The sequence below is a fragment of the Parasteatoda tepidariorum genome, chromosome 6, assembly GCF_982258835.1.
Source record: "Parasteatoda tepidariorum strain Cologne lab strain chromosome 6, Ptep-v5.0, whole genome shotgun sequence".
Taxonomy (NCBI): Eukaryota; Metazoa; Arthropoda; class Arachnida; order Araneae; family Theridiidae; genus Parasteatoda; species Parasteatoda tepidariorum.
Genome location: NC_141760.1, coordinates 11,088,307 through 12,241,739, shown reverse-complemented (window position 1 = coordinate 12,241,739; position 1,153,433 = coordinate 11,088,307). Strand labels below are relative to the sequence as shown.

Genomic DNA, 1,153,433 nt, shown 5'->3' with positions numbered 1-1,153,433 from the left:
GATAGTAGCAGTTGCTGTGGAGATTTCGTACCTGAAATAGAAGAAAAAAATTCGCCAGGCAGGCGAAGATTACAGCCGTATACCAGTTCTGCTGTCGAGGTGTTAAGATCTTCCTTTAAGGCAGTTCGTATTCCCAGGAGGACGATCGGCAATTTTTCCATCCATCTTTCAGTGCCGGCGAGACTACACCTGAGGGCTCCCTTTAACTGCCGGTGAAAGCGTTCTATCAAGCCATTTGCAGAAGGGTGATAAGCTGTGGTTCTATTACGTTTGGTACCCAGAGACTTCGAAAGAGCTAAAAATAAATTACTTTCAAAGTTACGACCCTGGTCAGTCGTAATAATCTCTGGCACACCGAACCGAGCAACCCATCCTGAAAAGAAAGCGTTAGCAACACTTTCAGCAGACTGATCTTTCAAGGGAATAGCTTCAGGCCATCGAGTGAAGCGATCGATACACGTGAGGATGTAAGTGTATCCTTGCGATGGAGGAAGTGGTCCCACTATGTCCAAGTGGACGCGTCGAAATCTGTCGACCGCAGTTGGAAATTGCCCAAGAGGAGTTTTGGTGTGTCGTGAAATTTTTGATCGCTGACACTCCAAACATTTCTTGCACCATTCCGCACAGTCTTTCTTCAGAGATCGCCAAATGTATCGCTGTTTAACAGCGTGAGTAGTCGGTCTGGGGCCTGAATGAGACAAGCTGTGTATTGACTGGAACACAAGGTGTCTGAAGCTCTCTGGAACATACGGGCGTATGTTACCCGTAGAGGTATCGCAAAATAGTGGTAGATCACTTGAGCTAAAAACGATCGGCTTGATCGTCAAGGAAGGGTTAGATTGTAATTCCTTCAGCTCAGCGTCTTTTGATTGCTCCTCCGCCATTGCTGCGTAATCTATCGTACTAGGTAAATCTATCACCTCTATACGAGAGAATGCATCTGCGACAACGTTATTGCTGCCTGAAATAAATCTAATGTCAGTAGTATATTGACTAATAAAATCTAAGTGTCTGAGTTGACGAGGAGAGATTTTTTCGTGTTTCTGGCTAAAAGCAAAAATTAACGGCTTATGGTCTGTAAAAACTGTGAAGGATCTACCTTCCAGTGTATAATGGAAATTTTTAATAGCACTATAAATCGCAAGCAATTCTCGGTCGTAAGTACTGTATTTACTTTCAGCAGGTGTTAAACGACGAGAAAAAAACGCAAGTGGTTCGGTCCCATCAGCTATGTGCTGTTGTAATACAGCTCCTATGCTAAGGTCTGAAGCATCAACTGAAAGAGAGATTTTAGCATTAGGGTATGGATGTGCTAAAAGTGCAGCGTTTGCGATTGATTCCTTGGAAATATTGAAAGCCTTATTAGACTCATCAGTCCATTGTAAAGGGGTGGAGTCATTCTTCTTTCTTCCCTTAGTTAGATCGTAAAGTGCCATTTGTTGAATTGCAGCTTTGGGAATAAATCTGCGATAGAAATTGACCATTGCTAGAAACCGTCGTAAGGCACGAACTTTGTTTGGCTTTGGATAGTTGCTAAGTACCGCAACTTTGTCGGGATCTGGTTTGATTCCCTCTTTCGAAACTAGACATCCCAAAAAAGTAAGTTCTTTTACACCAAATATACATTTATCCAAATTTAAAACCAGTCCTTTAGCATTTAAGCGCGTGAAAATAGCCTCCAAGTCCGATAAATGTGTTTCAAAATCCGTTGACGCGATAAGTAAGTCGTCAAGGTATGCGAAACATTTTAAACCTCTTAATGTTTCGTCAATAAACCGTTGAAAGGTTTGGGCTGCATTCCTTAATCCGAAAGTCATGTACTTAAATTCAAACAATCCTACTGGGGTGATTAAAGCAGTTTTTGGAATGTCACTAGGTTCAACAGGTATCTGGTGATACGAGCGTTTTCGATCCAGTTTTGTAAAAATTGTTTTTCCATGTAATTCAGAGGCAAAATCCTGAATGTGTGGTATTGGATATCTGTCCGGCTCCGTGGCGCTGTTGAGCCGGCGGTAATCCCCACAAATACGCCAATTATTCTTCCCCTTTGGCACGAGATGTATGGGGCTGCTCCAAGGACTGCTGGAAGTACGGCAAATTCCCTGGTCGACCATCTCCTGAAATTGCTCTTTAACGGCAGCCAATTTATGAGGCGGCAACCTACGAGCTCGGGAGCAGAGAGGAGGACCTCTCGTTATAATACAGTGCGTAGTTCCGTGATCCTTGACTACGACATTAACTGAAGGATTTGTCAAATTCGGAAATTTAAATAAAAGTTCATGATATACCGAATTTTTACCTATTGCGGTAATGCTATTACTCGGCTGAGAGGTGTAAAAACCACGAATGTACTTTGCAGATGTGTTATCGATTAGTTGACGATTTTTAATATCCAGAATGAGTTCGAATCGTTCAAGGAAATCTGCACCTAAAATCGGCCTTGACACATCAGCCAGAATGAAGGTCCACCGAAAAGTTCGCGGAAATCCTAAATCTAATATAAGCACCTTTTTCCCATAAGTGGAAATTTTCGAGCCGTTAGCAGCAAGTAATTGGATATTTTTATCAAGATGTTTTGCTGGACTCTGAACGGGATAAACCGAAACTGTTGATCCGCTATCTACCAGAAATTTCGTACCGGAATTTTGGTCTTTAATAAATAAGCGACTATGATCATAACTCGCAGAAGCCGTCGCCGAAACTTGCGAGCAAGCTAGTTTTCCTGAAAACTGCATGGTTGCTTGCATTTCAACGCTTTATTTCCGAATTTAAAATGGTACCAGCACGTAGAATACTGTTTTCTTGCTGGAGACTTGCTTCGCAATCTATTTCTGGGAGATTTTGACCTAAATGATGAAAGTCTCTTTATGGTTTTATTCAGTTCGGCAACAGTTGCTTCTAGTCTACTAATTCTATCAGAGTCATCTTGTATTGCAGAAACGTTAGGGGTTATATTAGTAATTTCAGAGATTTTGTCGGCTATTGTAGCCAAACTTTCTAACTTATCCGAACTGACTGATAAAATTTGTTGAATGTTTAATGGTAAACGTTGAAGCCAGAGCATTTTAAGTACCTCATCTGAAACTTTAGTAGCGGACAATTGAGTCATTTTGTGTAAAAGTTGGGACGGTCTCAGATCACCCAACGACATATCAGATAATAAAGTCCTAATACGAGCACTTTCAGAATCGGAAAACTGATCGATTAGACGTTTTTTGAGCGCTACGTAGGAATCTTCTGCCGGAGGATTTTTTATTATGTCAGAAACAAAAGACGAAAGTTCACTGTCCAATGCAGAAACAACGTAGTGAAATTTGGTACCGTCCGCAGTAATGTTCGCAATTTCGAATTGGGACTCAATGTTACTAAACCACAACTCTATATTATCCCTCCAAACGGGAGGTGTTTTAACAGCCACACGCATGACTTCACTATCTGTAGGCATTGTAGAAAATAATGCAAAAAAGGCACAGAATATTCCTTGTACGGCAGAGGGCAATCAAAAAGATCTTTTATGAGCAAAAATAAGGAACTTACGTGCGGAAATTTCTTGAATCTTGCAAGACTCCATTCAAATGAGTTCTAGTCCTGGGGTCACCATCTTTAGTGTTTGGAAGGATGTGGAAGATACCAGACATTTTATAACTATAACTTAGTTTATTTCCTTCATAAACAACTAAAATACTAAAAAGAGTTGGACAAAATAAAGTCTATCATCAGAGTAAGTAGGAAGACATCAGTAATTCGGGACAAGGTGGCTTAGGTACTGCACACATCTCCGGGGGAGAGCTGAAGTCGAAAGTGGCATCCTGATCGTCGGTGAGCTGGTTTTTATCCTTCTTGAGTGCAGGCGCGCGCAGTCCGGGAAAAGCTGATTTGCATCTTGAGAGATCGGTTTCTTCCAACAGCGTTGCATTTTAATGAAGATGACGTTCTGTGTGACGTTCGATGTGATGAGTCTTTGATGACGCCACACATGTATGAATATATGTGAAATGTAAATACGCCCAATGTACGTACAATAATTCACAAATGTATTATGCATATTTGGATACTTACATTGAGCATGAACATATTATGTACATGTACATAAATACACTGGACATGCATATCATGTACATGTATACATACATATATTGTACATCCTGCAGATATACCTATATTGTACATGCATACATATATTGTACTGTTCATAAATAAATTGCACATACATGCATGGGACATACATTGTACAGACAATGTATGTATGTTCGTACAAACACAAGTACTTGTATATACATGCGTACATGAACATAGATATACATTTTACATACACAAATATTTGCATAAAATGCATATATTCATTGTGTATAAATGTACATGCCTACATTGTTTGCACATACATACGTAATTATTATCTATATACATACGTACATATATTTTATACCTACAATATAAGTGTATGTACATGTGTGTGATACTAAAATGTCTGAACATATGCACTAGATAAAATCATATGTACATACATTTCAGTTACATTCATTTGTACGTATACAAATACGTACAAAATGCAGTACATGTTAATACGTGCAAAATGTATCATTATAAAATACATTCTACTATCTACTGTGAAATATAATCATTTATAGGAATACAATAGTCTTGTTATCGTGTAATTAGATTACATGTAATCATGATTACATGTAATCAAATTACATGTAATCATATATTTTGATTACTTGTAATCATAATTACTTGTAATCGTTTTTGTTGTGATTACTTGTAATCGCAATTACTTGGAATCATGATTACAAGTAATTGATTACTGTAATCAAAATTGTAATCATGATTACAGCTGTAATCAAAATTTTTTGAAAATTGTAATCATGATTACAAGTAATTGATTACTGTAATCGACTATGTAATCATGATTACAGCTGTAATCAAACTTTGTAATCACGATTACAAGTAATTAATTACTGTAATCAATATTGTAATCATGATTACAGCTGTAATCAAAATTTTTGAAAATTGTAATCATGATTACAAGTAATTGATTACTGTAATCAAAAAATGTAATCGATTACATTTTTGGCCAACTCTGCTTGATTCATTGTTGAACGCAAATAATTTTTTATCAATTTTAATCTGGAGAAAGATCTTTCTCCTTCTGCATTTGATCCAAGAATCGACAAATATATTTTTAATGCAATGTGAACGTTAGGAAAAGAATTCACAAGTTTATCTTTAATTTGAGCCATCAACATTTCTTGTGCAGATTTATGTTCATACAAATTTGAAAATAGTAAAAATTCATCTACAAAGTTTTCCTCTAAATCGGATGAGTAAATTTTCACCAAATTTTGCGCTTTTAGTTTAATCTCAGATTCTGACAAATTATTGTGAACAAGAAAACCGAAATTATCGTACAAATCACTGTAAGCTTTACGCCTTTTAGTCATTGTAAATTATTGTATTTAGTCATTGTAAATTACGCCTTTTAGTCATTGTAAATTAAAATCCATATTAATAAAAATGTAAAAAAAATATGCAAGAAAATTTTAGCATATATTTTGAAAAGAGGGGGAGAGTGGGGGAGGGAGGGGAGGGCCCAAAAACGGCTATGCCTAGGGCCTACGAAAGGTATAATCCAGCTCTGATTACACAACAAATTACGAAAAAGAGTTGCGACTTCAGTAGTTACACTACTTGTAGTGCTCTACTTTCCTACTACTTTCATCAATAATAGTCTAAAAATTTGGTTTTATGTTAGGCAGTTGAATTCGCAAGTCTGCAGCGACTTTTAGTCTAGTAATTTTTTTGGCTCATGCATTAAGCAAATTGAATTAAATAAAGTATGAATTATGGTTTTGAAAAAGAACTGTCATAAACTGCGAGAATGGTTATCTGAGAAAAATAAAACTTCATTGAATTTGGTTATTTTATTATGGTTTTGGTTATTGAGATAAAAAGTTTGGTGAGAAATACTAATATAAATATTGGCAAAAGCATACCCTTTTGGTAATTTATTCAATATGATGAATTGGAAAAAAAAATTATTTTCTATTAATTAAAATTTTTTATTTTTGAATTGGCATTTTACTTGAATAATTTCAAAAAATAGCCTAAATATTAAATTGTTGGTTGGATAGAAACCTATAACAAGTTTAAAAAATCACTACAATTCTTAACGCATGGAACTTTAAGGAACGGAATATCTTTTGGAAATCGTTGAGTTAGACGATGTACAAGATATCGATTCATTTCAAAAATTACAAACTGGAAAGTTTGAAACAACATGTTTAGCAGTTCAAGGCTAACAATGGGCTATATCATCATAAAGATGAAAGGGACAAGGGATACTTTAAAAAATAAAAAATTTATTTTTAGAATATAAATACTTTCTACGAGATTATGATACTCAATAGATTCTAACAATACTTTTTCTAGACTGACAAATCTTACCTCTAAAATTACTCTAGGACAGTGACTGACATTTTGAGGTCCATTACAGAAATAATTTGTACCATAAAATCTATATTTTTAGTATATTTCCCACTAGAGTCATTCATTAAAATGACTTATACACTTAAGAATCGATTTGAAACTTTCTCTAATATCTTGTCTTATAAATTGTAACGTGGCTAAATTTTTAATCCTACAAAGGGCACCCGAGAAACTAATTTACATATTTTGCACAGCGAAACATAAAGTTTTATGTAAAATAGAGCATTTCAGCCACAGGGCGTAGTGGGCCACAAAAGGGTCATTCATGTTCATGGTTATTCCTTGATAGGGGCAATGTTGTCAGCATTGTGCACTAATCGCCTTTACTTACTAAACAAACCCATCTCTCTGAAGCTAGGTTGTCTTCGAGCAGCCGCCAGTGATCGCTGCCCAGTTTTTCACTATAACCTTAACCATCGCAACTTCCTGTGGTTTAATGACATAAATATTTTTTATGCGAATCTTTTTTTTTTTTTTAATGACTATACTTTTTGGATTCGAGTTCGAGCAGCAACTTTCTTAGATGAAAAATCTCAATATTTTTTTGACAGGAAAATAATTAATATTTTGACATTTATAGTACATTATTTCATTGCACAATGAACTATTGTTTCGAAAATTACTTATAAATATACTCAAGTAAAGATTTTAAAAACGAAAAAGAAACTTTCTCTCTAAAAACTGTCATCGAATGAAAGAAATTCATATTTCAAGTAATTGTTTTAAGTCATCAAAACACGTTAAAAAAAACAAAAAAAAAAAAAAACATAGAAGCATCCAAATATTCAAATGCCTTACCACCAGTTTTTTTCACATAAGTTCCGGCATTATATTGAAGTATTAAACAAAACCCAAACATCTCAGCTATAACTGTTAAAAACTATGTTTTAAACAGTTATTGCTGAGTTGTTGATTTCAGAACAGAATGTGTCTTCTGGATCACATGTTTTTTTCACTATAGGATTTTTTATAACTGTTAATATCAAAACATACTCCCGCAACACCAGTAGTTGGCAATATGGAGGTCAAGGCTTCAAAAATTCAAGACCAACGGCATGATGGCGGCAATTGGATCTACATCGCTCACCATCCGTCCTTATTTTTCAGACAAGCTGGCATCCATCGATCTGAGGTTATATAGGCATCAAGTCATCACCCGGAATCGAACTCCGGTCGTGTACAATGACGTCTGAGTACCTTAACCACTATATTCTTACGGTTAATAAATATTCATTAATATTTTCTTTCTTTGTTGATTTAAATAATTTTATGAAATTGTAAATAACGGAGAGGAACCGTACGTGTCTACTCCTGCGGCTCTTGCTTTACTAACTTTCATTAATTATTGATACACAAACACTACTAATCCCTTACAGCTAAGCTTGAACCGGAAGCTAATTTACAATCCATCGGCTTTTAACTACTAGTTCTTTTTTCTTGTGATTCTAGTTGGTCTAGTTTTTTCTTGGTTCTAGTTGGTCGTGATTATAATGCAAGCTTTTTTTTCGTTTAAAATTTACCTGAGCTGAACAAAAAGTTAAGAATCAAGATTTCTTTCTGTTATTATTATTTAGGAAAGTGCCAAATAGGAGAGCTGGTCGATGAATACCCCTGGATTGGAGAATCGCGAACCGGAAAATCCTGACAGAGAACACTACCAGTGGCGTACGCAAGGGAGGGGTTTAGGGGTTTGAACACCCCCCTTAAGCTCAGACAAAATGGCAAAAATAAACATTTTAGTAGAAATTATGCGGGTATTATTTTTTAAGACTATATATTTTTATTTGCCTTATGCCTACCTTTTTATCTCGCGGTATTTCTCAGAATACTGAAAAAAACATTTACTATAATAGGGTTGTACTTTTGAAACCAAATTCATGTGATACTGTTATGGACTAGCTCCTTTCTGTTCTGCCAGTCGCGATAGTTTTCGAGACTGGCTGTTACGAGGGTTGCTATTTATATTTCTGGCCTAATAATGAAAAAACAAATATGTAGGATCGAAATTGGTTTTATTTTTTTTCAAAATATTCTCCATGATGATCAATACACTTTTGCATGCGTTTGAACCAATTTTCAAAGCACTTTTTCCAGTCCGATTGAAGTAACTCCAAAACATGCGTTTTGAATGCATCAACCGCTTCTTCGGGGGTCGAAAATCGTTGTCCACGTAATTTACTTTTGATGTGAGGGAATAAGACCCATCAGTTCGATCTTTCGCTCCGTCAGAAATGCCTTTGTTTGATTTGATGTGTGAGAGCTCGCATTGTCATGATGAAGAATGATTCGCCTGTTCTTCTGCTTTTTTCGAATTTCTCCGATGATTTCTGGCAAACAAATGGTCGTATACCATTCAGAATTGACCGTCCTGCTTTGCTCTAACGCCACTGTTGCCACATGACCGTTAATGCCGAAGAAACAGGCAATCATTTGTTTCGATGTGTTTCTTCCTCGAACAACTTTTGTTGGTTTTGCCTCGTCTTGGAAGACCCATACAGTTGATTGCTGTTTTGTTTTCGGCTCATATGCATAGATCCATGATTCGTTACTTGTGTAGATGTTATACACAGCCTTTGATGTACCTTGAACGTATTTTTCCAACATTTCCTTGAACCAATCGACACGAGCCTTTTTTTGAGCGTTTATCAGATTATGCGGGATCCAAGGCGAACAAATTTTTTTTACGCTCAAATGTTCATGCAATATTTTATTGATGCTAGTCATACTAATGTTCAAAGACGCCTCTATCTCACGGTATATCACATGACGATCTGGCTTTATCAGTTCACGCACAGCATCGATCGTTTTTGGCACAACAACGGATTTTGGACGACCTGCACGGGATTCGTCCTGGATCGAACATCGACCACGTTTAAATTCTTTATTCCAATTTTTTACAGTGCTGTAGGATGGCGCTTTATCGCTGAATAAAGAATTAAGTTCATCGAAGCACTCTTGTCTTGACAATCCACGTCGAAAGTTATGAAAAATAATGGCACGAAAATGTTCACGATTCAATTCCATTTTTTGAAAGAGAAGAACTTTTCAATTTACTGTCAACAACACAAATGAAGCCATAATGGTAAATCGTCTGCTAAATTTATGTTTAAAAATATCAAACTTTCGATTAAAATCGTCTGCGGTCGCCTAGCAACACTTACTGTTGCCAATGCCAGAAATATAAATAGCAACCCTCGTATTCGCGAGGTCTTCACGCGATGATTCTGGAATCTTAGACGTTCTGTCGTCTTTGAGACAATTCGAGAATTTTGGAGATGCGGTGAAAAATTTTATAAAAGGGGTAACGGAGTACAATATAAGTTTTTCTGTTGTACAGAAATGTGATACTTCCGTTGAAGAAAACGTTTCTAGCATAACAAAATCTGATGAATGTGAAAGTGGCCCTCAAAGTGTTACTTCCCACCCATATGACATTGGACTTTTTTCAGAAGACAATACATGCGAGAAGATATTACATTATGTTCTTAAACTTAAAAAATCAAATTAAAATTTAACTAAACAATGTTGTCTAAATAAAGAGTCAAAACTGTCTAGCTGTCTAAATTAGGGAAATAATAGTGCTTTATTACATACTCGAATTTCTTTTTGTAGCTTCAGAAAACTATGAACACCCCCCTTGAAAAAATTCTGCGTACGCCACTGAACACTACAATAGGTATCGGGACAATAAGTGTATAAAAACTGCAATAGAGAGAACACTACAATAAGTGGTCTCCGAAGTAATGAAACATTTTGAGAAAAATTACAATACACAGGGCCTACGCTAAGGATTTCAAATTTTTAGCTTGTAAATTACAGTAGTTTGTTTCAGGCTAATATTATTTGGACCCAACTCTAATTAGTTTTGAGGCACATCTATCGAAATTACTGTAATCGAATGAAAAATACAGATTTTTTTAGAAAAATTCATTTTAGCGTAATTTTAAGGATCAAGTTATATAATTATATATATTTAAATATAATTAAATAACAATATTTATATATATATATTTAATAATTTATAAATATTTAATAATTTATATATATTTAATAATTTATATATATTTAATAATTTATATATATTTAAGTATAATTAAATAAAATTATATATTTATTTTTCTTTTCAGTGGAAAAAATCATTCGCCAATACTTTTGCCAAAATACAATTTTATTCGCCAAATTTTTTTATCGCATTTGGCGAAGGGGAGAATGTATAAAATATAACATCGCGACAAGAAGCTTTGTTAGATGTGCTAAACTTAAAAATGAAACGGAATAAATTCGACAATTCATAAACAAATTTTTAGGAGGTAAAAATCAAATTAACTATTGTAATTTTTAACTGCCTTTATTCAGGTTTTAATAAGTGTTGAAACATAAAAAAAGGGAAATACCATTGTGAATCTGTTGTCACACAAGCAAAAGGAAATACTATTGTGTCATAAGATGTCCTCAAACAATGAAGCATCGTTTTGTTGACTCGTTGAAACGAAATAATTTTCTAAATTTCAAAGAAACAAAAAAAAGAGCATTTCCTATCTATGTTCGTAAACTTTTTACAGCAACAAGCAAAACATTCAACTGAACTGCTTTGTTGAGATCGTGAGTTTATTGCAGGCTGAAATGAAATAGAAACTGGGCTCACGACAACTGACCAAGTAGGAATGACCTATTCAATGAAAATAACGAAATTCATTAACAAGAAGCAATATTAGAAATAATAAAACGATGTCCTCGCGTTTTTTGGCGTTTTCGTACCAACTCAAGGTCTGTTTGGCAACCGCTCATCTTTTCAGCTGTCGTCCGTTTAAGCGGGTGGGCTACTACTCATTTCCGCGTAATTTCCCCGTAAACAAATTTTGAAAGTAATCTGCGGAAGTGAGAAATTACCTTGTGCGAAGATACAATGGAAGAACAAAAAATTTACCTTTCGAACATTTTTGACATAATGAAGGATTTTTCTTATCTGGTTTAATAATAAGAACGTCTTTGTGGTTTATACAATGAGGTCAGGTTTATACAAACCAGTGCACCACGATCTTTGGTCAAAAATTAAATTTTCAACTAAAATATGTGTAGGCAGTTTTAATATAGCCCAAATTAAGTATTCATAATCATTCCGAACATTAAAATTTACTTTTTGGACCGACGAGAGTACAATGTAATGAAAAATATGTTTTAAAAAAAATTTTTTTTATTGTAACTTTTAAATTTTTATTTCAGAAGTATATAAAGGAATTTCACCTCACTGTTTAATTTTTATCAGAGTAATTAGTCTGAAATTATAGTACAATTTTTCAATGTGTTGGATTAGTTAATACTCTTGACAAAACTTATAGTTTATATCTTATCATTCGACATTTTACAATGTTTGAAAGACTTTCGAAAATAAGTTCCAGAAAGTTCCACGAGGTAATTAGCTAAAAAAAATTTTGTTGTCTTCTTTGATGTGTCTTCTTTCGAAAAAACCTGTTGCATTTTGCTCGTGTAGCAAAGGTGGACTAAATATACCGAAAAACAAAAATTATGTTTTTTTCTCATGTTTTCGCTTTATTTTGTAATTAATTCGCGTTATTTTGTAATATTACTTCTGAAATATAATTTGCTTTTCATTTTTAATATAAAATTACTAAAATTATTATATTTTCATTGCTATATTTAATTCTTTAAACGTACTATAATATTTACTTTATTTTTGTTCGCCATATTTCACCCGCCATTTTGTTTTTTGGGAAATTTTTATAATGCTTCAAAATTTCAACTATGAATTCAATTTACCTGCACATAAAAACCCCTAAATTTTGAAACAAATTTTATCGAAATACTAATTTTGGCCACGAAACCTTGGATGCTGGCCAACTGTGCAGTGAGAAGGGGCCGACATGAGTGATCGCTCACAGCCGAAAAAACTTAATTTATGAGCTGTTTCAAACGGATGAAGTTCTAATTCGGTTGCAGTTTTGATATTTTATTATAAGAAATTAAGATATTTGTTTGATACCAAATCCGCACGAGTTGCAAAATTGATATTCCTTTTCAAATCTGTGAAAGTGGTTGTTGAAAAACTGGGAAGTTAGAAAGTTGATGGCTGTGTCACCTCATTGGGAGGCGCCTTATCACCTGAGCCACCACAACTCCATTATTCCCTTTATAAGAAATATCCATTTCTGTTAATAACAAAAGATTGAGCCACGGTGGCTCAGGGGATAGAGCGTTCTTCTCCCAATGAGGTGAACTGGGTTTGAATTAAAGCGATTGCTGGTCGATACAAATTCTGCACCTGTCTCGCACCAACTACAGTGCTAACGTAAAATATCCTCAGTGGTAGACGTATCATGGGTAAGAATCCAGTTACCATCGGACTAGCTGTGGGAGGTTTTCGTGGTTTCCCTCTCCGTGGAACGCTAATGCGGACTAGTTTCACCTAAAAGTCCTCCACAAAGGCAAAATTTCTCCCAATACTTGATCCTGGAGTTCCCATATGTTCTGGAATAAGTTCAAAATTACAAGGCTACCGCATTGAACATTGGTAGTCGTAAACTCAAAATTGCATCGGCTGTTCGGTTATAAAACAAAATAGCATGAGACTGAAGTTGGTCGAAATGCGACTTCTTACATGAGTAACCTCCATCAATAAAGATTAAAACCTTTTTTTTAAAAAAAATCTGGAAGAAAATTGTAAATTAATTTTTTTAATGTTATTTCAAAAGGAAAAAAAATCTCTTTTTTACAAATAAAAGGAATTTTTAAATAACTTTTATTTCTAAAACTAATCTAATCATAATTTTATATGTACGTAACAATGGAATTAGAACTCACCAGTCAGTAGCACGTAAAATTTAAATATATAGCTATACATTTGATGTAAATTGAAAAGGTTACTGAACGTTAAAGTCAAAAACCTTTTTACTACTTTCTGAAAATTTATGTTCTTAATGCAGTTTATGGATGCTTTCACGTCATTTTTCGCTGTTGGAATAACACTTCCAGAAAACTGAATATTTTCAAATTTTTGTTTGTTTTATTTTATTTAAACTTACTTCAGTTTGAAAAGTAAAAACTTTGTTTAACTCTGTACAGTGTGCAAAATAAAGCAGTGATCAATTACTTGTAATTTTACAGTAATCAATTACTTGTAATCATGCTTACAATTTTCAAAAAATTTTGATTACAGCTGTAATCATGATTACAATTTTGATTACAGTAATCAATTACTTGTAATCATGATTCCAAGTAATTGCGATTACAAGTAATCACAACAAAAACGATTACAAGTAATTATGATTACAAGTAATCAAAATATATGATTACATGTAATTTGATTACATGTAATTTGATTACATGTAATTATGATTACATGTAATCCAATTACACGATTACAAGACTATTGTATTCTTATAAATGATTATATTTTACAGTAGATAGTAGAATGTATTTTATAATGATACATTTTGCACGTATTAACATGTACTGCATTTTGTACGTATTTGTATACGTACAAATGAATGTAACTAATGTATGTACATATGATTTTATCTAGTGCATATGTTCAGACATTTTAGTTTCACACACATGTACATACACTTATATTGTAGGTATAAAATATATGTTCGTATGTATATAAATAATAATTACGTATGTATGTGCAAACAATGTAGACATGTACATTTATACACAATGAATATATGCAGCATTTTATGCAAATATTTGTGTACGTAAAATGTATATCTATGATCATGTACGCATGTATATACAAGTACTTGTGTTTGTAAGAACATACATACATTGTCTGTACAATGTATGTCCCATGCATGCATGTGCAATTTATTTATGAACAGTACAATATATGTAGGCATATACAATATAGGTATATCTGTAGGACGTACAATATATGTATGTATACATGTACATCATATGCATGTCCAGTGTATTTATGTACATCTACATAATATGTCCATGCTCAATGTAAGTATCCAAATATGCATAATACATTTGTGTACGATTGTACGTACATTGGGCGTATTTATATTTCACATATATTCATACATGCATTCGACATGCATAACGTACGTACATACACACATTTGAGATGCACATATTGTACAGATGTATATACGTATAGCGTACAGATGTATATACATATAGCGTACAAATGTATATTCATATAATGTACATATGATGAAATGAACATATAATGTACATATGTGAGTACATATACAGTACATATGTGCATAAATATATTGGGCATAATTCTTTCGTACAAATTTTACATGTGTACATGCATGCTATCCCTATCTATGCATATGGTGCAATGTATATATGTCCAATGAATGTATCCACACATGTACAATACACGTATGTTCCATGTATGCATATCCATATGTACTATATATACACGTACAATACATGAATGTATGTACATACATTGTACATGCGTACATACATTACACGTATACATATGTACATTACATTTATGTCTAAATATGTGTACAATGCAATAAATAAAATGCATGTAAGTTAACTTTTAATGACTCAAGCAAGTTAAATGACAAAATCAAACGACATTTAAATTTAGTTTTCAGCTTTAATTGTTCTATATCATTTTGAAATTCTCTGAATAAAAAATTATTTTCAGGTATTTTCATGAAATGTTTGACAATACAGATTTATTTTTTTAATAACATAATGCATGATTCATAGAAATTTTTTAAATGGTAAGAAAAACGGTAAATTTTATGTGTGGAATTAATATTTAGAAATTCCAAATAAAATTATCGTTTGCTTTCTAAAAAATATGAGGTCGAGTTTCATATGTCTTAGAATAAATTTTAAATCAAATTTTAATAACTTTACTCATATAAATTTTTTTAATGTATGCACAATGTATGTGTATATTGTAATTACATATATTTAAACATACGCATGTATTTGTACATTACTTGTAATTATGTACATGTATACGTTGTATGCACATGCATACATTGTGCATATAACTATTTTTTTGTACATCCATGCATTACATGCGCATAAGTATTAACAAAGTATGTAGTTATACAAGTACATACGTAAGTTGTACATAAGTACATACTTTGCGTGCACATATATCTATGTACATATAAATATGCATGTATACATGTACGCATTTTATTTAAGCAACTATGTGCATATATTGTACCTTTAAATAACGTTCTTACATATTGTACTCAAATACGTACAATTTTATATACAAACGTACATTGTATATACGTGCTATTATCGTAAATTTATACAATATATGCACTTAAGTACATAAAAGCATGCAAACGCATAAACATTATTTTCATATACGTTCATACATACATTGTCTATGTATACAAAGATACAAAACTTTGCCTTTTTGTACAAACTAACATACATGCGTCAATGTATCATAAATGCATAATTATATGTACTAAGCATATGCGCATTGCATTAAGTATATTACAATATAAGTATGAATATTGTACGTACAAACAACGTTTGTGCATACATTGTATGCATAGGAATCGCAAATTGTACGTTCATGTGTGCGTACATTCTATGTACATATATGAGTAAAGTTATTAAAATTTGATTTAAAATTTATTCTAAGACATATGAAACTCGACCTCATATTTTTTAGAAAGCAAACGATAATTTTATTTGGAATTTCTAAATATTAATTCCACACATAAAATTTACCGTTTTTCTTACCATTTAAAAAATTTCTATGAATCATGCATTATGTTATTAAAAAAATAAATCTGTATTGTCAAACATTTCATGAAAATACCTGAAAATAATTTTTCATTCAGAGAATTTCAAAATGATATAGAACAATTAAAGCTGAAAACTAAATTTAAATGTCGTTTGATTTTGTCATTTAACTTGCTTGAGTCATTAAAAGTTAACTTACATGCATTTTATTTATTGCATTGTACACATATTTAGACATAAATGTAATGTACATATGTATACGTGTAATGTATGTACGCATGTACAATGTATGTACATACATTCATGTATTGTACGTGCATATATAGTACATATGGATATGCATACATGGAACATACGTGTATTGTACATGTGTGGATACGTTCATTGGACATATATACATTGCACCATATGCATAGATAGGGATAGCATGCATGTGCACATGTAAAATTTGTACGAAAGAATTATGCCCAATATATTTATGCACATATGTACTGTATATGTACTCACATATGTACATTATATGAATATACATCTGTACGCTATATGTATATACATCTGTACGCTATACGTATATACATCTGTACAATATGTGCATCTCAAATGTGTGTATGTACGTACGTTATGCATGTCGAATGCATGTATGAATATGTGAAATATAAATACGCCCAATGTACGTACAATCGTACACAAATGTATTATGCATATTTGGATACTTACATTGAGCATGGACATATTATGTACATGTACATAAATACACTGGACATGCATATGATGTACATGTATACATACATATATTGTACATCCTACAGATATACCTATATTGTACATGCATACATATATTGTACTGTTCATAAATAAATTGCACATACATGCATGGGACATACATTGTACAGACAATGTATGTATGTTCGTACAAACACAAGTACTTGTATATACATGCGTACATGAACATAGATATACATTTTACATACACAAATATTTGCATAAAATGCATATATTCATTGTGTATAAATGTACATGGTTACATTGTTTGCACATACATACATAATTATTATCTATATACATACGTACATATATTTTATACCTACAATATAAGTGTATGTACATGTGTGTGAAACTAAAATGTCTGAACATATGCACTAGATAAAATCATATGTACATACATTTTGGTTACATTCATTTGTGCGTATACAAATACGTACAAAATGCAGTACAATGTTAATACGTGCAAAATGTATCATTATGAAATAAATTGTACTATCTACTGTAAAATATAATCATTTATAAGAATACAATAGTCTTGTAATCGTGTAATTAGATTACATGTAATCATAATTACATGTAATCAAATTACATGTAATCATATATTTTGATTACTTGTAATCATAATTACTCGTAATCAATTTTGTTGTGATTACTTGTAATCGCAATTACTTGAAATCATGATTACAAGTAATTGATTACTGTAATCAAAATTGTAATCATGATTACAACTGTAATCAAAATGTTTTGAAAATTGTAATCATGATTACAAGTAATTGATTACTGTAATCGACTATGTAATCATGATTACAGCTGTAATCAAACTTTGTAATCACGATTACAAGTAATTGATTACTGTAATTGATTACTGTAATCAATATTGCAATCATGATTACAGCTGTAATCAAAATTTTTGAAAATTGTAATCATGATTACAAGTAATTGATTACTGTAATCAAAAAATGTAATCGATTACATTTTTGGCCAACTCTGGTAGGTAGTACTTTTATTTACGTCGTTCTAAAACTGTTGGATGAGCTATTGGCGACGGTCTGGGAAACATCCCTGAGGCTGATCCGAAGGCATGCCGTCACAATTTCATCAATAAGCTTTGAATATACAGGGTGTTTATAAAGTCCCGGACCCATTTTGATGTTTAATAACTCATAAAATAATAAAGATAGATTAAAATTAATTAAGGCTACACAGTACCCTAAAATTCGCAAAAATATGCAAAAAAATATTTTTGCATATTTGGGTGGCTAATGTGGTTGGGAAGCAAGTTGAAAAATTTTGCATCTGAGATCTAATTAGTTTTAGAGATATTAGGATTTTTCCGAGTTGTGTCAGACTCACAATTTGACAAGCGAGGGGGCGTGGTTAGTTTCGTTTTCTTTTAAATCTAATTTTAAAACTTTTTTTTTCAAAAAAAGACTTACTTTATTTCGATGATTATTAATTTTCACTTTCTCCAAAAGTTATCAAATTTCACTTTCACTTCTAGAAGCATTGTTGTTTATTTATGTTCGGTGTTTGATGGATGCGTTCTAAAGTTGTGTTTTTACTAAATTTTTATTTATAAAAAGTCTTTTTTAAGACTAATATTTTTTAATTTATAAATACATTCGTAACAGAATATTTGTTATACTTGATTGACTGAATATTTATATAATTATGAATATTTATATAATTATGAATATTTATATAATTATGAATATTTATATAATAATAAATATACTATTTCTTTAATCCTATTGCTTTGTTTGTCTAAACCAATGTTACGTGTATTTTAGCCGATACAGGTTACATATAAATTTTAAATGTGAAAAAATATAATACTATTAATATTCAAGTAAATTAGTGTTTTTGGACCAACAATAAGTTTGTTTATAATATATTAAGAAAGTAGGACTGTACAAGCATTTTTAGTTTTGGTTTTATGGTTCTCTTTACTTTAAATGTCATTTTCTCAGACTTTCTTTTTTGTTGATACCACTGTTTTCGATTCCCTAAGGCTTTTTTCCCTTTAAAGATAAAGCCTTGAAATTTTTTGTAGAAACTTTTATGTATATACAGACCAAAAGTTAGTATGGATTTCAGTGTGAGATGTATACATTTTTTTTAATAAAAATTTGAAGTTGGAGTTTTTAGAATTTTCGGGTTTTCCACGTGTTTAGTAACGATAAAAATAATTAGGATTCAACTAAGTATCAGAGCATCAAATCCATACTAACTTTTGTTCCTAATAATCTAAGATATTTATATTATTTAAAATAACTGAAAAATTTTGAAAATTAAAAAAGTTATAAAAATTTAAAAAAATCTTGAATTTTTTAAAAAATTTTAAATTTTTTAAATTGTGGTTTGTCGATTTCCCTTTTCTTTTTGAAAATCAGTTTAATAATATAATACAAATGAAAATCTATTATTACTTTTAATATTACTGGCCTTAAAAATTTTTTTTAAAAAAGGGTACCGTGTAGCCTTAACATAAATGGTTAGATTGACTCAAAAAGTTTCATGACCCTTGTCAATGAACTTCCACGTGTGACCCCTTCGTCACACGGAGAATATCAAGTCGATAATCAATTTCACGCCAGGTAGCGGCAAGCATGTTGGCATCCACAGAGGCTATTGCGGTTGTAATTCTGGCTTTTAGGTCATCATTGTTCGACACGATCCTCCTATTAACATTATCCTTTATAAATCCCCAAAGAAAAAACTCCAGCGGCGTTATATCAGGTGATCTGGGTGGCCACGGAATTGGACCTCCTCGCCCAATCCATCTTCCTGGAAAATGGTCATTGAAAGAACTACGAACGATGATGCAGGGACGTCCAAAACGTATCTTATCTGCGATACTTCCAGTTTCTAGAAAATTCTTTTCCCACCGCAAGATGCTGCTTTTGGATGGAGGATATTTTTGGTAACTTCTTCTGCTATTTCTCACTATCGATTTCGTTTCTAAGAACCACCATAAAATCTGTGCTTTCTCTTGTGGTGTATGCATTCTCCTTAATATCTGCTCGAATAAAACATCACATAGAAAAGTACTACATATAGCAAAAACATCAAAAGTAAACATAACATTGCAATAGTTGTCAAAAACAAAAGGGAGAAAAATGCAATTAATATGCAGACGATATTTAGAAAAGTACAAATATTTAGACTGGAAAATGAAATTATCTGAAATTAACCACACGCGCAGACGACATTTACAAAAGTATAGATATTCAAACCTGAAAAGGAAAATATATGAGTTATTCCATCAATAAATGCCATAAGTTTGTTTATATCTTCATTATTTTATGAGTTATTAAACATCAAAATGGATACAGGAATTTATAAACACCCTGTATATACAGTGAAAGAATTGACATGTTTGAGAAAGATTTTAGAATGTGTCACTTATGAGAATTGATACTTGACGGGCTTGATTTACTAGAAATAGAATGGAAAGAACAGTTGCTAACGTAAGCAAATTCCCCGTTTCAGCAACCAATCAGGATCGAGGTACCCGCACTACGTCACTTGCTGTTGTTCCATTATGGCTCTAATGATTACATGTCATTGTGTGAATGCTAGTTAAATACAGTGCTCATAACTAAAGGGTAAAAAATATAAAAATTAAAAAGAGATAAAAACTGTTTCCGATGCCAACTGTTATGTGAGTATAAGGTTATAGTTTTATATTGTTAACAAGTAAAATTACCTCTCATTTATTATTTTCTTTTTGCGTCGCACAGTTAATTATTTTTCTAATCTATAGTTTTCCTTTTATTTCATTGAGATCAACATAATAATAAAATGTGTCTGCATAAAATTATAATAATTATATATTTTATAAGCAAAAAAATTGTTTTTAATCGACTTTAAAAAAATAAAAAAAACAATGATGAGGGGAAGCAACCAAGGGGGTGGGTGAGTAGAGTGAACAGGGGCGGAGTCTCCTAGCATACTAATACATATAATTCTAGAATACATTCGAAGTCACGAATAATGTTATTCAAGCATGCCTCGTCATTTTTTTATTGAAAAAAGACCTTTTTTTGCTATTTGTGCCAAATTTTAGAGAAATGCCGAAGAGGCAAATAAATTTGAGTTGCATGCACAAAACCTATTGACTTCCAGAATAAAGAGTGAATACACAAAGATGTACTATCTTTACAAACGATAATGGCATCATTAACCCCGATTAATTCCGGGGAAATATTAATTCTTTCCTGCCAGTTATTCATTTGAATAGGATCAAACATGAAAAACCTATTCTACGAAAAGGGAAAATGTAACTAAGTCATCGACGTTAAAAAAATAAACATTCTACATGAAATTTGAAGCCCCTGCAATACACCTAATAGAAAATTAGAAAAATACTTCATTCATTTATTCAGAGGAAAATTTGTTAAAATTAGACATAATTTTTATCTTTTTTACCAATAAAATGTTTTAATTTGTGCTATTTTATGTAAAAAAAAAATTCAAGAATTAAATGTTTGAAAACGATTTTTAAACGACGCCATTTATAGAATCGTTTTCTTAAACAATTTTGTGTTCTTTTTCTAAAATTAAACTTTTATTTATGAATGAAATTAAATATAGGAGATACTTTTCGTGTTAAAACCATTTTACTGAAATTATATTATATGCTGTACTAATTTGAACAGATTGCTTATAAGAATATAAATGCAAAATATTTCTATACGTTAAGATGTTGTAACGGATATATTGGACGAAATAATTCAGACTGGTATAGCAAAGGTGGGCAAAATGTAATTAAATACAAGTTGTAAAATTAATAGAAGTATTATAATTACGTGCAATAACGATTTAGATAATTTATCATAATCCATCCACTACTATTAATATCTATGTAATCGGTAACTTGTAACAATTATAACGGGTAATCATATTTTCTGATAATAATTTTAAATATATTCATTCTTAATTTATTTAAAATTATAACCAGCAATTATGATTACCTCTAGGATTAAAAATGAATTAAAATCACAAGTACAGTTTATTTTGAACTACGATGACTAATAAAAATGATCTACGGTTATAAATTATGATTCATCTAATCTTGATTACAAAAAAGAAATGAAATTACAAATTTCAATGTTAAAATTTGAAATTTTTGAGCATCAAAATCTCTCTTTCTTAAGTATTCCGAAAGAAGAGAATCAAAACGAAACAAAGAAAAAAGGCTTTTGAAAATCGATTCAGTTAATTAACCAAAACAATTTACATACCAAAACTCCTCCAACAGGCTATTTTCATCAAATAGCTTTAAAATCGTTCTTTTTCAACAACAGCAATAAAAAAAAAAAAAAAAAAAAAAAAAAAAAGACGAAATTGAAATCTTTAACACAAAATAGTTTTCTGTAGAATTCCTAATTTATTAAAATTAATTGCAAACACTAGTGGAAAATATCGTCTTCTCGTTCATTCAATGACAACAGAAGTTTCATTAACTTTCCATTTCTGCCAATTTACGTATCAAAGCTGTTTTTTCTTCTTTTTGACCTTGCAATGATCTTTGTTGAATTAAGCAGATCTTTTTCATCTACCACCCACACCAACAACTGATTTCTATCTATACAAAAAAAAAAAAAAAAAAAAAAAAGTTGGGAAAAACCCACTATTTATAATTATATAGACACTTGGATGCAAATTAAAAAGAAAAGTCACCTAAGTCATGGTTAACTGCATTTAGATAATAAAGAAAACAGTTTTCGAAAAAGAACTTTAAAAAGGTCGACTTTAGAGTAGGTTCATGACGATTTCTCATTTAAATGAAGCTAAAATATAAAAAATATCAGTTTGAGATTTTTTAAGCTTTTTATTAAATTGAATTACGTAATTAATAGTTAATAATGAATAATTTTTTCAGGTGACTCTAAAAAATGAGCGATATCGTTTACAACTAGTAACTATATCCGCCTATATCGTAGCCGCTATAATGATAACATTACTATAACGATGTTCCTGTTATCTTTATCAATAGGCACTGGCCACACTGCCGGTGTATATATATATATATATATATATATATATATATATATATATATATATATATATATATATATATATATATATATATATATATATATATATATATCGTCAAGATGATTCAGGGGACATATTGTTTGCCTATAAACTCCCAAGGAAGTGGCCCAGGTTAATTTCATCAAAAAAGTCATCCGCGAAAGCTAGTTTGCCCCAATATTTGATCAAGGCCTTGTCTTCTGGGTTGGGTTCAAAATTATGAAACAGCTGTTCAACATTGATAACTATACACTCAAAAATGGGTTGGCTGTTCAGCACCGGTTATGAAATAAAATAAAACTATATATTTTATCAGTATCAATAAATATCGATTACATGATTATTTTCGACAACGATAACATTTTCCGTTATCGGTAACCATATCGTAAACTATAATATTGCGAATATTATAAACAATCGTGGATATCAATCATACACTATAATATCGTGTCTATACATTACACATAGATAACAAAAATTTAAACCAAAGTACCAACAATGTAAATTAGTTGAATGGAAAAAAATTTCGAGATGTATAATTTATAATCGATATTTTAAATTCGATATTAAACGATTATCGCATTATTATTATCAATATATCACGCTATTAAAGTTGCGATTTTATAAAAAATACAGACCCTGTTCCCACAACATAAATAAGCTGGAAACGTATTTTAGATTCATCAAAAAATTGCTTAGATATTATATTACATTTCAAAATAACTAAAAAGCTGTATGTTAGAAGACCGAAGGCAATATTTATTTATTTATTATTTTATTTATTACTAGCTGAATACCTGTCCTTCGTACGGAGTGAAAAAAAAATCATTTTCTTAAGTGACACATTCTATATTCTTTCACAATGATTCTTCCACAAATATTTTAATTCTTTCACTGTGGATTTTTTACTTAACACAAAAACAGGTACGACGCTATGCGGAACATAAACAAACTAATCATGCATCGAAGTTACCAGGTACACGAAAATAAAAATACATCACGGTTACAATAAAATATATAAACAAATAATCAATTTAAGTTAAGTAAAAGACGTCGTCGAGAAAGAATTATCTTTCATCAAATTCGATGTGCGATACGGTGCTGTATTTAATTAACTTTACGTTAATTGGCATCATTCTAACTTATGCGGAGAAACTTAGCTCAATTTTAACAAGCCATTTTGCTTATCAACGATCAGCTGACGCTGACATCATAGGCCACATTTGTGGGTTAATGTGATCTTCTTCTTGAAGTACAAGTACTCAATTATGATTGGCGTCGCTAATAATATAGATTGCATTTCTTCTCTACGAATTAGTACCATTTCTCCCTTAATTTTGCTTTTTAGTTCAAAACTCTTTTTTTAATTTCGATTGCGATGATATTAAATTATTTAGCTTTATAGTAACAAGTTTTAAAAGCATATCTATAAATCAAATAAGCACGAAGTTTAAAATAACCTCAAGAATAACAGTCTAGTGACGTAGTCCGCTCACGATCATTTAGTTAACCTGGCACAATGAATAAAAAAAAATTTAGTATTATAGAACGCGTATTAAACAGCTTTTTTGATAAGAGCTATAAGCCAGCAAACATCACCGATATTATCTTAAAAATATTTGAAAAAACTGAATCTTCTCTGACTTGTTTTATAACAATGGCTTCCGCTAAACCAATGAGAAAATTCCATTTCATAAATACTCCGAATTGTTGTTGCTATCGTCGGCTATTAAAGTGTGCTTGTTCTTGTTTTTCAGTGGCACCATCCATGGCCGAGAATTCGACTTCTGTCACACCCATACGTCACATCCGTTTATAGGGTGGACCCTTTGATTCATCCACAGATCGTAATTTTGACCTGAACCAGAGAACGATCCATCTCCAATTGAGTACCCTCAGATGTATAATTTGTTATGGGAAGATAGAGGACTTTGAGACCCGACAGATTAAACGTTGATTTATTGCACGGGAAGCGTTTGGCCAGCTTAATTCGAACTTCCGTCCTTACAAACGTAAATCCAGCGCCCTGCCATCTAGGCTATCCCGGCACCAATGCCTCCGAATTTAAAAGTCTAATTGAAAATCGAAAATTGGGCTTCGTTTGTTTGCAATTGTAGTCAATTTAATGTTGAATTTCGTATTCGTAAAGTCTTACAGTTAATCCACCATCCGGTGTGCAGACACACACACAAATTCTTTATTTTTATTATATGCATAGATCTTATGTATTATATATATAGTGGTCTGTAGATCACGAAGCCCTTCTTGAAAAATATTTTATTTTCTGTGGACCCCCACAGAGACATTTTATGGTATCCTTGAGATCTAATGCGTAACTCAATGATCTCATACGTCATAATAAATATAGGTTTAAAAGGAATCAATGGTTGTATGCATTTATTGAAACGAATGTGTAACTCAATAATCTCATACGTCATAATAATCTTAATGAGTAATTCAATGACCTCATACGTCATAATAATCTTAATGCGTAATTCAATGATCTCATACGTCATAATAATCTCAATGCGTAATTCAATGATCTCATATGTCATAATAATCTTAATGTGTAATTCAATGATCTCATACGTCATAATAATCTTAATGTGTAATTCAATGATCTCATACGTCATAATAATCTTAATTTGTAATTCAATGATCTCATACGTCATAATAATCGTTATGTGTAATTCAATGATCTCATACGTCATAATAATCTTAATGTGGATAGTTCAATGATCTCATGCGTCATAATAAATATCGGTTTAAAATGAATCAGTGGTTGTAAGCATTCATTGAAACAGACATTTGTGGAACATACAATGAATAAAAATAATAGTAAAATAAATTTTACGTGTTTTAAAATAGATATTATTTTGTTATCTGTAAATAATTATCATTACAGAAAACATCTGAATTCGCTGCGAAGTGCTGAATTCACTGTAAAATTCTAATGTCTAGGAATGGAACTCGGTAGGAATAAGCTGAATCTGCTTAGAGCGTGGAATTTTTTAATCTGATTTTTTATTAATATATTTTAATACTTGTATGAGATTGTATGATAATTAAATGATGAGTATGAAAAGATATAATAATTGTATATAAATAGAAAGGTGTATTATGAGAAAGAACGATGGCCTTCCAATGAGATAACCCAGGCTCGAATCCCAGTAATGACTGATCCATACGAATTCGGCTTACACCGACCACAGTGGTGACATAAAATATTTTCAATGGACGGTTCGTAGGCTAGAATCCCCTTGCTGTTGTGCTAACCGTGGGAGGTTTTTGAGCTTTTTCTCTCAATGTAAAGCAAATGAGAGTTAGTTCCAACAAAACGTCTTCCATGAAGGCTAGTCTGTTCCAATGCTTGATCCAGGAATTCCGTTGCCTTCTGGGTTGGGTTCAAAACTACAAGGTAACGGAGTTAAACATTGATAGTCGTGAACTCAAAATTGGGTAGACTATTCGACGTCGGTTGTAAAAAAATCAATACATATAACCTAAAATACATGTAAGTAATGTGACAAGCAGGTTTTTTGTAAAAAAAAATGGAAGAAAAAAAGGCAATGAATAATTTGTGAAAATGAGAAAATTAAAAATGAAGAAAATAATTTATTTTGAGAATAGTATCAGGTTATGAGAGAGAAATATGCATACATTTCAAGGCTATGTAAATATAATATCAAAAAACAATGTTGTTTAAATAGTCAACTGACAAAGTTATGAGAAATATTTTAAAAATGGACAAAAGCGAGTTTTATTTTTTATATTGGAGGCATATCAATGCAGTTTTTACTATATATTCTAGATTAATAATACATTTTTAATTGTTCAGAAATATTTATATAAATGACATTTAATTCAGAACAATGCAAAATTTAATGTTTTTGTTTCATTTGAGCAATATAAACTTTTTCGTTTAAAAAGCATTCGAGCAATTCTAGATATGTTCGACTTTTATAATTAGAGGTAGTTATAAAAATTCTGAAAAAGGATTTTAAAAAAATGCTTATACTTTTTCTTCCCTGAGAATTGTTTTAACAGAAATTAATTTTATAGCTTACTTATAAATGTCATATTTTAAAGATATTCAATGTGTGATGCCCCTATGGGCTTATAATGACTTTAAGCTCAAATTTGAATTTGCAGAAGATTTTTGAAATTAAAATAGTTGAACATTTTTAGTCAAAAATAAACTTTCCGAAACACGACTAACATTGCAGAATTTTCAAACAATTAGCTTAACAGCGTTTTCAAACATTATGCTTTCAAACAAAATGATTTAATATTCATTTTATTTTATTCATAAAATATGGCCAACATCGTCTAATTTTTTTTTAATCTTAAAATTAGAATTTAACTACTCATCCTGACACAGCAGATTAGCTATTGAAGAACAATGGTAAATATTTACTTATTGTTTAGAAAGATTTGTTACATTAGGAAAACAGTCTATTGAAATTTCGTTTGTATGTTTTCTTGCTTCACAGTCATTCGTAAATTTCGTGTTACAAGGATTAATTATTTTAGATCTTTAAAAAAGAGGGCTTGTGCTAGAATACATAAAACAAAATACGTACAAACATAGGGAAACGTACAGAAAAAAAAAAAAAAAAAAAAAAAGGAAAACCAGAATAACTTTTGAACTAATGATCCGATTTTTACGAACTTTGTCTCTAACTTAATGGTTCGAAAGGGGGACCTCAAATATGCTAACGAATTATTCTGCAGATGATATTTTAAGTTACGAAATCCGACAAAAAATATCGGGGGTAGCTGCAATCTGGGAAATACCATCCCATTAGTTTGGTCGGGAGAGCGGTCGAAAGTTTGGATCACGCAATTTTATTTTTACTTATTGCATATTTCGCCATATCGCGAGAACTTTTTAAGCGAATATTATATTAAAAGCTTTATACGTGTTGCAGTGAAAGAGCAAAATCATGAGAAAGTCAACTTTCACCGGCGAATGTCAACAATAACATAATAGCTTTGGAGAATGCTCGAAATAATTATTGCGTCCAATTTGATCTTAATTTATTCACAAATATTTAAGCGATATTTTAACATACAGTTAGGATAAACTAGGAAGAACATCAGTGTCGAGAATACCGGAGAAATATATTCCAAGCAAAGATTTTTAATATACATTAGGGTATAGAACACCAGTTATTATACCAGGTATTTCTAACACTGGTGTTTTTCCTTATCTATCCCAATCAGATATTAAAATATCGAATTAATGTTTAAATGTGCATGAATAAATGAACGTCGTCACATCTGATCTATCATTCATTTCGGACATTTACCATAACGACTATGTGATTGTTGACATTCACCGGTAAATGTCGCCAGTCATTATTTTTTCATAGTGACGTACATAATAGTCGGGGAAAAAATTAATCTGATTCTTTAAACTCGCGTTTATTTTCATACTTTGATTTCATACAAAACAATAACGAAAAAAAACTGTTTTCATAAATGTGTTGTATACCTTAAAAATAATGCGAAGTTCCTTATTTTTAGTTAACTTCAAAGTTGCTTCGAGGACTCCTAGCAAATTTTGTACCTAAAAAGCAAAATAAAAAGTTTTATACATTTCTTTTACTTTCGAGTCTTTTAAAAGACGCCGTCCCTTCCCCTCTTTCAAAAAATATCTATTAAATAAAATATTTCCATGCACGTATAGTTTATTTCATCGTAAGTTTTCTTCAATTTACCATTACTTCAAAACTCCATTTTTGCTTGTCCCACACATCGTTAGACACGTTTTCCAGTTGATCAAGCATCACTGACTGCTGTTAGTAGATGACCAATTTGATCAACATGTGAAGGGACCGAGGGTACGTGACATCGGTCCCTTTACAGGCTGATCAAAGTATCTAAGAACCCTCCCCCCCTACAAAGAATCAAAATTATAATGACACGCTTTTACTTCAATCTCAGGGATGTTTCCCCGACCGTCGCCAATAGCCCAGTGGTGACCGCTCCAGTGCGACGTAAATAAAGTACTACTACTACAACCACTTTTGTATTGCTCTGCGAAAACTTTGATATTAATATTAATTATTCAGATGAAACTTCCGGTTTTGTTCACGATTTGAATACAATTACTAGCTCAAAATAGATAAATACCAAAAACAAATTATTTATTGTCGTTTATTTATTTTTTCAAACTAACCGCCACCTCAAAACAAGAATTTAGGATCAATTCTTATTCGTATTTATATTATAAAATTATGTTCTATTCCAAATGAATGTCGCATAACTCATAGATAAACGCAGATAATAATACACCAAAATTGTAGATAAGTAAAGATAATTTTCTCTACCGTATTTGTCACGGAAAGATGAACAGAAAAAGGGGAAATATAATTGTTATCAACAAAAAACATAATTACGCTTGTTTCATCCTCCCGTAAATAATTTTCTCCTTCCGCCAAAGCAAGGATACGCCAAAAGAGCGATAACTGTTTGACCTTGGCATACCTAACAAATAACCCTCGATTAGGGAACAGAATAAAAGGTATATATATACCTGTGGGAAAGACAATATTGACCTCCATCTACAAAAGATACACCTTCTAATTACATTTGTGTCAAGTAGTTCGAACAGGTGAGTGCTTTTAAATTAATTAATATAAATTAATAGTTTATAAAATCAAAATAAATTAAATAAATCGCATTTAATTAAGTGAGATTCAAAGAATTATTCTACATTTATAATGAATTCCTACATTTGTATTTTCTAAAAAAATACTTTGAATAAAAAAAAATTTATTAATTGATACTGAAACAAATGTAATACTTTTTTCTGAGAAATGCGAAAAAAAAAGTATTCTTGTATTCATTAAGTACTTTTGCATGAAAATAAAGTAGTTTGCAAAAAATTAAACTAAGTAGAAAAATCCGTAATGTTTTGAGTTTTGTTGGAAAAAAAGGGGGGTGGAAAATCAAAATCTAAAATTCTGTGACATTTTACGAAAACTTTATTTCTTCAGTTGTATTTATTGTATAAATCAGATTTAAAAAAATTAGATTAAAAAAGCATTTTTAAAATAACACTTTATGCTGTTAATTATAAATAAAGTATTAATATTACTTACATTATAAAATTTAATTATAAATAAAGTATGTTTTATTTTTGAATCGTTCGTAAACGCTTAATTTTACTTATTTACTTAAAACATTCCAATACAAACAGAAACAATGCGGAGAAAATGTTTGTTTATTTTTGGAATAGAAATGTTTTCAGACTGGTCTATGAATAAACCGAAAATAAATACGATTAACTGAATTATGGTTTTTGTTAAAATGAAGAAGAACTGATATAAAAATTGAGAACAGATATCAGAGAAATGTATGTATTTCCTTATTTTTGAATAAAATTTAAAATTCTTAGCCTAAAGAGTAATACATATCTTCGAATAATAAATAAATATGTTAGCAGGTGAATAAATAAAAGGTATATATCTACAATATCGTATATCTACAATTAAGAAATAAAAAATATAATTTTTAAGATTTTTTTTTTAAAAATTGAAGTACGTTTTAGCGTCTTGAATTTCTAAAGTGAGTATGTTAGAGCATTTAGGTTATAAAAAAAAGATTTTACGAAAAAAAAAAACATGTACAGCTCAAAGATTTTAAAAAGAGAAAAAAAAACTTAATATAACTTATAAAATTTCCTTTAACTTATGTAATTTCCTATCTTCGTGAAGGTATTTTTAACTCACGTAAAATTATTTTTAACAACATGTAAAATTTTTAATATCGTTAATAAGTGTTATTAAAATATTAATCTATGAACCATTTCGATGTAGTAAGTTCCGGGCTTTTTATGTCTATATTAAATTTTACAACTGATATTTACTCATTTGGGGGTTTATGGTTATCCATGTTCAACTCCACAGCCTTGTAACTTTGAATCCAATCCATAACACAAGGGAACACCTGAATAACATTTTGATGGTGCTAATCCGCATTTGCGGTACAAGGAGAGGAAAACCACGAAAATTTCCCATTGTTAGCCTGGCGGCAAAGAGATTCTAGTCCCATGATCCATCTGACACTGAGGATAGTTCACGTCAGCATCGTAACCACCAGCCATCACTGGAATTAGAACTTGGATCTCGTCTTTGAGAGGCAAGCGCTCTATTTCCTGAGCCACCGCCGCGGCTCCTTCCAAGTTCTTTAATCGAATTCTCACTTTTTTAGAAAAGGAACTAAAAGTGTTTCCTCTTCTATAGATACTAACACTCTTGAGCATCGGTTATTATTGACAATGAGCGGACATTCTCCGTTCGTTACGGTTTCAGATCTCGCGTAGAGATATCTGCTGTCGCTTTTGCAGTAACCGGACATTTTTCGTTCGTACCTCTGTATCGGTAAAAAGATGGCTCAAAAATAAAGATCACAACAAAATTCCAGCTTTCCAAAGCTGTGGAGTCTATGTTGAAGAAAATTATTCAGGAATCGGAAGAATTTGTTCCATCTCGGTTAATTAATAGTTATGTCCTGCTGGTTAAAAGAAAAGCAAATTTGAAAACTAGTTAGGAAATTATTATGTTACATAAATTATTTAGGCAAATATTTATAATTATGTGAACAAAAATATTTCTCCAAAGAAAATTTTTAATCATTATTTAATTTATCACATTTGAAAGTTTTTAAACTTATGCCTTATGAAATTTAAAAAAAAAAAAAAAAAAAAAAAAAAAAAAAAAAAAAAAAAAAGCAGAAAAATAATTAAATTTTTGAAAATGTTTTATCAATAAAAGAATAATTTATATGTTATTTTTAGATGCATAAACAACAAAACTAAACTTATTTTACTAAGTTAAAAACTTATGAATCATTTGTAATGTTTTCTAATTCATTAATACTCAATAAAATAAAATAAAAATTGTAATGAAATGCTTATATATAAGGGAGTGCGCGTATAAACTATTTATACCTAGTTCTTTCCTTATAATTATTTCACACAATTTCAGTATTCTGCACAAATATAATTTTTTTCTTAAATTTATTTCTTCAAATATTTAGTTTTAATATGAAGTGAAATTTTAATTAAAATACTTTTAAAAAACAGAAGTATGCAATTTGTAATTAACATTTACTTATTGCATTATATTAGTTTCCCAAGATTCGTCGAAAATTTGTATCGAATGTAAGTACGGATTGGGAGTTAAATATTTCAACTAACGTCACCATAACTCTACAATTTTCTACTTACAGTTACACACCAAAGTTTAAAATGTTGATAAGTATTTTAAGAATTAGACTGTTTATCTTCCTCGCTTGAATGAAATCTATCATAATTACGTTTTCTTTTCAACCGAATAGGTTTATAAAATCAGTACTCGAACCTTACATACTCTATTTGTTTTGTTATTTTTGTCCATTTCACCGATTTCGATAATTACTTGAAAGTCTCTACCTTACACTTGAGCTTCGTAATACTTTATGATAAGATTTAGATATAATTGAGAAAAGGAAAATTGTATTGAACTTGACATCATATCTGCCATATATATTTATTTATTCATGATGTAACAGAGAGAGGGACACAGTGGTATAATTTTGAATCTATGAAATGTTTTCTAAAAAACTTTAATACTAAACCTACACAAAAAACTTCCTTTATATACTTTAAACTTCTAAGCTGAGTCGTGATTGTTTTCAAAGCATTAATTTTTATTTTTTCATCAAGGAAATATCTGTTCAAATACCCATTAAAATTATGCATAAAAATTTACTTCTTTTCATAGAATTGTATTATTTTTTTTAATATATTTATTTTTTATTTATTTATTTACTTATAAAGGCTATATCTTTTTTATTTATTTATTTACTTTATTTATTTACTCACGACTGCCTTAAATTGTTAATGAATCTCTGCTAAAAATCTAATGTCATAATTTGTTCCATTTCAGATTGCGTATAACTTCGAAATAATGGCATCACTAACAGCTCTACTCATTTTCAGTACAATCAGTGTTGTATTTGCAAGTAAGTTTAATCTGCATGATTTAGTTTTCATTAAAACGGATAAAATGGTGATACAATCAAAACCATTTTATTTCTTATTCACATTGACTAAAATTGTATGACTTTCATATAGTTTTGGATTACTATTTAGTAAAAAAAATTGAAGACTTCTGCAAACATATTTTTTTAAGTATGGAATTTTAAAGTTTAATTTGTAACATTATTTGCATTTAATTTGTAATACATTTTAATATTTTTTTTGTAGCATAATCAAAATAACACACAACTTCCGGGTTCTGCAAACCTTTAAAATAGTCATATTATTCCATATTTTATTGCATCATACAAATATTTTGTTACGCTATTCCATATTGTGTTTCTTAATTTCTATGACAAACAATCATTAAATTTATCAAACTAAAATCAAGTTTAAAAATATTGTCACTCAAAAAGATTTTCAATTAATAGTTTTTAAAATAGTTGTAACATATACAAATTGCTCTCTTAAATGCATAATATAATTGAAGAACTCGGGATAAGCCTTTTATTTTATAAAATTTTTGAGTAGAGGGTCTTTGATAATTTCGGAGCAAACAATAAGATATACAGCTGTATATGGTACTGAAATCTGTTAGAAACTTCGGAAATTTGTGAAGTTCCTATATGGAAGGAATAAAAAGGAACTGCTTAGCTACAAAAATTACCCTTGGAAAAGGTTTAACTTATTATTATATCGTCCGAAGCTCTCCAAAAATTTTATCAGTCTTCCAAAATGTCTAAACAATTTCGAAACATAAAATATTTTTGTGAAATTAAAAAGAGATCAAAATTTTATTCTAGTCGAAGTAAAATGTAGGTTCATATTAACTTGAACCTTCCATTTGTAACTCATAGCTGTAGTCTTAGAATAAATTCTAAACAAGTTCGAGATTCGAAGCGGAATCTTTTGCTTAATTATGGAAAAGAGTCAGGTTCATCTTTATTATATATTACTATAATAAAGATATAATATATTATATCTTTATTATATATTACTGTGCATAGATTCCATTACTATACCACCAGCATTTACTTCTTAAGAAGATGAAGCTGGTAGTATAGTAAAAGAAAAGTTCTTATTTTCCGTAAATATTAACTGTTGAGTTACTTTCAAAGAATGTCTTCTTTTTCAATAAAGGATTTAATTTAATGTATTGAATTTTAATACAGGTACTAATTTTCCACGAGATTCGCCAAACCAGGATCAAGCACCGCCATGCCTCCAGAAAGTGACACAGGGTCTCTGTTTGGCTTACTTCGAAAGGTTCTTTTACAACGCTACAGCCAAGACTTGCCAAGAGTTTGTGTATGGGGGATGCCAAGGAAATCAAAACAATTTCCCAACCTTCGATGCCTGCATGACAACTTGTAAAGACACTAAAAACGAAGGTAAATAATTGTTTTTTTTTTTTTTTTACTTAAATGACAAAGAAAACAAAAGTTGATTGTTATCTTGGTAAATTATTGAAATAGGTTATAAATTGAAATAGGTTAAATGATTAATTGAATTGATAATTGTAAAACTAAAAATAAAAAAAAAGAGTAAATAAGTGTGTTTTTTTACTTAAATAAAGAGGTAAACGAAAGTAAATAATTGTTAACCCCTTGGGGACGTGTGATTCATAAAAGCATTCGTACAAAATCAGAATCAGGATATAAATAAATAAAAAACGGTTGCTTAAATGTAGGCGTTGCTAATTTAACAGGCTTACTTTGCTTTTACCTTAATTATTGTTAGTTTAATCATATATATAATCAATGTCAGATTAAAGTATAACTAAATAGTTTTATTTTGAGCAAAGTAATGGTGAATTAAATAAATCAAACAATTATAACTCCGCCCACAAATAAACTGCTAAAGAATTACTTTGATTACTAGTTTTATCTTTTTACTCTGATTGATACGGCTTTATGCTGTCACGCATTTGTGACAGTCGGCGCGAAAGGGTTAATAGGATAAATTATTAAAATAGGGTTGCAAATTCATTGAAAGTAACAATTGTAATTCCTCCAATAGTTGTTAATTCTCCCGGAATTTCAGGAAGATCATATTTGTATATTTAGAGAGATAGGGAAATTTATGAATCTTCCTTTTAATTATCAGATTTATAAATTTAATTTAGAATGATTTTGATTGCAAATATATAAAAATAAATTAAAAATGAGCATAAATGCATGATACTTATAGATGGTGTGTTTAAACACTGGCAAAAATTTTAAAATATTTCTGTCTATATTTTTAATTCAATTCTCATGTCATAACATTCATGTCATTTCATTTCATGTCAAAATTCATTCTTGCAAAGAGCGAAAATGAACAGGTCTGCAATTACATCGGAATTAGATAAAGAATATATATATATATATATATATATATATATATATATATATATATATATATATATATATATATATATATATATATATATATATATATATATATATATATATATATATATATATATATATATATATATATATAATATATATATTCGATTTCGGACGAAAAATACAAAAATCTCATAAGCCATGATGTTTTGCACTAAAGTATTTGACCGGGCATACTGTAACTCTGTATCGGTTAATGCTCACTAGACTTCATACAGTTCTAATAGACAATGAGGATATAGAACCTGTATTTAATAAATTACAAACAAATAAAGATTTTAGAACATCGTTGTTTGATCCCCCTTCATCCCAACAATTATAATAAGCAATGAAATAGATAAAAAATTATGAAAAATCATTGAAGTAAATATTGTCTTGTGAAAAACGCAATTGCCTCAAAAAGTTTGCCAATGAGTCTTTCCTAAGAAACTGAAAGTTCCTTTGTATAACAATGCCTCGATTTCTACCAAGTGTTGCCACCGTCTCATCAGTATGTCAATAGGGCAAACGATACGAATGACGCAAAAGACAGAATTGCAATAGAACTCGTTCACCTTCCCGCTTTTTGCCTTTTGACGAGGAAATTCTTTTCTGTCAGAGAGCAGGTCAAGCACCCCTGAGAAGTCAATGGTGAAATAATTGATGGTTTTGCCTGGTTTCATTACAAAAAAAAAAAAAAAAATAAATATATAGAAAACCAAATAAAAGTTCTTTTTTTTCCATAAATTAAATAGTTTTCAGGGACTTATTTTTTTAAAAAATTTTTCTTTAAAATAATGTATCGATTTGTATTTTTTGTGTTACTGTGCAATTTAGTAAATATGCAAAATTTATTAATAAATTGCTGTGATAATGTTTCTAAAAATTTAAATTTTAATTATGATTTTACGTTTTTTAATGTCACAAAAAAGATGTTTTAGTATTTTTAAATTTTGATTTATATTTAACAAAACTAACCATACTTTAATTTTTCTTCATAAATTTTTTGTGTTTAACAATAAAAAAATTACATTTTTTCATTTTATTCGTTTTTTATAAATTTATAATTATAAATCTTCGAAAAAAAATTCTCAAAAGTAAATTAATCTATATAGTAGACCAATTCCAAATTTCATACGATTATGAGTTCCGATTCTTTTTTTTTTTAATTTTTTAACACGGGTATTAATTTATATTTTTAGTGCTGATATAGCATTTAATATGCACGCAAGCGAAGGTCATTTAAAAGTATATGAGAAATTTTTTTAAAAAAATAATACTTAAACATTTTAAAAATATTTGTTTTTTTTTTTATTTTTTTGCTATTACAAAAAAGTATGCCTTACCATTCATACATTTTTTTTTATTTTTGCAAAAAATAACCGTACTTTTGTCTTAAACATTTTTTTTCGTCATAATTTTTTAATTTTAAAACTTTATTTTTTTCTATAAATTTATAATTCAACATCTTTTTTTAAAATAAGCATTCGAATCCTCTGACCTAATGAGACAAACGTATGTTTTTTTACCATTTGAGAGAGAATTTAAAAGTTTTATTCAACTGAGCGACTTTAAAATCGATGACCAGACGTCACCAATTTTAACTCTTTATAAAGCCTTTTTTTTTTCTAGTTTGGTAATAAACTATTTTTAGGATTTTGACTAATTTATAAAAGGCTTGATATTAAATTTATAAAAGATTAATTTACATTAAGCTTCTTTTCGAGAACTTTTTTCTTCTTCTTTTTTTTTGTGGAAAGGTGAGTGGGATTTTCGAAAAGTGTTAAAGTAAAGAATAACTGTAAAGAATTTACCACTATATGATGATCTATGCTTAGATATAAATGAAATTATAAATTCTTCGTTTAAACTCGACGAGAAATGATTGAATAAACCAACACATAACGCACAAGAAAAGATAGGCCCCGGTGTTGGTCTCATGCAAACCTTTACTGTTACCCACATTTATGTAAACAAAGCCGTGTTTATTTATTTTGAATTTATCAGCAGATGACTACACAAATCATAAATGGGAAATAGCTAACCATAAACATTTGAAAATTAATGAAGTTGATGGAAAGTATACTTATCAAAGTCTTAGGGTTAAATTATGGTAAGAGAAAACACCATCCAAGAAAGTGATAAAATTTTATTCGTGAAAATCCAAAAAACTGTTGAATTTTCAGAAGAAAATTTTGAATCGTTCCTATTAATCGATTTTTACTGTTAAGAACAGAGGTGGCAAACGTTTTTGAGAAAGTCAGTGGCATGCAAGGAAGAAACAAACATACAGCCAAAGGTGGCATACTTTCTACCCCTAAAGTATTAATTTATTAGTATTAATTATTTTATTTTATAACTGTCGTTGAACAGCCGACCCAATTTTTTGGATTTAAGACTACTAATGTTCAGTTCTATATCCTTGAAATTTTGAACCCAAATACAGAAGACAAGGGAACTTCTGGATCAAGTATTGTTAGAAATTTGCCTTCGTGGGGAACTTTTTGATGTAACTAACCCGCATTTGAGTTACATGGAGAGAAAAAAAAAAACCAAAAACCTCCCACGGTTAGCCTGACGACATGGGGACTCTAACCCATAATCCGTCTACCACTGACGATAGTTCACGTCAGCACTGTGATGGGTGCGAGCCGGATGCGGAATTCCTATCGACCAGCCCTGCTGGGATTCGAACCCGGTTCACATCTTCGGAAGGCGAACGCGTTCTATCCCCTGAGCCATCACGGCTCAATCTACTGTGATAGAAATGGAAAAAAAATGTATTTAAGGGCAAAATTAATGGAAAAGTGGTGCTAATTCGATTAGAAGAAACGTACAAAATCGTCATACCATTGACGCCAATGATTCTTAATTAATTTAGGTAATACATACATATAGAAATGACCTACGTTCTAAAATGCAAAATTAATGGAGTAAAGGTGTTTTTGCGTTTAGAGGAACCGTAAAAAAATCAGCATACTATAATTGGCGACAATAAGGCTAACGTCGATAAATCGAAACAAAAAAAAAACGTATCTACTGAAAAGCAAAGCTAATGGGACTATTCGTTTTGGGGATATTATTATACGCAATATTATTGATACCAATAGCTTAATTATTATCGGTAACATGTATTAATTGGATAAGCATTAATTGAAATAAAAAAAATAATAAGTGTGTTAAAAAGCAAGGTTTATGGTGAAAAAGTTAATTAGAAATCCGCAAGGGGAATCGTAGAAAATTGCCATACGCAGGTGACGCTTCATAAATTTCGTCACTATGTACTACTGGTATTATGGTAATCAGCGCAGTTTTAATAAGAATTCAACAAAGGGTTTTCAGTAGTTTCAGAATATATTTTTTTCAGTGGTAACAAAGATAGTGTATTAATATTTTAATGAATTAGAATAAAAAAGGAGGGACTTTTTCCACCACTACTCATAAATATTTTAAACCGAGAATGGTTAGGCTCCAAAGTCTTATGAGAATTCTATTTGTTTTTAAAATGTCGGCATCTGTTTGCTGCCATTGATAAATAAATGTATTTAGCTTAAAACTCAAAGAGTTAACAATATGTGCCAAATATACTGATGTATACATAAAGTATTTTATTGATGAAATTGGTAATTATTAAAACTGTACCCATACTAAGCAATTTAAATACCGATACTGTGAAATAAGTATCTTACTCTCCGTTGAAATGAATATGTACCGGAGAAAATGACTTGTTAGTGGTACATTTTGACTATCATGAGTTGGCCGCGAGCAATATCACCACGCCAAGTGATGTTAAATACAGTTAATCACTATTCTGACGAGATGAACTACAAAAAAAAAGTAATTTTCTTAATTGTATAACGTAAATCCACCAGGAAGATAACAAATAAATAAATGAAATTATTTTAGCTTTATTAATTTAAGGGCTTATGGGAAAAACCAGGAAAGTGACAGAGAGATTATAATCGGGGAAAGCAAAAAAGTACGCTCCGAACCTATTCAATTCAACCATCCATTCTGATAAGATGAACTACGAAAAACGTGGTTTGTTTAATATAATCACATAAAGTCACTGGGAAGGGCAACAAATAATAAATAAAAATGACTGAAATTCTACTATTTTTTATTGAAAAGGTTAGTAAATAAACCAAGTACCACATTTTCAGACAGACTATAAACAAGATAAGGAGAGAAAAAAATTGATCGCCAAACTATTTTATTTCAGATTTATTAGAAGGTGGGACTAATAATTATTTACCTTATTTTGTTTACCACTGCCTAATTTGAAAATAAAAATCTTGCAAGCATACTAAAAACTAATGTGGATAAGTTGTGTCAAGATTAAAGTGAAAGCAAAAACAATTCTTTCACATTAAACACACCCAAATTGATGCAACCATTTTGTTACTTTCACTGACTCATAAATACCCCTAAAAATGTCACTTACCTGGTTCTTCCACTTCGCACTTCAATTGTGTTGGTATTCAGTTTTATGCGTGATTTCGTAGTGCTGTTCAGTACTGATTAATTGATTTTTTTTTATTCACGCCATACAAAGGATGGGTATTCAGCTAGTATATAAAATAACAATTTTAATATTTAATAAGATAAGCTTGAAAAACGGAATCGAATGCTATGCCCATTTTCTTAAATACACATTTTGAGCTCTGTCATATTTTGTTAAGCACGCATTTTAAGATGTGTCCCGAATGAAAAGCTCATCAATGACCTAGTTCTTGTAAAATGATCGAGGACAACAATGTATGTGCCTCAAATTAACATTTTAAAAAATACAAACAGCTTTCAGGGTAAATTTCAATTGAAGAAAAATGAATAAGGACGATTTTTTCCCTATATTTTTCAGCAACAAGGGCATTAATTATTTGATCATTCAAATTTTAAAAAACGTGAAAATTCTCATTTATTTATTTTTGTTCTCAGGAGAGGAGGCAGAAGCAGCTGAAAGCGCAGCAGTTGAGAATACATGCAGTCTTCCAAAGCAACCTGGCATCTGCTATGCCCATTTCGAACGTTTTTATTTCAATGGAAAAAAATGCGAATCTTTCATCTATGGAGGGTGCATGGGGAATAAGAACAATTTCGAAACCATAGAAGAGTGTAAGAAGGCTTGCATCAAAGAAAATAACCAAGTTCAGGTGGCGGCATCTTCGGTTCAGAGTAAGTTAAAATGTCAAGAGAGTTTTTTTCATCTCTGCCTGTTTTATTCTAATTAAAGCAGCGATGCCAAAATGGTTAAGCACTGGACTGCTTGATCTATCATTTTAAAGAATCATGGTTTTGTTTTCAGTATCAGCTCGAAGCTCCCTCTGCTTCGGATCGATGGTCACCAGCTTGACTGGAAGGTAACGTAGGATAGTGGGCAATTCTCACCGGTCTCGAAAATTAAACCTAAGTATCCACCACTCTTTTGCCTGATAACTTGCTGTAGGAATATTTCTTTACTTCCTTTTGCCGGATAACTGGCTGTTGAAGAATTTCATCATTTCATTTTGCCGGATAACTGGCTTTTGAAAGATTTCTTTATTTCCCTTTACATGATAATTGGCCTTTGAAAGATTTCCTTTTGCCTGATAATAGGCTGTCGAAAGATTTTTTTTTTCTCTTCCCTTTGCTTGATAACTGGCGGATGAAGCGTATTTTTTACTTCCCTTTGCCTCATAATTGGCTGTTGAAGAATTTCTTTACTTCGAGGTGCACGTGCGATGGCAAAGTGGTTAAGGCAATCGTTGTGAAGAACTAGAATTCCATTAGGTTATAAACTCATGTAACCCTGTTATATTGGTTTTTAACTCTTTTATTTACATGGTGCTAGGGTGTTTTATATAGATCATCTATATTTTTAGAATCTTGTGAAACATAAATGAAATTTCATAAAAAACGCACATATCATAAAAAAATTCAAATTGATATTTAAGTGATGAAAAAAAAAACTGAAACGGTTCAAAAATGATTGAGATCCCTGTAAAAGATGGATTAAAATCAAATTACTTGCCCAGTATTTTATCTAGCATTTTTTGCTAAGGACCACCTTTTCTTATTTAATAATAGTCGAAAAAACTTTCGAATTGTAAGGTATAGGTATACAATTCTTTACTTCATTTTAAAGAATGCAGTTTTACATGGCAAAATACATAATTTGGGCGAAATCCGTCAAATAGTTCCTGAGAAATTAAATTTTAAAAAAGTCGTACTTTTAACCTATCAAATCATTAAGTCCTAGAACGTGAAGATCCGATCATTAAATCAAAAATTATTTAGGGTGGTTCGTTTATTTATTTATTTTTTGCGAGCTGTACTATACTAGAATGCAAAGTTTCTTGACAATGACGTCACGGCTGGCGGAGGAAGAAGGAGAAATAAGTTCAGCCGTAGGGTTGTAAGGAGCAGGATCGAAATGACGTCACACTCTTCTAGCTTCCAATTTGGCGCAATAATCGGATTAAGCATTTTGTTTGGCACTTTGATTGTTAGAAAATCATTGGTCAAATTATCAGAAGCACTTATAATAAATTTAAAGATTCATTTTACGTAATCATAATTAAGTAATCTAGTATAATAAATATATGTAAACTGTATATTCTGAAATTTTATAAATTAAAAAATATAGAAGTTTAATATATTCTATTTATGAGTTTGTTATTTTAATTTTTACATAATTTTATGTATTTAAAAATTTAATTTTTAACAAATTATTTCAAAACAATACTCAAATGTTTGATTAAATAAATCTGATATTGTGTAATTTTTTTTTCAATTGATCAATATTTTTCTCAACCTAAATATCAGGGTGTCAATGATTTAAATAAATTGATTTAAAAAAAAAATTTTGATTTATATCACTTTAAAAAAAATCTCAATTTCAAGTATTTTTTAAATAAAATCACGATTTCAATTATTTATTTTAAAAAAATCATTTTTTTAAATATTTATTTAAACTCCCAACAGTCAATCATTTTCTTCAGCCTTTCAACAGTATTTTTAAACCACAACCTTTCTTTATATTTACATTAGAATATTCTATTCTTATTTGACCATTTCATTTTTGTATACTCAGTCTCTTAAATTTCCCCTTTACATTGTTATTGTTCTATTACACTTTAGAAAAGTATACTTAATTTTTTTAAAGCTAAATAGTACCTATTTTTACTTTTAAATGTGTCCACTTGAAACAAAATATACTTAAAGGAATTATTTTTTTCGATAGTTTTTTTTTACAGATTAATACTATTAAAAACAAGTTATTTACTAGCTCTTTTTATTGTGTTTTTAGTTGTTAAACTTAGTAGTTAGTTGTTTAGCTTAGTAGGTATTAAGAATGACACACTGCAAGATTTATTCCTTAAAAATTAATTCATGTATCATTTATGATGACATACACACAACTTCATCAGTACTGGTGTCTCCTTCGGAAGCAGTCTCAGTTGATTCAGGATCAACATTAATAACCAAACTTTCAACGGTAAAATCACACATTCCGTCAAGTTCCCACATTAGTTCTTCCTCTTTAATAACATGGCTAACACAGTTCTTCCATGTTTCAGTAGAAATGTTTTGAATTGCTTCTTTCGTGATCTGTTTCACTTCATTCTCTTTAAATGTTTTATTTTCGGCTGCAACTTTACCTTTCACAATACTCCAAATATGCTCAATTGGATTAAGTTCACAGTGGTAAGGTGGCAGTCTCAAAACAGTATGCCCTTGAAGCTCGGCTAGTCTATCAACTCGATAGCCCTCATATTTGTTACGGACATTAGACACGAGGAGCAGAAGTTCAGCTTTTAGCATGTCAAAGCTCCAGGAAATGTTTTTCGATGTCAGCCATTGTCGAATGTCATCCTTTTTGGTGGAAGAGTTAGGAATGCTTTCCACAAAAACACTGTGGTATGATGCATTGTCCATCACAATAATGCTATTGGCAGCAAGGTTGGGGAGTAACTTATTTTGAAACCAATTTTCATAGTAATCACCATTCATTTCTTCATGGTAATCACCTTTACCTTTTTTTCCTTTAAAGATATCTTCAGCTTCCTTGACAAAACCATTCTCACCTCCAGCATGGGTAATGATCTACCTGGATCCTTTTCCGGAAGGCGCTTTTAGACATAAGGCCTTGAGAGGCCTGACATAAATGCATCTTTCGGTCTCTTTATAAATGTATCTTGCCAAACTGCTTCTTTTGTGTGACCAAAATTCACCCAGGTTTCATCGGTGTAAATTATGTTCCTTCCTTCATTTCGGTACCGACGAATTTGTCTTAAAAATTGACGTCACCACACTTGTATATCTTCCCTTTCTATCAGCATTGAATTGCGGGATCGCTTCTTATATACAAATCCTAAATCGAGCATTAGCCTCCTGGTTGTGTCAACAGTCAAGTTCGGAAGGTCAGAATCCTCATTGATTACTTTCATAACTTTAGCCACGGTTGGAATTTCATTTCTTTTAAAAAACAAGTGCACCTTCCGACGAATGGCACACAAAGTAAAGTCATCAAACTTTTGTAGTCTAGTTCCTTTGCATTTTCTTGCAGGTCTTTTTTTCCCAGGAGTGGAAAATGAGCCATTAACGCCATATTCTTTTTGCATCCGTGAGATGCTGCTGGTAAATACGCCAGTTAAGTCCGAAGTTTTACACAGCACATCATTCATAGAATCGCTGGGATTCCCTTCTCGCAATTTATGAAATACATTCATAACAATTGTCTTCTCAGAGCTGCCTTTCTTGTGGATTTGAAAGACGTAGTTCAACTTAGGAGTAGATTCCATTATTTTAATAATAACGAAATTAACGAATAGGTAGAATAATAACGATATATTAGCTTTTAAAAAAGCTGGTTTCTCAAACGATAAAAAATAAACTACAGCACAGCAAAAGATTGAAGATAATATGCAATAAAGCGCGCGCGAAATTACACGCCAAAAGCTCTCCCTAAAAGCCCTTTGGCGGGATCTGTTGATCGTGAGCTCTCATTGGCTAACGCCTTCAATTCTAAATAAAGATACCATTCCGCGATACGCCGCTCGTAAATTTGAAAATATATAAAATTTTAAGAAAATTATAGCAAATTAACGCTATATATGTGTGGGTTAAGATAACTTAGCATATTTCTATGGTGAAATGCGTAATTTATCTCGAAATACAGACATCGCGCCGGGAACTATTTTCTTCGTTTGCCCTCAGCATATTTCTCCATTGTCAAGAAACATTGCAGTTTAGTATAGAAACTTCGTGAGCGTATAGTCTTATCTCGAGCCAACTGAAAGCAACGTCACTGAAAGATCATCTCTTGACTGCCAGACAGTATGTATCTTTCCATGTAGAGTATCATCCGTCTTACTATGGAGGGTTGGCCGTGTAAAGCTAAGAGCAGATGGCTATAAGGGTTAAAATTTGTCGTTCGCCTACGCTTGAAAAAAATGCACCATCCAATACTATTATACTTGTAGTGTTTTCAATATAACACATTCTTTCAATATAGCAGACAACGAAATAAACCACAAATGAATTCGGAAGACGACGTGAGCTGGCTATAATGCTACCCAAAAAAATAACAAACATTGCTATTTTACACAAATATAGCCAAATAAGGGATAACACTAAAAACATGGTTACATCTTACAACTTTATTTATGCTGTGATATTAATTTTAAATTTGTTTCACGACTTGTTAAAATTTATAAATTACAGAAAACTCTTATGAATGGTAAAATTACGCGCAAATATCACACAAATAAAACTTCCTAAATATTAAACCTTATCACACATCGCCTCATAAGCATAACATAAGCGGAGGGATACAACGGAAGTTTTCTAATTTTTTCCGATTTTAGGAAGTTTGTTATTGTTTACATTCAGTCAACCATCCATACTTGTAAATAAACACTTATTTGAAACAGAATGAATTATTTAAGAATTACTTATTTTGTCGCAATAGTTATTGAAATGCATGTGTATCATTTTTCACAATATATCATAATTTTATTTTTAAAAGATCTTTTGTCTCCTTTTACAGGTGATGAAAAACAAAATCAAGCATAGTATACCACCTTGCTGCAATTTTACAACATTAAGATCAAGAAATCACTGATTTCAATTTTTAACGAATTATTTATTTCTTCATTTTATCTACTAAGTTATTATGTGTGCTTTTTGTTCATATTCATAATAAAAATTGTTTTTATTTTAAGTTCAATGATTTTTCGCCTCCATATTTTTACAGACATGCAAGACCTTAATGACACCGACTTTGAATTAAACATTTCAGAATTATTTGCCATTTATCGCTTATTTGAGGTTCTAAAATTTTGCAATTCCATTTTTTAGCAATGAGGCAGTTCCAACGATTGTTTCAACTTCTAAAAAGTAAACAATCGTTTGACGATTGACTTTTCGAACGATCTTGTTCATAGATTCACATGACATCATTATTCTTTATTTAATAAAAATTCTTTGATCACTATTTTAAAAAGTTGTATCGAAAAAAACAAACGTCAATTAAAAAAAGTTAAAATCTTAAAGAAAAATAAAATACAATTAAATAATTTTAGAAACTCATGGAACATTTTTACTGGATCACGTTTGATCGTTTTGCTTAAAATGCACATCAATCGAATTCTCCATTTCTAAATTTCATAAAAATTTTTACTTTGGGGAAAAAGTTACAATAAAAAATACAGTCGGTGTACCGTAAGAAAATACTTTGTTTCAGCTGAATACCCATTCTTTGTGCGGAAATTATTCACCATATATCCTTTAAAAAAAACTCTGAGACCCTCTTCTCATAGCATTGACATGACTATATTTTTGTTGTTGATGTTTTGGGTTTATTTGTATATACTCGGAATACTCAGTTGTTCTGAAAAAATTTGTTTTTCATATTTTAAAATATCAGATAAAGATATGGAAAAAAGTGCTTTGGGAAAATATTCTATCATAATTATGTGCAATTACCTAATCGTTGAGGTGCGGATTTACATTCCCCGATTAATTTCTACAAATTCTGCCCCCTAACTGGGGGGGGGGTGAATGAAGCACGGTGAGAATAAGGTGAATAAAAAATAATAAAGAAATCAGTACTGATCAATGCTACGAACTCATGCACAATCCCCACTTTTTTGAACCGTCCAAAGATACCCCCAAAAGTTTTCTAATTTGTTGATTGCAATTCACTTTTCTTTTAATAAAAAAAGAAGATTCGTTGGCCTTTCAGCAGAAGGGTCTCTCAGTGGATCGCGGTGTAGTGATTTTTTTCTTTCTTCGGTTTCTGTCGCGCCTGCAGTATGCTTGATGAAGATGAACATGAAGCTTCGTACATGAAGATCTATATTGCTTGGCACCCATGCTGACAGAGTGGCTTCATGCGACGAGACGATGCATCTGGGTGTCCTCTTCACCCGAGTCACTGTAATTCATTTCACAGCAAACATTTTATTCCACAGCAAAAGTTAACATATGCTGTAATGAGGTGGGAAATCGTAGCTTCCAGCTTTGAGTATAGAATAAACCAGCCCTTCTCTATTGCATTGGCTGAGGGCTTAAATATAATTTCTTACAAAAAATGTATATTTTTTAAACTAGTTTTAAAAAAGAGAAATGATAAAAAAAATTTATGACTACAAAAAAAGTACAATTTTAAATTATAATTCTACAAAATATGAAAATAAGACTTTGTGTGGTGAGGAAAACCACGAAAACCTCCTATGGTTAGCCTGACAGCAAAGGGACTCTAACCCATGATCCATCTACCACAGAGGATATTTTATGTCACCACTGTGATCGCTACAAGCCAGATGCAGAATTCATATCAACTAGCCATACCTGGGATTCAAACACGGTTCAGCTTATTGGAAGGTGAATGCTCTATTCCCTGAGCCACCAGGGCTTGAAGTTTAAAAATCGAACAATATATTCCTTATAAGATTACAAGGATACATTTTTTAAAAAATGTTTCATTTCGTATTGGACAGTTATAGCAGTAATTAGCCCAATAAACAAAAATGCTAAATAACTTGTTTTCTCCTATTGCTACTGATGTAGCATACCTGTCTCTGGCACTTGTGCTATTGAATCGGGAAGAGGAGGAAGACTATGGGAAATAATGAAGCTGTATTTATGTAGGCGGAACGCCCATCCGCCGATTTGTTCCATCGCACTAAAATTCCAATGTCGAGGAATCAAAGCATTAGCACGTTTAATTCATGCAAATGAAGGCCAATGCAGTTTTGTGATTAAATTGAAGCACTAGAGAAAACTTTCAAGCTTTGTAAAAAAAATAATAATAATAATATATAAAATTAGAGCGGAAACGCTAAGGAAATAACTAAGGTAACTCATTTTTTAAAACTTTTTATTTTCGATTAGAAAAGAATATTATTAAAAGTTCAACAAAAACGACAAATTATTTTAAAACTTAGCAACACGCCAACCATGTTCACGAATATGGTCACTTAATTTACTTTTGTAGGAAAAACAAATATTACATTCAAAACAAGAATAAAACTTGTATGCTCAATTAAAAGAGTTTTTTTTTAAACTTGCCTTACATACACTACAAGAATTAGACTTTTCAACAGAATGGACACAATTATGTTTACTCAAATCACTTCTATGGGAAAAACACAAATACAAGAATATTACAGACATACAAGAAACAAGATATTAAAAAGTTAAACAAAAACAACAAATTATTTTAAGACTTTCTAATACGCCAACCATGTTCACGAATATGGTCACTTAATTTACTTTTATGTGAAAAACATATATTACATTCAAAACAAGAATAAAACTTATTATGCTCAATTAAAAGAGTTTTTTTTTTAAAACTCGCTTTACATACACTACAAGAATTAGGCCTTTCAACAGAATGGGCACAAGTATGTTTACTCAAATCACTTCTATGGGAAAAACACATATTGCATTCACTGCAAGAATTAAGCCTTTTATGTTGAAAAAGAAGAATTTTTCTAGAAAAACGTGCTTTACATATATGACAAGAATAGGGCTTTTCCTTTTCAACCATATGAACACGGCTGTGAATTCTTAAACTATACTTTTGATAAAATGATGCATTACATATACTACAAATATAAGGATTTTTATCAACGTGAACACGGCTATGCCTCTCTAAAGCACTTTCCTGAAAAAAAGTCTTTTTACATTTGCCACATGGATAAGGATTTTCAGCAGAATGAACCGGATAGTGTGCATTTAAATGACTTTTTTTAGAAAATTCTTCATTGCATACGCTACAAGAATAAGACTTTTCCCCATTGTGAACACGCTTATGCTTGTAGAACTCATTTTTGTGAGAAAAATGCAAATCACATTCATCGCAAGAATAAGGCTTTTCAACATGATGTATAAAATTGTGTTCATGTAAATGACGTTTGTAAGAAAAACACATATTGCATTCACTACACGAATTAAACTTACTATGTTCAATCAAAAGAGTTTTTTTTTTAAAACTTGCCTGACATATACTACAAGAATAAGGCTTTTCAAGAGAATGGGTACGAACATGAACTTGCAAATCTTTTTTTTTAAAAAAACATTCATTACATATACTACAAGTATAAGGAGTTTTACAGGAACGAGCGAGGATGTGCTTATTTAGAGCACTTTTTCGAGAAAAATTCTGTTTACATAGGGTACATAAATAAGGTTTTTCACCAGAATGAGTCCGAAAGTGAGAATTTAAATTACCTTTTTGAGTAAAAGTCTCATGACATATACTGCAAGAAAAAGGTTTCTCTCCAGTATGAGTACGATAATGTATATTTAAAAAACATTTTTCAGAAAAATGCTTATTACATATATTACAAGAATAAGGTTCTGCACCACTATGTAGCAGATAATGTCTACGTAAAGTACTTTTCAGAGCAAAACACATATTACATATGCTGCAAAAGTGAGGCTTTTTAATCTTCTCAGAATGAATAAGTTTGTGTCTACTAAGAGAACTTTTTTGAGAAAATCGCACATTACATACATTGCAAGGATAAGGCTTTTCGTCACTATGAACATTAACATGTTCGTCTAAATTACCCTTTCTAGCAAAGCATGCATTGCATGTACTACAGATATAAGGCTTTTCACCAGAATGAACAGAATAATGTGCTTTTAAACTACCTCTTCGAGGAAAACGCATGTGACATATATTACAAGAAAAAGGCTTATCGTTGGTATCGACAGAGCTGTTGCTCGCGGGAAGTGTAAGCAGAAAAACTTCACCAGACATGACGAATAAACGTAGATATATTTTAACAACACACAAAATTTAACAAATTGAGTTTAATGAAATTAAAAAATTTTTTTAGAGAGAAAGCAGATAACAAGAATGCGAACTTTTAACTTTACTCCTTTTTTCTATGTTTCATTATTTATTTAAAAACAAATATTAACCATTGAGAACAAAATGTTATAAATATATTTCTAATAAAATAATTAAAAAAAAGTTTTATACAGACTATTCACCTAAGTTTTACAATCAAAATATAAAATGATTAGTTTAGTTAAATTATATTAAACATAAAGGCTTGACACATTAATTGTCAAAACATGTGAAATATACTTTACAAAATATTTAAGATACACATTCTATTCTATACCTTTAACTTGAAATCAAGAAATAAGAAACATAAATGTAAATTTATACAATAAGAAAATTAACAGGAATTTCCCATGCAATATCTATATTAGAATTTTATGTAAACCACAAATTAACCTTGCGATTATCCAACATCATTTTAAAATTTTGTGTAGATCATAAATGATAATTTTTTCTTTGTTATATTAATAAAAAATAATTCAAAATGTACAATTAAATGAATGAAGCTTTAAAAAAAAAATTGTATTTTTTAAGAAAAAATAGCATTAACAAGACTTAGAGACAAGAAAAACAGTTTATCAGTCAGATGCCATCTTCACTATGTTATTTAAAAAACACAGAGAATGAATGAGGTATTATTTGGCACAATAAAACAAAAATATATATTCTTCAGAAAAGTCAAGGGTGAAAAAATTGCACTAACTTTAAAAATGCAGTCTAATTTTGCTTATTTTAATTTTCAAATTGAGACTAAAGTTGATCCTTATCCAATTATTAGTAACATCATTCCTTAATGTTTTCACAGAGTACGAAAAATTTTGATGATGTCCTAAAAAAAAATTTAAAAAAAAAAGGTTATATTTATATATAATTTATATATATTTAGCAAGTTTTTGACACACATCAATTTTTTACAGTTACACCATTGATAAAAACATCAAAAACTTTTACATCTGCTTCCGCTTATGGATATAAACATTATTACTTTAAAAATAGTTATCCCATAATATACCTGGGATAAAAAGTTAACACTTGGTTTTGAGAACGTTAGCAGTCCTTCGTGAACTTCTATTTAATTAACGTTATTTTATAAACTTATAGTTTATTATATGTTATTTTATACAACTAAAAAATTGGTAATTTGTTTTTTATAAACTCTTAATGTCATTTCCTCAGTCTTTTTTTCTTCTTCTTCCATTTCTCGAAGTTTAAATTTGTCAGTTGCGATTGTGAATGACCCAATTGCTCTTGCATGTTTCTTCCCCTTTTAAACTCCAGGGTCTGTCAAGGGTTTTTTGAGAGGTACCAATTAGGCGAAAATTTAGACATATTTTGTGAAAATAAAAAAAATTATAATTAAAAATCAACACACAAATATGGTAAAGTAAGAAAATATTTTCAAAAATTGTTACTACAAATAAAAATCAATCCTCTTCTTCACTGACTGTAATTGCAGTTGCTAATGTGTTTACCTGACTAAAATTTGCAGCAGGTATTTGTTGTTTTACAGCCATTTAACCAGGGTTGGGTTTTTGCCGTCAAAAACTGGTTTTTGACATGACAGTGGTAAAAACCGTATTTTTACCAGTAAAAACCTACTGTTTTCTTTCATTTATGGTATATAGCGGACAATATATTATTTTCAAATTTATTGCCTTTATAAATAAACGTTGTAAATGATTGCTATTGATTTTGCAACTATATACATGTATTCTTATAGAAGGATATACATTCATATAGAAATATTGTAATATACTTATTGAAAATAGTGATACTTATTTTTATCATTATAGCTTGATTTGCAAAGGATTCAAAATTTTGCACTTCTTAATTGTTAGAAATAAACAAACAAACAAACAAAAAAGCTTGAAGCTATTAATAAATTCAAGAACTAAAAAGAAAAATTTAAAATTTGGCATTTCTTAAATATTAGAAATAAGCTAAACAAAACTTTCAAAACTTGTAGCTACTAACAAACTCTAAGTCAGGAATGACTTGACATTCTTCAGTAATGTAATATGCCAAACAAAATGATGCTCGGAAATATTGAAAATTTTGTTTATTATCCTAATATTTTACTTCAAATAGTATGTTGGAAAAATGCAAGAATTTGTTCTTTATCTTTAAACAACTTTTTTTCTAATTTTATTGCCTAAAATGAATTAATCTTAAATTACAAGCAGTTAAACTCAAATAAAAATACAGTTTTACCAAAACTATGGGTTTTTGACATGACGGTAAAAACCATGGTATAAACCGGTAAAAACCGTCATGTGTCAAAAACTTGCCAACCCTGCATTTAACACAATTCGGCTTTTGAAGATCATATGTTTTAACAATGTTCTTTTTTTCTTGGTGGATTATTTAGAACTTTTCTTTTATGAGTTTTGAAAGATCTGTAAGTAATATATAGTTAACAAATTTCAGTTTGAAACCCACAAACAAAAGAAATAACGCTACTTGTGTGGATTACACTTGTTGATGAAATTGAAGCGTTGTAGTTAAAAAAGAATAAAATGAAATAGAGAAGGGTTGCATTTTTGAGCTGTATGTACAGTTTTAAATACATAATGCAAAAGCTTGAAAGTCAAAAAGAGAAATGCAAAATAGATAATAATATAAGGATTTACCTGTAACACAGAAAAAAATATGTGCAAGCACATAAGTTTTGATCTAAAGAATTTTTTTAAATCATCAAACATAATTACTTAAATATTCAGCATTGAGGTGTTTTCCATAATACTAAGTAATTTTATTTTTCAGAATTATTTAATTTATCATACTATCTGGAAAAAAATACTCACCTAATGAATGATTTGAAACATCATTGTCTAACCTCCAGTTGAGTATGTGTGGCACCAAAAATTATGAGAAACAGCCATAGCACCATCTATTGTGGAGTATTAACTAGTTTCTTCATCAGCAGAAATTTTATCACTGAAAAAAGTTTAATAATTACTATATTTTTTTTAAACTTCTTCAAAAATAAGGAGGAATTTTACAATATATGGTTAAGCAGGCATGGTTGTAAAATACGAAAATCTCCATTAAAAAACAGAATGTGAATAAAAATTGCAAAAAAATCCTCTTTTATCATTGATACTTTCTTAAACGTCATCTTTCAAACACGTTATTACATTACATTCATTGGTTCTTATTTTTCAACAAAAGTCCATTCCACCTTAAGTTGGCACTGCAGGGAAGGGTAGGAAATGTAATATTCCTCCTTTGAAAAGTAGTTCCTCGCTATTTTGGAATTAATTGCAGTTTAAATGTGCGTACGAATATAAATAAATGTTGTATAATAAGAAAAGTTTATCTTGAAACATGCATTAGAAGTTTTTTATGTTTAAATGTATTTAACTTATAAACACCTTCATAGTAAAGCGAATGTACAAAGAAGAAGGAGGGGTTTTAGTTTGGCGCTGGATTAGTTTTCAAGGCCAAGAAATTGGCGCATTGGCTATGTTTATACACTGGTCAGCCAGCTCTTTCCATTCTCCTTGCCTTTGCTTAAGAGTCCTATCTCTTGTGCAGTTCTTATTTCGCTTTCTTTTTGTATTTGATTATTTAATTTTCTAAATATTAACCTCATATGTACAATATTTAATTGAAATTTTTTTTCCTTCAGAATGAATGAAAAAAAAAACCCACCCAAATAGACAGGTGAATCTTATTAAACTGATGACAGCTGAGTATATTTGCTGTGTAGCTAATTCAATATGTGATTCTATTATTATTTTTTTACGACAAAAGAAAAAATATTTTCGCTTTATTCAATCTCTGTAAAGATTAAAATTTTGTGTCGTTTGCGCCATGTGTAACTCTAAAGTACAATTCGCTTTTTATAGGAACTTTAAAAATGTGATGGCAGAAATTCAAGATTTTTAGTTCGTTTAATTAAAGGGACTTTTAAATATTATCTGAAATACAAATTCCATAATATAAGTGCGCAAATCCGTTAGTTATAAACTAATAAAATGTATAGGAATTGAAATAATTTAAAAAAAGACACAACATTTGAATCATTAATTTTTTTTAAAACATCGAAATGTTAATTTAAACCAATCAATATTTTAATTATTATTTTTAAAATACGAAGCCAAAAAAAACTGAGAAATTATTTTTCTTACGCAGAAAATGTAAGATACTTCAGTATCTGACAAAAAATTTCGAAACTAACTAATTCTACTGTACTTAAATAACTAATTATACGGATTTTTCTCTTAAGCCTCCTTTTACCCGAAAAGATCCTGAAAAGTAAAGGAAGGTTCTGATATTTTAAAATATGTATTTTCTTTTGAAGAAATGCGTCCAACCACCTAAGTAGAATTTCTTCTGATGAGAAATTGTGGATTGAATTCAATTCAGTGCGACTCCACAAAGAGTTTGCAGAAGGAACTGTCAACTGTTAAAATATTAAATGAATAACATGATAACCACCAGGATAGGTGGTTATCATGTTATTCAAAGAGTTCCTGTTGAGTCTAAGAGGGTGGAATATGGCAGCTGAAAACATGGGGGGGGCGTACAAGTAGTACGCCCTCCATGTGGATAATACTAAAAATCCAAATTTATACCATTTTTGAGAATTTTTTTTTTCGATAAGTTCTTTTGTCTCTTAGAAGCAAATATATATGAAAAAAAATTTTAATTTTTTATTTATAAAAAAAAAGAACAGTAAATACTAAAAAAACTTAGGTATGATATTTTTCATGATCAATGATTTCCTGCCTATGTTGACTTTTTCTTCCCCCACAAAACACCAATGAAGGATAAATTAATGTACAAAAAAAAGCAAATAAAGATAAACATTTAAAACAACGTATTTATGCGCATCTATGCATTTGTTTTTTTACTTAGATTTTCAGCAAAAAAGAATCTTTTTAAATATTTTTTTTTCTTAAATTAGTTTTGTTTACTTAAAAAATCATAATAAGAGAAGAACAGTAAATATTATAAAACACAAGTATGATCTTTTTCATGATCAATAATTTTCTGTCTATGCTGACTTCTCCTTCCCCAACAAAACACCAATGAGGAATAAATTAATGTACATTAATCTACAAAAAATAAGAATATAAAAATAAATGTTTAAGACAAAAATTTATGCGCATCTATGCACTTCTTTTTTTTTACTTAGATTTCAGCGAAAAAGAATCTTTTTGAATATATAATTTTTTTTTCTGCTGTTTAAAATTAGTTTCTTTTAGTCTAAAAATCATATTAAGAAAATCTGCCTTTTAAGTAATAATTAAGAAATCAGCTTACAACTAGTATCTCAAAATTTTAGTACGATTCTTGGTTTAAAAAAAAAATCGGCGTTTTGCTTTCTTAAACGCCAATACTGGCCACTTTCTCTCTCCTTTTTGCAACCTCATCCCCAAACTGACTTAAAGAGTAATCCAATTTCCATGACAATGGCTGTAATCCGGCCTACCTACCTTTCTCTCCAGTGCCAACTTAAGGTGGAATGGACTATAACCTGGATGGACGTAGGGGCCCCCGTCTAATTCATATGGATCCCATATGATTTTGTCAATAGAATTTTTAATTCTTCCATTGACCATGAAAGTTCCTTCTTTTCAGTTATCTATTTTTACATGCCCATCAGGTGTTTATACCAGGTGTTTTAAAGGGTCATTAATTCTTCTATATCTAAGAAGTTGTTAAGTTTTGGGTGTGACTGGACTATAGATGTAAAATACTGGGGGTTTTATAACTTGGGGTAAATATCCAAAATTCATAAATACTTGCGTAGTTATCAATTTTAAGGAAAATTCAAAGGAATTCAATTTAGTTCTTTATACAAAATTATATATATTTTAGACTTAAGTTTCGTTTATATTGTCAATACTTAATTTGTCACTTACTATCAAGAAAAATTCATTCAATTGAAGATATAAATTATTGAAATCATTATTTTTCAATTTCTTTTTTTTTTAGAACAATTATGGTTCAATTCTCTTTAAATTCACATTTCTAATCATAATTCTCAGTTTTTGTGGTTTTAAAAGTAACATCTAAACAAGGACAGTTTTGTTAGAATTATATTTTAGAAATGCAAAAGTTAACTCAAATTTTATGTAATTACTTTAAAAAGTTTGTCATACATAACTTTTCCTGCATCTGAATAGTACATAATTCCTTATTTGATTCATATTTAATTGTGCTGCATTGATATCTTTCTGAATAATAATAATGTCCAATGTGCTAAATTGACTGTAAAGATTTTTGAGTTTTTATTTCATTATTATTAATGAATTAAGAAATATAGCCTAACACTAATTTGGTTTTCAAAGCGGAACATAAAATATATACTAATTTGAATATTTCCATATTTTTGTATGCTAATTTTAAATGAGATCCGGAAGCTTTTTTCCGCATGAGAAAAAACTGCTCTAAGAAAAAAATAGTATATATATATTATTTCCCCATTTAATGCATGCTCATGGAGTACACTCACTCTTTATTTGAATAAAGACACTTTTTAAGTAACTAACATAAATTATTACACATCTACTGTTAAACAGTAACAAAACAGATCAGTATCTGTTGTATACAAGTATTTATACTTTTTTTACCTTCTTGCTATCAAGGCATTGTGCTTAACAAATAGTGCACAGAGCATTTCAATAATTAAAATTGTGGACTCATTTAATAGAAGTTTATAGTTTATTACATTATGCAAATATTTTATTAATAGCTTTTTTGGAGAATGCATCAAAGATAAACATAGTGAAAATTAGCAGTAAATCCTCTCTTTTTAAAAATAAATGTCTTCTTTTTTTCAAAATTAATGCAGGCCAAGAATTTAAACTAGTCGTTTTTTGATTTCACAATAATCAGTCAACTATGACATGAACCTTATGAAAAGGTGAGTTCCCCCAAATATTTTTTTTTTTTTTCAACTACATAGAGCACTGAGTAAGGTAAGTATAATAAATACACTACATTTTTAATTTTGATCGGCATTTCATTATTTGGTGAGAAAATAATTTTTAAAAAGCTTACGTTTTATAATTATAATCATGTTGAGTTAAAATATTACGGTAAAAAGAGTTTTAACTGTAATTCAGGCTTGTTTGTCTAGTAAACACCCACGCGCGCTTTCATGTTTGTACATGAAGTGAGCTTCCTGCCGGCGGGGTTAAGAGTATAGATGTATATTACAGAAAACGTAAACGCTTTCTTTGGAATCGAAGGTGCACAGTACTTAGATGATGCACAGTTATACTAACTCAGCGGTAGTTATAACTATATGTATTTTTCCCACATACTACAACATTATTTTATTCAGCACGGTACTTGTAGCTTCTCAAACAAAAGAGCGGGAGATCCAGCGGCTTTGTTTATTTTTGTTGACTCGTGTCGGCTGCGCAAAATGCGCATGCGCTAGCAACAAAATATTGGCACCACTGTCAAATGTAAATAGCGATAAAAAGCCAAATGATGTCATGTTTATTTTAATAATTATATTTGGTTATGATTGTGGCATTGGGACCTTTTTTAAGAATTAGGTAAAACTTAATAACTGCATTAATTGTACATAAACTTTACATAAATTCATTATGATGAAAAATTTTACTCTTATAAAAAAATAAAACTTCGTTAAGAATGAAAGATAATGTAATCAATATTCACTAAAAATGGAATTTCATTTTGAGAGACAAGCTTTTTATAAAACTTCTTAGGAATCATAATTTTTTAAAAATTAGCTTTTCCCCTTTTTTTTTAAGATAAGAAAAAATTACAAACCTTTGTACAGATTAACTAAGTTATTTTAACCAGATTTTTTTTTTAAAGTTCATAACATAGATAATCACATATCTTTATAATCATGCTCACTCATTATACTTTTCCATTTCAAAGATATATTTTTATAAACATTACTTAATTTTAATCTTAAATCTGATTCGCTGCTTTAAATATTAACTGAATTATGTACCTATTTTTAAATTTATTTTTTATAGAAATTGTGGAGATTTAACTTTAAAGTAAATTAAATTGAATACTGTTAAGAATGTTAACATTAAACAAAGAACGTTCAAATCTCATTTTTGAAAATTTATATTTAGAGAAAAGTTATTATTTCACACACAAATGTAATTCGTAAAAAAAAAAAATGCTTTTCTTCTTTATTTACTTTGTTATTAATTAATTATAACTAATATGTATTTACAGTTAAGTCACCATCAAAACTAATATGTCCTATTTTACTTTGAATGCATATCAGTTATGACTTTATTAATAGCAACAAAAACCAGTTATGGCTGAGTTAATTGTAAATCCCAATTGTTGAATTTAATATGCAATGCCAATTAACTCACTGTCATTACTAATTAAGAATAATATTTGTGAAACTATTATGGTGATGCATTTTATTTAAAAAAAAAGCTTACTTTTTAGTAATTTCATAAAAATATATAATTATTAGAATTAATTATAGAAAAAGGGATGAGCCTCTGAAAGTATACACAAATATATTTATATACCCTTTATCTCAAAGATATTTTTCTGATATAACATTTTTTAAACTTAAATCTCCTTACTTTACTGAGAATGTATTTGTTTCAATTATTATATATTTCCAATACCTGCAATGTAAATTATTGGACAGTTTATATTTCAAGTATTGCTAAAATTATGCTTCATCTAGTGTTATAGATTAAATAATTTTAAATGCATGAAATCTGGTCTAAAATATTAACAGTTACAATTATGTGGATAGTATTATCACAAGCTATCTACAATAAATATTTGCCACATGATGACTAGTTAGAATGGAACGAAGCAGTCTTAACAGTACTCAGGATTAAAAGTTGTGTTCATGTATGCATTATTGAAACTAAAACTCATAATGTAATAAAACTTAAATTAACTTAGTACCTGTAATATATTGAATTGTTACATTAAGAATATAATTTTATAAAAATATTTCTATAAGAATAAATTAATGTTAATAATTAATGATTTAATAAAACTGGATTAATGTTTTATAAGCAGTTGTGCTCGTTTAAAATAAACTCGACACAACCTAATTAAAGAAATACTTCAGTCAATTCAAGTTTTATTTTAAGTGCTTTGAAACTATTTGGTACAGTATTAAATATGATTCTAAAGCTTCGTATTTTAAGTTTTGCATTAAAAATTTCTTTATATTTCAGATAGGGGAAAAATTTCTCAAAAGTTAAATCAATTCCAAAATAAATTAATAAAATACATATTGTAATTTATGATAAAAAGTATTAGGGAGACATGCTAATGTTTCACCAATATCTTTTAATCAAATATTATTGAATCGAATGATAATTAATGCAGAAATCTTAATTCTATATAAAGTAGAAACAATCTTTTGAAACTGAAACTAATAACCAGTCCTTAGCTTTTTTTTCTTCTGATTTTAACTGTTCTTAAACTAAAATTCAATGTTGCTATTGCATCAAATTGCTTTTCTTTCTATACAAATTAGCTCCTGAATATGAACTATTTAGCAATAAAAATATTGACGAGAAACCCTGTTTGGAACGCTGGTAGGGGGAGAATTATTGTCGACATCATGATCAACGTCATCACTAACCCTATCTATTGCATTGAAGTTCAATCCAATAAGCGAATTGCATGCAGTGGAAATAGTCCATTAGTTAAAATTACATTATATCAAGCCTTGGTCTTAAAGCACTCAAAAAAAGTAGCTGTAAACGTCCTAAAAAAATTATCAGTATTTATTTTCAAAAAACTTCAAAATTCTGTCTTGATTTTCTTTACTGTTTTCTTGTTGAAGAAACTGTTAATTCTATGCTTGAAAAAATAAATTAGTTTCGTGTGATAAAAATGCAAGTAAGTTAGGACAGTTATACTTTAGAAAAAGTGGAATTTTTTTAAAAATGTTTAAATTTTGCAAAATACTTAGTATGCTAGTTATGGTTCTTGCGATACAAATTGTATTACATCTACTCATTAAGCTTAAAAATAAAAACCAATTAATTTAAGGGGGAATATGAACTTTTGGAATCATTTTTAAATAAAATTTAAAAGTATTTCTCAACTTTGCCTTTTTCGTATTTTGTTGTTGAAATCATTGAACTTAGCCGAAGCCAATTATTTTTTAAAATACAAATCAATCTTTTTAGTATGACTTCTAATTCCTTATACATTAATCGTTTGGGGATTGTAGTTGACACAACAAATCACAATTTACGGAAATATCCCAGAGTTGTTATTCAATGTTTTTTTATTTTTTTGCTACTCCTTCCTTGGAAAGTGGTTGCACACACGCCTAATCTTGGCTATTATTTTGGAGGAGATACCAGTTATGGAAAGCTTCTTAATCTTACTGCACATTAAATGTAAAACAGTTTAAATTTTCTTTAAATGAAGGAAGTATAATTACACAAAACCCTAAACCAGCTCTCATTTTTATCATTTATGTCACTATTATTAAATTATTTCCCCTTCTTGATATTATAATCTCTCTAAAAGTTCAAATTTTGATTTTTTTTAATCTGAAATTTAAGGCTCACATGTTAGTGTTGTTCACTTATCATATTATAAAGTAAGTGTATGATCTTATCTTAGTAAAATACTTCATGAGAAAGGTATTTAGTTACTGTTTTACAACTATAATATTTATTTAGATACACTTTTAAAATAAAATTTTACAAAAAAGATATCTTTTGTCAATGTATGTAATAAAAGTAATTAATACAAAATTAATTAATGCTTATTATATAAAATTAATTAATGCTGGTAATTAATGCTTAGCTAAAAAAGAATTGGTAAAATTTTTATCGTAATTAAAAATTGAATAAAAATTTTACGGACGAGTTTGGGAGAGAAATTACAATATTATCATAGAAAAGTGTTTGATTAAAATTTTATTATTTTAGAACTGGTAACGAAATCTGAGGAACCGATTGTTAATGCAATAAAAATTTTGAAATTTTTTATTGTATAGTATTGTAAGTCTTTTAAGGCAATGACTTAGGTCTTCTTTCTTTGTTATCCTACTTACATTTGCATTCATTATTTATTTCATCTTACTATTTGTACCTTTTTGCCTTGCCATTGGAAATAAAATTTTAAAAAAAGTATTGTAAGTGAGCAAGAGGTGGAAGTAATAATGTTTATGCACTATATATTAAATTAAAACAATGGTTTATGCCTATATACAAAATTAAAAAAAAAAATTTGACGATTTTATCAATGGTTGAACCCTTGAAAATTTATGTATGACAGAAACTTGCTACTCTTGATTGTGTCTCACTATATGATTAACTTTTTTTTTTCTTTTTTAGGATGTCATCAAAGGTTTTTGTACACTATATAAAGAATAAAAAGGGATATACAAATATTCATTGCATAGGGATCAACTTTAGTCTCAAGGGGAAAAGCGAAATAGATGAATAAACAAAATTCTATTGCTTTTTTAATAGTGTACATTATTTCCCATCTTTGACTTTTATAAAAAATATAATTTTTGTTGATGTCTGCATTTTAAAGTTTCATGTAAGAAAGTTTTGAGCAATTTATTATTTTTTCTTTTTAGGCACTGTTGTTTTAATAATAAGTTGATGATAATAACTAAAACTGTGATTCATCAACTGTATTTTCTATCATAATGTCTTATTATACCTTCTATTTCATGAAAATTAATATTCATTCTCTCAGTTTTTTAATGTAGACAATGATTTGAAAATTATTAAAAGCTATTATTTTTGATAAATTAATATTTAATTTTGACTTCCCATTGAAGAATTCATTGACTACTGTACATTAAAGTGTTTTTTTTAATTGCTGAATCTTTGTTTTTTTCCCATTTTTAAAAGATGTTTTAGATTCTTATTATTTAAATTAAAAACCATTGTGGGTTGAAATTATTTCGCACAAATTCAAGTGTTGATTAGCCAAATAATGCCTCATTCCTCTTTCTTAAAATAACTCACTAAAAATCACGTGTCACTGATCATCCGCATTTCTTCTCACAAAGTTTTGTAAATATTATTTTTTTAGACAATACAAATTCTTTAAAACTCATTCATGTGATTATTCATTTTGATTAATTTTTATTAAAGATATAAAAAAAAGCTAATCATTTGTGGTCTTTGTAAAAATATAAATATTGCATGGAAAATTCCTGCTAATTTTATTACATATTTACAATTATGTTTCTTATATCTCGATTTCAAGTGAAGTTATAATAGACATTCTATCTTAAATACTTTGTATAATGTAATATATTTCACTATTATGACAAGTCCTTATGTTTGATGCCATTTAACTAAATTATTTTATGTATTTATATTGTGAAATCTAAATAAATAGCACATATAAAAACTTCGTTTGATTTTTTTAATAATTTTAATAGAGAATATAATATATAACATTTGGTTCACAATACATAATAGTTGTATTCAAATAACTAAGGAAATTTCAAAAAAGTATTAAAATTTTTCATCCTTATTATCTCCTTTTCAACTAAAAAAAAAAGATTGTAATTTATGTATATATGTATCTCAAGTTAGTTCTATGTTTTGTTAATAAATATATCTTCGTTTGCTCGGCATGGCTAGTGAAATTAGTGTGCATACACTTTCCAAGAGCAAAAGCTCTGTTGATACCAAAGAAAAGCCTTATTCTTGTAGTATATGCAATGCATGTTTTGCTAGAAAAGGCAATTTAAATCAACATAATATTGTTCATAGTGGTGAAAAACCTTTTTCTTGCAGTATATGTAATGTGCGGTATTCTCACCAAAGTTCTTTAATTAGACATAATCTTGTTCATTCTGGTGAAAAACCTTACTCTTGTAGCATATGTAATATGTGTTTTTCCCTAAAAAATACTTTAAAAAGTCATTATCTTGTACATAGTGGAGAAAAACCTTATTCTTGTAATCTATGTAATATGCAATTTTATCAAAAAGGTGATTTAAATAGACATAATCGTGTTCATACCAGAGAAAAGCCTTATTCTTGTAGTATATGTGGTGAGGATTTTTCTCAAAAAGGTCATTTAAGTGCTCACTATCGTGTTCATTCTGGTGAAAAGCCTTATTCATGTAGTATATGTAACAAACATTTTTCTCAAAAAGCTGCTTTATATAAGCACAACTTTGTTCATTCTGATAAAAAGCCTTATAAGTGTAATATATGCAATGAATATTTTGCGCAAAAAAAGAGTTTAATAAATCATAATCGTGTTCATTCTGGTAAAAAGCCTTATTCTTGTAATATATGTAAAATATGTTTTGCTAGAAGAACTCTTTTAATTGAACATAGTAAGTTCTATTCTTGTAGTGAGTGTAATGTGTGTTTTTCCCATAGAAGTAATTTAAGTAAGCATAATCTTGTACATTGTGGTAAATAGCTTTATTCTTGTATTATGTGTAATATGCTTTTTCTCAAAAAAGAGATTTAAATAGACATAATCATGTTTATACTGGAGAAAAGCCTTATTCTTGTAGTATATATATAATAGGGAGTTTTCTCAAAAAGGTCAATTAAAAGCAAACTATTGTATTTATTTTGGTAAAAAGACTTATTCATATAGCATTTGTAACAAGAGTTATTTTCGAAAAGGTGCTTCAATTAATTGAAACCTAGTTCATTGTGGTTAAAAGCTTCTTCAGTGTAGTACATGTAACATTTTTTACTCGAAAAAGTGATTTAAATTGTTATCTCCTTCTTCATTCTAAAAGTATTATTTATAGAGTGCTGTAAAAACTGAAATATGTTTAAGATTATTTGTTAAACTTGTCATGAGAATAAATAAATACTATTTTGTTAAATAAATAATCCCCAGAAACTGAAGCTGTAAGATATTACTTCATTAAAAACTCCATGTGGTTCAAAAAAGAACTAACTAGAAATAACAGTCGACATGTTTCAGACGCTCAAAAATAAACGCCCATTTTCAAGATTTGCCAGGCGAGAATGAAAAGAAACAAAAGTGATGTGAAATAAAAACGTTAAGTTGCCAACGAAAAATGGAAAAAAAGGTGGGAAACAAAACTAGAATAAACCATAATAAGAGAGAGAGAGAGAAAAAAACTAATCGGAACACAGCAGTGGCAGAGAGGGACAAATCAGGGTGAAGTGCATTTCCATGTGCTATGTTAAATATTTTGAGGAACTAATGTCTTTAATAAGGGAATCGGCATTCATATGAATAAAACAAGATTCCAGGGCAATCAGATGAGCTGATGTGACAGGAGTGGAATTCTAGCATTGTCAAATTACAGAATAGGATTTAAATTTTTAGAATTGTTGAATGTCGACAATGCCATAATTATTTCCACAGATTCATTTTTATATTCAAAATAATTGTATCTCTAATTCATGGAAATTGCAATATGATATATTTAGCTTAATTTAAAAAAAAAAAAAAATATTCAAGTATAAATATTTGTTTTTATTTATTTTTAATAGACCAAAATATTGTAATTTTTTTATAAAATGAAATGATTTATTTAGTCAATTAGTCACCAAATCGAATTTGAAACCTATCAACATTATAATTTTATATGATACTATACATACAATAATCATAATTTCTATGGTGTCTCTGAACTAATTTTGGTTCAAATTTTTCAGCTCGCCAAAGTATAAATGATTTTGGTCTGATATTTATAACTACACATTTTTTCTTTGTTATAAATAGTTTCGAATTATTACATATGTAAGTAAATATTATTTGATCTACTTTGTTGCTTTCCAGTTAGAATTTCTTCTCGATGAAATGTGACGTCTCCCCATCTGGAATGATCATTCCAAAGAGCTCATAGTACAAATTATGCTCGCTATTCATGTCAACGTGTTTCTCACACAATCTCCCCCTAAGTGATGCATGTCCTTTTGCTGACCCTTGAGAAAATACTTTGATTCAAATGTCACTCAATTTTATCTTTATTGCTTCAGGGTCTTTTATCCGAATTTCAGATGTAAATTTCTTCCAGTGGAAACTGTCTGGGGGTTCTTTTTCTTAAAAGTTGTTAATGAGAAACCACAAAGAAGTTCAACCTTGGACATCACATAAGCTCACCAGGAGGACGATATTTTTTTCAGTTTGCGAAAACGGAACCATTGATGTTCTGCCCATCTGACCGCCTTGCGTTGAGGGTTAAAACACAAATTTTTTTAAGTAATTGTTATACGAGTCACAAAAAAGTGCAAATGGGTAAAAATTATTTATATTTTATTAATGAAAAAGTGGTTTGCCACCTATTAGAAGGTTTAAAATATTTTAAATAGATAAGTATTTTCCTATTTTAATCAAATTCCACATATTTGAATAAAAATCTTTACAAATTAACAACCTTGTAATTAGACAACACAAGTATACTTGTACTTATTCTAATAGTTGACTTAGTGCTTTTGAGCAATTACCCCCAGTTATTTCGAGCGTGTAGCTTTTAAAAAAAGACGTGATTTATACATTTTTAGTATATTTTATAACTAAAAAATTTTTCATTAAGTGGATTAACAAAGTAATTAAGAAAATTAAATATATATCTATACCCATTAGGAATATATAGCAATAATTTAAATTTTGGAAAATATGCTCGCTTACCCCCGGGACGTCTTACGAGGCTGACTTAAGATTTCTTTGCCATTTGGAACGGATTGCCTATATACATTCGAACCTATTTATCTCGAATCTCACGAAAAAGGCGAAAAATTTGAGATAAAGGCGTTTCGAGTTATACAGGTACTTTAAAAAAATAAATTTTAATTAAGAAATTCTATTAACAGTGCTTAAATTGTTTTCAGTAGAAAAATTTAGGTATTTCTTTAAATTAATTATACCACATACATCTATTTACTTAACATTTAACATACATTTAACACTGAAAATAATTTTTCAAAGATTTTTGACGTATAACCTTATTTGTTTCGATTATTCTTTTAAGGCTAGAAAGAGTGCAAATCCCTCATAGCCAGTAACTCTATGTTTCTCTGATGCCTTATGATTTGCTGTTATTGACTTCTGCTACACCCGTAAAAAAAGAAAAAAAAATTCGCGAAGCCAGTAGGGGGGCAGGAGCACCCCCGTCGGGCATGGCCAGCCCCCCCATCGGGAAAAATTTAAAGTCTCGTCGGGAAAATAGTCTGGTCACATTTTTTTTTTTCTAAAAAATGTCAAAATTTCACTTACAAATGCCTAATAAAAATTTTTGTAGTTGACTTTTTATTTATTTATTTTTAAGAATTAGCAACAAAATTTGGTAAAATATACTGTAAATTTTATGTAATTGTAGTTTCACTGCACTACTCCTAACTTTGCTCATACATTGTTAAACTTGAGTCCGGATGCGATTAGACCTGGTTGAAATTGAAGACTTTTCGAAGACCCATAGAAATCCTTTCCCCTCAAACACATCTTGATTTTCTTGGAAACTTATCTTTCAAACTGCTATTCTTTTTTCTCGAGAACTGAGGAGGGGATAGATAATCACCCCTCTTTACTGGGAGAATAACTGACAAAAGCCTGAGGGACAGAGAGAGAGAGGCGGTTCATTGTAGACCTCGCCTAAACTTCAGCTGTCAAGATAAGGATAATTGCTTTCAGGTGCGTTAAAAAGCCCCCCTAGAACGGACTTGGCTTAATACTCTCTAGGCATGATATAGTTATATTCTTTTGGCGCTTTTCTTATACCAAGGTTACTATTTTTCCTGGTATGAAGAAGGATTTTTCCTCTCCGCAAGAGTGAAATGGAAGTCTTAGTCATGAGAGGGAAAAGTCTTAGCTATCAGAGGGAAAATTTTCTAAGAATGAAAGAAGCGAAAAAGCTGTACCTTGACTTACCGCCATTTCATGAATAGCTTATCTTGTCTAGCGAATTGAAATAGATTTATGTAGTGTTTCTGCAATTTTAAATAAACTATAAAATTAAATAAAATTTCAATTGTCAGAACATTTTTTGCAAAACATTGGAAGTCGTTATTAACAATCGCATTAAAGAAATATTTGAAGTCTTTAAGAATTTTTTTAATTGTAGTTCAAATCTAATTTTTCATTGAGTACAATTATTACGTCAATTAAATTTAATGAAATCGATCACAATGTTATTATTATGATTAATAATTTTAAACCATAAAATTTATCGTCTGTATGAATGAGGTTTGAAAATGCAACACATATAAGAATTTAACATAATATAGTAACTGCACCGAAAAAACATAATTAGAAAAAATAATTATTTTTCTCAAGATTTTATGGGATAATGATTGAAACTATTTCTATGTATTGATATTCAAGCCGTGATACAGACTTGCGAACTAAAGAACTAAATTAAATTCATGTTGAGTACAGAACTGAGAAATCATTCAATAGTCTTTAATGGTATTAACAAAATATTTTCACGGCAATTTTATTTATTATTATTAAGCACAATATTGTTAAATGCGGTTTTATAATTAACTTTCCTTTTTTCCCAAATCCAAAGTTTTTTTCTTACTTTTTCAAAAATCTTGATCCTGAAGCTTTTCTTTTTAAAACTTAGTTGTTCTTTTTCGCAAATAAATTTTTCGATAATTTATTAGCTTTCAGAAAAATTACCTTTTACTAAAATAAATTAAATATAGTTATTTGGTTTTTGTCATACGAAATGAAGGAATGTAAATCAATTCGCTCAATCCAAAAAATTTTTTAAATTTAAATGAAATTATATTTTATACAAAAAGAAAAAAAAAGTATAGAAAACTTTTTTTACACATAGAATATCCCAATAAACAACGTCTATAAACTACATTTTTAAAAGTAAAGTTGAACTTTTAGTTTTTATTAGATATGTCACAAAATAACATTGAATCATGGAAAAATCTAATAAAAACTGGACCAATAATTTATGAGGTAGGAGACATTGAAAAAAATTTGAATAGCAGAATTAAAAGAAAGTAGTTTAAATCCAATTAGAATTATTTCTCAAGAAATACTGTAGTCGTGTTTAGGTCATGAAATTTCTCATACTTAAAAAAAATGTTTCAAAGCTTTCAAAGAACAGCAATGAATTACAAACGAAAACAAGTATTTTTTAACACCCTATGCCAAAAAATAAAGTAATTAATTTGAATGAAAGATTAAAAAATGATTGATGATGAATAGATGAAATAAAAGATTTTAATTTGCATTGATAACTTTGGTTGTTATTTGCAAACTCCTCCATACTTAAAATTTTAATAAAATAGTAATTTTTTTCTTGCAACTTTTTGGGCTATAACTCCGCAGATAATCAACGAAATTTTCGGAACCATTTTCAATCACTATTGAAATTGCTATTTTTAAGTTTATATAAAAAATTGTTAAAAATTTCTGAAGATATGGGGTTTTAAAGTATTTTTTCAGACTATGCATGCGCGGATTCATTTTAGAAATGTTTTCATCCATTTAACATTTTTATATATTTATTATATATTAAACAGGTGATTAAGAATTTAATGCATTCTTTAAAAAGTAATGAAAATCACGTCTCCACTCCAAACTAATCATCATGTAGATTAGGGAAAAGATATACCATATGATTGCTATTTAATCATGGAAGCCAACTCAGAAGACAATGAAACCCTTAATTTCAGAACTAATTTTTTTGTGAAAGGTCTTTAAGAACTGAGTTTGCGTTACTTGAGTGATAATTCTATTGATATTATACTACTAATTCTATTAATATTATTTTGTTAAGTTTTCATGTTTACTATAAAAAAATATACAATTGTAAAGTTAAATTTTTTTTTAATTTGTCTACCATATTAAATTTAATGACAATTAAATGTGGCCCTTGGACGACTAAATTTTTATTGCTAAATTAAACCCTACGAATGACCTAAGTATTTCTAAAGTTATAAAATAATCTTAGTATTTCTTGAGAAATTAATAAAAATGTCAAAATCTGAAAGTGTCTCGCCCATCATTGTAGGGCAGTATTCGTAAAGGTTCGTAAGCATTAAAAATAGTCTTGAATGTATACACAAACTGTAATTTGTTTCAATTTTAGAATTTTTAATTGATTGACTTGTATAATCAATAATCTGAAGAATATGTAAACTACTATTAATTCCATTTCACATAGGATCAATATTTCCCCCCCCCCTTTAAGTTCAGAATATTTGGTAAATTTGACTTGACGACTTTTATTAAACGATTAAAAAAATAATGGCCTATCGGGGAATATTCACGGGCGGGTATTCAGAACATCTGAAAGAACTTTTTAATTTAATGAATCCAAAAAAACTGATATTTATAAGGAAGTAATTACTGCAGACAAAGTTTAACTGCGTGGAACAATCAGAACTATTAAAAGAGGATAAAGTATCTGGACGAGCATTAAAGAAAACAAAATGGCGATACAAAAGAACATTAGCAAAATGTAATAACAAATGAAAAAACAAAGATGTTGACATTGTTTGAAATAGATATATTTTTTTTAATAATTACATGCTATACAATTTTCGATAAACCAGTACAGTTGTAAAGCACAGCATACTCACGCGCCTTGTCAGGCGCATGGGTATGCTGAGCTTTATGACGTATTATATGATCATTTTCTAGAATTAAGGAAGCTTTGCAATCATCTGAAATACACTTATAATAGATTTTCGTTCCGTGTTTCATCCTTATTCGACATAAAAATTCATTAAATAAAACTAATTTACCATCTCGAATTGATTCGACGTACTCAAACTGAGCCATTTTGTTTGCATGTAAATCTTGGTGCCAACCTTAAAAAGTGATAAAGATAGTGGTGTTATCTCTCCCCTCTTTTACAAACAAAACTGGAAATTCAACTCCTTATCAACCCATACCCAATATAACAGGTGCTCATAAAGGAATTTTTTTTGTTTTGTTAATTTTTAATACTTTTGATTCCTGTACTGATTCACTCTTACTCTTATATACTACAATATTTTAAATCGTTAATTTTTTAACTGGAATTTTTATATTTTTATCATTATTTTGGAATAATTGAAGTCAAAATAAGTGAAAATATTATATTTAGCATTTTAATAATTTATGATTACGAAATACAACATGAAACACCGTTGTTTTTCCTGCGTTAAAATTAAAATTTTCTAAACATGACACTTCCAAACAATCTTCAAATGTGCACATATTTAGATTTAAATTGAAAAACAATTATTCATTATTGAAATTACAAAATTAATTATTGATGTACTTTTGAGCATATATGGCAGTACTTTTACTTTCGTTACTTGTACCGCCGGTACAAGTAAAAAGTACGTACTTTTACTTGTACTTCGTTACTTTTTAAATTTCGTACTTTTACTTGTACTTTCGTTACTTTTTTAGGGAGAAAGTACAAGTATTTGTAACGGAAATGTCGAATGAAATCGTTACTTTTTTCTAAAACTCGGTAAGCTTTCTAAAAAAAAAAATGCTTTCAAAATGCAATTATTTTGCAAAAAATGAATAAAAATATTAATTAGCAAGTTATTTTCATTCATTTTCGAGTGTTATGCATTTGTTTAATACATTTTAAATAAAAAATGTTGGATTTTGTTATTACGTTTTTCAATTTTCTTTTTGAACTCACTAATAATACAATTTTTGTCGTAATATATTTTTTACTAAATACATTTTTACCTAGTACATTTTTTACTAAAATTATGTTTATGCCCGACCTTGTCAAACAATACCCAGTCAAATCTCCAAGAGCTTCAGAAGTATTTGTGCTACTGAAAACTATTATAATTACTATTTTAATTCTTGAAAACTCGAAGGTATTAATTTAGCCTCTGATACTAAAATTCGTTTACAAATTTTAATTATTCCGTTAGGCAGAAATGTTCGGAAAATGATTTTCTTGCATAACTTCAGCATTAGCCATTGTTACAAATAAAACTGCAGACTGTTCTGTTTCAACTTATACTACACATTCAATTATTTTTTACTAGCTCAAAGATCACAAAGCTATCTGAAACCCCGTGTTTGCTTTGTTTATGTGTGTGCTTTTAAAACGCGTTTCTATAAAGTAAAACAATTTTAAATCAATGGTAATTTAAATAAATAAAAGTAAACTAAAAATTAAAATCAATAGATAAAATTTCTTTCTCGTGCAAATCCATAAAAAGTTTGATATTAAAATTATATTTGATTTTAAAATTATATTATACGATTATATTATGAAATTATATTATAATATTCTTCCGAATTTAAAAATAAATCCATAACTTTCAAAATTAAAAATAATTAAATAAATAACTACAATTTTGCAAAAACATTAAAGAACATAAGAATATTATTCAATAAAATTTTAGGTTACTTTGAATTTTCGATTTCCTAGAAATGTACTTTCAAATCGTTACTTTTTTTGTTTAGTACCTGTACTTTTACTTGTACTTTTTACTCGTTACTTTTTTTTAAAATACTTGTACTTTTACTCGTTACTTTTTAAAAGTAACGTTGCCATATATGCTTTTGAGTAAGAATTATTGATACAATTTTAGAAAAAATAAAAAAAACTTTCTAATAACGCTTTTAAAAAAAATGTACAAGTTATTTCCTGATAATCTAAACGAATTTTTAGTAACTATTCGAGTGTTTTTTATAATTAAAAAATACCTAAATATATATTTGCTTATAATTAGAGCATCAGAATTTTTTTTTAAGCGGACACCAGTCTCGAATCTACGTCAGAAGATTATTAATATGCTACCTTTGTAATTTTTCGCCTACATTTTACGACGACGACAAATGAATCAACAGCAACGAAAGCATTCTTTAAAAAAAAAAAGAAAGAAAAATTGAAAGCATTGCTTTATAAAACTCAAGTGTCACAAATATCTTTTTTTTTAAATCTTTTTCTTTATTATTTTGTAAAAAAAGCTTTTTAATCGAGTCTTTTAATGTTTTTTGAATATGACATAGTAAGAAAATTTTAATCATAAAGCATCTTTTATGGTAATATCATGTTACTATTCATAAAGCACCTTTTATGAACGGTAGCATCTTCACTTGAATTCCATAAATAACTATCATTGTGGTTAACTGATTTTTTTTTTACTATCATTTTGAGGTTTCGAAAGAAAATAAATAAAAAAGCAAATGCTACAGTTTGATTATTCCCAGCATTTTCAATCGGATAATGCAATGCAGTATGCCCTTTAAATTAAAGTATAAAAAATGTACGAAGACACACGACATGTATAGATAATCTTCAAAAAGTTAGCATCGGAATCCCTCCCCCCCTCGTCATTTGAACGGTACCCATGACAAAAACACTCGGAATTGTCGTGTAATGTTTTAACTCAAATCCCTAAAAATCCCTTGCGCGTCCGAAAAATTCAACAAGTTTCACTCTCCCACTGGAAGAATTAATCAACTATGGCTCTCAAAATCGAGGTAAATCAGTTTTCCATTTGAGACCCTTTATCGTCGTTGGCATCATAAAGATTTGGCGAGTAATGGTCAACGGGAACAGGTGCGGTTTTTCAATAGAACCCCTCCGCCCACTCCATCAATCATTCAGGTAGGGGAGAAACTTTTAGGCGAGACCTATAAGACAGTGAGAGGGTTAGGTCCTCTTTACAAATTCTTTTTTATGTAACATGTTTATTAATGGTTTATGGGATCACATAATTGCTTTGTGAAATTTTCAAGCAAAATGAAAGTAAAAGAATAAAATAAGAAAAATTCAGTTTTAATTTGTTCATTTTTTTAATACTTTTAAATGAGGAAAATCATTTACTTATTCGGATTCAAGGTTCATATTTTAATCAACGCATTAAATAAGCAGTCGGAAAAAAAAGAAAAACAAACAGTAACAAAATATTTGTAATTTATTTTAATTTTTTTGGCAGATTTAATTTATTATTTTTTTTTTATCATTTTCTTAGTAGTAAAAAGATTGTTGATTGATTCAGAGAAACAATTAAACTGTCCGTATTCAATATCTTAAAATATATATTAATCAACATAATAGATTCTCATTGACTTATTTTATGTACAGTGTATGAAATGGAAAAAGGGAACACCTTGATTAGCTTTTGATTTAATCGTATATTCACGTATAAAGAGTCAATACCATATTTTTACGAAAAAGAGCACTAAAGCACATTTTGTTCAGGATAAACATGCAAGTTTGTCAAAAGTTTAGTTTTAGGTTTTTAATTTTCAAAATGCGGAAACAGCCGCAATCTGGAAGATGATAGTGTCCAAAGTTATGGCAAAAAGAGAGATGGAAAGTTTGGGTCCTTTAATTTTAACTTCATACTTCGATTATTGCGCATTATCTCGAGAACTTCTTGAGTGTATTGAAAAATGTATACATTAAATTACAAAAAAAAAAGAAGAAAAAAAAATTATGCACAAATTTTTAAGCAAAAATAATTTTAAATAATTATTTGTTATTTTTTACTAGTTTATTAAATAATAATAAAATATATTGAATTGCATGTTCCACATATTTTTACATCCTTTTAATTTCAAAACACAAACTTTCAGAGCAATCGATCGATTAGTTTCTGAGTTCAAATTTTAAAAACGTCGGTTTGTTTAAATTTCATTTATCTTTAATTATTCAATCAATTTTATTCAAATTTTGTATTTTACAATTTAAAATTACCTTCCGCAAAATGATATAAAAATTTGTATATCTTGCTATTTTATTTTATTCTATCCGTCGTTGAACAGCTGACCTAAATTTCGGGTTTACGACTACTAAAGTTTAACTCCGTAGCCTTGTAATTTTGAACCAGAGCCATTTTTAAGGATGGGCTCATTGGGCCCTGGCCCAGGGCCCCGAGTTCTGATGGGGCCCCCGAAAAGTCTAAAATCTCATTGCATTAATTGTTTATTTATTTATTTATTTATTTTTTTAAATTCTAGCTCATTTATTATTTATAACTCAAGAGGGCCACCAGATCCCACTTTTTCTTCTTTTTTTAAAGTTTTATTCAGAGATTTATTCAGATTATTTTTTCTTTTTTACATAGTTGGATGCTTTTCAAAATCTAATCGAAGTGCTTACAAAAATAAATTAATTGTTATTCTTCACTTTTCTAACCAAAAGAGCAATAAAACGCTTTTTCTACTGATGAAAATATCCCCACTTTCGTAGCTACCACCCACAGAGTTGTTAAATAGCCTCCTCACTTTACACTGTGAGAATATGTTTTTAGCTTCTTGATATTGCCTAGGGACTCTTTTCTCCTAACTTCGGAAATATCAGATATCCACAGAAACACCCTTTTGTTTGATTTCTGGTCATAAATTTCTAAGAAGAAAACATTTCTAGGGCTGTAGATAGGGGGAGGGTCTTGTTAGAATCTGTCTTGAGATTTCCATACTGTCCTTAAATTGGGACTCGTTCAATTCGAATTTTTCTCTCTTACAAAATTTTAAAAGCTTTTCTTTCCTTTAATCATCCTAAATGTTTCAACTAGCATAATTGTTTACTTTATTTAATTATTGTAGTTGATTTAATTCTGTTATTTTTCAAATCAATCGTAAGAGAATGAAATAGGAATTTCTATATCAACTTTTTGTAAGATATTAAGAAGACATAAATCTTTCACATGGAGGTAAGCAAATGTTTCTATTAAATCAATTTTGGTAAATCAATCAAAACGTGAAAGATTTGAGCAGTTTTTTATATATACATTGAGATTTTTTTGTTTTGTTTATTTATTTAAATGGCGGGCCACTATTCAATTCCCTCTTTGACTGGCCTGTTTGCCAAAACTCTTGATTTGGTCTGTTCCGGATAAAATTGATATAACAAATGTAATTTAATTTTAATTTTACTTACTGCTAATAGACAGAAACAACATATGATTTTGTTTAATAGAGCATTGAAATCAAATGATCATCAGCTAAAAAAATGTTACAACATGAGAAAAAAATTGTCTAAAACTCCTGTATGATCAAATTTTCCATGTTTCCCCTAAATATGAAATATGTTTAATTTGTAATATTATAGTTCGTACACGAAATTAATTAATTTAGTTAGTTTACGATTTTATTGTTTATTGATCATTCTATTTTTAACTCCTTTTTGTTGTTGTTATGTGTTTAAAGTTAATAAGGCTTCTCAATTTTTTCATTAATAAGGCTTTTAAATTTCCTAATCAAAGTCGAAGCAATTTCTTAAAGTTATAAATCGAAACTATATATAAAAATTTGACAGCTTTGTTTTTATTTTAACCGTGTGCATTTAATTTAATGAAATAAAAATAAATAAAGAAGTGGAAAAAATGTAAATAAATGACTGAATAAAAAAAAAACTTCGTTGTCATAGCATCTTTTGAATAATTTGAGTATTAATAAGTTATATAAAAATAAGCAAATTTTTAGTTTAAAAGGTAAAAAAGTTTTTTGATTTGTTTAAAAGGTAATTATGCTCCATCATTCGATCATGAGACTATTTAATATCTGTTCCTAAGGATCAGAATTCTTTTTCATTTTACTTTATTGTAAAAATGATATATACTTAATATTTTCATGTGATATGCTGCAGTTTTAAATACCTAAGAGATGATTGAAATTGTCAATTCAAAAATCAATTAATATTTAAACAATTAATACGTAAAAAAATAATTGCCGCAAGCAAATTAATATTAAGTAAGAACGAAACAAAAATGATATCAATATATGCTGAATCACTAGTGAGACAGGTGGGATGAACGACATCGAAACCAATTTGATTGAATAGTAAAACTAGAAGGTGTTTCTAAAATCCGGAAATCAATCAAGCTTCAATTTTTTTTCTTCTTTTTTTTTTTGTCACGAAATTTATCAGGGGTTATTCGTTAGATTTCAATATGTGTTATAAAGCGTTAGTGTGTATATATTAAATGTCTTCCATCGACGGAACCCCGACATTACGATTAAAGTTTATTAAGGTAATTACGAATATTATAACCTAAAAACAGACTATTTTTAAAATATTTAATTCGAGGAATGTAGATTTTTCCTCTTTTTACCATTTTCAATCTTAAATAAGGTTTTATATCCGACAGTTAAGTTTGCAGTCTTTGAGTTATATCTAATCTAGTTTTGAATAATTTTTGGTGTATATACATAAGCTGAAAATGAATAAGATAAGCCGAATTATGGTTTACTTCTAAATGAACTGATCAATTTGGAAAGCATTTTTCAAGAATGTTAAGTATCCAAATGACATAATTTATTGAATTTAAAAAAAAAATTTAAAAAATATCCACAAGGCAGGTTTGTATATTTGGGGCTGATGATTATGAAATCTAACACAAAACTGTGAGATCGGAAGCTCTATTCCAGCTGATGGCAGTTTTTAATTATTATTTCTTAATACTGAAAAATGTTTTTCGTATTTTTTTTAAGTATGCATGTTAATAACTAGTAATTTAACAATTATTTAAAGAACTGGAAGGCTCCGCTACCTGTTCATTTTGCTCACTAACCCTCGTGGTTGCTTCTGCATTCATTGCAGGTTTAGAGGAAAAACGGTTTATTTCCCTTTTTTTCTACAAAAATTACGATTGAATTACCATTTACATTTTGAAAGTGATTAAATTTAAGTAAATCAATAAAATTGGTACCAATCAATAAAATTGGAAAATTGGTACCTGCCGCAGAGTTATTACTCAATAAAGTTGGACTCAAGGGATAGAGCATTCTCCTCCGAATGAGGTGCACCGAGCTCGAATCCCAGTGATGGCTGAGTGATATGAATTCCACACCCGGCTTTTACCGACCACAGTGCTGACGTGAAATATCCTCAGTGGTAAGCGGATCATTTCTTAGAGTTCCCTTGGTATCAGACTAACCGTAGGAGGATTTCGTGGTTTTCCTCTCCATGTAACTCAAATGCGGGCTATCAAAACGTCCTCCACGAATGCAAAAATTTCTTCCACTACTTGACCCTGGAGTTCTCTTGTCTGCTGGATTAGGTTCAAAATTACAAGGCTACTGAATTAAACATTAGTAGTAGTGTGCTCGAATTTTTGGAATTTTTTCTAGTTGTGCATAAATTTTTTATTGTTTGAGTTGCATTGTTTGAGTAGAATATTTAATTGAGAACACTGTAGAATCTTATGATGGATGTGCATATATTGTTTATTTATTCAGATATCACTTTTATATTTTTTCTTTGTTAATATTCTACAAATATGTCTATGTCATATTAATTATTTTTCGTACATTAAAAATTATTGCTTATTTTCAAAATTATCTTAGCCCCCCTGTCGGGGCATTGCTGACCCCCTGTCGGGCTAAGTCTAGCGCCACTCTTGACCAATAAGCATAGTTGGTTCCTTGTTCAAATTATATAGTTTAGTTTAGTTTAAAGTGACCACATTTTCATTGAGACAAAGCGGGACAAATGGGATGAAATGAGAATTACAATTTAGTTATATATATTTTTTTGTATACATTCATATACTTGTACAAAAATGTATTTATTATTAATTATGGGTAACTATAAAAATATTTGTAAAAAATAATAATTTGAACATCATGATTTTTAAACAAATTAAATTTTTTATTTAAAAAAAATTATGATTTTCTTTCACGGTCATATTTTTGATCTGAGTGAATACTTAGCAATAGATTCGGATCATTTATTAAAATGTCGTGAAATATTTCACATGAATTGATCAAATTATATTTTACACTTAAAATAGATTTTTAAAGTTTTAATGTTCAACTGCGTTTTTTCAGTTGTCCATATTTTATTGATACTAGAAAGAACACGTTCTGTTGCTACATTTGTTCCTGGAAGGGAGAGCGCGAATTCTACAATTTTCAAAATATTTTGATAAGGAATATTATTCTGCTTAAAATGAAGGAATACTCGGTCCAATTTTTGTCTGTTTCCACATTTGCAGATAACCAACATTTAATTTTTTCATCTGTAACATTTCATATGTTCAAATTATCCTTTTTTAAAATAGTGCTTATACTGAATCAAAAATTACTTGTGAAGTTTCACTCGGCAATGAAACAAAATCTAACAATAGTGGGAAATAATTTTAAATCTTTGTGGTTGGAAGCATCAGAATTCATGGATATAAATGCGCATTTTTCTAATTCTTTCTGCAATTGTGAAAACGAGTATGGTGAAAAAATATTACAAATAATTGCTTCGGTTTTTGTCCTTGCACATGCATATTTTTTGTCGTATAATGTTTTGATCATTTGCGACGTAGAATTCATTGATCTGAAACTTTGATTTCGAGATCAAGGTTTATGGTGTGGAAAGCAAATAGCCCTTCCGCTAATGCTAGCTGTTTTTCCGTGTTGCCAAAGCTAGCAGTGCGAAAAAACTGTTCCATTTCAGACGAGGAAGCGGCATTATTCAAAAATATTTTGTGCCTCTTTGTCGCTAGATGTTTAGTAATATCATTTTTTCCACCATGTGAGACCAAAAATTCAGCATTGCATTTATCACACCGTACCATATAGTCTATTTTGGTTTTTTTAATAAATTGAAATTCTCTGCTTAGCTCTTCATTAAATTTGCATTCTCTTTTTTTACTCATCTTTTATTCTGTGGGTAAATACTAGTAATGAATAAAAAATTTACTACAAAGGCTAAAAAAGAGTATTAAATTTTGCCTTATTGACCGTTACGTTGTGGCGACTATTGCTCTACCACTATCTTCGTCAATCAAATAATGAGTCAAACCGAACGTCAAATTGAAAACAACAAACTGCACTTATCTGAATTAAGCCGAGACGTAACGACAATGATCGAACACCACCCAGTAAACCTAACTCGGTACATTGCCTAATTTAGTTTACTCTGCATGCATTTTACGTGCTTTTTTTAATGTATTTTTTATTTCTTTATATTCACCACAATACTTAATAAATAATAGGTAATATATTTTCACAGTACATTTAAAATAAGAAATGCAGACATTTTCTAAAAAGCGGGACATTTTAAAAAATCGGCGGGACGCGGGACTGTCACGCCAAAAATCGGGACGTGTGGTCACTTAGTTTAGTTTGAGACGAAGAACGGACATTGCAGATCTAAACTTTTTTTAAGTGTAATGTTACAAAATCTCGTTGTTTTCTATTTGAAGAATGACTTAATCCATTTATCTAAGTTTGACAGGCAATATTTTTTGTCGACCATGTTGGACACGGGAAGTTTTCCTTAATTTATTTGCCGTTACTAAATCAAGGATTTTTGCGCAACATTTAAATTTTTTGGCACATGAGCTTTAAATATAAAAATATGCTATTATATTATTGATATATATCGTATGTATAAAAAAATTCGACTGTTTTATTTAATTATTAATTTTTGCTTGATTTTATTTTGTATAAAATATTTTTTTTCTCGAATCTTACCATCTACATCTTGTTCATCATATCATTAAATTCAACAATAATGAACAACAGCTTTAGAGCTTCTGTGCTCAATTTTCGATTACGAGTGCATTCAGCATGACATATTCATTTCGCAAATTAAGAAATTGTCATTATTTAAAATTCTAAAATAAATTTTTCAACATTTATGAAAACGAAATATAATTTAAAATTTAATGAAATTCGAGGATTTTCTTGTGTATGAATACAAATGTCTATGTATTTACTTATTTCTGTAAACAAAGGTTATAGTGTCTATCGTTGTTCAAAAATTTAATTTATTACTATACTGTTTTGAAAGTATAAACAAAATTTCTAAACATCTGGTAGTTTTAAAATTAACATAATTTAAAACTCCTTTTTATGTGTAAGCGTTGAGTTTTGGTTTGGTAACTGGATATTTTTAACGTTCGCTATTTGAGTGAATTTTGTAACTTTTTCATGCAGTTTAAAATTTTCTACATTTAAATTAAAATGTAATGCATTCTTCATTAAGTATTTCATGATTTTTCTCACATTTATGTAATGTTGAATTTTCGATTTCCTTGAAATCTACTTTAAAATCTTTACTTTTTTTTGTTCTTGTACTTTTTACTCCTTATTTTTCAAAACCAAAACTTTTTACTTTTTAATCGTTACTTTTGCTTAAAATACAATACTTTTACTCATTACTTTTTAAAAGTAACGTTCCCATGTACGTCTACTGGTATAAATATAGACAAAAAAATGAATAAGAAGAAGAAGCTACTAGTATTTAATAAGAGGTTAAATATGCATTGTGCAAACATTTAAATTTTGCCTAAAAGAATTAGCTACGATGAAAAATAATTATTTATTGAGAATGCTTTTAATGGTAAAAAAATAAAATAATTATTTGCATAATTGTTCTAAAAAACCATGTTAAAAAACCTTCAGTTATTCTTTTTTATCATATTAGCATAATTATGAAACATAAGTTTTAATTTTTTAATAGTTTATTGCAAAGAAAAAGATTTTGTAAAATATTTTTTATAGTTTTATTAAGTAATTTCAATTATGATATAAATTATTTTACCGGTTTTTTAAAGGAAGAAGAAACATTTAATCCAAAATAATATTTTTTCTTTTGTTTTCAACCCTGCTTTTTTCAAGAATCATCTGAATGTTATGTCAATTAATTTTTTTAATTAAAATTAAATTTTTAATTAATAATTTAAGATTTTTATTCTATAGTTATGATAATAAACAATTCACATTATTGCAGGGTTAGCAAAAATCATGGTTTTTTTTTAAAAAAAAAACAAGTAATATTTTTTAATTTATTTAAATCAGATTTTTTGATCTTTTCATATTTACTAACCAAAGCATCTGATAAAATGCATTAATAATACTTATTTTTATGCAAAATAATAGCTACTATAATATAAAATAATTTCGATTTCATTCAGGTCAATGGGTTCATAGATCTGGTCTGACTTCGTCAGGCCAGGTAAGGATAAGCAACAGCAATATAAAATAATAGCTAAATTAGTTAATATTTCTGATTAAAACTTTTAAAATTATTTAATCATTACAAATCACTGAATAGTTAAAATCATAGTTATTTTTGCTCAAAATCAACAGCCTTATTAGTCCAGGAAGACAAATTCTCAAAAATATTCAATGGAAAATATATAATTAAGTTAATATCTAAGGAACATTGAGGGAAAGGGTAGAATAAATGTAGGGTAATATAAGTGTTTCCTCATAAGTTATATACACTAACTTTATTATTAAGTTTTAAAATCATTTGTATTAAAATAAAAACTAAATGTGTATAATTGAAATATATTTAGTATAACAATCATTATTGGCAATCGAAATGGGCTGCAGGTAGCGTAGAGCAGAACTCTTTATCTATGGCAACACTTCGCATGCTTTTCCCATTAGCGTGTGAAGAGTCATAGAGGTAGGAAGTACGTTAGTTTCTCTCTTGATTTTTGAAATCTTTTAAGTTGGAAAACTATATGGAACTGAAAAAAGAGGAGAGGGAGGGGGGAAGGGCCAATGGCATGAAATCGGTCTCTCCCCAGATGGCGTATTCGAGCGTTGCGATCACCAATTCATTCATATTTTTCATCGTCTAATGAAAATTAGGAATTAAAAACTTTAAATCACTTTTATACAGTTTCTCTTTCATTATTAATATTTTAAAATAAAATAGTTTACGTGCATTCTCCTTTCATTATTTCTTCGGTTGTTGTTGTTGTTAATTTACGTCGCACTAGAGCTGCACAATGGGCTATTGGCGACGGTCTGGGAAACATCCCGGAGGATGATCCGAAGACATGCCATCACAATTTTGATCCTCTGCGGAGGGGATGGCACCCCCGCTTCGGTAGTCCGACGACCTGCGCGCGAAGTCGAGCACTTTACGGTAGCACAGTTTAACGAGGACCAATACCGCACACCCTCGGTCCCTACGCAGACTGATCCAAGTGGTCACCCACCCGCACACTGACCGTAGCCAGTGATGCTTGACTTCGGTGATCTGCTGGGAACCGTGTCTTAACGATCAGTCCACTGCGGGACTTATTTCTTTGGATAATCTTACATTATCAATAAAATGGGATTTTAAAAGAAATTACGTCCTGCAGTGGACTGATCGTTAAGACACGGTGCCCAGTAGATCACCGACGTCAAGCATCACTGGCTGCGCTAAGTGTGCGGGTGGGTGACCACTTGGATCAATCTGCGTAGGGACCAAGGGTGTGCGGCATTGGTCCTTTTTAAACTGTTCTATTGTAAAGTACTCGACTTCTCGTGCAGATCGTTGGGCTACTGAAGCAGGGGTACCATCCCCTCTGCAGAGAATCATAATTGTGATTGCATGTCTTCGGATCATTCTCAGGGATGCTTCCCAGACCGTCGCCAATAGCCTATTGTGCAGTTCTAGTGCGACGTAAATGAACTACAACTACAACAACTTAAAAGAAATTACAACCTAAAGACTAAATGTATAAGTTTTGTTGTTATTCAGTCGTAAAAACTGGTTAATCGGATTATTGGTTATCGCAACACTCGAATACGCCATCTGGGAGAGACCGGTTTCATGCTTTTAGCCCTTCTGCCTTCCCTCTCCTCCTCTTTTCAGTTGTATAGGAACGTACTACGCTATTTTCCCTTTTCTTAATATTTTTCCTTTTTATTTAATAAAAATATTTTTTAAAATTTCAGTGATACTTTTCTTCAGAACTATGTTTAGAGTAGTTTTCAGTTCCATATAGTTTTCCAACTTGAAAGATTTTAATATGCATGAAAATCAAGAGAGAAACTAACGTACTTCCTTCCTTTATGACTTTCCCCACACTAATGGTGAAAGCATGCAAAGTGTTGCCATAGATAGAGAGTTCTGCTTTACGCCACCTATAGCCCATTTCGATCGCTTTTCAATTTGTCTAGTGAGAATAACCCTTCAACTGAGTTGCAAAAACTGAACAAAGCTATAAGCTGAATGAAAGCAAAACTATATGTTTCAAAAATAACAATAGTTGTATAAGCCAGTAAAAATTTCAAAGGAAAAATGAAAGTTTCTTTTCCTTGTCAGCTTTACCTGTTTGCTCTGTAAATTTGTTCCAAAATCTGTTGTTTTGACTACGTAATCGATAAAAGATTTATATTGGCAAGATAACTCTTTAAAAATGAATTATGTCGAATTTATTATTGCTTATAACTTAGAAAATATTACATTCTTTTTATATGAAGATGAATTCCAATAGTAAAAACTTGTGCAAGCTATTTGAAACAGTTTTTCATAATATTCTGTATATTAATCAAGTTTATGTAAAGAGTTCTTTTGAATGTTTTAATTTGCTTAATACTCCGATATGGGTAAGCTCTATGGTGACAATGACTAAATTATCTTAATTTCTTCACCTGTTGTACAGTAGATTTAGCTATTCCCTCTCCTATTCTTTTAAATAATGAAGTTCAGTTCATACGATAAGTATATGAGCCCTTAAATAAATAGAAATCTTAAAAATTCCGTCTTAATACTTATTAAACAAACACTGACAAAAATACATAAATAAATAACGAAATGAAGAAACATCTCTGATTTAAACTTGGCTAAGTTAAAAATAAGCTAAATTTCTTTTAAATAAGTTAATTATTTTGTAGATATTTAACTTGTAGATTTTTTTTTTTTAAATTTGGAAATTTGAGAACTTATTGAACAGGGTTTGAAAAATTTTCATATGTCTTGCTGGGCATGTTTATTAACAAGGTTGATGTTCCAGCATCTTTTCTGATTGCATATTAATGAAAACTTATGAATTTACCCATTATTGATTTGCCAAATATATGCACATTTAGCAAGGACAACGCTTTTATTTGAGTATAAATCAGTATTAACTGAGAAGTTTTATTGCATTATGTTTTCTCAAAAACATTATAAGTTTTAATAGCAATTATTTTCATATGCACATTGCTTGTAGTAAAATATTTTTTAAAATAAAATTAAGTATAACAAGAAGAAAAAATAATAAACTGTTTAATAAAATCTTATTTATCGAATTAAAAAATATCTGTCTTATCATATGTAATCAATAATCTTTTTTTTTTTTCTCTTTTGGTGCCATTTATTTTGCCTAATCAGGTGATTTTCATCAAAATTTAAGGGGTGCTTGTTTGATTTTATACGATATTTTTTAATGAATATTTACTTGTTTGGTCATGAACACGCCCGGTGGCTGAGTGGTAGCGCTTAGCACTCCCAGGCCACAGGTCCTGGGTTCGATCCTCAGGCCGGACAAGGTTGACTCAGCCTTTCATCCCTTCAGTGGGTCGACAAGAACTAAACGCTGTAAACTAAAACTGTCGGCCAAACACGGAACCCCCGCATTTGGTTTCTTAAAATTGTAGCAATTATACGTCTTTCTGCTTGCGTTTTAAGAAACTGATGAAAGAATAATAAATATAATTTCTTGCAGACTGTTTTCTTCTACAGCGAAATAAAAGTAAAAACTCTTTATTTCGCATTTGATTTGTTAAGAGCATGTCATTTTAAGACACCATTTTAAGTGATGTAATCAAATCAAATGCTCTTGCAATGTCATATAGGTGTTTATTATTCAAGAAATAGTGTTATTTTTTTTTTTATTGAAAGTGTGGCTAAATCTAGCAAAACTACAAAACTATAACCTTTTTTTTAATAATTCTATAATATGTATCATAAAAGATAGCACAAATTAAATTTCTGCTTGATGTATTTTAACTTTTAAAAGCTTTTATATTGTTTTAAAATCATATTTGTATAATTTGATAACAAAATAAAACTGAACTCTATGCAGTCAACAGATGATTATTTAAATCCTATACCCACAGCTCATTCTAGGCAGAAAAAAGGCCAGGGTGCAAAAGTTTAAAAAAGGGGCATTATTATTCTAATAAGGCAATAATTTCTTTCTATGGGCTTTACACATTCTATTAAAAAACATTGTCAATTAATAAAAGAATTTTTTTTTTACTTTACTATAAGTAGCAAAGCAATCATATTAATTTCTAATTTTTATTAATAAATTAACATATATGTGGAGTTAATGAGCTAATTAGCTTAGTAATTTATTTAAAATGCATGCATATATTAATAAAATAATAAATTTATGTTTTTAAGTGTCTGTAGTTATGATTTAATAATTAAAATGATTGATAATAATTATGATTTAATGATAGTGAAAACTTTCTGGAAAAAAACTGCAAACTTTCAAAGACAAGTGCAACAAGGGGGTGTGATGGCTATTTTTCCTTTCCCATATAAATCTATGTATTGACAGCAATGACAAATTAAATAAAGAGAGTTGAAAATAACAAAAGTTTAAGAAATCCATTGTAGAGTTTTGAGGGAAAGTAAAGAAGGGTTGAGGAAAGAAAGGGCAAAAAGGGTATGGAGTCTATATATCAGGGCACTAATTTACTTCAGGGTGGATTCTTTTGACTAAAAGGGCAGCAGGGTGTTGCGCCCTGTTTACCCTGCCTAGAATAAGCCCTGCTATACTGCAATGGTTTTTTTTTTTTTAACTGGCAATGGAGTATAGTAAATTTACTTCACTCTTAAAATTGTGTCAGAAACTGTTAATGTTAAAAAATGTGTATAGTAAGCTGAAAATTTAAAATAAGTAATACATTTATATTTCTGAAAAAAATGCTATTTTGTTCTAGCAATGTATTCATCCTGGTGTTTGTAAATATTTTTACAACTTTCTTTCTACTGCAGAGGAGCATCTTAATAAAGGAACACCTCTAAAAATAGTTTTTGAGCTTAAAAAATGTCCGGACATAATTCTGGATGAATATGTGTTTCATGTTCATCCTAAGCAAATTGAAATGGACAGGTAATATTAATGTTATTCAAAATTGTTGGTTGTCTTAAAGTGTTATTTATGTTATTATTATATTTTTTAACTATTAACCTCAAAGTTGATTCAATTAGGGTCCTAGTTATTATTCTGCATAACAAGTTTTTCTCCATGTTATATAATAGAGGAATAATTCAGCACAATTTTTTTTGCGCAAATTTCTTCAAGTAGTAAACATTTAAAAGATTAAATGACAATTTTTAAAAATTGCGATTTGTAACTGAATTCTCTGATGAAAATTCTAGATATTTTTTTTGTAATCTGAAGATAGAAAAATAAGAAAAATTCTAAAATTAAAAAACATAAAAAAATTATTAATTTAACAAAATTTTTTCAAATCAAACATTTCACATTGTTCTCTCTGCATATGATTCTTTTGCTATTAAACAAAGGTACATAACATTGTTGAATCTGCCACAGATGATTTCAGAATCTTTAAATTTGTAACTGATATGTTTCAAAAGTTTTCATCTATTCTTTTTTTTTTTTTTTTTTTTTTTTTTTTTTTTGTTTTGAGCAGAATTTAGAGTATTGGTTTAAAAAAAATCTTTTATATGTAAAGAAAATATGATAAAAGAAAATACAAACTAACTTCCATCTCACATATTAAGAATAGTTTTTGAAACAGATAAATTACTAGTTAATTATATCTATCTTATTGTTTATAATGCATCAATATTTTGGGGGCTTAGAAAGTCTCTCTCTATATATATACCTGGGATACACAGTATAATATTTTCAAATTACTGAAACACTAAAAATGAATAAATATTTAATTTATAACTATTAATTAAATATTTTAATTTTTACTTTACAGTGTGATTTCTCCTTAGATGATACAAATTAGCATTTTTAGTATAATATGTAAAATAATTATTTTATTTTAATTTAGTTTTGAGCTTGAGAGAAATATTGTGGACATAGTACAATCATTAGAAGCAGTTACTTTGGAAGAAGGAGTACAAACTCTTAAATCAAATGAAGGTGAATATTTATACATTTCATTTTTTTAAAAATCTTTTTTGAATTTGAATGGCTTTAACTTATTTATTTCTTTATACTAACAGATATGACTAGAATTTTCATTTAGATATACTGTTTGTTATTTCAAGTGCAGTTTTAATCAAAAGTTAAAGTTTTTTTTTTTAAAATTTTTTTTCCATTAATAAAGTAGCAGTTAATGACTCAAAAGAATAAATTCTTATATTCCTTAAAAGTGCGGTATCATGCCTGATGTGGGATCATATCTGCTTTCTTTAAAGAAATAGAAGCAGAACATTGTTTATTAATATAAGCATATAATTATTTATTACTAAAAGTAGAAGATTTATAATTCCATAGGGATTTGAGTTTTTTTATTTTTTGCTTCTCACAGTAAATCTTACTACTCAATAAATTAGTCCTTCTCAAAAAAAAAAAAAAAAAATCCAGTATTTCTCATTATATCCTGCTTTGTCTTGGGTTTTAACATTTATGTTATTGCTTTTTTGGTAGTTGTTAAGTGATAGTTTTTCATTTAATTTGTTAAATAAGTTTCCCTATATTTTATTATTTTTTTTTCCTTATAATTATGTTTAAAATATATTACTTTTTTGATCAGTAATTTTTTTTTTATATTAGTTAATTTTATGATTTTAAACTTTAGTTAATTATAATTTAGTTTTATTTAGTTTATTATAATTTTTTCTTAATTTCAATTAAATGAATAACTTTAATTAATTTATATTTGTTAATATTTGTGTGTGTTGTTTTGGTATTTATCATTAAAAATATGTTTTTTATTAATCTCTTAGTTTTATCTTCTTAATTTATATTTTTTCTATTTATTTATTCATCTTATATTCATGATTATTTTTTTAAATAGAAATTCCTAATGCTAGTATACAACATTTTTTTTCTTCTATTCTTAAAACGTTTGGCAATTGATTAAATACGATTTAATTTCTATTAAATGCAGATTATTTGTATAATATTTCATTAATTTAATGTTTGTCATTATTTTTTTAAGATGGCTGAGTTGTTGAAAAGTTGTTCATTTACCCTCTATATTTTTTCTCTTTTTTAGAATTTACATATTCGTTGAAAATTTGTGAAGAAGATTCAAATATTCAATTACCCATTATTGACCCAGTAAGCTTCCTAAAATTATTGTTGTACAATGATCCAGTGTGATAAATCATTTTTTATAATATTATGCTGGGTATATTAGTCTTTCTTGTAAATTATACAAAATCATTTCAAACATAATTTCAAACAGATAGGAAAAATTAGTATAATTTAAGATCTGAAATTGTCTTTGTGTGTTCGGCTGTAGAAGTACATATATATATTCAAGGTTTATTTTATTCTAGCATATATATATATGTATGTATATATTATGGGTTGAGAAAATAACCCTAATGTATAATTGTCCCAAGTTGAACTTAATCCTCTCATGCATAATTTTTCATTTGAGTTATAAAAAATATTTAGATATGATACAACCCATTTAGTATCTCAGGAATGTGGTGTAATAAATTATTTTTCGAAACTTTTGTCCTATATAGTCAAAAATTGGTTTTCACATATGAGGACATTATGTGTATAATTGTGGTATATTTTACTAAAAAAATTTTAATCATGGAAAAACTGAGTACTCAAACTTCATTTAATAGGTATAAGAAGATATTAAATAATATCAACCATGGCTCCCAAAAGCAATGAACACTTCTTTCTGGAATTCTCCATTGATTTCCAAATAGATCATATTCTTTTAACTATCTTGAATGGCCTGCCATTTGATGTGGTTTCCAAGAATTGTTTGGAGTCTTTATACGAGGACTGCATGCAAATTACATCACAAATGCGAATCTATTATGAAGCAAAAATATATGTATGTCCTCATATGAGGCTCATGTGTATTAAAGGGTTAATTGCTTTCCTACATAAAAAAAAGATATTTTTGAGAGAAGAAAACAATGTTTGTTTGAAATTTCCCCCATGCATTGATATTTAAAGTTAGAAAAGGAGTTAAGTCAAGCAAAAAAACTTAAAATAGAACATAATTTTTTAATTATTGCAATTTAATCAGTTATTTAATTCTTCTTTCTTTATTTATTTTTAACTGATTCCCATATTCACAATTTTTATAATTGGTAGCATAAATTTTATTACTGAATTTTCAATTATGTTTTATTCTTATACATAAAATACATTAAAAAATACTGGTATTATTTTGGAATTTAACATGAATATTTTTTTTAATAAATTATAACAAAACCGATTTGTTTGGCAAAAATATTGGACTTAAAGGAACCTCAAGTTCAGATTAATTCATATTTTTGGCTTTTTGGGCATTTTAATTAAATTTCCAGATTGATAAAATTCACCGTCTTTGTCCACCTTGCTTATTAGTTCTAAAAAAAAACTTTAAACTAAGTTTTCTTTTTAATGTAAACTTGTTGTATCTAATTAAAAATTTAACAATTGTATTGAATTAATTTTTCTTTAAAATATATGAGTTAGGAATGTAACTAACAGTGATTTGGCCAAATAGCTGAATATTCTCCAACCAAATAGTAAAACTTTTTGAAAAAAAATTCATCTTAACCACATCAAAATAAAACTTTAATGTTAGAAATAATATTTTCCGGGGAAAAAGTATCCATAAAGCAATGTTAAGACAAATATAGTCTATCAGAAATGAATTTAAAAATGCTGCACTATCATAAAAAGAAAAGATTTTATACTAAGACGAAGCAGAAAAGATAAAAATTTATCATTATTCTCAAAACAAAATTTTAAAGTCAAACATCTGTTTTCCAATTACCATATTTTTTAAGAAAAGCGAAGTAAAAAGAATTAAGTGTAATAGAAACGCTTTTAAAAATTGCTGTGTCATAATGAAAAAAAGTTTTTTTAAAAATAATTAGCGCTGAAAAAAGGAATTTAATTTTTTTACATTGCCAAATGTTTATTAAAAAGTAGACGATTAAAGAATTAAGTTAATTAGAAATGCTCTTCAAAAATATTATGTCATAATAAAAACACCCATAAAAAAAAAATTTATTAAAAAAAATAAAAGCATTAATTTAAAAAATAAAAGAGAAACAGGAAAAATACCCCAATTATTCTTAGTCCTTAAAACAAAACTTTAATTTTAAAAACCACGGTTTGTTATCTATCATCTATATTACCATACAGGAAAAAAGCAACAATAAAAGAATGAAGTCTATCAGAAACACTCGGTTAAAATGCTGCACTATAGTAACAGAGAAACTGAAAAAAACTTTAAAAAAAATTATTTTTCCCCTTCCTATTCTTAAAACAAAAAGTGTCAAAATTCATTTGTCTGAATGTAATTTTTTAAAAAAAAGCAGCAGTATAAAAACTCATAGTTCAGTACGAAATAATTTAGTTTAAATTCTACAATTATTTTTCTGTTGTCTCCCATAATGTATATTTGTAAGCTGTGTACTAGCATATAAATTTTAGAACTTAACAAATGTGTGACACTATTTCTAATTATGTTGAGTTAAAAATATTAAATCTATTCAAATTAAAAAAAAAGTACTTAATCAAAAAATACTTTTCCAAACACCTTTAGCCAACCGAATAGTGGTAGAATATTTGTTTCATCCCCAACATGAATTTAGTTCTTAATTTTTTATCTTAATGCTCTTATGTATTTTAGTAAATTTTTTTAGTGAATTTATTTATTAATTATTATTATTTTTTGCTTTTAGAACTCATCAGTTGTTTTTGTAAACTCACATGAAGAAGAGGGCCCAAGAATATTTGCAATAAAGAGAAACATTAAAGATAAAGAGAATGAAACATGACAGAATTTGTATTCATTTCTGTTGGTATTTAGTAATATTTATACTCATTTGGACACATTATATCATGTCTCAAATCAAGATTTCTATGAGTGGACGAAATTAGATTAATCCGATTTGTAATCTTATTTTTAAATCGCATACACACACTGCATTTTAATGTTTTTGGAATTTTAAAACAAGGTATGTAAAATTGGACAAATATTTTAATAAATAAATCATATTTTAATTGAAAAATAGCTCAAATTTAATCTGTTATTGTTTTAAATTATTATTTTAATAAGTATATATATAAATTAAAAGAACTTCTGTATATATTAATGAATAATATATTTTAAAAGTAGTGTCAAATTAAAGCCAAGTAAATAACTAAAATTAATTTTGAGTAATAATGTCTTCTTGTAATAATCTCATTTTGAAATAGAATTGTGTTGAAAATTCATTTTGTTGCTTTCCTGCTAGTTTACAGCATTTTTAAAATTTAAGTAAATTGTGTTGGGGGGGAGGGCAGATAGCAAGACGCAATATTACAATAGCAAATATTTATAACAGAAATTTGAAAGCAAAGTAGCTTTAAGAAGTTAAAAGCATATTTTTGGTATAATTTGCATTAGTTGGTTTTCATACATAACTATCATTAAAACTTAGATAAAGACTATTGTTTAAATCAGTGGTTACCGACTGGCGGCCCTTGAACTGAAATATATTAGTTCTGATTTTTTTTGCAGACAATTTTCGTAAAAAATCTATATTTCGTAAAAATACTTTTCTTATGTTAAAAAAAACTAATTTCTTGGTTTCTGTGAAATTTAACATACCAACAGTGCAAGAAAATTTATTTCTCAGGTTTTGCACCAAGAAAATATTTATTATTATTTGTAATTCAATAGTTTTGTTTTGAACAACTTGATAAAAATCTTGCAGCAATATCTAATGTTACTTCAAACATAAAAGAGTCCTATATGAAATTTTGACAAAGTTGCAGCCCACCATTTAACTGGTGTTTTTAATTGTGGCCCCCGGCCTCATGTAAGTTGGAAACTCCTGGTTTAAATAAACAACCTAGAGGCATGAATGTAATTTTCTATCCCATGTAATTATGATTAGAGAAAAAAACTGAATTTTAAATAATCTTGTTCTGTGGTTGCAAGATAATTAAATGTGATTTTTTTTTAGTATTTTCACCTTATTCAATCAACATATTAACATCATGTAAATAATAAAAATTAAAAAAAAAAAGACATCCAGTAAGAAATATTATATTGAAAAAAAAAAAACATTTAGTAAAAAACAAACTGAATGTTACAATTTCTCTCATTTTCTTTTTACTTAAAAAGTTCTTTATTCTTTAATGCTCTAAAAATGTTGTCTTTTTACGAACTAATTTTTTGCTATATATCACCTAACACCTATTTTTTTTAAATCTTTTAAAAATTATTTTTAAACAAAAATATGTATAATTAAAAATTTTTTTTAATTCATTAGATTTTAAATTTTTTTTAAAAAAAATAGCAATTTAAACAAATAAAGTAGATACAATCACTTTTTTTTCTCTATAAAATAAAAGAATAGTTTTATTTTAAAACCACCTCAAATCAAAAAGTTTTAAATTACTTTGAAATTAAAAGGCATTGTTCCAATTCTTACTTCTTTCTAACATGACTGCTTTAATCCTAAAACAATCAGATTCTTATTTTTTTTCATCTGAATATTTTAAGAGAGGAATTAATGCCTTAGTTGTTATTAGTAATGTTCTAATAAAATTTTTTTACCTCTTATAAAAAAGTTTAAATAAACAATTAAAATAGACAGCTGCAAAACATTTTGTAATTACCTTTTGCCTGTTGCATTAATCTGTCCCAAAACATTTAATACTTCATTTAATCTTTTTTTGGTTTGTAATTTTTATGAAACTTTTCAAAATTTTAAAAATAATGAAATTTCTTTTAATGGTTACATATTTTCATTTTATATTTATAAAGAAATATTTTGAAGTTCAAATGAAATGAGTTTATTTTCACAAATGTACTATTTCAGTGTAACTGGGTAGATATTTAAATTTTTTTTGATAGTTGTACCAAGAAAGAAACTTATGAATTGAAAATTTAAAACAATCTAAAAAAAAAAACAAAAGAGGAATTTGGGCTTGTTCTTAAATTTTAGAATATTTACTTCATCGTCAACAGTGTAAGATAAACAGTATACAAATCAGAATTCAATTGGAAGCAAGCCCTGTGACATAACAGCTTTCACAACTTTCTTTTCATAAGTTTCTTTGCTATTCACCTCGTATTTTAAATTTGTAAATTTCATACTATTACCAGTTGGATTAATATAGCAGTAATGTGCTATGCCTTTATTTATGAACTATTAGAATAAATCTGTAATTAGGCTACTTATGAAAACCTTATTAATTAAAAAAATGAAAATCTTTATTACATAATTTACAAGTTTCATAGTTATTTACATTGTTAAAACTTTAAGCTAAATCCACCTCCTTGAGCAGATTGATCATCATTAGTTCCAATTGAGTTGTAACGGGCAACAGCTTCAGCCATTGTATTTTTTTCACTCACTTCACTCTGTAATTGATAAAAATAGAATTAAACATTTTGACATTACAATTACTTTACTATCCAAAGATAGTTATCACGTAAAAAATAATTTTTATTGAATATTTTATTTTTATTATTCTTAATTATAATTTAAGCAGTATAAGGTATAAAATTTTTTACATATTTTAAACTGTGTAATTTTAAATATATCTAAATTAATTTTGTCAAATAGTTCTTTAGAAATTTTATTGGATGTGGCCATAGGTCACTTAAAAGAATATAAACATTCGCATACATTTCCAGAAATGACAAAAAAATTTCTGAAAACTGACAATAAAATTACAGAAAACTTTTAAAAACTTCTAACAGATCTAATTTTTAAAACAATTTTTATCAAATTTTTGATTTATTAAATGTATAACAAGTAAGTCGCAATATAAAAAGGAATACCATATAAAAAATATCCAAAATAATATTTTTCTGTCTAATTTACAAAGAACAAAAGGGGCATTTTTAAATAAATACTTGCTTACATTTAACATATTACTTAATTTACTGTTATAGTATAGTATATTTACCTCATGATTTTTTTCAATAAAATCATGCATTATGGCTTTTTCTGCAGTTAATCTCTTATCTGGACTATATGTCAATAATCTGAAAATAAAATAAATAAATAAAGCTACAATCGCAATATCCTTGCACCATAAAATGTTATCATGCATTAATCAATGAAGTAAAATAATTTTTTCCTGTATATTATATACCTTATTCCATAAATGTTTTTTTAAAACTCTTAATAGATATGAATTATTGCAATTACTTTCACACAATTTGTTTTAGGCATGTTTTTATGCAATAACTGTAACAAATAACTATTTTATATTAACCAATATTTTTCTTGTTTAACTTTTTGGTAATAAATAATTATAGTTAAAACAGAATGTTTACTGAAAGTCGGTAACACAATAACTGTAACAAATAACTATCACATAGAAGTCGGTAACACATAGAAAATAATACTTCCTCCTTTTATGTTTTATGAGAATTCTTGCACATTGCAAACATGCAAGCTGATATTTCACTACTATTGTTAAATTTTTGGAATCAGACAACAAAAAAATCACCTCAAAAAGTAGAAAATTATTATGGATAATGATTAAATTTGAGTAATTTTTTTTTAAACACTGAAATTCTCTCTTTAAAAAATCGGAAGATGCAGGAATTGTTGCCCATTTAACCTTACCTGGTAAGCCCTTTGAACCTAAGTTACAGAGATGAGCAATCACATCACAGATACTCTTCCATAGGGTGGGCCACATTCACACAACAGACAGATTAGCAGAATTTGAACATACAACCATTAGTTTCGCAGTCAGGCACATTGACCGCTCGGCCACCTGGCCAGTATATAAAGCCTAGCCGGTCACAAAAAAGAATGCCAGAATATACATACTAGTGACATGCGTAAGTTTTTGTTCTTAAACTGAGAAGTTTATGTGGTGCCTTGATATCACTATCAAGCAGAAGCTTCGAGGGAAAAGAAGCTATTCTCAGTCCTGGATATCATAGTCTTACCAAGTATTCATCCAGTGAGTTTCCTAAAATTATTGTTGTATCATTTTATATTATTTTCCAGTGCTAAAAAAATTTTTTTTCTAGTAATTTGTTGGATATCTTAGCCTTGCTAATTATTGATTCAGTAAGTTTCCTAAAATTATTATTGTATCAATTTATATTACACTCCTCCACAGGGTTTATATGCACTAAATTGCCTAGAAAACTGTGAATTGTTATGTAAAACGAGCTTCAGGAAAAATGTAATTTTACCTTAAAACCCAGAATTGTTGGGTACTTTGACACCCTATCAAATTGCGGGATTCATTCCTCCCGTTTTCAATACCAAAAGTTTTTTTTAAAACCACTTTTATCTCAATTTTACTAATCTTTGATTTATTTTGACAAATGACTTAATAGTTTTGGATAATACATTATTACAAACAAAACGTTTTTTTTTTTTTTATCATCAACTAAAACTGAATGGTCAACTGAAAGTTTGTCGGATGTAGGGTTCCCATGGGTCAGGGAGAACAGGAAAAACCTGGAATTGTCAGGGAATTTTATTTTAACTCCAAAAATCAGGGCATAGTCAGGGGTAGATGCAATTTTTTTGCAAAAACCTGGAAAATAACCAGTCTTAAAATTGTCAGTAACAGTAATCAGTTTGAGATTCAACTTAAATAATTCTAACATTTATTGCAATTATTTATTGTTAAAATGTCACGTTTAAGTCAAACTGAAATGTTTCCATCCTCATTTAATGATATTTGTTTTATACAGAAAATCCAATACTTAGCATTACAAATAAGAGAATCAAAGTTTTGTGATGAAAAATTTCGTGGTATAGATAAGCATGATATGGATTTTCATTGAAATTTACCTGATATACCTAGAAAAGTCAGGGAATTTTTTTTCCTGAAATTGAGAGGGAACCCTGCTAATGTGGTCACATCTGCTTTCTCTGAAAATTATTTGCTTTTATAAAAAAAATGAAAGAAGATAGTTTATTAATAGTATATGCCTACAATTTTTATTACTAAACGCAGATTATTTTATAAAGCAGATTGCAGCTTTCTCTTTTTACATTTCTGATTCCACTACGTTTTGATTTTTTTTCTTGTACACAATAGAGTTCGTCTCATTCATGAACTTTCAGATAATTTTATTTATTTTTTTTTAAAAATTCAGTTGATCTCATTATTGTGACCAAGGTTTTAATATTTATGTTAGCATTTCTTTTAACTATCATTTCCGTAAAGTAGTTTTTAAGTGTTGTTTTATTTTATTTAATTAATAAGTTTTCTTGGTATTTTATTGCTTTTTCTTATAATTATAGCTAATTAATTTTAATAAATATTTAACAGTCTTGTGTCCAACTGAAAGATTTCTGAAATGTAGCCAGCATCACACACTGGCTGCTTTTACTCGCCAAACAAGCAGCTACTTATAAATTTGAAGCTGAGTAGGCTTGTAGAATTAACCCCTATGCATATATTTTAATAAGAAAATATGCTCTAAAACAGTAAGTTTTGTTATCAATAACCATTTTTAACAACTGACATATTTTATGTTATATTTCACATGCAAAAATTTGAACCATAGATTAAAAGTTAATAAAAGTGATTTGTTCTTTGTATAATTCATAATACAAAAGAAATTATATAAAAAAAGAAATGAAAAAAAATATAAAAAAGTATAGTTTCTATGTGAGGAACACCGTGTTAAGTTTTTTCTTTAAAACTTATTACATAATTATAAAAAAATTTAAACCTACTTATTAATAAGATCAAATCCAGCATTGCTCAGAGTGGAGGGAAGACTGTGTTTTAGTCTGTTGTATGGATAGTTAGCAAAAGCCAATTTCTTCACCAAAGGAAGTTCATTAAAACCAGGCCATATTTTTTCACTTGGAGTACCAAGCTCCTATAATGAACAATAGATAAATTAGAGATAATTATACAAATTTTTAACTAGAAAATAAATTAAATTAAAAGTAGGTAGTGATTAACTGTTAACAAACACATGAATTGCAAAATAATATGAATACAATTTTAAATATTCTCATTCTTATTTCTAATCATCGAAAAAACACTTACTTTAAATACTCGTTTGAGTTGGTCCATCTCAGATTCACCGGGAAAAAGTGGTTTCAGTGTAAGTAGTTCTGCAAAAATACATCCAACTGACCACATATCAATAGCTGTTGAATATTTCTATAAGAAAATATATACCATTTTAATGAAATTGAGAAGCGTATCTGTTGCTACAACACAGATATACAGTGGCATGCAAAGGTCTGTGGCCAATATAGCATTTTCTAACTTATGGTTATGAGTGTGAAACAAATACTTTTTATTATATTTATTATTATAACCTAATTCAAAATAATATCACATTCTTACTTATTGATTATAATTTGTAAAAAAGATCTAAAAACACAAAAACTAAAATGAACTATACTTCTGTATTCAAAAGCCACCGGCTAGACTATAATTTTAATTTAATTCAAATTATTTTTAGTAAATATAAGTTGAAATCTTAAAGACATTCGAAACCCTAACACTGCCTTTACCATGCTTGTCATTCAGAATTTAATAATAAATTTTTTCTTCCTAGACTTAGAACATACTTTTTGGTATCCCTCTTAAATGAATTGATTTTGTATTTATCAGAAAAACATACTTTTTTAGTTCTAGTCCATTTCAAGTTGTCTAAGAAGATAAACTGTAACCTACCCACTTTTTTTCTGTACCAATTAATGCCTTTATTAAGGGTATTAGGTATTAAGGGTATTATAACAATACTGTGACTAATATTTACAATTCTTTCTTTGCATAACTCCAGTGCAAAATGAGCTGCAGTTTTCTTAGAGCCTTCCGTTAATCTTTTTATTATACTGCTTTTTTTTTCTTTCCTTTTTGTAGGGTCAACCACTTTTAAACCAGACTCACTTCTATTGTTAAGAACTAGGTCATTTGCAGATATATTTTCCAAATGACAATAAAGACAAAATTCCATTCAGAGAAACAGCCTACTTCCTATAATTTTATTATGTTTTAAGATCTCCTAACATTCGTATCGACCTATAACGAACGTTTTGTTAATGCAATTGAACGTTTATTAATTATTAATTTTTTAAACTATATCTATTAAAAATTATTTTAATCAAAATAAAATCATCTAGCTGGAGAATTTTGAACATGAAAATATTATAGTTTATTTTAGTTTTTATATTTATACATGCAATTCTAACAGAGCTCCCAGAGTTCAGGTAGAACAGAGAAAACCTGGAATTGTCAGGGAATAGTTAGGGAAAGTTTTATAAAAAAACATGGAATATTCCTATATTATACCTCGAAAAAACCCAGTCTCAGAATTGTTAGTTACAGCAATCAGTTATTGAGATTCAGGTTAATTAATTCTGATAAGTATTACAACTATATTATAAAATTCAGCTTTTAGAGAAACTTTTTCATGTTCTCATTCTATTGTATGTTTTTATTCACGAAAATCTAATATCTCACATTCTAATAAAAAGAAAATAAAAGTTTTCTGGTGAAAAATTGCATGGTATAGATAAAATATGGTATGGACTTCCATTGAAATTCACCTGATATACCTGAAAAAGTCCAATTTTTTTCTTCCTGAAATGAATAGCTGTCAACTCTACTGGATTTGCCAGTTTCTTCTAGTCTACTGGTTTAATAGAAATTCTCCTGGATTTAGTACATTTTAGATAATTCCCAAAAATTAAGTAAGTTTCATAAAAAATAATAATCCTGAAATCGAATTTTTTCATAATTTGCTTGTTTGAATATTTAAATAAATATTACTAATACATAGTGAAGCAAGTTCAATAATATTAATCAGTTTAATGCTTTTTTTCTGAAATGTTTAATTTATTTTTGTTTAAAACTCCCTTTTTAAATATCAATAATAGTAGACTATGAAATTATCAATAATAAATTATTTGTTTTACCATTAAAAATTTTTTGTTAATATAATAACTATTTTGAGTAAAAATAAAATTTTGAGTTGACATAATAAAAAACTTATCAAATTTTAGTTCATTTAATGTCAATCATAAATGGAAAATATTACCCATTTATAATTATTAGCGTAATAAAGTTTTTGTATTTTGATGACACTAAAAATCCCCAAATGTAAATTATTTAGTATATTATACAACAGTTATCAAAACTGTTATATTATTTCATAGTCTACTGGATTTTTTCTTTTCCATGTTGAGAGTAATGTGATATTACTTTAATATATTTATGAAATAAAAATGATTCATTTTTCACTCACTTAAACAGTCAAAGGAGGAAAAGAGATAGAAAAAATTTAATGGCCCAAGTCTCTTTGCAGACCATTACATTTATGTTTACAAGAAGACAACTGACTGTTAAAAATAATACACATAATTTTATAATCTTGAGAATGTTAGTAAAAGGCCTTTAATCATTTTTTATTTACAGGATGTTCAAATGCGTACTTTTGAATTTGAAAATTAAAAAAAAAAAGTTAATTTTTGTTTGAAATTTAGAAATAATGAAATCCACCATGTGCAGAAAATATGTAAAGATAAATGCAAAAATTTTTACCGATAAAAGTAGAAAGAGAAAATTACCCTGAGTACAGATAATCAAGATAATTCTAAAAAAGATAAGTACAGTATACTCTCGATATCTCGAAAACTTTGTTATATTAAAAAACTATTTTTCCTCTTGGCATTAAATATCCACATAACGTTAATTTGAATTCCTATGTAGAAGAGTTTCTTCTAAAAACCTTGTTACCTTGAATATTTTACAAAATTGTAAATGAATTAAAAAAAATAAAAAATAAATGTAAGTTTATTGTAAACCAATTATTTTCTATATAATGCGTAATTATTTTTGTCTCACTTTTAAAAATAAAATCATCATTATTGTATTTAGACTTGTAGTCAACTATCGTTACATTTATATTTTTTAGCAGTTATTTTTATGTTTCATAACTCTACTTCTTAGAGTACTATCTTAGAATATATTTTTCTACTTTTTACAGCATACTTCGTTATGAACTTATCTTGAAATTTTTTTAGCATTCCTTCAACTTTGGGATAATTCTGGCACTACAAAGAAAAGTAATTAATAACTATTATGATAATCAATAATTAATACAATGCACAGAAGGCTGAAAATTAATAGCTAAAAGAGCCAATATTTAAGATAATGAACATAAAGGTAACATATAATAACTATGAGAGCTGAAATGTATGGGGGGTTTAATGATCCAAGGTTTAAAAAAAAGCATTCAGCACCAAGCAAAAATTCTAAAAACATTTTTGAATGTTAAAGAACTATATAAAACGTGCGTTCTCAACTACTTTCAATATCATAAGCATAAGATAAATAACTGAGATAAAAAAGATAATAGATATAGTTACCATGTTATTAAATTAGTAAATTAGAACTTACTTTTGCCCCCAGAAGTAACTCAGGTGCCCTGTACCATAGAGTGACAACTACGGGTGTGTATGATTTCAAAGGAGATCCATACTCCCTTGCAAGACCAAAGTCACCAACCTAAATGAGATTAAAGTCTTCTTTAAATTAATGTTTATACAAATGTATTTGTTTTTAAAACATGAATATCAATTGAATGAAATTTTCAACAAAAGAAAAATATAAATAAATAGAAAGAAAAGTAAGAAACTATTGAATAGCAATCAAAGCTAATAAAATCGATGAATTGTCAAAAATGACTGATTCCGGTAAATAAAATTCAATTGTGCTTAAACTTTTTTTTTAATATATACAAGAATACATATTTAGTACTTTCATGACAATGTAGAATTTTCACAAAGAGCAACATTGTAATTGCTAAAACTATTTAACTTCAATCTCAATGGTTGCTAGAAGATCGATCATTTTCTAGATTGTAATTACATTTTTCTAGGATTTTGCTTGCTAAATCCTAGAAAATAAAGATAAAGATTTTTGAAAATGTTAGTTTTTTTAAAATCCAGACCCATATTCATTCATTATGATGAAATACTTTACAAATGTTTTGGGTGAAGTAAAAAAATGATTACTTTATAAATATTTAAATTATACAGGGTTGTCACTCATATCTGGAAAAAAATTTCAATATTATATATATACATATAATACTTAATATATTAAGAGGAAACACAATTACTGTGCCCTTGTGTGAGCTATATTGGGCTAACTATACTAGTTTTAATTGCTGGAAAAAAAAGAACAGCTGAACATACTTAAATAATGCCATAGTAAATTAAATAGTTTATTATAGCTGAAATATCTTTAAACATCCTGCTTTGCGTAATCACCATTTTTTAAAAGATGAAAATATGAAACAAAATTTCCCGGATTTTCCCCGTTATTTTAGGTGATTTTTTAATTCCCTGTATTTTCCAGGTTTTCCCTATGAAGTGGCAACCCTGTTTTATAGCACAACTACAATACATTGGTTACGTAGCACAACTATAGAAGGGGGAAAATTACCTTTAGAGTTCCTTTATGACTCAACAACAAATTAGAAGGTTTCAGATCTCGATGGAGTATCCAGTTGTCATGGAGATGGGCAACTGCTCTCAAAAGCTGAAGTATCAAAGATTTTACTTCGTCTACACATTTTGGTGTAAGGAAATAAGTAGATACATACATTAAAAATAACATAATTGAAAAGAAAAACATTTTTTCAAAATACACATAAAAATATAATTAAAATTTATGGATTTCTTTCAAAATATTAAATCCTCAATGAATGAAATAATTCTGTTTAAATAATTTTAATTTCAGGAAGAATCTTTGAACTCAGTACTGCGTTACCTACACTTAAACAAGATTTCCAGCCATTGCAACAGTCCTGAAATTTTTTTTATGATCTTAACTTCTAAAAAAAAGACAAAATTTGTAGGACCTTTAGCAAGCAGAAGAAGCTTAAATTTCAGTTTATTTCTGATCACAGCAATTTGGAAAATATTTGATTTTCACCTAAACTATGCTTTAAATTTTAAATCACATTTTTATGTGTGTACACAGATTAGTTATATTGTTTAAGTTCTTAGAAAAATATGCTAATTGAGCTATTGGGGTCAAACTTAAAACATTTTACAAATAATTTCTCATCAGAAATATACCAAATTATAAATTTTTCTCAGTTCGCCACAGTTGGGAAAAATTTCATACCAATATAAATAATACCTGATGATTCTACTCACACACTATAGCCTGTCAAATGTGTCAAAAATCATAGGAGGGACACAAAAAAAGTTATGAACCCTCCTGGGGCACATGATTCTTTATTGTGAAAAAAATTACTTTAAAACAAATAAAAAATAAATGTGATACAGGGCGTAGTATAAATGTTGCAAAAAAATTTCTGAGGAGTCGGGGCACATCATCAGGATTAAAATTGCATAGAAACACTCATATATGGAAATGTTGAACACTGAATGGTTATTGCATGCTTTGATTTTAAAATATAGTTATTTTATAGCTGGCTGTCACAGTATCAATAAAAAACAACTAACAATATTTCTAATACCTATACAAGAGCAAATTTATGACCACTTCTTTGAAAACAATGGAAATAACATAAAATTTTTTTTAAAAATTTATTATTCAAAAAATAGTTTTAGATGATAATATATTTTTGCAATCGAAAATATAATTATAAATAATGGCAGAAAAAATGGAATAAAAACAGTGGAAACTTATGCTTCAAAATTTTACATTTTTGGCGAAATAAAACAGTATAGATTTTTATATTGCTTATTACAATAAACATTTTTTTATCACATTGTGTCAATGTAAAAATATAATCACTAAAAAAAAAAATAAGGAAATGAAGGTAGTACTTTTAAAATATTGTAAACTAGAGTCTATGAAAGGTAAAATATCATGAAACAGAATTTTATTTTTACAAAAATATTGTGATAAATTATCATAAGGTCATATGATGGCAAAATATCGCAAGATCATATCATGGCAAAATATCGTGACAATGTTGGTAATTCTAATAAAATTTAAAAATTGTCCTACAAGCAAACAGAAAAAAAATGTTAAAGATTCAAGTATAAACTGTTCAATCTGGAAATCGCAACGTAATTCTTTTAAATTATTTAATGATCAACATTGTTGATAAAATTTTATTAAACAAATTAATTAAATTTAGACGATTAACAAATTTTCCAATCTTCGAAGATTTTCTTGAAAAAATAATGATTTAATCAAGTCAAATTTGCTGCTAAAATTGATTCGAATATATTTCTAGTTGTTTATAACATTCTTAAAGAATTGATAATTAAATATATCAGGAGCTGAGTGAAATGCGATAAATAAATAAATCACATTGATACTTTAATGTATAGATGTTACCGTTAAAGTGTGAAATCCTTTATTTCATAGAAGAACTAGGTATTTCTTGAATTAATTAGACAAGTTAGTTGAAGTATATAAAATTATTGAATTCTACCGATTTAACTAGGTATTCAATAGAATAACGATTACTTGATCGTTTAAGTATGAAATATAGCACTCGATAGTTCTTTGAACCAGTTCAAGCTGCTTTTAGTCAGTTTTGAACTGCTTATAGAAATTGCTTTTCAATGATGTGTGTGTGTGTACACTTCATTCTTAAGCTTTTAGAAGTAGATATTAATATGAGCAATAATAATAAATTATATCATCTGCTTTTCCTTATTATATATCAATTAATCATCCGCAATAGGAGTGAAATGTATTTTTGAGAGATTTTAGCTATTCATGATCAATTGATTTATAAAATAACTTAGACATTGTTTTTTTCATTTTAACAGTCTATCATTAGTTATTTCAATTGCTTTTTTCACTTTAACAGTATCTCATTAGTTATTTCATTGAAAAACTAGGTTAAGTATGACATTTTTCATCTATAATTGTCTTGTCTAATTATTTCATGAAATATCTAAGTTATTCTATGAAATAACTGAACTATACACTTTAACGGTTTTATAGATAAAGAATTAAAATATATTTTAATATAGAATTAATATATTAATTCTTTATAGTTGTATTGACTATATTACGATTTTTTGGCTTAACTAAAAAAATATTTACACATGTTATTGTTTTGACCTTGTCAAGATTTTTTTTAATTCTTTTGCAGTGACATTGTTTTTCAATCCTTTAATTGTAAATCTACTTGAAAAATTTGTATTAATGAAATTTTCTCAAACTGTACTTCTCTATTGAGTAATGTCAGAAACAACCAGTTTGTCTTGCATAAAGCAACCAAGTATTAGAGGGAACTAAGTTAGTAAGTAAAACATATACACAATATATTAAGAAGAAATACATATTCACTGTGCTCTTGTGAGCTATATTAGGATAACAATGCAAGTTTTAACTGCTAGAAAAATTTAGAGAAATAACAGCTTAACATAAAACATATAATACTACAATAAATGAAATAATATAACAGAATTATCATCTTTAAATATCTCATAGATTGCACTTTGAGAAGTCTGCTTTTTTTAAAAGGCAAAAATAGGAAATAAAATTTCCTGTTTTTTCCTATCAAAATTTCATGTTATTTTAGATGATTTTTTAATATTCTTGTATTTTCCAGTTCTCCTTGTGGAATGGCCTGAAAGCTTTACAATAGAAAACATTAAAAAAGCAATTTACCAATTTTGAAAGGTTCCTTCATAGTTCTCATTAAGCTTTTCAGGTCATGTTCAACATAATCCATGACTATGTATATTCTGTCAATGTTGCTACCAACAACTATTTCCTGGAGGGAAAAAAAAACTGAACATCAAATAGTTGTTAAAGTTAAATTAAAAAATATATAAAAAGAGGAAAGTCTATTAAAAATCAATTCAATTCTTTTATTTTGAAAGGAATTTAATTTCCATATATATTTTAAAATGGAGTAAAGCAGTCACACAGCTGCTTGTTGAGAACCAGATAGGTCATGGAGGTTAAGGATCCACAATTTTGTGACCAGCAGTCATGGTGGTGGCAATGTGGTCAGTTTGCACAGTGACCACCTTTATTTTCGAGAACAATTGGCCTGAAGCCTGAATGGGCTTTACACTATCACTGGGGATCAAATTTCTGTCCTGAGAGCAACAGCTCAGTAGCTTTGGGTTAAAAAAGTACAGGTATTTAGATAGAAAATTAGTAAAATATTTTTAAAAAAATTCAAAGACTGAAATTCTGCAACGTGAAAAATAAATAAAATTATATAAAAATTCAATTGAAATCCGGTAAAACTTTTAAAGTTTATTATTAATATCAGAGGCTCATGAAAGAAAATTTAAAATGATAGTAGTAAATATTTTTTATTTAGAAACAGAGAAATAGGTCATGAAATAATAAGAGGTTAAAATGCTTGCGATGGCTGAAATGTAGGTCTCCAACCTTCAATCTGTGAATCACATGGTACTGGGAAACTCAAGGGACATTATTATTTACTGTGTATTTACTTTCTATGGACGAGAGGTTAACTGAGAGACATCACCTAAAGCCACACGAATACTATGCATGTAACTGTATTTTATTTTGAAGGAATGTTTAAATGCAATTATATTAAAAATATTAAATCAAAATAATTTAAAACATTAAAAAGTCAACGTTCCTCTCCCCTCAGAGGGTAAAATTATCAAATGTTGATTGATCTGTAGCAATAAAAAGAGTACTGGTCTAAGTTACAAGTCACGAAGAAAGGAAATATGTATTTAAATTTGCTTCCTCAAAAAACGCCAAGGAAGGGTAACAATATTGAAAAATATTTATGAATTTTGTGTTGTCATAGATTAAGATAAATATATATCTATTATTTTGAGCTAAATGAAAAGTTAAAAAAAAAACAAGGATTAGGAGTTTGTTTTAAAACTTTTCTTATCAATATTTTCATGTCTATACATGATTTAAGACAGACAGAAAGAATTTAGATCTGATTAAATATAAAAACTTACACGGACAGATACAATATTTTGATGCTGTGCTTTTAGCAAGGTGTTTATTTCTCTCAGTGAAGTGATAGGAAATCCTTCTTTTTCCTTTTCCATTTTTAATCGTTTTAAGGCTACAACTTCACCTAAAAAAAGAAAATGTTTAGAAAAAATTAAGCTAAGAAGAGAGCACAAATAATACCACATAAACTGACATTCTTTACTTTTCTAGAACAAGTAATTAAAATGTCATTCAATGATAAAATCTGTGATACAATATGCTTCAAAAAAGTAATACAGCCAAATCTCAATATCATAAACTTTCTTGAAAACACGAAAGAAGAATTCCCAGAGCGTTAGATATGTTGCCAATAGAAGAAAAAAAACCTCTTAGCTAGATACATTTCTTGGTGATCCTCAATTTCACGAAATACTTAAATCACCAATGCTTTTTTCCCCTGAGTTTTTGAAAAATTTACAATGCTTTTTTAAATTTCAATACTTCTAAAAACTTTTCTTGTACAATTTTGAGAAACACTTCTCAAACCCTAATAGACAAAAAAAAAATTTGCTGAAATTATACATTCCTAAAGAAGTAGATATGTAAGATGTGAAAATAGATAAAAATATAAGAAAGAAAATAGGAATTATAAAATAGGTAAAAACTTACTAATCTAATGAATAATAATAAGAAAAAAGAAACTGATATTCATGAGGGAGTAGTTACTGTGGAAAATGTTTCAGTATAAAGTAATTGGACAGAATTAGAAATATTGAAAAAGGTTAAGGCATCTTGAGATTTATCAGAAAAAGGAAGATGATAAACTTATGAAAAAGCAAAGGTATTGACAGTGTTTGAAATCAAATTTTTTTAAAAAATTAAATATGTGTACAATTATTATTTTGAAAAGTTTTGACATTCTCTTAAAATGCCTGATTTTCGGCCTCTCAAAAATTTTACCACCTCCCTCCGAGTTTGTAATGTTGAGGTTCGATTGTATATGTATATTTACTGTTGAGTGACCTGTTGTTAATGAGACTAACCTGTTGCCTTTTCTGTTGCACGATACACAACGCCATATGTTCCTTCTTCAATGCGAGTTAAACTATTAAATTCATCAACACTCCTACAACCTTGAATGGCAGGCAGATAAGTAGAAAATATTTCTTTCATTTTTATGACTGGTTCCACTTTTGCAGGAACATCATTTTTACTTGATTTGTTATCTTCATTTACCTTTGCCTTTTCTTCTGCATCAGAAGACGAAGAATCTAGAAAATAGAAATTTTACTTTTAAATCCCTATTTTTGATGAGTGAAGTTTTTGACATTCCATAATAGTTTTCAGAACACAGTATAGGCTTAAGATAAATTTATTAAAAAATATATTGCATAATTTTTATGAACAAAAGATCGTTTAAAATATTTTTATCAAGGCACAATGTTATTTTAAGCTTAGTAAAACAGTTGTGTTTTTTTTACTAACACGGTAATAGAGCTAGAAGTACTAGAAGTAATAAATACTAGAAGTTAAGAATAGTAGTCACTGGTTATCAGAGCCATAAGAGATGGTATTGTATTTTAGATTATAATAAGCATAGCAATGATTTGATATTTGAGTGTCACAATACTGTAACATTGAAATTTTTAAAAATAAGTAAAAATCCATTAACTGTTGTAAAAGTGATAGAATTCTCACAAATTGAGAATCGAACAGTAATTACTCAAAGGTGTTATTCCATAACTGTAAGTCATGGTATGCAGAAATACGAAGAAATTTTTTTTCCACAAAAATGATTGACTTGGATTTAAGATGGAATTTTATTCTTTTATGTTTGGCTTGTAACAATTTTAGAGACATAGGTTTGAGGTTACGGCATTTATTTTTTATGTAATTATCACACATTCGTAACAGCTAATCAAGAGCTCTATACAGTTAATATAACATAAAAATTCAAGAATTCTTAAATCAATAATAAGATAGATAAAATATAGAATTTGACAGCAAAGAAACCAAAATGGGCAACTAAAGTTAAACAATTTACATGCTTAAGTTATTAAAAGCAAACAGCATGATATATACTAAGTTTAGTGAAGAAAAAAAAAAAAAAAACAGGAAAGATTAGGAGCACCTTTAACGAAAACACCCTAGTTTTGCTGAGGGAGAAAGTAAGAATCGATTTCCATAAGAAACATTAAAAGATATAGTAAAATATTGATTTTTTACAAACAAACACATTTTACATTTAGTAAAAAAAAAAGGGAAGAGCTAATAAAAAAGAAATAAAAGACACATAAAATTATTAATCAGTACTTCCCCATAATCAATATATAAGATTAATGTGTAAAAAAAAATGTTTTAATATTTATTTTGGGGGATGGTAGAATCCATATCTTGTGTTAGCCTGCAGTTAGCAAGGACAAAAGAAAACTGCTTAAATTTAAATCTACAATTTGTAATTAAACGCAAATTTAATAAATAATTGTAGTGAAAAATAATGAAAAAAAAAGAATTTACAAAAGTTCATTATAAATATATATTTGAAATGCTTTTAAAACTAAACTGTAAGCTGACTTAGTAAATCTGAACATACTCACACTAATAATGATGTTAAAATCAAAAAGTAAAGTATATTGTAAAGTATTAGCAGTAAAAGTAAATTATATTGTAAAGTATTAGCAGTAAAAGTAAGGTATATGCAGTAAAAATCTGCTTAGTTTCATATATAGTTCAATTCGTATTTACCAGATGATTCATCAGCTGATCCATCGTCTCCTGATTCTTCATTTTCTTCCTCTGAACTCTGACTAGAAGCTTAAAAATAAAATTAATTATAAGGAATAACACAAACTTTTTATTTTTAGAGTTGAAAATTATTAACCATTTTTACATTTAAACAGTTTTAATGTAAAGACAACTGCAATTCAAATGTGAAAACAAACAAAGTATGAGAGTTTTTTTTAAGAATTAATTGATGGTTATTTTAAAGTTCCCCTATCTTTAGTTAAAATGTTAAATAGAGAATGAGATGATGTTTTAATTGTAAAGACAAATTTAATTGAAATGTTCGAATTATAAAAGAGCAATTTGTAACAACTCTCACAAAAAATTGCATGTTCTTTTCATTAAAATTTTTTTCGGTACTTTTCAGTTCAAATACCCATGAGTGACTGTGACTTTCTCAGCCTTTCATCCCTTCAGTGGGTTGATAAATGAGTACCAAGCATGCTTGGGAACTAAACACTGGGGGTTCCGCGGTCGGCCGACCACCTGACCGGAACTTCTGCTCCTGCACCCTAGAGCCCAAGAAAACTGTGGTGGGCACGGCCCTCTATGGGCTACACGCCACTGAGTTTAGTTTAGTTTTTAGACTGTGACTTTACATTGCATGCATTTATCTATGACAATGCTTTCGTTTATCAGTTTAGTTGTAACTATGCAATTCTAAAATATGCTTCCTTTTAAAATATTAAAAGACGAAGTGATATTCCTTAAATTATTATTTTCAAACAATATAATACATTTCTAAATATTTAAGTGCATTAAGATTAAAAACCTAAGTTTATAAAAATGTAGAAATTACTGTTAATCAGAAAAATAGTATTTGTTTTCAAAATGAAAATAAGAATGTTACTATATATTGCTAAATTAATTAACCCAATATTTTTTAAAATTTTATTTTCAAAGTACTCGTAATCGTATATGTTCAAAACAAAATATTTTCAATATATTATTTTTGTTTCAGAAATATTTATTTATTCGGATTATTATTAATTTTTATTCTATTTGGTTAATCAAGTAAACAAAAGTGGCATTTATTTGTTATTGAAATTAGGAGATTTAAATTTGAAAAAATAAAGGGAAAGTTAAAAGTTGTTCATTTGGACATTATGGATCACTATATAAATTCAAATATCCCACATACAAAAATTAGATAAATACATTAAATTCCAGGGACTTTAGGCAACATAGAAATTAGAAACTGTGGAAAAAATCCATAATGCTCGTGGAGAAAAATATTGAAGTAGGTGAAAACGGGAAGAATTAGTAGATTATTAATTTTGTAGTTGTTGATTATGATATGATTAAAAATAATTCATTGCAAGCAATCACTGAAGAGAATTGTTATTCAATCGCCTCTTCAGACAATAATGAAGACAAAAAATAAATAAAAAAACTATTCTTATGAAGACATAGATTGGATTTAATAATAAAAGAAAATAGTTTATTTTTGCTAATAAAGAGCTGCAATCGTAATGAAATAACGCTTCAGAAAATAAATTTTTTAACAATAAAATAATTAAATTTAGAAAATGGCCCCACAGAAAATCTCCTACCATCATGGAATCAAAAATGCAAGTGACATGTAGACATTAGAATAATTTTCTCTAAGGAAAGGCGAGAAATCCATGTAATGGACAATAAGCATTTTTAAATTATTACCAAGGCTCCTTTTCTTAAATGTGCTTATGGAAAAGAAAGTATAAAAAATAATAACACATTTTAATGAAAAAAAAACATTTAGCAACCATGTTACAGTTTTAGATCTTTATGCTAATGTGTTAGGCAGGCGTAGAAGGAATCTTTTAAAATAGATTTCATCCTTAACTCTAGTCTAGGTTTAAGAATAAAAAGATCAACAATTATAATAATGATTTTTATTTATAGAAAAAAGATTAAATGAAATAATAATTTAGTTTTTAAATGATAAGAAACATGTCATGCATATTTTTGCAATAATTGTATTTATCAATGTAATAATTGTCCTTCTTATCAATACATAATATTATGTAACACAATATAAAAATAATGCCCACTGCTAACAAAACCCCTGCATTACAAAAAAGGCAAATTTTTAAAAACAAATATGAAAAATAAGAATCATCTTTTATAAAACCTCATTTTTAATGCAGTGATAATATAAAAACTAATTATAAGATTAGCTAAGAGGTTGAGAGTTTGATCAATCACCTCATGAATAAAATTATAAAACGTAAAATAAAAATCCTTATATGTACTCGATATCATTATTATTTTTAATTTTCAAAGAGAATATTTTATTATCATGTGAATCACATACCTTCACTTTTACTATCTGTGTTGCTTTCAGATTCGCTATCTGTAGAACTTTCAGACTTACTGTCAGTTTCACTTTCAGTTTTGTCTTTAACATTTCGCTTATCATCAGTATTTTCCTCTTCATAGTCCATTGGTTCTTCATTTATGACTGGTCCTGTTAAACAGACAGGAAAAAAATTAAGGATAAACATTTAACAGTCAGTGAAGAATATAAAGCATTTATTTAAAAAGCATGAAAATATAAAAGAAAAGCAAATCATTAATTTTTTTAATTAGGCACGACTAGATATAAGTTTTGTGGGCCTGGAATGAATTTTATAATGAATCCTTTCCCAAAACACAAAAAATCTTATTCTCATATTTTGCAAGCTTTTCACCTTTAGACTTTGAATATCAAAATACTAGTTTTTACAAATATATCAAACTATTCATTTCTACAAATCACTAACACATTGTTAAAATTGACAAAATTATAAAAAAATATTGATGTATTTTTTTAACACTCTATAAGAAGATTCGTTTTACCATTATGGATCAGAGATAATACTTAAAACTAAATTTTATTATAACAATACCTACAGCAGAATTTCTTCCGAATCTAAAATGCATGCAGATGATTATCATTTCTATAAAAACTATAAGCAGGTTTTATAAGTACACAGTTGCCAGCAAAAAAATAAATTTAAAAAATCTGTAGATTTTATAATACAGCAGATTTTTATAAAAACTGTGTGGAGCTTATATAAGCACACAGTTGCCAGCAGCAAATAAATAAATTAAAAAATCTGTAGATTTTATAACACAACAAGAATTTTAAACAAAAAAAAAACAAAAAAATTTGACATTGACATAATTTTTTTTTTAAAAATTTTAATGATGCACAAGAGATTTTATTTTACCTAGAACTTTTTCGTTCTCTTTTTCTCTATTGTTTACAACAATTGATGAAGGAATGTGCTTTATATTTTTGGATGGACTTTGAAATCTTTCTAGACGTCTTTCTTTTTCTTTTTGTTGTCGTTCTCTGTCTCTCAGTTTATCTCTTAAATCTTTGCCATTAGATACAAATTCTAAATAAAAGACAAAACTTTTGAGCATTATTTAAGAATATTTATCAAAGTAAATAAAAGAAATATATAGAGATTACAGTTGTCATAGTTTGTGCTGAAGATAATATTTATTTATACAGACAAATCTTGATATTACAAACTCAAAGGGAGCACTAAAAATCTGTTTATGAAAAATTCAAAATTTTGAAAATCAAATATTTAAAAAATAGAGTCAAAATAATAATTGCACCAACATTTTAAAAGCTGCATGAGATATATTTCTTTTAAAAAATATATTGTATATGACAGTATCTTTGCTTCATTTTGTTTCAATTTTTTCAAAGCTCTTCTGATTCATCTTTTTTTTTTCTTTCATCAATTTACTTAAATATTAATGAAGACAGTATCTACTTCTTCATAAATATCAGTTTCTTTTGGATTCAGTAGATTAAAAAGTTCTTTGCTATTTTATGAGCAGATACTCTTATTTCTACTTATCTTTTCAAACACGGTTATCTCTTTCTTATTAAGGTTGTAAGGAATGATTAATAAAATTGATCAAAAAGCTTTTCAAAGAAATGAAATTTAAAAATTTTTTATTTTTCAGATATCAGTAAAAAAAATATTTGGTTATCAATAATACTTCGTTTTGTATTACCTTTTGTTGACCTTGAACTATCAGGTTGATTTCTGTTTTGTTCTCGCTTCTTCTCCATGAAATTCAAACGTTTTTCCCTCCATTCCTTTTTTTTAACATCAAAATTATCTCTAAATAAACAGAAAAAACTTTGAATCAGCTCATATGCATGCAAAATAAATAAAGAAATCACAACTCAATACTCGGTTGAAACAGGGAAATTTCCCTTATTAATTTAGGTCGCAGGTTAATATCAGTAAAAAACATTTAAAAAAAATAATGTATAAAAATGATCTAAAAAGAATTTAGAAATTAGTTTCCTTTTCCTTTTTTTAAATTTAAACTGAATTTTGTTCATTATTTAAATTTGAGTGTATCTTTAACATTTGTAATCTTTAACATCAATAATATGTGAATGCAACAATAAATAAATTAAGAACTGATGGAATATATTTTAAGAAACAGCATCAGTGTGTTTAGGAGAGATGTTTTAAAAAATAAATTTTCATATTGGTTTAGTTTTTAACCATTGTCATAAATTAAATCACAGACAATTCCATTTAGGAGTTTATTGCATAATGTTTAAATATTCTTTACAAACTCATAAGATTAATATGGAGAGAGTGGCCACATTACCAAATTTGCATTCCTTAAATTATCTGAAACTACATGTTTATTTTTGTTTATAGTCATAGTTTTCAAGCGTGTTTTTATAAAATGAAACGATTTAAAATCAACAGTAATTGGAAGAGCGAAAACGTTATGTACTAAAAAGCAAAGTTAATGGAGATAAGGTACTGGTTCATTTAGAAGAATTATAAAAAAAAAAACACCACACTATTACTGATGCCAATGATGCTTAATTAATTTTGAAAGTTAGTATTTTTGGTGCCATTGTGGCGCCAGCGTAGTCGCTAACGGAATCAGCTGGATGACGTACACGGGATCAGCAACCTTTTACCTTTCTTCAGTATTTAAGAAGCTTTGAACATTGTTCTGTGCACACTCACACTTAACTTTTACTTTTCTGTTTTTATCTTATTGTTATGTTTCAGTTGGTAACAAATGTTTGTTTGATTTTGTCATAGTTGTCCTCAACTTAATATGAGAGGGTTTCTCCTCCTCACCACATATTAGAATAACTGGCGTTCTTTTAATAACTACCAAATATTCTAATATAAGTACTATTGCAGACACTGTGGAATTTTTAATTGAGAACCAAAAGGGATAAGTGCTTGATTTTAGAAAATTTTAGCTTGAATGAGTTGGCAACAGCATCATGCCAAATAATTCCGATAACACTTAATCTTTATTTTGATGAGCTTCTAAAAAAAATGTTTTTTTAAAGGCAGAAAAGGCAATAAATAAAAATAAAGATAACAATTTTGTCGCCTTGTGTAGAATTTTATATTGTTGATCAGAGCTATAGAGTTGGTAGTTGAAATCTTCAACTCCAACTGATACTGAATTAAAATTTCCACTGAATTCAATGAAAGTATTAATTTCTACAATATCATATTTTATAATTTTTTTTTGTAATGTAGCTTACTTAGTATTATTTTAATTTAATTGGCAATATAATAATAGAAATCTGTATGTTTAGTTATCTGCTCTATCTATTCAACCAATAGTAGACCATATAACTAGATTTATATAAGTTTTTCTGTTTTGTTATTTGCAAACCAAATACATATGACCTTAATATATACAAGACTACAACAAGAATTGAGTTGACACAGTCTCCAGTAGTGTAGTTTCAATGTATGTTTGAGGAAGGAGGGGGGGTTGTGGGTCCTTCTAATATATATCTCAGAAGGAAAAAAAGAGGAAAATGAAAAAAATTAAGAATATTTACTGTGTTAGTTTTATTTACTGAGCATAAGCTGCAAGTATATAGAACTCATAAAATAAGTTAAAAATATAGAGAAAACATGAAAAATTAATTCCACATTTTCTCTCTCTCTATATATATATAGCCCAAATCAGTGGTTACCAACTGGTGGCCTGCGGGTCGTATCTGGATTCCAAAGCCTTTTTTGAGGCCGGCGAACTAAAATATATTAGTTGTGGTTTTTTTTGTGGACAATTTTCGTACAAAATCTATATGGGTTTTAAATAATTTTCTTTCGTTAAAAAAACCCCTAATTTCTTCGTTTCTGTGAAAGTTAACATAACAAGGGTGCAAAAAAATTTATTTCTCAGGTTTGCATCCAAGAAAATATTCAAATACAAAAATTATAGTGCATTTTGCTCTTTTTTATTTTGTGAATAAAATTTAGCACGTGCATATCAGAAATTTCCCCGAAGAAGTTCTCCCTTTTAACTTTTTGAAACCACTCATTTTGGACGAAATTATTTACATTTGTAAATTTTAAAATGCATAAAAGAGGGAATGAATATCATGTTTAATATAAATTCTTTGAATTGAATATCGCATAAACGGAAAAGAAAAATAATTAATTTTAGATGCTCGAAAATTTTCTTCTATGCTATAACTCCTAATAAGTCGGAAAAAAATGTTAATTTATCTCAGAATTAAACTTAAAAGGAAAAAAAAATTTTTTTCACTAAGTTTCTGATTGAGAGAAGATTCAAAATGATACATAACAAGCAATATTTGTAATGCTTGTTATTTTGCTTTTTAATATTAAAATAACAAAAATAATCATGTATGTTGCTCTTTTTAATTTCATTTTTTGTATCTTGTGAATACAATTTAGCATTTAACTTTTTGAAACCACTCATTTTGGGCAAAAATATTTACACATTTGCAAATTTTAAATATCTATTCTCTGTTGGTTGCAGCAGAGAAACCTCAATTTTGTCACTGAACATTTTGAGTGCTACTATGTAAGTTTTAATACAAACCTTTTTAAAGTTTTATATCTTAACAATTAGATATCTGTTGCACATTAATTATCTAATACATGGGTGCACATTAAAGTTATTGTAGCCCAAATTTTTTAATATGCAATTAAATATTTCTAAAAATCTACTTCTTATTTTAATTTGTAATTCAATACTTTTGTTTTGTACAACTTGGTAAAAATCTAAAAGTAATATTTAATGTTTCTTCAAACATAAAAGAGTCCTATATAAAATTTTGATACAGTTGCGGCCCGCCATTTGACTGGTGTTTTTAATTGCAGTCACCGGCTACATGTAAGTAGGAAACCCCTGATCTAAATATTTAAATTTCAAAAAATGAATAATGAAAACTTTTTTTACATTTACATCCTACTTATCATATAATAGTTCATTATTTAAGTTATGTTTAATTTTGGAGGGGGTTTTGACCCCCAAATCCTTCCCTATAAATATGCCATTGATAGTCTCAGTGAATTATCCAGGTATTATGTTTATTTTATATAAAGTTCATCTTAAAATGTGTTGCAAGAATTTCATGTGAAAAATGTAAAGAAAGTAGATAAAAATTCGGAGGCTTTAAAATAACAATAATAATATTAGATAAACCACTAAACTATCGTATATTTCTAATCATCGTGTGCACAAAGGAATTTTTTTTTCCTTAAATTTATGCAAAATCACATGAAGTGTGTATATTTCGATAATATCAATTACAAGTTACATTTTTAGATAAAATTGCATTTCAGGTATGAATTTTTTAAATCAGAAAAAGCATTCCAAATATAACAAAAGTGTTTCTCTTACACAAGTTTTTCATCCTTGACTTTAGTATCACTAAATTCTCCCCTGGATTCTCGAATATCTTTACTCGGCCTCACTTCTCGAATATCTTTACTCAGTCTCACTTCTCGAATATCTTTATTCAGTCTCACTTCTCGTACATCTTTACTTAGTCTCACCTCTCTAACATCTTTTACAACTCGAATATCCTCTTTATGTCTATCTCTTTCTCTGTGGTTATGGCTGTCTATTTCAATTTTTTTCTTTGTACTCGATTCTCTATCCCGTGATGAGCTTTCTGCATGAGAACTTCTTTCTCGTTTGTGATGATGTTTCCGCTTGTGAGCTACAATCAAAAGTAAGATTTTGAGTATCATTCTAAGAATAGATAAGTAATGTTTATTATGACAGATGAGTTTAAACATTAAACAGGTAATTTGGAGCCGCTCTATGCTAAATAATTAAACCAAAATAAATAAAAATTCTGAGTAATTTGTTTACTGAGTTGATGAAAAATTAATGGCTTTAATGCATTTTTTACAAATGTAATTTTTTTACAGGGTTTACATTCTTTCTTCACTAGTTTTGTATCTGCTCATATCTTTTGTACACTTAAAAGTAGCACACAAATGTAATGCAAAAGTAGCACACAAATGTAATGCTTTTGTCTTGATGTTTGACAGCTAGTTATTTTTTTCCTACTCTTAAGTCTGTATATGTATATGCTACTAATTTCCCCCCTATTTTTAAGTCTTAATAACTGAAGTTAAGATACATAGAATTCTACTACAGATTTTTAACTTTTACACAATTAGTAGTAAGTAATTTAAGAGCAATCGAAATATTCGAAACACTTATTTAAATTTAAAGAGTCAAGATTTTTTCTATAAGAAACCTATTTGTTCCAGGAAACGAAAAAGAAAAGAAAATAGGCAACATGGAAGAAACTAAAATTACAAATACAATTGTTTAGATGAGTAATATAGAATAGTTTAAATTTAAACAAATAAAATTCAATGATGAACAAAATAAAAATTCATTATATTAATGAGAAAAAAATACTCTTTTTTTATACAAAATTTTAAAATCATTTAACCAATAACCCCAAGAACAATAAGTAATTTTTATAGGGGATTATGCATTCTTATTTTTTAAATAAAATAAGTACAAGTTAATAATTAAGGAAGAACTTAATTATTGCCTATTTAGATAAATTATGTATACTAATTTTATTCTTAGTTCACTGCATATTAAAAAAAAAACAAAAACAATTTAATGTATGGTAGATAATTGCACACTAGAGAAAACAAGAGAGAATTATTTGTGTTCACAGGTTTAATTTTGATCACTATTGCAAATATTCTATTAAAATATTGCTTTAAATTTTTTTAAGCTGGTTTATTTTTTTTTACAATCTGTTTTGCCTTTTAATATTACTGTATTAAGAAATTTTAGATAGTAATTTTATTTTTATACCATGTATAATGAAATAAACAACACAAAATTCAATGCTTAGCCAAACAATATTAAGTTCCAATTATAAACTGTTAAAAAAAAATGGTTTTAAGATTTAATATTTCGTTTTTTAAAAGCGTACCTTTCATTTTTTCTACTTGGATTTGAAAGATTGGGTGGGGATTAAAGATAATAAAAGAAAAAAAAAAGTATTGCATATTGTTTAATACAATGTATGTTTGATACTTTCAAAAACTTATTTTAACACCAAGTGATAAACATTACTATAATAAAAATACAGAATTAAGGAAACATTGGAAATACAAAATATTTATCTATGCGAGGAAAATAAATATTTTAAAAGAGAATTTTGTTAATTTTAAAAAAAAAATTAAATAAGGATTCTAAGGATTTATCATTGTTAAACATTAGTCTTACAGTCATGTTTCCTGTGTCTACTTTTCTTTTTATCATTTTTTTTAGAAATTTCAGATTTCCGTATAGCTGGAGGAGGTTTTATATCCAGTACTTCATCTTCTTCATCTTCAGAATTTACACTAGAGCTAGTAATGAAAATTATTTAATAAAAACTATGTAATAGAATAGATAAACATGCATTATTAAACATATGAAAAATATTACTAGGAAATATAGATTAATAAACATTTACATAGAGCATAACATTTATTTAATGACTAAAATTAAATATATGAAATTTTATATGCCACTAGTAGATGTTTCAAACCTTATAAGAGCATAGCAAGTGGCGTAGTTTTAATGTATAACAGTGGCATAGTTTTAATGTATGTTTGAGGGAGGTTATTCCCTTTTGATATATATGTTACTGTTAAAGTGTTTAAATCAGTTACTTCACAGAATAACTAGGTATTTCATGAAATAACTATGCAAGTCAGTTAAAGTATGTAACAGATGAAAAATTTCCTATTTTACCCAGTTATTCTATGAAATTACTAGTAACAGAGGATTAAAGTGAAAAATAAACAATTTCAAAGTTATTTTACAAATTAATTGATAAATAATAAGGAAAATCAGATGATATAATTTATTGCTCAGATTAATAACCACATCTAAAAGCAACAGAATGAAGTATAAACACACGTGTCACTGCAAAGCAGCTATAAGCGGTTCAAAACTGACTAAAAGCAGCTAAAACTGGTTAAAAGAACTTTCGAGAGCCGTATTTCATAGGATAATGATCAAGCAATTATTATTCTACAGAATACCTAGTTAAATCGTAGAATTCAATAATTTTATATACTTTTATACATCTCTAGTTATTCTATGAAATAACAGATTTCACACTTAAACGGTAGCACACCCACATACATATGTATTCTAACTGTTTAAATTACAAAAAGTGAATAAAGAAAGCCTTTTTATATCCACATCCTCTTTACTGTACAATACTACTGTACAACACTTCCCAAAACTACGCTACTGAGTGTACATCCATTCCCATGGTGATTAGAGCATCTGGTTATGGAGCTAAAGGTTTTTAGTTCGACCCTCTTCAAGGTCAAACAAACACACAAATATTATACAACAGCATTATACAACTTTGCTCTATCCCAAGCTTTATCTTGATTCGACAACCAAATTGCATGGCCTAACTACATTGGAATGATGAATTTAGTCACTTCTACATGGTCTCTCAATCTCAAGAAACACTTCCTACTAACGAGTCAGACATTCTCATCCCCTTAAGGGAGAGTATGTGGGACTACTATATAAAGCTCCCTAACTCACTCTAGTTAGGGGTGTACATCCTTTTACAGCTTAGTAATCGCATCCCCAAAGGTCGCAATAGGTCCTCAGTTTGACTCCTACTGATGACCAAATATCTCTCACTCACTTCCTCCTTGTTGTTATTAGTACAGAAAATACTAAACTCAATGGCGCAACAGTTCATAGAGGACTAAGGTTTACTGAGCCCATCCCAGTTTTCTTGACCTTGGGCTTTTGGGTGCAGGAGCAGATGTACCAGTTGTGAGGTTAGCCAAAAGTGTAAGCATTAGCGTTTAGTTCCCAAGTCGGTCCTATTCATAAATTCACAAAAGAGAAAAAACAGCTAGGAGCCCTAAATACAGGAAATAAACTTACAATAGTTCTAAAACGAAAAAAAAAAAAAAAACCTTAAAATTTTTTTTTTGTTGATGAAATAAACAAAAATTTTAATATTGGACTGAATATTATACCTATCATCGTCAGTCTGATTAGGCTCATACTTAGGTGAATCATCATCTATTTCTCCTTCTTCAGATTCTGACGTTCTTCCATTCAAAGAAGTTTTTAAATTGTCACGGTGCGCCATCTAAAAAAAATCAATAATTAAAAAATAATGACAAAATATTTGAATTTTGAAAATTATAATTACTCAAAATTTCTCAGTGAAAGGAAACACTATATAATTCACTCAAAATTTTTATTTTATAAAAAGGAAACAAAATTTTTGCAAATAATTTTATTAACCAGAAACTTTGTTTAACTATCATTACAATTCAGCAGTGAGCAATACGCATTTGCTACTTTTTTAGAAATAGTAAAGTTGGAAAAAAATTTGACCAATAACATACAAAATCAAGATTGATTCTAGACAGGACTTGCGTGGCACAATACCCCACCTGCGCTACTGTACACAAAAAACTTAGCCCCACATCCACTTTGAACCAAATTATGTATCACAATACATTAAAAAAAAACTTTATTTGCATTGATTCCAACGTAAATTCATTAGGATTTTAAATTTCGACATTCACATATGGTTTTTGAATCCTAATGGTACAATATTATTCTGACAAACAAATCTTGATTTTTGCTGTCACATGTGGTGGGTCCTCGATTTGCAACACTATTATTGTAATTATTATTTTACAATTTTATTTCAATTTATTGATTTACAATTTTATTTTGCAGGATGTATATCTCCAATCATTCTTTTGGCAATAATTTACTGCTTTACCCACCAATCATAAATGCACTTTTTTTGGTAGATAGCTATCATTTTAAAGAACATTCTGTAGAATTCCAAGCGTAACAGAGGGGAAATCACACAGGTATTTTATCCTAAAAAATGTATTAAATATGTGAACGTATATGTGAATATACGTCCATGTATATGTGAAAACCAAAAACTTAGCAATAATATGCTACTTTAAGGTGCAATGTTTAATCCCACATTTCTGACAGGGGCTGTGATTTCCGCTATATTCTGAGATTTGGAACATCCTAAACATTATTTCTAATTTTTTTTTAATTATCACATTTCAAGGTAAAATAAATGATTATATATAAGACTTTTTAAAATGCTTACACATTTTTATTAACTTCAAAAAATGCAATGTAACAAAGGGGACATTTAACAAATTTGACATATAGTTACAGGGGAAATATCCTGCCATTTAATTAAACATTGCACTAAAAAGTAGCATATTATTGCACATTTTTTTGTTTTCACACATATTTAATAAATTTTTTATGATAAAATACCTGTGTGATTTCCCCTCTGTTAATTCTACTACTGGTTTCAGTTGGCATGGAATTCAACTTCTAACATAGGTTTTCAAATTTCAATATTTTTAATAAGAAGTCATTACTGCATATTTTAGAGTTAATTGTGACACGAAGTGAAAAGCCCAGAAAATTTTATGTGTGAAAAATCAATATCAAGATATCAATTTATATACTATTCATGTTTCATTGTAACATGACTTTTTCAACTAATTACTACTAACTAATTCAACTAATTAAATTTTACAGCTAAATTACCTACTAGTGAAGAATATCACACTTTCAAGAAAAAAAATTACTTCTTACTAGAATCGCTAAAACACAAATCAGGATGCATAGTTTTTAGAATGTGCAAATAAGAATCGCAATGTGTAGATTTCAAATCACGTAAAACTACCAAAATCGATGTTTGATATTATAACCGCGTGAATATAAAAGGCGATGTTGGATTTTAAACTTGTGTGTATAAGAAATCGTCCCCGGGGCAGAATCGCAACGGCACAGCGACATTGTCGCAGAATGTTAGAGATCTTGAAGAAAGATTTTTTGTTTAAAAGGAACTTTTCTTAGTTTTCTCATAAATTTGTCTCAAAGATTCTAGGTAATATTTCAATCATACATTCAGATAATAATTTTTTGACGATCTCAATTTACCCAGATAGTATCGTAAATCGATGTAATGTTTCCATTGAAGTTTCGGCAGTTATTGATATTGATTTTCACGTGGTTTTTAAATATCTCGATATATTTCAAACAATATGAAAAATTCGAATCGTGCATTTGAGCACATACTTTTTAAGGCAGTAATACTATCGAATTTTTAGCAGTTATTGCTGCTGATTTTCTCTGTAGATTTTAAATCCGATATTTTATGAACGATATTCCTTATTATAACCTAATCTCGAAACGAAAAACGGATTTGAGGGGGAAGCATAAACAGGTACCAACACTGAAATATCTCGCACCTATAACAAAACACAATCATCTGATAGAATCATCACGTAATTAATCAATAACTATTGCAAACTGCTTATATTTTCGAGACAATTTTCAAAGCTGTCAAGTTACTATTATGGATACATATGAAGTAAAGGATTTAAAGGTAAATCGACTCAAACATACTTCCTTCATGCTCTTACCATTTTTACATTATTTTTCTTTCAAACACAAAAGCAAAGGAACAAATAAAGAGACTCACCTTTCAATGTAAAAAACAAGTTTTATAACAAAAGATTATAATCATATAAACAGAAAATTCAATTAAAGTTTTTATAACAAGAATATTATCGCTTTTCTTACACGTCAAAAACTTTATAAATTTGTAAACAAAGAAATGGCTGTACGGTAAGTATGAACAATTCCAAAAGCTAAATACTTGATATACACCTGCTTGTAGCTTTCATAGCAGATATTTGATCCACATTGATGATTGATGTATATTGTATCACAAGAGACAAAAACAAACAAAAGTTGAAGCGACAGTCGAAGTTTATGATTAATCAAAACATCAATGACAGCGGTTTGCCATGTAAACAATCCAATTTTAAATTTTTGTTGTCACGTCATATAACATTTTAAGCTTGTAGTGTTTTTGTATGGAAAATTTTGTGGGAGGAATAATTTTTTCATGATGCGTAGTAGATGTTCAATCGGGGAAATATTTTATCTTTATTTATTTTCAATGTATTGCTTGTTCTTGGAACTTCTTGGAAAGTTTTGGTTTAAATCTGGATTGACTGGAAAAGGTAAATATATCTTCAAATTAAACCCTCTCCCCTATTAATAGGATTAACAAATAATGTAATATAGTTAAATTTTATTAGTTTTATATAATTTTACTCTTCCTGATTTTTGTTTGTTTTGACCTTTCATTCATTATACCTCAGTAATTACTTTAAAAATAAGTTTATTAAGGAAGATTTCAGTACCTATGGCCGAAAAATCGCCAAGTCTTGGCAACTTCCTGGCAGCGGCCTGAGAGAAACTAAAAAAACATCACATAAAGGGACAAGCTCGAAAGGTATAACTCGAAGCCCCCCCCCCCCCTGGGCAAACATATTTTTATGAGAAAAATTTTCAATTTATTTGGCACTTAGAAATTTGTGGTTGGAGCGACAGACCAGGATAGGAGAATTTCCCCCGACTTGAGGCCTTGGTGATTGTAGTTGGCATGGCAGATCACGAAATTATGATTAAGGGATCTGTCATGTCAACTATAGTTTCCAAAAGTAGTTTAAACTTGCAACTAACAAAATATGTATGCAAAAAAATAAATAAATACAAGATGAGGTTTATCCCATGTGTGGCTACGAGTTGGCTCTTTCTGTAATTATTTTTCGCGGGACCACTGTCCGGAAGTAGCTGAGACTAGGCGATTATTTTTGCTCGGATCATGATATAGAAATCTTTCTTAATTGAATACAGGAATTTTGTCGTGTCTCAGTATTTTTTTCCACCATAATTACTGTGATAGTGTTGGAAAAAAAATGTCAAAGCACTTTATAATACTTGCTGTGCCGATTCAGTTTTTTAATGAATCATATCCCTTAATTTTAATTTCTTGGACTTGGCTTTCTTGGAAACTTAGAATATTATTTTGTTTTAAATGTTAGAGAAAACTCAAATCTATTTCATGGTGCATAGCATTTTTAAAAAGTGCTTAAAGGTGCTTATTTTTGTTTTTCAAAAGCCCTTAAAGGTACTTTTTTGTATCTGATGTTTTTAAAAAGTGCTTAATTTTTCCTTTTCGAAATCAATATTTTTTCTTTACAATGTCGATTTTCGCCACCTATTATGCAAAAGTGTGGTTTTCACAATTCATTCAAACGCAATGCATTTCCATGTACCGTCAGTCCGTAGCGCATGGAAGCTCCAATCATTTTACATGTTTGACGAAATACTTGCGGGTCCGCATGTGTCTATACTGAGCTAGGTTCGATGAGATTGTTGCACTCTCATGTGCAACTCTGCTGCATTTTGCACGAAATTCGCAATTTCAGGCTTCACTCCCTCCCCTCTAAAATCGAACCGAAAAATCTCTTGATCTTGTTATGGTGGCTAATATAAACAAGAAAAGAGTTCTTTGTCTGAAACTAGTTATTTTATCCTGATCATGTAAATTCTTTGAAAATTATTTTACATTTTGTTATTGTATATAGTGCTTAAAATATTTTTTTTGCTACTGTATTTAATTCTAGGGGCAAACCTAAAAATTTAAATTTGTTGCACTGTTATGAAAAGTTCAAAGAGATTCAATTAAATGGATTAAATTTAAACGTTGGAAAAAAGGTTCCACATTCCAATGGGCGCTTTACAAGCAATTTCTTTATTGCTTTATTAAATGTAGTAAAGCTATTTAATTTTTAAAGATCAGTGTTTTAAATTGCAGGACATAGATAAAGTTCAATTAGGATTTCATGTATTTAGAACTAATTTTTATTAAATGTTGATCTTACTGAAAATGTTTTTGGAATCAATAATCCAATCATTATATTATTGGATTTTTTTCATCCCTAATCATTCATCTCACTTTCCTTTACAAAATTCATTAACACTTAATAAGCTATAAAAGTGAGAGAGATAGAAAGATAAACGTCCAAGTACCTTTGTAGATGATTAGAGGAAATTTATGAATAGTGTATCCTTCATGCATATTTATCAATCTAGGGTTAAATAATTTAAATGAAATAACAACTTTTTTCTAATCAGTTAAGGGAAAAAATACTAAATATTTGATGAAAAATATCCTTTTGTAAACCGAAACTGATTTATATAAAAGGATTAAGGAAAAATCTATTTGGATGATATTGATTATAAAATCATCATTTAACAAATGTTGCAGCAAGAAATATAAGTTTTTCTTTCTTTCCGAGTTACTAAATTTCGTGATCTTAAAAAAAATTAACTTTAGGAAATGTATTTTATTTGTTATAAAAATGTATTTTATTTATTTTAGTGTTTATGAGATGCGAGGGTCGTACTGCTGTTGTAACTGGTGGAACAAATGGAATAGGCTATGAAACTGTTAAAAAATTACTTGGATTTGGCATGAATGTCATTATTGGTCAGTATATTGATTTTTAAAGTTTTTGTATATTTTATATGAATTGTATGTTTCAAACTAATTCAGGATTAATTTCGAACTTATTTAATGATAAGATGTAGATTAATGTTACATAAATGTTAAAGGATCTTGATTTTATGTAAATATTATTTAATAATGTAATAGTACTTCATTACACATTCTTATACTATTTCCTTGATTTTTATTTATTTTAACAATTTAGTCAATATTTCAGTTTTATCATTATTTTTGTCTGTCTATTTTAGCTTCAAATACATCAGCTGCTGACAGTGAATGTTGCTTACAAATATTGAGAAGTCTTTTTCCTAAAAGCAAAGGTAAATCATTTAATAAATATTGTCAAGAAACAGAAGCGGTAAGATATTACCTGATTGAAAATTTCATTCACTTCAAAAATATACAAATATGAAAGAACAGTCAACATGTTTCAAGCACTTCAAAAATGGGTGCCCATTTTCAAGACTTGCCAGGCGTAAATATAAATAAACAAAAAATGATTTATGTTGTCAATCCCAGGAAAGTCTTTTTCTTTTTAATACCGCGAGATGGTGTTCATTTTAATTTTGTATACATTTGTCTGCTTAATGCCGATAAACTTTTTCTTTTTGTCTGAATCTCGATCTCCACAGACCACAGTTGGTTTTGAGAATTACGATGCAGTAAAAGTAAAAAGTTTCACTCAATTTCGCCTTGATTTACATTGTTTAGATTCAAAGATGAATAGGAATCTGTCATGTATTCCACTGTTTAACAGCGAGAACTACATACTTGGGACTCAAAATCTAAATAAGAATAGCTGTTAATTTATTAAATTCATTATATCTATATATATGTATCCTGGCTCTCCTGGTCAATTAGTTCTCAAGTTATAGCTATTTAAAAGTTTTTAAAAAAATTTCAAAACTTTCAAATAAATAGCTAAAAATATCTGGAACTTGGTATTTTCTTATAGTCCAATCAGGTTTAATAAATTGGCCGAAAATAATTGGATTGAGACAGTTTACTTAGTAAGTGAATTTCTTAAGCTTTTTTTTTCTCAGTATTTGTTTATAAAAATACAATATTTTAGAAATTTTTTACATTGTTACATGTAAAAAATACCTCCTGAAAAAATAATGTGAACTTATAGAAATTACATGGGTACCACTTTTCAGTCCTGAGGACTGAAAAGTGGTAAAAAAAAGACTTAAATATATTTTCCAAGACTGAAAAGTCTTGGGAAAAAAATAAGCTAAGAGTAGGCTAAATTTAATCAATTAATATAAAAAATTAATTAATGAAATAGGGGAAAAATTTTTTTTAGAAAAAATAATTAAATCATTGATTTAATATGTGAGTCATTATTTTGCCGAGGTATATTTTGGAGGCCATGAACTATAAATTTGTTATAATTCTGGTAAACAACCCTGGACGTTGTTAATTGGTCAAAAGAATAGTTTTCTCAAAATTGTTTTTAGAGTGGAACCCATGAAATTATAAAGGTTAGTTTTGCATTATAACAAACTTTTTTTTTCCAGTTGAAATTTGGTATGTTGATCTCTCATCAATGAGTTCTGTGAAAGCTTTTGCTGACAAATATTTATTGTCTGGATTGCCTCTCCATATTCTGATTAATAACGGTAATTGTAACCTTCAGGGTTTTGTACCATTTTTTACTTAAGAGAATTTAGAGGGTGCACTTTCAATTTTGTTTAAAATATTATAAAAGGTTTATTTTATATAATTAAATTTCCAAAATTTTCTTAATTTTTTAATAATTACTTAGTTATGTGCTATATTATTTTGTATATTCTTTTTTTTTTAAAAATCAATCATTAAATTTTTATTTTTCTTGGGACTATCCGTGGAATGTCCAAATACTTCTGCAAGAAATTGCTGTTTTTTGTTTAAATTACAAAATGTTGTAAGGTCATCCTGTTTGACTACCTCTTTTAGTGGTTTATGATACATCACAGCTTGTATAATTTTATTTAGTTATTTTTAAGAATTTTTCCTGCCTAAATTTAAAAGTGTCCTATTCTAGAAATTAAAAAAATGTAAGATTTAAATTTATTTTTATTGCTTATATCGTGTAATGTTTTGAGATCATATTGTTTGGCTACCTCTTTTGAGAGCTAGTGGTAATTCACATTTTAGTAATTTTGTTTCAACAAATAATTTTGCTATGAAATATTTTGATTTTCTTCTCACAAAAATGAAACGAAATACGTATCTTGATTAGCTACTTCTTTCATTAGTTTGGGGTAACTAACATTGTAATTTTACTTTTATCACTATCATTTTGTTTACTGTCATAAAAATTTACCTTTTGCAAAAATTATTGATATTAAATGCTTATTTCAGATTATTATTTTTACTGTCTTTATCTCATAATCCTATAAAATTATCTTGTTCGGCTATGTCTTTTGGTGGCTAGTTTTTCATCCCATTTTTTGATTTTAAAGTTTGTTGTCATATAAATTTTCTTGTGGCAAAAATTACTTGTGGGATTACAATTATATAGGATTTTAATTTTTATTGTCTAAATCTCATAATAATATGAGTTATGTTAATTTCTATTTGCTGTATTTTTTTTTCTATAATAAAATATGGTTATCTTCAAAATGATCTTGCTACGAAAATTAAAAATCACAGTCCAAAAATAAAAAGTTTTAATGTTTAATTTTTAAATTTATTTTTTGATTAAAAATTAATATTTAATCAGTTTATATTTTATTATTTTTTGTCATAATATTCATTATTTATTTCATACTCTTTTACCAGAAACTTAATATTGTTTTTAAAATTTTTCTTGCAGCTGGTATTATGTTTGCACCTCGTAAAATTACAGATGAAGGTTTTGAATCTCATTTAGCCATAAACTATTATTCTCATGCTTTGCTTACGAAGCTTCTTCTTCCTCGACTTAAAGAATCTGCCAGCCCAATTTGTAAAACTAGAGTTATTAATGTTTCCTCTTGCCTTCATTACATATCAGAAATTGATTTCTCTGATATAAACAGTATGTAAGTTAAATAAGCATAACATATCATAATTACCATAATATACCTTAGTAAACTTTATTATACATATATAACTTTCAATGCTTTACTTACAAAACTTCCTTTACCTCAGCTTAAAGAATCTGCCAATCCAAATTTTATTAGTTTTTGAATTTAAAACTCCCTTCTTCTAAATTTTTTTGCTTTGGTGATGCTTTACACTTTTGATTAAAAATCTTTCATCATTTTAATATACTTAAGTATAAAAAAGCCAAGTGTTTTATGAATAATAAATTAACTTTCATTTGTGTAAGACTTACACTATACTTTTTGTAAATAGAATAGGTGTCTCAAGGCACTCTCACTACAATTTTACCCTCTCCCTTACCATAGTTTCGGAAAATGTTGCTTTTTCTCCACACCAGGTGATTGCGTTTTAGGTCTAAAAATTCAAAACAGGCATGTGATTTTCCCCCAGAATTACGCGTACCTCATGACCATTGGTTTCGGGAATTTCCCCGAATCAAAATTTCGGTATTTTGAATGTTTGCCACTGTGCCAAAAGCTGCTAATATCTCAATTTGTATTCACGCGTTTTTAAAATCCAGTATTGCGATACGTATTCGCACGAATGTTATATATAAAAAAATCGGTTTTAGTATGTGATTTAAAAACTAAGCATTTCGCTTCATATTCACTCGATTTAAAAATTATGCATTGTGATTCGTATTTAGGCGATTTAAAATTTTACATTGCAATTTGTACTTTCGCGTTTTTAAAATCCAATAATTCACTCAATCTAAAAAATTATGTATTGTGATTCGTATTTTGGCTATTTAAAATTTAACATTGCCATTTACATTTTAGCGTTTCGTTTTTATAATCCAATATCGCGATACATATTCACGTGATTTTAAAATCCTACATTGTTGATCCTGATTTGTATTTGTGCGATTTAAAAATCCAATATAGCGATTCTAGTAAGAAGTAAGTTTTTTCTCAAATAAGTTACTCTAAAGATGTGATATTCTTCATTAGTAGGTAATTTAATTATAAATGTTAGTTCAAAAAAGTGTGTTAAATATGAAACATGTTTGGAGTATAAATTGATATCTCAATTTTTTTTGCGCATTAAGTTTTCAGGGTTTTATGCACTTTGTCACAATTATAATTGCAGTATATTTTACTTAGAAATTGGAGCACACTGGCATGGGGTAAAAGTAAAATGCCTTAACCCACTGGCAGTTTAGCAAATGGGCAAAATTGAGGGAACATTTCTCTCAATACACTGTTACCCTATCTAATTACACAGACAAAACGGGTTTTGCTATGCAAAGAAGATTGCAGGTTAAAATGCGACTTTTTACGTGCAGAACTGTGAGTAGGTTAAAATAGGCTTGTCAGTATTGACAAGTGACGTAAGATGACAAAAATTACATATGCCTATGCATTTTTGCTGCTTAAAGGGATGAAGCTAAATAAAAGGCAAAAATAAGATAATGTACTCAAGTATTTTATTGCAAATTACCTACTTTGGTTAAAAAAGCCCCAGTAAACATACATATATTTTGGCAGCACACCCCCACTTTCCTTATTGGTTTAGTTTCTTTTTTCCTTTCCAAGAAGGTAACAGGCCCATTATTTCATTATTGAAATTTATTGACTTTGTCACCTTTGTCTGTCCATCCAGAATATTGCTCTTTTGTCATATGAAATACATAATATTTCTTGAACAAATTATAAATAAGGAAACCAAATTTATAATATTTTTAAATTCCAACAGTTATTTAAATTTATGCTGTTAAAAAGTTTATAATATTTAAAAAAAAATTTATATAAATATTTAATTTAATGAACTTTATTTTCACTTTAAAATAAAGTTTATTGTTTAAGGTAAGTTACAATTTGAGAATCAAGTAAGTCTTTTTTTTTTTTTTTCCAAATTTATAGATCTTCATATTGCCCCCACCATGCCTACATGCAATCAAAGGTGTGTCTGATGTTGTTTACTTTAGCACTGAATGGTTACCTTAAGAATAGTCGAATTCCAGTGCTGGTTAACTGCATTCACCCTGGGATAGTTTACACCGACTTGTACAAGCATGTTTGGTGGCCTAAATTTGTAGGACCATTTTTATTCCAGGTAATTCTGCTTTAACTTATTTTCATTTTGTTTGTATTTCAAAAATTCTTTTTAAACAAATAAACTTGCACTTCAAATTGTTACTTTAGTATCTGAATATTTCTTCTGTAATTTGTAAAATTTTGACAGCATTTTTGTTCTTTCCTTGGTTAAATATTAGCTTGCGACCCCCAATGTGTATGCATTACTGTTTTTATTTTTAATTAGGACTCTAAAAATATATATTAAGGGAAATCTTTATGGAACACCTTGTATATTAGTAAGCTGGAATCATAGGAAATTATGTGCATAATTTTTTCAATTCAGTTAGTTGCACTCTGCCTAAAAAAATTGGCCACCCCTGGAATGAGTATACTTATATTGCCATGGATGAATTTTTCCTGCTTTTTTAAACTTTAAGAAGAAAAAAAAATCAATGTGATTGAAATTTACATTCGTACGATTTAAAATTAATCATCCAATCTGTAATTCATGCAATTTACAATTTTTACACTTGTGATTCTTATTCACTCTTTAAGATTTGTATTCAAATAATTTAACAGAATCCAGCATCAATATTTTATTATTAAAACATTGAAAATATTCATCTACATTCACTTTTTTCCTTGCTGAAATTTTTAATATTTTTTTCCTTTATTTAAAAATGTTTCTCACTTATAAAATTTAAAGATAAATTTCCAGTTTTTTTTCTCCATTTTTTAACAGACTTATCCCTCATTTCTTGAATCTTCATTTCACTTTTTTCTCGTAGCACTCTGATATTTTTTAAAATTTGCATTACTTTTTGTTCTCAAAAAATTACTATTCTCATTTTGCTGTTCTAATTATAGAAGCCTATCAAAGGTGCTGAAGTGACAGTCTATGCCGCCTTGTCTGCAGCTTTAGAAGCAGAAGGTGGTAAATACATCGAAGATTGCAGAGAAATGAAGCCTAGTCAATATTCTAGAGATCCACTACTGCAAACAAGATTGTGGAATGACACTTGGAAAACACTGCATCCTTGGCTGGATGAGGTCGATGATGTTGATTTGTCCAAAGAATAATAGTGCAATAAATTTTTTTTTTGGGACATTTTCTACTTGCAACATTCCAGCTGAAGTTTGTTATTCTTCAAAACATCGATGAGAAGTCTTAAACTTATGGTCCATTTTATATTTTTAATTTACTCAATTTTGCTTTTATGTTACCTTTTCTATATTTTTATTTTATAATGGCACGTATTTCAGGAAGATTTTGTATTATTTTCTGCCTTTTCTGAAATTAAATGTTATTTATATCAGATTCTTAAAATTTTATCTTATTCAATTGAAAATTAAAATACTTAGTTCATAGCTCCCAACTCTACTGGATTTTGCCAGTTTCTCCTGGACTACTGGTTTAATTTTAATTCTCCTGGTTTTTGTACATTTTAGAAAATTCCCTAAAATGGAGTAAGTTTCCTAAAAAAAAAATCCCTATTGAAATAGAATTTTTGTGCAGATTATTGCTTGCTTGCTAGATTATTTAAATAAGTATTACTGATACATAAAGAATCGAACCTCATTTATAGAAATCAGTTCAAAACTTTTTTGTTCTAAAATGTTCAGTTTATTTTTGTTCGGAACTCCCTTTTTAAATTAATTAAAAAAGTCTTTTTACTATCTTTGATGAATTAAATTCCTATTAGTATTCAAAATTAACTGGAAAATATTACAGTTTCTCTATTTTGATGACTATAAAAATTCCTTCAATTCCCGATGTGTAAAATATTTAGTACATTATGCAACAATTATCACAAAATTTATGTTATTTCGTAAAATCTACTAGATTTTTTCCTAATCCATGTTGGCAGCTATGTTAGTTAAAACGCACAGTCAAATGTGCCAATTGTTTTACTTGTGATGAAATGTGAAGTTATTTTATTTTTAAAAAACATAAACATTTTAAGTATTTTTATTTTTTCAAAAGGAGTTGCCATCTTAGTCCATTTATAAAAATTAATAAGTGTGAGATTGCTAATTATTTTGAAATGATTAATTTAAAGGCAGAGTTAAGTTTACCAAACTATTTTAACTTGTTGAAAATAACTTGAAGTCACTGACAAAGTTTGTTTCTTAATTATTATTACACTCATCATTAACTTGTCTATGGCGAGTCATACTCTTTGCTTGTTAAAATGTTGGTTGCAGTTAATGTGTTAGCAATAAATCAATTTGCAATGTTCCTATTCATTTATATCCTTCAACTTTATTTTAGTGATGGAAAATATGTCCTGTAAGTAATGAGCTGCATATGGCCATGGTTGAGTTTTTTTTTATTTAAAGAATTCCTTGGATAATCTTCTTTGTATAAAGTCTAAATTTAATTCTGCAAATATTATCAAAAACTATGTATGTATTTTTTAAAATTTGTAACAAAGCTGTTAAATGATTAACCTGTTAAAATAGCTTTTTAGTTTAAATCTTAAATGTCAACCCTCTGTTGCTTTAATTTTTATAGTCATAAGACTGTTTTCTTTTTTAAATATATTCTATATCTGTCTGGTGCTATCCATTTATAAACGTCATAGTTTTGGAACTAGATATTTGTCTTGTGTTACCATTTTAAAAATGATGTATAAACTTTGTACCCTTTTTAATGTATGGACTTAATTTTTTAAAAAAGAATAGATTTTTAATTTTTATCATCTTTCTGTTTGTTAATGATTGAGTACAAGAAATTATGTGTCACAACACACAGTCCTTTGTCCATAAGTAAAACTGTTAAGAATCATTACTTAACTCTGTTCATCTCTTCACTATTGAACGAAATAGTAAAGTTGTTTATGAATTTCAACTCTGGAAAAAAATCAAAACGTTTATGAATCGTCAATTATTACAAATGCTGCACTGTTTGAATTTTAAGTTTATAACATTTTCATGAGTCGATTGCAGTGGCTGTGCTATTGACAGGTACTAAATTAGCACATTGCATCTCTGGTACTAGATCATGTTCAGAAAATTTAAAATCACTTAATACTTCTGGTCTTCTTGCTTAAATTAACTTGTTTTAAACAAAAATTACCACTTTGGACTCTTTAAATTTCAATCATGCATTTGTTTCAAAATGGCTGCTTTACATTCAAAGCTATGTATTATAATGGAAAAAAAAATTAAGTAGTTAGAGCTTCTAAAATATTCTTATAATATAGTTATAATATTAATTTAATTTTGATTAAACATTTATAATAAAGTGTTTTTAGTAATAAATCAAAGTTCTTACAGTGTATTTAGATAAATTTTTTTTATTTAAATCAAAAAAATCCCGAACCCTGTTTTTTTTTTTTAATTTTGATGCGACTTTTTACAGACTAAAAACTAATTGCTTATTAGAGTAAGTTTTTATATGCAATATAATGTTTTTTTTTTAAAGTTAGTACTTTTATCAATTATTTTGGTTACCAATTATATGTTTAAATTCCTATTCTGAAATCATTTAAAAATATTCAAATGTGCAGACAATTTAATGGAATTGCATGAAGTGGTTTATTATTGCTTAAAATAACTGAATTAACCTTTTTTTCTTAACTTATGATTAAAAACCAGTATTGAAAATGAAAATTTAATAGTTATTTTATGGAAATACTGTTTTAGATTCTGATGTAGAAAAAAAAAACTGCAGCATTTATATTTACTCGTTTTTTTTAAACCTAGTTGTTAATTAAGCTGTATTAACAATAACAGTGGTCTACTGCATGCTTAAATAAACCAATTCAGTATATTAAAATCTTTTCTTTCTTTTTTTAGATAGAGTTTCTTTCAATAAATTGAAAGTAATGTTATTTGTGATATTTTGAAATCTCTTGGTTGTGAATGATGTTAAAAAAAAGAACTATTTTCATACAATCAATAAATGTTTTATTGAATTTATTATGATTCTTTTCTCTCTATATATGACTATCTTCTAAACTTTGTTTATTTTTTATTATTTATGACCTTATGCTAAGAACCAAGTTTTTTTTCTGGTCCGAAAATTTCGTTTTGAACAATATTTTTATTTAGACTTTCAGTATTATATCTTTAAATTATTTTTTTCTAACTTGCTGATGTATAGGATTCCAAAGTGCCTTTTAAGACATAAACAATTTTTCAGACAATATTTAAGAAGTTTTTTCAAAACTCTTTCGCCAAGGAAAATAAAAAAGCTGGAGTTCAAGTGCCTTACACTTGAAGGAAAGCTATAATTTTAAAATGTATATGCCATCTTGTGGTAAAGAATTATCTGGGCTTTAGAATGGACAAATTACTAAAATATTTTATAAGTTATTAAACTTTTTTTAAAATTCGTCAATTTGGCGACTTTTTTCCCCCTTGAAGAAAATTATCAAAATCAATGCCTTATTTCCCCTTTTTTGTAAATTTTTATAAGCCCAGATAATGCAGTATTAGAGTAAATCTCTGAATGTTAAAAAATTAGACCTCAAACACTTTTCATTTTCTCGAAACTGTGACTTTTCTCCATATTGACGTTTTGCGCCATTTTCAGAATTAACATGGAGAACGCTGGCTAAAGATAGACTAAACTTAACTGAACTGTCTTGAGTAACTGTTGCAAACTCGTATCAGTTATGAAAATAGCGTATTATTCGCCAAAAACAGTCCTAAATATAGACACTACTCTGACAATATTTACTTCTTTTTATTTAATTAAAAATGGTTTGTCGATTTACTAAAACATGAACTTCATGATTACCTATTCACTTTCTATATGGGCTCTACTCTAAAGGTGAGTAGAAAGTTTTTAAATGCGGCCTATTCTGAATTCTATTGCTATTTATGTCATAGGCACTCACTATTCACTACTTATGCACTATACTTTTCTATTTAGATAAAATAAACTCTAGAATAACTTGAATTTTAGAGCACCAGATTATCTTAAACCTTGAAGTAGCAGCTAGTGAAATGGGACTAACCATTAATGCTGACAAAACTAAATATATGGAGATAAACAGATGGCTCACTAAGGCAATGCCCTTGCATGTGAATGATTATGAATTTGAAGCTGTTGATGAATTTAAATATCTTTGGGACTTCTGTAACCTGCAAAAATGACATAAATACTGAAATCGATAGCCGTTTAGCAATGGCAAACAAGTGCTACTTTGGCTTAAAATGCCAACTAAAAAGTAAATTTCTTAAACAAAAGACAAAAATTAATCTATACAAAGCACTCCTACGGCCTGTGATCCTATATGGTTGTGAGTGCTGGACTCTTAATAAAAAAGAGGAGAACAAATTGCTGATTTTTGAGAGGGGGATACTTATAAGTATTTTTGGTGCAGTCTATGAGAATAACAAATGGCGCACCCTTTACAATCATGAGCTATATTAAAAGTATAAACAACCAGACATAGTTCATGTTATTAAGGCCAATCGCATTCGATGACTGGGACACCTTTATAGATCTGAAGGCCAAAACCCCGCGAAAAAAGTAACTTTTTCTAAACCAGAAGGTACAAAAAAAGGGGTCGTCCACCGACTAGTTGGCTGAACGCAGTTGAAAACGATCTAAAGATAATAGGAATAACTAACTGGAAGGCCAAGGCATAGAATAGATCAAGACGGCAGAAACTTATTGGGACGGCCTTGGCCTGCCATAGGCTGTAGTGCCCAAGAAGAAGAAGATTATCTTAAACAATAAACTCGTTGGAATAACTCCTGTCGCTGCCTTTCTTGCATGATTTGGATAATCCTATTTTTCTTGTTTGTTATTTTCGTAACATATTTCGTAAACACATAAGAAAGTGCTTAAATACTTTGAAAGTTATTTTAAAGATGGATAAATTAGTTTAAAGTACTTACTTTTATTTTATTTATTTTTTTTTTAAATCACAGAACTATACTGTTCTGTTTTGAAATTTTATCAAAACACTAAATTGCTTTCTTCTAAAACTTTTTCGTAGAGTAATATAACATATCTATTGTGGCTATTTGTAAATGATATTATCAAGTAACCATCCTGTTTAAACTTTATACTCCTATTTTAATTAGTAAGCATCTTAGATAAAAATGTTGTTGATGTCAATTGGCATAGTTAATATTACGAATGTTACAAATCGGCTTTATTTTGGTTGGAAAAAATAATTTTTTAAGATTGTTACATTCGCAATATTTTTTGTCGATTCCTGTCACTAGATGTATAAATATATATTTACAATTTTATTGTTAAATAATTCTAAACTTGTTATAAGTTATTTTTTTTATCTTTTTGTATTAATTGAAGTAAAGAATTAGAAATTGCTCTAAAATTACTTAAAAAAAATTTTTTTTAGATTAATAAAATATTACAATATTTTAACCACAGTTGAGATAACGCAAACAATGTATTAACGGTGTTCACAAACAATGCATATGCGATTCAAATAGATAATAGACACAAATGACAGAAGTTGTTATCAAGATATGGCAGTAGGTCGGCTCTTATCATTGAAGTTCGAGAATAAGCATTAGAAATGACAAATGTATTTCACCCCAGCGTATCTGGGAAATTAATTTTTTCAATTTTTGCATTAAAAAATCGTAAGGCTTTTTTAGGTGTTTAACGTAATAATTACATTTTGTCTTATTGCACAAAAACTTAGAATCTACGAAGGCGTGTAGCAAAAATGTACTGAGAGTAAGAGGGAATAAAACATATTGATATTCAATCATTTGTTCGCGAATTATTAACTGTTTAACTTTAGATATAAAAAAAAATACCGTTCGGGCCGCTCTGCAGGTCGTAGAAATGCAATTACGGAGTTGACATTTGACGTGCTGCAAGGACCCTGTTTGTTTATGAGCTTGACACAGAGTTTTTTTTTTTTTTTTACAATTTCAATTTAACCGAAAGTTAATGCAAATTTAATTGATTTGTTTCCTTGGCTACTTATCCATTGTTGTATGAAAGAATTTTTTTCCTTTGCAAAATCTTTTTCTTTATCAGTAAAAAAAGTGAGAGAGATTCTTAAAAATTTTTTTGAGATTTTTAAAAATAAAAGAAAAATTTAATAATAAAGTTGAGTAAACCGAAAAATACTTTGGTTTAAACTAAATTAATTAGAAAGTTTTGATCGTCTTATTATGATCACTGGTTATCCATTGATCAAATACTTTTTCTTTCTGGATTGACTCCGTTAAACGTCGCAACATTTCAAATCATGGGTTGCAAAAACTGTCACACTTGATGTTTGTCGTCGGATTGATTCTCATAAATCTGCCTACGTACGTGTTTCAAGACGTCACAAAATACTTTTCTTTCTTCAGAATTCATATTTATATTAAAATAACCGTGAAGCCAATAATTATACGTCAATAATAAAAAGAATATAAAAAATACTTTAAATTATTATTATGTAAATACATTAAAAATGCCTGCTAGTGAAAATATAAAGAAAAACAACAGCGGTCGCCATAGCAACGCAAGCAATGATGACGCATGCGCACTGTTTACCATTACTCTTGAACACAGTTGAAAAGTGTGTGGACGCCATCAAATCCAAAACAAAACCCATTTTGCGAATGGGTAATAAAGAGCGAAAAAAAACCCGTTCTCTAATTGCATTGTCATAAATCTCGTCAACGACTAAAATACTTCTCATATATTTCCTCCAATTTGTATTCCTCAAGTTAATTCTTTTTTTTTTTAATGGATTCTTTTTCAAATCCAGTAATTGCGTTGCAATGAACATAGTAACAAAATATTCTTACATAAAGCTTCAATAATTATAAATATTTAAAGCAAAATGATCAATGTATATAAACAAATGTTATGCTAAATTACCCATATGAAATTATTCACTGTATAATTTTATTGCTTATAATGACAATAATAATAGAGTGCAACCGGGACATCCAAATAAATTAATCAGTCTACGTTATACCAAGTGATAAATTGTCAAGTCCCCTCTTCTTATTAAGGGGAAAAAGTTTCATGATCACGTTGCGTGGGGGTGGGACCGTTAAAAGTGAATATAAGTTCCCTAAAATCAAAAATACTACTTTTCAGTAACTGAAAATCTTGATGATTTCTTAAATATTAGATCAATTAATTCGTTATAGAATTTAGGTCTCATTGTTAGGAAGAAAATAAAATACATTTCAAAAAAATATCTAATTTTCTAAATAGCCGATATACGAAGTCCGATATACGAGGTTGTGCGACTAAGACGAAGATTCACTATTGAATAAAACTTATTCATATATTTTAATTTTGGATATTCGCGTTTTTATATATAACCGGCGTACCAATGTTCAACTCCGTATCCTTGTAGTTTTGAACCCATTCAGAAGACAAGGGAACTCCTGGATCAAGTATTGGAAGAAATTTGCCTTCGTGTAGGACTTTTTTTTTTTTTTTTTTGATGAAACTAACCCGCATTTGCGTTACTTGGAGAGGAAACCACGAAAACTTCCCACGGTTTGCCTGATGACAAGGAGACTCTAACCCAATATCTGTTTACCACACTTAAAATTCATTTTCAGGAAAACGTTGATTTTGATAAAATCTTTTTAGCGAATACATATTTTTTAAAAAAAATTTCATAATAAAACTTTTTGAAACTTTGTTTTTAGATTTTATGTAATGTTAACTTTATTTTTAACTTAAAGCTAGGGACTAAGCGTGAATTTATAATTTTCATCATGCTTTAAGTAAGAATGTGTAGAAAATTTTCTTTTAAAAAAATCAATAGATAAAATGTATTTCTTTGTAAATTTGAAATTTTTTTAAGATTTTAGTTCAAAACACAGATAACCATATTATTGTACTAGAAAAAAAACTATTTCTCTATTTATGTATAACAATTTGTCGAAGAGTTGTTAGCGTTACAGAAAAAACTGTAGTTTTTATGCTCAAATTTGCCCTCATTTTGAAAAAAAAAATTTTTTTTTAAATTTATGACATATGTATTATATATTGAATAATAATTTTAAGACTGGGTTACAAAAAATAAAATTTAAATCTTAATTAAGGATGTTTTTTTTTTTTAATTTTTTTATCGAATCCAGAGAGATATCTTTAATGTACAATATATTTTGTTCTTTTATTTTTAATACAAAGGCAGAAGCTTCAAAATAATTTTTTTTATAAATTATATAAAATTAAGTATTATAGTTTATTATTATTTTTTTTTTAGATATGGAAGATAATGAACTTTGATTAGAGTAAGATAAGCATATTGTCTGATGGAATTCTAGTTCAACCTTTCTCCCTTTGCGTGTATGAAAGTGAAGAACTAATTGTATCGATTAAAAATATTTCTTTTATGCATCTTATCTCTTTCATTATTTAATAGATAAATGAAAACAAAAGGTACAAAGATAATATACGGGGAGTAGGTGTTTGCTTTTTTTGAACTCAGGGGCGTCATCTCATTCCTCTTGTCAACTTTGGGGAAAGGTGGTACCGCTAGGACTAAAAAAAATACAAAAAGTAAGTATAATGTCATTAATTTATAAATTCCTAAAAATTTAATTAAAAGCATCAAATTCTGTAAATTTCTTTTAAGCTTTTTAATTAAAAAAGTTGACAGTTTCTTTACCATATGTATGCCCCAAAAATGGGTTTACTTCATGTATAAGATTATTTGTGAATAACTTTAATTCTAAAAAAATTAAGGATTAATTTTCTAATTAAATATTAAGATATAAAATAAAAATGGTATGTATAGCAAAATATCAATTAAAACTTAGTTAATATAAATTTAAATTTTTTTTGTTTTTAGTTGTTTCTGTGCTGAGGAAAAAAGGAACACATACATGGACAGTCAATGATATGTATAAAAAATAAAATAATTGTAAAGATCTGAAATATCCGAATTTTTGGTATTCCGATATTTGTTCTTCCTTTAAAATTTAAAGACTACTCTCCTAAATAAAATGATATATTAGAGTAATTTGAAAGAATGGAAGGAGGCTCGCTCCGACCACCAACCCCCGAGGTTGCTTCTCATTCATCACTGTCTTTTCCCACCCTAAAAAGTCAATATTTTCAGCAACAACAAAAAAAGATTATTTATAAGTTTTGTTCTTAAAATATATGATTATTTTAATTTTGTGTAAGAACATCTTGTTAGCATACTAATCGCAATGGAATGAACTGTTAATAGTTTAACTGTACATGAAAAAAGCTTAAACTTTAACTTAGGAATACAGAATGTGCAACACAATAAGATGTAATAAATGAAAAGTAATTTCAGTTATTAACAATATGCATCGATATCTTACAACATTCCAAAGCGGTTTTATCTCTTTTCAGTGTTTTATGTTTTTAAACATTTTTATATAAAAGTTAAGATTTAAAATCGAGCACACTCACATATTTTTTTAAAAAATTTTATTGATTCATTCTTTTGTTACTTTTAATACCAAAGCTTACGAAACGAAGAACTCGACTGAAAATAAACAATGACGACGGATAAATATTTACTAATTCAAACAAAAAGTAAGGGAAATTATTTGCAAAAAAGGACTTAAAATTACAATAATTTTCGAATGAATTTCTGAGAAAGCTGAAGTTAAGCTCATAGATAAGAATTGTTCTTTCAGCATGTCTAACTTTAACTTAGTAGTTGCATTTCTGAGGCGTGTAGAGTGGCTCGTATTGTAATTTTTTTTTACTAGAAGTTTAATGGTTAATAGTTCTGCAACTACCTATCGAGCATTAAATTTTTTTATTCCATTGTACTCTTTGTATATTTTTCTACTGACCTTAGTCAGTTCTACCTTGGCTATGTTTCTCTGTGGGCCTTGGCTTTCTGAACAATACATCCATACTTTCATACAAACATACTACATCCATACAATGTTTCATACTTTCCACTTGATTTTTATTATAATTAAATCTATTGTTTCATCTAATCATCTCTTTTTGGGTCTGTACTAAACCCATGTATTAAACCCAAACTCATGTACTAAACCCAGACTCATGTACTAAACCCAGACTCAAAAGGGTTTGGGTTTAGTTCATTGGTTTCCAATTGAAATTTTTTTCTCAGCTCCAAATCTTCTTCCATTCTTTGTAATAATAAAAAAAAAATATAAATAATTTATAAAAATTCTTTTAAAAAATTATTAAAATTATTTTTTACTTGGAATCTCTGGATAAATGAATTTTATAATTGTGTGCAAATATTTTTGATTCTCTTAAAAACTTCAAGAGATATGGTAAAATACACAAAGGAAGGAAATTAACATTATGAGGCCCAAGCTTTTGTTCGATCTTATATCTAAACGATAGGAACCCTATTTTGATGGCTAAACATACAAATATTTCCAGAGAAAGGTATGTTTTATAGAGACGGTACTTTTTTGTGTCTGATTTCGTAACTCAAAATATTGATTAATTAGAATATTTAAAATCATTCTTTTGAGCCTTTAAGATTGACTCTTAGTTCGTGAAAATCCGATCATCAGAATAAAAGTTATTTAGGATCAAATCCGTTTTTTTTTGTCACTTATAAAATATAATAGTAGCTCTTAGAATACTAGATTCAATAGTAGAAAGCATAATCTGCATAATTATTGGGTGAAGAACATAAAAAAAAATTTGCATGTGCAAAATGAAAAAAAATACTTGCATGCGCAAAATGATAAGAATATTTGCATTTAGAAACTAATATAAATAATAATAAAAATAAATAAACTATATAATATTATTTAAAAATAAAAATAATCAAAATAATAACAAAAATAAATGAACTATATAATATTATTAAAAATAAAAATAACATAAATAATAATAAAAATAAATGAACTATATAATATTAATAAAAATAAAAATTATCTAAATAATAATAAAAATAAATAAACTATATAATATTATTAAAAACAAAAATAATATAAATAATAATAAAAATAAATAATATATAATAAAAATAAATAAACAATATAATATTAATAAAAATAATATAAATAGTAATAAAAATAAATAATATATAATAAAAATAAATAAAATAAAAAAAATCAAAATTATATTGTTGTGTTCTATTTTATCAGCTTTTTAGAATAATAAAAATTAATTTGATTTAAACAGAATGATTTAATTTTTTTTGTTGTGAATTAATTTGTTAATTTTCTTTTCAAAGGTTTCTTGAAAGAGAGAAGATCTCTTGAAAGTTTTTAAGGATGAGGTGCCTGGCAATCCTCACTCTGCTATTTAGTGCATACGCTTTAGTGCACAGTGACTGTGATTTATCTGGTGCAAAGAGAGGTAAAGTGTCTCAATTTGAATGCATAGTTTTGAAGTTAGTATAATTTTGTGTCCGATGAACCTGAAATTTAAATCCAAGAAACATGCAGCATTTCCGATATTTTCTTACAACGAAAGACTTCCCAGCTATTATAGAAGAAAGCATCTTCGCCTTTTGCGGCTTTGACAAAGGTTTAATTGCCCGTCCAGAGGCAATTAAATTGATCGTCTTACACTTTCTTTAATCGTGACTTAAATATTCAAGTACTCCATAATTTTAAGTATGAAATGAAATAAAACACACACGCACAATTGGGTGGTTTGCGAGAATGGTGAGAAAACCGGATGAATACTACCAATTGCTGTTTCATTGGTGTAAATCATGGTAGTGCAGTGAATATACAGGCGCTTATAGACCATTGGCCAAACGTCGATGGCTATAGTTTCTAAGGCAGAGATGCCATGATCAGAAATCTCTTTATCCGTTGTGAACGGACCTAGTCCAGTTATAGTAACACCTCCAGGAAGAAAGAAGGAATTCGTATCGACCAGCCATCGCTGCGAATCGAACCCGGTTCAAATCATTGGAAATCGAAAACTCTATCCCCTGAGTCATTCTTGGAGGAATTGGTCATAGCCTGCGCTTAAAAACGTTTGAGTCTTTTTGGGAATGATTTGATTTGTTCATTTACGTCGCACTAGAGCTGCACAAAGGGCTATTGGCGACGATCTGGGAAACATCCCTGAGGATGATCCGAAGACATGCCATCACAATTTTGATCCTCAGCAGAGGGGATGGCACCCCCGCTTCGGTAGCCCGACGACCTGCGCGCGAAGTCGAGCACTTTACGGTAGAACAGTTTAACGAGGACCAATACCGCACACCCTCGTTCCCTACGCAGACTGATCCAAGTGGCCACCCACCCGCACACTGACAGCAGCCAGTGATGCTTGACTTCGGTGATCTGCTGGGAACCGTGTCTTAACGATCAGTCCACTGCAAGACGAGTCTTTTTTGGAAAACGGGAACATTTTCAGTTCCTTTTCTGAAAGAGGGTTCAACGCTGAAAATTTATGAATTTTTTTCTTTCTGAAAAAATCAATTGATATCCTATTTTACTTTTAAATTAATTTAGAAATCGATCTTCTTGACATGAGAGAAAATTGCAGAGAAAAACTTAACATTAAACAATGAATCAGTTACATTAAATTTCTACATTAATATAAATATCGTTTCTTTTTGTTTCGAAATGAGAATGTGGAATCGTATCAGGATATTCAATTTCAGTTAAAGTACGTGTAACTTATATTTTTTTTAATTCGCATATGTTCTTTTTAATTAATTTAGATGTGGACTTTCCTGATATTGAAAAAGACGGCGTAGAATCATTTCAGCTTTCTGTGGAATACACTATTCAAAATTTAGTAAGTACAATATATTAAATTAACCATTTCTTTATTCATTCAACAAAGAAGCATTATTCCTGCTGCGAGTAAACAAACCAACTTTTCTGTGGTTGTTCACGAAAGCTGCAACTTTATATACACATGCAAAAGATGATACTTCAGTTATTTTTAATACGAAATTGTTTCTTAAATTCTAGCAACAAACGAACTACTATACTGAATACTACGATCTTGTTGAGAGACGAGGCAGAATAGATGCCCATCAGGCTGGAAATAGTTCGTCTTACGTGTACAGGACTCAAACCAACGAAGCCTGGGAAATATCAGGTACTACTCCCTTTTTAATTTGTATTTGTTATACTTTTTATTTGCAAAGAAAACCCTTAGGATCTTACAAAAAAACTGATAATTTTTGATTTTGAACCAAAGGAAGAGCAGAACCAATTCTCGTATCTCAAACTGTGAATGTTATATATGCAAGCCACCTGAGGCGACCAGCTGATCAACCTACACGAACTCACGGCTTCGTGCCTCCTTGTTTGCTAGAAATTGTAGACTGTTTATTTATTTATATATATTTTTTTTTGTAAAAGCTGTCAACTATGTTAATTACTTCCCTAATAAACCTAAAAAATTACGAATATCGAAATGAAACTTGCTTAGATTTTTATTTATCTTATAATGAACACATGATTCAAATTTGAGACTTCCCTCTTAGTAAAGAACGTGTTATTTAACATTACTGTTAATCAGGCTAATCACACCTTAATTACCACGATAAATCTGAGTAATTCAGTTATTGAAATGGAACTTGCTTATTTTTTTATTTTATTTAACATGAATATGTCTCAAATATGAAAAAATAGTTCAAATTTGAGACTTCCATCTCGGTTAAATATGTTACTTAACATTACTGCCAATCAGGCTAATTACCCAATAACTACCTCAATAATTATAAAATATCGATATGTAACTATCTCTCGTCTGCCCTGTGTCAAAGCTCCTCCAATAGCAAGATTTTTCGAACCTGTTATAAACCTAACAACGACTCTGTAGTTATTTTTAAAATTTGCATATAAGTTTTGAACTCATTCGTTTTGGAGAATTTTATGTCTTCCTTCATAAAGCTAGATAATTGCAATATGAATTAGTTTATACCTTATACCCTCATTTTGTACCTTAACTTCATACCTTAAATTTAGATCGCGTACCTTCGATTTAGATAATATTGCATTTAACTCTAGATGATCTTGTACCTTTTTGCCTGAGAAACACAACGTGATAACAAATATGATTTAATGTGACTTATTATTACCAGAGAGAACATGCAAGCTTAAGAACGCCACAGATACACCCGATATGGAGAGTCAAGACATGATAGATTGGCGGTACAGTGTTGAAGGTGATGAAGAAAAAAGAACATTCGGACCTTCCGCCATGTTCAAGATTGCAAGAGATGTTTGGAACAGCACATCGAGAAAATCTAAAATGGTAATTTATTTTTACTTCAGTGTATGGATGGGTGGTCTAATGTAAACAATAACAAGCGTCCTTAAACCGGAAGAAATTTAGAAAATTTCCGGTGTATCCCTCCGCTTATGTTATGACTACGAGGCGATGTGTGAACAAGCCTAATATTCTACGCAGTTTTGTTATTGTAATTTGGGTTCAAATCTAAACATAATTGTACCATTCATAAGAGCTTTCAGAAATGTATTGATTCTCAGAGGTCGTAAGGCCAAAAAAAATTTTGGAAAGTTAATATCTCATTGTGAATAATTCTTAAGGTTTGCCATGTTTTGTATTTTATCCCTTATTTGGCTACATTTGAATAAAATGTCGCTAAAAATATCTTTTTAAGATAGCCTAATTAGAAAATATTCTAATGATTATAATATTAATATGATAATGCTGAAGTTTAAAGGCTGAAAGAAAGAACTCGGTACATGTGAAATACTGCAAAAGATATGATGCAATAATATGATGGCGCGTTTTTTCAATCTGCGGCGTAAAAATATATCAGAAGCAGTAACCCGGAAGTCTTGAAAGAGCAATTTTACCACTAGCGCCACCACCATTAGCTTTACACGATCACCCATCCATAACACTGTACCTTACTAAAATTAGCATAGTTAAGATGGCGATCTAGAGTTACACATTTAAATGTTATAATGCAAATATTAAAATACAGTAGTATAATTGTACTAGGTTGACATGATTGATAAGGCACATCTATATCAATGTCAATGTTGCCCAAAGGTTAAACGTAAGCGAATGATAACATTGATTTGCATTGCAGATTGCGCAGGGCCTGACTTAGCCTAATTGGGGCCCGGGGCAAAAACTTCTTCGGGGGCCCCCACTGCATCATTAATAAAGATATTTTATATGGAGGAATTTAAAAGTATTTAATTTTGAGGTAGTTAAAATTTTCACCTCATTGTAGATAACACGAAAATTCACTAGAATCTAAAATAGCTATTAAGTCGCACTTCCTCCAATGGTCAGATGAAATAACGTTCTGTCCATTTTATTGATTTTCTGATAATTCTATGTCCATCATGCTGAATGCAGTTTTCTGATTGTTAACTTTGTCATCTAGCATGGAAAAATTCATATCCTTGCTGACATCAGGGCATATCCTTGCTGACATCCGTCCTGACTAAATTTACGCAATTGTGATGGCTCAATTAAGCCAATCAGAAGCCTGTATGTTTTGTAAACATATTCCATTTTGCAATATGTAAAAACACAGGAATTTGATTGGCCAAATATGTCCATCGTACTTGCAAAAATTTAGCTTAAGTCCGCAATAGAAAGCCATGGATTTACGAAATATAGATTGTGTTCATACGATAGATGAATTTGCATTAATGAAGAAACTAACTTAAAACTGACGGATTTTACACTGTACTGATATTTTGTTTAAAAAAAAGTTCATTAAAGAATGCAACGTAAAATAAACTTTTTATTCGATTTGGGGGCCCCCTCTTATGCGGGGGCCCGGAGGTCAACTGCCTTGTATGCCCCTGCCTTAGTCAGGCTCTGAGATTGCGTATTGGTAATCAACAATTCACATGAGAGTATTTAGAGTGAAGGTAAAGTCTATTAAAATTAATAATTCCAGAACAGAACAATACGTAATTGTGCGATTTTTGGTGGCAGAAAGTTTGCGCCATGCAGACATTTATTCATTTTAGAGAGTAAGTGTTATATCGAACTGGAATGTCGTAGGTGCTGTATAATTTTAGAATAAAAATTACTAAAAATCATAAGTTTAAGAATGATTTTTCCTTAATTCCAGGCATACATGGGTAAAACTGAATTCACTATTAGAGGTCTCAAAGCCCAGTATTGGCGAAGGTGCAGTGGAAGTGACAATTCTTACGTCGATTATTATTTCACGAGTGAGTATTCTATGACAACGATCATTTAGTTTATGGGGGAATATTATTATTATTATAATAATACTATTTTTTAAAAAAACACCATTTTTTGGGCAGACAAATTATGCATTCTAAGTATGAAAAAAAAAACATTTTAAGTGATATTCTCAAATATAGCCTTCTAGAAACTTTCCCAGAAAACACCACTTTTCTGAAACTGTCCTGTTATTCGGAAATCTTATCATATTTTGAAAATTTAACTTCTTTTTAAAATATTGGCGCAACTTCATTCGTTGGTTTCGACAATTGATTGTAACGGGAATACTTTTACCTTTTTGTAAAGTGAATTCTTTGCCAATAAAAGAAATTTTGCTTTGACGACAAATCTGAAGGAGTTAGTCCACTTTTTATACCTTGTAAGAGTCAAGAAAGAAATCAGAGTTTTTGTTAAATGTGGATTACTCGTAGCTGGGTAAGAAAGGAAATGGGGAGGAATATATATCATAGCCGGAAGAATTTTAAGCTGTTATAACTAGTTATGAGGATAACGTCTGAAAAATCGTTTGAACTTATTGAATTCTTATCTATTTGTTTTCATTTAGAAATGATAAAAAGTTCCTGATATTTATATAAATAAATGACATTTTTTATATTATATGATTATATATATACAAAAAAAACATTCTGTTTTTAAGCTGTTGTCATTTCAATGCTTACTGAAAATTTATAATTGATTAACCAATTACTAGTAGAAACCAAATGGACCCTATTTTATTTCACAGTAAAATAGTGTAACTGGTTGCCATTGACAACCATAATACTACACTTGATTGAATGATAAGTGTCAAGTTATATAGTTCAGCCTCTGGCTTGGACATCTCTATTAAACACACGGTGTAGCCTATATTTTGCTGAAAGTTTTTGGAATTCCTTTCGAGAGTTTTCTACAAATTTTGTTAACAAAACAAAATCTGCAGACAATTCCAAATCTGTTGATGATTAAAATGTTTGAAAAGTCAGATTTATTTCAGAACTTTTGTTTAGAAAATTGTTTAATTATTGTTAGTGGGGTTGATTCTTAACATTTGATGAATTTCTTTGCAGCTGACGATGAGCAGGATCCTCTCGGAACCGATTTGAAAAGAATACCCCTTAGGGTGTATTTCGGTGGCAAGAAAGACGGAATGGGAGAAGAAACTTCAATTCAACAATACGAAATCATCACATTGCAACCTTTCATCTCGAGGAACGTCTATCCATTCCAAGTAAGACAATCCCTCCCCCCTTGTAGAAATCAGAACGTTGTTTTTCGACGCTCTGTCGCCAAGGAAAATAAAAAAGCTATAGTTTAAGTGCCTTACACTTGAAGCAATGCGATAATTTTAAACTATATATGTAATCTTTCCATGAAGAATTATCAGGGCTTTAGAACAGAGAACTAACTTAAATATTTTAAAAGATATTAAACTATTTTAAAATCGCCAATTTGGCGACATTTTTTCATCTAGACGAAAATTATCAAAATCACTACCGTATTCTATCGGTTTTTGAAAATTTTTATGAGCACAGGTAATGCAGCATTGGAGTAAGTTTTTAAAAATTATAAAGTTGACCACAAACACTTTTCATTTTCTCAAAATTGTGTCTTTTTCTCGATATGGACGTTTTGCCCCCAAAAATTTCAAAATAAGCGTAGACAGTGCTGGCTTGAGATAGGACAAATTTGTCCCAACAGTCATGAGCAACAGTTGCAAATTCACAGTAGTCATAAAAATCGCGAAAAAGCATCAACACATTATTCGTTGACACATTATTCGCGAAAAAGCATCATTTCATGTGACGACGAAACCTTAGAAAAACAGCCTTAACTATTTTATTGACAAAAGAGAAGAAATGAGTAGAATAGATTTAGCTCAACAGCACAAAATAATTTCATTGAAACCTTACACCTTGATGTAGTGACAGTAATTCAGTTCAAAGGTACAGTTCTTTAAGCAAAGTTCAAAAGCTATGAAAATCTATAATTAATTTGTAACATATTATATTATAACATTATTTTATCCATATATAATTTAATAATCATAAATATATCATCAACTTATGACATAACTTATAGCTTAATAATCTTGAATCAATAATAAACCTATAACATAATTTAAAGCTTAATAATCTTGAATCTATAATTGAGTTATGACATATAAAACATTCTTAAATGTAAAATCTAACATGATTTATAGTTTAATGTAATCTTGAATTTATAATTAAATTGGCTTAATAATCTTAAATCTGAAATTATCTTTTATCAAAACTTATTACCTTTTTTAAAAATCTTGAATCTACAATTACCTCATAACATAATTTATAGCTTAAAAAACTTGAATCTATAGTAAATTATAATTTGTAGCTAAATAATGAGTAGTAATACTTTATATACTTGGCACTAGAGCAGTACAATGTGCTATTGTTGACAGCCTGGGAAACATCAGAGAGTACGATCCGAAGACATACCATCACAATTCTGTTCATCTGCAAAGGGGATGGCTTTGGCAGCAAGACGACCTGCACGTGAATTCGAGCGCTTTACTGTTTAACGAGGATCGTTATAACTCACTTTCGGATCCTTCCCAGTCTGATCAAGGTGGTCAACCACCTGTTCACTGACCAGCAGAAAACCGTGTCTTACAATCATTCCAATCCAAAGTGGGACTGTAATAATCTTGATTTTTCAACATGGCTTTTATTAATCTTGAATCTATAACTGACTCTTAACATAACATATACTTTTTTAATAATCTTGAATATATAATTAACTTAAAGCGTAACCTATTGCTTAGTACTCTAAAAATCTATAATTATTTTATAACTCGAGTCAAATAATTCTCTGTGTCATATACGTTTTGCGTATTATAAATGTACTAGGAGGCTCCGCCCCCTGCTCGCTAACACTCGCCAACCCCCGAGAAATGCTACGCAATCCTATGTGGTTCAGGCCGTGAACCATGGCTCGCTGCGCTCGCTCGCCAATGAACACAATGTTCTAGCACAAAGACATAGTATTTTATCATCAAAGACATGGTATTGTACTTTTGTCGAAGAATTCTATCAATGTTCTTATTGGCTTTTAAAAAAGTATATTAGCTGTTTAGATTGTACATGGTGAAAAAATCAAAACATTAGCTAAATGAGAAATATAATAGCAAAATAAGTTATCAAATATCGCAGTTACTCACCTAAATTCAACTAAATGTGTATAATAAATTAGTTAATGCTAGAAATTCTGAAAGTTTTAGAAAAAAAATTTATTATTTAAAAATATGAACTTTAAACCCTAACTTTTCCTTGCGAGATAATAACCCTCAAAAAGTCTTTCATTTTCAAGATCACAAAAAAATTTTTTATCGCCAAATTAAATATTTTTTGGTGATCAGCATTATTGAAATCAATTTCTATATTAATTAACATTTGTAATAAAGTACATAACATTTTAGAACAAAATAAGGATGTTTTACATACAATAAATTAAAATGCATGGCTGTTAGCATTACCCGAGAAATACCACGTGGAGGTCGCCATGCTGCATTTCTAATCGGGGAGTTTTGATTTTTGCAGTTCCCCTTGCCTACTGCCAATAGAAGTTTCAATTACATTTTTTCCAAAAAACATTTTTTTCTGCAAAGCTCTGAGAAATTAACACTAAGCATTTAGAGTTTCTTTGAAAACACAATTATAGATTTGGCATCTTGGAGCAATTACTGAAAGGCTGTCAAATGACTTAACTCTTGACAGGCCAACATAAAGTTGTCCATGACTAAAAACTTGTTTAGTCAATACTAACCTGATTTTCTCAGAAGTCTGACCTTGTGACTTATTTATAGTCATGGAGAAGGCCAGCCTAATTAATTTCTAATTGAGTTTAAAATAAATATTATCATGTTTTTAGGTCATGAATCTGAATTGAACAACCTGATAATGCTCACTCTGGTTATTGTTTCCGTTTTTAAAAGCGCTATATGTTGAGCCACCTCATGTGACATATGCCATGTGACATTTTTAGCAGCAATCATTGGTCGATTTTCTAACGTTGCCATTCGGGGAGATGTAATGAGGCTTTTTTTTGGTGCCGTGTAAGAGAAATATATATATAGATGACAAATGTAATGACAAATAATGCAAAAAAATCAACAAAAAATTACATCGCAGAATAAATATAATTATTTTTACAAGATTAAGTTTTTCCTAATTGGCGATTTCTTTCTGATTTCTTACAGTTACCGAAAGGCATAGGCTGCAAGAGGGGAAACTTACCAGATCCTCCAACACTGCCAGACTTTGCAGACACTAACCTGCAGTTCGGTGCCGAGGTTATATACAGGAAAATTGACTGGAACAATGAAGATACTGAATACTGGAGCTATTACAGTACTCTTTCAGTAAGAATCTTTTTTTCAATTAGCTCGAATTCTCAAATTATTACACATTGAAACGGTCCGTGAATTGTGATTGTTATTTTACACTAACACACAGCTGTAACGGCCGGGATAGCCTGGTTGGCATGACGCTGGACTTACGTTCGTGATAACAGAAGTTCTAATTCAGCCGGTTGAAGACTCCCCGTGTAGTAAATAGAGACTAGTGCACGCCAAATCTGTCGGGTCCCATGTTCCCATATCCCACAGCAAATTATACCTCCATGTTCCCATATCAAATTAAACCTCTGGGGGTCTGATTTAGAGATTAATTGTTCTCTGGTTCAGGTAAAAACTACGATTTGTGGATGAATGAATGGAACAATAAATGGGTGTGGCAGAAATCGAATTCTTGACCATAGATGGCGCCACTGAAAACAAAAACAATCTTGATAATCCTTGTCTTAATGGCTGACGATAACAACAACACAGCTGAAACTGTCTAAATTGTGTAAAGCTATCAAGCGATCATGAGGAATTTTAAATAATCAGGATTATAAAGCTTATTCAAAATATTCTTCAGTTTTTATTGTTTTCAAAAAAAATTCTTATATGTGTTTTTAGATGGCTTTTGATATTGAATCTCAACACGCAGCATACTATTACTCTCCATGGAACACCACCAAACTTCAGCCCGGCGAAGAACCATCAGTCTTAACTTCGGAATACGTCGTCTATGATATGAAACATAGTAAGTAGCAATATTTCATCTAAATGATACAATGATTTATATCATATTTTCTGTGTGATACTTCTACAATGGACGTTGACGATCTCTTACTTCAACCAATAGTTATGTCACACGATTCATTTCTAAATTTCATCCATATATTTCTTCAAATTCGCATTCAATGTCCATGTTTTAAGTTGGCTTAAACAGAAAACAACATTTAACAGCCATAAACAGCGTGCTTGTAGCTTTGTCTTTGTAGCGTTAATCAGGCCAACATAACGTCAAGATACGTAGCATCTGAAATAAATTCGAGCATGTCCAGAAAATCCATGGATTGCATGTAATGGATAATTTAATCAAAGTTCAATGAATTACTATAGTCAATTTTGGAGTTTAAGGCCTGCATTAAGCCATTAAAAAGCTAGGATTCTTTAAAGCAATAGCTTCGTCGAAATGGGATAAAGTAAAGGTAGAAAACTTGCAGCTCATTGCTAAACATTTCATTAAGCATTTGCGCCTCTGCATCGTGGCAAAAGGCGGTCACTTTGAATAATCATAGTAACTTCATTAATAAAATTCTATTATTATTTGTTATAATTCATTACTTATTTATTTTTAGTAAACTTATATTAAAAACTGTGCGTTGGTTTTTCTTCTGCATCCTGTAATGTTTCTGTGATAATAAACATAGTTTCTATGACTATGACTGACGCTAATGTGTCTGTGATATAAAATAGAGTTCCTGTTATAGAAGGTAATGATTCCGTGACACAAAATAAAGCTTCTTTGCCAGAAGCTAATGTTTTTCTGACAGAAGATATGGTTTCATAGTTTCTGTAAAATGAACTGATGTTTCTGTGATAGAAAATAGAGTTTCTGTCATAGAAGCTTATGATTCCGTGATACAAGATAACTTCTTCTATGTCAGAAACTAATGCTTTTGTGATAGAAATATAGTTTCTGTCACAGAAACTATTGTTTCTATGATGATGGAAAATATAGTTTCTGTCACAGAAACTATTGTTTCTATGATGATGGAAAATATAGTTTCTGTAAAATGAGCTAATGTTTCTGTGATAGAAAATTTAGTTTCTATGACAGAAGCTAATGTGTCTGTGATATAAAATATAGTTTCTGTAATAGAAGATAATGGTTCTGTGACGTATAATAAAGTTTCTTTGCCAGAAGCTAATAATTTTCTGATAGCAGACAAAGTTTCTGTAAAATGAACTAATATTTCTGTGATAGAAAATATAGTTTCTGTCATAGAAACTTATGATTCTGTGATACAAAATATATTTTTGTCAGAGACTAATGTTTGTCTCATAGAAAATATAGTTTCTGTAAAATTAGCTTATGTTTCTGTGATAGAAAATTTAGTTTCTGTTACAGAAGCTAATGTTTCTGTGATAGGTATACATTTTGTAACTGGAAGTAGAGGCTACTGTAATGTAATTAAATGAGATGTTTCTTCAATTGAACGATTAGGTAATGCTACTGGAACGAATAGTAACATTTTTTGATAACTTTTCTATATTTCGTTAAAGACAAAATAAAACTGAAAATTCTTTAGGCCTAATCCATTTCACTTCTTTAATTTTCCACCTCTAGAATATGCCTACAAAACTGATCTGACGACAAGTCAATGTAGCATCGAAAGATCAAGTTCCTTCTATCCTACTTACAAACTCCCGAACAAAGGGGGTGAGTTGATATTGACAGACGGTTCCATTCTCTTTCCCTTGTCAGGAATGTCTTATCTGTCTGAGGTATTTGAAGTTTTATTTTTCATGTAACTGCAACTGTCATGTAACCGTTAAACAAATTATAAAAATAAATTATTCGATGTTCATTTTACAGGGAATTCAGAGAGGCTTAAAAGTTAACGTTTTCGAAGAAATAATTGAAAATTTCGTTATGAACAATGTAACAGAAATCACCGTTCCTAAAGCGATCATCACGCACTCTTATTTAAAAGTAAGTACTAAATATAACACCGAAGTTTATCTACCAGCGTTTTCTTCTTGCTTTTTTAAAATAGAAATATTTTTAAATTTCAGGATGACGAAGTGGAAAGAAATTCTGTGTCCGTTAAAAATGCTTTAGTACAAATTCAAGTAAGACTGCTGGGCCGTCAAGATAAGGTATGTATGCATTTAAAAAATACGTACGTATGTATGTGTAATGTACGTGTACGTGTATATTTTGTAAATATATACACGCTATTGTAGAGTAACTGCCCTGATTTGAATTTTTTAAAGCCTTTTCAAAAATGAAGTAGAAAAAGCAAGTTATTGTTACGTTCTTCCTTAATGGCGGGTTCTTTTAACCCCTTAACGATCGGCTAATTTTCAAGAAAAGGGTCATAAAAGTGCCTATTTTTTATACACGTATTTGATTAGTTTAAAATAAACTAACTATCTACAGTTACCTTAAAAATATCCTGGTACTTGCCATTTGTAAAATGAGAAATAAAATGTTTTCCCGGCAAAAGAAATGAATTAGTTTTATTCTTATTGGCGTGTTACTACTGAACACTTCCAGTCCGGGAATATCACGGGAGCGAGAAATAGAGGGCGAAACCTCACCCCGTCATTTTCACGGGAACAAGAAGTAAGGGGTTAATGAACAAGACTGATAAACAAATATAGGAATAGGAAAGATGATTTGTTTACAGATGATGAAAAAAGAAAACTGTGCTAACATTTACAAGCTATCCTACTAATTTACAATTGAGTACTTGCACTTCAAGAAGAAGACCACGTATACCCACATAAGTGACCTATGGCGTCAGCACCGGCTGATCGTTTATAAACAAAATGGAGTGTTAAAGTCGAGCACAGTTTCTTCACATAAGTTAGAATGTTAATTAACGTGAAGTTAATTATATACAATGCCGTATCACACAGCAAATTTATTGAAATATAATTCTTTTTCTTCTACGTCTTTTGCTTAACTTAGATTTATTGTTTATTTATTTATTTCATTATAACCGTGATATACTTTTGCTTTGTGTACCTGGCCAACTTCGATGCATAATTAGATTGTTTATGTTCTACGTGGATTCATACCGTCTTTGTGTTAAGTTAGAAACATAAAGTGACCGAATTGAAATCTTTGTGAAAGAATATAGTGCGTGTCACCTAAGAGAATTGATACTTGACGGGCTTGCTTTACTAGAAATAGAATGGAAAGAACGGTTGTTAACGGAAACAAATGCCACGTTTCAACAACCAATTAGGATCGAGCAAACCCACACTACTTCATTTGCAGGTATCGCATTCAGCCTGATATGATTTCCGTTAAATATCACGGCTTCTAACAGTTTTCAAAGGATGGAAACATTCTGGTGCATAGTTATCATAACTCTGTTGGGTAGCTTATAACTCACTCGGTATAATTTATTTATTACTTAAAAATATACTCGGAAATTTTTTTAACAATGTAATAGGTCGCAAACAAATAGTTAAATAAAATAAAAAAAGAACATCATCGAAATATTTTAGACTGTTATTTTCCAAGTTTTTTAATTAAGTAATACTTAGTAAGTATATTTCTTTTGACCTTATTTTTAACAAGGATTCAGAAAATATATATTAAGAATGGTTATTATACAGTAATTTTGGAAGCACGTTGAACCATAATATCGTTAACATAGCACTAGATTCTAACATATTATTGTAGAGATCACCCTGTTTTTGAAAGGCCTTATTCAAAAAACCTGTAATTTGCAATTAATATATTTTCCGTTTCTGCAGGTAATAGAGCTGCTGACATTCAACTTTTTCAACTTCGACACGGAGGTCAAAAACAGAAGATTTATTTTCGATATACGACGATGTTTCAAAAACGATGATGATTACGTATGGGTTACGATTGGTTTTAATGCAGGTATAAAATAATGAATTTCTCATTTTAATTAGTGTAATTTTATTTTATAACCGTCGTTGAACAGCCGACCCAATTTTAAGTTTACGACTACCAATGTTCAACTGTGAATCCTTATCATTTTGAACCCGATTCAGAAGACAAGATCCTAGGGACCATTGGGAGAAATTTTCCTTCACGGAGGACTTTTGATGGGATTAACCCGCATTTGCATTACTTGGAGAGGAAAGCCACGAAAACCTCCCACGGTTAGACTAACCGCTCTAATTAATGGACCGTCTACCACTGAGGATATTTTACATCAGCACTGGGGTCGGTGCAAGACGGGTGCGGAATTCGTATCGACCAGTTATCACTGAGATTCGAACCCAGGTTATTGGGAGTCGTCTATCTCCTGAGCCACCATGGCATGGTAACTTTATGAAAACTGATGCGGGATTATCAAAGTAAAGAATATCTTGTTAATAAAGTAAAAAACTTTAACGCTTCTCCAGTATTATGTTATTAGTATTTATCGGTATACTTTCGTCCAGTTCCACGATATTAATTAGCTCACATTAATATGAGAAATATTTAAATTAAGCTCGTTACAAAGTAAACATTTTCTTATTTCTTTTGTATTAATCGGTTTACTTTCTTCATTTTCTGTAGTAATATTTTGTGTTCATATAATAAAATTAAGAATTTGCGTGTGTGCGGGTGTATGTCTGCACATCGGATTAAGAGTGAACCGTAGACACTAAAATATGACATTCAACATGAAGCTAAATTAAAACAATTGCAAACGAAGTCCTATTTTCGATTTTTTAATTCAAAAACAGTTAAAAAAATGGAACTTTCTCATGGGTAAAGTGGAAGCCATTTTTTTAAAATTAAACTATAGAAAATTCAATCTGTCAAATATTTTCAGTTATGTTTGCTAGTTTATAGCTCTAATCAAAATAGTTGCTGCGCATTCTGTAATACTTAAATATTTTTTATTCGTTATTTGAATAATCATTGTGATCGTGGTAGCATATGCGAGCTACGTAATTGAATTAGTATTCCTAAAGTTATCCGAAACCATCTATTATCTTTTATGTTTATATGCTATTTCATTTATAGGTATGCTTTTAAAACATTTTACTTAAAAGCTAAATTATTTAAAATCAACATTAACTGATATAAAAGAAAGTTTTGTTCCATAAAGCAGAATGGAGAATCGATACTAATTCGTTGAGGAGAAACGTAAAAAAACGCAAATTATGCCAATGATAATTAATTTTGGTAATAGTTACTAATTCAAGTAAAAAAATAAGCTCTGTACTGTAAAGGAAAATGAATGGAGAAATGGCACTAAATGATTTAAGCGAGCACAAAAAATCCCCGAACTATCATCGGCTTCAATGATATTTAATTTTGGTTAGTTGGTTATCGTGTTATGGAGATGGAAAAAAAGATCCCTGAGAAGTCCTAACTTTCTGAGGCTCTGGCAACCTCTCTTTATGGATATGGATTAATTTTGGCAATAGATACTAATTGAAAAACAAAATTAAAAGCAAAATTAACGGGGGAAAAGTTTTTAGTTGTTATAGGAAACCGTAAAATGTCACCATACTATTATTGACACCAATGATGCTCAGTTTCGGTAGTAGGCACTACTGGCGGTGCAGTTTTAATAGGTATCAAATGCATATATGGCAACGTTACTTTTAAAAAGTAACGAGTAGAAGTACAAGTATTTTTAAAAAAAGTAACGAGTAAAAAGTAAAAAGTTCTTATTTAAAAAAGTAACGAGTAAAAAATACAAGTAAAAGTACAAGTACTGAACAAAAAAAGTAACGATTTAAAAGTACATTTCTAGGAAATCGAAAATTCAAAGTAACCTAAAATTTTATTGATTAATATTCTTATGTTCTTTAATGTTTTTGCAAAATTGTTGTTATTAATTTAATTATTTTTAATTTTGAAAGTTATGGATATTAATTTATTTTTAAATTCGGAAGAATATTATAATATAATTTTATAATATAATCGTATAATATAATTTTAAAATCAAATATAATTTTAATATCAAACTTTTTATGGATTTGCAAGAGAAAGAAATTTTATCTATTAATTTTAATTTTAAGTTTATTATTTTTATTTATTTAAATTACCATTGATTTAAAATTGCTTTACTCTTTAGAAACGCGTTTTAAAAACACAAACGTAAACAAAGCAAACACGGGGTTTCAGATAGCTTTGTGATCTTTGAGCTAGTAAAAAGTAATTGAATGTGCAGTATAAGTTGAAACAGAAGGTATTTAAACACGAAGTTAGCTGTGAATGCATATATATTGCACATTAATTTTATAAATTAAAAAAAAAAACAATTATTTTTTTAAAATTTAATATTTTTTTTTTTTAAAGTTTACCGAGCTTACCGAGTTTTAGAAAAAAGTAACGATTTCATTCGACATTTCCGTTACAAATACTTGTACTTTTTCCCTAAAAAAGTAACGAAAGTACAAGTAAAAGTACTAAATTTAAAAAGTAACGAAGTACAAGTAAAAGTACGTACTTTTTACTTGTACCGGCGGTACAAGTAACGAAAGTAAAAGTACTGCCATATATGATCAAATGTATTGTTATACCGGTACAAAGTTCTTTTATGAGTAAATTTGGTGCTTGTTATTGCAGCACGAATACTGTGCATTTTTATGATAGATACTGATGAAATAAGTTTTATAAGGCCTCTCGAAGATATAATTACAAGAGAAAGTTGCTTGATTGTGGTAAATTTTAAACATCATGGGCTGCATCGAAAAATATCATTATGCCTGATGATACTGAATGTAGTTAATTTTTATTTTAATGGGATGAAATCTTTATTTTGATGCGTTTTGCTTAATTTAGTAACGTAAAGCCACTAGGAAGAGTAACAAGTAATAATAAATTTTAAAAAAGCGTAAAAATTAGTTTAACTTTATGATTATTACTTTAGCTTTGTGTCGGTATTTGTGTTTCAGCTTTGTGCATGATTTTGTAGTGTTATCCTGTACTGATTTATAGATTGTTTTCTTTTTTCATTTATCTCGTACAAAGAACGGGTATTCAGCTAGCAATAATATAAAAGATTTCAAATTGAACCCGTGAGAAAGTTAACATTTCCTTATTTTATCATTATTATCGACTTATTTTTCTCTATTTTAGAACTTTTGTTAGTTATTTATTATAGCCTTTAAACTCGATTAACTGCATAGAATTAATTTGCTCTAATATTACCTACAACTACGTATGTTATGCTGTAAAGTGTGAAACCTAATTAAAAAGTTAATTCATCGTAATCATTTTCCAATTATAAATGAATTTATTTTTCTTCAGACTCATAACATTATGCATTTGAACATTATGCATAACATTATGCATAACACTCATAACATTATGCAGACTCATAACATTATGCATGTAACATAAAACCATTTTTTCAAATGAAAAGATTGAATTAAAAATTTTTTTTTTTCAATTTCAGATGAAGCAATATTGGCAAAAATCAGAGATAATGTACCCAGTATTCAATCAAATATTTTGAATAGCCTTGACTCGACATCTGAATTGAATCCTGTTAGAGTACCGACCATTCTAGTAAGTGAACTTTCAAATTTACTTTTTGGTAAACATAAATTTTGTTTAATATAGCAATAATTTTTTTCTCAATAGATGTAGAGCAAAAGAGTTGTAAGGGAATTGAATTGTACAAGTATTTTTGAAATCAAACATTTTTCCAGCATTATTGCATCTCTTTTTAAGTTTTGAAAATCATTTTAACTACATTTGCTAAGTGTTTTAAATAGACGAATCCCTATATTTTTTTATAACCGTCGTTGAAACGCTTACCCAATTTAGGGTTCACAATAACTAATGTTCAATGCCGTAGCTTTCCAATTTTGTACCCAATCCAGAAGACGAGGCAACTCCGGGATCAAGTATTGGACGAAATTTCCTTTCGTGGAGGACTATTTGATGGAGCTAACCCGCATGTGCGTTACATGGAGAGGAAAACCATGAATACCTCCCTCGGTTAGCCTGACGGTAAAGAGACTCTAACCCAGGATCCGTCTATCACTGAGGATATTTTACGTCAGCACTGTGATTGGTGCGAGTCGGGTGCAGAATTCGTATCTACCAACCATCATTGGGATTCGAACCTGGTTCACCTCATTGGAAGGAGAATGCTCTATCTCCGGAACCACAAATCACTATATCGAAACATTTGCTCAAAAAGCGTATTACATGAGTTCGAATCAAAAAAAAGGAATGGGTAATTTTTTAAGATAATGCGCCTTGTTTTTCTATTACCCTAATTAAGTTTTCACAGTTTTAACTACACTGTAAGAAAATTTTAGTATATCTTCATTCTAAAAAATGGAGGAAACTACTTTTCCTCAAAGGGGTGTAGGGAAACACTGCACCAAGAACCAAAGATAGCTCCTGTGAAACACCGATAATGTTGTTTTACACTACTTGGCGTAAAGTAGCTTCCACCATTTTAAGCGTTCAGTAACACTCAAATTTATAATTACTATAAGATACACACACGAGTCAAAAAGGTTATTTTTGCAATAGAATATGAACTGTTTAGAATTTATTTGACCATTGATTTAGAGTGCATACATACACTGATTCTCAAAATAAATTTGGCTTAGTAATGAAACATACGCAATGCACAGAGAGAATGAATTGGAACTAGGCTTAACAGAGCAGAAGTGGATAATAACAGAATGAATTTTGAATGAAAGAAATATTTTAGATTAAAATTTTAGAATTTGTCTGCGCGAAGTTTTGACCACGAAAACTTGACCCATTACGTGCTCTTATAAGCATCGACATAGAATGTTTTATTATAGCATTAATTGCATTGCATAGAATTTCAGGAAAATAGTTTTTAAGCCATTAATATTTTCTTTTAGGTGGATATCAAGGAAGGATTATTTGTAACGTTATTGATTCTTGGAAAGCCACCAGTTCTGTGTAAGATTTTTTCTTTCTTTTTTTCTTTTTTTTTTTTTTTTGTTGCTTAATAACGTTATATGTAACAATGTTTTATTCTATTAATTTTAAAAAAGAATAAGAAGTATTAGGTATTATTTGACAACCTGCTTGTGAAATGTACTTTATATTGCCAGTTAGTTCTACTTCCGCCGATTCATGCTTTAAACCGAAGCAAAAAAGGCTTTAAAATATTATTTTAAAATTCAATTCATTAAACTTATCGATTTTCATTATTTTTTTTAACTATTAGGAAGAAGAAAAAAATATTAAAATTTTTTAGCCATTTTGGCATACTGTTAAACATTTTTATAGTGTATGGGGGACCGCGATCGAGGTGATTCGGTTCACCGTGACCGGTTCGGTGTCGACTGGGAGTCACCACTGATGACGAACTCGTCACCGAAGTAAGTGGATCGGTGACGGATTTGGATATTCAGCAAGTTTAAAGCATCTGGCAAGGCACCGGTGCTTTTCCTTTTTCGCCATCACACTTTTAGTAACTGGCAATCAAACTTCTTGCTTACTTCTATAGTTTTATTAAGCTTAATGCTTTTTTTCTAATTTAATTTTGGTTCTTTTCTTCAAATTTTTAAAAGATGACTTTAATGAAAAAAACGTTTTCGACTTTCGAATCAGAAATGATAATTAAATATTACAGAAGTGCTTTATTTTATTATTATTAATTTTAAAAGTTACAACAATATTATGATAAGTTGTAATAACTTCAGTTTTGGAAATTTTTTTCAGTAAAATTCAGTAATTTTTTTTCAGTAACCAGCTGCTGAAACGCAAGCGTTTTCGTTATCCGTTTAAATTTTATGAAAACAACTAAAGACATCTTCAAACTGGCAGTGATGCAGCTACAGATAAAGTATTATTGGACAAGGCGTTTATGATGTCATATCCGACGGTACACCGGAACTTATTTCTTTTTACTAGTGAATCATTCAGTGCGTGGAACCATCGTGATTCCCTGATCTCGATTACGATTTCTTTACATTTTGATCATGAAACAAATACGTGGATGAGGTTTATTTATTGTAATACCCTTCAGAGGTTGCATAATTTTATCAATGTTTTCTTTATTTTCATTCAATATTTCTATAAAAGTCTAGAAATTTTAATACATTGGGTTGGCTGAACAAGATGCCAAATCTTCCTTAAATTGGAATTATTTTTATTAATTTCTTTATTTTTTATTTTTTATTTCTTTATTTTTCTTCTCAAAAATAAAAACATTTTTTTAAAAAATTGTTTTATTGTGTTTTAAGTCATAAAAACATGATTCTAGTAGAATATAGTATAGAAAACATTTTAAACTTTTATGACCTCAACAGGGGATTTCTTGAAACCGGAAAGTGGAAAAACTCTGAAGGGAGCATCTGATATTGATGGAGTTCAAGATAAAGATTCTTGTGCTACAAAGTGTCTGGAAGAGGAAGACAATTGCTGGTAAAATTCATATGCTTTACTATTCTCCTTTCATTTATGTATTCTTTCATTCATTTGTAACTTACCTTTTTATCATTCATACATAACTTTTCTTTCATTCCTTGATGAATTTGCAACTCTCATTTTATTCATTTCATAATTCCTTTATAATTTTCTTACCATTCATTTTATAAGTATTTCATGCAAACAATAGCGTTATTCAAAACATTACATACTTCCTTTTGACTCCTATCTCTCCAATTTCCTTTTATTGGTTCAGTTTAGTTAGTTCGGATATTCTCAACTGGACTTACTATGGACACTTTGTGTTTTCTCTAAAACCAAGGTTGAGTGACAAGAATCAGTTACTCATTGGACTTTGAGAGCTTTATTAAAAACTCAGAGCTGTTATTTTTATTGCATCAAACGCATTCATAGTATGAATGAATTATTATTGCCTCATACTTTAGAAAATAGTCAGATGACAACGATAAAATGTTAATTATGGAGAACGGAAATGTATAAGTAAGTTTCCGTCTTGCATTCCTCAGAAACATAAGTTAACTTTTTCAAAAGGCACGTATGTTTTAGTTGTGTTATAAAAATTATTATTTTCTCAGATTTACACAAATCTGTCAATTACGTTAAATATTCAACAATATTTCATTTATATCAGCTTCTGTTCTATTGATCCTAATTCAAATCGCTTAATCGTTGTCTCTGTGGTGTGCGTAGGGCTGATGAACAATTTAATTTTATTAGAAGAATAGATTAGTTTATGAGTTCTGAATTAAACGTTCTTGCTGTAAACTGTATCGTAAGAAAAACTTTACTGATTTTACCTGAGTTCATTACAGTTCATGGTATTGTAGTTATCCTTAACTAGGCGCTAATTTTTTTGAATCTCCTTAACAAATACCCAACTATAGGCTCGCGTAAAACAAAATTTGAACGGCATTTGGTGCACTTATTTTGTTGCGCAAACTTGAACAGATCGTTTTTAAGTGTGTAATATTGTAGCCAGCTGTCAAAGTTATGTAACTTGAAAACACATATTTTCTTTAACCTCTTCATACTAAGGTAGAAAGGAATATAGCAAATTTTTTTTTACTTTTCTAAATCTCTATTTTACTGCCGTAAATCAAGACAAGATTAACAAAATGTATAATACGCTGGAGACTAATAATTTTAGGTACACATACGTGGACCTCGTGTCTTAAGTAAAAGATTATGAATATTTTTTCCAATGTCCACCTGGATTGACATTCGTCAATTCAGGCGTATTAGGTCAGAATTGTTGACCACTCATTCAGGGGCATCCTATCAAGTGGGCGAACGTTGCTCCCACAGTAGGGACAGATAGTACAGAGGATGAAGGAACATCCATGCCTTGTTCGAAATTCGAAACCAGAACCTTTCTGATGCAAGATCAATTCCCTAACCCCTACACAGTCTGATCGGCCAGAATATAAATATTTCAAATGTTAAATTGCACCTAAGGTAGAAACAAACATGTATATTCTTATATTATGGTCCACTTAAATGCAATGATGAATAGATTTAATAATTCTTCTTAAAAAAGAAATAAATTTTAAAATATACGATTTTTTATTTAAGTACAATGCAATACTGCAACACTTTCCCTGAAATTTTTTTTCGTAAGTTGTAAAACAAACATAAAATGTACTGGGGACATGAAAATGACTGTTTTTGTGAGAATGACCCATATATATATATATATATATATATATATATATATATATATATATATATATATATATATATATATATATATATATATATATATATATATATAAAGTTAAATCGGAGATGCGTTTGAGTTAGTTGTTGTTTTTAGAGTAGAAATTAGAGTGGCAGGCGTCGGAGAGTAGAAAAGCAGTTACTAGACTGTATCTGGCGTTATCTTCTAATAGATCAAGCTTAAAAATGGAGTTAAAATTGCGAAATGATTTGATTTGTCGTCATTAAAAAATTTAATGTTTAGTTTGGCCATGAATTCATTGATATCTTCGATGTTGAGCTCTTTTTTAATGGTCATATTGCTGATGGCATTAGGAAAAACAGGGCATCCATCTGATGATCTTTGCTTCGGTGTTTGAAAGTTTCTTCTGAACCAAGTTAGCATGTCTAATGTAGAAGTGAATTAATGTTTAATAATTGTAGTGGTAGTGACATCAAATTGTAAAAGTTAACGTTAGATATTTGCAGGGCGTTCTCTTATTGCGGTGCAGTATGTTCCTTTGCAACAAACGATGGAGTTAAAGTGGTGAGTCAGAATGGCTGCGATCTTTACAGAAGTAAGTTCTCCTTCGAAATATAGCTACAGTTTAATTTTTGTTCTCTTCTGTAATGAAATTTGTGTTCTCATTTTTCTTCTCTCTGTCTGCAGGATTCGACAACAACACTTTCTTGCAATCCAAAGAACTGATTGTGCAGAATATACGACGGGAAGTAGAAACGAGAGAACTGAAGTTGGTACTGACTGGATTAGGAGATGAATTTGTGAGTAAAAAGGAATTAAGCTCAAGTTTTAGAATAGAATTCTAATAGCTGATTACAGGGCCAGAGTGGCTTTAAAAGACGACATACTGCGGGAAAAACCACTGGTGGCAAATTTCTAAATTTGTAATTAAGTACAGTTGAACCCTCTACTAATGAACTGCGATATACTGAACTCTCTCTTGGAGTGAATTTTTTTTTTTGTAGTCTCCTTTAAACTCTCATTGAACTAACTTTACTTTAAAGGCTGATAGGAGACCGTTGAAAAAGTGGGAGTCCTTTTATAGTGGACTATAGTTATAATTCGTTCAGTTTATGGAGATTATACTTTTATTATGGTTGGCAGTGCTTATAGTTTATAATTCGTTTATAGTTTACTTCTGTGTAGCGTAGGCACGATAGACTCGGACCCTTGCATCCGCTAATTTGGGTAGTGAGACAATCGTGTGGAGGCCCCATGGTGAGCACCTCAATCCTGTCTATTCTGTACAGCAGCACACCGCTTTTACAGCTGATGCGATGGTATGGGTTACCATCGCATACGACGCACGATCACCCCTAATATCGCTATGACATTCCAACTATACCACATCGTTTTGAAAACCCAACGGTACGTTCATGACATCCTCCATCCACATGTGTTGCCATTCGTGACAGGACTTTCAGAAGTCATTTTTCAACAAGCAATGTTCGACCACACATAGTAAGAGAATCACAGGAATTCCTACGCCACATTATGACCCTTCCCTGGCCTAATCTATCTCCAGATCTGTTTCCGAACGAGAATATCTGGGACTACTTGGAATGGCAAGTTACACAGCTTCCAAGTTTAATTTTTAAAATTGAGCCATTTTCATTTAAAATTAAACTACTTCAGGCAGCTCTTCTTTAAAATAAAAGAACGATTTTGTCATATCAGAAACAAGTGTAAAATCCTAAGCTTAAAATCTTCAAAAACTAGTTTATTAGTCCAATGGACCTGGTCTCTTCATTTTCAGATACGCTACTTTTGGATGACCTTAATTCCTCCTCCACTCTAATAGATCTTGATAATGATTCTTAAACGCTTGATACTACTTTCATTTTTCCGCATTTAAGAGTTACTTTCAGTGCCTGAAAGAATTCACAAGAAGTTGACGAGGACTCACAAGGATTATACAAAGATTTTACTTGGTTGCATGAGGGTTAAAAAATGCGGAAATGCGCGAGGGAAATTAAGGACTGACATTTACGAACACCCTGTATATTTATATTATGAAAATACATGAAGACAAGTGATTTTTGGGTTAATTAAATTGCTCCTTACTTGAATGCACTAAAAAAATAATTTTAATATACTGGTTGAGTTAAATTGATGTGAAAAACCGGCAACTAATTGATTATTTTTCAGATTCAACTGGAACCATTTTCAATTGAAGTGACTGAACCGGGTGAAGATGATCGTCTCATAAACCGAATCGGAAGTAAGTTTTTTCTGATCTAGTATACAAAATAGGATGTTCCATAATTATCCACTTGATGTCTAATATTAAAAATATTGAAAAAAAATCAGTAAACACAACAATTTTTGAAACTAGAATAGATATGATATCAAAAATATGTATATGAAATTCAAAATATACATATTTTAGATGTCAGGAAATTATTAAATAATTTTTAAATTTATTGTATTAACAGAAAAATAATTCGAAAACAAAATATAAAATTTTAAAAATTTTTAAAGATAATTTATATGTTAAAAGAAAAAACAATGCTAACGGCAAATTAAATAAATAAAATTTGCATTTATATAAATAAAGCTGAAATTGTTTAAGGTAGCAACCTTAACCATACATGTATGTGTATGTATCTTAAACGAATCCTGACTTTAGAGCCGATCCACACCAAATTTGGTGTATACACACATACGTTCGAAGCCATGGTAAAACTGTTCTTTTTTTTTTTTTTTTTTTTTTTTTTTTTTTTTTTTTTTTTTTAAAAAAAATCCCTTTGTAGCTTGTAGCTCTAATCAATCAACAATTAGCTTTATCGCACGTTTTTATGAATTATTTATCTTTGGTTTCCCATGTTAAGCCGTTACGAGTAAAATAATTAATAATACAAGTAAAATAATTAATAATAATACGTTAATAATTTCGCGACATATGGTGATAGCGCCGCTGAATTCGTATTTTAAAAGGCATATCTTATACTAATACTTTCGCTTTTAATGAGTATTCCTATAAACTTAAATATTGGAAACTCAACAAGAGCTTAAGTTATCGATCAAGCAATGGAAAAATTGTGGTAAATTCTGAGTATCACATTTTAAATTATACTATATTTATGCATAGTTAACCTTTATTTTGGAGAGAGTAGATCTCCAAACTCACATTATTGTAAATCTAATAGTGTGAAGCCGCACCGGGATATTTATTTATTTTACAAATGCCAGTCTATTGGCTATCATGTCATTTGACTGTGGGCTCTCCAATACTTTTTCACAGTACATATCAAGGCCCTCAAAGCAGGGCATTCGTCAGGATGGGCTGAAGTCATGTTTTGTCCAGTATCACATAAATTACACTAAAGTGAGTCAATCATGTTAAAAAATTACACTAAAATGAGTCAATCATGTTAAAAATTGCACTAAAGTAAGTCAATCATGTTGAAAAATTACATTAAAGTGAGTCAATCATGTTAAAAAATTACACTAAAAAGAGTCAATCATGCTAAAAAATTACATTAAAATGAGTTAGTCATGTTAAAGAAATTACACCGAAGTGAGTCAATCATGTTAAAAAAATTACACTGAAGTGAGTCAATCATGTTAAAAAATTACACTAAAGTGAGTCAATCATGTTAAAAAATTACATTAAAATGAGTCAGTGATGTTAAAAATTACATTAAAGTGAGTCAATCATGTTAAAAAAATTACACTGAAGTGAGTCAATCATGTTAAAAAATTACGCTAAAGTGAGTCAATCATGTTAAAAAATTACGCTAAAGTGAGTCAATCATGTTAAAAAATTACATTAAAATGAGTCAGTCATGTTAAAAAATTACATTAAAGTGAGTCAATCATGTTAAAAAAATTACACTGAATGGAGTCAGTCATGTTAAAAAATTACATTAAAGTGAGTCAATCATGTTAAAAAATTACACTGAAGTGAGTCAATCATGTTAAAAAAATTACACTAAAGGAAGTCAATCATGTTAAAAAATTACACTAAAGGGAGTCAATCATGTTAAAAAATTACACTAAAGTGAGTCAATCATGTTAAAAAATTACACTAAAGTGAGTCAATCATGATAAAATGATGCAAATGGGCCCGAAGAGTGTATATGATAAATATCGGAGAAAATTGCTGCTTCCGGTAATCTTTGACAACCACGAGTTAACCCCATGGTATAGCATTATGGCAAGTGATATTGAATAAGATTAAGCTTTATTTAGATGGGATGAACTTCTAAAACTCTGCTTAATTTAATAACATAAATTGACTGGGAAGGGCAATAGTTATGGAAGAAATTAGAATTGTTTTAGCTTAATTAATTGTGTTGGCACATGTTTTTTTAGTTTTGTGTATGAATTCACAGTAATGATTAATACCGATTTATTAGTAATGATTGAATAAATGATTGAATACCGATTTCATTACTGATCCCCCAGTACAGAGAACGGGAAATTCATTTTGTTAAAAAATAAATCAAAATTTGCTTCTGGTAATATGAAGGCTAATAGTTTCAATTAAAAACAGCTTCTTTTTTTAAAAAATTTCATTATCTGTAAAAATCTTTTATATATGCGACACTTTATATATATATTTTTTATTTAATTAACCGCAAAAACATTTTAAAATGTTATAACCCTCACCTAACCTCAAAATTTGTTATGTAATGTGTTTTCTTTTCCAGATAAACCCAATCCCAGAATGCGAGTGGTGAAAGCTGGTGCGAAATTGAAAGCAACTGCTGGAAAATCTGTGAAGAACCTCGGAAATTTGGGTTTTGATGAGTGCCAAAGAGTGTGCCTGGACTTCAAAGATTGTGAGACCGCCTCTTATTGCGTGAATGGTGGAGAGTGCATTGTATCATCCGATTTCGGGGAAGACATCGCCAAAGACAATATGGAAGATAACAATTTATGCATCATTGTGACTCGTGAGTTTTTCATCTCTTTTGGCAACGAGATAATATTTAAATATATTTAAAGTTCATAATACAAATTACTTTCTTCGAGTATAATCGTTTGTTAAAACCGTTAGTGTCTCACGATGAAGTTCTGAAACTTGTTGATGGATTTGATTCTTTTACTAAATTAGTTACTCTATTTGGGTTGGCTTAAATCTATTTGCCTGAAACAATTATTTTACTTTGCCGATTTGAATAAGTTCATTTGTATTGGTTCGAAAAACAACTTGACTCAAATCATCTGATTTAAATGAGATACATTAAATGAAATTCATAAATTAGAATATTTGAATCTGTTGATCGAATGGACAATTTTTTGTTGTTTATTGAATCTTTTGAAAAAAATTGCACTAAACTGAATCGCATGATTGTAATCACTTGGTTGATTTGTTTCGCTCAACTCGAGTTCTGTTATTATTTTAGAATGTGTAATAAAATGAGAACTTTTGTTATTTCTTGCCAGGAGGAATAAAAAGCTTCAAAATTTTAATTTTGAAAGGAGTAACTCAAAATTTCAAGGCTTCAAAAATAATTAATATTTCAACAAATATTTGTAAAATTTGAAATTTTTTAATTCTTTTTTTCGAAAAAAAGACTGAATGGCATAATTTTGATAAAAAGATGTTAAGTGAGCAAGCATTTTTTATATAAAAAAGTTATTTTAGGTTAGAAAATGAAAAGTCTGTTTTTTCAAGAGAACTAACTTTATCTGTTTCTAACTTTTCTATAGGAAAATACGCCGACCTTTTCAACAGAAGCCCCGGCAATATTTTAAGTCTTACAGCTCAAGAAGTATTGAAACTTGACACAGTAGAGAAATGCGCAAGAGCTTGTCATAAATCCACTAGTTATCAATGCCTGTCCTTTGACCACTGTCCTCAATCGAAGGACGCCCCATGCAAGCTGCACACAGTACATTACCCGAATTCTAAGACTAGAGAAAATGTCCAAGTCAGAGACACCAACTGCGGCCACTACTTTAGTGAGTATAAATTTTTCAAGAATTACTTTCAAGTATATAGAAGTTGATTTTAATGCAAAAGTATATATATAAGCAGAAACTAACAGCTGGGAACTCGATTCTGTCGATTGTCGGTTAGACAATCTGATGTACAAAAATATCGAGTGTTTTGTGATTTGGAGGCAAGGAAACATCTCTAACTTTTAAGTTTTTTCTGTTGTGGTAGACCTTATGACTGATGAACAGATTTAACGCTGTTTTTCGATGCTCTGTCGCCAAGGAAAATGAAAAGCCATAGTTTAAGGGCCTTACACTTGGAGTAATGCGATGATTTTAAGCTATATATATAATCTTGCCTTGTACAAATATCTGGGCTTTAGAACAGAAAAATAATTTAAATATTTTAAAAGTTACTTAACTTTTTAGTACATTTATAACTTATTTTATGACACAGTTATAAAATATTAAAGAAATGCTATATTTAACTGTCGTAAGTAATGTTAAGCATAAATATGCGTATTCTTAGTCGTCCAAATTTCAAGGCGTTTAAAATTAATAAACTAATTCTAAAATTATTGCCAAATATTAAAAATAATTATTATGACATTTGTTTTATAAACAAATTTTTAATTCTCAAACTGCACATTAATGTCCTTTAAATATCATAAAACTTATAGAAATATTCCAAAGTTTTAATGGCGAGAGGTTTGGTATCAACAGCCCTAGAAGCATTAAACTTAAAATTATATATTTGTGTACTCATAATTTTAGCCAAAATCTGTTAAGTCTTAAATTCTGGGTCAAATATGAAGCAAAGAAAATTTTTAACAGCAACAAAAATATTTCATCTGGACTTAAAAATTTGAAAAAAAGCTAAGATACCCATTTTGGATTACCGGATTTGGACAATTCGATCGTACTTCGTTTAAAAAAATAAAACTCCAAATAAACCCATCACGGAAGGTAATGGGATTTAACAGTAGAATTCAGTCTATTTGAGAGTATTTTCAAAAGACGCCAAAAAATCTAGATAAAGTCACTTCACCCCGGCTTACGATACTCATGTTGAAATACAGGATTTAGTCTGTTTGCACGTATTTTCAACAAGAAAAAAAAAAGGACCTGAAAATCGAGGCAAATTGAGAAAGAGGCAAACTGGCTTACGATATTGACATTTAACTGTAGGATTTGGACCGTACTTTTCAAAAGGATCTTAAATCGGTATAAAGCAATCGTAGCTTAAAATATGGAAAGTTAATTACAGAATTTTGTCTAGACTGCATAGATTTGACATAGACCACATAGATTTGATCTACCTTTGACTTTCGCAGAGACGAAAAAATCCTCTGAATCATCTCCGTGTTAGTTACAAATATTTAATTGCGAAATTTGGTCTGTTAGATCGTATTAAAAAATAACTTAAAGGCTAAGTCGAAATCCTTCTTGCTTAAGATACCGATATTTAACTGCAGGACTTGAATTATTTGAACCGTACTTTATACCATAGTTTTAAGAAACCGTAGTTTTAAGAACCGTAGTTTTTAAAAAAATAAATTGCGAAACAAAGCCATCACAGTTTAAGGTACTGTGATTTAACTTCAGGATTTAGTCTGTTAGAAAATACTTTCAAAATAAGCACCTGAAAATCGATACAAAGTTATCTATGCTTTTAGAAACAATATTTAATTGCATGTTCAGACCAGAAATATTTTATTTTATTTTATAACCGTTGTTAAACAGCCGACCCGATTTTTGCGTTTATGACTACTAATGTTCAATTCCGTAGCCTTTTCTTTTTGAACCTAATCAAGGAGACAGGGGAACTCCAGGATCATGTATTGTAAAAAATTTTGCCTTCGTGGAGGTCTTTTTGATGGAACTAACCTGCAGTTGCGTTACATGGAGAGGAAAACCATGAAAACCTTCCACGGATAGCTTGATGGCACTGGGACTCTAACCCATGATTCGTCTATCACTGAGGGTATTTTACGTCAGCACTGTGATCTTTGCAATCCGGGTGCGGATTTCGTATCAATCAGTCAGTTCACCTCATTGGGAGACTCTATCTCCTGAGCAACAAACCAGACACATTGACGTTAATATGTGATTGTTATTGATTTTATTTATTACATTTTTTCAGGAAAATTCAGCACTGAATTCAGGAAGTACCCGAACAAGCGCTACTTAGGAAGTACCATCCCACCCATAACCAATGCCACTCTCGAAGAATGTTCGAAAGCATGCATGGAATACAAAAAAGGAACATGTTTTGGATACGATTTCTGCCAAGACGTGTCCATGCTGGCCACCAGCTGCCTCCTTCTGGACAGCGATCCAGCTAAGATGAAGGCCAGTTATTCCGAAGTCTGTACAAATTTCTTGAGAAGTGAGTGAGAGTTTCAATGCATTTACTCGTAAACAATTTCTTAAATTATCGAAGTTATTGGTTTCAAAAATATCATAAAAGTCTTTCTAGAGTGTTAAAGAAACATGTTAGACATTGATAATTTTAAAAAAATATTTTTTTGAAAAAATTTAAGACAATCTAGTTTTCAATCTGTTTTTTTTCGTTTATCTTTAAACCTTTTTTTTTATTAATTGAAATTTTAAATGAAATATTTTAGCTTGAGGGGAATTGGACACCAGAAGGTGGGTTTTCATTAAACTAACAAGAAAAATGAACCTGTATAAAGAATAGCTGGTAGAACAGCCATTTTTCATCTTCCGTTACTCAAGACAGAATATTTTGCAGGGATTTTTAAATTTTCTCTTCCTACCGTGCCCTTACAGGACTCAAAAGTTTCATCGATAATATTTAAATAAATGTTATTTTTTCTCTTTCTAATTGCAGAGCTTAGTGGAAGAACCGTCTAATTATTTAATCTATTCATTCCGAAGATACTCTGTGGAAGAACCGGCTGAGTAACATTATTTGAGTATTCATTGGATGGAAGAACCTGCTAAGTGACTTGGCGACAAATAATAGAAAAGACCTAGAAAATCTCTTGCTTGAATCTAAGGCGAGGGGAGGGGAAAAAAGCAGCTTTTATGCATTAAGACGGAATATATTTACGAATCAATAATTAAAAGAGACAAGAAATCCTTAATCAGCTTCAACATACAATTTTTTTGTTTCAGTTTCGCATTAGTTTGGGTTTCAGACATACTGCCCTAGTAAAAAATTTTATTTTCTTAGCAAAGTCTTCTTTAAAAATGAATATTATTTTGTGCAACTTCTGCAGTTTATTATTATTGTAACTAGCTGAATACTCGTTTTTCTTTTTGAAATAATCAATAAATCGGTAATTATCAACATTGCAAAATCGTGTTCACAATCAAATGGGTTTTGAAGATTTCATTCAAGAGAAATTAGTTAGATTTCCATTTGCTTTCTTTTTTTTTCTCTCTCTCAAGTAATAATTCGTGATTCAGATGTAGATTTTAAAGTAAAGATTTTAAAAAACTACGTTTTTCAAGTTGACTAGAATAAAATCTATTTTTGCCGGATCAGATCTAAAACTAAAAACGTAAAAGAACATCACTTTTCTGCGAAACTTCCATAATTACCGAAAATTATTCCATTTCTTTTTTAATATAAAATGCCTACGTTTTTTGCTTGAAAATATAGACTTATTTTCTCTAAGTTTAATTGAAAAATGAATTTTTTGAAATTTTGTTTCATTATTATTACTCTAGATTATTTCATTAAAAACAAACTATGAGTTATTAGATTTTAAAATAGCTCAAAAATATCACTTTTTGCTCGCTTAAAGCGAAATACTTTGGAAACTTAATGAGGCGGTTCATTTTCGCGTAGAGATTTGTATTTTCAATAGAAAAAAATCAAGAGCAGAAATCGAAAATTACGGGGATGATAAGTGAGTAAGTTTTGCTTCATAAGATCTTCAGAAATGTTCTGGGTTCGAATCCCGAGCAAGGCATGGATGTTTTTTCATTCTCTGTACTATCTGCACTTACTGTGGGAGCAACGTTGGAAGAGTAGCCAACAAATCTGCCCTTCAGATTGCCTGTAGGAAGAAAAGTCATTCCCCAGGTGGGCATAGGAAAAATGTTGTTGTTGCAGTTCATTTACGTCACACTAGAGCTGCTCAATGGACTATTGGCAACAGTCTGGGAAACATCCCTGAGGGTGATCCGAAGACATGCCATCACAATTTTGATCCTCTGCAGAGGGGATGGCACCCCTGCTACGGTAGCCCGATGACTTGCACGCGAAGTCGAGCACTTTACGGTAGAACAGTTTAACGAGGACCAATACCGCACACCCTCGGTCCCTACGCAGACTAATCCAAGTGGTTGCCCACCCGCACACTGACCTCAGCCAGTGATGCTTGACTTCGGTGATCTGCTGGGAGCCGTGTATTAACGATCAGTCCACTGCGGGACGGGGGGAAATGTTTCATAAGATCTTGAGCAAAACTTGAGAACTATAATCTTTGGTTGGAAAAAGTGATTTGACATTTTTTACTTTTTGAATTACAGTGGGAACTTCTTATCTTTATTTTTATCTTGCTTGAATGAAACTAAAAACAATCAAAAATGTTGTTTAATTTGAAAACGTATTATTTTATTTCAGCTGAAGCCCAGTTTGCCCCAAGGCCCTATTCAAATGGTAATTCATTTTTCAATAATAAAAGCAACCTTTGTATTATGTTCACTAATGTGTCATGTTGCAGAACGTGTTGTGTTCAATAATGTATCATGTTCTATAAGATATGTTTAATAATGTGTATGTTCAGTAATGCGTGATGTTCAATAATATATGTTCAACAATGTGTTATGTTTAATAATGTTTTTTTATTAATAGTATATGTTCAATAATGTGCTTCATTCATAATAAATCATTCTCAGTAATGTAATACATATCTTTAATGTTACTGAGCTCATGACATATGTATACCATAAAACATTAGATTAATTAAAATATTTAGCTGGTATATGTACGTACAGTAAGAAAAAAAAATAGACCAACTTGAATAACTTTTGATTTAATGATCGGATCTTCACGTTCCAGGACTCAATCTTAATGACTCTAAAGGGTGACCTCAAATATGCTAATTAATAAGCATTGAGGATATTTTAAGCTACGAAATCAGACACAAAAACGTACTTTCTCTGAATAAATATACCTTATTTTACGGATTTTTGACCCCCAAAATATAGGGGATAGCCGCAATCTGGGAAATAGGGTCCCCATAGTTTGGTCAGGAGAGCTCTCTAAAACTACCCATACACCTAACTCTCTAAAGTTACCCATAAGGTTAATTTTACTTTTTGAGTATTTCGTTATATCTCGAGAGTTTTTAATGTAGTTAAGCATCTGACTTTTTTGAAATTCAATTTCTTAGGAACTATTCACCCAATTTTGCTCAAATTTTGTATTTTGCCATGTAAAATTATATTCCTCAAAAATAATGCAAAAAACATACCTTACAATTAAAATTTTTTTTTCGTCCATTATTACATAAAATAATAAAAAATATTATATATTTAATAAAGGTCATTTTTTGCATGGAATTATCTTAAAGGAATTTTATACATAATTGTGTGCAAAAATTTTTCGATTCACTTAAAACTTTCTCGAGACATAGCGTTAATTTTACTTTTTGAGTACTTCGCTAAGGTGTCCAAACTTTGGAGCCCTCTTCTGACCAAACTATTGGGAACATATTTTCTAGATTGCGGCTATCCCCTATATTTTGGTAGTCAGAAATCTGAAACCGTCGAAAAAAAAAGCATGTTTATTTAGAGAAAGTAAATTTTTGTGTCTGCTCTTGTAACTGAAAATATCGTTTCTCCTTATTAATTAGCATATTTGAAGTCACTCCCTTGAGTCATTAAGATTGAGCCCTGTAACGTGATGGATTGATCATTAGATCAAAAGTTATTCAGGATGGTCCGTTTTTTATTTTGCGCACACTACTTATACTCATATTTCCTAACATTTTTAGGTTATGCTGGCGGGATAGGTTTCCTGTGTTTCGTCGTTGGTCTAGCGATAGGTGCTCTGGTTCTTTTTGGTATAGCCTATATGAGAGTCAATAGGCACTGAACTGTAATGATTTGAAGAAGAACGAGAGCTCGAATAGTTCGATGCCTCGAATATTTCAGTCAAAGACTCTTCAGCTGTACATAAACTGTAAACTAGTAGTTTATTTTTGTTCCATCCTACTTTTGTATTGTCACTTTTGAAAGATTTGTGTAACTTGTAAAAGTTTATAGTTGTGTAACTAATAAAATACGTTGTTTATATTATTCCTACTAACACGTTTACATTTTTATATTAAGATAACTGTCATATTTCTAAAAGGTTTTGTCTCTTTTTTTTAAAAGTAGTATATCAAATTAAAAGCAAACTCCAATTTGACATGTTACTTAAGAAGAATTAAATGATTCAAAATATCAGAAAGGAATGTGACCGAGTCTTTATAGATTTGCAGAAAGGCGCTTTTTGGATACTTAAGTTTGGGAATCGTAGTGTAAAGACTTCGCAATTTTGAGATTCTGCCTTAGCCATCGCTACACGTACACGTTATATTCAGATTTGTTTCAGATAATGCTCCTTTCCTAGTTTATACAATAAAGTTGGCTCAAGACACAGTAAGATATGTGAACTTTTCAATTTTCTGTAACTTCCTTAAATTGACCACTATGTTTTTTTTCTAAGCAAACTATTATTTTCAAACCTTTTGGTTTCTACAAAAGTTGAATCAAATATATAGGGGAGAGTGGGGTCAATTGTAACAGGGTACGATTGTAACAGAGCAAAAATTTCGAGTGTCGGGTTCTAGATTTGGTTCCTAGGTGGTGCACAAGGTGTATTTAACAAAACTACATGTACACCCCTGATGGCAACTATTTTTATGTACTTTTGAAAGAGTTACATCACAAAAGATATTTTCAAGCTACGCAAGTACTTTTTTTTGGTATTAGAATATTTTATTGTAACAAAGTAATTTTGTTTAAACAAATAAAAATTAGTAACTGAATATGTAAGTGGACACCTTAATTAACATTTCAATAAAAAAAAGATTAGTTTTGCTAATTAACTAGCATTGTTTTTAACAAATGAAGCTGAAATGGCGTCTTGGGGACAATTGTAACAATAAGTAAAGGGACGATTGTAACAGCTGAAAATAAATAATCTTATGTTTACAAACCATTACTTAACTCTTTAAGAACCACCAATAGTTTCCTATATCATTTATATTATGTTGCATGTGCATTATTTTATTTGTCACCTTTCACAGCATAAATTAAAATTTTTAACCCCTTAAAGTTAAAAGTTTAACCCTTTAGGTCTCTGCTCATTATTATTTTTACTCCTAAAATATCACTACTATTTTGATCAATAAAAATTATATCACAACTATGATAATATGTATAATTAACTATGTTTTAGTTGAATTTATGAACTGTTACAATTGACCCCACCCCGTAAGTGGGGACAATTGTAACAAGTGCACGACTGTCAAAAATTGTTAACAACTAATATAATAATATTTAAAATCAGGTATTTAATTTTTTTTCTAGTAGAGGATAGTCTACTTTACTCGTCTGTCAATTAATACTAATAATATATTGGATTTTTTGTTAGTTAAAAATAGTTAAGTAAAAAATGTTACAATTGACACCACTCTCCCCTACTGTATAATATCCCCCGAATACTTGTTATTACTTTCTATAAATTACTTCATCACCGGCATTGAATGACCAATCCATATTGTAAATATAAAATAAAGATTGGTTATTAAATGCCGGACCAGGAGCAAGCAGGAGAACTATCTCATTTTCATCTCCAATGCTTGATTTTTGTCCGGCAGTCAGCAGCTGATTCTTTTAGCGGATTTGTAATAAGGACTTACTTATCACTGCCTCAAATAGACCAAGCATTGGAATTATCTCAGTTGCATTTTCCTTTTTATTTATAAATTTGTAAAATTAAAAGTTTTAATATTCTTTTATTATATATGGAAGATAATGAGTTTGATTAGGGTAAGATAAGTTCATTGTCTGATGGAATCCTCAATACAGGTTCAATCTCTCTCCTGTGCATAGAGGAAAACGAATATCTAATTTTATCGATTAAAAATATTTCTTTTATGCATCTTATCTCTTTCATTATTTGATAGATAAACGAAAACAAAAGGTACAAAGTGGAAGATAATACAAGGGAGTAAGTATTGTTTTTTTTTAAAAAACTCGGGAGTGAAATTTCATTCCTCCTGTCAACTTTTGAGAAAGAAAGTACGCTGAGAATATTAAAAAAATACGAAAAGTAAGTATTCTTCTTCGTTCGTTTTTTTTTCTTCTAAGTAACTAAACATTATAAAACTAGTAAAATTTCTATAGCCTTTAGGCGTCAGCTTAGCGTGATATAAAATTTAACTTAGATTAGGGCATCAAATACCAAAAAGTAATTTAAGAAAAGACGATACTGACTTTTTATATTAAAAATAAAATTATTAATTTTATTAATTTGTAACGAAAAAAGAAAGAAATATTTACAGATGCCGGTATCAAGGCAATTTATATTTATTCTGAAATTGTGAGCGTCAGATCAAATTAAACGAGATATATCATAGCAAAAATAGTTTGAGCAACCATTATAGTATAAAAAACAGTTGACTGCTTCTTTTCCAAATGTATGCGTATGAAAATTACTTTAAATCCTTATTAAAGAGATGAAGCTATTTCAATTCTCTATTTTATGCTGTAATAGCAAAAGATTAAAATTGTAATTTAACAATAAATATGAAATAAAAATTGCCTTCGTTGAATGTCCGAAGTAAAAAGTGTTTCATATCAATTTTTGATTTTAGTTATTGATGTAATGTAAAATATTACTCCTGTAATGAAAAGGAAATCCAATTGTACTATAAATAAAATGCATAAAACACATTATGTAGAGAAAAAATTTTTTTACACTATAATATATAGTAAATAGGATGGTATTTTTTCTTACTCAAATATTTTTTCAGTATTACTGTAACATGAAATTATTACTTGAGCCATCAAAATAAGAAAGAAAAATTTCATGTCTGAAGTAATGTGAAATAGAAAGAGTTTTAAACTTTGCTGTATTACAGCGCACAAGAAAAAAACTTTAACTTTTGTAACTTTTCATATAATGATCTGATTTTTACATTTTAGGACTCAATCTTAATGACTCGAGGGGGGACCTCAAATATGCTAATTAATAAGATCAGACGATATTTCAACTTACAAAATCAGACACAAAAGCGTACTTTCTCTGAATAAACATACCTTCTGTTTACGGATTTCTGATTCCAAAAATATATGGGGTAGCAGCAATCTTTGAAATAGGGTCCCAATAGTTTGGTCAGTAGAGCGATCCAAAGTCTGGACCCCTTATAATTATTTTACTTTTTGCGTACTTCGCCATACCTCTAAAATTATTTAAGCGAAATGAAATTTTTTTTACACACAAATGTAAGGTATGTAATTCTAGGCATCATTTAAAAAAATGTAATTTTATGTTTCAAAATATAAAATTCTATGTTACTAAGAATTTTATGTTCCTGAGAAATTTAATTTCAAGTATCTGACTTCTTTTAAATTCAATTTTTCTATAACTATTCGACCTATTTCGCACAAATTTTTCAATTCGCTTAAGAGTTGTGATATAGCGAAATACGTAAAAAGTTAAATTAACATTGAGGGGTCCAAACTTTGAATCGCTCTCCTAACCAAACTTTTGGGAACATCTTATCATATTTTAGGTCACCCCCTCGAGCCATTAAGAGTGAAAATCCAATCATTAGATTAAAAGTTATTCTGGGTGGTCTATTTTTTTTTCTTTAATGGCGCACTGCATGTACATACGCACATGTAAATATTATAGTTCTAATATTTTTATGTCATGATTATTTAGTTATTTGCTAATTTACTTGTCCTCTATTTTAATTGGCAAAATAAAGACGAAGGGAACATATGAAACTGGTTTTATTATTTCAAATAAAAAAAAAGGCACCAACAATTCAATCACAACAGTCATCCATTATGCATATAAAGGCAGTGAAAACTTTAGCTGTTTGAATTAAAGTGGAATTTCCTGTTGAAAAAAGGATTCCCGAATTTAAAAGAAAAATCCCCGAATCTAAAATAAAACGAATTGTAAACATGTTGGTCACACTTACGTAATTTAAGAAAGATAAAGAGAGAAATAGTTTAAAAATATTTTGCACATGCTTTGGGACACTAATTTAATCTCAACAGTTGTAACGTTCTTTCGTGATTAAATTTCATAGAAATTTTGTTATCATATCAGTTTCGTTATTAAATTGATATGATAACTTTTTGTATCATAATTTATTAAATTAACTAGTCAGTTTTGCTATTAATATATGAAAATTAAATATACGTCTGCAAAAGCCTGTGTTCAGTGAGAAAAAAAGTATCATCCGAAATAACTTCCGATTTAATGATCAGATCTTAATGGTTTGAAGGAAACATTTAATTAATGATGTATAAATTATCATCTATATATATATATATATATATATATATATATATATATATATATATATATATATATATATATATATATATATATATATATTTCTCTTACACGGCGACAAAAAAAGCCTCATTACACATCCCCGAATGGCAACGTTAGAAACTCGACCAATGATTGCAGCTAAAAATGTCACATGCCAAATCTAGCTGAGATGGCTCAACATATAGCGCTTTTAAAAACGGAAACTGAAATAACCAGAGAGAGCATAAGCTAGGCAGAAGTGAGTAGTCTTTGTCGATAGATCTCTATTTTAGTATTTTGTCGAAAGCGCTTTTTTTCACGAATTTATATATTACGAATTTATTTGACGATTTTTGATTTATATCACGAATTTACTTGTTTTACTAGAATTTATTTGTTTATGCAGGTTTTTCCATTGCAATTCACTTGCTTCAATTTTTAATAGACTTAATTATAACCAAAATTTTAACCTTTTTAAAGAGATATCAGTTTTAGAAATTTTATTTTAAGATTTCACACTATAGCACATTTCTAATTGGAGTATCGAATTACATGTCATTTATTTGAATTCAAATTTATTTTAGTGACTTAGTATTTACTAAAAAGATGTAATTTATTTTTAAAAAAAAAGTTTTTATATGGATTTGAATGATTGTTTTGAATTCTTAGAATTTTGTGCATTTGCAATGTACCTAAGCTAGTAGCGACCGAAGCGAGTTTGGTTTGCGAAGCAAACCATATAAGATTGCGTAGCAATTTTTGGGGGTTGGCAAGCGTTAGTGAGCAGGGGGCGCAGCCCACTAGTTATAATTATTACCACTATAATTACTATCATTATCATTGTAATTAATATCATTAATTTCTTTATAATTATTATCATTATAATTACTATCGCTATAATCATTATAATTATTATTATTATAATTAGTATCGCTATAATCATTATAATTATTATCATTATAATTTATATTAATTAACTAATATTATCATTAATTAAAAATAAATCAATCAAAAGTTTGGGCCTTTTAATATTGATTTCACTTTTTATGTATTTTATGTATTTCTGTAGTATTTTATAAGCAACTAGAAAACATTTTGCGCACAATTATAAAACTCGTTTATCTAAAGATAATTCTATGCCATAATAATTTTTAATAGCAATTTATTATTTTTAATATTTTGTTTAACAATGGTCAAAGAAATTTTTGAATTTTTTCATTATTCCTACTCAATGGAATTCATTAACTCATTTCGGTGGGTAGCTTTTCAGACCGAGGAAATGCAAATACGAATTGGCCAAATCACCGGGCCAAAATCAGAAACATTTTTATTTGTGATTTTGGCCCGATTTTTCATGGAAATTTCAATTCTTTTGAAAATTATACTGCAATTTTTAATGACATTTTCGTAATTTTAACTCTCTCTTTTCATAGTTTACATAATTTTACATTTAGTGCTGCATCTCAAATAATATGAGACATAGAAATTCGAAGCTATGAAGAAATGTAGGAAAATGGACTGGGAGTACGATGAAATAAAATAAAAATTAACATTTGATAATTAATTCAAAAATTATTAATTAACAAATTATTATTGATTAGCAAAATATTTTTATTAACGACTTGATTTTTATTATATATTTTTGAAAAAATATCGCTTTTTAAGAAAAGAAAAAAACAAAACAATGAGGAATGAGACGGAGCAATAGGGGTGGAAAAAAGAGAAAAGGGTGAAGCCTCCTTATAAATTGGAATTTTTTTTATATTTTGGATGAAGTCAGTGATTCCAGAGAAAATTCATTGGGTTTAAATTGTATCTCATAGGAATCAGGAACTAAATCTAAGGGGAATTCAGTAAGCGTAAAGTGGTTTAGATGGTTTTGATTTCATTGAGTAAGCATCAACGTACAATGCGAGGGAAAAAATTAAATAAATTAATAAATAGAGCACCCAAAATAACTTTTCCTCTAACCATCTTATTTCTAGTACTTGATCTTAATGGTTCGAGGGGATGGGGACCTCAAATATGTTAATCAATTGGAGCAGACAATATTTTATTTTACGAAATAACACACAAAAACGTATTTTCTCTTAATTAACACGCCCTTTTTTCAACGAATTTTGATATCTGTCGCTCAAAATATAGTGGGTAGCCAGCATGGGAAATAGGTGCCCAATAGTATGGTCAGGAGAGCGATCTAAAGTTTGGACCCCTTAACGTTAATTTTACTTTAGACATATTTAGCCATATCTCGAGAACTTTTCAAGCGAATCAAAAAACTTCAAAAAGTCAAAAGTTTTGAGATATGCAATTTCAAAATCATCTTAAAGGATGTCATTTTAAATGGCAAAATAACAAAATTTGTGCGAAATAGATCAAATAATTCCTGAGAAAACAAGTTTTAACTATACAACTTTTTTAAAATTTGATTTCTCAGGAACTAGAAGCTGAAATAATCTTTTATTATTATTTATTACTATTCGTCACCTTTCCCGGTTATTTTACGTTTTTAAATGAAGCAAAACTCATTTTTAGTCGCTCATATCTTCAATATAAAGATTAATTGTGTACAGTATAAACAAAACTAATCAAGCATCATTTGCGTCAATAATGATATGCCAAGATCTTACGCTTCTCTTGAACGAATTAGTGCTATTTCTCCACTAGTTTTGTCTTTCAAGGCAAATTTTTTATTTCAATTACTATTAATTTTAAATTATTTAGTTATTTGGAAAAAATTTTCAAAAGCATAACTACAAACAAACTTAACGCGTAGAGAGCTTTAAAAATTATTTTGGTAACGTAGTCTGTCTATGCTATCACGTTCATGTTGATCATTGAGTTTATTTGATATAGAAAACTAGGAGGCTCCGCCCCCTGCTCGCTAACACTCGCCAACCCCCGAGAAATGCAATCCTATGTGGTTCACGCCGTGAACCATGTCTCGCTGCGCTCGCTCGCCAATGAACACAATGTTCTAGCACAAAGACATAGTATATTATCATCAAAGACATAGTATTTTATCATCAAAGACATAGTATTGTACTTATGTAGAAGAATTCCATCAATGTTCTTATTGGCTTTTAAAAAAGTATATTAGCTATTTAGATTGTACATGGTGAAAAAATCAAAACATTAGCTTTAGCAAAATAAATTATCAAATATTGCAGTTACTCACCTAAATTCAACTAAATGTGTATAATAAATTAGTTAATGCTAGAAATTCTGAAAGTTTTAGAAAAAAATTTTATTATTTAAAAATATGAACTTTAAACCCTAACTTAAACTTGTGAGATAATAACCCTCAAAATGTCTTCCATTTTCAAGAACACAAAAATTTTTTTTATCGCCGAATGAAATATTTTTTGGTGATCAGCATTATTGAAATCAATTTCTATATTAATTAATATTTGTGATAAAGTACATAACATTTTAGAACAAAATAAGGATGTTTTACATACAATAAATTAAAATGCATGGCTGTTAGCATTACCCGAGAAATACCACGTGGAGGTCGCCATGCTGCATTTCTAATCGTGGAATTTTTGATTTTGGCAGTTCCCCTTGCCTACTGCCAATAGAAGTTTCAATTAAATTTTTTCCAAAAAACATTTTTTTCTGCAAAGCTCTAAGAAATTAACACTAAGCATTTAGAGTTTCTTTGAAAACACAATTATAGATTTGGCATCTTGGAGCAATTACTGAATGGCTGTCAAATGACTTAACTCTTGACAGGCCAACATAAAGTTGTCCGTGACTAAAAACTTGTTTAGTCAATACTAAACTGATTTTCTCAAAAGTCTGACCTTGTGACTTATTTATAGTCATGGAGAAGGCCAGCCTAATTAATTTCTAATTGAGTTTAAAATAAATATTATCATGTTTTTAGGGCATGAATCTGAATTGAACAACCTGGTAATGCTCACTCTGGTTATTGTTTCCGTTTTTAAAAGCGCTATATGTTGAGCCACCTCATGTGACATATGCCATGTGACATTTTTAGCAGCAATCATTGGTCGATTTTCTAACGTTGCCATTCGGGGAGTTTTAATGAGGCTTTTTTTTGGTGCCGTGTAAGAGAAATATATATATAGATAATTAGGTATTAAAGAACGTACAATAAACTAAAAAAAAAAAGCTAACAATAAGCTATCACAACTCACTGATGCTACATTCAAGTTATTTGAAGAAAAAAAAAGTTTTGTTTAATTGGTATAAAAGTTTCCAGTTTAATTGATATAAATGACGAGTTCTAAGCCAGCAAGAAAATTCCATTTTCCAATTGAAATTTTCGAATTTAAATTTTTGAATGATTTTTAGGATCGAGAATTAAAATTACACCTATATTCACTGTTAAAATTTCAGGACACTAGCATAAACAGTTCTAGAGCTATAGGAATAACACACAAACTAACCCTTCATTTTGTTATTATAGATATATACACTGCCCAAAAAAATTAGGGGAGCACATGGTTTTAGTGAAATTACGCAAATATTTACACCGATAAGTAACAAAAAAGTAATCATTTATAATGTAAGACCGAGCAGGAAAAAGAAGAAGAAAACTTCATATGCAAATAAAAGTTCATGACGTCACAAACCAGAAAAGAAGATAAGAGCAGAAATTGGGATGTAGCAGAGACGTCTGTGTCACTGTCGTAATTCAGAAAGTTAATTTCTCAGTTATTGTTTTTGAGAAAGGGTGACTTGAAAATGTGTCAACAACGTGATTCACCTGAATCCATTGCATGGCGCATCATCGGCAGACTGGAATCCGGGCAAACACAACGCAGCGTGGCGGACGCTGTTGGAGTCAGCAGAAGTGTCGTTGCAAGGCTATGGAATCGATTCCAGGAGACTGGAAATGTGAGTTGTCGGCCAGGGCAAGGTCGGCCACGTGCAACAACTGCAGCTGATGACCGGTATATACAGTTAACAGCTCGTCGTAACAGAACAGACAATGATACTCAGCTGCAAAGACAGTTTCTCGTGGCAACAGGACAAAGAGTTTCCACTTAAACAACACGGAATAGGCTCCATCAGGGAGGTCTCTATGCTCGTAAGCCCATAGTCTGCATTCCATTGACCTCGAGCCACCGTGCGGCTAGCAGAAGATGGGCTGCTGAACATCAAGATTAGGAGCAACGCGATTGGAGCCATGTATTGTTTACAGACGAGTCTCGATTCAGTCTGGAGAGTGACACCCGACGTGTTTTGGTGTGGAGGGAAAGGGGAACTCGAAATAACCCCACTTTCATTCGTGAAAGGTCACACTACAGACGAGCTGGTTGGATGGTGTGGGGTGGAATAAGCATAGGTGGACGTACGGACCTGCATATCATTCGGAACGGTATTTTGACGGCTCGCAGATATGCAGACGAGATATTGAGACCTCATGTCATACCCTACGCAGCAGCCATTAGTGATTCCTTTGTTTTACAAGATGATAATGCGAGACCAAATACAGCTCGTCTTGTGAAGAGCACGCTGGAAGCTGAAACAATATAACGTATGGAATACCCTACACCCTCTTCTGACCTGAATCCAATCGAGCATGTTTGGGACGTGCTCGGGCGACGCATTGCTGCGAGACCAAGCCCTCCATTAACTCTCCGTGACTTGGAGATTGCCCTTCTTTAGGAGTGGAACTGTATTCCCCGAACTCTCATCGATACCATCATCGCATCCATGGGAAACAGGTGAGCAACAGTCTTAGCTGTTCGAGGAGATCACATGTCTTATTAACAGTACTGCATCACTTCCAAACATTACTTTTTTATCTTTTACATGTAAACCAATTGTTGCCTTAAATCAGCTTTTTGTTTTTTTCCCATAGTTTCCATGAATTAAAGATTAATTCCATATGTTTTTACGTCTTTTTTTCTGTATCGTGCATTGATACGTATGCACTATCCATTTCATGCAGCTCTGTGGATGTCTCGCACGACTTTCTTACTTTCTTTGCTTGCTCCCCTAATTTTTTTGAGCAGTGTATTTTGCTGAACCTGTATACTGTCTTTTCTTAAAGTACTAAACAATATACTAAACAAAGTCTAATCTGATAGCATGCTTAACATCGCATCGAAAGAAATGCGTATCATCGCAAACCTTTCTGTATATTATTTGGTTTACAAAATGGCAGTTTCATGATAGGGAAGATCTCTGCCATCGATGGATCTAAAATGATTGTAATTAAATGCGTAACATCGCAAACCTTTCTGTATTTTATTTCCTTTACAACAGCAATTTCATGGCAGGAAGGCGTCCTAACACAGATGGATCTAAAAGCTGATTGTAATTCATGCATTATATTTATTTTGCCGACGCAGTATACAGTTTTTTCTTACATTAAACGCTAATCCAATAGCCGGTGTAAATGTAGAGCATCGCAAACCATCCTGTAAATTACTTTCCCTACAATAATTGTTTAATGGCAGGAAAGCAGCATCATAACATTGAAAGTTGTTGAGCCAAATAAAATATGTGCTAAAAGTAATATAGTATGCTAAAAATAAATATAGAGAAAACAACATTTCTTTTTTTTTTTTAAATTATACGGTTGTGTTTTATTTTATCAGCTTTTTAGAATAATAAAAAAATTGATATTATGTTTCAAAGAGAAGGTACTTTTTTGTGTCTGATTTCGTAACTCAAAACATTGATTAATAAGCATATTTGAGATCATTCTTTTGAATCTTTAAAATTCACTCTTAGTTCGTGAAAATCCGAACATTAGAACAAAAGTTATTTAGTATCATGTCTTTTTTCGACGTATAAAATGCTATAGTAGTTCTTACAAGAGTAGATTCAATAGCAGAAAGCATAATCTGAATAATTATTGGGTGAAGAACATAAAACAGTTTGCACAATGATAAAAATGTTTGCAAAATGATAAAAATGCTGTGCAAAATGATAAAAAAAATAAATTCCTTTACAAACTAATATAGTACACTAAAAATAAATAAAAAACAAAACAAAATTTCAAAATTATACTCATCTGTTCTATTTTATCAACTTTTCAGAATAATAAAAACTAATTTGATTTAAACAGAATGATTTAATTTTCTGCTCTGAATAAATTTTTTAATTTCCTAGAGATCTCTTGAAAGGTCTTAAGGATGAGGAACCTGGCAATCCTCACTCTGCTATTTAGTGCATACTCTTTAGTGCATGGTAACTGTGATTTATCTGGTGCAAAAAGAGGTAAAGTGTCTCAATTTATTCTTTTGATGTAAAAATACAATTATTCTTGCATTATATCTATCTACATTTAAAAGCAAAATACTTACTTAAATTGTTCGTAAATTGAATGAGCACCTTGACAGTCTTACGGAGAATTTTAAGCTTTATGTGATTTTGTGTGGGACAACTATAATAAGAAATCACAACATACATCTATTAAGCATATAGAGGGAATGAAAATCTTAACTACTTGATTGAAAAGAGAATTTCCGTAATAAAGCGGGGAATCTCTCACACTATTTGAAACTCTTTCTTTAATTGAAAAAAGCTCCCTCACACACTTGTGATTTTCACACATTTGTGATAAAGCTGTAATTCAAAACTCTCTATATCATCTTGATGAAAATATTATTTGGGATTTAGAATTTATTTAACGAGTTATTAAACTTTTTTAAAGCTGTTTTTCGAAAACTCATACAAATCAAACTCGTGCATATTCTAAAACTCAACATATGAAATCATGCTTTTTACAAATAATATGCTATGTTTATAACTGTCGTGAGTTTGCAACGGTTACTCACTACTGTTAGGTCAAGTTTAATCTATTTAGAGCCAGCGCTGTTTTTGCTCATTTTGAAATGTCACAAAACGTCAATATGGAGAAAAGCGACAGTTTTATAAAAATAAAAAACGTTTGTGGTCTAATTTTTTAATATTTCAAAAGCTTACTCCAATGCTGCATTACCTGGGCTCATGAAAATTTGCAAAAACTGAGAATAAGGCAGTGATCTTGATAGTTTTCACCTAAGTGAAAAAATGTCGCTAAACTGGCAATTTTTTAAAAAGTTTAATAACTTTTAAAATATTTAAGTTATTCGTAAAATATGAAGTTATTCTTCACTGCAAGATGATCAATATAACTTAAAATAATCGCTTTGCTGCAAGTCTAAGCAATTAAACTGTGATTTTTTTAAAAATATTTTCTTTGGCGCCAGAGCTACAAAAACAATATTAAAAAGTCGAAAATTTGGAAACATTTTTCCACCTACATAAAAATTAAAAAATTCTCAATTTTTTTTCCTTCAAATTTTTGTAAGCCCAGATGATGCTGTATTGGAGTAATTTTTTAACTCATGAAAAAATTAAATCACAAACACTTTTTAATTTTTGTAAAATTGTGTTTCCCATATTTTGACGTATCGCGCCATTTTCAGAAATAGAGTATTAAACTTCGCTTATTAAATTTTTTTAAAAAAACTCTAGAACTTAATAAAAAATATTATTTATAAGAAATTCGTATATATATATGTTTATTCTTAAATTAAATTTTAAGTAAATTAAGTTTATTTCGTAAATTAATTTAGTAAATTAGTTAGTAAATAAAGTAAATTTTTAGTAAATAAGTAAATTAAGTTTTTTAAACCGAATAAGATTATAACAGAATATTAGATTTTAGTTTCAGCAGGTGATCACCTATATCTAGTTTTTTAAGACATAAAAAATGGCATCTCCTTTTAGTTGCATTAAATAAACATGAGCGCTTTTGAAATTCTTACATAAATTTAGAGATCGATTTGTTAATAAAGGTGACATAGCGTATTAGAACATTAAATTTCAGTATCAGAATATGTAACATAATTTCTTAATTCATGTATTTTTTTGATTAATTTAGATGTGGACTTTCCTGATATAGAAAAAGATGGCATAGAATCGTACCAGCTTTCTGTGGAATACACAATTCCAAATGTTGTAAGTACAATATTAATAAATTAATGTTGTTACATTGAAGCCAGCACAAAACGTCAATAAATCAAATATCCGTACCTTCCTCGAGAGAATGTAAGTAATTTCTGCCCATGTTTTTCGTTTGAAAAAAATTAAATCTCTACCTGATCACTCTGGAGCTCAAAATTAAGAGAATGGGATACCTGTAAGTGACGTAGTATGGGTATCTCGATCCTGATTGGTTGTTGAAACGTGGCATTTGATTACGTTAGCAACTGTTCTTTCCATTTTATTTCGAGTTAGCCAAGCCCATCAAGTTTCAAAAGTGACATGTTTTAAATTATTTCACAAAAATTCTTTCTCGAAGATTTTAATTCTATCACTACATATTTACACAGAGACTTAACACAAAGGCAGACATGAAGCCATCTGGAACATAAGCAAACTAATTATGCATCGAAGTTGCGAGGTGCACAAAACAAAAATATATCACGGTTACAATATAATTCATAAAAAAAATTATAAATCTAAGTTGAGTAAAAGAAGTAGGATAGAACGAATTATATTTCCACTAATTCGAGGAGTGATACGGCTCGATATTTAATCAACTTATCGTTAATAAACATCCTAACTTATGTAGAGAAACTAAGCTCAACGTAATTGCGCCATTTTGCTGATAAAGATCAGCTGGTGCTGACGTCATAGGTAACATATGTGGGTGTGGGAGATTTTATTCTTGAAGCGCAAGTACCCAATTTCCTAATTTTTTCTATAACTCCCGAACTACTGTTACTTTATGTAGAAAATAATAGTGTCTGGTAGCAATTGGGTTCTTGCACACCAGGAAGATCTTCCATATCCAAAATATGACCTATGACGTCAGCACCAACTAATCTTTATCAGCAAAATGGCGCAATTACGCTGAGCTTAGTTTCTCTACATAAGTTAGGATGTTTATTAACGATAAGTTGATTAAATACAGAGCCGTATCACTCCTCGAATTAGTGGAAATATAATTCTCTCTCTCGCCTATTTCTTCTTCTTAACATAGATTTATTATTTGTTTATCCATTTTATTGTAACCGTGATACAACTTTGTTTTGTGCACCTGGCAACTTCGATGCATAATTAGTTTGTTTATGTTTCACGTGGCTTCTTACCTGCCTTTGTGTTAAGTTTCTGTGTAAATATATTGTGAAAGAATTGAAATCTTTGAGGAAGAATCTTTATGAAAGAATTCAGAATGCGACACTTTCGATATCTGACGGGCTTAGCTTACACGAAATAGAATGGAAAGAACAGTTGCTACTGTAAACAAATGCCACGTTTCAACAACCAATAGGGATCCATAAATCCATACGACGTCACTTGCCAGGTATTCCATTATATTCGCCCATCATTACTATTTTAGGGTCCAGGATGTTTTGTGTAAGGTATTGTGAATTACGTTACTGCACAATATTTCATGAAATTGAGTTCTAGAGACATAGATCGCTATTTTTTACTGCGAATATAGTAAGTGTTCCAGAAAAACCACTGATCAAATGAACTCTGTGTGGTCGTCATCCATTAAAATGGAACTAGGGCAATCTGCGGCAGTAAAAATTAGAGCAGGAGACTCCAAAATGTTATGTCAATGCTCATACTAGTCATATCGACTTTTATTAAAGACATGGAGAAACGTGTGGTCATCGAATAGGAAATCTGCTCAAGCCATCGAAACTCCATTGCCATAATAATCGAATTTATTTTAGAATATTGGAGAATAGGTAACTTGTCTTCCGTTCATGTTTTTATGTAGGGAAATTCAGGAACCTGGTTTTAAGTTAAACCAATTTTTCTAAGAGTGCATTTTAAAGAACTGTGGTTGCTGAAAATGTTTTAGAAACCGAGCTTGATCCAGGAGTTCTCTTGTCTTCTAGATAAGGCTCTTTTCTGGTTGCCATAAATGAAACATCATCGCTCATTCTAGCTCCCAATTTGGTAATAACTATGAATATACTTAATGAATGAACTTAAAATAAAAGATTCACCTAAATAAAAGATAATGCCACCTACAAAGTAAATAAATAAATAAAAAAAATTTAAAGCAACAGATGATTTAGTATTAACGACTTTATTACCTGCTCCAACGAAATGGAAAAATGGCAAATTCTATTATTTCAGACAATAACATCAGAATTAATTGTAACATCAAGAAATTCATGAGGCGATTACATAAGATCCAACTTCTTTACTTTCTTATACCTTTACGAGATCACCACATACAATACCGTTGCGTTATCTTTTATTGCAGCACGTTCACTATATCTCCTTACAAAAATCTGCCTCAACCATTTAAGTCTGAAGCAGTTCTAAAAATGTCGTCTGCTTTTTCTATCTCGAAGCTCTAAACTAATTTACTGCTTGTGTTAGCCTTTGTTTTTGTTGACTCTTATGATACACACAATGGATAATACACACATACAATGGATAGTGTAATATCTATTTAATTTTAAATTCTAGCAACAAACCAATTACTACACTGAATATTATGATCTTGTTGAGAGACGAGGCAGAATAGATGCCCATCAAGAAGGGAAAAGTTTATCTTATATGTACTGGACACAGACCAATGAAGCATGGGAAATAACGGGTATTACTTACTTTTTATTTATTTGTTATTAGCACTTCGTAACGTTAGAAAAGTCATGCTACTTTTCCCAAACGGGAAAATATATTTGTTTCTCACATTTTTGCTTGTCATAAATTGTAGAGACTTAAAACTTAAATAGATAAATAATAATTGAAGAAATTTGTATTTTTAACATATGTTATCCATTGAAAAAAGCCAAAAGAGTTCTTATTTTTTCAGATAGCTCAGCAAACCCTTGGTTATCCTACTAAGAATTTTACCATATAAATTAGCATAAGCGAAAATTTACATATTGAAGTATAGAAATGATTTCAAAATTTTTTCAATATTATTTAACTGAGTAATAAACAATCACAAAAATCTATTTTTTACCCAACGAATAAATTATTTTAAACGAATTTTACAATTTTGTTCAAAAATTCTTTGTTTATCTCAAATGGTTCAAGAAATATGGTGAATTGAAAATTTTTTGCAAACAATTATAAAATTTGTTTATCCAAAGATGTTTGCATAAAAATTAATTTTGAGAAAACATTTTTTTAATATTTTACTTAGTAATAATCGCAAAAAATTAGAATATTAGGGTACACAATTTTTATATCATTTTAGAAAATGAAACTTTAAATAGCAAAATCGGCTGAATAGCTCCTGTGAAATCAAATTTTGAAAAAGTCTCATTTTTAAAATTCAAATTCTCAGAAATTATTCAATCAAACTTGCTCAGAATTTGCATTTTGCAATGTAAAATTTTAATTACGTAAAATGACAAATGTAAAAAATTATATTGTGACTTTTTTCAAACTATTATTAAATAAAATAATTAAAAGAATTATTTATTAACAGTTACTTTTTGCGTAGAATTATCTTTGGATAAATGAATTTTATAATTGTGAGCAAAAATTTTTCAATTTGCTTAAAAAGTTATCGAGCTAAGGCGAAATACGCAAAAAAGTAAAATTAACATTAAGGAAGTTCAAACTTTGGAGCGCTCTCCTGACTAAACTACCAAGACAATATTCCCCAGATTCAGACCTTTATTTTGAGTATCAGAAATCTAAATCTGTCGAAAGAAATGAAAGTTTTTTGAAGAAAAAAAAGTAGGTTTTGTTATTAATTTTGCAACTTAAAATATCGTCTCCACAAATTAACGAGCACATTAAAGTTAAAATCCCAGTACCATTAAGAATAAACCTTAATACGTGATAATCCTAAAACGAGATCAAAGGTTATGTAGATGCTTCGTTTTTTATTCAGTGCACTGTGCAATTTAATAAAAATTATGTTTTAATATAACTTATTATTACCAGAACAAACATGCACATTTAAGAACGCCACAGATACACCCGATATGGAGAGTCAAGACATGATCGATTGGCGGTACAGTGTTGAAGGTGACGATGAAAAAAGAACATTCGGACCTTCCGCCATGTTCAAGATTGCAAGAGATGTTTGGAACAGTACATCGAGGAATTATAAAATGGTACGTTATTTTCACTTTAATTAATTGCAAAAGAACCATGGCAAATCGATGTTCTGCAAACTGCTAACCGGTTAAACTGGTATATTTACAAAAAAAAACTTTATAGCATTTAAATGCAATAATATAATCGAACTATTGATATGACTCATCTGTAACAATATTATTATTCTAATTATTTAAAAAAAACATTAAAAATAGATGCCTTTTGAAATCAAATATGTATCAAAGAGATAATTATAAGATTGCAAATCAATTAAAATAATTGTAAGTCAAATTTTGTTTAGTACAATTAATTTAAAGGGCTAAAGCTAGGTCTATTCGAAAGAAAAGTTTTGCAATAACTATTAGAAAACATAAAATCTAGATTTCATGTGAATGTCACGCTTTATACAAATTTTTGTCGAAATTTTCATTCAAACAGGGTTAGAAAAAACTGTTTTAACGAAATTTAATGATTTGGCGATCTTGTCCAGCTCATTAATTATTTTTCTAGAAGAATACGAGGAAGTCCTAAAGTAATTTTCGTGAAAAAAATGACAAAATTATGCAGTGATGAACCCCAACTTCCACTACAATGGACCCATTAGCACTGGATACTTTCTAATCAAAATGCCCTAACTAATTGAAAAAAAAAATTTTTTTCAGTTTATTTGGGTTTTTTAAATTTTTTTTTTTATGCTATTTTATATGTTTTCTCTTTTTTCTATTTGTCTTGTAACCTTAACCATTAACCGATAAATGCCCCCTCAGGGTGGCATAGGCTTGGGATTAAATGGTGGTGTATGTGTGTGTCCAGTTCATTATGTTACGTTAATATAGTTAATATTGAACCTTGAACCGATTTGAATGTAATTTTAGACAATAATTATTAAAAAATATAAAATTAAGATTATTCAGATAAATAAAACTACTTGCTCAAAGGCACATGAAGAAACAGTTCATAATACTGAAGCTCCCCTAGCGACAAATGACGACATTTCCATGCACGGGTTTTCAATGCAATTCTTAAGCTGGGTCTCCACCGATCGCAACGGCAACGTAGATCAAAATCTGTTGATGTGTTGCTTCCCATATGTTGCCAAGGTCTTTCATATCGGTAATTGGCAACGACTCTGCTTCTTGTCTCGCGCATGCTCAGAAGACTTATCACGTGATACGGTAAGCGTCATCTCTTCTGGTTTCACTTTTGTTTGAAAGCGCTAAAGTTCTATTTATTAAAATATAAAGAGCAGATCTGAAAAAAAATTTGTCAGCCAGACGTTCTTATTTAACTCATATTTTAAACAGATTTTTTTATTATTAAACTCAATATTTACTTGAATGAAAGACCTTGTTTTTACTATATTATTAAAGTTTTCAGATAATACGAACTTTCTATTTCATTGTGATTTTTTTTTTATAGGGTAAAGAAGTTTTTATAAATCAGTTAGGTAAAAATTTTAAATACTAGGAATAGAATGTAAGATGTATGAACCTTTTTAATAATTCCATAATGGTTACAAGTCATTACATAATTTAATATCTTTTCTAAATATGATTCCATTAAGATAAATGTAATAATTATTATTTTGAATGGAGAATTTACTTTATCTTTGATTTTTAATTATATAAATTTGAAATTTAGCTTATTGTCTTTCACAATAGTTGTACAGATGAAATTAGTTCTTATCATATACCATTTAATTAATGCCTTCAAGACAGTTCTTTCCACATTCTCTGCAGTGATCAGTAGTTTTTCTTTCTTTTAACATAATAGAATGAGATGCAGATTACATTTTCCAACCATTTTTTGGATTATCTGCTTATGCTGTTTCCTATCTCCGATAGAAGTTAGTTGTAACATTTACTAGATACCTTGCATTGCATTGAACTGAAAAATTGCATCGCTTATTTTTTAAATAGTGAATTAGCTAAATAGCAGTCCTTAAAGAATATTTTGTTCCTTTATTGCAGGCATACATGGGTAAAACTGATTTCACTATTAGAGGTCTCAAAGCCCAGTATTGGAGGAGGTGCAGTGGAAATGACAATTCTTACGTTGATTATTATTTCACGAGTGAGTATTTCATGAAAACGGATATCTAGTTTTAAATTATTATTTTGCCCTTATTTAACAGTTTATATATTCAAAACTATCATTTTAAAAGCTCTATAAGCTGAAAAGCATATAAACGACGTGCATTACATTACAGAGGGAAGATGTAGAAAATGTTTTTCATGTAGATGAATCGAAAATGCTTTTAAACTTAATATGGAAAGATTTTAATAACAGAAGGTGCTTAAAAATCAATTGCAGTCGAAGCCAGATTTGACTAAAAATATCGAAAACTAACCAGAAAATTATTGAAAATGGCTTACACTGTATTATTTTTATTAACAATAAAAGGAAGAAAAAGTCTTAGTTTTTTGTAACTGAACTTTGTACTCTTTCTTCGGTTTTAATAAGGCACAGCGGGCCAGCATCCAATTTCGTGGCCAAAATTAGTATTTCGATAAAATTTGTTTCAAAATTTGGAGGTTTTTATTTTGATGTTTTTATTTAGGGGTTTTTATGTGCAGGTAAATTGAATTTATAGTTAAAGTTTTGAAATACACTAAAAATACCCAAAAAAAAACAAAATGGCAGTTGAAATATGGTGAGCAAAACTAAAAAAAGTAATATAGTACGTTTAAATAATTAAATATAGCAATGAAAATATAATAATTTTTGTAATTTTATATTAAAAATGAGAAGCAAATATATTTCCGAAGTAATATTACAAAATAACGCGAAAACATGAAAAAAAAACATAATTTTTGTTTTTCGGTACATTTAGTCCACTTTTGCAATACGGGCAAGATGGGGCAGGCTTTTTCGAAGAAACATCAAAGAAGACAACAAAAAAAAGTTTAGCTAATTACCTCGCGGAACTTTTTGGAACTAAGTTTCGAAAGTGATTCAAACATTGTAAAATGTCAAATGATAAGATATAAACTATAAGTTTGTCAAGAGTATTAACTAATCCTACACATTGAAAAATTGTACTATAATTTCAGACTAATTACTCTGATAAAAATGAAACAGTGAGGTGAAATTCCTATATATACTTCTGAAATAAAAATTTGAAAGTTACATTTAAAAAAAGAATTTTAGCATATTTTTCATTACATTGTACTCTCGTCGGTCCAAAAAGTAAATTATAATATTTGGAATGATTATGAATACTTAATTTGGGCTATATTAAAACGACCTACACATATTTCAGATGAAAATTTAGTTTTTGACTTTTGGCCAAAGATCATGGCCCATAGTGTAATGTCGCAAAATAAATTAAAAGTTAATAATTTCTTTGCAAATTTTTGGGTCTTTGGATGCGGATAATGAGCATTGCTCAATTATGTCTCATAATTTTAGTACTCAGCATTTTGTTAACGTTTGGACAGATAAAAGTACTCAGATATTTGAGCCGTAGAAGGTTGAATCTACCCAATGGTTTTCATAGCAATATCTTTTGTTAATCATTAAATTGGGTCATGCATGAATTATTCTCACTCGTGGCCACGCTATAGCTCCATCATATATTTTGATTGCATAACAAGATAGATATGAAGAACGCCATATTGTAAATGTTACCACGGAGTGTACAGTGCGCAAAAAAAAATGAACTACCCTGAATAATTTTTGATCTAATGATCGGATTTTCACTTTCTAGTACTCAATCGAAATGGCTCAAGAGGATGATCTCAAATATGCTAATGAATAGCTGCAGATGATAAGTTGCGAAGTCAAGCACAAAAACGTATTTTATCTGAATAAACATTGCTTTGTTTTTTGATGGACTCAGATTTTTGACTCCCAAAATTTAGGGGGAAGCCGCAATCTGGGAAACATGATTCCAATAGGTTAGTCAGGAGGGCGCTCCAAAGTTTGGTCCCCATAATATTAATTTTACTCTTTGCGTTTTTTGCTCTATCTCGAGAACATTTTAAGCGGATTTAAAAAGTTTTGCACAGATTTATAAAATTCGTTTATCCGAAGATAATTCCGTGTAAAAAATAACTTTTAGTAAATATTTATTATTTTTTATTATTTTATTTAATAATGGTTGAAAAAATATCAAATATTGTAAGGCATATAAATTTTTATGTTTTAAAGAACAGAATTTTACAAGGCAAAATACAAAATTGAAGCAAAATCGGTCGACTAGTTCCTTAGAAAACGAGTTTTAAATATTTGACTTTTTGATTTAAATATTTGACTTTTTGAAATTCAGTTTCTCAGAAACTATTCAACCGATTTTGTCTAATATTACATAATTTTCTGTGCAAAATTATATTCTTTAAAACGGGGCAAAAATTAGTGTATCTTACAATTCAAAATTCTTTCGACCATTATTAAATAAAATAATGAATATTTATGTAAAAGTTATATTTCCATAAAATTATCTTTAGATAAACGAATTTTATAATTTTGGGGCAAATTTTTTCAATTTGGTTCAAAAGTTCTCGAGATATAGCGATATACGCAAAAAGTAAAATTGGCATTAAGGGGTCCAAAAGTTGGAACGCTCTCCTGACCAAACAATGGAGATCCTTTTTCCCTGATTCCGGCTACTCCTTATATTTTGGGGGTCAGAAATCTAAATCAGTCGAAAAACAGGCATCTTTTTTCAGAGAAAGTACGTTTTTGTGTCTGATTTCGTAACTTAAAATATCGTTGGCACTTATTCACTAGCATATCTGAAGTTAGCCCCTCAAGCCATTAAGATAGAGTCCTAGAAGGTAAATATCCGATTATTAAATCAAAAGTTATTGAGGATGGTCTGTTTGTTCAGCGCACTGTATAAGTTAGTTAATCTACTGAATATCTAGTTTACGTACATTTATTACCTTAAAGTGCCAAAAATTGCTTCTTAAATTACTTAGATAATCTACAAACTACCTAATAATTTCTCATTAACTACTAAATATTCGCTAAAGTATTCGTGTATTACTATATTATTACTACTAAGTATTCGTGAAAATAAAATCCTGCCTGGAACAACGTCGACATTTCTGTTCGATTAAAGTAACACAATGTTATAAAATTATTAAAAACCATCCTCCACTTCACTGACTCTAGCGATATTTGGATTCTCACAGATAGCCGCAGCTCGATTCAACATCTACAGGACTGGAGTCGAGTAAAAGACCTCGTAAGCATTCAAATAATCAATATGCTCAAAATTCTTGCAAATCGTAGGGAGGTCCACTTTCAGTGGATCCCCTCTCATGTCCACGTCCCTGGAAACGAAGTTGCGGATATCTTGGCTAAAAGAGGCTGCTCTGAGATGGCAACTACCGACTATGACCTCACTTTTCACGAGATTTTTTCAGTGACGAAAAATAGAGACCGGCAGGTCTGGCTCTCCCCTCCTGCCCATCCCTGGTTCTGCAGGAAAAGACCAGGATGAGCATTGGATCTTGAGGCTGACAGACAGGCTCAAACGGCCGCCTCAAGACTTATCAGTGGGCACCTAAAGTGCATGACCTTTGAATGCGGCCGCGAAGTCTTGCGCCAAGTGCCATCTGATGACGGCCTCCCCAGATCATATCCTCGATTGCTTGGGGCTCGCTTTTGCGGATATCCGTGATAGCCCACATCTGGGGCTTGACTTTGCTAGAGTTCACGGTCTTATGGATTTGATCTAGCTGTTGCTAGATCCTGAAGGATTGGACACAACACAACAACAAAAAAATTATTTTTGCTTCCTAAACAATCAAGTGACAACAGCAAACACACTAGTTGACAGAATCAATCATCGATTACTTTAGAAATTATAATACTAAGAATCAAATGGTTTTAAAATATTATTACAATTAACGAAATTAGCATAATATTATTAATTTATTTTTCATGACGAAAACAATTATGAATGAAGCCAGTACATACTGCAACTGAGAGGGCTAATCGGTCAACTGAACAGAAGTTCGAATCTCAGCGTTCATACTACAATATTTCTTCCATTCCTTCAATAACATGAAAAATTTCTAATGTCCTGCTCGCTACAATCGGTGACCCAAGACGATTAGAATACGGAGCTATCATTCACACATAAATGACGCAACACCTACTAATTCCGTTATTAACCGAGAGATCCAAGGTCCGTTTAACTTTTATTTTCATGGTTTATAAACTATGCTAGTTACAGATGGTTACAAAACCGTATAGTTTTGTATTCTCGGATATTAACTGCACCAATTGCAATCGGTTTCAAAACCGTAAAAGTAAAGAAATGTTCCTAACCATAAACTAAACGGTTAATCAGATGCTGCCGGTTATTTTACCGTAATTTCAGAAAGAAAATTCTGACAGTACAGTAACACGCATATTCTTTGTTTGTTTATAAACATATTTTCAACGAACTGAACTAAAAAGATATTTTCTTACTTTTTTGGAGAGAATGAAAATTTCAACAAATGATTTAATACTTTTTATTCTATTAGCTTCAATACAATAATTTTTTAAAAAGCAAATGAATAGTTTCTCCTTAAATCCAAGCTATGTTCGTAACAACAACAGCCGTCTTTTGAGCAGAGTCAAAGTTTTGCGGTATTCCTGCCATGGCTGTTAAAAGATAGAGCCCTTAAAAACGGGGCTAGGTGATAGGCCATGGTCAGGTGCGTGTGTGTAATACTTGATTGCTAACATTTGATGATGAATTTCTTTTCAGCTGACGATGAACAGGATCCTCTCGGAACCGATTTGAAAAGAATACCCCTGAGGGTGTATTTTGGAGGCAAGAAGGACGGAAAGGAAGAAGAAACTTCAATTCAACAATACGAAATCATCACATTGCAACCCTTCATCTCGAGGAACGTCTATCCATTCCAAGTAAGACAATCCCTTGTAGAAATCATGAGATAAACCTTCGCCCATTTTTTCTCTTATACTTAACTTTGGTGATAAGGTGATAAAAAGAAAGACTGGGCAAAGATTCGGCCGAATGAAATCCTCTCACTGCAACCTATTACATCGGGTGTCACTTCAGACTATTTCTTTTTCAAATCACAGGGAATCGTCTGTTGTTGTTGTAGTAGACCATTAAGGCAAAGGGTGCTACTGTTTTAGTTATCCAGTGGCGCCATCTGTGGCCAAGGATTCGACTTCTGCTGAAGAATTGTTTCAAGAACTTTGTGACCCGACAGATTTAACGTGAACCAGTCACCATTTACTACACGAGGTGTCTTTGGCCGGCTGGATTCGAACCCCGTTCTCACGAACGTGAGTCCAGTGCCCAACCAACCAGGCTATCCCGGTCACTAGTATCGTCTCTCTTACTTATATTGTGGCAAGAAATAATTCCGCATTCCTGATGTGATTCTGGGTATAAAAAGAAACTCTGTTTAGTTTTAAAGAACCATTACACTGCAACAATTTAAATAAATTTTAAAGTACCGTTCGAAAACTTAAAAAAAACATACAATAATATGCAAACTTTTTATTGAAAATAATGAGGGGGGTTATAGTGGACATCAAGAATAACTTTACTATTTATTGGCCAATTTTCCTCTGTGAGATATCGTAGGTTGGAAACAAATGTATACGCTTCCAAGTACATTTACGTAATCACATTCTATGAATATTTCGGTAGAAATTTGTAAAAGAAGGTTTAAAAGCAGAAAAAGTGACTTTTTTTTTATTAAAATATTTCGTTTTCAGAATTTCTACAAAAAGTTATAATGTGTTATAAATTATGCGGTTTTTTACCTCTTGATATTAACTTTTTCTCTGTATAATTTAAATTAGTTAGGATTAGGTATTAACAAATATAAGTCTAAGTGTGGCTAGTGTCTACACTTTGCTCTTTAGCAACTTTGTTACTGGACATGTTCTGTTACTTGTTTACATTGCTCCTGTGTTGTTCATTTGGACAATTTCGTCGTCAAATTAAAATTAAAGTTATTAAAAATAATGCAACTTAAAACTGATTTTGTGCTTTTAAATTCAATTGAATGTTGTTTTTTAAATGTAATGTTTTACTTTCAAAGCGTTTTTTTTTAGTGTAGTGAAATGCTCTATTACAAAATAATATTTTAACTCAAATATGTCAATATCCATTCTAAAATAAATCTTAGACTGAAATTCATTTCATTTGGGAGTTACAATAAATGACTATTTAGTAATTTTTCAAAATTGGCCTCACTAGCCCCATAGCTTGTTGTTTTCGTTCATTCTAGCCCCTTGTAGTAAGGCTATTGAGGGCGAAAACTAGCATTTTAAAAACAATTATTATGAAAAAATTAAAAAACTTTGTAATTCCAAATACAAATCAGAATGCAGATAATTTTCCAAACGATTCTTAAAAATTACTGGATGAGTGAAACATATTAAATAATTTTTTTTTGAAAGAAATTTAACAAATTTGAAAAAATTGTCTAAACTAACTCCTTCTCACTTTTAAAGATTTTAATGTACTTTTCGAAAACTACAAATATATAATGAATGCAAAATTATTTAATTAAAGAGTACAGTTCGAAGCAGCAAAAACATATAATTCGTTTATAACATTGAAGTTATAACTATTTGTTAGTTTATAGCATTGGTGTGGTATAGCTGCTTAAAGCAATTTAGTTTCAATCAAATTGATGCACCGTGGCATTTATTTTTTGATCAATTAGATGTGAAAGGGAATGAATGACAAATATCAACTAAGGAGCCGCTTTGGCTCAGGGGATAGAGCGTTCGCCTTCCAATGAGGCGAATGCTCCTCATCAAAAAGTCCTCCACGAAGCAAATTTCTCCCAATACTCAATCCAGGAGTTCCCTTGTCTTCTGGATTGTGTTCAAAATTACACAGCTGCGGAGTTGAACATTAGTAGTCGTAACAATTAACATGTGGAGTTGAACATTAGTAACATCAATTCTTCGCTATATTGACCTGCAGGAAAATTGTGACTCAAATTATTAAACAAACCCTCGAGGACATTCTAGCCCCAGATCAACTGACCCCAGTCATGAACCAACAATAGAGCATGTCATCGTTAATTTTTACTAATCAACTTTTAGCCTTACATTTTGAATTTTTATCTACTTTTGATTTTAGACTTCATAGACTTCTAGTCAGACTTTTACTTTTAGACATTTACTATTTGGACTTTTAGCTTTCATTGATTTTAGTTTTGAGATTTTTTTTATCTCTTGTTTCCTTATTATTATAATCATTTAATTCTCGACATTTACACCGGCGTTATTGGGTTTCATTGCCTTTAACACATGTTTTTAATTGTCAAATGTTATTGTTAATCCACTTTTAACTGATCACCATCACTGTCATTTGGCAAAATTTTACTATAATTTTAGTTTTTAAAGAAATTTTATTGTAATAATTTTACTTTTATCTCCGTATACCCCCTGGGGTGGGTCGGAGTTCAACCTACTTATTAGTAGTCGTAAACCCATAAAATTGGGTCGGCTGTTCAACGACGGTTATAAAATAAAATATCAGCTAAGAGACTAGCTAAACATTCTCTCAGAAAGTCTTTTAGGAGGGATCTTATTGAAAGAAATAATCAAAAAATGGGGTTCTGTGGGGTTTTGTTCATCCCCTTATGGCGTAAAAAAAATTAATTGCTTCCCTTCATCTCGCTATTGACCATAACTGCCTTTTAAAACACCTGTAACGGATAACTATTGTTCCAAGTCCAATTTGAAAATTGTTTTGCAATTGAAGAAATGGATACCCTTCACTTGAGTCGTTACCCTATACCCAACGCTGGAAAACTTTGGGGGAGATATTGGGAGGCTAGATACAAATTAAATTCTATAGATGATACTGTAAACTGAGTTCATTTGGTTTATTCTCTGTTATTTTTTCATTCTTTTTTCTGTTTATCCCTTGTTTTGTCTACTATTGTCTATGTAATCTGCCATTATAAATAAAATTTAAAAAAATGATTGAAAAAAAATAACGCAGAATAGTTAAGAAGGGCTAAGAATTCTTCGAAGCAAATTAAACTATTTGTTATAATTATTATGAATAACTTTCGTATGTCATCTTTAAAAAGATCTTTCCTCGTTCAATAGCTTCCAAAGGGTTATGGTTGCAAGAGAGGAAACTTGGAAGATTCTCCGGAATTGCCAGACTTTGGAGACACTAACCTGCAATTCGGGGCTGAGGTTATCTACAGGAAAGTAAACTACCAAAACGAAGATATGGAATACTGGAGCTATTACAGTACTCTTACAGTAAGAATTTTAAATAATAATTTATTAAAATCAGCTAATATTTCTAAACAATCATTATGCATTTTTGCAATTCATTTTGACAGCTAGCAATGTCATTTAAAAAAGATTCCAACCAAAAAGAATTCGATGAACAATATAGAATTCATATATGTAATTTTTAAATTAATTACGATCACTAAGATTAATGAAATAAATCCTTTAAAAAATAGCAAAGTAACATTAAGAAGGTAAAATTAGTAGCACGCTTTTGACCATTCTCTCGTTTAAACTATAGGGACTATATTTTGTAAATTGAAGCTGACCCCGTAATTTGAGGATTAAAAAACGCTAATTCATTGAATAACAGACATATTCAATCAGAGAAAGTGTGCTTTTGTGTTTGATTTCGTAACTTTATATTTCATCTAGACAAATATTTTATGATATTTAAAGTTAGCTCCTTGATTCATTAAAATTGCATCTTAATATATGCCAAAATCCAATCATTAGACCAAAAGTTATCAAAGTGTGTTCTATTACATAGTTTTATTTGCATGTTTCATTATATATCAAGCTTTACGAAGAAGTTTACTCTTGCAGATGGCTTTTGACATTGAATCTCAACACATAGCATACTATTACACTCCCTGGAATACCACCAAACCTCAACCCGGCGAAGAACCATCAGTGTTATCTCCGGAATACGTCGTCTATGACATGAAGCACAGTAAGTAACAAAGTTGTGTCTTATGTAATTGCTTACAAATAATCAGTTACTTGTCATTGCGTCTAATAGCACATGCAAGTTGTAATAACCAACATAATTAACGCCTACAAAATTTGTTGCTTTTACTTGCATTTTCTTTTTTCTTTTTTTTTTTAAATCCTGTAAATATTTTAAACTCTGCAAACTTTTCCAATTGAATTAAACAATAAGTTTTTTTGCTTGAATTAAACAATAAGTCCTCGCGGCTCTACAAATATGAATTATATACGTTCGATTAATTTGTAGTAATATTTCTGTCTGGACCTTACGGCCTGGGTCAACTTTAAAAATAAAACAGCTGTTGGGTGACGATTCGCATAATTCTAATAAATGAGAAGAAAAAAAATTAAAGCCATATTAAAGAAAAACAGAAATCTCATCGTACTCCAAGATGTCCGTTTTTGCTCTGTTCTTAAATTTATTCTTGCTTTTTCCACGCACAGGCACGCTTCCTCAATCTGCTATCCCTTCTTCCTTTCCCTTTTATCAATGACCGTTAGTGTTCTCCACTCCTCAAATTGGCAACTAAATCATCAAATTCCTTACAATTCACATGCCAAAAGATAAGGTTTTGATCATAGTGTGTAGCGTTTCTGCTACAGAATGAAATATACCACTGCGACAAAAAGCAATGTTTCTGAGTTATCTCTCTCACAGATTTTCTTTACAAAAGAAAATGCTTCAGTTACAGACGATGTTTCTGGGATAGAATACATTTTATAACAATACAATCTATAACAGAGATGTTTTCTTTTACAAAAAGTAACGTTTCTGTAACCAAACGCGATATGCCTCTACCGAAAAAGGCCATATTTTTTTATATGGAATACATTGTCTCTTCGACAGTTTTTTGTCACAAAAAGGTGACATTTATGTTGGGAAAAGTGACATATCCTGTCAAAAGGCAATATTTCTGACTTGGAAGGCAAGATAGGTCTTTTAGCAGAAATTAACGTGTGTGTAAAGGAAGTAAAGTTTTATGTTTAAAAGTTAGTAATGAAGCTTCTTCATGTCTAATCCATCTCGTTTCTTTATTTTTCTACTTTTAGAGTATGCTTACAAAACTGATTTGGTGACTGGTGCCTGTTCCATCTCAAGATCAAAATCCTTCTATCCTACTTACAAACTTCCGAACAAAGGGGGTGAGTTGATACTGACAGATGGAGCCATTCTCTTTCCCTTATCAGGAATGTCCTATTTATCCGAGGTATTTGCAGTTTCTTGTAGTTACTGTTACTGGAACTGTCATGTCACTGCTTTCAATAACACTGTGGATTACAATGCTAAACTTTTTCAGAATAAGAATACTTTGTGCTCGTAAAAATCTATTGGGTTGGCAACTGAGTTCCTCCCGTTTCTTTTTTACTTTTTCAAACCTAACATTCCACATATCATTAAATATTTTAGATCGATCATTCAAGAGAGAATGTTTTATTCTACCAGAATGCTTGCTTTTTGGCTCCAGTCAATTTATGCTAATTCAGAGCAACTTTTAATGGTCTTAGAACCTTGATAAAAACCACATTGGAGCAATTTAGTTTTTATCAAGGATCTGAGACTGATAAAAGCTGCTCGGGACATTTGTGCTGTGTATGAAAAGTGTGCCGTAGTTGAAAGAATCATTCGTGATTGGTTTGCCTATTTAAAAATGGAAATTTTGACCTCAAATACGCATCTCTTTTTTGTCCATCCAGTTGAGTTCAAGGAAGAGCGACTAACCAAACTTTAGCGCGTCAAACGGCAATAGAACTATCAGAAAAATTGAAAGCTCCCACACTAGAAACTTTTTAAAAAAACTAAAAATATCTGTTACGTAACTGCCAACCCAATTTGCGCGTTTGATAAGATAATAATTATGACATTCCCCAGTTTAGACATGCAGGGTGTTCTACAATGACCACACTTAATATGTATTTTTCACATCTTGTGTCGAAAATAACAGTACGCACATTAGAGGTCACAAATTAAACTTTAAGCTAGGAAAAAACATTATCGGAGTCTAAAGAATTATTATTGAGGAAGACGAAACTCTGAACATTGAAACTCATTTGGTTGTCCGAGGAAACTTAGAGTAAATTCTAAAAATCACTTTTTAACACCTTTCAGTTTCCATAGGCAATCATATAGACTTTTATGGTTTTAGTTTCGCATTTTGTAGTAGCGATTCGGTTGATTTTCATGGCATTTTTGTATTTTTCTTTTTAACTTCATTTTTAACAAGGATTTTAAATGAATACATTAAAGAAGATAATAGAATACTCTGTATTTTTATGTCATGAATAATTTGATATTTCTTTTTCATTCTGTAGGGAATAAATAGAGGCTTAAAGGTGAACGTTTTCGAAGAAATAATTGAAAATTACATCTTGAACAATGCTACAGAAATTACTGTTCCTCAAGCAATCATCACACATTCTTATTTAAAAGTAGATATAAATTTATTTTTTTTAAAGATGATTATACTTTTAAAGAGATTTTGAATCTTACAATGATACACGTCATCTAAATATATTTTTCGATTATACTTATTCTTATAAGATGCTTTTGAATCATACATAATATGAATTGCTTCACTTTGATGTGTTTTGTAATGATATATATTCCTTTAAGATGTTTTGAAACAATACATGAAAGGATACACTTCAATATATTTTTCAATCAGACTTAATTTAGGAAATTATTTTCAATCTGACTTAATTTTTTATAGAAATTATTTTAATTTATTGTCAAAGTAAAGTTATCTTCATCATTACATGAAACACTATTACATGTGTATGCATGTAGATTATTAAAAATCCCATGAAGTTTCTTTTTCGCGTTGGCAACAAAGAATTGAAGTAAAGGATTTTGAAGTGAAGCGGGTCTAGAATGAATGCTTAAACATACATGTTTACAAATTTCTGAGAGAAAGTTACTTTATCGAGTGATCAACAAATATCTGATATAGACTGAGTGATCATTTATGTGGAAACGAGAGCAAAAAAATGAATAGTTCATATTAACTGAGAGTCTGAATCATATATATTTAAATTATACTTCATAATTAACGAAGAAGAGGTAAGGAAACAAGATTTTTTTTCTTAACTTTTTATTTGGTTTTTAAGCATTTTACGAATTTCTGTTCCAATAAAGGACTTAAAACTAATTTGTTTTCGAATACTGAAATTTACATTATCCTATTTAATCAGCCAATTCTCCATAAATTTAATGAAATCTATACATATCATAGGCTTCAGAGGATGCAACTGTTGCCTTTTTGCTTATAAAATATAACTTCATTTTGACATTTTAGTGACTGACATTTAAGTGCTACGCGAACTGTGTAATTGGCTCTCTTCTTGTTCGCGGATACGGTGTGTGCCACAACGATACCGATTTCAGGAAATTACTGTATTTTGTCATGTTTTTAGAATTTAATCTAGCTTATAAAATGTTTACATTTGTCTCAAATTACTCAAAGATCAATGTGTTTGAGTGAGACGTCCCCGAATTATATTTTTAAAGTTCTCTAAAAACATGTGTAGAGTTTCGTTTGGAGTTACGCTTTCGAAATGCGTTTTTATAAATCTAAATAATGTAAAATCGACGCCAATTGAAGTGAGAAAAATTGTTATGTACTAAAATGCAAATTCATTAAGAAAATGCTTGATGTGGCAAATTTTGATTGTAATCATCTGCTGTTAGAAGTAATCAATTATAGTTTTAGTTCCCTATTATACTGGGTATATATTTAAACTTTGCTTTGATGATTTGAACTCCTAAAAATGCACGTTAATCTAATAACGTAAAGTCCCCAGGAAAGGTACCCAACAATAATGTTAAAAAGAAATTAATTTATTTAAACTTTTTTAATTTTCTCTGTATAAGTTTTTTAGTTTTATGCACGATTTCGTAGTGTTTATTAATACCAATTCATTGATTTACTTAATGACATAATTTCTTAATTTGCATTAAAAATATGAATACGTTAACGACATGAGTCCCTTCCACAGTGCATGGAAATGTATTTTGCACTGATTTGCTCCTATCGGTCACTGCGGTCTTCTTAATTTTTTATCCTTTTAATCATTTTAATTTTTTTCTTTTTTTATTTCACTTTCGGCTACCCCGGTTTATCTAGTTTTGTTTTTCGTATTTATTTTTGTTGCCAGCTTTATGTTTTCTATTTCAAATCACTGTTGTTTTCCTCATTCTGGTCTAATCACACTTAAAAATCTATATATCCCATCTTAACATGCAATGCTTCATGCTTGGAATTATTTATTTAGCAATTTATTTATTATTTACTTTTTGTTTTAACTTTTGCAGACATTTTTATACAATTGTGTATTTTTTGTGTATGTGTATGAAATAAATATATTTTGTATTTTCAAATTTCAGGATGATGAAATGATAAGAAGTTCTGAGTCCGTTAAAAATGCTTTAGTTCAAATCCAAGTCATCCTGAATGGCAGAGAAGATAAGGTACAGTAAGGATATTTAAAAAGATATTACCCTAAATAACTATTGTTCTAATAATCAGAGTTTCAAAAACTAAAAGGGTGAACTAAAAGGATGACCTCAAATATGGTAATTAAATAGTGCTAATAAAATTACGAATCAAACACAAAAACGTACTTTATCTGAATGAGCCAATTTTTTTCTGACGGATTTGAATTTTTTGCCATCAAAATATGAGGAGCATCCAGAATTTGAAATATCCAAATAATTTAGTCAGATGTTCGGTCGAAAGTTTTGAACCCTTAATTTTGATTTCACATTTTCAGTATTTTGTCTTATCTCGAGAACTAATGAAGCGGATAGGAAAAAAATTTGCGCACTTTAGGAAAATTTGTTTGTTTAAAAATAATTTCCTCGTTAGAAAATAGTTTTTAATAATCATTTAATATATTCTAAAATTTTATTTCATAACGGTCGAAAGGATTTTGAATTGTAATGTATACAAATTTTTACAACATTTTAAATTATTTAATTTTAAATTATTTAATTTTAAATAATTTAATTCTAAATTATTTAATTTTAAACTATTTAAATTTTAAGATATTTAATTTTAAATTATTTAATTTTAAATTATTTAATTTTAAATTATTTAATTTTAAATTATCTAATTTTAAATTATTTAATTTTAAATTATTTAATTTTAAATTACAAGTACAAAATTTAAATGAACTCTGTCGAACAGTACATTTGAAATTTAATTTCTCAAAATCTATTCGACCGATTTTGTTCAAGTTTTGTGTTTCGAATTTCGTAAATGTTCGTATGCTTTCCAAAGTTTCTTGGATCATTGTCAAGAAAAAAAAATAGTAAATATAATTTTTGGGTTTACGACTACTAATGTTTAATTCCATAGTCTCGTAATTTTGAACACAACCCAGAAGACAAAAGAACTCCTGGATCAAGTATTGGGAGAAATTTGTCTTCGTGGAGGAATTTTTTCATGGAACTAACCCGCATTCGCGTTACATGGAGAGAAGAACCACGAGAACCTCACACGGTTAGCGTGACGCCAAAGGGACTATAACCCATGATCCGTTTACCACTGAGAATATTTCACGTCAGCACTGTGGTCGGTGCGAGCCTGGTCCGGAATTCGAATCGACCAGCCATCTCTGGGATTCGAACCCGGTTCTCCTCATTGGAAGGCGAACGCTCTCTCCCCTGAGCCACCACTGCTCTAAGAAGCATATTAACTTTATTTTTGATTGTGTTCCGTGTTCTCAATGGTAAGGGGTAGTATTTGCAGTGGTTGTTTTAACTCTGGTCGAATATTCACTTGTTTCGATTTCTAATTTTTTTTCTGTTTACATCATCTTTCGACTTATTTTTTAATATAATTATTCTGTTTTTACGGCAAAAAATAGGCTTGCAAGTGTCGGCAGTTGTGTGCATTAATTACACGCAATAAGTTACAGATTATAAACGGTTGATAAATTAAGTAAAAAAATTAATATTGTTTAATTTATTGAAATTTTGTATTTTGTACATACAAAAGTGCTCTTCCCACTGCTCGCTTCATTCTCCAAAGCCAATGATTTCAACAATATTTATTTAATATATATACAGCGGCCTAGGCCAATAGGCCCATACGCCAAATACAATGAATCATTTAAAAGGTCAACAGACCCTTATATAAATAAAATACAAAAATTATATGTATATATACAATACAAAACTTATTAACCCTCATATAAATAGAATACAAAAATTATATATATATATAATACAAAAAATTGTGAACCCTGAGACAACCAGTAAAAACTGAGTGAGCTGTGAGCCAGAGCTGGTGGAACCCTTAATACAAGACAAAAAATCTAACAATTCACCAAAAACCGCCGTAAATACAGCTCATAAAACCGCCAAAAGGTGAAAGGATAAAATGACATAAATGAATATAGTGCTAAAATTGAAAAGTTAAAACTAAGACAAAATCACAGATGTATACACTTGCCAATAGGGCATTGAAAGGATCCAGCCAATCAAGCCAGCTTGAATCCTGCTGGTGGAACCAAAATAGTGAGGGTGAAGTAGTAACAGGTAGTTAAAATGAAGAACAACAAGTAAAGCAGAGTAAATTCAATTAAAGTACAAAAAAACAGAGGACAAAATACCAATAGATACTAAAAGGTAAGAGTTAAAAGGGGTGTATAACAATCTAAAAACCATGTATAAAATACAATCGCAATGTAAAATACCAAATGTATTAAAATCCAAAGGTTGTAAACAAACCTAAAGCATGTATAAAATGCAAAGTCAAGTTAAAAGTCAAATTAAAACACTAAAATGGCAATGTGGTCCAAAAAAAAGTTTTGGCAAGGTGGTTAGATTAAGCAGGTTAAAATTTTAGTTAATGTCAATTTTGTTTATTAATTCCATTTGTTCCTCAAGAGTAGTTTTAATGATAATCTTGATAATTTCTCTACAAACCTTGTCTGCAAAAATTTGTTGGTCTGTTTTTTGGAAGAAATAATTTTTTCGGAGTGTTCGGTACCGATCACAATAATATAAAAGATGCTCTATGGTTTGTCTTTGGTTACAGTTAGAGCAAGTATCTGATTTATTAAAAAATTTGTTTTGGTGTACTCCGAACACTCCGTGCCCCGTTAGAAATTGGTTAAAATAGAAATTAGTTTGCAACTTTGTAGTTGACGGGGTCTTAATGAATTTAAATGTATGCCTGCCTTTCTCAGAATTTTCCCAATTGGTTTTCCACCTTGCCATTAAATATTGTTTGATTTCGGTTTTAGCTTGTTTGGGGGTCTTCAGAACCTGGAGATCCACACTGTCAGAACCAATGGCTTCCTTTGCTGCCCTGTCTGCCTCCTCATTGCCCTGGATCCCCACATGTGCTTTTACCCAGTTCAAAATAGTGTTCTTATTCCAAATTTTTTTGATCTCTTCTATGAGTTTGGAACTGGGTTCTGGGTCAGCCAGGGCCTGGAGGGATGATAGTGAGTCTGAAAAAATCGTTGCATGTGTAATATCATGTTGACGTAGCCATATCAGGGCAGACTTGATTGCCAAAAGCTCTGCAATAAATATGTTGGTGTTATCAGTGACTCTGGTGGAGGCTTTGAAAATCGTGATACCGTTGTTCTTAACTATCATTGCGTGTGAAGTCCTGAATTTATTCGGATAATCTGCCTCCATCCGAGAGCCATCAGTGTAGATCTCCACTCCCTGATCTTTAGGGCTGCTATATCCCCAGGGCAAAGCAATGTAATCTGAAGGATGCCCTAGGGCTGGTTTCTCGAAATCTATGTTATGATCAAGATCAATTGGTAGAGTATAATTTATGTCCTCGAGTCTCCAGCCCCACTTCACCCTTTTGCAAAAGATGTCCTCCACGATTTTCATTCAACAATATTTATATTTAATTTTTAACGACAAATATTTTGTTACATCAAAATTAAAAAGTATTCAATTGAAAAATCTCAAAATGTTTTATTGTATTAGCACAGATTTAGTTTTCGCTCTTGATTCGATTGGCATCTTATTTAGTTCTAATCATTTTATTATCTAATCATGGCAGTTTCATCCTTATTTTTTTTTAAATTCTTATTTAATTTTAAGTTCTCATTATAACTTATTAAATATTTTTTGCCGAAAAGTGATATTGTGAATGTTTAATTCTAAATAATGTTTTACAATTTTGCATTCATTATTTTAATGCTGATGATAATTGATGATTTAATTTATACGCATGTTGACTGGACTTAGTTTTACCCAAAGCTTATTATAAAAATTAATATAACTTATTTATCGTTTAGTAATATGATTAACAAGTTTAAATAACCGATTTAAATATGCTTATCATAAAACTATGAATAATGAGTTGATATTAAGAAATGACGCTTTCAGTTTTTGTTATGCAATTGAAATCAAAATGAAGATATCTAGGGGGATATTGAAATAGATTTTGATTAACAAATACAAATGATGAATTCAGTTTGAGTGATAAATGAGAATATGGAATAGGATTTTAAATTTTAATTTATAATGTTAATTTTTATTGTTAGAATGGAATTTTTATAAAAAGACTATAAGTTTAAAATATCATTTGGTTTATTAAAGTTATAAATGATATATAGTAGCATGTTATAAATAATGTTAGTGGATTAGAAAAACTGCCCATATAATGAATAGTGTTGTTGTTACTTTCGCCACTTGTCCATACAAACAAGCCTGCTTGAAATCAAACGAAATTTTAAAGCAGAGGGTGCATTTCTTATTTTTTCAGTGGTGCCATCTATGAGCGAGAGTACAACTTCAGCCACACGCACGTCACAGCCCGAGGACTCAATCATACTCCATTTATTCGTCCACAGATCGTAATTATATCCTGAACAAGAGAATGATTAAAATGCAGGAACTTGGAGGACTTTGTGACCCCGGTAGATTTAACATGCAGCAGTCGCACCATTAAATACTCTGGGATTCTTCGGCTGAGAGGATTTAACTCTCGTTCTCACTAACACTAGTCAATCGTACTAACCAGGCTATCCAGAGTAGTGTAATTTGAGTAAACATTACAAATATTGAAATGCGAGTGATATTGTGTTGGTTTCGGAATATTTTAATATTTTTCTGCTTTTCCAAACAGGGAATATAATAAATATAAATATGTTTTTAGCATAAAGAATTAATATATATCGTGTATAAAATCTGTCTTTCACAATTTTTTTTCCGCAGGTATCAGAGTTATTGGTATTCAACTTTTTCAACTTTGATACTGAAATAAAAAATAGAAGATCCATTTTCGATGTTCAACGATGCTTCAAAAATGATGATGACTATCTATGGGTTACTATTGGTTTTAATGCAGGTATAACAGTATTTTTTTTTTTTTAAATAATGATTTATGTTTTAGAATCCTTTTCCCTCCCGACCTAACTCAACTATCGAAAGAGGGAAGACGTGAAGAGACAATTCTTTTAATGCTGAGTATGCTTTTAATTTTTTTTTATTTAATTTTCACAAATAAAAGGATGCTAGATACGAAGGTTGTTTTTTTAAGCAAGGGCCGTTCTGTTGTGCACACTTATAGGTGACGTGTGCGCCGCAGCGAGTGCTTGCGTCGTGTCCCGGCATTCCTTCGAAACAACTGTTCTCAGTGGCAGTTGTGTAGGTATACTGCACGATCAGATCTGTGTCTTTAAAATGTTCAAATTTAATAAATCACACGACACGCACGAGATAGAGTCAGTGATGCGTTTTTAGTTGGTAAAAAATCTGTCTGCTGCATACGTTCACTGGCAGATTTGTGAAGTAGCGAAATTCCCTGCCATGCTGACAGGAAATTTTGCTACACTATGACAATGACTCTCGCCGCAGCTTAGATCTTAGCTTTATGGGACTTATTTGGATGTGAAGTGTTGTTGTTCATTTACGTCGCACTAGAGCTGCATAATGGGCTATTGGCGACGGTCTGGGAAACATCCCTGAGGATGATCCGAAGACATGCCATCACAATTTTGATCCTCTGCAGAGGGGGTGGCACCCCCCGCTTCGGTAGCCCGACAACCTGCACGCGAAGTCGAGCACTTTACGGTAGAACAGCTAACGAGGACCAGTACCGCACACCCTCGATCCCTACGCAGGCTGATCCAAGTGGTCACCCACCCGCACACTGACCGTAGCCAGTGATGCTTGACTTCGGTGATCTGCTGGGAACCGTGTCTTAACGATCAGACCACTGCGGGACTGGATGTGAAGTTTTTAACCACCCCTCAGTACAGTCTAGACCTTGAGCTGAGTGATTTTCTTCTTTTCCGATATTTCAAGCTTCATTTTGGCGGCAATCACTACAACGATGAAGAATAAGTAAAAACGGCCGTGAACCCTTGGTTAACTTAGCAGGCGGCAAGTTTGTATGAAGAGGTTATTCAAAATCTAGTTTTAAGGCATGATAAGTGTTTAAACAAACTTGGCAACTATGCTGTAAAAAAAGAAAAACGCATGTAGAATCTGAAAATCAATTTACTTCTTGAAAATTTTCTTTTGTTTAGTTTTTATTTTCAAACGGCTCTTACTTAAAAAAAAATCTAAACATTTCAAATGCAGGATCATCAGCTAATCACAATATAAGGTGTGCGGTATTTTCCCCTTATGCAACTGAAACGCGCTTCTTCCGTTCGATTGCTAATCGGCGGTGACCAGTTTCCTAACTCAACTGCAAAATTACGTCACTATCGAAGTTAAAGGGTTACCTTTTTTGAGAGTTTCTTTGCCAATAAAACAATTCATGTGCGTTTTGACTGTGAGTCGGGGAAGAATTTTAACTGACTTTCAAGCGCTTTCTCGCAAAGTTTCGAACTTATCTTCTATATTTGCGTCTATAATCATCTAAAATACTACTTTAAACTTTTTAACTACTACGAAGTATTAACAAAATTTTTTGAAAATTGTCTTTTTAAAAAAAAAAAAATAGAATTGAATAGTTCGATTTAGAATAAATATTTTAAACAATTTTAGATACAAATACAATGACGATGAATGTTTCTTTTAAGATTCTCTTTATTAAATGTTTTTTACACATTTTAAATTTTTAAGCTATGATAAAAGTTCTTAACATCCGCCTTAGATAAAAATATGCAGTATCAAATCAACTACAATTACTTATACGTCAAAAAACACATACATCTAACCTAACCAGATCGGCAAACGTAAGTCCGTATCAAGAACTATACGATAATATAATTCTAATTACTCTGAAGCAAATGATAACTAATCAAATATTGGCATTTTATTTCTATAAGTAATAAATTATAAACAACAAGAGGTCTCTTGTGATTTCTAATTGATGATTTTATTAATGTTTTATTTTTCCATATCGTCCATGAAATACAATTCATCAAAATGAAGCCGAATAAAGATAATCCCAATACTATTATTTCATTATAAATTTTTAAAAATTATATTCTTTTTAAAATTTAAAGATTATATTATAGAATATGTATTAGAAAAAAAAGCATCAAAAATTTAACCTAAAATACAGGATGGCAGGACAGTGATAGAAGAGGCCTCTTCAGATATCTTATTGATGGTTTTATTATGATTTTTTTCCATCTCTCAAATGAAATACAACTCATCAAAAAAAAGCGAACAAAAATAATCTCAATACTATTATTTCATTATAAATTAAAAAATTGCATTCTTTGAAAATTTAAAGATTATATTGTAGAATACGTATTAGAAAAAAAAACATCAAAAATTTAACTTAAAATACAGGATGGCAGGATATTGAGGGAAGAGGTCTCTTCAGATATCTTATTGATGATTTTATTAATGTTTTCTTTTCCATATCACCGATGTAATACAACTCACCAAAAAAAATGAATAAAAATAATCTCAATACTATAATTTTATTATTATTAAAAAAAATTTTATTTTTTGAGCAAAACAAAAAAAACTTCGTTTAATGTAGTTTAAAATTGTAAACAAAAAATATTGAGATTCATGCGTAAAACAAGAAGATCGACTTTAAATCATATTTTCCATTTTCAGACGAAGCAATATTGATGAAAATCAGGGATAATGTCCCGAGTATTCAATCGAACATTCTGAATAGCATTTACTCAACTTCTGAATTAAACCCTGTTAGAGTACCTACCATTCTAGTAAGTGACATTTCAATTTTACTTTTTAGTCCAAGCATAAATTTCACTTACTTAAGTCGTAACGTTTTCCTGATAGATTTAAAGTGTAACATTTGTTTGGAGATGTACGAAGAAAAAAATAGAACCGATACTTCAAAAAAATTAAAGTTCGTAAGCATTATCACTTTCTGCTGAAAATTATTTTTATATGCTAAATATTTTAAACTAAAAGATCTCTTTACTTTCGATTTGGATCACATTGTATTACACATGCATTCAAAGAAGAAGGGGAAAAATTAATTAGGAGACTTTTGCGATTAAGATTTCAAAATAAAAATAAAAAACACTGCTTGCCATTTTTTTCTATTTCTTATCCCAAACTATGTTCTATGCTCACTTATTTCAACTAAACATACCACACAAAATATTAACTTTAAAAATAAAAAAATTAAGTTTCAACTCAAAAATTGGAAAGTATTTGCAAAATTCCATATTTTTTTTCAGACATGAAAGCTTTAAAAACTTTATACAATTAAAAAGAAAAAAGAACATGTATGATCAACTTTTATTGTGCATAATTTTTTTCATCTTTTTTATCAAAATAGCTTCGTAGCTGTTGTAATACCTTTGCGTAATAAGTGTATTTTTTTTCCTGACAACTTTCAGTGTTGTAACGCAAATATAAAAACCTGTTGTTATTATTATCTTCTTCTGAAAATGATTGGCCAAAATAATGATTCTCGAAACTTATTTTAATGTAACTTTTTTTACTTTTATGTAATTTTTATGATTTTTTCAACTATCAGTGATTTGTTTCTTCTTAGCATAGTTTATATAGATAAAAGAGAGAATACACTAAGATACTCTCTTACTAACGCGTTCCCAACTTTTTAGTTAGGCAGATCACCACTTTGGAAAAAAAAAAAATGAGTCCCACAGTTGTCGCCGTCAGCCATTATGACAGATGAGGTGTGATTGTTCTTATTTTCCAGTGGCGCCACCTATTTTCAAAAATTCAACTTCTGCCACAGCAATACGTCACACCTGTTTATAGCTTGGATCCACGTCCATTCATTCATCCACAGATCACAATTTTAACAGAAACCGGAGAACGATCCATCTCTAATTCAGTACCCTCAGAGGCATAATTTTTAAAGGAACTTTGAGGACTTTGGGACCCTGCAGATTTAACGTGCTTCTGCCGGTCGGATTCGAACTCCCCTTCTCACGAACGCCCTATCAACCAGACTATCCTGCCCTCATGAGACCCACTAAACAATAAATAAATATAATGTAATGTCAAATATTCCATGCCGCCTCTCTTGCGGTTCACTCTCCATGAGTTAAGATAAGAACAGCTGTCTTATTAATTAAAATATAGATTACATTGTTTAGAATTACACGAAGAATGTTTTCAAGACATTTATTTTAACTTCAGGTGGATATTAAAGAAGGATTATTTGTGACTTTATTGATACTAGGGAAGCCTCCAGTTCTTTGTAAGTTTTTTTTTTCATACTTCATCTCTTCATATTTCATAACATCATTATATATATATATATATATAAATGATTGTCTGTCTGTTTTTTATATACTCCTAAAACATCCGACTGAGAGCGATGAAATTTGGCATGATGATAGTTCGAAGCACAGGGACGGTCACTGTCGAGATAACATTTTTATACAAACCGTGTAAGAAAGATGAGCTAAATATTTGATTGGTTAAGTCTTAACCATTGTTTTAAATCTAACTATAGACAATTACGTTGTTCAAATATTTTAAGGATAACATCAATAATATTCACAAGCTTATAGCTCAATTTGATAAAAAAAAATTTTTTAAAAAGAATTTGATGTATGCACTGTAATATTTAGTTATATTTTAATCGCTGTGTCAGATGAATTCAATGAACGACGCTAAAGTGATACATGGAACATTATGACAAATATTAGTACTCCTAAAATTATCTGAAACTCAGAGTTTGTTTTGTTTAGAGTGAGTAATTCTATTAAAACTTGTTTCTATAGAAGTTAATAATTTAAAATCAATCGTAATTAAAAGTTTAAGAAAAGTATTAACTATGTATTGAATGGCAAAATGAATGAAAAAGTGGTGTTAATTCGTTTAACTCGTCATACCATTATTGACGCCAATGATGCTTAATTAATGTTGGTAATATGTTTTAATTAAAATAAAAAAATCACCCACGTGCAAAAAAAATTAAGTCAATGCAGAAAAGATTGAGAAAATTGTAAAAAATTTCCCTATTATTATTGACACTATCTTATAGTTACTATCTTATAGTTACTATCTTATAGTTACTATCTTATAGTGCTATCTTATAGTATATTATCTTATAGTATTATTGGTAATCTGTATTAATTAAAATAAAAAAAATAAGATATTGAATAAAAATCAAAATCAATGGAGAAAAGATAATAATTTGTTTAGGGGAACCGTGGAAAACTATCACAAGCAGATGACGCTTAATTAATTTCAGTAATACTACTGGTATTATGATAGTTGCAGTGGCGTAGTTTTGATGAATGTTCGGGGGGGGGGGTTATCTACTTTTGACACACACATACAAATTATATATATATATATATATATATATATATATATATATATATATATATATATATATATATATATATATATATATATATATATATATATATATATATATATATATATATATATATACACTATCTGGCCATTAATGACCGGACACTCCTCATTTCGGATACATGAGGTGCTAGTATCAAGTCAGTAGGGCGTAGGGCCGCCACGCGCCCGAATCACAGCTTTAACCCTTCTAGGAAGGCTGTCTTCTTGGTGTTGGTACACGGCGGTAGGTATTGCCCGCCATTACTCCTGTAACATGGCGAAGAGTTGAATGGTGGTTTTGGGGCGTTGTGGTCTGGCCCTCAACCGGCGCTCCAACTCCTCCCAGAGATGTTCAGTTGGATTGATGTCGGGACTTAGGGATGGCCAGTCAAGCTCTTGCACCCCTATTTCATCAAACCAGTCTGTGATGGCATGTGCTTTATGAATGGCAGCGTTATCGTGTTGAAACACAAACGGGCCATTACCGAACTGTTGCCACGGGGTGGGAAGCGCCGAATTGTCCAGGATGTCTCTATATCCTTCTGCGTTCAGGGTTCCACGCACTAACACCAAGGGTCCAAGGCCAAACCATGAGAAACAGGACCACACCATAATTCCTCCACCGCCGAACTTCACAGTGGGGACAATGCACTCCTGTAGGTACCGTTCTCCGGGCACTCGCCAGGTACACACCAGTCCATCAGAGTGCCACAACATGTAGCGTGACTCATCACTCCACATAACGCTTTTCCATTGCTCTACTGTCCACTGGCGACGTGCTCTGCACCACTGAAATCGGTGGCGGGTGTTTCATGGAGAGATGCTTGACTTATGTGCTGCTGCTCGTCCATGGAATCCTTGTGCAATCAGCTTCCGACGAATGGTACGTGCACTGGCAACACTGCCAGATGCAGCCCGGAAGCTGGTAGCGACAGTGTCCAACGAAATTGTCGGTTGGCCTTCACTACACGTCGAAGAGATCGTCGATCCCTGTCGGACATTATTTTGGGCTAGCCATGTCGGGACTGTGGTTTTATCACTCCCTCTCGTTTCCATTTCAACACGACGTCACCAACTGTTGACCGTGGTATCTGAAACTTGTCGGAGATGGCACGTATGGAATGACCAAATCGGTGGGCGCTTATGATCATGCTCCTTTCCGCCTCATTCAGCTCTCGCCGTCCATTCATTTTCACTGCTAACGCTCGTATGGCTGTCGCCTGCTTGCGAATGGTCCTTCCCCTACCACAGGTTCCGTATTTATCCCGCCAGGAAGAGTCCACCTGCCGTTCAAGGGGTGTCCGGTCATTAATGGCTAGATAGTGTATATATATATATATATATATATATATATATATATATATATATATATATATATATATATATATATATATATATATATATATATATATATATCTGCCTATCAAGCAATATCTCGTTTCAATAAATTATAAGATGCATATAAAGAAAAATCATTAAAATATATAAATATTATCAAGTACTAGTATATGGTACATATATTTTAGCAAATAAATTGATAGGTGTTACAAAAAGATGTTTCGATGTTTAGATTCTGAAAAGATGTTAATAACATTATTTATATCTACTTCAATTTCCCGATGTATGCTTAAATGAGCCAGTCCGTTCAAACGAGTTTCTTTTGTGGAGTTTCTCAAATATTATTTAATTCTTTTCAAAGTCGAAAAGCTGCGTTCTACACTGGCAACAGTGACAGGTAAGGTAGCTCCTATTTTTAAGATGTTGTAGACGTGTGGAAATAAAAGTTCATCACAGAAGTTTATTGCGTCTATAAATGAATGGGGCCTTTCTGCGTCTGAAGGTTGAGTACAACGTTGCTTCCACAGTAAAACTTCCTTAACAATAATATTAACAGCTGCAACGTCTGATATGTCCGGCCATGTCGTTAAAATTTCTTCCAAACACCCTTCAATTTGTTTTTCACTCAATTTTATTACTGAAACGGGTAAAATGTTTTGAATACTTGTGAGTACTTTTCGATGGGCAGCAAATCTTATATTTAATTGGCAAATAATGTGGTCTAAAGCAGGAATAAGTATCAATTTCCTGTAATAATCTTCGGGAGAACATGCAGGATAATTTCCTCTGTTTTGCTGAAAGGCGGGGAATTTTGAGCTCTTCTCCAACTTCGTCAGCAAATTCAGTCGCATTTTCAAATAAAGATTTAAATTTTGATTCGGCGTTTTCACGTGCACTCTTAAACAGGTTTATTAAATCATCTGCCATATCCACAGCGGATACTAAATCAACCTTTACTCCTTGTAAGTATGTTGATAGCCTGTGAGTAAAGGAAAAAAGCTCATGGATCACTATCAAAGAAATAATAAAATTCCCACCTTTTAAAGACTGTAACAAAATGTACGCTTTCTTTGAAGACTCGTTGTCTCCTGATTCCTGAATTTTTTCCAGAGAGTTAAATATTGGAATAAAAAGTTCTTTGAACGTAATAACTGCATCAAGTCTTTCTGTCCACCTCGTCTCACACAATTTCGTTAAATGTTGCTTTTTAACCTCATTATTTATTTCATTTCGTAAAATGGCTTCCCTTTTGCATGAATGCCTGAAAAAGTAAATCACTTCTTTTATAACGCCTACGGCATTCCTCAAATAGGAATTAGCACATGTATCGCTTAAGGCTAAGTTAAGAGAATGGCTTGCACAATGAACGTATAAAGCTTGTGGATACATCTCCTTAATACGAGCTGCACACCCTTGCGTTTTTCCATTTATTAAAAGGCTTTTTCACAAGAGAATTTGGCACTGTATGGCTCCCCTTACCTACTTCTTCACTACAGAAGAAAAAACAATATCGACAAAATGCACCCTCCAAATTTCCTGAATATTCTAACCAAGGGAATTCTAACAGCCATTTTCTTTAAAATTTTAATTTTCTTTTTCCACTAGTAGGAAACTTAAATGATTCATTTGGCATACAACGATTTTTGAAAATTTCCCATTTTTCTTCATCAGTGTATTTTTTACTATGCTCTAAACGCGAAATATCTTTTAACATCGGATCACTTCCACTTTCGATAACTGATTCATTTAAAACTGCAATGAAAATTATGTTTTTAATGAAAATGTGAAACAAAGGAAAGTTTTAAAAATTAAAGCAAATTTGAAACTTGAAAATATAAAAAAAACTTTCAGTATTGAATAAGAAAAGCCGTTCATACGATTCGCATTTAAAATTGCTAACAAAGTAAATAATCACCTCAAAAACGAAATGGGCAAAGCTGTTAGAAACGGAAGAAAAGAAGCACTATTTATGTATACGTTTAAAAAAAACGATTTGTAACGCTTATAATTTGGAAAAAATATTTGATGGGTAAAAAAAATGTTTATAATTTTGTTTCAACTCGATATTTAAGTGTATAATTGAAGGAATCTAGAATAGAACTATACATATTTATAAGAATAATTGAAATGTAAAAAAAAAAAATATTCTGAAAGATAATTCTTTCAAATATGTAAATGTTTATTATATACGATTATTCAATTATTTTATATCTTTCGGCATGTCCAATATGAAATAATTTTAAATCAAGCAAATAGAACAGAATCAAGTGTAATAAAATAATTTAAAGTCAACAAAAAAATATTATTTTTATTTTGCTTTTCTTTATGCTGAGGAAATTAAAATTTATAATAATGAAAATTCTCTTTTCAAGAAAATACGTTATTAGCAAAAATCAGAAGAAAGTTAAACTGGAATAATAAAATTTGACAAAAAAATATTGCTTACCTGCTGTTTTTGAGTTATTTCCTGAACTCGAACAACATTCCATATTAGTGAAACAATCGTTTATCGAAACGGAGTCAATATCTTTGTCACCAGCGGGTGACCGAGCTCCGCTCGGAGAAAACAGATATCGAAGCTAACTCGAAGATTTCAATTTTCAATTGTGATTTATCAAAACAATACATGCCATAAGAAAATTTGTGAAACCATTGGTGAAAAGATAACCGGTTAAAGTGCACCATTGTAAACTATCTAAACAAAGTTTGGAAAGGGAACTATTCTATACAAAGGTAAAGTTTGAAAAGTCATAGGAAATAAAATGTAATTGATAACAAAAAATTATACAATTAAAGACACTGTTCACAACGAATTCGTAAATTTGCTTCCGTTCATCCACTTCTTGAAAATTCTTGTCCAGGAAAAGGCGTCGATGAGAGAGGTATTGTCCAGCATAAAAGACGATGTAAACTCCGCAGGAAGACGCGTCATCTTGGTGGTTGTAAGCGTTGCGAGGTTTCACGATGCATCCTTTCAGCTTTTCATTCGTAACAACGGTATTCAAAACGTGTCGCAGTATTTTTCTCAAAACAGCATCGATGGGCAGCGGGTTGTCGACTGGATCGCAGACTAATAGTTGACGTTCTCCATAGCTTGCTTCGTAAATTCCTAGCATCCAGTGCTCGCCTCTATCCATTTGAGCTCTCTTGTCAATTGGAATGAGTAGCACGTCGAATCCTTGTTGAACGCCGTATAGATAGTTGGAAGCCTTGTTCTGGTCGCTGATATCGTTGAGAAGAGCCATTCCTTCATAAGCGCCATCCGCTGTTGTAACGTAGAAGCGTGCGACAAATTCAGGGTGAAGTACGGCAACTTTGACGGTCGGGTAAGCTTGTTCGGCGTAATGGAGAAGCATTCTGACAATGACGGTATCTTCTAGTTGTCCATTTGCGGGCTTGTCCAAAATGTCTTCATTTGCTTCATTTGTCCAAAATGTAGCTTGAAATCTGACGAATGTTGAAATGTCGGACTTTGTTGACGGTGATTTTAACACAAAAGTTAAACTTTTCTCCACTTTGATAAATGTAAACTAATGCAAACCTTACAATTAAATTATTCATTCCTTCATATATTATTGGTTTAAGTTGTCGAAAGTTAATATTTCAATTGTAAGGTTCGCATTAGCATACATTTATAAGAGTGGAGAAAAGTATCTATAGCCATTATGGCGAACTAATAAGGTTTGAAAATATCCTATCTGTAACTCCGAACTGCTCGACCGTAGCGCTTCAAAACCGGCGCCAATCGATTCCTGGTGGCCAAAAACCCCAGACCCCCAAGTTTACCGGAGTTTATTAATTCTGGGGCGATTTTCGACTTGGCAACCATTCCTCGTATTATAGTATAAGATTATTTGTTTCAATTCTTGGCCTTTTAATTTGCCAACGATCCATGATTATAATCGAAAGAATCAATCACTAACATAAACTAAAATTCTTTTTTCCCATCTCTTTTATTTTTACCCCCTAACGCTGGAGATTGGTTGAGACAGCGGCCTTGAAATTGATCACGTCAGCAATATTACTCGCGTGGTCACGTGTAAAATGAAAAAGAAACTAACAATTGTTTTTTGCATAGATGAAGAATATTGATACTATTTTTATATTTATTATTAATTTTTATTTTTATTATTAATTTTTATTTCTTTATTTAAAAAAACACTTGTAAATTAAATTGTATTTATTTTTATAGAGTTGTCCACTTTGATTAAACAAGTTACGAATAATTTCGAGGGGGGGGGTTTATATTTAGTGTAAGCCAATTTCTTATTCGAAACCATTCTGAACATAAATGTAAATTAAGTTCTCCAGAAAAATTCGTTTCCTTAAATTAGTGAAGTAGTTACTAAAAACTAAAGTAGTTTGTCGTCACTGCATTTAAAAAAAAAGTAGTTGTAGTTGTGGTTAACTACATTTGTATCAAAGTAATTGTAATTGCAGTAAACTACAAAAATAATGTGGTTTTTCTGACCATTGTAATTGGTATAGTTTTAAAAAAAAATTTAAAGTTTAAAATTACGAGAAAAAAAAAAGATTTCAGGTAAACCTAGAATAAACCAGGAAGTTTCAAATGTCAAAAAATTGTTTTCGAAATATCAAAAGGCTATCAAATTATTTCAGGATTACTCTGAATCACGCAGTGGCGAAGAAATCTTGCAATAAATTGTTTTCTTTTCGATATTTCGTAAACTTTTTTTTCACATTTGAAAATCGTGGTAACCTGACCTCATTTCTCATAACTTTAAATTTTAAAATACCAATGAAGTTGAAACAGAATTTGCCAGGAAAATTTTTTCCGCTGCAGAGCATCCTCTGAATTTCAAATAAAACAAAGCTCACACGATTGGTGGAAATTTTTTATTTTCTAAATCTTCAGGGGATTTCTTGGATCCGGAAAAGGGAAAAACTCTGAGAGGAGGGTCTGATGTTGATGGAGTTCAAGATAAAGGATCTTGTGCTACCAAGTGCCTGGAAGAGGAAGACAATTGCTGGTAAAAATTTAATTATTTACAACTCTCCTTTCATCGATTCATTTAAAACTCTCCTTTTATCGATACATTTACAATTATTTTTTCATTTAAAACTCTCCTTTTATCGATTCATTTGCAACTCTCCTTTCATCGATTCATTTACAATTCTCCCTTTTTCGATTCATTTACAACTCACCTTTCATCGATTCATTTAAAACTATGCCTTTATTGATTCATTTATAACTCTCCTTTCATTGATTCATTTACAGTCAACTAATTCGTTAAAACTCTCCTTCATTAAGGCACTGAGATCTTTGATGTCATTAATTCATTCCTTTCATTGATTTATTCACAACTAACTTTTCATTAATAAATTTAAATTTCTTATTTCATTAATTCATGTACAACTCTACTTACGTTTAGCCCTTTGCAACTCTCCTTCCATTGATTTTTTAAACTTATTGTTTCCTTTAAGTCATTTAAGACTCAGAATTTATTGAATCAATTAAAAATCTCTCTTCATTGGTTCATTAAATGCTTTCCTTTATCTAATTTATTTACAACCACTCTTTTATCGATTCATTTATAACTATTCTTCTGTTGATTCATTTATTAATTTATTTACAACATTCCTGACAATAATTAATTTACATTATTATTTACTTATTTACAACTTTTCATTTCTTCATTTACAGCCTTTTATTCAAACATTGATACGTTCACAGTCTTTTTTTTTTTTCATTCTTTAATTACATTACAACCATCGTTTCTTTCATTCACTCATTTATAAATAGTTCATTCGCAATAATTACTCAAGTCTTGTTTGGCAATGGGAAGTTGTTGGGAAAGTTTTCATGGAATCGATGAAAAAATAAGTACGCAAAACATTGGGCAAAATTATGAAATTTGATATTGGCCAGTGGCTTGTTTTCGCATTTTTAACAGTCATCACTTTTTCAAAAATTGAAAGTTTTAAGCAATTGAATAAACTTATTATATAATAACGTAAGTCATTTCTTTTGAAGCGTTTCTCAAAATATGTAAAACACTTATGGCTTATAAACTTATTATATAATAATGTAAGTCCTTTCTTTTGAAGCGTTTCTCAAAATATGATAAACACTTATGGCTAATAAACTTATTATACAATAATGTAAATCACATCTTTTGAAGAATTTCTCCAAATATGATAAACCCTTATGGCTCATTTCTAAAGTTTAAAACGAGGTTTATTTCTAAAATGAAGAAATATTTTAAGAAACAACCGTGAAATAAAGTAATTTTCTGAACATTATGAAATATTATCGGTTGGCGACTGACATTCAGTCGCTCTGTGGCGGGCCACGACCAGTAATTTTGCTCTTTAATACCAAAACATTTATGTCGTAAAAACTGTCCATTTAAGGGGTATATACATATTCGTATCGCGTCCATTAACAGTGGTCACTCATGGACCAGGGTGTATAGGATGTTGAGGATAATGAACATCGATGATGACCATGCATCAAATAAAAGGATCATAAGCATCAGATGAGGATTAATAGTGACAATACGGGAAACTGTTTCATGCACTTTTTTAAAAAAACGATAAAAACAGTTGGTTTTATAGACTCAATGAGTAGACTATATTTGAGGGTGCCCCCGCCAAGTTGTAATCGCCAAGCTGGGCAATGTTGAAAACCAATCGTGATTCTGATTGGTTTAGATTTTAATCGTGATTCTGATTAGTTTAGAATTTAGCGTTGTTTTTAAATGAATTTTTAAATGTCATTTCCGAGATCCGTTAGTTCTACTTTGGATACCGGCTGGTAAGGTTACTTTTACTTCTGGTACTATAACTGAATACTGTCAATAAGATAAATCTTAAGTTTCTGTACGATTTGAATAACAATGAAAAAAAAGCAGTGATTGACTGGTGTGTGAATGAAGGTTTAATTAGCAATAGATTTAAATGTCCAGCTTGTGGGTTACCACGGCGTTCCGGGCAAACAAGTATGGCGCCAAAAATAAGTCGCCAATTTCGCCCAGGGGCACCCTCAAGTATATTTTTCCCCCGTTGTCTAAGTTCTTCCATCTTTTTCAAGAATCATGCAACTCAATAACGTTCATACAGTTAAAATTGGTAAAAATATATTGCGAACTGCCCCTTGGCGAAAATTGGAAATTTTTGGAGCCAATTGTTATTCCTTCATTTATACACGAGTTAAACAATGCTAGTTTTTGTCTATTTGCTCCATATCGAACAGAAACTTTAGATAAATCTTACTCATAGCCGCAATGGCTCAGGGGATAGAGCGTTCGCCTACCAATGAGGCGAACCGGGTTCGAATCCCAGTCGTTACGAATTCCGCATCCGGCTTGCACCAACTACAATGCTGACGTGAAATATCCTCAGTGGTAGACGGATCACGGGTTAGAGTCCCCTTGCCGTCAGGCTAACCGTGGGAGGTTCTCGTGGTCTTCCTCTCCATGTAATGCAAATGCGGGTTAGTTCAATCAAAAAGTCCTCCACGAAGGCAAATTTTTCCCAATACTCGATCCAGGAGCTCCCTTGTCTTCTGGATTGGGTTCAAAATGACAAGGCTACGGAGTTGAACATTAGTAGTCGTAAACCCATAAAATTGGATCGTCAGTTCAACGACGGTTATTAAAAAAAAATTTAAAAAATCTTACCCTTACCACCAGCAGCTATTTCGTGGCAAAATAATAAAAAATATGCCAACGGCCTTCTTAATCGACATGCATTGCAGAAATAATAAGCCATGAGAAATGTTCTTTCAATATTCAAAATCAGCACTATCACACATACCAAACACGGTCAAAACAGGGTTTCCGATATCATAATGAGATCTTATAAAATGCTCGGGTTATTATAAATGAAACAGCATCGCTCGTATTTCTGACCCATTTGGCGATAATCTAAAGAGAAACCTCGACACAAACCTTGAAATATTTCAAAATGCAACAATTTGCGTTTGATATTTGCAGGGCGTTCTCTATTTGCGGCGCAGTATGTACCTTTGCAACAAACGATGGAGTTAAAGTGGTGAGTCAGAATGGCTGCGATCTTTACAGAAGTAAGTTCTTCTTCAAAATATAGCAACAGTTCAATTTTTGTTCTCTTTTGTAATGAAATTTGTGTTCTCATTTTTCTTCTCTCTGTCTACAGGATTTGACAACGACACTTTCTTGCAATCCAAAGAACTGATTGTGCAGAATATGCGGCGGGAAGTGGAAACCAGAGAATTGAAGTTGGTACTGACTGGTTTAGGAGATGGAATTGTGAGTTAATTTCAGTTTAAGTTAATAAAGTTTAATTTAAGAAATACTTACTAGAATCGTGTTGGCTCAGGAGATAGAGAGCTTGCCTCCCAATGAGGTGAATTGGGATCGAATCCCACAAGTTTCCGGTCATTTATTTATTTATCTATTCATTCTTTTATTTAGTCACATATTCATCTATTTGTTTATTTATCTAGTCATTTATTTATGTATTTACTTATTTATCTATTCATTTACTTATCTATTTACTTATCTATCTAGTAATTTGTTTACCTATTTGTTTATTTATCTAGTCATTTATTTATCTATTTATTTTAACTCGCTTTATGAAAAAAAGCTTTGAACGTATTTTGTGTTTTCCTTTGTTTAATAATTCAAAGAAAATGTAATTAACTTCGGATATTCTATTTATCATATTGTTAACCTAAAATCATAACTCCTTTATTAGATTTTGATATACGTTTCATTCAGTAATAGCTGTACTAAAAAACACTGTTCGAATTGATTACATTCATAATTAATATTACTTATTTCTCCTTTTGTTATAATATATTTTAAAAAATAAATTAATCAATTATTTATTTCAAACTGCAAAGTGATAGGATGGATTTATTTTCATGCAAACAATCTAAAAATTAGTTATTTTAATCAAAATTAGAATAAAAAAACAACATTAATCAACATCATTATTCATTAGGTATAATTTAAGCAACTTAAAGAAGAAACTAAAAATCGCATTTTTTTATTGATTATTTATCTTTTTTATAATTATTGTTTTATTTATTTCCTAATTTATTTTTTTTAATGAAGTGACGTTAAAAGTTTTTGGCTTTCGAAGTACGCATTGTTGATTCATAAAAAGTTGGAAACCCATGCTCTAAAGTTATGTAAAATGATAATAAACTAATTATTTTTTCAGATCCAATTGGATGCTTCTTCAATTGAGGTGACTGAACCGGGTGAAGATGATCGTCTAATAAACCGAATCGGAAGTAAGTTTTCCTTTTTTAACACATGCAAGATGTACCGTGGTTACCACTCTTAACACGTATTTCTTAAATCCTCGTTAAATTCGAAGTACAATATAAAAATCATGTAAATTCGTAGTCACAAATTAACATTTAGTGAATATTGCAATAAAACTTACTACTTTCTTTCTGTTGAGTTGGTTGATAAATCATCGGACTACTAAATCAAAGGGCGGGAGTTCGAACCCCGTCCACAGCAAGTTTCCTAAAAGTGGTTTTTGTCAAAAAATTCATTATAATTCACTGTCATTCTTTCGTTATAATGTTAATTATTCAATTTCTAGAGTTCAGATTCTGGAATGCTCTGTTCGAGAAAGTTCGACACATGTGTTAAGCTCACGTAGTTCAGTTGAATATAATCTCAAGTTTAGATTAATACACTTTGTGTTCCTTCGCTTTTAATGATTCCACACTTATCTACTTGACAATTTTAAATAATTGAGAGATTTCGCAAATTTACTTGAGCATCCTTACCCTCCCGTACGTAAGATTTCAAGTAATGCGCACTTTTAGTGCGCATGCGTCAGTTCTGGTGAAATGCGAATGCGCTCGTAAAAAAATATCAAACTTAGGTACAGGAAAATAAGAGTTTTTGCAAAAATCAGTAAGTTAAAAACGCTTACGTAGAGGAATATCATTCGGCCACAAAATCAAAACAAGCATTTTCAATTGACGAAGATTATCTCTTCACCGCTGTGGCGTCCCGCAGTGGACTGATCGTTAAGACATGGTTCCCAGTAGATCACCGAAGTCAAGCATCACTGGCTGCGGCCAGTGTGCGGGTGGGTGACTACTTGGATTAGTCTGCGTAGGGACCGAGGGTGTGCGGTATCATTAAACTGTCCTACTGTAAAGTGCTCGACTTAGCGTGCAGGTCGTCGGGCTACCGAAGTGGGGGTGCCATCCCCTCTGCAGAGGATCAAAATTGTGATGGCATGTCTTCGGATCATCCTCAGGGATGTTTCCCAGACCGTCGCCAATAGCCCATTGTGCAGCTCTAGTGCGACGTAAGTTAACAACAACAACAACACAGCTGTGGCATACGATTCAAGATGCTTTATTCTTGAATTGTATGATACTGCGGTTTTGTGAGCAGAAAAATTTGGTAGATTATAGATTTTGACGAATTCAGCGAATGCAGTTTATTATTAGTACTATTAATAATAATATTATTATTATTATTATTAATAAAATATAATTAAAAAATATTACTGCACTTTTTTTTATTATTTAACTTTTTTTAACTAAATTGCATAGTTAAAATATGTAAATATAATTTATAATTTTAAAATAGCGAAAATATCTTTAGTTTCTTATGGAACTAGTGGAATTAGACTAGCACAAAACAAATGAAATTAGTTTTTTATCGAATGAACCGGTTGTTGTAAGATTACAAGATTCATTTTTAAATTCCATTAATACATTTCTTTAAATTCGCCTTCCATATCCACGTTTTTAGTTTCAAGGTAGGCTAAAACTTCAAAAAAACAACATTTAACAGTTATATTGTTGTAGTTGTAGTTCATTTACGTCGCACTAGAGCTGCACAATGGGCTGTTGGCGACTGTCTGGGAAACATCCCTGAGGATGATCCGAAGACATGCCATCACAATTTTGATCCTCTGCAGAGGGGATGGCACCCCCGCTTCGGTAGCCCAACGACCTGCACGCGAAGTCGAGCACTCTACGGTAGAACAGTTTAACGAGGACCAATGCCGCACACCCTCGTTCCCTACGCAGACTGATCCAAGAGGTCATCACCCACCCGCACACTGACCACAGCCAGTGATGCTTGACTTCGGTGATCTGCTGGGAACCGTGTCTTAACGATCAGTCCACTGCGGGACTTTAACAGTTATAAACAGCGTACTTGTAGCTTTGTCTTTGTCATGCAAATCACGCCAATGTAACGTAAAGATACGTAGCATCTGAAATAAAAGCGAGTATGCGATTGTTTTAACCTTACGTACGGAAGCTAACGTAAGAGTGCGATTAGGTAACGTACGTCATCTACGTACGTTACCTAATCAATTACGTCAAAAGTTAAAATCATAAATTTTTTTAAAATGCTATATCGAAGTTTTGTAAAGATTTTTATATGCTTATCTGAATGCATATAAAAAACTTTTAAAAAAAAGGCATTCATTTGAAAAAAAAGAAAAGTTTAAGAAATGCTAATCCTCACCTAACCTCAAAATTTGTTATGTAATGTATTTTCTTTTCCAGATAAACCCAACCCCAGAATGCGAGTGGTGAAAGCTGGTGCGAAATTGAAAGCAACTGCTGGAAAATCTGTGAAGAACCTCGGAAATTTGGGTTTTGATGAATGCCAAAGAGTGTGCCTGGACTTCAAAGATTGTGAGACCGCCTCTTATTGCGTGAATGGTGGAGAGTGCATTGTATCATCCGATTTCGGGGAAGACATCGCCAAAGACAATATGGAAGATAACAATTTATGCATCATTGTGACTCGTGAGTATTTTATCCTTTTTGCGACCAAATAATACTTAAATAGATTGAAAGTTTTTAACTTAAATTACTTTCTAGGAGTACAACCGATTCTTGACAGTATTTTGGGGGGCTGTTCTTTTTTAAGTGCTTTACACCTGAGGCAAACCTATAATTTTGAACTATACATACCATTTGGACCTTAAAACTGCCATATGACTTCATTAAACTTTCTTAAAAATTGACAATTGGGTATTGGCACTTCAAGAAGAAGAAGATCATAGATACCCACACATGTAACATATGGCGTCAGGCGCCACTGATCGCTTATAAGCAAGATGGTGTGTTAAAGTTAAGTTAGAATGTAAATTAACGCGAAGTGAATTAAATGCAGCGTCGTATCGGGCATCAAATTTGTTGAAATATTATTCTTGCTTGTCTACGTCTTTAACTTAACTCAGATTTATTGTCTGTTTATGTATTTTATTATAACCGTAATATATCGTTTTGCGTACCTGGCAACTTCTACATAGGTTCGAGCCTGTCTTTGTGCTAAGTAAGAAATATAAAGTGAAAGAATTGAAATCTTTAATATAGAATGTGTAATCTTTAATATGGAGTGAATGAAATCGTTAATATAGAATATAGAATGTGTAAATAAAACGAATTGATACTTGGTGGGTTTGGCTTATTCACATTCGAATGGAAAGAACAATTGCTAACGTGAATAAATACCACGTTTCAACAACCAATCAAGATCAAAATACCCACCTACGTCACTTGCAGGTATCCCATTGGTGTGATTTTTTTCATCTAGATAAAACTTATCAAAATCAATGAATAATTCTCAATTTTTTGAAACCTAGATAGTACAATGTTGGAGTAACTTTTAAAATATTTCGAAATTAGATAGAAAAGGTTTTTTTATTTTCACAAAACTGTTGAGTTTCATTCTGTTGATGTTTTTCGCCATTTTTAGAATTAGCATAGAGGGCGCTGGTGAAATATAGGCGAAACTTGACCTAACTGTCATGAATAAGAAAAGCAAATCCACAGCAGTTAGTAAAATAATGTATTATTCGCAAGGAAAATTGTTATTTCATTTCATCTGATCACAGAGCCTTTGTGAGAAGTTAAAAGAAATGAATAAATAAATAATAAATAAAAATAAATGAAAATAATGACATTCCTTTTTTTTTTTTTTACTTTTAATATATTTCTCCAATTTACTCAAATCTTTAGATTTAAATCTGGAGCTATGTTTTATACTATAAGCTAAGATCTAAGTGAGAATTTTTTTTTTCTTTTATCCTAATTTAAATAAGATTTTGAATTTTTTTCAAAAAAAAAAAATTTATACATGAAAATATATTTAATTCTATTTCACTGTAAATTCGAAATTTTTTAAATATTTTTAAAACACAGATAGCCATGTTATTGAACTAAAAAGAAGTGTTTTTTTTAATTTGTGCAATTTAATTTTAAAATTATTAAATATTTTACAAATTGTTATAATTTTAGGACTGTTTAGCAAAACTAAAAGTAAATTTTTAAATGAGACTGTTTTTTTTAAAAAAAAGTCTGTCAAACCCAGTCGTATACCTTAAAGTTCATCAACATTGCCACCATCATGCCGTCGGTCGAATATTGTGCTGTCTTAACCACTTTTAACCACTTTGGCCACAACGAGCCGCTGTGGGCAAGGGGGAAACAATTGCGCCAAATATTTTTGATGAAAGATATAAATGCAGGATCATTGCCTTTAAAGAGAGCAACTGATTTCAGGTCATAAGAGGTTTAATTTTCCAGAAATAACTAAATTTATCAGTTTTATATTTTTTCCACAGGAAAATATGCCGATCTGTTCAACCGAAGCCCCGGCAATATTTTAAGTCTCACAGCTCAGGAAGTTTTAAAACTTGATTCAGTAGAGAAATGTGCAAGGGCTTGCCATAAATCCACTAGTTATCAATGCCTGTCTTTTGATTACTGCCCGCAATCGAAGGACGCATCATGCAAGCTGCACACAGTACATTATCCGAATTCTAAGACTAGAGAAAATATCCAAGTCAGAGACACTAACTGCGGCCACTACTTCAGTGAGTATAAATTATTCAAGAATTACTTCCAGATATATAGATATTAGGCTTTCTTCAAGCTTGACTTTTTTCTGACATAAAATGTTATTTTCATTTTGTGAGTGATTGTATTGCTCGTATTAAAATAAGTACCTGAAAATCGAACCGAAGGTTCTGGTTACAATTCTGGTTTACTATTTCGATATTGAACTGCAAGAATTAGTGTAAGTGATTATTTTTTTTTTACTATCTCCATATTTTTATATTTACTTTTAAGTATCTAAAAATCGAGACAAAGTTATTCTGGTTTAAGGTACCGATAATTAGTCGCAGGATTTGGTCTGGTCTGTCTGAGAAAATTTTCAAAAAAGTACCCGATTATTGAGTCAGATTTATACCAGTGTAAGATACAAATACGGGGGTTGTAAACTAAGTAATGGCAACATAGGTATAAATCAATTTTTAATGAACTTACAAGTACAATGCATTACATTCCTTCTATGTAATCACCAGCAAAGCTTATAACCTTTAGCCAAATGTTGGGAAGCCGTTGTAGACCAATGACAAGGTGTTGATTATTGATGTGAGTGACCGAGCGCCCTACTGCGTGGAGTACAGATGAAACTTCATGAAATCGGTGACCTCGGAGGGGTTCCTTCAACTTCGGAAACAGATCGAAGTCACAAGGACTCATGTCGGGTGAGTAGGGAGGGTGTTCCAGGATTTTCCACCGTCGCAATACCCATGCCCATGTCGCCCATGCCCATGTCTCATCAATGGTGACAATACGCTGCAGAAATGCGTCTCCTTCATTGAAGTATCTCTCCAAGTGGGTGCCAGCCAGTGCAAACCGGTGCCATTTCTGTACTTCTATTAGTCGATGGGGAAAACACCGGGAAGCAGTTTTCCTCATGTTGAGAGATTTCTTCATTATGCGGCACACCGATTGATGACTCAGACCAACCTCTAAGGATAATTCTCAGACAGTCCATCGGCTGTCTATGGTAAGGAGACCGTTCAGGATGTCACTCTGCTCTTGAGGAATGGAGGGCCGACCTGTGCGTTGCAAATCCGCAGTCTCATTCCAACCCGAACGAAATGCTTGAACCCTCCGTGCTACTGTCCTATACGATAAAGCATTTGCGCCACAGGCTTCCACTAATCCTCGATAGCATTCCGTTGCATTTTTGCCATTGGCAACCTCGATTTTAAGCCACGACCGCTGATCACTTTTTGAAAACATGTTTTAGAGCGATGGAAACGAAACTCGTCACTTTAATACCGCATAACAACTACCCTTCTAAGCAGATCGACAGTTTTTTTGCACTCTACACATCGACAACAGCGCCATCTCACCGCTCCCATATCCTATTTGCGCATGCCCGCCCTTCTGTGAGTTTCAAGGTTAAGTTGCCACTATTTAATTTACACCCCTCGTATTTAACTTAGAACTTAGGTCTATTCGATCGAATTAAAAAAAGGAAAGAAAAAAAAGCTTTAAAAGTGAGGCTAATTTATCCCATTTAAAATACCGATATTAGATTACCGCTGTCGAAATTAGTAGATTTGAGCGTAATAAAAAAATAATAATATAAATCCCCAACTTGAATCAAGGAATTTCTAATTACTGTATTGATATTTAACTGCAAGATAGTTCCGATTTCAATGACGCTGATATAACACTGGCGTTAATATGTGAATGTTCTTAATTTTTTTCCCCCTCAGGAAAATTCAGCACTGAATTCCGGAAGTACCCGAACAAGCGCTATTTAGGAAGTACCATCCCACCCATAACCAATGCCACTCTCGAAGAATGTTCGAAAGCATGCATGGAATACAAAAAAGGAACATGTTTTGGATACGATTTCTGCCAAGACGTGTCCATGCTGGCCACTAGCTGCCTCCTTTTGGACAGCGATCCAGCTAAGATGAAGGCCAGTTATTCCGAAGTCTGTGCAAATTTCTTGAGAAGTAAGTGAGAGCTTTAATGCATTTACTTATCAAGGTGTGTTTCTTGCATTCAGAAATGATTTAGGTTAAATTCAGTTTTACCTACACTATAGTTTAAAATTTAAAGCTCAGGAAGGTAAAATTATCAGAAAATGTTACAAGAGAGATCGGAAACTTCTCGTGGACAGATTTGAATAATTATAATAATAATGCAAATCAAATTGAAAAGATATTAAGCAGATGAGATCATCGGTACTGTACTAAATCTAGATTTTTTCAAGAAACCTGATTTGGAAAAAGCATTGTAATTGTGCTATTTAAAGTGCTGCCCTGTTCTAACTCCTACCTCTAGGTTCCTCAAACAGTTTGTTGAGTTATGTAGTTAGAGCATTTCAAATCAATTAAAAGAAAATAGTCATATCATTTAGAACTTAGATCATTACTCAAAATTTTATTTTATTTTTAAATTCTTATTTTTTCTTTATAACCGTCGTTGAACAGTTGACCCAATTTCTTGGGCTTACGACTACTGATGTTCAACTCTGTAGCCTTGTAATTTTGAACCCAATCTAGAAGACAGGAGAACTCCTGGATCAAGTATTGGGAAACATTTACCCTCATGGAGGACATTTTGATGTAACTAACACGCATTTGCATTACATGGTAAAGAAGACCACGAAAACCTCCCACAGTTATCCTGGTGGCAAGGGAATTCTAAACAATGATCCGTCTACTACTGAGGATATTTTACGTCAGCACTGTGGTTGGTGCGAGTCGGATGCGAATCGACCAGCCATCGCTGGGATTCGAAACCAGCCAGCTCACCTCATTGGAAAGTGGATGTTCTATCACCTGAGGCATCACGCCACATTGAATTATTTATTTATAGTATTACATATATTCATAATGTGCAGAGATGACTGCCTGATTTCAAAATGAAAAAAAAAATGCGGAAACAAGGAATAATAGAGTAATGAAACAAACGGTATGTTTACTATGAAAGTTATAAGCGTTTTATTCAAAAGTTGTGAAAATTAGTTACAAAAGTGACCAACAGATAGCACTGTGCGACGCGCAAAATTCTTGAAAAAAAATACAAATGTCATAGGACTGTAACTTAATCTGTGACATTCCAGTAACAAAGACACGTGGTGTTCAGTAGAACACACGATAAGGTTTAATTCGGTACCACAAACCTCCTCTCGCGTTTCAATGCAAAAACTGATCATTTTGGTTATCGATGTCTAGCAGCGCTGTCTGTTGGCAGCTTTCATAACTGGTTTTTTTTTTTTTTTTTTTTAAATTTCTGAATTACATTTTCTCAGCTTTTGCAAATATTGATTTTGCAGAAGCTGATTCAATCAGTGCGGCAGAAGCCGCACTGATTGAACTTTAACTTTAAAAAATATTGAGTTTAGTTGAAAAACTACTAAACTTTAAAAATACTGAGTTTAGTTGAAAAACTACTAAAATGACTCATTATTCTTTTTTTCTATTACTGAAGCACAAACCGTACTTTGTACCTTCTTTGCTATCTTACTTGAATGAATTTAAAAAACATAATGCAAAAAATATATGTATCATAAAAATGATTCTTACAAATGTAAAAAAAAAAAATTCTTATATTTTATAGGTGAAGCTCAGTTCACTCCTAGGCCCTATTCAAATGGTAAATCATTTTTCAACATTTAAAGCATTATTTTCTACTGATGTATTAAATTTAATTACTTATTTTTTTCAAGAATATACCATGTTCAGAATGTATTATGTTCAGTAATGTTATTGAGATTAGACGATAAAATATAAATTTAAAAATAATAATGAGCGGTAATACTTATATGCACATATTCATATTTATATTTTCTGTTGTTTCAGGTTATGCTGGCGGAATAGGTTTCTTGTGTTTCGTCATTGGTCTTGTTGTGGGTGCTCTGGTCATATTTGCTATAGCCTATATTAGAGTCAATCGACACTGAACTGTAACGATTTAAAGAAGAACAAGAGTTGAAATAGTTCGCTATTTCAAGTTTTTCAGTCCAAAACTCTTTAACTGTACATAAAATGTAAAGTAGTGGTTTATTTTTGCTTCATTGTACTTTTTTTTATTTTCCATTTTGATTTGTATATCTTGTAAAAACATAAATCGCTATATAACTAAAAAAAATTATTATCCTTAGATCTTTGCAGTTTCGTATCTTTTTCGATTTCTTTCTACCATTTTCTATGTAAACGGCATTGCAATGTCCATGAATTACGCATGCAAACTTACTTATTTTACTCCTTGGCACTACAACTGTTGAAGAATACTCATACAAACATTTTTGTTTAAAAAGTAACTGCAATATTCAAAAATAATTTTTATTCCTTCCAAATTAAAAACTGACTATTATCTTCAGAATAGAATATCGCTCAGTGTTCCATGTAGAAAGCCTGTTTAGAACCTTAATGATTACCCTTAACTGAGAAACGTAAGCTCTGAAGATCAGTAGGTCAGGGGTTCTAATCTCGTCCCAGCTGCTTAGGTTCATTTTAAAAAAGTGCGCTGTATTTAAATGACACAATAAAGTTAGAACAGCACATCGTAAGATATTTTACGTTCTGCTTTATGTTGAAATTTATTATTATAATTTTTATTCATTTAATCGTTATTTTTCAGAAAAATATTTTCATTTTCGAACTTTTTGCTCTTGAAACAAAATGTTATTTTAACAGTCGGTCCTTATATTGGATATAGAAAAAGTATAAACTTACAACTACCGGAAGGGGATCAAGTATTGGAACAATCTCGCTGGCGCTTTTAATTTCTAAATTCGATCCTTTTCCTGCTGTGATCAACAGAATTTTATGCAACAGATGATGTTTAATTAAGGATCGGTTAATCATTGCCTGACAATAATCAAAAATATTGGAGAAACATCAGAAGGAGGCTTATTGAAGACACCAACAAGCAGTTCGTCTTTGAGTTCTTAATTCTGTTCACAGCTCGAAATATGCGGTTAAAGCTGATTTTCGAAGTCTCCGTCATCACATGAAATGCTGCTTTTTTGCGAATAATATGCTATTTTTAAAACTGCTGTGAGTTTGCAGCTGTTACTCTTCACTGTTAGGTCAAGTTTAGCCTATCTAAAGCCAGGGCTGTCCACGCTTATTTTGAAAATGGCGCAAAACGTCAATATGTAGAAGAGCCACAGTTTTGTGAAAATTAAAAACATTTGTGGTCTAATTTTTTATTATTTAAAAACTTACTCCAATGCTGCATTACCTGGGCTCATAAAATTTTTGATATTTTTCATCTAGGTGGAAAAATGTCGCCAAATTGGCGATTCTTAAAAGAGTTTAATAACTTTTGAAATATTTAAGTTATTTATCTGCATCTTAAGTTATTTACCAGATAATTCCTCACGGCAATATTGTATATATAGTTTAAAATCATCGTTTTGCTTCAAGTGTAAGGCACTTAAACTAATGCTTTTTTATATTCCTTGGCGACAGAGCTTCGGAAAACAGCGTTAAGAAAATGGACACAACAAAAAATATGCCTTTTCAATGTTCAACCTAACTATAACAACTTAGCAAAGAATTTTTTTTACATACTTTCCCTTACTTCTTTAAATGCTATGCATAATCATTATAGAGCAAAGTTCTGGACTTCGGAGTAGGGAAGACAGGGAGTAATACAGATGTAACTTTTTAGTTATCTCTTCGTATTCGGTATACTAAACAATAAAGTGTTTTTTAAAAAAATTAAATTTATACAACGCACGTTATTTAATACCACTTTTATAAATTTATAGGAACGCTGACGACCTTGTAAAAAAACTGTTGACTTTTAATAGCTTTTCAAAAAAGACTAATTTTAAAAAAAAATTACTAAGTTATCTAGGTAAATGGAAGATATCAAGATACGAATTTACTAGTTTCTTTAACCTCTTCACTACCTTAGTCCATATACGTGGACCTTCCCTTCTCAGCTTAAGAAAATGTATAGTTTAAAGTTTTGTTATAGTTTATAGTTAAATGTATAGTTTTAAGAAAATGTATAGTTTCACCCTCGCAGAAACACTCTTGGAAGTTTAAGCTTTCTGGGGATTCCAAGAGAGGTGAAATATGTAAGTTATTTGGGTAGAATTCCACATAAAAACAGAAGTGATTTTCGAAAAAGGTCACTAAACCCATGTGCTCGAAAACGTTAGTAATTTTAAATATTACATAATTTAGTTATTCTGAAAACAATTTTTTTCCTATGACTTAGTTCTATGATTAGTATGAAGCTTTTAAATTTATATTTACTTAATGTTTAAACATAATAGAGTCAAGAACATGCAGTTCCATGTATGTGTGTCTCGGTATCTTATGAAGAAATTTATGATAGCGTATTAGTCAAGAGATATCTCATAGTATTACGATATCTATATAAGATTATTTAGAGAGATTACATAGATTTATTAATATTTCCTTTTGTATTTTAATTAATTGGTTTATGTTAAGATGCATATATTTAAAATAACTTTAACTTTTTGTATTTTTTTCCATAAAATTGGTTAGATTCTTTTCAATAATGATTTATTTTGCGTGGTTTAAATAATTAAAATAGTTTTGAAACTGAGATTTCATGCAGTAATGCATTGGTATTGCATCTCAGTGCAAAAAAGCTTCGCATTTTTCCTTTTTTATTAAATTTCTAAATAATTATTAAATATATTCATCATTGTATTTAAATAGACTATAATTATGCATGTTTGTTCCTACTTTAGGTGCAGTTTAACATTTGAAATATTTATATTCTTTTACTCAGTTAAAACCCGAGGTCCACGCATGTGTATCCAAAATTATTAGTCAGCTATCAGTATAATTCGTAGTTTGTTTAACTTATTATGACTTATGGCAGTAAAATAGAAAGTCGGAACTGTAAAATATATGTATATTTTTTGCTATATTCCTTTATACTTCAGTAGTGAAGAGGTAAAAAAAAAAGAACAATTTTCATAAGAAGAGTTTGATAAAATGAATCAATTGCGATGTCTACTTTCTTAAGTCCATTTTCTGAGACATGCAGTTTGAACCAGGTACCGAATAAAAGATTTACGGACGAGTTGAGGATAAAATCCTCCGCTGTTGAAAGAATTGCACGAAGAATAAATACCTGGTTTAGTTTCACTCAAAAAGTTCTGCACAAAGTTGTGTTTATCCTAATGATGGGTCCTTGAGCTTCCTTATCTTCTGGTTATGAATTCGAAATTAATTAAATATTGCTCATAAAACAACACAATGCCGGTCATAAAATATAAACCATTAGGAAGAGAAGTTTGAAAAATGAATTTTTCTAATTTGGTGTAGGATGAGCCAATATTATAAATTGAACTAGAGATGATTTTTTTTTCAAATATTTAGAAGACAACATCAAATATGTTTGCTGGCTTGCAGCTCTATTTAATTAAAAGTGTTTTTTTTTTTTATTACACGCTCTTTAATATTTATTTAGTTTGTATTCACTATGTCTTGTCAGCTCAATGATCAACGTGGATTGCAAAAGAGGACTACGCTACTAAATTAGCATTTCTAATAGTTAATAGCAGTCTGAAGTAGTAAATTAAAATCTCAGGAAAAAATGTGTCGTATTTTATTTATAGTTATGCTTTTAAAGCGTGTTTCTATAAAACCAAATAATTGAAAATAAATTGCTACTTGATATTAAAAAAAATTATGCTTAAAAAAGTAAAATTTTACTTATTTGTTTAAGGAAACCGTAAAAATTCACCATGCTATTACTGATGTCAATACTTGAAACTTATAAGCTAATATTAAAAAGAAATTAAAAAAAGAACATGAATGCATAACGGGACTTTATCAGAGGGCACCTTACGAGTATTTATGCTTGAGCTTCTCTGTGAATTGCTCCTTAAAAAACAGAAGTATAATTCGTGAAAAGCAGTATAATTTGTTTTGATTTACAAGCATTAAATCTGTATTTATATTTACTTTTATGCATTTTCCCTTTGAAATTCTGGATAAAAATTACACTTTTGTTTTGTTAAACAGCAATTAACAGAAAAGCTCCACCGTAAATGAACGGAGGGGACCCTTGATGAAGTCCTGTTATACATTCATGTTTCTTTTAATTTAATTTACTTTTACTTCATTTTCATTTATTTTTAACAACTCTTTTTTATTTCTTATTGGAAGACGCCAATAATGTTCAATCAATTTGGTAATAGATACTGCTGCTATTGTAGCAATTGGTACTATTTTAAATGACGCGAAATCTATTAATATAGTCATCTATTATCGGTAGTGTGGTAATAGGTTTTTAGGGTTAACCGAAAGGTATAAGTACCGAAAAAAAGTGCTTAATTGTGGTAAATTTTGACTTGCCCTCGAGCAATTGTTTATTACCAAATGAAACTGAGTATAATTAATCTTTATTGCGATGGAATGAACTTCTATTACTGTACTTTGTTTAACGTAAATCCACAGCAATAAATAATAATAAATATAAATATATTTTGCAGAAAATTACTTTGTATAGGCATATGTCCTTCAGTCGTTTACATGATTTCGTTACATTGATTTAAACAGACTTATTATTTTTTTTTTCACTCCGTATGAAAAGCGGATATTTAGCTAGTATAATATATGATACTAGGAGGCTTCGCCCCCTGCACGCTGGCGCTCGCCAATCCCTGGAACTGCTTTCGCAGTTCAATTCGGATTGCTTCGCAATCCGATGCTCGCTTTGCTCGCTCATTGGATACGTTCTTAACGTCTAGCTTTTGTATACTTTTTTGAACACTGAAGTTCCGAAAACTTTTCACTGTAGAAAATTCTAAACCTGTGCATTTCAATATTAATTTGAAATTGAAAACAGTTCGCATATTTTTCTTAATCACACTATTCTAAATTTCAGTTGCTGAGAAAAGTAACTTTTGTAAGTTTTGTTTTAAAGTCTTTCCCACCAGAGGGCTAAAACCATGTGTTGTAAAACAATATGAAATAGTACTGAACGCCGAATGTAAAGCATCGGCTTCGATGAAGATAATTTTGCGAGAATTTTTTTGATAATTCGATGAGAATTCACCCGATTAGCCATATGATGCTCACTACGTGCTCTTGCGCGCCGAAGCCTATTAATTAAAACGTATTAGCGTTTTATATAATATAGATTAGCCATATGATGCTCACTACGTGCTCTTGCGCGCCGAAGCCTATCAATTAAAAATGAAAACTGTTGCCAACGCGAGAAACGAAATATCATCGGTTTTATTGATACATACGTATTAGCGTTTTATATAATGTAGATAGATGATAACATTATAAGCTGCAGAGATTAATAAAACAAGAATAGTTTCACTTAAGTTATTTAATTATTTTTAAAAGTTGAATTATTTTTGTTTATTATTTGTGTGGCATGAGTCTTTCAGTTTTTTTTATATAATTCCGTTTTGTTGATTTATATAGACTTATTGATTATTTACTTTTTTTTTTTTACTTCGTATGAAAAGCGGAATTTAGCTAGTATAATATATAATAACATTATAAGCTGTAGAGATTAATAAAACCAGAATAGTAGCACTTAAGTTATTGAATTATTTTTGTTTATTATTTGTGTCGGCACGAGTCTTTCAGTTTTTTATATGATTTCGTTATGCTGATTAAACAGACTTATTGACTATTTACATTTTTTTTTTTACTCCGTATGAAAAGCGGATATTTAGCTAGTATAATATATAATAACATTATAAGCTGCAGAGATTAATAAAACAAGAATAGTAGCACTTAAGTAGCTTATGGAAAGTTTTTTTCTTCTTTGTAAACATTTATTTCAATCAATAAAGAGCATCGTGGACTTTTCCTTAATACGTAGTTTTTCTAACTTTTATTTTAAACCTTAATAAAAATGGGGGCAATATTTAAAAAGAAGAATACTAAAAAAAAACTTTTAATCTCTTTACTTTTTCTATTTAAAGTTTCTTTTACTTATAATTGACACTTAACTTTTAAGAACTTTGTTATTTTTGGTTTACTTTCAGTAGATAAAACTTAGTTGCGTCTAAAAAGTTTTTAATCTATCCTTGCCTCTCCACTGTTTCTGGACCGCATGTTCTCGACAAAAGTAAATCAGAACTGAAAAACCTAATCGTAAGGAGGGATTTTACGAACCACTCCAAACGTACGAAACGGTAGAAAACTTCATTGAAAAGTTCAATTGGATTAACGATTTGTTTGAAGAAAGCGGTGGACCGTATTTGGGATTATATTGGCTTCTTAATAGCGTCTTTTTTCAATGATTGATTTTATTTAATTTTTATAAGATTTCTTTTAGGTAAAGAACTCAAAAGCTAGTGAGTTTAAGAATGGAGGAATTGAAAAAGTTTTATCTGTTTAAAAAGTTTTGTTTTTTATTGTAACAAGTTAATCTATACAAAAAGGAAACGTTAATTTATAAATTAATAAAACTAATAAAAATGTAATTATCATTAATATAATTCTTGAACAGCATAATGCAATTCTTACAAATAAGTAAAGGATTAGACCTGTCTGAAAAATAAGAAAGGATTTTTTTTTCAGGGATATTTTTTTGTCCATATTTTTAACTAATAATTTGTCTCAAAGTAAAAGATTTCATCGGATAAGTTTTCCAATTTTTTTTCTAGAAGTTTACTCCAAACAATTTTTAACAATTTTGCAGGTATCCTTGTATGATGTCCAAGATTGTTTTGAGTTGATTGTAGTTGTGGCAGATATCCCTTTGGCTCAAATTTTACGTTTGGCTTAAGTCTGCAATATATTTGATTATATAGGTATCTTGGATATTAATTTTGTGAAAACAATTGAATCCAGCTGCAAATAAGTATATTATAATAGTTGGTGAAATATTATCGAATACTATTATAGATTTCGTTGAGCACAACCTCTATTGCAGATAACCTGATCATGATCTTAGATATTCATAACCTTGATTGCAGATATCCCACTATAAGAAGGAGGAATACAGCCTGATTTTAGATTGTTAGATATCCTACTATAAGAAAGAATACATCCCGATCTTAGAATGTCAGATATTCATAACCCTTTTTGCAGATATCCTACTATAAGAAAGGATACATCCCGATCTTAGAATGTCAGATATTCATAACCTTCATAGCACATATCCTACTATAAGAAGGAATGCATCCTGATCTTAGAATGCCATATATTCATAACCTTGATGGCATATATCCTACTATAAGAAAGGATACAACCTGATCCTAGATTGTCAGATATCCTTGCTGATCAACTCATTGGTTTTGATTGCAGATATACTGAACCTAAAGACATCCCCACTTACGTAAACAAAATTGAGTATTTTTGAAGATATCTAGTATGGTGTATAAATATCTTCTAAGGTGACTCAATACCATCTTCTTTTTCAAAGATCCAGGTATATCTTAGTATTCAGAACTAATAAATGTAAAAAAAATTGTCAAGCAGTGGAAAATGCAAGAAAGACATTAAAATCGTTTTTAATTCAAAATGTTACCTCATTATTATCTGTTTCAATACTTTGAAAAAAATATCGTTTGAAAATCATGTCGAGCAGTTTTTTTTCTTCCTTATTATCTAAAATTCATCTTTAATCCGCTTGGCAAAAAATTATGGCTCAAAAGGACTCTTATTTCAATCAGCAAAAGATTTTGTCGAATTGGCATCCACTCCTGCTGCGAATACTAAAGTATTCTTTTTAGATAAAGAACAAATAAAAAATGAAATATAAACATGCAAACCTTGGGAGACCGTATTAAATGCACCAGGTATAAGAATATCATATGATAGGGTAGAAAAAAAGTACTATAAATTCAATGCCAGGTTTGACTCATCGGCAAGGGGACTAGGTGATTGCTTGGCTGTAAATTCAATCCAGGAAAAAAAATGGACATACATTTCATATATCATTGATTCATTCATGAAAAACAGTGTTTAGCTGTAATATACAAATGGTCCGTTACCTGGAATATACAAATGAACAATGGAATATACAAATGGTAACTCTGACTTTACCCCATATGGTAGACAACAGATTTTGAAAAAAAAAATCTGTGCCCATAATTGTCAACAAACATGATAAATCTATATATATAAAAATCTCTTGTCACAGTTTTAGTGGTTAAACTCCTCCTAAACGGCTAGACCGATTTTGATGAAATTTTATATGTATATTCAGTATGTCTGAGAATAGGTTTATAACCAATTTTTTTTTCCTTTCTTGGACATAATTAACGTATATTTTAAATATATCTTTATTTATACGATTCCAAACTAGACATAGAAACATAATTAATGAAAAGTAATATTCACGCACGTTGTAACAAGTCATATTAAACTTTAATACTTATGCTCGCCCTTAAAAGAAGAGCATCAAATATATTTGCAAGTATGTGAATAAAGGCAGTATATAATATGGCAGTATTTCGAGTTGAAAAACCAATGTGACTGCTCTTCCAGTGAATAACAACGACGAGAAATAACGCTGTACCAAATTGGCCGGTACATCAGCTCCAATGAAGCTGTTTGGCGCAACTTTGGATTCCCAATTCATGATCCAACCGTAATTCATTTAGCCGTCCATCTTGAAAACGTTCAGAGCGTATATTTCACGAACGAGACAGCGTTTGACCGAGCTATAAATCCACTAAAAGCTACACTCACAGAATTTTTTTGAATTGTGCAATCGGTGCGGATGCTTTTGGTGCCTTTACACGGACATTACTCTACTCAGAAGTACCACACTATTTCACATGGGCTCAAACAAAAAAAATGGACACCCCGCAGGCAAGGCACACCGGTTGATGCATGTCCCGGTTTATTCAAATCAAACGCCTTGGGGAGAGTATTTACAGTCAATCAAAGGAAGACTGAGTGCTTTTATTTTCGACTGTTGTTGGTTAATGTCACCGGCTCATTGTCATTTCAAGCTGTCATTCAAAGATGGACATCAGCATCCAACGTATAAAGATGCATGCCTTGCACTCGACTTGCTGGAAAACGACAACCAGTGGGAATGTATGCTTGCTGAAGCAGCATTGAACTGTACTGCAAAGCAAATTCGTCTACTATTCGCTATAGTATTAACTACATGTTTCCCGGCCCGTATAGAAACGTTATGGGATAATCACAAAGATTCGATGACTGATGATTTACGGTATCAACATCGCACACGTTGCAACGATCTATCGATAGCATTCAGCGATTACGTACAATGAAGCACTGATTGCCATTGAGGATCTTTGCATTATTATTGTCAACTTGCCACTCAGTCATTTCGATATGCCCTCGCCAAATTGAAGTGCATCTGATTTATTAAACACTGACATGAATCGTGAACTTCAATACAATACGATAGAAATGGCAGAGGTTGTTACTCGCAATGTTCCACTAATGAATGAGGAACAAAGGAATATTTATGACCGCATTATGCTCGCAGTTTCGGCAGGACAAGGTGGATTTTTTTCCTGATGCACCAGGTGGAACTGGCAAAACATTTATTATTTCGCGAATTCTCGCTGAACTACGATCAAATAATGGCATAGCGTTGGCCGTTGCATCATCTGGCATTGCGACAACTTTATTGGATGGAGGCAGAACAGCTCATTCAGTATATTTAAGCTGCCACAAAATATTCAAAACAACCCGGATGCAGTGTGCAACATAAGAAAGCAATCGTCTATGGCCACAGTGTTGAAACACTGTAAAATTATCATCTGGGATGAATGCACTATTGTACACAAACATTCGCTTGAGGCGTTGAACAGGACATTGAAAGATGTAAAAAACAATGTCAAATTATTTGGCGGCACTCTGTTACTCCATTCAGGTGATTTCAGACAAACACTTCCCGTCATTCCGCGTTCAACGTACGCTGATGAGATCAATGTTTGCTTGAAATAATCTCCACTGTGTCGTAATGTTGAAAAAGTTCAACTAAAAGTAAATATGCACGTTGAAATTCTTCAAGATCCATCTGCTGAAACGTTCTCAAAACAATTGTTAGATATCTCTGATGGAAAAATTAGTAAGGATGAGACTGGATGCTTAAAATTACCGGACGATTTATATATAATCATTGATTCACAAGATGCTTCATTAGCCTAATATTTCCCGATGTACACAGGCAATACATTTATCATGAGTGACTGGCAGAAAGGGCGATCTCAGCAGCAAAAAATGTGGACGTCAACGAATTGAATCTGTATGCAACAGTTATTGCCAGGTAACTTGGTGACATATAAATCCGTTGATGCAGTTTGCGATCCCATTGTAGCTGCAAATTTTCCAACAGAGTTTTTAAAGACATTGGATTAGCCAGGCATACCACCGCATAATTTAGTACTCAAAGTTGGATCTCCGGTTATTTTGCTTCGTAATTTGAACCCACCATGGCTGTGCAACGGCACGTGATTAGTCGTTAAAAAATTAATGAATAACGTTATCGAAGTCATTATTTAAGATGACAAATTCAGGGGTGAAAGTATATTATTTCCACGAATCCCTATTATACCCACGGATGTGCCAATTCAATTTAAACGCATTCAGTTCCCCATTAGATTGGCATTTGCAATGACAAGGCCAAACAATGTCTGTTTGAGTCTTAGATTTGAGCACACCATGTTTTTCACACGGACAATTATACGTGGCATGCTCTCGAGTGAGCAAACCATCCAGTTTATTTGTGTTATCTAAAGATGGAATGACAAAAAATATTGTACACTCCATTGCACTAAGAGATTAATATTGTTGACTAATATTTTCAGAATTCGTTGTATATATAATTTATAAAAAAAAGTTAACATAAATTAAAAATATTATTATTTGGTGTGTTGTTATTTTCACATTCCGTCATCATTCACAGCGCTCCATGCCTCTTCCACTCATATACCACATACGCACACACTTACAATAAATAAGATATATTTTCATGCTCTAGAAATAATTCATATGGCAAAACAACGTTTGCCGGGTCAGCTAGTTTAGGTATAATAATAAAATAATTTAAATAGTAATTCTTGAAAAAAAGAAAGAAATTGATTTACTTAATTGTCATCATTAAAAACAATTGCTTTTACATTCTGCATTTAATAAAGTTAAGTAAAAAAAAAATCATTAGTTGTTAAAAATGTTTTGATGCTTCGTACTTCATGCTTAACGAAAATCCACAATGGAATAAAAGTAATTTTAAAGTTCTTTTGCTGCTTACTGTCACACTTGGGACATAGTGCGATCTTACTGGATGTCCCACACCTGGCAAGCTACTGCCACACTTAATTAATTGCAGTGGAGATATAAATTCGAACATATTTACAATCATTGAGACTCATTTACAGAAGTATACTTTCGACGAAGAAAAATATATTGTTCAAATAATGTCTTTGAATTGGATGAATTCATAGATTTATTTCAAAAATTATATTTAAGCAATTTCAGCTCTGTCCTTTTACTTCTGAAATGTCTAGCAATCAAAAACGTTTACGGAATTAAGGAATTTGAAAATGCCTTAAAATGGAATGCTAAATTTGCCAATTTATTAAAAGTAGGGCATCAGGTTCAGACCCATAAAAATAAGGTTCAAACTTTTATATTTTCTTCTTTTTTTTATTTATGTACTCACCATATTTTTTTTATTCGAATGATTTCGTACTTAGATTCCTATATCCGAATGGAATAATATTCATCTCAACGTTTTCTCTCAATTTTATTTTTTAAAAAAAGTAAATGCTAATAAAGGAACATTTAACAGAATATGTACACGGAAATTTCGACTTGAGACATGCTTGAATTCCAATTGAATGACTTTTAAAAAAAACTGAGACTTTACGAAAGAACAAAAATTGAAAGCTGAGTAGCCTAATGCGTTCGCAATAAAACTGCCATTTCTGTGATGTATTGCTTCAACAAAAGTTACTGAGAGAAGTCGAATTATGATTTTATTCTTTTGCAATTCTATTCCTCTCCCCCCTCTTTCGACGAAACATTACCGTGCTTTTTTCTTTTAAATATATTCCTCTGCGTTCGTCCAGTACTTAATATATGCCCTCAAAATCCATTGGAGCATTACTTTGAAATAGCATATGCGAAAACTGCCCCTCTTTTAAAATGGAAAACTGCTCATACTACTGACCGTTACGCAGACGATTTATATCCTGATAGAGAGAAAGAAATATTCTATGAATTCTTTAAAATATTCCGATTTTCATAGCGCAGTTTTTCTTCCTTTCCTATCTTTGTTTTTATTTTTATGACCGAATCTAAGTCAACTTCGCGATTTTTAAACGATAAAAAAGAAATAGTTTCAGTATCATTTAATTTATGACAAATGGCTCTTCTGTATTTTGTTTTTAGAAGACAAAAAAAATGTAAACCGAAAGCGATGTATTATTTTGCAATTTAGAATGTTTTTTTGGGTTATGAATTGTTTCCTCTTCGCGGCAATAGAGGGCAGCAACATACTGCAAAATAGTTATTACGTGAGAGAATCACTGATCTAAATTTCGTGCGCACTTTTCCGAAATGTTAATGTTTCTATTTTCCAAATAAGAAAATATGTTTATGAAATAAAAATCCATCAATCTTTCATTTTTTATTTAATATTTGCATGCAATGTTTAAATTAAATAGCAATCTCAGAGAGTTAGAAATTTACCCTGAATATGATTAAATGTGGTACAGACTTCTAGTAATGGAATTTATTTCCCCTTTACTACATTAAAAAAAGATACGTTAATTAAATATCGCAGAAAAATAAATGCAGCATACGCACGAATATCAAACTCAATAGACAAAATAACATAAAAGCAACAAAAATAAAGTAAAGAAAATTAAAGTAAATGATATAAAAATATGTGAATTAATGAACGAAAAATTTAACATGATAAGTAATGAAGAAAATATATAAACAAAAAAACATACATAAATAAAATAAATTAAGAAAGATAAATAAACCAATAAAGATTAAAAGCGATATAAGAATTAGAATGGTCAAACAAAACTACTAAAACAAAAGTCAAGAACAGGGGGAAATAGAAAAAGTATGTATATATAAATTAATATAATGGCGAAAAAAATATAGTGAAGGTAAAGATACTGTAATTAAATAAATGAAATCAAAAGTATAAAAATATATTGATTAATTTAAGATATGTTGAAGGCAACAATATCCGAAGATAAAAGGAACAACAATATAGGAAATAAATTAAAAGATATTGCAATTGCCGAAACAAATTAGAAATAAAGTATAAAAAAAAATTTATGTGATTAAAATTTATATTCAAATATACATTTAAGTAATTAAAGATACGGTGGAGACATCGGTGGAAAATTCTAAACAGCTTTTTAAACATTTTTATTTAATTTTAACAAATGAACTAATATTAAATATTTACTGTAGTCGGCAGTATCTATCGAAACATGTAAAATAAAATATAGTAACCCAATAAGAATTTCTGAAATATATTGCGTGGTATTTAAGATTCTACACAGATTTCATGTGACAAAATTGTACCAGTTCAATTAGCTGTCACGCCAATGCGCCAAATGCGTTTTTTTTTTTTTTTTGTTTAATTTCCAGAAAGGGAAAAAAATAGAAACCTTAGTTTTGTCATCGATAAGTTTATACTCATACAGACAGTTTTAATTGAATTGCCTTAAATAGAAACTATCAGATAATATTCTATTGTTTTTCAACAAAAAAAAATGGCTTTACCAGTTTGTTTACTGATGTCTTCTTATCCCAGTCCTATATAGAAACCGTACACAAGAAGATAAATAACCCTAGACTAAATAAAATTTTTTGTTAACAAACTATGAAATAAAACAAAATATCTTAATGTATTTTCTACTCCTGTTAATTTCATTACTTGCACACGTTTTTAATTATTTGTGTTTCAGACAATTTATTTTTTTGCGTAAAGACAGTTTTATTGCGTTGTTAATTTGTGTTTGTCTGGAGACAATTGAATTTTGTCTAGTGATATAGAATTTAGCTCATTTTTTTTTAAATCAATAAAAGCAAAAATATAATAGTATGCATTAGTTTTGTATAGTTTTCATTGCACTCAGGATTTCTTTTAAAACAAAAATATATTTTATGGATAAGCTACGACTTAAACAATAAATAACGTTAATGACAAGATTTAAAGCTAACATCAAAATTATCAATTAAAAATTTTAATTACAAATATTAATTAGAAAATGGCGATTACTTAAAGCATGAATTATTGTTGTAGTTTCTATTACGTAAGTAGGTATTTTTTCAACAATATATTTCTGAAATGGTTTTAAATAAATAAAAAAAATTAAAATATAAGATTAAGCAATTAATTTTAAAAAAATTACTACCGATTAGAGGGCAAAACTATAATTTTAAGCTATGTACACCATTTTGCCGTAAAGAATCACCTGAGCTTGAGGACACGTAAATAACTTAAATCTTTCGAAAATTTAGCATGATTTTTTTACACTGGGGTGGGGGGGGGAGTGGATTAGATCATCTAATATCAATAATAATTTTCAGTTGTTGAATGATTTATACGAGCTCAGATATTGTAGCATTGGAGTAACTTTTTAAATATTAAAAAATTTGATAACAAACGTTTTACCTTTTTAAAAAACTATGGCATTTCTTCATATTGCGCCATTTTTTGAATTAGCATAGAGGGCGCTTGCAAAAGATGGGCGGAACTTGACCTAACAGTCATGAATAAGAGTTGCAAATTCACAGCAAGTTGGGAATGAAATAGTTAAAAAAAGTACCAAAGTTATGCACTCAATTTTTGAAAATATCAAGTCGTTGCATCAGGGCCGGCTTATGCATGTCGCGGCCCCTAGGCAATGCTCGTCTCGGGCCCCCTCCCCTACCGTCTTCTAACTTCCTAATTATTATATATCACAGTATATTATATATAGTATATTATCACATTATTCAATAAAAATATTGAATCAAACGAAAAGAATATAAGTAATTAATATATGCATTTAAAAAAAATCATGCAATAAGCTTAAATATTAACTCTTCTAACTTTTTTTGTTACAAAATCGTTCAAGACATCTTGAAAGTTAACCTTTTCCAATACATCATTTTCAATTGCCATTAAGGCCAATGAATTTAAACGGTTTTGAGACATAGTTGAACGAAGAAAGTTTTTAATTAATTTCAATTCTCGGTGGCTGGTTCTGTATGAGAAGAAATTTAAGGAAACGTTCAGCCGAAGTGAAAATTCAACGATTACATTAAAAATGTTGTCTATGACACAATACAACGCATGTATGTAGCGGATCGGGGAATTCCCCAGTCATGCGACGAACGAACCAGTACTGCCAACCTTATTTTTACATACTCTTTGGTAGCTTGGCCATAGAATATACATACCTATGGTAGGTACCAGAACAGTAAGTGTGCATTCACAACGTAGAATTTTGCGCGTTTTTCAAGCGTGTTGTGCTAAAAAAGCTACTCTTGCTATATAGTCATCTGATGAGTCGGCGTTAAAATTACCGCGATTATATTAATAAAATTGCTTGCGATTATATTACTGCGTTATATATGAACTAACTACTATAATATTAATATCTAATTTGGAATGCGTTCAGAAATGTACTAAAATAGCGTCGATGTAATGTACAGAGCAAGACAATCGTCATTGAAATTTCGAATTAAATTTTTACTGTTTAAGAAACATTGTCAATTTTTTTCTCTGTAGCACAGGGCCCCTGAACGTGGCGGGGCCCCTAGGCAGTTGCCTACAGTGCCTAATGGATAAAACGGCCCTGCGTTGCATTCAATCTAGTACGCATCTGCACTTTTTTCCCCTTCCTTTTCTCTTTATCCTCTTTTTCTAGATTAAAACAGAAATTTGTGCAGCCATAAGTTGTGCAATTCAAATATTATGTAATCAGGTTTTTCGCACTTTTGAACCTCCCATGCTTACGTGAGAAAACTACGTTAACTACAAACTGAAAAACCTCTTTTGCTTTAACTTTTACTACAATTATCTAATTTTAAGAATCAATTCCATTAAAAAAATTTATTTCAGCAAAAAACTAAGTTCACAGAGATATTTTTTTTATAAAATTCTGAAAATCCCCCCATTTTCTCCTTCAAATTTAACTTTTATTTCAAATTTGAAAATTTTCCGAGTGTAGTATTTTTCCATATTTTACGCAAACGCTTATTTTTTTGAGTTAAAAAAAATTAAAATAGAAGATTTTAGTGCCTTACGTAAACGTTATTCGGATCCCTCTCTCTTTAGTTAGAAAAAAAAAATAATAAAAAAAAAAGCCTTTAGTTATTTTCGGCGCTAAACCTCAGGACCATCCTTATCGTGAAGGGGATCGTCAATAGTGGTTAATGCCATGTAGTGGTTATTTGTTAAATATATTATCTCCAGGAAACTATTTGAAAAGGGCTCGTTTTTAGTAGCGGTAGTTCATTTACGTCACACTAGAGCTGCACAATGGGCTATTGGCGACTGTCTGGGAAACATCCCTGAGGATGATCCGAAGACATGCCATCAAAATTTTAATCCTCTGCGGAGGGGATGGCACCCCCGCTTCGGTAGCCCGACGACCTGCACGCGAAGTTGAGCAGTTTACGGTAGAACAGTTTAACGAGGACCAATACCGCACACCCTCGATCCCTACGCAGGCTGATCCAAGTGGTCATCCACCAGCACACTGACCGTAGCCAGTGATGCTTGACTTCGGTGATCTGCTGGGAACCGTGTCTTAACGATCAGTCCACTGCGGGACACCTACTTGGTATATTACAACATATATTTCTAGTTTTTACACTCATACGTTTTATATGACTTTTTCATGCATTTGAAGTCAGTGTTTTCCAAAATAATTTTTCAGCCACTATTAAAACTCCAAAATTTTGTATCGATGCCTATGGAACTCACATTGAAAGTTAAAAATAATTATTTCAAACAATAAAAAGCAGAAAATCATCCTACATATCTGACTTTTTTCAAAAGTCATTTTTCGTCATTATTATTAGTCATTTATTATTAAGTCATTGATAAATTAACTTTCGAAAAAAAAAAAAAAGAATTCGAAATCGGGCCTTGCATTGTCTCTTAAGTTTTTGTACTCCTGACTTTTAAAAAAATTATTTTCTACATTATGGTACGCTGTTTTACTTAATAGTGTTTTGAAAACATATTTAGTAGCTCCTTAAAATATGCAATATAATAAATAAAATGTCTGATAATTTATTTTGACAAGAACAAAAACAGAAAAGAAAATGGAACACATTTGTTTTGCAATTTTGATATTTAAAGAGTGTTTGTTTTGCAAGTTTGATGTTAAAAGAAAAAAATAAGAAAAGAAAAACATTTTGAAATTATCTAAACATTATATTTAATTAAATTTACAAACTATTATTACAAAACTTTTACATTATATATATATATATATATATATATATATATATATATATATATATATATATATATATATATATATATATATATATAAAGCAACAACTTAGAATTATATAACAAAAAAGTCCGCATTGTCATGGCAAATGTTTCAGGACTAAATAAATACTAAAAATAAAAATGCAATTATCAAACGTTCCAACATGCCATGTACTTTTTCTTTTCTTTAAAAATAGCTGAGAGAAGTGTCAAGAAACTTCACTAAAATTCGGCTAAATTAACATAAAAAAATTAATCTCACCAAATTTAAATTCATAATTTAATGTTAAACTAAAAAAAAGGTATTTTATTGTTTCTTTTTAATTTACACTGCATTTTAAAGTGCATAAAATTGTAGCGCAGGAGAACGTTATACTACACCTTTGGAGAAATTAACATAAAATAAAAAATAAACGTAAGTTACTGTGGCACTCTAGTTTTGAGAATAAACAAAGAGTTTTCTATTCCGAATTCGAGAGAACAATTTATTTAAACATAGAAGATACCCTTTCTCGTTTTAAAGAAAAGAAAGCATTGCAATTTCCTTAAAGACGTTACTTATGTAGAGAGCTCTGATCCTTTGCTTCTCGTTCCGAACTCTTCCTGATGCCAGAGTGTCTGCAGTTTTGTGCTTGTGTGACTCACGAGTTCTAGGGAGTGGGCGTGGCGACCTGATAGGTACAAAATGAAGATCCAATAGGATTTAGTTCTCTTCTCCGCCAATGGCGGCCTCTTGACTCGCCAGTCAGTGAAAAACCATTGATTAGTTAGCCGCCGCTCGTGCCGCTGCGAGCACTTTTTAACCTTTTCCTATGCTTAATTTTTTTTTTATTCTACGCACGGGAAGAAAAAAAAATTTGATTTTGTTGATATTTTAATTTTTTTGTGAAATTTCGGCCATGTTTACGTTTCTATCTTTGACACGAACCCATATGTATTCCGCTGTACAAATCGTTTCATTCCAAACGATTCCGTTTGTTTTGGTTTCGTTAACATAAAAAAAAATCGTCTGTTTGTTTACATTTTGTACAGTTGTGTGCAAAGGATTCTCGTTTGACGTATAAAGTCTGAGAACACTTTATATAAACTAGTTAATAATTTTTGTATGCACCAGAACTGTACATAGAGCTTTGTTTAAAATATTTGTACATAAATGAAACTGATTTTTAAGAAGTGTGAGAGCGATCTTTTGACTGCAAGATGAAAGGATGGCCGATCACGGGTGTAAAAGACGGAAGCAGGCAAATCCTCGACGGAAAAACGGTAAGAAAAACTTAAAAAAATTCCGGACTAACTTACTATTTTCTGCAGATTTTAGAATATATGCTTTTCCTATTGAATTATTTGAAGGATGTTATTAGTGTAGTGTTTATTACGGTAATTAGAATTGACTGCGCTGTTATCTGTGGATATAAAAATAAAAATAAAGAAAGAAAAAAGAGAAAGAAAAAAAAAAAGAACACACATGATACACAATTATCGTTTGATATTTTATAAATAAAATAATTACAACTGAACACAACAATGCACCTCAGTAAACCTGAATTTTCATACATTATTATTTAATGCAAACAAACAATATGGGATATTTTTTAAACATTTATTTAGATATATACTTTTTTTATGATTGAGATAAACATTTATTAATTAAAACTTACGAATTGAATAATTGTGTATAATATGAGTGAATGATTTTAATATTTGCACTCGAACAATAAAAATTATTAGTTTTTCATAATCATTTATACGTTTTACTCTTAAAAGAAACAGGTTTATTATAAATTATTCATTAAATCACCGAACACAATTTTGTTCCTTAAGTTTCTCTTTTTTCATAAACAAAACGGTTTTGAAATTTTATTTATTTATTTCTTAAAAGCAATAGCTGATATTTTTATGATTTTAAAAATTCGAAATTTTTAGACTTTTTTTTTTAAATTAAAACTTACAAACTTAATGAACGTGCATAATTTGGATTGCTTAACTTTCATATATTCACAAATTTCTTTATTTTCATTATTATTATTTTAAAGTCATTAATGTCAAAGTACATTTAATTTAAATGTACATTTATTAAAGATTACACTTTTAATAATCATGCATAATTTTGTTGATGACATTTTAGCTATAACAATGTTTAAAACAATATTAATTTTTTTCGATTCATTTTCTCATATTTTTTTTTTTAAATTTTACCGACTAAATAATTGTTTATAATTCCGTTAATGAAGTTTACTTCATGTCTACAAACAATGCGCGAAGTGGATTTTTACAGAGGGGTCGTACAAATATGTTGCAAGTACGTCAGGAGGAATTTTTGACCCCTCCCACCTGTCAGCAAAAATAACCAATTGCTTGTTTTTGTCGCTTACATAAGATTGCTCTTGTCATGTGCTTGTGTAAGAATTACGAAAAAAGAAATAAAAAAAAAAAAGAAATATGCTATGTGCATATCCAGCTAACATCATTAACCAATACTTATCAGTTTAAGACTTTACATCGAATAAAATTTAAAATTTACTTTAAGTGTAATTTAACAAATGATATTTATTATTTGACTTAATTTTGAATACTTGACAATTATACAATAAAAGCATGTAAATGAAATATTTATCTAATGTAGTTCATTATGAGATTATTTCAATTTTCTGAGAACAGTTTAATATTTTTTTCATTGGTCTTAAGTCATATATTTATTATTAATTACTTATTATTAATTTATTAATTATTTTGTTATTGGGAAAATTTATCTATCAATTACGTGTTCTATAATGAAAAGGGGAAATCAAGTGTCAACAATGCAGCAAAGTTTGAGGTTTTTTTTCTTCTTCCCCCAAGCAAAAAGTAATTTTAAAAGCCTCATATTGTGGAAAGTTTTCAATTTTCTACTATGATCTACTATTTTATTCGTATCAAATTAGATACTTAAAGTTTCTGTTACAGTGTCGTGCAGAGGAGGTGAAAACCTCGAGAATTCTTTGATTAGATTTCCCTAAGAAGAGGGGTATAAACACTGAAAGGGGCATATAAAATCCGATTTAAAAAAATTACACAATGAAATGATATATTCTATGGTCCAACGGTTTGTACAACCGATTAGTGGAATAACTTATTGTCTGTAGTAATGTTGGAAATAATAATTGCAATAGTACATAATTTTCAATTTAAATTATTAACTAATTTAATGAGGCCCTTCTCCATCACGAAGCCTTCGATGAATTTCGCCCTATTGCGAAATTTTTAATCCGAATTTTTAATTAAAATAAAAAATATTCTTTATTTTGCTAATTTTTTAAGCGTTTATCTTCATTATCGCCATTTTCGGAATTCTTTAGACGTTTATTATGACATCTCTCCATAGTGTGTGGAAATGCATTCCACTCTGATTTGCCTCTCACGGCCACTGTGTTTCTTTTTTTTTCACTCTCGGCCTCTGTGTTTTTTCTGGATATGGTTTCTCACCTTTATTTTTCAATTTTTCGTTGACAACTCTACGTTTTATATTTCAAACCGCTTTTGTTTCTTCTCATTTACGTCTGACAAGTCTTGAATTTTTGAGTGCTTGACTCATGTTATTCCCTGTTATACTTCCAATTTGTATATTTTTGAAGCCAATGAAGTTTTTAATCAAGTAATATCTTACCGTTACAGTTTCTTGGGATTGTTTATTTAATTACGTAAGCACGTTTTGGAAATATTGCCCAAAATCAGCAAAAATGAGCAAATTAAAAACCACCACCAGTTTTTTTTTTTTATAAATGTCGCAATATCCTTCCACAATTTTTGCTTTAACTTCGATTGTTAAGTAAGTAATCCAGTTTTAAGAATTTAAGGATTAAATTTTAGGAATATTTACAATAGTCAATTTATTTTTCTAATTCTGTGAGAAATTATTATTACTATTTTTTTACATCTTTGTTATTTTGTTACAGAATTTTTTATTTTTTTTTAACAGAGGTATACATATATACACCATTTTTGTAATAGTGAAATTTTAATATTTTTCAAAATGTAATTTTACCTTAGTTGTTGATTGGCTGCCCGTTCCGATTGAGAGTCCCTTTCGTCTGCCCCTTTAGGACCTATTGCCCCTGAGTTCCCTCTTCTGCATGCCTTGCTGTATGTATAGCATCAAAATAAAACATTGTTTTAGTGTTTTGCAGAACTCTTATATTCTCGGGAACAATAACTTATTTAGAGGCTCTTCTCTGGAAAAATAATTTGTTAAAGTCCCTTCTAAGGATTGAGAATTTGTTTAAAGGCTTTTCTCAAGAATAATAATTTATTTAAAACGTCTTTCTCACGAATAATAGTTTATTTTCGGGAAAAATAATTTGTCCCGAAATATTTTGTAAACCCTTCGAAAATAATTTGTTAAACCCTTCGAAGGTAAATAATTTATTCAAAGACCTTTTTCAGGAATAATAATTTATTTAAAAGTATCTTCTCACTCAAATAACAATTTATTTCAAGTCCTTTCTCAGGAATAATAATTTATTTAAAAGATGTTTCTCAAGAATAATAATTTATATAAAGGCCCTTTTCACTGATAATAATTTATTTAAAGGCTTCTTCTCAGAAAAAATTATTTAAAATCCCTTCTAAGGAATAATAATTTATTTTGTTACAACAAATTGCTCTATAATAAGTTATTATTTCCTAAAGGAGTTTTTAAAATGTTTTACTTGTGGGTCACTTAGTTTTTAGTGCCGCTATTGACACTCGAAATATTGATCCAATATTTTTCGTTTACTCATTGTATCTGTTTTAGTGATTTGTTTTTTTCGCTATTTTAGTTGAAAACAAAACCAATGGTCTTCTTTTAAGTCATTTCTTAAAGTATTTAAAAACATTTCTTATTACAATTTTAGTATTTGTATTTACTCAAAATTTAAAAGAAAAAAATTAAAAAAATATTAAGAAGTATGATTTTGGAAAAGTCAATCTTTTTTGCTTATTTCTTCATTGTAATCGATGTATCCCAAACTGTGCTGTCAAGGAAGCTACAAGCTCTTCATACGTGCTTAGTTAATTATTACAAACATAATTTCTAAATGTACTTATTAATATTGGACCTACAGATTACGAATGATCGTCTACAAGAAAAAAAGCTTGGAAACCTTTGCTTTAAAGAGAGAAAAAAATCATTCGATTTAAAAAAAAACTGAAAAAATAATTTACAAAATATAAAGATGAAATTTAAATTTAAAAAAAAACTCGGTACTGGGCATTCTAAATGTCACTGGATCTTTGTTTAAAAACGAGAGTTCTGCCTATTTTTTTTTCTCACTTTATCTCGTTAATGTATACGAGAGATGAGTTTAACGCATACGCATTTCAATCATGACTCAATTAGACAATAGTCATTATTTTAAGTTATAAACGCTTGAATTATTAGATATTACCATAAATCAATAGGCAGTAGAGAGGCATTAACTGGAAGTGAAACCTGGCCATCTTAATAAATTATTTACTTTTGTGGTTTCCTGTTTTCAAGGACACTTTTATTTATTGGAAATGAAAGACATTTATCTGAAAAAGTGACTGAGTAATGATATAAACATGGATCGCTTTCGAGGCTTCATTTAGAAATTATGATGCTTATCTTAATTTTCGTTATTTTATATCAGGTTGAGTTTTCTTAATTTTATATAAGTCTTACCACTCTTTAATTTTTTATTATTAGGATTATGTTTCCTAATTTGAATATCAGGCTTAATTTTCTCAACTTAATATTCAGCTTAATGTTGTAAATTTTTTTATTTGACTAACATTTAAAAACTTGTTAATAAGAAGGAATGTGATATAAGTATTAATTTGGAAGTGTAAATAAAGAAAAAAGAAATCGGATTTAAAGAACATGTTTTAAACTTATTAATTAGAAATATTTCATAAGTATCAAGTTTAAAGATATTTGACTTTTTTTCTTCTTTTTTTTTGCGATGTTCAAATGGATGATGTCAGTAACTCTGACGGAAGGGGGGCGAAAATCTGATGTTGTATATAAATAAAATAAAAAAAAAATTTTTTAATCGAAAAAATTTCAAAATAATAGGCGAAATATTTGAAGATATTTGAAAGTTCAGTACCAATAAACAAATTTTTTTTGTGGGGTGGGGGGATTAGCAGTTTTAGATTTTTCATTCAGTATGTAATTTATAAATACCTCTCTTCCCCGTATTACTTTTACAAATAAAGACAGTGGTTATTGCTATAATAAATTATTTTTAAAAATATATTCTTTAATTAAATTGCATTAAGAAATTAATTTGAAATAATTAATTAATTAAGAATTGGTTTGAAATTAAGAAATTATTCAATTTTTTATGGATGTTCAAATATAATGGTTCACGTTTGGGACCGCTCTGATAAGTAATTTCTTTCTTTTACATTCAATTTTAATGTAATTATCCCTCATTTGTAATTGATTACATTATTTTTTGATGGTACGTTATGAAAATTTTTACATCGTGTTAACGGTCGTGGTTTTTGATGTAACTTAAACATGAAGTTCATTATTTTCCAGAAAATAAATAAATAAGTTATTAAAAAAAATATGTATATATAATGAAAACATATTTTTTTATAAATTTATTTCGTGTTTCAGATCATGACATAAGAAAATTAGTTCGAATTCCAGCGATGGCTGGTCGATTCGAATTCCGCACCCGACTCGCATCGACCACAGTGTTGACGTAAAATATACTCAGTGGTAGATGGATTATGTGTTGCTTTGCCGTGAAGCTAACCGTGGGAGGTTTTCGTAGTTTTCCTCACCATGTAACCCAAATGCGGGTTAGTTCCATCAAAGAGATTTCTCCCAATACTTGATCCAGGAGTTCTCTTGCCTTCTGGATTAGATTAAAATTTCAAGGCTACGGAGTTGAACATTAATAGTCTTAAAGCCAAAAAAATTAAATAACATATTTTGAATTAATCTTTAATAAACAAGTGTTCCCCAAATCTATTTTATATTTGTTTTTCAAAAGAAGTTTGCAACTGCTCATATTAAAAGTTACTTCTTATATTAATTATTTATTCTCGTATGACTGAGAACAATTAAGTTTGAAAACCAATGATGATTAAGAGAAGCTTTATGCCCTTTAGATGTTAATTTGTTTTCATACTAGAAAAGGGATTAAAATTATAAAACTAATTCTTTTTTTTTTTTTTTAACGATTAGTTATTAAGCTATCAAATCCTTTCGAGACTAATTGTTTGTTTGTTTTAGGTACGGTCTCGATGCTTTTAAATTCAAATTTTTCTTTAACGTAAAAATTTACAAGCGCACTTCTGGATGTTAACAGAAATCAAACAAATATGAAAAGTAGTTAGTAATAATATTCTTTTCACGGTTTGTTGGCTTGGAACTGAAAGGTTTCCACCGTAGATTTTATGGAGTGGTGGGTTTTGCTTTTAAAATCTGGATCTAAACAGAGCAAAAGAACGCGTCGCACACGCGCTGCCCCAAACAGTGACATCAGTTGCGACCGAGAAACATCTGTCACTCCATTAAAAGGGAACGTCGCTATATAGGAGAGCGTTGTGTGTATAGTAGAGGTAGAGGGGGGGATTTATCCTTTTCGAATGTTGCTGTTGACAATGAAATTTGGGGACATTAGTTCTGACAAAAGAGCTTCAACAGTGTTCTGCTTAGCTTATATTGCTCAACTATTCCATCGAACTATCGTTTGCCTTGGAATACTGACGCTTACAGCTCTAAGCGTCGTAAATTGGCCATCATTTCAGTATTATTTTTAATATTTTGGATAGTTGTCGTAGGGTGATTGGAAAGTTTGGCTCTTAACAAATGTCCGCGCCATTTTGCTATTCGAACTAACGTTTACCTTAACCGTTGTTGAACAGCCGATCCAATTTTATAGATTTACGACTACTAATGTTCAACTCCATAGCCTTGGAATTTTGAACCCAATCCGTTAGACAAAGGAACTCTTGAGGATTTTTTGATGGAGCTAACTCGCATTTGCGTTACATGGAGGGGAAAACCACAAAACCCTCACACTGTTAGCCTAACGGCAAGGGGACTCTAACCCGTGATCCGTATACCACTGAGGATATTTCACGCCAGCACTGTGATCGGTGCATGCCGGATGCGGAATTCGTTTCGACCAGCCATTGCTGGGATTCGAACCCGGTTCACCTCATTGGAAGGCGAACGCTCTATCCCCTGAGCCATCACAGCTCTAACGTTTATTTCGGAATACTTACACTTACAACCTTAAGCGTCATAAATTGTCCGTCATTTCAGTAATATTTTTAATATTTTACACACTTTTGATAGGCTAATTGGCTGGTTTTAAGCAAAATTCTGCATTTCCATTTTGCTAGATTCTACGCTAGTTAGCAGTTCAAACTATCGTTTTCCTTGCAATACTTACCCTTACAGTTCTAGTATTATAAAATGTTTGCCATTCAATATTATTTATAATATTTTGTATATTTTTCTTTGACTAATTAGAAAAACCGGCTTTTTGCAAATGTCTACTCCATTTTGCAATACGCTAAGCCAATCGAAGTATTCTTAAGTAATTTATATTCAGCGTGATTTTTTTTAGTATTATTGCAATCCGCTGGGTTAAATAGAAGGAAAAAAAATGCGTGGGAAATACTGAAATTTGTTGTCTTAAATATTCGAATCACTTAACTGCACAGATTCATTTGTTAAAGATTTGTTTTACTTAGCTGAATTCGACCTTAATAAATTAATATTTAAAGTTCAATTTTATCACGAAAACTTTCTAGCGGAATAATTTTAACCAGTATTCAAATCAACTGGTAATTTAATTTAAATCAAATAAATTAATGGATAAGTTTATTCACACCTGTTGACTTAAATTTATTGCTTCAAATATTTTATTGAGCCGATTCATTTGTTTCAAATCCATTAAAGGATTCGTTTACTGATCTAAAATCAAACTTAATTTGATTTAATATTTCAAGCTCAATTTTTTCCTTCAAATTTTCTAGCTGTATTATTTGAATCAAATCAATTGATAATTTTATTTGAATTAAGTGAACAGACTGACCTAACTTAACTAACCTTATTCCTGTTGACCCGAATTTGTTTATTTGAATAGCATGAGTAACCGTTTCATTTGGTTCGAATACATCTAAGAATTCAATTTATCAAGCTGAATTCTTAATTTGATTTAGAATTAAAATTGATTCAATTAGTATTTGATTTAATTAGCATTTTTATGCTTCTCAATTTTTTTACTGAATTTTTTAAATCAGTGACACGAATCAAACGATAATTTAAATCGAATCAAACGATCAAATGAACAATCACATAAAATCTTTTGAAATTGAGTGGAATGAAGGAAACGAGTCATTTGTTTCGAATCAACTTTAAGATTTCTTTTCTAATTAACAATAGTGAAATGCTTCAGTTCGGAATATATTCTGCATAAGGTCAATGGTTCCCGAATTCTGTTCAAAGCTTTGAGGAGCATAAAAGGTTGATAAAAACCACATGGCTACCTTATTCTCCCCTCTCTCTCTCAGGTGAAGCGTCTTTCTACCTCTACCTTGAACTGAAAACGATTTTTCCTTAGAGCGGGAATGTTACTATATTTTAGAATTTGATTATTTTTTATTTTATTCTATTTTATGTTGATTGTAATGAAGAAAAATTAATGTTTAGAGCTGCTTTAACTTGATTTTGTTTTCATCCGTTGATGTTTTAGCTTTCTACAATTTTTTCTTCTCCTTTTTCTTATGTTTTATTTTATTATATGACCGGTGTGAATAGTCGATTCATATCGAATTTGCAGTTACTAATGTCCTACTCCATAGATTTGTAATTTTAAATCCAACTAACAAGACAAGTTAACTGTTGAATGAAGCACTGGGTCGAACTTGGAGAACTTTTTGATTGATTGGAAAAGAAAAAAAAAAGAAACTCTGCCAAGATTTTTCCAATAGCAATGATGCTCAATTATCACTGAAAATATTTCAACGTCAGAACTACCGACAGTGAGGGTTGGGAGCTGTACCCAAATCGGTATTTGGATACTACTCCTAGGATGGCACAAAGCTCATTCGTTACTTGATTCAGCTACACAGGTTTGAATCCATGATCTGGACTTAAACCTGTGTCTCAAAATCAGGAAACGAATGATCTTTGAGCAATTCTCATTTTCACTCATTTGGCAGAATTCTTGAAAGTTCCAAGTTTACGTCACTTGAAAAGGAAGAACTATGAACTTGAAATGAACTATGAAGGTTCCTTACAATCTATAGTGCATCATCCGTGCTGATAGAGCGCTCGTCTGCCAATTAGGTGACCCGGTTTCGAATCCCGAGGATGACTGGTCGATACGAACTCCGCACCCAGATCGCACCGACCACAGTGCTGATGAAAAATATCGTCAGTGGTAGAAGGATCATGGTTTTGAATCTCCTTGTCGTTAGGCTAACCGTGGGAATTTATTATTATAATAGGGTTTCCCTCTCCACCCAATGCAAACGTGGGTTAGTACCCTCAAAAAGAATTAAATAATAATAATAATAATATTAAATGAATAAAAAAAAATAAAAAAAACCTCGAAGACAAATTTGTCCCAATACTTGATTCAGTAGATCTCTTGTTATCCGGACTGGAATCAAAATTACAAGACTACAGAGTTGAACATTGATAGTCGTGAATTCGTTTGGCAGTTTAACGACGGTTATAAAATAAAATCAATTATGTATCAATTGTCAATTAATTATTAAACGAAGAAAGGATGGAAAGGAAAAAAATGCATTACTGCTATTAACAACCAGAAGACGTGAAGAAAGTCATGGACTTGAAGGTTTTCATATTTAGTTCAGCCTCATAGACTGAATATGCCGATACATTGGAGAATATTTTTGTTATATGAAATTTGGCCTTCTGACAAAAATACAGCTTCTATTCCGTTGACTCAAAAATAAGTGATTGAATAAGCAATTTTTAACTCGTGTTTTTCAGAATTACTTCAGCTGATTTTCATGAAAGTATGTTCCCAAGGAAACTATAATTTACTGTAAGTCTGACGTAAGTTTTCATTTAATATTAATTGGTTAAAAATTATCAATTTATCACACGCTTCTAAAATTTATAAATAGCTATTTCTGGCACTTGTATTTTGCGCGCATTTCGCCGTGGGTGAATGGTGGGTTTATTTCCCCCTCAATAACTAGAAATCTGTATAAGTACCCCCCTCGATGTTTCAGACAATTAAAAGAAACATTTTTATGAATCATCATTGATTTAAATTCATCAAAGTTGAAAGCGAATGAGAGTTAAAAATATAAAGAAAGAAAATTCAAATATTTAGCATGTATAAATTTTTATGATTGAAATTTAGAGAGCTGTTGCTGCTGTGAATTTATGTGTGTATTTAGATACTTCGTGCTCCTCAAAGATTGGATTCCTGCGATCCCGTGAATTTTCCTGTATCCTTCCAGGGAAATACTTTTATAAGTGAGACTGCTGTCTGAACCTGTTTGTTAACTCCCTTTAGTTTTTTAAAATCGCTTTTTATTTAAATGTATTTTATCCTAAAAAAAATAATTTCTTGGAATTTGAACTGATTGTATCAAGAGGTAACTAATATATAGCTCATTGGAGTAGTTATCGTTATTCTCTCTTCCTGCTTAAACATTTTATTTATAAAGTTGCCATTTTGTTATTTTTTCCACGTGAATGAAAGAAAACTTATTTTCAAATAAAAAAAATATTATCTTCATTATTATAATTTTTAGTTATTTTCCCAAAAATTTAAGTTAAAATTTTGTCAATTTACTTCAATTTCAATAAAAATTAAATTATTTTGGTGATTTCAGCTTTTTTTTTTATAGAAATAAAAACATATGAAAGTCAAAAGAAAGAGGGGTACCTTCTTTATCACAATTTTCCCATAGACTTCAGGGTTAAAAAAAAAATTTCTTATATAGATTTTTTTTCTTCCTTTCTTTCTTTTTGCATGCAATTCACTTTAGCTAGAGTTATTAGGTAATCTTCTTTTCCATGTTTTAAAGATAATTAAGTAAACTCTTTTGATAAATTGCCTTTTCATATTGCCGAAAGAAAAAAAAAGTTCTTAGAATAGGGGCCGAAAAGGGCGCATATCTTTCTTTTTAAAAATGCACCTTGTTCTCTAGGTTTTAAGATTTACACCGATGTAAAGTGGCATTCAGCGTAGTGGGTGAAAAACACTTCTACTTCTTATATACTGCTTATGCACTTATTAAAAAAAAATCTCTTAGCTAAGAATCGCTTGCTCTGATTAAAAGAGAAAAAAAAATCGTTTGCCCACATTGATGTTTCCCACGCTGCGAGGTTTAATATTACCGTAGTAAACATTCTTTTTACGGTTTCAGGTCGGGTCAAGGATTATGATTTATTTTGAGTAAGTTTTTTTTGACCAATGCGGTGGCAACATTTCTGAGAGAAAAAAAAAAAACATAAAGAAAATAAATACATTCTTCAAATTAAAACTGAATTTCTTGGGAACGTCAGATCTTATCTTGCATTGGTCAGGTGGAAAAAATAAAAATGAGAAAAAGTGTAATGCGTTGATTTGAAATAAAAATAAAAATAAAAAAAAAAGGGTTTGATAAAGAACTTTTTAGGTTTGCGTGGTTGTGCACAAAATAAACAAATTGTTACGCAAAGTCTGGCAGACGGTCAAGTTTTTTCCGGTGCTTCCACAAGGTAGTTTTGATTACAACTGTATGTTCTAAATTCTGAAAGAATGAAGTGGTCAGATAAGGATATATATCAATTTTCGCATCCGGCAATTGAGTTGTTTTTCTGATATGAACAGTTTCATTAGATGTGAATTTTGTGCATTCGAAGAAAACGAGTAGAATGCAAGGAATGCCATATTTCTTTATGGGCGTTCCTGGAATCATTAGTAAACCATAAAAGAGTGGTTTTCGAATTATTCGGCAACCAGTCATTTAATTTTATCGATAAAGAATGCGCCACAAAAATATGCAACTAACTCCCACGTTTTCAAGTTTTTAAAAAAAATTATTAATTAAATTTATGCTATCGTCATGAAACATCCCCACCCAAATTTTCTAAATTTATTTGAGAACTATTGTTTCGGAAGTTCTGTTATGGCTATGTTCAGACTTGGTTAGGTTTACTTGACTTGTGTAAAACCCCGCTCGCCAAGAGAGTTGGCGCAAAATCCGCCCAATTGATTGTAAACCGTACATATTTAATGGCAATTAAAACAAAAAGTTAATTAAAAAAAGTGTTGAAAAAATGTGTTACAACATATTATTAAAATTATTTGTGGCACAGTTTTTTTTGCGAAAATAATTAAACGTAAAAGTTCTTTACATTCATTATATTTTAACAAGAAAAAAGTTATTTCAATGAAAAATCTTAAAAGAATAACCATGCATGCTTTTTATTGTTGGCAAAAAATTGGATTTGGCGCTATTTTTTTGGTTTTAATAAAATGGTCGACGTGTTTTTACATGAAATCAGAATTATCAATTTGTTTCAGGTTATTTTTATTTTATTATACCTAATGTTTTCTATTCTTTAACCAATTGTTTAACCAATTTTAATGTTTCTATTTTTTAACCAATTTATTGTGGTTGTTTTTAATTTTAAGGTAAGTTATATTAATATTTTTAATGCGTCGAATTATTATATCGTCTATTTTGAAAAATTTTTCTCCTACATTACGAACAATTCATCAAAAAAGTTAAGAAAAAAATAATAATATTGCGCCATTTGTCTCTCAACCTAATTATACTCTGTTTAAACGCCGCGTAATTTCAAGAGAAAAACTTTAAGAACACTCTGGGTGGGAAGAAAATTACCTCGGAAACTTTTCTTAACTTTTTAAAACACATTTTTATTTTTTTCCTTTTTTCGAAAAAAAAAGTACTGCCGAGGAAGAAAAAAAAAAAAAAATCTACCAGACGAAACTTGAAAATCATGAGGGACTGTTCTAACAAGAGACACAAAATAAATTGTATGACTCCTTCGTCCAAGAAAAACTTTCAGAAACAAGTTCCTCATCAACGCAACCCCCCAACTATGTCCAGCGAACGATGCATCAGGACAAAAAAAAAAAGAGGTGAGGGGGGGGGACAAGTGCTTTTACTTACACTCTTTCGAGCAGTTGTTTATTATTAATTTCACATAAAAAGCAGTGTATACAGGCCTTATCCCCTAAACGCTAATCAGCATTATATCTTACCCTTTTAAAAACTAAGACTGCCCTTTTTTTTTTCTCTCTGAGCCATTAGCTCAGCATGACACAAATTGCCCCGTTGTGTGTTGAACCCTCTAGCTTTATTTCGTTAAAATAAACACAGAAAGTAGTAGGGTTAAAAAAAAAAATGTTCTAAAGAAGAGAAAAAGTTATTAAAAAAGCTCTGGAAATTAGCGAGGATAAAAACGTTATTTTTTCGCACTCCCCCTTAACTCTTATTTTCTTCGGCGGGTATTTTTTCTTCGTGTTAAACATTAGTTTCTTCATTCTATAGGAAAGGGGGGGGGGGCAAAGAATATTTTTCATTAACGTCCTCAGACTTTACCTTGTGTCTATTTTACCCATGGGAGTCATTTATCATATTAAACTCGCCCGTGAGGGGGATAGTTATATTTCTTCTTTATTTATTTTTTTGTACCTTTTTGCTAGCCCTGCCCATCTTCCGTACTCATCAGGCATAGCACCCGTTCTCTTAGCTTTGAAGCTATTCAAGATGAAGATGTTAGATTCTGGAAGACCTGACAGCAGACCGTTCTAAATGCCAAAATGATTAAGTTTACATCAGGGGACAGGGAAATTATCTTTTTAACCTCCTTAATTTATAAATAAGATCCGTTATGAAACTGAAATGATTCTAAATAGGAGCCGGGGGGGAATGATTATTCGATCAAACGATTGGTTACCAGTTCGGCTAGGTTAATTTATGTTTTTGATTATTTGATTAGAAAAAAAAATATGTTTATTCACGTTTTATAAAATCAGCAATGAAAATCTACATTTTTGTTTATAAATTAGTGGCCGTTTATTTTTTCTGCTAGTGTTTATGATTTTTCTGATTTTCGAATTTATGAACTACATACCATTTCTGTGAATTGTATTTGTTCACAAATTTGCAAACATATTCTTTTTCTGGTTCAGTCAATCCCGCTTAAAGGAATACCATTGGTTTCAGCCAATACTATTCGATAAAGCAGGTTATTCGATTAAAAGGGGAATGCATTATTCCATTTTACGTGTTAAAATTTTACGAAATTTTGCTTTTTAATAGTGGCTAATACATAGTATAGTGCTTTGTCGTATAAATAAACTCAATTTTAAGATGAATAGGCAAATATAATTTAAACTGTCTGTGTTAGTGTATTATAAAATATAAATGTCATTTGTAAATATATAAATATAAACCTACGCTAATGAAGAAAAAAAAATAGTACATGTACTATAATATTATTTTGTTACTTTCGAGAAAATCCGTATTTGAATACTGTTTTTATACCCGTTTAATTTGTCAATTTATCAAAGCTCGTTTTTCCCTTTTCTATTTACCTTTTTACTAAGACTTTCATGTGACTTGCGTATTCCTTTCGAATACTTTCGAATTTTTTATTATTATTATTATCCTTGAAATTTGAGAAATTCCAAATTAATTTGCTATTTTAGTTAGGGATTTTTGAATTTTTTTTTTCAAAACTTATATTTTTCCAGGGTGCGTAGCATTTTTAAAAAATGCTTAAAGGTGCTTATTTTTGATTTTCGTTTTTTAATAGCCCTTAAAGGTGCTTATTTTTGATTTTCGTTTTTTAATAGCCCTTAAAGGTGCTTTTTCCATTGGGTGTTTTAAAAAGTGCTTAATTTTCCTTTTTTTTCAAAATGAGATTTTTCCTTTACCATGTTGATTTTCGCTACGAATTATCCAAAAAGACACAGTTCACATTGTTCTATTCAACGTTTTCACAATTAATTCAACCCCAATCTATTTCGGCGTATTGTCAGTCCGTAGCGTATGAAAACGCCATTCGTTTTACATAATTCAAAACTTCCTGATTTTTGACAATTGTGAAAAACAATGCCAGAATTCTTTTTTTTTTTTTTTTTACATGACGATTAAAACAAGATAAAACTGTCAATTGTCAAAAATGTATGATGTATTTTAAAGTGCTTCAAAATATATTTTGAGTGCTTATTTTTTGTTGAATAATTTGGCTGCACACCCTGTTTTCTTTTTCGATTATTTCAAATCATTCCTTTTCACCCTCATCTTGTATTCGCTGGAATAAACAATGATTATTCTACTTTAGAGAAAGACACATGGTGTGCTACATATTTGAAACTTTTTCTTATCAAAACTAATAGCACGACAGGAATGGACCATAAGTCTTCACTTTGTACCTTTTAACATTTTAAATAACGTTTGAGTGAAGTGTGTGTTAACTGCACATTTTATTCTAGCAGGTGAAATATTTCTTAAAAATAAACAGATTTATTTTCATTTCAGTGCCCCCTATATGCAATGAAGTGAGAACTGGAAACAACAAATATCCATTTAAACGAGGAAATTTAACATTAGTTTCATATAAAATGATTTAGTTCCATTAAATTTTATTTGTATTAGCGGATTATCCGATTAGATTATCTGCTTATAAGTGGGGACGATTGTATTTCGATACTGGATTTTCTTGTTTTGTTAGTCTTCGAATTTATGAATAAATACGGCTTTTAAGAGTCGTATTTGTTCATAATTTCTTTAACAAAATGTTTTTTCTGATAAATTGATGCACAAATTTGTAAATCTTATTTGTCAAGATATTCGTGGGCAGCTTTTTCTGGTATTTCGATGAAAATTTTTGCGAATGGTATTTGTTCACGAATTTATAAGGGAGAAGCTTTCTTCACTACTTTTGTTGAAGATGATACATCTCCGATTGGCTAGTCAGCCGAACGCGGAACCCCCAGTATTTAGTCCCCAAGCAAGCTTGGTACTAATTTTTTTGACCCACTGAAGGCATAAAAGGCTGAGTCAACCTTGCCCGACCCGAGGATCGAACCAGGGACTTGAGGCACAGAATTTGTATATATTGTTGTTTTATAAATGACATTTGTCTATTAATTCGTTGATGAAATGATTTTTTGAGTTTGCTATTGGCAAGATTTGATTTCAATTCACATTTCTTTTATATTATTATTATTTATTTATTTTATAAGGTGAGGCATCTTTTTAAACTATTTGTGCATTGTTAATAAATTTGTACACATTAGGAATTAAAGAAATTTAGCTAAGGTAATTTTCTTCATAATTTATTACGTTTTAAGACTAGTTAATATTTTAACAATATTAATTAACCTCAAAATATTACTTAAAAACTAAATTGACTTTAAAATTTATAATCACTTAATAACTGCTTTTAACAATGCTAATTAATCATTTAAGACATTAAATATTTATTGACTTTAAGAGAAAAAACTAAAAACTTTGTTTAGAATATTATTTATGTGAGCTGTCTAATTTCATAAAATCATGTTTTAATTTGTTATTTTTTCAAGAAATTTTACTTGAAAGAAATAACAAATATTGAAATATATATTTATCTTTTTCAAGATTCATTTAGTATTATTTAATTAGTTCATGAAGAAAATAATGATAATTTTCTTTTTATAAAATAATATTTTTTTGCGAATGTCTGTATTTTATTTTGTTTATTAGAAGGGAGATAATTCAACGAGAAATTTTTTTTTGGAATGATTATTATTAATCGGCTCGTGACTGGTGGGGCCATAATCGGGTAATAATTAATCGATTAAAATTTAAAAGCTATAGTTTTAAATGTTAAAATAATGGGAGTGACGTAGAATGGGTATCTCGATCCTGATTAGTTGTTGAAACGTAGCATTCGTTTGCATCAGTAACTGTTCTTTCCATTCTATCTCGAGTAAGCCAAACCCGTCAAGTATCTATTCTCTTATAAGACTCATTCTATATTCTTTCTCAAAGATTTTTTCACAAGGATTTCAATTCTTTCACTATATTTTTTACTTAACCCGAAGACAGGCACGAAGCCATGCAGAACATAAACAAACTAATCGAAGTTGCCAGATACACAAAACAAAAAAATATATCACGGTTACAATAAAATACATAAGCAAATTTGATGTGTGATATGGCTCTCTATTTAATTAACTTCACGTTAATTAACATTCTAACACTTATGTGGAGAAACTTAGCTCAACTTTAACACTCCATTTTGCTTATAAACGATCAGCTGGCAATGACGTCATAGGTCACATGTGTGGGTATCTGTGATATTCTTCTTCTTGAAGTGCAAGTACCCAATTACAAAATTTGATTTACGTTTCATTCAATATCTTCATTTTTCCATATATCTAATTTATAGTAGTTTAATAAAAAAATGATGTGTTTAAATTATTTTGATGGCCCATTTACGAATGCTAACCTGAAAATTGCAATGTAATCGATTAAGTTTACCAACTCTGTGTGTTGATATCGCCTGCCTAAATTGAATTTAATGACCAAGCATCATACTGTCATATTTTTTTTTTAATAATTGCTTTAATAAATTAACCACTTGTCTAACTGAACCATCGAATCTTTGTCTCCCAAGTGGTCAAAGGTCGAATTACAGAGGTTTAACTGTGTATAAGAAGTTTTATATTTAAAATTGTACAAAATCTGAATAATATAATTTTGTTTTTGTAACTTTCTGTTAAAAAAAGAACTTTGTAAATGTCATTTTCAAGCATTTACAATATTGATGATGTCACATTTGCATTGCAATTAAGTCAAGGGTTATCGTTTTCTCATTCAACGTAGGTGTCGACATCCTTTTGTTTAATGCTAGTATTAAATTAGATAACTTTTCAGATTATTGGTATCATTAACTGTTAAACACACGAGTTAATCTGAATGTTGCGTTGGAAGGAACATTTTTAACTGGTCAAAATTGTATTCATTAAAGTTAAATGCTAAGCTTTACCATCATGCTTATTGCACTTAGAATGTGGTACTGATCTTTAACGATGCCAATTTTAAATAGCGAATTTTCTGGAACCGGTACCTCCCTCGAACCACTAAACGTTCTAATTTACGAGCACATAGTTTGTCCGAGTGGGAAGCATACTTAATCGTTGTAATAGGTGTCCTTTCTGTCAAACTTACTCAACGCAAGTGCGTTGAATATTATTCGAATGACCTGTTTGTTTCTGAAACAAACGAGTTAAGTACTCTTGAAATATCGTCTGCCGAAATACCTCTGCTGAATGTTTACGCTGTTCGTTTCCGCCCTTCCTCAGTCTTCTGATTGGTTAATTGTCATTACTTGATCGATGATAATAGCTGACCACAAACGGAGGAATTCGAAGCCGAATGCACGCATTGCCAGATTCGAAATCATCCTTCAGAGTGGAGAACGGGGCAAATAACTGAACGGCATTAGGTGGAATATCTATTTCCGTGCCTGATTAACGGCGTTAAACAACAGTGGGTCCCTACTCTTATCACTGCAAATTTAATGGCTGCATGTTATTCTCTGTGTGGATAATTTGTGAAACTCGTCAAACGTCGTAACGTTTCGCTTTTCGAAAGGAGCACATTCTTCTTAAAAGTCCCCTCCTTAGAAACACTCTCCTTATTTCGCCACCCCTCCCCCTTTCCAATGGCGAGAGACAAGCGTTCCCCCTTCTTAATGAGAAAGTCTGACTTACTACTGTTTATCTCTTTGCTGATGGCATTAAGGGAATTGGAAATATCGAACGATACCACGATGAGTGAAGCCATTCTTGGCAAGGATTGACAGATTCTTGGCGACATTGGCTTGAAGACCTGGAGTCCCGAAATCGTTGAATCAAACAATCATAATGAAAAGGCATTCTGGGAATACTAAATGGCATGAGTTATCAAGCGAAGTCATAAAGGATGGTCTTAATTCTACGTATGTTGTACGAGTTAATATGCCAGACAAGAATTATTTTCTTCCTTTTTCACAACAGCCAATTCTTTGATTACATGAATGGGTAGTTAGTTACTATAAAATTATTATTTTTTTCTTCTAACTATTCCTGTTGCAGGAATTAGAATTGAGTTCTAGGCGTAAGTTACGAACTCTTCTACGCGTCTCTTCATTATAAGAATTATTTACCCTTTTGGTATTCAACAAAATGATGGTAAGATCACGAAAATTACTTTTGAAATGAGGCTAATGATATTTTTAAAAGTTCTGGGTAGTAGTTTTCCCGAAATCTAAACCAATTTATTCTTTAGGCCTGCATCAAGAAAATAAGGTTATTGGTAAAATTTTATAAATTGCTGATGTTGAATATGAAATGGCTTTTCTTTTTGGAGTTTAGGTTGACCATTCAATACAAACGGGGGTTTCTCTTCGGTATTTGATGAGAGAACAACGAACCATGATGATTTAATTTTATTTTTGATAACGTCAAGGGACAATTGGCAATGGGCAATATCATTATCCAAAGTTTAAGCTGGCTTCGTTGCCTGAAAAACCTCTTAAGAGATTGCCAAGACGTTCATCAAATGTCTTTTCTTTTTGAAGTTAAAGTTGATTATTTCTTTGCATAACTGACTTGGGCTTTATTTTGGTACTTAAAAAAAATGAATCCTACTGCTTCAATTTTGGGAAATTTAACAGGCATCTGGCATTAAAAATATTATCATCCGAAGTTTTAAGTTGATTTCTTTTAAATTAAGAACTAGTTTCTTCTGTATCGATGTAGAGTAATGTACAATATAAATAAATTAGAACTCACCTAATATTGGATCAAAACTACTCTACCTAATAATTCTAATACTTTATTACAAGAATTTGTTTCAATGCACTAAGATGAAGTTATATTTGACTGATAAGATTATTATTTTTAATATTCCAAATTTTTTTTTCTTAAAATAGTGATAATAGCCCATAAACGTATGATCTCTGCCTTATTAAGATAGTAAGATTTATCTCAAAAGAATAAGCTGTGCGCATATTAAGTAACTTTTTCACCGGCTTCAAATAAAAATTAGAGCCAATATAAATCACTACTTATGGGATTTAGTGCTTCCTGGCGCCATGGAAAGATGCACTTTTCGAACAAATTTAGGAAAGCTAAAAAAAAAAAGAGTATTTAGCAAAATGTTAGAATCAAGAGGAGCCGCGTAGTGTAGTATAGGATCTCGCCTAGGCAGATCTTGAGTAATCAAAGGTGTTAAAAATACTATAAGTTTATAAATTACTTGCGTTTACATTTTTTTGTGTTGACTTGTTTCAGAAATGCGTTTTTTACATGTTTGTAAAATATATTCCGTTTACCTCTGAATATAAAATGGTAAACTAGTGGAAAGCCTCTGAATGGAAAACTGTTTCAACAGAAAAGAAAAACTGCTTAAGCTTTTCAAAAGAGAAAAGAAGAGAGAAAATTTTATTCTGAATCATATGATCACCTCGTCAACAAAGCAAAATTTAATTTAGGCTTTATCTTACATTTACGTGTTACGAATGTAAGAAGTTAGAACACTTTCCAAAATTCTTTTCTGTTCGCGACAAAAGTACCTTAACCAAAGTTCAATTTGGAAAATTAACTTTTAGGCTTAAGAAAAGACAAAAGTTTTATTTTGGCGACAAAAGTTTTTGATTGTTGCAACCTCCCTCTCGGCTTTTAAGACAAAGCGTAGTACATTTTCGTCGCCAAAAAAATAAGCAAAACGGAATGAGAATGGTGAGAAATAAATTGTACCTCATTTGAGCAACTGTCAAACGCAGCTTTTTACCGCTAAGTCCTTATCTTGGAGAAGACGCTGGGGAGGGAGTTTTAAGAAAATAACATATGCGGAATAAGACAAGCATTCAGACAAATGCTGATTCTTATTTCCCTTGTCCGTTATTAGGTCCGTGACGGCGTCAACTGGATAATGCATAAGTTCTATCTTTTCTTCCTTCTGTCTTTTAGAATTAATAGATTTTCCTTTCGAAGCCAATTGCGAGCAAACGGTTCCTTCCGAACGCGAAATCTGTTCTTTTAAACTTGATTGATCATTGGAGATTGATCTTATGAAAAGTCCTCCAGAACAATCAACAGCTCTTGGCTCGTTAAGACGTTGCTGCGCCAAATCTCCTTTAACTGGAAACATTTTCGATTTAGTTTCGGTTCTTACTGGTAACAGCTAACAAGAATGTCGTCTGCTTTTTGAAGAGCAGGATGTAAACATCTAAACTCAGAACCAAAACTTTTCCAATTCCTTTTCCGGTTAAATTATTGTTTTAATATATATCGGTGCGCGTCCCGTTTATTACGAGGAAGCATTTAACGGTGCCTCTGTTCCCATGGCAACAGCGTCTCACGGCGACATTTAAATAGCAGATTAAAGCGCTAATCCCCTTTACGCCATTTCCCTATCTTCTCGTTTTAATTGGGTCCCCGTGTCTCGCGTGGGAAAAGGAGTAGGGGATGGTAGTTTCAACTACAGGTTCATTCTGAGAGTTTTCGGTGCTATAATCTGCAACGACAGTTAACGTTATGTTGGGCTTCCATCATTTTAGCATTATTTACGTAATTTAAAAAGCAGATTTTTTTTCTCTTTATCTTTTAGAACTTTTTTTTAACAATCCTTAGCACTTTTTTTTTTCTAACGCTTTTTTCCCTCCATTTTACGTTCCATTACTTTTTTTCTCGCTTTAGTGAAAGATGATCTTTTTTGAGTTCAAAATGAGCCAAGGGAGCTAGAAGCACACAAAAAAAAGTTTGACCCCGCGTACTTATATTCACCGGCATAAACACCTTTAATGATCGTCTGCAATTCGGGGGAAATAATTTAAAAACGAGAACGGGAAAGTTTACGAGATACTCTAAATTAAAACTGATAAAATTGAAAAATAATATTTATTTTTAAGGTTGATTGGAATCGCTGTATTTAAAAAGAAAACGTACAGAGTTTACGTACAGAGTTAAGTTTTTTTTTTTAATTATTCCTTCTCACAATGAAAAGGGGTTTTTAGGATGTGCTTTCTAAAGTAAAAGTAAACATATTTCTTTAAAATTATAATGTAAGCAAACTTGAAATTTAAAATGTTCTTATATTTTTTTGTCAACTTTTTTTTTTTTGACTCGAAAAAAATTTAATTTGATTGACATTATTTCTATTCAAAAATAAATAAAATAAAAAATTTTAAAATTATGTTTATCAATTGAACTAAAGAGAAAAAAAATTTTTTCGACAGTTCTTAAGTGAAAAAAGTCATGAGAATCACTTACTCTCAAAATTGATTGTGATCTTGGGCTGTTAGAGTCAGAATGACTAGTTTCATATGTGATACCGTAGATGCTGAAGGGAGAATCACGCGATCACGTATATGTGATCACGGCGGCTAAATGGGTTGAATTTGGTTATTTTGGCTAATAGAAAAATGCCTTAATTTTCTACAGACAATAACATCTGCTTGACGAAAATATCGCGATAAATTCTGTCAGTAGCTGTCAAAAAACCATTGAAATTTAGTACTGACATTATTCTGACATCAGATGATTTATAATGATGATAATATCTATATAGCGATGATATAAGATAAATTCTGCTTATAAGTCTTAATTAAAATTTTAATACTCTAGCTAAAGTTGATCTGAATTTAATTCATTAAAAAATTCCCTATAATGATAATATCGTTATAAATTTGTGTTGTAGTGGTCAGTTAGCCATTAAAACTTGTACTGCCATTTCGAGCAAAGCTCCAGTTAAAACTTTTCGTCTGATCTTAAAGTAGTCAGAATTATGATAGACAATAAGTTTCACTTTTCGATAATATCGCCTTAAATTTTGCAGAAAAAGATTTAAAATTAGTTACCACAAATAGAACAAGTGTTCCAGCGTCTTTTTTTTTAAAAAAACAAAAAAAAAAAACATATTTAGTTATGAATTAAATCTTAAATACAAAAAATAGCTTTCATCAATTTTGTGTAAATATTTAATGGGTAACTTTTTATATTAAATTATATTTAGCATTGAATTCAAAACTTCATTAAAGGATTGACAGTTCTGAACCACGTGTGCACATCTCACAACTACAGCACAATCATAAAAGAAGTCAAAACATAAAGCAACGGTGTATTTTCCGCGCGGTTTATTTAACTTTAAGGCTAAAATTAGCAATTTTTCACAACAAAAGGCTTCCATTAATAGCAGTTTCTGTATACCTCTGATGATTTAAAATTTTTACCATGTTTTAAAACAATGCTTACTTGAATAATATCTCTAGCAGCGTTTTTCTAAAATTAATTTATAGTGTTGAATGAAATACATCAATATTTAACGACATTTTTTTAAGCATTCAATTGTTGACTTCAATTGTTGAACTAAATATTTCAAGGATTAATCAAACAATTTAGTGAGCATATTTAAATTGTTATCGATGGCTAAAAATGGCGAGATGCAATAGTGAACATCCAATCTCTTACAAGACAGCAAGCAATCAGTATCTGTTTTTTTAAACAAGTTTAATCTTTTTATTCTCCATTTCGAACTCCATTTAACTTTTTAGCTGTGCATATTCAGGCATGTCTTCTCGTGATGCAACTTGTTTGCAATTCTCATGGTGCAACCAGGTAGTAACTATGCCCAGTTTATGGGGAGCGTACGTGGATGGATCTTAACTTTAACCTGAATTGGTTATCGTGTCTGGTTAAAGGCGTTACCAATGTAAGTGTATCTTAAGTATATAGTTTCTTAATACCTATATAAGTTGCCCGAGGAAATGTTATAGTATGCATTCCAGAAAATTGAAATAAGTAGACCTTGTCAAAAAATAAGATTCACACTGCATCTTGAATTCCAAAGAGTCTAGTTTAATCAGAAAAAAATTTCCAAAATTTTGATTGCAATCTACCATTGTTACAGACTTGAAAGCAAGTTAATGAAAATGTTGTAACTTGAGAAAGAGTGTCAAATTGAGAGCCAACTTATACATTTTAAAAAATGTATATTAAAATGATCTTTTAAATAAATTATTTAAAAGAGATTTTCCTTCTCTATCTCTTTCAGATTTTTGCCGTTGCTAAAATACAAAAATATAATCAATCCCTTTTTAGGTAAGGACGGAGTAAATAAGTAATTTTTTTAAAACGATACCTATCAAGGAGTTTTAAAACTGAGATTTACATTTAATTTTTCACTGCATCTGCGAATTCCGCGATACAGAAACTTTATTCTTGTCAGAGGATTATTTTTTTACTGAAAGAGAAATTCAGACACATCTTTCGCGAAGTATCAAATTATTAAGAATTATCTGTTGCAGGTGTTTTCGCTCTTCGGCAAAGGTGAGAGAACTAAATTTTTATTTTGTTTGGTTTTTCGATATTAGTTTCAAGGTTGTAAGCTGTATCAGTTTACTTTATGTACCTTTTTTATCACCAGATTTTCTAAACGCCAACTAATTAAGTAAATCGGAGATGGTGCCGTTGAAAAAGTATCTACGATAACTTAATATTATTTCTCCCCGATACTGTTAATCCTTTCCTTCCATATTATGGATTGATATCGATACTTTTGTTCAATAGTATCGATTGGTATGGATACTCTTTGCAATACTATGAAAATAGTTATAACTTCTATTTTAATAATAATGTAAATATTCTTTAATGAGTTATGTTACGTATGCATTTATTATGTTTGTTCACAACTATTTAGGGGTCATGTCAAACACACAATCCTCAAACAAAAATAAGACCACCGAGTACGAGCAGTTAGCCCGCGAAGACTTACAAAACTTAAAATTACTTAACCGTTACATATTATAATATTATAGCCGTTACAATTCAATGCTTTTATTTCGGCGACTTCTACATTGCTAAGTTAAATACTGTGTCTATGTAAAATCTTTTTGTAGTAAAACTCTTAATTATTTATTACTATTTATTTATTAAATTTATTAACTCTTAGTTATTTATTGAATTACAAAAACTGCCAAATGGAGTTTATTCAAACATAAATCAATATTGGTATCAATATAGTACCATCGATATTATCACGCTAATAATTAAATCAAAATTTAGCATAAAAACTGAAAATTATCGATACTTAGGTATTATCCAATAGTATCGATTCTTTGTTTTATTAGTTGCAGTGAAATCTATACCTTTCTTTCAATACTTATTTGGAAGAGAATTCCGTATTGTGATCTGTGGCAGATAAATCGCCAGGTCTTGGCAACTTCCGGTCAGCGGCCCGCGAGAAACTGGAAAAAAAAAAAAAAAAAAAAAAGAAAACATCACAGAAAGGGACCAATTCGAAAGGAATAACTCGTCTCCAAACCCGGGCAAACATCTACATGTTTTTTTTTAAAATAAAAATTGCTAAAATTAAAATCTATTTAGCACCTTGGAGATTGTAGTTGGCGGGACAGATCACGACACGGAAATATACCTCTTATTTGATGCTAAGTATCGATACTTTATTTCGATACTTACGTCACTTGTAATTAGGCTTTAAAAACTTCAATATAGAATATTGAATATTGGATTTTCATTAAAAAGTTCTGGAAATTAAAAAAAAAACTTGTATTATAAGCTTAAGTTTTTAAAATTTTGTATGTTTTTTTTTTATTATGATAATCTGGAAATGTCTATGTAAAAATATGTGACTTGTCTGTTATAAGCTGCATCTTTCTCTTTCTTATTAATAAAAAAAAAAAGGGAAAAAGAAAGAGCGAGAGAGAAATCGCCCATTTGTTATTAGTCTCGTTGCCTTTGAAAAATACCTCTACGTTCTCGGTTGAGATGGTTGGAAATGGATTGAGCTCTTAAATGTTTGAACAGAAACACTGTTGTAGTATCTCAGTAACTGTAAACCGTCAATCGTGTCACAAGAACGCTTTCTCTAACAAGGATCTCTCTTCCTGTGATCTCTATCTTAATGGAAAGACCTATTTATAGGACCCCCCCCCCCTTCCTCCTCTCAACGGTTTCAATCTACTGTGAAAAAAAAAATTTAGGCTTTTATAAAAGGCGGTTTTGTCAGCAAAGGTAGATTCTCCCTGAATTTAACCAAACGGGAGCTCCCGTAAAATTATTTATCTGCCTTTGAGGCTGGTAGGGAATCATTCCAGTCTTTAGTACTTTATTTTTTTTATTAGAGGAGGTTTTAATAGATGTAAAAGTAAAGCTTGCATAACCTTATGATCAAGAGCTGAAAATATAAATTTTCAGTGAGTAGCCAGTGGCAGCTTTACTCTAATGCAGTGTTTCCCAAACTTATGACTTTTGTGTACCCTTTCTAAATTTTTCGTAATGCTGTGTACCACTAATAAAAAAATGAGTGTATTTTTTACTATTAAAAAAAATTGCACAAAAGTTAAAAATCACAACTGACTGTTGACACCACTAATTATTAACTGCAAACTCCGCAAAAAATAGCAAATAGAAAAATACGTAATCGTAAATTTTCATGGCTAGCTTTGTTTTAAATAGGTTTGTTTGAAATTTTCGTTTATTGCAAGATATTTCGCATAAGGACGCGTACCCTCGCTAAACTGTTCCCGTACCCCTGGGGGTACGCGTACCACACTTTGGGAAACACTGCTCTAATGGTTTAGTAGCAACTTTTTCCTCGAACATAATGACTCGGCCAACCGATATCGAAAGATCCTTTTCCTTTAATGGTCACTTTTTGCAAATTCTTTTTTGCTTGGATTCAATTATATTTTTAAAAAAAATATATCAGAAATAATTTACGGCAGCAAAAAGTTATCTCAACAATAAAAATATTGTTAATACATGACAAAATTTAGTTAAACATACTGAAGGACTTTATGTTAAAATATTTGAGGAGGTAAAATATATTTTATGTATATGTTACTGTAAATGACCGAAATTATGGTGGTTGTTGATTTCCACCGGTGTGAATGTTGACAATCACGTAGTCGCTTTGGTAAATGTCTGAAATATATACTAGGTCTAGTGCCACTGCCAGGTATACCCTATAGCAATGTTTTTTTTAAGGTTCAAGGCTACTTCCTGGTATACATTTACTCGGTATACCCTACATCAATGTTTTTTTTAAGGTCAAGTGCCACTGCCCAGTATACAATTAAACGGTACTACAAACACTGATGTTTCTCCTAATCTATCCTCAGCAGATATTAAAATATCGAATAAATATAATAATATCATTGAATAAATTAATATCAAATGCAGGATTGGGGTTTTATACGTCTTAAACTGGTATTGGACATGACAGGTGGGTTTAACTGTCGTAAACTGTCCTAAACTGACTAAAACTATCTTAAAGTGTCCAAAATCTTGAACTTGGGTAAAAGGTAAAAATTCTATAGATGTAACCATTGCACTCATAATAATTACATACATTAATAAATATTCGATACTTTTTATATAATTTGCTTTAACCTATTAAAGGAAAATAATATAATAGGAAAAGATTTATAACTTTTGAAGCTCTGCAATTCATTGAACAAAAGTGAACACCTTATCCTTTAAATATGCTTTTAATTGATAAATTATGTTTTTTGCATAATGATAAATATATTTAATTTAAAAATAACAATAAACTTTTTTAATAAAACAAAAACTTGTCTTCATTTTGTTTCTTGCTCAAAAATTAACTTTTTATTTTTTGCAGCATTTTTTTTTTTAAATTGTGACATAATTTGAATAAAAGGGTTTTGGACAGTTTAAGGCAGTTTTAGACAAAGGGGTTTTGGACAGGACGGTTTAACCGTGGTTAAAACCGAGGATTAATCTATTCTGTCCTAAACCTTGCAACTCTGATCAAATGGGATATAACAAATATTTCGAACATTCACCAAGTGATTGTTGACATTCACTGGTGAAAGTCGATACTCTCTTGATTTCGGTTATTTACGGTAATATGTACATTATGATTTTGAAATATGGGAATTGTTAAAGAATGTTCCTTCCATACGAATCTTTCTATCACAAATTGATGGATTCTGAAGGATCAAAACTTTGAATGGAAACATTGGACATTTTTAATAAAAAAAATTCTGTTTTCTAGAATATCTTTCTACATTGATGTACTTTTTATTATTAAACGATATTTTTTTTAAAAAAAGATACGAAAAATGACTGGTTGTTAATTTAAGTCACCACTTCTTTTGTGTTGACTCGCCAGGTGGCGAGTGCTTATTTTCAGTTCTGTTATGATCAGTACATAAAGCATACCAAGTTATCGAACATTTCTCTAACACAGGGTATCCAAGTGAAATTTTATTGGTTTAAAATGTTAATTACAGAGACTATTGCGCCTATACATTTGTCTTATCTGAAGATCAACTTAGGAGTTTATTTATTGCATTTCTTAACTATCATTACCCTTTTCAGCGTTGAACGCCGCTGTTACAAATGTCAACTACATAAAATCAAATTTTTTCCTTTGAGTCCTTGAATGGAACTTAAAAGATTTATCATCTTTAAAAAAATTATTTTAATTATCATGGAGAACAAGCCGAAAGATTTTTTTGTTATATTCTTTATTGATATTTATTATAAATTTTTTCAGTGTTTTTTATTGATGAGGAACTAAATATTTATTTTCCTTTTTAAAGTGTTGATTAGTTAACAGCAAAAATTCTGTAATTAAAAATCTTTATGTTTTTTTTAGTGCGTGGTTTTTTGAGAGCTACTTTTTGAATAAAAAAAATTAAAAAGGTTTTTTACAATATTTTTTATTGACATTCAATAATGACTTTTTTTTTAAATTTTTATATATTATTATATTTTCAGGTGTTATATTAGCACTATGTTTTGTTCTTCACACTTTTTTGGGTGTGTTTGGTCTTTGCCTTTCTTTCCCCTTTTTTTTCGGACGTTAAATATTTAAATACATAAATTCTATAAATAGGCTTTCGTGTTCTTGGGTGTGTTTTGTCTTTGCTGAACTACTTATTTTATTATTATTTTTTTACAAGTTGGATAAACTGCACAGATTTCTTTTTTTGTGTGTATTTTGTCGTTGGCAAACTACTTTTTTTAAATAATAAATAATTAACAACACAGATTCTTTATTTGGGTATTGTTGATTTTTAGGTGCGTTTGATCTTAGGCGAAATACTTTTTTATTCTTCAGACGTTGAATAATTAACAGAATAAATTCTTTATTTGAGTCTTCATATTTTTTTTAATGTGTTTGTTCCTTGGTTAACAACTTTTTTTAATAAAGAACAACTCAATATTTTTCAAATTTTTTGAAATATTTATTTATATATTTTCATTTTCATATCTTTAATTATTTTTTCAGGCTCGGAAAGATTAACAGTACAAACTCTCAATTTGGGTGTTCATTTTTTAAATTTAAATAAATATTTTTAAAATATATATATATATATATATATATATATATATATATATATATATATATATATATATATATATATATATGGGCAATTCCATATGTGACGGAATGACATTTTGACTTGCATGATGACAATTAATTGAAGTTTCTATGCATCTAATTTAAAATAAACATGATTTTTTCTCATGCATATCATTATTATTGGTATAATGTGATTCATAAACTAAAAAAAAAGAATTTTGTATTTTTTTTATTTTTAATTTTATGAACTTTTTACTTGTGTGACGGAATGACATTTTGGCAACCAAGCTTTCGGCATGCCGCTTAGAACTGGTAGTTTCTGTGAATTTTGCAACTATTATTTTCCTGAACTATTTTTTACTTTTAGTATAATGTGTAAGCAATGTAAATTCTGAATTTGGAAAATTAACCTCAGGTTGGTTAGCAGTTATTAACATCTATTTGCTGTGACGGAATGACCGTGACGGAATGACAAAAAGTTTACTGGAAGAAAGTCTTCATTTAAAAAATGTTTTATTAATATGTAAATGATAAACAGAATGTAACAGATAAACAGAATTAATATTTACGTAAGAATCAGTTAAAATTTCAACAATTTGAAAATTAGGCTGTCTCAGAAGAGGTTTTATATCTAACTTGCCAATGTCACATCTTATCTTCGTTCTCAGGAAATTTATGCATAAATCAATTTTTGTCCCATGTTCTTTAAATACTTTAACATCTAAATCGTCTTTGTTTATCAAAGTAATTTACACTGCATATAAATGTGCCTTCATTTTTTTCGCAGTATGGGACAATGATTAAAGAGCCGACCGCATACTCCTCAATCATATTTTCCATTTCCTCTTCAAAACAGTGGCTTTTCAAATCATACACTTGGTTTTGGTTAAAATTAGAAAGCATTCCAATTTTGATGATTCGCTTCTCAACTACATGAGCATCTAGTGCAGGTCTCTTGTTCCTGGCAATGCTAATGTAGCAAGTGTCTTTTGCCCTCTCTTAAATAGAATAGCTGGACAAAAACAAAACTTCAACGATTTGTTGCTTTGACTTTATGAAATCATAAAATTCTTTTACATATTATGTGCCGTTTTAGAGCAGTCAACATCTTGTTTGGCCTTTTAGAACAACATCACAATTACATGGTATTTATAGGTGCATGTGCTGTGAGGTATTAATGAAATACACTTAACAAAAATAAGAATAAGAACAAAAATGAGATAAGACACACTTTACATCAATATATGCTTCTTTATGAAAAGCCTCTTTTAAGGCCATAAGTATATATATTGCGTCTGCACTCTTCGTTACTCTGTCAGAGTTTGTATTATGACTGAATCCTTTATACTTGGGGGCTTGTAACTAACATAATCTTGACAGTAAAATTTTTTAACCAAATTAAACAGCTCATCAACATTACTTTTCTCACTTAGTTTCTTTTGAGTTCGATGTTAAATACTTCTCAAATAAAGACTGAATTAATTTTTTTACCTCTATTGGTGATTTTGGAAGTGAGTGTACAATTTTTTTTATGGTGAGTGTACAATTTTTTTTATTGGCTTTACCAAGACTCTGCAGGAATTTGTATAGGGAATTTAAATAATTTGTATGTGAAGAGATTGGTAGAATTTGATTTTTTCTTTGTTTACACAATCTCTGCACAACAGCGTTTGCACTTCTGAGTTTTTTAAGTCCAACTTTTGTCGCGGAAGCTTTCTTCTCTGCCTTTCTTTCTCTGTTTTTTTTCTTCATCATATCATGGGGATCTTGGTCTTTTTTAACATTTTATCTGTCTTTCAACAGCTGTTTTAGCCATTAGGTTAATTGAAAAAAAAAATAATTCCCTAGTTTTTGACTAAGGTTCTCAAGGTCTCGTTTTGTCATTCCATCGCCGAAGATGTGTCATTCCGTCACGCTAATTATTGGAAGTTAATAATCAAATGCATAGAATTTTACAATTTCTCATTGATTCTTATGCCACATCAGCTTTATATTCCAAAATATACACATTTTCATTCAAAAACGCAGTTGCTATTTAAAAAAATATACTAAAACATGTGACGGAATGACACAAAAAAAGTTACTTTTATTTAATATATTAAACTTAAAATGACTTAAAGGCTATGTTTTAAATGTTTAAATTTTGTACTATATACATATTTTTATCAAAATATTTCAAAAGAAAGATACATTTCTTTTATTTTATAAGTATTTTTCAAGAAAACAATTTGAGCACAAATGTGAAGAATTCACTTGTCAGCCATGTGATTACTTTAGAATGCTGCCAGATTCAAAAAACTTAAAATTATCAAAAATTTAACAGTAATATGTAGACTTTGGCTATTTTTGAACATATTTTTAAAATTAAAATATGCAATTCATAAAAAAAAAATTTCACTTAAAAGTTGACAATTTCGTGGAATTGCCCATATATATATATATATATATATATATATATATATATATATATATATATATATATATATATATATATATATATATATATATATATATATATATATATATATATATATATATGTAACATAAAAAGCTTTTATTAATCTTTTTATGTTAGTTTCTTTGCTATAAAACAACTCCGACTGCAACATTTTACAAGCCGGCAGGATTGAACGGTCGGGAAGGGGTACAGTTCGTGCGCTACATTAAAGATATTTAATATCTCATTTGAAATTAAATAAATCAACTTCGGAAGAGGGTACTTCAAAAATATGGAATAACTTCAAATCATTTATTCAAATGGACATTTGGTAAATAAGCAGTCAAATTCTTCTTCAACTTATGGCAATAATTAATTCATCCTGTATCTTCATCAAAAAAAAAAAAAAAAAATAATCTCGTTTACCCAATCTAAAAGGATATGGGGCGATGGTAGTTTCTCTCTGTGGTGAAAACCAAAAAAATTTAAACTTAAGCATCTATTGAAACTAGGATCTTCCAGCACATTATTGTTGAGACTAGGGACTGTTTTCCTCCATTTGGGGAATACAGCCCCTAATCCAGCAAAAATTTTCCCCTAACAACACTGAAATCCTAAATTTCAGATTAAAGACCATTGTGTCAAATTTTTTTTACATTTTATATTGAAATTTTTTTTGATAAAAAGTGTCAATTTGTATTTTTATATCTCATATCACTTGCATTTTCATATTTTTTTTTTATCTTTCATGTTGTTGAATGTGAATATTTACATCTTTTAGAAAATTTTTATAGACTTTTTTGTCTTAAGTGAAAAGTTTATTTTAATTGTATTAGTAGGAATAATAACTTTATTTACTGTGATTTTCAAGAAAGACTGAAAAAACTTAATCACAAAAAATTATTGAAAATGGAGATCTAACACTTCATTTTGATAGTAGTGTGTGTTTTTTTTTTATGATTCATGTTACTTTATATCTTGTTGATATTACAAATATTATTATTATTTTTTTATTTTAACTGTGTCATCATAGGGAAAGTTTTGCAAAGGGATAATTTTAAAAAAAATTTTAGATATTAGTCAAAATTTTTCGGCGAGGGGGGATGTAACATAAAAAGCTTTTATTAATCTTTTTATGTTAGTTTCTTTACTATAAAACAACTCCGACTGCAACATTTTACATATATATATATATATATATATATATATATATATATATATATATATATATATATATATATATATATATATATATATATATATATATATTTTAATTCATTTTTACTTTAAAAATGTGTAGTAAATTTTGCAGCAAATTATTTTACGCGAGATTATTGTACACATTTCCAAGATTTCTTACATGTCCAGTGCAATTTTTTTTCAGATGACATCACTGGTACTCGAAAATGCCTATTGTAATAAAAAAGAAGAGCCAATTTTTAAGGTTTTAATTTTTTAAGTTTTAAGTTTTCTTAAAACTTTTCAATGAATAATACGAAATTAAAAAAAATAGTCCAATATTTGCACAGAAAAAAAAATACTAATAAGGAATTAGTAATATAATTCTCTATAAGTTATCATAATTGAAAAGGGAAGCAGAATCTGACTTCAAGACACTGGTGCATTTATGTATAAAAAATTGACGCAATTCAAAAGAAAAAAAATTCCAAAATATTAATCAATTTTTAGTGTAATCAAATATCAGGTAATAGGGAATTAGCATTCATATATAATTCTCTTTAGGCTCACATAAGATAAGAGGGAAGTAGGATCTTATTCCGGGTCATCCTTGTACTAACCAATAAAAAATTGGCACAATTGGCGAGAACACGCTTCCTTCTTCTTCAAATAGCATCATGGCTATAAAATACTCCACTACTATTTTATAGACATCCCAGAACAATACAAACCTATTACTCAGTTAAAAAAGGCAAATCTTATCTGGTCTCCAACAGAAAAGAAAAGAGGGGTCGAGAGTAACCTGAGCAAATAAGATGATGGTCTTCTATTGAATATTTGCCCAGATGAGCTCCATCTGGAAAAGGTAAGAGTGAAAAGGATCCTCTGTCGCTCCTGTATACAAATCCAGGTGCTCCCCCGGTGTGGTTGTGCCATTGTCTGTCGCCGCTTGTTTACATTTGGCGTCGTATAAATAGAATAACGGTTCTTGTCCTCTTGTATATCTGGCTGCCTTCAAACAGCCTTCTTCCATGGTGCTGCTGGCATTTTTGATGATCATAAAAAGAACCGTGCAACAGAAAAAGTACTTATTTCAATTCCTTTCATTGTTCTTTAAACTGTTGCATAACAGACAGATAATGCATTCAGTTGCATGTCTGGGTTCTCACGATTTTATACTATCTGATAGTCATTCTGAATTTCTTAAGGGTGTTCTTTGAAGTCTTTAGTCAAGAAAAGTAAAAAGCCCACGTCTTGAGTGCCTTTAACTGCAAAGCAGTGGCTTAAATGACACCCAGCAATTCTCGCTGCGCAAGGGGAGGTTTAAGGACGCATGATTGAGAGATACTACATTTTAGGGGTGCTCAACCTGCGACCCGTGGTAATACCTGAACCCAGTTCAAAAGACAAGGGACATTTTTATGAAACTAACCCTCATTTGCGTTGCATGGGGAAGAAAACCACAAAAACCTCCTACAGGGAAGTCTGACGGTAAAGGGATTCTAACCCATGATCCGTCTACAACCGAGGATATTTTAAGTCTGCACTGTGGTCGGTGCTAACCGGATGCCATATTCGTATTGACCAGCCATTGCTGGGATTCGTACCCGGTTCATCTCATTGGAAAGCGAATGCTTTACCCCCTGAGCCACCACGCCTCATACCTGATCATAATAATAAAAAAATATTATTATTTTTTTTTCTTCAAAAAAAGTAAAAATAAAATCATAAATTTTGAATTGCGCATTTAAGTTTTTGACACGCCAAATTTAAATCAATATTGTTTAGCTATCGCTTTTTCGGTGATAATCGCTACGAATTTCCGAAGTTTTAAAGATCACAATATTTTCAGTAAGACAAAATTATGAAGCGTGAATTTTGAATATTAGTAATCTCTTTTGAAGCTCTTTATTTGAGTCCATTTCATAATTAATCCAAGTGACTTTTCGATCTGATTGTCTGATTTCCTCGAGTTACTTAAAATCCCAATCTTTTAAATACGATATTATAACGAATCGCTACTTTCGAATCGCGCAAATAGTAATCACTTTTGACCTGCTTTATTTGTGTCAGTTTTATAATAAATTCATATTTTTATGTTGTTTTTTCAACACTACGTATTTCAGACGGTTTAGAAGTATGTATTATAAGTTTGAAAATTTAATATATATTAATATCATATTCAAATCGTGATTTTAAACCTGCGCTTTTTTTTCCTGCCGATTTTATCGCAAAGCTAAGAGATTTAATTATCACCTTTGACGTGCCGATTTCTTCGTCAATCCATGTTATTTTTCAAATTTTTTTTGGCACTTCTTACAATTTTTTTTTTAAAAATTTAATATTTTTGATACGATATTATTACAAAACGCGAAATTCGAATATGGGTTTTTAAACTATTTACTGTTTTTGAACTTCGTTTCTAATTTTTTTTGTAGCCTAAAAAAGTTCTTAAAAAAACCGTTTTAAGATTTAATATTCATAAAATGTCTTATAATTTACTGAATATAAATGTCCTAAAGTTAAAAATATACTCAACTGAATGTTGGACCCTATGTTGAACTACAATGCGTTTTTTTTTTTATGTTGAATCGTTTTATATCCCCTACAATTTATTCAATTAAAATATTTAATTAGCATTTATATTGCTCAATAAAATATTTATCTATCTTTTATTTTTTACTTTCATTCAAGAACATTAAAGTTAATTTATTTTAAAATACATTTTTGTGTTACGTGTGATGTGATAATCACTTTTCCTCATCCTTATATATTTTTTTTAGAAAATTCTATTTTTTGATAAAAAGGAAATATAGTTTTAATTTGAAAAGTATCAGTTTGGTTTTCTTCAGTTTTGAATGAATTTTAATATTTAAAAATTTAATATCATGTAAATAGTAGGGAGCTAAGAACTCTCTATTCGCTGCCGTTCACCTACCTCAATGATTGCTTCACAGTAATTGTTGTTTTCCGGCGGTTCCAGTTTTCTACAAAAGTTGAAATTAATAATATATGTACTAAAAAAAATTCTGTTTGCTTACGCTTGTGCTTCCACTTCTCACTTCCATATATTATTACTGTTATAAATATTTAGATCTTTTGATAAATTGAAGTAATTTTTCTAAGTAATTACTTTTAAAATAACATTTATAGTGTTATAACGTTATATTGTTCTAATAAATTTAGTGAGTTCACCACAGTAATATAATATTTTTGCTTACCAAACGAGCGGAAATATTAAATACTATTTTTGCTTGCTTCTCATTGTACATGAAGCTGATCGTTAAGTTCTAAATCAGTTAACGAATCTCTTTAACTGCAATTTGTAACATTAATTTTTAAAATAATTTAATTTTATGCAAATAATGGTTGGCTAATAAAAAGTTGTTTAATATAAGTTGGCTGATAATTTTTTTTTGTTGTCTAAACACTGATGTTTACATTAAAATTATAATAGACTTCATGTCTAAATACTTGAGCACGCAGACATTCAATACAAAAATCCCCGCACTTCTATTATATGGATAACAAAATAAATATTTTTTTAAAGATATTTCTTAACTCACTTTATAAATAAATCTAAACTTTGAATATAATTATTATAACCTTTTCCATCGTAATTAGTAATTTCATATTAATTAATAATAAAGTAATCTAAATTGAAATTTGTAAATTATTATAAATTAAACTAAAGTGCACGATACCCGAATAGTGTTCTTGTCTCATATTATTATTTAAAAAAAATTGTGATCAAGTGTGAGATAGGGAGTATTTTTAAGTCTTGCGGGGGGGGGGATGTACTTAAGTCTATGTACGCCACTGCTACGAAGCATTAATGACATTTTATTTCTTATTTTGAACTATCTTCAAACCTTGATGTTTTAATTATTTATATTGATTATGAATTTGATTTTGTTTTTATTCATTGAATGCATGATTGGGTTAAAGTTAATCTGATCGAAAAACTAATCTAGGGACGTATTGTTCTCGTTGAACAAAATAGAGGGGACATGTCTCGGCATTGATACTATTGATACTCGGTGTTGTTGATGCTCGATTCTCGGTAAATCATAATATCGTGCAATCAAGTGTTCAAGAATTTCAATAGAACGATGCAACTTTGCATAGTACTATGATTGCAGCAAATTTGAATGAAAATATAGTTCAATGTGTACCTTGTTGTTTTCCCTTACACTAAACCGGACTTTTTCTGTATTACTTATTCAATTTAAATGGGTCATAGAATTAAATTTTTGAAACTAGAACGATATTCATTTCGTTATATAAATTTGCATGCTCTCACTTTCGCCACAAAAAGAGGCAAAATTTATTATTAAACGTAGTTTCTGCTGCAATATTCCACTTAAAATAATGCAGATTAATGTTAATAGCATAATGTCCGGTGGCAGAAAGGTAGCGCGTTGCACTTTCATGCCACAGGTCCTGGATTCTGTCCTCGAGCCGGGAGAGGTTGACTCATCCCTTCAGTGAGTTGATAAAATGAGTTCCAAGCATGCTTGGAAATTAAACATTAGGGGTTCCGCGTTCGACTGACCACCCAACTGGAACATCAGTTCCTACATCCCAAGTTCAAGAAAACTGAAATGGGCACATTAGGCCTTGGCCGTCTGTGGGCTGTTGAGCTGACTTTAGTTTAATGTCAATAGATAACCAGAATAATTTTTGTTCATTTACTAAAGCGCCGCAATTAGTTTTCTAACATATATTATTCGGTTTTAAAATCGTTTACATGCACATCGTGATGAGATTGGGCAGTGGTAGCGCAACACCTCCTAGAAGAGAGAAAGCCTCCTCACGGATAAATTTAATAGTCCGCGGTAAAGAACATAAACTGTGCAGTAGGGGCTTTAAGAGAAATGTCATAACGTTCGGACTACTGAAGTTGAATGGATTTCCCATTCAACCTGTGCGGAGGCCTTCTCGCTTCTAAGAGTTTCTGGTAGTGGACTCCTGCGTATAAATACTGGCAACGTTTGTGTGGTCTTTCTCTCATAACGTTTCTAAGTTTTCTCATAACTTTTCCTTTTCTTCCCTATATTTTTGAGACAAATATTGAATTTATATTAAAAATAACTGGCATGCTAAATGCCAGAAGTTTTCCAGAAATATTTTTAAAGCCTGTTTTTTTTCGGATATTTAGTTTAAGAAGTCCATAAAACATTAAATCTAAATAAATATATGGGTACAGAAGAAACCTCATATTTTTGGGCAGTTACTTAACACTTGATAGCAATCAAATTAGCATTTTATTAAAACATGTTATGCATCTCTACATTATCTCTTCTTAAAGTTTTTTCATATGATGCTTGCACGATCATTGAGTTATACTTAGATTTGGATAACACACTTGTTGCCAGATTCCTGCGTCCTGTTTCTCTTTTAATGTCCACCGTATAAAAGGTGCGCAAGCTCTGCAGGATATCCGGTCAATTGCAACACATTTGGATCACGTTATTTCTTTTCACCTTATCTATGTATTATTTCATTTTTTGGTTTCCGTTCTCTTTTAAAATTAGGGGAGACTACTGTACCTGTAGATAACAGTTACTTTTATTTACAGTTGTAAAAATATTGTTTTATGTGAATTAAAACAAGCACTGAAAGGGTTATTATTATTTTTTTTTTATTTCTATTTATTTTCATTTTTTAATGTTTTGATAGTCAGTTTTGCACCAAATTTTGTACTCAGGTACATCAGTGACGCGGTACAATCTGTTGTACTTACAGATAACAGTTAAACTTCACTTTTATTTATAGTTGTAAATACTTGAAGGAAGGGGATGACCTCAATGCGCTATTAAATTAGTGCAGACTATATTTTAAGTTACAAAATCAGACCCCAAAACGTATTTTCTCTGAATAAACATAAATTTTTTTTACGGATTTGGATTTTTGATCAGTAAATTATAGGGATAGCCGCAATCTGAGACATAGGGTCTCAATCGTTTGGTTAGTAGATCGGTTCGAAATTTGAACAATTTAATGTTAACTTTACTTTTTGCGTATTTCGCCATATCGCCTTTTAAAGCGAATTGAAAAATTTTTGCACTCAATTGTAAAATTCGTTTATCTGAAGATAATTACATGCGAAAAATAACTTTTAAGAAATATTTATTATTTTTTTATTAATTTATTGAACAAAATTGTGTTGTAAAGGTACATAATTTTTTGTTTTATTTTAAAGAATATAATTTAACTTTGCAAGCTGCAAAATTTGTGTGAAATCGGTCAAATAGTTCCTGATAAATGGAATTTTAAAAAGTCGTATTTTAAAAATTCGATTTCTTGAACTTAACTTTTGCCTATATTTTATTTTATTTCTTAAAGTTTACTTGTTTTTTTTTCATTCGTGTAGATTTTTTGTGTTTACACTTGAATTTATACACGTGGTCTTTTCGATGGGTACCAGAAGAAAATTCCCGGAAAAAAGTACAGGAAAACGGAGCATCGGCATTGAACTATTTTTTTTAAATTTTATTAAATTGAAATATTTTATGATTTTTGTTAATATTTTTTTTTTACTCATTAATAGATTTACCACCTCTGAGAGACTACTGTTAATTGATAAACTGTTTATAACAATACTGTTACACATTATATAATTTTATTTACAATTAAAAATAAAACATTAAAAATTCCGTCCTGTCAACTTAATTCAACTTTGTATCTAAATAAATTTTTAAATTTTTTTTTTAAAATTATGATCCCATAATTATTTAATTCGGATTACACTGCTCCAATCCAGTCGAACGTTATGTTTATGTAGTAGTTAATGAGGTGCTTTTCTTCCCGGTGCTTTTTTTTCCATAATGTTTGTTTCTACAAGCAGTTTAGGTGTATTTTTCTACGTGACATTTGCATGCATTTATTTTTGTAAAGAAGCAAATACAAATTGACCACAGGTAGTCAATTTGTATTTGTTTCTTTTTAGTGTAATTAGTATATTTTTCATCTGATTTCACTTTTTAATTTTCGATAACTTTTAACTTCATTAAGTAAAAATGAGTATGTTCTGAGATCAAAATTTACCCAACAATGTTGTTAAAATAAAATATATATCCCTCTCAATCTAGACGAGATGCGTGAAATAGTGAATATATCAAAACGATTTCAACCCTTCAGGTTATATAAGGAATTCGAATGTTTAAAGGAATCCTGTCATTCTTTTACCGCGTTATTTCACTTTGGTGAGTGAGTCACGCTTTGGATTAAAAAACACGGTTTCATCACGTGATCCTTCATCACCTTAAAGTGGTGCCCACTCACTTCTTCATCTCGGTGTTCGCTCTCTCCTCCCTCCCTCCCCCCACTACCCCCTCTCGTTAAAACACACTGTGCATCATTTACCAAAAAAAGTAAGACGATATAAGTCGACATTTTTCTTACTTTTTCAGCCCCAACCTCCATTGGCTCATTTTCTTGTCTTTCGAAAGAAAAAAAAAATTGTATTATGTATCAAACGATATTTTTCATTTTTTGTTCTATCTCACTGTAACCTTATTCACCGTTAAAAAATATAGTGATACAAACCAGATGCGTGAACGGACGGAGAGACAAATGGGGTCCTTGTTCGAAATATCAGTGACAGTTCGTAAGGAATGCTAAAGGAAAGAAACCACCTCACATTTACCTTATTTTTTATTTATTTTAACGTTTATTCGTGTTTCTTTTCAAGGAGTAGCTTTTTTCGGTTGTCAAAATGAATACACTGTTAGAATTTTCATTCCAAAAATTATGGTAAAATAACCAACAGCAGTTTGTCCATCCGATTAACCGTAAAGTTTACGGTAAAGTATATTTTTCACCTTTACTAGTATGGTTATAAAATCATCAATACAAAACTATGCTGTTTTTTTTAACCATTTACAACCACCATGGTTTCAAAACTGTAAAAAAATTAACTGGACATAGAAGCTTGGCTTCTCGCTAGATAATGGGCATTGGAGAGTGCAGGACACTGGAAAGTCTTCATGTGTGTTTAAGGGAATGGAGGTGTCAACGTTGGAACTCGAACCCCCGTTCCGAAATTGACAGATTAGCTCTCTCGGCAATAATAGGTACGCTTGCTAGGAACTAAGTTTCTTCATTAGGTGGGGTTAGTGGGTGCAATAAAATTCTTGCTTTTTTATCGTTTTAGGTTTTAAAAAAATAGTTAATAAACGATTTTTCTCACTGTTACTAGTTTTATTACTATCTTATTTATGGTTATTTGACTGTTTTGTTTAAATATAGTAAAATAACGATTAAATAGATTGTTATTTAGCCATTTTTACCGAGAAATTTCTAACAGAGTAGGGTTTAGTTGAATTTTTCGCAAAATTATTTACCACTGGGTACATGAGCAAATATTCTCTAATTTGATACGTTTCGACTGAGTAAGGTTTATTTACAGTCATTGGCAGTGGAAACATACATCATGGACAATTTGTGGATCCATCCAATAACGAAATTGTTTAAAAATCCGTTTACAGAAAAACGTTCGGAGTCCTGTTAATTTGGATTGTTATAACTTTTTACTCCAGTATAATGAGATACCTTTACTCCAGAACAATATAAAATAATATTACAGTTCGATCTCGATTTAGCGAACCTTTATTTATTGAATTTCGCTGTTAAACGTATTTTTTTCACCCCAATTAAATGAATGAATCTTTAAATTTTAGCTTATATCTTAAAAATTAATCGATTTTTTTTTTAGATTTAAAGTTTAGAACACCGTAACATTGCTAATAGTTTTCTTCTTCTTTTTTTTTAATTGTTATGTTGCTATAGCTCACCGGAAGAGTTTGTGAAGTAAGCTACTTAGCCCAAGAAACACTCGAAATCACTTCAGAACACTGGAAATTGGTTTTAGTTTATGTGTTTTGCTTTAATAAATGATTCCAGTCAAATATTTAAAATAATGACAAATCTCAAATATCGCAGAAAATTGGTATTTGAGTTTCGTGTGTCACGTTAGCTAAACGTCGAAACCATTAGGTAAAAAATTATGAAACTATGTACGTTTTATTCCCTAAATACTAAGATAATATTAATAGATTTGCTTAATTTAGCATGAGATGTTCAATAACGACCTGAATGCAAAACATATTGACCATAACTGTAACATACTAGTCAAAGTTAGCGATTGATTTTTTTTACCGATGGCTACAACTGATTATTGGTACCGAAAAAATGCAAGTAAAAAAATCGCCCTGGTGCTGATTTTAGGCGCTTTTACTGGAGAACGGAAAAAAGAGAGCGCAGGAAAAAAAGCACCGAAAGAAAAAGACCGGGAAAAAAAGCTCCAGTAAAAGCACTTCGTTAGCTGTTAAGCCAGAATTTAATGAAATTAGATATTTCTTTAGAAAGAACTAATTATTGTATAAGGACTAATTTAGAGTTTACGGAGATAAACATTCCCCTTTTCATACGATTCAACAAATTGATTAGAATATCTTTGACAGTTCTGAAATTGTTCTAAATTTCAATAATTACGCTTTTTGTATTACGCTAGGTGTTCATATATTGGAGGCGTATTGCTATATTGATATGATATCTCAAATATTAGTACGCCATAGTATTTTTATATAATAATAATATACAAATAATAATTTTCCAGAAAGTTTTATTTTTTTTAAAAATTGTATTGAATTCAAATAATAGATGAATTTTTGTTAATATTTTTAACTTATTAAAATCTTAAACTCCCGAAAGAGTATTGTCAATTAATGCATTATTTATAACAATTTCATTCGATGTCACGTAGTTGCATTAAAAATATATAAAGTATTGAAAGTTCTTTCAGTCCAATTCAATTTAAACATTGTACAATAATTTTTTTTATGTAAAAAAATATTTTTTTACCTTCGAATAATTATTTAATTATATTGAATAGGACGTTAAATTTTGGTAATAGTTAATGAGGTGCTTTTTTTCGATGCTCTTTTCCGGTGCTTTGTTTCCGAACTTTTTCGTCCTGTGCTTTTTGTCCAGTGATTTTTTTCCAACATTCGTTTTTACTAAACTTTTTTTTTTGGTCACAATAATTAGAAGATAACCGTCTATGACTTGAGGAGATATAATCCAACTGTCTAGTTCCACCTCTGTTTAATTTGCAGCATTCGAAGCCTCCCCATTCGAACGCTGCTTGTCATTGGGGTGCAATGGAACAATTTTCATCAACCTGAGTGGTGGGCCGCACGTCCTAAACAATTCCAGTGTTGTCATCACGACCGCGACATTTAGGTCCAAATCTATTTTGTGGTGAACGCATATTGTGTCAGAGAAGAATAGTTCTAATCTCTTGGCGACAGTCTGGCTTTAGCCTTCAGCCATCTCCACAGGCAAGTTAATTATTAAAATGTTCTGCCAGTTCGAGAACTTCGTTCGCAAGGGTGATGCCCTCTGCACTGCATCTCCCTGAGTGACGGAAGACGGACGTATAAATTTTGTCATTTGTCTAGGCTCGCCTGTCGTCATTTTGACGTTAATTTGTATGCTATTTAAATCCAAAACCTCTACATCTATGATTATTATGATGAACCTTTATCTTGCGCTGGGGGAAATGAATAGAAGACTCAAAGAAATTAAGATCTTTCCATACGAAAAAGATAAAATTTGCTCGGAAATAATCTGTTGTAGAAAAATTATTTAAATCAGTTATTAAAAGGCATATCTCTATATATTGGGCTGCAACTAAGTTTCTAAATGCCCTTTAAAAAGTGTTTTCAGCTCTAAAAGTCATATTTTTAAATTTTTTTTAAAAAACTTTACTGTGTGGGAGCATTTTATTTTATTTTGTAACAGTCGTTGAACAGCTGACCCAATTTTTTGGGTATATGACTACTCTTTAGCTTTGTAATTTTGAACCCAATTCAGAAGACAAGGGAACTCCTGGATCAAGTATTGGGAGAAATTTGCCTTCTTGGAGCACTTTTCGATGGAACTAACCCGCATTTGCGTTACATGGAGAGGGAATTTACGAAGACCTCCCACGGTTAGCCTGACAGCAAGGGGACTCTAACCCATGATCCGTCTACCACTTCTTCAACTAGTTCTTGTTGTTAAATGCGCATTTACGTGCTAAGTTGGTTCAACCGCTCTTCGCCAAATTCAGTTTGACGACCAGAACGAGGGGCGGAAGTCAAAAGATTCTTTCAGGCTATAGCGAACTCTCCATATACAACACGACTTCGTTTGCAACTTGGATTAAAAGGGAATCGAAGGTATCAATAAAAGAAAATTCTCAACTTAACGTTTCATTTTACTGATCTGAATGATAATATAACAATGATAATCAGGGATCTGTTTAGAAGAAATTTGGGTCCGTTAACGGACCCTTCACAAAATCGTTTAACTTCAAAACGGACCCTTCACAAAATAATTTATCTTTTAATCGGATCCTTCACAAATTTGTTTATCTTCATTATTGTTTTGTTAATCGAATAAACCCTTCCCAAGAAGGAGGGGGGGGGGAGAAAGACAGATGTAAACGAACTAAGTTTTGCCTTCGGGAGTATGCTTCTTCCATTATTCGTCCGAAATGAATATTCTGCATTCAGCTGTATAGGCTAAATACCAAATATTTGTATGTTACATCTCTAATTTAGTAGCAGCAATTGCTGTTTATTTTTTAAAATAAATTTTTTTAATTATAATTTTACAGTGTTGAGCATAATCTTGTAAGTCTTTACGATTTAAAAACCCCTTGAAACAGTTTTTTGCAATAAAAGTACCCCTATTTGCATAAATTCACAAAAGCACTCCTGATAATATTCATGAGAAAAAAAAAACATAGAAGTCGGTAGGACAAAATTATTTCTTTTGAATGATTTAAAACGTTATGCCAAAAACATATACTGACATTCTGCACATTGACATTAAAAAATAATAATAATAAAATATATGTCAACCAAACCATTAGGAAAATTAATGTGGGTAAACTTGGATCCTACCTTGTGATTTTTCAGCCAATAAAAAAGTATTGACAACAATTTAAAACTGCGACACTATCAATTGATTTTAATATATAGTAAGATAATTAATGGAAATGTTTTAACAATAAAAAATAAATTAACGTAAAACTGAAAATAAAAGTGACAAAAATATTTAGAGGTAGAAGGTGATGCGCGAATAGTTGCTCTCGAACGGCGGGCCAAACTTGTGACCTCGTGCACTATCTTGGCATAAAGAGAATTAAAGAAATATCTAGTTTGAAATAAAACGTAATGCTACAAGATATATATATATATATAAAATTTAGAAAAATAAAAAATAAATAAATAAAACTCCTTTTCAATTCAATATTATCAATTTTAACACCTGGAATGTATTTCATTCCAAAATGTGCATTTTTATAGACATTCAGAATCGTATAAGTTATATTTTATTGACGATTCTAAGTCCCTTCGAACTCTTTTAATACCACACTTTTGAAGTCTAAAGGTTTGAACAACGCGAGGAAAAATATAAAATGTCAGAAAAACCTTCAGTCTCCCCCCCCCCCCGTCTTTTGTCATTCAGTCATCTATCTTTTTCGAAAATGTTATTATTATTCGTTTAATATCAATTTTAATTTTTTTTCTTCTTTTTTTTTATATATATATACGTATATATGTATTATTATCCCTCTCACAAATACATTTTCCATACTACCGCTCCGTTACTCAAGCTTTCCCACCTACCTTAAATCTTTCAGGGGGGAAAAAAAAGTTCTTTTTTTTTCTTCCTAGAGCTATAGGTTACTCCCCCTCCCCCTCTTACCTTTTTATTTCCACCATAGCGACTTCACAGGGGTTGGGGGGTCGAAACACGGGTTTTCTTTTCGAATTCAATATCCATTGTGCTTCGAAGAAGCGACAGAAAAGAGAAGGGATCCAGCAAAAAATTCGAATAAATAAAAAAAAAAGAAACACATCAAAGGTAGAAAGAGAGGTAAGTAAGGGTACAAAGACGAAGCGGCACGCCGCGACACACTGGCACGTGCCAGGTGGCACCGCGACATGCCCTAACGGTTTTCCATGGCTTCTCTCCCCTCCCCCCTTCAGAGACACAAAAGGTTCTCCACTTATCCAATTCTTTCCAATAAAGTTGGGTCCTCATAATGGGTAGACCCCACATGAGAGACCCAGGTGAGCTGAAGGATTGGAATGGGAGGAGGAGGGAAGATGGAGAAGAGGATGGAATCACTTTCGTTTCTTCAGCATCCTTTTTTTATTACTGGTCTATGCCCGTAGTACGTCCATTCGGACTCCATCCTGTATCTTCTATTAAATTTGATACTTTAAAAAGTTTCTTCTATTTATTTTTTTTATATTTCTCACATTCAGGATAAGAATTCAATAGATATAGTTAATTTTAATTTGGAGGGAGGAAAAAAGAAAGACAACACTTAGTTCAATTGGAAAGATTTTTTTTTTCTCTCTCCGTTTTTGTTATATCAACGACTTTAAAATAAATAGATTTAGCTACTTTTAATTTGAAAACAAAAGGGGGACAATGCCTTATGTTCGATTTGTAATATTTTCTTTTTCTGTTATCCACGATCTTAAAAATAAATGAAATCAATTGATTAAGTTACTATAAACTTGAAAAATAAAGAAACGAAACACTATTTTGGGGATATTAGGAGTCATCCGGATTCATAAATCGAACCTTTACAAATTATTTTGTCTAAAAACGAGCCATCCCGCAGTGGACTGAACGTTAAGACACTTTTCCCAGCATATCTCCGAAGTCAAGCATCACTGGCTGCGATCAGTGTGCGGGTGAGTGACCACTTGGATCAGTCTGCGTAGGGACCGAGGGTGTGCGGTATGGGTCCTCGTTAAACTATTCTACCGTAAAGTGCTTGACTTTGCGTGCAGGTCGTTGGGCTACCGAAGTGGGGGTACCATCCCCTCCGCAGAGGATCAAAATCGTGATGGCATGTCTTCGGATCATCCTCAGGGATGTTTCCCAGACAGTCGCCAATAGCCTACTGTGCAGCTCTAGTGTGACGTAAATGAACTACCGCTACTAAAAACGAGCCCTTTTCAAATTGTTTTATGGTCTAATTGTTTGATGACGGTGAAATTGTTTAATGGTAAAAACGAACTTATCACAAATTTGTTTTATTATCGCAAATAATGGATCCTTTATGTATACACTATCTAGCCAAAAGTATATGGACACCCAGTGGTATGTACTCTTGAGGCAAATATTAATATGATGTTGGTTCCCCCTTTTGCATCGGTGACAGTCTGCACACTGGGAAGACTTTCCACTAGTTTTTGATAGGTGGCCTTAGGAATTGACTCCCAGGCTTCCACCACAGCAGAAGTGAGTGTTTGCATTGAGGATGATCGATTTGGCTGACCACGTAATCTGCTCCCTAATTCGTCACAAAGGTGTTCTATGGGATCTAGATCGGGACTCTGAGAAGATCAGTGCAGTTTTTGAAGACCCATTTCGTCAAACCACGTCTGTGCAACCATAACAAATCAATATCTCTGGGGGTACTGGATTGGAGATCAATCGTTTGCTGATTCAGGTCAAAATTACGATCTGCGGATGGATGTCTGAATGGGTGCGCCCTATAAAACGGGCTGTGGCGTGTGTGTGTGGCTGAAGACGAATTCTTGTCCATAGGATAGCGCCACTGAAAAAGCAAGAAGCGGACATTCTACCTTAAATTTGCTCGGTTTCACCAAGCAGGCTTGTCCGTGTGGCAAGTGGCATTAGAAACAACAACTACGTCTGTGCAAGCCTCGATGTATGAATGGTGCAGTTATCCTTCTGGAAGGGAAATGGGCCTTCCCCGAAACATTGTCATGGAGTTGGGAGTGCAGCATTGTCCAGAATGTCCACGTACATATCAGAGTACATGCTTCCAACCACAAGAACTAACGGACCCGGGACACAAATCACGAGAAACACCCCCACACAATTATGCTTCAACCATCATAACATCCGGGTGTCCTTTCGCCAGATTAGTATATATATATATATATATATATATATATATATATATATATATTAAAATTTTATAAATGTCGTTGAACAGCTGACCCAATTTTGGCTTTACAGCTACTAATGTTCAACTCCGTAGCCCTGTAATTTTAAACCAATCCAGAAGACAAGGAAGCTCCTGGATCAGTACCCCCATAGGTATGATTTGTTATGGAAGCATGGAGGACTTTGTGACTCGACATATTTAACGTGCATCAGTCACCATTTACTACATGGGGAGTTTTCGGCCGGCAGGGATATAACCCACGACCTCTTGGATATGAGCCCAGTGCCCTATCAACCTGGTTATCCCGGCCTTAGATAGTGTATATATTTAGCACAATGAGGACAAAAAGGATAAAAAGAAAAGAGAAAAAAACGAAGAAAATTAGGAAAAATAATAAGTTTTGTTTATGGTGCATAAGCTGCAAATAATATATATATATATTTTAAATTTTAAAAAAATATTTTATTTTAATAATTTTTTTTCTTTTCATTAATCTATATCTATACATAATAATAAACGCGGCTGTGTGTGTGTGTGTCTGTAATCACAATATATCTCCCCAGAAGCCTCGCCCAGGCACAAAACTCGGCACATAATTGTGTTTTGACATAATGAAGAAGTATTTTTTTTCTTTTTCAAAAATTTGGATTAGTTTTTTAGTTATCAGTAATTTTGCAAGAAAATCTATGCTTTTTCGTCTTTAAAGAGCCATATTAAAAAAACTATTGAAAAATGCATATACTTTTCTCCACTCTTATAAATGTATGCTAATGCTAACCTTACAATTGAAATATTAATTTTCGACAACTTAAACCAATAATGTATGAATGAATTAATAATTTAATTGTAAGGTTCGCATTAGTTTACATTTATCAAAGTGGAGAAAAGTTTAACTTTTGTATTAAAAATGTGGCAACATATTCGATACGTAAATAGAACGCTTCGCTTTGATATATTTGTTGTTGTTCATAATTGTGATAAGTTTTTCTTCTTTCCACGCTCTATTTTTTTTTTCTTAAGCGAAGACGATAATTTTTGTCGCCATATAGAAATAGAAATTGATACCATAAAAAATTATATGGAAATAGAAGTTGATACCATAAAAAATTAATTCGTTTTCGTGTTCTTTTCATGTATTTAGCATTTTAGTTTTTTTTTCTTAAGCGTTGTAGCTATATAAAATAGGAATTTAATTGTTTTTGAATTAACGATCACTCTTACCTTGGATCTCTTTGGTTTTTCTATTCTTTATTTTAACAGTTTTTATCAAATGTAATTAGTTATTTTCAGAAAGTTTCAGCAGATAAGCACTTAGATTTTAATATTGAAGACAAAATTGCAGGACAGGAACACTTTAATTGTCCACTAATCTTCAGATTTCCTGCTATGTTTTAAAAATCTTTATTTGCGAAAACTTTTAGCGTGGCGGACAGCTGGCCGCCTTAAGCGGCTAGTCTTTAATATATATATATATATATATATATATATATATATATATATATATATATATATATATATATATATATATATATATATATATATATATATATATATATATATATATATATATTTGAAAATATGGATCATTAACGTTTTTAATTATAATATTATAATTTTAAAATTACGCCTCTTCGAGAAGTATTTTTTCCCTCTCAAATAGGACCCTTGTTTTCAGATATTCTCAGAAACCAAGTCGAATGAGCTTGATTTAACGGTAATTTTAGACTCAGTAAATTACGAGTATATTTTTTATAATTATTTTAAACAAAAATTTTAAAAAATTTACCTTGATGTTAATAAAGTTGTTTTAAGCCGATGTATAGTTTAAATATTTTACTAAATATTCATTACTGCTCTATAACAAGTTACTTTTGACTCAAGCTGTTAGATAATTCATCAAAATGCATTTATTTCTTGCAGTTTCCAAACATAAGAAAATTGTCAAGCGTTGTATTTAATAGAGTTTTTAAATTTTTATTTTATTTTTTATAGTTCATTCTTAAATAAATGAAATCTGTTTGAGCTCTTTTTTAAGTTTTAGAGTTATAACTCCACAACGTGTGTTAAGAAAGTTCTCTTCAAACCAGGTTGTACACAACAATACTTTTGATTCACACTATTCATTCTTTCATTAAGAAACGCTTATATTTTTTTACTTATATTTTCAAAAAAGTACGAAAATTATATTGTCTTGTATCTAATAACTTTTTTTAAATTTTATATTTTTATTAATAAAAAAAATCTGCTCTAATTAATCTGATAATAATAACAAAATCTGAAATAAATAGAATCTGCTTTGAGCTTATTTAAGTTTGTAGATTTATGTCTATAAAGTTTAGAAAGTGCTTTTGAAAGCCGATTCTACGCAACATGAAGTTACTTTTGATTCAACCTAATCAATCATTCTGTTAAATACTCATTTTCTCCCCTCACGTTTCTCAAAAGTTAAGGAAATTGCAGAGTGCCATTTATTCAAATTTAAGCCATTTTCTAAATTTTATTTTTCAATTTTTAAAAAAATTAAATTTGCTTTGAGCATCTTTAGGGTATGCGTGTATTCTTCACAGTTTAGAAAGAATCTCTTAAAAACCATAATTGTAAAACATTTTTGAGGCAAAGAAAAAACACTTAGCGTATTCCAACTCTACCTTAAAGCATTCTTTTTTTTTTTAATATTTCTACCCTGGCAGAAACCACATGTCCTCCCTCATAAACATCTCGCCAAACCACCAAAATTCCTGAGCTGTCATAGCCAAATATGATTCGACGTGTTCAGCGAGAGAAGGTGGTATTAAATAAGATATGGAAAAGCCAACAGTTTTGGTGAATGCATCCCCATACCATGACTGCCCCGCTGCACCAGAAGACTTAATTAAAGGTGACATCGTTAAATTGATGCACGATGGGCGATAGATATTTCTCTCCAGAAATTCCAGGCAGCTTAAAGCCTTAAAATTTCCTGCCGTTTCACAAGGTAGGAAATTGGTGGGGAATAAGGGAGGTAATTGTATGAAGCATCCACTTTCACGGAACGAGCATTGATGGTATTTTATGTTGGGGAAATATTATTGGGAAAAGTTTCCCCGCAGAAGATGAAGGTACAATAGGGAAACCACGAAATTCCAAGAATGCAGACATATTATTTCATTTCTAGAAAACGTGGCATATTTTATGAAAGTGATTTTTTTTTTTTTTAAATATGCTCATAAAAATGGGTTCGAGAATTATGCTGCGCACCTGCGAGTTGAAAGATAGTTGATGTTCTATCCTGCTAAACTATCTGTATCATGTTCTGATATTCTCTCTGTAAAATACACTGTTATGATGCTGTAAAATGAACTGATGTGACATATCTGCAGTATTCTTAATAGGCGTATTTCTTTACCCTTTCGATTATGGAGTATGTTCCTAAAACTGTGCACTGTGCAAAAAACTTAACGTAATACTCTGAATAATTATTGATTTAATGATGGGGTGTTCTCATTCTAGGACTCAATCTTAATGGTTTTTATTGAATAAGCTAGTTAATTAGTGCAGACAATATTTTAAGTTACGGAATCAGACCCCAAAAACGTTCTTTCTCTGAGTTAACATACAGTTTTTTCACCGAATTTGGATTACTGACTTCCAAAATATAGGGAGGGGGTAGCCGCCATCTGAAAAATATGGTCCTCTTAGTTTGGTCAGGAGAACGATCCAAAGTTTGGATCCCTTAATGCTAATTTAACTCTCCGCGTGTTTCGCCATATCTCGAGAACTTTTTAAGTGAATTTAAAAAAAAATTGAGTTTAATTATAAAATTCATAGATTCAAATATAATTCCATCCTAAAAATAATTTTTAATAAATATTTCTTATTTTTTATTATTTTATTTAATCATAGTCGAAAAATTTTTGAATTGTAAGGTGTGCAATTTTTTACATTATTTGAAAGAATGTAATTTTACAAGTCAAAATACAAATTTTAGCACAATTGATCGAACAGTTTCTGAGAAATCGAATTTTAAAAAAGTCATGTATAAAAAAAGTCTTGTCTGGTGAGCCCCAAGCATGCTCAGGCATAAATATGATTAGGTGTCATAATTCTTAAAAACAACTGTTATCTCTTATTGTTATTTTGAATATTTTACTTAAATGAGAACAATTATTTTCCGTTCTGGTTTCTAGTGAGGCAGTAAATTCATAAAAAAGTACTCTTGGTACCATTATGTTTCTTAAAATAACTGTCTAGTTGGACCATTGTCTAGTTAAAATAACTACGTAGTTGGATATTCCTTAAAAATAACTGTACTATACTATAACTGTAATATACTATTGTCTTCTAATATAAGCATGAAAATTGAATTAAACAAAAAATGAAGACCAGAGTTTAAGTAAAATAAGTCAAAATGAAAAAGCGCTATAAGCAGCTAACACCAAAATTCTTTTTTAAGTAAACAATTTAAATAAAGAAGTGAGAATTTAAGTAAAAACCGAACAAATTTTAAAAATGCGCATGTTAGCACGAACAGTAGGGGAGAGTGGGGTCAATTGTAACAGGGTACGATTGTAACAGAGCAAAAATTTCGAGTGTCGGGTTCTAGATTTGGTTCCTAGGTGGCGCACAAAGTGTATTTAATAAATCTACATGTACACCCCTGATGGCAACCATTTTTATGTACTTTTGAAAGAGTTACATCACAAAAGATATTTTCACGCCACGCAAGTACTTTTTTTGGTATTAGAATATTATATTGTAACAAAGTAATTTTGTTTAAACAAATAAAAATTAGTAACCGAATATGTAAGTGGACACTTTAATTAACATTTCAAAAAAAAAAGATTAGTTTTGCTAATTAACTAGCATTGTTTTTAACAAATGAAGCTGAAATGGCGTCTTGGGGACAATTGTAACAATAAGTAAAGGGACGATTGTAGCAGCTGAAAATAAATCTTATGTTTACAAACCATTACTTAACTCTTTAAGAACCACCAATAGTTTCCTATATCATTTATATTATGTTGCATGTGCATTATTTTATTTGTCACCTTTCACAGCATAAATTAAAATTTTTAACCCCTTAAAGTTAAAAGTTTAACCCTTTAGGTTTCTGCTCATTATTATTTTTACTCCTAAAATATCACTACTATTTTGATCAATAAAAAAATCTATCACAACTATGATAATATGTATAATTAACTATGTTTTAGTTGAATTTATGAACTGTTACAATTGTAACAACTGCACGACTGTCAAAAATTGTTAATAACTAATATAATAATATTTAAAATCAGGTATTTTTTTTTTCTAATAGAGGATAGTCTACTTTACTCGTCTGTCAATTAATACTAATAATATATTGGATTTTTTGTTAGTTAAAAATAGTTAAGTAAAAAATGTTACAATTGACTCCACTCTCCCCTACTTCATCAGGGGACATAACTTTGCATGGCAGTGTGTCCCTTGATGAAGTTCTGTTTGTCTTTAAAATTTGTTAGGTCTTTATTTAAATTCTTACTTTTTTATTTAAACTGTTACAATATCACGCATGTTATTCAAACATTCTTTTCTAAAAAAGAGTAATTACCCAAGCTGGAACATGTTTCTTACAACGAACTGTAATGACACATTTGTAAATTGGAACATGTTTCAATAAAAAGAACTGCCGTCTCCCATCTCCGTGAATTTACAATAGTGACTCGATGCTTGTTTACTTTTTATAAGGTCAGCCACGTACGTGACAGGAAGTATCTTCCATGTAACCTATAATTGATGAATGCAGGTATTGTACTGACGAATTCTTCAGCAAATTCTGAGTAGTTGCTATTTGAACATCAACAATCCCTTTTATTCTAGAATGCCACCATTCATTATCTTTTTCGTTAAAGTTCGTTGACGATGATTGAAAGCGAGACCGGGGAAAAACACATCACACTCGAAGGACATAGGTCTTCAAAAAGTCTCTCTCATCAAAACTATGGCATTAAAAGGTTAAAAAAGAAAACGTTCTCATCTAGAAATGTCACCAGACACCTTCCTCACCGTTGGCGACAAAAATATGGCATACGTGATCTTTCAGCTGAGGATTGGCTCCACAAAGAAGCCCATTCATGTTTAGGCCATAAGCCTCTGCATAACCTCCTTCTCAGGTGTCTTGAAGAACTCTTTCTTTTCTTCTTGGACTTTTTCACCTTATATTGAAGACAAAGATATTCCTTGTTTGAAATTTTTTGTTGTTAATGTCAACTCTTTAAGGATTAGGTTTAAACCTTTTTTCGCCACCAGTTCGGTCACTGTTCTCTCCTTAGAATCATATCATTAAAATATACATAAATAAAAATTAAAAGAATTCTTTTAGCTATTGTTTATCTCGTTTAATAAACAAACATCCGAAGGCTCTGTTATCACATGAAATGTTTTTTGGAAATAACATACTATTTTCATAACTGCTGTGAGTTTGCAAAAGTAATTCCTCTCTGTTAGGTCAAGTTTAGCCCATCTTTAGCTAGCACCATCTATGTTTATTCTGAAAATGGCGCTAAACATCAATATGCAGTAAGGCCATAGTTTTGAAAAAATGAAAAGCGTTTGTTGTCTAATTTCTTAATATTTAAAAACTAACTTCAACGCTGCATTATTTGGGCTCATAAGATTTTGCAAAAAATGAGAATAAGGCAATGATTTTCATAATTTTCATCTAGGTGGTAAAATGTCGCCAAATTGGTGATTTTTAGAAAAGTTTAATAACTTTTAAAATATTTAAGTTATGTGTCTGTTGGTGGGTGACCACTTGGATCAGTCTGCGTAGGGACCGAGGGTGTGCGGTATTGGTCCTCGTTAAACTGTTCTACCGTAAAGTGCTCGACTTCGCGTGCAGGTCGTCGGGCTACCGAAGCGGAGGTGCCATCCCCTCTGCAGAGGATCAAAATTGTGATGGCATGTCTTTGGATCATCCTCAGGGATGTTTCCCAGATCGTCGCCAATAGCCCATTGTGCAGCTCTAGCGCGACGTAAATGAACAAATCAATCAATCAATATTTGTCTGTTCTAAAACCCAGATAATTCTTCTGGGCAAAATGGCATATATATAGTTTAACATTATAGCTTTGCTTCAAGTGTAAGGTACTTAAACTGTGGCTTTTTTATTTTCTTTGGCGACAGAGCTTCGAAAAATCATGTTACGGAGTGAATCTTCTGTACTATCTTCATAAATCAAAATTTGTCTGTGAATACCTCAACGCAGCAAACAGAAATTATTATGGTTCAAATTCAGCTTAATCTAACATACATTTAGCGAAATTTGAAAATATATGATCGTTAATAATGACATAAAAATTTTATACAATGATGTTAAAAATTGGAATCAGTCCCTATACAGTTAAGTCAGGTGTAATCATGTAACAGAAGAAAATACTCATGTTCTTCGCACTTTTGTTCTTTGCAAAATTCTCTTAAAGCAGCTTTTTAATTTTTATTAGAAGCAAGTTTAGATGTCTTTAAAAGAAGTCTCAACAATTTTTCTCCATTTGTTTGCTTGTTTTTTAAATATAGAATGAAACTTAGTCTGCGGATAATGCAATAATCTGAACGTTTCTTGTCATACTAAAGGTTTTCAGCTACCGGGGGCTACTGGTTAGAAAATGGCGATTCGTGTTTATGGCAAGAGTGAGCATTTGTTCCAAGCAGATTGGCTAAAGATTTAATCCGCTAAAATCATGTGGCATGAGAAAAATTTTTTTTTTTTGACATACGTGTAAACAAGGCGAATTTCTCCTTTTTGTCTTATAATTGTCGTTCTATTATATGAATAATGCCACTGGAGACTAAGCAACATTTCTCGGTGTAATCATATTGCATTAAAATTAATTTTCTTTTAGCGGCATTGATTACTTCCACTTTTATTTTTGTTCTCGTTTGTTTCCAGAAGCGTGCAGTATATAGTAATAACTACGAGCAGTGATCGGAAGTAGCGCACTACAAGTAGTGAAACTACTGTAGTCGCTACTTTTCTTCGTAGTTTGTAGTGTAGTGTGCTACTTTTTTAAAAGAAGTAGTGTAGTGATTAGTGTGATTTAAAAAACAGTAGTAAGTGGCGATTCCTGACAACCTATTTTTAATTTAGTTTAATGTATGAACAGGGTTCTAACACACAACTATTTTTTGAATTTGATGGATACAAATCTTCGCGGGTCTGTCGATGGACGCAATTTAAAATGCCCCCGTGACTTGAATTAGCAGAATTATGTATTTCGAGTCACTTATAATTAATATTTAAGCTAGCCATTATGAATAATAGATAATTTATCTCTGAGGTCACACTTACACGTGCGAAATATACACTCGCGAAACATTGATATTATTTCAAAAGCAGGGAATGTATTTTCGATGTACTTAATTTCTTAGAGGAAATAAAAGAGCATTAAACACTTCACGAAATTGCAAGTATTTGATAATTTCTTACCTTTTATTAAATTAAATTATTCGCCGTCAAAAAGAGCGTAAAAAATTGAAGATTAAATGAACAAATTCGAAAGAAAATGTTTTAGAATAACAAACTTGCTCATGTAAATATGATTAAATATTTCTAAATAATCCTTCATGTTTAATGTAAGCAAAATTTTTTATTCAGAACTGTAATGACGTAATGTTTTTGAACATAATGTGTAAATTAATTTCTCCAGCACAGTTCGGTTCTTTAAAGTAGTGAAGTAGTCACTACATTTCGAAAGTAGTTAGTAGTCACTACATTAAAAAAAAAAAGTAGTTGTATCTATAGTTAACTACGTTTATAACAAAGTAGTTGTTGTAAAGTACAAAAATAATGTAGTTTTTCCGACCACTGACTACAAGCATGATTTTATTGATTAAAAATTTTGAGAAATATTTTATACAACTTATGATAGCTATCCATGTGCTAATTTGTCTTAAACTTCTACTTGAAAGGATGATACTCTATTATCAAAAATTTGTTAAAAGTGGAAGAAAAAAAAACTTTAACAGATTTGGAATTTCGTAATGGCGTGACGAATTATAAAAGGGCTCCCTATATGTTAAGAAAGCTGAAACGCGGAAATAATACCTGAAAATGTTCTGACGAATTAATGTGAGTCATCAATTGTCTTTAATTTATTGAATGATCAATTTCGTTTCCTTATATGAGGTGTATTAAGAGTTCTCCTTCCTAATGACTTACTTCGATCCCCTCTCTGTCATTTTCTGATTTCAGCCAATCAGGAATGGGTGGTTAAAGGAGGGGAACGGAAATTGGAAGTTGACCCCTTGACCTACACGTGGCAGGTCATTAAGAGAAAAGACAAAAAGTTCTACCTTTTACCGAACTTCTCAATGCCCTATGGATAATTTGTTGTAGGTATTAGAATGGTTGATTTTGGAGGAAGGTATTCATTTCTACCCAAGAAAATAAACTGATGTAAAAAATAATTTAATATCTTATTTTTATCGAAAAATTTGCTTGAAACCGTTGCAATTTATTATCGAAGGAAAAATAAAGATGATAAACGTGAATTAAAAGTGTTTAAACGACCGAAATTAAAAGTAAATAAAAAAAAATTTGGATTTTATTATTCAATTGTCGTGTTTCCTATTTATTTATTTATTGTTTTTGGGAATTTTTTAAAATATATCCATGTAATGAATTTAGTTAAATAACTTATGCATATCTTAATAATAATTAAATAAAAATATAAAGTAAAACAACTGAACAACTGGCGTGCATACTTTGAGAGGTTAAATCTGTTGTGGCTGAAAGTCTTCTCTATTGTTTACGATGTGGAAATTTGGAGAGAGAGGTGCTAGCTCAGGCGCTGTCTGCATCGTCTAACCGGGGTTAAAATTACGAGGCATTCCTAGCATGGCCGTTAAAGATTAGAATCCTTTAAGGCAAGGCTAGGGTGCTTGCCCGTGGTTGGGTTAAAGAATACACAGAGGAAGAATGCTATCTTCCATAGGCATAATGTAATAAGGGTTTTAATAATAATATAATGTCCCCCAAGTGTTGGTACGGGGTCTGAGTATGAAGGAGCAGAGGATTATCTTGAAACAGGGTTTGCATCATCCTCTCATAGCTTTCAAAATATCAAAATACATTTTATGACAGGACTATTTATGATTGAGCAGTATAGAAATAATCCTGCTGATTTGTGTGTACTTTAATATTTTGAAAAATATATATAGTCCAAAAATATATAGTTATAGTGAACTTTCAAGGGATCGGAATTTCGGTTCACTATATCCATTCCGCAAACAATTTTAACTCATGGTTCCAAACTCCCCCCTTTTATTACACATTATTTAAATAAATGACCAATAAAATGGAATACAAAAATGACTGTAAAATAATACGTAGTATCAAAAGGTGTGTTAACTTATATTTTTTATTACTATCATTCTTGCGTACAAAAAAAAATTAATAATCTTTAGCTGATAAGCAATCCTCAACATCAGATATGGAAACACTTCCCGACTCTCTGATAATTTTCCCTGAATTAATTTTATTCCGCTTTTAAAACCTGTCTAACCAGCCATTCGAGTACGTGAAAGTTCTCTCACCCAATCGCTAGTAAATTCATCTACTTGGAGCATTTGTCCAGATACTGGAAAGTTGCTGCTTCTTTGAATGTTGAACCAATTCAATAATGATAGTCAGTAATAAAGCAAGCAGGAAAAAATGCTTGTTGCTACATTTGAAGTAGAAATTTCAAAATTATTACAAAAAAATGAAGAAAATCAGTCGAAGACAGAAAAAAGTTCATAATATACAACTTCCTCTTCTTTTTTTTTGTTCACTATATCCGGGAGTTTACTATAAACCGTGTTCACTATAGCGGGGTTTGACTGTATATATATATCGAAAAGTTCTCCCACGGTAAAGCGTCCTCTTAACCCCTTGGTTTCCTATTTATGCTTAAATCTCGAAAGAAATACAAGCCCATTCAATATTTTCTCCATTCAGATTTATATGTTTTTAAGCCTTATCGTGAATTAAAAAACCTCATCGTTTAAAATGTCTTGCGTTTTTTTTCCTTCCTAGCTGACGTTTCATAAGGTGCAATGCATTTTCTGGATGGGGGATCGAAATGAGACGTAAACGTTGATAAAAGGTTATAAACAATGATATTGTGTAATCAAATATCGAGGCTATTTATTTCTTGATGCGAGCGATGATGGATGCACTACGTTGTAACTTTAAACTGATACCGGAGGATAGTTGTTTACCTGAAGATATCTCTCTTCTTGTTTACATTATATCCAATAGTTACGTCCTTATGAGGCTGTGGCTCTTATCTCATTGGTTAGTGTAAAAAATCGTGGCTTACATTACTTCTAGTGGGTCGTAAATTCAGTTCCTGCTTACCACGTCTTTTGAGGATTGATTAAAAACAAATTAATGTTATGCATTATAGATTTGAACTTAATCTCAACCTTTTTTTCTTCTTCTTTCAAATACATTCAGTAATTTGTCTGTCAGTCTTGAAATAAAAGTTTTTGAAGTGTCTAGGTCGATAGCAAAAGCCTATTTGGAAAATATTTTTGTCATAGAATAATTGAAAAATTCGACACTTTCCGAATTTCTCTCGCATTTTGCAATGCCCCAGGAAAAGTCTTTAGTATTTTCTAATCGGGATGATAGGAGCTAATTGCCATCAACTTTTAACTTATTACCTTTTAACTTATTTGCCTTTTAACTTATTACGAAAGAACTACTCGATCAGACTGAATTAGCTTTGGCTTATTAAAATGATTCTTTAATAAAACTATTTAAAATATTGCTTGAGTATTTTATGATCTGCCTGATATTGTACTCGCTTCCCAATGATGTGACCCATATTCGAATCCTAACGATGGGTGAATTTTAAGAATTCCACAAACCAATTTGCTGTTGTAAAATATCCTCAGTGGTTGGAAGACTACGGACTGTAATTCTTTTGGCTCCGGACTTCGTGTTTTTCCTCTCCGCGTAGAGAAATTTGGATTATTTACTTCAAAATGTCCCTCACAAAGGCTAGAACGTTCGCCTTTCAATGAAGGGAACCGGGTTCGAATCCCAGCAATGGCTCATTGATACGAATTCCGCATCCGGCTTACACTGACCACAGTGCTGACGTAAATTATCCTCAGTGGTAGACGGATCATGCGTGAAATCTCCTTGATGTCAGACTAACTGTGGGAGGTTTTTGTAGTTTTCCTCTCCATAACACAAATGCGGGTCAGTACCATCAAAAAGTCCTCCAATTTTCTCCCAATACTTTATCCAGGAGTTCCCTTGTCTTCTGGATTGGGTTCAAAATTACAAGGCTGTTATTAAGGCCGTTCGCTCGCTCGATCGGGAGAAAAGCAACCCCCATGTTATTCTATGGACAGTTCAGCCTTACATAAAATCGTCAATTTTCAAGATAATAACATTCTGTTTTTTGGAAACGAAAGAAAATAAAAATATCTTAATTAATGTGGAGGAAATTATGTAAAAAAATTTTTTTTACTATTTTTTAAATTCAAAAAACTCAATCCAACTTCAAACAATTTTTATCCAGAGTAGTTTTTCTCTCATCGAATTTTTTAATCCATGGAAATTAAGATTATATTCTTATCTTTCATTTAAAAAAAAAAAACTAGAAATATTTTGAAATTGAACGAAGAAAAATTGCGCCGAAATTTGAACTTTAAATCTTAGCTATCTGAGTTATTGTGCTGCCATCTACAACGAAGACGTCTATTTACCTAATTATGCGAAGAGAAAAAAAAGCAACCCCTTAGTCCCCTCGGAAAGAACTGGTAATTGATTGGTTTAAGGAATGGCGGTTCATTCGAAAGAAAGTAGCCAAAATTTAACCTCTCCTTACTGGTGGAATAAGTAATTTTCCTAACTTGTAGAAATTTCTTAATGTTTTGCGAATTTTATTTTGGAAAACGCTTTACGTCTTTGATGTTTCCTTCGATTCTTAAAGTTCAGGAATGAAAGATAAGAATTAATATTGTGGGTATGCATTGAAATCTGGTATTATACAAATAGAAAGACACTATACTTTATTATTATTATTATTTAGTCAGCAGTTAGTAACCCCCTCACCGAGCCTCGATACCGAACTAGGCAGTGCGTCCGTCTCATAATCATCCCCCTTCCCCTGAATGAATGATTCTGTATTTCTTTCATTAAATTATAGAAATCTACAAATCGGAAAATTTGCAAAAGTTTTTAATAAATTATTTTTGAGTTATCGGTAAAAAATTTCACAAATTTAAAAACATTAACTGTGAAATTTTCTGATTTACTCTCAATAAATTTTATTTAAATCGAGTTTACAAAATATACATTTGCCCATACATTAAAAACAGGAATTCAGAGGTAAAGTTATGTGAAGCTTTATTTGGAATAAATTGATTGCGCGATTTTTACAACTTTCAGGTTATTATCAAAATACAATTTTTTTTTTATTTCAACAAATAATAAACATTATTTTCTTCTGAAAAGTAAAAATGTGTACTGTTATTAATTTTTTTTTATTATTCGCAATTTTAATAGCAAAACGGCAAACTCACAAAAAAAAAATTTAGAAAAAATATACATTTTCTTATGGGAAATTGTGTAATTATTTAATGGAATAATCCAATTTCGATGAAATGGGAAATTACATTATTTAATAATTTTAAATTTAAGTTTTGAAACTAGATACATGAATTTATATTCAGAAAATAACACATGATTTACCCCTTCAATAAATAATCATTTTCTTATAAATAATAAATAATACATTCAATAAATAATACATTTGTTACCGGGGTAAAGTATAAGACACCGGCATTCCATGACATTGCATGAAATGTCAGGTTTTTTTTTTTTTTTTTTTCAAGCATGAAATATGAGAATTATTACATATTTTCCCTAGACACTATATGTAATAGCTAGGCATTCTATAGAATGACAAATGATATTTAGGCAAAGTAAAAAAAAAGATCCTGATAAGGCTATTATGTAAATCACGCGCATTCCTCAACAATTAAAATGTTATACGCAAAAAATAATGAGAGAGAGAAAAAATAATAAAAAATAACATTTATTAAGTAATGCCATTAAATAATTGTATTCAAGATGCGTAGAGAAAATGAAAGTTGGATAAAACAAAATTTATGCCTTGTAGAATCCATGCCATATAAAGGGAAACAAAATTTTCATATACAAATGAAGAAATTAAAATTAATCTACTTGCTGTGATATGGTGAGCTTCAAAGACGTTTGAATTACATTTCATTACATTCGAAACGAATCATAGACATATTTTATACTTTGAGGTTTTTCATTACATTGAATGCTTAGAAAATGTGAAAAATAAGAGTCCTTTCAGGCACTGGCTAGTTTAGGTACAACAACGCCTTGACATTCCACAGAATGTTGATTTTCAAACTTTGCCGGTAACATACATATCAAAATGGAAGAGCCGTGGTTGTTTAGGGGATAGAGTGCTCTCCTCCAAATGAGGTGATTCAATTTCGAATCCAAGTGATAGTTGGTCATACGAAATCCGCCCACGGCTCACACCGAGCGCAATGCTAACAAAAAATATCCTCAGTGTCAGACGGATCATAGATCCGTCAGGACTATTCGTGGTAGGTTTTCGTAGTTTTCATGTCCACCTAACGCAAAGACGTGTTAGTTCTTTCAAGACGTTCTCCACGAAGGCAAATTTTCTCCCAATACTTGATTGAAGAGTTACTTTGTCTTCTGGATTGTGTTCAAAAATACAAGGCTACGGAGTTGAGTCATAAACTGGAAATTGGGTTGGCTGTTCAACGACAATTATTAAAAAAAAAAGAAGTAAAAGAAGGGAGAAAATAAAAAACAAAATGGAAATATTGGAAACCGGTAAGAAAATCATTTCTTATTTTTAATCCATAAATATCAATATATTTTCGGACAGTTATAATAAAGATACGGGACAGTTTATTTATCCGAAAAAAATAAATGTTGATGAATATTTTGTAATCACAAATAGTGAAATCTTATTTTATTCCTTACGATCTTAATTTTTTTCCTGACAGTTGCCAGTTTTTTTTTAAAGAAAATAGCAAAATATAATAAATCATTATTGATAAGATTTCGGAAATAAGAAATTTTTACAAATACAATTTTCAGCTGTATACAATCTTTATTCCCCCCCCCCCCATGTATTCGCATCTCGCCTCCGTCGCGCGTTTACTTTATATTTTCGAAACAGCGTAAACAGTAAGAAACGAAAACTGAAAAAAAAAAAAAAAGGAAATAAGCTAAATAATGAATATAAGAAAAACAAGAAACTGTATCCATCTCTTCCTGTTACTATGGGGTAGATGCATAAAACCGGTTTTTTTCTGGCTATTCAAATGTGTAGTTGTACTAGCAGGGACTAATATAGAGGAGAAAACGATTTTTCAAAGCAAAGCCTACTAAAATGAGATGGTGGACTACTATGAGCTAAGATGCCTCGCTTACTTAGCTTTTATGTATAATAAAACTAAAATAAAACTTTCTGATGCATAATAAAAGAATGCTAAATAACTTTTAAAATATTAAAAAAATCAAATTGTTTTATAACACAAGTTTAATTATATTAGTATGTATACGATTGTTATTTCATATGATAATCAACGTTATTGACATGATTTACAAGCTTTTCGCTTATTGTTTTCGAATAAGGTATTCAGAAACATTATTTTTGGTTCTTAATTTTTTACCGGTCCCTCAAATCTCTAAATGCTTTAAACTTCAGTAATATATATGAAAAAACGCATGACTTTAACACTTCAAAAGTTCTAAAATAATTTTCTAAGTATTCCTTGAGAAATATGAAAAAATACGTTGGTATTGGATTGTTTCGATTATTTTGACGACCTATACAGCCCATATATATACATATATATAAACATTTCAATGTATTTGTTTTATCGGAATCTTGAATAAAAAATGGAATCATATCTATCAGCAACTGAAATGTCGATACACTAATACCGCTGCTCAGTTTTCTAATAACCATTTAATTTCTGGTAAATCCTTTATTCATACAATAACTTTAAACTACTAAGGATTGCCAAATATTTTGATTACATATTCATATTTTTAAATATTCTGAGTACATTTCTTACTATAAAGATTTTAAATTTGAAGAAATTTTAAATGAGCATGCAGAAAATATTTATATGCCATTTACTACGCGCAACGATTTGTTTTCAATTTATATAACAGACATTCAATATTTTTACAAGTAGTGAAGAATCGACTAATATTAAGTTAATCATGATAGATTAAATTAGTTTGTAAATACGTATTTTAATCAGAAATTATACAGCAAATTTTTTATAAAATTAATGTTAGACTTATTTTAATTAGTTATAACTTTTAAAGTGTCTTACCATTTCGAAACTGATTAATCTACAACAATACAACAGAATTCAATGGAACACCTGGATTATATACTCCTGAATCCAGCATTGGAACAAACTAACCCTCGTAGCTTCATTGAACTAGTAACCGGCATTCACATTACATGGCGAAGAAAACCACAAAAATCTCCCACAATTCGCTCAACTGAAAATGGAATTCTAACCCTGAGCCGTCGACCACTGAGAATATTTTATATCAGTACTGCTGTCGGTGCGAGCTGGGACCAGAATTCTTATCAACCTGTCACCTCTGGGTTCGAACCTGGGTCTCCAAATTAGAAGGCGTATGCCTTATCCCCTGGGCCTCCGCAGCTCTCTTTATAATTATTTTACTTAATTTTATAACCGGTGTTGAGAAGCCGACTTAGTTCTCAGTCTGCAACTATCATTGTTCAATTTAATAGCCTTGTAATTTTGAACCTAACCCAGAAGACAAAAGAACTCTTGGATCAAGCATTGGGAGAAACCAGCCTCCGTGAAAAGTGTTTTGATGATACTAACACACGCTTGCGGTACATATAGAGAAAAACCACTAAAACTTCTTACGGTTAGCTCAACTGAAAGGGGACTCTTACCCAGAGTCCGTCCACCACTGGATATATTTTAAAACAGTACTGCGGTTAGGGAGTCGCAGGGTGCAAAATTCATATCGACCAGCCATCACTGAGATTCGAAATTGGTTCTCCTCATTTGGGAGGCGAGCTTTTTATCCTGAGTTACCACTGATCTTTTATAATTATATTTTATAACCATTGTTGAACAATTTACCCAATTTTAAATTTACAACTACTAATGTTCAATTCCATAGCCTTGTAATTTGAACCAATCCAAAAGACAAGGAAACTCCTGAAGAACTTTACGAATCGACAGATTTAACGTGCATCAGTCACCATGTAAACACAGGGAGTGTTCGGTCGGTTGGGGTCGAACACACGACCTTTTGGACATGAGCTCAGTGCCCTACCAACCAGGCTATCACAGCCCCTTTTATCATTCTGGGAATTTTTCTGATTCAATTACTTATGTATTTGTTTTTAAGAAAAATGCGTTTCTGAGTTATGTCTAAAGAATAAAGTGCTCACGGCATCCCTTGTGCACACAATATATATAAATATGTATATATATATAATATATAGTATATTTTTATTATCATTCAGGATTATCATAGTTAAGGTATTTACCCAGATCCCCTGTTTTAATTATATTATTCAAAAACTTTAAAAACTAAATTCGATAAAATAGCTTTAAGTGATTTATTTTTAAGAGTGAAAAGTTAAACATAATATAATTCATGTTTTTCACTCTTCGAAGCAGAATAAATTAAACAATCATTGAAAATAATTAGCTTCTTCACAGATTCTACTATGTATTTTTAGAAAATTGGGAGTACATCCTTCTGCTTGCAGTCGCTCTCCTACTACTCGTGCTCCGGAACTACTCAATTACTCGTGATATTGTTCTAATTCACTTTTTTCGCTAATACCCCAGTTTTTATAGTTTAATTTCTTTTGCACTAAATTTTAAATTTATTGTTGGCTGTTGTCATCGGAAATAAACGCTGCTGATAGTCTATATATAGGATATTATCACATATCGAGCAATATATTATATATTAACACATACCGAGCAATATATTATATATTAACATATATCGAGCAATATATTATACAATATTTAAGGGGCCTACATGCCCGAGAGCTTTCATATCTGAATTATTGGAACTTTATTTTCCAGATTACGGTTACATCTCATATTTTCTAGATCACAAATGAAAATCAATCTAAAAGGATACATTGTGATAATATGAATTACTAGAAGGCTTTGCTTCATACTCGCTTCGTTCTCCAATCCTCGCAATTGCCTGTTATTTTTAACATCCTCACGAAATTAAATACTTAATATCCCCTCAAATAATAGTATACTATCCCCTCAATGAGGGGATAGTATACTATTATTTGAGGAGATATTAAGTATTTAATTTCGTTAGGATGTTATCGAATTAGGAATACTTCAGTGACCCAATCTGTCATCTTGATTAAATAATATAACTACAGATGAAAAGGGACAATGACTTGATTTAAGAACTTCACTTAGATATTATCCGAGATTTTGATTTCAAATACTCTTTAACGCATTTATTGGATTTTATTAGTTAAAACACTATGGCATAATAAACATGTAAATTAGAAAAATATCTTCGTTAGTTTTCAACTCTTTCATCACTTTTCTACATCTTATACATTTTTGTAATTAAATGGATTGTAATTAAATATCAAGAGCAGATTGGCTTGCTTTATTGTAAATGTCTACTAGTTTTAGTGTTTATTAGGTGAGAGTAATTGCATTAATCATGGAATTTCTTTATGTATGTCATATATTTGGATTATAAAGTGAATTAAGTTGGATTTTAATTTTTAAATTTTTTTACAAAATTTGAAGAAAAAAATATTAAAAATTAATTTTAATAAGTATGCTTTTCATGCTAAAGCATTGATGCGAAAATAAAAATACATAATAATTTAAAAAAATAATAATGTAAAATAAACTGAAAATAATAAAATATTAATAATAAAATAAACTAATTTTATAAAAATAATATTATAAATTATAAAAGCATTAAAAAATTACAAAAAAAATTACTATGGATAATCATTAAAATAATTATTTTTATTCCCTACTAGCTCATGGTTCTGATTGAGGCTGGTTTCCAAAAGCCTTCTTGGCACTTGTTTGGAAACAATTCTTAGGGGTCAGGGTTTGGGGGTCGGGGGTCAAGAACCAGTTTTACTCTCCCCTGAACTAGGAGGGGGAGGGAGTGTTACTTCCGCGTCATTGTAAATAGTCTGAGAATAAAATAATAAAGAAAAGAGGATACCCTTTTACTACCCGCTAAACATTTTTATTTGGAAAAGTATGCATGGAATACGTAGAGTTTGTTTAAAATACATTATTATCAAAATGATAATATTGTATCTAATAAAAAGAGATAAACTGAAAACTGCCGAGATCTGTACTTGGGTATTAATAAAGCATGATTTCGTTAGAGAAAATTACTTAAATGTTTCTCATCTAGCTTTTATGATATATTTTAATTTGTATAAACTGCTTTACTTATTCTTTTGCTTTGTGAAATACTTAAATCAAACACTTTTTAATCCAACTCATGAAAAATTCTTTAATTTGTACAAGGAATTTTGTTTTATTTGAAAACTACGTAGGCTCAGTGGTTCTTACTTCTTCTGTGTCGCGAATTATGGGATGCGTTAAAATTTTTGTTATAAAAATAAAATTTAAAAAATTAAATTGAAAGAAAATTTTAAATTTTCGGTTTTAAGGTTGACTACCGCAATAGTGTACTCGTCTTAGTACATAAATGTTCTGCTTTTTCCTAATGAAACGAAGCAATGTGTTATAAAAAGCGCGAATCGCTTAACAGTTTTGTTTGCCTTTTTTCATCTATTTTCATCTACAAAATTAAAGTATCTATACCTGAATGCAGAAAAGTTTATAAAATTATTAATTTAAAGTTAAAGGAAATTAATTGTACTTAATTTTGAAATGATATATTAAAATATATTTTTCACTACTATTTTTTAAGACCCAGCAGATAATAAATTAAGATAACTCTCATGTCGAAACATCATCCTCTAACTCGTTGTTATAAGTATTTTTGAAGAATCCAATTCAAAAACTAGAGTAAGTATATAAATTTGTTAGCCAGGATCTCTCGAACCAGTTAGATATATAGATTTTTTTAATATAGATTTTTTTTATTTTACTTGTTTTTTGTTTTGCTCGTAAACCTATTAATGTTTACATTTGAAAGTATATGCTACCTTTTATTCATTTACTAAAGTACCACCTGTGATTGTTAAAAATTGTAGAGGTCTCTGATAAAATGCTTGTTCTTTGATTTTTGTCAATTGTAATTTAATGGTAAACGTTAGTTCTGTTTAAAAAATTTTAAAACAAAATTCTTGTCTTAGAATTGCAGCACTAATTCAAACGATAAAGATAGCTTTAATAAAAAAAATAAAAAAAAAAAATCTAGTATAACGGTTTTTAACTGATAACATGTAAAAAACTAGTCTATAGTATTGTTATTACACATTGTTTTATAATATATACGGAGCACACATTTAAGAAATTACGCTATTTCTCTTTTATATTTTATTTAAACTTGGATTTTATGAATTATTATTTTGTTTAGACATTGTAAAAATATTAATTTCACATTATGTTGTATTTTCTTTTAATCCTTAAATGACTACTTTGTTATTTTAAAGTTACTAACTTTTTTTTTTTAAATAAAACATTTGTATCTATTAAAATGCATTAAATTTTTGAAAGTTTATAATTTAATTTTTCAGTTGTATTCTTTTAGATCTATTGAAACTGCAAGTTAAAATCTATTTGAAACTCCAAGAGAATGTAGAAAAAGACATTAAGATTTATTCGTCGTGAATCATGAAAAATAAGTTCTCACATTTTTCAATAACATCAGAAATATAGAATAAACCTTTGAATATACCTTTAGGATCAAGTTAGTTGTGCCCGGTTTGGTAAAACCCTTGCGCACTTTAATTCTTAAGTAAAATATGGTCTGAAATATTCGGAGATGTAATGACTATATACACGCTATATTACATAGTTACGTGCGTGAAAGATAATTCAAAATGATATCGAGGCTGTAATATTTATTTACTGTTGGGGATACGCAGAAAGAAGATTGAAAGACCCAAAACAATTTATACAAAATTATTGTTAGTTAGACTATTAATATTTATAATATAAATCTTTTTCTAGAGCAGAGTAAATGTTTTAAAGCATTCCTAATATGAAAGAATAAAAAACAGTGTCATACATTATTTTAAATTTTATTTGATATTACCAATATTTGGAATGATGAATGGTGGAAAAATAATTAAATAAATAAGAGGAGTAACAAGGACACTACCTCCGTTTTATACACCAAAAATAGTAAAAAAGTAATAAGTATAGTTGCGTGATCTATTTTTGGCGCACCCTTTAAATATTGAGTTTTGCCAAAAAATGTAACCCGGACTTCCATGGTCGCTCAGTATATCTCCACCCCCTATGTCCACTAATGTCCACGCCTATTCCTCCCATTCTCCCACCCATAGCTCCTTCAATTTGACTTGTCTCTCAGCGTAGAAAGGGCCTTAAATAAATTAAAATGAGCCTAGGTCATTTTAAAGCTTAGAGACATAGGTGGGTTTCTACCATTATCGGCCTTCATTTTAGATAACATAGCAGCGAGTCCGTGAGAAGGTCGAGCCGAAGGCCCAGAACAACGCTGCTTTAGAGATGTGCACCTTCGTGTCATCAAACTATCTCCTTGAGTCGGAAGACTTTTAATACGAAGCCCAAGATTTATGTATGTCAGATAATGTCCAAAATTCGCCTTTGTTTTAGTCATTTCGTTTTATAAAACCTTATTGTTATCAACATAACTGGAATTTAGTGAGGAGGTTTTGCTAAACTTCTTAAAAATTATTTCATTGAACATATTTAAAAAAAAAAAAATTATAGCTACATATTTAAATTTTCTTTTCAAAAATAAACTTTCTTTTATCTGTTTTCTGAAATTTTATTTTCGTGTTCATTACATTAGCGAAGGAAGGAAAACAGTCTTGAAAGACACTTTTCTTGAAATGTGAAGCACTTTACTTTGGTTTTCCCATTGCGTGGCAGTAGTGATGCCCTTACAGCTCTGTTCAAGCTCATACGTTTGAAAAACAGCTGTGACAATGAAGAAGAAACAATTTGAACATCAGATTTACAGGAAACAATTAAACGCCTTCCTCACCAGAAGACTTTTACTTTTCCAAGAATATTTAAATTTCTTTTGGGGTTCAAAAAATGATAGATATTTTGAGCAACACGTGTTGTATACGTCGAGAACTGAGAAAGAAATACTGCCCAAAGCCAGCACGCTTTGAGTTTATAAAGATTAAGGAATTGGTATGCGTACTAATGAGAAATGTAATAAGAAAGTATCGTATCGAGATTTTCACGTCCGTTTGTTCTTTAATGTGATCACTATACTGCGAAATACTGCTTGTTGGAAGAGATTACGTTCTTTATACATGATCGTTCACAGGAAGGAACTAATTGGGGTACGATCTGTTAGCCAAGGTTAAATATAACCGACCCAAAACACTACCCAATATTGAGTATAGGACTGCCCATGTTCAAGTCTTTCGGAGCTTAATTTGAAACTCAATCTGGAAGACATGGGGGGAACTCCTGAATTAAGTATTGGGAGAAAATTACCTTCGCGGAGGACTTTCTGATAGAGCTAACCAGCATTTACGTTACATGTAGAGAAAAACCTCCAATGTTTTGCCCGACGGCACGGGGACTCTAACCCATGATCCGACTCCTCAGAAGGAGATGGATATTTTACATCATTATGGTTGGTGCAAGCCGGGCGCGAAATTCGTACAGACCATACATCGCTGGGATTCGAACCCGGGACACCTCATTGGAAAGCGGGTCATCACGACTCATTAGCCAAGGTTTAGTTTACAAAAAATCATTTAATTTTTAAGTATACTATACTGCTGGTATTCTATAGAAAATTAAGAGGAAGGCACTTCATTCAGGCACTTACTTAGGGGAGAAATTAGCCAATCAGCTTGTTCATTCCAGTACACACCGCAGTACTGCTCCTCTGCTAGGAATAGCATAGTGCTTATTGCTCTCTTTTTCTCGTGAATCTCGTTAAGCGCAATCTTTTTCTCTCTCGGCTCTACGTGCTTTGCCTTATACAATATTTTCATTATTAGCTCAAGCTCTGCATGTGAAAGGTGTCTAGCACCAAATATAAACGCAGAAAGTATCGCCCTACCTCTAACTATCAATCTTAAATCAATGTTCTTAGAAAAGCAGACAATAGACCCATACCTTTTTCGAAAATTAATGGAATACTTTGAATATTTAAGATTGAGTGTTTAAATTACATTCTTTTTAATTATCATGTGAAATGTTATTGTATTTCTCACAGAAAAAAATCACCTCAAGCAAAATTTCGCGATGATTCTTTAGTACTGAAAAAAAAATAAAGAAGGAAAAAAAAACAGTTCTCTGTGGAGAATAAAGATATGAAAGAGGCGAATTGATCTGTCATCGCTATTCCAATGTCGCCACACATTGCAGTCAGGTTCACATGATAAGAGTCAGGAATCATGCTCATCATCAACTCTCAGTGTTTACGTTAGGTGTTGTAAACATTCTTTGGGCCCAAAAAATTGTTATTCCTCTCCTTCTTTCAGCAGCAAATGGCGCGACTTTCTTTCACTTGGGTCATTATCTCTTTGAATAAAAATTGCAATTTAATTCTTTTTTTTTAATTCGAAATCATTCTCTTTTACCTTGGCTTACTTAGTCAAAAAGATTCAATTGATTTTAGAAAGAATTTGTATTGACTATGTTTGGCAACAGTTATTGTTTAGGAATATGTTCTGTTAGTTACGTTTTATTCGTCGGTGAGCTTTTTATTCTGGACTTAGCTCAAAATACATGTTTAAGAAAATGGACGCAGCTCAAAATGAGTGAATACGAAAATGGACACAGCTTAAATGTGCGTTTGAGAAAATAGACGCAGCTTAAAATGCGCGTTTTAGAAAATGGACGCAGCTCAAAATGAGTGAATACAAAAATGGACTCAGCTTAAATGTGTGTTTAAGAAAATGGACGCAGCTTAAAATGCGTGTTTTAGAAAATGGGCACTGCTCAAAATGAGTGAATACGAAAATGGACACAGCTTAAATGTGTGTTTAAGAAGATAGACGCAGCTTAAAATGCGTGTTTTAGAAAATGGACACTGCTCAAAATGAGTGAATACGAAAATGGACACAGCTTAAATGTGTGTTTAAGAAAATAGACGCAGCTTAAAATGCGTGTTTTAGAAAATGGACACTGCTCAAAATGAGTGAATACGAAAATGGACACAGCTTAAATGTGTTTTTAAGAAAATGGACACAACTTAAAATGCGTGTTTAAGAAAATGGACACTGCTCAAAATGAGTGAATTGAATAAGAAAAGGGTCACAACTTTTTTTTTAATCGAATGAGAGATCGAATTTTAAAAAAGTCGTATATTTAAAATTCGATTAAGGGGTTCATTAGAGGGTTCAAATTTTGAATCGCTCTCCTAAGCAAGCTATTAGGACAATACTTCCATTTTTTGCAGACTGTTTGTTAGCATAAACATTACCGAAAATAACCAAAATCAAGAGAATGTCGACTTTCACCGGTGAATGTCAACAATCACATAGTTGTCATCTCTATAATCACATGTCCCAAATATTTGTTATATCCGATTTGATATTAATTTATTAGTTGATATTATTATATTGATTCGATATTTTAATATCTTCTGAGGATAGATTAGGAGAAACATCAGTGTTCGGAGCACCGGTTAAATATATACTGGGCAGTGCCATTTGACCTTAAAAAAATATCAGTGTATGGTATACCGGGCAGTGGCACTTAACTGGACCTAGTATATATGTCGTACAAAAACGACCAAAACGATTAGTCAACAACCAACTTCGGTCATTCACACACAGTAAGATATATAAATATATTATAGCCAAAAATAAAACGCGGAGAAGTGCATGAAGAGAAATTTGAGATATAAATATGTACAACTAAAAACGTTTCTAAGTACAATATTTTTCCTATTCAGCTATTCAGTGAATTTTTACCTAGATAGAAACGGGGGGGGGAGGTGAAAGGGCTATCTATCTGCTTGTTATACATATACCCACCTTTTTGATGACCAGTGGATATAGAAAACAGTTGCAGCAGACAGCCACTCGACCTCGCTGACCCGTCAAAAACAGAAAAATAAACAATGAAACCGTTTACCTTTTTATTTAAAAAGAAAAAAAAATGTCTTTTTACTTTCCCCTTTCCCTCGTTTCTTTAAATTTTTTTGACGAAACTTAAACTTTTAACTTTCTTTGAAAATTAACTGATGATTTATTAAAAAATATCTATTTCAAAAAAAAAAAAAAAAAAAAAAATTGTGGCGAACTTTAACATTTTATCAATTGCCTACAAGTATTAGACGAATTTTACTATAGGAAATATACCCTTTTGGACCTCAAGCGTCGTATAATTTTTTTTTAAATTACTCAATGAACCTCATAAGCCTAACTTATTTTAGAAAATTATGGACGAGCATCAAATCTTTATTTATTTCTATGATTATTCGATGAGGTGTTTATTTAGAATCCTATACTTTTGGCTCGTGTTTATCGATTCATTTTTTCGAAAGTAATTAGACGAATCTCAAACCATTAGCTATTTTCCGAAAATTCTTTTCAGCATTTTATAAAAATATTATCTCTGTTTTTATGGCATTACTATTAATATTAAGAAGCCACTATAATAAATTTTTATTAGAAAGAATTAATTAACAATCTTTGTTCATAAATTGTTAATAATGTGTGGAAACGGTTGCACAAACCATTAATTCTCGGCGATGTAGAGTTGTTGATACTTTTTTTTTTCTTTTTGAGAAACCACGATTTTAATATTTTCAATTTTATGAAAACGTATTTAAAAAACGCATTGTAGTTGATCACAGTATTGAGAAGCCTTTATCTCCATAATCACCAATGGGACGTTTACTGAAATGTTTTTTTTACAAACACGCATTGTTGTTGGCGTATGCCATTAAGGCAAAGGGGGTGAGCTTCTTCTTATTATCCAGTGACGCCATCTATGGCCAAGAATTCGGCTTCTACCACACACATACGTCACAACTCATTTATAGGGAAGACCCGTTCATACATCCATTCAGTCATTCACGGATCGTAATTTTGACCTGAACCAGCGGCCGATCAGTCTCCAATTCAGAACCCCCAGAGGTATGATTTGTTATGGGAACATGGAGGACTTTGTGACCCAATAGATTTAACGTGCATCTGTCACCACTTACTACACGGGGAGTGGCCGTTGGTGATCGAACTCATGACCTCTTGGTCATTGGTGCAATGCCCGACCAAATATTTTATCCCAGCCTCAAACACACATTAGTTAGATATAATGCAGTACTGCAAATGACTGTCAAAGAAAACTAATTTCAGACTACTAATAGGAAGAATAATATTTTATCAAATCATTTTTAACTAATTAATAATTAGTTATTTGCTTTTTATATTAAATAATTATTTTATAACGATTTTTGCCAATTGTTATTTTTTAACATGTAATTCACATTGAGTTAATTAAATGACGAAAAATGATGCTTAATGTAGCAAAACAACAACAAATAATAAAAAAAAGTCTGATTTGCTTAAATTTTTGTTTTAGGTGATAAATTAACATTTCACCCTAAGTGCTACAACAGTCAATTAATTAATTTACAACCATTTTATTTTAATTTTAAAACCTTCGTTGAACATTGACCCTATTTTTGAGTTTACTGTAGTTTATATTCAACTTTCTATCTTTGTAATTTTGAAGAAAATCCAGAAGACAAGGGAACTCCTGGATCGAGTAGTGGGAGATATTTACCTGCGTGGAAGTCTTTTTTTCCGATGGAACAAACCCGCATTTGCGTTACATGAAAATGAAAACCACGAAAGCCTCCCACAGTTAGCCTAATGACAAGGGGACTTTAACCCACGATCCATCTAACACTGAGGACATTATACGTCCGCATTGTGGTTGATGCGAGCCAGGTGCAGAATTAGTATCGACCAGCCTTCGCTTGGGATTCGAACCCGAGTCGACTTATTGGGAGGCAAGTGCTCTATCCCAAATGCTAAATCTTAACAGTTTGTTTAACATTAAGTTAATTGAAGGGCGCGATGTTTATGATGTATTGTTAATATTGTTTGATGTTATGTTATGTTACAGGTAAGATTGATAAAACAAAAACCTGTAAAAATTTTTGCTTAAAAACAAAACTGAACTTCAACTGAATTAACAGTTGACTAATTAATATCAACAATTTAAGTTGAATGTTGATTATAAACAATTTGCATTAAAGATATTAAATGACACATAAGATTGTTTAAACAACTAACAATAGTAATATACACTAAAAAAATAACTTAAAATTTCATTTTAAGTAACTAATTAACAACTCCTATTGAAATAATGGTTAGTTACTCTATTTACGACGATTTTAGCTTTTAATTTCTAACTCGTATTCACATTAAGCTAATCAAATTAGGCAAAATAATGTTTAATGTCGCCAAGTAATAATAAAAACATCTATTTTTAATTAACAACTCTTCTAATTACTTCTTAATTTTTATAGAAGAGTAAGGTAGCCATTAGTAAGCAATTAACAATTTCTATAATTGAAATAACAGTTAGTTACTTCATTTACAACGATTTTGAATGTTAGATTTTAACACGTATTTCACAATAATTAGATGACTTAAAATAATATAGCTGAGCAATAATGAAAACATCTGTTTTTAATTAACAACCGTTCTAATTAACTAATTACCGAAACCTAGGAACAGCAAGGCAGCCATTAGTAATAAACTCCTCCAATTGAAATAACAGTTAGTTACTTAATCTACAACGATTTTAGTTTTTAATTTTTAACACGTATTTCATATCAATTTAATCAACTAACGTAAAATAATGTTTAATGTAGTCAAGCAGCAATAAAAACATTTATTTTTAATTAACAACTGCTCTAATTATGTCTTAATTTTCGAGAAACAGTAAAGACAGCCATTAGTATGAGGTGACGTAGCTCAAATTCCGCTCTAAGAGAGTGTTAAAAACTTAAATTCTATTCGTCACCTGTTTTCCGGACGCCATTTTTCCATCCCGAAAGTTATTAATTAATCACTTCCGGTCGATTAGCCGGGGCTGGCAGACCTTTCTTAATAAGGTCATCGTTTAGTTGGATGTCATCCTGTTTGTGAACGCACACACCTTCCGTTTACTTCTACCTTGAGGAACCCTATCTTCCGGAAACAGGAGTCTGGTCCACCCCTCTGTTCCCCTCCTCTACCTCCTTTTCTTCTTCTATAAACATCTCTCAGGCACAGGTGGAATGAACACCAACTCAGCCATGAAACCGAGATATAGAACATTTTATAAACCTGTTTGCTTGCTCGAATATAAAAGCTTCCAATTTAAATACGATAAGATGCTTTGGAATGACAGAACAAAAAATGATAAACTTATTCATTCAAGATGGAAGAAAACATAATGAATAGTTATATTATTATTTTTATAATAATAATATGAGTTAGTTATTATTATTATTTTGAAACATACAATAGATGTTACAATTTATGAAAGTGATAATTTACGATAGGTATTATAACTTATTATAGAAATAATATACATTACAATATTTACATATGCGAAAATGCATAACTATATCATAATTTTGAATGAGAAATAAACCTGCAATAATTTAATGTATTAAAGAAAGAAAGAAACGATAGTTTTTTTCTGATTAATAAAAATATAATTTATGATAGAAAATAGAAAAAAAGTAGTGTCAATCACTATTTATAGATATAGTACACTCAAAATAATGGGCTTATGTGTGGCCTCAATTACTCATGTAAATGTGGTCGTAATAACCCGTGTGTCTACTGTTACCCGTGTAAATGAGGTCACGCTGTTAAATTAATGGACTGGGAAAAGGGACTACAAATTTAAGGAATAAATAGTTATGGAACTTAAGTGGGGTCGCATCAGGTATTGCGACCACAATTTTGGGGGGTATATAAAATATGTGACCACAAATAGGATTGTGTTCTAAAGTTTAAATGAATAGGCACAAATTTCGGGGATATCTCACTAAGTATAAAAATCTAATGCTGGTGTTGCTGTTTTCCATTTGTTGTCTATGCATTTTTATTGGCCAGAAAATCACGTGGTAGGATTCAATTTTTTCTCATTCATTTCCATATTGTTTTGGTTGTCATCAGCATAATATTAATAAAAGTCATAAATTAGGTATTGTTTTAATAAAAATCATAAATTAGGTATTGTTTTAATAAAAGTCATAAATTAGGTATAGGTATTGTTTTTCTATAAATATTTTTGTATCCTTATAATTTAAAGTTATTTTCCGTAACTGCTATTATTACGCTTTTAATTGGAGAGTTTAAAACTAAGAGAATTGTTTATTTAATTTTTATTATTATAATGTAATTCTGCGCTACATTTTAAGATAAAGTTATTTAGAAAGGTGGTCTAATCTTAGTAACCGCTTTACAATTATTATTTTTGTGCCAATAACGTTAATATACCGTTATAAATCACAGTTAAAGAGATCTGTTAAATGATTTAGAACTTAACGATCAGCTTCATGCACAATGAGATGCAAGCAAATATAGTATTAAATGTATTGTCCCGTTTGGTAAGCGAAAATATCAAATTACGGTTGTGAACTCATCAAATTTGTTTGAACAATATAATGTTATAAATGTTATTTTATAACATGATTACTTAGAAAAATTACTTCTGTTCACCCATAGATCTAAATATTTATAATACTAATAGGTAATAATATTTGAACGTGGGAAATGGAGGCACAAGCGTAAGCAAACAGAATTCCTTTTAGTACATAGCGAATAATTTTAACTTTAGTAGAAAAACTGTTTTCTGACAAGAAACAACAATTATTGCGAAGCAATCATCGGGGTTGGTCAGCGGCAGGCGAACAGGGGGCAATTCCCCTAGTGTAATAAGAAACCACCACAGTCAATGGAGGGCTTAGTTAAATTTTAAGATTGAAGAATAAGGCCACCCATGCGACCTAAAATGGTTAAATTTAGCGGATGAGGTACTTTTTCTCTCACAACTTCAACAGCAGTTTAACAAGGTTTCTATTTCGGATTTTGCAATATTTAACTGGATCAACATAAAGGGTAACTCAAAAACAGGTGCACAATCAGTTGTTGTTGGAAAGGATTAATTGATGAAGTTTGCCAAAGAGGAGTTTGTTTTAGTTGCATGTAAGTTGGTAACTTTCAGCATTTTTAGCCTCACCTCGTTTTTATCTCGGTAATTAGCAGCTTCTGGAAGCTTTGATATATTTTTTTCCTCTTCTTCTTCTGCTTCTTACCTCGATTCTATTCTGATGTCATCAGTCATTCTGAAAATATCACCTAAGGAGAGGAAGATACTTTTTTAACCTGCCACCTGTGTGTCTTAGGTAGATTTTTTTCTTCTTCTTTCGAGACATTATTTACTTTAAGTGAAGTCTCGTTATCTTGTCAAATGAAGCCACTTTCGAAAAAGATTGTTCCTATTGCTAAATATCCTGCTTTGTTATAAAAAGTTTTGAAGTAGATTAAATTTAGTCTATACCAATGGATTGTTTCTATTGCTAAATATCCTGCTTTGTTATAAAAAGTTTTGAAGTAAATTTAGTCTATACCAATGGATTGTTTCTATTGCTAAATATCCTGCTTTGTTATAAAAGGTTTTGAAGTAAATTTAGTCTATACCAATGGATTGTTTCTATTGCTAAATATCCTGCTTTGTTATAAAAGGTTTTGAAGTAGAGTAAATTTAGTCTATACCAATGGATTGTTCCTATTGCTAAATATCCTGCTTTGTTATAAAAAGTTTTGAAGTAGAGTAAATTTAGTCTATACCAATGGATTGTTTCTATTGCTAAATATCCTGCTTTGTTATAAAAAGTTTTAAAGTAAATTTAGTCTATACCAATGGATTGTTTCTATTGCTAAATATCCTGCTTTGTTATAAGTTTTTTCAGTGGAGTAAATTTAGTCTATACCAATGGATTGTTCCTAATGTTAAATATCCTGCTTTGTTATAAATTTTTTTAAGTGGAGTAAATTCAGTCTATACTAATGGATTGTTTCTATTGCTAAATATCCTGCTTTGTTATAAATTTTTAAGTGAAGTAAATTTAGTCTATACCAATGGATTGTTCCTGTTGCTAAATATCCTGCTTTGTTACAAAAAGTTTTGAAGTAGAGTATATTTAGTCTATATCAATGGATTGTTTCTATTGCTAAATATCCTGCTTTGTTATAAATTTTTAAGTGAAGTAAATTTAGTCTATACCAATGGATTGTTCCTGTTTCTAAATATCCTGCTTTGTTATAAAAAGTTTTGAAGTAGAGTAAATTTAGTTTATACCAATGGATTGTTCCTATTGCTAAATATCCTGCTTTCTTATGAAAAGTTTTGAAGTAAATTTAGTCTATACCAATGGATTGTTTCTATTGCTAAATATCCTGTTTTATTATAAAAAGTTTTGAAGTAGAATAAATTTAGTCTGTACCAATGGATTACTAAATATCCTGCTTTGTAATAAATTTTTTCAAGTGAAGTAAATTTAGTCCGCATGGCGGATTTTATGTAATTCCAAAAAAGAAGAAAAAAATTATCTCTTTAACTCTTAACTTTACTCGTTACGATAAATGGCATTATCGTTTGTTCAGTGCGCCAAGTAAAAAAGCAAAAACTTTGAATAACTTTTGATTTAATGATCAGATCTTCATGCACTGGTACTCAAAATTTAATGGTTTGAAGGCCATTAATATGCTAATTCAGAGGCTGGCAAAAAGAGTTGGCTTCTTCTTCTCTTTTTCTTTTTTAGTCCAGCAAGAATTACAGAAAAATTCACTTACAACAGAGGTGTAGTGGCGGTGGTGGTGGTACACTAGGAGTTTAATCCACTACACCTCTATTCTTCCAATTTAGCAGTTGCTTGCTGGCTGTTATGAGAATTAATCCAAGCAATCTCCCTCCTAATTTCTAAAATATTTTATTTTATGACCATCGTTGAATTGCCGACATAATTTTGAGTCTACTACTACTGCTCCTCTGTTTGGCATTTTCTTAAATAAAAAAAACTTGATTCTTGTATTTTTTTTAAAGTTCAATTACTAAATTTTAAAATAAATAAGAGCTTGCATTATAATTGCGACTAACAACAACCCAGAGAAAAATATCCAAAAAAGAAGGATTCGTGAAACGCTACTGGATTGTATGTAAACACCAGGCTTACTCCATTGGGAGACGATCCCTCTATTCCATAATCCGCCACAACTTTTTAAAATATTGGTAAAAAAGTAAGTGTAATATGGTACGTTTGTTTGATTAAAATGATTCTAAAATTAAACGAGTTTTGATGCTAGCTATGGGGAACATAAAATTAGCTTAAAAATAAATTGAATAAAACTCCTAATATTGTATTTAATTAATTATATTTATTTATTTGTGATTTTTATGAAGCAATTTCGACTTGCTTGTAATGCAAAGTGAACTATTGAATGCATTGATTTAAAAGACGCGGGCCCCGTCTCCACAAAGTGGTCCCCTGTACCAAAACTATTGCCTCCCTCCTTGTAACTAAGAAATTAGTTCAGACGATATTTTTAGGTACGAAATCAGTCTCAAAAATCAACAACAAACTCTGAACAACGAATTTGGATTCAGGACTCAAAAACTAGAGTAGTTGGCGCAATCTACCAATTATTTTAGGCCAGATTTTGAAAGCTTGGACTCTCTAATTTCATTTTTTTATATTGCGTCATCTCTAAGAAATCAACAGTTTTTTTTTTTTTTTTTTTTTTTTTTTTTTTTTTTTTTTTTTTTTCAATTTTGTATTTGGTCATTCAAAATAATGTAAATTAAATTGGTGTAAAAATTTGTAAACCTTACATTTCTAGTTGTTTTTTTGCCATTAATAAAATAAATAATAAAAAAATATATAAATAAATATAATTATTTTTTTCTTCATGAAATTATATTTGTATACATAAGTTTTGTACTTGTGGCAAACACATTTTAATTTGTTTAATTAGTTCCACAGATATGCGAAACACGCATAGAGGGAAGTTAATATTAAGGGACTGAATTTTAAGACTACGACCGGTGGTGGCTGGTCGATACGAATTTCGCTTGTACCGACCACAGTGCCGACGTGAAATATCCTCAGTGGTACACGGATCATGGGTTAGAGTCCCCTTGCCATCAGGCTATCAGTGAGAGGTTTTTATAGTTTTCCTCTTCATGTAACGCAATGCAAATGTGGGTTAGTTCCATCAAAAAGTCCTTCACGAAGGCAAAATTTCTCCCAATACTTGATCCAGGATTTTACTTGTCTTTTGGATTGGGTTCAAAATTACAAGATTACGGAGTTGAACATTAGTATTCACTAACCCAAAATTGGGTCATCTGTTCAACGACGGTTATAAAATACACTTTTACAGATATATAAAGTTTCATCAATATACTTACAGAAATATACGTTTATTACTTCTTTAAAATTTTTTAACATATCATCTCGTGGTCTTCCTCTCCATGTAACGCAAATGCGGGTTAGTTCCATCACTTAGTCCTCCACGAAGCCAAATTTCTCATATTACTTGATGCAGGAGTTCCCTTGTCTTCTGGATTGGGTTCAAAATTACAAGGCTACGCAGTTGAACATTAGTAGTCGTAAACCCAAAAATTGGGTCGGCTGTTCAACAGTGGTTATATATAAAGTCCTTTATTACTTCGCGTTTATTGCAAACAGCCCAAGATAAATCAGTTTAATTGGGGAAAAAAAGCGATACATTTTTAATATATTATTAAGGTGACTCACTCACAAAAATGTCAGACTGGTTAGAGTTTTTTCAATTTTCCTAATACGTTTTACCTTATTATATTTTATACCCGGTGTTAAAAAGCCGACTCATTTCTGAGTTTGCGACTATCAATGCTCACTTCCCCAGCCTCGTAACTTTGAACCCAACCCAGAAGACAAGTAAACTCTTGGATTAATCATTGGGATAAACTAGCTTTCACGGAGAAATTTTTTGATGCAAATAACCCGTAATCTGCATTGCATAACCCGTAATCTGCTGAGGAGAAAAACCGCGAAAACCTCTATCGTTTATGCTTGACGACAAGGTGGATAATAACCCGTGATCCGTCTACTATTGTGAATATTTTATGTCAACACTGAAGACAGTGCGAGCCGGGAGGATAATATACTATCTCTCTTTTCTGGAGATTTTTCTCTTGGTCGTTGTTGATCGCAATTATAATACAAGTTTTTATTTCTTTTAAAATTTGTTACTTAAACTTTTTAGTTTATAATTCTAATTATCAAAAGTGAAAAAAAAAGTAAAAAGTGAAAAATCACGTGTTTTTTATTTAAAATGGCGAGCGGGTCGTTAAATGCAGCTGGATTGGAAAATCGCAGCCGGGAACAGAATTTGTACCAACCAGCCATTGTTGAGATTCGAACATGGGTCGCGTCATTTTGAGGTGAACGCTCTATTCTCTCAGCCGTCAAGGCTCTTTTGGCACCAGCCATCTTTTAATCAAAAATATATCTTAAATAAAATAAAAAGTACATTATCAAAAAAAAAAAAAAAAAAGAATCCCTTATAATTTTGAGCACTGTTTTATGGTAAATAGTTTAAAAATTATGAGGTATATATATATATATATATCAGATCATCATAGAAATATATATATTATGGAATATATATCATGGAAAAATTACAGTACGATGAAAAATACAGTACAATTCCTTTTTTTCGGATTCGTTTTTTTTTCTTCTTTCCAGTTTCTTGTTATTTGTATTATTGTTTTACTTTTTCCCACTTTTCATTGCACTGTAATTTTTTCCATGTTTTATCTTCATTTTATGAGTTCTATTATTTACTTGCAGCTCATGCGCAGTAAATAAAACTTATTATTGTTTTTCTTAATTTTCTTCGTGTTATATTTCCATATATATATATATATATATATATATATATATATATATATATATATATATATATATATATATATATATATATATATATATATATATATATATATATAACTGATTTTTTTGATCACCCGGTATTTTAAATGTTTTCCCCTAGCGGTATTCATTTTTTAAAATAATCCATGAACATTGAAAACGATGTTTACCGGTATCATCTATCTAATTTGAAGAGAAGTAAAAAAAAAAAAAGGAAAAAGGTAAAGGGTGAGGGTAGAGAGAGAGTATGTTGACGTTGTCGTTCGTCACATCTTCTTTCACGGCTTACAAGGGGGGCTCATAAACAGTTACAAAAGCAAAATGAGCAAATGCGTCATCCCTTTAACAAGAGAATGACATGTTTTTCTGCAGTGTCGTTCTTCCAAGATTTCAAATCCCCAAATTGTCGTGTTTCTCACCCCCCCCCCCCCTCTTCTCTATCAGTTTTTTTAATCCCTTTGGGGAACACTAAAATGATTTTTCCCCATCTTATCCTTGAAAAAGTATATTCTTCCCCCCCCAAAGCATATTACTTTATATTGTACTGGTTCACAAATATTGATAGCTATCGTGAGAATTTTATTTAAAATTTACTGAACTTTTTAATTTTCGTATGAAGGAAAAGAAATTATTAAAAAAGTAGCGATTGTTTTAAACTTAGATAAAATATTGGACCTGCTCCACGACACGGAGCTTTTGGAGCCTGGTCCAAATTTTCTCATCTTTTGAGAAACTTATTATTAATCGTTTAACTGTTGATTTTCGATTGAGTGAATTCATAATTTTAATGTGAAATTTTGGTACATGTGTACATGTTTTGAAGAATACGACGAACTGTAGCGCGATGAATTGTAGCGGCGAATTGTGCGCTAAGCATTGACACGACAAAAAATTAGAGGTAAAAATTTGTGTCCGTTAACGAATCTTTCTCAAATTATTTTATTTTCAAAGGTGATCCTTTAGAAATTATTTTAACGTAATAAGGTATTTCAGTTCGATAACAATTTCACAGGATAGTGATAGTGACAAGATCACTTTCTCAAAATATTTTATAATAAAAATAGACCATTCACTTTATTTCTCATTTTAAAAGTAATACCACTACAATACTACTAGCACACTACATAATACCCACTGCCCCTTTGAAAAAGGAATCAATGACGTCATTAATTCGTAAGTTTAAAAATATAACTACTTGAAAGGCGTGTTTTTCGTGTTTTATTTCACAGAAATAGGACCTTATTTTAACAAATTTACTGAAGCATAAATCTGACAGATAGAAACATGCTCTGCGCTAATTTTAGATTCAGGAAATTTTGTGTAGATTTATCACAAAAGCAGGACCTTTCCCAAAAAGTTTGGATTTCGTGATTTTTCGCAATAACTTTAAAATAATGCCCTATTTTCACTAGTTCACAGTGGATTTATAGTTTCACAAAAACGGGACTTTCACAAAAAATGTGGAATGATTCCTGAAAACGAAAATAGATATATTTGCAAAAACCTTTCACCACGAAAGGGGATTGCGAAATGAAAGCTCAATCACGCAATCCCAGAATTTAACTCTAATAAAATGGTAAAATAAATGAACAAATAAATGTAATGCTCGTGTGGAGTAAATGATCAAATATGAATAAATAAATTCAAATTTGCTTTTAATGAGAAATATCTCGCCATAAGCAACTTGAAAATTGGAGAGAAAAAAATTCGAAAGAAAAAAATCGTTTTAAAGATTGTTATATCGAAAAAATTCGAAATTTGCTAAAAAGTATTATTAGAGGCATATTTAAATAGCGTTAAATTTATGAATATAACTCTAAGTAGTAGTTAAATCCGATTTAGGATTTCTGTTATTGTTTAGCAGAGGAGTATTCGTTTAAAGAGATTGATTATAAGGAAGACTACAAGCGTTAACACTCTTAAGGAATCGATGTTTACTAATAATTTTTCAGTGAGATTTTTAGATTCTTTTTATTGCGCGTAAAATTTTATTAAACCTTTTAAAATTGTTATTATTTCAATATCAATTGGAATTCCGAAATTGTACTAAAAGGAGATTCCGTGAGTATTATTTATTCTTTGCTCCAACAAAACGACTCTACCTTCGTTAACGATATCATTTCAGAATGCAATTCTATAAAAAAATATTAGAAAAAAAAATATGAAAGTATTCGTGCGTATTAAATGAGCAGAAATAAAAATATGCGAAAATACGTTTATTAAAATGCGTCACGTGAGCAGTAGACAGACTGAGGGAGAAGAAGGGGAAAAAAAAAAAAATGGCGACGGATAAAGAATCTTTATAAAACACATTTTAAGAAGCGTTATCTCTTCTTCGCAAAATAAATGGTCACAAAGGTAAAAACGAAAGTAGGGAAATTTTCCCCTCTTTCCCTTCATCAAAGGCTCTTTTTTTTTTTCCCTTTTCTTTATCTGGGAGAGTCATAACGGCCGGCAGAGAAAATAAATTACGCCCCTACTACCAACCAATTACGGGCCGAAGACGTCTGGAGAAATTTTTGCAACTTTAAATCATTTTTATGCAATCATTATTAGCGAAGAGTACGACTTAATATTTTATTTATACACATACATTTGCAGGGGGTGGGGAAGGAAAAGATTACAAATGCGTCGTTGGGGACGACACAAATTGGGTGAAGTTATGGAAAAAATGTATAGATATTATATGGAAGAGTGTATGGGGGGGGGGATATTATCTCTGCACCGTCATTTCATTCGGATGCATTCCTATTTTTCTCTTCTGCTGAGCTTGTTATCTGGGACAGAATGAACGGGTTTAATTTTCGAGAATGTTTGTCCGAATAATTTGTGCTACCGTAGAAGGTTCTATCAAAAGAACGAGCATACCTTTCTCCTATTTATTAAGAGTTTTTTGGAACGGAATATCATTCGAAAGGATGATAATAATCAGGAAAAATGGAATGGAATTAGTTTTAATGATACTGATCAATAGTAATGAATTCGTTGCTGCGAAAAATGGAACATTTTCTGATCTTAAATTAGATTGGCAATGCCTTTTCAAGGCACTAACAAACAAAGATAACTCGAGAAGTGCCTCGACTTACAGATACATAAATTCATTTTTCCTTAGTCTCATCTCAAAAACTATAGTTATGGGTGAAAGGAAACTTGGAGCCCAAAACGAACACAAAATCAACATTTCTACTCTTAAAATAAGTATTTAATACGATTTATTTGACAGTAAAGGTTCTTGAAGTACACTTTTAGAAAAAATCAGTTCAACCTTGAACCATTACATGGGTTCTTAATATCGAGCCAATCTGCTTTAACCTTAATATGATGTAAAATTGAACAATAAATCCAGTTTTAAAGAGAATAATTTGCACGATATACAGAGCACCGTGTTCAAGTCGCTGCAAATTTGAACGATATTGTTCTACGAGCTCTAAAATTTGCCCATGATCTGTCATCTTTAGCCACGGCCGAACTAGGGACAATGTAGACCTTAGAACTTCAACGATAAATCACAATAAAATGATATGTTAAAAAAATTTTAAGATCTAATAAATGTATATTTCTGTAAGTATATTGATGGAACTTTATATATTAAGCATAATTTATAACCGTCGTTGAACAACCGACCCAATTTTGGGTTTACGACAACTAATGTTTAACTCTGTAGTCTTGTAATTTTGAACCCAATCCAGAAGACAAGGGAACTCCATGATCAAGTATTAGGAGACATTTGCCTGCGTGGGGGACTTTTTGATGGAACTAACCCGCATTTGCGTTACATGGAGATGAAGACTACGAGAACCTCCCACGGTTAGCCTGACGACAAGGGGACTCTAACCCATGATTCGAATACCACTCAGGATATTTCACTTCAGCACTGTGGTCGATGCAAGCCGCGTGCGGAATTTGAATCGACCCACACTAGGATTCGAACCCGATTCACCTCATTAAAAGGCGAACATCCCCAGAGGCATCGCGGCTCAAGTGAAAGTGTATTGATGAAACTTTATATATTCATAAGGAACTTTAACTTTATATATTTATATATAAACTTAATATATTATAAACTTTATATATTCGGCCCAAAAAATTGTGAATTTGCGTTGAGTGAGATTTATGAGGCTTAGCAAGTCCTTTACTTATTTCATCCACAAGGTGTTCTATATATTTAATCGTTTGTCTTGGAATCTAATGGAAGTAGATTTAGGAAACTTAATATATCAATGAAAGTATATTGGGAAATTTTATACGTTTTTAAAAGTACATAGAGTAAGTTTTAAAAAGGATTATTATATCTATTAAAATATATGGAGAAAACATTATGAAAATACAAAGAGAAAGCATTATATATCTAAAAAAGTAGATAGAGGAAGCTTTATATGCCTATAAAAGTGTATTAAGTAAACTTCATAAGTCTCTGAAAGTATATTGAGAAAACTTTATATATGTGAAAGCATAATGAGGAAATTTTTTGTATTTATGAAAATATATTGAGTAAGCTTTTAAGAGGCTTAGCTTATATTTAATCTATTTTTTCCACAAAGTCTGCTATGTTGTAATGTTTTGTACCGGTTTTTAAATTTTCATACATAAATCATTTTAATAAAAAAAAAATGGGAAGAATACTTTCATGTTGAAAAGTTAGACTTTTCCAAATTTAAGATGTATATTACTTGTCAATATATCTAAGATATTATTAATGCTGGCATAAGACCTATCCTAGTTTTAAAATTAGTTTATGTTTTATAATTAAAACTGATTTATAAGTTTCTTAAATGCTATGAGAAAATTTTTATTTATTTAATATATAACTGAATTATGCTACATTTAATATAGCATAATTTAGAATTGGCCTTTCATTTATCCGGCCCTTCTTTGAGATAAAAGCTGTCAAAAATATCTGTTGTATAAAATAAAACTTTTAGATCTTATCGAAATTATTTAGACAATTATTTATGCTTATGTGAACAAAAATATTAGTCGGAAGAGAACTATGACAATTATTTAAATTATAGTTAATCACAAACTTAATTATATTTACTCGCCTTTGAGTCTATGTTTGATTGAAATATTGAAAAGGAACACACAATATTGAAACCATTTAAAAATCGATAGTCATTAATTAGTTATAAATACATTAATTAAAACTGCTTTTCTTAAATTCCTTAAACGAAATTTATTTAGCTGAATTGCAAAAATATGAAAATGAATTTAATGTATGATTTATTATAGTTTCTTAGTTCATGAATATTTATTAAAAATACTTCTTCTCATAAGATAATTAATATATGAGAGACATATTGATGTCCAGATCTTTTCTTATACTCATTTTCAATAATTTGTACTAAGATATGCTGCTGTGTTATAATGTAAAATTTAATTTTAAATAAAATAGTTTTAACTCTAATCGTTTAAAAAAATTATAAATATATTATTTAGAATTGAAATTTCCTTATTAATTTAAATTAGTATATTTCTTTTCATTTGGTGAACATTTTATTCGAGTGTAATTTGAACTCGGAGTCGAGTGCTCAAACTCGAGTCGAACGGGTGTCTGTCGAACTGGAGTCGAACAGTTCACATACCGATTCCACAACTCTGATTATTATTTTAGTCATTTTTTAATATTTTAATTGTACTTATTCTTGCAATGCATTTTTAATATTTGATTTGTCATTAATTTGTAGTAATAATTCATTTATTTATTGCAGGTAAGACTTCATTTTCCATGATTTCTTTTGACTTATATAATGTGTAAGTAACATGCTCAATTTTCTTGCTTGTTGCATAGATTTTCAAAAAATAATAAACATCAATGATTTATAATTTATTTAACGTTTTGCATTAATATTTTGACGTTATAAATATATTTTACTTATTGTCATTATTAAGTATCAAAATCAATGTAGCAGCATTTATTTGATACTGCTGATTATGGAACGAGAAGATTAAATTTTCGCTATTCGTTTTAATAAAAGTGAATCGATAGCTATAACAATATTGATTTGTTTTACTTTATAATGTATTATTTATTGAAAAAGGAAAATGCTTATTTTAAAGAAAATATAAAGTGCAATAATTAAGATATCTCTTTTATCCTCGAATTTATAAATATTTTTTTTAATATTAATTTAAATAGGTTTAAAATTCGTTGCACATATCGTCAACTAGTGGGGAAAAAAACAATGTTTGTCGCTGCATATCAGACCATTTCTAACGAATTGTTTTAATTTATGTTTATTAATGTTGCCCTATGAATTGCTGCTTACAATTGGCAATACTATTGCATAAATTGTTTTATGGCTTTTTTAGTGAGAAACGCCACCTGCTGACGAAATTTCTAACTAAGTGTGAAATTTGAGAAATAAAAACATATGGTGCTTGAGCAGAAGTAAACAAATGTTACTTGCTACTTCTGTCCATTTTTCTCTCATTAATATATTATCGGTTATTTTTGAACACATAGTATGTCTTCAGATTTATTGTGTTTTAACCATGATCCGATTTTTAAGTTTCACTTTAAATTTTATTTGTATGCTATAACTTATCACAAAACAAAATTTTTTTTATCTTACGACGCTTTAGGGTGTTTTTCGAAGCCCTGTAAAATTAAAAAAATTAAACAACATTTAAATTTGGTTTAAAGTAACAACCAGGGGGCCCCTGACATGTTTGGTGCTTCCGCTTTCCTAGATCGGGCCCTGTGTATATTATACGGATATGCCTAGCAGGCAAAAGTTATCCTAGCTAGCCTGAATAACTGACAACAAATATAAAAATATTCTATTATTTGAGAAAAGGTGTTATTTCAAATGGTGTCTTAAAAAAAAAAAACAGTTTTAAATAAGAGACGTATTATGCAATTTTCATTTGCGTTTAATCTTCCCTTCTAATCATTCCACCTCCCATAAATTATTCTGTCGCCAACAGTTCCCAAATTAAATAGACTTCCTCAGTGCTATTAACGCCCCGTTCCTTAAAATCCGCGTCCACTCGTCTTTGTGATCATCAAGAACTGGACAGCAGACCATTTAATGGCAAAACTTCCCCTCTCCGAATTCGGTCACGTTCTAATTCGATATTCCACTTAATCCCTTCCTCTTTAACTCGATCTCCTTCTAATTCCATTTTGGGGAAGCTTTCCTTAACACACTTCAACTTCAACTTTCCTGGCACTTGGGAGTACTCACTTTGAAGGTGGTCGTTAAAAAGGTCAACAAAGGTAATTTCGAATTTCGAACGTCCTTCAAATGGACAACACTCTGCTTGATGTCTTCCTCTAACTGAAGGTATTAGTAAACTATCGTCCAGGCAGCACTTTAAGTTCGGAGAGAATTTCAGTGTTAACAGCTTTTTGTTGATTTAAGCATTGATTTATAGGGAACTGACGGTCTTTTGTCTTAATAGTCCGAGTTTATCCGTCCAGGCAGAGAAATTTAATAACAGGCAGGGACTTTTATGACACAGTCTGCACTAACAGTCTGTGTAAAAGAAATTAAAAAAAAAAAAAAAATAGCACCAAAATTTTTTTAATTAATTAAAAGTTTGCACCAACATTTAGAACGATTGAAAAATATTGACATTTAATTAATAACTGCTCGGGATTAATAACTATTTTGAATCCGAAATGAATAAAATGTTGTAGAAAATAGTTTTTATTAATTTTGATTGTTTGGGTCCCAAAATCTGTAACAATTGTTGACAATAGCATTTATAACAATATGATAATATCATTCAATAGTCTGTGACAATAATAACGTTTTACATAATAACACTTATTGCCAGTTCGGGGCGCAAAATTTAAGACAATAGTAAACAATAACACTTACGACAGTTGTCTGTTTAAGATTTGAAAATTATTGCTTGTTTTAGTGAATAGCAGTAACTTTAATAATAACTTTAGTAATAGCAGTTTTATCTACTCGGAATCCAAACTTAATAACAATATTAGACAGTTACACCTTTTTCAATCGTCTGTTTGATTTCAGAAATTTAAAACATATTGTTTTTTTTTCTTTCTAATAACTGACACTGAACTATTACGTTCCACGACATGGAAGATTTCTGAAGTGTTGCTTATTTAATATTATCCGGTGGGCTCCTGTGCACCTAAGTCACGGAGGTCGGGCAACATTCCACGCTCCACACTGTTGTTGTTGTTGTTCATTTACGTCACACTAGAGCTACACAATGGGCTATTGGCGACGGTCTGGGAAACATCCCTGAGGATGATCCGAAGACATGCCATCACAATATTGATTCTCTGCAGAGGGGATGTGCGCCACACTGCCACAGATACCCATTCGTAAGATGAGCCACATTCTCACGTCAGAGGATAAACACAGAGAGAAACATCTCTGCCATGAACGGGATTCAAACCCACAACCATTGAATTTGCAGTCAGACACTCTGGTCGCTCAGCCATAACACGTGAAAAACATTTATTACAATTGTCTGTACGGGTCCCAACATTTATAATAGTAAACAATAACATCTATGACAATTGCCTGTTCCAGAGTTGAAATTTGTAGTGTGTTGTTGAAAATAGCATTTATTTAAAATTTCAATTCGTGTCCCAGAATTTATATCAATAGTAAACAATAACATCTATGACAATTGTCTGTTCAAGACGCCAAAATTATTGCTTGTAGTGGTGAATAACAATTATAACAATTATCCGTTCGAATTCCTAAACAAATAACAATAGTAGACAATAACAGTTTTATCAACTGATTGTTTGAGATCAGAAATTTAAAACATATCGTAAAGAATGGGATAAATTACAAATGTCTGTTCGAGCTCTAAAATTTATAATAATAGTGAACAATAGCATCTGTGAAAATTTTCTGTTCCAGAGACGAAATTTGTAGTTTGTTGTTGTTGTTGAAAATATAGCATTTATTACAATTGTCTGTTCGAGTCTTTAAAATTATAACAGTAGTAAACAATAATATCTCTAACGATTGTCTGTTCAAGATGGCAAAATTATAGCTTGTTGCAGAGAATTGCAGTTGCAAAAATTATGTGTTCCGAACTCGAAATTAAGAGACAAAGACAATTAAAAAAAAAAAAAAAATCGGGCAAATAAGGCAAGTTAGGATGCTTGACATTTGCCTTAATTGTTTATAGAGGGTGGACCACCCTGCCTGATCTTTCACAGACCCTCCTTCCTCTTTTTGTAAAAATGTTGTCTCCCTTTTAATTAGATAAAAAAAAAACTCTTTTATTCATTTTAAGAAAAAGATTGCTGTAGCAAAAACTAGGAGCTTAAGATTATTTAAACTATGCAATTTCTTTTAGGCTAAGCTTGTATAAAGTATTATTATTTCTCTTATTTATTTGAGTGTTTATAATTCCGTTTTGAAGAGCACTCATCTAGCCAAATTTAATTATTATATTTAGCAGGATTAGAGCCTTTCAAAACTAAAGGTGCATCTGTTTTTTAAAAAGCACCCCCTGCACTTTTTCAATTTTAGGAAGATCTCTGACATTAGCGTATTATTCACTAAAAGAGACATTACTTCTTAGATGAGAGAGATTTCAAAGAGTAGCTTTCAAAAATTAAAAACGGTTTAAGCAGATTGATAAAAAAATTGTATTAACGATTACTGAAATAAATGTTTAAAAAAAAAGCAGAAAAAAAGAATGATAACTGAGATAAGAAAGTAAGAAAAAAAAAACAGCAAATGATTTACTGTTTTTGTAAATTATTCTTTAAATCTTATATTCGTCATCCATCTGGTTTCATAACCACTCCATACAAGAGCCTGGCACCATTCCAAATATAAAAAAAATAATTCTTTTTGATGAGGTATTGAGGTGTTCATCTGTTAAAACGTAATTCAAGCAACGATTCTTACATAAATGTCACTCGTAATAAACCAATTCAAAAAAGGTTCTGTGGTCGTTCGTCTTTCTCTGGAAGCAGCTGTGTTGTTTTCTGGAATCTTTTTACGCAGCATTTAATACCTTCCCCCAAAACTCTTATATATCATGTCTTTTTGATTACCTGTTTTTACACAGGTCAACCCTTCCTAATTAAAGTGTCTCGTAAATTCTGCTCCAAGAACGAGGAAGTGCTCAATTGGGTCGTTACAGAAATTAGAAGCTTTTGTTGGTGGCTGGCAATACACGTACACTAAAAGTGAAACGGCTTCCTTCACTTTTTGTATATATTTCTGGTAGAAACCTCTGTAGAGAAGGGTCGTAACTGTTACTTTTAAATCACACACTACGCCGGTATGATGCAAATAATCAATAAGTAACAGACGCCAGTATCGGTATATTTAAACAGTCAAACTTCACAGCTTCATTTTGTGCCTATTTTCTACAAATAAATAAAACTAAAATATGAAAAAGAATTAATCATGACATTACTTTTAAGCAACGAATTTTGTTGGGATGGCACAGAAAAGTGTCTGTTAGGAAGTAACATTATTTGTATACTCTGACAGTTAAACTAAACAATCTCAATTTTGTGCAGATTTCCAAATTTTTATTTATATATCTATATCTATCTATCTATATATATATATATATATATATATATATATATATATATATATATATATATATATATATATATATATATATATATATATATATATATATATATATATATATATATATATATATATATATATATATATATAATTATAAATTCAGTTGTCACGATAGAGGTGAGATATAAATAGAGCTCGCACATCACGATAATTTTTGTCCCCAGAATAAAAACTACGTGACTAGAAGGAGAATTAAGATGAAAATTTTCTACCATCCGATTCTCCTTGTTATTTCAATACAAGAAAATCGATGCGGGGGTATTTTTAAGTCAAAAATCTTAAAATGTGGTGGTTTACTGTGCTGAATTTGGTTTTACAGAAAAATTTGTTAAAGGAGGACTTACATTTCTTAAGTAAAATAATTTAGCATCCTTTGGAATTTGTTTATTTTATAAATGAACTTTCAGAATATAGTTATTTTCCTCAGATTATTCTCTTTTATTCATTCTAAAATCCAAATTTGTACTTTATAAACTAATTTACAAATGAATCTAAACACAATTTAACCATAAAAGAATGATTATATAGAATTATTCAATAAAATATTTTTTTGAAATTTTATTGCTGAAATGTAGTCGGTGAAGTATTGTTTGTTTCCTACTTCGTTTATTTACGTTGTAATCTTTTACACTCTGTAAGGCGTTTAAAAGAATAAATTAAACCTATTCGTAACCATGGAATGGAAACGTAGCATATGCATGAAAAATAATTTATTTGAATATTGTGAAACATTAAATAGTAATTATAATCTATTTTCTTTATATTTTAATTAAAATAAAATTAATAACGATTTTTTTTTTTTTTTTTACTTTAACTTTATTTTCTTTTAAAAAAGTGGAAGAATGCTGCTTTTTAATCAAGGAATGAAATTTTTTTTTTATGTAGATTAAACTATTACATAATTAACTGTAAATAAAATTATTATTAACTTTAAGAAAAAAACATGAATAGATTTAGTGATTTGTAAAAAGGAAACGTTTCAAAATCTATTCATCTTCGTGAAAAATAATATATTTATAGATTTAAAGGAAAAATAATGTAAGTAAGTAGTCGCCAATCAATCTACTTCTTTTTTTTTTTTTTTTTTCCGAGGTGGAGAATTTGTTTTTAAATAATTTATGTAAGGTAAAAGAATAAAACCCGATTGCCTGTCGAGAAAAATATATTTAGATTTAGTGAAAAAAAATATATAAATCAAAGTATTAAAAAAATAACTTTGACTTATTGGCGAAAGGAAGCAATTCATTAAGTACCCGGTATATTTCCACCGTTCGTTCTCTTGAAATGAAAAGAACTTTTCTTTTCCTGTTTTCCAAAAAAGAATAAAAAAAAGGGGGGGGGATAACGGATATATTTTTCAAACAATTGCATGGAGAGTTTTCTCAAACAATACTAGCATTTACTACGCCAAAAGCGAGTTAGGCGCCAAATTTTTAGAATCTTACGGGAAAGGTTCTAGTGGGGGTGGTAAGTAAGAAAAAGGGGGGAGTGTGCCGGATTTTGGGAGAAAAGCGGAGAGCTTGATAGATTAGGAGACACATTGAGTTGACGGGCGGGGATATTACCCACTTCCTCAGCCAGGGTCAATTCTATTGTTGTCCCTGAGAGTTTCGGCGCTCAAATATTTGGCTTTGCCTTCACACTTTACCTTTTGCTCCACCCCAAGCGGCACGCGACCCAAAATAATAACAACAATAACGACAAAAACTGTGCGACGCCTTGCAGGGTATCAATAATTCTGAGATGTTTTCTTTTTGCGAACGCAATCGTTAGTTTTATGTACTTGGCGAACTTTCTTGCACCTTGGTGTAAAAAATGTTCTTGATTTGTTTGAAATTGAACATTTATTGCTCGAAAAATACTATGTCACGTGATGATTCTGTATTAGGATACCGACAGGAGGTGTCGTGGTGTATCGTTTTATTCATTCACATTGTTCCATGGAGATTGGAATTTTTTTTTCTTCTTTGGGGATTATTTGTGGAGCAATTCGAGTAGTTTTTCGATCTAATCAAAGACGTTGAATTTCGATGTAACTATAAGCATGTGAGCTTCTGAGTTTAACTGTATTTCTAATCTAGCACCTAGTCTTGACTATTTGACAGTTTAGTTGCATTTGTCGCCCAAGTAGTACTGGCAAGTTCAATAAAGCGAATTGCTATATCAAAGGCCAATCTTAGGATCCTAGCAAACCAGACTGCCTTTTCAATTTTTTTTCCTGGGAAACTTGCTGAAATTTTAGAACAGAAAGTGATATAAGTTACAATGACAAATGATAATGGCTCAGAGGATTAAGCGTTCACCTTCCAATAAGTTAAACCGGGTTCGAATTCCAGCAATGGCTGGTCGATACGAATCCCGCACCCGGCTCGCGCCGACCACAGTGCTGACGTATGAATATCCTCTGCGGTAGACGGATCATAAGTTAGCATCCTCATGCCGTCAGATTTACCGTGGGAGGTTTTCGTGGTTTCCCTCACAATGTAACGCAAATTCGAGTTAGTTCTACTAAAAAAGTCCCCCGCAAAGACAAATTTCTCCCAATAGTTGATCCAGGAGCTCCCTTGTCTTCTAGATTGGGTCCAAAATTACAAGGCTATATTATTTGAACATTAGTAGTTTTGAACCCATAAAAATTGGGTCGGCTGTTAACGATGGTTTTAAAATAAAATGACAAATTTAAATTTTTAAAATTTATATGTAATATTTTTAAAATTTAGTTACCACTATAATTAAATACCTGTAAGCAACATCATTGCGAGTATCGATTCTGATTGGCTGTTGAAACGTGGCACTTACTTAGGCTTGCAACTTTTTTTTATCTCGTAACTAATGAATTGCTGTTAATTATTAAAATCTGTGAATAATAATTATCAAAACAAAAGAGGTGAGTTATTAATTTTTTTTCCTTCTTACTAACGAAAAGAAGCCGACAATAAAACAAGCTTAACAACTGCAACGTTAACGCGCCATCTTGTTTATAAGCAACCAGATGGCGCTGAGGTCATAGGTTAGGTGGGTGTTTATCAACTGTCTTCTTCTCGAGTTGAGAGTATTCCATTAGCTAATGAACTTATGAAATTTTAGGTATAATTGAATTATAAAATTGACATGTCACAACTTGTTTGATAAAAAAAACTTTATGTTGCAAATATTGCGTATTTTGCCTTGTTTGATCTTTCTTTTAATTGTTTGCTTTGTTTGAGGATATATATGTGCTAGGAACAGACATGTTTCTCGATTGTACGTAACAGAAGAAACAGTATCACGCATCTCGTAGTATAAAAGCTATTTGAATCTTTTTTCGACAGTCTCCTTTAATGATACTGATTATTATTAAGAATTATTAAAAAAGACTTTATTTATTACGAATAAAATATGGAATCTTTAATAATCTCATAATAAAATGAAGCATTCTAAGAACAGTCTGTTGCCGACCATGAGCTTATAGCTGATTTGTGATCAAGGGCACAGTTATAGCTATGCGATCAGCATTGCGCACCAGCCGCCTTTGTTTCCCAGATAAACTAGCACCCATCCGTCGAAATTAGGTGGGCTTCAAACCACCACCGGGATCATCGGTATAGAACCCCAATTCCTTACAATGAACAGTTTTAACTCAGCTTCTTTAAGTTGTTTTATTTAGTTTTTGTCCTTTAAGAATTACTTTAAAAGTAATAAAATACGGATTATTTAAATAAATATATAAATAAAAAAATTTCCGAAACTACCCTATCACATTCTTTAGCTAATAATACGTAACGAGTCTTTAAAATAGTATTTTTTTCCTTCGTATTAGATTTGATTCTGAAAAATATCCTAAGTACCTGTTTCATCCCTGTAGAAATAGGTATATTGAATATTTAAACTTTGTTGCTGAATACTCTTTGAACTTTAATGCTGAATTTTCATTTTCATTAACACCGCTCAAAATACCCCTGAAGGCTATACTTTTTTACAAATTCAATACTGATTTTTCATAGTTAAAAACAAAATTATTTTTTCAACTAATATTTTCAAAGTTTATTATTAGCGAGTTTTATAGTACTGCAAAACTGATGAAATCACTTTCGTGTTTGCTGTAAATAATGTCTTAACAGTGTAAATGTAGTGTGCGATGTAATGCATTGCTAAAATTTTTGAATCAAATCGTTGAAATTCATGGAAAGGAAAGTAGTCATCCAACCTTTGAATATAAAAGGAATTTATTTTGATTCGGTTGAAGAAAATCTCATCAGAAATCGTTCTTTCACAATACATCAAGATACAGTTAAGAAGAAATTCGGACTCTGCAGCAAATCGAATCTGACGTCCCATCCGTCTGAATCGACAGATGCCTTCTCTTTTCCCCACTTTGATCCTGGGGCGTCGATCACGCCTAGAGCAGCCCCGGTCGATTGATGGACTCAGGGGGCGTGCTCCAGGTGTCACCTGCAGGTAGGGCTGTTCTCCCGAGCTACTACTCCATCATGGGGCTCTGGACATCCGATCTTCTTCCTCAAATAAAGAAAAATAATAACATAAGAAAAGAAAATCGGTTAGCCTTTTAAGCGTTCTTTTTGCTCTTCCAGATGCTTCGGTTCCCATGGTAACACGATAGCCTCTTGAGTGAAAGTCCACTTGGACAGTTACTGAAAAATTGGACACTTTTTTGTTCACTTTTATTGGTGGCTAAAGAATAGGATTCGATCTTTTACCTAAAGGATATTTTATTTTACCTGGTCAAGTGTCCGTTTTGAGTTTAACAAAAATCGGTTTGAGTCACATAGTTGAACAGTCAATGTAAAAGTGACCTGTAATTGTTTAGTTTATTATATTGTTATTCTTTTAATATTTATTGGGTATTTCAGATGAAGGCTTTTCTTGGAAGGTTTTTTCTTCGTAAGAAATTGCACGTTTTAGCAATTAATGTGCAATTTTTATACTGTTGTGAATTCTTAGGAGTTACAGTGGATAATGTGCTATTTTTATACCTGTTGTGAGTTTGTAGCTATTATAGTGGATAATCTTCTATTCCTATAACTGTTGTAAATTAACATTTATGACGGATATTGTTATTTTTGTAACTGTTTTGAGTTTCCAACAATTATAGTGGATAATGTGCTATGTTAACTGTTATGAGTTTATAAAAATTATCGTGGATAACATGCTATTTTTGTAACTGTTGTGAGTTCGTAACAATAATGGCGAATAACGTGTTATCTTTATAACTTTTGTGAGTTGCAGTTGTAGTGAATAATGTGCTATATTTATGAATTGTGAGTTCGTGACAGTCTTAGTAACTGTTGGGTTAAGTCTTGTACTTCCTCTTCTCTAACCAATGTAATGAAATGTAAAGAAAAGTCACAGTTTCTTAAAAACGAATGTTAAGTGATCTTCTTTTTTAATATTAAACCTTTAAAGAATTAGAGATTTCTAGCATTTTTATTTTTGTTTGTTTTCTTACGTTTTTCTTGGATTTATTAGCATATCAATAAGCAGACAGGTTAATTTAAATGTGGAAAATTTTTCAAGAGGACACTCATTACTTGAAATGAAGTACAACGAGTTCATGTACGATTTTTGTCTTCTCTAACTTGCACTTTTCATACGCAATGCCATTTTTTGTTTTGTTTTATTGATTCATTGCAAAGATGTTAGAGAATGCCCAACAAAGATTTTAAATAAATGAGTAAAATCATCTGTTTAGTTTTAACCGATTTTTTTAATTGTTATGTATGATGGCTAAAATATTTTTTTGAAATTTTTTATTAAAATATTTTAAAATTATACATCTTTAATATTAAAATATTTTGAAATTATACATCTTTAATATTAAAATATTTTAAAATTATACATCTTTTATTAACTAAAAGTTTTGATCAAAAAAGTACTGGTGCACGCCAATAAGTTTAACATACATTCGTAAAAAATGCAAAAATTGTATATGTTCCTTAGTAACATGATGGGCCACCTGAAAGTTTTAATTTTTTTTAAACTTCATATTATAAAATTAAATAAACTTAATATTAATAATCGGAACTAGAAAAATAATTTTTGTCCATTCTTTTGGCAATTATACTCTAATTTCATGGAAAAATTTATTTCACACTATTTTATTCTGAGAATTTTTGTATGTATAAATCGTACTTTTGAATTATATTGTAAATTAAGTTTATTATGCCCAACATAACAGTTTCATTTAAGAATTTTTTTTCGTTATAAAATAAATGTGAAATCAGCTCTTGAAAACGAATTCTTTACCTGAAGCCAAAAACATTCCATGAAAATTCTATAAACGAATCTACTAATGCCTTTAGAGGATGTTTATATCTACTAATATAGCACCTGGTTTCAACGGCAGCGGTTGAGGTTTGTTTTCGGAGAAGTGTTGACGAAGCCATGTGATTTTGCGGCGACCAATTTCCGTTTCTGTTAATTCACACCTTGCAAAGGGTTCGTTCGCAAATTTAAGTTGTAATTCTTCGTTTGTTTTTAACAAATCAACATTATTTCGTCAGAATTGTACGAAAACTGAACAATATTTTGTTCAGTTTTTATTCCGAAAATTATAAATTTTATTTTTAGTAAAATATTTTTTCCTAATCAAAACCCCTAAATTTTGAAATTTAAAAATTTGATAGTTTTATTTTTAAAATTTTTTAGTTAAGCACATCATTGTAGATCATCATTAGATTTGATCACCGAGACATTGTTGTATGAGCCCCCTGTTCGCTCACGCTCACCAAACCCGAAGATTGCTTCGCAATGATTGCTGATTGCTGAGAGTTTAACTTCATATCTTGGTAATTAATATACACAAATGATGATTTACTTTACGAAATCAATGAGACTTAAAATTGTACTCTCCCAGAATAAGCACTTTTTTTGTTGCTGGATTTGGAATTTTAATCCTCAAATTACGTGAGTTGGCCACATTACGAATAATATTGTTTCATTAGTTTATTTAAAAGTGTGGTCAGAAGTTTCAACCTCTTAATATTCTCTAATGTTATTTTCGGATATTTTTCCGTATCTCTAGAATTATTGAAGCGAATCTAAAAAAAAAAAAAAAAAAAAAAAAAAAAAAAATTCCACCCTATTGTAAAACGTTTATTCAAATTTAGTGGAACGAAAAATAAAATTTTAAAAAATAATTCAATATTTATTATTATTTATATTAATATGATAGATAAGAATTTTGAAGTGTGAAGTATGCAAATTTTTACCCCTTTTAATCTATGTAATTTTAAAACTATGTAAAATTTGAAAGAAATGGGATGAATAGTTTGTGAATAACTGAATTTTATTAAGTCATCATTTTAAATTTTCGTTATTCAAGATTTTTTCGACCGATTTAAACAAATTTTGAGTTTTGTTATTTGAAACTATGTTGTCCAAAATGGGACATAAATTGATGTAACTCACAATTCAAAAGTTTTATGATCGCATTGAAATAAAATAATAATAATAATAAAAATTTGAATTCTTTTCGGATAAACAAATTTTATAAGTTTCACAAATATGTTTTTTTTTTATAATTTAGCACACTGTTCGTTCACTTTTACCTGCAGAATATAGAGGATTTCAACTATAATAAATCATATTATTACAGATTTATGTCGTACGTTTTTCTTTCTTTTTTTTTTTTTTTTTTCGTACTACACATTTTGACAATCTAGTAATATTTGCAGATTATTAGTTTAACAAGCTCACTGAACTACAATTAACAATAAGTTTTATTTTTTAAATGTTTTATCAACGAGGGTAAAAACCGGGATAATGAATTTCAAGGGGCCAAGAAAATTGTAATTCAAGAGTTTTTTTTTTTTCGGGAGGTGAGGGGGAATTTGTCCGAGTTTAATTAAGACAATTTTAGTGTTTTTCTTCGACCACGTTTAATTCTTTCTCAAATTGAAGATCTCAATTTTGTCCATTAACTTATGTTTAATATTTCATTAATTTATTTTGGTTTTTTTTTCTTGGAATAAATCTATAAATTTTCTTTCTTTTGAAAAACCTGGATTTCGATCCTTAATTTATTCTTCATCCTCCATTATTTTAAATGTAGCTAGTTTAAACTTTCCTTTGACCATATAATATATAAAAACTACTTATGAAGTACCACCTATTTCTCCATTAACTTGTTTTTCATTCATTTAATTATTACAACTTTGATACAATCTTTCGACTAATACTATCTTTTCTCTTTATACAGGCCACAAGCCGTGGTGGCTCTGGGGATCGAGCGTTGACCTTCCATTGAGGTGAACCGGGTTCGAATCCCAGTGGTAAATACAAATTCCGCACCCGGCTTGCACCGACCGCAGTGCTGACTTAAAATATCCTTAGTGGTAAACGGATCATGGGTTAGAGTCCCCTTCCGTCAGGCTAACCGTGGGAGGTTTTGTGGTTTTTCTCTCCATGTAACGCAAATGCGGGTTTGTTCATTCAAAAAGTCCTTCACGAAGGCAAATTTCTCCCAATACGGTATCCAGGAGTTCCCTTGTCTTCTGGATTGGGTTCAAAATTACAAGGCTATGGATTTGAACATTGGTAGTTATAAATTGGGTTGGCTGTTCAACGACGGCTATAAAGTATATATAGACCACCATTTTCTCCATTAATTTAAGTGAGCGTTACCTTTAAATTTTTTTTTCCTATAAATAATATAATTTGTTCTCTACGTAAATCTCTGTTGAATTTATTCACGCAATTTGTTGTTTTTCTCTTACTTTCATTTTTTTTCTCAATTTATTCACCTTCCTCCATTAGTTTAACTAAAGAAATTTTGTATTTTGCTTCGTTAAATCATCTCACTTTTTCTCAACAAATATCTCTATATCTTCATTAATATATCCTACCATCCACATTAAATTTTACTGAGAGTAATTTGTTATTTTTCTCCAATTTAATCAATTAAAACCTTCATTTTCACCATTAATTTATCCATCTTTCCCAATTAGTTTTATTTAAGAAATTTTGGTTTTTTTCTTTCACCAAATCATTTCCCACCCAATCAAAAATCTTTAATTCCACCAAATCATTATTCTGCTCGTGGAAGTTCACGTCTGCACTACTGTACCATTTAAATTAAAATTTTTTAAAAAAAAATTTTCGTTTAAATATATCAATTTTTTTTCTTACTAAAACCACTGTTTTCTCCACTAATTTGCCCATCATTAATTTATCTATCATTCTCCTTTACTTTATTTAAAGAAATTTAGTTTTTTTTCTGAAACTTAATCAACCTATTTACCTCCGTACAAAACCATATGCTCTAAATGGGTATTTTCTAATTATTTTAAGTATATTCTACACCTTTCCGACTGCATCTATCCAGAATAGTTTTGTCTGTTCCGTTGCCAACTATTTAGTTAGTTTCCGCGTTTTACTAAATCATCTGAAATCTTGAAAAGAATCGCCGCCACCGCAACAGCAAATCACTCTGGAAGAGGTATTTAAAAAAACACAAATAATAATTCCTGTTTCGTTGCAAAAGCCATAACATCCGTTGCCTTTTGTAAATGATAACTATCGAAAGCGCTTATGTAGAATCAAAAGTTGGGACATCTGCCTGGGAGGAGAGTGAGGTTAAAGCATAACATTGTATTCTTGACAAGCCATGTGGTGCGGTGGTTTCTGTTTATTCTTCGAGACACAGGAACTGTTTTGTTTATGAAGCGAAGAAAATGAATTCAGAAGGTGCAGTTTGTGGATATTTACCAAGGTTTTTAACCAGTGTTTTGTTTTATTTTGATTTTAGTTCTTTTCTTCTAGGAAAAGACGATCTTTTCACTAGAAAAACTTTTAATTTATGATAATACGCAGTTTGTAAAATTAGAATAATATAATTTTTATGAAGCATTAAATGGCAAAAAATAAATAAATGAATATGTAAATAAATTTTAAAAAAAATAAAAAATAGTTTTCTTCGTTGATGTAGTTCTCCAAATAATATCTTCACATATATATTTTCTTATTTTGATTCGACCATTTTGTAAGCAAAAATAACTAATAAGTTGATTTTTTGACCTGTCTACTGATTTATTGAGACTATCGACCCTTTCTTTCATGCTTTCATGTTCTTTAGTCATTCGTATATTCACTCGCTATGTCAAGAATCGTTTTAGATTTCGTTTATTAAACTAACTATGAAGAAAAACAAGCGATTGCCATAGTAACGGAAAATATTAAGTGGCGCTCACTAAAATGTTAACTAATGACTGAAAAATTTTATATAACACTCCATCAAAGGGAATTTTTTAAGCTAAATTTACTAGGTATCCGCCTTACGTATATCTCAGTTCTCCATAATTTCAATCATCCTTTAATTCTCATTAATATAATTCATGCAGTTTTAGTATTTTTTTACTCGACTACCTAAACTAGCCTTTCAAAATGTGAATATTTCCATTTATTCAATGTATCTATCCTGCATTAATTTTATTAGCGTTACTTTGATACTTTCTTCCTTTTTTTCACTGGTGCGACACACCCAGATGGGCCCTGGTCTTCCTCAGAATTTATTTCATGTTGTCCTATTATTGACTAATGCTTTCTAAATTGCAATTCTAAGAGGGTTAAGATCGTCTTCGAGACTGGGTTCCTGACCTTTTTCTTTTCTTTCAAATCTAGCAAGTGTTCATTTATCTTTCTCGGTCAATGTCCATGTTTTAGAGGCATTTGTGTGATCAAAGTTTTGTGAAGGCATAATTTTGTTTTTCGGCTGAGGAAATTGGATTTCAAATATTTCTGTAATCTAAAAGAAGTATCTATTTTCACCTGTTACTTTGATACTTTTCTTTGGCTAAGTAACCAGTTTTCAACTTTTTCATATTCTCCATAATTGAAATAATTTATATTTTCCATCTTTAACCGATCTTTTCAATACGAATTCCGTACCTTGTCTTCTGGATTGTGTTCAAAATGACAAGGCAACGGAGTTGAACATTCATGTAAACCCAAAAATTGGGTCTGCTGTTCAATGACAGTTATAAAATATATATATAGACCACCATTTTCTCCACTAATTTAAGTAAGGGTAACCTTTAGCGTTTTTAAACCTCAAATTTCGGGTTGGTTTCATCAAAAAGTCCTCCACGAAGGAAAAATTGCTCCCAGTAATTGATCCAGGAGTTCCCTTGTCTTCTGGATTAAGTTCAAAATTACAAGACTACTTAGTTAAAAAATAGGTAGCTGTAAACTCAAATTTGGGTCGGCTGTTCAATGTCGATTGTAAAATAAAATTAGCTTATGGTATCAATAATGCAATAATAAAATTAGCTTATGGTATATGAATAAGAAACTTAAAGATATATTTTGCATACGTTAATTGTAATGCAAACTTTAATTTTTACCCCTTACCTACATTGCGGTTTGTTGGAAAATTTGTGCGCATGCGCTGTGTAGCTTAAATAGCATTACCGTTAGAGCTAGGGGACCGCTTTGCAAAATCTCTCAATTGCTTACACCGTTAACTAGTTATATAATTTTCATTTTCCTTGATTGAACCTATATCTATTAACTATTTAAAAGCCTAAACATTAGTTTTGAAACTTCCCCATGTCCCACAATGCGGTACCTGCTTCTTTACAGATATTATTACTTGTTAAGTCCATGCCACGATTTTCAAAGTAATTTCCGAAATTTCTTTTCTTTGTAAATTAAACAAACTTTAAGATACGTTAATGTCGCTGCTGAAGCAAAACTCTAAATTACAAAAGGCTCCCCATTTTCGGTTGTTTTTGCAAAAGATCATTTCATTTTCTGAGGCTATCTCTTCATTGTAGAGATGCTTCACAAAGATCTCACCAACACTATTCCCAAAAGGTGGCCGAGCACTTTTCCAAACCTGTGAACAAGGGGGAGGATTTGGGAAGTTTTAAAAGTCCCATTCTAAAGGATCCCAACTTTTAGTTCCAAGAACAAAAGGATTTCCAGAAATGGCATAACGTTCTATCTTCCGTTATCTGTCACATCGCGGTTATTTAACAGATACCGTTAATTGACCTCGTTAGCTAGCGGCTAAATTTTACATTCTTGTCCCTCACCCCCAGAGACAAATCTGGACCTACCGTGCACCGAGACCTGATAAGAGAGGGAGAAGGGTTCTCGACAGAGGGCGCTGCGGGCGAATATTTTCCTCTAGTTACATTTGTAAACTCTCTTTTCATTTCGTGCAGTTAATGTAGCGTTGGGAAACGATATCACGTGTTTGTATACATTCATTCTCCCACCTTGACGAGATTCACTTGTCTTTTATAGGGAAAAGTAGAGTCCTAATCTTCCCTTTTCCATTCGGTGATTCTGAGTTTTAGGGATTCTTTTCGAAAAGCTCTTGCTAAACGGCTTTGAATTGTGCTAATGTAGCCACTGCTCTGAGTTTTCGTTCTCTTTTAAAACGAAATGGTACTGATAACGAAAGTTTTAAACTTTTCCTGATTTTGTAAACATTTATTGTTTATTAAACTTTATCCTTTTACGAATTCGTTTTGCTGATTTTATTATTTATCGATAGTAACACAAAACATTTACGTTTATTGTGTATAATGCTGCTTTAAAGCGTTTATAATTTCGAATAGATCTCTAAACATTCGATTTGTTTTAGGAAATTATCAGGAGTTATAGAATTTCAAGGTAAAATTGGAGGGAAGTATCACAATATGTTTTCGCTGTTATTAAATAAATATATGATAAACAAATTCCGTTTTCTCTCTAAGAAATAGCAGTCTGCAAATATATGGTTATTTAATTATCTGGATTAGGTTTAGTGTGGATTGTTATGGGGATAGCAAGTTCTATTATAGATTTTTCTAGCAAACTCTTTTTCGATTGAAAGTAATAAATTAAAAATTACATAAAAAGTTTTTTCTAAATATTTATTATCCCCTTTTTCGTTTCTCATTTTTTTAAATTGTGCTTAAATTATAATTTTTATTAGAAATTTTTCATCACTTGTTTAGCAACAGTAGTTTTATTTTGAAAGACAAATTGCATGTTTGCATATAGTTCAAGACGCATATGTACGCATATGTTCGTATATAATGTTCAAGAAACCTAGAAACACTGAACTTCCATTTTTGTCCATCACCATCTTGATTTGTATAACCACTCTTAATATTACTGACCTAAAGATGTTTTATGTTTTTAAAAACTAAGTTAATTTCTATGTGTCACTATAGTTTGTATGCATATGCACTGTATTCATAAAAATATACTGCTTGAAGTTGAATATTAAAAAAGAAAATTGTCACCAGCGCCATCCTGTGACGAACTTAGTTACTAATTTTGAAATTTGATGAGAAAAATATTTGGTTTTTAAAGAGAATATGAACAATAGTACGTTTCTACTTCCCATTTTTTTAATGGCTTTCAAATCATGGTCATTTTTTTTTGTACACGGAGTACTAACTTTTATTACTGACTGTATATTTTATCATATTTTATCAATTTAGCTTTCCTCTTAAAGGCCTTCAGTCTTCTAGGCCTGTTTTTTTGAACAATTATCACTCCGTTAAGACTTTTTTTCAAGTATTCCTGTCACCCGGGTGGTGTGGTGGGTAGAGTATTCATTTATCACGACTTGAGCATGAGTTCGATTCTCCTTGCTATAGGCTGGGAGTCCAATCAGATTGCATTTTCTTCGATCGTGTTTTAGTGTCTAGAAGTCCAGTATAATGCAATGTCCTCGGTGGTTTCAGAGCCGAAAAAGTACACGCACAACTCAAAGCACAATTGCCATGTCGCTAATTTACAATCCAGCGGTTTTTAACGACTCGCTCGCTTTTTTGAAGACTGTAATGGGTCATAATAATAATGCAAAATCGTATTTCTTAGAAAATGTGTTGCTTGAACTAAAAAAAGAAAAAAGTCTAGAATTAATTTTTTCTTAAAGAAAATGTGAAACATGAGAGTGGGTCGTTATCGACTGCTAGATTGAAAAAGTGATGCCGGAACCATAGTATTATTACAACCCCTTTGATTTATATTGTTGTAGTGAAGTGCGCGCATGCGCCAGTATTCTCTTCGAATCATCATTTAGGCTGAATTCCAGACCATCTCAAATAGCCCATTGCTCTATAACGACGCTAACTACAGAACAAAATCATAAAAGAAGAATTTCTTTTATGAAAACTCATTTCAAAATATTTCTAAATGAGTTTTCATAAAAGATCAACATACGTATTTAAAAAGAAAATGTTTGTGTGTTGAGAAGTAATAGAATTAAAGGGATATTTACATTTAGGAAATAATTCTTGGATTCCTTTTGTTCCATGGCGCCCCCTAATACAAATGGCCAACTATCGACGTTGCTCTGTGTAACAAATGGTTGTGCGGGGCGACCTAATAATACATAACGCAGCTTTTTGGCTTCATATTCGGAACCATTTTTCACCCTTCAACATCGAACCACTGCAGGGAAGTTTTCCACTGAAGGTCGAGAGAGATTGGGGCCCATTATTATTTTTTTTTTTTTCTTCTTCTCAAACTTCTCACCTTTTAACTCCCTCCGGAGTTTCCAGAAAGCTTTTTGTGATTTTTTTTTTGTGTGTTTTAAGCCTGGTTTTTCTTTATAATATTGAAAGGTGGTTACGTTTCAGTCACTTTGAATTGTTTTAAATTGTTTTTTTTTTTTTCTGAAAATTAAATGTTTTCTATGGGGATTGCCAGAAATAAATGCATTTAAATTTTAGAAGTATTATATATATATTTTTTATAAGCATAAATGTTATATTTAAAAACTATTGTTATTCCCACCTTAATTTAAATAAATTTAAATATTTTCCAATGCTTCGATTATTAATTGTAACCACCATATACTCTAATGCTAGAGTACATAAAAAGATGACGCTTTATAATGTTTATTTATTTATTTATTTTAATCAATGCGCGTTGAAACAGTAACACTCAGGCCATGACGTTTTTAGCGCCATGCCACGGCAAAATGTTTAACTATTAGTTAAGATGAGTTTATCTGTGAAGAGGTTATTGTGAATTTATCTTTAGTTAATTATTTATTTTTTATAAAAGATCTTTAACAAATAATATTAAAACGGGATAGACTACTTAAGGCTTAACACTGAATATATTAACATACAAAGAAATAGAAGTTTATTAAAAAATGTAAAAAGTTTATTTAGAAAAAAAAAGTACCAATAAAACGTAAATTAAAAATTCAGTTTAAAATCCAAGACGGTAATCACGGTTTTGTAATTCACATGTTTTGAAGATACTGCCAAATAGAGTAAATATTCAGCATACATTTATTTGTGAAAATGGAAACCTGCAAGTGACGTAGTGTGCGTATCTCGATCCTGATTGATTGTTGAAACGTAACATTTGTTTACGTTAGCAACTGTTCTTTCCATTCTATTTCTAGTAAGCCAAACCTGTCTTGTATCAATTCTTTTAAGTGACACATACTATATTCTTTCAAAAAGATTTATATTCTTTCACTTATTTATTTCTAACTCAACACAAAGATTCCGCACGAAGAAATGTGGAAAATTACAAACTAATTATGAATCGAAGTTTCCAGGTACACAAAATAAAAATATGTCAGGGTTACAATAAAATATACAAACAAATAATAAATCTAAGCTAAGTATAAAGACGTAGATGAGAAAGAATTCATCAAATTTAATGTGTGATACGGCCCCGTATTTAATTAACTTCGCTTTAACTAAGATTTTAACTTACGTGAATTAACTTACGCTCAACTTTAACACTTCATTTTACTCACAAACGATCAAACAACTAAGAGCCGCGATGGCTCAGGGGATAGAGCGTTCGCCTTCCAATGAGGCGAACCGGGTTCGAATCCCAGTTGATACGAATTTCGCATCCAGCTTGCACCAACCACAGTGCTGACGTGTAATATCCTCAGTGGTAGAGGATCATGGGTTTGAGTCCCCTTGCCGTCAGGCTAACCGTGGGAGGTTCTTGTGGTCTTCCTCTCCATGTAACGCTAATGCGGGTTAGCTCCATCAAAAAGTCCTCTACGAAGGTAAATTTCTCCCAATACTCGATCCAGGAGTTCCTTTATCTTCTGGATTGGGTTCAAAATGACAAGGCTACGGAGTTGAACATTAGTAGTCGTAAACCCATGAAATTGGGTTGGCTGTTCAACGACGGTTATAAAATAAAATAAAATGATCAACTAACGCTGACTTCATAGGTCACATGTGTGGGTATATGTGGTCTTCTTCTTCTTGAAGTTCAATTACCCAATTATATAAAAAGGAACAAAAGCATATTTTAAATTTTCTTCCTCCGTACAATAAAGAGGACGCTTCACCGCGAGAGAAACCATTCATGGAAAATTCTCTTTTTTGCCTGTATAAATAATTTAATGTATAAAAAAAATTTAGTTTTAGTAAACTTAGAGTAAGTTTCAAATCCTGAATTTTTTTCAAAAAAAATATCTAAATGTAAACAAATTATACCAGGATAATTCAGAATTACGCGGTGGAAAAGTAATCCTGCAATGATGTTAAGAGTATTTCCTTATTTAGAAAATTTTTCGATTTTTTTTTTTGAAAATTTCATATTTTGAAACTGTAGGGTTTACTCTAGATTTACTTACGCTCGCTTTTTTCAGAATTTCAAATTTTAAAATAACAATCGAAACGAAACAGAATTTGTCACGATAAGTTTTTACCGCGATATAGCGCCTTCTTAGCTGAAAAATGAGATATGATATAACGCAACAAAGCGTCATCACCGTATTCAAGAGGCAAAATAGTGTCATTTTCAAGAACTCCGGCTTCGTATGTCACAACCAACGTTTCCCCCCCCCCCCCTCCCTCTCACATCAGTCTGAAACTTCTAACCTGAAAATATGCTTGCTGGGAAGGGGAAGAAAAAAAAAAGAACTTTCGGTGGAAGGTGTTTTTCTCTCCAGATTTTAAGGAATATGCTTAGGTAAGGAGGTCGTATATCGGCATCCCCTTTCTCTCTGGAGATTCTAGAATGTCCGCAAGTTTTATGAGAACTCGTGAAGGAAAATTTCATGACCCCCTCTCAACCACGTCGATATGTCTTCTTTCTCTGACCACAAATGCTTCATAGATTCTTCTCCTTTTTTTAAACTTAAGAGAGTGGTGAGGAAGGAAAAAAAAAACATTTGCATTCTTTTCTGGAGAATTTTTCTTTGATTCGGTGAAAGCAAAGAAATGAGAATTTAAAGGAAAGGTGTTTATAGACTGAAATAAGTGAATTCGTTTGCGGTCGGAAAACTACATTCAACAATTTTAGACGTATTAGTTAATAAGTGTATACATAGTTTGGGATGTTTCGTTGTATCATTGTATATTTTCTGAACTATTTATATAATGAATTCAAAACTAACTCGATTTCTGGTTATTTAATGTTTAGCTGCATACCTGTTTTCTATTCCTGAATTGTGTTTTTCCTGAAACATTTTTAATATCCTGAATCAAAACTAACCCGATTTCTGGCTCTTTAATTTTTAGCTGCATACCTGTTTTCTATTCCTTCATTGTTTTTTCCTGAAACATTTTTAATATCCTGAATCAAAACTAACCCGATTTCTGGCTCTTTAATTTTTAGCTGCATACCTGTTTTCTATTCCTTCATTGTTTTTTCCTGAAACATTTTTAATATCCTGAATCAATACTAACCCGATTTCTGGCTATTTAATTTTTAGCTGCCTACCTGTTTTCTATTCCTTCATTGTTTTTTCCTGAAACATTTTTAATATCCTGAATCAATACTAACCCGATTTCTGGCTATTTAATTTTTAGCTGCATACCTGTTTTCTATTCCTTCATTGTTTTTTCCTGAATCATTCCTTAATCAAAAACTAACCCGATTTCTGGCTATTTAATATTTCGCTGCATACGTGCTTTCTATTCCTTCATTGTTTTTTCCTGAATCATTTTTAATATCCTGAATCGAAACCAACCCGATTTCTGACTATTTAATTTTTAGCTGCCTACCTGTTTTTTATTCCTTCATTGTTTTTTCCTGAATCATTTTTAATGTCCTGAATTAAAAACTAACCCGATTTCGGGCTATTTAATATTTAACTGCATACATATTTCTATACTTTCATTGTTCTTTTATTCTGAAGCATTTTTAATATCCTAAATCAAAAACTAATCCGAATTTTGGCGATATAGTTATGAAGCGCATGCTTGTATTCTATTCCATATTTTTTCCCTTCCTTTCTGAAAAATTTATAACATTCTGAATAAAAAATATAATCTTATTTGTAACGGATTGATTTTAAACCGCATTTTTGCATCCCATTCCAACGTTTTTTTTTCTTCTCTTTTTTCTTGAAGATATATCAAGTTCTGAATTTAAAACGGATTGCTTCTTAGGTCCCAAAAATAAGGTACATGGACTAAAGTTAAGAGTTTCATTTGTAATTCTTGCCATTACTGCATTTTTCTTAAAAAATTTTGTATTTTCTATTTAAAATTGCATTCTTTAAAATGATGTGAAAATTGTATACCTTTCAATTCCAATTTTTTTCGACTATTATTAAGTAAAATAATAAAAAAATATAAATATTTATTCAAAGTTATTTGTTTATTGGAATTAACTCTAGATAAACGAAATTTTAAATTGCGTGCATAAATTTTTCTATTCGCTTAAAAAGTTCTTGAGTTATGGCGAAATACACAAAACATAAAATTAACCTTGATGGATTCAAACTTTAGACCTCTCTCTTGGCCTAACTATTGTGACCCTATTTCCCAGATTGCGGCTACCCCTATATTTCGAGGGTTAGAAATTCGAATCCGTCGAAAAAAATGTTTATTCAGAGAATGTACGTTTTATGACTGACTGTGAAGTCATAATATCGTCTGCACTATTCAATTAGTAAATTAGAGGTCACTCCCTCAAACCATTAAGATTAAGTTCTAGAACGTGAAGATAAGATCATTAGATTAAAGGTTATTCAGAGTTGTTCGTTTGATTTTATCTCACTGTATGTAGTTTTGTGCACGAAACGAATTTCATACTAACCGTGCGTTACCGAAATATTTATTACATCTTGAACTTTTATAAAACGTGGCGTATAGTGTCATTTTATTGAAAGTAAAACCACGGCTGTGGGGTCTTGGTTTAAAAGAAAAAACAAGATTTATGTCCGGAGCTACAGCCCATAATTGTCAACAGGTCTAGTTACTTTCCAAGTGTAGCGTGATGAAATGGATGTGATTTCTACGGTACCGAATTCTTTCCAATTTGGCGTCTATTTCGAGGCATCGTAAATTTCGACGCGTGTTTTTGTATTTATAAATACTCATTTGCTAAAACTTCCTTGGCTCTCTTACCTGAAGAACCGAACGCCAAAGTTTATTTGTGTAAGGTGTAAGCAAATAGGTTCTTGTGGTTCAGAAAAGATTTTCTTTTTTACATTTGATTGGCTGTCTAACAAATAAAAGCTTATAATCTATGTAATTAAAAAGAACAATATCAAATGAATGAATTAAAATTTGTTAGATTGTTCTAGAAAATTGAAATCGTTTGATTTAATGAAGAAAAAATGGCGTCATTCCGTATCGGGTGGCCATAAAATACCTAATACATCAGTACCTAGATAAGCATTTTAAGTACCAAGAACTAATAATTTAAACATAACTAACGTCAATAATAATTTAGCTTTTATTTTTAAGTGAAATAGAATATTGCTGAAAAAAGTTAATAAAGAATGATTCATGTTGAAACTATTGTTGAAACACGTCGTGAATACCGGAAGTCTTAATTTGAAAAATTCATTATAAAAAAAAATATATATATAAATGTACCGTTCGCTGCTTTCTGATTAGAAAACGAAAATTTATTCTCTTCAAATGTCACAATTAGTTGCAAATTTTATGAACAAATGGTACTACTGACTGAAATTACTATGAAGAAATTGCTTTCTTCTGCATGTAAAACTATTTTGAACTGAAATATTTACTTGCAGGATTATTAACTTTGTCCTCACACGACGCCATGTTGTTACTGCAAATGAGGGTTATTTTGAAATAATTTTAGTTTCGAGTTCTTATCGGTTGACAGCGCCATCTGTAGATAAATTTTGTAACTATTTTTGAAATTTTCTGATGATACATCCTCTAGTTTATTCAGCACTATTCAAAATGGTTACCAGGTGTAAGCTTTATCATTTTAGTCATCTTTATTTTTATCACATGCAGTATTTTTTTTTTTTTACCAGCGACAAAATAAAGGGGAAAAAACTGCATTACAATATTTTTTTAGCATAAATCGAATTGGAACTACCGTAATTGTAGAAATGTTAGTCTTGATTTGGATCCTTCAACCACAACCGTCTTTTCGACTACCGTGGTATCCCTTGTTTCGTTTTTCCTTTTTTTAAATTACCTTCCATTTTTATTTTCTTTAGCAATTAATGCCTTTTCTTATTAACTTAATGTAACTTCATCATTCGTGTTCTGAAGTCTTGAGAAAGAGCGTCGTGTTCGTTGGCTCGTAATATGCCAACTTTTTTTGCCGTTTCAGATAAGCAATTATAGTCAAGTGTATCAATAATCGTTGCTTCTTCACCTACAGATTATGCAAAATATGAAAAATATTGACGTGGTTGGTTTCTTACATGACACAATTGAGACGTAGACACTTCTTCACACTAAAAAAGAAATCAATCAATAACACATGCTGGAGGTGGTTAAGGTAAATCACCTTTTAAAGTTGCCTGAGCCAAAACGAAAACAATTTATTCAAAAAAAAGATGCCTTATGAATATACCCCGTGCAGGTTAAATATTCATTTCTTCTTGGCGACCGACATCAAGGTAGAAAACGCCATCATCTAAAATTGAGAAAATCAAACCGCGAACGGTAAAAAAAAAAAAGTAACCACCTCCCGTGGAAAAAGAAAGCAACTTCCTCCACTTTTAAAAGCTGACCTGCTCTTGCTCCTCGCTTTAACTGTATCCAGCATCAGAAAAGTCAATCTTTAAACTCCCCCAGACGTGTACTCCCCCTCCTCTGAAAGAGGTACTGTCTCATGCATATGTATATCGCGATATCGCCAAGGCAAGGCTCGGGATTAGGGCCCTTTCATTTGCATTTATATGCTTCGGCTGAAAGTGCATGACATGCATAATTTTTATTTAAATCACCAAAACTCTGTGCCTCATATTATAAATATATATATATACATACATACAGACGCTGTAGGCGTCTCCTTTTTGTTGCTTTTTCCTTTTGAACTGAAATGACCAACCTAGTATTCGTGAAGGTATGTGAACACAGCCACCATCTAACGTCTTGTAAACTCTTCTTATTGATTCGTTGCTCTGTTGCTTTTTCGGTGGATTGAATTGAGGTGTAAGGAAAGTTTTTTGACAAAGTACGACGTGTTTTTAGTTTTTGTCGTTGCGTTTTTTTTTTTTAACTGCTAGGGTGCAAGGAATGTAAAGTAGGTAAATTGTTGTTTAATTTTTCTTATTATTATTATGCAAGTAGTAGTAAATTGTAATAACGTTCGTTGTTGTATGGGTATTTAATGGTGTTTAAAGTAGGTATATAATGTATGCAAGGAAACAAATACTAATTGAATACATTTAAATTTTGTCAGATTAGATTTGTTGAATATTAGTCAACTTTTTCGTCCATACCTAACATTCGTAGCCTAATTTTTAGTTTTTGTTTTTAAGTTTTTTTTAACTGCTAGGGGGCAGGGAATGTAAAGTAGGTAAATTGTTGTTTAATTTTCCTTAGTAAGTATTTGTAAATATGTAATAACGTGGCTTGTTCTATGGGTATTTAATTGTATTTAACGTAGGTATACAATGTACGAAAGAAAACAAATGCAAATTGAATACAGTTAAGTTTTGTCAGATTTGATTTAATGAACATTAGTCAAGTTTTTCGTCCAGACCTAACATTTAGCTTAATTTTTGTCCATTAGTTTTCCTTGGATCGGGAATTATTCCAGACTTTTTGTGAAAGGTCATATTTTGTGATTTTTTGAAAAATCACAAAAAGAACCCATCCAAAAAAAAAAAAAAAAAAAACAATATTTTTATCCAGTCTTTTTGTAAAAGGCTCTGTTTTTGTGAATTAGGGAAAAATTAACTTATATTTTTCTGAAATTAAAATTATTGTTGATTTGGAATTTTTTCTGATCGAGTCCTGTTTTCGTGAGTATTTGAAAATAAGGACTCATTTTTAGGAAAGAAAAACCCAAATACCATATCTTTCAAGGAGTTGTTGTTTAATGTTTTTTAAACAACATAAAGTTATGGAATTAATTGTTTTAAACAACAAAATTATGAAATAAAAATGTCATCATTTACTGTTCTAAAAGAAGAAGAATTTAAAAGATTCATTTTTAAGTGGAAAAATATTGCGAAGTGACACCTTTTAAGAAAAAAAATTATTTGCGACATATTTTGTGCAGGGTCTATTTTTGTTCTAAAATATTTCATGTAGGGTCTATTTTATTTCTAAAATAGTTTGTGTAGGATCAGTTTTTATTCTAAAATAATTTGTGAAGAATATACGTTTTTATGGTAAAATATTTTGTGAAGGGTCCGTTTTTATGACAAAATAATACCCACAATGCAGGAAAAATCCTTTAAGAAGATTCCATTATTTTATGATTTTGATTCCCTATGACGGTACATTTTGATTCAATGAATAGTTTATTTTATTGAGCTGGAGGAATGCATTGATGCCTTAAATTGTCTCTTTTTTAATTCCATGTCTTAATTCCATCTAAACTCTATGGGAATTCTTCATTGTTCAAAATGTTGCTGGAAGCTATTGACTGCTCTTTCATGTCACCAACAGGAGTAAAAACGTATGCTCTTCAACACATATTTAGTTTTGAATGACACATAATAATCATAAGTTTGACTGTCAAAAAACTGTGACGGATGCTTTTTTAAGATTAGCAATATGTTGTGCTGTAAACCAGTGTTCGTCCGTGGATCAAATAGTACCGGGTCGTCCATTTCATTGAAACTAAATTTAAATTCCTAAGTTTATGCCCCAAATTAAAAATATCTGTGTTACATTAAAATTTTATTAATTTAAAAAAAGGGGACCCCGAAAGTGGTGACATAATTTTTTTAATGTTTGTAATGTATCGTTGTCTCCGTTTACCCCCAGATGGAACTGTCTCATTGCAAAGAAACAAGCTCAAGGTTCTCATTGGTTTAACGTTCTAGTGAGTTTAAATGTTAAATCCCTTTATATTTATTTTTTGGTGTAACTGTATTTTATTTTGAAGGCATGCTTAAATGCAATTAAATTAAAATCAATAAATGAAAATAACCTAAAATATAACCAATCAACGTCCTCCCCCCCCCCCCCCAGCGGGCCACGGTAAAATTGTCAAGGGTTGACAGGTCCGCAGTGATAAAAAGGTTGGGGAACACTGCTGTAAACAACATGATTGAAAAAAGTCCTCACTCGTATTGTTTTTATGTATTTATTATTTTTTATTTATTATTTATTTGTTATTTACTTATTGTTTAATTATTATTATTTTTTTAAAGGGAATTTCATCGATTTCTAATCAATCCTTGGAAATTACTTGTTGAAGGCTTGAATTTGATTATTTAATTAGCCTCAAATACTCTAGGATTGGACCAAGACCTCTGGTGGTCAGATTGAAAACCCCTAACGTTAGACTTATCAGCATTTTGCTGTTTAAATGTATTAAGATAGATTAATGAATTATCGTGACAGCTGTTAGAAAATTAAAATTTTCATTTAATATGGTATTCAGCAAAAAAAAAAAAAAAAAAATTAAATTTGTAAAATGTATAAGCGATTAAATATTAAAGTGATACAAAATTCTTTTTTGCGTTGCTCCCGTCTTAAAATTGTTAAAATGTGTTAAAATACATTAATAAATTATCTTAATAGTTGTTAAAAAATTAAGATTTTCACTTAATATGGTATTAAGTAAAAAAAATTAAATCTGTAAAATGTATAAGCGATTAAATATTAAAATAGTACAAAATTCCTTTTTGTGTTGCTCCCGTCTTAAAATTGTTAAAATGTATTAAAATACATTAATAAATAATCGTGATAGTCGTTAGAAAATTAAGATTTTTACTTAATATGATATTAAGTAAAAAAAAGCAATAAAATATGTAAAATGTATAAGCGATTAAATATTAAAATGGTACAAAATTCTTTTTTGTGTTGCTCCCCGTCTTAAAACTGTTAAAATTTATTAAAATACATTAATAAATTATCGTGATAGCTGTTAGAAAATTAAGATTTTCACTTAATATGGTATTAAGCAAAAAAAATAAAATAATTAAATCTGTAAAATGTATAAGCGATTAAATATTAAAATGGTACAAAATTCTTTTTTGTGTTGCTCCCGTCTTAAAACTGTTTAAATGTATTAAAATACATTAATGAATTATGGTAATAGTCGTTAGGAAATTAAGATTTTCCCTTAATATGATATTAAGTAAAAAAAAGTAATAAAATATGCAAAATGGCGGTTAAATATTAAAATGATACAAAATTCTTTTTTGTGTTGCTCCAATCTTAAAACTAATAAAGACGAAATGAAATTGCTATTTCAAATTTCCAAACTTATTATTCGGATAAATAAATTATAAATACATCCCTATTTATACGTCTCTCTTTAAACTCTTTTAAATTTATTTCATTTGAAAGACAGCCGCCGTGTTAAGCAATTTTCTAGAAAAGCATTTATGTGGCAACGCCGCCGCTTTTGGCTTAAAATACAGCTTTTAAAAGTTTCAAAGCACTTCGCTTGGCGAGTTCTGTTTTAATAAATTGATGAAATTAATTCTTTCACACAAAGGGGGATTCTTGTTCTGCATTAAATTGTTCAAGTAGCCGTATCACACTGAAACTTCAGGATAAGCGTCGAATAATGGCGTCCTTTTAGCCAAGGTAAGTTCCTTTTTATCCCTCGAAGAGGGAAAAATAAAAGGTGAGAAGATCTTTACGTCATCTTTAAGACCATGGGCGCTGTCACGTGACCTTTGTGTTTATAAAAGAACAATTTCTATGGAGTGTTTGTTGTTGACTTGGATTATTTTTTAATGTAAGGAAGTATTTGGTTAAACCAATTCAGAATTGTTTATTATGATTTTTAATTATTGATTTTCCTTCATTTTGAAAGTATTTCTTATGGGTACCATCCATTTCCGGGAGCCGTAAAAAAATTGACAACCTATTATTGGCTCCAGAAATGCTTAATTAGTTCTACTAGTTCTGCTCTATTAGTTCTACGGGTATTGTGATAGTCGGTATTTAATATATTCGGATAAGTACTTAATGCAGGTGCTGTCGACTATTTGGAGATTTTTTTATTTTTGCCTATTTCATTTTGGTTATCTTTCATATTGATTTGAAAGTATTTTTTAAAGAATAATTTTTGAAAGTATTTTTAACTTTAGATTATTTAACTGAAATCAATGTTACTCTTGAACTCATCATTTGACTCATAGATAAGGTATTCAAAGCATGATTATTTTTATATTTTTATTTATGCAAAATAAAAAAGTTTGGCATCAGAGAAACGATCTTAAGTTTTTACTAACATGCATGTAAGTAATATAATTAAATATTTGAATTTTTTGAAGATGTTAAAGTGTTTCTGACAAATTAATGGTTGTTTATTTGGCAGATATTTAATTTTCTAGGATTTAAAAAAGTTTCATAATTATTTTTATTTAGAAAATTTGCTTCCATTATCTTAGAATTTATTTACGTCCATGTACAAAATTTTTTTTCGATTCACTTTAATATTTCTTGAGATATGGAAAAAAATGCAATAAACTAAGTTAAATTAAAGGCATTCATACACATTTAACCTCTTTTCTGACCGATCTATGGGGACTATATTTTCCAGATTCTAGTCACCTTTTTTTGATGGCTAAAAATCCAAACTTATCAGTAAAAAAGATTTTTTTTTTATGAAAGTACCAATTTGTGTTTAATGTCGTATCTTAATTACTTAATTGATAGTTAACGCTAATTACTTAGCATATTTAAAGTCAATCTTTCAAACCATTAAGATTTGCACTTAAAGCGAGAAATTCAGATTAAAATCAGCAACAATTAATCATGATGATTTTTTGTGTGTGTGTATTCACTTAACATAGTGTCAAATTATGAATCAATAAAAATCAATTTCTGGAACCTCTCAGTGATTTTAAATGATATTCCTTAAATATTTCCCTTTAATGTTAACTCAATTATTGATCTTCCAAAATACCTATTGAATGTTAATTTTTCAATGTTCCACTTTTTTGTTAACCTCCCAAAGTAAGTATTTAATATTTGACTCTCAAAGTTCATCTTTAAAGCTAACTTCTCAAAATTCATCTTTAATGTTAACCTTTCAATGTTCCACTCTCATGTTAATCTCCAAAAATAACTTTTTAAATGCTCGCCTCTCAATGTTCATTTTTAATGTTCGCCCCTCAATGTTCATTTTTAATGTTAAGTTCTCAAAATTCTTCATTAACCTTAACTTTTCAATACTCCTCGTCAGTGTTACTCTCTGAAAGTATACCTCGTTAATGTTAACCTCTCAAATTTAATCTTTAATGTTAGCCTTTCAATGTTCCTCGTTAATGTTCATCTCTCGAAGTACCTCTTTAATGTTATCCTCTCAATGCCACCTTTTAAACGAGAAAAAAGAAATCAGAAAGACACTTTAACACTGTTTGAAAGGTGCCTCATACTTTTCTGCACCATTGTTACATATTTCTCCCTTTCTTCAAACATTTAAAATGGTACATTTTGACACCTGCTTGCACACTCAATAATTTAACGTCTTTCGCATTCTCTCAAAAAAAAAAAACGCGTTCTTGGGTTAAACTAAATTGTCTTTACACCTCCTTTCGTGATAAATAACCTTAAGTTGGTGGGGATGAAATATAAAAAAGAACATTTTGCAGAATAAAGAAGAAAAAAAAGGACGAGGTTAGAAACGTGCTTAGCTTCGTTTTCTCTCGCCAAATGGGAATATTAAAGCTACGGGAAAAATTACTCGCGGAGAGTGAATTTTTCGCCCTCACGTTTTCCTTCTGGTAGAGTTGAGTTGTTGTGAACTTATATACCTGGAAAATTTCATGAGAGAGAGAGGCCGTCTCAATGTCTAGTTATTATTCAAATCGTTAACCGGCTGGGTGTGAGGTTTTTTTTATTATTATTATACACCACCCTCAATTGAATGACGCTCTTCGAAATGGGAAATGGAATTCCATGGAACATTCGTATGATGCAATTTACTTTACTCCTGCTCCTTTAGCGCAACGAATTTCTTTTCTTTCTTCTCTTTCCCTAATTGGAATGAGGTCTTAGACCGCCCCGGTGTTAAAACGCCCTAATGGCTCCGGCGCCCCTGTTTGCCTTGGCGACTTTCTCGCATTCAACATAGTTGTTTGTTTGCTGGCGTCACTGTCAGAATGATAGTGGTCTACTTACAATCATTTTTCTCTGTTATGTAGCAGCTGATAATGCAAAGAATGCTGTAGTTTGATTAATGTATGGTTACCAATTACCGTTTAGTTTGCCCTGAGTCATATTATTAATGTGTTACTTTATCAACTATTTCAGCCATTCACTTTAAAATTTGGATAATCAAATATCACGGGATAGACGAAACCGTTTACTGGCATATGCTTATCAAGCATTGTTCTGTAACATAATCTTCTATCATTGCCATCTCATTGCTAGGTGAAGGTCTTCACTTAACTTTTCATAAAATTGCGATCTGTGCTCTAGCTTTAGATCTAACAATGATAACAATATCAGGCATTGTTATGCATCTTAATCTTATACCATCTCCAATAAACTGTAAGATGAAAGTATCTCCTAACTTTTCAAAAAATTGCAATTTGGACTCTAGCTCCAGATCTAAAAATGCTTATTAACAACATCAAGCATTGTTATGTATCATAATCTTCTATTGTCAAGACACTAATCAAATTAAGCTTATCATTTCGATCTGCTGCTTTTGTTTCCCACTTTCCACTGCTATCTTTTTAATTTTATAGAATAGCTCTTGGTCAATTTCGGTCGCCTGAAGTCACAAATAAACCAATACAAAATATTGTAAGTCCATAAACTGTCAGTTGTAGCTTTCAAGGTCAACCCTTTCCACACTTTCAGTTCTTTGAGGATCCAAACCCCTCCTGACAACCCTTCATTTTCCCCGGTTTTGCGCTTTAAATTGCCAGTTCTCAATTTTAAAGAAATTCATTTTTTTAAAGAAATATTTAGTAATTCTATTTTTTTTTACCGAAAAAAAAAGAAAGAAAGAAAAACTTGTAGTGACTAAAGTGTCGAACTTTTCTAATAATAACTTTTTCGTTGACACAATGTAGGTGGGTTAAAGTCGCTCTAACTACGCAAGAAGGACTATAACAGAGAGATAAATTACACCTATGCCCGAAGCGGGGATTCGATCCCGTTATCTTCCTGGCATGAAGATAACTTCTTGACCACCATATAGGCTAGTCAACATACTTCATCATTTTATTTTCTATCGTCTAGCCTTCATTTTAGTTTCGCCATTCTTGTTAACAATCTCTCACAATGCACTACGATGAGGTTTTTCGAGTTGAGGAAACATTTTCGTCTGATATTTGAAAGTTTGCGTTTTCATCACAAATCACGTAATTTCGTGACGAAATTATCCTCAAAATTAACGAATATAAGCTCAAAGATTGCTGAATAGTCAAAAGTGAGAGTTTTACTTCTGAGAGTGTACTCATAGGTAACTTGATACTTTTAATGTTTAATTCTAATCTTTGAAATTTAAAAACCTAATCTTCAAACTATCTATTTATTTTTAAAAAATTATAATCGGATTTGATGAGCCAATCTTTTTCGAATTTACTGCCGCAAATGTACAATTCCATAGCTTTGTAATTTTTAAACCAGCCCAGATGACAAGGGAACCCTTGACTCAAGAATCGGTGCAAACTCACTTCCGTGGGAGGACTTTTTGATAGAACTAACATACATTTCCATAGAGGAAAATCACGAAATGTTTAAGCGTCACTTAAACGAGTTTCTATAACCCATAATTACATGTAACCCATAATTACTATAACCCATATTTACATGTAATACAATGGGTATTTTACATCAGAACTGTGGTTGGTTAAATCGGGGAGATTCAAACAAATCCACCACCAGCATAGAGAACTGAATTTTGTGGAAATATTTTTTAATTTATACAATCCTACAACTGCCGAGTAAAATAACACTAACTGTTCATAGCCAATGTGAAATCCTCCTCTGATTCTATTTACCGATGCGGTTGTTTCATGTCAGCTCTGTGACTTGTGCTTAAGTTAGGTATCGCTTACTCAAGGTTTAAAATATTTCTTCTCAAACTATTTAAGTTAAAAAATATGTTACGTGAATCAATTATAATTTAATTTCATTGTAAAAAAATAAATTAAAGACCAGGCAATTTTTTTGCATTCTTTTAAAGAATTTCATTTTAGGTAATTGCAAAATTCAAACAAAAACTGGTATGTATATATTGAGAAATAAAAATTAAAATCAAGCTGGCTTTATTTTTCAAAAACTATCCACACTGACAATAAAAAGTTGATTTTTAGATGCTCATATGTTAGAGGATGCACTAATTGATTAGTATATTCAGGGTTGGCTAATTTAAACCAATGCGGTTTAAACAAAGTGTTTTTTTTTATTTATTCTATCTTGTTTTTTTTTTGTTTTTTTTTAAAGAAAAAAATCTGTTAGTTTAAATTTTTAGTTTTTAGTTGCACTATGCATTATTTAACAAATCAATTATATTTACTTAGACTAGTAAATATCTAAAAGTTATGTAAACCTTTTTGTTATCTAAACCAAATCAACCCCCCCCCCTAAAAAGTAATTCTATGGCTGTATAGGAAGTCTAAGATACCTGATTACCCTTAGAATTGTCCCTTAGTCAAAGATCAAGCTCCCTCCAGGTTTAGTAGAACAATGTGCCTCTTTCACTGTTCTCCGGAAAAAGAGGAAAACTCCTGGTATTCTCCCCTTCCTCCACCTGTCTCCCGCATATAAGAAAGAGAGAAAGATCGACTCCAGAAGAGAAATTAAATCCCGGAATGAGATCAGAGGGCGAAACCAAAGAAAAACGGGAAATTGTTCCAGGAAAGAAAATGGAGAAGGTACTATTAGAGGCAGCTGCCCACTAACAGTCGGAACGCCTCCTGTAAATCAAAATCAATGCCCTCTATAATACGGTGCTTAACAGCTCCAGGACAGTTGCAGGAAAACCTGTACTGCTTTTAAAGGCTCTCGACATTAAGGAGATCTCCGGATAAATAAAATAAAAAAACGGGAGCGATTTCTCTGATGGTGTAAACTTCATGATTTGCGGAAATTCCGCTGAAACAACGGTCAAATGAATGGTCATTAACGTTTTGAAGGAACTCGGCGAGCCATTAGTTTTCTTTTTCGCTGGATGTGTTCAGTGTGTTGAAGCCTTGCAAGTCAACCGATTTTCTTGTAAAGATCTACAATTAAATCTGTTTCGTTTGTACATTTTAATGAGAGGGTCTTCTAGAGTACCTCCAAACAGTTTATGAGTCCAACAGTCGTTGAATCCAAATCGATTTTGAGTAAACTTTAAGCGAAAAAGAAGGTATCACACACTACTTTCGTTTTAATGAATGGCTGTTGTTTAGGAATGCTTTTACTATATGGCTGATTGTTAGGGTAATGAAAATTACCTCTTCAATGTCTTTCTGTTTACTTAATTGTGATTATAAAACTTAGTAGTATGCTTGCATTATAAATGCTCCGGTTTTTAGAACACGCTCATCATAATTATTCTATTCATAAAGCAGGGGTCTGTCCAGACATTTTGTGAAAGGTCCGTTTTTGTAAAATTGTGAAAAAATTACTCGTAATTTGTGAATATAAAATAAATGTTAAGTCACATTCTTTCAACCAGGGTCCGCTTTTGTGAATTTGTGCAAATAAGGTTCTGTTATTGCAAAAAAACTTTTTCAAGGAACTTTTAAATTGTAAAGACATAGAAGATTATGCTCAACACCGTAAAATTATAATTAAAAAAATTAAATTTTAAAAAATAAACAGCAATTGCTGCTACTAAATTAGAGATGCAACTTACAAATATTTGGTATTTAGCCTATACTGCTGAACGCAGAATATTCATTTCGGACGAATAAAGGAAGAAGCTTCTGCCGAAGACAAAACTTAGTTCGTTTGCATTTGTCTTTCTCTCCCCCCCCCCCTTCCTGGGAAGGGTGTATTCAATTAACAAAACAGTAACGAAGATAAGCAAATTTGTGAAGGGTCCGATTAAAAGAGAAATTAATTTGAGAAGGGTCCGTTTTTAAGTTAAAATATTTTGTGAAGGGTCCGTTTTTATGAAAAGATATTTTGTGAAGGGTCCGTTAACGGACCCAAATTTCTTCTAAACAGACCCCTGTAAAGTCATTCGTTGCTACCAATATTTTTGTATTAATATTTTTTGTATCTTCTTATTAGGCACAGGCCTTTCTTCAAAAACGGGAACAGTAACGTTAAGACCAGCTTATTCTAAATTCTATTGATGCTACATACACTAAATGTTCACTACTTATGCAATATAATTTTCCATTTAAATAACACTATAAAAAATATTTTTTTAACAATAAATCTATGAGAAATGCTAACTTCTATGTATGTTAAATTTTTTTTGGACAATCCTATATTTTACGTGCAAAAAATTTCGTTCAGAAGTATTTCATAAATGCATAATAAATTACTAAAGCACTTAAAAATATGTTTAATGGAAAATAAATAAGTATGAAGCACTTACTTTAATTAAAATAAATGCGTACGTTACTTTTTCGAGCATATTTCAAAACTCTAAACTGCTTTTCCTGAAAAAGTTCTTCACAAAGTAATATAATTTTCTATTGCTGCTTATTTGTTAAGGATAATTCAATTGGGTCTGGTTCATTTCATCGACAATCACTTCATCGACAGGCCATTTCATCGACACCACTTCATCGACAGGCCATTTCATCGACTAGGTCATTTCGTCGACAGGCCGTTTCCTCGACAGGGTTGTTTCGTCGACAGGGTCATTTCGTCGACAAGTCGTTTCGTCGACAGGATCATTTCGTCGACAGGGTCATTTCGTCGAGAAGGTCATTTCATCGACAGGGTCATTTCGTCGACAAGGTTATTTCGTCGACAGGGTCATTTCGTCGACAAGTCATTTCGTTGACAGGGTCATTTCGTCGACAGGGTCATTTCGTCGACAGGGTCATTTCGTCGACAGGGTCATTTCGTCGACAAGTCATTTCGTCGACAGGGTCATTTCCTCGACAAGTCATTTCGTCGACAAGTCATTTCGTCGACAGGGTCTTTTCATTGACAGGGTCATTTCGTCGACAGGGTCATTTCGTTGATAGTGTCATGCGTAATTCTGATACTATTTTAGAGATTTAATCTAAATATTTCTATTATTAATTAGAAAATTGCACTTATTTAATTTTATACTAAAGTAAAATTCTTTATGGCGGTTTATTGTTCCAATTGCACTAAAAGAAGTTCGCTTTTTAAATTAATTAATAGGTAGTTGAGAAGCGTTTAAACGGTTGATGTATCGAAATTTACTTTTCTATATCTAAATCGTAATAGCTCGACACTTATTTTTAGGATAGGTAAGGATTGTCTTCAGAACATTACCAAGCATGATATCCGGACCGTGGTTACAGTTAATATAGTGTTACGTTAACAATCAAACTGTTTTTAATATCAAATCAAATTAATAAAATATATTTTTAGAATTAAAAGTAATAAAAATATATTACAATGAAAATTTAGACACTATTTCAAGGAGAGGAAAGCTAAATTTATTGCTGTAAAAATTTTCAACATTTTTACATAAATTTTAACAAAAACATAGACATCAGTCGAATTCTCACAGAAATGAAAATAATCATAGACCTAATTATTATATCTGCGTAAGTAGAAAAAAAATTCTAGGTTTTTTATGATGGAAAAGTAATTTCTTAATGTTCACTTTAATTGCAATTTTAAACTTTTTGTTCAGCATCTTTAACATTGGGACAGGAATATGCGTATTCGAACAATCGAATTGAGTCTTAGTTTCGTTACTACTATTAGAGATTTCGAAGAACAATAGGAACACAAACTTGATGTTTATGTATTTACCGAGGCGGTTGTAGATTCCCACAATATTTAAAGTGCTACTCACCTTACCAAAATTGCTTAGATGCACGGGCGTAACGCTGCAAGCCTGTTAGTGTTTGGTCTTCACAAAATATGTTTTTTCTATGAATAGTGAATTTAATATATTCAATTATAATCTAATACTATCAAATTATACTATTTTTGAATTATACTATTATTATAATTAAATAATAATAGTATTATTTAATAAGAATAATTGTAGTAAGTAAATGATGAATTAATTAATTTTTTATTTGCAGGATTTAAATTAGACACATTTTGCTTAAAAGAAAATTAACAAAAAGTCAAGCTTGGAATTTAAACGTAAGAATAAATAACTCCTACTCTACAAAAAAGAAAAAAAAATCGTGCAATTAAAATTTGACCAATTTTTTACTAGTATAATTGCTGAAATTTTTAACTGATTTTCTACACAGGATGAAAACACAATTTTCAAACGCTTACTGACCACTATTAGCACGACTTATCGCCAATCAAAATTTTGATTATTTTCTGCCTGAACAAGCCAGGTGACTCAAAACTAAAATGCAGAAAAAATGAAAATAAAAAATGCATATGTATTTAAAATATCAAGTTTGTTCAATAGACTACAAATGAGAAAAACAATTTATAAAAATTTTCGCGCATAGCAAAAACCACAAGGGCAAAATTTCACAAAATATTCTATCAACATTCAAAATTCCACTTTTTTCGTTTTGGTAACAAAAATTCACATTTCTTTATCAGGACACATATCAAACATGATATTTAAAAACATTTCCATTTACACTTTTTAAAGGACTTATTGCTCGCCTTTAAAATATATACTCTCACTGCAAATTTTATTAATTTAAATAAATTTTTATTCTCTTGCAAATCGAAAAGAAAAACATTTTAATATTTGAGTAAAAAAACAAGTTTGCTAAACTTATTTTAATAAAAGATTAATGAGAATAAAATCAGATGTATATAGATAACTCTCCTCAATTATAAACTCAAAAGTCAATTTATTTGTTATATCGTAGTAAATTGCGTTTTTTTTCCCAAATGTTTTAGATCATAAAAACCAATTAGACAGGTTTCCTCCCCTCCTCTGATTTAGAACCATTTTTTATATCATTTCGATTGCATCGCATACCGAGGATGTGGAGTCATTGTGAATTTTTATTTATTTATTATTTTTTTTTTTACATTAACGAAGTTTATTTTATAAGGTAAAAAAACTTATAAATGTTTAGGGAACATATAGGATAAAATACATATTAAACTATTAAACGCCAAAACGTTATAAATAATTAATTAAATAAGAAATAAAATAAACTGGAAATGCGAGAACAAGATTTTTGTTTCAAATAATATTTCATTTAAATTTTACAAGAATTGTCAGAAACTTCCCTCTTCAGCAGAATAGCTGACAAAGACATGAGGAAGAGGATTAGAACAAAAATTTTTATCAACATTATTTCCCAATATGTTTTCCAAGTTGGATTTTCATTTTATTTTTCCCCTCATGCATTTTTTTCCCAAGATTTTTATAATGCTAGGAAGTTCAGCCCGTTGCTCACTTCGCTCGCTAACCTTCGTAATAGCCACTCATACAACTTAGTTTGTTTTTTTCCTATCCTTATAAAGAGAAAATATATAAATATTGAAATTTCATGTAAGAAAATTTTAGTAATATGTCAATAGTAACAAAATTAACGATTACTTGAATATGAGAAAAAATCAACTGAGCTTGAAAAAAATAAATATCTAAACACAGGGAATATATAAATTTTTGATAAAAACAAGAAGTAATCTTACTAGCTAACTATCTAAAAGGTTTGTGTTTTTCGGATTAAATTCTTTGTAAACAAAAGTTAGTTCCTTTTCCTTCTCTTTTTTTTTTTTGGACAAGATTTTTAGATTAACGCGTTTTACTCATTGCGGGGGAACGTTATATAAGTATAATTTTCTTTTTTATCGACAGAAAATTTTTGCAGCTGAAGTGGCCTGTTGACGAAAACACCTTCTCATTGAAATTATCTATCGACCACATGGTTTCATTACCTCGCAGATTCATTTTATACCGTCTTTTTTTCCTTCCTAATTTCATCCGTCATTCACTCCCTACATCAAGAATCATTCACAATAGCTGTTGCAATTGCTTTTGCGATGATAATCTACAATAATGTACATTAAAAATTAATCCTAGAAACAAATGTGTTAAATATGATTAGAAAAAAATTGTGTAATATACAACTTAAATGCGCAAAATACAATTAATGTTTCGTTTTTGCAACGTGATGTGAATAGAGGAGTAGGCAATTTTCAAATGAAATGCTTTTTTCCGGCAACTTCAGCATACTATTAAGATTTTGCATCAGGCTAGGCTTAAAAAATTTCATCAGAAATATACTAAATTACAAAAAAGTGCAAGGGGCATAACGTCTATTGTAAAAGAATCATAAGACTAGTTTCAAAATTACGCATGACTTTGCCTACAAAATAATCTTCTCTTAATATTGTCGACGAAATGACCCCTGTTGACAAAATGACCCTGTCGACAAAATGACCCTGTCGACGAAATGACCCTGTCGACAAAACTACCCTGTCGACGAAATGACTTGTCAAAGAAATGACCCTGCCGACAAAATAACCCTGTCGACGAAATGACTTGTCGACGAAATGACCCTGTCAATGAAATGACCCTGTCGACGAAATGACCCTGTCGACGAAATGACCCTGTCGACAAAACTACCCTGTCGACGAAATGACTTGTCAAAGAAATGACCCTGCCGACAAAATAACCCTGTCGACGAAATGACCCTGTCGACAAAACTACCCTGTCGACGAAATGACTTGTCAAAGAAATGACCCTGCCGACAAAATAACCCTGTCGACGAAATGACTTGTCGACGAAATGACCCTGTCGACGAAATGACTTGTCGACGAAATGATATGTCGATGAAAAGACCCTGTCGATGAAACGATCATATCGATGAAATGACCCTGTCGACGAAATGACCCTGTCGACGAAATGACTTGTCGACGAAATGACCCTGCCGACAAAATAACCCTGTTGACGAAATGACCCTGCCGACAAAATAACCCTGTCGACGAAATGACTTGTCGACGAAACGATATGTCGATGAAAAGACCCTGTTGATGAAACGATCATATCGATGAAATGACCCTGTCGACAAAATGACCCTGTCGACGAAATGACTTGTCGATGAAATGATCCTGTCGACTAAATGACTTATAGACGAAATGACCCTGTCGATGAAATGACTTGTCGACGAAATGACCCTGTCTACGAAATGATCCTGTCAATGAAATGATCCTGTCAATGAAAAGACCCTGTCGACGAAATGACCCTGTCGACGAAATGACCCTGTCGACGAAATGACCCTGTCGATGAAATGACTTGTCGACGAAATGACCCTGTCGACGAAATGACCCTGTCGACGAAATGACCCTGTCGACGAAATGACCCTGTCGACGAAATGACTTGTCGACGAAATGACCCTGTCGACGAAATGACCCTGTCGACGAAATGACCCTGTCGACGAAATGACTTGTCGACGAAATGACCCTGTCGACGAAATGACTTGTCGACGAAATGACTTGTCGACGAAATGACCCTGTCGACGAAATGGCCTGTCGGCGAAACAACCCTGTCGAGGAAACGGCCTGTCGACGAAATGACCTAGTCGATGAAACGGCCTGTCGATGAAGTGGTGTCGATGAAATGGTGTGTCGATGAAGTGATTGTCGATGAAATGAATGCGACCCATTCAATTTACCGTTATTATTATTTTTTTGACTGTCTAATTAACCATTTTACTCTTTATTTTTATTTGTAAAACAGTTAAACTTTATTTTTTAAATTTTTTTTTTATTACACTCGGTTTTTTGTTGTTGTTACAAATGGTTAGAAAAAAATATTTTTAATCTATATATAGGAAACTTTTAGAATAATTTATGTAATATCAGTCCCTAAGACGGAAAAATGTTCTAAAATTTTTGCTGTAAATTGTTACCTTAAAGTTTGTTTTGAAATATATTGAATATAATTTAAATGGAGCTGTAAGTACATAGAATTATAATTCATATTTATTATATCTTTAGAAAACTATTTAATATAATCCACATTTCATGTAGGGCTCGCTACATTATTTGAAAAATATTGTCAACTAAAACAGTACTATATGGCTCGCGCTAAGGATTTAAAATTATTAGCCAAAAGTATTCGCCAATTTTCGAAAATCTTCGCCAAATGCAAATCTTAAAAAAATTTTATTATAATTTTTTTTCTTATAGAAAACTATTTTACGGTAGTTTGTTTCTGGCTTATATTATTTGGACTCGATTCTAATTGGTTATGCGGGGCATCTACCGAATATTATTGCAATTGAATAAAAAATACTGATTCGTAAAGAAAAATTTATTCTGACGTAATTTTGAGGATCGAGTGAAATGTACTTTTTTCTTTCCAGTGGGAAAAAATAATTCGCCAATACTTTTTCCGAAACACAATTTTATTTGCCAAATTTACAATTTTATCTCATTTGGCGAGGTGACGAATGCATAGCGCGAGCCTTGGTAATTATGATACATATTTTCTACAAATTCAGCACTCTGTCTAGTTTCTGTTAGCTATCTAGTTAAATTTAGTATTTAATTTTTATAAATGCTAAAATGTTCCACTTTTTCTTAATATTTCTTCAATTGTACTTTATAGACCTTATTTAAAAACATGAATAAATGATTATTCATGTTTATATAAATTTAAATTTGACTACAATGTAATAATACATAAGTTAGTATTTTTTTGCCTCAATTTTACTTTCACATATTTGCATATAGTAATGGATTATAAAAGTTGAACACTTAGTGTAGTTTGCTACTAGGCAACACATAATTGATCTCTATAACTGAAAAGTCTCGTTTTAAAATTATGCATTTAATAGTGTTGAACGGAACTAATATAAACATTTCATTTTTCTTAAAATAATCATCTAAAGGCACGAATTCATCACGGTCTTAAACTCGCCAACACTTCCGACGTTCTTCTAAACGCCAAAGTAAGACACTGAAAGACAGCCACCTCATCAACGCTAAAGCCTCTTTACATAAATTTCGATTTGCCATTTTTTTTTCTCTAACATATTCCAAATTTGTCAAGATTCAAACCCATTATTTCCTCTTACCGAATAACACCCAAGTTCCCTGGAATTTCAGGGAAGCACCCCTTCTCCTAACTTCTGGAGAGGCAGGGGTGGGCTTAGTGGCTGTTCGGACTCCGGAGAATAAGTAGAATTAATGAGCGATTTATGCGACATTAATGAGTAATTTATGACAACGGTGCGGCATAATCGTCACGCATTAACCTGGAGAACTCTGATATGCAAATGATGATGTCAGTTACAAATGAAGATTTACTGTGAAGCAGATGTGGAGGAAAATTGACAACGTGGTGCTCCGGATCTTTTCTTTTAAAGATGGTTATGGAAATGATGGGCCTTAAACCTTGTTAAAAGGGTTGTTCAGGGCTTGTAGGGAGCTCTATTTTCATGACAGCTGTTTTGCTGCAAAACTCTTTTTTTTTTAAATGGAATATATTCAAATCAGGATGTTCTTCTGTTTAAAATCGACTCCCTTAAAGACGAGATCTTCCAAATTTGGACGTTTTCTAAATATATAAAAAAAGAGTAAGATTTAATTCAAAATTGTAATTCGCTGCTTTTTTTACAGCCAATCAAATAATTTGTTGTAGTTTCTGTGTCATAATTCTTTATTCACTAAGGAAGATGTTATGCTGAATTACAGTGTTTTAATGTCAGGCCTGGAATGACTTCTGGTTAAACTTCCTACTTCTAGGGCTAATGACCCAAATTCTAAGCTCTATGGTGAGCGGTGCATTCATATGCTGCTCTGCTCTGGCTGGAATGAATCATAGAATTCCATAACGAATAGGTAAACTGTGGTGTTTTCCTCATTCTCTTCTGTATGAAACGCTAATGGGAATCATTTTTAAGCTTAAATCCCGCCAAAAATAACCACTCGCTACGTGGGGAGTCAACAAAAAAAAAAGTGGCGACTTAAATTAAATAAACAACCGGCCACTCATACCGAGAAACTCTGTAAAACAGAATTTTGTTGTTGTTGTTAATTTACATCGCACTTGAGCTGCACAATGGGCTATTGGCGATGGTCTGGGAAACATCCCGGAGGATGATCCGAAGACATGCCATCACAATTTTGATCCTCTGCGGAGGGGATGGCACCCCCGCTTCGGTAGCCCGACGACCTGAGCGCGAAGTCGAGCACTTTACGGTAGCACAGTTTAACGAGGACCAATACCGCACACCCTCGGCCCCTACGCAGACTGATCCAAGTGGTCACCCACCCGCACACTGACCGTAGCCAGTGATGCTTGACTTCGGTGATCTGCTGGGAACCGTGTCTTAACGATTAGTCCACTGCGGGACCCAGAATTTTCATTAAAATGTACAGTGTCACGTTTCAATGCCTCTTTGAATCAATCAAAAGATATTCGCGTGTAAAGAGAGTTCTTTAACAATTCACATATTTCAAAGCTGTAATGTATATCTTAAATGTATTTCACCTCCCCCAAATATTTTTAAATGAAGTTTTTTTTATTTTTAAAGTCAACATGATAAACTAAACTTCATCACATTTTATAATATTTTTAATGTTGAATTAACTAACTAACTAGAGCATAGATTACAATTCTATGAAAAGTTAGGAGAAGACTTTCATCTTGCAGTGTATTTGAAATGGTAGAAGTTTAAGATGCATAACAATGCTTGATATTGTTATTTAATCATTGTTAGGTCTAAAGTTAGAGCACAGTTTTCAATTTCGTGAAAAGTTAAGGTAAGACTTTCATCTAGCAACGAATTGGCAATGGTAGAAGATTATGATACATAACAATGTATGATATTGTTATTAAACATAGTAAGACCTGAAGCTGGAACACCGATTGCATTTAATGAAGAGTTAGGAGAAAACCTTCATCTTGCAATGAATTGGCAAACAATGCTTGGTATTGTTATTAAACATAGTTAGATCTGAAGTTAGAGCGCAGATTGTATTTTATGAAGAGTTAGGAGAAGACAATGCTTCATATTCTTATTAAACATAGTTAGATTTGAAGTTAGAGCATAGCTCGCATCTTGGGAAGAGCTGGGAGAAGACCTTCTTCTAGCAGTGAATTGGCAATGGTAGAAGACTAGATGCATAACAATACTTGATATTTTATTAATCACTATTAGAAGTGCATAGGGTTTTCGAAAAATTCTTAATTGTCCGCTCTTAATGATGTCAAAAATCACCGGACTGGTTCAAATTTTTTCGGATTGTTAAAAGAGCAAGATATTTTCGAACTCTGAGTGTTTTAAAAGACAGAAAATACCGTAATTTTCATAGAGCTTTTGCAAGGTTCGTTGCTTCAACCTTAGTTTATTACTACTTGAACTAAATAATTCAATAAGAGAGCCAGTATGCAATTCAGGGTAATTTGGTTCAAAACATATGCCATAATCTTCAACTCATTTTAACATTTAAATTAGTCTTCAACGAAGTTTTAGCTTTTCATTTTCACAATTTATTTCACCAAAATTCCATTACTTTTAACAAACAATAGGTAGATTTTTCTCGATATTTAGCATTTTTACGTTTATATTTTTCTTTTAATAGTGTCTGATTGATAATTTAATGATAATGATTGATAATAGTGTCTTTGATTTTTTTAAGACTTATTCTTGCTTATTTACACTTATTTGTTTTCGCTTGCGAGAATAAGCTGAAAATTAAACTCATTATTATCATCTTCAGTCATTTTCGCATATTCATTATTTTTATTTTAATGCAATTCGATTATTTGCATCAATTAATCTGGATTATTTTTTCCTGATTTAAACCTGCTATTTTTTTTTTCTAACCTTCTCAAAACGCTTAAACCAATCTTCAGCGTTGGGTTTGTGTCTTGGGGTCTTTTAAGATTTATACTTGCATCTTTAAGCGCTTCTGGCTTGTATTGGTATGCTACTTAGCTCTGTCGGAATGAGAGAAAGGAAGGGGCTTAAAACGAAAAGATAAAGCCCCGGTTCTACAGTATGAGAGAGGAAAGCCCCATGATACATTCCAGTCTCGTTCAGAAAGGTGGAGGTAAAGTTCCTATATGCAATCAAGGTATCGGTGGTTCGTGCTCCTCATATCAAATCTGGTGGGGCGCAAAACTCGATCAGAAATTCGTATGGGGAAGGAGACAGATCTTTTTCGTTCTTTTTTTTCCCCCTTCTCTTCCATTCCATTGGTGTGGGTGGAGGGATGCAGGAGAAGATTCTTCTCAGTCCGATTTAGGAATAGATGGACGTCGGGGGTTGGGAATGGAAGTTTTGGAGATTAATTAGCGACCGTCGGGAGATGTCGTCAAGGGATGCTAGAGTCTTTTCCCGATTGAGATTTAGGATGGAAGGGTGGGATTTCGGGAGGTCTTTTGGAAAATCCATCGTGATGGGAATGTAAACAGGGTAGGGTGGGGGGATATTCCAACGTTTCTTAATCTCACTGTGGATGGCTTTTGCAGGTGCGTTTGGGAATTTCAGAAAACGGAAAAAGATCTTTTCTTATCTTTTTTCTTTTGACAGGTTTTTATCGACTGTTTTTTTTTTTTTTAACATTGTTTTATTTTATTTATTTTGTTTCTTTCTCATAAAGAAATTTTCTTGGTTACATGTCATTGTCACATTTTATTTTGCTTGTTTTATGGCCTTGGCTGTTGGATTAAAATTTTCCGAATAATCACCGAACTTAAGCATACTTCTAAGTTCCTTATATACTATTTGATTTCCTTTACTATTTATTTTACATTATTATGTTCCATTTTTATGTTCCATTTTTATGCCATTTAAATTTTCATATAATTCTTTTTTTAGGTTTATTGTGAATGAATTTTACAGGCACACAATTAATATTCTTTACTTGTGTACCTGGAATGTTTATTACTGGTACATTCTTACTAGTGTACTACGTGTTTTATAAGAGTACTTTGAATGTTGTTGGAGGTACACTGTGAATAATTTTTACTAGTGTACTGTGAAGCGTTTGAAGAGGTGAGCTGTGAATGGTATTGTAAACAGTTGCTGGAGGTATACTGTAAATGGTTTTAGTGTGTGTACTGTGAAATATTTTGACAGATGAGCTGTGAATAGTTTTTACTGGTGAACTATTCATGATTGTTGCAGGTATATTGTGAATGGTTATCACTGGTATACTGTAAATAGCTGTCTTAGATGTACTGTGAAGAATGTTTACTGATGTACTCTGAATTGTTCTTACTGGTGAACTGTTAAAAGTTTTTGCAATGATACTGTGAAGCGTTTGTGCCCTTGCACTGTGAACGATTGCTACAGGTGTATTTTGTAAGGCTTTCAATAGTCCATGTACTAAAATAGATCTTTATCTTTTTAGTATATGATCTGAATCTGAATCTTTCTCTAGATTTTATAAACTTTTTTTCCACCACTATCTTACACCCATGGAAGAACTATGTTAATTTATCTTTTAAAATTCCTTAGCTAATTTTGTATTGGTTGGATTCGTGAAGATGAATTTCCGTGAGTGACTGTTGCGGGTGTATTAACTGTGCATGGATTTTAAGAATGCATTACTGTAAAAATTTTTGTACGTTTACGGCAAAACGGTATTTTTTGTTACAGAACTGCTGTGGTACATTGCATTTGCTGATGCATAGCTTTTGAGTGATCATTTTCTTATCTTGTTCTTATTTAAAGTATTAAATTAATTATTTTTTTTTATCCTTTTTAGTTACATTGTTGTTTCTAACTATACATAATAATCTATTGATAGTGTCGCAGTTTTCCATTGTCGTCGGTGCCTTTCTATTGGTCTGAAAATCACATGGTAGGATCCACTTTTCCCACATTAATTTTCATATTGGTTTGGGTTGTCATTGGCATAATATTGATATATGTCATAAAGTCATTGTTTTCCAATAAATATTTTTGCTTCCCTAGTTTAAAGGTATACGAGATACCTGTACTGTTATTATTACGTTTTTAATTTTGTTTGTCTGCTAATATAAGAGTTTAAGAGGATTTTTATTATTTTTATCAGAATAAAGTTATTTAAATCGGTGTCCAATCTTTTTAACCATTTTAAAATTATTATTTTTTGGCGCAAATTACATTAATATACAAATTGCTCATGGACTTCAATAGCGGCACAACTAAAAAAAAATCAAGTTTTGAGATAAGTGGGTTTAAAGTTTTCATTGCTAAGCAAAATACATAAGAAATGCTTTCGTTTGCTTAAACGAATATTACCTTCAAGTTGAATTATGAGTTGTGCAAGTATTGCTGTTGAAAGAATGTGTATTTTTCTATTTACACCTGTTCTGAGTCCAAAACTCGTGTTTTTTGAGTTGTGCAAGTATTGCTGTTGAAAGAATGTGTATTTTTCTATTTACACCTGTTCTGAGTCCAAAACTCGTGTTTTTTGAGTTGTGCAAGTATTGCTGTTGAAAGAATGTGTATTTTTCTATTTACACCTGTTCTGAGTCCAAAACTCGTGTTTTTTGAGTTGTGCAAGTATTGCTGTTGAAAGAATGTGTATTTTTCTATTTACACCTGTTCTGAGTCCAAAACTCGTGTTTTTTGAGTTGTGCAAGTATTGCTGTTGAAAGAATGTGTATTTTTCTATTTACACCTGTTCTGAGTCAAAAACTCGTGTTTTTTGAGTTGTGCAAGTATTGCTGTTGAAAGAATGTGTATTTTTCTATTTACACCTGTTCTGAGTCAAAAACTCGTGTTTTTTGAGTTGTGCCACTATTGTAGCTCATGAGCGAAATATGAATTACGGTTAAAGATATTCGTTCAATGATTTAGAACTTAAATTTTAGCTTCATGCGCAAAGTGATGAGCGCAAACGCTGTATTTAAAATATATCCGTCCGTTAGGTAAGCAAAAATATTAAATTGAGGTTGTGAACTCACCAAATTTGTTACAACAATGTACCTTTAACTATAAGTTTTATTTCATAAATGGTTTATGTCCACAAATATATGTTAATAGATGTAAACAAATATATATAAGGGAAATATTTGGACGTGGGATGTGGTGGCACAAGTGATCATTTTAGTACATTATGCTTGATTGAGTAATTTCAACTGTTTTATGCCGAGAAACAACAATAATTGCGAAGCAATCATCAGGTTTGGTGAGCGTCAGTCAACAGGGAACTTTGCCCCCTAGTATATATAAATTTTTATTTAAGTATAGTTTCCAAAAGTCGTGATTCTACTGTGGCTAAGGTTATAAGTTGCTATTGTAAAGAACGATAAGTCTATAAGATTAAGTCTATTTTCAACGGTAGCTTGATGCTAACCCAGCTCCATGGGTCCCAGCTTGTCTATGATTGAAATGTGGTCAATGCGCAGTATTGATGACATTGCCAGCATCCTGCCGGTGGTTACTAAAGGGTTAAACCTTTACCCGCCCCACAATAGACTGTTACGATATAATTTACAGTTCCAAGCATGTATAATGTTTGCACGGGAAACGTAGTAATATCTTCTGTAATTTGTATACGTATTGTAGTGACAACTTATTCTTGATAAAATTAGAATGTATTGAAAATAAGTGTAGCGTCATTGTTAATCAGGCAAGCAGCATTCAAGAATTCTGAAAATAAGAATCGTTATTAATAATCAGACAAACAGCATTCAAAAATTCATAATATAAGAATCGTTATTAATAATCAGACAAGCAGTATGCATGATAGCGTTCAGGTGTTAAAAAATCTTAGACGATATTTACAGGTAATGAAAAACAAAATTTACTCTTGAATGTGACCTCAAGCAAAGCACCTCTGAGACTTGACAGCGTGACTTTAAAATAAATTCGTCAGTTAACACATTGTAAAAGCACAATTGTTTTCAGCTTTACCTTGGCGGGTAAGTGACCCCCATGGGATTGTCGCCAAACAGCTCTCCTGTTGGCTAAATTCTCTCGGATAAGACATCCATAAACAACGTTAACATCACCTGTTGGCTCGGCTCTTTGCCAGAATCTAATGGCACTTGATTGATTGCTCTTTCCCTTTACAGAAAGTGTTACATTTAGATACCGACGCCGATGACTCGTAGAATCAGAGAACATCTCTTAACAAATATATATATTTTTAAGACTCAATGTTCCGACTTTGTGGAAAAAGTAACAAGCTATGTTTAGACTTCTTTTTCTTGGCGATAAATTCTTGTTTGAAAAACAGTTTGCAAAAATAAATGACTGTATTTTGATATTTGAAAAATACAGTTAGGTTTACCTTTTTTTTTTTTTTTTTCATAACGCAAATAGCTTTACCGAAATTTGTGCCAAGGTTGCAATTTTTGCTTTGGATGCAATTTTATTGTTAAACCATTTAAGCAAAAATCAGATTTTTATCATATTGCTTAATCTGTTAAATCAGTTTTTTTTAAAAGTTTTTTTTATTATTTTTTTTTATCAAATAATCCCTTTAATAAATCATTGAAGCAAAAACACGATATGTATCGCATAATTCTTTTAATAAATCAGCGGGGAGAATACCAGACTTTTTTTTTTCATATTTTTCAGTTAATAAAACATTTTGGGAAAAGCCAGATTATTATTTTAAAATTGTATTAATGAATTATTTGCGAAAAATGAGGTTATTATATTGTATATTTCTGTTGAATGGAACGTTGGGTCTATTACCTGATTCTTTTCGGATTATTCTTTTAATAAATAATTGAGTCAAAAACCTTTTTATTATTGATAATTCTGTTAACAATTTTTTGAGGTTAAATCAAGGTTATTATTATTGATTTCTATTAATGAGTCATGCTAGATTCATTTAAACTTATTCTGATAAAAAAAAAAAATTGAATTAAAGAAAGATTGTTATTAATAAATTCTGTTTATAAATCATTGATGTAAAAAAATATATATTTATATTATTCTATTAATGATATCATGTCGGCAGTTCCAGCCCAACATTCTTTAAATTTTATTCTGTTAATAAATCATTGAGGAAAAAATCAAATTATTATTAAATAATTATGTTAATAAATTATTGAGGTAAAAACAAGGTTATTCGCACATATTTATGTTAATGAATCTCTGAGGCAATAATATGATTACTATTCAAATTCATAAATTATGTGAATAAATTATTGAAGTAAAAACAAATCTAGTATTTCATAATTATGTTGAAAAATCATAAAGACAAAAACCTAAATGGTATTAAATAATTCTGCTAGTAAATCATGAAGTTCAAAACATGATTGTTTTTAAATAATTCTATTAATAAATTGGTTGATACGAATTCTGCTCCTGGCTTGCACCGACCACAATGTTGACTTAAAATATCCTCAGTGGTAAACGGATCAAGGGTTAGATTCCCCTTGGAGTTTGGCTAACCGTGGGAGATTTTCGTGAATTTCGACTCCATGTGACGGAAATGTGGGCTAGTTCCATCAAAAAATCCTCCACGAAGGCTTGTTTGACCCAATGCTTAATCCAGGATTTGCTTTGTAATCTTGGTTAATGTCAAAATTACAAGGCTACGGAGTTGAATATTGATAGTCATGAACTCAGAATTGGGTCTGCTGTTCAACGACGATTATATAATATAATATAATATAATATAATATAATATATATAATTCTCTTACGTGGCTCCCTAATTTTGACTGTATTTCTTTTCCGCCGTTGGCAACAGTTTTCATTTTTAAAGAAGTACTTTGTGCAACTAAATAAGATTCTTTTTACAACACTTAAATATTTACTTTATTTTCTTCATATATACAGAGAACAAGTCGGCAAAGAATTCTGTTAGGTTAAAAAATATTTCGCTAAAAAAATAACGAATTCTAAAAGAAATAAAAATAAACAACTAAAAAAATAAAAATGCTGTTGCCAGCCATAGAATTTTTTGAAAGTTAACTTATCAACATAAATCAAAAAGACATAGAAGCGCAAATAGATCAAAATTATGATACCTGAGTGCTTGACGTAACAAATCCTTCAATTCTATAAGTGTTGTATCGCCAAATGTCCAGATAATATTGAAATGTACAGGTTTAGAATTTTCTACAGTGAAAAGTTTTCGGAACTTCAGTATTCAAAAAAGTACACAAAAGCTGGACGTTAAGAACGTATCCAATGAGCGAGCAAAGCGAGCATTGGATTGCGATCAATCCGAAATGAACTGCGAAAGCAGTTCCGGGGGTTGGCGAGCGCCAGCGAGCAGGGGGCGAAGCCTCCTAGTATAATATAATTAGTAAGCCATTTTTAAAATTGTTAAATAAAAATATTTCAAAATAATTGTTTTGTGGTTTGTATATACCTAAGTATAGGAGAAGAGAGATAACTAAATAAATAATCGAATTCCTCAACTTTGGCATGGTCAATTTGGAGTCCAAATCTTTCTTTTAATACGGTAGATCAATCAGTCAAAGTAAAAGGGATATTTACTTACCTCAATCACGTAAAAACAACGGGACTTATCTTAATCTTATGTGCACACAATTTTGACCTTGAAAAATCATGAAGGTGTGTTGTTCTTATCTCAACCCCTCTTTGCTTCTATAAACAACTGACTCCGGTGTTTCTCATTGACCGATTTAAATGTCCCCTAAGCACGGAACTCTCTGAAACACTCGTGATCATACCTTTTCACACTTGTTTTGATCTGAAGGAACAATACCTGTTTTCTAACTTATTTAAAGAAATGGTTCAAACTCTCTAATGGATCTTGAGTAACAAGCAAAGGTTAAAGTGGCAAAGAGGTTAGTCATTATTGAATATATTCAAAAAAATTTTGTTTGATGCCCTTAGAGAGAAATCCCTTAGAATTTTTAGCTATCGACTATTATTAAATAAAATAATAAAAAAAAGCATTTAGAAATTTTTTTGTTTTGTTTTTGGCATGAAATTATCTTTGGATAAACGAAATTTGTAATTGTGGGCCATGAATCCAAATCCGTCGAAAACTAGGTTTGTTCATTCAGAGAAAGTACGTTTCGTATCTAATTTCTTAACTTGAAATATCGCCTCCACAAATTAATTAGCATATTTGAGGTAATTTCTTTGAACTATTTAGATTGACTCCTAGTACGTAGAAATCCGATTATTAATTAGATCAAAAGTTATTGAAGGTTGTTTGGCTTATTTTTTGAGCACTGCACACCTTTTTCTCTTCGAATATTTTAAGACCCATCATAAAATAATCCTTATGATATATTTTTTAAAAATTTTATTTACTGAATCGTTTTCAAACTCTCTTCGAATTGAGAATAACTTACAACTTATGATTTTAAAATTAATTAACAGCTGTAAACCAGAAGTTTTTTATTAAAACTATGCGAGAGTTTATGAAGTGTTCAATAAATAGGAAAAAAAAATTATATATTTTTGCCAATTCTCAAGCCCCAGACAATGTGCAAGCTTTTTTAATTAAACAAATTACATGTGCTTACTTTTTTTTTAATCGAAAAATAAGCAATTTTTTTAACTGTAGGAATAAAATCAAGGGTAATTTAAAACTTTATCTTTCAAGATAGCTGAATAAAAGTAACCCAATTATTCATGTTTATTTTTCCTTTTTTTTCTCATCCTTCTCTTATTTATTTATTTATATATTATTTATATTATTATTATTTTTTTAAAAAAAAACTACTGGATACTGAATGTGTTTTGTTCTCATTTTTTTTGTTTTATTCATACCTGGGACATAATATTCTATATTCTCATTTGAATAAAGACATATTATAGTGATTCTAGCATGATTACTTTCTTACACTTCATAATAATATTTAGATATAAATTTTATAAAATTAATGTATTGATAACGATCTACTTTAGTAATTTTTTACTAATTCTGATTTCAATATAATGTAATAGACTCCCGGCTGTTGTTTTCAGAATTTTACTGTTTCCCATTTGTGTGTGTAAAAGTGCGCAATCATTATTTGTGTATAACAGAGTACACAATCACTATTAGTGTATACGAAAGTGCAAAAACATTATTAGTGAATTCGAAAGAGCGCTATCACTATTTGCGTATGCAAAATATAATCCCAGACTTTCAATTTTTGTTTTAAAACCTGTTTAACATCATACAGATAGTAATTGTTTTAAAGGGAAAAAAAATCCAATAAAAATGTAATTACATAACTTTTGCGAAAACCTATAACAATGAATAACGATATCGCTGTTATCGGAACCCAGAAAACGCTGTATGGCTGCAATCCAATTTTTTCTTTTAAATGTCTCATAAGAGTTATGTAATTTCGTTTCGTAACTTGTTACTATGTCCGATTACAATGTCTTAGGACTCTAGTGCTATTAATTTTATTGCGTACAAAAGTGATCTCAAATTGTTTAATTTATTAGCCTCTTCAATATTGTGCAATTAGCAATTTTTTTGTTGTTGAGGTATTAACAGTATAATTGTTTAAGTTTTGATAATTCCTATTAGGTTGTTGCGGTAATTTTGTTGGGGAGAGCTAATTTCGTACCACAATGATTTTCAACCCGTAACCTGAAGATGTTAATAATGTAAAGATATCATTAATATTGTAAATATTTTTCAGCGTGCATACATTTTTATAATAGCAATGTTATTCTGAAATTTTAACAAAGAATCATTACAATTATGGGCCTGATGAATCATTGGTGATAATTATAGTGGGAGTTATTAGGTTGGCTGAGTGAGGAAAACATTAAATGGGGAAATACTAGAATAACCTTAATTATTGATCAGATGAATCATATGTTATAATTATAGTGAGAGTTATTAGGTTAGCTGAATGAGGAAAATATTAAATGGTGAGATAGTCGAGTAACCCAAAACAATTATAGATCTGATGAATCATGGGTTATAATTATAGCGGAAGTTATTAGGTTAGCTGAGTGGGGAAAATATAAAAGGGAAAATGTTATAATAACATTAACAATTATTGATCAGATGAATCACGTAGGTTATAAGTTATAGTGAGAGTTATTAGGTTAACTGAGTGGGGGGAAATATTAAATGGGGAAATACTATAATAATCATAACAATTAAAGATCAAGTGAATCATAGGTTATAATAATTGTGAGAGTTACTAGGTTAGCTGAGGGGGGGGGGATATTAAATGGGAAAACACTACATAATAACCATAACAATTATAGATCAGATAATTCATGGACTATAATTATAGTAGGGATTGGGTGCTAAGTGGGGAAATACTAAATTATTTCAATTTTCATTTTGCTACTTCGTGATTTTTCACTCATAAAGAAACTGTTAAACGTAGTATTATACGAACAGTAACTTTTATGGCAGGTACGTCATTTTGAAATTTTAACAAAGAAACAGGATTTTTATAGGTTAACTGAATGATAGGTTAGTGTTATAGTAAGATCTATGAGTAAGCTGAATGAAGATATAAATTGAGACAATTGTGTAGCTTAATTTAAGTTTAAAGAATGATATTCCAATTTTATAATTATTGTGTATAAATAAAATAAATAAACTGAACCGTGCTTATCCGTCGATTTATTTCATTTAACCAAAGCAGCACTAATGCATTGAGCTTTTTCTACTGATATTTTATTACGCTTTAGTTTAAAACCTGGTTGTAGAGTTCAAAAAACAAGAATGGAAAGGGGGACACTTTTCTGTGTGCCAAAATAATCTCCGTTAGGGACCAAATTTCTTCGTCGTCAGTTTGTCAGCCATTCTGTGAGATGAGAAAAGTGCAGTGGTAAGCGCACCACTTAAGGGGCGGAAACCTGGGGCGCGAGTGACGCCCCACTCTCTCATTTTGTGTCCATTATCGAGCAAAAAGCTCTCACAGTGGGACCTCACCTCACTTCGCTGTTGCAGACGAATTTACCTCAGTTCCCGGGAAGAGAATTAAGTGCACTTTTCTCTCTGTCGCCTCTTGAAACCTCTTGTTTCAAAATCTGGGAACTTCTATTTCCCATGGTGAGATTTAACTCGAAAAGCCTGTCACGATTTGATTATAGATAGTTGTATCCCAAATAGTACTGAAACCCATTGATCATACCAAACTAGAACTTCTATATTTGTTATCTTTCGAGTTTCATTATCTCTATTTTATTGTATCGCAATTTATTTCTCCCCCGTTCTGATAATGATGAAAATAATTCTAGCGGGGAAAGTTTTTTACTGCAAATAAAATTTTGCTTCTAAGTATAGTTATCAAATTTTCTTCATTGCCAGGACTTTTTCTTTAAAAAAATTCTAGGGACCTCTATTGAGATTTGATTCGAAATCCTGTCACGATTTGATTATAGAGATATTAGTATTACAAATAGTACGGAAACCCATTGATTATACCAAAATAGAACTTCTGTATTTGTTATCTCTTGAGTTTCATTATCTCTAATTTATTGTACTGCGATTAATTTTTCTACTAAGAAAATAGTTTTATTTCTATAGGTTAGGTAGAATTTTTTATTATAAATAAAAGTTTGTTTCGAATTATAATTTTGGAGCTTTCTCTGTTGCCTGGACTTCTATTTTTTAAAAGTCTGAGAACATTATTTTCCCATGGTGATATTTAATTCAAAAGCATGTCAAGATTTGATTAGAGATAATATTACCCCAAATAGTACTGAAACTCATTGATTATACCAAAATGGAACTTCCTTATTGGCTTGTTTTCTGAGTTTCATTATCTCTTTATTTTATTGCAATAACCTCTTCCATAACCCTCAGGGGTCCCGCTCTAGAGGTAGACCACCTACTCGATGGCTCAAAGACACTGAAAACGACCTCAAAGTCCTGAAACTTAAGAACTGGAGGGGAGTTGCCATGGACAGAGGGAGCTGGAGAAGGCGTGCTGTTGAGGCAGCCAAGGCCTGCAAAGGGCTGTTGCGCTCCTGAAGAAGAAGAAGAACCTCTTCCATGGTTTTGAAAATAGAAAGAAAATAGTTTTGTTTTTGTTGAGAAAGGAGAGTTTTTCAATGCAAATTAAATTTTGCTCTTTGAATGAAATATTTATTCTCTCTACCTTATAGTAGTTGTTACATTTTAGTTTGAGACTGGCGGGACATTTGCCCAAAACTCTGCTCTGATGATATTGAATTGTTTTTTTTTAAATAATTATAGTAATTTTATTATTTTTTTATAGTTTTTGTACTAAAAATTCAGAACGCAGAAAAAGAAGAAAAAAAACTTAATATAAATCAAAATTATAGAATTAAAAAAACGAAGAAAATTAAGTTAATCAAAATTATATAATAATAAAATAAAATTTATTTAAACATATTTAAATCGGTCACGTAGCTGCAAAATTCTTTTTTTTTCTTCTTTTTTTTTGCTAGGATACAATAACATGCATGAAGTATAAAATTTGAAGTAAAAATGTTTTGTTATTCGTATATCGAAATGAAATTCGGAAAGGAAAGTAAAACATACTCATTTTAATAATTGAGGTGAAAATCTCTGACCTCAAAAAATTAATTTTCCTGAAGAAAAAACAAAACCATTTTAAAGATCCCTCAAATTTTTCCTCCAAGGACTCAAAGTTCAGTTTAATTTTTTATTTTGTTTCATATAATAATTGTTCGTAATCTCGAACTGTTTTCACTGAAAAAAAATTGTGCAAGTAAAAAGAAACCAAATTTTAAACACACGACTTTTTCTGAATTGTAAACCTTACGATTCAAAATTGTTTTTCAACCATTATTAAATGAATTATTACAAAATAATAAATATTTATTAAAAAAGTATTATACGCATGGAAATCTCTTTGAATAAACGAATTTTGTAATTTTATGCCAATTTTTTTGATTCTCTAAAAAAGTTCTTGAGATATACTGAAATACGCAAAAACTAAAACTAGCATTAAGGTTTTCAAACTTTCGACCGCTCTCATCTGGCTAAACTATTGGGACCCTATTTTCGAGATTGCGGCTTGTCCCCATATTTTGAGCATCAGAAATCTCAAACCCTTGAAAGAAAAAAAAAGTTTGTATATTTTGAGAAAGAACGTTTTTATGTCTTATTTCCTAATTTAAAATATTACGTGTTCAAATTAATTAGAATATATATATGAAATCATACCCTCGAGCCATTAAGATTAGAAATAGTAGGTGAAAATCCTATCATTAGATCAAAGGCTATTCAGGGTATTTGTTTTATATTTTCACACTGTACAACCGAATTGATCAAACGCTTCTGGTATTGTATAGCCTTTCTTAATACATGGTGCGTAGCGTTTTTAAAAAGTGCTTATTTTCGATTATCGTTTTTTAAAAGCCCTTAAAGGTGCTTTTTTCATTGGGTGTTTTTAAAAAGTGCTTATTTTTCCTTTTTCTAAAGTGAAGTTTTTCCTTTATTATGTTGATTTTCGTTACGAATTATGCAGAAAGACACTGTTCACATTGTTCAATTCAACGTTTTCCCAATTAATTCAACCCCAATCTATTTCGGCGCATCGTCAATCCGTAGCGTATGAAAGCGCCATCATGATTCAAAAACTTTGACAACTGTCAAAAACAATACCAAAAGGGTTTTCTTTTTTACATGACGATTAAAACCAGATAAAACCGTCAATTGTCAAAAACTTTCCAATCCTACCTAATTATATTTTTTTAAAGTGCTTAAAAATATTATTTGATTGCTTGAAAAGTGCTTAAAAGGTGTTTATTTTTTGTTGAATAATTTGGCTACGCACCCTGTAATATTAATGTTTAATCGCTGTTTTTTCCCCCTCATTTCCTAAGTTTTATTGCATTTTGCATAAAAACGAAATTTTTTTTAATCCAAGTTAATTTTAAAATCAGACCTTGGGTCACGAAACCATGCTGGTCATTTATTTCTGTCAAAAACTGATGAGCTATTGTTATAATCGATTTCAATTCGCAAAAACATCCTATTAGGAAGCTTCTAGCATTCAATACCCCTAAACTCACGTGTATGTAGAAAGCAAACTTAACGTGTCCTTCATTATTATCTTATACAAACTTACAATCAAGTCATTCTCAGAACGATTTTAAAGAGCACTTACGTTCGATAACAGACAAGGAGGTGGACAATTCAACCCTTCGACGTAATATTGACATTTTAGATTTAGACGCACTAGCATGGACTTTAACCATTTACCGCACTATCCCCCCATCCGTATTTCGATGATAGCCTATCATCTAGCCTTTTATCACATTCCCACTCCCTATCACCAATATTACTTAAAGAGGTGTTGAGGATGGGGGGTCTAAATGACCACTTGACTGTGGGGGGGGGAAGTAGCTTTGGTATAAATGTCATAATGACCACTATCCTTTTCCTCCTTTTCAAGTTTTATTACATCCTGCAGTTAATAGGTTATAAAATTAAGTAACGGTCCGGGATATAATTAATTTATGGTTGGGTCACTAAGCGAGGCGGGGGCGTTGTGGCTGCATTATTGATAGGTAGGCTCTATATCCCGCGTTTTGGACAAATTAAAGGGAAGAAGAGATAAAAGATACTGTTTGTTGCAGGTTCTGTGGTGGAGTCAAAACTGGAAATTGTTGTTTGTATTTGAAAAATTCTCCAAAAGAAACTTTTTTACAGATTTTAAGGTTCCGAATCCGAATAGGCTATTTATTTTGAAATAATTTGATAATATATGATTATTTTGATATATATATATATATATATATATATATATATATATATATATATATATATATATATATATATATATATATATATATATATATAAATAAATAACCGACCTGCCCTTAATAGGGCATACTGCGTAATTTTTTAATTTCGCAATTTAAGAAAGATTAAGTTTCACAACATGATAGGCAAATGATACAAACAATATACAAGAAATAGACAATGGTACAAGCAAATAAGTTACGCAATGATTCACTAATAAATCACAATAAACAACCACTATAAGTGGGTTGGCGGCAACTACAAAATTAAAACCATAGTAAATAAACCATAGAAAAGTAAAATCATGCAAGGGGGTAAAATACCAGTATAATACAACCAAGTATTAAAGATGAATTTAAATTGATATATATATATATATATATATATATATATATATATATATATATATATATATATATATATATATATACACATCCTCATCCATATGTCACGGCGAAAGACCGAAATCGGTGGTTATGGACTTTCACCGGTGATTGTCGACAAACACCAAATACGTCGGTGAAAGATCGAATATTTCATTACATTCTCATACATTCGGACCCTCACCAGTGTATGTCGACAATCACAGATATGCTTTGGTGAATGTCCGAAATATTTATTACATTCGATTTGATATGAATTTATTCATGGATATAATTACATTTATTCGATATTTTAACCGTACACTGATGTTTTTTTAAGGTTAAGTGCCACTGCCCGGTATACATTTGCCCGGTATACCCTACACTGATATTTTTTTAAGGTTAAGTGTCACTGCCCGGTATACATTTGCCCGGTATACCCTACACTGATGTTTTTTTAAGGTCAAGTGCCATTGCCCGGTATATATTTGTCCGATACTCCAAGCACTAATGTTTCTTCTAATCTATCGTCAGTAAGTATTAAAATATAGAATAAATATAAATGTATCAAATAAATATAATAATATTAACGAATAAATTAGTATAAAATTGTATATAACAAATATTTCGGATATTCACCAAACGACTACATGAATGTTGACATTCACCGGTGAATGTCGACATTCTCCAGATTTCGGTGTTTCACCGTAACATATATATATATATATATATATATATATATATATATATATATATATATATATATATATATATATATATATATATATATATATATATATATATATATATATATATATATATATATATATATATATATATATATATTATGTAATTGTGAATGACTGATATTGGTGGTTGTTAAGTTCCACCGGTGAATGTTGACAATCACATGGTCGCTATGATAAATGTCCGCATTATATACTTGGTCTAGTTAAGTGACACTGCTACATCGATGTTTTTTTAGAGTTCAGTGCCACTGCCCGGTGTACATTTGTCCTGTAAACAGTTGCAATTGATGTTTTTTAAGTTACATTAAGTTACAAAAATAACGAATGAAAAAAAAGATAAACATCTTAAAAATTCCAAAAAAGACGAAAATTGAAAAGATAAGTGTGTAAAAATTTCTTTATAGGGAGACAAGTACTTCGTTACATGGAAAGTATTATGAATGTTTCTTTAACTTTCCGATAAAAAAAAATTCGTTATAGGAATGAATTCGCTGAAAATAAACTATTTTGTTAGAGATTCTGTATATTTATTTAATTCTTAATTCATAAGCAAATTATCTTCTATTGCAAGCATCTCCAACAATACTACTACAATAAACTAAAAAATATTTTTTCAAAGAATGTGGATTTTGTGAATTATAGTTTATAGTGAACTTATTGCTGGGTTTGCAAACGAATCACTATAACAGGATCTGACTGCATTTATCGAACTTCTACAGCTCCAATATTTAGCATTAAAATGTCATAGCGAAATTTCCATAAAGGAAAAAAAAATTTTACTCCTCGTTTTTTTCCAACTGTCAAATTGAATAAAAGCGATTGGAACTCTATCGATAAAGAAAGGTTACTTGGAATCGATTAGAATTCAATCGATATTTTCCTCTACCGTGATATGATTGTATAATGTTTCTAAAGAACATAAAGGTTGTTTTTTGAGACATTTTCCAACATCATCGTTTTTACTGGAAGTTTTTTCCCCCCTAGAAAACAGAACGAAAAACCATTCTTCCAACAACAACAAAAAAAAAAGGTTAGGTTTAAGGAAGAAGGGGGAAAAAATGGTTGAAAACCGGAAAAAAGGAACGGGATATCAAAGAGAATTTTTCTCTTTCGTTTTTATTGGCTTCTTTTCATTGCATCCCAATCTTTTCTTCCTTTTTCCCTGGATTCTTCAGGTAAAGGAGGAGGAGAAACATCTCGATTTAAATTGAGAGAGAAGAAAATTCGGATGTAGGTGCTGGATTGGCTTTATCTTCTTTTTTTTTCGTTTCAAGTTTGTTGTGGTGTAAGATTGAGGGGAAAAGGTACGAGTTTTCGCCACTTTTACTTGAAGTTCGCCTACGATGTTTGCACAGGTAGGCAAGAAAATAAAGGTTGCCAACATCTTGGCTGAGAGGGATGGTTTGTGCATTCTCACCTAAGAATAGGTAAAACATTTTGTTGTTGTTGTTTATTGCGTCATTGTTTGAGCTTTCGCTTTTGAATGATATTTTTCGGTTGTTCTTTTTATTGTTTAATTTAAACCATGTCGCCCTGTCGGAAATCTCTTTTTAAGCTTGTGCTATTTATTTTTAAAATAGGTTGCAATGCAACCTATTGCCGATAGACATCTTTTTTAAAGTTATTTTCAAGATAACTCAAATGATTTTATGTTGTTATTTAGGAAAGAACGCAGTTTTAATCTAAATTAGGACCTGATTTACGTCTCGTCAAGCAAAATAAATGCATTGGGTCACTCTCTCTCTCTCTCTCTCGTTGCAGTCATAATTTTTAAAAAAAACTACAACTTTGAAATTTAAAATGCAATTTTTATCATTAATAAATAAAAAATAATGAATTAATAAAATCAGATAGTTTTTATCATTTTAAGGCTGCTTTTCAAAGTTCCATGATCGACAAAAATTAATAGGTCGCAGCGAGTAACTTTAATTCGTAACAAAGTGTGATTCTATACTATAAACAGCGCCCTCGGTTCGCTGTTGTACCGCAAGCGAATTGACAAAACATACCGTAGATTGCAAAGGGTTGGCGAAAATTTCTATTGGCGTTAAAGGAGCGTTCTCGCAAATCGCCGAACAGCTGTGTGCTTATGATTTTGTTTTGTTTTTGGTATTTCATAACATTCAACAAGTTAGATATGGGTGCGGGTCTTCATTTGATTCTTCTGCATCAAATAAAATATAAAGCGTATTTTTTTTTGTTATAGCGCCGACATAATCGTTTGTATCTGTTGACTAAATTGTGTTTATTAGCGTTTTTAATAAGGTCGTAATAGAAAAAAGATAGAAAAATTACACATTATTACATATTCTATAGTTTCATAACTTTCATTAAATGTATTTCGAGTAGTGAAATTCTTTTCCTACTCATCCACTAATTCGAATTAATAATTTCACAATAACCTTTAATCCTTAATAATGAAATGATTATTATAATAAAGTTTGTTTACTTAAAAGATTAAAAAAAAATTTTTTTATTGTTTAGCAGAGACTGTTTCCGATTCTATATCCATTAATTAAACTTAATGGTTTTGCTCGATAACAATTTAAAATTTTTTTAAAATTTTATTTATCTGTTTTATTTATTCTGTTGTTATGAAATTCTTTAAATATTTTTCGGCGTAGAGATTATTTAGCAATAATGCGAAAAGCTGAAATTTATAAATGTATAATATTTATAAATATTTAAGAGAATTTTTAGCAGCTGTTTTGTACTAATTATTTTAATTGAAATGTTCATTATACGCAGTTTTATAATAACAATCGCAAAATTCATTGAACAATTGAGTATTACATTTTAAAATGCAAGTATAATTTAATAATTATTTCATTTCATAACTGCAAAACGGTAGATAAGTAACTTCGTTATAAAGTTTTACATGATTCGAGAATATTATACGATTGCTTTATAATGAAAGAACAACAATTTAAGTTTTAAACTTTTTGTGGAAAAGAAAAAATTGAAAATTTCTCCTGTCGTCGGTGTTAGCGATTAGAGAGTCTTTTATCGTTTAAATATTAAGTCAGTATTGTTCCCTTTTAAATTAAAATGCATTTTGCTCTGGAAAAAAAATTGCTTGAATTTTGTCGATAGAAATTCCCTAATTATAGCAGCAAAAACTTTTAAATTTCTAATCATACTTTCCTTCATTATAATTTTGTGTAAATAATTATTATTAATAATATGAATGACTATTGAAAGGAATTAATTGAGAATGTCCAATTTTAATGAATTAACTGTTTACGCAATCAGATTAATATTTTTTTTCATAATTTACAAGAGGAGAAAAAGCCTTTACAGTTTAAAAGTGAAGAGAAAAATATAGTTGAGATTAAATTTATAAAGTAAGCACAACCCGAAGGAGATTGAAGTAATGGCAATAAAATCGAAATTTCAAAAGAAAAAAAAATCACGTTTTAGTGTACAGTGAGCAGTAAACAAAAATCTAAAACTAACTTTTGATCTAATGATCAGATGTTTACGTTCTAGGACTCAATCTTAATGGATCGATAGGGTGAATTTAAATATGCCGCTTAATTATAGCAGACAATATATTTTAAGTTCGGAAGTCAGACACTAAAACGAGCCTACTTTGAGAAATTTTTTTCCTGCGTATTCGGATTTTTGATCCCCAGTATATAGGGGTTGCCGCAATCTGGAAATATTATCCCAATAGTTTGGTCAGGAAAGCAATGCAATGTTAGGACCCCTTAGTGTTAACCTTACTTTTTGCGCATTTCACCATATCTTGGGAACTTTCCAGTGAACTTTTAAGTGAATTGAAAATTTTTTGCACTCAATGTTTTAATGTTCATTTAATTTAGAATTTCCTTCATTCCCTACCACTATTGTAAGATATTTACTTTTCACCTAACTTGTAAAATTAAAAAGTTTAGAATTCTTTACAAAATCACTCAGGCGAAGTGATTGCCTTTTATTTAAATCTTATTTAGAAGGTATTTTTCTTAAAGTATTTCATTTAAAGTTTTTATCATTTTAAGTTGAAATGAATGTCGCCCTGCTTTGCATAGTTCAAAAATTATTTCAAAGGAAACATAACTTAACATTAACACTCAGGACTTACAATTATAAATCAAACTATCACTACATTTATTTATTAAAAAACACTCTTATGAACTGATAATAAATTGATCTAAGTCCTAAATGTGAGTTCTATAATATATAATTTATTTAAACTCAGAATATACATCTGACCTCTGTTGTCGCCAATGGCTCAATTTTAAAATATAGTTTTTCTTTTACAAATTTTCGGATATTTTCATATGAAAGATAGTATTAAGTTTGAGAATTAAAAATTTTTGTTTAAAAAAGTTGTTAAAAATTATAATTATTATTAATACTTGACAACAGGAAGTTTTCAATTAAAGGTTGAAATTTTTTTTAATTATGTTATTTTTTAATTCTGTTATATTTTTAATTATGTTTTTAATTACCTAATTCATATAACAGTATTTAGGAATCTACAAATTTATGCTACGTATGATCGTTGCAGAATAACCTGCACCCAATATATGTAAATAAAATATATTTTTAAAATTGTTGTGCATTTTCTATTAATTGCATTTATTATTCTTATATTGAAAGAGTATCAAGGTATCTATGACCTCCATAATAAATGAAGTATTTACGGACTTTTATGTATATTTAGGAACTGAATCAATTTTTCACGAAGTTTAAGATCTCATCCCATTGAAAAAAGAGTTATTTAATAAATATTTTTTTACAATAAATGCTTCTAGTAATAAAACAAACGTGATATAGGTCATTGAAGAAAAATCCATTCATTTGTACATTTTTCCCTTCTTGAAATTATTTCACATATTTCTTTTTTCACTAGCGAATTTCCGATTTTACTTTAAAATTTTAAAAATATCGATTTTTTCATTTGCAAGAAATTTTTACTTTAAAGCGTGATAACATTTTTGAATACTCCAATTTTTTTTTCTAATAAATAATATGTCTTTGTTAATTTCTAAAAAAAATGTTCATAAAAAGTTTACATTATTCTTTTATCAAGATTGATTTAACAGAGAAAATCACTAAATTAAAACAGGTTATGTTTTCTTACAATAAAAGTTAAATAGAATTCTTTAAAATAGCGTTCCAATAAAACATGGTATTAAAATGTTACGTTATTTTTTGTGATTGGTTCATTAATAAATTATTTTTATTTCTTCACAAACACAATTCTTGTAAAAAAAATTAAATCTGTTATATCAAAAAGCTAGATCGTTTTATAAAATACAAATTATTGCGCTTAATAAAATATAAATACAGTTTATTTGTAACGTGATCCTAAGAATAAAAAGGTTATTTTCTTTTTTAATTCTCTACTAAAATGAATTAATGAGTTATTTTTATTCATTATGGCTAGTCGAGGAGGAGAAAAAAATATCGAATTTCACTGTTTAGGTTAATGTAATTTCGTTCTCCCACCACATTTAAGCGTAATCCATCGCCAATGCCACTTGCAATCGCCTAGTTTACAATCTACGGTATGTTTTGTCAATTCGCGTACCGCAACCCCCGAAGATTACTATGCAAACCATATACTAAACCATCGCTCACTACTAAGTTAAACCCATTTGAAATGTATTCGAGTGTTAAATCTTAAGAAATTAAATAAATTATTAAATTCTTTAAAGCTAATTTCTCTTTATAAATGTTTAAAAAAATTTAGCCACCAATAAGTTATTAATCTTAAAAATTTTTAAATTAAGTAAAGGACATGAAATAGGAAAACTTTCAGAAACAAAACAATAATTATGCTTTTAAAAAACAGTAACTATTATAGATTAACAACTTTGTTAAAAACTCAGTTATAAATTTCAGAACTTTTGAGTTATCATTGTAAAGGTGTCAAATGACTTAACTATTAGGAAGCCAAATTGAAACAAATGACATGAAATAGGAAAAACTTGCGGTAATGCGACTAATACTCATTTTTCAATAAATAAAAATAACAATAAATAAAGTCATTGTTGTTATTGAACCTGCATATATTTTTAAAATAAGTGAAGAAGCATACTTTTAAATATAAAACATGTTAGCCTCCCGACGTTTTTTATTTCTTTAAAGAAAAAGAATAGGTTTTCTGCCTTTGTGCACTTTTCTCTATTTAAAAATGGAAAAAAAATCCTATCATAATTGCTACAAACTCAGAATAGTTATAAAAATAACTTGTTATTCCCTAATATGCATTATTTGCTTCGCTGATTATTCTCTATATGCTTTGTAAATTCATTCTATGAAAAATGTTTTAAATGCCATCTTATAAGAGTTTTCAAATAGTTGATAAAAATATAGTGCTGAACAACATCATTAATGTTTAATTTTGACAATTTCCTATTTTAATGTTCTTTTCGGAATAAAAAATCAAATACTTCCCCTTAAAAGAAATTAAATATATAAAAAGGAAAAGGTAGGTTAAAAAAAAAAAAAAAAACATTTGGCAAAAACCATTTGCATCAGGGCATAAAAACAACTTTAAAAAATTGTTTTAAAAACATTCTAAACATTTAAGGAGAACTAAAAAGCATTCGACAATAACTTATAAAATGTCTGCATCGTTTTCAATGAGCGATGTGATTTCCTAGGAATAAGGTTTGGACGCATCATTAAGTGCGTACCTTCAGAGAAACAGATGCTTCGTTTGATGCTTCCAATTTCGAATGAACTGTTTTATGAGAGACCAGGCATTCAGACGGGACAAATGTCTTTCATTTGCTTCGAGTGGATGCTTCTTAATGACCCGCCCTCTTCATTACACTTCAACTTCCTTTTCAACCATTCTTTTTTTTTTGTTCCATCACTTACTTTTTACTGTCATTCTTTAATTCCAACTAATAACAGAAGAATCGGGGTAATTTAGTCTGAGGTCAGTCGTTTCAATTAACGGTCTTTTGAAAATCTTTTTCATTCTTAGAACCACTGGGGGTTACTGAGGTGGGGTGGAAAATTCCCCAAACTGGACTAGTTTTATAAAATAGACAATATGAATGCGTTTTTTAGCTGTGCATCGTCATTGTTGATTGAAGTAAACAACAACAATGTATCTGGAAAAAAAACTCTTTATCGAAGGACTTACATTTGACTCTTAAATTGAGATGGATGTGGAGTAAAATGACACTAAAACTTAAATCGGATGTACTGGGCACGATATAGATTGTAATTTGTGATCTAGCTGGTCGAATGGTGCTATAAACCAAATCTGACGCAACAACTGGTAAAGAGTTCAGGTGATCCATTTCAACTCAGTTTCTGGTCAATCGTTTCAATTAGCTGTCTGAGAACTTTTTTTATTCCTAAAACCGCTGGTTTATTGAGGTAAGATGGACATTTTCCAAAAAGGATTAAAAGAAAAAGGGAAAGAAAAGAGAGGAAACGAAGAAAATTAAGAAAAGTAATTAGTTTTATTTACTGCGTATAAGCTGCTAATATATAGAACTCATAAAATAGGTGAAAAATATAGAGAAAACATTAAAAATAATATAATAAAGATTATTGAAAAGAGGAGAAGAAAAATTATTAAAATGAAATATTTAAAAATATATTTATTTAAAAAAAATATTGAAAGGCGAGAAAACAAAATAATGAAAAGATACAATTTCGTCATCAGTTCACATGATTATCGCATTATTTTTTGTTTTCTCTATATTTTTAAGTTTACCTTATATTATATATATATATATACAGTAGAGCGCCGATTATCCGAACTGCTCGGGACCGAACGTGGTTCAGATAATGAAATGTTCGGATAATTGGAAAGTTGTTTAAATGATTATTATTTATGCACCAACTTCCCTTCACACTTTTTCTAGGCTTAGGACTGGCAGTACTATCTAAAATAGCTCTGGCGAGTTTAAGACCTTTTTTTTTAAATTTTTAAATATATTTTTTTAAACTTTTCTTTTCAATTTGAATCATTTTTATCATATTTCGGCTTTTTTATAATTTTTTTTGTCAATTACTGATTTTACCACATTTTTCTTTATTTTCCATTGCAAAAGATATCCAGCAAAGACTTTTGTTTCAAAGAACATGCTCTTTTTTGTGCAGCCATATCCCTTATTCTTTTTAAATAAATCAAATGAATTGGATCAACATCATTTTGACGTTCTAGGCAATTTATTGCAATATCTAATGAATTGCATGTTTCTTACGAGAAGGTCCACGATCTTGAACTTGATCACGTACTTCTTCCTCTTAATCTGAGGAGTTCCGATTTTCATTCAAAATTTCAGAAACAATTTCATGATCATTTAAAATTTGAAATCCTGAGTCGTTTTCAGTGTCTCGACACCAGTCTTCTATTTCTTCTGCTGTATAACATGGCATATTTTCACCCGAAAGATCTACCGATTCACAAACTGCAGTTTTGTTTGTTTTTCTGATAAGAATTTTATTCCAAGATTTAAGATTCCAAGTACTGTAATCACTAATCATTAACCATGAGTGACAACTACCCATCCCCCAATTGTAGAATTTCGGCAATTGTAGATTGTCAAAATGAAGCTCGCATTCTTTGATGATAATTTTCAGTTGAAGAGGGCTAAACGGGTATGTAGGTTTAACTGTATAACAATACATGTACGTATGGCTACTAGAAGAAAACTGCTGAAAAAAGTTGTAAATTAAATATGGTCTTCAGATGTAGTGGATATTATCTATTCCTCTAAATTTAGAAAAATTGTCGATAAGTTAAAAAAAATTCTAAACTTAAAAAAAAAGGAAGGAAAAAAGCGAATTCGGACATAGTTCGGATAATCGGCGCTCTATTGTATATATATATATATATATATATATATATATATATATATATATATATATATATATATATATATATATATATATATATATATATATATATATATATATATATATATATATATATATATATATATATATATATATATATATAAATATACACTTAATAATAATTATAATAAAATAATATTTTTAATCACTCATTCAATACTTATTAAATAACACTAAAAATTCGTTAAAAAGTTAACTAAAATTCCTTTTTTCCATTACTATTTTAATCCCTATTCCATTTATTAGTATTGTTCCTTATAACAACACGAGACAAAAGAAATTGACTACAAATGTAATACACTTAAAATATCTTATTTCAAAATTCAATTCTAACTCCATCTTTATATTTCATCTAATAATCAAATTCACAATTCTCCTGGAAATTCTCGCCAAGTAATTTGAGAAACATTCTATCAGTTCGAAACAAGAAAGCGATACTTTTAAACTGAATCATTCGAAATTCTAGACTCTCTCTCTCCTAATGAAGACATCATCATTCGGCATAGGGTGGTTGAAACGATTGCATTTCTCACCTCCATCCCCAACTTCATCTTCCAATCTTCTGAAGATGAAGAAGAGCGCGCGGATGAATTGGGATTTTAAGAGGCAGGTGCCAGGTAGGCGCATTTCTTTCCTTGGCGAGATGCCAGTGGAAACAGTCCTTCTCTTTTCTGGTGGTTCTGTTATATTTCTCTTCTGTTTTGGTCCGTCTTTTTATTTTTCTTCAATAATAAATATCTGCTCGCCGTTTTATTCTCTTCCTTTATTTAGAAGTGATGGATTTCTTAGTTGTAAATGATACGGGGTTGAGCAACTCTACCATCGAACATTTATTTTCCTATTCGACTTCTTGATGCAACAGGAATGTAAGTTTTAAGAAACTTTTTACTCTTTTAAATAGGATTAATAAACCTTGGTATTAAAAATGACAACTTTCTAGAATAGAAATTTTTAAATGATTGATGAATTTGCAGGAATTAAAATATTGAACTGCATTAGTAAAAGTTTGTTTTTGTTTCACTCAGTTAAGGTATCCGACTACCTTAAAAACGAGGATTTTCACAAAAAATCACTTTTTTATTTTATTGCTTTATAATAATGCCCAATTTCTCTAGTTTTCAAAACTGTTTTGTTTTTGAATGCACGTCAAGCAGAACTTTAGTTATAGCTATTTTAGTAACAGATGACAGCTGTCTAACTTATCGGAAATTACGAAAATGAAACCGGTAGTAGGTAATAGTTTCGGTTCCATTTCTATTTGTGTGTTTAATTTTATTAGATATTTAATTTTTAAAAGCTCTTAAACTCTCGGCTAATAATGTGAATTATATTTTAATTAGATTTTTCGTTTCGTGGTTACTGTTTGTGAAAAGTTAGCATATTTTGCTGATAGTTTGTTTACATTTGAAGTGTACTTTCTATATCTTGATCTTGATTTGTTTTGACGAAATTTATTGATTTCTTCCAAAAAAATTTGTTATTTATTTTGATAAATTTATTGAGATGGGTAAAGGACGTACTTCTCGATCTAAGAAACGTAAATATTACGGTAATCAACATGCCAACAAAAGCGATGATTTGAGTAAAATTGATTATACCATTTATTCAAAATTGTGTAAAGCAGATGAATCTATTACTTCAAGCTCTTCAAAATTTATCGATTTCTATGGATGTCAATAAAGAACTGACGCCTTTGGATAAAAACAATCTGTATGGCAATTGAATAATTGATATTGAGATCCTGAATATGATATTAGCTTCATTATGTTGTCCGGTTTGCTATGATAACAAATTGCATTTAGAAGAAAATTCTAGATTTGGGCTATTATAAATATTATAAAAAATATTTTTTACTTCTAATTATTTATAAAAACTATATTAAGACATATATATTAAAGTGTGAAAATACAGTAAGATGGTTGTTTAATAAAAAATTGTTCCTGTGTTAAATGCGTTATAAGTAGTAGACTTTTGATGCTATTCACTAAATACTTTAAAATATCGCTAAATAATACGTTAAAATATCGCTACGTTAAATAAAACTAAGAAAATTTGTGAAGGAATGTGCCCCCTATAAAATATAATAACTTCCTACTGACAAACATTCATAGTTTTTAGAAAAACTGTAATTATAAACTTTAATTGTGTTTGTCTCAAAATGAAAATTTTGCTGTTTTTTGTCTACGGAAAACAAGATAACTCAACTAATTATTATAAATTTGTCTTCAAACTTTCAGAGATTGTTTCTTGTATTGGTGGTTATATAACAGACCTCCAGAATTCAGATAACTGTATTATTTTTTGTTTTATGAGATATTTTGCAGTAGATAATGTGAAGAAAATGTGAAAAAAAATAGAAAAATATGCTTAACACTCCATAAATTTTTTTAATTTCATGATATCATTTAAGTTGAGGTTCATAACACTTCAGAGGGTTATACAAAACGGCTCAAAAAGTTTGATAGCTGTATGTACAATAGATTTTTGTGTAGAGTGTTTTCCGTTAATGAGTTATTTTCATTAAAATTATCTAAAAAATACTCTTTAAACAAAAAATTTCCTGTATATTTAAATTTTCTCTATTAAATATGTTTATTTAAATTAATATACAATATAAATTGCAATAATGTTGTGGAAAATATTTATTTATCAAAAATTTAGTCCCGAAGGTAGTCGGATACCTTAAATTATTAAGACTTCAAAGAAGAAACCAAAACAACTAATACTAATTAAATTTTAAACGAAAAATTTATTAATCATAGGATTTTGTTATATTACATGAAATATTAGTATAAATGTGTTGAACCGATTCAGTATTGTTCTGCCTATTTTCGACACTAAAAATTTTATTACATAATAATTTAATAATATAAACGCAATATAAGCCTCTAAAATTTTGAAAGATTTTATTTCTTAATCAACACGTTTTTTAATCAACCAATTTTATTTTATTTTATAACCGTCGTTGAACCAATTTTTTATGTTTGCGACTACTAAATTTCAACTCGGTACCCTTGTTATTTTGAACCGAATCCAGAAGACAAGGGAACTCCTGGAGCAAGTATTGGGAAAAATTTGCCTTCGTGGCGGACTTTTTGAACGAACTAACTTGCATTAGCTTTACATGGTGAGAAAAACCATGAAAATCTGATAACCCATGATGCGTCTACCGCTGAGGATATTTTTATGTCAGCACTGTGGTCGGTGCGAGCCGGGTGTGGAATTTGCATCGTCCAGCCTCCTCTGGGATTCGAACTAGGTGCACCTCATTGGAAAGCGAACGCTCTATCCCCTATGAAGATAAAGCAAATCGTATCATTTTGGATATGCATATAATAGCTAAATAAATTTATTTAAAATTTTGTTCCTCGCCAATATTTAAGAAAAGTTGTTTAAGAACTCTGATTAAAATTATTTTGGTTATGTCACTGCAAACGATGAAAATCGTTTCAAAGGTTATGACGCATCATTATGAATAAAGAAAGAAATCTTAAGCATCTTTAGCTGCCATCAGCTAAACGTTATTATAGTATTCATTTGAAAATTATATATTTATCCTTTTTTCAGCTTTTAATTGCACTATGTATTTGTCATCCCTTCTGAATATTACTCTCTGGCTTACTGCGTTTGTAATTTTGGGTTATAATTCTATATAAGGGCTTAAAATTTAAAGAAAAGCATGTTCCTCTATTTTAATACAAAGTAGTAGTATGTTATGACCTTAGTACTCAATATATATGATGAACATATACAGTTAAAGTTTTGCAGATGTTTAAAGGTAAATAAATTACAATTATTCTTCAGTAAAATTTATTTACTTTTGTAATAAATTTTATTTAAAGCTGTATCTATTCAACTTATGCTCTTTGGAGAAAATCATTTAACAAGATTTTTTTAATATTCAAGAATTGAATTAGAATTTAAAAACAAGTTTGTGTATGAAGTTACAATGATAAGAAAGTAAAATAAATAGATTTAAATTTCCTTGAATCTGATACTGTCGGATCTAATTTATGTTAATTCAATGAAAAATTTGGGAACCTTTTATTGAATGGTATTCAATTTTAATGTCACAATCAGTAAATTACCAGATAGAAAGAATGATTCTCATGCAACATAAATAATTGTCAAGTAACAAAAATGACTACGAGGGAATCTTGGTGAACGAAGTTAAAAACCGGTGGAATGCTCTAGCAGAAAACATTCGTGTTCGGTTATTATATTTTCATGTATTTAAACACACAGTACTAAAATCCTCTTTATAAATCATAAATAGTTTATTAAGACGCGCATTTAATTACTTTTTGTAATTCCTGTACCTCTCAATGTTTTTGAGATGTTTCAGAAACGTTTTAAAAGCATTGAAGCGTTCCTTGAAGTTTGGTTCCATTGTTTAAGTTCCCTGAAAGATATTAATAAAAATTTTATAAGATAAATTTTTTTTTAAATATTTTTTTTAAAATGCAATTTTATTATTTTTCAGGAATAAGATTTATTAATCAGCCAGACAATTCGTTGATTTATAATTTTTTAATTGAATAATTTTAAATTAATTTGAAGAGCACTGTTGATAGCTTTTGCTGATATAAACTCAAATGGAGTAGAATACAGTACCTTAGCTAAAAATGAATTGTATAATGTGCGCAGTGGCTCCATGAAATATGCATAAGTTTTCAAAACCTTTTGCTCAAAATAAGTGATAAAACATTAAGTTTAAAATGCTCAAAAGATGTTTTCAAATTATCAAAATGGTAAAAAATTATGGCAGGATTACTTCCCTACTTCATAATCCTGAGTACCAAAATGTAAACAAATTATGGCAGGATTACTTTCCTACTACGTAATCCTGAGTATCAAAACGTAAACAAATTATGACAGGATTGCTGCCCTACTACTTAATTCTGAGTATCAAAGTGTAAACAAATTATGTCAGGATTACTTCCCAACTGTGCAATCCTGGGTATTAAAATGTAAACAAATTATGGCAGGCTTACTTCTCTACTGCGTAATCCTGTCTTAAGTTATTTGCATTCTGTTGCTTTGAAAAACAACTTTCAACATTTGAAACTCCATGTTTTACTCTATGTTTATCTCAACTCTCTTTTCTCTAAAATTTAAATGACCAATGTAGGTGAACGAGAATTTACCATGAAACGTTTCTGCCGTTGTCTAGCGCTCTCTTAACGCTGTTTTTCGAAGCTTTGTCGCCAAGGAAAATAAAAAATCCATAGTTTCAGTACTTTACACTTGAAGCAATGCGATTATTTTAAACTATATTCATAATCTTGCCGTGAAGAATTATCTGAGCTTTAAAACAGATAAATAACTTAAATATTTTAAAAATTATTAATTTTTTTAAAAAAATTTGCCAATTTGGCGACATTTTTCCTCCTAGAGGAAAATTATCAAAATTACTGTCTTATTCTCAGTGTTTGCAAATTTTTATGAGCCCAAGTAATGCAGAATTGGAGTAAGTTTTTAAATATTAAAAATTTAGACCACAAACGGTTTTTATTTTCACAGAACTGTGACTTTTCTTCATGTTGATGTTTTGCGTCATTTTCGAACTAAGCATTGTGCTTTATATAGGCTAAACTTGACCAACAGTCATGAGTAACAGTTGCAACACACAGTTAAAAAAATAGCATATTAGTCGAAAAAAGCATCATTTCATCATTTCTGACGACGGAGCCTTCCAAAAACAGCCTTAAGAAACCACAACAGATGTGAAACTAATATATTATTGGCCATAAGATAATGCTTGGCATGGCGAAAGAGCCTTTGAAAACAGCTTTACTAAACATTGTGTAGCCAAAAAATAATAATAATAAATGCAAATATGTTCCATAATTCAGTCTCAGATATCCATCGGCAACCATTTGTGAAGTTGTTATTTAACTCTTCTCGGTAATTGTCTTTCTTTCTCAACTATTCCTTAGCCAGGCTTTTTTCCTCTTTTTCCCGAATAATTTCGGCGCCGTTATCTTCTTCGCGGAAGAGAAAAAGAGAAACATCCTCTATTAGATCTTCCAGGACTCCTGGTCCATTTCCTCTCCTGCAGTAAAGGTGCTTTCCAGATAGGTGAAACTGGCCTCTTTCTCCCCTACCATAGTACATAACATACCTTCTCCTTTGGTCTTATCTGTAAGTCCCAGGTGGTCAGAAAGTTGCCCTTATCTTGGACTAGAATCTCCCCGGTTTATGACCGAGCGTCATCAGCTGTGGATGGCACCCTCCTCTTCCATCCTCTCTCCCCAAAATTCTTTTCTTGGTTTGTGTGGACTCTTTGGATGTGGAAAGAGGATGGGGATTCGACCACTTCTAGTCCACCCCTTTCATTTGGTCCATCGATCTGGGAGGAAATTCGAGGGAGGAAGGAAAACATAGTAACTCTGTCCCCCCCCCCCCGGCCTCTATCTTCGTCAACCCTTTTTGGTGGTCAACCAGTTCTGGAACTATTGCGTAGAGGTAATTAGGACTCATGGTGGAAATGGGAATACTTCATCAAATTGCTGCTTTTACCCTTTTAGTCGGATTGATTTACCTGGTTGCAATTTGGTTGTTCGTTTTGTCAAGCTTTTTAACCAACAACATTCAGAGTGATAAAACACAATATAAAAAGTAATTGAAATATATTCGCAAAAAAATACTTTATTTATATTAATAAATGAATAAATTGTTTTATTTAGATCTTTACTTTCATTTGGTTTAAAGCATAGGGTTTCTTTTTTTCTTTCTTTTAGAAATTGAAATGCTTGGAAAGATTGATTTTTATATCGTTTGTTGTCTGATACTTTTTACTTTTAATTAGGAAAACAAATCTCGTTAAAGTATTATTTCAGAATTTTTATAGACTGTTCTTTCATAGTACTCGCTCTAGATTTAGATTTAATATTTTTAACCCATTTTCGGCCAAAGGTGCATAGACGCAGCATTTCAATAAATATATTTTTTTTATTAACACTGTGATGTATATTTTTCACTTATTTTATTTTTCTGTTATTTTTAAGGATTCTGAAGACATCTACAAAATATTAGTCATTTAATTTAAGTAAACACGATTTGTTAAAAAAAAATTAAATGAGCTAGTTTTTTTTTTTTAAATTTAAACGATTTTTGACAAATTCAACTTTTTGATAATGTATAATTATTCCACTTGAGAAAAACGTTTGTTTTTATTATGGATTAAGGTAGCAATCTCTATAAATAAAATTACCATTTTATTCACCATTCCCATATATGCACCATTACTACAGTGAATTCGCGATAACTCGAATCTGATAGGACTGACGAAAAACTTCGACATATCGGAAGTTCGACTTACCGTTAGTTTCCGTTTTGAACTTACAAAATATTGTCGGTTTATTTAATTAATGCTTATTAATTACAAATCTTCTAAATGCTTACAATATTTAAGGTCATTTTTCTGACAAGCCATTTACGATAAGACTGTTTGAAGCACTTTATGATACCCTGGTTCATCGGCTGCAACTTTGCTGTTGTGTTTGGGGGGAGAAACTGCAAGTTTACTGCTTTCAAATTAGGTAGATCACTATGCGCTGTGCATTTATCCATAACGAGTATCACTTTTCTTTTTTTAGCGAAGAATTTCCGATCCAATTTTCTTACATATTCTTCAAATAAAACTGATGTCATCCAAAACTTTTTGTTAGACTTGTAATCCAAAGGATACGTTTTTACATTCTTGTATTTCGGTATTTTCGATAACAAGTAAGGACAATTTCTCTGTCCCAGACACATTTCCTCCAACTAGGACAGTCAAACGTTCCTTGCTCATTTTACCCCCTGAGCAGTTTTTATCCTTAAACATCATAGTCTTATTTGGAAGACATTTACAAAATAAATCCATTTCATCAATATTGAAAACATCATTTTAACTGTATCCTTGAAGTAAATTTGGTAACGTTTCATTTAACCACTGTTCACATACTTCAAGAGGGACAGCTTTAGCTTCTCCATGAAGAGTACGGTAGACATTGTGCGTGTGTTGCAAAGGAAGGGGCAAGGTATCAGCTCCTAGGTTATTTTTCTTGTTATAAAAGATCCAAAAAATTCAAGTTAAAGGGAGTAAAATTCGAGTAATCGAGAATAATTAACATGAAATTGAAGATAAAAGGGTCGGGACCTCATAAAAAAATCGAGTTATAGTAATATTCGAGTTATCATACTTCGAGTTATAGCGAATTGACTGTATTATGCTGTTACCCTTATCCATTTTGTTACCTTTCATGCACCATTTAATTTCTTGAATGAAATATTATTTTTCCTGCACGAACCCGTATCTTAATGAATATAATTTAAGCAAATTTCAATGAAAATAGTATTATATGTTATGAATTTTCAATGCTTAGTCTAAAATGGGTTAGTTAAAAATATTTGTGACTTCGAAGTATCCACTCTAATTGCACAGTTATTGACTAGCATATAATTTTACAACAAATAAATAACTTTGAGATTGAACTTCTAGCTTTTAAGTCCGTTTAATCTGATCGATTTGTAAAGTAAATGACTATTAATTATGTAATATTTGATATTATTCTTATTCGATGGAACTTTCTCACAAAGTGATAATCTGAGAAAAGAGCAATGTTTAAAAAATTAAAAGTGCTTTTGAGAAATAGTTTATATATACTCTAACGAAATTTTTAAAAAACTGGACCCTTACAACAAATGCTTTAACTTTTAGAGTACTAAGCTCAAAATATCGCTTAGCAGTGAAGACGATCGAATCATCATTTTTGCTAAAAAATAGACAAAAACTGTTCTTTCCCCTTTTTCTTCAATTCTCAATTTTTCCTAATGTTTATTTATCCAGATAATACAGTATTAGAGTAACTTTTGAATCATTAAAAAAAAACGTAAGCGTTTCATTTGTACAAAAATATGGCTTTTCATATTGACGGTTTGCTCAATTTTAAGATTCAGTATAGAGGACCCTAGCTAATGGTATGCTTAACTTGGCCTAATGCTACGAATAACTGTTGCAAACTCACAGCAGTTATGCAAATAGCATATTATTTGCTTTTGGATCTATGAACAGAATCTTTTAAATTCTATTTTAAATCTAGACGACCGGTCTGTATAGGGTCAGGGAACTGGCCTTGCATCAGAAAGTTCTGAGTTCGAATCACGGGCAAGGCATGGATGTTCTTTCTTTCTCTGTACTGTCTGTTCTAACTGTGAGAGCAATGTTGACCCAACTAATAGGGTTCCCCTGAAAGAATAGCCAACAGATCTGCCCTTCAGATACCTGTATGACGAAAGGTCATTCTCCAGGTGGGCATCGGAAAAAAAAATCTATGATGCCTCCCTAATTAGATGTTGAGGTCAGAAAAATTATCAAGAGAGTCATGATTGATATAGTAAAGAACAGTAAGTTTAAAGGAAAAAAATGTGATTTCCACTATGTTAAGCTAGCACGAAATTCCAAGTGGGAAAAAAACATGAAAACAATGGCGTCATAAAAGAATAATTTGGGCAATGTTTTGCAACTGCTTTATACTGCTAAATCAGATATTGTTTACGCATAAACTTCATTTTACATGTAAGCAAGTATGATGTTAACAAACATAAACATTTCGCATTCGATGCAATTTTGCAGATACTGGGTGTCATTTCTAAATCTAGAGCCGTAGGACATACCTATTTAGTTTAACAGGAAGTCTTCCTTCATTAGAGTTGATTTAAACAAACAGATTAAGACTCAACAACTTTAATTAGAAAAATCTAAGAAATCTATCTCTAAATATGAAACTGTACGCATCAAATAGGCTTTTTATCTATTGCGTGCATTAATTTTTATTTTATTTAGTTCAGTCATAGTTTAAATAATTTTCCAAAAAAAAATTTGGTTATGGATATATGAGTTTTTTTTTACTGATTTTTCGCTATCATGTGTAATAGTATAAACACAAACATGTAAAAATTCTGAAATGTTATAACAATACTGCAAAAGGAATTAATTTATTTTAAATTAAAGTAAGTTCTTCACCATACAAAGATAAAATAAAATTAAAATTAAATGGAGAATTTATTAAAAAATTAAGAGAATTTATTAATCGCCCGAAACTTTAAAAGAACAAAAGTTATTAATATTTTTCACTGTTTAATGTTCTAAATTTTTTTTAAGAAATATCAATGTTATAATCGCTTATCATAGCAGTAAAAAATAACGACAATATTAAAGGAATAGAAAAGGACGTTTATGATAACCGTAAAATAAAATTTCAATTTTCTGCAAGCAAAAGTAATAAAAGCCAATTTTTTTCTTCAAAATCAATCATAGAGCAACGAAAATATTTCGTTACTTTTTTTTCTTTAAAAATGCTGAGTGATTTTAATTTATTTTTTTATGCTTTAATTTATTCCCTTCACTTTTATTTTTTTCTCTGAATGGCCGAAAACACATGTTAGTTGAAAAATTGAAACAGTTTCATATATTTTATTTGAAAAGTACTTAATACTTTGCACAAAATCTGCAATTTTTATTTAACTTATTTTAATGCTTCTCCAGATTTCTTTAATAGTCAAGTGCAAAGAAAACTTCAATTGCTTTTAACTAATTGGAAACTTGGATGATTTGAAATTTTTTTCAACCCATAACTAAACACATAAAATCTATTTGAAGCATGTAGTTTCATAAAATAATACCAAACATTGATTTTTCCAGTTCCAGTAGGGGTTTTAGCAGGGAAAATCAGCAGTTCCAATAACTAGAAGAACTGAAAATTGATTATACTCAAGAAGTGATTAAGGGAACATTAAGTTAGTTCACTTTATTTTAATTTTATACCTGTCGTTGAACAGCTGACCCAATTCTGAGCTGTAGCTTTGTAATTATGAACCTTAGATTAGGCAACTCCTGGATCAAGCATAGGGGTGAACTAGCCTCAGTGGAGGGTTTTTTGATGGAACTAACACGCATTTACGTTACATGGAGAGGAAAACCTCCAACTGGAAAGAACCACGAAAACCTCCCACACTTAGCGGACAGCAAGGTTATTCTCACCCATAACCCGTCTACGTCTGAGGTAATTTTACGTTTGAACTGTGGTTGGTGCTAGCCAAGAGCAGAATTCATATCAACTAGCCTCTGCCAGAATTCGAACCTGGGTTATCTCATTGGGTGGCAAACGATCTATCACCCGAACGACCGCGGCTCTTGAGAATGCATTTTATTTTATTTTATAACCGTCGTTGAACAGCCTACCCAATTTTGAATTTACGAATTTGCTTTGCATGGAGAAGAAAACCACGAAAATCTCCCACGGTTCGCCTAACGGCAAGGGGACTCTAACTCATGATCCGTCTACCACTGAGGATTTTTTTACGTCAGCACTGTGGTCGGTGCAAATAATAAAGTAAATAAATAAAAGAATGACAAAGTAAAAAAAGGAATTAAAAACAGAAAAAAGCATAAAACATTTATGATGAATAAATATGATAATCAGGTATATATAAATGTTATAAATGTCCGACACACACATTTTTCTAGTTATCTCTCAAAAGTTTTTCGATGAAAAGCATTGAAACTCGTTTCAAAACATGAATCGAAAAGTAACTAACATTGAGTTCGAACAAATCGAATATTTCGAACACTGAAGAATAATGCATTTTTCCCTTTAACCAAGCATCAACGAGCCTATCTTCTTCTCGAAATCATATTAATACCAAAAAAGAGATTATTCTCTTTTTTTTCTTCCTTCTTACCCTTTCTCCTCCCTCCCCTTGCACCCGACTTAGCACGTCACTAGCCTTTCCACATTTTGCCCTACAAGGAACAAAAGAAGCTATCTTTCTGTAGAGAAAATATCAAAACGGGCAAAACTGGAATCCTGTCGACAGGTGAAAGACAACTGCTAGGAACAGGATAGGAGGGGTGGATGAAAACGGGAATAGGTGAGCACCCCCCCACCCCATTTTCCTATCCTTTTCAGCCGACGAAATCCTTAGATTAAAGGCTTGACACCTTCATGACAGGATACACGTATTAGATATTGTAAGGAATTGTATTGACAATTTCGATCAGAGACCTCCCCACACCTTTACGCTTCCACCCTCGCTTGGAAGAGGGGGGTGGGATCAGCGAAAGTTGGAATGTGACAAAGTGAAGGTTGTCAATAGACGGAATGTCTTCTCCGTTTCACTTGGACAGGACAACGTAGGTTACGGTTGTAGCGAATTTCTGCAAAGCTTATTCCTTGTCTCTTTGTTGTTGGACGTTTAATTTCGTCCACTCATTGTTCGAAATATTGTTCTCAAAAGACATGCTTGGACACGAATTTGCGGAAGAATAAATATGTACCAGGCTGACACCTTGTATGAAAGAGAAGGAATTTGTGAATTTAATTAAGTATTGATTTGGTGATGATTAAAGTGTCTCTTTTAAGTTGTTAAAGGGGAGCGCTTATTGTTACAAAACGCTTTTGATGAAATGTCCGGCAACTGCCAAAAATTTTAACGAGGATGGAATTTCAGGACTCTCATTTTAAAACTACTCTTTTCGTCTTAATTAAATTTCTGTAGCATTTGTGATCTAATCTGTTCTACATCATTGCTCTAAACTTTACTTTTCTTTGATAATCAATCAACACAATTGATAGTAAAAACTTGTTACGTCATTCATATCTTGCTATTTATAATTAAAAGTTGCGGTTTGCATAACCTTTTGAGAATATCAGCTAAATCTTGATATTTGTTGTTAAAAATTGTGGTTTATTCGGCGTTTTGAGAATATCAATCGAATCGTATTATTTGTTGTAAAAAAAATTGTGGTTTACATAACCTTTTGAGAATATCAGCTAAATCTTGCTATTTGTTGTTAAACAGTGTTGTCTACATAACCTTTTGAAAATATCGGCTAAATCTTGCTATGCATTGTTAAAAATTATGGATTACATTTTTGAGAATATGACAGCTATTTGTTGTTAAGCAGTGTGATCCACATAACCTTTTGAAAATATCGGCTAAATCTTGCTATGCATTGTTAAAGATTATGGTTTACATTTTTGAGAATATGACAAAAATCTTACTATTTATTGTTAAAAACCGATGTTTACTTCTACTTGGATCTTTTATATATATATATATATATATATATATATATATATATATATATATATATATATATATATATATATATATATATATATATATATATATATATATATATATATATATATATATATATATATTTCCAATGAGCTGCACAATCGGCATTGCCAATGAGCAGACCTAGTGCGTTCTCCAGAGGTGGTAAACACTCTTTCAGGACCACCGCAATGGGTGAAATACCGTTGGTCATGTTAATTTGGACGTCTAGTTTCTGCCCCACTAGATGGCAGCACTGAGACTCTATTTGGAAGCTAAAGTGCACTAGGAATTTAATTTTGCCGGAAATGCCAAGAGCCAATAAGGCACTCCAGGGATATTTTACATGCCGCATAATCATACGACATGGCCGCTGAGGATTTTCTGCATCCCGAAAATCCGGTGTCTGGGCCGAACCCGCAGACTTGGCCTCAGAAGGCCGACGACAAACCAACTGCGCCCCCCCCCCCACATATATATATATATATATATATATATATATATATATATATATATATATATATATATATATATATATATATATATATATATATATATATATATATATATATATATATATATATATATATTAGGACTGGGCGATATTAGAAATTATATATCGTGATGCATCGTCAGTTTTGCATCGCGATATAGCGATGTATCGCGATATAGTATTTTTGAATTTCATTTACTTGTAAGGCACAGAAAGTCAGATTTCTACCAAAACTTTATACTCAGATTGATTTAAATCAATTTATAAATTTGAAGATATATATGCTTTGCTTAAGAAAGATATTAAATAAATTGACTACAATGTACAAATCTTACTTTAAATATTTATTGAAATGTTTGTTTAGAAATTCATAATACGCGTAAAACAAATTGTTAAAAACTTTTTTAGAGCGTTTTTTACAAATTAATATTTTCTTGTACTATTATGCATAAATAATTACATAATTATTAAGTTCGATCGTAATGTTCAATTTCTAAATGAAACGTTAAAAATTATTTGTATGTTTAAAACAAAGTGCAGAATAAATTTTAGAAAAAAAAACGCTTTTAAAACACTATTTTTTATTATTATCATTTCAGTTATTATAGTTCTATTATAGTTCATTTACGTCACACTAGAGCTGCACAATGGGCTATTGGCGACGGTCTGGGAAACATCCCAGAGGATGATCCGAAGACATGCCATCACAATTTTGATCCTCTGCAGATGGGATGGCACCCCCGCTTCGGTAGCTCGACGACCTGCACGCGAAGTCGAGCACTTTACGGTAGGACAGTTTAACGAGGACCAATACCGCACACCCTCGGTCCCTACGCAGACTGATCCAAGTGGTCACTCACCCGCACACTGACCGCAGCCAGTGATGCTTGACTTCGGTGATCTGCAGGGAACCGTGTCTTAACGATCAGTCCACTGCGGGACTTTATCATTTCAGATAAATAATTAAATTAAATTAAATAATGGCCGAATTATGAACGAAAAACAAAGTAAGATTTAATTTCTTAAAAATAAAAAAATTGTGATATTCGATAATATATTTAGCTAATTAACAAATAATATGAAAAGAATATTTTAAAAAAAAATTATTATACTCTCTAATAAAACGAAGTGCTGAATGATTTAAAAAAATGAATAAAATACGCAAACCTTTCAAATTTTTTTGTATAAACAAAGTTAATTGACTTATGTCCAAATCCAAATGGCAAGAATAAATTTTGTTTTAACTTTATTTCTAAAAATAAAAACAACAAGATTTATACATTTAAAATCAGTAATAAAAACTCATTAAATTATTAGAAGTTTCATCCAAAAAGTTTTTAATAAATTAAAAGAAAGTAAAAAAATAACCTAACAAATTCAATTCTTTATGGGAGCCTAAATTAGATTGCCGATAATTTTCACATTTAAAAATGAAAAGAAGTTTTTTTAGAAAAAAACTTATCTAACTAATGAAGAAACTCTTCTTTATATATTCTTTTCAATAATAGATTGCCTTCAGAACAAGGTAACATCGGCGATCACGAAGTTAGTCCCACTGAAAATAATCTACAAGAAAAGTCGCGACAACGAAAAAAAAAGCTAAGAGTTGCGAAAAGGAACAATGCGATATAACGATATGTGTTCTCAAAACTCTGATTCTGATTCTACAGCTCACCAATCAAGGCCATTTCAACATAACGAAACGAACATCGTTTTCCACAGCGCGAGTCGACATCGGAACGTATGAGAAGAGTCTTATATCGTTCTTATATCCTTGCGTGTCTTATATCGCTATATCGTTTTGCGCTCGTTGTCTTTACTCGACGGCTTAAATCAGATTTCTGATGCATCGCCTTGAATGAAAGTCGCTGTATCGTCTTGCCGATATATGCGTTAAATCGATATGTCTCGATACATCGATTTATAGCCCAGTCCTAATATATATATATATATTGGATGCTAGCTCACTGTATCTCTGCTAGTAAGATTTAAGCTATTTTTCTAGCAATGCTTTCAAATTTCTTTTTCTCTATATGATAACCATAATTTCTTGTTGTTTCTAATGGCACTTGGACAAGCCAAGCTCGCCAGCCATAAGTCTTGCGAATTAAGAGAAGAATGAGTGCCTTTCGTTGGATGACCCCTCCCCCTGGATAGATGGCAGCCCTTTCAAATCGTGAGGCCACTGTCGCAATTTAGACATAGATCTGAAGTGGAAGGAAATTTTCTCCTCATCACTGTATTCATAGTACTGTATATGTACCTATTCATATTGAGAGCCTATTTTAACTTGGTTTTTCACCCTGTATATTTCACAAAACATTTATAATGACTGTAAATTTTTACTTATATTAAACGACACCCTGTTTTCCACTATAGTATGTATGCATTGTACTTTTGTATATCCAGTTTCATGCAAAATTAATTATTAATAGCTTTATGATTACCGTGAGGAACTATGTGATCTCAGGTAACCGGAAGATTTCTTGTTTGTTTCTTTTCTTGTAAATACTAGTAATTAATTATGTGATTCTTAAAAAAGACAAAGTATATATTTTTACACTGACAATTGTTCTATAAAGGCATACAAGGAAAAAACAAATTTTAATATAGTATTTAATATATTATAAGTGATAAAATTGCACACAATGTTGTTATACTTGTTGGATATCGTGTGGTTAAACTGACAGATTTATACAGCTCACAGAACAGTGAGTTGATTCTTCAGAATGAGTTCAACTCTTTATAATGTATCACCAGTGAAGGTAATTTTTCATATTTACATCTCCTTACTCTTGTGAAAATTTCTTCACTCAATGGAAGTGCAGATGTTGAAAGAAATGGATGATCTTTTTTAAAGTTCTTCCAATCCTCTGTAAGGCAGAGTATTTTTTTATTTCATTTGTGTACATCTAATGGTTTGTTTTCTTTTCTTTCTTTTTTTGTTCCGGAGACAGTTTTGCAGTGAATAAGTCGTCATAGTAAGAGAGAAACAAGCGAGCGAAGGGTGGTCGTTGAGACAAATGAGGCAGACGAGCGATCCCCTTAACTAAATTCCTCCTTTGGGAGTCCTTCGTTAACCTTTCATTTGTGGGGACTATCTTTACGACTCTTATGCCATTCTTTATACGCTCTCTCTCTATCTCTCTAGTCTTCTTCTTTTATCTCGATATTCCTCTTTTCCGGCATGAAGCTAAAAAAATATATATATCCTAACACCGAGTTTTGGTAATTTACAGAGTGCAGTAATTCTTTTATCATCCTTGCTTTCTATCACTGTTTTAAATTGTTCCTCTGTATTTTAGTGCTTGAATTTCAAGTTTGTGGTTTGTGAGAGCGGTGAACAAAATTCTTGTTGACCAGCTATTGCTGGGATTCGAACCTGGGTTATTTCATTGGGAAAGGTTTCTTTTTTTAACTGAATCGTGCCACTGCCATTTATGCTTTTTCTAGATAGTAACACTAAACAATTTATCCACTTGGTGGGGCTGTAAATGTTTCCGTTTAATAGCCCATAATTACTGTTATCTTACCTAGATTTTTTTTTATTGTTTTTAAAATTGACCGTTTAGAAACTCTCAAATAATAAGGATCAAATAAATCCCTCAAATGGGTAGTTTTCTATAAGCTGAATTTATTTAATCTGGCTTTTTCAGCACAGATTATATATATATATATATATATATATATATATATATATATATATATATATATATATATATATATATATATATATATATATATATATATATATATATATATATATATATATATATATATATATAATTTTATTTTTAGCCTTTGGTGCAATGCATAACATAAGTTGTTTCCTTTAATTGTAAGGATGTATCATATACTTAAAAGATTTATTTATTAGATTGTATATATTTATTATTGATTATAGAGATTATATTTATTATGATTGGTGATTATACTTATTGTGTTTTATGATGATTATACCATTGATTAAATATTTTCTTTTTCTTGCAGGTAAGTGTTTTATATGCAACAACTTGAAAGTTTTGTGGTGAGTTTGAAATAAATACTCATTTAGCGACTCAATTACAAAATATCCACTGTAAGAAATATATATTTTAATTAACCCTTTCCACTGGAGAGGTGGCTTTCAGTCACCACTGTCGCCTGTAAATTACCCACCACTCCAATTGTGAAATTTTTTTCATCTTAATGTTTAGTTGCCATTTCATTCAGTGGTCTCCGGGTATTATAAGATTTGTTTGTAAAGCGTCTTTCAAAATGTTAGTAGTTGGGTTCATTTTTTTTAAACTGTTGAAAGGTTGAAAGGTGAACTGCTTCGAGTGTCAGGGTTAACAGTTAAAAGAGTATATAAGTTTTTTTTTTTTTTTTTTTTTTTTTTTTTTTTGAAGTATCGAGGGGCTGGGAAGAAATTAATTTATCTTTGTATTAATGTATCTTTGTATTATCCGATTTTTTTCCTTCTCTTTCCTATTTCTGCTAAATAATTTAAAATTTGTTATTGCAGTTCAATTTGTAATAGCATTTTTTATCTTAGTAAAATAGCATTTTCTATTTAAGATTTATATCAGTAAAATTCTCATAAAACAAACTCAAATGTACTATTAAATATTTGTAACTAAAAGCAATGTGGGTAAGAAGAAATTTTTATTGTTTCCGAAAAATGTTCAAAAAGAGAATTCATTGTAAAATTTTCTCCCAATAAGCAACAACAAAAGCATTTGCTGCTGTTTATATACGTTTATCGTTTAGAATTACGCTTATATAATATTTTTTAAATCATACCTTTCGATGGTACTTTAATTTAGACAGTTGGTCCCTTTAATCTTGTAGTTCCGTGGCTTGTTCCATTCGATCTTCAATTGTTCCTTCTTATCTTTGTTCCTTCCTTTCTCGTTCCTTCATTTCTCGTTCCTTCTTTTCTCCATTCCTTCCTTTCTCTAATCTTTCCTTATTTCATTCTTCTTCGTTTATACTTTTGCTTATTCCTTTTTTTCTCTTCGTTTGCCCTTCCTCCCCCCCCCTTTGTTCTTTCCTTTTTTATTCTTTTGTTAATTTAATCAATGTTTTATCTTTTTGTTTTGTTCATTTGTTAATTTCATTTTTCTTTCATTTATTATTTATTTATTTTTTGCATCTTTTCTTCGTTTTTTTACTCCTTCCGTTCATTCACTCTTTCAATCCTTTTCATTCTTTTAATTGTTCCTATCTTCGTTACTTTTTTGTTTTCATCATTCATTCCATTCTTATTTTCTTGGTTCGTTCATTGTTACTTTATTTTTTTTTTATATTTTCTCGTTAATTTCTTTCTTTTTTTTCTTCCTAATTACTTCTTGCATATTTTGTACCTTCCTTCCTCTCATACTTCTTCTTTTTACTATTTTTTTTTATTAGCTTACTTAATATAGTTGCCTACTGAATTTTTACGCTTGTTAACCTCGTCGATTTTAAGCTCTAATCGCATATACCGTTTTTTTATAAATGACGATATTCATTGATTAGTAAAAACAATGAAAGCATAATTCTTACGTGAAATTTGCATATAAAGCTTATGAAAAAACAAGCGTAAACATAAGATTCATATCTTCAATATTGATAGTCCCTTATATGTTGTTCTTACTCAATCTCTACTAAACTTTACTCCTCCCCCCTCTCTTTTCTGTAAATAGAGATCGTTTGTCTTGGTGATTTTCAGAACCATGAACAAAAAAGAATTTGAAATTTTCATGCATAAATAACGTGATATCGCTTTTTGTTTGATATATCTTAAAAATCTGTCTCCTCCCCCATACAAAAAAATGGGCAGTTAAAAGAAAGTAAGGTGAATGCGAAGAAACATACTTCTTTTTTTATATATCTCTATAGCAAAGTACCTCAGTTGAAATATAGTCAAAAAGAAATACAGATCATCACATGTCTTTACGAATTCAAAAGCCCTCTGACAAAGATAAAACAGTTGTGGTAACATCTGAAATATAAATACTCGTCTATATAATGGAATGGAACGCGACGCACATACGTTTATATAATATATATAAAAGTTTCGAATGAAATGCGTTTTACCTAAAAAAGAAAAATGCGTTCTTCGATATAAATATAAATAGTATTTCAAAGTTACCCTGTCAAACTACTGTCGTTGAGGGGAGGTGGGGGTAAAGAAAAAGAATATACAGTTCTGATGGGACGAATGAAAAAAATGAACCACATTGGGAATATACACGGCAACACGGAAAACAAAACGGAAAAAAAACGGGAGAATAAAGAAATAGAAAAAAATGTATTGGAAAAAGAGGATTGTTGAATGCCCATGAAAAATTGATTCCCTTTTTCCTGGAGATCAATTGGAGAGTGGTTACGGAGAAAAGATCCTGACATTGATCTTAAAATCCGCCGGAAATTGAGGAATAAATCGGAATTTCATCGTCTCCGGTAAAAGAAAAGAAAAAAAAAGACAAAGGTTATTTTTCTTGTTTTATTGCTTAATTTTCTTTTTAAGTCAAATAAGAAATTATTTCGTTCGATTTTGAACAGTTGTTTTGACTTAATTTTAGCAGCCAGTTTGCGATTGGATTTGTCATACGAAGTTGAAATGGATGACATCTAAAATATCTTTATTTGTCTCTAGAATATAGAATTAAATAAATGAAATCTGAAATGTAACCAGTTGTTTAGAAAAGAGAACTAACAGGTATTTTGAAAATGTTTCATTATTCCTTATATTTTGAAGCCAAGAAAAGAAGTATTAAGACTGTTCAAAATACATTTTTTTTAATTTTTTCTGAAATTTTAAATAATTAAGCTAAAATTCAGATTATTTATCTATGCAGGGCTCGCACTATGCATTCGTCACCTCGCCAAATATAATAAAATCGTAAATTTGGCGAATAAAATTGTGTTTTGGAGAAGACTTTTGAAAATTGGTGAATACTTTTGATATTTGGCTAATTTAATGGCTAATCATTTGAAATCCTTAGTATTTATTTTACAATGACATTAGGAGAATAAGTAAAAGGAACTTGTTCCAATTAATTACTGTTTACAACCATTTTTTTTTCACTTAAAGTTTTGTTAACTAAATGATTATACAAACAAATAGTAATAATGAGTGAGATCAATCTTGCAAATAAATGATTCAATTTTTTTCTGTAAGTTTTACATAAAATTGGATCTAAATTATTACTTTATCAATTCTTTTGAGTTTTAAATGAATAAATAAAACTTTCCCTTATTTATTCATTTTACAAACAATTGTAAGATAAAATCAGTTGAATCTGTTTCAAATGATTACTTAAGTATTCTCTATTTGTTTCAAACAAATAAACAGAAAACGTTCTTTTATTTACTTATTTATATTACGAAAGAATCGTAATGTAAAGTTAAATGAGTCTGTTTCAAATAATTATTTTAATGTTTCCTGTAAGTTTTAAATAAATGAAATAAAACTATATATATTTTTTATTTATTTATTTTAAGAAGAATTTGATTAAATCAGATGAATGTGTTCCGAACTGTATAATTCCTGTAATTTTTAAATGAATAAAATGAAACCTTTCCTTATTTATTTGTTTTAGTAAAAAAAATTAAAGATTTTATTATATTAATCTTTTCCAAATAATTACTTTATTGTTTTCTTTAAATTTTAAAAATATGAAATAAAGCGTTCCCTTATTAGTTAATTTTACAGAAGATCAATTGTGATAATCTGTTTTGAACATAAACTTTTTTAATATTTTCTACGAGTTTTAAATAATTAAAATAAAATGTTTCTTATTTATGCATTTGTATTTTAGTTAAGAATTATTAATTCTAAAATAAATGTCTAAGTAGTAATTGCACAATTATGTGAATTACACTAATTAAAATAATAAAAATCTGAAAGTTGAATGTTAATTAAATATTAGCGTTTTACTCTGTTTCCATTTTCAGTGCTTCTAGAAAATTTTTAACAGAAGTATTTTTAAAAATTCTTCTCCACTCGAATTTAGTATTTTCGAAATAGGAAGTACGAGTAAGGGAAGTGGGGTTAAAAAGTGGTTATCGGGTTATCCTGCTGGAGCTAAGCTGTTCGACGCAAAATCTCTCCTCTCAGATTTAATCAAGATATTTATTGTGCAGTTGTGTACAATATAGTGTACCTGAAAAGTCATTGCTTGAATTTTTATAAATGTTTTTTTCTAGAGAAAGTCCAGTCACACTGCCCTTTACCCCCTTAAACACGGGTGGGGTAAGATCGGGTACATATATAAACGCTATAGGCAATTTAGAAATATTGGAATTTCAACAAAAAAGTTATAGACATTTTTATTGTATGTGACAATTTAAGAATATTATGTTCAAAATTCACATGTGAAATAGTTATCTTCATCTTCCGCTCCACTGCAGCTTTCGTGGGCCCAACGAGAACAGTTTTCCAAATTGAATCCACCTATCGTCTTTTTTTTAATTAGAAAATACACCACTACAATCTAAACAATCAATAATTGATGTGTTTTTATTGTCTTCATTGGAAGAAACATCAATCGAGGATTTAAATTTTTTTTGTTAAAATTGTTTTGTTATTTTGGTTCTGTTTAGACTTCTCCTTTTGATCATTTTGTTTTGAGGTTTTCTTTTTCAGTAACTCACCTTCAAATCGGCATTCTCGTTTATGATGGCACATTTTTTTCATGTTCTTGTTTTCTCTTCTTTCTCCTGATATTCTAAATCGGCTTCATAGGGTGAAGGTTGTACTCGATCATGCTAGCAACTTACCGTACCGGGTAGCGATTTTTAAATCCAGTGGCTTTTAGCGACCCGCTCACCTGTTTGACTCTTTCTTAAATAAATAAAAAATGCTTTTTGACTCTATATATAATATAATATATATATAATATAAAATAATCGCCTTACTTCAAGTGTAAGGCACTTAAACTATGGTTCTTTTATTTTCCTTGGCGAGAGAACTTCGAAAAACCTTTTTAAAGCAGCTGGAATGTAAGTTAGCTTCGCGGTCTTACTCCGAGAGTAAAAGTTATCGAAACGAAGCAGAACCTATGCTACTTCTGAACTAAATCCTTATTATTTGTTAGGGTATGAGTCCTAAGTAAGCGCATAATAAACTGATCATGAATGTGACAACAACAACGCGCCAATATGGCAGCTTTTTCTTACCTAGTAGTATTTAATTCATGGTCCGCTAGAAAAGGGAACTAACTTCAGCAGAATCAAGGAACCCGATTAATAAGGAAATTTAAATAAGGAATATAATATAAATAAGGAAAAAATATTCGTTTAATAAGGAAATAAATAAGGAAAATAAGGAAAAAATATTCGTTTTATTTCAAAAAATAACCATTTTTTATGGAAATCATTTTATAGCAAAAAAATATTCGTTTCTTAGAGAAAAAAAAGTATCCGTTTAATTGTGGGAAAGCTTTTTATAGTGAAAAAGTATACATTTTGTTATGAAAATTTATCTGTTTAATAATAAAAAAAGTACACAATCAATTTTATAAGCAAAAGTAATTAAAACAACTTGCACTATTTATTCCTGCAGATTGCATATTAATATAGTATCTAATTAACGAAAAAATTTGTTAAAAAATTTAACTTTGAAAAAAATCATTTCTTTACTATGGCTTGCTTGTAACAAGTTAATTATTTTTTCTGAGAGAATTCAATCTAAATTAACGTGCATATAACTAATACAATTAGCTTAACTTGACAATTTAGAAAGAAGATGTTTTTCTTTTCCAATTGGTATCGTTTTAATGAAAAAATATTGATAGAGACATCTTTAAATTGGGTTACAAAACCTGTATAATACTAAATTATTTATCCAATCAAAAATGGGGGGAAAACGAGACAAAACAGTCTTTATGTACGTGAATAATGTGAAATTGTTAAGTTCCGGGTTGTTGGCTTTAATTTAAACGATACAAACAAGCCAACCTGCTTCAGTCAGACGTAACACAAAAAACAAAAAATGGGTCGACTACTTATTTAACTAAATTCATTGTCTTATGCGGATGGTAGTTATCGACCATGTCAACCTTCATGTATCTTAAGTTACCTCATGATAGGATCAATTTAACATGTCTTATACACTACTGAATTGATAACTAATAATTTTAGTGGTAGTTACTCCCCTTCCAGAATTTTATCTGTGATAGAATTTGATGAACAAATACCACAGGTTAGTATTGATAATAAATGACAATTCACATTGACCTACACGAGCACTTTTTCAAATCTGCACCGAATTTTTTCGGTTCGACCAAAAACTGCAAACTTTCTGAAACTGTTAAAACATTATTATCTATAGCCGGAGCAGCAACTATACTACACTGAAGCCATTCTTTTGCTGTTTACTGACTGACAGCAGCGTCTATTTAGAAGCATTTCCTTCTATGTTTTTCGACTAATAGCAGCAAATGTTTTGACATGTTTAAATCATTATTTTCTGGATGAAACTGCAAACATTTCAGCATTTAAAATATTTAATCCATATTTTATTGCTGTCTGAGTTAAATAACACGACCACTTTGACCTTCGGTTGCCTTACATGATTATCTCCATAGTAAATTTGCGTGACTATCTTTTTGGCCTTTGCATGGCCATCTTTACGGCCACTTTTCCTGACCATTTATACAAATTGACTTAATTACAAAATTGTGGTTTAATATCTATCGTAGCATTTTCAAACTTACACCATTTCAGACAATACACCAGCATTCACGTAACACAAATTAATAGTTAGCAAAAATCAATAGTTTGCGTGACGTACATAAATTCATACATGAAAAAGAAAATAATAAAATAGATTTACAATCAGAAGGAAGTAGTAGCTGCCCACTCCAAAGTCAGACATCAACAGAATCTTTCGTGACTGTTTTTCGCCGTAATAGCTTTGACATATAGTTATAAAATCTCCTTATATTTATAATTTATTTTATTTTTCCGCAATAGATTACTAGAAAAATAATACACTGTAGAAAAAAAAGTTTTACAAGGTTTTTTAATGAAATTTGTTTATATTTCTAACTTAGAGATTCACACAAATTAAGTAATTAAAAAAACGAAAAAGTCAAGGTGTATGTATTATATTTTAAAATGGAACAAAATGTAATATTTTTAATTAATATAGCATATCTTTTGCCAATTTTCAAAATAAAATGCTTCTTTATAAAACTGATTTTTATGTTTAGTTTATATTTTTTTTATAAGTATATATAGCTTTAAAGATAAACAACTGTAAAGTAATATTATTTAAATCTTTTCAAGGTTTGTAGTGCTGCATTACTAATTCCATTGGTTCCCTTTTGCGAACCGTGTCTTCCTGTGATACGAAATGGAGATAGATGTTGGCGGGACCCGCTAGAGGTCAGGAGTGTCGTCAAAAATTGAGAACGCATTTATCTGAAAAGTATGAGAAGTCAAAGCGCATGCATTATTTCCGTTTCCTTTTCCCCGTTCGGTAGCGATAGCGGATGAAAGGTATTGCTGAGTTTATAATAACTCCCGGAAAAAGAGAAAAGGAACCGGGAAAAGCAGGAGAAATTCAGGAGAGGGGGTGACAGTTACCGGATAAGGTGGATGGAAAAGAAGATTCGGAAATCGCGTTTTCCCGAAGGATTCCTCAATTGGGAGAAAAGTTTTCTTTTTTACAAGTTGTGTCGTCTGCGTTTTTGTTTGAGTTTCCCATTTCCATTGAAGAAATCGTTTGCGAAGAAATGGAAATATTAAATATTGAACTCCTTTTCTCTGCATGTTGCTTTCTTTGTGGTTTTGTATTTCTATAAAAGAAAGTAGAGTGTATGCCGAAGAAATATGCTATCGCTTGCTTATACTTGCCTTAATTATTCATGAATAGATGTTTTAGAACAATACATCGGTATCGTTTGAGGCAATAAGAAGAGAACGCTATGTAAACGATCGTTTTCCGCCGCCCATTCTTTTTTTAGAAAAAAAATCAAAAAATAAAATTGACTCGTTGAATTTTGTTTAAACAAGATATCGATATTTGTATTTGAATAATAAAATGTTAATTTAACGACAGTAGCTTTAGTTTTTTGAGCTTTTAAATTTTCTCTCGATTAGTTATCAGTAAATTTCATCAAGTTTGACAGTTGTGTAATATTTTTTTAAAGTTGAAATTGATAAAGCTGTGCATAAGTGCACTTGTTTATCATACATTAGTGCGTTTGCGCACTTCTTTAAGTGTATAAGTGCACTTGACTGAGTTTTTTCATTGAACAAAATATTGAATCATTATAATAATTAGATGTTCATCTAATTTAGAGCAAAAGTGAACGCCGTTACGTTCCATTTCTGATTTGAAACTGAAACGTAGTTATAATATTAAAAACGTAGTTTCGTTTGAAACGTCGCAGGAATCACTATGCACCTACATTGTATATCTATAAAAATTGAACTTTAAATCTTTACAATTTCGCTGAAAAATTTTAGATTTTGGAACTAATTATATTTTTATATAATTATATAAAAATATAATTATATTAGGTAGATAAAAATAATTAAATTTCATAATTATAAAAAAATGTTAACAAAATGTTGTTAAATTTGATAGTTATATTAAATTTTTAAAAGCCTGATCAGAAAGTATAATAGTGTATTATTAATTTTAACGCAAAATTTTATAAACTATATAATAAGCTTGGCTACCGTAAATGATATAATTATATACGTGATTGATTTCTCTTTGATGAACAGGCCATTTAAGCCGTATAATTTTATTTATGTTTCGAATAAAATACATTTAGTTTTATTCTGAGTCGATGAAAATGCTGCGAATTACACTATATTAATACGACAGAAGAATTTTCACTCTTTAGAATTTTACAAGAAAATTTTATATTTTCTAATTTTTTCGATATTATTTAAAGCCCTGATCAAAAATGTCACACAATGTAGAATTTAATTAATTGCAAAATTTATAAGGTTATTTTTTTTTTTTTTTTTTTTTTGGTCGTCTAAAATTCTATAAGGCATCAAATGAGTAATACAGTAATACTAAAGCATCATGATCTATTATTAATAAGATATCTTTGTAAGCAAACACGACTTTCCGTGAAATTTGCCTTTAGCTTTGTTTCGGATCCATGTCCAATCGGGTTCTCCTCCTTAGCCTCGTAATTTTGATCCCAACCCAGCGGACAAGGGAGCTCCTGAATCAAGCATCGGTTCAAATTTGCCTCTTTTATGATTGATTCAATACACATTAGCGTTATGTGGAGGGAGGGAATAAAAACCTTTCACGTTTAGCCTAACTGTAGGGGGACTCTAAGCTATATGATATTCTTCTGCAATGTAAGGAAGTGAGCTCTTTCTCCCTTGCTCGCTTATCAATAAACGCTTCCGATATTTTTCTTAAAATTTTAAGGTTTTGCAACTATGCAGGGATTCGTTTTGTATAAGTAAAGCTGTAGGTTTTTTAAGAATTTTTTACTTTTGTTTAAACCGAAAATCATTATTTATATGCTGATTTTTTTTTACACCAAATAGATATATTTTCACAAATCTAGAAATGGGCAGACGTTAATTTTTTTGAAATTGTTAATTACAGAATTTTAGTGTTGTAATTTCGAGAGAGAATAAAAAATTTAAAGATTCGAAGAAAGAAAATAACTTCCAAAACTTCTATTATTTCCTCTTCAGGGCACCTCTTATTTCATATCCGTCGAAAGACATTGACGATTAGGGTAAATAGTTGCGTTCGCTTTCCTTCGTTGATGCAGTTTGGTTGTTCTTAGAGGTTACCTCCATTGACCACGATTTTTCGCAAACAATTTAAATTTTAGTGCGGAAATACCACTTCTGTTGGCGTCATGAAAATATGGATCTATGATTAAAATTTAGCGTCTATAAGAATGATCCCAACTGATATAATTATGTGTAAAAACAAACTTACCACTTATGAATGTTAAAGCTATTTTTAAAAAATAAACAATTATGGTTTTTGTTCAAGTTTGCATTTAATTTTATACCATAAAAATTAGCTTTAAAAGATGAGAAGAGGTTTGTTTGTTTAAGATGCTTGTTTTTTTCTGAAATAACTTCTTTTTCTAATTTAACTTCCAACTCTAAAAGTTAATCTTTGAATGCATCGTCTAGTGCACTCTGACTCTAACATGAGGCTGCATCGTCAAAAGGAGCTCTTTTAATAAGAGCCTCACCAATAAAAGTCAATAGATTTTTAATATACACTCTATAACAAAAAAAAATCGACGCACCAGGAAGCAATCATTCGATTGCTTTGAAATTTCGTATGCATGAATGTTTTGAATAGATATGGCTGGAATGATGCCGACTGGGGACGTATAGTCTTTAGCGACGAATCCCGCTTCCAACTGTGTCCTGACGATCATCGAAGACGTGTTTGGAGACGCACAGGGCTGAGGGGGGATCCTGCCTTCGCTATTGCACACCACACCGGCCCTCAACAAGGCATTATGGTCTGGGGTGCCATTTCCTTTGACAGCCGGACCCCTTTGGTCGTCATTAGAGGTACACTTACTGCACAGCAGTACGTCGACGACATCCTAAGACCTGTTTTGCTACCGTTCCTTTTGCAGCACCCTGGGCTGGTTTTTCAGCAGGACAATGCCAGACCACGTACGGCACGTGTTGCTATGAACTGTCTGCAAGCTTGTCAAACTCTTCCTTGGCCTGCCAGATCACTAAATCTCTCTCCCATCGAGCATGCCTTGGATATGATGGGAAGGCGATTGCATCTGGCACGGAATGTTGATGACCTCGTTCGTCAATTGGATCGAATTTGGCAGGAAATACCACAAGAGACCATCCGGGAGCTTTATCGGTCTATGCCACGCCGTGTGGCAGCTTGTATCTAGGCTAGAGGCGGGTCAACACATTATTGAACTTGCTACTGTAGTTGTGCAATAAATTATTCAATTGTTCTGAAATTTTAATCATTTTCTATTCTGTACATTGTCTTCCTATCCACCAATTTTCGTTTCAATCGGACAACTCCTTGGTGCGTCGATTTTTTTGTTATAGAGTGTAATAGTCTGTCTTAAAGGTTTTTTTAAAACACAAAGTCTATGGAAAAAATTCAGTGCCTCCCAAAATTCGTCGTAAATAGAGGTGGTCTCCTTTCTGGAGGTTTCACTGTATAACTCGTTTTAGAAAAATCGCCTATTAAGTCTTTGAAGTATCGTATAAAGAAGTACTTTAAATACCGTTGAAAAAGTACTAAGCTTTAAAATAATCAAAGTACTGAAAAGACGCAAATCAATTCAAACGGAAGAAACTGTTGATTAATTTCTAAAAATATCCATGAATCACTGATTTTCGTAATTGATACTTATTTTATTAACTTAAATGTATATTTATCAATTTTATTGGACATTATAATGCTACTTTAAAAAAAATTTCTGCCCAGATTCGTCCGAACATAATCCGAAAATAAATTAATTTTCCATGCCAGCGCGGTCATCCGCAAATCCACCCCATTAATTAACTTCCACATGCGGTTTAATACCAATTTTCATTTTACCAAACATACATCTATTGGAATTTAGTCGAAATTCTCATAATAAAACTTTTCCGTACAACCTTTCGGACAACAATCTGTGGGGGGGTTTAATGCGAAATTTAAAGGCCAATCCCGGTTCAAAACTGGGGAGGGGGTTGGCAGTGCGGTGGGGTTGAATACTTATTACTACATCCAGTTTCTCTAAAATGATTTAAACAATAACTTTGCAAACGAGCGGAAAGAGCATGTGCTATGTCCAAAGCCCTCTTCTAAATATTGAGAGAGTATATTTGAAACCTATATCCTTGCGCAAACATTAATTTCGTAAAGGTAATGGGCCCTATCGAACCTTCTAAATGAATGCTTAACCCCCCTCCCTTCCCTTGCAAGTTTAATGAGGTTAATATGGGAAAGGGGGGCTAATTGCTTACTAAGCTAGTGGGATTTAAAATGAAGTCTGATTCTCGAGAATTGAAACACACTTTGCTGCGATTCTCTTTCGTTCTCTGATAATTGCGGCAAGTCAGTCATCCGCGTATTGCATTAGGTAATATATTCAAATAAAGGGTTCGAGAGGGTTTATAGAAACCATATTTATCTTTTATTCGAGAGTGGGATTGACTTCGATCATTTTTGAAAGAAGCTTTTATGTTTTAATGTAATTACAACGTTACGAAAAGGTGATATATGCGTAAGGTTGTTATAGCCTTAGTTTATATCAGTATTTACTTCTATTGCGAAATTTAATTATTACATTCGTTTAGTCCTATATTTTATCATTGATTGCTTTTCCTGCGGTTGCAAAATGAGTGGAAGTACCAAACTACTTCCGAGCTGTTATGCTATAAGGACACATGTTCCAGCATACCTTGGGTTCCATTTCGTTCCGTGCTGTCTTCGATTGTGTGTAACATGGATCGGCGTTTTATGGAAAACATTTAGTTCTAGAATAACTATATGCTTCCGCTTTTTGTGAAGACCTTTATTTGATGAGATATTACAAGACTATATTACTCTATGGAGAACTATATTTGTATTGTTAGATGAACTATACTGAGAAATAATTTGGTTAGATATCACTAAACGTTCTGTGAGAGCCATAATGGATCAGGGGATAGAGCGTTCGCTTTCCAATGAGGTGAACCAGGTTCGTCTCCCAGCGATGGCTGGTTGATACGAATTCCGCATCCGGCTTGCATTGACCACAGTACTGACGTAAAATATCCTCAGTGGTAGACGGATCATGGGTTAGGCTAACCGTGGGAGGTCTTCGTCATTTTCCTCTCCATGTAACGCAAATCCGGGTTAGTTCCGTCAAAAAGTCCTCCGCGAAGGCAAGCTTCTCGCAATATTTGATTCAGAAGTTCCCTTGTCTTCTGGATAGGGTTCAAAATTACAAGGCTACGTAGTTGAACATTGGCAGTCGTAATTCCAAAAAATTGGGTCGGCTGTTCAACAACGGTTATAAAACGTTTTGTGAAGAATTGTACTTAAATTAAACACTATTATAACTAGGTGTTCCATGAATGAAGATCTGGATGAAAAAACTAGGTATTCTGTGGAAAACTGTAGATCGGTGTACGAGGCGTTCTGTCGAGAGCTATCGCATATTCTTGGCGACCTACTGAGAACTGTAGTTTTGGAGAGATTTTATAATAAACGTTCTATAGATGTATTATTAGATGAGATATGTGGAAAGCCGTCCTTTGGTCAGATACTAGTAAACGTTCTATGGATAGTTGCAGTTCAATGAGATATTATAATAAATAAGTAAAGTCGTAGTTGTATTTTGCTTAGAAAAGCTAAATGTTCTGTGGAAAATTTATCGACGATAGATTATTAGGGCTTCTGTAGAGAATTCTAGTTCGATGAGATTTTATGAGACACTCAAAACTGCACATTGAGAAGCGTTCTGTGAGATAGTGCATACTTCAGACTGAACATACTGACAATACCCTTAAGACTCGAAGTTTTGACATTATTTAGACACTTTTAATTGGTATTTTTGACGATATTTAAATGCTTTTGAATGGCTATTCCGCACAAGGTCTTAAAATTCTTTTAACTGAAATTTCTGAAGGTATTTAAACTTTGCTAATAAACTATTTAGACACTCCAGATTCCCTATTTTGTCAATATTTAAACTGAAAGATTAAACATAATGTAAACATTTCTCATTTTCTGTTCTGACTATATTCAAATGACTTTTCTGGCAAGATCTAAATACCTGTAACTGAAAGTCCTGATAATAAAGTATTTAAAAGTTTTTAATAAACTATTCAAACTATATTTAAACAATTTTAGACCTACATGGGTTGGGCAAAATAATGAAAACACTTCGATAAAAACACATTTTTTTAATTTTATTTCTCGAAATATGCTTCAAGAGTCAGTTTATAAATTTAGATCGTGCGATTTCTCATACCTGCCAATAAAGTTTAAATCTTTTTAAGACTTGAGGGACCGACAATAAATTACAAACGGAAAGAAAAATGTTCTTGAACACCCTGTGCCATAAAATGTAGCGATAAATTTATAACTTATAACTGTAATTTTGATTATTATATGCAATAATTGTACAAAATTTCGTAATCCTAGCTTAAATATTTATAAAAATATGGACATTTTTATTTAAAAAAAACTTTTTTTTTATTTTACATTTTTTTTTTGCTATAACATTGAAAATGTTCAGTAAAATTAAACAAAACTTTTGGATCAATTTTAGATTAACTACAAAATTATTGCTTTAAAGTTTGAGAAAAGTTCGTTGAAATCTGCGCAAGATATGAGTAATTTAAGTAGTTCTTTTGTACTGCACATGCGCGGAAAAAATAAAAAATATATAAAAACTCTTAATTTCGTATCGAATCGTATTTGGCAACTAATAAAAATACCCGATTTGAATATCTAAAAAAGTTTAAATCAATTTTCTAAGTAGTTTTTTTTTACCCTTTAAAAGAAAACTTAAAATGATAAGGGGTTTTCCACAAATTTCATTTTGTTCTATTAAACGAAATTTATTTAAAATGATACCGGCATTGTTGGGGATCATCTCCCACAAAAGTATCTTTTATTCGCCTCTTTTATTTGCTGATACCATCAAACTTTTTCGTCCGGACCATTATTAGAAGGTTATTATCATTTGTTAATAAACCTCGTTTAATAATACAAAATGAAATTTGTAAAAAACCACTTATTACCACTTATTAAAACCGAGCTTTCTTTTAAAGAATAAATAAAAAATAAAAAAAACTACTTGGAGAATTACTTGAAACTTCTTAAATTTTTACGATATTCAAATTGGACCTTTTATATTAGTTGCCAAATGCGATTTACTGCAAAATTAAGAAGAAAATTTTTTTTTAATTTTTTTCGCGAATGCGCAGTATAAAAGAGCTATTTTAATTACTCATAGCTTGCTCTGTTTTTTAAGGAGTTTTTCTTAAATTTAAAAGCAATAATTTTGCAATCAATTTTAAATTGATCAAAAAGTTTTGTTTAATTTTATTGAATATTTTCAAAGTTGAAGCGAAAAAAAAAAACACAAGTTAAAAGTAAAAAAGTTTTTTTTAAAAATTGTCCTTATCTCCATAAGTACTTAAGCTAGATTTACGGAATTTTGTGCAATTATTGCATACAGTAATCAAAACAATAGCGAAAGGTTACAAATTTATTACATTTTATGGCATAGGATGTTCAAAAACATTTCGTTCCCGTTTGTAATTTATTGTCGGTCCCTTAAACCTCAAAAGCTTTAAAATCCATTGATATGTATGAAAAATCGCATGATCTAACACTTTTAAATTTATAAACTGATTCTCTAAGCATTTTTTGAGATATCTCAAAAAATGTCTTAGCATCGAAGTGTTTCCATTATTTTGTCTAACCCCTGAACTATTCTGGCAATAATAAAATCCTTATAACTGAAATTTTCCTTGTAACTGAAATTTTCCTTATATCTAATAAATTAATCCTTATATCTAATGATATTTAAAAGTTTTCTCACTAATTATTCTGATAATAATTTAAGTTCCTGTTACTGAAAGTGCTGACAGTACCTAAACCTTTCTAATTAAACATTGAAACGATATTTAAACATTTAAACTGACTATTCTAACAATATTTAAACCCTTCTAACTGGAAATTTTGACATAATTTAAAAATTTTTAATTTCCGTTTCCTACGATATTTAAACACTTCCGAATTGCTATTCTGACAATATTTAAACGCTTTTTATCTCTCCCTAAATTTAAATGTCTCTGTTCTGAATTTCCTCTTATAATTTAAATCTAGTTATTTTCCCAGATTTAAATTTTCTATTGAAAGACGACATTTTGCACTTACTCAAAACAACTATTAACATGGACATTGAAATATCATTTATTAAGTTCTTTAAATCATGCGTAGTACCGCAAGCACAGCGATATTACATTTTTTTTTGTAAAAATAACTTTTTGGCGTCTTTTAGAATTTTTTGAAACCAGATAATGCATATAGTCTTACAGGGAAATGGAATTCATTTGGTTTAAAAACATAGGATCCATTTGTGTTTGGCATTTACATCACTTTTACCTCGTCCTGTTTACCTTGTAACTTGGTCACGTGGTTTGAATGAGGGGTGCTTTAGAAACCTGAGAGAAGAGGAGGGAAAGAGTGCTGTTATTGTATGAGTCATGGTTATAAGGGGGGGGGGGACAATACAGTTATGGCACCTTGGACGGTTGCAATCGGCTTCCTTTTGTTATGCCTACCGGTGTTATGCGTTCCCCATGTTCCTATAGGTAATATGGGAAAGGGGGGTCTCCCCTCCTTAACAGTTGTCGCGAGATTTATTTTGTCATTGAATTTGGCGACTGTCAGCCATTGCCTGGTTTTATAAATTGGATATAAAAAAAAAAAATTCCATTCAGATGATTCAGTTTTAATTAAACGGCCATTAACGAGTACAAAGACTATCTGATTTAATCTTTTTGTTTGAAAAATTTTGTTTAATTGTATTTTGTGTAAAAAAGAATGTTCATTTTCTTTTGTGCTTGCAGCTGTGAGTGGAAACCTCAACGATATTTATGCTGTTTTTGTACAAAATTATATATTAATTGAAGTTATGTATTAAATTACATTACGCAGAAGCATTTTAATGCGTATTTCGTGTAAGTAAAAATTCAGTTGTCTTCCTTTGTGCTGAAAGCTGCATATAAAAGCTATTTGTGCTGTTTTACTTTAAAAACAAAATTTTGTGTAAAGCAAATTTCCATGCAAAAAAAAAAAAATCTATTGATTTTTATTGGTATTATGTTTGTAGTTTTGAAATATTACATAATAAAATCTAAGGAAAGGCTTTAAAATCTTCGAAATTTATCATTTAATTCATGAAAACAGTTGATACAATTGAAAAATTCTACATGCATCAAGTATCGAATTAATTCCGTACATGAACTAGATTTGTAGATAAGGAAAATTAAAGTAGATATCAGGTTTGTAAGTTTCCAAATAGCTGTTTAAGGAAAATGCTATTTAAGGTTAGCAATTATGATGCTCGTGGAACGCGCCTAGTGCTAGTGGAAGTTAGCACTAGGCGCGTTCACTTACATGCGTTCTATTGAAGCTCTGAAGAAAACGGAGATTGTTCTGTTGTAACAGCCCCTCGCATAATATACGAAATTCAAGCGAAATTGATCGAATAGCTCCTAAGAAATCAAATTTTAATTATGAAACTTTTTTTTAAATTTGATTTTTTTTTTAGGAACTATTCGCCCGATTTCGTTGAATGTCTGATTTGTATTTTGTTTCATAAAATTATATTCTTCAGAAAATGATGTAAATAATTACACACCTTACAATTCATGTTTTTTTTTTTCAATTGCAGTCTATCCCACTTAAAGGAATTCCATCGGTTCCAGCCAAATCTATGCAATTAAGCGGGTTATTCGATTAAAAGGGAATGCAATATTCAATCTTTAATTCTAATTTTTGCGAAATTTTACTTATTAATCGTATTTATTGCATAGTATAGCGTTTTGATTAAATAAACTCAGTTTTATGATCAATAAACAATTATAATTAAAACTGTCTGTATTAGTATCATAAAACATAAATGCCATTTAAAGTTACATAAAGATAAATCAATGTTAGTGAAAAGTATAATATAGATGCTAAAATATTATTTGATCCTTTTCGAAAAAATCTATAATTGAAGACTGTTCTTATACCCGTTTAATTCGTCAATTTATCAAAATTAGATTTTCCCTTTCAGTTTCTGCTAAGATTTTCATGACTTGCGTATTCCTTTCAAATACATTCAGATTTTTTTTCTTACCTACTTATTTTTTTCTAGTCCTCTAGGCTTGAGATATTCCAAATTAATGCGCTATTTTAGTTTGGGATTTTTCGAAATTTATTGTTTCCAAGAGTCATTGTTTTTTTTCCCTCGATTAATTCAAATCAAGACCAAGGAAGAGATATTTGAAGGATAAAAAAAAAATATGATATTGAGAATGGGAAATATGTGACCCAGAACCATTGGGAAGAATGATGGACTCTCCTGAGGCTAGCATAAATCCTCTCAAAGAACTGTTAGGTTAGAGCTGTTGTTCGGAGTATATATAAAATGGTTCAGAATATCACCCTATTAAAGTTGCAGCAAACTTAAACGGTATTACGATTCAACATGATGCAATAACAGTGATGTTTCTAGTGAGCACACAATTGAAAATCTATCTAAAACTAGAGAAATGCAAATAAATTATTGAAATTGTGAGGATGGAGAGATGCTTACACCAAGTCAAGGCTTCAGAAAGTGGTTCAAGTCTAAAATTTATAACTGTTCAGGTGGCATTTCCACTAAAACTACACATTATTCAAAATTTGTCTAAATCAGAGATGCTGCGCATTCTGGATCAAAATTGTAAGGACGGAGGGAAAAGAATGATAAAAGGTGATTACAGCATTTTGAACAGTTGAACTTTCTGCAAAACTTATGAATAATTGAGTGACAATTCCACTGAAACTACACATTATTGAAAATGTGTCTAAGTCAGAGATGCTGCGAATCCTGGATCAAAATTATGCGGATGGAGGGAAAAGAATGATAAAAGGTGATTACAGCATTTTGAACAGTTGAACTTTCTGCAAAACTTATGAATAATTGAGTGACAATTCCACTGAAACTATACATTATTGAAAATTTTTCTGAACAGGGGGGGGGGGGTGCAAATTCCGGATCAAAATTATGCGGATTGTGAGAAAAGGATGATAAAAAGTGATTGCACCCTATTAAAGTTACAGCAAATTTGAACGGACATATGGCTCAACTCTCTATTTAATTTCTGAAAGTGCAAGTGACGTTTTCACTGAAACTACCTAATATTAAAATTTTGTCCATAGTTAAGGGTGGTGCAAATTTTGGATCAAAATGTTGGGAATGACGAGAAAAGGATGATAGAAGGTGATTAAGACATATTGAAGTTGCAGTAAAATTTGAAAGGTAGTACTGCTCAACTTTCTGCAAAATTTCTGAAAGTTCAAGTGGCCTATTCATTGTTACTACCATTATTGAAAAATGTTCTGAAACAGGGATGGTGCAAATTCTGGATGTGGAGGATGGAGAGAAAAGGTGAGGGATGAAACAGGAGGTAAATCGATCACCTGTACTGTGTGGTAAAGTCGAGTGGGCAGGAAAACCCGGGGGTAGGGTAACTGAAGGGTGCATTGATATTGAGGGGATTCACGTGGCCAGCGCGTGGCTCTCAGGATTAGGCATTGTCCTTATCGCCCTTCCTTCCTGGCACCTCCTGCTGCTTTTTTCCCTCTCAACTTTTTCATAGGATATTATTTTTATTATTATTCCGCGATTATTTAAGAGATATTGGCAGGGGGGGGGAGAGACTATTCTTTTCCCGTGTAATTATGATAAACGGGACAGGAAAAGGGATTTATTTTGAAAGGGGGATCTTCTAGGTGAGTCCTCTACTTTCTGTTTGAATAGGTGTGCTTCTGGCTCCTGTTCCTTCTGTAATAAATGAAAAACGCACTATAAAGTGGCAGTGTATGCCATAGGTTAGCATCATTAATTTAATCATTTTTTGGAAGCGTGTCTATTTCTCAGGCGATATGGATTTTTAAGCTATACAGAAATGAATGTTTTTAGCAGTAAATGAATAAAAAGAACAAGTGAAGCCACATAACAGTATTGTTCGATATCTAAGCACATGTGTTACAGACAAAGTCTGACATCCTCTAATGAATATGAAGAAAAAAATGAAACTAATGTAAAAAAAATTTTTTTATTTGATTCGAGATTATTAACTGTTAAACTTATTAATAAAACTAAAAAAATATTATACGGGCCACTCTGTGAACCCTAGGAATGCTATTGCAGAGTTAAAATTTGGCGTGCCAAAAATGCTAGTTCTGTTTAAGGACTTAACTCTGGTTTTTTTTCTTAATTTCTTTTTTAAGTTCATAATTTGTTTGAAGATGCATCGACCACAGTGCTGACGTAAAATATCCTCAATAGTAGACAGATCATAGGTTAGAGTCTCCTTGCCGTCAGGCTAACCGTAAGAGATTTTCGTGATTTTCCCTCTCCATGTAACGCAAATGCTGGTTAGATCCATCAATTAGTACTCCGCGAAGGCAAATTTCTCCCAATACTTGATCCAGGAGTTCTTTTGTCTTCTGGATGGGGTTCAAAATTATAAGGCTACGGCTTTATCAAATCGCTCGAGTAAATTTCATACAATAGTAGCGGGGGGGGGGGGAATGGAAGGATGCCAGATATGTCTTGATATTTATATTTAATTTTTTAAAAATAAAAAAAACTTAATAAAGAGCGATAATAAACGTTCTCTATCTGAATTCGTATAAGTCTTGACAACAAGAAAATAACTTCTCTTGTATTTCTTCTTGAATCATTCCTTTAATATTTTTTTAAATACCGATATTTATTTCCAAATCTAGGTAATCATCTATTTCGTTATTATTGATAGATTAAAAAAAAAATTTTCTTATATAAAGCTGCTATGATTGTATATTTTGAAAACAAAATGTTCTGTGTCATTGTGGAAAATAAACGTTAAGAAAATATACAAAATGATGAATAAGTGGCAATTACAGGAGTTGATGAGCGGAGCGAGCGAGGGGCTCATTTTATACTTTGTCGATCTGTTTTCTAGCATTACAAATATTCCCTACCCATTTCACACAATGTCTAAAAAAAGTATGAAGCAGGTTGAATATTTTATGCTTGGCAGTAGCACCTAAAAAAGATTTTTATTACCTCTCTTAGAGCATAATGCTACAGAATGCCCGCATTTTAAATTTTGTTGAAATAAGCAATTTCCAGCTGTGGTTGATTTTCAATATTAATATGAAATTTCGCTAATCTTTGGAAGTAAAATGTGTTCAGAATGTGTTTTTGAAGTGTACTCCTTTCTCGCCTTTTCAGCAAACTGAAATTATAAACGGGAAAAATGCAATAAAAGACATATTTACCTATGATGTTATAAAACAATCGTTAAAAATAAATCAAATCTTTTATTGATTTCAAGAACTGAAAATAGTTTTTAAGAAAACGGCGGAGAATAAAACAATTAAATAATTTAGAGTGATATAGAAATTTCGTGTAAAAATTGTTTGCAAGTCTATAAACTCTATTCATAAATAATATACTTTTGAACAAAAGTTATTTCGTTATTTATGTAAAATTGAGCTCTTTTTAAACAACAAAAGATAACCTTCTAACTAAGGGTGTTAAGTCGATTCAAAACCGTTTAACAATCTGCTCCCTTTACGCTCTCGTTCGATTGATTCTTCCACGATTTAAAACTCATTTGCCGATTTTACCCGGCAACGAGATTAAATGAAGTTATCAGAAATTCCACCCGGTGAGCGCCCACAATAAATCCCCTTTACCCCTGCCAACTTTACCCTACTCTCTGAGGACTAAACAACATTAAAGAAGGTTGGGTTCTTCATTAGTAGAACAGTTGAACTCCATTTCGAACATTTTAAAACACGCAGGGACACGTTGATGGCTCAAAGAGTGGGACAATTTTGAATAGTTTTCGAGCGACATCATGGGAAATATGAAACACCATCAACTTAAACGCCTGATAATAAAGGAATGAAAGGAACTGGACAGAATTTTGTTTCGAACGCCTCTAGAATCTTTTGTTCGATGTCGAATAGAGGTGGCACTTTTGGTTAGAATATTGGTGACTAATGGACCGCCTGTCTGAGACAGGACAGGTCTTTTAACCTGGCAGACGACAGTGTTATTCTTTTTAGAATTCACAAAGGAGGCGTATGCCGATTTCTGTGTGGTCAAAGTTTATTCATAATTTAGAACTTTTCTGTAACCGTTACCTCTCGAGTTTAAGCATAATGAATTTCCGTTTAAAGTCTTTTCATGGTATTGTTGGACATATCATACATTTTTCAAGAGTCCAGCGATAGAATTCCTTAGTTTCAAATTTGGTGTCTTTGTTTTCAATATTAAATGACCATTCATAAGATAGAAAAGTCTCCTTTTAGAATCTATTGATAGATATAATTCCTGAAGTATTGTAATTATCTTCTCAACTAGGATATTAGTCTTATCAAAAGCTTGAATAGAATTTATTCATTTGTTTTAACTTTCATATCACCAAAGCTTATATAAGGGAGTTATCATTACAATGCTTTTCTAGTAAGTAATGTCATTTTCAATGAGTTGCTTAAAATTAAAAGTACTCATTGAATTATTTAAATTTTCATTAATCGAAATTAACTCTTCGATTCGGGAAATTATTCATGTCGTGTCTATTATAATATAAGAGATGACTGTTAAGCCTATGGGAAGTAAATTAGAATGTCATCTTTAAGATATTACGCACTGCCCAGATTTAACGAGAACTCCTCCACGCCCCAGATTCGCACACTGGCTGTTGCTGTGGTAACGAAATCGCTCGATTCAAGTCGGGATATTTCTGTTCGAGTAGGATGCTCGATTCGAGTTTCTTTGGTTTAGAATGGAAGAGTATGCAATTTCTTCAATTTTCCTCTATTAAAAGTGGTTTTACTATTGTTTTCATAGCAGCAGACAACATCAGATTATCAGTTGGGAAAAGTTCTCGTGATAGCTAGACAGTATCCATGTTAAGGAACCTAATACACTAAACTATACTAGTCAAATACATATTGTTTGCATACATAGATCATGTCAGAGAATCAGTGAAAATGTTAGCGTTATCAAGTCAATAAAACATGTGTCTTTTGGTTCATGAATATGTGACCCAACCATTAGGTAAATTTGATATTTCTTTGGAAAAAAATATTAGATATCAAAATAAATCCAAAAATCTCCTTTGTAGATACTCGTTGGTCGTGTATCTTATGTGAAGAAAATCTGATTAGTTTGGTGACCATTTTTAGGTGAAATAGTTTTCAAAACAAATCCCTAATTAGGGAGCTCATTTGAAGAGCTAAAAAAAAACACTGCGATATTTAGAGAAATATTTGTATCAGTGCACAGACTTCAAATCTGAAGTCAAATTCTTGCCCCATTCTCTGCAACATGTCACGATGAATGGTAGCGAATGCGGTTGTAATCTTTACCAGTCCCGCAGTGGACTGATCGTTAAGACACGGTTCCCAGCAGATCACCGAAGTCAAGCATCACTGGCTGCGGTCAGTGTGCGGGTGGGTGACCACTTGGATCAGTCTGCGTAGGGACCGAGGGAGTGCGGTATTGGTCCTCGTTAAACTGTTCTACCGTAAAGTGCTCGACTTCGCTTGAAGGTCGTCGGGCTACCGAAGCGGGGGTGCCATCCCCTCTGCGGAGGATCAAAATTGTGATGGCTTGTCTTCGAATCATCCTCAGGGATGTTTCCCAGACCGTCGCCAATAGCCCATTGTGCAGCTCTAGTGAAACGTAACTGAGAAAATCAATAATCTTTACCACGTTACTTACTAGTAACTCTTCTGTTAAATCGCAAGACGTGCAGGGCACGAACACATAATCTTTTTATAACCGTCGTTTCACAGCCGACTCAATTTTCGGGCTTACGACTACCAATGTTCAATTCCTTAGCCTTGTATTTTGAACCCAATCCAGAACACAAGAGATCTGAATCAAGAAGTGGGAAAAATTGCCCTCGTGGATGACTTTTTGAGGGAACTAACCCACATTTGCGTTACATCGACAGGAAAGCCACGTGAACCTCCCACGATTAGCCTAACGGTAAGGGGACTCTAACCCATGATTCGGCTACCACTGAGTATATTTTACGTCAGCACTGTGGTCGGTGCGAGCAAGGTGCGGAATTTATATCGTCTTGCCATCACTTGGATTCGAACCCGATTAACCTCATTGGGAGGCAAATACTCTATTCCCTGAGCTACCATGACTCACACATAATCTTTGATGTAACCTTTTACAAAAAACATTGGGAGTTAAGTGTAGAGCTTGGAAGAAGTCGATTGTTGTCGTCCGGCTCGTGCCCTATCCAACGACGAGGAAGCTCGTTATTAAGAAAATCATGAACGTATGTCTGTTTGATACTTGGAAGGAGTGCCTTATCTTGTTGAAAAATGAAAGATGGCAATTGTGGCATTTACCACATGTTGCACCATATCGAGGAAGGAACACAAACGCATTCGTTACCATTGATCATGGCATGTTGCAGTGAATGTGGCAAAAATTTGTCTTAAGACTTGAAGTCTGTCTCATCATGAATGGTTCACATATTGAACATTTGTGGGGAAAAAAACTCTATTGCTTCTTTATCAGGTAAAATAAAATAGTTGATGTATTGGTAGTTACAAAACTTCCACAACCCTGAGGGAACTGTGACACACCCTGTATAGTTAGTTAGTCAGTTACTATCCTCACTGCAATTTAAGTAAAGAGGATCATAGTCAATCGGTTAATTGCCTAACAGCAAATGCAATTAAGAGGACCATGGTTAATCAGTTAATTGCCTTACTGTAGTCACAGTTAATAACATCACAGCAAACTGCAAGGTTAGTTGTCTAATTGTAAATATATAGTTAGTTGACCAACTGTGAATTAGATAATTAACCGATTCAACTTTGTGTACATTTTCAGGGGCAGAAAGTTAGGTGATCGACACTCGATCATTTGGGAAAAATAAAATTGTGATATTTCTTTATAAGTTGAAATATAACTTGTTGAAATATTAGTAATAATTTGTTTGTCATACCCCGGAGGAAACGTCCAATAAAATAACCGATTTACTGTTTTTACAGTTAGAAAATGAATCGATTTGTATAGTTAAGCAATTACGGACTATAGATAGAACTTTCTTAAAGCCAGAAAAATATCCACTGCTCAGTATTTTAGATAAAGTGTAAAATTAAATGATGTGCATGTTATTTTCTAAAACGAAAGTAATGAATAAAATCGTTTTATGTAACAGTTAAGGAGAATAAGTGAAAGTCTTGAATAATCGACGACTTCTGAAATTGAGGTTAAATCCCCTCAATGTAATGTGATTCTGAGCATAAACAAGCCGCGAGTTTTCTTGCGACTGAAATCGCATTAGGTTCTTTTTTACATGATTTAGGGTCAGGTGAAGAAATGTGTCTGGATCCTAGCCAAGAAATTTCCTGAAAGCTCTGGATTCATTTTATCTTGTTTACTTTTTTTTTTTGTTCTCTTTTCCCTTGTATCTTGGGCATTTTCCTCCTTCCCTCCTCGTGTCATTAACGGTCAGGAAATGCAATTCTTTTTAGGATATGCATTGAAAAAAATTAATTTATGCGTGAAGTTGAGGCAATAAAAACTTGTCTGCATTTGAATCCGTGACTTCCCGTGACGATACGCAGAAAACAGAAGACGGGTATTCCATTTTGAATGTTGCTTCATGACGAACGAAATGAGAGGAGGACTAAGTGTCGGAGCGAGTATTCGTTGTCAGCAGACGACAGACTAAAAATAATAGGGGCTAAAACCATGTGATTTCGCTTTTTGACGTTACGTAAAACAGGTAGTTTCTTCATCATCGCCGCATTGCTTAAGTATCTTTTTATTTACCCCCCCCCCCCAAAAAAAAAGAAAACAAATAAATCTGCTATTACATAAAATCTGATCTACAAAATATTTGATTTACCAATTCAGTTGCTTTTTTATTTACACCAAAAAGAGGAATCGAATTGAAACTTCGTCCACAGCCTTTCTGGTCCCATCGTTTCTGTCTTCTTCGTGTATTTTACATTATTGTCCCCTTTCTTCCTTTTCCTTGTGTTTACCTTTGCTACTTAATCACATGCCTAATTCTCGAGTATCAAAACACTCTTTCATCCACATGCGTCCTTAGACAAAGCATATAGAAAGGAGAAGTTCAACTCTTCGAATACGTAACTAACGCTTGGACCAACAAAACAACTTAGAGGGTGGGTAACAGTCTCAGATTTAGTGGAGCATCATATGTACTAAGATCAAGCTCATGCACATGAGAATAACTGTAATAAAGAAGCGAAGTGACTGCCAGGAAATACGTCATTTGTGAACCAGTTGTTGGACATGTTCTACGTGTATTGTTGGGTACGTTGCCTCTCTCCGTTTTATTCTTCCTTTCTATGTCCAACTGTGTTAGCAGTTTTAATCAACATGGATGATAAAAATGTATTCGCAAAGAAATTTTATAATTAATAGTACAGCACTGTTTTATCAATAGTGTAAAAATGCAAAACAAACCAATAATAAATAAAAGACTTTTCTCCTCCTCAACTCCAATAGTGGTTGGGAGGAAAGTGCAAAACCGTTTCAAGAACCTCTGCTGCAGTGCAACTAAATGTTGCTTTATTTATACACAGGGACCGTGCTAAACCTTGAAGGACTGGTTTACATTATGTCTATGGAAGCAAGTCTTCTTCCTCTATGTATATTTTTTGACTTTTGCCTTTATTAGGAGAACGTCATTTTTCCGAGTGAAGACTTTTCATTCTCATATGCTCTTAGGATGTCGTTTTTCGAATGTATCCCGTGTACGAAAACAAAGAAATCATTTCATCCATATTTGCTAATTAACTTATGCTCTTAGGAGCTTTATGCATACATCCAGTATACGAAGCCATCATATTATACTCATATTCTATTCCACTTATACTCTTAGGAGGATGTTGTTCTTCCTAGATCCAGTGAACATTTTCTTCATTTGGTTAAAAAAAATTACTTTAATAAGACCAATAACACCCCCACAGAATATTCTTGTAGTATTCGTATAAGACACAAAGCGAATTTTCCTTTTTCGCCACCGTTTAATAAACCACGTACTCGCATCTGACAAAAAAGAATCTCACGTGTAGATGATGTGTTTTGATGTTTGTCATAAGTTCTTACCTCTCTTAACAAAGATAGTGCTCTCTATGACATTGTGTCTCCTGTCTACATAAAGAAGCTATTTTGAGCTTATGGATTTTATTTATGAGTTGAAATTATTTTGTTCGCCATTAATGCCTTACTATTTCTCCCCCTTAGAACTCGTAAACTATGACCAATATTTAAACATGCCCTGAAACATCGATCAGCACAGCTTTTATTCTAAGAGAAAAAACATATACATTTGTATATGGCCCTGTGTGAGTGTTAGCTCATATAGTGTCTGCTAAATCAATAATGTTAACTACCGAAATTATTTATAGACTCCTGACAAATATTTCATTTAACTAAATCGCAGTTTTTAGTTATTCTTTGGAAATTCAATGTTCTGAGTTCGAAAGTTTTTTCGATCATGAAGGGTTTTTCCCTCCTTTATCTGAGAAAAGAATTAGAATCGTAATGACAAGCACAGATGTGTAAACGCAAACAATATTTATATTTATTCTGGACGTTTTGCCCTTAGCGAATCTTAGTTTTCTGTGATGTTGTATCCTAGCAATTTTATCTTATACGGGAAATTATGACCCATACATTTCTTGCGTTAAAGAACTTATCATTAATAATGCATACAGAACTTAGAGCGTCATCCCTTTCCGTTAGAAATTGTGGGGCATACACTGAGTGGAATTTTTCAACAGTGTGAGACTAAATGATTGTAGGTCTAGATCAGGGGTTGCCAAACTTTTTTGATCATCGACCCCTGTATAATTTTTCGAAATCTCCATCGACCCCTACAAACGTAATTTTCTGTTAATTAAAATAAAACTCTATTAGATACTGTGTTTGTGAATTTATTTTATGATTTTAAACATTTATTAAAGTAATAGTACATTGTGTAACAATAGTTTTATGAAAAATATATTAATATTAAAATTTACAAAAATTGGTCAATTTTGAAATTTTCGTAAAAAAATACAAAGTGTGCTATAGTTTTGTCGCGGACTGTACTAATCCATATTATTAAAGCTTTCCTTCTTTTTTGTGCATTGATAATTAAAATTGATATCTAAACCAAACGAATGGTTTTATCGAAACAATAACTAATTATCCAAAACTATAAAAGTTTTAATAATGACACTGCAAATATTCAACACAGTTTGCAAAGATAGCTGAAACTGCGTATGATATTTGCATTTGTAACGTCAATGCTCGTCACACGTGACATTTGGACAAGCGCACATATGCATATGACTTATAAACTGCGCTGAGTTCGTGCCACTGCGCGATGGAACGTAAATACTTGTTTCACCCCAATAAATATACGTTTATTAATTTATGTTTTATAAAGAAACTGATATTGAGTCAATTATAAAAAAAATTCACAAATTTACATACTTAATTAGGTATGTGTGATTTGCGTATTGAGAACTGTTTTTTTTTTTAAACCCACAATCGACCCTTCCGATTCGGATCGACCCCCATTCGCCCCCCTGCCTCAGATCGACCCCCGCTTTCGTTAAATAGACCCCTGGGGGTCTATATAGACCACTTTGGCGACCTCTGATCTAGATGATGGATGGCTTTAGGAACTAAATCTTTCAAATGCTCATTAGATTGAGATGAAGTGATCGTGGGGGTCAACGTTCTTTAGATAAATCTATATTTTGTTCTTAATACCAATCTTTTACAGTTTCAGCGGTTTGGTAAAATGCATGATCGTGCTAAAAGTACGTTTTAGTTGTAAACACTCAGTAATACAGGATGTACTAGCTTAAGGTTACTTAGATAAAAGATTTCACTAAATGATGGTATTAAAGGAAGCAACACTATACAAACCTTTTAATAGTGACGCAACAGCTCATTTGCATTTTAAAAAATCAGGTGGACATAATAAAGGTTATTGTCCAGTGGTATAATTTACGAGTTTAGTTTAAAAATTGTTAATATAATGACTAGTCAGAGTATCGCATTTATTTATATTTATTTTTTATTATTACTTCGATAATACTATTTTATTTTAACAAATTTATGAATTTTTTTAAATAAGGAAACTTAGAAAAAAACTTTCATTCTAATGGTCTCCAAGCACAAATATTAGATATTTCTGGTGTTATTCAAATAAGTGATTCTAGAACATTTTTGTTGACATTCATCTTTTGCGTTGACGATATCTCCGATCTTGAAGGGAAGAGATATTGTGTGTATGACACATAAGACATAGATGCATGCGATATACAAAAATTCAGATGTAAAACTCGTGCCAAAAATAATCCTCCTCCCTCCTGGCATTCCTGCAATCTGCCTGAGTAGTTACTGCTAAACCAACGGTACATATTTCATCTGCCAGAAAGATGATACCGTTCTTGCACGGCGATATCTCCGGTGATATATGTCACCGAACTTTAAGAGCATACAAACTAAAGCAGCTCCGATTCGTCAAACACAGTACCGTGAGAATGTGAAAGGATTGTTGACGTTTTTCTCAAACAATCCTCTTTTTTACTTTTCATTTTGAATATCCCCCCAACCCTTTCTGGGCTGTTAGAATCATTACGAGAGGAGAAGTAAAAAGTTCTGGAAGGGAAGAAAAAAAAGAAGGAGGACAAGCATTAAGCTGCGCTGTCAAGAGTTTTAAACGGCCCTTCTCATGGTATGGCTTGACGCTCAGATTGCCAGATTTCTTTTTCTTCAATTCCAAGTTCTCTTTTGAAATGCAGAGTTCAGGTCTGATGCCAAATCACTGTCTCATGCCGCCGTGCGAATCTTGGTAACAACCGTGACTGATGGGCCTTAAGATTTATTTTTTTTTAACTTTTCTCATTTGAGATCTTTTTTTTAACCTTTTCCCCACCTCTTTTTCTAGAAAGCAATGTGTTTTTGATACCGCTGCGGCAGCAAAGGCGTTGGCATTATCTGGCAATTTGGCACAGAAATTTAAACGTAAGTAAAGGATCAAGTGTGCCCATTAAGTAACACGGTGAAATAATTAATCATGTACGAAATTTATTAGCGGGTATTTATGAATTGAAGCAAAAGTTAACTTGTCCCACATGTCAATAAAATGTATTAGCCACCATTCGTTATGCCCATGTGTTTTCTGCTAAAAAAAATTATAATTTAATTAAAATCTGTTTCAACTTAATGCAAAGTTTAAATTTAAACAATAATATCATTCAAATTTTGTCATGTGAGGAATCCCAAGTGAGGAATTTCAGCATTCGGATTTGCATTATATTTCAGGCCCAAGTCTAACCATCTCATAAGTTGATTTAAATTGTACAAGAAAAAAAAACTATTTCTTGGTCTTTCGAATTTTACTTTTTCAATTATTATTGGTTATAGTTTCCAATTTCTAGTTATACTTAATCTGTTAAAAATAAATTATTGCAGCACGTTTTACCGTCTGAGGAAACTAATAAAAGGCAAAAGACAACATGTATCGCAAGGATGACGCAGCTTGGTGGCCACCATAACTTGTTTGAAGAAGTATTGTAAAATTTATGGTTTTAAAGAGGCCCTGGTGTCTCCGTTGATAGAATTTTCACCTCATAATGATTTGACCCGGGTTCTGTTCGATCCGAATTCCGCATTGACATCAATGCTGACGTAAAATATCCTCAGTGGTAGTTGGATCATGGGTTAAAATCCCCTTGTCGTCAGACTAACCGTTGGAGGTTTTCTTTTCCCTGTAACATAAATGCGGGTTAGTTGGATCAAAAAGTCATCCACGCAGTACTTGATCCAAGAGTTTCCTTGTTTTCTGGATTGGGTTCAGAAATACAAGGCTACGGAATTGAGCATTGGTAGTCATAAACTCAAAAATTGGATCGTTCAACGACGACTAGAAAATGAAAGAAAAGAACCAATACATTTTATTCACCCGGAGTTTCAATAACTGGAATGCTTTCTGTGCTGCTCTCAAAAAGTAAAAAATCTGGCATTTGGAGTTCCAGCACTTTTTACTGTAAATTCACCATTTTACGTAAAGTTTTACGGTTAGAAAAAAAAAGTATAGCTGAAGAACTATTTGGTCGTCGTCTGGATTCGAACTCAGGGAACTTTTTTAGCGAGTTAACATAAGTATCATGCCGTCCCATAATGCGCTTGATTTTAAAATCAGACAAAATATATGATGACGTCATAGTCAGTGATAGGAATAATACCTCGATCTTCTATACATATACTTATCTTGTGTATTTTTTTTTTCCGTATAATTTACTGTAAAACTTAAAAATAGTACTGTAAAGTCTTAATTTTAAGGAAAGATTTATCTCAAAAATTTGTATGAAATTGTGATACACTCTATATAACAAAAAAATCGACGCACCAAGAAGGAGTTGTCCGATTGAAACGAAAATTTGTGGATAAGAAGACAATGTACAGAATAGTAAATGATTAAAATTTCAGATAAATTGAATAATTTATTGCAGAGTTACTGTTACAAGTTCAATAAGGTGTTGACCCGCCTCTAGCCTGTGGATACAAGCTGCCACACGGCGTGGCGTAGACCGATAAAGCTCCCAGATGGTCTCTATTGGTATTTCCAGCCAAATTCGATCCAATTGTCGAACGAGGTCATCAACATTCCGTGCCAGATGCAATCGCCTTCCCATCATATCCCAGACATGCTCGATGGGAGAGAGATCTGGTGATCTGGCAGGCCAAGGAAGAGTTTGACAAGCTTGCAGACAGTTCATAGCAACACGTGCCGTATGTGGTCTTGCATTGTCCTGCTGAAAAACCAGCCCAGGGCGCTGCAAAAGGAACGGTAGCAAAGCAGGTCTTAGGATGTCGTCGACGTACCGCTGTCCAGTAAGTGTACCTCTAATGACGACCAAAGGGGTCCGGCTGTCAAAGGAAATGGCACCCCAGACCCTAATGCCTTGTTGAAGACCGGTGTCGCGTGCAATAGTGAAGGCAGGATACCCCCTCTGTCCTGTGCGTCTCCAAACACGTCTTTGATGATCGTCAAGACGCAGTTGGAAGCGGGATTCGTCGCTAAAGATTATACGTCCCCAGTCAGCATCATTCCAGTCATATCTGTTCAAAACATTCATGCATACGAAATTTCAAAGCAATCGGATGATTGCTTCTTGGTGTGTCGATTTTTTTGTTATAAAGTGTATTTATCTGAAAAATTGTGGTACAGTGAAGTAGATGTTCGTAAATGTTCCGATCTCCGTACCTAAATTGATTGAAAAATTATAACTCGTAACACCATTAGTGTAGAAAAAATTCCAAAGATTTCTAAGTAAACAAACTAATTCAGCCATGTGGACCATATCATGTATTAGTAAAATTATGTCATCAAATTTTCTATGATTGGCATAGATTTCTGTAGTTTTTTTGATTTATTGAAAGCAGTTTACTTTGTTATAAAAATTTTATGTTGTATGCTCCAATTTCATGTTTTAAATGTAAACTAGACGATATTTAAACGCAAATTTCAACATAATTGAATCGTAGTTATAAGAATTATTATTGCAAGATTTTTTTTTTCTTGCTAACACTGCGCAATAAGTTCCTTTTTCACTTCCATCAAAAACCAAGAAGGAAAAAAAGCAGAGTAAAAAAGGGAAGAAAATGTAATCATATTCCCTCGAATAACACGCAGAGGCATTAAAAGTCTTGATCGTGTTCGTTCTCCAAAATGGCTTGTGGACAAGGAACGCAGAGTTGAATGGATATTCACATTCATACACTCCCTCCATCCCTGTGGGTTGCCCAGGTAAAAACACGAAAAGCACATTTGCCCCCGCTGCAGACGATATTAGAAGGTGCAGCGGGGGTGGAGGAGTAGAAAGAAGAGGTGGGATCGAATCTTAAGTGAGGATTTTTAGAGTTTGTCAGAGGAACCACGACATGGCTCCCCCGAGATCCCTGAACTCTCATTTTTATACCACTGAATTCTACGTCATAGAAGGAAAAGGTATTTTACTGTTTCGAACTTTAAGAGCGATCTTTGGAACAGATCGAAATAAATGTCTCGAACGAGATATTGATGTTATGAGGGGTGGAGAGTACAAGGGGGGTTTTACTTAGCCAAGAGGACAACTTAGGGAGTTAAGTGTGCGTAAAATGGTTTGGGATGTCGGGCTTTTTACTGTGGAATTTAAATAGGCTTAAACCAATTGGAGATTATTGCAAAGTCGCTTTACTTTGCAATTTAATCGATTATTTGTTTTAGGAATTAGTATAATTAAATAGTAAAGAATTTTGTAAATCTAACATATTTAATTATCAGTGATCGAATTCCAAAAAATAACAATTTAAAAACATTAGTCAATAAAATCGAAGAAAATTATAACAATTTAAATTGAGGAATATATAAAAAATAAAAATTCCATAAAATTTTTTTTTTAAGTAATTCGTGAAAGACTTTTAAAGGTTATCATAACAAACTTGTTTTTATTGTACGCTTTTATTGTTGAATTTAAATAGGCTTAAACTATTTGGAAATGATTGGAAAGTCGCCTTACTTCAATTTAAATAGCGAAATATATACTATAAAGAAATTGATAAAAAGAAGTGTTAAGTAATTCGTGACTGTGTTATTCAAGTAACTTGGTAATTCATAAAAGACTTTCAAATATTTGGTTGTCGTAACAAACTTGCTTTCACTGTGGAATTTAAATAGGCTTAAACCATTTGGAGATGATTGGAAATTCGCGTTACCATCGATTATTTGTTTTAGGAATTAGTATAATCCTGAACATCTATAAACAACAAAGACTTCTGACGCGAGCCGCTAACCAGAACCTTTCAACAAGCTAAGCTAATTCTTCAGCTAGCTGATCAATGCAAAAAAATTTGTTACGATTAATGCGATTTATAACTGAATTGTAATAACAATGAATTTTATAAGCAATAACTTACTTCAAGGGAAAATATTTTGAATCAATTACAAACTTTATAATATTTTACGTTTGTAATAACAAGTTTGTCAACCATAAAGCATTGTAAGACATTATATATTTGTTATCATAACAAGCCATATCATAATTTGTTATCTTAACCTTACGACTATGATAATCCTTAAAATAGTCTGTATTAGTAATCTTTAGAAACTTTGCTTTAATAACCATCTGTAAAACATTTTTTTTTAAATGTCAACCAGTATTTGTTAACTCTATTTAAGACTAGAGGGCTCTATCCCCTGTTAGTTGACGCTTTAGTTTTTGACACTTGGTGTTTGAACTGTAGACTAGTTTTTTGACTTTTAAATGAACAAGGCTAATATAAACATAGTTCAAGGAATAAAATTCTCTTTATTGATATTAGTAGCATTTTATAAGATCTTTCAGATCCCACATTTCAAGAGTGACCTCACCAAATTATCAATGCATAAAAAATAGAAAAATCTAAAAATTATTTATCTACAGCGGTCGCCATAGCAACACCTGCAATGACGACACGTGTGTGCACTGTTTGCTTTTGAACAGTGTTTAATTTTAGTCTTTTTTTTTTAAAATAAGAAAAAAATGCATACGTTGTATATATTTTTGAAGCTTATAATTGTTTTATTGCTTTTTTTCAGGTAAGCTATTTATATACTGATTGAAATGTTGTGGTAAGTTTAACATTTTTATAAAAATTCAAGCTAATTTGAATAATTTCATTTTAATGAATTACGTAAAAAATTACAATATTTGCTATTATTTATGTTGTTGTTGAAATATTTAAAATTTGTTTGTAATCTGGCGTCAAATTTTCTATCGGATCCTAAAGCAAAGAGCCTTAATGAATTAAAGCATTCAACAGTTGTGGCACACAGTGGGACGAAAAGCGACTTCCGAGGTAGGTCAGAAATGGGAAAAATTATTCTTTTTTTTTTTTAAAGTTACTTTTAGCAATTTTTTTTTTTTTTTTGTAGTAAAATCTACAAGGAATACAACAGTGAACTTTATTTTGTGATTAAATAAATAATAAGCGCAATAAAATTCAGTAAAAAAAAGAAATAATATTGATTTGATTGGATTAATATTTTTGCCAAATTGAAAATATTAGCATCTAATTAATTCTACTCTTAAAGTACATAGGTCAAAGATAGGTAAATAAGTTTCACTCGACTGGGGCCCTTTTTTTTTATTTGTAGCCCCCTCAAAAGGTAGGGGAGAGTGGGGTCAATTGTAACATTTTTTTCTTAACTATTTTTAAATAACCAAAAATCCAATATATTGTTAGTATTAATTGACAGACGAGTAAAGTAGACTATCCTCTACTAGATAAAAAAATTTATACCTTATCTTAAATGTTATTGTATTAGTTATTAACAATTTTTGACAGTCGTGCACTTGTTACAATTGTCCCCACTTACGGGGTCAATTGTAACAGTTCATAAATTCAACTAAAACATAGTTAATTATACATATTATCATAGTTGTGATATTTTTTTTTTTTTTTTTTTTGATCAAAATAGTAGTGATATTTTAGGAGTAAAAATAATAATGAGCAGAGACCTGAAGGGTTAAACTTTTAACTTTAAGGGGTTAAAAATTTTAATTTATGTTGTGAAAGGTGACAAATAAAATAATGCACATGCAACATAATATAAATGATATAGGAAACTATTGGTGGTTCTTAAAGAGTTAAGTAATGGTTTGTAAACATAAGATTATTTATTTTCAGCTGCTACAATCGTCCCTTTACTTATTGTTACAATCGTCCCTAAGACGCCATTTCAGCTTCATTTGTTAAAAACAATGCTAGTTAATTAACAAAACTAATTTTATTTTATTGAAATGTTAATTAAGGTGTCCACTTACATATTCGGTTAATAATTTTTATTTGTTTAAACAAAATTACTTTGTTACAATATAATATTCCAATACCAAAAAAAGTACTTACGTATCGTGAAAATATCTTTTGTGATGTAACTCTTTCAAAAGTACTTAAAAATGTTTGCCAGCAGGGGTGTACATGTAGATTTATTAAATACACCTTGTGCGCCACCTAGGAACCAAATCTAGAACCAGACACTCGAAATTTTCGCTCTGTTACAATCGTACCCTGTTACAATTGACCCCACTCTCCCCTATAGTTGGATTCTATAATTTAGAAACATGCAAATGACTACAATATTAATAAAATTAATTAAAAAAACTTTTTTATTTATATATTAAAGGGTCATTAATATAAAATTTATATTCAATTTTCTTAAAAATATTCCTTGTTAACATTTATTTTAATCAGATAAATAGAGTTTTTTTTTTTTTTTGGTTGACTTTATCTGAATTTTATTGCACTTGTTTATTTAATAGCAAAAATAAAATTCATTAACATATTCTTCAGATGTTTTGTTACAAAAAACATGTTAAAATTAACTCTTGAAAATGCTTCATTTTTCCCATTTTTAGCCACCAAAATCGATCCCCCCCCCCACTGTAACGCCATGGGAAAAAACATCATTTAATAATTAGACTTACGACTAAGGCGTAATCATAGTCTAAATATAGAGAGACTCATCAGTTTAAACAATAACAAGGTGCGTAGCGTTTTTAAAAAGTCGTTAAAGATGCTTATTTTTGATTTTTAAGAGCTTTTAAAGGTGCTTTTTTTCATTGAGGGTTTTTAAAAAGTGCTTAATTTTCCCTTTTCGAAAATGATATTTATTCTTTACCATATTGATTTTCGCCACGTATTATGCAAAAGCGTGCTTTTCACATTGTTCTATTCAACGTTTTCACAATTCATTCATCCACAATCTATTTCGGCGTACCGTCGGTTCATAGCGTATGAAAGCGCCCATCATTTTACAGGTTTGATGAAATACTTGCGAGTCGGCATGTGCGTCTACTGAGCTGGGATTGGTGAAATTATTGCACTCTCATGTGCAACTCTGCTGCGTTTTGCAAGATATTCTTAATTTCAAGCTTCATTTTCGAACGAAAAATCTCTCGAGCATTTTAAATGGCTAACATAATCAAGAAAAGAGTTTTTTGCCAGAAACTAGTTATTTTATCATGATCATGTAAAGTGTTTGAAAATTGTTTTGCATTTTGATTAATGTATATAGTGCTTAAAAATATTTTTTGAGTGCTTAAAAATATTTTTTGAGTGCTTAAAAAGTACTTAAAGGGTGCTTATTTTTTGGTGAAAGATTTTGCTGCAGATCCTGAATAACCATATTGAAAAAGAGTATTCTAGAATTTGGATTACGACTAAAGAGCAAGGATAGTTTAAGTATAGGCAGTGGTCGGAAAAACTACACTATTCTTGTAGTTTGCTGCAACTATTTTGTTACAAATGTAGTTGACTGCTACTACTTTTTTAAATGTAGTGGCTATGGAATTTAGTGACAACTTCACTTCTTCAAGGAATCGAACTTTGTTGGAGAAATTAATTTACACAATATGTTCAAAATGGTTTTGATAAAAAAATTATCTTATATTTAACATGAAGAATTATTTTAAATATTTTTAAAAGTGTGCATCTTAAGTCGCATCTTAGTAAAAAAAAAAGTTAACAAAAATATGTATCTATCGTATTGTTATACCCCAAATGCACTTTTTAAAAAATCGAATCTCCTAATACTCTTTAAAAAAAAAAATGTGTTTTTTTTTTACCCTTAATTTCAAAAATTGATTTCAATACCCCCACAAAATGAATTGTCTGTGTAAAAATATCTGAAACTTAGAGAAGTTCACATCTGTTTCGAATATGAAGTCTAAAATTCACCGAGGTGATTTGGAAGAGTTTATTAAGTTCAATATCCCTGGGGAAATTCATTTGATGTATGATTCCTAGATAGAGGTAGTATAGCATCAGAAGATGCCAACTGTTGAATATCAAAAACCGCGGCGCCATTTGGCGACTTTTTTTTTTTTCTTTTCTTCTTTCCTTCACATTGGTGAGTATCTCGGTAACGAACGGCTCCTAGGGAAGTAAATGACCTATCAGGGTCAGAGCAGATGCCATCAAACCATCCATTCAGCCAATTAACTGAGAGAAGAAGAGGATAAATAAGTGAAAATAAAATAAATGAGGGAAGAGGGATTTTTCTTTTTTACAATCGCCAAAGTGAAGAAATGGAAAGGGAAATCAATTGAAGATGGTGAGGTTGGATTTTTAGAGAAAAGAAAAACGTAATAAAGAGGGAGAGATATGGGATGATAGAATTACCGCTAATTTTTTTCTTCTATTTTTTTACTTTCTATTACGTTTTTTTTTCCTCGTTTAAGGGTGGGTCTTCTTCATTCATTCTGCTTTGATAAATTTATATATATATATATCTTTTCCTTTTTATTTTTTGTCCTGACCTTTTCTGTGCCCGCAGATTGTCGTGGCTTTTTTAGGCGACATACCGTTGATTTCAAGGAATTTCTACAACGTTAACGAGTTATAAATCCTTGGAGGCTAAAAAAAGGTGAAAAAACGCCGTTATATGAATGATAACGTTGAGTAAGGTGTGGATATATATATATATATATATATATATATATATATATATATATATATATATATATATATATATATATATATATATATATATATTTAAAAATAAGAAAAATCTGCATTTGTGATTCTCTTTCCATTATGCAACAACAAAAAAATTGCTTATGCCGTTATTGAATACAAATCTTACAATATCCTTTAATTGTTGAAACATGTCATATACGTCTGGCAAGTCTTGGAAATGGGTGCCTGTTTATGAGCACTTGAAATATGTCGACTGTTATTTTCAAATTGTATATTTTTGAAGCAAATGAAGTTTTAAAACGAGTAATATCTAACCTCTTCAATTCCTTGGGATTATTTATTTAAGGTTATTAGTAATCGGTAAGTACTTGGTTAAAAGAATTCTTTTTTCTTCTTATGTTTCTTTGAGCCTATAAATCACTGGAAAAATTTATTTGTCCCAACTTTATTTAATCTCTTAAAATGCACACATTTCATAAAACTTTTTTACATACAATCAGTTGACTGGATTATTAATATTATCTCTTTAAGCATTAGTTTTTGAAATACAAAATCCCCTGAATGCATAAACATATTTCTTTTAAGTAGACGAAATTTATCTGTGACATTCTTTGCATGATTTATGCCTAACTTTACCCCAAGACAAGAGGCAAAACAAATTTCCTTAATAGCAGTTGCCTTTTTCTACCTCTTTATAAGTGGGTGGGGTAGTAGGGGTGAAATGGAATAAAAAAAGACGAATGTTTTGGTCTTGAAGGGCCAGTAGATGAAGCCATGGAAGAAGCACGCACTTATCGAAATAACAAATACAATCTACCTTTTTTTCCATTTTGGTTTATTTAAAAATGTAAGATTTGAAATTCGATTCAAACAAAATGGTTCTTTCCAAATGTTACGATTATTCTTATCTATACAAAGTTGTTCACGAATCTTTGGCAGAAATCGACAGTAAAATGAAACGGTAAATATATTATTTTATCAGTTGAATATTTTTAATTCTTCATTCAAACTCAAAAATTTCACGAAAATATTTAAATTTTCATACGTATTTTTAAAAAAGCTTCAAAATAAAAGCATTCTCTCAAACTATTTAAACTAGAGTCCCTGAATTAGACAGGCCAACTTATCATTTATTTTTGGTGCAAAAAGCTAACATAAGCACAATACTTACATAACGTTAACTTGCGAACTTGTTTGCTCCAACATTGCTTGATAGGTCAGCTCTGATAGTATAGGAGCCTTAATTTAAACTAATGTAGTATTTCAAATAAATAAATAAAACGTATCTTTAAAAAAAAGAAAAGGACTATGTTTTATTTTTATCTGAATTATATAAATTTCAGGAACAATGAATCACCATTTAATCTTTAAATTTCACACTATACAAAAGTGAAAAATAGGGCATTGTATGAAAAAATGCTTTTTAGTTAATAATAACCATTTTTTATAATTGTTGAGATTTTTGTAACAGATAGTCATGACTCTTAGGTTAGATGTTGCTTATCTTTAGCCAAAGCTCTATGTGATCATTCTGAATATTTCGCAAAATGGCGTCACAATAATAAAAAAAAAACACTGCTTTGTGAAAATAAAAAACACTTGTGATGATCTTTTTTAATATTTAAAAAGTTACTTCAACGCTTAATCGTTTGAAAATGTCTAAAATGAAATGTTTAAAAGTTTATAAGTTTGGGCTTAAATTTAAAATCATTAACTCTGAGAGTATTTCTAAATGGAAAAACCTCACCAAATTGTCAATTTTTTAAAAAATTATTTTATTTATTTATTTATTAAAATATTTAAGCTATTCGCCCATCTTAAAGTCCTAATTACTCTTTTTAGGAAGATACTGAGGGAAAGTTGAATAAAACTATGATTTAAGTTTTCTTTTTTCCCCACAAAAAAACTCAAATAAGATTAATATTTTTTTGAATGATAAAATGGCCATTTATCTCTGAAAATTAAATTTATTTAATGTAAATAAACTATACTTTGAAAATTAAATTAATTATTTTTTGGAAGTAGGCTAAAACACAGTTTTTCTAACTTCTTTAGATAAAATTAGGTCAGTAAAAAACAATAAAAAAAATTTTTTTTTTTTCTTCTACGGAAATATTTATTTACAGCAATTATTTTAGAAATTAATTCAACATTGAAAAACACGTGGAAGTCTTAAAATCAAGTTTAGAATTTTTTGCAAATTGAATTAGTTGATTTAACAACAGAATTCACAAATAAAATTTTTGACCCTTTGCAATGCTACAAGCTTCATGTTACCGTTAAAGTATGAAATCCGTTATTTTATAGAATACCTAGTTATTCCATGAAATAACTGATCGTGTCCGTTAAAGTGTAAAACTCTCTTGTATTTTATGATTTAACTAGTTATTTCATAGAATAACGATCTACAACCCGTTAAAGTGTAAAATACCGGTCGGTTGCTACAGCTCAAAGTTTAGGTACTGGTCAGGGATTTAAAAAATGTTCGTGTAAAACCCAGTGTGTCAACAAAAAATGTTTTTGCTTTAGAAATAATGTTCTTTGTAATTCCAAGTGTCATTTTAGTAATCCTTGTTGTAACAAATGATTTTATGGTAAGTTTCCATAAATACCATTTATACGCTGCATAAATTAGATAAATTGCTTCTTTTTCATTTTAATTGTCTATCATTAGTTTATTTATAGAATACCTAGTTATTTCATTTTAGATAAATTGTTTATTTTACACTTTAACTGTCTCTCATTAGTTAATTTATAGAATACCTAGTTATTTCATTGAATAACTAGTTAAAGTGTCAAATTAATAACATATTACGCACTTTAACGGACACGATCAGTTAATTCAAGGAATAACTAGGTATTCTATGAAATAACTGCATTATATACTTTAACTGTAACATATCCATCGTTTACTGTTGAGAGACACTGTATTCAACTTTTCAGAAATTTTGACTCGAAACATTGTAGAATATAGATCAGGGGTTTCCAACTGGCGGCCCGGGGGCCGCATCCGGACCGCGAGGCCTTTCTTTGTGGCCCGCGAACTAAAATATATTAGCTGTCATCTTTTTGCGGACAATTTTCGTAAAAAATCTATATGGGTTTAAAATACTTTTCTCATTAATAAAAACCTAATTTCTTCGTTTCTGTGAAATTAAACATACCAACGGTGCAAAGAAATTTATTTTTCAGGTTTTGCATCCAAGAAAATATTTATTCAAATACAAAAATAATCATGTATGTTGCCCTTTTTTATTTATTTGTTTATTTTTTTTTTTTTTTTTTTTTTGTATTTTGTGAATATAACTTAGCACTTGCGTATCAGAAATTTTCTCGAAGAAATTCTCCGATTTAACTTTTTGAAACCACTCATTTTGGACGAAAATATTTTCACACACATTTGTAAATTTTAAATGTAAATATCTATTCTCTAGTGGTTGCAGCAGACAAACCTCAATTTTCTCATTGAATATTTTGTGTGCTACTATGTAAGTTTTAATACCTTAACAATTAGATATCTGTTGCACATTAATTGTTTAATACATAGGTGCACATTAAGTTATTGTAGCCCGAATTTTTATTATTTATTTAATATTTTTAAAAATATTATTAATAACAAATAAATATTTTTAAAAATATTATTAATAACAAATATATATTTTTAAAAATCTACTTCTTATTTTAATTTGTAATTCAATAATTTTGTTTTGTATAACTTGGTAAAACTCTGACTAATATTTAGTGTTCCTTCAAACATAAAATTTGATAAAGTTGCAAAAAAGTCCTACAAAAAATTTTGATCAAGTTGCGGCCATCCATTTGATTTGTGTTTTTAATTGTGGCATCCGACCTCATGCAAGTTGGAAACCCCTGATATAGATCATATCCGACTGAAAAAGTTTCTAAGTCTCCTTGTTCAAGGCGGTATTTCGAAGATATGATAATGTTTTTATTATGTGTTTCGTAAGCATTGCTAATACTTATCGATAAAGATAAGCAAATCGCAAAAAAATTCGTTCCCCATATTTATGTAATTTTTATATAGCCCCTAAACTTTCAAATTTTTGTCAAACATTAATATTGTCAATATTCGATTCAGATATTCGCTGTTTTTTAAATTGTTTTTCTGATCCCGTTAACTTCATCAAAATAAATTATCATATTTTTAACATCTATGATATGTAATTATAAACATATTTTTCTTTAATACAAACATAAAAACTTCAAACACCAAATAAGAGGTAATTATTCATATAATTTTCATCATATTCATTGTTAATCACCTGTAAGCAACTATTATTATAGTATTATTAATAAAAAATTATTTAACCAATGAAATCTTTCGTTTCAAATCCATCACTTTTATCATGTCCAAAACCATCCCGAACCCACCTACCTGCTGATAAAGTAACCAATAAAACTCCCCACACCTGTTCTATGAACATTTGCCGCTTACCTGTTAACACCGAATGTGTACTTACCTGCGAAACAGCCAATTGGAATCGCTGTTAGGTGTCTTCGTCTAACACCTGTATTTACCTATTCTTCAATTGGCTTGTTCAAAAGGATATTTAATTCCTATGTTTAACTCAAATCTTGCTCAAAACAACGCATTTCGACCGATTTTATATAATTTGTTTAATTTTGTCATATAAAAGTGTGTTATAATTTTTCTTGGTGCAAATTTTTACCATATTATTTCCAATGTAGTAGTATTTTTCGAGTCCAAGCCCTAAAGTGGAGACGGCTTTGTCACGCTATTCTTTCTAGAACGTTCTCATTGGCCTATTAGGCAGGTCTAATATTATCCTCCTCTAGATAAATTATGCCTAAGGTCCTTAAATATACATGATAGATTTTTGATTACTATAATGTCAACAAGCTGTTTATTATAATGCATAACCACAGTAAAATTATCCAAAAGTTTTTTTACCTTTTTTAATGCATTATTTTTCTGTAATTTTTTTATTAATATTCATTTATATCATTTATTTATTTATATCATTTATTTATTTTTAAAATTTTCAGTTGCTTACTTTCAAAATCTTAATAAATAATAAAAAAATTTATAACAGTTTTGCAAATAATAATAATAAAGAGAAAAAAAAAACAAGTATGTATTAATTTCCAAATGAAACAACTAGTGGTATTTGTATTTGGAATAATCTGAAGTAAGATAATTTTGTGACAAATTAGCAGCGACGCATATTTTAAAATTTTTTTCATTAAGTCTTTATTTAAAGCATTCGGAATCTTTATCTAATGAAAAAGATGTTTAGTTTCTATTCAAATCATTGACTTTTTCGAAACTATTCTATCAACAATTTTATCACGCTTCGTTACAATAGCTGCATAATTTATAAAACTTTTTTTTTTTTTTAAAAAATAGACTTGCCATCACAAGCTTAATCAGCATGAGGGTGATTATTCAGAGAGAATGATTTTTCAGGGAGTGTGATCTTGAAAAGAATAAAACATGATTTAAGATTTATTATTATTTTTTTTTTAAATTGGTAGCAATAATAAAATTAATCAACAAAATATTCACCATCTTGAAACATATTTTGATGATACACACTTTACACAAATTTGATGAAGTATATATTTTTTTTATATCAATCAAGGCTGGAGAAAAAAATATATTTGTAACATATTTTAAAAGGGACGGTAATAACAGAGACAGAAGTGACAAAATTTTGAAAACTAACTGTGAGAAAATGGAAACGCAAATTTTACGAAACTTTCCACGTTTTTTGACGAAAAAGTTTCCTGGTGTATGCTTCGAGTGAACATTTCGTCAAAATGACGAAATAACTATAGTTACTTCATTAAGGGAACGAAATTCATCAAAAATAAAGAAATATTTCGTTAATCTATTTCCTTACATTACATAATATAGATTAATCCGTTAAGATAATTTCGTTAATCTATATTAGGACGGGCATGATCATCTATTTTTGATTACGTCTTTATGGGCACTATGAAGGTGAATCATCGTCACCTCAACAACGGTAAAAGGACAAAAAGAACAGAAGCGGGAATTGAACCCGTGATCTTTCTTTTCTAGTAAGAGGATAATTCCCTGACCACCCTTATAGTCCGGTTGGCCTATTTGTTCATTCTAATTTCGATCCTCTAGTCTTCATTCTAGCGAGCTATCTCCCACAGTGCTCTGCGATGAGATTTCGAGTTGTGGAAATATTTTCGTCATATATTTGAGTGTTCGTGTTTAGTCACTAATTACGTTACTTCGTGACGAAATGATTTTCATCGTCATATCGTCATTGTCATATTTCATCGTCATCTGAATCGTCATAAGTGAGAGTTTTATTTCTGATAGGACGCCTAAACTTAGTTAGGCTTATTGAGCTCGATGTTTTGCTTTTTAATTATATTATTAATTACAAGGTTTATTAATCATAAAAAAAACTTAATTAAGTAAAACAAAATCATATTAAAGGGGGACGAGTAGCAAAATTACTTTTATCTAAATCCGTTTTTGATGCATAAATTCTTATTCGGAAAAAATTTATCATACTTCGTGTGTGAATGATAATCAGTTGTATAAATTATTCATTCCCATTTTATTCACTAATTGTCCTTTTAGTGGTCAGTTTAATGATATTTATAGTAAGGGACAGGAGAGAAGTAAGATACAGCATTTTTCTGATGAATTGGAAAAAATGTAAAATGGCTAAGGGAAAATATAGCATACATTTCTAATAACCAGCAACATATATTCAAAACAATCAAACAAATCAAATTAACAATCAAAATATATTCACGATGTATATTCAACATACTTTGTACTTGCAATAAAAATTTTATTGATCTGGGACAAAGGGACAAAAGCAACATTTTACGATTCAAATTAAGCTCTTATTCTTATTATTTATGATATATTGAATTTAATCCTTTTTAAAAGTTTAAATGGAAGTTGTTAATCGTGTTTCTCACAGTTGTTAATTGTGTTATGCGCAGTGATGAGTTATTAATTAATATTCACATTCCATTCAGACATTGTAAGGTTGACGTCATTCTTCGTTATTGCTATTAAATATATTTTTCTGTTACAAAGCGTTTTGTTATAACTCACTCATCTTATATGGATTGACGAAAGGATGAATGACGAAGAAATGAATGAATGAATAACGATTAACTGACGAGATTATCATATTTCACTGAAAGCTTCAATAGTTTTGAAATAAAAAAGTTTAATGAAGGCAAAAACACACACAATTGTCACCTTTTCTGGAGTACGGCCCTTAATTATAATCACTACTGGCAGAGCCGTGGTAGAATCCAATCGGTGAACCGGGTTTGAATCTCAGCCATGGCTGGTCGATACGAATTCCGCACTCAGCTCGTACCGATCACAGTGCTGTCTTAAAATATCTTCAGTGGTAGATGAATCAGGGTTTGGAGTCCCTTTGCAGTCAGGCTAACAGTGGGAGGTTTTCCACTCCATGTAACGCAAATGGGGTTAGTTCCTTCATAAATGGCCTCCACGAAAGCAAAAATTCTCCTAATACTCGATCGAAGAGTTACTTTGTCTTCTGCATCGGGTTCAAAATTACAAGGCTACGGAGTTGAACATTAGTAGTTGGAAATCCAAAAATTCGGTCGGTTGTTCACCGATAGTAATAAAAATTACTATTGGCAATAGTGTTGTTCTTCTGTTATAAAAATCATCTTCATTTGAGAGATAACAAATAATCTATTCAGCAGTTAAAATATCTTCCACATATAAAAAAAATTCATAACAGATATAAAAACGAAAATTAAATAAAATGTCCAGTTGTCATGGGATTTGGCGGGTATTTCGAAACGACTGTCTTACTAATTATAATTAAAATGACTTTTAAGTTATTGCGACCTGCATTATTTATTTCTTGTGACCCTTTTACTAATCAAAGCGGTGATTTACCGATCCTGATAAGGTGAGGAAGAAACTAAAAAGGAGCTAGTCGATAAGAATGTAGTGTCTCGTATTACATTCCCAAGTGACTCATGGAAGGAAGATTATGTCACGTCTGTTTGGCGGAGGTTTCCGCCAATCAACTCATAAAAATAACATGAAAAAAAAAAGAGATATAAAATAAAAATTATCCGTCTTCAAATGAAAACCTTCTCTTGTTTGATTCATTAAGTCATAAAAAAAGGTAGAAGATCTTCAAATAAAGGAACCAATTGACATTTTTGTACTATCAACTGTAGGGTTGCCATTGGATTTTTGGCGAAATCTATGTATGGTTTGGACGTAAACAAATTGAAAATTCTGGACCTTTCCAACTGTCGCCAATCGCCATTAATTCCTCATTTTGTAATACGCCAAATTTTTTTCAATAATATCCAAATTTATTCAAAAGCTGTTTTTTTAATACTTCTTTTGTGAATCCGAATAATATGTTATTTTCATAACTACTTATAGTTTGCAACAGTTTTCCATGACTGTTAGGCAAAGTTTAGTTTATCTTTTTTAACTCCCTTCTCGGCTAATTCTGCTAATCTAAATTTGCTAATTCTGAAAATGGTGCACATCTTCAATAAGAAAAGTTATAGTTTTGTAAAAATGAAATGCGTTCGAGAACAATTTTTTTTTTTAATTTTTCAAAACTTTCTCCAACTCTGTGTTATCTAAACTCTTGCAAAAATCGAGAATTATTCATTGATTTTGATAATTTTCATCCAGTCCAGGTTACAAAAATATCACAAAATGGGTGACTTTTAAAAAAAGTGTAATAACTTTCAAAATGTGTAAGTTATTTTGTTCGTTCTGAAGACGAGGTATTTATTGACTGTCTGAATTTATTTAGGTATAAAGAAATGAGCTTTGAATTAAAGAATCAAATTCCGAGCTGAATGATATAGTATATTTTAATTACTTTAAAAGTCTCTGGGCTCATTACAAATAGTCTGACTTATATGCAACTAATTTAGCTTCCGAATAGTGTTCAGAGAAAGTTTTTAAACAAACAATGCACAAAATTGATGTGAATCAGCTAAGATAGCACATTTTTAATCGTTGGTGAACAGCCGACCCAATTTTGGGTTTACGACTACTAATGTTCAACTCTGTAGCCTTGTAATTTTGAAAACCTCCTACGGTTAGCCTGACGGCAAGGGGACTCTAACTCATGATCCGTCTACCACTGAGAATATTTTACGTCGGCACTGTGGTCGGTGCTAGCCGGGTGCGGAATTCGTTTCGCCCAGCCATCGCTTGGATTCGAACCCGGTTCACCTCTTCGGAAGGCGAACGCTCACCCTGAGCCACCACTGCTCAAATTGCACATTTGTATGTAGAGCATACATATAAATATTCTGCTTTATTTTTACATACATCTAAATATTCTGGATTTAAATTATTAAAAATGATGCCTTATTTTTTTTGTTTTCATCTATCTCTATGAAAAAAAATCTGTTAAGAAAGGCATTGTTATTTATAATATTATAAAAATATTCTTTTAGTGTTCCAAGCAACATACTTGGTCATTTTCTTGTGTGAAAAAAACTAACAAGTACGCTAGGCTATAATCACGTTTCATAAAGTTGTTAATATATTATTAACCGGGAGAAAGCATTGGCATAAAAAAAGAAAACCCGCCAACATTCTCCAACCACAACACATCACGTATCTTTTACTTATATCCACCGCCAACTCCTCCCCCTCAAAAGGAAGAAAAGAAGACAAAAGGCAACTAGGGGGAGGTTGAACATCACAAACAATCTTTCTGGTCGGCTGATCACCTTTACGGCCCCCTCTCCCCCCCCTTCATGTTAGGTTTGTCTTCTCTACAAACAGTGTTAATGCCTGAGACAAAAGCCCAAATCGTTGATGCGAAAACCCAGAAAAATTACTCTTCCAGCTACACCCCACACTCTGACACGGGGGTGGTGGTGTGACGTCATTGAAAGCAAAGTCAAACCCCCAAACAAACCGCCTTTTTAAAACAAGATTCCTGGCAGCTTTTTGACCATTCATCCTTTTCCAGTTCGGGAGATCATGAAATTTCCTTTTGGGGTGCAAAAACCGGTTATACGGAAGCGATAACCGTGCTGCCTAATGTTCTTGGAGATGGGGAGGAGAAAAAAAAGGGGATAATGTCCAAAGATGGTGACTTTTGAAAAGGGGAAAAGGAATTCCGCAAAATGGTTCTTTTTCGGCCCCGAACTTTTAAAAGACAAGACAGGAGATTTTTGAAAAGGAATACACAAAAGAACGTATGAATTGTGTCTTTGGAGAAAGCTTTTGTTTTGTGGCGTTGATGCCATCCGGTAAAAGAGGAAATAAGAACTTCTTCAGACGATATCTTCGTAAACAACAGCCCCAACTTGTTTAGAAATGAAAATTGATTGTTGAGACCCGTAATTGCGTTTTCTTTTTGATGACCAATAATTTATGCTGATTTCCTTTTGTTATTCAGTGAATACTCTGTCCTAAATACATCAAGAAAAGTTAATAAATAAAAATTATAAATTCGTATAATCAAAAAATATTTGACAGATACACTTGAGATTTTAAATCATTTTTTTTTAAATATTCTTTAAAGTTATTCATAATTTTTTTGTAATTATGCAATATTCACGTCGATTATCTTTAACTAGTATTAATTCACAGTTGGATGAAGGTCTCCAAACATTTTGATTCTACATGATTATTTAATAGTGTCATGCTTTTAATTATAGTGAGAAGATTTATATTTTATATACTAAATATATGAAATATTTAGTTATATGATATACACTAAAGATTTTAAATGATTTTTAAAAATATATTTTCTAAAGATATCGCGATCATAAATTTTTGTTATCTAAACAACATTCATTTCGGTTATCTTTAACTAGTATTCATTCACAGTTTGATGAAGGTCTCTAAACCTTTTGTTACTTTATGATTATTTTATAGTATCGTGGTTTTAATTATTGTGACAAAATATTTATTTTACGATTATTAATGATTTTGAATAGATGCGGTTATTGAGATTATTTATTTTTTAAAAATATCCATAAAATGGCATTAAGGATAAAAGTAGCAATTAATTATAAGTAGTAGTAGGTATTAAAGTAGTTTTTCGAAACTTATACATCTAGAAAAATAGGAAAACTACAGTTGGATCACAAATTAGATGTAAAAATTTAATATTCATACTAATGAATTAATATAATGATAAGCCACATTTTGTAATTGAGCAGAAGAGAATATTAAGTGAAAAATTTTCATGAACATAATAAGGTTTCCCCCCCCCCCATTTTCTGATGTTGTCTTGTAGAAATTCCAAACTCTTCTAAAATACCTCTTTGTAAAGAGTACTAAGTAAAAGTTTGATGTTAAAATATCAACTTTAGAAAAAAGGGATAGCTTACCACTATATTACCCATAGATAGTTAAATACAATTTTGTGAAGGGAATGGACTCAATTTTAAAACAAAAAATACATCAAATGCTTAAAATATTAAATTCAATTGAAATTAAACGTGAAAAACAAGTAATAATTCTCAATATTTACATATAAGTTCATGTATTCAGTTATGATGGTACTTATGAAGCATTGGAAAAAAAAAAAGAAAAACAGCACAATGTTACGAATTTACATGGCTATAGGAATCACAAAAAAAGCACTCTGGAAAGGAAAACCATGGGGGAAAAAAAGCACCGGAAAAAACACATTGTTAATAATTGTGTGACTGTGAATTAAACAATGGATTCAATCCCGGTAGTTGAGACAGAAAACGCAATTAGACATTTTTTTTAAAAAATTAATAAGGATTAATTTACATTACGAAGGAAAATTTACCCCACTTCATTCTGTTTAACAAAATGGTTAGAACTCTTAAATAGTTCTAAATTTTATTTATTTCACTTATTGTATTGTGATATAATAATAATTAGCTGAATACCCACTCTTTAGCATTTAAGGGAGGAAAGGAAAGTCCAGAATCATTGTAATTGTCGAAGGAAATTTACTTACTAATAGTCACTTAACGTCGTTTCATCCAGCAATCAAATTGGCTTTCGTGTTTTTAATCCCGATTTCCACACAAATGATTCACCAGGTATTCGTTATTTTTTTCCCCTTTACTTAAATAAAATGCTTTTGCATCTCACAATGTTAATATATTTATTTTTAATGATTTTTCTATAAATATAGATTAAGCGAGGTAATTTCAGAGCACCCTAATAAATGTACATATATAAGAAAAAATTAAATCCAAAACGTATGAGATCTACGAAGCAATCATTGTTAGAGATCAGTGTTGATTGAAATTATTATAAAAGTAAATTTTAAATTTGTAAATATTTTTTTCCATTTTTTTTTTAATATTTAATAATTTTGAACAATGTTTTACCTATTAATTTCAAAAATTTAAATTTTATCAATTTCCTTTCACTTAAAATGTATTTCAGTAAAAGATTTTGGTACTTATTAATTTTGTCAACTGTTATACGGCTATTATCTCAAAGAAACCTCTTAACCGAAAATAAACATAAAACGTAATAAAACAATCCGAATCATGAGTATCAGACGCAATAAAGAGACTACCGATAAAGTGAAATTTCCAATGAAAAAGATATGTAACCTTATTTAGAGCATAAAAACTACGAAGAAAGCTTTCATAAATAACAAGAAATATCGATCAATAAAATTTGCCCGTGTATTATGTAATAATTTAAACAAGTAGGTCACAGTTGGGAGGGAAAGAACCTTGATTAGAACACAAAAGGATATATTAAGCCTTATCAATGAAATTAATTAATAAGATGATGATTCATCCCAAAGTGAGCGGTTAATAAGTACCTATCAATACAAAGCCACAAATTAGGAGAGGGAATATGTACTGCCCATAACGGCTGGAAGCAATTCCCAGCAATTGTCGCCAATAACGCAGGTAACATGTTCTACAGGATGTTCTCATTAACCTCCTTTAACTCAGTGTGCAGGACGAGTACTCTTTTCATGAGCAATTTCCGGTCTTCTTCGGGAACTGGCTCATTTGATTGGTCCATCATCAGGTAATTACGGGAAACTTCCTGCTAAAAAGGTTGGGATCGTGACAGGTTCGACCTGCCACGGTGGTTGGAGGTGACCTTTTGATGGCGTCACTCAATTTAGATGAAATCATTGTCCTCATAAAAAGTATAAAAAAAAGACAGGATGATGTGTGCGGTATGTAACTTTATTTTTTATCCTTTCAACTTGGCAGTAATACACACCAAAAGAATGAAGACATATAAGACTGCCGTTACACGAAATAATGCTTTTTGTTTGCAGAATAATATGCTATTTTCATAACTGCTGTTAGTTCGCAAAAGTTGAGTAGCACTGTTGCGTCAAATTTTGCCTGTCTTTAACTAGCGCCCTCTATGCTAATTCTGAAAATAAATGAAACATAACATTGAAGAAAAACCAAGATTTTGTGACAAATAGAAGCGTTTGTGAATTTTTTTTTTTTTTAATATTTAAAAAGTTACTCTAACGGTTCGTTATCTAAGCCAGCGCTTTCCAAATGGTGTTCAGCGGAACCTTAGGGTTCCGTTGAAAGGCGAAAGGGGTTCCGCGAGTCAGTACTTTTTATAACCAGTGATGAGTTTTAAAACCTCTGATTATATTTAGATCTAACCTATAATTCATAATTTATTTAACTTTTCGGTTGCCTTTAAGAAATTATTTCAAGTAAATTACCAATGAGATAGAAATGGCATTTTTTAAAGGAAAATATAATATTTCTAATAACATTTTATTAAACAAATTAAGAAAAGTACAAGCATTTATAAAATAGTGTATTAGTATTTCCTATCGCGCTTTTCAAATCAAAATAAAGTAACTAAATTCTTTAATAAAGAAATATGTTTCCCTAAAAATAATTTTCAGAGCTTATAGCAGTTCTGTTAAGTTTTCATCTTGAACTAAACCAGAATTCGGCTTATTTTATTCATTTTTAGTTTATGTATACCAAAAACAAATTCATAATTCGACAAGATAAAGCACAAGGACTGCAAATTTAAATGTTGAATATAAAACCTAATTTAAGATAATTAATGATAAAACGATGAAAATTTTTTATTCTTTTAATTAAATAATTTAAAAATAGTCTTGCGTAGATTATAACGTTCACAGTTACCTTACTAAACTTTATTTATAAAGTCGGGGTTCCGTAGCAAAGGGAAATTTTGCAAAAATTGAGAAATATTTATTTTGATATTTTTCATTTAGGTGGAAGAGTCTGGCCAGATCAGCAAAATATTTTTTAAAATAATTAAGTTATTTGTCCGTCCTAAAGTCTAGATTGTTCTTTAGAGCAAGGTGGTGTAATGTTGTTAAAAATTATAGCTTGGCGTCAATTGTAAGGCATTTAAACTGTAGCTCTCGTATTTTCCTTGGCGAAAGAATTTCGAAAAACACTGCTGGAAACATTGAGTTACAAAAATAACTAAATAAGGAAAAGGATTGTTTAATTAAAAGAAAATAATTAAACCTTAAAATGAAATCTGTGGAATTCTTTTTTTTTTCTATAATCGAAACCTCAATTAATATTTTATTTTGGCATTTGGTTTTTTTTTTTTTTTTTTTTTTTTTTTTTTTTTTTTTTTTTAAATACCGGAAAAGCCTACACATTAGAGAGCCAAAGAATATTAAATCATAGTCAAATTTTGAATTTCTCTGTCTCATCATTCTATATATTTTGATGTGTGGGCAATTGGGCTAGACAACGCTTCTAGAAATGTCTATAAATAATATAATATTTCAAATACTTTCCTCAGAAACGAGTTTACCTTGATGCAGTTAACCCCTACTCAGTGATTTAATGATTTGGAGATTCATTGATTCAGTTAATCACGGTTTCAATTTGTTACTCAACGATTTAGTTTGTAATACAGTGATTTAATTAGGGGTTGATTAAGTTAGTATTTCGTTTTTGATCATTTGATTTGAATTGAGCCGTGGAATTTCAAAATCGAGATCCCGGTTTGCGGTGTTAGACACTTAGTGGGGAATTAGCTTTCGACTATGGCAACCTTCATCTATCAAAAGGTACCCAAGATTGATTCGAGTTAGCATGTCTTATAAACTAGTAAATTGATGTTTAATAATTGTAGTAGTTAAGCTACAGCGTTTAGCAAGGTGAATAAGTGAGGGATGTTTAGTGTAAAAGACTGACTTACCTGAACATCTTTTAGGGACAGGCTTAAAACTCGTGGGAAAAAAAAAAATTATGTCTAATTTAAATTAATTTCTGTTTTATTGAAAGAGTTAAATGATTAGTGGTTTTAGTCGTTTTCCCTTCCATGTTCCCTTCCTTGCGCGTTAGTTCCTTAAAAAAGCTCTTCACGAAGGCTTGATCCATGAATCCCCTTGTCTTCTGGTTTGAGTTCATAATTACAAGGCAGCGGAGTTGAACATTGAAAGTCGTGTACCTAAAAATGGATCAGGATATTCAACGCTGGTAACAAAATAAGATACAGTCTAATAAAATGTTTATTGTGATGAGCAGAAGAAATTCAAGCTGATGGAGTAATTCATCTCTCATTTTCTAATAAGCTTAAACAGGGTGCGTAGCCAAATCTTTCACCAAAAATAAGCCCCCCTTTTAGGTGCTTTTAAAGGACTATTTACATTAACAAAATGCAAAATAATTTTCAAAGACTTTACATGATAAAATAACTAGTTTCTGACTAAGAACTCTTTTCTTGATTATATTAGCCATTTAAAATGCTCGAGAGATTTTTCGGTTCGATATCAGAGGATGGAAAATGAAGCCTGAAATGGAGAATATCTTGAAAAATGCAGAAGAGTTGCACATGAGAATGCAATAATTTCACCAATCCCAGCTCAGTAGACGCACATGCAGACTCCCAAGTATTTCATCAAACATGTAAAATGATTGGCCCTTTCATACTCTAGGGACCGACGATACACCATAATAGATAGCGGTTGAATGAATTGTGAAAACGTTGCATAGAACAATGTAAAAAGCACGCTTTTGCACAATACGTGGCAAAAATCGACATGGTAAAGAAAAAATATCATTTTCGAAAGGGAAAATTAAGCACTTTTTAAAAACACGCAATGAAAAAAGCACCTTTAAAGGCTTTTAAAAAGGAAAATAAGCACGTTTAAGCACTTTTTAAAAACGCTACGCACCATGTTAAAGGCTTACGGGCTGACTGTAATAAGCCTAAAAATATTAGGCAGATTAGAAAGTACGGAAGACTGGCTGTTTGCAAAGAGCCTGATTATTTAATTAGCCTACGACACATAGTATAACGTAACGTTATCTAAGTAACACGAAACAAACACATTGCCTATTTTTTTTTTTTCGTTACCTTTCCTAAATCCGCAAGATTAACCAGCTGAAACAATAACTAACTGCTCTTAATAATCGTTGTATAAAAATATCAGTTATAATATTTTTTTTCGCTCTCCTCGAATGTATGAGTGCATTTTGTTGCTCCTTTATTAACAATTCTTCCTCTCTCAACTCGTGTTGTTTGTGCTGGTGACAAGGGTCCAGAGCCTCCATTAATTATTGCGATGGGGGGGATTGGGGGTAAAAGGGGGGTATCTGTGAAACTTTCTTGTTCCTAACTGTGTACAGAAATTAATTATTCACATTTTAACACGATGCCGGCAGTTAATGAGGTTTATTCGCCTCCCCCAACCCCTCCCTCCTTCATCTATCTCTAACAATTAAGCTGTTGGCGTGCAAATATGAACGAGTTTCTATTTTAGGGTTACCAGAAAGAAAAACATTTTTTTGACATATTTTTGGAATTTTACTAGTTTTATACATTAATTTATTGTTCATGTTTGTAAGATGGGTCATTCAGTTATGTTTAAGAACCGTGTTCCTGGTATTAATTTACAAGTGAAAAACAAACAACTATTGCAAGTAACTCTAAAGAATTAACACCGGTTTCTGCCTTTTGTTCTCTACAAGAAAATGGGGGGGGGGGGCAGTTGGAGATTTCGGGGCAAGAAGGTTTTAAGAAGACATTTAAAAGAATTTAAGAACACCAGCTTCTGAATAAAAACAGTCTAAAAAAATTTTTTTTTGATACTATTCATACAGTTGATCCTAATTTTAAACCAAATATTAAGCACTTTTAATATGTAATTTAATGCCTAATTTCCACTAAACTGCTCAACTATTTTAAGTTTTTACTTGATTAATTTTATGTATAAAATTATGTAATTTTTACTCATTAGATCTGATTTTTTTCTCTCCCTCTTCTATATCGATCATGTAGTACTTATTCGGAGGCAATCTTAATTTGTAATGACGGTACCTGCTGGTAATACTACTGTAGTGTTCTTGAATGTAAAAAATGTTCTTGAAACATTTTTTTTCCACTTTTGCGGAGATTTAAAAAAAAAAAAAAAATTCCTACTATTTTTTGTTGTGGATTATATTTTATTCTTGCGATAAACAGCAAAATAACTAAAACTGTTTTTAAATTTAATATTATTATTGCAATAAGTAAAAAAAAAAAAAATCAGTTTTAAAACAAATTGTTTTCTTCACTCCAGATTTACAATTGGCCAAACAATGTGTGACTATCGTTTGACCAATTATAAATCTGGAATTTAGGACTGGTGAACAAAAATTGTTTTTTTTTTCTTCATTTAATTTTTTAATCTAAATATTTTTCTTGTAACATGCAAACAATAACTATAGTTATTTTTGGAAAATTCTTAGTTCTGCAACACACTACTTTTGTAATATTGGGAATAAGACTTAATACTATAAGAAATATAATATAGATATCACAATGGCCGATCACATTCTTTCAAACGATATTTGTAGAAAATTATTGAAACTTTTTTTAAAAATATGCAAAATTATAATTATTAATCAACAAGAAGCATTATTTATGATATACGATTTACACTTTCAATATTTACCCATCAAAACAAATAATAATTCATGCAAGAACATATGAAATAAGTTTCGTTCAATGCAATAATAACACACCAACTAACCACGACCAAGCACCTAGACCCATTTTTAGGTATCTTTTTTTACCCTTGTCAGACGACACGGTGGGCACCTGAGTTGATATCCCTTTTATCAAACTTCGACACTACAACTAACGAGTGTACATTCAGTCACAGCAGATTTCAAGTGCATCTTGTTTGTGCACAAGACTGTTATTTATTTGGCTGCTAGGATCGAACCCACTATCCTCAGCTCTCCACCATCTCCGAAGTGAGCAACGCCTTTACGATTTCACAACTGGTGTACCAATAACAATATCACAATAAAATAAAAGTCGTTCCAAGCAAAATTAATTACTGAATGTCATTAGATAAACACTCGTTTAAAACAATAAGTGAGCCGTGATGGCTCAGGGGATAGTGCGTTCGCCTACCTTTGTGGGGAACCTGGTTCAAATCTCAGCGATGACTGGTAGAAACGAATTCCGCATCCGGCTTGCACCGACCACAGTGCTGACGTAAATATCTTCAGTGGTAGGCGGAAGTGGTAGGCGGATCATAGTAGGCGATCCACTGTTAGCCTAACAGAGTCCCCTTGCTGTTAGGCTAACAGTGGGAGGGTTTTGTGGTTTTCCTCTCCATGTAATGCAGATGCGGGTTAGTTCCATCAAAAAGTCCTCCATGAAGGCACATTTCTCCCAATATTTGATTCAGGAGTTCCCTTGTCTTCTGTGTTGGGTTCAAAATTACAAGGCTACTAAGTCGAACATGGAAACTTAAAAAATTGTCGGCTGTTCAACGACAATTATATTATAAAATAAAACAATAAGTTAATAAATAAATAAATTAAAAATATAAAATCAGTATTCATTTAACACAAAAAGAGGAATGTAATACTATAAAATGAACACTTGTTCTATACAGTAATAACGTAGTACATAATACAAAATAATCGCTCTTTGAACACAAACAAAAATTTAGCGCTATAAAAATAACAGCGTTCCACAAAAACACACGCAAAGGAACCTAACTTGCGTTTGACACTGCATTACAAAAGACTTGCAACAATTGCATTACAAAAGTTTTATTTTGGTTGGAAAAAAAAAACTTTAATTGAAATCAAAACCCTAACTAAAACCTATAATAGTTATAATAGAAATGCTACTAATGCTACCAACGCTTGTTAGATTTTAAATCACGCCATCAACACTTAGAATTGCTTAACTGACTGCAGTAGTAGATAGCTCCCTTAATCCTACTTTATAGTACATGAACTAATGTTTCATTTTTATTTTCGCCAAATGATCGCTAACCATATATCATGGCACTCCTTCCCAAATTCAATTTGACAAAGAGCTCTTTCTAGCGCCAATGCAAGAAAAGCTCTACAATGCGTGTCGTAATATTGTGTGAAGCAATTGTACTTTTTAATTTTTTTTTCTGCCTCAACCCTTTGAGTCGAAAAATAAATAAATTCCGGCTTTAGTACTAACATTTAACTTTTTCGCCTTTCGTCGCCATTTTTGCTGCCTCCTTTGATCCTATTATTGCTTTTATCTTTTCTCTTATCTTCCTTCTTTTTCCTCTTCCATTGATTTTTGTTCCGCGGCGGGCGAAAAGTCGTTAATAATATTACTTTTTAATTAGCAGAATCTTTGACTAAACACACTTTTTGATGGATGCCGTTTAACATGGCTGGCTTGCCTTCAATTCAATTTTTGTCCAGGTGAGATAAGACTATGGAAAGGTAATAAAAGGAATTATTTTTTTTTTTTTTGAAACCTTTTTTTTTTTTCTCTCTTCTTTTATTTACGTTCGAAACATGAATCTTTTATTTGCGACTGAAACTTTTAGTTAGGAAGTAATTAATTATTTACAAATCTTACGAACGAAATGCTTTTAGCTGAACAAAACCTTTCCATTGTATTCGTGGATGAAGAAGTATTATTGATTTTACATTAATTTGCGACAATGATTTTAGTTTGATTTTATTTTTTTATCTCGGTTTCTCTTAAATACAGTAAAAAAATTGATTAAATCGTGAATTTACAATAGTATATGAAATTGTCATTATAACAAGTTTATTGTTATAAACAAATACGATTATTTAATGTTAAAATCAGTGGTCGGAAAAACTACATTTTCTTTGCAGTTAACTCTAACTACTTAATTACAATTGTAGTTAACTCGAAGTATTTTTTTTTTTTTTTAATGTAGCGACTACAAGCTACTTTTGAAATATAGTCCCTACTTTAAGAGGAGAAACTTAACACAGGATTCCTACGGTCCTTGAAAACTACTTAATTTTTATTTTGGAAAATAAGGGCCCTTAAAAGTACTTTATTTTGGTAGAAGGTTTTTAAAACTCCTTAATTTTCTGCATCACTATTACTCGACAGTAACAATTTTTTCAGTCTTACAAAAATATTAAAAAAAAAGTCATTATATAATCACCTAGAATGAGACCATGCATTGAGGGTAGAGCATTTTAGAGAGACTAACTGTTTGGCATAACTTAATATTTAGCATGATTGGCCCACAACTGAATATGTTATGCGTGCCTAAAAGCGAAATATAAAAACTTGTTTTAATAATTTTTTCAATGTGTTTCCCAAATTTCATTATTTACTCTTTTTTTTAATGTATGGAATACAAAAAAAATTATATTAACATAAAAGGGTCCAAACTTCGGACCGCCCTCCCGTCCAAACTATTAGACTAAACTTAGGTGGCGAAAATCCAAATCCGTCAACAACAAAAAAAATGCATGTTTATTCAGAGAAAGTACGTTTTCGTGTCTGATTTAGTAACTTAAAAAATATCGTCAGCACCAATTAAGTAGCATATATGAGTTCACCCTCTCAAACCATTAAGATTGAGTTTAAGAACATGAAGATCCGATCATAACTTATTCAGGGTGGTCCGTTTTTTATTTTGTGCACTATACTCCAATTCAATGTTATTTAACTCCAGTTTAATGTTTAAAAATTTATTCCAATGTAATAAGATACTTTTGAAAAAATTATCATTTCAGACTGCCAGCTTTCTACACTCTTTCTTCTAGGGAGGGGAAATAAATATATGTTTTAATTTATTAATCTTTTTTTTTATTTATATAAATCTTTATTTAAAGTTATTTTTCACACCAGTACATTAAAATAATTTAGTAGTTCTTATGAAATCTAACTTTGTATCAGCTCTCGTGGGGAAGCCTTTAAAATGTTGGCAAATTTGCCAAAAATTCTGAAAACTTTAGTTTTAAATTGCCTAACACTCTATAAAATATTATTCATAAAGAGTAGTAGTTGCAGCCTTGAATACACAAAATTTAATTTGAAATTTGTAGAAGCAAATTGCGATGTTAAAATATGTAACAATTTAACAATACAGCTTTCATATCAAGCAGTAAGCCTTATACGGTGCTAAGTTGAACCACAATAGAGACATTTTGCATAGCGTTTGTCTTAACTTTACCTTCTACCCCTGTGTTACTGCAATTTGTAGCTGTGTAACTCTAATAACGTTATACGGAACCAAAACGGTTCGCAATATCACTTCTTAAATGTGATGGCATGTAATTATATTTAAACTTGAATTGAAACATCGTCCAATTTGAACACCTTATTAGGGTTGGAGCAAATTCCCATCGAATTATGTTTCACAGTAACGATTGATAGCTTTGAGCCGATTTTTTTTAACAATTCGATAGCTAACTAGGCTAGTCGCGTTTCAAAAAAATTCTGTTTTGTTTGGTGTTAATTTCAACGACAATAAAAAGAAAAAAATAGTAACGATATTATGGTTCAACTTTGGGCCGATTTTTTTAAAAATTTATCCACTCAATAAGTAACCGAATCAATATTATGGTTCAATTTTAAGCCGATTCTGTACTAACCCATTCAATAAGTATTCAGGTAAATTTTATTTAAATCAATGCTATTTCTTTTGCTGCTTATTTCGACAGCAATAGAAAGAGAAAAAAATATTAGCGATATTATATGGTTCAACTTTCAGCCGATTTTTCTGAACTTAACCATTCAATAATTAACCAGGCTAATCTTATTTAAATCAATGCTATTTTGTTTGCTGTTTATTTCGACAACAATAAAAAAAATAGTAATGATATTAAGGTTTAACTTTGAAGCCGATTTTTCCGTACTTGCACGTTCAATAACTAACCGTAACAATATTATAGTTCAACTTTGAGCCGATTTTTTCTGAAGTTACTCATTCAATAACAAACCAGGCTAAGTCCTATTTAAAACAATGCTATTTCGTTTGCTGTTTATTTCGCCAACAATGAAAAAAAAAAATTGCAACGATATTATGGTTCAACTTTGAGCTTATTTTTCTGAACTTACTTATTCATTAGCTAACCATGCTAATCCTATTTATAAAAATGCTCTTTCGTTCGTTGTTTATTTTTTTCTGCAACAATGAAAAGGAAAGAAATAGTAATGATATTAATGCTCAACTTAGAGCCGATTTTTCTATAATTACTCATTCAATAACTTACCCGGCTAGTTGTATTTAAAACAATGCTATTGCGTTAGCTGTTTATTTCGCCAACAATGAAAAAAAAAACTGTAACGATATTATGGTTCAACTTTGAACTTATTTATTCATTAACTAACCGAGCCGATTTTTCTATAATTACTCATTCAATAACTTACCAGGCTAGTTGTATTTAAAACAATGCTATTTCGTTTGGGTGTTATTTCGACAACAAAAGTAAGAAAAAAATGTAGCAAAAGGAGATTTTCCAACCACTGTGTGAAGAAGAAAAAAGATGCAAGTGGAGGTGAGTGGAGGAGGGGAGGGGGAGAGAGAATGGCACAATAAACGAAATAGAATGCTGTGGACGTAGAAAAGGGGGGATTGCAATAGAGAAACGTCACTGGCGCCATGTGAGTCCCTAGCAGGGGCCACGAAGTCGGTCAGGCCTTGGGCTTCATTGGTTAGAAAGCTGGTGGAGGACCTCCTTCTTTTTCATCTCCCCCTCCCCTTTCCCTTCATTTCGTTGCTGGCCATTGCTGACTAATTCTGTGAAATTCTCAGATTCATCCTTCTCTTTTTTGTTTATTATTTTTATGAAATAGGTAGATAATGACAATAAAATAAAGGATTTCTTAGCTTTTCTCATTATTTTCGGTCCCCCCCCCATCCTTTCATTACGTCAAGGGGCTTTCTAAGAAAATCACCTTGTTTTCTCTTTCCTCATCTTAGATTTATGATTTCTTTATTTGAATTTGCTTGAATGAAAAGGAGTTGATCATATGCAGTCACTGTTAAACGATTGAACTTTATATTATTTTTTCAGATGCATGGCAAAATTAGTAAAGACATATATTATTTATTTAAAAGGGAGAATATAAATAATTGTAGGCAATAAATAATTTATATTAGGTAATTGAACGTAAATATACTCCTGATAATTCTTGATGTTAGTTCTAAGAAATAAACAAAATAAAATATTTAAGTAAATAATGGATAATAACCGTCAAAATTATAAGGATTGTGCTAAAGATATGTTCATTAAACTAATCCTCTTAATAATTTTAAATCTACATATTTTAAAAGCATATGCAGTTAAAGATTAAATTAAGATTAACTATCTAAAATCATTGGTAAATAATTGAACACTAATATTAGACGCAATTGAAAGAAAGCATGAAGAGCTTAGTGGAAGAAACCGGTAAGTGACATTTTAATGAATTTGAGTAAATGAGCTTTAAAGTTTAAACGTTATTCGTTTTCGTTACTTCGCTCAACTTTATGTCTTTAGTATATTTGTGAAAACGAATTATAAAATTTTTAGGAGTACATTTATTTAACCCTAACTCTTTTATAAAGGAGGATTTTTTAAAATTATTTTTGTGCTTAGCATCTGCTTTTTTTTAACAAGAGTTTTTTAATGTTTTTCAACGAATATGATTTTGCGTGAAAAGCTTCTTATATTCACGAAAATGTTTTTTACCAACCTCAATTTGGAACAAACTGGCATCAAGTTTTAACCAACCTTATTGCTCCGAAAACGATTCAGAGTTAGCGGGAATTCAACGTTTTGCAGGTTTATTGGTGACTGTCGTATTAATTGGCGAGAATACGGTAATTATTGATTTAAAGAACTATTTTAATTAGTGTTGATTTTGAAATAGAGCTGTTTTCGAATGCTGTGTAGTCGCATGAAACGATGTTTTTTCCCCCCGAATATTAAGCTATTTTCATAACTGATGAAAATGTTTTTACCAACCTCAATTTGGAACAAACTAGCATGAAGTTTTAACCAACATTATTGCTCCGAAAACGATTCAGAGTTAGCGGGAATTCAACGTTTTGCAGGTTTATTGGTGACTGTCGTATTAATTGGCGAGAATACGGTAATTATTGATTTAAAGAACTATTTTAATTAGTGTTGATTTTGAAGTTGAGCTGTTATCGAATGCTCTGTAGTCGCATGAAACGATGTTTTTTTTCCCTCCCGAATATTAAGCTATTTTCATAACTGATGTGAGTTAGGAACTGTTACTCGTGACTGTTACTTCAAGTATAGCCTATCTTTAACCAGAGTCCTCTATGTTTATTTTGAAAATGTCGCCAAAACATCAATGTGGAGAAAGATCACAGTTTTGAGAAAAAGTAAAATGATTGTGATGCTATTCAAATATATATTGATTACTAGAAAAGGTGAACTATACTGAGTAATAATTTAAAGGTATTGGTGAACTAAAATCGCTTAAACTTTTAGACAATAATTTCATAAATACACGAGCTAATAGATAATGGTTAGGGTTTATTTAAAACTACTTTCGAAGTGTTAATTGACTGCAAATTTAAAATAACATCAATACAATTTTAAAGAGCGACTCAATTTTTTGATTTAACTTTTAGTTAGTTTTTTGTGTAATTTAAAATTAAATAATTGCAAAAACAAAAAGCCAATTTTGCTATGCTACAATTTAACAAATTGTCGCCCTATTTATGTTTTGTTTGTTGCATATTTTCTAGCACGTGTGTGTAACTTCAAATTATATTAATATAAGTTTTAATGAGTTATTAAACTTTTTAATTAATTTTTAGATATTTTTTGTGTTATTTAAAATAAACTGTATATACTGTACTATAAAATTCATGAATTTCAGTTTTCTTAATGCATATTTCCTTGTGTGTGTTTCTAAAAAATAAATAAATAAATAAAATTAAATAAAAAAATCTTTGCTTCGGTGTGAGTTAAAACTGATTTAAGTAAATTTAAGAACGTTTTGGAAAAAACGAATTTAAGTGTAGAACGTTCGACAGATATCTAATATTTACATAATAAATAATATGAACATAATAAATATATTTCCGAATGTTTACATGATAAATAATTGATTAAATAATCAGTTTAAAAAAATAATTTTTATCGCTGAAATTGATAAGCTAAATCGAGTATTTTTATTATAATGAAATTAGGAAACAATTGCGTTGCATCTGTTGGCATTTTTTAAATATTTCCTACACTTTATATGCACACAATAAGTGTTCAACAAATATAAATAGTTTTTTTAATTTATTATATCATACATAAATTGCTAATTTAATCGAGCATTTTTCTAAAAAATTGCTCTATATTTTTTAATGCTTTGCTAGTTTTTATTTCTTATTAAACAGACGCTAATTTCGTTGGTACTTTATTATCAGAAGGAAGATAATATATTTTTATCTTTCTAATAAGCTGCATGTACACGTTTTTATTCGCGAATGCAAATAAACTATCTAACTTATTAAGAAAAATAAAGTTCCATTTATCCAAAGCGAAGTATGACGCCAAAAAAGGATGTACCCTCATTCACTTGACATCGTGATTTTACGCTGTCCAATTCTGTTAAAATTATTCGCCAGTGTTCGCCAAGAGGAGAAAAAAAAATTCTTTATTCATTACAGAAGAGAGGAAAAAAAAATTGTAAATTTATCAAGCATAGTCTTTATTTACAGTAGAGAGGAGGGGGGAGGAGACGGTGTGTTTTTGAGTAATCTCGTATTTTAATTATTATCTTTCGCATTAATTGTGGTGGCTTTACTCGAAAGTGGCGCCTGTGTCTGTTTGAAAGTGAGATTGGCGGCGAAAGTGCAAAAGGTATTCCCGATTTTACTCTTCCCGGGGATCGTGTCCAAATATATTTGTTTAAATTATAGTTCGCGATTCATTTGTAATTCTTAATATCCGTGCAGCAAAATGTGGTAATTGATGTTGAGCGAAATGTTAATATCGTCAGGAAATATTAATATTTACAAATTATATCGTGATATTTAATAATTCAATAAATTATACAAATTATATCTTGATATTTTAATAATTCAAAAAATTTACATAATTAATTTACAATAATTTCGTTACCCAAATGAAATATAAAAAGTAAACATTTAAAATCATGTTTTTTGGGAGGTTTTCATCAAAAATGTTTAGATGTTTTAAACATTTTTCAGAAATTTCTCGAACGATTTTGTTTAAATTTTGTTTTTTGTTTCTTAAAATTACGTAGTTTAAATAAACTTTAAAGTTTCAATACTTTACTGTTAAAAATTTTTAAAACCCTTAAATACTGTTAAATACTTCACTGTTAAAAACTTAATTATATAATATAATAAATTAATTAATAATAAAAAACTTTTTTTTCCACATGGAATTATCTTTGGATGAAAGAATTTTATAATTACATGCAAAACGTTTTCTATTTACTTTAAGCTATATATGATGTATTTTACAAAGAAAGTGAAAATATCATTATGGCGCCTAATTTTTGAACTCTCGCCTGTTAAAACTGATGAAACCGTTTATTTCCTGATTTCAGCAATGCCTGTATTTTGATGGTCAAGTATCCAAGTACTGCACCTAGGTACAGCCTTTGGGTTCAAGATGTAAATTTTCTTGGATTGACTGATTCCCCCCCCCCCTCTTTCTGTGGTTGAGATAGTGTCAATATGTAGGTTTGCAGTTTCATTTTTAAAAATTTAAACGAAAGATATCTGAACTTTTTAGTGTAAGAATCAATCTAAGAGCCATATTGATTCAGCTATTAACTCCCCAAAAGTCTAGACCTAGTCGGGAAAAGATAAAAAAAGAGTAAGAGGGTCAAGAAATTCAAGAAACACGGTTAATTTTTCTCGGTTTGGGGACCAATTTAAACATTTACTAGGGTATTTTGATGCTATTTCCTTCTCTCTAATCAAGATATCTTGAGTTTGACTCATATTTTCCGTACATTATGCAAAAACAGGGCACGTGCTGAGGATTTCAAATTATTAGCCAAATATCAAAAGTATTCGCCAATTATCGGAAGCCTTCGCCAAATGCAAATCTTAAAAATTCTTCATGATTACTTTTTCTACCATAGAAACCTTTTTTACGGTAGTTTGTGTCAGACTTATATTATTTGAACCCAATTCTAATTAGTTATGCGACGCATCTACCGAAAGTTATTGTAATCGAATAAAAAATACTGATTTGTTTAGAAAAATTCATTTTGACGCCATTTTAAAATTCTTTCCCGTGAAAAAAATCATTTAGCCAATATTATCTCTAAAACACAATTTTATTCGCCAAATTTGCGATTTTATCTCATTTGGCGAGCTGTCGAATGTTTAGCGCTGGCCCTGCATAAATGTTAGGTACAGCCAATTAGTGCCGAGGAGTAGACCATTAAACCATAGGAGGGAGGGAATCAAGGTGGTCAATGTTGTAGTTGCTGGTGTGACAAAAAGTGCCTTAATAATAATAAACAATAATTTCGAAAACCATAAAATAAGTTTTGTCTCTGATTTGTAATTCATTGACTGCAACCATTATGTTGTCCCTTAGGAGGTATATTTTTGTAATTTTTTGATCACCCCCTTTTGAATATTAATGCGGAAAAGAAAAGGAAACCATTCTACCTGACTGCTTAATTTGGAAAGGCAGTTAAGGTGCTTGGTAGTGTAAGGGGGTGGAGGCGGCAATCGTGTTATGCAAATAGGTGTTCCCAAAATTCTCCGGTATGAAAGGCCCTCTAATTATGTCAATCGTGATGGGTGGGCTCCTGGGAGATCCTGCACCCTAATTAAAGGAAAACTGTCCTTGGACTCCCTTTTCAGCCAGGGCATTTTCTTAGATCGCTCTTATGGGGAAAAACATTTGGGAGGATTATTAGGTTTTTATCGGAACACTTTTTTCTCTATCGAACAAAAAAAGTGCGATAATTTGAGATTACCAGGCTTTTAGGGTGGATTTCAGGTTTTTTAGGACATTTTTTTTTTACCTTTCTTTTTCCCTCATTTTCTTTTCATACTTCGTTAAAATCTGGAGTTATTATTATATTTGCCGTTCTTTTCGCTTCCTTATGCTTTTAATGATCTCGCCCTGTATTATAATAATTTTTCCCTGATCCAGGGATATTTATAATTTTTTTCTTCTTCTTTGCTCATTCATTAGTGCTTTGCTTCTTAGCTTGGCTTGAAGAAAGTCTTTTTGGTAGTAAAATGGTGCAAGAAGTTAAGGAAAATTTATTTGTTTACCGACAATTTTCAAACTATTTATCTTGATTATTACTGTTCATTTATAATACTTTAAAGTTTTCTCGACTTGGATAGAAATTGAATGAAATTTACTATATTTTAGTATGGCATAATTTGATCAAAATATAGGGTTGAATATATTTTTTAAAAATTATGTTTATAGCTTACTCTTTTTACTTTTTGTTTCCTCCAATTCTTATGATAAACCTGATGTGTACCGTGATTAATTAAAAAGAAATTAACGTATGAATATTATAAAGAATTTTCGGTTTCAAAGCTTAATATTTTCAGTTACATAATAAAAAATTAGAAGAAATTATTTCCAAAAATTGTTTCCAAGAAAATTTGTGATATCTTTGTTATTATCCAATGCAAAATAAATAAATAAATGAAGCAAAAATATAGATAAATAAATAAATAATTGAAATAATGAAGAGGTTTGGATTTTGCTTCCCTTGTGCAATAAAATCTTCCTGACGTGTAAAAACAACAACTTCTCAGCTAACACTTCAGGATTATTAAAAATTAACCCGAATGAACAAAGCAGCGTTAGTTTGAATATTGTTGTGTCCCTGGTCGTGTAAGTTACCATTTTGGTGATCAGAATTGGCCGCCCAGCTCATGCGGTTTTCACGATGCTTATAGGATCTTGTTTCATTCGAGGACCTTACTAAGCTGCTAACCTTCATCAAGCTAGGTGGTGCAGGAAATGGAGAAGACCTCCATTCAGAGGACATTTTATTTTATTTTATTCCCGCCATTGTACAGCCGACCCAGTTTTGAGTATACGACTACCAAGGTTCAACTCCGTATCCTTGTAATTTTGAACCTAATCCAGAAGACAAGGGAACTCCGACATCAAGTATTGGGAGAAATTTTGCCTTCGTGGAGACTTTTTAATAGAATTATCCCGCATTTAAGGAATTTAGGAATGTTATGAATCTTTTTTTTTCTTCTTTTAAGTCTAATAATTATGCCAGTTAGTCCACAACTATTGACGCTTTTAAGAAGTAATTTGAACAAAATTCTGCCAACTTGATGCAAAACGGGAGCTCAATGTTTTAGTTAAAGAATGCGGATGTGACAGCAAAACCTTAACGGATATTTACCCGTTATATCATTCGATAACTTTGCGTTATCTATTTAATAAATCAATAAAAAAATCACATTTTTAATGTTGAAAAACTTATTTTATTCGAAACTGCTATATGGTTTAATTTTTGGACACCATGTATATACATTTTTTAGTGTTTTAAAACATGTGTTGTAGAATCTCTAAAAGAATTTTTTTAATCGATTTTAGTATTATTTTTATTTGCTGAGTTGGTAGATAAATACAGCTTAAATGATTGCTTTGGATCCCTTATAGGTCCCCTAATATCATTGCTTCAGACGAAATTCTGGGAATCGAACCCTTATTTACCCCCTTCTGAGATTAAGCAATAGATACCTCTTGCTTGTTTTTACCTTTTTTTTGATACCCTTATCTACCCTATAAACCTTACCCGTCAAACTGCCCGACCCCGTGTACAGATTTTTTTTCCTCTTACATTCCTTTTTTTCCGTATAATTAAGACATTTTTCCACCTTTTATCTGAGGGTGAACGTTCTTTACTTTTTTTTATTTCTGAGTGAAACATACTATGAATTACATATCTTTGAACTGTATCTGTTGTTTTTAAGTTTTCTGACAGGTTAATGCAACACGACTTCGACTTGATAGGTTGTCAGGTGCGTGACGACTGATGGGAGATTCTTTTTTTTTTCTTTTTCCGAATTAAAAAGAATATCCTAGGTCGAATGTTTCAACACTTTGTCATTGTGAACCTCTGATATGTGTTCCTAGGAAAATTTATTTATTTTTAATTATTACTTTTTTTATTCATCGTCAAGATATTTTTACTGTTGACATATTGCACTTGGCAATTGCAATGGTTAAGGAATTCAATTTAGAAAATGCGATAAATTATAATTAACCGATCACTACATAAGGCGTGTTATCACTGAGATAACCTAATTAAGAAACGCACTCAAAGAAACATAACCTAAAAAAAAATTTTGTTAAAAATTCTAAAAAGGTTGTAGATTTGTATGTTAATACGAAATTAGGACAAATTTTATTGTCAACCAATCACAACTTGAGGCGCGTTATCTGTGAAATAACCGAATCAGGAAACGCGTTAATAAGGCATACATACAAAAAAACAACAAAAAAAAGAGTGAAAAAGTGTTAAGGTAACGGTTAAATACGTAATTGGATCATAAAGCGCCATCTTAGAAAAATAATTTAAGCTATTTTTTCATTGAAAAAAAATCATTCTTTTTTATTTACAACATTGCACAATTTTATAGTGACTGATTTAGGTGGTAGATGCATTGAATTAGAATCTTTTAATTTTTGCAGAGCATTGTTAAAAATTGTGCTCCGCGACTTTCATTTCCGATTGTGCTCCGGAAAAAATCCGGATTTCTGGATTTTTCGCTAACCATGATCCGGAAGTTTCCAGAGATCGAAGGTCCTGACGTTTCAAAAAATCATTGATCACAAAAGTTTCCGGAAATCAAATTTTAAAAGGTGGAACTTGAAAACACAGTTAATTTTATTTGTTTGCAAGGGAGAGCCAGATACTTTATAAGCTTTATATGCAAGATTAATGTTAATTTTTTATCAGTAAATAGTTATTATAATCATAAACTCAAGAAAGAAAGAAAGACATATTTGTAAATTTCATTTACTTCTCCAGGTTATCATAGGTATGTGTAAATGGTATAAGTATGTGTAAAATTTTAAATATATTTTTAAGTAAACTAAGAAAGATTGAGAAAAAGGAAAAAAAACCTTGTTTAAATTTTTTTCTCCATATAAACTGTATTTTTTTTTTCACTCAAAAAATTTTCCGGAATTTTGACTTGGGCTCACAATCACCCCTGTTTTTGTGACCAACCTTTGTTTTAACAATAATGGGGAGGGGAGTAAAATTCGGGGTTTTCTGATGCAAATACCTCATATGACCTCATAAGTGAGGGTAAGAGTCTTAAAAGGGAAGAAGAAAAAAACATGTTCTCTGCTTTGATGAAAACCACACCTTCCTTTTTATGAAGGGATTCTTTATATTCCTGTCTAGCTCACCATCTAAGATTCCAAATGGATAAAAATTCTCTCCGCTATTTCCATCAAAAGAAAAATACCACCGCCCAAAAGTACAATATTAGATGTGTATTAGGTCATTTTTTTTATTATTTTATTTTATGTCCTGTTTCTTTTTCACCTCTTTCGTTTCCCTTAGTGCCATTTTTTTATTATTTTTGTTCCAACCAAACCTCACTATCTTTTTCAGGGTAGGGTTGTTCTTTCTTCGTAATCCTCGGGTAAACAACAGAAGAGCTTTACAATCCGAAACTCCAGAAATCCGCTGGTGCCGCAATTTGTACACTTCAGACTTTGGCCGAAATACACGAAGATCAGCAGAATCCAGGAGGGTTAGGGGGGAGGGCGATTGGGGCACTTTTCGACCCTTTTTTTTTCGGGTTCTTTTACCCAATGCTTCTTCATTTTCCCTTACCTACACCTTTTAACTTGAAACAAAAAGAACTTCGCCAAAAAAATGTAGAAAGAGGGTAAGGGAAACGAAATAGGCGAGCTGTAAGTATTTGTATGCTGGACAAGGAGTCAGGGAAAGAAGTCGATTTCGCTTTAAGTTCCCTTTTTATTTTTTGTTCTTTTCTTGCTCCTTTTGTTTTAGTTTGTATATCCGAGAGTGGCTCGAATTTTAGGCGCATTTGGCTGCTTTTTTTTCTGACTAGAGTATGTGTACTAGTTGCTGATGGTGCGAGAAGAGTATTTTAAGGTACTTTGGCGCATCGTTTATATAAAACATAATGTAAGTGGAGATTTCAGATGTTCTCAGCCTTATTCTTTTCCACCCACAAAATGCGTTTTCTGAAATGTTACGCTGCATTGACTTTTTATTCATCGATCATCTTTTTTAACATTTGGCGCTGCTTTTTTTTTATGGAATGAAAGCGATTTCAACAAATACTTTTCTTGTATAAATTATACAACACATCTGTACGTGAAATGTTTAAGCTTGCAATGTGTGTTGGTAAGCATATACTTATTTTTTACGATACTTTTAATAACTATATTTTTATGATACATTAAAAAAATGTCTTAATTACTACTTGTATAACCTAGAATTAATGACTCGAGAATCTTTTGACACTTTAAATTGTGATAAAAATATGGAAAAATTACATCAGCGGTCTCTTGTATTCAGTTTGTATTTTGTATTCAGTTTTAGTTTAGCATATCAAAATATTACAATTAGAGACTCGGCTCACACCGATCACAGTGCTAACGTAAAATATCCTCAGTTTTAGTCGGATACTAGATTAGAGTCCCCTTGCCCTTTGGCTTACCGTGATAGGTTTTCCTCTCCATGTAACGCAAATGCGGATTAGTTAAAACAAAAAAGTCCTCCATGAAAGCAAATTTCTCCCAACGATTGGTCCAGGAATTCCCTTGTGTTCTGGATTGGGTTCAAAATTACTAGGCTACTGAGTTGAACATTAATAATCGTAAATCTCAAAATTTTGTCGGCTGTTCAACGACTGTTATATAAAATAAGATGAAATAAAGATTGATAGTGATAGTTATTTTTAGATTCTGGTTATTACGATTAGTGAGCTGAGCCTCCTAGTTTCTTTCTTTTCCTTTTCTTTTTTTTAAAATTGTAATGTCGAATTATTTTCCTCGCTGATGTTGTTGTGTTCGCGATATGCTTATTTTTGGTGACAAGAAAGAACACCAAGACGTGAATATGTAAAAAAGAGTATTTGTATCCAAAAATAAATAAACAAAAGTTGGTGTTCCGTTTACTGGAGATTTTTTTGTTGAAAAATTCACATTTTCTAAACTGTAACTTATTTGCTACAACCATACCACTTATTGCATCAATATCCATCGTTTACTGACAATTTTTGAATTTTTTTTTTTTTTTTATAGTTTTGACTGAGATGTTTCGGAAATAAGGAAAAAGTTATATGAGTTATTTTAAATTTTCTGCTCGAAAATCGCCATCATATCTTTACGATTTTTTTTTTTATCTTACTTTCTTGTTGCCAACAATTGCGGAAAATTAACGAAACGCAACTTACTGAAATCTGATAAATGAACTAACATGTTACATTGGCTTTACCTTGTGTTCTGCCCGTCTTTCAGTAGCTTTAATCTAGACAAAAAGGGCAGCAACCTAACAGCAGGTTATTTTCCCAATAACAGAATTTAATTTTCATTTTGCCTTGAAGGCTAATAAAGTTCGATTTCGTTGTACTAAAAATAGAAAATAAAATTATAAATTGGCTTTTCTAATTTTTTTTCAAACTTAAAAAGCGAAGAGTAGCTAAAATTGTTTAAATAAAAAATATGTACAGTATATAAATAATAAGTATCGGAAGAATTTTTACAAATACTGTGGAATAAAAAAAAGTGAAAAAAGAAGGGGAAAAAAGAGAAAGGTGGGATGCCTGTTCTTTTTTAAAGTATTTGCGAGTGTAAAAACTTGGAATATTACTTCGTCTTCATAGCAAACATTCGCGCAGTAATCTCTCTTGACACCAGGTGTCTCTTATATTTATTGCCCGAAGAAGAACCTCAGGGGAATTGACGTAATTTTTTTCCCTTCGATTCCTTTTTCCGAACTCTAATTAAAACAACGCAGTGGCTTAGTAAATAAAAAAAAAAAGAAAAGGGAGAAAGCAGACGATAAAAAAACAAGCACTCTAAGGTAGGGAACATGAAGAAAAAAAAATTATGCCGGAACACGTGTAAAAAAAGAACTCAGAACAAAGCGAAATAGTAATCGAAACAAGGTAAGAAGATCGGTAGTATTAGAAAACTAAGAGGGTAAAAAAATGTCGAAATCCCTACAGAGGTAAAGAGAAGGGAAGATCTCTGTATTAAGGAAAAAAAATTATAAAGGAGAAAAAAAGAAAGAATGTTCGAAATTCAGGAGGCTGAAAAAAATGATAGAAAAAATCGCGGAGGATTTAGATGCGCTAGTGAAAGTTTTGTACAGAAAAATCGAGCAGGAAAAAAGAACATAGGCAGGGCGGAGAAGTGACATTCTTTTAGGTGGCCCTGGTGTAGGTGCTTGACTCCCTTGTGTAGGAACTAGAATTCACTTTACGAACGGAGACAGTTAAATACGGAAATTAGTTTTCTAAATTAAATGAAGTTTGATGTTCGCGTGGTGTGTTATGGTGTGCAAAAAACCGTCTCATGTTCGTAGATTTGAAAGGGGAAAAAAAATAGGAATTTTTTTTTATTTCGTTTGGTTTTCTTTTGCTTCTAGACTCTGAGACACAAAGGAATACTGTGTTAGAAAAATTTTTGAGTACATGTTCAATTAATTATGGGTTTTTCCAAGAATCGGAGGGAAAAAGTTTGGTAAAAAGCGACTGGTGCATTTGTTTGAAAGAATATTTTGTGATTTTTTTTATTTCTTTTATTTAACCTACCATCAAAAAAAATTTTTTTTAAGAATAGCCTGATGCAAAATTATTTTTTAAAAAGAATAATAATAATAATAATAATAATACAAATAATATAAATTCTAAAGAAATATATCATAATTAGGTTACTAAAGTTTGTTCTTACGAAACATGTATGTTTTTATTATAAAAATTTACTTTTTATTTAAGCAAAAACTATAATTGATCGTTTTGTTAATTAATAGTTCAAGCTTACGTCATAGTGTTTGGGAGTCATTTTCCATTTTATAGTTATAGTTAAGATATCCATTTATAGAATAAACAATAAAAATGTAGTTTGGCAATTTTGCAATTTTCTGCCATATTGTCTCCAGATACCTGTTCTATTTAAATTTCTTTCCGAGGATCCATAGTAACGATATCATCCATAGTTTCCATAGTAAGGAATCAAAAATATTTAATTTTACGTATTTTTTTATTAAACACGCAGAATCAGAATGCTTGAATTTTCTTTGTGTATACCACATGTGAGATTTCCATGTACTGCAAGTAGTCTACTTAGAAACTTGTCAGCTTGCTTAGAAGCCGTCACAGCTTAGAAACCATTGAATTAAGATGAAGGAAGGACTCATAAATTTTAAATTTTGAAACAAAGTTTTAAATTTAGACGAAATTTGTATACTAATATAATAGCAATTGCGATGCAAAATATGTAAAGATGTTAGTACCAATATTTGTCTTAGGATTCACAGTGAATAGGTGTCACAGATTGTGCATACTACTGATTGATAATCAGTGGTATGAAGTGATTATCAGTGGCTGGACCACTCTCTGCCGTATGGTAAACGAATGGTAAGTTCTTTACCATACGAAAGCGATTGAAAATACCCATACTAGACGAAAGCGATTTCCAATTCCTTTGAACTAAGATTTAAAATAAATGATGGTAGATACTAAATGAGTGTATTAGTAACAATTATCAAAAATAAAAAAAATGTAAATAAATGGTATCGGTGTCAGTACATGCTTTCTATAGAATTTACTATAGAATTCAAAATCTGAATACTTAAGGTCACATATCATCTGGAAGACCACCACCTCTAGTATTCCGAATAAGACTTAATGAAAATCATTGACCACCAATCTGATCTGTTTTGAAACAATGGTAGTAAATATTGGATTAGGATACTTGCAATATTTGTTGTGCAAAAAAATTTTTAAAAATAGTATCAGTACTTTCAGAAAGAGATTACTAGAATTATGTATACGTACCGACTGTGATACTTCAACGGGCTTTTATCTTACTGCATACCTCTGGTTGGAAACCATTGGACTATTGAAGTAAATGTCTACGGAACAGAGATGATAAAAACTGGATTAGTGTATTAGTAACTATTGCAAAAATATCAACAAAAAAAAGCATGATATCGGTATCATTTTTTTAATGCAAAATTTAGTAATTGATAGCTTAAATTTCCATGACACATCAGCTGTGAGATTTCCTCGGTTCACCAGAATTCTGCATATCACGAATTTGTAACCGTTGATGTAAAGTTGTGAGGGCGCTGGTCGAGAGTCTAGGCCTAAATAAATTTTGGAGTCTAATATTAATTTTATGGGACGATTTACTAGTGATATGTGACTTTACTCAAAACTCTTTGTGGTGCGTAACCAACGGGGAAAACTCGCTGAGATGTCAAATTGCCATTATAATTTGCTTTTAATTTAGTAGTTAGTGGGTCTAAAAGTTTTTTTTTCTTTACAAAATGGGTGGTGGTCCGCCCGTCTCAAAAGTCTGGGAATTGTTGATCTAGGGTGAACTATTTTTAAACAATGATGGTATAAAAATAGATTAGTATACTAGCAGTAAAAGTAATGCAAAAATTAAAGAAATGGTATTAGTATACTTCTCTCTGACAAAATTTAGAATCAGAATACTTGAATTCCCTTGTAGAGGTTGGTATATTTGATAGAATCCCACCTGAACTCTGGGAAGAAATCATGAGAAAGAAATACAGGTTCAAATAAACAACTATCTTTATTAACACTTAAGAACTTAGTAAATTTAACTAAACATTTTAACATAAATTTAATATAACAATTTTAACATTCAAGCAGCATAGAAAACGCTGCAAATGAGTAACCGGGAAGGCGGCAAGAGCTTGCCTAACTGCTAGCTAGTTACTCACGAATCGACGGAGAGAGAGAGAGCGAGCTGTGGAGAGGCGGCAAGATATATCAGAATGCATCCTGTGCGCGTTTCGCCGATTTCGTACTTCACGCATATACTCCGAGGAAATCTCCATTTAGATGTGAGGTCTACGTCATACAACAATTATCGGCTGCAAGCGACATAATCCAACGTCAGAGATTCGTAGATTCGGACTTTGCAAATCAGACCGCAACGCCACACCCTTTACGTTTTACTTGTGAACAGTCGGCATGGTTCAGTGCTTAAGGCACTGAACTGTCATTGTGAAGAACTGGGGTTCGATTTCCAGTGGAGGCTTGAAGCCCACAAAACTTCAGATCGACGGATACCAGCTTGTCTGGGAAGTAAAGACGATCTGTGTTTAGTGCTGAGCACATTGCCGCAATCGTGCCCATGGTCACGAAATTGTGGATCGTTAACCTCCATGAACCCCTGGACCCACAACGGGCTGTTGCGGGAATGCTTTAGTACTTGTCATGTTCAGCGTTCCGCATACCACTGGCTGAAACCAGTGTATGGTAAATAGCAAAAGATGGTAAGATGGTAAGAGCAATCGAATTTGTGTATTAGTAACAATGGTAATTCTAAAGAGCCGTGGTGGCTCAACGAATAGAGCTTTTACCCTCCAATGAGGTGACTCGTGTTCGAATCCCAGCAATGGCTGATTGATACGAATTCCTCATCCTGCTCACACCGACAGCAATGCTGATGTAAAATATTCTCAATGGTAGACAGATCATAGGTTAGAGTCCCCCTTGCCGTCAGGAGGTTTTCGTGATTTTCCTTTCCATGCCACGCAAATGTGGGTTAGTTTCATCAAAAAAGTCCTCCACGAAGACAAATTTCTCCCAATACTCGTCTGGATTGGGAATTCGAAAAACAAGGCTACGGAGTTGAACATTAGCAGTCGTAAACCCAAATTTGGGTCGGCTGTTCAACGTTCAACGACGGTTATAAAATGGCAATGCAAAAAAGATCTAGAGAAATGGTATCAGTACTTGACTTTCGTAGACCCGTAGTTTTTTTCCACTTTTTTATTCCATTTCAAATTTATTGGATAAAAAACAGATCAGGGCTGTAGCTGATAGAGAGAAAATAAAATAAGATAAATAAAAACACTCTTTTCAACAACCAGTTTCAGAGTAGTATTTCCATTTACCTTCACAAGTATTTGAAGAGAGAAAGTATAAAATAATACCCCTGTCTTTCTTTTCGTAAAACCTTCATCGTTATCGGGTAGAAGAGAGAAACCTTAGTGGAAGAAAAAGGTGCAAAAAAATACCCAAGGTATTTATTTATCTTAGCTTGAACAGCTCGATCTTTCACTCTTTCTACTTTCCTTAAAACTTATACTTTCCGATTTCTTTCCGCTCGTTTCTTTTTTTTCTTTTTCAAATTCTGAAAAACCTTTAGATCTGGTTAAAATATCGCTCCAGCCCGAGAAAGATAAACAAAAAAGAAAACGAAAAAAAGACCTACGGAAGCGTAAAATACACTTCGTTCTCTGTACTGCCTTTTTACTTTATATATTTTCGCCAACCAAATATGGCTCAGGCAATATTGCGGCGGAACGAGTATTGCCCCCTTTTTCTTTCTTTTCTTTGCACTTTCTCTCTCAAATCTATTTCACGAGTGGAAAGTCCTGTATATATAGAGTGAAAGGTCCAGTTGTGCTGTCCATTGGCGGTACAGTTACCGGCACCTGCACCTCCCTTGTGATGATGATAATGGCTTGACCGGTATTCCTCGGTCTGCTTGCGAAAATACTAGGGACCAGAAACAAAGTAAATGTCTGTTGCTATGGGGTTCATTTAAATTAGATTACCTAAATTATGAATGGAATTTTTTTTCACGCAATGCTTGGAGATTAGTAGTTTATTAGAAAATTCCCAATGTCCAGTGAAACCTTAATTGTCCAGCATTAAAATAAATCGTATTTCTGTTCAAGTTGTGCCAAAGTATTGCTGAAACAAGTTTAAAAAAGTATGCTATTATTGTTCAACTTTCAACGTTGCAATATCGTGCTTTTGTCCCATTCTCTGCGTTAAGAGTTCCCCTGCAGCACTGAAATTGAAACAAAGCTTGTTTATTTTAAGAAATAATAATCAATTTCAATTAATAACAATACCTACCGTATGAACTTATTTGTGTTTACAGTCATAAAAATGAAATAAAACATTGCAAAACCTCTAAAAAATTGTGCTGCTGGACCCATCATTTAGTAAGGTTGTAAAGACAAAATATAATGGACTGTTATGTAGGAAAATGTTTATAAATAAGTCGCTGAAAGTGCTGCAGTAGCACAGAAAAATCCTGTATACAGAACGATTTATCTCGTCCCCAGGTTACAGTGAATATTCTTTGATGACGAATTATCTCGTCCGTCAGTAAATTTGAACCATAATTTTCTCTATCTCCATCCAAATGTTTTGACTATTTAGTTATTTTTTCCCTTTAACTTAGCTTCTTCTTCTTTTCCCATTTTATTATTCCATTAGGTTTAGTTAAGTATGTTTTTTGAATTCCTTACCTCTAGTATTTAATGTCGTAAGAGTTCGATGCAATGTAAACATTATTTACAAGTTGAAAGGTTAGAAATTTAATCGATAAGGCTTTAAAATATTATCGAGACAGCATCTGAAAGTAATAATCTATTACATTCTATTTAAAAAAGGGTTATTTATAGGTTAAATTAAACTTCGATTTATAATTTTCTTCCAATTTCCCCCTCCCCTTCGTACTGATATGTTTTTAAAAGACTTGTCAACAGAGATAAGCTCGAGTCGGCTCATTGTTTTGTTCAACCCAGACAAAACAACAAGTGCTATTAAGAAAACATCGAAAGGAAACGTCAATAGTTATTTTCTTTTTTGTGTTACTCGACTTTATTGATGAAAAATGATTCAGTCTTGGCGACGTCTTTTTGATCGACTCGCAATCAGTGATAAAATCCTCATCAAATTTTACTCAGTACATTTAAAATCCTTCCGACTCAACGTTTCTTTATTGCATTTTTTTAAAAAGAAAATAAATTATGTTACAACTACTATTTTTTTTTTAATAATGTCGGTTTATTTTTATACCTTTAAGAACACGTGAATTAATGAACTATTTCCGATTGTTATTTTTTTCTTTTAAATTGGGAAGGGTGCGCATCCTTCTTTTACTCCCTAAATTTAGTCAGCTCTATACAGTGTACTCTTGATATCTCTTAAGTTGAAAGGAAGCTAAAAAAATTTCGATATAGCGAGTTTTCGAGATAACAAGTTCAGAACAAAATAACTACAGACTAACTAACTAAAAAACAGAAAAATATATTCTAAAATATTATCATAAAAAGTAGTTGTAATAAACTAAAAAGTAGTATGTAATGATAGTTGACTTTAAGTCTTAAGATAACAGTGATAATTTTTATTTTCAAAAGTAAAACAAAATTAATTATGAATTAAATAGAAAATAATTGGTTTACTTTGCATTTGCAATGTGATTTTTGTGAAAATATTTCATTGCTATTTCGAAAGTCATTCGACATAGCAAGGTTTTGAGAAGAAACCCTTCGATATAGGAACTCAAATTAAAATTTGGTGGATACGAGTATATAATGCCAAGGGAAAAAATATTTCTTTGACATAACATTTGAGATATCGAACTTCAAAATATCGAGAATATACTGTATATATATTTCTCTTAGACAGCTATAAAGAAAGTCCTCATTTCTTTTTCGCTTTGGCTACAAAGAATTGAAATATGAAGTGTGTGAACTGCAATGAGCATGAAAGCGTAAACGTACATGTTGAAAAATTTCTGAATGAAAATTCTTTGGGACAATGGACAGCTGAAACAAACGTAGCTATAAGTTGGGAAAAATTTAAAGTATAAAAGCGAATAGTTCATATCAACAAAGTATTCTATATTTTGTTTTAATTATACCTATGAAGGTTCAATAATAATATCTCTTTACTGTTATTGTTACTCAATGGAAAATGAGTATTAGTCGCTTACGTAGCTACGTTTTTATAAAATAAAAATAAGCTGGCCATAAGAGTAGAAGAAAGCGTTTTTGACAGTCAATATTTCTTCGTTTTTGATGAAACCGTTTCCTGGTATATACTGCGAGCAAACATTTCGTCAAAGTGACGAAATAAAATTAAAATATTACTATTTCGTCATTTTATTTTTGTTCCAAAACAAGAACTTGTAGTGCCAATAACTTTTTTAATATTCACTTTAACGGGGGCCCCATGCAGACGGCACGACGCAACAAGGACTAATAGATAAATAACATTCATGCCTGAAGAAGGATTCGAACTCCGGATCATCGTGGCACAAGGCTAACGTTTCGACCACCATATAAACCGGTCACACTAATTTGTTAGTTTATTTTCGGTTGTCTAGTCTTTATCCTAGTTTTGTCATTCTAGTATAATATTTTTTTAATTTTTTTTTTATCATGGTTCAATTTAAAGTTTTGAAGTTCAAGTGTTACTTTAATTTCTGTGTTGATATTCTGAATCAGCCAAAGAATCGCCTCGTGTAGCGATTGTGACGTTTGTGGGTCATAAGCCGGACAGATATAGTCAGCCGGAAACCGAAACATTATAACCTTTGACATTTATTGAACGTACCTCCCTTTGATGGTATTGTTTCTAGTAGATGCCCCCTGACTTCACCTTTACCTCGATAAGAAATTCTGGAATGCCACGATTCCTATTCTTGCTATGAGCCTATTTCTACTCCTGATACAACCCCATTCCTTGCACGTGTCGACATACCACTCCTCTAACACCCCCTCCACACAATTACCTGTTTGCGCCCCTGGGGAATGGAGTTGCGCCCCTGCATTTGCTGGTAGAAGAGTTGAGGGTGGGAAGGTGTGAAGGAACAACTACTTGCCCGAGTATTCCTATTAAGTCTATAGGTTTTATTGCAAAAGATGTTGGTTCTGATTTGTGTATACGGATGGTCCAGAGGGCGCTGACACATGGGAATTCTATTTTGGAATATTTTAAAAGGAAGATATTTTTTTCAACTAAATTATGTATCTAGAATTTAGATTTTTATTTATTTTATATCAAGCATGTTGTAGTATTATGTTACTACAAACATAGTAACATGATTGCAAATAGCATTTTCGAAAGTGTTCATTTAAGACTTTCGCCTGAGTACAGAATATGTGGTAGTAACATAATTGCAAATATAGTATTTTCGAGTTCTTAACATGCGTAGCAACTAAAAGTGTTCATTTAAGATTTTAGCCTAGGTACAGAAATCAATAGCCCTAGACAACAATGAGTTGTAACGATATGGAATTGTTACAACGGACGGAATTAGTCCTTCTTTACTAAATAAAGACCAAAAAAACGTTCGTGTAGACGGTATTTGTCTATTTAAAATACCCTTTAAAGATTAATGGAGTCGATCACGTTGTCTTTAACGAGGGGTCAATCCGGAATTTTTTTGTGAAAGGTCCAATTTTTATGAAATTGTGAAAAATCTTCTCTTAATTTTTTTTATTTTTGGATTTTCGAAAAATCTACTCGTAATTTTGAAAATTTGTGAAACTATTAGACCTGAAAATTTAAATTTTCAATAGTATTACAAATTAGTAGCCAGTGGCTGATAGACTCTAATGTCTTTGTAGCCACTTTCCCCCCAAACCTAACGAGTCGGTGATCGATATAGATTGACCTTTTATATTAAATAGCCACTTTTTGCAAACTTTTTTTTATTGCTTGGATTAAAAAAAATATTTATTTAAAAAAAAATTCATATTCGAAATAATTACGGCTGTTGAAACTAGCTCAACAATAAAAAAATATATAAATATGTGGCAAAATTTATTTTGACTTTAAAGAACTCGAGGAGACGAGGAGGAGGACTCGAGGAGACAAAATATATTTAATGTATATGTTACCGATAATGACCGAAATCAAGAGAATGTCGACTTTCACCGGTGAATGTCAACAATCACATAATCGCTTTGGTGAATGTCCGAAATATTTGTTATATCCAATTTGATATTAATTTATTCCTTGATATTATTATATTTATTCGATATTTTAATATCTGCTGAGGATAGATTAGGAGAAACATCAGTGTGCGGAGTACCAGTTAAATGTGTACTGGGCAGTGGCACTTGACATTAAGGAAACATTGATGTAGGGCATACCGGGCAAATGTATACCGGGTGTCACTTAACTAGACCTAATATATATTTCACCAAAGCGACTATGTGATTGTCAACATTTACCGGTGGAAGTCAACAACCACCGATTTCGGTCATTCACAGTAACCTATACATTATAACTTTAAAATATGTGAATTGTTGAAAAACCGCGCCTTCCACATGAATCTTTCCACCACAAATTGATGGATTCTGAAGGATCAAAATGATGAATGGTGTGACATTGGACATTTTAATGAAAATTCTGTTTCTCATAGTCTCTTTCTACATTGATATATTTTAATCTTTAAAAGATTTAAAAAAAAAAAAAAAAAAGCAATGGGAAAAGTGATTGGTTGTTTCTTTAATTTAAGATGCTACTTTTTTGTTGACTTGTTATGTGCTCAGTAGTTATTTTTAGGTCTGGAAACTAGGGTCTCATTTTTGTGATTTTGTGCAAAACCACTGAATACCATCGTTTGCCCAAACGTTTTGTGAAATGTCCCGGTTTTGTGGTTCTAAATCTATTCTTTTAATTTTCTAAATCTAAAAGTATCATAAAGTCGGGTTCTTTCTGCCCGGATCATGTTTTTGAGAATATGTGTACACATATAATAAGGTTCTGTTTTGAAGGGGGGGGGGGCACACACACGCACAAACAATGGCTTTCAAAGAATTTGAAGTATGAACTAACATTCATTTACTCCGTTTTTCAAAAGAATTTCGTAAAAGATCCGTTTTTAAAATGAAAAATAGTGTGCGTGGTGAGTTTTTACAGTAAAATGCATAGTAAAGGTTTCATTTTTGAGATAAAATATATTGTGAAAGAACTGTTAGTACGTAAAATAATTTGTGAAGGTTCCGCTTTTGTAATAAAATAGTTTGTGAGTTTTTATGTTTAAAGGATTTGTGTAGATTCCGTTTTTAAAGCGAAATAATTTGTGTGGGATGTGTTTTTAAGATTAAAAAAAATTTGTATGGGGTTAGTTTTTCAGATAAAATAATTGACATTCGCAGCTATAAGAAGGGAAAAATAAACTTTGTGACAAACTTGTGTACCAAGAGGGAAAAACGAACAAGAACGGTTTTTTTTTTCTTTATAGAGTGCATACGTTTTGCTCGTATAGAGATGTTATGTTCATGAATTTTACTTTCTGTGTTTATTTTTGTTTTATTAAATTTGTTGTGTTACTAAGAAGTATCTACAATGACCCGTTTTAATTATAAACACATCAAAATGAATATATTGTGAAGGACCCTTTTTTATGATATACTAATTTGTGAAGATCCGTTTTTACGATAAAATAATTTGTCTTCAGTCCGTAAATGGAGCCAAATTTTCCTAACTTTAGAGTCGGTGATTAAATTCTTTAATTTTATTATTTTTTTTTTTTAAATTTTCGCTGCATGAATGAAAGTGAGAATAATTAGGCGTTGCAATTTTTTCTTCGTGCGTTTAATTTTTTGCCAAAGTTACGAAATATTGAAAGCCACTACAGAAAATTTTCAAGATTCTTTAGGGCTATCAACAGAAACTTAAATTATGCCCAAAATATTTCTGAGATATATCAATCAATTAGTGATATTCAACGTATTTTCAAAATAACTTAAAAAAAATTTCCAAAATTTGATGAATGCTGATAGAAGCAAAAGGAAGACACTGAGAACTTGTAATTTCGATACATACCAACATAATGATCCCGAAACCCAGCATTATGAAGAAATTTATGAAGTCTTTCGCATAGTTTCGAAGTTTCTAAAACTGCTTTTCGAACGAAAAATTCTTTTTCTTCATTAATTGCAGAAAAGAGAATTTTCTTTGAAATTCGAACAACACTTTTAAAACAATAAAAGATGACTCCTGTTGTGTAGAAAACAATTTTTGCACCGCCGTCGACACAGGGGGTGGAAAAGGGGTTGTCGGTTTAAAAACGCTAAAGAAAAGAGAGAATCATGCTCTACAGAATTTTACGCCAACTCAATTCCCCTTTGGCCGTAAAAGGAACGTTTCTACGCCAGATTTTTAAAAACAGACGCCATTCCCCTTCACTGATGATGTCGAGCCATTAAAAATGAAACAAAAACCAAATTAAAACTGAAAAGGCAAGGGATGGGGTAAAAAAAAAAGCGGGGTAAAACGGGGGCGCACAGTAATCAGAATGACACTCATTAATTAACTCCAATCAAAAACTGTTTAAACTATTTTAAATACTCGGGTAAAAGTGAAGAAGGCGTAAATTCAATCCATCAAGGGTGGAAGTATTTTTGTTTTTGAAAAGTGAGGGGGTGAAATTCTCCTGTCCCCCCCTTTTTAAATTTTAAAAGCGGAAAAAGGGGGGTTATGTTGCACCAAGCAGCGTTAAAGTGCTTACAGTCATTAAGGAAGAGTCCATTTTAAAGGCCTTATATAAAGAGTGAGGGATTGGGGGGTGAGGGAATGAAAAGAGGTAAGAGGATAATTAATTGGTATGCTGACACTTGGGGCAGAGTCATGCTTTAGTGGCTTCCTTACATTGCTCTCGGAGAAAGAGGTTAAGGAAATGGACCGCTTTTGACTTTCGCATGAAAATTTTCAATTTAACGCAAATGGAGCTTTAAAAGCTTTGGAATAGAAGATACGACTTCTTCTTATAATAGAAGCTTTTAAATATGAAAACTTCTCTAAACCTTTCACTTACCAGAATAGACGGCGAATTAAAGAGAATTTAATATCTCTAGTCCCAATTTTTTTTCTTCTTCTTCCACATAATATCGTTATGAACATTGTAAGTGGTGTTTTGACTTATTCATTTTAGTAAATTAAAAGTTCAGGTTTATTACTGAAAATACTTTGTGCGTGTTTTGTTTTAAACCATTACCGGGCAAATCACTTAAAAGTATGCTGTCAGAAAAAATGCTATATACTGCCACATCCTTTTACTGTTAGATCCCTTGTTATATTCAATTAGAGCCCTAACTGTATACTGCAGGAACCCTTGTCTGAATCCTTACTATAAATTGCTAGTCATTTGTTTTAGGTTGTCACAACCCTTTCTAATTCTAAAATGGTAGAAGCACAACTAAACTAAACTCAGTGGCGCGACAACCCATAGAGGGCCAAGGCCTACTGTTCCCATCCCAGTTTTCTTGAGGTGCAGAGTAGGATGTTCCGGTTAGGTGAACGCGAAAACTCCAGTGTTTAGTTACGAAACAAGCTTGGTACTCATTCTATCGGTCCCTTACTATGATATCTCAGAACCCGTACTCTATACTTTTAAAACTCTTGCTCTAAATTGTTATCCTTACTCTTTCATATACTATCTTTGACGTACTGTCTATTATGTACTGTACTTTTCTGCATAAATAGAGATCATTCTAAATACTGTCTGGTCTCTTATAACACTGTTTTTCGAAGCTCAGTCGCCTAGGAAAATAAAAGAGCTATAGTTTAAGTGTCTTACAATTAAAGTAATGCGATGATTTTACACTATATATACAATCTTGCCGTGAAGAATTATCTGGGCTTTAGAACAAAAAAAATAACTTGAATATTTTAAAAGTTATTAAATTGTTTTAAAAAATCGCCAGTTTGTCGATAAAAATTATGAAAGAGGAAAGTTATCAAAAGATCTTAGATTAAAATTATCAGAGATCCTAGATGACAAGATCCTAGATGAAAATTATCAGAGATCCTTGATGAAAAGATCCTCGATGAAAAGATCCTCGATGAAAATTATCAGAGATCCTTGATGAAAATTATCAGAGATCCTAGATGAAAAGGTCATAGATGAAAATTATCAGAGATCCTTGATGAAAAGATCCTAGATGAAAATTATCAGAGATCCTTGATGAAAAGGTCCTCGATGAAAATTATCAGAGATCCTAGATGAAAAGGTCCTAGATGAAAATTATCAAAATCCTAACTCAATCTCAGTTTTTGCAAATTTTTATGAGCCCAAGTAGTGCAGCATTGGGGTAAGTTTTTAAATATTAAAAAATTAAACCACAAACGCTTTTCATTTTTACAAAACTGTGGCTTTTCTCAATATTGTCGTTTTACACCATTTTCAGAATAAGCGTTGATAGCGCTGGCTTTAGATGGGCTAAATTTGACCTAACAGTAGTCATGAGTAACAGTTGCAGACTCACAACAGTTACAAAAATAGAATATAATTCGCAAAAAAGCATCATTTCATATTACGATGGAACCTTCGAAAAACAGCCTTCTGTTAGAATATTTTTTTTCTTTCTTCTTTCAATATTTTTTCTGTTTCGTACATTAATCATTTAAGCTAGACAGAGGTTTATTAACCTTCTTAACACTTATTATTTTATAATTCGATGTTAAATATAAATGTAATTTTTAAAATACATGTTATTTTAAGTATTTAGAGTTGAAAAAACAAAATCACACTCACACTTATTTTGCAATAAAATAGCTATGCGAAAATCATCATAGTAATCTATACATCATTCAACAATAAAATAAATCATTAACGAGATCTATTATATCGAGTACTTTAAAATTAAAACAAAAGGCAATCTATTTGATGAAATATTTAGATAATCTTCATTAATGCTCATTTCATACAAAACTTAAGAATTTAAGAAGCTTTTCTCATTTTTTTAAGCTTACAGTTATTTAAAACTGAAATTGAACTAAAAAAATAATTATTAATTAATCCGATTATACGCAGCTTTTATAAATTTTTGTTCTGACTATTGTTTTTTAGTTATTCTATACGTATGTAAGTAAGGCTATACTTTTGCGTTCGTAAATTAAGATGTACAATTTGTTGCTCTGTAATGGCATTCAATTTTTAATTCCAAAAACAGACATTTGTAATGATGGCAAATGCGATGTAAGGAATAATAAATAAATTATGCAAAATTCTACAAAATATATATAGATTTTTTTAATGTTTAGAAATGTCATTATAAATTTGGATTATCTGAGATGATAAATAGATTAGAGGAGTTAACTTGTCCAGATCATTGAACTATCATAATTTTCGTTGAACTTCTGTTTAAACACTAGAAAAGATAAATTTACTAGGTTAGGTATAGGTTAAGGCACACAAGGCAATGTTAAGAAATGTCATTATAAATTTGGATTAGCTGAAATGATAAATACATTTGAGGAGTTAACTTGTCCAGATCATTGAAGTATCATAATTTTCGTTGAACTTCTGTTTAAACACTAGAAATAATAAATTTATTAGGTTAGGTATAGGTTAAGGCACACAAGACAATGTTTAGAAATGTCATAATAAATTTGGATTAGCTGAAATGATAAATAGATTTGAGGTGTTAACTTGTCCAGATCATTGAACTATCAAAATTTTCGTTTAACTTCTGTTTAAACACTAGAAATGATAAATTTATTAGGTTAGGTATAGAAGGCGCAAAAGATTTGAAACTGATGCAAATGATTGAGATATCAGTTATCATACTTAGTCAAAAAGTCAATTAGTTGCGAAGCAAATTTTTCTTATCACTTTTCTATTAAAAAATGTGCTACTCAGCTAGGACTGTTTTGGTTTGTTGTTGCTCAGTCAGTGATGTAGTTGGTACACTTTAAAGCTCAGTCAAGAAGTAATTTGACGGAGATTTATTGTATTTCTACATTTATGCTGTTTATTATTTTAGAAGCGAATGAACTTTTCAATCAGGTTATAACTTACTCTGTAAAAAATGGATACTCTAATTTCTCGAAACTTTTTGACGAAACTGTTTCCTGGTATATGCTCCGAGAGAACATTTCGAATAAGTGACGAAATAGCTATAGTTATATCTACAGGGAAACGAATTTTGTCAAAATTAAAGAAATATTTCATATTTCGTCAAATTAAAAATTACTTTCGTAAATAACGATGAGATTACGAGATGAGAAAACATTTTCGTCATATATTTAAGACATTTCTCGTTTCATAACAACTAATGCGATTTCGGGACGAAATTATTCTCACAATTAACGAAAGACAGCTCAAGGATTGCTAAATTGTCAAAAGTCACAGTTTTATTTGTGAGAGTGTAGGAAAAGCTGGCCTGGTCTTAATTCAAAACACAGTCGACAGGCCAATGAGTGGCATTGTAAATAGATTTTCCTATCCAACTCACTTGGAAATTGTTGACATGGACTTTTTTCAAGATTAATCGAAGAGCCACCTAGGAGGAAATTAAATACATTCTTACAAACTATATGTATAGGTAATTTTCGAATTTGACTCGGAAACATGCGATTTGTGACTGTTTCCAATCTCAGTTGAGAAGTCACGCAACAGAAAAATAAATATGTTTTCCCATTATACTTTTGACTTGATTATTTTTTTCAATGGAAAAGTAAATTAGTTCTCCCATTATACTTTTGACTTGATTGTTTTTTTCAATGGAATAGTAAATTAGTTCTCCCATTATACTTTTGACTTGATTGTTTTTTTCAATGGAAAAGTAAATTAGTTCTCCCATTATACTTTTGACTTGATTATTTTTTTCAATGGAAAAGTAAATTAGTTCTCCCATTATACTTTTGACTTGATTATTTTTTTCAATGGAAAAGTAAATTAGTTCTCCCATTATACTTTTGACTTGATTATTTTTTTCAATGGAAAAGTAAATTAGTTCTCCCATTATACTTTTGACTTGATTATTTTTTTCAATGGAAAAGTAAATTAGTTCTCCCATTATACTTTTGACTTGATTATTTTTTTCAATGGAAAAGTAAATTAGTTCTTCCATTATACTTTTGACTTGATTATTTTTTTCAATGGAAAAGTAAATTAGTTCTCCCATTATACTTTTGACTTGATTATTTTTTCAATGGAAAAGTAAATTAGTTCTCCCATTATATTATACTTATATGTTGAAGAGTTTTCAATTCGTTTCAGAAACGAATTGATCTGCTTCCAAGATCAGCATAGAATCATTCAGTAGAGAATAAATACATTCTCTCATTACTCACTATTTCCTGTAATTAAAATTTTTCGATTCGACTCAGAAACATGTGATTTGCATCTGTTTCCAATCTGCTTTCAAGCACAACCTAGAATCACTCAGTACAAAAGTAAATACATTCTCTCATTATTCATTATGTCTTGAATCAAAATTTTTCCCAATATTCTCGGAAAGCATTCATGAATCTATTTACAAGCTCAGTCGAGAAGTTGAATAGTAGAGAAGTAATTACGTTCTTTCATTATACATCTGTTTTAAAGATTTCTAAATTTAAATCGAAACAAGCGACATGGGCTTGTTTCTATTCTAAGTTCCCAAGTTATTCAGTGGAAATGTAAATACGTTCACCCATTATACTTCTGTATCGAAGATTATTCGATTGGACTAAGAAACCAACGACATGGGCCTGTTTTTAAGAGTAAGCGGCAAATCATTTAATCAAGAGGTAAATATGCTCAATCCTTATGATTTTCTATTAACGATATTTCTGACATGAACCTATTTTCAAGCGTAGTTGAGAAGTAAATATGTTCAAGCTTTCTCCTTCTGTATTGACGATATTTCTCAATCACTTCTGGAACAGGTGACATGGGCCAATTTTCAAGCTTAGTCGAGAAGTAAATATGTTCAAGCTTTCTGCTTCTGTATTGACGATATTTCTCAATCACTTCTGGAACAGGTGACATGGACCTATTCCCAAGCGTAGTCGAGAAGTAAATATGTTCAAGCTTTCTGCTTCTGTATTGACGATATTTCTTAACCACTTCTGAAACAGGTGACATTGACCTATTCCCAAGCGTAGTCGAGAAGTAAATATGTTCAAGCTTTCTGCTTCTGTATTGACGATATTTCTTAACCACTTCTGGAACAGGTGACATTGACCTATTCCCAAGCGTAGTCGAGAAGTAAATATGTTCAAGCTTTCTGCTTCTGTATTGACGATATTTCTTAACCACTTCTGAAACAGGTGACATTGACCTATTCCCAAGCGTAGTCGAGAAGTAAATATGTTCAAGCTTTCTGCTTCTGTATTGACGATATTTCTTAACCACTTCTGAAACAGGTGACATTGACCTATTCCCAAGCGTAGTCGAGAAGTAAATATGTTCAAGCTTTCTGCTTCTGTATTGACGATATTTCTCAATCACTTCTGGAACAGGTGACATGGACCTATTCCCAAGCGTAGTCGAGAAGTAAATATGTTCAAGCTTTCTGCTTCTGTATTGACGATATTTCTCGATCAGTTCTAAAACAGCTGACATGGATCGTTTCCAAGCGTAGTTGAGAAGTAAATACGTTTTTCAATTATACATTTCAACGAAAGAGTTCTCGTTGTTGCAGCCTGCAAATACCTATGTCCCTTCTTTCCAACCTCAGTTGAGAGTTATAGCATATTTTTACTGCCTTAAATATTATGCTTATATTGTCATTTGAAACAGAAGAATACGTGCTTTTATTATTTCATACCCTCCAACAACTACGGAATTTCTGTAGTTTCAGTAAAGAATTTTTCTAGTGGTAAAAAAATTAATATATATTGATATTTTAATAAACCAGAATTAAAAGATTTTTGCCCATCACAACATAATAATAAACTAGACAGATATTTTTTATTTGTCATTAAAGAATTGTTTATGCTCAAATGTCTTGATAGTCGGCTTTAGTTCACCAACACTGATACCGAATGATTTGCCATCTTAACACCAAACTCAAATGTTGGAACTTACGTTATTAATAATATGCTCCTTGAATTTTAATGCTTTATTAAATCATAATTGGCACAATTTTTCTCGAATCTTTAAGTCGGTTTCATTGATCATATTTATGTCACATACATTTCTTTTTACTTTCTTTTTCTTAATATTTGATCCACCAACTTTTTATCGTTATGTTTATCATTAATCCAAATATGTCTTTTAACTAAATTCAATATAAATGTTTAAAATTTTCCCCTCCATCTGCAAAAGAAGTATATTTATTCCGATTGTAACTATGAGATGCTCATTTTGTCTGAACGCTATCGACTTAGAAGATTTCTACGACTATTTTGAATTTAAATTCCTTATTTGAACTGCAGCTTCTTTTTCTAACATTTAATTCTTGTCATTCATCAAATTGTAGGAATGAAACAGAATTTTTCGTTAAAAAAAAAATTCAAGAAAGCCACTTAAGTGGGACAAAATTACACCGAACCGAAGATCTTGACAGCTACACAACGACCCGATTCAAAGGGATGTTGACAAACACAGTAAAAGCTTCTAAAAAAGGAAGACTCAGAAATTGAAAATTTCTAAAACTGGGAACTACGAATTTATTATTAACTTTCTCCCATCTCCGAGAGAAGCTCTTGGGAAAAGGAGGTATAATTGCGGAGGAAAGCGCCAAGCCTTGTCTTCAGGTGATGTGCTACGCGACACCTTCTGCCAAAGCACGCCAACAAGGTGTTAATTAATTGCCAACCTGATGGATGAGTGGCGAAAAGTTTCCTTCATCATCTGGTGCTTCAGGCTAAAAGGAGAGGAACCAGAATAAGCAAAGTTTGTAAGAGACAAGGCTTCTTCCAGTTTTGAGGAAAAGTTTTAAAAGGACTCGGGGCTAGTTAATAGAAGGACGCCAAGTTTTATTTGATCTTCGTATTCTCTACTTGGAGCGATGACTGAAATGGGAAAATCTCTGCTCTGCCTTTTATTTGTATTTGTACAGTCTTTAGCAGAAGTACATGATCACGATGTACACAAAGAAAATTTCTTTTATAGAATGATTATGAAGAAGGCGATTGTTCGTACACTTTTGGAGAGTAGCCTGTTGGTGTTGTGGAAAAAACTGTTTTTGTTCTCTTCGAATTGACACCCTTCTGTAATGAAGTTTTGTCGTCTGCTTTGAATCTGATATTTACTCTCGAAACTGAAGGGTTTACGAATAAAGGTTCCCATGTAGAGGTCTATTGTAAATTTTGGACCCCTGGGGCTTTGAAAATTAATTTTGAAGAAAATGAAACCACGTTTAAAATTTAAAGCCGAAAGTCTTTGATTTGTTGTTTGATTTGAAGCTATTTGCAACTTTTTTTTAAATTTGTAAATGAAGTGCTTAGTGGGAGAATTCTCCAAGTGACATTTTAGTCAATTTTGGATCAATAAATTTAGAAATATCAGGAATGCTACATAATTTTGACTCAGTTCTGACGACGTGGACAGTGCCTGACCCGGTATCCCTCTCTCCAAAGTTTCACACCGCAACCTGTGGGAGGATTTCATCCACGACAGATTTAACTAGCACCTAACTACGTATACACGCTGGTGTTTTAGTTCGCTGCTATGTTGCCCGAATGGGTCTCGCGACCCCCATTTCTCTACCAGTAAAGTGAACGATGATGCCTTTACCGACTACGTCACTGAATCATCATAACTGAATAATCGTAATAATTGTCACTGAATCACTGATAACATGGTCTTAACACAAAATTTTGTGTTTTTCAAATTTGTTACTTGGTGACTAAGCTACTAAGATTTTGTCTAAATTTGAGTTCAACTTTATTTTCTCCCTTGCAAACAAACTGAATTTTACCGACCTTAACGGCCCTATTGCTGAAATTAATAGCTGGGGTATTTATAAAATTTCATGTCAATGTAGTCAGTCGCGTATTGAACAAACTAAATATACCTGACACTTTGACTTAAAGCACATGAAAGATATGTCCAAAACCAGGATATTAAATGATCTCCATCGCCTTACTCTAATTATATTTTTGAGTTTTCTTCTACTAAAATCATTCAACTTTGCTCTTCATCTGCACAACTTGATTTCTGGGAACTACTCCATATTTTGAAAAATTCAAATAATTTAATTTCTAGCTTGCCATCCTGTCCCAAAGTATCCAAATCTATTCTTATTTAAACTTTTGCACCTTCAGGCTCCCGCCAAACCTCATCACATCTGTTTCTTGTCACCCTTCTTTTTATTATCTTGTTCAAACTTGTTTCTCTGTCCTGATTGGTTAAACCACTTAGCACGTGTTTATTTCTTTACTTTTTTAATGTCATTTGTTGTTTAGAAACTGAGGAAGGCACTTGATTAGAGAACCGAAATTTTATTTTTTATATTTTTTTAGAACCATTGTTAAACAGCCGACTCAAATCTGAGTTAACTACTACGAATGTTCCATATCCGTACCCTTGTAATTTTGAACCCTATTCAAGGACAAGATAACTCCTGTATCAGTACCCACGGAGGTATTTTATACTGTCATTGAACAGCCGACACAATTTTGAATTTACGACTAGTAAAGTCAAACTCCGTAACCTTGTAATTTTTAACCCAATCCAGAAGACAAGTGAATTCCTGGATCAAGTATTGGGAAAAATTTGCCTTTGCGGAGGACTTTTTGATGGAATCAACCGGCATGTGCGTTACATCGAGAGGAAAACGACGAAAACCTCCCACGGTTAGCCTGACTGCCAGAGGATTCTAACCCATGATCCATCTACGACTGAGGATATTTAACGTCAGCACTGTGGTCAGTGACAGCCGGGTGCGGAATTCGTATCGACCAGCCGCCGCTGGGATTCGAACCCGATTAATTTCATTGGGAGATGAACGTTTCATCCCCTGAGACCCCACGGCCCCGAAACTTTAGTTTTTCCATTTCTGTACTTGATTTGTGCTTTTATTGCGTAGTTTTTCACTTTAGTCATAGCTCTTTCTAAGAGTTATTGCAGATCGTTGTCCACTTTGTTCATGGTCACTAGTTCACTGGGGTATTGATGAAGGCAACCAGTGCCAGGGTTCGCGTTAAGGACTTTAAATTATTAGCCAGTAAATTAGCTGAATTTCAAAATTTTCATCCTGAAGCAAATCTTAACAATTTCTTTGGATTTTTTCAGCGCAGAAAATTTCAAATCAAAATACAAATTTACTATAAATTGAATTATTTTACGAAATGTAAATTCAAATCAAGATTCTGCAGTTGAGGAGAAGAAAAGAGGCAATGAATGGGAGAGAGGAGGAAAAATTTAAGATGCTGTTTTATTGTCTTTGAGGGCAAGAAATAGGAATGGGTTGGATTAATTTTTGATAACTTCTTAGACCTGAGCAGTCATATTACTGTCGCTTTATTGTCTATGTTATTTTCACGTTAATGCATATGTTATATTGCCACAAGAAACATATTTTCTGCTAAAATATCGGGATGGTAATGTGTATCTTGCTACAACATAATCTGTTTTATTGACGCAAATTGCAGGAGGAATTAAAATATGCGCCATATCGCGTGATATGGCAACGAATGTTGATAATCTGTATTTTACGGTAGTTTGTCTTATGCTTACATAATCCCTTTGACCCTTTTTAAAATGGAGACAATATCTACAATTTCAATGAAAGAGTAGAGAAATTCTTGTAACTGTAGTTTTAAACAATCAATAATACTAGAAATGGGGAAATTAATGAAAAGAGAAACATCTAGAGAGAACATAATTTAGGGGGAAAGATGCACCAGTTGGGAAACAAAATCTTCGGAATTTTTAACAGTGTGGATAGTGTTAGAAGTTAGTAATAGTGAGAAAATATGTGCTTAATAACGCGAAAGTTTACAGCAGGGGGTGTCTCAATGTTCGAGACAATAGGTCTAAAAGCAAGTTGAGGTTTCTGAACTTTAGGAAGGGCATAAAAACGAACACAAATTAAAATCGAAGAAATGACATTACGTTGAGTGTAGTCCCAAGGAGTACAAGAACTTTTTAATTTTTTCTTCATTGCATTAAAATGAGAAAAGGTAGGATCAGACTTTAAAACTGTGTTAGAGTCAAAGGCTACCATCTTCTCAATATGATTATAGTAATCAGATTTGTTGAGAATAACAGTCTGCCCACCTTTATCAGCTTTGGTAATGAAAATGTCAGAATGAGAATTGAGTTCCTTACTAGTTTGTTTTTGTAGGTAGGTGAGATTATATAGATTTATTCAAGCGTTAATTTGAAGCAATAGTTTTAGAAATTGAATGCCAGAGAGTGTTGATTTGACTAGAAGAACCTTTACTCTGCTTCAGTGTTGATTCTAATGTTGATTAGATGTTGTTTTCAACCTCGCAAAAGCTAAAATTCATTTTCTTGAAATTCTAAAAAACATTAATACTCTATAAACATTAAAATTCCAACATTTCACAATAGATTCATGTTTAACACTAGATTGCCTAAGAAAGTCATTTTGACTGCTTTTAATTTCAAATAGAAAAGCGATGATGTTATATAACGACACAATTTCTTAGAATTTTGTACAATATATCATCTTTTTATTGTTAATATTTAATAGCTTGTTATACAACTGTAAATAAAATAACAAATATTAAAAATTAATTTTAAACACATAATTTAAATTTCTTTACACATCTTTTATTCTCTTACAATCCTGTCATTTTGACTGCTTTTAGGCAAGATAGGTATATACTAAGTTTCCGTCGTTCTAGTGTTAAGAATCTATTGTGAAAAGACATGAAAATTTGTAAATTAAAAACACTAAAATTCGTATGTACCTATTCTGGAAAAACCTTTGAATTAATTTAAATTTTAAAAATTACTGAGATTCTTATGTTTAAGAGGAGTGTAGTTGGTTGTAAATATTGATTGTAGACTATTGTAGTCATTTGTAATTATAATTTATTCTGTAAATTTATTCTTATCTTGCACTAACTTTAATTTTAATGAGATAGATATTTAGCACCGTTATCATGTATTCCTAGTTTAGGTGGCCACGATTATTTTTTTAAATTATAAATCAAACACACATAAGTAGTAGTTAAGCCTAACTCTTTCTTCATAAAAGTCGTCAGGGGTAAACAGGGGGGATTAAAGCGTGGTCCAAGATTAAAGCGCCACTGATTTATTTGGGACCAAGGGGGATGACCAATGCCTAAAAGAGAAGACAATTGTTTGGAGGTTGCCTAACGGTCTCTCTTCAATTAGCCCTTGACTTTTGCCGTTGCCCACGGGACTTGTCTATCTCACGTACACAACTAACTAATTCCTTTCCGATATCAACACTGAGAGCAATAGCCACTGCCCTACACACTAGGGTCCCGCAACAACAGTGGACCAAACTCTTTTCTCAATATCCTTTATTTATAGGTCACGTCTGCTGCCTCTTCTTCTGAATTTGTTACAGGTGCACTAAAAGCCCCGGTATTGTGTAACGAGAATGTATTTTTTATCCTTCTCGTTTATAAATAGAAGAGATTCAAAAATTGTTAATTGCCTTACATATTTTAAATGTGAGAAAAATATAATATTATTTTCAAATTAAAATTCACGATGATATAAATATATATTGTTACTGTGAATGACCGAAATTAGAGGCTGTTGACTTCCCTCGGTAAATGTTGACAATCACATAGTCGCTTTGGTAAATGTCCGAAATATGTACTAGGTCTAGTTAAGTGGCACTGCCCGATATGCCCTACATCAATGTTTTTTAAGGTTCAGTGCCACTGCATTCATTATGCATATTTATAGAAACAACATATTATTTGTGCTCTAAGAAACATTTTTACGAATAATGACAGTGCTTTCGAAGAAAAAGATATATCTTAATGCAAAGGATTCTTTGACCCTACGCTACCCGAGCGATTTTTTATTTTGGTGTCAGATTTAGTCTATTGCAATGTTTAATCGAATTTCGTAGAATACTTTAAGTGGTTAGAATTTGAAGATGTATAAATGATAAAGAACTCAGTGTGCCCACATTCAACTCCACGCCATTGTTTTTCTATAATATATAAGCAAGATCTATTTTAAATGGAACGGCTTTACCCAAAATGTGAATTATTTGTGAAATATGATCTGAAAAATCAATAATTTTGCAATGAAAAATCTAAGGTAAAAGCATAAACCTCAATAAATAAAGAGAGAGAGAGAATATGACGAAAAACATTACATAATGAGGAAAAGTGTCACTTTTTTTTCTTATTAAATCAGTATTAATAAAAATTAAGAGATTTTATCAAAACTAGCGAATTTTAAACAATTTTCTTCTTCTTTTTTTAATATTTGTTTATTTAGTATATTTATCGAAGATGATAATAATAACAGAAACCTAATCTAGTGGAAAAAAATATAAAGAAGCTGAAGGCGATGCAAGCATCATTTTGTATTTTTTAAAAGACATGTAACTCTAAATAGCTCTAAGGAGTTATGCCTCGTTTTGCCAAATTACACACTTATCATACGTGTTATTAAAAATTCAGGGACTAAATTATGAATCAAAGCTGGCCAATTTTGACCAAAAATGTTCAGTTTTTTATTATTAGTAGTAATTTTTGTAAGCTTTTTCTACAATCTAAAGAGAGTACTCTTTTATTAATGATTAAGCATTATTAATGGCTGAATTATAATTAAAATTTTTTAAATTGCATTTTGATGACTAAAACTACGCAACTATTTTAACGGTAATTCAAGGAACGAAATAAATTAAAACTTTAAAAAAAAAAAAACTTTATGTTGCTGCGTTGATCATTTATGTTTTTCGAAACTCCTCCGCCAAGGAAAATATAAAAGCCGTAGTTTTATATGCCTTACACTTGAAGCAATGCGATGATTTTGAACTATATACGTAATCTTGACGCGTAGAATTATCTGCGCATTAGAACAGACAAATAACTTAAATATTTTAAAAGTTTGAAAATATTACTCTTCTAAAAATTGCCAATTTGGCGATATTTTTCCACCTAGATGAAAATTATCTAAAATCACTGCTTTGTTCTCAGTTTTTGTAAACTTTTATGATCCCAGGTAATGCAGCATTGGAGTGTGTTCAGACAACAAACGTTTTTCATTTTCACAAAACTGTGGCTTTTCACCATATTGGCGTTTTGCGCCATTTTCAAAGTAAGCGTAGACAGCGCTGACTTTAGATAGGCTTAACTTGACCTAACTGTCATGAGTAACAGTTCCACACTCACAGCAGTTATAAAAATAGCATATTATTCGCAAAAAAGCATGATTTCATATGACGAAGGAGCCTTCGAAAAAAAGCGTTAAAACTTGATCTCATCTCATATACTGAAACGCATCCATCGTTGAATGGGTCAAATCCACAATCATCATCCTGGGCCTGTGAACCCTCTGGAGTGCAGGGGGCATAAAGAGTAGCGATCCTGCTTCGAGTCGGCTGACTACCTGCGGTGTGATTAAACCACCATCCCGGTTAATTTGTACTTTTTTTTTATCATTCTGCAATATTCGTCTTGTTCAGTTTTAACTTATGTTCTCATTTTCACTCTTTTCTTTTTTCCTTCTACTGTTGTTAGTCTTTTACATTTTTTCATTTTGTATTTTCAATAAATTTTCCAGAACCCTTTCAAAATGTATATACTTTGGATGGATATCATACTATGTCGAATCACTATTGTGGAATTCGGGATTTTAAAAGAATCAAACCCTGTTCAATTTGCAGGTGGAACTTGAAGGTATTTCCAATACTTACCTTTGACCTTCACTCAATTCACTGCGGTAAACAAACAGATTTTGATGTTTTTAATTTCACCTTTTTCGTTATAGATCCGCCAACGGTTTAAAAACATTTTATTTTTCTTCTCCATTTCGCTTAAATTATTATTTAAAAATTTTAATTGTCCCATTATTATGACTTTGTTTTAGGTCAAGAATTCTAAAGTATACATTGAAGTAGAGAAATTAAAGTAATAAAAGTATTTAAACCCTATTCTGAATTATTCGAAATGCCACTAACTATTTATTTATCTGTTTTTTAAATTAGGAACTTATAAAAAAAAAAGTAATAAAATACACATTTGCTAGAAAGCTTAATACCCGTAGGCTACGTCAGGATCATAACTGACGTCACACTTTTAAGACGCAAACTTTCACCTCGCAATTGGTTTACCTGACTGTAGCGACTCCATTGGGAAAGTCAGACACCTCGTTATCGATGTGGATTGTGGAAAATCCCTATTTTTCCTGTTTTCTCCGGTATGGGTGGAAAGGTGGAGTCGGGAAACCGGAGAGTGGCGTAAGTGTAAGTATGGCATCAGAACGAAGGTAGGGCGAGAGATGAAAGCCTGGCCGGAATTAGCCATAACAACGTTAACGCTCTAGGAGATGACATCACCTTGCACGTCGCACCTGCCTCCTTTTGTTGCTATGGTAACGCAGCATCCCGTCGCTCTTCCTCATCTCGATTCCCGATGCCCATATCCACGAAGGTATAAGTTTTTTTTCCTTCCCCTTTAATATTATCATCCGTTTACAGGTTATGTCTTTATCTACTGTTGCTTTATATTTATTTATTTATTCTTTTGTCACTACCACTATCACGTGATCATAAAGAACCGCCTCCATTTAATTGTTTAAAGTGATGCGGCCTTTTACATCCACAATAAATTGTGGTCTTTTCCTCAGGTGGGATCGTTATGGGGAATGACGTCGATATATTGGAGGTTGTTATAGCATACTGTGGATGACTTTAGTAATCGGTAGGGGATATAAAGAGATGGGGAAATATTAGTACCTTTTGTATGAGAAATGGTTTCGAAAGCTTGTTGTTAACTAATGGAATCTGTTGCAGTAATCGACTAAGTATTTGATTTTTAAAACTTACTAAATAAAATCAATATTTTTTCCTAACTATTTCATGATAAATGATTGCATAATTCCAAGGTGTCATGCTCGGAGGAAAATCAGACTCTATAGTTTTTTCTCTTAATATAGTTACACACCGCCAGCTTTCTTATTTTTATCTATGACAAAAACCTTCAGTATTTATTCAGTACCTGACTGATTTATCCTAAAAAATGCAAAAGCCCGAGCTCGCCAAAATGTTAAAAATTATTTTTTTGGTTACTACTTAAACATTATGATGATAATGAATATATGAGCTCATTATATAATTTTATTTAAGTTAAAAATATTAGTATTGTCTATTAGTTTACAAACATTGTAATGAGTTTACGAAAATTGAAATAAATATAAGATCGAATTTGCTAATATATCATAATTTATTTACGTTATAAATATTTTAAGAGCATTTTATGGAGAAACAACAAATAAATTTGGTTTAAAATTGCGACATTGGTGGCAATCTGTATCTACAGCCCCTGATTTCTATATCACACCATGAATATCTTACCTTTTTCATTTCAGGTTATATAAACCATTTTTTAGTTTTCGAATCTTTATTAAAAAATGTAAATATATTAAATGAATCTCTTTATGAAAATTTCATGATGAATGGAATGGGTGTACTTTTTTAAACAATAATGTTGCTATCCCGAAAATCCTAATGATACTTATATGATACATATAATTATATACTCGTATAATTATACTCTTATAATTATGATACTTATAATACTCTTGTAATTATTATACTTATAATACTCTTATAATTATGATATTTGTAATACTCTTATAATTATGATATTTATAATACTCTTGCAATTATGATACTTATAATACTCTAATAATTATGATACTTATTATAACTAAATATTTATGGAGATTTAAATTTTTATTTGTATTTATTTACGGTAAAAGAAGGTTATAAATCCAGCTTTAAATCTCTGTTGTATCCTGAATTGAGTCCCGAAGTGGACTGATCGTTAAGACACGGTTCCCAGCAGATCACCGAAGTCAAGCATCACTGGCTGCGGTCAGTGTGCGGGTGGGTGACCACTTGGATCAGTCTGCCTAGGGACCGAGAGTGTGCGGTATGGATCCTCGTTAAACTGTGCAACCGTAAAGTACTCGACTTCGCGTGCAGGTCGTCGGGCTACCGAAGCGGGGGTGCCATCCCCTCTGCAGAGGATCAAAATTGTGATGGCATGTCTTCGGATCATCCTCAGGGATGTTTCCCAGACCGTCGCCAACAGCCCATTGTGCAGTTCTAGTGTTACGTAAATGAACTACAGCAACAACAACATATCCTGAATTGAAGTCTTGCATTGAGCAAACTACTAATTTTGTTTATTATTAAATGTTTCTTAGTTTGATGTTAATACTCGTTAGTTTAGTTTTAATTTAAAATTTTCACAAGAAAACGAATTTTTCTAAATTATCGACTAGGAAGTTCTGTAGTCTTCTGGGTTCGATTCACGTTACTCAAAAACTATTCACTTGAACTCTTTAAATACTACTACGAACTCTTTATAATAGCTCATTGACGATTACAAGATAAAGTAGAACCTTTTTCCTAGTGTATTTGATATTCTTTTAGTCTTAAGAACATCTCATCTTTCAAGCTGTTCATTTATTAATACCATAACTCCCCCTACTCGTAAAAATAATTCTAGAACCAATCATGGAATAAAAAAAACTCTTTCCACCGAAAACTGGATTTATACCTCTGTATCGACAACTACATCTGACAAAACACATCTAAAGATTAAAAATATATGAATTCGCCAGAGAGCCCTAAGGTTAGAAACAAAAATAATTCTAATCGAACGCCTGGTCCACCCCATATCCAGTATACAAGCCCATTACCTGATTCGTTAATGTTGAGACAGGCCCGCAGCGAACGGTGCTTCCTTTGTTGACACAGAGAAGCTTGTACTAGTACAAGTACACCTTCACGTTATCCCGGACTCAGGTGTGTTTACTCAAGTACTCTGGATCCCTCGTTTGAGGAGCCAGAGAGGCTCCTAGAGCCAGAGGCAACGAAAAACTTTCTCTTCTGAAGCTGTTGGAGGTTTGTGTGCATTTTGTGGAAGAATTAGTTAGTTAATGTGACTCTTCAATAAATCTTAAGTATGCAATGTTTGTTCATTTTAAAAATTTTATCGACTTCATTAATGTGGTGATATTTTTTTCTTATTACCTGTACTACTACTTTGTTTCGAAGGTCGAGGTTTGAATGACTAATTTGTTTAACCTTTTTCTTTCTTTTTGGTTTAAGAGGTTTACATTGTTTGGGGGTGTTTCTGTTTTTGAATTTTAGTCTGTTATCATTTGTTTGTTTATCGAAGTTTAAGTAAAACGTGTTTTTTAAATATTCATTATTTTTTTCTCATTTTTTTTTCAATTGCTCTTATAGAAAACAAAACGTTTTTAAGGAGTAATTCTGTTACCACGAAAGTGTAGAAATCAGTTATTCTACTAAATATCTAGCTAATGTCTCAACTGAGTAAAAATTATTGTCAAAGCTACCGAAGTACGATAAAAATTTATCTTATTTCTGCCTCTGTGAGAACACCAAAAAGCTCGATAATTTTTACCGAAACGCTTTGATAATGATCTTGTTAAAATTAACAATGAAATATTGTTTTATGATATGCGTTAAAATTTGGTATTTTTATCATGATACTTTAGAGCAGGGGTTTCCAACTTACATAAGGCCGGGGGCCACAATTAAAAACGCAAATTAAATGGCGGGCCGCAACTTTATCAAAATTTTATGTAGGACTCTTTTATATTTGAAGGAACATTAAATATTACTGTCAAATTTTTACCAAGTTGTACAAAACGAAAGTATTGAATTACAAATTAAAATAAGTAGATTTTTAAAAATATTTAATTGTTATTAATAATATTTTTAAAAATATTCAATAAATGATAAAAATTTGGGCTGCAATAACTTTAATGTGCACCTATGAATTAAGCAATTAAGGTGCAACAGATATTTAATTGTTAGGATATAAAACTTTAAAAAGGTTGGTATTGAAACTTACATAGCAGCACACAAAATATTCAATGAGAAAATTGAGGTTTTTTGCTGCAACCACCAGAGAATAGATATTTACATTTTAAATTAAAAGTTTACAAATATGTGTGTAAATATTTACGTCTAAATTAATGGTTTCAAAAAATTAAATGGGAGAATTTCTTCGAGAAAATTTCTGATAAGCACATGCCAAATTATATTCACAAAATACAAAAAAAAAAAAAAAAAAAAAAAAAAAAAAAAAAAAAAAAAATGAAATGAAAAAGAGCAGCATACACGATTATTTTTGTATTTGAATAAATATTTTCTTGGGGGTAAAACCTGAGAAACTCCTGCTTTAGAGCATAACATAAAAACCATTTATTTGATTAAATTAGCTTTTCAGTATTGTATTTTTTTACTTTTTGGTAATAAGAACTACAGTTTTAAAAACTGGAATTTCTAATAAATGGTTATTATATAGACCAAATAGTTGGATTCCGATTGTATTCATTTTTATTTACTTTGTTAATCATTTATTCGCCTTTGTTACAAGAGAAGACACTTTTAAAATCCTAAGTGCGAGTACATGCGCTGAACAGAGTTTCAAAATTACGTAAAAAAATGAATAAGTAAATAAAAATTGTCTCGTTGTTTTAAATGTTCTAATAAAAGTAATTATGTTGAATGTTGTACATAATAAATATTTATTTATTTATTCATTCATTCATTTTTTGTTTTATTTTTTATTTAATTATAGTTCTTATTACCACACATATTTCGCAAAAAATACAAAACTGAAAGATAAATGTAATCAAATAAATTTCTTTTGTATGATAAAGTTTGATAAAGTTTAGTAATTTTATCATAGGTTATAAAACCATATTTTATGGTTAATATTTGCTAAAATCATTATCAAAGTGCTTCGGTAAAAATTACCGAGCTTTTTGCTGCTCCTATAGAGCATGAAAAATTATAAATATTACCATATTCTAGTAGTTTTGACCATACTTTTCTTCTCAGTATATTATTATTATTTTGATCCCTTTTGTTAAGAAATAGAAAAAGGTCCTTTAAAAATCTTGGGTGTAAGTGAAGGTTTTCTCTTAGAGCGTAACGATGCTCAAATAATTATATAAGTCCAGTGTTTTCATCAAAATTATTTAAGGGAACAGTGGACTTTTAAAAACTTTGAAAAGAAACTAAAAAAGAATCTTATATATTTTAATATTTTATCGAACTTATTGATGTTAGAAACCTATTTAATTGTGAATTAACTAAAACCAAAGTAATTTTTATGTAAAATTCGATTAAAAAATGTAAGAAATTAATAAAAATATTGTTTGATTAAATCATTTCATTAAAGGTCATTAAAAGTATCCTTGCCCAACAAATTTTTTTTCAAAATATTTTAATGCTTGTATTTTTTGATCACAAATAAAATTTGTTACAAATGTAGCTTGAAAGAAATTTAACAGACAAAATGTAGACATCACTGTAACTTAGAGCATTTCTTTTTTATTTATAAAATTGGATGAAAATTTAAATGTTGTTTTTTAATGTATGCAAGCACATAGTTATTCGTAAACAAATTTTAAAAAAATGTAAACTATTATTAAAGACTCCTAGTGCATGGAACTTTCTTAAGTTAGATGTAATTGAATGTGAATTCTAATACGTATCTTCAACATGTTTTTATTGTTTTCATTTGAAACTTGAGACTCTATATACATAGCCCACACACCGAAAATGGGGTTTAGAGCATCGAACTTAATAAAAAATCATTTTAAAGGTCCACTCTCTTCTTAACAGATCAAAATTTATGGAACAAAATCTTATTATTTATAGTTTGAGCTTTCTGCGACGTGATACAAATTATTCGTGTTTCTTCAACACATAAAATTAAAATTGTAGTGTTGTTGTTGTGACTCATTCTTCAAGGTCTAGCCAAGAGTAGCGATGGCTCAGGGGATAGAGCGTTCGCCTTCCAATGAGGCGAACCGGGTTCGAATCCCAGTCGATACGAATTCCTCATCCAGCTTGCACCGGCAGCAGTGCTGACATGAAATATCCTCAGTGGTAGACGGATCATGGGTTAGAGTCCCCTTGCCGTCAGGCTAACCAGGGGAGGTTCTCGTGTTCTTCCTCTCCATGTTACGCAAATGCGGGTTAGCTCCATCAAAAAGTCCTCCGAGAAGGCAAAATTTCTCCCCATACTCGATCCAGGAGTTCCGTTGTCTTCTGGATTGGGTTCAAAATTACAAGGCTACGGTGTTGAACATTAGCAGTCGTAAACCCATAAAAGTGGGTTGGCTGTTCAACGACGGTTATAAAATTAAAAGGTCTAGCCAAAGAATATACATGGGGGAAGAAGTCTAGCTTCCATAGGTATAATGTAAACCAGTCCTTTTAAGGTTTGGTGCAGTCTCTTTGTTTAAAAGAAAAAAAAACAACAGCGAGGTTCTTGAAACAGATTTGCACCCTCCTCTACTCCCAACCATTAAAGAATAGGATTGAAAAAGAGGATTTTTCTCTCTTCGTTTATTGTTGGTTTGTTCTGCATTTTTTCGCTATTAACAAACAGTACTGTATTATTAAGATATTTCTTAGAGAATACATTTATATCATCCATGTTAATTAAATTTGCTAACACATTTTGTTATAGAAAGAAAGAATGAAATGACAGGAGGCTGCGTACCCTTTATATATTACCTGCGTTCATTTATATATGTAATTCATGCAGAGTTGTCTTATAACCGGTAACATACTTCTTGACTTGCTTCATATGCGCATGCGCTAGATCTTAGTACACATGATGCTCTGCTAAATCTTTGTATGTTGCTAGCCTGAGCTGGATTTCTTCTCCCTTTACATTCAGCTTGCTAGACCATATCCAAGAGATCGTGAATCCTCAAAAAGTAATGAGAGGTGTAGTTATAAGGTCCTCGTGTAAAGCAGTGACGGAAATGTTCTGGGGAGGACTGTGTTGACGTGCACTTGGTGAAAACACGATAAGTTTTCTGTCCATCAACATATGTCTTGCTAATGTCGTTCTGAAACAGCTCTATCTCTCCCATTCTTGAGGGCATTACCAGGAGTTTACCCAGAACAGTGGGACGGAGGATTCCTCCATATTTTCTGATTTGAAATCTTAATTTTAGAACTTATTTCAGAAAGTTCGACATCTGAAGTTGATGAGCCACAGAATTGTAATGAATACAATATGTTACCAACGTATGAAAGCTATGGAAGATCATTTAAAAAGTTTTGTTCCTTTTTATTGCGTTTAATAAATTTCGTTTGTGGTTATAGAAGTCCGATTCTTAGACAGATGGTCAGCTTCGCAAGTTTCCCTGCACTGATACAACTTAATAGCACTTAAACTAGTACTTAAAATTTACTAGCACTATTTGCAAATAGTTTAGAAAAATAATTTCTGTTTTAAGCTGCTTTGTTTTCCTACGCATCTCAATAATTTTATTCTTACAGTTTTAGAAAACTTTTTTATCGTTATTTTCTTTTCATTGTAAAAAACCTGTGTAAAACGCTTATTTGTTTTTAAACTCTTGCGCGAAATTCTGTACTTCAGCATTTTTTCGAAACCTTATTTTTCATCCCAGCTTTAAACAATCTCTTTTTTTTAGTGAAATTTTCTTAAATTTCAATCAAAATTTTTGCTACCACTTCCTTTTTTCGAAATAAAATAAATAAGCTCAAAAGTGAGTAAGAACAAGAAAATAAAATCTCCTCGGAAACTTTTAATACTCAACACTTTTCCTCAACTCTCTTTTTTCTTCCTCACTTCTTTATCTTCTTTTCTCACAATTACGTTTTTCCAAAGGAAAGTTTTTTTCCTTCTTGCAGATTAGAAATCTGCCGAACGCGATTGCCATTAAATATCGTGCATACGATATACCCTCCAGGTATTAGCAAACTCTTGGTGGCAACAACAGTTGCTGTTTGGAAAAAGTATGTAGAAAATACAAATGAAAAAGTGATTTTTGTTCTTTTTTTTTCCATAAAAGAATGATCGAAGTTTTTAAAGAGTGAAAGATTTTTAAAAGATTTTTGAAGAAAGACGAATACCGATTTTTATCTTCACTGTTTTTATTTATTTAGATTTCACTTAGATTAACAAGAAAAAAAGAAGAGGGAAAAAAGTTAGAAAGCATTTCATCCGTCGGAAAAAGTTTTGTTGGAAGAAATCGAAAATGTCTCATTTAAGTTAAAGATTTCTTTCTGATATAGTGTTTTATTTTTGTGTTTGATTTTAAACGCGTTATTGATGTTCTATTTCATCAATTTTTCCGCGTGATTGTAATATTTTTGCCATTGTTGTTTGGTTGTTTTTAGATCAATATTTGTTATAAGAAAGATTGTAGTTAAACAAATAACAACAAAAGTTTTTTTTTAAAAAAAAATTATTTCAAGAGATGTTCAAGAGATATTTAAAAATAACCGAAATTATATAAAACCAACAAGAGTTTGGGAGATATACCAAAAAACGAGATTTCAAGAATTGCACAAAAACTTCAAGAGTACAAGATAGACATAAGAACAACAAGAGGTACATAAAAGCAAAAAAATTGAAATATATACCAGGAAAATTAAAGCTCTAGAGATTTACCGGTTCAAGAGATATATTAGGACAACAAGAGTTCAAGAGGTATACATGAACAAAAAGAGTTCAAGAGATATACAAGAACAGCAAAAGTTCAAGAGTTATACTAGAAGGAAGAACAAGAGTTCAAAAACCATAACAACTAGACGAACAACAAGAGTTAAAGAGATATACAAGAACCATAACAACTAGAAGAACAGCAAATATACCGCGACAACAAGAGTTCAAGCGATATACTAGAACAACAAGAGTCCAAGAAATATATTAGTACCACTAGAATTCAAGATATAACAACAACAAAAGTTCAAGAGCTATACAAGAACTAGATGGGCAAGAGTTATGCAAAAACAACAAGACATATTTATTGAAATAACAAGGATTACACAAGAACAATAAGACAAATATCTTGGTATTAAAAATCAAATAAAAATAAAAAATAAATTTTTATAAAAGAATAAAACAGATAGTTATCAACTTTTTGTAGAAAAGAAAATTAGAGGTAAAATACAATCGTCCCAACTGGGATTTGAACTCGGGACCTTTTTGCGGTAGAAGACTGTTACCCCACGATTACACGTTTCTCCGGAAATTTTTGTTTGTTTGAAAGTAAATGTACTGAAACTTTAATCGAGCATATTTTACTCTAGGGGCAGATTAGGCGGCTAATTTGTACCCTATCCGAGGTTTTCAAACATGCTCCTCAATTGAAGCTTAACCTCATTTTAATAAGAACTTTTGAAATGCTTACTGCCATCGTCAGTGAAGGCTTAAGAGCTGTGACCACATTATTAAACCTTAAACTGAATAAGTGATTGTATTATTTGTAAAAATAAAATGTACATTGCGAAACATTAACTGTAAAATTTACTCGCTGAATAACTTTTGATTAAATGCTCCGATTTTTTTACGTACTAAGATGCTATCTTTAAGATTGAAAAGCCTATTCGTAATATGCTAATAAGTTAAAACAGACGATAGCTTAAGATACGCAATCGGACTTTTTAATATAATATCTTTCAAAAGTTACACGTTTTACCTAACATGATTTTTTATCCCAATGAATAATGAATAGGAAATATGGTCTCAATAGTTTCCAGAAAAGCGATAAAAGTTAGGAACCTACTTTCTTTGTGTTTTTATTTTATTTTAATTTATCCAAAGAATTAATTTGCAACGAAAAAGAAATTTAAAAAAAAATATTTAATTCGTAATAAATGATAAGTAATATTTAATTCGTAAATAATTAAATATATAAAATATTAATTAAATACTTAAAATATTAATTAAATGTTTAAAATATTAATTTAATATTTGAAATATTAATTAAATATTTAATTTTATTATTTAATTCGATCATGATCGAAAAAAATATAATTGAAATGTTAATTTTAAAATTATCTTAAAAAAATTTTATTTAAATGAAAAACTTAAATTTTTAAACTGGTAAATAGCTTCTGAGAAATAAAGCTTCAATAATAATAAAACCTACTGTGAATTTTTATGTTAAAAACTGTTCAACTGGCTTAAATCTGGGAATTATTTTTTTTAAAATTATGCTCCTAAAGAGGATGCAATATTTTTTTATGACTTACAAATAAAATTTTTGAGATTTTTATTAATTAAAATAATAACAATTAAATATTGAAAGTAGCTTTTTATATTCAGTTATATTTGAGATGACTAGTTTTAGAAATGCGTGCGAAAATATTTTGATTTGTTCCAAAGATTTGGCGAAATACTCACAAAAAGTGAAAATTATTTTTGGAGTTCCAAGTTTTCAACCCCTTCTCTGTCTAAATTATTGGGACTAAATCTTCTAGATTCCGGCTACTAACAACTAAGCTTAACTTAGGGATCAAAAATTTCAATCCGTCTAAAATAAATAAATGAATGAATAAAATAGAAAGTTATTGAGAATCTAATGCATTCTCAGAAATAAAATTCTCACTTTTGACGATACACCAATCTTTGAGCTATATTTCGTTAATTTTGAGAATCATATTGTCATAAAATCACGTGATTTGTGACGAAACGACAACTCTCATATATATAGTGAAACCTCGATTTTACGTCCCCCGAATTTACGTTTTTCCCGCATTTTACGTTTTTTTCATCAGGACCCAGTTTTTCCGTATACCTCCAATGTTAATTTTACCCGGATTGTAAGTTTTTAGTTTACGGAATTTCCCGCATTTTACGTTTTTTGTAGAAATAAAAAAAATAAAAAAATGTTTTAATAAGCAATATTTTTTCTATGTTTGCTTTTTTAAAGCTCATCCACGTTGTTGCAAGTAAATCTATGAAAGCAGAAACGCATTCCACAGACTACTGTTTTCTAGAACTTTAGTCCTCTCTACCCCTTCCTTTGTTGAACACCTGCTGCCTGTCTCGGACAAGGCAGCGGGCGAAGAAACTAAGTACAGAAACAACACATTTCATTGGTGCAGGAATGAGACAGATAGGAGAAGAGACACTCCAGTCACCAATCAGATGTAGTGACTTATTTTCTTCCTTGGAAAGCAAAGGGGATCTTTACGTTTCTACAGCTTTTCAGACTCTGTTGTTGTTTGGCACAAGGTGGTCGCATTTCAAACCCTTTCGTACGAAAATGGTGAGCAAAAAACGCAAAAACTTTTCTGTTGCTGAGAAAGCCGAAATTGTTAAGCAGTTTAATGAATTTCATGGAACAAAAGTAGCATTCGCTCAATTGCAAGGAATTCCCGTAACAACCCTGCAATCCATACTACAGAAAAAAGAATGCATTGATAAAAACTTTGAAAAAGGTGGTGAAAAAAATGACAAGAAACGGAGAACAATGAAAAAATCCCCGTACGACGAGATGGAAGGGATTTTAGTAAAATGGTTTAAAGAGGCTCGTGACGCTAATGTACCTGTAAATGGCACCATATTAAGAGAAAAAGCTCTAGAATTTGCCGATAGACTTGGTTAAAAGACTTTACAGCTTCCAATGGCTTGATTGACCGGATGAAAAAAAAGACATAATCTTGTGTATAGATCGCTCTCCGGAGAATCATCAAGCGTGGATGAAGCTACAATAGAAGAATGGAAGAAAAATTTACCAAATTTGACCAAAGGATACAAGCCAAAGGACGTATTCAATGCGGACGAGACCGGACTTTTCTTTAACCTTCTGCCGGATAAAAGTTACGTTTCTAAGGGAGATTCCTGCCACGGAGGGAAGATGTCAAAATTGCGTCTTACGGTTTTACTATGCTGTAATTCTGCTGGAAGTGAGAAGGTGACTCCACTCGTTGTTGGAAAATCACGCAAACTACGATGCTTTAAAAACGTGAGAAGTTTCCCAACAAATTATGAAGCGAACAAAAAAGCGTGGATAACAAAAGCCTTTTTCGAAGACTTTTTGCAGAAACTGGATTAAAAGATGAAATTTCAGAACCCCAAAATAATTTTGTTCATCGATCAATGCAGTGCACATCCGGATTTGCAGCTATCTAATGTGCGCGTTGAGTTTTTTCCTGCAAACTGTACAAGCAAATTACAGCCTTGTGATCTCGGCATTATTCGATCATTTAAGGTTTTTTACAGAAAGCAACTTGTCCGGAAAGCTGTAGCTGAACTAGAGAACGGAAACCTAAATGACGCCTGCAAACTAAAGTTAAGTGTTCTGGAGGCTATGTATTTTATTTCTGCTGCTTGGAGAAGCGTTACACAAAAGTGCATTTCCCACTGTTTTGAAGAAAGCGGAATCGTAGCTTCTAATGAACCGTTAACAGATGCAGGATTAGATAGACTAGACTCGGAGAATGACAATGAAACAGTTAGCTATGACTTCGACGAGTACATCCGAGAAAACTTAGCAACATGCGAAGCTGAGAGAACCACTGCTCCATCCGTGGACGATGTTATGGACTTTTCATCCGCCGATGAAGATGAACAAGAAGAAACAGAAGCACAGCCCGTTCCTTCTTTCAACACAGCATTGAGAAGTTTGCTAATAGTGAAGGACTATTTTCTATCATACAAAGACCAGGAAAAAAATTTGCAAAAGATTTCAGTCCTGGAAGATGAGGCATTTACTTTGAACTCAATGTCTAAAAAACAATCTACTATTACGCACTATTTTGCACCTAAATTACATGATTCTTAACAAAAATTGTAAAAGTGATCTTGAACTGGTATGTTTTTTTCTTTAAATACTAATATTCTTTTCGTAAAATATAGATTTTAATAGTACCTTTTGAAAGAGTCATCTTTACTACCTTTAGTTTGTTTTATTTTCACATTATTATTATATGATTTTTTGCTGTCTAAGTATTTCCCGTATTTTACGTTTTCCCGGATTTTACGTTTTTTTTACCCAGTCCCCTGAGAAACGTAAAATCGGGGTTTCACTGTATAACGAAAATGTATCCTCAATTCGAAACCTTATCGTAGTGCATTGTGGGAGATTGTTCACTAGGATGACGAAACTTGAACAAAGATTATACGATCGAAAATAAAGTGACGAACAAACCGACAGTGGTCAAGGAGTCGGCCGCGAACCAGGAAGACCACTGGTTCGAATCTCACTTCGTTCGTGGGGGAAAATTAAATCTTTGTCTATCCGTTCTTATTGAATTGCGTAAGCAGCATTGATTTATCTATATAGTACCCACTATAAAGTGATTACAATTAGATTATGAAAAAAAAGCAGAATGACGAAATATATATTTAATTTTGACGAAATTTGTTTTCTCGAAGAAATGACAAATATTTCGTCACCTTGACAAACTTATTCCTCGGAACATATACCAGGAAACGGTTTTGAGTAGTAAATTTCAGTACTATTCATTTTTTATAGTGCGTTTTTCACATTGCGGAGTCTATGTAAATAAAAAATGTAATAAAATGGTGCAATGTAAATAAAAATGGCTATGGAAATTAAATGGCTATGGAAATAAAAATGCTATTTTCAATATGTTTTGAATGTCATTTATTTTAATGTATAATTAGTAATCTATCAATCTCTCTTTGTATCAGCGTTAAAATTTTTTAAACGAAACATGTAGGTGCCAACTTATCCACGGCTTTGAGGAAAATTTTTCCAGTGATAATGAAATGACAATTAAATTTGTGAAATACCATAAAATTTTTTGTTTGTTTGTTTGCTTGCTCAGTCAGGGTTGGAAATTATCATAATATACTTCAGGGTGGTTAAAAATCACTTTAAATCACGTTTAATAAACCCAAAAATCACCGTTCGCTTCTACTGAGAACTACCTTTCGCAAAAAGCGTGCAATTTGGCAGCGACGCCGACGTCTCTTTGATGAAATAATTAAGTGACGAAAATCAGTAATGAACAGCACTCATTTACTATTTCCTACAATCAAAGAAATCTTATTTTGTTCGTCTGGAATTTACCTCTTCCTTTTGCAATTTCACCTCTTTTTAGTACAGACCGAGAGTGAAGAAATTCATTAGGCAAGTTAACCCTGTCATCTGACTCGTTAGTCAAGAGAGCGGAAGAACTAAAAAATAAAAAAAAATATAGAACTCTCCCTTTCATGGTTCCATGTAAGAAATTCAAATTTCATTTATGCAAATGGTTTTGCAACCCCCCTCCCCTTCCATTTCGTTTTCCCATTCCCATTTAGTAGCTTTCCATCTTAATAGAGGAACGAAGTCAAGACTAGGGGGTGGGTGGGAAGAGTTGCAAAGGTAGAAAACAAGGATTGGGAAATTGCTGAAGGGGGGGGGGGTGCGATGGCTCTAAAAAGAAAAATGAGAGAAAAACCGTGCTTATGTATATTGAAAGTGACATTTTGTTGCACCCTCAGCCCTCATCCGTCCAACGATTAAAGATAACAGGGGCATGTTCGCCGTAGAGGGGCGTAATTAAAAACAGGGCGTAAGCTTTTATCTGATGGCGTAGGGGAAAAAGGAAAATAAATTATTTTAAATAAGCAAGAAGTAATACTTTTTTTTTTGGAGAAAAGGGATATGTATTGTGAAAAAAAAAGGGGGAAATATTTATATGTACAAGCGGGTTTATGATTTAAAAATATGATAAAAATTTTTTTTCTTCTTTTCTTTTTGTAAATGAGTCGCGAAATAATTAAAAATTTAGAAAAAGGAAATATTGTTCTCTCATTTTGAAAAATATCCGCCGTTTATTGTGTTTTCGCTAATTTTGGGGGCATAAGGGGGTGGACTGCCTATTAAAACGTTGAAATGATTTTCGTTATAAATGCTACCGGATTGCGATTCAAGTTTTTATTTTATTCTTTTCTTTTTTTCGTTTTAAAAATCAGTGCGGAAATCTGCGTTAATGATTACTTGATTTTTTGCTGCTATGTTTTAAAATTAGTATCAGCCGTTGTACGATTATTAAAGAGTGTAGATTTATTGTTTTCAATATTTGCTAACGACAAAAAGTTCGTGAATATGTTGTAGAAGTGCCAATCGTTTTTCAAAAATTTTGACACACTATTGTATTTTAAGCCATGCCTCCTCAAATCACGAAAACCTTAATTGAACAAGAATTAATGTTATTTTTTAGGTTTTTTTTGTCCTCTTAATTCTAGATAAATTGAGAAAAAAAAACTTCTGAATTAATTGTATAAAAAGTGATTACTTGAACTCCCAAAATTTTCTGCGTTTACAAACTTTTTGCAATTTTATGCAAATTCAAAAACGCTCATGCAATTTCGATAAGTTATGTCTCCATGACATCAATCGTTTTTTATCACATCAATCGCAAGTTAGATCCTATCCAGAACGGCATGTTTTTGGTCACATAAATAACAGTAGCATGTTTTCGGCTTCATTAACAATAAAATTGGTCTTGTAGAACATATTCATTTTTACCCATACTCTTAGTCAAAATTAAAGTCATTCACATTAGCTTAGGCCGTTTATCAAAAAGAAGCCATAGTTATTGTCAGGGTCACGTGATGTAATAACACGCATTTTCTGATGTTGCGAGCTAAAAGCTTGATATTATAGATATGATCATTTTTTTTTGTTTTGGTTTTTTTTTTTTGAACAATGGATGAAAAAAGAATAATAAAATGGTGAATTAGTTTTTGTAGAATTTTGCGTTATTTCTTTTGTAAAAGGTTACGACTGACAAATGTGCGGGGAAACCCCAATGGATTTCAAAATAAAAGATTGGTAGTTGTTTGTTCTATGAATTTCAAGTTGTTTGATGGAAGATAGTGAGTTATTTAGATTGTCTTGAAATTGGTTTAGGAAGTGGCATTTTTTTTTTGTAAGAAGGTGCAGTTTAGAAAGTAGTAGGTGAAAAATGGCATTTTTAGGAAGAGCTTTAAAAGTAGATTTGAAGTGTTTGGCGGAAGAGTTAGGAGAAACGGCAACGGAAGACATGAGAGTTACCGAATTAAAGAAGATTATATTGGCAAGTACGGAGTACGATGAGGAGTTTGTGAAGGAATTATTAAAAAGAATAGTTAGTGGAAGAGAAGAAATAAAGCGCCAACAAAAAGAAGATGAAATTAGGCGACAAGAATATGAAATTAAGCAACAGGAAAGGGAAGACGAATTAAAGCGGCGAGAACAGGAAAGGGAAGATGAATTAAAGAGGCGAGAACAGGAAAGGGAAGGTGAATTAAAGCGGCGAGAACAGGAAAGGGAAGATGAATTAAAGCGGCAAGAAAAGGAATATGAATTGGAGAGGTTGAAGATAGAAGCTTCATTGGTACATACTGGTACTATAGGAGAGACGAGCAGCTCTCGAAATGAAGAAACAAGAGAACATGTACCTGGTGGATTGCAAAAATTAATGCGTACTTTTGATCCAAAAGAAGGTGATATAAGTTTTTATCTAATATTGTTTGAAAGACAAGCACGAAGAGTCCATATAAAAGAAGAAGATTGGGTAACGCATCTTGTTGGATTATTGCCTCTAGAAATGGCGAATTTAATTGCAAGGGAGCCTGAAGAAAAAGCAAATGATTATAAACATGTAAAATGTATGTTATTGAAAAGGTTTAAATTGAGCCCAGAAGCATTTAAAATAAAGTTTAAGAGACATTGTAAAGCGGCTGAGAGCACTTGGCGAGATTTTGGATTTGAATTGGCGAACTATTTTAACGAATGGGTTTCGGGACTAAAAATTAATGATTTCGACAGCCTGAAACAACTTGTCATTGTCGAACAGATAAAAGAACGAGTACCTGGAGACATACAAAATCATTTTATTGATGAGTGGAGTAGAATTTGCTCAGTTGACACACTTGCTGAGAAGTTAGATGAGTACGAGAATGCAAGGAAATATAACCAAACTACTAAATTCATTGCTTCTCAACCATATAGGAACTTATACCGGGAAAAACCAAACATGGTTAGTAGAAGATATCATACATTTGGAGAAGGATATAAACATGAGCATAACAACCATGGCAGAATTGATAAGCGGAGTTCTTCCCAAAATCCAGTCACATGTTTTAATTGTGGACGAGTAGGACACTTGGCACGATTTTGTCGAGATAATAAAGAGAGGAGAAGAAACATTGAAGGCAAAGTGGCCGAGGTTCAAGTATCGGAAGGGCAAGTATCCGAAGTTAAGGTACTCAGAAATGGAAATATCGAAAGCAAAGTAGTCACTGCAAGATTTAACGGTGAAGTCATGATAGGAAACAAAAAATGTAAAGGCGTTCAACCAAAAATAGCTGCCCTTAAGAAAGTTAGAATTTCATATAATGGAAATGAATACGAAGCTGTAGTAGATTCTGGTGCACAAATAAGTGTATTTAAAAACGATATAGTGGGTAAGGAAGTGGATTACAAAGGACATATAATACTACAACCTGCGTTTGGCGAAAGTCTAAAAGCTGAATTAAAAGAAGTGGAAATCGCTTTGGTAACGGAAGGATATATTACGCCTATAATTAAAACGATGATAGCAGCCGTCAATGGGTTAAATGCTGACATTTTGTTGGATGCTGAAACTTATGAGGCATTATTAGAACAAAAAAGAGTATACAATCCCAGTTTTACTGCTGCTATGAAGCTAAGATCAGATTCCCGAAAGGAGCAGTTATATATGAGTGCAAGTGACGGAGAAGAGCAGCAGGAGCCAACAGTAGGTGAAGGCGGTGATAAAAAGAATGGAAATGAAACCGAACGATTCAAGATACAACAACAAAGTTGCGATACTCTCCAAGAAGCATGGAAATTGGGGAAGCAAAATAAAGGAGGGTATGTGATACAAAATAATATACTATGCCATGAAGAGCTGTTGGACGGGAATAGAATACAACAATTAGTAATTCCTGAAATTAGAAAAGGTAAAATACTAGAAATTGCCCACGAGTCAGTATTCGGAGCACATCTAGGAGCTCGTAAAACAATTCAAAGAATTAAATTTTCCTTTTATTGGCCAGGGATGGTCAAGGAAATTAAAGCTTATTGTAGCTCATGTCATGGGTGCCAAGGTAGAAGAGTTGTTCGTTCAGTAGACAAAATTCCGATAACACCTGTGTCACGTCCTGAACTTCCATTCCAAGTGGTGAACGTAGATCTAATTGGTCCTCTAGATCCAGTATCAGCACAAGGACATAAATATATCCTTTGTTTGATGGACCAACATTCAAGATGGCCTGAAGCAGTCCCGCTCAAATCGTTAACGGCAAGGAATACATGTGAAGCACTGCTCGAAATATTCTGTAGGACAGGAATTCCAGAAGTAATCGTGGTGGATAATGCGACAAATTTTACGGCAAGTTTAACGCAAGAGTTTTTGAAGGTTTTAGGAGCTTGTCCGCGATTTTCAACGCCATACCATCCGGAAGGGAACGGATTGATTGAAAGATGGAACCAAACTTTCAAAAATATGCTACATCACATTATTAGAGAAGTAGGAAGAAATTGGCATCGACATATACCATTTGTACTATGGGCTTATCGAGAAGTTCCAAATGCAACTACAGGAGTACCACCTTTTCTGCTAATGTACGGGAGAGAACCGAAAGGCCCGTTATCTATCTTGAAGTCAATTTGGGCCGGAGATATGTTTTTACCTTTGAATATGAAAGGATCAGCGGAGGAATATTTAAAAGAGTTAAAAGGAAAATTAGAAATAGCAACCGAAAAGGCAAGGTTAACAAGTGATGTGCAACAAAGTAATTATGCCAAATATTACAATAGAAGGAAAAAATATCGGGAATTTGCGCCAGGAGATCAAGTACTTGTGCTAATGCATGATTCATCCAATTCATTATATGCCAGATGGATAGGTCCAGTAAAGGTAATTAGAAGAGTGAAACCGAATTCGTATTATTTGCAAATGCCTGAAGGAAATTTAAGATTATTGCATGTTAACAAAATGAGAGAATACAAAGCGAGAATTCAAACAGTTGGAGTTGTCTATGATATTGATGATGAATTTGGTGAAATATACGAAACACCAACTCTTCCTACAGATGTGGAAAGCTATGAAGCATTGAAAGGATTAAATTTGGATTACTTACCCAAAATGCAACAAAATCAATTGAAAGATCTTTTACATAGACGCAAAACGTTGTTTTCGGGGAAGATAAGGATAGCTAAAGTTGGGAAACATGCGATAAAGCTGAAAGCTGAGGAGGATACGATGAAACCAAAAACGTATAAGATACCAGAAAACTTAAAGGGGAAAGTGGATGCACAGATTAATGAATTGCTAGCGTTAGGACTGATTGAACCGGTGGTAAGTGAGATAGCACACCCGGTAGTATGTGTTCATAAGAAAGACGGAACAATCAGGTTATGCATTGATTTCAGAAGTTTGAATGCTCTTACCGTTCCGGATGCATATCCAATGCAAAATATGATGGAGTTGAATTTCTTAGTAGGAAAGAAGAAATTCATTACTGTGCTAGATATGTTGAAGGGATATTGGGCTATACCGATGGAGAACGGCAGCAAACAGCTCACAGCATTCCGAACTCACCGAGGCCAGTACCAATGGAATGTATTACCCTTTGGATTAAGAAATGCTGCTGCAACCTACCAAAGAGCTATGTCTAAAGTGGTTCAGTCCATGTCTGATTTCACTTGTGCTTATATCGATGATTTAGCAGTATTTTCTGATACGTGGGAGGAACATTTGATTCATCTTGAAGAAGTTTTTAAGAGATTGGAATATTTTAATTTCTCCGTGAACTTGAGAAAGTGCGAATTTGCTAGACAAAAGGTTAAATACTTAGGACATATTATTGGTTCAGGTAAACATGCTCCTGACAAAGAACGAATAAGAGTAATACAGAAATTAGAGGCACCCAAAACCAAAAAACAACTGAGAAGTGCTTTGGGATTATGCAACTTTTACAGGCAGTATATTCCAAACTTCGCAAAGATTGCTCTTCCACTAACAGAGCTTACTAAAAAGAAAGTTCCTAATGAGATTCCTTGGAGCGAAGAAGCTGAGAAGGCATTCAAGGAATTGAAGACGTCGCTATGTAAGATCGCAGAGTTACAAGTCCCAGACATAGAGAAACCATACTACTTGCATACGGATGCATCTCAAAATGCGGTCGGATGTTGTTTAGGTCAGTTAGATGAAGAAGGAAATATTCGTCCCATAGCTTTCGGTAGCCAGAAGCTGAATTCAACTCAACAGAAATGGTCTACAATTGAAAGGGAAGCTTATGCTATTATTTGGGCTTTGCAGAGATTTGAAACCTTACTCTGTGGTGCTAAGATTATTTTATTAACTGATCATAATCCCCTAGTATTTCTGACGAGTGCGACACCCCAAAGCCCGAGGTTGCAGAGATGGGCGTTAGCCATTCAACGCCATGAGATTGAGGCAAGTCACATCAAAGGATCGAAACTTAGTAATGCAGATGCATTGTCCAGACTGTAAATATAAACTAAAATAAGACTCTGAACATTTTTTCCTATTATTATTATTAGGTGATTAAAGTAAATACCTAGTGTTAAGTTAAACCTAAGATTCAGTGAATATTTGGGTGAATGTGAAACATAGTTTGTTTATGTGTAAAGTGTGACCCTTAAATTATTTGCCATATTCGATCTTTGGATCTAATATGACTCTGGGGGGAAGGTGTCAGGGTCACGTGATGTAAATAACACGCATTTTCTGATGTTGCGAGCTAAAAGCTTGATATTATAGATATGATCATTTTTTTTTGTTTTGGTTTTTTTTTTTTTGAACAATGGATGAAAAAAGAATAATAAAATGGTGAATTAGTTTTTGTAGAATTTTGCGTTATTTCTTTTGTAAAAGGTTACGACTGACAGTTATATTCTATTCTTTACATTGAGATCAATTTTAAACACAAGTTAATCCCAAACAAGTTTGATCCTAATTTTAATCCAAGGATATTTACGTTCTAAATTTATTCTTTAGGTACTAACTTGTTTATCTAAAGTTAATCATATCTATTTATTGTTTGTAATAATGATCTTATTTTATTTTATATCCGTCGTTGAACAGCCGACCCAATTTTGGGTTTACGACTACTAATGCTCAACTCCGTAGCCTTGTAATTTTAAACTAATCCAGAAGACAAGGAAACTCCTGGATTTGTACCCCCAGAGGTATTGATTTGTTATGGGAACATGGAGGACTTTGCGACTCGAAAGATTTAACGTGCATCAGTCACCATTTACTACACGGGGAGTCTTCGGCAGGCGGGGATCGAACCCACGAACTTTTGGACATGAGCCCATTGCCCTACCAGCCAGGCTATCCCGGCCCTTTATAATAATGATTGGAAATAATGACCAATTATTAAGCTCATTAATGATCGATTTATTTTTAGAATTTATTCTTTTATTTACCTAGGAATCATTATATCTCATATGGCTTCAATTGCATAATACATTTATCACTGTTAGAAATTTCTCAGAAAAAAATGGTTAAATTATTCATTTAATTCTTATTTTACCATATTCAAACAAAACAGTGAAATTACCGTGAATAAAATGGTATTCAAACTGTTAACTGTTATAAAAATCGTTTATTAACTGCTTTCACCTAATACAGTTAAGCATTCAGAATTTTATCACGTCAACTAGGCCCGCCTAATGAAGCCACTTAGTTCCTGGTTGCTAGGTAAATATAGTAGCCCAGAGGGCTAATCTGTCAATCTCATGACCAACAGAACGGGGGTTCGAATCCTCAATTTGTGACCCTCGGATATTTCAATACGATACTCTCATTCACGTATAGATAATAACACCATAAAGCTGCTAAACTATGCCCAGTTAATTCTCTTTTTCACGGTTTTGAAACTGTGCTAGTTGTAAACGTTTATAAAACCCGTATAATTTTGTATTCATGGTTTTTCAACTATACTAGTTGTAAACAGTTTCAAAACCGTAAAGGTAAAAAATTTTCTTTACCTTAAACTTTACGGTTACTTGGTTGGTTACTGCTGCTGGTTATTTTACCATTATTTTAGATTGAAAAGTCTAACAGTGTAGTTGCTGTAAATCTTTAATGGAGAGATAATAGTGATGAAAAATAAATTTTACTTTGATGAAACAAACCGGGTACAATGAAGGTATTTCCTTATATCATCAAAAAGAACCAAACAAGATGGGGGGAAAAAAGTCAGAGATGAGGGCTTTGAGAAAGGAAAGAAAAGTATCACCAACCTTGTGATAGGAAATATATCTTATAAAGATGGGATAAGAATACCTATAGTACAACAGATTCTTTCTATCTTGATCGGTATGACGGATAGAGTGGTGTAAGTACTTCCCTATACCGTTACAGATTTTAGAACAAAGGGATACGAAAAAGAGAATTTACATCTTCTTATCATTTGCTACAATTTTTAGTCATTCTGCAATAGAATCTTTTCATACCTCTATTGAAAAATAAAGCTTGTTTTGCTGACTTTAATTTAATTATAATTATATTTTTACTGTACACTTAAAAAGTATGATTTATTAATCAAATATATATTTTGGAATGCTACAAAAATATTTTTTTTTTTCGTGTTGAATTTTGTATTCGTGTATGGTTATTGTAGTACCATAATGCTGGTATAAAGTTCAATTTCATATTTCTTTTCAATTCAAATTTAAATTTCGTAAATTGCAATCTCAAAATATATCGCATAGACGCATAAAATTATTTATTGTTATGAAACAAAATTCTTTTAAAAATCTGCGAAGTTTATGCTGGCTCTTTTATTTATTTATTTGTTTATTTATTAACGTAACTTCTAGTTTAATAAATTATAGCATGTACTAGATGTTAGTGAAATTTATGCATGGTATATTTGATCTGATTGAATTAAATACAAAATTCCCTTGACGCAGCGCTGATCATGTTAGTGAAATTTATGCATGGTATATTTGATCTGATTGAATTAAATACAAAATTCCCTTGATGCAACTCTGATCATGTGAGTAAAATTTATGCATCGTATATTTGATCTGATTGAATTAAATACAAAATTCCCTTGACGCAGCGCTGATCATGTTAGTAAAATTTATGCATGTTATATTTGATCTGATTGAATTTAAAGACATTCACCTTGATCTGATTTGTATAGTTGGTTTGCCGTTACTCTAGTCATGTTATTAAAATTTATAATATCAAAATTTATAATAGTGTAGTACTTTATATACGTTGCACTAGAGCTGTTTAATGAATTGGTTGGTGACGGTCTGAAACGTATCCCTGAGAATGATCCGAAGACAGCCCACGTGCTGGCCCGACGACTTGAGTGCGAATTCGAGCACTTTAGTTACATTAGTTTAACGAGGACTGATATCGCATATCCTCGGTCCCTTCGCAGGCCGAGGGGTCCTCTCACTGATCTTTACCGGTGATGCTTATCTTCAGTAATCTACTGGGAATCGTGTCTTGACGATCAGTCCATAGGGGGATATTAAAATTTATAAACGGCATATTTGATTTGATTGAGTTTGAAAATATAATTTCATTGAGGCCACCTTGATCTGATTGGTGTAGTTATCACTCTGATCATGTCATTAATATCTATAAATTGTATAATTGATCTGATTGAAATGTATAATTTCCTTGACGCCACCCTGATCTGGTTTGTATGTTTGGTTTGCCATCAATCTAATCATGTTAATAAAAATTTTAAATTGTATATTCGATCTAGTGGAATTAAAATACGTAATTCTCTTGACACCACCTTGATCTGATCGCTATAATTGATGAAATCGTCCTGATTGGAACAATTCATGAAATTGACTTCTGATTGTCCATTCATTCGAAACCACCTTTGCCTGATTGGTCAAAATACAGACTTACCTCACTTTCTTTCGTTTCATTGTGCAAAAAAAGAAAATAAAGAGTAAAGGTCGTCTCCCCTGTAGGTGTATCTTTTGTATGCTTTGCGAGGAGGACAGCAGACGAGGAGGACCAGGAGCAATCCCTAGCTCCTGATCCTCTTTTATCCCCCTTTCGTCCATTTTCCAAGCGTGGGCGGAGTGTGGAGGGGGTCATCTGTCCACCTTTTCTATGAGGTGTGTGCTTTGGAAGGGGGTCGCTTCCCCAGGGTGTAAGAGGTAACGGAACAAGGGTTATACCGGGGGACTGACCGTCTCATTGTAATTTTGATGAAGCTTGGGAACGGGGGACTCTATCACCTGCGACAATTGTTCGACGAGAGAAAAAGAGAATAAAAGGAAGTCAGAAGAGACCTACAGAGATGTCACGGCAGATGGTTCTAGAATTTTCCAGGATTCCTTTTGTCCCCACCCCCAGGGTGATTTCGGGATATTATTCCGGACCATCTATGAATTCAATTTTATACTGCGTCGAAAGAATCCGGATTTTGGAAAAAGCTTGTTTGAAGGTGATAAAATAGGATTTTTTTTTTTTTTTTTGTTCTGTTGTCTTTTCTTTTTCTTCTCCAGTTTCTTATATTGCTAATTTTTTTCTGAATAAAATTGTTCTTATTCTTCATGTTACTGAAGGAGGTACTAATGTGTCCATGTTTTTCATGATTTTTGCAATGAAAGCTAAATTTGTATGAATCGAATTTCATTTAATATATTATTAGTACGTACTACTTTACAAAAGTGAATTGAATGTTTTAGAATATTCGAAATATATTTATTAGACCGTTTAGGAACGATGAAAGAGAAAGACGCGCGTCCAAATCTTGCACGCTCGGAAAGCATACATACTAAGGAGTACGTATTATAATACTTAGGAATACGTATATAGTACGTATTATAATACTTAGGAAAGGAATTATAATACTTGAGTATCAAATTGAGGTCACGTCCGTGCGGTCTTGAGCTGCTGGAGTCATATAATACTTATATTCCAATTTTGAAATACAGAGAGAAATACATCAAATCATTCGACAAATAGAATAATTTTGCTGCTATTAGTTATAACGAAGTATTATTAAATAACAAAATTAAGCTATTTCAAAGTAGCACGTTTTTGAGAATTTAAAAATTAAAAAAAATACTTCTACCAATAATGATAGTAATTTCAAAATTGAACAATCTACATCGGCAGCCATCAGCCATGGAAAATTTAAAATATTACGCTGCAAATTTTTTAAAGATTTCCGTGGTCAATAACTCACAACGTTATAACTCGCCCTTCAAGGTAACGATCAAATGGTTATTGTTGGTTTCTTAAAAACAGTAAACATTACTCGATAGTCTTTTTCAGTTACAGATGAACCTCTATATAACGAACTTCATTGATAGGAGTTCGCTTTTGCGTATCAAAAATATACCAAGCTCCCAACATATTAGCTACTCTGATAATATATATAAAAACCTTATTTAGCTTAAGATATTCTCGGTGGCGAACTATTATATTAAACATATTTTTCTTATAATTTTTTTAGAATTTAAAGTACGTACTAATATTTAAATAACTACTTATAAATTATACCAAAATAAAAAACACGTCCTTTTCCAGCAAACTTTATCCAATCAATTTATGTATAATCAGCACTTTCAAGTTTAAGTACCTGCTTTAATTGTTTTGAAACAACGTGATTAAAAAATGGCCCCAGCTGCAAGTAACACGCGAATGCTCATTTTCTGTCGCAACAGTTTAGAACTATTTAAATTAATAATTCTCAAAATAAAAAAAGAATTTAAAATAAATATTGGCTTAACTAAAGGATTAAAATGAAGTGTTTCAAGAATTACTATCACCAGCTATGTAAATAATAATATGAAATAACAACTTTAATGTTCAAGCAATGCAATTAATTAAGAAACTTAAAAAAAATGTACAAAATTATAACATGGGGTTGAAAACATTATTTGCATATCATAACAATCATTTCATTAGAATTCTATTATTAATCCCCTTCACCCAGTTCGTAAATCCCCATGACGTAACAGCGTTCAGCTTTTCTTCGTCTCGTTCGTAAACTAAACTAAAACACTTAAAAGACTTAACAAAAACAAACTCCAGGGCCGCTTAAAGTCACAACAGTTCAAAAAGCTAATCAGTGGCAACGACAGCAACGGGGACAACAAGTTTTCTTCGTTTATTTTCTTCATTTGACTTATTTCGCGGAAGGTACCTCCCCCCACCCCCTTCTCTTCTCACCTTCTTCTCTTCATTACCTTCTAATAAACCAAAATACCCCCTCTTTTCTCTTTACTCTTAATGAAAATAAAAACAGACAATGTCGAAGGGGGGTATGAAGTGTGGGGGAAAAAAGTTCTAAGAACAAAAGGTGGTGTGGAAAACGGTAGCCTTTGGGACATGATCATTACTTCATTAGGTGTGCAAACACAGGGATAAAACTAGCTTCCACGTTTTCTATAAATAAAACGTTATGAGGATAACTGGTGTATGTAAATCCGTAAACGTTTAAAAGGAATTGAAAGCTTCGAATCGAAATTTCTTTAAATTGTGCTTTAGTTTCTTTCTTTCTTTTTTCCCCTAACATTATTTAATCATATGAATTTGTTTTGTAATATTTTTGGTGTACAGTTTTAATTGTGGTTCTTCGTGAATGGAATTGAGGTTCTTCGTAAATGGATTTGGAATTGTAGTTCTCCGTAAATGGAGTTGAAATTGTGGTTCTTCGTGGCTGGATTTGGAATTGTGGTTTTTTGTTACTGGAATTGTAGTTCTTCGTTTATGGATTTGGAATTGTGGCTCTTCGTGAATGGAGTTCGAATTGTGGTCCTTCGTAAATGATTTAGAATTGTGATTCTTCGTGAATAGAGTTGGAATTGTGATTCTTTTTGAATGGAGTTGCAATTGTGATTCTTCTTGAATGAATTTGGAATTGTGGTTCTTCAGGAATAAAGTTGGCATTGTGGTTTTTTCTGAATGGAGTAAGAAGTTTTTTCTTCTTGAATGAAGTTGTGTTAGATTAAAACTGTTTCTCGAAACCTCGGTCGTTACTCAAAAAAAAATTTTTTTTGGCAAATAATATATCATTTTTATAACAGTTGTGAGATTACAATAGTTATTCATATCTGTCAAGTCACGTTTAGCCTGTCTTTAGCCAGATCCTGCTATGTAAATGCTGAAAAGGTGCAAAACGTCAATTTGAAGATTACCTACAATTATGTAAAAATAAAAAGATTTTTTAAACTAATTTTTGAATACTTAAAAAAGTTACCCCAATGTCGAATTATCTGGGCTCTAAAAATTATGAATTATTCATTGATTTTAATGATTTTACATATAAGCCAAATTTATGATTTTTTTAAAAAAAAAGAATTTAATAATTTTTAAAATATTTAAGTTATTTCTCTGTTCTAAAGCCTTGATAATTCTTTTTGACTAGATGGTATGTATAGTTCAAAATTACAGATTTGCCTCGAGTATAAACATTGTTGACTGATATTATTTACTTGGTAGAATCGAAAAGTTAAGCTTGCCATTGAAACCTTTTTATACACTGACACGGTTATTCAAAGATTATTAACACATTACACGTTAATTTACAGAGCTTCGAAGACTCAGTGAACTCAGCAGGATGATGTATGTGTTTTAGGCCAATTGTCATTTTGCTACACACCAGGCCATTTAGAAAAGTCTCAAATTTTGTTTCTAACCAGCCTGACAATTTCTAAGTTCATTGCAATAAGCCTACACACCTTTAGATTTATTAGAAAATACATAATTTATTCCCGAATTAGCCTGATTTATTTCAAGGAGTCTGCAATAAGCTCAATGTAGTAGAGGTTCATTAACCTAATAAATATTTATTGCAATAAGTCAAAGCAAATCCTGACTGATTGGGTAATCTTTCTCATCTTTCCGAATAAGTCTAAAAGCATCGGGACTTATTGTAATAAGCCTACGAAAGTCAGGCATAATAGAAAAACTGAAGACTTTTCCAACTTGTCTAGTTCATTGCAAAATTTCCGTGACATCGAAGCACAAATCCGGATTTTTTAATCAGCCTACGACATAAATATGGAACGTTAATACCGCCTTATGAGGGGGGAAAGAATTGTGGCTTTTCTAAGTTGAATGTATGCTCAAGGTTCTAACTATGTGCGGGAATAGATAATTAATTGAATGCTTGCTATCCGGATTTCGCCAAGGTTTTTTCACCCCATTCGTATAAGTTTATTTTGATGCCCATTCTTATCAGCTCATCTTGATGCTCTGAACGAATAAATTAATATCAAATCGGATATAACGAATTTCGGACATTCACCAAAACGACTATATTTATGTTGACATTCACCGGTGAAAGTCGACATTCTCTTAATTTTGGTCATTGACAGTAACATTAACACCCCATTTTCTCACTATTCTCTTGCTTGGGACTTCTTCCTGTCTCTTGCATTAAACCAGTTAAGTCAATCATATCGCACCTCGCATAATTTGAACAACATTTTGCCTACTTACGAAAACATCTTTATATATATATATATATATATATACCCTTTTTTTTCTTCTCTTTTACCACTTAATGCAAACAACCATTAAGGATGGGAAAAATATACTTGTTTAATCTCTAAACATTATAATAATAAATTTAACTAGGGGTTTGATAAAATGTCTGCATTCATTAACTTTTCATTATTTACTTTTAAGACTTGGGCTGAAAGTGTACCTATAAAAATACTCATTCACGCGAGACTTCCCCCGGCCGGAACTGCTTACCTTTTATACCGTTTTTCCTCCCACTTCCGAACTTCATAATACCATTATGCAACTAATGAAACCGAGACTCTCAGCTAAAGCAAGGCCTCGTCGTAAGAGAGAAAAGCTGTAATTATATTTATCCTACAGAATCGCCGTTGAAAAAGATTCCAATTAACTTAAAACAGAGGCAATTACGACGAAGGAAGGTGCTGCTTGGCCCTATAATGAGCTTACTACGGTAGAACGCCCCACTACGGTGTTGTTTTCTCCCCCCCCCTTCCCTTTTCCCGAACCTCCCCTACTAAATCTCGAACCCTTTCTTCTTTTTTTTTCTCTCAGCTATGATTTTGATACCGAAAAATGAAGGGGGGGGGGGGAGGGTACACTTGGCAGAAACGATCATATTGTTAGTTCCAACTTTTAGTTTTAACGACTTTTTTTTTCTTCTGTCATTAGAAGAGGGAGGGAAAAAATACGATATTTCTTGTAATTAGGCAAGCATGGTGAAATGCGCTTATTGGTCACCTTTAAAATGATTTTGTGAATACTATATATGTCATTGACGTCAGAAGTATTATTCGCTTTCTTTTTTGTAAATTACAATAATAATAAAAAAATATTTTTTTAATGGTACTTTTTTGTTTTGTTTTCCGGATCATTTTGTCGTAATGTTCTAGCGTTAAGTTGTAAAAAAGATAAAAAAGAAAATTTTTATTAGGTTTGGATTTGACAGAAAACCCAATGTTCTTTTTTTTCTTTTTTCTTTCGATTTTTGTAATCCGATACAGATCTGTGAATTTTGAGGTGTTCCATAATTGCCGCCCTTAACGGTATTTTTCGAAGCTCTTTCACCAAAAATATAAATAAATAAATAAAAGCTACAGTTCAAGTGCCTTATGCTTCAGGCAGAGCTATATATTCACTTAGATAAAATGAAAAATTTTCTGCACGCATTCATTAACTTTTGTAAGTAGTTTCAATCCTTTGTCTTTACCTCATTTTGCCAAAATTAGTTTGAAAATCAAATTTTTTTTTTTTTTTTAAATTGAATTTTTGTAGAACTTTAGATGGTTTCATACCACAGCGATGAGTTTGGTAAAAATCAACAAAAGATAAAAAAAAAACAGAAATTCAAGAAATTTTTTGTGCAAAAACGTTTTATAAATAATTGAAAAAATACCTGAAATTTAAGCAACTAGGAGGCTTCGCCCCCTGCTCGCTGGTGCTCGCCAACCCCCGGAGCTGCTTTCGCAGTTCATTTCGGATTGCTTCGCAATCCAATGCTCGCTTTGCTCGCTCATTGGAAACGTTCTTAACGTCTAGCTTTTGTATACTTTTTTGAATACTGAAGTTCCGAAAACTTTTAACTGTAGAAAATTCTAAACCTGTACATTGCAATATTAATTTGAAATTGTAAACACTTCACATATTTTGCTTAATCACACTATTTTAAATTTCTGTTGTTGAGAAAAGTAACTGTTGTAAGTTTTGTTTTAAAGTCTTTCCCACCAGAGGGCTAATGCCATGTGTTGTAAAACAATATGAAATAGTAGTCTGCCACTGAACGCCGGATGTAAAGCATCGGCTTTGATGAAGATAATTATGTATTTTTAATACTCTGAAGGGAGCCACCCTAATAATATGGAATTTGCAAAATAAATGTATATTTTTTTGATTGTTGATGAAGCCCATCATTTTGTGTTTTCATCAGTGTTCAGAAGCAGAACAACTATAAGTTTTTTATTTTATCACAAAAACATAAAATGTATAAAAAACAAAGAAAAGAGTAAGAAAATGCGTATAGTCATAGATAAAGTTAAAATTATAACATAGTATTTGTCAGTTAAAATAAAACTTTTTGTTTAAGTCATTGTTAACAATTCAAATTTAACAATTCAATTATTATATAAAAGGATATAGTAATTATATAAGTAAAAATTAAAGTAGTATTGTTAAGTTGAAACACAATATTTTTAGTTTTGATGTCAGCAATACAATTCAATTTTTCACAAAAACGATTGTTTCCATTATTAAATTCAGTGTCAACAATTCAAATTTTTCTGAGGCAACTCTTAACCTCTAAATATTATTTTTTTTATGTACACATTTCTAAATGTCAGTATTCAACCACAAAACAACTTTAAGTCCTCAAATTTAGCATGAAGTTGTAAAATGTAATGAAAGAGGGTCATAGCAATAATGTAAGTAGAAGTAAAGTTAGTACTGTAAAATTAAAACAATATTTTTAATCAATGAGCCAAGTTCTTCAAGAAGCAGTTGTAAAAGTAGCTGGATAGAAGTTTTTTTATTTAAAACTTTTTATAGAATTTCTTTAAAAACACAATTGTTAATATGGGCATTTGGCGATACAACACTTATAGAATTGAAGGATTTGTTACGTCAAGCGCTCAGATATCATAATTTTTATCTAGTTGTGCTTCCATGTCATTTTGATTTATGTTGCTAAGTTAACTTTCAATAAATTCTATGGCTGGCAACAGCATTTATATTTTTTAAGTTCTTTATTTTTATAACTTTTAGAATTCGTTCTTTTTTTAGCGAAATGTTTTTTAACCTAACAGAATTCTTTGCCGACTGTTCTCTGTATATATGAAGAAAATAAAGTAAATATTTAAGTGTTGTGAAAAGAATCTTTTTTAGTTGTACAAAGTACTTCTTTAAAAATGAAAACTGTTGCCACCAACTGAAAAGAAACACAGCCAAAATTTGGGAGCCACGTAAGAGAATTATATATATATTAGATTATTCTGTATGTATGAAGTGTATGAATGAAACATTTATCCACAAAATTTTATCAACAATTAAATGGAAATATCGATGAGAGATTTTATTTATTTATATAAATTGTGTGAATATGAATTTAAATTCACGCGGATACGAATCTCGACATTTTATTTTAAAATCACGTAAGCACAAATCTCGATTAGAGGCTTTTAAATCAGATGAATACAAAACACGATGTTTGATATAAAATCGTGAAAATACGAGGCACGATGCGCGTTAATAGAAATCGCGATGTTAGATTTGAGTGAATGTTAATTTAAATCGCGTTTGCATTGGTAGGAAAAAGAGTAAAAGCGAATCCCTCTTTCCTCTGGAATAAGAAGAAAAAAAACTTTCTTTGGCAAGGAGCTTTATTATTTTATTTTTTTTAGTAATAGTAAAACTTTTCTAAGTTTTAGGCGCTTTTCGAAGCATCTTTAGGTGTCATCTAACAATAAAAGTATACAGACAGCTAGTTAGTATAATTTTTTTTCATGTTTGGATTTTACCAAATTCGCTCTTTTTATTGCTAAATTTGGTAACTTCCTTAAAATTATAAAAATAAATCATGTTGAATAAATTAAAAATAATTACTAACTTTTGAAAATAAATTAAGCTAAATAGCATTGATAAAAATATATAACACTACATAAGAATAACAGTTAAATTAATAAATATTCTATACTTAATTTATTCGGTTTCTCTGGTAACTGCACTTTTCAATACGTTTTCCAGATGGATGACGAATAAATTTATAAGTAGCTTGAGAACTTACGCGTTTTTCAATGCTCTAACAAGGAAAATGAAAAAGCGATGGTTTAAGTGTCTTACACTTGAAGCAATAAGATGATTTTAAACTATCTATATAATCTTGGCGGGAAGAATTATCTGGGCTTTAGAATAGACAAATAACTTATATACATTTTAAAAGTTATTAAACTTTTTCAAAAAATCGCCAATTAGACGACATTTTTCCATCTAGATGCAAGTTATCAAAATCACTGCCTTATTCTCAGTGTTTGAAAAGTTTTATGAGCCCAAGTAATGCAGCATTGGAGTAAGTTTTTAAATATTAAAAAGTTAAGACTACAAACGTTTTTTCTTTTCACAAAATTGTTGCTTTTCTTAATATTGACGTTTTGTGCCATTTTCAAAACATAAACTTGACCTAACAGTCATGAGTAACAGTTGCAAACTTAACAGCGGTTATGAAAATAGCATATTATTCGCAAAAAAGCATCATTTCATATTATGATGGAGCCTTCGAAAAACAGCCTTAAGTTATAATAACTATAGATTAGCGTAACTATCGATTATAAAACGATTCAGTACTTCTTAATCCTTAAAACGTACTGTAATATCCTAAACCTTCACAGCTGAAATCTCCTTTAAACTCTGCGCTTTTCTTAAAAAGAAATTTTGAAGTAACGACATACATTCCATTGTTCATAAATAAGTAAAAAAATGAGTAAACCATTTGTTGAATAAAATTAAAAAATATATTCCATAGCAATGCATTAGCCCAATCCGTTATATCAATTTAATCCGCTGTATTAATTCAATCTGTTGTATCAGTGTCGTGGTGGGTCAGGGGATAGAGCGCTCGCCTCCCCATGAGGTGATCCCAGGTTCGAATACCAGCAGTTGCTGGTCGATATGATTCTGCACCCGGTTCGCACTAACCGCAGTTGCTGGCGTAAAATAGCCCCAGTGGTAGACGGACCATGGATTAGAATCGACTTTACTTTCGGGCTAACCATGAGAGATTTTCGTAGTTTTCTTCTCTATGAAACGCAAATGCTGGGTAGTTCCATCAAAAATTTCTCCAAGTGCTTGATCCAAGAGTTCCCTTGTCTTCTGGATTGGGTTCAAAATTGTAAGGCTGCGGAGTTTGACATAGGCAGTTGTAAACTCAGAATTGTGTGAATGGTTCAACCCCAGTTGTAAAATGCAATAAAATCTGTTGTGTCAATTTAATCCGTATCATCTCTTTCCCTTACGTGATACAATTTCATTTCTTTTTTCTTCTTCTTTTAGTCTTGTTTTAAGTCTTGACAGAACCTAAATTGAAATGGGCAAACCTTTTAATTTTATCATGCACATAATTTAATGGTTAGGTTTGCCGTGAGTATAGCTCTAAAATTTTTAATCTGGACTTTCTCAATAATGATAATCACATTTTTGGAATGTTTTTTTTTCCCCGTAATATTTGTTATCCCCCAAAAACAATTTAAAACTTTAAATTTGTCAGCCCTTTGGTGAAAAATAAAAAATGATCGCAGAAAATTTGAATTTTTACTACGAATATTTCTCCTATCATTTATAAATACATTCCTTTTTCCTGTACTTTCTGGTACGTTTAAAATAATGCGAAATTTTAAGAATACCATCGGAATTCTTAAACACAACTTCGAGTCGAAATAACTCTTTTCACAAATCTAAGTAATTATTTTTCTTGCATATAAATGATGTGATACTTCATGAATATTGATAACAACCTATCAGAAACAACCCCTTTTGGGCACATCTAAGATCTCAGGTGAGAATCTTGCAAGGACAACTCTCTCCTGCTCTTAAAACAACCCCTGCAAAGTAGGGGTCCAGCCACTAGGGGCCCCTTCCTTAATGCATTTTCGGTAGAAGGCCCTCTCTCTCTCTGTTATAGCTTGAGGTGTTGGCTTGAAAGCTCATGTATGTGTGCGTGGGCGGGCCTTTCACAGATGGATGCAAATATCACCTATAAGTGTGTTACGCGTGCACACATTGACACATAAATGGGGGTAGGTAAGACCCATGTTGCCCCGGGGCCCCCTGTTCGAATATTGGAGAGAGTGACTCTCTGCGAAAAGTACCCGGAGGCTTTGTAAACAAACCGTCCGGTGGAAAGTTATATATTGCCAAGAATGTTCAGGAAGACCACTTCCCTGCAATATAAGGTGTGATGGAGGAAGTGGTGGAGGGAGGTTTTGCAAAGGAACGTCTTATTTCGTGGAAAAGTTATTTTCTCCACTATTTTGGCGAGGAATGGGGGGATAGGGTGGTTGTTTGCTTTTCGGCGAGTGAGGGTCCGAGTATTTACCACAGACAGGTACTGTTATTGTGGTTAATATTGAGTTTGGGAGAAACTTTCGGGAAAATCAATTGGCCGTTTGAGGGTTGAAATTAGTTTTCCAAAACGGCTGAAGATTGTATCTAAGGAAGCGATTTGTTTTGTGACTTAAATATTTATTGTATTTGGCCAGGATTTGATATGAATCTTACATTTTCCCTAAAAACGAAATTTTATGAATTCAAGTGTTATGAAAACTGAGTTTCAAATAAAATAGTGCGCCATCTTCTTTTCTTCACAAAATTACGCAAAAGGTTCAAGATGGTTTAATATCTCGAGGCTTTTAATGAAGAAGAAGAAAAAAAAACTCGTGTTCTTTCTTTTTAAATCAATACAAAAAATCATTGCCCAAAACATCTGTGGGGATAGTAGTTTTAGACCATGCCAACCTTCATCTATGAAAAGGTACCCCACTATAGAATCGAGTTAACATGTCTTATATACTAGTGAATTGGAATTGTATATTTGTAGTGGTAGATACGCTACACATCATTAAAACATATTTGCTTTAAATCAAATCAATGAAATGCAGTTAAACTAAATACTTCCAATTTTTGCTGTTGTGCCTTAAAGACAAACTTTGAAACTTCTAATAAAATACTCGTATTGTGTTTTGGATGTAGCGTGGCAACTATGCGTGGAGATGGCAACTAAGTTTCTCCCGTTTCTTAAAAATTATAGCATTCCACGTGTCATTTAATGTTTTGACATCTTTTAGATCATTGGAGCGAAGGTGTTTGGCTCTTCTGGACCGTTTGTTTTCGAGTTAATTTATGGAGTTAATTGGGAGAAATTAGCATTTTCGACTCCTTTCTCGGTCTGATTTTAATCAGGATGTTGCTAAAGCTGCTCGTGGCATTTGTGCTGCATAAGGAGAGCTAAAAGTACTACTCGTGATTGGCTTGTCAATCTTAAAAAAGGAAATGTTGAACTCTAAATGTACCTCGTTCTGCCCTTATAGTTGAATTAAGTGAAGAGTATTAAAGCGACCTTTTGCTCGAATGAAAATAAAATACTTCTAATTTTCTTCTCACTAATATTCACTTTAAACTATTAAAAAATTCAAAAACTTAGTTGCCAATTCGATACAATATTAAGATTTTGTTTTATAGCGTACGTTTAAAGATGCGTGGGTATGAATGTCTTTTTTCTCTGAAATCCTCCTCTTTTGTTGTGACAGTAATAAAAATGCGATGGATCACGACCTCGAAATATGTTTCGACTCGTGTCATCTTCCGCATCCCTCCTCTTCTAGGATGCTGAAAGGGAAAATGTTTCTTGATAGAAGCAGACAACACTTAAGATGATCCCTTTAACACATACACGCGCTTTCCTCCATCATAACAGCTTTTAACTCCATCTTCCAGCATCAGTGATGGAGGGATGCGGAGGATGGAATTTCTGAACCCATTCTTCTATCGACTTAATCAACTGATACGGGATGCGGATGAGCACAGGTGTGTGATGGGAAAGATTATCTCTTGGATGTGATGCTCCTTTTTAGATGATAAGTGGCAAGCAAACATAAAGATTTTCTTCTACTTTTCTGCAAGAATTGCCTTCTTCTTTTTTTATTTAAAGAAGGAAAAAGAGTTAAACCCCCTGGGAAAAAATTATCAAAGATTGATGCTTGAAGAAAATCGAAGTCAGTTTGGTACAGTATTTTCTCCGATTAAAAGTAAGTTCGTGAAGTGTTAACTCAACTCAAGAAAAGGCTCAGGAAGAAAGTAGTTGAAGTAACAAATCGAGGCTTTGTGCTTGAAAAAAGAAGGTGCAAATATGTAAAAATAAATAACCCTCGATGAAATAGTTAACACTCTTTTCTCCGATAGTAAGTTTGAATTTAATTTCGGTGGGAAAATAAGACCTAAAAATAGGTGAGATGAATAGTATAGCAAAATATTTCTGACGAAAATTATATTTAAGATCTATAAATAGAAAAAAATCACGATACTTTAAATAATTTGACTCCTTATGTCCAACATAAGAAAACTTTGCCAATCATTATTTTCTATGTTTGAAAAATTCGAGGTAAATCACGAGAAGACAATGGTCTATGCAAAAGTCTTAAGATCTACGGAAAAATCATGATACTTAAAATAATATAGACTCCTTATGCCCAACATAAGAAAATTTTGCTAATCATTATTTTTAATGTTTGGCTAGTTCGAAGTAAATCACTAGAAGACAACTATCTACGCAAAAGTCTAAAGTCTAGGGGAAAATCATGATATTTTAAATAAAATAGACTCTTTATGCCCGACATAAATTATTTGCTGATGATTCATCTTTGACTGAGAGTATGTTCAATACACAGAAAAAGAAAAAAAGATGTCCGAAGCATTTTTGCTGATATTTGAAATTTACGGACAAAGCATGATTCTTAAAATGAAACTGATGAGCAGGAGTTGATAAAAACATGATTCGAAAGATTTTTTCCCAATTTTCTCCAATCAAGAAGTTTTTAAGAAGTCCAGTCCAAATCGAGAAGTTTTGAGTAATTCACGGGGTGAAAAAAGAAAGGTACAAGGAAATTAAGTATACAAAACATTTTTTCAGAGAATTGTATTTAAATTTCATATAAGTGGCGTGATTCTAGAAATTAAATTGATGAACACAAGTTGAAAAAGCATGACTCTAAAGATTAGATTGACATTCAATATTAAATAATTTTGCTAATGATTTTCTCCAAAGTGATGTGAATCTCAAATCTGTGAATCACGAAAAGGAATTAAAGGAGGAAACGGACACATAAAAATAGTTGCTTAAATGCATAGTCTGTGGAGTTTTATATGAGTCACAGAAAATGCTTGACTTCTAGCACTGTATGAGATAAACTTTGCAAATAATGTCAAATTTTAAAATTATTAATGAATGATTTTGGCCAACTTTAAACTAAACAGTTAGCCAAATTCTAAAACTAATGTTCGTCATGAACTAAATAATGTCATTAACGATAAATAACTAATTTTAAATCTTTTGTTTCATAGAAAAACATTTTTAAAACTATATTTATACTAAACTAAGGGAATCTTTTCTTTTAATTACACTCGTTGTATAAATTGTTTTGTTTTAACATGAGCTATTTGAGTGATTTAAATTTTAATAGAAGTGTTTATATTTTGTGACTCTTTTGACTTTCTTTTTAAGAGAGAGTATGTGATATTTTAAAAGAAAATTTTCTTTTAAAGACGTACTATAAAAAGAGGAGAAAAAATGTCATTAATAACTGTAATTAGTGTTTTTTGCTCAACTGAAAAAAATAAACTGGATTAGGAGTCGTTTTTAAGTATAGGCATTACCCGTATATTTTTTAAAAAAGCACTTTTTTTTTTTTATGTTTAGATTGTTTGTGACGCTGTTAATAGCGTTTTTTGTTATTATTTTTTCTTCATTCTATTAAACAATTACGCGTAATTAAATACTGTACGTTTCTTTTAACGAAGCATAAAGTTTTATTTTAATTATTTGGAAGAATGATGTACTGAAGTACTTTTGCGAGTTTTGACAAAAAGAGTAAGTCTAAAGGATTAGAATAATTTCCAAGTCGTTTAGTAAAAAGAAGAAAATAACACATTATGTACACTTTCTTTTTTTATGCTTGGCGACAACCATTTTTTTTTCTTTTAATTTTTTATGTCGAGTATTTAAGCGTTACTTTTCTTATTCCTTATTATTTAGACATTCATATATGGATATTCAAATGTCACGAAATTTTCTTCGTTTTTGACGAAATCGTTTCTTGGTATATGCTCCGAGCAAAAATTTCATCCAAGTGAAGAAATAACTATCTTTATTTCAAATTTCGTCTGAGTAAAATAAATCTTTTGCCATTCTACTTTTTTCAAAGAAAAAATACTGGAACCTCGTAGGGTCAAATGTTTTTACCTTATCTAATAATCACTTCATCGTGGACAGCAGGTAGGTGGATCAATGTCGTCCCAAAAAACAAAACAAAAACAGAACTCAGAGATGAATGTCCAAAACGGGTCCTTCCTGATACAAGGCTAACTCCTTCTGCCACGAGTCCGGCCGGTCGGTATATTTCGTCACTTTATTTGTGATCGTCTTGTCTTCATTCTAGTTTCGTCACAAATCCCTATGATTTCGTGACGAAATGATTCTCAAAATTAACGAAATACAGCTCGTGGATTGCTGAATCCTCAAAAGTGAGAGTTTTATTTCTGAGTGTGTGTATATATATATATGTTACCATGATCGACCAAAATCAAGAGAATGTCGACTTTCACCAGTGAATGTCAACAATCACATAGTCGCTTTGGTGAATAACCGAAATATTTGTTATATCCGATTTGATATTATTATATATATTCGATATTTTAATATCTGCAGAGGATAGATTAGAAGAAACATCAGTGTTCGGAATACCGGTTAAATGCATACCGGGCAGTGGCATTTGACCTAAAAAAAAAACAGTGATGTAGGGCATACCGGGCAAGTGTATACGTCTTGAGCATGAAGATTTAATATAGACCAGGGGATATAAAAGCTTTAGAACAAGGTTTATATTGCTTCGAATTTCGATGATGGTTGTCTGCCCTTTTACCTGTCACTTTTTTTTTTTTTACGTATAATTATTTACTGTTAGTGTGGAGCTTGGATTAAAAATTACCGTTACGATGAGAATTTTCCATTTTGTTTTTTGCAGTGTTGATATGGTTTATATACACATTTTATTTTCTCATCTAAGAATTGGAAGAAAAAAATTTTTCTTTAATGTTTAAAAAGAAAATCAAAAATATTTAAATATGATAATGCCAAAACAAATTAAAGCTAAAGGCTGATGACAAAATAAAAAGTGGATATTTTTCCATTAAAATAATAAATTGAAATAATGAATCCATTCCATTAAAATAATGAATTGAATTTTAATAAATTTTAATGTTATAGTAACATCAAAAATTCGAATCAACGCTTTTCAATTTTTTATTTGTTTTTAATTGATCAAAAAAAGACGAATCTGAAACATATTTATTAGTTCTTGAAGGCTCTTTCGAATTAATTACAGAATATACTTTGATATAAATATTGTAGAAAGCATTGTGTTAAGCATTCTTTTTCAGAAATATTCTATTCTATTAAGCGTTAACCGTTTGTAGAAAACGATTGTATTAAGCATTTCTTTTTTCAAAAATATTTTCTTCCATTAAACATAATTGATTAAAGAAAAATATTGTGTTAAGCTTTTTTTTCTTCTTTTTTTTCTGAAGTATTCTATTCGATTAAGCATTAACCGTTTGAAGAATACAATTGTGTTAAGTTTTCTATTCAGAAACATTATATTCTATTAAATATAACCAGTTGTATAAAACGACTATGTAAGTCATTCCTTTTCAGAAATATTATATTCTATTTAACATAACCAGTTTAACTGACTGACTCTTATCTCTTTATGTATTTTCACGCATGAAGCACTGTGGGTATGTGCGGGGTAGACGGTGCAACTGAAGAATAAGATGAGTTTTAAAGAATATAAGAAGAATATTGGATGGAACGTTGTGAATAGGTGCAGACCTAGATTCGAAACTCCCCACCTCTCACATAAAACACACCTCAGAGGGCGTACCTGGGGAGAATAGTTGATTGCACCTGCTCTTATTGGGACTTTTTTTTTCCCTTTGTACTTTTCATCCGCCTCAATTTCTCCAGTTTCTTTCCCCGGTTTCCTTTTCCGGTTTTGTCGGGTTTATCGATGGCGTGGAAAGACATCGATTTTTTGTTTGTTTGTTCTTTTCGTCATTTTTTATTCGATAGCTGCAGTTGAATTCAACACTTTCGGAGATAGTTCTCTTTATATATGTTTATTTATTCTATTTCCACTCATTTCATTCTGTCTCTGATTGTAAGTTTATCCAACCAAATAACTTTTTTTTGTTGCAAAATTTTTTTTTATTTATTTATTTATGATTTATCTATTATACACATCTATTTCCAATAAAAGATAAATAGATTTTGTAAAACCATATGAATTTTTATTATAAAAATATTTACTATAAAACAGTAGCTAGTAACAAATGAATTGAAAAAAATTAATATATTAAAATATTGAATTAAAATTTTAGTTTAGATGTATTGAGCAGTTAGATCACTTCAGTTTTTAAAAGTCATGTCTTGTAGATTTCAAAGTTTTTTTTCTTTAAATTCGAAGTAATTTTTTAGTTAGGATTTTGTTCTGCTCTCTTCGTTACTTCGGCCATAAATGAAATGAGAATAAATAACTAAAATGTTTCATAAACTATAAAAACTTCGAAAATGGTGTATATAACCCCACTCTAAAAGCTCTTTCCTTCGCCTTTATTATTAATGCAGTAAAAATCTAGCATCGGACAAAATGTTCGAGAATTTAATTTAAAAAAATTTCAGGATATTGATCAGATTTCCTTTGAAATCAATATGTTAATTACGGTGTCATTGACGACGTAATTCTAAAATATTAGCAGAAGTTATATTTAATATTGTTTTATTACTAAAGACAAAAAATATTGAATCGTTAAAATAAGGTTTCATTTATAGATTCTAAGTGTTTTTATATTAGGTAATTTACTGCTGACATCTAAAAAATGGCATTTGCTTTTGATGATTAAAGCTACACACTTCTTAAAGTTTTTTTTCTTTCTTACTAGCTAAATCAAAATTACTGTTTTTTATATTAGACATATAAATGATTTCTTATGCTTATATATAATAGAATTTTTTTTTCTTTACAGGTAAGCTGAAATCTTTGATGCGTATTTGGAATGACATTTTCAGTATCATGTTTCCGAACTTATATTTGGTGAGCTTATAAACAGCATAACTTAATCACTTTTGAAAGTTATCCAATTATTTTAGCTTACCTAAATAAAAATAAAAGTAACTTTGTTTTATTTAGCATTTATTTAAATAGCGTTATTTATTTTAATCAATAGGGAGATTTCGCAAGTTTACGTTAGTTTCCGTACGCTCTCGTAGGTAAGATTTCAAGTCATTGTGCATGTACGCACCTCCTGTGCTCATGCGTTACTTCTGGTGAAATGCGCTTGTGCCAGTGAAAAAATATGAAATTAAAAGAGATTTTGCAAAAATCCATACGTTAAAGATGCTAACGTAGTGGAATATCATTTCAACGTTGACCACAAGATCAAAGCAATCATTTACAATGAACGTAGACTAAAGCTTTGGTGTACGATTCAAGAAGCATTCTACGTAAAACTGCGGTTCTGTGAGTGGAAAAAATTTGGTAGAGTTTGATAAATTTAGGGATAAAGAAGACAACTTATTTTTATTATTATTAATATTTAAAGAAAATAGCATTGAACTTGATTATTTGACTTTTTTTTTAACTAAATTGTGTAGTTAAAATATAAATATAATTTATAACTTTAAAAATAGTGAAAATATATCTAGTTTCGTATGGAACTAGTTAGGCAACCATAATGTTAAGCAAAAACCAATAAAATTAATATTTTTTTAATTGAATGAACCAATTGTTGTAATATCACACTATTCAATTTTAAATTTCATCAATATATTTCTTAAAATTAGCACTCCATGTCCATGTTTTTAGTTCGAAAGTAGGCTTAAACAGAAAACAATATTTAACATCTTTAAACAGTGTACTTGTAACTTTGTCTTTTTAGCGTAAATCACGCCTACATAGCGTAAAGATTCGTAGCAATTAAAATAAATCCGAGCATGCGCAGTTGCTTTCGTATGGGAGCGTACGGAAGCTAACATGAAAGTGCGAAATCTTCCTAATGTTTTACCCTTATGCGTAGAATTTTTGATTTTATTTCATATTACAAGAAGTGTTTATAAAAATTTATATTACGAGTGGGCGTTGCTTAACTGTTAGCATGTTCCAAAAGAACACTTCTGAAACTTAGTTTCATCGAACTTGTACGTAGGACTGTGCAAGAAAATTCCAAGACTCCTAAATTTTTTAAAATTTAGGATTCGGTTAAAGTTCTTTTATAAAATGCTTAGGAATTATTTGTTATCTAACTTAAATGTTCCTTCATACCTATTGCTTGACATGTTAGATTCATGCATCCCCACCCAAATTTGTATGATGGGGCGGGAATAACTCCCAGCAACAGAATAATTCCTCAATCTGTTCGAGAAAATGTTTCCAATAATATGGCAGGTATGGGCAACAGAAACTATGTATGAGCTATACATACCATCATCATCGATTAAGGTTTACGGGGAGGCTTATTGCTTGCTGAGGATAAATTCTTTTCTTCTCCTGCAGTAGGTGAGAGAGAGAGTAAAGTAAGATGATCTTTGAGGGGGCCCATCCATCAGGGGCCTGTCAAAGGGGCCCCGTGGAATGCACGTGCGTCCGATGACTGATGACTAAGGTCAAACTCACCTCTGAACCTCAGCCCAAGACATGCAGAGGGTGGAGAGAGTAAAGCGATACATAGAGAGGTATTTAATCGCCATCTTGGGTGGATATCCATATAAAAGTATGGTTCGTCAACCAAAAAGAGCCACTCCGGTTCAGTTACCTTTGAGATGGAAAAGTTATTAAGTCCCAAAGAATTTTTTTTGTCTTGCCTGTCGCCTGCAGTTGTGGGGGTGTAATGGAAGAAGAAAGCACTGTCATCGAGGCGAAATTAGTATTTTTTTTTCTTCCTTTTATCCATATCATACTGACGGATGAGGTTCACGGAGTCATCTTGTTCAGCTTTCTTATGTCATTGAAATAGCTTTTGTTTAAAAAAAGATGAGCTTTTGGCTCTTTTTTTTTTTACGCCAAGAGGAAAAACATAATTATTGTCTTATTAGATAATGTTTTATATACGTGTAAAATAAAAAGTATGCTTTTTTTTTTTCGAAGAAAAAATGCTGTGAGGCTAATGCAATGTGTTATTCATAGAAAACACATTGCATATGTTCATAGAAAGCACATTGCATAAGTTCATAGAAAGCACATTGCATAAATAAGTATAAGAAGTACATAGCATAGTAAATGAGTACAGATAGTGAATACTATACGTCAGTGTTTCCCAAACTTATGACTTTCGTGTACCCTTTCTAAATTTTTCGTAACGCTGAGTATCACTAATAAAAAAATGAATGAATTTTTTACATTAAAGAAATTGCACAAAAGTTAAAAATCACAACTGGCTGTTGACACCACTAAAAAATAGCAAAAATCTCTCTGCAAAAAATAGCCATAAAAAGATACGTAATCGTAAATTTTCATGGCTAGCTTTGTTTTTGAATAAAATTTTTGAAATTTTCGTTTATTGAAAGATATTTCTCATAAGAACGCCTACCCCTGCTAAACTGTTCCCGTACCCCTGGGGGGTACGCGTACCACACTTTGGGAAACGCTAGTATACGTAATGCGTTATATATAGCACGTAGCATCGTAAATAAGCTTTTGATCTTTTTTCTACCCCAAGAAGAAAAACACAAGTATGGTTTTACAAGATAATGTTTTATATGGATGCACGTAAAATAAAACTATACTCCATTTTTTTAAGAGTCGTTGAGCAGTCAACCCAAAGTTTTGAATTTACTGTAACTAATGTTCTACTCCTTAGCCTTATAATTTTGAACACAATCCAGAAGACAAGGGAACGCCTTGAAAACCACGAAAACCTCCCGTTCTAGTTTCGTCAAATTAAGAATTACTTCCGTAAATATGATGCGGTGTGATTGCGTTAAGGATCCCAGTTGAGAAAATAATTTCGTCATTTAATTGAGACTTCGCATTTTGTCACAAATTACACGATTTCGTGACAAAATGATTCTCATAATTAACCGGAGATGGATAGCTCAAGTTCAAGTATTCCGTCAATCAATCGTCAAAAGTGAGAGTTTAATTTCTGAGAGTGTGCAATTGCACGATGCAACGATATCCTATTACATGCAACACAAACGTTGAAAAAGTCGGATTTTGAAAGGAAAAGTATCCTGTTCGAGTATTGAAATGATGGCTAATCACTCAAGTATTCAGTATTCCGAGAATTTTTCACCCTATGTGAAGTTTTTATTCCAATGTTCCAGCAATAATTGACACACTCAATAACATCTCTCACCTAGAAAATAAATGGGAAGTAATATCGAGTTAAGGAGTAACGCTTTAATTTTGTAGCATCTTTCTGCACTCATTTCATAATTTTTAAAATAGCATCTATAAATATTTTAGTCATGAATATCGACAGTGATAATCACGGATGTGAAACAGATGCGCCTATTAGTAAGAAACATAAAAATTCAACACATTCGGTGTAATTTCTGAAATTAATCGGAATATGAATATGAAACTATTACGTATATTAGTAGAAAAAGGCGAATCAACCAAATTTAAAAACAGTTTCTGATATCAATCTGGAAAAAAATATGAAACAGATACGCATATTAGTTAAACACACGTGGCGAATTTACAAATTCATTCGGGACAAATGCTTGCGTTCTTAGGAAAATATTTTTTATTCAGCTAATAAAAACATGGAATTAGTTAAATTACGTCACAATAGTGTTAGGTTGTTGAGCGATGTTAATTCTTTTTAATAAATTGAATATTTTAAGTTTTTGTTGTTCTAATACTTTGTTATTTTCATTTGTATTTGTATTTCGTATCAGATTAAAATTACTCTTTTCTGAAATTACTATTTCTATTAAGAATGTAGCAATTTGATTGAGCATGTCATTAAGCGTTTTTCTTTTTTTCTTCTTTAGAATATTAAATTTTTTTTTAATTATTTTTTTTTAAGCTTTATTGTTCTGTTAAAACATATTTCTCAAAAAAAGCAAAATTTTCTCATATTTTTTTTCTTTGAATAATCATTGTTTACCGGAATAAAATATTAATCTATCATTCTCAAAAAATCCATTACACTAAATTTGGTGGAAATCTTTTGAAAGTTATGTCCTTTAATATAAGGAGGCATATTTACATTTATTCTATATCTGAAATCACTAGATTTTCTTTTGACTCAAACCCTACGTTGGAAATGGACAGGAGATGACTAAGGGAGAAAGAGTACTCCTCCCCAGCATCAAGGGATGGAGGAAGAAGATGAAAAGAAGGATGCTGAAGAGAAGGTCCGGTCATCCCAACAAAGAAAAAGAAGGGAGGGGTGTGTTCCTGAGAACGAAGTGCCAATCCATCACAGCCTGTCATGCCAAGCTCTGAGCTGGAAGTTATTGCTAGGTTACCGTATCCAGCTTCGGTCCGCGCGGCTGGAAACAGCGGTTAGTGCCGGGGCGCACTGAATGCGCTACATTAGCCCCTGCACACTCGCCACGGTGGTTTGATTCACTTCCCAGATTTATCCCCCCACCGGTCCTGGGAAAAAGAAAAAAAGGGGGATATATATTTCTTCTGTCTACGTCCGCTAAAACCATCAACTGCTATATTTTTGGATTATTTATTCTCTCGATTCATCCGCCCTACTCGCCAGATTTGGCTCCATGTCCCATTAGGCGAATTCGTTTCCCTTCTTTTTTTCTTTTCTTTGGGAGATGCGTCTTCGTTTTTGCCATTTACCTCTTCCATTCTTTTTGGATTCGAATTTGAATTTAATGGCTTTTTCCGATGTGCGCCTGTCTTTCGGGTTTAAGAAAAGGACTATTAATATTATCCACCTATGAATAAGGAAGATCGCTTTGTGGATGATATCAATTGTGGCGGTAAATGAAAGGTGAACATTGACTCATAAAGAGGTCGCGCTCGTTCGAAGATTTATCATTTTCATATGTATTAGATTCTTCATGTATTGTTGGGAATATATAGAAAGAAAAAAAAAACGCATTCATCTCATTTTAAATTGAATGCCGTGTTTTGATGCTCATTTAAAAGTTTTTCTTTTGATTGGCTGAAATATTACATTTGCTGAAATATTACATTTTTGCATTAAATGTCAATATTAATCATTACTACGCTATTAGAATTTTAGGTACGTGCTGAACCTTAATAAATTTGCTTTCAATATGGTTCAGGATTGAAACATATTATCGTACTACTTAAATTGAAATTTGGTTTAAGACATGTAGAATAATGTAAAAATAAGTTTAAATCAGGTGGTGCCGAAATTTACCGAGAAAAAAAAAAAACACTCAATTTTTTTTTTTTTTTTTTCTCAAGCTGTATTTAAATTCACTAAGAAAAAAAATCACTATTTTTTGGTAACGAAACACACTGAAAAATAAAATTTTTAAAATAAAAAATTCTTTTTATCAGGTGGTAACGAAATTTCCAGGAAAAAAAAATTTACTGATTTATTTGAAATTAAAACTTTTATAACTGACTGTTATTTTCTGGTCAAAGAGCTTTCTATGACACAATATGCTAAGGCCTGTTATATTAGAACAATTACTCGGAAATGACCAACCAGCACATATTTCTTCAAACTAACTACTATTACACTACGTGTTTAGAGCAACGTTTAGCATGAAGTTTTGAACTGCTGTTTTGACAATTGAAATACGTTTTCATCATCATCATAATTGGCCAGGTGCTAACAGATAGCCAGGGCCAGATGTGCTGTGCAGACAGATAACCAGGCTTCAATCAAGACCTTCCGTTGAAAATTGTCCACTTTATTGACCTGGACTGCCAGCTTATTTTTACCCCAGTCTCTAAAATCTAATTCCACAGAAACGAGCCATCATTGTTTTTTGATCTTCATCTTTTTTTACTAGTAAAAGATGCAAAAAGTTTTTTTTTCCAATTTTTTTCCGTTCATTCTGGCAATATGACCAGCCTAGTTCATCCTTTCAACTTTAATACCTTTGACTTATAACAACAGGTTCTCTAAAAATTCTGTTAAATCCTGTGTTTAAACGTCTTTGCCAAGAGGCCATTTTCTTTCGCATCCGCCTAGAATGCATTTTAGTCTTATAAAAGCTAATCATTAAATTTCCAATGAAACTTAATTCTAAATTTCACACGGTTATTGTTAGTTACGCGATTACGTTAGCTACCTTCTTAAAAGGGGGGGGGGAATGTTTCTAAAATCCTTATTTCCCAGATGATTCTCCTTTATTCGAGAGAAAAACTGGATTGTCCGCACAACGGAGAGAGAGACTAATAATAAACGTGACATAGCCTGGAGTGACAGACGATCGAGTCCTGGTCACCCCCTGTCCTCTTTTGTCACGTTCTTTTCCTCTCTCGGATGTAATAACTGCCAGTGAAGAATGCACCCCTTAGTCCCCGCGGCCACAAAGGGTTAATCTCTCGATAAAGGCATTTGATTGGCTGGGGGAGGGTGATGACTAAAAGGTCGATTATTTCTTCTTTGCTCATCACCTAACAACACACATCTTCTTTGTTTTTGCTTCCTGGGTGCATTATTGGCAAAGAATTCCTAAAAATGTTTATTTATTTGATGAAGATGGCAATACATTCATTGTTCTACCATACAATGGAGAAACTGTTATGTATTTCGAAATAATGTTATTGTAGTGTAATGAAAGTGTGAAGCAAAATGTACTAATTTGAAATTGGTTGAGATGTAAAATAATATATTGCAAATTAATATTGTAGAATGGGTAAAAACAACATTTAATAATTTTTATTGGTCAATATGTAAGAAAAAAAATTGCATTGATTTAAGTGTTAAACAAAATGTACTATTTTGTTCTGGTTAAAGTAAAAACAAGGTTTTGCCAAAAAGAAAAAAAAAGATGGTTAAGATGTAAAATAGTATATTGAAAATTAATGTTGTAGAATGTGTAAAAACAATATTTAATAATTTGTATTGATCAATATGTAAGAAAATTAATTTGCATTGGTTAAAGTGTTAAACAAAATGTACTATTTTGTACTGGTTAAAGTGAAAACAAGGTTTAGCAAGAAAGAAAAAAGAGATGGTTGAGTTGTAAAATAATATATTACAAATTAACATTGTAGAATGTGTAAAGACAACATTCAATAATTTGTATTGATCAATATGTAAGAAAAAAATTAATTTGCATTGGTAAAAGTGTTAAACAAAATGTACTAATTTGTGCTTAGTTGAAGCGCAAAACAAAATGTACTATTTTGTATTGGTTGAAGTGTGAACACGATTTTGCGAAAAAAGATTGTGCATAAAAATACGAATTTTAAAAATATATGTGGTTTAAGTGTTGAAAATATTTGCAAACTTTTATGGTCTAAAATAAAAAATAAAACGAATATAGAAAATTTCCAATTTGAAATATGAATTTAAATTCCTTTGACCAATGGGAGAATTTTTTGAGGAATTTTCGTCAAGTTATGGATTGCTCAGTTTTCAGTTATTTGCAAAAGCAAGGTAGTTGAATTTAGGAGTTTCAACTTATTAATGTCTAGAAAAGCGGAAATTGTTAAGCTCATAATTCCAAGACTTTGTTTCAAAATTACAATTTAAAAGTAGTTTAATACTATCATTTGGATCATCATTTTTATAATGCTTGTATTTTTTGCATTGAAACTACTTAATTTATCAGGACACCTCATAAAGTTGTTCTTTTACACTTAGTATAAATGTATATTATTTTAGTATTTTTAGTATTTTTTTCTCCAGCTTTATCAAGAAATAAAAAGCATTAAATTGAGTCACTGTCTAAGTTTCCTATGGAAAGTTTGGAAAAGCTTGTAAAACGGAATGAAATTCCTTTATGTAAAATAAAATGTGCACATTTCAAGAGGTTAAGGTATAAAAAATAAAAAAAACTTTCACAGTTGCATTGATTAAACTGTAAAATTTGATTATGAAGGTTAAAGGGCTAAATTATGAAATTTACATCGAAAAATTTATGTATCGTTATTATTGGATTGCCCAGGGCTGATTTTTCGCAGTTTTCTCTCTATTTTAGCGCAAACGGGGATTTATTCACTCAAATACTTAAAAAGAACAAATTTATTCTTATGTGTATTTCATTGATGAGTAAATAATTAAGCAGGGTGCAATAAGTTGTTTCATCGAATAAAACTTTTCCTTCACTATTAGAAAGAGCGTGCTAAGCCATCAGGTCGTTAAAATTTCCGTCAATCTTGAAAGGTTGCTAATTTGAACCTTATTATTTGTACTACTTAAACTCGACGACTCGACATTATGGTTCAGATATATGGCTCAATTTAATACCTTATTAAAAGTACACCAAAATTTCACCGTATTAGGTTTTCGAACTACCGATATTGTGGTATGACTTTTAACCGAGTTTTCTAAGAATGTAAGAGAGAAGAAATGAAGTTTGGAAAATGGACATAAAAGCGTTCAAAATAGTTGTAGAATAGAATGTTTAAGCTCTAGTAAGAAACAGAATGTTCTAAATTATATTGTGTAAAATGTCGAACAGTATTTTCAAACGTATATTGGTTAAAGTATAGAAATAACTTAGCAAATGTGTTTCAAAACAATTTAAATTCTTTTACCATCTAATTGACCCAGGAAAAGTTCAGCGATTTTCCTTATTCGTGGAGTGCAAACAGGGATTAGTTTCCCTCAAAAAGTCCCCAATGGAAACAAATTTATCCCTGTATATATTTCATCGAAAACTATTTAATTTATCAGAGGGTGCTTCATAAAAACGTTCTTTTTACATTGAGTCGAAACATTCTTTACACGAAATCAACCGACTTCATCCAGAGATAAAAAGGAACAAATTGTGTCAGTGTATGAGGATTTCCCCCAGGGGGGGGGGAGGATGGTGGAACTCGGAAAGCGGAAATAAAAACCTTCTAAAAGAATAAAAGGAGGTCCTATAGACAGATAACATGAAGTGTTGCTATTGAATTGAATTGTCCTTCCATTGATTGATTGATTGTTTTATGCGGAGTCGTCTGCCGAAAGCAATAAGATTACCTTCAATTCTTGTGACAACCCTAAATATAAATGTTACATTCCAACATCCCTGCATACCTTCCATCCTCTTGGCCATTCCCTTTTGTTCTGATGTGAATCGAGGAAGGCAAGGACAAAGCGATTGTAATTAACTGAATTGATCTGCGGTATATCGATGATACGTTATGAAATAATCGATATTGGTATTTTGTTGTAAGGAAGCTCTTTCGAAATATATGGTTAGTTAGGCATGGCTCTTATTATAATTCAGCTGAACCTTTTTAGATTAAATAGTTCGTTAAATTTTTTATTAGATCTCTCATATAATCTAAATTCTTAATTGTTTTTGTATTTATTTCTTTATAGTTTCTTGATTTTAATCAAATAATTTTATAACCGTCGTTGAACAGCCGACATAATTTTTTGGGATTACGATGTTCAACTCAGTAGCCTTGTCATTTTGAACCCAATCCAAAAGACAAGGTAACTCCTGGATCAAGTGCTGGGAGAAATTTGCATTCGTGGAAGATTTTTTGATGGAACAAACCCGCATTTGCATTACGTGGAAAGGAAAACCGCAGAACCTCCCACGGTTAGCCTAACGGTAAGGGGACTCTAACCCATGATCCGTCAACCACTGAGGATATTTTAAGTCAGCACTGTGGTTGGTGCGAGCCGGATGCAGAATTCGTATCGATCAGCCATCGCTGGGATTCGCACCCGGCTCACCTCATTGGAAGGCGAATGCTCTATTCTATCCCCAGAACCACCATGGCTCTAATTAAATCATTAAATAAATATCGTTTGTTTAAATTGTCATCTTTGGTCAAATAATTAATGCGCAACATTTTCATTAATTTTGTGCCCGAGATTGCCATTGTTATTCAAATTAATTAATGCTGCTCAACTTTAATGTCGAGAACTTGACTTTCACGCGAAAAAATTTCCAATTTAGAATAAAAGTTTAAATCGGGGAAAGAAAAAATTAGAAATAAAAATTTCTACTAAGAGTTTCAAAGGTCAAGAATTTCAAGCACAGAATAAAAACACTCACACACAAAAAAAAAAGAAACAAAAAAAAACAAAAACAAAAAAAAACTTGAAGAATATTCTAAATATTTTTTTAAATGCGTTAAAACTTACATTATGTTTCAAACAAAGTTACAGTTCTTATTTGAATTTAATTCTAAAGTTAGATGACTACAGTAAGATTCAAATTTAAAGCAAAAATCAGGGAAGGTGTTGTTGCAACTTACTTACATAAGGATAGGATGATTTGCTTATTTTTGCTGATAAAGGGGAGGGGGAGTCCAAACATGCTTATGTATTATTTGACCGGTTCCCGTGAGGATTTTAAATTTTAATAACTTTGAAACATAATGAATATTTTTATCAATATTTTGAAGGGAATGGTGAATGACAAAACAAACATTTTAGTGGAAATAATCGAAGTTGTCAAAAGTGGAATGATTGTTTACTTTTATGGTTTTCTTACTATTTCCTCTTTCGATAATCACATCCTGATTATCACCTGTGATTACAAAGTTGTTCACAGTTTGCAGACTTCCGGCGGTCATCTTTTGACCATCATAATCAGGTGGTCATTCTGGTTCTGCGGCTTCTCTTGATCTCATCAAATAAGATATCTTTATCAATTCTCCTTCAGTTTGACTGTCATTATCAACTCTCCTTCAGTTTGACTATTATTTGGTTAGGAAAAGACGTTGTTAAAAAATACGGACTTATTCTAATACTTTCCTTTAAATAAGTAAATGTTACCCAAAATAGGTAAGTTTTTATTTTTAAATTCCGTTTTAAAATTTAATATTTTTTAAATGTATAATTAAATTAATATTAATTATAAAAAAAACAACCATTAAATGAATTATCCTAAGAAACTAAAGTGGGAAGATATTTTTTTTTTTTAATTCCCAATGCCCAATGCCCACCTATGTTAATAGTTCTTCAATACAAGCATTTTAGAGGGCAGATTTGTTAGCCACTCTTTCAGGGGCACACTATTAGGTGGGCCAACATTGCCCCCACACTAAGGGCAGATAGCACAGAGAATGAACGAATATCCATGCCTTCCCAGGGATTTGAACCCAGAACCTTTCCAGTGGGAAGCTATACTTGATGATTTGAACTTCATTTGCTACTTCACTGGGAATAAAATTTAGGAATCTTGTTTCATTTGTATGAATGCCGATTTCCTTGTGAACGACACGAAATCCTCTCCACCTCTCCATAGCGGATGGAATGCATTTTACCTGATTTGTCTCTTTTGGCCACTGCGGGTTTTCTAGCTTTTTTTTTTTTTTTTTACCTTTATTTATTTTTTCCTTTTCTGTTTCTTTCTCGGCTATCGTGGTTTTTCTAATTTCGTGGTTTTTCTAATTAATACGTCTGGTGAGTTTTAAGAATAGGTGCTTATTTACACAGTTAATTACGGACCACCCCACCCCGTGTGTGGTACTTAAAGAAGATTCCATTTATGTATATTTGAATACCACGCCAATTTAAGTAAAAGATCCGATTTATGCACTGAACATACAATCTCTCAAATGATGCATATCTATATATATTTCCATGGATAAAAATATATATTTCGATATAAATACATTTTACCAAAGCGTGAAAATTTATAACTTTATGTCTTATTATATTCCTCACCAACAGGCCCTTCTTTCGGTCTTTTTTTTTTATTTTTTAAAGGCCGACATCCAATTTCCCTTCGGTTTATTCGAAGCCATACCTTGAGGTTATATAAGAGAGAAGTTGGTACATAAAACATACAGCTATTCACTTCAAAAAAGGGGAAAAAATGAGTAGGTTATTCCCTTTCTACTATTTCTAAAGGTAGTAAATTTTCCCTCTCCAGTTTTCCTTACATTTATGCTACGTTTTACTGATATTTCCACGTTTTGGGTACTACCGGATTATGTGCAGTTTTTACTATTCTGGTAGCTTCTTGATATCTGTTTATCTACTATACAACTGATAACCAGTGATGTTTACGAGAATGATATTGGTATCTGTATATTGCCAAAAAAATTAACCATTGTTAACTAATTTGGTAGACTTGTTATTAATATATCAACTTTATCTGTTTACGTAGTTGTCCGCATGATAATGGTCTCGAAATCTCATTGATATAACTGTCTTTAAAATACCTGACTAATTCGAAATGTTTTGAATCCTCATTGATATCTAACTATCTCTAATACGCATTACTATTTTTAAAAATATTTGATTGATTTGATCTTATGTAATATATCTATTTCATTTATTTACGTGGAATAATCTCGAGATCTCATTGAAATCTAACTATCACGAATTTAAATTTTTTTATACGAATAATCTAATTTATTTCTGAAGTTATCATTATTTAAAAGTTTTGTAATTTTATTCATAATTAACTTTCACCAATAGACTTTCATAATTTAAAATGGTTTTGTTCATTTGTTAGTTATAATTCATTTATTATCCGTTATATCTTGTATTCAAGGATATCTATAATGTGTATGAATATTATAGTGCATAAATGAATATTGTAATGAATATAATAATGCATGCTACTGGTATCAAATTATTGCCAATAAACTTAACAATTTTTTAATAATCATTTAAAAAATATTGAAGGAAAAATTAATTAAAAGTAACTCGTTTTGAGTTGCGCGAATGAAAAGTTAAAACAACTTCTTTTGATCAGCTCATGTGACTGGGGTTCAAACTCAGGATTTCAAAGTCAGATGAATCTTGACCTTCTTTAAGAGGGAAAAAAACCTCTTTTTTAAATAATAATAATCTCTTTTTTAAATGATATTTTTTTTAAAATAATTATAATATCAATATAATTTTATAAAGTAGATTTGTGGGGAAATGATTTGAGTCTGTTTTGTTGGAGATAAACTCCAAACACCTTTCTTTCGTGTTAAGTAATATTTAGCTCCATACCTTACACCAGTTTACTTCAATATATTCCATATTCGCACGAATGCCTTATTCGAACTACCTTCTGGATTTTTTTCCTCGCCATTCTGTTTTTCTATACGTAACCCACCTTATTCCCTACGTGTACCAAGAGGAGAAAATATCTATGCATACATGTCTGACCATGTAAGGAAAATGTGCGTGCATTTGTGCGTGCACCAATAAATGAACGCGGGATTCTCGCTCGTTAAAAGGTAGCCCGAAGGTGTTGGATTTCTCGCCATTTACATGTCGCACCAGTATTTGGCTTTTTATTTGGCTCTTACACGGATGAGCATTTACTTCTAGCGATGCTGCTTCAGGGATCTAAAAGGTTTTCCTGTTATACACCCCCCCCCCTTTATCCTTTTTCCTGCTTTTTGGAATTTATTTATATTTTTGATGTCTCTCTCTATCTTCTTGGGCGATCCAAATTCGTTTATTTTTGAAAAGTGTAAATTTATATGTTTATTTTAAATTCTTATCGGTAAGCTGTTTTTGACACCTCTGGCTCAATAATTTTTTTTTAAGATATAACTTGCATTAAGAAGAATTAAATAAATACGTGATTATTATCTGTTTCATGAAATGTAATACTTTGTTTAAATTGTATCGTTACTTTGGGTAAAAAAATTATGTGTTTGATGAAAAATTATCGATGTTTGTATGAATTTAATTTATAATTTAATATCATTACTTTTTATGAAATTAATGTAAAATAATTCTTAGAGTGAGCGTCTAATTTTCAAGAAGTGTAATCAAATCAAATTAAAATTTTTAACTTTAGGATTAGTAAATATAATTGAGAAAGAAGTCATTTATAAAGTGTGCGTTCAAATTATAATAAAAATTAACAATTGAAAAAAAAAAAAAAAAGATTTTTATGTTGTTATTATTATTTGTTTTATTAATTATTTCTAAGCTTCCTTTTTATTGTAAATAAATAAATAGAGTTTTAGCAGTATTTAAGAGAGAAGACAAGAGTGATAAAGATAAACTTAAGTTGATCTGAAAAATTTTAACTTATACAATTTTCGATTTTTTAAGCAAATGAAACTAAACCAAAAAAATAAGAGCATTTTTTTTTATAATTTTGTTTATTAGTAAATATTAATTTTTGTAAAAATTTATTTTGAGTTTTTTTAAGAATTTTTAAATTATTTAATTCAATTTTTAGCATCATATTATTTAGTACATATTATAGTTAGTTGTGTACTTCTAGTTGAGTAATTTATTTAGTTGTGCACTTTTGGAGCAGGGTATATATATTTGGACAATTTTGTTTACTGTTTCGTTTACTTTTCGTTATTTGTGATTCTAGGTTTAACTGAAGCACTAAATTAAATTAATATTACCGTTCTTCCATGCGATACTTTCCAAATCTGTACTCTATAATACTTATTCAAAACTACTTTGTATATTTTATTAAAGTACTGAAAATTTTATCAAATTTCTTTTGTTAATATTACTCGAAATGTCGACTATCTAATTTTTTCCTCTCGAAATAAGGTCATGATAAGGTCTTGAGATAAGGTCAGAATAATAATAATTGCGGAAAAATTACTGCTGTAATGATGAATTATTGATTAGTTTTCTATTTAATTGAACTGTGGGAAATTCTTGTATTGTTAGTTTTTAATAAATATTCGTGCTAAATGGTGTGTGTGTGTGGTAATGTAATTAAAATGGTATTAATTTTTTCTTAGTTTTTTTGCTTATCAATTTTTTTTAGAATTTTCTTTAAATAATTTAATTTGTAAAAAAGGAAGACAATCGTTTTGTTTCCCCTTTTCCCAAACTAAGTGCCTGGAACTGAAAATGCATCAATTTCTTTATAATTGTCGCGGAATCATAAAAGGATAAATTTTCCAGAAATACTCAGGAAAAAATCCCCTTTTTTTTCGCTCTCTTTGTTCAAAATAAGGTCGAATATTATTTATTCTTTGATTGCGCTAATTGAAATGCGTTTGATGCTAGCTTTTTAGCAAAAATTGAGATCTATTAATTTGTTCGAAGAAGAGAAAATCACAAAAGAATTTTTCCCGAAGTTGGGAAAAAATGGTCGCCATAATTACTTTTCCTTCATTTTGGGTCGAGCACTTCCATGTATCACTTTCTTTTGTGAGGGAAACTTTATATGCGGAGGGATATTTTTTTTCCCCTTCCGCATTATTTCTAAGAAAACTACGAGATATGGCCTAATGGCGCTTTTCTATTTATAATGATTTCATTATGAGTTTTGCCCCGAATTTATTTGCCCCGCAAAGGCGACGGCAGAAAATTTCAAGCGATATGAATAATAATAATGGAGTTATAAAAAAAAAATAAATCGCCTCTTTTTAATTTTGATAGATGAGAGCAATACTTACACGAAAACAATACAAGAAAATCGACGAGTTGTTCATCCGCACCCCTCCCCTACGAGCGAAAAAAGGGAATGGATATGGTTTTGTTTCCACAATTCCCCTCTCTTGTTCTTTTTCCCTCTTTTTTTCCCTATACTTTTCTATATATGTATTTCTAGAAGTTCTGAATCTGATTTTGAACCGGTTATCATTAATTTAAACCCTCACGTGATGACTTTGTAATCACGTGGGGCGGGGGGACGGAAAAAGTTTTTGGGTGAAAGCCAATTAGAACGCTCAATTTTTACTAGTGGGAATAGCAAAGGGTCTATAACGGTGTGGGGGAGTTTGAATATCAAAAATAATCTTTTTTTAAAGTCCTTTTTCCATATTTCATTTTTCGTTTTGGTCTTGCGTTGTCGTTCGTCTTATTGTTATGAGGGGGGGGGGGGTGAAGAAAAAGGAATAAAATTAGATTTTTTTTTCTTATTCTTAGTTTGTTAGGGCTTTGTTTCATTACCGTTAGGCTATGTATTTTGCTCCTTTTCTGTTCTCTCCCCCCCTACCAATCTGTCTTCTCCTGATTTTGTGTTCCAACCGCCCTCTAACTCCCGTTTCACCGAGTCTTTTCGTTTTTCCTTTTGTTTGATGTATTTGGAAGAAGAAATTGGCAACAGCCCCCACAGTCCGACTCCTTTAGAAACAATACAATCCTCCTGTATTCAAAACACGACATTTTGGAAAAGGAAAAAAAATAATGAAAAAAATAAAGTGAAAAAAGAATAACATGCACATGTAAAAAAGAGAGAAATATATATGTAAAGGAGCTAAAAAAAAATCCTTAAAGGGAAAAAAAAAACCGCAATGAGAAAGAAGTAATGACAAAAATTGGAAAGAAAGGAGGGAAAAAATTATCCCTCTGTATTGTTGTGGGGGAGGGGGCAGCCTATGGATTGAGAGGCAGAAGAAAAAGATGAAAAATCTTAGCGTATTCCAGATTAGCATTTTCGCTGCTTTCTTTTATTTTTCCTATCCCTCCCCCACCCCTGAAGCTTCTTAACGATCTTTAATGAATCTTGCTTCATTTCCAACTTTACCCCTTGGGGAAGTAAAAATGTGTCATTATTAAAATGACCGCGGGCATTTTTTACTCATTCATTTGTATTCACTTTTATTTTTTCCCCCTTCACCCCTCTCATCCCTATTTCTCTTTGCCTTACCGTTTTCCCTTTTCTTTTTTTCTTTCTTCTGGAATTTAATGTTTCTTTCTTTTTCATTCTTTTTCAAATTCAACTTCCCCCTCCTACCCCACTCTTACCGTCCGGAAGGACTGCTCTCAGTAAAAACCTCTCAATTTTTTCTCTTTTTCTCTCCCCCTCATTCAAGTACTATTATTGTATTTATACCTTTTCTTATTATGATTATTTTTTATTATTTTTCTTTTGATTGTTTTTTTTTTCTCCTTCTCTTTTTTTTCCTCTCTCTCTTTGCGGCTTAAATTGAGAACCGTGACAAAATTCTTCAAGAGAAGACCGAATTTAGTCAATTTCCATGAAATAAATTTAAGTAATATCCCTCTTCTTTTTTTCTTCTTTTTTTTTAATTAATTGTTTGAGTTTTAAATGTCTCAATATTGTATGATTCACGGTCATTTTAGCTTAGTTTTTGAACTTCGTATTTACCTTCCATTGAAAAGTTAAACCTTTTTTTTTGTTCTTTTAATTATGCTAACGATGTAGAATAGATTGTAAATTAGGATTAAACATTTCAGGCAATTTTGAAATAAGGGTAGAAATATAAATTGCATTTAATTAAAATACCACATCATAAGTAAATGCCTTATTTTTAACATAAAAACCGGTTGCAAAATTACGGTTAAATGAAATAGATAATTCCTCTCTTCAACTGTTACTTGAATTTTAAAAAAGCCTTTAAAAAAAACTTGAGTTATTATGTATATTAGTAGCAACAAATAGAACCTTTACATCACCCGGAACTTCTTTAAAAAAACTTGTTAAAATATTCACCATATATTAATTTTTTATATTTTACTTACAATCCAATTTCTTACAAAAACCCTCAATAGTTTTATAATATGATTCACCTAATTGACTGAACTTTTAAAAATTTGATTAATTATGAAACTTAAGTTCGTACTTTTTTTTATTTATTATATTTTTTTTAAAATCACTACTATTAAGGAAAGAAATTAAAAATACATCAGACGTTTTACTTAAAATTGAAACATTTAAAATCATTAGCTAAATATATCTACGTAATTATTTTTTATATTTCGTATAAAAAATAAGTTCACATCTGATCATTGTTGTTCTATGTCCATAGTTAACTTAGTTAAAGTTGTACATCGTTAAAAAAATAAATAAAATGTGAAATATAAGCTCTAACTTGTGTTCTGATTCTAGAATTCTAGTATAAAGTTTTGTAATACAGAAGTGTGACTAGGGAGTAAGGGAAAGGGTGCAGTATGACCCTTTGTGAGAAAACGGAGGAAGGTGGTCAAAAATATTTTATTTTATATTTAATTTTTATAACAGTCGTTAAGCAACCGACCCAAATTTAAGTTTACGACTATCAATGTTTAGCTCTGTAGCCTTGTAATACCCAAAAGACAAAAGAATTTCTCGATCAAGTATTCGAAGAAATTTGCCTTCGTAGAGGACTTTTTATTTTATTTTATGGAACTGACTCACATTTGCGTTTCATGGAGAAGAAAAACACGAAAACTCCCACGATCTAATGGCAAGAGGACCCATGACCCTTCTACCCTTGAGCATATTTTACGTCAGCAGTGTGATCGGTGCGAGCCGGGTGCAGAATTCGTATCAACCAGCCATGACTGGGATACGAATCTAGGATACCATATTGGAAAGCAAGCACTCTATCCCCTGAACTACCACGGCTCTTTGGCGAAACTATTGAAGGAAGAAAATGCGAAATCATTTATGATTGGCCCCTGTGTTGGAAAAGTATACATGTTACGCATAGTCATTTTTCTCTGATCGCGGCATTTTTCGCCAAAAGTTTAGTCATTAATGTTTTAAACCAAACAGCAATTGCTCAGTCGTCCACCCATTAACTACAATTATTTGTACGATCAATATTTAAAAGGACCTAAAGTTTTATTTATACACCACTTTCACTCGAAAAAGACAGAAATCATCTTACGTTTATGACTTGACAGAAAAAAATCCCTAAAGGGAAAAAAAGTTTGTAATACAAAATAATAAATAAGGAATAACATAAAAACGCCAACGTAGTAAAATGGAAGGAAAAAAAAAATTAAATATAGCTCGATATGTGAATAAAAGAGCAAAATTTAAGATTACAGAACGAGCGAAAAAAAAGAAATTTTTTTTCCTTCTATTTTCGTTCTAGACTGGCGTAGATAATTACCGTGACACCACAGGTAGCTGGAAAAAAGGAATATTTTTACATTTCTAACTTCTTTATATTAATGCGTAATACGGTCCGTTAGAGATGCAAAATAATGAAATAGGGATTCTTTCCCCCTCCTAAAAATATTTTTTTTCCAACGTGGGGAGGAAGGGGTATAAAAAATGAAAACGAACGAAATGTTTTAAACGTATTTTTTCCTTCCTTCCTTTTGAAAGAAAGGATAATAAAGAATCGGCAAGAAAAACTGGATATAAAATGTGAGATTTCTTGAATTAAAGAAACATTTTTTTTTCCTTCTGAAGTTGAAGAGGGTTTTATTCCCTTACGTTTGTTTTTTGTTTTGACTGATATTTTGAAAACAAAATTTGCAATAAAGTTTTGGCACAAGTTAGTTAGTATTTTTAATTGAAATAATTTTTTTTTACTGTTACTAATTAACTTATTCTTTTTACACATGTCTCGATAACTTATGCTTGAAATTTTATTTTACGAACAGTTCGAGCTACATTTTGAAGTCTGTATGTTAATGTTTTTTATGTAATGTATTGCACCGTGTATATTGTAGGTACATTCGTAACATTTAACAAAACTAAGTGCTGCTATAAGAGTGACATTTTATTACAAACCTTATATTTAACATTAATTGAAGTTCAGCAGTGACACGGATCGTAAAGTCACAGTTCCAAGTTGAACCGGTCAGTAAACGGGTGGGTGATCATTTTGATCAGCCTGCGTAGGAACCGAGGGTGCGGTGTACAGGTCCTCGTTAAACTGTTCTACCGTAAAGTGCTTGACTTCACTCGCAGGTAGTCGGGTTACCAAAGCAGGGGAGCCATCCTCTCTGCAGAGGATCGAAATTGCTATGGCACATCTTCAGGGAGGTTTTCTCGACCGTCGCCAATAGCCCATTGTGCAGTTCTAGTGTGACGTAAATAAAGTATCTACCTACATTAGTTGAAACTAACCGATAATAATAACAATTTCTATTATATTTTAAATTCCTTAAAGAGAAGTACAGCATTTCTGCAACAACGTTGTGAGCCCGAGGGGCCATGTAGGTTAAGGTTCTACATTTTCTTGACCAAAGCCATGATTGTGGCAATGTGGTCAGCACAGCATGCAGGTCATTTTAACTTCCCCGACAAGCTGGTACCCAGGAATCTATTTGAAGTTGGATGGATTTCAAGCCGTCACTAAGGATCGAATCCCAAACCTTCACATTAACAGCTCTGTATTAATTTCTTTAAATGATTAAAAGAGGTAGTGTTTTGGGAAGGTAACGATTTTTTTTCTTCCTGATTAGATGTTTTTGTTTTCTATTAAGTTTTTACGTTCTTTTCTCCATTACCAGGTCATACTTTCTAATAAAAATTAATTATTAAATAATTAATTTTAAATGCCAATAATTTTCAAATGTCTAGAGGGTATTTATTGGTTAAAGGAACAATGTGTTGGCGATAACTTTTTCGAGTTTGCCCGAACGTTAGTCCCTATAACTGTTAAGGATTATTTTATTATCGCGATGAATTGTCAAAAAGTAACGATATTTTTATGTCACGATATTTTTCCAATTTAACTTTATCTTATTTTTACATCGATCAATATTTGTGTCTCCCAAATAAAATTTAACAGCACTCACAACATCATACTTAATAGTTATCGTTATTGCGCGATATTATCTATATCGCGATAGTGTCGTTATCGATAATTATCAATAATGAACACGATATGCATTGTAATCATTAATGATCGTGATAATATCGTATTTAAGTACATCTATGCGCAGTATCGATAGCCGGTAATCTGTGTTTAATAGAATCTGGAATTGTTCTTTCATATTGTGGTGAATTAATAAGTATCCTATTTAAATATTTATTCTATAAAAAAAAAAATCAGTTTATTCAACAAAAAAATGGCTTGTTTTCTGTGCAGTTTTTTAAATTCAAACTTTTCAAGGCCTTATTTTAAATTATTTTCCAATTTCAAAATGCTTTCTCTTTCCTAAAATTTTTTCGAGTCACCCTGCCTTTTTTTTTTATTATTTGGTTACTCCGAAGTCCAATCTGTCAAAATCAAACTGTTGAAAGAACAGAAATGAATGAGATTTGACAAAAAAGTAATCTAAAATTAGTTTATTATGGCAGACATGAGGTGTGTATCAATAGAAAGACAATTTTACCTGAATATATTTCTTGTGTAAGAGCCGGAAAAAAATTCTGAATCTGTCAAAGCACGATCGTACTGAGTAACATGGTCTGTTCTGATCGAATAATGTCGTTTTGTTTAAAACATTTAAAAGATTTTGCTTTTGCCTTCGATAATCTTTCGAGTAATTACATTCCTTACGAAAATTATACAAAACTGTTTAGTATTCTAAACAGTCTACCCTAAATTGCTGTTAACAGATTTGGCAAGAATCTCCCGAAAAGTTGATTTGCAGAAACTTAACAAATGCGGGGCCTTCTACATCACCGAATCTCCTGCAAGTTGTCTTAAATGTTTTTTTTTCTTGAGGAACCCATTGCCTCGCTTTTTCTCTGGTTTGGCAATGAACCAGGCCAAGTTCTCATCACGATTTGGTAGCAATTTGTCTCGTTTTTCTTTGGTCTTGTCGCTGGCTGTGATTATTGTCTTGTGCGGAACAGGCGTTATTCGTCGCCCAACGCGAGAGACCCATCTAGTTAACTAAGTTGTTTTTCAATTTCTGGCGTTATTTGTTTTTGTGCTGCTGCTGCATCCCGTTTAAAAACTTCTCATTAAATTTTCCAGTTATTATTATTCATGGGAAAGTTTGGTTTGTTGATTTTGGCATCATCCGCAACTTGATTAATTGTCCCTTGGAAAAAGAGTCCGAGGTCTGTTTGATGTTGTTATCTTTTAATACGATTTGATTTTGATTTTTCTTTTTCTCCTAGAAATGGTGAGATAAGTAACGACGGCCACTGTTGCATTTTTTTAACGACTTGTGCAAGTTGTAATTTCAATCCGATGTCTGACTTGGTCATAATTAATCAAAAACTTCGCGGAGAAAGTTTTGCTTTTAGAAGTGAAAGGGGGAAAAAAGGCTTTCCTAGAAAACTTTTTGATTTGATAAGTGAAAAATAACAAGGCTTTTATATATTTATTTATAATTATTAATTTTATTTTGCTTTAGGTACCCATTCGTGCATTTGTTATAGTTTTTACTTACATAATAACTTTATTATTATTTATTCTTTTTATTATTGCATCATTATATTATTTTCACTACATATATGAATTAATTTTATTGGTTACTTAATGCTTTGCGTTGGTTCCCAATATATATATATATAATATAAGCCGTTTTAGTTTTAATTATTTTAAGTCGAAACAAAAACTATGATACAGCACTTTATTGTGCCTCGAACTCATTCCTTTTTATTTTAGCAGTCCACAAATATCGTAAACACTGTAACTGCCAGTAAATATGTCAAGTTTGCCTCGATATTTCGCTCAAATTTACTTGTCTTCTGAGTTGTATCGGAAATTATAATGTTATTTGTGTTTTATGGATTAAAAAATGAGGTTTGCACATTTCAAGTATGGATCGACTGTTCGAAAAATTCTGATAAAATTTAATAAATCTGTATTGTTAAAAAATGCTTGAAAATTTTACTATACATGCTTCTTGCTTTAGAATGACTGTTTAAAATTTCTGATAAAATATAATAAATCTGTATTGTTAAAAAATGCTTGAAAATTTTACTATACATACTTCTTGCTTTAGAATGTATCTTTTTTATTAATAAAGTTTTAAAAAAAAATTTTTATCACAAAATAGTGTGTAATTAGTAAAAATAATTAAAAATGTTGCAAAGGTCAAAAAATTAATGATGGGCCGTCCAAATATTACGTAAACATATTTTTCGCACTTTTTGGTCTTAATTCTTTTTCTCAAAAAATAAGCATATTACAAACTCCCTCCCATGTTTTGAAAAAAATTCTCATCCTTCCCCTTATTTTTTTTTCAACTCTTAATGTAATCAAGTTTTAAGATTAAATTCAAAATTTTTTTTTAAAAAAAAGTGGAAAAAAAACTTTAATTTAATTTACGCAATTATGAAATTCTTTGAAGAAATATTTCATCAAATTAATTATTTTAATTCACATTTGAAATTTTTCCAAATGTAAATTTTTTCAAATTTTTCATTACACCCTATAAAAAATTCCGGATTAAATTACGGTTAAATTTATTGGCACCCTTAGAGAAATCCATTTTGACATTTTAATTAATTAATTACATGATTCATTAATTTTACAGTAAATATTTCTGTAAAAAATACTGTTCATCAAATTTTTAAATTTTGCAAAAAAATGTGATTTATGGTAAAAAGTACTTTCTCCCTGAGTGCCGCTACATTTTAAAATAATTTTTCCAAAATTTTTTACGGTGCATTTTTCTTCTTCAAAATATTGAAAAGATAACAAATGATGGTTGGATTACTTAACGATTTCGTAGTAGAAAAATAGTTCTGTTATAATTTGTTTGCATTTTGATATTTTGAAAACATTTTTTTTTTTGCAATTGCAACTTTATGGTTTACTCTGAGTTAACCAAAACCCACTTTTTTCTCTCCATACTTTAAAAGTTTAAATTTCGATGAATGTACCACAGATTTTATCAGGAAAAGTTTCGTCAGCAGTACACCGTGAAATCGGTAGGAATTCGTTGTCCATGTAAACACCATGGGGAGTCAGTTACACACCTGGACGAACACATGCATATGGTAACAATGAATCAATTTGTCTCTCAATCTGTATCCATTAACTACACAGGTAAACAAGTGCAGAGGAACTCATCACTTACTCGGGGGTATGTTGTCAGTAAATGGTTTTTGACAGGAAATGGGTCATTTCTAAATAGGAGACACGGCGACCTGTAATTTACCTGTCTGCTTATTTAGAAGAGACAGCTTCCACTTGACTGGCTCAATTTGAGACAGAACTTGACTGGCGACCACGATTTCCGCTTTCTATTAGTGTTGTTGTTTCGTAAGATTTTAAAAATGATTTATAAGTTTTCGAACTTCAAATGAATCTTATCAAATAATTCGTTTACCACGTTAAATTAATTGATTTATAATTTTGTTTTATTTAACTCGAAAGCGCAGTTTGAATATATTGTGTGTTATTCTCCTGCCTGCCTACGATTGTTATAGAACAGTGGTTACCAGCTCGCGGGCCCCAACCGGCCCTCGAAGCCTTTTTTTGCGGCCCGCTATCTAAAATATATTAGTTGTCATTTCTTTGCGGACGATTTTCGTAAAACTTATTAGTTTCGTCTTATTAGTTTAAAATACTTCTCTTTCATTAAAAAAACCTAATTTCTTCGTTTCTGTGAAATTTAACATACCAACGGGGCAAAAAAAAATTATTTCTTAGGTTTTGCATCCAAGAAAATATTTATTCAAATACAAAAATAATTGTGTATGTTGCTCTTTTTATTTCGTTTTTTTTATTTGTATTTTGTGAATAGAATTTAGCATATGCGTATCTGACGCTAATATTTAATTTTCCTTCAAACATAAAAGAGTCCTATATAAAATTTTGATAAAGTTGCTGCCCGCCATTTGACTGGAGTTTTTAATTGCGGCTCCCGGCATCATGTACATTGGAAACCCCCGTTAGAGAATAACGGAATAGATTAAATGTAATAGTTTAGGTGATCTTTAACGCTGTTTTTTGAAGCACTAAGTAAAAAATATAATGCATAAAAAAGCTATAGTTTAAGTGTCTAACACTTGAAGCAATGCGATGATTTTAAACTATATCTATAATCTTACCGTGAAGAATTATCTGGGCTTTAGAACAGATAAATAACTTAAACATTTGAAAAGTTATTAAACATTTTTAAAAATCGCCAATTTGGTGACATTTTTCGACCTATATGAAAATTATCAAAAACACTGCCTTATTCTCAGTTTTTGAAAATTTTTATGAGCCCTAGTAATGCAGCATTGGAGTAAGTTTTTAAATATTAACAAATAAGATAACAAATGCTTTTCATTTATACGGTGAAAACCACATTGACGTTTTGCGCCATTTTCAAAATAAGCGTAGGCAGCGTTGGCTTTAGATAGGCTAAACTTGACTTAACAGTTGTTATGAGTAAAAGTTGCCAACTCACAGCAGTTATAAAAATAGCATATTTTTCGCAAAAAGCATCATTTCATATTACGATGGAGCCTTCGAAAAACAACCTTTAGTAGTATAACGATTGTGCTCCGGGAAAAATCCGGATTTCTGGATTTTTTATTATTTACGAGAAATCCAAGGTCCAGAAGTTTTAAGAAATCGTCGATTACTTTTATGCATAGAAACTCTTGTATATTTCATTTAGAAATATTAAAACTAGAATTTATGCTTGACATATTTTTCATTTCTAAATATTTTTTCTGGTAGAATAAGAAATGTGATTAGAGATAAAAGTAAACTTATAGATAATTATTCATTTAAATTATGCTACATGTAATTTATTTAGAATTTCATGTTTTGAAAGTATCAATCGCTTAAATTTATAAGGACATTAATTTTTTGAAATGCGTCATTAATGAATTTACTCAAGAAGTTTTCATGATTTTTGAGTTGGGCTCGCAATCACTTCTGATAACCCAATAGATTAAATTTAGCATATTAAGTGCTGTTAAGCATTCCTTCTCGCGCTTGACTACAATTGTAATATAATTACATAATACATTGCTTGAAGGCACGCATTTAAAACATTAAATGTTTTTATTTATCGACTTCGAATACTTGTTCCATTTTAATCTATGTAACAGATTAATTGTTCTGCTACAGAATAACGTAATAGATTAAATGTAATATATTAACTATAAGTATGATTGTAATAGAATAATGTAGTGATTAAAGTGCTATTAACTATTCGAACTCGTTCCTGATTACGAATGTAAGTGTGACAGAATATTGCACTAGGTTGTTTTAATACATTGAAAGTATTAAATGTTATTTTTAAACTTCGAAAACTTGTTTTATGTTTATGTATGTAATACATTAATATTTAGTAATCGAATAATCTTACCCGATTACTATTGTATTAAAAAAAATGTTACTGATTAAATGTAATAAACTTTTCATACAAGCTGTTTTATATCCTAATTAATTTTCTTTAAAAAAAATAATAATTGCTGTTACTATTTTTAAGATTGATTATTATTGTTTTACTCCTGTCACAGCTTTTTGTGCTTTCATTTGTATTTTGTCCACTTTATTTTACTTAATTCATGCGTAGTTTTACTTAATGAAATTGTTGTACTTAAATCATCATCCTACTTCATTTGACATTTTATTTTATCATTGCATAGCTTGACCGATCAATATTGTTTACATAAGAGCCAAACCTGCTTCCCCTTCACTCTTCCAGTTTTTATTGTTTTTCATTCCAAACAGACTGATGACTGTAAAACTCTGACAGTTTTCACTAACATTCAGACATACAGGATCAGGTGCAAGGATGGGAAAGTTCGCAGACCCTAAAACAAAACATTCCTTGTGGATCTCGCAGATGAGAAATACATATTAAAAAAATAACTATCTCCCTACACCTGGGAATTCTGGGGCCACCCCTGTTCCATCTCTCCCCTCGTGACCCTGGACGGGGGCTGTGACCCTACGAAAGGGGAATGAAATTATCTTCGGTGTCTTTCGTTACCGTTTAAAAAAAACAGTAGGTGGGTGTAGGTGCAAAAAGAGGGCCGAGGGATTGTCTCCCCCCTTTCTTCTCCGGGATTGGTTCGAATAGTGGGGGAGAGCGTGGAACATTCTGTTAGGTGTGCAAGTTTGGTTTTTGTCACCGCTCGGTCACAAGGTGGGCCTTTAGGTAGGGAGCTTTGATTCAGTTTGTATTGAATTCGAAACGAAACATATGCTATGACTAACGATTTTGATAGTTTTCGCTTTTGGTTTTGAACTCGTGTTTGTAAATCAAATTTTTTTTAACGAAATGTGCTTTATACTTAAAAGTTACAGTGGAATAAAGCTAGTGGAGTATTTCAAATTCCAGTTTTCAGTTTTCATCCAAAGGTAAATCTTATTTTTTTACTATTCAGAATGAGATTTTATTTTGTTTGCATTTTTGATGAATAGACTCGTATTGATTCTGTTTGATGAATATATTACTGTGTATGATTGAAATGGTTGTTGATTTCCACCGATGAGTGTTGACAATCACATTGACGCTTTGGTCCGAATATATACCAGGTCTAGTTATGTACCACTCTCCGGTATACATTTGCCCGGTATGCCCTACATCAAAAAAAATTTTTTAAGATCAAGTGCCACTGCCCAGTATACATTTAAACAGTACTACGAACACTTATGTTTCTCCTAATCTATCCTCAGCAGATATTAATGTATCGAATAAATACAACATCAACGAATAAATTAATGCCAAATCAGATATGACAAATATTTCTATCATTCACCAAAGCGACTATGTGATTGTTGACATTCACCGGTGAAAGTCGACATTCTCTTGATTTTGGGCATTCACGGTAACAAATGCATATTGTTTACATTTTTGATTTGTAGATACTGGGAATCTAAGAAACAGTAGATTTGAATTAGAGGTTTTTCTTCTTCTTTTTTTTGTGAAATGATTTATTTATATTTTCATTTCTGATATTGTAATTTTATTGTGAATTAGTAGAGTGTATGAAATTCCATCTTTTAGTCTGCATTCAATGCTGAATCTTACTCCATTTGTTTATTTGACTGAATAACGATCAGAATCATTTTTATGCCGCTTTGTTTACACTAATTCCTTCGTGTTATTAATATATCGAATTAGATATTAATATATCGAATAAATACAACATCAGCGAATAAATTAATGTCAAATCAGATATAACAAATATTCCTGTCATTCACCAAAGCGACTATGTGATTGTTGACATTCACCGGTGAAAGTCGACATTCTCTTGATTTTGGGCATTCACGGTAACAAATATATATTGTTTACATTTTTGATTTGTAGATACTGGGAATCTAAGAAACAGTAGATTTGAATTAGAGGTTTTTCTTCTTCTTTTTTTGTGAAATGATTTAATTATATTTTCATTTCTGATATTGTAATTTTATTGTGAATTAGTAGAGTGTATGAAATTCCATCTTTTAGTCTGCATTCAATGCTGAATCTTACTCCATTTGTTTATTTGACTGAATAACGATTAGAATCATTTTTATGCCGCTTTGTTTACACTAATTCCTTCGTGTTATTAATATATCGAATTAGATATTAATATATCGAATAAATACAACATCAGCGAATAAATTAATGTCAAATCAGATATAACAAATATTCCTGTCATTCACCAAAGCGACTATGTGATTGTTGACATTCACCGGTGAAAGTCGACATTCTCTTGATTTTGGGCATTCACGGTAACAAATATATATTGTTTACATTTTTGATTTGTAGATACTGGGAATCTAAGAAACAGTAGATTTGAATTAGAGGTTTTTCTTCTTCTTTTTTTGTGAAATGATTTAATTATATTTTCATTTCTGATATTGTAATTTTATTGTGAATTAGTAGAGTGTATGAAATTCCATCTTTTAGTCTGCATTCAATGCTGAATCTTACTCCATTTGTTTATTTGACTGAATAACGATCAGAATCATTTTTATGCCGCTTTGTTTACACTAATTCCTTCGTGTTATTAATATATCGAATTAGATATTAATATATCGAATAAATACAACATCAACGAATAAATTAATGTCAAATCAGATATAACAAATATTCCTGTCATTCACCAAAGCGACTATGTGATTGTTGACATTCACCGGTGAAAGTCGACATTCTCTTGATTTTGGGCATTCACGGTAACAAATATATATTGTTTACATTTTTGATTTGTAGATACTGGGAATCTAAGAAACAGTAGATTTGAATTAGAGGTTTTTCTTCTTCTTTTTTTGTGAAATGATTTAATTATATTTTCATTTCTGATATTGTAATTTTATTGTGAATTAGTAGAGTGTATGAAATTCCATCTTTTAGTCTGCATTCAATGCTGAATCTTACTCCATTTGTTTATTTGACTGAATAACGATTAGAATCATTTTTATGCCGCTTTGTTTACACTAATTCCTTCGTGTTATTAATATATCGAATTAGATATTAATATATCGAATAAATACAACATCAGCGAATAAATTAATGTCAAATCAGATATAACAAATATTCCTGTCATTCACCAAAGCGACTATGTGATTGTTGACATTCACCGGTGAAAGTCGACATTCTCTTGATTTTGGGCATTCACGGTAACAAATATATATTGTTTACATTTTTGATTTGTAGATACTGGGAATCTAAGAAACAGTAGATTTGAATTAGAGGTTTTTCTTCTTCTTTTTTTGTGAAATGATTTAATTATATTTTCATTTCTGATATTGTAATTTTATTGTGAATTAGTAGAGTGTATGAAATTCCATCTTTTAGTCTGCATTCAATGCTGAATCTTACTCCATTTGTTTATTTGACTGAATAACGATCAGAATCATTTTTATGCCGCTTTGTTTACACTAATTCCTTCGTGTTATTAATATATCGAATTAGATATTAATATATCGAATAAATACAACATCAACGAATAAATTAATGTCAAATCAGATATAACAAATATTCCTGTCATTCACCAAAGCGACTATGTGATTGTTGACATTCACCGGTGAAAGTCGACATTCTCTTGATTTTGGGCATTCACGGTAACAAATATATATTGTTTACATTTTTGATTTGTAGATACTGGGAATCTAAGAAACAGTAGATTTGAATTAGAGGTTTTTCTTCTTCTTTTTTTGTGAAATGATTTAATTATATTTTCATTTCTGATATTGTAATTTTATTGTGAATTAGTAGAGTGTATGAAATTCCATCTTTTAGTCTGCATTCAATGCTGAATCTTACTCCATTTGTTTATTTGACTGAATAACGATTAGAATCATTTTTATGCCGCTTTGTTTACACTAATTCCTTCGTGTTATTAATATATCGAATTAGATATTAATATATCGAATAAATACAACATCAGCGAATAAATTAATGTCAAATCAGATATAACAAATATTCCTGTCATTCACCAAAGCGACTATGTGATTGTTGACATTCACCGGTGAAAGTCGACATTCTCTTGATTTTGGGCATTCACGGTAACAAATATATATTGTTTACATTTTTGATTTGTAGATACTGGGAATCTAAGAAACAGTAGATTTGAATTAGAGGTTTTTCTTCTTCTTTTTTTGTGAAATGATTTAATTATATTTTCATTTCTGATATTGTAATTTTATTGTGAATTAGTAGAGTGTATGAAATTCCATCTTTTAGTCTGCATTCAATGCTGAATCTTACTCCATTTGTTTATTTGACTGAATAACGATCAGAATCATTTTTATGCCGCTTTGTTTACACTAATTCCTTCGTGTTATTAATATATCGAATTAGATATTAATATATCGAATAAATACAACATCAACGAATAAATTAATGTCAAATCAGATATAACAAATATTCCTGTCATTCACCAAAGCGACTATGTGATTGTTGACATTCACCGGTGAAAGTCGACATTCTCTTGATTTTGGGCATTCACGGTAACAAATATATATTGTTTACATTTTTGATTTGTAGATACTGGGAATCTAAGAAACAGTAGATTTGAATTAGAGGTTTTTCTTCTTCTTTTTTTGTGAAATGATTTAATTATATTTTCATTTCTGATATTGTAATTTTATTGTGAATTAGTAGAGTGTATGAAATTCCATCTTTTAGTCTGCATTCAATGCTGAATCTTACTCCATTTGTTTATTTGACTGAATAACGATCAGAATCATTTTTATGCCGCTTTGTTTACACTAATTCCTTCGTGTTATTAATATATCGAATTAGATATTAATATATCGAATAAATACAACATCAACGAATAAATTAATGTCAAATCAGATATAACAAATATTCCTGTCATTCACCAAAGCGACTATGTGATTGTTGACATTCACCGGTTAAAGTCGACATTCTCTTGATTTTGGGCATTCACGGTAACAAATATATATTGTTTACATTTTTGATTTGTAGATACTGGGAATCTAAGAAACAGTAGATTTAAATTCGAGGTTTTTCTTCTTTTTTTTTGTGAAATGATTTATTTATATTTTCATTTCTGATGTTGTAATTTTATTGTGAATTAGTAGAGTGTATGAAATTCCATCTTTTAGTCTTCATTCAATGCTGAATCTTACTCCATTTGTTTATTTGGCTGAATAACGATCAGAATCATTTTTATGCCGCTTTGTTTACACTAATTCTTTCGTGTAATCTTGTTTGGGTAGGAGCCTCTCTGCTGTAAATGGCTTTAAAAAAAGAAAAAAAATTCATTTTATTCGATGTTTACGAAATATGCGTTGTAGTTAGAAGTTATTGGGGAGTAACAGTAGTGGAATAGTTGAAATTTCAGTTTTTTAGTTTTAATCCAAATATATATTTTAAAATATCTTTATCAGGAAAGTAAACAAATAATTTGTTTACTGCCTTGAATAGCCCTCACGATAATTTTAATGTCATTTTGTTAACATTTATTCGCACCATCAAATTTCGATTCGAGCTTCTGTGTTGTAAATCGATTATTTTTTTTCTATTGTTTTATTAATGTTTTAAGATGTATTCGTTGTTGTTAAAAGTTACTGCGAAATGACATTAATAAAGTTCTTGAAATTCCAGTTTTTAATCATTAGCAGAAAATATATCCTAATTTTCTTATGGATACAAATATGTACAAATGGGAAAACTTTTCTCCTGAATCGATCTCTTTTTGTATTTTATTATTATTTATTTAAGTTTTGTAACCGGTTTTCTATTATGTTAAGTTATGTCATTAAATTATTGTGGTATTATAATAACACTAGAATGTTTAACCTTTTCATACTTCGACCTTATTTATTTACTTTCTGATGATAAACATTTATGTTACATATCATGTTACGTTACATTCGTCACTAACTTATATCCTAATTTTCTTATGGATACAAATGGGAAAATTTTTTGGCGTGAATCGATTTCTTTTTATATTTTATTATTATTTATTTAAGTTTTATAACCGTTTTTCTGTTATGTTATTTTCATTAAATTATTGTGGTATTATAATAACACTAGAATGCTTAACCTTTTCATTCTTCAACCTTATTTATTTACATTCTGATGAGAAACATTTATGTTACATATCGTGTTACGTTACATTCGTCACTAACTTATATCCTGATTTTCTTATGGATATAAATGGGAAATTTTTTTTTTTGTGAATCGATTTCTTTTTATATTTTGTTATTACTTATTTCAATTTTGTAACCGTTTTTCTATTATGTTAAGTTATGTCATTAAATGTTTGTGGTATTATAACAACACTAGAATGTTTAACCTTTTCATTCTTCGACCTTATTTATTTACTTTCTGATGAGAAACATTTATGTTACATATCTTGTTACGTTACATTCGTCACTAACTTATATCCTAATGAATATAAATGGAAAAATTTTGGTCGTGAATCGATTTCTTTTTATATTTTATTATTTATTTAAGTTTTATAACAGTTTTTCTAATATGTTAAGTTATTTTCATTAAATTATTGTGGTATTATAATAACACTAGAATGCTTAACCTTTTCTTCTTCAACCTTATTTATTTACATTCTGATGAGAAACATTTATGTTACAACATATCGTGTTACGTTACATTCGTCACTAACTTATATCCTAATTTTCTTATGGATATAAATGGGAAATTTTTTTTTTTTGTGAATCGATTTCTTTTTATATTTTGTTATTACTTATTTGAATTTTGTAACCGTTTTTCTATTATGTTAAGTTATTTTCATTAAATTATTGTGGTATTATAATAACACTAGAATGTTTAACCTTTTCTTTCTTCAACCTTATTTATTTACTTTCTGATGAGAAACATTTATGTTACATATCGTGTTACGTTACATTCGTCACTAACTTAGCGTAACGTAACATTAACATAAGTTATGAATTCTTAAAAATTTCATTATATTTTTCAATGAAATATGTGCTTTTTGATTAAAAATTATTATAGAAATTTATTACACTGATGATGTTACTTCCAATTTTAATTTTTATTCTTGAAAAAAAGTCCTAATTTGTTAATAGTTTCGCATCAAGATAGTTATTACTTTTTCAGGTTATCTCATGCGATATCTTTTTATATCGTTGATTAATTTTCTTTTCTATGAATTTCTTTGTATTTAAGGTTATGTAAAATTATAACAATAAAGTAATTGAAATTTCAGTTTTTATAAAAAAAATTGAATTCTTTATTTGGTTATTGTAACTAATTTATTTTTTTAATTGAATAATTTTTCGAGTTGTTCATACTTTTGCTTAATTTGGATTTTTGTGTTCCAATCTTATAATTATGTGTTGTAATTAGTATATTTTCTTCATAAGTAAGTGTGTATTTTACCTTATCTGGGCTTGTATCTTATAAGGAGGTTACATTTGAAAATTTAATGTTTATCCAAAAGTAAATTTTATTTTGTTTTCACGTCTAGTTATCTTGTGTGAAAATAAATAATTTTAGATTTTCTATTACTTTCACCTATATTGACAAAATCTTAATTTGTTTGCAACGTTAATAATAAAGAAAGAATGTTCTTCTGTAACTATATCAAGCAAATAATCTATAAGTAAGAATTTTAAAGTTTTAGACAAATAGTCCTTTCATATTACTGTATGCTATTTTTGTTTAACATAATTATATTACTTATTAAGTAGAAAAACTTAAGTTTAATTGTATATCTCGAATACTAATTTATTATTTTAATAAATTTTTGTTAAGGAAATAAGTCTTATCTGTTGCTCTAATTGTCTGTTAAGTTATAAATAAATCTTTATGAATATTAGAGCTTAATCAATCGAAATAGAGATTTATGAATTCTTAAATAATAGAATTACAGCAGTTACAAATTTATAAAATATATATAATAAGCACAATTACAAATAAATAAATGAAAAGTAAAAATATATCTCTAAAATGACTTTTAAATGATAAACGTATCGGTTGTTACTGCTTTTATTTTATTTTTATTAAAGAACTAACGATTATTGTTAGCTATACTCGATAACATCCATAGTAAAAAATAATAATACATCAATTATAATAATTGATTATAATAAATAATATATTAATTATAATAAATAATATATTTATTAGAATAAATAATATATTAATTATAATTATAAGATAATAATTACATTAGAATACATTAGAATATCCGTCATATTAATTATTGCCGGTATCTATAATTATAATAATTATCTATAATAATAATAAAATGAAGAGTTTGGGTGTGTATCTCTTATAACTCAAGAAGGGGTAATTTTAAACCCCAAACCTAAAAATCATTCCAAATTCCAAATAGATAGTACCGAAGTGATGTTTGAAGACTGGAATTTTCTCATTGGTTTAGAACAAGCTATTGTTTTAAATTAAACAACAGATGATTCTGTTTTATCAAATATTTTAAAGATAACATCTGTGTTCTTTTCTAGCTTATAGCTGTCATTCATAAAAAAGCAGTTTATTGCACGTTCCTAGGCCTACATCTTGGCGCCTTGGCACGTTTTTTAATATTTAACTAGTTTTTATTCGTTAAGTCTGATAAACTCAAATATTAACGGGAACATGGCAGCATAAGCGGACTAAATAATCAAATTACTGTTTCTGAAGTTATTTAAAGCCATGTGTTTATTTTGTTTATAGTCATGCTTTTGAAAAATCCTTTTATTAAACTAAACAATAAACTAAATTGAAATAAAAAGAAAAAGAAATTATACACTAAGGCGCAATTTTAATGAAGAAGTATTACTAATTCGTTTCGTTTAAACGTAAAAACTGGAGATGCTATTTTGCAGTGCAATTCAAAAAACGACGTGATTCACGATTGATTCCGAGAAAAGTGACTTGACAACTGTTTTCCTTCGATTGCTAATGCTATGAATGCTAAAATCGAATTTCGAAAATACTAATAAAAAGAATTTTTTTTTTTTTTTTTTTTTTTTTTTGTGCAATATGTAGCTTACCATACTAAGATGCCTAATATATAAAAATCACAATTTTGAATTTTTTGTCGCTTACGTTGATTTTTCAATTGCACGGCAGTATTATTGATGCCTATGATTCTTAATTAATTTTGGTGATAGGTTACAATGAAAATAAAAAAATCCATGTACTAAAAATCAAAATCATTGTAGAAATAATACAAATCTGTTTAGGAAAACGTAAGAAATCACCATACTATTTATTTGGTCAATGATTTTAGTATTAGGCCCTATTGGTATGATAGTTGTTTGTGCAGTTTCAATGCCCTGCGTCAATGTTTTTTTTAAGGTCAAGTGCCACTGTAGAAAATATGTATGAAAAGTAAAAATTCACCATTTTTGACGCCAATGATTCTCACTTAATTTTAGCAATAGTTATAAGTTGAAGTAAAAAACATATAAACTATGAACTATAAAGCAATTCGTTTGGAAGACGCTTTATTATTTTTAGTTAGTAATCACTGCAATTTTAATAGCTTTAAAAAATAGAAATTATTACGATATATTGCTTTAATATATTTGGTGCGTATTAAAACTGCTTCAATACTATGAAGTTTTAATATAGATACTGTTTTTTTACTTCGCTTCGAAAGGGGTAATTACCGGAGAAAATCACTTAATTATGGTAAATTTCGACAATCAGGAATTGGCTTTCAGTTACACATTTTAGTTCATGCCAAATGATACTAAATACAATTAAACCTTATTTTAATTGAATGTGCTACTAAAAACTTATTTTGCTTAATCTAATTACGTAAAGCCACTAGGAAGGACAAAATAAATTAATACTATAAAATTTTTTTTAACTACTGTATTTTAGCTTTATTAATTGTGTTGGTACATGTCTTTCAATTTTATGCATGATTTCGTTGTGTTAATTACTAATTTTTTGATTGTTTTTTTCTCCTAATTTATTTACTGAGTTAGTTAATATTAATTTAATTAATTCTGCTAATTTAATGATTACGAAGAACGAGTATTCATCTGGTAAGATATATTTTATTCAGAAGCGCACGAACTGTTGGCATCTAACTCTTTTCTTGTACTGGTTAGCACTATTTCAATATTTTGTACAAATATATTTGTCGAAAAATTGTGTAGCTGTTAAAATATAATAGGATGTTTCTCTTCTTATTTTTAATAAAATACTTTAAATTCTAATCGTACGTGAGAAAAATCGAAATAAGTTAAAAGTTAACATAAGTTAACTTAGTAATAATATTAATACCTTCCAGGGAAATCATGGAAGAATAAAGACTCAAAATATCACACAGTATATCTGTGTCTCAATAATTCGAGTTTCCCCATAAATTCGAGCTAGTGAAAAAAAAGTAAGTCTTATTCCCAAAAAATGACAAACGCACATACAACACGTGGAACAATTAGTATGATTGATTTTACGACGATTACTATGACTGAATGTTGAAAAACGACGTGATGTTGTTTGTTCAACTCTGAAATATGCGAATAGTGTGTTTAAACAGACAATTTTTTTTAAGTACAATCAACCTGATTGCAGTACTATAATGAATATTGAAACTTGGTTTATTGAAGCAAAATGTTCCTCTAATGTAAGTAAATTTTCTTTAAATAGAATATTTTTTTCAATTAAATACTGACATTTAAAAAAATACTTTGTTTCCATTTATTGAAATATTTATTAAATATTAAATTTTGGAAACTCGAGCTCTCAAAAGTTCTAGGTAAGACTCTATACTATACTTTAAAAGGAGAGAAAGAAAAACAGGTTTTTTTCCCCATTCTCCTCACCTGACTAACATAAATTAGTCTCTCTCATAGAAAATTTTGTAATATGAACCCTCCTTATCTGTTTCCTCACCTACAGAAGAAGCAGTCAGACAGGTTTTAACCAAACCTCCCAGATCAAACTTTTACCTCTTACGCCAGACGTAAACAGCGTCTGGGTGGGGTCCACAGGTGGCTATACAAAGCCAACAGCCAATGAGGTTCGAGTTTTAGAACAGAAACCTTCCTTCAAGGTGATACCACCACGTGTGCTATCCTCTCATATTACAACCCAAGCACTCTACAGCTTTGTGAGTTTTCCCACGAAATCTGCAGACCCGCTCTGCTGATGTCCTCCCACAATGCGCTTCTTTGTATTAGCGACATTTTTTTTTACCTTGTCCCCCCCTCTATGCTATAAAAACAAGGAACGGGATTTATATCTAGGTTGCCTGCCATTGAGGTGTGTGGTGGGGGTTGCCATGCATGAGTGCCGATTGCTTGATTTGGCATGTGTCTGGCACCAATGCCTTCATTATACTCGTGACACGCTTCACTAACTTTAACGCCATGGCACTCTGAGAAATTATGTTCAGTGCGAATCATATTTGGAAAGCAACTAAAAAAGATTTCCTTGCCAAAGTTGCAGTGGTGCTCTGGTAAATTATTTTCAACGTCGAGAGCTGTGAAATTGCTAAAATACAATATAATCAATATTAAATCAATACTATATAATAAATATTAAATTATTACAATGAAATAATGAATATTAAATCAATACAATATAATCCATATAAAGTATTTTGTCTCCTAAACTGATTTTAACGCTATGACTTATTTTTATTGTTTTTGAAATCAAAAGGCCACATGAAAAATATTTTGTCCCCGAATTTGTTTTGAGGATCATTCAAACGAAAATAACAAAAAACTTGTTTTTTTTTGTTGTTGCATATTTTGATACTATATTGAAATGTCTCTTACTTTATGTCTTATTATCTTTCGTGAAAGATAATTTCCTTTGCGGAAATTTTGATTATTTATGCAAAAAAATTACTACGCCTGAGAATTATATTCAATTTAAGAAAATGATTAATTGTAAAATCAAAAAAAAAAAAAAAAAAAAAATCTCAACAGTATATTTAAATCTTCCTGTATAGCGTGTATTGTTTCCTTCAAAATCTGAGTCCCTTTCTTTGTTAAAAAATAGAGTTTAAATTATTATTAAAAAAAAAAAAGAGACTAAAATCAAATTAGTTTAAACATGTTGTATTCCAAGCAAAAGAACGTTATGATTTTTATGAAACATGACTGCGTCTGTTAAAATGAGTTATTGTATTTTAATATGTAAAATCTGAAGAAAAATATTTTCACCAGAAATTTTAAATTCAATGTTTCATTCCCCAATTTTTTTCCCTTCACATATTTAATGGTTAAAATTTTTTAGACCTCTTATGAAATGAAATCTGGCTACAAATTACGTTAAATTGATGTCTGTTTTGATAAATCTGTAAAATGCTTAATCCAACGTTCTTCTGTGTACACTTAATTCACTTTTTATCGCCTTGTTAAAACCCAAGTAATGTAAAGTGTAAAAAAAAATGAATGTGAAAGCTTTCTCATAACAGATAAACCCGATCCCAACTCGGTGGGAAAAGGTTAAAACGAAAGAACTACAGGATGGATTCAGCTAGGAATGACAGCAGCAGATGTGGAAAGTGTGAAAAAAAGAATTTAAAAAAAAGTCATCTCTAAGATGAAGCCTTTTTACCACCTTAAAACTTTGAAGACGGTGACTCAACTTCGCAATTGACCCCACCAAGTTTGTTTTCTTTACTTTGTGGATGTAGTGTGGGATTTTACCGACGGTGGCGTCATCTATTTCACGGAAGCTATTCATTTTTTTTAATATATTTCTTTTACTATTATTTCATCGTGTGTTCTACTTTTTGTTTATTTTTTTAAATGCTTCATCAGTGACCCTTTCTCTTTCGTGAAAGAGGGTTTCGACTTACGGTGGAATGTTTTTTTTCTTTTCTTTCCAAGTTCTTTTTATTCGAAACACGTGGAATGTTGTGAATTGTGGTGAAGGATAAAAGAGTTATTTCAATCCTCAGGTTTCTTTTTGTCAAATGGCAATATGAGCTTAGTCAGGATCTTTTGAGTAGTGACGATTCGAACATAAGACCTGCTTGTTGAATTTTATTTACAATACCTTTTTTTCATTTTAACTAAAATAAGCTATTCATTACTAGCAACGTTTATTAAATTTCAATTTATTAATTAATTTTTCTCAAGTTCTCTTCATTACGATCACAACCATAGGCAAGTATTTTTTATTGTTATCCTTTTCTACTAAATAAGTTCGATATTTTCTTCGTAATCTATAGCTTTATTAATTAATTATTCGTATTAATTAAATAAATTTAATTAATTCTTCGATTTAAATTTATTTCTAAAACTTTTTTCCAAGGGGGTGCAACCTTTTTCTATAGAGTACCTGTAAAAACTAAATTATTTTTTAAGTTAATTTTTTAATTTTTAATGGAAAAACTTATTTTATCGTTTTATTTACTAGCTATAAATGGCTGAATATTTTATAAATGTATATATTATAAATGTATTATTATATTATAATTTTTTTATATTATAATTTTCTATTATATTATCTTATATTATTAACATATTATTATATTATTTTCTATTAAAAATATCTTTTATATTTATATATATTTTTTAATTAAGCGAGGCTTGAACTCGTGACTTTCCGTTCTTTGAAGAAATTTAAGTTTCTATTTAACCACTAAGTCAGGTGGCTTCATATCCCAATAATGGAAGAAAAAAAATTGAGCTCGTCTTACCTTTAGTGGCACAATATATACAAGGCAGAATCCAGACTTTCGAATAAAAACAGCAATTGGAAACGAATCGGTAAGAGACATCAACAAAATGCACGGTTTCATGCGTATTTGAGAAGTTGGTCAAGTTTGTTAGCATTCGGTTGAGATATTCTATCACGTCTACTATATTCACCAGACCTTGAGCTCCCATATATCCTACTATTTTGGTCTACAAATCGATCCTGCAACTTCAATCACTTAATTAAAAAATAAATCAATAAATAGTGAAGTATGCGGACGTCATAAAAACTCAAGCTGAAACGTACTTCGCTAAAAATTCGGTCAGGTTTTACATGAAGATAATTTTCGATCTTATGAAAGATTGAGTAAGGAATGTACTTTATTTATTATGTATATCTTTTAAATCTTTATATCTTTTAAATCTTTATATCTTTTAAATCTTTATATCTTTAAATGAAATTATATAATGTATAATAGAACCATTATAAACAATGCATTAATTATCAATAGATTTTCAGGGGCTTAATCTTTTAATGAGTTAACAAAAATGACATAAGTACGTATTTTAATTTAAAATAATTTTTAAATAATAGCTGATTGAAAAGTATATTGTTTGAATATTAATATTATATCACATTACAATTAGTGTCATTATTGAAATTTAGGATAATTTTAGAACTCTTCAGGTGGCCTAATCATTTTGTTGAATAGCATGAAGTGGGGAAAGTTCCTTTACGTGAACTCTAAATTATACCTTATATCCTAATTATTATTTTAAAAAATATCTAATTTCATTCTCTAAATATGTTTGTTTTTTTCAAGTTAATTGAATTATTTATTATTTTCAGTAACAGAAAATCAGGAGTTTTAAATGGCTGTTAATCATTTAAATATTATAATAAATCAACCTCCGAAAATGTAAATATGTTAGTTGTGCACTAATATATTAACGTTGTAAAGTTTAGTAAATAAGAATTATTTTGCTAACTTTCTCCACGTGGTGCAATCTGGAAATTGTTTTTAAATAATTCCTACCTTGAAAAAAAAATATAAAGAGGTTTAATAAATAGCAATTAAATATTAGTAAAATGGTGATAAGGATCATTACGATAACATTGGAATGTTTTATATAATTGAATTTTTTATTTATTATAATTTTTTTATTTTAAATTTCAAAGCTAAAAGAGAACATTAGATTTGGTAATGAAAGGAGCGTTAACCGGACGAAACGACCTGTTTCGGCTTTTTTTTTTCTCCTGATTCTCTTTTTCAGAACTTTTCCTCAGAACCTTATCCGTCCACCTTTAAAACCTCATTTTATTTTCTGCTTTTCAACTTTCTTTCAAATCGACCTCAGTTTTCCGCTTAGTTAAATAATTTTCTTGTAAATAAGATTCATAATAAAATTTATAAATAAAATTTTCTTGTGAAAATAATTTTCTTAATAATGAAATTTAAATTTTTTTCTTTTGCTCTTCTGCTATTTCTTATTATTTCGCAAAGCATTTTGGTTTAGGTCATTTTTTCTTCTTCCTATCATGGCTGTTGGTGTGGACACTGTGCCCCCCCCCCTTTCCATGTTTCATTTTTACTAGGTATGATCCAAACAAATTACCACTCAACACTTATCTCAGAGATTAATGGGATAGAGTTCTTGGAATTCCATCTGATGACCGACCCTTTACCGGGCCTCACTTTTATTTTCTTTTTCTTGCCCACGAATTTATGGGCCGGGAGTGTCTATGGGAGGCCCTTTCCCTCTCCAGAAGTGTGCGTCAACGAGAGAAAGGCAGACTGTTAGGAGGAAGAGGAGAAAAAAAACCTGCACAGAGAGTAGTCTTGTGTATTTAGAGGCCAAAAAAGAAATATCGTTATACAGATAAATGAAAATGGAGGGATAAAAAGCCAAATATTCGGCTCAATTTTGTGCCAGGCCTCTTTGCTCAGAAGGAGGAGAAAAAATTCTAGTAAAAATGAGCAGGAGGCCCTCATTTTAATGAAGGTTGTTGAATCGTCGGTGGTTTTACCCATAAAAAAATGTCAACCCTATCAGAGAAACCACATGAGGCATGGTGTATTTTTTATTTTTGAAGAACTGTTTAGCTCATTTAAACTCAGATTTTGTTTTGGGAAATTCCACTTAGTTCGTAAAAGCTGATTTAACTTTTAGTGAAGTTAACTAATATTTTTTTTGTTGATAGATCAGACATTAAATTCATCCGACTTTTGGCAGAATTTCTGACTTTCTAAAATTTAGGGGGGGGGGAGAATAATGAAAGAAAATACTATGTTAAATATCGATTTCTTTTTATGTTTCCACATTACCTTAGAATTATTTTATCTTTTTTTTTTTTTTTTTTTATCATGATTTATATATAAAACTTGTGGACTGTCAATGTTCATTTTAGTATGTAAATAATGTTCTTTTTAAAGAAAATAGTTTCTCACTTTTATTTATTTATGTAATTTTTCATGCTTCGAGTTAATATGATTGATAATCGTTTGAGTTAATTTTTAAACAAATTTTAATGAGTGTTTGACAAAATCTTCGAATCCTTTCTAGCTGACGCTCAGGATATCAATCATATTAACTTTCCAATTCGCTTACTTTCCAATGAATTCCCCACCCAGCTCCCATCAACCACAGTGCTGACTTAAAATATTCTCAGTGGTAGACGGATTACAGGTTAGTTAGAGTTCCCTTCCATCAGGCTAACCATGGGAGGCTTTTGAGGTTTTCCTCACAATGCAATGCAAACGCGGGTTAGTTCCATCAAAAAATCCTCCACGAAGACATATTTCTCTCAATACTTGATACAGAAGTTTCCAAGTCTTCTGGATTGGGTTCAAAATTACAATGCTACGGAGTTGAACATAGGTAGCGGTAAACTGAAAAATTCGGCAGGCTGTTCAACAACGGTTATAAAATAAAATAAAATCATATTTAGCAATCGAATCAAAATTTTCTTCTGGTAGATTGATATTGAAATTTTGCCTTAAAATTATTAAAACGTTCCATTGAGGTAGACACTTTCTTCTACGCAATTATTTTATATCCCACTCAACATCCACATCACATTAACTGAATTCTTAAAATTCATCAATAGTTATTTTCTTTCAAATATGAAATAATTTCATCCGATGAGGACCAAAATTTACTCTCGATACAATATTTTCCTTCATCGTCACCCCCCCCCCCACATTGTTTCTGACATCGAATATTTATTCGATAGAACGACCAGGAACGTCAAAAACGTTCCAATAAAACAGGTGAGTGGCATCGAGTCAAAATCTTTAATTGAAGATCGCAATTTCTCGTTTGCAACCTCCTTTTTTTTTGGAACAGAGGAGGATGTATAAGGGGGAACTCTAGGGATGTTTAATTGTGGGGGTGGTTGGCGTATGAGAGCTGCTCATAAAATATTTATCGCCAATAAAAGTCTAAACTAAATCTTTAGATTGGGAATCGCTTTCGAAGAGATAAAAGAACTACTAAACTCGTCTGGAATTTGATGTTTTTATTATTGATCGTCTGCTTAAGAGATTTTTTAGCTGTTTATTATTGATTAATTTTTATTTTCTTGAGGACATAGTGGGGTTATAGAATTCAGGGATGTGTAGCTAAAATATTCGTTTCCTGTGAGCTAGACTCCACTTATATTCAACTAAAACCTCCACCAAATCCAGAAAAGAAATGAAGTTATCATTATGTAGTTGTTAATTTTAAATTATATGTTTTTTTTATTATTTGCGATTAAAAAGAAAATTTAAAAAAAAATTACATTTTGTACTATGAAAAAATTGAATAAATAAATTTTAAAATTATATTATTTATTTTAATTTTAATTAAAATCTAAACTGTTATGAACTATAATTTCCTGTAAGAATGCCAGCCAGGTGGCCGAGCAGATAGCGTGGATGACCGCGAAGTCATTGACTGCGGGTTCGAATCCCGCTCAGAGCATGGATGCCTCTCTCTCTGTTGTCCTCTGATAAGTGAATTTGGTCAACCTTATCAACGGGTATCTGTGGCCTGGTCGTCACAAGTGCATCAAACAACGCTGAAATGAGCAAAACTTCATGCACCTTCCATGGGATGAAGAACGATAAGTGCAGTATCTGTTGCTAAAAAAAAGTTGCCAGTAATAATGCCTACCAGTAATAATGCCAGTAATATGTATAGAATAATATATAAATAATTTCTAAAAAGAAATATGCAAATGTGTCATTTGCAATATGTTGCAAATTATACATTTAATTCATTCGCAATCATACATTCACTCCATTCGACAATTTTTCGAAACTTATGTTTTAACTAAATAAGCTTGGTTTTGGAATTTATAAATTAAAAGATATCGTGTAAATAATTTATTTATTTATTTATTTCGGTTTTTTGATAGTTTCAATGATTTTCTGTGTTCTTTCCCTATAGTTCGGTTAACGAACTCTTAAAAGCATTCAAATGTGATCAATTAAGTTTATGACAAGTAATTTAAATAATTGTCGCAATAATTCGAGTGATAATTTTGTTTACTTATTTTTATTTTACTAATTATTGCTTTTGCATAGCGACTGTACATCAAAAATTTATTAACAGTATAATTGTCCACGAGCCAAATTTAATTTACCACACCCGTTTTCAAAACGTTTATTAAAATTTTTTATCAAATTGTTATCGTTAAGTATTTTTTCACGAAAATTTTTCTATAAATTTTAAATACGATCATAACAAGTTATTTTAAATATTTCCATTTATACAGAGTTATGCTTTAATCATTCATAACTTTGATTACGAAGCACCTTTATCATCAATAATCTTGTCCAAAATTTTTTTTTAATATCCTAAATCCCAATATCATTTCACCACATTGTTCTATCATAATTCAAAATTAATCATTATCAGTATAAATAATTCATTATAATTCAGAATTAATCAGCATTAATAACTCCTTGTAATTCAGAATTAATCATTAATAGTACTGAACACAATAATTGTGTATTATAACACAGATCTAATTTATGAACACAAACATACGCGTATAATTGTGTAAACAAAGCAAAGAGACTGGTTGGTATAAGATGATTTCTTCCCATTTCCAATCACGTGCTTTTATTTCTGAACTTCATCGGTTACCTCTGCCATCTAGTGGCAAATATTGGTATATTTTTAAACCTTGAATAACTTTTCTCGTTTTTTTACTAAAGCAACTTTTTTCCGTGATAATTTCTTTGTTAAGTTATATAAAGTACAATCTGAAAAGTAAAATTATGAGAAACATAATTATAAGTATAAAGTTAGAGTTATAAAAAATTCCTTACCTAAAATTTTGCTCAATTTATTTCAGTAATTGTGATTTAAATTATAGGAAATATGTATAAAGTAACGAGTTCGAAATTTTTGTTAATCAGTCTACGATTTATGTATTTAAAATTACTTTAAGTAAAACAATTATAAAAATCAATCACCATCATCAAAATCCTACTTTTTAGTGAGATTATGGAATTTTTTTTAAAACATTTTTATTTGTTTCCTTTTTGTGCGAGCTATTATTAATCACTAATTTTATTTTAATACAAATAAACATGCCTAAATTTATTGATAATTCACTGGCAATTTGAAGGGCTATTATGAATATTTATGAAATCCACTTTAAAGACTGTTTCTCTAATTTATTTATTTTATTTATTTATTTATTTTTTTCATTTGTTCAGTTTTTCTTGAAAAGTCTTTGCTTTTAATATGATGTTTTAAAAAAGTTCATATGCTGTTTTAATAATTTTTACTATTGTTTTAATTTAAAATTTTTTATAACATCATATGTAAATAATTAAAAGTATGAAAATTGTAAAAATTATACTTTTAAAGCTAATGACTACTTTTTGTTTTAATTCTGACGTTTTTTTTTTTTTTTTTTTTTTTTTTTTTGCCAAATAAAAAATAAGAAATGTTTAAAAAAATATAAATTAAAATAAAATATATAAAATTAAACTTTTAGTTTTAAATGTTATATAATACTTCGCTTAAAAGAGTCGTCTCTATACAGTAAATTCTTTACACTTAAAATTAACATTTTTAAAAAATATCTTCAATTAGGCGAGGTTTATCTGTCAGGATGAAGAATATTAAAATTAATAAAAATGTCTCAATTTTTGCTTCTTCTTATGATTCAAACCAATGAAGCATTTACTTTTACTTCTCGGAAAATTTTAAGATTATTCGTTATTGAACTTTAAAATTTATAATTATCATATCAATAAATGTTTCTACTTCATTACTTTTTCGTGTTACTTTGTATGTTAAAACTGATTGGTGGTTTAGTAATCGTTTAATATCTAATACCAAGAACTTTTTATATTACATAATAACCATTGCATTTTTAGTGTTTTGATTTTTTAAAAAAATATTTCTCCAAAAAATGCTTTAATATTTAAAAAGAAATGGGTAATTTTTTTACTTGATTTTAAGCAAATCAGATTATTATTCTATGTTTTTGTATAACTTATTAATATTTTTGTTAATAACAAAATTTTTTGTTATTAATAAAATATTTATGTAATATTTTGTTAATAATATTTTTTTACAATTAATGTTTTTTCGTTTTTCTCAGCTATTATTAAAGAAAAAATATCACACGAGAATAATGAAAATATATTATTGTAATATCTATTATAAAATGAACAATATTTCCTAAAAAAAATATGTAGCATTTTATGTTTCAAAAGTACCAGTTAAATGCATACTGGGCAGTAGCACTTGACCTTAAAGAAGCATTGGAGGGCATACCGGGCAAATGTATACCTAGCAGTGGCACTGAACCTTAAAAAAACATTGTAGGGCATACCAGGCAAATGTATACCGGGCAGTGGCATTTCGAACATTTACCAAAGCGATTATGTAATTGTCAACATTCATCGATGGAAGTCAACAAACACCCATTTTGGTCGTTCACAGTAACAATTATATAGTATTAAAAAATGTAATTTTGAATTATACTTTGGAAATTCTAAATATTTGTCTTTGGGTACAACATTCCATTGAATTAATGGATGGAAATAAAGAACTTTGTGTACTTTTAATTGTTCTAAAAGGTTGAGCACACATTGTACCCAAGTACAGTCGAGTTGTTCGGTGACGTGTATGGATGAGTAGTAAACAGTGTGACAGTTCTAGAGCAAACGACATTATATTCTTCGTCACGAAGATACTGCCACCCCTCTTCACAAAATACCACGTACAGAAATGGAAATGAATTTGATAAAATACAGCGTTTTTCGAAAAGAAAGAAAAAAAGAAGCATTTGTAAAAATGATTTAGGTAAGAGCAGAGCGAAGAGTTTTCGATGAGTAATTTTATTTCTATCGTTTCTTAAAAGAAGCCACATTCTTCAAAACGAGTATTGATATTAAATGTTTCAAAAAACGTCATCCACAACAATTCAGCCGCCAACTTCTACAATAGCCCCCCTATACTCCTTTTTAGTATCAGTTAAGCGAGGGTATTTCTGGTGGATTTTATGACCGAGGGGGTATTCCCCCCAAAGTTCTTCCCGTGTCTCAACTAAGTGGTTGCGCTAATATATAGCCTGCTTTCCTGCCTAGTATATGGCTATGGTTTTAGATAGATAGTGGCATGAGTCATGGATTCGAGGAGTCATCAGATGTCATGGTCAAGACTTAGATGAGAAAGTTGGATAAGTTTTCGAATTTGATTTTAAATTGTTTGTTCTAATGTAATTTTTGTGCAACACTTATTGCTCAAGTCTATCCAGAGCGGAAGTATGAACACTTGGCTTATATGCCATAACACGCCTAAGTTTTCTTTTATGAGGCGCGCTTGCTTGTGCGCACTTTTTAGTTTTATATAATTAAAAAAATAATAATTAGTTACAAATATTACAAACGTCTATCTTGTGCGAAGTGTGATTCAAATCGTAAGAGTTTTCAAATCAACAATTCAGAACGTGGTAGAAAAACGTATAACTTAGTTTATACCAAATAAACCGGTACATTTGCTTCATTTGATTAAATTCAGTACGCAACTGTAATGTAATAAATGTATACCTTAGTACAAATTTCAAGTCAAATAAGCTTTTTTTTATTTTTACGATTAGTATATTTAATTCGATTCAACAATTCAATGTGCAAATCTAATTTTGTAAAAAATGTGTAACTTAGTAGTTCAATTTTGTTAACTAGTTCATTTAGGTGATTGGAATCAGGTTTTTTTTTTATCGTTAGAAGATTATGTTTGAATCTTTCAGAGTAAAACCATTTCCATTCATCGGCAGTCTTATCTTTTCCGTAACTATTAACTCCTAGAACTATTCTATTTGCAAGGTATCGTATCTCATAATAATTAGATATTGCAAATGCAAGGAATCGTGACATTATGATGAAATAATGCAAAGCTACGTAGAATTAAAAATTCACCATAACTTCACAGAAGTACAAATGATTCCACCAAGAAATTCCAATCATGTAGAACTATTTCAACTGAAAAATTATTCGGTGAATTTAATCAATCTTTTTATTTAGAAGGCGGCATAATAAGAAATATATAATCATTTAAAATGTTGCTTTCCTAAAAAAAAAGGTACATAAAGGAGAATTTTACAAGCGCAAATGGGACAAAAGAAACAAAACCTGAATTCGATTATAGGTTATAATCGTTCATTTAAATAAGTTGTAATGTTTTGAAAGCGATAGCTCTTAAAACTTCTTAAACTGGTAATAAATTTCCTTCAACATCGATAGAATTACGGCACGATTTTCTCCGAAGTTTTCCGATCTAACTTAGCTTTAACGTAGTCCAAAATCGTTCCATTCATGTTCTGAAAGCTGTTCCAAAACGTAATTTGTTCTTGGCATGTGCCAATGCATCAGGGTTGTGTTCTAAATTTATTTCTACACTCCTAAATTACTCAATTACACTAGATTTAAAAAATTAACTTTTTATTGCAAAAGACATTTTAACATTTCACAAGGATGTATTTATTATGGACTCATCAAATAAGGACTTATATAATAATTATTTTATTTAATAATAATTTTAGGTTAAAAGTTGTTTTCAAACAAAAGAAAGTATCTTTACCAAGGAGAATTTTACCCATTCCTTTTAGCTTCCAGTATTTTAATATGAATTTCAAATTCAAGTTATTAACAAGTTATGAGGTTGATGTGCGCATGCGCTTTCCTCCATTGTTGACATCGAACAAACTTCACTTTCACTCGAATTGTGTGCCCGGGGACAGAAGGGCATTCTGGTAAAAGGCGATTCGAATTATTAACGGTTATGGGGACCCATAAATGAATACCCACTCTTCCCCATTTCTATATAAAGAAGGGGGTCACTAATCCTGACTGCCCACTCATTGTACCCGGGTGGGAGGTAGCCTTTCGCACATCAGTGCCCGGTAAATATTTTAACTTCCGCCCTCCCCCCACCCTACTCACTCTCGACTCCATTTAACAGGAGTAGATTCCTGTTCCTGATCATCTTAGGGTAAAGAACAGGAAACAGGAACTGATGCCAGGAAGAGATCTTACTAATGGAAATTTCATCGTTGCGGTGAATTTCGATTTCGCACTAAAACATTCTATTCTAAATTCTAAAACACTCTCCTGAGAGAGGAGGGGAAGGGGTTGATTTATCTTCCTCTTTTGTTCCCTTCTCTTCCGATGTTTTGATGAATTGGGATACATAAATATCGACGATTGTTTTAAGTAATGGCGATATTTGGAGGTTTTGGTTTTTATAAAAAGATGAACGATGTGTCATATTAGGTTTTTAGCAATGATTGATTTAATGACTGACATTGTGGGGGGTCTGTTTCGGTGCAATTGAGGTTAGAAATCGGATTCATTACAAATTATTTTCTAAAAACGGCCCCTTCACATTTCGTTTTTCATTGTAAAAATGGGCCCTTCTTAAAATTCTCTCCTTCAAAAACAATGATGATGAAGTCAATAATTCGCTCTATAACTTCTTACAACACGGCTTTTAAGATGTTTTTTTATTTAAAAAACAGGATTTTATTTTCGCACATTTTAAAAGCAGACAGAATTTTATTCTACGCCAATTTAAGATTCGGAAAATTATGACTTGATTTTAGACAATTTCTGGAAAACATCTCTTATTAAAAGACGTTTTGAGCGATATCTGGAGATGTTTTTTTTTTTTTTTTTTTTTTTTAAAGTAATTTTTTTCTTTCTAGTTTAATTTCTGTTTAAAAGTGTGGTGATGTTTGAGTGTTAATTAGTTTTTATTGATACTTTAACTGAAACACAGAGGATTTTTGATCGCTTTTACACATAAGTACTTAATTTATCGAATAAAATCAAATTTAAATATTCACGAGTAAAGGATACAAACAAACTTGTCTTCGTTAAAACTTTTTCAAGAGGAATTTGTAATTTTTCATTTTCGCCGTAATGCTTATAGACTGGAAAGGGAACAAAATCTTATATGATTAGCCCGATGGCTATGGATGTCAGAACTTCTATTCAGCTTCAATTACGGCTTTACTTATGTAAGAGTAGAATTATAGTTGGTATATAATGCAACGATATACCAATGGTCAAGGATTCAATCCTCCTTTTACTGCTATATCTTATAACAGTTATTATAGAGCCACTGATTCTATTCAAACGATATGGTTGGTACCTGAGCTGTTCAACTATGTCGAATTTCATATACGTTCAGTATCCAAATATATTCATTTTCTGGGATCAAACTCTACAATCTCTCCCTAGTTTTAAATTAAGAGTCGTAAGCTGCACTAAAATTGTCAACGCTACTACGGCGTGTTTTGCTGAATTTATTTGTTTTATTTTGGTTTGGATTCGGTGTAAATATTTTCCTTAAGTTACCCTACTTGGTTGTAATCGCCTGGTCACCGCATTACGCTCCCCAACCGCCATGCTCTACCTGGCTTTTGCGTCTTCTGAAACCGCTGAGGACATTACATGACACTAGATTGCGAGCGGCTAAAGCTTGATAATATAAGGTACTGTCAGGCCGATCCACCTTTGACACAGGGTATCGAACCCAGGTTCAAGTCTTGTGAGTCGAAAGCTTAACCCACTACATCGATAGAGCGACTTGTCTATTTTATTTATGTTTGTTTATTTATCTTTATTGTGAATTCTAGAGGGTAAAGAGGTATACGCCCTTCCATTATGAAGAAATGTTTGAGTTCAACCGAAGAAAATAATACATTTTCAATAATAAAATTACCAAAATGAATATATAAATCTTGTTCTCTTGTCTCCCCATCATCCTTCTTGAGAAAATCGGCGCCATCTCCGCTTTAGTATACGAAAATTAGAAACAGGTCTTGTGTCGAATGAATTTTAAAGTGATATCAAAAAATTGCTCGTAGTTATTTAGAATACATCTGAATCGCCTGTCTTCTATAAAGAGGAATAGTGATTTAAAAAAGAAGAGAATTTTTTTCCTCCAGTTTTTTCACCGTTTTTGAGCCACGCAACAAACCATAACCGCCTCCGTAAAAGCGTTATGTATTCACCAAATATATATAAAAATCCCTCCGCTGCCAAGACCGAGTGAATAAAGTGATATATCGTTGAAATGGTGTCTACGAGAACTGTTCCACCAAGTTCTGATAAAAAATATAGATGCGTGTGTATGAGTAGGGAAAAAGTAGAGTAAGTATAGAAGAGAAGGGAATTTCTTTTTTTTTTTCTCGACTGGCGACCGAAAGGCGACGCATTTTCAATGTTCTCAACTATAAGCGACGACGGTAAATGCTACGCGAAGGAGGTTGGAAAAATAAAAAGGGAAAAAAATAGTGGGAAAAAGAAGGAAATCAGGGAGAGAAAGTGCAACGGTGATCACGAAGACGGATATTTCACGGGAGGATATATATCCCCTCCCTTCCAACAAATCCTAGGGATTATCCACAATGTGCGAGGGATTTTTGTTACTGATTTTAGTACACAACATCATGGAGACTTAGGAAGAAGCTCCCGATGTAAATAAAGGTCGCTAACTACTGATGTTGCAGATAATCAATTGATCTGAGCAATTGATTGGATCTCTTTATTTTGTTTGCCCAATAAGGGATTTTTATTTATCTAACATTTTATTTATCTAAAAAAAAATATTCAGTTTTTTCCTCCTCATCTTTCTATTATACACTATATTTCGAATCTAAATTGTGGAGTCTGCAGTTAAAATGTTCGTCTCCAACAGGACTCTGACGTTTATTTTTTTAAAATTTTTATCAAAAAAGGAAATATCATAATGAAGTAAATATTAATTTCAAATTATGTATGCACGGTTAGAGTTTAAGATATTTTATTCAAAATAAAATTATTATTATAACATACCAGATGAAGAAATAAATTTTACAAAATATATTTGTACCCAATATTGAAAATTGTGAAAAATATTATAAGGAAAGAAAGATATATTAATATATCACACTCACATTCAATGATTTATAAGCGACTTATAATACAAATATTCCGTCTTATAATACAAATATATACAAATATTCCTTCGTCTTATAATACAAATACTCTTAATATTCTGAAACTAGGAGATCAGTACAAATAACATCAGCTCATTAGGTGTTTATTATTTAAATATCACTAGGTGTTTATTATTTTCTCAAGATCTTTATTTTTTGAGCTAGTATCCCTGTAAGATGAAATAGTAATCGAATACATTAGGAACTATTATTATAAGCTCAAGACAAGTTAACAGTATGTATCATAGCACTTTCGCCAAGGATAATATACAGTCATTACCAAAGTTTTAGCGCCTTATATGAAACAAATCTATAATTTTAAATTATGTATACTATCATCTTGCTATGCATAAGATGGTGTTTTTCTTTTAACGCATGATTTACATGATAGCGACAATTATGAAACGAAATTAAAAAGTTTCTCTGAAAATGTGTGTGTTTACTACGAAAATAATATATTGAAAATTACTTTAATTACACACCTTTTTACTTAATTAATTTCATTACGTACTTATTTCCTATTATTTTTATTTTTATTTTCTTATTTTTTATTATTTCTCTTATTAATTTATTTTTTAATTACGTTCTTACTTGCATTACTTATTTGCTTATTTCCATTAGTTTTATTCATTTATTTACTTATTTTGCATTTGATTTGCTTTCTTACTTTGCTATTTACTTTTTATAATGTGGATAGATTATAAAGCCACAAGTTGGTAGCATTTTCTCTCCGCCTCCACTCGAGTGGTGTTATCCTTTCATCTCACAAGTTGGCTCATCCTAAAAACTTAACAGAATAAAAAACAACGTTTTCACCAAAATGATTTTTTTCCCACTGTATTGATGTTATCTCTACGAAATTCATTAAGAAAAAAAAATCTTATGAAAATTTTTATTTTTCTAGCGTTGCATATGTTTCTAACAAATGAATCATAATAAAAAAAAAGAGAGATCAAATCAATCACATTTTTAATCTTCGAAGCTGTTGCTTAAAAAAAAAAAAATCTTACCAAAACTCATTCTCTTGCAACAAAAAACTTATTCACGCAGACATGAATTAACATGTTTATTTGCATTCCCATTCACTCGAACAAACGCGAATTTTGCGTTTTCTGCGACAAACCACCCCTATAAAAATAAAAAAACAAATATTACCATAACTGTCATTTAATATTTACCACTCCCTCTGGGCCATTATTGGCGAGGGACAATGCACAGATATTCCATTGGCGAAGATTTATATCTTCGTGACCTGCATTTAGTGGGTGCCAAGTTTGGAGCCAAACCCCATCTTTCAACATCTTGCATATTATGGGGGATACGCGCGCGTGTAGGTCCATCGGCGTCTCTCTTGTAAGCAAAGAGTGGGAGGACCATTGTGTGGGGACCGCCATTAGATTCCTATAGACTTCCTGCAAAAAACACGCTGGGGCATGAAAAGGGAATCCCTCCCATCTCACCCCCGCACAGAACTGAAATTTTTCTTTTAACATCGCGAAGAATGAGAGAACTTTTTTAACATCACTATCTTCCCGCCATACATCATTTCCCCATATACATGGGTGTTTTTTTTTTTTATTTATTGTGTCATCCACTACTCTGTGTCTCTTTAAATATATTTTGCTCGATCTTCTTTCAGTGTCCGGAGCAAATCTGAAAAGCAGTTTGACACACCTCGTGGAGGGCCTATAGATGTCTATGGGCCCTCCTCTGGATATATGTATGCACACTCACAAAAAGCGAATATGGCATGTATGCAAAATAGAAAACCATCTCCCTGATAAATAGCCATTCCCCCCTTTAACAAAACATTCCTCCCCCTTTTTTTTGACTCTTTCTTAAGAGATGTCTTCTAGATATATTTGTGAGAATATAACGTCCTGAAGTTGCCCTTTTTTCTTCCCTCCTTTCTTTTGAAATGGCGTACTGTATGCAGATATGCATCAATTGCTCTATGAGGAATATGTTATTTTTTTCCCCTTTGTGTACGCGCATATTCTGGTTATATATCAGAAAATCCCTTTTTCTCCGGAGGCCAACTAGTGCCCAAATAAATGGCTTGAAGTCGCTGCCAAGAAAGTTTGGCGTGTATCTGCATATGAAGGATATCGCGCGTTTTCTTTTGGAAACTCAGGAACTCTCTCTCCGTTATGTCATCTGTTTGAATGGTTGTTCGACGAATCTTCATGTAGCTAACTCAAAGTTTACATATAGAACTGTAGAAAGTATAAATGGAGAAAATAAATCTCTAGGCGACTGAGATCTTTATCGACTTTTAAGTGTTAACTTGCATTTTTTCATTCTTTAATGTATATGCAACGATTCATGAAGTTAGCAGCGCGCATTGCATTCTTATGAAAATCCCAATTTTACAAAAAATTTATATTATATTCCTATGAAAACACAAATGTCACTTTTTACAATTGTGCTAGGAGTCTTATATTTTAAAATTATTGAAATATATTAGGAGATCGGGATTAGATACTAATCAGAAGAAGTGGCCCAGTAAGTAAGGTAACGGCCGACCGGCTGTATGTTGTTCAGGGAGCTGATTTAAATGTCAGAAAGCTTGCGGATTCGAGCCCGGATATGTCATAGATGTTCTTTCCTTCTCTTTCTTGTACTAACTGTGGAAGTAATGTTGGCCTACTTAATGTTACGAAGGTCAATATTCGGGTGAGCATTAGGAAATAAAGAAACTTGTGTTGGGGGGAAAGGTCCCCGGTTCAAACCTGAAGATCGTCAGGGCACTTTTTTTTTAATTGAATGAAATGGTCATTTCAGGCCTTTCAGTGGTATATCTTCTTTTAGAAATTGCGTTATTTATTTTAGTGAAAGCTAATGCGGACTGTAAATTGTGGTTTAACGTTAGGTACTTCTACAAGTTACCTTACTAGCTTGAAAAGATGTCTATTATTTAATAGTAATGGTTATATTTAAAATTTATACTATTCACAAAGAAACTGAGCTTGTAACAGATTTCACAAATTACAGACAGTACAAATTTTGCATTTAAGTCAACAAGATTGTTTCTAAGAGTTTTAAACATATCTTAACGATTTTGAAGGATAAATTTTTTTTTCAAGTACCTAATATGACGTAAATTTAAATTAATATGTTTTGTTCTTTCAGTGAAAAACCGAGGCATAAAATTTTTTTTAATCATGATGACTAAAATTTAATAAATTAATTTAATAAAATTTTCCTAATAAAAAAAAATTATTTTTAAATAACTAAAAGGCGAAAAGTTTCGGATTGAGTTCGTTTTGATACGTATCAATATTGATTAATAATTTCAGTACAAAATGAAAAGAACCCCATTTTGTGATTTTAGATACGAAAAGCATTTTTGGAAACAAAAATTGTTTGAAAAATATGATAGTTTAAAAATAAAAAACTATTTTTTTAAAAGCATTTTTTGTTATTATTTCTTTAATTTTATTTATGGGAAAGTTTTTTTTTTTTTTAAATATCTGTGGTGGTTCAGTCAAAAACAAAATAATTAAAGTAATGATTAAGAAATCAATATCTTGAAAAAATTAGCCTAAAAATTTATGACAAAATGATTTATATGAGTAATAAAATCTAATATTGATCATGAAAGCATAAAATACAATTTAATCGAACATGAAACAAACAAGTGCTAAAAATATAAGTGAAAGAAATTTTTTTCTTTCATTAACTGTTACACTAATATAACTGTCTGTAACTAAATTTCCTAATTAAAAACTAAATATGTTTTTTATATATCACTATTTTAATACTCTGTTTTAAGAATCGTTGTTTATACACATTTTTTCATTTTCTTTTCGGTTCTTAACCTGGTGTTGTATCGTTATTTTATTGTAAACGTTAATTTAACAACAATAGCGAATTATTAATAGAGGAAAAATTGTTATTAATTGCGCACATTCCGCTTATTTATTTCATTTAAAATTTATATTCATATTTTAATTACTGAACTTGTATCGTATTGTACAGTTGTACTTTTTCTTTGTTAGCTTTTTTGACATTTAACGACGGAATGTAAATTTTTAATTATTTAAAACTAAAATTTAAAACACGATTATACCTCTCTGATCAATATTCAAGAATAACTAAAACACACCTGGCACTTTCTAAAATAACTCTTTATCCGATAACTTATTTACTAGTAACAATCACTTATTATTTCGAAATTCTTCGACCGATGATAACACTTCTTTGGGAGAGACAAAAAGAACAAAAAAATGTTCGAAAGGAGCGGTAAACCGAACACTGAAAGGAAAAAAAGAAAAACAAACATTCCAAAACAAAGAAGAAGAAAAAAAGTGGTGCATCGAAACGATCACCTATAAGAAAGAAAAAAAAAAGCTAAAAAAGATGGGGATGGGGAAAAAATGTTCCAAAAGGAACAACGTAAAGAGGATGAGGAGCAGAATAGGAAGGAAGAGAACCTCTGCGAGCCACTAAAGTGGGCAGTGGCGTTAGGGCAGTGCCGGGGGTGGGGGATTGCCCGTCACCGCCTGGCCGTCGCCAAAGTTACCCACATCGCCCATAGACTACCGTTTATTACACACAAGATCTTGGGCTCCCGTGTGTCTGGTGTACATTGTCCAATGTGTTGCGAATAGCCACTGTTGATGTACCTATGGTCAGTGCGGGGGTGGGATGGTTGCGAAATATGAAATTCTATCTCCTTCAATGGACATAGAAGGAGGATAAAGATCTCAACCGTGGTCCACGGAATGGGGTAGTTACGGGGGATAATGGGGGAAGAACTCCCTGGTTCTGCGACTGTTTTCATAGAAATTTTGTTTTCGGATATATTCCGTTGGAGGAAGTTCCAGTTTGGAATGGTATTTTCTTTCCAAGAAATAACATCGGAGGCTCTGATGTTTCTATGGAATTATATATAAATATATTTTTTATTTGAATGGAATTTGGAAATGAGAAATTTTTATTGTCGGGGGGAGCAAAAGGAAGGGGGGGATGAGATGATATCATAGAAGTGAAAAAATTTTGTTACTGAAAAAGCTCTTACTTTTTCCTCATAAAAGAATATTTAGTTTTGTCACCGAAGTTGCTTATTAAATACTCAACAAAGGGAAACAGTCAACTCTCAATGTTCCTTAAAAGAACCATCTCACCGTAGTTAAACCAAATTATTGTTGGCCTTTAAATATTTATCACCAATTCATGTTTTATTATTGTGTTTTGCATGAAATTAGTTTTAGTTTTTCAATGTAAAATAAAACTCACATTTTTTTCTTTACAATGAAAGAATTTTAATCAGTAATCATCTATTCTGTCCGCTGATCTTTTGCCATCTTACTGGTCATTTCATGATCTCGCGGTCATAAAGCTTCCCTTATCACAAAAAAAAAAAAAAAAAAAAAAAATCGAATAAATATGACTTCATTTCAGCTTTTATCACTGAAATTCTAACCATTTAAAGGAGTTTTGTAAACTTTGAAATGAATTATAATCCGATAATGCTAGATCGGAACAAACATAACTTCCCAACATCACGATAATGTGAGTGCTCACATTATCGTGGTGGAAACACAATTCCTTTGAGATTTGTGATCCTCCAGACAGCTCCGATCTCGCACCATCGGATTATCATTTACAAAACAATTATAAAAATTTCAGCAATTACGATGACCTAAAATCGCACTTAATTGAGTTTTTTGCTGATAAGGATTCGAAGTTCTGTGATTGTAGGATTATGATTATATAATATATAACCGTCGTTGAACAGCAGACCCGATTTTTGGGTTTACGACTACTAACGTTCAACTCAGTAGCCTCTTTATTTTTAAACCAATCCAGAAGACAAGGGAACTCCTGGATCAAGTATTGGGAGAAATTTGCCTTCGTGGAGGATTTTTCGATGGAACTAACTCGCATTTGCATTACATGGAGAGGAAGACTACGAGAACCTCCCACGGTCATCCTGACGGCAAAGGGACTCTAACTCATGATCCGTCTACCACAGGATATTTCACGTCAGCACTGTGGTCGGTACAAGCCGGATGCGGATTTGTATCGACCATCCTTCGCTGGGATTCGAACTCTGTTCACCTCATTGGAAGGCGAACGCTCTATCCCCTGAGCCATCGCGGCTCATGATTGCAAATGGTCATCGAGCAAAATGAAAAATATTTGACTGATTAAATATTTATTTTTTTGTATAGAAAAAAAAGGAGTTTTATTTTACTCTGAAAATCCGCAATGACTTTCTAACCTACCTAATATTATACATATAGGCTATAATTTATTAAAATAACTTATAAAAACATTGTTTGAAATTCTAACAACCAAGCCTATGCTATTGATGTTGAAAAATCGAACGGTTCTATAACATTAGTAATGTACAAAATCGTTTTAGAAAACTTAAATTTTTTCGATTTATTTCCTAACAGTAATCATTTCTCTTTTTTTTTTCCTTTCAATATTTAATTTTTGTGTTCTGTGCAACAATATCCATACGTTTCTCAAAAATTCAGGATAACAATAAAATAAATGATATTTTATCATTATGATCAACGTGTTTTTAAAATTATATTATTGCACTTCAAATTGCACTGATTCACACCGATTGTTTGTTTATTTTCTTGATAAGTCTCTTGAAATTCAATCGGCATTTGTTTTTTGATGATTCAGATGTAAGGAAGGTTCAATAATTTCAGATTGCAAAAAATTATAAACAGTGATTGTTGCTGACTTTTTTGAAGAAAAAAAATGTTTTTTTTTTTTTTTAAATTCATAAGTCGGCATTTGTTTTACAAATGTCAATGTTCCATTTTAAATTGTAAAAATGTCTACAGCAATTATTGTTTTCTTGAAAAAAAAAATGTTTTTCTTCCTCTCCTGTTTTAGTTGACATCGTAAAAATTTAAGATTTATGAAAAAATAAGCAGTAGAATATGTTTAAATTTTTTATTTATTGTATCTTAGATTGAGAAAGGTATATAGTGACTGTTGATTTCTTTTTTGAGTTGTTTATTTTTTTTAAACTATGATTCAAATAGTATATTTTTCATCGAATATGACACTCATCATTGGCCGAATAATTCATACTTTACAATCAGTATTCCACTTTTGATTTCCAATTTTTTAGAGTGATTGTTGTATAACTGATTTTTGATTTACCGTGCTCTGTATTTTATTTTATTTCTCCGTTTCTTTTTTTTTTAATTTCATTTATTATTATTATTATTAATCTATTTATTTTTTGGTGCCTGAACCCCGTTTTTAATTATTTGCAGCTGCCATGATGTTCATGCTTTAAAAAATATCTGGGATCATTTTGGCTTGATTAAAATAATACAATTTTCGAAACTCAGAAATGTCAAGATCGGTCAGATTGATTCAACCCTTAATTAATTTTTATAAACCGATGAATGAGTTGGGCATCTGTTTGTTGTTCGAAAATTCAGATTAGTGAACAAATATAATTAAATTCACCCCCCCCCCATCAGAGAGTCGCCCTGCGAGAGGTATATCCATACTTAGTCATTAGTTGACATCATTAACGCGCCAAAAGGTGACAAAAGTTGCCAGAATCGTCCATTAATGATGATACCCATCTCATCAACACCGACTGTGAGAAAAGGGAAAAGCGTAGGGAAAATGCACGTAGATAATTGGTGCGCTTTTCCCTTTGTGTCGGCGGTTACGCCTAATCGGGCGTGCGTTATAAATGACAGTGAAGCGTGACCGAGTGCCGGATACCAGAATCTAGGATATTGTTGGCTACCTTGCCGGCCAGAATTTTCCCTCTTTTCGGCCGGATTGAAAATTAGCATAAGCGGACGGCTATTCCTTCAGCAAAGTTAATGACCCTCGCCGGGCCCCCTTGAAAGGGGAAAGGGGGGGGGAGGGTCACCGGCAGCTCACATCCATCATTTTATTGAGTGAGTTAAGGGGATGTTGATTAAAAGTTCGACTTATGCAAGCATTGATTTTGTTGAAAGTAGAATTCCGTGGAAGTAATAGCTAAATTGTTTGTAATTACATACATGTGAATTTTCCGCTAATTCACGGAATTTTATAAATTTTATTCTTGAAATTCGCGAAAATCAATTGTAACGGTTATTCCACGACAGTGGTTGGAACATTATTTTTGTAGTTTACTTCAGCTGCAACTACTTTGTTATAAATGTACCTAATTACAACTACTTTTTTTTTATAAATGTAGTGACCACAAACTACTTTGGAATTTAGTTACAACTTCACTATTTTAAAGAGATGAACTTTGCTAGAGAACTTAATTTACACTTATGTTCAAAGTGGATTTGAATAAGAAATTGGTTTACATAAAATATAAGGGAATAATTAAGAATTATTTATTCATGTTTACATGAACCAGTTTGTACACTACTTTTTTAAAAATGTAACACACGCTACAAACTACGAAAAAAAGTAGCGACTACAGTAGTTTTACTACTTATATAGCTCTACTCACGATTTAGAAACCATAGTTCGCAATTTAAGAATCGTATTTGGAATCACCTAGGTTGGCGTATCTTTCATGGCGATTGATATTTAACGGGATTTACAAATCACACACATCGTGATTCGTATTCACGCGTTTAACGAACTACACATCACGATTCGTATTCACGTGATTATCAATTTACTTAATACGATCATTGTCATTGTTCCTATTCACGTAATCGTTTTTTAAAACTCCTAAATCAACTTATGTAAGATTCGATTTTGTTGAAAGAAACATTCCAGGATGCGTCGGGCTACCGAAGCGGGGGTGCCATCCCCTCTGCAGAGGATCAAAATTGCGATGGCATGTCTTCGGATCATCCTCAGGGATGTTTCCCAGACCGTCGCCAATAGCCCATTGTGGAGCTCTAGTGCGACGTAAATGAACAACAACAACAACAACTAAGATGAGTGATTGCATAATATTATTGAAAATTATGTCCTCAAGTAATCATTAATATTGTTTAAATTATGTTTAACTCTATAAATTATTAAAATTTGACACATGTTCTAATGATAAATATATTTTTAAATTTAGTATTGTGTATTAATATGCTTTCTTCGTTTTGTTTTTCAGGTAAGAAAACAATTTAAATGGAAGTTCTAGTTGTAAGTTTTTATAGGGTGAGTTATTTATATTATGTCTATGTGTTATAGTATATCTTTCTAGTTAAAACCGATTTAGAAAATGAACTAAAAGTGTTCCTTCATTCTAAATAGATACTAACGTTTTTGAGTACCGACTATTATTCTTCATTGACTATGATCAGATCAGATCCGATAGTAACGCTTTTGGTCTAGTTTATGGGTAAAGAGATATAGCGATTTATTACCATGTTATGTGACCGAACTTACTCCGTAACATTGTATCGATTTTACTATACGAAAAACTATAATTTTACGATCCAAAATGTTTAAGAAACAATTTATTTTTTACCAGTTAGTTACATTAGTGCAGGTTTCAAATACGATTTTACCGACAACCTGTTGAAGGAATTTAAATTCATCATATGATTTATATAATTTAACTTAAACCTTTTTTTTTTCTTCATTGAATAAAAATACTACTTTTGGCATTAATTCCACATAGTTGCTGTAACAAAAACCTAGAAGAAAAAATAAAATAGTGAAGGAAAAAAAAAAAAAGCGAAATGAATTTCTACTGTTTTCTGACAATTTAATTACTTTAAATTTTAGTTTTAAGCGTTCGATATCTTCTCCTAAAAGAATCGAGAATAAATTTAGATCGAATAGAATTCTTTTTTTATTTTTTATTATTTATTTTATTATTTTTTTTTTTTATCTAAAGAACTCTTAAAACTATTGCGACGGCGAATTTGAATCGAATAGCATATTTCTATTCATTACAGAAACGTTTTTTTAAAATTTTTATTTCAGTTAGGAACATAGCTGTTGTTGCTAAGGAATAAATTTGGGATCTGAGACCCGGATTTTCGATTAAAAAAGAAGAAAAAAAAGAACATTTTATTTCTATCTTGTTAACAAAGTTCAAAAAATAGAGAAAAAGTGGTTTTAAATTTACTTTTAAGAAACGTTAAAATTTAACTACTTCTGTCCTTCTGATGTTCAGCATCAAATATATTGGAGTGCATTGGGATTGTCCTATTTTTTTGATGAAAAGTGAGATTTTCCATGATGCTTGTCGTATATTAACCTTAGGTTTTACTCCTTATTATCGATATTGCGATTTCTTTGGAAATTTTCGCACATGCGCTGTGAGAGCTTCAAAGGAAATCATAAAACGCTTTGTAAAATCTCTCTTATGACTTGTAAAGGATACGTTAATGAACACTATCACTGTCCTTCTGATACTCAGAAAACATATTGGACGACGTTGGGCTTTTCTTAGATGAATTTTTTCTATTTTCTTTAGATGAAATAGAGAGATTTTCTTTTTTTTTATGTGGGGAAAGAGTCTTTCCACAATGTCAACCTTCATCTATCCAAAGGTGCCTCTAGATTGAATCGAATTAGCATGCCTTATATACTAGTGAATTGATTTTTAATAATTGTAGTGGTAGTTACGCCACATTTTTATATTAACCTTAGTTTTTACTCTTTATTTTCCGATACTGCGATTTGTTGGAAAATGTTCGCACGTGCGCTGTGAACCTCAAGCAGCGTTAAAGAAAACCGTAACGCTTTGCAAAATCACTTTAATGATTGGTGAAGGATACGTTAATGGACACAAATTTCTCCTGAAAAGACTTCCCGTCTAATGGCGTATAACATAATGTATTTTTCTAATAGTGATTTGAATAACTTACTAAATTAATGTGAGAACATTATAGTGTGAATACCTTTCTTGCTTATAGATAGTTCACAATAATTTACTTCAAAAAAATGGGTTGCTTTATGTTAAAAAATGAATGACGAGGAAAATGCTGGGGGAAAAAATTATAACATCTATTGTCCTTCCTTATCGCGAAATTCCGAAGCTTTAAAACATTTATTCTTTTTTTTTTTTTTTAAATAAATAAATAAAAAGAACTCAGGGTGTGTGTAATCACTGCTTAGGCGTCACTATTCGCCGAACCCGAGGAAATAAAAAAACTAACTCAAGAAAAGGAGTTGCAAAGTTATTGTTGTATGTTATTAATAGGCCATAACGAGATTCGAGTGTTCGAATAAGAGGAGCGAGCACACACATTCTCAGATTCGGAAAAGAGAAAAAGAATATTCTTAGATGGGTCCTAGAGACATCATTTATTCTTTAAGAAGCTGGTCTACGCGTCTGGAGGCGAGGTTATCAATAATTCTAGTATTTCAATGGGGGGGGGGGGCGCCCAGTTGCAAGCGATTGTTTCGTCCTTTTGTTGGGTGACTCGGCGTCCAACAAAACGCAACAAAAGTCGGACCCATCTTTTGGGTGGGAAGAGGAAATTTTCTTTTATGCCCATTGTCAGAGGGTGATCTTGGAACATTTCTTATTTTTCAGACCATCTAGTTGTTGTTTCTGAAGGTACTTATAACGGGGCAAGTTCCCGTTTTACCACCAGCAGTGGCATGAAGTACTTTTCTTTTGTTGTCATTGGCCTCGATTTATGCATACTCAATGAAAATTTCAGCCACTGCCAACTCTTTCTTCTTGTAATTGAGTTCTTGAAGCAAATGGGACGAACATTTTCTTGCCTCTTTCTTTGGTTGACTTGATACCTTTGTCATCAATTAGGATTTCAATGGACGTTTGAAAGGGAAAAAGCCACAGAATAATGGGGAAGTGATGACTAGTGGGGGAAAATCCTTCTCGTTTTGTCAGCATGTTAGGGATTATTGTTAGTTGAAAACTAACTGCAAGTTCTGTAGTACATGCTGCCATTCTCTCTCTTTTTTTTTCTCCTTACCCTTCTTCCCTTTCATAGAAAATTCTAGTACCTTTTTCATCGAAATAAAACTTCGGCTGTCTTCCAAAAATGCCCTTTTGAATTCGAAATTATTGTTCAGGCATAATCAGATATCTAGTTTGTTGCGGAAATGGAAATACGAATTCCCATTGTTGTGTATCGAGAATTATCTGTGTCGAATCCTTTTTAGCTAACCGTTGACAACGTATTGAAGTTTTCTATTGCATTTGATTTACGTTTATTTACGGTAATTTATAAATATGTTAGAATGTATCTTCAGCGAATTTTATGATTTTTAAAAAAAAAAAAAGATTTTGTGCCAATTCCAGTTTAAAGTTTAGTTTTATTAGCATACTCGGTGAATTGTTTACGGATGAAATGTTTATTTGAATGATTACTACGAATGGTACTTACGAATGAATGAATACTCAAAGAATGAAATGCTTATGAATATATTCTGCATTATTTTTTCATACACAATAGATACAGAATGCTAAACTCACTGAAGTAATTAATTTTTACTGGCATTTAAACTCTTTTGCATGATTATTCATTATAATTCTCTATATCTTTCAAATGATTATTATTAGTACTTATCTATCAAAAAAATCATTTGATAATTTATTTATCATATAAATAATCCTAGCATAATATATATATATATATATATATATATATATATATATATATATATATATATATATATATATATATATATATATATATATATATATATATATATATATATACTAGATGAATTTGTGATGCATATATGCATATGAGAATGTGGTTTCAATCATTAAACACACCCGAGAATCTGTCAAACTGATGAGATTTCATTCCTAGCATTCTCAATATAGAATTGATAAACTGATCAATGAGTTGGGCAGAAATGGGAAGTTAAAAGCAAATTATTCTTACAAATAAACCGATTTTGCTCTATTTTTTCTTTCATTTACGTTTTATTGAAAGTACAGGAAAAATGAATTAAAACAGTTTGTCAAAAATATTGCCGGAAAAAAACCCCCACTTATATGTTGGTTTTTTTTAAAAATGAAAATCCTTCAATTATTTTATTGTTGTGTCTGCAAAAGTTAATATTATGGAAATTGGCGTGTAAAACTCTTTGGCTGCTTATTTCTGCCCACTTAAATAACATATTGTTAATAAAGTTTTCTTTGCTGAGCGAGAGGGCATGGCGCAATTGGTTAGGGTGTCCGGTTGCAGATCTAAAGGGAGTTTCCAGGGTTTGATCCCTGGATTTGTCTACTTTTGCTAATGATAAAGCAAGAAACTTGATGGTTCAGGGGATAGAGCTTTCACTTTCCAATGAGGTGAACCGGGTTCAAACCTCAGCGACGACTGGTCGAGATGAATTACGCATCCAGCTTGCACAGTGCTGACGTAAAATATCCTCAGTGGTAGGCGAATCATGGGCTAGAGTCTCCTTGCCCTGAAACTAACCATGAGTGGTTTTCAAGGTTTTCTTCTCCATGTACCGCAAATGCGGGTTAGTTCCATCAGAAAGTCCTCCACGAAGGGAAATTTCTCTCAATACTTAATCCAGTAGTTTCCTTGTCTTCTGGATAGCGTTCAAATTACAAGGCTACGGAGTTGAACATAAGTAGTCGTAAACCCAAAATTAGATCGGCTGTTCAACGACGGCTATAAAATAAAATTATAAAACAAGCGATATACCTTAGTTTTTATGATAATACTTTATATCCGACAAGAGACTACATTTACTGATGTCTAGTTTATAACACTCATTTTCGGTGTTTTATTTGAAATGTTTTATATTCATATCTTATGTTCATATGTTGTATTCATATGTTTTATATTCATATGTTGCGAAATAAATAGAATTGAAACAATAGTTTTGCACTCATTCATTGAAAAAATATAAAGAAAATATTTACTATTCATTGAATTCTAATACTTTTACTATATTTGTTATTCAAAATTAAATAATATTAATGCAAATGACGAAGGTGAAATAAAAAAAGAGACCTTTTTAGTGAAAAATTGGAATACTTAATGCAAAAAATGAAGTTATTCAGTTTCCGATTTCTTAATTCGAATTTCATTTCTCAGCTTATTTAATACCATACGCCAGGAGTACCTTTCTCATATGTAATCGACCGCAAGTTTTAATTTCTCCGCTCTTTCTTTTTATGTGTATCGAAAAATTTCAAAGATTCTAGAACGGAGGGAAGAATTCTTTTTTGTTTTTTTGTTCGAAATGTTTAAATGGCCCTCACCCCGATGATTACTAGTGGAAAAAGGAGGTTCATTCTTGAACCCTGAGGTTAGAACCCTGAGAACCCATTAAAAATCATTTAGTATTGAACACTGCCGATCGAACCTTCTTACGCATCGAATGGTAGGGTTTACTTTTTCCTGATGTTACTTTCCGAGTTCTTTATCCAGGGAACGTATATTTATTGCCCAAATTTATTTTTCGGTAGTGTCTCTCTAAAAGGTAAGGTGGGAATTATTTTATGCAGTTATTTTTATCTTCTTTTTATTTTTCCAAATAACCTTTTTTTCTATTCCCTCCCCCAATGCCCACATGGGTTAACATTCAGTCAATTTAGGCGTATTATGGCAGATTTGTTGACTACTCTTTCAAGGGCACCATATTAGGTGAGCGAACGTTGCTCCCACAGTAAGAACAGATAGTAAAGAGAATAAAAGATTATCCGTGCCTTGTTCGGGATTCGAACCCAGAACCTTTCTGATGCAAGGCCAGTTCCCAGACTCCTACCCAGTCCGGTCGGCACAAATAACGTAATGTTAGTTACATTGCCTATGAAATACATTAATGGCAATGAAAACCAAAAAAATGACGTAAAATTTAGTTTCTATTAAAAATTATAAGAATACAAATGACAAATTATATTGCAATTGGCTATTTTCAGTGAAGTAATTTGATATTTTAAATCTTCTGTTTTAACCATACATGTTCATTTCATTATGTTTTAACAAAATTTAAACTACGTTAAAAAATAAACTAAACAAAAGACTTACAGTGTGAATTGAACTATTCTAAACTATTTGAAATTAAGTTTTTAACTTCTTTTATATACAATGATTAAAAAACTTAAAAGTGTTTCAAAAACAAGTAAAATGAAGGAATAAAAATAACAACTGTTTATGTACTTATTACGTAAATAAATAGTTGTAATTTTTTTTTAATTGCAATATGTATTCATTATGCTTCGTGATTTGTATTTACTCCATTTAAGAATTCAATATGTCAATTTGTATTTTTGCGTTTTTGGAATCTAATATCGCTATTCATATTCACGCGATTTTAAATTCCAATATCGTGATTCATATTCACGCGATTTCAAAATCCGAAATCGCGATTCATATTCACGTGATTTTAAATTCCAATATCGTGATTCATATTCACGTGATTTTAAAATCCAATATCGCAATTCATATTCACGGGATTTTGAAATCCAATATCAATATCGCGATTCATATTCACGCGATTTTAAAATCCAATATCGCGATTCTTGTAAGAAGTACGTTTTTTCTCTAATAAGTTACTCTAAAGGTGTGATATTCTTCATTAGTAATTATAAGTGCTTATTCAAAAAATTATGTTAAATATGAAACATGTTTGGTATATAGATTGATATCGATTTTTTGCTCACTAAAATTTAGGATAGTTCACTTTATGTCACAATTACCCCTGATTTAATTTAATTTTTGCATAGGTGAAAAAATGTTATTTAAGTTTAAAATCATGTTTTAAACTTCCTCCCTATATTAAATGTGAGACACCGGAGTGTGTATAATGCCGGAATAATTAAAGGAATACCAACTATTTCAGCTTGATTATGAACTGTGAATACATAAAATGTTTCAATATTTCACTAGCATGAGGAATTCTTAGTGTCAATAGTTTTTCAATGAGCATTCAAATTATCCAGAAATGTCTGAAATAATTTCAGTTTTTATATATTTTATTTTAAACCATTGTTAAAAAAACAAAATGACAGTTGCAGGCTGTTCTCCCCACAGCAAGTTGTATTTGCTTTTCCTATTAGTCACTATAAATGCGGAAAAACAACTTTTTCAGGGGCAACCAGTTTCGTGAAATGGACAGAATTTGATTGTGAACCAGCGGAAAATCCAAATTGTGAATTTTTATTTAGTTCAAATTATTTGTCATGATTATTAAAATTAAATCATTAATTTCAAAATTTTCAATATTTGCAGTTATGGAAAGACAGAATATTTACAGCTGAGAGGTTAAACACGTACTATTAAACACATTGTTGAAAAACAAATAATTTCGTCAAATAGTTTATTAGGACATATACTTCAGTTTTATTATTTTTTTTAATTTAAAATTATTATACTGCTTTCTTTTTCTCATGAAATTTTTCTTTCTAATTCCAGTTTAGTTTAAATTCTATTATATTTTGTGACTTTTTTCAATTCAATTTCTTGAAATATTTGTAACTTTGCTTAATCATTAGTAAATATAAAAAGATGAATAAATAAATAAATATAATCTTTTTTGAAGTAACAACGGTAATACGGATATATGAAATTATACATTTGGAATAGTATCACTTTCAAAATAGTAGCGCAATTGTTAAAGACTTAATACGTTTATATTAATTGTATTTATTGACACCTTCATATTTATTGTATATGAAATTAACATTTCATTTATTTCCGTGCGAGAAACATGTTCAAATTTGTTTTATCTTCCATACCAGTCCTAAGCATATATTTCGCATGCTAGCAGTTTCGAAATTGTAGTGCTAATTAATGCTAAAAGTATAGACGCAAAATTTATATATACTTTAAGAAACATGTACTTTCTTTTTAAAGGATTTGTTTAAATTACTTGTAACTTTTTTACAAGAACGAGAACAGAATTTTGAAGCATTTAGTTTATTTCAGTGTATTTTAATTCATTTTAATTTAATTACACCACCCATCTACTTAAAACTTCTAAAATGAATGCAAAATTTGCGTGAAAACAATCTTAACATAGAAATCATATAGCAATCGTTTAATTAAACTGTCAGTTACGTAAAAGTTTGGTGATAGTTAAATACATGTCTTATTAGGAATGTAAAGTTTGTCCTACATTAATCTTAACGGATAATGACTTTAATATTCGTACTTACAGACCTTTCACATTAAAACTATTGCTTTCGTTTAATAATAGTTTTAAACTGCCATTCTGCGTTTATGATTTTCTACTTTACATTATTTTGATTTCCTGCGACATTGTAAATGGTTTTATCGTCAAGTGAATCTTCTAAATTCCAGAACAAATTTTTAAATCCCGATAAGTTCGCTTGTCTCCTTAGTGTTTTGCTTAATCAAGTTTGTCTAACTCAATTACTTATTTCAATTGTATAATTGTATAAAAATGATCGATTCTTTTTTTTTTTAAACCCTTCACTGTGGTAATTACCTTTTATCCTCTCTTTTTATTCTTAAAATCTAGACTCCGGATTAATGGCAAAATCGCATAGAGGGAAACAATTTTATTCCCTCCCCCCCGTTTCCCCCTGCCTTTTCTTACCTAAGCAGTGCTGACAATCACGTTAGTAGATCTACAAAAGTAGTTTGGGAGAGGGGGAAAAAAAAAGGAAAAATGTGTCCTTTTAAAAGTCGCCGAGACTGGCAGCCCACCCTCCCGCGAACTGCGATTGTGAGCGCCACACGGCGAGCGATCCTTTGATTAATCCAGCGACTTCGAACCTAATGGCTGAAAAGAAAAGCAATTAAAAGCAAGTGGGGAATCGAAATTCGATGACTCCTCTTTCTTTCTATATTCTCTGTTCTCTCCACCCCCGCTTAACATCCTTTCGTTCTTTTTTTTCTTTATAAAAGAATAGTTGAAGGTAGGTCTTCCAGAAAGACGAATGAAATTGATTACTTTCGCATCTGTGACGGTTAACTACCTTAACCCCCCCCCTTCTCTTTCGGTTAATTCTCAACACCCCCTTCAGCAGATAGCGCCTTTTTATATTTATTTCTATGGTGTGTATCGTGCTCTTCCCCGTTCTATTCGAAAAGGAAAATTCGATAGTGTCGTCGTTGACGGCATCACCTTTTAGAACGAGGGAAAGGTGTGGGGTGTATTCGAAATTGTCTTGTTCTCTTTATGTTTTAAATTGTTCTGTTCCGGTGGTACTGCTTCGAAAAGGTTTTGTGTTATCTTTAGTGATTTCATTGGAACGGTAAGTTTTGGATGAATTGACGCCGAAAAGGACTTTTCTACTTCGATGGTAATTTGTAATTATTTTTTGGGGGTTGAATAATCTTGACATTTTCGGCAATAAACACTTCATTGTGTTTAACTTGATGGCATCGTTATGTTATTGTTGTTTCGTTTACTGTTTATGATTCTTACAATGTTATCTGCTCTTCATGCATTCTCAATTTTCGTTTTATTGAGGTTTATGTTCGTTACAATGAGTTTATCATGTTTGATGGTCTCTCTAATTATTATGCAATCGACGGAGAAATCAGTTTATTTTTCTTATTGTTCTGTGTGTCTTTGTGTACCTAAAAAAGCAAATTTCTTATTACTTTTTTTTCTCATCAAATTTCGTTAATTGTATCGATTGTTTAATAGTTTCTTTTAATTTGTTGCCTGAAAATAATAGCAAAAATAAAATTAAAAAATGTAGTATAGCCGAAAGGGAGGAGGAATAATATGTATCTGTGGCGGTCTTTTTTATGGTATAAAATAATATGAAAAAAATATTGCTGCACAAAGTATTTTACAAAATTCAGTGTGTCAAAAAAAAAATCATTTTTTAAATAAAAAATATTAAATAATTAAAAATAAATTTTTGCGAACTATTTACTTGTTTTTACAATAAACGAAAGATAGCGTTTGAAACTGCTTCATTAGCGTAAGTAAAGAGTGAGAGTAAAAGATGATATGAAGCTTTTTTAGCATGGTTTAAATTCAAATCAAATTAATTAGTTGCGTTCTTTTTTCAATCGCAAATAACTTTGTTTTGGTTTAAAGAATACCGAAACTTTTTAGAAAAATGGATTCGTATGATCATTACATCATTAGATACACGTGACTTATTACGTCATATTATTGCTGTTAGAAGACTAGTGGAGTGGAGTGTAATGAAGGAAAATATTTTTCCGACATGTTTTTAGAGCCTGAATAATATATCATGATTAATAATTGTTACTAACCTTTCGCCATGTATTTCCTGCAATGCTGATAATTTTTCCTATGTTGATGGGTACTTTCAACACGTTAAAAAGGTTTTGCCATACTACTGTCATCATAAAGGAATAGTTTGTTACTTCATTTTGTTAAAATGACCACCAAGATCTCCAGATCTCAATTCTTTTGAGCTTTTGAGATTGGAAGTTAAAAAGTGTCTCTGTATCTAGATCCACAGTCTTTTTTATCTCAAACTATTAAAAGTGCTTCAGATAATATAAATGTTATCTTGTAGTGTCCATTTTCAAGTTATTTAGTCTCAGATGGGTGTTGGTGAATCTTTATATAGATGTTATTGAATCTGAAAAATAGCATTAGTGAATCTCTAAGTGGATATCAGTGAATCTGTTATTACGATGACCACCAAAATCTCCAGATCTCAATCCTTTTGAGCTTTTGCGACAGGAAGTTAAAAAGTGTCTCGGCATCTAGATCCACAATCTTTTTTATCTCAAACTATTGAAAGTGCTTCAGATACTATAAATGTTATCTTGCAGTGTCCATTTTCAAGAAGAGATACTTTTGATGGACACAATATATGTGCTTTTAATTTATCGTATTTTTCTTTGAAGTTAGTATTGTTATTATATTAATGTGTGTATGCATTTGCGATGAAAACTGGTGTTATTTAATATCTAAAAAAAATGAAACAGTTTTCACGAATCTCTAAATAGGAGAAACTGAATCTTTATAACTAGATGTTACGAAATCTGAAAATATTGTTATGAAATCTTTAATCAGTGTCATTTCATTTGTGAAATAACGTTATAAAATGTCTTAATGAATACTATCGAGCCTTTAAAGTAGCATAAGTGAATCTCTAAATGGGTGTTATTACAGCTGTAAAATAATGTTATTTAGTTTCAGATGGATGTTGGTGAATCTTTATATAGATGTTATTGAATCTGAAAAATATCATTAGTGAATCTCTAAATGAATATCATTGAATCTGTAAAACAGTGTTAGTGAATCTCTAATGAGTGTCATTTAATCGATAAAATAATGTTATAATTTAGCAGTTATGAAATGAAGTTAGTGAATCTATAAATGAGTGTTATTGAATCTTTAAATGGTTTTAATTGAATTTGTGAGATAATGGGAGTGAGCTCTAAATGCAACTATAAAATAATATTCTCGAATATTATTCTATATTGGTTTTTATTTTATCTATACTGTTATTAAATTTATAATGCACGTTATTGCATCCGAAAAGTGTCACCGTATCTTTTAATTGATAGTACACATACATTCTAAAATGGATTATTATTTTTGTGTATTCTTACTTATAACATAGCAGATGAAATTTAGCATGCGCTATTCTTCTTTTAGTATTTTAAATCAGTGTTGCTGCTCGCATTCTGTAATTTTTGTTGTTCAATGAGAGCGGATAAAATTAGGTTGCATTATATCATCATTTATATCAGTTTTAAATCCCTCCAATTTCTGCAACCCTTAACTAAATGGTTATCGTCTTCTAGACATTTTAACCGTTTATCCAATTTATCTGTTCAATAAATGGGAAGAGGTGATGAGTGTTATTTTTTTTTTTATCTCATACTCATTGGTAGAAATTCAATGATTAAAGATATTGCCAATAGTTCCTTCTCATCCGTCACCTCAGCTTATGTCCCTTCCTCCAGACCCCTCTAATCACCCCCTCCCCTTCCAAAGGTGGGAGCCCAGAGAAAAGGCAATTAATAAAGGTCGACCACCGTAATCTGATGCAGTGGGTAAAGCAGTGGACACCCAGACAGACAATGCTTTTCCGTCATCAGAGGGAAAGCGATGATGAACGATACAATCCCCCCCCTCTTCTCTGGCATCCCTTCCGTACTCCCCCGCATCCGTTCATCTCTCTCGGATACCGTAATTACGGCAAGTGTCTCTCTCTTTCGTCATCTTCCCCTCTCCCCTGTCGTTCGATAATCATTTTTGAAAAAAAATGAATCGTTGCTGCCTTTTCCTTTACCCCCTTTATTTTTATAAATATCTTTCTAGTTTGAGGGGGGACTGGCCCCCTCCCAGAATTTTCTCGTGTCTAAATGGGGGGTTAGAAGATAAAAGTTGTCATTTTTAGAGGGTTTTGTCTCTTGTCTCGCTTTAAATGAGAGGCTAGGTGGGGGGCGCCTCGGTTAATTTTAGGGGAGCGTTCTTGTCCCGAAAATAGGAGTGAAACCTATGTTTAGGTCTTGTGCGAACAGCAGTCATTTTCGAAAACGGGAATTTATTCTTTTTTTTTTTTTTGTTCTCGTTTCTTTTCTTAAATCATAATTTCCAATGAAATTATGTGTCTTGTCATACAAGGGTTAAGCGGTTTTACTTAATGGGCTTTTCCCCGGTGAAATTGCTGCGAATTTTAATACAGTTTCTTTCCTTGTTTGTGATTTTTTTGTTGTTTATATTGTAACAAAGGTATAATTTAATACACTGAAGCCAAGCATAACATCGCGTTCACGAATATTAATTTTAAAATACGATAAATTTCCCAAAGATTTTAGAATGCTCTTTTTTAACTTTTATTTTGGTAAATCATAAATTTTTACTTAATTTTAAAATGTTATTAAATGGAGATAGAAAAATTTTCTATTTCCAGGAATGAGTCGTATATATGATTTTTATTGTAATAGCAGGTAAATAAAAAAGGCCTACTCAACTCTAATTTGTCATTATTTGACGAAACCATTTTCTCTGGGAAGTGCTTCGAGTGAACATTTCGTCAAACCGAAGAAATCTTCTTGTTTGGGACTATGAATTTCGCCAAAAGCATTTTGTTTGTTAGCACTCATCTCTTAATACAATTCATTAAGAAATGCGTTGCAAATAGAACTATGTGGGAATTTTTAGACATCACCTGGATTAGAACCCAGGGTACCTGCTTGGCAAGTGGGCTCTCCAACTCCTGTAGCAACCCGTCATGTAGTGTAAATGGTTTTAAAATTAGATTAAAAAAATATTGGGGAGCTCCCCAGGTTGCACTGAAATAAAATACGGGTTAAAAAAAAAAAAAAGCAGTTTCATCAAATATTTAAGAGTTCATGTTTCGTCATGTCATTTTGTGACCGAACAACTGTCAAAAATAACGCATAACTGCTTTACGATCATTAAAATCGTCAAAAATCAGTTTATTTCTGTGACTGCATAATTGAATTATAAAGATGGTCATCTTATTATTTTTATTATTAAAAAATTATTACACCACGCTTGTTGATTCATATATTCATTACTGAATATTCTAATGAGTGTTATTTTACTTCCTATAATTAATCAACCTTTATGCGTGTTTTTAATAAATTTTAATGATAAAATGTAATTATTTTTGTATATTATTTTGTATATATATTTAATTCAAAACTTTATATCAGGGTAAGAGGTCGAGATTAAAAAAGTTTCGCTGCACGGAATTTTTTTCAATACGGTTGGCAGTTTTTAATAGGTAGTTTAATATTTTACTTTTATCCAATTTGTTTTGGATTATTTCCTTCGATTTTTGTGTAAACCAACAATTACTAATATTACGGAAATATTTTTGAGCTATAAATTTCCCAAAGATATATTTTTCAAAAATTTGAAATAGACAAACGTATAATACAAAAATACCTTCCTGAAAACTCAATTTATGGAAATGAATTACTATATTTTTGTTCGAAAAAATCTTTAGAAATTCTGGAATATACGGGCACTACTGTACTAAAATTTTATATGCGAAATTTTTGAAATTAGTTATGAGACACCAACTACAATTTTTTAAAGTCCAGGGCGGTACGAATTTTTTTTTACCCCCGTTTTTAACTGAAATTTTTTAGAACATATCTCTTGAAACATGTTTCAGAAAAAGTACCATTTTGAGGAGCATGTTCCATGTACGACTTCTAGTAGGGGGGAGGTTGAAGTAAGGTAATGACGGTACAGACGGGCACGCATAATCGTTCCATACGCTTCATAAAGCAAAGGTCCGAAAACTCCAGAATCACCCAAATCAATGTGAAACTTAGTGGAAATAACACGATTAGCTTCTTTTATTCTTTTCACTTTCTTCCTCCTCATATGCATGCGCCATTTCTCTGGCTCAGTCGTTTGTTTCGATTCCCTAAACAACCCTCCCCCCTTTTAGAACATTCCCCCCTCTCGCTTCACGTAATTAACCCCATATCTGCATAATAAAGGAATCGGTAAACATTGGTCTCCCATAGGATAAATGGTGCCACCTTAAGGTTAGTTGTGTGGCATTTCATATGATTGAAAGTTGACGTTAAAGCGTACGCTTACGTATGCTTCTTTTGGAAAATATAGTCGACTTCCGGTTTCTCAAACTTGCCCTAAAAATATATCTATCTATCTAAATGCGTGCAATTACAAAGATAATTGTATTATAATATTAACTCTAAGAGAGATAAGTTAATTCCTAATTTTATTAAAAAATATCAATGAAAAGTAGTTCCTATTCACTTTTGTTATTTTCTATCTTTGCAGTTGCAAGAAAAACAGCACAAATTATTATTTTTGAAAAATTTATCTGTAGTTTTTTTTTTTTTCCCTTTCATTTTACATTGTAAGCATTTTGAAACAGAGAATTACGTATGGATGTTATGATATGAAGAGATTTCTTGTACCCTAAATTATTATGAATTTATTGAAAAACCTTCTCTCCGGACGAGGAGAATTTTTGTATCTTAAATTGTAATCAGTTCGTAGTAGATATTACTTTTTGTTAAGAATTAACTTCAAACTGCTAGATATTCGAAAAAAATCTCACTTGTAATACGAGGAAAATTCTTATATCGTCAATTGTATTGTAGAACAAAAGATTCTTCGCATTGGGAGAATTGTACAAGGAATTCGTAGAAAATGCGATTTTTCGCATGGAGGATTTTTTTTTTAAATGCAATGAATTCGCAGAAAATGTGACTCTTCGATTGGATGATAATTTTTGTACTTTAAATTGCGATAAATTCGCAGAAAATACTTTTTTCTTAGAAAGAAAGATTTGTACCTTAAATTGCAGTGAATTCGTAGAAAATTAGACTTTTCGCAGGGAGGATAATTTTTGTACTATAAATTGCAAAATTCGTTGAAAATGCCTTTTTCGTAAGAACAAAATTTTGTACCTTAAATTGCAATGAATTCGTAGAGAATGAGACTCTTCGTATGGACGAAAATTCTGGAATTTTAAATAGCAATAAATTTGTAAAAAATTTAAATCTTCACGCGAAGGAGAATTTACGTATGAACTCCATATAGTTTTAAATAATTTCTGTATTTTGTTACCTTGACATTGGATTATAGCATTGGATTTTTGCCCATAAAGAACTATTTTACGGTTGGTTGTTTCAGGCGTATATCATTTGGACCCAACTGGTTATGCTGCGCATCTACCGAAAATTACTGTAATCGAATAAAAAATACTGTTGTTTAAGAAAAATTCATTTTGACGTTATTTTGAAGATCGGTTTAAATATATATTTTTCTTCCCAGTAGAGAAAATCATTCGCCAAAACACAATTTTATTCACTGAATTTACGATTTTCCCGTATTTGGTGAGGTGGCGAATGCTTAGCGCGGTCCATGCATAGTTAAAAACTGCAATTACTATGGTGTACAATGTGGAAAAGGACCGTAAATTGTTTAAACATAATTTTTAAAAACTGTAAGACACATTGAAAATATCAAGGCCGGCCTTTAAAATTATGTAAAATGTGTATTAAGAACATTTCTTTTACAAAATTTTATTAACAAAATGAGCTTACTAATAATTTTTTTTTTTATTTCGTATATTGGGACTTTTTATGAAAAACTGAATTCTGATAAATTCTGAATTCAGCTTCATCAATTAGTTCAGTTTTCTGAAAGCTGAACTAATGATGGAACATCAAAATATTTTGCAAAAGACAAAAAATATTCACAAATATGTAGAAACAGTAAAGAAAACGTAGAACATTTTTTAAAAATTCTTTTGATATAATACTTTTTGTTGTTATAGTTTGGATCCAGATATTACTGCAATATTTTAAGATAAAATCAATAAAAGTAAAATAAAGAATTCTTAAGGAAATTAAAATAAGAAATTAATAAAGATTAATAACGAATTTTTATTTTTGGTTTTATATAACTGACTTTGCGATAAGCTTCGGAAACTATTGTCGATTATTAATGTGATGAGAAAAATCAAGATGAGATTGACGCCAAGATCTTATCAATATCCAAACGGTTTAAAGTAATACAAAGTTAAATGCATTTAGGTATTTTGCACGGTCTGTGGGACGAGAGTTTGAAAATAGGGTTAAAATCAGTTCTTGGTAAGATTTTTATAAATCAAAATAAGATAAAACTACGCTTCAATACAGAACAAATCCTTTGGGAAAAAAAAAAGAAAGAACTGAATTTTCAGAAAACACGGGCCTTTAAATCTTAACAAAAGATGACTAAGTCTTCTTAAAAGTGACTCCCCAAACCCCTGTCGGATGTGACTTATTCGTTCTCTGGTCTCCGCGCACTGTAACGAAATATATTTAGATTTTCAGGAGAAGCCATTTCAAAACGTCGAGCGAAAAACGGACAGGATAGGGGTAACATTTCATCTGGTTGCACTTTGAATAACCCCCTCCTACACGACAATTGAATAAAATTCTTCCTTATTAGTTTTAGTGCCGTCGACGAGAACCCAACCCCGCTCCACCACTTGCATAATCATATTATGCGGTTCGTTGGTTTGTGGATTGGAGATGTTATTCATACCGCCGAGGGAGTGTTTGGGGGGAAGGCAATACAGACGATCCCCTTCCTCATACGTTGACCAGCATCCATCCTCCTCCCCCCTCAAGAGGATGTATGAAGTGGCACAGGGGTCGCTCGCCTTACAGTTTCAGTTTTATGTGCCAGAGACGATTTTCATGTAAATGGCTATGGTGACAGTTTTTGACAGGGCCCTATCCAAAGTCGTTTATGCTAAGTGCTCGGAATTGGGGAACGTAAACTGGGGTTTTGTGGACCGACTTCCTATCTTTTAGATTGGTCTGTAAGTTTGATATCGATGGTTTTGAGTTCTGTTATAAAATCCCTATCGCTCTGCTTGCTTGTTTTCTTTTATCCCTCTGCAGCTGAAATTTGAAATTAAGATTGTGTTGACTCACCGCAAGCATCCATTGTTAGATTTTCAGAGATCTTCTTGATAACAAAATATATAAAACCTCTCCGTTATTGATATCGTCGTTATAATGTGTTAAATTAATGTGAAATTCTCCTCGCTTATTGACTGATACTGACGAAGGACTGAAAATGACAAATTGAAGTGACAAATAAACTCGATTTAATTAATTGAGTATTGCCTGACTTTAAGAAACTACGGTCTTCAGGACCAGGGACTTTGGAATTTCTATGTCTGTCCGTTTATTAACTGCTTTCATCTAATACGGTTAAATAACCAGAATTTTATCTCACCAACTAGGCCCACCTATTGAAGCCACCTGCAACCGCGTACATATTATAGCCGAGATAGCTAATCTTTCAATCTCATGTCCAACAGAACTGGGGTTCGTATCCCAACGTTGAAACCACAGTATTTCCTCCATTCTTCCCAACACCTGAAGAATTTCCAGTGTCCTTCTCTCCCCAATTTGTGTTCGGCACTCTACAATGCATTTTACCGAACGAAAAGCCTACCTCCTATGTCCAGTAACTTTTTTTTTACTTTTGAAACCATGTTAGTTGTAACTGGTTAAAAATCGTATAATTTTGTATTTATGGTTTTATAACCATGCTACTTATATACGGTATCAAAACTGTAAAGGTAAAAAATGCTCTTTACCGTAAAATTTTCGGTTAATTGGATGAACAGACTGCTGCCAGTTATTTTGCTTGAATTTCAGATTGAATATTCTAACAGTGTAAACCCCAGACTTAAATCCTATTTTGATCTAAAAATATCCTTTTGGATGTGTGAAAAATCACCTGCGGTCCTTACTGATTTGTGGTCAGCTCAAGCCATTATTTCACGAATTATTTTTATAAAACGTTTCTGCAAACTTGTTAAATCATGTAGTTGGCATTTTTTATAAATAAAAATAAGTCCCATTTTTGAAACTGGTTATGTATTCACGCACATAAGAACTTTCAAAGAAAGTTTAAAATAATCACAGGTTTTAGTAAACAATGCGGAAGACCAATAGTGTAACTATTTTTATTTTTAAAAAATGTTTCTTCTAAATTATTATATCAAGAACTATGAGACATTATTTTAAAATGTTTAATAGAGGGTGCGTGAATATTTTTGTACACTAATTAAATTATTATAAATCAAAATTAAAAAGTGCGCTTGCATTTCAAACATTTCTCCCTGACCTCCGTAATATAAAATTGGTATGTGATAACCTTTCAAAAATGAGTTGAAATTGTTAACTGTTAATTTACATGGCTCAATATTTTATCGTAAGAATGGCCTTTAACAAAATATTTTGTCGTAAAAATGGGATTTCACAAAATACTTTTTTCGTAAAAACGAACTCCTTACGAATGTTTCATCGTAAAAAAGCACCCTTCAAAAAAGTCTAGAATAACCTGTTAATTAAATTGTAGATTCACACTAAAGAAATTCATAAACGCGCGGAATGTTTACGAACAAATATACGCCAATGTTCAAGAAATTTTTTTAACATTTCTCTCTGATTGCCTTAATTAAAAATTGGTATTTCGTAATTTTGGATTAAAAAAAATTATATATATATATAATTGAATGATATTGTTATCGTTCATATAGCTTAATGTGTTTCCTCAAAAATATGTTTGCTCCCGCGTGCGATAATTTGAAGTATCATTTATCAATTAAGTAAAACATCGGTCTACCTTCCGTTTCTGGAAATTGTAGACAGTTTTGATAGCAACTTCGGTTTGAAATGTCTTTAGGGGATACGAACTGTGGACCTTACAGATGAGGGGTCGTGGAGTTTAATGATTTTGCCAAACGAAATTGACACTCCTGTGGGTTAAATTCCTGCGATCTGTAAGTTCCATTCTTCTAATGACATTCTTCTAAAGGGGGGTTGGGGGTGTAAGGAAAGACCCCGGACTCCTAATGTAGGAATCTGGCGATTATGGATGCAAATTTTAGGCAAATTATTTGATGGCAAATGATGATGCTTTCGAAACTTTAGTTGCGTTTTCGAATTTATTAAAGGTTCTCATTTTCATATGGTCCTATCGCTGCGATTAATTGCCGATTTCTCAGGATTTTTCCATATCAGGACAAAATGACAATCGAATGCATTTCGAATTCGAATATTTCCCTTTCGTTTTTAATTAGTTTTATTATGTATTTTATTCTTTATGATCGGTGCTGATGACTTATCTTTATTGAAAGAAATGAGTGTGATTTTTTCCTTTTGTTTTGTATTCGATTAAGCGTATAATAATTCTTTTCATTTAGATCACCATGTAATGGACAATCGAAAGATTTTAGATTTCTTTTTGTTAAGAATAATTGTAAATTTAAAAATAAGAGAGACTTTACGTCAAAAACTATTTTAGACAAAGTGAATTATTTGGATGAAAGTAAAATACTGATAAAAAGCAAAATGCTTTTCAAAACTAACTATCAAAAATATTTTCAGGTTTAAAACCAAACACGGAACAGTAAATAACTGTCGTTTTGTAGTTTTAAAATTAAAAAAAATATATATACTTTAAATTTTTGTTTGAAATCCGTTTGAAATTATTAGATGTTTATCTTAAAAATTAGCATAATATTGGTTCTAGAGCTGGAAAATTGAAAATAAAAATTGCATTAACTGAAAGAATATAACAGAAATTCTTTTGAACTTAAAAAAAATTTATATTTTCCGTTTTAAAATCTAATTAAATTTAAAAAAGTTTTAAGTAAGAACGATTTTTTAAATTTTTATGCAATTTTTGTTTTAAAAATTAAGCAAATTTGTTCTTAAAAATGTTTCTTTAAAAGTATATTTCCCATTGTAAACCAAATGTTCGAGCTCGACTGGGGGTTAAGTTTATGAAGCTTTTGATTAACAAGTTATTTAAAGAATCTTTTTAAAAAGGACGATGCCGTTTTCCGTTTAAAAATTTATCAAAAATTCATTTTAAATTAAAATTATTAAAAAAAAATAGGGACATTTTGCCAACCGAAAATTTTAAATTGTTGTCACGAAGTTTTAAATAAATAAAAAAAGGTTATAGATGTTTATCGGATTTCTGTTTATTATTTCTGTTTGACGAATTTTATCGAATTTCACCTCATATATCTTTTGTTGCCACTTTCAGAAAGCTTAATATGAAGAAATATCAATTATTTAATATAGAAAATCATAACAATTACAGTTTTTATTTCATCAATAGATAGAAGATTTATTTCTTTTGAAAAAAATGTGAACTTTGTTCTAGACAATTTCGATAGCAGTCTTAATAATTTATATTATAAACCTACTTTTTTTGCGGAGATCTCAAAAAAAGGAAATGACGTCATAAAAAGGAAAAACTTCTTACCTATGAAGCCGATCATTCTTTTGTGTTTTTTCGAACCACAATTCAATTTCCTGTATATAGATGAATTGAAGAGTGCCCCGCAAAAAGAAAAAAAAAGTATAAAATAATGCAGGAAAAGTTATTGCTTAAAGGACGAGACGTTTTAGATATTGTATTATCTTTTCTCTTTTAAAGAAAACAGAGAGTGATTTTTTTTATTGCTTTAGAATGCGATTCATATATGTGTTTTCAAGTGTTTAAGTCCGCTTTTCGATCAAATATATATTCTATTTATTGACTTTGTTTTTATGAGGTGATTGGATCCTCTGAGAAATTTGAGAAAGTACACCTGGGATGTATAATATATTTTCCTTTATTTTATATACTTTTGTTTCCAAAGTATAATATAGCTCTTTTGTTGTGTTTGATATTTCTTAGAATTCTAAACCGTTTATCATTTACGTCGTAAGCGCAACTTTACTTTAAAAATTAATTTCTGATAATTTTTTTTTACCTATCTTTTTTTTGTGTAAACCTTTTGTTTAGTATAAATAATATCCTTCCATAAGTTTATATACTACTTTAATTTCAAGATATCGTGTATAAATTCACGATCACCTATTTCTATTTTTTTTTATCAACTTCAATGTTTTCTTAATATTAAACTTATTAATTTTAAATAATTTTTTATTAATTGATTGTTTTGATAAATTTTTTGAGTAGAAACATTAACGTTTTTCTAATAGTTCTTGCTATCAGTTACTTACCAGGCTCCTAAATCTGACAAGACACAAATTATTTCTTTTTCATAAACGTTTTCTTTGCAAAATCTTAAAAAAAAAAACAGAGCAAATGATGTCATTAATTAGCATTTTGCGTCTAATAGGCGAAGGTAATGATTTACAAATAGTTTTAAATGAACCTAATACTTATTTAAATAAAAAAAATATTTTTTCTTTAAATTCATTTATTCATATCTAAAACTCAAAATTTGATTTTAGTACAGTCAAATTATTAGGATTAATTATAAAAATGTTATTTTTGTGCAAGCAAATTTTTAGGATTAATTATAAAATGAGAAACAAAAAAACATCACTTCCTTTTTCACTTTTTCACAAAAAACAGAACACTGGTTGAAAGAATCTGATTTCATGGTAATTTTAGTTTCGCAAAATTGTGTGTTGTTTTTCCACAGAAACAGGAACCTTTCACAAAAAAATCTATACATTCTCTGTTTCTAGAGTTTGATTCATTTTTGATTCACCGACAGTCTTTTCTGCATTTTATCATTCTTAACGGGTTTCTCCTTCGTATTTTTCAATTAATGATTGAAACTCTCATTAAAGCGACGCGCGGGCGTCTATTAACGTTTATTAGATGTTACCGGTTCCCAGAAATCTCTGTCATTTCTTCCATAAACGCGTACCTTCATGCGACTCCATAAATTAATTCAAAAAATAACAATCACAAAGAAAACGACGTAAAAATGGAAAAGTCTAGATGAGAATCATTTTTAATCGTTTTGCAAGATGTTTTTCTAATCATACACGGTACTTCTGATGTATCCACTAAAAGTTTTTTTTTTCCCTCTTCATTTTCAGAGGGAAAAAAAATCTTTTTTTTCCCCAACTTCAACAAAAACTTTACTGCATTCAGCAGTTAATTGTATTACCCTAATTTCTCCCTCTAATTAAATAACGCATAATTAAGGAAAAATCCCTCGCCGCCTCAACCCCCTTTTTTTATTTTTTTTTTACTACTCTCATAATGGAATATCAAAAACCATTAGCTAGACCGCTAATTTCATTGTTGTAAGGATTAATTCCAAAACAATAGACGATTATTATTGTTATTTCACTCTTCCAGCACCTTTTAGACGCCGACGCTACTCCAACTTTGGAGGTAAGAGGTGTAAAAAAATGAGGGGAGGCGGAGAAACGTGTCAGAAAAATTAAAATCGACGTAAAAAAAGGTTTTTCTGAAAGTGACCATCTTTTATCTGAAATGTTCATTTTAGTTTTATATATTATGGAATGTTTTAGCTTTCAGGAATAGCGATATAGAAATTGAAAAGACTTTTGTTTGTTATTAAGATTTTATTCTAACTGATTTTGTTTAATTTTGATTTCGCTGTTTAATATAAACAAATGATTTAAAGAAATTTTTTTTTCGGAAAATTTGAATCTTGTGAAGTGAAAGAGCGATCTTGTAAATAATCGTTCAAAACGCACTTTAAATTTCAAATAGTAATCGAACTCAGAAAGCCAAATATTTTATGGTAAACAATAGTTTTAAATTCTTTGTTTCTTTATTTTCAACTTCATTTTATTCCAGATCTATATTTCATGTGGAAACTGAAGTATACTATTTTTTATTATTTTATCTCTAAATTTTTATGTTTATCTAAGTTACTTTTTTAAGTTACTTATTAAAATTTAATTTACTCAAAAAAAAAATATTTTCTTTGAAATTTAGCTTAATGCGCGTTTTTCAAAGATATATAACCATTTCTTATAAGAAATTCATCTTTGAATCATCCATTCAACATAAAATAATAATGGTTACTCTGTAGATTTTAGCGTCGTAATATTCGTTAATCAACAAAAAATAATAATGGTTACTCTGTAGATTTTAGCGTCGTAATATTCGTTAATCAACAAAAAATAATAATAGTTACTCTGTAGATTTTAGCGTTGAAACATTCGTTAATCACGTAAACACTCGCTAAAAAATAATAATAGTTACTCTGTAGATTTTAGCCTCGAACATTCGTTAATCGAAAAAAAAAAAAAAAAATAGTTACTCTGTAGAATTTAGAGTCGGAACACCCGTTTCTCAACAAAAAACAATGATCGTTATCCTGTAGAATTTTGCAGCGGAACATCCGTTCCTCAACAAAAATAATAATGGTTACTTTGTAAAATTTAGCTTCGGAGTATTCGTTCCTTAACAAAAAATAATATTCTTTACTCTGTAGAATTTAGCTTCGTTCCCCAACAAAAACTAATAACGGTAACTCTGTAGAATGCAGCGTTAGAACAATCGTTCCTAAAAAAAAAAAAAAAAAAAAAAAAAAAAAAAAAATTATAATAATCATTATTCTGTAGAATTTAGTTTCGAAACATCCGTTTCTCATTACTGTTTCTTCTCAATTTTTTTTATTTAACTAAACTCTCGAGTTATCAATTAAATGAAGAATTACAGTTTCTTCAAGAATATTCGCTTCTTAATATCTATCTTAATTCGCTTCTTAATATCGCTCTAATTCATCCTATCTATTTAACTGAAAATTTCAATTTCTTCATAAAATGTAATTTTAAATATTTCGGTTCCTAACTAAAATTTATCGAAATATCTGTTTCTCTACAAAGAACTGTATTTTTTTTTCTAGTTTTTGCTACGAATGATCAATTAATTCCTCAACATAAAGTAAAAATTTTTGTGTTCCCGTTTCTTCACACAATTTAGCTTTAAAATGACCGTTTGTTATTTTAGAATGATCGTTTCTTCATTAAATTTCACTAGCAGTTATCATTTTTTTTCCTACGAAGAAATGCATTTAGTTAAATCATAACGAAGAGTTTCCTTTCTTCATAGAATTTAGCTTTTAAACAATGGTTCCCCAATGAAAAATTAGCCTTACTTTACGAAATGAAACATCGAATTACCTGTTTCTGAACTAAGAATTATCGCTTCTTCATGAGTTATTAGTAAGATTGATCAATCCTGAAGAAAAATTGATAATTTCTGTATTTCCTTTTATTATTTTTCTAAATTTTATTTATTATTATTATTATTTTTTATGAAATTTAGCCCAATTTGTTCTATTTCTTTACAAAATTAGGCGTTGAATCATCCGCTCTCCCAATAAAAATATCAACTTTTTAAATTTAAATTTAGATTAAAAAAAAAAAAAAATCCGTTCCTCAACGCTGAGTTTCTATTTCTTCATGAAATTTAATGGTGTATTTGTTTCGTAACGAGTTCTAAATAATTTCTTCTAATTATTTAGATATCTTCTAATCCTCGAAATCTATCTAATCTTCTAAGTACTTAGAACGGGTTCCTAATAACTTGTTCTAAATAATTTCTTCTAATTATTTAGAAATGTTTTAATCCTTGACATCTTTAGAATCTTCTAATTAATTAAAACGGGTTCTAAATAATATGTTTCTTAACGGGGAGTTCCCATTTTTTCAAAAGAATTCAATTTTTAGACAAATATTTTTCTGGGAATTACCGTTACATGTCAGATCAATTTATTACCATTCAGGTCATGCAATCATACATGTCAGATCAATTTATAACCATTAAAATTTGACGGATATGTTGTTGGTAAATTTTAATGCATTAAAATATGATTAGTAGATTTTTCCTGCAGTTCGGATCGAACATTTCCTCAGGTAAAAACAACTTTACAGGGAAGAAAATGCAGCTCATTTTCCGATAAAGAGGAAACAGGGTGGTACCTTTTGGTATATCTAAATCTAATTATTATCATAAGGATAATTTTTTTCTGTTTCAATTCCGATCTGCTTTATTTTATTATTGCCCGCGGTATCGGTGAAAGGCGCGAGTTTTGGCGGGGATTGGGAAAAGTTGTGAAAGTGGAAGAAAAAAAAAAGGAATAAATGAGGTGATGTGCGAATTGTTAGTGTTGGCGTCACTTTGGCAATGAAATAGGATCATTAGCCTCTCAGATAATCTATCTGTGGAAACAAAGCGGTTTTTATCTGTGTTTCTCCCTCTTCAAAATGTTCCATTCCGATGCGTTTAGAATTTTTAGGGGTGGAATAGAGTTTTCTATTGAGTCAAAAAACGATAAAAAGCACTTGATTATGCAAGTTTTTTTCCCCATCCAAATTTAACGTAAATAATGTTGATTCATGATGCGAGAATTGACTTGATGAAAATATAAATAATAAATTTATTCCATACAGATTCATTTATGTTTGGATTTTAGTTAATGTTTTTACTCATTTTTTATTTTTTAATTAAATTTTTAAAAAAATTTCATAGCATTATATTTCTAGTTCAGATTAACCAATCGAGAATTTTTTTTATTGCATTTTAAATAAATTTGAATTTTAAAGTTAATAAAATGACATCAGTTCCGAGAATCTGCTTACCAGGAATTTAGTTACGTTGTGCGATCCTTCACAAATTACTTTAATTTGTTAAAACGAACTATACATAATTCCCCCCTCCCTTAAAACGAACCCTCCACAACTTATTATTTTATCGCAAACACTGACCTTTTGCCTAACATTTGGTCTTAAAAACGACAATATTTTCCATTTTAAAAACGCAGCTTTATAGAAAATCTTTGATAAACGGTTTCAATTGTCCTCAATCTTGTTAAATGTTAACTATTTTACAAAAAGTGTTGAACATCTTTTTTTTTCAAAAATCACCAATTTGGCGAAATTTTTTTTCGCTAAGTTCTACCACTAAATTAATTCAAAACATGGATAAATAAAATATACTAATCATGTTCGCCGAGAAGAAAAACGACATAAGTCACACATAGTAAGGGTTAACCTTTCTTCCTATTTTACCAAAATGCGACTTTTAAAACTATTCTTTTAGAATTTTTTGAGCACGAAATTATTTATGTGTCTCTTTTTTTACGGACCTGCTGCTTTTTATTCTACGACTGCTTTTCCCTGTTTTTGCCTGTTCCGGAATTCTCACTGAATGCGGTTTCATGTCTCATAAAGGGAAATACTTTTTTATGCGTTCGTAAAGTTTGGAATCTCAAAAACGTTTTTCCGTCGACGCACCTGTATATTTGCTTTTTCCTTCAAGAAAAGGGAAAAGAAAACTCGGGTTTATATATTTTCTTTTCGACAGTCAACTGAATGTGCAATGATTGTTGAAGGTAGGGGGAAAAAGAAAGTTTACTGATGTGTGTGGCCTTTTTTTTTTGGTAAAAGTATTGATACAAGAATAAAAAAAAGTCGCTTCTTCGAATTTCGTATTCCGGTAGACGATTTTGATCAGGAACGATGACAAAGAAGAATGATTTTCATTTTTTTTCTTCTTTTTTTCTAGCGGTATAGGTAACAAGTAAACTTATGGCGAAATTTAAGGAGACATTGGCGATGCTTAGTTTATGTTTATATTTGTAGTTTGTTTTAAAATTTACTTTACGTCATTGTTACATTTATATGTGAGAATTAGCTCCAGAAATATGTTTATTCTAATATCAGTGAGATATATTAACAAAAACTATTAAATATCCGTCAGTATATTCGGTGAAAACACCATTGCTTATTCTAATAAGTGTTCGTAATAAGTGTAATTCTAATAAATATCGATAAAATATGCTGAGCTGGAAAAAATTCGATCAAGGCGTAGAAAATTTACGAGGAAATATTACTAAGTTACCAAGTATAATATGAAATTTCGTTAAAAAACAGAAAAGATTTTAGCGTGATGTATTCTAATGCAGAAAACTGAAGATTTTCGATGGAATTGAGTGGCTTGACATCCATTAATAAGAAAATTCTACTGGTGACCCACAAAAAAGTATAAAGTATATATTTTATAGCCCCAAAACAATTCTTCCATTCGAAAAAATGAGTTTTTTTCTATACAAGATTTTAAAAACATTAGTTAAAAATATTATCAGGAACAAAGATATAAAAAACAATGGGATATATGCAATCCAAGTAAAATTTTAAGCATATGAAATATCACAATACAAAATATCATGCGGAGAAATTATTGTAGTAACGTATCTCGCGTATGTTAATAAACGTGGAATCAAGTCTAGCTCAAACAAACTATCGTGATATCCATTTTTTAAACATGCAAATTATCGAAATTTGGAGACAAGTGCATACAAACATCGTGATATCGGAGCTGACGCATACTAGTTATTTCGGGACATGATTTTAGCGCACAAAATATCATGAGATAGAAATTTTTACGAATTAAATAGTAGCTTTTTGCATAGCAGTTTGTACTTGACAGTTCATTGCAGAATGAAACATGCGTTAAATCCATGGATAATCCGCTGTTTATGTGAATCAGTTTACCTATATGCATGCATATTATTTTGAAATCACTCGATTAGCTCTAAAGCCTTTCATTTTATTTTCCTTTATTATTGATATTTATCTTTCAAGAAATTCTTTCTTTTCTCAAGAATTTCATTCTTTTAGTTCCATTCTTAAAATAATTCATTGTGCAAAGAGTGTTCAAAAAATAAAACGATACGAATATAATGCGAATTTTTGAACAAACTTTTATCCCTTCAAATGTTTGATTTAATTTTTGTCCATTATAGATATTGTTGTCGAATAATTTATTTTGAACTTTTATAAAAACACTTATAGAGTGAAAATATTTCATGAAGTAAATTTTAAAGTTACTTAAATATTAAAAGCACCTTTTCTCATAAAATATAGAAAACAGTCTTAAAATAAATCTAAAAATTTATTTTGAATACAGCTATATTGTTTACCTCCAACATATGCCCGCAGTGTCACGTATACTTTTATAACAATAATTTTTAAAGTATTCAAAATTTTCAATACATATTTCTCATATAACTCGATGGAAAGCTGTTTTAAAATAAATTTAAAAAGTATCCCTAGATACAACTGTTTGTTTCACCTCTAATGTACGTTCACAGTGTCACAAGTATTTTTATGACAATAATTTAATGATATTCAATATTTTAAAACACATTTCTCACGCAACACGGAGAACAACTGTCTTAAAATAAATCTAAAAATTATCTCTGGATACAGCTGTCTATTCTACCTCTTAATGTACGTCCACAGTGTCCATCCGATGAAGGGACAGTTGAATATCTTTACGAGGCCATCCTCTTCACTGTCATGTAAATGAGATGAAGTTTTGGAGGGGTGGGAAAAATCGAAAGTGAGAATCGCACGTCAAATGGATTTTATACGCTGTACCAGAAGAGGCAATCTCAATATGAAAGATTCCCCAGTCTCTTGATTTGGCTGGCTATAGAGATTTGTCGCGCGCCAACTGTCACGGTGCACCGTATTTCAGTGCCCGAATGACCCGGGCAGTTAAAACTTTATGACTTCCCAATGTTACGGGAACCTAAAGAGCCCCAAAGGGAAATTCAGAGAGGGTGGTTTTGATGGCGATATTTTCCTTCTACGCCGATATATTTATAGTTATCTGGATTGTAGTTACGGAGTAGAGACTCTATTATCAGAGAGGAGTATCAATTGGCGATGGGATGGATAAGGAAACGTATTTTGGGTTTCTTTGATTTACAATTTGGCGTGAAATAGGATTTTTGTGAGTCACAGTTTTCTTGGAACAAAATATCGTCGTTTTTTATTTAATCTCAGCTTTGACGTTGTCGTTTAAGCGTCAACGTCGTATCGTTCGTATCAAAACACGACTTTTGCATTAATGGTGTCGCATCTATATCGATGACTGATATCTTTTTTCCTGAATAAATAAATATTATATTTTTTGGACAGTTTTCTCTTTAGCTATATGTTTGGCAGTGTTTATCAAAAAGCTTTTTCGCGAAGGGAAAAAAATGAAACTGTTTGAGTCCTTTACACATGAGGCAAAGTTTTAATATTAAATCATATTTACCATCTTGCTATAAGGAACTATATTGGTCTTAAAACGCTTTAATAATTTAAATACTTAACATGCTTGGCTCTCTCCGACCACAGTGCTGACGTAAAATATCCTCAGTGGTAGGATGGATTATGGTTCAGAGTTCTCTTTGCCGTAAAGCTAACTGGAGATTTTGTAATTTTCTTCTCCATGTAACACAAATGCGAATTTGTTCCATCAAAACGTTTTTAACGAATACAAATTTCTTTCAGTAATTGATGTTTCAGCTATTTTTCATCTTCTAGGTTTTATAAGAAAAAAAATCATAAGAAATGCATACAAGAAATGCTTTAACAATGCCATGAAATAATTTTAAAATGGATAATATATATTTTTGTTGGGTATTTAATAAATATTTGATTTTAATAAACAGGCAATAAGCATGGCCGTTCAACTATTGATACATATCATACCCTGTAGTTAAAACTGGACTAAAAAAACAAAAGAATTTTTGAGTCGAGTGTTGTGATAAATATGAGCACAGTGAAAAAATATATTTCAAAATTATAGGGAGGAGATTTAAAATTAACTGAATAATATACTTCAATAAACTTAATTGAAGGAAAAACATGATATGTATCACTTTAAAGGGCACAATTTTAAACTTTAGGTGTTAAAAGGTATGGATGTTTATCATGTATTCGGTATTCTTTAGTTGTATCGTAATATTGTTTCAACTTAATTTGTTTACATCTTGTTTTGTAATTATCATATTTTTAACTTTAACATGATAAATTTATATTAGTTCTAATCAATGAAATCTTTATCTTTAGTTTCTAACTTAAATCAAACATAATGTTGCTGTTTGTTTATTATTTTCCCAACTTAAAAAAATAGATATTACAAATTTCAGGGTTTTTTTTTCTTTAAATTTATATTTTGTTATAATATTTTATCATAATAAACTGATGTTTATTGTAAAAATATTCAATGAAAGTTTTACATAGTTTTGATTAAACATTACATTGTAAAGATGAATAAGTGGTTTTCGAGAAGATTGATTGACCCAGGAGTTGGAAAAATTCGTTGTGCTAGAACCCCGTTTCTTTTCTAAACTAACGTCAAAAGTAGTTGCCAAAAAAGGCTACAAACTACTGTTTTTTTCCTTTCTTTTTAGTTTTTTTTCTTGTATCGCACGATTCATTACACTGCTTTTTTGAAAATGGAGCACACTACACTACACTACAAACTACAATGAAAATTAACGACTATTAGTTTCACTAATTGTGCGCTACTTCCGACCACTGCTTTAATTTAATGAAAATCTGCTTTAATTTAATTTAATTAATTGAATGTATTTAAGATATATTTAGAGAGTGTTCATATGTTTTATGCTCGCTGATGCATTATACTTTGTTTTTTAATTTCATAATAGTCGTTGAACAGTCGACCCAATTTTGGGTTTACGACTACTAATTTTCAACTCCGTATCCTTGTAATTTTGAACCCAATCCAGAAGACAAGGAAACTCCTGGATCAATTATTGGTTGAAATTTGCTTTTGTGGATTACTTTTTGATTTAACTAACACGCATCACGTTTAGCCTGATGGCAAGGGGACTCTAATCTAGTATCCGTCTGTCACTGAGGATATTTTACGTTAGCACTGTGGTCGGTGAGAGCCTAGTGCGGAATTCGTATCTACCCCTCATCGCCGAGATTCGAACCCGGTTCACCTCATTGGAAGGCGAATGTCCCATCACGGCTCATAATTAAAAAATAATTTCTGAACAATTAATTTCAATGCTATGATTTATTATTTCACAAAGGTGTGCGATTTACCAATACCGGCCGAATGCCGTCTAACTTCTGAATCAACATCTCAAGTGTGAAACCCACGAGGTGCTTGTTAGGAATCTGGCGCTGCTGCCCGCACATGCGCTTTTTCTTGGGAGTGAGAGGGATGAAGGGGAGTATGAGGGGAAGGAGTAGAAGGATGGGGAGCATATCCACCGCCTCTTTCGCATCCCTTCCCCGTTCTCACTTCACAATTGCAGGTGTCATTTGAGCGCTAAGTTTGAGCCACTCTTGGCTGCCGACTCGCTTACCGGACAGTCAACCCGACTCACTGCCGGCAATCCGGCGTGGTGTCACCGGTCACGCATCGTGTCACCTGTTACCTATACAACGAATTTCATCGACTTGTATCCTGATATCACTGTTATGTTCAACGCAGACATGAAAATAAAGTTTTGACTTAAAATATTTCTCAAACAATTTCGACTTTTTTCCGATTGCTCTGGACTTGAAGAATGTTTTTTCCTGCCGTTCGGACATTTAATATCCTTCACGAATATTGAAAGAAATATACGAAAAAAATTTAAAATAAAAATACTTGATGTTGAAAAAAAAGATGTGACCTGTTGGAGATTGAAGAGAACATTTTCCTGCCTGGTTCAAAACGACCCACAAGAAACATTTGAAAGCTTTCTTAAGAAGTGATTTGACTGCGGCATGTTCTACAATAGCATGTGGGGCAACTGCGGTGGATTTGGAAGATCATTTGGACCTGATATTATGTGGCCTGCTTATTTTAACCGATTTTTGCCAGGTAAATAGACTTTTCTTATAATAAATAGCATTTGATTTAACAACATAAAACGTAAAATCTAAAACAGCTCGTATAATTCGATAATATAATGTTCAAGTGATGATTTAGTCAATAATTTGCATTAATTATTAAGATGCTTTAAATTTCTTTATTAATAACATAACGATTAAAAAAATAATGTAACTCTTATGATTTCACAATCAAAAAGATGATGTAATTAACGAGGCCTTAGGTTATTTATAATTAGAAACTAAGAAACTAAGAGATCGTGCGGTTCAGTAGTATAATTTTTAAAAGACAGGCTAATAAAATACTTTAGATTAATCGAAAAATAATCCACTTCAGTGAATTAATCGTATCACGATCAAAAGTTAGTTTAGATTACAATTTAAAAACATAAAAGTTAAAACGTAATGCAGCTCTTTTGATTTAATAACATAATTTTTGATTGTGTCTTCAGCTAATAAGATGAATTAATCATGATTTAATTGCATAAAGGTAATGCAGTTCTTATTATTAAATAATATAACTTTTGATTGAGTTTTCAGCTAATAAGATGCTTTATATTACGTTATAATTGCATAAAGCTTAAAAAATTATGCAACTCTTATAATTTAAATGTTCTGATACTTAAGTTAATATAATATTCCTATGATTCTTTAATATAAAACTTAAATGATAATGTGTTCCTTATGATTCGATAACAAAATTTTCAAAAGACGATTTAGGTAATATGATTGAAACCGTAAAGTCTTACTGCAGCTTTTATCCTAAAGCTGAAAGATATTTTATGAGTATGACTCATTGTATTAACTTTTATGAAATACTTAATTATCATTTAAGCTTTATGCTATTAAATCATGCGCTACGTTATTTTTTTCAACTAAATGCTATATAGTCACTAAACATAATTCACAGTATGAACTTTTCTCTTATTTTTGCTATGATATCCTTTGAGTTTCATATCGCTTCTCTATATAAGTGAGCTTTAGGTCTTAATATTTAAATTAAATTTTTAAATAATCGAATTTTATATAAATGATTCATGTTATAAGGTTTATTTAGAGTTTTGTATGAATTAGAGCTCTTTTACTTTTTGATTTGCTCTTTTACCATATGAGCTCTTTTACTTTTTGATTTGCTCTTTTACCATATGAGCTCTTTTACTTTTTGAAGTATGAGTTGAAATTAAGCATTTTTTATGCTTATAAGTTATTATATTCAGATGTGTTTGATTATTACATTTTTATACTACATTAATACTGAGATCAAAATATACCGCTGCTATTATGATTCCTTAAGATTATCACACTCTATTATAAATTTCTATTGATAACTTATATTTTGTGATTTAATTACATAATGTTCAAAGCTTTATGCAGCGCATATATTATCATATCAAGTAAAGCTAAAAACATAACACAATAGTAGAATGTTTATTTAAGCTATTATGATTTTAAGCAGAAAATATCACAGATAATGTGAATGAAGTAATTTAGTAATAAAAAACCAAAACATTATTATAGTTGTTTTGATTTAAAAATGTAATTCTAGCGGTCAAATTAATGCTAAGGATTGAGTTTTAAATATACCACAACTATTATGTTTTAAGAACAAAAAACGTTTAAAAAAAGCTGTTATATTTTAAGTTTGTTTACAGCGTAAAGTTTATAAGATGTTGTTGCAATTACTACTCACTTACATAAATATTCAAATAATAATGCGTGTTTTTTTTTAATTTAATACTCTAAAAGATATTAAAAAAATTTAAACTTCTATTCTTCATTCGTATGAAGCTGAACAACAATAATGTAATTTCATGTCTATCAAAATTCTAAACTTCAAAAGATAGTGTAGCTCTTGATATTAAGATGTTAGAAAAATTAAAATGGGGTAAAATTTTCCTTTTACGATTTTGAACTTTTTACAAAATCCTTAAATCTCTATGAATTCTATAAATTTTCATTTTGAATTCTATGAATTTTCATATTGATTTTTACTGAATTTAAGTATCGAAGATAGTAATATGCCACGACTTTTAGATGTAACTAAAATTTAAAAGTGACTTTTTTCTGGTGTAAACAATCGTTCTGCCTTAAAATCTTGATTAGCATGTTTAAGTTTTGATTTCTTTGTTGAAGAATGTGTATCATTCTGAAATTCAAAATATCTTTAGAAAAGCATAATAAATAGATGAAAGTATCACTGGATGAAAATTGTGTTCAATACTATACAATACATTTTAAATTATTGTTTTATCTTTTATACACTGCAAAAAAAAGTATGGTCAAAACTACCAGATTATGATAAATCTTACCGTGTTTTTGGTTTTATGGGAACACCAAAAAGCTCAATAATTTTTACCGAATCGCTTGTTATTGATTTTGGTAAAATTAAGACTCAAATATGGTTTTATAATCAGTGATAAAATTTGGTAAATGTGGTAATTTTTATCATTATACCTTAGAGCATGGCCTCAAAACCATTTATTCAAGTAAATAAATTTTTCAATTTTGTATATTTTACTAAAACTTTTTGTATATTTTACTTCCGTTTAAAAACTAGTTTGAAAATCATATTTATCATATAAACGTAAAAATTACCAAATGAATAGTTTAAATACTGTATACTTTGGCTTTATTAACCAGAATTATTATTTTTTTTTTTAATACAAAACAGAAATATCATTAATATACTGTACAATAATTTTAACAGATTTTATTTTCCGTGTAGAAATTTAAAATAAATTTATGTATACAGAAAACGTATCTTTTTATATGCGAAGTTAGCTTCTTTTATTTATTTTTATTATTTATTTTTAAAGGGCGATTGATGGTTACTATTATAGATTTGAAATCTAAAGAAAAGTTATATGACCAAACATAAAATCACCATTTTTAATCTTTGAATTTCTGTTGTAAGTAGATATTTTAAAAACTGTCTCTACTTTTTTAAATGTAGTAGTTTTGTTCATTCTTCTTAAAGTGATTTCGATAGTTATCCGTAAAAAAGTTTTAAATCAATTTATATGTTTTCAATTGATTAGAGGGATTTTATTTGATCATGCGAATGCTTGTATGATAATTGTAAGAAAATAGCTTATTATAAAAAAGGTTTCTGTCAAACTCTCTGATCCATGCAATTTTGTGGAGGAAGTTGGTGCAAGTCGTTCATTAGGTGACCATTGGAAATGATTTTATATCATGTTTTTATTTATATTTATTTATGTTTTTGTTATTTTGAGGTATGATTTTGGCATCCTTCGATATTTCCTAAAATGAAATAGTTACAGGATGGATCTAATAACGCCAGTCAAAAGTGCCTCAAACACAAATTCAGTATGAATTTGTGTTTGGAGACTGATTGTAGTCAAACACTAAAATGTGTAAAAAAAATGCTATTTCCTTTTTTAAAAAAAGAAACTTAACTGTTTTCTGATGACGATTTAAATTTTTTTTTTTTAATTGGTTCACTGGTTCGTTATGTATCGTGTCAGCCAGCCAGTTTAAAGAATGTGAAATATTTAGAAGTTATTCCAGCTTAAGATAATCTTAACTATCGGTTTAACGATATGGTTCTTTCTCTGAAAATAAATTATATATTAACATAATTTATTCTATGTTTTGAATAGGAAAATAAACATATAAATAAGTAATAACGAGTATTTTGGAAATATTATGCCTAAAGGATTTTAGACTTATAACTGATTGTTTAAGTCTAATTTGAAAAAAAAAATGTTTTTTTTAATCTCTATGTTTTTACATTTATTTTCAACTCAAATTTACTAAATTGTTTCGAATGTTTTAGTCATTAGTTTCATTCAAAAAGATGGTATACCTTGCACATCTTGGCAAAACTTTAAAAACTTACTTTTTTTAATAACTTATTTGAAATTTTTACCTCAGGATCACTGATAGAAATTCCAGAGCATGTCGAACCATGATATTGCGGGTTAAATATTTTTCCAAACTGTACCGTATTATTCTGAAAATTTATCTTTCATAAATTTTCTTTATTCAATTCTTTGAGTCAATTTGAATTGGAATTAAATTGTTTTCCAGAATTTTGTTCCTTTTTTCCCACAAATTTTAAACTTTTTTTTTTTTATTTTTTAAAATTTTATCGCAAAACACCGTAAAATAAAATATTTTTAAAGAGAAGAAGATACGATTAACAATTAAAGAAGTGAGTTAAAGCTTTTGAAATCTTCTCTTTAACAAACATTTTTTGAAATCCAACCTAAAATGTGATTTATTTAACCTGAGTTACATAAGAGCTCCAGAAAATTGTTAACTAGATCTTGCAGAATTTTCAAATTTATTATTACTAAATACTTTCTTTAATTTGTGAATTAAAAAAAGTAGCCTATACATTTTAAATTTTATTTTATTTATTCAAAATGCTTTCTCCATGTCGTGAACATTTCTACGCTTTACAATGTGAGAAAAATTTTCGAACTTTTTTTAGAGTTCTTGCCGTAAATGGTGTTTCATGAATTTTTTTTGTTAACTTTGCCTATTATTAGCATTACATAGCAAAGTCGGTATTATTGCTCCATACGATTCCCCGTCACCAAACCTCTGAAATAAAAACAAACTGTGTTTGGTACATATGCCGCATAATGATATTTTCTAGCGTGTATCACGTTTGCGCATAATTATTAGTTCTCGGTTTTTCCCCCAAAAAGTTATATTTTACCTCTAACACATGGTGTATAATTTTGTCATTAGTTATGTTCTATGATCGGGAAAATACATTATTCGCGTTTATGCTTTGTCTAACAACTCTTGAAAAAAAGCTCGACAAATTTAGATTCCCACCTTTCATAAAAGAGAAATAAATAGGTCACACACTGTGAGGAAGTAAAATCAAGCATATTTTCATATATAAATAAACCCTCACTGAGAAAAAAAGTATGGTCAAAACTATCAGAATGTGGAGAAATTTACCGTGTTTCGGACTCTATGGCAACAGCAAAAAGTTTAATACTTTTTGCCAAAGCGCTTTGGTGATGATTTTAGTAAAATTAAGATTAAAATATTGTTTTAAAGTTTGTGATAAAATTTGGTAATTTTATCATTATATCTTAAGTCATGCCATAAAAATCATTTATTCGATTAAATTTAGTTTTCAGTTTTGCATTTTTTTACTAAATTTATAATTGTAATTAGAACTATAATTTTAAAAACCTAAATTTCCGTAAACTGTTGCCATATGAACAGAAAAATTATCAAATAAGTGGTTTAAATACCGTATATTTTGGTTTTATTAATCTTTATTATGAAAATAACCGGTCTCAGAATTGTTAGTAACCGTAATCAGTTATCAAGCATAAGAGCACAATCAGTTACTAAGCAAAAGCAAAATCAGTCAATCAATCAGCTAAATCAATCAGTCAAGTAAAATCAGTTATTAAGATACCAGTTAAATAAATCTAACATCTATTACAATTATCTGTTATAAAAATTTCGTATTTTACTGAAATTTCGATGCTTCTATCCTCTTTTCAATGATATTTATTTGTTCTCAAAATCTAATATTTGACTTCAAAAATATAAAAAAAATCAAAGTTTTCTGTTTCTTTTTTTCTTCTTTTTTTTTCTAGAATTTTATTGTTTAAAAAAGTATGGTAATTTATATATTTTAATATGAAGGACAGCAATAATGTCATAACTATACGAAACTTTAAAAAATTAATTTAAACATACGTTTTATGAGAAATATGAATGCAAAGTTTTCAATTATATCACATTAATAGTTATTTTTAAATATCACTCATAGATATGTGCTTTGATAAACTCTATAGATTAACATAAAAAGAATGTTTTTCTTTTTTTAAAAAATCTTTCTTGTCCTTCAGAGTAAATAAATGTCTTCCGAGATCCGCTTAATGACTTTGACTTACTAATTCTATCTTTTAGTTGACTACTAACAGCTGTTCTCTAAAATCCTTCCCAAGCAGATTAGTTGACGCTTCCGTATCACAAAGCTGGTAGTTAAAATGTTAAGGTTGTTCAGTTTAAGTAGTTACTTGTTCGTAAAAGATCTTTTTGATTCCTTTCTGACGTCAGGTAATTATTCATTTTAGTCGCATTCAAAAACAGGAAGGTTTTGTTTTTTTAGAATAGGAACTCTTAGTTTTTATTGTTAATTTGTTTACTTAAGATTTCCAAATATTTGTTCGTTGTTTAAATATAAAATCAATGGAATTTTATCGAAGCATAACTTTTATTTTTATAAATGCGAATTAAGCTACGCAAATATATTGTTAAATATTATATGTATTTTAGAAATCAAGAAAAATATGTTTAAGACAATGCCGTAATAAAATTTGGATTAAAAATTCATAATTTTAAACTTTTAAACGAAGTGAAAATGATGAACTACGAATGCAAATTAAATATTATCGAATGCAAATTAAATATTCATCTTTGCATAACTGTTCTTTTATCATTAGTTACCTTATGATTAATAAAACCTTTCGTAAAAGTACTTTATTTTAAAGAACTACGAGTAAAAATATAGCAGTTTGGCATAGCTATTATTTAAATTGCTACAGTATATTACTAAAATCTTTAGAAATGTGTAATATAATAATAATTTTTAATAAAATATTATTATGACTCGATTAATTTTTAAAAATTATTGGAAAGAAACTGTTGAGAAACCCTTTGAGAAGCTTATTAGGCTTTAGACATGGGGGAAAACTTAATATATTTGGTTAAGATCATCAAATGATTAGTATTTTAATGAATTTAAAAATTTTCAAAACTAATTCCAATTTTATAGATATTTCACTGTAAAATCGGCAAAATGATTTGAAATATTTTATTATAATTCATAACTTCTTTTTAATATTAGTTATAAAATATTTAGGTATAATATAACTCGCATGTAACATCTAAATTTTTTTCCGATCTCGTCTAAATTAATATATTAATTCAAACTTATTTTTCGAATATAATTTTTAAAAAAATATTTTCTAATGTATCTTTGTAAAGCTACATTTCGGAACCTAATAATTGCCATTTAAACATATTTATATCATACTAAAATATTAAGTAGGTAATTGACAAAATGCATTTAAAATTCTCCTTATAAAAATTTACCTAAAATTTTTTAATTTTCATTATAATATTAAGTAATCCATAATAAACAAAATACACGTAAGACACACAATAATTCTACGTAAATGTATTTAGCTCAACAATAATGATAAATCTCACAATATTTAGTAGTAACTCATTAAAATGTTATATTTAAAAGTAATCTTATTCTGCTGGAAAATATTTCAATTACTAATTGTGGATTATTTAAATACAGTATACATCACATTATACATTACCATTCTGTACGGTAATTTTACCAGATTTTTTTCCGTGCAAAAAACTATTATAACATTACTTTGAATAATATTAAAGTATTATTGTATATTGTGCAGTATAACATTTCTTTGAATAACAACTTGATATTATATATCGAAGAGTACTACATTGTTTCGAATATCAGTATATAGGACAGAATAATATTTTTTCTAATGACCGTACAATATTATTTTATATCGAACTGTATGATTTTTCTTTGAATGATAGCATAATTTTTTTTTCTTTATCGAACTATCTAAGATTTCTCCATATTTTTTAATTACGAAAGACAGAAGATTATATACATTACCTCGTAATTTTTCAAATAACCCTGCTGTTCTTGTGTAATAAACCGATACATTAAAATTGTGGGATTAATATCTAACCGACGATGTTGGGATATTAAATATTACAGAATACTGACTATAAATTTAACCATATACGAATTTATTATTACTGCATTTAATAATTTGTTTCCCCTGAAAATCTTTTGTGACAAATATGATTCATTTTTAATAATTTTACGAACGTCATCAGAATTACTGTAGGAATTCGCTGCAACGTTAATCTCGAACTAATTTATTGTGTATTTAACAAAAATGGTGAAGTTTAAAGAAATACAGACCGCTTTAGTAAATAAGTATTTGAAATTTGCGTTTTTCTATTTGTAAGGATATTTAATGTTAATTCGAACTAATTAATTTTCTTGAGTGGACTTAGTTTTGAATCTTTTTCGAAGCTCTGGATGTTACTACTTCATTCAAAGCTGCTTCGATTTTGGAAACTTAAGCTTATTTAGTTTCCAAAAATGAAATAACCTTTCGTTTTTTTACCCTCCCTTTCAACCCAATACAGTTAAAACAACACAAACAACCTAATTCGATAGATTTTTTTTTTCTTGACATCACTTCTGCAATTGCAACGCTTACTGATCCTGCAAATCCGTTCAGATTCTCAATCGCAACTAAGTATCCACTTGCCGATCTGAATCTGACAAGCAGCTTTCGATGTTGCTGCTGCTGCTGCATCCCCCCAGATTCATCCCAACCTAGCTCAGGAGTAAAAGGATTAATCGTCCCAATCGTTCAGCTTCTTTCTCTTTAAGCTGGTTAACCAACTTCGGGGCAGATGGAACTGATAGGGTTCGAATATTCCCCAAAAAAAGGGAGGGCTTCACCTCTTGCATACTATCTTGCCGCTCTCGACCCCTCTGAAAAATCTTAGCATCTTGATTAAAGTTAATAATATGTGGATTATGATTATTTTTTTCGTTAATGTGATACTTGTAACCGACTGGTGTTGTGTTGATATTAGGGATTAGGTGTTCTAAAATACTTTTTCGATATTTTCTAACTTTGTCGTCACGTGTTTAATCGTATTGATGTGTCACATCTCTGTGATCTTCCCACGCGAGCCATCATTCTTTCCTCGGGAATTGAATTGCCCAAAGCGATGCTCATAAAGTTCGACAACCTGTTATTAAGGTTTATCTCTAGTATTTATAAACTGTGCTATTTTTGTTTAAAGTTATTTAATATTTTACAAACTGAAAAAAATATATTTCACACTTAGACTGTTTTAGTTTATTTATGTCAAACGTAACATCTTTTGTCACCAGTGTCGTTTGCATAATAAAGTCAGATGATTGTTTCCGATGCTCGTTACGAGAAGCGAACCTGTGCTGCTAATTTTGGATGGTGTAATTATATCACTATTTGCCAAAAACCACAGTGAATTTCTAATCTTTATCTTAAAACTAAAGAAGTGCTCTAAAAAATATTAAGATAAGGCCAACAATATTATCCAAAACCAATTTATATTGCTGATATTTATCTTGAAATTAAAGATAAAATTTACTTCTTCATTTTGAAATTAAATGTTTAATCCTTATTGTAATTTCCTACTAACCAAAGTATGTTACGTATCTTTTTCGTGTTGTCATTTGCCTAGAACATGTTTGCATTTCTTATATACTTATACTACTTTAATAATAATTTTTTTTCTTTTTTATTACCTTTTGTCTAGAGCTAACTTTAGTCACTGATTTTGATCTTAAAATTAAAAATGTAATACTTTATTATCGTTTACGTCTGTTACTAATCTTTCGCCGAATAAGGAAATGTGCAAATCTTATTTGTCCGTTGCATGTAACCGACCTGTAATATGAATAATTTTTTTATATTTTTTTTATAAAGATGTAGTTTCTAATGCTTATTACCTGAAACTGAAAACGAACTTTTATTGCTAAGTTTCGTCTTTAAATTGGTAGTCACTAAATGGTAACCCTCTGTCAACATCAGTGACAAACTATTTTTTTTTCTCCTAAAAAACTTTCGTTATCGTATTTTGACCAATTGCATTAGTCAATCATAAAGTATTCTAGGTTAGGTATTGTTAATTTCCTTCGTTGTTTTTTACCTAAAAATATTCCATTCTAAAAATAATCATCTTCGAAGAGCCTATTGTAGTATCATAAATCACTGAAATGTAAGATGCTAAATTTCGATATTTTTCAGTGATGTCAACAAATGTTTTTTCGAATTTCAACAAGTAAAAATGTTCCAAAAAATCCGTCTTCAGACAAATTTTTAAGGACTCATACTTTCTTGATTTCACCGTTAACAAGTATCTTCTATTCTATTCAGTTTGTTCCGCAGTGGACTGATAACTTAGACACGGTTTTCAAGGACATAGTTAAGCATTCAGCAGATTACCGAAGTGAAGCATCACTGGCTGCGGTTGGGTGACCACTTTAATCACTCCACGAAGGGGCCGAGAATGTGCGGTATCGGTCCTCGTTATACTGTTTTTTGAAGGCTCCGTCGTAATAAGAAATTATGCATTTTTTACGAATAATATGTTATTTTTATAACTGCTGTTAGTTTGTAACTGTTACTCATGACTGTTAGGTTAAATTTAGCCTATCTAAAGCCAGTGCTGTCGACGCTTATTTTGAAAATGGCGCAGAACGTCAATATGGAGAAAAGTCGAAGATTTGTGAAAATGAAAAGTGCTTGTGGTCTAATTTTTTAATATTAAAAAAGTTTCTCCAACGCTGCATTAATTGGGCTCATAAAAATGTGCAAAAACTGAGAATAAGGCAGTGAGTTTCATAATTTTCATTTATGTGGAAAAATGTCGCCAAATTGGCAATTTCTTGTAATTTAATAACTTTTAAAATATTTTAGTTTTTTGTCTGTTCTAAAACCCAGATAATTCTTCACTGCAAAATTATGTATAAAATTTAAAATCATCGCTTTGCTTCAAGTGTAAGGCACTTAAACTATGGCTTTTTTATTTTCCTTGGCGACAGAACTTCGAAAAGCAGTGTTAAAATGCTCGACTTTAACGCACGCAGGTCGTAGGTCTACCGAAGCGGGGATGCCATCCCCTCTACTGCAGATCGAAATTGTGATGACATCCTCAAGGATGTTTTCTAGACCGTTACCAATAGCCCATTGTGCAGCCCTAGTGTTATGTAAATAAACTACAAATACAGTAGCTGCTGCCAAAAAGCATTAAAAAAGTTGCACACTATTGTATTATTGTTGATATGCAAGATGTTGAAATCGGTTATTTTGGAATGGTAGCAAGAACCAGTTATTTCCTTGGTATGTAACGTATAAAAATGTCACTCAAAAATGTATCATGAATCAGTGAAATGCAAGATGCTGAAGTCAGTTATTTATGATTGATAGCAAGTTACACTTAATTTTTCGGAATGTAACCTCTGTAAATAATCATCAAAAATATCTTTTTCGACCAATTTCTAAAGGAACCTCTTATTTTGATTTCGTCGGATCAGTGACTCAATAAATGTTTTTCGATTGCTCTTTCGTAATGTTGTTATTTTTTAATGAGTAAAGCAATTTTTAACAATAAGACCTGATTGTTATAAATTTTTAGCCATATCATCTTAACGTGATTCTCGCCAACCTTTGAAGCCAATGGCCTTCATTTAGTGAATCGAACAGAGTACAATAGCTCGCTCTTACTCCAGCAGTTTCGGCATAACGCTATCTATTGTTTCCAGCAACTGTTGGCAACGGGCCCACACTTTCACACTTTGGTTCTTTTCAAATATAACGTTTCCATGCTACCGCAACTGTAACATTGTAGAATTTGTTCCTTTTTTATTTTATTTTTCATCCTTTGATATTAGACGATGGGAAGGTTAGAAAAATTCCTTTGTCTCAAACCGACTTGTGAAAAAAAAATTCTTCTATGCCTCGTTGTTTCTCATGACTTTTAATTCTTCTTTTGTGCTCCTGGGTTAAACATCTAATGAATGCACCGTTTATTTTGGCTTAACGTGGCGTTACGTATTGTGGAACGCTTTCCATTATTTTATACAGGTGTTGACTGGTTGTTGTTGACGTGTTATAATGTAATGCTTGTTAATTAGCTACTGTTACAGAAGTTCATTTCAGTTTGTGCCAGACGTTGTAAAATAATCCATTGTGTAAACACGTCACTGAAATTTTAAGATTAATATATAAGTAAATATAAACGAATAAATATAATTAGGTGAAAAGTTCCAAACATGAGACACTTTTTTAAAAATTAAGATTAGAGTAAAGCAATTACTACAATGTTGCATCAAATGTATATATGTTACCGTGAATGACCGAAATCAGGAGAATGTCGACAATCACATAGTCGCTTTGGTGAATGTCCGGAATATTTGTTATATCCGATTTGATCGTATTTTATTCGTTGATATTTATTCATTTTTTAAATATCTGCTGAGTACAGATTAGGAGGAACATCAGTGTTCAGAGTACCGGTTAAATGCATACTGGGCAGTGGCACTTTACCTTAAAAAAAACAATAATGTAGGACATACCGGGCAATGCCAATGAACCTTAAAGAAACATTGATGTAGGGCATACCAGGCAGTGGCACTTAACTAGACCTAGTATATGTTTCGGACATTAACCAAAGCGACTATGTGATTGTCAGCATTCACCGGTGGAGGTCAACAATCACCAATTTCGGTCATTCACAGTAACGTATACATGTGATCGGTGTAAAACATTAAGAGTCAGCCGAATTGCTAAGCAGCGTTATCTCAAGAAATATATTTGTTAACAAATCAGTGCTGACGTAAAATATCCTCAGTAATAGACGGTCCTTGGGTTAGAATCTCCTTGCCTTTTGGTTAACTGTGGGATGTTTTCATGGTTTTCCTCACCATGTAACGCAAATGTGAGTTAGTTTCATTAAAAGGTCCACCACGCAGGCTTGTTTGTCCCAATGCGTGGTCCAAGAGTTCCCCTGTCTTCTGTTTTGGGTTCAAAATTACAAGGTTACGAAGTTAAATATAGTTAGTTATAAACTCGAAATTGGTTCAAGCAGTTCAACGCCGGTTATAAAATATAAAAGAAGTGCCTCATATTAAGAAACTATCGTATATTAGATAACATTTACTCTAAATAAACAAATAATAAATATAATTGAAATTTAATGTTTATTTAGAAAATTCGGCAGTATGCCCATCTGAGAACTTAGTCCTCTGAGTATAAATTAAAGCTTCTAAAAATGAAAAAGATATAAGAGTTTTTGCATTACGCATGTAGGGATTGAAATAAATTTTCACTTTCTAAATAATGACCTTTTTCTAAACGGCACAGCATTTTTCTAAATCCCAGACGCGAGATCTCCTTCTCTCTTCGTTAGATATATTCAAATTTTTATAACATTTACATAGATAATGAAGTTTCTGTTTGCTTTATTTCGCATTTATAATTTTTGAATAATAATCAGTTGCCGTGCCTTGATTTTTGTAAAAGTTTACCCGATAATTAATTTAGTAACTAACCAGAGTTGGTGTTAAGCAAAAATTTTCGTCTCCTAACCTGACTTAACAGTCCTGGTTAAAAGCCACGTCCCTAATAGTAATGAGATATTTTTGTTAGTTCGTTTCTTTCTTGTTTTGCATACTTAAATACGCATTTTCTGTTCTAAAATTTAGAAATTATTTATTATAAAATTGAAATATTGAATAATACACCAATTTCACACAATTCGCCAATATTGTTGAATTTTTTTTTTTTTTTTTGTGTGTCATACAAATAAAAAAAAAATCAGTCTTTCAAATTTAATAAAAAAAATTCTTGTTTTTAAATGTGTATTGTAACAATTCAGAATGAATCAATTTATTTTTAAAATTTTATTGCCATTATTGAGAAAAAGTACATTTTTATTCTGGTATTTGTTCTGGGAATGGATGTTAGAGAGTGCAGGTTTGTTTACGCTTTTTGGAAAAATTTATTCAAATGGTAACAAAGTCTATGCTTTAATCGAAGCAAGCGCTAAGCTTTTACCACCTCGCCAAATGCGGTAAAATCATAAATTTGGCGAATAAAATTGTGTACTGGCGAAAGTGTTGACGAATGATTTTTCCACTGGGAAGAAAAATATATATTTAACTCGATCCTACGTCAAAAGGAATTTTTCTAAACGAATCAGTATTTTTTTTTCGATAATAGTAATTTTCGCAAGATGCGACGTATAACATATTAGAATTTCGTGCAAATAATATAAGCCTGAAACAAACTAATGGTTTTCTACGGAAAAAAAAAAAATTAATAATAAGCATTTAGCATAAACTTTCGAAAATCGGCGAATACTTTTAATATTTGTCTAATTTACTGACTAATAATTTGAATTCCTTAACGCGGGTCCTGTATAATGTATTATTCTATCTTTTTAAATTTGATTTAAAGTTATTTTTCACACCGCTGCTTGTAAATTATTCGAAAGCTTATATAAAAAGCCACTTAGTTCCTCTCTCGTGCTGCAGCTTTTGAATGTTGGCGAAATTACCAAACATTCTGTAAGCTTCAGTTTTTAATTGTCTACCTCTCAATAATATATTTTGCAAAAAAACGTAGTAGTTGGCAGCTCTGAGAATGTGGCAATGATGTATTAGGTAATTTTTTTTTAATAATTTGAAATACCCAATGCTTTCAATAAAAGACATTAACTAAAATAATATACTTTCACTGGGAATATATAATGTCGTTTTCTTTTAAAGATCACTCCCACAAAACACATTTTAATCCAATTATTCAAAGATAGCTGAAGACGTGATTCCGGCTAACACTTCATACCTTTATCATTACCAGTAACAAGATACTGACAAAAATTTTCATCAAAACCCTCTTAAATATTCCAAGCAAGTTCACCCTTTTTGTCGCCGTTTTCTTTTCATTTGGGGGAAAAAGAATATTAAACAATGGGCAACACAGCGCGCTTTGGGTTCTCTTTTATTCCAAAAAGACATTATCACCCCCTTTTCCCCCTGATGACATCTACATCCTTTCAGAAAAATCACAAATTCTACATCCCCCCCCCCCCTTGCACGAGCTTCTTAAAGTTGTGATTTATGAAACTAAAATACAGAAGGGGGGTTGTTTAAGACTACCTGCTATGGAGCGGACGAAATGTTGAAAAGGCATATATTCCCTACGCGTGCTTACAGCTCACTTAGCTCTAATGTAGCTTGAGTTGTCCCCCCCCCCTCTATCTCATGCCGTTTCCCCACGCCTTAATCTAATAAAAAGCCTTTCACTGTGAATGTGTTTTCCCATTGCCCCCCTTTTTCTATTAATTGTGACCAAAGTATAGCACCGTTTTAGAGCGAGATAGACAATGAAATATTGTATGGATCCCTGCCGGGTAAGATCACCGATTTTGCGGCATACTCTTCTCCTTTCGTCCCGGTACGCGCTTAACTCGATTATCTTCCCCTCCTCTCCGGTAGATGGCGGTAGTTTCAACTCAGGGGTGATAATTAAGTTTGGGATATTTCTACTTTCCCTTTCTTTTCACATCTCTCGCTGCTGGATGTAGGGACACACGTACAAAAAGGAAACAAGGAAATTTTTTAAACTGATTAGGAAATAATTAAAATGTGAGTAAGCTTTACTTCCGGCCCCCTTTTCCCCCCATCGCGGCATTATAAATAATACTAATAACAAAAGCCAAATTTCGGTTTTGTAATCAATCTTTCCGGCAGTTCTTTTTTTTTCTTCTTTTTTTTCTTCCTGATTTTATGAATTCATTTTAGCGAGAAAATAATAGAATTTAAATCTTTCTTTTCAATGACGTTTGTTGAGGGTTATTCAGGTTTTGTCCACGTGATTTATTTTAAAATCTCCCCCCTTTCTTTTTTAATAAAAAATTCTTTTTTTTTTCGTTGTTTCAGTTGTTTGTTGTTATACGAAGAGTCTCCATTTATTATACATACGATGGCTATAATTACATGTTTTAAAATAAAACTCTATCACATTTAAAAATATAAGGTAATGTTGTACTGATTATACACGTTACCTTACATTTAAAATTATTAGGTAATGTGTATAATCACTTATATTCTTCAGTTATTCGGTAGACTTTAGAAGCTACGGATCGTGATTTTTCCTATCGAGCGGTCTTCAAACGACCTGCTCTCCACTTTGGCATTTTCTTCATAAATTTTTTTTTAAAAAAAAAACTTTATTCTCGCCTTTTTTTTCAGTTCATGTAACAAATTATAAAATAAATTAAAATTTATATTATAATTGTGACCAACTACAGCCAAGAAAAAGTCTTCAAAAAATAAAGCGAATCGTTATAAGCCATTGGATTCTAAATTAACCTATGGGTCCTTACTATCCAGGGCTTTCAAATTCATGAGTACTTTTTTTTCTGAAAGCGAATCCTTATGTAAAGTAACATAATATGAGGAAACAAATGCAATTAATAATAATTCAGCATAGAATTAAAGCCAAAATTTCTAAATTAATTCAACTCAGAATTATTTTACAGTTCCTATTAATACAGATTTTTTTTTCTTAATTTACTTAAATTTTTCAACATGAGTCTGCCTGCGCTTTGCCTTTTTTTTCTTTCTTTTTTATTTTTATAAAAGCAATTAAGAATTACCGTTCATAGGATGCGTCGTTATTCTTTTTTCGTGTCCCCTTACTATTTTCCTAGTTCTAACGAGCTTTAACGCATAAGCAGAATCACTGTCCAATTACTTGCTATCATTTTAAGACGATTTATCTAGCCAAGATAAATCTTAACATTTGATTCTAATTAGACGATGGAGTAGGCGTAATATTTAATTCCCCCTGTACTAATTTGCATATCAATGATCGTTTAATATTATAATTATTTTAAAGTTCAAGTCGCCTTTGATGAAATAGGCAATACATTTTTGCAACAAAACAATCACGGATATCAATTCGCAGATCTTCAGCTCATCAAAGTTACAGTTTTACCTGTCAATTTGATCTTAATCTTTTTATATGTTAACATATATTTCAAATTTAAAAAAAAAAAAAAAATCTTGTTGTCTGCTACGCTTTAAGACAAATATTTCGCAGTTTTTATTGTTTTAAATAATCAAATTTGGTGAAATATTATATAAGAATACGAGCGATTGCGTTTAAATTATATCACGCGCATTGTATATTTGTGCAATTACGTGCAAAATTCAGCATTTTTAAGAAAAAAAGAATTTTGACAAAAGCATCAAAACAGAAGAAAAGGGACAAAAAAAAATAATAAATGAATCAGGGGGGAGGGGGCAATTGTTGTGAAACACACCTTCTTTCATCATAAATATCTCCTTAGCTTTTTGCATGTCAAAGGAAAGCACCCCACCCCCTCCCCTTTCTAACCCACTGAACGAGTGTACACGCATAAATACATGTACACGACTCATTTTGTAAAAACTCTTTCCTCTTACTTACAACCTTATTCTTTTTACCCTGAGCCCGTAATAATAATAAAAATACTGAAAACAAGCGAGCACGGTGAAATTTGTTTGGGGGTTTTTATGGGAATCTGCCCCCTACCTTGCACAATGCGTTTACCTAAAACTACTTCCAGAATAAAAAAAAACGACTTCTTCACGTCCCATAACCCGTTGGCAACCTTTTCGCCCGCAGAGCTCGACCCCCCATGAGTAACCTTAGCTGATAGTTGTTTAAAAAAACGGGAGAAAAGGGAGAAGAAAAAATTCGGGATTCTTTCGCCCGAATGGGTCGTTGCAGACTGAAGTTTCGGTGTAGGAAGTTCCTACGTCCAATGACGCTTGAACAGGCTTTTGCAGCAAAGACAATATAACAGGGGGGTGTACTAAGGGGGGGAGGGTGGTCGACGGAGGAATTTCCAAACCAAATCTGTTCTCTGAGGCGTCACAAAACAGCTGCAGAACAACTGAGATTCTGATGAAAGCGATTGGCTGTCCGCCAGCAAATCGTCGGTCCTAGCTTTGTTTGTTTGTTTGGAAGACCCCCTTTTTTTCTCCTGAATTTTTATTTTTTAGAGTATCTAAGTTTTCCTTTTTATTATATCGCATGTCTTAAGTACCGGATAGGCTTATATGGTTTTGCATTAATACGCTATTTAATTTTTGGTGTCGTCGAATTCGATATAACGTTTAAAGTGTTTTCGTACTATTAAATTTCATGAAACGGAAATACATTTTTGCTTTTAATAGCGGAAATATTTAAACATCATCAATATATTTTTCTTAATTATTTTTAGTTGAATTTTTATCTTTTAAGTGTAGTCGAAATAAATGAATATTATCTGAGTTTAGAAAAAGGAACTAAATAAAAGGATTCCTCATAAAAAAAAAATTTAATGTATGAATAAAAAAATTGCTAGATTTGTCACGAAAATGAAATCGTAGTCAATCTGAAGCCTACTTGAATTTTTTTTTACAAATGGTGTGTTTTGGGCATTTTCTATTTGTAGTTGAAAATAAATAAATGTAGTTATTAGACATTAAAATTTTATTATTAAAAAGGATTAGTTGAGTATTTATCAAAATCGATATCGTTACGAAATGTTTTTATTATTTATAACAAATAGCCATCTGTTTAAAGTGCTTTAAGTTAAAAGAAAAAAGAAAGTATATACTCAATTTGGCCTTGCTTTGAAGACTTTTACCTTTCAAACCGTTTTAATATTTTTTCCCTTAATAAAATATGAAAAGTTTGTGAAGAAAATACTATAATTATAAAAGTATAACGTACATCAGCGAAAACATGTAAAGTTAAACAATGAGGAGAAAAAGCAGAAAAAAAAAAACCGCGTATGCCTTGAGGACACTGGTGACCTAAAAAAATTAGGAATAAAAAAATATATTTTTATTTATTTTGTTTTGCTTAAAAAGCTATGTACATTTTAAATAAATTATCATATTTTATTTCTTAATGAAAATATGAATAATATTTAATATAAATGTCTTTAAAAAGCTTGGATAAATAAAATTTTAAGTTAGATCTCTTCTTTGTTTCAATAATTATGTAAATTATGAAATAATTGTTAATGAATAGTAATTATAAACATGAAAATACAATGCACATTTAATATTGTATTAGTTATCGTTTCAAAAGATAGATTATAATTTCTTGCTTTGTTTTGAATTAGAAAATAAGACATCTTTTGAATTTTGAAACTTTCTTTCAAAAATTAAAAATGTATTAGCGAGTATCTTTTGTGTACCTCTACGCAATATTTTAAATTAACTTAATTGTAGACACATTCAAAAATAAATAAGTAAAACATACACAATGCGGTTGACACACAATGTTTAATATTTTATTGCTATCAAGTGACGTTTATATTAAGACATTTTATTCTTTTGAAAGATTTATCAATGTTTTACAGTTCAAAGACTTTTAAAGTTTCAATGCATTAAAGTTAAGTTTAAAAAGTTATACAGACTTTTCATTTTAAAAATGTATCTAGATTTATCAATTTGAAAACTTTTTAAGATTTACAAGTTCACGATTTGTTAATCATTTATAATTTAAAGATTTATAAAGCTACTTTAATTTTATAGATTCATTAATCTTTTTCAATTTAAAACTCGTGGTTTCTCAGTTTTAGGAATTATCAAATTCTTAAAATTAAAATTAGCATTCACAGTTTCAAGATGCGATTTATCAGTTTTAAATTTTTTAAGGTTTTTCTGTTTTTAGATTTATAAGATTTTAAAATTTATAACTTTTTCAATTTTTAAAATTTTTGAACCTTTTTACTTTTAAAATTTTATCAAATTATTACAAATTAAAATTTTATTTAAATTTTCAGATTTAAGTTTTTTTCAATTAAATATTTATCAACTTTTTAGTAGTTTTGAGTTAAATTTTAATCTTAGCTTTTTTAATTTTAAAACTTACTCCTATCGAGCTTTCTTATTTTTAAGACTTATCAAGGTTTTTCAGTTTTAAGAATTATCAGTTTTAAGATTTGTCAACGGTTTTCATTTTTAAGACTTAGAAGAATTTTAAAATTTAAGAATTTTCAATTTAAATATTTATAAATGTTTTTTCATTTTGAAAATTTTGTTAACAATTAAAAGTCGCGATTTTTCTGATTTTAAAACTTTTTAAACATTTTCAATTTAAAGATTCATCAGGTTTTACTTGTCTAAGTTTTTTTTTTTTTTTTTTTTTGAATTTATAAGCTTTTTACTTTATTATCTAGCTTTTTCAATGTTATAGCTATTCAAATTTCAACAGTTTTAAGACTCATCTAAGTTATTAACAACTTATTTACTAAGTTATATTAGACTCAACAAAGTTATTAAATTTTTAGCTTTATCAGTATTTTTAATTTTAAGAACCGTCAAGCATTTTTCATTTTAAAACCTAGTTAAATGCTCTTCTAAAGTTAATACGTAATTTATACATCTAAACTTGTTTATTGAGAAATTTTTTCCATTGATATACCAATTATTTTCCAATTTTTTTTTCCTTCAAAAAATTTAGATTTGGTTGTTTTTTTTCCTTCTGGGCGAAAATCTTTTTGATACTTTGAACATTGTTTATAAGAAATTTCCTTTTTTTCCATTTTCTTTCCATCATTCAATTTCTTTTATCGTCCAATTCAAATATTCTGATACTTCCCATTAAAGCAAACATTTCTTACTCGATTACCTAAAAACTCAGTTTTATTTTCAGCCTTTTTCAGGCATGCCCCCCCCCCACTTCCCCTCTTTTTTTTGTAATTTAATTCGTTGCCGGAGCCGCTGCTGCCACCGCCGACATCAAAAACAATTTGCGAGGATAAATTGGCCTAGGCGCCGCGAAAATCGCACTCCCTTTTTCTTTTGATGCCTCTGAAATTTTCTTCGCACCGGCTGACTTCTACGCACCTACCGGAGTGTAAAAATCCCCTCACACCCCTCTTTTAGAACATCTTTCCTCTTACACTTTCACTTTCGAACCTTTTTGGATGAATATACATAACCTTCCCTCTCTTTCGTTTTTATTTTCTAATAATAATAATAAACAAATAAAAATAAAAAAACGTTCTAGAATAGAATGAAAAGGGGGTGGATGCGGAATTGAGATTTGTTTTTTAGTGCGTATTCCCTTCTTTTGCTGAGAGTTACTAATCTGTAGTATCGATGAGTGACCGGGTTTGAAAACTTTCTCTCCTCTTCCGAATCTCTCTGCGTTCCGCATCTCTCCGCATCAACTGATCTTCCGCATCCTCTGTTCTTCCGACTCCATTCATAACGTCAGCTGGTGACGCGAAAGAGAAGTGAAAAACTAAAAGACTTATACACCCGAAAAAGGGGGGGTAGGGGGTGTCAAAAAAGAAGAATCGGGCACCCCCTCTCTTTCTTCTGTTTATTTATTGTTGTTCTTTTTTATATATATTATTATATCATTCTCTTTCAGCAAATTCTCCGCTTCGTATTTTTCTCGCCAAGAATTGCTAAAGGGGGGAGAAGGTAAGAGGGGAAGGAAGCAAATTTTTGTGTGTTATTGTAAGGTTAAATACGTGAGCGTGTATTGGAGTGTGTCGGAAACAAGGGCAGACGATATTAACTCGAAAAATCTAGCTTTTAGCTCGCTTCGAGCACAAAGGGACTAAGTGCTCTTTCTTTCAAAGTTGGATACAAAAACAATATTTTATTGTAAAGGAAACCTTTTAACCATCAATATGTATTGAAATAATTGTGTTTATTTGAATATTTTGCCTTTTTAGTTTAATAAATTTGTAATGTTTTTAATTTGCCAATGAAAAATCGAATAAAAATTCGTTTTGGATTCGTAGATAAAATAAAAAAGAAAATTTATTAGTACATTCTATGGAAGAAGTTTTAAACGAGTAAAGGTCACGCTTGTTTTGATGTCTCTTAACTGAAATTTTTAAACTAAACTTTATTCGTTTTATGTGTTTCAACTACAACATTTTAGAATGCTTTTATTTACCTGAGTGATTTCGACTTTGGAAACTAGGGGATATTGCTAAATGTCTGTCCCTTTTTACTAAAATTGAATCCTTACGTTAAATAATAAAATTTAAGGAGAAAAATGCGATTTACAATTGATTCAGAAATAATAATTAAACGAAGAATTAAAATAAAAGTTTTTGTATTAATTTAACTCATAACTATGTCCATTTTCTCTTTCTTTTTTTAATACAGAAGAATTTTTTTTTTAATTTAGTCAAATTTTAAAATAAAAGTTTTTGTTTTAATTTAACTCAAAACTATGTCCATTTTCTCTTTCTTTTTTTAATACAGAAGAATTTTTTTTTTTTTTTTTTTTTTTTTTTTAATTTAGTCAAATTTTACTAACCTACATAAATTTGTAGCGCTTTTTCTTTTTTTCATTAAACAGCTTTTTTTCTCCCCAATTCTTTAAATTTTTATTTTGCACCATTATCACTCTTTTATGGTTGCGCCATAGTGATTTTTTTTAAATGGTATTAAAAAGAAGAAAAATGCACCATATAGATTATCCTATGTAGGATTTTTGTATCCCTTTGCTTACGGAGTACTATGCTGTACCATCACGTGTGGTCCACATGTTGTACCAGCCGTGAGCTAGAGGTTGATTTTAATTTGCATCACAATAATTGTTTGATTCATTCAGCACTTTTATTTTGATAACACTAATGTCAATAACGGATATTAATAAAGCACGAAAATATACCTCATTTGGTATATTAATGATTATTAATATAACTCCTAAATAATAAAAATTTATAACGAAAATTACAAGTTTTTTAATAATGGTTTGAAAAATTCATTCTTCGTGACTATACATCACCCTATGTTTATTTAAGTGTCTTCAAATAATGTTCAGTCGGACACTAGAGGATAATTTAAGACGTAACGTGAAAATCTCGTTTTTTATTTCTTTCTCTCATCCATGGACTGTTTGCTGCATTGTAAATGGTAATTAATTATACACGACTAAAATTTCAATTCGTTTTATGAGTATAATTTCTGATTTATATATTTTTTTCCACCTCTAATTTTAAGAATGGTTGAAAAAGATTTCGAGTCAAATAGAGTAAGGCTTATCATATACGATTCATCACTTAATCTATTGCCCAAAATTTAGTTTTAAATATTGTATCCATAAAAAATTTCAAATAAAATTATAAAGAATAATCATATTATTGTTTTTGAGTCAGTGATTGATTGATTGATAAAGCTCTACCCATTGATTAATATAGCTCTACCTCAAAATTTATGAATCATTATCTTATTAAAATGTACAGTCACGTGAGACTAGTAAAGGATAAAATGTTCTATGAAGAGTATAAAATCACATAAAAAGTGCATCTTGTAAGAAAAGTATGATATAATATGCAAATTAAGCAAGTATCGAAAAAGTATGTCACCACAAGAAAAAACGAATAAAAAGTATGAAACCAAACGCTTGCTAATAGAAGTTCGATTAAAGAACGAAATTATATGTATATGAAGCCAATAAGTATGAAGTCTGAAAAGTAATAAATTAAATTTCATGAAAAGTATGATATCTTATGAATATTATGCTCTAATTAACGAAACTATGAAAGTACCTCAAAGATCATATTACTTCGGAAGAGAAAGTGTAAAATCGTTTGCAACTTCAAAATTAATGTGAAATGTTATAATTAATGTGAATGTCATTAATTAATGTGAAATGTCATAATAACGTTTCATACCTATTATGAGTTGCTTAAATATCGCAATCAAGCAAAGAACATACTACTTGTAAATAAAATGTAAAATCACGTGAATTTCATGAAAAATTCTCATAATCTATAACATATGAATCTTATAAACATATCAATGTTAGTATGAAGTCTTGTAGAGAAAGCATGAAACGGTATGGATATTATGACATCAGTAGGTAGTAGTATGAAGGTAGGTAATTAATATAAGTAAGTTGCTAGTATAAGTAGGCAGTATTATGGTATTATAAAATAAGTAGGTAACCAAAAAGAAGATACAGCTTGCTAAGAAAGTATAAAATATTATGAATTTTATTGATTTTAGTAAGAAAATATAAAATCAGAAGAAAAATGCTACTTAAAAGAAAGGCTTGGAAATAATAAGGAAACAATGATTCGATAGCTTTATTCAATATCTAAGTAAAAATTAACGGAATTTGACTTGAATCACTTTCGCTCTGAAATGGCTGACGCAGCTGTATCTAAACCTGTTGTCGATTTTCGCGAAAGCTCTTCGGCCCGGTAAAAAGTTTTGTTATTATTCAAGAGTGATTGATTTTTCTCCGACAAAACTTCTCCCCATTTTCTAAACTTTTCTCCCGCATTATTTTAAACCAAAACGGGTGATTTTTTTTTATTCTTTTCTTTGTTCTCTCTTCTTTTTTCCTTTTATTAATAGGTAACGGAGCGTAAATAATTCTGACTTAATTTCTTACACGGGGTCACTTAACTGTCAAAAGATGAAAATTTTTGATGAAAAGACTTCAACGCTAAGTTTATAGAGATTTATTTTTGCTGATTCATCTTTCTTCGGCATGTGGCGTTTCCTTAAAATTTAAAAATATTAAAATCGTGTTTTCTTTGCAATCGTTTGGAAACTCTTTTCAGTTTTCTTCACTTCAGTTCACAAAACAGTTTTAAAGTAAATTTAAAGAAGTATTTTAAACTTTGAATTTCGAATAAATTTCAACTGATAAATATGATGTTACGTAAGTAATGCTTTGCACCTATGAAAATTTTCGCAATTAATGTTAAAATGTTGTATTGTTTATTTCAATATTACTCCATAGTTTATAAAATAATGTTATATTTAGTCAAAAATTTGAACTGTTTTTAGAATACTTATTTTGTATTGTTTAAATAATTTCATCGCTATTTTCAAAAATATTTCAGCAATGTTGTTAAATACCCCAAGGCTATTTTTTACGAACTTGTGTAAAATGCCTATATGATAATATAGGAGTTTTATTATCTGACGAATAAATATACATCTGGTATAATAAATAAGTGCTGAATTTAAAAAGAATCTATAAGTTACAGAAATTTGAAGAAAAGAACAATTTGTATCGTCTTAATATGGCCCCAGACTATTTTGAATACTGTTGTGAAACTAGTTCAACAATGTTATTTTATTGCTATATATTTTATTTATTTGATACCTTTTATGTAAAACATTGTTTTAACTGTTATTCTTGCTCCTACAATTAAACAATGCTTTTTCACACATTCCATGAGAAATGTAAGTTGTAAACTAGTTTTACAATGGAATTCATGTTTTTTAGATAACAAAAGTATGCAACAGCAATCCACAATTATGATTTATTCATTTGATATTTGATAAATTTTCAATAGTTTCTATTTATTTAGTTTAAATACATTACTTAATTCAACAAATAATCAGTAGTTATTTTTCAAAACTTTAAAGATATTAATAACTGACTTTATAATAATCATTTTTAAATATTTAGAGTTCTGAGTTTATATCTTTAACCTTTTAACTAAGTAAGCTGTTCTGACAAATTACAATCAAATTATAAATATACGACTTTTTAAAAAATTTCAGAAACTGTTCGACAGCTTTCGTTTAAATTTTGTATTTTGCCATTTTAAATAGCTTTCTTTAAAATGATTTTAAATCTATTTATCTTACTACTCAGTTTTTCGACTAGTATCAAATAAAACATTAAATAATTAAAAATTATTAAAATTTATTTTTTGCAAGGAATTATCTTTGAATAAACGAATTTTATAACTGTGTACAAAATATTTCGATTGTTTTTTAAAGTCGAGTATGATATCGAGATATTGCAAAACACGCAGAAAGTAAAATTAGCATTTTAGAGCCCTATCTTTGAAACTCTCTCCTGACCAAATTATTAGGACGCATTCTCCAGATTGCAGCTAACCCCCATATTTTGAGTGTCAAGAATCCGAATCTCTTTAGAAAAAAGAAAAAATGGGTATGTTTATTCAAAGAAGTATGCTTTTATGTTTGATCTCGTAACTTAATATCGGTTGCCCAAATTTATAAGTATAATTAAGGTTATGCCTTAGAACCATTAAGATTTAGTCCTAGTACGTGACTTAGTAAGTAGTATGTAGTAAGTTACTCAAGTTGTCCACTTTTTTATTTCGTTCACTGTGCAACAATATTTTTAATACTGTTACTTTTCACCATTGGATGGCATATTAAAATAAGTTTATTCTGTGGTAAGAAAAAAAAGGATTACAAGGCTACATTACAAGCATATTAAAATAAGTTTATTCTGCGGTTTACAAGTTTAAAAATTAAAGATCTAAAATATGAACGGAATATTATTAGTTTTAAATTTTGTAGATAAGTTCGTGCGGTACTTTATTTGATCATTTTATTTGTTCTCTTTGCAGTCGATTTGGAAGGGATGCCAGAAGATGCCGACGCTGACCAGCACGTAGCCATGCGACCATCCCTTACATCTCCACCTCTTAACACTCCTCTACCTGCCAAGGGTCCCCTGCTTTCCACTTCCTCTAAGAGGGCCCGAACGGAGGACTTGCCCCTCACCAATGGTACATCCGATGACCGTCCTTCCCAAATCAATGGTATCTCGAAAAAGAACCCAGAAGACGAGAAGATACAAGAGTACCTGCAGCGCAGTGACACCGCCGTCATTTATCCGGAGCCCGTAGGTGGTATGAGCCCCAAACAAAGAGAAGATAAACACCAGTCCGGTAGTCCAGAACCCGTGCCTGTAACAGGTATGACATGTAATACTCTACATTCTAGAACCATTATATCCACACCTTGAACCATGATGCGGTGCAAATTTGTTACAATCTTTGCAACGTTTTAAATTGAACCATATTTCAATTCAAATTGAATAACAACGCGTAATCAAGTTTAATGTGGTCCAATTTACACGATACTTTAGCGTAGCTTGATAATGCATTAAGGTTGCGGAACATTTATATGATATTATGGTTCTAACGCTTTGAGCCATGATATCGTTTGTATCGTTAACTGTGTTCAACGCTCTGAAAGTCATGGTTGTTAAAATATTTTGCTAGGTTACTTTACTTACCTCGCACTAGAGCTGCATAATGGGCTATTGGCGGCGGTCTGGGAAACATCCGTGTGGATGATCCGAGTAATTTGATTTCTCGGTCCTCTTGAGATTAGTTAGATTTTCATATATACTGGTTTGATTTTTTTTCTTCTCTTTTTTTTAAGTCAAAATGATTATTTGAGGCAAATTAATTGAATTTTTTTTTCTTTAAGTAACTAGGTCTCCGAATATGATTGTTTGAATCAAATACCATCCCCCCAATGAATGGTAGTTAACAATTTCATCATCCAATTCAAAATAAGTTGGTTCATTTGCCCTCTTCAAATGAGAAAGATTTGGGGATTTACTCACCAGATTACTACAACAAACGGCTTTCTTCCCGCTTTGTTCAATTAGATTTCATAATATGGTAGTTCAACGAAAAATATATTGATTCCTTTAGTTTTTCAGATAAATGAAGAAACGAAATGTCAGAATCTGATCGTTTCGTATTTTTTTCTTTTTCTTTTTGGATGAGTTAGGTCACCTTTAAGTCCAAATTTATTTGATTTTTTTCCCTTTTGCTCTAATTAGATGGATTTTCTTTCTTTAGAATCTACTCGTTCTACAGAGTTTGTCTATTTAATGCAAAATATATTAAGTGTATTTTTATTTATTATTATTTTTTATTCTCTTTCGATAGAGCAGGTATCAAAATGTAACAGTTTGTTTCTAACAGCAGGATTTAGAGATTCCATTTTTCTAAATTTCTCTTTAAGACATATGTATTTTTGCACATTTATCTCTGCTAGGCTTCATATGGTTACCAACTAAATTGTTAAAATCTCGTTTTTTGACCTGAAATTTAAAATTCCAACTGTAAATTTCAAATGCAGAGACTTCTTAACAACATTCCGTTACATTTAATCTATGATATAATCTGCAAATATTTGTATAATTTCGATGTTAAGATTAATAATTTGTGATTTCTGAAGAAATACAGTAAAAAGTGATACAAAGCATTTCTGCCAACTTGGCGGGAGGTTTTTCCAAAAATTCATATCGAATGACAGAGAAACCTGATTATGACGATGTCTTTCCCGTGGTTTCCCTAATCAAAAACCCCCCGTTGCCAAAACAATATTGGCGTAGAAAACCTCCTGCCTTTTTATTAATTAAACATACATGTTAAATGACGTCTCTTTGTCGAATTGAAAAAAAGATCATTATAGCCAAAAGAACAAAGAAAACACGCTTCATTACCAAGAAGGTTTAATAGTCTTTTTTAAAAATAAAGGTAGCCTGTAACCGTCGGAATTCCCAACTAGAAATTAATAAACTAAAAATCATCACTGGTGATTATCGTTTTCTTTTTGAGAAAAATAATGAATAAATGACATTTAATTGTGCAACATATTTTTCAATCAAAGTAGGATATTAAAATCAATTATGCAAATGTAATTACGAATAGTTTTTCCCGTTTTTAGATAATTTTTTCCATCCGTGCTTTTGGCAAATGGCTCATTAAAAACTACTCCAACTGGGGGATTACACCGATTTTCTTTAATTTTTTTTATGTTCTAAATGATTTTGTTTTTCGTCCAGAATTAATGAGATTAACAGAGAAGATATATTTATTAATTTTTCTTCTCCAATGCCCATCCTAGCGCGAAGTTGACCGCAACACTGTTTTTAGAAGAGGGGGGTGGGGTGCAGAAAAGAATTGCTTGATTGCATTTGTTGTCCAAATGATAACTCCAGCGTGGTAAATGAATTATTATTCTGACGTTAAAAACGTTTTGAGAAAAAGGGAAAAAATATCGATGATAAAATAGGTTCGCTTTTTATCATCGGTATCGTTATTAGTTGCTGATAACTGTAAAAGTAAATAGGTTTGGCTGGCAATCGAGTTTACGATCTTCAATTGAAAAAAACAAACAAAAAAAAACGAGTTAATTCTAGCTTGTTGTTAAGGGTTATTTATCAGTAAGCGAATGAATATTTATATTTCCTTTCTTTTTTTTTTTAATTTTTAAATCAAAATTATTCCTGTTTTTTTTTTAAAAAAAAATTAATAATAATATTTAGTTTCATTTAATAAGTTTTTTTATTTGTTGTTTTTAAAACATTTAAGGGTTTTAGAAATTGGTTTGTATGTATTTCTAATTTATTTCATTATGCTGTCGTAAATGTTTCTTTTTTAATGGTCTTAATTTGATGGAACATTTATAAATAAGTATTAAGTTTTTAAAGTCAGAAATGCAAGAGAACAATTTAATGAAGAATTTCTGGTAAACATCTTTTGAGATCGAGATAATAATAATTAAATTAATTTCAATGCTAAGTTGTATTTGTTTTCTAAATTCGAGACTTAATAAACTTTACAACTAAGAAACGAATATACCTTTGTTGCATTAGCCATTATAAATAATCTGTGATTGCTTTACTTGTAAGGTTTAAAAATATAATTTTGGATTAAATATAAATGGAATAAATAATTTTGTTCGTTGTAAAAAAGCTATTAACTATACTACAATGACTTATTTCTCGTATTAAAGCTAACTCGAATATTTTTAATTTACATACAAATTAAAACCATTTTAAAAATACATATGTGTATATTATTACTTAAACGAGTTTAGCAATGAATTTATATAGAAACTTAAGTATTTTATATCAATGCGTAAAGTTAAAATTTTTAGTTTAAATTATTTAAATTTTATAATATTTTATTTTATAACCGTCGTTGAACAACCGACCCAATTTTGAGTTTACGGTTACTAATGTCTAACTCCGTAGCCTTGTAATTTTGAACCCAATCCAGTATCAAGTATTGGGGAAATTTTTGCCTTCGTGGAGGACTTTTTGATGGAAATAACACGCATTTGCTTTACATGGAGAGGAAAACCCCGAAAATGTCAGGAGGGTAGCCTGATATGCAAGAGGAATCTAACCCATGATCCGCCTACCAATGAAGATATTTTACATCAGCACTGTGGTCGGTGCTTGCCGGGTGCGGAAATCGTATCGACCAGCCATCGCTGAGATTCGAACCCGGTTCACCTCATTGGAATGTGAACGCTCTATCCCTTGAGCCACGAGGGCTCAGGGGGTAGAGTGTTTTTTTTTCCCTTTTATTTTCCTCGGAAAACAGAGATGCCATAAAATGACGATTAAGCGCTCCTAAAATATTGATAAAAATCGCCAAGATACAGGATGGGGCGGACATCGATAAGAGATTTAAAAGAAGGAAAAAAATTGATTATATTTGATAAGTATTACTGAATTTAATTATACTAATCAGTATTAATTAACTAAGTTAGCCTTTTTATTCTCCTATACATGTAATACTTAATAATAATACTTAACGCTTCTGAATTGCATTTAAAATAAAAGTGTTGGCGCAGATATTGATTATAATATAATATTTTAGACTTAATAATACATTGTTACATTTTCACTTACATACAATCGAAAAAATAAATATTCGGCATCTAAAATATCATTTGGGCATGCATTTTGTAGACCCTGGAATGTTCGATCCCTGGAATGTATCTTTATTATCACATAATTCGTAGATAACTTTTCCCATTGTTCTAATATTAAATAGAGTTAAAAATGTTATATTGATTAAAATATGGAACATATATATCAAAATGCGATTTATCATTAGAAAGACATAACTTCGAATGTTGGCGTAAAAACTGCTTCAAGGTTTATGTGACGTTATTTATATTTTACAACCAAATTCTTTTATAGATCTGCAATTTTTTGTTCTAGAAATTATTTGTACCGAAAATCTAATTTGAAATCAGAAAAGAACAAACTCGTCACAATACCGCTGATTCTCATTTTCTTTCAATGAAGATGCTTTAATGAAAGCCAAAATAAATGAACGCGCATGAAGGAGTTCGTTTCGCGCCAAAGTTTTAATTAAGAAGCAATTACCCGCCATTTAACGAGCTTCAGGTTGCGAAACAATAAAAACAAACAAATGTGAAACTGCGAGAGGCAAACGAAGAATCTTTAAAAGTCAAAGCCACGAAAATTTAATTTACGCTCCCTCCCCCCCCTTATCTCCTAACACAGACCGCTCAATTCACCACAAAATCCATACGATGAAAATATTTTTACGTGCATTTTTGTGTTCCCGGAACGCGCTGAAAACAATATATGCAAATTTTTCCAGAAACTCTGAGCCTCGGTTTCTGCCGACTGAATAGAGACGTAGGTATGGCCATCAGGTATTCGCGGGACATACCTTTCTCGACCGATCCCCCCCCCTTCAACAAAGCATCTCTGAATACCTTCCCAAGGCCACCCCCCTCTCCCACCTATTAATGCGCACGGTTACGTACAAAGGTATTTCCCGTTTAAATTAAACTATACGCTAATTAACTTAGATTCGTACATTCCGGTGGTGAATACGGGAGCGAACGTTTCTAGGGTTCGGAGAGGGGGGGAGTCAAACTCCAGGGAAAGGGGGTTGCAGCAGATATTTTACCTCCTCTACAATTTTGTATTGTTTCCCGGAATAGTGCGAGGGGCCAACTCAATAATTTTCATTCAGAGGGAGTTTTAGAAATGTACATGCGGCAATAAACGAAAGCGGAGCAGGAAGGGGGAAAAAAAACAATTCGGGAAAATTCTCCAGTTTTAGCTATGCCCACATAGCAAAATGGGCTAGAGAAGAAGGAGGATGAAATAAGTGTATTCTGGAAGTTTAAGAGTTGTGTATAAAGAATGCAATTAGTTTTGAGCTAAAATTGGGAGGAGGGGTCGGGGTCCCTTAAGCAGTCCCTTGAGCAGAGGGGGGGGGGGGTTCCTAGTATTCCCACAAAGGACCGTACTAGGAAATTTATTAGTTTCTCCTTCAACGATATTTTTGTTTGCGTCTTCATCTTTTAATGGGAATATTTTTCGCACCAGCACACCGAGATTTGTACTAAAGAAAGAATTATATCAAAATATTTTGTGCTGGAAATCGTACCGTAATTCGGTTAAATTATATTTTTTAATGAATGCTGTTACGTTAATTTTCGTTTCTTATGTCTTTCTAGGGGGCTAAACCCCCTGTTTGCTGCCGCTCACCATCCCCGATGATTGCTTCGCAATAATTGTTGTTTCTTGGTAGAAAACAGTTTTTGTACTCAAGTTAAAATTATTCATGTATGTACTAAAAGGACTTCTTTTTGCTTACGCTTGAGCCTCCACTTTCCATATCAAAATATTATTATCTATTAGTATTATAAATATTTAGATCTTTGGTGAACAGAAGCAATTTTTCTAAGTAATCTTTTTTTAAAATAACATTTATATTTTAATTAAATATATTGTTCAAACATTGTTTTTACTTGCATGAAGCTGATCGTTAAGTTCTAAATTATTAAACATATCTCTTTAACTGTAATAATTGTAAAACGCAAAAATAATAATTGTAAGACGGTTAATAAGATTAGACCACCTTTTTCAATAACTAAGATGTAGCGCAGAATTACGTTATAATATTAATAATAATAAAAAAAACAGCAACAACAATTCTCTTAGTTTTAAACTCTTGAATTAAAAGCGTATTAATGGCAGCACAGGAAAATAACTTTAAATTAGGGATACAGAAATATTTATAGAAACACAATTCCTTTATGATTTTTATTAACTTAATGCTGGATGACAACGGAAACAATATGAAAATGAATGAGGAAAAACTGGATCCTACTACTTGATTTTCCGGCCAATAAAAATGCATAGACAACAATGGAAAACTGCGGCGCCATCATTAGATTTTTATATATAGTAGGCTTGTAATTGTTGAAAAGGTATTCTATAGGTTTGTAAATAAATGTTTTATTATGAGAAAAGAGTGTGGTACGTGGGAAGCGAGATTTACCTATTTGTTTTTTTTAATAATATTGATGCAGTTAGTGAGTAAATTATTCGAAAAAGTTTAAACATTTAATGAACGTGGAATCTATTAAAATTTTAAAAATAAGAAATATCTTGATGACTTTAGTTAAGGACAACTGCAATATGTTTTTAAAGAACGTTTGAAAGGAAATTTCTTTAACATGAGATAAATTAGTGGAATACCTTGAGTATGTTTTTCAAATATAACTAGTATTTAAATAAGTGGTTTTAAAGTTTTTAAAAAATTGTGTTTGTGAATTTCCATTTATGTTTTTCAAAAAATAAATTGTATTAGAAAAATATTATTTTTTGAAAGATGAAATGACTAAAATAGGCACATTGAAACGTAAAATTAAGTAATTCTCTGAAATATTATTAAATCGCTTATACATCACTAAGTTGTAAAATCGTCGATTAAAACCTATACGCGTTTTGTTATGGCATTGGTACAGTTTCATGAGTAGGATAAATAACAGGGATAGTTAAACAGAGATGATGATAAATTTATTTCATGGGTTGATCTGAATTTCTGGGAGAGTTTCCGCATCAGCAGAAACAAAACTCGAGTGTTAATGATCCTGCTGCTATACCGTAATTTCAAATATTTTTGGAAGTCATTAAATTTTTAATTTTCTAACGCTTACTGACAATTTAAGGTTGCTATTATCAACTCTATATTTATCTCTTTAGTTTGAGGCAACCTCTGTCGGATTTTACCATTCCTGCCATTTTTCCTACTTATTAGATCTGAAAATAACCACTCGCCATGTGGCGAGTCGTATAAAAAAGAGGCGACTTAAATAAATAAACAATCGTTCACTTTTTCACGTTTTTCGCTTTTTTTTTTTCGTTTAATGATAAAATTACATCAATATTTAAAGAGTTTCTGGAAAACAGAATTTTCAGTAAAATGTCTCCATTCAAAATTTTGATCCTTCAGATTCCATCAGTTTGTGGTGAAAAGATTCATGTAGAAGAAGAAATCTTTTCCAATTCACATTTTTCGAAGTTGCAATGTATACATTAAATGTATTTTGCCTCCCCAAATATTTTTAAATAAATTTAATTAAAGTCAGTATGTTCAACTAAATTTTGTCATTTTTTATTGTTGAATTTAATTTTTTACAGTCTTAGATTATTTTTGGTATGATTTTTTTTAACAAACAATTATTGAAAATAATATTTAAATTATACTTTAATATAAATATTTAAATATATTTTATTCCAAGTAAAAAAAGAAGGTTTGTAAAAATTGCTATTAAAAGAAAAAGACTTATCGATATCGGTCATCGACTCATTAAATTTGAGGAATAAGTGACTACTAAGTCTATCGGCCACTGGCTGCTAAGTGAAAATTTAAAATTTCAGGTCTACTTCTGATGAAGATGTCCCAATGTGACACCGAAACGCGATAGGTTTTTATCAAATATTTTACCATTGTGATTGATAAAAGTTATTTTTAAAACTTCAAAACGTATTTCGTTTATTTATTTTAAATATTAAGCTAAGTGGCAAAGATATTTTTGGCATATATTTTGTTAAATGCTCATTTTCATTCTATATGATGGTGAGCGTGTTAAGAAATTTGAACATGTTGAGAAAAAGAGTCATATTTCAGTTAATGAAACAAATAAAAGTTAGCATTCGAATGTATAGTGTAAAAAGCCTTTTAAATATTTTTCCTTTTATTTGAAGGTAGAATAAATAATTGTTTTATACTTACTCTGATTTCTAGAAAAAGATTTTTTTAAAAAATGATTTAAGTAGCATGTTCAACTTTTAGTTTGGTTCAGTTAACAATGGGTTGCTGCTTGAATGAATTTGACCACTTTTTTTTATCGTTATCAGAAACAACAGTCGTACCTGACTTTTTGTCGAAACGGGAAGAAAAATCTAATCGAAATTTTGTGAAAATATATCCTAATTTTATTTTAGGAAAAATCACATTTAGAAAATAAAAAAAAACCGTGGTTAGTCCAGTCAAAACAAAACAAAAACTGAGGTTTGTGAAAAATTCTGAATTTGTAAATTTCTAAGAAATCTAACCCCTTGTTTTATGAATCTGAAATTAGCATAGAATCAGGTTATTTTTTTTTCCTAACTGAGTCCTTTTATATGAATGTGGAAAAATAAGGTCCTGTTTTTAAAAGAAAGAGAAAAAAGCATGTTTTTCTATGAGTCAAAAACATGTTTTAAAAATATGAAATAATGACGTCATCGACTCCACTTTTCAAAATAAGTATTTTCTGAAGAGTCCACTTTTAAAATGAAAACTATTGTGTTAGGCCCCCCTTTTTAAAATAAAATATTTTATGAACGGTCTGTTAAATTGTAATAAGTTGTGAAGGGTTCGTTTTTGCTAAGTAGGTTGCGCGTAAGATACAGCTATTTACAACTCTCTCTCTCTTTTTATTAGTCGAATTCATACAATGCAAATAGCTTTCACTGAATGCTATATTTTTTAATTTTGTTTTTATTGATAAGTGAGGGGAATTCTTTTTATTCAAATAACGTGCTGTTAGTTTTTCCTTTTAAAGCTCGGCGATTTTATGATGAAAATAAAAACCTCGAAACCTTAGTTTACATGTACCTAGAAGATTTACAATTGCCTCCTAATTGTTGGAAGTTATTTAATGCATAAATCTCCTTTTCGAATTTAAATTTACAGAACCTCGTTTATTGCTCCTGAATCACATTTCCTCCGATCTCCCGGTCCAAACTCATCTTCGGACATCCGGCCCGTCCGGATGTTCGGAGTCAACGAGGGGTCTGCCAGGTTCCCCTCCTCATCTTCGCCTCCTGTAAGCATCCCTGTGAGTCAGCTTCCTTGCACCCTTTTCACTGTAAGGGACAAAAACTTCGCTTCTAAGGATCCGAAGCGTTACGTTTGGATGCACAGAAAAACTTCCGTTGTGAGTCATTTTGGCGGAATGGCGCGAACTGTTGGGGAATCCCCATCTTCCGCATCCCTCATCTTGAGCTTCCGCATCCCTCAACTTGCTTTTCGACATCCGGGCAGGAAAATTCTGCACTTTCTTATTATAGCTTTTTAAAAACATCCCTGTGAGATGTTCTAGGTATTTTATTTTATTTATTTAAAATGCGAAAGATATTATTAGATACATTATCGCTAATATATTTCATCTATTATTTTTTCATTCTTTATTATGTTGTCTTACACAATCACTCACCTTTTATATTGTTATTGTTTTGTTAAAGATGTTATTAAAAGTGAAATAGTTTTTTATTTTCCTCTTCGTGTTTTCAATCTTTTAGTGATTTTCTTCTACGCTATTTTTTAAAATGCTTATCAGAATAAAGCTTTAGTTAATTACTATTAATTTTTTAAAAGAGCACCACCTGGTATTCCAATTTCGAGTGAAACTTATTTTTTTGAAAGATCATTTATAAGTTTAGTAGATTAAATTGGAGAAAAAGAAACTCATATTTCAAATGTTTAAATTTAGTCTTGGTTCGTTAGCGACAGTGTAGACATTAATACGTTCTTGAATTTTCCAAAAAGTAAAGTGAAAAATGGAAATTTGATTTAAAGTTAAAGCATTAAATGTTACTGATATTGCAATTATGAAGGATTTTAATAAATTTTCCAATTGCATTTCAATTCTAAATTACAATTTTGGAAAAAAATGTAACACCATCTTAAATTTTGATGGTGTGTTTGTTAGTGGCTTTCTCTTGTATCACGTGAATGCCTTACTTCAAGTATGAATTCTTTACGTTTTCGCAAATTTTTTACGTTATGCTTGGTATGAATTCTTTACTTCAAGTTACAAAACTTTTTAACCCTGACTTTATTTGATTGAGCCTTACATACCCTTTTAATCCATACTTACTTTATAAACTTTTTAATTATTTTATTTGAATCTGCAAATCAAAGTAGCGTCGATTTGTATTGACGACCTGCAAATGGAATACCTTGTAGTTAAATGTTCATCTATAATAATTGAAGTTAGCTTCTTTTATGTTAAGAATGTCTTCAATTATATATTTACAAAATTAGTCATTTTCATTTTGAAAATTTCTAGAATGTTAACAACGTTTTATTTTATAAGTATTTTATCTATTCCCAAATTACCGTAGCATTTGATATTTAATTGATAAATAAGTTAAATACCTTGTGGTTTAATTTGCATCTATTATTCAAGTCATTCTCTTTTATGTATAAGTAAATCTTCAGTTACATATTTACAAAATGGACCCTTTGTTCTTTTGCAATTTTCCGGATTTTCTACAGCCTTTAATTTTATATTATTCATTTTGAAATCAGCGTTTCAATTCAATATCACAACTGACGAAGTGTAAAATAAATATTTCTCGTGGTTAAATGTACATCTGTAATTATTCAACTCATTTTCTTTTATGTCCATGCAGATCTTCAATTACTTATTTACGAAATGGATCTTCTTCCTTTTGCAAATTGCAGGAAACTCCGAACAATATAGCATACCCCTCTCTCTTCATGACTTTAGACTAGAGCGGCTATAAATCGCTCTGAATCCTATTTTACCATTGGTTCGCATCCACCCGATCCTTTTCACGCTTCGAGGCGAAGTCGCCAAAAAGTCGCCGGGAAGCAGTTAACCTTCGATTACCATTCGGGTGGGTTTTTGGCGTTTAACCTACTGTTCTCCCCTTAATCCTCTCATCAGTAATTACGGACCAGTTACTCGGACGCGTAGTTGCTCGTAACAGTACATCACTAAAACGGGAGCGCTCCCGTTTAGATGAAGCAACCAAACGACCGGTGACTTCCGATTTAGTAAAAGTCCGGATTTTGATCCCGGCTAGTCAATCTCATTTTTCTTTTTCTTTTCGTGTAAGGTTCTCCTTGCTTTTTCCTGGTTTTCGGATGTCTCTGTGCTCCCTATCCCCCTTGTGGTAAAAAGGGAATAATTCAGGATTCGGGACTAGTCTTTCAGTGCCGCTGTTGCCTATTTTTAGGTTGGTTATTGGCTAAATTTAATTTGCGCAAAAATAAAAGGAATGAGTTTGAATATTTTTATAGTTTAATAAAACAATACTTGATAGTTTCTGATTAAAGTGAATTGCTAAAAAAAGAGGAATGAATAATTTATTTCTTAACTCATTAATGCATTTGAAATGGTTTGTGATTTCAAATTATTTATTTCATTTTATTTTGTATCTTTTTCCTTTTCTTACTGTAAAAAAATTCAGATTATGTTTTTTTCTTAATTTTAGAAAAACATACGAAATAGATATTTTGATCCATATTTATCCTCAAAATTTAGGGATTGTTATTTTTTTTTATTCACAATTTTAATAAACATTTTAATTGTAATGAAAATTTTATCTCTTTTATAACACTATTAATATGTATGGTTTTTAAATGTTGAGAAAAGCTTAAAGAAGCTTTAAAGCATCGTAATCTAAATATTTCATTCTGTTTTTTTTTCTTTTTTTTTCCTTTTACTCTTTAATTCTACTGCGTTATAACTAGAATGCTTTGTTTATACCTAGAATAGAATTTAACCAATAGAACCTAGAGAATGTTTCAAAAGCTCTTATCCAGAAAGTTATTGAACTCAAAATTTGTAAATATATTTTTTTATACAAATTAACTAAGACTAATACTGTCTGTAGACAAGATTTTTTTCTTTTTGTCTTCCGCACGGGTTAAAATTCTTAATTTATTGCAGCAGTTTAAAATATTTTTTATTCTTGGTTATAATATTTTTAAGACTATCAGGTTCGTAAAATGTTCTTTTTCACATGCTGTTGGATTTTTGATCTTTTTTAGTAATGCCGGTGTTGATAACGTCTAGTTCAAACTCTTGTAAAGCCTTTAAAAGCGCTATTTTTGCCACTTTATTTATTAAATTTTTTACTGACATTCAGTTTTTTTTCCCCCAACATATTCTATTTTAGTCTTTACTTATACTAGCAGGTTCTTAATGTGTTTTATTTCGGTTATTGATTTTCGAATTCTTTATGTGCTCCATACATGGTTCATTATATGGTTCGTGGTGCGTAGCGTTTTTAACTAGTTCTTATTTTCGATTTTCGTTATTTAAAAGCCCTTAAAGGTGCTTTTTTCATTGGGTGTTTTTAAAATGTGCTTAATTTTCCCGTTTCAAAAATGAGATTTCTTTTCGCTTCTATGTCGATTTTTGCCACGTATTATGCAAAAGCGTGCTTTTCACATTGTTCTATTCAATGTTTTCACAATTCATTTCGGCGTACCGTCGGTCTATTGCGTATGAAAGTGCAGTCATTTTACATGTTTGATGAAATACTTGCAAGTCCGTATGTGCGTCTACTGAGCTGGTTTCGGTGAAATTATTGCCTTCTCATGTGCAACTCTGCTGCATTTTGCAAGATATTCTCTATTTCTGGCTTTATTTTCCACCTTCTGAAATCGAACCGAAAAATATCTCGATCTTTTACGGTGGCTAATATAATCCAGAAAAAGAGTTCCTTGTCAGAAACTAGTTATTTTATCATGATCATGTAAAGTCTTTAAAAATTATTTTGGATTTTGTTAATGCATCTATCGCTTTAAAATATTTTTTGAGTACTTAAAAAGTACTTAAAAGGTGCTTATTTTTTGTTGAAAGATTTGGCTACGCACCCTGTTATTATTACAAACTTTTACAAGAATCTTTAATCGTTCAGTATTTCTTAATTTTTTCTTGTAGACTTTCAAGGTTCTTAATTTGTTTTAGTTTTGGTTCTTAATTTAACGATTCAGAAATTGTTAGTAATGTCCTCGTTTAAAAGTTCCTATAACAGTTTTAAAATTTTTTTCTTCTTCTTCATTTAAGTACAAACCCCGTATATATTCCGAACAAATTCAAGAAAATGTTTTTGTAGGATCCCTCACATACCTCTCTCTTCCTAACACAGGCAAGCGAAGCGTTATTATCATGAGCGTCCCGCAATCCCCAGACTGCGGGATTAAGTCATCAGTTTAATGTAACGTAAGCCATTGCGCCCCTCCGACCAACTAGGGATCAGGGATCGAAGCCGTAAACTTCGGTCCGGAATCCACTCTTTGATCGCCGCCACACGAACACAAACTCCAATCGAATGGAAAGAAAAGAAGGGGAGAAAAAAAGGAATAGTTTTTTTTTTAGGTCCCTTTCTATGAATCTTGGTGTTGCCATTACTGATGTAAAATCTTTTTATTTTATTTTAAAGCTTTGTTTTTATGTTCTGAAAGATGAAAAATAATTGAATTAATTTTTTTAAAGGTAACTTCTTGTAATTTTTTGGCTGTATTTTCTTTTAAAAAAATGCGTAGTTAGAATTGTATGAATTATCTTTTTTTTATTTATTATTTACTGGAGGAAGAAAAAAAAACATACAATAAATATTTCGGCTTACAGGTGGTATCACAAGGTCAATAATGATATACCATGAAAATTATTAATAATATATTACACAAAGAAATAAAAAGGCAAACACGTAAAACTGAATAAACAAATCCTCAATGCATATAATATACTAGTAGTAAACAGGATTTCGTTTAATGTAAGTAAAAATTTACAGTCACTATTTATTTTTGAGGTGAAAAATAAATTAAATAGGTACTCAATATCATTATTAGTAAATAAAATGTGTGAGCCTTTGAGTATTTTGATAATTGTTAATAATACTGGTGAAGAATTTCGGAGCTAAATAACTGAAATTCTTGCATAAAATACTTTTGTAGGGTATATTTTAACACTCGTTTGGATTTATTTAAAACTAAGGACAGATTTTATAGAGAAAAGAAAGCTTAGTGTAAAATCTGAAAGAAATGGAAGAGACTAGAGGAAATGAAAGAAAAAAACTAATAAAATTTATTATAGTTAAAGTTAAAAATATTTCATATTCCTTTTTTAAAAAAAAAAATAGCATTGTTTATACAGCAGTACAAAATCTTTATATCATGTTTACGCAAGAGTTGAAGTGAGTATTCTTACTTAGTTGTTAAATTTAAAAATTAGTCTAGTATTTGTATTTGTGAATTTGACGAATTATGATTAGTGCATGATACGTTAATTTAAATGTACAATTATGACATTTTAACAGTTTTTTCCATAACTTATGAAATTAGGTTCAGTTATACTCTTTTACTAAAAACGGAGTAAAAAATTACTGTTGATTTAATTTTTTAAAAATTAATTTTTATTTTTTCAAATCGTTAAAGGTTTCTTTTATTTAAATTAATCAATATACTAGCTTCGAAAATAATACTTTTACTTAAATTAAATTGTAGTTATAAACTGTTAAAAAATTTTTTTTAATTTTCTTTTTAAAAAACTTCTATTTCTTCCACTTCTGTTGGTAGAAATCTATTTTTCCTGTGCTTTCTTCCATGGGATTTTTACTGTGGAAAAAATTTGCCATTCCTGGTTTAATTATTACCGTCACTATTTATTCTGTTTGAGTTCGTGATCTAAATAAGATTCAAATTGATTTGATTAATAAGATTTAAATTGATTTTGATGTTGATATATATTTTGAAAACTTTCTGTTACATTTTAACGCCATTTCTAGTTCAATATTATATTTTTACTTGTTATTATATTATATTATTATATTTTTCCCAAATTCAGATAATGCTGTAGTTGTGGAAATAATTATACTGTTGGAATGTAACAAATATAATAAGTTCTCAGACTTTAAAACCGATATTGTGTAACCATGTTTTCCCCAAGATTTATTGAAATAACAAATTTCGTATAACGTAAGTAATAAATTTCATATAAATTTAATACGAATTCTCATAAATATTTAATCTGTAGTTTAATGCATAACTTCTGTGCAAATTTATAATAAATTTCAATACAAATTCAATACGAATCTTAACACAAGTTTAGTATCAATTATGTAGTAAACTTAATCTGAAGTTTCTGACAAATTTAATATGACACTTTATGTAAATTTATTAGGAATTTTATTTTAAATTTAACTTGAATTTTAATGTAAGTTTAGTATGAATTTCAATCCACATTTAATGTGAATTCCAACGCAAATTCAGTTGGGTTTTCATCTCTTAAGTTTCATTTTTGTACCGTTGCAAATAAAAAAGAAGATAAAACCTTCGATGATCTAAATCAGCCCAACAACAATACGGTGTGCGACAAATGTACCATATCGAACAGAAAAAAGGAACAAAAGAGGGACTGAGACAGGGGGTTTCAAAATTATTCTAGCGTAAACAGCCTATCAGAGGTGAGCGACGTCAAAAATAGAACTCAAATAAATTTGTCTCTTCATGTCTGATAAGACGTCCAAAGCAAAACATTTTCTAACAAGAGCAATAACAAAAGTAGGGGGAGATACAGGGACATGAGAGGGATAAAAAAAGCTTTTTTTTCCCTTTTTTTTCTTTTGCTTTTAAGTAAAAGGGAAGAAAATGAAATAAATATGAGGTAGTTACGTCAGAGTCTTGCCTGTTGCAATGCTTAGTGAAGAAGAAATGAGATAAACTAGACAAGAATTTTACTTTCTTTTTTCCCCTTCCCTTTATTGTAAAACCAGGTAGGGAAAAAAGGGGGGAAAAGTTGCCGCTCTTTCATACCTTTCCGCATCCAGACGGATTTATGTTATGCATTGTTAAAAGAGTTTCTTGTTGACACTGTGTCGAAAATGTTTGTCGTTATGTAATTGACAGATTTCATGAATATTTTTGTAATGTCAGAAGAAGTTTTTAAAATGAAGCGTCGGACGAATAAAGAGTTTTTAAAAAGACAGTTTTTAGCAAAAATGATGCAAGGACTTAGAATTTATAAATTCTAATATTTTAATTAAGTAATTTGTTTATAGGTCTGAGAGATCAAAAAATTATTGTGTCCCCACCCCTTAAAATAATCTGAAATGAATATATTAAAGCAACAAAAAACGCTTAAAACAATTAACTAAAAGTGATTGAGGAAATATACGCTAGAATATAAATTTTAAGATTGTTTCACAAATTTCAAATTCAATAAACATCAATCATATAGCTTATATAAATTTTGATGGCGCAGCAACTTATATTTCATGGTAATATTTTGAATGCATAGCAAATTAAAAAGTGGTAAACTAATACAGGGATGTAATATTTTGAGTTTAGTTAAAATTATATTGTCAAAAGGGAAATACTTTAAAATCACAGGAAAATATATTGTATAATTATTTAGAGAGTGTATAATTATTTATTAATATACTTTTCGAAGTAGCATGACTTCGAAACATGTATGCAGCAAAGGAAATTTTATTAATTTACGGTAAAATTAGAATAAAAGAGAGTATGAGTCGTGATGACTCAGGGGATAGAGCGCACGCCTCCCAAGAAGGCGACCCGTGTTCAAATCTCAGGGGGATGGATTCGCACCGACCACAGTGCTGACTTAAAATATCCTCAGTGGTAGACGTATCATGGATTAGATACCCCTTGCCGTCAGGCTAACGGTAGGAGGTTTTCGTGGTTTTTCTCTCCATGTAACGTAAATGCGGATTAGTTCCATGAAAAAGCCCTCCAGAAAGGCACATTTCTCCCAATACTTGATCCAGGAGTTCGCTTGTCTTCTAGATTGGGTTCAAATTACAAGACTTCGGAGTTAAGCATTGATAGTTGTAAATTCAAAATTGGGTCGACTGTTCAATGGCGGTTATAAAAAATATAAAAAAAATTATGTATACTGAAATTTAAGATAAGTATGTTATAAAAATTACTAAATAAGAGCGAACGTATATTGAATTACAAGAAAAAAAACTACAAGTAAAATTAAAAAAAAAAAAAAAAAAACAATTTAAATCTATAGATTGTTTAAATCACTTCAAAATATTGTTCTAAAAAAATGATAATTTAGACCCAAATTTCGATTCATTAGAAATTAAAACCATGTCTTCCTTTAAATAACAAAGAGGACATCCAATTTGTATTCAATTACTATTCCAATAATAGTTTTTAAAGTTTATAGAAATTTTAAGGAAACCGTTGTTTTCGATTACAAATGGTATATTTTAATTCACTCATACATTAAAGTGTTTGGAAAAATTTACTTTTAGATCAAAGATTTCATTCATAATGTTTAAAAATAGTTTCTGAAACAATCGAGTTTTTAAACTGAAATATTTTTCCGTTTCACAGCTATCAACATCTTCATTTTAAACAATACCTTCAGACTCTATTTTTCCTCCTCACACTTTTTGAAAATATTTATGCACGTGTCTTTAACACTCACCGAAAAGTCTAATTGTTGGATAAAATCACAAACAGCTAATATATTGTTTTCATTTGCAACTTTTCCACAATTCACTTCTATTCATCCAATCACATCCACACTTCGTCCATTTTTTTTCTTCCCTTCTCAGTTTTCGAACGTTCCTAATTTCACCTTTAGTAGGATTCCACTGCACACCTAAACACTTCAGGCCCTTCAAAGAATAGAAAAGTGATGGCCCTGAAAAAAAAAGAAGTAAATATTATAACAATAATAAAGCTGCCATTATCAGAGCACGTCGTGAAGATGGATCCTTTGGTGGGTTGAAAGAGAAGAACTACTGAAAGAATTTTCAGGAGTGTTCTCAAGAGAACCCTTCTTTTCCTCGTCTTCTACTTATCCTGATTATCACTCTCATCATCTGGCGGTGGCGGTTAAAGTTATGAGTCGTCTTTCCTCACCCTTCAAAGGATCACGATTTAGGCATTAACCACTCAGTTAACTATCTTTTCATTCTTTTCAAGCCTGTTTTCCTCAAAGAGCGATATTTTATAGAGTCCTGATTGCTTACATCAAAGAGTTGAATTTTTCTTTTTTCATTCCCGTCCCGATAATATCTTGAATATGTTACTATTTGTGTGGTAACATTTTCATTCCATACTTGAAATTTGAATCAGTCGATGTTGCAAAATAAAAATGATTTCTTGGGGATTTTATTTTAGTAGTTTAAATCTAAATTAAAATAGTAGGTATAATATTTAAATAAATATTTTTTTTCTTATAGTTTTATACTGTATCGTCGATGAAATAAAATTTAAATAAGAACACGCTTTGCAATTTTAAATAAGGTTTTAAGTTGAACTATTTTTCGGCTTAAATTGAACCGTACCATGGTTTTATAAAACACGAGTAATTTCAATAAGGCTCAACCTACTGGATTAATTCGGTGTTTTGTCAGGGTTAGTATATTTAAATCACTCGATTTAAATCGTGATAAAAATCACGATTTTAATCACTTGATTTTTTTTAACAGAAAAATCATTGATTTAAATCAATTGTGATTTTTTTAAGAAAATCCACCGTTTTAAACCAATTGATTTTTTTTAAAAATCAAACATTAAGTCGAAAATATTTTTATAAATATGCATTTTTAAGAGTGGGATTCTTTTTTAAAAGTCTGATTTCATTGATAATAAAGGTTTTATACAAAGAAATAATAAAAGGGGGAATTGTTGAATTTCAAAATAGACTAATAAATAAACAAAATTAGAGCCTACAAGTGGATAACAGTAACGTTAAACTGTAAAATTATAGTTAACTTTAGCTGTATGTGAAACAATTTTCTGCCGAGTTCAGTAAAACTCATGTTACCTAAACTCACTTTTCACTAAACTTTGAAATACCATTGAAGATAAAGCATTATTTGTCATGAAAAAATTCTCCCGTGGTATTGAGTTCTCTTAAAATGTTACTGAATTTGTGATAACTAATTTAAATTAACGTTTTACTAAGATTGCAGGTAATTTGCTGTATGATGTCATACAACATGAATTAAGTAAAATTTTCAAGTAGGAAAATGCTGAACTTTCATAAATTAGTTAAATTTGAGCGATTTTATTTAATTATTTAATCGTTTTTAGTTTTAAAATTATTATTTTTTTAAATGACACTTTTACCTAAAAAATTTAAATAAAGCTGGTGTGACCAGATTAGGTACCTAGCCAAGTAGCGTGATACGTAAATTAAACGGAAATTTTTGGGGAAATTGGTAAAATCATTTCACTTTTTACATAGATTTACGTAATATCAAAAAGATATTACCATTAAGATTTTTGGTAAATACGGCTTCGGTATATTTTACGTAATATTAACAGAATGTATTTTACCAACTACCCTTCGATAAAATTACTTCGGTATATTTTATATATTATTGACAAAGCAAATTTACCATAAATTTACCATTTAAGTTTCGGTTAAAAAAATTTTTAACATTTAACGGATAAATGTTCACGCATATTTTACCATTTAGATTTTGGTAAATAGCTTCCGTATATTGAACGTAATATTTTTGTTTACGTATAGTTTTACGTTTTTTGGATATCCATTTTATGCTATAATACCGAAGTTTCAGTTTTTCGTAAATCTTAACCGAAGTTTCAGTTTTTCGTAAATCTTAGTCTTAGATCTTAGTCTATAGGAAAAATATGCGTATTTTTGACGTAAAATTAGTCGTTTATTTTGTACATGGGTATAATTTTGAACACTCACATAATATATAGCTTCACTGTGTGCGTGCTATTTTCTTACTCCAATATTCTTTTGAATATCCCATTGGATAAAAGTTTGTATTAAGCCTTAGAGAAAAGAAAATCCCCGAAATATTCTATATGCTAAGCATGATTCATACATTCTATAAAGTGTTTACCATCCACGGACATATCTGACATGCCCAAAAAAAGTGTCATTTCTGTTGGCATGCATTCCCAGAAATCATGCTTATTTTTTTTTATATCCATTTGGCATCTTCATTCCCATATCAAAAAAATTCCTTTCCCATAAACCGACCACTCTTAAAGGCATCTCTAGATTCATCCCTTTCCTCTTGCTTTCATCCGGGGGTAACCTTTAAGACATCTGAAGAACAATAAACACATCAAGAATCTTCCCTTGACGTTCTTCGAGGGAGGAGAATCCCAAGAAAAAGATGATAATAATAATAATACTATAACTACGAAAAGGCTTTTGTATGTCGTCCGTATGAAGAGAAAAAAAAAAGACTGCGGTCACAGTTAACCCACTTGTGACAGAGGGGTCCTCTCCAGTTGGTTTAATACTTATGCCTCAATCGTTGCTTATGTAATGTATACGAAAGAGCATAGGGGGGCTGGGGGCTGAAAAACTGGAGAAACCACGGATTCCTCCCCCCATTATTTCAATGGCCATGCTGTCGGATTTGAAGGAGGGTAAATTTATAGTTATCCATTGTTTGGCCGTTACACTCACATCCTGAATGGGCCGAGGAGTTGCGGCCCCCATGAATAGCGGTAATCAGTGACAGGATGTCATTTGTCCAAGGACTGAATCCTCAGAAGATGCGCGAGATGGTGATGATGATAAGGGATGCTCTATCTGATGAATGATGTTAATCCGGTATTCTGTTGCTTCTTTTAGTAAAATGCCTTCCAAACAGCATCTTCCAAAAGAAGGGGATTGAAAATATTCTTTTTTTTTTTCTCTCTGTTACTTGTTTCCGCCGGTGTTTGCTGCTACGTATTTAAAGTGCAGTTTTTGTGTGTGTTTTTTTATTTTGAAAAATGTGGGAGGAGTTCTTGGCTTGGTTCTTAAAGCCGATATTACTAGTCAGGGGTGGAGGAATTATTCTAATTACAGTTTAGGGATTCGAAACATTTCCTCGAGATGAGTTATGGATGCAGAAAAAAAGAGGCAAAGAAGATAGGATGTATTTTTGCTATTAGCAATGCTTGGTTTTTGATGTTTCATGTCTGGGCATAATCGTTTTTACCCTCTATACATTCTTTATAAATTTGGTTATCTTATTTAAAAAGAGTGAATTTCCGATTTATTTAAAAATATCGACATACTTTACTGTGATTTAATTATAACAAAGTGGTTGTGTTAAACAGAATTTTACATCTCAAATTTCGCTTTCAACCACCGTTTTTATTCAATTTTTAATACAACTTTATGAAACACGTCTATAACAATTATTTTTCACATATTGATTTTGACGTGATATACTTTTTATTTTTTTCCAACTTTCTTGTGAATTATATTAAATAATAAGTTGTCTATAATCACGACTCTAAAATGTTAAATTTCTTTTAAGGAATTCATTTGTAACTTATTTTCGTGAGTATGAAAATATTTGAATTATTAATTGCCATAGGTTGAAATCAAACTACTATTTTCAACTATAATTGGATAACTGTACTTAAAAGCTATGATGCTAAACAATACTAGATAGAATCTTTGGATAATAACTGGATAATAGTGTGTAACATAATAAATAATAGTACCAGTGTCTAAGATAGTTAATAACATCAATGCAATACATAGTGATTGGATAACAGTAAATATAACATGGTAAATAATTTTATACGGAAACTAAGCTCTGATAAAATTTCACCATATTCCACCACACCGCAAAACTGGTTTCCCCGCAACGGTAGTTCTTAGGCAGGAAAGCTAACATATTCATCTCAATAAGCCGCAATTGAAGAAGTGTTAGTGTTTCTTTTGTTATCCAAATGATTGTCATTGATAGGGTGTTTTTTTTTCCAACTATTTCAGTTAATTATTTGATAACAATTTCTAATTATATAATTTGAAAAAATAATTTTTTTTATCTTTATGAAATATTTCATCATCGATTTTATTTAATACAATATTTTTTTGCTTAAATAAATTAATAGCGATTAATTGCCTTAGCTGGTAAACAACCTATTATTGGAAACTAATTAGATAACAGTGTGTAATGTAATAAATAATAATGCCATTGCATAACATATTTAATAATAATACCTATGCATAGTATATTAATTGGATAACAGTAAATATAGTGTACTTCGCAGAAAAACTGATTAAGTTAGATTAAAAAAGTATATTGTGTGTTACCGCAAAATTGTTTTCGTTGCACCAGTAGTTTCAAGGCAGAAAAACTAACCTATTTTTAACAGTACAAGTTGTAGTTGAGGCAGTGTAAATTTTTGTTTATCTGTTCTACAATTGTATATAATACGATTGTCAATGGAAGGATGGTTTTCTACTTACTGCAACAAATCGGATGAAAGTGTTATATGCTACGCTATAAATTTTTTTAAATCTAGATTTTAACTGCATTTTTTTTTTCTTTTGAAGTATTTAATAGCTAGTTTTAATTTCCTTTTCAAAATATAGTACACAAAAATTTACTAACTATTGATTTCCATGGGGTTAAACTAAATCATTATTGACCACTAATAAGATAATAAGGGTATAAAAATTAAACACAGTAAGTAATAGCATTGAATTCAAACCTGAGCAATGAAAAAGTCTCATAAAGAAGCATATTCTACCGCACCGCGAAACTGGTTTCACCGCAACAGTAGTTTTTGGGCAGAAAAGCTAACCTATTCATATCAGTAAGCAATAGCTGAGAAAGGATCAGTTTTTTTAATTTATCTTTTAAAAAAAAAAATTCTATCCAATTAATTGTCAATGATAGGCTGTCTTTTTACTTACAGCATCTTATAATTTGATAACAGTATATCGAAGAGAAAACGTAACTGTTTCATTTAAAGCTTATGAAGATAGATAGGTTGTTTTTCCTGCGATGAAATTGTTGCAGCGGTGAAAACAGTTTCTCGGCGTGGTGGAATGCACTCTTTACCGAACTGCGTAGTACAATACTAACCGTTGTGGGATGTAGCACTACGAGTAGTAGAACTACTGTAGTCGCTACTTTTTTCCATAGTTTGTAGTGTAGTGTGCTACTGTTTTTAAAAAAAATAGTGTAGTGAGTTGTACAAATAGTGAGCGACACAAAAAAACAATAGTTTGTATCGAATCCTGGCTACTACCTTTAATGTTAGTTTAGAAAAGAAACACTGTTCTAACGCGACTAATTTTTCGAATTTGGAGGGTAGAAATTTCAGCGGGTCAATGGATGCAATGAAAATGACCCAGTATCTGTAGCTAAGCATTAAGAGAAATTACGTATTTAAAATCACGTGTAACTAATATTTAAACTAGCCATTACAAAAAATAAATCATCACTTTGGTCACAGTTTCACATGCGAATGCGCATTCGTGAAACATTGATGTTATTTAAAGGGAAGAAAACGTATTATCGATGTACTTAGCTTCCTAAGAGTAAATAAAAGAGCATCAAACAATTAAAAAATTGAAAGCATTTGATAATTTCGAATTTCTTAAATTGAATATTCGCTGTCTAAAAAGGAATAAAAAGTAGAAATTAAAATGAACAAATTCGGAAAATTTTTTTGGGAATAACAAATTGGCTCATGTAAACATGAATAAATATATCTTGGATATTTCCTGATGTTTAATGTAAGCATATTTTTTATTCAAAACTATTTTGAACTCAGGTGTAAATTAAGTTCTCCAGAAAAGATCGTCTCCTTTAAGTAGTGAAATAGTTACTAAATTTCAAAATAGTTTGAAGTCGCTACATTTAAAAAAAAAAGTAGTTGTATTTATAGTTAACTACATTTATATCAAAGTAGTTGGAAAAACTACGTTAATATAACTAATTCTACGTTATTGCTTTAACTAATTCAGTAAGGGAGAATTATATTAATGCTCTCTTACTGAATTAGTTGGCAAGGGCTTAAAATAGTCTGTGTCCATGGAAAGCTTTTAATCTGGAAGTAATGCTTTCAGATATAAATATGATGTATATATATATTTTTTATTCAATTTTAATTTGATCCATTTTATTAAATATTTTTTTTTTGCATTTAGCAAGAATTTCTTTAACAAATATTATTAAAAAATATAACTAAAAGTATGTATTTATTTTATTCATTTATAATTTAGCTGTCTTCTTTTCCTTGTGAAATCGCTTTAGAAATTCACCTTTTATTCCTCCTTCCTGCAACAGATTTTTTTTTAATCTTATGCATAATTCATTTAAGAACAATAGTTAAATATTCAAATTTTTTAAAGTTTAAGTTGAGTTTAATTTTATAATTAAAATTGTTTTTGGAATTTACTTTACGCATTTTATTAAAAAATATAGTTTTTTAACAGCTTTAAGAATTTCTTTAAAAATATTATTAAAAATAAAGTTAAAAACAATTTTTTCATTCATTTGCAATTTAGCTGTCTTTTTTTTCCGTTCAAAATCATTTTAAAAAATAATCTTCTTTTTTCTTTCTTTAAACAGTTTTTTTTAGGATTCATTTAGGAACAACAGCTAAATGTTTAAATATCTTTTAAAGCAATACATAAAAACATACACAGCCATTTTAATGCTTTTAATTGAAGTTTTTCATACTATTTAAAAGAAGATGAAAAAAAAAACGCTTAGAAAATAATTGCGATTAAAAAAATTTTTTAAGTCTCTACCACTTCAGGGTGGTTTAATTTTCTTTAAAAAAAATTTCTGTAACTTTTCTCTCCTATTACATCTTAATGTAAATTTTTTGGTTAAAAATGCGGTTAGAACCGGTGGGATAAAGAAAAAACTCAACTTTTTCTTGAAAAATGTATAAAGAATTTTTTTTCTTTCAGTTTTACTACATATCCTTCAAACCCAATCATCAGTTTTTTCCCACCCCTTTTGAGGCTTGTTTGAATGAATTGTTTGCAGTAGTTTTGTAAAGAAAATTGTCAGACGCCAATTGCTCGCCAAATTTTTTCCCCTCTGTTTTCTTTTACCAATCCCTCTCTCCCAGCACGGCTAGCTTTCTTTTTTCTTTTTTTTTAACTTTCCTAAAGAAAGCAATAAAAAGCATTAGAATTAAAAGTCCGTGTAAAAAGAAAAGCTTGTGTCCTAACCGCCACTCATTACGCTTTTTGTCTTTCCCGCAACAAAAACTCACTCTCCGCTTTAGAAAAGTGCCAAAGGATTCTTCGAACGGCGTAGAAAAAAAATTGAGTTAATCAAATCAATTAGTAATTAACAGTAAGAGAGATTCCCACTGTTTAGAGACGTTGATAATGATATGCACACAAAGAGCTCGTACGCTAGTTGGTGTTAGTGGAAATTACTTCTTACTTATTTATTACAACTCCATCTGCATAAGAAACCTCACTGATTGTCCTTATTTTTCCTCTTTTTTTTTTACATTTCTTTCATTCTATGGGGATTTTTTTTCCCCATTGTCGATTTCTTTTCATTTTTTCCCTCCTGGTTTGTGTATATAGAAAGTGATCGTCCTATTCTTTCCCCTTTATTTTTTTTTATATTTGGATAGTTTGTTTTCTCTAGTATTGTCTTTTACCCAAACATGATAAATTTTGCAAAGCTTTGAAATTGAACCTTTTGGACTTAATTGTGATACCACTCGGGCATTGGGGAGCGAGGAAAAAAAAGGGAATTTAAAAAAAAAAAAAAAACCCTAAAAAGATGTGTATGAAAAAGTGAAAAAAAAAAAAAGTAAGAATAGTGTTTGTCTTCTGTATCTTCCCCCCTCTAACAATCGCAAATGGCGAAAAAAAAATTTAAAAGAAAAACACACGAGAGTAAAATGAGAGAAAAATAAAATTAGGAAGAAAAAAAAACGTTGTCATTTCTGAATGGGGTTTAATTTAATTACAAAAGTTCAATATCCACACTACTCGACGGTCTTACTTTGTTTTTAGTGCTTCCATTTTTTATTGCATTTAAATAACGGACTAGTGGAAATGGTCGCCGCATTGGGTCTGAAAAGGAAAGAAAAGAAACAATAAAAGTCAAATAAAAAGTGCAGAGGGGAGTTTAAAAAATAAAATTTGGCGGAAGTAGCAAATCAAGTTTTAACTCGAACACCGGGATAAACGCGAAAAAAGGGAAGATTTTTTATCCTTTAAAAAACACAAACCATTCTAAAGTTTTAAAACTTTTTTTTTTATTTCGTCTGAACCTGCTATTGGTTGACCATTTCTCCATTGCATTGTGGGTAACAAAAGAAATGGCCAATGGGTGATGATTACCTCAACCGCGGATAGAATAGCGAAACAGGATACAAAGTAATTAGCGCCAAAAATTGGAAAAACTGTTGTAGTCATTAATTAAAATAATTCCGTTTTTGGCGAGAAAAGCGGTGATGCACGTAGATGATAAGAGAGTTTGTTTGAGAACTTATCTCACTGCAAAGATAGAAGCGTTTCCGTAGCATAGAACATTTTCTAATTGAAAAAACACATACACGCTTGCTTTTACAAACCAAATAGTTTTTTTTTTTTTTTTTTTTGGTAATAATGTAATGAAATTACGAACAAAAAATGTGAGAAAAGCTTGAATAATAGCTTGCTGGGGAGAAAGTTCTTTTCGATATTTTTACTAAAGAGAATTATTTTCTTTTTTGCAAAAAAGTAATAATTTCACCTTTACTTTTGAATAGTTTTGTGAAAGATATAAAAATCTGAACAGAGAGAATTGTTATTTTTTAAAAAAAGAATTCTATAGTTTCACTACATGTGTTTATCTGTTTAACTTTTCGTTTGGGCGTTATTACTTTAGTCTTGCTTTATATGACCTGAAATATTTCGTTAAAACACCTTTTTTTTTCACGACTGAAACAAAATTAATTTGCATATGCTTATTGCTTTTTTTTTTAAATACCATTTGAAGCTTTTCACTAAATTGTTATTCTAATATTTCTTGCATACATGTAAATCAATTCGAATTTTTTTTTTTTTTTTTTCTTTTGCGAATAATATGTAATTTTTGCATCTGTAGCGAGTTAATAACAAGTTCAGTTTTCAAACTAAAGTAGACAACGTTAAAGAGCACAAAAATATTATTAAAAGCAGACAGCTGTTTCGGATGCTCAAAGGGCAACCTTCATCAGTGCAACCTGATGAAGGTTGCCCTTTGAGCATCCGAAACAGCTGTCTGCTTTTAATAATATTTTTGTGCTCTTTAACGTTGTCTACTTTAGTTTGTATATTAGCACAAAGGTCGCCCACTTGTGTATTTAAGTGAAGTTTTGTGAAATTCAAATATAAAAGTGGTACAAAATGCTAAAATGAAGATACATTGCTTCTTTGAAAATAAAAATAAAAATCATTTGTGGCCTAAGTTTTTATTATTTGATAAATCTTTGTATTGGTTTCTCCGTAAAAACATGCTTAAAATTTTTAAAACTTAACTAATTCCTCTCTCAACCACTCGGAGAAAGGAATGCTCTGTTTTAAACACACCTGTTTATCCACCTTGTTTTAAGCACATTTGTTTCAATAAAATTCTGGTATAAAAGAATAAAAGGTTCTAAGAACGTAAATAATGACTAACTCAACCTTTAACCACATCTTAAACTGACAAAATTCGACGTTTAAAGATACCACCAGTTCCAGTTTTTATCCGACATCCATCCATAATAAAACCTCTCACTCTTTTTGATCAATTCCCTCCCCCGAATGAAAAGAGAGGATTCAACAACAACAAACAAGAGTGTGTTCCTTCCGTTGCAGTTCCATTTCTTGGGATTCCTATTTTGGCGTTGATAATTGAGAGATCTTCCGTTTCTTGGCAGAAGAGAAGAGGGAAGAGTCCCTTTTCGATTTCATTGGACATTCCGATCAAGATCCTCAAAGAGATTACCGGAAAGTGGAATCTGGGAAAAGGCCACCGGGGGCTACAGCCTTTAATATTCAGGATGACCGACTTTGTTTCCGCCCCCCTGGGCCTTTGGGTTTTAGAGGCAATCAGACTTACCGGATTCATTGCTTTTCCCCTACCTCCCCTGTCACCTCAGGGATATTCCGCACCTTAGCCAGTACTGACCAGGAATGGGATTGACCATAGCCATGGCCAGAAGGGAAGATGACGCGTTACGTGACAACCTGAATGCAAAATCGCCTATCGAAGTGGGTCTCCCGATCGGAATTTAAATGGATGTGTAGTTGCTTTTGTATCCATAACACCTTCGCTATCGTCGGCGGACTGTTTAATCTCAATCATAAGTTACAGTTACGGTTTTACTAGCTAATGCCTTTTCGTGTGTGTGCCTTGAAGACCTCGCCTGATTCCATTGGATGTGTTTAGACGTTCATTTGAAGTTTGAGAATTATCAAAACACTTTCATTTGATTTGTGGTAAGATAGCGCTATTGGTTTAGTATGACAGGCGCCATTGCTTAAATAGGTGCTTATCGGTTATTTAGAATACAGTTTTTGGCGTATATTTTGACAAGCCTAAAGAGATACTCGGCGTCATTTGCATTACTGTCAACTATGGTTACTCTGCTAATTTTGAATTTCTAGTGTAAAATCCTTATTCGTCTCTATCAATTTGCGGGAGGAGGAATCGATTTCTATGCTTCAGGGAGGAGTTATAGAGTTGATTTATGGTGCTTAAATATATTTTCATCAATTTATCTAACAATAAAATTTATTTATTTATTTTTTTTTTAAATGAAGTTACCCATATAGCCAGAGTAATTTTGCCCACCTGACGTTTTCATATTGAAAACTGCCTCCAAGTAGTGTATTCATAACACCTTCGGTATCATCGAAAGACTGTTTAAATTTCAGTGCTCAGTCGTAAGTTACAGTTACGGTGTTGCAGTACTAGTTAATACCTTCACGTACCTGAAGTCTTTGCATGATCTGATATTGTTGGATATGTTTAGTGTACCGCTGTAAGTGTTCTGTTGGATATGTTTAGTATTATAATTTCATTTGATGTTCCAAAATTATTAAAACACTTTCATTTGATTGGTCGTAAAATAAACCATTTGTCGTCTGTAATTGGATACTTTGAAGGATTGTTATTGCTACAATATGTACTCATCATATATTTATTAGACAATTTTTTGGCTTATATTTTGAAATGCATGAGCAGTTTCTTGGCGCTATTTGCTTTACCCTTGGTTGCCATGAAGGTCTTCTTCGCGTTTTCTATTTGTCTTCAGTATTTTCTTTATGATTAATTTGAATATTTCTTTAATACAAATATTTACTAGTTAGATTCGATGGGATTTTCGTGTTAAAACATCGTCTGCTATTAAAAATTTTTTCATTTTTTATTTTCTCATTCGATGTTAGATTTCATTGATCATTGTAAAAGGGCGAAGTTTAAATTTATTAAATAGTTGGTGTTCATTTTTATTGTTAATGCTTATGATCTTTTGTTTATATTTTATTAGCTGTTGTACATGGAACATTGTAGTGCAGCATTTTTAATTTTGTCATCTCCTATTATTCCTGATTAGATTTTACCCAAAAATCTAGAAATTAATTAAATAGTTTCTATCTGATGCAGCCCAAAGCAGGTTTTTCGCTCTAAACTTTTGACAGTACAGGAAAAAAAGCCACTCCATCATTAACAGTTTTAAAGTACAACGAAATAATGTGTTATTTAATTTACAGCCTAATTTCCGCGCTAACTTCCAATTTTCTATTTCGTTTTCATTTTATTGCGACTTACGCACAAAAGTTTGGACATAAGTAGAGAGAGAGAGAGAGAAAAAAAAACTTTTCTTTTGTGTACTAATCACTCCTATAACGTCATCATCACACGTCGTTTTCATTCATCCAAAAAGAATAGTTTTACGACTTTCGCAGGAAAATACACTTTCATTTCAACTTGGGAAGAAAAAAAATTCTAATTACGCATATTTTAGCGAAGGACGCCCCTAAAAAGTAAAAATAATGCATTCTGTGAGTGAAAAAGGACAGGGCTGCGGTTGATTGCCACTCTGAAATGTTCAGCACCAGTCCTCCCCCCTCCTTCAACCCTGCAAGTCCCTCAATTCAAAAGAAGAAATGTCATACACACAGTTTGAATCGGTATGCAAAGCGGCGAATGTAGAGATACTACCTTTCATTAGAAAGCCTGAAAGTACATTCAAATATCTTGCCTGCACACCCCCATTTCGCTCTTTTTTTATTTCTTTTTCGCGCCACCCTTTTTGTGCCAAGGGAGGCTGCTGGCTGTAACGGTGTTCAACTCGAATTCATTGTACATAGACTTGAAAGGATTCGGGTATTTATGTAGTTTCCACACAATTCCACTCTTGATTACCTTTGGAAATACGGACAAGAGGCTGAATTTCCATCAGAATAGGTAAGTCTTGGCGGCACGTAGGCACCGCAATATGTAAACAAGCCACGTGACTAAAAGAAGCAGCCAATGAGGCCGCGATGCTCACGGAATTGTCGGTGCCGTAGTGCTACGTGAGTGTATTTATTCCCTGATTTACTTCCGCTAGGCGACACCATTCTTCAAGTTAATATTATAAAATTTCTCTCGAGGAAAGTAAAAATTTTCCCTTTGTTTTGGTTATTTTCCCTAAATGTGTGGACTTGAAAACTATTCTAGGATTAATAAAATCTTTTTTTTATTTTTCTTTAAAAAAATATTATTCTAAAACAATTTGAATGATTTACAAGAAATAGGAAAATATAATTTTATGAGCCAACTTAGAACAATTAGAAATTTTTGCGCGAAGTCCAGAATATGTGGTCAATTCTTTTTGTTGCTTTAAAGTAAAATTAAATTTCCCATGTTGTCTGTCTGACCGTGGCTAGTTATCGTGGTTTTCCAATCACTACCATGAAAATGTGACTTAGTTTCGAGCAAAAAAAGTCTTCTATGAAGGTGAGCTTTCATAATACAAGATCCAGAATACTCTTTTTTTTGGGGGGGGGGGGGATGGATTCAAAATAACAAAGCTACAGATTACAATATTGATAGCAATAAATCAAAATCGATGTCAATAAACTAAAACCGTTTATAAAATTAAATCCGCAATGCAATTTTTTGAAAAAGCGTAATTTCAATACTCCCTACTAGCGTCATTTCTATTTCTCTCAATGGTAATTCACGATATTGTGGATGTTAAGTATATTGTTGATATTGTGTACCCGTCATCTTTTGAATTTCTAAATCGTCAAAAGTTTTTTTTAAAACACGAAAATCACCTAGAAAAAGAAAATCATAAATTAAACCAAAGACTCAAAGTTCTTCGAGGGTCTTTTGCATCGTTGGAATTATCCTTAAGATTAAAGGATGTTATTATGCAGATTCTTCCCCACAAATTGAAGTATAATCTCATTCTATGGTTAGTTTCGGTGTGATTACAGCGAAGGAATATCTCTCCCCCATGCATTCAGCAGCTCCACAATAGAGATTTGTATGGCCCAAGACCTTGTCACCCAAATCAGTGGGTTTTGGAAAGACGGACATCCCTCACTTCCGGTCCGGTGCCTGGTTTGCCGGAAGTGAATTCACTCCTGTCCGCCGTGTATGTCACAGCTGTCAGGATTTACCAGGAATATAAATATTTCATCGAATTAGAAGAAAGCCATCACTGATATTTCTAGGTGGACGTGTTCTTAGACTTACGGTTTACAGTTATCTGAGAAAAAAATATGAAAATGATTTCGGTTTTGCAAGAATTACCTTATAAATGACATCCACTTGTGTTATTTTGATTGATTAAAATATTTTTCTTAAAGATTTATTTAAATTCTGTAACTATTTTACTTTATAACCGGTGTTGAATAGCCGACACAATTCTGAGTTTACGACTATCAATGTTCAACTCCGTAACCTTGTAGTTTTGAATCCATCCCAAAAGACAAGAGAACTCCTGAATCAAGCATAGAGAGAAACTAGCCTTCGTGGAAGACTTTTAGGTGGAACTAACCCGTATTTGCGTTACATGAAGAAGAAAACCAGGAGAACCTCTGATGGCTAGCTCGATAACAAGGGGACTCTAATTCATGATCCGGCTACCGCTAGGGATTTTTTATGTCAGCACTGCGGCTGGTGCGAGCCGAGAACAGAAATCATATCGTTCAGCTATCTCTGGGATTCAATCCTAGGTCACCCCATGGATAGGCGAGCGCTCTATCCCCTGACCCGCCACGGCTTATTACGTAACTATAGGTGATGCGTATTGATTAGAAATTTCACTTTATGATTACTAAAGTTTTATAAAAATTTAAATGAAAACTAAAATAACTGGCATACAATTTTATTTTAAATCTACGATATTTCTTTTAAATTATGCATTTCAAAATACATGACATTCCTCTTTTAATTATTTAAATTATGTGTAAATCATTAATAAAAATATCTGACGGTAAATTATGCATTTAACAAGGAGAAATCAATAATATCTCAATTAAATTGTGCATTGAATATGCATTAAATTCTGCATTAAATATATATTTCACTCTCCTCTCTTATTTTGGTTATTCAGATGCCTTCTTTTGGCAAATATGGATTGCGCAATTCCGTAAATAAGAATTTTACTAAAATAAGGACTGTTTCATTTCGAATAAAATTTATTAAATTATTGTATTTTGTTTGTTTAAAAAGTGAAAAGAAATGACTCTTTCACATTTGCTAATCAGTTTATTAAATTTAAGGTAGAGGTTAAATACAATTTAGTTGTGAAAATTCTATAGAAAATTAAAAGGAAAATAAATAAACACGATAAGCTCTTAATTAAAAAAAAATAGAAAGAGTACCTACTTTAACGTCCGAGAGTTTTCGTAATGATTATGTTTTTAGAATTGACTATTCAATCTTAAGAGTTTCTAACTTTTCCCCATCAAGAAATAACTCTAAAAGCTTTATAACTCAAACATTATCAACTTACAATCAAAAGTAACTTAAGTGTTTTGATTTTTTTTTCCCCAACAAAAGCGAAACCTTTTCACCGAATTTTAATTACAAAAATCTAAAGTCGCGTCATTATACAAACAGGAAAATTGAAAAATCATCCGATAAGTTTTCAATGAAATTTAAATCATATCTACTTTGTCCTACTTAAAAAGTATTCTATGCTTCTTGGCGGAAAAACACAGTCGCCGAGAAGCTCTTAATCGCCATGAAAAAGGCAGAATATTCTCCCTCTTTTCGGACGAGTTTTAAAAAGACTTATCGAACTGCGTTTAAATATCTCTAATCACTATTAAATTTACTGTCGCTGCTTGGATCTCACCAATCGGAACATAATTACTTACCATTATTTCGTGCGTAAAGAAGGCGAAGTATTGAATCCTGTTTCACCAAAATTAAAAGAAGTTGATGATGATCATAATAACGGCATATTGGAAGGCGCTTTCAACCATAAACAAAGTCGCCAAATATATATTTTCCGCCTTCTTGGCGGGGGGAGGGGAAGACTGAGGAAGTTCTAAGCTTAATGGAAGATCATTTTTCTTTTCTTGTACCGACGATCAAGGAGCAGCGTTTTATATGTACCAACTCATGTAAGGTTTATTAGTGCCTTCGTTCGAAAATATCACAGTTTTCATTCTTTTTCTTCTCTTACTTATCTTCTTCGATATTTACCCGAGATAAACTGCTCAACAAAGGGAATTAATTTCATCCGATTGAACGAGAGATATTAAAATGGTTTATTATTATTTTTTTTTAACCGAAGAATTAAATCGTTGTTAGAAAGTTTACGGTGGTAATACCTTCGATGTAGTTAACGTAAACCATTTATGTAATCATATCAGCAATCTTATCGATTATTTGGAGTAAACATTTCGATTTTTTGATAAGCGTAACAACTAGTAATTAATTGATTATTCGATTCGAAGAATATCATTAACTGATTTTAGTCATGAATTAATGATTGGATTAATTCAGGAATTATATTGAATCTGTTAACTATTATTCAATTTAAATTATAAAAAGAAAAACAGAAAGAAACTGAAAGTTAAAAATTAAATTCTGTCCTCTTAATATAATGATTAAACCTTAGCTGAGATTTTTGTCACAAACATACATGTTCTTCTAACGTTACTTTACACGTTTTTCAGATATTTCCATGTTAGTGTTCATATTTTTATCTCCTTTAAAATTTTACTTTAAAAAAAATATTTGCTATCTCTAAAAAGGTTTAATGTGGTACTTTTTCTCAAAAAATAATTAAATTCAAGTATAATAATCAAGCGATCTAAAAGTACATTAAGCTGTGTATAATAAAAAATTTCTAAGTATAATGTTTCGAATTTAACAATCTATTACTAAGATTTGTCACTTTAATACACTGTTAATAAATTTACTCTAAAAAAGTGAAACACTTTAAATACAATCATGTGGACATAATTTTGTGTGCGAATGATTCTAAAGTACTAGTGTAGTACTAGAATTGTTTTTTTTTCTTCTTCTTTTTTTTAAATTTTAAAACATTTCAGAACGATTTTCTTTTGTGACAAACAATTCTACAGAAATATTTTGTTACTTTGAGTCAAGTTTGAAGTTAATTGCAACTTATTTTTTTTAAGGAGTGAAAAGTTATTATTTTATCCTGACAAACAAAATTGTTCTAACAATTCTTTTTTTTATAGCTTACATTAGATAACAAAACTTTATAATAACAAACAATAAAAAAAAATTCTTTTGCTTTATTGTTTAATGAATATCTATTGCATTTTTACATGTCTATAGATGTTGAAAAAATAAGATTAGAAGTTTAAAAACATTAAAAAAATTGAGATTGAAAAGCTAAGCTTAAAATATGAAAATCTTTTTATCCCTCCTTGAAGAACCACTTGAAGGTGGGTAATGCAAAAAGCACTTTACATGATAGAAAGGGGCTGATTTGTTAGAGATCTTTTTTTTTTCTTTCTTCTTTTTTTCCAGCTTATTGCTTGTGGCTCCATCTATTGACGAATGCCATTTTCTGGCACTGACATGGTATATGATTGACGAGACCAGTTTCCTCTTTCAGAGGATCAGAGGAATGAAGGAAAAACACTAGTGTACCTTTTCTTGATATTTATCGCTTTTTTGGCGTTTATAGAACGTAGAAATTTTCTTAAAATTATCCTTTTATTTGTTTGCTTATTATTATTTTTTTTTTATTCCCACTTATATGGATGAAGGAGAATTTCAAAATGTACTTCTAAACCATAGTAAAGCATATTTATAATGCGAACTTCTTTTCTATTAATCAAAATAGTGCCTATTATTGCTTGATTAAAATGAAAATTGTATTTACACACTAAGAGTAACATGATTATTTTATCTTGAATGTCTTTTGGGTCAGTATAGTAAAAAAAACAACAGAAAAAGAAAGTAAGACAGCATTACCAGCCGAATGCACGGCATTAATTTATGTGTGGATGAATTTAAATTAAAAGATAACTTAAAAGTACTGTGAACATGAAAATCATTTCTTTTAGTTTATTATGTATTTCTATAGCTATCTCTATAAAAGGAATTGTTGGTACCAACTAATTTCAAGTGTCTAAATTTTGTTTTCTTTTCTTTTTCAACCATAACTCTCGATATTCTGCTCATGCAACCTTTAACTTATAAACGTTCTTTCTATTTGAGTAAGAATTAAATATGATCTTTTATTAAAAGGGTTCCCCAAAATTAACGAATTATTTCAATTTTGTGCCATGTATGAAAAGACAACGGGGTAGCTGACAGTTCAGGCTTATTAAAAATGGAGTGCTACACAAATAAACAACGCGTTTTCATTGGTGGAAAATTTTTTAAACATTGTCGAATCATACCTTAGTCTTGTAATTTTCCGTTTGTGTGATTAGGATTATCCGTTCAAATCGTGCGGATATAAAACGTAGGATTTTAATTTTCCTTTTTAAGTTAATGCCAATAATTTCTATAGCCACGCATATCCTGAATTGGGAGTTTTCTACCAACAAAATGAATTTGTGCGTAATAATTACTAGCATTTATGCGTAATTATTAACTACATGTATGCGTAATAATTGCTAGATATTCTATTCTCTACATAATCCTATACGTGAGCCACAGTGACTCAGAGTATAGAGCTCTTGCTTCCCAATGAGTTGACCCAGGTTCAAATCGCAACCGTGCCTGGTCGTTACAAATTCAGGGATAGATAGATAAAGAGTTAAGTCCCCTTGCCATCGGGCATGTTGTGGGATGTTTTCGTGGTTCTCCTTCCCATGTAACGCTGGTTAGTCCCTTCATCAAGACTAGTTTGTTTCAATGCTTGATCCAGAAGTTCTCGTGTCTTTTGCCCTGGGTTCAAAATTACGAGGCTACGAATATGAACATTGGTAGTCGTAAATCTGAAAATGGATCAGCTCTTCAACGCCGGTTATTAAATAAAATAATCCTATATTGTGTACTTTATGAATCAATAAATTGCAATTTTTAATTTTTTTAAAAAAAACATGCGTTCAGAAATTGAACTAATTTTAGATAATCTGTATTGTGTGAGCAACAATTTACATAACGCAATTCTGATAATACATAATGAAACCAAAATACCCTTTTGATATTAAATTGTAATCCATTACTTGTCAATAATAAAGTTCTTTGCCATTGTGTCACAAGTTAACCGTTAGCATATCTTAGAGATATATTTCAAGTTGGATCTTTTTTGGCTGCTATTTTGGCGATAATACGGCAGCCCTATCTTCAAGGTAAGTCTTTTAGAAAAGGAAGATAAGAAGAAGGTAGGGGGGCTGGCATCGGAAAGGTGTCATTTTGATCTCTGGAAGATTTTAACCCAGTAGGGAAGAAATGGGGGTACCGAGGAGATATTTTTGACTTGAGTAGTTAAGTGGGGGAAATCCCTGGGATTTTACCATCAGCCTGGCTACTTATGGTTTGACTTATATTTTCTGAAACGCACCTTTGGTTTATTCCCTTTCTTTTTATTTATTTTATCCTAAGACAGCATCTGTGATATAGAGTTGTAAGCAGCGGTTAAATTGTTTGTCAGGAAGTTAAGTATGATAGAAATGTGTCGAGTGTTCAATATAAGTTAATGGTAATTTTATACTATATTTTTGTTCGTTACATTTGATGATTTATACGTTTGTTAATTCACTGTGACCATATTAATCCATATGTTTATTTCTCTAATGTAACACCGAAAATACGGGTATTTCTCTACCTGATTTGGCAACACTATAGTCATCTATAAGGCATTTTTTACGTTATCTTAATGATTTAAGTATTTTTAAATAATTAGCTGTTTAGATTTATTTTGCTAGGTAGCTTTGATAGTTTAAGTAGTGTTGAATAATTAGTTGTACGTTAAGAATTTATTTAGAGTAATTTTGCATTTTTATAGAAATAGAGACATAGTTACGGAGTAATTATTTAGATTTCTTTATGATCCTTTCTAAAATGGCTGTAGAAATTTTAAACATAATGGTGCCAATACTGTCATACCAATTATTGGTGATGGAGCTTGTCTTTTTTGAGCATTAGCATATATATTATAAGATGCTCAAGTTCAGGCTCGTGAGGTGCGTGAGGAAGTAGTACAGCACGTAATGGAGCATTGGGATGAGTTTTCTACCTTATCTCACGATAGAAATGGAAATATTAGTACTTCTGTTGCCTACTTTGCTGAAATATTCCAAACTTATACTTATGGGGGATTTGTGTGATTTAAAAAACTTATTGACTTTATTTAACAGTATTGTTCTATAAGTTAACGTGTTTCCAAGTGTTAGCGCTAAGATCAGACGGAATAACTAGAACGGTAATAAAGCGTTTTTGGCTGATAGTTGACATGCGATTGCATAGGGTTAAACATGTTAAAATCAGTTCTTATTTTAAGACAGCATTTCTGTTAAAATACTTTTCTGTAAAACTAGTTATTGTTTGTGAATTTTCTTATCAAATTGCTTATTTACTATCACTAATTGATCATTAACCAAATAAAATATTTAAAAAAATAATAACTCACAGTAAGCAGGTGTGAGAGTCACAAAGATTAACTTAAGCTATTAAAAGTTGCAGCACAATTAAACAGATCGCAAAAGCAGAAATTTTTTGAACTGTTCCAAAGATGACGACTGATTAAAGCTGAGTTTTTGTACGAAATGTGGTAAATCTTTTACGGGAAAAGAAACGCATTGTGCATTCATTGCTCGTTACGGGACTGGAACGATAAAGATGTTTAAATATATATGGCATCCCTTAAGAATTTTCTGTGAAAAATCGCAGCCAGAAATAATGGAAATCGTTATTGAAAGTTTTCTTGATATTTATTTTATTTCAATAAATATCATTTTTTTTTTAAATATTATCTAGTGCTTCAATTAAGCACTCGTTGTGCGGGTAATAACTAATTGTATCGTATTTTAAAAAGTATTCGTTATTTCAACGATATTTTTCGGAGAAGGTTTTAACTTTGTCTTAAGAGCAGTGGATGATGTGTGTAACATTTCACCAATGAGGGTCGCATTTATTCCAGACATTTCACCATCTAATATCTCAGTACCTGTTACTTCAAATTGTTAAAATGAAATCCTGAAAACCTCCCTATGCACTTCTCCCCCGTATTGAATGCAAAACCAAATTTTCTCCAGGAATACATCAGCAGCAGCACTTTTCTTGAGGATTCCTGTGACGTAAGAGTGGGAGGGGATTGATGAACGGGAGGCACTTAACTGTCTAGATTCGACCTATTCATCACGTGGGTAAATGCCTCCAAGCTGAACAATAGGATCCGTCAGTCGCAGGTAATTGCCCCAATTTGGGTGTCACCTGCCCGATCTACCCGGGCATCCCTATGGAAACGAGAGGAAGCCAATTATTATCTACTGTTAAAGCCCCTGCGCCCATGATTAATAATGGCCCACTGTTGGAAGGGGTGGGGGGTAGAGAACTGGAGAAAGGCTTAGGTAGACAGCATCCATAGATTTTCGTCACGGAAGATTCATGTTGACTCCCGAGTAGTATTCCCCAACCCGGACTACGCTTGATGTATAATACAGTTGATTATGCTCTTGTTATACTCAACCTTCTCCACCGTTGGTTATACTAATTACGTTTGCTTAATCTCCTGAACCTCAGGCTTAATTTTTACACGCCTTCGTTTATGATATTTTGTACTATTATTATTTTCAATAGTTAAGTGTCACAGTATTACGTTAATTTTACCTTGAATGTAGATTCGTTTATTTCATATTCTCGACTGTTATTATTTTCTTAATAGATAGGTGTCACAGTATTAGGTCAAATTTTCTTTGGATGTATATAGATTTATTTATGCCCTTGTTTTTTGATATTTATTTTTTAATGATGTTAATTTTGTCATTATTGGTTATAAATTCGTTTATGGCCTTATTTGATATCTTTGAATGTTTTTTTTTGGGAGGGGGATTATTTATTCAATAGTTATGTTAATTGTATTAGATTAGTTTTTCCACGAATGATTATAAATTCGTTAATAGACTAATTTGGTATTATCTATTTATTTGCTATGTTTTACGTTTTCTGCTAATTTATTTTTTAATAGTTTATGACGTTTTGGCTCTTGTATGAAAGGAAGAAATATTGTTTAGCTGCCATTGTTGCGCAACACATATAATGAGTTTAATGCGAAGAAAAAAATGATTTTATGAAGAAAAAAAGATTTATGATATCTTAAATTTCCACAGTCACTAGAGTTTTAATTTCAATTGTTATTATGTATTCACATGTAAATGAATAGTTTTTATATGTGACAAAACTGAAATTTTAAATTGAAATATTATTGAAATTGAAATTTTCCGCTAACTAAAATGTAACTGGTAACTACTATAACTAGTAACTAGAAGATTTTATTGAAAAATATTGGTTGTAAAAGCACTTACTCAAATAGTAATGTTTACTGATTTCAGAAAAGATCTTTCCATCATTCTTCGGAGTGAGAGATAAATAAAGATTGATGAAAACATAGGTAGAGGGATAATAATTACTCTTAGTGGAAGTTTCTAACCAAAACTATATTTTTGACCTAAATGTAATGAAATCTGGTATCTTTTGCATCATCACCACCACCCCCTCAGTGGACGACACGTCTCTAGCAGGTGCCAAGGCAGGGAAAAAGACATCCTGGGGGTTGTAAATCAGGCGGAAGTAACCGAATTGGTTGGTCACAAAAGAACAGACGAAACGGACGATGCATCTTTCATCTTCCGCATCCCTCCTGTGCATCTTTCCCTTTTTTACTCCTACTCATACATCTTCAGAAACGGAAAAAAGAAAAAAAAAGGGGGGGGGGGTGATGCTTGCAGTTTTATTCCCAATCTTTTTTCTGTTTCCCCTGTTGGTGTTGTGTGATTTGCAGCTACCTCTCATAGGAGATGTTTCAATCTATCCTTAGCAATGATTTCTGATCACTAACAACAAATCTCAGAACTGTACATAATATCGATGGTTATTATAAGATGCGAGGCATTATGTGTTGTATATTTTTGAGTTGCTGAAGTAGCTTTGCATGCAAGGGTCGATACAGATTTAGTTTGAAAGCTCCTCTTTTTGTGATTAACGCTGTTTTTCGACGCTCTGTCGCCAAGGAAAATAAAAAAGGCAGTTTAAGTGCCTTACACTTGAAGCAATGCGATGATTTTAGACTGTATATATTATTTGGCTGCAAATAATTATGTAGGCTTTAGAACAGACAAAAAATTTTAATATTTTAAAAGTTAATAAACTTTTTTAAAAATCGCCAATTTGGTGGCGTTTTTTCACTTGAATTACCAAAATCTCTGCCTTATTCTCACAGTCTTTGCAAATTTTTATGAGCCCAGGTAATGCAGCATTGGAGTAAGTTTTTAAACATATAAAAATTGGACCACAAATGTTTATCATTTTTACAAAACTGTGGCTTTTTTCCATCTTGACGTTTTGCTCCATTTTCAAAATAAGCGCTGACAGCGCTGGCTTTAGATAGTCTAAACCTGACCCAACAGTCGTGAGTAACAGTTGCAAACTCACAGTGGCTATAAAAATAACATATTATTCGCAAAAAGCATCATTTCATACTGCTATGGAGTCTTCTTCAAAGAACAGCCTAAAGTGAAATATATATATATAAACAGTTGTCTGTTTAGATTTTTTTTAGAAAAGTTTTGATTTTGTGGCTTCGAAAAAATATGTTAATAATTTTATGACTCTAAAACTACCGGTCAAGTTCTTAGTGCCATGGTCCTGTTTTTGTGAGAAAAATATTAAAAACCATACATAAGGAGTTGTAAGCTTTAAAATTATGGACTCATTGTTTCTAAAGAATTTTGAGAAAAACCCATTTTTAAAATGAAAAATATTGTAAAGGCTTTACTTTTTCGATTTTTTTGGTGCTTTAGATTTAATTTATAATTAATAAAATAATGCTGATAATTTGGTTTTTGGTTTCTCAAAATTTGGATTATGTATTAATTTTTACCTCATTGAATTAAAACAAAAATAGTGCGCATTTGTCAATTTTATATAGAATTATTAATCCGATTTTTTTAAATATTTTTATTGGTTTAATATTATTTTCATTTTTGTTAACGGGCTTGCTAACATTGAATTAGTTGCAAATGGTGCAATAAAATAATTGTCTACAGTTGCAATGAAAAAGTATTCTTCTTAATTTCTCTTAAGTTTGCTCTCCTGCAAAATGATTTATTCGTGAGTAGAAAAAAGCGAAAAAACGTTTGCAAGGTTAGCTTGGCGATGTCGAGTTTTAAATATTTGTGTAGAATTTCATACTAATACAGAAAATTAAAACTTTGACCAATGTAACTTTTAAATTTTTTTGGCGGAAAATAGTGTTTTAACATGGAATAAAAAACCTCATCTAAAAGTTATTGCTGTTGAATTTGCTTTTCTGTGAAGTTACTATTAATGCTATAAACAATTTTTACAGGGATAACTGTAAAGATGTGCGAAGCTTTTTTCGAAAACCGGTATTTAGAGAGGGAATCTTCGATGCCGAGTTGCTTTGCTTTTCCTGTGAAGAAACTGCATTAGAGGGGAAACAATTTTTACAGGGGTAATCCCTTTATTCGCGGTGTTAATCCCGTTACATTTTTTTTTTTTTTTTTTTTTATCGAAAAAGCATAAGGGAATCTTTCCTTGATTTTTCTCGCGTGGGTTTGATTTACTGAAGAGTAATTACTAATGCAATAAAACAATTGTTTAAGGGACAACTTTAAAATTTTTTTGGGGGTTCATTAGCCCGATGCTTAAATCAAAGAAATGTGTTCAAACGTCTTTTTTTAAATTCGGTATTGTTGGTTTTATTTATTATCGCGGAATATCAAGATTAATTTTGTTAATTTTAACTTTTATAATGTGTCATAAAATACTAACTAGTTAAGAAATATTAAATAAATAATCTGAATAATCTAAAGCTGTAAGATATTACTTGATTAAAAATTTCATTCGCTTCAAAAATATACACAGTGGAATTAACAGTCGAAGTATTTCAAGCGCTCAAAAACAGTCTCCCATTTTCAAGACCTGCCAGACGTTACGTAATTAAAAGATACTTAAATTAAATTTAAAAAAAAATTTATGAGGCGAAATAGTGACGAATGCATTATTTTCAAACTTTTATATTTTTCCAAAGTTTTTTTTTTTTTAAATTTATTTATAATTGTAGCTCTTAAACTTCCAGAATTTCTTAAATTTAATGGGGATTATATTTGTCTTAAACAATCAATCAAATAATGGAGTATCTGAATTTTTGTAATAAATCAAACGTATTTTGGAACTAAATTATCTTAACTATAGATGGTATAGGGGAAAAAATGATCACCGTTCAATGTCATCCTATTTCCATAAGTCCCAGACATTCTTAAAAAATAGATAAAACTTGCAGACTAGAGATTTTAACTGAATTAATATTTCAACTATTTGTATTTAAGTCTAACTATGCAAAAAGTTGTAGTTAATCTAGCCCTTGGCGACATTTAAAACTTTTTATATGACCTTCCTTATATGTAATCTTCCTCCTCTATGCGAAGTAGGACATTATCATATTAGATTGTAGGTAATCTTAAGAAATACTGTTTCAGACAAGATTAAATTACGAATGTCTGAATTCTGAACTGTCGCAAATGGAGGTCAGCTGATCGTGGCATCACATAAGTTCCAAAATTTAAATACTCTGTCAGTTTTTGATCAAACACGTCTTGTGTTAATTTGATTTACGTAGCTTTAGTTTTATAATCAATGACAATTCCCTTGAAACAGAGTAAAGAGGTCAATATTTTATTAAAAATATATAAAAGAATCATTTTAAATTTGCCTAAAGAAAATATTTAAACAATTATATTAAAAAAGGTATGCGACGGGCTTGCATTTTTTGAAGATACCTTTGTATTAAAATATAGTACATAATAGATAGGGCATATTTTATAGTAAAAATAGTGTACTTTATTTAATGAGAAATCAGAAACATTAATTTTTTTAAATTTTACTGTTGTCACAAATTTATGTAAGAGAAAAGAGACTTCTTATCTGTGTCAGAACATCATCAAATTTTTTTTTGTAAAAATTACAACTAATGTACATTTATTTTGTTGGTTACAAAAAGCAGAAGATGACACTTGGTTGGTGAAAAAAAGATAACACTCACACTTTTTTTTATTTACGTTAATCGCTTCTACTATTTTGAAAAACTGATTACTATTTTTTTACTAAAAAAAGATTTTAGCTCAGATTATTTATACTTTTTTGCACCGAATTATATTTTTGTTTTCAAGAAGAAAAAAATGGCACTAACGCTTTTTTTTAATTTTTGCTAATCACTTCTACCATTTTATTAAAACAGATTATTATTATTTTTTTAAAAAAAGTGACTCAGATTTTATATGAATTTTCGTTACTAATTATAAATCTGTCAACACTTTTTCATTTAGGTAAATCACTTCTAATATTTTGTCAAAACAACGAAAGTGATTATTACTTTAAAAAAATATGTAATTATAATTTTTCTTTCTTATAAAACCCCAAATAAATCCAGCAAAAAATATTCGGAAAATTCATTATTCTGAACATGTATAATTACGTTTTTAAAACCGAAACTCCCGAGTTGATTTTCGAAGTTCCCCCTATATTCTCTTCCTTCCTCCTCTCTTCGCATTGAGTTGAATTCCGTCAATTAGTTGACTATTCTGTGAGTCTGGCAGCAAGGTTAACCGAACGACACGAGAAAGGAGGTACCTTTGGTAATTACTACCTTTGTCTCATCTTCTAAAGAAAAAGGTAGGATATAATAGAGTCAAGGGAGGAATAGAATAAAAAGGGGGTGGTGAAATGATTCCCTTTTTTTCCCTTACATTTTTTTCTGATGGAGATCCTTTTTTTTTATCTTCTTCCCCTTTTACCTTTCCTGATTATTTTCCCGATTTATCTGGAGTTTTACGTTTCCTTTAAAAAGTCAATGGTTTTATCGCTTGGCGTTCTAGATCGAATGCAAATGTTTAGTTGAAATTGGGGGTTTCAGGTCAAATGACAAAGGATCAGGAGGTTTTTGTTCTCCTTCGTTAGAATTTTTTTTCCTGTTCTTTTTTTTTTTTTTTTTTTTTTTTTTTATAAAGAAAAAACTGTTCTTTTCTGAAAAGGTTAAAAGGCGTGGTAGTGTTCGCACCTTAAGTGATGCCTTTTGTTTTCGTTTTTCTTAGAAATAAAAGAATTCTATGCCGGGGTGTTGGAAAAAAATTCTTAGACGGTTATGTTGATTTCATTTAGTTTTTGTTTGATACTTATGAATGGTATTGAGAGAAAAGCACATTTTTCATTATTTGATGGCCTGACGATCTCATATGTTGGCATAATTCTTTTGTCGATCTCACCTAATAAACCAAAAATAATTAGAATATTTCAACAGCTATTTCTTTTATTTTTACTGCTCTAAATTTTCTTTTTTAAAAAATTCATTTATTTATACTATTTCACAATTATCAAAAGCATCATGTCTTCAATTATCTCTTCAATGTTTTTTTTTGGGGGGGGGGGTGATGACAGTAATTAGTTTTTACTGTATTTTATTTATTATAATCTCGAAAACTTTGTTTATGATTGACCCCTAAAAGTACGAACGTGATTTGAATTTTTAGTTTACTTAGTTTTGTATAGATATTTACAGCAATTGAAATTCTAAATTTTTTTATCAATACCGGTAAAAAAGGATTGCATAGCTAAATCATTAATGAAGTCTGTAAAAAAAATCCATTTTTCAATTTTCTCTCAATTTGTCTTCAATTTTTTTTGGATACCTTCAATTGGTATGATGTAAAGAAGAAAAGTAAGAACAATGAATTTGGTTTTTTTAGACCCTATACCGTGAATCTTAATAAATCTTTACTAATTATGTTTATAATAAAGCTAATTATGTTTATAATAAACCTAATTCCGTTCTAATATCTATTATCGAATGGCTAATTCTATTTAAAATAAAACTAATTCCGTTCTAATATCTTATCGAATAGCTAATTATGTTTATAATAAAACTGATTCCGTTCTAATATTTATTATCGATTCTCTAATTCCGTTTATAACAGAACGTTGGCGCCTATTTCATTAATATAAATAAATCTTAAGCATTTTCCCCTGTTAATTTTCCGCGCTTATTTTGTTAGACTTAATAATTCATCGACGTTTATTCCGTTAGAATAAATCTTAGACGCTTATTCTGTTAATTAAGAATCGCAGACTCTTATTGTGCTAGTTTTAATTAAACGTAGCTCTTATTGTGGTAACTAAATTCTTTGACGTTTACATCATTAACGTTAATAAAACTTATGCTCTTATTTTAACAATGACTCTTAGGCGCTTATACTATTGCAGAGTGCGTAGCATTTTTAAAAAGTGATTAAAGGTGCTTATTTTCGATTTTTGTTTTTTAAAAGCCCTTAAAGGTGCTTTTTTAATTGGGTGTTTTTAAAAAGTGCTTAATTTTCCCTTTTTCAAAATGAGATTTTTCCTTTACTCTGTTGATTTTCGCTTCGAATTATGCAAAAAGACACAGTTCACATTGTTCTATTCAACATTTTCACAATTAATTCAACCCCATTCTATTTCGGCGTATTGTTAGTCCGTAGCGTATAAAAATGCCATTCGCTTCACGTGATTCAAAATTTCAAGATTTTTGACAATTGTCAAAAACAATGCCGGAAGGTTTTTTTTTTCTTCTTTTTTGACATGACGATTAAAACGAGATAATACCGTCAATTGTCAAAAACCTTCCAACCCTGCCTAGTTACGATATTTTTTTAAAGTGCTTAAAAATATTTTTGAGCGTTTGAAAAATGCTTAAAAGGTGCTTATTTTTTGTTGACTTATTTGGCTACCCACCCTGTATTGGTTTTAATAATTATTTGACCCTTCTTACCGTTAAAAAATAAATCTTAGAATCTTTTGTTAATCTTCTTAAATCGCTGACGCTTATTCCGTTATTTTTAATGGATCTTGGATTTTTATTTTGTTAATCCAAATAAGCCTGAGACTTTTATTCCCTATCAAATTCAATTTTTTTTTTCTTCTTCTTTTACTTGGAATATTTTTAGCTTGTTATAATATGAATTGTTTGATACTTTTCTTTTTTTTTTTTTAAAAAAAAAGAAAAAAAACTTGATTAGTCATTTCTATTCATTGGCCTAAGAAAGATTGAGGTGGCAGGTCCATTTGGCTTGGAAACAAAATGAAGTGACATATGGAAAGGAAGGGATGGTGTGGGATTGTCAGCCTCTCAATTACTAACGATCAAGGCTTGGAACTCTTCATTGGATTCTTGCTGATTGCTACAACCCTATCCCCTTCATTCCACCCTGTCAAACATCATGTTATAGTCTAGCGTTGCTAAGAAGAGTCATTCGATCCCTAATTTCGTCTTCTTGTAATTTAGAAAGCAAGAATAACCATCCTCATTCGATAAATAGCAATTTTTCTTTCTATTGGTGAATTGATTTTTGGCGGAATCAGTTGGCGATAATATTTTTGCAACTCTTTTTAATTACTTTTCTTCGTTATTTTATCCAGATAATCTTTTATTTGATGATTTTCCTGAGCTTCTTTGCAAGAATGATGCAAAAAGCGACGGATTGACTTTAAAGTAAAGCTTTAACTTATACCATACATGTTATTTTTCTGGGAAGAATTATTTGAATTTAAAAATAGATTTAAATTTTAAGTATTTTATTTTTAAGTATTTTATTTTATATTTAAAAAAATAACTGTTAAACTTTTAATTTTTACTTTTTTTGGTATGTTTTTGTCCTTATAAATTATACGCCATTATAATCATTAATCATGAAATTATATCATAAACATTTAACGTTTTTTTTTCCTTCTCTTTTTATTTAAAAAGAAAAAATGGGAATTTTCTTTCAATTGAAATTTAGCGCTGCTACCATTATATCCATAAAGAACAATGACCAAATATAGACAAAGCTTAGCCCAACTGTTGATAACTCAAAATTAAAATTGTAAAAATAAAATACACACAGAATGGAAAAAAAAGTTACGAAAATATCATATTATTCGGTAATTTTTTTTTGCTACCTTCGCCTGAAACAGCCTTCAAAAATTTGCCTAGAAGCATATTAATTTAAAATATAAAAATAAATAAATGCGGTATCATTTGCCTGTGCTAAGACAAACTGAAGTTTTTTTTTTATCAATAATATTTTTAGATTGCATGACATCGCGCAAATAATGATATAATGTAACAAAAGTAGAAAATTATTTGTTTACATTCATTTAAAATTGGAAGAGACCTGTTTTATTTTGTTTATTTTAGTTTTGGAAAGCTGAATTAAAATCATACAGTTTGACCCATTATTTCTAACCTTGTTAACGTCTTATATTTGTCTGTATTTTCAGCATTAATTATGCAGTATTTTAATATTTGTATCTTTAAATTAAACTATTATTTTCAGCATTAATGATATATTAATCAGTATTTTCAACATTAGCTATCTATTAGTGAGTGTTTATCATTATTAATAATGCAATGGTGAGTGTTTTCAGCATTAATAATATATTAGTGACTATTTTTAACATTAATTATATATTAGTGAGTATTTTTAACATTAATTATGTAGCATTTTTAGCATTCTTTATTTCTTGCTGAATATTTTTAGTGTCAATTGTGTATTAATGAGTAAATGAGTTTCAATCTTAATTACGCTTTAACAAATACTCTTACTCCTTACTCTTGAAAAGGAAAGGGAACTCAACTTTTGCATGCTAAAACCATTACGTATTAAATTAGTGTTTTAAAATTAATTAGTTGTAAAGTCTTAATTTAATAAATTTAATTTGTTTATTAGTGGTATATTAAATTGTGTGTTAACTATTAGTAAATAATTCTTAATTTTAATTACACTTTAACGCAATGCCCTACACTTGAAAATGAACTCAGCTTTTATATACTAAAATCTATTTCGTTTGTTGAGTGAACACTCAGGTATAAAATTTTCAAAAATAACACGCAAAAGAATCGGCACATGTACACATACACTTATCTTTCACACATGTTGCAAAAGCTTTTAATAATAAGCTACCTCCACAAACTGTTTCGCCCCACTCACAAACTCACCCACGTTCGTATTCTCCATCTATCTTTTTCTTTCCTAGTTTCATTTGAGTACAGAAAAAAAAAAAAAAAACTAAAAAAACAGACAAATTTGAATAACATCGCCAAATGTAAATTTCAAAGCTTTCCCGTCGCTAGGCTTCCAGTAAATGACAATTCAAAAGTCGTTACGACTTTTTCATCGATTTCTTATTTTATTACGTTTCTCTCTCTCCCCCTCCCCCCTATCTTACGCACTGACACCTCTATCTAAACGTGAGTGTTGTAATAAGTACAGGCAGCGTTATTCAAAATAAGCATTGTCAGTTTCCTGTATGTCGGTAATATTTAAATATTTATGTATAAAATAATTTTATTTCCTTCAAGCCGTATTTAAGAAACGTTTACTATTTGGCATGAATAAATCTACGCAAAAAATCGCCCGGCAATGTCATTTTAATCTACACATAGTTGGGTTTTTTTTTTGTGAGCATTGTGTAGTTTTAAACTGAAATTCGAGTATTTATGCATATCTATAATATAATTAGTTCTTTCATTTAATGCTATTTTTATGCTTAAAATTGCCTCCCGACAATCTTCAATAATGAATTTTTTACTATGCATACTACCGTTTAAAAGAATTAATTAGACTTGTGAACAGATATGTTTGAAATACATAATTTTTTTTTAAATATTTTTTTTAAATCTCAAATTTGGTGAAGCCTTGAATTATCACGTAATTTTATAATCCCAAACTATGCAGTAATATAATGATTTTTTGATTTTTTTATTGTTCTTAAAAAGTGGAAACATAACACAGGTCTCTTAAGCCCTTGCAACAATGAATTTAATTGACGGTAAAAATTTTACAGTCAATTTATAGTACTGTCTAGTGGGAGGAATTAGCATAAATTATTCCAAAAGTTTTCAATAAATATAAAAAATGTTTGTTTTCTTCAAAACAAATGGTGTGATTTTGAGCATTCGTGATGTTAACTGGGCCAATGTAACAATTGATTTTTTTAAGCGCCTAAATGTTTGCGAATAAAAATTACGCTGTAAAAAAATGGATACTGAAATATCACGAAACTTTCTCCGTTTTTGACGAAACCGTTTCCTGGCATATGCGCCGTAATGTCGTCAAAGTGTAAAAAAATATATTTCGTAATTTTATTTTTTTCCAAAAAAAAAAAATCATAATGCCATATGTATTTTATATTTCTGACAATCACTTTAACGTGGCATATAACGTGGCCCAACATAACAAGGAAAGATAGAATAACAAAATTAAGTACACTCATTCTCGAAACAGGATTCGAATTTCTGATAGAGTAGAGTATCAAGTTTAAATAGATCGGTTACTAGAATATTCTTTAAAAGCAATAGATAAGTTAGCTTACTGTGTGAAATACTTTTAGAAAAAACTGTTAAGAGTTTTAATACATGTCCAAAAAATGTAATATACGAAATCGCGCTATTATTTTTACACAAAATAAGTTAAACTAAGTCTATTTTATACTTATTTATCCATCCTTAATTAGAACTTCCAAGTATTTAAGTACTTTCCTATGCATAATATTTCTGTAACAAACTGCCCTATAAAAACACTCCATAATAACTTATAATCAGATTTTGAACCATTTTTATTGTAAGCTTAGACTGCCTTCGAATGGATAAACATTAACTTAGCCAGGAGTCCTTAATAACGCAAACATAACTAACTCTTTTTTAGTTTGTTCTTAACTATATCTTGTAAAGTTGTCTCTTTTGTTTATTTGACATTAATCATGAGGAAATAAATAATAGCGAATCAATTTTAAACAAAGTAAAATGGTTCGATAATTTTTTCACGAAATGATTCGAATTATTTTGTTAAATTAGCCTTATCTAGGTCTCAGTAATGATGCATCAAATAAAATTTGGTTCAAAAAGAAGCAATTTAATATTCATTGGCACCAATTGTATTTAATGTACATGATTTTTAACTACTTATTTGTTTTCTTCAAGTAAACTGAATGCGTATTATTATTTTTCCATTGGTCAAGATGCGTCTTTAATTTAAAATGTGAAGAAAAATCACTTTATTTCATTTATAACTCACGTTGATATCTTCGTTTCGTTATCCATTTTGTTAGAATTTTATGATCTGTACAATGCGCTCAAATAATGCTACCTGTTTAACGAGAAATTAAAACGAAAAAATATTCATAATAAATTTACTAATGACGAAATAATAGTTACATAAAACTAAAAGAAAAGAACACATCTCAATGATGCCGAAAACCTAAACTCCACTCTTCATAGCGACATGTGTTCATATTCCAAACTTTTTCAAACTTTTTTTTCCCTCTATCCTTTAGTTAACACTTCCACGACTTTTTTATTATTATTTTTTAAAGGAAATAATGCATGTATGATCAAACAAAATAAACGGGAGAAACTTTCTTTCGTAGAACTATTATGTAGTAAAAGATCATAGCTAAAGATCAGTCAGAAAAAAGGGGGGGGGCATGAAAAAGGGATAGAAAAAGTTTACAAAAAGAAAAAAATCTGTTCCGGTAACCCTTATTTTTCCTGAAACTGCTCCCTTTTTCCTCTTGCCATCTGAATGGATGCTATTAAAAATTCATCAATTAAGTTTCGACTGCCCCCCTTTACCTTTTACCCTTCTTTTGTTCGAAATTTTTTAACCCCCTTTTCTTGCCTCGATATATTTAAAAAGTTATTCTTCTTCCATAGAATTAAATTTAATTTTCTTTCTACTTTAAGGGGACGATTACAAAATTTAATTTGATTCAATCACTGTCCATAATCGTATTTGATCAGCGGAAGTTGTTGTAATATTTATCAACATCTGTTTTTTCAAAGTAAATTTTCGATATTGGCAGGAACATATTAAGATAAATACAAAGTTATTCATAGTGGCCGTTCTTATTGTATGAATATTTAAACAGTCCTTGTAAAACTGCGTGTAACATATGTAGCACATTAAAATTGTCTCTTTTGAAATTTGTCTAATCACGGCGGAAAAAGCACATTGAAAAAGGCGGTAAGAACTTCAAAACCAGTTTGATTTAACCAAGTTTGTCCAATAATTAATGTTCAACTTCTCTTTGTTTTCTCCAACAATTAAGCAGAGTTTTAGATGTTAACATTCCCGCCACCTTTAGTAGTGATTCGATAGATCTTTATAGAATTTTAGTTTTTTCCTTGTTAAAAGATTATTTTGTTGCCCCTTCAGCCTATCGGATGTGCTTCTTATTCTATTCGAAGTGTACATAAGACCTATAAGATATATTTTAAAGTGTACATAAGACATGACACACTTGTCAAATATCACTAATATTGATTGGAAAATTTGTTAGTAAATTACTACTTACTTACTTCTACAGCACTACAGCCTGCTTTGAGTCTTGTCTTGCTGAACAATAGCTTTCCAGACCTTCCTATCTTTAGCTCTTAACTTCTGGTTTTTTGCCTTCAAGGTGGTTACATGTTAGGTGGTAAATGGTCAATTCACTATTGTTTCTTTTTTTCCACTGTGTATTTTTTACTTTAATTGGTCCAAAAATTCGTTTCGAAATTCTCCTTTCGAAGATTAGTAGGTTAGAATCGTCTTTTATTTGTTACAGTCCAAGTTTCACCGCCATACGTAACTATATGCCTGATAACTGTTTTATAGACTTGATTTCCTTTGTTAGAAGCATTGATATAAGTAAAAACATTTATTTCCTTTTGTATCTTCGGAGTTAGTTTCTAAGTTACTACTAAACGTTGTTAAAATTGTAATAATAATAATAAAATATTGTTGTAATATTAGTGTATAAAACATTAACAATTGCAATACGTAAGATATCTATTTTGAAAAGAAAAAAAAAGTTTTTCTCGAGTTAGTTTGTTATTTCATAACTAATCATTTTATATTTTCTTAATGTTAGTAATCGTTAAAAATTAATTCTATAATTATTAATTCTAATTAACAGTATTTGTGTTAGAATTTTTTTTAAAAGAAAAATCAGTTTTTTGTCGCTTTAATTTAAGAATTTGGCAAATCAATCTAATAATTTAAAAAATTAGAAAAGCTAAGCAAATAATAATTAATGTGCATTTATATTATATTGGATAGCTAAGAATAAATACGGTTAATAGGTAACAATCGGGGGCTCCTCTTTATTTGGCGATTTGTAAACAAGCAACATATGGGAAAATGTGCCGAAAAACCACATAACGGTGAACAATAAAATGGAAATCCGTAGGTGACGTTATTGAAAGAAAATGACAGCAAAGAATATCTCGGTAACCAGAAACGGGGTTACAGCAAAACTTAAGTTTAATTATCGCCACAATAAGCCCCCCCCCCATCCGATTCTATACCTTAACGCAGTTTTGTCGCAAAGGAAAAAAAAAAAAAAAGCTATAATTTAAATGCCTTACTCTTGAAGCTATGAGATGATTTTGAACTATATATACAATCTTGTTATGCAGAATTATCTCTTTAAAACAGACAACTAACTTAAATATTGTTATTGAACTTTTTTAAAAATCGCCAATTTGGTGAAATTTTTCCAACTGGATGAGAATTATCAAAATCACGGCCTTATTCTCAGTTTTTGAAAATATTTGTAAGCCCAAATAATGCAGCGTTGGAGTAAGTTTTTAAATATTAAAAAATTAGACCACAAACGATTTTTATTTTCTCACTAGCCACCTAAGGCGGCCAGCTGTCCGCCACTCTGAAGGTTTTCACAAATAAAGTTTTTTAAAACATAGCAGGAAATCTGAAGATTAGTGGACAATTAAAGTGTTCCTGTCCAGCAATTTTGTCTTCATATCCAGTTCTGCTGCAGATGTGTTATAGCTCTTGAGGATGTTTGAAATTATATAGCTACAACGCTTAAGAAAAAAAAAACTAAAATGCTAAATACATGAAAAGAACACGAAAACGAATAAATTTTTTATGGTATCAATTTCTATTTCTATATAATTTTTTATAGTATCAAATTCTATTTCTATATCTGTTACGTCAAGCACTCAGGTATTATAATTTGATCTAGTTGTGCTTGTATAATTTTGATCTAGTTGCGCTTTCTACGTCATTTTGTTAACATCGTTTGGTTTGTTATTTAACATCGTTTGGTTTGTTATTTCTAAGTTAACTTTCAAAAAATTGGCTGGCATCAGCATTTTTATTCTTTAAGTTGTTTATTTTTTCTTTTGGAATTCGTTCCTTTTTAGCGAAATGTTTTTCAACCTAATCCAATTCTTTGCCGACTGTTCTCTGTATATATAAAGAAAATAAAGTAAATATTTTTAAAGTGTTGTGAAAAGAATTTTTAGTTGTACAAAGTACTACAATATCGCTATAAAAATTATCGTCTTCGCTTAAGAAAAAAAAAAATAGAGCGTGGAAAGAAGAAGAAAAACTTATTATAACAATTATGAACAGCGACAAATATATCAAAGCGAAGCGTTCTATTTACGTATCGAATATGTTGCCACATTTTTAATACAAAAGTTAAACTTTTCTCCACTTTAATAAATGTAAACTAATGCGAACTTTATAATTAAATTATTAATTCCTTCGTATATTATTGGTTTAAGTTGTCGAAAATTAATATTTCAATTGCGAGGTTCGCATTAGCATACATTTATAAGAGTGGGGAAAAGTATATGCATTTTTTAATAGTTTTTTGAATATGGCTCTTTGAAGACGAAAAAGCAGACGAAAAGCATAGACTTACAAAATGACTGATAACTAAATAACTAATCAAAATTTTTGAAAAAGAAAAAAAATACTTCTTCATTATGTCAAAACACAATTATGGGCCGAGTTTCGTGCCCGGGCGAGGCTTCTGGGGCGATATATTGTGATTACAGACACACACACACACACACACACACAGCCTCGTTTATTATTATGTATAGATGTATAGAAGACTGGCTTTTCTCCATACTGATGTTTTGCGCCATTTTCAAAATAAGAGTAGACAGTGCTGTCTTTAGATAGGCTAAACTTGTTTTAACAGTCATGAGTAACAGTTGCAAACTCACAGCAGTTATGAAAGTAGCATATTATTCGCAAAAAAAGCATAATTTCATATTATGACGGAGCTTTCGAAAAACAGCCTTAACCTAAATATGTTAAAGACTACATGGAAGAGTTAAATAATGTACAAAAACATTTTATTAATATAGTTAAAGCCCAAGTCATTAATTAATACAGTATGTAATTTATTACCGTCACGCAATCTTTGCTGTTCAGTCAAAAAAATATTACTTTTTGTTTACAATTTGGTATCTTTTTGCTTTTAATGAAATATAGCATTCTAAATTTTTGTGCCGTGGTTTATCGCTAAGCAAAGTTCTAGTCTTTTTAAATTATTAGCTTTAACTAATCAATATTTATATATTTTCTAGGGTTTTATTATTTATCCCTTAAATATCGTTAATGTCTCATTTGTCTAAATTCGTCTGATCCAAAAAATAAAATAAAAAATTTGAAAAGATAATCTAGAGATATTGGATTTTAAAGCTTAATCACTTAAATCCACAATTTTGCCCCGTCCCGTTTATTATTAAAAGTTTTCAAAGTTGTGTATTTTATCCTGATCTTAAAAAAATGAGAGAGAGAAAAAAAAAGACTGCTTTTTTCCGAATTTTTCTTTTCGTAAAAAGTTTGACATGTTTATTAAGTATGCTGTAACCCCCCTTTTTTTTTAGGTTGACATTTTTGCATATTGTTTACTGACATATTTAACAGAGTAAAAAGAAGCTGAAAAAGTATCGATTGACTTTCAGATAATTAATGAGCCGTTTTATGAATCTCAAACGTTGATCCGAATTTTTTTAAATTTTTTTTTATTAAACTCTTTTTTATTATTGATTAAAATATATATATCAAACTCATGTGTTATTCATTACTATTTTTGACATAATGCTCAACTTTTGACTTTTCAAAAATATATTTAACCCTCGCTAAAGCCGTAATTTGTTTACCTACCAACATGGTTCAAATATTACATTACTCGAGATACCCGGGGCATAATTTTGAAAAACAGTTTCGAAGTTAATTTAAAATATAAGTCGTAACGATTTTTTTTCTGTTTCCGATGAGTATTTGTAGCAGTAAGTTAAATTTGCTGAATTTTACTGGCCTGGTATTTATTTGGAAAAGGTAATAAACCGGTAAATTTACTGTTTGAAATAAGTATTTGAAGCAATAAGTTGAATTTACCGAATTTTACTGCCCTGATACTTACTTATCCGGAAAAGATAATAAACCGGTAAACTTACTGTTTGAAATAAGTATTTGAAACAGTAAGTTGAATTTACCGAATTTTACTGCCCTGATACTTATCCGGAAAAGATAATAAACCAGTAAACTTACTGTTTGAAATAAGTATTTGAAACGGTAAGTTGAATTAACCGAATTTTACTGGCCTGATACTTATCCGGAAAAGATAATAAACCGGTAAACTTACTGTTTGAAATAAGTATTTGAAACAGTAAGTTGAATTTACCTGAATTTTACTTCCCTGATACTTATCCGTAAAAGATAATAAGCCGGTAAACTTACTGTTTGAAATAAGTATTTGAAACAGTAAGTTGAATTAACCGAATTTTACAGGGCCAATACTTATCCGGAAAATATAAGAAACCGGTAATTCAAGTGTAAGGTACTTAAAACAAGGCTTTTTTATATTCCTTGGCGATAGAGGTTCGAAAAGCAGCCTAAGAGGATGCCATACCAAGGGAGGAACTTCGTCGCCAATTCTCTTTTACCTCCATTATTAATTTAAAAGAAAGAAAAAATGAGTTCAGACAAACCTAGAGTAAGCCACGAAGTTTCAATTGCTGGAGAAAAAAAATTCCAAATATTTAAAATGCAAACAAATTATTGGAAGAGAGCTTCTCCATTGCTCCATTTGAAGTTATCCTCTCATAATTTATCTTCATTTTGATATTTAAAAAAAAATTTCTTCAGTACTTGAAATTTCAGGACTTATTCTAGCTCACTTTTTCTACACTTTAAATTTTAAATTATTTATAGAGGTGTAAGAGAATTTACGACTAAAAGTTTTTCCCTTGGTATGGCGTCCTCTTAAGCGAAACAGCACTTCTGTTTGATGAATTGCTTCCAAAACTACAAAATAAAGCCTACAATTAAAAATTCTTCTTTCCTTTTAACATTCTAAGTTTAAGTTGAATCAACATTTTAATGACTATCTTAAGATGTAAAAGTTAAGATTTATTGAATACGTTTTTAATTTCATTTTCCCCTTCTTTTGCACTTGTATGGAGAAAATTAACGAGTGATAGGCAATTTTAAATGCAAGGCTTCGAAAGATAATGTGACTTAATAAGCTATTATATCTGCAAAGTGTGTGTTACTACATGTGCCGTTATAGATCTAAAAAGTGTTAATCTCATCGCTTTTGTAGTGCAAAAAGGGCTTTTTATAAATAGCCCTTCACATTGAGGTGTTATAACTGTGAACATTTTATTTTTTTTAGGGATCCGGGCGACAAAGTGCCATAATATTTCCACGTAATTAAATGTCTTCGGATGCCGCCCCCTTTTTCACAAAGTGATGTTCTAGAAAAAAAAATTCAAGATTCAAACGCGAAATGATATACATCGTAGGAGGACGTGTTTTCTACGACGAAAAAACCATGAATAATCACTCTTTCCTCAGTTGCAACAACACCTAATTGTTATGATCCCCGAATTTAAACATAGCTTCTGGGGCGAGAGAAATCGGTTTTAATAACAGACTCGAATCTCTTTTTCCCCGTCCGGGGATAATCACCGGTAACAAGTCGGAACTAAAAACCTATTTCACGGAAATAAATTTAATAAAGTTTTGCCGCCATTTAAAGAGGGTAGAAAAAAAAAGAGAGAAAGCAGTTTCATTCTTAGGGAGTAATAATAATAATAACAATAGCAGCAATACAAAAACAAATATATCTATATGAAGAAAGAAGGATGGAAAAAAAAAATTTAAAAAATAAATCGTCGTTCTACCGCCTTTGCAAAGGGGGCGGCCGTATTTTCCGAAATTACATGGGACCCCCGCCTCCTGTTGTAACTTAACCTATACTTCTTGTGCCAGGGGCCCGACAGAGATGAAGGAGGTATCGGTGTGGGGGTGTAAGGGCAGGGAAAAGCCTGATCGCTCAACTCATTGAGCGACGTTTTGAACAAAGTTTAAACTTCTTCCCGTTCAATGCACCGTTGTTAATATTTGAACCTCTCCACCCCCTCTCCCCGAAGGTGCCATTTTCTTCCCCCCCCCTCTCCCTCTGCTTTATCCACTTGCTCTGCATTACTTAGTAGTACTGCCCCCCCTTTTTCGAACGAAGAACGAAACAGCGAACGTCGAACAATCAATCTTCCATTAAGGTATTGTTTCGCTCCACTGCCCCCCTCTCCTCTCTATGACCCCTCTACGCTCCCCTCTCTTACACAGACCCCTAGATTAATTGATTTGCCTTTTTGTTTTCACTTCAAGAGTTTTAGCGCCGGCTTTCCGCTAAATTATTGTTATTTGAGCGCGCGCGCGGAACCTGGCGCGAAATTTTCAGCTGACCTGGTGCATCCACACACTCCCCCGCAATGCTTTCGCTGCCAGGTTTTATCGTACTTTCGACATTAAATCACACCGTTTCTTAAAAATAAAGGTTGATCCCCTCCACCCCCGCACCGCGCTTGGACTCATTACGCTTCCCCCCCCCCCTCTCTTTACATTTCTCTCTTACTAAAGAACCTTTTCTTGGCGAAGTTAGATATTAATTACAAGAAACACTGATGCAAGCTGAATTAAGACGAATTAGGAAATGCTTGATCTGGAAAGAACTTTTTTTTTTTTCAACTTTAATGATGCTTTTATCGTGTTTATTTTTCTTTTTTAAGATTTTTTCCTTCTTAAAAGTCTTCGGTAAAAGGTCGATGCCAACTGAAACTCAAGTTTTCGTCAATTGTTTTTTCTTTTCTACTTTCATTTTATTCTTTGTAACTTTTCTGTTCTTTTATTTATTTTTTTACGTGCCTTTTATCGATAAAAACAACCCTGTGTTTAACTGTTAACTGTATCTTTACTCGTAAGAAGAAAATAGTTGCTTTTATAACTTTTGTCTCCCCCCCCCCTCGACCCACCGAGATTTGAAGTTAATCCATTTTGTTGTTTTTAGTTATAATTCCTTTTTCTCAATCTGTTCAACCGTTTCTAATTCAATAATAATCGAATAAATTGCTTTATATCGCTCTCTGTAATTAACGAGAACTTTCTTGCTTTAAAGTTACGCTGCTTTCTTGCTCTTATGTCCGTTGGTTCTCTTTAAAGTTTAAAAAGTACGCCCGTGTTTCTATTTTTATGTAAGGAAACATATACGGAACATAATACTGACGTACACTTTTACCTCAGTGTAGTAAAACTTCTACAGTGATTTCTTTAAATTCTTTTTATGGATGCTTAAGATAAAACATAAAAAAAAAATATTAACTTTTACCGGTTTTTTTTCTTCTCTTATTATTATGCCAATAAAATAATTGCAATTTTTTTTTTTGTGTTATCGTTTATTGAAAAACAAACTAAGCTGCAACTTCTTAATATTTTTAATAATTTTGTGATTTATTTACTTAAAATATTTGTGTTTAAAATTTTTCCTCCAAGAAAATAACACAAGTTTAGTTAGGTCTATACAATACATTTCCTTATTTTGTTTGTGATCTATTCTTAATTGGTTTGATTTGGTTTGATAGTTAACGTCGTTCTGGAACTGCACGATAAGACTATTGGCGACTGTATAGGTTTCATGCTTTAATTTAGATCCGGAGACAATATTAAAGCACACATTCTACACGATTGCATTATAGATAACAATAACAGATGCTGTAGTAGTCACCCGGGCTTCGCACCACGCTCCCCTAACACCTATTCGTGCAAGGACTTTTTGGTTCTGATACGTTGGACGTAACATTTGAAGGAATTCTGAAAAACTATGGGGACCTACAGTATCCAATTGCCCTACACGCGCATACGAATATTTAGAAACTACATATAAAAGGAGCTGCTCATGCATGTGCGAAACGCATTTACGTGCAACTCTCTAAGACGCGATCGGATATGAAACCTAGTCTTTTTAGTCTTACCTAGTCCTAAGTCTTGAAGGCGAAGACTGTGCCAAACACACCGTCTAAGCGGTTTGATTTATTTTTGGAATTTAAGGGATATAAATTTCTAAAAAATGTTTTTCCGCTTAAGGCCGTTCGACCAGGAGAAAAAGTAGCCCCATGCTTATTCTATCTTATTGTTATTATCTAGTGTAATGCACTCATTTTAGTGCAAACTTCGAATTTTTAACACTTTACTATTCTTATCTAATGATATTTACGAACATAAATACCATTTTTCATAAATGGAACACTTAGTCTGTAATGTACGATTTAAACGCTTTCAGTTAACTGAAATCTGTCGTATTTCACCATAAGTCCCCGCCAGGTCTTTTAACGATACCTCTATAGGGTGGTCCATCTTTACAATCAACTTCTCATCTGAAACTCTTCGATCAGTTTTGGTCACCCAACGAAAAAAAAAAAAAAAGAAATAATATTACTTCAGCTTGCTTTTCCCTTTTTCTTGACCATTCCTAGCTCCGGCGTATTACGTTCTCCTCCGACCATTAACGGATTTTTCGCCGTATAAACCTGATACTATCTTAATTTGACCGCTGCTACTGTGTGTGTGTCTAGGATAGAGCAAAATAAAAAAAAAAGCAAACAAGAAAGATGCCCAAGATTCGTGGGTCAGAAGGCCAGGGAAACGGAGAAAAAAAGTCGTCCTGATGACCCCACAGTGCGTCATTTCAACTCCGATTCCTATTCCCGTTTTCCTCATCAATGGAATATCGGTAAGGGAAAAAGAAATAAAACAGGAAAAGATATCCTTGCTTTTCGTTCTCTATTGAAAACCGTTTTCCTGACCGGCAATTCAATGGTATGGCAGTTTGGGAGGGGGGGTGGCAAGCATTAAGGTCCTGGCTTTGATAGTGCGTGGCATGGGGGTCGATAGGGCGCTTAGATCCTGTCCCCTACCCGTCCCTCAAGATTTCTTTACTGGATTCAGATGGGCATCCAGGTTTGTAGCCATCAAAGCTTATCTGGCCGGGATGAGCTTTGGCCATTGTGACTTTTGCATCCAGAGTTAGGTTGTCTGAAAGCTGACATTCTTCTGGTCTGTATACCTTCATGATATAACTTAATGGGGTATTTTATCGGGAATCCCTCGCCAAAGCCAGCCAATGCTTATTATATTTATTGCTTGTTATTTACTCCGAACAGTTATTTCCTTTGATGGTCATATGATAGCCAGGTAATGTGCGAAGATAGGAAGAATTGAATCTCTTCTTTCTCAATACTCTTACAATAGAGAAATAAAATTCTACACTTGCTCTCAAATAAATTATATATCGTATCTTTAAACATAAAAGTATGTAACGTCAAATAATGTTTGTGTTTTGTTAAAAAATATGAAATGTTTTTATTGAGCTCATTTGATTTGCAAAAAATTGTAATCTATTTTTCTTTATTATCGACCGAGTTTAAAAAGTCATGACAATTTTCGACATTCAAGAATAGAAAAAAAATGGATTAGACATTGTTAAGAAATTTTTTAGATCCAGATTTTGAAGATCATGACGATTCTCAGTGATATCCTGAAGAAGAAAATTGATTAAGAAATATTTTAAGACCAGGGTTTAAAACTCACGACACTTTTTGGCAATTAACAGAGAAAAGAAATTGACTGGGTAATTTTTTAGGACCAGCTTTAGGCAGTCATGACAATTCTTTCTGGTTTACAAAGGAAATTTTTTTAATAATTTTAGTTTTGGTAGATTAAACGATAACCGGTTGGAGACTGCTGGTCACTGTCTTCTAGAGCGCATTTGACACTTTGCACATTAAAATCAGAAAATCATGTGTTAATATCCATGTGTCCATCTGAAGTTTCAAGGCGCACATTAAATCTGCACTAACTGGAAGTCATTCATGTGGGAAATAATGGAATATTAGATTAGGTGAATTTTTTTTAAACTGCTTTAAAGATCTTAAAAAAAATAAAATAAAATAACATATTTGGTTGATGTAAACTCTTTGTATTTATTACCGTTTATCTATCAAGTCCGTCATTCTAGAGTATGCCTAGAATAATAGAATGCCTAAAAGCTACGGCAAAGGGTGAAATGGTTAATATTTTGCACATCGTTTTGACACTTTAAGAGACTCACTAATGACAAACTGGCATAGAATGAAACGATTGATATTTCACAAATTGCTTAGGCATTCTTTAGAATCTATACAATGGAAAACTTACAGGCATTGTATGCAAGTAATAGCTAGTTATACAGTAATTGTCATATTTCTTTCCTACCAAAGTATATACAAATATCTTTTATTTCCTACCTTGTCTTATGTGCTTCTGTTATTCTATAGCTTGTATATTCGAGCTATACAGCAACTAGGCATAGTATATACAAAGTAAATAATAATTCTCATCTCTGATATTTTCCCTAAGCCTTGTAGGCATTCTATAGAATGTTGACATTTCATATATTGATGTTAGCATCCGTATTGGGTAAGTCAAAATGGATACCCGATTTCATAGTTGTACAGCGCAACATGTATTTAAATGTATTTAGTAAAAATGCACATATAAGTAGAGGTAATATAAGCAGGTTTTGAATAATCGCCAATAGATAGTGCTGAAAGTCTAATCGTCATCAGCGTTTCTGCGAAAACAAGACGGGCAGAAAATCAACGCCATCTCTGTAATATATTACCACAAAGGTGGATTAGTCGAGTATCTACCGCAAACAATGCGCTTACCTTATCCACAACGATCCCCATATCTCACCCCATGCATGAGATATTTTTTCGGTGAGAGTTCGTAAAAGATTACGCCTATGTGCCTCCAGATCCGATGACCCTGGCTGATTTAAAAAGCCATATCACAGCCGCTACAACCAGCATCGATACAGACATACTAAACAATGTTTGACAAGAATTACATTTCAAACTTGATGTATGCCGTATAACTAAAGCGATTTATGAGGATGACTATTTGTGAGGGTGAAATTCAAAACTTGCTTATATTGCCTATGCTTCTGTATACATTTATAATGAATATATTTATTACATTTTGCTTAGTGCGCCCGTGTCATGGAACATCCATTTTGCCTTCCCCTGGATTTAAAAATTATATTCTTTCATTTATAATAGTGAGCGGGAAAATATTACAGATTGTTAGGAATTCCGTAAATCCAGAATTTTTTCAGTTATAACTGGAAAAATAAAAGCAGAATCTTCGAAAGAAAAAACATTTTTTGTCTCCACGAAATAAAAGTGTGCTGTCGACAAACCATGTATCTTCTTTCATCAGTACAGTGAAAAAGTACATAAAATACATCTCTTTCTCCACGCGTCGTTCAATTTTCCCGTTTTTCCAGTTTTTTTTTTAATCCAGGTTCTGTAAGGTGAAAGAATACAAACCAAATCGCTGTTTGTCGCAAGAGAAGATGCGAACGATTGAACCCGTGAGAATAGTAATCAACCCGACTGCCCGAAAGATGGATGTTTCGCGATGCCCTGGTAAAGTGCGGGCCAATTGAAACATTTCAGGGAAACGTAGGAGGACAAGGGGCAGCATACCGGGTCACATTGTCCATCCCTCTGGGAGACATCCATAGTGTCCGACGTTGAGTTGTCCAAACAGAACCTAGTGGTTTTCGGACAGCAATGGTTCGCTGGGGATACGAAAAAGTCACCTGTCTGTGCCATAGAAGGGCAATTCACATTCGCTGATGTGACTGCGTATTTTCTGCTTATTTTCTGGCTGGACATGCCTAGTTGAGCACGGGGGGGAAATAAATCCCCACTATATTCCAAAATTTGTTTTTGTAGTTGGGGTTTCTTTCTTTCTGTCTCTCTCTCTTTTTTTTTTTTTTTTTTTTTTTTTTTTTTTTAAAGAAATAAATAAAATGAAATTAGTGATTTTCAGGAGAAGACAGTTTCGAATTGGGAAAATAATAAATGGACAATTGTTTGAAGTATGTCCTCACTAAATTTTATCGGAACTTTTTTTAGATAGATTTTAATGATGGTTTGACCAATAGCTTTTTTGAACATGCATTTTTCGTTATTTGCAGCAAACAGTTTAGTAACATGCACGAAACTGTTGTATATATGTTAATGACCGAACGTTGTTGACTTCCACCGGTGAATGTTGACAATCGCATAGTCGCTTTGGTAAATGTCCTAACTATATACTATGTCTAGTTAAGTGCCAGTGCCCGGTATACATTCTCCTGGTATGCCTTACATCAATGTTTTTTAAGGTCAAGTGCTACTGCCCGGTATACATTTGCTCGGTCTGCCCTACATCAATATTATTTTAAGATCAAGTGCCACTGCCCAGTATGCATTTAATCGGTATTCCGAACATTGATGTTTCTGCTAATCTATCATCAGCAGATTTTAAAATTCGAATAAATATAATATCAAGGTCTTATAATTAAGTCCATTAAAAATTCAATCATATGGTTTACCATTTCTTAGAAAAATAATAAACAAGTCAAATTTTCAAGACATTCTAATGATGGTACTCTACTGCTCTATTTTTTTTTTATCACTGTGCCTAAAGATCTTAATCAAATTGTTATAAATCTAAACGAAAATCCATCTAATCTTTATCCTCTTCGTCATATAGCTTGGCAGAAGTCGCGTCAATCTTTATCTCTATCATCGTATATCAGTGAAAATTTCCACCAATCTTTGACACTATCAGCGTTTATGTAGGCCAAAATTTCACTATTTTTAATACACACTTTTAAATAATGTATGTATAATTATTTTTACTCTCCCATTTTATAGACAACCACTGCGCTATTTTCAATTCATTCACACAAGTAAATTGATAATTATTTTTGTTGTCATGTATCTAAACAGAAATTACCTCAATTTTCATTTCTTTCTCTGGCATATATCTAGGCGAAAACTGCATCAATTTCAGATTTTTAAATAATGTATACTTAATTATTTTTTATGGTCGTATTTCATAGCTAACCGTTATGTTAATTTCAATAAACACCTATAAGTATATTGATAATTATTTTTATTGTCAAGTACTTAACAAAAAATTGCGTCACTATTCATTTCCTTCTCTGTTCATATCTGACAAAGAAACTAGATATACACATCAATTTATCCACCGAGTGTCTCACAATATTCAAAGCATCCCCCATCTACTTTAAATTCGATGCATATACATGAAGCCACCTCTCTCTTTACCAGATTCACCTATAGCCTATGCATAACGACGACGACGACCACCACCACAAACCACCACCACCATCATGTATCCCCAATACATAAACCATTCATGCCAAAGGGCGCTTGCTCCCATATCAGCGGTCAAGATATACATGGGATGATGGGGGCCCCAATGAAGATTTCTCTCGGTGATTGTTAAAGGGAGGACCCATTGTCCCCAGGAACGCCGATAAAAATGAAAATTCGAAAACCAAAAGTGAAGTAATATATTCATACAAGATTTCCCGATTTCTGGGCGAAATCGATGCTAATTTCTTTGAAATTTCGTTGTGAATTAATGCGTTGTGGGCGGGGAGAATGGTCAGTGGATTTTTCTGGAAGCTTTTTTTTTCCATAAAATGTTGGAAGCGGATATTGGTATTTTTTTTTTATGGAAAGTCTCCGTAGCTAGTTTGTTTAGGGAGGAGATAAAAACTGTTTTTGCGGTCGAGAGTATTTGTAGGAGGGACTGTTTTGATGTTAGGTAGTATTTGGGTGTTCAATGGATATGCAATGGAATTTCAATAAATCGGTGAAAACTTTCAAGATGATGTTCCGCTTGAAATCAATACCTTAGTTTTGCTTTCTTTTATATTAGAAAATTTGAGGTAGCATAAAATGAGATCGTTTTCAGTATTACAAAAAAAAAAATATTGCCCGGGAAGCAATTAAACGAAACAATAGATGATAAGTAATTGGTCATTAAGTATTTGTTTTCTTAAATGAACGTATAGATTCTTTTATGTATGCAAATTATCTTGTCTTAAAAGTAAATAAATAAAAAAAACTTTGAATAATGCTGCAAAGCCCTTATCATGTAAACCATCTGTTTTCAGAAAGTATTCTCCGATTTTATGTAAAGTTTCTCATTTGTTAAATTTCACGAAGAGCATTTTATTTGAAAATACAACTAGCGTTGCAACTTTCTGGCTAGTTTTCGTACAAAAAATCCTAAACGGGTATTGGAAACGAATCACATAATTGTGTCGAATCAAGTGGTCGAATGGCTGTGTCTAATCGCATGGCGTGTTAACGTAGCAGCTTTAAAATTTGGGTTTATTACCAATCTGAATCAATTTTCGGTTCTGAATTAATTGGAAACACACAAGCGGCGCCATGCCTGAGTATCGAACCTGATTGGCTGACTCGCGCTTGACGTCGCTGGCAATTATCCAATACTTAGATTTCTGGAGCGTTATTTCGTAATTTCTAGTAACTTGTTAGACTCAAAGTCTTAATTTATAAACTTCCTGATTGGTTCTTGAGCAACATTTTTTTTTCAATTGGCTTTCTGGTTAAGTATCTACAAAGAATTATATTATTAATTTTATGGTTTGTTGTCAATTGTTTTAATAATAAATATTAATTTGCAGAAAATATCTATTTTTGAATTTTTAAGATAAGATCTATTGGGTGCATTTTTCTGAAACAGATCGGGTGGTAAATTTTGTACCACTATATTGTACGTGTTTAGATTATGTCACAATATATCAAGTGCACAGATTGTCTTATAATGTCAGATTTTATTCCATGATATTATGTGGAAATAGATTTTTGTCCATGATATTTTGAGTGAGATTCCTCTTTTATTCTTCTTGTGCATTTTTGACAATCCTTAACTCTTTTGGTATTAAGAAGATATCGCGAAAAAAAAAACTATGCCTATTAATTTTATCTTACCTGATCAAAGCATATGTAAACGACATGCCATTTTTTAAGAATTATTATTGCATTATCCTAAGTATTCATTGACCCGTGATTGTCATGATACCTGATTTCGCCGATAAACGGGATTTTTTCAGTATTGCAACTTCAGCCAATTCATAATATAAATAAATATTCATATTTCAAAATTTCTGTTACTTTTAGGATACTCTGACATTCTATCTCTTACAAACATAATTTATTCAATTTTTTACATTTTTATTAGTTATTGACTATCCAGGCAATTTCAAATATCTCATTTAATCCATCCTTTAATCTGTCTAAATGAAGGGCAATTGAGGTAACCTTCCTTTGAGAATTGGCACCTACATAAACTTTTTAATTCAAACATGAACTATCATCCATTCCAATTCAAACATTAACGACCTTTTACTTATCACTCACCATTTACCAACTAAAGGCGGCTAATTATCATCACCCTTCCCCACTCGATCAAACTCAAATTTAATTGAGTAAACTTCCACCTCATCCCGATGGCAGTCATTACTTTTCCAGGAGAATTCCGTCATCCTGCCAAAATCCAGGATCCTGGTCGTTGTTGGCGAAGGTCCTGTCTCGTTATCAACTTCACGAGTCATTGGCCTTCGCCAAAGAAGAATTATTTTTAAACCTCCAACGATTCTGTTCTCTTTTACCTGTCGGTCAGGATAAGTAATGTTTCAGTTCACTTCTTCAGACAGGCCTGTCGGGAGAGCGATACCTCGCCAATGGATCATTTATCATTCTTTCTAACCACCTGGATGCACTTTTTGGCTCTTTTTGAAAGCAATGCCAAGGAGAGGTATTAATGGTAACAAGGTATGACGGGATCTTCTTCCAGCTTTCTTGGCGAGAGAGAGAAGGGCATTAAGTTGTTAATTGGCGAAGAGAAAATGCTTTTTGGCAAAATAGCTTGCACTTTACAAATAACACTGCACCTATCTCTTCAAGGCTGATCTATGATGTATGTGTCTTTTAATGTTGGAAGAAACTAAGCCTATTTTTCTTACAAGTGATTAGTTCTATAAAAAAAGCTTTTTGTTGCATAGACTACGACTTCTTAGTTTTATCTGCCTCGTAAGACACATCCAAATATCTTAAATTAGCACTTAAACATCTAGCACTTTAACTTGGAAAAGAAAAAAGACTCGCGATTATTTTGTCATCGTTGATCTATGTGCAGCCTATCGTAGTAAATTTTACACGATAAATGGTCCCACTGGTATTCATTCAATTTTTGAAGAAAAAAAAGTTATCAAGTTCTTGCGAATCAATACTGTGAAATGCAAGATTAAATTCATAAAAAATAATTTAGTTATTATATAAAATTTTATGCAATTTCTGATAATCACGTTTCACTTCCACTCGAATACCTCTGGAGAATGAAACAGGTTTTGAATGTTTTTAATCTCGCCATCCTTGCTGTGACGGTTTTGCTATTTATTTGTTTTTCTTTACTTTCATATTAATTTGCAACCCCTAATATTTCTATAATTTTGACTTAATTTTTAAAAAGATTCTGAAATGATACACTAGAGGAGGCTGTTGCAAAACACCGTGCATAAAAAAAGGGCATTTTCTCATCAAAATCAGCTCGATTTGAATTTTTTAACTAGCAGAGCTAAATTATTTATGGTAACAACAATTATTTTAACACCTTGACTTCGATTATATATATGTAAATTCCTCAAAAACATATACCTAAATTGAAATCCTTGTTGCTAGATTCTTTTCTTTTTTTCTTTTCTTTTGTGTGTGTGCGAGTGTGTGTCTAAAACATTTAAAAAAAATGAAAATAAAAAAGATATGGCTGGTTTTTGGAAGCAAATGTTTCAATTAAGACCTATCCGTTGATTAAAATTTTAATTATGTGGTAATTATACGAGTCGTAATCCAATAAGAATGCATAAATTTTCATTAAATAATCATTCTATTTTTCCGCCTAGATTAACACTGAATAATAAACTGAATTTCTGCAACAGGTTAATATAAAACACAGGCAAGTCAATCCCCAACAGAAAATAATAAAAGAGAATCCCCATTCCTTCTCTGAAATTCTTAGGAACAAACCAGCGGAAATGAGGTGACATTTAGAATCGGAACCGGACCGAAAGCATCCAACTTCCGCTGAAACGCTGAAACCGTAACTTTAAACCGTTCTTAAAAAATAAATAAATAAAAATTTAAAGGGACAAAAACCGTAAAGATAAGTCGGGGAGAAGGGAAAGTAAAACCGATAAAAACGGCTTACGGAGGGAAGGTCACCGTGTAATTAAACAGGAAATTACAATCAGAACTCGGGAATAGGATTAGGGGTTGAGGCCTTGGGAGCAGTAGGAGATGAATTTAGGAGACATCGTTTGGAGTAAGGGATTGCTGTTGGGGGATCAACAAGTGTGAATTTTAGACAACTTTTACTACCTTAGTCTGAGTTGGTAAATTAAAATAAAGGGTGACTGACGTTTGTAATACTTCGGAGGGAAATGCACAGAGTAAGGAAAACGAATAAAGCAGACCTCATAGTGACCGGATATGATTCATTTTATTCCCAACATAGATTACTCGTGTTATTAAGCAAGAAAGATATTAATTTAATAAAGTAATATTATCCTAATATAAGCGTTTGGATAAAATTTCAATTTATTCAAGAACTTGTAATTTTTAGGTATATAAAATAAAGTCGTTCGCCGTAAAGTTGTTTCTAATAACACTTGGACCAGTCGAGCTCCCCAGTCATTACTCTTTTATGAATTGAGTCAGGAAGGTGCTACTTTTGATTGACAAGATAGCACCGCAAGGGTGAAAGTACGCCTTGGCTCAGTACCCCATGGATAGATGGCAGCACCACTATTTATTCGTGAGGCCTCTTCTTCAATTTAGACTTATGATCTGAAGGAGAAGGAAATTTTTTCCAGATTATTCATGGTACTGCTCAGCTTCCGACCTCAGGACTTTCAATTCTATAGAGTTTACGAGTACGTAGATCGAGTACGTTACGAGTACATGTACTCTATGGGCATTAGCGGGGTTGAGGATCGAACCCCTGATTTTCCGAACCGGAGTCAGATTCTCTTAACTTCTGGGCTACTACAGCTCGTTAAAATTGTTAATAACTTGTAAAATTCATATTGGCATTTCCTAAAGTAGATAAAAACCGACATTTTTGCATCAAATATCTTTATTTTGAGGTCTTTTTTTTCTATCTGAATTTAAAATAAATAAATATATGAATATTTCTAAGAGGACATCCATAAATGTTGAACTTTTTTTTTCTTTTAATATTTTTGTACATCCTCTTTGCTTTGTCAGATGTGATGTTATGTTATATAAGCATGTGCTAGCAGTTCAGAAACAAAACGCGTGTTGTCAATCAGATTTTAACTTTTATTTTTGAGCTTTAACCATGTATAGCTCTACAATTACTGCTTGTAATGATTAATTTTACATAACAATATGCAAAAATGTATAAAAATTAATAATTCTTTTATAAGAAGGGCAATAAGTAGATAAAGATAAATATCTCTATAAACACCTTTGTAATGATTAAATCAAATTTATATTAAAATACATTTTGCCAAAAAATTGTTGAAAGTATCTTAGTCTTATTAAATGCATTTATAGCAGGAGAAGTTGAAATATTGAAATAAAGACAAATATCTCGTTATTGCAATTATTTCCTATAATCATAAATTTCACGTTCAAATTCAGTATATATACAAAAGAAGAAAAAATTGTCGTAAAAAATCTGTTGTACTTAAGAGGAAGTAGATTGCTATATTGAGATAAATAGGAAACATCTCTCTATAGCTGCTGTTAGATATGAGATGGGCTCGTGCTTGGGCAGGCTCGAGTTTATAATAATATACTCAGAAAATTTTTTACTACTAACTAAAATATTTTTATAATGCAGTAGATGAAACGGAATAGTTTACAAAGAAGGTATCTGATTGGATATCTTACAGATGATTTAAAAAAAAAAAGACTTGAATGTGTCAACCTTTTTTTCGGTATCACTTTCGCTTCACATTACATTCTAGATTTTACACTTCGATTTTTGTTTTCCTGGTCTGTGATAAAAAAAATTCTAGAATTTTATTCTCTTTCACATTCAATTCTAGATTTTTCTCTTCGATTTTTGTTTTACAGGTCTGTGATTAAAAAAATTTAATAGCTACTTTACTTGTTTAGACATGAAAGGCCGAGTGGCAACACTGCAAAATTTGATCTTTGTCTGATGTATATCTCGGGACTCAGAGTAGTGGAATGTTCTTCGGCTCGGGTGGACTTGAATTAAAATATTTCGCTTTCAAGCCTCCAAAAGCAAGCTCGAACTCATCTCTAATAGCTATCACTCTTTGTTATGATATTTTAATTTTTGATTGAGATGCAACATACAAAAGAAAAAAAGCCTTCAGGATCTAGTGTAGATTTGTTGTAAATTAGAGATAAAGGTTATCATACTAATATTGCAATAACTTCTTGTATCGATTCATTTCACATTAAAATACCATGCGCAGAGTTTTTCAAAAGCTCTATGTATCTAATAAAGACGAAGTGTAATAAATAGATAATTTTAAATATCTTTGTTTATCATTCATCTCCTTTATTAATTAATTTTAAATTTAAAATACAATATTCAAAGAAAATAAACGTCCAAGATATTAGATTACGCATCGTTTGTGGACAAAAGAAAGTAAATTGTAATGTAGAGAGATAAAGGTAAACATCAAAGTGCGGACTTTTTCCTTTTTGTTAGAGAAGTTGCCATTTTTGTAAACTATTGTAATGTTCCGTGAAAACTCGAGTGGCATACTTTTTAAGTACAAAAGATTTTTCAGCGTACAAGGCATCAAGAAAAGAACAATTCGTTATGCAAAAAAAAGACCGTGAGAGCTTTTAATTTTATAAACACACCCTAAGCGTCCCCCAACGCTGGCTGCTGGAAGAGTTACACAAAGATGGATGGCAGCATCACTTAGCCTAACACAGCCATGTTCTCACCCGAATCATGTACTGAAAAATGCAAGGCGTCACCTTTCCTCCTCATCCATCAAGACTCCATGGCAAACAAAAGCGTGTCGAAAGAACCCACTTTTCCTTTTTTTTATATATTTATCCCAAAACCCCTTCCCACTACCACTTCGAACCCCCTCTCCTCCTTTTCTGTCTGAAAACATTTAATCACCCTCCAACTCGCGATCTTCTTCACAATCTTAGATTGAAACAAATAACGCTATTTTCCTAACGTGGCAGTCACTCTCTCGCATCTTTTCACTCCTCCTGAAGGGATTGTAAGAGGCAGGAAGAGGATGAGGAGCATGAATTTGCTTAGCAGGTTTCTCTTCGGGATAATTAGGATGAGTCCTTCAGGTTCCTCCGGACAAATCTCAGGTGCGGCGGGGATAAATGTCAGGGAAGAATATAAAAGATTTTTTTTCCTGTTTCCGAGAGTTTTTGTTTGGGAATAAGTTAGGTAACAACGAAGGATGCGTCGTCTTTTCTTTCATTTTTCATCTTCCTCTTTGGAGGAAGATATCTTCCTTCTTTTTGGAGGGAAAGATACATAAATTCTTCTCTCCTTAATTTGATTTCGTATACACCTGCTCATTTTGTGGAAGGGAGTTTACGATGGAATTCAATTACGGGAACGATTCAGTGAAAGGGTTTTTAAAAATAAATGGTCGCTATTCTCAATGTTTTAATTAAGCAAATGCGCGAGCAGAGAATATCCCCCTTTGAGTGAATAAAAAGTGTTAAAAATGCTTTTATGTTTCAGATTGTTAAACCTAATTTTAATTAACAAACAAAAAAATAATTACAAATTGCGAGCACAATATGAAAAAAAAGGACAATAAAAATATAGCAGATGAATTCTCGTAACCGACGATTAGTTTCGCCATCGAAATTTGTGTAAAATGACGTCACACACGTAGTCTGATTGACGAGAGTTATTTGTGCTAAAACATCGTGTCCGATCCTGCAAAAGTAATTTAAAACTGCCGCATGGCATTCTAAAAGGTCATGATTTTAAAGGAAATGGCTGGTCATTTTATCGTTATAATTTTAGAAAAAAAGTTATTAAAAATACGACAGACGAATTTTTGTAACACACGATTTGTTTTGCCATCGAAAATTGTGTAAAAATGACGTCACCCTCTCAGGCTGACTGACTAGATTATTGTTGTCTGGGCTAGAACATCACGTCCGGTTCTGCAAAACACAATACATGACATTTACACCTTTTTTTGCTACAAACGTCTTTGAAAATGGGTGTAATGCGTTTTGCGCTGATGTTATTGTTGAGCAATCTTTTTTATGACTTGTAGACACTTTTTGTGTATCCAAACAGCACAATATGTGCATATTTTTATAGCCATAAGGACAATCATCATTTTTGATTTGTGCATATGTTGATGATTTTTGAATATTTTTATGATCACTAAAACATACATGTTATGATTTGTATCCCTGTTTCAACCACACAAGCAGAATCATATATAATTTGTAAATATGTTTCTCTGACTTAAATAGCATTAAAAGAATCTAAAACATGCTAACATATAGAATTTTACAGAAATTTTCTCGTGAGTTGAAACACCGTTCACATATCTTGACTTCTTGGGGTGTCTTTTGACGATTGTGAATTGACTTAACGTTCAATAGACACCACCTCAAGCAGCAGTTTATCAAGTGTCTGCGAGAGGGGGGAAGCCGATAAAAAATTCTTTTAATCCTTTTTGAATTATCAGTTGATGGGTGTTGGGGGGAAGGCATTTTCTAAAACTGGAGTGGAATTCTGAATTGGCACGAATTTGGCCTTTTCTGTAAGAGTCCAGAAAAGACCAACAACGGAATATACGGTGGGGGACCCCTTTTGTAAGGAAGGGGACCTTTTCAAAAGGCGACTCTCGCCCTTTTAATGAGTACCCGGATGTGGTTCCCTCGCGCGTCCATTCATCTCCATCTTCTGAAGGTCCTCCCTGGGTTGGTGTGGGGGGAGAGATGCTGAAGAGGACGATCTATAGTGCTGGGGGAGGATGGAGAGGAAGAAGGGGATGCCTGAAAGCAATACAAATTGCGGCGGGGGCCACTGGTTATAAATCATCGTCTTGTCAATGACGGGTGGACGTTGCAGGAAAGTCGAGTGTTAGGGGGGTTTCGAACTATCGGAGGATGGAGAAGTCGATGATTAAACGTTGAGCTTCGTAGTGGGAGTGGAGAAGTGAGCTCTGTCTACACCGGGTTCCTTAGAGTCACAGTGACCCAAGTTGAGCAAAAAGTCACTAAGAGTGGTCACTTAATAAGGTAACTAAGCCAATCAAAAAACTTAAGTTCCTAGACTTGAAAAATGTCTGTTTTTTTTAATGAGAAGTTTCCTAAAGGACATGTAGTTTCTCAAGTTATAATTTTTATTGCTTAAAACAAAATCTTTTTTTTATGAAAGAAAAAATACTGTTAATATTTTGTAAAAATCAGAAGTTTTTAAAGTTGCTTTTTTCTTTAAAGAATTTAAGGCGCAGAAACTTGAAAAACTTTCTAAGAACTTGACGCACATCTTCTTAACAGTTTTAAAAGTTAACTGTAGGAATTAAATCTTTTTTTATTGAACTTTTGAGAGATGGCGAAAAATTGGGAATTTCATATGATTTTTTACTAGTATCTTGTTTGACGATGTCTTTACAAAATAAAAAAAAAAATTAAAAAATAAATGGTATACGAATTAGTAAAGAAATGACTATATGAATTCTAAAAAAAATGATAAAAAATGTTCTTCTTTAATTAAACGTTAACGATATGAGGTTTTTACAACTAGAATTGTAAGTAACGTCATAGTTTTTTCCTATTATAAGTTATTCTTAGGTTATTAACCATATGTAAAATCTCCATAAAAAAATCAAGACTTTGATGTTGATTTTTGAAGATTCACCCCTAACCCATACAGTAAACTTTCATTAATCGAATTTCCTTAAATTTCTGATTTAAATCATAGTTTTTATTACAGATTTTAAAGGGTTTTTGACTTTGAAAATTTTGGTAAACTAAATACATTTTTATTTTATTTTCTGTTTAAAGTAAATATCGTAAAATAATTTTAAGTTAGGAAATATTTGTAAATTGTCTCTGTATTTACAGTCAAATACTCAACAGGAAAAAAATATTATTTTGCATTTTATCGAAATTATTACTTCAATCATTTCCAAAAATGTTTCAATGTCATTTTAAATTTTTCTCAAATAAATCTAAGTCGAATTTACAAAAAAAATTTTTTTGCAAATTATTTATAGAAAAACAATTGTTTCAAAGAAAAGTGACAATGCAGTTATCGTTTCAATTTTTTCCTGGCGAAATCAAATTGTTTCCAAAAAAATTTCCTCGTGAAGTCATTGTTTCCAAAAAAATTTCCTAGCAAAGTCATTATTTCCAAAAAAATTTCCTGGCTAAGTCATTGTTTCCAAAAAAAATATTTAAAAAAAAAGAGAGAGGTTATCTGTCAAAGTCAAATTTTTTTAATAAAAGTTTCCAGGCAAAGTGAACGGGTTTGTAAATAATGTCAAATTGTTGCTTAAAAAGTTTCCAGGCAAAGTCAGATTCTTTCCTAAAAAAAATTTGCAACTGATCTCAAATCTTTTTTTTTCCCTAAGGTATTACTTTCTCACATATATTCGATGAATTGACTGTTACTCGTGGTTTATACTATTATAACTATTACGGATTTATTTAATGCAGTAAAATTACTCCAGAGGGGAATTATTTTTTTTTAATTCTAAATGACAGGGTTAAAAAGTCTTTCCTTCATGAGAGAAAAAAAATTCCTTCTTTCGGACAATATCTTTTCAAAAATTTCTCGTCCAGAAAAAAAAGTTTGGATAGACGACCTAGTACTGCTCCAGAAGTGCCTGGCTAGTGTCTACGAGTAAAAACAGTTTTCCCTTCTGCAGTGTCATAATACCTAAACCAAACACCATCTCCTTTACTTAACTGAAGACTTGCCTTGTGTGTGTGTACGTTTTGGCTCACTGATAGTTGCTGATAGCCACTCGACGCAATTGCCCTTCGGGGGCATTAAGCAGGTGGCCCCTTTCCTATTAATTTCATCATTTTATTATAAGCGCTGCACTTAAGGTAATTGAAGAGAGAGGAGGTTACCAGGATAGGGGTGGAAGGGAGAGTCCTTGGGATTGGTCAACTGCTGCAGTACCCCCCTTATTTCCTTTCGATGCTCCTTTCTAATCTCCAATCCATCTTGCAGAAAGAGGGAATCTTTGAAAGGCTTTCAGAAGATGCGTGCATGGAAATGAGAAAGAGGGTTGTGGGCGGGGTCCTCCTTCCAACCCTGGCTTCAAATGTGAGGGATGGGTATTGGTTTATTTCAGAGGGGGGGGGGAATGCGAGAACATGCCCGTTATTGCATACATGAATATGTGGGCCAAGTGGCGTGAGATGTCGCCATGAGATGCGTGTTATAGGAAACTGTCTGAATTGTCATTTAAAACAACTTTATATCCGTAGTTTAGTTAGGTGTGTGGTCAGTTGAGCATTCACTTCGATGAGCTCTTAAAAAAATTATTATGTTGTAAAAACAGCTCAATCTCATTGCTGTGACTGACGTAATTATTTAACAAATTAAAATTTACTTTCATTTTCGATTTTCTGCTTTGTTGCATTTCAACATTAGTACAATAAATTACTTAGTTGTTAAACAAAAGGTACCAGCCGTTTTTTATTAAGAATTTTTGAATGTCAATAAACATTTATGTTTTAAATCATGCTTAAAAAAATGTATTGTTCTACCCCAATCTTCCTTCTTTTTCAGTTACTTTATGTTATTTTTCAGATATGTGAATTGGAATGTGGAGTTGAAAAATGAGCATTTTTCCCCACTTTCTTTTATATTTGTAATAATCAAGGTTCCAGAATTTTCAAAGCTGCTCGTGGCATTTGTGTTGCGTATGAAAAAGATGCCAAAACGGAAAGAATCGCACATGATTGACATGCAAAGTTTAAAAATAGAAATTTTGATTCTAAAGACGAACCTCGTTCTGTCTGTTGATAGGAGTTTGCGACAAATAAACCAATTTTCCAAGGAAAATTCGCTCCAAACGACAAAAGCACTGGTACAGAAACTAGAATGCTTCCGCACTTGAATTTAAAAAAAGAAAAAATTAACTTAGTTTGTTAAGAAAAAATTTCGTCCGTGAGTTTTTCAATCTAGATATAGTTTGAAATGCCTATTTTTGAAAATGATAAAAATGCCATAACAAAAAAGGGCGTTTCGTTCTTGATATTTGAAAATCGTAATACGCATAACATAATAACGTATACTTAGTATAGTACTGGCTATTTTTTAAAAAAAACTGTTTCGTTATAAATACAGGGAAATTGATAGTCTTTTTAATTAAAATTATGAATAAAGTACGATTATAAATGGAAAAAAAAATATTAATTAAATTTTATTGTCTTGAGTTATTTACTATAGTTTTTATTACTTAGAAAATTAAAATTTTTCTTATGTATGAAAAAATTCTTAGAATAGAGATTTTACATTAGTAATATAGTAATTTTGATGCATAGCATTGACTGACTTATGATATAATATTATTATTTTAACCTTGAAACTTTTGATTTTGAACTAAATTAATTAAATGTTAGAAGTTAGTTTTAGTAAACACTAAGTGAATGTGTCACATGCAAGTAAAGATAGCTTGTGTTCGTTTAACAAAAGAGAGAAATACATTGAAGGCAACATTTTGATTGACTAAATAGATCAAGAATTTAATTCACTAATGATAGCTACTTTTTTTATGCTTTTTTTTTTAAATAATAGGGTTAATCACTTTTCGAATGTACTTCATTAGCACATTTTATATGAAGTTTTCATTCTAGTCATTGTAAAAAACTTGACTTGACGTTTAAAGAACAAAAAGTCTAAAGTTTTAAACAATAAATCCAGTAGTCATATTAAAACCAATGGAAATATTGTTACATCTACAATATCTACTCTATTTGTTTCTGGGTTGATTTACTTAGATTGTTTTCTGTTCGAATAAACCAACTTTTCCAAAAATTTATTTTTAAAAAATGAATATTTTTTACATTTATTTCTCTTCTGAACCGAGACTGCATTATTATTTTTCTTTTCGGTGTTGAAGGTCCTCGAAAGTTTCCTTTTACTGTTGATTTAGGAAACAGTCCCCTTCCGTACCTGGCGCTGGCGTTGCCGGGGCAACCGCCTCTCTGTCCACGTCCAGTAGCATCCATAGCACGTGACTGGAATGTCGACGTCCTCCCACCCATCTATTTAATTCCCTCTGGACCAGAGTCTGTGGTTTGGGAAGATCTTTCCTGAGGGAGTTCTTCCCTATATTTCAAACTCTACCCGCGCAATTCCAAACTCAGTGTTGAGAAATTGTGTGCGCCTGTTTTCTGTCTTTCCCTACCAACTTTATTCATCAATGCATTGTGCGGTCTGATTCCCCCCCCTCCAAAACCACTTAGAGATGTTCTCTTAGATGATCCCCATCATCTAAAGATTCTGATAAAATTGCCCCGAAATGCATATTTATGAAGGTTCGTACTAAAATTTCTTAGTTCCTAGTATGTTATACTTTCATTAATTTCTGCAGTTAATTTTATGAAGTTGTCTTTAACAAAATTTAAAATATTTTCAAAAACAATGCCTTATATTATTCTTTTTAGTTTCCTGTGGAACTTACGTTTACTGATGGCATAAAAAAATTACCTCTACTCGTAAAATAACGTCTTGTATTAATTACTTGAGTTTTAGTTTTCATCTTACTATCAATACTATTCATCTTAATACCAATCTTACTAGCCATTTATAATCTCAAATTCAAGTATCGTATTGGTTTGCATTGCCGTCTGATGAACCAATCTCTTTCTTTTTAGCCTCTTCCCTAAAATGCAATATTTTTACCCATAAAATCACGTCTTTTAAACCTGATAAATAAGCTTTCTTTTTTTATAGTCTTGACATTCATTTAACGGTAAATGCAGTATCTCTACTCATAAAACCATGCCTCCTTTTGGTTTGTTTAATTACCTGATAGATCAGTCTTTTTTTAGCCTTAATATTAAACTAAATGCACTATTTCTACTCATAAAATGATGACTCTTATCGGTTTTTTAGTTACCTGCTGAAATAAGTTTTTTTCGGCCGTACCATTCATCTAGTCATGAATGCAATATTTCTTCCTTTAAAAGAACATCTCCCATTTTTTAGTTAATTAATAAGTTAGTCTCTTTTTTAGCCTTAGCAGCTATTTAGCCATAAACGCAATATTTTTGCTCATAAAATACGTCGGGCATAAATGCGTAATCATTGACTAGTCATGAATATAACTTTTCTACTCAATTACAAAAAAGTTTTATTTATTTGTTCAATCCTAATTAGCCTCAACTCTTTTAAAATAAATTGAACTTTTTTTACTCATCGCATTCTTTCTTTCGTTTACTCATTTTACGTGTCGATTATTACTATTAACTATCGTTAATATCTTTTTTTTTAAATCTTACATAGTTTAACTTATGTTAAATCATATTGAAAAATATATATTATAGAAAATCTTTTCTGAGCCTATCACTACTTTTTGATGGCATATTTAGATTCCTATTTAATTCAGTGCCTTTAGTCCTCTTCTCTAAACAGCCTCTTCTCTGAACTCTTCTTTGAAGCAATGGTGTGGGGAAAAATGTATAAAGAAATATTTAATTCTATTATATTTACATCTTAATATATTATTACTTGTATTGTTACCGGTATGAAAATATATATATTTTTAAATTTATCATCTTTATTTCAACATAAAATTATATTTGGAATAAGAAATGATGACTAATCTATCATCGGTTTATCGAAGATTTATTGATTATTTTTCGTTCATGTTTAGTTTAATACTAACACAGTTAACTATAAAATATGATCTTTTTTTTCCCGTTAGAATCAAATTAATGTAGTAACTAGTAAATAGGTTAATAAACTAAACAGAACGAAATTTATAAAATTTGCTGTAAAACTTCTCAAAAACTAGTATTATTTGCCTTTTTATAATTGTTTACTGTTACTACTAGGAAGTTGAGGTTTTTTTTAAATTTCATTTATGTAAATTACTGTCGTGAAAAATTGATCTATAAAAGGTTTTTTTTCCCTTCAAATATTTCTTGAAACTTCTACTTAAGAAGGCTTGCCAAGTTTAAATCCATATTTTTATTGGGGAATTCTGCTTTTGTGTAATTTTGAAGAATTCACTCATTGTTATTTATTTGAGTTTTAGAAAATAATGCCCTGTTTTTGTGATTTTGGAAAAAATTGTCGGTCTAAATCTTTGTTAAGGACCCTGCATCTTTGAATGTGAAAAATTTATTCATAATATTCTGTGTGTAAAATTGGCATTGAATTTCTTTCTGCCATTTTCCTGTTTTAATGTTAAAAAGATGAAAGCCATGCCTTTTTTTAATATGAGTTTTAGTTCTAAAATTATGAATTTACGACGTCATTGGCTCTTTAAAAAAAAATTTTTTTTGAAAAGTTTATATTTGAAAATAAAAAATGTCCGTTTTTTTTTTATGAAATAATTTCTGAAGGGTCAGTTTTTCGGATAAAATAATTTTAGAAGTTTCCGCCAACAGACCTGAACTTCTGAAAGAATTCCTGCTCAGAAGCATTAAAGCCTGCATTCAAACCCACTTCCTAAAATAGTACTATTTATATTTTAATTTATTATTTTAAAAAAATTGTGATTTTGTTATGATTTTCACATTTATTTTTGGGGATATCTTTAAACAAAGTATCCAAAAGAAAAAAAAAGTCTTATCTAAACCTGAACAATCACATCGGCTTTCCAAAGCATCGCAAACCTGCTTTACTTATTAACATGCAAATAGGTGATTCTTATCTTTCTTATCTTTTCTTACTGTACGACGCCACTTTGCGAAATATATGCATGTGAAGATGATTCTCGCGTGTCATAAAATCTCTGCGAAGAAGATGGGGATGAAGATTGTTCTTGAATATCACCGCGCGGAGAAGATGGGGAGCAAGTCATACTCTCTTGGGTGTTCTGTTTTACGATCTAACTTAGTTGTTGTGCTGCCATCTATTGGATTTGACAGCAAATAAAAAGCTCCAAAATAGCTTTTAATTTATGCAGATTTCTAATATATTCAACGGGTGATAGTTTCAGCTTTTTTTTATTGTAAAAGTAAGTTCATTGTGTTAAAAAAAATTACTGTGTAAAACATAGGATACATAAATACAGTATATGTGATGTGTAAAAAGGAATGAAAGTCGCAAATTAAGATAATCTTGTCAAAAACAATTCAATATTTTTTTACTTATTAATATTTGTTGTTATTATTAATTAAAATACAAATACGATCACAAATTAAGGTAATATATATGTTATTTATATATTAATATAATTTTTTTGTTTTCACTGTAAGGGATAGGGTGAGAATTCATTTTAGCGTTTAGAAATGTAACAAATGGATTAAGCCATTAAATGTATACATTTCTTTCATAATTAAATTAACAATGTTTCTATTATCGTGCTTTTTGAAAGTTGTATGTTTTAGTACTAGAATTTATCACTGTACTCGATTTATATCTATATTGTCCCTTCGTCTTTTCCAATAGCACCGCACAATATTCTGAAAGTATTATTTTCAAATGTTTCTAATTAAATAAATACAAATTTTAAAATTTAAAGTTAACTAATGGAGCAAATTATTACAAGCAATATTTTTTTCATTATTTACTTATTATTACGCATATAGGAAGTGACTTCTTTTAAAACTTATAAGCTGATTCTAGTTGTTGGGCTTTGAGAAAATTTGAAATAAAATTAAAATCAATTTGAAAGGTTTGAAAATGGTGGGTTTTTATGCACCTATGTGAAAATATCAGTACCTGAATGGCTATTTTAATAGGGATAATACTTATTGTTTAAAATCTCGTTGTAACTATATAATTATTTTTTGTCAGGGGCTATTGAGTGTAACTTAATGATTGCAGGAAAATATATTTGGTGCTTAGCATTCCATTTTTTAATGGTTTTTAAAGAAGAAAAAAGATATGAAATATTAATAAAATTTATCAATTTATTTACAAACAAACTTATTGACCTTTAAAGTAGATTCTAACTTTAACTTATAACGACTTGTTTGGATAATTTGTTTTGACTGGTAAGTTTTTTTTGTGAACTTATTTTAAGTAAAAGAACGAAGAATGTTTAAAGTCTTTTTTTCTTTCTTCTTGTTTTTAGAAGAGAGCAGCTTGAAGTGTCCCCGTTGTGATAAAATATTCTCAGGTCAGCAGGCGATGCGAGATCTGAAAGAGCATCATTCTGTGCATCACAAAGATGCTGATCCTCCTGAATCTCTTTTCACTTGCCAGAAATGTAACGCCTCCTTCACAACCAAAGAGAATCTCAGCAAGCATAAAGTGTACCACGTCTCAAATGGCCAGGTAAATCAACTAATTCTTAGAAAAAATATTTAATAAAATATACTTCGCGGTATGAAAACTTTAAAAGAAATTATGACAAATGCTTTTAGTGATTTTTTTAATAAGAGATTTTATTTAACAGCAATTTATCCACACGTAAAATTCAACATCTTGATATTTTTTCTCGTAAAGTTTTGCACCACAATTTTTTTTTCTTACATGGTTCTGTTTCAGGAGATTTTGCATGTGCGCCGCCAACCTGCATCGTGACCTTTTGTCTACGTTAGGTTTTACCCTAAGATATTTTGTTTCCTGAAAGTTTTGCCTTGCAATATTTGGACAATTTTCTCTTTCCTTTCTATTTTTATTGACTATTGTATACTTTTAAGTGATATTTTGTTTACAATATCGTGAGTTATACATGGAATTCGCTTATCCATAGTTGTCTCGTCTCTCATTTTCTCAATTATTTGGCAGTTTACTGTAATTTCTGTATGTGGAAGGCTGATTGAATTATCCTGGCTTTTTGCTAACAGCTTCCGTCCATTAGCAATGTGTCAGCTGTCTCAGATATTTTCGAATCAGCCTGCAAATTTTTAGGCTTATGATAGTACGCTCACATATCTCTAAGCTTATTTTAAAATATACCATTCATGTTCAGTTATTTATTTAAGGAAGCTTACAGTTCACCCAATTGTAGACCCATTGTATAAAGATTATTTAGAAGAGAAAGATTATTATATTTTCTAACAATACGCCTAAGCTAATTCAGTCTGATTTTTCGACACGTTTTTAAATTAGCCTGAAGACATATCCGCTGATTTAAATAAGATTAAAAAATATAATTTTACATTGCATTTCAAGTTTTTTTTAACTGTTTCTTTTTTTTATCCAACAGTCTTCAAATGTTCAAACAAATGATGCCGAACGTAGATTCAAGTGCTCGGAGTGTGGCAAAGCCTTCAAGCTTAAACATCACCTACAAGAGCATCTTCGAATCCACAATGGTGAAAAACCTTTCATGTGCCCTAACTGTGGGAGGAGATTCTCCCATTCTGGTTCTTTCTCGGCACACAATACAAGCAAAAAGTGCCTCGTCGTCAACCTCAAGGTCAGTATTTAATATAAGCTACAACTGCGTGTGGATTTTTAAAGTAATTTTTCTTAAATCTTTCATAATTTCCTTAACATCAATTGTTATTTAGCTTATTGAGACTTACCTCTATAACCAAAATAAGCTGAAAGCACATTTTATTTTCATCATCAGGGGTCTGTTTAGAAGAAATTTGGGTCCGTTAACGGACCCTTCACAAAATATCTTTTCATAAAAACGGACCCTTCACAAAATATTTAACTTAGAAACTGACCCTTCGCAAATTTGTTTATCTTCATTATTGTTTTGTTAATCGAATAAACTCTTCCCAGGAGAAAAAAAAAGAAAGACAGATGTAAACGAACTAAGTTTTCTCTTCGGTAGACGCTTCTTCCTTTATTCGTCCGAAATGAATATTCTGCGTCCAGCAGTATAGGCTAAATACCAAATATTTGTATGTTGCATCGCTAATTTAGTAGCAGCAATTGCTGTTTATTTTTGAAAATTTAAATTTTTTTAATTATAATTTTGCAGTGCATACTCTTGTATCGATTTACAATTTAAAAACTCCTTGAAAAGTTTTTTGCAATAACTGGACCCTATTTGCACAAATTTACAAAAGCAGGACCCTGGTTGAAAGAATGTGACTTAACGTTTATTTTATATTCACGAATTGCGAGTAATTTTTTCACAATTTTACAAAAATAGGACCTTTCACAAAATGTCTGGACAGACCCCTGATCATTAGCACAACCGTTTAAATATTATTATAACCTAAATAACCTCAAAGCATATTTCCTTTTCATCAATTATTCTCCTCCCTAAATATTGTTATAAATTAAGTATACTACTCAAAGGCTACTTTATTTCATCAATTAAACAATCCTATAAATAGTGTCATAACCTAAATAACCTCAAAGCATATTTCCTTTTCATCAATTATTCTCCTCCCTAAATATTGTTATAAATTAAGTATACTACTCAAAGGCTACTTTATTTCATCAATTAAACAATCCTATAAATAGTGTCATAACCTAAATAACCTCAAAGCATATTTCCTTTTCATCAATTATTCTCCTCCCTAAATATTGTTATAAATTAAGTATACTACTCAAAGGCTACTTTATTTCATCAATTAAACAATCCTATAAATAGTGTCATAACCTAAATAACCTCAAAGCATATTTCCTTTTCATCAATTATTCTCCTCCCTAAATATTGTTATAAATTAAGTATACTACTCAAAGGCTACTTTATTTCATCAATTAAACAATCCTATAAATAGTGTCATAACCTAAATAACCTCAAAGTATATTTCCTTTTCATCAATTATTCTCCTCCCTAAATATTGTTATAAATTAAGTATACTACTCAAAGGCTACTTTATTTCATCAATTAAACAATCCTATAAATAGTGTCATAACCTAAATAACCTCAAAGCATATTTCCTTTTCATCAATTATTCTCCTCCCTAAATATTGTTATAAATTAAGTATACTACTCAAAGGCTACTTTATTTCATCAATTAAACAATCCTATAAATAGTGTCATAACCTAAATAACCTCAAAGCATATTTCCTTTTCATCAATTATTCTCCTCCCTAAATATTGTTATAAATTAAGTATACTACTCAAAGGCTACTTTATTTCATCAATTAAACAATCCTATAAATAGTGTCATAACCTAAATAACCTCAAAGTATATTTCCTTTTCATCAATTATTCTCCTCCCTAAATATTGTTATAAATTAAGTATACTACTCAAAGGCTACTTTATTTCATCAATTAAACAATCCTATAAATAGTGTCATAACCTAAATAACCTCAAAGCATATTTCCTTTTCATCAATTATTCTCCTCCCTAAATATTGTTATAAATTAAGTATACTACTCAAAGGCTACTTTATTTCATCAATTAAACAATCCTATAAATAGTGTCATAACCTAAATAACCTCAAAGCATATTTCCTTTTCATCAATTATTCTCCTCCCTAAATATTGTTATAAATTAAGTATACTACTCAAAGGCTACTTTATTTCATCAATTAAACAATCCTATAAATAGTGTCATAACCTAAATAAGCTCGAGGCTTATTTTATTTTTATCAATAACCCCTCCGTCTAGATAATATTGTAGTCGAAAAAATACAAAAATATTTTTGTGCCACTACCTGCATTTAACAGGTACTCCTAACACCGATGTTTCTCCTAATCTATCCTCATCAAATATTAAAATATCGAATAAATATAATGATATCAACGAATAAATTAATATCAAATCGGATATAACAAATATTTCGGACATTCTATAGCGACTAAGTGATTGTTGACATTCACCGGTGAAATTCGACATTATCCTGATTTCGATCATTCACGGTAACATATGCACAAATTGCTTTTCACAATTCAAATTTTCCTGCTTTATATTTTAGATGTGCAAAATTTAGTACCAATTCTCCTTATAAATTATGCTATTCATTCTCACAATTTAAACCGCTTTATGTTTTAGGTGCGCAAAGTAGACAGTCGCTCCCCTCGAGGTCGTGGCAACTCACAAAATAATTCTCTCCGCCCAATCATTCCTAAGTATCGCTCTACTGGTGCCGGTGGAAGTATAACATCATCCGCACCAACCGAGATGCCACTGATACCTGCCGGATACATGTCTTCTCCCGAGAGGTTCTCCAGTTTTTCCAGTCGACCCCAACAACCTTACTTACCTTTAACCTTTCCTCATCCAATGCACTACTTACCCATGTCAACATTTCCAGAAGTGACGCAACTCTTACAGCAACGAAGGTGAGTAATATATTTTAATCTTCTTTAGTTGAAAATTTCTGACAGACCGTTTTTGCACCGGCGAAAAATATGAATTTAGCTTAACATCAGATGTGTAGATTTACTGAATTACTATACATTTCTTGCCTTATTTTATATATTTTTCACCTGTGTGCCATTTAACAGCCCTATTCTAGTACCTAGGGATAAGTTTCACCAGCGAGAAATATGGCAATAGCTTAACATCAGATATGTAGATTTAGTCCCACAATTCTAGCCCAATTTTATATAATTTTTACCATTGTGCCGTTTGACAGCCCGATTCTTATACTTAGAGATACGTCAGATGTGTAAACCGGCTGAATGGCCCAACGTTTTTACATAATTATGTATATTTTTCACCAGTGTGTCATCTGATTACTCAATGTACTAAGTGAATTTGATACGAATAAGTTTCATCAAAAAGAAATATGGCAATAGTATAACGTCAGAAGTGTATATTTACTGAAATAGAAATTTAAATGACTGTTTTTGTGCTAAGAATTCTTTTTTTTTTTTCCTGGAGGTACGAGAATGAAGTGGAGAATCACTCGCAGCTTCCACCTCAGATTCTACCTACTTCATCGCACCTCGACAAATCTGACAGCTCGCCACGATCAAGCCCAAAACCACAAGGAGAACTGAATGCTGTGAAGAAGATTCTCGAAATCGTCGACAACACTGTCTCCAAGCAACAGCAATCACCAACCCGACCTCGGAATGGTCTTCTTTCCGAATTGCTAAGTGCCGCTCCCCAGTCGAGCATCAAATCACCTCCACCCTATAACGATAATCGATGTCGTTACTGTTCCAGACTCTTCGATTCGAACATTGAGCTCCACCAGCATGAGAGGTACCTGTGTTCAAGTAATATCGAACTCAGAAGCAGGCCCGAATCTCCTCGTGAAAACGGTGCCAGTGAAACTGAATCTTGTGAAGATAGCAATAGAGTTTGTATGTCCCCATCCGCCCTTAGCGTAGACTGTGAACTCACACTCAAAGCCCATTTCCAAATGAATCCTCGTCCAAAGAAATCGGAACTCATCCGACTAGCCCATGATCTGAAGTGCTCTGTGAGAACAATCCAAGAGTGGCTCCAGAGGCAGCAAATGCGTTCTAAAGACTACGCTATGAATGGCAATGCTTCGCCTAGTCCGACGCCTTCTCGCCAACAAGCCATTTCATTCACCCCTTCGGTTCTTTCTGATTGCAATGGTCATCCTTTTGTACCTCATTACAATGGTGCTATTTCATCGTGTGCTCCTCTCGTGCCCTTCCGGCCCATTCCAGAATCTCCCCGCCTCAACGTGGAAGAAGACCAACCTCTGGACCTGTCTTTTAAGTTGAAAAAGGAGGATACTGACCTCTACCCTCCTGAAAAGTCTCAGTCTCCAGTGAATCACTTGGAGAGTGAAGTGTTGAATCTCAGCCAAAGATCATCTCGGACGCCACCCAAAGTAGACAGCCCTTCATCTGTTCAAAGCAATCGCCTCTCACAATTTCCCGGGCAGAATAACCAAGGTGAAGATTCATCCGCCCAAACAACTAGCCTCAGTAGTTTACATTCATCTCTGTTATATAAATACATGCAGATGGGAATGTCGGGACAGCAGCAGCAGCCGCGTGAAGATCGAATCAAATCTCCAATGGTCGAAGCAGTCTTGTCTCCAGATCACTCACCTTCTCGAGCAGATCAACCTCTCAGTATGTCGTCACCCGGGGGTTATGCAAACAACAGTAGAAGTCCCAATGCCACAACGGGATCTTATTATCACGCAGAAGAACCCACTGACAGCAGTCTTTATAGTCCTAGTGCCAAGAAACCCAGATTGTGGAATCAGGTATGTACTTAAGATTTTTTTTAAATCTTATTTCATTTTTCTTTCATAAAATTTGATAGTGTTAACTGCTCAAGAGGAGGTTGTACCGCGGGAAAAATCAATCATGGCACATTTTCCCTCACCTTCAATAGTAATTTTACATTTTAAAGCGAGTTCAGGTAGGTAAACTATTAAGTTTCAAATGACGAAACGGAAAAGTGTTTCAAATTATCAAAATACAAACAAATAATGACAGAAATGTTTTGGTTTACACAACGGGAAAGTAATCCTACAATAAATTGTTTGCATTTTTGATGTTTTGATATCATTTTTTTTTCTTCAGCACTTGAAACTTCATGATTTTCTCTAGGTTCATCTGAATTCGCTTTTCTCTAAACTTTCAATTTTAAAATATTAATGAATGTAAAACAGAATTTACCATGAAAAGTTTTCCCTCAATATCGTGTCCTCTTAAGGAATAAAAAAAAAACTTGCACACTCATTAAAATAGGAAAATATACAGTAAAGCAATTCCATAACAATCCGTTATAAGGTTATGGAGGCTTAGGCTTAAAACTTTACTGACCAGAGGCATGATGGTGGCAATGTAGTCAACTAGACTCACTGACCGCCTGTACATCTCGAATCCCCTTCTGGTTCTGAAGCTAGATGGGCTTCAAGCAGCCACTGGGAATTGTAGTTTAGTGCTTCCAATGACAATTCACTGCCTTAACTACTGAGTCATCACAGCTCAGAGAAATCAATCATCGAAAACCAAAAATTGAGAAGATGGAAATTTTGGAGGGCACATCAATTAAAATTAAAGCAACACTTCTAAATAAGATTAAATTACATCTATTTCGTTTATAGTCTATTTTACTCTCGTTAACGTGATTCTGAAGTAAATCTAATAATCACTGTGAAACTGATTTAAATCAGTTTGCACTTAATTTAAATCTGCAAACGCCTCTTGACACTGATAATGAATGATGCTTGATTCATTTTAATAACCTAAATGAGCTGATTCATTTCATGATCTCTGATTTGTTTCTTGCAGTTTTACACAGCTATTTTGATATCTTTATTCGAATGAATTTTACATGAGTTTGTCCAATTTTTTTTTATTGTCTCGGAACTCAGACCCTGTTGCTTGCATGCGTGTTCAAATAATTTTTCACTTGCCGTCCGATGTCGGAAATCTGGGTGTGGGGGAAATAGTTGTACAAATGTAATCTCCTCAGTAAGCGGGATTTATTATTTATCTTTACACTATTTCTGTTTCTTAGGGAGATGGTGAGGATAGTGCAATGGGGGATAGTCCAGGTCCAGAGGAGGAATGTTCTGTTGGTTCATCTGGAAAGGCAAGAAAATCTTGGAAACTGCACAAAGTCGAAGCCGAGGAAGGCATGTACGCTTGCGATCTATGTGATAAAATGTTTAGCAAGCAGAGCTCACTGGCAAGACACAAATATGAACACTCAGGTAGGATGACTACTTTCTCTCTCTCACACTCTTTATATTATATTATATATATATATATATATATATATATATATATATATATATATATATATATATATATATATATATATATATATATATATATATATATATATATATATATATATATATATATATATATATATATATATATATATATATAACGTCGTTGCCGAGTGGAAGGATTAAAACAGGTCTTAGACAGGGAAGGAGGATACAAAATTTATTTTTTAATTATTAGACAGAAAGCAGTTATAAAAGTGAACACAAAAAGTTGTGCTTCTCGATAACATGTTAGAGAAAATTTTGCAAAGTAAATCCGCATAATCTTTCAATTTAGGAAAGAGGGAAATCTTGGTAATTGAAATTGGTTTATCAAATAAGTCGAGCGATTCCCACAGAGAGCAAAGGGAAAAATATCTTGCATTTAAATTAATGCACAGTTGATCCAAAAATAGATTAAAGGACAGGATGTGAATTTAAAAGTGTGAGAAAGCATTTAGTTTTGAATAATAAAATAAAAAAATAGGATTTACAGAAAAGAGCTAACATTTCATATGTATATATGGAAAGTTAAATTTCAAATAAAATTATTTTAGAAAAACAAACATTTCAAACAAGCTTCTTTTAAAGCTAACTAATATTTATGATATAAAATTAAATGCAAACTTGAAAAAAAAAAAGAATAATTGGTAAATTTGTTTTTACACATAATTATATCAATTGGGATCATTTTTATAGACGCTAAAGTTTAGTCATAGATCCATATTTTCATGACGCCGACAGAAGAGGCATTTCTGCACCAAGAAAAAGGACACGGACTGAAATTAAAATTATTTGCGAAAAATCACATACCATCGAGAACAATATTGAAGTCAATGGAGGTAACCTCTAAGGTAACTAGGTTACACTCCTCTAGCTTATGGAGGTAACCATCCTCACAAACCACCATTTTACTGTTGAACAGAGATTGGTCGCTCTCCAGAGGTTTCACTATCTCTTTCTTATTGTCTCACAGAATGTTTTCATTGATGAGAAAGAATTGAAATATGAAGCGTGTGCTCTGTCATAAATCTGATTGTTTGCATGTTATCATAATTTAAACTATTTGTATTTTCAGGGCAAAGACCACACAAGTGTGATATATGCGGCAAAGCGTTCAAACACAAGCATCACCTCACTGAGCACAAAAGACTGCACAGCGGCGAGAAGCCATTCCAGTGCAGTAAATGTTTCAAAAGGTTCTCACACTCCGGCTCTTACAGTCAACACATGAACCACAGGTTCAGTTACTGCAAACCTTACCATGAGTGAAATGTGACCTTTTTTGACCTTCCTTCTTCCTTTCTTCTTTGTTTTCGCTACTCCCGTGACTTTTTCCCTTCCCTCATCATCAAATTTGATATGTGCATTTCAAAGTTTAATAAATAAAAAAAGGGGGGAAAAGCGAACTAGTAATCAAGGGGTGCTAATTTTTATGGAACTACAGAAGGAATTTCATTTGATGACTGGAAAATTGTGCATCAAAAATGTGAAGATATAAGTTACCTATTTTGAAACCAAAGACATGTTTATTTGAAATCGGGAAAAAAAAGAAAGGATATACTGAATAATTTTTATTGTTTTAAAATTTGTTTTGTTTTTATTTTTAGAGATTTTAAAAGAGAGGATAATGTATGTTTTCTTTTATATATGAGATGAAAATTATTGTTCGTTTTATGATGCATAATTTTTTTTTCTTCTATAAGCCAAAGATTTTTGTAAGTGATTTTTGCCAAAGAAATATATGTGTTTTCCATGAAAATTGAAACATTTTAATTGTTTAAAGTAATTTTGACAAACAACAACATCAACATATATATACAACTTAGACATATATCAACTTAGAAATTCTATTCAATGCCTTATAGATAGATCAGGTTGTAGGTCAGGCATGTTGAAACATTAAAAATGTATCTTTTTTTGTCCCTCTCATATGACGATCAATGCTTTTAAATACGCTAGAAATTTTATTTTGAAAATAAATTTTCTTGCAATCTAATTTTAAAGTCTATTTTATTCAATGAAATAGTTGCAAATTTAATTATAAACCTGATATAATATGAAATTATGAGGTTTTTTCAAGGGAAATGTAACGGCATTTGCAAACGAATTATACCGAAAATTTTTTAACGTCATAGCTTACACTGTATCTTTTAAATTGTGTGTTTTAAAAGAATCTTCAAATTTTTTTCTCTTGAATTTCGGTACTTCTTTCTTTGTCTTTTTGCTCCTTAATACATTTGAAATATTTGTCATTCATTTAATATCTTAAAATTTTATTATAAGACACCTGGTTAATAAATACAGTTTAATATATTATAAAGATATCAGGTTGTAGAACATATTAATGTTAACTTATAAATGTAATTTAATGAGCAAAATTATCATACCTGATAAATAAACACTATCTGGTATACAAGTTGTGCAAGATGTTAATATAAATATATACATTAAATACGATACATTTGTAGTGTGTCAACATTATAAATATATCAGTTTAGTGATTAACATATAAAAATAACCATATTAATTAAATTAAAATCAACATTACTCGCTTTCTTTCGTAGTAATTTTTTTACGAAAACTATTAAATTTATTGAAAATTGAATGCATATCTCTGCACTTTAAATTTTAGAGTTTATAATAATTTGTGCTTAACATTTTCATAACTTTTTAATTTTAATAAAATTTTAAAAATAAATTCTTTGCAAAATTTTGAAACTTTGTGCCATAAATTCTCATTTCTGCATTTTGTGCCCATGGTGGCACTTTTCGTTGCCATATTTTTCGTTTAAAACTATAAATGATTTAAAGATTTTCAATTTTCATGGAGTTAAGCATTTAGTTAGTCAGTTTTACTATTTGCTTTCCTTCAAAGAATTCCGAATCATTTGTGATTTTTGACATAACAAAGAAAGAGTTCATTATCATATAATGTATGTTAATTACATTATGATTATTACATCCAATTTAGCTATTTTGTATTGTTGTGTAAAATATTTGTTTGGCTTTTTTATGTTTGTTTATAATGCATAATATTCTGAAATATGAAAATGTGTCCTCTTTTTATGTATAAATATGAACTATGCAGAAAATTTTTCTTAATACTCTATTTTTGTTGCTTTTGTTATTTGTTTTAAACTGATTGTAGTTATTAAATTTTAGATTGTAGTTATTTCAGTTCTATTCTGATGTTTTTTTATATACAAAGAATATTTTAGTTTTGTTTTCGAAACATTCCTAACTCGTTTTGAAAAGTTCCAATTATGGTATTTTTTTTATCAAGTATTCACCCATCCTAGTTTAAGAGATCTCTCTCCTAATTTCCGATTTTGACTTTCAGAGGGATGTGACGCAAGGGGTAAACATTAAGAATGCTTCTAGCCATCTTTAATTAATTTTTGCGAATAAATTGATGATTGAGATTCACTCTACACGACACTATCTTAAAAACTTCTAAGATATTTTAAAAAAATATTTTAAAAGGAATCTTCTCTTGAAAATATCTTAAAAGGAAAAAAATCTTAAAAATCTTCTTATCTTACTTTGTTGCGTAATTTATTTTAAGATAGTTTTTAAGCCTACTCCAAATAAATTTTTATCTACTCAAGTTATATGTATACATTTTTTAGATTTAGAGGGAAAAACATTCTTATATTTGTATATTTAACATTAAAGAATTTTTCAGATTCATTCAAATAGTTTTTTTTTTTTTTTTTTTTTTTTTTTTGGTAGGAGCACAAAAAAGTAAAGTTATAAAAAAATTAAAAACAAGCAAAATCATGGTATTTATTTGTCTATCTAAAATTACCTTCCGCAAAAATTTTATTGCTTTAAAATTTAAGTTAAAGAAATACGCAGGAATTATAAAAATTTTCAACTGCTGTTTCTTCCATTCTAATAACACAAAGCCTTTCTTTTTCACCTATTTTTAAAAGAATGGTGCTGTAAAGTGTTACTCTGTCATCAAACGTTTGTTTAAAAAGAAAAAAAAAACGGAAATTAAAAATTTAGTTTTAAACCCATTTGTCAAGGAGAGAGGTCTCTTAAGGTTTCATTAATTCATTTATTTTTCGAAAACTTAAGATAATTAATTCCCTAAGTTTTGTAAATAGAAGAGCTCTAAAATGCGAATAACTATAAAGCAATAAGAGGTATATACATATTTTTATACTAGTTCCCGTTTAATAAGTATAGTATTATTAATGTCTTAATTTTATTTTTAGTAGAACCTGGAAAAGGAAAATATTTTATAGTATCTCCTGAAAAACATTTATGTATCCGTTTCCGATAAAAGCTTGAGGTATAAGATATCGATATCAGTATCTACCAGATTAAAAACCGTGCCAAAGTTGACGTCCTTATTAAAAATAATACTATTACTATTGCAAAATAAATAAATTAATTAAAAATTAGAAAATTTAATTTTTTTAAACGCTCAATTTTATAAGTTTTATATTCACTGTTGGTTCTCGAGCACACGCTTATTAAATATTTTTACAATTTAATTAATAATTAATTTTTTCTACAACAGTTTTATATTTTTACATTTTTTATAGATATGAAACTAATATCCGTAGAAGAATAAACTAAAGAGGATTTCACTTTTTCGAAACATTTATTTCCACACGAATATCAATGAAATGGACTATTATCGCATTCTAAATTTATTCAATTACAGGACACAGAAGTTTTATTGAATCTTAAAAACCTTTAACTGTAGAAAGAAACAATTTCTGTGAAAGAAGATACTAGAGCTTTCTAATAACCAAGAAATTAATATAAACGTTGTACGTTCTGTAATTAACGCCCTAATGCAATTAAAACTCATGAGGCAATGTAATGATAAGCTACATTTTCAAATTATTCGAGAGTTTTTTTTATTTAAAAAAAAATAATAATTTTCATGTTTTTTGTTTGTCATGGAAACTTTAGAAAGTAGAATAGCACCCAATATTTAAACAATACTAAGAAACAGTTTGATATAAAAGGTTCGTGTTACTTATGACTTATATTACGTTAAGCCCTTTAAATTTGAAGTCCTCATTAAGAGTACAATCAAATGCATTAGTATTAAAGACGAAAATGTCACAAGTTCCGACGAGTCATTATCAATGTCAATCAGAGCAAAGAAGGGATTAAAATCATTGTTTCAATAATGTATGAATAACAGTAATTTATGTTACATTCATTATTATAGTAGTGAAATTCTCTTTAATTTTTCTTCCTAAACACAAAAACACTATAGATTTAATGTCACAAACTAAAATACGCTTTTAAATTAATTGTGAAAATGTTTATTAAAACTAATTTGCAGTTAAATCAAAGCTTACTGAGTACGCTTAAGTTTGACCATTTAAATTGTTCTAGCAAGTAGCAATGTGAGAATTTCTTTTGAAAAATAATTTCAAAGCAGAAACTGAAATGTACTCTTTTTATCACCAAATATAGTTATATATTTAAACATATAAAACATATTTTTGTCTATTACTGTTGAAATAGTACTGCTTAGCTTTAATTTTTCTGTAAAAATTGTTGACTTTGGTTTTTTATCTTTCATTGTAATTTTTGCTTTTAGTGCAAAACCATTGTCTAAAAGTTGTGTGAAACTTTTTGCTGCAACGAATTGCTCTTTATATAAACGCGTCCAAAAAGGTGCTGCATCTGCCATTTATATTGTACACTATTACATTGTACACTGTACATTATCACATTGTACACTATTCCAACTAATAGTTTTGAACAACAAAGGTGCTTTAGTGTAAGAGATTTGTGCCAAAAATAGATTATATGTGCCTGCTTTTTTATAATATTAATTGCTAGTCATGTTTCATTGCCACGCTTTGATAAATATTATTTCTTTAGTTAACAACAGGTGTACATTCAAGTTTAAGGATTTTCATAGTTCTTAATTATTTGTATCAATATTTGTGGAATTATCATAAATATGTATTTTCTTTACATACCTCTTTTTTTATTGTTTAATACATTTGTTGAGTTTTATGTCATTTTAACCGATTAATAGATTTAAAAGTAACTTTTTTAACTGATATTTCCAATTAAATTAAGCAACGAAATCAGTTATCGCGCCTGAAATTTCTAATTTCATCTAATAGATTCGAATACACTTAATGTTACCAACGATTTGCAGTCAATATCAAGCGTATTAAAAGAATTCTGGATGTTTGAATTACGTTGATTATTTGAGTGATTGATTCATTCCATATAAATTACGTGAATTTTTTTTTTTTTTTTTTAATTTTTCAATTTGCAAAAATAAAGAAATCCAGGGAACTTGAATTTACCTTGTTGTTTGTTTGCATAATAAACCCTACATGCTTCACAATTTGAAATTAAGACACACATATTGAAATGTACATTAAAATAATTCCTTTAGATTTTTTTTCAGTTAAGGAAAAATTATTTGGACATAAATAGGTAGGATAGTCTTTAGAGAGAAAAACAATAAAATAGTTGTAATCTCTCTAATCCAACTCAGTTGTGCTAATAATGAATTAAATTTTTTATTCTTTACTGTATTAACAACTGAAAAATTTTAATATTTAATATCTGTTATATAAGTATCTGTTATTTAACCGATATATTGTATCTGTTATGTGACTCATACTTGTTCTGTATCTTAATGATATTTTTGAAGCATCAGGGTTTGACCATAAGATTGCAATACTTACGTGCCATAATTTGCCTCAAACATTTTTTTAAGATGAAAACCTGTATTCATTTGTTTTAAATAGCGAGCTTCCATTTCTAAAACCAAGCCAAAGAAAAGTATCTAGTTTTATATAGAGAGAAATTAAATATTTGTTGTATACTTTTACTTTGCACTTTGTTAAAGCATCTCACCACGTAAGCACACATTGTAAACTGATTGTTAAAGAGGACTTCACTTTGTCCAGGATTGTTTTTCTGAGAAAGAAACCAATCCCAGTTTCACTCGTTATTCAAACACATACAATTGCAACGAGTTTTGTACTGATTTTTCGGAAATAGGTACTTTCCTGCCAATGAATTTTGTTACATTCAGTATTTGGTTACCTGGATAAGCCCTTTTTGAATCAAAATTAAAATATGTAATTATTGGCTAGATATTATCGTGTTAGTGTCTAATATCTTTTGGATCAGCTAAAAATTTTGCATTACAATTCTAGGTAATCTAATTACTGTGTGTTAACTCATTTCGCCATGTTGAAAGAAGAATTCATCTTAAGATTCGCATAAAATATCCCCGAGAAAGAAAACCTGAAATATCATTCGATCTTTATTCTGATTGTTTGGACAAAACTCTGAACTATAATATAAAATAACTTGCTAAATATTTCTATAATTTAGGATTTAAAAAAAAATATTTTAATAAAATTTATTACTCTTTATTTTAAAAAGCAAAATACTGCTACGTAAAAAGTTTCGTCAAATTATCAATTTTGCCGCAAGATTATGAAGTTTATCGCCAAATTATAAAATTCATCGCCAAATTTAAGTTTATCACTAAGTTCTAATAAACATGTCGCATAGCCATTTTTTAAATAAATTGCGATTAAAGAAATCGGGTAGCTTTTTAGTCTATTTAAAAAAAGGACTTTTTTAAAAAATCCTTGATAAACCATGAATTATTTCAATTTGAAAAATATTTAATGAAAAGTTACGTTTTAATGGACAAATATTTTAATAATCTAAGTAGAAGAATTTATTTTTAAATCCATTTAATAACCTAAAAACCTTTCTATGCGATTTTAGAGCAATACAAATGACATTTCAGGTATCTGTTTACAATACTTCATTAGCTATTATAAATATAATTATGATTTTATTTCGAAGGCTAAACAACTAAGTTGTATTGTAAACTAAAGTCTAACCAAATGATACAAAAAAAAATAAGTTACTATAGCTTGTTTTTGTACATAAATATATATTCCTCTGCCTTTTACCTTTTTCTCAGATCCCTTTTTTGTGAATCTAAATGTTTATATATTTTACTATGTAGATGTTTCAGATTTTTACCCAATTTTATCATATTTGAATGTGTACTTATTACATTTCTTAATTTAGGTATATTGTTCACGATAATTTGTGACTATGTCTCTCCTACCATTTTAATCCTTACCCACGTTAAACCCATGTCACACTGTGCCATGTTACCCATGTGTGGTACGATTCTTGTAAGAGCTATTACTAGAATATGCGGTCATGGTTCTCCTCCCCCTCTCTTTCCCTACCCATGATTCGTGTTCAAGCATGTTTGTATATCAAAGTTTATCACCAGTCTTACTCTACAGGTTACAAATATCGATGCATCGATTGATAAAATTATCCAATATGATAATCGATGCAATTAGTCGATTACGCTATCAATTATTTAAATTTATATCATTATCGATAAAGTTAAATGATATGGATATCGATAATATAATGCGAATATTTTTTTTGAAATCTAACCAAAGATTTATAGGTTGGGCTCAGTGCAATTTTTTTAACTTATTTTTTTTTCATTTGTGTGTGAGTAAATTGAAATGTATATTTTTATACTCAACGTAATTTCTCAGTGTCGTGCTTGTTTTTATTTCTTTAAATTTCAGTAGTGTTTTAATTTTGTATTTAATCAAATTCTTAGTGGGATGTTATGAGTTTAATTTTCCCAAGATTTTTGCAACTTGAAATAGTCGCACACAAGTAGCATTATTTTTGTGTATTTTAGTGAATGTTATATTTTTCTAAACATGTTTTGTGTATTTTTTGTTAGGAAAACTACTTATTTTTCTTGTTATTGGTTAGAACCTTTCAATTTTTTTTAGTAATATTAGCTTATTCATTAAAATACTTATGTTATCTACTTATTGTGTCTACTTAAAATGAGAATAGCGATTAAATTAATTCTCTTTTTTAAAATATAACATTTAACCTACTTATTTTACTTCAGTTATTTGAGTTTCTATTGTTTCACGTGTTAAAAAGCGCCTTTCATAGGAATCACACTTTGACGTTTTTCTTTAAAAACTTTTTTTTTAAATTCAATGTACTTGAACATTTGAGAAAATAAATTAAGAAACTAACTACCATATTTACAATGCCGAAAAAGTTTACTGCCAAATTTAAATGTTGTTTCGCAGTATTGCAAAGGAATCAAAAAGTTTTATAATAACGATTTTAATATTGACTTTTTCAATTCAATTTTCAACATGCCGAAATATATAAACTAATCAATATCATAGAGTATAGTATAGAATTAACTTTTCAATACCACTGCATATTATTCAAAATATGCCGTTCAGAATCAAATTTTCGGTATCATTGAGTTTTATTTACATCTTGTCAAAAAAATGGGTAGTCAACTTCACTATCATTAAGTCTTGTGCAATTTTAGCAAAATGTTGCTTTATTTTTGTGTAAATGAAAAAAAAAGACAATGTGCCAATAATTTAGGGATTTTATTGTTTTCTAGTCAGTTAGTGAATGAATCTGTTAAATCTGTAGTAAGACTGGTATAAACTTTTCCCTTTCTAAGGAAGACGTAAGTCTGGCAACCAAGTCTAACTGAAGCCCTTTATCAAAGTTTTTCCCTTTTTCCCCTTCCACTCTACCTATTTACATGTTTAAACGTGCCTCGTCCACTTTTTCCAACTCTTCCCTCTTATCTCTGTACATGTAACTGTGACGTCATAATGTTTAGATTTCCCTTTTTCTCAGATTGAGAATGCAGTAAAGTTCTGTTACTACATTGAATAAACAATTAAATAGATTTTTATAATTAATTTATTTTTATCGTGAAATCAAGAACCAAGCACCTATGATAAGGAATTGAAAGTATGTGTATTAAAAAAATGAACAATAGTTAAAGGGAATATTCAGTTAGTTAAGTTACTAATTTGGACTAAACTAAACTAATTTTTGATGAGCAATTGCAACATTAAACAAGCGGTAGAAGAAAAAATAAATGTAATTTTTGAGCTAAGTAATATTTTTGGATCTCTGAGCTATGTTTAGCATATTAATTTAAACTATCGGGTTTATAATGTTAAATATAAACCAAAACGGCTTAATATAATACTCAAATTTTTTTAAAAAAAAATGAAATAAATTGCATTTTTTCAGTCGATAAATTAATAAAACAAAATCTAATGCTATAAAACAATATCAAATTAAGTCTGTCATACTATTTCAGTCAGTTAAAAAATGATTAGTAATAGACATCGTTTAGACGTTAAATATCATAAGTATGGTATTTTAACAAGATGATAATGATGTGCCAGAACTTTCTTCGTTTCTCAATTGAGATACTTTCTCCTTAATAGTTCACGTTTTGCAATAATAACGATGTATACTGAGAAAGAGATAAACAAATTTTGTAATATTCTTTCATATTTCGGTCGTAATATTTATTTATTTTTTTAGCTCTACATAAATTCTGGATTTGAAACATTTAATTTTTAGCAGATAGTTGCAATTTGGATTTTCCGTTTAGGAAAATCTTTTTTAAATCGAACTAGCAACCAACCCTAGCTATAAGAAATGTTTTTCAAGTTGTCCCTCGTTAAACTCCGTTTACGAGTCATTTATGAAATTTTAAGAATTTAATTAAACTATTTCATCATATAAATTATTTATTAATTGAAGAATAAAAATTTAATTTTTAATTGAAGAATTAAAATTTTTTATTCAATACCAACAAAACAGTTAATAATGGTCTAGTTAAAGTTATAAATCTAAGAAGAAAATTTCTGTATAGTTTCATATACGAACACTTTCCGTGCATTTACGCATGTGCCATATCTTTCGATTTTATCAAAATATGGTTAAAATAAGAGAAAAGATGATGGATAGTTCACTTTTTCACAAGGTTGGCACTTGCGTTACTTTATTTTATTTTACTTTTTTGAGAAAATTTCGAGGTTACAGATGTTTAAGGTAACCAAAACGATAGAATCGGAATGTGACACCTTGACTTATTACCTTTTTCCGAAGTATTAGTTTCTCGATTTTGAAAGCGAACGGTATTTAATACGGTAGCTTTGATTTCTCGATATTTTGAATAAACTTCGGTTCATTAATAATTTTAAATGAATAAGGAAACACAATCTAATATTTTTTCGATGATTATACAATTACTTAAATTGGAAATTAAAATTCTTTATTACAGTATCATTACTCGCCCAATGAAGTATTTGTAATTAAAAATATTTGCAGAAAATAAATTAGCTTATTCAATAAGCACTGTAATAGATCTGGACTGGTCAATCCAAATTGCAACTAACCAGGACACCCCTTAAAAAAGATCACCAAACTCAGCACGCACTTGCACCATTGTTTTTCTACCAAAGCACAGCCACATTTGAAGCACCATATTCATCTTCCATTTCCTTAATTTTATTTTATTTTTCTCCTCTCTCCCCCTTCCCTCACTCTTCTCTTCTAACGTGGAGGGGGGGCGATTGGGTGCCCCCCCTCTTCAGCTTTGTGATATAATATGCTTTGTATATGGAATCGTGGAGGGATATTTAAAATAATAAATATTTCAATGCTGAGCTTCCTATTCAAATAAACACGATTTCTATGAAGGCAGACTGTGGATTGTATATCGTCCCTTGAAAAATGAAAGACGGGCGTCCGTATTGTAGCCTGGCATTTCTGTACATATATATATATATATATAATATACATAACATATACATAAACATACATATATATTGAATGCCTGTATAATTCTTCTTATTGTGCTTTTCTTCCATGTTTTCTCCAGATGTATGAAATCCTCTTCCAATTCCATTTGTCTTAAAAAAATATATGAAAAATATGTAAGACGAGATGAAGAAAGCTTTTGAAATAAATTTATTGCGCATAACTATTTGTCTTTCTCATTTATAGTTTTATTCATGTTTTTTATCGAAAGTTTTAAATTATATTGACGGTTTTTAACAGGTTAATGGTTGCGATAAAAAAAAAAATTTTTTTTGCAGCAAATTTATGTGACATTTCTAATACTAAATTGTTTGCTTTTAGTTTAAAAAGTTTTTGATAGATGGTGCTGCAAATTACAACCCAGTTAGTCGTTCTAAATCAATAGAAAATACAATTTTTTAATAATCTTCCAGTGAATAAAAATCACATTGCTATATTTTCACCATCAGCCACAATCATAAGTCGCTATCAGAATAACGGAATTTTTATGCAACAAAACGCAACAGGAAAAATGCTTATGTATACTAAGAGCGCCATCTGTCGAAACAATTTGTAGGAACCTTCAAGTAGGAAGAAAAAATGTATTGCCCGTCTCATAAATTCGCTGCAAAAATGATTTTTTTTTTTTTGAAGGAAATTTATGTGACAGAAATTTTTGCTGGAAAAATTTAGAAAATACTAGTTTTCACAAATTCTTTTAAAGAAAAATCGAAAGGTAAATACCATATTTCCAACGTATTCCCCATCTGAATCTACGATCACATGTAATCAGAATGGCGAAGTTTGCATATAAGAAAATGCATCCGCTGTGCTTTAATAATAAAATTGCTTAATCTATTTTGCATTATAAAATAAATTTAGTTGTATATATTTAAAAAATTAATTTAGATCAGAGATGTTAGGGGCCCTGGGCCTGTCTTCATTTGAGAGCTCTCTGTACGTAATTTTAAAGAAAACATTTTACTTTTGAGTATTTTTTATTTTAATAAAGTAAAGCAATGATACATCATTATAAGGACTTTAATGCATTATTTACATAGAAAGTTTAAGGTAGCAATACTTTTTACTCATTTTGAGAGGTGAAGCCTTCTATCACATCATAAAATCAATTTCCTAAAAGACATTCAATGCTCACGATTGACAAAACACTCATTCTTTCTCACGTCATGCCATTTCTTAGCTCATTTCTTATTAATTTCAGTATGGAGAAAGAAGTGCGACACTACATTTAGTTATCATGAGTTGTCAAATGTCAATCATGAAAAAAAAAATTAACAAATGTCAAGGTATGGAAATGTGTCTTCCATATTGTTGTTTTTTACTACTTTATACATCTTATCTATTCATAATTGTAGCCCATTATGCAGCTCTAGTGCGACAGAAATGAGCAACAACAACAACAATATTCGTAATTGGTCTATATTATTCTCCTAGGCTAAATCATACGTGAAATATTGTAATTATAGCGCTAGGGCCACAATGGCTCAGACGATAGAGCGTTCGCCTTCCAATGAGGTGAACTGGGTTCCAATCCCGGCAATGGATGGGATACGAATTCCGCATCCGGCTTTCACCGACCACAGTGCTGACGTAAAATATCCTCAGTGGTAGACGGATCATGGGTTAGAGTCCCCTTGCAGTCAGGCTAACCGTGGGAGGTTTTAGTGGTCTTCCTCTCCATGTAACTGAAATGCGGGTTAGTTCCATCAAAAAGTCCTCCACGAAGGCAAATTTCTCTCAAGATCCAGGAGTTCCCTTGTCTTCCGGATTAGGTTCAAAATTACAAGGCTACGGAATTGAACATTAGTAGTCGCAAACCCAAAAAGCGGGTCGGCTGTTCAACGATGGTGATAAAATAAAAATTATAGCGCTAATCCTTTTTTCATTCATATCATTGACATAAAATCTTCAAAAATTCTAACCGTGAAGCATTTATTCCTTGGACTATAAAGAATTCAAATTTGGAAAGAAAAAAAAAAAATTCCGAACACATCAGTTATGGGTTTATACGCTATTGAAAGAGATTCTAATTGACTAATCAATGTGTCAATTACTGGGAGATAAACTTTAAATATTACATCTTGTGATATTAAATCCTCTGCATCTCCATAATAAAATGACAAACAATAAATTCTTGGTTAAGTACTCTACGTCTCATCTTCATACTTAAAATTAGGTTAATTTTCCTTGGAAATCGTTTCATGAACTCTCTGTTCACTCACAAAATCAATCTAGGATTCAATCAATTTCAGACCATCATCGAAAGCAAAACCTTTTTTCTGTATGTTTCTTGAAGTCTGATTTATTCTTGATAACGTGACACCACAAAATTCTGATAACACAATATTTTTTAAGCTTCATAGGAGACCACGAGCATTGAGTCCAGTTTATCGAAGCCCTTCTTTGCTCTTTTCTTGAATTTGAAGAACGGCCATAATTTTTAAGTAACTTATTTGTAACTGTTTCTAAATGGGTTAGATACCTAGTATCCGATAGACGCTTTACAGATCTAGTCCAGATTCTAAGCATTGCGTTAAGGTATAACAGCGATAGGTAGAACTGGAGAAAAAAAATAACTAAGTTTCTGTAAAAATTAAGAATAATCCTCTAAGACGCATCTTGTGGCTTGTGCACAAAGTAAGTTTAAGCTATGTGCAGGTATAAAAATTGCAGCGGGACATTTCTCTTTCAACCTTGACTGCCATATTTGGTGCGTTATCTTATGTTTGTTCTCGGCAATCACTTATATACACTATCTGGCCATTAATGACCGGACACCCCTCATTTCGGATACATGAGATGCTAGTATCAAGTCAGCAGGGCGTAGGGCTGCCACGCGCCTAAATCACAGCTTTAACCTTTCTAGGAAGGCTATCCACTAGGTGTTGGCACACGGCGGCAAGTATTGCCCGCCATTCCTCCTGTAACATGGCGAAGAGTTGAGTGGTGGTTTTAGGGCATTGTGGTCTGGCCCTCAACCGGCGCTCCAACTCATCCCAGAGATGCTCAATTGGATTGATGTCGGGACTTTGGGATGGTCAGTCAAGCTCTTGCACCTCCATTTCATCAAACCAGTCCGTGATGGCATGTGCTTTATGAATGGCAGCGTTATCGTGTTGAAACACAAACGGGCCATTACCGAACTGTTGCAACAGGGTGGGAAGCGCCGAATTGTCTAGAATGTCTCTATACCCTTCTGCGTTCAGGGTTCCACGCACTAACACCAAGGCTCCAAGGCCAAACCATGAGAAACAGGTCCAAACCATAATTCCTCCACCGCCGAACTTCACAATGGGGACAATGCACTCCGGTAGGTACCATTTTCCGGGCATTCGCCAGGTCCACACTCGTCCATCAGAGTGCCACAACATGTAGCGTGACTCATCACTCCACATAACGCTTTTCCATTGCTCTTCTGTCCAGTGGCGACGTGCTCTGCACCACTGAAATCGGTGGCGGGCGTTTGATGGAGAGATGTTTGGCTTATGTGCTGCTGCTCGTCCATGGAATCCTTGTGCAATCAGCTCCCGACGAATGGTACGTGCACTGGCAACACTGCCAGATGCAGCCCGGAAGTTGGTAGCGACAGTGTCCAACGACATTTGTCGGTTTGCCTTCACTACACGTCGAAGAGATCGTCGATCCCTGTCGGACATTATTTTGGGCTTGCCGGGTCGGGACTGCGGTTTTTCACTCCCTCTCGTTCCCATTTCAACACAACGTCACCAACTGTTGACTGTGGTACCTGAAACTTGTCGGAGATGGCACGTATGGAATGACCAAATCGGTGGGCGCCTATGATCATGCCCCTTTCCGCCTCATTCAACTCTCGTCGTCCACTCATTTTCACAGTTAATGCTCGTATGGCCGTCGCCTGCTTGCGAGTGGTCTTTCCCCCACCACAGGTTCCGTATTTATTCCACCAGGACGAGTCCACCTGCCGTTCAAGGGGTGTCCGGTCATTAATGGCTAGATAGTGTATATGCATTGGTCATTAGGAAAAGATACAATAGTATCAGACAAGTACTCAGATTTATGCCTTTCAATTTTTAAAAAAAGAAAATGAAAAAAAAACGCTCCCCGGAAATTCCGTAGTTCACATATCGGACAGCAAATGTGAGCTAATCTACGCGGGAAATGTCTGGTGTTGAATCAATACTTACTAAAAAATATTTTGCTTTCTTTTATTCTGCAATTTTTGTGTTTTATACTTTATATCCCACGATTGATTCAGCTTCGATTAATTACAAATCCAAGCTGATGCATGTCCACTGCCCTTGTTCTCATGATTTTTTATGCAAGAAAAGGGCCAAGTTTACTCGATAATTCCAAAATTTCCCATTATGCTGCAATAAAATTGTTTGATTGTCTTCACGCAATGAAAACTTTTTGTCGCTAAAAACTTTATTACTTCTACAATTCTTCTGAATACTTCTTTTCAATAGTTGATTGAGTTGTTCATCTGATGAGTTAAAACACTATCTATTAAGCATTCTATTTCGTGACAAGTAAATCAGTGTAGCGTTTCGGTGCCCAAACGTATTTTCATGTTCTAAAATGCACGCTTTAGAATGTTACCAATCATACAAGCAACTTTCAGAACTAAATGCGTTGCTAGTAGTTGCGAAAACGCGGCATCAAAAACATTACAAAACTATAAGAGAGGAAATTTTTTGATCCTTGAACACAGGCGTAAAAGTACTATTAGCTTTTCCAATTTTCAGAACCAATTTCGCGATTGAAAATTGTTATTTTTTTATATAATTTATAACAAATGTTTTAAAATTTATTCTATAAATAGTCTTAAGCATTTGCCTGACATAATAGCGTTTGCCAAAAAAAAGAAAAAAAAGTTAAAAGAGAGACACCAGTTTATGAAAAAAAATTCTAATTAAAATTACTTGCATTTTAGTAGTTAAACTTTTAAATCCATCTATCATATTTTATGCCAATTTTAATTTCTTTCCAATTTAGTTAGTAGTTTAATTTACGCGCAATATAATTTTTCTTCTGATTTTTATCAACTATTTATGAAAAAAAAAATTAGGGAGATTTTTAATTATTTTACTCTCAAAAGTTTTCATTAACGTTTCAATTTAGTTTTTTATCAATATCGTCTCAATTTATTTATTCGTTAATTTACATTTATACTACTATTTAATTAAAAATATATTTGTGAATTATTTATTATTTTTCAATCACAACTAAGTGTGAAAATTAAATTGTATCAGTAATCTTATAAGAATAATTTCGTAATTTGTTCTTGAAGAAATAAATATTAGGAAAATCTGTTAATAACCAATAATATAGTTTATAAATTAATTATTAAAAATACTCATGGAAATCGAGATGAAAAACGTATTTATATATTCTACAGGAATGGTTTATAAAATGAAAATTTTTGCCGGAGCATTTTTAATTTTAAGAATATGAAACATCAAAAAGTAGTTTTTCAATAGTTTTACAATGTATACATCACAGTATATGTCAGGTCCCAGGAAACATTTTATTAATTGCAAATTTTTCCTGTTAAAAAACAAGAAATTGCTCGTGAACTTTAAAGATGTTTTCAAATTTTTTCCTGTTTATTTCTTTCAGTGTTTCCATTTTCCTATGTTGAGTTAGTGAGTCTGTGAGAGGTCGGTCTTTGTTATAACTTCAGAATCGTTTGGGCTAGCGTCCTAAAATTTGGACAGTAGATGAAAAAGGTAATTTTAGACCCCGATCTCAAAAATAGTTTAAAAATTTCAATTATATCGTTTGGGACAGACGTTTGAAAAATTGAATTCTCTCACTGATTTAAAACTTTTAATTGGAAAATTAAGACTGCAGATGATTCTGTTTTTTCAAAAATTTAAAGATTATGAAAAAAATATAACTTATAATAAATCACTATTTTTTTTCAGAAATTTTCTAACATACGTTCGTTTAAAGTTTTACGCAAAAAAATATTTATTAAATATACATTTACTTTCTTTTTTTAATGTTCTACAAAAATTTTATAAATCTTTCTATAAATAACTTTTCATGTTTGTTTTAACCTTTTTATTTTAATATTTCTCCATAAATACTTTTTTTTATTACGTTCGAATAAATATTTTGGAAGTCAGCGGGCTTTCATTAATTTTTACAGCTCTTTTTTTTCTTGTCCATTAAAGAAGCAAATTAATGTTTTAAATTGGAGTTTGGAAAGAAAAAAAAAAAGCTCCCAAATTTTTTTTTTAACTAACGACTTGTAGAGGATGTTCAATTTTCATTACCACTAATAAATTTTTCAGAATTCTTGATAAAATTGAATTAAAAAATCAATTCAATTTGATATAGAGGTGAACAAAAAGTTATTAAAACCATAAATGTTATTAAAACCATAAGAATTTGTAATAAGGAGACATAAGCAATTTTCGTATTTCTCTAAACTTAATAAAGTTAAAAAAATATAATAATCACCTTTTGAAAATCAAAAATGCTTTAAGGCTTTTAACATTCTTTTTTATGTTTATGACAATTTATTTGTTTTAATGTTAATTTATAGCTCCTAGTAGGGGTACACAACCTTTTTCAGTGGAGGACCACTTGCGCAGCATGTTTAGTCATGTTGGCAGCAAATATGATGATTTTTATGTAAACATTAGTGCTCTATGAACTTTTTTTAAGTATACTTAGAGCAGTGGTGGCTAAGCGGATAGAGCATTCGCCTCCCTATGAGTTGAACCGAGTTCGAGCCGCAGAGATGGTTGATCGATACGAATGCCGCACCTGACTCGCACCTACCACAGCGTTGACGTAAAATATCCTCAGTGGTAGACCGGCCATGGGTTAGTGTCCCCTTACCATCGGACTAACTCTGAGAGGTATTCGTGGTTTTCCTCTCCATATAACGCAAATGCGGGTTAGTTTCACCAAAAAATCCTCCACGAAGGCGAAATTTCTCCCAATACTTGATCCTAGATTTCTCTTGTGTTCTGGATTGGGTTAAAAATATCAAGGTCACGGCACGGCGTCGTACATTGGAATCTTAAACTCAAAAATTGAGTCTACTGTTCAACGACGATTATGACATAAAATAAAAATAAGTATACTTAGTTAACTACTGCAGAAAATATTTACTTTTAATTAATATATTTTTTTAAAAAAATGAAAAAAATGCTTTTTTAAAAAAAAAATTTTGTATGTTTATCAATAATTGATTTAACAAAAAAAATGTATAATATATCAATATATAAAATATTAGGGAAAGGAAATGGAAATTCTATCAAAAATTTTATTGCTCACTGAATGAAGCGTAAAAAAAAAATATATTTATTTTAATGAGCAATATAAAATTGCATTAAGTATTTTTATTAAAGGAAATTTATAAATTTTAAACAAAAAAAAAGAAGAAAAAAACATAGCGTAAAAAGAAGATTACATGTTTATTTTGTATTAGATATTATTGCTATTTTTTAAAGAGATTTCATGAATTTTAAATACGAGGCTTCTTTCTAAAAAGTCCCCTAAGCTACAAAAATTTTAAAACAAAATTACCAACAGTAAGCAGTTTAAAAATGTGATTTTTTTCTCTACTTTTATTATTTTTCTTGTTGCATTCCCGCATTATATTAAAATATCATAATCTTAAATACTACTTGCAAATAAATGTATGCCGCTAATTCCCAAAAAGATGACGTAAAAATAACTTATATTTACTAAGAAATATGCACAAATAAATTGTTTTAAAAAGAGATTATTTAAATTTATTATCGCAATAATTGTGGGAAAAAAATTTGCTTTCATTTACCATAAAATTAGCACGAATAAAACTCGTCCATGAGTAATTATTTGAATGCTTGATTTAAAATTCGCTAATCGTAATAAAAATCAGAATTTTTAAAATCGCCAGGGATTGCATCATAAAAACATCCGAAAATGAATTAAGGAATAACATGGATTTTCGATACAAGCGAACACAACAAAGCACATTAAAAAGTGATTATTTAAATGTGCGATTTAAAACTCGCTTGACGTAATGAAATTGTTATAAATATACAGGATTTTAAAAATCACATTAAAAGCGTAGCAATAGCTGCCTTTTAAAAAATTTAACTAAAAATCATTTAGATTTACGATGAATTCAACATCTCAAAAAGTTATAAATTAAATAAGCCACCTCACGAGTTGTGATATCGTAATGATCGAATTGAGATATTAAAAATTACATAGAATTTGCTCGAAGAGGCAGTTAACCCTAAATCTTAATGGTTGTGAGGTGTCTGGAAACAGTTTCAATGTATCCTCGGGTCCATTTGTTGTCATGCATCCCCCAAAGTAGCATATCCAAAAATATCGCGATTGAAGCATTCAATAATTAGGAGTTTTGCAAAACCGAGGTCCAGAGCAATGGTCTCTAAACAGCCGTGTCAACGCATTCCTTTGTGAAAAAGCCTTGGAGCTTGTTCATATTTTCTGAATCCATGATACCCGAGTTTTGCCACATCCATTGGCAAAGCGTTGCTCCGAAATCGATTGCTAAGCTTCGAAATGCATTGGGATGCTCTGGAATTTGTTGGAATGCTCTGAATTCCTTTGACGTTTTTGAATTTACTTTTTTGTAACACGTCCAGTTGTCGTTGTGATCTGAATACAATAAGACAAGACCACTTACGGTTAATTTTTTTTATGTTACTATTTAATACAAGCATGGAGTCTTGATAACGTCAGCTCATGGTCATTTTTCGGAGCTCTTACAAATTGCAAATGTTGCATTGCGAGTTTGGAAAATCTCTTGAAGAGCTTGACAAAAGAGCTTGACATCAAATGTAAAAAAAAGTTTTTACATTTGATGTGGGATACCGAACGAAGTGATTAAAGAATTATATTATACAGATGAGAAATGGTTTTTGAATATATATAACCATTGTCTTCATAAAATGTATTTCGCCCTCATTGGAAACCCAACACAAATTCCATCTTGCAAGCGACTTATAGACCGCTGTCCCTACTCCCTGTCTGGGGAAAGTTACTTGATAAACTCATTATGAAAAGGCTAATATATTATCTCGAGAAAAATAAGCTACTAGATGAACACCAATATGGATTCAAAACAAACCGGGGGACAGAGGACGCACTTAAAACAGTGATCGAAATTATTCAACACGTAAAACCAGAAAGGAAACACACAGTGGGGATGGCCCTGGACATAAAGGGAGCTTTAGATAACGCCTATTGAGAAATATTTAAAATTCAACTAAACAAGCTTGACATTCCTTATAACCTTAAGAGCCTCATCTATAGTTTTTGAGTAACCGTCAGGCATCATATATCAACCGTCAGGAAACACTATTGACAGACGAAAGGTAAGGATGGGTGGCTCGGTGGTGGAAAGATAATATTATGGCTCGTTCACATCAATACCATATTTAATTTTTCGTCAAACATCGATATTAGTGCTTTTAAAGATTCTAGCACTAAGATTCTAACATCACGGTTTTCGCAGACGACGTTTTTATTCTTTTAAGTCATAGTATTTTATATAGATTTGACCTGCTGGCGACTCACGTACTTATAGAACTGTCGACCTGGTCTCGGATAAATAAACTAACATTCAGTCAAGATAAAAATAAAATAATAGTTTTTAATGAAAGTAATAAGAAAATAGGGAGAATGCCCTGTATAATATCATCAATACCATATTTAATTTTTCGTCAAACATTGATTTTAGTGCTTTTAAAGATTCTAGCACTAAGATTCTAACATCACGGTTTTCGCAGACGACGTTTTTATTCTTTTAAGTCATAGTATTTTATATAGATTTGACCTGCTGGCGACTCACGAACTTACAGAACTGTCGACCTGGTCTCGGATAAATAAGCTAACATTCAGCCAAGATAAAAATAAAATAATAGTATTTAATAAGAGCAATAAGAAAATAGGGAGAATGCCCTGTATAAAAATGAACAAAAACAATGTTACTAATCTTAAAATTGTTAACACAATTAAGTATCTTGGAATAATCCTTGACCCGGATCTGACATGGATGCATCACTTAAACGACAAAGTTTAACCAAATGATAAGAAGAGTCGCCAGAACAGCATGGGGGCTTAGTCCACATATTCTAAAAAAATATATCTCCAGGCCAGCGAGAAAATCCTATTGTATGTGGCCAGTTTCTGGTACAGGAATACTATAAAAATGAATGAAAAACTAAAATCTTTGCAAAGAATACCTCTACTCACTATAACCAAATGCTATTCTACAGTCAGCACGGAGGTAATCCAGATACTGGCTGGAGTAAAACCTATTCACTTAAAAGTTGTTGAAAAAATATTTACTCAAAAAGGAATAAGTAGGGCTGGAGAAAAGAGGAACTCTATCAAACTATTCCAGAGACTACTTGTGACTACTTGGCAACGCAATATAATACACAAGCACCAGCCCCAATACATCCAGTAGAACAAATTGCTGAGCCCTGAGGATACAATCCTCCACGAAACACCGGTTGTGAAATCTATACAGATGGCTCTAGGATGGAGGTCAAACCACAGCAATAAAGAGCGGGATTTGGTGTAGTAATTAAACAAAACGGCAATACAAACCACAAAACCTCATCCAGAGCATCTGATCATTGTTATATCTTTGAGGCCGAGCTGATGGCAATTCGTGAGGCTGTTGTTGTTGTTGTTAATTTACGTCGCACTAGAGCTGCACGATGGCTATTGGCGACGGTCTGGGAAGCACCCCTGAGGATGATCCGAAGACATGCCATCGCAATTTTGATCCTCTGCAGAGGGGATGGCACCCCGCTTCGGTAGCCCGACGACCTGCACGCGAAGTCGAGCACTTTACGATATAACAGTTTAACGAGGACCAATACCGCACACCCTCGGTCCCTACGCAGACTAATCCAAGTGGTCACCCACCCGCACACTGTGTGCACACCAGTGATGCGTGACTTCGGTGATCTGCTGGGAACCGTGTCTTAACGATCAGTCCACTGTGGGACACAATTCGTGAGGCAATTAGGTGGATATCAACCCAAGAAGAAAAATTCAGCCTCATCACCGATTCTCTCTCCTAACTCCATGCCCTGGCTGACCCCATACAAAAAACAAAATAGTTAAAAAAATAAAAAAATATGGCATGGAAATACAGAACTTAATTGGATTAAAGCTCATGTGAGGATAGAGGGAAATGAGGAGGCGGATCGAGCAGCCAAGGAAGCCCAGTCTCGACCAAGTCGATTTCCCTACCCAACTAAACCCCATACAGGTCAGGTCGATAATCAATGATCACGTCATGTCACGGTGGAACAACGAATGGACTATCAGCTCCAAGGGACGACAAACTTTTAAATTCCTTAAAGACCAAAGGGTCATGAGACTGCAGGCTAATTTCTATTTAAATCAAATCCTAACAGGTGAGTTTGGAATTCATCAAAACAGATTCTTTGGAAAATCTCCCAATTGTGGAGAAATACAAGATACAAAACACTTACTCCTTAACTGTCCAGAATTCCAGACACGCCGTGACATTGAATTTCATGAATTCGTTGATGAAATTTTTTGGGGGGGTCTTGAAATAAATTTTCGCTCGATAGATTCTCTATTGCTTGGCGTAACATCACTTGAAGATACTTTGGAAAAATCTCCACGGGATGACTTGTCGTCAAGGATTGGGTTCTTGGAGTGGAGTTTCTGGAAGCAGTTGATTTGCTAGATTCCCTTACACCAGGTTTGTTGGATTCCTTAGGGCCTGGTTTCTTAGGACAGGACGCCGTCAGCTGGAAATCAGCGCTAACCTCTGATTGGTCCATTTGTGAGTTTGATAATGTACGTCATCGAGTTCAAGATGAGCGTTCGATGACGTACACTATCAAACTCACAAATGGACCAATCAGAGGTTAGCGCTGATTTCCAGCTGACGGCGTCCTATCCTAAGAAACCAGGCCTTTAGACGTGGTCGATGACGCAATTTTGCTCGATGAGACGTGTTTGCTAAATGATGGTCTGCTGGATGAATGACTCGAATTTTTTGGATCTCTAGAATGCTTGGAGACGAGAGTAGTGTTTGAAATCCGTTTCAATTAGCTGCGAAAGTCTTGAGCCAAAACAATGGGTATGCTGGCAGATTTGATTCTAGCAGGAGCCACCATGACGATGGAGCGAGGCTTGGGTTTCATAATCACTGGTCATTTGGCAGGAGGTTCTTTCAGAGGAGAGATGGGTTCAAACGATAGCTGCGGAGGTTATGGAGGCAGTGGAGAAATTGGTTTTGGAAAAGGTATTACATTCGCGGGGCTCGGAGAAGTTGGAATTGATGGAGACGGAGCTGACACAAGGTCCATCTCAGTCAATTCGCCTTCCTCATCAGAGGAGGAAGAATGCTCTGCTTCTGAACCGATGCTCCTTCTATACTGCTCAGGCAGTATATGACATTAGACACAGGATGTTTTGAGAATATTTTTTTAAAAAAATTCTTTGTATCTAAGTTTAACTAATGGCAAAAGCAAGTCTCTCGATTATATACTGAACGATTGAAAGATTCACGTTGATAAAATTTTGCAAACTCGTATTAATACAACAATTATTTTTTCTTCGCACTGTTGGTTTATATCAAGTTTCGAGTCTTGCTGCTAGCCTCCGCTCTTGAAACTTTTTGGAGCTATCACAATTTGTGAATGTTGTATTGACAAGAATGTTATACAAGCATAATACTCAAAATAAATCTTGGCTTGAAATTTTTTTAAAGAGTTTGACGCAACCCAAGACAAGTTGACTATTATACAAATATGTAAAAAAAAAATTTTTATATAGAAATGTTGATAAACTGTTTTGTCGTCACCAAGAAATATTTTTCCAAACTGAATCATGGCAATGCTTATTTTAAAATTTTACACATCGCTTTCAACGCACCCACGGGTGTGTGAGCGTGTTAAACAATCATTGGCTGTGAAATCTGTTGGAGAGACTACTCCACGGATTTGCGAAGTTCTGAAAATTTATTGGGGTGGCGATACTTGTTTATACATTGAAATGTCACTGTTCCGAAATGCATCTGATTTTTTCACAATGCTTGAAATATTAGTAACTTTCGACTCTTTCTTTCCAAAATTATTCCAAACTCTCACCAACCAAAAGTTTTACAGTTGTGTGGTGAGCTAGTTGTTACAATTTTTTATAAAATACTTTATTGACCAACACTGAACAATTGTATTTTTTGCTAAAACAACTTTCGTTTCAATTTGCTATCGACAAGTAGTCAAGACTTAAAAGGTCAATGTTGCCAGCTCTAGTGCTTTAAAAAAAATGGGGACCTGTCCCCATTTTTCGGTTTTTTTGGTGTTGGAAGATTTAAATTAACTTCCGGCACGTTGGGCAGGTGTTGTGATTTTATTTTATTTTATCACCGTCTCTGAACAGCATACTCGATTTTGGGTTTACAACTACTGATGTTCAACTACGTAGCCTTGTAATATTGATCCTAATTCAGAAGATAAGGGAATTCCTGGATCAAGTATCGGGAGAAATTTGCCCTCGTAGAGGACTGTTTGATGGAACTAACCTGCATTTCCGTTACATGGAGAGTTGGACTACGAAAACATCCCACGCTTAGCCTGACGGCAAGTGGACTCTAACCCATGATCCGCTTACCACTGAAGATATTTCACGTCAGCGCTGTGGTCGGTGTAAGCCGGATGCGGAATTCGCATCCCAGCCATTGGCGAGATTCGAACCCGGTTCACCTCATTGAAAGGCGATTACTGATTTCGACAGCTACATTCTGTTGCTGTCGAAATATTGCTTTTTGATGATTTTCTCCCACCTGTTGATTCCAAACGACTTGTTTGTCCAGAAGGCAAGCGGCCCAGGTAAACAGTCTAGGTCACAATCCTCCAGGTCACAAGTGATGTAGCATTTGATTAATGTTTCTTTATCAGCAAGTCGGTTTTGATTGAGTTTTCGGACAAAAGTAACTTCGGCACACGTTGACAATTTCTGGCACACCCACCTGCATCATTACACCCGACAGCCAGCACTACGGCCATTGGCTCTCATCATCCAAAGATTTGATTTGCTAAAAATCAAATTCTCTGATTGAACTCATAGTGTCAGAAGAAATGAGGCAGCTCCTCAGCGTGCTGGTCCTTTTATACAATCCGTTCGGACGATTCCAAGTGGGATCTGGTGTCAGATGAAATGGATTCGTCCAGCACAACGGGTCTCTAAAAAATGACTGCAGGGCGTGACGTCAGTCCAAATGGAATGTTCTGGAACTCTACGGGGTCTCTAATTGTAGCCACAGGGTGTGAAAAACATCCGGTGTTGCTCTCAATTTGGAAATTATCTCAGGGTGTCCTTTCGATGATACGAGACTTTAAATCCTGTTACATATTTTTTTATCCTTGGAGACTCACACAAACTGATTCATTATTTTTCAGTGTTTCGTATAGACCAGTTTGTTGAAATGATTATCAAAACCCTATTGTAATGGAAACGCGTAGCCCATTGCAAACTGAGAGCAATTACGTCTTGACATTGCAGTGAGAATTTGTCAAAGGATGAAAAACACATTGTTTTTTTGTTTTGTTTTTTTTAATGAAGGGCACTTGGGGTTAAAAACACAATGTAGAACGGGTCGTTTCGCGTTTGATTTTTTTTTTTTTTTTTTTTTTTGAAAAGGTCACGGTGCTCAGGTATTTTTTTCGAGTGTCTGTACAATTGAAAAGAGGGGGAAGGGTAAAAGGCATGGATCATAGCCACCGAGAGTCAAGACCTCTCAGTAGATTTGTGATGTGATCCTCTGAAGTATTAGTGAACCATAAGATAACGCGATATTCAGATTTGTATTAAGAAAAAACTATAATAAATAGTTCAAACTTTTGAGCGACGTAATATATTTTTGCTTGAGCTAACTTAATAGCACTTAAATTTTTTTAAGGGGTGAATTTTTAGCTTTTTAAGTTATTTATAAAGTTATAACTCAATAAAACGAACACGTAGGACTTCTTGATGCTTTTTAATAGAAATGAAGAAATAAAATTTAACAAGAAATATTTAACTTTTAAATCTTTATTCATCATATTTTTAATATCAAAAGAATAAACCTTATTTAAGTGTATAATTTATTATACATTTTAATAAGGAAACGAATACGAGACAAATAAATATATCATGGAAGAAAGGAGACAAATAAAGAAATTATAGTTTAATTTACACATTTATGAAATTTTTATTTTAAAATACGTTCTGAGGAATTTTTTCAGAATCCTGTTGTTGTTGTTGTTGTTACACATCCCCCTGGAGAAGGAAGGCCTAGACCAGGTCCAGAAGGCCACGTCGCGTCAGTTCCCCATATATCTGCAGAAAGTCCCGATCAACCAGCAGCTGCTTAAAAGAAGCGCCAAATCATAAAAGAAGGTGATCAGGACTAGCAGGTTGTGAGTAGGAACAAGGTTGGAAAGTCTTCTCCCCATTTTGAAACCTTAAACACTTAAGATGGCCACTTCGAAATCTGGCCGTGGCCGATTGGAAAGGCAGAGGGCCGCAGCATGTTAATGATAGGCCAGGGTACTACTGATGGGAGGGAGTACGGCGCCACACTAGAAGCAAACGATGTTTTCCCAGGGAGTGGATCTCAGTGGGAGTAAGACGGTTCAAACAGTCCATAGGAAGATCACAGCCATTCTTGGCGAGCTTTCAGAATCCTATGATATACATTCAAATTCCAAGTAGAAATAATATAAACATAAATACTGCAATTATTTACAAATAAATGACGCATATAATATTTAAATAGTACAAAATAATTTAGCTAAGTATATATATTTATAGAGTAATAATAATAAAAAAAGTAATTTAGCAAAGTATTTCTATCATTAAGATTGTGAAACTTTAAAATAGTACTTATTATTTTCAAAAATAGATATACCTTTTTTTACTATAAAAAAGTAAAGTATTTTCAAATCTTAAGTTTTTCTAACATATACTTATTACTTTTATGCATATTATTTTTATATTATAAAGCCAGTGTATAGATTTCCATAGTTTTTGTTTTTAATTGCCAGAAATATTTGTAGAATACACTGTGTATAAAAATGTGAAGAAAAAAAATTCTTACAAATCATATTTTAAAAAATCAGAATTTAAAACTTCAAAACACACTCAATGCGTAATGCAAATAACTACTTCTCCATTTGAATTACGTACATAGTCAAATGAAAAATAAATTAATTTCAAAAAATTAACAATATTGCTCTAATATTTTAAAAAGCTAAAAAAATGTTTATAAAATTTTCTGAATTTTTGAAATTGCAAGTTTCAGCAATATTTATAAAAAAATATTATCAGCGAAATATTTACTACCGTAATTCTTTGCACTTTGCACCTATTTGCTTATTTATCTATTAGAACAATTTCTATGGTTATGTGCAGAAACCGAATATATATATATATATATATATATATATATATATATATATATATATAGAGAGAGAGAGAGAGAGAGAGAGAGATATAGATATAGATATAGATATATATATATTATATATATATATATATATATATATATATATATATATATATATATATATATATATAGAGAGAGAGAGAGAGAGAGAGAGAGAGAGAGAGAGAGATATAGATATAGATATAGATATAGATATATATTATATATATATATATATATATATATATATAGAGAGAGAGAGAGAGAGAGAGAGTATCAAATGCACGCATGTTACATGTTTTTAGAAGGTTTAATAATTTTTTAAACGCTCGTAATACACACTATTTTATGAAGTAGATTAGGCTGATTCTAGAAAAATTTATTGCTTTGACGGAGCTTGGATTCAAATTACCTGTAATTACCAAAAAAGCATGCACGTGAAAAAGTTTTCGTTTTTGCTTTAAAAATTACTTTCCTTTTGTCAAAAAATGCACATCAATTTATAAAAATTGTAGACAGCAAGATAAATATTTTTCAGAGTGCTTTTTGAAAATTTTATTCCAGCAATAAATATTTTTCAACACTTTTAACAATCTTTGGTCAATTTGACGCATTAAAATTAAATTACAATATTTAATAACAAATTACAAAATAGCAAAAAAAAATTTTTTTTAAGGTATCAGCATAAGATAACGCAAAAACAATTCATCTATATTCGAAAGATTCATAACATACAAAGCATGAACAACAGTTTCATTAATATTCATTTAGATAAGAATATTCAAAAATTAAAATGGCTAACAATGAATTAAATTCCTTTTTTATTAATATGATTTAATGTATCGGATGTAGCAATAAAGAAAACGAAGGAAATAAAAATAAATATGAAAATATGACCACTGTAGCCGACGTCTTCAGGGGGTACCGGCCCCGGTAGCCATAAAACAAAACCTTTTCTATTGAGGGGGAGGCAATTGCCTAAAGTAACACCCTCAGTACCCTTAGCACCCTCAGTACGCGCGCCCAAACAAGGAGCACTGAAGTTAATCTTGACTTAGGGATTACTTCGGACAGAAAGTTACTAAGTCATATATTATGTTTAAATAAATTAAAAAATATAAAAAAATTTAAAATGTTTAAAAATGTTAAAAATAAAAATGCAAAACTTGTCCTTTGGCTGATAGTTCTCAGATTGACAGCCATTCTAATGTATATTTTTGTAAAAGTTTTAATATTATTGATTTAATTCAGTGCAATTGTTGTAATTTGTGTTATGTTGGTCAGACAGGTCTTGAATTTCATAAGCGGATTAATTCCCACAGGTCTGCTACAAAAAATTTTAATAATAGTAATTGTTCCACTGATTATGAAATTTTGCATTTTCAATTTCATGATTTTGATAATGTTACTCTTTTTATTTTAGATTTTATGGAAAATTTAGATAATAGACTTGATTTAGAAAACATTTACATTAGTAGTCTTAAAACTCTTTTTCCATGTGGATTAAATAGTAAATTTAATGGGGAAGGTAATGCTAATACTGAAGAAAATTGTATATATGATAAATTTAAAATTTATGATTTTCCTGGTGTTTTTGATTCAAAATATAGGAATAAAAGAGGTGGGGGGAAAGGTAAAGTTATAGAATTTGATGAGTTTTCGAATTTTTGTAACTTACCTGTTAATTTGAATAATATTTTCATTATTAGGAAATATATTTTTGGTTTTAAAAATAAAGTTCTTAAAAATTTCCTTATTAATTTTGGTTCTAAAATTAAATTTGATATTCAACTTATTAAATTTATTGTTTATGATTTAATTAAATCAAAAATTGGTGTTAGTAAAACTGATATGCTTTTTAATAAGGTTTCTAAAGTTGAAAAGGTTTTTTGTAGGATTAATTTTCATGACAAAAAATTTTTAATGGCTAGGCTACCACAGATTATTCATAGTCTTTCTGATTTTTTTCCTTTAGAGCAAATTAAGGTTTCTGCTGCTTTTAAATTTTCTTCTACGCTTAGAAAAAAGGTGCGTAATTATAATTTTTTAAGTCGAAATCTAAATTGTATTTCTAAATTTTATTGTTATTGTAATGAAAAGGATTTTTCACAATATATTGATAATGATTATGGACATGTTATTACGGGAAATTTGGAGGTAGTTGGTGATCAAGATTTAATTAATATTTTAAGCAAAGGTTCAAAATTTAGGACAAGGGTTAAAATGAAAAAAGAAGATTTTATTTTATCTATTAAAAGGGATCTTGATTTTTTTATTGCAAAAATTTCCAGAAAATATCATTGGCCCGTAGAGGGTTTTTCAGAGTGGAAAGCTAAAATTATTGAAAGGGTTAAATTTAATTTATTTAATACCAGATTTAGTTCATTTCCTAGTGGTACTTATATTGATTATGAATTGTCTAGGAAAATTAGGAATCTTAAAAATTAATTCATTGTTACTGTAGTGGATAAAGCTTCAAATAATTTTTGCATTAAGTGTAAATATTTTTTTAAAAAATTGATTATTGGAGAATTTAGAGCAAATAATACTTATTTAAAATTAAAAGAAGATAAAAAAAGTTATTGAAAAAAGAATTATTGCATTTAGTAAAAAATTAAAATTTAGTTTAAATAGGATTACATTTCCCTATTTATTTCCTATTGTCAAATTTCATAAAAATCCGATTAAATTTAGATTTATAGCATGTGGTACTAATTGTTACAATTCTGATATTAGTAAAACGTTTTTTTAGTTTTCTAAAAATTATTTTGCTTAAAATTAAAAAAGAGAAAAATATTGTTATAAATAGTAATGTTGAAGTTTTGGATTATATTAATAATAATATTTCCAGCATTAATACTTTTGATTTCGAAAATTTATATTCAAGTATAACCACATGAAAAGATTATTGAGATTTGAGAAGGTATTTTTGATAGGTATTTATTTAATGAGAAAATTGATAATTCTAATTGGTTGGATTTATGTATGTTTAATCTTTTTGAGAATGTTCTTTTTAATGGTTCAGATTTTTATAAACAAGTTAATGGAATTCCACAGGGTAATTCCTTTTCTGGTGCTTTTGCTAATATTTTTCTGCATTTTTGTGAAGTTAAATTTCTTGAGCATAATGAATTTAATGCTTTCAGATATATAGATGATTTGATTTTGTTTAATTGTGATAATTATAATTTTATTTATAGTTTTTATCCTAAAGATTTGATTTTGAAAAAAAACTAATGAGAATTGTTGAAATGTTGAATATTTAGATTTTAAAATTGATATTGGTGACAATTTTATTAAAATTGGTGTTTTTGATAAAAGAAAAGCTTTTAAATTTAAAGTTTTTTTTTCTGTAATTTTAATACTAATTTGTGTAATAAAATTTATAAAAATTTGGTTTTTTCGCAATTGGTTAGGATTAAAAATATTTGCAATAATGTTGAAAGTTTTCGGAAGCTGTGAATAATTTTTTAATAATAATTAATAATTTTTTAATGCAATTAATAATTTTTTGAGTAATACTGATTTTCCTTTCAATTTTTGTAAAGTTAATTTTTTAATTAAGAAAATGATCGAAGAATTCTAGTTTTTTATATTTTCTTCTTTTAACAGGGCGCAATTCAAGTCTTAACTGAGCAGCCCCAGTTGAGCATTCTATTAATTTGTGACGTATCTTTTTCTTGAATTCTTTTTTCTCAATCTGCGCAATGTAATAGAGGGCGTTGTTTTCTTTAGTTTTAGTGTTTCCTTCTCATTCTGTGTGCTTATGAAATCGATGTTTGACCTGGTTTAAGTGAGTTTTGAGTTTTTATTTTCTGATGAATTTGTTTGAGTTTCTTTTCTAAATTGGTTCCTTGTATTTCATGTTTTTTCCTGAACTTCTATGCAAAATCTTCGGGGTACTGAGGGTGTTACTTTAGGCAATTGCCTCCCCCTCAATAGAAAAGATTTTGTTTTATGGCTACCGGGGCTGGTACCCCCTGAAGACGTCGGCTTCGGTGGTCATATTTTCATATTTATTTTTATTTCCTTCGTTTCCTTTATTGCTACATTTATCCTTTTTGTGAAATTTCTGCTGCTTTTAAGCGCGTTTTTTTACATAGAAGTTTTAATAATTTTGATTTAAAAAAATTTCTGTTTTCTTTTAGTATTAATGTATCGGAGTTTCTTTGCTTTCAAGTACAAATATTTATGAAATTTTACTCATATGATTGCAAGCTATCATTAAGAATAAATAAGCTTTCAAATGCCAATCAACGTTGTTATTAATTTTTCTTTCTTTTAAAAGTATAACTAAAGCTTTTTTACTAGTTTTTTTAAATAATAAAAATGTTAACTCTTAATGACATCTCATATTTGTTTGTATATACATTTAAACACCACAAAAGATGTTTAAATTTGTTTCATTTCACGTCTAAGAGTTTTGAAAAAGTACGAATGTTTTGTTAGTTTCATATTCTAATGTTCGCTAACAATGAACAATATATAAAATAATGCAATTCTTAAATACAACTTATTTAATTATAAAGCTTATTATTAAGTCTGCAAAAACTGCCTCGTTTGATAATCAATTTTTTTTAATTACCTAACGTTTCGGAAACCTAACTGATACTTAAGATCCATTTTTGTAGTTCCCTTTACATCTTGGAACTACACACGAATATGGTATTGTTAAAAGCTGTAAAATAATGCAACATATATTTTTTTAAATTCGTTTAAAACGACATATCCGTCGGACAAACGAGACAGCTATTTAATGAAGGACAAATATTGGAAATTGGCGGCTAATCGCGTATCACCACAGTATGTGACGTCACTAAAAGACCTAGATGATCTCAACGGCCTCATTTCTCGGTGGATATGCATGGATCCGATCTTCTCCCCAGATGGCGCATTCGAGCGTTGCTCTCAAAAAGTATTCATTGTATTTGCTATCTGTTTAGCCTCAACCAAAGCCTTATTAATGACTAAAAGAAAGCTATAAACTGAAGAAAAGATCTCGTCTCACTTTACTACACTGATAAACTAGTCAATAACAGAAAGAAAACAATCCGTTATCCGAATAAGGATCATGTCAAATAGAAATTATTGCTTTAATATGTGGGAAATATATTCATTGATTGTAGATTTTTTGCACTAAGATACTTACACAACGTTTGACGAAAAGACATTGGCAATGTATGAACGAAAATAATTCAAATGGCCAAAAGTGTTTCAAAATAATGTAAAAACTTCATTTTTATAAACTGCTTACTCTGAAACTCTCTTCATAATGTTGATGTGAAAAGCGTGTTACTTATCAAATATGCTATTTGAACAATGTTTGTCAGAGAAAAATAATGGTTTGACTAAGCAACTTCATTTTTAGACAAACGTAAAATTTTTTTAAATTTGTTAGCCTGCTAAACAATAGTAATAGGTTAGGGTAACTAAATTTTTATGAGGCATATTAGATTAATTTTTTGTTCACACTAGTTTAAATTATTCGTATCTCTGTGTATGTAATAAAATATTTACTCAAAATTTCAACCTATAATATGTAACTTTATTTTTGCCTTAAGTCTGTATCGTTAAACATTCTTTATATTATTAGTTTCTCTAAGGTTAGTTTTTATGTTAATCTTAATCATATGATAGCCAAAACATATAGTTACAGCCTTAAAATTTGTTTTGAATGCTACACTAAATAATCTAAGCTAATATGATCATTTACCAAGAATATACTATAGAATATTGTAAAGCATTTAAAATGATACACCAGTTATGATTTGTAAGTAATAATAATAGTTTAAATATTTCTGTTACTTTTCTTTTTTCTCTGCATTACAAAATTAGTTTCAAAATAAATTTCTAGCCTTCGTTTCTTTACTTATTATTGAAAAAATCATATTTCTTATAAAATATTTTTTAGTTTTTTTTAAAATTTAATTTAATTGTTCTGATAAATTTACTATTTAAAGCATAAGTGATTATCAAATTTCAGTGACATTATTTTCAACTTTAATTAATTACAGCAATTTTATTTAAATCACACATTTTTATACAAAGTGATAGATATTACATGTGATATGAAATGAACTAAGACTAATATTTCTAACTATTAAATGACTATTCATGTTGGTGATAATGAGAATAGTTATGCGACATGTAATAAGAGTTTTTCATAGACAAGTAATCTAACTGATTGGCAGTTGGACTGATACTGGTTAATAACCTGACTTTTGTAATAAACGTAATAAGAGTTTTCAATGGAGAAGTAATGTGACTGAATACAGTCATGTTCATTTTAGTGTGAAGCCTCATTCTCGTAGCATATGCAATAGAAATTGTTCCCATAAAAGTGACATGACTGAACACTATCGTGTTCACACGGGTGAGAAACCTTTTTCCTGTAATATATGTAATAAGAGTTTTTCAATTCGTAGTGGTCTGACTAGACATAGTCGTGTTCACACTAGTGAGAAACCTTTTTCCTGTAGTATATGTAATAAGAGTTTTTCAATTCGTAGTGGTCTGACTAGTCACAGTCGTGTTCATACTGGTGAAAAACCTTATTCTTGTAGCATATGTAATAAGAGTTTTTCACATAGAAATCATCTGATTGATCACATTCATGTTCACACTGGTGAGAAACCTTTTTCCTGTGATATATGTAATAAGAGTTTTTCACAAAAAATTCATCTAACTATACACAATCGTGTTCATACTGATGAGAAACCTTTTTCTTGTAGTATATGTACTAAGAGTTTTTCACAAAAAATTCATCTAACTATACACAATCGTGTTCACACGGGTGAGAAACCTTTTTCCTGTAGTATATGTAACAAGAGTTTTTCAATCAGAAGTAATCTGACTACGCACAGTTATGTTCATACTGGTGAGAAACTTTTTTCCTGTAGTATATGTAATAAGAGTTTTTCAAGCAGAAGTTATCTGACTACACACAATCGTGTTCACAATGGTGAGAAACCTTTTTCCTGTAGTATATGTAATAAGAGTTTTATAAACAGAAGTGAACTGACTGCTCACAGTCGTGTTCATACTGGTGTGAAGCCTTATTCTTGTAGCGTATGCAATAAGAGTTTTTCCCATAGAAGTACAATGACTAAACACTGTCGTGTTCACACCGGTGAGAAACCTTTTTCCTGTAACATATGTAACAAGAATTTTTCAAACAGAAGTCAACTGACTGAACATAATCGTGTTCATACTGGTGAAAAACCTTACTCTTGTAGTATATGTAATAAGAGTTTTTCATATAGAAGTCATCTGACTGATCACATTCATGTTCACACTGGTGAGAAACCTTTTTCCTGTAGTATATGTAATAAGAGCTTTTCAAGCAGAAGTCATCTGACTAATCACAGTTATGTTCATACTGGTGATAAACCTTTTTCTTGCAGCATATGTAATAAGAGTTTTTCACAAAGAAATTATCTAACTAAACACAATCATGTTCATACTGGTAAGAAATCTTTTTCCTGTAGTATATGTAATAAGAGTTTTTCAAGCAAAAATTATCTGACTAAACACAGTTATGTTCATACTGGTGAGAAACTTTTTTCCTGTAGTATATGTAGTAAGAGTTTTTCGAGCAGAAGTTGTCTGAATGCTCACAATCGCGTTCACACTGGTGAGAAACCTTTTTCCTGTAGTATATGTAATATGAGTTTTTCACAAACAAGTACTCTAACTAATCACAATCGTGTTCACACTGGTGAGAAACCTTTTTCCTGTAGTATATGTAATAAGAATTTTTCATGCAGAAATAATCTGACTACACACAGTCGTGTTCATACTGGGGAGAAACCTTTTTCCTGTAGTATATGCAATAAGAATTTTTCACAAAGAAGTCACCTGACTCAACATTTTCGTGTTCATTCTAAGTGAGAAACCTGATTTCTGTTGCTAATTCTTAGAGTTTTTCTCTATAAAGGAATTTTATGCTCACTGCTCTGTTCCTATTGCTGACTGACTTTATTTTTATATTTTTATTCACATGATGTTTAAATGATAGTACAACCTGTTTATAAGTATAATATAATGTTCATAAGGATAGTATGACCTGATGAATCAACCTGTTCATGATTATTTTCATTTCAGTTGGAAATCTCACTCTAACATTATGTAACAAGTTTCATAGAGAAATATTTTAACTGTCTGCAAATTTGTCCAGAGCAACTACTACAAATTAAAAGTTGTTTGTGGTAAGGTACCAATTTTTTTAATTTGTATTTCTGTAGGGCAAAGCTGATATTCAATATCATGGGGCTTAGAAATGCAAGAAATAGTTATTTTACTGAGTATCGTCTGAATCTTAGGTTTTCTGGCTTCTGAATCGTTAACTCCTTTTTGTTTGAAAGCAAACCATAATATTCATTTTATGCCTATAATGCCTACATATTTCACAATTAAAATATATTGCCCCTGATACAAATTAAGGGTTGTGGTGTAACTACCACTACAAATTTTAAATACCAAATCACTAGTAAGACATGTTAACTTGATTTCCATTACGAGGTACCTTTTTATAGATGAGGGTTGACATAGTCGATAATTAATTCTCCAAAATGATGACCTGCGGACATGATATGAACTAGCCAGCATTGATGGATGGTCAACATTAAACAGTTAATTTACTTAATAAAATACTGCTAAAAAAAAAATCAGGTGAAGTAAATAAAGTCTCCCGTTCAAAAAATAATATTAAAGAAACAAAAATGAGCGAAATGCTAAAAACAAAAATGAAGGAAACAAATAATGTGCAAAATGCTATAAAACAGAAAATAAAGGGGAAAAAATTCGCGAAATGCTATTAAAAAAATGAGCAAAATTGATATAAATAAATAAAAAGAGCATGAATCAACTAATGGTATTTCGTTCATCGAATTCTATCACAGATAAAATACTGGAAGGGAAGTAATGTGGCGTAACTACCACTACAAATATTAAATGCCACATCACTAGTATATGAAACATGTTAACTCGATTCTATCTAGAGGTACCTTTTGATAGATGACGGTTGACATAGTCGATAATTAATTCCCCAAGGGGTCATCATAACTTTTGGTATTAAGTAGGATACAACACCCCTCATATTTCCAAGCAAGGGTTGCTAATTTTTAATTTACTCAGTCAAAGAGCAAGAATGCCAGGACCTTGGTCATTTTTTATATTTTGAATGAGATTTGTAAATGTTAAATTTCTAAATTTGTTTTCTGTTTAAGTTCTTTTATAGTTCTGCAAGGGTAAAAAAAGTTCACACCCCTTGTTAATATTGGTAATAAGGGATGCTTTTAATATTACTATTTTTTTGTTTTTATGCTATTTTATTTAGAAGGTCTCAATGTTCATTTTTATGTGAATTAGCAAAGAGATGTTAAGTTTTTTCCCCTGATTCTTTATTTTTGATGTATAGATGATGTGTAGCTTCGAACCATTCGATTTTTGATGTGTAGCTTCGAACCATTAAACATGATTTTTCCATCTTAAAACATGATTTTTTTTTCAGCCTAAGCATAGTCTCTAAATCATTATTTTTGAAGTGTAAGAGGAAAGTTTTTTTTTAAAAATTCAGGAGTAACGATCCACTTTTTTTTAAAAATAAATAAATCGAATTTTGTGACTAAATACTTACATTTATTAAAACATGAAAATTGGAATATGACTTCACATTTAAGTTAAATTATATAAAATACCATTTTAAACATAAAAATTTTAATTTTCTATGGAATTGAGAAATATGTTAAAGAAGTTCACTAAAATTTGATAATTTTTTGCTTTTTCTCTTGCTACTTGATATTTTGCAATTTAACATAAGAAAATGATTTATTTGATAAAATGCAATCAATATATTTACTCATTAATCTACCATGAGATCATTTAGAATGCAGAAGCATAACGTTATTAAAAATTATAGCATTTTATTTATTTTTTTAAATTATGCATTTGAAAGGAAAAACATTACAGAATATAAATTCTTTAAAATTTATAAACATTCTTTTAGATGTTTTTTAGAATTTTACGGCAAATTTTTTTAGTTTTATACATAAAAAGAATGTTTTGTAAGTAAAATAAATTTTTCGTTGCATGTTTTTAAATAAATTAATTTTGCTTTTAACTTATTGTGAGTATTACAAGTAGTTTTTCACTTTGCGTACAAAATTCAACTTTGTTGACATACAAAATTTAATTTTTGTTGCTCTAATGTATTTTACATTGATATATTACATAAATTTATTAACCAAATATGAGTAATTTAAGTAGTTTTTCTCTATGTACATAATTCAACTTAGTTGACAAACAAAATGTAACTTTTATTGTTCTAGAGTCATGTTTTATATTCAAAAATATTTACGTTTCTGTTCTCAGTATATCTGTAATAGTTGTGTGACTGTTACAGATTGTACAGTTGTGTAATAAAAAATATGCTATAAATCATATGACTGTGAAACATTTGATTAGCACTAAAAACAGCATTTTGTCTAATTATTAATTGAAATAGAATTTTAAATTTCATATAGAATGTAAATAAATAAAAGGATGATTAAAATATCTTTGAAAAAAAGTTTTTAGTTGTGATAAATTTATGTTGATATATTAAAAACGTTTTTTCGTATACTTCTTACAAAAATATTAATTTTATTCGCTTCCTCGCCTATGGGTTAATGTCAGATATGGGTGTCGATTACAACTGTAATTGATTACAAATAATCACTGCTTTGTAATCAATTACTCATAGTCACGATTACTGGTAATTGTGATTACAAATAATCATAATTTTTTATTACACCGGAGTAGGGCAAAAATGTAATTGATAACATTTTTCAATTACAGATGATTGCAAATTTTCATTACAACTGAAATTGTGATTACATAACCAATTACTGTAATCATGTACTTGTAATCATAATTACAAGCAATCAAAAATATGATTACACATAATCATGATTACATGTAATCGTGATTACAATTAATCTAAATATGTGATTACATTTTTATATACGTTACAATTAGATATGCATGTGCAAACAATATAGACTTGTACACTACGAATGTATGCATTTTATGCAAACACTTGTCTATGTAAAATGTATATGTTCATGTAGGCATGCATATACAAGTACTTGTTTGTAGAAACATATATACATTGTACCAATGTGTGTCCCATGCATGTATCTACAATATTTCTTATCTTATGCATCTATGTACAATCTATGAATATTGTCAAAGTATGAATTTGTTGTTAAAGTTAAAATGATATTCCACTATGTTACCATTTTTTACTTACGGGTTTTTGCAAAATCTCTTATTTTCTCTAACGAAAGTTTGATATTTTTTTGCTGGTTCCTGCGCAATTATTTGAAATTTTATGTACAGAAGCTGACATAAATTTGCAAAACCTTCCTTTTATGTTTTTTAGTTTTAATAATGATTACATGAATACAACTTTTAAGCCGCAGTATGCTTTTTTATTTATTATGAGGCAGATATATTACTTGTGATAATATCCTCATAATTGTAACTGTAAACATTCAGATTTCATGTACATTTAAATTTATTTAATCACTAGATAAAACGAAGCATGAATTTATCAAAACCTAACATACAAACTGCCCAATAACTCACATCACAACAGGTATTTGAAGAATATAATAATTGAAGCAAATATATTCTTAATAAAGCAATCAGATTTTAGATTGAAAAATATGTGATTTCCGAAAAATATCTTTGAGATAAAAATATATGTGTGCATCTTTTGTGCGCATATATGTGTGTATACTTTCAGAAGTGCATCCTTTTTTATATCCTTAATTCCAATATTTATGTGTTTTGCAAATATTATTCGTAATTAGCAGCGGCAGTGAGTTAATTGGTAATGCATATTAATTACACAATTGGGATTCATAACTGCTTTTTATTGCTATTAATTAGTTATAACTAATATGCATTAAAGTAAAATCAGACATTAGTTTTGATAGTGTTTTAACTGTAAAAGCATATTATTTACAATCAATCAATCGTAAAAAAGCATATTAGTATCAATCATTAATAGCAAAGTAAATGAAGAAAAACATTAAACTGTGCGAGTTATGTGATAAATTTGTAATAATTAAATAAAATATTTGAAATCCTTAAGGTCACGAGAAATATCTTTCGCAATTTTTGAGAAGTGTCTGAATTCTACCTATGTTTCTGGTGTTTATCTCTGAGTAATGTCATTTTTCAAGCCACTTATATTTAAATAATGTAAACTTGATAAAAAAAATTTTCAGTTCTGTATAATTTTTTTTAATGACACCAAAATTACAACTGTTAAAAAATATACTGAACTTTTATATTAAAACTTTTTTTAGTATTAATGGAGAAAAAATCAATTAGTAACAGAAAATAAAAACTCAACTGATTTTTTTTTTAAATGGATTGCATTTTTTTATATGAAATAATTTTTCCTTAAATATTAACTTTCAAAAGTGATATTTGAGCATCTTATGTTTAATGCTATTAATATTCAATTTAACTTACTTTAAGCTAAATCTACACAATTTTCATTTAAAAATAGTTAACAGTAGGTATTTAATTCTGTTGATATTTAAAGTGGTAAATCAAATTTAATACTAAAAATAATAAATGATTATAAAAATATCTTTGAAATGGAAAAAAATATAATGCGTGAGCATAATTATAAAGATATGTGATTGACATTAGTTATGTACTAAACATTAAAAAAAAAATCTGGTTATTACTTTGTTATTCTGTACAATAGTTAATAGCTTTTTCTAATTCTAATAAAGGGGGGGGGGGACTAATTTTTAAAAAAATATGATTTCTAAGAAGTTAAAAAAAAAAAAATCTTATATTTAGTGAATACTGTTTACAGAATCTTTCATTTTTAACCAAGATCTATTTTTCTATGAAAGCAAAATTTTTCATAACAATGAATTTGTGTACAATTCATGTTGTCATTGAGTTTCCCCTAATTCTTAAAAAGGTCTCAAAGCAGAGATCATAATAATTAATAAATATAAAAGAATCCTTAAAAAAATGGAATATATATCAAGTCAACGGATGTCCCCAGCCACAGCTGAAAATCAGTTTCGCAGCTAGTACTATGGATAAAGGTTTACAAAATTTGACTTTTTATCGCTATTTACACCTGTCTGCGGCGTTAAAATTTCGTCGTTAGCTCATGCGCATTTCACGCAGCCGGTGTACAAGGAGACACGAATAACTTGAACAATAATATTCAGTTTTTAAGCTTATCTTAGCAGAGACAACTGATGCACATTTTACAAAAATAAATACATGAACAGACCACACTCAATAACGTTTGATCCAATGATCGGAGCTCACGTTCTAAGACTCAAAGGTTTGAAAGTGTAATCTCTGATATGCTAATTAAAAAGTGCAGACGATATTTTAAGTTGCAAAATCAGACACCAAAACGTACTTTCTCAGAATAGACATAACCTTTTTTTCGACGCATACGAATTTCTGTGCCGCAAATTATAAGGGGTTGACACAATTTGAGAAATACTTTCACAATAATTTAGTCAAGAGAGCTGTCCAAAGTTTGAACCTTTTAATGTTAAATTTATTTTGTCCGTATTTTCCCATATCTCGAGAACTTTTTAATCGAATCGGAAATTTTTAGCACACGATTGTAGAATTCATTTCCCTAAAGATAATTCCATGTGAAAAGTAACTTTTAGTAAATATTTATTTAATAATAGTCGAAAAAAGATTGAATTGTAAGGTAAAACATTTATTAAATCATTTTAAAGAACGTAATTTCACATGACGAAATTTGAGCGAAATCTGTTAAATAGTTTTTGAGAAATAGAATTTTAAGCAAGTTGTATATTTAAAACTGCATCATACTTAAAAACTTACTTTTTCTGGATAAACATAGGTTTCTTTTTACATATTTAGATTCTTCACGTTCAAAATAATCTGGAAATTGTGACTATAACAGTTTATTTAGGAGAACGGATGAAAATGTCTTCCCCTTAATATTAATTTCACTTTTGTGAATTAATGACAATACTATTGTGATCATAATGCCCAGATTGTGGCTGCCCGTTATACTTTGGGGGCTAGAAAATTCGGAATCCGTTGGGGAAAAAAGGTATGTGCAGTGTACATTTATGATGATTAGTAGAAAGTACGTTTATGATGATTAATTAAATAAAGGGTCGAAAGAAACAGTTTAGGGTAAATAATTTTAATAATTTCTTAAAATTTACCCACATAACAATTACGAAGCACACAGAAAAGTTAGAGCTGTTTAAAGTCTTTAACCTCTAAAAGAAATATCTTCTGAATGTTAATAGAGGGGACTATTTGTGTGTTGAGTAGTGAGAGAGAGGACTGATCATTTAAGCAAATTATCAGGGGTGATTGTATTCCTGGTATACTCCTCAAGTATCACTCAATATCGATCGATCTCGAAAAAACATCGCTTACGACGTCGATCGATGTTTTCCCGAAACATCGATCCGTCCGATTTTTTCTGTATTGTACGACATTGTAAAATTGATGTAGATCTATATCTCAATAACGCCGTAGAATGTAGAGTTTGAAAAAAAACGAAAACATATTCCACGGCGTCTACAGATACGGTAGAATGCCGATGAATATTTTCATAACGTTATTCGCATAACAATAAGCATTTAAAGATGCTGCAGAACGCTGATCGATAATTTTGATACGTTATTTGAAAAAAAAAATTTTTTTCACTGGTATTGTAGGATATAGATACGTGTTTTAATTATTTTATAAGCTTTTGCACACCAAGCTGTACTATACAGTTGCAGATTCGATTCATTTGATTTATAAGAAGTGAAAAAAAAATCCTAGATTTATTTTGCACAAAATTTGACCAGGATATCTTGAGAAGAATTACATGCTCAGTCTATGCCTATTTAACAGAAAATTTAACTATTTTCAAGTTTGCCAGATAATAAGCATTCTGCAAACTCGTGAGCATAGATTTCATATTGTTTTTTAACATTGCTTTAGAATAAAATGCCTGCAAGTATTTAAGTCATACTTTCAAAGTATCCAATAGCATTTTCAAACAAATACAATTCAAGTATTAAGTAATTGTGACAGAAACATTTGCTTTTACAATTCAAATTAATACAAAAGACTTACTTTTAAAATTTGGACCCTACTTATAACAAATCTGCAGCTAAATTTTACAAGTTTTATGAATTGAAATTTATTTGCCAAATTATCAAGCATAAAATAGGTATTGGAGATGGTCATACATGCTCTTTTTGAGCATCGTAGATGGAATGTAAGAAATGAATATTAATGAAAGGCATAACTATTTTAAGCTAAATTATGATTTATAAATCGAAATCAAAGAATTAATTGCTTGTTTTAAAATAACTACATTTTACACATTTGTAAATAAGTTTTCTTATTTTTTAAAAATTTTTTTGCATTTGCAATACATATTTGATCTTTTGACAGGATTCAGTCACTAAAAATTAGTGATTTAAAATATTGCACAACAGCACTAAAAACTAAAAAAAAATAATAAAATAGTATGGGTTCAATAAAATTTGCCCTTCTGATATGTGCTTGCTTTGTAATATAGAAGGTGTGAATGCAGAGGAATAAAAAAAAAAGTAGCTATGAATATTTTATTAGAGTTTTTAAAACATAACAACACATTCTTGTGTCTTCAAGTTCAGAAAATTGGTGATTTCATTTATCTTTGGTTTTCGCATCTCCCAATCAGTGAATGTAGCCAGGACCTTTCCAAATTTTTCGACAAGCTCTTGCCTGTTTCCCTCAAAACGTCTTAAAACTGTAGCTGGAAGCAAGACATAGAGTAATATGAATAACATTTAAGAATAAAAACTAAATGACAATCTAACGAGACACAATTTATTAATGAGTATATAGTGAAACTTTGAGAACTGAATTGAATGAAGGGCTTAGAGAATCGGCACAAGGTTAAAAAAAAAAAAGGGGGGGGGCATGCTGCATTAGACACAGCAGAACGCTATACAGAGTTCTTGCAGAAAGATTTTTCTTTTGGGGAAAACAAATTTTGGTTTTCATTTCTGCAGAAATTAACGAGTAAAATTTGAATTGCGCATTTAAATAATCGCTCACTGCGACGTTCAATTTACGCCGATAGTATCATAAATCCATAGAGTGGTTCGATTATATTTTCGGCAGTTATTGATTTCGCGTGATTTTTAATTATCCCAATATATTTCAGACGATGTGGGAAATTCGAATCGTGCATTCGAGTATTTACTTTTTAAGGCAACGATTCTGTAATTTTTTCGGCAATTATTGCTTTTGATTTCCATATAGTTTTTAAAATCCCATATTATTTATTACAACAATCAAATCTTGAAACGAAACACGAACTTGACTAACTCCTTTTGAAGAGTCCAATTCGAGTAACTTCGTAATCAATTTGTTTTTCAGTAGTTAGAGCTAGGGTTTCATGATTTTTAATTATTTTTTTTAATATGAGGATTTTCAAAATGTGATATTGGTAAGAATTAGCAGAAGGATATGAGTGCTTGTCGCAGAAAGCCTGAAAAAATTCTGCCAAAGGGTTAGACACACTGTTTTGTAATGAATATTTAAGCTGTAGTGCCGTATCTTTGATTCGATAATAAATTCTTTAGAAAGAAGAGTATAAACAGGGCTCCCACGCTTCTATCAAAGCAAAAATTAAGAACGTCTAAGGGCCTTAAAAAGGGTATGATTGTTTGTCATCACCAGTGGCAGTGCCAATTATTTACATTTCTTAAAAATAAAAATCAATGAATAAAAAAAATATTAAAAAAATAATAATTTTATTATAATGTGAGTTATGATATATAATTGTATTGATAACAGGGCTCGTCAAAGTAGGATCAGACAACTTTTGCAAACCAGGGTCGAGTTTTTTTTTAAATATTTTCAGATTGTTAAGAGTTAATGGCATCTATTAAACTAATCTGTTTTCCATTTTTAATGATTTCATTGAAATTGAATTGTAAAATTAAATGCAGAAATTAAGCTTTGCATTTTTTTTCATATATTTAAGAAAAATTGAGTAAATAAAGAAATTTGGGACAAACACTAAAAAATTGATTACAAGTTTTCATATGTCGCTACAAGACGTACATCACTTATTCAGTTGTGGGCCAATCTTGCTAAATATCCAGTTACACACACAAAAAAAAAATCATTCTCTTTTTCTATTAAAAAGGAATTTCATTTATAAGGGTATATATTAAATGAATTAATAACAAAAAGTTGAATTAGAGTTATACATGGAAGTAGTTTTCTTAACTATGTCTTGTTAAATTAAGTCCTATTTCAAGTAAAAAACAGGCCATACTGATATCTAAGTACCTTATATCATTCCGCTTTTTTCATTAGGCTTAACTTAATATATTTTTTTTAATTCATTGCAATAAATATTTTTATGAAGATTTTTATGGAATAAAAATGCAATTATGTTTGAGAAGATTCATAATTTTCAAACCAATATGTCTTTTATTAGTTCTCACGCAGTGAAACATGTAAATAAAAGGGTCTAAAATGATTTTTCCAAGATATCAAAACATTCCTATGGTGAGAAAATTGACAAGGTTCCTTAATTATTTTATTGTTGTTCATTTACGTCGCACTAGAGCTGCACAATGGGCTATTGGCGACGGTCTGGGAAACATCCCTCAGAATGATCTGAAGACATGCCATCACAATTTTGATCCTCTGCAGAGGGGATGGCACCCCCGCTTCGGTAGCCCAACGACCTGCGCGTGAAATCGAGCACTTTACGGTAGAACAGTTTAACGAGGACTAATACCGCACACCCTCGGTCCCTACGCAGACTGATCCAAGTGGTCACCCACCCGCACACTGACCACTGCCAGTGATGCTTGACTTCGGTGATTTGCTGGGACGATCAGTCCATTGCGGGACGATTCTTTAATTAACATATACCAATAATTTATTTATTTTTTCATCCTTATAGATATTTACCTTGTAATATTTCTTAATCATCCTCTATCATTTTATTTTTATCGCAAATTATATTTTTTTCGACACAATTGGGAAATGAATATAAAAGTTATTTGAAACACACTTTTTAATTTTATGAAAAAATTATTTACAAATGACAATGCACAAAAGACTATTTACAAAATATACAAGACTATTTACAAATTGATAACTAAAAAGACGAGTCACGTATCATGTGTCGGTTTCATTGGTAAATGCAAAAATTGCGAACTGACTCCCGTCTATGACAGTCCTCGCGTGAACAGTACACACATCTCCCCCAAGGGTTTCACAGAGTTTTTTAAAATTAACATTTTTATTTCTTTTGCTGGGTGATAGTCTGGCAGTTGGTTAGTGACGTCCCACCATTTCACTTTCGTGATGGCGTCAGAGAGAATCATAACCGCCACCCTCATTTGGAACAATTGTTTCATCAACAACTGTGGTCTAATGGATCCATCCATCGAATAATAAATGTAACCGTTTGTAATGGTATAGCCGTCGGATCTGAGGCACACGCACGACGGGAAAAGAATGGTTATGCGTTGATGAAATTTTTTTAGGTAGTCTTGAAATGAATTTTTGCTCGAAAGATTCTCTATTGCTAGACGTAACATCACTTGAAGATACTTTGAAAAAAACTCCACTGGATGATTTGTCGTCAAGGATGGGTTTTCTGGTGTCTCTGGAAGGCAGAAAATTTGCTTGATTCCCTTACAACAGGTTTGCTGGATTCCTTGGACATGGTCGATGACGCAATTTTGCTCGATGAGACGTGTTTGGTAAATGATGGTCTGCTGGATAAATGACTGAAATTCTTTGGATCCCTAGAATGCTTGAAGACGAGAATAGTGCTTGAAATCGGTTTCATTCGGCTGCGATAGTCTTGAGCCGAAACCATGGGTATGCTGGCAGATTTGATTCTAGCGGGAGACACCATGACGATTGAGCGAGGTTTGGGTTTCATAACCACTGGTCATTTGGCAGAAGGTTCTCTCAGATGAGAGATGGGTTCAAACGATAGCTGCAGAAGTTATGGAAGCAGTGGAGAAATTGGTTTTGGAAAAGGTATTACATTCGCGGGGCTCGGAATAGAAGTTGGAATTGATGGAGACGAAGCTGACACATCTCAGTCAATTCGCCTTCTTCATCAGAGGAGGAAGAGTCGAAAGACATTTCTAAATCCAATTCGTCAGACATGCTTGTAATGCTCTCAAACGACTGAATGCTCTGCTTCTGAACCGATGCTCCTTATATACTGCTCAGGCAGAATATGACATTAGACACAGGATGTTCTGAGAATATTTTTTTAAAAAATGCTTTGTATCTAAGTTTGACTAATGGCAAAAGCAAGTCTCTCGATTATAAACTGAGCGATTGAAAGATTCACGTTGATAAAATTTTGCAAACTCGTATTAATACAACAATTATTTTTTCTTCGCACTGTTGGTTTATATCAAGTTTCGAGTCTTGCTGCTAGCCTCCACTCTTGAAAATTTTTGAAGCTCTCACAATTTGTGAATGTTGCATTGATAAGAATGTTACACAAGCATAACATTCAAAATAAATCTTGGCTAGAAATTTTTTTAAAGAGTTTGACGCAACCCAAGACAAGTTGACCATTGTACAACTATCTAAAAAAAATTTTTTTTATAGAAATGTTGATAAGCTATTTTGTCGTCACCTAGAAATTTTATTCCAACCCGAACCATGACAATGTTTGTTTTAAAGACACCCATGGGTGTGTGAGCGTGTTACACAATCATTGGCTCTGAAATCTGTTGGAGAAATTACACCATGGATTTGCGTTACTCTGAATATTTATTGGGGTGGCGATACTCGTTTATACATTGAAATGTCTCTCCTCCGAAATGTATCTGATACTTTTTTACAATATTTGAAAGATTAGTCACTTTCGACTCTGGCTTTCCAAAAGTATTCCAAGCTCGCTACAACCAAAAGTTTTACAGTTGTGTGGTGAGCTGGTTGTTACAATTTTTTATAAAATACTTTATTGGCCAGCACTGAACCATTGCATTTTTATCAAAAATAACTTTGTTTCAATTTGCTATCGACAAGTGGTCAAGACTAATAAGGTGTCTGTTGCCAGCTCGAGTGTTTTAAATAAATGGGAACCTGCCCCAATATTGTTTTATCACCGTAGTTGAACAGCATACCCGATTTTGGGTTTACAACTTCTAATGTTCAACTGCCTTGTAATATTGATCCTAGTCCAGAAGACAAGGAAATTCCTGGATCAAGCATTGGGAGAAATTTGCCTTCGTGGAGGACTTTTTGATGGAACTGACCCGCATTTGCGCTACATGGAAGGAAGACCCCGGGAACCTCCCACGTTTAGACTGACGGGAAGTGGACTCTACCCCATGATCCGTCTATCACTGAAGATATTTCACTTCAGCGCTGTGGTCGGTGCAAGCTGGATGCGGAATTCGCATCCCGGCCATTCTTTTTTACAATCCTTTCGGATGATTCCATGTGGGATCTGGAGTCGATGAAATGGATTCGTCCAGCACGATGGGTCTCTGAAAAGGGACTGCAGGGCCTGACGTCAGTCCAACTGGAATGTTCTAGAACCCTACGGGATCTCAAATTGTAGCCACAGAGTGTGAAAAACACCCGGTGTTGCTCTCGATTTGAAAATTATCTCAGGATGTCTCTTCGATAATACGAGACTTTAAATCCTGTTGCATGTTTCTTTAACTTTGGAGACTCGCACAAACTGATTCATTAAGTTTTTTTTCAGTGTTTCATATAGACCAGTTTGTTGAAATGATTATCGAAACCCTATTGCAATGAAAATGCGTAGCCCATTGCAAACTAAAAGTAATTCCGTCCCGACAGTGTAGTGAGAATTTGTCAAAGGATGAAAAACACATCATAGAACGGGTCGTTTTGCGTCTGTGAGTTTTGTATTTTTTTTGTAAAGGTGACTGTATAATTGAAAAGAGGGGGAAGGGTTAAAGACATGGATCCGATCCTCTCCCCAGATGTCGCATTCGAGCGTTGCGCTCATAAAGTCAACCATTCATTGTATTTGCTATCTGTCTGGCCTCAACCAAAGCCTTATTAATGAATGGAAGAAAGCTATAAACTGAAGAAAAGATCTCGTCTCACTATACTACACTGATGCACTGGTCAATCATTCAGGAGTCGTGAGTGTCGGACGTTTTCTCTTCAGCGAAACATTTTGTTTGAAATTCTTAGTGCCAACATCTCTCTTCATTCATCTCGGGTGAGCAGATGAAACATTACCCACTGGATAAAAATACTATCTTGTACATTGGAATACTGAAACTTAGATTATTTATATCAGTAAATTGATTTTCTTATTTTGTGTACCGCCCACTAGTGCGGGCTGGAGTAACTGTTGGCGACAACAAGGGAAACGAATTTCAAGTTTTCTCAAGTATAATAATTTCCCTTTCGTTCCTCAACATGAGGGTGGAAGAGATGGATTTGTCTGCAAACCTACACTACTCTCGAAAGATTAAAGTGTCCACTGAAACAAATTTGGAATTTAATGATACGGTCACTGAACAACTTGAATAGGCTACTGCCGGTGGAGTGTCTACATACGCAATAATGTTTACCCCAATAGGACACAATTCTTTCCCGAAGAAACCTATCATACTGAAAAATGATCTAACTAAAGCTGTCACAGAACCTAGAAATATAATATCTTGTATGCACATTAGAAATGGAAAACTTCTTATTAAAACAGCAAACTTGAACACGGCAATCGAAGTCTCTGACTAAAATTATGGGAGTTCAAACCCAATCTAGCATCTTAACAGAAAACATCGCCTCAAAATTCCTACTACAAGAAATCCCCCTTGATCATGCACTCACCGAACTAGCAGCTGATTTATCATATAACGACATAATCGTGCATAGCATTCGCAAATTTACAAAAAGAGGTTCTTCAACACTATCTGAGACATGCCTTATCTTAATCTACGACATTTCAATACCAACGGAAGTAAATTTTGGTACAATCTCGTAAAGCCAACCCTTTTCTATGACCGACCTAGACAGTGCACTAAATGTTTTAAGTTCAACCATGCAACAAAAAACTGCTCCGCCAAACATCAAAGCTGCTCTTACTGCAGTGGCACACATGCCTTCTCAGAATGCGCCAGTACTGAACCAACCTGCACCAACTGTGCAGGGAATCACCCTGTGGATTCACCGACATGCCCATCTCGATTGGAAGAAGCAAAATTCTTAGAATTCAAAAGTAAAAACCACCTATCATTCTCAGAAGCTAGACGCCAGTTCAAGCCCATACAACACACCTCTACCTACGCGACTATATCTAAATCTGAGCACGTAACGACAGTGGAAAATATGAAGTCCATAGTCAAGAGCGTAGTGTCAGAAGTAGTTACATCATTCGATTCCAAATTGCAAGCACTCTCCCAACGGCAGGACATTCTTTTTGAAAAGCTGTTTACAGTTATTGATAAATTAACTTCTCGATTAGACAATTCAATCGAACCTCACTCCTCCAGAAAGAAATTCCGCTTTCTAGAGCAAGACAACCAAGCCTCCCTTCTGACATCTCTCGAACCAATTCCCATTCCTCCAGCTGAACCTACAACCGATCAAATATCCCAAAACAACGCATCTTCTCTTATCCCCACTTTGGAACAATCGCAACAAGGCATTTCAAGCCCGGCCTCATCCCAAACCTACACAGATACCACAACTAAGAGCTCTCTCAAAAATACACCACAATCAGATCAAATACATTCATCAGTGGCACAGTGAAGTTGGATAAACGTCACGCTAGAAATCTTAAACGATCATAATTTCCCAAATATCTCTCTGCGTTTATAATTCAAATGATACAAGTGTCTTTTTTGTTATCTCTCTGCCTTTTTACTCTCCATTAATTTCATGTTTCAGATAGTTTCTTGGAACGCTAGAAGCCTTTCAAATAAACGGGCAATGGTTGTGAACATCGTATTTTAACCACGCAGAAAATTTATGCACCCAAGAGACCTTTTTAAAACATTCAGACGCATTTAACTTACCACCATTCTCTATTTATCGCCAGGATCGTGATGGACAACGAGACGGTGGTCTCATCACTGCAGTTAATAGTCGTTATCCCTCCAGACTAATACAATCTCCTCCTACCCCCTCCATAGAACATGAATGCATTATAGTAGAGACGGGTGTCGGACCACACTTACTAACTATTATTAACATCTACTCCCCCAGGAAGGTTGGATCTACATTGGATTGAACAAATTGTCCACCAATCAAAACCACCATATCTGATAGTAGGCGATCTCAATGTACGCCATCAGGCCTTCGGCAGCTCCAGTGACTCACCAGGGTCTGCTCAATTCCTCGACTATGTAATATCAGAAAACTTTGCATGCTCAATTTATCGACCCCAACCCGTTTTGACCAGCACCATAGACCATCGCTGCTCGACGTGGCTCTTGTATCTCCAGACTTATATCTACTTTGCACTCATGAGGTCCATGCGGACAGCTTCGATAGTGACTACGTGCCCATAAAAACGTCCATCAGTCTGGGCCCCGGTCATGATCTGAACTGCTCCCGTCCTCGAATTCTTCGGAATACCTTTTATACTCAAGTCAATGCTACCTTAAAAAATAGTAGTAGTAACACAATTGCAGAATTCACTTCGACGTGCACTAACACACTACAGGCAAATCGCAGAAGGCAAAAATTTCCGAAGGATAAATATCCCCCATGGTGGTCCTCCTACCTCTCTCACCTACTTGGAAGAAAAAGACAAGCATGGAGGAGGGCCAAACGCTCTGGTGACACGGCCCTATGGATCAAGTTTAAGAGAATTGCTGCTCACCTCCGACACACAATTAAAAAGGAATCCAAAAAATACTGGTCTCAACTTTGTTGCTCCTTAGGCTCCTCCCCAAAACATCTTTAGTTTACTTAAAAATCTTCAACGCACACAATCTCATGTGTCTGACTCCCATCTTATCCTATTGCGGGGAAATCAGCACATCTTTGACGTAAATCAACAGGCTGACCTTTTTGGTCAGTTTTACGCCAGAGAACCAATCGTTATGTGCATCCAGTACGACTCCAGCGAATCAGACTCATACTCAGCTCTATCAGAGCCTTTCCAACTCGTGGAACTCCAAACAGCCATATCCTTAGCCAAATCAACTACACCAGGTCTGGACAGAATCTCAACCCGTATGCTAAAGGGGCTCGATGACGAATCCCACAGCACTCTGCTGTCCTTATTCAACAAATCTTGGTCCTCAGGATCGCTTCCGGTGGAGTGGAAAACCTCCACAGTGCTCCCTTTCGCCAAACCAGGAAAATCTCTCCTCAAAACCTTTTCTTACAGGCCTTTAACCAGCATCCTTTGCAAAACTATGGAAAGAATAATACTCAAACGCTTGGTTGCACACCTCGAACATCAAAACTCTCTCCACCCTTATCTACACGGATTTCTTCCCCGTCGTGGATGCGACAGTATCCTTTCGACTCTAGATCATCATAATCGTTTTGCGAAAGCGAACCACCTCTTTACAGTCGGAATCTTCTTGGATATCGTCCTGGCCTATGATAACGTCTGGGCAGATGGCCTTGCATACAAACTCTTACAACATAACATCAGGGGATCTCCTCATAAGTGGATATGTGACTTCGTCACGGATAGATCCTTTCGAGTACACTGGAGGCATACATACTCAAGGGCTTTTAGCAGCAGTAAGGGCGTTCCACAAGGATCAGTGCTATCGCCTCTCCTCTTCATCTTATATATAAATGACATCTTTCATATCCTTCCCGACGGCGTCAATTGTTTTATCTACGCAGACGATATATTCCTCCTGATCTATTCCCCGAGCCTGCCGTCTCTAACCCGCAAACTTCAGCTATCCCTTCTACGTCTACAGAAGTGGTTAGCAGAATGGCACCTTTCTGCAGACATTGGGAAATGTCGAGCAATAGATTTCTCATATAGAGCCATCGAATCCCCTCCCACTCTGCACTTCCAAAGAGAAACCATCATATGGACGCCACATATCCGCATTCTAGGGGTTTACTTTTCATCGAACCTCAGCTACCGCCATCATTTTCAGGAAGAAAAAAAATTTCTACACTAAAAAAGCTTAACATATTAAAATGTATATCAAGGAACTCCTGGGGCGCACGCTCCTTCCACGTATTCCGAATTGTCCAGTCATACATTACGCCGACGCTTGATTTCGGCTGTCACCTGCACTCCCTCGCCAGCAAAAGTGAACGCAAGATACTCGACACAGTGTACCATGCCACCTAGCGGATAGCTACGGGCCTTCCGAAGTGAACTCCACTACCGCTACTTCACCAGGAGGCAGGCTGTCCGAATCTCCAAGAACGCCATAACATGATCTCTATGCGGTTTTATGTCAGACAAATCCAATGTCAGTCACTAAGTGAAATAAAATACCAGAATCTGCGCATTCCGAATACCTACAGGAGATCAGCTCTCCCCCTACAAGCAAAAAACTGGCTAAACGATCACGGCATAACCATTAATCATATGATCGAACTCCGAAAATACCCTCAAAAGTCCGTATACATCTCACAAATCTCCCCTATCAAAACAAGAATCTACCACCGAACTTAATACCTACCATATTCTGGGACTTTGTCCGCAATAATTGGCCACACCACACTCTGATCTATACAGATGCCTCCCGAACATCAGGCAAGGCAGGAGTGGCAATATATAATTCCCGCTCCGGGTCAGCGATGTCCAGATCCGTTCCATCCATTTGCACGGTCTTCACAGCTGAGGGAATAGCTATATTATTAGCACTTCAAAAATGCCCTACAAGTTCTCGAATTATAATTTTTACAGACTCACTCTCTGTTCTGACAGCTCTAAATTCTGCTACAGACTCTCTACAAGGAATCATACACCAAATCATAGTCTCGATGGAAGCGCTCCCATCCTCATGACAGTCTGTAGATATAGCATGGGTTCCGTGCCACTCCGGGATTCTCAGCAATGAACTCGACTAACGAGCTGGCAAAAGCAGCGCTCTCCAGACCAAGAATTTACGATAGATTTACATAGAAGATATTTATCAATCAATTAAACGAACCCACCAACTATCCAGGCAATCAACTTTAAACAATAGCAAATACTACACTGATTTTCTTCATCTGAGCCAAAATAAAAATGAACTTCTATCCCTCTCCAGCAGGCACCAAGACGTTACGTTCTCTAAAATCCGCTCTAGATCCTATCCAACTAAAGCAAAGTTATTCCGTTTTGGACACGCTCCAGACAACAAATGTAACTGCGGTTCCATCTCCGATATTGATCACACTATTCTAGAATGCCCTCTCTTTGATCAACAGCGCACCACCCTAAAAATACAGCTAGGACTTGGGGCCTTGTCGTTTTTATACCTTATGGACACGACGGACAAGAGCAAGCAACAATATCTTATGCATTACCTAAAATCTTGTTGTTGTTGTTGTTCATTTACGTCGTACTAGAGCTGCACAATGGGCTATTGGCGACGGTCTGGGAAACATCCTTGAGGATGATCCGAAGACATGCCATTACAATTTTGATCCTCTGCAGAGGGGATTCCACCAATCTCCACTTTGGACATAAGCGAGCTACCAGCTGCAAAAAGCTCCAAAACAGACCAAGGAAAATCATCATCATCATCATCAATCAAAACAATCCAAGCTTAGTAGATGAGTTAGGAAATCCGTAATCCGAATAGAAAAAAATGTACTCTTAATTTGTATATCATTTATCATGCAAATAGAAATTCATGCATTAATATGTGGGAAATATATTAATTGATTTTAGATTTTTTGCACTAAGATACTTACACAATGTTAGTCGAAAAGACATTGGCAATGTATGAAGGAAAATAATTCAAGACATTAAATGGCAAAAAGTGTTTCAAAATAATGTAAAAGCTTTATTTCTATAAACTGTTTACCTGTTATAGATCTTGTTCGTATGGCACAATTATCTTCATTCATTAGGGAATCTTCGTTATAAGTCTAAAGACGGACATTATCATTGCAAATATTATTTGCAATTTCCTTGTGCTCATGACTATGCATTTAAAACTTTTGTGTTAAAGTTATTTCAGCAGTTTGTGTTAAAGTGTCTAAATTTACAAACAGTCTCTGGAAATCTCTTCATCATGTTAATGTGAAAAGCGTGTTACTTATGAAATATGCTATTTGAACAATGTTTGTGATAGAAAAATAATGGTTTGACTAAGCAATTTCATTTTTAGACAAACGTGAAAAATTATTTGCTTTGTTAGCCTGCTAAACAATTAACAATAGTAATAGGTTAGGGTAACTAAATTTTTATGAGGCATATTATATTAATTTTTTATTCACACTAGTTTAAATTTTTCGTATCTCTGTGTATGACATAAAATATTTGCTCAAGAATCAAAATTTCAACCTCTAATATGTAACTTTATTTTTGCCTTAAGTCTGTATCATTAAACATTCCTTATATTATTAGTTTCTTAAGGTTAGTTTTTGTGTTAATCTTAATCATACGATAGCCAAAACATATAGTTACAGCCTTAAAATTTGTTTTGAATGCTACACTAAATAATTTAAGCAAGTTTGATCATTTACCAATAATATAATTTAGATTATTGTAGAGCATTTTAAATGATACACCAGTTATGATTTTTAAGTAATAATAATAATTTAAATATTCCTGTTGCCTTTTTTTTTATTCTCTGCAGAACAAAATTTGTTCAAAATAAAATTCTAGCATTAGTTTCTTTACTTATTATTCAGAAAATCATATTTCTTATAAAATATTTTTTAGTTTATTTTTAAAATTTAATTTAGTTCTGATAAATTTACCATTTAAAGCATAAGTAATTATCACATTTCAGCGACATTATTTTCAGCTTTAGTTGATTACAGCAATTTTATTTAAATGTACACATTTTTACACAAAGTGATATTACATGTGTTATGAAATAAACCAAGACTAATATTTCTAAGTATTAGATGATTATTCATGTTGGTGATAACGAGACTACTTATTCTTATGCAACATGTTATATGAGTTTTTCATAGACAAGTAATCTAACTGACCGGCAGTTAGACTGATACTGGTTGATAACCTGACTCCTCTACATGCAATAAGAGTTTTTCATAAAGAAGTAATGTGACTGAATACAATCATGTTCATTTTAGTGTGAGGCTTCATTCTCGTAGCATATGCAATAAGAATTGTTCCCATAGAAGTGACATGTCTCAACAGTATCATGTTCACATGGATGAAAAACATTTTTCCTGTAATATATGTAATAAGAGTTTTTCAAATAGTAGTGGTCTGACTAGACATAGTCGTGTTCACACTGGTGAGAAACCTTTTTCCTGTAGTATATGTAATAAGAGTTTTTCAAACAGAAGCCAACTGACTAGTCACAGTCGTGTTCATACTGGCGAAAAACCTTATTCTTGTAGTATATGTAATAAGAGTTTTTCACATAGAAGTCATCTGACTAATCACATTCATGTTCACACTGGTGAGAAACCTTTTTCCTGTAGTATATGTAGTAAGAGTTTTTCACAAAGAATTCATCTAACTATACACAATCATGTTCATACTGATAAAAAACCTTTTTCTTGTAGTATATGTAATAAGGGTTTTTCACAAAGAATTCATCTAACAGTACACAATCGTGTTCACACGGGTGAGAAACCTTTTTCCTGTAGTATATGTAATAAGAGTTTTTCAAACAGAAATAATCTGACTACACACAGTTCTGTTCATACTGGTGAGAAGCCTTTTTCTTGTAGTATATGTAACAAGAGTTTTTCAAGCAGAAGTTATCTGACTACACACAATCGCATTCACACTGGTGAGAAACCTTTTTCCTGTAGTATATGTAATAAAAGTTTTTTAAACAGAAGTGAACTGACTGGTCACAGTCGTGTTCATACTGGTGCGAAGCCTTATTCTTGTATCGTATGCAATAAGAGTTTTTCCCATAGAAGTACCATGACTATACACCTTCGTGTTCACACTGGTGAGAAGCCTTTTTCCTGTAGTATATGTAATAAGAGTTTTTCAAGCAGAAGTGACATGACTAAACATTATCGTGTTCACACTGAGAAACCTTTATCCTGTAGTATATGTTATAAGAGTTTTTCAAACAGAAGTGATCTGACTATCCACAGTCGTGTTCATGCTGGTAAAAAACGTTATTCTTGCAGTATATGTAATAAGAATTTTTCACTTAGAAGTCATCTAACTGATCACATTCATATTCACACTGGGGAGCATTCTTTTTCCTGTAGTATATGTAATAAGAGTTTTTCAAGCAGAAGTTATCTGACTACTCACAATCGCATTCACACCGGTGAGAAGCCTTTTTCCTGTAGTATATGTAATAAGAGTTTTTTAGACAGAAATAATCTGACTAGACACAGTCGTGTTCATACTGGGGAGAAACCTTTTTCCTGTAGTATTTGTAATAAGAATTTTTCACGAAGAAGTCATCTGACTCAGCATTTTTCTGTTCATACTGGGGAGAAACCTTTTTCCTGTAGTATATGTAATAAGAGTTTTTCAAACAGGAGTGAACTGACTAGTCACAGTCATGTTCATACGGGTGAAAAACCTTATTCTTGTAGTATATGTAATAAGAGTTTTTCACATAGAAGTTATCTGACTGATCACATTCATGTTCACACCGGGGAGAAATCCTTTTCCTGTAGTATATGTAATAAGAGTTTTTCAAGCAGAAGTTATCTGACTACTCACAATCGCATTCACACTGGTGAGAAACCTTTTTCCTGTAGTATATGTAATAAGAGTTTTTCAAACAGAAATAATCTGACTAGACACAGTCGTGTTCATACTGGGGAGAAACCTTTTTCCTGTAGTATTTGTAATAAGAATTTTTCACGAAGAAGTCATCTGGCTCAGCATTTTCGTGTTCATACTGGGGAGAAAACTTATTCTTGCAGTATATGTAACAAAAGTTTTTCGAGCGAAAGTCATCTTAAAAGTCACAGTTGTATTCATACTGGTGAGAAACATCTATCTATGTAGTTAGTATATGTAATAAGAATTTTTTGCATTGCAGTCACCTGACTAAGCATGCTTATACTTGTGAGAAACCTAATTCTTGTTGTATATGTAATAAGAATATTTCACAAAGAAGTCATCTAACTAGACGCAGTCGTGTTCATACTGGGGACAAACCTTATTCGTGTAGTATATGTAATAAGAATTTTTCACATAGAAGTTGTCTGACTGAGCATTTTTGTGTTCATACTAGTGAGAAACCTGATTCTTGTTGTTAATTCTTAGAGTTTATCTCTATAAAGGAATTTTATGCTCACTGCTTTGTTCATATTGCTGACTAACTTTATTTTCTTATGTTTATTCACATGATGTTTAAATGATAGTTTAACCTGTTTATAAGTATAATATAGTGTTTATAAGGATAGTATACCTGATAAATAAACCTGTTCATGATTATTTTCGTTTCAGTTTGGACTCTCACTCTAACATTATGTAACGAGTTTCATAGAGAAATATTTTAACTGTCTGCTGATTTGTCCAGAGCAACTACTTCAAGTTAAAAGTTGTTTGTGGTAAGGTACCAATTTTTTTAACTTGTAATTCTGTTGGGCAAAGCTGATATACAATATCATGGGGCTTAGAAATTCGAGAAATAGTTATTTTACTGAGTATCGTCTGAATGTTAGGCTTTCTGGCTTCTGAATCGTTAACTCCTTTTTGTTTGAATGCAAAACATAGTATTCATTTTATGCCATATTTAACTATTAAAATATATTGTTTCTGATTCAAATTAAGGGTCATCATAACTTTTGGTTTTAAGTAGGATACAACACCCTTCATATTTCCAAGTAAGGGTTGCTAATTTTTAATTTACTCAGTCAAAGAGCAAGAATACCAGGACCTTGGTCATTTTTTATATTTTGAATTAGATTTGTAAATGTTAAATTTCTAAATTTGTTTTCTGATTAAGTTCTTTTATAGTTCTGCAAGGGTAACAAAAAGTTCCATCTCCCCCCCCCCTTGTTAATATTGGTAATAAATATTGCTTTGATTATTTTTTTTGTTTTGCTATGTTATTTTATTTAGCTGGTCTCAATGTTCATTTTTATGTGAATAAATAAAGAAATGTTAAGTTTTTTCCTATGATTTCTTATTTTTGACGTGCATAAGCTTCGAACCATTAAACATGATTTTTCCATCTTAAAACCTGATTTTTTTTCAACCCAAGCATAGTCTCTACATCATAATTTTTGAAGTGTTAGAGGATAGTTTTTTTCAAAAATTCAGGAGTAACGATCCAGTTTTTTTAAATACATAAATTAAATTTTGTGACTAAATACTTACATTTATTAAAACATGAAAACTGGAATATGACTTCACATTTAAGTTTAATTATATTAAGTACAATTTTAAACATAAAAATTAAAATTTTCTATAGAATTGTGAAACATGCTTAAGAAGTTCACTTAAATTTGATAATTTTTTGCTTTTTCTCTTACTATTTGATATTTTACAATTTAACATAAGAAAATTATTTATTTGATAAAATGCAATCAATATATTTACTCATTAATCTAACATGAGATCATTTAGAATGTAGAAGCATAATGTTATTAAAAATAATAGCATTTTATTCATTTTTTTAAATTATGCATTTGAAAGAAAAAACATTACAGAATATAAATTCTTTAAAAAAATTTATAAACATGCTTTTAGATGTTTTTAGAATTTTACGGTAAATTTTTTTGTTTTATACATAAAAAGAATGTTTTGTAAGTAAAATAAATTTTTTGTTGCATGTTTTTAAATAAATTAATTTTACTTTTAACTTATTGTGAGTATTATAAGTAGTTTTTCATGTTGCATACAAAATTCAACTTTGTTGACATACAAAATTTAATTTTTGTTGCTCTAATGCATTTTGCATTGACATATTACATAAATTTATTAACCAAATATGAGTAATTTAAGTACTTTTTCACATTATGTACATAATTCAACTTAGTTGACATACAAAATTTAACTTTTATTGTTCTAAAGTCATGTTTTATATTCAAAAATATTTACGTTTTTGTTCTCAGTATATCTGTAATAGTTGAGTGACTATGCAATATATAATTTTTTTTCTAAATAAAAAATATACTATAAATCAAATGACTGTGACACATTTGATTAGCACTAAAAACAGCATTTTGTCTAATTATCAATTGAAATAGAATTCTAAATTTCATATAGAAGGCAAATAAATAAAAGGTTGATTAAAATATCTTTGAAAAAATTTTTTAGTTGTGATAAATTTATGTTGATATATTAAAAACATTTTTTCGTATACTTACAAAAATAGTAATTTTATTCGCTTCCTCACCTATAGGTTAATGTCAGATATGGGCGTCGATTACAACTGTAACTGATTACAAATAATCGCTGCTTTGTGATCAATTACTCACAGTCATGATTGCAGGTAATTGTGATTACAAATAATCATAATTTTTGATTACACTAGAGTAGGGCAAAAATATAATTGATTACATTTTTCAATTACAGTAATCAATTACTTGTAATCATGATTACAAATTTTCATTAAAATTGAAATCGCGATTACATAACCGGTTACTGTAATCAAGTACTACTTGTAATCATAATTTCAAGCAATCAAAAAATATGATTACACATAATCATGATTGCATGTAATCGTGATTACAATTAATCTAAATATGTGATTACATATTTGTATACGAAATAATTAGATATGCATGTGGAAACAATATAGACTTGTACACTACGAATGTATGCATTTTATGCAATCACTCGTCTATGTAAAATTCATATGTTCATGTAGGCATGCATATACAAGTATTTGTTTGTAGAAACATATATACATTGTACCAATGTGTGTCCCATCCATGTATCTACAATATTTTTTATCTTATGCATCTATGTACAATCTATGAATATTGTCAAAGTATGAATTTGTTGTCAAAGTTAAAATGATATTCCATTATGTTACCATTTTTAACTTGCGGGTTTTTGCAAAATCTCTTATTTTCTCTAAAGAAAGTTTGATATTTTTTTGCTGGTTCCTGCGCAATTATTTGAAATTTTATGTACAGAAGCTGACATAAATTTGCAAAACCTTCTTATTATGTTTTTTAATTTCAATAATACTTACATGAATACATGAGCATTATTAAATGTAAGCATACAATAATGCTTACATGAATACAACTTTTAAGCCACAGTATGCTTTGCTATTTATTATAAGGCAGATATATGACTTGTGATAATATCCTCATAATTGTAACTGTAAGCTTGACGAGACCAGATTTTGTGTATTTAAATTTATTTAATCACTTGATAAAATGAAGCATGATTTTAGCAAAACCTAAAATACAAACTGCTCAATAATTTACATCACAACAGATATTTGAAGAATATAATAATAGAAGCAAATATATTCTTAATAAAGCAATCAGATTTTAGATTTAAAAATATGCAATTTTCGAAGAATTTCTTTGAGATAAAAATATGTGTGTGTATACTTTCAGAAGTGCATCCTTTTTTACATCGTTAATTCTAATATTTATATGTTTTACAAATATTATTATTAATTAGCAATGGCAGTGAGTTAATTGATAGTGCATATTAATTACATCAATTGGGATTCACAATTAATAAGCAGTCATAATTGCTTTTTGTCGCTATCAATTAGTCATAACTAATATGCATTCAAAGTAAAATCAGACGTATTGGTTATGATTGTGATTTAACTGTAAAAGCATATTAGTTATGATCAATTAATAGAAAAACAAATGACGAAAGCATTAAACTGTGCTAGTTATGTAATAAATTTGTAATAATTAAATAAATATTTGAAATCTTTAAGGTCACAAGAAATATATTTTGCAAAGTATTTCAGACATTTGAAAATTTTCTGAATTCTACCTATGTTTCTGGTTTTTATCTCTGAGTAATGTCATTTTTTAAACCACTTATATTTAAATAATGTAAACTTGATAAAAAAAATTTTCAGTTCTGTATAATTTTTTTTTAATGACACCAAAATTACAACTGTTAAAAAATATAATTAACTTTTATATTAAAACTTTTTTTAGTATTAATGGAGAAAAAAATCAATTAACAGAAAATAAAAACTCAACTGTTTTTTTAAAAATGGATTATATTTTTATATGAAATTTTTTTTCTTTAAATATAAACTTTCAAAAGGGAGATTTGAACATCTTTTATGTTGATAATATTCAATTTAATTTACTTTAAGCTAAATCTACGCAATTTTCATTTAAGAATAATTAACAGTAGATGTATAAATCTGTTGATATTTAAAGCAGTAAATCAAATTTAATATTAAAAGTAATAATAAATGTCTTTGAAATTGAAAATATATAATGCGTGAGCATAATTATAAAGATATGTGACTGACATCAGTTATGTACTTAAAAAGAAAAAAAAAACATTTAAAAAAAAATCTGGTTATTACTTAGTTATTTTGTACAATAGTTAATAGCTTTTTCTAATCCTAATAAAAAAAGGGGGGATGAATAATTTTTAAAAAAATATAATTTCCAAGAAATTAAAAAAAAAAAAAAATCTATATTTAGTGAATACTGTTTACAGAATCTTTCATTTTTAACCAAGATCTATTTTTTCTATGAAAGCAAAATTTTTCATAACAATGAATTTGTGTTTAATTCATGTTGTCATTGAGTTTCCTCTAATTCTTAAAAAGGTCTCAAAGCAGAGATCATAATAATAAATATAAAAGAATTCTTGAAAAAATGGAATATATATCAAGTCAACGGATGTCCTCAGCCACAGCTGAAAATCATTTCCGCAGCCAGTACTATACTATGATAAATGTTTACAAAATTTGGCTTTTTATCCTTATTTACACCTGGTTGCTGCGATAAAATTTCTTCGTTAGCGCATGCGTATTTCACGCAGCTGGTGCACAGGGAGACACGAATAACATGAACAAAAATATTCGTTTTGAAGCTTATCTTAGCAGAGACAACCGATGTACAATACGCAAAAATAAATAAATGAACGTTCAAAAATAAGTTTGATATTATTCAATGAAAAATGTGTACTTTCTACGATAAAATTCATGTTTCCAATTTAATACTTAACTTAAAAATCATGGTTTTTATTTTATAGCTACCAATAAAAAACGCTGTTTTCAATGAAATGTGTAATCTTACATAATTAGTTACATAATATGCATAATTACAATATTAGGACGATCATTGCTTTTTGGAGTTATTTTCTTTATTAGATTGCTCTTTACCTTTTATCTACTACGTTCTTATTAGCACGTTTTCGTGTTCGCGACGAAAGAAACACAAGATAAAATGTCAACAACTTTACAACTAGCTTGAGCACTCAAATCTATACTTGATCTCAGTGTTTGAGAACAATGCAAATTACAATCCTATCTAATTCGCGGCACATAGAATTTATGCTGGGGCTATTTTCAGAGGAAATTCGACTACTTTACGATTAGCTCAAATTTAAATATATCTCACTGCTGGATGCTAATACATCTTAAATTTTTTTTTCGTCCGCTTCGAAAAAGATTTAACGTGATATCAAAAAATGGTATCGCCGATTATAATTTTGATCCCTTTCTGCTTAACTAGAGCACTCAAATTTCAATTGGAACTCAGTGCGGGATAAAAGAATGAAAGAAATAAAAAAGTATAGTACTAATATAAATAAATAACTTATTATATATATGATAAAAACAGCTCATTACTGATCCTTAGTTGATTTTTTTTTTTTTTTTTAAATTTGTACCAGGGTCAAGATGATCAGTTTTCTGTTAGATCAGAAGATAAAATTGATGTTAGAAATCACTTAGATTTTATTCTGAACAAAAATCAATAAATGGTCAGTATTTCATTTTAAGAAATTTTTAAAAAGAACATTTGGTATAAGAACAAAGTCATATTTCAATAGCACTTAAAAATTTTTTGATTTGTTATTTACTTTTTTTTTATTATTTAAGTGATAATCTGGTGGCTCTGTCTGGAGAGATGTTTTTAACTAGAAATACATTTTAAAATCAGAAATTTCTGTTGGAATTAGTAAAGGAATACCGTGTTTGCTGAAATGATATACTTGAGAGACTAAAACCGTCTTTTTTTTCCCACATAAAGTTACAAAGTTTTTTCAAAAAATATTTAACTTTGGAGTTTTAGAATCTAAATAACGTGTGATATTGGGAATCATGAAATTTATAATATAGATTGTAATTTGGGAAAATTAACTCTTTGAATAAATTTCCATTTAAGATCCGAGCAATGTCAGAGCGGAAAACTTTGTCACGTCCCGGATGAAGATTAAATATGAGCATTTTCTACATAAAATATTAAGATTTGTCTGTATCAGCAAATTCATATTATACTAAGAGTACGTTTGACACACAGATTCAATGAACACAAAATTTGAGCTCATAGTCATTCTCTCCCTGTCATGGGCGGATCGTGAATTTGTGGGGCCCTGGGCTGAAACTACTTTGGGGCCCTAATAGCCATTTTGTCAAAAAACTGTTTTCTGCAGTGATGTAGATAAGTATATGGATGGTGTTTTCAATAGAAATGTAAACAATAACAATCTCGAGCTCGCACCTACTCTTGTTCCGGTTAAAAAGTTTGCAGCTGCTTACTACATGTTATTCTGATAGGCGATGTTTTTCAAACGGATAATTTTGTTTTCAATAAAAGAAATAAACTAGATAATTTCTGAGCTCAAATCTGCCGTATTTCATAAGATATTAATGTTATTATGTAATTCTGGGGAGTTTGGAGTGAAAATTTGTTTCAGTTATTTTGTTATTTATTATTAAAAAAGGTGACATGGTTGCTAGATATTGAATAACTCGCTTTTTTGGCAGTCTTGATTTGGCCTCTTTCCATTTGTTTATTACTGTTTGTTCGTGTTGCAAGCTGTGTGCCATCTTACGTTAGTGTTAACACTTTTAGTATTGTAAACACAAGTATTGTTAGCATAAGTAATAAGTAATCAAATGCATTGTTTGCGAGAATTTCAAAACACAATGATGCCAAATGACTTTAAATTACAGCTGAAACAGTAACCCGGAAATTTAGACAGTCCCGAGCTTGTAGCGTTCCTTAGTGTAGAAAAAAATAGGACAATAAAATAATTTTAAAATTTTTTTAATTTATTTATTTTTATTTGTCTATACAAACAGCAACTGTACAACATTATTGCAAAATAAATTGACAGGTTATGTGTAGTTATGTTATATAAATTATAAAGCAACCTTCCTGAATTTTTGCGCTGCAAATTTCTTTATTTGCTCATCACATTGTAAGTCCTTCGTTAAATCCCAATTTATGGAAAGAACTGATAAATGATTTAGTCGATGGTTCGACATTGTTGCCCTATATTTGTTTTCTATTTATGACATCCTGGAGAAAGAGCGCTCAGCTTCACAGCTAGTGATTGGCAAAGTTAAAAAAATCCTTAAGATAGTGTAGCAATTTGGGAAAACATCAGCAAATTTCTTTTCATAAATTAGCATAAAAAATTCACTGCAAGAGGTGTAAGACTCTGGCTTAGACTGAAGTAAATAAGATTTTAACTGAATACACTCATTCACTAAATGCTCGTCTACGTCATCTGGATAATAATCAACAAACACTTTCCAGATCCATGTTTTCCATATTTTTGTCTTGCAAATCCATTAAAAATTTGAATTTCTTGCTATACATCTCATAAACTTGTCTCCTTTTGTTTAAATCCATAATCAGCTTATCCAACGCAACGTTTAGCGTGTCTCTTTTAAATTTTTCTGCGCCGTATACTGAGAATTTATCTGTAGAATTATATGAAAATTTTGGAGTAATGCCTCTCTTGTTTATGTCATTGCAGTCTATTCCCACACTAGTACTTAATTTTTTAGCTTTCTCTTCGTATTCCTTTAGCTTCTGATCTGATTGGTGCCTTATGTTGTTCACGAAGTCTTTTAATGATACAATTAACTTGTTGCCTTCACAAATAATTTGTTGCCTTCACGTGTCAACCACACTAACATTGATTTCTTATGTTCATTAGAATTTTCATGATTTTCTAAACAAGTTCCTATGTGTTTCCAATCAGAAAATCCGGTTGTGTATTGAGAAGGGATTTTAGAAAAAAGTTTGCAAGTCAAACAAAAAATAGTACCAACCCTGGTTGAATAACATAACCAAAATCTTTCCAGTGATTGACCATTTTTCATTTTCTTAATGAAATACCTATTTGAAAATGTTCTGTTTTGTTCTTTGTATTTCTTTATTGAAGCTGAATATATATTTTTCGGATCTTAATTTTAAAAGTTTATCATTTCATATGAGAGTATGTCATTAATAAAATCATTATTTAGCAATTCTGGCCACATGCCCACGTCAACATATTTTTCAAACTCAAACTTAATATTCTCTAAATTTCTTTCCGCCTCGGTATTACCGTCCTTTTTCTGAACACCATTATAGTTTTCAGTGGAATCAGAGGTTTTCTAGTAGTCAAGACAGTTATTAGTAAACTAAACAAGTTTGTCACTTTGACGACGAGAACAGAAGTGCGTAAAAAAAAATTACGTCGGGCGTTAAGCGGCGCTGCGAAAATCCCCCGTAATAGACGCGAAAAAGCACACTGACCAAAAATAAGCGACGGGTAATTCCCCGGTCCGTTCGATAGACGAGCACATGCATGTGTTGATTGATCTCAGGGTTGCCAACCTTATAATATATATATTTTTTAATATTAGATATTTTTTTAATTCAAAATATCACCTATTGTTTTCAGTGGGGACTGGGGCCCTTTGTTTCCACGGGGCCCTGGGCTGCAGCCCAAAAAGCCCTTAAGTAGATCCGCCCCTGCTCCCTGTTTTTCTCTTGTATTCAACTTCTTTTGAGAATATTGGCTTATTAGATGGCTTCCTGAACCATAAATCTCTAAGGAAAATATCCTTCCAGGAAAATAAGGAACTCATTCTATTCCATGTCAAACAAGTGGTGCACACTTTTCTTTCCATCTTTAGTAAAACATTTACTTAGAGAATTTTAACCATAAAGAAAGTTAACCTAAAATTAACATATAAACTGTAATTAAATAAGCTACATATTAAAGCAAACAATACTTCAAAAAAGTATAAAACAAATAATTTACGGAACATTAAATCTACGTCTCGTTTAGAGCACCCCCCCCCCCAAAAAAAAAAAACGAAAACAAATTCAGCACTCTGATTGATTGCCCGCCCCTTCCTCCGGCCTGAGTCCGAATTAGAAGCATGTGGGTAGTAATGATCATAATGAGAAAGGATCATAATGGATATGAATAATGAGTAATGTTCATAATAATTATTCTATAATATACTTAATATATAATATATATAATATCATATAATATACTATATAATATCATATAATATACTATATAATATTATATAATATACTTTATACTTAAGTATAATCAAACATGGCATTTGGTCATGGATCCTAAAGCGGTAAGATACTCTAGACTCCATGCATTTGGTAAAGAAAGACTGACCTGTTAAAGGTATGAGCAGTTATGATATAATGAATAATTTAGCAGAAATATCAAATAATCTCTAAAATCATAAATTTATAAAACTGTTTTTATAAGCAAGTAAAAGTTGAAAAAGTACGTAAAAGCAAAAAATAAAAAATAGGTAAATAAAATACGAAAAGGAGAGAAAAAGAAAGTTTTAAATGAAATTTCTGCCTTCTTCGTGACTGTTAGTGCTGCCATCTAGAAGTAAAGCGAAAAATGAAGTAATGTATATTCACAAAACAAATGTTTATCCAACGTATAATCTGTAAAGAGAGAGAAAAAAAATTTCAACTGTTAAATTCCAACCAATATTAACCAAGATTCATTTTCAAACAAAGCATACAATGCCTGTGTTCTTGAATTCTTTTCAGCATTGTTGTTACTCCTCAAAGCGGGAAACTATTCACTAAAACATGAATTTGATTTTTAACACTTAAATGCTTATATTTACGGTGCTGCTATCTGTCCCTCAAGAAATTAATGCTTGTCCTTGCTCATTTCATGAAATATATAACTCTAAAACGAGCATTATAAATGTATGTTTTCTTTCTACGAGTGATTTTGTCGGACGATCTGTAAGAAATAATAAATTTTCACGGTTTTAACTATCTTGAATTGGTGAGCATTGTTTTTTTACTATATTGAATGGGTAATGTTCCATTTACTTGATTATGACAATGTTGGCCCCCATTATCATATTTTGTTTCAAGAATTTAAGATTCTCTTCCAATTTGCTATTTAAATCTTTATTTTTATGTCCATTTTTATTTTATTATTTAATTTTATATTTTTAAGTTCTTATATTTTTGACAATTATTTTTATATTTATTTTTTATTTCTTGTCCAAAACTTTACTTTCTGTAACATTATGAATAGTTTTGTTTACACTTCGTTTAGAGTTATGTAATTTAACATTCTTTTTGTTTCTTTTTATTTTTTCCTTCTTTATTTTGATTTGTTTCGTTATTTTCTTTATCGATTACAATCTTTTTGGGAGAAATGTGTAAGGATAAGTTGTTTTTATAATCAGAAAAAAGTGATCAGTTTCCTCTGATTTTGCATTACAAACTATTTCACACAATCAATCACTAACTAATGTCCAACACAAGCTTTCAAACTCAAAATTGCGTAAGGTAAATCAGTATATAAAATTTATTTGACCTAGCTATTTCTTCCAATTTTTAAATTTAAAATGCAAGTTTGGTTAAGTTGCAAATTACCTTTTGTTTGCTTTACATTTACAAAGTTTTTTCATTCTTTTTGGAGACAATAATTAAAGTACTATAGGTGTCAACCTACAAAAGGATAGTTTTTTTGGGGGGGTCAAAATCGGGTGTTTTGATGTTATCTTTTGATGTTTTTACTTTTATTTTGAATTAATCCAGATACTATCAATTGTTAATTTTGTATTTGGTCACTATTTTGTTTATCTTTATGCAGGGTTTGATTCTCAGCAATAAAGAAATTTGTTTTGCTTATGAAAATGTCTGAGCCAGGCTATGAGCTGAACACCAATGAAAGGCTCAAACATTAATATGTCGGGTTTTCATTCTGGTTTATCTTGGTTCAAATTTAAATTTTGAAAAACTATTATTTAATTCATTTTCCAAATTACTCGTATCAGTAATTACATTATTTGACTCTTCCCTATTAAATTTATAATTTTTGCCACTCCTTAAGAGGTTTTAAGCATCAGAAACCGATATTTAAATATTACATTTAGGACAAAAAAAAAAAAATTAAATATTTTATTTGTATAAAAAATCTGAACTGTGCATCCCATAATTAATTTCAAAAATTATAAAATTTTACCACTGAATGTACTAAGTAACACACATATTAAGCATTAATAATATAATTAAGAAAAATATCTTATAACAATAAATAATAAAATTATTTCTAATAAATTAAGGAATATGATCGACAGTAATAAAGTTATTTTTTACCATGTTTAATTAATAAAATAATCTTAAATAAAAATCAATTATTTTTTCATAAATTGTAACCTTAAAGGACTTTAAAAATTGTCAAAAATGCAAAATACTTATCAAAAATCTATATCTTTCAATATGAATATGGATTTTGTCTTGCAGTTATATCAATAATCAAAATAAAAATAAAATACGGTAATATAAGTCGGAAAAAAATCATTACTATTTATCAGATATTGAATATATTGGTAATATAGCTGATGAATTATTGCTATTTCTTTTCTTATTTTTTATTATTAATAATTAAAGTGTCACGAGTATGATTGTAATGTCACGTATTCGATTGTAGAACACACCTCAAGAATGTGAAACGACATTCACATTCACTAAGACAGCGCACACGCGAAGGAAACTTCTTTTTTTTTCTTTTTAATCTCCATGAAATTATTCTTTGAAATAAAAATTATTTTTATTTCAAAACACTAAAGCAAGCTTTGGCTTCTCGAGTAATCATTTTTTTCCCCTTCATCACACATACTGCATCAGTTTACGATGAAATCGGGAACGCAGCATGAATACTGCTTCTTTCGAGAATGAACACAAGAATGTTCGTTAGACGCTTCATCATGCATACCCTAAGAAGGCAGTGTCCATTTAAATTAGATCCCCTTTCGAATACTTTACACATCATATGTATTATAATACAGGGTGGTCCCGAATTCATGGTACAAACCTTAAGGATATGTACAGGGTAGGGGAGAGTGGGGTCAATTGTAACATTTTTTACTCAACTATTTTTAACTAACAAAAAATCCAATATATTATTAGTGTTAATTGACAGACGAGTAAAGTAGACTATCCTCTACTAGAAACAAAAATAAATACCTTATTTTAAATGTTATTATATTAGTTATTAAAAAATTTTGACAGTCGTGCACCTGTTACAATTGTCCCCACTTACGGGGTCAATTGTAACAGTTCATAAATTCAACTAAAACATAGTTAATTAAACATATTATTATAATTGCGATATATTTTTTTTATTGATCAAAATAGTAGTGATATTTTAGGAGTAAAAATAATAATGAGCAGAGACCTAAAGGGTCGAACTCTTAACTTTAAGGGGTTAAAAATTTTAATTTATGCTGTGAAAGGTGACAAATAAAATAATGCACATGCAACATAATATAAATGATATAGAAAACTATTGGTGGTTCTTAAAGAGTTAACTAATGGTTTGTGACCATAAGATTATTTATTTTCAGCTGTTACAATTGTCCCTTTACTTATAGTTACAATCGTCCCCAAGACGCCATTTCAGCTTCATTTGTTAAAAACAATGCTAGTTAATTAATAAAACTAATCTTTTTTTTTGTCGAAATGTTAATTAAGGTGTCCGCTTACATATTCGGTTAATAATTTTTATTTGTTTAAACAAAATTACTTTGTTACAATATAATATTCTAATACCAAAAAAAGTACTTATGTAGAGTGAAAATATCTTTTGTGATGTAACTCTTTCAAAAGTACATAAAAATGGTTGCCAGCAGGGGTGTACGCGTAGATTTATTAAATACACCTTGTGCGCCACCTAGGAACCAAATCTAGAACCCGACACTCGAAATTTTTGCTCTGTTACAATCGTACCCTGTTACAATTGACCCCACTCTCCCCTATTGTAACAACCATTTATTGTATTGGAATGTACGGAAACACAAAATTAAAAGACGAAAGGAAGGACAAAGTGCTTATTTTTATAACAGTAGTTGAACCGCCGACCCAATTTTTGGGTTTACGACTTCTAATGTTCAACTACGTATCCTTGTAATTTTGAACCCAATCCAGAAGACAAGGGCACTCCTGGATCAAGTATTGCCCTCGTAGAGGACTTTTTGATGGAACTAACCCGCATTTGCGTTACATAGAGAGGAAGACCACGAGATCTCCCACGGTTAGCCTCATGGCAAAGGGACTCAAACCCCTGATCCATCCACCACTGAGGATATTTCACGTCAGCACTGTGGTCAGTGCAAACCGGATGCGGATTCGTATCGACCAGCCATTACCGGGATTTGAATTCGGTTCACCTCATTGGACGGTGAACGCTCTATTCCCTGAGCGCCATCGCTGCTCAAGTGCACTTTTCAAAATTGCGTCCACCAGTAGCGATACATGCATGACATCATCGGTGGAACGATTGGCGTACACATTCAAAGATGGTATAAGGTATTTCACGAACACGTGCAGCAGCTTCGGATATTCGAGCAACGAGATTCTCATCTGAATCAAGTGGAGTGGCATAAACATGATTCTTCAGAAGTCCCCATGAAAAGAAATCGATTCTCGACAAATCGGGAGATCGGGGTGGCCAAGGGACTGGTCCACCATGCCCAAAACGTGTCGTTCAGGTAAGTGCGCACATCAGTGCTGAAGTGGACTGGCGCATTATCATACTGAAATCGCATGCGGTTACAAATGGCGATTGGAACACCCTACAGTAGTTCTGATAACTTCTGTTCCATTAAAATAAGATAGCATTAAGTAGCTTCGGTAGTAAATATGGATCAATCAAAAAGTCGTTGACAATATGCCCACGCATCACACAGAATCGTTGTTGGCATGTGAATTCTCGGTTGTTCACAGATAGGAATTGTTAACATTAAAGACATCCTCGCGTGTAAACGTCGCCTAATCTGTGAATAGCACATGAGCTATGAAGTCCGTCTGCAGCGCACATTGCTGTAGAGCAGTGTTTCCCAAACTTATGACTTTTGTGTACCCTTTCTAAATTTTTCGTAACGCTGTGTACCACTAATAAAAATAAAAATGAATAAAATAGTATAGAAACTAATAAAAATAGTATAGAAATGAATTTCTCATTGTCTCCTCTGACGATGAATCGGGTTTTCATGTTTTCAATCCAGCTTTCCTCAAAAGTGCTAACGAAAAATCCGATAGCGTTTTTTTTTTCTTCCCCGAGCTTAAATACCAATTTCAAGTCTCATACGTTTATATTTTTTCCCCTTAAATTTTCAAAATAATTCTAAAAATATCTATTAAGGGCAGTAGTAATTTTAGAGTTATTTATGTGAATGATTATTAAATTATACAAATAGTGTTTTGAAGTGCCCTTTAAATGAGTGTTCTCTGCTAAACAATCAACTAGTGCCCCCCTCTTAAAGCCAGGTCTACCATAAAAGATAGTGTTGACCCAAGGTCTAAGCCAATTGTTCCCAAAACCATTCGAGTAGTAAATACAGCTCTGTTGTCAGCGATGATGTCATTAATTATGACATGTCTTTGCGCAGTGACCCACAAGGAAATATAGGTTATACCATAAAAATGACACAGATTGCGCAGAACTCCTTCCTTCCGAGAAATTAGCGGCTAACTTCCATAACGACATCCCGTTCGATAATATCGGATTCCATACGAAGTTATTGCTTCACAAATAACAACCGAGACAAGATTCTGTCAGAATGAAAGGAGAGGGGGGGGGGTTGATATCCTCATCATCTATAACTTCCACCCCTCTTCTTCTTTAATACTTTATGTTTTTGTCCCCATAGTCACTTAGCTCACAATTTGGGTTTTGTTCCTTGAAGACAGATTTTTAGAACAAAATTAAAAGATATTCACTTGAAAGATTCCACATTATCTTCTTTCTTAAAAAAGTATTCAGTTAAAAAATTCCAAAATTTGTTTTTTTAAGTATTTAATTGAAAATGTTTTTCTTAAAAAAATGTATTCAATTGAAAAAATTTCTAAAATTTCTTTTTTCTTATATATATAAATATTTAATTGAGAGTTTCTAAAATGTGTTTTTTCCCTAGCATTAATGCAAGTTTTTTTTTTTAATATTGTTAATATTTTTTTTTTTTTTTTTTTTTTTTTTTAAATTTTATGGATAATTTTATTTTTTGAGATTTCTATTATTCGATTTTTTATCACAATTAGAACTCTTCAAATGTTTTTCGAAGAGTGCTACGCTATCTATAAAAATTAAATAGTTTGTCCTCGTGTGTTTTATAGCTCCAGAACAGTTTTTTCTTTCGTCCTGAAATTTGGACAGTGGTCAAAAGGCGCAATTTTAGCCTATGATCCTAAAAATCATACAAAATTTTCATTAGATTGTTAGGAGAGACGTTAAAAAATTTCATCAGTTTAGAGCGAGTGCCATTGATATAAATGGAACTGGAGAGGATTTGAAAGATAGCGATGCTTGCATGCTTATAGCTTTCCTTAATGAAAAAAGAAAGAGTTTATTGCATGTTCTTAGATATTTAATTATTTTTTATTAGTCATGTCAGATAAACTCATTAATCATTGTGAGTCTGGTAGCATGGGTAGTCTACGTCCCCTAATTAGTATTCCTAAGTAATGTGAAACAAAATGTTATCTTTTTTACATAATCATGCGTTTAAAACTTACATAAATTAAACTTAAAAGTTTAAAAATAATAAACTTATAATGAAAAGTAGTGAAATTAATGGGGAAAATTAATCTAATTCGTTTAGGTCAAACGTAAAAAAGTGACATGCTATTATTGACGTTACGAATGTTTAATAAATTTTTGTAATCGGTATTAATTGAAATGAAAAAAAAAACAGTTATGTACTAAAAAGCTAAATTAATGAAGGTACTAATGATACTAAGGAGAATCATAAAAATTTGCTATATATGCTACTATTGATATCGATGGCGTTTAATTAATTATGGTAATAGGCTGGTTTGGTATTAACCGGTGTATTTCTAATCAATACCAAATATAGGTATAATGTAGGTAAAATTAAAATATTTGTTACCTATTTGAACTACACTAATACCGTGCTGTTTTAGTATAAATAATATGGAAAGAGGTATTTCCTTCGAAAGGGATAAGTACCACAGAAAATCGCCCTAAAAGAACAAGTGTTGACCAACATGAATTGGCCTCGTGGAATAACATCACGATCTTATACGATTGTGAATAGAGTTAATTGTTTATTTGATAGAATGAACTATTAAAAACGTGTTTTGCTTTGTATAATAACGAAAAGCCACCGGCAGATTTTAAAAAAAGTTACAATAAATACATACATTTTCGCAGTGTTATTCTGTTCTGATTTATTGATAGTTAATTTTTTCCACCTCGTACTGAGAACGGGTATTCAGGTTATTGAATACAAAAGGTATATATCAGTAATAAGTCCACCGATTGTGAAGTGAGTTCAGTTGTTCGGTTTTTAAATGCCAAAAAAAGTTCACCCAGCCACTTTTAAAGTTTATGGTGAAGGTGTAATGACTGATAAAAATGTGCGCAAATGGTGTAGGTTTTTTAATGAAGGGAGAACAAATGTTTATAATGAAGAACGATCTGGATGACTTATTGTGATGAATGAGAAATACTAGATCATCCACCATAACTACCCTGACTTAGCACCACCAGACTTTCATTTGTTTCCAAAACTTAAGGAAATTTCTTGGTGGAAAGTGCTTCGAAAGTGATTGTAGAATGATGATGAAAGAAACTGTTACGAACTAGTTTAACGGTCGTAAATAAAAATTAACGAAAATATCAATCGAATGAAAACAAAGCTTTCTTCAAAAAGGATTTATTTTCATTTAAGAGAATTATTTAAAAGGAGAATTTTATAATTTAAAAGAAAATTTTCATTACAAAATATGAAAAACTTTTTTAATAAGCAAACTGTAAATTAACAACTATAACTAGTATCATCTTTTAAATATTTGAAAAGAAAATCGTCTTCATTTTAATTTAGGACCATACCTAATATTTAAGAACCAATGCGAAAAATTCCTTTTTCAAACACTCTCTCGAACAATAGAATTGAAATGTTTGAACGATTTCCAGGATTGAGGGATGTAAAATTGCCAATTACACCAGCTGTACAAATTCCAAGACGTTAGCCTAGTTATAAGAGAAAGACACACAAAATCTACCCTTATTAATATAGATTATTATTATTGTAGTTTATTATTATTGTTCTTTTCTAAAGAAGTCCTAGAGTAGAATTAGTTGTAGTTTTTAGCGTATTTGTAAAAATAAAATGAAAGCGATTAAAAGTATACGAAACATTTTTTTTTCTCCTTTCAAACTCCTCGAACGTTTAAGTTCTGTATTGAAAAAAAAAAAAAAAAAAAAAGAAGACCTTTAGATTTTATTGATGTTTTCGACAGCAGAGGAATAACTTTTGCGGTTTTTTTTAATGTCTTTGCTGAAAAGAAACAATTTTGATAAAAATAATGTGATAATTTTTTCCCCGTGCCTTTGAGGTAAGAAAAGTATCATTAATACTTAATGATTTCTTTTTGCCGTTGCATTCGTTTTCCTGTGAAGGTGAACATTTCCCGGAATTTCCTTAGTAGCTTACATCTTTTACTCAACACATCGAACTTTTTATTTGATATCTTTTATTGCTGCTGAAAGTGATTATTTGTAATGTTTTTACGTTTGTGAAAGAAAAAAAAACTAATTTATTTTTAACTTAAATTAGCTTTTCTTGTGCAATTATTTTCGCTACTATACTTCTGTATAAAAACAACTTTTATGTGCATAACTAAGGTCATTCGTCAAATATAAACCTCTGTTACTATCATTGAGTTTATTCTTTGCATTTCTTTTTAATTTTAAATTTGCAGCTTGGCAAACTTTCTAGATCAGGGGTTTCCAACTTACATGAGACCGGGGGCCACAATTAAAAACACAAATCAAATGGCGGGCCGCAACTTCATCAACATTTTTTGTAGGACTCTTTTATGTCTGAAAAGGAACATTAAATATTACTGTCAGAGTTTTACCAAGTTGTACAAAACAAAAGTATTGAATTACAAATTAAAATAAGAAGCAGATTTTTAAAAATATTTAATTGTTAATAATAATATTTTTTAAGATATTAAATAAATAATAAAAATTCGGGCTACAATAACTTTGATATGCACCTATGTATTAAATAATTAATGTGCAACAGATATCTAATTGTTAAGGTATTCAAACTTACATAGTAGCACACAAAATATTCTATGAGAAAATTGAGGTTTGTCTGTTGCAACCACCAGACTTACATTTTAAATTTTAAATTTACAAATGTGTGTGTAAATAGTTTCGTCAAAAATGAGTGGTTTCAAAAAGTTAAATCAGAGAAAAAGTTAAATTTTCTGATGCGCACATGCTAATTATAATAAAAAAAATGAAATAATAAAGAGCAACATACACGATTATTTTTGTATTTGAATCAATATATTCTAGGATGCAATACCTGAAAAATAAATTTCTTTGCCCCGTTGGTATGTTAAATTTCACAGAAACGAAGAAATTAGGTTTTTATTAACGAGAAAAGTATTTTAAACCCACATAGATTTTTTACGAAAATTGTCCCCCAAAAAATAACAACTAATATATTTTAGTTCGCGGGACCCCCGAAAAAGGCTGATGCGGCCCCCGGGCCGCCAGTTGGAAACCCCTGTTCTAGATCTTTGTGAACAAAGAACTTTGTAGCTTAGCTCGTGTCGCTCGTCAACTTTCACGATTACTCTGAAATTAATTTTTACTGAGAATAATCAGATTGCTGCATCAAAATCAAAAATTATTCAATTACAGGATAAATTTTTTTTTATGGTAATACATTTACAAATATTTCTTGGAAAAAAGAGTTAAATAGCAATGTATTAAATTGTTATTTTACCATATTCAGCCGAAACAATCCAAAAAATCGATGATAATAATGAAATTGTTAACGATGAGAAAAAGTGTTTATTGACAGCTTAACAAATAGAATTTTATTATCGCCAACTAGGCCCAGAGTCGATGAGAATTGAGCTCACGTTCTTTGAAAGCTAAGTCATGTGATAAGGGTAACAAATTCATATTTTTATTTCCCATCTCTTACAGTACGTAAGCTAAGAGGGCTCATCTCTCAAACCCGACTGCACTTTGGGGATATTTCCGTATCGTGATTTGTCACGCCAACTACAATCGCCAAGGTGCCAAATAGATTTTAAACTTGCAATTTTTATGAAAAAAACATGTAGATGTTTGAGTTGGTCCCTTTCTACGTTTTTTTTGTTGCCCGAAGTTTCCAAGACTGGGCGATTATTCTGCCACAGATCACGATACGGAAATCTCCCCTGCACTTTCGAATCCCGATACTCCAGACCAGAATACTTTATCCATTCCTTCAAAACACGAGGAGTTACCAGTGCACTACTCAATTAGTGACCCTGGACCATTAAAATACGAAAGTCTCATTCACGCATAGATGGCCGCAACAGAGAACTGCTTAGTACAAAAATGTCTAGCATTTATCATCTCTCACAATAATGGCACCACTAGATAAATTAATGAGGAATCATTACACGGTTAACTCAGCACAAAAATAACTCAACCTATCTCCAATGACCAATACCTAGCGAAAAGCTAAACGTAACCGAAGATCAATGCTCAGTTAAATTTCAGTTTTACGGTTTTGATACCACGCTAGTTGCAAATAGTAACAAAGCAGTATAGTTTTGTATTCACGCTTTCCTACCCATACCAGTTGTAAACGGTTTTAAACACGTACATGTAAAGAAATGATCCTAATCGTAAACTTTATGATAAATTGAATGAAGAACGGTTATTTTACCGTAATTTTAGAAGGAAAATTCTGACAATGTAATGCAAATTTAGTTCCACAAATGAAATTTTTTTTTTTTTTAAATCTAACAATTTTGCCTTGTTATCTTATTAACTTTTTATTCTTTTTTTTTGGATTTACATTTAGTTTTCAAGTTTTCAGCTATTTTAAAAACTCTTTGAGAAGTTCTCTTGTTAAAAATATGATGTTTACAGAATAGAAATACATAGATGAAATGCATAAATTCAGTTTACTAGCTCATATGACTTTCTTTTAAAACTACTATTTCACTTTCCGTTTTTTTTTAGAAACTTCGGGGGGAAATCAAAAATGTTTTTAGATTTTAAGGGCTATAAATGTGTCGGTAAACCTTGCTACAATTCAAGTTCGGAGTGGTAGGGGCTAGAGCCAACACCTCCTAGAAAGAACAGGCCTCAGCACGGGTTACCATAAATATCCCTTAGTAGTCCAAACGTAATAACATATTTTGAATTTTCAACCACTGCGCAGCTCAGTACCCCTAACGTAATGACATCTTTCTTATTTTTCGTCTACTGCGCAGTTAACTTCGTCACATCGGACTACTAATTTGATCCGTGCTGAGGCCTTTCTACTTCTAGGAGGTGTTGCTAGAGCCCCTGAATTAGACAGGCCGACCCATCATCTATTTTTGCTCCAGAGAGCTAACATAAGCATTATACTAAGATAACGTTAACTTGTGAACTTTTTTGCTCCAATATTGCTTGATAGGTCAGCTCTGATAGTATAGGAGCCTTAGTAGGGGCTAGTTGGAATAATCTTGAAGTTAATTGAAAACAATGATTTTGAAAGTAACCTTAAAGAAAATATGTATTTTAGTGCAAGTATGCAAGCTTTTCTCGCGAAGCATGAAAAAACTTTTAATAGTTTAAAAAAATGAGCAGAGTAGTAATTCCAATCGACTGATTTAGTTCATAACTTATTTGAAAGACAAATTCCAGGTAAATTCGAAAACCTGGAACCCGCAATTCAATAAAAATAATAATTCTTTTTTGATCGTTTAACAATATATGGCAGAAAACTTATTATCAATTTTTAAGCTATTAGATATTTTATTATTTAAAAAACAACAGCAACAACAAGGAATGTTAAAAATATGCAACTGTCATAGCAATAAAATTTTTTTAATCATATAATTCTTTTTAAAAAATGCTTAATTTCCAAGCACGCTTCGTTTTAGAGTTTAAACTTAGCTATCTTGAATCTACATCGGTTAAAATCCACTTTCAATAACAATAAAAACTCATACATCCAAATTTAAATTTTTATAATTTGGCTACGTTTAGCATATAAATGCATTGCGATAGTAAACGTTTGAAATATCGCCCATGCAATCTTATTACATTGCTTAATGGAATTCACCACATCGAATTTTTCGAGTATGATTTCATATTAATAAACAGTGACCTTCAAAATCTATAATAGTTTCATAATATACAGTTATATGTAAGTCTTATGGGTTTACAGAAAAAGAGTTACATAATATACAGTTACATGTAACTCTTATTTGTTTACATAAGAAGAGTTACATAACATGCAGTTTATCAAAGTGCTTAGAGTTTTTGTCAGATTTCTTTTCAGACCACTGTGTGCTGTGTAGTACAGTGTAGTAAAAGAACACCACTTTTAATTTATACCTTTAAGTGTCCTATCCCCTTTTGATCTACAATGGACACTTTAAGCAATGTATTTAATAAACAGAATTTTAAAAAACGTAAAAAAAAATTTTTTTTGCAACTCAAAAGGAACAAGATACTGTTCAGAGTTTTCTCCTGCATGGAATTCACTGTCAAAAATGAAATAAAGAAAGTACGCACATAGGGGATAAGAAATGATTATTAACGGCAAGAAAAAGCAGAAACTACATCAAAATCTGAAAAATCACTAGTGAGGAAGGTGGGACCTAACATTTCAAAACCATTTTGCTTACCGGATAAGAGTCTAATAATCACTTTTTGCCTCCTATCCATTTCCTCCTGAATAGGTTATGCACTTCTTTCTCGGTAGTGATTTCTTGAATTTTGATTGCGTTTTTTTCCCCCAGTCTTAAATATTTATTAGGGGTCTCCAACGCAGATACGTTTGTTAAAACATTTCTTTTGGACTAGGAATCTAAAAATATATACTAAAGATTTCCCTTTCTGAGCATAATACCTTCGCTGAAATTGAGGAATGTTTGCTAAGATAACATACTAGTATTTCTTTATTTACTCCAGTTTTACAGCAGAAACGACTTTTTTTAAAAATATAATTATCTCTTTTTTATTTTGTGTGTCTTCAGAATGATTTCTATAAGACAAAAATGTCTCTTAAAGAACCCAGAACCTTTCTTCAATCATAAATTTTGAAAGATATATCAAAATTCCTTTTCCGAAGTTTTGATGGGAGGAAAAGGAAGACAGATCGGTTAGCTTCGATTAAGATAAATCACGCGGAATCGTAATCATCATCGCTTTGAACAGGGAATAGAGAAAAATCGATTGACTCGAATGAAAAGTTAGTTCACGCTTACGAAGTAACAAGATTCCATCATTCCTCGCCAAATGCTTGAAATAGTTGAGAAGACAATAAAAGTTTTTCATCCATTCAACATTGATAAATTATTTATTTAGAGTGTAGGGAATGTTTGTTAAACGATGTGTTGGTATTTTGAATAAACTTAAGGTGAAGTTTATAATTAACTGAACAATTTGTTAACTGTATAACTGGAAGATAATTCTTCAATATTGTAATTAATGTAGAGTTTTTTTATTGATATCGAAATACTATTTAAAAAAATGATATTTTAACAAAACCTCATTTACAAAAATGAGGTTAAAAGGATGTTTCATTATTAAAAAAAATAAAAAAAAATAACTCATTTATAAAATTAATCAAATAATCAGAAGTTGTAAAATTTGTTGCGCCGTGTTTAGCTGAAATATGCATAAAATATTTCCTAACATTTAAAAATCAAATTATCTTATTTGATCCTTTTTTTAATAAATAAAAATCATTAATATAATCTGCAATTTTTTATACCGCAACCTTGAATTGAGCGCAGAATAAAATCTACTTTTAGAGATTCTTTCTACATCTGATTAAACATTAACGTAGAATTTGAAAACCATTTAATGGTTACTAATTTTTTGAATTCATTTAAATTCGCTATTATTTTTCGTACGTTCTTTTCCGACCGCGCATTTCAATGCTCGAGGCTAAGAAAAAGAGCCTTGGCAATAAATTAAATCAATTAATAATCAATATATGGATTCCTTAACTTTTCTTGGCTAAAAGTATGCTAACGTACGCAATACACTCGCATTTTTGATTTTTTGGTGGACAGAGTTGTCCTGTGGGGCTTAGCCCTGCAACCACACTATATATTACTTGATAATTTATAATTTGATAGTTTATAATTTGATAATATATAATTTGATAATTTATAATTTGATAATTTATCATATGATAATTTATAATTTGATAATGAATATTTGCATTAAAAACTGAGATTAATCTTTACTTTGGAGCTCCACATAAATTTAAAAAATAAAGCATTTTTATTTATTCTAATTTGATTCTTTATTAATGAATTTGTGATTTTTGTTAAATAATTGCTTGCCTATATCACTCCGAAATAAAACATGGAGCGATGAAAATACACCAATCAACATCCAACTTCTTGAACTAATGATATATTCACCAACTTCTTCTTCAAACCAAAAATATTTTTTGATAAAAACTAGCAATTAATGCTTATCAAGTTTCAAAGTTAGCTTCAAAGGTTATCAGTAGACGCCGCTAGTAGTCTAGAAAAACCAGGAAACAATATTTTTTCAATTACCACAACAGTTGTAGCTGGCAACTGTTAGGCTGTTAGGGAACAAATGTAACAGGCGGCCAAGCAAATATTTCAGTACGAATAGCTGGCTTGCAGCAGAAAATAATATTATTTTATAGTTCTTCCGTTCAGAAGTGCCATCTGTTGAAATACTTTGTGACTGTCTTTGAAATTTGATAAGAAAACAAAACTACAGTCGCCTGTATAAACATCTTAGTTGAAATTCAGCAGGAAACATTGTTTCACTTTTCTTCCCAGCTAATACCGCCATTCGCTGAATAACTCCGAAACTAATTTTGAATCTTGAAAAGAATAAGTAACTGGCTTCTCTAACAAAACGCCAAAAAATCGATAGTTAAACTTCAATCTTTTTTCTTTAGTCTTTAAGGGAAAATTCATATCGTTGATCATTTTTGGACACTGGGTATTTATTTATTTTTTAATGGTTGCAACTACAGATTATCTGGCGAACTTTAATTAGATGAAGCTATTTGTTTTGTTTAGGTTTAATATAATATTTTTTAATCTAATATTTTTTATTATAATTATAAAATAAGACTTTCCTTATTTGAAAAACCGAAATTCAAAATACTTGGATAATTGTAATATGTGATCGTCCAATTGCAAAAGCGACATAAATCCACAACTTAGTTTTATTTTATTAAATTTTTGTTGAATAAAGCCATGTGTTGCATTGGAAAAAATTAAAAGGCGTATTTTTTTCATTAAACCATTACAAGGTACTTTGAAATGGGACTTTTTTTAATAACTTGAAACTAGATTAATAATAATAGTTTCAATTTTGAATCTTATTTGCTCTACAAACAAACTTTTTTTTATTTATTTAAATATTGTATGATAATAACTACTTGATCTAATATTACTGGATGTAGAAGCTTAGATATGTTTATTTAAAAATTTACTCAAATTATTTTTTAATGCTAGATATGACATTTTCTGGTGAAAAAAATTCTTTTTTTTCAAAAAAGGACATATTTTCAACAAAGTTAAAATTTTTGAAAACGTAACAGTACAATATTTTTATACAAAGAATAAATCACACTTTTTCAATATTTCATGATCTTCATAAAACATAACAATTGTCTTTTTTAATTGTGTTTGAATTCTTTTTCCTGGGAATTTTTATCATTGAAGAGCAAAATTAATTGAGAAATCATCTTTTAGAATGTCATTAAAACAATAAAAACACAAAATTGTATTAAAATAAATATCAATATATATACTTGAATATTTTTTTCTCTCTTTACAATTCAAAGAATGCGACATATTGGTAAACGGAAAGTTATTCAAGCATTATTTTAAAGTTTTTTTTTTAATATCGTTAATCAATGATTTACGAAAAACAACACATTACAAAAAAACTCATTTTAACAAAAAATATATAATTATTCTTATATATAATAACGATTGCTGACAAAATTGTTTTGATTTTTGTTACCAACTGCATACTAATTTTTTGAAATTTTCCTTATTTTGAGAATCTTAAAAAGTTTTCTATACGAAATTTTTCGAAGAGAATTTAGATTTTTTAGCAAACATAAAAAAATACAAAAATTATTCATAATTAAACTCACAAATCTTTTATTTGTGCTTATAAGAATTAAAAGAAAATATAGGAAAAATGTGTTTTCATTTACTTATAACAATGAATAAAACCAGGTAAGCAAACAATTGTTTGATTGTTTTAAAATCTCAAATTGGTTAAAATTACGAGCGTCGCTTTGGTCTAATTTTTGAAGGGGACGAAATTTAAATAATCATTTACAATATCTCTCTAAATTTCACCTATAAGAAAAAAAATATGACATGAAAATACGAAAAAAATGTATGCTGAATATTTACAAAAAGATTATTTTTTTACTCTTTCTTGTTTTTAACTTTGATGATTAAATCAGTGATGACTCATAAAATTTTTATTTATTTATCTGAAACAGTGAGAGGGACTTTCTAATCATTGGGGAGGGGGGGGGGGGTAGAACATATACCCCACCGTTTCTCCCGAGAACGACGCCTATAATTACAATTAAAGTTTCATCACATTGAACTAAATTTTTTGTTATTAGTTTTAGTAATAAAGAGTTTAATTTTTTTCTTTCCTTTTTGACATCGATAAGAGAAATAAAAGAAGTAATAATGATTAAATTAATCATTTCATTCTCTATTATATCCGTAGTTGAACAGCTGACTCAAGTTTGGGTTAACGACTACTAATGTTCAACTCCGTAGCCTTGTGATTTTGAACCCAATCCAGAAGACAAGGGAACTCTTGGCTCAAGTATTGGGAGAAATTTTGCCTCTGTGGAGAACTTTTTGATGGAACTTGCGTTACATGGAGAGGAAGACAACGATAACCTCCTACGGTTAGCCCATGATCCGTCTACCACTGAGGATATTTCACGTGGTCGGTGCAAGCCGGATGCGGAATTCGTATCGACCAGCCATCGCCGGGATCGAACCCCGGTTCATCTCATTGGAAGGTGAACGCTCTATCCTCTGAGCCATCGTGGCTCTAAATGAATCATTTGAAAGATTCAGTTTTGGTTTCATTTCAGTATATTCATGTATCAATGGATGCAAAAGAATTTATAGGCAACAGATGGCGCAATGCTCACTTTATTTTTATTTTCGCTTTTTAATTTAAAATTATGTTTCCTTTCAATCATAGAACCACAAGGACGTGTTCATACGGAGGAGTTCGAAGATCAGAAATTAAATATTACGTTTTTTAAGTTTTGGATTATTTTTTATTTATAAATACACATTTTTGAGAAGCATCACCACGTCAGTTTATTGAGTTCTCCGAAAAATAGATAAAGTAGAGCTATACTAAGAAATATTTTTATTAATTTCACCGCATTCAATTCATCAATATTTTCGATATTAGTAACAATATAAGTTCTGATACATTAAAATAGTTAATTTTTCCTTATTGTCAAGTTAGTTTTACAGAGTTTGTTCTATTCTAGACTTTTTTCATTTCTGGATATCTTTAAAATATCTGATGGCTAAAATCTTCTTTCAATAGTTTCTGTTCGGCAAAGTGTTTAAAGAAAATAAAAGAGAACTCAATTTTTATTTATACCTGTATCAATGAATAAACAAAGCCATACAAATATTCTTTTAAAAATTATTATTATGAAGTCGTTTTCTTTTATAAAAAAGGTTCCAATACTTTGAAGTTTTTCCAATGATTAGACTAAGCAAAAGTTTTTATTTATTGATGTCTTTGAAAAACACACAAAAAAATATCATGATTAAAATCTTTATTCAAAAAATGTCGGTTTCGGAAAAGGTTTAAAGAAAATGTCAGAAAAATTGTATTTCTAAATATAGTTGTACAGTATACTCTCAATATCTCGAAAACCTTGTTATATCAAACAAATATCTTTCCCCATGGCATTTTATATCCACCTATTGTTATTGTGAATTTCTATATCGAAGGGTTTCTTTTCAAAACTTTGCCATGTCGAATATTTTTCGAAAAAGAAAAAGAATTTTTTTTGGAAAAATAACAATGTAAGTTCATTGTAAACCAATCCATTTCTATTTAATGCATTATCGCTTTTGTCTTACTTTTAAAAATAAAATTATAATTGTTGTATTTAGGCTTATAGTCGACTATCATTACATACATATTTAATAGCAGTTATTCTTATGTTTCATGACTCGACTTTTTAGAGTAATAATTTTTAAGTACACTCTATAACAAAAAAATCGACGCACCAAGAAGGAGTTGTCCGATTGAAACGAAAATTGGTGGATAGGAAGACAATGTACAGAATAGTAAATGATTAAAATTTCAGAACAATTGAATAATTTATTGCAGAGTTACAGTAACAAGTTCAATAAGATGTTGACCCGCCTCTAGCCTGGATACAAGCTGCCACACGGCGTGGCATAAACCGATAAAGCTCCCGGATGGTCTCTTGCAGTATTTCCTGCTAAATTCGATCCAATTGTCGAACGAGGTCATCAACATTACGTGCCAGATGCAATCGCCTTCCTATCATATCCCAGACATGCTCGATGGGAGAGAGATCTGGTGATCTAGCAGGCCAAGGAAGAGTTTGACAAGCTTGCAGACAGTTCATAGCAACACGTGCCGTATGTGGTCTGGCATTGTCCTGCTGAAAAACCAGCCCAGGGCGCTGCAAAAAGAACGGTAGCAAAACAGGTCTTAGGATGTCGTCGACGTACCGCTGTGCAGTAAGTGTACCTCTAATGACGACCAAAAGGGTCCGGCTGACAAAGAAAATGGCACCCCAGACCATAATGCCTTGCTGATGGCCGGTGTGGTGTGCAATAGTGAAGGCAGGATCCCCCCTCTGCCCTGTGCGTCTCCAAACACGTCTTCGATGATCGTCAGGACACAGTTGGAAGCGGAATTCGTCGCTAAAGACTATACGTCCCTAGTCGGCATCATTCCAGCCTGATCGAGCGTCGATTTTGCGCGTCTTAGTGCGTTCTTGGTGCGTCGATTTTTTTGTTATAGAGTGTATATATTTTTCTCTTTTTAGAACATATTTAGTTCGGAACTTATTATCTCGAAAACTCGCTATCACGATTTTTTTTTTTTAGCGTTCCTTCAACTTTGAGGTATCGAGATTATACAGTAAATAAATTTTTTTTTTTTTTTTTAGCGTTCCTTCAACTTTGAGGTATCGAGATTATACAGTAAATAAATTTTTCTTTTTTTTTTAGCGTTCCTTCAACTTTGAGGTATCGAGATTATACAGTAAATAAATTTTTTTTTTTTTTTTAGCGTTCCTTCAACTTTGAGGTATCGAGATTATACAGTAAATAAATTTTTTTTTTTTTTTAGCGTTCCTTCAACTTTGAGGTATCGAGATTATACAGTAAATAAATTTTTTTTTTTTTTTTAGCGTTCCTTCAACTTTGAGGTATCGAGATTATACAGTAAATAAATTTTTTTTTTTTTTTTTTTAGCGTTCCTTCAACTTTGAGGTATCGAGATTATACAGTAAATAAATTTTTTTTTTTTTTTAGCGTTCCTTCAACTTTGAGGTATCGAGATTATACAGTAAATAAATTTTTTTTTTTTTTTAGCGTTCCTTCAACTTTGAGGTATCGAGATTATACAGTAAATAAAATTTTTTTTTTTTTTAGCGTTCCTTCAACTTTGAGGTATCGAGATTATACAGTAAATAAAAAAAAATCATACAAATATTTGTGAGAGAATTTCGATTTCAGGCATGATAGAAAAGTTCCGGTAAATCGAAATAAAAGTTTTGACAATAGTAAGTTTAATCAAAAATAATCGTCTCTGCTCCTTCGATTTAGCGAATTAATAAACAGTTTGAACAAGTTAAATCCATCCGTTCGCATAAATATTAGCATAATCCCGGGAATGAAAGAAGATTTATTTTATTGTCAAACTAAATAAACTCAAAAATCTTTCTTCTTCTCAGTCGGGACGCCACCTACACTTACAACTCAATAAAGGGCTCACGGGTAAATCCTTTGCCTCAGTTTTACCCTTCTTATCCCGAAAGCGGGCATCTCCGTCTCTCCGGAATTGCTCCCGATTTGTAAGACCATCAATTTTTTGAGCAGCTTGTTGCACTTCTCTTGTACGTTAACAATTGACTTTTCCGAGCACTGTATTGTTGGATTAATAAAACTGAATTTCTTAAGGATATTTTTTTTTAAAAAAGAAAGTTCAGTAAAAATTAATTGTTTTAAATGGAAATCAACTGATGAAATTAAAAGGTAAGCACTTTGAAAATTGTTTTTTTATTTCTATAGTTTTAAATGAGTTATAAAATAGTTTAACGGGGAAAAATTATTCAGCATTATAATGCTGAATTTCTTAAGGATAATTTTTTTTCAAAAAAAAGAAATTTCAATAAAAATTAATTGTTTTAAATGGAAATCAACTGATGAAATTAAAAGGCAAGCACTTTAAGAATTGTTTTTTATTTCTAAAGTATTAAATGAATTATAAAATAGTTTAACGGGGAAAAATTATGAATAAAATTCTGTTTAAAAATTGTAATTTAATTTTGTATTAATTATGATATCGTATATACTATTATTTTATTTACTTAATTATTGGTAGATATATAGGTTGCAAAATATATTGATAACAGATGTAAAAAATATCATTTATTTTATGTTAACAATTTCACTTTCATTGCAGCTATAAATTAAAAACAAATTTTTTTTAAAACAGAAAGTTTTATAAAATTTATTTTATTTTGCTTTAGGTAAAAATCTACTGCTGAAAATAAAAAAAATAAAGAAAAACTTAAACACTATAAATATTAAGTTCTTTAACATTAAATATTTAATTTGATAGATAAGGTTTTAAAGTACTGAGTATTTTTATTTTATGCATGAGTAGCGAAATATATAAAGCAAAATATATAAAAAGTATCGAAATATATTGAATTACAGATATTAAAATAGATTCATATATCTTAAGTTTAGAAATTTTATTTTCAATATGAGAATAAATTTTAAAATTATTGACTTTTTTCTTTAAAAAATGAACGCCCAGAAAAGTTAGTTAATTTTGTTTTAAATAAAAATCCCTTAGAAAGGTAAGCTGTTTAAAAACTTTTTGTTTCAAAAGTACTAAATGAATTGAAGCTGTGAATGTTAAAAGGGGGTATGTAACATTTTTAAGAAAGTAAGTTTTTTGTTGGTTTTGAAATTTCAACCATCGATTATTCAATACCGAGTAATTTTCTAGACTGCTTAAAGAAGAGGATCCAACAATTTAGAATCAATTAAAATAATATATTATACAATTGACACACTTTTTTTGGTTTATCTCGAAAGTGCAGATTTACAACATATTCACTTTTAATTGCATATTTTGACCTCTTCAATTATAAAGTTATTCAACAGTGAAACAATTATAAATTTTGTTTAAAAAATATTGATATTTATAAGTAGAGTTTTAAAATGGTATTGATTATTTTATTATATTGTTTAAAATGTCATTGCTTATAAATGAATATATTTGATTCATATTAGTTACATTTCCCGCAAAATATATTGAGCTTTAAAAATTATAAAGGATTTTATTTGTTTCTTGGTAACAATTTCATTTTCATTAGCAATACAAATTTTAAAAATGTAAATCTGTCTTTTTTATATCTTCTAATAAAGGGTATTACTCGTTTCCAATATTCTTTGGATGAAGGAAAAAAAAAACATTAAGTTTTTTTATACTACATATTGAAACTAAAAATTGGAAAAAAGCAATTTTTAAACTTTATGATACTAAAATGGCAATTATGTTTTCTTTTAAGTTTTGAGTTGCGATTTTAGAGTTAGGTTGTTAAAGAATATTTTCTTCAAGCTGTTTTTAATTTTATTTATTATTAAAAGCTACTCTGTACATACTTTTGAAGATTTTTATTTAATAAATATGCTTCGAAAATTATAAATTAAAAAAACAACTCAAATTGGTTCTCTCAACTGCGTTGATGAATATTTTAAATATTATTCATTTCGGCACAAAAGAATTTGCACTAGGCCGAGATAGCCTGGTTGGTAGGGCGTTGGGCCTGCATCCAAGAGGTCGTGAGTTCGATCCCCTCCGACCGAGGACTCCCCGTGTTGTAAATGATGACTGGTGCACGCTAAATCTGTCGGGGCACAAAGTTTTTCATGTTAACATAACAAGTAATACCTCTAGGGTTTCTGAATTGGAGATGGATCGTTCTGTGGTTCAGGCTATCCATGGATGTATGGGTCTGCCCTATAAACGAGCTGTGACGTGTGTGTGACTGAAGTCGTATTCTTGGCCATAGATGGCACCACTGAAAAACAAGAAACTCACACTTTGCCTTAAATCCGCTTGGATTCACCAAGTTGGCTTGCTGATAGTGGCATTAGAAAGAGGCCGGGATAGCCTGGTTGGTAGGGCACTGGGCCCATGTCCAAGTGGTCGCGGGTTCGATCTCCGCAGGCCAAAGTCTCCCCGTGTAGTAAATGGTGACTGAAGCACAGTAAATCTGTCGGGCTCACAAAGTCCTCCACGTTCCCATAACAAATCAATACCTCAGGGGGTACTGATCCAGGAGCTCCCTTGTCTTCTGGATTGGGATCAAAATTACAAGGATACGGAGTTGAACATTGATAGACGTAAATTCAGAATTGGGTCGGCTGTTCAACGACGGTTATAAAATAAAATAAGAAGTGGCATTAGAAACAACAACTCAACAACAGAATTAGCTCCACAATTTTTCTCAAGTGTGAATTTTGTAAACCCACATTTTTAATTCAATATTCATATATTTACTAAAATCAAGTTACCCGTACTATTAAAGTAATCAGACAACCATGTGCGGCTCCATTTCAAATAGTTTATTACTTTACTAATTACTCGTTGTGTCAAAACTTTTTACGTTAAGTTTTAAAATGCCTGTATAATAGAAAACTTGTTTGTTGTTATTATTTTGGGTACTAGCCACTTTATTTAATTGAGAGAAAAAATCAACATTATTAGTGCTTATTCTTATTTTTTCAAGTGATTAAATTGAATCATCTCTCTAGTTTAAACTTTTAATAGCAACTGTTTTTACCAATATTTATCCAATTTAACCACCTAAAAGCAATTTTAACCAATTTCTATTCAAATAAAACGATTTAAAGTTCCTGTTCCAAAAAATTTCTTCCTGATATTCTCTGTGGCAGAATTTTTTCAAGCTATCTGCTACAAAACTACACTAATATCTCTCTGCAAGATACTTTTAATAATAAAACACATATGTTACTAATTTAAAATAACAAAAACGCTGTGTTTACTAAAAGAAAACTATAAAAAAATGTTTTTAATTGATCGTATAATATTTTTTTATTCTAATATTATTGGTGATATTCTCGCAATTTGTTGGGAGGGGGACGCACACATTATTTCCTTCTTCGCATTTGGTAAATAATCAACACAATAAAAAAATAATTAAAAAATCATGAAATCCGTAGCAGCAATTGCCGAAAAAATGATGGACGACAAAATCATGCAAATCGGACTTCTCGAACGCGTGTTTCGTTTCGAGATTATTATCGTATTATCTAGATTATTATCGCTATCACTAATATCGTATAAAAATATCGGATTTAAAAACTATGTAGAAATCAATAGCAATAACTGTCAAAAATTCGATAGAATTATTGCCTTAAAAAGTAATTACTTAAATGTACGATTTGAATTTTCTATGTTGTTTGAAATGTATCGGGATCTTTAAAATCCACTTGTAAATCAATATCAATAACTGTCGAAAATACAATATTCAAATATAATGATTCAAATATTACATTTATATTTCTGTAGAAAGAAAAAGTAATTTTTTTAAGAAGTAGTTTTACTTTTCGAAAGAAAAATCTTTCTGCAGGAACTCCGTAACGTTCTGCTACATATTCATTATTTAATTTTATAGCCAATTATGAGCAACTATTGTGAAGCAACTTTCTGTTTATTTTTGTACATTTAAAAGCATTGATTCTATCATTATTTTTGAAAGGGTGTAAACAGATAAAAGAAGACTATAATTATAGCTAACAAGTTTTAATTCTCTCCAAACGTAACCTTCGCAATTTTTTAATCAATTTCTAAGTAAATGTAGGAAAGCAACTATTTTTAAATCACATTTGTATTACCTATCCTATTAAAAGTGATAAAAAGTAACTTGAATATTTTTCTAAATAGCAACCTTGGAAGTGAATCTATAAAAAATGTTTTTGAACAATTATTGAAAAATTACTATTTTTGACCACAATGTGCATAGTGCATGTATATCTGTATTTGTTTTTAATACACTTATATTTTCTCACAAAAGTTAAACGGTTATTTTATTTTAAACTTTTACTTTCTATAATATCAGAAAAAAATAGTTCTTTACATTGTAAGATAATATTAATCAGATGAAATTTATAGCTTTTAGTCACATAAACTAATATATACTGATTTTCGAGAAAAATTCATACAGTGAAAACTTGAATGATTATATTGTATTATAATTAATCAGATTAATTATAAGTTAAAGTATTAATAATTAATAAATACTTGATAAAATCATTACTTAGTAATAAAACCTTAAAAATCCTCAATTATTTTAAATTGTCCTTTTAAATATATTTTGAATTTAAAAGCAATTTTTATAACAACTGAAAAATTAATCATTACTCTAGAATTGATGTTTATATATTCAGAAACTTTATTGATATTTATTAAGAGCTCTAATTAAGTTATAAAAAAATCGTTGCTTATTTAAATAGTTCGGAAAAAATGATTTTAACCTTCTTTTTGAAAGGAGTAATTTCGACAGATTTTTGAGATAGTGATTTCGATTGAATTTTTAAAATTATAGTTTTATTGGGATAATTTTAAATGAATTTCTAAAATAATTATTTTAATTGAAATTTTGAGAAGATTTTAATTTTTAAAGAAATTTTTTATGTGACTTTATTTGATTATTTGAAATGGGGATTTTAAGTGAATTTTTGAAAGTAATTTTAATTGATTAATTAAGATGGTGCTTTTAAAGTGAAATTTAGAATTGAGTATTTTCAATGAATTTTGGAAACGGTACTTTAAAATGAATTTTCTAAATGGTTATTTTTAGTGAACTTGTGAAAATGGTGAATTTAAATGCATTTTAAATGGTAGTTTTATTTAGGTTTTTGAAATGAGGATTTTAAAAGAATTTTTTAGATTTAGATTTTAAAAGAATTATTTAGACTTCGATTTAAAAAAAAAAAATGATTTAGACTTCGATTTTAAAAGAATGTTTTAGACATCGATTTTAAATGAATTTTTTAGAGTTCGATATTAAGTGAATATTTTAGAGTTCGATTTTAAAAGAATTTTTCAGACTTCGATTTTAAAAGAATTTTTATTTAAGTAATTTCATAAATGAAATTTTAAGGGGATGACTTTAAAAATGCGTTTTGAAAACAATTTTAGCAAAGAAGAAATACGTTTCTTCCACTATGTTTGCTCACACTTCAGTGAGTAAATATTTCCTTTTTCTTTCGCGGCAAATTGAAATTTCGGATGATTGCGCAAACTTCCGATTAAAGTTGAATTGAAGAGAGAAAAAAAAAGAGAAACATCAGTTTATAGATATAAAACTGAAATGTAAATATTTTCTTTTTGCCACCTGTCATTCATCAAACTAAAATATGCAAATGACGCTTTCAAGAAAGGAAACTGCTAAACGAATTACGAGAAAAAAATATTTGGAACAAATCCTGGATAGAAACATGTGAGAAATATATGAATTTTATAAATAGTAATTCAGGAAGCTTTTCTCTTCTCGTTTTCATGCTCTTTTTTTCCGTGAATTATTTGCGAATTTAATAATTAATCTTCAGTGCTGTAAGCTTCTATAATCAAGACAGAAAAGTGAAAATATTGGTAAGAAAATTACTCGAGAAGATTAAAATATAAATGACTACCAAGATTTTTTAACAGCACACTGTTTAAAATTTCTCGGAATAAATGGTTAAATAACAATCTATTTCATTCCCATTTAACTTGTTCAAACGAAACAGTCTAATAACCATAAATAAGACTGTTAAAACTGTTGACTGTGAGAAATTTTTTTTAATCTGCTTCCACATAATGCTGTTAAGCAACCAGAAATTTATCGCATCAACTAGCTCCACGTAATGAAGTCACTTAGTTCCTAGTAGCTAACTATGTATAACTGCCGAGAATACTAATCTGCCAATTTCGTAACAGATAGAGCAGGGGTTCGAGTCCCAGCGTTGGCAACACATTATTTCTTCCATTCTTTCATTCAAGAAGAGCTTCCATTGTCCTGCAATCCCCAATTTGTGACCCCGGACTATTAGAATACGACACTATCATTCACACATAGATGGCAGCACCATAAAATTGCCTAACGTAATTTATTTTTTTACGGTTTTGACCCCTGCTAGTTTGCAAACAGTTATAAAACCGTATAGTTTTGTATTCATTGTTTATCAGTCAGGCTAGTTGTAAACGGTTTCAAAACTGTAAAGGCATAAAATATTCTTTACCATAAACTTTACGATTAATAAGATAGACAGACTGTTGCCGGTTACTCTACCGCAGTTTTGGAATGAAAATTCTTACAGTGTACTGTTTTCTTAAACGAGAAAAGTAAAAGTTTGCAATGAAAACGAATAAGAGCTTATTCTAATCCTCATGAAAATCAGTTATAAATTCAAAGGCTACAATATGTCCACCTTTCCGTCTTACTTTCAGCTCTCTTTGTAAATTTTATTACGTTTACATAAGTTTTAAAATTAAAAAAAATAAAATATTTGTTACCACCGATGAGTACAAACAGAGTATTTTTGTCCTAAAACTGTCTGATGATTTGCAACACCAATGAAAGATAAGATTTAAATGTTTGCAATGCTGATTTATGCTTAAGAAAATAGAAATTTTTTAAAACAAATTTTAAAATCAATTACAAAGTTCGTCAACAGATGGCATTGATGATTTTTTTTTGCATGTCAACCAATACTACACACATTTGCTTGAGAGTCTATTAAATTTTGTCTTTAGACTGGGCTATGTAGTTGCTACAAATAATGATTATTTTAATAACATTGTATAATATTTTTTGTCAGTTAACAGAGCCAACTGTTGGCGAACTTTATTGCTAAATTTGAAACTGGCAGAGAATTAAAAACTCTTGTCCAAAGCAAACCGTATATAAAGCTATATTCTAGGGTTAGGTTGTTCCTTCTGTTTGGTTTTTTTTCTCCAAATTTTTGATTATTTTTAAGAACAAATGAAAAAGTAAAAAAGTTTTTTTTTCTGTTTTATTATTTCCTAAACATGTGAATAGCGAAAACTGAAATATGTTGCTGTTGTTGTCGTGGGCCATTAAGGCAAGAGGGCGCGATTGCTCGTGTTTTCCAGTGGCGCCATCTATGACCAAAAATTCGACTTCTGCCTCACCCATACGTCACACCCGTTTATATAGCAAATCCATTCATACATCCGCAGATAGTAATTTTGATCTGAACCAGAGAACGAACTGAAACATGTTAATAGCGTTGGATTAAATTACTTCCTTCTAACATTTTAAGCTGCAAATGGTGTTATTCATTAAACTTAATTGCCACGGTCTGATGAATTTCACGCTTACATGATGGCTCAAACTATCTCATATTTGTAGAAAAATAAATATGTAATAGGATAAATTTAAATAAAATCATTAATAAAGGAACACTTCTTAAAACTTAATAACTATAAAATCAATATCCTATTTGAATATGAATGAGCTAGTTCAGCTTCTATACATTTTTATAACTCTTCCGTCGATTTAGAGACTTTCAGAATTTTATTGGCCAGCAGAAAGATCAGCACTTTTCTCATCAGCTTTATCTTTTCTTCTTATCTAAAGAAACATACAATAGTTGTAAAAGTTTAAAATAGCGGGATTTAAAGCTGAGTTTGTTTCCTTTTTATTGTTCCTCTATAACTCTGAACTTCTTTGACTTACAGGCACTTTTATTTCCTTCCAAATGAATGATTAGAACTTCATGGTTTGTGTTTTTTATTGTTTGTATTCGAGCGAAATGTTTTGACAGACATAAATTTATGTTCTTTTGAGACAAGTTTTCAAGATTCTGGTTTTAGGGAAAGTGATACGATGAAGTCCTATGTTTCATGCATTTATTATTCTTATTTCATAATTGCTCTAACCAGGGATGGTCAATTTTGAATATTAATGAGTTACTTTCACTATCAGTAATCTAGAGTTTCATTCTCCATTTTATTTCAAAGAGTTCAGACGGTATTAAAATTAACGTAATAATCGAGGAATTAAAATTTTCAATATTTTCTTCCCTACGTTTTAAGGGTAAGGCTATAAAAATGAGGTTTTTACAGTCATACTGACCAACTATTGCATAACAAATAGAAAAATAATTCAATAAGTCATATTCATTTTCTTTGCTCATTTTGGTGTATTGGAATTTGAAATATATTGCACAATTTAGCATGTGAATACAGTAAAAGCTAAATTTTAACTTTATACAAATGTTAAATTGTGACAAGTCATAGTTTTAAGTTATAAGCCATCATAGATATAAATTTTATTTTAGTTATAAGTCACTGTTACAGTAAGTCCTATAGTTATAACTAAAGTCATAAGTTTTGTAAGTAACAACTTCACCTCAAATTTAAACAACATAAAGTTTTTATATATTTTAAAGGACCTTATATTTGCAAACTTTTCTACATGTATGCTAGATTAAGATGGATTTATACATTAATATTGTTTGTCCCTCCGCATTAAGGTAGCGAAAAAATTTCTATTTATGAAGATAGTGTTGTAGAAATTGATTCAAATTTTGCTACCGGGGTTGTGACGTTAAATAGTTTAGATGTTCGATTTAAATTTTAAAAATAAATAAGTATAAATCGTGACCATAATATGCAGTTAAGATGTACTATATGAATTTTAAATTTATAGAAATAAAAAAGTACCTCACTATAAAGTATCAATGTACTTTCTAAATTTTATCTTTTTAAAAGGGTCAAAAATGGTTATAATAAGTAGTTAAGGTGAATGGTATAAATTTTTAATTTATATAAGTTCATTGCAACGATATGCAGTTATAATGCATGGTTTAAATTTCAAATTTTATTTGGCAGGGGGGCGCAGTTGGTTTGTCGTCGGCCTTCTGAGCCCAAGTCTGCGGGTTCGATCCCCGGCCCAGACACCTGATTTTCGGGATGCAGAAAATCCTCAGTGGCCATGTCGTATGATTATGCGGCATGTAAAAGATCCCTGGAGTGCCTCATTGACTCTGTATGGCATTTCCGGCAAAATTAAATTCCTAGTGCACTTTAGCATCCAAATAGAGTCTCGGTGCTGCCATCTAGTGTGGCAGAAACTAGACGTCCAAATTAACATGACCAACAGTATCTCACCCATTGTGGTGGTCCTGAAAGAGTGGATACCAACGCACTAGGTCTGCTCATCGGCAAGACCGATTGCGCAGCTCATTGGAAATAAATAATTTTAAATTTTTATAGCTATAAGGTGTAACGAGAATATACAGTTAAAATTTATGATATGAAGGTTAAATTTATAGAGTGAAAAACATTCTAACTTTAAGTACTTTAGATGTATGGAGTGATTTTTTGTAAAATTTATATAAGTATAAAGCATAGAAACAGCAATATATATTTGATTAATATACATATTTGATGTCTATATTTTAAATTTATATAAGAAATAACAAGGGTAGGTAAATGCGATGCTAATCCTATATTTTAAATATATACAAGTGAAAAGCATATTAACTAGAAGTATTATTTAATTTTTAATATCACTATAATGGTCATCAATGTAATTAAAACATGCTAAATTTAGACCATTAAACTTTAAACTAAAATATTTTGCATACAGGTTTTTAATCACAATTGATATTTTTTTTTGGATGATTTAAAAAATATTTTTTGCTCTTCTCTAAAAATATATATATATTTTAAACTAATATAATATTAGTCAATACTTTTGTTTGAAAATGATTCTATGAATAGACTAAATATTCTTTCCAAGTTCTAAATTTTAATAACCTGTTTTCAAAACTGTAAAATATATAATGATAAACTTAACGCCATTTCTTAAACAGTTTACATCAAAAGTTTTCATATTTTGTTTTAATGGATAATGATAGCTTTCTACAGATAATGATGGTTTTCTTATATCCGTATTTAATGGTTTAACACCGAATTAATGATCTGAGCTAAAAAAAGTATTCTCGTTAAAAATTGATTAAATCGGCTACCCCTTTTGATTTGATGTTCACTGTGATAAATATTTATAGTAAAGAGCTTTACGAAATTCCTTTAGTTTGAAGTTTTCTCTTAACAACGAAAAAGAATAATTTTTAATTTTTTAGAAACAGTTCACATACTTTGTTTCCAATGTTTAAAATTTTCTAATACATTTTTAATATTTATTTCTATTCCATTTCAGTCAAATTTTAGATTCATTCCAGTTTTAAAATATTTCTAATATTTTTGTCATTTTTGAACAGGGCGTTTTGTTACTTACCTAATTAAACCTAAAATTTTCTCCTATAAAATTATTAAAAATATTATTAAAGAAGATTTTTCCTGGATTATCACTAATATTCGACCAATTTTAGAGTTTTTTAAGTACAATAAAGTTAGTTCTATTGCGACTTTTGATTTCCAGGATCTTATCAATAGCATTCTTCATTCTAAACTAAAAGATATCCTTTTGAATTATTATTATTATGATTTTAAGAATATCCTTAATTGCGATTTTGATTAGTGGGAAATTCTAATTAATTTTTGTCTTTTTAATAGTTATCTTTACAATGGAAAAGATAATTCTATTCAAATTGATGGAATATCACAAGGATCTAATTATTCATTCTTCTTAGCTAACTTATTTTTCACTATTATGAAAAAAAAATTATGCTTTTAATATTAAATTTGTTTTTAGATTTACTGATGACTTAAATATATTTAATTTTCAAGATTATACAATTTTATTAAATTATATTTACCCCGAGGAAACAATCTTGCTTCGTAATCATGAGGATAACATTAGAATTAATTTTTTGGATTTTGGTATTATAAGAGAAGAAAATATCTGCTGCTTTGATTTATGCGATAAAAGAAATGATCTTAATTTTAATATAAATAAACTAATTACTTGGAATTCTAATGTTTCTAAAAACATCTATTTAAATATTAATCAGTATTAATCAATATTAATCAAATGAATAGAATTAAGAGAATATGTAGTAATGTTTATTTATCTAAACAAACTTTTTCAAAATTTGATGAAAAACAATGGATACCCAACTAAAGTAATTAAATTCCATATAGTTAATTGTATGTCATTATAAATAAACTTACTAAAAACTTCCTTGGTAACTTATATATTTTTACCTTGTGCAAATCCATTGTGGGCAAATTCGTTGCTAAAAATCTGTGCAAAACGGGCAATTCATGTTTCTTTCTCCCCCCCCCCCATTCTCCCTCTCTCTTTCTTAAATAAATGTTAAATATCTAAAATCATTAAAATTGTATAATTAAATATCAACCGTATTAATTATAAACTCCTTTAAGTTATCCAGTATAATATTAACTTGCGCAAATCCTTTTTCGGGCCAATTCTTGGTAACTAACAAAAAAAAGCGCTCAGTACTGCAGTAAGAATGCGCTATGAAACAAAATTCCTCTATTTTCGCTTTTAGCGCATTTTGCCCTTCTGTTTTCATGTTTTGTATCTGGCAAATCTCATTATAAAAATATTTTAAATCTTTCTTGAAAATTCTACCGTACATGTAAGTTTATTTGAATTCACTACTCGCTTTATAACTTTCGTTTTGTGCTTTGTTCTGTTTCTTCTTTATATTTTATTTTCTATTTTCTTACGTGATATTTATTACTTAAAGTATTATAATTTGCTTCGAAAATTTTTTTGAGTGCTTCTCACTCTGTTGTATTGATATATTTTGTTTTGGCTATATTGGTACAATATAAGAAAACACTATTTTTTATGGATATAATTGTGTGAGCTAATAAAGAGATTAGGGGAGAGTCGGGTAGCCCCGCTCACTTAAGGAGTATTGCTTATATTTCTGTATAATATAGAGTAATAATCAATATTTTTGTGTGTTTCTATTGTTTTACCATCTAATTAAATAATTCAAAAAGAATAAACCAAAAAAAGAATAGTTTAACTTAAGAAAATAGAAATTTAAAAAAACATGTTTTTCAGCTCTTTTCAAAATGTGTCGGGTAGCCCCGCCCATCAGTTACAAAAATTATGTTTTTTGACTGTTTTTTCAGGTGTAAATGAAAATGACTAATGTATTGACAATAGATAAACCTCATTTATCATTTTTATCACAAAATTATTTTTTTTATTACTTATTTATATACTTTTAGTGAATTCTATCATTTAATAACAATCATTTAATAACAATCATTTAATAACAACAATATTTATTGTAAAAAATGCATATAACATTCAAATTTGAAGCAATAAAATAATTATTTCGCAACCGTACATTTATCGACGAAATAAAATTGGGTGGTGATACCCGACATTCATGTGAGCGGGGCTACCCGAAATCCATTTTTTTTTGTAAATTTGTAATTACTCGAACAATTTTTCACATATAAACTTCTTTCTTCGTGCAAATTAAACTTAAGACTACATACTTTAATGCTGTATGTGTAGAAAAAATTATTTTTTTAGTATTAAAATGAAGTTTAATCGAAACATTCAACCAATTTTTCTTAATTTCTTGCCTACTGTATTCGACATATTTTCAAAACAATTGTTGACCATGTTAACAGCTGCATAAATACTTGAAACTTTGAAAATAATCTTTTTTTAATATAACAATTAATGTTCGATGGCCCATTGACTTGAAAAAATATTCCATACCTATGAACTTGACTGTGGGCGGGGGAACCCGCTGGACGGGGCTACCCGACTTCTCCCCTATATCTTTTTTTTTCCAGATTTTTATTGAAATTTTCTTAAATTTTTTAATTTTATTTATTATGTTTTCTTCTTTAATAATTTTCTTCTTCTGCTTTCACTATTCTGTATTTTTTTCCATGCTCTCTCTGTATTTTGAATATGTATATATGTATATATATATATATATATATATATATATATATATATATATATATATATATATATATATATATATATATATATATATATATATATATATATATATATATATATATATATATATATATATATATATATATATATATATATATATATATATATATATATATATATATATATATCAAATATAGCATAAAATTGTCATAAGAATCAAATGTGAATGCTTACAAATTTCCAAATGAAAATTCTTTTCACTCATGTGCAATGAAAAGCTGAAACAAACAAGCTGATCTAACAGTTGATAGATATTGAAAGGTTTAAGGTGAATAGTTCATATTAAGAATCAAAGCGGTTAATATGAGTTTTTATTTATAATTATGTGGGATCATTAATAATAATTTTATTTATTGTTATTCGTTGAAAATGAGTATTAGTCACCCTATTACGCTTTTTAAGTATAATAAAAAAGTGTGCTCAAAGAGCTAACGGAACTGTTAAGGAACAGTTTTTGAAAGTCTAGCGTTAAAGGAAGGCGTAGAAAACGTGGCATCATGCATATTTTTTTAAGCATTGTTATTGTTTGGCTTTTGCAAGTTTTTCAATTGCATATGATTTATTTCAATTGAAATTTTTTTATTTCAATGATTTATTATTGAATAAAATTTTAGTTTTTTAAAAGAGAATCAGTTTTAAAGATGCTAATAATAATAAGATAAAGATGCTAATAATAAGATAAAGATGCTAATAACACATTTTAAATGGACTTAACGCAGTAGTGAGAGAAGCGAGCATGGTTTGCAAAGTATATTTCAATAAAATTTACTACATATTATAAATGAAAGTTGTTTAAGATTTATTTTTAAAATTTTCTGGCCTTACAAAGTATCAAGTCAAAATCTATTAAAGAAAGCTAAAATAATAACAATAGAAGATGAAATTAAAAAACGAAGATGGAGCTGGCTCGGACATATCCTTAGAATGCCCAAAGAAAAAATTACATCTGTTGCGCTTACATGGGCCTCTGATAGTAAAAGAACAAGAGGAAGACCCAGACTTACCATCCAGCGTATGTTTTTGGACGAATTAAAAGAATGTAGAATATCTGGCTGGGAGGAAGCATTAATACTGAGACGAGATCAGTGGCATGGCAGAGCGGCTAAAAAGGCACTCACATGGTAGATCGGAGGTCTACTGAGTTCGATTCTCCAACTTCACTCAATTTCTACGAAGACTTCAGAAGTATTTAAATATTAACATAAGATATTAGTTACTATTTATGGAATGTTCTAGAGCAGTGATTCTCAACCTTTTTTTTGTTGCGGCACACTTTTAACGATTTCGAAATTTGACGGTACACAATGAAAAAAATTAGATTAGAAGTTGTTTAATTACCTATTTTACACTGTGTTAAATAGTTTGTGATAATAATTTTGAATGTGAAATAAAATAATATATACTTCAAAAGCACATTTATTAAGGGATTAATTATTTCTTTGGAAAAATTTTTCATTAGCTAATAACAGTTATTTATTTTTTTGCTAGTTATTAATTGTTCGCTTGTTTTCTATAATTATTAACTGATATTTTTTTGTGATTTCTTGTTAATTAGTTTTTTTGCTAATTATTAATTGTTAGCTTAATTTTTGCTAGTTATCCTTTGTTAATTTGTTTATTAATTGCGTAGCTTACTTTAATGATTAGCTCTTACAACATTTCTTAAAATTGTGTGTCATATACAATTTAAACACTTCCATCTTATTTTAAGAATGTCAGAGACAATACAATCGCCGACCAAGATGTTCCCGCGGTTAAAGCGTGGAAAAATTATAAGAAGTTTATATATATATATATATATATATATATATATATATATATATATATATATATATATATATATATATATATATATATATATATATATATATATATATATATATATATATATATATATATATATATATATATATATATACACTTTTCTTTAATTTAAACTTTATTCATAATAAAAAAAGCATTAAAATTTTATTGCATCATTTCTAATATTTGGCGGCACACAAAAGTGCCGCGGCACAGTGGTTGAGAATCACTGTTCTAGAGGATTACATACAATGTTCCAGAGGATTCCATACATACATTTCAAGTGGAAACTTTGTATTCTAGATTTTTGTAAGTAAATCTGTTCTGCTTGCCAGCGTAAATTCTATTCTTTCTATGCGATGATATTCGTTAATACATATTCATTCATTATATTGCATTAGTATTTCCATATAATATTGCATATCAATCTTTGAGGGGCAGCGAAAAAATTAAAAAAAAAATCAAATCTTGTCAAATAAAAATTCAAATATTAAATTTTACTTATTTTCAAAGCTCCTCTTAATTTCTTTGAATTCGTGAAGCTAAGCGTTTTAATTTTTCCAGATTAAAATAGCAAAACATATGTTTAAATATTAATCCAAATGTAAATTTTAATAATAAATTAAAAAATAGCAAATAATAAATTTATTCTCATGCTTTTAATTAAATAATAATTTCTATAAAAACTAATTAGTATTGTATAGCATTTTTACAATTCAATGCTCATTACACTTCATTAAAATTTCATTTAATTCAGTTTTAATTTTCAATTATATAACACTTTTATCCTCTGTTTCATATGCTACTTAACATTTCGTTCAATTCCTTCAAAGAAAGAGAGTAACAAAAAAAAAAAAAAAAAAAATCTGGTATTTTACTTTTGACTGTAAAATTTCTTCAAATGGCAAATATGGCAAATCAATGTTTTAACATTATTTTCTTTTCTAATTTCTTTGCCGAACAACTATTTTCAAAACACTCAGAATCGGCAACGTTCTACACTGCCATGAACTGAAACTCTAATTTATGTTTTCTATTAGTAAAAATAATAAATCGTTCGAAAACATTTTATTGGTTACTTTTCGTAAAAGAAAATGTGTTTTTGATTCGTATCTCAAAATGTTCACGTTACTCATAATATTGGCCGCTGTGGCTGTTTTATTATTTCAGTTGAATTGAGTTTTTGAAATGAAATGCCATAGGTTTGACCTCAAAGCAACAAGCGCTGTCAGCGAGAACTTGTGTAAATCTATTGCGACGCAAGGATTTTGACAGTTTTATGTGAACATCTTTTCGTATATTTTGCAAATTAACTCAATATTTTAATCCTGGATCGATTTATAATACTCTTCTTCATTCTATTTTTGGCAATGTCTTTCTGGTAAAATTGTTAACTAGAGCTTTTTTATTTGTTATCCCGAGAAGAAAAAGCGATAAAATAATACACACTGCCAAAAAGTATGGTCTAAACTACCATAACATGGTAAAGATTACCATGTTTTTGACTGTATGGGAGCACCACAAAACTCTATAATTTTCCCGCAGCGTTTTGGTTATGATTTTGGTAAAATAAACAATAAAATATGGTTTTGTAATATGTAATACAATTTTGTAAATTTATCATGATGACTATGGCTTAAAAGCCATTTATTCGGTTAAGTTTACTTTTTAGTTTTGCATTTTTTACTAAATTTATGGTAGTAAGAACTATAATTTTGAAAACCGGAATTTTCGCTGAGCTGTTATCATATGAACAGAAAAATTACAAAATGAATGCTTTAAATATTGTATATTCAGGGGTCTGTTTAGAAGAAATTTGGGTCCGTTAACGGACTCTTCACAAAATATCTTTTCATAAAAACGGACCCTTCACAAAATATTTTAACTTAAAAAAGGACCCTTCACAAAATATTTTAACTTAGAAATGGACCCTTCACAAAATATTTTAACTTAAAAAACGGACCCTTCACAAAATGATTTTTCTTTTAATCGAACCCTTTACAAATTTGTTTATCTTCATTATTATTTTGTTACTCGAATAAACCCTTTCCAGGGCAGAAAACAAGAAAGATGGATGTAAACGAATTAAGTTTTGTCTTCGGCAGACGATTCTTCCATTATTCGTCCGAAATTAATATTTTGCGTTCAGCAGTATAGGCTAAATACCAAATAGTATTTGTATGTTGCATCTCTAATTTAGAATCAGCAATTGTTTATTTTTTAAAATTTAATTTTTTTAATTATAATTTTACAGTGTTGAGCAATAATCTTGTATGTCTTTACAATTTGAAAACTCCTTGAAAAAGTTTTTTTTTGCAATAACGGACCCTATTTGCACAAATTCATAAAAGCGGACCCTGGTTGAAAGAATGTGAATAATTTTTTCACAATTTCACGAAAAACGGACCTTTCACAAAATGTCTGGACAGACCCCTGATATTTAAAATTTACTAACCATAATTATGTTTTTTTTATAACTCGAACTGTCATTACCATACAGCATTTAAATATCGTACGTTTTGAATTTACTAACCATGATAATGTTTTTTTACTCAAAATGTCATTACCATACGGCATTTAAATATCGTATATTTTGAATTTACTAACCATAATTATGTTTCTTTTTACTCGAAATGTTATTACCTTACAACATTGTAATTTTATCAGAATTTGTTACTCTGCGCAGGGTGGGCCGTTATGACGGCGCTTATTGTACATTTTTAAAATTCCTGTTTAAGAATGAAGTAAAAAGTGTTATACAGAATAATAGTTAAGCCAAACAAAAACCATATCGAAATCTAATGAATCGCCAGTGAGAAAAGAAAGGACTGAAAACATCGAAACCCGATTCCCGAAGGAAAAAGAGAAGAGCATGAAACTCTATTGTAATTGGAAACAATTTCCCAGACAGCATAGATTGTCACAGTAACGTCATAATATGGTCAAAAATGGTCAAAGAAGTCATTGTCTCAGAAGTGACTGCTTTGAAATGTCTCAATGTGATCATAATGTTACCCTTGATGCTACTCTGTCTAGTGATATCATGTAAAAAGTCTCCGTGACTATTTATTGTGACTTTTTCCCCTTGCTAGTCGCAAAAATACTTTACTGCGACTAAAGCCACATGGAAAATTTGTTGCAACTTTGATGCCTTGAAAGTCACACGGAAATCATTTCATGACTTGCCTTCATAACTGTCACAAGTTGCCAATAATACTTCCAGGAGTATTTTTGGCAACTTATCTCATTTTGTTCTCATATTTACTTTTTATCGAATTTGTTTCATTGAAGTTACGTGTATTCTTACCTCACTAAAGTTATGATTCCACTCTAGACAGAACAGTGATTTAAATTATTTACAAGTCTTGTTAGCACTTTTTTGTGACTAGTATTTCACAATTAAACATGTTAATCCCAAATGATTACATTTAAAAGTGTGACCTGTTTAAATATTTCTGAAAGCACTCATACATGATTTTAAAAAAGAATTTGTTGGCTATAATTTTGTTCCATTCCCTAAAGTTCACAGGGTCAGAATTTTTTTAAAAAAAATCTTAAAATACCCCTTGTTCAAATATCGAACAATATTTAAATAAATTTATTTTATATTACTTATTTTAGGAAAGAATTTGGATGTTTTTAAAATAGATGTTATTTTTCAGAATATTTTAAAATAGTTTATGATCTGTTTTTAATATAAATGTATATGCTTACAATTTTTTTAAGATTCATGTTAAAAATTTTAAATTTAACATAACTTTTATTTCCAATAACAGTCTTGATATGATTTATTTCATTCAAAAATATTATTGCTGAGGGAAAAAAGATAACTTAATTTTTATGAGTACAATTGAGTACTTTTTTTTTTTTTATTTTTTTTTTATTTTTTTAATGGCGGGCACTTGGAGCTATTGTCCATTGGCCACAGAAAGTGCCAGAACTGCTAATTCTCTTTTCGTTACCCAGTGGGCACCTGTGGCGAAGCCACGGCAGTGGAACAGCGTCGCCCACGTCACACTACCACAACCCGTTTATAGGGCGGGTCACATTCACACACAAAGGAGAAAGGACATAGAGCACAGATAGAGGGAAAGAAACATCCATGCCTTGCCCGGGATTCGAACCCAGAACCTTTCTGATGCAAGGACAGTTCCCTGCCCCCTACACAGACTGGTCGGCACAATTGGGTACTTACACTTCAAGAAGAAGAAAACTTCCCATACCCCACACATATGACCTATGACTTCAGTGCCAGCTAATCTCTATGAGAAAAATGGTGTATTAAAGTTGTGGTAAGCTTCTCTATATAAGTTAGAATGTTAATTAACGATAAGTTGATTAAATAAAGAGCCGTATCTCACATCGAATGAGTTGAAATATAAATCCTTCTCGTCTACTTCTTTTACTTAACTTAGATTTATCATTTGTTTAGCAATTTTATTGTAACCGTGTTATATTTTTGTTTTGTGTACCCGGAAACTTCGATGCATAATTAGATTGTTTATGTTCCACGTGGTTTCGTGCCTGCCTTTGTGTTAAGTCTCTGTGCAAATATGCATAGTGAAAGAATTGAAATCTTTGAGAAAGAATCTTTTGAAAAGAAAGAATTGAGAAAGAAAGAATTTAGAATGTGCCACTTAAGATAATTGATACTTGCTATCATTAATCAATTATCTTGATTACAACAATCTAAGTAATTGTTACTAAACTGTGACCAACATCATTAGATTTTTATAAATAATTAGATGTACAGTACAGACAATAGTGATAATAATAGTACCTTATTTACGTCGCACTATTGCTGCACAATGGCTACTGATAACGCTCTGAGAAACATCCCTGAGGATGATCCAAAGACATGCCATCGCAATTTTAAAGCTTTGCAGAAGTGACGACTCTCCTAGTTTGCCTTGCGAGCAGCATGTGAAGTCGACCATTTTACGGTAGAACAGTATAATGCTGTTTTGCGAAGGCTCCGTCGTATAAAGAACTGATGCTTTTTTGCGAATAATAAGCTATTTTTAAAACTGTGAGTTTGCAACTGTTACTCATGACTGTTAGGTCAGTTTTAGCCTATCTAAAGCCAACACTCTTTGCGCTTATTTTGAAATTTATTATTATTATATTGAGCAAAGCGTCAATATCGAGAAAAGCCCCAGTTTTATTAAAATGAAAGCGTTTGTGGTTTAATTTTTTAATATTTAAAAACTTACTCCAATGCTACATTACCTGGGCTTATGAAAATTTGCAAAAACTGAGTATAAGGCAGTGATTTTGATAATTTTCATCTAGGTGGAAAAATGTCACCGAATTGGCAATTTTTAAAAAAATTTAATAACTTTTAAACTATTTAAGTTATTTGTCTGTTCTAAAGCTCAGGTGATTCTTCACGGCAAGATTATGTATTTAATTTAAAATCATAGTATTGCTTCAAGTGTAAGGCACTTAACTATAGTATTTTTTATTTTCCTTGGTGACAAAGCTTCGAAAAACAGCGTTAATGAGGATCAAATTGGTCAGCCACCAGCTCACTGAAAGCTTTAACAAAAGAGCTTAAATTTTAATTTCGATAATTGTAACTGTATGCCTAAGCTCTTTTAGAAGAGACAATAAATAAAACTTCAACTATTCAATTTCTTTGTATTTGTAAAAAAAAATGTTTCTGTTTATTTTTTGAGCAGCTTATATAACAATCACAATAAAAACTTTTATTCCTAAATACATAACTTAGCATTTAAATAAATCATAAACTGAGTATTTTGAGAAGCAACAGTAAGCTTACAATTCTATGAACTGACTTCAAAAACAACAAATTTGTTATATTTTTTAATTTAAAAAAAAATTACTGTCAAATAAAATGGATACTGATATATCTAGTAAAAACGTGAAGAGGTGTACAAAATAATTGCTTTCCCAGTGCTTGGAATAGAGTTGCAGATAAGAGTGGTTACAATCCTCCGATACTGCGGTAGTACCGAAAAAATCCTTTGGCGCATAAAAATGAAATTTTCCATCGCCAGAGGCAGCTGAGGCGGTGACTTCATCTGTTGTCTGATGGAAGCTCCAGCAACAGAAATTTCCGATTTCAGGGAACACCATTAATCATAGAAGACGGATGATAGTTTTGTGGGAATCCCTGTGCTGGAACCCTGTTGCATTATGACCCTATTTTTACTGAATCGATGATAGAGGATTTAATGTTTTTGAATTATCTAACCTTGTCAGAATTTTACAGGAATGGAGAGAGAGAGAGAAAGAGAAAAAAAAACTGAGCTGTTATTTTAATTGACTTCAACTTTTAGTGTCAGTGCCGTCATCTTACAGCGCTTATTTTGTATCCGTTGTAAGTTGAAAGTTTTGAATATCGTAAATTTGATTTATTACTGGGCATTATGGTTAGTTAAAGACACATAATTTCTCCTGCCGCCGTTATTGGATGAAAAAAGGTTGAGTACGGAAGAAAAAAACAGCACCACATAGTCTTTTGTTGAAATTTCAGTCCTTAAATATGTTAATTAATTAAGGCGGAGAACTAAGTTGTGAAATTAAGCACAGAAACGTACTTTTTATGAATAAGCATACCTACCTTTTTTCAACTGACTCGAATACCTGGCCCACCAAATGGGGGGGGGGGATAGCCGCAAACAGGTAAACATGGTCCCAATAATTAGTTCAGAAAACGGTTTATAAGTTCGAACCTCTGACGATTATTTTCACTTTTTGCACTATATTTTGAGAACTTTTTAAGTGATACGAACATTTTTGTTCACGATTATAAAATTCATTTATCCGAAAATAATCTCCTGCAAAAAATAGTTTTAATAATTACTTATTATTTTTTACAATAGTCGATTTTTTAAAAATTGTATTTACTTACTTACTCCTCGGCTCTACAGTCCATGAAGGACCTTGGTCTCCTTTGCCACACAGCTCCATTTTTTCCGGTCCTTGGCCTTTATCCTCCAATTTTTGATTTTGATTTTTTTTTTTTAAAGATCTCTTTCTACCTCATCAAGCCCTCTTTTTCTAGGGCGTCCGTCCTTTCACTTTTCCTCTAATTTATAGAATTTCTTAGTTGCTCTTTCCTCACTCATTCACTCCAAAAGTCTAAGCCATTGTATTCTTTCTGTTTTTGTTAAATTCGCTAGATCTTTTTATTTATATAGTTTACTTAACTGTAAATTGCTCATAAATCTCCATCTTTGATTGGTACATGTATTTTTCTGAGAATCTTTCTCACAAAAGTAATAGATATTTTCTCTTCATTCTGAGTAGTCTAAGTTTCTACTGCGTATGTGACGATGGGTCCAATTATTGTTTATATAATTGTAGTTTCAATTTTCTTGAAAGCAGGGAAGATTTAAATAACTTAAACATTGAAAAGTAACATCTGTTGTAACATCTAGACTTTATCTCAGGGCCTCTAGCCTTTATCATCTAGCCTTCAATTCATTTTTTTTTTCAGTGATAATTGAGCCAAGGTATTTGATTTCTGTCACCTTCTCAATAACAAGTTCAGTATTTACTGCACCCTCAGTTGGTCCGTTTTCTCTGTCCATAACAACGCATTTAGTTTTTTTTTCACGTTTGTCTCACAGATTCTGAATTGTAGAGTAAACAAATTTTTACATTATTTTAAAGAACATAATTTTTAATGATAAAATTCAATTGGTCAAATAGTTTCTGAGTTATCAAATTTTAAAAAATTTGTATATTTAAAATTTGATTTCACTATTCACGAGAATTATTCAACTCCGCGGAACATATATAGATTATGGAATGACGATGATAAACTTGCGATGATAAATTTTTTTTAAGTTAAACCTTTTTGCTGTCAGTAACTTAATTCTTACATACGTTTTCCTTCATTTATTTAACATAATAATAATTATAATTGTAATTTATAAAATAATTATAGTAATTATAATTGTCATTGACGTAATAATAACATATATAATTTCCCTAATTTAACATAATAACTATAATTGTAGTTTTCAAAAAAAAGGAAAAAAACTACTATAATCTAGCAGTATAGTGTAGGGAAAGGGGGTACTCGTTAGAGCACCGTACCCCACTAATCTTTCGATAAAATGCATTTTTTTTCGTTAATTTTACAGTTCTTTTTTAATGAATCGTTATTTCTTTTATTGCAAAAAAATTTCTTTGTAAAATTTGTTTATATTTATAAACTGCAAAAACTTCTTTAAAAAGTTGATTAAAAAGTGTAAGTTACGTGTGTAGCATCTTTTCTTGTTGCTGTACTGTTAGATACAATATGATTACAAGAAATACCCAAGTCAACCGACAAAAATCAGCACATCCCTAATCATTCCTTGTTAACTTGATTACGATGTAAATTAGAAGAATTTCTTCAAATGTATCTTTACAATTTAAATGGAATAAAAATGAATGCATATGTTTATGTATGATGCTTGCAATAAATATATTTTTTGGTGTTGAATTATGTAATGAATTTCATATAAATGGTGAAAACTTAACATTAATATATTTATAATTTAGTGAATTTAAATAAAATGTAGTAATAAGCAAAATTAAACTTCCACGTAGCATTTTTTCTTAAATAATAAAACTCAACAAAATGTTATGATTTTCAGTGTTCCCCCATTAAAAAATTTGTCACAACGATATTGCTGTAGATACTAATATTTCTTTAATTATTTTTTGACTATCCAGATGTACCATATTTTGACAACTGCTTTCCCTCTTTACGAATATTAGTTTCTGTAACCAATAAAAACGAATATTAATATCCTAATGTATTATCAAAAATATTCAATATTAACTAATTTATGTTACTTTTGCATTCAATGTTTCCGTCACTCAAATAAAATTTATTAACACTCGCATTTACACTGAGGTTACAAAAGTCATGTGATAGTAATATGCAAGTATACAGATGACAGTAGCATCGCTTACAAAATGTATATGTGCACTGGTAGGACTTTTATTTGTACTCAAGTTATTCACTGTACAATGCGCAACAAATAAATAAATAAATTAAAAAAGCTACGAAATCAGACACGTACTTTTTCTGAATAAATATACATTATATTGATGGAATCGGATTTCTGACCCCCCCCACCAAAATATAGCCGCAATCTGGGAAATATGATCCCCATAGTTTGGTCAGGAGAGCTGTCCAAAGCTTTGCGTATTTCGTTTTACTATATTGAGAATAATTTTTAAGCGAATTTAAAAGTTTTTGCACATAATTATAAAATTTGTTTGTCCTAAGATAATTCCATGCAAAAAATAACCTTTATTAAATATTTTTTATTATTTTATTTAATAATGATAGAAAAAATTTGAATTGCAAGGTATAAAATTTTTTGAATTATTCAAAGAACATAATTTTAAATAGCAAAATACAAGATTTGAGCAAACTCGGTTGAATAGTTACTGAAAAATTGAAGTCGATAGAAATCAGGTATTAAAAACTCGATTGCGAAATTGGGTCCATATTTTCCAAATTGTGGCTACCCCTTTTACTTTGGGGGTCAGAAATTCGAAGAATTCATCGAAAAAAAGGTATGTTTATTCAGAGAAAGTACGTTTTTGTGTCTAATTTCATGACTTAAAATGTCGTCTGCACTTAATAATTAACCCCTTGAGCCATTAAGATTGATTCCTGTGAAGATCCCATCATTAGATCAAAAATTATTCAGGGAGTTCCGTTTATTTTGCGCACTGCACTTATGACCGAAAGACGACAATTGACAGATTGAACGTGGAATGGTAGTTAGTTGAAGCAAGACGCATGGGACATTCCATTTTGGAAACTGTGAAGGAATTTGACTTTCCTATATCTACAGTGTCAAGAATGAGCCGAGAATAGATAATATCATCAAGCACAACTTCAATCCATGGATAACTTAGTGGCCGATCGGGACTGTCGACGTGTGCGCAAATTGTCAATGTTAACAGACAAGTAACTATGCGTGAAATAACCGCATGCATCAATGCGGGGAGTGAAATGTATGTATCCGTCAGGACAGTGCGGTAGATTTTGATTGCAATGAGATATAGCTGCAGAAGACCGAATCGAGTGCCTGTACTAACAGCAAGACGTCACTCCTTGGGCTCATGACCAAATTGGTTGGACCCTTGAAAACTGAAAACTGTATCTTGGTCAAATGAGTCGCGATTTCAGCTGGTCAGAGCGGATGGGAGAGCTCGAGTGTGGGGCACACCCCATGAAGCCATGGGCCCTAGTTGCCAACAAGGCACTGTGCAATCTGATAGCGGTTCCATATTGGTGTGAGTTGCTTTTTCATGTCATGAACTGGGTCTTAGGGTCCGATTGCACCGGTCATTGTCTGGAAATGGTTATGTTCAGCTACTTGGAGATCACTTGAATCCATTCATGGACTTCATGTATCCAAACAATGATGGAAGAATTTTTCATAGATGACAACGCACCATATCACCGGTCCTTAATTGTTCACGACTGGTTTGAAGTTAATGTTTTAGCCACCTGGATCTCCCGGCATGAATCCTATCGAACGTTTATGTTTTATAATTCAGAGGTCAGTTCGTGAATAAAATCTCACACTCGTAACACTTTCGCAATTATGAATTGACACGATTTGATTTGACACTATTATGAATGATAATTAGGAATTAACACCATAAATTTCTCAATTACAAATCGAAACTTAGTATGAAACCTTCGATTTTGCTGATTTTACATTACACTGAGGAACAAATTGTTTGTTCTATTTATACAAATGCTTGATGTTGTATAATGCGGGTGTGGTGATTTCAAATCTGAAATTAGTCTTGCTTCTAAAACTACAGATTTTTTTCCCTGTTCAGAAAAAACAGATCTTAATAGGGATGTATCCCTAGCTGTGTATGACGACTTTCTGGGTATGGTTTTCTAAGCATCCTGATGATATGCCCTAACTCTCATTGAAGTTTGTCGCAAAATTTTATCTAACGTTATAACAACGTTTTTCAAAATAGAAATTCGCCAATGTTGTCCCCATGTTTCGGAAAATTATCCATTGTTGTTTTTGCTTGGGCTAACTTAATGCATACAACCAAAGATAAGTAATTAATGAAAATAGGATATAAATTCTTAATAAAACTCGTTATTTGATAACCAGAGTTGATTAATCTGTATGTATCAAATGCATTATTTAATATTTACTGAATTTTATGAAAATTTTAGTCTTCGGGTTACAGAGCGAGAACGGGAGATGAAACAGGATTTTTAAAGTAAACAGTAGCGAGCGCCAAACTATCTACCTTATAACGTATGTGCTCCAAATTTCATGTGTAGCTGTTGAGCTTTTTGGATTTGCTGAGAAAACGTACGAACAAACTTTCTATTTGATTTATGAAGACAGATTTTAATATTTGTTGGAGCATTCTTTTCCAAATATTTATGCTAGAGCATTACATAAAACTTATTTTATTATTGTTAGAAGGAAAGACCAAATTATTGATGTACCAAATTACATATACGTCTTTTGAACTTTTGATGATTTCTGAAATGCCCATTAGAGCTTGTTTCTTATTATTTGGGCAAAGTGAATAAATGATCGCTTCATTCATACTCGAGATGAATGGCTTATAAACGCTTACTGTGTCTTCTATTCAATTTCATTCAAAAGATTCTAATTTTAGTCCTCTCCCTCGGCCAATTAGAGGAAAGAATCGTGCGACAAATAAAGAGCAAATAAACCGCTAACTTGGTATAGCGACGATAATGGCTTACTTAGAATTTTCGCCAATAAAATTGGCGTTGGAAGTCTGGCGCCACATCTCCGAATCCTTTCTCGACTTTTGTCTCGTTTTTGGGTGGAAAGAATGCAGTTTAGCAATGAAGAGTTTCTGATTCAATTGATGGGGATGCTTTAAAGAATTTATATTGCTGTTTATTCGGACGATACTCATGGTTCATGTCCGAACTTGTTTCAAAAATCAGAGAAAAACAACTGTATTTCTATTTTAAGAAATGCAACTTTGTTTTCTTCGATTAGGTTATCAGTTTAGAATAATTCCACTCGAATTGTTTCGGCGCTTTTGTAAAATAAAATAATGCTCAATTGTTTCAATTTTTCTTAAGAAGAATAAAAATTGAGTTCGTATTAACTTAAGAACAATTTAAAGTATTTTTTAAAATTAAATATATGTTAGTATTTTTAATGCTTTAAACATTTTTTTTTTAAGTTAAGCTATATCTGAAACGAAAACAATATCGAAATTATGCATCGAATCCTGATGGCACCGACTGCCATTTTAGTACTCGCAGAAATAAAACTATCACTTCTAACGATTCAGCAATCTACCTGTATATAGTTAATTTTGAGAATCATTTCGTCCCGAAATCACGTACTTTATGACAAAAAGCGATCTCTTAAATTCGCAGTGCATTGTGGAAGATTGTTAACTAGAATGAAGACAACACGATCGAAAATAAAGTAACTAAACAAGGCGATACCGGGCTCGAGTCCCGCTTCGGACATGCGTGTAACTAATCTCTCTGCTATATCTGATGATGTGTTCTACCACCTATGTGATGCCCACGTTAAAGTGATAAAAAAAAATTATGTACATTGAACTCTTCGAGTAATTTTTTTTTTGAAAAATAGAATGACGAAATATTTCATTAATTTTGACGAAATTCGTTTTCTTAAAAAGTAGCAATAGTTATTTCGTGAGTCGTGGTGGCTCAGGGGATAGAGCGCTCGCCCCCGCCAATGAGGTTTTTCGGATTCGAATCCCAATGATGGCTGATCGATATGCATTCCGCACCCAGCTTGCACCGACCAAAGTGCTGACGTAAAATATCCTATGAGGTAGGTGGATCATGGATTGGAGTCCGCTTGCCGTCAGGCTAACCGTGGGAGATTTTCGTGGTTTTCCTCTCCGTTTAACGCAAATGAGGGTTAGTTCCATCAAAAAATCCTTCACGAAGGCAAATTTCCCCCAATACTTGATCTAAGAGTTATACTTAATACGAATACTTGATCCTTACTTCAATACAAATACTTGATCCTTACTTGAATACAAATACTTGATCCTTGTCTTCTGGATTAAGTTCAAAATTACAAGGCTACGGAGTTGATCATTGGTTGGCGTAAACTCAAAACTGGATCGGCTGTTCAACTATAGTTGCAAAAAAGAAATTTGTTTTTTCGTCACTTTGACGAAATTTGTGCTCGGAGTATATATCAGGAAAATGTTTCGTTAAAGACGAAGAAAGTTACGTGAAATTTGAGCATCCATTCTTTATATTGCACAAAAAGTACAATTGCCTTATCCTTATTGCCTATGAGACACCGAAACTCATATAGATTTATAGTACATTTTATTATTTTTGATTTTAAACATTGTTTTCAGTCAATTTGAAGTACAGTTTTGTGTCTGTACCCTCTTAAAATTCATGGAACAGATTAAACTCCAATAAAATCAGATAACCTAAAATACAACAAAAAGGCTAACATAGACAAATCCGTAACCTTATTTAGTGTCTAACAATTGCCAATTTTTAAAACTTTTAAATGTCATTGATTTAACGTCGATTACAACCCTGTAACCTTACACAATAAATAGATACATATGACAACTTCATTACAATGCTTAAGACATAAAAGTCGGTAATTTTTACATAATTGGCCTGGAAATATTGAAATATTTTACATAATTAGCCTAAAAAATTACTTTCATGATACCTTGGATACGAGCCTTATGAAACTGCTGTCTATGACAACTCTGTTATCTTACTTAGCTTCAGCACATAACATAAGGCAATTTTTAAAAATTTAACATACAAATCCAACGACTCAAATTATCGTGAAATTCATTAGACTTAAACCGTAACTAAAATAAATATCTTACCTTACCGTCGTTACTTCACTTACGCATATAAGAGATGAAACTTTTTGGGAGCTTAACTTGGAAATATTGAGATCATAGTCCTCTTCATATTCATCGGACTCAAGCCACGATGAATTGGCTTTTATGCTTCCGTTAGCTTGTACCAAAAATATAGAGGCAAATATACTGCCCCGTGACAGTGCTCTAAATCACGATAAGATGTTTCATTTGGCTAGAAATTAAGCAACCGTAATTCAAAAGTTGTAAAATATTTATTGTTATTATCAGCAAATATTTAAAATCAAATTATTTCTGTCTCATAACAGATAAATTGAGACCGGGATAGCCTGTTTGGCAGGGCACAGAGCTTACGTTCGTGTGAACGGGAGTTCGAATCCAGGGAACCAAATACTCCCCCGTGTAGTAAATGGTAGTTGGTGCACGTTAAATATGTTGGGTCTCAAATTCCTCCATGTTCCCATAACAAATTACATCTCTGGGGGTATTGAATTGGAGATAGGTCGTTCTCTGGTTCAGGTCAGAATTACGATTTGTGGATGAATGAATGGATATATGACAGGATCCACCCTATAAACGAGTGTGACATATGGGTCTGGTAAAAGTCGAATTCTTGTCCGTAGATGGCGCCACCGAGAACAAGAGCAATCGCACTCTTTACCTTAATGGCCTACTACAACAACAAAAGTTTTCTTGAAATTCTGAAATTTATAATTGTGGTAGTTTCTATAGCAGTTAATAGAATTCATAGCAGATAAGGAAGTGGGGGGGGGGCGAATTTTAGTTAAAATTTATTTTCATTAGACTAATTATTTTTTCTCTTGTTTGCAGATTAGCCAAATTTTTAAGGTTTTTCAGAAGCCAGTGAGAACACTGGTTCAAACTCTTCTTAAGGTACATTAAATCCTTACAAAAAAATAAGGTGTTTTTGTGATTGTTAGATGTAGAAAAAATACACCTGAGATGGAAAATAAGGTTATGCTTTGCACCAAAAATAACCTCTTCTTAAGGTACATTAAATCCTTACAAAAAAATAAGGTGTTTTTGTAGTTGTTAGATGTAAAAAAAAAAAAAAAAATACACCTGAGATGGAAAATAAGGTTATGTTTTGCACCAAAAATAGCCTCATTAAAAATTTTCCAATTTTAACCTCATTTTTCCCCTCATATTATCAACCTCATATATAACTCAGAGAAAATTTTTGTTTAGATCGGGTGAAAGTATTCACACCTCAAATATTCGTATTTCCTTGAAGTGTAGAAAAATAGTCCCTACACCTCAAAAACAACCTCACTAAGCTGGTTGCTCTAAAGTAGATTTCCATAAATCTCAAAACAACCTCAAATGTGAATAAAATAACTTCATATGCCTTGATTATACGCCTTAGGAGGTTGATCTTTTAAGATTGAGTTTGAAATAAACTTCGAATAAACCTCAAATTAACTTTGATGCCTCAAAACGACCTCATATAAACCTCTAAAATACCTTAAATTTTTGTAACGGAACTCAAGCACAATTAAATTGGAGTTCTTAACTTAATTTAACTATAAATAATGACTGAAGCTTTTTTTAAACACCGTTTTAATTTCTTAGGACATTCCGAATTTTCTTCTTTTACCAATCTAAAACAGGAGGGAAAAAAACTGATATCTGATTGTCCCCCGAATGAATACCCTTCTAGGCAAGCAATCGACTGTGGTAAGGATATTGGACATCTAGACAATAAGGAGTGGCACATTTAATGATTTTTTCCAGGATTGTCCGGAGTCAGATTTCGCTGAACACAGACCTTATTTTCCCACTTCCTCCACCACGTCGCAGGGATTAAGAGATGTAAATCGATAAACCATTTTTGTGAAGTTCTAATAAAAAAAAAAGTTAAAAAAGACTTTACCACATTAACCTTTTTATGAATTCGAGAACGTTTGCTAAAAAAAGGGGAGAAAAGTTCTTTTCTAGAACCTTTTACTTGTCGTCGTGCTGTTGAGTTATAAGGAGAACAGAAGAGCAAAAATTTTATAACATGGATTTAAGTAAAAAAAAAAAAAAAAATTCTGTCTAGACTATTTTAGTTCATGGATGTAGTTAAAAAAAATGAAATATTGACATAATACACCTAACACAGTGAAAAGTTAATGCCAGCAAAATCAACCAAGTAGAAATAATTTATATAAAATAATATTGTTTAACATGGGGAAAATTTAAAACTGATAAATATTAATTTCCAAAAAAAAATCCACGATAAAAAGAATAATTACATTCGTAATAATCATGCAGAAAATAAGGAAAATTTTACAGCTATGCAGTAATTCAACCAAACTAAGCAGAATTTCTCAAACTTACCTGCTTGTTTTGCTTATAATTCATGCCAATTTAAAAATTTTCCGCCAACCGCCGATTCCACCGTCTTGATATCTTTGTACTTAATTAGTTTATATCAGAAGTCTTAGTATTTAGTTCCACCAAAATCTCACGTCCATTATGGGATCAATGTCAAAATTGACTCTAGAAACAAATTGTCAAGTAACCCACTATGAACATTGATATGCCATAACACAATACATATCGTTGAATAATCAATATTTTGTGGTCAACTGGAAAACACAACGACATATTATGCGACTATTAATTTCCAAGGTTGATCTAAATAACTTCTCAAAATATTTATGTTAATTGCATACTTATTTCATACAAAAAAATGACTATCTGATGTAATGTACTTCGCTACCTGACTGCAAAAGTTACAGAAACAACTTTTAAAGTCCTTTGTAAAATGCTGTCCAATCCTGACGTACTTAAAGTCTTCGACGTCCTTAAACTTTTGTAATTTAAAATTTCGAGAACAAAAAGTTCAAAACACCCAAAACTGAGAAAATTGCTAATAGGACAAGGTTTAGAAGAATTTGAAGTCATTAAGAATGACAGAATTGCAGAGAATTCTTAAAAAAGGTCTTTAAGACTTGTTTCTGAAACTTTTACATCTAAATAAACAAGTGCATTGTGGCAGGAGGAGGTTACTTTTAACCAATTTAAATGGATCTGTGATTCACATAAGATAAGTCCTGGTATTAGATAGTTATTAGTCCTGGAGGTTAACAGACGGTTTTTGTATAACATGAAAGCGAATTTTCTAACGACTAGGAGGCACCGCACCCTGCTAGCCCCCCTAATTGATTCTCATTCAAATGTATTTCAAATTTGTTAGAAAGTTTGTTTGTTTTTGAAGGTTCTGTTATAACATGAGATAACGCTTTTTTTGCGAAAAATATACTATTTTTGTAACTAATGTGAGGTTAGAATAGCCACATTTTCGTGAAAATAGAAAGCGTTTGTGATCAATTTTTTTTAAAAATATTTAAACAATTCAGAGTTAATCGTTGATTTTGATAAGTTTTTATCTAGGTGGAAAAACCTCAACACTTTGGCGATTATTAAAAATCTTTCGTAACTTTTAAGATATTTGTTGTTCTTACTACGTCAATGGCACTTGTCAATATCTGCAAGTCTGCTATCGGAATCCAAACGAATTTTTAAGGCAGAGGGTGGGTGCGTTTCTTGTTTATCAGTAGCGTCATCTATGGCCAAGAATACGATTTTAAACCCATACACGTTACATCCCGTTTTACTGGGAGAACCCCTTCATACTCCATTCATTCATCTACAGATCTTAATTATGACCTGAACCAGGGAATGATCCATCTCCAATTCAGTACCCCCAGAGGTGTTGATTTGTTATGGGAACATGGGAGGACTTTGTGAACCAGACGCATTAAACGTATACCAGTAGCCATTTAATACACAGAGATTCTTCGGTCAGGATATTCGAATTCACGATCAAGAGCTAACGTCCTACCAACCACGTTATCCAGGAATATCTTAAATTACTTTAGTTATTAGTTCATTCTAAAGTCCAGATAACTTTTTATGGCGCATGGATGGCTAGATGGCACATATAGTTAAAAATTGTAGTTTTGTCTCTTGGGCACTTGAGCTGAGGCTTTCTCATTTTCGATGGCAAAAGAGCTTCGAAAAAACTCTGTTAAGGGTACTTGAGGTCTTTCCTAATCGAACAATTTCAGGTTTCAAAAATTAATGTGCAAGCCTAAAAAAAAATCGCTTTAGTTTAAATCGGGTAAATAATCCCTCATATTAAAAGCCGAATCAATTTTTAAAAAAAATGACTATATGTAATATTTAAATCATGACATTTGTCTTTCAGCAGCTTTTCTGTGAAAGTGGCATTATGAAATTTAACACAGTTTACGCACAATTGAAAAGCTTAAACACTCAACAAAAGTTGAAAATTAACTAAAAAAAAAAAAAAAAAAATAGCTGATTTAAAACAACTTGCAGTCTCAAACTGCATATTTCATATACCTCACAAAAACTATCGGTGCTAAAAAAGATAATGTGAGGAAAATACTTTTAAACTACGGGGGAGGGGATTAATTCACGAAATTAATCGGCCAGAAAGTCTCTATCAAACATTTTTAAGTGAGCAGATTTTTTTAAAGAAATCATTCAAGCATGTAATTTTTTAAAAAAATGATTGAGTTCATTTTATAGATGTTTGGCGATGGGCCAAATGTAACTTTTATGTTTCCATTATTTATTAGCTTAATCCATAATTTTATTAGTTTTGAAGTTTTTAAACACAAAGGTATTTCAATATAATCAGAAGAGAGTATTTTATCTATGGGTCAACAATCTCATTGAATTTTATGAGGAGAAAAACTATAACTTCTTGTCCAGTGACTCCAAAATCTATTCAATTCATTAAAAGCTCTATAATTTATTTTTCATCGATTCTTTTTAAGGAGCCTATCTAGAACTATCTGAATAACGGAAATGTTTCTTGTTTTGTTTTTTGTTTAAGAAGTTTATTAAAAATAGGTAATAAAGAAATTAGTAAAGATTCAACGTAAAAAAAATGCAATTCCAACTGGAGGTGTTGCAGGAAAGGATTTCGGATAAAGGATTTAGAATAGCATCCTAACTAGTGCGTAAGTTGACCACTTATGATGAATTGCTTTAGTGGTCAAATTAGACATGAGGTCAACTTATAAAAGGGTAAGTCATTGTTTCTCTTGTCAAGTTATGAAGAGTTAAGAACAAAATTCAATAATGCTATTAGGCAAATTTGACTTCTTTTAGAAGTTAACATACAAGATAAGCAGGTGGTCAAGTTATAATGATTTTGCTCCCTTTTATTATACAGGATAAATTATGTTCTTAATAATAGAAATCAACATAAACAGGTGGTCAACTTGACTGGTTTCGCCTAAGTACTGAGTTTATCATCTTTTATTTTGCACCAAGTTCACCAGATCTTTCATTGGAATGGGATTATAAAAATGTATATCCTTTAATTACTGAATGTAATCTTAAAAAGTGCATTTTTTAAAAGGGAAGTGCATTAAAAAGTGCATTTTTTAAATCTTATACAATTAGGCAGAGTAGACCGTTCACTTTTTTGCTCCAAAGATTATTATTCTAGAAGATCTAGATTTGAATTTTGTTTCAGATATATCAGTTAACTTATGATTGTTATCAATTTACTGTTACAAATAATGAAATTGCATTGAATTATTTTCCAGAACAAAAATTCTTGAAGTTGCTTAAAATATTTATATTTTCAAACCATTGTTTTGTAAATAAGAAAAATTGCATTTAGTCTTTAAAAAGAAAGTTGACTGCTTTCGAAATAACTAATATTGGGCTCAAAAATGAACAATAAAAATATACCAATAATGAAAAAAAAATTCTTTCAATTATGAAAAAATGCATAAATTACAGTTATATTAGTGAAGAAACAAATTATTTGTTTTAGTTTGAGAATGTAGTTAAAAAGCATTTATTTATTTTTTTCTGTTTTAGGATATGATTAAAAAGCTGAATGAAATAAACAACTTCTCTGCCAAAGTCTGACTGCACGACTATGCATAAATATGCACGATGCTTTTAGAAGTTTCTCTCATCATTTTTATGAACGGTAAGAGCTTTAAGTTTATTATTGTATACTGTTTTCATCGTTATACAAAGCATAATAATATTGTTTACATAATAATATTTTGTATAATAAGCATAATAATATTTTGTACATTTGCAACTTCTTGAGATTTAGTTAAGTTGAATTAAAATTGCCATTGAATCTTGTCAGGGGTTGTTTTACTTGATCAAAGTCCCGAAAAGATTGCCTTTTTTCATTTATACATTGATCATTATTTCTTATATCATACTCCGGGTCAAAAATAACTTACTTTCTTCTACATACCAATACAATGTCAGGTTACCAGATTTCAAGACGACGAATCAAATCTGTCGTTGAGTATTTCCTATGATGATAATGGAAACTTTCATTAGTACCGAAACGGCTGACTGTTTTAAAATTTTTCTTTATTCAAGCTTTATCATTCCCTTTACTACATTCCAGCTCTAAGATAAAGCTACTTTCTTCTATGTGTGAATGATATTAAGTCAGCAAATTTCCGACATGGAAATTCCAATACATCTTTGAGTATCGCTATTGATAAGGGCACTTGTTTATGGTACCGAAACAACTGGCTGTCTTTTTAAAAAATTTTTTTATTCAACACCACTTTCTATATTGTAATATTCCATCAAAAAGAATAACCTTATTTTCTTACCCATGCCCCTATTTGGGGGAGACGGGGACCTAATTAACCTTACCAGTCCAACTTTTCAGAAAACCTGTAATTAGACATTTTTTAAAAAAAAACCCAATCAAAATCAGGTTGGAGAACATAAAATCAAAATATTGAATTCAACATGGCGTCCAAAATTTACTAACTAACTCATTTTATCAAGTTTTTCTGAGGCTGCTTTTGAAGAATTGTTTTGCCCCAATTAAATTCAAAATGGCATATCTAATATTGAACTCCAGGAAACAAAAATTTTTAAGATGCAAACATTTAAGAACTTCTTTTTGCCTCCAATGTTATTAATGAAAATTGGAAGAAAAAAAAACTTTTGATTAAATTTTCAGACAGTTTTTGTGTAGTTTGGTGGGTGTTTTCCGAAGACTTTTCACTGACGAAAACAAGAGCAAAAAGATCACAATTTAAGTACCTTAAACTTGAAGCAAAGCTATAGTTTTAAACTGTAACTTTGTTCTGTTTTTCAGTAAAGAACAACCGAGACTTTAAAAAAACAATTTAAATAATAAAAAAAAAATTTTTTTTTTTAAATTCTCAAATTTGGCAATCTTTATTCACTTATTTGGAAATAAATTGAAATCAAGCAATTTTCATACTCATTTTCATGTGAGCGCATTTCAACGAGTCTTAATAATGTGACATTTGGCTAATTTTCAAATATTAAGCAATTCAACTTTCCTAGCATAACAAAAAGGCTGTTGATGTTTCCAAAACTATTGTTTTTTAATATTAAAATGCCATAATTAGCATAGAAATTTATTTGTTGTTACTTAAAAGCTTCACCTATGAATTTCGGAAAGCCTTATTAAATTAATTGTTACTTTAAGAAATGTTGCAAGTTGAAAATTTCCATTAGTATCGAATTTAGAGAACTAGAAATGAATTTCGTGCAAAATATTTATTGAGATTCCTATCATTGCTTTTTTTCGTTTGTTTTGGTTAGTTTTATAAAATATTAAAAAAAATTTTTAAATTTTTTATGTTGGCAAATAAATAAAGTAAAAGCATCAGAACTATCAAGGTAATCAAATTTGGAAAAATGCATCGTTCGATAAGACAAACAAAATGTTCATCTTGAAAATTTTTGATGGGTGGCTACCCTAAATGCCTTCCTTCAATTTGTTAAGTGAGTTTGAACAGAAAAATATATAAAACAAAATCTCTCCACCCCTCCAAAGATAAAAAAAAAAGAGTTCTGCAGGATTTTTTTCCGTTTACAAGAAGAGAACCATCAGAGTGGGGTGTAATGATAAATTTACGACCCCCTCCCCCCAAGACAGCAAACGAGAAAGTGGAAAATCGATGGGATTTCTCCATAAGCTGAATTTTGATGTATGAATATCGTGTTGCAGTTGACACAAGTCTGGAAATAGTTTATTTATGTTCTGATATGGATGGTTAGACTGTAAGCCAAGTAGAGAGGATAGATTACAGAGAAGAGTAAACTTGAAATCTGTTTGAAAGCAGATATCTATTTTTCTCAGTTTTGGCATAAAAGAGTGTTAATTCGCTTAATTTTGATACTCTCCAGTTTGTATTGTTAAAAAAAATCTATTTTAATGTTGAAAAAAGTATAACGATGTGATAAACATTTCAAATATAAATTTGTAGTAAAAATACTGTTGACTAGAAGATTGTTAACAAGACTCTTAACAGATTTTTAAAAAAGACCAAAATATTTACTGAATAATCTTCTCTAGGATAGTTTATCGTCTGAACGATCTCACATAGGTAGTAAAAGACCAGAAAAAGTTATTAAATAATCTTCTTTAGGTAAAAGTTGATCATCTGAACGATCTCACATAGGTAGTAAAAGACCAGAAAAAGTTATTAAATAATCTTCTTTAGGTAAAAGTTGATCGTCTGAACGATCTCACATAGGTAGTAAAAGACCAGAAAAAGTTATTAAATAATCTTCTCTAGGTAAAAATTGATCATCTGAACGATCTCACATAGGTAGTAAAAGACCAGAAAAAGTTATTAAATAATCTTCTCTAGGTTAAAGTTGATCGTCTGAACGATCTCACATAGGTAGTAAAAGACCAGAAAAATTTATTAAATAATCATCTCTAGGTTAAAGTTGATCGCCTGAACGATCTCATATAGGTTGTAAAAGACTAGAAAAATTTATTAAATAATTTTCTCTAGGATGAAGTTGATCGTCTGAACCATCTTACATAGACAATGAGAAATTAATTAACGAATTATTCGTCATTCAATGTACCTATTGTTGCAACGAATTATGGAAAAAAGAGCACCGGAAGAAAAACTCTTGGAAAAAAAAACTCCGGAAAAAGCATCGAAAATAAAGCACCTCATTGAATATTATATAATGTCCGATTCCATTCAGTCCATCAAACTCGAATTTATAACAATTAAATATTTTTCAAGAGATTCATTAAGATTCTAAGTTTAATTTGAAGTTGACAACGCGGATCATTATAAAATATTATTAATACTTCCTATATTTTTAATTGCAAATACTATTATATAATATATTGTTATTAATGGTTTATCAATCAACGGTTATCTTTTAGGCATAAATCTTTTCATGAGTTAAAAATATTACCAAAAATGATAAAGCATTTCCATTTCACTAATTTTAAAAAAAAAAAAAATAAGAATAACTAGTTGAAAAAGAATTATTCGTTTATTATTATATCGCAATACCATAAGTGTTATATAAAATTGTAGTAAAATAGTAAATAATATAGTGAATTACTCAAAAAATGAAAGAACTCAATGAAATCAAATGAAATGAATGAATTAATAAAGGTCAGAAAACCAAATCCGCCGAAGAGAGGTAAGTTCATTTAGAGAAAGTGCGTTTTTGTGACTGGCTTCGCAACTTACTAAAATATCTTTTACACATAGTAATTAGCATATTTATGGCTGTAGCCTGAAACTATTTAGATATCATCACTTTAGATATTATCACTCACTTCGTGAGTGGTAATTCCCTCAATAGATCAAAAGTTAGTCGTGGTGTTAATTTCTTCCAGTCTATTTAAGATTCATTACAGATCTTGAAATCTATCCGAGAAAGTTAATAGAGATTATTTAATGACTTCTTCTGGTACAACTTTTTATAAAGTAGTATTTCTTTGAGCAGTTGTTTTTGAAAGTACGGCAGCTGAAAGGCAGGTCATATTATTAAAAAAAATTCGGTAAAAACATATTTTACAACAGCTGTTTAAAAATAATAAAATCCCTACATTAATCAACATTTTAAATAAATAAACATAAAATGTTTCATTCCTGGAATTTTTTCACAAAATAACAATAAATTGAATTAAATAAATCAAAATCAATTAATCCTTTTATAAAATCTATCAAATATACTCTAATAATTTAGGCATTGGCAATCTTATCCCTTAGAAAGTTTAAAATTTATTTCTCCATTACAATAGTCAAAATGTTATGTCCATATACATTTGTACGTAGCACAATTGTACGTATCCTAGCGTCCTCATTAAACCTCATAATTTAACTTATTTTACTGATTCTAGAACATTTCTTTTGGATTTAGAATGTATTATAGGGTACTTCTCAAGAGGAGGGAACAATAACCTCTGCCATTTCTCTTGATATGTTTGTCATATGCACTAAATATTCACACCTAAATGCAATATACTTTTCTATTTAAGTAAAATTAATCTCATAATAACTTTTTTCATTGAATTTTGGGTCATCTTATTACTTTAAATGATTAATTTATGGGGAAAGTTAGCATTACCTAATTTGGACAATCGTTTATGTCATAGTTTTAAATGCTTGTATAATGTCTATAAGAATTGATAAATAAATACAGGGTTATTAATAATTCCCTCTGGGATTTCGAAGCGTTATAGTAAAAAAACGAAGACAAATATGTCGAAAAAGAACATATGAAATTTTTCCGAAAGTATTCAAGTTTTAATTTAAGCAGTTGCCGGTAGATGACAGTAACATGTACCACTGAAGCCAGTTGTAGTAAACATAAGGTTGTAGTAAACAGAGGGAATTATGAATAACCCTGTATAAGGTACTTACTTAAATTTATTTTCTGTTAAAATGATAGTGTGTTTTCGTGTGTTACTGATTAGAATATGCATTGAAACACAAAATTGCTTTTCTAAAAATCTTTCGCACATTAAAATATAGATTATCAACTACCGGTATTTCATTTGTTAAGGATATTATCAGTTAATAGTGAGACTTTATACTCTTTTTTTTGTTTATAAAAATCTAATAAACTATTTTTTTAAAAAAAAAAATGGTGTTGTATTGGCTCAGTTAACATCCTGAATTTCCAAAATTAGCCTTTTTGGTTGGAAAAGAATATTTTAAGGTGTTTTATAGAAATCGTTAACAGCAATTTATGATAATTTCTTTAACTTGGCAAAATTATAAATCAACTTTAAAACGTCTACTGATAATTAAATTTAAACTCAATTGTTTTTAAAACTCAAAATTTAGATCTATGTTATTCTCCACCATTTCGAGAACTGCTGGTCGATAACGTAATATACATATGAACAGATGTATATTACGCAATCGATGTGAGAACTGATTTAGAAATCAATTTAGAAATGACTGATTTAGAAAATGAATCGACTTAAGAACTGAACTTTTGAGAACTTATTTAACGTAATATACATATACTAAAGAACATATCTTTTAGAACATTTTCAATGCAGAAAATATTATGACATTCATTCAACCACATTCTTCATGAAATAAGTTGCTGAAATGTCTAACATGAGGAAGGTAAATATTTTTTTTTTGCGTCCTCATTCCAAATCTCATCGAAGAAATGTATGAAAGAATTGTAAGTGAAGCTGAAAAAGTAATAACTGGCCCCAGGTGTAAATCGATCAGAAGTTCTTTTGCCACTTTGCTGTCATGTCTAAGAAAGAAGACTTATCATTGCCACCCCCTTTCCCCCACATCTTATTTCCTGGAGAATCTGGAAAAAAAGAATCACACAAAAACTGGAATAAGATTTTTTTTTGTACACACACGTTTACTTATCTATCTTGTTTCCTCGAGACTACTCATTGGATGAACTTCAGCCATCTTTAGTTGGGATTCCCGGCTTCGGTCAAGCATTTCATATGAAATGCTTGACCATTTCACTATGAAAAGCCATAGTAGGTTATTGGAAAAGAATTTATCAAAATATTTGGAATGTTAAATAATTGACCTGAATTACAAATGCACAAAAATAAAAAAAAGAGCATCTGAATAACATTTGATCTAGCAGTCAGATGTTCAAGTTCTAAGATAGTATCGTAATGATCGAATGATTGACCTTGAATGTCTTAATTCATTGGTACAGATTGGTGTGGGTATCTCGATCCTGATTGGCTGCTGAAATGTGGCATTTGTTTACGTTCTTTCCATTCTATTTCGAGTAAGCCGCATAAAGCCTACACAAAGATTCTTTCATAAGATTTCAATTCTTTCACTATATATTTCTTACTTAGCACAAAGACAGGCACGAAGAAACGTTGAACATAAACAACCTAATTATGTATTGAAGTTGCCAGGTACGCGAAACAAAAATAGATCACGGTTACAATAAAATAAATAAACAAATATTAAATATAATTTAAGTAGAAAATGTAGACGAGAAAGAATTATATTTCAACAAATATGATGTGAGATACGGAGCGAAATTTAATTAACTTCACGTTAATTAACATTCTAACTTATGTCGAGAATTTTAGCTCAACTTTAACATGGGATTTAGCTTATAAACGATCAGCTGTAGCTGACGTCATAGTTCACATGTGTGGGTATCTGTGATCTTCTGCTTCTTGAAGTGCAAGTGCCAAATTAGCAGTTCATGTCATAATTAAGAGCAAACATAACATAGTATATCCCGAGTGGATAAATCAGCAATTATATGGTTTAGCTAGATGAACCGAAGCTTCACCATATAAGTATATTTTATTAAAAAAAAAGGAAAAAAAACTAAGTTAATGGTAATTAAAAACTATATTCGAATGATTCCCAATCGAATCCAAATCACGATCTAATGAGTGGGCAAAAGGGTTGACGTAAATAACGTTACTTAATTTCGCCAAGGTGCCAACTGCCGGAATTATATAAAATACTAGGTTAGTATTCTTTTTTTTATGCGGGTTGTAAAAAAAGTTAATAATCAATAAAAAAAGTTAATAATCTGTAATGATCAACGCTGTGAAATTCTGCACAAAACTAAAAGACATACAGATACAAGTAATTAAGCTAATTTTAACAATTTCAATTTTATTTGTATATTATTATCAGTATAAGCAAAATATGTTTTTAAAAGCTCATTTCATCAAAACAAAGATTAAATGTATTCAGTGTCATTTTGCATAATTACTCGAGGTAAATCATAGTCGATATTCAAAAATTACCATTTCAGCAATTTATTTCGATATTTATTCCTTTAGATAGACATTAAAAGCCTTATTTCTACTGTACCTACAGTTGGTATATTTTTACCAGTTTAAGGTAATATGCTGGCAAAATTAACTAATCTGGTAAACATTTAGTATCTAATAAAATCACCAAATTAAATAATATTTATTAAACATTATTGGCACCAATAGCAATACGGCAATTTTATACGATTCTTATATTCAATTACCGCTTGCGTTCTCCATTAATTTAGCTTTTTAATAAAAAATATATTTTTATTTCATTTTTTTTTTACCTATTACAAAATTACTTCAATTTCTGCCTATTATCAAAATTAATATTTATACATAATTATAATCATATTGTCATATTTTTATAATTTTTGGCGAGCTCCTATCGATACTAATATCAAAGGGCTTAAAAAATAGCTAAACCATTATTGATGTCAGTAATACTTCATTAAATGTGATATTAAATGCTATTAGAATTCCTGTGATAGATGGTTATAAGAATCTATTATACCAATATTGGTGCTTAATATAGGTACTGTAATAATAGGTTTTTACCGTCCTCCGAAGCGGATACACACCCTAATATTACCATTTTACACCATTACATAGTCATGGCACCTGTTATGAAAAAGTTTGCTGACGTTGGAAATATTTGGTGATTGAAGAGAAAATTGGCGATTTTTTTTGAAGAAGTTCGATGATTACTATTATATTGATATTTTCATCTAGCCTAATAAGACAAGACCTTTATTTCCCACGGCTTTTTAAAAGGTAAATTACTTTAGAGTGAAAAATCTGTAATCAATAATTTGTCAAGAGCAAAATTATACCGAGAAAATGAAAGGCAAATATTTAACCTAAAATCTGAACCCTCTTAGCCGCATTATTTATGCTTTTAGACTTTCCTAATATCACGGCTTGTATTTTAAACAAAGTAGAAAGACATGATAAATAAAAAGTAACAAAACAAATTTCCTCTTGCAATGTCTGGGCATTATTATTTCAAACGAAGTAGAGAGTAAAAAAGAAGGGGGTATTCATTACAAAAAAATTAGACAAAGTCTTGTAGAGGCTTTGTTTTGATTTCCCATGAGGTTGCAAATTCTGCTCCAGTTTGGAACAGTGATAGCTTGAGTTCTCACGTCCGCAGAAAATGGCTTTTGTGGTCTGATAATGATGCTTGAAGGAATAACAGAATTTATACTCTAGCATGATTACTTTGATACAAATTGCACTGAAATAACTTTAATAAAAAATATTTAATTTCCGAAAAGTCTGTTTTCGATTAGGACTTCTAATATTTTTATCTTCCTTTTTTTTAAAAAAAAATTTAAACAAAAACAAATCAATTGATCTGAGCACGATGCGTTGTATAAGAGTTTTAAAATCCCTTTATTTTAAATCAGGTCAAACGCAAACAATAAGAAATGAATAATATTTAAATGGAATTTTTTTTTCAATCTTTTGATGGTTGATTCATTATTTGGAAATGTAGTATTACGCTATTCTCTTATTAGTCCATTCGCCTAGCTGTCAAATCGCTACCAGAAGGTGAACTTGTATGACTGCCAAAAGAGAGAACTTACAGGTAAATTCGCCCATTAGGTCATTCGCCTAACTGATTATTAGGTAGGTACTTTTACGTCGCACTAGAGCTGCTCAATGGGCTATCAGAGGCGGGTCTGAGAAACATCCTGAGGATGATCCGAAGCCACGCCATCACAATTTCGATCCTCGGCAGAGGGGATGACTCCCCCGCTTTGGTAGCCTGAAGATATGCTTGTGAAGTCAAGCACTTTACGGTAGAACAGTTTAACGAAGACCGATACTGCACACCCTCGGTCCCTACGCTGGTTAACCAAAGTGGTCACCCACCCGCTTACCTACCGCAGCCAGTGATGCTTGATTTCCGTTTCTAACTGAAAAAAGTGTCTTTACAATAAAGACACTTAAATCTTCTTAAAGATACTTAACGATGATTAAGTCGTAAAGACACGTTTCCCAGTTGAACACCGAGCGGGACAATTGATTATTGAAACTGCATTAATCTTCAGCCAAGGGGAATGAGATCGAAAATTAAAACTCGTGATTTTTCTTTCTTAAAAATAAGGATTAGCTTTTATATCGAAAACTTGGATTATTGGATTATTTACTGTTAAAATTATATCACTTTTATGTATTAACCCCGATTTTTGATGTCCTTTATTTCTCAACGCATATACTGTTTACTTAAATGGTAATTATTTGAATGAAAAAATATGAAATAATTAAAATATAAATTAAGATAACAATATAATTCAGATAATATTTTAATAAAGTCTTATTTCTTATGATGCAGAATATTGTGCACTTTCATTTAAAAGTAAAATAATAATAAAACTAATACCTAAAATATTTTTGACAAAAGCTGTATTATGTTTTTATAAGTTATACATAAAACTTTCTAACTGACCTCTGTACGGTTCAATAAAAATTTTCAGTGCTTGCAATCATTCAAAAATAATAATAGTATCCAATATAAGTTAAAAGAGTATTTCACTATAGCATACCAATGCTTAGAGAACGTGCTGCTTTAGGTCTACTCTTTTTTGAGTAATTAAAAATTGAGTAGAAGAATAAATAATTTCTAATAATAATTTCTAATAATTTCTAAATAAATAATTTCTTTAATTTCAATTAATATATTATTTAAAAAAAATTGAATGTGATTGATGTATCATATTTCTATTTTTGCAATATTAACTTTTAATTAAAAAAATATATAAATTATTGTTAAATGGAATGTAAATAAATAATGTTAAAACATTTAAGGAAAACAATAATATAAAATGAGTTTAAAAATCTGATCTTTTTCGAAGTAAAAGTCCGGTACATTTAACTGAAAAATGCAAGAGCAGCTGCCTAATTTCGGGCTTTGGAATTATTTTAGTGACTACCACTGCCTTAAAGCACTTAGTTACACAATGATATACAATAAAATCATAGAAATATATATTTCCTGTAACATAACAATAATTTATTCTTAATTATTTCCTAACCTGTAACATTAATATTGATTAATGTTGTATCATTTCTGTGAAAGTCGCGACAACTTTTTGCTGATTTCATTTTGTGTCCGACAAATAGCTGTTTTGTCTTTCCATTGTTGATAAAAATACATAAAACTCTCGACGCGGTAATCGGCCGTAAATTTTATTGTATTGTCGTTTGTCTGTGGGTGTATTTTTCCCGGAAAAATGAAGAAAATTATGGTTATAGATGGGAATAAGGATGCTGCGTGAAGGGCAATTCTGTTATAAGCTTAGGACAGAGATAGTATTAGAGGGAGCGCATCACGGCTGAATAGGCAAAGACTTATGTTAAACATCAAGAAGCAACTACTTACGTGATTGGTTAGAAGGGAAACATTATTTGGCGAATTACGAATACTATGGCACCGAATGAAAACAATCAATCAATGTTGTATTTTACGCATACTCGTTTAAACAAAAATTTTGCCTATAGTGGCTCAGGCGATAGAGCACTCGCCTTCCAATAAGGTGCACCGGGTTCGAATCTAACCGATGGCTGGTCGATATGAATTTTACTCCCGGCTCGGACTTACCACAGTGCTGACGTAAAATATCTTCAGTGGTAGACGGATCATGGGTTAGAGCAGTCAGGCTAACCGTGGTAGGTTTTCGTTGTTTTATCAAAAGTTAGTTTCATCAAAAAGTCCTCCAAGAAGGCAAATTTCTCACAATACTTGATCCAGGAGTTCCCTTGTCTTCTGGATTCAAAATTACAAGGTTACGTAGTTGAACATTAATAGTTGTAAACCCAAAATTGGGCCGGCTGTTCAACGACGGTTATGAAATAAAGTAAAATTGTCATCAAAAATTGCCGAATATATAGCCAAATTAAGATAAAAAGTGGATAAAAAGCAATTCAGTAAAGATTATAAGACTGTGAAATTCTGTGACAGCAGCGGCCTCCTTTGTAACGTAATGATGACGCATGCGCATTGTTTACTATTACTCTCGAACAAAGTTGAAAAGTGTGTGGACGCCTTCAAACCCAAATCAAGACCCATTTTGCCATAGGGTAATAAATTATAAATTGTGAAAAATCCCATTTTAAAATGTGCTCAGTTACAAAAACCTATTTAGTACTTTTATAAAATAGGAACCTTTTAGTATTTTTTTTTTTGTTGTTGTTGATAGAAAGGATCATCAAAGTTCATCATAAGATCCTAAGAGATAGAACATACGTCTCCTTTTTAAAAGTCTTCTTCAGGAAAGAGATTCAACTCCCATCTTAAGGTGACAAGGGACTTTCAAAGAAGCAAAAATTTGTCAAAAAATCGATATTTTACATTTTATATTTTTGAAATTTAGGCATTTATCTGAACATTTAAAAAGAAAAATTTCTGGAATAAGAGCAAAATTGATGAAGTTATGGGTATTTCAGTTTTGACCACGCCCCTTTTTTCACCTTTCTTTGTCTGCAGGTAACTGTTAAAATTAGTTTAGTTTAAAATTAATTTAAAACTAGATGAATATTTTGTTAATTTTTTTTAAAAAAATTTAAAGTATGTAATTATTAAACTAGTTCATTAGACAATATTTATAGGTATTTATATTAAAAACAAGAAATATTTGTTCAGATGTAAAATTTGCAATGAAAAAAGTACTAAAAGTCATTTTTCTCAAAATGTCTTTTTTGAGAAATTTACAATTTTCAAACTGTTCCAGCGTAATGAATTTTCATTCTATTGACCTGAGAATTTAATGCTATATACTTATGAATATTATTAACATTTTGTTGGAAAAGTTTTTTGAATTAAGTGAATAGTATTTTTTTTATACATGATATTTTATAGAGGTATCATGATTTTTTCCTAAAAATGTAGGTTTTTTACTGTTTTTTTTAATGTTATTTGTTTTTATAATAAAAAATAAAAAAAAGTACTTCCAACAATTTTTTCAATATTACCTAATATGTAATATTTTAAAAGAATTTGGTCATTTTGACAAAATTTCAAACGCGAGGAGTAATATAAAAAAACATAAAAAATTGAAAAGTTTAAATTTTTTAATTTCTTAAATTTTGAAATATTTTTTTGAAATTTTGTATAAAAGTTGCTTTTAGCAATATAAATGTATCCTGAAAATTTCAAGCAAATCCCTTTATAATTTAAAAAAAAAAATTTGAAATCCCTTTGTCGCCTTAAGGCTTTTTCTCAAAGTCTCCGACGTAATATGAAATTCTGCATTTTTGCGAATAATATGCTATTTTTATAATTGCTGTGAGTTTGCAACTGTTACTCATGACTGTTAGGTCAAGTTTATCCTATCTTAAGTCAGCGCTGTCGACGCTTCTTTTGAAAATGGCTAAGACGTCAATATGGGGTAAAGCAACAGTTTTATGAAAATGAAAAGCTATTATGATCTAATTTGTTAATATTTAAAAACTTATCACAATGCTACATTACTTGGGTTCATAAAAATTTGCAAAAACGGAGAATAAGGCAATGATTTTGATAATTTTCACTCAGGCGGAAAAATGCTGCCAAATTGGCGTATTTTAAAAAAAAGTTTAATAACTTTTAAAATATTTAAGTTATTTGTCTGTTCTAACGCCCAGATAATTCTTCACGGCAAGATTATGTATTACGTTAGTTTAAAATTATAGCATTGCTTCAAGTGAAAGGCACTTAAACTATGACTTTTTTTATTTTCCACGACTACAGAGCTTCAAAAAACAGCGTCTATGTTTCCTTATTTATTCAGAAACGAATTAACATTTTTAATTCTTTTTTTCTTCCTTTTACTCATTCAAAAATGTTTTTATTGAACTTTGTTACCGAATTTTAAACTGTAAGGTTATAAGCATTTCTAAAACTTTCTCAAAGTTTAAAGTTTTTCAAAGCTTAAAGTTTTTAAAAAGACAAAATTCGGTAGCGAAGTTCAATAACAAAAATTTTCAATGTATAAAATAAAACAAAAAATTTTCAAAAATGCTAATTTGATTCTGAATAATAATTAAAGCCTAAAAATCCCTTTTCTATCAAAGGATATATTTTACCACTTGTTTTCATCACGTGTGATCTTTGGTCTATCTGCATCTTTGGTCTATTTGGTTTGGAGGATGAATGCTCTCTCTTATCTTATTCCTTTTCTAAGGTTGGGAGGGTGTATCATAAACAATTTAAGATCTGTCAGCGACTTTCCAAACATCATGAAAGATATGGCAGACAAACTGGCGACCATGGATCTGTTGATTCCATTATTTTACTCCGAGAAGATCAAACAGGTATTGATTTTGCAGTTACAGAATGATAGAATGCTTCCCAGAAGATGGAATTGAAGAAAAGAATTGTCCTTTCAAAATGACATCAGCCATTGTATTTTTGTTTCATGTAAAGAAAGCAACTCTCATTTTATCTTGTATAGATATGCTTTCTTTGAGATTTGTTTAACCTTGAAAAAAGTTAAGAGTCTAGAAGAAAAGTTTTCTTTTATAAAATACTACGGCCCATCGCCTCTTACTCGCTGTCGTTCGCCAACCCCCGAGAGTGCTTACGTAGTTCCTTTTAAATATCATCGCTTGCTCATCTCAATTTAATACTCAAGCCTTTATACTTTAATTTTCTTTATACTTCATTTTAAATATATTTCATGCTATGTCCTTGCATGCTATTATTGCTCGCCAACCTCTGAACCAAATTAAAAATATTGTAATTTTTTACACAAATTTTAACTAAAGCGTAAGCTATTCTGTATTTAAATGATATATTTCAATTTATTTAAACACTTTTTCTTATTAATTTCTTGTAAGTAAAAAGAATAACATTCTAAGAAATGAGAAATAAAAAAACCTTTCATATTTTCTCAATCCTCAAAAATAAAAAAATAAAGCATAACTATTTATTTTCCAAAGTGCATTCGTCATTTTCAGAATTTGTAGATGATCCCTTTCTTAAAAAATGGCTTCTTGGAACACGATGATCGGAAAAGATGATCTACCCCCATTATTTTATCATCAGAACCTTTGTAGCAGTTGTTTTCTTCGAAGTAACAAATGTTCCAAACGGTTATTCTTTTGCTTTAACTTCTTAACTTTGAATTTAACAGGAAATTTCTCCTTCTATATTATATTTTTATTTCTATGACTTTTTACCTTATTTTCACTGATACGAAATGGATTATACGATTATCACTTTCTGAGAGAAAGGCACTTATGTATGGCAATAATAATTCTTTTTCAGGAATTTTTCCGATTTGATTCTAAAGAATGGAGAAATAATTCTTATTTATTTCTTCGGATGTATTCAAACTTGTCTTTATAACGTCAATTTGAAATCGTTCCATTCAAATAAACTCCTCAAGAACTAATAATATTAGTTCACATTTAGAAAGAAGATAGTAAAGTATCGCTTTTATAAATCTTTCAATGTTTTTTTCTTCTTTTTTTTTGAGAAACTAATTTTTTTTGTTGAAATTATTGCTTATAAATATTTAAAAAAAATGTTTACACATAACCACCCTGATTGTTTAAATAAATATTTTAATAATATTTATTTTTTTAGTCTTTATTAACATCGTTTTGAGCGGGATTCTAATGAATCAGATATGCTACTTTCAAAGTTTAAAATTCGTCATTCTATGTAATATCTAAACATTTTATGGAACGTCAAATCGGAAACGATTCTCTAATGAGCTTGCGCAGAACCTATGTACGTAAACATGCGGGGTGCTGTATGCAAGTGCAAAATAATAAATGAACACTTAATGCTGAACGATTCGTCATTGATCACGTATTTTAGCTACCACATTAGTTAAATCTAGATAAAAACCATCTTATTACTTTTAATTATATTTAATTTAAAAATATCCTTACGAATTAAAATATTTTTTTAGCGCATGCATGTGCTTTTATTTATTTATTTTTAACAGTTGATAGTACAAAAGTTAATACTGTGAAGTTAGATAGTTGAAATCATGTAGCTTGTTTCATGTAGCTTGGATCTATTACATACGAACTCCAACTTTTTAAACTCAAGCGTTCGTAAAGTTGCCAAAAAAGATGGAACTTTTGTCAAATCGATTTTTAATGATTTTGAGACCGCATTTGCCCTGATTGATCTTGAAATATCAAATTTTTATAACGTTATCGGTTTTTTTTCCTTAATATTAATTTGTGACACTTAGTGAGTAGATTTTTTTTACAATTTCTTTTTTAAAAGGTTTTCTAAAACTATATATTAAAGGCGGTGATTACACGACACTCATGATGTTCGAAATTCTAACAAATAAAGTCCGCTGCTAGTAAATGACATCTGACAGCCATCATACAATATTAACTATACATGAATGCGGTTTCATATATTTTTTATTGATTTTTTTAAATAGAGTTTATCCTTGTAGAATGAAATTAAATACAAATGAATATGGTATATTTATTTTGCGATAAGAGATCGAATTAAAAAGAAAAGGAAAAAAAAAAAAAAAGCATTTCTCAACATTTCAACTGATTTTTACATATTAGAAACTTCAGTAATTTTTATGACTTTCATTTTAAATGCATTAAATTGTTGAATTCAACATAATAAGGTAATAAAACAAAATCGACTACCCTTTATACAAAAGCATTACCTAGAAGAAGAAAAAAAATTGAGCTAAACATAAAACTAGCTTTTTCCTAAACATGAATTGGAATATCAGTTAAATAAATGCCGCCATCAACTATTTAAATAAATTACTATAAAATATTTAATTATTTATTGAATTTGTACAAAATTCTTTGAAAAAAATAAAGTTTTCCTTGGACAGGATATTTAAACCGAGTATATTTGTATAAGGAAACGTGTTTTATCTTTGATCAAATCAAACAAACTTTAAATTTCAGAATTGGTAAACGTCGATACATGATTGTATTGAAATGAGGAACAAAAAATAGAATGTTAAATTCAATACACAAATAATGCAGAAAATTTGTCCCCACAGTTCTTTTAACAAATTCTTTCTCGTAACAAAAAATAGATAAAATAAGATTTCAATCAAAAATAAATGTTAGCTAGAAAAATTTACACAATGCAATTATAATGCTCAGTGCGCAACGTAATGGAATGAACAACCTGAATAACTTTTGATCAAATGATCGGATTTTTACGTACCAGGAATCAATTTCAATGATTCCAGGGCCTTAATTGTTTCAGACGATATTTAATCTTAATAAGAAGATATTTCCCTCATTTGTGCAGACGATATTTTAAGTTACGAAATTAGACATAAAAACGTACTTTCTCTTAATACGACTATCTTTAACTTATTACTGCAAACGATATTTTAAGTTACGAAATCAGACATAAAAACGTACTTTTTCTAAGTAAGACGATTTTTGACTAATTAGTGCAGACGATATTTTAAATTACGAAATCAGACATGAAAACGTACTTTCTCTTAATAAACTTACATATTTTCATCGGATTCAGATTTTTGGCTCTCAAAATATAGGGGTAGCCACTATCTGTAAAATATGGTCCCTATATTTAGGAAAAGAGAGCGGTCGAAAGTTTGGTTCAACACCCATTGCGAAAAAAGCTGAACTATATTTGAAGATTTGAATTATATTTCACCCCCCCCCCCATTATTTGATGCTCAGGAATCTGAATCTTTGGAAAGAAAAAAAAAGTATGCTTATTCAGAGAAAATGCGTTTTTGTGTCTGATTTTCATAATAGCGTTCACACATACTAAAGGTTTGGCCTTCAAAACATTAGGATTGAATCCTAGTGAGAGAAAATGCGATTATTAGATCAAAAGTTAATCAGGGTTGTTCATTTTGTATTTTGAGCAATGTATAACAATTTTGAGTCTGAAGTGTCAGTTATATGTACCAAGTAATGGTAAACTATGTGTAATTTTTGTAATCTATGAGTAACAATCATACAGAAGGGAATAATTATTAGCAAATTAGTGAGCCCGCGAAATAATTGTAGAAAAAATGGGTGTGGCATTTTAAAAGGTGTGCGTTTAATGTCCCTTAATATTAACCCATAATATTCAAACTCGGTTTTTATTCTCTTATCTCATAGAAGAATATTTAGTGTATGCTTTGTAATAAATCTTATTAAAAAAAACTATTTTGTCTAGCTTTTTATTTAAATGGTGGTAAAAGGAAAGGTTTGAAATTGTTGATAATAGAAAAGTGGAAATAATATAAAACAAATTGTCATAAATAGTTTCTTTCCATTCATATTTGGTACAAATATATTTCAAGATTTGATGCATACATACGGATTTTTTTTGGTTGAAATATTTCTTAATCTACATGTGTCTCGTGGGCCAAATTCTGAAATTCACTGAAGCGATATCCGAAACTTAACATTGTCAGAGATTTTTTTGTCTACATCAAGATCATGACTAAACATGTTTAGTTTCAACAAATGTCAAGTATAAAATGGGGATGGGATAGCCTGGCTGGTAGGGCGTTGGACTCATGTTCGTGAGAACGGGAGTTCGAATACAGCTGGCCGAAGAATCCCCGTCTATTAAATGGTGACTGATGCACGTTAAATCTGTCGGGGTCACTAAGTTCATAACAAATAAATACTCCTGGGGGTGCTGGGGCAGAGTTCCCTTGTCTTTTGGATTGGGTAGACTCGAAATTCGGTTTTTCGAAGGCCCCGTCGTAATATGAAATTATACTTTTTTGCGAATAATATCCCACTTTTGACATTGCTGTGAGTTTGCAACTGTTTACTCATGACTAGGTCTAATTTAACCTATCTAAACCCATCAGCGCTGCCTACGCTTATTTTGTAAATGGCGCAAAACGTCATAGGGAGAAATGCCACAGTTTTGTGAAAATGAAAAGAGTTTGTGGTCTAACTTTTTTAATATTTTAAAGCTTACTTCAATACTGCTTTACTTGGGCTCATAAAAATGTGCAAAAACTGAGAATGCGGCAGTGATTTTAATAATTTTCATTTAGGTGGAAAAATGTCACCGAATCAATGATTTAAAAAAAAAGTTTCATAACTTTTAAAATTTATAAGTTATTTGTCTATTCTAAAGCCCAGATTATTCCGCAAAGCAAGTTTATATATCTAGTTTAAAATCTTCGCATTGCTTCAAGTGTAAGACACTTAAATTATAGCTCTTTTATTTTCCTTGGCGACAGAGCTTCGAAAAACTGCGTTAAGTAACCGCTGGCGAAGTGCGAGATGGTGGTACAGATTTTCCTATTATAAGAAAGGGTCAAGGCTTGGCCTGGTCTAATACCCCGGTACCAGTCGACGAACTATGATACAATGATGCAAACTATAGCATATTGGCTTCTTATAGCTGTTAATTGCCAAGAACAGTTTTCATCAACAAGTTTATTTCAAATCAACTATTAATAGAGATAATTTGTAGTTTAAAGGAATGAAACTGATAATTTTCATTTTCTTTTTAGTTCTGATGATTATCAACGGTAGAGATGAGAATGAATATCGTTTAACCAGATTTCTTCTCTCCAATTACGACAAGAACGTCAGGCCTGCGAGGCATACTGATGAACCTGTGAACGTTACCTTTGGACTAGCACTAACCCAAATTATAGACGTCGTAAGTTATCATATTTCCTAAAGTTTTAAAAATTCTCACATCATATCTAAGCATGGAAAAAATATTTTAAACCATAATATTTATATAGTTTTTTCATCGCTCACTCCAGTCCTGTTTTGAGTGTGCAAATATTCCACTAAAATAAAGAGACTTGTTATTAATCTTTTTGATAACGCACACTAAATATTTATTAAACTTACTTTTATAATTAATTGATGAATAATTAAACTAGCTGAATGAGTAATTAATTAAACGTCAGAAAAATGGATGAATAGTGAACGAAATATTATTGAAATAAAAAATTATTTTATGATTTGGTGACTAACTTGATAAGCTCGCCAAGTTGACCGCCAAATTAGAATAATATGATAAAGCAGCTATTTCTGAGCTTATTTGCATGAAATTTTCGACTAAAATTATCCCAAAATATCAAATTAAGATAGTTTAGATCCTTGCTCAAGAGCTTTTTAGAGAGATCGAAAGAAATTCCAGAAGAAATTTTAAAAATTGAGTGCACTTTGAGATTAATAATTAATTTTCTAACGAAAAGTTAGTTACGATTTCTAACTCCGCATTTATACCAATTTATAAAAGTAGTTAATACAGAAATTTATAAAAATAATAGAGTACTAACCCATTTTATTGAGAAAAAAGACCCTCTTACTTTGCTTGATATCTCATAAAACCATTTTAACACTTAGAAAACTGGGGTGATATTTTTCGTCTTTAAAAATACAAACTGTCATTTTTAATTTTCAACAAATTAATGAATTTTTTGCTGTTTTTTGAAGCTTTTAAATTTAATAGTTTAAAAAGCCTTGACTTCGTTAAAAAGCATTATTGGACAACTTGTTTTGAAATCGTTTATCCTAAAATCAGAAAGAAAATTGTGTAGTTTAAGTTGTAGAACCGTGTAATTTTTTTCTCTATTTTGAAACCGTGTTTTTATTATATGTTACTGTGGGCTATCCTAAAATCATCGGTCTCAGTTTCTCGAAACAGCTAGTTAGTAGTTTCTTAGACTAAATCAAATACACATTTTTATTAATTTAATAAAAAAATCTGAAATTTATTTTTCAACTAAAATCTGAATTAAAATAACTCGAGGTATTTAAACTTTCGTCGTATATTTTTCAGAAAAAGAACTTTTGATTTCTAACAGTTATCTTTTAAAGTTCAAATCATTTCATTAAATTTGAAATGTTTTTGTCTCAGTATCGGATTTAGTGGAGATAGAACGTCTATAGATTACCTCATAACAGTCCGAAATCGCAAAAATAATGCAAATCACTTTTTCTAGCAACTACATAAAATCTGAAAATTAAATAATTTTAAACAATAATATTTAAATTTATTACTTACATTTCATTGAAGTATAGTAAATTAAAATCGATACAAACACCTTCATGAAAATTTCTAACAATAGTTCTTAATAGCAATACATTGGTGAATAGAAACTTGCAGTAAATTTACAGCATAATTCGAGTGCATCTTATCAAAAAAGTTAAATTTTAAAAAAAATGATATGAAAAAAAAAATTTTTTTTTTTGAGGCGTTGAAGAATTCTTGTCTTGCAAAATGAACGATGATCTAAAAAAAGGGTTGAGAAACTATAGTTTAAATAAATAAAAGTATCAGCTCAAGGGTGCAGAAATAGAAAGTTCATAAGAATGCACCCCTAGCGGCCAACTATGACTATCCGGCCATAGAGTTAATATGTGATTCTCAATCCCTATTATGTCCCGTACCTCCACTCTGAGTTTGTACCAATATTTATAAAACATTCTGCTTATTTAGACTTCATTATGATACTATATTTAAACTAATATAAGCTAAAATCATTCTCATTTTAAGATCACTTAATGGATGGAGCAAATTCTTTTCCATAAAAGTTTCTGAGAAAGTTCTATATTTGGAAATATGGTCACATTTAAAATTCATAACATGTGCTGCCTTTTGTTTTAATTACTTGTTCTCCGTCTCTCATTATCTGCTTAAATTTTGATCATTATAATTTCTTTTCTTTTATCTGCTGGAAGGATGAAAGAAATCAGATTTTAACTACCAACTGCTGGCTGAATCAGGTAATGAGATCTCTTCCTATTCTTCTCTCTTTCACGCTCTCTCTCTTGAAAGAAAGAAAGAAAATAAGATGAAGCAAGAGTGCTTATAATTTTTTAATGAAAAAGAATGAAAAATCACGTGACATTTAATGTGTTTAAAAGTCCTACAGGTTAATCGGCTTAGAATTATTTCCATTATCGTAGCTCCTTTGCTCAGGAAAATTAAGAAAGGCCACTTAAACTTGAGGAAATCTTTTAATTTTAAGCTACATACATTATTTTGTTGAAAAAAAATTCCTAACAAATAGCTTTAATATATAAAAAAAATATATATATTAAAACTTTTCGAAAAAGCGCCAATTTGGCAAGATTTTGATACAAGATAAAAAGTATTAAAACTTTATTGTTTTCACCTTTTGCATATTTTTATTTAACTATGAAATGCAGCCGAGTAACTTTTCAAACACAGAAAAATGAGAGCAGAAACGCTTTCATTCTTGAAAAACTGCAATTTTTCTTCATATTGATATTTAGCGCCATTTTTATAACTGAGAAAAATTTAACCCGACAGTCATGAATAACTATTATAAAGTTACAACAGTTACAATACAAAATTGTACAATTGGAGAAAAGGCGTTATTTCTTTCAAATCAAATCCTTCGACGAACAATCTTAAACCATTTTTATATTTATGACGGTATAAATAAATAAATAATCATCGACTATTAAAATGCATAGTCAAATTAAAATATAATGTTAATATGTCTATCGTTACTAGTTGAAAGTTTTAATTCTATTTATCTTGTATATGTTGAATGCAACTCACAGACTGATTCTTTATACACCGAAGAGCCATTACATTATGACCACCCTGCTAATAACATATAGGACCACCTTTAGTCCTCAAAACCGCTAGCACCCTCCGTGGCACTGATTCCACAAGGTGCTGATAGGTAGTCTGAGGTATCTGCTACCAAGCGCTCACCAACTGGTCCTGCAATTCCCTCACATTGCGAGGGGGGTAGCGTGGCAGCACTAATTTGGTTTTCCAAGTAGGACCACAAATGCTCTATTGGATTAGGTAAATTTGGGGGCCTAGACATGACTTGAAAGTCACTGGAATGTTCCTCTACGATTCGACCCTTATGGCATGGTGCATTATCCTGTTGGTAAACACCATCCCCCGCAGGAAAAACTATTGCCTTGAATAGGTGAACCTGGTCTGCAACTATGTTCAAGTAGCTTACAGAAGTCAGGGATTGTTCTATGAGGATTATGGGTCCTAATGTGCCACATGAAAACATTGTTCCTGGGAGAGAAACCATGAAAACCTAGGCGAGTCCATTGTTATAGATGGAGGGTGGTCATAATGTAATGGCTCTTTGGTGTATATTGGGACATATTATCCTGATGAAACTTGAAGAAGTTCCTAATAAATGCATTTCAATCCTTCTCTGTTCGAAATTCCTGAGAGGTTTTAGGCATCTCCTTAAGTTTTGACACCTTACAGGGTGAAAAATTATTATTATTATTTAAAAAAAAATTAGTTCTATTGAAATCTAATGAAATGCTGCTAAGCAAAGCAAAGCATTAAAACCTGCTTGACTGCCTTGGGGGACTTTTAGGCGTTTTTTATGATCGCCTTTAAAACTCATCTCTGTATTTTCTGGTTGTCGAACAAGTTTTGGAGTTTTCGGAGACATCTTCCGTAAAAGATATTGGTTACGGAAGATGTCTCTGAAAACTCCAAAACTTGTGTTATAACCAGAAAAGGCAGAGATGAGTTTTAAAAACAACCAGGGAATAGAGCGTTCTTCGTTCAATGAGGTGAACCGGGTTCGAATCTCAGCCATGGCTATTCGATACGAATTCATCACCCGGGTCGCACCGACCACAGTGCTGACGTAAAATATCCTCAATGGTTGGCGGATCATGGATTAGAGTCCTCGTGCCGTCAGACTAAGCGTAAGAGGGTTTCGTGGTTTTCCTCTCCATGTAGCGCAAATGGAGTTAGTTCCCTCAAAACAAATTTCTGCCAATGTTTGATCCAGGAGTTCCCTTGTCTTCTGGATTGGGTTCAAAATTACAAGGCTACGGAGTTCAACTTTAATAGTAGTAGATTTAGATTAGACGCACCGCATAATTCAGCAATAGATCAAGTTATAAACTATTCATAAAAATGTCATCTTTTTTTTTCTTCTTTTAGATCTGGATGGATTACGGACTTCTTTGGAATCATTCAGATTTCGGAGGAATAAAAGTTATTCGAATTCCAGCGGATAAAGTATGGCGACCAGACATAATTTTGTACAACAAGTAAGAATTAAATGAATAATCCCAAGAAACCAAAACAGAAAGATATACTTGATGATGTTAGCTTCATTTGCTTCAAAAGAAATGTGAAGTAGGGTGATAAAAGTCATTATATTTCGAGCGAACAAAAATCGGTGCATTTTCTAATTTTCGCCCTAAGTGAATGAGAAAAATAAAAGCAAAACAAACTAGAAAAACCACCATAGGCGAGAGTGAAACAGAAAACAATAAATAAGTAAAGGTGAAAAATATTTAGAAAAACTGCTGTTGCCAAAAATACATTTCCACCCATGTCACATCAGCTCATCTTGATATACTGGAATCTTGTTTCATTCAAATGAATGTCGATTTTTTTTCTCCAGACCCCCATATCTCGTGAAAATGCAAACAGTCCTGACTCGCCTCTTTCCCACCGCGGTTTTTCTAATTTTTTTTTCACCTTTACTTTCAATTTTTCGTGGGCACTTTTATGTTTTCAATTTCAAATTAATTTTATTTTCCTCATTCTCGTCAGACAAGTCTTGAGAATGGAGACCTATTTTCGAGGGCTCAAATCATGTCATTTTTTTCTGCCATGCTTCATAATTTTTTTAAAAAAAGACGTTTACATCATCAGGCAAGAACTGTTTTCAAATACTAATGGATAACTAATAGACATTTATCAATAATATTTTTATAAACGTACGGAGCATCGAAACATTCATAGATGACAGAGAGTTCATACGAACTGGAGGACAAATATACCGTTTCCTAATTATTCAGCAAATGACTGAACCTTTCAATTTTGTGGTTGACATTGAATCATCTTTGATTAAAGAGAACTCCACTTAAAGAATTCGTACAAAGTTTCTGCCTTTAGAAAAATATATTTCTGGTGTAATTTTCTTTTATTTAGCGTCAATAAATCTCAATTAATTAGGCGATCAAATGAAATATTTTACCTTTGTCAAAAAATTTAGCAGACGTTTTTACACAAATGACAGGGTGCAGATCTGGGCTGACACTTCCTATTAAGTTAGAAAGAGGAAATATTTTTCGTATGAAGCTTTGTATAAAACAAAACAATGCAGGTGTATAAACTTTTCCAGGGTGGTTAGAGGATTGGCTTAAAGGTATCTGGTTCGGTCCCGGTCATCGACAATTAATGCCCCACAAGCTTTCCGCTACGTTGATAACCCGAGCGACTTAATTACGTGAAAAGTTTCTCGTTTACTAAAGTAGGTGTTACGGCTATTATATAAAGCTTCTTAACTTAATTATATCTTCCGTTTCATGAAACCCATCTTTGGTGACTTAGATTTCTTATGCATTCAACTTACGTCGGTGACGTCATGGACTGCGTGTTCCGATCTTTTTCATTTGCTGTAGGTTAATCTAAGACTCCTATACTATCTCTACTGGCTCTAGTTCAGGGGCTCTAGGTTAATCACGGGTTGCTCTTGACGTCATCCCTTATCTGTAGTATCTAACTAAGTAGTAACTAAGATAGTTAGATTGTATTCTTATTTTTCGTTGCTGTTTTATTACTCTTTGTGAGCGTGGAGTGCGTCTGTTGATTTTAATATGTTTTTAAATAAATCGCTTACCATGGTAACTTTGTTGTTTTTCAATGAAAGTCTATATTTAGTTGCACCTACATTCTTGCTATTATTTAGGCTTGCAATAGTAAATGAGCAAATAAGTTCAGTTTGTAAATAAGGCCTGTAATTTGTGCCATGGCAGTCAGTGGCCAACATTTTTCATCATAAATTGTCTAGTTTTTTTTTCTCAATTTATTTCCTTTACTTTATAGCGCAGATTCACAATACAACAATGCCATACTCAGCACCAACGTCATCGTTTCTTCAGACGGAAATTTAACCTGGCTTTCCAGCGCCATCTTTCGGAGTTCTTGCAAGATAAATGTAGCATGGTTTCCATTTGACGAGCAGAATTGTTCAATGAAATTTGCATCGTGGTCTTATGACGGATATCGTGTGAACGTCGTCATTCAAACGAGAGAAGGTGATTTGTCCAATTATGTGGAAAATGGAGAATGGGATCTCATCACGATGCTCGTTGAAAGAAATGAAGTCTTCTATTCCTGTTGCCAGGTTTAGTAAAAAATTCACTTATATATTTAAGTTCAAGCCTTTTCGTGTATAGTACGATTGCGTGCCTTATATCCAAAATTTAATGAAAATTGACTGTCTGTATGTAAAATCTTGTTGTTTTAAATATCATAATTTCTTAGTATATATAGCCTATCGTAAATGTGGTTTTTCTGAATTACTGCGATACTCGCTTTGACCGATATTCCTTAATTATACACAGATTATGGAATCAATGGGTTCAGGACAGTCATACGAAGTATTGCATGTACTTCTGCCGTCCCATTTTACTAACATCCAAGATAGACATCTTATCTGCTTGGTCACAAGGGTAGGACAGCCAAATTAAGAACCACGAGTTTGGAAATGGAGTCGTTTGTAAAATAAGTTTGGGCTCAACAGTTCTGCGATTTTTTTCAACAGTATAAACAGCTTGCGTGATAAATGAGGCTTCTTCAACCTTTGACGCTGCATCACACACATGAACACCTTCTGTGATGTGACCAACAACTAACCTGGAACCATTCGTCCACTTTACAGACGAACTGTATACTGAACCATGATGGCTGTGCTTGACGGCACCATAGAAAACACTCGTTGCCTTCAACACCTGGTCCATTCCCCATAGTGATAATATTGGGTGCCACTGGAAAACTGAGTTTGTACTCAGCCCTTGTTTGTATTCCTGGTAGTTTGAACAGCATTTCAGACGTGTTAAGACCCATGACTCCGATCAAATCTTTGATGCCTCCTCAACTTTATTTTTCTGCTGTCACGAATGCATGCTGTCTGTATTGTCCTGATCATCCTTGATTCAAGGCATGTGCGAGAGTCAACGTGTTCTCCTGACCTTTGAGAAAACAAAAACGTGTAGTTAATGATTGTCAAGCGATTGACTCACCACAACTCACAAATTACCACTGTCAGTGGTATAGTCTTAAAGCGGCAATGACTGTAGTCCCCAAATCCTTGTTTAACTCCTAGTTTAATTAGTAAAAAACTGTTATTTCTGCCAAAGTTGGAAATTTTCGCTAATGATTTCTCTGTGGTCTACACACCCTAATTTCTCAAAATTTAACCACACGCTCTTTTTTTTAATCTCCCAATGAGGCCATCAGGTGCTAAGAAAAATAGTGTAATTTGTCTTCATTTACAGTTGACATCTTCAAAACAGAAGAAAAAAAAGCATCTCCTAAAATTAAAACAAGTCAAACAATTAAAAGAATTTCGTAAACTCAGTTAAAAATTATTAAAGAAAACGGTAAAATCTAAGTTTAACTAGCAATTAAGCTTTAGCGTGACGCTGTACCGTTACAAAAACTTGGCCAATTTCCCGCGCTTTGAAAAAATGCCTCACTTCTTCAATGCTTTAGAATAGACACTTAAAAATTTCTCCCTTTTTCAAAGTTTAAAAGAAAACAAGTTGGAAACTTAAGAATTCTTTGAGCAAAATACATTCTTCTATTTATTTAAAACAGATTGAGTTAATGGTTCGTTGCAAAACATGAATAATGAATTCTATCTTTGCCAAATTGTTCTTTTTAACAGGAGCCTTATCCTGATGTGACGTTTCACATCGTCCTGCGTCGAAGGCCATTGTTTTATGTCTTCAATCTAATACTTCCATGTATGCTGATAACAGGTATTGCCCTGCTCAGTTTCTATATGCCTTCTGACTCAGGGGAGAAGGTCACCCTCGGCATTACCACACTCCTGTCTATGACCGTCTTCCTCATGGTCATAGGTGAAAGCATGCCGCCCACCTCAGACACCGTGCCATTAATAGGTGAGCCCCATATTTTTCACTAAATTCGAATGCAATTTATACGTTTCTCATTTATGCGTTTTCTTACCTCACTTCATTGAAGTTCCTGCTCATTCTTCTACACAATATCAAAATAGTTCGTTTATAATACAGAAAAAATATAACCTGGATACGAGATACCTGAATTTCTGAAACAGGAACGAATAATACATTACGTATAACCATACCCTCCAACTGCTACGGAATTTCCGTAGTTTCAGAAATCTTCTTTTCAGACGGTAGCAAAATTAATGTCTTAATATTTAAAAAAAAATTAATTTTAGCGTAACTTGTCCATTATTACTTATAAAAGTGCAGGCCATATGGCTAGATTCTTAAGTTCTGATAAAAGTTTTATGAGAGATCCATTTGCTTTAAAAATTTCTACTTTGGTTCGCTACCACTAGAAAGAGTTATTTTCAAAATCTTCATAAGTTGGAGGGTATGCGTATAACTATAATTACGTAGCATTAACGTTCTTACGTAAAATTATAATAATTATACACTTTATTAACATAATGTTCCTTGTTTTCTGGCAAAAATCGACTTAGAAAAACAATAATGAATAAAAAGCAATCTTAGGGGTTAGCGAACAGGGGCAAAAACTTTCAAAATTCGTTTTTTTTTTCAAAAAGAATATCAAAATATCATGTTTTAACTTCGAGAAAAAATTTCAGAAAACGATTTCAATGTGTTTTTCTAGTTAGCTCATCAAAACTTACATTTTTAAAGTTTGAAAAAATTCATTTGTACGCACCTTAATTCCAAACCTTAAAGTCTGCTAGTATTTAAAAATGCAGGTTAAACCCTTTGGGCAATCTACTTTCCAAGAATAATAATTTTAAATTTACAAGCGAATGAAACAGACTGATGAAATAATGATTTTCATCAACATTCATTACGCGTCCAAAATTTCAATTGCCGGCGAACATTTTTATCGACATCAAACGAAATGCTCAAAAAATGTCATCAAAAATAAATAATTGAATTTAAGGAGTTACATTTTCGTCAAAATGAGAAAGAATAAAAATGATTTTTATTAAATCAAATCTGAATGACAGTTTCCTAATTGCATGAAAACTTCGTCTTTGGAGAAACTTATTTTAAACATTTGTAATTACGAAATGATACGAGATATTATTAAACAAATCTGTAATTTTAACAACAACAAAAAAAAACTTTTTAATCGTTTTAGTTTAATGGATAGTAAAGTTTTAAATGTCTTTAATTAAACACACTTTTTTTCTATGCATAATTATAAATTTCTGTCTCAAATGCTTTATTTTGATTGACGTTATTTTCATTCATTTATTTTTTAACATTACTTCTTAAATTGCTTTAACATACTTCAGAAAATACGTAAATTAACTATTTTATTAAGAAAATGATGATCTTGTTACCAGCAAAATTTTATTACATCATAGTGGAATTAGTTTATTAAGATAGAATTGGTTAAACTGATCATATTCGGTGCATGTAGTTAGGTATTTAAATATTTCTAATAATATATAGGTTGCACAAAGAAGTATCTTTTTCGAAAGATCGTCCGCATTCGTTTTTTTGTAGATACAACGGCATGCTGTAATATAATTTTTCTGACCGAATTATTATCCTATCAAGTTAAGCGATTTGAATTTTTCGTTAGATTCACATTTGTGTGACAAATTGTATAGATTAAATAGTTAAATATAAAACTCACAAATATAATATTTAATATTCATTTTTAAACTGTAGGATTCAAAGTGAAAACGACCATCTTGTATACTAATTTACAAACACAAAATAATGCATATAATACTATGTACAATATAAAATATGTTCTTATTATAAAAATGTGTGTTCTTGTATACTTCTATCTGATATTAGTGAATCAGTGAGTATTTTTTGTTCTCTACGCCATTCGATTTCCTTTAAATACTCATAATACTATGAGATTTCACTTGATTACTAAGCTGTCATAAATTTCGTCGTACGTACCAGGGTATACAAACGTGGATATGAATGTTCTTGACTGTATTATTTTTAAATGTTAAGTAAATATAAATTTAAAAGCTTCATACAAATCACAGAACTAAGTCAAAAGAAAGGAAATATTTTCAGAATAATTAAATTATAAAATATTTAAAATTACTATCGTTTTCGAACACGCGGATTACCTGTCAATTTTCGAAAATCACTTCTATTTATGTGGAATTCTATTGAAATCATTTCTGCATTCAGAAATTCAGTTTTTTCAGAAGCTAAAGTACACGTACGTGGACCGAGGTATTGAAGAGGTTAACTTTTGGGTATGATAAAGCAGTACAACACATTTTTTTACGTCATTGAAGTAAAATCCAACCACCTTTTTTCTTTTAGAACTATATGTAACACTTGGTCCATGATTTAGTTGCAGTGTTATTAAAATCTTAACCAGATACAAAAACTAAATATATGTTTTGATACACTTCTGATTACCAAATTCATTCGAGATTAAAGACCAAGACCTTAATATTGTTGATTTAATCCCAGTCAAACGATCTTCTTAACTTTATATCCATGATCACTTCCACACTTTATTGATTTGAGAGCATCTAGCAATTCGATCATGCAACTAACTACTTTAAAAAACCGGAAAAATGGAAATCAAATTCATGGCTAAAATCTGTCAAACTAGATTTCAATATAACATTTTAATTCGCGCACGTTTTGCAATTAAATGATGCCTTAAATTGTGACACATCAATAAGAAAATATTCAACTATTACTTCATTACTTATATCTTTAAAAATTGTTTATGTTTTTTTCAGGTCTATATTATGCTGTGGTGATGACCTTGGTGTCCTTAGCAACGGCAATGTCAGTGGTCACCCTGAATATTCACCATCGTGGCCTGCACGGAAACGAAGTGCCTCCACTCGTCAAAAAGTTTGTGTTTGGTGTGCTGGCCAAGCTGCTCTTTATAAGGGTCAATGTTCCGGACACGATGGATGCCAGCAATCCCGTAAGGCTCTCTTTTCTTTCATTAATACATTAAAGACATCTGCACAACACACAAACAAATAACCACTGTTGAACTAGGATAGGACGGGAAGTTTGGGACCTAGGAAGGGCACTTGAATTAATCCCTTGAAAGAATGAAATGTTCTAAATTTTCTGAAAATGTTAGTAAAGCGTTATTTATTTCTCCTAGCGACTTGATTTACGTACTTTACTCGAAATTTTAAATTTTTTTTTAATAAGCTAAATATTTTATATCTAATTTTAAAGTACTTACTTTTCAGTCGACATAGTTTATTTTAGAATTTATTGTAAAAAAAATTAGTTTTATTTATTAATTCTTAATTTTATTATTAATAAAATACATTACATAAAAATAGTTTTCTCTGTTTCAAAAAATATATTTTATTTTTTCTTAAAACCTAGACTGTAGAAACAGTTTCAAAAGTCGTCTATAACCCCAAAAATTTTCTAACGCGTTTTATTTTTACTCAATCAATAATTAAATTCAATGAAACAATTTTCTTCTGCTTGTCACAATTTTTGCACTGAGAGGTGCATTTCCACTTTTAATATATGAGATACGTGAAAACAATTCTCTTAAAAAAATTATAGTGCATTAAATACACTTTTGAATCAGCAAGACATATTTGAAATGCATATATTGCTATGAGATATTAGTATTTTTTATGTAACTACTTGTCACTACATTACCAATTTGAAATTAGTTGATTTAGTTCAACTTATTTCCTTGTTTCGAGATGTTACAGAAATTATTTGCGAAATAAATTTCGAAAATTTTAAATAAAAACTGTTTACAACGCAAATACAATTTTTAGCTGCACAGGAGTCATAATTATTGCCAATACATTTATAAATTCTAGAAAGAGAAAAAAAAATCTGTGGAACCAAAAGAATGTTGAGATCCCCATCATATTTCATAAAAATTGTCTCTAAAGTAAATGACCCTTTGTCCCCCCCCTCCAGGAACCTATCTGAGAGAAAATTCAATAATAACTGTAAAACATTGTGCTTTTTCCATTCAAGCATGACCTAAATGTTTTAGAAATTTGATATGATCAGTTAAGCAGTTTACTGGAGAGTTCTGAATTCCGACAACTCCTCAATTTCCTAGCTTTTTTACCCATCCTCTTTGAAGCATTAAATTATCTTGTTTTTGCACAAATATTAGTGACGTTTAGTTTATATAACTATATTTTTAATGTTTCAGGCTTATTGTAGGATGAATACAAAAATCATGCCTGAAAGAGAATACTGCGAAAACGGCAGAATTTCGCCAAAGCTGTATTGCAGCAACAACTGCATCACGAATCTTCACAGAGCAATTAAAAATCCAAAAGAGAACTTTGAGATGCAATTTTTGAAAATTCTGGAAAAAATCAGCCAAAGCATAGACAAAAATGAGATAAGAGTTGTTGAACAAGACCGGAAAGACAAAATAAAACTAGAGTGGCAACAGGTGGCGCTAATATTTGACCGACTGTTGTTATGGGTGTTCATTATCGCAACACTCGGCACAACTTTTGGCATACTTTCCATGTCACCTCACGCCAGATTATATTGAGTGAATGATGCTTTGAAGCCCAATGAAAATATAAAGTTTAAAAAAGTTTCGTCCAAGTGTTCTCTTGGCGGCAAATGCTAAAATTGCAAATGAAACGCTGGATAAAAATATAAAATAATTGAAGCAATGAAGAGTACATAAGAATGATGTATTAGCATTTGAGAATCGTTGGAAGATTCTAGAATGAGGTCTAGTCCGAAATATGTGTTTATAGCGATATAAATAAAGGACTAAAGTAGATATCGTTTCAATTTCGTTCAAGCTAATTATGACATCGATTTAGAATAATTTATCAGCATGTATGCCTCCATTAAGGAAATGGGTTTAATTTTTTGTACATTTGCGATTTAAAAAGCAAATAATGGTTAATTGCTGATTCTCGATTTAGGATAAATTTTCTTTTATCTGAATTTAAGCTTCAATTCTTATATGTCATTTCAAATCTAAACTTCATTCTCCTTTGCAAACAGTATTATTATTTTTATTCATCTGATTCTCAATCAATAATCTCAGTTTTAATCTCCTTATATTCATTATTTATTTAGTTATTATTTATAGTATTTTTGTTATTCTGTTCTTTCCTTTAATTTATTAATGTATTATTTATTTTATTTAGTTTCACGAATTAATTTTTTATCATTTATTTTATGCATTTACTCCTTGTATTTATTTATCTACTATTAATTAATTAATTTATTTTTTTAACAAAGTTTATTATATTTATTTATCATTTAATGTATTCATTTATTTATTCTTCATATATTTTAAGCAATTTATTTACTTGCTTAGTTATTATTATTAATATTTTTTGTATTTTGTAATGTTCGTGAAATTAAATTTTGAGCGTTTATGGTTCATTATTGTTTTTTTTTTTAAACAAACACGTTAAAACGAGCTGTGTAATCGTAACGCAATCTGTAATTTGAATTATAGAACATATTACAATGCGCAAATAAATTCGAACAAACTATCAAGAAACTATAATAACCGAATATACTTAAGACATCTTCTATTTCATGAGAGTTTGCTTAACAGAAGCAGCACTCACAATGGTATCAAGTGGAGCAGCAAATGAGATTGTTGGATGCATTCAAACACAAAAGAATACAATCAAATGCAATTGCAGGATACACTCAAGAACAAAGGAATACAATCAAATAAGATTGCAGGATGCACTCAAGCACAAAGGAATACAATCAGGCATTCAAGTACAAAGGAATACAATCAAATAAGATTGCAGGATGCACTCAAACACAAAGAACGAAATTGTAATGGGAAACACAAAATTTTTAGGAAAGAACTCTTGCCTAGATAATACCAAAACCTTTACAATAGTAAATTAAAATTCAGAAGAACTAGAAGAATTGCAAACTTTCTGCAGCTTACAAAGAAACACTTACTTCAGAGATTTGAAATGAGCATATTCGAATTTCCTTTTCCCAACAAAATTTATGTTCGACAGAGTAATTATTCTTAAAATGTCATTTTCATTACTACATTTTTTGAGTTACTCATTCATTACTAGGAACTTTAGAAACTGTAAAGTAAAGAGCAGTTTTTTCAATGTAAAATTTCCATGAAATTATTTAGAAAAATGAATAGTTACATGATTTTCAGTCATTTTTATTAATTATTAAAACATTATTAGTTTTTAAATAATAAAAATGAATTTTAGAAACAGTTTAATTTATAATTGTACAAAAATTAAGCAGTTCTGTTGTATATGTAAGACAAAAAATATATGAAGAATACAAATAATGTCATGCTATATTTATGAATAAAGTTAAGTTTTCTTAGGGAATAGTCATATTAAGATCTGATATATATATTATTTGCAAGAATAGATGGTTTTTAGAAACAAAGTGAAACTAGGTATCCTAGATTTAAAACAAAAATAGTTTGTAAAAATTTTATTGAAATAATTTTGTGAAAATAAAAATTATTTAGTTTTGGAAATTCTGTTTATTTCTTTACTGTTTTAAATAGAATCCAGTAACAACGAGTTGTATAAAAAATTAATGGGAAACAATGAGTGGTGCAAAAAAAGTTGTTAGGAATTTTTTTTCCAGAAACTTTCCAAATTTAAGTTAAAGTACATAAAAGTTTTGATTAAGTGTGGAAACCAAAAATAAACTGGACAAAGTCAGTAGAGTTAGCACCCATTGTATTATGATTAGGCATTTTACCTGTCAGTATTGCCTCCATTTCTCGTTATAGCGAAACAGAAACTCTGCAGAACAACTGAAACTCTATAATTTTCTGTTATAAACTGAAAAAAAAATTAGGTTAGGTTAAGAAATTTTTTTAAGACCATAAAAGCTGCAGGTTATAGGCAAATTATGAAAACATGTAGTAAAAGCTCAATATAACAAATATAGCATATTATGAGGAATCCGCTATTTCAACAAATTTCTAAGTAACTGTTAAAATTCTAATATTTAAGACACAAAAATTTTTATGTTTTGTACGAGTTAAAAATTATTAGCTTTATTACTACAAATGGTTTTAGGATAACATATTTTTCTGTTGCTTAAGCACTTTTAAAAAGTACTACGCATCCTGGTAAATATATAGGCATAAATCAATGATTATGAACAAAGTCAAGTGATGTAAATCAAAATCTGCCAAGAAATTGCATGAAAGTTGGCAAGAATACAGTGTATGAAAATAAATCATGATGGTATTAAAAATTGTTTCCCATTGCATTTGCTATTGTAATTAATTTCTTTAATTTAAAAACAAAAATAGGTATTATTTTTCAAAACGAAGTATGTATGGTGATCTCAATACAAAAGTATTAAAAAAAAACTGCATTATATAAAAAACTATTCTCTTTGTTCAAATTCTGATCGAAAAGCCACTGACAACTTATTGTTTTTTATCCTATGATACAATATTTTGAGAAACAGTCTATTTTTTTTAATGAAAATAAATACGCCATTATTTCACTTTTAAAATAATAATTTAAGTTTTTCACTTAAAATCAAATCATTTAGTAGGCATCATGTAAAGTTATCAAGCCATTTAGTAGGTGTCATAAGTTTTAGATAATCAATTTATCTCAAGTTCTTAATTTATTCTGCAATTGTTTTCTTTCTCTTTCACATTAGACATTTTTTTTTCTTTTGTTACATAAACTTCAAAAATAAGTAAGGTAAAATACTTTATTTGTGAAACTATTTACATTGGCTACATAACATTGATAAACTATTATCTTCCTTTCAAATTGTTTCTCACAAACTTTTCTGCTAAACTCACTGCATCATCCAATCTATCTAATCTTTTAGACACAACAGAATAAAAAAGTTCAGGATCTTTAAAGAGAGTTCGAGCTCGGCCTTCCAGTAGAGATGCTACAGGATTTATCCACAGCAAGGCAGAAAAAGTTGAACTAATTAAATTCTGAAAAAAAAAGCAATTTACAAAGATATCAATAAGCAAAGATATATTAATACAACACTATATCAATATAATAACAGCCGCCGGAAGTAGCATGCTACAAGTAGTGAAACTACTGTAGTTGTTACCTTTTTCGTAGTTTGTAGTGTGCTACTTTTTAAAAAAAGTAGTGTAGTGAGTAGTGCGATACAAAAAACAGTATTTTGTAGCGATTCCTGGCAACTACTTTTAAAGTGAGCCCAACAACAAGGTAACAGTGAGTAACAACAAGGTTCTAATGAAACTAAATTTTCATACCTCATTGGTACAAATTTCCGTGGGCCCGTCAATGGACGTAATCAGAATGCACTTGTGGTTAAGCATTAAGAATTATGTATTACTTATGCATAAATTAGTCGGCGAATATGCTACTTTATCACTAGGACTACTCCTACAAACGCGAATGTACGCTCATGGAAAATTAATGCTATTTCAATGAGAGGGAACATATTTTCTTTGTTATTTTTGATGTACTTAATTTTTCTGATTAAATAAACGAGCATTAAGCGCTTATGAAATTGCAAATATTTCATTATTTCTCTTTGATTTTTTAATGAATTAATCTGAATGAATTTAAATGAATGTGAGGTCTCTGGGACCTCCCAAAGATTTTCACTATTTAGCAAATATTGTTTTGTCATTCAGCACTTACAAAATTTCATATTCTCACTTTTACTTATTTATTTATTTAAGAAACACAAATGATATTATTACACGTTTATTAGACTTTATTAAATAGCTATGAAAAAAAACATGCATTTAAGGCAGGTATTTCTCAATCTTGTTATAAAGAAACTTAATGCACTCCTAACCATCAACGTAGCCATTTATATAGTTTTTGATATCATTCCCATAAAGGAAATTTGCAAACGCAGTATTTTTTAAACTGTGAGCAAGTCATAGTTGAAACAGTTGTTAGTTTAATTCGTTCTGAGAGCGAAATTCCATAACAGAAAATATTCAATATCTTATAGTACTAAGATAAACTACTATTTTCGTCTTGCTATTGAATTTCTTTACCTTTATTTAATACATGTGCAGGTTTTGCGATTCCTGAATTATTGTTGTGGCCCTCCGATTAGAAACAATTGCAAAAATAAAATAATCATTGTGTATTAAAATTCTTCGGCTAAAAAATAAATGAGCCATAGGTTATAAATGTGAAATACTTCTTAGTAAATGAATTTTGAAAGATGAAAATTTCACAAATGTGTTGGAAAACGAATACGAGTATTGGAGTGGCTTCACTTATATCATGAACGATATGATTGATTGAATGTTATAAAATCAAGCAAAAAAATACATATCTTCCGTGATCTCTTTCTCTGGACAGTCTGAAATGTGTGTTAAATCATGCTTTGGCGAAAGTATTGGCGAATAATTTTTTCCACTGGAAAGAAAAATATATATAACTTGATCTTCAACGTAATTTTAAAATTGGGTCGACTGTTCAACGACGGTTGTAAAATAAAATAAAACAAGCATTTTGAGTTACATCCATTTTTTTAAACACCCAATACGAGCTATATCCAGAAAAAAAAACTCACTGATGATATTTTAAAAACATGGAGTTGCAAAAACTTTTATAATGAATGACATAAATAGAAATGCATATTAGTACCTTAGGAACACTGCAAGAGCATATCACAGACTGATTGCCTTCTCTGATGAAATAAATACAGGGTTTGTCAGAGGAGTTCTCAATTGCATAGTTTAATATTTTCCTACCGTCTCCCCTACATTCCAGCATGTGAACAATAAAACTCTCATTTTTGAACTTCTCCAAAATAGATGGCATTTCAGATTTCATCTATAAAAAAGAGTTGATTTAAAATAAATAGAATATTGCAGTATTATCTGAAGTCCTTACTATAGAAATAAAAAGCAATGCATCACAAGAGTTCAAAATTATTTTCCACATTTTATGAAACAAATAAGCATAACCTTTGTGATGTTTCGGTTTCTTTAATGCAACATATTTCTGATGTTCCATCATTGAAATGTAGTATAGATTTGTCTTACTACTTTTTTGTTGATAAAAATCTAAATAATATGATTGATTGCTCTGATATTATAGGTATGGTATTTTTGCATTTTGAAAGATGTGATACAATTACAAATTTCCTTCTGACCTGTTTGAACAAAAAAAACAAAGTTACTGTGGTACTCAAAGGTGCTCACCCCCCCCCCCAAGGCTGATAGAGACATCTGCCCATTTCTGCAAACATAAAATATGCATATAAAATTTTTATTTAAACAAGTTTTTTTTAGCTATAGTAGGGAACAAAAGTTCTGAGACAATATGTTCTTTTTGTTCCAACTTTAACTGTAAACAAATATTTTTTTAATCATATAAATTAGTAATTTGAAACTTTAGGGATGGAGGGGGACCAACTTACATGGGGAGCCTACATGGAGAGCAACTGATAACAGACTTAAAAAAATTTTAATTTAAAAAAACACAAAACAAGAATTAGAAAAAATGAAAGTTTTGAGATGACTCAGTTTTCCTAAACTTTTATTGAAACTAACCATCTTAAGGTAAGAAAATAAAGCAAATGATTAATATGTCGTTGCATATCCTTATGCTTTGATGACTGTACTGGGTTGAGGTTTTTGAAATCAAAAACTGGTTTCGGACAGTGCACTTGGATTGTACAGCCTTAAACTATCCAAAACCTTAAATTTTGGTATAAGTTAAAAATGTATATGTAACCATTATATGCATAATTAGACATATTAAAACTTGACTATATATTTTCCTTAACAATTTAATTTATTGACTATAAACAACTTATGAAATAGAAAATTTTTATAAATACAAATACAATTCTGATATTTTTGATGATAGATACTACAATTTAAAAACAATTTCTATCTCATCAGGCATTTATTTACATTTCATTTTATTCTTAAATTATATATTTGTATTAATTACCATATTTTTTACTAACTTTATAAACAATTACAATTTCTATTTTTTTTAATAAAAAAGCTATTATAAAATATGTTTTTGAAAATTTTTAAGGACATTACTTTTCAATTTAATGTAATTTTTTATGGTTCTTAAAGGATTTTTCTGTATTTGTAAAGAATTTTTAAGTCATCAACATCTTAACTTTGCTGATCACTTTGGAAGGCAGCTGGTCAAACAACATAAACTCATCAATTGTTAAAAAGCCTGAGTCGGAAGAAAAAAAAATACTGGCTAAAAAAAAAAAAAAAAAACCTTTATGGCATTTAATTTAATTTATAATAACCTCAAAAGAAAAAAATATGTGCAAATTAAAAGAAGTGAAACTCATAAAATTTTTTATAAAATTTCTTTTACATCAAATTTAAAAATAAAAAAAAAGTATTAATATTTATAAAAATTTCAAATGTTCAAGTTATACTTACATTTTCAAATCCTTTTTGAACAAAGTCTGATGTAACATGAGTTATTCTTTTAGTTAATTCTGACAATATGTCCTGATGACTTCGGAATAAGAGGAGAGGTAATTCATCCTCTTGGCGAACCTACAATTACAAATTTAAAAAACGCTTCATGACTATCTCTGAAAGTAATCAGCTAATGACACAATTAGACAAAAAATTTTGACAATTTACCATGATATACATTTTATTTCGTTGTAAGTCTAAATTACGGCAACAAAAATGTGTGGAATTAGATTATAGTCCTGCATACAATAACAATAATAACATTGTATGTGGATTTACAGACATAAATTTTGCAGCAGAAATATGGAAAAATTAAACTTAAGCTTTAATAAATAACGGTTGTCATGATAGTTAAATATTAACAGAAATATATACATAAAAATTAAAATGTTCAAGTTATCCATGCCCACCAACAATCAGAATCCTTAAAAAAATTATTCGGATCTTAGACAGGGTTGTATACTGTCTCAAACAATCTTTTTAATTGCTATTGTCCAGATAATGAAGAGAGTATCAGAGAATAAAATGGGTATAAGATGGAACTATGCTGAATATCTTTTTGATCCTGATTTTGCAGATCACTTATTTTAACTGACCATCACCCTTCAAGACAGGCTAACAAACACAAACAATTCAAACATAGAGGCTAAGAAAACGGGGTTCATTATCAACCAAAATAAAACAAAAAGCTTGAAAATTCATACTAAACAATTCAATGACATATCCTTAGAAAATAATGAACTAGAGGAGGTAAGGAATTTTACGTCTCTTGGAAGTATAATTAACAACAAAGGAGGAATTGCTGAAGATATACTAAATAGATTAAAGAAAGCCCGAAGCAGCTTCACTATTCTCAATAAATTATGGAAAAACAAAAACACAACAAAAGTTAGAATTTTCAATGCTAGAGTTAAATCTGTCTTACTATATGGATCTGAGACATGGCACCGCAATAAAAATAACAAGAAAAATCTTCAAGAATTTATTAAGAATTTAAGAATAATCTTGCATATCAAGTGATTCCACAAAATTTGTAATGTAGAAATCCATAGAAAAGCAAAAGAGGAACCGATTGATCTGGAAATTAAAAAATGGAAATGGATTGGTCTTGTTCTACTTAAACCAGAAAAATTTAAAGTAAAACAAGTTTTTGGTTGGAACTCTCAGGGCAATAGAAAAAGAGGAAGACCTAAAAATACTTGGGGCAGGACGATTGTAAACAAATTGAAAATAAATAGGAAAGACACAGAAAGAGGCAAAATACCTGGCCATAAATACAGTGAGATGGAAAGCTATGATAGAAGCTCAATGCTTCAATTCGAAGTGAAGAGGAATATGTATGTATATGTATGATATGGGAAAAAACACTTAGTAAATATAAGTGTTTAGTATTCTAAAAATAAAGTTAAATAAAAATATAAGAAAAGAAAACAGTAGCAAATGAATATTTTTAATAAACCATACATAACATGCAAAGTTCAAAACAAACATATAAGTGCACTTAAAATGTTACATGTAAATTGATAAAGAAATAATTTGATCAAAATGAAGTTGTTTTACATCGACTCAGTGTGTAACGAAGGATTAAATCACGAGATGTGCCATGGCTACGAAGATATTTAAAATGAAATTAAATTCTACAGCTTTATTTGCTAAACTTTGATTAATTATTGCTTTATTTAAATTGATTAAAAGACATTACTATGACACAGCACTTCCTATAGCACGTCAAATATGTAGCTTACTAGCTACAGAATGTCAAAAATGCCGAAAATCATAAAGGAGACAGGAAAAAAATTTCATGGCACTTTTTTTGGGACGTATTGTGACTTATAAATATTTTTTTTATTGGGAAAAATAGAGGGGTCAGTAAATTTATGCAGGCAGAATAGAAAAACTTTCAAAATTAAAAAAAAAAATCTGTATTAATTACAAAAGACACAAATTAAAATAATTCTGAGTATCAAATTACATTGCTGCTTTTTGGGCTCTAATGCTTCAGCAATTCTAGTTAAAAATATTGAATTCTCAAATATAACAGTTTCTTTGATTTGACATTCTTTATTTAGTTGATCAATAGATGAAATCCTTATACTAAATGCACATATTAATAGATGGATAAACATTTAGAGAATTATCTACATTTGGATTGCAAATTTATTTTATTTCAAAAAGAATTTAGTAATTTTTGAAAATTTAGAATGTTTTAAATGCTTTATATTCTAAATAAAAAACCACTTTCAGGAGTAAATACCCAGAAATTTTGAAGTCCTGGGTTCTAAAGACCTGTACCTTATTGTCTTCAAAATCTTGCGGTATCACTGCATTATATAACTATGAATAAAAATATTTATTTTATTACTCACTTTGGCAGATTTTAATTCTTGCAAACAGTCCCAAAGTTCCAAATTATTCACCTGTAAGTAATTATTAAAAATCAAAATTAATAAATTCTAACATAAAATAATGATAATTTAAAATCATTAGATTTTTATCGAAAAGTGAGAGCACTAGATGCTATAAAATATTGAACAAAGTGAGCATATCTATTAGCTATTTTTAACTTTTTCGGTGTTTGTTCCAGCTTTTAATGAGCTTTCAGATGCAAACTTTTCCCCTTGAATTCAATCAAAAATTCGCCTCTTCCCCTGTTATTCAATCGGAAAGAAATAAAATATTTATTCCATTATATAACAATCAATATAAAAGAAATTTTATGCTTCTAGATTAATAATTATGGTTTGTACTTTACCTACCTAAATGTAGGTGAAAAAAGCAACGAAATTTCATACACAGGGACTAAAGCCTTTAAAGTGTTAATATATATAAGAAAAATGCACAATGATTCTATGTTTAAAAATATTCATTCCATTCTAATGAAAAACAGAGGAAGGAAAATCAAGTTAACATAAAATGTAAACTTTTTTTTACACTGAATTAAATAAATTTTGAATTACAAATGAATTTAAAAGAAATTATTCTAACGTCTTTGAGAGAAAACTGTTTCAATAATAACACATTTTTTCAGGGAAGCTTTTCATATATTATGCAAGCATATTTTAGACACTTTTTTAGTCTCTTTTGCTATTTTCTGATTTGCCATTTTTGTAAGAATAACTTACGAAAGAAAAAAAAAGATTTTTTTTTTAGTGGAATGATTAAACAAGATTAAATAATAAATATATTAGCAAAAAGGATTTTTAAAATTTATATTGCAAACAAGAATAGAATATAAACAGATTGCAATAATAGACATTAAAATGGGCCAATGCATTAACATTTTTTACATAAATTCTGAGGATTATTTATCAGGAAAATATTAATTTCTTGTTGAAATGTTTCTTTTCTGTCAAAATGGAAAAGTAAAACGTTAAAGGAAAGATTTCCTAAATTATTCCATTTTGTGCAGAAAACAGTAGGATAATGAATTTGTACTTTTATGGAGTTTTTGAATGAAATTATAAAATGAATATAAAATTTTTGTTAATCTGGTAAAATATAATTTGGAAGAAAACAATATGAACCAAAGAAGATTTCATACCACACATAAATCAAATTTGAAAGTAAAAGCTTTTTTTTCATATTTTTTGTTTTTATTTAAAAAATATTCATAAAGGCAAGCAAAGTTTAAAAAAAAGGAAAAGAAAATATTTAATATATATTTAAAATGTAACAGACTTTTGAACTTTTCAAACAATTCGATGCATATTCTTCAAGTTCAAGCAAGGTCTTGTTATAAACATCACCGTCTGATTTAACTACTTCGGCTTGTTTTCCACAAACAGCTCTGATTATTTTTTCCTTATTTTTATTTGATTTATGTGAGAGGATTATAAAACGCCCAATTTCAGCAGTGGAGGAAACATGTCTAAAATAAAAGTTTACATTGATAAAATAATAGTAATAAAAAATTTATAAAAAAGACACACTATAATAGGGCCAGCTGTTTAACGACGGTTATATATATATATATATATATATATATATACAGTCAATTCGCTATAACTCGAATATTACTATAACTCGATTTTTTTTTAGGTCCCGACCCTTTTATCTTCAATTTCATGTGAATTATTCTCAATTACTCGAATTTTACTCCCTTTAACTCGATTTTTTTTTGGATCTTTTAAAGCAAGAAAAAAACCTAGGAGTTGATATTTTGCCCCTTCCTTTGCACCACACACACAAATGTCTTTCGCACTCTTCATGGAGAAGCTAAAGCTGTCCCTCTTGAAGTACATGAACAGTGGTTAAATGAAACGTTACCAAATTTACTTCAAGGATACAGTGAAGATGATGTTTTCAATATTGATGAAATGGGTTTATTTTTTAAATGTCTTCCAAATAAGACTATGATGTTTAAGGATGAAAACTGCTCAGGGGGTAAAATGTGCAAGGAACGTTTGACTGTCCTAGTTAGAGGAAATGCGTCTGGGACAGAGAAATTGCCCTTACTTGTTATCGGAAAATACCGAAATCCCAGATGTTTCAAGAATGTATAAAACGTATCCTTTGGATTACAAGTCTAACAAAAAGTTTTGGATGACATCAGTTTTATTTGAAGACTATGTAAGAAAACTGGATCGGAAATTCTTCGCTAAAAAAAGAAAAGCGATACTCTTAATGGATAAATGCACAGCGCATAGTGATCTACCTAATTTGAAAGCCGTAAACTTGCAGTTTCTTCCGCCAAACACAACAGCAAAGTTGCAGCCGATGGACCAGGGTATCTTAAAGAGCTTCAAACATTCTTATCGTAAATGGCTTGTCAGAAAAATGATCTTAAATATTGTAAGCATTTAGAAGATTTGTAATTAATAAGCATTAATTAAATAATCCGACAATATTTTGAAAGTCCAAAACCGAAACTAACGGCAAGTCGAACTTCCGATATGTCGAAGTTTCTCGTCAGTCCTATCAGATTCGAGTTATCGCGAATTCATTGTATATGTATGTATATGTATAGATATATAAACGTAAATAATAAAAAAAAAATTAAATTTTCATCAAAATTGGTAATTTATTTTAGAAATAGATATTGTAATGTTTATCATATGTTGAGAATATGTCAAAAGAAATATCTTAAATTAATATCCATAGTTTTTTTTAAAATTTTTAATTTGGAAAAAGTGGCCATAGTTAAAATTGCTACAAATACAAGTAGCAACAGTTTTATCACTGTCTATTTAATCAATGAGAGAGCAGGAAAGCAATTATTCTTAAAAAATTTCAACTTAGGTTTTTAATCAAAAAAATATTTTATTTAATAAGATAATAAAACTTGTTAATTTGTAGCATTCAAATTTTTTTTTTAATGCAATCAGAAAATTTTTCTTTAAAACTGTTTATGTTCTATTTGCAATATGAAAAATTTATAACAATTGTGCTATTATAGTACTAACAATAAAAAAAAATAAACCAGCAGATATGCATAAAAGGAAGAAATATTTCAAATGCAGAGAAAATTATTCTTAGTTTAAAGTAGAAATAACAATATATATATATATATATATATACCATATTTATATCGGGAAGAAGAGGGAAATTGAAGGAACAAACTATTTTTACTAATGAACAGTTAATCTACCAAAATATTTTTAATTTGGAGGAAATACATCTAGATGTTAAAAGAGGACAAAAAAAACAAAAAATGAAATTTTTATAATTGATGTTTTATAATTCCTTAAAAAATAGTTTATAAAACACTTGTTTAATGTTATTCAATTTCAATTGTTAATTTTGTTAATTACTTGCAAATTGAGCTTTAATTTTTTTGAGAAAGATAGTAATTTTATAATTACTAGATTTATAAAGAAGTGGAGCAAATATATACACTTACGTTCCACAACAAGGTTCAACTGATATAAAAGAATTTTCATTTCCAATTGAAACAATAGGTACCATATTTTTGCATTCCTGACAAAGAAAAAAGGCTTTAAAAAACTTTTTTTTTTAAAAATAGAAAATTCTAAAATAATAAAATAATCTAAAAAAACAAATAATAACATTTATTCTAAAATAAATTCACGGGCATTCAAAAGAAATCAGTCTTTAAATTTTTTTTAATAAACAAATTTTAATTTTTTAAATAAAGTAGCAGACACTTTAATCTCGAACCAAAATAAATAACCAACACACAACTAATACAGCGTTAAGAAATGAGCCTTTCCTGGAGTTTTTGGAGGTAATTTAAATTTTTCATACTTTTGGAGGGGTTAAAATCGCTCAAGAATTTAATTATTAATAATTAGAAAAGAGATTTGAATCATAAATATCTATTTCTCAGTAATAAGAAATTAAAAAAAAAGTAATTATGCAAAAATCAAAGCAATTACAAAAAATTTTCTCATCAATTTTAAAATATTAAAAAACAAATTCAGGGTGGCCACTCAAATCAGATTTCAAATTTCCCTGATATTTCCAGGTTTTCCAGGTAAAAATTTTAAAATTTCCAGGTTCATGTTTTTTTGCTTATAAAGTATAGGACATGTACAAGAAAAATGTCGTTATTATAAAATATTTCATTCAAAAAGTCATTTTTTTTAACATACCTTGAAAAAAAAAATTTTTTTTGACAAGATTTTGTTTTTTAATGTTTTGGTACAACATTAATTTTTAAAAAATTGAGACACGTGGAGAAAATAATATGCTTAGCTTGTAGGATATATAGCTTTTATTAAATAAATTTTTTTTAATGTTTTACTTTAAGTAGTATTTGCTCAAAGTGTACCTACAAAATGGCAAAAACAGAATGACCAATAAAACCTTGTTTAAGTATTGTTTAATATATTTTCATTAAGTAAAGGAAAACCGTTTCAGGTGATTATATATCAATAAATTTTTATAATTACTGTGGCTCCCAAAAGTGTTCCCTTAGTTATAACTTTTATTGAAATAGGAAATAAAAATTCATTTATTATAATGAATACTTAACAATGGGTATTTGATAATAAAAAGTGTAATCTATTATTAGCAAAACTGCATGGAATATTTTAAAAACAAAGCAAAAGTTAGCTTTTAAGATATCAATAATCAAATAGCAACAAACATTTTACCCGACGAAAACCATCGGTCAGTTAAATGTTTTCGGATTTCAGAATTAAAATTATCTTCAATTGCTTTAATTTTTTTATTTAATTATTATTCATTTAATTTTTTATTTATTTTTTTGCAATTTAGTATCAAATTTACGATAGCAAAATTATATTTTAATTTTTGCTTACTAACTTCGTAATATTTTATTATTTAAAAACAGCTCGTGGTCCTAATAAAACAATAGACCAAATTTGATTATTTGTCATCATAAGAGGTATGCACTGTGCAATATATGATAAAATGCATAAAAGGAGGACTTCATATCAGAGATTAAAATTATAAAATTTGTGGAAAAATTCATAAATTCGCAATAGAGTGATGCAAAAATTTCTGTAAAATTTTTTAAAAAATATTCTGAACAAATTTCTCCCGACAAAAAAAAAAAACTAATTTATATTTACAAACTTATAAAAGCCATAATAGATGCGAAAGGAAACTACTAAATATCAATTTAATGAAAAATTAGAATATTTACAAAAACAGATTTTTTTTTTTTGAAAGTGGACAATGGCTTTTGTGGGATAAAGTTTTTATCACTTTTTGATGATTGATTTCTTCAAAATAAACTTTTCCTTTGTTTTTAAAATATTCCATACAGTTTTGTTAAGATTAGAATACATTTTTTATTATTAAATAATCATTCTGAAATATTCATTTTAATTAATGGATAGTCCTATTTCATTGAAAGTCATAAGTGTACGAACACTTTTGTTTGTGAGTCACTGTAATTACATTTCAATATAAAGCTGTACTGTATACTACATTATACTGTATTTTATCTTACCAGTATTTTAAAAAAATTCATTGATAACATTTTCTTTAAACCAATATCTGAAGACAAATTTTTAAATAATGTTGTTCTGAATTAGCATTTTTATTTCCAGAGATTCAAAATACAAAAATAAATGTCAGAAATGCAAAATTGTCTAATTTTCTGTTCTATACTCTAAAGAAAAAAAAATAGATAAAATTCCTTAAATTTTACACTTTTATTATTTTTTTCCTCACTTGAAATTAAAACATTTAAAGAATTCTAATCTAAACACACAGTTTTTTTAGTTTAGTATGGTTAATTGTTTTTGTTTTAACAACAAGAATCTTGTATAGCACAGAACTAAAACACATAAGTTTCGTTTTCCTTCTTCCGACTAAACACATATGAATAAAAAAAATTATATTTTATGTTTATACATCATTTTTTATGATTCCTATACATTTCTTAGTCTTTGTCAGCTTTTTACTGATAACTATACAATTCGAATTTTGAATTAAAAATCAACTATTTATCAACAAGCAGTAAAATTAAATATTAATATATAGTTAGTTCTAAAAAGATCTTTCTTTTTTAAATTAAAATATGTCATAAAGGTAAAAATGAAATAGAAAAAATTAGCATTAATGGAACAATTTGTAGACAAACATTGATGTTAGCAATTGTAGAAAAACTGATTTGTTGGTTTGGTGAAAAAAAATAATTTACAGATTTCTTTGAATGGGAGTACAAAAGCTTTCAGAGAAAGAGTGCAATATAAAATCTATTATTAATTATACCCAACTAATTTTTGGATATTTTTATAAAGTTAAAAATGCAAAAACATTTTGACTCATTTTGTCAAAATAGAAAAAAATTACCACTAAAGCATCGAAACAAACTTGAGCCATAAATGGCTCAGGTTTGCCCACGGACAGAATTTAAAAATAGAAGCAAATATCCTAACCCCTTCTTCCACGTCCACCACAATCTTTGCGTTTCCTAAATTGCCAGTCGCATAGTCTCCATAGATATCAAAGATTTCTAAATTTGTTTAGCAACTATGGAAGAATTTTATGTGGCATTCTAGTTTAACAGGGTTAAAAAAGAGTAAATTTTGATGCAAGCAAAGTATAGCTAAGTTGATAACATTTTAACTGTTTGGAGACACATTTCCGTCTAAAAAATGTGGGTATAATGGATGAAATAATTTAAATTAAGAAAATTAGTAAATAATTTAAATAAGTGAAATTAAAAAAATATCTAAGAAAAAAAATCCAGCTTTTCTTTAAAATTCCCTGATTTTTCCAGGTTTTTTCCAGTATAAAAAAATTCCCTGATAATTCCAGGTTTTCAAGGTTTTCCAGGTGGGTGGCCACCCTGAAATTATAAATGTTTCCAGTGAGTCAAGTAACAACAATACACCACAAATTGGGAATTGCATGACAAAGACTGAAATAGCATACAGTTTTTAAAAATATCGGAAAAAGCTAAAGCTTTAAAAATGAAAAGAAAAAAGTGTGAAGCTGGAAAAAAATTCCAAAAAGTGAGACAATCAAGTTAACTATGTACAATTCAAAATTAAGGTTTAAGTTTCAATTTAAGAAAAAATATTAATTATGTTCAAAATAATGCTTTTATTTCTGCAAATCGATAAATATTGTACACACTAACTTTCCTTTCCTTTACTCATTAATTTATTGATTTCATTTAATAATTATATTTAACTGTAGTTTGTTGTTTAAAATTTTCTTATTTATATTGTCGTGTATTGCAAATTTATGGAAGGAAGTGGGTTGAAAAAGGTGTTCCGATTTCAAACCAATCTGCTTGTGAAAGAAAATTTCAAAATCTAGAAAAAGCACTGAATGGCTTTCTCAAAATTACGTGAAACATGTCATTTGGAAAAAATTAAATATTTTGAACTTTCAATGTATCTTATTAATATCTACACTTTATTGATATAAAAAAAACCGCATTAATGTAAATAATTCTATCAGTTTCATAATTTTTTTCAATGTATTTGTATAACAAGTTTTTCTAGAAGTAAGTCCAGTATATATGAATTATAAGTATATATTTGTTACAGTTTTGTGTCTTCATGATAGTGTGAACTAACTTCATAACGTCCTTCGACTGAATTTAATTTTTGACACCTTTTTCCCTAGAGTTTTTTTTTTTGTCAAAAATTTTTTAAAAAGATTATGAATTTATGTTTAAAATTTTCACTATTTATTTCCGAAAAAGAAATCAAATGATTGTTTCAGCTACAAAAAAATTTGTAAAACTCAATAAAGAAAAGTTAAAAATAAGAAATAAATCTAGAAAAAAGATGACCTACGAATAATAACAAGGTTAAACTTAATAAATTATTTTGTTCTTGAAAAACTTTGACATCCCACATAACTTTCATTTTTAGTACATACAACATAAAAAGGGCTTAAAATATAAAATCGAAAAAGAAACGTAACATACTTTTACTAACGATGTCTTGTAGTTTGGAATTTCTTTCAGTGATTTTAAAGGAACTAACCCTTTGTTCACAGGCATATCCTTAGAAATGCAATCATTAACAAAGTTTTCTATGCTTTGTAGCTGCCCATCACTTATAGTTCCCTATCAAAAAAAAAAAAAAAAAAAAAAAAAAGAAGATGAATATCAGATTTAAAAAAAAAAATAGATTCAAGGGATACACAAAAGAAGACATATCATTTAATTACTTTTGTAGTGAAAGTAAGCTGAAGATCTTTTGAGCCGCACTGAGCACTGTAGGGAAAGAAGTAGGATAACTCTTTTTTCAAAGCTGAGTTGAGTAGGTGCAGAGCTGAATGGTGTAGTGAACAGGCTAACCGATGGTCCTAAATAAAAGAGAAGCAATCTAATTGCCTTCAAATATTATGTAAGCACCTTTTTTTTCCCTTTTAGGATTCCCCCCTTTTTTTCAAATAAAATAAATCACAGACCACTCCTATGCTTATGCAAGAATGTAACCGCCCTTTTCTTTCTTAACTTTGACAAAAGCAATCTAATTTTAGGATTGGTATATATTTACAGGGGTGATTGTGAACTAAAGTCAAAATTCCAGAAAATTTCTAGAGTAAAAAAAAAAAGAAGTTTAAATCGAAAAATTAGAAAAAAAAAGGTTTTTTCCTTTTTCTCAATATTTCTAAGTTTATTTAAGATACATTTAAAATTTTACACATACCTAAACCATTTACACATACCTATGATGACCTGGAGATATATAATTGAAATGTACAAATATGCCTTTCTTTCTTGAGTTTATGATTATAATAACTATTTACTGATAAAAAATTAATATTAATCTTGAATATAAGCTTATAAAGTACCTCTCTGGCTCTCCCTTACAAACAAACAAAATAAACTGCGTTTTTTAATTCCACTTATGAAAATTCGATTTCCGGAAACTTTTGTGATCAATGATTTTTTGAAACGTTTGAACCTTCAATCTCCGGAAACTTCCGGATCACAGCAAAAAATCCGGATATCCAGATTTTTTCCGGAGCACAGTCAGCCCTGTATTTACAAATATAAGCCGGGAATTTTTGAAAGCTAAAAATGGGAGTGGCTTATGTTTGGATCCACTATTTTTGAAAAATTCTAGGAGGAAATTGCCAAAACATGAGAGTCACTCTAAAACATTTTAAGATTGAACTTATTTTTGGACCAATTAACATGGTCTAGAGTTATTTAACAGAATCATTCAGAAATGTATGATCTCTGGATGAGAATGATCCATATCAATGACTTGATTACTTTATTAATTTTTTTTTTAAAAGATACGTTTTCTGTATTTTACTTTTTTTTACAGCAAACAAAAAAAAATAACATCTATCTTTTTACACCACAATTTTTTCCTTGGAGCTTTTCATATCTCAACTTATTTTTCACTTCAGCATCATTAAGTTACATCCTATGTTGATAAATTTCATTTTCTAAAAAAAAACTTACATTTTCAGCCTACTGATCTTTTCTTAAGACTTTCAGTCCTTAGGACTGAAGAGTGGCACCCCTCTGCCAAAAGAAATACTTCTCTTTTTGTCCAGCATTAGTGATAGTCAGCAAACAGTGCAAAATGTACATGCAAATCATCTGAATGCTTAAATACAAAAATTGAAAAAGAAACAAATAAATTTTTTTAAAAAAGAATATTGTTATTTTTTTAATTTTCTAATTATGAATGTGAAAGGTTCATGCTTCTTTTACTCACTGAGTAACTATTACTGGATCTACTGTTGCAACAAGAGAGATACATTTTTATTTCTGAAATCATTCACCTGAACCTGTTGGAACATTGTACCAGTGTATTACGACCCCATCACACCCTTACTTAACTTTAATAATTTTTTGATAAAAGCAATTACCTGATTTATGCTTAACTTGACATCCTGATTTGGAGTAACTTTGCCATCCTCAACAAATCCATCATGGAAAATAAATCCATCTACTTTATAAGCTTTATGAATCTTAACTGTAAATTCCTAAACAAAAAAATAATTTAATGCACATTTCTTTTAAAAACGTATACCATGAAAATAAAAAATGATAATTTTAAGTAGTTAAAAGTTTCAAACATTAGAGCAGTGTTTCTTAACCTTTTTGGCATAATGGACCCCTTTTAAAATTTTTAAAGAGGTCACGGACCACCCCCTGTGAAAAAAATAATTGCAAAAAGACATCCATAATTAGAAAACACTTAATTTTATTATTTTAATAGAATAAAAAATTTTTATAATTAAAATTTTTAATGTTAAGGTTGCTGCTGCTTTTCCTTAATTAACAAATTAAATTGGGGGATAGTTTTCGACAAAGCAACGCGCATATCATGTTCAACATTCAATCGATTTCGATGTTTTGTTTTTATTGTCATGAGTGTGGAAAATCCCGCTTTGCAAAGATACACCGTAGCAAACGGAATTACAGCTGCCATAGATCTCTTTACAAGCAATGGGTAGGCCTCCAAACGTTTTAAAAATTAGAAGTAGTTAGCGGACCCCCAAAGTATGACTCACGGACCCCTTAGGGGTTCATGAACCACAGGTTAAGAAACCCTGCATTAGAGGGATTAAATGTAAAGTTAAATAGCAGACACTAATAAATAGATAACACAATAGCAGTAATAGTATACACCACAGCAAACTGTATGTTTAAACAATATTGCATTATCAAACTATGTTATAAATTAAAGAAGGGAAGAAAACAAAGACAATTACTAAGGTGCACTTGTACCAAACAATGATAATCTCCGGATAGATTTTAAGCTTTAGTACAATATTGCATTATCAAACTATGTTATAAATTAAACCAGAGAAGAAGAAAAAAAATGAGACAATCACTAAAGTGCACCTGTACCACAAAATGATAACTTCCGGATAAATTTTAAGCCATCGGGATAATCACACAGCTGCTAACCATAACGAATTCTCTGTAATAGTTCCTTTTTATTTATAATATATATATTTCATTTTTATTTGTGCTGAAATTTCATTTTAACAATTTAATTTTTAAATTTAATTTGGAATGATTTTGATCATCACTACTTGTATCAGTATTTTAAGTACAATTGTTATGTTCCTGCATTACATTTGGGTTCGAAATGTAAACTTTGTTATTCAAGTCAAATTATTGTTCTTGGTTTTATTTACTTTAACCGCTTTAACAATTTAACTCATAATTATATTGTTTAATCCTTATATTGTTTATATTTTGCTTAATTGGAATTGAGAGAAGTTTACCTGACTTCAGTAAGCTTTTTTAGTTAAAACGTGCCAAATGTTTTCTTACAAGTGCAAATTATTCCGATTTTGAGTAATACTTATTTTGACTTTTTAGGACTCTGTCTTCCCACTGCATGCCTGGAATTTTAAAATATTTTAGAGATCCAAAGTATATTATAAATTATAATCGTAGGTGTGGTATAGGTCCATCATAGGGTATAATTGTCTTTTACTTTGTCAAATTTAAGTACTGATGATGTTTGAGAAATTGATGACACAGTCCGAGAGATGATATGTGGCTTGGAGCAATATGGCGAGCTTTTCATTGTCGAAAAGGCACATGCAACTGATAGCATATTCCCATTTTGAATGAAAAATCTCACTTCTTGGCAACACACACATACAATGCTTTACTTTTTAAAGTTTGACCTAGTGTAAGAATAAAATCTACTGAATAGGAATCTCTAAGTGATGCTTTTACTGTAATAGTGATTCTCAGCATCCAACTGACCAGCGCACAGAAAAACTACTTTCGAAATGTAGTCACTACTTCGCTACTTTTAGAAGACAAACTTAATTAGAGAATTTAATTTTCATCAATATTCAAAATGATTTTGAATAAAATTAGCTTGTATAAATATGAGGAGGTATTAAGAAGTTTTAATTCATGTTTACACAAAATAGTTTTTTATTCTAAAGCACTTTTTACGAATTTGTTCCTTTAACCCTCAAACTCAATGCTTATCTCGACAGTGATTTAAGTGATTAACGCTTTTTTATATCCCTCAAGAAATATCAACCTCCTCGGGCCGGGCAAGTTTGACTCAGCCTTTCATCCCTTCAGTGGGTCGATAAATGAGTACCAAGCATGCTTGGAAACTAAACACTGTTGGTTTCGCGTTCGGCTGACCACCTAACCGGAACATCTGCTCCTGCACCCCACAGCCCAAGGTCAAGAAAACTGAGATGGGCACAGTAGGCCTTGGCCCTCTATGGGCTGTCGTGCCACTGAGTTTAGTTTAGCAAGAAATAAAGTACAGTGCGTAAAAAAGGGACCATCCTGAATAACTTTTCATCTAATGATCGGATCTTCATGTTCCAGGACTCAATCTCAATGTTTTGAGGGAGTGACACTTCGCGTAACACTTATATTCTTATATAAATAGAAGAATTTGTCAAAAAATTGGTTGTACAAATAAGTTCCCGGGTTGGTAACGAGATGGCACAACCAGAAAGTTATGTAAAATTGACTGGCGTTAAACATCCTATTGTAAGTTTGGTCTGGTAACAACATATTCCTTAAAGTATTAGTGATTCCATTACGTAATTTTTTTGGGCAAAAATGTCACGTTTTGTGCCAAACTTTTGATTTACTTCCTTAATTTGAAGAAATCTGCAGCTGAGGCACATCAACTGTTTGGAGAAGCATAGGGTGAGGTTGCTTTAAATGAGAGAAGTTGTTGTGAGTGGTTTCAGAAGTTTAAAATGATGAGTTTGATGTGGAAGACAAAGAATGCAGTGGAAGGCCAAAATTGTACGAAGACAAGGAATGGGAAGAATTATTGGAAGAAGATTCATCCCAAATGCAAGAAGAACTTGCTCTTACAAATAACTCAACAAGCAATTTCATATACTTAAAAATCGTTGGGAATGATCCAAAAACAAGGAAGTTGGGATCCATACGAACTGAAGTCAAGAAACATGAATGAAATTCGATTTTTCATGAATGAAATGCTCCTTGCCACGCATAAAAAAGAAGAGTTTTCTGTATCGTATAGTCACTGGTGACAAAAAATGGATTCCCTACGATAACCCAAACCTACGATAATCATGGGGAGCACCTGGCCATACTACAACATCGATACCCAAGCCAAACATTCATGGAAAAATACTCATGCTGTGTATTTGGTAGGATCAGATTGGCGTTCTCTATTATGAGTTGCTTAAACCAAGCAAAACCATCACCAGAGATCTCTACCGAACACAATGAATGAGATTGAGTCGAACACTCAAAGAAAAACGTACCCAGTACTAGTTCAGACATGACAAAATTATTACCCTGCATGACAATGCTCATCCAGGTGTCAAAAAGCTGATCAAAACCTATTTGGAAGCTGATCAAAACCTATTTGGAAGCACTTCAATGGCAAGTTCTACCCCACCCGTCGTATTCACCAGACCTTGTGCCTTCAAATTATCACCTATTATGGTTGATGGCACATGGTCTGTCAGAGCAGAAATTTACAACAGTTGAAGAAACCAAGGAATGGGTCGATTCGTGGATATCCTCGAAAGATAAAGAGTTTTTTCGACATGGTATCCGAATGCTTCCAGAAAGATGGGGAAAAGTAGTGTCTAGTAATGAAGAATATGTTGAATAAAAGATAATGTACCGTTTCTTCACAATAAACTGCTAATCTTTGATAGAAAACAGCAGGAACTTTTTTGTACTTCCAATAATTTCCATGAGATCAAATTCTTCTTCTTCTTTTAAGATTTTGAAACCAATTTTAAAATAAAGTAAGTCTTGCAAAATTTACGACTTTGAATCCAAAATCCTGCTTTAAAACTGTAATATTTCACAAAAAAATAAATAAAAATCAATAAAAAAAAGTTATAATGTGAAACTGAATTATTTCTCAAAAATATAAAATACATACATAAAAAAACATTTTGAAAATACTCATATAAATGCCTTAATAAAACTTACATTACAAGATATGTGACCTTCATCACTGGTTTGATTATCTTCTTCAGAATAAAAATTTGTTCTATCTAACACAATCTGGCATTGAAATCCTCTTTCTACGCTTTCAACTGACTCTTGGTTCTCAAAGCAAGCTAAAAGCTTGGCAGAAATTGACTTCACACCTATATACAATGTAAGAATTTGAAATTTATGTACTATTTAAGTGATTAGGTAAACAAAAATTTAGAAAAATTTGTATATGTAATGAGTGCATGCAAAAATAAATAAATAAAAACAAAAATTTTGTACTCTTCACTTTTATCAAAGTAATCTTATCTAAAATGATACCCAAATCAATTGAATACATGTTGAATCAAAATTTTTCCAGCGCATGTAATCAAGTTGGCACAACTTTTTGTTTTCAAAATTTTTTTTTAGGTGATGGCTATTTCTTTAAAAACATAAAAAACAAATAAATAGAATAGCTGAATTTAATTGCACAGGAGAAATGGAAAAGTACCATTTATTCATATATAATTTCAATGCATATTTTTTTAATAGGGATTTCACCCTACTAACAATATTTAAATCATTGATAAAAGAAAATAATTTATGAATTTTGAATTTGAATTTTATTAGCAAGCATACAACAATTTTTTTAAAAAGTATAATACAGAAAAAGTAATTGTTTGAACAAAGATTTTTCAGCTCAAAGAAGCTGAATTTAGCAAATTATGGCTATTTCTCTCTCTCTCTCAAAAAAAAAAAGAAAAAAAAAAGAAGAATCTAACATGTAATAGTTAGTGATTTGCTGGACTTAGGAAATTAGGGGTCTTTAGGCACCAGGATTTCTATATTTCTGGGTTCATTTTTACCACAAACGAGTTTCTATTTTGAATATAAATTTTTATTCTCTATTTATTTCAATTGATAAACAAAATAAAAAATGTAAAAGCAATAAGAGTTACGTTTCATCAATCAAATATTTTAATTGGGACTGATCAAACACTTGCATCAAGTAATTTGATACTCAGAATTATTCTTTTTTTCCACACTGGAGAATTATGCACTCCAGAACCACTTTCCAATTTTTGGCATATTTGCCACATTTTAGCACATAAGCAGAATCACTGTAAGAGTGTTATACTTAGAGACAAATTAGTATGGTTCTGATGATACAATGTAATTATATAAAAGAAAATTGATTAAAGCCATGAAATTACCTGCACTTTTACAACCATATTTGAAGGAATCATCAGTTTCAGGTAAATTTCTTGACTTCAGAAGTTTAACCGCAACAGTAGAGCTACATTCAGTTCCAGAAATCAGCCCCTTAAAAACATTTCTATTTTTTAAGTGTTTTCAAACAAAGCTAAAAGGAATTAGAGAATATTTATAAAAAAAAGGAGCAAATTAATGCTCAAGTTAAACTTTTTTTAATATTTTATGAACAATGATGTTAATCATCCTGAAATCAATAAAATTCAAACACGAAAACATTCAGTTTAATCATAAATTAAAAACATTATTCGTCATGGAGAAATCTCCAGAAGAAGACATTGGCCCACATTGGGCTATCTGGTCAAATATGACGACCATAAATAAGAAAAATTTAATGATGCATAACAAAACATCAAGAAACTATAAAAATTGAAAACTTTGTTTATAGTTTATATTATTCAAAGTAAAAAAAGTATTTTTATGATTGTGTTTACTAAAATACAGAATTAATGCAAAAATAATTGATTAATAAATTAATAATCAAACTAACACTTTTTTTTCTGACACTTCCAAAAATTAATTTCATGGGGGATTTGAATATCGTTGGCGAGCTCACATACAGCTTGAATTGCGTGAATAAGAAAGTTGGCACAACTTGAAATGCATGTTTGAAAAATTTGATACAGCTTGAAATATGTGTTTAAGAAAATTGACACAGCTTGAAAATTGTGTTTAAGAAAATTGATACAGCTTGAAATATGTGTTTAAGAAAATTGATACAGCTTGAAATATGTGTTTAAGAAAATTGATACAGCTTGAAATATGTGTTTAAGAAAATTAATGCAGTGTGAAGTATGTGTTTAAGAAAACTGACATAGCTTGAAATACCTGTTTAAGAAAATCGACACAGTTTGAAATGTGTGTTTAAGAAAAGTGAGAAGTATGGGTTTAAGAAAATTGACATGTCATGAAATGTGGATTTTAAAAAAATTGACGCAGCTTAAATGCATGTTTAATAAAATGGACATTTCTCAAAATGAGTGATGAATCAAAAGGCCTGCTTAATAAAGAGGTGACAGCAAAAAATGTACCTTTTCAATGATTTAATTTGCAACCCAAATTTAACAACTAAACAAAGAATTTCTTGCAGAGTTATTTAAACACAATGCATAAATCTTTTACAGAACCAAGTCTCATATTTCATGGTTAAGGTGGCTGGGTATATTTTAGATGTAATTTTATAAGGAGATCTCTACACATTCAGAACTCTAAATAATAAAGAGTGTTTTAAAATTCTAAATTCCTACAACATAAATTTATTACTAATATTACTATGAATTTATATGATCCATGCCAATCCTGTAAAAAAAAACAGGTGGCTTACAAACTTATTTAGATTCTTTACTTCATTCTTTAAAAAAGAACATTAATCATAAAAGTAAAAATGGAATAAAATGCTGTGTCCATTTTCTAAATACGCATCTAAAGTTGCGTCCATTTCTTAATATATACACTTTCAGCTGAGTCTTTTTTTTAACCCCGCATTTCGAGAACAAAAACTTATGGAAAATATAAAAAAATTGTATTATCAATGGAACATTTGATATATAAGGACATTAATAGAAACCAAAAGAAAACAGTATTTAAGGGCAATTCATTCCAAAGGAATAATTTTTGCAAACTTTGGATGCATATTTAGAACTATTCGTAAAAAAGTATCTGCAGCCACTAATGGATAAAATTATTATCACCAAAAAATAATTACAATATAAATAAAAGTAATTGAAGTAAATAACAATTATAAGTTTGGTTTCCTTTAAGATAATCTAATGTAAGAAAAGAAAATAATGCTAGATAATTATAGATTAGAAAACAGGCTTACCATTTTTAAGTCTGTTTTAGATGAACTATTAACGACATCATAAAGCTTCAGCTTTAAATCTTCTAGCAAATTTTCACATTCTTCTTGTTTGAGTAAGGGTATGTCATAACTAGACTGAACTTTCTTTTTTAGAAATAAAATTCACAAAAAATTAGTTATCAACATTAAAACTTATAATAATATACAAATTTATAAAAATATTTACTTTTAAAAAACATATTCTATAACAGAAAACTGAATGATATCACACCTTTAATAAAACTCTAACTTCTCTCAACAAATCCAGATATGTATTCAAAGGCATCTGTCAAAATAAATAAACAAATATTACGCACATTAAAACTGAAAAAAAAAACAACAACATACAAATGGGAAAATAGAAAAAAAGTTAACACCTATTAAGTAATAATTAAACAATTTTGAATGAAAGTCAATACTGAAGGGTAAAAAAACAAAAGCTAAATATGATTAATAAATATATATAAACATTGTATATAAAAATATATAAAGATATATATAAAAACATAGAGAAAACATGGAAAATAATAAAGATTAATTAAAAGAGAAGAAAAATTATTAAAATAAAATATTTTTAAAAATACTAAAAAATATATATATTAATAAGCCATAAAACAAAAAATGGAGAAGATATAATCGCTTCATCAGCTCACAGGATTATATCCGCAAAAAGAAGTGCTTTCTAATATTGTATCAATGTAGCCGAAACAAAATATATCAATACAATAGTGTGTGAAGCACTAAAAAAATTGAAACAAAGTAGAACACATAAAGTAAAAATATATCCCGCAGAAAACAGAAAGTAAAATATAGAGCAAAACAAAATCTATAAAGTGATTAGTGAATTCAAATAAATTCACGTGTACCGTAAACTTTCAAGAATGATTTAAAATATTTTCGTAATAAGATTGCCAGATTACAAATTATAAAAACAGAAGTGCAAATGAAGTTAGAAGCGTAAATAGAGGGATTTAGTTTTATGGCTCGTTCTTACTGCAGTACAGACGCGTGTTTGATTTGTTAGTTATAAAGCATTGGCATGAAAATGGATGTGCGCAAAGTAATAATATTATACTGGATAATTCAAAGAAGTTTACAATTAATAAGGTTCATATTTAATTATACAATTTTAATGATTTTAAAAAATTAACATACATTTAAAAAAAGAGAGAGAGAAACAAGATTTGCCTGTATTGCACAGATTTTTAGCCACAGATTTGCACATGGTAAAAATATAAATTAACAAATAAGTTTTTAGTAAATTTATTAATAATGATATACAATCAACTGAATGCTTTTATATTGAATTTAATTACTTTAGTTGGGTATTAATTGTTTTTTATCAAATTTTGAAGGAGTTTGTCGATTTGTTTTTTTTGGATAAATAAACATTACTACATATTCCTTTAACTCTAAGCATTTGATTAAAAATGGTTTTTAAATAGATGTTTTTAGAAACATTAGAATTCCAAGTAATTAGTTTATTTATATTAAAATCATTTCTTTTATCGTACAAATCATCAAAGCAGACATTTTCTTCTTTTTTACTACCCAAAACCAATAAATTAAGTTATTATCATCATCATTTTGAAGCAAGATTAATTCCTCGGGGTAAATATTATTTAATAAAATTGTATAATCTTGAAAATTAAAAATGTAATCACATCACCAATAAATGTAAAAACAAATTTAATATTAAGAGCATATTTTTTTTCATAATAGTATAAAAATAAGTTAGCTAAGAGAGATGAAAAATTAGATCCTTGTGGTACTCCATCAATTTGAATAAGAATATGTTTTCTTGTTGTAAAGATAATTATTAAAAAGTCAAAAATTAATGAGAATTTCCCAATAATCAAAATTTCAATTAAGGATATTTTTAAAATCATATTAATAATTCAAAAGAACATCCTTCATATAAAGTAATGGAGCTAGTGTAAATGATGATGAAAAAATGTTAATTTATTGAATAATAAAATGGAGTTCATGCTTATTTTATACAAAATATAAAATATTATTCATAATCACTAAATCAAAACATACAGAACATTCAACAATCAAAATATTAAAAAAAATGCTTCGTGAGTTTTTAATTTTGAAAGTTTGTGGCTTAAGCTGTTATCAAAGAAATATGTTGTCAGATATCTTAATATTTAAGTTACAAATTCTTATAAATACAAAAAAAACTTAAAAGAGCTATAAAAACCCTCTCCTATTTGAACTATTATGTTAAAATTGTTCGGGTAAAATTGGTTCTCATTTATTTCTTCTTACTGAGTCACACAATCTGTACTCCTTACATAAATTTTTTTTTCAAGTATAGATAATTATTTTTCAAATCCAAGTAATTGTTTATTTTGCTACAATTAAGAAATTGATAAAATGTTCTAAGTTTTTATGAAAAATATATACTTTGAAAGAAAAAAAGCAAATATTAATGAGATACAATAAGGGGGGGGGGTGAGTAGGAGTTTTATAGTATGTATACATTTTATTATGCATATAATGATTTATTGAAATACGAGTATATTATTCAATTTGATATAATACTAGGAGGTTTGACCCCTACACCTCTGCTCACCAACCCTCGGGGTTAAATTTCATTTACATTTTTTTCCTTTGAAGTCGATATTTTCAAAGAAAAAAGATCATTTTAATTTTCCGCTTACATGTCTAAACCTTAATTTTCTTGTATTTATATTCAAAGAGAATAATTATTATCCTTTTATTTTGCTTTGAGGATAGTAAACATCATGATTTTTAATATCAAGTATTGTAATACAAGTTAAAATTTTTGATCTTATAAAAATTTATTTGCTAATTTATTGAGTCGTTGAACAAAATAAGTCGCTATTTATTATTTATATAAAGAAGAACAAAATAAATTATTAAAATCTGATGATAATTTTTTTTCTTTCAACTCATAGTCACTTACTATGATATTTAAATAAAAATCTTGTTTCACTTCAATTTTTTTCTTTCAAAAAACGTTTTTCTCTAAAAATAAATTTTAATTTGTTAGAATTTCCTGGAAATCTTAGCATAAATAAATCTTCATGTTTAAAATTCGAATTCAATCTTAATTTTATATATTAATTTTGAATTTTGCTAATAAGTATAATATGCAATTCTAATGTGTATCTTTAAGATCATCCAAAACAGTTCATACTAAATACCTGACTAATACATTCAAATATTCTGCATGATAATTATTTATTTGATATTTAAAAATGATTCATTTTTCAAATATATTTTAAAATTATCAATTATTATTATAAAGAGCCATTAATGTCAAAGTTACCAATCATCAAAATATTCAGCTTATATTTAATTACATAATTATTAAATTTATCATTTATAAATTATAATTTTATTATTTATGTATATGTAATATATTCTTTCCTATTATTTAAAAATATATAATAATAGCATAAATTTCATATGACATGAATCTCTTTTTACCATTGACTTAATACTTTTTAACCTTTAGCTTTTCAGTTAGTAAGATTGAGTAAGATGCTTAATATTCTTAAATATATTCAGTAAACAATATAACTTAATAATAAAAATGAATTAAATTTATGCTTGCCTAAATTGAATTTCCACTATGAGTTTCCACATTTTAAAGAATAAAATTATAAAAAAATTTAAATGTTAAATACTGCGAATGACATTATTAGGATTAAATAATTTTATTACATTGTGAAAATGATCAATGAATTAACTTAATTGAATGAAATTTGTTCTTTATTGAAACTCTAATTAAATTATACAATAATGATTCGAAAAAAAAGAAAGAAAAAAACAGTATCTATTTGGAAAACAATTATTTTTTTACAAAATTTTTGAGAAGGATTATTTTTAATAAGTATTGATTGTAGCTTTAGTTATTTCTCAACAACGAAATGAGTCAAAATTGAAGAAACCAGAGAGCAATGATTTTCTTTCAATACAACCCCCATCGCCTCTAAAAAGTCTATGGTTTCAAATCCATAACACTTCCCATTGTTAAGGGATTATCTCTAAAACTTCCCGCTGTTAAGTTGACTATCGCAGCTTGTAGAGAAAGAGGGGGAGGAAGTTGGTATAAAAATTCTGGGGTGTAACAGAAATTTAAGGGGGTAGAGATTTTCAGACAGCAGCAAACAGAGAGTTAACAGGTAAGTTTAATGGTGTGTGAAATGATCTATACAAAACAAAATTTTATATAACATGAAGTCTAACATTAATAGACTTGAGTTCTAAAATAGATCTTCTAATGTATTTACATGACTAAGTAAAGCCCTACAGACTTTATATCTTTAAGCCATGTCGGATTTTAGAATTTTATAGCTTATTAGAATAACGTAAAAAGCTGAATCTCAGATTTTTTTCATATAATTCCAAAAATTTGTCTTTAAAGTACCACTTGTATGGACTTGGCCAAATAGGATAAATTTCATAACTTATTTTTTAAATTATCGTGAAAAGATGGAGAAAAAAAACTTACATTGATCTCTGAGAGAGTGCTGTCAACTTTTTCCTTCAACGGAAGAGCTTCTTGCTCAAAATTGACATAATTCTTTCTGATGATGTCAGCTTGCTTTCCTGTCACAGCACTGATGAGCTTGGTTGAACCACCATGAGACTTGGAGGGAATGAGTACAAAATCACTGAGGTCAAATGTATTATGGACATGCCTAATAAAAAAAATTATAAGCATAAAAATAAAATTAGGAGAAACAATTATGATTACATGTGAATCTGGATTGTATGAAAATATGAGAAATGACAAAAAAGGACTAAAATAAAGGCAAAGTTTAAAGTTAAGTTACTAAAGTTTATTTTATGTCCTAAACAAGTATTCAATAAGATATTATCCAGAAAGTTTATTCAGCACATTTTGTATAGAAAAAAAATAAATACATTTAAACATTGATAACTCATATGTCAGCATTAAAATAAAAAATTAATTGAATTTTTTTAAAATTAGATTACTAAGTAAAGGATTAATTTTACATAGATTTGGTATGATAGATTTAATATGTGCGGTTAATAGATTCAATAATAGGTTAAAATAAAGTTCTTTTCTTTGCTTAACATCAAAATTCCTTGGTTGATATTAAATCCTCTTCAGCTTTTCATCTTAAGAAAGTGATGCTGTGAATTAAGAGAGCTTTGTTTTCCCTCTCATTCATTTGCAATTACTTTTAGGTTGTGACATCATCACTCTCCTGATAAAGAATACTTAGGTGAGTGTAGAAGCATGTTATTTTGTAATCTTTTGTTGGCTTTCAGTTATTCTGTTTGTACGAGTATTAGACTATGTTTATCACTAGTCTATATGCTTTTTTTTTAAAATAAAATTCTAATTTGTATAAAAAAAAGCTTTTTTTTCTGTCATTTTGAAGATTTTTCTGGTGATTTTTCAGTTGTGAGGGTTTTTTTCTATAGAAAAAATGAAAAGGAATGTTTGTAAATTATTATTTGAGGTTAAAAGTAGAAAAAAATAACAGAATGAAATGTGAATAAAAGTTTCCGTTACAATTTTAATTTAAAAATGGTCAAATAATTTGTTTTTAATGAACATGTTTCAATTATACTCTACTTAATTTTAAATTTATTTACATACAAGCACTCTTAAAGCTTTTTAACCTTCCGTTAGACACGCGCACCTCACAGGTGCATCTTTACTGCACTTCCACCTCTTTGCCGTCAATGAATGGTTCTCGGGGATGACCCTAATGTTATCTTCCTATCTTTGGATTACTCAAAGGTCCGTGTACTCCCGACCTTCGAACATGTCGATGGAGAGTTGCAGCAGCTCAAATCATCCCACAGGTGCAGCGCGACCATTGATGCAAGTATTATGGATATAATATTTTTATGAATTAAATATACATATTTTATCTAATTTTATGCCCTACTCAACGTAGCAGGTATAAATGTTCAAGTTATATATACAAAAAATGGTTACAAAGTGAAAAACCGCAGAACCTTCTTGCGTCAATTGGCTAAACATCTTGTGATGGATAAAATGATCCGACGAAGGAGCAAGAAAAATTTATCTTCAGTACTTCGCTTTCGATTGGCAGAAACAAACTTCTAAAGCCGCAGAAAATTCACTGTCTGAAAATCAGGCCAAGAAGAGAAAATTGTGCGAGCCATGTCAAAAAAATACAAAGTATACTTGTGCTACTTGCGAAAAATATTTACGTTTGAGTCATGTAGCAACAATTTGTAGACCTCTTGCAAAAATTCTTGTTCACATGAAGGTAGTTCTACATCAGAGAGCCTCTAAGATAATATTTTCATACTACCATGTGATATTGAAATAAGTTGTTCCGATATACAAGACTCTCAATGTTATTTTACAATTTCGCTTTTCGTTATGTTGTGCAATTATTTGTGATACAGCTTTTTAATAAATTTTACTAATTAAATAAGTTTTTTAATACTTTATCTATCTAAAGAATCTTAAATAGGTAACAATTAACTATTTAAACTAGAATAAATTTCACTTGACTTTAAAAAAATCAAAAATACCTCCTAGGTGCAACACGACTAACCATGTCGGAAACAAGTGCACGTCTAACTGAAGGTTAAATATGTTGCAAGTGTATATAAATATTGAAGTTTAATTATAATTCATGAGTGTGTTGAGCTTAAATAAAAACCATTGTATATTATTTAGTGATTAGTTTGTAGTAATTATATAGTATTAACCATTTTTGTTGGAATTAATAAATAGTTCAGCCATAATAATTTCAAGTATTATTACAATTTTATCAGAAACTTGAATAAAATATACAAAAAAGAAAAAAAAATTCTGATTAAAAAAAAAAGATTTTTACTGACTTTGCTGTCTTGAAACAGTAGATGAGCAATAGTTTTTGTCCATTGAGAACAACAGATACATTGTTTCTGGAGCATAAAGCTTAGTAATGGTACAGTTGATTTAACGACTGTGAACACTACGAAATTCCCTATTACCATAAAGTAAGTTTCTGATGGTTTGCCTACAACTTCACAGAAGAAACTTCAAAACATGGAAAACCTGCTCTCCTTATTTTCTTTTTAACATTTTCTAGAAAATATGGTCTTATCAGTTTAGGCAGGAAAGTAGTTAACTTTTACTTTTATACACAAAGTCAGTATTTTATCCCCTGCAAGAAGAAGTATGTTTTCCGATTTAAAAAAGTTGGTAAGAAAAGAAAAGAAATTGAATGTTTTGTTAAAAACTCTCCAAATCATAGCATAGAGAATTATCACCATAATTGGCAAATATATAACTGTGCTAAAAGTCGACCAGGTGGCCGAATGGTTAGCGTGCCTGACTGCGGAGCCGATGGTTGCGGGTTCGAATCCCGCTCAGGCCATGGATGTACTTTCTCCTGTGTGTGATTGTGACCCGCCCTATAAACGGGTTTGTGGTTGTGTGACGTGGGCGATGCTGCTTCACCGCCGTGGCTTCGCCACAGGTGCCTACTGGGTAACGAGAAGAGAGTAGCAGTTCTGGCACTCCTGGCCAATACGTCTCAAGTGCCCGCCATTAAAAAAAAAATAATAATAATAACTGTGCTAATAATATGGTAAACATCTTGGTATGACACCATATTATGATATATATAAAAAAATTTATACTCGTATAATTTAAAATAGTGACAGATATAACCATAACCAAACCATAAAACAAACTTTCTAGATATAGTTAATAGAATAAGATCTCTCAATGAGCCAGCTCATAATTACAACAGGGATGACAAATTTCTTCCACAGTGGGAAAAACTAGAATGGAAGAAACTTTTTTTCAAAAAGAAATATCATATATTAAAAAATATTTCAAACAGTTTAGAATCGCAATCAAATTTAAACAATATTAATTTCCAAGTTATTTAATTCGTCCTTTTTTTAACAAGTGAAAACAAAAAACCAACAATAAGAAAGAACAAAAAACTTTATTGAATTTAAAAAAAAAATTATAACTGAAAGAGGAGCACAGTAAAAAAAAGTGTTATATAAAGAACATTTAAAATATCATAATTAATTTTTTATTAATGCAATTAAATTAATAAATCACTTACTACTCAAATAGACAACTACAAATCACAAATAGTATTAACAATTACAAATTGCATATTAATTTTAATACTCAAGCCTTCTTTTAATATATTTAAAATTCCTATACTAAACTAAAATAAATAACCGTAAACTAGTTTTTCTTCTTCTTAAGTATGAAAGAAAAACTTTTAACTTTCTGCCACTGTATTAAATTCAATTTGCTGAAATTTAAACTATAGTTATATTACTTATTTCTAAACAATTTTATTGTTCTTTTTCAGTTTCATCCTGGAAGAAATAGGTTTCCCCCAGAAGAAATCTTGACAAAGTATTAGATGGTATGAAATACAAATGAAACAGGTTGTTTACAAAGTTATGGTGCTTCAACACTTTAGTTTGAAAAGTTACAATGTGCGCAAGCTGAGAATGAAAAAGAACAGGATAGGTTGTATTTTTAGACGCCCTCCATATTCAGTGACACATGTTTTGATAATAATGTATCATTAATATCACTTTTCAGTCAGTGCTTTTTTATTGCTGAAGAACTTAAATTCCAAATTCAGCAACTCATAGTTGATTTATTATACACAGATACCATTTATCTAACCACAACAGTTTCTGTTAACTGATTTAAAGGATATCATGATTATAATTAACACCCAGTTACAATATATAGTTATTTTCAATTTTGTTATACCTAATATTAGAAAGGCTACTAACGTTCCGCAGCAGGGTTCCACAGAAACACATTCTGGTCCAATATTTCCGACAGTAATAACTGATACATTGTCAGGATATTCCTGTAAATTAATATGAAACAAATTAAATGGAAATAAATATTAACTTTTCAATCATAACTAGAAGCAAAGGTTGTGTACAAAGTCAAATGAATTTTTAAAATAAATAAACTATTCATAAACATCCTTCAACAATAGAATCCTCTTGTATACTGAGAATGAATACTAGATTGTTCTTATTTAATTACACATTGGGATATATTAAGCTGTTTCTATCTAGAAAACTACAATCACTTAAAATGTTCTACGGAGAAAAAAAATTGAACACAAATAGACTTGGTCTGGATAATTATACACTAAGAAAACTCGATAATTAGCTCCACAGATAAAGAAAAATTTAATAAGGGGGAAAACAAAAAGCATAGCTTAATATTAGAATAAAAAAAATTTCTGTATAAAATATTTTTACAAGACACGATTGCCTGAATAAACATCTATGCTGGATCAAAGTGGTTCCTGATCTTTTTTGTACTTTGTGTGATCTTCCACAAAGAGATGAACTTGTCTCACCTGTTTAGATGCCCTGCTCTTATTCGAACATCAATCTGGGAACACTACTGGACAGCTTGCTCTCATTTATAGATTTCTTGTTATCTTTTTTGTAATTCAATTGCCTTTTAATGCACTATTGGAAATAATATTTTTTTCACATTGTGTTTTGTCAACTTTCCAACACTATACCCTTATTTTTGGAGTTAAAAATAAAATACCCTGTTCTTCTGATTATTAAACTCACCAACTAAGAATGGTAATATATATCTGCAACAAATCCATATGTATGCTTTAAAAATTTTCAAATACAGATATTTCAAATCACAAAAATATGCATTAATAAATTGAAATTATTAAGATTACTAGAAATAAAATCCATCAAATTTGTCAATTTTACTTTTTCAATTTTGTACAGATTGTGAGGCTTATGTGGTTTATGCAGGGGTAGCAGCAAAGTTTTTTAAAATTTTAGGGTCATTTTAGGAACTTTTTTCAACAAATTTTAGGGGTAATATATGATTTTGCTAGGATAAAAACAGATCACACTGTAGTTTATTACATAACAGAAGATTATTCTTATTCATCCATACATATCATAAATAGCCATAAAATAAAGCTCTGAAATTTATTAAGTCAAGAATGAAATCTCTAAGTGTAAAAATGAAATTTCAACTTTACATATTACGTATCAAAAATTAAGTGCATAATTCAGGAACAGACAAAAGTGAGAATAAATCAAGAGAAAAAATAAATTAACACCAACTTGGAAAAATTAAATATACTTTATTACATCTAAAACAATTCGTAAATTAAAATGCAACGCCAAATAAAAAATTAAGGAATATTTGTATAAAATTTTACGAACTTAAAATTATTAGAAGTGATATATATATTAAAAAAATTCACCATTTCATTTCTTTCCTATTCTTATCAGATTTTGTATACAGAAAATGATTTAATCATTTATAAAGTAAAAATATACCATATAAAAACTGCATCAACTTAAATATTAACAAAAATAATACTGTCTTAAATTGTATATACTTTAAACAATTTATATTCTCATATCTCTGATACTTATATGTACTATTAAAGTACACAGAAAAGTTTCCAAAATTTAATATCAGATAAAATTGAAGGAAATCATGGCAAAAATATTGCTAACTAAAGTTACATATGCTGTAAACAATTCTCTTTCTCATCCTCTGCGATGTTTATATAAACAATAAAAGTATTAAAAAAATTAGTTCGAAAAATCAGAACAAATAATCTGCATACCTTTAATTAAAATTATTACCATAAATTAAAATTCTATTTCGATTCTATAGTAATTTTTAAAAAAAGGAACCTTCCTCTCTAAAATAGAATACTTTTTTATTTGATTTTTATTTAATTTTTACCTTCTTAATCAAAACTTTATTATTACCCTTTACCTTATCTTATTAAGGAAAACTATTGTGTGATATTATTAGATTTCAAATCAGCAATTTATATTAGAAGTTAGAGAAAAACAAATTAATTATGATAATTTTGCTAATATATTCTTGATATGATTTGTGAGATTCTTTTACTGCCCTCAATAGTGTTGTGGTGATCTTCAACACTCCTCCATAATTTCAAATGGTATCTTTGATTAGTCTAAGAGACATAATAGTATTCTCATGGTGACTCACATTAAGCATTGCTTTATTTATCGAAAAGCATCTCTCAGGATCAGAATTCCCATGTGACAAAATTAAAAGTTTTAATTAATGTAGTTAAATTCTTATATTTTAGATTATTGCTTTTTTATTTATATTTAGCTCATAACTCTAAATTTTTAGGAACACCAACAATCTTTTATCAGATTTTTAGGAATTTTAGGGTTTGCACATAGTTTTATGAATTTTATGGGGAATGCGACCCTTGTTTATGGAGAACAAGAGCTTTATAGAATTGCATTATATAGACCCATTTCAATATATATGTTCTGGGTTGGTTGGGTACTTTGTGAAAAATTATTGCTAAGAAAATAAAAAAAACTTATTTAGGTGAAAACTAACAAATTACATCTTGCATTTAAAAGAGAAGAAAAAGCACGGCTCGTGCTATCCTCTTAGTGGTAGACCCAGGTTGGTCTTCAAAAGGCCACATAGAAAAAATCTTAAAAAACATACCTACTGAAGTACTAGTAACTAGTAGATAACTGTGTTTCTAAAAAAAAAACAAAAGTTCATGATGCACAAAAAAGTCTCAAGAATTCGAATCAACACCATCTGGATAGTTCAGTGAAAAACCTTTTATTCTTTTAGGATTCTTAAAGAACACTATTTTTCACAGATTGAAAAAAGGCACAGCATTTAACCATTAGGGGTCATTAACACAGCATCGAGAAGGAACAACACAACACAGAACTTGTTGATATCAAGGCAATGAGAAGGAGAAAACTGGAGTGTGTGACACTGATAAAATTCATTACAGCTAAACTTACATCGGCTGCGGCGAAATCATTCTGGTTCCCTTTTTGATTGTTGATAGGAAGCGGGACGTCATCCTTCACGACGAGGTGTGTGAAAATGAGAAATAAATCAGGAAGTTAAACGTAGATTATAGATAAAAATTCCTTATGCTGGAGGAAAAGCGCTTATTCTGGACGAGTTGAACAGGAAAAATGACATAACGTCGATTTAACAAAAGGCCGGAAACCAGAAGTTGCATCGGGGATGCCGCAATGGCTACAATAAGGACGCCATCATGAATTAAAATTCTGTCCCTCGGACAGGCGAGGAGGCGGGAAGAAAAAGGTACACCCACAAGGGAGTTGCGTGCAGTATGGGGCAAGTGAATCTCGAAATGTACATGTACTCATTCGCGCACAGTATTTATACAAAATCACAGCTTAAAGTAGAAGTGGTATTACCTAATTTGAAAGTGAAAGTTAAATTATCCAAATTTTACAAGTTGAGATGTTACATTATTTATTTTTTAAACGTTAAAGTTACAGAAGCGTCTTTCGCGACAGCGTGCTCGCAAAGATCAAAGCTTACGCCACTGGTGAGGAATGTTTCCCACGGCTGGGATGAATTGGCAAGGAATTTCCTTGGGGAGAGTGTGCCTATTGCCTAACGCTTAAGGGGTGAGAGGAATCAGATCAGGAATTCAAGGATTTGTATCAGAAAATAATAGATTACACTAAAGATAAGGATTTTGGATATTAAAATCGGAAAATTTTAAATCAGATTGTGACTTAATGTCACAATATACATCATGTCAAGAAAATTCAATTATTTATATAAAGTTTTTTAATAACTTAGTTTTTATGTCTTATTGATAAAATTTCATACTTCACCACGAAGAAGGACAGCATTTGGAATATTTAAAAGTTCTTCAAACATTATTTCTTTCCTTTCCACAATATGTTTTTGGAGAATTGCTGAATTGACAAAATTTTCAACAACTTCAAGATCCTTTGGCGGCAGTTTTGCCTGCAAAAATATACCATTTATAAAAGACAGTAATAAATAAATAAAGAAAAAATTATTACAAACAAGGTACAGCATTTTAAATAGTACCAAAATAAGCAATAATTCAAGACCTTGCACACATGATTGTAGAATTCAACAATCAAGACTTCACAATCATGATTGTAGAATTCAATAATCAAGGTTTCGCCATCATGATTGCAAAATTCGGAAAATATGAATGGTTTGGGACAATACAAAGATAAAACACAGGACACTTTTTCTATAGGTAATATTTCTTACACCAAGCTGCTTCTTAGCATTATTTCTAGTTATGCATTCACAGAGCTTCAGAATTTTTTGCTTAGAAGAAAATGGCCCTATTCTCTAACAAAAAGGTTTCTTAATTTGCTCAAATGCTATTACATCTAAAAAATGACAAAAAATTATTTTAATTATTTCTAATGTCTGGAGAAAAAATTAAACAAAAGTTAATTTTGATATTGGAAAAACTCAGATTATTTTAATTCTATAGGCAACAGTTTGAAATTTAAACATGTTTGTCAAAAGAAAAAAAATAATTTAAAACTTCTGATTATGGATGATTTGAAGTAGAAAAATATATTTCCAACGTTTGGTAATTAGCTTAATTGACAGTAATGCCTAATAACACATTCCCAATGATTACTCCCATGTATTTGGATTAGCATAGCCGATTCTGGTTTTTGTGCTATTAAGTCTCAAAAAGATGAGCTTGTATTGTACAAACTATGTGGAACAAGAAGCAGTGATTTTGTGTAGCCAAATCAAATGGGTTTCAGATGCCTAGTTTTGTTATGAATGGGAAATTTATAGATGCACAATTTACATGCACATCCATGGTTAATAATTTCAGTATGGATTTACTTAAAATATTTTGCTTTAAGTTCATATTAATTTAAATTAGCTCAATCTTATATTATTAAAAAAATCTTCAATATTATCAGTAACGTGACATAAGTTAAAATACTAATGCCAAGGATCAAGAACAATGCTGTAGTGAGAACCAGTATGAAACTGGAAAGTGGCGAGTTCGTGCAGTCGAAGGAAAACTTAGAACCGCTAAGCGATGAGGTGATGTAGACTGAACAGATGGTCACTACAGGCCGCTAGTTATAGAATAAATTGAAAATTCCTAAACACACAATTTACATGCCTATTTAAGACAAATCTCTATATGGATTCACTGAGCCCTGGCGGCTCAGAGTATAGAGCGATTGCCTCCCAATGAGGTAACCAAGGTTCGATTCAAAGCGAAGGCGATATGAATTCCCCTCCCAGCTCACACACACTACAGTGCTGACATAAAATATTCTCAGTGACAGATGGATCATGGGTTGAAATCCCCTTGTTATTCTGGCTAACCACGGGAGATTTCGTGGTTTTCCACTCCATGAAAAAGGGGCTTATTCCCTCAAAAAAGTCCTCCACAAAAGCAAGTTTGTTCCAGTACTTGATCCAAGTGTTCCCTTGTCTTCTGGGTAGAGTTCAAAATTATAAGGCTATGGAATTGAACATTGCTAATTATAACTGGGTCGGCTGCTCAACACAGGCTATAAAATATACAGATTCACTTAAAATATTTTGCCATAATAGACATGAATTACATTAACTTAACTTTAGTTGAGACATAATGACAGAAAATTGCAGAATTAAAAAAAAAATTAACACACACCTCAATATTTTGTAAAGATACATCTCACAGATTGTAAAAGCTTTTAAAACATAGAAATAATAAAAATTTGTGTTACTTTTGCACTAAATCCAAGGGTTAAATAGGTTGGACCAACATATGAGGATCTCTGCACAGTGTAAGGTAAAATGTTTCTTAATGCAGTATTGATTAAATGGGTAGCAGTATGGTTTTGACTACAGCACAATCTATGTTCCTAGAAGAAAAAAAAAATTCAACAATAATACCATTTAAAATATATAAATTTTTTTTATAACAAACTCAAATTAAAATGCAAAAGTTTAAAGTGTTTTTAAAGTAGGGTTTAAAAGTAAATTTAACTGAAATTATACAAACTTCACGCTTGCATCATTTCAGTCAAACTAAATTATATGAACTTTAAGCAAATCAATTCAATTATGATGTATTTTTCTTTTAAAATATTGAATTACTAAAATCATTTTTATATTCTTATTATTTTAATACACATTTTATAAAATTATCAATTACTGATTTATTTTTTTCTTCATATTTTTATTTAATTGTTTAAGGTAGAAACTTCTTAAACTTCAAAAATAGCGAAAATGGGGATAATTTATTACTAATTTTATTCACATTTTATAATAAGATGTGCTCCTGAAAGAAAACAAAAGGGCTTGAAAAATCAATTAAATATTTTGAGAAAAAAGGTTTAACAAAGTCAACTTTTCTAATATGGATTGTAATCAAACAAACTGCTTTTTAAATTAATATTTTTTTAAAAGAATAAGAATTTAAAATTTATCATCAAAGTAGTTGAAAAATTTTGTGTTTTAACTTAAGACATAATGACAAAGCATGGTCACAGTTTTTAAAAATGGTGTTTGTAAATTCTATAGCAAGTACAATAAAATTTTTTTTTCAAATAAGATAATTTTTTTTCTATTTTAATGTAGATTAATTTTTTGTCATTTCTTTTTTTTTCAGTTTTTTTTTAAAATTAGGTTGATTTAATAATATTATTGGCATAATTTACTAACATAATGCACATTTTTTTTCCATAGAAAGGGAAAAAAATGGGTCTTAGATAGAAAGAGGGTAAATTGAGAGTTTACCTGCATTTTGGAACAGTATAATTTGAAAATTATAATAACTTAATAGAGCAATTATAATAACAATATATTTCAACAATAGAAAAAAAACAGTGGGTCAAACTCATCTTACATTTTTCAAACATCTTATCAGGCACCATAGAGAAAAATAACCTAATTATAAATAAGTTATGAATTAAAACTAACATACTCTATCAACTTTCATCTGTATGTCATCCCTTTGATTAATAGAGCCTTTTAATATAGTACCATGATGAAAAGTATATCCTTGAAATGATGAGACATGTTTAACTTCAAGCAGAAAATTCTAAAGGAAAGAATAAATAGCAGTAAAATGAACTACAAGACAAATAAACAAATGAACTAAAGACATTCAATTAATATTAATTATATGATATTGTCATTTACCGTGTTTCCCGATATATAGGTCAACTTTTCAAACCCCAAAATTTGAAGATAATCAGAATTGTACACCAGTAATAAAATCAGGCATTTGTTGCAGATTTATGGTATGTTTTAAGAGTTTTCGTTGCATTACTTTTTTTGAAATACTCCTGAATAAAAATTTTGTTCTTATTCTTAGTTTTTCGGAAACTAATTTAAAGCATTGTTTCTAAAAAAAACCTTTATATGTAAAGAAAACAGATTTGGGAAAATGCAGAAATAGTTATATGCAATATATTAAAAATAGTTTTCAAAAAGGGTAAATTGATACAGACTTGTTCACATGTATCTCATTGTTTATAATTCATGGATATTTCACGTCATCAAATGTACTACTTTATTACTGGTGAACAAGTCAACCTCTTGACTTTAACAAAATTTTAGAGTTTTAAAAGTCAACTTATACACTGGGATATTAGACACATAAAAGCCTTAACTAGTCAGAATTTTGATTGCAAGATTCTACCCTAGATGGAAGAAAAAATTAACTATGAGCAGCAGAATAAATTTTTTTCTCGTCTGTTTGCTTTTAAATTTTGATTACAAAAGTCCTTCAGCTTAAAAAAAATATTTAAACTGTATTTCGAGAAAAAAAATACAAAAACTAAATAAATAACAATCAAAACCTATCAAAAGAAATAAAAAAACTTAGGTTATAAAACAATATGCTTAACCTATTTTTAAACATAAATTACACAGATACCTCATTGGATATAAGCCCAATATCCGAAATTTGGCCACCAGCTTCAGAGTAAAAGTTACTTTTATCAGCAACTAATATACATTCATCACCTTCAATTGCAGATGAAACTAATTCACCATTCTTTACAATAGCTGCAACAGATGATGAAATGCCCTCAACACCTGTGAATAAATAAATATATTTTAATAATTACAATATGGATGATAATGATTTAGATCATAATTTTAATAATTTATTTATTTATGTTTTTTAAATCTTCTTTTTCTTGGACACTACAGTTTGACTATCTCCCTAGATGACTAAGTTTTATCCACCTGACAGTTTTTCTCGTATTTGCTTCAGATTTTTTCAACATTATCTGATTTAAATCATCAAAATAAAAAAGATTTTAAAGATAAAGAACATTTATCTTGTTTTTCAAGAGATTATGAATAGTGAAAACAAATCATTTTCAAAGTAATAAATCAATTCAAATTTTTTTGCATATTATATATATAGATTTTTTTTATGACAATTAAAAAACAAACGCTACAAATATTTTTGAATTATAATTATTTTTAACTTATATTTAGATAAAATTATACAAGAGATAAAACTTTTAAATGACAGACTAAAAATAACTTTCATACATTTTATTTGTTTGAAATCCGTCTCAGAATGCATTCAAAATGTGTTAGAATTGTAAATTCCATTTGCTTTTTCGGCAGTTACTTTCTGGATTTTCACGTAGCATTGCAAATCCTGATACTTCCTAACAGAATATAATTAATACAAACACATTTTAAAATGCATATTTGTAGATCAAATCACTTTTTAGCAGTTTCCATCTTAAATTTGTCAATTATCAGCAATTATTACTATGGATTTTTTATAGTGCAAACACTATGGCGTATATATTGAGTAATCACTTTTTGACTGGCTCTATTTATCGTATATCCATGTGGTCTTATAGATCAGGTATTTGGCTGTTATTGCTTTAAATGGGTTTTTAAAAACAATTATCTTAAATAGAATATAATTATGACACAAGTTCCCACATCTTGCCAGTAGTTTAAAATTGCTTCGGCTCATATTTTTCTCGTCACAAGATGAAAAAGTTATAAATTTTTTGGTTTTTAGAAGTCTTGAGTTCTGTGGTTATTTTGTATTAACTTCCTCGCCAGTGTACTTTCAGGCTTAAAATTTACTAAGATATAGCATGATATTTTTAAAAATTTCTCAAATCATTGTTTTTTTATGTATATAATATTAGTCAAATTGATGCAAAAAATTATATAATAGCATTGTAAAAATTTTATGCATCTTCTTGAAAAGAGACAGTATAATAATAATAATATAAATTCTCTCTACAAAGAGTCTAAATTATGTTTTATAAAAAAAATTCCATGGCTTTAAAAATCCTTCCTTCCTGAATTTTAATCTTTTTTTCTTAAAAAAAAAGAAAAGAAAATTAAGTTTTTGTATAGTTTGTTTGCAATACTTAAGCATTATGACTAACTTAACATATACACGAAGTTATAACTTTCGCAATAGTTGTAAGTTAGCAAATGTGGTAGATTAAGACTGTATAATTTGAAGTTAGTTGACATGACCTCATATTTATTTTTTAAACTGCAATTATAATGTTTTTCTTTGCTTTATAGCTGTTTATAAAAATAGCAATTGTAGAAAGAAAAACAAAAACACAAAATGAAAATTTTTTAAATTTCAATAACTATTATTACTATTTTAATGAATTTAATGCTCATAAATCTGTATTCAATTATAGAATAAAACTAATATTTAAGAGCGAGAATGTAAAAACGTGTAAACATAAATATTTAGAACAGTTTTATGATAAATGAAAAGATTAAAAAATACATATACATATAGTTATAGAAAAATAAAATAAGGTAAATCTTGTATGAGAAAGTTTTATCTTATAGTTATAGATGATTTGTTAATTGTTGATTAAAAATAATTCTTAATAATATCATATTAATATGTACGACTTAACTAGCATAGACTTGCAATAGAGAAAACTGAACACTACAGCTCTGAAATAAACAACCTTAGTTTCAGTGTTCTCTGAGCAAAAAAAAAAAAAAAAAAAAAAAAAAAAACTATTGTGATAAAAGAATCTTCCATTGCTGTAAAATAAAACTACCACTATACTGCCATAAATAAAACTATCATTGTTGTAAATAAACCATCCTTTAGGGTAAACAAAACACCCGTTGTGTAAGCAAAAAGATTTAAATAATTAGAAAGCTAACCCTTACCAAACTCATGTTCACTAGTCAGGTAGTTATATTTAAACGAATCATTTGTGTGCGTAACTCCATATTCTTTTAACAGTTCTGCAATTTTAAAAAACATACTAATTTTTTCTTCTTTCTGCTTTTGATTGTTTTGATGCTGAAATAGAGACAAAAAATGTTTTATAATTTTTTTGGTAAATATAAAAAATTTAAAACAGTAATTAAGAAAAATTAAATTAATTTAAAAGAAAAATAATTATGTTACGTTTGGCACAGGGTGTTAATATCAAACCAAAGGTTCGAGATTTAAGACAAAGGGCTCTAAATTTATCTTTATTAAAGTTATTGAGAAAAATACTGCGAAGTCAGTTTTGCTACATGGTGAAATTTTGTTGAAACTCTGCATTCTGCCAAACTATCTAAAATACTGATAGAAATTTTTTTTTTATGGTTTGATTTGCTTTCTTTATTTGAATGCAACAAATTTAAGAATATATTTAATAATTAAATTAAACATTTTTAATAAAGACATGCAAATATAATTAAAAATCACAAGTTTTAAAGTATCACATGAAATAAAAATTAAACCATAAATAAATCATAACAAATGAAAGCAATGAGATAATGAGACAGTTAATTTAAACTAAGTGTACAAAATTAATAAAATAATCGTACAACCATAGAGAATACAAAGGTTCAATGTTTAAATGGCAGCTAAATCATCGCAGATATCAAATCAGTAAAAATTACTTTTCAGAACACTCAGCTTTTAAGTTAATGGTTTATTTTCCATAAATAACTTATTAAGAATAGCTATTATTTTTTTAAAAAACTAAATATTTTACAAAATTATAAATATCAGGACTCCCACTCAATTTCAGAAGAAAAAAAAATTCCATGACTTTTTCAGATATCAGGTAAATTTCAATGAAAATTCATACCATATTTTACCTATACAATGCATTTCTTTCATCAGAATACATTGATATATTTATTTGTGTTGTCAAATATTAGACTTTGTGAGTAAAGACATATAATAGAATGAGAATGGAAACATAGAAAATTTTCACTAAAAAAAGAATTTTATAAAATAATTGTAGTTGATGTTAAAGCAATTTAACTTGAATCTCAATAACTGATTACTGCTACTGTCAATTCTAAGACTGGTTATTTTCCAGGTATTTTGTTAAAAAATTGCAAATTTTTCTGCTTTTAGAGTTAAAATAAAATTCCTTGGCAGTTCCAGGTTTTCCCAGGTCTCCCTGACCTGTGAGAGTCCTGAAATATGTCAACAAATTTTATATACCTAGATACCATACTTAGATATAAATTTAATATATCTAGATAACTACTACCACATGTCAAACCACATTTTTATATACCTAGAATAGTCAGTAATTTTAAAAGCAAGGAAAACAATATATCTATAACAATACAGCTTTAAAAAATGAAAAAAATAATTTATTAAGAGAGGGAGTAAGATTTTAGCAAAATTGTGCAAATTTAGGAATTGAAATGGTAAGTATAGTAAAGAGTTTAAAAAAATATTCTTTTCATATGCTTAAAAATATTAATTTTATAAACTATAAAGAACATTACTGTTCCTTAAATGTAATTACACTTGAATAAAATGTACAAGGATTCCTAGCCATATCTCTTTTCATGAAGATTTTCTTTTTAATAAAAAATAGGTGATCATTATTTACCTCAAAAATATGGTGATCGTGAATTATCCAGGGTCACCAAACATTTCTAGCTTAAGTTTTAAATTTATTGCTCTTAGATACAGTGAGTAACAAAGACTGTGAAACTTTTTGTGCAAAACTCATATTTGTTACTTCCAGGATCAAACTAGGAATTTCAAGCCACATTTAATAAAAAACCCTTAAGAGAATGTATTATTTTTAATTTAATGGAAAGTTAAACAAATCTATTCAGTTTCTAAAAAATTATATTTCATTTTTAAAAAAAAATTTTTTTTTGGTCAAACAGTTTCAATTATCACTTAAATTGTAATCTCATAATCAGAAAGATATATATTCCAGTGTGTTTGTTTACTTTTACTTAACATCTAAACCTACTGAAATAAAAATTTAAAAATAGATAAGCAACTTTTTGTACACTTTACGTTCATTTTTCTTTTAATTTCATTATGTTACTTTTAAAACATCCAATAATAACAAAAATTTTAAAACATCCAATAAAGAATATCTCCAATTTCAATATTAGCAGATAAAAATAAATACCTTTTCATTCAAAACTTTATTATAGTCTTCCCAATCAATAGTTACATTAACTTCACCTGCCAAATCTTGAACTATATTTTCTTCCAAACCATGGACTTTCTGGAGTTCCCATACTCCCTGGCCTAAATTAAATTAAAAGTAAACAATGAAGAAATTTTTTTCTAAGTAAAAATTATAGTACAGCACAAACCAAAAATTAATGTCTATTTTGGGGTGAGCAACTGTCACCCATTGGTGAAGTGCAGCATTTCAATGGTTAATGTGCAAACTTACTCCCTTTAAATAATAAAAGCAATGAAAAATAAGCAACTTTTTTTACACTTTACGTTCATTTTTCTTTTAAGTTACTTTAGTTAAGTTTAGTTTATTTTTCATCTACATTTGTTATTTTTATAGTACTATCTGAAATATTTTATAAATTTTTACATATTACAAAAAAGAAAATAAACAAATAAATAAAATAAGAGTGTAATAAGGTCATTTTATGAAAAATTTCAAAATGTTAACTATAAAAGTAAGTAATTAGGAAATTTAAAAAGCAGATCAATCAAATTTCTCAATAAAAGATAAAATCACGAAAAAAATTAAAATATTAGTTTCTTTTCTTTAAAAAAAAGGATCTAGCAGGACTTCAAAATAAATGCTGGATAATTACTTACAAGTTAATAGTTTAAATACATATGCAAAATTAATTACAAGTTTAAAGATTTTCTTTCTCAACTAAACTAGTCCTTACCATTTAAAACACTCAAACCACCAGTAGATAGCATTTTATTTCTAGCTTTTCGTCCTTTGTTGATAGTTTGGTGAAACAATCTTTCTTCTTCATTGACAACATATTTGATCTAAAAATAAGCATAGAGAAATTTTTTAGCCAAAAATGTAAATAAAACACAGAAATTATTGATGAAATTGGAAACTTTTAAGAACCTAACTTAAAAGTTTTCAAGTTTTATAGACTTTGCAAAGTACTTAAAAAAAATAAAATAACGATCTTGCACATTTTATATGGGAATTGGGATCCAGTCGATTTGGCTCAAATTTTGATATGATGTAGTATAAATCAGTAGTTTAGTATAAATCATTAGTATAAATTATAGTTTATAAAATAATTAAAGGCATGCTAAAAGACAATATCTGAGCAAAAATTTTTTTCAAAAAAAATAAACTGAAAAAAAAAGAAGATTAATTGATAAACAACCTGAAAGCTTTTTTCTACAATTTAAACTAAAAATTAACATTTAAAGATGCTTAAAAAAAAAAGTTTTTATTTAAAATTACTTAAAATTTATTAATATCCTCCCCGAAAAAAGAGATACAGTGGAGCATCGTTTATACGACGCCGAAGGGACCACAAAAGGTTACGTCGTATAATCGATTTTTACTTCTAAAACTGAAACTAACTCTTTTCAGTTAATTTTAATGTTTAACGTGTTGATTTACATAAATTTCAAAATTAGACAAAGCAAAACAAACAAATAACCAAAGAAAAAAAATTTCAGTGAGCAATTGGAATGTATGTTACCTTTAATTATATTTTCTTGCTATTAGTCTCTACAATGCTTTGAATAGCAAGTTGAACTTACTGCTTTCTATGACGCAATTTTAGATTTCTAATCACGGCCAAATCTAATGACTGAAGCGCACTTGTGCAATTTGCAGGAAAAAAAAGAGCTTCTACATTTTCCAAAATAATTAGTATCGATGGGTGTGCTGGGCATTAGTCGACGAATAGCAAAATTTTTTGTTTTTGCCTCTTCATAACATTGCCCAGTTTTTTCAGTCATCTAGTAAAAATTAGGATCGTCAGCCAAGCATTCTTGTTGGCACCCTTTTCTGTATCTTTCATGTTGGCAAATTCCGCCCTTTTTTAAAATACACAAGAAAAAAATAAAAAATTAAATAAACGTGAACAAAATCTAAAAACCGACGTATAACCGATTCTGTGCGTTGTATAAACGATATATTTTTACATTAAAATGAATAGGAATGATTTGGGACCGCACTAAAACGTCGTATAAATGTAAACGTCGTATAAGTGATCGTCGTATAAACGATGCTCCACTGTACTTGTAAACATTTACCAATTGAGAATAATCCAAACAAAGTAAATATTTGTAATAGTAATCAGAATTAAACCTATAAACACAGATAATTTTACCTGGGTGTGATTATTATTTATACAGCGAATTAATTTTAAAAAAAAATGGAATATGAATACAGTGTTTTAAAGGGATAGCAGCTAATTTTTACAAAAAGGGCCAAGAGGGTGCATTTATTGAGATCAAAGCACAAGCAAGATGAGCCACCCTTCTAAAAATGCTTAGCGAGAACACTGGTGAAGTGTCACGCAATGAAAAACAAGAACTTTAGCTTCCAAAAAAATTAAATGCAAATTACCTCCTCAATATGTTTCGTAACTTCTGGAAAAAAGTCTAATGATTCAGCAACATATGGAACTAGAGAGCTCAAAGCTCCAGGTTTGGTTTTCATAACTCTGTTCGCTGAATAAGCAGCTCTTCTGATGATTTTTCTAAGCACATGCCTGAAACATAATATTATTAATGGAATTAAGTTCATAAAGACTGTGTTTTAATATTTTGCTAATGGTTAATAACAACAAATAGACCAAACTGACAGGCTTTCCCATGCTAATTACGATACACAAAGGGTTAGAGCAGAAGTATCGTTGAAAAAAATATCAACTGACCAGTTTGATGACAAACAGTAAATATTAAATACACTTTTAGACCTCTTAATAAAATAGTGCCTTAAAGATCCTATCAGCATTGAAAATTGATGGGGTGTTTACCACATACCTTGGCTACATTGGACAAACCAGATGCATTCTAAAATAAATTTAGATTAAGGTATAAGACAAAACCAGGAAATTTTGTTGCTGCCCAGTGACCAGCAGTAGCATTTTCAACAGTGACTACTTTTTAAAACAAGATGCCACTTTCTAAAGTGAAAAGATATTTTAAGAAACAAGCATGAAATAAAACAATTTTCTTATAATAATAATTTTCTTAATAATTTCATATTTATTAAAATAATAATAAAATGCATGTGTAGTGCATTTTTGACCAAAAAAAATATAGTGATCAGGTGGCAATTAGCAGAAAATTTTTTAAACATCATTTATTATAAAGTTGCCTTGTGGCTAGTAACAACTGTTAATTTTGCCTTAGACATAAAATGACCACATATGTGTTTATCATTGAAAATTTGATAAAACATCGATTCACACAAACTGCTAGAATCTTTGGCACAAATTTAATTTCTACAATTCCAAAATTCATTTCACCTTTGTCATATCAGTTCATCTTGATGAGCTGGAATCTTTTTTTATTCATATAAGTGCCAATTACTTAATTAAAGACACACAATCTCACTTCCTCTCTTTAGTTATTCAAAATGCAACCTTCTCAGCTCTCACCACTTCTATGGTTCTTCTAGTCTGGTTGCTCACCTTTATTTAATTACTATTTCATTAGCAATTTTGCAATTTCTTTTTTAAATCAGTTTTATTTTCCTCATACAAGTCTGATGAGTAGGAGAAGGCATCAATTTTCAAAAGCCCAAAAGATGTTTTACATGCATTTATTATTTTTAAAAAAATGGATGAGGTCCCACATGCAATTTGAAACTACTGTAGTTACTGTAACTCAATTACTCACTGATTGCTTGAGTCTAATGTTAAAAAAGGTTAAGATTTTAAAAGAGAAATAAAAGAAACAGAAAATTTTTAATTCAAAGAATTAGAAAAGAACTTTCAAGCAGACAAGATATAATACATAAGAAAAATTCATATTTATATGAAGTTATATCAATTAAAAAAATTTTTATTTTAAATCTGAGAATTTATCTTTCTATTCTAAACTGGTGTCATAGTAAAAATGTTATTTTTTTTAACGATAAGGTGAATAAAAAATGAAGTTGTATTTATTCAATTTAAAGTTATGAAAGAATTCAAGGATACTGTTTAAAATTCTTTTGCAAAAAAGTTATTGCTAAAAAGATTAAAAAGAATTGTTAAGATTAAAAATAAATATTTAAAAAATTATCATGTTTTTTTTTAAAAATAATACTCATTTTACCACTTAGATGAAAATCTTTATAATCAATTACTAATTCTCAATTTTTGAATATTTTTTAAGAGCCAAAGCAGGCACTGATGGAACAGCTTTTCAAATATTAATTTCAAGACTTTAATATTTTAAAAAAAACTTGGTTTTTTGATACTTTGCCCCATTTTATAACTACATAAAAAGATTCAGAATTATGAATATCTGTTAAAAAAATTTTTAACAGCTATAGCCTATTATTTGATAAAAAAAAAAGAAGTTATTTCATGTAGTCAGAGTCTTTGGAAAAGAGCCTTAAAAAATGCAGTTATATTATATCAGGGTTTGTGATTTTTTTTACTTTAAATTTTTTTTTAAAAATTTGTATTCAAATACACTGTAAGAACTTTGATTTATGACTAAAAAAACTTTAGAAATGTTCAATAAAAATTAAATTAATATTAAAACTATGTTATAAGAATATTTCAGAAGCTCTAACTACATAAAACAATTTTTCATTATAATACAGAGCTTTGAATGCATAGCAACCATTTTGAAACAAATGCATGATTGAAATTTAAAGACTAGATGAAATAGAGAATTTAAAGAAAGCTTTAACTACCATAAAACAAAGTTTCAATTACCAAACCATAATTTTAATTTAAAATTGCATTCATAAATGTAGTCATTCATCAAAAAAAAATATTTAATCTGTATATTTTTATATTAAAATATTCATTTTTAATCCTATATCAAAATAAATAAGTTAAGCTTAAAAATATTAAAAAAATCTATGTAATCATTGAAATTTTTTTCCACAAAATTTCTTTATAGAAAATCTGATAATGTCAAAGATACTGTAAACATATGAGAAAAAAAAAGACTTAAATGTTTACTTTAATCTGTACTTTCAATCTCAAGAATCAAAAGATTTAAAAAAAATGTAATTTCAAATGTGTTGAAATTTAACACATACCAAGAAAGAAAATAATTTCGTTAACTAAAATTAATTAATGCAGCAATAATAAATTTCAAAACTAATGCAACAATTTATTTAAAATAAATTTTAAAACTAAGAAAAGAAATAATAAAAATATCAATAATTTAAAACACTGTTTTTTAACTTTTTAAATCAATATATATACATAAAAAAATCAATTGATTTAAATCAATGATTTTTTTAAAAAAAATCATTTGATATAAATCAAGGAGATTTAAATCAACAAACCCTGTATTATATAGATTAATTTTGAAGAAAAGAATTATTCAGCACTTTTTATTTGATTGGTATGATAATTAATTTATTTTGACTTGTTTATTTTACCCAAATGAACAACAAACTTCACACTCATTGGCACTTAATCAAAATACAAGCAACTCTTGATTTAAAAAATATTATACAAGAGTTTGGAGACACAATTTGCTGACCATTAGCTAACCAGTTAAGTTTAAAAATATAATGAATTTTTTATGCAATACAATTTGATAAATACTATAACCTAATAATAAAAAATATTTGAACAAAAGAATAAAAGCTATAATTGAATCTTCTTAGCATTAAAAGTTGGTGCAAAAATGTAAATCTTTACTTTGTTTCGTAAAATTCACCCTTACTATTTCACTAATTTTATCTAACTAAAAGGGCCAACATGAGTTTTTTTCTGTTAAAAAAAAAACAATTATTATTGTTTTTTTAAAACAAACTGTAAAAGGAACTTTTTTTATACCCTTTACGTCTATTGAATAGAAAGTAAAATAAACTGCCTAGCAAATTTAAAAGACGGTAAATAATTCATTTCAATTTTGCAAAGAGCTAAAAAATAGCAATGAAAAGGTATTTTGTTTAGTTTAGGATAAGAAGATTTAGGATAGTTAGATTTAATATAATTAGATTTAGGATAATTAAAGAAAAAACTAAAATATACAGCAAGAATAAAATATACCTGAAAAATTGACAGTTGATTGAACATTGTCAGGTGACATAAACTTACCCAGCATCAAAACTGTCAGGAAACATGCCATCAGCAATAGCAATGCTAAACATCCTCGAATGATCAGCAAGAATACGATAAGCCGTGTCGATACCATCACAATCTGAATTTCCAGTTTTACCAAGGTAGGGACGAACTTTAAAATTCTAGATTTTTAAAAAAAAGGAACACTACAATGATAAAAACTGATTGCATTTTTAAAATAAAAATAACTATTGATAATAAGATAATTAATAATAGACAAATTATTGAAAAATAATTTTTACCATTAGACACCCTTGAAACTGAGAAAAATGTTAGACTGTGTTGTAATTTACAGGAAATGCATGGTTAAGAAAAAAAGTATTTAAGTATAAGTTGGTCAAAAAGATACTTCATTCCAATATAAAGGAAAGAATTCTTTTATTCCTTTCCATTAAATAAATAGAATTCTCTTTTACAAATAAAAAAAAACCTAAATTTACTATTTAAAGAAAGGGGATAAAAAAAATTACAAAAATTAATGAGGTTTACTAAAAATCACAAATAAAATCAAGTTTCAAGTATTAAAAGTCAAAAACAATATGTGAAGCAATCATGCCAAAAAAAAAAATATATACAAATCTGATATACGGGAAACAAAACTTAATTTAAACATAAGTTTTTTGACCAATTGAATTAGAAACATAAAAATCACAATAACTTTTAACACTATACTAAAATAAGTAAAAAAGGAGAGAAAAAAACAATCACTATACAGGGTTCCCAATCCTTATTTACTAATGGTAATAAGACATTATTAAGACTTTTTTTTAAAGCTAATTTATAACTTTTTGAAAGCAAGTGTTACCTTCTTGGAAGACACAATGACAGCAATTTTCTCTCTCAAAAAAATATAAAACATAAAGCTATTTTTATTTTTACTTTTAAATTACATAATTTGAAACGGAACAATCTCATCAGCATTAGTTTGGATTGAATTTTTTAAAGTAATCAGCATTAGCTGTTATCTGCTCAGTCTGGAGTTTATTAAATTGTCGTAAAAAGTCCCCACATTCAATTTCTTTTACAACATTTTCTGATACAAGACTATACAACTTTGGACTTTCTAAGGCCATCACTTCAGCGGGAAAAGGATAGATTAAAAGACCCACTGCTGGCAATTTTAATAAGCTTTTGCACCTCTGCAAAAGGCGCCTCTTCGCGAAGACAACTAAATTTATTAGTAAAAGACTACTGTTATTAACATTTGTTATATTTTGCTATTTTATTTATTTTAAATTCATGTTAAAAAAAAGTTTCGTTTTTTTTGCCACTCCCTGTAATGTTTGAATATCAATTGCTGATTCAAGCTGTGCACACTTTGTGGGATTATTTTAGGATAAGGATCCTAAAAATATATTTTAAGGGTGGTGATTAAGGAAAAGCCTTTATTCGCTAGCCTATTATACATTGTTAAGTTAACATTAACCATTGAGCAATATTAGGCAAAACTACTTACACTTTGAATTGCTTTGAAAATTGGAATAAATATATCTGTGTCATAGTTAGAGCGGACTCCTTGCAGTACTGCTGTTAACCTCTCGAATCCCATACCAGTGTCAATGTTTAAAGAAGGGATTGTTTTCAAAACATTATCTTGTTCTCTATAAACACATAAAGTTATTTCATTTAAAAAATTATATTAATAATAAAGAATAGTCAAAAATTGTAAATAATTTGAAAACATTTTGCAAAGCTCTTTGATACTTATCAGTTATAAGCAACATTTATTAGTGACTGCTTTTAAGAGTTTTCACCAACATGGCTATTAGTTTCTATAACCACTAAGTGTCAAATTTTAATACTGCAATACATTGTCAAACAATATCAATATTTAACAATATGGTACAATACTTTTCCAGTAGATCTAATTTATATTATTTTTGCAGAAGTGCAAATTTTCATTACCCAATTAAAATTTATCAATGCTCACAAGAATATCATATTCAATAATTATTGTTTTGTATAATATAACTTATATTATCTTTTCATAATGTTATTTTATTGATAATGATTGTGATATTGTTGTGTTTGATTATAAATTTATCAAAAACTATCTCAATGTAAACTATGCATTGTTATCATTAACCATTGTAATAATGACAAAAACTACAAGTATTATGGGGAGTCTGTTACTGCTGTAAATCGGAATCTGGTGTTCGCTTCTACATGTTTGCGAACTTGGTTTCATGGTCCCTATAATGGATTAAAAGAGAGAAAAAATTTATCTCAGTTTCAAACTAATAGAATGAAACTTGTATAATATAGATTTTTTTTAATTCATTAATTAATAATTTCATTTAAATGGCCTCTTCATTTTTGCATGTAATAAACTGTGGATAGTTGATTTGATTGAGCTCAACTTTGAACATATGAAGAACTATCCAAGAGTTAACGATCGAAATTTTATGCCAAGAAACCATCTTTAAGTTTATTTATAGAAAAATAGATAAATTTAATTACAAAAAAGTTTAAATCTGCAAAAAGGTAGCTGAATAAAAAGGAATTATTTCCTACTTTGAAAACATATTACACAACATAATAAAATTCTCAACATTAATGATGTTAAAATAATTTGCAATGAAAAATAAAATAATTATTATTATTATACATAATTATCCACTACAGCATATAAACAATTTAAACAGTTATATAAAAGGTTCAGCAAAGAAATTGAGTTGCTTTAATAAAAATTTGAAAAACATTTTATGGCAATTGTACATGCTTTTGTTTTTAGTTCACTACTACAGATCAATATTTTAGGTCCAAAACTTGGATGTTAGAAGGTATGAATACATATATAATTGATTTCATACATAATAATCGCTTTTTTCATATCATGTATGATACATATGTCTGTTGTTCATTTCATTCATACAGTAAAATCTCAATATAACGAGAAGTACACTATTACAACAAATTTCCAAGTCGCTGAAAAAATCTTATTGTTTAAAGATACAAAGTATGTTTATAATGAATCAAAGATGACTAGTCTTCCATTATTCACACGGAAAGTTTTTTTATTTAGGAAAATATGTTTAAGTGAGCAGTATTAAATTGAAACAGTTTAATTGGAAAACATCTTTATTTACTTCTGGCATGAATGCCAAAATAGAAATAGCGCTTTCTCCTTACAATTTTAACCTCTTAATTTTACAAAACAGTGAATAGATTAGCATTGGCTTGTAATCTTTTTGCAACTAAATAAAAGTTCTATTTTTTTAAAAATATTATGGTGCAATTCAAAGGAATGCGCCTTTTCTTAATGTATCTATGTTTCCTTAACAATGTATACCCCTTTGTTCCCATTCTGAGCCATATATGTGCCTTTGTTTATAATGACAATTTTCTCAGCTATTATGTATTCTGATTATAATGGACTTTTACTATAGTTTATTTTATTAAAAATATTTTTCTAAAAAAATTTAAAAAAAAAACTCTGAAAAAGTAAAAAACTGCAGAACAAAAATATTGCAATACCTATTATATTGAATGAAAACGATGTTCCATATTTCCATTACATCCGGATTATCATTGTTAATTTTCTGGGAAACTTCTTGGAAACCAGTCCCAGTGAAATCATAATGGATTTCTGTACAAGGACCACATGGACCTTTATCTCCCATTTCCCAAAAGTTGTCCTTAGCTCCAAATGGAAGAATATGTCTTGGGTCCACACTGAAATAATAATAAAAAAGAAATGAGTTGCAAGTCACAGAATTTAAAAACAGAAAAAATTAAAAATGAAATGAACTAAAATAAACAGGCATCATTTTGTAGTTTAAATTTAAGGCACTTAAAATTAATAGTTTGACTTCTGACAATCATTTATAACTGTATTCCATTAAACTTTTGAAACTATGTGTTTTTAAACTCTTATTAATACATTATTAAAACACCTATTAATACATTTTTATAAAATAAATAATTTTTTAAATTTGAATGAGAGAGTGAGAATCACACTTAGACAATTTGCTTATTCAGTTTCTATTTACAAATTGAAGAACTGTTTCTACCCAAATAATAATGTCATCGACATGAAACATTCCGTATTGCTTTATGAGTGAGGGTATAATATGAATTACGAGTATCAAACTTTTATGCTAAATCTCCTAATATGGGTTCTAAAGACCCAAAGATTTCAAAGTTTATCAGAATTGGTGTATATAATAAATAAGTTGCAAAAGAAAATATTAAATGTCTAAAAAAAAAAAAAAAAAAAAAAAACAGGATAAAAAATTAAATTAACATGCAAATGATATTATTTAGTTTTCATTAAAAAGCAGAGTTAGCCAATAAAACAAAAAAAAAACAATAATTATAAAATAACTAACTCAATTAAAATGGCGATGAGAATTTTAAGATATTATTCACAAGTTTATGTGCATGTTTTCATTATTTTATATAGCAAAAAGTACCATCTTTAAATTATTAAATTCAGTAAAAGTACTAAAAGAATCATGTCAGCATAGTAAAAAGAATGTCTCAGATATAAGCACCATTAATTTAAAATAGATCACAACAGTAAATGCTGTCTTACCCAATTTCCAACCAAACATTTTTACATTCCTCGTCTGGGAGTACACCAAGAACTGGATCACCTCCAAAGTAAGTAACATAGAGATTTTCAGGATTTAAGCCATAAATATTTGTTAAAAGATGCCATGCCATTCTACAAGCTTCCAGCTATGAAAGAACAAAAAAATTTAAGTATGAATTTTGAAACTTTATGACAGATTCCTAATAGTGTTTCAAAAGTTGAACTTTGTACGTCGTCTAATGCAAAGAAATCATGTATTAAGTTGGCAAAAAAAAATTTTCTTTTTTGTTTCATTAGAGTGAAAAAAACTTAATACTTAACCAATATCTTCTGTTCACTGATTTTGTGCCCTTCTTTCACAATTCCACGCACTTAGAACTTCATGTCCTTATCAAAAATAAATTCAATCAAGAGAGATAATAGGTCAACCATTTTACTGAAATTTTTTCCATTTAAAAAGTTCTATGAATTTTGAAATTAATAATAATTTAATGATGCAAGATCAGAGCTATATGAGGGACAGCAAATTGCATAGGAATGGTGTTCTGCATCTTTGGTATTTCAAAACAAATTATTGGAGATTGGTTAGAAAATAATTTTGTATCCCCCATCTTGACCTCGAATTGCAACTAGTTGAGATCATTTCTGATAAGCACAGAAATTCTCAGAGCGTAGGATCATGAAGTTGCCAGAAGGATGGCAAAAGGTCATTGGACAGAATGGAGAAGTCCGATTTATTTAAGTTTCTTTTCTTGCATAGAAAAAATTGAGTTTTAAACAAAACTTAGTGGCATAACAGCCCATACAGAGCCAAGGTCTACTGTGCCAATCTCAGTTTCCTTGACCTCTGGCAATTGAGCTTTATATTACACTAAAAAATCAAAATTACTTTCTTCTAAACCCAATACAATAATATTCTGTACCATTTCCTTCTTTCAACAATGGTTATTGCTGTAGGAAAACAGCAAGTTTGCAAAACAATATACATAAAAGTATGCATACATGTTCAGTTACACTTTAAAAAAAAAATAATTAATTATCGAGCACGCGCAATAAAATTTTTGACCTTTTGGCAGAACTCATTAATAAAAAAAGCATGCATTTAGCAGTACTTGCACTAAAAGTTATTTTCATTATGAGAACATTTCCCATAGGGTTATATAGAAACAAGTTTCACAGAGAAAAAAATTTTCATAAAAAAATAAAGGTCTGATAGAATAAATTTAGAACAAAGTTCAAATTCTTAGAATAATGATCGAATTTGTCCTTCTTACATTCATGTACTAAAAATTTAAAGTCTTACATGGAGAAACTTTATTTACGGTGAACATGTGAGTGCAGAGAAATGTGTTTTGAAAAGGGTTCCGTGGCTCGGGGAGGTGTTCTGCTGTTCGCACCGGTTTTGATCAATACTAGTAAATAGGAAAGCTAGACAACAAGGACCAATATTGAAAATAAAAAAAGATCAAGGAATAAAAGTGAAATGGATTTTATTTAAAATGGCAGAAAACGAATTTTTTTTACAAAATTCACGAGATTTGCCATTTTGAAATTGAGTAATAGAGTGCAAAAACTTCTTGCGTTAATTATCTTTAATGCGAGAAAAGAACAAAAAATTGCAAGATTCTCGCGTTCTCGAGCTGTATTGAAAACACTGCATAATGTGTCACTTTTCAGACAGAAACAGCATTGAGATGTACATAAAGAAAATCTTACTTTAGAATAATCACCAAATGACCAATTGCCAAGCATTTCAAAGAATGTATGATGGTATAAATCTATGCCGACATCTTTTAAATCATTGTGTTTTCCACTCAACCTGACACACTTTTGACTGTTAGCAGCTTTTTTCAATCCGTAGAACGGGTGGCCAGGATATGTCTTGTTCAGCAACACAGATCTAAACTAAATGAGACAAAGAAACAAAAGTTTGATGGTCCTTAACATTTTTTTCTTCAATTTTTAAACTTTTCTACATAGAAAATTGATACAAAAAAGTATGTACAAAAAAATAAATTATGCTAATGATAATTCAGGTATGAATCAAAACAAGAAAGTAATCCCGGTCAAAGAAAACATTGCCACTTTTCAAACTTCATAAAAATTTACAAATTACGATAACTGTTTATTATTTTCTTTATAACCTATTGTCAGAGATAGTACTGTGCAATATTAGGCTTTTTAATATAGCATTATCTCATAAGAAATATTAATATTTTACAACATATCGCAATATTTTCAATACATCTTATAAATTTACATATTATTTAAATTGCACAATGATTAAATTGCACAAATATTAACTTGCCAAAATGGAGGAAAAAAATGATTTTTTTCCTAAAACACTTTTAATAATCAGAATTTTTAAAATAAGGAGCAATTATGAAAGATTAACAATATATATAAATTGAGAGAGAAATGATCAAATAAATAGAATTGAATGCATTATCAATTCTAATTTTTGCTATCCATTCTATTACTACTACTTCATCAACACAGTAAATCAAGCTGTCTAATGCTAAGTTTGAAACTGTTTTTGGCTAATTAGGATGAAATATTTTTCTACTTATTTAATTTCAAACAAAAAAAAATACAAAAAATTCTTACCTGGTTCATTCCAGCGTTAACAAACAATAAAGAGGGATCATTGTTTAAAAATACTGGACTGGAAGCAACAAACTTGTGATTATTTTCTTTAATAAAATAATCTAAGAATAAACCTCTGATAGCTTTAGAAGACAGTTTTTCTGAATTGCATTTCTCTCCTTTGATTTGAAATGTTGAAGATCGGCGGGCAAAAAATTTGCAATAATGAGTTCGTGTAGCATTGAAAACATTCATATCAATAAATATTAACGAACATTAAGCAAGAAGATTATTTAAAAAACAAAATACTTTTGAATGAACATGTCCTTTTAATAAAATCTTAACATTCTTGCTCATTTAAATCCTTCCGGCAACAAAACAAATTGTAAACAAATATTAAGAAGAAACAGTTACAGTTAACAAATGGCAATTTCAATGGGCGATCGATATGGACTGAAGGTGGCGTAGCGCAGAGCTCTTTACATATGGCAACATCTCGCATGCTTTCCCCATTAGCATGCGGAGAGTCATAGAGGAAGGAAGTACGTTAGTTTCTCTCTTGATTTTCATATAGATTAAAATCTTTTAAGTTAGAAAACTATTTGGAACTGAAGACTACATTAAACATAGTTCTAAAGAAAAGCATCATGGTAATTTTAAAAAATATTTTTACTATATAAATACTAAGGAAAGGGAAAATATCGTAGTACATTCCCATACAACTGAAAAGAGGAGGAGTGGGTAGGGAGAAGGGCCAAAGGCATGAAACCAGTCTCTCTCCAGATGGCGTATTCGAGCGTTGCGATCGCCAATAATAAAGTTGTGGTTGTAGTTCATGTTCGCCGCACTAGGGTTCCGCAGTGGACTGATCGTTCAGACACGATTCCCAGCAGATCACCGATGTCAAGCATCACTGGCTGCGGTCAGTATGTGAGTGGGTGACCACTTGGATTAGTCTGTGTAAGGACCGAGGGTGTGCGGTATTGATACTCGTTAAACTGTTCTACCGTAAAGGAAGGACGCCGCAGAATAATATAAAAGGGGTGCAACCCTCTAACAAACTAAACCCCCCGCCAAAAAAAAAAAAAAATTATTCTGTTATTACATTTTTTTTTTGTTATTACATATACTTTCATCAGTGAATTTTTTTCAAGATACTTTTCTTCATTGTTAACAAGATATTTAAAAAAAAAAGTATGAATTTCTTGTACTTGCAAATTTTGCCACGAGAAACTGTATTGATGGCGCTGGCATAGCAACTGACTTTGAAACACAAATAATTACAAACAGTAGTTTCGTATACTGACGTGTTTGCGCACTCTTAACGTTGGTGTTTATTGTGTTGATGAAGTTTTACAGTTGTGAGATGTCAGTTTGTGTTATACACCTTTGTTAAACTAAATAACTAATGAAAATATAATGGAGCAGAGCAGTTATCCAGCGGTGTCCGGTATGTACATTTTGATGAGAGTAACAAAAAGACGACAATGCTTGAAGAATTCCTCGGCTTTACCCCACTAGAAGAATTGAACGCTCAGTTTATTTAAAAAATAATCATTCCATTTTTGAATTATTGCAATTTGGATATGACACGATTTGTGGGTCAAGGATATGACGGTTTTGCGGCAATGGCCGGTCAAGAAGGTGGAGTTCAAAAATTGATTCGAGACAAATATCCTAAAGCTATGTTTTTTAATTGTGCCAATCATGCATTGAATCTCGTGATCAACGACTTAAACCGCGCTAAAGAAGTACAGCATACTATAGGGACAACGAAGGAAATTATTAGCTTTTTCAGAGAAAGTACCTTGCAACGAAAAGGAATTCATAACATCCCTTTACTCTGTGAAACACGCTGGTCAGAAAAGTACAAGAGTACCAGACGATTTTCCGATAAGTTTGTTATAATTATAAAAGCTTTTAGAGGGCCTTACAGAAAAAGCTGCAAACAAAAACACCAAAGTGAATTAACAGCTGCTACAACGCAAACATACATTGCATCACTTTTTGTTATTGCTATTTATTTTGTCAAACTTCAACCTGTGTGCAATCAGTTGCAAAACGTAAACACAGGTTTAAAGGAAGTAACTGATTATATAGTCAAATTGATAGATGTGCTGCAAATTCATCGAAACAATGCTTCTGAAGAGTTTACCGCAATTTTCACGAACACAGAACACATTTGCGAAGAATTAGGCATTGAAATGAATCGACCTCGAGTGGCATCTAGACAAGTTCATAGATCGAATGTGCCTCCTGAAAACGCAGGTGAGTTTTTCAGGAGGTCAATCGATATTCCTTATTTGGACTCCATCATATCTTCGTTGAAAGACAGTTTTTCTTCAACACAAAGAAAATAATTTTTACTCTTACAGCTTCACCCCAATGCGATGAACAAACTGGACAAAGCGTCATATCTTGAAGTTTTGGAAGATATATATACTATGTATAAAGATCTGCTCTTACCGAATTTCATCACTGAAGCTACAACGCGGTTGCGAAATGTGGAGGAATAGAGAAAATTCTTATGAATACATCGAATACATCGATTTAGTTATTGATTTCACACCATTTTATTCAGCTGTAGCGGAGGCAATCAAAATTGGCCTAACTCTTCCAGCAAAACTGTTTTTCTGCAAAACAAAATTGTGTTTCTGTATCTCTTTAATTGTTTAAAAAAAGGCAGGGGAGTGCAAGTGCACCCCCCTACAGGCGCCCTTGCCATAAAGTGCTCAACTTCGCTTGCAGGTCGTCGGGCTACCGATAACAATCTAATGTCTGCAAGATTATATACCAACCTGCATCAAGTGCTAAATAGCTAGTCTTTACAGCAATAGTATGATAAGCTATATACAAGCATCGTATACTTATTTGTTGTTAATCTTTTTCCAAATAGAGAAATAGACACATTAACGCTGAGAATATTATATGCTTTTTTAACAGGCTATGAAGACATTTTTGGTAGGAACAGCCAAGATGATGCGTAATCATTTAATTACTACTAATATAAGAGCTAATGTAATATTCAATAACATAATACTATATTCAATAATATTATTCAGAATCTATTTCTCTTACACGGCGACAAAAAAAAGCCTCATTGCAACTCCCCGAATGGCAACGCTAGAAAATCGACCAATGATTGCCGCTAAAAATGTCACATGCCAAATCTAACTGAAATGGCTCAACATATAGCACTTTTAAAGACGGAAACTGAAATAACCAGATCTCTATTTTAGTATTTTGTCGAAAGCACTTTTTTTCACGAATTTATTACGAATTTATTTGACGATTTTTGATTTATATCACGAATTTATTTGTTTTACTAGAATTTATTTGTTTTTGCAGGTTTTCCATTGCAGTTCACTTATTTCTATTTTTAATCGACATAATTATAGCCAAAGTTTTAACCTTTTTAAAAAGATATCAGTTTTAGAAATTTTATCTTAAGTTTTTATACTATTATACATTTCTAATAGGTTTAACGAATTACATGTCATTTATTTGAATTCAAATTGACTTTATTGACTTAGTATTTACTAAAAAGATGTAATTAAAAAAAAAAAAAAAAGAATTGTTATATGGATTTGAATGATTGTTTTGAATTGTTAGAAGTTTGTGCATTTGCAGTGTACCTAAGTTAGTAGCGAGTGAAGGGAGCTTGGTTTGCGAAGCAAACCATAAAAGATTGCGTAGCAATTTTCGGGGGCTGGCGAGCGTTAGCGAGCAGGGGGCGCAGCCCACTAGTATTAAATACTAGTCTATCTAGCATTTTGACTTTTAAAATTGTCCTCTATTTCACTACTTAACGACTGGGTTCACTCTTTTAGAGAAGGAACACCTCATATTATTAATTTTTTATTTGTGAAAGAAAGCAATGAATTAAAATATCCTTTTTCGCTAATACAATTTTATGCCAGAAAACACAAGAAAGTAAATTATTTTACACATTAGGGAGTAGGGAGAACTGCAGACTCTTTATCGCCTATATTTCCGGCTTACTATATCCTGTGTATTTTGAGACCATTTGGTTCAACGTGTTCTTCACTGCGTTGACAGTTATTACAGTGAAAAAATAGAAATATAGTAATTATATTGACATGTAATTATATGTAGTTATATAATAATAAACATAAACGATGAATAAAATAGTAAACAAGTGGTTTAAGAGGTAAAAAAACTTGAGATTAGAATAAAAATCGTTATAAAACACTTATTACTTTATCAATATTATACAAAATTCCAAATTTAAATAGAAATGATATTCTGCAAAATCCATTTTGCCTCGTACTTGAACTAAATACTAACTCTATTGTATGCTTGAAGAAAAAAAAACGAATAAGTCAAAAGAAGCCAAATCTGAACAGCCAAAAGAGCGAGTTTTTTCTAAATATTGCAACCATGTTGCTTTTTTTTTGAACAATCTCTCTATAAATATATAAAACAATTTTTCACTTCAAACAAATCAGAATTACTTAATATCATTAATATCTTATGAAATGAAGCAGATTTGAACTCAGAAATTATATTATTTATTTTATTGGAAACAAAATTATTTGTTTGAAAATATCGGCACTAACAATAAGCTGCAGTATAAGAAGCTGGTAGGAAAAAACCACACGGATGAAACATTTTAGTTTTTTTTTTTAAAAAATATAAAAATAACAGCTGAGCTTTATGTAACGATGAACTAAACACATTCTTTAATTTATTTTTAGAATCTTAGTGCCGTAGATGAAACAAATTTCGATTCCATAGCAAAATGGATTAAGTAAAAATATATAAGTCTTAATACACTTTTATTTAAAAGCTTTGACAAATTAATATGCATTCAAACTACAAAAAACCTTTTTTTGCTTTTGTTTTTCTGAAAAAATTGTATCAGTGTGGGGAGAGTCATCTCGACTATATCAACCTTCATCTATAAAAAGGTACCCCATCATAAAATCGAGTTAACATGTTTTATATACTTGTGAATTAGATTTTTGCAGTGGTAGATACACTACAGTACTCCCCTACCAGAATTATATCTGTGATAGAATTCGATGAATGGATACAACTAGTTGATTCATTGCTGTTTTGTGAGAAGCCGGGAGAACTGTATTAAGATCATCGGACTTTTTAAAATGCTAATTGGGAGAGCTGTATAAAATTCATGGTCGCGGTAGCTCCTGTGTTGCCATTAGAAGTCGAGTGTATACAGGCCGACGTTGTGTATGATCTTGACTGAATAGCAACGGTGCCAAGAGGTGGATAATGTCACTGTCACAAGTAGCAAGTCAACTGTACAATGAGGAATCCATAGAAGTCACCAATGTGGGGAGAGTAGATATCGACAATGTCAACCTTCATATATGAAAAGGTGCCTCTTAATATTATCAAGTTAACATGTCTTTTAGATCCTTATAATGAATTGGAATTACATTTTTGTAGTGGTAGATACACTACAATCAGGTTTATAGTTCTTTTCAATCAAATATAAATGTAAAAATTTTTTTTGAACAATATTACACTTATAAGGTTAAAAGTAAATCATACCTGACAATTTTGCACACATTAACTAAAACCAAAGTATTCTATTTTTAAAAGTAATTTCTTTCAACTAAAATAAATACTAAACCCACCTTTCTGATTTCTAAATCATAAACTAACCATATATCTCTAACAATACTCTCAAACAATGATAAATTAAAACTCTCAAGCAAAATTTGAGAACTTGTAGCAAATAGATGCAGAAATAGTTTTTGTTATAATTTTATTTAAAGTTAAGGAAGGCAAAAGCGCTATCCGAAAGCCGTAGAAAGTTCTTGCTTAAAAAATGGCGAACATATTATGTGAAGGACGAGTTTATTAAGATGAAACTGTAGGTTTTGATATTATTCAGTTCAATCATTGTAATTATTTTATTCAATATCATAAGACGTTGTGCAATAAAACACTCTAAAAACGAATCAAATTTAATAATTTTGAGTAATGATTCTATTTTATGATTAGAATTAATATTTTTGTTATAAGAGGCCCTCTTAGAATATGTATACTATTTCATTTTAACTATTGATTGCTATGCAAAATTAAACACGTAAGTGATTCCTCTGAAAAAAAATATTTTTCATAATATTGTAGTCAAGATAGTGACTATATATGAGGTAGGGAATATATGGCCTTCATAGATCAGCAAAGAGAAAGGTTGAAACTTTCGATTCCTTAATGTTATTTTCACATTATGCCTTTCTATCACTCTCTCTCTCTCGCTCTGAATCTAGTTGTGGGAATCAAAAAAATGTTAATACTCAAATAAAACTCGTTTACTCCAGGATAATTTGATCTTTAATCTTTAAGATTGTGCAAAATTTTATGAAATTTACAATTAAAATACATGAATCTCTATTTAATAAAAAAATAATAGGTTATTAAAATTATTTTTGAGTTAAGCCAAGTTCGAGTAAACAAGACTGGAGATTGGGTGTCATAATACTTTACTCGTGAAAAGAAACATTACATTAAACGGTTATTTACACAAAAAGTAAAATTGGTAAAAGTGGACCGTTCCAAACTCTCTGATTGTTTAACATTAATTTTTCATCAGAATCCTAAATAATACAAAGTAGTGTCAATAAAAATCACGAACAGCGTGAGCATTATTTTTGGGCATTAATACAGAATTTACTCTTTAAAATCTTAACTCATGGAAAATTTATTTTCTGAAAAGCATAATACTTGCATTAAATTGAAAAATTATTGAGAAAAAAAAAGTTTTTTTTTGTGAACGCTGCCTAGAAAATAATTTTTAACAAGATAATAAAGCTGTAAAAAATTAAAAGAATGTACACCCAATTTTCAAAATTTTACCAATATGCAATCCAAAACTTTCACGAAATTTAAAAGCAGAGCAATTAGTGATTTATTGCACATATATTTTTTCGAGCCCATTCAATTATTAAAATAATAACTTTAAAATTTTACTATTTACCGAAAAATGTATTAAAGAATGATCTTATGATCTTATTTTATGATCTTACTTATGATCTTATTTTATGATCTTACTTATGATCTTATTTTATGATCTTACTTATGATCTTATTTTATGATCTTACTTATGATCTTATTTTATGATCTTACTAAAACAATCGAGTAAAGAAAAACAAATAATGGAAAGGATGAAAAATGGAATAGAAAAGAAAATACATTTTGCAAGGTTAGTTATTCCTCGTCACATAAGGGCTGATCAAACGTTTTGGTAAAGGATTGTCTTAAATTACCTTAATAATTTGTTGACCTCGTGTGTTCATTTTCAACGTGACTCTATTCAACAGATTTCGCTCAAACTTTGTATTTTGCCATGTAAAATTAGATACTTTAAAATGATGTAAAATTTTTTTTACCTTACAGTTCAAAATTTCATCGACTATTACTATAAGGTGACATGGATGCTAGATTTATAAAGAACTCGTTTTTTTTGGCCGTCCCAATTTGGCCTCTTTTTACTTGTTTATTACTGTTTGTTCTTGTTGAAAGCCGTGCACCATCGTACGTAAGTGTTAACTTATTGTTCGAGCAGCGAGATTTATTATCATTTTGGTTTAAATTTCGAAGTTAGTACATTGTTCTTAAGGTAATTTTTTTTTTTCAAACGATTATTTTTTTCAATTGATGATTATTATAATGAAATGATGATTTTTTTGCGATTCTCTTTTCAAACACACATAATAAATCAGGTTACCCAACCCAAAAAAACCCAAACGTTGCGTTGATCACGTTGTGCGCCAAACTGCTTCAAAATACACCGTAAGCAGTAACCCGGAAGTATAGGCAGTAAAGAGCTTACCATGTTCTACCCAAAAATTGAAATTTCCGCGCTGCAAGTGTTTTAGATAAATTCTTTAAATGACCATTGTAATTGTGCATTGTTCTGTTCGTGATGCAATTTTTTAAAAGTAATTTATCAGCGTTTATTGTATTATGCATGTAAAGCTACTTTTTTATCACAGTAAACACTTATCTTTAGCTATAATTTTTTTAATTTTAGCTTTTAAGCTTTTTTTAAAGCTTCCTTTTAAGCTTCTAAGCTTCTCCGCTCAGAAGATGAGACATAGTATATAAAATTAGATTTATTTGTCAAATAATTTTGGGTGCACAGTGAGAATTTAAGCCTGTCATAAAGAGATAAAGGATAAAGAAAAATTTTATTTGAAAACTATGAAAATATTTTGAAACCGAAGATAAATTGTAAATTTCTGTTGCATTTTCCTCTATGTGTTTTGACTTAAGTTTTTAAGAAAAAGAGGTTCGTTTGTCAAGACTACCTTTATGTTTCTAATCTTAAAGTACAGATGGCAGCACTACAGTATAAATTGGCTTACTGTTCCTCAATGATGTAATATTTTTGTAAAAGGAACCTACTATGCGACGCACTATTCGTCGATGATATTTTAGTATCCTGCGGAATTGTCTCATTCATTTAAAATCAATATTTCAAATGACATAATATTTCAGATGAAAACTAGAAGAGCAAGATTCGCGTTTAATTTGTTTAACAATGTTGACGAATTACTTGGGTTTGTTTCTTATTATAAGACCTAAATAATGGACGGACTACCAGCGTTTCTCAACCAAGGGGTTGTGTTGAATTAAATTAAGGGGCCACTAAATTTAAAAACACACTACTTAATAATAAATAAACAAAAACAGATTTTCTCAGACGAAAAACAAACATGTATCTTAAAGAATTTGCTGCATATTGCTGATGCCAAAATAACAACTACTTAAGTCACATAACGTGAATGTGTGTTATTTCCATCAAAATTCTCTCTACGAAGGCAAATTTCCCCAATACAGGAGTTCCCTTGTCTTTTGAATCGAGATCAAAATTACAAGTCTACGGAGTTGAACGTTGGTAGCCGTAAACCCTAAATAGGGGTTGGCTGTTCAACGACGGTTATAAAATAAAATACAGTTGTGCTGTGCGTTCGACTTGGTTACCTTTAAATTAAAGTTTAAATGCTCTACGAAATGATTTTGAAAGGTCACCAAGCTGGTCGCCTAAAGCGTCTAGTATTTACAAATTTAAATTAATTGATGCTTACTTGCGCTTTGTTTTATTGAATGTGCGGAATGTTTTCTTATGTGAAAAAAAATATGTCATTTGTTTTTTTACGTACGATGTGCTAGTCCATATTAAAATTAGATATTAAGCATCATTACTATTTTTGAAATGGAAAATGCGATTCAGATGTTGTAAAGAACAAGGAAAGTGTTGCGTTTTTGAATTTATTCGATGTATTGCAATAATATTTTTTAAATAGAATAAAATAAATTGAATAAAGCGAACATTTTCAAATAAAATATTTGCTTCAAATTTTCTTTTTTACTTTAAATCTTTTACTTGATTTTTTTTACTAAGTAAAACTACGATGCAAAAGTGCTTAAAGTTATTAATTTAAAACATCTGTAACTTATAAAAATATTAATGGTTCAGGTTTTAAATTCTCTTGGGATTTTTAAAGCTAAATTTAGAAACACTAATAATTTTTAAACTTTTAAACATGATAGCTCATATTTTATAGATTGGCTTTGTCCAGAAATAATCAGAAACAAGCGTTGCAAGCAGTTTCAACTAATGTTTACATAGAGGGCGTTGCCTGCCTGAAGAAGCAATCTTGTTTTTATGACAGTTCATTTTAGTATAATGAGGCAGCGTGACACGTGATTCTAGTTACTGATCTAGTTCAGCCTTGCGTCAGGTAAGATGAAGGATCAGCGTAGATGGCATGTCAGGAATACGTCACAGAATTCGCATTTCAGAGCCATCTAATACCACGTTTTTTCTTTTCTTTTTTCTTTCTTTTTGTTTTCTGTCCATAGGGAAATTTTGAAACGTGCTTCTATAAAACTTAGTCATTTCAATTCAATGATAATTTAACTTTAAAAAAAATCCATTCTAAAAAGTAAAATTAATAGAGAAAATTGATTGTGGCCAATTTTGAGTTGCATCAGTTGAACACGAGCAATAGCATCATGCTCAATGATACTGAGTATAGCTGATCTTTATTTTGATGAATCGATACGAATTCCGCGTCCGTCCAGCATTGACCACAGTGCTGACATAAAGTATTCTCAGTGGTGGACAGATCATGGGTAAGAGTCCCCTTGCCGTCAAGCTAATTGAGGGAGGTTTTTATATTTTTCCTCTCCACGTAACGAAAATGAAGGTAAGTTCCATCGAAAATTCCTCTACAAATTTCTTCTGGATTGGGTTAAAAATGACAAGGCTACGGAGTTGAATATTCGTAAACCCAAAAGCTTGGATCGTTTGTTCAACGACGGTTGTAAAAATGGAATATAAAATACAGCAATCAGAGATTTAATAATTAAAATATAACTATCCTTATTACACAACTAAAAACATACATATTTTTTTGAACGAGGGACTTTTATTTCTGTATCGCAGCGTAGAAAATAACAACAAACTCACGCCAACTCGAACTCGATTATGTGCAAACAGTCTACTGACGATATCCAAAATGCGCAAAGTGTTTTTGGAAGCTAAAATAATTAACGTATGGTGTGAATGCGTGCGAGCTTGGTGTTCAACATCATATTCAGAGCGATATTAGAACCAAGTTTTTACAGTATAGCATTATCCTAAAATTAACTGCTATGAATTTTCAGGAATGAAAAAGAAAGTCGATAAAAAAGAGCACTTGCCCTTTTTTATGTCATATATAATGCATTGTATAAATAATGCATTAACTAGTCCGTTGGATCTCTTGTGTTTATCAATGTAGTCCTCTGGAGTAAAAAGTTGAAGACTCCTACTGTAAAATAAACTAAATTACCAGAGGTGGTGGTTTAAGGGCAACGACACTGAAAAGGGGCAAGTGTCCTTTTTCTTAATAGAATTTACCCCTGTATTTATTCATAATTTTAAAACTTATTTGAAACTTATTTTTATAGATGTTGATTTTAAAATATGAGAACAAATTTATTGAATCTTCTAAGTCGAACAATTTAGCTACATGCCAAAGAATCAAGGAAGGTGTAGAAGTCCAGCTCTTCGAATACGTAACTAACGCCGGGAACTGCTCGCTGCTTTGTGCTATACCAGGAAAACAACTTACAAGGTGAACAACATGTTCAGATTTAGCAGAGCATCATATGTACTAAGATCCAGCGCATGCGCATGAGAAGCAAAGTGAATGTCAGGAGATACATTACCTGAGAACTGGTTGTTGGATCTACATATATGGTAAGATACACAACCTCCCCCAAACTGTCATTTTATTCTTTTTTCTAATTTAAAATGGGTTAGCAGATTTAATCAACATCGATGATATAAATCGATGATATTCTCAGAGAAGCATCTTAATTAGTAGTACAGCACTGTTTATCAATGGTGTAAAAATGTAGAACAAGCCAACAATAAATGAAAAGAGAAATTTTTTTTTCCCAACTCCAACCCCAGTAGTGGTTTTGTAATTATTCAGGAAACTCTGCTTCTCCGATCCTAAATTTGTTTTTACTTTTATACATAGGGAACGCAGCAGACCTCGAGGAACTGATTTATATTATGTCTATGGAAACTAGCCTTTTTTCCCAATGTATATTCATTGTCTTAGCTACCCGGTCTTACCTCCCTTTACGCAGCATTTCAAAGTTATTTGAAAAATACCTTTGGAACATATAATTCATGGAATTTTCCAATACACACGATTTTAAGTTTATAAATTTTAACATTTAGAGACAAAGTCCTTCATTCTAAAATAAACTCGTAAAATGTATAAAAATCAAAGAAAACAGCCTGAAATTGAAAACAACAAAATCATATAAATGAGTGAAGTATTTTCGCTAATAAAATACATTTATTCCTCGTATTAATTATTAAGCTACATTAACATAGCTGGAAACTCTTACGTCACCGGCCTGAAATGATGAACCTAACTAAAATAAACATATAGAAGAGTTTTTTTTGTTGCTTATATTGTGATGAACTGTTTGCTTTTAAGCTTTTCAGTTTAATTTACAGCTCGTTTCAGTTTCTCGCTGTCCACGAATTAAATATCTAAATTGGAAATAGTATGCGATTGAATTTAAAAGGTAAATGCTGTGTTGTTTTCTTGTCATGCTAATGATTCCTCACTTGCTTGATATTTCAGTTATTTTTCGCCGTCGCAAAAAAAAAATAAATAAATGAAAAAAAAATAAATAAATAAACAAATGAAATAAAAAATATTGCTTTGGTGATAGTATACATGCATAATATTCATGTTTTAGATAATACCAGGCGGCTCCAGCCTCTGTTCGCTCCGCTAACAATCCCTCTCGACAGCTTTCGCTTGTTTTAAAAAGAAAAATAGATATTATTTTGTCAAAAATCAAGGAAAATTTCGACATAATTAGTGTTATTTTAACACTAATTAGGCCTAATTAGTGCTTAAAAAGGTATAATTAGTGCTATTTTATCTAAAATATATTGTCAAATGAAATGAAAAAAAAAACTGTACTAATTAATTAAACTTAAAAATATCATTACCATTATACATTTGTACCATTTGTGAAATTATAACAGTTGAAATTGGAAATGGTTTATATTTGACTTGAATTAGTCTTTATGTATTTTTTAAAAATTTCAATATAAATAGTACGATTTATATGTAGCAGCTCTCATGATCTTCTACTCTTTGTTGTTGATTTTAATATCAACTCAAGCACGAGCTCATGAAATAAAGATCTCGAGAGAGATAAATAAATGTTCGTCAACAACGGATAAATAGTAATTATATAAAGCCTTAAAGTGTGAAAAAAATCATTTCAAATTGCAAAAGTTTTCGAACAAATTAAAAGTTCGAAAAAAAATCGTGTTAAGCTTATAAATTAAAATTGCCCTTTCAGTATGTAACTCTGTAGTATCATTTCTGCGCATGATATTTTTTATGATATTATTAGACATATTTTTCATGATATTATTAGCGTATGATATCATTAGTGACTCACATTATATTTTTTACTGGAAATTTAAGAGCTAATAATTCGCGAATTATCATAGTTATCGAAAGTTAAAATTCGTCTCAGAATTAAATTGTTAAATATTTTCGTATCGAATAACATATAAAAAGTTTTTAAGTTTTTTTAATATGTTCTTTATATGTTTTATATGTTATCGAATGCTATAGATATTTGAGAGGGTTTTACCTTGATTTGATTCTTTTGACCGCTGTGGTTTTTATTGTTTTGTTATTTTATCTTTATTTATTATTTTTTTTCTCCATTTTCTGTTTCCCTCTCAGCAACGGCGGTATTTTTAGTTTTGTTTTTCGCTGGCGATTTCACTTTATCTGTTCTACATCACATTTGTTTTCCGCTTTCACGTTCGTTGAGTCTTGAGAATAGGCACTAATTTTCGAGCACTCAAAGCCTGTCGATTTTTTTTATTACCATCGTCATATTTTTTTGAAGGAAATGATGTTTATATCACCAAGTATAGCTTTTCTCTTCATTTTCCTGAATTTATTTATTTAATGCTCTTATAATTGTTAAATTTTTCTCTACATCTTTGGCTTTGACATTCTTTATTTTCATGTCAGATACACCATGGTATCTAGAGAAAGTGACCTACATATAGTATCCCAGAAATTAAATTGACCAAAAATTTCGATGAACTTTAAATCCTGCTATTTTTAGAAATCTGATCAAAGTTTTATTAATATTCACCTCAAATACCAGCCTGACTAGGAATTCTGTCCAAAGCAATATAAAATGATTATTCCTTGTAAAACCAATTAGACGGCATCGAACATAATAAATAATAACTTGTATTAGTTTTATTATGATATTAGTTGAACACATCTGCATTTTCTTTATTTGAGTCCCATGTGATTTATCTATCCAATCAGAATGTACGAACTGATTATCTTTTTTTTAGATATTTATGCTCAGAGACATATTTATAAATTTATTTTATTGCGTTTGATCAATTAAGTTTATACAATTTTAAGAATACGTATTTCTATCGTGATTTTTGATTTTCACGGATGTTTATCTTTTTGTATTACGTCGCCAAATTTCAAAACACTTAAAAAAAATTGATCATGATTTTTTCTAGCAATTTCTTTGTGTTTGATTCATAGTATTCAATGTTGAACTATGTATATTTTTTTCAACAAAAAATGTTTTCGTATGGGTATGTTAAAAAAGGATTTTCAGAGAGCTCAGAAGTTCACGTGTTACTTAAACAGTTCTTTATAAGGAGGTAATTGGGTATGATATGAAAAAAGCACAACTACTTCCACTTACTAGGAATAACATTTACCTTTTAGTTTAATTAATAAACTGAGTTTTAAATATGCTTACTGAATTCATAAACTTCGGTAAAACAACAATATAAATTATTTCCAAAGGAACTAGACTAATACAATTCCAACCTGGCGAGTAGCGACTTATAACAAGACACTTCGTTTGATGCTTTTACTTGTTGCTAGAAATCAGGTTCGCAGAAAATGCTGTTTACTAGTTAAATTTAGTAGGAATAACACGATCTGTGACGTAGGCTATAGTATACCCAATTACATTGGGAGGACAAAAGTCACGTAATAGTAATAGGCAAATATACAGATAAAACTAGTATCGTGTACAAAATGTATGTATGGCTTTTATAAAACTTCTATTAATGTCCAAGTTAATGATCTTAGAGTGTTTCTCATGTAGTTATTACAACAAGAAGAGAATTAACAGACTTTAAATGCGAACTGGTAATTGGAGCTAGACGCATGGGACAGTCCATTTCGAAAATTGTGAGGGAATTCAACATTCCTGGATCTACAGTGGCAAGAGTGTGTCTAGAATACCTAATTTGGAGCATAACCTTCCACCATGGACAACGTAATGGCAAAGCGCATAACTTAATGACTGAGACCACTAATGTGTGCATAGATTTGTCAGTGTTAACAGGCAAGTAAAATTACGTGAAATAGCCACAAGCATCAATGCAAGACGTGAAATGGACGTGCTCGTAATGTCAGTTTGGCGAAATTAGGCTGTAATGTGATATGGCAGTAAAAGATCAACATATCTCGCCGTAACAGTAGTAACAGCACCCACGTACTAACAGCACTAGCCTAACAATGCCAACAGCATGATATCCTCTGCGTGAAATAACCACAAGCATCAATGCAAGACGTGAAATGGACGTGCTCGTAATGTCATTTGACGAAATTAGGCTGTAATGTGATATGGCAGTAAAAGACCAACATATCACGCCGTAACAGTAGTAACAGCACCCACGTACTAACAGCACTAGCCTAACAATACCAACAGCACGATATCCTCTTCAGAACTTCTCTTGCGCACGTGACCGTATTTGTTGAACCCAGACAATTGGAACACTGTAGCCTGGTCAGATGAGTCATGATTTCAGCTGGTCAGAACTGATGGTAGAGTTCGAGTGTAGCGTAGGCCTCACGAAGCCATGGACCAAAGTTGCAATCCGGTGTTGTCTCCCGAATGGTGTGGGTTGCTTTTTCATGGAATGATTTGTGATCTATGGTCTGATTGTACTAACCAATGATAGAAAATTGTCATGTTCAGATATTAGAAGACCACTGCTTCCATTCATGAATTTCATGCACCAAAAGAAAGATGTGACTTTTATGGAAGACGATGCGCCATGTCACCGGACTGTAACTGTCCCAGGGCTTTTTCTTTCTTTCCTCCAAGCCCTGAGCATGTACCTAGGTTATGAAAACCCTTAACCATATAGCCCAGGACTTGGCCACTGGTCCAGCTCCACTCCAGCCTAAATAACATATTACTTTAAAAAAAAAAAAAAACAAAAAAAAAAAAAAAAAAAAAAAAAAAAAAAAAAAAACAGATTTTATTGAAAGTGTGGAATTTAAGAAGAAATAAGACAAAAAAAATATTATGTGAAATGGGAAGTTATTAAAATTTTAATAGATAGTCATTATCCGCTAAGAAGTTCATTACTGTTATTAATCTTTTGTTTAAAGTATTGTTTGTAATAAAAGTTTTCTGCCAAATTTATAAATTTGTTGGGCTAGGTTGACGACTATGCCAGGAGACAGTGTAGGAACAACTAGTGAGATAATGTTCAGGCGAACCTTGTTGGCCGCAGGTGCAAAGATCAGTATCTGTTATATGCAGGTAATTAAAGAAGGTTGGAAATGGTCCATGACCCGTCAAGAACCAGATGACTTGTTTTGGAGGAATTGTTTTGAAAAAAGTAACATTGTTAATAATTTTGAATAGACGTCTGCCTCTGTCTTAATTATTCCATTGAAATTGCCATTTTGTTAGAAGAGAATCCTTAATACGTCGTTTAAGATATGAAACTGGAAGTGGTTATACATAATTTTTCGGTTGTCTCGTAGATTGTTTAGCTAAATCATCTGCTTTTTCATTACCTACTCTATTGCTGTGTGCTTTAATCCAAGAAATTTGAATTGATGTGTGTTGAAGTTCTTGTTGAATATCAAAAGAAATTCTATTATTTGTGCCAAAATCAAGTATTGATGATATTGATGATTTTGAGTCTGACCAGATGACATAAATATCGTTATTATTGAAGTTTTCAGTGCTCATAATATATTTAATGCATTCTAAGATTGCCAACTGTTCGGCTTGAAAGACTGAATTTTCCCTGTCTAATGTGTAACTTTGTGAATGTGTAATATTGAGGAAAGCGAAAGCTGTGCCTGTGTTTGTCTTCGAGCCATCTGTAAAATAGTTTGTTTTTCTGTTAAAATCAAAATTATTCTGTTCTACTAAAGTTATTTTGTTAATTGTGTGAAAAGAAGGATGGCGATGTGGTATTTTTTAGCTTTTTCTCATAATCTAGTGTATTATACGTTATATTATTAAATTTGGCATCTTTTTGGAGGTGAGTTGCGGTTGTTGAGCAATATATTGACATAATCTGTTCTGCGAGAGGAGGAATATTTGTTAGTATTTGAAGTGCTGCCGTTGGGGTAGAATAATATGCTCTACTCATGTTTAAAATAAATTTTCTTTGAATAGATTGTAAAGTGCGATAAATACGTGGAGAGATATTCGTAGCCCATAGGCTGCAACCATGAGCTAAAGCGGAAATTATTACTGTATTGTATATTAATTTTCTCGCTTTTTGGTTGATACCCCATGATTTTTGGTTGATTTTTTGAAGCGAATTTAATAATGTTTTAGATTTTTGTTTTAAAAGATTAACGTGAGAACCCCAGTTTAATTTTTTATCAATGACTACTCCTAGATATTTAAAATGATTAGAATGTTTAATTTTATTATTATTGATTTTAAATATTGCACTGCGATCTCTGTTATAAAAGTGGATGCAAACTGTTTTTTCTATAAACAGATTTAGAGCATTTTGAATAAGTCATGTGTGAATTTCATTAAGGGAATTATTTGTAATCTCTTCCAAATTTCTCCTTGAGTTGGCAAAAGTCAGTATAATTAGATCGTCTGCAAAAGCTTGGATCATATAATTTTCTGAATGTATGTTAAGCAAACTATTGATAGTAAGATTCCATGCTGTAAGACCAATACATGACCCCTGGGGACAACCTTTTGAAATGTTTTTAGTTACGTAACCTTGATCTGTTGAAAGAATTGCTTGTCTATTTGTGTTTATACTTTCTATGAAAAGGCAAAGATTAGAGGGAATATGATGTTTTGACAACTCATAATTAATTATACTACATTGAATGTTGTCAAAAGCACTTTTAATATCTAAAGATATAGCTGCAACGTGTTTGTAATTATTTTTTAGGTGTGTTAAGTTATCTTTACAATTATCCAAAGCTAAATGGACTGACTTGCCGAATCTGAAACCGTATTGAAAATCTGAAAGGGCGTTTACATTTTCCAAATGAAAATTTAGTATTTTAATAATGAGTTTTTCCAGAAATTTACCCAAGCAAGGTAGAAGGGTGATTGGGCGATAAGAAGTTAAATGTTTAGGATCTTTGCCCTTTTTTAGAAAAAGTAAAACCTGACCTTTCTTAAAATGATCTGGAAAATAATTTAGAGCAAGACATTTGTTGAAAAATGAGAATAAAATTTTAACTACAATGTAATCTATTCCATCGATGCCGGGTGCTTTTTTGCTGTTAAGAGTATTAATTAGGCGTTGTAACTCATTGTGTGTGAATGGGGGATCCGGTGTGTTATTACTGTAAATTAGTGGACGTGTAGGAATAATATTATCGTCAGGATAAAGATTTTTGAGAATGCTGTTTACTTAGTCAAGTTGAGAATTGTTGTTGTATATATTTGTGAGTATTGTTGGATATGAATTTGTTCTGAATGTAGATTTATAATGGGCACCGTAAATATTCTTAGTGTTTTCGCAAAGAATCTGCCAACTTTTATATTTAGCTTGTATAATATGTTTTTTATACGCTGCTCTTTTTTTCTTATAAATTGTTTTATATTTATTAATAACCTCTATATCATTTGATCTTTGAAAGCGTCTTTTAATTGAAGTTCTTTTTTATAAATTGTTAACTGTGTTGTCCACCAAGTGGCATTTGTTGGACGATGAAAAGGTTTAGTTTTGTAAGTTTGTTGACAACTTATAAAAATTTTATTAATTAAGTTATTACTGTCCCAAGGCTGGAAAAACCGCCCGTCCTCCCGTCCTCGGCGGTTAAAAATGCCCAGCGGACAACGAATTTCTGGAATCCGACGTCCGCGCGGACGGCCATTTTCCCGTTAATGTTCGTGATACATTTTCAATTTTTGTTATCTTACAAGAGTTTAGCACCTCATTTCTAAAATGACTCTCTAATCTAGAAATCCCGTTAATATTGCGCATGGTGGAATTGATGTTTTCTCTGTCTGGGAATACTGCAGCGGTTGAAAGGGCTTTTCAGCAATGAACTTACAAAAAAACACATAACGTACTGGTCTTAAATACGAAGCGTTAAACGCAATTATGAACATCTACCTAAATGGAAAACCCCTTTCAGATTTCTGAGTAAAATCTTCTGTAAATCATAGGCTTGATTGTGGAACTGGCAAACGTCATATTTGATTCATTTAAAAAACGCAGTACCCTCGGATAAATTGACATTCCAGATAACTTGACCTTCGTCATTTAAATTATTTCATAAAAGAAATACTAGGTTATTATTAGTAACCTGGTGTTTCTTTTATTACTGTATAATGTAATCCTAGTAAGTACTAATTCATTGGGTAATTTATATAAATGTTTGTAATAAATAAGAGAAAATTATATTTTTATTTATTTGGAAAATACGGGTTAGTTTCAAAGGAGGACGGTACATAGTTGGACAAGCCGTCCTCGGGGACGGGAAAAATTTCTGAGTTTTTTCGAACCCTGATTTCAATGCATGTCCACGAGCTCTGAATTGTCCGTTACTGGTTTGAATAACATTCTTGACGATTCCAGCTATTGATTTGGCCAATTAGATCGCCCGACATGAATCCAATCAAAGCATTCATGGGATATAATCGAGGGGTCAGTTCGAGCTCAAAATTCAACAACTGCAACACTTTCGAAATTATAACATCTATTGAGGCTGCATGGCTGAATATTTCTGCTATTTGCTGAGCTTTGAACTATTTGCTGAGTCCATGACGCATCGAATTGCTGCACTTAGTATAGCTAGAAGAGGTTTGACACTATAATAAGCAGTATCTCATGACTTTTCAGCGTATATATATCATACTTGTTGTTTTATTCAAGAACTCGGTAGGAATTTATCGAACTTTTTGGTAAAGTTGTGCTGGTTGTTTAGAAACAACTTTAAAAAAAAACCTGTCAAAGCTGTATTGGTTGTTCGGAACAATCCACTTGTTGGTTTATTCAATAATTTGTTAGAAATAACCTAAAATTCTTGGCAAAGTTTTGCTGCTTGTTAGAACAAGTTTAAAAAACACTCTGCAGAGCACTCTAAAAAACACTCTGTACTGGATGTTAGGAACAATCAACTTGTTGATTTATTCAGGAAGTTCTTCGAAGTAACTTAAAATTTCTGGCCAAGTTGTACTGGATGTTTGTAACAACTTTAAGGGACATGGCAAAGCTGTACCGCTTGTGGTGGTCAGAAATAATAACTTATTAGAAAAACTTTAAAAAGAACCAGGTAAAGCTGTCCTGGTTTGCATTATCTGAAAACTATAAGTATTTTTCCTTCATTTAGCCATTTTTTTAAAATATTGGTCTAGTTAATAAAACTAATATTTTGTCAGCTATAGGGCTTGAAATAGTGTTTTATTTTAATAAATACACTTAAAAACATGATTTCGAGTTTCCAAAGCGTGTTTATTCATGCATTAAAATTGGAAGCACAAGACTGACTCTTTAAATTGAATTATAATTGCAGAAAAGCAATCAAATACCAGACAAAACTGAAATAGCTGGTAAACAGGAAAAAAAAAAGCTACAATTAAATTATAATTAATCTTGTTTCGCAACAGCAACTCTTAACAGCAGAATTAAAAAAACAAAGGAGAAACGACTAAAAAAAACTAAATAAAATTTTCTAAAATTATAAACCCTTTTCCGTAGTTAAATGCCATTTGATAAAAGAAGAGGAAAAAAAAAATGGTTCTCATAAAATTTTTCCCGACATAACATTTTTTTGTTTTTATTTTTCATTTTCCACCAATCTCGCCGCCTCAGACTTATAAAAAAATATTTTTACCACGCATTTTTCCGAGTTTAATTAATTAATTAATTAATTAATCTCGCTATATGCATGATTTTTTTCCAGTCTCAACATCATCGTTGTAACTTAATTCCACCATAAAATTAATGTTTTTTTTTTTACCTCTTTACTAGACACTTTTCGGGAAGAAAAAAGGAAAAAAAAATTGCTCTCATCAAGCAAACAATAATTATAATGCCTACTTGTGATAGCTAAAGCCTTTTGATTCTTTTAGGCACATTTCTTCTTGGGGAAAATCAGAGGGAAATAAAAAGTGGCGGACACATGAGCTGAGGAGGATGAGGTTGCGAGGGGAAAGGGAAGAAAGAGGGGTTTTTTTTTTAAAAAAAAGGGGAGCATTTCGAGTAGCAGCGCTGTCTCATTAATTAACTTTTGCCTAGATCAAGATAATTACGCTTAATTAAAATTCGCTCTCCTAGCACTTTGTTTCGCTTATGATAGATGGCGAACAACCTTTCAGTTTTGAAGTAGGCATAGAAAAAAAAAATTATTATTCTGCTTCTATTTATAATTTTCTAAGATTTTTTTTTAAAAATTTTACCCCCTAACCCGCTTTTACCCTCTTTATCTCTAAGGAGAATCAAGATAATCAGCATTTTGGAAATTAGTTTTGCCCTCTTTTTCCCCGATTGTTTCGTTTCTTCCTCCCCTCCCTCACTCTTTTATTCATATTTTCCAATAGTCCGATTTTCCAATAAACGTTTTTTTCTTCTTCGTCTCATTGTTTTCCCCCGCAGACGGCATTTTCAAATGAGTAATTACGAATATGAGCAGTTTAAAAACAGGATTTTTTTTTCGGATTTAAGTGAAGTGCTTTTAATTGCGCTTGCTTGAAAATTATAATTGCATATGTAAATACATAGCACAGACAAAAAAAAAAAAAAATTATGATGAAAAAAAAATGAAATGAAAAGGTGGACTACCATAAAACTTAAATTCGAAAATAGTTTTGGATATTCTTTAGAGGACGAAAAACATAGAAAACTGTTTTAGATAGTAGGTACCAAAATTCACGCGCGGAGTAGTTTTGATAAAAAGTGCAAATTTTTAATAATTTAATGTTCCAAGCGCTGTTCCCTTGTGTATTACTGAGCTGAAATTTCCTTGCTATACATTCCCTATTTTCTCGAATTCACACAATTCTCTATGAATAACGGCTTAGTGATGGGGAACCGGCTTGACCTCTTCGAACAAAATGGGACATATATGTCCCATCAGTCATTCCATGTAGACTGTTGGGCTAAATAGATTCCATTTTAGCATTAAATTTGCACATTACAGTGTCTTGAACTTTCTTCTACTTGGATGATTGACAGAACTTGTAAAACTGTAATGGCGGCATAGGTTGGAGGCAATCGCATGTTCGTGAACATGTATGCATCATTTCGTGTTAAAAATAACTGAATTAGAGCTAAGAAAAAAATCAGTGTCATTATATAAGTATTATTTATATATATTGGTGGGATGTTGGATGCTGATGGAACAACTTATGTCTTATTCAAGAAGATTTATGGGGCTTTAATGTTCTAATTGCAAGAAGTGAGTACAGATTTTGAAAAATCTTGTATGTAATATTAATGAGTCGCTATAAAAAAACTTTCTCTATAATAAATTAAAAATAATTCTGTTGTTGTTGTTACTCATCCCCTTGGTGTAGGAAAGCCTGCACCAGATCCAAAAGATCCTGTCGTCTATGAACGCCGAAAATCTTCTCCTGCTCAACCAAGAGCCTACTCCAGGACGCTCCTAAACAATTAAAAAGGTGAGCAGGATTAGCGGGAAGAGAGCAGGAGCAAGGAGAAAAAGTTTTTTCCTTATTCTGAAATTTCATGCATTTCAAGTGACTTCTTCTGAATCTTGCCAAGGCCGATAGCCCATAGCTAAGAGTGATGTGCAGCTTCATTTAATTGAGGAACCACTAGAAATCATTCTTGAAAGGGTAAAGGATGTTGGAGAAAGTTTAAATAGAAACGGGGAAAAGGCTCAGCAGGTTGAAGGTAGAAAGAATACGCTCATAATTCAAAATGGATGCATGTTTTAACATCGCAAAGTACTTCTGTTGTCTGGTTTCCATAATTCGGAGAACAGAGCCGTGATGGGAATAGAGTATTCGCCTTCCAATGAGGTGAACTAGGTTCTAATCCCAGTGATGGCTGGTCGATACAAATTCCGCATCCTGCGTAAAATATCCTCAGTGATAGACGGATCATGGGTTAGAGTCCTCTTGCCATCGGACTAATGGTTTTCGTGGTTTTCCAATACATGCAACGGAAAAAGTCCTCCACGAAGGCAAATTACTCCCAACACTTGATCCCTTGTCTTTTGGATTGAGGATTGAGTTCAAAATTACAAGTCTACGGAGCTGAACATTGGTAGTCGTAAACTCAAAAATTGTGTCGGCTGTTCAACGCCAGTTATAAAATTCGGAAAACAAACAATATGAAATATTGAAGTTGAAAAAAAGGTAGAATACTATCAACGAATACATGTTTAAATGTTTTTTTTCCTTTGATCATCAACATTTGTTAAAAAATACTACGCTGTAGAAAAGAAAAAAACTAAAGAAGAGATGCTTGTAACTTTTTTACAGTGCGGGTTGCGAGAAATGAAACAAACTCACTCATCATAATGACCAACTTGGCGATAATCTCAGAATACAATTAAACCTAAAATTACATACTTATTTGTGAAATGCCAAGTTTTTTTTGGATAAACAGATAAAACTTGTACCAGTGCTACAGTACTTGTAACAGTGCTGTCAAACACAGAGTTTTTCTGTTTCGAAGGCGTAAAACTTTAAAATCAAAGCAAAAGAACACATGACAGTTTGATATTGCTCTCTTTTTTCGCAAAAGCGAGTTTTTCATGATGATTAAAGAAACTACCTAACAAGTTTCTGTAATTTTACTTAGCTTTTGGTGGGTCGTAAAAATGGGCCTGTGGTGTCGACTATATAAAGCTTACATTGGCTGGATGTACAATGCCGCAATAAAGAGGGGGGGGGGGAACGGACTACTCTGAATAACTTTTGACCTGATAATATGATTTTCACGTTTTAGGACTCAATCTTAATGGCTCATGGGGGTGACCTAAAATATGCTAATTAATTAGTGCCGACGATACTGTAAGTTAAGAAATTTGACACATAAACGCACTTTCTCTAAATAAACATACAATTTTTTCAACGGATTCAGATTTCTGACTCCAAACTATATCGAGTAGCCGCAATCTGGGAAACATGGTCCCCGTAGTTTATTCAGGAGAGCACTCCGAAGCTTAGACCCCTTAATGTTAATTTTACATACAAAAAATACATTTTAGTAAATATTTAATCGTTTTTTCATTTTATTTAATAAAAGTCAAAAAATTTTGAATTGTAAAATATACACTTTTCGTGTCATTTTAAAGTATGTAATTTTGCATGGCAAAAAATACAAAATTTGAATGAAATTGGTAAAATAGATCCTGAGAAATCGACTTTTTAAAAAAGGCGTTTTTGAAATTTGATTTCTCAGGAACTATTTGACCGATTTCGATCAAATTTTGCATTTTGCCATGTAAAATTATATTCTTTAAAACGACGTTAAAAATTATATACCTTACAATTCAAAATTTCTTCGACTAATATTAAATAATTTTTTAAAAAAATGGTAAATAATAGAATTTTTTTTTTGTATGGAACTTTTGCCTGGACCATCCGACTACAATCTGAAAAGTCCCTGGTTCAGTCCCAACCGACGGCCCAAGAATATCTCTTTCGTGAAACTTCGCATTCATGATTGCGCATGATGAACAAAGGTTAGTGAAATAACATCAGAGATGTTCTGAGTTACAGTTCTGTTTAACCAAAAAAAGAGATTATAGTGCAATCTTCAATAATTAATTATTTCTGATTTATCTTGCTAGAAAAGCACCGCAATCAACGTGAAGTAATTTTTCAAGCAGCGTAAGCAATTATTTATCTTGTTTTTAGTTACGCTTTTAAAATGAATTTCTATGAAACTAAATAATTTAAAAACAATGGTTTTGAAATAAAAGTAAAAGAAAAAGTTTGCACCTAGTGGTAAAGTTAAAAGGGGAGAGTCGGGTAGCCCCGCCCACTTAAGGAGTATTGCTTATATATCTGTATAAGATTGAGTAACAATCAATATTTTTTATGTTTCTATTGTTTTATCATCCAATTATATAATGCAAAAAGAATAAACCAAGAAAAGAATAGTTTAACTTAAAATTTAAAAAATAGAAATTTAAAAAAACATGTTTTTCAGCTCTTTTCAAAATGTGTCGGGTAGCCCCACCCAGTGACAAAAATTATGTTTTTTGACTGTTTTTTAAGGTGTAAATGAAAATGACCAATGTATTGACAATAGATAAACCTCATTTATCATTTTTATCACAAAATTATTTTATTTATTGCATATTTATATACTTTCAGTGAATTCTATCATTTGATAACAATTCCTTAATAACAACAATATTTGTTGTTAAAAATGCATATAACATTCAAATTTGAAGCAATAAAATAATAATATTTGCAACCGTACATTTATCGACCAAATAAAATTGGGCGGTGATACTCGACATTCATGTGAGCGGGGCTATCCGAAATCCAGTTTTTTTTGTAAATTTGTAATTACTGGAACAATTTTTCACAGATAAACTTCTTTCTTTGTGCTAAATAAACTTAAGACTACATACTTTAATGCTGTATGTATATAAAAAATTATTTTTTTAGTATTAAAATGAAGTTTAATCGAAACATTCAACCAATTTTTCTTAATTTCATGACTACTGTATTCAGCATATTTTCAAAACTATTGTTTACCATGTTACCAACTGTATAAATACTTGAAACTTTGAAAATAATCTTTTTTTAATATAACAATTAATGTCCGATGGCCCATTGACATGAAAAAATATTCTATACATATGAAATTGACAGTTGGAGGGGGGTACCCACCCGACACTCCCCTACTTATTCGTTTCGTGCCTACTTATTCGTTTTGTGTGATACTAATGCAACTTAATAAATTTTTGTAATAGGTATTGTGATTATAGGTAGTGTGATTATAGGTGCTATTTTAAGAGGTACCGAATATATTAATAAATGTTTCAAATATTGGTTCCAAGGTATCTAATATTGCTATTGTGATAAAAGGTTTTTTTACGGTCACTCAAAGGTGAGTGGCGGCAAAAATTTTGTGATAAATGTTGACAATCATGCATATTGCTAAATGAATGTAATTAATCTTCATAATAATGGGATGAGCTTATAAAAGTGTATTTTGTTTTATCTAATAACTTAAAGTCACTGGAAATGCAATAAGTAATAATAAATTTAAAAAAAATAGCTATATTGGTTTCGTCCATCTTTTAATGTATGCCTTTCAGTTTCGTACATGAATACGCAGAGTTGATAAATATTGATTTTTAAACTATTTATTCTTTCTTTAGCTCTATTCACAGAATAGGTATTCAGCTACAATCGTGTGCAGAGGTTCCCAATTTTTTTTCGCAATGGAACCCTGAACTTCTATCGTCGGGTACCCTACTTCATAAATAAAGTAAATAAAGGCAAATACGAACGTATCTAACAACGAGTGACTTAACTTTAAAAGCGCTTAATAAGAGGAATAATCTTAAGAGAGTTTTTATGTTTAATTATGAAAAAAAAAATCACGGAGCCGTATCTAGTTTAGTTATAAATTTGTTTTTGGTGTATTACATGCTTGTAGCTGAAAATGTATAAAACAAGTGGAAATATGGTTTTCTTCGAAATAAAAACTAAAACCAACTGCTGTAAATGTTAAAAATTATCACTAGAGTTGCATATTTCTTTATTAATAAATTTGGTAATTTTATTTTCATTTGAAAAGCGCGACCGGAAATATTTTATAAATGCAAGATATTTTCATATATTGACACATATTTTGATTAGAAAAATTATATTTATTAAAAAAATTGTCAATTTCTTTTTCAATGGCATTTTACTTTAAATAATTTCACAACTGCAATCAAAATATGAAATAAATAATTGATTGTTGATTGGATCAAACAATAATTAAAGTTTTCAATTGTTACTGGTTAAAAACAAATGTCCTTACTCTCAGAACCTCTTTGACTTTTCCACGGAACTTTGGGGTTCCACGGAACACCATCAGGGAACCGCTAATCTATAATATCACTCTGGCTTTTTCTGGCCAAAATTATTTTATAGCACAAACAGCACCAAATTCAAATCTTGCATTAATTTTTAAGTTGAAAATGAAAAAAATCTTTCGAAATTCTAAAAAAAATCCATATACTTTAAAAGATATATATATATATATATATATATATATATATATATATATATATATATATATATATATATATATATATATATATATATATATATATATATATATATATATATATATATATATATATATATATATATATATATATATATATATATATATATTTTTTTTTTTTTTTTTTTTTTTCAAAATTAAATTTTTAAAAATGAAATTAAAAAAAAAAAACTCTTATGTATAAATAGATTAATCCCAGTAATAAAGAGGTATGATTCTATTCATGCCATTTGTATTGTTTTTAAATAGGTTTGTCAAAATTTTACATTGTTTCTAATACGGTAAGAGAAAAAAAGAGAGCGGGCGAGAAAATAATATTTTCAAAAGTCATAAAGTTGTTTTTGAAAGCTCTGTTCTCACATGATGCAAACAAAATGTTGCTTTTGTTACTGTCCTGTCATTGTTAATAATGACAGTTAGAATCAAGTGTTGCTCATTTTTATAGCCACCATTCTTTAAGATAATTATAAAAAAGAGGCAAGATGTCAATATGAAAAAATATGAGAAAAAGATTGTGATTAAAGTTTGTGATTAAAGAAGTTTGTGATTAAATATATTATTCTTTCAAAAGTCATAAGGTTGCTTTTCGAGAGTTCTGTTCTCACATGATGCAAACAAAATGTTGCTTTTGTTACTGTCCTGTCATTCTTATTAATGACAGATAGAATCAAGTGTTGCTCATTTTTAGCCATAATTCTCTATGCTAATTACGAAAATGGCGCTAAATGCCGATGTGAAAAAATCAGAAAAAAATGTTAGTGATTATATAAAAAAATTTTGTAATAAGATACATTATTATTTGGAAAGTTACTCCAACATTGCATTATTTTAGGCTCACACGAAGAATTCAAAATTATTCATAGATTTTAATGATTTTGCTGAAAGTGAAAAATCTCGTCAAACAGGAATTCTTTTTTAGGAATCTTTATTAATCTTTTTAATTGGTTAAGTTATTTGTCTATTTTAGGTGGGGGCTATTTTAGTACTATTTTTGAATGGGGAACAAAGATAAATCAGCATAGCCGTAGTGTGAGGGGCGCGCGCACTTTTTGTTTTAAGAAAACTGCTAGTTTATTTTGCGTTTTATGCATATATGCATAGTTACTTTTTTATATGTATATATATTTTAATATAAATGTAAGTATATATGTATGTATCTATAAAATTTAAAATAGACGAACAAGTTTTCTAAAAAGAAAAAGTGTGTCTCCTCACGTTATGCCTATGCAAACCAGAATAGAAGACAAAACTCGTAGATCAGGAATTGGCAGATATTTGCTTTTGTAGAGAATTTCTTGCAAGACGCTATCCTGGCTTTTATGAACATTTAGAGGAAGTGATTTTTTTTACACACATTATTAATTTCTTTTTTCGTTGCCCACTTCTTACAAACTTCCGCCACTGCAGTGTAACAGGCCATAAAATAGGCATTTATGTTCCCTTTTGAGTGTTTCTCATTTACGACGGATATATCTAAACCAGAGGTTCCCAATCTTCTTTGATTCACCTCTCAGTTTGTAAGACAATTTTTTTTCAACGCCCCCTCAAAAAAGCTTTTATTTAATATTTATGAAATAATTCAAATTTTTTACATTCGATGTTTTTGATGTAGTACACTTTTAAACATAGTGTTAATCAATTAAAAATTCCTATTGACCAGTAATTTTACAAATAAACTTTTTTTTGCAATTTTTTCTCATGAAACTATCTTTTTCGGGAAAAATAAACATTCTCCACGAACTTCTGAGCAGTACATAAAATGATTTTTAAACAATCCCAAATCTTTGTTATTTTATGCTACGATGAATAAAAAAAAATCAATTTATTTGGTTAAAAATTCAAAAGGAATAGTTTGAATTTAGAATAAAAATAATAAACGTCCCCACAAACTTCCAAGTGCAAAATGTATTGGCTTAGAACAGCAAGAAAAGTACCATTTTTACTAGCAAATAGGAATCTATTTTTTTTTCTTTATATATTTGTGAATTTATAACTCCTTTGATAGCATATATTTCGTGCAAGAAATATTTATTGGTTTTTAATGCTAAATAAAAAATTAATTCCAAAATTATTATATTTAAAAATTATTCTTATGTATTGTGTCCTTACTCCTCTTTTAAAAAACTTTAGGACCCCCTCCCAGAAGTTTTAACACCTACAGGGGGCAATAGCACCCACCTTGAGAACCAATTATAAGAACTGCTTCATTTTGATTTAAATAAATTAAATATGTTGTTTGTTGAAAACTAGTAATTAATTCACTATGATTTGTCCGAATAATTTTCTAAGTTAAAAATAAGTTAAATTATCTAAGTAATTATAAGTTAATTCATCTAAGTTAAAAATAAGGAGGAAAAAAAATCAGGGAAAGAGGAAGAGAAGAGTTCTTTCGAATTTTCACTTTAAAGTAACCACCGAAACTAAACAGATACTTTTTGTTGCTTGTGGCGTCATCTAGTTTTCACTTTATCAGTTCAAAAATCATACAGTCGCATTTTTAAAATGGTTCAGATTAATGTTCGAACATTCCTAAATATGGTAATGAATTTTAGCAGATTATGTAAACATAATAACTAATTTTGTTAATATGTAAGTATTTCCCTGTATTATTTTTTTTAAAAAAAATAAACATTTAAATAAAATTTTTAATTACGACTACTTGTCCAATAAATAAAAACAATTAAAATGATTAGTATAAAAAAAATTGAAATTGAACAGCAATTTTTCAAATTTTCTTTTTGCTCTATTGTTAAATGTTTTCAAAAGATATCTACCCTCCGCATCTTGATGTTTGTTTTCTTGATATTTTTTTGTACTTAATATTTGATGCTATAGTATTATTCGATCAGCACTTTACTTTTTTAAAAAAAGTAATGCTGAACGAAAAGTTTATGAAAATAATTTATTTCATTAGGTAAAATACCGTTTAATAATTTGTAGAACTTTTTTTAGAATTTTGCGAAAGACTTTAAAGTAATTAAAATATGCGATTTGTGGCATTGAGTCAGTAAATTAAAACTGCATATTTGCGAGATTTTTGATTTTTTAAAATTTAAATTTATTACAGTTTAAGCATGGAACCCGATTTCGATAATGCTATAAAATTCTTATAACGTGAATTACACAAAAAACAAAGATATTTATAGAAAGTCTGAAAGCAAACAAATATATGCTATTTAACAACCTTTCAAATACTGCTGAATGAAGACTTAGTTCAACTCCGTAGCCTTCCAATTTTGAACCAAATCTGGAAGACAAGGAAACAAGTACTAGGAGAAATTTGCCTGTGTGGAGGATTTTTTTAACGGAACTAACCCTCATTTGCGTTATATGGAGAGACCATATATAAGACCATACTCCTACGGTTAGCCTGATGGCAGGGGGACTCTAACCCATGATCAGTCCACCACTGAGGATATTTTACGTCAGTGCGCCCAGTGGTTGGTGCAAGTGTGCAAGCTGGAAGCGGATTTCGTATCGACCAGCCGTCACTGGGATTCGAAGCTGGTTCACCTTATTGGAAGGTGAACGCTTTATCACTTAAACCCTCACGGCATCTAGTCTTATTCCGGAAAGTGCTTTCATAGTCCTGGGACGAGTCTTATAACCCTCATTGAGCAGCGACCTAATTTTTTTTGGAGGGGGGGTTTATGACTACTAATGTTCAACTACCGTAGCCTTGTAATTTATAATCCAATCTAGAAGACAAGGGAACTCCTGGATCAAGTATCGGGAAAAATCTGCCTTCATGGAGGACTTTTTGATGGAACTAACCTGAATTTGAGTTGCATGGAGAGGTAAACATTGAAAACCTCCCACAGTAAACCCGACGACAAGGGGACTTGCACCCGGTTGCGGAATTCGAATAGACCAGCCATCAATGCGGTATTCGAACTCGGTTCACCTCATTGGAAGGGGAACACTCTATCCCCTCAGCCCACACGGCTCTTGGTAAGATTTTTGTAAGAAATCTAAAATATATCACAATTTATACCTCGAATTCTGATTGGATGACAGTCTTGTGTTTTACAAGTTTAGGACAAATGAAAATCCGCAATTCGCCGCACTTCCTTCCTTGTCTCCATCCCATCTACATTTGAGTTCGAACGAGAAGTCTTTTACGGCTCTAAGTCTAGAAAGCATAACCAATTAAAATGATTCATATGAAAAGGAATTTGAATTTACTACGCAATTGTTTTAATTTGCTTTTTGCACTATTATTAAATAATGTCTATAACTATAAAACAGTAAACGCTTCAACAATCACAAAATAAACTAGGAGAAAGTAGTCTTTGGCAATAAAATTTTTAGATGTTTGGTCAAGCAATGGCTCAGTTGCTGTGTTGTGCATGGTGTTTAGGAAAATTAAACGCCTTTTTCAAACAAGAGTTTAGTAAAAGGTTATTATGAAACCTACTTCAAAAAATGATTATAAAATAAAAAAGAAAAAAAAAAGGCCTTCTATCAAAAAAAAAAAAATTTTTTTTTTCTGTGGAGAGTTCTACGAAATTGAAGGAAAAAATTCTCTGCTGCAATGGTTGCGTTTGACCTGGGGCCGCTTATTTTCGCACTGACCGTATTCTTGCATTCCTTATTTTTTCTGTATAAAATGGCCAGCGAGAAGGAATGTCCCTTCAATTTAGAAGTGCAATTTCCAACTTGTTCTGAATGTTCCCCAGGCTATACCTCAACGGGGGAGAGGAATATTTAGGGTTCGAATGCACACGTGACTGGTCAATCCCCGGAGCCATTTTTTATTTTTCCTCTAAGAAGAGATGAAGTCCGAGAGGAAGATTTTCTGGGAAAGAGAAGAGAAGAAAAAAATTGTTTTGGTTTTTGTTTAGTGAGAGAGGGTGAAACAGGTTTGTTCTCCCTTTTCACGTTCGGTTTCGAAGTCATTTCGAATGTCCCCGAGGGTTGGAACTTGTCGTTTGGAGAGGGAGAAAAATTGGCCATTTCAATATATTCTCTCTCTTATGCTGGAAAAAAAAATCAGGGATATTTTTATGCTTTGAAATGAGCGCAATTGATAAGAGCAAGTAGTTGATTTATTCCCACGTTTTTTAAAATTTATAACAATAATAAAAACAGGGACATTTTTGTATTTTAGAATGAGTGCATTTGAAAAAAGTAGCAGTAGTAGTTGTTTGTAGGTAGTGTTTTAAATTAATTTTAAAAAAAAGGCACATACAAGATTATTTTTATGTTTTGGTTAATGAAGTATATATATTTAATATTTTTAGTATATATATATAGAAGTATATAATATTTTTATGTTTTGCAATAAGTGCAGTTAATGAAGTAAATCGCAGTTGGTATATAGGCAGTGTGGGGTATAACTTAGACCTACCTCTTAGTGGTTCTTTCTGAAACTATTATATCACGCAGCTCTAGCGCGACGCAAATAAAGTATTATTCTGCTACTACTACTACTGAAACTATTAAGAAGAATGAAAAATAGTATATTGTGAGCAAGAAAATATATTATATCAAGAAAATTTCTGACGAAAAAAAAAAGAAAGATTTTTTTACAATTATTCATCATTTTTGGGCTAGGCTACCGAAAATGTCAACCTTCATCTATCAAAAGGTACCTTCTGATAGACTTGAATAACATGTTTTTATATACTAGCAAATTGGAATTGAATAATTGTAGTGGTAGCTACGCTGGAATACTCCTTTACCAGAATTTTGTTTGGGATAAAACTCGATAAATGGACATAACTAGTCGATTCATTGCTGTTTTGTGAGACACTGGGAGAGCTGTATTAAGATCGCCATACTTTGAGCGCTGGTCGTGAGAGCTGTATTACGTTCACGGTAGTGTGATTGGTCTCTCCTATGATGCTATTAGCAGTGGAGAGTATACATGCCTGCGTTGTGTGTGATCGAGACTGAGTAGCAACAGTGGAGGAAGGTCAATGTCGTTGTCACAAATAGCAGATCAACTGTTCCCTGTGTTCCATTATCAAAGTCGGTGTGTTCATATCAAAGTGAGCGTTTCTGTTGAGGTAGGAGCGTTCAGTTCACGTCAGACAGTCGCAATTGTGAGGAAATGCTACCGACAATGTCAACCGTCAACTATCAAAAAGTACCTCCTGTTAGAATACAGTTGACATGTGTTATATGCTAGTGAATTGGAATTGAATAATTGTTGTGGTAGTTATGCTACAATCATTTTTCCTAATAAACGAGAAAAAAAAATTTGAGTTAAAAATTATAAAATTTTTTGCATCATTTAAAATAATGGGCATTGGCACTTGACCTTAAGAAAACATTGATGCAAGGCATAACTGGTAAATGTATACTGGGCAGTGGCACTTAACTTGACCTAGTATATATTTCGGACATTTACCAAAGCGATTGTCAACATTCACCGGTGGAAGTCATCACCAACCAATTTTGGTCACTCACAGTAGCAATCTTTGCTTTTGAGAATTTTAATAAAATCTTTTTCTATTATCCAAACAGTAACCTCCTTAAACGAAAACGATTATGTGTATGTTATTTGAATATCATATCAGCGAAAGAAAAAGAATTTGTCATTTTCCATGCAAACTATTACATAAATATACTTTTTTTCTTTTGAATTCTCGTTTTATTTGTGTTTCAAAATTTAATACAGTTTTGTTTAGTTTTTATATTGAATTTCGGAATTTCATTAGTGATTCACTTTTTGAAAATTTTCACATTTAACTACATCCTTAATTCAGGGTCAAAATTCATCTTTGTACCATCTACATCTTCATTATCCTTCGTTTGACTGGCATCGACTCCTCATTTTGGCAGACAATGCGGCTAATATACGGAATCACCCCAAAGTACATATATAAAATAGATCACCAAGAATAAGAAAGGCAAGAAAAAAAAAGAGGCAAATTGACACAAGGGCTGTGGAAAAGTATCGCCAACTCTATCCCATTCAACGTGCCTGAGGGCTCCAGTAGCTCCAGAAATTGTCCCCAAATCAACTGGGAATTGAGAATCTAGGCTCAATCTTCTGGCTTCATTATTGGTAGCATCTATTTCCAGCTCCTGGTAACCCCCCAACCCCCCAATCATTCCAAGGATCCCGATATTACTGCGAGGGACAGAAGAGATGGTGGAGATGACTGGAGGGGTGAGGTGGGGGGTGCTACGTTCGCGAAATTAACACCTTCTCTCCCAGCTTCTAAATCCTTAACCCCGTCTATTTGTCCAAGATAAATTGCGTCGATAGCCAAGATCGTCTTACACAAGCGCCAAGGCTAGGCACAGATGGTGTTCTTATTGCAAATGTGCTCGTCCCAAATGCCAATAGATGGTTTGAGGGGAAAGAAGCATTCGTTAAAAGGGGACTGCGCACAAATTGAAAAATATTTTCGGTTGAGTCATTGAATCGCCTCTATTAGTGGAGAAGAGTGGAGAAATTAATTTTATTAACGTGAATTTTATTGAAATGTACATACGCTGTCTGCTGGCTCCTCTCGCCAACTTCTGCGATTGCTTTTCACTCATAATTTTTTTCCCTAGACGTCAATATTTTCCACAAAAACGCAGACGATTTTGTTTTCAAAATATGCAGTTATTATAGCTTTATTCAAGAACATTTTGTTGATATATTAATCGTAACGAAATAGAAACGTTAAAAAAGGACTGTCACACTTTTTTCGTGGGGGAATAATTTATATTTTAAGTAAGCTCGGTTGTTGGCTCGGATCAGGATCAAAGCTTAAACTTAAGAGTCATAATTGAGATTTGAATTAGGAGCCATCTCGCCAAGCTCAGGAATTAGAAGAAAATCGTAGTTTGGAAATTAAAAGAGATCCTATAAGGGCAAAATAAGGTTATTTATCTATTATGTGATGTCTTAATTAAACATGAAAAGAAGTTCTATAATGTTATACTCATCGTCATTTGATTCACATGGAAACAAACATACAGAATACTTTCAATTATAAGCAATTGAGGATTATCAATTAAAGAATGTCAATTGGACTTTAACCCATGTTTCATGTACCACAAATAATCCTTCAATGTTAGCTTTGTGGTAAGCAAGGGACAAGATCAAAGCTCAAATGCCATAGATTGGATTTTGGAGCTGTATTTGAAAGCTCAAAGAGTCGGTCGATGGAAATCGTGGTTTAGAATTTAGAAGAGAGCTAATGAGGAAATATGGTTATTTATCTATTTAGTGATGATTTGATTAAACTTGAAAACATTTAGTTCCCGTACGTTTGAAACAAGCACGCATTGTCATTGCATCAGATGGAAATAAAAACCCAGAATAACTTCAAGCATGAGCAATGATGGTTATTAGCAACTAGCTGAGTTCTTCGATGGGTAAAAACAAGTCAATGATCTATAAATCAGTGCTGAGCAAGACTACGGAATCATGCAAAAAACTGGAAGACATTTACTAACACAATTAATAAAGCTAAAATAATTCAATTATTTTTCTTATTTAATATTAGTTTTTGCTATTTCTGGTGGATTTGCGTTAGTAAATTTAGGAAAAAGCGTTTTTAACAGTTAATCCCATCAAAATAAAGACATAACTATGTTCAGCATCATTTAACATAATGTTGTTGCTTGAGGCCGATTCATGATGGTCAAAATTTACCACAATCAGGCAATTTTTTCAGGCTCTTTTGTGGAGCCGTAGAAAATCTCTTTTTACAGTGTCTGTATTAAAACTGCATAGTATTGGTACAGTTTTAATAAGTACTAAATATGCATTTATTATACTTTATTTGTGTATTATTTTAGTCCCGCAGTGGACTGATCTGATCGTTAAGGCACGGTTCCCAGCAGATCACCGAAATCAAGCATCACTGGTTGCGGTTAGTGTGCGAGTGGGTGACCACTTGGATCAGTCTGCTTAGAGATAGTGGGTGTGCGGTATGGGTCCTCGTTAAACTGTTTTACCGTAAAGTGTTGGGCTTCGCATGCAGGTCGTCGGGCTACCGAAGCGGGGGTGCCATCTCCTCTGCAGAGGATCAAAATTGTGATGGCATGTCTTCGGATCATCCTCAGGGATGTTTCTCAGACCATCGACAATAGTCCATTGTACAGCTCTAGTGCGACGTAAATGAACTACAACTGCAACTACAACTGTATTGTTTTATTAGGTACCTTATAAAACTGCACCAATTATCATAATACCTATAGTGGCTATCACCAACATTAATCTAGCATCATTAGTGCCAATAAAAGTATTACGAATTTTTATGTTTCACCTGAACGGATTAGTACCATTTCCTATTACGTAGCTTATTTTTTATTCCAATCAATACCTATATTACAAAAATTAATTTAGCATCATTTGTGACCATAATAATAAGGCGATTTTTTTACGTTTGTCCTAAGCAAATGAGTAGCATTTCTCCTTTAATTACATTATTTTATGAGTAGTTTATTTTTTTTTATAACAATTAAAACCTATTGCCAAATTTACGGGTGGTCGCAACACCATCCGAGCTCCTATCTTGCAATGTCCACCATGTAAATGGTTGGCAACAACAACCGATTTATAGTTGCTAATTTTGTGGTTGCATTGCATTTCATTGATAGAATCAGTAAAATTGAAAATTTGCTTTCTCGCGAGCTCTAATCCATGTTCCGTATACCATTGACTATCTTTCCTTTCAGCTCTTTGGTTGACGTTGTCCTGGATTAGAACTTTTATTGAACATCTATAGTCATTGTCTGGAATTTGAAAAATATCCCTAAGATAAGTCTAGGAACTAATCAATCTGTGATTTGAACCTGGAAAAATATCCCTTGGCTAAACATAGAAAATAGACAATCTATGATTAGGACCTGGAAATATGCTATGAAGCTAATTCTAAAAACTAGTCAAACTAAGTCATGAAAAGACGGGTTTTAATTATTTATTATTATTGCTTTTTTTTAAAAGAAACTTTTTGGCATTGAGAATGAGTTGAGAATATATCGAGGTTGGTTTGAAGTTATCAAGGACAAACTCAATAGAAATGGTTCTAATACGGAATCAGAATGTCTATGTATGAAATCATCTATTCTCATACTCGAAAGTAATTTCCTTGTCCTGGGACAAATTGTTAGACATGGAAAAACAAATTGAACATATATCTTAGTTGATTTGCAGTTATCAAGTACAAACTCAATAGAAATGGTTCTAATACAGAATCAGAATGTCAATGTATGAAATCATCTATTCTCATACTCGAAAGTAATTTCCTTGTCCTGGGACAAATTGTTGGACATGGAAAAACAAATTGAACATATATCTTAGTTGATTTGCAGTTATCAAGGACAAACTCAATAGAAATGGTTCTAATACAGAATCAGAATGTCTATGTATGAAATCATCTATTCTCATACTCGAAAGTAATTTCCTTGTCCTGGGACAAATTGTTAGACATGGAAAAACAAATTGAACATATATCTTAGTTGATTTGCAGTTATCAAGGACAAACTCAATAGAAATGGTTCTAATACAGAATCAGAATGTCAATGTATGAAATCATCTATTCTCATACTCGAAAGTAATTTCCTTGTCCTGGGACAAATTGTTGGACATGGAAAAACAAATTGAACATATATCTTAGTTGATTTGCAGTTATCAAGGACAAACTCAATAGAAATTTTTCGATTACGGAATCAGAATGTCTATGTACGAAATCATCTATTCTTATACTCGAAAGCAATTTCATAGTTCTGGGACAAGTTGTTGGACAAGGAAAAACAAATTCAAAGTATATCTAGATTGGTTTGAAGTTATCAAGGACAAACTCAATTGAAATGGTTCTAATACGGAATCAGAATGTTTATATACGGAATCATCTATTCTTATACTCGAAAGCAATTTCATAGTTCTGGGACAAGTTGTTGGACAAGGAAAAACAAATTGAACGTATATCTAGATTTGTTTGAAGTTATCAAGGACAAACTCAATAGAAATGGTTCTAATACGGAATCAGAATGTTCATATACGAAATCATCTATTCTTATACTCGAAAGCATTTTAATAGTCATGGGACAAGTTGTTGGACAAGGAAAAACAAATTGAACGAATATCTAGATTGGTTTCAAGTTATCAAGGACAAACTCAATAGAAATGGTTCAAATACGGAATCAGAATGTTTATATACGAAATCATCTATTCTTATTCCCGATAGCGATTTCATAGTCCTGGGACAAGTTGTTGGACAAAGAAAAATAAATTGAAAATATATCTAGGTTGGTTTGAAGTTATCAAGGACAAACTCAATAGAAATGGTACGGAATCAGAATGTTTATATACGAAATCATCTATTCTTATTCCCGATAGCGATTTCATAGTCCTGAGACAAGTTGTGGGACAAGGAAAAACAAATTGGACAGATATTTAGGTTGGTTTGAAGTTATCAAGGACAAACTCAATAGAATTGGTTCTAATACGGAATCAGAATATCTATGTACGAAATCATTTATTCTTATTCCCGATAGCGATTTCATAGTCCTGGGACAAGTTGTTTTGCAAGGAAAAACAAATTGAACGTATATCTAGATTGGTTTGAAGTTATCAAGGACAAATTCAATAGAAATGGTACGGAATCAGAATGTTCATATACGAAATCATCTATTCTTATACTCGAAAGCAATTTAATAGTTTTTGGACAAGTTGTTAAGTTTAAGCTGTAAACATCAATAAACAATGTAAAGTAACTTTCTCTTATTTATTGTTATGATTTTTAGACGAATACAAGAATTTTTTATTTTATCAAGATGATTAAATTTTTATTGCAGATTGTTATGGATTCATTTATTGATTCCTACTAAATAATTAAACTTCTACTCTAAATTGTTGTTACTGATTCATTGCTTAATTATGCCCTATTATTAAAATTCGATGATTGATTGCTGTTACCTATCCATTACTGATTTGTATACGATTATTAATCTTCTATGGCTGATAGCTGTTATCGATATTTTGTTTATTTGTACACAATCATCAAACTTCCATACCAGATTTCTGTTAAGGATTCAATTATTGTAAAATTTCTATTATTGTTCAATTATTGCTAAACTTTTTATTGTTAAATTTCTATTGCTGATTGTTGATATTGGTAAATGTTTAATTCGTATCCCATTAGTCATATTACATTGCTCAATGCTGTTTCTGATTTGCATGCAATTATGAAAATTCCAGTTCTGATTTCTTCTTTTCGATTTATTGTTTATATCTTATTATTAAATTTTTATTGGGGTTTGCTGTTATTGATTCCTTGCTGATTTGTTCACGATTATAAGACAACACAATTTCTTACAGTAATTTGAAAACTATTTTATTCGAACCATATTGTTATTAATCTTAAAACTCTCAAATATTTAAACTGGTGATTTCTTCGAAGCTTTGATTTGCATTTAGGGCTGGAGGGGTTTATATACATACAGGGAAATGGCGATGTTTCATTATTCACGACTGCTACTTCCTGATGGGACCGGCTATAAGAATTTCGCCTCGTATGATACGTCCTCAACGAGTGAAATTAGTGAGCATTAATCTCTTCGGAATTAAAACATTCCCTCTCCTCCAGCTTGAAGCTTTAAAGAAACGTCAGTCCAAAGACGTAATCTTAAATTTGGTTAGCTAGCATAGTGTGCATATTTCCTTTTAAAGTCTAAAGGGGTTGCCCTATCCCTTACGGAGATTTCTACTTTTAATCACCTCAACTCTACTTTCAAAAGTGCTCTGGCGACGTGCAACCCAATTAAGTTTGGAATGTAATTTGACGTGGGGCCTCGTAGGGCCTGCAGTCCCCCCTCAAATCTCCCCCAGTCTTAATGACGACGACGATACTTATATGCTCTTAATTGAGTTCTCAAAAGCAAAACAAAAGGAGAGAAATAATGCGTTAATGTGCAGTTAGAAAATTGCATTTCTGGATCGAGTTGTAATACGACTCGGCAAAATAAACTGGGGGGACGGGGACGTAGTAAGATGAAGGGGTGACTGGAATTTGATTTGGCGATCTAAAGGACTACGATTTTGCGCCATAAGAAGATGATTGTTCGTTAAATGGAAGAATTTCAGGAGGAAGGCATGCCAAAAATTATTACTGCAATTAATTTGAATTAACGCGGACGGAACTTAATCACGGTTTTGAACGTGTTTTGGGGGATGAGATATGTAATTAAGTTAGATAATGTTTGCATAATTTAATTAAGCGGTGCATTCGGTTTGGGAATCTTAAATGAAGCATTGTAGAAAATATACAGGAAGTATCACTGGTTGATTACTCTCTTACGATTTTTTCTCTCTTTAAGTACATCTTTTATAGCCTTCTTTCCTTTGTAATAAAGGTTTAATGGAGATTAAGATATTTCAATGCATACCTTTAAATTTAACTAATAATTCATAAACTCAAGATTACTTAAGAAAAATATCAGTCACAGCTTCCATATTGCAACTCTTATTGTAACAGATTTATGAAGAGGTCGTTAAGAAATACAATTTCAGTTCAGAAATTTGTCTTGAAAAGGCGCGCTAAAGAGACGAACTACGGCATTGAAAAAAATCTACCAAAATCTCGCGTGCTCAATTTCTTTTGCTAGGATGCAATGAAAATATTAGAAATGAGACAACGTTAATTTAAAGAAACACGTTTCAAATGTTCTAAAATGCTTTTTCAAAAGTTGTGCCGGGTAACATACCGTAGAATTTTGAGAAAAACATATTTTTTTACGAAACGAATAATCTCAAAAGTTAAACGAAAGATAATAATAAAAGTTAAATTACAAAAAAAATTTTTAAAGAGTAACACATAAAAAATTTTTTGTTCCATGTTTATAATTAGTCAGAAAAAGAAAACTAGAAGTTTTTATTAGAAATTCGCATCAGACATGACGCTCATTACTCAATTGATACAACACAAACTGATTTTCCGTTTTGAAATCACGGACAAAATTGAAAAACAGCAGTACTCTCCTAATACTTGATCCAGGAGTTCCCTTGTCTTCTGAATTGGGTTCAAAATTACAAGGCTAACATTAGTAGGCGTGAACCCAAAAATTGGGTCGGCTGTTCAATTACGGTTATAAAATAAAAAAAAAAAGATTATTGCATGAGACAGCCGAGCCTTCAAAAATCAACTGTAAAGTAGTTAATTTTCATTAATGTGTAACTTTCTTTTGCGCGTTGTTATTACTTCTGTAAGAAAACTGCTTTTACGAAAGTGAGTTTTTCAAGGAATATTCAATTTTATTGACCTTTTTTCATAATAAAGTACAAACATCCTCAAGAAAACAACTTTCAAATAGAATTAGGTGGTCAGTTTTTTAATGCATTTGTGGAATTTTAACAGCAGAAAAAAATAAAATAAATAATGATTTTTAAATCTGTAAATATTGCTTTTCTGTAAAGTTACTACTACTGCAGAAAAACAACTTCTACATTATTCTTAGAAAGACGTATCCACTCCACATCTCGCATAAACATTTAATGAATTCTAATTTCTGTTAAGATTGCTTTTCTGTTAAGTTACTATCACCGCAGGAAAACTACTTCTACAGAAGTTCCGTCACCGTTTTTTTTTAAATTTTTTTTTATGCTTTAGTTAAAGGCGGATGCATTCTGCAGCTTGAGAAAATATTTAATGAATTCTAGTTTCTGTTGACATTGCTTTTCTGTTAAATTAGTATTACTGCAGGAAAACAACTTTTTCAGAAGTTGCACGGTATGTCTTTTTTTTTTCTTTTTCTATCTTTTTTTCCCCATTTTTTTTCTTTTTTATACTTTTGCTTTTTTGTAAAGGCAGATCCATTATACAGCTTGTGTGAACATTTATTGAATTACTGCAGGAAAACAATTTCTACAGAAATAGCGTGGTGTAACTTTTTATCTTCTTTTCTTCCTTGCTTTCATTCTTTTTTCCTTCTTTTTTATTTGTAAAGGCAGATCCAATATACAGCTTGTGTTATCATTTAATGAATTCAAATTTTAGCTTATATTGTCCCTCTGTTAAGTTACTATTACTGCAGGGAAACAACTTCTACAGAAGTTACGCTACCGTTTTTTTTACGCTTAAGTGGAAAGGCAGATCCATTCTACAGCTTGAGAAAACATTTAAGGAATTCTATATTCTGTTGATCTTGCTTCTCTGTTAAGTAACTATTACTGTAGGAAAACAACATCTACAGAATTTGCACCGCGAGTTACTTATTCTTTCTCAGGAAAGCAGATCCACTATACAGCTAAGAGAACATTTAATTCTAATATCTGTTTATATTGCTCCTCTTTTAAGCTAGTATTACAACAGGAAAGCAGCTTCTAAAAACCTACGCAGTATTTATTTATTTTTTGTTTGATTTTTTGGAAAGGCAGACCCACTATACAGCTGAGTGAACATTTAGTTTTGTAACATTTGAACATTTGTAAACACTTAGTGGAAGATTTTAGCATTCTAATTCCCGTTTATATTGCTCCTCTGTTGAGTTACTATTATTGCAGGAAAACAACTTCTACTGAAGCTGCGCGTTGTTTCTTTTTTTCTTTCTTTTTCTGTTTTGTCTTCTAATTTTTTTGCTTTCTTGGAAAGACCCGATCCACTATACAAGCAGCTCGAATAAACATTTAATAAATTCTGATTTCAGTTTACATTTCTCTTACTCTGTTAAGTTACTATTTCTGTCGAAAAACTACTGTTACTGAAGTTGCACCGTGTTCCTTTCTTTCTTTCTTTTTCTTTTCTTTTTTCGTCCATTATACAGCTTGCGTGAGTGTTTAATAAATTCTAATTTCTGTTTATACAGCTCTTCTGTTAAGTTACTGTTACTGCAGGAAAATAACTGCTAAAGAAGTTGCGCTGCCACTTCCTTCTTAGAAAGGCTGATCCACTATACAGCTCGGGAAAACATTTATGAATTTTGATTTCTGTTTATCTGATTTCTGTTTAATATAATACAGTAATTAGGAGTCTTGATGGCTCTGGGAATAGACTGTTTACTTTCCAATGAGGTGAACCGGGTTTGAATCCCAGGGATGGCTGGTCGATACGAATTCCACACCTGGCTCACACCGACAACAGTGCTAACGTAAAATATCCTCAGTGGTAGACGGATTATGGGTTAAAATCCCCATCAGTCTAATCTTGGGAGGTTTCCCTCTCCTTGAAACGCAAATCTGGGTTAGTTCTATCAAACATTAGTAGTTGTAAACCCAAAGTAAGGTCGGCTGTTTAACGACGGTTATAAAATGAAATATAATTTGATTTTTCTTCTGCTAAAATCTTTTAACACAGCTCATCATCTATCGAACTTGATTTCTGGGAATCACTCCACATTTTGAAAAATTCTAACAATATAATAATATTACTCACATGTATGGAAACCTATTTCGATTTAATATTTTGCCCTTTGGGGTTATCGCAAAATCTGTCCATGCCTGTTTCTCGTCAATCTTCGTTTTATTATCTTGTTCAAACTTGTCTCTTTACTTTTCTGCTGTCATTTGGTGTTTAGACACCGAGGAAAATTTTTGCCTTGAGGATCGAAACTGTAATATGTCCATTTCTGCATTTGATCTGTGCTTTATTCACTTCGATATTAACTTTAGTGTATTTTTGTGAAACAGGGAACGAAAAATGTAAATTGAGTAAAATTGCATTCTGATAAATAAATAACTGTAAGAAATGTATGGAGAAATTTTTTTGACACATGGGGATAGTTTTTTTAAATTATTATTATTTTTAATTTTAAGGCATGTTACTAGCATGAAAATTGTAAAATGAATAAAATTTTCTAATTCAGAAATGTTCCAGCTATATACATGATAAAAACTGTCTATTGAAACAATTCAAATGTGAATATTTTGAAAACAAATGCGAGGGGAAAACTTTAAGCAAACATTGTAAAAAATGATTTTTCAAAATTGAGCAAAAATAGTTCACAATTGCAGCTCCAAAGCAAATAATTGTCTAATTTGAAAACTCCATGAAAAATGTTCAACGACGGTTACAAAATAAAAAGCATAGTTCTACATGTGGTTCAGGGAATAAAGTGTTCTCCTCCAACTGAGGTGACCCGGGCTCCAATCACAGCTATAGCTGGTCGATACGAATTCCGCACTCGACTCACACCGACCACAGTGCTGACGTGAAATATCCTCAGTGGTAGACTGATCACGGGTTAGAGTCCCCATGACGTCGGTCTAACCGTGGGATTTTTTTCTTAGATTTCCTCTCCATGTAGCTCAAATGTGGGTTAGTTCTATCAAACAAACCTCCACAAAGGCAAATTTCAGCGAATACTTCATCCAGGAGTTTCCTTGTCTTCTGGATTGGATTCAAAATTACAAGGCTATTTAGTTGAACATTGGTAGCCGTAAACTACCAATCAGGTCGGCTCTTCAACGAAGGTTATAAAATAAAATAAAATAGTTCTCTCTCACTGAGAATTAGGAAGCTTTTATATAGTTTCCACCACCATGACGTACTAATTATCATTTTCTATGGTACAAAGGATTGCAATTTGGAAAATATTACTCCCATAGCTTAGTTAGGAGATCGGCAATTTTAATTGTGCCTATTTCGCTACTTCTTAAAAACTTTTATGCCAATATAATGAGTGTGTCATTGCGGTGGCCACTATATACAGCTTCCAAACTGTTCCTGAACTGCGTTTTATGACTGCGGTAAGAATATCTTACTACCATCTCGGAATTTTTTTTGCTTGAATCTTGATGGTAACCTCTCACATGTTTTCTTTCCACATCTATTACTATGAATTTTGCTCAAAAATGACTATTTGCTGTTTCAATTTTGAATACATGAGGATTACAAAGTTAGATAATTACTTGTTTCAGTGCTATTTTGACACATTTTTGCTCAATTTTGAGGAAACCTTTTTTTTTACTGTGAGGGAATAGAATGAATGAAATTCTTATTTGAAATTTAAAAAAATTTCGAGAAAATTTTTTTTACTGAGGGAATAGAATGAATGAAATTATTATTTGAAATTTAAAAAATTTCGATAAAACCTTTTTTACTGTGAGGAAATAGAATAAATGAAATTAATATTTGAAACTGAAAAGGATTTTGAGAAGCCCTATTTTACTGTGAGGGAATAGAACAAATGAAATTAATATTTGAAATTTAAAAAAAAATCGAGAAAACCTTTTTTACGGTGAGGGAATAGAATGAATGAAATTATTATTTGAAATTGAAAAGGATTTTAAGAAACCTTATTTTACTGTGAGAAATTAAATCAATGAAGTTATTACTTCAAGTTGACAAGGACTTTTTTAAATTTCTTTTATCTACTTGTGTATGTTAGAGCATAATCAACATAAATGTCATCTGTGTAAATATAAATATCTGCTACCGGAAGCATAAAGAATTTTAAGTTTAATTTTATCTTGGCTGCCATTCATGTTTCAAGAAGATAAGAAAGTAAGCACAGATAAGTAGAAACGATAAGTCAAATATACCAAACTGAAAGAAAAATAATGTGTGAATTCCTCACATAAAACCACAATTAATTCTGAGAATTATGATTTTTCTTGTAGACTTTTTTTTGTAGAATTTTTAGAAAAACACCTTATTTTTCATGTGGTAATGATTTTTGTGAAATGAGTGAATCACAATATTGATCATTATTTTGTGTTTTGCAACTTCCACACTAACTAGTAAAAGATAAATACTTTGAGTGGATTTAAGTATTGAAGGTCTATCAAAAATCTCCGAAAATAAGCTATTTTCCCACCGAAATATACTTGTGTCAATAGAGAACTATAAAGTTATATATTTCTGTACATATTTTTGATGTAACCGACCGGCCTGGGTAGGGGTTAGGGAACTGCCCTTGCGTCAGAAAGGTTCTGGGTTCAAATCGCGGGCAGGGAATGGATGTTCTTTCCTTCTCTGTACTATCTGTCCTTCTGTGGGTGCAACGTTGGCTCACCTAATATGATACCCCTGAAAGAGCAACTGCCCTGAAAATGCCTGAATTGACGAATGTTAACACAGGTGGGCATTGGAAATTTTTTTTTTGATGCGACCTTAAAATTGACCCTATATGTAGCTCGTAAATGAAATAAAATGTAATATAATTTTTGAATAATAAAATATATTAAAAAATCTATATACATATTGTAACGAATTTGTATATATGTGTATAATTTTCTGAATATTCTTTTGTTATAATGCTAAATTTCTTCGACGGATCCTAAATAAACAGTTTAAGTAGACAATTTTCAAGAAAGTAGCGTAATTCTGACGTAATTTAGAGAGAAAATAACGCCTAATGTATTTCTTATAAACCATAAGAAATACATTAGGCGTTATTTTCTACATTATTGGCGTTATTGGCTGCATTTTTGCCTAGTTGTCGAAAGTTTTGGTGACTTACCGATATTTGGTGACAATATTGGTGACAAAATTGTAGTTCTGGAAAAGTCGAGTTTCAAAGTGATAGGACTAATAATTTCGATGTTATACGAAAATCATCTGGAATCATGTCGAAAGTTACGGGATTTCATTGCCAAGCCTATATAAGCAGAAGTAAAGCCTGTATAGTTGTTTGAACTGTAATTGAGTGACAGGAATAGCTGTATTTTCTGGAAAATTCTGTTCAAAATCTTTTAGAGTCTTGTTGATTGTTTTATTCATCTCCAATCGAAACGAACCCCTGTACTCAGAGCAATATGTATTTTAGTTAAATCGAGCGTTCATAAACACTTTAAAGGTTAAGCACCCAGAATTGATAAAGTTTACACTAAACTCATATACATTTACTGTGAACACAATAGTGTGAGGAGCACTTAAAAAAACTTACGAAAATAGAACTCATTAAGTAAAAGATATATACGAAATAAAACATATGAAGAAAAAAACAGAAAATAAAATGTAGAGGAAATAAAGAACAAAACACAAAACGCAATCTGTTGAGCGAATAATGAATTCAAATAAGCTTACATGTACCGGTATCTTTCAAAAATGATTTGAAATATTTTCATTATAAGATTACAAAATATAAAAACAGAAGCGCAGATAGAGGGAGCTTTTATGGCGCGTTCTTACTGCAGTACTGAATTGCGTTTGAATTGTTAGTTACCTTAGATTGACCTGAAAATGGATGAGTGCAAGGTAATAATATTATACTATATAATAATCGCTTTGCTAAGATTTTTTTACCAGGCTCTAAATTATAAATACTGTTCAAATCAACAAATCCATTAAAAAATACAGGAAATACGGGAATACCCCCAAATACAGGAAATAAGAAATATATATATATATATATATATATATATATATATATATATATATATATATATATATATATATATATATATATATATATATATATATATATATATATATATATATATATATATATATATATATATATATATATATATATATATATATATATATATATATATATATATATAATAAATAAATTAATAAATACAAAAAACACGAAGAAAGTTAAGAAAAACAATAAGTTTCATTTATTGCGCTTAAGCTGCAAGTAAACAGATCTCATTAGATAAGTTCAAAATGTAGAATAAAACAAAGAAAATTAAAGACATATGAAAAAAAGGGGGGGGGAATAATAAGTAAAAAAATAACAAACAACAGTTTTTTTTAAAAAAAGAAAAAAGATGAAATTTTATTTAAAAAACCGAAAAAAAAAATAATCTTTTCATCAGCCCACACGATTATATCCACAAAACAGAGTGCTTTCTGATACTGTATCAATAAAGCCAAAGCAGAATATATTAATACAATAGTGTGAGGAGCACTCAAAAAATATTTTTATAAACATTACAACAAATAAAATAGAACACAAAAAGTAAATATAAGTAAAAATAACATGTAAAAACAGAAAATAAAATAAAATAAAATAAAATAAAAAGAAAAAACAGTATAAAAATGGACTATAAAGCGAGTAACGAAATCAGATCAGCTTACATGGACGGGAATTTTTCAAGAATGATTTAAAAACGTTTTCGCAGAAAGATTGCCAGACTACAAAATATGAAAACTAACAAATCAATGCACAGAATAACAAATCACTTTAGCAGTGCAGTAAAAACGACGCTTTAAAACCCTCTTGTTACACTCAATTTGCGCTTTGTTTTCATATTTTGTAATATATCTTATATCATATTTGTAATATATATGGATTATATCTCTTTTTTCAGGTTTTTTAAGTAAAATTTCATCTTTTTTCTTTTTTTTAAAAAAACTGTTGTTTGTTATTTTTTTACTTATCATCCCCCCCCCCTTTTTTTTCACATGTCTATAATTTTCTTTGTTTTATTCTACATTTTGAACTTATATATATATATATATATATATATATATATATATATATATATATATATATATATATATATATATATATATATATATATATATATATATATATATATATATATATATATATATATATATATATATATATATAAATGAAACACGTTATCGTATAATATAATAACCGAGGAGCACAATATCTCAAAATGTTTTAGAATAGCTGCATTACTCGCTTTCCCTCTATTATTGGGTTAACGTTTTATTTTTCGCTAATCGCACATCCAAATTCTGTCTGTTGGGGATTTATTGATACCCCTGCACCACAACACCTCTTTTCATATAGAGAATTAGAGTTATTCCATTGGTGACGAATACTGATGGGGCTGGAGAGAACGTCAAATGGTGGCACGTGAACATGACGCTGGTGGAAAAGCCGAGATATAACAGATATAACAAACAAAAGGCTCAAAAGAGGGGCAGGAGAAGTTTTCTAAAACACTTGTGCAAACACAAGTTGTTCAGGCGGCGGCTTCCTGTAGGCTTTACTCACTCCCCGAAGACGCTGCCGAAAACAGATCAAATTTTGATTCCAAGTCAGGCTCAGTTGTTTTTTTTTTTTTTTTGATGTGGGGTCAGCTGCGATTTCTAATTTTGTTTTGAAAGTGGATGAGATAAATAAAAAACAACTTTGAATCACTGTTTAGTTTTGTACTGGTTTAAAGCTCTGAAATTTTCGGCGAAATTTTGAAGTGCAGGTGGCCCGAAAACTTAGATGTGTGTTTTGGTTGGAAGCCCTGTTTTTTTCCCCTTTAAAAGTTTGCTTCTTTTTTTCTATTGCATATTAAAGTTTAATTCCTCACGTTTGTTCAGCATGTGACGCAGGAGACTGAATAACATATTCGCAAAAATATTTTGTAAATGTATAGCAATGGCAGAAATATCTTAGTACCAAATCTGAACCTTTACCCTGAATTTAAAAAAGTGTCCGATATATAAAAATTTGATTTTTCTTAAACACTTCAACAGCTCTGATGACCAAACTATAGAACCCTATGTCTCGGAATGCGCGTACCCCCTATGTTTTGGGGGGTCAGAAACATGAGTCCATTGAAAGAAATGTATGTTTATTCAAAGAAAGTAATTTTTGTGTTTCATTTGTAACTTAAATTATCGTCTAAACTAATTAGCATATTTAAGGTTATTCTCTTGAGCCATTAATATTGAACGTGAAGATCCGATCGTTAGATTAAAAGTTATTCAGGGTGGTCCATTCTCTTTGACGTACTGTACGTTTTTTTTATATCACTAGCTGGAAAAGATATTATTATAATTGATTAGAATACGATCATCATATCACAGTATAGTAAGTATATTTATTGGTATTCAGAAACTTGGGTAAGAATTTTAAATTTCAATGCAAGCGAAATGTTTTAATGTTTTTTTTTTTTTTTACCTTTGGATTGATTCCCTTTGAAAAATACATTTAAAAACTTTAATGCATATATCTTAAAATTAATAAATAAATTTCACAGTAATAAATATAGCTAAATTAGGAAATGTATGGATTTTAAAATATAAATTCAGCTTAAAAATACATTTTGAAATTATAAATACTTATTTTAATGTAATTTTTGATTCGTAAAGCCACCCAAGAATAACAGAGATAGCTACCTCTATTAACCTAAATAAAGTTCCGAATCAACACTCTCTAAAATATAACGTTTAAAAAAAATGTATCTGAAAACACTTAGTAATCAATAAAGATTTTTAATCAACCCCTCTTGGATAGCTATATTCTTAAAATGTGGGAACATTTATAAAATCTATTTTTCTTTTAACCTAGCTTCATAAAAAACGAAAGTAATTTCGGAACTTTCAGTTTAAACTTTATTAACGAAGACAACTTTTCAGCGTTCGTAATCATTGGGTTTCAGGCGGTCGCAGGGTGCTTCTCTAAATATTGTCCTAATGGTCTAATCACCGAACGGATTACCGTAGCGATAAAAAATTTAAAAAAATAAAAGAGAGAGAGAGAGAGGGAACATTATTCTCATCATTCCTTTTTACTCCTATTTTTCCTTTCCTTTTAAGGAATCAGAAACCAAGATTAGCGCAAATTGCAAGAAAGAAATATTTTCCACAACGCCTTTTTTTTAACTCTTTAAATTTTACCTCTCTCTCTCTTTTTTCGTTAAAAAAAAATAATTTATAGTAACATCTAAGAAAGTACAAATAAAGTCCAGGGGGTCATTAAAAAGATAATGTTAGACGCTTAAAATAGGGTAATCAATATAAATACCCTCGACTCCTTCATTAAGATAAAAGTCGTTGTTCTGCCCCTCCCCCACTTTTAACCCCCCTTCTGGTGCCCGAAATATTATCTAATTTAGTGATTTTCTTGCTTGTTAGAAGTGATAAAGGTTACCTTTATTCCGATAAAACTGTTGCCGGTGCCGTTCTTTAGAGAATAAACCTTCCCCCCTGCACCCCCTTTGGCAGTTAATTTTATTAGTGAAAGTTACAGTTAATGAATGGGTTTATATTTAATGAGCGTGCACTTATCGTCTCGTTGCTCATTAGTAGCATTGTTAAATTCGGCAAGAATTATCTGGTCTGTTCACAGAACCGCCATCAGGCTTCAGATTGTTTTTATTTTTAAATGTTCAAATGAGTTCTGTTCTTAATTTCTCCAGACACCATACAGGATGTTATCAGGAAGGAAAAAAGTAATTTTATTTTTTTAGAACTGCGAATTTTTTTTTCTTTACAAATATGCGGTTAAGTGAAATTCTTCATGCAGCTGAGTCCTGATAACTGTATTGTTGAGAAGTATTCTTTTCAAGACTTATTTTCTAAAGGAATTATTTTTTTAAAAAAACCAAGCAAAAGATTGATATTTTTCTAGCAAAAATTATAAATTTGGGGAAATAGAATTAAAACAACTGTTCGAATCATAAAATTTTCTTTCATATAAAGGCTCAATGCTGTGAGCAGTTCCAATCAAAGCAAATAATTTTCAAATTTGTCGAAAAAATAATTTCTAACTATTTAATTTCATAACGTTTCTCATTTTATTTAGCTTCTCTTTTAAAACACAGACAATCATATTAATTACAGAGAAAAGTCACAGTTAGTGAAATATGATCTTTGAATACTCAAACTGATAATGTTTGACCATCTACTTTCATAATATTTCTCAATTATAGAGTCTGCCTTTGTCGAAAAAGGCAATTTACTTTAATTTCAGCAAAAAATTCAAAGCAGATATAAATAATATTTGAATATTCTAACAAATAATTTATTTTTATAACCATTTTGCATAATAACCTTATTCTGACTCCATAGAAAAAAAAACGATCATTTTAAATTTTAAAAAAAGTTTCAACCAGAGGTAAATAATATTTAATTTATTTAAAGAAAAAAAAATTTTCGACCACTCTTTGTCATAATATTTATACATTATTTGCTCTCTTTTCATAGAAAGAGATAACCATGCTACTTTTTAAGAAAAACTCCAGTTCGAAGCAAATAACATTGAATTTACTTAAACAAATGATTTTTTGTCTCTTTACTTTCATGAAATTTCTTAACTATTCAATTATTAAATTCAATTTATCAATTATTAATTCTCCTTCATACAAAAGAAATCATGCTCATTTCTGAGAAAAGTTTTAATCAGAGGTATGCAGGCAACTTTATGGCAAACGTTGTATTTTCATTTTCATTTGGTTAGTATATAAAGATTGACTAAAAAATCCCTTTTTATACTTAGTTGAAATATTAGTATGATAAACTTGTTTCCTTAAAGATTGAATAAAGGCATCCAAAAACTTTACGTAAAAATCTTATTTTTTGTAGTTTTTACTGTAAACCTTGTTTTTGCCTTTTTTTTCTCCATTCTAACCTTGTCCAGGCTTCCAAATACAATATCTTGTTTGCGCTGAAAACTTAATGATCAAGCTAACTTTTACTTTTGAAGCATAAAAGAAAGTATATAAAATCCTGCTCGAATATACCTTGTTTCATTGATGGTTTTAAAATCTAAAATAAGCCTTGGAGGGTAAATTTATCTTTGGTTTGAGAACTCTTTCTATTCTTTATTCGCAAATGATGATTCATCCTTGATTTCATAAGGTTATTCTAGCCTGGTTTTGTAAAGGCAGATTCAATCTCGATATGAAGGGTTGTTTATGGAGGCTTATGCATACCTCATAGCACGTAGAGTAGCATAGTTAAATTAAACATTGTTTCAAATTTGCATGGATTATTTTCTGATGATTTATGCAGTAGGGCTTTGTGTGCTAAAGGTTGTTGCTGATATTAAAATCAATCTTTCACTGATATCTAGGATTATATATGAATAGTCAAACTCATTTCTGACCATTCATTTTATAATATTTCTCCGTTATTTACTCTCTCTCTTCATAGAAAGAGGCAATCGGGTTAATTTCTGAGAAAAATTTCAATCAGAGGAACGTAACATTTCAACATTCAAACAAATAATTTTTGACCATTTTATTTCGTAATATTTTTCAATTATTTCACATAGAAAGAAACAACAGTTATAATTTATGAGAAAAAGTTTCAATGAGAGGTAAATAATATTTCAGCATGTTCAATAAATATTGACCGTTTATTTTCATAATATTTCTGAATTCTCCCAGGTTTCTTAGAAAGAGGTTATTATGCTAATTTAAGAGAAAAGTTACAATCAGGCACAAATAATATTTGAATATTCAAACAAATAATTTTTACCATTTATTTTAATAGTATTTCTTCATTAATAGATAAAAGGTTGTATTATTACAATGAGACATTTTAGAATCTTAGAAAAGTGAAAAAAATAAGAAAGGTATGAAAATAAAAAATAAGTGTAAAAATGACCTGTAAAAAAATTGATGATTTATTAATCAAAAGGGAAATACAGGCAAGAGTGTTACTCCAGGAAATCAATAATTTTTTTTTAAAAAAAAGTTTACGATATTTCTTAGCAATAATTAAACATTTCAACGTCTCAAAAAAGACAAATTTTCAAGATTATGCTAAAATTTCATTTAAAAGCTTAAAAACAAAACATATTTGATCAGATATTTCAAAAATATTTATTACATTTGAAGAAAAAAATATTATAAATTATTATTAAATATTTCAGCATGTCACTGGCAAAAATTCAAATTTCTGTAGAAAATTTCAATCAAAAATATGAAAGTTTTAAAATGTGTGGATGAAATAATTTTTAACCATTTATTTTAACAATATGTCTTCATTTCTAAAAAAAAACGAATATATTATTATCATTATTAAGCATTTTAACACCCCACAAAAGACAAAAATGTAAATCTCTACAGGGATTTGCAAAGAAAACATTTACATTAGTACTATATATTTTAATGCTAGTTATTTTAACAATACTTTTTAATTTGTTAAAAGAAAGGTTACATTTTTATTGAATATTTGAGCAAATATGAAATATTTATTGAATTTTTTTGTATCAATTCAATAATATGAAGTATTTATTGAATTTTTTTGATTACTCACGAAAGAAGACAAAAATTGGAATTTCTGTCGAAATTATTTCAAGCAGAAGTAAGAAATTCATTAATTTTAAACCAAGAATTTTTGACCATTTATTTAATTTGTTCATTTAATGAAAAAAAAAATTCCATTATTATTTTCATTATTAAACATTTCAATTTCTCACAAAAGACAATGATTCCAATTTCTGCAGGAAACTTCCTCTTGAGGGAAGAAATATTTTAATTTTCCAGACATAAAATTTTTTTTCAATTTATATTAATAATATTTCTCCATTTACAATTTATATTAATAATATTTCTTCATTTTCAATTAAGAATTTCTGACCATTTATTTAATTTGTTCATTTATTGAAAACAAATGTTCCATTATTATTTTCATTATTAAACATTTCAATTTCTCACAAAAGACAATGATTCCAATTTCTGCAGGAAACTTCCTCCTGAGGGAAGAAATAGTTTAATTTTCCAGACATAAAAATTTTTTTCAATTTATATTAATAATATTTCTCCATTTACAATTTATATTAATAATATTTCTTCATTTTCAATTAAGAATTTCTGACCATTTATTTAATTTGTTCATTTATTGCAAAAGAAATGTTCCATTATTATTTTCATTATTAAACTTTTCAATTTCTCACAAAAGACAATGATTCCAATTTCTGCAGGAAACTTCCTCTTGAGGGAAGAAATATTTTAATTTTCCAGACAAATAACTTTTTTGACAATTTATATTAATAATATTTCTTCATTTACAGAAAAAAAAACACATTGTTACTGTTAAACATTTCAACATCACACAAAGGAAAAAAAGAATAAATAAGGTTCATAAAAAAGTGATAAGCTATTATTCTAAAGGGAGGTCTTGGCAAGAATATTAAGTCAAAGAGGCAATTATTGCCACCCTAACACCGAAAAACGTAAGCAATCAAACCATTCGTGCTTTTCCAACTTTTCTCTTCATTAGAGAGTAGAAACGTCAACAAAAAAGACTTTATCCCCCCCCCTACTGGTCTTGTTAGAAGAGGTATATTACTAAAAAAAAGTCAAAATAAAAGGAAAAAAAAAACCTCAAAGCTCAGCATTCTGTTAAAACTTCTCTAATTCCGAATCACCCTCTACTAACGACGAACGTGATTTGATTTTAATTGGTTAGAGTGCACTGCAAAAATTTTCCTTTTTTACCCCCCCCCCTCTTCGTTCTGGATGTAAACACAGGTTTTGTTTGATTTGCACAGCTTTTTCTAGGCACTTTGCTCGTAAAAACGCAAATAACAAATTGTTTAAATGTGCAATCACGCACATTGACAATGTTTTAACTTTAAACACTAAAAAAAAATCTAAATTACAAACTATAAAAAGATTTCAAGAGAGTTCGAAGATTGTGTGTGTATTAGAAAATAATAATATTACATCATTAAAATTGTTTCAAGATATTTGTTTCATTTCTGGTGGCAACGGCAATATCTCAAGTGGATTAAAAAATGGCGGACATTCTGTAATATTTCACTTGCACTGATCACTTGACTTAACCTTAATATACTTGTTGTGTCGTTGAAAGCTGTTGTGAGTTGGTCAGGCAAGATGTTTAAATCTCACGTCACACTTAAGAACAATCAACCGTGGCAGTGCAAACAAAGTATTATTTTACTTTTATAACCGTCGTTGAACAGCCGACCCACTTTTTGGGTTTACAACTACTAATGTTCAAATTCGCAGCCTTGAAATTTTCAATCTAATTTAGGAGCCAAGGGAACTCCTGGATCAATTATTGGGAGAAATTTACTTTCGTGGAGGACTTTTGGATGGAATTAACCCGCATTTCCGCTACATGGTGAGGAAGACCACGAGACACTCCCACGCTTAGCCAGACGGCAAGGGGACTCTAACCTATGATCCTTCCACTACTGAGGATATTTCACGTCAGCACCATTATGTATATTTGAACTTTAGTTGATTAGCTTTCCAAAACGCTTTAAATTTTTGCTCTCCGAGTTTTGGAAACAAAGTTATAATTGTTTTATGATATGCTCACAGATGAAACAGAAACAGGAAGTAAATTCCCAAAATATTTTTTTTTTGTTACATTAATTTTTTTTTTGTTACATTATAATTAAAGTACTTTATACTTTTTTATTTGAAAAATAATATGTTTAAGAGAGAAAATTTCTCTAAGCTAACACACATTACGAAAAAATGTGAATTTCTTATTCTTTCTAAGCTTCAAGTAAGAATGCTTAGAATTTTTCATTTAAAAAATCAATGGTTTTAGTTCTATTTCTTTGCATATTTTAGATTTTTTTTTTACTTTAACAACAATTTAAAATGATTTTTATTACTTTTATTACACTTACTTTTATTAAAAAAATATTCACTCTTTAATTTAATGGCGTCTAGAATAAATAAGTTCAAAGTAAACAGTTATTATTTTTATTCAAAAGTTATTTTTCCTAAGTTTCAATGCTATCTTAAATAAATAAATTTCTATACATATATTTTTATTAAAAAGTTTGTTGTTTTTAAATTTATAATGGTGCTCAAAATAAATTAATTTCATTACAAATAGCAAATATTTTTGTTAAAAAAAATTATTTTGTATTTCATTTTTAATATTAAAATTAATTTCAGTACAAAAACCTTGCATCTTCATTAAAAAAAAAATATTTTCTAGAATTTCAATGACGCCTAAAATAAATAAATTACAAAATAAAGAGCAGATGTTTTCATCCAAGAATATATTTTAGTTTTTTTTTATTGATAAAAACAAATTTCTGAATTAGAACCCTTTAATTTTATTAAAAAAATTATTTTATAGTTTTATAACATCCAATATAAAAGTTTACATAAAATTACTTTGAAGTTACGTTATTCTGAGAAACAATTAGAAATTCTGAAAAACACGAATTTTTTCCTCTTCTGTTAGAACAAAATTCCATGACTTCTCCTTTAGTTAGAATGAGTCATAATAATAATAATAAAGAAAAAAGAAATCGTTTTGAGTCTTATTCTGATTGTTGACATTAAATGGCAGCTTTTACCAGATTTCAAACTGTAAATTTCTGGAAGGAGAAAAAACACGCCTTCTTAATGCTTTTCCTAAAAGATCATGACATCGCCAGATGGCCCCTTCAATTTGTTCTCCCTTTTCCTACTGTTGACTTTTGCTAAAAGACGAAGATACATCCGCAGCATGTGCTCGGTTTTAAATCCCCTCGTAAACGCCGGCTCAACATACCATTCCATTTGTTCGAACAGAAGCGCCGAGTGACAAAGAACACTCGCACGCTCACTGCCTGCCACATTCGAATCGTTAAAAACGACTCCAAGCATGTGGCATTTTCACTATGATCTTTCGTGTTATAAATGACACAGATCACATAAGAGAAAAAAAGGGATTTATTTATGCACTAACGAGGTTGAAATCAAGCAATAATAAAACTTATTAAAAAACAATTAACAAAAAATAATCGTTTTTAATCGAAAGAAAAATTCTAATAATAATGAAAGCGTGTGTGATTCTCTGCAAGATTAGTTTTTTCGCGATATGTTTTATATTATAGAATCATAAAAATAAGCGATTTTAATATTAATTGATGAGTTACGACCAAAGTAATAAATTAATATATATTTCATTTAAGTCCATCACTAATAATTATCACGTGTTTTTGTAAATGTGATAAAAATCTACATTAATTTCATTAAAAGGTCGTTATTAATGCATACTAAAAGAGTTTGTTAATTTTCATTAATAACCGCTTAATTGTGACTAACTCCCACAAACTATTCACTTTAATCGAATGAGTTGTTATTGTTAATAATTATCGAATGAAACCATTTGCCTCTAACCTCTTGAGGCTTAAAGTGACGTACGGCGTTTTAGGAAAGTACTGCCCTCTGTGGACATGTATTGAAATTCCTCTATGCTTAAAAAAAAAAAAAAAGAAAATGTGCAAATTTTTATGCGTGAGAGAAATTTTTTTTCGCATGTTCCTTTAAAACGTACTAAAATTTTTGTCGATTGAAATAATTGTCTGCACACGCTGTTCGAAATTCAGAGCTTTAACAAGAACTGAAAAGCGAGATAAATTTTCATTCGTTATTATAAATTTAAAAAAAAGAAAAAAAAAGAAAAGGAAAACTTTTCTTGGAGGATTTGTTTTATTTTACCTTTAACTTTAATCAAGAATACAATGTTCATACATAGAAAAAAAAAGGAAAAAATTAAAATCTTTTTTGAATATTATTCATAGCTTTGATCAAAATTAAAGTTAAAAAAACTATTTCAAACAATTATTTGCATCACATAAAACCAAAAAAATAATGCTACTAAACCTATTCTACTGCTTTGGCGGGCAACTTTAAAATGTTTGACTATTTTTTTTAAACTATTTTTCTTCAAGACTCACAAACTCCGCAAAATATTCAGAAGTCGACAAGAGACACTGCTGGTTCAAAGGTCGATTCTTGGCATACTCCTTTCAACGACTCTTTCCTCTTGGGTGTCTTCATTTCTCACTTGTAATCTTTAAACAACAGAATAGTCTGGGTGTTGGTTGAAATTCTGAGAATTCCAACGGGTGTCCAATTTCACCCCGTTAAAATCCCGAGGGTAAGGAGGATGTTTATCGGCAAGTCTTGATCCCAAACTCAAGCCGGTGCAAAATCTTCCCACTGTTTACTTTTCGTTGTAAACCAATAAAACCCAGCTTGAGAGATTTTTGTGTCTGGTGAACTTTTATTTTTCTAAAACATGATTGTCGTAAATTCCCAGCTTTGGAATTAGTCAAATAGGAAGGAAAATAAAGACGTTTTGTCCCTGATAATGAAATTTTTGAGTTATAGATAAACTTTCTCACTGATTTCATTTTGAAATTTTAGGTTAGACCAGTGGCTACCAACTGGCGACCCGAGAGCCGCATCCGGCCAGTGAAGCCTTTCTTGTGGCCCGCGAACTAAACTATGCTATTTGTCATTTTTTGCGGACAATTTTCGTAAAAAACTCTATATGGGTTTAAAATATTTTTTCTTTGTTAAAAAAAAAAAACCCTAATTTCTTCGTTTCTGTGAAATTTAACATACCAACGGGGCAAAAAAAATTATTTCTCAGGTTTTGCACCCTAGAAATTATTTATTCAAATATAAAAACAATCGTGTATGTTGCTCTTTTTTATTTCGTTTTTTTTTTTAATTTTGTGAATATAATTTAGCATGTGCGTTTCAGAAATTTTCTCGAAGAAATTCTCCGATTTAACTTTTTGAAACCACTCATTTTGGACGAAATTATTTACATTTGTAAATTTTGTGGCCAGAATTTTTAATATACAATAAAATAGCTTTAAAAATCTACTTCTTATTTTAATTTGTAATTCAAAACTTTTGTTTTATGCAACTTGATAAAAATCTGACAATAATATTTAATGTTCCTTCAGACAAAAAAGAGTCCTATATAAGAACCCTCGGCCTCATGTGAGTTGGAAACCCTTGAGTTAGACTTTTCTCTAACTGCATCGAATCATGGGAGAAAAAAAAGCACCGGAAAAAATCAGTAAGAAAAAGCATTATAATATTCGCTGGAAAAATTACTAAAAATAACACAGGAAAAAGTATCTCTTTAAACTTATATAAGTTTTAAATACCCGCAAGTTAAATATAAAGTTTTAAAGTACCTTTTTAAATTATAAAATTATTTCTTCCAATTCAATTTGGGCCGTTGAACTCAAATTCAACGCAATTAAGTAAATATTTGAATGTAGTTAGCTATTGTTTAAAAATTAATTAATATATAAAGATAAATTTGAAGTTGAATAAAAGCAACTTTTAATACTTTATATATTTTTAATTGTAAATATCATTGCATAATATCCAATAGTATTTTTGTAAATAATGCATCAATTAACAAAAGTCTCTCGTGAGTTAATATTTTGATAATAAAAATAGTAATGATATGATAAAGTATTTCAAAACACATTATTAAAAATAGCTAGTTAAAAAAATAACTATTTAATACAGGAAAATTGGTAAACTGTTTCCAAAAGAAATAATTCCAAAGTATATACAAAAAAAAAAAAAAAAAAAAATTCAATCGGGACGAGAAAAAAAAATCCATGCTTGCAGTCGGCATACTAATTTTCCCTCAGATAAACAGTAAATTAAAAAAAATAAAATAATAGTAACATTTTTAACTCCTTAAATTAAAAATGCATCTAACTTCATAAATTTATTAAACATAGAAATATCATCCCTGTTTAATCCTCAAAATCCCTTATAGTAGGGAATTAAATATGATTTTCCTCCCTTTCGGAACAATTTTTATGCTACGAAAACTCGGGTGAGAATACTTTATGACTTGAATGTCCCCGTCCCCTGCGAGACATATAATGTCACACGAACAACGTTACCATTTTTTAAAAACTAGTTTCACCTCTTTCTTAGCAAACTGAAAATATTTAATAACGCCCATCGACACTAATCTTCTGCGCTCGCCCATATAAATGTATCAAACCTAATTTTTAACCCCTTTTCACGTCTGCATGTATACATACCCATATCTTTAACCCTAGACAGATTAGAGGCATTGAAAATTTGCGCAAGATATAACTAAAATTTCGACGCAAGCCTTTCGGATAGGGAAATATTAACAACGTTTTACGAGTGTTTGTGTTCGGCTTATTTGCATTAATTACATCATATATATTCAATCGGGGGGTTATTTTATTTTCCGGACATAAAAATCGCCTGCGAAAATCACGTTTTACGTGTGTTGCCACCTCACCACCCCTAAACTTCAACTGCAGACAGAGCCAGATTACGGCTCTGAAACTTTTATGAAGGCAAAGAGCTCAAAATCGCGGATTTTAATTAAAGCAGCCAATCTATTTGGAACTAATGGGTATTAAAAGTAAATATAATTAACTCCGTTTGCCGGCTAGTCATCAAGATTTTATGACTCATTTCCGTCCCCCCTATACCCCCTAATTCCCCCCACCCTTTCTTTTCCATTTCACAATAAAGAAATAATAACCTAACAGGCTATCATCAGAACTTTTTCTGGTTCAGAAGTTCGGAATGGAATATATTCCCGGGATTTTCACTCAGATTTGGACGAGAGGAGTGCATCCAGAGGTCTTCACCTGATAAAAGCCATCCGGATTTGAATAGGGTGAGCTTAATGCTCTGTTCATCCAGTAGTTCCGTAAACACATTAAGGCGAAAACTTGGCAAACAATTTGATAATCCGACTGAGGGATATAATGAGCTCTGTGCTAGTGTACTTAGACATGGCACCTTCACCCACATGTGTGCTCAGATTTAAAGCCGTTAAAACTACTTAGGAGCTTCCAAGTAAATATTTTTCTAACTTTGTACTTATCATATTTTAGTTGATAATTTAAATTCATTTTCAGTTGCAATTTGCAATGAATGCAAGTGTGTATGTATATAATATAATTTCATGTTCACAACATAATACTTTCAGCTTTAACTGAGAGGAAAAAAAGTAACACTTTGAATAACTTTTGATCTAATGATTGGATTCTCACACACTGGGAGACACTGGTTCGTGCGCCTAACCTTAAATCTGCTATTTAATTGGTACATACAAAGTTTTAAGTTACGGAATAAAACTCAAAAACATATTTTCTTTGAATAAATGCACTTTTTTTTATGGATTAGGGGTTTTTGACTCTTAAAATACGGGGGATAGCCGCAATCTGGCTAATATGATTTCAGTAGTTAGATAAGCGAGTGATCGACGGTGTGGACTTAAAAAATAATTTGAATTAATCAAAAGTAATTTTAATTATAATTGTTAAAATAAATTTGAATGAAGCAAATAAAAATTTTTTTACACACACTTAAAAACGGGCTTATCTAAATATAAATCTAAGCAAAAATAATTATTTATTATTTTTATCTATTATTATTATTCATTATTATTTTTATTCTTATTTTTCATTATTTATTTTAGAAATAAACTTAAAAACATTGCAATTTTTTACACCGCTTTAATATTCGCAGTTTTAAATGACAAAATCTAGAATTTTAAGAAAATCGATCGATTAGTTCCTGAAAAATTAATATTTAAAAAATGCGACTTCTAGGAGAAAGTGAAATATTTAAGAAGAAAAATTAACATTAAAGGGCCCCAACTTTTCGATTGTTCTTCTACTTGAACTATTGGGATCATATTTTTCAGATTTTGGCAACTGAAGCCTACTACATCAGTGTTCAAGAGTCCAAATTTGTCGAAAAATTAAGTATGTTATTCAGAAATAGTACGCTTTTGTGCTCGATTTTGTAGTTTGAAATATCGTCAGCTCTATTTATAATTAGCATAGTTAAGATAAAACCCTACAAATCATTACGATTGAATTCCAGTAGGTGAAAATCAAAAGTTATTCAGAGTGTTCGTTTTTTTAATTGCGCACTTTACAAATATTAGTATTTCAGAAACCTAAACAAAATGGTATCAGTTTTAATTAAATATTTTTTGTTTCGGTTGCGCATGTCCTCTTACATTTATAAATTAAAAAATTTAATTGAAAGATAAGAAAATAACCATTCGATATTTCGGCTATCTTTCAAAATGCAACAAAATTATACTATATTTATATATATGAGTTCAAAATGTAGAGAAAACATGGCAAAATTACAGAACATTGAAAAAAGGAAAAAAAAAGAAAATAATAATAAAAGTAATAAAATAAAAAATTCCAAACAAAGGAAAAGGAATTAATACAAATCCGGAAAATAAAAGATATAATCGTTTCATCAGTTCACTGATATAATCGTGTGTGCTAATGAAAAGATTATATCTTTTATTTTCCAGATTTTTATAATTTTTTTCTTGTTTTTTTTGGATTTTTTTTATTTTTTATTATTTTTATTATTATTTTTCTTTTTCCCTTTCTTCATTGTTCTGTAATTTTTCCATGTTTTTTCTACATTTTGAATTTATTTTATGAGTTCCATTTACTTGCATCTTATGCGCAGTAAATATAATTTATTATTTTTCTTAATTTTCTTATATTTCTCCGTTAGTGGGTAAAGTTAAACTTGAATATGCTTATTCTTATTCGTTTCCAACTTACACGAGGCCGGGGGCCACAATTAAAAACACAAATCAAATAGCGGGCGGCAACTTTTTCAAAATTTTATGTAGGACTCTTTTATGCTTTTAGGAACATTAAATATTACTGTCAGATATTTACCAAGTTGTACAAAACAAACATATTAAATTACGAACTAAAGAAGTAGATTTCTAAAAATATTTAATTGTTATTAATAATATTTTTAAAAATATAAATAAATAATAAAAATTCGGGCTACACTAACTTTAATGTGCACCTATGTATTAAACAATTAATGTGCAACTGTTAAGATATAAAACTTTAAAAAGGTTAGTATTAAAACTTACATAGTAGCACACAAAATATTCAATGAGAAAATTGAGGTTTGTTTGCAGCAACCACCAGAGAATAGATATTTACATTTTAAATTTAAAATTTACAAATGTGAGTGTAAATATTTTCGTCCAAAATGAGTGGTTTTAAAAAGTTAAATCAGGGAATTTCTTCGAGAAAATGTTTGATACGCACATGCTAAATTATATTCACAAAATACAAAAAAATGAAATAAAAAAGAGCAACATACATGATTATTATTGTATTTGAATAAATATTTTCTTGGATGCAAAACCTGAGAAATAAATTTCTTTGTACCGTCGTTGGTATGTTAAATTTCACAGAAACGAAGAAATTAGGTTTTTATGAACGAGAAAAGTATTTTAAATCTATATAGATTTTTTTACGAAAATTGTCCGCAATAAAATGACAACTAATATATTTTAGTTCGTGGGCCACAAAAAAAGACTTCACGGGCCGGATGTGGCCCCCGGGCCGCCAGTTGGAAACCCCTAGTCTAAGCGGTATTTCAATTTCAAGGCTTTTAAATCTATTGAATTCTAATGCTAGAAACTTTTAATAAATTTTAATAATTGTTCACGAATTCTAGAACTTTATATTATTATCCTTTAAATGGAATTATCGTGAAATTTATTTTAAAAAATGAGTTTTTTTCGGACACATGGAATCATGAGCACAAGTTCGTTTACAAGTAGAACAGCGCCAGGTTCTGACTGACTCAGATCAGCAGCAACAGTTGGTACTCATAGAATATGACAATATCTTTATTTATTTTATTTCATAACCATCGTTGAGCAGCCGATACAGTTTTTTGTGCTTACGGCTACTAATGTTTAACGCCGCAGCCTTGTAATTTTGAACCTAATATAGAAGACAAGGGAACTCCTGGATCAAGTATTGAGAGAAAATTGCCTTTGTGGAGGACTTTTTAATGGAACCAACCAGCATTTGAGTTATCTGGAAAGGAAACCACGAGGACCAAACACGGTTATCCTGACGGCAAAAGTAACCCATGATCCGTCAACCGCAATGGATATTTCACGTCAGCACTGTGGTCTGTGTAAGCCGGATGCGAAATTCGTATCGAACAGCCATTGCTGGGATTTGAATCCAATTCACCTCATTGGAAGGCGAATGCTCTATCCCCTGAGCATAAAATCTCTCAGTATAAAATCTCGACTCAATTTTGACTCAATATCGTGATAATTATGCCAAGCGATAATTATTAAATACTATATTATCGTGAATGGGGGATTATGTTTGGGTAGCAAAAATACTGACACCAATGTTGAAATTTGATTAATTAAAAAAATATCGTGGTATATTTTTGACAATAATCGCGATATTAAAGTTTTTACTCACTATAGTCATGGCTGGTATTGTTTATTTGGGTTACAACTTGAAAAAGCAGTCACTAATACTTGGTCCTTATATACCACAAGAAGATGCCCTAAACGTACATAAATTATATATTTGAGTGCACACATTTAAGACTTGTGTCAGTTAAGTCTCAATTCTTGGGTCTCTATAAAGAAAAGCTTTTAATGGCAAAAATCTATATTTTGTCGAGGCGTGAAAAAGTTAAGTGAAACTGGTTGGTTAGCTGAAGTCCGTTTTAAACGCGTCAAATAAATTTAAAGACTGATTTTAACTTTTTAACGCAAATACTCATTTACTTGGTTATGATGTCTTTCAGTTCTTGAACAATGCCATTAAATTAAATTATTAAAAAAAAATTTTTTTTTGCTTTAAAGTGTAGCGGTTACTGTTTTAAATATGTGTATTCTTTTTACTTGAAATTTATAGCAGTTAAAATTTGTTTCGTCATGGCAAAAAAGCCCTTAAAAAGGGAAATTTATTGGTTCGAATAATTATTAATAGCTAATAAGTGCATAGTTTTATTTTGAAAACGTTTAATAGCGCCATTGTGATCAATAGTGCCATTGAGATAATTAGCACATTTTTTGTTAATATTAGTATATGTTGTGCTAAGCATTTTATTAGCAAATTCCCCACGATATCATACGTATATGTGAGAGAAAAATAAAATCCACTCTCACTTGAAAAATCTGAGTTTATTATACTTAACAGTGTCTTAATTTTTGACTGAACGATTTTAAATCACGAAATACTTGAAATTTAACTTATTTAAAAAGGCGGACCATCCAAAGATGACTTGTATTTTACATAAAAGAAAATTAAAATAGTTTTAATATCTTTAAAATTTGGGGAAAATGCGTTTTTTTTTCCAATAACGTATTAGAACGCTTTAAAAAAAATTTAATGCTATTGATCGTCCAAACGGGGGAAACTTTATGAAATCATTTTTAATTATCTATACATTTTGTAAATTTTTTCATTTATTAATTTAAATTGGAGTGAAAAGTAGTTTCTAACAAATAATTTTGAAACTGGCACCTTTTCAGAATCGGAATTCTGAATCGTTTTCTGAAAAATTGAGAATCTTTCAGAATAGTTCCTTATTTTAGAATTTATTTTAATTCTTTGTTCCATTTTATAGAACTTATCATTTCTTTCACAAATAAATCTTACGTTTTATATCTTAAACGAGTGACTGTAATCATAAAATATTCCTTTTAAGCACAAATCTTATTTGTTCACACATTGTAAAAAATGTGAGAGATTACTTAAGAAAAATCTGTTCGGAATAAACACAGGAAACGGTTTCTTTTGATCCTAAAAGGGAAATGAAAAAGCGAAATATTAGTTCCTTTTGAACACCGTTTCCTTTGACACCGGGAAATAAACACAAAAGCTGTCACCTCTCTGTCATTTTCTTGATGCATGCCGTTTCGAACTAAAAATCCCTTTACTTTCCCAGCGACTGCCGTCAAGAAATGCTGTTTTCTGTCAATATTGTAAAATTTTCAATCTGAATATCAACTTCAGATCACTTACGGAATGTTGTTTGAATGTGATAACGTCTGATAGGCTTTTTTCAGCAATAAAACAAACTAAAATTGTTATATCCGTTAAATATCAATGTCAATATTTGAACAAAAGTAATATAATTGGCAAAAAGAAAAAAAAAATCCAAACTTCGACCAACAAGAAAAATAAAATCAATTTTGAAAAGAAATGAACTGAAGAGCAATTTCGTTAAAATAGTAATATAAATTCAATCATAATTCGCTCGAAATGAAATTCCTCGAAATGAAAAAAGAAAATAAACTCAACTTAAGTATAATAAATATAATTATAGCATCAATAGAAAATATACAGAAATAAATAAAAATGGATTAGAGGCACTAAATTGTGAATTGTAGAGTGCCCAATTTTCAAATCTACTATATGAGCTAACAGTTTTCTTTAAGTGATGCTAGAGGGCTCTGTTATCGGCAGGATGAATAGAAACTTAGATGAAGTGGGAAAAGGCGTTAGTCTAGTTCTTTGAAACAATAGATATATTCAAAAAAGTTCCTTTATAGTCAAATATTTTATCTATTCTATTCATCAATCTATTCAGTTGAATTTAAAGCAGTAAAGAAAAGAAAAAATTTCCACCTTGTTTAGATGGATAGAGTTTTAGCCTTATTATTCGAGACAATCTCGTTCCTTACATATTTTTTCTAATAAAATTTGCTTTATTTTAAAGTCTTTTAGAAATAATGAAATTTCAATTTTTTCCCCAAGTTTCGCTCATTAAGAAAATTGCTAACTCCCTTTAATAACTTTATCCTCGCTTAAAACAATCTTCCTAAAGCCACAAGGGATTATTATTTCGGCGAACGTAAGCATATCCCTCGTGGTTTAAACCATGGAAATTCATAGAAAAAAAAAACTGTATATTTCTTTCTCTTTTTATCAAAAATAAAACAGAAAAGCTTAATCGGTTTTACATCCGAAGAAAGTTAAAAAAATTAAGACGTCCACATAAACAAATTAAAATGTAAATTTTTTCTTCTTCTTTTAAATGTTTTAGATTTAGGAGTTCGTTTTGTTTGTTCTCTTAATGGGAAAATTTAGAGTTTGAATGGACCGTGATCAGAGCTTTTATTGGATGAATCAAAGACAAACCATCTAATTTCTGAAACTGCGAGTTTTAAGTTTGCTTGTAATTAATTGAAGCTCGAATTTGGAAAGTGATATAATAGTAGCGGGCAAACAAGTTTTCCTTATATTTGCCTAATTATTCAGTTACTAAAGCACCCGAATTGAAAGCAGTTCGTGTTCGGTTCGAAGCGTTTTAGTAAAAGATTCCATTCACAAAATGGCGCTATCTCATCGAAGCCATCTTTGTTTCTCGCAATGTAATCATTTCAAAGCGAAATTAAAACCCTCAGAAATTCAACAGAGATTTGTAAGTTTCCCCCTCCCCCATTGAAAAGTCCTTTTGTTTCATCGACTTTTTTGTCTCTCGTAAAACTTCGAATCCTTTTAATAAATAGCTGAAAGAGTTTTCTGCTTTAAGCATTGGCAACACCATATGCTCCGTTATTTACAAAACCTTTAACGAAAAGCAGACGATAAAGGTTTAGAAATTTATCGTCTATTTAAATTGATTTGACTATTCTGTATTCAACAAAAGTCGAAATTTATTAGAAGTACTGATTTCAATTAGTAAAGAAAAAGTATTTAGTAGGAAATTTCGCTCTAAAATGAATATTTTATAATCTAGTTGAAGCGAAGAGTAAATATTCAATATTCAGAATTAAAATTTTACCCTTCGCGTTTGAATACACTTTAACTGTTTGCGATAAATATCAGAGAGAATTTCAAAAAGAAAATAAAGCAGGTGTTAGAAAGCTCTGAAAATAATTATTGTGAATTTCAAAGTGTTATGCTTTGTTAAATTTTTTAATAAACATCGGTGCAAAATTTATGAATCTTCATTTACATATGTACTACAACTAAATTCTATATGTATATCTAAATTATATGAAACACTAATGCGTATAATGTCACAAAAGCGATGGAATTTCTTTTCTTGCGTCGACACCAAACTTGCCAAACAGTTATATATAAATAAAACTTGCAAGCAGTCATAAGTATGATGGAAAAAAATTCTGTGACCTTTCAAACTTAAGCGTAAACTATTTCTATTTAAATATGTCTTTTCAATGCACGAGGAAAAATTCTTTTGATTGAGTTTTTAGACAATTTAAAGATGAAATCCTTTAATTTCATTTATTCTTGTTATGTAACTTGTATATAACTTCCAAATTTATGATTGCGCATGTAAATTTTCAGAATATCCCACTTTTAGGCTACTTATATTGAATAAATGACAATTGCTTAAATTTTAATCAAGTTTAAGTCAATAAATTTTGTTTTAATGATTTTTCTTCATTTTCTCACCTTTTACTTTGGTCTATCGATCTTTTTATTTGTTTATTATTTTGTCAATGCATTTTACAAAATCATGATAGAGTAAAGAAAAGGCAACTATTTCGCAAAATATTATTGGGAGTAGTTTTTTATTTAATTCATTTCAATTTAATTCATTCACTCCTTTTCATTTCAAAAAACTCATTTGGAAATATGTTACTGCTTTTTCAGATTAAGTTCATTTACGTTTATATTGAAAAGAAATATGCATGAATTAAATTAGAAATAGGTATCTTTAAACTAAATTTTTACTATAAACCATGTTCCGAGCTTGTTAGCTCATTAAATTCAAATTCCAAACATTCTAGTTAAAGTTTTCTTACCATCAGACAACGCAAATACGAAATAGTTACACAGAAAAAGTTTTGCATGAAAGCAAATTTTTTCCTTGTTTGTTGCTTCATCTCGAAGCTACTTTATCCTTTCGGAGTACAAAATTATTAGGATATAGACTAGTACACACTAAGGACAGCGAAACCACTATGTGAATCTTTTGTTTAACATTGGTAATAAAGTAAAATTTTTCGCCGAGTGTTAGAAAGTTTAATAGATTTTACAAAGACTCACTTAATACGCTTATAGTTATGATTAAGAATTATATTATGAAAAATATGTAATCAAAAATTGAGTCCTGATAGTTAAAATATTTTGTATTCAAAATACCATTATTGAAAATTTAATTTTATCAAATGAAATATTGGAGAGCTTTTGCGTTACGTTAACGTTAACACTAATTGAGCTTCGCCGCTCATGCGCATATTGCAGTTAGAATAAGTTTGTTTTAAGGTTTAAATCCACATTTTCAAGGAAATTAAGGGGGATTTTCAATTAATTTTCTTAGAGCTGTATCATGCAAAATATTAGTACGATGGAAAAGTATATGATTTTTATACTGTTTTGCATAAATGTTATAATACCTACTTGGATAATAAAGCCTAATTTCACCGGGTACCATAACCAGATGGATAACAAATAAAGTTTTGCTACGTTCTTTGAACCATCTGGCTAAAAGATTCGATTTACAATTTTCCCGGGACATTTCTACAACTAACAAAATATGTTACGCTGCAGAATCGATCAACGACAAAAGTTAGTAATTTATATTTTAATCATCATCTGGCGGGTAAAAGGCGGTTTAAAACGCTCCTCAGCACATTGTGAATAAAGTGAAGTAAGCAGCTAAAGCAGGATCTTGGAAATGCTAGAATTATAAGTCGTCATTTTCCCTACTTCCTTGCCGTCTTGATCACCTGATATGAATTCATGTGACATTTGGCTGAGGTGGATATCTGAAAGATGTGTTCAGTACTGCGTTCGCAAACTTTGCTGAGTTAAATGAAAGCATTGCGAGACGCATTCTGAACTTGTTACAGTAAATGGTGGACAGCACGTTGAACAAGTTTTGTGCCAGTCTAACGAAATTTAGAAACCGATTTAATGATGCTTTTTATACGGTTCTTGGCTCCGGGACAATTAAAAATCAGTTTAATTGATACTTATATGAGATTTTTGGCCTAAGGAGAATTAAAAACTGATTTTTCCCATCCAATGCGATATGACCTTACTGTGGTGGATGGGCTTACGTAACTAACATTGCCATTCTTGTGTCAGTGTGCATGTGCAGTCATGCACACTGAACAGTACAGTTGGTTTAACACGTAATTTACACCGTAGCCATTGTTTTACGATTCATTTGCCATTTGAAGCCGAACCTTTACAAATTATGATGCTTACAACGTCATCTGTTACTAAAATTTGAAACTATTGTTTTCTAACGCCAGTAGCTTTCCCCTTTCTTCAATAATATTCCGTTCAAATTTGACGTCATTCGGATCAGTTTTTCTCTTTTATAGCGTTTTGAAACTTTACCCTATCTATTTATAGATAGTATATTCACTATAAAAAAAAGTGTGTGTCTCTTTAAAAACTTCTTTCACGCTGCGCCTGGTCAAAGATGGATCAAACATAAACTTTAACTTACAGGTTATGAATAACTGTCTAGAACCCACAATAGTTATAAAAATATTACAGTATTCATAAAGAGCCACTGTGGCTCAGATGATAAAGCACTAGCCTCCCAATAAGGTGACCTAGTTTCTAATCCTAACAATGGCAGATCAATACGAGTTCCCAAGTTCGCATTCCAACTTCGCATCAACCACAAAATATGTTATGTGGAAGATGGGAGTTCTTCGTGATTTCTCTCCCCATGTATCGATCGCATGTGCGAATTAGTTTCATCGAAAGTTCTTAACGAAGCCTAGTCTGTCCAAATGCTTGGTCCTAATTTTTTTTTCTTCTTCTTTTTCTCTCTCTTTTTTTTTATAACCGTCGTTGAACAACCGACCCAATTTTATGGGTTTACGACTACTAATGTACAACTCCGTAGTCTTGTAATTTTGAACCCAATCCAGAAGACAAGGGAACACCTAGATCGAGTATTGGGAGAAATTTACCTTCGTGGAGGACTTTTTGACGGAGCTAACCCGCATTTGCGTTACATGGAGAAGCAAACCACGAGAACCTCCCACGATTAGCCTGACGGCAAGTGGTCTCTAACCCATGATCCGTCTACCACTGAGGATATTTCACGTCAGCACTGTGGTTGGTGCAAGCCGGATGCGGAATTCGTATCGACTGGGATTCGTACCCGGTTTGTCTCATTGGAACGCGAACGCTCTATCCCCTGAGCCATCGCGGCTCTTGGTCCTAAGGTTATCTTGTCTTCAGAGTCGGGTTCACAATTACAGGGATATGAAGGAGAACACGGATAGTTAACTCAAAAATACGTTGACTTCTCAGCCTCGTATGTATTATTCACTCACTTTATTTCATGCGATGAAAGAATCTTCTGAAATCAGCTTCTGAATTCCATTTCACCTGCATATTTATTTTCCCCCTCTTCTGTCTGAAGATGGATTCAATTTAAAAAAAAGTAATATGAAAAATAAAATTTAAAAATATGGCACTTTTTTTATTTATATTCATACTATTATTTTATAAAAAAAATAAATCCTTTTCTTACTTTTTCTCTAACCATCATACATTAAGTGTGAAGCACTTTCCCATCATGCCACGCGCTTTTAAGAGCAAGCACTTAAAGGCCTCCCTTCTCCCATTCCTAATCAACTTCGCAGGAGTCCTCATTAAATTTCGCCTCAAGTGGGCCGATGATGGTTTGATGACTAACGGCCCATTTTCTATGACTGTTAAGGTCGCTACTTTGACTTGTTTATTACAATTTTGGCGATTAGTTGTAAACTACTACTTGCGCCAAAAATGGAACTATGAAGAAATTGTTATCATTTTGAAGCGCATTATGTGTTTTGTTCTATTTTTTAATATGGATAAAAAATCAAAAACTTATTTTTAAGACTTTTCTGTTTCATAAAGGAAAATGTGATTGAAAAAATAATTCTGTTTATTGCAAGCTGGAAGTTTGAAGAATGTTATCACAAATATCTAAAGTAAAATTCGCATTCTTTTATATATGCGATGGTCCCTGAAGCATTTTACCCCTTTTGGAAACCGAAATTGTAAATAAGTTTTAAAAAAAATTCTCAACTAAGATGCCATAACTTTTATATTTTACAAAATTTTATCCCTGAGAAACAAAATGAGCAATATTATGAAAAAAATTAAGAATTCCTGAATGTTAATAAGAACACTGTAAAACATGAAAAATTTCTTTTAAAAATATGTTTCTGGTATATTTATATTTGAAAATAAAAAATCTGCAATCATGCTTTGTTTACCACTTACAGTCTTTCTCCTAATCCCCATTTCAGCTCGGTACTTTAGCAGTACATAATAACAACTTGCAGAGAAGAAATGTACAGTGCGCAAAAGAACAGAAACAGACCACCCTGAATATCTTTTGAGCTAATGATCAGATTTTCACGTTCTCGAAGAGAGCGCAGCAAAGTTTGGACCCCTCAATGTTAATTTTACTTTTTGCATGTTTCGCAATTTCTCGAGTACGTTTTAAGCGAATTGAAATTTTTTTACCCTCAATTATAAAATTCGTTTATCCAAAGATATTTACTTGAAAAAAAATAACTTTTAGTAAATATTTATTAGTTTTTTCAGTTTATTTAAGGATGGTTGAAAAATTTTGAATTCTAAGACACATAATTTTCTTTGCATTATTTTGAAGAATATAATTTTACATGGCAAAATACAAAATTTAAGCAAAATGCGGTTAAATACTTCCTGAGAAATCGAATTTTGAAATTTGATTTCGCAGGAATTTTTCGACTAATTTTGTTTAAATTTTCTATTTTGCCATGTTAAACTACATTTTTCGAAATGATGCATAAAATTTTATACCTTACAACTTAAAACTTTTCTGACCATTCTTAGTTAAAATAGAAAATAATAAATATTTACTAAAAGTTATTTTTTACACGGAATCATATTTAGATAAACAAATTTTATAATTTAATGCAAATTTTTTTTTAATTCGCATAACAAATTCACAAAATGTAACAAATAATACGCAAAAAGTAAAATTAACATAAAGTAGTCCAAACTTTGGAGCTCTGTCCAGACCAAACTATTGGGACAGTATTTCCCAGATTGCAGTTATCCCCTATATTTTGAGGCTCTAAGAAATTCATATCCAGTCAAAATAAGGTATGCTAATTCAGAGAAAGTATTGTTTTTGTGTCTGATTTTGTGACTTAAAATATCGCCTGCCCTTATTCATTAGCATATTTGAGGTCATTAGCTCCTTGAGCCATTAAGATCGAGTAATAACAAGTGAAAATCCGATCATTAGATCTAAAGTTATTCAGGGTCGTCCTCTTTCTTTTTCAGCGCTCTGTACTCTCATTTACACCGGAACATCACTAACTTGGCCAGGTTGGTGAAATTTTTGGCGACAAAAATCTTATCTACCCTACCGAAGTTTCGAGACTCTAGATGCAAACGAAAGCGAGATATCCGAGAATTCACTGGTTTCACCCATAAAAATTGTAAGAAAAGGACCATTTTAGTTTTGATCTATGTACGAAGCACCCTTTCTTGATACAGAATCGCACAGTTTCATCTAAAGGACAAGAAAAACGTTCAAATTTTCCTTTGTACAATGTTATCGGTGGAAAGCAAAATCTGTTTCTTTCCATAACACAGTTTGTGAAGAAACGGAGAAATTATGAAAATTAAGCTATCGGAATGATTTTGATTTTTAAAAATATTATCCTTGGGAGGTAAAGTTCTGTAAGAATACTAAAAAGCTTTAGTTAAAAACTAAAACTTAGAAGTTTAAATTCATGGTTATATTTGACTAATTGTGATTAATATTTTTTTTTATATCCGTCGTTGAACAGCCGACACAATTTTTGCGTTTGCGACTACTGATGGTCAACTCCGTAACCTTGCAATTTTGAATCAATCCAGAAGACAAGGAAACTCCCAGATCAGTACCCCCAGTGGTATTCATTTGTTATGGGAACATGGAAGACTTTGGGACTCGACAGATTTAACGTGTATCAGTCACCATTTACTAAACGGGGAGTCTTCGGCGGGCGGGGATCGAACCCACTACCTCTTGGACATTGGCCCAGTGCCCTACCAACCAGGCTATCTCGGCCTCGTGGTTAATATTTGGTATATTTATGTCAGAACTATTCGTTTTTATTTTCATACATAATTTTTGAAGTGCATAAATTAAAAACAATATTTAAGAAAAAAGCACATTTTTGTATAATTTTTCGCATACTTTACTTCATGCGGGATCGGAGCTAAAGTTTTGAGAAGATCCGTGTCAATATTGCTCCTATTTCCTCTTTAAACCAATGCATATGTTACTGTGGTTGTTGACTTCCACCGGTGAATGTTGACAATCACATAGTCGCTTTGTTAAATGTTCGAAATATATAATAGGTCTAGTCAAATGCCACTGCCCGGTATACATTCGCCTGGTACTCCGAATCTATTCTCAGCAGATATTAAAATATCGAATATAATAATATCAATGAATAAATTGATAACAAATCGGATATAACAAATATTTCGAACATTCACTAAAGCGACTATGTGATTGTCGACATTCACCGGTGAAATTCGACATTTTCTTGACTTCGATCATTCACGGTAGCACATATACATATAAACGATAATATTTCATGTTTTGAAAATAACATTACTCTGAGATGCATTAAAAATTGAATGAAAAACTTAATGCGTAGATTTTTGATTTATTTTTTCGTTTCGAGCAATTCTTGGTGTAGAAATAATAAACAAATGTGTTGATAAAAAGGGATGCTTTGTTGTATATTACGCTATAATCACTGAAACGAGTGATTTGTGTTTTGATGAAAGATTTAAAGCGTCAGAAGCTGTTTTTTAATTGATCATTACTGACTGTTAACAGCCGATATAATAATGCTTATTTGGTTCACTCGAATGGTTTAATTTTTGATCGTCAATTTTTTTCTTCTTCTTTTTTCAAATCCACTCTTTTTTTTAACATTGGATTATTTTTCATATTTCAATGAGAAAAAAAGAAAATACATAAAATTGCAGTGTGTGTTTACGGAACCGCGTGGCCTTCCGTGCAGCTGTGATAAAAATGGTCGATGCATTGATTTTATTTTAAGTGTTGAAATATCTGTATTAATAAAATGGAGTTTCGAAACTCGTTTCTATAACACTGAAAAGTTAAAAATCAACGGTAACTAAATAAAAAGTAAAAATACGTTATGATCTATAAATTAAAATCAACGGTAATTGAATTAAAAATAAAATTAAGTTATGAACTAAAAATCAAAATTAATGATCAAACTCCTTTTGATGCTTATGATGCTTAACCTATTTTTGACTCTGTACTAAGTGATATGGTCTTTTGTGTATCCTGTTTTTGACGTAATATTACGTTCCCGTTTAGTCTTTCCATTTCCACTTGTTTTTGAAGCATCAATTTGTTCTCTACTCTTTCTTGATAGTGGAAAAGTTTCTTGGTAGTGGTAAATATTGGCTATCAAACATCATTAAGCATTAGCATAGTGCCAAATGAATACTGAAAACTTTAGTACTTTATGTTATTGTACTTCATAGTATTATACTTTAGAGTATTATACTTTGATTGTATGAAGTTCTAAGTTGTTTTGCTTAATATTTTGCTTCTGAGTTGTTTTGATTTACCTTAATAACGCAAAGCCACCAAGAAGAGCAACAAATAAGAATGAGTTTAAAAAATGAATTCGAGCTATTTTCTTTATTTATTACGACGGTATGTGCCTTTTAGTTTTGTGTATGTTTTCGTAATGTTGTTTAATGCTGATTTTGTGTTTGTTTACTAAATCGCCGTGCTATTTGTGGCGTAAATCTAAGTTATAAATATTTAATAAAAAATTATTTAATAGTCATGAAAATGAATACAAAATACTATTTGAACAGAGAGTTTTATGTAAACACAAATTAGCATTCTCAGGTAAATTATTCGTTTCTGCACTGTTAGAATTTTCTTTCTGAAATTACGGTAAAATAACTAGCAGAAGTCTATCATCCAATTAACCATAAAGTTCATGGTTTTCGTTTCTGGTTTTGAAACCTTTTATAATTGGTGATGTTAAAAAACAGTGAATGCGAAACTGTACGGTTTTGTCACCATTTACAACCAGCATAGTTCCTGAACTATAAAAATAAAGCTTAAGCGGACATGAGAGCTCTGTGGGTGCTGCGCTATTTATACGTGAATGATAATTTCGTACTCTATTAGTCTAGAGTCACCAATTGAAGAGTGCAAGATACTAGAAACGTTTCATGCATTGAGGGAGTGGAAGAAATATTATGGTATCAAAGCTGGGATTCGAACCCCTGTTCAGCCGGTCATAAAATTGACTGATTACCCCTCTTAGTTACAGTATTTACCTAGCTGCATAGAACAAAATGACTTAATAAGATGGGCCATGTTGGTATGAATAGAATTATGGTTAATGAACTGTATAAAGTAAAACCACCAATAAACGTTTTTTCTCCTTACACTTAACAATTTGAATGTGATCTTTTTGATGGTTATTTGACTGTTTTGGCTAAATATAGTGAAATAACAACTAAATAAATTGCTATTTAACCATTTTTACCGCGAAATTTCTAACATTGTTGTTCGAAATCTCACATGAACGGGAGATTGCGTGAGTGAATTTTTTTTTTTTTTTTATTCCTTGGGAGAAAATTTCACATGGGCATAATATTGCATGGGGAAAACCTCACATGTTCATAATATTACGTAGGAAATGTATAAAATAGCTATGGCGTGGGCAAATGTTGTCCATCTGTCATGCTAAATATTGAGTTTATGAATTACTACATTTCTCACTAAATCTTATCCCCTATTATTTTATAATATTTACCTAATCTTGCTGTACAGAAAAGAACATTTTTTTTTAAAACAGACAAACAAAGCATCAGGTATTTAACCCTCTAAGCGTTGAGCCTCTGGATAAATTTGAACGGAGCTTTCTCTGCTACGTACCACTCTCCAAGCTGGAAGCTTGCAGCTAAAAGTTCGGAAAAAATTAGAATTAGAGCTTAGAAGGTATAATTTATTAAAAAAGCTTCAATATGACATCGTTTTTACCCCTTATATGAAAAAGTTAGGTAAACGCTTCATATTTTTGAAAGAAAGAAAAACTATAGGATATTCTTTATATTTAAACTTTGTGCTATTTTCAAAAAGAATTAGCTAAAGATGCACAAAATTTTCAACTACAGTTAACTATTAAGTTATTATATATTACTATAGCTTATTTTATATAACTTATTATTCAAAATAAGTTACTTTATTTAACTTTGAAGAATTCATAAGAACAGTTATAAAACATAAAGCGTTATTTATGCATTCCAAAAGTGCCCTCAAAAAATAGCCTTCAGACAAAAGCCCTTTTTTTCCCCTTCCAAGTTAAAGGTGCCATAACACAAACCTCCTTCTGTCGCTTTTCTCTTGCAATTAACAGTTCGAGGTTTACAATTACTTCTGTCATAGAAAACGAATCAAACGGCTATCCATTACTCTAATTAGAATGACAAGCTTGAAACAAGATTAGAAAAACATTTCGAAAATAACATCTCTTCAACCGCCTTCGCTTCTCAAATTTGGCACTCTTCTAAAAACGTAAAACAACTCGTGAGAGTTTAAAAAAAAAAAAAAAAGAAATGTTGAACTCCTATTCCGATACCAAAGCAATTTTTTTTCTTCCTGTGATTGAGTTCGTTCTTATTTTATTTCCGACGTAAACCAGCTGTTGGGTAAGTAACACGATGACGAACATTTTCGGGTTTTCACTTAACTTTCGGTGTGTTGGCGGCGGCTTGGCTTTAATTTGTTACCTGACGCCCCTATAGCTGCGAACAGCCAAATGACACAGGCGGTGCTATATGTCACATATGGCAGTTAAAAAAAATTGCTTTACAGATGGAATTCGTATGGCGGAAAGGTCGAGAATACGGAATTAAGTAACGCTGTTTTTCGATGCTCTGTGGCCAAGGAAAATAAAAATAAAAAGCCATAGTTTAAGTGCCTTACACTTGAAGCAATGTGATGATTTTAAACTATATATATAATCTTGCCGTGAAGAACAATCTGGGCTTTAGAACGGACAAATAACTTAAATGCTTTAAAAGTTATTAAAATTTCTAAAAATTGCCAATTTGGCGACATTTTTTCCATTTTGATAAAAATTATCAAAATCATTCTCTTATTCTCAGTTTATGCAAATTTTATGAGCCCAAGTAATGCGGCATCGAGGTAAGTTTTTAAACATTAAAAAACGCTTTTCATTTTCGCGAAACTGTAACTTTTTTAAACGTTGACATTTTGTTTCATTTTCAAAATAAGAGTTGACGGCGCTGACTATGGATAGGCTAAACTTGACCTAACAATCATGAGTAACATTTGCAAACTCACGACAGTTATAAAAATAGCATATTATTCTCAAACAAGCATCATTTCGTATGACGACGGAACATTCGAGAAACAGCCTTAACTTCCAGGAACTAAAAACAACAATAGATGAAAATATCAGAAGAATAATAATAAATTAAAATGCAATTATGTAATTGTAAGCTTACTAAAAAAGTGAAAATAGTTTTCAGATGGAAAATTTCGAGTTAAAGCAAACATCTTAGATAAAAGAACTGAGACGCTGAAAGTATTGCAAAAAACAAGAGAACACAAAAAAAAAAAAAAAAAAAAATCACTCGTTGACGAATGTCTTCCTATTTTTTCACGAAAAAATATTTATCAGATTTAGTAAGCCTATTAAAAAGAGTGTGTAAAAAAAGAGAATTTGTTTCTTTTAATCAAAAATTTGGTGTAAAAGATAAAAATCTGAAAAATTTGAGGCGCTAGGTAGATGAAAAACAACCACTTATTCTCTTTGGAACTTTGTGTTATACTTGTGTTATACTACACTTTTAATATTTTTTTAAAAAATTAGTTTTAGAATGGTTATAAAGAGAGAAAACTAAAGAGGAGAAAATATTTGTCTTCATGTTTTCAGTAAAAGTTTATGAGGTTTCATACGTTTTTATTAAAAACATTTAGTTAGAAATTATTTAGTTATTTATTTATTTCCTTTTTTACTAGTTATTATATTATTCATTGAGTTCCTCTTCTCCCTCTGCAGTCTCAGCTTAAATGATTTTTAATTAAAAATGAGTTTTATACGTCATTTAAAGGAAATAAATTATTATAAATAAATAAAAAATCTGGCGACATACTATTTCCGATATCATTGAAAAATCACAGAAATAAAATACTGTTTTCCAAAATCAATAATTTTCTTTAAAAAAAAAAAGCTATGATAAATTTGTAACATGTAGAGTGAGCGAAAAAAGGGTATCATACTATTAATAAATATACTCAAATAACTTTTGATCTAATGATTAGATTTTCACTTACTAAGATTGAGTCTTAATGGTTTGGAAGTATACTTTGCGCTATGTGGACTAAAGCAAAGAACAATGTGCATATAGCACAAATGAGAGTACATCTATGGACGTACTAAAGTTTTAGTTCTATGAACAAAGACCTTCCTTGGTTTTTAAAACATAGAGTTGAGATTGTATAGTATTTCAACTCTTTGGTCTAAACACCAAATGAATGGATCAGTTGGTGCTCAGACACTGAGAAGGTTCTTGCTTATAGAACTAAAATTCCAGTAAGTCCACAGATGTACTATCATTTGTGCTTTATGCACTTTGTGTTTTGCTGCAGTCAGTATTTAAATCATAAATGTTCGTTTCATTTCGTGGGTAAGGTAAGTTTAGTTTTTCGGCACTGATAGCAACTTTGTAAAATCTCAAACTATTATTGTCATCAAGAGCATTTGGGGAAATTTACTTTGTTAACAGGAAAGAAAAAGCCCAAATTTAATGCAACAAATAAAGCAATTTAAAAAAAAAAAAAATACAGCAGTTTTTAAATTGTCTTTCACATTTCTATTTTCTAACAAACTTTTAATAAACCCTATTCAGTATTTTGATATTACCTTAGTTTTTTAAAGCAATGACAATAAATACTTAATCTTCATTTAGACCACAATTATAGTAGACAGAAATATCTTAATATGTTAATTAATTTTTAATTGATGTTTAAAAGAATTATTTTTTCTTTTCTTTTCAAGAGACTTAAACTTTCCGTTTGATCTCATTTATTTTCTTCACTCATACGGCGAAGCATTACTTCTTCAGGTTCGTTATTTTCCAAAAGTCAACCAACTAATTTTTTTCCAACCAAGATTAAAAGTGAGAACTCTCGTTTCGCCAAATGATGTTTGAGGGGCATTCGAATGGCGAAGAGAGGGTGGGCCGGGGCCCATCAGAATTCCTGCTTTGCTTGCTTCGTTTGTAGGTGGGCGAGAGAAAGAGAGAGAGAGTGTTCCTTTTAGCGATAATGAAGCCTGTCGTTCTCATTACGGGTACAGATTGTTTCTCTGATCCTTCTGGAACATTCCTTTTTTATTTTGTTCCATCCTTCTCTTAGTTATCTTGCCCACATCAGAACAGAGCCACCACGCGGACACGTAATTAGTTTGTGAGAGAGAGAAACGGATGAGGTAAAAAGGCAAGAAAGAGTAGGTACTATGACGAGAGCACACGCTGATTGGCCAATTATGGGTGTCACTCGCGGGCCCACTCGTTAAGGGTCACGTGACAGAAGGCAGCTAACGATGAGGGCAGGCCCAGCCCCACTCGCCAAGGCCCCTGTCGGGTAGAGTTGACCCCTCTAGACTTCTAAAAAAAAGTTACTCAAGCTTCGTTTTCTGAAAGCCTAGCTTTTTTCCACCTTTTTATTTTATCTCCATCTAATTAGATGGGATGCCTAGTTAGGGGTTAGAATGGATAGTTTTTACGTTCGAATTATCCAACTGTCGCCTCCGGTAATCATTAGAGGTTGCTACTATTTAGGTACGTATAAAGGGGTGGCGGAGGAATATAAAAAAAAAAAGAATAAAAGAAAAGAGTTCCTCCAACTATTCTTTCAATGTCGATTGATAAATTGGAAAGATACTTGGTGATTTTTATTATTTGATACCTAACTAAATTTTAAATTCTTAAGGGGGCTAGAACAAAAAATTCTCAAAATTTTTAGAATTGTTTGAGTTTTATTGTTTCCTTGCAACAATGTGTTACATCTACTACTAAAGCAATATAAATTTCTATTTATATAAAATTAGCTCCATATTATTTTTTTTCATTGATTTTCTTTCAGTATTCTTTTAATGTTGATAAAAAATTGGAAGGATACTTGGATGTGATTTTTATTATTTGATACATAACTAAATTTAATGCATCACTAAATTTTAAATTCTTAAGGGGGCTCGGACAAAAAATTCTCAAAAGTTTGAAAATTGTTTGAGTTTTATTTATTTATTTTTTTTTTTTTTGCAACGCTACTATTTTTTGAGCACTTCACAAGAGCCTTCACAACAGCTAGTTCTGAATTGATGGTCGAAGATGGCATTTTGTTACAGAAATTATCATAAAAATATAACAAAATACTTGACAAATTAATTCGACTGATGATGCATAAGTTTAAAGTACTCTATTTAATCTAATTTATATTAAAATATCAGTGCGTTTCGCTTGTTAATTTTTGGGAAATTGCTTTTTAAAAGAATCTTTGCAATAATATATAATTTATCTATTTCTGCCATTTCTAAAGGGTATTTTTGATTGATCATCCTATTTAAACTTTATATTCTTATTTTTGTTTGCAAACATCTAGATACGATTAATAAACATTTTGTGTGTGTGTACCATTGTCTCAGTTAATGTTATGAATGTCAACAACTAAAAATTTTGCTTTGAAAAATAAAAAATTTAAAGTTATTTGTAGAGAACTTTCGCAATAATGAATGTCACTTTCTGTCTCGAGACAAAATTATGAATGCTAGTAAATTAGGACCCCTGTTGGCTGAACCACTTTCTCTTCACTCTCTACGAAGTTAAATTCATTTTAAAAGTGCTCAGGCGTAAAATCTTGAGAAATTAAATCAATTATTGAAATTAATTCTTTCTTGAAAAATTAAACTTTTTAGTCAATAATTAAATATTTAAATAAAATTTTTTAAATGAAAATCAATGAAATGCAATCGAAAAACTCAAGGAAGGAAACCAATAATTATGCTTTTAATTCTTCCCCACACTTATATACCTTAAATTATTCCATCTTTTTGAAGTCACATGAGAAAAATATTTTCATTAAGAAATTTGTAAACATCTAGGTTGCTTACGTTTTCATTATATATATATAAATAAATAATGAAAGCATATAATGAATATATATATATATACCCGATAGGGGTCAAAACTTAATATTTGTGCGAAATATAAGGTAAAAGCGCTATAGAAATGTAACAAGTTGCTATGGCGGGAAATTGCTCTTCCAACTCCTTTCAGCTTTCTGGGGCAATTAAACACCTTACGACGCTTTTAAATAATCTTTCCTTAAATTTTCAGATTTTAATGGAGGTTTTGTTTTCTTTCTTCTCCTAAATATTAACGTGAAACCTTTATTACTTACTGCGACCTCTTTATTTCAATATTAATTTGATTTCGCCTTTGTGAAATATAAACTCTAAAGGAATGCGCTCATTAGTATACTTTTATTTGAGTTAGTTTTTTTAAAGAAGATTTTAAAAATCAATGTTAAAAGTTATCCATTTATGGAAGTAGAATTCATAGTAAAATGATACTTGTATCGAAAATTCATTACAATCATGGAACATATTGTACAGATTATGGCTTAATTTAAGTTGGTTGAAAGAAATTAAAAGAAAAATATGTTTAAAGCTTTATGTACTTAAATTAAAGAAATAAAAATACAAAATTTTACACTTAGAAATGTTTAAAAAAATTTAAGATGCAGATTTAGTGCACTATGATTTTTGTTAAAAATGCATCAACAATTACTCACATTTAAACTTAATATGTTTGGTTTCACTTGTTACAATTTTTGTTTTCATATATGTTAATAATTTATGTCTATAAAATAAAAATAAAAACTGCTCAAGTACTTTTAGTAACTGAATTTAAATGCGAAGTAAAAATTGAAATTATAACTAATGGAGTGAAAAAATCCAAAGTTTGAAAAAAAATCAATCGATTCGTTTTTGAGAAATTAAAATTTAAAATATGACTTTTTTGAAATTTTATTATTAATTTATTTTATTTTGAAATTTATTATAAATTTTATAGCATTTTACTTATTTTTCTATCGTTTTGAGGATTAGCTGGTTAAGATTAGCCCTCCTCCTTTCAAAATAATGATAATAATTTTTCATCAATATAATGTAAAATCAAGGAATCGTGCAAACATTAAAAATGTTGCTTATTTTTTATTTAATCAAAGTTCGGCCCCGTGGATATTTCGAACCGGAAAAATGATATCGAATAGAAAAAAAGTATTTAAACGTCCTTTTTTTCGAACATACTTTTTAACTTGCCCTTCTTTTTAAGTGTAAGTAGGTTAAAATTTTAAAAAATGAAATTCGATAGAAAATTTTTAATGCTCATTTACTCTTCTCTTTCGAATATATTTAATGAAAAAAATGCTTCCTGGTCAATTTCATAAAAATTAAACAGCTTCTGAATTATAATGATTATTCTTTTTTAACCTGATCAAAATTTTCTCTTATTAGTGCTTTAAATTTACTCCTTTGATGTTTTATAACATATCTCTTTTTTTGAATCCATTCTCTGCTCTTTTTAAGCGTTAACTGGTTTAGATTTTAAAGATTGTCAATTAAAAAGATAATTTCATCCATTAATCTTATTTTTCGTTACAACTTTATGAAACAAATAATTCCAAGTGAATTATGCAAAGAGTAAAAAAAAAAAAAAAAAAAAAAAAAAAATAGAAAAGAAAAGAATGCTAATTTTCAAAAAAATAATATTTTTCGAACACGATGTAAGTTCTCGATGATCGAAGTATCGAACCTATTCCCATAATAGCAGTCCTATTTAAGAGTATTCTGGTTTAGATTCAAAACGAAAATAATTTTCTATTTATTTACGACTATCGTTTTCTTGAGGAAAAAAAAATAATTCCCAGATGAAGCTCTGGTTGGATAAGGTGTAATTAGGTTTGGGACCCGATTTTCCTAAACCTAAAGAAAGATGGTGTAATGGAAAAGCCTTGAGTGATTTCAGCCAAATAATTGCAATAATTGCATTCCAACGCTGGAAAAATGTCACTCCTCTTTTCCTTGTTCTCGACTCAGGATCGGGATCCGGCATTCCAGAATGGGCTTTTTCGGTTGCTAAGTTTTCCTCTAATTTAAATTACGTCGTAACTTTTAAATCAAGACTCGCAATTAACAACGGGTGGGAATTCCTCGCATTAAAAGGAGAAAAGTCACGGTTACAAAAGCTGAAGAGTGGTCGAAGAATATAAATATAAAAAAAAAATTGCTTAATTTACACGTTGAGTTCTGCGCGTGCGCGGATGCCATGACAGTGCTGGAATGTTGAAGACGGGGAGGTTATAAGTGGTAGGGGGCTTAGATGATTATAACCCCTCGCTTGACGTGAAAGCCGGAAAGGGTTGAGGAGGGTGGAAAAAATTAACGCATACCTTCCCCCCTACCTTGTGCCCGCTAATTAAAATTTTATTTACACTTGACGTTTTCACATTTCAATTAATTTTCTTGCAACCCTTGCTTTTACACAGAAATTAATTAAATCTACGAAATTACGTTGGGAGGAGGGGAGAAGAGGAGGGGCTGATGAGGAGGAAGCTCCTCTAGGAAGAAAAAAAAAAGTATTTTTCGGCTATGTGTTTTTTTACAAAAGGAGTCTTTAACCATTATTTTTTTCTCTCCAACTTTATACGCGTAGCCAAATATAAACATCGGTTCATTAAAAATCATTTAGTATAATTACTAAGGGAACGCTGAGGTTTTCACAAGAGGAGGTGAGATGTCGGTAGAAAAACTGGAAAAAAAAGAGGAAAAACGGGAATTGGGATGAAGAGAAAGACGCGCCAAGCAGCCGCGAAAATAAAGCATTGTTTGCGCTGCTTTTTGGCGCTGGTTACGCTGCACTTGAGATGAAAAGAGGAAAACGCGCAAAAACAATTAACTTGGCGTCAGTTTTTAAAAAATTCCAGTTGCTTCATAACTTTTAAATCGGAGGCAGCTTTAAAAAGAAGCGAAAACAACGGGGCAATTTCAATAAATTTTTAATTAGCAATTACAAAGTAGAATGGGGTTTGCATGTTGATTTTAATTAAAAACTCGAAAGTATTTTTAAACCTTTGGAATTTACTTTTGACTCTCGAACCTTTCATACCTCCACTCTCTCCCCCTTTTTCTCGCTTATTTTATTCTCTCTGGATGCCCGCAAATTGTTTATTCGAAGCAGTTAGGGAATTTAAAAGGGTTTTCCTAACTTTTCTTGGCTTAAAAAGAAACTGAACCAAATGAACAGCTTAATTTTTAATTAGTGCTCTCTTTTTGCTGCTGTTGTTGTAGTTTACGAACGGTATAGACATTTTTTTTCTCAGCCATCTTTATTTTGATCATTCTTAGCGATTTTCCGCTTTTCTAGGATAATATTTTTTTATTCCACAAACTCATTAAATCTTTGCTTCCTTGATTCGGTTGCTCCAAATATTTGTTAAGGCCGATGCAAATGGATTGAATATTTCTTTGGACCATATGTCTCTCTCTCGTCGCCATTTCCTTTTTAAATCATGTTTGTCTTACGGCTCATAATTTTGCCGTATATTCTATAATAAATTGCCCTTGTGCAATGCGCTTGAGAGTATTTTCGATAATTAAAATTCATTTAAAAACCTTCTTCTATTTACACTTTTTGTAAATTACCTCTTTATTTAATTGTATTCCAGTTTTTTTGGGAATTTTAAACACCTTTGTGTGCTTTTAATTATGGTTGCCAGGAAAGAATGTAATTAAGAAATAGACTAGACATTGTTTCTTGCAAGCGGTTTGGGTGAAATAAATTATAATAATTTATTTGACAGAAAACTTACTATGCGCTTTATTATTGCTTTCCATGATTGGAATTTTTTCTCTCTTATTCTTATTTATAGCTTCACTGTGCCTTAAATCAAGTTTTTTTTTGTTTAAAAAAAGTGAAATTCATAAGTTGTACTTAAATGTCATCACCCTGACCTTTCATTTTAATGATCGGTATTATCACCCTGAGTAGCTTTTATTTTAATGATCGGATTTATCCGAAATAAATGCCGATCAAAATGGTATTAATTTGTTACCTCAAATATGCTATCTATTTGTTGCTAACTATTAATTATGCTATTGAAACAGGCAAGAACACGCATGTTCTGAAGAAACATACTTTCCCCCCCCCCCAACGAATTTGGAATTTTAAAATAAGTGTGATAACTGTAATGAGGGAAATATGGTCCTTATAGTTTAGGTATACGAGCGGTAAGTGTTTGGATCTTTCAATGTTAATTTCAGTTTTGTGCAATTCGCCGTGGATCGGGAATTTTTAAGCGAATTTAATTATTTTGTACACGGTTACGAATTTAATTGATTAAAAGATAATTTCCTGTAAAAATAGTTTTTAATAATTTTTCATTATTTTTTGTCTAAAAAGGACCGGAAAAATTTTGAATTTTGATGTGCACAAATTTTTACATTATTTTCAAAACGTGAAATTTTAAACGAAGACATATAAAAATTGAAAAAATTCGCTTGAATAGTTTTCGAGAAGTGGAATTTTAAAAACATTATTTATTTATTAAAATTTCATAACTCAGAAACTATTCGATTTCGCTTAATTTGTATATTATATCGCTTAAAATTACATGCTTCAGATAGTAATAAATTTAGTATTATACCTTACAATTCAATATTTTTTCGACCCTTATTAACAAAATTAATAAAATATTAATTGAAAAGTATTTCTTGTGTGGAATTATCTTCGGATAAACAAATTTTATAATTGAGTGCAAAATCTCCAAGAAAAAATAAGCTTAGATACGCAAAAGGTTAAATTAACATTAAGGAGTCCAAATTTTCGACAGTTGTCTTGCAGAAGCTGTTGAGACAATGTTTTTTAGATTATGCATGCTGCCCCCAAATTTTGATGGATTAAAATACAAATCAGACAAAAGCAATTTTGTTTATTGAGAGAAAGTACGTACTTATCTTTGTTTCTGTTACTCAATTAACATTCAGTATATTTGAGGTCACCTATTTGAACCATCAAAATTGGCACTCAGTTAGTGAAAATCCGATCATTAAAACAAAAGTTATTTAAGATATCTTTTTTTTTTACTATACGCACTCTACGCTATTATCATAGAGCACAAATGCTACTCATAAATGTGAAAATTAATGGTCATGTTCGGTGGACGACATTAATTATTCTACTACTTCTCTAAGTAAATGAGAAAATTCCATTCCTCTTGTATTATTCCAATATTCGAGATCATCCAAATAAAAGGCAAACCCGAGGAAAGTTGCACCCCCCCCCCCTGTTTAATATATATCTCATAAATCTGTCAAGGAGAAGCAAAGGAGATGATCCAGAAGCAATGTGTTCCTATATCATGTCACAACATCTGTGACAACAAGAGGGGTTGACGTTTAGAAGGGACTTCTTATGCATCTATATGGAATTATGCTGTATTAGAATTGGAGAGGCCGGAGATATGGTTGGAGATTCTAATAACTATCGAAAAAGGGACAGAAAGATCGTGTTCTATATTGTTTACTTCTCTCTCTCTTTTTATTGATAGCAGTACAGGATATGTTGCTGGTTATATCAACTGGTATTTGGAAGATAATGTTTTTTTTTAAACTGATACATACTTAAGTGAAACTTCTAAAATTTTTATACTTAAGTCGACTTTATAAATGTCGCTTTCAAAATAAAAAAAAATTGAAGGAAAAGTTACTTTTGTTAATATAAAAAGTTAGTAGCAGAATAATGTAAACCGTAGTAACATTTAAAACTAATAGTCAAACTATCAAATAGGTTAACACGGTACTGAATTAACATTAAACTCTTATGGATAAGCTAACCCGTTCAGAACCGTGATCACATGCACTTTTGACAATTCTAAGCCGCATTGCACCAAAAATTGGTATATATTTGCCAGCTACATAAAATGGAGCTTAATTTCACCATATTTTGGTATTTTCACTGGTATTAAATTTCAGTAAAAGGTTGAACCAAAAGTAGGTGTTTTAAAGAAACAAAACACCTATTTTAATTCTTTCTTTTTTTTTCTTTTGTGAAAGCAGAGAGAGAGGTTGCACCATTACTTACATTTAAAGAGCTCAAATGCAGGCCGAGGTTGCTATTTATAGTGACAAAACTATTTTCCGTAAGAAGGTTATTTTATGACATTACTGTGATCATGTTTGTAATCATAGCTTGTTTGTTGTAATCATCACATGTTGTAATCATGACTTGTTGTTGACATGTTTGTAATCATGATTACGGATAATTGATTATTGTAATCAAAACTTACGAGTCACTGGTTACTGCAATGGATTAAAGTTTTGCTCAACTCTGCCTTGCGCTATAGTATATTCAATTTGAACTAACTATAACAGCACGTATGATTTGCATCATTTAGACGATGATTTCAAAAGTTCTCTCAAAGTTTAAATCAAAAGTTTTCCCAAAGTGTTTTTTGCATGAATATTTTTTAAAGTACTGTGCAATTTAAATATAAATGTTTTGAACAATAAATTCGGTTCCAACATACTATTTCTGGATATAAATTGTTTCACGTTAGATGATAATTTAAAAACTAATGTTTAATGGGAGTTTTTATACATTTTTAAAACAAACGATGGTTTTTACATAAAATGTTATTCTGAAATAGTCCCATTTTTTATTCCTTGTTGAAAATTCAGTTTAATAATATATATTATTAATTGTAGTTTAAGTCAGAAATGAGTTTTTTGTGAATTTAATATTATTTCAAGCAGGTATGTAAAAATAAAAAACTAAAATAGCAAATGATTTTATTAAAATGCAAACAATAGAGCAAATTATTTATTTTATAAAATGTGTACTTTAATAGCACTTATAACCCATTTGCTTCCTTACAACATTTTTTTCTTTTAATAATGAATTGGATTACGGAAAAAAAAGGATCTTACATCTGCCAATTATATGTACATAGCGAAATACGATATCTTCCTTTTATCAATAAATCCATACAAAATCGTAATTTAATACGGCAAGTGAAGACCACAAACAAAAACGGGACAGAAAAAAAAGTTCAGTTCCCCTCTCTCCGGTGACGCATTGTGGCAATTTTGTCCTGGCACACGAATTATCTCCCCAATTGGAGGATGGACAGTGATCAGTTGACGAGAAGACCAAACTGCAATTAAATCTTCCTGCTTGCAGGGTGAATTAAATCATTCTGACCTTTTGGGCTTCACCCTTCCTCTTCCCAAAGACGAGAAGACGTTTAATTAGTAAGCTAACAACTCCTCTGTCAATCGAACCCTGTCAAACGGTGGATCCTTGTCCTCTGGCTTATTCGGATTGGGATTGGGTGCTCATTTGGAGGAAAATTCAAGAAATCCGATTGGACCGAATACAAATTAAGCGATTTTAACAATCAAATAGTGCTTTTTAAGCGGATACAAAATTGATCCAAGCAGTCATCTTTACTAGATTGCGGTTACCCCCATGTTTTGATGATTAAAAAGTGAAATCTGTCGTAAAAAGAGGCTTGTAGATTCAGAGAAAGTACGTTTTTGTGTCTGATTAAACGATTTAGTTAATAGTTAGCACTAATTATTTGAAGAGTGATACTTAATCCGTGAAAATCCGATCATTAAAAAAAGTTATTCTGGGTGATATATTTATATATATAAATACAATTTAAATTACTCAATGCTATAAGTATTTAAATATATATATATATATATATATTTAAAAAATATTTCAAATTTAAAAGAAATACGAAATCGAAAACAAAATAAGTAAAACTAAAATTTTAATTTTTTTTTTAAATTTTAAATATTTTCTAAAAATATTTTATTTTATTTATTAATAATTTTTTTAAATATTTTTCTTAATTTTTTTAAATATCTTTTTCCATATCTTCCTAGTATTTTTAACTTATTTTATGGGTTTTATGAACTTGCAGCGTATGTTGCAACTTATTATTATTTTTCTTAAGTTTATTCGTCATTCTCTCTTTTAATCCCTAAATCTCTCCAAAAAAAATATTTTTCAACAAAATGGAAAATGGAATACTCTAAATAATTTTTGATGTAAAAATGTGATTTTAATATAAAGACTCTGATGTTATCTTACTGATTCAAGAGGCAGAAATTAAATTAAGTTAATTAAACACTGCAGGCATTATATAAACTATCCAATTACATGAAAAATACTTTCTCCAGATAAACTTTTTTTTCAGAATGGATTCAGGTTTTTGACTCAAATTATGAGGAGTAACCACAATTTGGAACATCTGGTCCAAATTGTTTAACTAGGAAAGCTTTCGATCCTCTTGCTGATAATTTTATTTTTTGCATGTATAACCATATCTCTAAAAATATTTAAGCGAATTAGAAAATATAATCAAATAATTATAAAAAACTGACTTGTTTAAATGTAAATTTTAATAATTATTTAACTTAATAATTTTGGAAACGTGTTTGAATAGCAGGGAAAAAAATTGCATTGCAATTTTTACATGGTGTTTTACATTGCAAGATTATTGCCTCCATTGATTCCAAAGCAAGATGATGATTCCATTGCAAATCCTTTCTTAAAAATTTCAGAAAAATACTTTACTAATTTTCCAATAACGTTTGAAATATATTTTGCATTCAAATTGGACTTTTTCACAATTTGTGGGGAGAATGTTATTATTTTTTCTCTGCGCTGCTTAAAACTACTAATTAAATCACTAACAGCTTAATAAGTTTTCAAAATTTTTCTTCTTCTTATTTTTAAAGTTACACTACTTTTTACTATCCTTCATTAACTTCATTTCACTTTATTAATCTATATATAGATGAAGCATGCGATTTAATTTGGGCTGTTAAATGCGAATTTAACGTAATTAAATAGTTATTCGAATGTTGTCAGTTAATTAAAAAAAATGATTCAGGTACAAAATTTAATTTGGAGTTGACTAAATTAAATTTTTAGTACTTTATACATTTTTTTTTATTGTAAATAGTGTATAATAATGTACTATAAAATCATTATAAATAAATAATTTATCAAATAATTAACTCTCATGGGACAAATCTTTTAATGAGCTAAAAAATATTTACCAAAATAAAAAATATATTTTAATTTCATCAATTTTTAAACAGATAATTAGTCGAAAAAGTAATGTTTGTATATTATTATATCACAGTACAATATGTGTAATTAGAGATTACAATTTTAGAACTGCTGAAGAGTTCAAATTATTCTGTTAAATTGTATGAAGTGTAGAAGTAAACTGTAAATTAATCATTATATATCAATTATTTTCTGAAGAAATAATTGCCTTCAAATCTAATATATATAATTCTCTTACGTGGCTCCCAAATTTTGGCTGTATTTCTTTTCTGTCAGTGGCAACGTTTGCTTTGTTTTGTTTATGTCACTATTTCTCTTACACAGCGAATCGATCAATGATTGCCGTTGAAAATGTCACATGCCAAATCTAGCTGAGGTGGCTCAACATATAGCTCTCTTAAAAACGGAAACTGAAATAACCAGAGAGCATCAGCTGCGGCAATCTCATACTAATAAGCTTGGCAGAAGTGAGTAGTCTTTGTCGATAGATCTCTATTTTAGTATTTTGTCGAAAGCGCTTTTTTCACGAATTTATATTTTAGGAATTTATTTGACGATTATTGATTTACATTACGAATTATACTATAGCACATTTCTAATAGGTTTAATGAATTACATGTCATTTATTTGAATTCAAATTCATTTTAATGACTTAGTATTTACTAAAAAGATGTAATTTTTTTTTAAAAAAAGGTTTTTATATGGACTTAAATGATTGTTTTGAATTCTTAGAATTTTGTGCATTTGCAACGTACCTAAGTTAGTAGCGAGCGAAGCGAGCTTGGTTTGCGAAGCAAACCATATAAGATTGCGTGGCAATTTTTGGCGGTTGGCGAGCGTTAGCGAGCAGGGAGTGCAGCCCACTAGTAATTATTTAATTATTTAATTTTGTTTTCAACGAACCGAAACGAATCAGAAATTATATTTGCATACTAATTAAGGAGGTGCTTTTTCCGGTGCTTTTTTCCGCTGTTTTTAACCTGGTACTTTTTTTGTGCTCTTTTTCCCGGCAACCGTGTAGATCACACTAAGTATAAGGAATTCAAGCACGGCAGTTCCAGATGATATAATCAGAAGTCGAATTTTGCTTGGTTTTGGCATCAAACTGTTTTCTCTATAAAGGAGTAAACAGCTTTTTGAACGACAAGATTTAGAATTCCAAATGCATTTTTATAATAATCAATGATTTGCTTTTTCTTCCTGGTTTTGTTTAGAGCTGCTTTATCTTCCGGGCATTCTCTTTCGGTGCGTTATTTTTCGACCATCGGGCAGATCACACTGAAGCTAAAAAATTCAAGCGTGGTAGTTTCAGATTATATCATCTGACGTCGAATTTTGCTTGTTTTTGGAATCAAACTGTTTTCTCTATAACGGAGTGAACAGTTTTTGGAACAAAATGATTTAGAATTTTAGTTACATTAATATAAAGATTAATTATTTGCTTTCTCTTCCGGTGCTTTTTTACCACTACTTTTTCTTCCGAAGCTTTTTTTACTTGCCATAAGCCTTCAAAATTTTGGGAAAAGTCCAGGAAAGTTTCTTGAGATCTTTCGAGTTATATTTCAAAAGTTATATTTTAGAGTTTTAAAGAAAAAAATGAAATTGCTTTATTTTGAAAGTATCATCCATTATAATTAGCTTCATACAGTAAACACGCAATTATCCATGCTCCAGAACTAGGACAAATTTTGGTGAAATTTTTCATGATATTTGATAAACTATGAGACTGTCAGACGATATTTTGTCCGAGTACATTTTTGTAGTAGGAGATTTCTTCGAGTGTAATTCTATCACAACATATTTTGTTCGAGTCAGTTGAAAACGAGCAGTTGTCAAAATGCTGTTCGATCTTAAAAAACGTGACAAAAATTGTTCCAGAAATTTACGGTATTCTGAAGAACTAATCCAAAAAATTAAGAAACAATTTACGGAGAAAGGGACCTGAAAATGGGACAATGGCCCCACAGACATTACGGTGACATAATGAACTTCAGTGCTTCAGGTCCGCCAACATTTCCCCCCCCCTTTTCTTGTGGAAATTAAAATGTTTTTATCTATCCCCATTCGCGTTACTCTCCGGATTTCTCACTGGGCTGCCTATCATTCCTCCCAAAAAGTAAAACATGTAGGCCCCATTTTTTAATTCTTCTGTGTATAGGGCAAATTGAAGGTCATCACGAGTCACAGAGCGAACAAATCTTAAAAATGGCGATTAAAAAATGTCAGCCAGTCGCCCCCCGATCACCACTTTTTTCGCCGAAAATGCACCCTATAAGCATTACTATTATAGAATTTTTATAAAAATTTTATATTGTTCAGAAAATTACTTTATTTTACTCTTCTTTCTTAAAGTTTTTCTTCATTTTAGAAAGGAACCTTAAAAAGTTTACTCTGTATTGAGAAAAGCCTTAAAAGAAATGCCTCCATTATTAAAATCAACAGTTTTATTAATCGTTCAAAATTTTCAAGTTTTAAAAATGCTACATCTGGCTACTGGCTAAATTACCTAATTTTAACGGCCACTCTTTGAAATTCAAACTCTCGAAATTAGTTGAGGATAAAGAAAGAGGTTATTTTTTTTAAAATTGCTATTTGATTTCGTCGAATTTCTTATAATTTGAAGTAAAATATAAATTTTAAAGCCCACAGAAAGTAAAAAAAATGGTCGCCAAGAAGCGAAATTGTATCGCCAAGTTTGGAGTAGCAAAAGGAAAAATTCTTGGAGAAAACTGAAGCTGGGATCACTCAAATTGCATTAGTCGCTTCACAGAAGCGCCTCTCGTTAAGTGGCGCACTTCCTCTTGGGGGTTAAAGATTGGGGAGGGGATGGCTAATTGGACCTGGGGCTTCACGTTACTCCAATGGTCAAAACGCCATCTGGTGGACAGAGTAAGTGTGCGCCCAATCTCCTTTTTCTTTCCCGATCTTTTTCCTTTTTTCAATGAAAGTAGAAACTTTCCCCTCAACATTGGTAAGTTGTTGTGATTGCTGAATGGATTTTTTAAGCCTCGAAACTATTTTGTGAGTGAGGGAGAGGCATACTACCACAGCAATGTCATTACTATTACTATTAAGTTTTCTATTACATAAGGAATACAGAATTTCCCTGGAATGAAAACGCGAAATGTGCAGAACAGGAACTATCTATCACTCGTCCATACGTTTCAGCATATCAAACTCGCATCTCAATTTGGAAATTCTTAAAAAATAGAATATTCTTCATAAATTTGTAAAAATTTAAATTTTTTTTAAATATTTACAAACTTTTAGTATATATTTCAAAAATCAAGAAATGTTAAGCATGTATTTCATAAATTATATCTTAAAAAAAAAACAAAAAAAAAAAAAAAAACAATTATTTTATTTTTTTAAAGAAACTAAAAGAAAATTCTTATTATTTATAAAAATTTTAAGATAAATTAAATGCTTAATTATTTTGAAAACTCATGATTTTTTAATGATCTCTTAAAAAATGAATGATTTATTAATGTTTTTTTTAAAAATCAAGATGCTCTGCGTAAGTATTTCAAAAATTATACAATTTTTAAAATTGTTAAAAAAATAATAATTCAAAAAACTTTCTCAAAAATTAATTCATTTTAAAACAAGAGTTTTCAAATAAATACCTTTAATATTATAAACTTTAAATTTAAAATTGAAAAAAAAAAAATAATTTTTAATTTATTTTAAAGTTTTAATTTTTTTTAGTTATTTAAATAAAGGGTTAATAACTATTATGCTTTTATACAACTATTTTTAATTAATTATAATTTTGAAAAAAAAAAATTTTTTTGATAAATATTTATGAAATAGAAATGCTTGTTATCTTTTCTAAAAATAATTACATTTTAATATTTAATAATTGGAAAACTTAATTAAATAATTTAACTACTAGTCCTTATGGATTCTGAGAATCCAACAACTCCGATAATGACTACAAAAATATTATTCATGTGTTATAAAAGTCACCAGAGTCCGAATTCTTCACTTTTCAACAGTATTTGAAACTTAAAAAGCATTTTAATATTTAATATTCTCATATTTAATGAATAAATAAATTTTAATATGTGATACTTGGAAATCTCAGTTAATTATTTTTACTATTATTCTTTATGCATTCTGAGAATTCAACAACTGCGACAATGACTGCAGCATTCTTCCCAACTTTTCAACATTCTTTCCAACTTAAAACACAGCTCTCAATTTTAACACTTTTTGAAAATGTTCAGCCAGAAAACGGGAGAATTTTTCAATTATCGTTTTAATTTTTATGACAATAATTATTTTTTTATTATTTTTTATGTAATTGTTTTGAAATTAATAATTAATTTTTTGTTCTAACAGGTAAAAAGGAGATACATAATTTAAATAAAAATATGTAATGAAATAAAAGAAGAGGATATCTAATGTTAAGTCTTTAAGTTCTCATACGATGCTTCCAAGCATTTGAGGGTCATGACTTTATCACATTTCAACAGTTTCGGGGGTGTCGGGGGGGATCAAAGTTCGACTCAGAGAGATTTCTAAGAGGGTTCGTGTGATGGCAAACCTAACCCTTGGAGCAGCGATGAGGTCTAAAAAATTCATATAAGCGATCAATGGCAACATGTTTTTTTCCCCAAAAGTTGAAAAACAGCAGTTTTATTCGGAAGTATATACAGTTGGATAGAAGACACATCTTTTATAAGTAAAGACACCTTTTTTCCTTCTCCCTTTTTCCTTTTTTTCCTAAACAGTTTAATTTTTGCATAAATAAAAGGAAGATGAATACAGAATTTATCTTTGAATAAAAAATTTAACAGAGTTTAGGTTGACGTATAAAAAATATTAAAACGATAAAAGGGATAAAGATAAAAATAAAGAAAACAAAATAAAATCAGGATAAGAATAAAACGAAATAAAATATAAAGATAAAAATGAAATGTAATAAAACACAACGAATATTTTTAAGTAAATGGTTATTTCATCGATGTCTATAATTTTCTCGCCTAAAAAACATCTATTCATCTTCGATATCATTTTTTTAAAGAAGATATTTAATATTTTTCAATCACCGCATGAAAAATGCAGTACTTACCTTACTTTTTTACTTGGAATCAACTATAATTTTGCAGAAATAGGAGCCAAAGATAATTTATTAGACTCCAATTCTGGCTAATTGAAAGCTAGGCCTTATACGTTAAATGAAGAAAAGTTTTTAAAAACACCTATAATTATTATAACGCATAAATACATAATTTGAAGTGAACTATCATTGAGTAATGCTGTTAATACTTTTCTAGTTTTCCTTTAAAAAATTTAATGGGTTTCTTCTAGATATTTGCCAATGAAAACATATCTCGTTTGAGAATATTTTTTAAAGTAAAGTTTGGCTTGATACATAATTATGAAAATATTTAAGTCATGTATTGTCATGGTAAGTCATGTAAAATATTTAAGTTAATATGTCATCAAATTTTGTGTTATAGCAGTTTTCTATTTTTTCTTCTTTTCTTTATAGTTTTTTTTTTCTTTGTTTAAATAAATGTGAAAATCGTATCAACTGAAAAGAATGGATAGATTTCTGTAGGAGAAAAAAAGATAGAATAGAGATTTAAGGGAAATGGTTAGTTAAATAATGTGAAAATCTTTTTTTCGTGTTTTCATCGACGAAACAAAAAATAAATTGAAGAAAAGATAAAATGAAAAACAGACGAACAGGAGAAAACAGAAAAGTTAATCAAACTCTTAATGAATTCGTTATAATGAGGTGTTGTAATTCAAATACTCGGATATATTTTCACTAAATGAGTGGTTCGTTGTAACGAGGTGCTGTTACACATCAAACACTCAGACATATTTCCGCTGAATGCGTTGAAATAAAATATTAAAATTACCGTTTCTTATATCCAAATTTTATTTGTGGAAAAATGTTTACAATGTGTAAAATGTTTCCTATTTTATCTTGAAATAAAGTAACTCAATATTTACCCTGGGGGATATCATTGTTTTATCTTCACTTCAGCAGATTTTGGCGATCATTTGGGGCGATATCGTTGTGGCAACCCTGGAGGGGAGCGCAAGCGCCGTCGGCTGGATTTCAAAGCAAAGAGGCGCACAGTTCCATATTGCTCTTCCTTCGGAACGGAGAACACTCTCTCCTGTTTACAGACAAAACCCTTCACGTGACACGCTCCTGTTTTTCCTCTTTTTTCTCGGGAGTTTCTTCCGCTTCGGCGACTATGACTTTTCACCGGATTGTGCGCAATTGTTGTTTCGGTGCTTTTGAGAACTGTGTTTAAAGAAATGAAAGTTTATTTATAAATAAATATCGGAGATTTCGATTTATGAACAAGAAACAATATTTCTTATTTTTGTAAAAGAAGAACAGTGGAATTATTTTTGGTTGAAATCGTTCAAGAAAGAAAACAGCGTAAAAGGTAAATTACTTTTATGACTATTTATATTTCTTACTTTTGAATTTACGTGAATTTCTAAGTCGTCAACTATGTCTGTTTATTAAAATTGTTTACATTAGTTGTCACTAAAAAAGAAATTGATTTCTCACGAAAATTTATTTAAAGAATTACTTGAAGTAGGAGAATAACTTTATAAAATTAATAATTGTTTAAGAAAAGAGGATATTTTATACAAACTAAATTTTTGGGTATTCTAATTTTTTTCTTCTTTTTTCTAAGAATTATGTCTTTTTTCAAAGATCAGTAAATAAAATTTATTAATTAAATGATTGGGCTTCACAGGGTAAAGAATATTCGATTATGGGACAATCTAAGAAGAGTTTTAACCTTTCTTCTTTAAATGCAATAAATTGTGCGTAGTTAATTTCAATTTGTTGGCAATGTATGCGAAAACGGCTTAAAAAATTGATCACGTATTGTGCAATATAAAATTATAAGTTAGTGCAAAAGTGATTTAATTTTGAACTAGCACTTGCTAACTTTTGTAGAGATTTTTGTCAATTGTGGTTCTAAGTTTAACAAGTTTATATTAATTATCAACACAAATTGCTGCACGGCTATCGCTTAAATGCGTGCATTCTCAATAACTTTCATTTGTTTTAATGCGCTGTTGTGAGATTTTGTTCCTCTTGTGTATTCCTGTGGGACATTTCATGCTGTCATGCATAAAATTGTCTTGAATATTGGCCGTGCATTCTTAGTTTATCAAGATTTTTTTTAATCTGGCATCGAACATTTTATGATCTACTGCATCATAATAACAGCTGACTGTATAACGATGAATTCATATATATGCCTTTATAGGATTATTCAGCATAAATTTATAACTTTAAAAAAAGTCCTTTTTTTAATAATTCGATTTTTATGAAACTCTTCTACCAATTTCGTTCATATTTAGCATGTTGCCATATAAAATTTATATTCGATAAAATGACTATAGAATTATGTACCTTACAATTCAAAAAGTATTCGACTATTATTAAATAAAATAATGAAAAATAATAAATAATTATTAAAAGTTACTTTTTTGCATAGCGTCACTTTTTGGTCAAATAATTGTGTGCGAAACTTTTTCGATTCGCTTAAAAGTTATCGAGATTTGGCGAAATACGCAAAAAGTAAAATTAATTCTTGGAGGTCTAACTTTAGACAGGTCTCCAGATCAAGCTATAGGGACCTTATCTTTCAAATTGCGGCTACCCACATATTTTAAGGATCAGGAATCCAAATCCGTCGAAAAAAGGTATGTTTATTCAGAGAAAATGTGTTTTGTTCCGGATTTCGTTACTTAAAATGCCGCCTGTACTAATTGATAGTATAATTAAGCTTAGACCTTCAAGCCATCAAGCCTTAGTACGTGAAAACCCAATCAGTAAATCAAAAGGTATTCAAGGTGTTCCATTTTTTTTTTAATTTTGCGCTCTGTATATTGAATATCAATGATGCTATTAAAAGATATTCACATTATCTGCTAAGATTGAAAAGTTATTGTCTCGATAGTAATCCGTGTCAAAGATGGGTTCTTAGACAGCCGAATTTACTCGATGAGTTATTGCAATTCACTCGTTTCTTGGTATAAATTACATGATATTGAAAAATTCGTGGAATATTTAAGTAGCTTTTAAATTCTGAACTCCGTTAATCTCTTAGTTTGTTTGTAATCTTCCGGTAAGCATGGTAACCATGACCTCGAAATAATTCAATTGTGTTTTCTCTTATTTTACGTCTTACGTAGTTTATAACATCGTTTGGTCAAACTGTGTAAGTCCCTTTACGTTTGGAAGAGTATAGTTAACTCGATCTATTATGCCATCAGATTCCACATTTATCAACTAATCTCAGTTTTATTTAGTTCTCCTTTGCTATGAAGCATATGCAATTTTAGCTGTAAAATCACTGTTGCATTGTTGTAAATTAATTTGTCTAAATTATAAAAAAATATGCCCACTGTAACAATATAAATTATTTTTACTACAATGCATTATTTTTTTACAGCAATACGTTGCAAGTTTATTTCCCGTTTCTGTTTCTGCACAAAATGAAATTGTGCTGTTATATGACATGAAATTAAATGAGTCGATGTGCGCCGGCATAAAATAAAATTGTGTCAACGTAAAACAAAATTGTGCCGATATGCAAGGACATAGAAAGAACATCTTGATATAATGGTTGGATGAATAAACATTTCATTGCATAGCGAGAAATTTACGTTACTACCTATTTTATTTTTTTGGTTATTTTAATATTTCATAAATTGGTTTTATTTTATGTCTGCTTTTTTTAATGTCCTTCCTTATTTGCGCTTATTTATCTCCGATTCTCATTATCAAAAATCTTGGTGTCCTTACATACATTTTGAAGGACACCAAATCCCTTTGGAACACTGTAAAAATGTTGTAAAAATAATTTTTATTGTTTTAGTCCTGACAATGAATTAAGTAGTTCGTCATGTATAATTCTAACTTGCGTTTCACAACTTTTTCTCCTCAATCATCGAATTATTATAATTTTGTTTTCTCTGTCATATTAATTAAAAAACGTAGCAAAATAATATTTTTGTTCCCTAAATACTTTTAGAAAAATTCCATCAAAAAGTCCTCCACGAAGGTTATTTTCTCCCAATACTTGATCCAGGAGTTCCCTTGTCTTCTGGATTGGGTTCAAAATTACAAGACAACGGAGTTGAACTTTGGTAGCTGTACACTCAAAATTGGGTCGGCTGCTCAACGATGGTTATAAATTACAAAGTGAAAAATTTTTCTTTATGAAATACAGCGACTAAGATTTCTGGAAGAGTTTCAAAACAATGGAGTCGGAATCGAAGAAAGATCTTTAGGACAATGAGTAAAAAAAAGTTGACTCTGACTAAGATTAGTTAAAAATTTTTGGGTGTTTTGGAAAAAAATATTAAGGCAAGTATTTTTAATTATGTGAACAATAATATTATTCGAATGAATATTATGAAAATTATTTAAATTACAACTAATAGCAAACTTAATTTAGCTCAATGGATCGATTTATAGCATATGTATGATTGAACTATTGAAAAAGAAAATAAATTCAATGAGTAAATTTATTTAGTTCACTTAGAAAATTTAGTTATAAATAAAGTAAATCAATTCTACTTGTCATCTGCAATAGTAACCTACGTAGTTCTGGAATTTTCCCAGAAAAAACTTTTTTCTTGTAAAAATTTTTATAAATTTGTGAATGTACGCAGGGGATAGTGTTCCTTTTTCAGTTCAGTTCTTTTTTCACAATGCTTCGGTTCTTTTTTATAATGGTTTTGCAGTTTATTGTTATAATGGTTTTGTACAATTTCAACATTTTGTACAAATATATTTTGTTATTACAGTGACCCCGTCACATGTTAAACTAAACTTATGCAATTACTGCTAATAATTACAGAGGATTTGTTGATTTAACATATGAGCCGCTCAGAAGCCAATGCGGTTAAGTCCATTTTTTGATATTTTCTGATTTTTGGAAATTTTGATGAAATAAATAATAATCTTCTTAGTTATTAAAGGATTTACTCGTTGGTTAATTTTTTCTAGGTTAGACAGCCCTTTTTTTAATAGCTTCTGAATATATTGTATAATAATTTCAGAAGCCATTGTGAAGAAGTCCACCTTTTATCAATATTTTTTTACATAAATTTCTTATCTTTTTCAGCTGCCAAAAGGTATAGGTCCTAAAATTTTTAAGTTGCTGTCATTATTTCAATAAATACTTACGTTTTTATTTACACATCCTGTACATATCTTGTTTTTTTGCAGAGTTTACACCTCGAAAAAAGACTTTATACACTTTTCTAATTAAATTTATAAACCAAGAATTTTAAAAACTAATGTATCAAAAAACATTAATTTTCTCAATTTTTGTGTTTTGGACTTAACCACATTGGCTTCTGAGCTACTTATATCATTAAATGCAAAAAACAAGGGATATGAGAAGCTTACCCATTACTTATTTCATTATTTTTTTTCTATTTTGTAACCGTTTTTGAACAGTCTATCCAATCTTGTGTTAACGACTACCAATGCTCAATTCCGTAGCCTTGTAATTTTGAAGTCAATTCAGAAGACAAGGGAGCTCCTGTATCAAGTATTATGAGAAATTTATTTTCTTCAAATACTTGATAATTGAACAAACTCGCATTTAAGTTGCATGGAGAGGACAACAACGAAAACCTCCCACAGTCAGCCCAACGGCAAAGGGACTCTAGCCTATGATCCGTATACTACTGTAGATATTTAACGTCTGCACAGTCGCAGTTTGCAAGCCAGGTGTGGAATTCGTATCGACTAGCCACTGTTGGGATTCGAACCTGGTTCACCTCATTGGGGGACGAATGCTCTACAGCCTGAGCCACCACGGCTCTATTGTGTCATCATTAAGATAATCTGGAACTAATCAGCTGATTCAATAATTCTTATTTTATTCGCTAAGTCATTGCTTAACTTAAGAAAGAGTCACTTTGAAGACATAAAGTTGAACCGTGAACAGTTATTCCTCCATTTGTCTTGTGAGCCACCATGACTTTTCCTGTCTGAATCATATTTGCTTATTTGAATTCATACCAATCGTATTAACAAAGAGGCAGTTATTTTACATTGAATCGTTCATTTCGAAACGTTCTAGAATTCGAATAAAAGTTTTTTGTTTTGTTCTTATTTTAAATTGAGTGATGATGAGTTTCACAATATTTTGTGAAGTTTATTTCTTCAACTGTTGTGATATGTGATTTTAACTTTTTGTACTCCGATGACTCTGCACTCTGAGGCTCCGTCAACAGTCACCACTCCAAAAATAAAAATTTCCTATACCTTAATAATTAACAACCACAATACTTAAAGAATTTCAAAAACAACGTAAAACTACTGCATTTGTATTTTAAATGATTTAGTGCTTATATTAGTTCAAACAGCCTTTTAAAATGCAAAGATTTAAATTTTACACTTTTTAACTCTAATTGTGCGTATATAAACTTTGCTTATTATGAACTTTCCAATATCTTACTATGTATAAAAATCTAACAATGGTGTCGCAGTTTTCCATTGTCCGTGCATTTTTATTGGCCTGAAAATCACGTGGTAGGATCCAGTTTTTTCTAATTCAATTCCATATTGTTTTGGTTGTCATCAGCATAAAATTAATAAAAGTCATGAAGGTATTGTTTTGCATGAAGTATTTCTGTATTCCAAATGCAAAGTTATTTTCCTACACGACTATTAAGACCAGGGCTCGAAAAACAATGCACCCGTCCTCAGTTGAAACTAACCCGTCGCTTTTAAATAAATAAAAATATAATTTTCTCCTATTTATAACAAACATTTATATAAATTGTACAATGAATTAGTCGTTACTAGGATTACATTATACAGTAATAAAAGAAATACTAGGTTACTGATAGTAACCTAGTATTTCTAGTATTCCTAGTAACCAGATTTCTGTTCAGAAACCTCTGTAAATCATTGGCTTGATTGTGGAACTGGCAAACGTCATATGCGTTTTTTAAATGAACCGAATATGACGTTTGCCAGTTCCACAATCAAGCCAATGATTTACAGAGGTTTCTGAACAGAAATCTGAAAGAGGTTTTCCATTTAGGTAGATGTTCATAAATGCTTTTAAAGCTTCTTGTTTAAGACAAGTACGTATTGTGTTTTTTTGTAAGTTTATTGCTGCAAAGCCCCTTTCAACCGCTGCAGTTCTCCCAGACAGAGAAAACATCAATATATGCGCAGTATGTTGCTGTATTGTGGGTCATTTTGCTGCCTTGTAACTTACAAGACTCTTGTAAGATAACAAAAATTGAAAATCTATCACGAACATTAACGGGAAAATGGCCGTCCGCGCGGACGTCGGATTCGAGAAATTCGTTGTCCGCGGAGAATTTTGGCCGTCGAGGACGGGCTGTTTTTCGAGCCCTGATTAAGACGCTTCTAATTCAGGAGTTTAGAACTAAAAGAATTTTTCATTTATTTTTTATTTTATTGTTATAATGTAATTTTGCGCTACATTTTTAGATTAAGTTATTTAGAAAGGTCATCGAATCCTATTAACCGTTTTACAATTATTATTTTTGTGCAAATAAAACTACTATTCTGTTATAAATAGCAGTTAAAGAGACCTGTTAAATGATTTAAAACTCAACGATCAGCTTCATGCATAATGCGAAGCGAGCAAAAATTTTATTTAATGTATCCACCCGTTTTGCAAGCGAAAATATTAAATTACGGTTGCGTATTAGCTTGAACAATATTGTGTTAAAACGATATAAATGTTGTTTTAAAAAATTATTTCTGTTCACCAATAGACCTAAATATTTATAATTCTAATATTTGGAAGTAGGAAGTGGAGGCGCAAGCGTAAGCAAACAGAATTCCTTTTAGTACATAAATGTTAAGTGAATAGTTTTATCTTTAGTATAAAAACTGTTCTTTCAAGAAACAACAATTATTGCGAAGCAATCATCGGGATTGGTGAGCGGTAGCGAACTGGGGGGCCAGCCCTCTAGTTACTTATATTTTTTAAGGATTCAATGAAAACTTCAATTTTAGTTTAAATTGGATTGAAACTCTCCAACTACCAACTTGACTGGCCTGCTTTAAACGACAAATACCGCTTTCAAACCCTCACAAAACATTGATTAAAAAAGTAAAGAAAAACAAGCCAAATCATTAAAGTTATTCAACGTATCTCTAATCTACTCAAAGGGGAAAAAAATCAACTATTTAATCTGATAATCGATTTTTGAAACTGAAAATAACAATAAAAAAAAACGTGTTTTCTTTAGCATCTGCGTATAAATCGAATTAGCGATCTTAATTAATTTGATTTCATTGACTTCCTCCCCCCCCCTATCGACAAAGTAGCTGGTTTTAATCTCGAACTGTTTGTGATTAACTTTTACGCAACTTCTGCTGCTGTAAGTATAAATAACTTTACTTATTAAGGCCGGAAGCAATGTTAAAATAAAGTTCATTAGCTGTTGCAAAGAAATCTTTAATTAAATGAGAGCGTTTCCGCTGTCAAAGGGAGTTAATGAATTTCCTGATGGAAGTTAATAGGATTAAAACCACGTGATATTCTTCCCTCATCTTTTTAATGGGTATCTTCAATCAGAATGGGTAAGAAATGAATTGAAACCATTCGAAGAATTTAACGGTTTCTTTGAAGGGCATAAATATAAAAATTCTGATATGGAAATTTTACCGTTTGTAGTACCCTTTCTTTTCATTTTAATACTAAATATGTTTCAAAATTAAAATCGAAATGTTGATATATGTTTTGCGCAACAGGAAATTTCATCGACACTTACTATACTTAACTGCTTTCATCATCAGTGTTTGAGCACTTGTAAGATGCATCAGTTGCGGTTCTGCAATTCTAAAATACTTTCAATTACTTATGAAGAAATCAATTTTTTTTTGTTTTATTGCTATTTTTTTTAGTAATAAAATGGTACAAATGGTTAAAGAAATGAAAAATACGAAACTTCAAATTGGAGAAAATACATTTTTTTATATCATTTCCAGGAAATCCATTTCCATTTATAGGAAAGTTAGCATCCTTTTAAATATAAAAAAATAATATACTAAATTCTTAAATTAATAAGGAAATGCTTTCTCTTTAATTGGTTAAAATTAACAATTTTTTAATTATTATTTTGTTTTATTGAAAACAAGTGAGAGTTCATAGAAATATAAGTTCTAGTTCTTAAAATAATTATAAACTGTGTACGTAAATTTACATTTTAGATTAATTAATTAATTAGCATTAATTTTAACTCCCTATTGCAACGAAAATAATTTTTTTAAATAATTAAAAAAAATCTGTAATACTTTGAAAAATAAATGTAGTGTGGCGTTTATAATTTTTTAAAAATTAGTTGACGTGTCTAGAGAAGTAATTTTCAAATGGGAAAGTTACACCTTTCCATGAGGAGTGAGTATGAGAGTGTTAGGGGAGAAACCTGCTTTCCAATGATGCGCAGGATGAATATCCCTCTCCCCAATAATCCAACAAACCTGAAATGTATTACATTCCCTCGCTCCCCCCTCCCCATAGAAACATCACAAACTAGCTGATAGAAATCCATTTAAGAATGAGTCACAGTCTGTATAATGTTTGAGGGGTGTTAGTGGAATTGCCTCTGTAATTGAATCTTTTGGTTTTATCCCGCAGTTATATTCCTCTAATCCGAAAACGTTCTTCTCATCTGTGTTAGGTCGAACATTTGGTAGGTTCTTTTTTTCTTCAATCATACGATAATTTCATTGGTCTTACAGTTTTGCTTTAGCTGCATATTATCAGTAAACTAGGGGTCTCGATTTAATTGTTATTACTATACAAGGTTTCATGAAACGAAAATTTAATTTGTCTTGCTGTTTACCCAGCTTGGCTCAAACTTCAAATTGCTAATAAACTAGGTTTCATTAAAAAGATAGTTTCATTTGCAATATGCTTTAAACAACTTGACTCAAGCTCCATATTATTTATTAACTAGGTTTCATTAAAAAGATAGTTTCATTTGCAATATGCTTTAAACAACTTGACTCAAGCTCCACATTATTTATAAACTAGGTTTCAGTAAAACGATAATTTCATTTGCAGTATTCTTTAACCAAATTAGTTCAAGCTCCAAATTATTTATAAACTAGGTTTCATTAAAACGGTAATTTCATTAGCAACTTGTCTGCGCAGTATCCACCAAGTTATTTACCAGATTCACTACATATAGGGCGGCATAAGAAAACGTAAAATTTGGAAGTATCGCAATTTTCACATATAGATATGGAAAAAAATATTTTTGTTGATGAAAAGTCATGTATAAAGCATTCCATTTATGTTTTATATTTTTGTTATCTTACATATTGTCCTAGTGTTTCTTAAAGATAACATAGGAAAACTCGCTACACATACTATTCCGAAGTGTAAATTAGAATGAGAACACCATCAGAATACATTCATTTCCAATGACATTATTAAGAGGATGGTGTTTTACAGGAGAAATTTTTCCAGACAAATTTTGTTTCAATTCCATTAATGTTTTAAAATTTAAAGTTTTGAGAAAAGCGAGATCAGGTAAATTTGGAGTAAACACTGAAGTTTCAAATGCGGAAAAAATATTTTCAAAGTGCAAATAAATTATTGTTGGATTACTTTCCCACTGCGTAAACTTTATTTGTTTGCATTGCATTTTGAAAAACTTGTTTTTGTATTTGAAACTTTATGGTTTTTTCTTTGTTTACCAGAACTCGCTTTTTCTTTACTCTAAATTTTAAAATTACTTAAATAGGTAAAAAAGAATTTGTCATAAAGGTTTTCTCTTGAGATAGTAGACAGTATGTATCGTTGTGTTAAAAGCATAAATGTCATACTATTTAAATACCCTTCCGTTACAAACGATATTTTCCCTCTGTAAATTTGCGCAAATTATGTTTCTTCGAAATGTCTCGTTTCTCTATGCCACTTCTGAATCTCAGCGGCATGTGTGGATCGAATGTTAAAATTGAATCGTATATTGCAGAAAGCACACGATGCACTTGATTTTGGAAAATTGAGATTTTACTTACTTTAACACAAATTGAGAAAAAGGAATTAAATTTATAAATCAAGAATATATTTACATTGATTGCATGTTTTTGCCTTTTTTTATTTGATTATTTTCTAGGATTTAAAAAAATCTGAAAAATAATTTAATTTCCTATTTTTACTTATTCATACATTTAAAATTTGGAGAAATAAATTAATGGAATAGCTCCCATGCGGTTTGAATAGTTTCAATGGGTAAAATTTATAAACGTTATGAAATTACGTTACATTATGGATGGGTGATCGTGTAAAGCTAAGAGTGATGGCGCTAGTGGTAAAATTGCTCTTTCCAGACTTCCGGGTTACTGCTTTCGATATATTTTTACGCCGCAGATTGAAAAAACGCGCCATCATATTATTGCATCATATCTTTTGCACTATTTCACATGTACCGAGTTCTTTCTTTCAGCCTTTAAACTTCAGCATTATCATATTAATATTATAATCATTCGAATATTTCCTAATTAGGCTAACTTAAAAATATATTTTTCGCGACATTTTATTCAAATGTAGCCAAATTAGGGATAAAATACAAAACATGGCAAACCTTAAGAATTATTCACAATGAGATATTAACTTTCCAGAATTTTTTTTGGCCCTACGACCTCTGAGAATCAATACGTTTCAGAAAGCTCTTATGAATGGTACAATTATGTTTAGATTTGAACTCAAATTACAATAACAAAACTGCATAGAATATTAGGCTTGTTCACACATCGCCTCGTAGTCATAACATGAGCGGAGGGATACACCGGAAATTTTCTAAATTTCTTCCGGTTTAAGGACGCTTGTTATTGTTTACATTAGACCACCCATCCATAAAGTCAGTTCAAAGACTTAAATGTGTTTTTACGAATTGTTAAATAACTACAGGAAAATGAAGATCTGACTGTGAAATAGAAGCTAATAAGTTCGAATGTGAATTGTTCGTAAAACGATGAAAATAAGTATATCATATAATCAAATTACATTTTAGAACTGAAATATTCAGATCTGAACTCTTATTTCTCTTCGAAAAGTTTTCATTTTAAAAAACAGTAGTAAAGCTTCTAAAAGAAAGAAATTTCAGCAAGCATAGAATCGACAGTGGAGGAAAAAAGAAAATGGCGACGAAGAAAAATTTGCAAACGATTTCCATAAACACACGCATTGTGGGGACTTCATGTCTAGAATTTTTGTTCTGAAAATGCTACAACCACTCATTTTTATTTCATACTTTACCTCAATGGAACATTATCATAATTTAAGTATAAAAGACGACATAATCCATTTCGAAAACAATGTGGTAAAGCCTAAATTGTCCCTCTTGGAGAAAAAAAGTGTTCTAAAGAATAGAACTGTGTTCCTCGTAACTACTTTTACATAAAAAAAATTTTGTTATGGAAAATTGTAAAAGTGGACTCGTGTTATGTATATTTAACGGTTAACCGTCTGAAGCGGACGTTTACAGTTGATGGATCGGTCACATGTGCATTTTTATTTGTTGCTCAACTGAGAATAGAACAGAACAAAATGCAAAAATCGTGAATTCCGTGGAGGGTTTTTCCTCTTCAGACAAAAGACATTTTAGCGTTTTATGCCACTGTTGCCCGTGCACTATACATTAGGTGAAGTAGAAATTTTCGCAGTCTGTTTACGTTTTTACGTCGGAATAATATTTCCATTTGTGTTTGTTTCGTTGCTGCGGAAAGGACTTCATTTAAAACTCTTTATCATTCAGAAGATTTCAAGTTTCTTTCCTCTCGTGATGTATTTAGTTTGGCGCCATTATTACAAGTTGTTTTTCTCAAAATCGCGCTTTGAAAAAAAATTCCACAAATATTATTTTAAAAGCTTTTCCTTTTTATGAATAAGCTACTCGTATAAAAACTGCTTACGTGTTCTGCCTAAAAGCTGGGTTTTGCATAACAATCTAAACTATTGGTTATTATGATCAAATATTCACAATTTTAAACTTTTAATCATTTAGTATTTATTATTCATCAAAACAAAAACCAACGCAAATGTTTAAAAAATAAGAGCCATTTAGTTTATCAAATTGACTATTTGTTGTTTTTTTGTAATCTTATAGTTATTGCTTATAATAATTGAAGATCAAGGGGAAAAAACGATTTATGTCCAAAAGTGATGATTGGATCACCATTTTTTTGAATTTCGGGGATTACTAAATTTTGATAAATCAATAACACAGAAAATTGGTTCTTCCTGAGAGTTATTACACTTCGAAAATGAGCAATTCTCGACAAAAACTGTTATTGTCCGCGCACGGAATTCGTTTTTTCTCAGAATCAGCTTTCATCGCCTAAATCTTCAATTGATTAAAAAACATTATAATGCTTTAAAAGTTTTGCAGAAAATGTAAAATTATTGTAAATTTCCAAAATTGTCGAGTATTGTTAGTATAATAAGTTAGTTCTGTCCATTTTTCAACTTTAACAGCAGGTGCAACCTGTTTTTTTTTTGTTTAAATTTGTAATTTTCCGGACATCTCAAGTACTAATAATAAATAGAGCTCTACACATTTTTTCAATTTGAAAGAATTAGTACTAAACATGTTTTTTTTAAAAAACTTTTTCTTCATAATTTACTAATGTTTTATTAGTATGCATAACGAATAATTATACAAAATAACTAATGTTACAAATCATTTGATTTTGTAAGCATTTGTCAGAGAAGCAATTTTTTGGTTAGGTAATAAAACTAGTTATAACACGCAATTGTTTCCTGATGCATAATAAATATGAGCGAGCCTTTATGCGTAATAAATGGTTCTTGTTACAAGAACGTAATGAATGCATACAAATTCATCCATTATAATCTCTCACTTTGAGTTAATTAGAAATTATTAGAATCATTGTTCTGAAGAAATTAAGACTGAACTTATTACATTCTTTCAATTGGCTTGACTATTGTAAATAAATAGCTGAATACTCGTTCCTCATACGGAGTATAAAATATCATACATAAATAAGCTAATAACGGTACAAAATTATTCACAAAACTGAAAGGCATATGCCTACACAATTATAAAAAAATTTGAAACAGTTTTAATTAATTATTAGTATCTGTGTTGCCTTTTAGGTTACTTTACGTTCTTAAATTGTTCTTAGTTGTTGAATTCATTGTTAACTTCCCCGATATATTTATTGGCATTTAAGTAATTTCACATTTTTTTTTTTTTTTTTTTTTTTTTACATATTTCAAACCCAATAGTTTGGTCAGGAGGGCAGCCCATTAAGATCTTTACCTCTTAATTTTAATTTTACTTATAGCGTTTTCATCTTATCTCGAGAATTACAAAGCAAATCGAAAAATTTTTAAATTCTAATCAAATTCGTTTATCAGAATATAATTCCGGGCAAAAATTAATACTTAATGATTATTTATTATATTTTATTGTTATATTTTATTATTTTATTTAATAATGTTTTATTTAATGATATTTTACTTAATAATAAAAAATTTTGAATAATGAGATATAAAATTTTTGGCATAATGTTAAAGAATGCAATTACGATGTAATAAGGCAAAATACAAAATGTGAACAAAATCGTTTGAATAGTTCTTGCGAAATCGAATTTTTAGGAAGTCGTGTAATTAAAGTTTGATTTTTTAGGAATTTCTCTACAAATTTCGTTCACACAATGTATTTCGAATTACATTCTTTAAAATCACGAAAAATTTTCTATTCCTAACAACTAAATTTTTTAAAAAAATTGCTTAAATAAAAAAAAAGAAATAAGAATTATCTTTGGAAAAAGAATTATAACATTATATTTCAATATTTTCACGTAATAGAACAAAGTTTTTTGTTCATGTTATTATTAATATTATACTATTAGGTAATATTATACTTTAAAAGTACAAAATTGTGATTGGATGATGACCTTTTATTTTACATATTTTGAAAGATACCGCCGAATGGATTAAATATCCACTATCAGTTTATTTGTGAAAATTAAATGAAAAAGTATTTAAAATATTTTCCAAATTTTCCCTTCTCGTTTTATTCTTCCAACTGATTTGACAGAAAAAAATGCCTCTTAAATGACCATATTTTGTATTCATTAGAAAAACGAAATGTTTTAAAAAAAAACGTGAATTCTGTTCTTGCAACTAAAATAATTCACTTCATAAAAAATATTTTTGGTTATATTTTGGTTTTTCTTTAAATTTAACCGCTATTTATTTAGATACTAGCTGTACCCTGCGTGCGTTGCAACGCTTTCAATTTGAATTTGAATTTTGTATTTAAGTGTGTAAATGACATTTGCGATTATGATTTGAAATGCAAATTTTATTTAATGGTGAAAAAAAGCAGTTAATTCTCTAGGATATCATTAGTGCATTTTCAAACAGACATGTATGGTGATGCACACGGAGCATGAAACATATTTTGGACAATGATCTGAAATAAGACTGGATCTATGGTGACATCAAGAATTTCTGCTGATATCTGATCAGTTTTAGAAGGTGGTTTTTTTTCAATAAGCCAAATTAGAATGTGTGCCTGAGGCAATCCTCGTTTTTGCCATTCAATAGAGTACACCCAACACCGTGTCTCTCTAAAAACATGACGCTTCACAATGAAATCAAGTAAAGATTATCATTTTTGTTTGAACACACGTGCTGTAATATCATGACGATCCGATGATGATTGTCCTGGTAACAAAATATCTCTAATTTCAACCCAAGCAGAATTGCACGTAAATGTAATAAATAAATCTAGGAGCCCATATGCGAGAACATATGTCATTGCATCCTGTGAGTATTCATACATGTGCCTTGGAGTCCAAGGCACATGTATGAATACTCAGACATGTATGAATACTACATTTGCAGGGAGTCCAAGTTTTTCTCCCTGCAAATGTAGTCGGCAATATAATCATTTTCCCCACATCATTAGGATTAACGTTACCATCATTAATTATTGCATCCCGTAAATGAATGCATTCTTCTGAACGTAATTTGGTTTGATTTAATTTAATATACAGTAGGCGTTCAGTTTCAATTTTCGCATACATATCGACAATGTATTGATGAACTAATTGTCGACATTTTAAAGTATGATTATCAGCGTTTTGGCAATCATTTATCTATATGCATAAAAACTTATTGCACTTGCTTTCTTATTGGTTTTCTCGCCTGTTTGCGGACTTCTTAATTTTATGTTAAAATAATATCCCTCCTCTCCTCACCAAAATAAAATAGGATATTGCAATGCATCATATGATCGATACGTTTCTGAGAACTCTTTGAACGTCACGATTTCTGCGATGAAGAACTGTATCGCGGGAGGTAAATTCTTCGCCAACTATAACAATAGCCACTTCATCCAATGTTGGCGCATTGTATTTTTCTTTGTGGTGGCCTACAGGTGTTTTTTCAGCTCTAATAACAACTTTGTAAATATCGGATGACATTTAGTCTAGGGCAATTGTGAACAGCCTAATTAACTGATTATGTTGATCGAAAAATTTTTGTAATACGGTAACAATTTTTCGTTTAGTGCCATTGTTTACCTGACAACGTTGATTGACTTGATCATTTGTGTTATCCATGAAATAAATTTGTAGAAATTTAAGATCTGCGTTAGGCATTGAAAGAAGTGATCCTTGCACGATGATAAATTTGGCCTTGCACTTTGAATGTTGGGATGTAATTCTCGTTCAGGATACGTGTAGCACCGAATAAAGTCATTTAGAAACACGAATTGTACCGGCGTATATGCGCCAAAAAATGTTTCGATTGGTTTGTTTGACCTGATACGAAGGTTGATAATGTCTCGGCAGGCGACGTAAAATCTTGTAGTTTCTGTATGCTTCTAGAACAGCAAATTTCAGCTGTTTCATTTTTAAATTTGAGAGCATTATAAAACATACATAATTGATATATTTCTCCGATGATGACACTTGGGGGAAGACTATAGTTTGTTGTCGGATCATAGTGAAATGCACTGAAATTCAAATCAGAGTATTGGCAGCGTCTGAATAGCGAAATGCGTTCTCGGTCGGTTTTCATTCTTGCTTCCCGTTGCTCTGATGTTTCCGACGAACGGGCTTGTGTAGTTCGTAGTTGATTTGTTGACAGTCTTCTTTCCTGTTGCTCAGACGTTTCTAAGGAACGGGCAAAAGCATTCTGTTCTCGATTAGTTTCAAGTCTTTTTCCCGTTGCTCCGATGTTTCTGAAACACGGGTAGTTCTCTTTTTGCGCGCTTGAGATGTCGACCGACTAAGAGCGATTTGCTTAGGCGGCATATTTTTGCAAATATTCTTTCTGACAACGAAAAAGAAATGTAAAAGTTGGCAGTGGTCGCAAATTTGCTAAATCGAAATATCACATACATATTTTAAATAATAAAAAGAGCAATAAAAATGAGATGAATAAGAAATATGAAAATTATAAGATTTAAAACAAAAATCAATTTTATAAATGAAAGAAATAAAATGGATGAATTCGAAAACTTTGCATAAATAAACAAACAAACTAATAGTTTTCAAATGACAACTGTCACAGCACTGAAATCTTCGAAAAGTATATTTAATTTTGCTAACCTAAAATTACGTACTAAATATAAATATTTCTGAAAACGTGCAATTTGAATGAAATTTGCTTTTGTCTTTATATTTATTAAACAGTTTTCACAGTACTGAATCCGTGATACGACCAACAATTAAGAAATCTATTCTCGTTGATTTTACTTGCTTGTGCTCACCTGACATAAAGAAAAGCGCGAATTAAAAATTAAAGTATATGCAATTTACTTTAATTTACTTTTCTAAATGAATAGAGTTATAAGATAGAAAATATCACTGTTGTTATCTTCAAGATATTTGAAAATTGAATCGTTTATAGCAAAATTTAAAACAATGGCTAGCTTTTAACCAATCAGAAAATTCCATTTCGACTTTCACTGATATCGCTGGAACGGTTTATCGCACGGGATAAAAAGTATCCTATGTCCTTCTCCTGGCTCTAAACTACCTCCCTGCCAATTTTCAGCTAAATCGGTTCAGCCGTTCTTGAGTTATAAGTGAAGTAACTAACACGACTTTCTTTTATATATATAGATTATGAAACGAGGAATGACTGAAAAAATTAACTTAAATCCTTAAATTTATAATTAATTTTGAGCAACATAATTTGATTTTGTTAAATTTTTTTCCTTAAAACGGGATTCTCAATAATCAATTTATTAATTAAGGAGAGTTAGACTGATTAGGTTTTCTTAGAGAACAAATTATTTAAAATTAAAATGGTTATAAATTATGTATCTGACTGTATCTAAAACTCTAACGATGGTGTCGCAGTTTTCCATTGTAATCGGTGCATTTGTTTGGCCGGAAAATCACATGGTAGGATCGAGTTTTGCCACATAATTTTCATATTAATTTGGTTGTCATCAGCATAAATTTGATATAAGTCATAAAGATAGTGTTTTCCTATAAATATTCTTGAATTCTTAATTTAAAGATATTTATTTGTACTGTTATTATTACGTTTTTGATTTTGTTTGTTTTCTAAATTAAGGAAGTGGATTGTTTTTATTATTATTATTATTAGAAATGCTTGTGGCAAATATAAAAATGAATTTTTTTAATAGAATTTTTTTTCCGATTTACTTTAGACTTATATATAGTAATAACTATATATAAAGAAGGAAGAAAAAATATTATTTCTATTGGCTATTTCTAAGAGAGAATTTGAAAAAATCTTTTATTGTTGGATCGAAAGTCTTTTAACTTATTTCGTCACCGCTCGTTCTAGCAGCAGCACTCATGGATTTAATTCTGTTACCCCCCGGACAAGTTGTTTTTTTTCTTCTCTCTTCTCTCGTCCGGCTCGTTCCTCTTTAATTGTGTTTTCCTGATGAGAAAGCAATCAGGTTAGATCTAAGCCTTAAAAAAAAAAAATCAGAAAGCCCCGGATAAAAAGTGAAGAACGAAAGAGGACACCAAATCCACTCAAAATCCGCACAAATGATTAAAACGAAAAAAAAAAAAAAAAGAACTTCCAATTCAACACAGAGGTGGACCACGGGCGGGAAAAAAGCTCTTCTTGATCGATTAGATCTCATCGAAGTGAAAGCGTATAGGAAGTAAAATAAAAATATCCGGACCTTTCACTTCCGATTCTTATCTGTAATGGTCTCAAAAAGGAAGAGGTCAGCCTAGGACATTAACTCTCCTAGGACAAACCACTCGGACTGTGTCAAGTCCTATTTGATGGCTTTTATTTTTCTGTCCCCCTTAACAAAATGGAACGCGTTGACGTCTGACAGTAAGTGGACAAGTCCAGTTCCTTCTGACCATTTGGATTTTTAGACCCTTAATCTGACGATTTCTCTGACGTAAGACAGTCCTCCAGACAGACAATTTTCTGCTCGATGTTCCTGGAATATATATATACTTTTTTTTTTGTTCGTTATCTTCCTTTTTCGAAATGATGTCGAGACCTATATCCATCTTGTGTTCACCCACCCCTGAATTGTCGTTTGGAATTTGGCGTCGTTAGGGGGTTGTCACGTTCTTAGAGGGGGTTGACGGATTGAAAACAAGGTCCCTGTCCTTGCTGACACGAGAGCACTGACTTGGAAATTAAATGGTACGGTCCTCCCTTTCTAACTCACTGACAAGCAGCAGTGATTGTTAAAATATCGTCTGCCCTTTTGCTCTCCTGCGGTTACAGTTTATTCCCTTCTTGGGAGGCATGCTGCATAAAAGTTAAGAGGGCAATTTTTTCGCCTTTGTCGTTGAAACGGTGTAATGATGCAATTCATGATGTCTGACGTTGCAGGGTTCTTTTTAAAGAATAAAACTATACTGAGTCATATAAAGTATGGTTTGGAAATTGACGTGCTTACTTGAAATAATTTGTTCCTTAGGAGTCCAAAGACATGAAATTGCGTTCTTAATCTTCCTCTAGTCTACTTTTTCATGTCAGTTTTTTTCTTTTCATTTATTGTTCTTTCGTCTTAATTACATTAACTTTAACTCTTGTTATTATAATTATATGACTGCAAATCCCTTTATGAATATAAAATCTATTTACAGTTCAATTAGTTATAGTTAAAGTGAAAGCCTAAACAAGATGTGATTTGAAGGGTTCGCATCAAATATGCTAATTAATTAGTTCTAATTAAACGGCTGTAATACAAGAACATAAGAGGAAGTATTAGTTTTTATTTAGATTTTTGTAGTTGGAAACAGTTTTTTACAGCGTTCGTTAACTTTTTTAGCACTTTTTTGTAAAGTATTAAAATCAATGAATACCAAATTTGTTTTAGCAAATAACATTTTTATCAATCTATAATTTGCTACACGATTTTTTTGCAATTTCTTTAATTGAAAGACATTTATATAGTGTTCGTAAGCCTGTTTTGTAAAGTTCTTAAAGTAACGGATAGAATATATATATATATATTTAAACTTAAAATGCTATTAATTGATGTCCAAAAGGTTTACTTTGTGTAAAGCAAGAAATAGTCTGAGAAAACTTTATCAATATTAATAGCTGAAGCATTTATAAAATTTCTCGTCAGTGTGGTCTTGCGTATTTTAGACAATATAAACGTATCTTTAAATATCCACTAAAAGAATATGAAAGATAAATAAAAAATCACAATATTAAATTATCTTTTGTTGCCCTACATACTTGGAATCTTAATCGCAAGCTTGTGTCTATTTCTGCTAAAATTATTCAATATTGCTCTTCAACTATTGAACTTGATTTCTGGGAATCTTTAAATATTTTAAAAAATTATAATAATTTAATTAATTATCTTTTTAGTATCCCATCTCTTCCTAATGTCCGGAAATCTATTCTAATTTAGTTAATCTTTTGACTTCTGGAGTTCTTGCCAAACGCCTCCAAACCTGTTTTTTATCACCCTTTTTTTTATTGTCTTGTTCCTTTTTCCTATTAGTTAAATGTTTTGCACTTGTTTATCTCTTTAATTTTCTACAGCCATTTGGTGTTTAGACACTGATCAAGAATCTTGTTCAGAGAACCGAAGCTATAGTATAGTCCTTTCCTTTATTTTAACTTTTTTCGCGTTGTTTTTTACTTTAGTTTATTAATTGACGGTTTACCTGCATTATTTTTGAAGTTTTATAATTACATTGGGCAACTGAAGAAGCAATGAAATTAAGAGTAACATAAAATAAAAAAATCCTCGACGGTTCAAAACAAACGAATCTAGTGATAGAATTAAATTCTGGTCAGCAGGGTTTATGTACTTCATCCTCTTTATGTAGAATTTTTAATCACTTTGTTTACTTACGAAATAATATTTATCAAGTGTCTGTGAACTAACTAATGAAAACATAAATATCTGTTTAAAAAAATATTCCACAAAAGTAAGCAAACCTGGTAACCGACTAACAGTCAAATTGGTTATGATGACTCAACATTAGTTAAATACGGACTGTAATTGCTGATAGTAGTATCGAATAGTTAGGCGAATAGGAAGAATTTTTTTTTAAATTTGAAGAGTCAGACGGAAATAATTAAGTCCTCGAATCGATCATTTTTATAAACACTGGAGTGATTAGAAATTAAGAATTCTGATTTATCATGATAGCAGAATAGTAAAACCAGTTGTTCCCAAAAGATGTTCCACGGAATCGTATTTTTACGCGGAAGTGTTTTGAGTGTTCCAAGGGTTTAGACAGATTTTTAACCAGTAATGAGTTTTAAAACCTGTAATTACATTTATATCTAATCAAAAATGATTAATTTATTTAACATTTTGTTTATTTTCTTGAGATTAAAGTAAAATGACTGTGAAGAAAGAAATAATAATGAAAAAAAAAAGAAATAACTAAATTGAAAATTTTTTTTTCAAAAAAAGTTTATTAGAAACTTTCAAGAAAATAGATATGTTCCGAGCAATAAGGGAAAGAGAAGCACTTTTAAAAAAATTGCCTCAGTTTTTCCCATCGAACTTTTCAGTTCTAAATGAAATAACCAAATGCAAGAATAAAGAAATATATAATTTTGACATCCATTCTCAGGATTTAAAATGCTTTTTTTTTCCCTTCAAAAATCCTGTTTCAGCTTATTTTGCTCAGCTTATGGGTACATCAAAAACACTTTCGAAACTTAAATCGAAACCTTTTCAGACCTGAAAATTTAACTTTCTGACATATAACCTAATTTTAAGATAGTTTCTGATAGAACAATTAGCAAATTATTATTTTACAAAAATTATTTTTAAAATATAATTTAACGACTGCGAATGAACTCTATTTATAAAGATTGAGTTTCATCATTAAAAGCTTGATCATTCAGGGTTCCATAGCAAAAACGAGAAAGAAAAAAGAAAAATGGGGATCCCTGCGTTTTATTTTAAATTAAATTACAAAACAAAATTTTGTAGAAATATGCTCAGTAGCTGATTACGTTTTGTGATATGACCTTTCCGTTGCTATCAATCTAGTTAGGTTTCAATAAATCAGTTTGTGAACGCTCCCCATAAATGCCAATGTCGTGTTATTTCCTTTTTTAGTGAGGTATGAACCCCTCACTCCCGATCCAGGTAACGAGCCGGGATGTGCTCGTTATGTGGGCAGTTCCCAACAACGATATCGTCATGCCATCCTGGAGGGATGGTCCTCCATTTAAACTGCGACCGTGTACCGCAATGGAACAGTGGACGTGTCATCTATATACAGAACATCTCTCGGTGTTGAGTTAGTTACGATTCCCTCCTCCTCTTCCGCATCTTTGGATGGATCAAATTCTGGATGAGGATGAATTGATGCGGCAGCGTTTGTTCATTGAGGTTTTGTGTAGAGAAGGGGATGTCCAAGAGCAGGGATGATGCTGAGGAGAAGTAGTTCGTTTACTTCATCTTTCTGCTCTTTCACGATTTGAGATTTTGTGCTGAAATATCAAAGAATAATACAAAAGTTAGTTGACTTTAAGGTTTAAAATTTAAGTTTTTCTTCTTTTTTTTTAAAAACAAATAATTTTAAACGTTTAGTTAAATAAGTTCTGTTTTTTTTTTAATATTCAGTTTGGATTGAATCTAGAAACTGCATGAAGCAGATGAATTGTCAAATCTTCGTAACATTATGTTCAGAATGTTATGAACAAAATCTTGTATTTTTCGACCGAATTAATGTATTTCTATATATTAATTTAGTTAAATTAATATTACCCAACTTAAGAGTTCAGTTTTCAGAAAAGTAAATTGAAAATTTTATAAAGTCTTGTACTCCACAAAACTCGGTATACATAGAAATAATTAGAAAACATATTTTTCCTACTTTTAAATTAATTTTAGCAACACATTAATTATATGATCTTCCAAAACTAAGGATCATTCAGTGTTTTTAAAATCTATGAACAAAATGAATATATTTAGAAATTAAGGCAAATGAAATTAGCTGATCAAGTTTAAGAACAGAAAGCAAGATTAAATTTTTTTATCATGTTCCTCTGTAATGTTGCATTAGGCTTCATGCGCCCACCATTCCATCAGTTGAGACACTCTATCCAACCTTCCAGGAATTTTGACTCGGAATATTGTAGAACACAACCAACTGTCCGGTCATATCTGACTGAAAAAGCACCGCTATTATTCGATAGCACCATTTAATAATTAAAAAAAAAGACTCATCTAATGTTGAACATTAAGAAAAACCTGTTTAAAAAATTGAAAACAATAACAGGTGACAAACATGCCTAAAGTAAATCTTCAAGCGATAATTAAACTGCAGAATTAAATTGGTGGAATTAAAAAACATAACTTTTCTTATTAAATTTTTAACAACGCTTGCGGCGACAAGTGAAAGGCCTGTTCTGTTCGTCATTCAACATCAAATAGTATCACGGCTTCTGTTTGCAATTAGTTTCATGAGATTTTTAATAAATGGCAGCAGAGCCGTGGTGGCTCAGGGGATAGAGCGTTCATTTTCCAATAAAGTGAACCGGGTTCGAATCTCTGAGATGGCTTTTTGATACGAATTCCGCACACCGACCACAGTGCTGACGTAAAATATCCTCAGTGGTAGACGGACCATGGGTCAGATTCCCTTTGCCGTCAGGCTAGTCGTGGAAGGTTTTTGTGGTTTTCCTCTTCATTTAAAGTAAAGGCGGGTTAATTCCATCAAAAAGTCCTCCGCGAAGGGGAATTCTTCCCAATCATTGATCGAGGAGTTCTGTTGCGAAATGAGACACAAAAATGCACTTACCTGGAAGAAACATTCGTTTTTTATGAGGGATTCGGATTTCTGTCCCCGGAAATTTAAGGGGTAGCAGCAATCTGGGATATATGGTCTTTACAGTTTAATCAGGAGAACGATTCTGACGTTTTGCGTACATCGCCATATCTCGAGAAATTTTTAAATGAATTAAAAAATTTTTGCACGCAATTATAAAATTCATTTGTCCGAAGATAATTCCAAGCAAAAAATAAATTTTAGTTAATATTTATTATTTTTTATTATTTTATTTATTAATAATCGAAAAGATTATTATACATTTTTAAGTCGAATCCTAAGGAATAACTAGTAACCAAATAAACTATTGATATGTTCATATAAACAGATCTAAATTTATCGCAATAATAGCATTCCATGAATATTTCGTACACGAGATATAATTTCTCAAAAGATTAATTGAAATTAATGGAATACATTATCTATCCAAGAGAGGAATAGGATATATCTCTAGGCTATTATGAGACAAATAAAGTATTGGGACTAATGTGAAACACGATGAAGAAGCATTATAGTTTGTTTTTTTTATCTTGTTAGACATATATCTTAGAATTATTACAAACATATTCTTAGTAGTAAAAATATGGATTTAAATATATGTATGTTGAAAAATATTGACATATTTATGAGTTCATATCAAGCGATAACATGTTATATTTTTTCAAAAAATCATCACTTTTAGTTTTATGCTTTTCATTTTAAATAACCAATCCATCACACATTTTATGTAATTTTTATGTTAATTAATTTACCAAAATATAAAAAAAAAGATACATTGGTTTAAAAAATTGAATTGGTTTTAAGATGACGTTACTGAAAAAGATACTAAATCGTTTTAGGACTGACAGCTATTCACTTCATTTATGAGACCACTAAGACTGATAGTTACTCATTTCATTTAAAAGCTCTTAATTACGTTTTCATTACATCTGGAAAAAATGGGTTTATTGAAATCAAATTCTTTCCTTTTTTCCTAGAAATCTTATTTTCGTAAAATTCTGAAATTATATACAAATTTTAAAATTCGAATACATATATTGTGCGAAATAAAAATAATTGTTTTGTACTATTTCGATTTATTTGCATGGTTTTATGAAATATTTTAAATACTTATTTGAAATGATTTTTTTTATTTTCTTTAATAAATTAGTTCACTCTTAAATTAAATAGACTCAAAGGGAATAGTATAGGGTATATAAAATGATTACATATAGTCCTAATTTAACTTTAAGTTTTTTTTAAGTTCTTACGTTCTCTTAGTTAAGTTCCTGCAGAAAGTATTTTTTAATTATGATTTTGAATTCGAAAAAAGTTCTTCATTTAATACGTACTTCTTCTTGCTGTAAGAAATTATTAGGACTTGATAACTGACAAATAACTTAAATGTTTTGGAGGTTATTGAACATTTTTAAAAATTACCAAATTGACGAAAATTATCCAAATCAATGAATATAATTCTGAATTATTAAAATTTTTTATGAGCTCAGATAATGATGTGTTGGAACAATTTTTTTAAAAACTAAAAAAAATTAAGTCGCAAATAATTTTTATTTTCGCAAAACTGTAAGAAAGTACTAGAAATGTGAAGTCAAAAAGGAAAAAAAAGTCCACGAGTAGTGATGTCATTTTTGACCCATAGACCGTGATCCGGCCTCTTTGAAATTTAATCGCTCGTCGAAAAACAGCCTCTACAAGCAGGGATTTGAGGACACCGTGAATTTTATTGAAAGGCTCGATATATGAATTGTTTTCATTCCAATTGAAACCCAAATCCTAATTTATTGGAACATTTCATCGCAAGACCCCATTGTTATTTTTTGATAAAAAATGAAAAAGAAGGAGCCACAACAATTCATTCTCCTGAACTCTTTTTTTTCTTCCCCTCTCGCCAACAACACCTGAATGCCGCCAAAAGATTCTTTCTCGGGAATGAAGATTCTCCTGTCTCGTCTTCTTCTGGATGATCCATTTAATACCGGGGACAACCAACGTCTCCATTCCCCAAATGGACAGCCAAGAAAATTAATCCATCAAGTTGGCAAAGAGATGGGAAAACTGATGGAAAACTCCTATTTTCCGTCCTCAGCACTTAGGCGGACGACCCAAATTAAAAAGCAACCGTGAAAATTTACGAGTAGGTTAGCGAATGGGTTGAGAAGATGAGTTGCGAGAAGGGCTTTTAGCGAAGTAACTCTCCGAAATCGTCTACATTCTCATCTTCTGGAAATCCGGGAAAAGGAGTTCTCCTCTTTTAAGGAAAGAAAAGATTTAATGGTACTTTTGGGACGGACTACGCGATGCGGAGATTGGTACAGTTATTGGTTTTTGAAATGACTGTGTGAGGATTGCGGTTTATGAAACTCGAGTGTTTTTCTCGATCATATGCATTAAAGTTCGTAGCACAACATTTGATTTTTTACTCTGTTCTTTTTTTTATTTTTATTAATAAAAGTAATGTAAAATTTTTACGTTTTAAGGGACTAATGAATAATGAAAGCTGAGTGGAAAATTTTCATGTGACTCAAAATATATAAAAAATATCATATATATAGTCAAAAATATATATAGTTAGCTCCTAAATGAAACTTATAGTAATAAATATTTTTGTTGTACTTCCCGTTACAAATATATTAGATTATCTGCAAAAACCTGTCAGAATATAAGTGCTGTAAATTAACTGGATTGATAGTACTTTTGGAATGTACTATAAAATACGGAGATTGGGAGAATGACAGTTAACAGAACTCTTATTTTTTCCCCACATGACTTGCAGTCCGATGACTTGACTTTAAGTTTGTAGCTTAACCCACTGGCGGTTAAGGAAATGGGCAAAATTGGGAGAATGTTTCTCCCCTACACACAGTTCCCCTATCAGTTAACATGGGAAAACGGTTTTGCTATGCAGAGAAGACTGCAGGTTAAAATGCGACTTTTTACGTGCAGAACCGTCAGTAATTGGATTATTTCCTGCAGGCTTAATTATTGGAAGGCTTAAATTATAGAAAAAAATTACTAAATCGAAGACTATGGGAAGAATTACATTCTTAAGAAGTGTCATGGAAAATATTTCTTACAACCGATTCCTTAGTGGAACGTAGCTTAATAATCATATTTGATTAAAATAGTTTTGTTTTATTTACTGTAAAAGAAACAAAACATATACCATCTTGTAAGTGTAGTACTTTTGTACTTGCATTGTGGTTTAAGAAATTCATTTTTTTTTCAATGGAATTAAATTAATAAATGCTTATTGAGAGCATAAATGTTCACAAGAGTGTAAAGTTTGTTTCTTATATTATTAAAATATGTTTTTAAAGTTAATTAAATGATTTATTTCGTTTTTTGAGACCGATTATGCGATTTGGTGTTTGATACAATTTGAATGTGCTGATAATAAGTGACAATGCACTTTTTAAAATTATTTCTTGTCATATCAATGAAAATTATGTGAAAAGCAATTTAAAATTGTAAATAAGGAAAAATACATTTAAATGTATTCGTTAATGTAAGACAATAACTCACTATAAAAAATATTTTAATAATTAAAAACATGGCAATAACTTTATGACTAAGTGTAAAAATGAATTCTATTTATAGTTATCACTTTATCTTCAAGAGATACACAAGAGAAATAATAAGCTGAATTACATTATATACCTTGTGATATTGTTATTGCATTTTGCTTCTTTATTACTTTTTCCCAAAATTAATAGAAGATTATAGAATTTCAAAACCATATTTTAGTTTTTTCTTCAAGAAACGTTCCAAAAATAAAAATAAAAGAAATTAAGCTTCGCATTGTTTGACAATTTAAGCTTTCAGAAATATTTCTTAAGATAGTGGGATAGTGCAATTAAAAATAAATATCCATTTCAGTCGATTGGAATAAAATAAATTCTTTCCCGTTTTATGCTTTCAGAATGCGAAATTACTAATTAAATACTTTTATTTACGGAAACGTTTTTTTTAAATGCAAATGCTATAAGTAAAGTGATTAAAATATTGCAATTAGAGCGTTAGTTGTAGTAAGAATTTGGTATATAATATGCAATTTAGGTATTTGTCTCCTCATGAATGGGAAAGTTATAATCTTTATTTTATTTTTCTAAGAGAATGTCTTTACCTTTCTTGCTCATAATGTACGAAAATTTTGCAGTGAGAGCTTATTTAATATCTGATAGATTATTCAATGTTTAGACTTATGGACAATTTAATTTTTGGCATTGATTGAAGAATAGTTCCTGTCATCAATTTTCGTATTAATTTCTAAGTAATATTACTTTGTTAAATACTAAAAAAAAACAACCTTTAAAAATATGAAAAATAAATCGAGTACTCATTAATTAAAAATATTTTTAGCGTATAATCAGAAATCGAAATCATATTATGCACCTTTGATTGCAGTGTAATTTTTATCTGTAAATAAATTTTATTGCAGTCAGTTTTTAGTGAATAATGATTAATAACATAAAAAAACAATCATTGATATTTATTTTCTTTTTTCGTTAAATTGAAAATTCAATACTGTTAAAAGCTAAAATGAAGAGTAACTGCAGATAAAGCACTTTTGGATTCTAGTGTAATTGTTATCACTTCTAGTGTATCGCATTCTAGTGTAATTGTTATAAGTAATAGTTATCACCAACATTTCAAATTTTAAATTCTCATTTGCCACACATTTTAATAGATGTGTATTCTGTGATGCACATTTCGTAACACATTTGGAAGCAGTAATAAGGAGATATCAGGATTTTGTTATTAGTGTGTTAAGCATTGTTTGAACTCCAATTTTCTTAAATAAAATGGACCATTTGAGTTAATTTAAGTAAAAACGTATTAATAAGCTAGATTTTATGATTCAAACACTCATATAGCTTTCATAAAACTATGAGCGAAATCGAATAATACCGCACACAAGAATCATTCCATCTTCGGCATTTATTTGCTTAACTGTGTAAGTATTCAATATTTTCGTTCAAACTTTTGTGCATTTTTTAAAAATCTTTCTTGATATTCTAGCTGTTAAAACGATGTACAAGATGTTTCTCACATATTGACAACTAAAAATTGTGTGCATTAAGAGTCGAAAATAAGTAAATTAGATTTAAAAAGAGAGAAAGACTATTAACGTTTTAAAATTTGGGCGAATCACTTTAGATACCAATAAAGGCAAAAGTGGGATTAGAATCATCTGAAACTTATTTATTTGGGGTGAAGAATGCATTCCTATCACACTCTAGAAAATTAAGCTGGTTTTATGATGATTTAAGCCTTTCTTTTCATTTCTTAACTTCAATAATGTTTAGTTAAAATTTGAAAAAAATTTTTTCGTCCATCAGCCCAAGTCCATATTTTTCAAGGGCATAAAGTACATCATAAATATATGAAACAAAATTGTTTTATAAACATTATAATTTATATTTATCTACATATTTATCAATTTTTTATAATTATTTTTATTTTTTTACCTTTATTTTTAAAACAGCATCGACGATGGAAAATAATGTTCCACATCGCCTCTAGAAAGAAAGGAAAAAAAAAAACCACGCTGCAAGAATTTCCAATTACACTAACTGGCGTGTTCAAAATTTTTAAATCAAATATCAGAATCCCGTCTCATCTTCTAAATTTGTCAGTTCTCTAGAGATGGCGATTACTTAAGTGTTTTGGCGCGTCCGAGCAATCGCCAAAACCGCAAGTAGATTAATCACGAAAATGAGATTTCCGTATCTCAAACCGCTTTGCTCAGAGAGATGGAAAATCGAATTTCTGATCCGACACGAAGGGGTTGAAGGAGAGGAGTCTCCTTCCTTAACTGGGGCATTCGGAGAATCAGCTCACCGGGGCGCCTTTTCCAAAAGCCCCACTTACACCGCTATCGACGGAATAGGCTCATCAAGTAAATTATGAACGATATTCAATTACAAGAGGATACGTAAAACGCCACTTCGCTCCCCAATCCCATACGTTTAATGGTTTAACATAAATTACATTTTATTGGACTTATGAAAATTTAATTCCCTTTTGCGCTCTTCTGTCTCTTTTCTGGTTGGCGTTTCATGAATATCTAATGGCCAATCTGTATAATGGTAATTTCGTACCGAAGGATTCCCAATGTCCTTAAAAAGCCCTGGTATTTTTCGACTGGTGGTGGCGGCGGAGTGATGGTGTGGGGATGGCTTTTATGAAGATTACAGTGGCCTCTCTGTGTTTTGATGTGGTTAACTTAAAAGCTGGCGTGTGTTTCGGGGCGGATGTGAGTACATGTGGCGGCCGGATGTTCCGGCTAATGGTCGCGTCTGAAAGATTAACTTCTGCTGGTTTGGTCTGCACTGGCTGCATTAATGCAAATTGCTGTTACTTTGGGAGAGTGAGCAGATGAATTTCTGTTATGCAGGCAGCGAATTGAATTTGTTAGAAGGGACCGTCAACTTGTGACTTCAAAATGCCAGGTTGGACATTTTTTTACCTATGACACTCAGTTTTATGTCGGATGAAACCTTCATTTTTTTTGAGGTATGACTCGTGAAAAATATTAGATTATTCCTCATAATCTAATTTATTTCTTAAATAGCTGTAAAAAAATTCTTACATTGGTTTTACATTGAGTTGGTCTGGCTGATAGTTTGCTTAGACTTCTATTTTTAAGCGTCATTAATTTATTCTTTTACTTGGGTTTCATATTGAGCTGGTCTATCTGATAGTTTGCAGAGGCTTTCATTGGAACGTTATTAATTTTGTTTATTCTTCTACATTAGTTCTCTATTGAGCTGGATTAGCTGATAGTTTGCATTATCTTCCATTGAGGCTTAATTAATTTTTTTGATTCTCGTACATTTGTTTTCTATTGAAATGATTTATCTGATAGTTTGCATAAGCTTCCGTTAATTTTGTTGAGTTTAATCGATTCCCGATTGTTATAGTTTTGCGTACGTTTGGAGCTGAAACTCAACAATTCTAATGTTTTGCTATTGAAATGCACTTATTTGAAGATAACACGTTTTTCTTATCGCGCTTTTAGCTCTTTAATAAAAACTATTCCATTTATTTTTAACAATATAAACCACTAAAATAGTAATAGTTTTATTTCTTAACCTACACAATTTTTAATCAACAACTTTATAGAACAAAAATGTGTATATATATATAAAGCAAATCGCCTCATCGTGGACGTGCCTGCAATAATCATACTTCTTATGGCTTTTTTTAACTAAATATTTGGATTAAACTTTTCTGTCTCGAAAGGTTTCAAGAAAGCCTGCATTAAGATCTGAATGTTTTAAGTGTTTAACAAATTTTTGAAAACGAATTGCGTACAAACATTTTTTCAACGAAAATTTAACAAAAGAGTTACGTTGTTTTCTGATTAAAAAATAAAGAAAATGTTAAAAATATATGTCTATGTCATAGACATGTTCAAGTATGCAATTGAAAGTATATAATTGAGCTTGTAATTGAAATTGCGTCTTCTTACGAAGTCTTTGAACATCTGGATTTGTTTTTATGAACATCTCAAAAACCCAAAATGAAAATGACCCATAAACTTTTTCCACCCATATAAGTAAGTCTACCCATGGACTACCCATAAGCGTATTTTCTATCGGGTAAGATTTACACATTATACACATGACGTTACAGAGTTTACACGTGCATAATACATGATACCACGCACAAATACTACGGAGTTTAACACATTATTTACATATTTATTGACGTTATAAAAACGACGATACCCTTAAAATTTTATTTTACTGTAATCATTTTAAATGTCTGTGCATTTTATAGGAGTTTTTCGAAATCTTCTCTTGTAATTTCACTTTCTTCTTTCCAATCTTCGTAAAGATGCAATGATTTTTTTTTCTTCAAATGTATCTATAATTTCATTTCCCCCCTCTTTTTTTTCAGTCTTTGGATGGAGGTAAAGAGCGAAATTGTACAGCAGAGGCCAGCAATGGGGTTCTCCACAACCGGCGGTTCTTGTGGTCAAGCCAGCTGTGCTGCCTGCCAGAAACCTATTCGAGAGAGGTACCTGTTGAAAGCATTGGATCAGTATTGGCATGAAGATTGCCTCAAGTGCACTTGCTGTGATTGCAGATTGGGAGAAGTGGGCTCAACTCTCTTCACCAAAGCTAACCTCATCCTTTGTAAAAGAGACTACCTAAGGTAAGCTGTGAAATATCCGAACCTATAATTAAAATGTGTGACTCGTTACCGCGAGAGGTTCTCTCAGGAGAGGAAACACAGGTCAGCACCAGCTCGGTGGTTGAGAGACCCCGACAGATCCAGATTAAAAAATATATATGAACTTGATGGCAACAACCGTACATCAAAATTAAAAGCTACAAAGGTAACAAAAAGAGCCTTGGTGGCTTAGGGGATGGAGCACTCGCCTCCCAATGAGGTGACCCGGGTTCGATCCCAGCGATAGCTGGCAGATTCGGATTCCACACCCGGCTCGCACCGTCCACAGTGCTGACGTAAAATATCCTCAATGGTAGACGGATCATCGGTTAAAGTTCCTTGCCGTCAGTATAACCGTAGTAGGATTTTGGGGTTTTCCGCGTCCAAAAAAAAAAAACGCAAATGCGGGCTAGTTCAATCAAAAAGTCCTCCTTGAAGACAAATTTCTCTCAATATACTTGATTCTAGTTCCCTTGTCTTCTAGATTGGGTTCAAAATTACAAGACTGGGGAGTTGAACATAAGTTGCCGTAGACTCAAAATTTTATGTCGGCTGTTCAACGATTGTCATAAAAAAAATTACGAAAGAATCCTGGTGAAATGCTTTTTTCAGGTTAATATGTCTAAATTTAAAATCAATCTGTAGTTCAGTAAGAATTTTGGCTTGCAGGCCTGGTGGGGTCAAAAGATCCTTATAAAAACCAAGTACCTCTTGGAAAAACCTCTATGCAATGGCAAATAATTACCAAAATAAAATAATAAATACATAAAAAACAAGCGCAAAATAGTACAGAGTAACATTTTCAGAGTGATTCGGTCAGCAAAAAAATTAAAAAACATATTAAAGAAAATAAATTAAAAAAACCCAACTCTGGTCATTTGTGGCCATAGATGGAGCCACTAGAAAATAAGAGCACTCGCACCCTTTGCCATATTGGCCTGCGACGACAACAGCATTAATTCATAGTAATCATTATTGTTCATAAAATCTTTAAAGCATAAAATAAGTAAACAATTGTAACTATTTAATAGATTTTTAATGAGCACTGACTGTTTCAGATTATTTGGCACAACGGGCATGTGTTCGGCGTGTAACAAAACTATTCCAGCTTTCGAGATGGTGATGAAGGCGAAAGGAAATGTTTACCATCTGGAATGCTTTGCTTGCCAACAGTGCAATCACAGGTAAGGATATATTTTTGATGATTATATTTCCTTATGCTATATCAGTATAGTTTTGTTTTAAACAAAACTGATGAAACGTACTTGAGTTCAGAACGCAAATTTCCTCCATACTTTCTGTCGATACAACTCATATAGTTGTACTCAATTATCAAATATTTGTTGGGAATGAGATTGGGTGAAGTGAAACAAAATAAAAAGAAAATCAGATTGAAAGGATTAATATATATTTATATTTTTTTTACGAAAAATGAAATGATTAGGTCAAAATTTGTCTTAAAAATTATTTTCTTAAATTTAATAATTTAAATTTTTTCTTAAGATTTGATAATTTTACGAAAATTTATTTCAAAACTGTAAGCATTTATTTAAAATATATTAATATTATGAAAATTTACTAAACTTATGAAATATAAATGCAAACAAGTACCATATTTATGGAAATTTTATAAATATTCAACATAATTGTAATTGTTTTGTAACAGTTAAAGATAATCATAAAAATTGAAAAAAATTATAGAAGTGTTATATTTTTTTCAAAGTTATGTTTTTTCAAAGTTTTGGGAATCTTCATTAAAATAATGAAATTTCAGGAAAGTATATTGAAGTAATAAAAAAAAATTCATTTTGTATTGAGAATTTTGAATTTAATTTTGAAATTTAATAAAGTAAATTTCTTATAAGCAATGAGCAGAAAAGTGTGCTCTATCCTAAGGAATTAGACAAAATTGTTCTGATGTATATTGTTCCACTTTAGCTTTTTCTGTTCTATTTTCTATCTTCTATTTCGTGGTCTTCTGTAATTTCGTCCATTAAAAAAAACTTAACGTTTAATATGCACAAAATGTTTGGTAGCAGAACAGTTTTTTTAATAAATTGGAATTAATAATTTTCTTATTTACACGTTATCTTTTAATTTTTCATTTTTATTTCTTTTTTGACTTATCCTTTTTCGACAACTGTTTCTTCTTTCTGGACTAATACGATAATCGGCGATTATTCACAACACTATGATTGTATAGAAACGACGTTTCTGTGATTTAAAATAATCGAGATTCAGAGTTAAAATAGAAATCTGTAACTTTGAACTTCAATTTGAATCAAAAAGCAATTATGATTTCTGTTTCTGTGTAGATCTTGCATTGTGAACAATGATATGATGTTGAACTTTAATTTGAATCAAAAAGCAATTATGATTTATGTTTCTGCGTAGATCTTGCATTATGAACAATGATCTGACGGTCGCCGTTGCATCCAATGAATGATGATATCAGCTATAAGCAATGCTATAATGGTCGCAAGTTTAACGAATGAATGGCAATGTTAGTTATGACCAATGATATGATTAATTCCAGCTATAAACAATAAACTGTATCAGACATATAATCATTTCTATACTCTGTTGTAAGTTAAGAAAAAACCATTTTCTCTACGGAAAGAGCTTGTTAACATCTACATGTACGCTAAATGGATGCCAAGCTCCCAGTGCAAACGCATCTTAACTCTTGAAACGACGTTTCACTGCCTACTTTTTGCTTGCTTTCTTAAATTTTGTGAAATGAGGAAAACAAAACTTATTGAATAATCAATTAACAAGTAATAAGAAGTAATAAAAATGAGATCCAAAAATCTTAGCAAATAAACGCCTTTCTGCTCAGATTAAAAAAAAACGATGAAAAAATAGTAAATATTGTTTCTTGCAGGCAATTTTCTTCTACAGTGAAAAAGTAGAAGTTCTTATCTCGCATTTGATTTGTTAAGGGCATGCAAGCATCAGGCGTTTGTCATTTTTAGCGGTCCAATCAATTCTATGCTTTTGCTACGACATATAGTTGTTTGACTTCAATTGGACTTCAAAACTATAATCTTTTTTTTTGGGCTATGCATGTCGTGAAAGATAGCTGAAATTAAATTTCTGTTAAACGTATTTAACTTTTAAAATGCTTTTAAATTGTTTTGAAAACATGTTTGTACAATTTGATAACGAAATAAAACTGAACGATATGCAGTCGAGGATGATTACTTAAATCGTATACCGCAATGGTCTGTTCTGAACTTGCAACGCAATATTTAAACGAAACATTCTCTTCTTAAAGAACAATTTCTAGGATAAACTACCCATCATTTTTAAAAATGAACCATTGACATTATTAACATAGGTGAATTCTTGTCTAAAGGAAACACTAAGTTCTATTTTAACTGATTCTATTAAGTTGTTGAAATTTTTAAAAAGCAAATGAATCAATTCTTGTCCTTATTTTTAGGTTCTGCGTCGGTGATCGGTTTTACCTCTACGACAACAAAATTCTGTGTGAATACGATTATGAAGAACGTGTTCTGTTTGCATCTCTTCCCTTCACATCCCAGGGGTTAGCCCAACTGAAAAGGCAGGCACAGCAAATGACAGAAACTGGTGTCAGAGATGATGGTTCCAGTGGTTATGGTAGTGGTGATTCGCCATATGATGGACGGTAGTAGTTCCCTTCAGTTCAGATAAAAAAAAAAAAAAAGCGAGTCTGCTGATAGTTTTATGCGAGTCTTGTCATCGCCATTTTGAAAGAACTTTTCGAAAGAAAAAATATTCCTGCGGCTAGTCCAAATCAAATTATTCTGAGTGAATGAAGTTTATTCAGTGTAAATAAATGACTCATCCCGAATGAATTTGAACGAATGAAATAGTGAATGAATGTGAATGAATGACATGATTCGAATGAACATATGTGATTGAAGTATACTTACATGAAACTGAATGAATAATGCATTTCAGTTGAATTTGTATGAATGAAATGTTCTCAGATGAATGTGTCATAATGTGTTCAAATATTAATACGAATGTGAATGAATGGCAAATTTTAAATGAATTTGTGTGAATGAATTATATTCATATAAATGGGTCTGAATGATGCATCTATGAAGATCTCTTATCTTCCACGTCTCTAGTGAAAGTGTGTGTATATAAGATGTAAAGAATGTAAAGCACCGTGATGAATTGAATTTATAAAGATAAAGAAGTCAGTGTGAGAATTTTTCACTTACCATACATGTAGTCTTCGAGTTTGTGTTCAAGTGCAATCTGTTGTTTTATTGTGTTTAAAGTTTGTTTTATTGTGTTTGTTTCTTATGATTTAATGTATGTGTTCATGTATTTTTATTTTTATTAATCAAATTATTATTATTCAAATATAAATAAGTCTTACTGATCATGCTAGTATAAATAGGGACAAATATCTATGAAGTCATATTTAATTTAAGATATATATGCAATATTAAAAGTATAAATATTTTATTCATTTGAATTGCCTTTTAATTAAAATTTCATATATATTTTTCCTATTTCTCATAAATGGCATAATGGTGAAGTAATGTTTTTAGTTTTTTTTACAACTGAACAATTATTTTTGTGTTGAAACAATTGCAATACTTTTGATAAGTAAGCATCCAAACAAACTGAATTGTTTAAATTCAAATAAGTGCCGGGCGTTGCAATAATTAAAATTCACATACGAAAAGGTTAAAAATATAACTTGGTGAATGAAAGTTTGTTGATAAGAGAAATTTAACGCTTCTGTACCACTTTATATAAAAACTCATTAAAAAGTATAATACATACCTCCACGAAAAATCGTACATTTACAGATATAAATACAATTTAAGATTTTTAAAAAATTATTAAATTTTTAAATGCTGCTTATGATTCAAAAACTTTTCGCATTGTTTAATATTTTTTAATTGATTTTTTTCTTAACTTTATTTTCTAATAATTCAGTTTAAAAACATTGTAGCTTTTGATGATGTTTCAAATAATAATGGTAACGATTTATAGTTCTTTAATAAAACTCTTTTTTCTTAATCTATTGGGATAACAACATAGTAACTACCAAAGGAATTTTAAGTGAATGAAGACATACTTTGAAATTACAAAGATTTCTTAATTCAATCCCTAGTTCATTAGCATTATTTCGTTTCACAACTTATTTTCAACTTTTAACTTAAAATTTAAACATAAATTTTTGTAAATTATGGGGTTGGTAATTTTTTTTTGTTATTTATTATATAAAATAAACCTTTTAAAATATATAATGGATAAGGTTCTTACAGCTTTGTCTGTAACTTGTTCATTTTTGTTTTAAAGAGTACATCAAAATATGTTTTTATACAAGTCAAATTTTTTTATCTACTTCGTTGAAATATTCAATATGTACAGAAGTATTTTTGTGCCATACTTGTACAGATATTTGCCATAAAGTTGATGTAAATGATGGCTACGTTTAGCGCTGATGTTTGTATTGTTGTTTGCAAATAATGAAAAATTTGCTTGTACATTGAAATTATGTATATTCAAAATTATCAAACAAGTTTTTTGTTGATTGTATAGTTTTAGATTGTGAATACAATTTCTGTACATTAATGTACAATTAATAAATATTGTTGCCAATAAATTGCGTCATTTATTTTGAACAAATTTCATGCACAATTAAAGGTCTATACAAGAACATTTCTGTGCCATAAATGATTAAAGGATAATAATTATTAGAAAAATGAACTTAGGTAATTTACAATTAAATAAAATTTAGTTAAGTAAATTAGATTATTATATTAAATAAGACACATTTTAGTGAAAGAAATTATTAGATTTTTCAATTTAAGAAAAAATTATTATTGGATCCATTGCTTGAGATTCATTAATACATATATAAGAAAAAAAAACGAATTCTTATAGCGTATCGACTAAATGATAGTACAATTGCAAGTATTTTAGCAAAATCCAGTTTTTAAAAATCATTTTAAAAACATTTATTGTCATCTTCTAAAGAATATTTAAAAAAATGTACAGCCTGTGTATGTTAGCTGAAAAAGAACCTTCTAAAAAAAGTTTTTAAAAAAATTACAACCTGTGTAAGTTAGCTGAAATGAAACCTTCTAAAAAAAGATAAAAACAGTGTACAACCTGTGCAAGTTGGCTGAAAAGGAACCTTCCTTAAAAGATTAAAAAAAATATACAACCTGTGTAACTTAGCTGAAAAGGAACCTTAAAAGAAAAAAAAAGATAAAAGAATTGTACAACCTGTGTAATTTAGCAGAAAAGGAATCAAATATCTAATCACTAGAAAAGGTTCAGGAAAAATTGTCAACTCCGATAAAAATAGTTTTTTATTAAGTTTTCATAATTTTGGGAGGTGATCACTAATCATTTTTGTAGGAGACATTTTGGGTGGAGTGGATTGGGTCAACGAATCGCCAAAAACGGTATCCATCAGAAAACAAAAACAGTAGCAGGGCTCAGCAGTAATTCAAAAGAATAACCTACTCGTCTTGGTTCAGATTTTTTTCCACGAGGCTCATAGGATCATCAAAAGGGTATCCATTAGGTACGCAAAAATAAATATCTCAGGATTCAGTAGATATTAAACTGAATAGCGTGGGGAAGCGTGTACCCTTTTTGGATGGCTAATTATTCATCACGGTGACGGAGGCTGATGGTACATGTTGAAGAACACAATTACGAGGCACTTGGCGTGAAGCGGCATCTTTGGCGGCGGATGAAGTTCATCTCAAAGTACCATAAAAATTGAAGCACCGAGAGAGGAGAAATAACAAGTTGAAAAATTCAATTCATATTCTTTCTCAGTCGGGAATGTATCGGTATTTATGCTAGTGCATGCTTTGTCCCCAATTTATCGTTCTTAACGAGCCTATTTCTGCCAACTTAAATTTGCAACCAAATTTCATATTTTTTAAAGAGTCAGAGCAGAAGAAAGTTACAACTCAAACCGAAACTGACAAACTCTCACGTTCAAATCAAAGAGGCCGACAAACAGGTGTAAAGGCGAATAGAATTTGAATGCTGTGCGCCTTAAAGAGGGAAAATGTACAAATTGTAATTTAGTGACCCGATGTCACTACTTCGTGGTGTTAAGGAAAAATTTTTTCCTTATGCACATCCATCACTTGGAATTCACGGGGAAAATATTTAACATCGATGGTAAACATTAACGAATTTCATAAAACTGTTCTCGGCAGCCTTACAAGAAAGCAGAATATGATGAAATTCCCCCGATTAGTGCATTATTTGATTCCTAAGCTCCTCAGTGTGTACCCTTGTTAGGTTATGAACATGTTAATAAAAATTTTTTCGAAACACTCCTACTTTCAGACATACGAACACAAAAATAATTCAGTTAAATTAATTATTTTATTTTTATAATGGCAAAATATGCTGCGATCCCTTGTTGATACTTCCGATAATTGTACTTGTCTCACTTTACTGTTGGTCGGAAACGAAGTGAGTTTTTGACCTACGGGGAGGAGTGCTGGTATCAAGACTTAAATTCGAACATCAATTCCGTATTCGTGAGTTAGTGACTGACAGCTAATACCCGCTTCAATTCCTCTCAGAATTATGATCAAATTTTCTTCTTCCAAATATGATTTTGCGCAAACATCTTTTCGCAGTTCCAACCATTCTCTCCCACCAGCCTCTCCAGAAAGCCGCTCGAGGTGCTATAAACTTCCAATTTATGCAATGGTCAAAAACCCAACTTAGTTTTTGACCAAATATAAGATGAGCCAAGTTCCACCATCGAAAGTTTGGAAGTATCAACAAGCTCTACTAGATTAATTTTGGAGCAGATGGTCAAAAGAATATTCGCTAGATTTAAAAAGCGGAGCTATCACGAAGTCAGAAACACTAGCAAACTAACTAAGATTTAAAAAAAAAGAAAAGATGTAATATTCTCCAGGAAGAGTTTCGTCCTCTCCAAATGTGAAAAAAAAGTTCTTCTTCTCAAGCTATACCCCTGGCTATATGGAGTTGTGAGAACTGTCCATTTGAGGTGCGAGGACAAGATCTTATCACGTCCTTTCGAACTGGTCATTCCCTTATAGATAGACCAGTGTGGGGAGAACTGAGAACCAAGAACTGTAGGTTCGCATAAACATACAACGAATACAAAATATTCGATAAATACGCTATTCTTTTTTCGTCATACTTTAGGTTTAATAAATAGTGTTTGATCTTTTATATTTCCGAAATTCTGGCCAAATTTCAGAAAGTGTGATTCGTACTGCTAGGTGATGCAAACGTATATGAGTGTGTCGAATTGGAAGTTTTGTAAATGTATCATGTTCATCTAAAAGCAAAGGATGTTTTTCAAAAGAAGAAAGTTAAGAAAATTAAAGTCCTCCTCCCAGGCTTATAAGTCCATCTTCCAGAAAAGGATTAAATTGACTTACTTTCGAATTATCAGGTACCAAAAAATTGTTTTTTAGAGCTCGCACGTCGTTCGGAAAGCTAATTTGCTGACATGCTCTTATAAGGTAATTTCTAGCTTCTTACACTTCAAAAGCTGCAAATTCTTTTGTTTTCCGTGTATGAGTTCATGCGTTGCGAATTTAGAGAAAGCACAATGCAAAAATACGGAGAAGTTCTTTCTTGAATAATCAATGATGTCTTCGCTTAAAGAGATTTCAAGTACCAAGAATTGTTGGTTTGCATAAACATGCAATGACTGTTAAGTGCTTTTAAAATATCCGAAAAATACGTTATTCTTTTTTTTTATTCAACATTTTCTTCCGTATCAGCATTAAATGTTTAAATGCCACATTATTTTATGAAGAATATTGATGTATTGAATATTATGATGATGTTATTTGATGTAAGAATAACGCCAGGTTTCCGTGGCGGACTCACAACTCTACGATCATCGAGTATCTTATAAGAATTTTCAAAACGTTATACTATTTAAAGGGTTACGCGCAGACCAGATATTTTCCTCATTAACTTTTATTCCCATTGTTTCCAATCCCTAAATTTCTCTGACGGGATTTTATAACCGTTGTTGAACAGCTGATCCAATTTTGGGTTTAAGACTGCTCATGTTCAATTCCGCAATCTTGTAATTTTGAAACCAATCCAGAACTCCTGGATCAAATATTGGGAGACCTTTTACTACATGGAGGACTTTTTGATGGAACTGGCCCTCATTTGCTTTGCATGTAGAGGAAAACTATGAAAACCTCCCACGGTTAGTCTGACGGCAATTAGACTCTAACCCATGATCCGTCAACTACTGAGGAAATTTTACATCAGCACTGTGGTCGGTGCGAGCTTGGGGAGAAATTTCGTATCGACAAGCCATCGCTGGTATTCGAACCCGGGTCATCCCATTGGAAGGCGAACGTCGACCGTCGAACCACCACGGATCTCGCTGACGTGATCGTCGAGAACTGGTACCAAAGTTTCTGTACTAATGTTGTGAACTGTGTGAATGTTGTGGAGAAACGGAAGAATATGCAATGGTAGTAAATGAACGGTCACCCAAGAGGATCCATCCAAACATAGGTATTAGCATATGAGTTGCAAAAAGTGGAATAGGTGATTGAGTATGTGCTATTTTCCTGTAAAAATCATCCCTATTAGAATTTCCATAGGTAAGTTGCTTAAACAGTCTGATGGATCAGCAAGTTGTAACTTTTGATTACGTGCAAAAGAAGAGGCAGGTTGTGGAGCTGAGGAATGCGAGGCATGGGTTTTTGAACATTCAAATGTTTCGAATTTGAATATTCATTTTGGAGTTGTTTCAAATGCTTGTTAAATCAAATTTAACTTTTCGTCTCGGCTCCGTGTGAGCTGCAATGAACAAAAATGTCTGGAGATTAAATGCTTCTGATTGAATAGTTTCTATTTGCAGGAAGTCAATCAAACTAGGATGAATGAAACTAGATTGACTCCCAGCATCTAAAAGACAACGCTTTATTTCCATTTTACTAGTTAGAACCTATAACATACACTCGTGCAGTCGGCAAATGGGTAGCTTTCGGTGTTATAATTTCAACATTGTTAAAGGAAGTAACTGGAACGGTGGTTAAATTTGGAGTCTCAATGTTAGCATCAGTTTTACGGATGGAAATAGGATGCCAGTACCGTCTTTATGCATGGGCACACCCTGACCAGTGCTGGGGGCTTCAAGCCTTTGAGAATCTTACGTTTTATAAATTGTATTTAAAATAAAACTAAGAACAAATAACATTGCCTTACATGTTTTTTAAAATAAATATATTCCTGTGTAAAAATGTGCATTTTTTTCTCCATAAATAGTGATAGATTATCATGCAAATACCAATAATTTGAATAATTTATCACCAGGTAAACTTAAAAAGTCAACCGAAAGCCATTTTTTTAATGTTTAAATTAAGTTTTTAGGTACGCAACTAATTTCTCTAAATATGCTTGACCACCACCCACTCCACGCAGTATTTACAATTAGTTAAATAAAGTAATAATTGAAAGAGTTTAGTTCAAAAAAGAGTTTACTGAAAAATCCAGCTTTCAGCTATCCAATTTCAGTTAATATTTACCTCGTATACCTTTCTAAACTTGGCTTTTAATACTGCACCCAAGAACTGGCCCTAGATATTTAAAACTTTGACAATTTTACTTCTAATTATCTGATCTTTTCATAATTAATGTTTATTAATACTTACTGAGCATGAGTGTATTTTATAAAAAAAAATAGCGTTTTTTTGCAGTGTCTTTTAGTTTGTGTGGTGCTAGACAGAGTATTACTGTTGAAAAGTCATTCATTTTTTTTCCGTAAAATAGGTAAAAGTAACAAAAGATCTTATTTTTCAGAGTTTAGGAATATCGCTTAATTTTAAGCCGGAGATTTCTCTAAAGGAGCAATTAAAGTGGGTAGTTTATCAACGGACTCAAATATCAATGGCTGCCCTTCCTGGAAATGTCATTTTCGAGAATTTGTAAGCTCCTCCCGTATAGATTTACCCCTTTACTTCTCATACCCCATTCATCTCTAGGAAAACCCCGAAGACACGTCTTTTCTAAAAATACCCCTTTTGCAGCAGACACAGAGAAGAGTAAAGGATTACTGCTGTGGGGCTTGCACCGGGCCATTAACAGTTCTGAGCCATGTCGTTGATTACGACTTAGCCCTCCCATCCCATTCCATTCCTACCTTTTCCTGTTTCATCCTGGAAAAGATGACTTTCCAGGTGATTAGTGGGACCGAAGTGTGAGCGGATTATAGCATCCGTAATCCGCCCATTCCATCCGACCCTCGCCACTCCTGAACTTTTCGCCATGCCTGGCACAGTAAATGGGGTAAGTGGAAATTATCGATGGCGCAATTTCGTGCTCTGGACTTTTGGGGAAAGGAGAAGGTATTAAGTACACCAGAGGTCGTAAAGTAAAGGTGCCATTAGCGGTTTTAACTCTTAAAACTGGAGTTTGTAGGAGTTGAGAGCTCTGTTATGGATGGCCAGGCGCGTGCGAGGTTTGAGTAATGGCGGTGATCCAATGCCCCCCACATGATGCTTTCCCACACTCCTCCCTCAGAATAGAAACTTAATTTCTGAACCTTCCATCACGCTATTTTCAAGCTATAGGTCCGATAACTGGCAATGTCGTTATAGTTATAAAAATAGGGCTTCTTCCACTCAATAGTTTGTCTCTGTTTGATACAATATTTCCCTCCTCAAAGAATGATAATCGGCGAGACATTCTAAGCAAACAGAACAATGTGCAAATCGATCCATCGGACCCGCATTCTCCGAAAAATGGTGAAGTAACAATTTATTTAACCATATTCAAACGAAACAGTCAAATGACCTTAAATAAAATGGTATTCAAACTGTTAACTACGAGAAAAACCGTTTATGAACTGCTGTCATCTAATACGGTTAAACAGCCAGAATTTTATTTCACCATCTAGGTTCACCTAATGAAGATACTAAGTTCCTTGCATCTGGGAACATATTATAGCCGAGCGGGTCAGTCTGTCTATCTCATGACCAACTGAACGAGGGTTCGAATCCCAGCGTTTAGGCATCACTATAAAACTACTTTACACAGACAAGCGTAGTATTTCCACTCTTACGATAGAGGAAATGACCAGATAAAATAATTAAAACACATTCCATGGTTCATTTAATTAAGCATGACAAACCACTTTCTTACGGTTTTGAAACCATGCTAGTTGTAAATGGTTATAAATCCTTATTGTTTTGTATTTTCTGTTTTTTCTACCTTACTAGTAGTAACAGTAAAACGTAAAGGTAAAATATGTTCTTTACCGAAAACTTTATGGTTAATTGTTTGGACAAACTTTTACCCCAATTTCAGAAAGAGAATTCTTAAAGTGCGTTGTAAAAATATTTTTATGATTGTAAGAAGAATTTAACTTATTGTTTCATAACTTTTAGAAGTTCACTAGCTTTATAAATGGGGTATTTGAAAATATTATTGTAAAGGTGGACTTTGAATTGGCTAACGTAAAAAAATAATGTATTTATAAATTTGCATGCATATGTTAGTGTGAATTAGAGAAATCAAGAGAATGTCGACTTTCACAGGTGAATGTCAACAATCACATAGTCGCCTAGCTGAATGGCCAAAATACTTGGTCAATCCGAATTCATATTAATTTATTCGTTGATATTATTGTAGTTATTGGATATTTTAATATCTGCTTAGGATAGATTAGGAGAAACATTATTTGGAGTACCGGGTAGTGGCACTTGGCCTTAAAACATTAGTGTAGGATGTGCCAGGCATAGGCACTGAACATTAAAAAAACATTAGTGTAGGGTATAACGGGCAAAATGTATACCGGGCAGTGGCACTTAACTAGACCTAGTATATATTTCGGCTATTTACCAAAGCAACTATGTGATTGCCAACACTTACAGGTGGAAGTCAACAACCCAATTTTGGTCATTACCAGTAACACATATATTCACAACACAGTTACTAATTTGAAAATGTTAAACTGTAAATTTTATTATCTTCTTCATTTCAGTTGATCTCTTGAATATTCGATATTCTTTGACTCTAAAAACTTGCGTACTAAAAGATATCGAATTGTAAGAGAATTTCTAAATTTTACGTATTTTTAACAGAAAGCTGACTGATTTTTAAAATAATTTTATGTCCATCTTTATCTAGCTATTATTTTATTCTTATAGATATTTGTGACAAATTATATTTTTATTATGTTTTAGTTTCCTTCAATGATGTATTGCGTTTGCAGGAGAACACATGTTCCACCAATTTCTATAATTTTCTCATGCCTTGCTACCGATTTTACTGATCGACAGGGATCTTGTAAAAAGGGATAAAGATAGCAGTTTCTCATGTACTGAATGATTGCATTGCCAAAACTAAGACCACAAAAGCTGCTCACTGGGTTTGTGTTAGTTTATAGCAGTGGAGAATTATTAGAAACATAAAAGATGTTATAAATGTTGTTTTTTATTATGAAACCCACTTGAATTTCTTGGCAATGACAGCGGTGAAAACTATGTAATAAACTCTGCCAAAATTTTCATTCTCTTCAATGCAACATGAACCTAAAATTACAATTTTTGAATTGCATTTGGAGTTTTTCCTGAAAATCTCGTCACTACAAACGACACAGGGAGTGATTCCAGCAAGATATTCCAACATTACAAAATCATTTTAAAGAAAATCCAAATATGTTAGTTAAATTAATCCAGGAGCTGAAAAGGACAGATTTTTAAGCAAACTGTGGAAGAAAATTGTTAAAAATGACATTTTGATTTAAATTTATCCATATAAGTAGCTTAAATAAAATTAACATTTTTAAAATAATATAAAACTTTTAATATCATATTACAAAAATAATAGGGGTTGCAAAGAAAGAACGAAAAAGGAGAGAAAAGGAGGCTTATAGGAAAAAGGCCAATCTGGTTTTCCTTGACATTTTGATCAGAGCGTATTTAAATTTTTTTCATCACATAGTTTAAAAAATTATCGAGTATATTGAAAGAAAAAATGTGGGGAAAACTACCAGATTATGGTAAAATTTACCAAGTTTCTGGCTCTGCTAAAGAAACGCTGAAAACTCGGTTATTTTTATCGAAGCACTTAGTTAATAATGTTGGCAAAAAAAAAACAATAAAATATGGTTTTATAGTAATAGATAAAATTTACTAAATGTATTAAAATGTGTAATTTTTATCGTGAGTCCTTTAGAGCATGGCATAAAAACTAATTATTCGGTGAAATTTACTTTTTACATTCGTATTTTTTAAAATGTATGATAATAAGGACTTCCAGAACCAGAATTTTCGGTAAAAAGTAACCAAAACTTCCATTAAATCGTTACCCTACGAATGGAAAAATTACCAAATAAATTATTTAAATACCATATATTTAGGTTCTTATTTCTATAGTTGTGATATTCTTTTTTACGAGAAATGTCATTACCCTACAATAGAGATGAGATGGACTTAGATCGAGCCCGGACCCGACGCGGGCTCGTTTATTGAGAAGTGTTTTCGGACTCGGGCGGGCTCGGATTCATGATAAAATTGTAATAAATTTTTTTACTACTTCTAAACAAACATTTGGTTCAGTTATTAAACATAAAAAACGCAAAGCGTATAAGGTATACGAAATTTTAAATCTGTTATTTCTGTCCGGCGCTTTTGTTTTGTGAGGCTTAAGATTAAGATGTTTAGCTCAAGACTTTGATATTCATTTTTAAATTTTAGTCATTTTGAAGTTTCCGTCGGTACTATACCAGGTGTAAGACGTCGTTCTATGACGGGCCGATTTTGATCCAAATGCAGTTATAGTAGCGAATTTATGGTGCTCAAATGAAGCAGTGAGAGAGAATAAAAAATAATATTCAATGTATGATGTGGAGCGATCACCTTTTGGGGGTTAGCGAGCAATTTACCTATTTGAGCCTATTTTCTTTACATTTTATTTTATAACCGTCGTTGAACAGCCGACCCAATTTTTGGGTTTACGACTACTAATGTTCAACTCCGTAGCCTTGTAATTTAGAACCCAATCCAGAAGACAAGGGAACTTCTGGATCACGTATTGGAGAAAATTTTGCCTTCGTGGAGGACTTTTTTAATGGAACTAACCCGCATTTGCGTTACATGGAGAGGAAGACCATGAGAACCTCCCACGGTTAGCCTGACGGCGAAGGGACTCCAACACCCATAATCCGTCTACCACTGAGGATATTTCCCGTCAGCAGTGTGGTCGGTGCAAGCCAGATGCGGATTCGTATCCACCAACCATGGCTGGATTCGAACCCGGTTCACCTCATTGGCAGGCGAACACTCTATCCCCTGAGCCGTCGCGGCCTATATGACTATGACTAGCCAGTTTGAAGAAAAGTATTTTTCGTGTTTTAGAATATCGAGATGGAGCCTCCGTGTATATTGTAGTTCTTGTCTGTAAAACTACGTTAGAACAAAAACGGTTAACAGAAACGTAGAACATTTCTTCCTCTTTTATATTTAATATCACATGCATTTTGCATATTATTAATCTATAATTCTGTAGTTTTCATTCGTCAAAGCATATTTTTAAAGATTTGTTATCCTCAGGCAAAGGAACGAAATTATATGACATATTTCGGGCTCTGGAGGACTCGGGCTCTAAGTAATTTTATTCTGTGTATCTCACGCTCGGACGGGCTCGGATAAAAATTCTTCGGATTCGAACAGGCTCGAATCTCCATAAAAAAGGAAAAAAAACCGAGCTCATTTCTATGTTACAGTATGGCAATTTAATTATAATTTTTTCTCCCTGTACCTTCTAATTAAATTCGTCATAATTACTACCAATTTTGTCAATAAAATCTGCATTTCTATATTACCCCTTTTTTCAACTAGATTATGAAAGCAAAATTATTCATTTATATTTAGTAGTGGAATAATTAAATTCTTCATAATTACTACCTATTTCATCAAAAAAATCTGCCTTTCTTTATTATCCTTCTTTCAACAAGATTATAAGCAAAATTATTAAATTATATTTAGTACTGGAATAATTAAATTCTTCATAATTACTACCTATTTTATCAATAAAATCTGCATTTCGTTATTAATCTTCCTTCAACAAGATTATAAGCAAAATTTTTCAATTAAATTTAGTAGTGGATTAGTTAAATTCTTCATAATTACTACCTATTTTATCAATAAAATCTGCATTTCTTTATTAACCTTCCTTCAACAAGATTATAAGCAAAATTATTCAATTATATTTAGTAGTGGAATAATTAAATTCTTCATAATGACTACCTATTTTATCAATAAAATCTGCATTTCTTTATAAACCTTCCTTCAACAAGATTATAAGCAAAATTATTCAATCAAATTTAGTAGTGGAATAATTAAATTCTTGATAATTACTACTTATTTTTTCAATAAAATATGGATTTCCTTATTAACCATCCTTCAACAAGATTATGAACAAAATTATTCAATTTAGTAGTTGAATAATTAAATTCTTCATAATTACTACCAATTTTATCAATAAAATCTGCATTTCTTTATTAACCTTCCGTCAACAAGATTATAAGCAAAATTATTCAATTATATTTAGTAGTGGAATAATTAAATTCGTCATAATTACTACCAATTTTGTCTGTAAAATCTGCATTTCTATATTACTCCTTCTTTCAACTAGATTATGAAAGCAAAATTATTCATTTATATTTAGTAGTGGAATAATTCAATTCTTCATAATTACTACCAATTTTATCAATAAAATCTGAATTTTTCTTTCAACCAGACTAAAAGCAAAATTATTCAATTATATGTAGTAGACGGGGAGCAACAACTTAAATGCTGGGTTTCTGCGAGTATGGATCTCTTTTTAGCGCTTCCCACTTTGGAAAATATTTGCATTATAGAAATTAATGCTTATGGTTTTCGAAATGTTTTAACGTAATTTCCAATTGGAAGAGCTTAAAAAAAGCATGTCATAAATAAATAATGTTAATAGATAGATTGAAAATAAAAACTCCTTTAGGAGAAAAAAAAGGTACTAAGAAAGTTTGATGAAATTTTATATTCATACAGAAGGAGATTAATTAAAATACAAATAAAAAATACAATTACTCTAATTTTTCTCATAAAAAAGTAGTAAAATATAATGAAATCCACTGCACAGAGAAGGAAAAAAAATTAAACGCAGCGAAATTAAATATCTTTCAAAATAATGTAAAAGCGAAGCAAATATAAAAGAAATATTTCGTAAAGTATGAAAAGCGGTTCGTAAACATATCTTATCGCTTAAATGAAGCGAAAAAAATTGTTCAAGTAGGCTACAGTCTGTTTTGATTTACATATAAAACCATTTCTCCAAACAAAATACAAAAATAAAAATTAGTCTCTTCAATTTATTTTATGGACTATTCATTAAAAATAAGACGTTAATTATAATTGTAGAAATAAATGTTTTTTGCGTCATCCGCTTAAATGTCTTCCAAAATTAATGAAACAAAGAAGTTTGCGTTGGCAACGATTATTTTTGATGATAGTGCTTTAATTAACCCTTCACTGCCCTGAGCTAACCAGTTTTTTTCCTTCTCGTTCGAAAAACAAAAATGTCCTTCGCATTCATTCGTACGCTAATTAACCCAAAAATTTCAAGTTTTTAAAAATAAATCTCTTTTGAAAATGAGCTTCGATTTTGAAAGAAGAAAAAAAATAATATTCGCTTGGAATCTTTTTTTTTTTTATGAGTTCCCATGGTGTTTGCGATTCGCAATAGATATTGAGTTTTTTTCTCTTTATTATTGGGCGCTTGGATTTAATTTTTTTATTTATGTTGCTCACATTCACTATTAATTGTTAAACATGAGATTTAATAATTAGCGTTTTTTTTGTATCCTTTCTCTTTGAATCTTTTATTTTTAACGAAATACTCATATTCGAGTTAATTACTTTTTGAAAAGTTTTCTTCTACTTTTCACTTCTAGTATGTTGAAAAGAGAGAAAAAATATTTTTGAGTAAATTTTTATATAATTTTGAAGAGTATCAATTTTTATCATTATTTTTTACTCGCGTCCTTAAGAACTCGAATTGGCTTCTTTGCTAATTAAAAATCCTCTCATTAGTTTCATCAGAATACGAAATACTTCTTATTAACCTCAACTTTGTTTTTATGTCGTACTAAAAGTCGTAGAATCCTTCATTAGGAAATACTAAAAAAATTTATTTAGTTAAAAAAATGTGAAATTTTGTGTTTGATCTCAAGCTTTTACATCAAAATATGAAAGAACACAAATAAAGAAAAAAACATTTCATAAAAACTTGAAACAATATATTTACTTAAGCGAGTTCTTTACTAATTAAAATGAATTATTTTTCAAAGATGCGACTTCATACAAATTTATATGCGTCTTATAGATGCGTAATAGAAATATAAAACGGAGTTTTCTTTAAAATTTTTTTAAATAACAAAATCTATTAAAAGTAAGAGAAACATGGTTGAAAAATATTTTATATTATAAAGAATTGCTAATTTTTTAAGCAGTTGTTCGGATATATTTAATAAAAAAATCATAGTTAGACTTTGTAAAACAATATTCATAGTAATGAGTTTTAATTTTTTAAGCATGACTTGAAATCTATTAGAATAAAAGAGGCTTGAATTGAAAACTCCTTCACATTTTTTGTAAATTAAACTTAGGTTTTTGAGTCAAAAGCTAAAATTAAAACTTTTTATTTTGCATCAGAACAATTAAATACAATTAAGGAAATAGAAAAAGCTTGAATCCATGTATTTTGTAGTATTAGAAACAAAATGTTTAAGAAAAAATTTAGTTATTTAAGGTGTTTTGTTTCGAAAACAAACGTTAATTTTTTGTAGTTAAATTTTGTATTAATCAAAAATACCTCACTCGCTTTATCACAACATTTAATTTTAAAAAAAAGATACTTATCTAGTCTTGGTTTCTGCTTTTGTACAATATTTTCAAAATAAAAGTTTAAACATCAAAAAATTGCTTTAAGCTTTCATTTTATTTTTTGAAGTAATTTAGCATTTTTAAAATTTATTTAACGACTCAATCACAAATTAAAATAGTTGTCATGTCATCTATTATCACTGCTTTTCCCCCCAAAAAGTAAACTTTAAAAACACCGTTTTTTTTAAGTAATTGCACGTCAGATTTTATTTTATGAATTAAATTTTCTGCTTTTGTAGGTATTTATTTTTCAAATTGTATGTTTCATACAATCTTTAATTTATTTAGCTACACAAAACTATACGAAATGTACTTTTCACAGTTAAAGCAGATTACATGTTGTAATTTATAATATAACTTACATGTTTCCGCCATTATATAATTTGTTTAGAAACTTATATGTTCTATATTTGTTATACAATGTTATACAATTTAGAGTTATATGTTATACAATTAGTTGACGATTTACGCTTTCAATGTATGTTACATTTTATTCCTTAACTAACATGTTCCCTAAATATTGTAATTGATTTTGTAAGCACCTTGTTTCATGAATGTTTTATAACCATTACAAAACTTTGTTTGTATATAATAGTTTTTTTTCTTCAAAGTATTCATGTTTTATACATCTTAAAATTCATTTTGCTACACATATATTTATTTATTGTTGAAGATTGATTAACATAAGGGAAATAATTTTAATTCATTTATAAATACCATCGGGTTCACTTTTATTGTCTTAATCATTATGAAACTATATTTATTCTTAATTCCTTAATTTGTTCTTATCTACTGTTAAAATTTTCATTCTGAAATTATGGTAAAATAACAGGCAGCCGTTTGTCTATCTGATAAACCATAAAGTTAACAGTAAAATTTTTTTTTGTAAGTTAACGGTTTTAAAACCGTTTACAGCTGGTACGGTTCAAAAAACAGTTAATGCAGAACTATGTGGTTTTGTAACCATTCACAACTAGCATAGCTTCTATAATGAAACATACATTGGAGTGTTTTGTGGGTGCTGCGCCATTTGTAAGTGAATAATGGTTTCATACTCTAATAGTCCTGGGTCATCGATTGAAGAGTTAATGACATTGGAAATTTTTCATGTATTGAAGGAAGGGAAGAAATATTGTACTATCGACGCTGGGATTCGAACCCATGTTCATCCGGGCAAAAGACTGACCGATTAGTCCTCTCAGGGAATAAAGGGCTTTAAAAGGTGGGCCTGGTTGACTCGGATAGAATTCTGGTTGTTTAACCGTATTAGGGAAAACAAACAAAAAAATGTTTTTCTCACTCTTAACAGTTAGAATACCATCTTATTAATAGTTATTTGACTGTTTTGGTATAATATGGTAAAATAACAATTAAATAAATTGTTATTTTACCATTTTTACCGAGAAATTACTAATTGCGTCGAGGCAACTTGAATGTTTCCTATTGCTTTTGAGTTTGATTTGGATTAGGTATGAACACGTAATCGATTTTACACATTTTATATTACCTTTTTAGCGAACTTCCTTCAACTCAATTAAATTTTTCTGCCACTCTGAGTGTGGAATTCATACTTGTTTAATTAACATGTTTCATGCAAGTAATATGCTTAACTTGAAACTTGAAAGTTCCCGACACATCCTAATTCATTTTGCCCTTATCATATTTCATGCCTGTTGTAATACTTCTGTAACTTATTACATACGCTCAACGCAGGCTATATTTTATTTTGCAGAATACATGTTCCATACGTATCATATTTTATTTTGTCATTTACATGTCCCATATGCATAGTATATTTTTTTTGTGACATACACGTTACAAACATATTAATATCGTTTTCGAAACTATCATGTTATACACTTCTTATAATTTGTTCCAAACATATTGCGTATTGTTGAACTTCGATAAGCGAATGGGAAGTAACTTTCGACTAATTGTGTTCATTCATTTTCACTGTCTACAGCACTGTACGGTATAGTCATAACTAAAACTATAGGCAAACGGTAATTTGTTCTTATCGAAGTATCTTGAATATTTCCTATTTCTTTGGCATTGGGCAGTAAACCTGTATTAGGAATGAACACGTAATCGAATTTTCACATATTAAGCAGGAGTTCCGATTTTAGGTTCTGTCTTCAGTGACCTGGCTTCAAGTCGTTTCCCTTTTCTGCCACTGTGAGACGAGGGGGGGGGGAGAGTGAAGAAGGGGTGGGGGGACTGAAGCTTAATTTCCTGTGGTCTGCCAGAATGCCGGAATCAGAGTCATTCTGTGGTCCTCCCAGCTGCAATCAACCTACTACCCCATGTGCCGTGGAAAAGGGGAAAGAGGGGGAGATCGAAAACGAAGACGATAACAGAGGGCAGTGTATTTTCATCTCTCTCATTCTCTTTCTGGAAAGAATCCCCCAAAACATCTCCCACTTGGTAAGAAAATGAAAACTGGAGAAAGGGGAGTATCCCGAAAATTGAAAATGCAAACTTAGGTTCAAACCACAGCGCAGTTCGGGATAATGCACAAACTGAAAAGGATCTGAACGACGAAATTTAGCTCCCCTAAATATTTGACAATTTTGAAGTATAATGTTTTTACGAACTCAAAATCCTGTACCAAAAATCTCTGCAATGTAAGTGCAGAATAACTTTTGTAACTCACGATATTTATTATAATATGAATAATTGCAGCATGAAAAATGTGTCCCCTATAATGGAGTGTTCCAAAAATATTGATACAAACTTTTAGGGGAAATAGGACTCATCATAAAGATTGAGAATTGCACAGAAACTCAAAGCCGGAAATGTCATAGTACGTCACTGGAGACGTTTGCATTAACTTTCGTGAGCTTTTTAAGTGGTACATTTATTTATCTAAATCATCTGTGTTATTTTGGTGACTAAATTCCCTCTCAAGTTATCTCTTTCAATCAATCCATTGGGAGTCGTGGTGGATCAGGGAATAGAGCGACACTTGATACGAATTCTGCACCCAGCTCTGACGAAAAATACCTAAGTGGATTATGGATTAGAGTTCCCTTCTTGTCAGTTTAATAGTGGGAGGATTTCGTATTTTCCTCTTCCATGTAACGCAAATGCGGGTTAGTTCCATCAAAAAGTCCTCCACGAAGGCCAATTTCTCCTAATGCTTGGTTCAGAAGTTCCCTTGTCTTCTGGATTGTTTACAGAACAGCAAGGCTATGGAATCGCACATAGGTAGTCGTAAACTCAAAATTGTGTGGGCTGTTCAACGATGGCTATAAAAAAAATTAATCCCTTAGATTTTGCTGAGTTGACTGAAAGATTAGTGATTAGATTGGTAACTAATGATTACAAAGCAACCTATTTGAAATTTCTACTGTGAAAGACATTTTGTTTGGAATATGTTCTAGCAATGAATTTTGAAATTCCAACGCCAATGGAAGCCTCTCGCAGGGAGCAAGACCAAAGCTGCATGGTTTCTGAACAATCTGAACCTTATTTTCGATCATGAAGTCAGCGAATTGAGAGGAATGTATGAGGGCGAGCAGTGATTGCCAATGCTATATTATCAGAACCATTATTATATTGAATGTGGTCTTGCAGGTAAAGCATCTCCTGCATTCTACCCTCTCACCTTTTCTTCAGCTGTTTGCATCACTTAAACGCTCTTGCGCGACTCATAAACTCTTCTTGTGTAACATTTCAAGTCTTTGTTATTGATTTCGAAGAAATAGCGCAATTTTTTAATCATGCAAGGCTTTTGTAGCAACTTTTCTGTACCATTCGTCAAAAAACGATCTTTCTGATTTGGTCACTCTATAAAGTTGCACATCATTAGCAGAAGAACCCGAGTTCTTCCACCTAATAGTTTTGAAGTCTGTGTTAATGGAACCGAGCCAACGAATCTATGAGTTCCTTCACTTCCACTATCAATTGTTTAATGTTTACAAATTTTATGTGTTTGGCTAATGGCATATAAGTCCTGCAAATTTCCTTCTGTTTTATAAAATGAAATTTATGAAGTTAAATACAATTAGTTACCCACACCATAGGTATTTTTTACCCAATAATTTCAATAAAGCCCAAACTTTGAATTTCCCGAATAAGGCAAGGAAATATAAATAAATCAATTCACTAGCACTTTAATGATAGTGCTGCTTTTTTTGTAGAGCTTAGTGTATGGTCCCTGGATACTTTGTCGCACCACACGAAAATAAAGGAACCAACGGTTGCTGATTCCAATGGAGTTCCCCGATGCACCAAAATGCAGTCTGGGTTATTGCTTCTTTAGAAAGACAGTGTTTCGACTAGCCCCTTAAATGGCTTCACTTAATAAAGCGGTGGGGGCTGTATTATCACTCCGATGATTCAGACTCCTGTTTCTGGAAACGGGAAATGTGCTCATTCCGCGGAAGGAGGCTCTTCAAATGTTCCTTTTTGGACTGGATATTAAAGCTTCGTCCTCCAGGGTTTGCGTGAGTGCGATTTTCGTAAATTGCAAATCCCCCTGGGGCGGTAGGAAGACAACAGGATGTGATTTCGGTGAGCTGGATATTCTCACCTAGAGGATTGGAACAACCACTTCTCGGTGCTCGGTAACTCATTAACGGCTGTTTCTAAATGCTTTAAGAACTTTTTTCAGCATAACTACAGTCACTCCATTTTATGCTTAGTAAATAGAAATATTTAAAAATTATTATATTATTGTTATGCATGAGTTTATGATTGTTGAGCATTAACTTATTAATGTTCGTGAGGAAGATTGAGAAACAAATACTTATTAAATTGATATAGTTAAGTTAGAGACTGGATAGGAATCGCTGAGTGTTTACACCTTAATGTGCAATTTGAAAATGGAGCACGTTATGCTTAGTAAATAGAAATTGCTAAAATGTAATATTGCTATGCATTATAAATTCCTGGGTATTAACCCACTGATGTTGGAACGTATGTTTAGCAAATAGAAATGATCGAAGAGCAACATTCCCATCAATCAGCGACTGGCTAAGAATTGTTTTGTGATGCCAAGTTAGTATTCAACTAGAAGATGGTGTAACCTATACTTAGGAAAAAGAAATAGAATAATGTAGCCCTGCATTCTGTGCCTGTTACGAATTACTGAATGTAAACGCATTAATGTTCAAAAATTCTTTTTAGCTTTACATTACACTATTCTTTTCTAAGTAAAAAGTATGAAACGTAAATACTTGAAACTACTAAAATGTTTTGGAAAAATATTCAAGAAGTACGATGGATTAAAAAAAAAGTCGATTATTAGTTTAAGAGTTATCAACTGTAGAAGAAAAGCCACAACTCAATTACAATTACAATTGATTTACAATTTGTAGTAAAAAAACCGCTTGGGTCGATCTACAGCCTTCTGATATGCAACTACAAAATTGAGATCTGATGTGACGGAAAAGCCATTTTCGTACATTAACTGAAGTCGAGTTTTTTTCTTCTTCTAAGTTCTAATGTGTTTGAAATTTATAGCAATTTTAAGTGCTTTTTTCTTCATTTTTTTAAACTTTAAATAATGATTAATTATCCATGATTGAAAAATCTTTTGCGTTTGAATTAACGTCAAAAGTTAATGAATACAATAAAAAAAAATAAGAAAGTGAAATATTAATTGCCCGTTATAAATCTAATAATTTGTATCGAAATTATCAAAAATGCAGAAGTTTCAAGAAAGATAGAAGGTGTCTTTTCAGTTTGGACTGTTACAATGGAATAAGTCTCATTAACGAGTGAAATAACTAATTTATTCATTGTTAAGTCACAGAATCTGATTTTTTCGATTTTTTTTTCTTCAAGCAAAGTTGCTCATTTTTCAAATTCAAACAATCATTCATTTCATTACGATGAACATGTTAACAAAATGATTTTACATAAAATTACATATATTACATTGTTTTGTTGGCAAATATTCTTTGTTTTTGTGAAAAATACTTAACTATTGCTCAACTTTTAAGGAAATGAAAGGCGATTCAGGAACATTCACTTAGGTTTGGCCATCAGGGAGAGAAGCCTCCTAGTAGTTTTAAGAGGTCGTTTCGTTACGTTGTAGTTTATTCTAGACAACATTTAAAATAAAATAAAAATAGTCTTTCTGCGGAATATAAAAAGACACATCACTACGTATTAATTTCCTTCCTTCTCTGAAGAATATTATCTGTAACCAGTGAAAGCAATTGTAATTAATTCCACCCTCTTCCTTTTAGCGATAGGCCGATTCACCTCCAGAAATTGCTACAATTAACGATAAGCATTCAGAAATTGAGGGGGAGGGGGGTTCGAATTTAATTGGGTAAACAGGAAACAAGAACACATTCGAACCGCATGTTTCATCACCGCTCATTACCCCTTTTCCACTTTAATGATATTCTGTCAATTAGCCTGATTGGTTGAAAGGATTTCCTCACATTCGATCACATGATTTATATTTACGTATATGCATGTTTCTTTGGATGGATAGAAATTTTTCGAGAACCTCCTGCTGTTTTTGATAATTAATTCAATACTGGGTATCAGATTGATAGAGAAAGCATGAAATTAATAAATTAATATATATTTATACTAAATTATAATTCTCAAACTAATAATCAAATCATATTTCTTACTATTTTTTAAAAATTTTATTGAATTCTTTGTTCACGAAAATGTGTAGAGGAATTATGAAAGTGTTTAGAAAAATGCACTTTTGCAATACCAAGTCTTGTAGAGTTTGAGCAGCAAAGCAAAATAAAGCGGAAAACGAAAAATAATTGAAAAAAAAAGCAGAAGAATCATTTAAAATTGCCATTACTTTCGAATAAGTCAGAATTTTGAAAAAAAAAAAAAACAACAACCTCTGTCTTAATTTCATAAACAAATATAGCCCTTTCTACCTGTCAAATTTGAACTCTGTTGTTCCACTTCTGCGGTCTGTAGAGCTGCCTGTATTTTCTCGAACTAATTATCAAATGTTCATGTTTTGTTCTCTCATAATCGCTGTATACTTTTGCATTTTATATTTTACAACCGGCGTTGAACAGCCGAACCAATTTTGGGCTTACGACCACTAATATTCAACTCCGTGGCCTTACAGCTTTGAATTCAATCCAAAAGACAAGGGAACTCGTTTATCAAGTATTGGGAGGAATTTGCCTTCGTGGAAGACTTTTAGATGGAAGTAACCCACAATTGCATTACATAAAGAGGAAAATCACGAAATCATCCGACGGTTAGCCTGACGGCAAGGGGACTCTAGCCCGTGATCTACCATTGAGGATATTTTACGACAGCACTGCAGTTGGTGCGATTCGGGTTTAGAATCCGACTCGACCAGCCATCGCTGGGATTCGAACCTGGTTCACCTCATTAGGAGGCGAGTGCTCTGTTCCCTAAGCCACACGGCTCACACCGTAGTATTTTCAAGTATCTGAGTTAGATAGTTTTCGTGCAGTAAAACGAGATACAACGTTAAGGGGAACATCGAGAGATATTTAAATCCTTTTCTGAAAAAAAAAAGAACTAAAGACATAAAAAAATAACTATAGAATAAAAGTAGACATAAACTTATTAAAAAAATTAAACTTAATGTTGTACGCAAATACGTATGAGTGAGAAAGAAACATTATGTAGAGTTTTAATCGTCCAATTGCTGAAGTAATGAGTCTTTCAGGCGAAAATAAATAAATAAATAAAAATAATATAAATAAAAATAAAATAAATAAGAAATAAACACAAGATTTTCAAAGAATCAACTAAAATGAAATATAATAATTATTCTCTCATTTTTAAATAATCTTAAAACAACTTTCATGCAGTTTGTTTGACATATTCAGCAAGATTATCGAAAAGGCAATAAAATCGTAAATTACTCTTAAAATATCTTTCAATTTTTTAAAAATAAATTAAGAAAAAAAGAAAAAAACATGTGGAAGAGCATGCGTGAACGGTCTTTCAGTAGTGTGAATGGGTCTGAAGTTCTTCATCAAGCTCTTGCACGCATACCGTACAGAAGCATTACCAGATTTAACTAATAACCAGGTCATTCAAGGTTTTCCCCATACCTGTCAATTCGCCTGGCGTAATTATAGAAACGAAATTCTTTAAGGCAGGCAATGTATTTCCAATCATCCAATGAGAGTATTTGTGGGAACAGTGCAGTCGGCATACGAAAATACCGCAGAAGACTCATATCAATGATGGTTTGCATGATGACAATAGTATACACTGAGTGGCCAAATTATTATGACTACCCCCCTCAATACACTGTTGGACCACCTTTATCTACTGTCCCCCCAGTCATCTACTGTCGAATCCTTATGCTCCATTGCAAACTGGAGGCGTCTGCTCTTGTTCATGGCTGACAGCAGAGGCTTTCGAACGGTCCTCATTGCCTATACGGTGTGATGTGCGGCGCGCAGCTCATTCAGAAACGTTCGTAGTTGTACCTTCATTAAGATTCCCCACTATCTGACGTACTGTTGCTTTTCTGTTGGGCTCGACAACTCTGGCAAGTCTCCTTTCAGCATTCATTAGCCTGGGACGACCACAAACCAGACGTTGAAACCCGGTTTTCTGCTTGGTAGTCCACTCTCTGTACACATTAATAACTACTGCCTTCGAACACTTCACAAGATCATCCGTTTTGCTGATACTGGTTCCGACGCTTCGAGAGCCTGCAATCATCTCGTATTCAGACTCGGTTAAGTCACGTTTTTTTTGCCTATGTCTCTGAGCGTAACACAGTGCAATTGAGGGTTCACTTTCCTTGCATTCTTTTTTTTTAATGCTATCTTGCCCTCTAGCGGCAACACTGTGACGCAATAGCGCATTTTGCCTAGAACTGTCAGGTGATCATAATAATTGGGCCATTCAGTGTATATCCCAACATAGAAATCTGCAACAATCTGAGGATAGGTTGAATAACTATATATCTTATTTAAGGGTTCTTTTCAGTCATTATTATCGGCGTAACCGCTACTCCAGATTAGTTATTTTAACAGATGAGTTACCAGATTTACGTCACATTCATAAAAACGTGAAAACCTATTTTCCTCGTTGCCTCGGAGATGCTGTCATATACATACATCGATTATAACACCATGTCCATATTGATTTAAATCTTAATAATTTGCCATCGTAGCAGCAAGACGCTGATTTGCACTGATTTGTTTCAGATTTCATTCATTAGCATATGTACGCCTAAACCATCTTTTCTGAAGCTACAGTGTATATGAATATATAATGTAGAATTCAACGGCAATTGCATAAATAACATTCGATGTTTCAAGTGAATGAAATCCCGTTACGTCTCCCTTTTGACTTAAGTCGTCCAGGTACAAATAAAATCTTATGAATAGACGCTTGTTTCGAGTTTAGTTCTCGGTCTGTATCAGTTTCAGCACTGAAGCAAAGCACCTATACTGGTATGGATCATGGATTAGGTTCTAATTGCCACCAGGCAAACCAGGTGAGCTTTGTCGTTTTTCCTTTCTTAATAATGCGAACAAAGGTTAATTACACTCACATTTTCTTAATCGATGCAAATGTGTCCCATTGCTTGACACTGCAATTTTACACACTTTTGACTCAATTCCGAAAATACAGTTTAATGAATTCAACATTAAAAGCTATACACCAATAATTAAATTTTTCTGTCTGACGCCTGGACAAAATTGTTTCCTTTGGATTGAGTTTACACTTGGACAGAGTTTACATTTGGACAGAGTTTACATTTGGACAATACTCATTAAGAAGAGTTTTCACTTTTGAAAAAGATGACACTACTTTGGAATTTGACAATGACTGGTTGGTCCAGGTATTGCTTCCGGATCACTCATTCTACAGTGCTAACAGTGTTTATGTGTATTTCTTCCCGTTAGATAACGAAAAATGAAAGTTTACCCTAGTTCAATTTGTCATATAATACAGGATTTTTTTCTCAATCCAATGTTATTAGAATACAAAAGAAGAAAAAAAATTGTCGTTCGTTGTTGTTGTTGCATATCCCCGTACTTTAATAACTTTAAATCACGTCTGTCATTCTAAGAAAGACAAATACTAGAATCGGGTTTGTGAAAAGATCTTATCTGAAAACCCCCCAGATAATTCAGTGTATGCTATGGGGCGCCTGATGGTCAGGACATATCACAGAGGTTAGAAAAAAACCTTTTTTCCCATTGGAATGAGACAGAAACCTCGAATGTCCACTGAGACTGGCGATGGCCATCTCATGGTCCCGCCTACAGAACCTGAGCGATAAAGCATCCCCAGGGCATTTTTCCAGGTACCATTGGTGGGATGGTCCAGGATGCACCTTTTGTACATTGTC

At 30.7% G+C, this 1,153,433-nt stretch overlaps 14 protein-coding genes across 29 annotated transcripts; 11 read left to right on the top strand and 3 right to left on the bottom strand.

Annotated features, from left to right (window-relative positions):
• Nucleotides 1-29,368: 29,368 nt before the first annotated feature.
• On the top strand, nt 29,369-45,610 carry LOC107442689 (thrombin inhibitor hemalin). Its single transcript, XM_016056316.5, has 5 exons — nt 29,369-29,626; nt 32,946-33,021; nt 34,210-34,428; nt 40,345-40,581; nt 45,437-45,610. Exons 2-5 carry the CDS (start codon nt 32,967-32,969, stop codon nt 45,460-45,462), a joined length of 537 nt encoding a protein of 178 aa, XP_015911802.1. The 5' UTR covers nt 29,369-29,626; nt 32,946-32,966; the 3' UTR covers nt 45,463-45,610.
• A 2,143-nt stretch (nt 45,611-47,753) lies between these two features.
• Nucleotides 47,754-57,129, bottom strand: LOC107442693 (uncharacterized). 3 transcript variants are annotated; one of them, XM_043053261.3, is made up of 3 exons: nt 56,992-57,129; nt 52,555-52,687; nt 47,754-50,579 (listed from the first exon to the last, which is right to left on the bottom strand). In XM_043053261.3, exon 3 carries the CDS (start codon nt 49,658-49,660, stop codon nt 48,113-48,115), a length of 1,548 nt encoding a protein of 515 aa, XP_042909195.2. In that variant the 5' UTR covers nt 49,661-50,579; nt 52,555-52,687; nt 56,992-57,129; the 3' UTR covers nt 47,754-48,112. The 3 variants fall into 3 exon arrangements, with proteins under 3 accessions (XP_042909195.2, XP_015911807.3, XP_015911810.3); XM_016056321.5 differs by lacking the exon at nt 56,992-57,129 and adding an exon at nt 56,765-56,902; XM_016056324.4 differs by lacking the exon at nt 56,992-57,129 and adding an exon at nt 56,335-56,626.
• On the top strand, nt 56,867-63,558 carry LOC107442686 (uncharacterized). Of its 3 annotated transcripts, none has more exons than XM_087165413.1 (2): nt 56,867-56,997; nt 61,048-63,558. In XM_087165413.1, exon 2 carries the CDS (start codon nt 62,315-62,317, stop codon nt 63,116-63,118), a length of 804 nt encoding a protein of 267 aa, XP_087021539.1. In that variant the 5' UTR covers nt 56,867-56,997; nt 61,048-62,314; the 3' UTR covers nt 63,119-63,558. The 3 variants fall into 3 exon arrangements, with proteins under 3 accessions (XP_087021539.1, XP_087021538.1, XP_087021540.1); XM_087165412.1 differs by lacking the exon at nt 56,867-56,997 and adding an exon at nt 57,133-57,270; XM_087165414.1 differs by lacking the exon at nt 56,867-56,997 and adding an exon at nt 58,984-59,590.
• A 19,016-nt stretch (nt 63,559-82,574) lies between these two features.
• Nucleotides 82,575-90,491, top strand: LOC107442685 (uncharacterized). Of its 2 annotated transcripts, none has more exons than XM_043053259.3 (5): nt 82,575-82,912; nt 85,241-85,413; nt 86,330-86,421; nt 87,503-87,567; nt 90,162-90,491. In XM_043053259.3, the coding sequence occupies exons 1-5, from the start codon at nt 82,781-82,783 to the stop codon at nt 90,255-90,257; spliced, it is 558 nt and encodes a 185-aa protein (XP_042909193.2). In that variant the 5' UTR covers nt 82,575-82,780; the 3' UTR covers nt 90,258-90,491. The 2 variants fall into 2 exon arrangements, with proteins under 2 accessions (XP_042909193.2, XP_042909194.2); XM_043053260.3 differs by having other exon boundaries at nt 82,580-82,912; nt 85,296-85,413.
• Nucleotides 90,492-92,661: 2,170 nt separating this feature from the next.
• Nucleotides 92,662-122,073, bottom strand: LOC107442691 (uncharacterized). The gene is made up of 17 exons (XM_021147368.4): nt 121,916-122,073; nt 119,406-119,521; nt 117,628-117,752; nt 115,759-116,080; nt 112,108-112,217; nt 111,300-111,470; nt 110,402-110,554; nt 108,067-108,135; nt 106,365-106,592; nt 105,345-105,466; nt 104,050-104,155; nt 100,882-101,003; nt 99,832-99,939; nt 96,466-96,582; nt 96,144-96,292; nt 93,388-93,466; nt 92,662-92,836 (listed from the first exon to the last, which is right to left on the bottom strand). The coding sequence occupies exons 2-17, from the start codon at nt 119,519-119,521 to the stop codon at nt 92,726-92,728; spliced, it is 2,208 nt and encodes a 735-aa protein (XP_021003027.3). The 5' UTR covers nt 121,916-122,073; the 3' UTR covers nt 92,662-92,725.
• Nucleotides 122,074-122,167: 94 nt separating this feature from the next.
• LOC107442692 (polyprenol dehydrogenase) lies at nt 122,168-132,593 on the top strand. 2 transcript variants are annotated; one of them, XM_016056319.5, is made up of 7 exons: nt 122,168-122,462; nt 124,673-124,780; nt 125,047-125,118; nt 126,319-126,420; nt 127,599-127,806; nt 129,733-129,925; nt 130,756-132,593. In XM_016056319.5, exons 1-7 carry the CDS (start codon nt 122,345-122,347, stop codon nt 130,966-130,968), a joined length of 1,014 nt encoding a protein of 337 aa, XP_015911805.2. In that variant the 5' UTR covers nt 122,168-122,344; the 3' UTR covers nt 130,969-132,593. The 2 variants fall into 2 exon arrangements, with proteins under 2 accessions (XP_015911805.2, XP_015911806.2); XM_016056320.5 differs by lacking the exon at nt 126,319-126,420 and having other exon boundaries at nt 122,216-122,462.
• A 6,536-nt stretch (nt 132,594-139,129) lies between these two features.
• LOC107442687 (uncharacterized) lies at nt 139,130-176,308 on the top strand. Of its 2 annotated transcripts, none has more exons than XM_043053255.3 (24): nt 139,130-139,354; nt 142,008-142,132; nt 143,460-143,536; nt 143,716-143,845; nt 144,837-145,009; nt 146,823-146,925; nt 148,009-148,169; nt 151,173-151,334; nt 151,935-152,061; nt 153,655-153,812; nt 153,904-154,020; nt 154,104-154,187; nt 155,802-155,934; nt 159,425-159,537; nt 160,863-160,923; nt 162,282-162,396; nt 164,605-164,693; nt 164,786-164,898; nt 166,286-166,358; nt 168,793-169,038; nt 169,799-170,050; nt 172,170-172,415; nt 174,627-174,662; nt 176,002-176,308. In XM_043053255.3, the coding sequence occupies exons 2-24, from the start codon at nt 142,048-142,050 to the stop codon at nt 176,100-176,102; spliced, it is 2,955 nt and encodes a 984-aa protein (XP_042909189.2). In that variant the 5' UTR covers nt 139,130-139,354; nt 142,008-142,047; the 3' UTR covers nt 176,103-176,308. The 2 variants fall into 2 exon arrangements, with proteins under 2 accessions (XP_042909189.2, XP_087021536.1); XM_087165410.1 differs by lacking the exon at nt 139,130-139,354 and adding an exon at nt 139,652-139,746.
• Nucleotides 176,309-178,227: 1,919 nt separating this feature from the next.
• On the top strand, nt 178,228-238,504 carry LOC122271019 (uncharacterized). The gene is made up of 24 exons (XM_087165411.1): nt 178,228-178,328; nt 187,647-187,754; nt 189,406-189,482; nt 191,964-192,093; nt 193,401-193,573; nt 195,527-195,629; nt 200,266-200,426; nt 203,619-203,780; nt 204,360-204,486; nt 205,575-205,732; nt 206,835-206,951; nt 208,906-208,989; nt 213,718-213,850; nt 216,532-216,644; nt 218,062-218,122; nt 225,449-225,563; nt 228,531-228,619; nt 228,712-228,824; nt 229,744-229,816; nt 232,079-232,324; nt 234,148-234,399; nt 236,104-236,349; nt 237,962-237,997; nt 238,204-238,504. Exons 2-24 carry the CDS (start codon nt 187,670-187,672, stop codon nt 238,302-238,304), a joined length of 2,955 nt encoding a protein of 984 aa, XP_087021537.1. The 5' UTR covers nt 178,228-178,328; nt 187,647-187,669; the 3' UTR covers nt 238,305-238,504.
• LOC147807549 (uncharacterized) lies at nt 185,265-186,059 on the top strand. The gene is made up of 2 exons (XM_087166682.1): nt 185,265-185,496; nt 185,725-186,059. Exons 1-2 carry the CDS (start codon nt 185,265-185,267, stop codon nt 186,057-186,059), a joined length of 567 nt encoding a protein of 188 aa, XP_087022808.1.
• Nucleotides 238,505-256,515: 18,011 nt separating the features above from the next.
• Nucleotides 256,516-782,114, top strand: LOC107446990 (zinc finger E-box-binding homeobox protein zag-1). Of its 7 annotated transcripts, none has more exons than XM_087165409.1 (9): nt 572,326-572,393; nt 633,422-633,468; nt 691,101-691,451; nt 773,105-773,307; nt 774,185-774,397; nt 776,889-777,178; nt 777,723-779,037; nt 780,303-780,498; nt 781,637-782,114. In XM_087165409.1, exons 3-9 carry the CDS (start codon nt 691,115-691,117, stop codon nt 781,828-781,830), a joined length of 2,748 nt encoding a protein of 915 aa, XP_087021535.1. In that variant the 5' UTR covers nt 572,326-572,393; nt 633,422-633,468; nt 691,101-691,114; the 3' UTR covers nt 781,831-782,114. The 7 variants fall into 7 exon arrangements, with proteins under 7 accessions (XP_071035112.2, XP_071035113.2, XP_087021535.1 ...); XM_043039304.3 differs by lacking the exon at nt 572,326-572,393 and adding an exon at nt 583,073-583,158; XM_071179011.2 differs by lacking the exons at nt 572,326-572,393; nt 633,422-633,468 and adding an exon at nt 256,516-257,035.
• Nucleotides 782,115-813,564: 31,450 nt separating this feature from the next.
• LOC107443316 (uncharacterized) lies at nt 813,565-839,759 on the top strand. Its single transcript, XM_087166681.1, has 4 exons — nt 813,565-816,555; nt 830,827-831,478; nt 832,624-833,363; nt 836,891-839,759. Exons 1-4 carry the CDS (start codon nt 815,015-815,017, stop codon nt 838,791-838,793), a joined length of 4,836 nt encoding a protein of 1,611 aa, XP_087022807.1. The 5' UTR covers nt 813,565-815,014; the 3' UTR covers nt 838,794-839,759.
• A 28,627-nt stretch (nt 839,760-868,386) lies between these two features.
• On the top strand, nt 868,387-934,792 carry LOC107436091 (neuronal acetylcholine receptor subunit alpha-10). Of its 2 annotated transcripts, XM_043039299.3 has the most exons (9): nt 868,387-868,519; nt 903,016-903,130; nt 921,661-921,812; nt 923,852-923,896; nt 926,082-926,191; nt 927,981-928,281; nt 929,827-930,064; nt 932,872-933,065; nt 934,293-934,792. In XM_043039299.3, the coding sequence occupies exons 2-9, from the start codon at nt 903,094-903,096 to the stop codon at nt 934,644-934,646; spliced, it is 1,431 nt and encodes a 476-aa protein (XP_042895233.1). In that variant the 5' UTR covers nt 868,387-868,519; nt 903,016-903,093; the 3' UTR covers nt 934,647-934,792. The 2 variants fall into 2 exon arrangements, with proteins under 2 accessions (XP_042895233.1, XP_087021534.1); XM_087165408.1 differs by lacking the exon at nt 923,852-923,896.
• Nucleotides 934,793-937,792: 3,000 nt separating this feature from the next.
• On the bottom strand, nt 937,793-996,065 carry LOC107436090 (alanine--tRNA ligase, cytoplasmic). Its single transcript, XM_087165407.1, has 29 exons — nt 995,350-996,065; nt 994,459-994,647; nt 992,743-992,888; nt 991,683-991,880; nt 989,662-989,806; nt 988,182-988,327; nt 984,524-984,668; nt 982,860-982,968; nt 982,124-982,245; nt 979,899-980,034; nt 977,638-977,798; nt 976,681-976,797; nt 975,479-975,616; nt 973,572-973,712; nt 969,680-969,759; nt 965,409-965,598; nt 961,152-961,205; nt 960,902-961,024; nt 959,022-959,130; nt 957,820-957,980; nt 953,757-953,873; nt 952,092-952,229; nt 951,847-951,987; nt 947,365-947,441; nt 945,204-945,393; nt 943,892-943,942; nt 941,484-941,603; nt 939,706-939,894; nt 937,793-938,048 (listed from the first exon to the last, which is right to left on the bottom strand). Exons 1-29 carry the CDS (start codon nt 995,581-995,583, stop codon nt 937,857-937,859), a joined length of 4,059 nt encoding a protein of 1,352 aa, XP_087021533.1. The 5' UTR covers nt 995,584-996,065; the 3' UTR covers nt 937,793-937,856.
• A 96,734-nt stretch (nt 996,066-1,092,799) lies between these two features.
• LOC107436092 (LIM domain only protein 3) lies at nt 1,092,800-1,129,818 on the top strand. 2 transcript variants are annotated; one of them, XM_016047664.4, is made up of 4 exons: nt 1,092,800-1,093,149; nt 1,123,923-1,124,180; nt 1,125,257-1,125,382; nt 1,127,644-1,129,818. In XM_016047664.4, the coding sequence occupies exons 2-4, from the start codon at nt 1,123,930-1,123,932 to the stop codon at nt 1,127,852-1,127,854; spliced, it is 588 nt and encodes a 195-aa protein (XP_015903150.1). In that variant the 5' UTR covers nt 1,092,800-1,093,149; nt 1,123,923-1,123,929; the 3' UTR covers nt 1,127,855-1,129,818. The 2 variants fall into 2 exon arrangements, with proteins under 2 accessions (XP_015903150.1, XP_015903148.1); XM_016047662.4 differs by lacking the exon at nt 1,092,800-1,093,149 and adding an exon at nt 1,122,249-1,122,469.
• The last annotated feature ends 23,615 nt before the right edge of the window (nt 1,129,819-1,153,433 follow it).

Coding starts and splice junctions, on each gene's coding strand:
- LOC107442689 (XM_016056316.5), top strand. CDS start 32,967: ATGGCATCACTAACAGCTCTACTCATTTTCAGTACAATCAGTGTTGTA. Junction 33,022..34,209: donor AATCAGTGTTGTATTTGCAA/GTAAGTTTAATC, acceptor ATTTTAATACAG/GTACTAATTTTCCACGAGAT. Junction 34,429..40,344: donor TAAAGACACTAAAAACGAAG/GTAAATAATTGT, acceptor TTTTGTTCTCAG/GAGAGGAGGCAGAAGCAGCT.
- LOC107442693 (XM_043053261.3), bottom strand. CDS start 49,660: ATGTCTGGTGAAGTTTTTCTGCTTACACTTCCCGCGAGCAACAGCTCT.
- LOC107442686 (XM_087165413.1), top strand. CDS start 62,315: ATGGCTAGTGAAATTAGTGTGCATACACTTTCCAAGAGCAAAAGCTCT.
- LOC107442685 (XM_043053259.3), top strand. CDS start 82,781: ATGAAGATGAATTCCAATAGTAAAAACTTGTGCAAGCTATTTGAAACA. Junction 82,913..85,240: donor TGCTTAATACTCCGATATGG/GTAAGCTCTATG, acceptor ATTTTGTTCTAG/CAATGTATTCATCCTGGTGT. Junction 86,422..87,502: donor AACTCTTAAATCAAATGAAG/GTGAATATTTAT, acceptor TCTCTTTTTTAG/AATTTACATATTCGTTGAAA.
- LOC107442691 (XM_021147368.4), bottom strand. CDS start 119,521: ATGGCGCACCGTGACAATTTAAAAACTTCTTTGAATGGAAGAACGTCA. Junction 93,467..96,143: donor GGATTTGATCTTATTAATAA/GTAGGTTTAAAT, acceptor TTTTATTTTCAG/ATTATTGACATATAGTCCAG. Junction 92,837..93,387: donor TTATTGAAAAAAATCATGAG/GTAAATATACTA, acceptor TATCAATTACAG/AGTGAAGTGAGTGAAAAAAA.
- LOC107442692 (XM_016056319.5), top strand. CDS start 122,345: ATGATGCGTAGTAGATGTTCAATCGGGGAAATATTTTATCTTTATTTA. Junction 127,807..129,732: donor TTCTCTGATATAAACAGTAT/GTAAGTTAAATA, acceptor CCAAATTTATAG/ATCTTCATATTGCCCCCACC. Junction 129,926..130,755: donor TAGGACCATTTTTATTCCAG/GTAATTCTGCTT, acceptor TTCTAATTATAG/AAGCCTATCAAAGGTGCTGA.
- LOC107442687 (XM_043053255.3), top strand. CDS start 142,048: ATGAGGTGCCTGGCAATCCTCACTCTGCTATTTAGTGCATACGCTTTA. Junction 145,010..146,822: donor CATCGAGAAAATCTAAAATG/GTAATTTATTTT, acceptor CCTTAATTCCAG/GCATACATGGGTAAAACTGA. Junction 148,170..151,172: donor GGAACGTCTATCCATTCCAA/GTAAGACAATCC, acceptor GATTTCTTACAG/TTACCGAAAGGCATAGGCTG.
- LOC147807549 (XM_087166682.1), top strand. CDS start 185,265: ATGTGTCAACAACGTGATTCACCTGAATCCATTGCATGGCGCATCATC. Junction 185,497..185,724: donor TATACAGTTAACAGCTCGTC/GTAACAGAACAG, acceptor TATTGTTTACAG/ACGAGTCTCGATTCAGTCTG.
- LOC122271019 (XM_087165411.1), top strand. CDS start 187,670: ATGAGGAACCTGGCAATCCTCACTCTGCTATTTAGTGCATACTCTTTA. Junction 229,817..232,078: donor TCTAATAAACCGAATCGGAA/GTAAGTTTTCCT, acceptor TTTCTTTTCCAG/ATAAACCCAACCCCAGAATG. Junction 232,325..234,147: donor TTTATGCATCATTGTGACTC/GTGAGTATTTTA, acceptor TTTTTTCCACAG/GAAAATATGCCGATCTGTTC.
- LOC107446990 (XM_043039300.3), top strand. CDS start 664,995: ATGTTCTACAATAGCATGTGGGGCAACTGCGGTGGATTTGGAAGATCA. Junction 665,092..691,100: donor TTTTAACCGATTTTTGCCAG/GTAAATAGACTT, acceptor TTCTCTTTGCAG/TCGATTTGGAAGGGATGCCA. Junction 774,398..776,888: donor GCCTCGTCGTCAACCTCAAG/GTCAGTATTTAA, acceptor TTTATGTTTTAG/GTGCGCAAAGTAGACAGTCG.
- LOC107443316 (XM_087166681.1), top strand. CDS start 815,015: ATGACTGAACACTATCGTGTTCACACGGGTGAGAAACCTTTTTCCTGT. Junction 831,479..832,623: donor ATCAAATACATTCATCAGTG/GCACAGTGAAGT, acceptor GTTGCTCCTTAG/GCTCCTCCCCAAAACATCTT. Junction 833,364..836,890: donor ATCAGGGGATCTCCTCATAA/GTGGATATGTGA, acceptor TTTTTCATAAAG/AAGTAATGTGACTGAATACA.
- LOC107436091 (XM_043039299.3), top strand. CDS start 903,094: ATGCTTTTAGAAGTTTCTCTCATCATTTTTATGAACG. Junction 921,813..923,851: donor TAACCCAAATTATAGACGTC/GTAAGTTATCAT, acceptor ATCTGCTGGAAG/GATGAAAGAAATCAGATTTT. Junction 933,066..934,292: donor CGATGGATGCCAGCAATCCC/GTAAGGCTCTCT, acceptor TTAATGTTTCAG/GCTTATTGTAGGATGAATAC.
- LOC107436090 (XM_087165407.1), bottom strand. CDS start 995,583: ATGAATGTTTTCAATGCTACACGAACTCATTATTGCAAATTTTTTGCC. Junction 961,206..965,408: donor GCACTCTCTCAGAGATCAAT/GTAAGTTTTTTT, acceptor TTATTTTGACAG/ATGCCTTTGAATACATATCT. Junction 947,442..951,846: donor ACAAGACATCGTTAGTAAAA/GTATGTTACGTT, acceptor TTTCTTTGTCAG/GAATGCAAAAATATGGTACC.
- LOC107436092 (XM_016047664.4), top strand. CDS start 1,123,930: ATGGAGGTAAAGAGCGAAATTGTACAGCAGAGGCCAGCAATGGGGTTC. Junction 1,124,181..1,125,256: donor TGTAAAAGAGACTACCTAAG/GTAAGCTGTGAA, acceptor TGACTGTTTCAG/ATTATTTGGCACAACGGGCA. Junction 1,125,383..1,127,643: donor TGCCAACAGTGCAATCACAG/GTAAGGATATAT, acceptor CCTTATTTTTAG/GTTCTGCGTCGGTGATCGGT.